The sequence below is a fragment of the Falco peregrinus genome, chromosome 2 (assembly GCF_023634155.1).
Source record: "Falco peregrinus isolate bFalPer1 chromosome 2, bFalPer1.pri, whole genome shotgun sequence".
Taxonomy (NCBI): domain Eukaryota; kingdom Metazoa; phylum Chordata; class Aves; order Falconiformes; family Falconidae; genus Falco; species Falco peregrinus.
Window position 1 is genome coordinate 33,140,556 of NC_073722.1, and position 1,153,433 is coordinate 34,293,988.

Below are 1,153,433 nucleotides of genomic sequence, written 5' to 3' on the forward strand. Positions count from 1 at the left end.
CACAATTCCTATCTTTCGCCAGTATCTTTCATTAGGTTATATTTAAAACTGGGTCACAACTTGAGTGCCCAACTTTATTCAAGAGCATCTTAGGCTGAAGAGTTTGGAAGACTCATTTTGGCAGCTATTATTGCCAACACCTAAAACTGCATTTCTGTGTAATAACAGGTATTTTGTAGGGTGTCATTTGCCAGTGCTCTTCTGTAAGGATGGGGCATTGTGAGTTCTTGGATAGCAACCAGAACCTCCTATAGGTTGTCAAGTCTCTCTTAAAATTTTTAAAGTAGGTGCTGTCAGTTCTTGTAACTTGATTGTGAGTTTGCTAAGTTATTTTATTATCCTCACACCTACCAGAGGCCAAGAAAACACTGAGAATTTCAGGTGTAAATTGGCACGAAGGCATTTGTGCCTGGCTGTCCTAGCTGCAGGGAAATGTGAGAACGTGACCTACCTACACCCAGAGAAGCAGTCCCAAGCGTGCAATGAAAAGACACGTTGTAGGTAGGTGGGTGTTGGTTTTTTTAAATTTTGAGATTGATGATATTGAAATGATTTTTCCCATCCTTTGCCTTTTTGGTTGTCAAGTGGGAATAGCAGGGGTACCTCATTTTAAAGGGATGATTTGAGGATTTACAAGCACAAGCTACTTGATGCGAGGCTACTGAGAGCCATTCGGCACCGAAGCAGGGGATTATTGTTATCCTTCACGAAGTAAGGACAGCAACAGTCCCTCCTGCAAGAGCAAGGCTTCGGAACTGGGGGTACGGAGCACAGCATGGAAGCAGAGCAGAGGGAAACCAAACCTCACCACCCCGTTCTTGCGAGGGGGACAGGGCCCACGAAACGCCAAAGCGACCCTCGGGTGTAAAGAACTGTGGGGGGGGGGGGGGGGGGGGGGGCGCGGGGGCGAAAGGCACCAGACGTCGGGAACGGTGGCGCGGGGGCGAAAGGCACCAGACGTCGGGAACGGTGCACAGGCCCGGCCCGGGCGATGAGCTCCCGCTGGAGGCGGCCGGGGGAGGGAGGCAACGACAGCCCGCAGTGCCGCGCTGCGGGGAGCGGCGGGGCCCAGGGCAAGCCCAGCACTGCCGAGGGCCCTGCCAGAGCCGCAGCGGCGGAGGGACCCGAGCCTCCCTACCGGGAAGGCGCTTCTCCCCCTCAGCCGCACTGGCCCCCCTCCGCCCGGCAGCAGCACCCCCCGGCCACGGCCCCCGGCCCGGCGGCGCGCAGGCGCGGTGCTGGCCGCCGCAACAGCGGCGCTTGCGCAGTGGGGCCGAGGCCCGGCGGGCGCGCTCGCCGCTGCGGGACTCCGGCATCGGCGGAAGGCGGCGCTGCAGCCGCTGCGCGGAGCCCGCCAGGCCCCGACACAAAGACGAGGGCGGCCGTGGCGGCCGCAGCTCCTACCCGCTCGCCCGCCGCCCCCGCGGTACCACATGGCGGCAGCGCTGTGGCCGCGCCTGGCGCCGCCCCCGCGCAACTAGGCCAGGGCGAGCCGCGCCCCCCCGCTCCCGCTCGCTCCTCTCCCGCCCGACCCCGGCCGTCCCCGACGCCTGTGGAAGGAGCGGAGCCGGAGCGGGGCCCTGCACAGCCCCGCCATGCTGCCCCCGGGCCGCCGCGCTCTCTGCCGCCCACCGCGCCGCCGCCGCCGTCGTCGGGCGGCGGAGCTTCTGCCCGCGCTCCTGCTCCTGGCGGCGCTGGGGGGCGGCGGCGGCGCCGCGCTGCCCCCGGGCTGTAAGTACGACGGTCGCCCCAAGAGCGCCGGCAGAGCGGCGGCCGGCGGCCCGGTGGAGGTGAAGGTAGTTTGCAGCAACCTGGAGCTCGTTCAGGTCCTGCCGCCCGAGGCGCTGCCTAACCGGACAGTCACCCTGTGAGTACCGGCCCCGGGTGGGGGGTGGGCGGCCGCGGTGCGACGTGGACGGGGTGGGGAGGGCAGGGCGCCGGCCCGAGGTATAATGGGGTCAGCCGGGGGCGGGAAGCGTAGTTGACCCCCTACGCTGTGGGGGAAAGTCCTAGGAGCGGTGGGGTTGTTTTTTGGCTGTGCTTTTCGCGCTTTTCATACTTTCCCGTAGTTTCCCGGCATGGTGATTTTAGGGCGGGAGGGCGGGGACCATCCCGTTACCGGCGGAGCGGGCGGTGGCGCGGGGGGGCTGCGCAGGGTGGTCCCGCCCCACGGAGCAGCATCCCCACCCCCCTTTTGTGCCTTCTCCCCTCTGGGGGCTGCTCGCCTTCAAAGGGTTCAGGCTGGTCAGAAGGCGTAGGAGTTACTTTATTTAAAGTAATTCCAGAATTGTATTTATTATTTAAAAAAAACTTCCTTAAATGTATTTGTTATATCTCAGGAGAAACTCAGCTTTGGAGTACTGTGTTTCGAGGTAGTTTTAACAAACGAGCGCTGATGGACGGTGTGAGCCGCTCAGTGTGAGGTGGGCTGGGTGGGCCTGACGTTTCACCGTAGCAACTCCTTCGTGGCAGGTCGCGATAAAATCAGCAAAGGCATTTATTTTGGTTTTTTCTTTGCAAGGAAGGTCAGTTTACTTCTGTGTAGCAGTAGGCATGTTGTTCTTACGCGGAGGCAATCCTAGCTCATCCATTTGAATAACAAGTTTCAAACAGGATGTGCAACTTCATCCAAAGTCAAAAATATTTTGCTGTTTACTTAGACATGAGTGTGCACATGTAAAGAAAGGATTTGCAAGTTGTTTTTCTTCATGAGACGTTAACCGGTCACCCTAGCAAAGAAGTTCATAGAACCACAGAATTGTTTGGGTGGGCAGGGAGGTTTCCGTGCTGGATTTTCTTAGTGGATAGTCCTAAAAGTGTAACCCTATCTCTTTAAAGAGCCTTAAAGTGCCTGTGCAACCCTGGGAAGACTCAGGTGCAGCTAAGTAGTATGCAAGAAAATCAATGAAAAAACACTAAGTAGTCTAGCTTAAGATATTTATCTACTTAACTGGAAATCAGAGATTAGAAAGATCTACCAACAGTCCAAGTTTAATAAAAGCGCAGGATGTATATAGCTCTGTTATGAGAACAACAACAATCTGACTGTTCCTTTTGTTAACTTTGACAACACTGAAACACCAAAGAAGGGCTTCCTTCAGGAAGTCTTGGTGAGGTGTGGACCAGGTCAGTAGCAGGTGCATCGGTCTGGACCTGTGAGAAAAGGGAAAGCTGCTAAAAAAAAAAAAGAGGTGGTAAAGGCTGAAGTAGTCGTTCTTGCTTGGCAGTCTGCAAGGGTTCACAGAATATTTCTAGATTACCTGTGAGAAGTGACCAGAATTACTCTCATGTGAAGTTGCTGAAGTAGAAGAAAAAGCAAAAAGTAGATGGTAATGGCTGATCAACAAATCCATTTTAGTCTTTGTTAACATCAAATGCTTTGCAGCTGATTAACTAACTGTTAAACATATAGTATTATCCGTTACAATTTTGATGAAAGTATATGTTAGTATGGTTAATATGCTGAAGTTGACTGTGGGGGTCTTTTGGTTAAAAAAACCTGGGAGTCACAGCTCTGGTTGTTGTGAAAGACAAGCAGATATCAAACAGCAGCCTTGCTGTGAATGGACCTTTGTTCATAATTGCAGTAACAGAAGAATTTGGAAGAATGGTTCATCTTTCATCTTGATTTTCATACTCCTACCTTATCTAGAGTGTATCTAGACCATATCTACATACTAATTAGTTGCTTTCAGTTTTAACAGGCCTTTGAAGTTCATGATAACTTCTGAAACATTTATTTTTTCCTTTTAAACTTTTTAATAGACATAGCAAGAAAAAAATGACTTTTTTCATTATTTGTAGTAAGTGTCAGAACGGTGTTCATACAATTAATATGAACACACACTTTGAAATTTTACTTAAACATAAGGCAAAGATTATTACACCAGTGCTTCTGCTTTTTCTAAGAAAATGAACACAGTAACAGTTGTGGTTCACAATCTTTCAAGTTTGTTGGCTCTTGAGAGTTTTGTGGTGTGTTTTTCTTACTGAATCCATGTTAACCTGGTTAGAAAGTTTTGGTGGTTTATGAAGTATGTTGCCAAGTGCCATTTCACTCAACACACTGTTGATTAGTAGTGGATGGGTTCAATGTTATCTAATCTTTTGCCAAAAATTACTTCCCCCCACCCTCAAGCTGGTACTCTGGAATTACAGCACTTGGTGGATAGTGGAAGGTTGTCTGATTAAAACTCCCCTAAATTATTTTGAATCTTGATTTTTTGTGGGATTCTTCTATTAAAGTACTAGTTCTATTGTATCTTTTTGGATTAGTGGATCACTGCAGAAATAAGTAGCTGAAAACACTGCCTTTTAATTCAGTTAATTTTTTTTGTATTGACTTTTATTTTGCACAAGCTGATTTTAAATACAAGGACTTGTATAGTTTTATATAACTTTGGGGTTTTCGAGTGAGCTAGGAATGACTGAAATGAAGTGATTGTATTCATTTTAGAAATCCTGATTCCATCCTTATCACTCATCAAACTCTTAGACTTTCAGTAGATCAGCTGCTGTGCATTTAGCATTTACAATTTTTTTACTTTGAGGACAAAAGTCTCTAAAAAGTGAGGATGTAAGAGAAATAATGGAAATTAGGATAAATAAGTTGTATCTGAGGATGCTGGCCAAGTTCTTTCATTCTTGCACACCATTGAAGTTAGTGGTTAACGATGATATTGATGAGCTGGGCAGGGTCACGTAAGTTACAAAATGACTTGGCCTTTGTTTGCTACAAAACATTTTATTTTCCTTGTAGTTTAGGCCAGTATTATTTAGAAACTTTTAGTTACAGTTCAGAAAAAAAATGCTAACTTAATTTCAGTTGATGAGAGACAAAGTAAGTTTGTTTCATGATTGAGGAAGGAAAGCAGATACTGGAAGAAGAGCATTAAAGTATAGAGAGATGTCTATGGGAGAGTAAGTAACGTTTAGGATTTCTGATAGTACTGTAGATTGAGATTCCTTTAGAATTGGCGGGTAGAATTGGCTGGTGCGTTTTACTGAGCAGTTCCAAGGTGAATCCAAGTTTAGTTATAGCTAAGGAAGGGACCTTTTCATAGCCTTACATAATAAGAGCTGATTGGGATGCAAATGAAGGGTGTATCTACATCAACACCATAGGTGGCTTTGACCTTTGTAGTTTAACCAGCCAGATGAGATGCTTTTGATGTGAAGATAACAACTGGGTGAATGTAACTCCGTGCTTTGACATTTTCTGTATTTCAGTAGATACTGAATCTTTATCTATGCGCTATATTGTATATGCACTATACTCTTGTAATAGAAGTCTGAGATAAGATATCCACTGCTGTTGTGTTTCTTGATGAAAACTCAAATCACAAGGTTATAACTTGTTGGATATTAGCCATTACTTCATTCTTTGGAAAATGTGTAATCCCACTGAAGGCAAGCCCATGAAGTTGTAATCCTTGTTGGTTGTTGAGGATTTTAGTTACCCATTACACGCAGGTTATTCTATATGAATAGGAACCTCAATAAACAGAGGAAAAGTGTATATATATTTATAAAGAACTGTTCCTGAATTGAGAGCCTTACTAGTCTGCAAACAACATTGCTTACCCACATATCCTGATAGGAGCATACAAGTATTGGTATTTGCACTCACATGTGTTAGAATTTCCAAGTCAGAGCATTAGCCTGAATTTACGTTCGGAACTGTTCAAAGATGTGCTTAACTGTGTTGCTGTTGAGAAACAAAATGTCACGGTTTTTGTCTAGCTCCTGAATATAATCATGTCAAACTACATCCGTTAAGTCGCTCAAAGGCATACTTATTTGGCCTTCTAGATATCAGCATAGGCTTTTCATTTGTTACACAAATTCCTAAATTTCAAAAATTTCAAAGCAAAAGGTCACTCATATTGCAAGGAGTCACTTGTATCACAGTGTGCAATTGCACATAATGTAATTACATTGTGTTCATTAGCCCTTCAGTGAGTATTAAATGTTCAATGTGATAAGCAGTATCTAGTCTCGGGAAGAGAGATTTTCATCTTCAAGACTAATTCTTTTTTTCTTTTCTTGTTGTCTTTTATTGATCAGTAGTATTCCTGGGTTTGTTTCAGTTTGGCAAAACTGCAGAGTATTAAAATATAAAAGTAAATGCCAAGAGTTAAAGAAATAGAACTAGAATTTGTACTGCTGTGATGAAGAATGAATAACTACATCTGTCTCATTCTTTTTTGCTTGACAAGTATGGAGCTGCAAGATTAGAGTTTTCAGAATTTAGCAGTTCTCATAAGTAGCTTGGCATGGGCCAGATAAGTTGCAGGTTCATGGATTTGTCATTACTACCTTTAGTCTGTATCTTCACCATAATTATATATTTTTGAATCTATACAGTTTAAATGCTTTCTTTGTACCAGTAGTTAATCCACGAAGATAAAAACAGTTAAGCGTTTCTTTTCATTAGTAATAATAAATTGTTTTAAATTTAAGAACTTCAGCTGAAATATGTTTTTGAGACTTTGCTTTCTGCAGTGAGGTAGTTAATGAATTTTACATATGAATTTGTAAAATCTTAAGTAATCTATTAAATATCTTTAGTCTTTAACACTGTAAATAGGTGAGAATTTTATTTTTGACCTTGGATTTCACTATTTGGCTGTTCAGTAGTCTGGTTGCCTTTGGAGTGCTACAGTGGGACATACATCCATTAGTTACTGTTTCTATGCATTGCTGTGTTGCGACTCCTCTGTCAGCGATGACAGGGGGCATGCCCAGTGATGCAGTACGGTACCGTCCTACACATCTCCAGGCTGCCTTAGAGCGAACGGGATGCCGGTGCACTGCAGTGTAGTGCTGCTGGGTCTGAAAATAGGGTAGTTGCTTCGGTGGTGTGTGTGATCCAAGCTGTTCAGTTTTGGCAGGGCTGTAGAGTTGTTGCTTTTGGAGTAGGAGCTTGACCTTTGTGGCAAGGCAGATCAACTAAGAGCTACTTTGGGGGGGGGGGAAAAACCAAACACCCAAGCAAAGCAAACGTAATAAATGCGGATTGATTAAAGACACTGAAGAAATAGGCAGCTTAATCCCACAGTTCTGTCTGCACTGGGCAGTGTGTTCTAGGATTCATTCAGGTGACTCGAGCATTACAGCTATAGGTGGCTGTGCGCTCTGCCGTCTTCAGGTGCTTTGTCTAAGAGTGCAAGCTGTGTCCTCTGCTAGATCAGTTCAATGCAGGGAAATAAAGATGCTTTGAGGTAGAGACAGACACACATTAGGGTCTAGATAAGGAGTGAAGAAAGGCAGAGAGATTGGATTAAAAGGCAGAAACTGCTACTGGAGTTGGGGTGGAGTTGAGATGGGAGCATGGGTTTGCTTGAATGGCTGTGTTGGTTATGGAGACAGGAAATCAGAAGGACTTCAGAGGGAGCACAGGCAGAGCAGATAATGTGTGGAAGAATAACTGGCTTAGCATGACATGGGCAAGAATTCCTGGAAATCTTAACAGCTACCGCCAAAATCAGTAAAGGTGGATTAGTGACTGAATGCCAGTAGTAGAAGATGGATCATAAAAGGAAATGGTAGTGGCATGACACAGGCAGGGAAAAGTCTTCTGACATTGTCCACTTGATGTGCTATTTCCATCTGAGGAGGTGAACATACAGGCTTTTTTCTGTCAGATTCAAGAACTTGTTATATTAGTTAGCCCATGTTGTTATAGAATAGGTTTTACCCTGAAACTTGGTAACACCCAGAGTTTGCAATTTATGCTCAGATTTCTGAAAGCATCCTGTAAGACATCAGAAACAGCTGATTCTAATACCTCAAAATCTTGTGTTACGGTAACAGCCTTTGGTGTTAACAGAAATTTAAACCAGTTCTCAAAATTGTTAGTGGGCTCATTAGTTTCTGTGGGTTGCAGTGATGTGACCTTACAATTCTGTGCTGGAGAAGGGAGGTCCCCTTCCACCCTCTCCTCCTGCTTCTGACGGGGATGGTCAGAAGCAAGGGCAGGGGAGACATGATTTCTCTGAGTGCGGGAGGTTACATCCACATCCAGCTGCCTGTGAAGCTGTAGCTTGAACTGGAGGTGGTATACCTTCACCTCCCAGTCTCTTGCTGTATGGGTGGTTTGTGGTTGGTTGGTTTTTTTACCCCCTCCATTGTTGCTGTACTAGAGTTTGTTGGGCTTCATGCCTAGTTCTTCAGGGAGCTAAACTATCCAGAAACTGTTGACTTTTGTAGGATTGAGATATAAATTTTTGTGAAAATACATCTTCGTGTGGCAGCAGCTGACAGGAAGTGCTTGCGAATGTGTCTAGACAAAGCACTTTCTAGAAAGCACATATACCTGATAGGAAATGTAAATACATATGAGACTGGGCGTGACAGCATATGCTATAATTAATACTCCTGTCATATGACACATAGAATGTATAACAGCTTAAGTTAGGAGAGTCTGGATAGGCATCTGTGTGTGTGCAGTATTTCCTGTGAAGCGAGTTACTTTTGTGTGTACGTATGGAGGTTGGAGGGGTAGGGAAACTTGCATTAAATTGCAAATCAGTGAGAATCCTAAAAAGTGTACATCTGGTGGATAAATGGGAAGCTCAGGAAGGAGCACAAGGGAGGGGAGTAAAACAGGAGGGTTACTACAGAAAAAGTAAATCATAAATCTCTTAAATGCAGATGCTACAATAACAAGGGGAGGGGAAGAGGGAGGGGAGAGAGAACTTGGAGGAAGCTTCCCAGAATGTGGTGGGTGCAAGGGTTAGGTTACCAGTGCCTTTGGTTAGCTTTAGAAATAGCAACTCAGAGTCAGCATTGCAAGAAATTGTATGTTGCAGTGTCCTCTTAATTTTCTCTTAGGTAGGCTTTTCAACCTGGGATAAGTACCAGAAAGAGAGGCTTGGTTGGTAAGGTCATGATTTCACAAGAATTTATTTTGATAGTATCACTTTCAGCAACATTGCTATTCATTCTTGCATTCTATTTTGCCACTCAGTTCTGTCCTTTTTCTAAGATTTTTATTTAATACTTTTACATAGAAATTCACTGAGATACTCCAGCGATTGGCACTGTATTTCACTACAAATGAAGAATTTCTGTCCTTAAAGAAAGGCAATAAATAAAGCTTGTGGCCACATACCAGAAAAATATCAAGAAAAAATTATCATGAATGGCAGTGCACAAAGTGAGCATTGTTGCTTGAATGATGCAGGGATAGTATAGGAAAAAGTATCCATCATTACGTCATATAAACAGCACATTCCCAGTTAAAAATGGAGCTATATAAATAGACAGAGTTTTAATTCTGTAATTTCATTACTTCTGAGTGTTTTGGTTTATAATCTTAATATTGTTTAACATGCATAATAATGAAATAGCACAGGAAATCTTTTATCTGTTGCAAGCTTCTATTTTGCAAATGTTTCATTGCTAAGCTTCCTCAATTACAATGCTTTTGTTGAATTGGAAAGTACTGCCCTCTTTCATTAGGGGCTGTTGAAAGATTCATAGTTCTTGCTCTGTTTGTAGCTTATGGAGTGTTTTCATTTCAGGGTTACTTTTAAGCAAGTACTGTTCATGTTCTTCTCAGTCTATTACTTATGTTTCTTTCCCTTTGACACCTGTAACTCACTAGAAAGCAAAATACTAACTGCTGAAAAATATTGGTTTTATATCCTTGTTAAATCACAGCTTCTACCAGATAAACTTTGAAAAATGTATTTCTCTTTGCATGTTCACGGCTTTCAGCAGAGAACATTTTTCTTGGTTGTACAGATGCTTATTTTAGTCCAATTTTTGCTGGTGGCCGCTTTCCCAGTCCTTAGAGTATACAGCCATCATCATGAAATGATCTGATTTATTTTCTGTTTCCTGGCTTTCTATTTGAGTCTCTCAAAACGTGTTCTGGAAGCTGCTTCAGCATTGAACTAAAAGTTCTGCTGCCTCCCCGTCTTGTTCAGGCTTCTTGGGAAGCCACTTTTTGACTATTTTGTAATAGTGTTAATGGATGTCTGTGTATTTTAATAGTGTCCTAAGAAAGGATTCATGTTGTGAAGTTTGGAGATGCATTGTACTAACAAGCAAAGAAGGACTAGCTGGATATGTGAAGGCTGGGGGCAGCCTTGGCTGCAGTGACTGCGAGATAAAGTTCAGGATCCTGGATGGAAGAAGCAGAGCAATAAGAAGGATTGCAACCCTGGACTTCAGGAGATCTGACTTTGTCCTCTTCAAGAACCTACTTGGAGGAATCCTATGGGCTAGGGGCTCTGGAAGATGAGGGAATCCAACAGAGCAGGCTAATATTCAAGCATCACTTCCTCCAAGCTTGAGATTGGTACATCCCTATGAGTAAGAAATCAAGCAAAGGGGGCAGGAGGCCTGCATGGTTGACCAAGGAGCTTCTGGCAAAACTCAAAACAGAAGGAGAAAGTTTATGGAATGTGGAAAAAGATAGGCCACTTGAGAGGAATATAGGGATGTTATCAGAACATGCAGGGAGGTGACAAGGAAGGCTAAGGTCTGTTTAGAATTAAATCTGATGAGAGGTGTCAAGGAAAACAAGAAGGGCTTCTTCAAGTCCATCCGCAGGAAAAGGATGACTAGAGAAAATGTGGGCCTGTTGCTGAATAAGGTTGGTGCCTCAGGGCCAAAGGACACTGAGAAGGTGGAGTTACTGAATGCCTCCTTCGCTTCAGTCTTTACAGCTAAGGCAAGCCCTCAGGAATCCCAGACCCTGGAGGCAAGAGAGAAAGTCTGCAGAAAGGAAAACTTCCCCCTGATCGAGAAGGATCATGTTGGAGATCACTTAAGCAAACGTGACACCCACAAATCCATGGGCCCTGATGGGATGTGCCCCTGAGTGCCGAGGGAGCTGGCAGAAGTTATTGCTAAGCCATTCTCCATCACCACTGAAAGGTCATGGAGAAGAGGAGAGGTGCCTGAAGACTGGAGGAAAGCCAGTGCCACTTTGCAGTACGAAGAACAGACTTTGGGTTTGACTGCATAGTTGTGTTGTGCATGCTAGCAACTGGGCATCTATTAGTAAAGGTCTTGCCAGTAAGTTAAAGCCAGAATTTGGTTTCTTTGCAGTGTGTTGCCAGATTTTGCCACTTTATGGAGTAAAATGGAAACAGGGCTTTCAGATCCAAGCAGTATTCAACAAAGGAACATTTTAACAATGTTCTTGTAATGAGTGAAAAGCTGGGATATGGATTTTTTTTTGGGGGGGGGGGGGGGGAGGGAGGGTGTGGGCTGTAGTGGTGTGTTTTGTTGTTTTTTTTTTTTTCTTAAGGTGCATTGTTTCAGATCACCTCCTTGTCTCTACAGCCCTTCTGCTCAGTCAAAGGAGAGGGAAATGTGTTGCCTAATTGTTTGACTTCAGACATTGTCCATGATGCTTTCTAAACCTACTCATCAGCTGCCTTTTCTTCCAAGCTTTTTGTGTTAATTCACATGCAAACACACTCACAGCGATGGGGTAGTGCCACATTTTATCTTCTGTCATGTAAGGGTTGGACAAGGAAAATGCATTTGTTCCAAGCAGGTGTTGTTGATCATTTAAAAGAAGGGAAAAGAAAAATAAACCTCATCTGGAGTTTTAAGAGGCATGGAGCAACAATGATACTGGGCTATGGAAACTCCTTCATAAAATCAAAAATCATTTATGTTGTAAAGTCACTTGTTAAAGAAGAGTTGAAAAAGATGAGGATGAGTGGGGCTCTGTAGCTTTCTACTATTTTTCCTGTAAACTTCTTAATGATGGAAAAGTTTGCGTATTTTCAGAATTACTTCCCTCTTAAGAAAAATTATGGTCTTAAACTAGTAACTTAGAATTATTGATCACAAATAATTTTCTGTGGCTAAGTGGTACATAATAGTCCATCATTTCACTGTACATTAATGCACAGAACTTGTGAGAGTGACTATAAAATGTCTGCTTTGAAGTGAATGCTTTATCATGTTTTGTCGTCTTATGCTGCATCCCTTAACACTTCCAATAATTTATAGAGTAAATATATTAATAGCAAGTTTTAAACTGCATTTTTTAAAAGATTACACTTACAACATTTTTAAGTGTGATGAAATGTCATAGGTTATATGGAGTGTTGTAAAATCTAACATTTATTCTACTAAAGCTTTATGGTTGAGCAACTAACAGCCTCTGCAGAGAAAATACTAGATCAGGCTGACTATAATTTGTGTATCACACTCCAGAGAGAAATTTACCTGGTGCACAGATATTCAAAGACTTCTACTTTAGGCCTATCATTTTATAGGCAATGTCAGAAGACTTTTTTTTTTTTTTTGTACAGAACTATAGTTTTTATTTAGTTTAAATTTAGTTCAGTCAGTTATAGCTACTTTTGAAGTGGTTTCTGTTCCATTTTGAATAGCTACATTTCCTGGAAAAAGTACACGTAAAAATCAATAAATCTTAAGATCAAGTCAGTTATAACTAAAATACAAATTATTTCTGTGCTACCAAAGATTGTAGTTTGCTTGCTTGCTTGTGTTGACCTGGATGTTATCTGAACCTAATATTTTTTTTCTTCCTATTTAAGTCTGAAATTGGTCTGTTTTTTCTTGCTGCTGCTGTTATGCCTTATGTTCGGTTTGCATTAACTATTTGAGGTTATTTTTATAAGCGCCTTCATTAATTTCTTTGTGTATTATTATTTTCCTTCCTGTGTACATATCTGAAACCAGGAAGGATTCTGAAATAAAGGGGTGCTTTGCTCTGAACAGATTTGGTTTGCAAAATGAGTCTCTACAAATAATACTATTTAGGTTGAAACCTTTTTGAGTAGATGTGAAAACAGTTTCAAAGACTTCAGGATGTGTGATTTTAATGCCTCAAGTTAAATTTTACTAGTTTTGCAGGCATTCCAACTTGTAGATGATGATGATTATTTTTCTTCACTAAACTTGCAGTCTTGCAAATGCGTATTCTGGTTTTCTGTTACATGTTGGGCCTTCCTTAATGCAAAGATTCCTTTAAATGCATGTAGATTTCTGAACTGTACTTGGGCTTCCCTGATTTGTACATGTTTTTTTTAAAATACTGTTTAATTTGTTTGGTCATCTAGTTATTACAGCTGCAGCCAAGGGGCAGTTTTCCTTCTTTCCTTCCTGTAAAGCAGCTTAATGTATTTGATTCTAGAGCTCTTTTCACAAGAGCAAATTTTCTTAGCTGACACTCTAGTAGATGTTACAGGCATTATAGGCACATGCAACAGCAAATTGTCACTATACTTTTAAGTATTCTTATCCTTTCCACCGTTGCTGTGATCAGCCTTCATCTGGGATTAGCTGACTGTGTAGCACACTATGTTGATCAAACTTTTGCAGTTGACATTTAATCTTTTGGAAAATGTCTTGGGTAAATGTGTAGGTTAATGTTTGTTGCACGTGGAGCAGTGGGGACCAGGGATGACATGAGATAAGCTGCAGAAATACGTGGTATGACTGTAAGGAGAGGGGAAGGAATAGGATCTCCTTCTTTTAGCGTCACAACTCCTATCTTGGGTGAATGATTTAATCTTAACTTCAAGAATTTTCAGACCTTCTGTCTGTCAAATTGGAAGTGGAAAGAGTTTCAAATAACTTTTTCAGCTGTCTTGATTCTGTGTATGTGAGAGTGAGAGAGAGACTGACTCTCAAACCCAAAGCTTCAAGACAAAAAGTTGCCTGCCTGGTGTTTGTCTAAACCACAGAGGCTTGAGGCAGTCTTTGAGAAACCTGAAGAAGAAAACTGCTTAGCATAATATGGTTGTGTCAAAATGATGCTGTTTTCATAGATTGATATTCCTGTATTTTAGTTTTATCTTACTCATGATGTGTTTTGAAGTAATAATCCTTGTTATTAGATAATAAACTTTAAGCATTGGAGGAAAGAGGAGGGTGCGCGTGTTTGTGTTTGGTTTATGGCTATTGTAAAGAATATCTGGAAGATGTAGTAGACTGGAAAGAAATCTAGTGGCAGTTATAAGTGCAGAAGTTGTTATCCAGCCTGAAGATGTAATTGGTGTAAGTGAAGAAGTGCATGGACTTGTTGGATCTGCAGGATGCATTTGATAAAGAACCTGTCTGAAATTGAACTGAGTGCAGCAGAAATTGCGGAGCAATCTGGCAGTGGATAAATTTCCAGGACAAGATTATGTGCACGTGAGAGCTTTTTGAAGAACTCCGGAATGAAAAAGTCAAATTATGAGTGTCTGAAGTTTTGCTTAGAGTGAACTGTTTTTTTAAGGACTGGAGGGATAGCAAATGCTGATTGTTATAACTATATCAGGAGTTTAGGGAAGTGGCATGGTTCCAGGTCTGATGCTTGTGTTGAACAGCTCAATAGAATTGGTAATAAATATATTGGATACCTGGAGAGAGAGAGATCGATATGTACTCTGGAAAATTTAATTCCTCTGTAATGGCAAGCTCTTCCTGACAAACTTCTGGAATTCTTCAGTATCAGCAAAATATTTACAAGGATGATCCAGTTGATATAATGAGACATAGGTGTTTTTTCTAAAAGGCATCCCTCAGTCCCTTCCCAAAGGCACTTGTTGAAAATAGTATGTCAGCCTAAAATGGAAGACTGTTGTATCAACAGCTAACTTGCTGGAGGATGTGGAAGTAAGTGGTTAGCCTTTTCAGTGGAGTGGAGTGTTAGAGAGCTGAAATGTACAATATATTTTTTAGTGACGTGTAAAACAGTGTAAGTAGGGGGTTGACAGTTTGGGGAGTTGCTTAGTGTAATAAGGGTGATGGTAAGTTCCAGAATTTTGGAAGAAGTTTATGAATCTAATAATTGGGCAGTAAACTACCAGAGGCAGCACACTGTTGGAAAATGAAAGTTGTACTGGGGATGATGACTATTCCGTCTTCGTTCATAAGATGATGGGAACTGAGCTGACCAGAAATCTTCTCAATTCTTAGTACAGGTGGTAAAGGCAGATCAGATGCTAGTAATTGCTAGGAAAGCAGTAGGAAACAAAACAGAATGTCATTATCCCACTAACTTGTCTGTGTGTTGAATACTGCTTCAGTTCCGGTGGTCTTATCTCAGAATTTTTTGAGTGTAATGAAGCTGAAAAGAGCTCAGAAGTGGTTCAGGTGGCACAAAATGACTTTGGTATGAAGAGTAATTAAGTAAAATATGAATCTTCCATCTGGCAAGAGACCATCTAGGTTTCTACATAATTACGTGTGGTAAAGAGAGGGTAGGTGGGGACTGATCACTGCTTGTTCCCATGTAAGAAGTGGGGAGCATCAAATGAAACTAGCAGGAGCTGTGTTCAGAACAAATGAGATGAGGTGTTCTTTATGGAACAGAAGTTTGTGCTGCGAAACCCTTTGTAAGAAGCGTTGTGGATGCCAAAATTTTACATGATTCAAAAGGAAAAGAGGCTTTTTTTTTGTGACAGAAATATGTAGCTGTGTAGAAAGCAGGTTCTTCTCAGTAAGGATTTGAGAATAATTTGCATCTGCAGACAGCTGTGATTGAAGAATAGGGTGCTTGGCTAGATGGGCCTGATCCAGTTATTCATGTGGAAGAGGGGATTTGTGTATGTGTAGTCCTTTAAGAGAAGAAGGGAGAGACAGAAGTAAAGGAGTGCTTGCTGAGCTTATTTGCAGATGTTTTAAAAAGACTGTATTGAGGAGAAGGTGTGTGAAGGGTGGCTGGGAAAGGTAGCAGTACGTGGGAGAAACGAGTATGTGTGGGTGGCTGCGGGTGGCAGCAGAGGGAATGGGAAGCGGTGATATGCTCTGTGGTTTAGAAAACCAAAGTGGGTATGGAAGAACAGAATGTTGAATGTGTAGATTGGTGGTTTAATACTTTATTTTCTATTATGCCGGTTCTGGTGTTTTATTATGGTAATCCTGTATGCATGTGCTTTCTTTCATATGTTAATTATGTAAGCTTGCATGATAGGTAGGGCACATACCATAGAAAATAGTCTTTCTCCTTCATAATATTAAGTAGTGCTGTTATGTACACCTCAGTCAGAGTTAGGGATTGTAGTTTGATATAAAGGCTATTAAAGAGAAGATTTACATCACGAGTACAAGCTACAGCAAATTTTGTTACCAAACTTATAATACATTGTTCTTGTCTCTTTTTATTTACAGGATTCTGAGTAACAATAAAATAACAGAGTTGAAGAATGGTTCCTTCTCTGGATTACACCTTCTTGAAAGATTGTAAGTGCTTGGTAAAAAAGGTATTTTCACTTTAAAAGTTGATATACTGTTTGCATTTGAATAATAATTCTGAAAAAAAGTCTTAAGAGATGTGGCTTTTAACATATCTTTTGCGATTGAAGAGTTAACATAGTTAAGTGTTCTCTTGATGAATATGAATGTCATGTAAGAGCATAAAGGCAGTTTCAGTGGCATGCCAGATTCAGTTGATTGCTGTGTTGATTTGCGTTGTTGTTGGTCTCATAATATGTATACTTAGGTTTTAAAGAATTCTTTCATTTGTTATGAAGTGTCAAACCCTTTGTCTCAAACAATTGCGAAGTATATTTGTAGGGGAAGCAGATGTATTAGAGCTTCTAAAAGAGGCAACATTAATTGTAAGTTTGTTATTGATACGTATTTTAACAGTCTTGCTGCTTAGTTCACAACTGTGGCTTGTACCGAATGGGGTGGGGGGTGGGGTGGGAAATGGGAGTGAGTCTGGGCGTAACTACTTGGACATCTTTGGCTTCCTGTTTTTGCTTTCCCTTTCAGATGATATATCATGTATGGATAAGAAGCAACATTGTAGCTTCTGTTAGTCAGCTTTTTCCCAGCTGGTAGAAGGTCAGGATTGGCAGGTTGATCTACCTTGGGAGCAAGCAGAAACTCTAGAGATAAGACTTTTTTAGGCCATTTGACTGGGAAAGTAGCCAGTTTCATAATCATCTCACAACATCTAGGAAGAGTTCTAAACGACTTATGGCTTCAGGGGGTTAAGAATATCTCATTCTTCTAAAACTTTAGTCCTGGTCACCTGGCCTAAAACAATTCAAACACTTTGACCATTCTGTCCCCTACATGCCAGAAGAAAGATTAGTCTTCTGCATTGGCAGATGAGCCTTATTGTAGAAATAAGTGATTGTGCCAAAGAAGCAAGGTTATCATCAGTGATGGCATTCTAGATCATTACACATTATTTTGGCATCCTTGTTTAGGTAATAAAGGCATTTACTGACAGTTATTTGTTGTAACTGATTACAATTTTCAGGCAGGAAATACTTGAAACTGTTTAGTTTGAGATGATAATTTACATTTGCTCTATGAATCCAAATCTTAATTTTCTTTAAAATCACAAGAACCCAACTTCTTCCGTTTAACTCCTGTCATTTGTAAGGATTTTTTTAGGTTATTTTAATGTCTCCTTTCATGAAAAGGGAAAAGAAAGTAAGGCAGGCATCATGTTTTCAGCATTTAAAGTGATCTGGGATAGCAGTATTTTATATGGTATGGTGGTCTCTTCTGAATGAGATAACATCCTTTATGTCTGCTGGTGTAGAATTTAATACGTCGGCAAATGATTATTAATGGCCAGGTGTTTTCATCATAAAGGAAGGGTTAACTAGCATGATATACTAGTCATTAATGGCCATCTTTTGTGTGTGTGTGTGTGCAAGATTTATTTAAAGACATCTATTTAACCACAGCAAAAGGAAACTTTTCTGCTTCAGATGCTCTTGTGACCCTGGACAGAAGCTGCTCCTATAATTAATTTTTCAAACTGAAACGAATAGTCGATAGTAAAAGGAAAAAAAATTGAAATCCATGGTAACTGTTTTGAACGCCTAACATTATGTTCAATAGTTTCAAATTATATTCCTTAATGTTGACTGTGGTAACTTACATGCCTTTAAAACTGCAATTTTTTGACAGTTCTTTATTTTTATTTTGTTGTTCTACTCATGCTTCCCCTTGTTTACTTATGTTTTCTTTGTAGATAGGCTCTTTTCCCCACTTCTAATTTAAGAGATTAAATGGAGATAAAAGAAATAAATTCAATCAGCATTTAAATAGTTAATTTGGACAGTAGCCTCACAATGTTACTGCTTGCAGTAATAGGGGAGAGATTCTGTATGTGTTTAATGCTTGTTTGTTCATTTCTTGTAATGTTATACTTCATAGCAAATACTTTTGCTGTTTCTCCTTAATCGTTTTCAGATAGAGTTTAGATATATAGATATATTTAACCAAAGCCTTGAAAAAGAATAATTCAAGTAATATGTAAGGAACAGGTACCTGAGTAATAATTGGTTTTAATTGCATTTCAATTCATATTTTGAATTCTGAAATACAGATTCACAATTTCATAATTCATCTGTTAACACACTAAACTTGTTTTCTTCTGTTTAGTTCTTGGACAACCTAGTGAAAATTTACACAGTTTTAAATGGTTTCTGTTATTTTATTAGTTCTTCAGATAAACTTGGGTATATGGTATCTGCAGCTGCAAATTGTTGCCCTTAAGGTTATTGGTTTGCTCAAATTTGTTATCTCTTGACCTCATCCCCACCTGACAGTTCTTCATGGTTACTATTGAAAGGGAGAGATTGTTTTATGTATTGCTTGTATCCCCCAAAACTGTGGGGAAGTACATTAAAAATGCTGGCCCCAAGTGGGAATTTCAAATCTATTCGTTAATAATTTTGTGCATGTATGTTAATTTATGAAAATGTAGAATTTGGTGATGTGTTATTTTGTAAACAGCGTGATAAGATTACTAAAAGAAGGGTTTTGTTTTACTGGTGGGTGAAACTTTGTTAATTACAGTAGAAAATGACTATGCTATGTCTACACCTACTCTTACAGGAAAAAAATCATGCAAATAACAGCTGAGTAACAGTAAGCAGGTCAAAGATAGTAACAGTAAGCAGGTCAAAGATTTTAACTGCTGTAAGTGGTAATTAAAGTGTGTGCACAAAAAGATGTTAAATATTTAATCTCCACTGACTTCGTTAATGCTATGTTTTGTTGAGTGTTTCATTGCAGTTTAAATGTTGAAGTAACTTGCACAACTGATTTGTGACAGAGAATTTCATCTAGTAGATGCTTGACTTTATATATCATTAGTCAAAGTCCACCAACTTAGAAGCAAACTGCTGTCTTCCATCTGGAAGCCAGCTAATTCTGCCTGTTGTTTTTGGCAAGTATAAGGAAGTTTATGTATTTGTTAAGTAATAGTTTTCGTTGTACATGAGGGAGAAAGGAGGAAGAGACAGACGTGGAATTCAGTAACGTATTTAGATAGCAAACCAAGGATTTTATATTAATTGAGCAGTAAATAATGGCAAGGGTTTATCAATGTGTTTTTAGGATATACTAATATACCTTTTAAAAGGGGAAATGTGCAGTGTGAAGTGAGTGTTATTTGTAGTCATTTTCTTTTTTTTTCCTCCTGTTTGTATAGCACCAATCTACAGATATATGGATGCCTTAAAAATAGGAGCATCTAATACTTTTTAGGACAATAAAAATTTCTCATTTTAATTCTTGTTGTGATAGTGCAGCAGAGCATGTGATAAGATAGGCCTGAGTTCTCCTAGTGATGCACCTGAACTTTTATGAAAGTCTTTAAAAGTGATTGGAAAGTATCAGGATTTTTTGTGGGAATATTACTGAGCAGCGAAACAGTATTATGAATATTCAGGAACTTGTTTTCTGCTCTAACTTTAATTCTGGTTTTGGTTCTGGAACCTCTATCTCTTCGTTAGCTGTGGCTCTTTCAGGAGAAGACAGTGCGTTAGGCTAACAAAATACTTTCTCCATCCTCACGTGCTTCTCAGGTAATTTCTGAAAGATGAGTGATGAGGGGAAGGAAATGTGCTTCTAGTCTGCTGAAAAATCTGTGCTGTGAAATTGAATGCTCTGGAGTATTCTGAACTGTTTGAATTATAGAAATTATTTTAAGGAAACAGGTTTTCTGGTATAGGTTCTAGCTTTTGTTTACTTTGCAGAAATGTCTCAAGCATTTATTTTTTTTTTCATTACATCTTCAAGAAATTTTGAATTGTTCATCAGTGCATGTCACAGGTGATGTTACGGGGTAAGCAAAACAGCAAAGTGATCCAAGTTACTGTTGATTTTTTTTAGATACAAGGGGAAGTCAAAAGCGTATGTAAGAAAAAAAATCATCTCTTTTTGCAGTGACTTTTTAATTTACATTTGAAAAACGTCCAACCCGCAGAACTATCTATTGTCTCCTCTTTTGTGGTTCCTTATGAACCTGGACACTCCAGTTGCTTTCTATTCTTCTGTTACTCTAATATCAAAATCAGTGGTAGACTTGAGTCAGTTTTTCTTTTCTAGAGAGAGTTACTTGAACCTGGTGAAACAGCTCCAGCAGCACTTTATCCTCAATGCAATTTGAATATGGTGACCTGAAAGCATAATTCTACATCTGAGACCCACATGCAATAAAGTGTTGGGCTATCAGTTATCAACGGTTTTGGTGGTACCCTAAATATTTGGTACATTGATGGTGAAAATTCCAAATAAATACAGCCTGCTGTGTTTTAGGGAGAAAGCCTATGTACGTATGGGGTAGAATTTAAATCGTACACAATGGATGATGAGGAAACACAAAAATTGTTTAATCAGTCATAAATATTTGTTGGATCTACCTGCATAAAATCTACAGCCCATAGAACTGTGGGAGGGATCAGCTGACTTTGTGATGTTTTTTCTAATTTCTTACTTTGTCTTCTTCCTGTATTTCCTTTTTGAAAAGGCATTTCATATAGTAAGAGTCCATGGTGTTTAATCTGTTTGTTTTCTGACCTTCATTTTCAAGTTCTGTACAGGAAGAAAGTAAGTTTATCCAATGTTCATTGAGAGAGCTAAATAATGTATACATGTCAGTGTATTTATATGCATTGTTTGTGCCAGCAGGATGCTTTAGTAATATTTAAGACTATCTTCACTGTGCTGAGACAGAAAGCATTAAATTACAAGTAATATGTATTCATATATAAGTAATTTTTAAGTATGTATATGTGCACTTTTAAGTCGTAGACAACTGGCCACTGAAACATTCCATTATAAACTCTAATGAAATGAAAGGATTTCATTTTTTACATGGCAAACTATAATTACATTTGAGTATTCTTTCATTAAGATATTTTTCTTTAACAAGATAACACTAGATGTGGTTGTCAGGCTCTTAAAAATACTTTTGCTTGTTCTAAGTTGCTATTTGCTCACTTAATAATGGATTTGAAAAAGCGCTGTTCCAATTGAATGTAAGATTTCCTCATAATGAGAGTGGTTAAATACTTCAAGAGTTGGGTGATGATATGGTGAAACCTGCATCCTTTGAGGTTTTTAGAACTGGACATAACAGCAGGGCAGTTAATGTGATTCAGTTGTGCTTTGAGCGAGAAGTTGCATGTGACCTCAACAGATGTTTTAAAACCTGCTACCCAAATCTCAAGTTAGTTACCTTACCTGATAAATCAGAGGCATTCTCATCTGCAGTGTTACTTAACATTTAAGAAAAAATTGATGTATTTTTTTTTAATAGGTTCTCAGTCTAAGATTGCTCTACTGTCTGGCTTGTGTTTTGGTTTTTGTGGAGGTTTTTAGTTTTTTGTTGTTCTGGGGGTTTTTTGGTAGCAGTATTTTTACTTGCTAGATGAAAGATATAGTTAGTGTAAGATGTACTAATGAGCTAGAGCTTGGGGAAGTTGTAATATTACCCTAACTGAAACCATCTTCTAATGGATGTTTTGGACAGATTTTCTTTGATTTGGACAAATATGTATAACTATATCCTGTTGGTTGAGCTTTGCCAAAGAAAATTTATTAAAATCAGTGGCTGGGATAATTAATTTCCTGTTTCTAAAACTCAATAGTTGGTATAAATATATTTGTAAGTGTTAAAAACAACAAAAACCTTAAAGCCAAACACAACTTTCTAATGAGATTGTCTCTCCCACCTCCCTTATATGTGAGAATCCTACCAGTCCGTTGGTTTAACCAAGTGTAATTTCTTCTTCGAGAAACTGTCTTAGGTCCTGGCAGTTGCACCAGCCTGTATATCAACATCTTTTACTGTTTCTGAAGAGCTGCCAGACATGTCAGCGCTGTGTTAATTTTGAGATCTTTAAATATCTCTGTTTTCATCTGCTCATACTTTTTGGTAGATGAATTCATAGCTACTGCTTACTAATGACTGCTACTGGGAGCGGGGGAAACCCTAAGTAGAGACACCCCAACTGTTGTAGTTGCAGGTTGAGCAAATGCTAATACTTCGGGCATTCAGGGTGGTTTTTTAGAATTATTTTAGTATGGCGGTTCATTAATGCTTTGCTGTCTTATCTACAAAATACAGAATATACATTGAATGAGTTTTATGAAAACGTGAAAATTGTTAGCATTTCTTTTTAAAAAATAATTTATTAATTCTAGTGTAATTATCCTTCTGGAACCAGCATTAAGACCTACTAAGGGGAGGGGAAAAAAACAAAAAATTACAGGAAGAATAGACTAGTCAGTTTTTATCAACTAATCTGACAATGTATAAACAGGTTGTGGAAGTAATAAAACGCTTGCTTTTAATTTTAAAACTTTTTTTTTTCTTTCTACTGAAGCAGTGGATATAAGAAAGAGGTGTATCAGGGAGTAATGCTTTTAATTTAAGCAATGAAATTAAAAATCACTGATAATCTAGACTAGTGAATTTCCAAGGCATGTTGTCAAGGTTGCTCTCCCCGAGTGTTTTCCATAGGGAGATTCTCGGTGGGAGTTATATGATTTTAAACTGAAATTTAAAATACGAACAGTAAGTATCATTTTTCTTCCCTGTTCCAAAGACTGATGGTAAATAAGTGATGAATAACATTGAGTATTCTCTGGTTTGTCACGGTCTTGGTACTGTGTTTATAGCCTGCTGAAAGAGGCTTACAAACTTTGCAGTTCTTCAGGCTTCTGAATACTGCTTTGGAAGTAGTTGGCAGTCCCTGCCATGCCACCATACAGGGCAAGAAAATGAAACTGATAAGAGAATTGTGTATGTGTCACAGTTCTACTTTAAATTTACCTTTCAGTACAGTAAATTAATTTTCAATATTTCAAGTATTTAAATTGAAGCATGATCCATGTGCCATGACACTATTGCAGCAATACTAGTTCATCTGGCTGTAGGAAATGCTATTGTAAAATCTCGGGATGAATTCGTATTTTTGATCATGTATATCTGTGTGATGGTAGGTGTACTGTTCTTTCAGGCAGTATTATTAAAGTTGTGGTAGACTTAGGGATGTTTTTTCTACTCTTGCTTACTAAAACATTGCTTTTAATTGAAATTACTGAATTTCCTCTCAAATGCAGTATTTTCAGATATTGCCAAGGAGTGAGAAAATTTTTATTGTAGTAGTAAGTGCCTGCCTATGAAGTTTCGGATAGTAGTGTAGTAAAGATTTGGGATGAATAAGGAGGTAGAAATAATTTTAGCATTCATGCAGTCATAAAGTTTGTTCAGAAGTGTGTAGATGCTGCCAGATGCTTTCTGTGGCCTTTCAAATTAAGATATATCTGCAAAACATCTCATGTTAGGAGTTAAGACTTCTTTATCGCTTGTACAATTAATAAAGCAGTTTAATGCCATAGTTACTTTACATTTCTCCTTACAATCTCCTGTTCTGGAAACTTAAGATTTCAAAACCTGTGCTCTGAATTTTTTCACCAGCATTATTTGGGATTCTGGCTTTGCTTCTGTACTAATGTTGGTGGAGACTTTCAGTGTTGAGTCTTTGTTGTATTTTTAGAATCTTGTTTTGTTGCTTTTGGTAGGACAGGAAAACACTGTGCCTAAATAGTATTGTACTGTGTAATGAGCAAATACTACACCTTGAGCAGCTGTAATCTATTTGGATAATGTGGCAAAGTGTCTTTGACTATACCCTTTCATGTGATAGGAACTGATAGAATATTTAAAGGAATACACATGCTGTTTCTATTCTTTCTAGTTAAAATAAGATTTTTCAAATTTTTAAAGATGCTATTTCTACTTTCTCTAACATATGTGGTACAGGGCTTTTGGACAGTTTTCAAACAAGCTGAGGCAAGTCTATCTTCATGCGTGTATATCTGTTTTAAAGGGTAGTTCGTGCTAAATGTCTTAATTTTTCTCCACAGGGACCTTAAGAACAACCTTATTAGTACTATAGATCCAGGAGCTTTTCTGGGACTTTCATCTCTGAAAAGACTGTAAGTAGTATATCTAGCTAGTCATTTTAAATAAACAAAAAAACCCCTGAGAGTAGAGTTAGTCTTAGCTTCTGGAAATTTAGACAGCAAGGCTATTATATTATTAAAAGTTGAATACTTGTTGTCTAAATTTATACACACGCACACACATGTATTTATGTATGACACAAAGTCTGCTTTTAGTCTTATGACTGAAGAACATCCACTGCCTGTGGCTTGGCAGTCTCCCTTGTTCTTACTGACAGTCTGTTGTATTATTCCTCCCTCTTTGTATTGCAGTGGCTTGAAACATCACTGGATGAATGTTCATTCAGGGCTTTGATGCCATGAAGTCATGTTTTGTTAAATGTTAAACTCCTCACAATTTTTTTTTTTCCCCAAAGGTCTTACTGGAACAGAGAGTCCCTTGCTATTAATACTACACTGAAGTTACAGCACTGCTAATGCTGCTTTATTTATTGGAGGTTGTGCCAACATTCCCATTAACATGTTTTTTTGGCATTTATACCTTGGGTGTAAAAATTCTGTCCCAGATGAAATTTGACAAACAAGACCTCAGCATGATGGCCTCTCTTCAGAAAAATCTCTTCAGATTTTCAGAATATCTGGGGGAGCTTGTAGGTTTTAGTGATTTCAGTGCTACACACAGACAGACAGACACACACCCAGCCTGCCCCCCCCCTCCCCCCGCCTTTAGTCAGCATACAGCTTTCTTTACATTTTTGTAGTATGTTCATTTGTCACAGGTCAGATAATCTGGCTCACTTAAAAGGAAATTTTGGTGGTAATTTTTGAATTTTTTTTCCCAAATTTTCAAAGAAAAGCAAAACTTTTGAAAACCTTAAAAATAAAGCTGAAGGACCAAGTCTGGACCTTTACTGCTTGCAAGCTTAATTTTGATTCCTTTAAGATTTTTGGCAATTCAATTTAATACCTATATTGTATAATATTTAAATCTTTATGTAAGTATAAATATAGAAGTGGTCCTACTTATGTACAATAAACACACTAGTATAGGTGTCTCTGGCACATCAAAAAATTGAGCGATGTAACGAATATAATGAATATACTGTACAAATGCAAAATAATGTACTTTGTAGTGATGTAAGCTAATCCTTTTCTAAGGGGATTTAGTGGTAAGGCTGGGTTCATTTAACAGTGTATGGGCAAACTATTATTGCTTTGGAAATGGAATGAGGGTGGTGTGTGTGTGTGTACGCCATTATAGCAGTACTTGTTGGGTTTCTTGAAAAAAACCTAAGCGTATATATGATGCAAACTGTTACTCATTAATTTTAGTTTAAATACTTCTGTTTGCAGGCTGTATATCATTTGGTAATAAACCAATTTACTCCAATTTTTGCTTTTTCTTATTTATAGAGACTTAACTAATAACAGAATAGGCTGCCTGAATGCAGATATATTTAGAGGACTTGTAAATCTTATTAGATTGTAAGTATAATTTGTTGTATATAATTTCACTTAAGTTTTAGTTTTATGTAAGCTAACATTCTTTGTTTCAATGGGAGTGCTTTAAGTATGCACTTGGAAAAACATGCAATGTGGCTGTGATTGTGGTTTGTTACTTGGTAGCAAGCTTAAAAATAAAGGACAGTGGGGGCAGCCAAACGCATGCTACTCAGTGCTCTGTCTGCTTAGTAGTGATTTTCCAGGTTCTTAAAGGTATAGTGAGGGGGATGATGACTAGCGGACTGTACAAATTATCTTTCCTAGAAAAATATTTTACAGTTATGGAATCTTAATATCTATGCCATCTACCGTAGTGTCAGTGTGGTTGCGTTTTGCTAGCTTTCTTGCATGTTTTGTAGTTTGTAATTTACTTTAAGAAAATAACATACAAGATTATGGAATGTTTCTTTGCCCTGGTCATTAGCTGTTTATGCAGTGCTTTCACTGATACAGGGAAAGTGGGATGTATAATATTTTAAAAAAACATTCTGCTAGATCTAACGTGCTTCTTTTTAGGATGTTAGTATCAACACATCAATTCACTGTGAACAGCAAAGTTAATGTTAAACTTAATGAAATTTATGCTCGGCGTGTGCTAGTTGTTGCTTTAAATACAAAAGAAAGTATTTACTTTCAATCCTTATTCCCAGTCTTAAAATTATTCAGAAGTATGGGGCATACTTTATTTTGGAATTCTTGATTCTTGTAAATAGGATCTATCAGACCTGATTATTATTCTTAGTCTGGTGAACTATGACACAGTGTCATAATAGTATCTTGGAGGTTTTAAAATAATGTTATCTTGAAAAGGGATCTTTTTTTTATAATGCAAATGTCAGTTGCTTGAGCATGAGTTCAAAACGTAATGCTTTTATTTCTTAGGAATCTTTCTGGAAATCTGTTTTCTACACTTACACGGGGAACATTTGATCATCTTGGTTCGCTGAAGTCTCTGTAAGTACTTATTGTATCTAATCTTAATTTGTGTAGTTATTTTTGTTCCTAAAAAACATTTTATGTATGCTTGCTTGTACTATGGTTTTGCATTTTTACTTTTAAACGTCATAAGAATGGTTTCTTTGTCTGAATAAGTACGTGGGAAATGTATGTACAGAAATCTAGTGTTCATACAACTTCCTTCAAAAGATGCTTGGTATTTGTTACATAGTTCCGAGAGAACAAATCTATACTGGTATCTGGGCTTCAGAAAGTTCTATTCTGTATGCATAATTTATTACTTTTATTAAACGATTAGTGCTTTACACCTTTTTTAACAAAGGGAACAAAGACTTTTAAGGAAGATCTTAGTCCTTGAAGAGCAGTATTAGTTCTGTTACACACATCAGTGAGTACATCGCAACCTCATGGTATTTTTCTCTCCTTAAATTGCATAAGAGCTGTAATCCTGTGTAAAGAAGAAAGTAAATGAAAGAGTATCGGTGCTGATGAATAGCTTGCATTTTTCCCTGGTAGTCATGACAGTTGGCTTACTGTACTGGGACTTTCTGAAAAGGTCTGACTTCTGGCTTTGATGCTGAGTTAATTTCTTGTTTATAAAGTCAAACGTTTGTTTCCCTTCTGCAGCTTCTTTTAGTTGTTCACGTTATTCCTGATACTTTAATTGTGCACATGAAGTTTGCTATCCAAGAACATCACAGATCTGACAAAAGAACGTGGATATAACCGTTGCTATTAAAAATGTGTGTCTGGAGGAATTCCTGTGAACAAAGACCAAATGGAGTTTCACAGGAGTGTTGATTTAGTGTTTGAAGTGTTCTGCCTGTGATGTTGTGTTACCCTCTAGATATTTGCAAAAAGAAAAAAAATAATGTTTTCACTAAAGGTAAAATACAGTGTAAACACAGCAATATGTTTTGATACATTTTTAACTGTTTCTAAACAGATAAAATATTTATGGTCTGTTTCAGTTTAGCTTACAACAGTCAGCTGTGGGGGGATTTGGTATGTCTTTTAGTAGAAAGTATTAAATTATACAGAGAAGACTTTATGAATCAATGAAAAGCCTTATGTGATTTTCGTATAAAGTAGAATAAAAATGTCATTTAATTTGTGTGAATAGTGGGTCTGAAAAGAGAAAGGGGTGGGAGTCTATTTTTATATTTCTATTGATTTTTCTGTTAAAGCATTTGATTGCTAAAATGAAGCAGTCAGGTGTGTTCTTAAGTTATGGTGATGCATATTCAAGTATTTCCTTGTTATTGCTGACTTAAATTATGCGAATTCCTTCTATGAAAGAAATTACTAGAAATTTTTTCATGCATGGGTATTAGATGTTCCGCGTGTTTATGGAGAGGATTCCTTTTCTTGGGGACCGTCTACTTTTGTTCTTAGAGCACAGTTTGCAGAGGATTAGATTATCTTCCAGTATGTAGGGGTAGGCAGCTCCACTGTATTTCAGGGTTTGACTGCTTGTTGTCTGTGTATCTGTGACAAAGAAGGGCACTGCGTAGCTGTTGATGTCAAGTTTTCATACCTTCAAGTGTTGCATTTTGTCACACTGCATACCTGGTTTGTGTTGCAGAGAATTTCAGACGGATTATCTTCTTTGCGATTGCAACATACTGTGGATGCATCAGTGGTTAAAAGAAAGAAATATAACTGTACGTGAAACTAAATGTGCCTATCCCAAGTCACTTCAGTCGCAGACAGTGACGGGTGTTAAGCAGGAGCTTCTAACCTGTGGTAAGCACTCTTCACAACTGACACTTGTTTTCTAATGCATTCCAGATTCTGTTTAATATTAATGAACAGACTTTTTTGCTTTGTTTTGTTTCCCTGAAATTCAGCACTTGTATGATAGTGGTAATAGTGATTCTTTTTCAAAGGCTGATCTTTAGTTGCAATTCAATGGTGTTTGCTTTTGGAAAGAAATGATAAGTTGATGACTGTGGATGTCAGTCTGTAGAAACTAAGGATCAGTAGCATGCTCTGGACATAAACTCCTTTTTCCTGCTAATCCATGTTTTTCAGGGATTTTTACCTCAACTTCACAAGATGAATCAGAAACTGGTAATTGTTTCCAAAGTCTAGCTATTCATAGTCTTGCAAATGATTCCAAGCCCAAATTTCTGAAGTTGAAAGGTCTTCATTTTGTGACTGAACTCTCCTACATGGTGATTCTGTTGCTGATTAGTCTTCTTGTGACGAAACCATGACCAACTTGCTTAACAACTTTGTTGTATTAGAGTTACTCTGTCAAAATAATAAAACATAATTAGTTGTGATTTTGAAATCTTAATAGTGAGAAATTGTGAAGTGAAATGCATAAATATATTTTTTATTCAAGTTCGTGTTTTTCACTCTTTTGAATGTGGGCTAGCAAAATATTTTTGAAATGTATTACATTAAAGGAATACACATCGTTAAAAAAAAAAAAAAAAGAGAATTTGTATTTTTCGATACCTGATGCATTAAATGTAGTTTTTGTATGAATCCTGCAATATGCAGCTTACAGGGATGTGATACCAGTAACTGATAGTATATTTTTGTACTCTTTTGAAAATCATGTATGTAACAGATCCTTGCTATTAATTGTGCTTTTGTTTGAATTCTAGAACCGCCGCTTGAATTACCATCTTTCTATATGACTCCATCTCAGCGTCAGGTTGTCTTTGAAGGAGATAGTCTACCCTTCCAATGTATGGCTTCATATATTGATCAAGACATGCAAGTCTTGTGGTATCAGGATGGAAAGATAGTGGAAACTGATGAGTCCCAGGGTATTTTTGTTGAAAAAAACATGATCCATAACTGCTCACTGATTGCAAGGTGAATCCATGAAGAGAAAATGTGTTTCCCACTCCTTATTTTCTTCCCTGATTTCACGACTATTTCCATAACCAGTAAGGCCCTCAGTGTCCTTGCTGAGTGGACATACATAGACAGAAACATCCTAAGCAGGGAAGTAATCTGTAACTTGACACATGTCTTAAATCACCTGTGTTTGGTCACTGTCAGTGTCAGGTGTGAGAAGGGAGTTCTAGAGATTTGATTAATGAAACCTACCTGCTTAAAACGGGATTTGTTAGAGCAGGTTGCCCAAGACTGTTGCAGTTGGATTTTAATTATCTCCCAAAGATTACCCGATGCAGTTCATGTAAAATACGTTCGTGGTAGGATACATTTGTTTTCTTGAAACATTAAAATTATGAAAACAAGGCATTTAAGTGAACTACTCATAGATTCTTTCCTCTTCCTTTTGAGCATACCACAGATGGTAATATTGAAGTTCTGCAGCAGAGATCTATAAGTATAATCTGTACTGCCTGCAGCAGATTTTTGACTCATTCAACATCTACTGCTTAAATATCCTGTAATTGTATTGGTAAATTAGGCCTTCTAACTTCATCACAAATTAGCATTTGGGAAACTATTTTAGTTTAGCCTTTCTGGAACAACTATACAGATTTTGTGTTGAAGAGCAATGGTAATGCCTGGGGAGTTTGGACTTCTTGCCTCTGCTTTCTGAAGTCAAGGAACTTTTTTCCAATGGGTGTTCTTTTTCCTTCTTACCTTGTCAAAATCGAGAGCTAGAAGGCTAGTAAATTATTTCTCTCTTAATTACAGTACATTGATTCATAGATAGTTCTAGTTTTGTAAGATCACTCACAGTTGAATGTAGTTGGTTGTTTCTTCCGTTGACTTTCTGTACTTTATTAATCTTTTGGTAAAAGTTAATCTAAATTTTATTGCAAGAAGGACTGTCAGGTTTTGTTTGTTTTATCTTCCCAGTGCACTGACAATCTCAAACATTCAGGCTGGCTCCACAGGAAACTGGGGCTGCCATGTACAAACCAGACGTGGGAATAACACAAGGACAGTAGACATTGTGGTGTTAGAAAGTTCTGCACAGTACTGCCCTCCAGAGAGGGTGGTGAACAATAAAGGTGATTTCAGGTTGGTAACCTCAGTTATTTTTCAGAGAAAAGCCCATTGAATTTTATTTTTAACTAAGGTATTATGCTTTAAAGGCACTTATGTGGATGTTTATTTGTAAATGATGTGTAATATATTTTTAACTGTTCTAAATTAGTATGTGTTGAAAGAAGGGAACACAGCTATACTATGAAATGTTAAACTTCGAGCCTGTTAACTCATGTCTTTAGAAGAGATGAAAGTTAAGCCATGATATTTGAAGTATATAAATGAAATTACTGGAATAGAGTAAAACTTCTAGATGATCTGTGAGTTGAGTTGGGATTTCCCCCCATTTTATCATTCTTTTTTTAGAACCCTCCTGCTTCTATACAACGAAATCACTATATAAGAAATAGTAATATGGGTTTTTTTTTTTTCCCCTGTAACAGAGTAAATAATATGAATGGTGCTTCCTTTTAATGATTGTTGGGACTGTAGTGGCAGCTCTGATGTTCCAATGTGTTGAGTATTGCAGAGTATTTTATCTCTTGTTCTTAACTCTTCACCTGTTTTCCCTCTTCTGATCTTTCTGCTGCTGGTCACTGTAACAACACATTACTCCTGGAGGTGCCAGCTGTAACAGATAGCTTCTGTATAGATGTATGTAAGGTAATTCCCTTTATAACTACTCTGTGTTGTACCTCCCTGCAGTAGCTCCTACTGAGAATTAGTGTATGTCATAGTGTATGTTATCACTATGGTTTGTAGGGTTTCTTAATGTCGTAGTAACTGCTTTTCCCACTCATTTATTTTCACTTGTGCTGCTTGGCTATGTTGATCTGCTTGATCTTTTGCTGACATTTATAAACTTTTCTTCCTTTCCCTATGTACGTTAGAGTTCTTTAAAGTCATCTTTCTATATGGCTAATCTAAGACCATAAATCTTTTATTTTAAGAAATGAAAAGTAAGTTAAAGCATGTTGCTGAGACATAGTTTTTGGAGGGAGAGAAGACAAGCTTTCAAGTGCAGAAGGCCTTCTCCAGTTGTAGCAAAAAATTCAGGTAAAGTCCTGGCTGGGAGCATTTGTTCTGAGTTCATCTTCTTTATGTTCATCAGTTGGACAATTTGAGAGGAAAGGTAGCTGGGTATGAGGAACTATTAGTAAGGGAAATAGTGTTAAGATCACTTGCTGTACAGAGGCAATTTGGAACTACTGAAGAGCTTCGCTTTCACATTGTAAGGAATAATTTATGTAATAAACTTTGTACATACCCTCTTTTTAAACCATGGTGGTTTCAACTACAGGGATGAGCATTACATTAGAGAATGAGAACTTCCTGTTTAAGGTAAAAGGTGAAGAAAGTCAAACAGATGCATGCTGTATTTGTCAAAGAACACACCTATTTAAATCACTTACGCATCTTTTTATGATACAAGTGTGAATCATTCTTTGATATGCCAATAGATGTGAAAACAGATGGTAAAGACTTATTTCTGAGTGTTTTCCATTAAATTAACCTGTGCTGTTCAGTGGCTGTTCAGTGTAATAGGATTTACCCCCTCTGGAATTCGGTAGAAAGAAACAAGATTTCAGGAAATGTTCAGCTTACCAGAAAGTTTACTGTCTGGAAGTTTACTATAACAGACTTCCATTTGTAGTTTAGGTAGAGTAATAATAAAGAGCAATTTTTCAACTTTGAGACCATATGGAAATAAGGCTTTCACTAGTGAGAAAATTGTTCTGAGCAGATGGCTGTAAATGATCATAGGTGAATTTAATTTTATAGTTGGTTTTTTTAGTTGGAACTGGTTAGTCATTTTAGCTTGGAAGCTGTTTCAAAACTGGCATCTAGATTTTTATCCCTTCAGAGATGGGATAGCAAAGTGTAGCGGAAGATGTTTATCTTCAGTGTCTTTGGCTCAGTAATAATAATTTAGCATGAGTTTATAAAGATTAGGCAAAAACTGTTTTCATCATGGAATCTTTTTTTTAAAATTTAGATATTTTAAGTCTTACTCAGACATATTCAGATGTCACTGAATATGTTACAATCCATGATTAAATTGAAAATAACAGTTTGCATGTTAAAATGTAACCTAATGCGTCTGCTGCAGTAAATCATTCAACTGTTATGTTTTGAATAATTTTTTGATGGTAGTTGATAAATTCTTTCTTAAATTAAGAATTATTCTTTTGAAAACTTACTGTCTGTGTGTAATCTTAAAATTTTAATTGTCATGCTGAATTTAGAGAATTACTAAGATGTAATAAGAAAAAAAATTAGACTACCTGTAAGTTAATGAAATTATGATATAAAAACTCATTGAAACTGAAAGTTGTGGTTGGTTTAAAGAAATGAATGCTTTCAAAACAGAATTAATATGTATGAGGGAAAGGATTCTTTTATAATGTCATGGTCTGGCGTTTTTTTTTCCTGAAATGAAATTGCAGTACTTAAATGTAAATGAACCATCTTTTCCCCCACAGCTGTCTGCTCTCATGTATATGTGATAAATTTTGAGCACCTAATTATAAACGGTGATGAAATAGAGTGTTAATACAGTTCAAATTTGCACTTCTGCTAGCAGCTGGCTAAACTGTGAAAGATATTCAAGCTTAGGCTCACAAGAAATTAGAGTGCAGCCAAACTTATGTAGCTTTTGTTTGCATTATGAGAATTTCATGTCATTAGTCACCTTTTGAGCCCTGCTGAGGGCTTGTCCTCTCTGGCTTCATGGAAAGTGGAGAATGTCTCATCAGCTTACCTCGTACAGGTATTGGGAGGAACAGTTCATGACTGAATATGGTCCAGGGCAACATCCACAAAAATGGGGAAGAAGGGAAGTGTAGTTCCAGCTGGAATCAGTTCCCTTATCTCGTCCACCACTGGGCTGCAAAGAAGCACGTACCTGCACAAGGAGAGGAAAGGAAAGAGGATAAGGCACACTGTTCCCCATGACGCACTGCTAAGTGACACTGCACATTTGTGGGTTTTTTGTGTATGTGCGATTATGGTAGAAATTTGGGAGTCTTGAACTGCCCACCCTCTGTATTCAGTTTAATGGAAAGCTTTCTAAAACATTAGACTAATAATTTATTTGTTTTATTAGTAAAATGGTTCTGTAGACATGTAAATTTGTTACAAAGATAGCACAGACTATATGACGGTCTGGCATTGCTAATGTTCTTTTGAGAGGATCGTGGTAAATTATGATAAAATGTTGTGTAGGGAGATGAATGAAAACTAAATGCACTAGGAATAAAAGGACAATAACAAAAGGGAAAGAGATGGATAAAAAATAGGGGAAATAGGGAGAAGAACAGAGAGAGAAGGCAAACAATCTTGTGATAATCTAATAACCTTTGAATTCATATTAAACGCTGAATCTCACATTTTTCCATTTGATGGCTACAGAGGTCCCAGAAGATACATACAACTTAGAAATTATACTTGCTTGAAAGTATAGTAATGAAAGCCCTCCTGAAAAACTTGTTTTTCATTTGAGTCCTAGTGTTTCACTCTGGTTTCTCTTTTTCTAATTCTTTAGGTGTGAATAGTGAGGAAAGCACTATGCTATTTTTCAGTGAAAATATTTGTCTTGGAGGTTGTGTCATACAACATCTGTCAGGGCTGTAAGGTGAAACATTTGGTCAAAACGGAGCCAGCCACACTTTAACTTAAAATGCTATGGGAAAAATACAACTTTAAAGAAAACTGAAAGGGATATCGGTTTCTGTCTTAACAGACAAAGTGGCGTCTTCTACGGAAACAGATATCCCTTTCAAAGTGGCGTCTTCTATGTGGAAACTTAACACAACAATTTCGGTGTTGATGGAACTGTTTTGGAAATGATGTTTTGGCAGTCCAGTGTCAGCGTTTCTGGAAACCTGACTGCTTTCTGGAAGCTGAGGTTTGGGTGTGTTAAGCAAGGTATTTGTGCACCTGTGTGTCTTCTAACAGCTGTGCCAGATCAGTTGTCGTCCTCATCTGCCTGTTTTCTTTTCGGCTTTGTTCTCTGAAGAGAACGTTATGTATCCATAAGGAGTGGGAGCACAGAAGTAGCTCATCTTTGTACTTGTCTTTCCAGTCTGTGTTGATCAGACTTCATTTTAATTTGTCCATACAGAAATTTCAGAGACTTAGATAACTTTGTCCTGGTTTCAGCTGGGATGAAATTAACTTTCTTCTTAGTAGCTAGTACAGTGCTGTGTGTTGACTCTGATGTAAGAACATGTTACTGTATCCCCTTTCCCATCCTTTCTTCCCAGCGGATCTGTAACTTGCTCTGTCCATGATCAGAGTGGCCAGACATGACCCAAAGTGATGCTTTTGTTAGCTTGCTCAGGTGCAGGTGATGCTGCGCCAAGGTTGCAATTCACAAAGACTGTTAACGGTTTTTCTAAGCAAGATTTCCGTCCTTTCTGCTGGCTTTTCTTCTGTATGGGAAAAAAGATGATAAATAACTTACCATTGCAGAACCTATACTTGTTGTTGTAATTAATTTACATTCTCTAAAATACTATATATAATTCCTGGCATTTAAAAACTGCTGATCTTTTTTTTTTTTTAATCTTTCTTTTAACCTCCATCATTGCCACCAATTCTGGTATAGTTTTCCTTTCTGATAAAGGTTGAATGGTGACACTTCTGTTAATTTCTTGAAGTGGCTGCTGAGGCTCTGATATTTGCTAGGCTGAGTGAAGCTCTGCTACAATACCCAAATAATCTTCTGTCTCTTCTAGTATTCAGATACTATGGTGATAGTCATAATAATAAGTCTCCTTTTCGTAACTAAGTGATGTCACTACAATATGGAGAACTGATTTGTAATGCCAAAGCTGTTACAAAAGGCAGTAAAACTTAAGCCTTTGTTTTCTTTTTTGGTTTGTTGTAATTATCGTTTAATCTTTTCTGTAAGATTCCTTAGTGACTTTGAATTCTTTTATGGTTGTTGCTATGACCTGTGCGTTTTAGGAGTGCTAGCAGCAGTTACCTTCAGGTTGCTTGTTGCCCAGATGGCCTGGAGTGAGAGTCTTTCTTAAACCATTACTGAACATGCAGAAATTGTTCTGCGGGAGCTGATTAGGAATAAATAGGAAATTGAGATAGAGAAGACTTATGGTATACCCCAAAAGATTAATCTCTTGCATTATTTAATATAATTGAGAAGTATAGCCTTTTGCCTTGGTGCATCCCTGGAGTTATTCTCTTCTTTGAGAAAGAACTGTGATAAATCCCAGCATCTTCAGTAAGATAAGTTACTTAACTGATGAATAAGGAAGGAATATTAAGCTGACTTGTTCTGTTTCTCTGTTTTAACAAGATTACTTCCATTTTAGTTTCCTGAAATAAAACATACTTCAAGGTATTTACTTCATCCTCCTGAAAACATGGAAATATATTTGGGAAAAAGAATCATATACATATCTATATATGTTCTGAGAATTTCTTCATTTACATGATAGTAGCAAATAAATGACCATTTACTGAACTGCAGTCCAGGTATAAGAGCAACCTTTAAATTACAATGTAACATAATTTTTTGTTTAACCATTTCAATTCTTGGAGATGGCTGCTTTGTGCAAGGCCCTTTGAAAGACTTAAAACTGAAGAAAAGTATGTTAGCCCTTAAGACTGTTCAAGGAGCTTGACTTAATAATGGTGCAGGCAGCCTGGGATGATCAGATGAAGCTCTGTTGCTCTCAGTTCTAGTTAAACCTTCTGTGTTGGGTTGTCGGATTTGAAATACTTAGTATTCTGCAATTTCAGTATGTATGCTTTCTGCTTTTAAACTTGGAAGTAGTAGTGTTCTGAATGATAAAATACTGCTTACAGATACCTTAACGGGGGAGAGGGCCAGAAGCAGGGGCAGGCAGACTAGCTGGCATTCCTTGTCCCTGTCCCTGTCTCTCTTCTCAGCATTGCAGTTTAATTCAGATGTGGTTTCCTTCTATTCTTTTGTTTCCTTTGAATCAATTCTGATGTCATGAGTGATCAGTGCACTAAAGGTGTATTGCAATTTAATTTTTTGTGTTTATCCTTTCTTTCATTTTTATCTGTGTATTTTTATGTAGATAAAATATGCAGTAAAATTACAGAGGAGAAAGTTGAGAGAATCTGAGAAGTCTTTCTTAAGAAGTGCTTAGTTCCATGTACCTTGAGTGAAAGGAATTGTTTTCTACTTTCTTAACATTATGAACACTTTATTTTCCCTCTAATATCTATTTGGTGTTATGTTCAGTTGCAAAATTGGTCCAAATGGTTGTACTACTGCTACATATAAATAGAGTAATCTGTTCATATCTGCAGTTTAGTATTGGTATGAATGCAGTCATTTGAAAGTTACATTGATGCATGTGAACAGGACGAGCAGAAAGCGTGCAGGGCTTTCTACAACTGGTTTTATAGTGTTAATACGGAATTTTTCATTAAGTGGGCAAGTATTATTTTTTTTTTAAAAAAGTATTTTAGTAATTTTATAGTAATTTTTTCCTCCACTTGCATACCATTAGAACTCATTCTGTTAATAGTACAGAAATATGAACAGCTTGAAAATACTGAAGGCGAGCCAAGGTGGCCCTTTAAATAGTTTATAGAGATGCTTAGGTTTGAGTATCTCTTTATTTCATGTTGTAGTGCTTAATCCTTTTATTTACTTGTCATGTAAATTTGTCTGATTTTTTTTTTTTTTTTTTTTTTGCTTTTGACTCCCCAGGTGGCCTAGAACATTGGCAGGCATCACAGCATACCTGCTGTGTACACGTTATTCTGCTGGCAGTGGGATATATCCTGGCAACTCACAAGATGAGCGAAGAGCCTGGCGCAGATGTGACAGGGGAGGGTACTGGGCTGAAGAGGACTACTCCAGGTGCCAGTATGCAAATGATGTGACTCGAGTTCTTTATATGTTCAATCAGGTAATCTGTGCGTTTCTGTAACATCAGATTCTTTAATGAAAATACAAACTCAAAAGTCCGTTTTCCTTTTTTAAGCTGGTAATACTGGTGATCTAGATGGATTATGATGAACACATGCCTCTGAGTACAGCACTAGAACTTGTAGGTTTATGTTGAGTTTGGTTTAATACCTGTTTTGAGTGCCCCTAGACTGAAAGTGTACTTGTGTAAAGCATAAGAGAATGGTACTTGTCATGATTGTTTTGTCAACTGGATGTCCTGTCTGTCAACTGGATGTCCTGTCCTGCCCACATGCCATAAAGAAACAAGGCTGGCTGAAGTTGTCATGGAGAAGAGCTATTTTAATTATAATAATAAAGAGTAGTCAAACTCTGCTCTGTCTCTGTTGCTGTAAACTTCTAATAGGCTCAGTGTGGCCGATGACAGTTAACTACAGTGAAAGCAGTGAGTATTAACTAGGTTTCTCTGGTCTGGTAATACTCACCAGGATACAAGAGAGTATTCTAGATTTTAAATGTAGCTATGAAATGAAATTTTTCAGTTCCAAACTTCGTTTGAGGCTTATCTCTAATGCACAATTTCATGAACACTGTTCTGCAGCAATATACCCATGCACTAATGTACCCGTACTTGTATGTATAGGCACTGTATTGTAAAATAATCCATAAAGCTTTTAACCTCTGGCTTGAGCTTCATGTTTTCCAGTGCATACTGTCAGATCACTAGCATCAATGCAACAGGTGAAACTGTGGAGAGATATGAGAATGTGTTTTGGGTGTTTGTGTTTGTTGGGGTTTTGTTGTTGTTTGGTTTTGGTTTGTTTTTTTTATACAGCTATGCCACTTGAGTTGATGATGTTAGTAGCACCACCCATGTTTAACATAATAGGGAAGGATTGCTGCGTGTTACGTGTGTTCGAAGTGTTTCAGTGTGTGAGCTCACATTCTTTTATAGAAAACTTCACAATGTTTTTCAGGAGCACCACAGGCCCTAACTGGGACAATCATGATCTAAACTGAAATTTGTCCTTTGGATATGACTGATTTATCCATATAGTGAAGCCTTGACATTCAGTGGCTTGGGCTAAATCTAGTTTGAGGCAAAAACGTTGAACTGCATTATTGTATAGACAGGTTGTTGCTGACTTGCTCGCTCTGTGTTCAATTACTTCTTATTGCAGACATAGCTTTTTGTCTTCCTGAAGGGTGAGAGGGAGAGAAAGGGAAAGGACTGCCAGTTCTGGTCCAAGATAAACTTAGGGGTTGAAATAACTATTTGTGCTCTACTGTTCACATTCTTAGGACTAGAGGGGCATGCCGTGGCTTGGTCACAAGGAACATGTTTGAGGGCTGAAATGGAGGGTGGTGGTGCTTAATGACTTGTTGACAAGTGAGAGCTGATGCTGGGGATCCCTTTGTTGTCCCTTTATGGGACCCAGCAAGGTTGAGTGTTCGCTTATTGAAAGTTTTGACGCTGCTAGCTTGCCTTTTCACTTGGGAATTCACGTTTTCCTGCAAGGCCTGTAACAGCTCAGTGCTACTCCTGCCTGTGTACTGTAGCCCAGCTTCAGAACTGCAGCTGCTCAAAAGCATAGATTATTCAGCCTGTTATAATTGCTTTTGGTTTGCCAGCATTTACAGGTTGTGTAAGAATGCAACCAACTTTGTGTTAGGAGGTTTAAAATGGAAGGGTCAGATTGGTATCTTCAGAAAAGCGGAAGTACGATTTCCATGTGTGAAGTAGATAATGCCTAACCTGCTTAAAAATCCATGTGCACAGGTATGCTACACTGAAAAAGAGGTTTCTTTTTTTTATTTTTTCAAGGGAGAAGTGGCATGTTTTGGTTTCAGAAGTTATTTTTACTTATTAGAGCCTTCCTCTTTTTACCGTGTAGTAGGTCTGGAATTCTTAGCAGTATTCTGCACAGAAATTTATCGTCTCAGAGTCTAACATTAAATGTAATATTATAAGCATCCTTAGATCCTTTGAGCATTAGAACACTGCCAAGCAATTTAAATCAAGTAGAGGTCTAAGTTTAAAATAGTGAAGCCTTTGTAACATTTATACAACAGCATTTATATTTCACTGTTCTTGTTTGTGTATCACATAGGTGAAAGTAATGTTTGAAGAACGAGTTCAAAGAAATTATACAGAACAACTGAATTTGAAAGTTGGCTTTGTTCAGTGTGTGTTATGACTTTGAACTTTATTTACACTACAAATGCATGACTTCTAGTGTTTTGAAAAAAATATCTTACATTAATTGAGGTCAAAACGTTGTACAAGTGCTAAGACTAGCAGGGACAAATACATAGTTGTGCTTTGTGGCAGATCGCAATTTCAGTAGGGCAGACTAGATATCTGTACACCCAAAAACAGAGATACAGAACATCTCTAGTTTGGATTATGGATAAAGGGCATCTATACATGAGCTGATAACATTTGCACAGCTTTCCACTGTACTATATGAAATTTTTTGGGTTTGGTCCCTGCTGGCTTAGGCATGTTGATGTGGCGTACTGTTTAGTGAAGGATTTTCCAGCATGGTGCTTGTTTCAGAAATGAAGTAATGAGCTTTGTCATAGAGAGGATCTATCTTGTTGGGGTGGTTGTGGGCTTTTTGTGGGTGTTCCATTCCAAATGCTTCCTGTAATTACAGAATCAAGAGTAAATGCTACAGCAGTGGTGTGTCTGAATTCCTTTTGGCTTCTCTTGCTATAAAATGCTATATTTTAGGAGTTTTGTGTTGTCATGCCTAGGCTCTGGTGAAGAGGAAAATAAGCGTTTGGCAGTACTTTTTTTAATTTTCTTTTTTCCTTCCTTTCTTGGTAGAATGCCTCTTTCCTAGGACAATCTGGCTGCAGGTACAAATGCTGGTTCACTGGCTTGTAGGAAATGGTTTTGCTAACAGATAGGGTTGTGGTCCCTGGCTACTTAAAACACTGTGATCCCTGTGGGAATTGCTATCCTCTTTGGGAAAATACTTATTAATTGCTAAAGTGTTAGCTCTGTCTTGTACTTAATTTTCACTTCTTCAGAATGCTTGTTTGTTCTCTTTGTAGATGCCGCTCAACCTTACTAATGCAGTGGCAACAGCAAGGCAGCTCTTGGCTTACACTGTTGAAGCAGCAAATTTTTCTGATAAGATGGATGTTATTTTTGTGGCCGAAATGATAGAGAAATTTGGAAGATTTGCTGAAAAATATAAAGAGGTAACTGGATAATTAGCCATCACTTTAAAAATAAAGTGTTTGTCCTTAAGAGTTCTGAGCAGTGAAACCTTCTCAACGTTAGATACAGGCACTGAGTTAGTGGATTATCAGATTCTATTCCATGTTTTTGTTTGTTTAGTAGGTCCCTGATGTTGCTGACCCATGGTCACAGACTTTGCATTCGCGCTGAGATGATCCAGCATTCACTGGACCTGTAATGTGAGTAACACCTCTGGTCAGCACTGGAGCAGGGAGATAGGTACAGTAAGTCTGTTTTTATTTAATATGGAGTGGGTCACACAGGTTTTCATTGGTATGTTCTTATCTAAAAATACAAATAATGAAAGCCTCAGAGATCCTCTCAATAATGAATAACACAAGACTTACCTTCTCCCCTCCCACCATGGTAGGCTGTCTTTATTCAGTATTGAGCTGTATCTCTAAGGTTTTCAGTATTCCTGTATCTTGCAGGATGTAAGACAAGACATTAAAATAAAATCTTAGAGAACGCTCATTGTTGGGGAGGAAAATGCAAGTGGCTGAATAGGCCCACCAGTGGGTGGGAACTCTCTGTTTCACTGCTGAACAGAGGTTATATTGATCTCACTGTACAGTGCATGTTTGGAAGTTGGAGACCACAATGCCTCAATTTTAAACTTGTGAAAGTAAAAAAAAAGCCAAATTTTCCCATCCACCTTCAGCAAACCATAAATGCTGGTTCTAAATTCTTTGTGGAGCTCCTTGGAGAATTTTCAGGAAAAATCCCCTTTTCACAGTCATAGTTTGGAATTTTTTTAAAATATATTTTGGAGTTATACAAGCAGTTCATTGAATGGCTGGTTTTGTACACAGTTGAAGATAGAAACGTATTTTGGATTGCTGCGTGATTTGCTACATTATAAGGGTATTTTTTTCGTAGCTGTGACTTATTGTCTGGTGAGTGCCACAGTCTGGCATTACTTTGCCATGTTAGAAGGTAATAGACTATATTAATAAAATCTAAGTAAAATTCATAGGTAATTTCAGTCTTTGACAATGTATTTTTTTATCTTAATTTGTTTTATCTGAAGTCAACCTTTGATTTGCTGGTATATTCAAGGAACGTGAATTATTTCTTATTAGGGTATTACTCAACAGACTTCTCCTTGACACTGTTTTTACTCACTTATACCATCTTATTGTCAGTTCTTTAGTTTGTGTAACAGTGGCTATTCTGAAAGATAAATACTGTAAATTATAAACAGCTTCATTTAATAGCTTTTTGATGTCAGAAGAAACAAACTCAAGACAAATATTCAGAAAATTCTTAGCAGATTGTCTTAAGTTTGAATGCAGTTGGGAGAACTTCCATGTACCTTGATAAATGGGGGGAAAGATAATGTGTAATATTTTCTTAAAAGTATGAAACATGAATCAGCTTGAGTCCTGTGAGTTCAGGATCTTAATCCTGATAATTTACTGTAAACCCACCATTTTTTGATGCATAAAACACGGTACCATTTTTCAAGTAGTAAGAAGTCATAAAAAGCATCTTCAATTAACTTTGATTTGTTATTGAGAATTTAATGACGAGAGCTACACCCTGCAAATGCTGCTTGAGGCTCTGTGTTAGCTGTTAAAAATGTTTACTGATTGTAGCTTCTGTCTCTAAGACAGTTCTTAAAACAGTAAATATTTTTATAATCTTGTTCTTGCCTTTATTTTTAAAGACTTAAAAAAAGAACAACTAACTACTGTGTTCTCTCCTTATTAGTAATGTTCTGAAAAGAAATGGGGAAGCCTGGATGGTAAAGGACGTCTTCCCCACCCCACCCTGTCTGTCTCTATGCAGAAAATTCCACTCCCTAAATTTAGGCACTGTGAATTGCATTTCATTTGATTCAACTAGAAAATACATGCACATTCACTTTTTGTGCAATATTTGTCACAGTTTCTTAAATGTTGTGAAAACCCAGTGTAGGTCAGTGCTGTTAATGTAGATGCTCATTAATTTTGGCAGAGTTGTGACCTAAATAAATGAATTCCCTTTACAGTTTGTATTTGTCTGTCATGCAGAAGGCAGTGTGTGCATAAACTTACAACAATGTAATTGGTGGTTTGAAAGCAGCTCTGGTACCTATGGGTATTTGCTGTCTCTCTTGTTTATAACCTGTGACCTTAAAACAGTTCATGCAAAACTGAAGGCAAAAAAGAAAAGGCAGACATAGTGAAAGGAAGAGAAGTGGAAGGGCTGTGTTAATTTTTGCCTGTGTTACACTTTCATTATTGTCTTCCCCCATACATGCAAATGATATTATTGTTGATTTATAGTTCATTTTAATGTAAACTATTTTAGATTTAAAGTTGATTATAAATAGTCCTTTTAAATAGTACAGTAGAACGTGGAGTATTACTCTTTTGGCTTGTAATGAAATATCTGTATTTCTCATGTTTTTGTTTTCCAAGTATAATGTAAACAGAGAAATTACACTGGCATAACATTTTTCTTGAATGAAGGTAAATGTCAGAGTCAAAGTATGTCAGTATCTCAGCATGACAAGCGGTGATTGAAATGGGAACAGCTAATTTCCTTTTGCCGTTTGTGCTGACAAGTTGCTTTGTATTTTCTGATAATGATTCTATTTGATGAACGCTTTCAAAGATATAAAATAGTCTTATTTCTCTTCCCTGTTAGCTTGGTGATGTGATGGTGGACATAGCAAGTAATATTATGTTAGCAGATGAACGTGTTCTGTGGATGGCACAAAGGGAAGCCAAAGCTTGCACTAGAATTGTACAGTGTCTACAGAAAATTGCTATGTATCGGCTTGCAAACGGAGCTCAAGTTTATTCTACTGTAAGTATAAATTTATTTATTTAGAAGACATTTTGCTGGCTCTTGAGTTTCAGTAGCTTTTTATTCCTCTTAATAGATGTTGGCATTATCTGAAATGCCTACTATTTCTGTAGGGAGAAGAGAAATACTCTGAACAGATTTATCCCTGCCAGATAAACAGAAACAGTTTTCTGGGTGTTTTTTCTGTTAAGGCAGAGAATTCCTTTAAGACTATTTATTATTCTTCCTGTGGTGTGTAAAGTTAATGAATGTTTGATTATTTTTCTTGTTGTCACAGTATTCTCCAAATATTGCTCTTGAGGCTTATGTAATAAAGGCTGCTGGTTTCACTGGGATGACATGCACCGTATTTCAGAAAGTGGCTGCATCAGACCGTACAGGACTCAGTGATTATGGGAGAAGAGATCCAGATGGAAATCTAGATAAACAATTAAGCTTTAAGTGCAATGTTTCAAATACGCTGTCAAGTCTGGCTTTAAAGGTCGGATATTCATTGTTTCCCTACTGACTTTGTAACATCTTAACTATGAATCATTTGGAAAGCAAGTTTATATAATTAATTTCTAATGTTAAAGTAGTGTTTTTACATCATCCAGAAAGACAGTGACAAGATAATTAAAATGACAAAGGATAGTAAAGTTTGATTATAGGTATTTTTTAATGGGTAAAATTTGTAATGAGTGGTGTGGTTTTCTTTATTAAAACTTTTTAAGTTGAAAGATGCTTTCTCAGACCTTTTCCTAAGTGTGGAAGTGGAAATGCTTCCTGGTTCATAATAAGATTTGGCTTTATTTTGCTGTATTTTCACCTTCATTACAAATTAAATGAGATATTACCAGTCTCCTTAAATACCTGAAATATCTGAAAATCTGCTCAGAATGATACTGTAATTAAGCATGAAGTAGAAAAGAGACCTGAAAGGTTGATTTTATTTCTGTATGTGTGCATACACACATATATATGTGGATGTGTATAGAGCGGAAACACTTCTGCATATTCTGTAAAAGTATTTTTTCAGTTACATTCCCCAACATACCAGTTTACTTTTATCACTTAATTTGCTTGAATGTCACTGCAGGGTGTATGTTTGAAATCATATTTATCTAATTCTATGAAATTACATGCATGCTTCCCTACCCAAGTGTAATTGATATGCAAGTTACTAAAACCTGTTTGTATACAGCATTTCATTTTGAATGGTACTAATGTACAACTGCAGCACTTCTGTTTGTCTGCTTGTCTGGGTTTGCTGCTTCTAATGCCAACAGTCTAATCTGGAAAACTCTTCTAATGCTTTACTGATATCAACTTCAGCTTTACTTTCTGTAACAAATAAGGTAACTACACAATCATAACTTTTTTTTTCTTTTTAAAAATGTGTTAAGACTTTAATAACCTGATTCAACTATTTTATCATGGATTACTTGGAAACACTGGGTTTGCCAGAATACATAGTCTGTTAAACACATTCATCTCTTAACACTGTTCACTTGGAGGCGTTGCTAATTTAATCTCTATAAAGAATTTCATTTTCAGTTTAAAAATCTGTTTATTTCTAGAACACAATTGTAGAGGCTTCTATCCAGTTGCCAGCTTCCCTTTTCACCCAAAAGCAAAAAAGAGAAATCAGACCAGCTGATGAGTCTGTCTACAAGCTTCAACTTATTGCATTTCGCAATGGAAAGCTTTTTCCAGCAACAGGAAATTCAACAAATCTGGCTGACGATGGGAAACGTCGTACAGTTGTAACACCAGTTATTCTTACCAAGATAGGTTTGTTTTTTATTACTGCTTTCCTATTATCTTTATAAATTAGAAACATTTTTTACTCCTTTGTTTTGACTAGTGCATATCTCATAAACAATTTTTAGCATCTAATCTCTTACTTGTTGAGAAATTTATGTGCAAATATATTTCTTTTGTAACAGATGGTTTAAACCTAGCCAGTCACCATGTTCCCATAAATGTGACACTGCGGCGCATTGCGCATGGAGCAGATGCTGTTGCAGCTCAGTGGGACTTTGATCTACTTAACGGACAAGGGGGATGGAAATCTGATGGTTGTCGCATTCTTCTGTCCGATGAAAATATTACTACCATTCAGTGCTACTCCCTCAGCAACTATGCCGTTTTAATGGTATGACACTTAAAATTACATGTCTCACTAGACATAAGAAACAAATCCTCAGTTTTTGCTTGTGTTGATACAAATGTTGATGTAAGATGAGATTTGAGTAGAGTTAATCGCTGAATGTACTACATGCAAAAGAATTTTCACATGAAAAGTACTATATTATAGGAAGCCATTTTAATGAACTGCTTAACCAAATGAGCTTTTGTGAACTTCAGTCTAATAATGACAGTTTTAAATAAAGAAAGGTAACAGTCAAAAAAGTCCATCTTCTCTTGTTAGACTATGTTTGTTAGTTCTTTCTGTTGACAGAAGTGTTTGCCCAGGTTGTGGTGTGTTTTTTTTCCTGTGATCCATAACCAGAGATGGCAATTTCACTGCAAATTAGCTATTCATTCACGAGTACATAGATCTGTGACCAGAATACATGGACGGAAAAAGGAAAAAAAACCCAAAAAAACCAAACCCCAAACCCCCACTTAATTACTCTCCAAAACATCCTTAAAATGTTGCTTGAAATATTGCTTAAAAAATGGTATCTGAACTCTAGTGTTAGCATATTGATGTCAATTAAATGGTTAACCACTTCTAAAATGTGACAGTTAAAGGAGGGAGCAAGACACTTTCTTGTAGTGCTCTTCAGTTACGAAGTTAGATTTCTTCTTGGTCTGTTCTCAGAGCTCTTCATTTCAGAATTTGGCTTGGGAAGTTTCCCCTTTTGCAGATGGTGACTGCTACCCTGCTTGTCAGTCATCACCACAGATGCTAAATGATAAAATGTGATGTGTAAAAATGGTAGGCTAGTAGGAAGCTGAAGTAGTAAGAGGCTTAGGAAATACTGTTATGTGTAAATTTGGTATGGGTTTTATTGTAGTAAATGTGATCTGTGTGGAATTAAATTAATATTATGTAATCGTACATGGAAGAAAGAGGATTCTTTTATGACGATCAGTGCTTGAGACTTTGCTGGTTTTGGTTTGTGACTCAAATTTTCAAAAATCTTCCTTTTAAGATAACTAAATAGTTAATACAACTACGTAAGATAACTAAATAGTAGAGTTGCCAAGCTGTTGAAGAGCTCTAAAAGAGGAACTTTTCATCGTGCCTCTGAAGGTATTGGTTTTTAAATGACTCCAAACTTTAACAATCGTGGTTCCCTTCTTTGATATTTTTAAAATATACAATCCTTTCCTAAAACATAACAGCATTCTTTAAAACGGAATTAAACTTCATTTGTATGTGTAGTATGCATGTAAAGAGAGATGATGGTTTAAATTGGTCACATTTCTGCCATCTGGAGGAAGAAAAATGAAAAGCATATTCAATCTCCTGTGGTAAATGACTATTTCTAAATTAATACATGGTCAGATTATATCAGTATCTTATTGTGAGTTATATAGAGAACTGTTAACAATCAGAAATCAAAAAAGCTGGAGGAAGGAGCAGCTTGCTTTCTTTTCTGCCAGTGGCTCTCGTTATATGCCTGCTCAAAATTAGTATTCCTTAAATATTTAGCTACTTCCCAAAATGTTAGACTGGAGAGGAGGGGGTAGGTTGAGAGGGACAGAGTAATGTTCATCTGATAGGTGTTCCTTGCACACAGTTAATACACTACAAAAGCTCTGGATGTCTTAAGTGGCTGCTAAAAAATGTTTTCATAAAGCCTATCCATATATTAACTAAAAAAGCCATAATAGCCTAGTTCATTTATCAGCTTTCATAGCGTTGTGAAAGTCTGCGTTCTGGTCCCAGGCTCTTAGGAAATTCTTTTGGGTTCAGTTTTAGAAGTTTGTCTTTTAATTCAACAGTTGTCACTAACATCAAATATATGAACAGCAGGGGCAGGAAGAACGTGAATGCAATATTCCATCATTTTGGCTGGGTGGAGAATGACTTAACCAGAGTTATGTCACTCTTTCTTAGTCTACTTTACTTTAGTACATATGTGTTTAGAAGAAAGCAGGTTATGTAGTGACCCATCTTCATATGTTTCAGAATATAATGTAAAGTCTTCTCTGATGAGGAAACCCATAACTGAGTGCCTAGTTTCCTAATCTAGTGATTTAGGAAGATACAGATACAAAATTTTGTGTTTATTTGGAAATTATTTTAACCAATTTAATAGTAGAAGAGATAACCAGGAGGCTCAGCTGAAATTGTGGTGTTAGAGGCCTGCATCAGAGGAAAAAAACCCCAGCAATGATAGTTGAGAAGAAACAGCTCAGCTAGTCGCCTGCAAACGCAACAATGTTGTTCTTAATGTCATCCCTACTGTTTTACTGTCATGCCTTTTTACTACATTACTACTTAGTATCGGTTTAGTTCAGAACATTATTAGCTCCCTTTGCTCCTTTTAGGAGGTCTGATTTAAAAATGTCAGTGCAGTCAGCAAGAATGCCATTGACTCAGTGGGGTCAATGTCTTTGCTAGGTACGCTAGGCATATTGAGTTTTCTCAGATGTTTTAGAAGATCTACAATAATCTTACAGAGCCATAGAATGGTTTGGGTTGGAAGGGACCTAAAATATCATCTAGTGCCCACTGCCCTTCCATGGGCAGGGCCACGTTCCCCTAGACCAGGTTGCTCAAAGCACCATCCACCCTGGCCACCGGGCCTTGAACACTTCAGGGATCTTGTGATTCTGTAGGTCTTGTTCTTGAAGTTCACACCAATATGCACGTGACCTCTTGTTACCTGTCACCAATCTGGAAGCAGCAAATGGAATTCTCCTGTAGTTTCTGTTCTCAGATGCTCACCGCCTTTGTGTGACAATACATTTGCTTATGCCTGTAACAGCAGTAAGTTCCTAGGGATCTCCAGCTGGATATCAACCAGGCCACGGGTTGAAATAGAGTGTTGAAATCGGATGACACTGGCTGCCTGAGGCATAATATTTATGATCTTTCCCAAAGTGTTTTTCCAGGTGCCAAAGAAAACCAAATACAAAAACAAACTGACAATCTGATTAAATTAGTTGGAAATGAGGTTGGTGAGTTAGTGAGGAATAACAAATTCATATTCTGATGAAAGAACAATTGAAGGAGTGGTGAAGAGACTTCTGACTGTAATTTAATTGTAAGTCTCAATTCAAGAACTCTTCTCCTGTCCATGAAATCAGCTTATCGGTCTTTAACCTTAAACAGATTGCCTATCACCGATTTTCCTCAAAAGAAACGGAACCTTCCTCCTAATGGTCTGCTGTTCTTTGTGAATTTGTTCTCATCTCACCCAGCACATTTTTGAACTTGGCCAACTCTAGAGGTTTAAGAGTGACTCACTCAAAGTTATAGGTGAGGGAAGTTTGTGTTTCCTGTCTGTTTTGAAAAATTACTTTTAAGTCTTAGTTAAGCAAATTTGTTTTATTTTGTGTTGGAAGGGACTGAAGGTTTGGGGTTTTATTTGGTTTCTTTTTCATTACTGTTAGGGTAATGGACCTCTTGTAAATTGTAACTGCATCCAAATAGAATAATTTCTTCTTGCTATTCTTGTTAGTAAATGAAAATGTCACACTCCTTTGGTGTTATTTGAGATACTGCCATGCTTTAACAGTCCAAGGTTCCATTTGATGCTTATTCCTTCTGCGAGATTTTGGCGGGTGCATTCAGAAAACTTTAATGATGCTAAAGAGCTGTTGAATTGTGTTTGAGTTATCAGCTAGCTGTTCTGGTCAAACACTAATCATAGAAAAGCAGTCTGGTAGGGACAATCAAGTGTCATTTGGTACAATTACCTACTTAAAATTTGGTCACCTTCAAAGTCTGATCATACTGCTACAGGTCATGTTCAGTCAAGCTTTGAGTATCTCCAAGGACAGAGATTACAGTCTCTCTAGGCAGTACGTGACCACTTTTAATCAGAATTCTTTTTTTCCTGTATCTCATTTGGAATTTTCCATGTTGATGATAATGTCCATTGCCTCTCATCATTTCATGGTTCAGCTCCAAGAAGGGTTTGACTCAATCTTTTTTATACCATCCCAGTAGATCGTTCAGTATCATAATGAGATTTCTCCCATCTTCCTTTCCTTAAAGTCACACAAACCCAGCTTTTTCAAGCCTTAGGCATTGTGTGCTTCAGCCTGCTAATCCTCCCCAGTGATGTGTTAGACTTGCTCCGTCCAGTATGTCAGTGCCTTTCTTGTGCTGGGGAACCTCAAATTGAAGGCAGTTCTGCAGGGGTGGTCTCACAGTGCTGAACAGAAGGGAATAATCAATTCACCTGCTTGCTGTGCTTTTGCTAGTAGAGAGGAGCGTGGCCTTGGGTTGTGGGCTACGTTGCTGACTTGTGGTCAGCTTTTGTCTACCAGTACCCTCGAGTGGTTCATTGATTGCTTTCTAATCAGTCCAATGCCCAGCACATATTTTTGCATTTATGGGGTTGTTCCATCCCAGATGCAGACCTCTTAACATTTTCCAATGCTAAATTCTGTGATGTTTTATCAGCCCGTTTCTCTGGGTCACCAACATACCTCTGAATATCTTCCAATCTAATGATCAGTCTCCCAGTCTATAGCATCATCTGCAGTCTTGCTGAGGGCACTTTCTGTAATGTTCTTTGGGTTGTTGCAGAAGATAATAATCATAACTGAAACACATTTTTTTTTCCCTACATGCTATTCATACAAATATTTTAAGAAGAAAATGGTGTGTGTCTATAAGCTGCTAAATTCTTTGTATCTTCAAGCATATATGAAGTTTAAGTGTTCTGTAAGATGGGTGACTGCATTTATAAAGGCCAGCCAGAATAGCAGGTAATTGTGGAAGAAAGCCAGGAAGATCAAATAATAAATAATTGGAGGGTCATGTTTGGGGCATGGGACAACATTTCATCTAGAAGGTTTCTGTTACTGTTTAGTTTGTGTTTCCTCTGCTCTTCCCCTGCCCTCACAAAATGAAGAGATAAGGTGAACTAATCCTGATTTTGTTTTTGTTGTCAGGACTTGACAGGAGCTGAATTATATACACAACCAGCTGATCTTTTGCATCCTGTAATTTATGCCACTGCCATGGTTTTGCTAATGTGCCTGTTGATGATCATCGTCAGTTATGTATACCATCACAGGTATGAATCAATATCACTAGACTAAAAAAATTAGCTTCATAGTGCTTAGGACTACTTTTTCATAGGAACACGATATAATCATCTGGATTTGGGTTTTTTTCCTATAAAAATTTTTGATGCAAATTGACAGTTAAGCAAGTAGCTTTTTTCATGTTTTTGGGTATGACAGTTTAGCTCTCATAACCATGTATGTCTTTAATTCTTCACTTCTGCTTCGTGATGGAAGAGACCCTCAGGAATGGTGGTAGAATTTCACAATTGGTTCAGCCTTTTACATTTCTGTTGATATGAAACCTGGAAACCTAAATTTTTTTAATCAGGCCCCAAGTTGTTGTATAAAGCTAGGTAATAGAAGGGTGTGTTAATTTCTTGTGAGGAAGACCAGAGACTGTATTTGATTTAAAAGTACATTTTAGTCAATCATTAGCAGTAACTATGTATCATTTATAACAAGTGTCTCTTGCTAGTTACAATTATTGCTATTGAAAGGCAATAATGTAGCTGTGTCTTATGTTGTCTGATTTGTTTCTTTTAACAGTATGATCAGGATCAGTGTAAAAAGCTGGCATATGCTAGTTAACCTGAGCTTTCATATTTTCCTGACATGTGTGATGTTTATTGGAGGCATAACTCAGACCAGGAATGCCAGCATTTGCCAAGCAGTAAGTAAACATGCAAAAACACCTGAAAAAATTAGTTACCAGCTTCATACTCTTATATATGTATATGCCACTCCTTGTCTCCTCCAGAACAGCAGTACTGGCACAGGCGTTTTCGTCAGAATGTAAAATTTAGAAAAAAATAAATAAATATCAGCCTTTTGAGTTCTGTGTTTTAATCCAGCTATGAAGATAAAACTAGTTTGTAACTTTAAAAGTGGAAAGGTTTTCTATTGTGCTTCTGAAATATTTTTTCCCAATATATACTGTTGCAAAAAAAAAAAAAAAATTACCTGTTAGTTACGTTTTTGAGAATTATTTGAAATTATTTTATAGGGCTGTATGTGGCCTTTACAGACCATGTGAAAACCTGATTTCCACAGATACTAAAATATTAATTTCCATTTCCTCAGTATAACATTAAGGGAGGTAAAGAGAAGTGTTTCAAGTGAAAGATCCATGCTTTCTCTAAACAAACATCACTAGCTTAATTGAAACTCTTCTTTTATAATTACTTATTTTTCTAAGATTTGGCCATTTATAATTCGGTTGCAGTATTTCAGTATAATAACAGTTGCTGCTTTGGAATGATATCAGTGAAGTTTTCTCGTGTTTTCTTTTTTCCATCCAGTGATTCAGAAAATCTAATCCCTCACCACAATATTCCATGGTTCTTTTTGTTTGAATTTACAGAAGGTATTAGGTTGACAGTTCAAACTGTTGCAATGGAGTATGTCCCTGATTTTTCTCCTACAGATACAAAGAGAATGCTAGTCTGTGTGCATGCGTATGCGTGTACACACACACATATATATGGAGATGAGGAAATAGTTTGACAAACTGTAGGTGGTCTTGCCTTCTTGGACACAGTAATCCTCTAAGAGAAATTGTATGATATGGATAGGTTATTTAAGGGTTGTACTTCTACTGGTAATTGAATCTTGCAAAAAAATCACCTCCATTTATCTTAACAGAAACTAGTGTCACCTCTTCCATGCGTTTGTGCTGTCATTTAAGGGATGTATGAAATCTTCTTGCAATCACTTTGTCTTAGTGTTGTCTTCTAAGGAAGGAAATGCAGGACAACCAGATTGTGTCTTTCCTTGACAAAATCCCAGGGACTTGGGAATTCCTGGAACTTCTTTTAAGAAAGCAATGTTCAGTTTATAAAATAATGCAGATGCAAAAGGGTCTGACAGACAACCATTTTCTTAACAGTAGTGCCCAGTCAGTCGGTGAGGCTGACTTTGGGTTAATGCTCGGGCAGGTTAAATAGCTGAAGTGTAACACTTTTGTGTGTGTGTGTGTGTGTGTATGCGTGCATTATGTTAAAGTTGCTGATGAGCATTAGGTGTCTGTATTTTGCCACCTGCTACATAGTTACCATAATATCTGTAGCTTGCTGTTCCCTTACGTGTCTCAATTTAAATAATAACTGTAACAACAAGACACTTTTAAGTGTTTTGTAATATGCAGTTTCCTGAAGTGTATGATTGATGTGTAATCTTAAAAATGCTGGCCAGCAGAGTTCTTCCCGTGTTAAAGTTTTCCTTCCACTAGAGGCAACTGCAGCTAGGTAGCCTTTCTAGATTCGGACAATATGAAGACGGGTGTGCATTAACCTGTTTTACTTTTTTGAAATCCACAAGACTTGGTATTTAAGGACAGTCATACTAAAATAAGGTTTTCTCTTGTCTTGAACTGAGCTTTTGAAAATTCAGGCTTTATATGAGTTGCATGTTAAATGATAAATCTTTAACTTGGTAGAAAGGAAATGTTTGGGGGTTCTTTTTTTTTTTTGTTTTGTTTTTTAAGGTTGGGATAATTCTCCATTATTCCACTCTTGCGACAGTACTGTGGCTGGGAGTGACATCTCGTAATATTTACAAGCAAGTAACCAAAAAAGCAAAAAGATGCCAGGATCCTGATGAGCCACCTCCTCCACCCAGACCAATGCTGAGGTGAGCGTGTTGTTTGTTTTTGCACAACTCATTATTTCCCAGGCTGCTATGCCTATATTCTGACTAGAAAATATTAACAGGTCACTGCTGGTTTTTTCTTTCCAGGTCTGTAAGGTCCATTCCAGATTTTTCTGTTCCTCAGCATTATGTTCAGGAGGATGAGGTGAAGGATGATTGGTCTTAGCATGTTACTGTTGCAGTGCTCTGTTTCTGATTTGTAAATTAAGAAATTGGTAGTGTTTCAGCATCACCGCTAGAGCTTCGATTAGGACTTTGGATAGCAACACAACACTCCCCATTAAATATCATAGAAGAAAGAATGTGGGTAACTGTGTTACCACACAACTAGCAAACACTGCAATTTAAGCAAATTTTAATAGGTTTTCCAAAGATTGCTTACAAATAATTTGAAAAACAGGTGTCACTCATTATCAAGTGAAAACAGTGTTCTTTGTGAAGCATTCCTCTCATAAATTTTATTTCTGAAATCACTGAAATAGGACAAACTAATTTGCTGTGAAATTCATCTTATGTGAAGTATTTCTAATAGAAAACGTTAACATACTCTGCTCCTGTATCTTACTGAGCCTCTGGATAGGAATTAAAAACTGCTAAGCTGAAATTCTCCACAAGGTGGCAGAAGTCGACTAACTTTGATTAGTTATCGGCAAATACTTAAAAAGCTTGATTTTAAAGTACAGGGAGTGCAGAAAATTAGAAATGCTTTTCTGAGTATCAACTACAATTTGCAGTACTATATAAAAGCATATAGAAATATTTAATTGGTAAGTTAGAAGGTTAATATTTATACCACTTAAGTGCTGTCTTTGCTTTCCTTAGCTTTTATTTTTTTTCTTTTAAGAAAATGTAAATCTCTTGTGCTCACTGTAGCATATTATCTCATGCCCATCACCAACTGTGTGCCTTCCAGCAGGGTACTGAGTAGCCTTTTTTAACATCTCTTGTGATTTATTATTTTTTTTTGCCATCCCGTATTATTCGTCATGGAGTTCTTGCTTTGGAAAATGTTACAGTAAAATTACCAGTCTCACAGGCTCAGCTCTGCATAGACATAAATATGTACATACCACTTCAGATCTGGACACCTCACCTGGGCACTGGCAGTAACTCTGGAGACAAGTTCAGAACAGACCAAACATGCTTCATATTTTTCAGATTTTCTCAATTCCAACTTGCAGATCAGGGATTTCCTCAGTCAGATAGATTTGTGGTGGTTTTGCATGGGAACAGCCATAGAAGGATTTGGTTTTTATAATACAAATACTGAGTGAATGTTCTACTTAAAAACACATTTACTTTTTTTTTCCTGTTATTATTGTAACACCTCTTGTTTACTCACGTCATTACGTTTGTTTCTCTATTTGATCTAACTTAAGGACAATTTTTAGCTCATACAACACTTGCCCCCAAAATCTCAGTATTACTGCATTTCCTCTAGCATGCTTTGTATATGTGTTTTATTTACTATTGTGTTCATACAGCTCCTTGTAGTATGACAGTTTTGGTTTGTAATTTGGACTCTTAGGAATTGCTGAAGACTTACAGCAATACATGTGTGCACTTTTCTCCTTTTTTTTTTTTTTTTTTGGTGTTGATACTTCATATCTTGGTATGATTCAAGGCCAGTTGTAAACGTGTTCCTTCAATACAGCAAACTGAACTATGTCTGCAAACAATCCATATTGTTTCACTCTCCCACAATTTACTGGGTATAGAACCAGCTCCACCTATCTGTTTGCTTTGAGTAGCGGTGCATCTTTGAGGCAGTGATTTGTAGTGAAATTAAGTAGAGTAAAATCTACCACAAAAATCTGTTTCATCTGGCCAGTTCCTGATTGCTTCATCAAGATACGGAATAAACCAATAACAGAATTATCTTTGTGGGATTCAGCAATTAGTGTACCTAGACTTCCAAGAAAGAATTGTTTTGTGTCTCAAGTGAGACGGCAGTAACTGCAGGTGTATAATCTGAAATGCAGTGGACAGATCCAGGATCATCAGAATAGGTGTCTCCTGTTGACAAAACAAACTACCTGTCCATATGTCACAGTAGCAGTTTTCACTGACTGTTCTGATTTGAATTTGGACTGGATTAGCATAAGATGCAGGACAGAGTGCCATTAACTGGAATGATTTTCAGTAATTATTGATCTGCCGTTAAAGAATTCAGTATGAATTCATAGAAACTGGAATGAAAAGCTAGAGACTCCAACAACATATACCCCCATCCTGGTGAAGGCATACAGTTTTCATTACCACCACCACAGGAAATGGGAGGTGTATACTATGAGATTAGAGAGTCCATTAAAAATAATGACATGAAAACACCAGCAACACCACCCCTCAAAATCCCTCAACCCAAAAAAAACCAAGTAAAAAGAGTTCTTATAGCTGATCTTCTGAATGGTCATAATATTAGACAAGTTAACCTCTGGAAAAAGAAACATACCACTTACTATTTTCCTTCTAAATTTCTGTATTCTCTTGCAACAGTTTACAGCTTCTGACTATCAGCTTTTGCTCCTTCCTTTTAACCATGTGAACCTTTGCTCAGTGCCTGCAAGGGAGGTGAGCAGCTGGGAGAGAGATGCTTTGCAACAGGAGGAAAAAAAATCTGTAGTGAGGCAGAATTAGACTTAGAAAAAATATATATTGCCGAAGCCCAAAACCGATTCACCCTATTTATTTTGTTCAAGAACTTACATATTTCCAGAATCCTGAAAAGCTCTAATTTCCTTCATGGTAACTGAATAAAACCATTGCGATTAAGCAGCCACTGATATATCGGCTTTACTTTTTAGGTTCTACCTTATTGGCGGAGGGATCCCTGTCATAGTTTGTGGAATAACAGCAGCAGCAAACATCCGAAATTACGGCAGCAGACCTAATGCTCCTTAGTAAGTACCGTATAGCCGAGAGCTCTGTCGTAAGATTTCACATGTTTGCAATGACCAGTGAGAAGACAATAATTTTCTTTGGTTTGTTTCTTTTCTAGTTGCTGGATGACTTGGGAACCTAGCTTAGGAGCGTTTTATGGACCAGCTAGCTTTATAATTTTTGTAAACTGTATGTATTTTCTCAGCATATTCATACAACTAAAACGTCACCCTGAACGTAAATATGAACTTAAGGAACCCGTTGAGGAACAGCAGCGTCTGGCCACCAATGAACATGGAGAACTGGCTCATCAGGATTCATTATCTGTGTCACTAGTTTCCACATCTGCTCTGGAGAATGAGCACAGTTTCCAGGCACAGCTGCTGGGAGTGGGCCTCACTTTGCTTTTGTATGTTGCTCTGTGGATCTTTGGAGCTTTGTCAGTTTCCCTGTATTACCCCATGGATCTGATCTTCAGCTGTTTTTTTGGGGTAACATGTTTAAGCCTCAGTGCCTTTCTTATGGTGCACCATTGCATTAACAGGGAAGATGTCAGGCATGCTTGGATAACGACTTGCTGCCCTGGAAGGAGCACATATTCAGTGCAAGTAAATGTGCAGCCTTCCAGTTCCAGTGGAACCAATGGAGAGGCCCCTAAGTGCACCAACAGTAGCGCAGAATCTTCGTGCACAAATAAAAGTGCATCAAGTCTAAAAAATTCCTCTCAGGGCTGTAAACTAACTAACTTGCAAGCTGCAGCGGCTCGGTGCCACCCTGCTTCTCTGCCATTGAACACAGGTCCTCAGCTTGATAACAGTCTCACTGAACATTCGGTGGATAATGATATCAAAATGCACGTAGCTCCCTTAGAGGTACAGTTCCGGACAAACGGACACCCAAGTCGGCATCATAAGAACAGAAGCAAGGGACATCGTGCTAGCAGACTTGCGGTATTGAGGGAATATGCCTATGATGTTCCCACAAGTGTGGAAGGGAGCGTGCAGAACGGCTTACCTAAAAGTCGACAAAGCAACAGCGAAGGGCATTCGAGGAGCCGAAGAGCCTATTTGGCATATAGAGAACGGCAGTATAACCAGTCCCAGCAAGATAGCAGCGACGCTTGCAGTACGCTTCCAAAAAGTAGCAGAAATACTGAAAAAACAGTAGGTACCAACAACAAAAAAGATCTTCTAAGGAAACCAATAGCAGTTGAACTTGAAAACCAGCAAAAATCTTATGGCTTAAATTTAGCCATTCAGAATGGACCACTTAAAAGCAGTGGACAGGATGGACCCCTGCTCACCGCAGACAGTACTGGCAATATCAGAACTGGGTTATGGAAACACGAAACTACTGTGTAGCACTATAATTCATTGCCGCACGAATCCGTATGAACTGTGATTACACATTCCTTCAAGCTGTTAACGCGTCTAAAGACTGTTTACAAACACTAGGTACTTTATGCAGGGAGGGAACAAAGATAATCTGCCAAGCAAAAGATTGTATGCATTATTGTGTTTTCTGTTCTTACAAACATGAACTCTTGGTATCTTGTGAATATTTTTTTTGAAGCGTCAGTCTTGAGAGAATGCAAAACACAACTTTGTACATTGCTATTTTTTACCTGTAACCCTGCCGATGTGTCCACAACACATTTCAAATTTGTATTTAAATGTATAATAAATAGTATTTTCCCCAGCAGCCCAATGTTGCACTTACTTGTTGGGTTTTTTAAAGATTACTGCACTGAATGTCATCTTGATCTTACTATTTCAGTATCTGAAACTTAGAGGAGTTTCAGTTACAAAAGAAAATATTTGGTGCCTGAAACAGACAATGCAAATAGCTCAATTAGTTGCATAAAGCCTAGAATTTGCTTGAAATGAAGAAGCTACATTTTAAAGAGATTTTTAGTATGCAGGCAACTTGCTTACTCAAAAATCGTCGTCTTGTACTTGCTGCATAAGTTATGTTTTTAGATGGTTTATTTTAATGCCACTTGCACAGAGTTTTAGTTTACTTGGTAGGTTGTGGATAATACTCTTCATTGCCCTCATGACTGCAATATATTTTTTTTTAAATTTGTTTTAATCATTTGTGATTGAGAAGGTTAAGAATGCTCACAGACAAGAGGTGCTAATTTGCAAAGGTCATCAGTACATACCAGTGAAAACTCATTCAGTTGTAATAGTGTGGAGGAGTAATGGCACAGGTGTTTTGATAGGTGGTAATGGGATAATCTGCTAGGAGTATGATCAGTATGCAAAATTGGGGTCTTCAGGTTGTGTCACTGTACAAGCTGACTCTTGAGAGAGTGTTTTGAATTGCAAGTGCACTTTTACTGATATGTATGTGACAATTTGCAGAATAATTTTCTCTAATACTTTACAGCATCTCAAAAAAAACCCAAGCACTAAAAGCAATAAAACATTTTGGTTGCTGAGCTACTGAATTTAAAAAAAAAAAAACACACATGAACTTATGCAGTAGAAATAGCTAAAAAGTGCAATCTTTTACAATAATGTAAATCTTGAAGATGAAAGTTGCAGTTAAACTCATTTAAATTTAATTGCGGTATAATTGCAAAAATTAGTGTCAAGGTTAAAATATTTTATGTACAATGAAACATAGAGTAGGTTGTTTGTCAGTTATAAGTATAGTTTCCTGTACTTAAATTGCTGACACCTCAATGTGAACAAGATCATATTTTGTGTCATCTTGCTGCTGTGAAAAATTAGAGGTTGTAGTTGCGGTGTAATGCTTGAGTCTTTACCTGCTTCCAGTACTGATGCCTGTTTTGCTAAAACCATGTGTACTAAATAGCAACAAATGCTTCTGTATCATCTAATAACTGATACCACAACTCAACTTTTAAGCAACAAATGGAATTGGATTGTATATACTTGGCTAGCTGGTTACCTGATTCAGACTTGTCAGTGTTGCGTGTTTTAGTTAAGTGTATCTGTTTGAATACAGGTACAGATCTGTACGTTCTAAGTACTCGGAATGTTAAGTAATTTATAATGTGATTATTGCTTGCCAGATTTACTGCGCCCTCAACTAATTGGTTTGATAGTCTGAACTAGTCCTGGATGCATTGTACAAACCTCTCCAGCAGGACAGTGTTGTTAGGATTTGGGGCTCTGTTTTTACTACTTGAGAGTTGTTGCCATTTAAGAATTCTTAAAGCAACATTTTGACAAGCATATGACTCAGTTTTGATTAGTACTGTATTTTACTGGCTTCAATAAAAGTAGCTTTTAGCTTGTAACTGACCTTAGAGCCACCATATGGATAGGCACTCCAAAAAAGGAGCTTTATAGGTATTACCAAAGAAAAGAATTTAAACTAAATGTCGAAATACTTGCATTTTAAGCTATTTGACAAAATATTTAAGCATCTTGGACAACTCACTGCTTTGTAATTGCAAAAAAACCCTGTTTGTGGTTTGTTATATGGAGGTGCTGGTGGTGGGGTTCCTCTTGGTGGCAGAAACATTTTGGGTCTAGAAGTGAAAACCGGTAACTTGATCCTGTGCAGTTCCAAATGCTGCAGGTCTGTCTCTCTGGATTGAGTGATGGATTGAATGAAGACTGAACTGCAGACGGTAAGTGTAAGGGTACATGCTAAGAGAAGCACTCATATCTGAGCTGAATTTGTGTGTTACACAATAGAAGCGATATAATCGTTTGGGTTCCTTCATACATAGTTTGTAGGCCCAAATACAGATATTTTTATATTATATTCAATTAGGAATATCTACTGTGCTGGGTTTGTTTGTGGGGTGTGGGGGGGGTGTTGGTTTTGGGGTTTTTTTTAATAGTAACATATATTGTACTAACACAAATAATTTAAGCCTACTTCGTGTTTTCTTCAAATTATTGATCTAGAAAAATATAATCTGTATGGAGAATGTCAGAACAGTCCAGAGAAAATTTCTTATTACCTGAGTGAAGTATGATAGGGACTCAGGATAAGATCAGCTACCCTTTAGAATTCACATGCCCTTTGCTTTTAGTACTTGACAGCTTTTGCACAGGTTTGGAATTGAGCATCAGTTTAGTCTTGAAGCTTAAAATGGCGTTAAGATTAATTCTGTATGTAATACTTCTGCATAGCTTGATAGCTTACCTTAAGTTTTGATGAGATTGCAAACAGTTTATTTTTTCAAAGTACCTAATAAATTAGAAATGGCTTTGGTACATATAGGGGTTGTTAATGTAAAAATATTAAATCATCACACTAGTAAACACTTACTTCACTTACAGCTATGTACATAGCTACATTTGCTTTTAATCTAGCAAGTGCTTTTGTTTAGATGATGACAAATTTAAGACATTCTCAGATACAGTCTGGACAGATGAAGAATACACTCATCTCCTGTGTTTGCCTTGAATAATCTTAAATGAAAGATTTATACAACTAAAAGGTAGAAGCTAGGTTATTAGGCTCTGAAAAAGTGGAGTTTAGTATAGTATCTTATGAGGAAACTGGAAACAGAATATCTTCACACTTTAATATGTCTTTTTCTAACAGTGTAAAGCAAGCTTATTTTTAGAGTTTTAATTAAAAATTTGCATGCAAAACCACCAAAATCACTCCAGTGGGAAAAAACGTTACACAAACCCCTTATTTTTGCCTGATTGTGGAACAATGAGAAAACAGGTACTACAATCATTGATCAGATACATGAAGGAGAGTAGATAATGGAGTGGAGTGATCTTGTTTTATCTACAAAAAGGGAGAGACTAGAAACAGTAGTAGCTAGTGCTGGTTGTCACTGTGATAAAAGTCAATATATTTATCCAGTTACAATAGTGACAGAAGCAGACTTTGACAAGCAAGCGTCACAGGTTTGGAGGAAGAAGGCTATAAGCACGCCCTGGTTTATGGCTAAAGAATTTTGGTGGTGATAACCAAGGATAGGGGTTGAGGTGGGGATGAAGTTAAGAGTGTTAGTAAGAAAAAGGAGTTGATTGAAACGTGGCATACGTGAGAGATGATAGTTTTGCAGCCAGATGGACAATTATCCAGTTAAGAGCTAAACCAGGCGTTTATAACGGATGAGGGAAGTATCTGCAGCAACTGTGACACCCTCGTGATATGTAAGACAAGTGACACCAGCATATATAGAGTAGCAGAAAGCCATCATGGCAGAGCGCCATTAACTAATCCTGGGGAATGCATTAAAAAATGTAGAAAATAAAAGTCACTTTTGGATTAGACAGACTTCTTTGAACAAAATGTCTTTCATAACCAAAAAGGTAAGTTTTCAAAAGGGACGTTTTCCTTGTTTTAATGAACATCTGCATGCAAAATTCACTCATGCAAACAATCGCTACTTGAATATGTGGTTAAGACATGAAGGTGTATTTTGCCTTTTACTGAATGAAAAGAACTCTACTACTTGCTCATACATAATGTGTTATCAGAATACCTTAAATGCTGATTATTTAAAATTTTTGTACGTTGATAAATACTTAAGGTGTTGGGAGGAAGAAACAACTGATTTTTGTAAAGTTCTTTCATTTTTACTTTATTCCATGTTGACCAGTTCTGTGTTAACAGTGCTGCTTGCTGAACCTGTTTGTCTTATGTATCGTGTATCATGTTGCTGCTTTTTCACATCCCTGAGCAAACTGAAAGATCAGTTTTGTTCAGGTTTTTTTTTATCACAGTTTCTAGATTCTGGAGATAAGTAGCATACATATCTGTGAGAAGTAATGGTGTCCTTATAGTTCAAGATTAGCATATAAAAAGCATGAAGAAGGCTTCTAATTTAAACAAACACACTGAATTTTTAAACCTACTTTTAAAAACAAGGGGACCTGTTGTGTTGTAGGAGTTTGGGTTTAGTTTAAATTAGGTTTACATGCCTTCTCTGGTTGCAGGATTGGGTGAATATAGACATTTGGGGAGATGGAGGAGGAAATGAAGTGGTGGTATCTATGAATAACAGATGTAAATGTTGTTTTATCTGGAAGACGTAACTTTTGAGAACTATTGGGTTAGCAAGATACAAGCATGACAAACTTTTGCCTCTTAACACTAGCCCACGAAGATCTCACTGTGAAACTTGCCTCCGTGCAAGCAGGTAGAAAAGGGCAGTCCTTGGGCAGAGGTGAGGAAAGCAGCCACATGCCTGCTACTCATAACTTGACTGCTTGTAAAGCTCTTGCAGAACTGGTGCTGCTGACCAGGCTTCTCTACTGACTGCAGTTGTGGCTCACCAATGTGTCATAGGCCAAATCTTAAGTGGAGGATGGCTCTACAAAGTCAAAAGAAAGCAGATAAAAGGTCCGTGCGGAGAGAGAGCTTGCTGACTTCTCAAAGTGTGCTTCACAACCAGCTGAGTACATCTAATGTGGCTTTAGTTTAAAAACCCCAAACCTTCAACCACTGCAGCGATCTTCAGTGAGGATGGAAGTCCTTGGAAATTAATCAAAAAAATAAATCCCAAATACAAATACACATGTAAAGTGCTTAGCTGAACATAGCATTTTCTCTGAAGTTAGCATTTACTCAGCATGATAGTGCTTATAAATCTTGCATTCTTTGAGCTCTGTGGTGAAATAGATGTGGCAAGACTTTAGATATTGGTGAGTTGTATAAAAATGAGGAGAAATTTTTTGTATCTGTTAGGTTCTTAAGTGCTGACTATAGGAAATTTCATACAATTCTTCCAGTGGGTCATCACTGAAAAGTCTCAAAGCCAATAGTTAATTTGCACAAATGAAACAGAATACTTCATATTAAAATAACAAATAGATTGATTTTTAAGTGTCTGGGGACTGTTTCAGAGAACATACTTTTCATAAGATGAGTAAAGACCTAGAAAACAAAAATATTTATACAAAAGAAGAAAGAGTCCCAAGTATAAATGTCAGTTTTGGCTTGGAGGAGTTGTTCAGCCCACCTGCAGAGCCTAAAGGGCCTGCTGTGTAGAATCACTACGTATTCTTGATATGATGACCTGTTTCATGTAATACGTACCTGACGCCTTCACTTCACGCACTGAAAGTTCTGTTTGCTGACTATGATTGTTCTGTTTCTCTCCACATCAGATGTTCCTCCTGCACCCTTTTTCCTAATCTCTTATCAGCTACTAATGAATACCGTGTCTGGTTGTGCGCTGGGCTCTCCAACACTGTTCTGCATTGTTAAGCTGTCGATCAGCTTCTGGAGTTGTTTGTGGCAATTTCCCTTTGAATCACAAATGAGTAAGTTCTTATCAGAGCCTAAATCTAGGCAGCAGAATGATGCAGTATGCAGAGACTTAATTTCATCTATTAGTTGGTGATGCGCAACCAGTGAAATGGAAACTTGTAGGAAGGACAGGTTTCCTCCTAGGAGAGGAGGCATTCCTGGTTACAGCCAGAGCTGCTGGGCAAGATGTTTAAAATTAGAATAAATACTTGAATATAGTTTGCATCTAGTCATTTACAGGCTTATCTCTAAAGGTGCTAGATGTGCAACATTTTCAGGCTCTTACAGGAGCTGTAATACATGAACTTGTAGATTCTGTTGACGCAGAACACTTAACCGGATCAGACCACAGTTTAATTTTCAGCTCAGTCGGGCTGAAGATGTACTACTACTACAGCTTTTCAAGTAAAACTGTACTTGAGTTTAATTACTGCTTGATAATAAGGCAGATAGTGTGTGCAGGGGAGAAGAGCTTGGTGTGAAACAGAAAAGGATAGTTGAAAGGCCATCTTTATTAAATGTGGTTGTCAGTGTAAAAAACCCTATTCTCAGGCCATTACAGTCTCAAGATCTGATAAGCAAAAATGGGTGCAATCACCAGTACCTTGTTCCTTCCACCCGTGGATAATGAACAGCCGCGCAGACTGCTCTGATGTTCTGGAGTGATGTACGAGTTGGCCAGTGCCTCTCAACTGAAAGATCATCTGGATGTGGGAGCCATCACCAGTGTTCTCGACGCATCCCTGATGATGACTTACGTTATCCCGTCCTGTGTAGTAAAGCCATCTGTTCATCCCATAGCTGAATTTATCCCTGAACCTTGTGGACAGTGCAGGTGAGCTTTGAAAGTGCTTAATATCAAGTTAGAACAGTTTTATGTTATGAATTTCAGGGAAATGCAACTTTCCATCTAAAATGAAGTCAGCTGCTCGATGATAACTGCGGAGTAACGTCAGCTGTTCTCTCCAGTATGTGGCTCAATAGCTTTCCTGTCACCTTCAGCAGCTGACAGAGAAGTGAACCCAATTGTCACCATCTTTTTGACACAAAAGTTTTATACTTCATGAGATTTTTGTCACCTTTCTTTAAAAATATCAGCTCAACCAGTGTGCTTTTTCCCCTTCCCTGTTACATTTGCCACCTTATATTTTAGTGTTCCTGCATTCAAGAGCAGGAAGGACAGAATCTATAAAGGAAAGCCCGAGGAATCGGAGGAGAATTTCCTAATCTGGTCCAGTGTTTCTGATAAAGGAGGTGGGAAGAGTTTTAATCTGAAATTTGCAAAAGAACCCAAAAACAAAAACACGCAAAAAAAAAAAAAGCACAACAACAACAAAAAAACCCCACTGCAAAACAAAACCTAAACCCAAGCTGGCAAACAGTGAAAAAAAACAAACAGAATTCTTATACAGATTCAAAGGGAACGAGAACAAAATTTTAATACTACTTAATAGGCAAAAATGTGATTCCTGTGGCAAGCTGCTCCTTGCACTGAGGTGCCCTTAGTAGAGTGCCCAGTGTCTAGGCATGGTGATAATGCTGCTGTTTCATTGCTGAGATTTGATAGTGCTAATTCAGCCCCTACAGGCCTATTTTTGAAGCTTTTGCCTGAAAACAGGCAGGCAGACCCAGGACTGTCATGAAAAAATTACTTAGAGTGAGGTTACATGTTAGAAATACCACAGCAATTAATGGCCAAGGCTACCGAAGGGGTGATCTGTGTTCCCAAAACATCTTGTTGTTGAACAGTGTAATTACCACAGTCCTAGGACTAGGGTAGAATTATTCTTGTCCTGCTGTCAAACAGCTTATACTCAAATAGGCACCTGTTTAGGGTTGGTTTTTTCCCCTCCCCCCATGAAGTTAATGGGTAACAGCTGTTAACTCAGCAAGTTGGTAGCTCAGCTTATCCAACACATATGTCAAGTATCTTTCCTTTCCTAGGAGGATCCATCTAATTTTCTCCCAAGATCCTTTTTTTTCCTAAAGCTGTGCGCTGTAATAGCAAAACCTCAAAAATCCTGCTCCGAGGGTCCTGCACACCCTTCCCTTTCTCCCAGGAACACTGGCTTTTGCTGCAGGGTGGCTTTTACTTAGCTGGGAAGCATTTTTTTAAAGCTTTATTCAACATTACTGAAGTTAAAGCAGAGCTGATAAATTTCTGCAAGGCCCACAGGATTTTCTCTCTGACACAACAACTGTTCACCTATGTAAAGGTGATGGGTTCTGTTGTAGCATGATATCATTATTAGGCTGGATCAGAAATGCCAAAGATTGCCTGGAGGTGTTTCTAAGAGCTGCTGTATTATTCCTGTTAATTTCCTTAGGGTTTCTGCTTTTCAACAGGTATCACCTTAGTTTTGTGTTCTGAAGAGAATGCGAAATCATCTGTAATGCACAGGAGAACACTTAAGAAAACAAAACCCCCAACCCTTTTATTTCTGAAAGCACGGGACAGAGATTCTAAATTTATGCCTGCTTGCCAATGTAACTTTAAAAAGGCAGTTTAATATAGTTCTATTAAAAAAAAATACGTACAAACATCCTTGAGGAAATCAGTTTTTCTTTCCAAACTGTGCCTGCTGAAAAGATCCAAGTTACTGTTAGGATGTACTTTTACATTAAGACAAGACCTTTCAAGTTATTATAGAATAGATGTCCAGAACCACAGAGCTATAGTGAATGGCTCTTAATGCTCACACATCTTCCCCTGTGCTCTGCCATTTCCGTTGCAGGTTCTGTATGGATGAAACCAAAGCCGGGGTGCTATTAGGTGGGCATTTTGGAGGGGAGCTGCTGGTACCACGCACCTTGTGATAATGAGGCCTTGACTCCTTGTTTCTGTGGCTGTAGGATCTCAGTGAATCAATGCGTTCACGCTAGCCGTGATCAAATCCAGCCTTGGCAGGCAGAGCTACCTGCTCACTGTAAGTTACTGCTTACCTAGAATACCGTACTGCATAGAAATTCAGCAGGAAGAAAATACACATGCTCCTTTCCAAAACCTAATCTGCACAGCTGCCCCCCCCTCCCTGGTCTCATGTACAACAGCTGTAAGTAATAACCTGGTTTTTACTCCAGAAAAGCTGTCCCTTGGAGATAGCAAGTCACCTGGCAGCTCTCAGCCCACAGGAATTAAAGACAGAATCCATTTGATATTATGTGACCTGTGGGCAATAAACATAAGGGAAAAGAAACAACACATGTTGGATATCAGCCAAATGACTTACAGAAAGCAGGTATCTGATACCAATAACAAAATTGTTGATCCATTTTTTACATTTTTTTTTTATACTATGAGCATAAGATGCAAAGTATTGTACTCCATCTGTTTCAGCTCTCCTATTTTCATCCAGAAGTGTAAGCTTCAGTGGCTGCATGCAAAGAAAGAGAACTGCCTACAGCCCAGTGAGGAAGAAGACAGCAATACTGACATTTTCCACAAGTTTCTCTGGGCTTTGAATTGCAACAGCTAGTCTCTGACCTAGAAGGGCAACTAAAAATACAGGAAGTCAGCTTAGCTGATATTCTACTTATATTACTTTTGAAGAGCAAAGAATTGATCAAGAGTACTGGGAAAATGTTTAGTTGTCTACGTACAGCCTTTGTTTTAAGGAAGCTTGTGATTAAAAAAATATATCTGTCCTTTACTGATGCAAATATTCCCTTCTTTACTTCGAGGACAAAATTAAAGTTCTGGTGTTTCAGCCTACAAGATCTGTGGCATTTCCTTTGTTCAGACTTAAATAATACATATGCTTTTCAGTAGCATTACAACCAAATCTGTTTAACAGTGGGGATACAAAAATTCCCTAGAACTTTGCCCCACTTACTGATGCAAAAGTGAGCAGGAAGGAAAGGGACATGAAAGGACAGAGGAAGTGAGAATGGTAATGGTAATGGAAGAAGATGTGAATGAAAAGGTGGTTTATATAAGGATTTTACATTTATGCTGGAGCTCTGAGGGCTGGTAGGTGCCAATAGGCCTGGAAGCCACTGCCTGCTGCTGCTTCTGCCTCCCGTGCCTCTGAACAGGCTATGACTGCAGAAATAGCTTCAAGGGCCTGAAAGATCCCAGGAAGATTTGAGAAGGAAGAATAGAAGAGAAAAATTGTTAAGACAAAGTTCTGAATATATTGTAATGTTGCTAGTGACATGCCACTTGTACCAGTTGTGGGCAAAATAAAGGAATAGGAACTTATCACAAACATATGGAAGGGACATCATCACCACCAGTAAATGATCTAAAGTAACAATGTGAGTGATAGCAGAATGGTAAGGAGGCAGTGCAAGCCTGTCACAATAGCCATTTTCAGTCACAGAGAGCGCGTTACCATGGATTTCAATAGGGAGCAGACTTTCAAAGTTGCCTGCAGTGACATTAAAATGGAAAAAGTTCCCAAATGAGAGCGCACTCAAGACCATCTCCAGAAATGAAAGCTTACTTCAGTTATAGTGGTGGCAGAGAAAACAAAGAGCACAGTGCCACTATGATAAGGAACAGAAAATGCAGAAAACTGGCGGGTAATACTGCATTCATACATAAATACTTGTATTATTTTTCACTTTTTCTAATGTGCATTAGAAGCTTATAATTGTTTTCTGGTCCTTCTATTGTTTCTAGCTCTTCAAAATCCTGCATTACCAACCCCTGAACACCTATTCCAAACCTGATGCATCAGAAGAAAAACAAGGCTCCAAAAAACACAGTATATCCGTGGCCCAAACCCCCCCAAGTCTTTGCTTTTTGGTTGTTATAGAAATCCTATTAGAACAACAATGTACGTGGATTCCCAAAGCAATAATTGCATTATTATGTGAGTAATGTATTAAATTACTCTGATGCTTTCATTGGTCTCCTATGAAGCGAGTGAACAATAAACTCCAAATACTTAAAAGGTCCAGTTATGAAACCCAGACACAGAAAACAACCTTTCGTGCCCAGCCAATATAATCACTGTATTAAGGAGCTTGATTTATTGTAAGTGACGTCTGGCCCTTGCGTGTACATCTGATGTGTTAAGAACTGAGCCAGAGAATTAAATAAATTAAGGTGATTCACAGTCAATAAAAATCATCAGTCCCTAAACATGTACGAAGTTAAAGCTGCAGGGAACAAACAGCTGCGCTTGGTATTAAAGCTTAAGTTTAGTTCCAGTGTTAATACCAGCAAAATGCAGAATCACCCCTCATATGCTGTCTTTTATTACCAGATAGTAACAAAAATCAAAGCTTTTGCTCAAAGTGACAGTGTGCATAACTTGTATTTTTGGTATAGTGCACCTGCATCGAGGGGCTATTCTAACATTCACTGTATTACGTGAGAAGTTTAATCAAAAACCAGCAGATGCTAATGTCCGCTTAGCAAAGCATTTTGATTGTCATGGCTAAATAGATTTGTAAGGTGCAGTAGAAGTTAATGCACAAAGTGATCCTTCCGAAGAGTTTATGTACCAGTTTATCATAAGCTGTAAATTGCTTTTGGAAATGAAAGACGTTCTTATCTGTTATTAACAATAACATAATGACACTTAATGATTCTGAAATAGTTTCAAAGCTAGGGACAGGAATATGCTCATCTCAGTGCAACCCAGCACTCGTACAGTACTGAAATACTCAACTTGCAATCTCATAAGAGAAAAATGTGGATGCAATAACAAAACCATTGCCATAATATCCGTGCCATAACTAATTTGCTCTTCTGGATTTTTCATGGTCATTTTCACATCCATTAAGACTCCATCTAAAATGGCAGAGAAATGGTCATAAAGGTACCAAGAAACACCAGGGAATCAGAACATCCCATAGAGAATAGCAGGAAACCAGCGAAATTTAACCTACATGCGTACATCTTGCATGATCAAGAAGAGGCAATTTTAAAATCTGTTTAGTAAGCTCCTAGGTCTCGAGTTGTCCTGCCAATTTTCATGGAATTATTTGTTGGTGAAAGTACTATTTAAGCCAAGTAATGTAATCTCCAACGTCAACCTACGCAGTCAGACAATTACTGCAATTTTTACTTCTTCCACTATCCAGACACAAGAAATATATTATCAACTGATATTAAGTTGCCTAAAGCATGAAAACAGGAGTTTCAAGTATTCATTGTATGAATAACATAAAATAGCAATTTTGCAACATTACCTCATGAATGTGAAAGTTACAGATACGTTCACCATAGCCATCACGGGAGTCATGACACACTTGTACATGCGATGGACTCCAGTGGTTCCCCAGGTCCAACAGTAGCGGTGAAAGCTTATTCAGCTATACTTAAAAGCCACTGAAACTTAAGATAGAAAATAAGCAAGGAAACAAAGAGCAAAAAAATAATCCAGCCACCTATGTCGAGGAAACATTTGCCGAGTTTGTTATTTGCCAAACAGAGGCTCTATTTAGGCTAAGAACAAAGAACAGAAATCTGGGTCCAGTCTAACAAAAGCCTATGTTTGTTGATATCAGAACTGAACCCAAATTCCCTAGGTAATTCTACTCATTCTAGATTTTTTGCTAATTTCTTAGGGTTTGTTGCAAATCAAAACAGGAGCTCTGTGTGTGCATGTATGTGTGTGGGTGGGTGTATAAAATGTGTCAGCTCCACTTTCTTCGAAATATCCCCTGGCAGTTAATTAAAGAATGTGAAGTTTCCTGTGGATATTTTCAGAAGATCCCAGGTGATTTAGGAACTAATAAATTACTTTCACAGAGATCACAGAGATCTTTGCTTCTGACTCAAAAAGCACACTGTAAAATCCCATCTCACATTCTTGTGTTTTTAAGAAGTCATTATGATTTTTTTTTCCGCTGCTTCTTTCTTTTTTATAAAATATAATTTACTACATCAGCAAATATCCATTTGTTCCCCAGAAGATGGGTTTACCAGCTATATTGCAAGGTGCATATTTTTCTGTACTGCAGCGTAAAATCATTTCATGTGTGATATATTGCAGGAAGCTGAGCCAGGGAAATTTGCAGCCAATATGCAAATATTTCCTAGAGTACAAGTCTTTATTTTGCCCCAGTAGCCTTACTGCAAAAACTACAGTCAGTATGTCTTTGGATAACTTGTGGGTAACCACTGTAAGAAGGGGAGCTTTGCTCTCCCCAGAATCACTCACTTAGCTTGTCCTCCCACGACTGTAACGTGGTATAAGGAGTTCTGTCTCCCAAGTCAGTGCTAATCTTCAAAAATACTGCAAAGCCTCAGATTAATCTTGATGAGAAAAGGGATAAGTTCCATCCAAAACTAGATTCTTTCTTAAAGTAAAATCCTTTTATACCTCTCATCTGTAAGCAATTCACTTAATGCAAATCCTACTACTTGCCTAAGTAAAAGTGGCAAGAAGGAGAGGAACTTAATTTACCTTGGCAAAACTGGATTTCCTCTCTGATGACCTCCAACCCATGCCCCGGAAGACAAAAATACCATCTCATGCTGTGACCATCTCAAACTGAATTGCTCCAAGAAAAGAGCAAGCTGAACCACAATACTAGGTCAGAAAATACATGAATTAAAGTAAACCAGAAACGGTTAATTCACTAGTTCCAAAACTTTGCCTCAGGTTTGTTGGTTTCTTAATGGGTCTGGAGTTTTCATTTTAATTTCCTGCTCATTTTAATTTTCCTGGGAGCAACAATGACAATTCTAGGATTTATTACCATTATAAAAATTGTTTTGAAAGAAACTGTGTGACGGATTCATTCCTTAAAACTACTGTAGCTTTACTTTGTGTTGTGAAAATCAGGGTGGTAATGGTTTGTGTTACAAATGTATAAAGTAACATGAAATTCCTTGACTAGGAACATGTACGTCATTGCACTGGAATAACAAAAAAAAAAAAAATAACAATAGTACCAACAGTAATAATAAAATAATGTAATGATTATTTTGCATCTAGGCTAATGATTAGATATTCTCCAAGCAAATTAACATCATGCTCCTTCTGTTTGAGGGAAGAGCTCTTAGAACTCATCACAGATAAGTTCACCAACAAGTTACAACTCTAAACGCCTCTTCATTATCTGTAAGTCACAGGGCAATGGGCTTTAGTTGCATGAGAAGGTTCAGCAGACTGACACAGAACCAGATGTACCTTCAGAGATTTTCCCTGTTGTCTGTTGCAACGGGCACATTACAGCGGTGCCCCTCTGCAGGCAGCCAGTGCCCAGTGTGGTGTCCTATCATCCCGCTAGAGAGCAGTGACCAAAGCCACCTCATCAGATTGAGATTGGCACCTACTTGCTGGAACAGGCTGACTACCACCGTCCTCTACAGAAATTCAGCAATACTTTTGTACAGTCAATATCACCACCTCCTACAAATCATGTTTTCTCTCTGCAAGACTCATGTGATTAGCAGCAGGAGGATATTCCAGCTTTTTCTCCGGCATCGCCAATGCTCTCACCTTGCTCCTGGAACTGTTCACAGCAGGAGGCAGACGTGGTTCACTGGTGGTCTGTGCAGGAACAACCTCTCAAAACTGGACACTTTTCACATGAGTTTCTTGTCTGGTTCCACAAGGATCTTTCTCCTGCTGGCTCATGTTGCACAGTACTTGGTACTCTGTGCTAGATACCATCTTGTAATGACCCTGTAGCACCCTGGAAGCAACACCAGAACAGAGAATTTAATATTTTCTAATAATCACTAATCCTTTAATTTTCCTGTCCCTCAGCTTTACTTTTGTAAGCTGGGTTATTAGTACTTCTTTATTTCCAAGGACCATTACAGAAAAGAGTTGCATTACAGGCAAGTTTAATTTTCCCTTGTTTCAAAACTTGTGATAGTCAGATTCACTTCAAATCCAGTCACTGGAATGCTGACTGAAAGTGTCCTTAGAAAGAACTGTGAGTTGCATGCTAATTAATGTATGAAGATAGATTTTGGTATGTGGTTTGTATTTCTAGAAGTCATCTTCATGACTCCTTCAAAACAGTGTAAGGCTGATGATGAACCACGTGACTAAATGCACAGAACTTACTGATCCTTTAAGCAGAGTATTTTGGGGTTGATCTCCTACCTAAACATGATTTTAACAATTTTACCATAAAAATCTTGGCTCCGTCTTGTAAAGCCAGCTGGATATATACTATTTTCATTTAATTAGTGAAACATGAAGAAGTCTGGAAGATAAATGGAAAAATTTGGAATTGCACTGTTCTCATAAAACTGGACAGGGTAATAAAAATAGCAATACTGAACAGTTTTATAGGCTTTTTTTGTTGCAAAATGAAAACATACTTTTATGATAGTTGTGACCTGTAAGTGCTAAGATATGAAAGAGAAAAGTAGATCGTAAGTTCCTAGTAAATATTTAAAATGGGTTCTGCCAACTAGGTTTGAGTCAGGAAACAGCTGCTTCAAGGACTAGCATTTTAAAGAAGCAGACACAAGGAGTTACGCTTATGGGGAATATCCACATCACAAAGTGGGATACAGCGGTCAGACTTCTGAGGTAGTTCCAGCCACGATGGTATCCCCACATAATATGTGCTGGGCAGTACTGTTCAGAGACGCTCTCTGGGGACTACAACAGAGCAGGACTACATCAGCATGATGCTGGGCTTGAGTTAGCGAGTCCTGCCTCCGAGCAAGACCAAGTAGTGCCAACACTCCTTTGCCACAGTTACAAGCGTGCTACCCTGCAGCAATATCACAACTGCCGCCTTATCCTTTTACTTCAATGGCCTGAGTTAGGCAGGCACTTTTCAGGACTAACTCTCATTAAGGAATGAGCTGATGACTTTCAAAACCAACTTAGTTTTCTGGATGATTTTCTGAGCTATCTCAAATTAACAAAGCACTTCAAAATATTCCATTACAAAGGATCAAGCTGTAGTACATTCAGAGAGGTTTCCAGGTCACAGCAGGCACAAAACCTCTATTTCCAACCAGTGGAACCATCGAACTTCAATTGTGGATGTGAAAAAATGTCTCTGTCTTTCTCCCTTTCCTGCTAAAGGTGCCTGACATGCCCAGAGAAGAGCCATAATGCCTTTAACTAAGCATGATGCTTGCAATATGCAGGTAGCATCAGGGAAAGCATTCTCCTTTTCTGGAGGTGGGGAAAGAAAAGGAGAATGCTTTCTTGAGGGTGAAGACCTGCGGATATTCTGTAAGCCTTCATATCAGGGAAACTGCATGCAAGCATCCCAAGCAATTTTTCACTTGACAGAGGTAAAGAAAGCCTGCCTATCCTTTTTGCCCGTTAAACTCCCCTTATAATTTTCTGTATCATAAACTTCCCTTCTTTTTAGAAAAGCAGAAGGGAAAAAAAAGATCCATTTGGGGCACATTACTTTCAGATAAGTATCTACCTTCACTTATTTCAGTTTGTATGGAACATGCTTGACTTAATAAAAAAAAAAAAAAGAGAGATATAAATATCCCAGGATATAATGCTTTTTGCATTGTGTGAGTATAGACAAAATCAGCCAACTTAACACAGACATTGAGGACAGACTGTCACTCTAGCTAAACCTAGAAACATCCCAACAATCTGAAAACCTGTTCAGAACTTCCATTTTATAATTGGACTACTGCATGTCCAATGAGACACGAAGCCTCTGAAGTATGTTTAAGTTTTGCTGCCGAGAGAACCATTTGTTTTTCAGGGTTACAGCAAAACCTCTGTAGTATCATAAACTTCTTTTTTATAAACTGGCAAACATCCATTGAAACCAACAGGTTGGTTGAGGGGGCTGGTATTGTTGAAGGTACTGTAAACCCATCAAGTCACATCAGCTGAGTGAAAAAAATCTGTTCCAAGCAAAGCTAAAAAAAACCCCAAAGCACCACCTCCCCTGTACACCCCCAGTTAATGTTTCTGCACAGTCGAGGGAGACTTGAACCACCCACCTTTCCCTAACCTAAATGTACACAAAATCACAGGGAAAAAGAAAAGATGGCCACACCTAATGTATTGGCAAGAAGTGGAAAAAAAAGGAGAAAGGAGTCACAAATTTGCCACTTTGGGCAAAGCAGCTGGGCTGAAATATATTGAAGCCGATGTTCCACTGGGCTGGTAGACATGAAACTGCGGAGCTGGAGAGAGCGGTTACAGAACTGAACGAGTGCTGTTGCTCCTCCGCTGAGCCTTTAAAACACATCACAAGCATTCTCCTGGTTTGTTTCAGTGTAAGTTGACTTTAAATCATTCTCTGCAGGGATTTCAGTTGTATTTTCAGAGACGCAGTGAACTAAAATATTCTGTTCCCCTATTCAGTGCATTTTTTTCCTGTCTTTTCCAAATCTCAATGTCAGTATGCAGAGTTCTCCAAGTTTAAACTTTCAGGATGCAGTTTTAGACAAAAAAGATGTTTCAGTATTGAAACCTCTTTCTCATAATTTAGGCTGTAGATAGTCAGGTTTCAAAGTCAAATTCTATTGTGCAACTCACTTCAACACCTCTGAAGTCAGTTTTATTGAATTCAGACAGTTGTCATGATGATGAACCACTGAGTAATGGTTAAATCTGCATTCTCCAGCTGCTAATTTCAGAAAAAAATGCAGAGAATATAATGTCAAAAATACAGGAAAAGATCTGGAGTGAGCGCTTGTTCTGTTCATTACTTTCGCAAGACTCCTACACAATGAATTTCTTGGTATGTGTGAAGAAGTCATCTTTAGCATATGTCACTCCGTAGCCTCTAAGAACTGCCTAATAATCAGTAACTGGAGAGACTGAAAACTGATGCCATCTATTTCAGCACAGCAGCTGCCTAACAGCCTGCCTTATGATGGGGCTAACAGAAGCTGCCAAGGACAGAGGGTTCAGAGGACCAGCCCAGCCTCCCTAGCCACAGCCGTAGCTGGACAGTGACAGAGCACTGTTGGTCGCGCCACACACGAATCCTGCAGGAGGTATTAAGATACCCTGCTGCTGCCAATCCCCGCAGCGTAGTCAGTACAGAGAATGGCCCATGGAAACTCATTGAAAAAGGCAAAAAAGCTGCAGCTGACACCAAGGAAGGGCAGAGAGAAGCAGCAGGCACTTTCAGTCTGCGCTGGGAGAAAGTTGGTGACACTCGGTCACCAACAACTGAGGCAACACTCGGGGCACTTGACTTTTAAACATTCTAAATTTTGATATCAATCTGCATGTAATATTTCCAACAAGGATAATTTAGTCTTTGGGAATCTTGTTTATAATTAAGATGAAATTGCAGTCATTATTTAAATAAGTAAAACTGAAGAGGTTTGTGGGAACAGAGGGGAGTGACAAGGGAAAGGGAAATGTCATGAACCATGAACCTATAAACTTTGGTAAATTTGAATTACTGTATTACTAAGTTGTCCTTGATATAAAAATTTCATTTGTTTTCATACTTACAGAGATTTAGAGAGCCAGAATTGAAACACGGGCTGAATAGAATTGGACTGAAGTGCTGTGGAACACAAAAATTAGAATTTAAGTCACTAAATGGATTAGCTAGACAGGAATATTTTTCTGCACAGAAGAAAGATTTAGATTTTATTTTTCCAGCCTGCCAACTGACCTTTGATAATTCCTCTTGATGAACAGCATAAAGGTATTTAAATTAATCTCTGAAAAACAAGCCAGAGTCCCAATGCTCCTTTTGCTAAGTAACTATCTTAAGAGAAGTGAGCTGATGAAGACTGCTGTCCTGGGCCCTGCTCTTATAAACCCTTATGCTGAGTATTCATTAACTCAACCAATTTCCTTTTCTCTGAGACTTTGAGAGAGTGTGAGTCACTACTCATAATTCCTAAAGCGAATTCTGTTCAGAACACCTTTGTTCCTGCAGAGAGTTAACTTGGTAGTCATATAAAAGTGGATGCATCCCAAAGGCCCTATACATCCGATATGGAAAAAAAAAAATAATCCAGGTTAAAATAAAATATTTTCAAATCAGGTTGCTTTGAGTTATGCACAATAAAGGGGATTTTTATTGATAAGCTTTGTACAAAAGGAAATCCTCAAATTATTAAGGAGTCGGGACGTTGCCACGTGGCTGATTTGCTCTCTGAAGTTCAGCAGCACTGCCCACACTGCACACCACACAGCCCATAATCCATATCTACCTTTGTAATGTCCGAGGGCTTTGGTACATACACATGAGGTCTCACTCCTGCTGCTGGTTCTCTGATCCTCTTCTTTTCACCTACCCCTTCAATGACAAATTGCACTACTTGCAAGTTCCTTAGACACCTCGCTGCTGCACCAGTCTGTACCTAACACTAAGATCCAAATAGTAGGTGGTTTTGTGCTAGAACATCAATAGTATGTGTTCTCAGACTATGCATGATATTTACAGAGAAGACAGGTTATACAGAGAAAACAGTACTGGTGGTCATATCTGGGAGGGAAGCAGCTATGCTCTGTGTAACAGCAGGGTGTAAGAAAGCAGGAGTGCTGCGTTCAGCCCCAACTCTCAGGGTGAGGAGTTCAAATTCACACCATTTGGCAGGAGAAAAGTTCTGTGCTTAGAGAGAGGAGCTCTCTCTCTCTCTCTCTCTCTCTCTCTCTGTGGCTGAAGAAAAAGGAACCCAAGACCAACCAAGTGCAATGGAGCAGAAGAGATGATACACAAGGGAGTGCAGTATGATAGCAAGCATTTGTACTTGCAACGCTGGGTAGGAGAGGAGGCATTTGAGGTTCTGCTGTCACGCTGCTTCCAGGAACTGCATACAGGTCTGATGATACATGGTCCTCACTGGTGTCTTCACTCCTGCTCCATGAGCACGCTCTGAGCAGCAAGAGGAGGGTTCCTGTGCTTCAACTTGCAAATTCTGACAACTCTGCCAGTGTGAGAATCCACAGCGATGTGAGAGAGGTGGAGAATGGCTCATGCTCAAAGCCTGGCATTCCCAGCAGTGTTCAAGAGCCTGCTCCTCCTAGGCAGACCTGGAAAATTAACCTGTGCCTCCCAACCAGACAAAACACTTTAGAAGCTTTAAGAAATAATAAAAGAAGAAAACACTGGCTTTTGCTGTCCTTTCCTTGCCTCCATACACTCTCAGAATTTTTTTTTTCTTTTTTAAATATTTTTTTTTTTAGATAAAGAAGCATCTACTTACTTCTAGGAGCAATTATCTTCAAGGGCAGAAATCTCCCCCAGGACACCTGTATCTAGCCTCTCCGTTCTGAGAAAGGCATTTCAGCCATCACTGTGTTCATTTTGGAAGCTCTAGAAGCTGATTCATCTGGATCTTATTTCAAGGTGCCTTTCACTTCCCTGGAGTTCTCACGCGAGCCAGATGCTCGGGTTGGAGCACTACAATGTTGCATTTCTGGGTGTGAACACTGTCAGCTCTGGCTGTAGCAGCTTTGCAGTGCAGAGGAGGAACAGGGCTGGGCGGCGTGTCTGTATTTTCCATCACATGCACCAGCTGTTACTAGTAAAGGAAAGGAGACAGTTGTGGTGCTTTTTTCTTTCTTTTATTTTATTTTTTAACTAAGTAAGTTGGAGGAAGCATGTGCACGGGCAGGGAGTATGAAGAAGGGGAAATAGTTTAAGGAATACGATTGAACTGGGGTAGCTCTGAGACCACATATCCAAACAAGACTAGCACAAGTACCAGCAACAGCAGTCTGATCTCCCTAATTCAGCTGAACATCCCCCACCCCATCCCCTGCTTTTTCCTTTTTCACAGAGCAGAAAAAGTCAGTTTAAGGGAACTCCAGTCAAGAGCAAATTTGGTGTTAAAGAAGCAAAATAAAAATCCTGAATGTATAAGAAGATTAACAATAGAGGCAGATCTTACCTAAAGAATATTGGCATCTTTCCTGGTTAATGCAGGAACATATTAAACTGAGCAAAAGGCATTGAAGCAGCATTAGCCTGGTGCATAGCCCATTCTTATACGATTGTTAATGTTGGATTTTTGTTAGATGAACACAATTCACTCCCAGATAAATGGAGTATTTTATTCACTGGGTTATATCTCTGCTAGTTTAAAAAAGAAAATCTGTCAGAGCTTTATTTTTACCTTGCCAAGAATGCACAACCAAAGTGTTAACAGGCAAGGTATGTCCTAGCATGCAAGTTGGGTGTAAACAAAAAAAGCCATCAGATTTATCTAACTTTCAAAGTACATGCTCTATAATGAATACATTTGAAATGAAATCCCTTATTGCTTCAGAAGCAGAGATGATTACATCCCCCGATTGTTCCAAGCATCACAAAGTACACAAGACAATCACATGTAATTGGTATAAATTGAACATCCTGAACTGCCTGGAGCTTAATTTAAGAAAACTGAGAACAAGACTAAAGACCTATAAAATGTTAATGCTTTCTTGAATAGAATGCTGAATTTATATTGTATTCTTCAGTTTTAATTCCAAAACTTATTAAAGCTTTCTGTCCTCCTGGCTGACACATACTGTTATCCCATCTTCAAACACATACAACATGACCTTATGATTTGCTTTTGAAATTTGGTGGTCTTTTCATATAGACTGAAATATATCAAGTATTTTTGTGTGTCGTGTTTACAGCTAGGTGTTAATACCAATACATTAAGGGTAGAGCATAGACATAAATCATAAATTTAAGATCACCTGTACTGAAAAGAAACATTTTTTTGCTGTCAGACAGCAATGGGACTTCATCTTTATTTCAAAGCATCACTTTCCTGCCACTGTTATATTTTTCTACAAGAGGAATGAGCTATTGAGATTAATAATGTGGTCTAATAAGAGAAATACTAGAAAATGTTTATTCAGTAATTGTTTCTGCTGTTACAGTTTAAAGTTTATTGGTTGCTCCATCTAAAGATTTGAAGTGGTATTTCCCCTGTTATTCTTAGTTACCATTTCTCCAGCTGGATGTATAAAACAACTAGCACGCAGATCTGATGGGATGGTGGCCAGACACAGGATTCTGAGGAGGGGGGAAGGAAACAGGCTATAAGGAGGTAGGTCCTAAAGATGTTTCAGCTGGTGTAATTAAGTGATGACAGCTTTAGGGTCTATTTTTCTCAGTCAGTCCTAACCTGGCTAGGAAAGGTATCTTTCCTGTTTAATGCATTTTCTGGAATATCAGAAGAACTGAAAGCTCTATTGTGTCCAAATTGGGAAATTTTTTTCAAACTGTTGCTTCATAGTGATTTTAGATGTCATTTGCTGTTACTGTACTTTGAGGGGTGCTCTAAATTTATATATAATGAGCTTTGTATGAAAGAAGAAAGTTTCAACATGGCTGAAAGAGTCAACAGGTGAGGTATCTTTTAGAGCTTTTGATACCCATCGAGTCGATTTACTTCCATTCCTTGCATAGGAGTTCCATAACCCTGAATAACAAAGTTGATTTCTTTTAGAAAATTTGAGTTCTAGACAGTAAAAGCATTAAGTCAGTCACACGCTCTCTACCAATATAGTAAGATTAGTGTACGTTGTCACTTCCTGCATTAAATGGACACAGAAATCCATTACTGAGAGGACAGCAATTTCTGTTCTCAGCAACAAGGATCTTGATTAACAGAGCACATGCTGCAATTTAAAAAAAAAGTCTCAAAGGAGAGTCAAGAGATTTCTGTACTGGAACCTGATTAAACGTTATATCATTTTTATGGATTCCAAATACTATTTAGAGATCACGGATGGGAAAATCAGTTTCAGTTGGAAAGCGATGAGATTGTTTTACTCTATTATCTTTTGTTAGCCATTAAAGTTTATTAAAGATACCATAAGCTACATTATTCCTCCTCTATTTGCAATTTATAGTGGATGTGCCAGCAGAATACACTACAGCAGGAAATGCTGCCTAAAGCTAGCTAGTTATAAATGGATAAAGTCCATGCAGAAATGAGTATTAATCCTGCTTGCTGCTTAACATGTCTCTCTCAACACTTCTATACAGGTAGTATTTGATAACATAGTTCCAAAGATGAACTTAGTTCCTTGAAGATAACTTTAGAAACTTTTCCTACTTATACCAATTGTATCTGTAAGCAACGCAGTTTCAGTTTCTTCCATTGCTATAGTATTGCACACAGTACAAACCCAAAGCTCCTAAACCTTTTTCAGTACTGATATTCCTATGCCTTGTTGGGATCCACATAAATGAGGCATTTTCCCACGTTATCTTAGCTAACCCATCCTACAGGATTCTGCAGATATGACTGTACCATACTGGGACAAATCTGACAAGACTTGGTTCTTTCCCTTCAAAAATTGACCTTGGTCACAAAGGAGTCCTTTTTGTGCAGCAAGTGACTGTATAAAACCCTTAAGATGTGGCAAAATTCTTTCGTTCTTACATGTCCATAGCAAGGCAAACAGTCTTGATTTCCTGGTGCATTGGATTAACAAGTGCCTCAACTCCCCTCTGCTGAAACTATTAGACTTTGAAAAACGAAACTAAACTAAAAATAAAAAGACAAAAAAAAGACCCGGGTTCAGAGCAACATGGCTTTCTCATGGCTAAAGGGGCTTTCACATGGAAAGGCATCCTAGGTTTCGTTTTCTGATTCAGCAAACAATAAAAACAGTGGCTACTGGTTTTGTTAATAGTAGTTGGTTTGGCTTTTTTTTTTTTTTTTTTGCTTTACACGCAGATGTAAATCTTGTCCTCAGTTTTGTTCACATTATGCATAGCGTAAAGTCATCTCAGAGCTGTGTGCTTTGACATAGGCTTGTAAGGTATGATGATGCAAGTCTTGATTACAGTAAATTCTTTTTAATAAGGGGGGGGGGGGGGGAGGGGGTTGATTTGGGGCTTAAATACCCCAAGTGTAAATACTCAAATGCCCAAACTGAATGTTTGACATTATGTATGTTAACTCTGTCCAAAGTTATTTCTGCCTTACGATACAGTTTCACTCTATATTGGTATAATGGACCTTGTTCCATCCAGCCCTTAAGAGACAAGGGGTCGATGGGTATTCACTAGGTTATTTCAATCAGCTAGATTAGCCTGTTAGGGATCTGTTGTTTCTTTTGTTCATTACATTTACTTACAAAGCATACACATCACCATTCCCAGATCAGCACTGGTTTCTCCACAGACAGAAAGCTCAGACTTCCCCTGGACTCTGTGCAGACCCCGTGAGGAACACTTCACCTCCTCACACACACACTGCAACCACTGCTTTATCCAGCCCTGCTCTGTCAGTTGCCTCCTGCAGTATCTGTCACTGACAGTTCTGTACCTGAAGACGGCTATTCTTTAAGAGTATCCCCTTTACACTCCTCAGTTTAGTTCTCACTAAGCTCTCCCTACATGGCTTAGGCTGGGATCACAAGTGCTTACTTCAGCTATTATGAAATAGAGAAGAATTTTCCCCTTTTAGAAGGCAATTAGCTCAGCATATACATTGCTCATGAGGACAAACTTCATTAACAGAGGCTGTCATCTGGGAAAGGTAATTGATTTGAGTCAGTAAGGGTAGAGACGCAAGGTTCCAAGCGTAGAGGCACAACTTAAGCTGGTTTTGACACTAGCTGATTCCTGTTAATTTCCCAACTTGCTACTTCCAGAAGGGAGCAGGGTAGATAAATAATTTTAACACCATATATCCTGTTAAGCAAGTTTTGCAATAGGATTTGTCAGTCTTCTCATAAAGGCAGCAATTCTCTTCCACATTAAGTGGCAGAAACAAAAGGGAAAAAAAAAGTACATTTCACTTGCTGTGATACTGACATTTACTTTAACCCCAGAATGTAATACTAATGATTTTCTTTTAAGAAGGTCACAATATGTCATTATAAACTGATGCAAAACTGTTTCTTCTCCAAAATTTTTGTATGAAATATGATTTACAGTGCTGGCACATTAGAGATATATCAAATTATTAATAAAATTATTTGAAAAGAACAATTTTACCTACATAATACATACATTCAATGAAACAAAGACAAAAGATGTAACTTACTAAAAGAAAAATGCATGAGACAAGGAACTGATTGTTATTTGAGTCTAACACCACCAAGAGTTATGCATTAGCAGGTAACAGGTAGAATTTTTTAAACTGTTTACAACATCAGTTTATGTATTTGGGGAACTTACAGGAAGCATCTAATACTGGCTTCCCATGGTGAAGCCAGGAGGAAAGCCCTAGAGGAACCCACTGCTCCAGGACTCCAGCTCAGGAACATGAGATCTTTGAAAGTTTAAGTGAAGTTATATCATGTGTCCTGTGCTGAGGTTGAAAGCCTAAAATGTGAAAGGTGGAGAGAAGGAGAAAGAGACAAGTTTTGGCAAAAGCTGATACCTGCTGGAGTTCCCTGCTTCCAGCCTTGTAGTGGCAAAGCTGAGGATCATGCAAACACATCCTAAAACCTTGCAGGCAAGCTTCTATCAGAAACATTGATGAGCTGAACCAGAGACATGCTTACATTTTAGGTTCCATGCATCAGAAGTTAACGCAAAATTTTTAATTTTTTCCTTGAAGATGTCTCCCTTTTCTGCCCATCTTCTGCACGTGAGTATAGCAGTTGTCTGTTGTTGCTTGTCTGTTGCTTTTTATTGCAAGCTCTCTGGGAGAAAGATTTTGTACAGCAAAACAAATTTCTCTGTGCAGTGACCAATATTATTCCTTTAATATGCTCAATTACCATAAGTCCTATTGACAAAGGTGCTGAGACTAATCTGAGAAGGGAGAGACATTGGGCACAATGACTGTATACTAACACCGATATACTTAAAAGGGCCATAGCTCATCAAAATGAGCAGTTGGTTCCTTTCAGTAATTTTCTAAAGTGTTTCTAGAAAGGTTACAGTAAAGCACAAAAGTTGGATTTCTTTTTTTAATACAATGAAACTCTCATAGGAATGGATGATTGTAATGCAAAGTCCTTGCCAGCAGGCCTTTCTCAAAGCTGTATTTTATTTTTTTTAATTACCAAACTTTAACATGGGGAAAAAAAAAAAAAGCAGTGCTGAAGATCAAAACATACCAAGAAAGCTTAAATGAAGAGACAAGGATTCAGAAGCAACAGGGAGTTTCATACTCCTACACCTGTTTTCCCACTTTTCTCCAAAACCTCTCCCTTTGCCCTTGTGCCCACCCAAGAGAATGCAACTGATTTACAAACAGGTGAAGGCGGCTGACAGATCTGCAAACAAGCAAAACCTGGATGAGGGATCAAGGTGGACTGTAAAATAAACAGCAAACAATAACTGAGTGTTCTTAGCTGTGCATTTTATTTACTTATTTCTTAAGGAAATGTCAACGAGCCTAGCCACAGAATTCCCTTACTGTGTCCAGTGTTAGGAAGGTCAGCAGTGATACTCAAGAACCAGTTATTACACCTTTGAGAAAGGCCCACCAATGACTTTGCACTTCTATTGTCTATACTCATGTGAGTTTCATTACTTCAGAAATCATCCCTGCTGGACCATTAAGTTTGCCTGGAATACACTGTAACTCAGAAACACAATTGCTTAATTTGGATGCCTTTACCGACCATTTTTATATGTGTTAATTTAGGATCTGGATAGTCAGAAGGAGGCTTAAATTAAGTATCTGATAATATATAAGAAGAATACTATGTACCTGATCAAACTTTCTGTGACAAGTCACAATAGGAACAGTTCAGGCAGTTTCTGGTAGTAATGAAGCAGCAGGAAGCTCAGGATTTCCTAAGTTAACCCAGGTATCCACAGCCCCAAAGGGCATTTTCAGACTCAGACAGTAGTATCACGTATCAGTTTTCCATATTTACGTATTTATCACCCTTCAGAAAATTGATGGCATCAAGAGCAAGAATCAGCACTGCATCCTCCAGTTTATGTAACAGATAATTTACTTAACCTTCATTGCCCTTCCTGGATCATTGAAAAAGGTGAATTTCCTTCCTTTAGAAAAAAAAAATAATTGAAAAAGTAAAGAAATGTGTTAAACCCAGAAATAGTGCTGGGTAAGTCTAGAGCTAACTGGGGTACTGAGGTATGTTGAACTAGGCAGATATCCAGTCAAATCAACGAGGCAAGGCTGACAGAAATTCTGGATGGCACCACGTCCTTCTCAGAACACTGTTTTCAACACATTTCAAAACAAAAAATGTGAGCCAAAAAAGTAAGTACCCATCTGGTATTTATCTGCAATTCTGCAGAAGAACCACTCGCCAAAGGAGCAAGTTACATTCTGCTTGATCAAAGGCATGTAACACCCCAGCAAACTTCTACATCCCTCCCTATCCCTCCCCCACTCGATTGGACATCTGTGGTAACAGTACATAAAAATAGTCAAAGAGGTAAAAACGTTTGGAAACACAACCCAGAGCACAGTCCTTGCAAAGAGAGTTGAGGGGATCTCAGTAGGCAACCACATCAGCCAAAGCAGCTCCCCATTCGTGCCTGCAGAAAATCACATCGCTCAGCTTGTGAAGTCAGGTGATTGTACTAAATTGGCTATTCTACTGCCCTTTGAAATCTGGATTTCCATTAAAAGTAAGGACACTGGCCTGCTTGCCTGGTTCCTCCCAGTTCATTCCTGCATCTCTTGTGCTGTGGGACCCTCTTTTTCTCTCCAGAGCTCCATCTGCCCCTTCTTACAGGTCTTTGATTTACTGTCTGTTAGGTTATTACATGAAAGGAGGCTGTACGTGCTGCTCTTCATTGGAAGGACTCCGAGCAGAGACACTGCAGCTAATGCTGGAGATATTTCCAAGGCATGCTGGTGCCTCTTCCAACCTGTGCTTTCTCACCCAAATTCTTTTCTACAGCTCTGGTACCCCAAAGTAGCCCTGACTCTAGTCATCCAGCATTTACCATCCTATTGGTAAAGACCTGCTGTCTTTAGAGTACCACAGTAACCTCTGTGTTTTTCATTCCTTGGTGAATCAATTGAAAGTGAGGGGGTGCAGCTATTCTCTCCTCTTGAACAGTGAACAGATACTCCTTTGAATAATTAAGTGTGAGTACGTGAAGAGAAATCTGCAGCAGTGGGCAGACCCAGAGTGGGTGGTATAGGGAGGCATTTCTCAATGTTCCCAAAGCTAATCAAGCATTTCTGAAATTCTGGGTAATACATCTAATCAGCTTGCTATGTGGAGTGAGTCTCTACAGTTACAGAGAGAAGAGAAACATCTCCCACTGAATCAAGCTAACCAACCCCCCAACCCTGCTGTGGAGGTACACAGTTAAGAGGTGTGAGTCTTCGTCATTCCTGCTGCGTTACAGAGCCTGTGCTTTAACATGCAGACCAATCATTTACCACCCTGAAAGTCTACTTCAAAATTTGCATCGCTGTTGAAAGTTTGTATTGTGATTTACTGGCTTAAAAAAATAAATGCATTGATGCACAAAGCAATGAAAAATAACATATCTGGTATGTGATCCATTATAAGCCTTGAGATATATATTTCAGTTTCAGTTGATATTCCCAAAAGGCAGGCTACCCTCTTGTTTGCACAGATACGAAACCAGAACAGCTACATAAGGTGGATATAAGCACAGAAGGAAAATAAGATGAAACAGAGTAAGAAGCAAAGAGAGATATTAATTAAGTTACTGCACTTTGATATTTATAAACTGGTATGATGTTTCAAAGGCAGCCATTCTTGAACAGACTGTAATTTAGACCTCATGCCAACACATTCAAACATCACAAGAAAGGGAGAACAGTGCCTCATGCCTACTTTGAAATATTTTAAGTACCTGCCATCCACTTCAGCTGATGAGGTCTAAAAATGTATCTCCTGTGATGTCATGGTTTAACCCCAGTGGCAACCAAGTAACACAGCTGCTCGCTCACTCCCCTGCCACCCAGCAGGGTTGGAGGGAGAACCAGAGAATAAAAGCAAAACTTGTGGGTTGGGAGAAGAGCAGTTTAATAATTAAAATAGAAGATAATAATAATAACAACAACAACTGTAATGAAAAGGAGAGGGGAGAGAAGAATAAAATCCAAATGAAAAAACAAAAAAGTGATGCACAATACAACGGCTCACGACCCCCTGACTGACGTCCAGCCAGTCCCTGAGCAGTGATGGGCAGGGTTTGGCCAAGTCCCCCCAGTTTATATACTGAGCATGACGCTCTATGGTACGGAATCCAGCCAGTCCCTGAGCAGTGATGGGCAGTGTTTGGCCAAGTCCCCCCAGTTCATATACTGAGCATGACACTCTATGGTACGGAATCCAGCCAGTCCCTGAGCAGTGATGGGCAGGGTTTGGCCAAGTCCCCCCAGTTCATATACTGAGCGTGACACTCTATGGTACGGAATCCAGCCAGTCCCTGAGCAGTGATGGGCAGGGTTTGGCCAAGTCCCCCCAGTTTATATACTGAGCGTGACACTCTATGGTACGGAATCCAGCCAGTCCCTGAGCAGTGATGGGCAGGGTTTGGCCAAGTCCCCCCAGTTTATATACTGAGCGTGACACTCTATGGTACGGAATCCAGCCAGTCCCTGAGCAGTGATGGGCAGGGTTTGGCCAAGTCCCCCCAGTTTATATACTGAGCGTGACACTCTATGGTACGGAATATCCCTTTGGCTAGCTCGGGTCAGTTGTCCTGGCTGTGCTCCCTCCCAGCTTCTTGTGCACCCACTCACCAAAAGACCACAGGGAACTTTAAAAGTCCTTGACTTAGACTAAGCACTACTTAGCAACAGCCAAGACATCAATGTGTTGTCAACATTATTCTCATACTAAATCCAAAACACAGCATTGTACCAGCTGTTAAGAAGAATATGAATTCTATCCCAACTGAAATCAGGACACGCAATTATGTGCAAACATTTTAATAATGGAGCCAGAGTATATTTTAAGGGCATTTGTCTCCGTCTAATTTGTCTCTCTCCAGGGCCTTTGATATCAAGGGCTTTTCTGTACTCCTCCTATAACAGGTCTACAATTTGTTGTTTTGTCAGAAATATGCAAATAATTAAGTCAAATACTATTTCTGGTGCATATTTCATTCTATAAGCTACACATATTCAATAATACGTTCACTGTTAAAGTCTGCAATAATGATAGAAGGCATATGAAAAGCTTTTGTCCTTTATGATTAAAACACTCCGATGACAGATAGGTTTTGATTAAGTGAGAAATGTCATAAAGCCATCAGTTATACGTTCAAGGGCAGAAAGTTCCCTGCATCAACATAAAATTCTTGCAGTTAAGACTCAGGAGGCCTTTGCTCAATTTACAGTACTAGCACAGTATTTCTGTTTGATCATTGTACAAGGCAGTTGGGATAATTCTCAGAAGTAATTAGCCTTTGCAGTGTCTAGGGTCAGGCATCTGTATCAAGTTTAGAACTGAGATTTCATGCTCACTCTGCAACCTGAGTAAGATGTCTAAGGAAAGGATATTCATGAACAGGGAGGAGTACAATACAGAAAGGACTTGGACACTCGCTAGGTATGCCAATAGGGTGCCTTCTCTGACACCTATAAAAGGCAGCCAAGCTGCAAGAAAGGCAGAAGATCGTCATGAAATGACCTATTCAGCTGTGTGGTTCTGTAGCAGTTTACTTCAGATATGCCCATCCATGACATGTTGGAACGTGCAGCTCAAATGCCTCGTTTGGCTCCTGGTTTGAGAAGTCGGCAAGATGTGAAAGGATAGCATGGATACTCTCAAGGCTGGTTCAAAACATCATAATGTTAATGAAACCTTTCCACATACTTCAGTTAATATTTGCTCAGTAACACAACTGTCAAGAGCATCAAGCCCTTTTCAATACTTCTTATTGAAGTGTTCCCAAAAGCTGTCAAGAAAACTAGTGGTGTCTACATCTCTAAAAATTTATAACTATAAAAATACCACATGGGTCTCACATTTAATTACAGTAACTGACTGACAATCAACCATTGCTTGTACTTGGTTGGATAAACAAGTAGCGCAAATCACCACTAGTGCAACTTCACCGTTGCTTGTTCTGATGATCAGCATCATCTTATCATTACCATTTGTTTATCGGATCCAATGGGGAAATTCAGTTGCAATGATTTAAGGGACAAGACTCCCTTATCTCAAAGTGTTTTTGAGAGACTGCGGTGAATTTCAGTCATTTGGCAGGACCAGAAGCAACACATCCACGCTGTTAAAACAATTCAGGGGTCCTCAAACTTTTTAAACCAGGGGCCGGTGCGCGGATGCAGTGGCAGGCAGCCATCTGCGGCTGCTTGGTTTCCCCCCCCCAACCCCCGGCGGGGGGGGGGGGGGGGGGGGGGGGGGTGGGCAGGGGGGGTCTGTAAATACCAGGGGCCAGACTGAGGACTCTGGGGGGACGTATCCGGCCTGCAGGCCATAGTTTGAGGAACCCTGACCCACATGATAGAACTTTTCCTAACATTAAGAAGCAACAACAAAACATGTTTTTGTTGGGGGTGGGGGGAGAAAAACAAACAAACAAAACCCCCGTGATTTTTCCTCTCACTGTTCAGTGTTTGAGATTTCCTGTTTTTTATCACTTTTTAGGTATTTTAATTCACATATTATACATGGAAGCATTAACCAGCTGAACTCTAGTTAAATGCTATTTCATGTGTTTTAAGTTGAGATAAAAATGTTACCGATTCCCATGCAAGCTGTTATCTCTCAACTGCACAGCTACTTGTTTTCTAATATGCTGCTTATTAATACGCAAGCATTAGTTCTTTTTAAAAATTGCCTGTCAAGTTGCTTTTCTTTAGAAGGTGCCTAGTAAGTATTCAATTTACAGCTTCAAGTTCTTCTTTCCATGTAATCTTCCTTGCATTCTTTTGTATCCAGCTTCATTTTGATGTACGCAACAAGCCTCTTCCCTTTGTGCATTCAGTGTTTTCTCTTTGAGATTTAAAGCAACCATTTTCCCCATTGAAACCATTATAGTTAAAAAAAAAAAAGTTCAAGGGCAAGTTCTCTTGTAACAATCAATTTTGTTGAAACACTTCTCAGATATATTTTCAACTTATCTTCAGACACAGATATTTATAAGATCAGTTTACCTTGCAGACTCTGTGCTAGCTGATAACAAAGAAGAGAGGGGAAAAAACAAAAGTCACTGTGTGACTGCCATATCCCAGGCTGAATCTGCAGATCAGCAGTTTAAGAACAGCTTACCTCTAAATGTGGGCTGGAATTCATAGAGTAACAATGAGCATGGAGATTACACAGGTCATTTGGTCAAAATAAATAAATGCCCTTACCCCAAATGCTGGCTGTTTATTCACTCACATGATTAATGATTTCAAGGTACAGTACAACAAATCAAATGTTAGATATATAGGGGTGTAACAGGGAAGGGGAAGACTTCTAAACAAGGCACAAAGTTGGATAAAAGAAGTATTCAAGTAAAATGGTATTGTGGTTCAATCCCAACCTGCAACTAAGTATCATGCAACGGCTTGCTCGCTCACTCCCCACCTCGGTGGGGTGGGGAGGAGAATCAGAAAAAAGTAAAGCCTGTGGTTTGAGATAAGAACAGTTTCATAATTGAAATAATAATTGCAATGAAGAGGAAAGGGAGAGAGAGGAATAAAACTCAAGGGAAGAAAACCAAAGCGATGCACAATACAATTGCTCCCCACCCACTGACCCATGCTCGGCCAGTCCCCAAGCAGCGATCAGCGGCCCCCCGCCAGCTCCCCCCAGTTTATATACTGAGCATGGCATTCTGTGGTACGGAATATCCCTTTGGCTAGCTGGGGTCAGCTGTCCTGGCTGTGTCCCCTCCCAGTTTCTTGTGCACTTGCTCTCCGGCAGAGCATGGGGAACTTGGAAAGTCCTTGACTTACAGTAAGCACTACTTAGCAGCAACTGAAACATCAGTGTGTTGTCAACATTATTTTCATACTAAATCCAAAACACAGCACTGTACCAGAAGAAGAAAATTAACTGTATCCCAGGCAAAAACAGGACAAATGGGTAACTTCAACTCATTAACAGAGGTTCATTTCACAGCTACTTTATTCAGCAGAACTCAGGATAATTACCACTCCTCAAATGCCAGTGGTCACCCTCTATATTTCAGTGAAATGCTAGCCCTTTCCTTCAATGTCTAGCTGTATTACTATTATATCTCTGCTACAGATTTGGCTCTGAAAAGCCATTAATTATAGATGCAGGTTTTTAATCTCTTTTTTTTCTTTAGCGTAAAAATGAACTTTATTAAGTTCCTCACATGCTCCAAAATCTTTGTATTTCCTCTCCTCTTCTCAACATGAAGCATGTTATTAACAAAATCTCACAAACAATTCAGTTCACCTGTTGCCATCTATTAGGTTCTTCCTACACATACACATTTTTAGAAACACAGTGCTCAAACAAGCATGATTGTTGACTTCCTTTGCATAACTGCACAAGAAGATTAGGACTTGCCTTTAAGGAAAAAGGAACCGGAGTCCTCCTGACCAGACACAGTCTCTTTCCCACCAGGCACAGCTACAACACCATAGTTTACTCTTCCACAAGTGTGCATCCTTTCCCCATTTGTGCTTAGAGAACTTCATCATTGAGCTTGTAATTACTCCCAGCTGGTTTCTTCTCACCCATCCTTATGTAGGTAGCTTCTCTCACCTGTGGTTTTCATTCCCTCTCATTATCTATGTTTGTGATAGCAAAACCCTGGCTTCTCTCCCCTTTCTAGCTTTATCAGCTTTCAGGCAAGCACTTTTACGATTCACAGCCTTCTCATTCAGTGTCCCACTCAGTATTTTTCTCTTCCTAACAGCATCCTATCTGGGGACATAAGAAGCCCTCACTGTAATTTGCCTAACACCAATCCACTGAGACAGGTACATCCATGGTTGGATAGAGAGACATCTCAAGAGCTAACTAAGCTCACATATCTGTGAGGGTAGCAAGTCACATACCTCTCTACATCATATCCCACAGAATTGCCATGGTAATGTCAATTTTAAGCTCAATACAGAAACAAGCTGTGTCCTGCTTGTTCTCTAGGCCTGTTTCTGTTCAGTACATCTCCAAAGGAAAGGATCTATCATGATATTATGCTGCTGCATCACAAAGGTTCTCTCAAATGCTGTGGTCATTCCAGGTAGTTAAGTCAAAAGTCAAGAGATATTTGCCAAAGATTATTTCATCTTTTAAAACTTCTATCCTTTTAAGAAAATATTGAATTACTTTCAGAATTAGAACAACTAAGCAATTGTAAAACAAATTTTGCAATTAATGTAATTGCTTTCAGCCATATTTCTTGGACATTTTGTATTTGACAGAAAGAGGGAAAAATTATGCCAATTTTTTTGATATAAGTGGTGAACTTGATGAACTCAGCCAGTTACATGATAGCCTTAATCTATTTGTACCAGAGATGAAGTGAAACACAAGTTATTGCCTGGAATGAATTATCAGAGGAAAAAGATAGTATGTTGACATTAATCTTCATCATGGTGAATAGTGTAGCCATTACTTACTGCTGTTAGATTGTGCTCCAGGTTATACAAACACATGCTGAGACATTGTTCACTACAAAACGACTTCAAACGGGGGTGTTTTTCAGTTTTTTCATTGTGCAGGGCAGCCATGTCTCCCAGAACACCATATGGCAGTAGTATACCCCAGGCCCTCATGGCATATGATGAGTTCCAGGCACACTATATGCAAAATGTGTCTAGTGACATTCATCATCCTCCTTCAGCCACCCACAAGCCATTTACTGCCTGGTTTCCTCTCTCAAGTTCACCAAAGTAGTAAAGTAGCACAACTGACTAAACCACTAATCTTGAGACCTCACAACCCACAGAGAATCTAGCTCGCTAGCTATTATACACATCCTCTTAAAGTGTTTTTCAAAAACAGGCCAAGTCCTGTAATACAAAATATTCTTCCCTCATTCCTTACCAGATGGCTTTCAACCTCCTCAGCTGCTTCCTTGCTTGGCCTCTGTCTCTCAGAATTCATCTCACATGTAAGCTAACCATGGCAGAGTTTAATAAGTCACCCATCAATGTATCCACCTGACACCATAATACCAATTCCAGCTAGAACCTTATGTTTGGGTCTCCCTTCAGTTCTCACCTGCAGCAGCTAATTCCACCTCATGCCTGTTAATTACAAAGCACACCTCTCAAGTTCTTTCTGTAGTTAAATGAGTTGGCACTGATGAAAGGCATCTTCACAAATTCAGAGCCCATTTTCCTGCCAATTCCTGACTTACAATTTTTTATATTTCCTCCTGTGCTGTCAAACATTTTCTGTCACACTGCACAATACTCTGCTTTCAAAATGAACTTCTTAAATGCAGGAAAGCTTGTTAGTTTTCCCTTCCATCCTTGCCTTTTTTTCTCTACGTGCTGATTTATAAGTGCTCAGACATCTTTCCAGTTCTGCTTCCTACCCTGCTCTGCGTGCTAGAAAAGTTATGTTTGTCCTGCCCTTTGCCCTTCTGCCAGCAGCTTTTAGCACTTTCCCAACATGAAGACACTGACATGGCTTTATGACTTCTGCATTCTACAAAGTTCTTATCTAATTATCTAATCCTACCTAATTATTATTATCAATCTGCTGCAATTTCTTGCATGGTATCTTGGTGACCACATTCCCTTCCACAGCCATTTCCTGCGTAGTACCCCACTGATCTATTGTAAACTGACTGCTGATGGAAGGAGGGTAGCTGCAAGCAGCCAGTGAGCTCAAAAGGTAGATATCACTGCTGGTAGTGAGATGAGATCTGGTCAGGGATAGCTGAAAAGCATTGATCCCTAAATATTGGTTGTAATATGGGTAAAAATTCCAGGTTAGTACGTTAGTGTGGTTCTTGTAGTTGCACTGGGGAAGACAACATACATATATTACAACTATTCGTGGGAACAGACCTTTATTTTCTCACCTGGCTTAATGCCATGTGAAAAAGCATTCATGGACTTTTTCTGTCCTCCAATGCATGTTTGGAAAAAGATCAACAACTTTTTTTGCTTTGGAAAGGTATAATTCTTAGTAATATCCATGCTCGTGTGAACTGAGAGTGTTGACATTGGCTTGTCCACTTGAAGAATAAAAGAAACAAAAACAATTCCAAATTTAGTGTAAGCTGGTTAAAAACGGCTCTAATTTTGAGCTCATCATCTTATAAGGTACTTCACACCAGCAATATTTTGGACAGAGTTAAAACAGGACAACTTGCTTATACATAAAATGGCTTAGTTAGCCTGGATACCCTGTATCCTTTTGGTTATACCTAGAGAAATCCTTGAATCCAACAGTACCAGCAGTTCGACTCAAGAAGCAAACTCATGGATAATTATAAACAAAACTGGCTGTAAGCATCTACTCAGGCATTAATTAGGTAAAATAGAATGTGAATTTAAAATAGAGTTTAGTAACAGACCTCCCTCACAGTTCTGGTTTGAGCTGTTAAGTTCGTGTTTCCCCATGCAACAGTGTCAATATTTAAAAAGTTTTTGCCCTGTGCAGGTAGGCAGAAAACCACCTCATTCCCCTAATTACTTTGATGAGTGCTAGAGGCAACACAGTTTTCTTCATGGTGCTCTGTCGGTATTTCTTTAGCAACTTTTTTTTCCTTCTTTTTGCTAAACAAGAAGAGAAGCAGAGGAAAATCTTGCTAAAGTCTGAAAGCTACGTGTTCTAGGTAAAACCTTTTTTTTTAAAGTAATTCCCTTATTAAGATGAAATGTCACCATCCGGGCACTAAACATGACACAAAGTTTTTAAGGTCTTGCAAGATTTATATTTGACCTTTCAAAGAACTGAAGAGTTCCAAAAAATGATTTCTCTCAGGAGCAACCCTTTGGGTGTTCTGAGCAATAAAATTGTCAGAGTCATTTTTTACTCTGCTTCTGTTGCAGGAGAAAAGTTTTGTCCCGTAGCCTCATTAAATAAGTCTATTTACTACTAAGTGTAGAATACACAATACTAACTGTACGTTCTGATGTGCAGTGCTTATGATCACTCTGTTTGAAGCACCTCATTAGGCAAAGTTTACCTAACTTTAAGAGTTTATCAATAGGCTTTTCATACCTATTATGTCCAAACATCTTCTTTCCACATCCATTTTTTTCCTTTTCAAAAAAGCTTTAAATGCTGTACAGCACATTTTTACATTTCTGATGGTCTGCTGGTGCTCTTGCAATAAAATGCAGGTTATTTATTCATGTTATGAGAACATCTTGCAGATTCTAGTCAGAGACTGATATACCATTTCACAAGCTGATGGATAAAACCAATAGAACATACCAAAGCTTTTCATTCTCTATGGAGAAGACAAAATGCTAAAGCTTTACAAATTGCAGTGAAGTTTCTTTATATCTTTCTGTGACTCCTGATATATGCACTACTGATAGTCACATCCTCAGCTGATCTAAATCAGCGTGCTTCTGTTAGCTCCATGCTTGATTAGTCAAGTGAACACAGTTTGCATCATCTGAAGAACTGGTCCTTTTTAAAAAAAATCTGTACTCACATCCAAGAGTATTTGATTTTATTTTCAATAATAGGAAACAAAGAAGTTACCTTATATACTGTGCTATTCATATGTGGACAGAACACTGAGATTGGCCAGCTATGAGCCTACAGTCTGCCAGCTGCATTTGTTCCAAAATACATTGCGCAGTCACCATCTGTCAATCATAAACTCTGTGTCCAAGGAGCAATGTATTCATTTAGAAATACTGAAAAACACAGTTTCTTGTGGAAATGCTAACAAAGGTTATTAGAAATGCTGACCAGCATTATAAACAAATATTGATTGGGTTTTATTTGTTTCCTTTTTTTTTTTTTTTTTAAATCTGCTCTAGAACACATTTTAATAAGAAGTAAGGAATCCATTGATAATTTGGTGTAGGAACAAACTACTGTTCTTGTCAATGAATTCAGTAGTTTTGATGGTTTATTTCTTGCCTTACCAAAAAGCCCAGCATTTAAATAAATATTCTTTCTTTCCCATTTGATAATTAAAGCAGCTTAAAACAGAGACAGTTTCAGGACTAAAGGTGTACATTTCAGAACTGTAAAACCTGTTGGAGTCCATGTAAAAGGATACGGATGGCTTACTACCTATGGGTAACCAAAAGGAACATTGGGGAATGAAGAGAAGCTCATGCAACTCTTACAATATAGAAGCAATTAAGAGGTAAATCAAAAGGCAGACAGACTTCTTAGTTGAAAACTCTAGATTTCAGAACGTTTCTAATCTCTGGTTAAAAGTAAGAATAACTACCTGTACACAGAGAACCTTCAAAGACAGTGAATGCAAATATGAGGATATCACCAGCCTCCAGCCTGCATAAGCTCTTTGTTAATGAAGGCCAGAAAGCATCACAAGCCTGAGTATATCACCCTTCCTTGCTGAGATGCAGAAGAGGGAAGCTGGAGATGTGATGGGCCTTTCTTAATTTTTAATAACAAGAAGCATGCTAATGGTTCTATGGAGTTACCGACAGAGGCATCTAGCTATCTTGCATTATCATCTTCTCATAGTTGGAATGTTGTTACTTTCCTTCCTGCTTAAAATATGGCAAGGGAATGCAGCTTAATAAAGTATCTTCCCCCTAAAGCTTTTCTTAGCTTGAAAACTGTCATTTCCCTGGTATAAAGAATAACACCCAGCTCTGTGATTTACTGCGTAAGACCCACGTCTATACAAAACATCAATATTTAATCACAGTATAGAGTAGATTACAACATAACACTCTTAAATTTTCCAGATATTAGTTTTATGTGTTTACATCAGACTAACACATTGCTTAGGCTCACAGAACAGGTAGCATTCCAGGACTCATTTCTTTGTCTACGAACATCACTCATGCTTTCTCAACACTAGCTGCCTCTGAGGAAACTTTTATTTTTTCTCACCCTCAGAGAATGTATGCTAAAGGTGTATGGATATAAATAGATTTAAAAATTTATTTACCTACCACTAACTGGATTGTGCTTTTGTATGTCATAATTAAAAAAAAATTGGAGGCAGTTATTATAATCTAATACTTGCATCTTCTTAAGTATAATAAAACAGTTATACTTAGTGGTTTTCCACTCTGTCAGAATGTTAAGGAGAAAAAAAATATTCAAATTTTTGTCCCCGTTTGCCTTTCTGAAATGTTTCTATGCTGCTGGAGAATCAAGATTGCATAGGTGCACTCATAAATACATTCACATGAACAGTAAACAAAAACTTTGCATAGTTGAGTGAGCTCTGATCCATTGCTTACTCTTTACAAGTGTTTTCCCTCATGTTCAGTATTTGCGTAATTCATACGCTTACCTGAAGATGTAAAGAAAAATGCTGTCTTTCAATGGTTTGGAACTTGTATTGTAGTCTTAACTCACTGATTTGGCATTTTAAAGTACCCGCTTTACATACAAGCATGACCTCTTTTTACATTTGACATCTTAGAGTTTCTAAGACATTTCTTTGATTGAAATAACATACAGGTGTAATGAATTAATACCTGGCATAGAACTTGAGTTTTTAGTATACTAAAAATTAAACTTCTGGATCAACTTCATTTAATATCAAGAAGAGGCAGAATAACACACTAACATATCTAGTATTTAAAAAACCTAACAGCTGAAAAAATAGGAAATCAAAGCTAGATAATTGAAAAGGAAATTCATAGCTTAAATAATCCAATACATAAGCCAGTAACACTTTGTGTGTAAATTCTTCATTGTAGCTGAAGTCTATGTCTTGCAAATTCCTATCATAACTGACTGTTATCTTAATACATTTTACAGTTTCTATTAATACAAGGGATTTGGGGTTTTTTGAACAAAGATTTAAAGTGCAAGCTTAAAAACAAAAACCCACCAACTTTCCCGAGGAATATTTCTTTCTACTTTTTCTTTGGAAATTTGCATAATGCAGGTGAGTTTTTCCCCCTCCGGTGTATTTTTAACAAATTCCTATGAATTTATGACTGTACTGCTTTTCTTGCTATTTGAACTGTTAATAATTTTAACCACAGAATCACAGAATGGTTGAAACTGGAAGGGACCTCTGGAGGTCATCTCGTCCAACCCCAAATAATCCTCGATAAACTTTTAGGATCAGTGATATTCTGGCAATAAGTTCCACAGGGTGGTTCTAATTCACACTTTAAAAGAATTTCCATTCATCAGACTTAAAAGCACGATTGCTTTGTTATCTTTTATTTCACAATACAGTTCATCATTCATCAATGAGAAAAGGTAGAAAAACATAATGCCATGGATGACATTCTCAGAAGATATAACTCAGATTCTACCTATGCAACAAAATTGACAAATTTACAGTATTTTCATAGCTTTAATGCTCACAAGATGAAAGGGACAGGTTGGCTTTTTTTCTCCAGATCTTTGGATTTTAAAAAATACAGATGTTCAAATTCAATAAAACAGTGGTCAGTAAAATCCTGTATGATAGTCAGGCTATCGACTCCACAACTTTATTTAGATTACTATATGCATATCACTAAAAGGTGACATAAGTGAATCCGTTTTTTATAATATATTGTATAATACATTTTTATTAGTAATATGAAATAACATATATACTATATAGTATAAGGATATAATAATATACTATATAGTATAAGGATAGTTATATAGTATAAATATAGGATAATTATAGAGTATATTTATTCTATACACTGTATTATACTATACTACACCTACTCAACTACAGCATGCTATACTTATACTACATAATTCTATACAATTTGTTGTATAATATATTAGTTATGCATCACTGTTGCTGCTAGATGTAGCTGATGGTAGGGAAATGGAGTATAAAGTTTGGTATACTGCTTACAAAAATGTGTATCACCACCAGCTGCTGGTGGTAAAGTTCTGCTAGGTTGAAATTTCACCCAAGGCGTTCAGTTTTATTTGTGTTATATTTACTATTTTTCATTCTGCCAACAGTTTTGATGATAATTCAGAGCTGTTGATTCAGCATCATTTGTAAGGCATTTGTGGTTTGGTTTTGGTTTTATTTTTTTTTTTTGCTAGTAACAGCCTTTTTCAGATCAATAAAAGCTGAAGATAAATGGTGATAAATTGACACCTTCTAAATTCCCTTTAAATCTAGCTTTATCACACATCTTTATTGTGCTAGTTCATCAGAGCACAGAGGCTTCATCATTCGTGTCCAGTACCATGGCTATATTCCTTTGCAATGCAAACCACACCAATATCAGATTTCTTATCAATAAACCAGTGGCACTGTGTTACCTGGCAAATGAATGAGAGACCTAATAATTAAAAGTATTATTTCTTTTACTAGAAAAACCATTTAACTCATGTTTTCCTGGTTTTCTGTCAATAAATGAGGCACTCATTTGATCTCACAGAGAGATACAAAGCTGAATCAATAGGTACAGTATTCTGTTGGTGCTAGTCCTTTCTCGAATCAGAAGAACCTCACCAGTTTTTCCAAACACTGGAATTTAGACTTGGTATTTGAGTCCTTATGTTAGATCTTTTATACCCTCAGGAAAAGTAGTCTCAACTTTTATGAAAAGAACTCTTTATAGAATTAGATAATAATGTCTGCCTAAATATGCACTAATATTAACCTCTGCCCTGTCAATAAGGTGGTATGGAGGCACATTAGGTCTTACATTTAATTATCATTTTATTCCACTGAAGTTGTGTCTTGTTTTCTGCTTTTGCACCTCATTAGTCATGATCAAAGTGTATTCCTCTTAATAATGCCTTAATGTGACGCTTTGATCATATTTTCTGACTAATTTGAAAGTCTATTAACCAAATTACAACAGAGCCTGCTGCATCTGAAGTTTTTGGAACCGTTTTCCTGGGGCCATTTTACTCTGACAAATTTTAGGTATTTAACTGAGGTTCCTGGAAGCCTAGTTGCTCTGGACTTCTATAATTGACAGAACGAGACACTTGCAGTGAAAAGTGAATCAAGTACCACCAGAGGTCAATCTGGCCCTTCTGTGGGTCACATCTTTCTCAGGTGGTTTCCATTGACTAAGAAAGGAGACTGTTAGCCAGGACCTGAACAGAAGCCAATTTAAGTTCCTAGAAATAACTAGGATAACTTTGGTCTGTGTTTTATGAATGTGCCTATGATCCTTGTCCCTGTCTTACTCATGAAGGGCAATTTTAACGATTCTCAGATATAGGTATTGATGGACAACCTAATACATGCATCTGTGAGCTCTAAGAACATCTCTCTATGTTACCACCTTAAATGCAGGTAACATTTTATAGACTTTGCACTTCCCTACATAGTGTATCATACCCATTTCAACTATCTATATATGATTGCTTTCTCGGAGGCCACCTTAAAGCCATCTTAAACTTAACTGGCAGAAATCTTTTATCCAAAGGAGTCAATGCACTCCAAAATTCATCCTTAAAAATGTACCCAAAGCAATGTTACTATATGTAAGTAGTTCCACTATCAATTTGTTTCTGCCTCTGAAAATTGTTTGGTGAAGGATCAGTCACATAGTTAATGGAAATAGAGGCAGCAAGGCCACATGATTGAGTATCACACATTCAGAAATCAGAAACTGCTTCAGACAATGGAATAAAAAATATTTGGTAGGTAATTATGAACCCCTGCAAGAAGAACTGTGTCAAAACCCTCATCAGTTAGAGGCTGGCTTATATCCTCCCTTGTTTTTTGTGTACCCAGCCACCAATTTCTTAGATATTCCATGTTTACCTTATCTTAGTGACCTCTGAGGCAGATTATGTCTAGAATTAGGGTTACCAATCTTGCTAAGAAGCTGCAGGAGCACACATGCAGGAGAAATAAATTGATAGCAGCACTGTGTATTTTCTGATTCAACAGGATCACTCAAAACAAAACTGGAGATACAACAGGCTATAAAAGTACTACCCACACAGTGATCACTTTTGCATAACTGTAGATAATGCTTAAGAAAGTAGTAAGTGGTCAAAATAAAAACTAGCTAAAATGTAAGGCTCAAACATAAAGTTTAGCAATGATTTTCTGGGGTTCTGCTGTACTGGTGCTTAAGCAAGCTTCTTCCTTTAACTGTTGGAACATGCTCCCTAACCTGCAGTTTTGGACTGTGCAGTGAGACTTCATTCTCCCACCAGGACAGTCTTTGTATTTCTTTCCTATTCAGTGAACACAAATTTATTGTTAATTTGTGTAGCTGCCCAGACAGTCACAATTAGCATTTTCATTTTCTGCCAGTTGTTTAGTCACATCTAATCATTGTGAAAGGTGCAGAAATTTTTTATTTTTTAAATCGATGAGTTTTTAAAAATGCCTCTTGACAACTTTATTTGGCTTTATAATTTATTGTGTTTATTTTCCTACAGCGGCAATGAATTCTAACTCTTATTACCATACAAACCCCAGCTGCCTCTTATTCAGCTGGTATAAGCTCCGTATAAAGAAACCACCAAATCTTTACACTTTACAAAGGCAAACAGTGGTATTTTCTGGAGTATTAGGACCTGGCCGAACTCTGCTGGCGAAAACAAAAGTCTGCTTGGGTGAAGTCTTTTCTGAACAGTCTGAGTCCTGCTCCTGACTATAGATCAGTTAAGTCTTATTCCAAACTTCAGATCCAGCTTAGCACTTGACAATCCAACTGTATTTTGTTAACTATTTAGAGGTAAAATTAATTAAATTCCAAAGGGCCTTAGATTTTTTTAGTTAATGTAATTTAATAAATATCATGAAGAACTGAGAGGGTGTGCTATGCATTCAAGCACAGGTGGCAAAATAGCCAGTTTAGGGATTATTTCACTAGTTTATTCGATTGTATTGAATGAAGGAAAGGTAGAATCTCCAAAAAGAACTTTTAATAAATCAATTCTCTTTCTGCTGACCTAGCCAGGATGTACAAGCAGATATGTTCCCCTTTCTTGGCACACCACCTTTGGCAGGCTGTGACACTGTACTCTGAGACGGCAGGAATCAGAGCAAGGGCAAACTGTCAGAAAGCAGAAAAGTTGAGGAAGTTTTACAGTCAAGAAACAAGAGGACTGCTGCTACAGCTTATGACACTCTGGGTGCAGCAGGGGCTAGCTGGAATATAGTTCAGAGCAGGATGCAGAGAAGCTGTGAGCTGCAGGAACCCTGCAGAAGAAGGAATTGAGACCTGCTCACAACATGTTGTAGCTGGATGCTGGCATATACCCTTTTTATAGAAGGAAGTTGAGGTACGATAGAGGAAAGCCTCAAAGCTTCTGGGACACAGGGCTTGGAGCCAGCACAGGCTTTTAAAGAAATAATAAGAATAATGCTTTGGGCAATGAGTTAACCCAGATCAAGAAATGAAATTGCTCTTCTACAAGCCTTTATAGTTGATCTGCTCCAGTTTGAACATTGTCTTTTAGGAAGTTCAGCCACCTGAACCTGTGTGTATGTTTAAGTGTGTGCATATCAGTGTTTGGGGGAGAGTATGTGTGCATACTCCAAACAAGACAAGAGAGCAGATGATCCTGAAAAACAGATCTTTAAAAGGAGTGGACAGGCCCTGCTTCCAAACTATTTTTATCCTGTACTAAACTTTCCTCAAAGAACACACAAGACAGGGATTTTACTCCAAATTGTCATGGACCCTCTGTACCAAGGATTTGTGCAACTACCTGCCCTACCTTGTATCCAACTGATCTTCCAACAGCAACTAGCAGCTAAAGCACTTTCCTGCTCTACCGTGTAAATCAAATAGTTTGGGCTATACCAAGGAGAAGCTGTTGTCTAGTTCAAGTCATTCTCACAGGCTTAAAACTTCCTCAGAATGAACAGCTTCATGGTGGAGAGGCTGCTTGGATAAAATTTTCCCTATAACACCAACTATGCTCTTGAAAATGAACTTAGAATATGATCTGAATTATGCTGGTTCCCCAGTAATAACTTTTCTGACTATGCACTATTTTGACTTTGCTTACACATGTATCTAAGGGAAAGAATAACATAAAATTAAGTAATCATTACACAAATTTATGTTTAATTTTGGATAGTTTTGATCTGAATTTGCACTGTGTCTCTATATATTTAAAATATAAGGAAGCATCGACTTGATGTCCCAGTTCAGGTCCATCGCTTGTTAAAATATTCAGCTGTATAGGCAGCAAAAGTGGCTAACACTTTTTGACAATAATACTCTAAAGATTAGAGAGGAGATGTAACAGAACAGGAAATTTATCTTACACACAAACAAGTATGAAATTCAGTAAGATACTAAATCATATCAGCAGGAGAAATGACTTTTTCATTAAGAAACTGAAACTGAGGTGAAGTAATCTGAAAAAATGGATCATGAAATGACATAAATATCTGACAAAATTCAGTGGGCTCAGGTGTGCTTTGTATTGAACTTGCTGCTTTTAATACAGGAAATAGGAGCATTTATAAATATATTCAAAGTTTCAGCAACTTACCGACAGGTAAACAAATAAAAATAGCTCATTGATTTACAGACATGTCAGGGTTTTTGAAACGTGAAATTTGAGTAGCAGGGTGATAGGACAGTTTCTGCGGTAGCTACCACATCAAGCATTTTTTTCCCAGCTAGTTTAATTATCTTGTTAAAGAGACCATTGGAATATTTTACAGGAGCACCAAGTCTAACAAAATCTGACAAGAGTTAAGACCATATACTCTTCTTAGTCCTTGGAAATGATGTGAAAAATATTAGGTTTATCTGGGTTTAGTAGCTAAAGGGGAAGCCAGGATATATCTGGGTAGGAGGCTAAAATGTTCCTCCCAGAGCATACTGGTCCATAACCCACTCACTACTCCCTAGGCCATCATATCTCCTGCACAACTGACCATCAGCAGGCATTTCAATGCATCCAGACAGGGAGCTAGATCGTGCAAGAGGGAGGCTGCCTGGGTTGCTGACATTAGGTGATGAGTGCCCCTGCCAACAGATAATAGCAAGATTTCAATGACTGGAAGTGTGTTTCTCCCAGAGTCCTGTGGGAACACGCAGACCCAAGCGGATGCACCGTGCTGCCTGCAGCTTGGCATCACCCATTGTCCCTGTTCTCAGGCTCCATGCACTGGGTGCAGCTCATACTGGGAGGCAAGCCACTTTGCTTCACTGTGAATGTGCTGTACGGCTGTAGCTGGGGGAAGAGGCAGGGGAAAGAAAATCTTCATGTCTCGACACTGACAGTATGAAAGTTAAGAGGACTGATGAACACTACTAGTTTTACTTGGTTACAATAAGTCATCACTTCAAAGTAAAAAAAGCTCCATTAGTAGAGAAAGGTCAGTAGTTTTGTTTTGTGGGGGATGGGACCACTCAAAGGCCTTTTCTGCCCTGAGCTGTAAGAAGAAGGACCAGAAATCTCTGCTTTTGTCACAAGTATCAGACAGTGAGGAATCTGCCATATAGCAGAATGAGTGAACTGTTTGTTGGACCTTCTGCAAGGATTCCTGCTGACCTAGACAATGTTTTATATTAATGGGAAGTAGGGCTTTCATTTTAGACATACATTTTAGACATACAATGACAGAACTGGCAGGTTCTCTGACAAATAATGGTCAGATCTCTGTTTGAGATATTAACTTTATCAAGCTAAAATTTACAATCAGTTGTCACTGTACCAAAGTCATAATTTTACCTGTTTGTAATAGATAGGCAATGTTCAACAGATACGAACTGACCCATATATCACTGGCACCTTATCAGTGACATGAGACAAAAAGAAAAATTTCTTTGAGAGCTCAAACTAGAAATAGCTCACACACTACAAAGCCCTACAGACCCAAGTAAGATATTTGTTTGTGCTATACTTTGCAACCCTCTTACTGCAAATTAATTTTTGCAAAACTGGGAACCTTGGATATGAAAAAACACTGCCAGGGACTGAGAACCTCAGTAGACACATATCACCACATGGCTGAATTAATTAACTCAGTGGTGTGTGGTTGATTTGTAGCAACTAGACCATCATCTAGCCTCTTGTCAAAAACACTAAGAGGTAAATAAACTATACTGACATAATGTTTTTCTTAAATAAAATTAATGAATGTCATGAAAGGTACTGTAATCTTGTTTTCATATTTTGATTAAACTATTTATTAGCTACTTTTTTTTTTCCATTTTTGAATATGCATCTATTAAATGCTACACATAGTTTTATAACTATCAGTCCTACAAATGCAATACATACATACTGTGAAATGACAGTAAAGTGATATCTAAAGTTTCTTGACTCTTACACTTCCACTACATTAATTCCTATAGCACCTAAATGATTGATAAAGAGATTTTGCTGCAGCATGGATAATTTGGTAAAATCCATATATGTTGCCTCCACCTAACTCTGCCAGGATTGCCTTGCATTCCACACATTTTTGCTTGCAGGGCATCATTTGTCATATATTTTCAAAGTATGCCTAACTCCAGAAAAAATGTATAATCTCCCCAGTCCTTCAACCCTGACTTTTATCCTTCCACCAAAAAGGTAGGGAGAAAATGCATGAGTATAAATGCCCAAATTTCTTTTCTATCTGTGGTAACACGAGTGCAAATTTCAGAATTCTGTAACAAACAAACTAGATACTTATACAGAACTAAATATTGGACAAGAAAGAGGGGAGAAAGTAAATGTCAGCATATCCATCTTGAAATAGGGGATATTGGTTTCACTGAATACTCTAGTGGATGCCCCTGTTTTCAGTTTTTCCTGCTGACTAGCTTAGTTGACTTCTCATGCAGCTGAATGTCCATTGTGAATTGTGTTTGCTGCGTTCAAAACTTCCCCCATGTTTTGGAAAGAGCTTAATAAAATTCAGGGACCTAAGCACATGCAAATACATTATACAATATAGAGGAACTGTAGGCACTTCAGGAGGGATTAGGGAGAGGAGAGGATTAGCCACTGTTCTGAGCAGAAAACCCCCAAAAGACAGCAATTTAAGGTTCTAAATCAAACAAGAGTGCTCAAGGTATGGTGGAACTTTAAATAACACAACTGCTGGAAAAAGGCATATTTGATTTAATATTTTTCTGTCTTTAGATATCTAATTTATAATTTCAACTCTATCAGACACCCCAAAACCAGCTGCTGCTAAAACTGAACTTTTAGCAGTTAGTATTGTCTGTTCTTGAGAAGAGTGTGTGTGTTTTGTTTGGTTTCGTTTGGTTTTGGTTTTTTTTTCTTTCTTTTAAAGCATTAATAAGTGCTTTAAAATAAATGTTTTACAGCATGAATTAATTATTTATTTATAATGGTTAATTAAGAGGTTTGCAGGAGTTGAAATTAATGAAAGACATTTTACTTTCTGAGACTGAAAGACAAAACCAAGAGAAACTTTGGAGAGCTGCAAGAAGTAGAGGTCTGTAAGTTATGTTATTGTAGAATAACTGATCTTGGAGTGAAACCTGGATACTGAAAAGGACACTGGAACTCTCCTAATTTAATTCAGTTAGAAGCCTGTAGCCTCCATCCTTCACCACTTTCAGAATAATACTTCCTAAGCTTTGGTCAATTAAAATTTAAATTGAAAGGAAGTGATGCCAAAAACATGCCTTATTTTAATATAGCAGAAAACAGGCAGTATTTGTAATCTTCTTATGTCTATATTCAAATATTAAGTCTATTGTAATTTAATTAGATACATCCATTAAAGATGCTAGTAAATGTCATCACTGCAGTTTGCATTACAAAAGTATGAAATAAGAACCATTAATTCAGTTTTAAATTAATATATATCTGCTAAGGAACTGGCTCAATAGGTCTTTTCTCATATACTAAAAGATTTTGTAGTGTCAGAAAACATAAGGATTATCTATAATTTGTCAGTCATTTTACTGATTTGTATTATGACAGACCATCAATGATATCTACTGATGGCCATACCTGAGTGTAGACACAAGCAGGAAGATTTTGTACTTTTCCTTAATTCAATCCTGAAGTCCTAAAAAAACCCACTGACCTGCCATCTAATCCTCAAAACGCCCTTTATTTAATAACTTAGTGGTTAGAGCTGCTTGCTTTAAAAATTTACACAAACTGTTTTTCATTCAGAAACCAGAACAGGGGGATCTATTCTTCAAGGTGAAAAATGCTGCAACTTAATGGTATGAGAAGGTTCTCATCCATGCATAATGAATCTTTTCTTTTCCTGCCTTTGGCACAGATTCAGTAAAAAGCACAGAAAAACTCTAAGGTTTGAGAGTCTGGGTGCTCTTCCAGGACACAAGAGACGGGTTTCAATCTTGTCAGGCAGAGGATGGAAACATGAGTTTCTTATTTCCTTAATATGTGCTTGCTGTATTAGTTTACTGTAAAAACCTCATTTAAAACACTAACTCATTCTTTGCTTCTCCAAAGAATGTAGGCTAACACACCTGCAGGTTACAGTATCTGGATCTTGACTGGACAGATATATTTCCCTGCAACTTTGAATGGACCATGCAGAAGATGGGATTTTAGAGCTAAGTAAGTGCCTGTGAAGTAAATTGAGATTGTTGATTTTTTTTAATTCTGCATGCTGAACAGATGTCCCATTTTCTATCGCTTTCTGAGCCTCTGTCTCTCAGCTGTGTGGGTATCCTGTGGGTATCTATGGGTAGCCCTCTGCATTCTCTCTTGCTTTTTTCAGAACTTAAAAGCCTAATTTTAAAATGGAAACATTTATGACATAATAATTGAGTAATATAATATTCATTATATATAATTATAATATAAAATTTATAATAATTATTATATAAAATAACGTATTTAGTTTGTTGCATTGTTTTTAAAAAAAAAGTTGTGAAAGCAGCAGTTGACTAAATACTTGTAAATCATCAAATACCATACATTAAGTGTACTTGGGTCACATAAATATCTCTTGTTTATCTGTCATTAAAACTAGTTTTATTTTTCTCAATCATTTTGATTGGAATTAAGAACAAGCAAACACAGGTTAAATTTAATTTCAGCATGCTTTTAGCCCTAGCTAGTGTTTTTGATACGAAAAGTCAAACCTATTCCTAAAATTGAACATACTGAATATAATCCTGAAATAGTGTTCACATTCAAAGACTTTGATTTGTTGTGACTCTAGTATTGTATAATTTATAACAAAGCCATATTTAGCTTTTTCCCATTGTTTTCTGTCTTCAGTCTTTATTTGGGCAGTCAATATTCAAATCAATGTGGACTCAGACGGTCAGTATACACAAGAGGATTTTGCCACTTGAATCACTGAGCTTTATTTCTGGCTAAATATGTAACAGAACAGCACCAGGAAAACTTACTCTGTTCTATCTAAAATACTAAGAAAGAAGCACTCTGGGTCTGGTACTGTCCACATGGTGAACCATCTTGGTGTCCAGGAGCCTAGGAATTCTGAGGTCTTTCTTTGTCTGCCAGGCTGGTTTCTGAGGTGGTACCAGAGACATCAGCAAAATCTCTGCCAGAAAATTGATAAGGGTTTTTGGTAAATTTAGACTGCTTCCCTAAGATATTTAGTCTTTGCTGAATCAACATATTCTAGTAGAAACATCTTATCAATCTTACTTGTTTGCTGCTGGTTTTAATCATGTAAATCTGCAACTAACTAAACTCTGTGCTCAGCCTCCCCTGTACTAATTTGCAGTTTCTAAGTGTTTGGAAACACATGTAATTTTTATAAAAATGGCAAATATATTTTCATACTTGTGTACCCTAAATATATTTTCTGGACATTTTAGAAACTTATTTCATAATTACTTCTTTCCACATAATTTTAAGCTCAATGGTTCTGCTTTTCAGTAGTCTCAAGCTGCCTTAGTGACAAATACAGGTTCATAACTTACAAATCAGGTCTATCCTGCCATCAGCGAAAGCTTTGAAACCAATGCTATATAAAAAGCTTGAAAAACCCAAGAGCTTCAAATCTTGGCTTTATGTCAAAAACATTTTAAAAGAGCAATGTATAGTATATAGAATTTGGTAAATATATTGTTCCCTAGCCTGGGAAGTCTTGTTTGTAAAATGGGAAAAATCAAAGAATGTGATCTACTTCAATAAGCTCTTTTAAAAAGATAGTGTCTTACAAGGAATGTCATGATCTGTCCCATAAAACCATCTTGGTGAACTCATTTGAACTGCTTTGTCAGGGACATATCAGATGCATTCAGATTATTATCAAAATAATTCCAACTGTGTGCACAGATATGACAAAAGGTACAATCACATACATTTTCTAACTGACTGTCAGACTTTAGAGATGCGGAGATCAAAATAGTTTTGATTATGAGTTCAAACATCCTGAATACAGATACCAATGATGATTTTATTATGTAATTATAAATGCCCAATAGGAGGATCACATTAACTTCCATGACATAAGAAGCAGGAAGTTACTCACATCATAAAAAATAATTGTACAATTTCTTATTTTTAATTCTAGGCTATCCTTATGCTTCAACTTGCATGCCTTCACAGTCAACGTTTTAGAGCCATAAATCCAATTTACTACTCTCTGTATTCTGAACTAGCTATATTACTGAATATTACCCCCCAGGACAGAATTGAACAAGCTGGTTGCTTTTTAACAAAAAGGAAAACCAAGCCACAACCATTTGACAGAAAACTACTTTTGCCCCTTGAGACACCTTTGGATAAAACAGGAAAGTCCTATGGACTGTGTTATAGAGGTCATTAAAAATATCTGTAAAAGTTCCTTCTGATTTTAAACTCTAAGAAGCTATACTAATTTGAAAAGAAAGAAAAACAAAGAAAGAAATCTACATTTAAATTCCTTTATTACATTGAAACACATTTGTATTCAGGATTTACCACTAAACTTCAGAATTAGGGTGATGTTTGGCTTGTAGATCAACTAGGCAAATGAAGGTACAAAAACGTAGTAAGGGACAAAAGGCGTGCATATGCTTTTGTTCCTCAGTGATAGTTCACTAATACGTTAGGTAGACAGGCCATTGGGATTAGATATTCAACAGTTGTAGGCAGCTTCTGCTGGATTTTCAAGTACACTGCATGTCAAATCTGTTACAGCGATTTTGAAAATATCACAGGCAAATGATCTGCACCTTCAAAGGTTTAAAACACTTTGGAAAATTCAGCACTTTATGGCACCTATAAGGATGGATTACCAAGTAAATTTCTTGCTTAATGAAATTGGCACAACCCTCCTAGCCTAAGATAAATTGCCCATTTATTTTAAAATCCTTAATAATTTTACTTAATAGAATTCTGGAATTGCACTGTAAAAGCTTATCTTTTTGTGCACTATTGGCCTCCACTTTGATACACTAGTGCCTTATATTTAAAAGAATAAATTTTTGGAGGGTTAGTATTCATAAAAGCTTCAGTAGAAGGGAATAAAAGCTTCAACATTTATTTTTAAAAGCGTGTAAAAGTAAGTTCTCAAAGGCCTTGTTTACTGACGTAATAAATTCACATATTATTCTGAAATATTAATGTCCATGGCCTTACATAGATAAAACACGGCAAACAACTACAACATCACATATACTTAGGGATCCTTTCCTACTTACTCTATTTTAACTACCACTGGGGTAAAATGCAATGACAGCTTAAGAACACATCACATTATATGAGATGAAAATTAACTTTTTGAAATACATTGAAAACTGCATATCGAAACTCATTCCTAATAAAATTATGTCAAGGTCCCAGCTAACAGAATATTTCAGATCTCAGCTACCCATGATCTAGGTAACAGAGGCTGGTGAAGGTATATTAGCCAACACTTTGATTCTCTTTTCTGGATTGTAAGAAAATAGTAGTTTACACTTACGGTGTTGATATTGGATAATACAGTGAGTCCTGGAGTTGGGCCATGTTACCCAGAAGGGTGATATAACCTTCATGATCACAAAATATGTGCCAACCATGACAGTAAACCACATATATTAAAGAAACAGAGACTGCAACAGAAAAATTTAGAACTTAACTCTCTGAGGACTAAAAGGATCAGGTTTTGAGATGAGCTAAGCCCCTGATGGTCTTAACTTCATGTAAATTCCCAGTGTTATGGGTTTTGAAGGTCAGACTTTAAACAGCATCAGTTTGATCTAACAGCAGTCTAAAAGCTACCCTGGGAGACTGTAAAAACTTCAACCTTGGAAGTTTTCAGAACTTGGCTAGACTAGTGGTCCTATTTCAGGTGGAAAGTTGGGCTAGAAATTTCTTCTAGCCAACATCTCTAAAGTTCTACAAGATTAATATATTTTTATGCATACTCCATGGAGTAAACTGTCACCACTGAATTCTGTGGCAAGTCTTTCAATGATTAAACAAGAGCAAGGTTTCATTCTGAGAAAAAAGTATCTACTACTGTTAAAATGGACTTCTTGAGTATCTGAAATACATGCACTTTTTTTTATAGTTCATTGTCCTGGCTGTGAGTAGAAGTCATACTGCACAAATGGTTTATGCTGATGAAACAAAAATAAATACCTAACAAAATACAAAGGGATAAAAATATGTTGATGATTTAATTTGATAATTTATTTTTTATTCCATTTGACTGAATTGTCTGCTTAAACTTCCGTGAATTTAATGTTGATAGTGGGCAAATTAAATTCTTATACATCAACATAAAACCATTGTAGCCAACTGAAGTACAAAATCTGCTAGTGGAAATAAGTATCAGATCAGCTCTGATTTTCTGTGTTGCAATTATTTTCCTTCATTAGTAAAAGGATATCACTATCTTTGTAGCAGATAAGGTGTTTTAATTGACTTGTAGCATTTTCTCTTAGTATTCAATTCTGGTAGATTCAATCCCTTTTTCATTATACAAATTGATATGAAATTAAACCATGCCCTGAGGAGAAAAAAAGATGAATCAATAATATTGATATTTTATGCAGAACTTGAAGATAAGGATTTTAATGGAATTAAAAATCTGTTTAGTAAGGTTAGTGCAGGAAATGTGGGTAGTTAAAATCAAAAGGTTGTACGGGTCGTTGTGAATAGGATGCATGCCTATATGATTTTTTAATGAATTTTTCCCTAAACAGCTATTTACCTTATTTTGTAAAGTAAACGTATACATGCTTTTGCTGACTTTCTGCCATGTAGCCACAAACTCACAGATTTTAAGGCCAGACAGAAGCCTCCTGTTTCACACAGTCACCACAGTTTTATTTTCATACCTCTGCAATTAATCCAAGAGTTTGCTTGGTAACTGTGACTGTTTACCAGAGGGGTATTCTCCTCAGCCTTATTTCAAAATTTTTGATACTATGGAATGATAATGCATACTCTGGATGTGAACACTTACATAGTTTAATACTTGTATATACATAGCTGGGGATGGGGTAGCACACTGGAAGAAACTGCTAGGGAACACACAGACTTAGATAACCATATCTGTGCTTTCCACTTGCCTCAAGAAGGTGACGTTTGCCAGACATCCTTTGTGCTTAAGCGTCCATGACCACAAAATGGGCTAGTTGTTATTTGTCCTACCTGGTACTCACAAGGCTCTGGAGACTTCTGGTAAGTATGAGGGGAAAATGTTGAGTGCAGGTGTGGGGAACACATAGTCTGATTGAAGCTGAGGCGGCCCACAACTTCAGTTATTATGACCTGTGTCTACTTTCATGTTATCTAGTAAGAAAATGAAGAAAATTATGTTATATATGGCCCACCAAAGATGTCTGAAAGGCCTGTTTGAATAAAGATAGCCAAGAGTGTAGAATATTACTTCATTGTCTCTCCTGCACAGACACAAGCAAGAGTCACACCTTGTACCCCCTTTTGTAATCTCTTGAATGGTACTTTCTGTTTCCTGCAGCAGAACTATAAAGCAGCTTCTAGTAAAAATATCTGAGTATGGAACTGGACCACAGAACGGAAGAGAACAATCACATAATTTGGCGTAATAATATTTTAAACAAATCAGCTTACTGCTGTATAGTAAGGCACTTACAGTGTGATTTAGCAGAGTATTTAAACCTTATAGAGGATTCCCTGACACAGACATTAACTATTTTTGTTCTAGTTTGAACAATTATGTAAGTTGTGTTCCAGTGTGGTGGGCTGACACTGAGCCGCAGTCAAGCACTCACAGAGCTGCTTGCTCACTCCCACTGCTGTGGCATGGGAAGAAAGTAGGAGGAAGGTGAGAAAACTCATGGATTGAGTTATGACAGTTTAACAAGTGAAGCAAAAGCTGCATGCACAAGCAAAGCAAAATAAAGGAATTTATTTACTACTTCCCATGGGCAGGGAAATATCCAGCTACTTCCTGGTAAGCAGGGCCACAACATGCATAACAATCACTCAAGAAGGCAAATGCTGTAACAGCAAACATTCCCTCTTCCTCCTCCTTTCCCTGAGATTTTATGGCAGAGCATGATGTCATATGGTATGGAATATGTCTTTGTTCAATTCAGCGCAGCTGTCACAGCCGAGTTCCCTCCCAGCTTCTTGCCCAACACCAGCTCACTCACTGGAAACAGGGGCAGAATGTGAAAAAGAGAAAACCACCAGGCTGTGCAAGCACCGTGCAGCAACAGCTAAAACACTGGCATGTTACCAGCATCTTGGCTACAAATGCATAGACCACCACCACACCGCTGCTATGAAGAAAATTAACTCCACCCCAGACCCAGTATACCTATCCATATGAAAAGATCAGAGTGATCCCTCTCTGAAAATCTTGGCAATAAACTAGATATGGTGGGGTTTCCAGATACGAAAGACCATGTATCAGGCTAAGAAGGTGTAGTTCTGTCAGCATCATGGCATCTGGCCAATTGCCAGCAGAACCACAGACCTTTGAAAGCATTACAATACTCTTCTGTTTTTCTGTACTTTGGTAGGGATTTTAAAATAGTTGAGAACTATTATAAAAAAATACGCAGTTCTTCTACAGTTGCCATGCTTTGAAGTCTGATCCTTGTCCTCACTTCAGCCTGAATTCAGTGGCGAAGTGCTGTTGAGATTAATGATTTCAGTGTCTCACTATTTATATTTACAACTCGATATGCTCCATCTGTTTTGTTCCTGTCAAGCCAGTCATGTTATATGTCTGATAAATATTTATAAATACAAGTTAATAAACTGAATCTATTTGGAAATAGAGTATGGAACAGTGATATTCAATGCTGCTTTTGTGTATGGATATAATTAAAATTGATTTGCTTATTTTATATATATACAAGATCACAGGAAAGAGATAAATTAATTAGCTCTTCACATCTACTTGCTGTCACATGTGACTTTATTCCATAGTTCTATTCATTTTCACATGGCTTATGGTCTTTGCCTATTAAACGGAAAAATTCTATTTTAGCAAATTTCTGTTTCAGCAGATTTGATAATTTCAGTGCCTTCTTTTTTTCACCATCAATTTGCTAATAGCTAGTTCATACCAATGTGTTCCTGTAACAACGTTATCCCTGACGTCAGCTTTAGCTCCTTCCTTCATATTTTTATCCCCAAAAACGTTTGTAGAAAACAGGTATGATGACAGCCTTCATTCTGTTAGTCCTTCCTGCATGAAGGTGACGAGGGTGATACAATTTCAGATAATAGCTTAATATTATCTTGCATCTTTGTAGTAGTACAAGTCTTTTGGCACAGCCTGTTGTAACGCCAGTTCACTTTCTGTTACAGTTTGGCACCAATATCCATATTATTTACCTCAGTATCTTCAAATGTGCTTGTATTTGAGAGATCTGCGTGAACAAGCATGTACTTCTGAAACTAGGGAGGGGTGTGTGTACTTTCATAGTGACCATCTGCCCTTACCAGCCAAAGAGGATGAGGGGATTTAGCTGTCCATGCTTGTGTTTTATCTGAGTCCTATATGTCGTTGCTGTTGGTCTGTGTGACTGGCTGTGTCAGTGTCCTCTGTGTGTGTCTGTGTGCATGTGTACCTCTGGGATACATATTGAACATACAAACAGGAAAGCAGCCTCATCCCTTGGCCTGGGAGAGAGACCCTTGGGTGTACTGGGTTGAGGCCCAGCAGCCCAGGGAGGAGGAATCCCTGGGCACTGAGCTGCTGGAGATCGCAGCCACTTACAACATCCCTTAGTATTTACTATATGTAAGAACCTTAGAAGCAAATAGTCTCTTCTGTAAACCTCTGTTGGTGTTTTTAATCATTTTATTTTACTATCACCACCTTGACATTATTTTTTCTAGTTTTCTGAATAATGCATCTCTTTTGATGCTTGTATTCCAGGCATAACTTGTGTTGTAAGCGCTGCCCTGTTACACTTACATGGATCGCTTACACTTAATCAGTACCTCTGGTTCCCAAATTCTACTGCCAAAACTCCTTGCTATAGAGAAATACTCAATTTCTTTTTAACCTTACCTAAACCTCTACAAAACTTTTGTACAGTACCTTTTAATGTTCTGTATACTTTCACAAACATTATTTCTTTATTCTTTTATCTCATGAAGAATTATTACTTTTTTAGTACTTAACGCTAAAAAGAAGCAGTATGATAAAGTGAATCTTTCCCAAAGTGTTATCGAGTATTGTAGGAAAACAACACTGAATTAACAGCCTATACAGCAAATAAAATTCTTGCCTTTATGCATTATTGTAGTAAGGAAATTACAAAAAATTAAAATGAGATCTTTCCGATTTTTTTTCATTGTATATCTCTGATTCCTTTTCATTTTTTCCCTGTGAATGAGTCATCTTAAAGCAAGTTATTAACTTCTGCCCTGCACTACAGGAAGTAATTTTAACATGTCAGCCTAATGGAGATCCACTTATGCATGATCAAAATGCAGAAAAAAATAGATGCTATATTTCCACAAGTTGGCTTCTCTCAGGCTATGCCTACTCTAGAGCGAGAGAAGTTCTTCTAAGGTAATTTCTCCAGTATGGTGCAATAAGGGAAAAACAAAGAAAATTTAAGAACGGTGAAATATTATCATTCATTAAGCAAAATAAAATATTAGTGATCTTGTGAGAATGCTGATATGTCTTTCAGCTATTAAATATGAAGTAGATAGAGGAGACATGTAAAGGAGTCTGTCTTTTACGCTTAGCATCAGAGTAAGTCCCTGAGAGACTCTATTACTGTAGCTGCAGTTGCAGGTATTGAGAAGCATACCTAATGACAAATATCTTTCATAGAATATTCTAAGCTCCTCCTGACCTATTAGTAATTAAAAAAAAAAAAGATATCATGACCCTGAATAAAGCTTTTGACTGGGAGGCCAGACCCGTGGGATGTAAAGTTTACATTTTGTATTGCTATGTCTGTTTTCTTTTGCTTATAACCCAGGAAAGTTAACTTAGTCAAAATTCTGCTCTTATTCTAGGAGATGAATGGGATGCAAACAGTACAAACAACAGTATTCCACTGATTCTTTTGTTTTCCTTCATTAGGGTCCTTAATTCCTGCTATTTTGTTGTCACTTGCTACTCACCTTCTCACACACTGCAGAAAAATCAGTAAGTTTGCTTGGGATTTTATACAAATAGTTTGAAAATCTGGTAATCTTTTAATCTCTCTTTGTTTCCTGTTTATTCTAAGTTAAAAATCAAACAAACAGAACTTTTGACACTGTAAATGCTTATGCAATCTTTATGCTAAAACTGGACCTGATCAACGTGAGTAGATCTACTACTTTGAATCATCAGTAATACTCAGGGGCTGGTTGTTACTGAAGTATTTTTTAGGAGTTTTACACAAAGTTTCTTTTTTTCCTACATGTTTGGTAGCTTTGGAAGTTAACATAATGATCATAAAGGCTACTTTGAGAGTTCTGTGTGTTTATGGGTTCTGGAGAAACAGCCACCATGTCAGAGAATGACTAGTAATTATTTTTACTGATGTCCAAAGAAGTAAAGCTTACACATTGGTTCTCTATCTATCCCTTCTTGAATAACTTTTCAGTCTGCTGAGCTATTTCAACCAAACATGTCACAGGACTAAGGTTCTTTGAACACTTGTGCATATTTCATTAAAAAGACTGTTTTGGTCCATAAGAGATGCACAAATGGCTCTGAGTGAGGGAAAAGCTACAGGTGAGGCACCAAGTCATATCAGCCACTAGAGTCTTCATGGGAAAGTGTGATTACACATAATTCACCTATGGAAAAAGCAGGTGGGAGCTGAAATCAAACAGGAGACATGATATATGGGAAAACAGGTTCCATTACCTGTGCTGCCCAGGAAACTACTTCAGTGTGCCTGTTATGAATCATGAACATATGAAGGTTATGCTTGATATAAAATGTTGAGTTTTCTTCTGGCTTATGGGTAATGTACAATGCTGACTTTGCTGGCCCTTTTACTTCCAACTGCTACTTCCAACTGTTCAATTTTAATTGCAAGAAAGGATGAGTCCCTTGTCACTTTCTGAGAAATGTAAGAATATTTGGCTTTTGTGGGTGTCAATGGACATATTCTTGCTATTGTTGCCAAGTATCTCTCCTCAACTCTTCTGTTTATATCGTGTTCCTGTGTATCCTTTCTCACTTCACTACACTGTTTCTGTTAGTTAGGTAACTCAAAACACAGATGTATGTTTCTCATTCTCAGGCATTACTCAGTTCTAGGAGATACCTACTGCTGGTTCTTATAATAAATAACAGACTGAATTCATCTGATGTTTTTATAACCTGGAATGCAGCAAGTTACACAAAGTTTGAATGTTGCAACTATTAAACCCAGTACGGAAAGTGTCCAAAATAGCAGAGCATTTGGATTTTCTGATAGGTCTGAAAGCTGTGCCATCTACACTATACAACAATAGAGGTATGGCTCACTTTAACTTTTCTTCAACAATAATCTCAACAGAACTGATTTTAAAGAAATGAACTTTAGTTGGAAAATCTATCTTTCTCAGGAAAATGGCAAGTTTTTTTTATAAAAAAGTGAACATTTGCACTTTTTTCATAAAAAGTATACAAAGTGTTGATATTTTCTGCAGAAAATGTGTCAACTAGAAGTATTTTTGTTGAATAAAACTTTCGATTTTCTGACAGACTGTTGTCAGTAATATCAAGGTACAAGAAAAGAGAAATTCCAAAAATACGTTTCTTCAATTGAAAAGATGAACAGAGATTTGAGTTTATACCTTTTTGCAAATGTGTGGAGGCAGGAATTAGTAACGGGACCAATTTAATTTCAGTCCTCATATAATTCATTTGACTTAATTGGATCCTACCAAGAAAGGTTACTGCCTGCATCTATGTAAATTTTGAGTATTTCTATCATATCAAAGTTCTTTGAAAGTTTATAATCTGGCATCCACTGATTAAGTCCTTTGTAATTTGTTTTTGTACAAAGGAATATTAATTACAGCTGTTGCATTAGCTCTTTCATAGAGTCCTGGTACCTTGGGGAAAATACACAGATCTACTGAAATATCTCGCCTATGAGTGTGAACAGCTCAGTCCATTTTTTTACACAAAATATTTAAAAATGTGATATGCCTTTATTAATGCCAGAAACAGAACTGGTCTTTGTGAAAAATACATGTATTAAATGATATATTGTAACCAGGTGTGGTAAAAATTGCCAGTAACCTTTTTTTCCCCAATTCTAAATGAGTTAGCATATACCACATCATCACATTTTACTGCACCATTGTGAAAAGTGACCTAGTTCTGTCTTTTTTTCCAATATCTTATTTTTGTAATAAGATTAGAAATTATGAGGCTTGGTACTAATATAAATTACATTTTCCCCACTCTGTGATTGTCAGAATAAAGTTTTCTGTAATATCTGAAAAAAAAAGGTAATTACATTATTAAAAATCCTTGTCCTGTGTGCAAGCTGTTAAAAATTTACATTGAGAAAAGACCATTCACTTCTATACCTGCAAACATTATGACTTCTTTAATTTTTGGTGCTTCTATTATTTCCATTGCTAAGATAGCATCTGCTACACAGGGAGTGAATGGAAGTTTTCCAACAACTGAGCTTGTACAAAATAACATTATGTGCCTAAGACATTTGCCTTTATTTGAACATGTGAAGCATAACATCATACTGTATTACTGGCAGTGCAAACTGGTCTTAAAACATTCAAAGAGGTTGACTGCAGAATTATTCTTGTGCAGACACATGAATTCTTATTACTTAAATGAAAATTTGGATGGAAGCCAAATTGAATGTGAGAGTAGGAAAGGTTTTTCTTGGACAAAAATGTATGGGACAGTAACTCTTCTTTCATCTTAGATCAGTAAGGCCTTCCCGATTACACTATTGGAAGAAATATGGCCTTATCTGTAGTATTAAATTAACAAAAATTGAGTTGGGTGGCTGTGCAACAGGTTCCACGGCTACTTCTTCCATCCCACACACAGCTGAGAGAGGGGAAATTCAGCATTTGTTAGCTGTCATCAAAATTATATAAACTTGCTTTTTCACTCACAGAAAAAAGTCAGATTCTGAGATGCTGCCGCATTTCAACCAAGAGCATCAAGCTCTAGCTGTCATATAAACCACAATTATGTGTTTTATTTTTATAAATGACGAAGAAAATTCTTGTAGAGAATGTCCAGGTTTAGATTAGACCTTGGTGTTTGAGATTAAGGGGGAGGGGGGGAGGGAAGAGTTTTAGATTTAGCAAATGAGAATCCTGTAAGCTTGAAGTATTCTGTTCCAAGAAACTGAAATCTCAGCTCTTTTGCATCAGAGGTTTCAAATCCAAAGACACCTACTGAAAATCAAGAAGGATGAAATGAGTATTACTAATGAGTGGAAATTATTTTAGATCAAGCCCTGGATGAGAGGCCCTATGTGTTTTCCATGTGCCTTAACATAGTTTCCAGGAGGATGTGCTCCATGATCTTGCCAGGCACACAGGGGAAGCTGACTGGCCTGTCATTCCCCAGGTCTTCCTTTTTACTCTTTTTGAAAATGGGAGTTGTTTCCCCTTTCCAGTCACTGGGAACTTCACCAGTCTGCCACGACTTTCAAATATGATGGATAGTGACTTAGACACTTCATCTACCAATTGCTTCAGGACCGTTGGATGCACCTCATCAGTCCCACGGCCTCATTCACATTCTGGTTCCTTAGATGGTCTTGAACTTTACCTTCTTCTGTAGTGGGCAGTACTTCATTTTTCCAGTCCCTGCCTTTGGATTCTGTGAATGAGATGGTGTGGGTAGAGCACTTGCTGATGAAGATCAAGGCAAAAGAGTTGTTGAGTACCTCAACCTTCTCCACATAGGTTGTAACCAGGTCTCCTGTTTTGCGAGGGTAGAGTTTCTTCGTCTTTCTTTATTGTCCTATGTACCTGAAGAAACCCCTCTTGTTATTTTTTACGTCCCTAGCCAGGTTCAGCTCCAGATGTGCTTTTGTTTTCCTGATCATCCAGGCCACATTAATGTAATCTTCCCAAGCTGTGTATCCCTGCCTTTGCATTTTGTTTTTGTGTTTTAGTTTGGCTAAGAGGTCTTGACTTAGCCAAGCCGGCCTCATGTCTCCCCTGCTCAACTTCTTGCACAGGACCAAGAGCTCTAGCACCCTCAGAAAAATGTCTAAATAACTCCCAGCTCTCTTTGCTCCTTTACCTCAGCGGTCAGTTTCCCAAGGTATCCCATACACTAATGCCCTAAACAGCCAAAGGTTTAACTTCCTGAGGCTTAGGATCCTGACTGTATTTTTTATTCGTCCTGTACCCTTCAGGAGTTAGAATTCTACTAGGGCATGATTGCTGCAGCTGAGGTTACCTCTAATCTTGACCTCACTTAGAAGTTCTTTTGCATTAGTGATCAACAGGTCCAGCACTGCTTCTCCTCTGCTCAAACTCCCCATCACCTGTACTAGGAAGTTGTTGTCTTCTTGTTCCAGTAGTTTCCTGGAGTGCTTGCAGTTCATTGTGCTGTTTTTCTAACAGATGTTAGGGTGGTTGAAGACCCCTGTCAGGATCAGGGTCTGCGAGCATGATGCTTCCTGCAGTGGATGAAAGAACTCTTCATCACCTTCTTCTTGATCAGGTGACTTGTAGTAGACACCATCCACAAGTTTCTTTTGTTGGCTTGGTCTCTAATTTTCACCCATAAGCTTTTGACCTGCACATTGCTGTTCTTCAATAATATCTCTGTGCAATCAATCCCATTTTTAGCACAAAAGGCAACTCCACCACCTCTCTTTCCTGGCCTGCCCCTTCTGAATAATTTATAGCCATCAATCACAGCACTCCAATCACGTGACCCAGCCTACCAAGTTTCTGTGATAGCAATCAGGTTGTAGTTTTCCCTCTGAACAGCTGCTGCCAGCTCCTGTTTGTTTCCCCTACTGCATGCATTGGTACAGAGGCAGTTCAGCTGGGCTATGGGCCACATCCCCTTCTCAGAGGACTTTATCCTAATTCCCTTAAGGCAATTCACAGGTGTTTCCCTGTTGCTTCCTAATGCTTCAGCAGCCCCTGGTTCTTCTTGAGTGCTTAGAATTGCATTCCCTTCCCCTTGCTAAATCTAGTTTAGAGCTCTGTTTATAAGTCTAGCCAGCTTGTTGTCCAGGATGCTCTTGCCCCACTTAGTCAGTTAGGCATCATCATCTGTCAACAGGTCTGGTTTCTCAAAGGTATGCCTAAGGTCATAGAAGCTGAGACCTTGAGCATGGCACCAGCTTAGTCTATGCTAAGAGTTAGCACCTTTTTTTCTGAAAATTGGAGAATAAGATATAATTACTTGATTCCAATGAAAGGGGTGGAAGAAAATCTGTTGGATTAGTTATAAGGTATTACAAAAGAAATTGGGTAAATGAGGGTTATGGATGATAAGAAAAAACCAGCAAAGCCTTTCTTGATGTTCATGATTAGTGTCCTCAGGAGACTTGGAGCACAGCCATTTCTTTTTTATTTCTAAACTAGGAAAGTCAAAATGCTGAGAAAATGAGTAGCAACATCTGCATGCTGCTCTTCTCAGAGTAAACAAAATCTCTGTAATTTCCTTTAGATAATAGGAAAATGAATAAGTATTTACTAAAATGAGTAAACTCCTCAGATTACTAAACTCCTCAGTAAATAAAGAGTTAACACAATCTGTTATTCTTGGCTTCAGAGTCAGAAGTGGGTTAAGATGGACTGAGGAAGTTTAGAGCAGTTATTTTTTTTTATTCAGTTTGTTTGCACACTTAGGAAAATCTCATTAGAAAAGACATTCAATTCCCTTTTGAAAGTTTAACTTCACATAGATGGGAATCAGCAGTGTTATTCTGAATTTTTGTAAATTCAGGCTACTGAATCCAGCAAAGGCAAACTGAGATTGTAAACCAGCTTCTTGTCTGATTCCGTGTTTTATTAGCAACGCTGGCAAATGCTGCTTTAGCAATATACAAATTATTTGGTTACCATTAATAGGTTTTAATGATGTTTAAAAAACTAACTGAAATGTAAAGTGCTGCAATAGGTAGATGGAAAGTGGAAAGCTGTTTACTACCGCCTATATGCAAATGATTTTAGCTTAATTTTCCAAAGCGATCTGGAAAATGTACTAAACTAATTTGGAGAGATTTATGCTTTGAAGGATAATGATGTGTACTGTAATTCAGTTTGGAATAGTTGCTAATAATTTTAGGAGAGATGGGAATTAATATTCTGGAATTAAATGGTATCCTCTTATTGTTACTTAGAAATGTTGAATTTATGTTTTCCTTCAGAATCTGATGGTTGCTAAGGAAACCACTTGTATTATATCTGTGGGTATGGCATATACCTTAACTATGAAAGGGAAATAGGTAAATGTGTTTACAACTAACTTTTATTCAGAATCATACATTTTATTCAGCAAGAGATCCTCATCCATCCTTCTTTCTGTGTTCTAACACAACAAAAAATTGCATTGCATGCACCTTTCCAGGAGGATTTATGCACAGGTAGTGTTTTTATGTGTATGAAGATAATGTCACAGTAAGAGTTCAATGTACAGATAAATAAATGGAGACTGGGTAGACTGCATAGAGGACAGGGTCAGCTAAAGCTGTCAGGGCGACCCTCCTGTTGAGGTTCAGAACGGACTCATTGCATTCTAAACTCCTCAGCGGGAACTTCAGGTGCGGCTAGATCCAGACTTAGTCCCAGACTTTGTCAACAGTTTATATCGAAAGGATTGCTCGTGAGCAATCAATCCTTTATATCATTTAGCTAAGATTTCAAAGTTTAGCATGGTATTAATCACTTACTGAGAATCTATTGTAGCCAGGAATCTCTCAACCTTGGAGTAACCTTGGGAGGCATTCCTGCTCAAGGGGAGATCCTGGCATGCAGCCCAGTGCTGTGCAGGAGAGCCCGACAGGCTCTGGGCTATCCACAATTTATGGAGTAAGATAACTGACTTATAGACATATTTGCATACCGACCGCAGAATTTCGTCTCATTGAAACTTGGCTTGAGTCCCACCTTGACCAGCACTGTGGTTAGGTGGGCACGTTGTTCAGATTAGCCCTTGGCTATGGAGTTGTTTTCTGTCTCCCCCAATCCACTTTGAGTGGATGCAGCCATCCCGACCAGAAGCAGCCATTAGGACCACCACTGATGGCTATCACTTGAGCATTGTTATGGAAATAAAGGTCAGGATGGGGGGAAGCACACCTTCACTGTTCCAGTGGCACTTGCAGCAGGAGTCTCCAGCTCCCCACAGCCAGCGCCTGGCTATGGGCCCCAGTGAGCCAGGCCCACCAGTAGGCGCCTGGCCTGGCCTGGCCCCCTCCCCAGGAAGGTGCCCGATGCGGGGGGCTATATCTGATCCCTGTTCTCCACATCGGGCCCGATCCTGACCCCCACCCACAGGCTGGCAGCCCAGCCTGGTCTTGGCCCTGTTGTCACCACGGGACTTGCTGGTGATCTGAGCTCCTGGTTGGACCTGGCCAGAGTCTGCAGGCCTGTTCCACTCACTGTTCGTGCTCCCAGGCATAGTGTGTAAGCCTGAGCTGCCTCGCTAGACCTGCACTCCTCCAGCTGAAAACCTGTAAGCTGAGAGCAGACAGAAGATTCCCTTTGATTGCAGTAAGAGCCCGAACCTAGCCTGCAGCACAGAGGGAGCCAGGACAGCCCCAGGACCGCAGTCAGGGAGGGGAAGGGAGCAGCCAAGCAGAGAATGAGCTGGTCAGTTCATAGCGTGCCCAGCAGAAGTCTTGCCCTGCTTCTCCATAAAGTATTGTAAATTGTTTATCTAATGTTGTATCTACAAAGGCATGCACAAAAAGCACTGAAGAGAAAGCTTGCTCTTGCAAGGCAGCTTTGGCCTCGCAGCCTCAGGAAGCCTTGGGGCTGCTGTAGCTGGTGCTGTGTGGGCCCAAAAGGCCCAGCTTCAGGAGTGGGGCCTGTTAGATTGAGCGCAGCGCTGTGGTACACCGGCTAGTTTTCCTAACCTGCCTTGAACACAGGCACCCGAGCCCCTGGTGCAGAAGAGATCACGCTGTGTGGATGAATTCAGGCCCTGAAACTGAGAATTGTGAGAGGGTCAGTGAGAGAAACTCGTAGCAGCCTGCAGCATCTCTGAGCCCAGCCAATTTGTGCTTAAATAAAGGGCAGGATTTTAATCCTATCCTATTTTAATCCCATCTGATCCCATTTAATTATTAATCTGTCACCCATAGCTGCTGTCAGTCTCTGGGAATTTTCTGAAGTTTTCACCTATTCCTGATTAACATACTTATCTGAAAGGATAGGTTTAGAGAGAGAATCAGTTTTTAAACGACCATAATGCCAGAAGCAAGCAGTAGGTTACATGAGACTGCTTTCCCAATCTCTGTGACATGTTGGGTACCTTGCTGAAGTATAATCAAGAGTTTCAGGAAGGCTCTGCAAAGCCACATGTGGGCACAGAATTTAAAGAAGGGTTACTACCAGTTATTGTGAACAGCTTCTGAAATTTCAAGGAGTTGAAGGCAGCTTTCTCCTTTAGAAGAATAAGTTTATGGCTGGAATATGGTTGTGAAGAACTGCTTCTGCAGAGCTAATGTAGCTGCTAAAGTGAATCTAACGAATTCAGATGGGCTGGAAGATATAATTTTGGAGATGCTACCTGCAGCTGTGACTCACTTCCCACTAATTTTCTAGTAGTCCTGGGTTTCCTACCCATCTGGAAGATGTTATTTAGGATTATAGTTGGGGTTAAAGTCCTGGAGACTAGAGGCTGTGATTTTGATAGTTTAAGTAGGCCAGGAATATGAATAGGGAGTTGTTAGAGGGTAACAAAAAAGCCTTATCATTAGTTTTCAAGGTGTTCAGAGAGCTTTTCCTATGGATGTGTCCAGTGATAGTTTAAGTGTTTTGTTTACAGACAATATGGTCCACATAGAAATTCTATTATAAAACTGTCAAACTCAAAGAGGTAAATGGTGGACCAAAGCTGGTTCATACGAGCCATTTCTCAATACATAGAAGTCTTGAGAACTTTGCCTCTGTAGAAAGCCTCAATACATAGAAGTCTTGAGAACTCTGCCTGTGTAGAAAGCTGGAGTTCAGATTGCGGCTGATGTCAAAGTTTTCTTTCCACGTAAAGCTTCAGAAAGTTAGGCTAACAGAATCTGTTCTGACAAATTCAGTGATGACTATAAAAATATTTCCAGGAGAAGCTTCTTCTCAAATTTCAGTGTGCTTGCTTACCTGAAATAGTAGGTAGGGTTAGGGGTGGGTTCCAGACCGATGTATTGAATTAAGTTCATACTTTAAAAACAAACAAACAAAAAACTGCTGCCAACTGGTATAAAAACATTATCTTCAGTTTTTAGACAACCATTAGTATCTTGCTTATTTGGAAAACTATGAAAGCCTATATGGAACAATCAAGATTTTGTTGTGAACGGCCTTGAGAGTCTGTTTACTAACTACTGAATTTCAGTTCATTCTCTATAAGCACATCAGAAACTGTTATCCCTCAGCATCGGTGCTTTTTCCTCCATTGTTGGTACTGTGTTGCTTGCCCGAGTGGAATGCTTGCATTCCACTAACCCTGAGGTTAGGGTTTGGATTACAGCTGAAGGAAGATGGTCTCACTCACATCTCAGCATGTTCTCTGGGGTGTATGAATGAGCACACACAGGGGCAGTTACCATGGAGTAGCTAACACAAAGCCAGGAAAATATCTATGCCAGGTTAAACCCACAGTCTATCTTGTCTAGTTTCCTGTTAAAGATGCTGGCCAACACAATACTGTAAAAGAATAAGAACAGGGCAAGTTTATAGTGACTTCTCCCAGAATACTCTTTTAGCTCCAGAAATTTGTGATTCAAAAGTTTCCTGTGCCAGAAGCATTGCCTTTGGTTTCAAATGTGCCATGCAATATTCATGTTCTTACCTTACCCTAACTAGGAGCCAAGGTTCAACTGCTACACTGGGGAATACTTAACAGTTTCTTCAGTGATAGTAATGTTGGATACTGGGCCAAGTCAGTGTGAAAGAAAATGGGAAGTTAAAGGTGCTTTCCAAAGCAGAACTATAATGCTTCAAATGAATTGAATGTTATGATCCAGTGCTGTTGATAATCAGCTTATGAAACAAGAATGAAATACCCTGATACAACTATTCCTGGAAAAACACATAGCCTTGCAGCAGAAAGATTGTTTGGCAGGTAGCTCTGTAGTTTATACTGAAGCAATAGAAGTCACCTTGAGAGCAGATGGAATACAATCAAAGATTAATGGCAAATTTATGATCCTTTTAAGAACAGGAGCCAAATAAAGTCAAATTGAATCATAAATTTGGAGCTATATAGGATCAGAACATGTAAAAGTACACATTATTGGTAAAATCAATTTGGCTACATGACTAAGAACAGAAAGCACTCTGAAACACTGCAGGATGAGTTCTGGGCCAGTTTTGCTAATCTCCCTAAGCAATTAAAAGAGAGGAGGAGGGGAACTGAAATAGAGCACAGCAAAAGCTGTAGGCTTTCTAAGTTTGAAAAAGAGACTTTTCTAACTATGGGATTTGGGAATTCCACATAGGATATGGAATAGCAGTTAAACCTTCTGTCATAGCAGAATAATTTTGCATTCCTTGTGTAGCACCAAGTGCATAATTAAAAGCTTATATGAGAAGCACTGTAGAAGTCTGGGACCTTGCAGCACTTCAAATAACTATTTGTTTTTTCAAGTTTTATTGAAAGAAAGCTGTAAAAGAAATGTATCTCTAAAATATTGATGTCTGAGATGTGATGTTTATTAATAAATATTTATTATAGAATGTTTACTACAGATTGTGCTAGCAGTAAACCTATATTACCCTCAGGTATGTTAGCCAAAATTATGCCAGTTTCTTTGTGCTATCTAGTTCCTTTAACTTCTAGCTAAAACTAGAAATTTCAGGCGTGACCAGCTTGTAATGTTACCGTGTTTTAGGCAGTGGTGAGTGTGTAAACAGTAACAACTGGGGGAAAAAAGTGAAACAGGAAATTAAGCATTGGTGTAATCTTTCATCAATTTTACTTATGTGTTGCCTTTCACTACCAGGTATTGCTTGAGAAATAAGAAATGAAATTAATCCAGGAAATAAAGTATTGTAGCTGCAGCAAGTAGGCCTAATTCAACAAATACATTCATTCTTTTTTTGTAAATCAATCTCATAGTAGTAAAATTAAGTAAAGGGTTTTTTAATCAAATACTGCATTAGTAGTAGTGTACCTAAATGGTCTCCAAAAGGGCTTTTGCTGAATTTTATCACCTGTGAGTCAGGAGACAAGTATTTCTGCTTATTTCTAGAAATCCATCTCTTATTGATAGTGATGACATGCACAGCATATAGTGTAAACCAGTATTGAGTGGTGTATCAAAATTTTCTTCAAGTTTGCAGATAAAATTTAATACATTTCTGCATGATGTATCCAAATATAACAAAATTTTAAAGGCCATTAAGGTATAAATTAGAAGTCTTTGAAAACTTCCCTTGAAATTAATGTGGGTACTTAATGTGATATCATAGATTTCTCACATGGACTAAGAAGCAAAAAAGTATATTCTGCATGAAAAATGTATTCAGCATGGCTTTTTTTTTTTTTGTCAAATATGCAGCACAGAAGAGCTGCAAAACAAGGCAGAAGCTAGGATTAATGGTAGAGCTCTCAAATTTCACTGATCTGGAGTGCTGAAGTACTGACTTCCTCACAAATAGGGTTGTACCTCATGGTTTTGCAGCTTGGTATTGGGGCTTGTCTTCTGCTCTGGTGGGCAAAGTTGCCAGGCATTGCTAGGCTGCAGTTCCCAGCAGCCGGGTGGAGCAGGAAGCAGGCAAAGGCAACTCTTGCTGTAGTCCATAGTGCCGTGATTTAACAGGACACAGCATTGTTTCATGTGCTGAAAAGATGTTTCTAACAACTTTAACCTCTATCAGCAAAAGCTAGTGTATCCAGCATTGTCTCCATCCATTTTTTATGTGATTTTGGTTGTAGGATATAGGTATTTCTTTCTTGTGTAATAGTAATACAGTACTTTCAATAAATACTTTAAACATAATAAATAACAACTTTGAATAAATAAACAGAAAAGTAATTTCACTTGCTTACATATATGAGCATCTCCCTGACATATGTCTCTGGGAAGAGTACAGGGAAAAAAGGTAGTTATCTAAAACTGAAGTAATGAAGGAATAATGTCAAAAAAGATCAGAGGAGGAACGAATGCATTTTCATCTAATACTTCAATTGTCATGTCCATTGATCTTTGTTTTGTGTTTTTCTTAAACTGATCTGTAATTAATGGTGGTGTTTGCATTCATTGCAGTACTATCAAGAAACCGCAGCTGAGAACAAGATACTATCCTTTTAATGAATTTAATTACTGCATAATAGGAGAGAAAAAGATTCTACAAACTAGAGTCCTAGTGCTGCAAGGGATTATTTTGCTCTCAATGAGAAATCTGTTGAAACCAACAGACTTCACACAGAAACGCTGTCTTTGCAGAAACAGCATCATGATCAGAGTGATGGCAAGCTGGAAACAAGCTGTAATGAGCTGGAAAGAAGAAATACAAAAGTAAAAGTGACAAGAAAATATGCTACTTTAGGCTAATAATATACATACTGAGGTGCATTTAAGTCATTACTCTCTTTATTTGAAAACTAGGTTCACACAAGAGCACTCCCAACTATTTCAGGAAGACCTATGCACCAACTCACATCTGTGGCTCTTTGTTTTGCCATTGATTCAATGTGCTGACCCCTCTGAAATCATGCATTCTTGAATCTTATAAATACATCAGTATACATGATTGCTCTAGCCATGGAAAACCTCCAGCTAATAAATGGTTTAGGATTCTGCAAGTTAAGCTACAGCAGCTGTGTATAAATGAACCCAAGGTAAAATTCAAGCCTTGGATTTCTGTCTTGTAAAGATAGATTCAGCCAAGCAAGGGCAGTATCTGAAATCTTTTCATGAAGATATGTAACTATACTTGTTCTTATAACACTTAAGCAGTGTTAACTCTTCATTTTGAAACACTGGAGGGAAAAGGTGACCTTTTCAGTAATTGCATACCAGGTAGAGCGTGTACTCAGGAAGCAGGTTTTCTGTTTCCTTCTTGCCTGAGAGGACTTAAAACCATGTGGTTCCTGTGAATGTTATCATCATCAACTCAGCTCACCAACAGCTGAGGGGGATTTGCAAGAAATAATGTATGGTCAAGCTATAAAACAACTAATGCAGTGAGAATGTCTCCACTCCTATCACTAAAGTCAAGGCATGCTATAGCAAGAGACCAAGAGGCATGGCGTTCAAAGCAGTGGCTGTCTATACAGCTGCTATTAAACATTTGCCTATAAAAAGAAAGGCCAGGATTTCACTCTGTGTTTTCAGAATTGCTTATACATTTATATACAGTCATGAGATTAAAAAGTGGACATATTTGTAAGTTATGACTGTCATTATTAAAGTAGTGTAGAGCCAACTACTGTCTCCTGGAAAACAGGGGTAGCATACACTTGCATTTCAGTCCAAGTCAAACAACTACCTACTGTTACCTTACCATTCACCTTAATAATTTTCAGTTGCATTTATGAGTTCAGTTTAAAACAAACAACAGTAGTAAGTAGCACACTGATTTATTGGATAAACAGATAGAGGAAAAATAGATGGTTTTATTTTATTAATGGAATCCTGGCCAAGACTGAAGCTATTGAGTTATTAAAAGAAGTCTGTCCACAGAATTTTTTAACATAGATTTAATTCAATAATCTTCTAATCTCCTTCAAATTTTGTTTTTTAATTGGTGCTCAGATATTTTCTACACACTGGTAAGAACTTCAGCTTTTAGAATGCAAGTCATTATTAAAGCTAGTAGACTATTTTCTATGGTGAAGAATTACATTAAAAGAGTACAGAATCACTATTTTATTAAAAAAAAAAAATCCAAATTGCACAGATTATGTAAGAGGAGAATGAAAAATGGGCACCAAAATTACTGTGATCCTAACTTTAATTAGATTTTGCCAGATACTGTTTCAACACATTAAGTAGAGATATTACTCAAGAAAAGTGTCAAAAATGTCATTTATTACTTTCTACAGTAGGAATTCAAATTCCCTAGAACAAGAAAGTGGGTAATATGGGCAATTTCACTTGAATCCCTATCTTCTTCTCCTTTAATAGAGCTATTAGCTGGCAGAAAGATCTTATGACAGAGTAATGTCCTCTAACAACATTTCCACAGCTGCTCCTATTCTTTTACATTTTTGTTTTAACTATAACGAAAAATATTTTTTATTGGAGTGAATGTAAATAATATCTGACAGTGGAAATGTTTTACTTTGAAAGCAGACAATAATCATCTTGAATTTTTACATGCTAGCAGATCTGTTGCTTTAACACAAGGAAGTTCATTCTGACAGAAATGGTCTGTAACCTAGTCACACTGATTTTTGTAGCAAAGATGTCCAACTGTAATCTGTAGGGTCTGAACTTCAGCAAAACTGGTAGGTGTGATGGGTATTGCCACTCCTAGCTGCAATGCAGAATCATGGCAGTGTCCATGTCATGCAGGATGCCTTCCCAGCCAAGTGGGTTAAAAAGTTTAACATAACTGCATTTTCTTTTCTAAAAAGATACAGTAAATGTCTATCTACATCTTCTATCACTAAAGAAAAGAGGGAGGGATGGGATGGGACACGGGACATAGGATGTTAAACTTGCACTCAGTTAATATTGCTGAAGAAAAGTCGCTAGATGTACACTTTGTTACTCTTTAAGAAGTATTATGGCTTCAATGGTAGAGCTTGTGACCTATTTAGTTGGAAAAGAATAATAAAATTAATTTGCACCTCCATTCTGTGTGCTTTTTTTCTCCAGCATTAAGGTTGGCTGGATTCATTGCGTGCTTGCATAATACTGTTCTTCAGACACAATATTACACAGATCTAACAATTTCTGAAAATAGTACATTTTGAATTTTCTATAGGAAGTTAGTACAGTTTCCTGTCTTGGTGGACAGGGTGTAATTAGCAGAGAAGCTCTACTAAAACATTTTCTTTTTCTCCACAATTTTATTTCCACTTGTGCACAACTGGTAAACTATTATAAAATTATGAATATTCAAGAGTGTTGAGCTCAATATGTGCATTAAATATAGGGAAACCTATAAATATATGTATAATTTTATAAATTTATAAAAAATTATAAATAGTGTGAAGCATTTCAAAAGTTATTTTTTCTCACAGATGCTGTTAGGAATTTGAAGTATTTCAATTCATACAAAATATTACTGGCCCAATTACTAAAGCTACAGTTCTGAAATAGACTTCACGCCGTAATCTCCAAAGAAGTTATTTAAAGCACCTACAAAAATGTGATTAGGAAGGTAGATGGAACTAAATAAGAGTGATGTATTTGCAGTAAAGTTCTGTGGCAATGCTTCTAAGCTATTCATGGCAAAAGTAATAACTTTTGACACTTTGTCAACTATGCATTGTTTTCATTTGTGGTATCCGAATTCAGAAAAGTCATGCATTTTCAGTGATTCAGATTATTATCTTAGTTTCATACCAACTTGAATATATACAAGTTGAAACAAATATTGCTTCTTTTGAGTCAACATGTGTCATAATGGAACTGTGTGAAGACAGGCTAGAAAGTTGGCAGGTAATTACAACTTGCCCCCTTTAGCGTCAGTAGAGTACTGCATCTGCCAAGACTTCAGAATTGCTTTCTGTCTCTTGCATGGATAAAAACTGAGCCCTGCTGGTTTAGGAGGTGCTCATCTTTTCAGGGTGATTGAAATACTTTGGTAGCAGCTGCTGCAGGCTGCACTTCCGTGTTGCTAAACCCAGGGATTTTTTTTTTTTTTTTTTTTTTGTCCTGAAGATTTCTCCTGGTACCTTAGTGTTCTTAAGCTTTTATTCTTTTCTACTTAACATTTGTAAATTAATGAAAATTATTTTTTTCCAGTGTTATTTGATTTCTACTGCATTAATCTACTTGTATCTCCTAATCTCTTTCATTTAGTCAAATGAAACTTTTGTATATCAAATAAACTATCGTGGGTTATTATACTTATATTTCTTGACAGTGGTACTTTGTCAGCTGCTCTGATTCCATTATTGCTGATACAGTTTTCTTGTATAATTTTGCTTTTAGTTAGTTTTAGTTGCTGTAGGTCATCCTCTCATCTCATCCACTAACCTGAATTTAGAAAGGGCCAAAACCTATAACCTTACTGTTTAACACTTAGTTAACTGGTTCTCCACAAATAAAAATTAATCTAAATTAGAATCAATATGAACTAACTTTTCTGTCCTGGTGATTACATCGAACCAAGGCTTTAATTTCTGTCTAACTGGAGGAACAGGTCTTAATTTTCCATAATTTCATCCTGATCAGGATGTAGGCTTGGATCTGTGACTTCAAGGCAATAGGAATCTTTAAAAGCAGTATTAAAAATAAGTAACAATTGTTTATTCTCCTCTGTTCTGATAGAGAAAAGGTCATAAGTGCCTACTCAAACATGTGTTATGTGTTGGCTGATTATTCCATCCATCTATGGACCGAAATTTTTTAAAAAAAAAAGATGGTGGAGTTGAAGGACAGATATCTTTTTGGTTGGTATTAAATTGCTCAGATTGCAAGGAAAGCCCTTGACTAATCAGATACCAGAGTTCAATATATAGAGAGTGCTCCCAGTATGACTTTCAGGTTCTGCTCAGTGTTTTGGAACACTTTATGATCACTTTGAAGCTGGTGTGCCTGGCAGATATTGCTGTAGGCTTTCTTAAAAGCCAAGATGAATGAAAAGGTCTTTTTGCTCTTAGGCAGATATTGCTGTAGGCTTTCTTAAAAGCCAAGATGAATGAAAAGGTCTTTTTGCTCTTAATTTCTATAGCTCTTCATTAACTATTCAATCCAGTCAATTAGTCTGCTGATTATCAGAGAACAGTATCAAAACTGTGCTTCTGCAATCCACTGCTAATTCTTTGTTAGCTCATTAACTAACTTTATTATATGATCAGTTTTCTTCTGTAAGTAGTAAGTCCATTATACAAAATTACCTAATGGCACAGGTTTTATGCATTTAAATTTGGATTTATTAGGATTTATTTTGTTATTTTCTTTTCTCATCATATTAGATTTTTTACCATTATCATTAACTTTATTGCTCCATTTATCAATATCAAGACATTAAGTTCTTTCAACTCAGTTACACTGCTAATATTACTAAGTGGTTTCTAACTATCTAGTAGTATATATCTAGTATATATATACTAATATAGATATATACTAGTAGTATATATATATATACACACTAGTAGTATATACTAGTAGTTTATTATTTTATTCCATTTCAGGAAGTTTTTTGTGTCTTCAAGGGAGTTGGAGAAGTGTAGCCATCTTAAGAATTCTTATTGACAGTGATGTACAGGATCCATGTCAAATGGTTCTCTTTGTCCTAGATGATGTCCTTATCAGTCCAGTCTTTTCAAGGTCTTTTAGATTCTGTATTTCTCTGTAGACTGTTTTATCAAAACTGTTTATATATGATTACATAGTATTAGTATATAGCTGGTTTATACATGCTTGCCATGCATACATATATTACATTCATCAATAATATCTCTTTCCACATTGCACTGTTTGCTGTTTAGTGTAATATACAAAGATTGGCATTAGATTTTCTATTAAACAATGGAACTGCTTAAATAATTTAATTTATTAACTTGATCGTTCCTCTCATCCGTTTGTAACATCCAATTTCTTCCACTTCTGTTTCCTGTAACGGTTTGTCCAAGATCTGTCTCATTTTTTCCCCTATAATCATTAAGACTTCCATTATCATATGTACATATATATGCATAGTCGAAATATATTTACATATATAGGGATTATATATAAAATTACCATAGTCCTCCAGGAATAACAGCCTTGCACATATCGTGTGGTGCACTGTAGTCATGATATACTTTTCTGTGGCAAAGCGATAGAAATGTGTATTTCAAATCAATGAGAATCATTAAATTAAATGTACAAAATTACCTTAGGAGTATCCTAGCTCTTATTGTTCTGCTGTAAGCTCCTTGGATGCCTGCAAAAAGGACTACAAATAAATGGAAGACTAGACTCTTGACCAGTCCCATCTTGCCTTCTTTCTCCATTATGAGAAAAACAGAAACCAAAACAGTGTTACTTTTTCTCTGCACATGGCCGATTCCATTCAGCCACTTTGATGAGCATATAAAGCCCCATCATGAGCTGCTGAATGCCTTTGGTGATTTACTGAGTTGCTTTGCTCCCTTGAGTTTGAGCCGAGTCTTGTGAAAGGCATCTACCTGAGTTTACTAATTCACATTCTAATTAGGAAGACTTTAGACCCTTATATTAAGTCATAACTATACAGCTTCTCAAAACCAAATTAAGGAGCAGTCTTACATGTGCTCCCCCCCACTGCCCCCCCCCCCCAAAAAAAAAAAAAAAGTGAGATTGAGATAAAAGTTTAGGGAAGTTGTAGCTCCAATGGGAAACAAGCCAAAAATACTGTACGTTAAGCACATGCATGAAGAAAAAATATCCAGACTGTAAACTACATGTGAAAAGGGAAAAAGACATAAGTATATGGTATTACTATGTACTTCAAAAAATGAAGGTTTTAATGATAAATCTTAGAGACACTCTTGGTTCCATAATTCTGATAATTAAAATAATTAGGGATGAAGTTATGACTCATAATTCTTCATCTAGGTTTCAGGAAAAACACCAAAGCAACTTGACTTTGACAGCTGGCCTAAAATATTCTAAATTACTATTATATTATATGCTTTCATCTGTTGCATATATGCTTTACAAAATCACATTGCCTCTTAACATGACTTCACGATATGAAAGAAACTTGTTAGCACTGGCCAAAAAGTCTTTCCTCCATATCCAACATACTGAAAACCAATGAATTATAACTCAGCTGTAAATTATTACAGCTATGGCAACTAGAGCAATATAGAACTGAAACAAGGGTTGTAAAAATCTTGATTACTAATTTCTTATTCTCTTAAGTTCATAACTTTTTATGGAAATGAATCCTCATTATGTAATAAAAGGGATACAAAAATAATCTAATCTGATCCTCTATTTTTCTGGTTTGAGCTTCTTAGAGTTGATAGAGATGGAAACTGTCAGCGACACCTTAAAATGAAACTAACTGAAACTTAAAACACTGAGGCTGCAAAAATATTCACTGTCTCCAATTGTGGAACCCTTTGAATGTGTTCTGGTGTCACAATCCTTGTTCTCAAAAAATCCTGTAATACTTTTGACATTTACGGCAGAGGACAATCTGTTTTCACACCAAGACCTTTGTTTGTTAATTAAAATAAAAATAAGTACTTTAAAACTGCTTACAGTAATGTTATAACTTAAGTCCTCTGAGGTGATGATCACCAAACTTACAAGCAGGGTAGAATGGAAGTTTAACCATAAAATATTATCTTAATTTTTTCCTGTGTTAGTGAGGGTTTTTTTGTTTATTACAATACTTCACCTGTTGGTATAGCCACAGAGTTGCAATCCATTCCTGAGTTTTTACACATAAAAGAGAGTTATGACCCCTCTTTCACAATGGTACCCCTTTCACCTTTGGAAAAGGGTCCACTTTTGTTTTAGAAATTGCTCCTCCTCAATTTTCCCCCCCAAAAAAAGAGGTTTTAGATTTTTTTTTTCCTTGTGAAGCGTACTTGGGCGCTCATCTTTCCATCTGCCAGCCTGCCAGCTGAGGCAGTGTATGTATGCTGAGTCTTCCACCTGAGTAGCAGAGCAGCCTAACCCTTTTGTGACTCAGCCAGTGGTGAAGTATGTGCACTTCATCTCGTGTTTGTTCTTTCAAAAATACATAGCACAGAAATGTTTCTATTCTGTGTTCTTGCTTAAAGCCGGGCAAAAAAAATATTGGGTGGTACAAGACTGACAAGATTATAACTTTGAGCTGTCAAATGGTGCCACCATTATGCCCCCATGCATAGCACCAACATAGCTATGTTGGCTACTAGATTTCAACCTGTTATTCCACAGACAACACTGAGACAAGTGAGACAGAATGGGAATAGGGATTGGAGAGGGACTGAAGAGTTGGAACTTTTTTGTTGTTCTTCTTCTTATGAGGTTCTAGACATAAAACCTGTTTTTTCAATTGTGAATGACTGAGGTATATAACCTAAAAATAGTTGGCATAAAAAAAGGAAGCACTTTCATAACAAGTACATCAGTCCACACCCAAAAAAGTTTACAATACAGTGAAGCACTAAGATGTCTTGCTGAAAGAGGCAACACAATCTCTTTACCCATTACATTTTGTCCTTCCAAATAACCATGCTTTCTAAGTAAAACTAAGGCTTCTTGAGTCATGTAAGCATACTGTAGTTGCTGCAGAGCTTCCAAACCCCCACTTTATTTACTATAATAATTCTATTTTCACATTAAGTAGCTGTTTCTCTCAACAGAATATGGTAGCATGGATTGTTTCCCACCAGTTGAGTAAGTGAACTCTTGGTTTTTTATTGGAGCAAAGGGTTAGAAATAGATGAAAGTAGCTTTGTAACAGCAAGTACAAATTTCAGTTGATTATTTTGTTTTCTTAAGTATAGATAGCTCTAAAATTAAGTCTTTAAGTAGATCTTGGGCGTATTTGAGAGATTTTGATGCAGTTATATGCCTGCTTTGGAAAACTCCTTGAAGTCATTGTTATATTTACATTAAAACCTAATTGCCATTTTCAGAAGTGAAAGGAAGCTGATTTAGGAATGTACCTTGAAATAATATTAATAGGATCCTAAGATAAAGATTTTAAAAAGGTATTTAGGTACTTCACAGTATTTTCAGAAGCAGCCAAACATACAACATGTGTGTTTAGGAAACTCTCACTAGCTATTCACTATGTCAAAATAATTTCCTACACCTGGTGCAAGTCTTTATTTTCTGATTCCTGTGAATCTCTGCATCAGTGTACTTCTTTGGAAACCTCAGCCATTGCACAGGTCAGTCCTTGAGACTACAGTTGAGACTAACCTGAATCTAGATATTTCTAGAAGCAAAGCCTAAACACAGATTAGAAAAGGAGAAAAGGAGTTATAGTGTTTCTGTAAAAAGAGGTTTTAAAATAGGTTTTCCATGCAAATGCAAAGCACTGAACAACTGATTTTATTATATCTGCTACAATTGAAATTATTTTCATATTTTTAAGGTTTAGAAATTAAAGGCTGTAATAAGATTGCCTTTGGTATTACCCCATGAGACTTGCTTTCCTATCAGTTAATTTATTTTGCATTTTTTATTTTATAAAATCTAGTGATAAGTGTCTTGGCTGACTCCATGCCTATATATAGGCATTTACACAGGTCTATTTACACGTAAACAACATTTGCCTCTGTGAATTCCACCATTTGTGCACCTAAAAATTAAATTAATTGAAACACTATGTGCCACTGTCTGCCAGTGGTATGAAAACTTGGATTCATATTAGGACAGACTTTGCTTTTATCTCTTAATCATAAACATCAAATATATTAACTCAGTACTTTTCTCCTTTCTATTCCTCAGCCTTACTTTGTGTGAGTGATAAGGAATCTTTACCATTTGCTAATATTTGCAATGAAAGTTATGATATCTCTGCACCTGAAACACTAAACTGGTGTTTTCCAGTGAACTACAGTAGAGGAAACCTCTAAAAGACAGACATACAGTCACTTAGAAAAGAGTGAGACTTAGTGAATGAACATGGTTTCCACCAACCAAGGAGGCTGTCTGCATAGAATTCCCTTCCAAATAACAGTCAAGCTTTGATCATCTTTGATTTACAGATTTAATGACAAAATAGTCGAATTAATATGGCCATTCATTAAATGGCCAAGTTCTATATGCCTATCACATACTTGATAATATTAAAATACTGTCTTGAAATGTTCCCAGGGTTTCATTCTTCAGTATTTCCTGTATGAGGTCATAATCTTGCCCCTTTTCATTGAAACAAAGCAAAAAACCACAAGTCCCCAATAAGACCAGAAAAATTCTGTGTGGAAAAGCTCATTTTTTTCTGTTCTTAGGTAGTTTCTGTTTTTTTAATAAAGGTAAGCAAAATTCCTAGTTTACAGAAAGACAATTCTGGTAACAGCCTTTGCATAAGCTCCTGTACAAGCTACTCATATTTTATTGTGAAATTGAACTCATTGTGGAAGGAACTTCTGTTGAATACTCATTGAATAAAAGCTGGGTTTGGAGCAAGATCAATTCTGTATTTTTGGGGTTTTTTTGATTGATGATAAATGTATAAATGTATGATAAACTTTGGAAATTACACCAAAGAATTCAAAACAGGACCCTTTCTCAAGACACTCTTGTTACGGGAAATGTGTCAGACTAACTCCCATTTGAGGAAGATGCAGAAGCGACAGAGCCATATCTCTCCAGTGATGTTGTTCTAAATGCAGATTTGTAGCAAATTTATTATACAGTTTTGATTAGAGTTTTTCTCCTGAAGCAATACTATTTAGATAAACAGTTTCCACATAATGTTTTCTTTTGAATTACTAGAATGGAAAGAAGAACTTCAAGTGCTGACTGCTATTTATGTCTATTCCATTCAAGCTTAGTTTTTCAATGTCTGTGCTCTGCTGTACTGTCATGTGAAATGAGCCTGGTATTCATTTTACCCCAAGATTCCTTCTAACGTAGAAGAGTGATTTGAATTTTAAGGTCATATAAATGCTGTCAATTACCTACAGAAATCCCACTGGTGTCAGAGAAGAAAGAAAGGAGAATGAAATGCCTCAGAAATTATATTCCATATAGCTATAGATTGTGCTATAGAGGTTACTCTTAAAAGTTCTCCATATGTCTTATGTATTTAAATTCATTACTCCATTTGCAAAGTTTCCCAGGAATTCCCTATTGTATACTAATAGACAAGTTAGGTAAAATTCTTGACAAATTTCTATTCAACTACTGCAGAAGGCCAGAAGTTGAAAATTATCGAATTCTCACATGATATTTGGTGAAAGGTAGTCTATTTACCCATATTGTACTCACACAAAAAAATGCTTTCATTTTGGGTAGGTAGCTGTGATCATAAAAGTCTCAGCCTGTGGAACATATAAATTACCATTAAACATTCTACTGCTGACCAAGGCACTTCTACAAAACCAGAACAGATGAAAAAATAGGTAGTTGTGCAGTCCCTTCTCAAGCAAAACATCTAGGCAAATGTGTAACTTAACCCAGTTTAGGACTATGGGTTTAGCAGATATATCTTATAAATCTGATAAAAATACACTGACTAACGCGTAACGGCCTATACTAATACGCTAACAGAATAGAACATTGTTTGACATCTCAATTTCACTCCATTCTAAATACTATTGTGCAACTTTAAAGAGTATATTTCTTGCATTAAAAAAAATAGCCCAGGTCCTTGAAGCAGTGGCATCATAGTAAATTACCTATTTCATAAGCAGAGCTGCAAATGAAACTGCTGCATTGCACTTGCATTTTAGATTTGCAAACATCTTGGCAGATAGTAACACCTGAAGTTAGGTAGAGAGTTCTAGCTCATTGATGGAGAAGGAACTCCGTTATTGTTGCCTGTTGTTGACTGCTGTGTCTACAGCAGTCTGTTTTTATTCTGATTTTCCTTATTGAACAGTATTCCATGCTGTGACAGAGCCATCAGTCTGTGCTGTTTCTCTTTGATCTCACTCCTGTATATTGGTAGGCAGGAACACAGTCAATCCTACTGCAACAATTCAGAATTTCCACTCCTCCTCACCACTGGTACAAAGTTCCTTGCAGATGGAAATTTTTATGTACACCTTAAGGTCCCTCTGGAAAACTATTTTTCTCCCCTGCATAATTGGTGATATAATAAAAATATAGTATTCTTTCTCAAAAGATGGGAAAAATGAATACAGAGTTATGATGGGTATTACATTATCTTCTCGTTAGCTCAAAAACATTCAGGTTAATAAAAATGCCTTAAAATTTTCTGTGTGATGATAAGCAGCTGGATCATGTTTTCCATCTAAGATGTGTTTTCAATATAAGTTGCTTTCACTAATTTTCTTTTTGTTTGGCCTGAGCCAGAGTGCTAAAAGTAAAAATGATGGCTTCATTTTGGTTTAATTTTTTTCTCAATACTAAGTCAAAAGTTATAGACTTTAGGCAAGCACATTAATCTACTTGAATCAGAAGGAATTCTGCTTCCATATGAAACAAATAATTGGTTCTTATTGCATTATTTGAATAACAGAACAGTGTTAAAAGAAATTTATTTTGAAACAGCATAGCTGGCTTTGTCTTGCTATCATTTTGTTACAGTATCCTCTGTGCTGTGCTTCAGAAGCCTGACAATATTTTTTTTGTCTTCTGTAGCTCTTTCTATGTTCAAAAATATCCAACAGGAACATTTCAGTAAGAATTTAGAAGTCTTTTTCTGCCTACCCTCAAACTAGATTCACTTTACAGATAAGGAAACACAGGAGTTAATATTTGTCACTAAGGAAATTGGTAAATGAGTCCAGATTCAAACTTTAGTACTGTTAGATGATCCTTCAGTAAGTCAGAGGACTTAATTAGTAAGGTATGCAAGTAATAAGTAAGATATCTGTTTACTTCTGATACATTAATAAAATTTTTTTGATAACAAGTAATACAGTTGAAAAGTAATATTCAGAGGGAAAAAAAACCCAGTAATTTTGGTGATTTGGGTATTACTGTTCCTGAGATGTAATTTCTTAATTTTAAACCTAAAAATGACTTGTCATTCCAATACCTACTACTGATACATCTGACATAAATGGAGATTTTACTGCATCCTTTGTTATGTGCTACAGTATATGTGACTCCATGGCTTGTTAAACTTTTACACCTATTCCAGAATTCAATTTCTTCAAAAATACATGATAATGCACAATCATAACGATGTTCTCAGTTTGAATTGGCGTGTTGCAGGCAGTTACAGCAACACATTGCCTGTCACTGAAGCTGAGCTGAGATTAATATCTATGCTTCTTTTTCTTATTACTGTGTAAAATGCCTAAACCAGTATTTGAGCATTGAAACCAAAGGGTGTTTTTAGCTCCCTTTTCAGAGACAGTCCTATATAACTTAAAAGCTGAAGAAAAAATATCTGCATGTATATCTTTTTTAAAAAAAAAAAACCCCAGATACATTCAGTCTTGGGGCCTGTAAGATTGGTATGAAGATAAGTTTCACTGAATGTCTTCCATGGTATAAAAACAATAATGCCTCTATTTTTATTAGATGTATTAACTGTTAAGAGAATTTATTGCCATTGCAAGAAGTTTTTTAAAATTAATTTTCTCCATATTGATCTTATGGCTTATTTTCTGATTATTTTTAACTCTCAGAAGGTAATCAGATATCAAGGTAATGAGGTTTTTTCTTGCTGGATAATGGTTTTATTTCCGTGGGCTTAGCTTATACTGTATGTTTCTGTGGCACAGAGGCATGTCTTAAAGAAACAAACGCTGAATCTTCTCTTAGCATCAAGTAAGTTTTCAAAGAGTTCATATTGCCTTCTCTGAACTGACTAGGAAGTGTTAGCATGGATCTCTGGCTCAGTAATTGATGGACACTATTAGGTCTTCCCTTCAGGAGGCTACATCAAAACTTCCCCCTCAAGCAGTATTCTGACACCTGTGCTTTCATGTTTGATGATTTTGCTAAACAACAAATAACAAATTCTATGCTATTTCTTAAGATCTGTTGTCTGTCTCATACATTTTTGAAATGTTGGCAGTGTTTTGGAGGTGGAATTACTTTGAGCTAGAGTTCCTTCTGATTTTTTTCAACTGTTTCTCAAGGTCATGAATCCTGCTACCTGATGTTGGACAGTTGCTCCAGAAGGTTATTTTTGTTCTGTTCAAGATCACTGTATTTCTTTGTGATTAGTGAAATACAGCCAGCACCTGCCACCTAAGATACAGCTGAATAATGAAATGTTTGTCTAAAGCTGGACATTGGAAGAAGGGTAATAAGTGGATGAGTTTCATCAACTGGTTGGAAGCACCTGAAGGACTAGGAGAAGTTTCCTGAGCAAGAAAACGCATGTATTATTTGCTACTTGGGTAAAAAGGTTGGCATGTATTCAAACTGCTTCTGTTTGAGGTTCAGGGAATGGCATTAGCAAATATATTTCTTTTCAGCCATTGCATTTTTGGCATTGTCCAGTCTAGTCTATTTTCCCTATGATTTTCAGGTTTGGTGACTTCAGTCTAATGAGAGTACTATGGCAGATGATGCTCAACGTTTCCTCTGTTGTACTCATGACATGAAAGTGCACCGAGAACAAGTCTCCCTGAATGTGAGTAAAAAAACCCCAAGCAAACAAAAATCAAACCTCCAGCATATTCTACCATTCTTTACTGTCACTGGCAGAGTTTCATAGCTATCAGTCATCTATCATAAAAAGCCCTGTAATACCAAGGGTGTTACCTCCATTTAAGACTGTGCATAGTTAATCATAAGTTTACAATACTGTAATTCACTAAAAAAGTTATAGAATAAAACATCAGGGACTCTTGGTAACGCCAATTTATAAAATACGGCTTCCAGCATTTCACATGTACAAATCCCATATAGTCTTCCAATTATTTATAGTAGAAAGTGGCTGTTTTGAATTAGAAAGCGCAAGATAGGAATTGACTATTTAAATTGTCTCTCTTGTTAGGTTTCTAAGTTAAGTAGACATTTCCTCATATCCATGAATCCTTAATTTTACTCTGAGCATTTTAATACTTGTTTTCTAATGGTTTAGTAATCAGAATGCAAGAAATTTTAATCTGGGCTCTATATGATACAGTATGGTGCCATGCAGAAAGACTTGCAATAGCTGTATTGCCAGCTGAGATCTCAGTGGCAGGATAGGCACCGCAGTAGACTTTTAAGTTATGCTTTGAAGTAGTCTGTTAATTTTAAAAGGTCTGGTGCTATATAGTCCATATGAGCTTGTGGTCTCTTCTTCTACTGGTTTGCTGATAATCTCTGTCAGTATAGCAGGAACCACACAGCCAGACAGACCTCTTATCTTTGCCAGTCAGTCAGTGCCACAGGAGAATGAAAGCCTGATAAATCCTGGCAGGTGAAGATGACCTTGTGAGCCTGATTGCTGGTTTACCACAAACTTGCCAGATTTTCAAGGTTGTTACACAGGTCGCTTTTGTTTACTAAACTTCTTTCCTAGCTAAATTTATGTCCTACTTGTTCAATTCCATTGCCTGGTGCTTGTTCTCATCTCCCCATCTAATCTTTGCTTTTCTAGATGTTGGCACAGTTCCTGACGATATCTGCTGCATAGACCTTTGACTTTGTGGAATCAATTTCTTCCCTGTTTCCTGACCTTACTTGTCCTGGCCATGGTAGCAGCTTCCCATCTCCATTTCTGATTCCATTTTGTCTGACAGTTTGTGCCCTAATAGTATTAAATGTGTACATATGCCATTTAAAAGTTAATTTATTCTGTAAACTGTCCTGTTTCTTCTGTTAAAGTAGGATTGAGAGATTAAATGATCTAACAGATTTTAAAGCATACAGACCTGAAATTTCATTTCTGATTCAACAGTTCAGTCATAACCTCACTCCATTAAAAAAAAAAAAAAAAAAAAAGGTAATATGCAATAGGTACTTTAGGTCAGTTCATCCCTAATAAGTGAATGGCAGTATTTTCTTTATATAGTTGCCACTCCCACAACAGGCTTTGTCGGGTGGTATTCAGCACAAGTCCCAAAGTATACTTCATACAAACTGCTTTTGTTAGAGGCTGGTTGTTACTTTTGTGACAGAACTGAGGTACCTGATGGGATAAGGCAATGTGGTGACTAATCGTGTGTCTTCAGGCTCATACAAAAAAAGGAATAACACGGAAGTTAACAATGTTAACTTTTATGCTAATAAACCAGTTAATGTTCTCACTATATTCTACAGTAGCCCTAGCTGCGTGTATGAAGTCCTACTAAGGACCACTTGGTATAAGCTGGGAGAAGGTTACGCATACTCCCTTTTGACCCTCACTTTATGGTGGGGTTTTTTTTGTTTGTTTGGGGTTTTTTTTCTTTTTCTTTTTTTCTGGCTTGTATAAACATAAAGAATGTGAAAGCCCTGAAATGGTCTCTAAAGTGTTCTGACCTTAGTGGGAGGGAAGTGCAGCAGAAGTGAACTGTTTTCATGGTCTGCCTCTCTGCTGACATACCTTAAAGCCAGACTGAAGCTGAAAGTAGGGATTCCTTTTCCATGTTATCTTCCTTTTAAAGCTGGAAATAGTACAGTGTGGAAGTGTTGAAAAGTTGTCAGTAGCTAAGGCTGTCTGGTTTTGTGCTACCCATTCAAAGTGACAAAGAATGAATTCTTCTTGAATAATTCTTATTGGTTAATTGTATTGCCCATATAACCTATTGTATCCTTTAAAAGTGCTTTCAGGAATTCAAAAGTTGCTGTAGTCCCTACCTAGCTCTGGTTTTCTGAGTTTCCGTGTGGTGTCCTGGCTTCCTGCCCCTTGCTCCTACCAGGGTCTGTGTCAAGTCTGGGAATTATTGTCATGGATCCTTTGCATTTCTTCAGTTTATAGGTGCCCTTATCTTGCTGGAACTAACCTAGCTTAGTCCAGCTGACTCAATGAATCATTTACTGTACAACTTTGCCTCTATAATAATTAAATAGGAATTGTATTGCAGAAAGGAGAGGAAGATAGAAGAGCAGATTTATTTGCAAATGAGCAAACAAAATCCACAAAAGCAAACCCATTGTTGTGCAATCTCCCCCCCAGTCCTAATGTTCTCATGCAGGGAAATGAGGATGTACTTACTCTGTGTGAATGCTATAAAGATAGACCTTGTAGGAAGTAACATGAATCTTAGACAATCAAGTCCTGGTATTTCCAAGAGCAAGGGAGGCCCAAGAGTTAAAATTAGCTATTTAGGATCAAGTTTGATTCTTATGTCAAAAGAGCAGCGAATCTGGGACTGGGGGAGCTGATCTAAATCATTTAATTGATAGACAATGGTGTCTATGAAGCTTCTTTCTAGTGACCCTCAAAAATGAGAAGCAATGAGGGAAGTCTACTTTTATTGGATCTTCCAAAATAACTCCTGGCAATAAATCCATTTTCTTCAGCACTGCCAATAACTGTACCTTGTACATGCAATTCAATGAGCTCAATGTTGTGTGAAGAATAACTAGGATATCCTTGCATATTAATCTAGCCTGTGACCTGGTAATTCCTTCTCTTTTCCATCTCTTTTGGAAATATAAATATTTATAGATGCTAATGAACCACATCTTTGAAATCTTAAAAGCCACAAGCAGTGCCACATGTAGTATTCTTATAAGCTGTAGCATGCAGTTCATGATACTCATCCTTCTTACACGAACATCTTTGAGATTCAGATTATTTTTTTCTGTAGCATTTAAAATGAAGGTTTCTGTCTGTTACACTTGCTGAGAAGAGCATGAAACTGTGAAAATGTGGTTTCTGTGTACACTACGGATGTGCAAGTGGAAACAAAAATGAGTTTCAGACTTACAGTATTTCAGAAAATGCCATGCATTGTTGATGGGAACAAGGAATCAACGTCATGGTTTTGGATGGTCAGAACGGCAATGCTTAGTACTAAGCTCTTAATGTTTAGTATCAGTTACTTAACATTCAGCATTAGTTTATAAATGAGCACATTGAGACAGGAATGTCATATTTGAAAATTTAGCTTTTTATTATCAGGATCCTAATACTCTTCTGAAAGATGTAAAAATAAAATGCATATATAATCTTTCAAACCCAAAAAGGGTAATTTGCATAAGAATTTGATGCAATAGGGTAACCAAACTGATGGTAACCTGTAATAGAGCTATAATGGAGGAATAAAGTATTTTAAATTGGAAGACTAAGAAGTACAGCTTCATAAGAACAGTAATTTATACTAATTTACTACAGTGTCCTGTCATGATAATAACTTCAGTTTTAGAACACAGACCCACAATCTTAAGTCAAATTTCACTGCTGATATTCTTTTTTTATTATGGAAACAAAAATAGGTATCTACTACCATTGAACTGAGTTGATCTGCAGAAGTTAGAATTGTACAGTGAAGGAACAAAGTAATTAAGAGAAAGAATTCTGGCTTTCAGCCTAGTCTAGTGGATCAAATTGGGTGGATGGGAAAGCTTATGAGAACAGTTAAGAGACCAAAGCCTGCCTTATAGATTTAATAATAAATAAATAGATGATCAGTGACACAACTTTATACTCTATTTCAGTCGTTAATTAATCAAGTTATATGCACATATGGGTGGCTGTTGAAAAAAATAAGCAACCATGTTCTGCTTCAGCGTGCAGATAACACACAGCTTTATATCTGCATTTCCAACTCCTGATGAAAGAAGATTACATTGCTATCTTTCTGCGGGAGCTGTGACACAAATAAATGCAATTTGGCTGAAAATCAAGGTGACATTGGGTCAGCTAAGTGCTGAAACAACTGGACAGTAAGGTAGATATATTCATGCATCTTTCATCAAGTATGTGTATTTGCCCTTAGCTGACAGGTCATTGGCTATAACGTTGACCTTAGCAGCTTCTTGAACATTAAACTGCAGGTGCACCTTTTTTCTGATGCTCAGAGACTAAGATTATTTCTTTTTTACGTAGAATTCTCATTGATGATATGATGAATTCAGTATGAATCAACTTTAAAAACCCTCCAGAAACTAAAGCTTGTTAGTTCAGTGGCCTGCTTCTTCACACAACTTCTTTTTCCTATAGGCATATTAAGCTTATGTTTCTTCTGTGAAAGACACTATTAATTTCCAAGCTTCCAGTAATATCCCATGGAATAATGTCATTACTAACCATGAAAGTCCTAACCTGATCACCCTGAATTGCTTCAATGTTTTAATCTGTGATCACTGAAGACACCTCAACCTACTTTGGCTGCAACTGGTGAAAAGTAAGAGATCAGTAGGTTAGTTTTTATGTGGAAGGAAAGGTGATATGATCAATTTTTGTCCTTAAGTATTTCAGCTTTCAGGACAGACTGCAGGACTCCCTCCAATCAATGTAAAAAGAAAGGCATAGAAAAGACATTTATACTGTGATTATTCAAACAATTGTGTTTTATTTTTTTATAGCTATATTCTCTTTTGTAATTTCTTGCTTGTTTGTTGAGCTGCTAAACGTGTCAACATGGGTGCTACTTCAGTGAAAGTGCTAAAAATCTGGATTAATTTTAGTCAACAAATGTCATTGTGCTAGACTTAGTAGGCTTGTTTGAAGTATAGCTTGTGTATTTATGGATAGATGGGGTAAGGTTTTGGCCCAGGAGATGGTAAGACTGTGTCACATGTGGCAAGACAATGTATGGAAAAGTTGGAGTGAGAATTAAAATTGATGCTGAAAATTTGAAACAGAATTGAAGCAATAGAGCTGGTCTTCAAGGGCTTCAGAGAAGAGATTTCCATGACAACAGAATACTTAGGTATGCAAATTAAGAAACAAAGCATCCTAAAAAATAATCAGGAAATACACCTCTGTTTCACAGAATAAAAGCTGAACAATTTAGGAGCACTGGTTCTGTAGGAGAAATGGGGATGGAGAGCTGAAAAAGTAGGGCCATTGCTGGCCAAATTCCCTTCTCACTTAAATCAGTAGTATTCTTTTAATCATAAAACTGTAAGGATGTATACAGACAGAAGATACTTCAAGTTTTATACTAATGCTGTGCTGTGACGGGATCAAAAGCTGTAGACTTAGACTGTCTTCAGCAGGTCATCTATATAGCAGCTAAAACAAACACTTTAATGGTGGAAATTCCACTAACCTCTTCATAAAACTGTCCTAATATATGACTACCTTAGAAGTCAGAAAATTTCCCCTACATTTCAAATACTTCTTTTCTGTAACCAAAGTCCCTTTCTCCTGTGACACTGCCATTGGCCATGGAGAACAATTGATTACTGTCTTACCTGAAGCAATCATTTAAATGTGAAAGACTGTTATCACATACTGTAAGTTTTCAGGATATTATATAAAGGGATTCATGTTTATTGTAGAGGCTCTTGTTATTATATATACCACGTTATGTGATCTCTGCAGTAAGTAATGTAGCCCCTTTCCTATGACTCATGCTGTATTATGTATTTGGTATTATGTTCAAGAGCTTTACTTGTTAAGGAAAGGAAAACATATATATGATTAATGATCATAGAGCTCTCTGTTATCATAGACATCATATCACATAATTCACAGAGTTATCAAGCTCTGCCTTAAAGCATTTATTTTGCCTCTCCTCCCATTCATTTTGGAAGGACGTTCCAGTACTTGAATTCTTTAACGCTTAGCAACTTTTGCTTGATATGTGACCTAAATTTATAGATTATAGATTATACCATTTGTTCCAGTGCCAGCATTGACCTTTAGCTGAATTTTTTTTTTCTTTCACTGTTTTTTTTATAGATAACATCACTCTCTGACATACCCATATAGCAATCATATCCCCTCCTGGACTTTTTTAGATGAGGATGAACAAGCTCTTTTAGTCTCCCCATGTAGATTGGGCTCATTCAAAATAAGATTATTGTTGCCATTGATAAGAGAATTTAGCTTTATGTCTCTGTGTTTAGATGCACTAATAAAAAAAAAAAAAATTTCTGTCTTTCCATATTTCCACAAATGAATCATTAGTGCCATAAATCTAGTAATCTTATTCCCTGGAAGAAATGTCACAGGAACCAAAATGCTTTAAAACATTTTGAAATTTGTTAACTTTGTATTATTAATGATTGTTTGATATTCTATGAACTGGCTTTTGAGTTAGCTAGGGCTCCCTAGACTTTCATTCTTAAACCCCTATCATCTGGGAACTCTGTGGATGTGGATTTAAAAATGGAAAATATGAAGCACTGCATTCAGTTACATCCTGTCGTTAACTGTACAGAGCACTCCCGCTCTCTGATCTCCACTAGCTGAACATAAAAGCCATTATGCTTTCTGCTGTTATTCAGTTTTTCATGAGAAATGATGTGTGAGGTAAATAGGAAAGGGAAAAGGAAATGGAGGGAAGAGAGATGGAGAAGCAGAGTGGAAGAAGGGTTTACTGGAGCAGAGGACAGAATTACCTGATGAGAACAGAGGATGAAAAGCGATCAGAAGCCAACACAGAGCTGAATGTAAAACTGCCAGAAAAAGTGTTGAGAAATCATGCTGCCATAAACCGGCTCAGTCTGGGCACTGTCCTACACCTAGGTCAGCTAGGAGGTTTTTGTTGCTGCTTTTTGTTTACATTTTTCTTTTTTTCTGTCTCTTCTGAGCATGGTGCAGATGACTATGAGCAGGTATTTCACATAAGATCTTGAATCCTATGACTTATTTTACATTAAAAAGCTACAGATTTTTTTTCCCCAAGAACACAGGTTAGCTACAGTGTAATTAACCAATATTTTTCTTTAGCCTACACCTGTCTAAGGCACTGGTTTTCAGCTGTGTGTCCTCTGAAGCTGGCTACATTTCAGCAGCAGGTAAATTTGCTCCCAGTATGCTTTTATTTTTAAAGTGTATTGTGATCACCGGGCTAAGTATGAGGTGTTTAAAAACTACAGTGCTATTATTTTACATTAAGTTTATGTAAATATGAAACCATATATTGACTCAGGTTTACTAATGAAGTAACTTCAGTGACAGTCTAATAATGACAACAAACTATTCAACAGCAATTTCAATTAAGTGATACAGATTATGCCAAGGAAGTCTCTAAGCAGCACATCAAAGTTGTGTTGAATATTACATGTGTTTTTTTAAACTATAAACTTGCATTACTTTGTAATGACTGTCTTCTAAAATATCTGCAGCGTGGTTATTATAAACCATGAATCACAGTTAAAATGAGATATAAAACCACAAAATTCAAATCAAAACTCAAATGTCTAAATACTGCCACTCAACAATCAAGCCACTCTAGTCACTTGCAGCACACTGAAGTGAAGCCAGCAAACACAGATACAACAACGGGGGGGGGGAGGGGGGGGGGGGGGGGAAAAGCTGAATTCTAGGTCTGAAGGAATTGAGTACTTATTTCCCATTAACACTGAGGGAAGGGTGGACCCCTGCTTCCCTCAGTTTTGTTTTAAAGGCCTCAACAAAGTCATCAATCATACCTTGGCTGATCTACATCTGGAGACAACATTTAAATTGGAAGGTTTTTAAATAATTTTTTTTTTCATCTCTTTTTGGTTACCGCATATAAGTTCTGACTTGCTTACTTATATATGGTAAGTCAATTGCTTCTGATCCCTACAGAACTTATTAAAAATATGAATTTAATAAAACAATTTGAGTTTCAAGGGAAGTAGGCTCTCACTCTTTCCTTTCACCTTTTCATTTACAAAATATAGTAATACCCAACAGCCAACTTTTGCCAAGGTCTAGGGCTGGCCTTTGTAGTTTCTTGCTGTTTGTTTCTGTGCAGGGTAAGGATAAACAGGGCACAATGTTCTTTCAAATAAGTGTCCTGGTTAAGGTTTAATAAGCACAAAATTCAGAACATTCAAGATTAGCCATTCTGAAAGCACTGATACTCTCTAAAACTTTGTGTGCTAACAGAAAATCCTGAATATTGAGGCTCCACTCTTTCAGGGACGTGTAGTTTGTCAGTAGTCTGTGACACCTTTCCTACACCTATGATCTCATTTTGTATTTTGATTTTTCCCATATCCACCCTGTGGTGGGTCAGTCCCAGATGGCATCCAAGCACCTGGATACCTGCTTGCTTAACCCACACCCCCAGTAGGACGGTTGAAAAAATTGGAAGGACAAGAGGATGAAAACTTGGGGGTCAAAATAATAATAGAGAAATCACTTAGCAGTTACTGTCATGGGCAAAACAGACTTGAAGGATTTAACTTAATTTATTGACAATCAACATAAATATTTAATTACTGACTTGGGTATTGGGAAATAGAGAAGAAAAACATTTAAACACTTCAGGAAAGCACACTTCCTCCCCCTTTTCCAGGCTCAAACTCAATCCAGACACTTCTTTCCCCTCCTTGTTCACACTGCAGGTTATACTCAGTGAGATGATGGGCCATGCAGGTGGTTGGAGTCAGTGTGTAGCAGATTCTCACTCTTTTCTAGAGCTGCTCCTTAATTCTTACTTGCTTCCTTTGCTCTGACACGGGCTTGTCCATGGACCACAGTTTTTTCATGGTGTACATCCTCCAGCATGTCTCCTCCATGGGCCTCAGTCCCTGTGGGAGTACACGTGCTCTACCACAAAGATCCTCCCTCTCCTCTGACCTTGGCATTCCCTTTCACTCCCAACCTCTTCATTATTTTGTGTCCCTCCTTAAATATGTTTTCCTCGAGATGCCGTCAAGTTGGTTGATAGGCTCAGCTGTGCCCTGTGGTGGGTCCATTGCAGAGCTGTCTGGAACCAACTGTCTGGCCCAGGAGCAACCCTGGCCTCTCCTCACAGAGGCCACCCTGCAGTCCCCCCACACCAACCACACCTTGTCACCGACACCCAGTGCACACCCTACAATTGGGCCCCAGAGGACTCTCAAAGGTGCAGGAGGCTTCTCATTCAGAGCAAGTAGTTTTATCACAGACATTAAATATTTGAGTACTGCCAAGTTACAGTTAATCTTTTGTGATTTAGAGTACACGTAAAATGTTTTTGTAGGATACATTCTTACACAATATGTCTTAAAAAAATACACTTCTGAGAACAAAAATACTCAGAAATGTATTGTAGCATGAAGAACAGTTTCTTTCTCATGCCTGAATAAAAAATAGCAAAATGGAATTTTATTACTTTTTGGAGGAGAAAGGACATTTGTCCTAGAAGTAGTTTACAGACTGATTTAGCTTTTTTTTTTTTTTTTTTTCTCTTTGTGAAAAACATTGCAAGTGACATGCAGTGTAAGCTTACTGACAAATTCTTCTGGGAATCCAGAAAGATCCCACCTGGAGGGCTATTCTCCACAGAGGAAGCACTGCAAAAAATAAATGGCTTCTCTGGAGGCCAGAAAAAAACACAGACATGCTGAATCTTTTTGGCTTATATTTGTTCTATTCAACCACTTAATTATAAATTATTCAGTTCCTTAGTGCAAATACAACTTGGGTAGCTGAACTACTGTGTCAGCCCTTTGCAGATGTCCCAGTACCAGTGGGGGAGCAGAAGAGAATGAAAGGACTGAATCTTTGGGTATTGCTAGACACTTTCAGAGCCTGGGCCTTTTCTCATCCACGCGATTAGGTAGGGAAAAACCTTTTTTTTCTTCCTGATAGGGAGGTGCTGGCACTACAAATCACGATGAGTGTTTTTTATTCACCAAAGATGATTTGATTTTCTCTACTGGATGAAAATGCCTCCTTGATCATTAGTGTAGCTTCACAATTTAACACTTAACTTTATATAATATGTATTTTAAACAGCTGTGTAAATCTGAGCTTGATTTGGACACACTGAATCATAATTATGTTAAATCTTTCCAAGTAGTTTACATTTGAGGCTAACAGAAATATGCTGATTCAGAGCCTAATTAAAGACATCAGATGGAAACTACATCAACTATTTCAAGAAGAGATAATAATTTTATCACAGGTGACTGAAAGAAATCTTCAGCCTTACATGTACCTTTTAAATATAAGTTCAAGGTATTATTAGCATTTAGCTCCAAAATAAATATTTGAAATAAATGAGGAAGAAAGGAAGTAGTTATGTATTTTGAAAAGTAGAAACTAGAATGAACTAGAATGAAGCTCTATATTCACAGAAATATAATTATATGTTGAAATGTAATTATATAGAAGGGATGAAATCACAGTTGATGTCAATTTTTGCTGAATGTTATATAGAGCAGATACATGGGTTTGACATGTTAATTGGAGGAAACTGAATCAAGTTTGGTAAACAGTAAAGAATTTGCCCTCTAAAGCAAATTTGGAAAAACGCCACATTCTGACATGTCTTTTGTTTTACATAAAGCATCAAAATGACGCATATTTAATATTTATATCTGTCAATTACTGCCAATAACTGTCATAATCTAAAGTTAGATAAAATTAAACCACTTGGTTCAATTGTTGAAAAGCTGCACAGTTCTATTATTGTTATAGTTCTTATGAAGTCGGAGAATTATATACATCAGTATTAACTGAGTATTTTTCCAGTGATTTTTAAATAGGCTTTCATTTTATGTACAGCACCCCTCACCTGTGAGTAAATGGCAAATAATATGCTAACATTTACATCTTACTGGCAATGGTGGTGAAAAAGGAAAATAATTATCTACAATGTATAAGAAAACTAATAGGTCTAAACAGACAGGAAATGGAAAAGTTCAAAAGGAAGTTTGGGAAAGACTATGGCTTTTTCCAAGACAAGTATTTAAATTCTGAGACAACAAAAAGGAAAGTATGCAGAGGAAATTGATCAAATTGTTTCAAGAAAGGCCCATCAATAATAGATGAAGAGCGCTGGATGGAAACAAAGAGAGCAAGCAGAAAAATAAAGATGAGCTTGAGAGAAACATACAGATTTATAGAGACAGTTCAGTTATTTGGGTCACTTTCTTTTTTCTTTGCCTCAGACACAGTTGATCATAATGGTGACACATGCTACCTTATCTGTACAAACTCAGTAGACACTTCTGGAGCTTATGTTCTATGCTGCATACCTGTAATTCTTTCTAAGACACAAGATGAATGTCTAGCTTAACTGGCAACTGCAAAGGTATTTTTGATGTATTGCTACCATTCCTGCCTTAGTTCAGTCTGTTATGACCAGCTGCTCACGTATATTTAGAGTGTTTTCATAACTCATGGAGTTCTGATACAACATTGGGGTAGAGCAAAAAGAGCAAAAGGAAGTGACAGCCATAAATCAGAATTGCCTCACTCTGAAACCTATGTATATGTGACAACAAGGACTCCTGCAAAATTGTGATAAATTACAGTTTTCTGTAAGGTTAGCTTCTTGATGATAAGTAAGCTCAAATCCTGATAATGAAACCAAATCCTGATCTCTCATCTGACTATCCTGAATTTTTTTGATGAGGAAGACCCATATCCTGGCTACCTGAGGATTCACCTTATAGAAGGCAAAACTTTTGTAGCATATAGCAAATATGGTACTCTGAATCCTGTGTCTTCACAGTCTTTCCTAAACGTCCAGCAGTGAATGCATTTTGATCAAAAAAGAACACTTGGCAGAAATTACTCGAGTTGTTCTTGGCCAGTGTAATACTACACTGTAGTATCTCTGCCTGTTCAAGTTTTCGACAATTCCATCATTCTGGAGTCAAAACAGATATAAGTTTGTCCCATGGAATAGAAAAAGAGGGAAGTCTTTTCCTAAAAAATTACTTGGCAGTGTGGAATAAGAATTACTCCTTTATCCTTCTTTATTACTCCTTTATCATTCAGCTTGAAAGAATCTTTACACCTGGTTCAAAAAACAATATGAAACATGACACTAAAAATAACATTTAAGGTTTTAGGTAGCTAAGCCTCTAACCTTTATGTCCCTTGAAAAAAAAATACTATATTTTTGGGGGGAATGTACACAAAGAGAATATCTGGGATTTCTGAAACAAGTAATTATTCATGTAGGAATAAAAGAAATAGTAAAGACGACTAAAAAGTTGTCTGTATAGAACTGAACTGGGAGAGCTGCCATAATGGAAGCAATCACTAATGGTATGTCACGGTAGGCCTTTATAAATCAGAGGAGTAATGAAGGTGTCTTAAAATGCCCTTTCCCTTTCTCGTTAAGCACAACGGCCAAATCAGCCCGGATATCACAGGGTAGAACCTCATTGGTTTCAGTGGAATTATATGAATTTCCTTCAGAGCTGTTCAAAGTGCCTCACAAAGTAACTTCTGTCTGGTATTATCGCCCTGCTCCATACATGGCTTCCTAGAATATCATACCCTACAGTACAATTTACCACCAATTGCTCAAACACAGTGTCCTGTAAGAAAAACAGGAAAGGGCTGATACACCATGGGCTTGCTCCCTCAGATCCATTGGTGCCGGTGGTCGCAGCGCTGGGAAGCAGTCCCGACCGGTACCCCCGGGCTCTGGGACGCTGCCGGCCGCCTCGCCTGGGCTAACCCGGCGGAGCCCCGTGGCGCTGGGGCCCCGTGGCGCTGGGGCCCCGTGGCGCTGGGGCCCCGTGGCGCTGGGGCCCCGTGGCGCTGGGGCCCCGTGGCGCTGGGGCCCCGTGGCGCTGGGGCCCCGTGGCGCTGGGGCCCCGTGGCGCTGGGGCCCCGTGGCGCTGGGGCCCCGTGGCGCTGGGGCCCCGTGGCGCTGGGGCCCCGTGGCGCTGGGGCCCCGTGGCGCTGGGGCCGGGCAGCCCGCCGGCCAACAGGTGGTGCGGGGCCACCTGTGCAGCCGCAGCGCAGCGCGGGCTCTTCGGAGCTCCCTGCGGCTGCCCCGCGCCCGCCGACGCCCTGCCCGCCAGCCGGCGAGGGGCGCGGGTGGCGGCTCGACCCAGCGGCGGCAGGTAGCCCCGGGGGAGCGACCCCCAGACCCCGCTGCGGGGGCAGCCCGGCAGGCAGGGAGCGGGGGCCGGGCGCTCCGCCCCGCCGGGCCGGTAAGGGGCCGCGGCGGCGCCCCCTTGGGCAGGCACCCCGGGGCCCCGCGGGCCCGCCCAGCGCCGCCGCGGGTGGCGGGGGAGGCGCCGTCGCCGCCGAGGCGGGGCCCCGCTCCGCTCCGCCGCGCCGCGCCCGGCCCCGCTCCGCTCCGCTCCGCCGCGGCCCCGCTCCGGCTGCCGCGGCCCCGGCGCGGCGGTGCTGCCGCTCCCCTGCCGCGTCGCGTCCCGTCTCGCCGCGGCTCCGGACGCCCCCCGCCCGCAGCATGACCGTGAGGAGGGTGGAGAGCATCTCGGCGCAGCTGGAGGAGGCCGGCTCCACAGGCGGTAGGGCGCGAGCAGCCCGGGGGTGCCAGGGGCTCCCGAGTTGTTCCGGGGTCTCGCTCCCCCTCTTTGAGCAGCAAGTCTTGCAACTTGGCGTGGGGCGGGGAGGGGGGAGCTGCCCGCTTGCATGGGGTAAACGCGTCGGTGCTGGCTTGGAAAAATGTGTGTCTACGGGGGCAGTAAGCAAACGCTTAATGCCTGGGGTGTCGGGCTGAGAAACGTTCAAGGCGTTGCGAAGCCCGCTGTGAGGTGCCTGCTGTGACCGAACTGGTACTTTTGCCTTCGCTGAACTGGCCTGGGGCTGGGTATGAACCTCCCGGGCGAGCCACGCACACCCTCTCTCCTTTCCAACTCCCAGGAGGTAATTGTCATCAGTCCCGCTTACGCCTCCCAGCTCTGGTCTCCTTTGTGCCTTCCTGATGCCTAAGTAACAACTATTTGATGGAGACCAGCTTCTTCTGGTAAGCTGAAGGCTGTCTGGTGCCTTTCTCTTCTCTGTATTGCAAATTGCAGTGGCATGTTCAGCCGAGAAAGGTTGCAAAATAACTTGCATTTTAGGGAAGAGAAAAGCATGCTTCCCTGTCCTCCACGGTGACGGTGCTGCCTGAAGTGGGAGAAGAGTTTTCTCCCAACATGGGTAGTAAACGTAGTTATTCAGAAACGAAGCTGCTTGGGTGCAATGTGTCTAACATGATGTTGCTGAGGGAGGTGCACAGTTCAAGGTAGCCAGTTAAGCAGAGGATGGTTGGACAGTTAATGAAAAACTTTGCAAAATAGCCAGTCGGAACCGGGGGGAAATTCTTTTCTAAGAAAAGATGGAAAACTCTTTCATGTTTCCTGCTGTGTTGCTAGATTTATGTAAACTGTATGATGCCAGAACAGGAGCCTTACCATCAAATCGCTTGATAGACACAGTGGAGTATCACCCTTTGCTGGATTTCTGATCCTTCAGAAGAGTCTTTTTCTTGCTGGAAGAGGTTCATGACCACATGTCCTCTGTTGGATTGTATACGGTTTTTCTCTTTCCTGCTGTCCCAACTTTTCTCACGTGTAGGAATTGTAGCCCTTCAGATAGGATACTAGATCATTTGCTTTGGGGGTAGGGAACTTTTTGTAATTGACTATGCAATTAGTTTTAGGCTATCAGCTCGCTTGTTATCCATCTTTGCGTTTCTTTAAAGCTTCAGAAAAAAGTGCATAATTATGGTTATTCAACAGGGGATTCAGCCATCAAAGTGATGTTGTGATGCTTCTCACTGCTTTTCAGATCCAACCTCCCCAAATAATAATTAAGACTTTTTCCTCCCCATACCACTGTCAGCCGTAGAGCTCTAGTCTATTAGAGATCTAAAGTAGGACTGCTTTTCTGTAACACATACATCATCAGTGTTAAACACTGGGCAGGCTCTTAGCTACACCCGTGCAACCACCATGCAGGACTGTTCGGGCTAAGTAAAACTGAGGTCATAATTTAGACAGTGGATTTGCACAGCTGCTGTTGAGGAATAATTTGGTTTATGGATCATTACTATAGGTGTTGAAGCTTGAACAGAGTTTGCACCTTGATGTTTTATCTTATAGGTATAGTTAGTAGTAACAGGAAAGTATCTCTAGAAAACCTGGGGAAATATGATCTGAATCCATGTCATACAAATAATATGAAATATCAAGATGATGTTTTTACAGAAAACGTTTTCAGCTGAACTGTGTAGCAGATCTGTTTTGCATTCTGGTTCTCTTGATATGAGTGCCTTGTAGCTTTTAGAAATTAGTGACAGCTTTAATTCATTTTAAGCTTGGAATAGTAAGAGGTAGCAAGATACACTTCTGCATTGTTTTAGAATAAAAAGCAAAATTAACTGAAACATGAAGGAAACATGTAGGAAAAACATTTCTCAAAAATAAGTTCTTATGCTAGAAACAGAGCATGGAAAGATGAAAATGACAGAGCTAAAAGAAAATACCTCCTTTCTTTCGGAGAATGACATATGTTAGACCACCACTCAACTTATATCGCCTCACTAGCTTGATGTGATGGGAAGATAACAAGCATCTAGTTTCACTGCCGTGGGCTGCTTCTCTGTGTGAGAGAGCACATGTATGCTCATCTTCCCAAAATTTTGGCCCTTTTTCATCTAAACTTCCCTTTCCAGCCTTCTCTTCTCTAGCTGTCTCCCTCCAGGCTGCTAAACTTTCAACTCCTTTTCAGTGCCATCAGCATTTCTGAATGTACCAGTCTGTTGTTTACTTAATGAGGATGCATGTGGTGGATTTTTTCTCATTATTTCTCTCCAAATAGAAGCAATGCTTAAAACATTAGTTATTTTTGAATAGTAATGCCTGTGGTAGCGTTGTTACAGGGATTTGATGGTAGCGCATGAGATTCAGAAAACAAAACCAACAGAAGTGCAACTGTTGCTCCATTTCATTTTTTCCGAGTGAAATCAAGCCCAAGTTACACACAAGCAGTTTAAATGAAGAAAATGACAAAGGAAACATTTTCTACCTTTTACCAAGTAATCACTCCCTTCAGCTGCTCTTCCCCTTACATTTACTCTATTGCAACTTGCAGGGCATCTTTTACATTCAAGTTAATGTCAGTTAAAGCATTGCTGAGAGTGTTGAACTAACAGAATGCTTCTTCCTCTCTTAAGTATTGAGCCATTGTAAGGATGAACTCTTTCATTTTGTGCTCCATGAAAGTCTTTATCAGTGTCTTATCTGTGAGGAAGTTGTATTTATGCTAGTGATAGCCAAAATTCATCTGCTACTGGGTAAAGGCTTGAAGTGTCTTGGCAAAATGAGAAGAGCAGAGGGAGACTATCAGAAAAAGTTTGTGTGGGTAAGAATAAGTTTAACCACAAGGTGTCCTGTGGGTTCAATATCTAGGACAAACTTAAGCTGTTGGGAATACTAATATGAATAAGACAGCAACTGGTTGCTTTGCTTTAGGGTATCATGAATTCAGAATGGGCATTGTGCTGACCAGGATACCCTTCCTTATTCAAACAACAGAAATATTTACAAAAGCTGTGGAGTCCTTTACGACAAGTTGTGAAGTTTTTCTCTGATGAGACAGGGCAGTCACAAATTCTGCATGTCAGGAAAGAGACTGTTATTTCTACATCATGTACAGAAGATGGACAAAATAGTACTATTAAGAAGTGTTTATCGAACTGAAAGCTTACTTAGAGTTTGGTATTCTCTGCCATACCTCTAGAAGATCCTTGTTCAATAGTGTTCACTTTTGCTTTTAATGAATGGTTTGCTCTTGTTGCTTGAGGCGTTCTTAGAAGACTGAGGAAGCAGTGCTAGGACAAGCAACTTCATATGGGAAAAGCTGAAAATAGAAATTTAGGAAAATGGAAGCTAAGACAAATGATGAAAGTTAGGAAAAAATGCACTGGAAAACAATTGCAGGAAAAAAGAAGAGGTGGGAAGGGGGAAATGAGGAAGCAGCTTTTTACACACCATGAGACACAACTGATATTAAACAAAAGTGTGTCCTATTGAGGGATACTGAAATCCTGTCATGTATTGGTGGTATGTATTGGACCAATTCCTTTATATCCCATTTGGGATTCATCTGACATGACGAAAAGCAGGCAGTGACTCTCCAAGTGGTTTCCACCAATACTCCTATCAGCATGAAAGCTTTGGTTTGTCTGGGAGCTCCATCCACAGGGTATGCTGTCAGTCAAGAGTCAGTGTCACTTTTTCTACTAATGATCTGTTGTCCTTAAACACTCTTCATGTCACCTTAGATATGAGAGACCTTCTGGCCATTTTATCTTGCACACTTGTATCCCAGTGAATCCTCGGTCTCTGCCCTGAGCCTTCTGTAACACAGACACTGTCTCATTGAGGAGCCACAGTCAGCTAGAAATGCTGCTTCCAGATGCCACAGGTTTCTGTGAAAGTTGCAAATACAAAAGGGAAGAAATAAATTAAATGGACTCATGATAGGAGGGATCTTTATAATGCACATGCAATTAGATGCAAATATTTTACTGTAAAATACACATCCTGCTCCTGCAGGATGTTTATCGGCATTTTGACAGAGCTGACTGCGGCATAAGTAAGCCTCTGTGTAAAATTCGATCTCTGTTTCCATCTCCAATTCCTGTATTCAGTGAGCACATGAAGTAGTAATTATATGTAAAATTCTGGTATAGAGAGTCATATTTGATATGAATGCTGAAAATACTTTGACTTTCCATCAATGTCAATTTTACATCCATATAAATATCCATTTGCATTGATATCATACAGCTTGGTTTCTTATTGTTCTGTGTTTCAAGGTTGCTACCCGTGCTCAGAGAGTTGATACATAAAAACTGAACATCTGGACAAGCTTCAGCTATATTTGGTGTAGAGAATGGACTCTTTCCAGGTGTTTTTTAGATGTTAAAAAGTGTATAGAGGCAGATAGGGTATCTAGCAGTTAGTGTAGCCATAAGAGAAGTAGTTAGTGTGTGTCATGGAAAGCTTTTACAGTGTATCAGAAAGCACTTTAGGACTCATGTTTTGGGTTGGAGCTGAATATTTGATCCTTGCAGCATTTGGCTGTAATGTGTCTCATCTCAGCCATGCAGTTTGCTGTTGTGATTTATTCGGAATCTTTGGCACTTGACAAAGAAGGTATCTAAAAATACAGCAACGCCTGATTGCCTCACTATTTCATGGATGTGTGTATTGTTGCCACGTTGTCCTGCCATCCTTCCCCCCATAATTCTGCTTGTCCTTTCTTTCTAATACCAAAATAGACTGTATTTGAAATCTTGCTTGCCAAATGAATGCTAGCCATTTCTTGTCTCCTGTTAGCAGAGGCCCTTACTCCTGTTTGAGATGAGAGAGAAAACATTGGCACAAGGTTGTGGACTGGGCCAGGAGCCAAACTGGTTTTTCAGTAGTTGTAGTCAATACGATCTGAACAAAGTAGGATTCTCTTATTTATTAGCACACGCTTTAATTAATAGGCTTGGGCCTATTCTGGGGTGTAAGGAGTGCAGATATAAAAACCCTCTTTCTTTGGAGCACAGTGTGGCAGCACAGCTGGAGGTAGTTAACAGCGAGGTTAGTGGGCTAGTTTGTCTCCGTTATGTTTGGCCTGAACTGCAAAGTGTGGTTGTGTCAAAAGTAAATGGACAAAAGGTTGACATAGGCATTAGGTTTTTTTGATGGTAGTTGTCCTTTCAAAATTCTGTTTTCTCTGGCAAGATCTTTGCTTGCTGTTGCTTTAATGGCTAGGCACTATTTGGCCTAGATTTCCCACCGAGTACACCAGGTGGAATGTGGAAAAGAAGTGAGAATATATCAAATGTATATTTTTGGGAGTCTATAGAACTGCAGAAAGCATGGAATTAAATTATTTTGTGATGTTCTTAATTGTCATTTTTTAATTGTATTACTGGAGACTTGGGATCGTATTGATCATGGTTTGGTTTTTTCTCATTTTCTGTTCTCACACTCCACAGGAGAGATAATTTCTGTGTTATCGCTTCCATGCATGCAGCAGCAGAGGAGCTCCAGACTTGCAGCTATGAATTTGGGAGGTCTGTAGGCAACTATAAACTGGCAGTAGTTTAAAATATGTGGTTAGGGTGACAATATATTGGATCCATTAACCTCTAAGAATAAACCCAAACACAGAATAAAAGCTGTAGATCTGAACACATACTGTGTTTTATTTCTGGCAGCCTAGCAGAGACTTAATATGGTACTAAAAGGAGCTTTCTGTCAGGGGTCTGAAAATAAATATAGTGTTGCTCTTTTATATTCTTTTTTACCTATAAAACACATTTCTTTAGAGATACAGTTTATAGTTGTGATCCCCTGTTGTATGTTTATAATTCATGTTGCGGCAACAGAAACAGTGGTATGAAAGTCATAGATGTTTATTTGTCCACTGGTAAAACGAACTACAGGTGGAAGGCATGATAATAGGGAATTTTAAACTATAAACATTTTGCCCTGTTAAGAACAGTGATTCATGTTTAAATGCTTATATTTTATTATAGGAGAAATTATTTATATTTGTGTGCCGATATTTTCACCAAATAAAGCATAAATGCAGAAGCATCCCTGAGCACAGTGAAGTGTTTAGCACTATACAGCACATTATATCAGCATGCCACAAAATGACTTTGTCATTTTTAGTGATAGGAAAAAAGACCAATTTTACTGATACATTGTCTTGTTCTTAAAATTTTCAGTTGCCTTTCCAGAAGTGATGATTTTTTCATGGATATCACTGTAGTCATTAGGCTTTAGTATAACAAGTCTTATTTTTGAACCAAAGTCTGCATTTTTTAGTAAACCAGAAGAAACATTTAGGATTTATTGGAAAGGTAAGCAGTAACCATAAAACATGATGATGAGTCTGATTCTTCACAGTGTGGACTTTTTTTAATCTTTGCCCAAAGTGGGAACAAACAGAACAGCATTTCATGACAGTAAGTCATTTGACTGTCATGACTATTCCTATAAAACCTTGGATATCTGTGGGAATAATTGCAATGAATAAGGGTATTGGCCCTAGTGTTTGTGAAAATCAGGAGAATGCTAAACCTGGAAATGAAACACAGATCAAGTTTACGTGATTCCATGTAAAGGAAGGAAATAGCTGTGCTGGAAATACTTAGCAGTTATTAAAAGTTTTATAGCTCTGATATACCTTGAAATAAAGTCAAATGACCATAACCTTTTATTGAATCACTCACCTACATGCTTTACAGTGAAATAAGCAGCACAGCTAGGCACCCCTTCTCCAGTCTCTTAATATCTGCATTATACAAGAAATGGGAGGCTTCCCCGATTTGTGCCAATTGGCTAGTGTTGCCAAAGGTATGCTTGCTGCCCAGGCACTGCAGCAACGTACTGTCTTCTGGCTATTTTCCCCTGCCATGTGAGGACTGCAGTGGCAACTGCTGACACTAGTCATTCTGGTACTTTGCTAGTTGAGAACATCTTGGGTCAAATTCCTAATGTGGTTTTCTTGGTAGGAAATTCTGCTTTCTGTACACTCTCACATGAATATTTCTAGTAATCTGTACCAATTGATTTCCAAATCCTTGAACAGTTCTATCAAATAGAAGAGAAACAATATGATTCAGATTAAATCATTGAGACACTGCAGACACAGTCTACAATATTGACGAGTATCCCTGTGTATAGCAAGCAATAATATTGATTTTTCTAAAAAACTATTTATTTTGGTGGTTGTGCTCTGAAACAGTCTTTAATTATTTAAGAGCTACTGTATATGTTCTGTTCTTTGCTTGTATTACCGCTATCATTTTTTGCTTTGTAGTGGTATCAAAACAAAGAAATTGCGTTGTATTCTACATCACAAGCATTTATCAATAGAGTGTGGTTTAATTGGTGTTGAAGAACCCATGGAAAAATGTATGTAGTTCTCACTCTTATAGTTATTTGACTTAGAATTTTTAATGATATTACAGTGTATGTTATAATAAAGCCATACTGACAGACAACATCGTGCCAAACAAAAGATAAACATAATATGATGAAAAGAACTATTATAAATGTAGAATATCCCAAATGCATGCAGTACCTTGGAAAGGACTAAAAATACAGGTTGGTGTTTTTTTTTTAAATTATTATTAATTTTAACATACTTGCCTGATGCAATTTGAAATTATGATCTTCTGAAAGTCACAGTCTATATAACATCCGTCAGATATGAACATTATTGCAACTGAACGTGAGATTTGGAATTTTATAGTATGTAGAGATGTCTGTGTACATGGTAAGAGCCATAAATTAACAATCTGTAATCACATTTTCAAAATACCTGAATGAGTACTACGAACCTGTACCTGAATGAGTACGAATAGTGCTTTTTTGCATGAATGTTACGGCTTATAGTTTCAAAGGGCGCCCTAGAAAGGACTGACCATTTTTTGAGACAGTTTGTTTTAGCATGTGCCAAACGTATTGTACCAACCACTCCTGGCTGTTACACCACCAGCACTGGGAGGGACATGTTGTGTATGTGCATGTGGTTTTCCAGTGCGGATGAGTGTTGGGAGGATGAAAAGCAGGCTGTGGGATTGCAGTCCCTGCCTGAGCAGTTATAAGAAAGGAGAGGAAAAAGGTCAAGAAATGCCTTTTTGTGTGTATGACTTCAGTGGTATCTGAGCAAGTGGGCTCTGGGGTCTGCGGTTCTATTATCTTTAGCTGGAGATAAATGAATCCTGTTTATCTTAAAAAAAGTAGGAGAAAAATCCTTAAAGAATACTTTTTTTGAAGCAGTATGAAAGATGTCTATCAAGCAGATCCAGCTACAGAATCGTGTTTTGCTGCATTGTGCGCTGGTGACAGTACTATAGCTGTTTCCTCAGATCACCATGGGTCTTGAGTTTTGACAATGTAGCTGGTTTTAATCAGATGATACCCAGGTGTCTTTAATCATTCCGACTATTGACTTACATTCCACTGCTCAGTAAGTGAATGGTGCCCTGCATATCTAATGATTCGCTCTTTCTATTCTATGTATCCTTTTCCATGTTGATTTATGGACATTTGAGGTTATTTTGCTGTGTTCTGAGATGCAACATTATAAAAAGTATTGCGTGTTGTAATGCTGTCTGTAAAGAAAAATAAATCTAGACTATTTCTCCAGAGCATTGTGTGCTAGTAGCATCCACCTGCTGTAATTGAAGCGAGTACACAATGAAGTTCATTGTTACTTTTTAAAAAAGATGCTGTAATTGTATATATACGCACAGTGACTCTTAGGTGCTGTCCTGATGTCTGCAGTCTACCAAATCTAAGATGCCTAAGAAAAAAATATAATAAAACAAATTAGATACACCTGCAAGTATGAGTAAGATACAGATAATGTCATGCTGCTTTTTTTTCAGTAAGTAGGTGTCATTCTTCGGTCTTTGCATTGATGATGAGGTGGGGGTTTCCTGTTTTGCTTTTTGGGATATGTCACATTGTGCAATCATCTTCCCAGCCTACTGCCCAGAATTTGGAAAATGAAATTATGACCTCTGGGGCTAGAACCTATCAACACACTTCATTGTTTGCTTCAAAGCCATTGCTTTCAGTCTCTCTCTATAAGATTATGTATTTGTTTCGCTCCCTGGGAAACAGAGCAAAGTGGAGGTCAAATACCAAGATGATTTTTGTAAATAGGTGGTAGGTTTTGCTCTTCCTGTATTCCATTACATGGTGATGAACATACTCTTTGCAGAAGGAGATTGAAACCTCTTGACTCTTTCAAGCAATGGCTCCCTGCTTCCTCCTCTACTTGCCAACTGGAAGCAGACCCCCAGCTAAATGATCACTTTCTCACTTTTGTTGCATAATCTTTAATCTCAGTGTGATATTTTGAGGTAACAGACTTCTTTCTAGCTTGGTTGATTGTCAATGAGAGTATGTGATGCCTCTAGTGGAACTGGTGGGTCCCTAATGAATGTTTTATAAAATTGAATTTCGGTAGCCTGGAGGAAAAATAGTACATTGAGGTTAAGGTGAGGAGGGAACAGATGTGACTGAGGGTATGCAGTGACATAGCTCTTCACATGGCACACCTGCTGTCAAGTTTCTTGATTGATCTTTATTAAACATATGAGCTAGCAGGACTTTAAATTATACAGATTCATACTTGAATACCTTGCTTAATTACTTAGCTTGCAGGGTTGTACAGCATTTAGATGTTACTTAGACTCATAAAAATCTTTGCTTCAGTTGCACCTTTTGTTTGCATTCAGCTAATTTTCTGATACTAAAATAGAATAAAGCAATTCCATATTTCAATATAGACTTATTAAGATCACTTCTTATTTCTAAAGTCTTTGAGTCATCCCAGACTTGAGAATCTGTAACTTTTTTCATTCCTGAAGATACAGGGCATGTTCAGCTAAAACCCAACGTGATATTAAAAAACCCAACTCTACTCATAATTTAACTGTATGTTGTACATTATCTGGGTTCAAAAATGACTGTGTATGCTTAGAAATGCAAAAGCAAGAATGCTTTGACCTGTTCAGAATGGAATGTAAAGGTATCTGAAAGGTGTCAATACATTTCTAACATCTTAATAAGCAGTGTTTTATCAACAGCCACTTTAATCAGCAGCACTATAAGTTACTACTGGTCTGACAGTCTGTTTGGACATTTTCAATTAAAGAATTCAGAAGAAAGTAGGCTTTTTTGCATGTGTGCTTTTGAAGAACGCAAACCACTAATAGTGTGTTTTCATATATGCTGCATCACAAGTAATACGTACAGAAACGCTGTCAGTTAAACGACTAATTCCTCGCTGAAAACAAACAAGAAAAAACTGATGGCATTATCAAACTGTTAATTGGTAAGCCACAGCTTACAATGCTGATTGTGTAGATGGTCTGTTGTCTATTTTGCAGGTATAGTGTTAAGAAGGAATGTATATTCAATAGTAAACATAGTTAGTTAGATAACCTGATATGTTTCTTGTTGCAGTAACACTAAAATGGTGTTTGTGTTCCAAGAAGACATCAATGTGTATTGATTAAATGCACCTTGCACTGAAGCAATTAATACAGATTTTCTTGATCCATCATTGCCTGTTTTCATTATGATTAGAAAACCTGATCTTACAACAGCTGCAATATGGTGTAGTGTTTACAACTCAGAATCATCCTGTTACATGTAAGAAATAAAGCTGGTTATAAGTGTTTGGTCAGTTGATTTAGTACTTCAGTTTCTGAAGCTTCTTACTGAGAAGGGAAGAAATGAAGCTTTTCTCTCTTCCTGCGTAGACTGTAATTTCATACACCAAAAATACAGGCTGTGGCTTTAGAGGTTACCCAACGACATTGACATGACAGCTTGCGATGCTAATGTACTCTTGTAATGTTAATATAATGGGAAAGAATACGAGAAACAAAAAGAGATCTCAAGAGAGTCTTCTTCCTAGCTCAGAATACTGGAGAGTATTCCATAGAATCATCTACTTTAAGATCATCAAGTCCAACCATTAACCAAGGACTGCCAAGTCCGTCATAAAACCATGTCCCTAAGCACTGCAGCTATGTGTTCTTTAAACACCTCCAGTGATGGTGATTCTATCACCTCCCTGGGCAGCCTGTTCCAATGTGTGACCACCAAATATTTGGAAATTTTTCCTAATATCCAGTCTAAACCTACCCCAGCACAACTTGAGGCCATTTCCTCTCATCCTGTTGCTTGTTTCTTAGGAGAAGGGACTGATCCCCACCTGCCTACAGCCTCCTTTCAGGTAGCTGCAGAGAGCAATAAGGTCTCCCCTGAGCCTCCTCCTTTCCAGGCTAAACAGCCCCAGTTCCCTCAGCTGCTCCTCATAAGACTTGTGCCCCAGACCTTTCACCAGCCTCATTGCCCTTCTCTGGACACGCTACAGCACCTCCATATCCCTCCTGTAGTGACAGGCCCAAAACTGAACACAGTGTTTGAAGTGTGGCCTCACCAGTGCCAAGTACAGGAGGACAATCACTGCCCTTGTCCTGCTGGCCATGCTGTTTTGGATACAAGCCAGGGTGCTGTTGGCCACCTGGGCACACTGCTGGCTCATGTTCATCCGGCTGTCAGCCAGTTTCCAATTCAAACCACCAAAACTGCAAATTTTTAAGCATCAGTTAATTATTTGTTTTCTGAGAAACAAAATTTCTTCAAGGAAAGGTGAGATTTTTGAGTATCAAGAGCTGAGAAACTTGTATTTTAAGGTGATACCCCAAAACCACCAACAAAGTTGTGTTTTTTCTGGCTGAGGATAAAATAAATAGGCATGTACTCAGTAAAGTTTCTAGGTTTCTATTTGTCTCTGAATGCTAGGCAGACAGTGGCTAGCCAGGCTGATTACACACAGCTGTATGTAATCCATACAGCCTACTCAGGGCTAGAAGACTGATGCAAAATTGAGCTCAAAATCTCTATTACATTGAATTTCATTTGTACTTTTCAGATGAAAGCAATAAAAACCATGGAATCACAGAGAAATAGTTTGGAAGAGAAGTCAAGAAGTCTTATTATTTATCCTGATGGCCCAAGGCAGGATGAAATATTTGTATGGTAGTTCAGACAGCTTTTTGTCTAATGTACTTAAAATCCACCAGTATTGGGTGCTTCAAAACATCACTAGGTAATCTAATCCAGAATTTGTCTTTCCTGGTACAAACTTTTTCCTAGTTCTAAAGTAAATCATCTACATTTAAAGCCTGGTACACAGAATGGATGAAATACATAGCCAAGATTTTAGAGTACTGAGTAGGACAAAAACGTTATTTGATATATCTTACAGACTTTTGTCTTGTTTATACGTTCAAGCATGAACTGCTGCCCCTTTTGCAGCAGCCTTTCGTCTGTCTTCAGCCTGTGATTTAATATGTTCAGCAGTGTCAGACTTCCCAGGTACACAGGTGTTAACCTGAATAATTTTCCTCCATTCTGTTCTACAAGATTATTTCTCTGGAATGCTACTGGATGTCTTTGACTTCACAAATGATAACTAGTTTTTGAGAGTTGCTTCTAACTTTCAAACTTTTCAGAAGCTTACTGACTAAAGTGCTGGAAATTGGAAAAATAAAAGTAGGGTACCAGATCTCAACTTAGCTCCAGGAGTTTCTGCCTCACACAAAGGAGAGATTCCAGCTCACCCCTGTTGATTGTACTTCTTCCCATCCTACAAGAGCTCTGTAGGAGTTATTGCTTCCATGGAGGTGAGATCAGCAGCCGCTGGTTCCTGTTGGATCTGAAGGAACAATCACTGTAGAGTAAGTTGCATCTTTGCAGTGGCAGCAAATCTTTTACCTTTGTATGAAGCAGCTCTCAAGAATTAGGGATGAGGTTGGAGTCATTGTCTTACGAGAAATAACCACCACCAACTTTACCTCACTTCTGTGGGAAGCTTGGTGAAGGACTGCATGGATCCCCAAGGGCTTCCAGAACTTCTCTTTTATGATCTGAACAGGTATTCCAAATAAATAAAGTAGACAAGTACACCTTCAACTTGCACAGCTTTCCAGCCATTGGATTTAGATCCTCAGAAAGGAAACTTTGTCAGTGACCTTTTTATGAACTGTATCTTTTCTACGGATATTTTAGCTCTTGAACATTTGATACGTAGCATGAACGTATTAGTTCTCTCTTCCATAAATAAAAACTGAAGACAGTTACTTTAAACATTTTTTTTAACATGAAAAGTCAATGTCACAGGCAATAGCAAAGCTTTTGAAGTTTCAAACACTTCTTATTCAGATTATTTTTATCAGTGCTGTACCATCTCACACTTGAAAAGACGTGCCTCTGCTTTTATGAGTGTCTGTACCAAATGTTATTATAATGATAAAATAGGGTGTACTCATTCCTCTCTTTTTCAAGACTGATGTGTCTAGGAGGCTTTAATCAAAATGTCATATATTTTAACTTTTGTACCAACTTAAGCCTTTCTAGTTGTAATTTTTGGTGTACGTATTCCAGAAGTATTTAACTTTTGTCCAGTGTCTGATTAAAACCACCATTAGAATGGCACTTGCATGCAAATGACCATAGAGGATTTATTACCTATCTTTTCCAAATTCATTTTTATAGTTTGGTAGTTTAGGGATATGGTTCTTTAAGCTTGTAGTTCCAGGAGAGTTCTGTGATAGCTTGTCTGTGGATGTTAAAAAAATTAAACTGTGTGTTTGAGTTCAATTGTGAGATGTAATAAAACTATTTTAACAAGCCCAGGCAGAGGCTTTTATCAGGCAATCCTCTAGAGGCGCAGAGCTGGCACTCTGACTTTATACCATTCAACATTCCTTGTGTTGGCCTTGCTGGGAAAATGTTACACTTGATTTTTACATGTATATATGTAACATCGTCTTCTTTTCTTTATACTTTGGCAAGTTCACAGTGTTTTGACTGACAATTACTTTGTTAACATTCATCACAACTAATGTATTCTATACACTGTGTGTCTTTGCCTTTACAGATTTATTCCCCCTTTAGAGTTTTATTTTAAATATTCTACAAGTATACCACCTTAGCATTGCCTTTTTCCTTAAGATCAACTTTGTCAGATGCTTGACCTTAGCTGGAAATAATGTGTGCAATGAATTCTATTGGTGCCTGTTCCTGTATAACTTTTTATTACTCTAGTCATTAGTCTTTTATTAAGCCAGTAATCAAGAATCTTTGATAGTGTAGTGAGGAAGAAGACTAAATGTTCTTGGCTGATATGTTCACAATGCTTTTTCATCAGAATTGTCACCATCTTAAAATAAATTTATTGGACACTTTCTGAAGTCTTGGAGAGTAATTTGTCAGTGATAGAGAAATCAAGAAGTCTTAATAGGAAAATGATAACTTTCTCAGTTTAGGCATTTGAGCTGTGCCTAAATTTGGAAAACTGTAGCTCAGACTTGCAGTGTGAAATGGGGTTATTGAGTAATAAGAAATAAGAATTTTAATAGGGTTTTGCTTCAGACTAGCTCTAGTCTAGTTCAACTGACTAAATGCTTGCTAGTAGTTAGAGTGCATTAAGTGCATAAAATCCCACTTAATCTAAAAGAATCCAATGTGTGTATTCCAAGTGCATTCCATGATGTCAACCAAAGCATGGTAACTGGCAACGATTAGGTCACTTCTGAAAGCACATTCCTGATGTGAATGGAAATGCTAGTATGTCCACATGTTAGACAGCCCTGTGGGAGCTTTTCCATCTCCAGGGGCCCAGAAATTGTGTAAGTTTGTTGAATTACAGTTTCATCTCTTTTTCAGATTTCATATCTGATGCTTCCTGGCTCAGGGAATTTATGGAGGCATGCTTAGGGACTGTTCTATTTGTTACAGAGTAAGCCTATGCATTTTAGAAATTACTATATTAATACCACGAAAATTGTGTCTTGTTAGAGCCAAAATCTCTGTCAGAGATTTTCCTAACATCTAATCACTATCACCAAGCATCAGCATCGTTGAGCAGAAGCTGTTCCTTACTATTTGATAGCCGCTATCTCTTGCCTGATTGAAAATTTGTGATTAATTCTCATTGTGTGTATTCAGGCTGCTTGTTTAGTTGTGACTGTGGAGCAGCACATGTGCAGAACATAGTATAGAACTCCCATCAGCTAAACGCCTTCTTGAATAGGAAAATGTATAGCTGTGTCAAAAAAAAAGGTCACAGGTTTTAAAAGTAGAATACATGTGTGCTAGAATTTCAGTACTGGACTTAGTCCACCACCTTAGACTGGCTGTATTGCAGACTGCGTTCTGCAGCATGATGCAGACACACCCTGGTAACTTTTTCTAATATCTGTGTTTCAGCGTGCAATCACTTGTCCAGAGAGAATATACAGTGTCAGTAAAAACTCAGAGAGAATAAGTCAATAGCACTACAAAGAGTATAAATCTGTGTGAAGACTGGCTAATTTTATAAATTACATTGGTATGTTATGGCACTAGGGTTGGGACATTTAAAATACTGTGCCAAAGCATTGTCTGCTGAGTATTTCAAGAATGTTTGTAAGTACACTTAGAGTTTGATCATAGTGATTGAGTAGGGTTTTCCTTGCACACCATGACTATGAAGTCTAGTATTACCCTTGCTTGCTATAGAAGTGGCCACAAAGCCAAATTAAGTTAATTTCATCTTTGTCTTGTTTTCAGGCTCAAAAACTACACCTTGCAATGTCTTTCTATGTTAAGAAATCAATTTTATGTTCAGAGAGATTATACTTCTTTAAAATATGCTGAATTGCTTCTAAATACAATTATTTCAGAGATGACGCAGCTACCAGATTTACTCTTAGCTCCTGTAAATGCTACCTCAGCCTACTATGAAAAATGTTTTAAAATCTTGAATACACAAAGACTTCACTCCTTATCTCCCATATTCAGTTGAGAAAAACCACACAGGTTTGGTTTTCCCAGAATTGTATAAGCAGAAAGCTCTTCCATGATGGAAGCTAAAAATGGAAATTATTAATGGTAATTTCTTGAAGCTTGAAAGTGACCAAAAGTTTCTACTCGGCACTGGTGGGGCCATACTTGCAGGGAGTGCAGCAGCCAGTTCTGGGCTCCCTAGCACAAAGGATGGACTGGAGAGAGTCCAGCAAAGGCTCATGAAGATGATGAATGGACTAGAGCATGTCCTATGAGGAAAGGCTGAGATAGCTGGGACAATTTGGCCTGGAAATGAGAAGGCTCAGAGGCGATCTCATCAATGTAGATCAGTATCTGAAGGGAGAGTGCTTAGAGGACAGAGTCAGGCTCTGTTCAGTTGTGCCCAGTGACAGGACCAGAGGCAACAGGCACAATGAGCATAAGGAAACACATTTTTAGTGTGAAGGTGACTGAGCACTGGCAGAGGTTGCCATCAGAGGCTGTGTGATCTCTCTCCTTGTAGATATTCATAAGCCACCTTGACATGGTTCTGGGAAACCTGCTGTAGGTGGCCCTGCTTGAACAGGGGGCTTGGACCAGATGACCTCTGGGGGTCCCTCCCACCTCAACTGTTCTGTGATGCTGTGACAGAAATGGACAACTTTTTTTTTAAAAAATGCTATTATAGTAGATTAATTTCAGTTAAACTTCTAGGGATCCTTGTGGGTTTGTGGCCCACAAAGGATTACATTTTTCACCTTTCTTTACATTTCTATGCATAGTTTAAAAGTTATTGCGGGGATGGTCCTCACCGAGGAGAAGAGAAAACTGGTTATTTTTAAGCAAATGGCAGGGAAGGTTGTAGTTATGTATCAAATTGGAAGAGTGGTTCTGCAGTGTAAGATGCAGTATGTAATTAATAGTTTATGGATTGGAAGTGAATGGTTTTAGGTGGTCAGAATTAAGTAATTCAGTTCTCAATTAGAGCAATGCATAGACACACCAGAAAGAACAGTTTTCTTTCATAGGTTCTCAAAGATGTAGGCACTGAAGCATCACATATTATCGCCATGATCTAGCTGAAACTAATTCTGAGAATAAACTCTTGCAACAATGTGATTTCCTTATCTGTTAGGAGTCTTGTTAGTTTTGTATGTAGAACCCTTGTAGAAAGGGATCTGTCATTTTTACTGTTTCTCTAGAGCTCTTGATCTCGCTGTTCAGCCTTGTTTGCATCCTGCTTTTGTGAAGAGCCTTCAGTGGCCTAGGTGAGCGTCAGTAGCTGGAGATATGAGCCACAGTGTGGAAATGTTGGTTCTCTATGCATATGCATGTGTAGCATGCAAGAAAATTATATTATTTTTGTTTCCTGTTTAAGAAGCACACTGCATCTGTGTGTATGGTACTTATGGGGTACGTCCGTAGTATCTCTGCATGAACCGAATAGGTCAGCTGGGGTAAAATAAACATATCTGTTCATACTGGGTTTTACAGAAAAAAAAGACTAAGCAGTCATTTTTCCCAAGCAAAACATAAACCAGATTAGGTGTTCTGGAACTCTTCCACATTTTTCACTTTCAGTAAGTGATTTTGAAAGTTTCTTAATGTGTTGTAGCCCATGGCATCATCATCTAGATATTACATAACGACCTGCTTAAGAAATGCAGTCAGAACAGATGCTAGAAGCTTGTGTATTAACTTGCATAGAGGAGATGTCTCCAGTCAAGTTGAAGAATTTTGCAGTTAACAGTTGAACACAGGGAGCTACATAACTGAGCTCAGGTCAATATCAGCCTATTTAAAAAAAAAACCAAACAAATATTTGGTGATTGGGTCATAATATAAGCCAGAGCTAGTACTTTAGATTGATAGTACTACATTTTTCTCTTCATCTTTATTTGAAAATACAGGAAATTTTCACCTAACCTGAAGTCCTGTGTCTTTTAGGGCTTTATTTAATGCTAGGTGGGCTACTGATAGCAAGATTATGGTTTTGTTTCTTTTTCTTTTTTTATGCTGATGAAAAAGGGAACCTTTAGTTCTTACATTTTCTTACTAAAAGCTATTGTGTTAATAAAAAACACATTAAAAACGTTTGGGGCAAGAGCATGAGCTGAAATGTGTGTACTTTTCAGAACTCTTTTCTTGTAAGTAAGAACAGTATTGCGTACAGACTTGTTAATTCTTAAAACATAGTATCAACTTAACCTTGTTTGCAAGCATTTGTTACGTGGCTGAAAATTAGGGAAAAAAGCCCCAACCTGCAAAAAAACCCCAACATGTTAAACCTTTCCAAAGAGTTTAAATTTCATATTTTGATTATTAGATTATATTTTGTGTTGAAAGCACACATACGAAAGTTATCCATTGGATTTTACAAACTCATGGGAGTTTTAAAAAGAGTTTAGTACTTTGAGTTGGTCCTGATGGGCAAATTAGATCTGTATCGATTTGAAGGCAAGACAGACTTTGATAAATGTCTTCAGACCTGCATGCCTTATTCTAAAGAGTTCAGTGGGAAATTTGGTCAAAGTATCTTTCCATGCTGAAAAAATGTTCTGTTAGAACTTGTAAATACCGTACCAGTTATTTAAGTAGAGATGAGTTACACATTCAGTCACTTCAATTAGCAGTTTGCTTATGAAAAAAATAATATTTTTCGAAGTGCAAATAAGAACAAGATCATTAATTTTCAAAAATGAATCTTAGAATTTCCATATAATAAAACATGGCTGCAGCTGTGCCTCAAATAAACCACCAGATATTATAAGAATTAAACCCACAAAAAGGATTTTCCAGAAGTATGGCGACTTCTGTGCTAAGCTTTTTAGTACGTACCACCTGCCTATACTAGATCTGCTAATTGAATAGTACTATTTTGGCTAAAAAAGGTAAATGAAATTGACCCCCATATGTATCCATTCTTTTTTTTTTTTTTTTTTAGATATGAACTATATTCAGAATGCTTCAACCTTTCCACTGATTTCTTATTTTTATCATGAGAACTGTATAATTATATTCTGAAAGTTCATACCCTTGCACATGACTAAAGGAAATTGGCATTTGCTGGCCAAATCTCCCATGGACAACAGACTATCAGAAAAATAGCTTCTCCCCAAGCTGACAAAACCCAACGCATTGGCACATGTTGTTATTTGCAACAGAGACCTCTGTGGTGCTGCTTGGTGAGGTTCCAAGGAGCGTATGTCCAGGGATGGAGGAACTGCTGCTAGGATTTTGCAAGGTGTAATAGACTGTGCGGGACAGGTGTCATATTCAAATTCTTGAAGTCAGAGCTGCACATAACAGTGTATATGGAATTACAGAAACCCAAGTTGAGTATAATTATTCGTTTCTGTAAAACCCTACTGACTGACACATCTCAAAGGGGAGATGTGGACCTCTGGAACTCCTTTGCTATTAACACCTTTATTTGAAGATGTAGTGTCATCCACAGAAGAGGTAAGTCTGACTGAATTAATGCTTGAAAATAATAAAAATAAAAAATTAATAAGGAATTAAATGTATTTTTGATCAGGAGAGAGCCTGCAACCTTGCTTGACTCCTTCAGGCTCCAAGGCATGATCATCACTACTGAAGATGGAAATCCTTTCTCTAGACTGCAAGAAAAAGAACATTCTGAAAAGTCTGGTTGTATTAGTTTGCTGCCTTTTACCAAATTAATGTAGAGCCATTCAAGACTATGGTTTCTGCATTCATTAAATAAGATGACTGCTAATACTAGCTTGGGGCAATCTGGGGATACATGAAACCTTAATTAAAGCTAGTGCTAAGTGTTGTATATTGGCATCAGCTTTAGGAAATAAAACCAATTAAATGCAGTTATAAAGCTCTTGAAATAGTGAACTGACAGTGGTTTTAAGCAGAAAACTATTGAAGTAATGTATTCTTTTTATATTGTTTCTTCAGTCTTGCAACCAAGTTTAGCTTTGCAGGTTGGGACATAGTTTGTACTGAAAATCGGTAGTATGCTTTTTTTTTCCTTTTTTAAAGTGTCTTATTTATTAAAATTGAAGGGTTTTGAATTGAAGCCAGTAATTACTTTAATGTGGATGATAACAGGCTTGGATACTATCTTGTGATTAATTTTCAGTCCAGCTAGAAAAGGATTATGATAACTAGTAATAGGGGAAGCACTTATACTTTAAATTGTTTTTACTGAAGAGCCACTTCTTGTCGGTTTATGTGATTATTTTGTAATAGCTCTTCTATCTTTTGAGTGCTATAAACACTTGCTTAAAGCACATTTGATATTTTGAACTTTTAAAACAAGGGATAATTTTCATGTTTTTTCTTAGCCTTTCTGTACACTTCAGTATGTCTGATAAGAAGGCCTTACTAGATCTGTATTTAAAAGGGAAAATAGGAAAAATAAATTGAACGCTGGAGAAGGAAAAGGGGCAGAGAACCTGTCTAGCTTCTGTCTTCACTACTGCTTTTTGATCTTAAGTGCTTTCTTACATGGTTACAATGATCAAATATCTATGTGACTTTTTCTTTAAAGTGTTGATTCAGCAGTTTATTTATGCTGTACATGTAACTCCCTGTAACAGGAAAGGAGAAACCAAGCAGGAAGAGGGTTAAGTCTAATGCTGCACAGTCTGTTTGTAATGAGGTATTTAAACCAGGCTGCTAGCTAACTGTTTCATCGTTCTGCTCAACAAGCACAAGATATATCTTTCTATAGGCAGGAAAGTTTAGGTAATGTCCTGGTTTTGGCTGTGATAGAGTTAATTTCCTTCTTAGTAGCTGGTACAGTGCTGTTCTGGATTTAATATGAAAATAATGTTGACAACACACTGATGTTTCAGTTGTTGCTAAGTAGTGCTTACTCCAAATCAAGGACTTTCCAAGTTCCCCATGCTCTGCCAGTGAGCAGGTGCACAAGAAACTGGGAGGGGACACAGCCAGGACAGCTGACCCCAACTAGCCAAAGGGATATTTCCATACCATAGAGCGTCATGCTCAGTATATAAACTGGGGAAGTTGGTTGGGAGCCGCCGATCACTGCTCGGGGACTGGCTGGACATCAGTCAGGGGGTCGTGAGCGGTTGTATTGTGCATCACTTGCTTTTTCTCCCCCTTGGGTTTTATTCCTCTCTTTCACTCTCCTCTTCATTGCAATTATTATTGTTATTGTTGTTATTATTATTATTAAATTACTTCAATTATGAAACTGTATATTTTTTCAAACCATGGGTTTTACCTTTTTCCAGTTCTCCCTCCCTGTCCCACTGAGGTGGGAAGTGAGTGAGTGGCTGAGTGGTATTTGGATGCTGGCTGGGGTTAAACCACAACAGGGGACCATATAAGTAATAAACACTGCTGTGCAGCATGTTTCATGGAATAACCTAGATGCATTGCTGTTCTATTCAAATTATAATTCAACCTTCAGCAATACCAATCAAATATTGATGTTAGGTCCTCCCCTTACAAATTCTCTATTCATAGAGCTCTTATGGATTGCTGTAAGAGTTCAGCACCCTCGAGGACTTGCAAACTTAGACTTACTAAAGCCAGACATAGTTCACCAACCTCTAAGGGATAAACTTAGGTAAGGTTGACTCACCTTCAATGCATTATGCTGCTTAACTTCCCTTGATGATTAATTCCATTTTTAGAGATGCTTTTCTTCCTATTCTTAATGTCAGTACTTATACAGCAAAAAGAAAAGAAAAAAAAATAATTGTAGGCATTGGTAGGGAGAGTAGTTTTCTGAATCCTGTGCTTCTCTCTGTGGAAATCTTCAAGTATAATGACTCTTTTTCGCTGACACTGAATTTCAAGGGTTCTACAGAGAGTAGCAGTTGTTCTAAAAATTGTACTGTTCAAAGTGCACTACAAGGTCCTAAATTCTCCTGTGAGTTTTCCCTCTATAAAAAGATTGAGACTAAATTCTGAGATTAACTATTTTTTATGATGAATTTCAAATAAAAGAACATCCTGGGAAGAGCAACAGAAGAGTTTGTATGTTTTGTTTTATGGTTGAGACGTTGAGGAGTACTTCATACAAGTATATAGGGTTTTGGCAGATGTGGTAAACAGAAATGTCTGTTCTTTGCCATGAATATTACAGGTTGTCAGGCTGGGTAAAAACTTAATATAAGGAAGAAGTCAACTACCATTCTTTTATTGGTCAAATCACAGCTTTATGTCAAGTTTACTTAACTCTACTCCCATTTGGTTAATTTTAATGAAATGAAATAATCTTTCACTTACTTTCTCATTTTGCCTCTTAGGAAACTCTTGTGGCCATTTGAAAGCCATTCATTCACAACACATTGTTTTATCTGTATTGGACCCAGTATTATTGTTATAGTCATGACAAGTTCAGCTTTCTATATAAAGGAACTGGGGATTGCTCTGCGGTTTTTTTTGAGATAGAAATTATCAGTAATGTCAGCCTCTATTTCTACAACTACTGTCATTGCTTGGCCTGATTCTTTTGAAGACTCAGGAGAAGAATATTAAAGACATACTTTACAGTAAGAAGGGGCTGTGTTGAAATCTCACAGAAGTAAGAAGAGACTATAATTGACATAATTTTGTCATTAAATTGCAATACACTGGTTTGGCTCAAATACTAATCTGATGCTTTTTGGACACAACAAACAAAATGCTGTGACCCGTTCATACCATTCACTGGGAAACACCACAGCTTAAGAGAACTGTAAATGTGTGTTAACCAAGCCCTGACAACGTAGAGTTTTTCTAAGTGATGCTAAATATACTAATAAGAAATTCACTGTTCACAGCAGAATTCATCTGAACCTTTTTTTCAGCCAAGCAGACACTTTAAAGTTTACACAAAATCTAGGGCTGAGAGCATGTGGGGAGAGGCTGAAGGTGTAGCCCAGGGGACCAGAAGCTTTAGGGGGCACTCAGCCCTACCTTCAGCCATTTAATTGCAGCTGCGGTGGGCTTCTCCAGGGCCCTGGTGATTTGCACAGCCATGACCTATCCTGTGATGGTACAGCTAGGTGAAGTCACCTACTGCTTGTGCTCCTCTCCCGTTCCCAAGCCTCCTACCAGGGTTGGGGAGGGGACTGTTGCAAAGCATCTGTACCACAGCTTGCAGCCTCCTCAGGTGACTGAGAACATTTTACAGTGCTCAGTTTCATATCACTGACAGCACAGGTAACAATCCTAATCTTCCAATTTTTTTTTAAAAGGTTATTACGTTGTTATCATTAGTGCCTGCTCATTCTGGCTTTCATCAGACGGATGCCTTAAGGAAGCAAAAATGCTAAATTCAAGAGAAGTTTCTTCTATATTTTTATGGTAAAGTGATAATGGGGTAGTACTGGACGTCTTGCAAAAAGACAGAAATAACTCCTTTGTTGGATTTTTAAGCAATCTCTTTGTGTTAAGCAGCTTGGGCAAGGATCTGGGCATTTCTGGGACATGTCTGTTGTTTAGAAAGGTGTGATAACCCTGGCACTACCCTTTAGTAATGATTTTTGAAAAGCATCAGCATTTACTGACTTCTGTTCCTTTCAATAGATGAAAATGCCTTCTTGAATACCTTATCGGAAATCTGTTAATGGAGATTTTAGTGGATTTTGGGGCCTTAGAAATTTATTCAATACTTTTGCATATTTTTATCCTGTTTATAAGTGAAAATATCACATGAGTTTATGAATGAGTTTCAGGATTAGTTAAAAATGGTAATACAAAGTTTTCATGTATAAAAATCTGATGTTGCATTTTTTGTGGCTGTTAAATTTAGCAGAACTGCTGACATCAGAAGACACAATGGTGCATTTGTGCATTTCTTTCAAAATATATATATATTTTTTCAGTTAACCCTGAAATTAAAATGGTTTTAAAGGCACAAATTTAAAATGGAATTAAAAATGAAATTAAAATGTACAGAAACTTTGTGGTGATTTTAGTATCAAAATATTAAACGACTTCAAAGTCTTTCCAATAATCCAGGGAATCAACAAGCTAATAAACAAGTACATAGTTACTGCATAAATGTGGCTGTTTTTTCATTCTAAGAAGTGTTGATCAGAAATGGTCAGCAAATTAGAATTGAAGCCCTAGACATAATCTTTTTAAATGGAGCAAGTACTCGTATTCAGAATTGTATCCAATTTATTTTTATAGATAGTTAACATACTTTAATAATATACTATATAATTGAATCAATACCTGGGATGAATAAATGTGGTTTTGTTTCCTGTGCAAGTACAATCTGGAATTTACTGCCACAGAAATGGTTGTTTCATTCTGCAATGTATGTAGAATAGAATGTCTCATTTCTTTTATATTGAAATGTGGAAAATAGGTAAAAGTATGGTCTAGATGAAGAAGAACAAAAGCTACTCATTTTCTTAGAAAAGATGGACGAGATGTCTAGTGTTATACCATGCAAAAAAAGAAAAAAATTTAAAAAATCTTTTAAACTCTGAAAGGAAAGACATTTGGTTTCCAGAGCTCCCTTAGAACCAAAGAGCTGATTCTCAAAACTGTTTAAAGACTGTGGGAGAACTGCTGCAGGCAGCTTCTGAGAAATGAGAAAAGTCACTTCAGATCAAAAATGTAGAGACTACTGTGTTTAAGTTTGCTGCTTGGTTCTTGGATTTCCTATTACCATCTGGCCATATCAATGTAATGGATTGTTTTAAAGCAATAGATTGCTATATGCCTTCTACGTTCTTCTTTTGAGACTCACTGCTGTGGTAATTTGAGTGCAAATTAAGCAAGAGAATTCAGTAGCTGTCCAGTGCACCGTACATGAATAGCTTTTAATAATGTGCACTGCTGGAGCTTATACACATAATTTTTCTTTGAACTTTACTTTCTTCTTTTTGTAAGTATTCTAATGCTCTGCAGTGTTAAACCCACCTCTCTCCCTTTACCAGTTACTTAAAAGGAGAGATTTTTATGTGCCAACATCAGGCGGCTGGTACAAAGTTAGCTGAGTGCTAATTACGATTCAGAAATTTTCTATGCTCAGAACTGATTATACACAAAGTCAAAAATTGTCCTCCTGCTTGGTTTCCATCTTTGCAGTTTTTTGTAGGTACCTCTTAAGACTTCAGTTCTTCAAGCATTCAAGTACATAAAATCAATTTCCAAATTAAGCCATTTTATTAATACATGTGTAAGAGTCATGAAGAGACTTTTCACTCTCCATTTCATTTTACCTGGGGTCACAGTTAGAAAAGTGCTTCTGTTAGACTATCTTCTGTGGGGATTAAGTATTTGCTAAATCCAGGAATCAAGGGGGCTTTCTAGATACAGATATTTTATTGAATCAAAGGCATTATAAGCTCTGAACAGTGAAGGTGTGGAAAGATTTCGCGTGAAGCCTCAGAGGAACCAAGCAGCTCTACGATCCAGAAGATGGAGAGGATTCATTTGGTTCTGGTTCTGAGGTTGTCTTACACTTAGCAGAAAAGGATTAAATGTTCTTCACATACTCTTGTAAAATGTGCAAAATATACATCTCAAAAGTTGTTGACATCATCAAGATTTAACCAGTTGCATAAAATTGTTTATTCCTCCCCACCCCCAAAATGGGGATTGAGTTAAATAAATATTAAGAATCAGAAGCCTTAGAAGTATAACGCTTGAATTTAATACCCTCCAAAAGCATTTGTAGTATAAGTTATTTCTATCTAATATAATCATTACTAAACTTGCACATTGTAAGAATTGATAACATGAGAAAAGACTGATACCTTTTTCCATTAATTGAAGTAATAATTCTTTTCTATTTTGTTGTTAGTCCAAAATGTGATTAGTTTCCTAAATGTATTTTGATTTGTTCAATACTTTTTACTTAAAATGTCTTCGTGACCTTATGAGTGAAGTAGAATAAACTTTTTTTTTTCTGATGTGTTATCTTTATGTTTGACCAGATTACAAAACAGACTCTGTATTCATAGAGATACTTTCAGAATATTAGTTTAATACACTTTTCATATTTTATCTGGGGAAGACTTAAACATCAGTACTAGTCAGCATATATTTTCAAATTACTCAGTTGTTAAAACTACCTTGCAATATAATGAACTTAGTATACTCCAGTGTAATTAATCTGAAAGTTTACCGTTACATTTTCTGTTTTCAAATTCCAGTAATCAACTATGTGTGCTGCTGCAACTGATGAACTATAGTGCTCATCTGCAGATGTTTTATTTCTACTTATAACTTTCTTAAATCTTGATTGCCTTAGGATGAAACTTTACAGGTCTTTTTGAAGGGGGAAATGTTAAACCTGCCTCATGAAGCGTGGAGAGGGGGAGACTTACTTATTGGTAAAAAGAAGACATGCAATGCAATTAAGACAAAATTGAGACTTGTCTAGATAAAATGTCCCTATCGTTAAGAATACTTGAGTTTCACAGTGAAAACAGGTCTAGGTTGTGTTGAACTACACTTTTTAGATGTGAAGAAAAGGTTTGATTCTGCACAGTCTTGTTGACAGCAGTGTAGGCTCTCAGCTGCTTTAAGCCCATATGAGGCCCCAGCTATAAAGCCCACAACTCTGAGGAAAGAACCTTGAGTTCTTATGGGTAATAGGCTGGAAAGATCAATTATTTTCTCCCTAACTACTCTTGTAGACTCCTCTCCAATCATATAGACAGCCTAGAACTGAAACTGGTTTGTTTGCCTTTGAGTACACAAGTACACCAGGAAACAAATCATCTTTTCAAGCAAGAAAAAATTATCACAGTAAATAAGAGTTATTTAGGAGACGGGAATATATATATGTTGATTTCCTCCCACTACAGCAGCTGGTAGTTCCTTACCTTTTCCCTGGAAGGTTGCATGGTTCTAAATTCGTCATTGTTAGAAGAAAAAAGCCCAAAGAAACCACGGAATAATGTTCTGATGGCAATTATTTTCCTATTTTTGAGCTACATAGGCAGGAGGTACTGTTATTCATGGATAATTATTCTCTGCAAATTGTCCAAAAGTTTTCATAAATATTACTTGCAACCAATTACTGTACCAGCATTTCCCTTCATTCAGTCTCTCACCCAAGTGCTGTAGTCTGTTGCATGAACTGGCCTCAAAATTATTTTTTATAAGAGGTGTCAGAGTGACAAAGGTATGGCGTTACAATTGACAGTTTTTGCCACAAGGCTTCTTTTGGCTGTGATAAAATTAGAAGGTAGAAGATTATTATTTTTTCCTCATGTTGTGGGGTTTTATTATCGGGTTGCTTTCTCTCACATCTTTTATTTCCAGTATAAATTTGCTCATCATTTGTAGTATATGCACTGAACCTGCATTTATTATATTCTTTTCAAAGGGTCTTGATTCCTTTTGCAATGGTAATGATTTGTCTTTCCATATACTGAGTGGTGTGTATAATTAACTTGCAGGAAATAGGATCAAATTTTGAGGACTTGCTTATGAAAATCAATCGGCACCTAGGTGATTGTGTAACCTCTCTATTTTTGCAGCCTCATTTGCCCCGCTTCTTCCATCAATCCTTTTTTCAAATGAGGATATAATTTTGCAGTTATCCCAGAAGTAGGACTTCAGAGTGTCCTCTGCATTTCCCAAGACTCAGAGGAACAATATTATTCTTAGAAAAAAAACCCAAATAACCAACCAAAACCAACAAGCTAAATTTCATTTTTAGTACATCTCATAATGTTAATTTCTTGTGCATTTTTACATAATGTTAAGTCGTGAATTAGTCTAGTGTTTATTTAGGGAGTTTTGTTTCCTCACTCCCCCAATTCTACTGATTACTATCCACTGAACATTTGGCACATTGATTTTTTTAATCTATTTTTTTAAACTCTCTGTTTCTGTCAAACAAGGCTCAGAGATATGTAATTCATTACATTGTATAGGCTTAGAACTTAGGAAAGTGGTGATTTTCTGAACTATTTGAAATTTGGCCATTACTGTTTATATATGTGATTTTTAACTTGTACCAAATGGTAGATAAATCCCTTGCACAAATACTGTTTGCAGCTATCTTACCAAAGACAGTACTTTTGTTTTATCCCTATTTACAGTTGTTTTCATTTCTTACACTTCAGAAGATGGATATATGAGGCACGAAACCTAATCACTCAGTATTGCGACACAAAAGTAAATCTATTGTCTATTTGCAGAACTGCACAGACATGCATCTTTTGAACTGCTGTCAGAAGCATTTTTCATAGTTCAAGTTTATTTTCTCTTTGAGTATTTAAAATTTGATTGATGAAAAATCACATTAGTGGTTTAACTGAAATACTGTCTCATGTGCTCTCAAAGGACTTCCTTCCAAAGCTTCAATCAAATTACTGGAGATGGTTTAAAGGACATAGGAGCTGAGGGAAGAAGCTAAAATCAATACAGCCTAAAATTCATCATCTGATTTTTGAAGTTACTGATTCTTGTATATCATTTTAGGACTGTGTTCCTATTAAACCTGGGACAAAGCAGCACTCCTTTACTTGCTAGATTATGGCAAAAAAAAAAAATGCGTAAAGAAGCAGATATTAATGAGAGAAGGTACTGGTCTGGAACTCCAGGTGTCTAGGTCAAATTCCTGACTCTGCTGCATGCCACCTCAGGCAAATAGCTCGGTCTCGCTGGGCTTCCATTCCCCATCTGTCAAACAGAGAGAGTGGATGCATCCTTCTGCCTGGCCTTTGTCTTGCTAATTTGTATCGTGGTTCAGAGGAAAAACAAATGTTTCTTAAAGTGTGTTTGTATAGTACCTAATACACTGAAGCCATTAGGTACTTCCATAATACAGTAAGGGGTGATAGCCTCCAGGCAGGGGCATTTTTAATATGTGTTCTGTGAAATGGATTTGCAGCCCACTTCAGACCAGTCCTAAAATGTGTTGAGCTTTCTCCTGGTCTTTTGGCAGATTATAAATTTTATTGTTTGGTTATCATATTGTGGTTGCCATAAAGAATTAGCACTGTCAGCACTTACCGCCCTGAGGTGTTTTGTTTGAGTTCCCCCATCCTGCTTACCCTCTCTACTCACAAACACTCTTATAATAGAGCATTATAAGTAACTAGCATATACCAACTATTGATAGATAATGGCTTTTTAATGGCTTCCATTGCATGGCTAGTAATACAACTTTTGCTTTTATGGCTCTTTTGCATTTCATGAACTCACAGTGCCTATGAGTGCTAGGACTTGATGGAAATTGAATGGACATAACAAAACGTGTTCACACTGTCTAACTTAATCAGGTCAAAAATGTAGCCAGAAGAGGGCAGTTCAGGGCAGAACATGCAGGAATTCTGCATCTTCACCTTCTGATGGGGCATCTCTGCAGCACTATAGGTTGAACTGAGGTAATTTATACATTCAATTTAAAGAGGGAAGTTGGCTGCTAAAACTCATGTGGCTTCTTTACCCTTTCCTCCACTATAACACCTTTTTTATTAAGATTTTTTTGTATTATTCAGGTGGGTATTTCTTTCCAACACAAAATCTTCACTATGAAAAACTGTGCAATTTATAAATGCCTGCAGATGAGTTGAGGTATGTAATAATGTTTTTAGCATCATATTTTTTACATGGAAATGCCCTCTGAAAATCTTCTGACACGATCCTTTAACATTGAATTGTTATTACAATAAGTAATTCTTTTGTCCAAAATTAGTATCTGGAAAGAAGTAATTTGTCATGTGTAAAAATCTGTGCATAGTCGTATTTTAATATAGCACTTAAAATGGAAATGAGAACATGAAGTATTTTGACAGGCATTTGGCAAAGTTGGAGATTATTCAGTAATGTGTTTCCTCTCTTTAGATTAATTTGGCCATTTTGAATTAGTGGAAAGTAGTATGTATTAGTGTGGTAAGGTGAAAATTAATGTGGTGTCTCATGAAGATGGGCTGAGTTACCATGTTTTTCATCCTTTTACTAAAAGTTCATGCATCATAAAATCTTGCTTTCTGTGTTCATTATACAGGTATTAAATAACAAACTGTCCCCTTGGATGTGTGATGGTTATATGAAAAGAACCTCTGGCACTGCAATGAATTGTCAAAGAAATGAAGGAAAGCAAAATACAGTTGCCTAAATTAGAATTTATTTGTGATCACGACCCAGTCCTATAGGAAATACCACAGTACTTAACTACCCTAAGTTATCAGAACCCCAGAGGATCCTTAGCTACATTAACATGGTACAAAATTAGGTCTGGGAGGAGTATCTGGATGCCAAATCACTGTCTCATCCTTCTGCAAAGTATTACTTTTCCAAAATATGGCCTGAACTCTTAGTATTTCTCTTCTTAGATGAACAGCAATAGCAGAAGAAGAGTTGGGGAGCTGTGGGACAGCTGTTGTATTAATTACATGGGCTGGTAGTGTTTCCTCTTATGAGTATTTGAATGTAGAGAAATTAAAAAAGGAATCTGGTAATGCCACATGTCCTGAATCTTTAGCTCTCATTCTCAGTATTTACTTTGCATCACAAACTGAATTTTCAATTCAAAAAGAAATGATGGGGAGAATCTTAACTGCAGCAACATCTCTTTTCCCCTTCCTTCTCAGTCTCCTTCCTCCCGCCCCTGTTTCAGTCTCCCTCCCTCATTATAGAATCACAGTTAGGAGTTCTTTTAAGTCAATTGAAATTATTTCTTTTTTTGTTATTATTTAATATACTTCATTGTGTTGCAGGATGTAACAGTATAAACATAGTCTGTTGGTATTGGCGTGTGGCATCATTCTGCTGGTGACACCTGTCATGAACATACACAGAAGCTACTGCTCCATACCAGCAGCATAGGTCCTAACTTGGAGTACCTGCATATTTTCCTGAATGTTTGGGTCTTTTCTATTATTACCAGTGCACATACTTAGTATTTTTCTTTGCTTGCTGATATCCCTCCAGTCTGTCAATATTTCTAAGCTAGTCACTTAATTTAGACTCTTTGTTTTTCCATCTGTAATATGGGATAATAATGGTGCTTAACCAACTCTGTTCAGCTCCCCAAAATCTGTGGTTAAAACTTTCTCAGTTATGATTGCAAAAGATGAACCAGAATTGTTTGGCTGACCATTACACAGTGTATGACAGAAAGTGACTATACCAAAGTGTGAGAATCACAGTATTTCAGCTGGTGAACTCCAGTTACTCAGAGCTAGGAACTGCCATAAATGAAGGAAAAATGAACAGAAATCAGAATGAAAAAGCAAATCAGCATATCAGAAGCAAAGCATGGAACCCCCGCCATCAAATAAGTGGTAAGAATGCTTATTTCTCATTAACTGGACTTAGCTTTTACAATCTGAAATGCTAGGTCCTGGAGAATAAATTTTATTATAGATCTAATGCTAATAATTATCTATTATATATCTATTATAGATCTAATACTAATAATTAGATACAGTAATTGTCGGCATGTCATATACAGTCTGATGTGATAGAAAATATTTAACTGAAAAAATCACAGTAATTTTTCTTTTACAAGAACTAGAAATATGTGTATTTTTAAAAAGGAATATTCATTTCTTCCTGAGTTCCTTGTGTTTTCTCTTCTATTTTAGTGTTCTTTAGAGTTAACACATCCAATTACAAGATGGGGACAATGACAAAGCTGAAAGGTTTTGAGTTTAGCAGCAAAGTCTGCCTATGTCAGACACACATCAATTTACATGACACAGGAAGGTCAAAAATCTCATTATTATTTGCAGTGTTTATGACTGCCTTCCTAACCAACAGCTTCAAGTGCTGAACTGTAGGTGTTGGAAAGCCATCTGATCTGTGAGACAGTTTATTAATTTGAACTACTTGATATTGCCTAAAGCTATGAAAATAGGGGTATGCTAAAGAACATTATTGTAATTATTCCATTAGGAATCCCTTCAATTATTCAGGTGTTTTAATCACTTGGACATTTAACACAGTGCTAAATGATAATCATCCGATTAAATACAGATTTGTATGGAGCTTTGATGCTGTTCTTTGCTGAAGGACAACATAGGGAAATGCAGACAAATTACTTAATCCTGAAGAATTGATTAATCTTGAACTAATTTGCTAGAATTTAAGAGTTGTTAGAAGCATTGTTAGAACCTCTGAAATTTGCCAGAAAATCTGAGAGAGTTGCTACAGAGCTGTGTTCTATATTCATGGCTTTATAGTTATATTTCCAGCTTTCAATGACAATGAAGATAACCTTGCAAACAAGCTGTAAAATGAGGGAATAACTACATAGTGCTCTTTCCTTCCATGGGCAAAAAATAGTGGGTTTTTATATCCAGAAATAATCACAGTAATCTTCTAAGCTGACCTTCTTCAGGCAGAGGTCTTTTTTTCACCAATAAAGAGATCACCACTAATATTTAACTACTCTAAAATTCCATCTTATTTTCCAGATTTGTCTACCTTCAGTTTCTGCCTTTTGTGTCAGGCTTGGTACATGTCCATCAGTCTCAAAATTTTTTTCATAATCGGATCACTTTTCCATTTATGAATATCTTCACAGAGATATGTAGTCGTTCCTTAACTTCCTTTGTAGTCATCCTTTGGAGTTACTTCTCTGTTTTTGTGGACTCCAAACCAGAATGTTGTTCTGGTATAGTCTTAGGGGGTTTTGTCTGAACAAAGATAAAGTCTGTATTCTTTGTTCCTAGAAGTGTTGTTTTGCCTTCTGCTGAACTGAAAAAAAAACCCCACCAACCAGACCCGAGTTTATCTGGTAACAGTAAAATGTCCTCCTGATTACTTTTCCATCAATCTTTCCATTTTTCTGTATAAGGAATTAACAGTGTGCTTTAAATTGCTGATAAAATCATTGATGAGTTGGACCAAAAGGCAGTCTCTTCTTCATTCACAGGTGTATTCTCATTAATGACTGACCCCTACCATTTATGTTTAATAGGTTCTTAACTATGAAACAGTAAAACTTAATGAAAAGAGACATAGTTGAAAGACAAACATGAAAGCTGATGGAGATGATCACACTAGTGACAACAGAGCATGTAGCCAAGGTGCTATATATCAGACCTCTTTATACTACTTGATAGAGAAGGGACATAAAAATACCCATGTCTAAGACAGGTAACAGTTATAATTTGCTGGTATCTTTTCGGTTTCCTTGGGTTCATAGCAAACTAATTGTTCAGCTCTCAAAAGATGCAGTTACTTAATCTAAAGTTTATTGTCATTCATCAAAGATGAACAGTTTCCAGCTACCCTGCCTTCATAAACACTATAGAAATACGTAAAATTTTACCTTATTTTCCATCCTTTATTAGCACAGTCTAGCTCCAGTCTCACTCTTTGAAAGAAAATTATTCTTTATGTGTGTATGTGCCCAAAGAGGAAAATGAGAAATTATTCTTATTAACAATGTGAAATAACTGAGTTTTCTCTAATTTAATAAATATAAAGATGAGCCTTTTTTTTCTCTCTCAAGTACATCATCCAAATGATGTAAAATCTGCTGAACTGCAGAAGTGTGACACTACTCAATTACAGCTTTTCTGTCTCTTTCCTGCACAGCTTTTGTGCAGTAAGAGCACAATATGGAGATTTCTGAGAGCTTACTATTTCACCAGAAAGTGACAACTTTGATTTTCTGGAAGGTAGCAGTGGAATAGTTATAAGCTTGCGAAGTGTCTTCTGTCATTGTGAAGTGTTAGAAGAAGGTACACTGTTGATGGAATCTGTTTTTGTAGTTTCTGAGTACCCTGTATCACTATTCCCTTTGAGGATTTCACACTAACGCTTTAAATACCCTGTCACTGCTCTACCTGGACAGGCATTTAACATATGTTGACAGTACATAATCAAACATAAACCCACACCTTGAATATTCAGAAATTGCAAACTTTCATTTTTAAATAGTGCTAGCCTGGTAAACCACGTTAAAAAGCTGTTTTTTCCCCACAAGTAATACTATAATCAGCTTTTCCCTGACATGATCTCATGTAAATATATCACTAGATTAAGGCCCATGCTGATAAAGTTCTTTCTATAATGAAAAGTTCTGTTTTAATATTTCAAGATTATTTTGAAGAAGAAAAGGCTTCAAGTTGTTCTGGTTATCTGGGAAGTATTGGGAACAGCATATAGTCTATGCTGTACACTTTGGTTACACTATGCTCCAGAGGGAATTTTGGGTGGACAGAAGCATGAAAACAGAGTCCTATGCAAGTGTGTAAGTGTACTTATACAAGTGCATCAGTGTACACTTATGTGTGTAAGATTGTTTGTAATTCAGCTTCAAAATAATTATTCTTATATGTGTTTGAATTTGAGATAGGGATTAATAAATTGATGAGACGCTACTAACTCCTGTGGCACTCTTTCATCCATGCTTTTAGTACTGCATAAGAATCATTAGGCTATTATAGAAAATCAATAGCTAGAACATGGCTATTAAAGGGTTTTTCTTTAGTTGCTGATATTCTGTGTGCTAATTACTGAGGAAAGCTGTCGCTTTTAATGGTAAACCTACAGTTGTTAATTGTTTGGTAACCCGTTTTGTGTGTTTTCTGTTCAGTTTCTCTTAGAAATTGCAGCCATGAAAGACACCACAACTATCAGTTTTCCTAACTGCCCTATTAGTCTCTCCAATTAGGCCAAGAATTTAGAAGAAGGAAAAAAACGTTGTTATATGTAGCTGTTCCAATGGAAGACTGAAGATATTGCTCTCGTACAGTGCTTCTGCTTTCCCTGTTCTGTGACAAAACAGGAAATTTCTGTTGCTATTTGCTGGTAGGCACATTCACAACAAACACTAAATCTTTGTAAAGTAAGCATTTTAATTTGTATCAGTGGCCCAAGTGATTGGGGGGGGGGGGGGGGCGGGGGGCAGGCATTCAGCCTATAGATGCTGATTCAGCTTGAACCTACATTGCAAGTATTGATCAGCTTGGCCTCTGGGTATTTATAAACAACTTGAACCTTTTAATATCAATGGCAGATGCAACCATTTTTGACTGCTGTGCATGTTGTATTTTGTAAAGACTAAACGCTACTGGACAGCCCTAGAAATAGAGGAAACTACTACGTAAGAATGGTACATGTCTCTGAAGAGCCAGTTTTAACTTGCTATCTGTTAACAGATCCAATAGTTCTCGAAAAATTAATCTGCACGAGGCAGCAAAATCCATGCCACTTATTATTTGAACTTACTAAATAGTAATGTCATTAAATACCGTATGTAAAATGCAGTCACTACAAAGCTGCACAAAAAGGCTCCTCCTATTACCTTTTTAAATAATAAATTACTTTTTTTGCTTGGCAGCATTGTTTCTGTCTCCTGAGTTCGTCTCAGCTTACCATGATGTAAATTTCCACTTGGTAGAGGTTTTAGTCTCATGTCAAAACCATTAAGGAAGAAATACATGCACAAAAGATAGAATAGATTCAAATGATAATTTATCAGTGCTTGATAATCACCTGAGCCTGATCTTGCAAAATGTTGAAGGCTACATCCTTCTGTTATCTACAGTAAGAGCTGGAAGTGCTCAGCATATCACAGAATCAAGCCTCGATGCTTATGTGGCTGCAATGTAGTGCAGTTGATTATATTCTGAATTTATATTCTCTCAATGTCTGTTCAATCTTTGAGTTCATTTATATCTAGGAAAACACAAGTTATATGAGAACACTTTCATAAGAGTAAGATTTTATGACAAAATATGAAAGCCTATATTGAAATTCAGAAATATCTACTATTATTTCATCTGCTTAATAACTTTTTTCACTTTGCATATGTATCCAGATAAAACACACAGCTTTAGAGTCTGTCTGAAAATACTTCTATTGTTTATATCTCCTATTCTATTGCCCTTGAGATGTTTATCATTATTTTGCTGAGCATAAAGCAATAAGCATAAAGTTTAATGAGACAATAATTTTCAAAATTATTTTATTTAGTGCAACATTATATGGCAGCCTAAAAATGAAAGTTTGTATCCAATCTGTATTGTTTTCTCCAAAATTTGGAAGATCATTAAAGAGTTTAGCTGATACTTCATCAGGGATCCAAGTGACAAATGTGTTCATACTGATTCATATGTGCAGTGTACAAGCAATGTGTACATCCCTGGTAAATGAGACTTCTATGTCTTTTGGAGGAACTGTATGAGTTATGTTCTACTGAAATATGAAATCATAACAACTTCCTGTCTACTAGTTGATAATCAATCTTATTTGAAACCAAAATGAAATATGAGGCCTTTTTGCTTCCTTTCCCATGTGTATTGTGCAGTAGCATTCCTGTTTTTCCTCAAGTTCCTTCTTCCGTGACCATATTATGGCTAAAACACTTCTCATGGCCAAATCAATTTTTCGAAGCTTCTGATTTCATCTATTCAATTAATTGCTCAGGTGCACTGCCTTTTCCTTGCTTTTTTTTTGTATTTTTCCATTTTAACCATTTAAAGGACTTTATTTACCAACATTACTTTGTAGAATCTGAAATAATTGAGATTTTGTTCCTGTTCATGAGGGAGTAAAAGACAGCAATGATGATTGCTTTGTAGCAGGTAGGAACTTATTTTGTAGATGATTTATTATAGCATTTTCTTATTCTAAGCTGTTTATATCTAAAAATACCTTGAATGAAGGAGACCATCCCTTAGAAATAATCATTTCAGATACTAGTAATAAATTGTTTGTAAAAACAAGCAGGCAGAAAAGGGGGTCATTGAAATGTTTTGTCATTGTTCAGTTGGCTTCGTTTGTTAGTGCTGCCTCATCTGCAGCACCTTCTCTGATAAGCTGGGGGGGGGGGGGGGGTTTGATAGGAGCTGGAGGTTTGTACCTTTCTTGTTACCAGTGCTATGCTACCACTAAGTGTTACTCACTGCTGCCAAAAAGTGGCTGAAAGATGTAACATCCAGTAGATAGGAAAGGAACCTTCAATTGCGCTGATAATGTACTTTGTTTCTCTTGTATTTAATTTGTCTGTGAAAGCTTTGCAACCTAATTCAATATGCATTTGATTACTTAGATGTTCATAAATAAGTCACTGTCCCCATGAGGGTTTACTGGATATGTTCTTAATTCTGTGGCATTATAAAAAATAAATTAAAAGGATATTTAAGAGCTGAACCCCTTTTCTCTGTCCTGTGCTGAGTGATCTATAAGTATGGAGGAAAAAAATATGTTTACATGTTCTGACCAAATTAATTCTTGTTGCGTTTTGGAGGCTCCACGCCACAAAATAAGGATGGGTGATCTGTTTCATGGTTCTTTATTTATAAATTACTTGTATATGATAAAGGTCCACTAAAATAGGAAAGTCCAGATAGTTTCTAGGGATATTTTGACAAATAATGAGCTAATTAGGAGCCTGAGCAAAAGCAAAATGTAACACTATCGAAAGTAGTGATTATCATCTGAAATGGAGCTCCGATAGTTGAGAGTTAACTGGGAGTCTTCTGCTGTTTATGTTAACAGTTTTGAGCACAACAGATGTTGGACCCGTAAGAGAAGTCAAAGTCTGGCAGGGAGCTATTATATCCAATCCATGTAATAAACAGAAGACTACTTTAAAAATTAATACCTCTCACTGTGTTGCAGCAAACACAAGCACTTTTATTATACAGAATGTTGCCTACAACTTTCTGATGACTATAAATTGCAGAATGTAATTAATACTGCTATTGATAAGTAAGATGACTTGTAAAAACCTGTAAAAGTAATGACTTAAACCAAGAACAGATAATTTCCATCAGCAAATTCTAGCTGCACTTTCTCTTCAGAATTTGTTGGCATGTCCATATGTTTACAGAACTTAATCAAATAATCTACTTATATTTGTTTCCTCTACTTTTTATTCAACCTCCCCAATGTCATACGCTCATGATATTACTTTTGATACAGATAACATGATTTCACACACTATTCAGGGCCAGTCTCACATTCTGTTAATTCTAAAGTAGCAACCTGATCGATCAAGATTTCTAACAAATTATACACAAACCCATACCATAATTTGTATACAATGCTGCCATAATTAATCTCATGTTTGAGTTTTCAGACTTCTAAAATAGGTCTTTTACTTGTAAAAACATGATGATATACAAATGTAAGAAATAGTACCTATTTTTATGGAGAGATATCTCTGCCCATGGCAGGGGCTTGGAACTAGATGATCTTGAAGATCCCTTTCAACCCAAACCATTGTATGCTTCTGTGTAAGACTTCAATATATTCTTCCTGTGACAAAAAATAAAAATTATTTTATGTCATATATTAGGAAGTTAAAAAGTCCAATACAGTCATTAATTCTTCAAGAGCTATTGCATTGATGACACTTCCAGGTATGTTGCTACCCTTTCTTAGTATCTGAACATACCTTTCTCACAAATAAAATGGATCGACTTAGTATATAGTCTTTGCATGTTCGCCTTACTCAAGCCATCCCTCTGACCTCCCTCTGCCAGTGTCCATCTCAATGGCAGAGGAAGGACCTCTTCAGTTTAGAAGTACCCAACCAAGGCAGTCTTCTCAGCTGGCTGGTACTACTGAATAGTTTTTGAAAAAAAAATTTTCTAAGGATCACTGATGTGGTGCCTTTCACAGCAGTAGACTGTTCAAATTCGCTAATGTAAAGTTACCTATGGAAAAAAACCCTGTTGGGAATAACTAAAAAGTTAATAGGGCTTGCATATCCTTCCCCCCCTTAGTTTCTCCATTTGTGCTGTGATTTTGGAAAATGAAAGGTTACTCTGTACCTGTAATAAATTATGTAACAATTAAGCCTTTGACATACTGGCAAGAAAGCTTTTTGAGAGCCATAAAATTTTTATTTTTATACCACTAAATAGACTGTATTTCTCTTTGCTGAGAAGTATTTATTACCACCGAACATCTAAAAACCCCTGCCTCTTTAACAATTGGGGTAGAAAATATATGCACCCCAGAAAAATGCTAAGACTAAGCAAGAATTTTTGATTACCATTAACAATGGATTAACTTCAAAATCCTTTCTGCTCGTATCAGAGTCACTGCCATCTCTCTTATCACTGTAATCTGACAGGAAGGTAAACCCTTCCTCTCAGTTTAGTTCAGCTACTGAATCATCCAGTGAGAGCTCATCCCAGTATATCTATAACCCCAAGAGGGCTCATTACAACGTGAAATTTCTCTGGCACAGTGGAGGAGCTCTCTGAAATTCCCACCCACAAATACTTGCTCTCACTTATGTTGCTCATTGTTCTTGCTGCAGTCAGATAAATGTTGAAGATGTCAAAACGTGTTCCTGTCACCTGCACTGCCCACAAGCACTGTGACATGGCATGCGTGAACACAGATGTTCTCCTTCTAATCCAGGCAACCTGATTACAACCTGAAATCAATTATTAACCTGCACTGTCCCACCAAAGGGTACAGAAGAATTCCAGGGCAGTTCTGCCCCACTATTCCTATATCTTTTATTTTATCCTAATTTACAACATAGAGATTCACCATGCATGAACAGGCAAGATCTATAGACATTTTATACATCAAGGAGGATGGCCTTTTTGAGGTGAGAAAAACCAAAGACAGCAGTTCACCCTGTATTAGTGGGATATTTTCGAATGCTTCCCACAAACATTTCAGAGAGAATGGCACCGCTCAACTCTTCACTAAGTTCAAGTTACATTACCATTTACTTCTTTGTTTTCTTTTGGCAAAAGCAGAACCCAAAAATTTAATTGATATTGAAGTGTACAGGAAGCTTTTGATTCCTGGTATTTATCCAATAGCCTTTTTTTTTTTGCCTATAAATAGACTAGCAAATGTTGAAAAGGATAAAAAAGTGTTAACCGAGCTCAAGTTAATGCACCAGCAAAATCTTAGAGAGCACTGTACAATGAGAGTAAATAAATAGCTGATATATTTTTGCTTCCAATCATTTTCTGTTCCATCTTTTACTTTACAGAAAGAGAATAAAATTTTCCTTTCCACTCACAAATCCTTTCTTTCCTCTTCCAAAACTAGATATCATAAAATGCTATTAAAAATTACTGCTGAGAAAAACAAACAAAAAAACCCAACAACCAAACAACCCAAACTCTGCTTTTTCTTTGAAGCATCTCATTGTAATATTACTTAATATGTCAGCAGTCACCCACACATTCATCCAGGACTGGATTCCGTAAGCTTGCCCTATTTTTCAGTAGTCATTTCTTAATTTACAGCTTCAATCTCTAGCAGCCTAAAGTTTACAGCAGACATCACTGGTTTAGCCTAGCTTCATCTCTGACATTAAAGAGTTTCTTTCTTCAAAACCCGTACGAGGCCACATAGTCATCAGTGAATGTTCTTGAAATAGTTGTGCTAGAGTAATTGATTAATGCAACTGATCAGTTCTGTAAAGATTCCCCCAAAAAACCTGCGTAGATGCCATGCCAGTTTTGACTGTTTCATTTGGAATATCCCTGAGACATTTCTCACTCTGTAATGAGGTCCCTGGTCTTTCCAACTGCTATTTCATTATCAAGTGAAGAATTATATGGTTTTCAATAAGCCCACCCAAAATTCAGTTCCATATTTCCAAAGTTCCAATCTGATTAATCAATATTGAGACAGTTTGCATATACGCTGTTATTGAAGCCATGTTCAACCCAGTTGAAAGACATTCCCTTGTAGCTCCAGTAAATATTGCTCACATTTTCTGTGTGGCATCATGTAGCCCTTATATGATTCATCAGCTTGTGACTCTCTGGAGTTTTTAACTGACATGATTTAGATCACTCATAAAAAAAGTTATTTAACCATCAGGAAATGATTATCAACTTTTTATACAAAACCCCAGCTTTATTTTTGGGTGTAACTGATTAGAGGTGAAATCTGATAACATGAAGTAGTGAAAACCTGCTTTCTTTAGGCGGTCCCCACCTCCTGCATGGTTACTGCTGCAGTAAAAAGCTTGTCTTCCCTGACCTGAGGCATTTGGTCAAGATGTCTGCAGATTCCCAGTTACTTCCACAGTAACACGTTAGGGCTCAGACCAGAGGCATTCCAGGGATTTTTACAGATCATTTCTCTATATCTGTCTTGTTGATACTCCCACTAGTACACAGCTCTGCTTATTTTCTTTCTGACCTGTTTCACTACTCACTCCCAGTTGGTGGATCTCCATACCCCCAGATCCTGAGGTTGCAGTAACTGAGTTGCAGGCTGAGTAACTTCTAGGTACCAGTCCTACACAGGTGCTCCCTGAACGACTGTACGGATTTCATTTGAACACGCTGAAGGGTTCAGCCTCCCACTGATCACGCGCAGTTAATGTACTCACAGAGTGCTCTTTGGCTCCCTTTTTAATTTTGTCTAAATTTTTCAATATTTCAGTGTATTAAGGGAAAGGAAGGAACCTGTGCAGCATGGATTGAAATCCTTTCCACACGTGATAATTTTCTCATGTTACTTACAATGTGACCAGATTTTCTCTAGTATGTCGTGTAATGAATTTTTACAGTCCTTGCACCTATAAATGTGGAATGCGCTACCAATCCATTTACTTTTCTCAAAGTTAGAGCACATGATTTGCAGCGAAGGAGGTAAATCAAATGTATTGCTTCAGAATAGTGATGTCAGTTCCTTTTATAAATTAAGTACTATGGATATAATGAGGTCCAGTATCGTTTGTTTGGAAAAAATCAGTGGTGCCTTGAATTTTACTATTCTGCAGCATGAGTTTATTTTAAACTCACTGCAGAATTCTAGCATAATGATTAGTGCTGCAAAGAACATCTGATTCATGTATACTTTTATTATAGAAGAAAATTGCTATGGAGTTGATTAAGGTTTGAAGTAGGGAAACAGATATGGTGTAATCGGAACCCCTTGACATCTTCTGAACCATTTTTAGAAAAAAAATATTTCCTTCTAGAGTTAAATCTCAAGAGAAGCTTTTCATATCATGGCAAATAAGACAGTTTTCAGCTGTACGTAAGAAAATCCTAAAGATTTCAGCAAGGGTTCTACCTCTCCATATCCTCTGGAGTAGCGTAATTGAATTTGTGCTTTCATACATCTCATCTCTGGCAAAGCTCCTCTTTATTCTTGTCCCTCCTGAAGTCCTTATTTGAATGTTAATGTGAGGGCATATCCAGCACACCCCCCCCCCCCCCCCCCCCCCCCGCACATGAGCAGTTGCTCCAGGTCTAGACAGTATGCACTCCTTTTTGCTATCCCATCATGACATAATTTTCCCAGTTGCTTGCTTCAGCTCCTAGGCCTGCTTCCCCATTCATGCTACCTTTGGATTAATGAATCTCTGCGATGAGGCAGCTCTGAATGGGCACTCTGAGGAGCATGACGGAGTATGTGGTGAGCACTAGCATTTGAGCTGGAGGATCAAGGATTTTGTAGTTGACCTTTTCATGGGCAGGCAGCTTCTCTGAAGGCTTATATCAAGAGGACTTGAACTTAAATTATTTCAACAACACACTCAAATTTTGGCTGTTTGGAGCTATGCTACATGGTGCTACATTCTCGTGCTGCTGGGCATAGTGTTGGCTTTCTCTTTGCACTGGCCAGGGATGATACAGATGTGTTCCACCAGAGATGGGTGACTTTCTGTGGATGCTCTGCACAGACCCCGATCAGAAGTGAACCTCCAGTTTTCAGAGGGATGAACTCTAGGTTCTAGAGTACATTAGTTTCACTTGAAGACAGAATGTAGAAATATCTGTGAGCATTAGCATTGTCTTTTAAAAATAGCTGTTACTGCTATGCAATAACTAACATTTGTGCTTTGCTGTTGCAACCCAAAATTCTGTTCCAGGAGTCATTTGGAAATCCAGACTGAATTTTTTTGTGGTGAAAATGTGTTTCTTAGCACAGTAAAGCACCAATATAAAATTAATATTTATTCTGAGAATGGCATCTTTGAAGGATATGAAAGCTGTGAAATATGCTTAAACTGGAGAAAGTTTCTTTGCTGAAGTTTCAGAATTTTCAGAAACTCTGTTACTAGATTGAAATTCAGCTCACTATGGTAGTGGCTTGTGATGGGAATACAGCCATGGCTGGAATGCTCTGTCATGCCGCGGGACTCAAAGGACCTGATACCAGCAAGTACTGTTCCAACAGTGTAAATTCAAGCCTGTTCAGTTCTAAATAGCAATGGGCTTGAAATATATCCCTAGATATGAAGCTGAATGAAAGTGGTCCCCTTTACTTTGGCTGCCTAAAAATTGGTTATTATGACCTATGCTTCACTGCCATTACGAACAGAATTCACTGCTGATTGATAGGCTGTTTGCAGAGGTGGAATTAGTATGCTTAAAAAACTCCATCCTAGCCTGTGCTGATAGACCTGAGATGTCTCCATTTGTTACAGTTAGGTATGCGGTTTGGTATGTGACATTTTGTGCAAAGCAAAAGAGTTAAACCACAGTTCAAATGTACACAGGACATTTCACATACATGAAACATGCAATTTTATGTAATGGGCATTAATTCAGTTAGGTGGAAAGCTGACTGATTAAAAACCCTTGGAGTTCTAGTGTCTTTTAAAAAATAAATTTCAGGAAATGAAAACTTGTTCCTTGATTGTTTTGCAAAATCAATAGAAACTGCTGATGCAAATACACACAGTAAGGCTATGTGTTACATCATGCTTGCTTTCTTAAGGAAGCAGTGAGTTTACAATTAAGAAGTCAGCCTTGTTTCTCAAAGTCTGCTCTGTACTGTGACCAATACCAATTATTTTTTTTAATTTGACTCTTTCCTGACTTTTGTCTTTAGAACTTAAATTGTGTTTAATGTTAGATTCAGATTGAGGATGGCAGCACAGTGTGAGGGAAAAGGAGGGGAGTAAAATCGGGGCCACTTTGTTGTCCTGCTGCTGGCTGGGCGCAGTTACTGTCTGTAATTAGAGTAGCTCCCCTGGTGCAGCCTGTGGCCGGCTGTCAGAGGGCTGCTGCGGCTTGCCATTTGGTTCTGTCCTCGGCAGCAGTCATCTCCTCGGCATCTCAGGCTGGAGCCTGCTGAAAAGCAAACGGGAATGATGTTTAGGACTCCTGTGTGACCTTGGAGTAGCATAAAATTCCTGGAGTACTGGGTAGGTGCCTTTTCTTGGGTTTGTGGCACTGGAGTAGGGCTTTGGTTAGGTCCTAGTCAGCGCTGGTTGTTGCTGCTGGCCCCTGGCTCCTTCGAAGTGGCAGTCTATCAAGAAAAATAATGTCATACAGAAATTTATTGGTCTGCCTGTGTGATTCAGAAGGTAGTGTAGAGAAATGGTCCCCAAGTGTACAACTGGCTTTAAGTGGTTCAGCTGCTTTTCTGCATTTGAGTGACAGTGGTATTAAGGCAGCACAGAATCCCAACTATTCATCTTTTCTGGGTAAAGCAGCTGTCTTTCAATAACAGCTAGAGGAATGCAGCTCTCCTCTATGACAGTGATGTAAGGCAAGCTAAGATAGGAAGGATAATAGGTTCATGCATAGAGGATTACATTATTTCCTATACCTAAACAACTGACTAAGGTAAGAGGTAAATAGTTATTACCATGTAAAAATATCCTATAATTTATATCATTTAAGTAAAATATTTTTTTTTAAATAGTAGATAAAATGTGATTTTTCCCCATCTGTATTTTTTACAAATACATTAATGTTCCAGATAAATAATTCAAAACAAAAGAATATGAATACAATAATTCGATCTGAGTTAATTAATACTAAGAATTTATGAGCTAAGAATAATGGTTAATGAGATCCTAAAGCTTTTCCCTTTATCCCCAGTCTGTCTCTTCCCTTTTCCCCCCATCTCCCTTACCCCAGCCTATGGATTTAAGTTGTGTATATATGCTTCAGGAAAACTAAAGGTTAAGTTTCTGTTTAGGATGGAAATGTTAGCCTCTGAGAAGAAAACACATGAAGGGAATGAAGATTTGCAACAGTATCATCAGAAGCCTGCAAGCTGCAAGAAATTGCTTAGAAATTGCTGCTTGATCAAGCGAATTTTTGCCTGGAAAAGTTTGAGCTCTAAAGGTACCTTTCCTACTGAAATTTTTAGTGTAGGAGAAATTGTTGTCTTTCCATGAATTCTGAATTTTTGATACACTGGTATTACTGAATTTAGCATCAGTCAAGTTACAGGTACAAAAAGTCTCTGCTGTCTTCGATCTATTGTGTAAAGAGATTAAAAATGGTACAGCTTTGATTGAATGTGCTTTATCATAATGTGATATAAATAATGGTACTGAATGAGCCTTCATTTTGTAGCACATCAGAATACATCATCTGCAGAAAAGGTCTGCAGAAAAAAATAAACCTTCAATCAGAATATAAATGAATAAATGTAAAATCCCAGCAATTAAATGCATCAACTTATTGGGGCCCAACCCAAAAATCTGTTTTGATAAGTAAAACCTCCTTTGATCACTGTCAGAGTATATTTACATGAAAATTACGTGGTCAATCCCTTTGCCTTTGAGGAAATGGAGAAAGGTAACATCCTGTCACTTTCATACATCATGATGATATGTACTGTATTTATTAATAAATACTGAAAGAAATGCTTCATTTTAAATTGGAAGTTGGCTGTGAAATAGCTCACCAATTGGAAGTTTAACTCTTTTATGAATAATAAACTGAAATGCAACCATCCTGAAGTGATGGTTAATCTGCTTCATGTTATTTTCCTCAAGAACATATACGTAGTTAAGGATTTGATTCAGCAGTGATCCCTTTTTTTACCATTATATTTGTACTTTGCAGTATTATGTAAAAACAAAACAAAAAACTGCCCCAGACAACCCTTTTGTGTTTTGGCAGTATTTTTCATCACACACACACACGCACCCTTCTCCAGGTCCTCAGTATACTAAATCTGTGTCAAACAGAATGAAAAAAATGCATGAGGTTGTTTTGTCATGAAGGCCTAAGTCACCATATCCTGAGTGATTTATTATTTACACATTTACTTCAAAGGATATGCTCTAGTAGCTTAGTTTCAGCATTTAGAACCAGTGAGCTCGTTAGATGCAACCTACCTCTGCCTCTGGTTTTAAACTGCCCTTAGCCCTGTATTATCCAAGTAAACAAGTGTTCGATATGACTTTTCATCTAAGCATGATCATTTAGCTATTCTTGGCCATTCATTTTTAAAGCTTTAGGGTAATATTTCAAACAAATGGCTGTTTTAATCACCGTACGTGTTTGATTTCTGATTACTGTATCAGTTTGTACATGTAATTCCCTGCGCTTTCATTTACTTTTTGTATTGTTACCAGAGCTAATGAAGCCAAAATTAATTTCCTGTAACCCTTTCAAAACATTCATCCTTTTGTTCATGGGAATTTTAGATTTTTTTTTTCACTGGATGATTTATTAGCAATCTCAGTGGGCTAAGGAATCAGCTTTCTGGAAATGGTGTGGGAATCCAAAGCGACTTGAAGTTGCTTTAACCTGAAGTTAATAGGTCTGATTCTTCAGTACCTTTAAACCGGCTAATTATTTGCCCCTCTGGAAAGGGTCTTAAAACAGTCAATAAGTAATGAAAGAATTGAAGATTTATTTTGTCTTGGTAAAGTGAATCAGCAGATCTATGAATCACTGCAAAACGAGGCTCAGTTAAGTTACTCTGGGTTACTCCAACAGAGACAAAATCAGAATTTGACACAGTTTTAACTCAAAATGAAGCTATTGATTTTGCTTTATCTAGTACCAAATGATAGAAAGCATATTTCCATAAGGATACCTTTACAAGAACCTTTGAATATTTATCAGGATCAAGAAGACTAACACCCTGAGGTACTTTCTTCAGCACTGTTCTCTTGTCCAAAGTGATCCACTGGCCAAGTAGGTTTTCTTGGCTTCAGTGCTGGAGCCTACTGACGTCTGTAACACAAGTTGTATACGGCGTATCCTACTGAGTTCCTGAGCCACAGCTAGGTAAGCTTTCATGCATGTAAACGAGCGGGGGGCATTTCTAAAACCCTCTAGGCATGGCCATGGAGATGCTCATCCATTCTCTGGAATAAGTTAAGTCAGCAAGAGGTCTGCTGTAATTTAACCTTCCTCCTATTAGCCATGACACTGCTGTGGTAGCTCCAGAGCACCTGGCTACCAAGATACTTGGTCAATACCTACTGTTTTCTGTCAGCAGGATGAAGGTGGTTTACAAATGGTATTGTGGTCGCTCCTTCCCACTTAGGTATTTTTTTTTGTGCAAATCATATTCCCCATTGGTTGTCTTAAGCTACCTTACTGGTAAAATGGTATAAAAATAGTCATTAGGCAGTTAAAGCTTGGAGTTTAGTACTTAAAAAACAATAGAAATGTTCCTGTTGGTATTTTTAAAAATTAATGAGAACTATAAATACTGAATTGTTTGGTAATTCACTGCCATTACAATATTTTTTACCTGGAAATACTGTAAAGTAATGCATAATTAATCTTTCTTTTAAAACAGATTATTTCTGCTATACAATTTGATTTTCATATTTTAGTTTATTTGTATGATTTTGAAACTGACTTTGTCAACATGTTGTTTTTACTTTATAGAATTAATTATACTTTCAGAGACAATTTCCATTTATGAATTTGGAGCAGGCAAATAAATACTTGATTTACTGCAATGTTCAGATGATTTAACTCTATTTTCAGAATAAATAGTCTTCACTCTTATGAAAAAATCTTAGAATGCCCTAGCACTGGTGATGTCTTCTTGCTCTTCCTGCTACAACATCCCCCATAGGAATAAGAAGAATATTATAACATAGATACAGGAAACACTCAGCCTTTTTCTATGCAGTATTTAAACAGCATGAATTTAATGCAGTAGTGATTGCTGCAAAGGGAGAACAAGAGAATAAATAAAAAAAGAGCCTTACTGTACTAAAGAAAAGTAAATGGAATAACATAGTTGTCAACGGGAAGCAATTCCACACTGAAGACACTATTTTAGTCAATGCTCGAGGCTCAGTAGTGTGACCAATTCCCTCACACCGTAGTTTCAGAGAGCAGATCTGTTGTACCAGGCTAGAGGAACATACTATGACTATTGCCAGGTATACATCAGTGAGAGCTTGACACTGCAATAAGCTCTAGGCACGAATTTAAAGCATGTGTTGAAAAACTGGACGGGTGCAAAGATTTTACTTCCAAAAATGAGCAGCCCTGAAGTTATCTCCTCACTAAACTGGCAACCTACTCTGTTAATGCAGGGCAGTTATGAGTCTTTTGTGATGGTTCCATGCCACGAATATAATTCTGCTGCAGATTTTATGAAATGCAAATGAAAGACTCTAAGAGGACAACTTGTCTGTCAGAAAGATAAATTTGAAGGAATTTTACTGCTGACTCTGCATTGCATACTGCTAAAAATATTACAGATTATCAACCATTTATTTATAAACTTTTTAAAACTGTTTGCATTTCCTCAAACCACGTATTTATGAGTTGAGATATGAATAATTTAGGAATAATTCCAAGCTGTCAATCAACACATGTATTTTTCCCTGTCAAATAGTATATTTGACAAAATATTTAAGGGAAAAATAACCCAAGTTATTTGAGAACTAGTTAAAATGTTCTGCTTTCCCCAGGGTACTTCATATACTCTCAGGCCTTGGATAATTCAAAATATTCCTGCTGGAGATTGTCAATGCTGTTTTTTTTAAATATGGACTTCTTGTGAATAGGAGAATAGTTTGTCCCTTGTGGTCCATTTGCCTTTTCTTCTCCAATGCAAATATGTTGAGCGTTACTTTGAATCCAGTCACATCTCAGACCATAAAAAGATTTTTTTTTCCCGGTTGTCCAAAATTAACAAGAAACTTTATTAATATTGAACAGGGATCCTTTGGACTGAAATTCTTCCAGTGTCTCTCTGTGTGTCTCTGTGTTTTTGTGTGCCTGTTTGTACCCCTTTTCCGTTGAGACATGAAGCAATGGGGCAAAGGCAACCCGGAAGGTAGGCAGTGATGACAGCAGGATTTGTAATCCAGTATCAAAGCCCTCAATTGCCTTCATTAGAAACTATCATGACAACTAATTAGGAAAAGAGTTGTTTTGTAATTTTATTACTGAAGCAAAAGCATCTTCTTTTTGGTTGCTTGTGCATGGGACGATAGTTGCTGAAATTTGTCTGGTCCTAGTCACCTTTTCCTACGAGGAGAATATGGAATAAATGGCATAGATAAAATGACAGAAAACAACAATAAATAAGAGATATCCACTTCATTCCCTTGGCCCAGTAGCTGGTCGTCACTAACAGTCCTCTCTCAAAGGTTTGCTGATACACAGTTCAGATTTTAACTTCTCCAGTAATTGAACTGTTATGGCCTGTCAGATGTGTTGTTTCTTACTTCATGTCATGTCATGTCAAACTACTTCATGTAGTTTTCCTAGGATTTTCTTTTCCCACGGTTTTCTCACAGATGCTTTGAGCAATGTTAGGTTTCTGTTGAAATTACAAAATTACATCATGAGAGGCTTCATATGTGCTTTAGGAAAAAATTGTCCTATGTGCCTGTAGAACTGCATTTCCCATGACTTCGCTATTTTGAGGCTGAAAGCCTCTAAGAGAAGAAAAAGAGAGGAGAGAGAGAGAGATGGAGGAAGGCAAGGAGAGGTGGGAGAAAGAGAGAGACCAAGGACCATGTCCCTTGCTAGACCCCCTTCTCCTTTCCATTCTAGGTGGTCAATATGTAAATAGATCATACCCTATGAAATCTTCCCTGAGTGCTCAGTAAACAGGCTTGGTAGCCTATTACTGCATGTATTAACCACTGAAGAGATTAACATATCTGAGATGTTGTGTTCTGAAGACAAAGAATTTAAAATCTAAAAATGGAACCTTTCATGGTTTTAGGCAATACAGAAACCTTTATTTTGTAAAAAGTACAAGAACAGAATTTTACTTGGGATTTCAAAAATGAGAAATGTTTAGCCAGTTTCATCTATTTGAAATATTTATGAAAATGTTTTACAATTTGATGATGAAGCTCATGGTGTAAATGTTAATATTAAGTAAGCTAGCTATTAAAATCAGGAAAAGTTACAAGATTAAAAACTTGTTCGCTTGCTGGTTTTTAATAACTTTTTTTCAGAGGAAATTACATTGTTCAGTATTGCTTTAGGTATTTAATTACAATGAACTGTGAATTAGCACTGTTTTCTTACTCAGCTCTAATAAGGTAGAGGTTTTGTGGTGCCTTATACTGCCTGGCTCACTGTGCAAATGTTCCATTTTATGTTACAAAAACTCCACCTTCTGAACGAATACTGCATACATTGTATATGCATAACTTTGCAAGTCACTGAACTGGATGAAAATGTGGATTTATTCCACTTATTTGTAAAGGTATTGCAAGTAATGAGCTATATTTCAGATCTCTTCCATAAAACCAATATAGGACTCTATGCTTAGCTAAATAATTCTCCATATTAGAATAGAGATGTAGTTGTGCATATTTACTAGGTATGAAGAGATTGTTTAGAAAACGTTAATAAAACATGGTGGAAAGAAAAAGAAAAAAGCTAAGGGATAATAGTCTATTTTTAGTATTTTTTGTTTTGCTTTTCACCAAAGCCTATTCATCCATTGTAATCTCGGACAAAGGAGTTTGTATTAAGAGATGCGGCAAAAAAGGGAACCTTATAGTTTGTTCCCTTCTTGCCAAATGCTAACTCTGAAAGACAAATCATGGCAATAAAATTAGAGGCTCTCCCTGGCAAATATAATTTTCTTTTAAACTTGTAGCACTGAGTCATCTAATCTCAATAAGGCTTCTAATACTCTCTTCAGGGTAGCAGTAATAGTTAATGGTACAAATTAACAGGAAAGTGTATTATGCAGGAATGTTTGTTGTCTTTCAGGTCATTAAAAGGGGAATTGGAAAAACATTAATTCTCACAACTTAGAGTCATTCCAGAGTGATTAATGTTTTCAAAAGGGCTTTTACTGTGAATTTGTGTACAGACTTGCTAAATTGAACAATGGATATAGCTAATGAAAATGCAACGCTCTGACACACTTTTGTAAGTATGTATAAAATTATGTAGCACCATTTTTGGCTCAGGAAAGTTTAATAACCACTCTCCTATATTTCTCTTAGGAAAAAAACTATGAACATATATCTTCTGAAGCTTTTAATACTTCTTAAAATTTTAAAATTAATACTTAGAGGCCACTGTCATGACAAAAGACTGGGCTGCTTTACTCTGTACATACAAGGTTTTTAAATATTTCCAAATTTAAAAATAAAATTGCACAAATCTTGCAAGAACCACTAATTTACAATTTGGGGAGAATTCATACATGCCTCTTCAGAGCCCCTGAAACAGTTACTAGTGCCTATAAAAGCAAGTATTATTCATAACTAAGTTTTTAAAGATGCTTAATACAAAGATAGCAAGTGGCAAAGTGCAGATTATGGAGTCAGTTCTCCTTAGAGTGAACGTGCTTGTAAGGAAAAGGATATTTCATGGGAATTAGATTTCCTCAGGGTTTGACATTCGAAGGATTAAATATCCTCCAGAGTTCACCCCTGAGAAACATGGCTGAGAAAAATGTGAGTGTAACACTTTATGGAGGTACTGCTTTATGCTTTCCTGGCTATATGAACATTACACAACAATGTATGTTTCTCTTTTTCTCTTGGAAGTTTGTTTCCTTCATGTCAGAATGGATTTTTATGATCTCCTGCAATTGCCACCTTTGTAATCCTGGCATTGTAGTTACTAGGAGGGACATGATATTGGAAGATGAAGCGTTAACTCATGGCAGATTGCTGACTAAAAGCTCTACATTTGCAGAAGAACATACTGAACTCCAAAGCTTTTTCTTTGCATTTTGATTCTCTTCTCTTTCTTTTCCTACTGACCAGTTTAGGACAAAGCAATTTGCATAACCTTCCAAAGAGACAGTACATAGTTTTAAACTAGCTCTAATTAACAGCTTTGAAGAGTCCCTTTTTATTAACCATTTAGTTCTTGATTAATCATAGTGAATGTGTGTTTTCTTTTAATATAAAAAGCATGAGGAACCATCGAGCTGATGAACCTTTCCAGGGATGCCACTCTGGACTCTGCATAATGAAATATTATTTTTCCATTGAAATCATTGATCCTGCTTATCAATGCTCACCCTATTCTTCAATCAGTTTAAACTGTTAGCAAAACCAATCCTAGCATCTTCTTGAATTTGGCTGAAGAATAAAAGGAATAGCTGATTAACTGCTCTTTAATCAGCTAGTTATACAAGAAATAGGACTCTTTCTCTAATTCTCCTTGTTCCTGTAGTGTTATTTGGGTTAATGCTTCAATATCATGCAGATAATTAAAAATGATCCATTTCAATACAACATAGAAACTATACACCCTGAACATAAAAGCAAACTATGACGTTCTGACCTTTCCATTTGAAAATCTGATGCCTAACTTTGTTTCCCCAGATTTTCCTTCATTGTTATACAGAGGTCAGTGTCCCACTGGAAAAAAAAAAAAAAGATTGGTAATTTATTGAAAATCTATTACTTAAAAATCAAGTTCTAACAATCAAAAGTTTGGAATATAATAAATGTAGAGTATCACCACTTTTAGGAAATTAAAATATATCCTTTATGAAATCATTATATATTTCTATTTAGTCTCTGTACTCCCAGTGTCTTTGATTTCTACTGTGTCTGCCAACTGCTACTTTTTTATTTTAAAACATTCTATCAATCAAAAACTAATAGGCTGAAAAAGTGTATTAGATTAAGTGGAAGAACTTTTATATTCATGGCATACTTAGAAAATGGAATCAATCTTTAAATATCTTGCCACTTTCCATCTGGGCATTATTCCAGCAATTTAAATGGCTAAATATATTGAGAGTATTCCAGATTAAATGGTAGCTCTGAATGTCTTTTTATAAATGGTATGGCCCTTAAAGAACTGAATTTGTTGTTGTGGTTAACAATATCTGCATTTTGTTTACCAAAGTGTACTGAATAATAGTGTAGTATAACACAACTTTGTTTGTGAGTATCTGTCCCTGGAAAAAACCGTGCGACTAGAAGGAGCACTTCTACTGCAGATCAAGCAAGCTGTCAGAATCATCAGCTTCTTCAAAGTATGCAAAGCCAGCTCTTTTCCCTTTGGTTTTTTTTTGGTGGTGTTTTTTGGTTTTTGGGGGTTTTTTTTGACATGGTGAAGCATTATGTCGGGATAACCTTTCACAAAAGATCAAATTAAAGGAAAACCAACATATCTTAGAAGTAGAAAGTTAGGGGAGAAGGTAGAGAGAAACAGTAAGGACCAAATAAACCAGAATGACTAAAACAATAAAATTACATATTGCTTGCTTTGCTGCTTTTCCCCATTTAATTTATTGTTGCTGTCAGCTTTCTTGAATGCTTGTTTCTGTTGGAGTCTGCAGTGTTATTGTGACAGTTCTTCTGGCAGGCAACAGTTATGACAGGATAGATTTGCCCTCCTTTCAGCCCAAAAAGGGTAAGTGGGAGGGCCTGGTGCTCTTCATTCCTGCAGTAACGCCATCCTGCTGGAACCTCCCAGCTGTTCCTTTGAGTAGCGTTATCTTCTTGGCAAAGAGATGTGTTCTCAGTTGCTTAATTTTCTTACTCGTCTTTCTGCGTGCAAGAGCTCAGAAGAAGTCTGTAAGGAGCTGGAGTTCATCACCAAGCAATCTAAATGTTTAGTGGGCGCAATGACTGTATTAGTCATACGTGGCAACGCTGCAGCTGAATTTTGCAGATTACCTCAACCAAAAGCCAACAAACCTGTACTGTGTAGCAAAGCAGAAGGCATACTTGAATTCACATATGTCAAAGAACATGGTGCTGGAAATATTGAGCTACCTAAGCACTTTTGGTACTGTTCTCCGTAACCCTCCACCCTTCAGGCCAACCTGATTTGTTTGACAGGCTGGGAAAAGGAGAATTATAATGGGCCAACAAATTTAAGGTTTAGTACCTATAATACCAAAATTCCTTCTCTAATACATCGTTCAATTTGTGCTATCTTTGGCCCTGTGAGTGCAAAAGCAAGCTACTTGGATGAGTTGGGGGTCATCATTCCCAACAGTAGAGAAAACCTGTTTCTGACAATAGAAGAACTCAAGGTCTAGGGCAACAGGAATATGAAGCTGGTTCATTACGTGCTTCAGGGCTAAGCATATGCATAGGTTAAGGTTGTCTTGAATGTAACAGCAAGAGGGACTAACAGCAAGAATATGTAGTATTTAAACTTCTGTCAATTCAGATTACCAAGTTCCTTCGAATATGACTAGCATCGATTCATATGACTTCTTACACGTCATGCATATATATATTTAAAGCCATTAAAGTGCTACAGCTTTTGAGTGTAGCGTCTATCAGCTGAGCTGTTACAAATCTCTCTATGTTTGTCTTTGCACGGGCTGGTTGAGAGGTAAAATGTTTTAACTTAAGACCCTTCAGTTGACAAGAGCTACCTTCCCAAGCTGTGATAATTTGACTGCTTTAACTAAGTCCTTTAGTTCATGCCGCTTCTGATGCAACTGAGATGAAAAATGACCATGAGAAACTTCAAACCTGGACGAAGCAAAACAGTATGTCCCTACAAAACCTTAAAACTGATCCTTGTGTTTCTGAATCTCAATATTCTCTGCTGTAAGAAAATGTCTGTAAACCCAGAAAATCTTCCATCTCCTTTTAGTTTTGAATTATATGGGGGCACAATAATCTACTGCAGCTATCGGTTTCTTAGCTGTTGATTTTGCTGAAACCAAAAACCTCTACTTTTTAATAAAAAAAAGTGGAAACTCCCAGGTGATGTAAAGATTTATAGAAATGCTTTTAAGGAAGGTAACAGATTAATTCCTGAGTTGTTGACTGAACAAAACAGGATACAGAAGAGAAAAGATGTCCATATGGTTAATTTATATTGTAGAGCTGGATTTCTTTGTCACAGCGTTCCTACGTGATGTTAGAGGAGTCAGTTAAGAAAAACTTTAGGGATTGACACTGTGTGTTTCTTGTTTTCTGAGTGAATCCTTGGGGTTTGGTTTGCAGGATGTTGAGCACTTGCAGCATTACTAACTTGGCTTTGAACATATATGAAAGAGTGTGTATTAAGCACTGTGAAAATGAACTTCCATGAGTTTCATACCAGTTGCCCAAATTAGTCATTACCTTTGATCTTAATTTCACTGTGTCTCTGACCTGCATAAAGAATACCCTCTCATCTCATAGGGATGTTGTGAATATACATGTAGTAATGTTTGTGAAGCACTCAGACACTGTAATGATGAACATCATAGAAACTAAAATTTCAGCTCAGATGTTCAATGATGTTTGATAAGTAAATTATGGTAGCACAAAATATGGAGAGAGTGAAGTTTTGCATTTGGTATCCATGAATTAAATTAACTTACCGAAAGAAACTCCTGTTCAAACTATAGCACATGATCTTTTCATTAAAAGGTAGCACCATAATGCAAATGTAGAAAGGGGCTGAACTAATGCTGTTAGTATTTATGATCACAGTACAGTTCTTTTCACGTAGAGTTCCTTTGTAATTGATATATATAGCAAAGTTTCCGAGTGTGAGGAATATATAGCTTAAAATTCAAATCTTGGTTTGTGGGTCTGCTTAAAATTAGCGATAATGTGATTAATTAAAGGATCAGACCCTAAGGTGCGTGATTGATTAAAGGATCAGACCCTAAGGTGCGAAGTGTGAAAGGTGTGAGGGATGCAGAATGATGAACACCTTTCCTTTAATTGTGTAATGTTAATTTTTGCCTTGCTGAAATAGAAGAAAATCTTGCTGTAAGAGAATCATAGTAGGATTTTCATTCCATTTGCTTTATGAAAATAACTCTATACTGAATAAGATAGATCTTTATGTGGGAAAGCAAAATATCAGCCATCTGTTGGCTTTGTAAAGTTACATTTTAACATATGCCATATTTGTTTAGAAGAATTTTGGGGGAAGAAAACCCCTTATTTGATTTTTGCTAGAAATGGTTAATGTATCATTTTGAACAAGGTCCTAGTACCTAACTTATTTAACCAATAACCACGTTAACTCTTTATTTACTTAATTTTATGTGGAGCAAATTAAGCAATCTCCAAATCTTAGGAAAAGAACAGGACTTTTTTGAAATTTCATTATCAAAATCAAATCAGAGAAGTTAGAAAAAAACACAACCTCAATGTATTTTTATAATTCAGTTAAGCTACAATTGATTCTATAGTAAAAAATAATCAGTATACTATAATTGAAGAGATATTTTTGGACCAATGTACCAGCTGGTATCACAGATGGTACAGATGGCATAAGGCTTTTAATGGGATAAAGATAATGTGTTGGCACAAAGAGAGTTGAGTATATGAACATGTGATTTTTCTTTCCCATTATAAACTGTCTAATCAGTGTAATTTTAATTGATGCCCAATTGATACATTTGTATTCCACAAATCCGGGTAAATACTAAGATCAATACTTTGCAGTCAGTGACATTAGTATTACCTTACTTTGGTCTGGAAAATCTCATAGTAGACAACATACACATATGCCATAGTAGACAACAACACATTAAACATTGCAGTTTAAAAAAAGAATTGTAAGGCAAATTTGATATTATTTGAATGGTCTACCTGACATTTTTAAAGGTGATTGATAGAGAAATTTATGGAAACAACTGAATCCCTCCCAAAGGTTTTATTCTCATGATCTTTGATATTGGTGTAGATGCAGCAAAAAGTATGGTAGTAGTATTGGTAATGAACAATCTTGATGATACATGATCAGGAAATCATTCTAATTATTTTCTCTGAAGACTGATAGTGTGGCTGGATATTTCTTGACAGTAGTAAAGGGGCCTTACCACATAGTGTGGGTATTTATTTTCTTACATATGATATCCTGTAATGTAGTGTTGAGTTCAAAAGATTTCTATTTGTATCCCATTCAGAACTTTTATTTTGTTACTTCCCTACTTTGTGTACATTGCACAAGACATAAGAACTACCTACAGTGTATCCTATAGTGGTACTTTCAGTCATGAAGCTGGCAAGACATTGCTAGATTAGGTTTTTCCCTGGTGCCTGAAATAAACCTATCTGCCGCTGACAAAAGTTGCCAGTGGGCATTTTGCTGTCTATCCAGACAATTGCATCCAGATTCTATATTCTTTGATATTCAGAAGTGCTTTCTTCATTGAAATGGATTGTTTTATCTTTTCAGGTTAGACAAAACCTCCAGAAATATCTAAACTTTTGCTTGACACACCTAGATTGCTAAGCATATTTAATAGAATATTATACCCAAAGACTCATTACTGCAGTATTACAGCCATTTCCAGATCATACAGAAGCGTGGCTAAAGGTGCTAGGATTTGTATAGTGATGGAAGCCTTGATTTGGAATTAATTTCACACAGATCCTAAGCCTGGTGATTGTTAGGGCATATTGAAACAAAGCTAGAAAAAACTTGTCTGGTTGGGATAACAAGTTGCTGCATTCGGTCATGAATCTAGAAGAAAACTCGCATAGTTTAATGCCCCAAGGAAAAACTTCTGAAGGAAGGGAACGCCTCAGGACAGGGCAAACCCTGCTGGTTTCCTGATCAGGAACTGCAACACTCCTCTGAATGGCTGTGGCTGGAGAAATGCTCAAAACTTCAAAATGTGCCCTTATCACAAGTGCTTTTTGCCCCTGAAGTGTTTTTTTTATTTTCTTTGTGTGGGACTATCCCACTTGTAATTAGGTCCCACTTGTAAATATAAATTCTGTGTTCCTTTAAGGGTGCCGTAGTCATTCAGTCCTTGTATAAGCATCAGGAAGGTAGGACTGATTGTTGCCCTTGTTAATGCCATTGTGCTTTTATCATTGTATTTAAATGTATATAAAGACAGTATCTAAACTCTGGTCTGGATCCTGGTTTAGATATCTTTGAGTTTATGCGCTAAGGAACCCCTTGAACATTAGACAGAGGAGATTATGCTATTTGGGAATGCCAAAACATCAGTTCATTATGTTGACAGAATACAACAAATGAGCTGATAAATCACAAAAAAGCAAATGGCTTAGGAGAAATAAGTGAGTATGCCCTACAGAAGGTAGTGAAGCGTGTGCATCGTACAACAAGCATCCACATTTCTCATACACTTAGGAAATGTAAATGATGTTTTCAAAAATTTTAGGAACTAAAATTTTTAGTGAAAATACTGTTCCAGTCACATGTAGCTAGCATCCATTCTGTTTCCCCTCATTTTATGAGAAATAGCCTTTTCCACATTGAAACATATTATGAAATGAAATACGATTAAGTACTAAGTTGCAAGAACTACTATTATTGTTCTTTGTGTAGGATGAGGGATAAAACCCTACTTTCATTTGTATTTCAAAGGTGTGTTTATACCTCTTGGAAATAGCCTGTTAGCAAGTTATCTTTAAACACGTATTGTGAAACAAACCCTTATTTTGCTATGATGTCTTCTTCCACAGTTAGGTCCTTGGCAATGACAGGGTTTAAAGGGAGTTAACCATTAAGCCACCACTCTTTAGGGGGTTCCAGTGGGTCCACCCACACAGGACAGGTTTCTGTAATAGCATGTTTCTGGGGTTTTTTTTAGGAGCAAGACCTTGCTGACTACTGAAATGCTTTGACATAGGCTAAAACTTTACCGGCAATATTTCAGTAAGAAACCTTTGTTGTTTGAAGTTTTTGCCTTTTTGTGAATTAAAATTTGATTCCCATGGGTTTTGTATTATTAAAAATAGGGTAATGTTTAATATACTAAGAAATAAGTTGACACTCTCATTTGCATAACTAGGGAAGGAGGAATTTGACACAAGAGTAAACATAACATGCAATTATTTTGCCAATTGCCTTTTCACTTTCATTGGGGTGCTATAGATTCAAAGTTGGTAAAATTTCTCCATTTCATTCACAGAAAATGATAGATTAACCTGAATCTTTTACTACTCTTCTTGTCTGTTTTCTACTTTTATTAGTCTATTTTCTTTCTTTGCTCAGAAACTATAGGGTATGATCTCCTCTTTGAAAAGAGTTCAGAAGAACCTTCCTTCAGTATCATAAAGCCCATTGATCCACTTTTGATCAGACCTTTGAAATTGCCAGCTGTTTTATAATTGTCTTGTAATTTTTACTGCTACTATTTCTTAAATGTCTCAGCATAAATTATCATAGACTTTCTGTTTTTGTAAAGCATATAAATGATTTCAACTTGTATTGAACCTCCTTCATAATTATGAGAGGTACTACAGTTCAGTGAGAGGCTGATTTTTAAACAGCAATTAAATTCTTGGTTTCCAGGTCACTTTTTCAGATAAACGTATGTCTTGCTTCTTCTCCACACAATATCTATACTGACTGTTAAAAGCATCCTACAGTTGTACTTTCTCTAGCTTTCAGATTCTGATTGCATAATATACAGTTTCCACCAGGATTCGAGATTCTGAAGATTTGCAAACTGCAGATAAAATTGATGCAAGGCTTGTCTTCTGAGCCACTGCTCCACAGAACAGACTTGCATGCAGTTGCTGAAAGAGACATCTTCTGCATGAGATCTTAAACTGAATTGTTGACTGGTTGTTTACAATAACCAGCAGGGTACCATAGTCCTGTTTCTAAGTGCAAGATGTATGTGGGATTTTTTTGAGCGATTGCAAACTTAGTTTTTGCATCCTACTTACAGTTTTTTGGCTTGATCTTCTTCAACTTAAACTGGACTAGAAATGAAATTGAAAACTTACTGAATTTCAACATTAGAGGGACATATATTCGTATGTTTCAGTAGCTCATAAAATAATTTGAAGTTAACTTTAGAATGTAGCATCTTTTGTCAGAGCAGAAGGTCTGATTGTTACCTGCCTTTCACTGCATTAGGCTCTTGGAGAGGTGAACGGGAAATGATTTATTCTTTTTGCTCAGTGTCAGTTGTGGAAATATTCTTAACCTTTCCTGGAGGAATCCAGTTACCTTTGTTCTTGCCTCTCATTGCTGTGCAGATGAGCTTGAGCTCAGTGTTTTGTTGCCTTCTACTTTTTATAGTAAGATACACTTCTGCAAATTGAGTAAAAAATCTGCCAAATGAGAAATAACACTTAAAACCCTATTTATGCCAGAAATTAATTACTTCAGGAAGGATAAGGCTGTGGTGAAATGGACCTCCTGCATTTCATAAACATTGACTCTGTCAGCTTTTCTAAGCACCTAGTAATGCTCTGTAGGATCCTCTGGGTGAATATTTTTATAATTTTTTTGTTATCTTAATTTCATCCTCACTGTTTTCAAGTTCCAGGCAAAAAGATGGCTATCTTTATTTTTCAATAATTTAATAAATGTTGTAATTCTAAGCAATTTCTAGTCTTTCTTTCAAGTAAAAATTTGTCATCAAAATACTATATGAGTTCATAAGTTCCTTTATTTATAATTATTCCATATAAGTAGTCATTACTAGAGGAGAAAAATGTCTACTTACATGGGTAAGATAATGAGAAATTTCCCCAGGTAATATTTTAGGATAATTATCATCTACTATTTTAGTAAATGGCATGTTAAAAGCATGTTATAAAGCCATCATATTTGAATTAATTACCTAAGTTAAAGGTATCAGATAATTATATCTTGGAAAGGTTCAGTGATTCCACTTCAGGTTTTTTCTACCATGTAATAGAAATATTCTTTCAAATATGCTACACCTTCTGCTGTGAAGACTGATTCAAAATGAAGTATTTGGTTTTAAACTATGAAAATATGTTGAAAAGCAACAATTTAAGATTCTGATGGTGTAATAACTAATTATTTATTTATTTATGTACACGTATATGTTCTAATGTATGTAAGGTAAAATATTCACCAAATATTACTTACCCTGAGACATGTAATCTAAGGGCAGAATTTCTTCTTTCACCTGATCAGTTTAGGAGCAACATTTTTTTTCAGGAAATGTCGGTCAAACCACAGAGATGTATGTATATATTAGTTAAATAACTGCTTGATCATCATCATACACACATATCGGGAATCCAGCTGTTCTTCTGGACAGTGATGTACTATGCAGAGGTACAACAGCTGAGCTTTCTGCAGAGGGAAATAATATGCAAGTGCTAGTGCAGGACCTTCACTAGGCTAATTAGCCGACTAAGCAATGCTAACTATAGCAGGCATTATGCCACATAAGCAGAGCTGTGCTCCTTCTGAGATGCAGCTATTGCCTATACACAACGCTATTTTTGGAAATTCTGAACTCCTCACCATTTAGTCAGAGCTAGCTGCATGCATCTAGCTCCCCCTCGGAGTGTGGAGGAAAGAAGGCTGCTTCAAACAGCAGAAAAACTTAAAAGAGAGATAAATGGCATTGAGTTTCTTTCACCTGTGGGCTGGGTCTCCTGGAGGGATACAGAGTCTTAGGCTCAGCACTGCTGAGATCTGCCTCATTGGCAGGTCTGCCGGGCTGCCACTTGCTCAGTGAGTGCCAGCAAGCCATTTTCTTTCACCTCTAAAACTTGGTAGCTCCTTACAGCTTCGAAAGGAAGACACCACAACAATTGTCCAAGGAAATCTCTTTTTGCTGGTGCCTGTGAGTGGAGAACTGCAACCAGCCAGCTGTTGTTTTTGATGGTTGTTCCAAAACTACTGGAAAAACACGGTTTGAGATGGAGAGAACTGCTTAATGCACCGCAAAGATAAATGTGTTTATTTCAGGTTTGAACTGGTAGGAAATTGATGTTTGGTACAAAATGTGAGTTAAAAAGAAAAGAGCTTTAAATAGAGTAACCTAGGTTTGTTTCTATACAGTGAGAAAACTTGACTGATATCAACATAAAGCCACAGAATCTTTCAGTTGAACCAAATCATATTTTTTCAGTGAAAAATGTTCTGGATATTTATTTTTTTTAAGCTATGTCAGTCAGTTTCTTTAATAGAGAAAAATGTTCTTAGCAGTTATTTTGGAGAAATTGTAATGAGTAGGTGATGGGAGTACCAAAACTGCAGCTATTCAGGGTAAGTCATGCTCAGAAGATATCATTAAAAATATTTCTCCTTTGTACTGAAGTCTATCATGATGTTAATGCTTCCCTTAATGAATTAGATACATATTTCTTTTCCATACCTCTTTTTAACGATCTGTTAATTTATCATCTTTAGAAAAGCCCTGGCATGATTTCTAGCTGGTCAAAGACTTTGGGAAGAAATTAATGGATGCAAATTATGATTAATAACTTATTTACTCTGCTTTTCTTTTTACAGCACCAACACCACAGCACATGTGTTCAAAGCACCATGAAATCAGCAAGTAGTAGTATATACAATATATAGAGAAGGTTATTCACTTGGGAAAAAAATATTTTGCAAACTAATAATGCAGCAAGAAACGTTCAGATAGTGCCTTTTGGCCTACAGAAACTCTCAAGTTGTGATGGGAGGTCCCACCATCTCAAAGGCTCTCCATGTCATTTGGGTCAGGCTCCCTGTCTGTCTTGGGTGATGTCAGTAAGTAGTGTCCCTAGTGGTTCCAAGGTCATCATCTCCTACAGAAGACAATCTATCTCTTACCAACAGCTCTAGGATGATAAATGGAGGTTTTTATAGAAATCTTGCACATGCTAGTTCTGAACAAGGATGGACTGGTTGCCTGTTTGGTAAAGGAGAGTCTTTTCAACTCTGAAAATGTGATAAGAATTGACCCACTGTATTCTTTAAGAAAAAAGGAGACACCATTCCTGGTATCAAATGGAATGGTAGTCTAAATATCCCTTGTAATTCTAGTTTTATCACATGAAATAGAAGAAAAAGAGGAACTTTTTCTCTGCTTCTGGAAGCATCGACAAGTATTCAGAATAAGATACACTGGGTGGGGGAGTGCTTAGACTATGATTAATGAATACAGTTACTTTTTTTGTCAAATGAGAGAAAAGAAAATAAGCCTATATAATGGACAGGGATGACTGCTCTTTGTTGGTTTCCTCATTTGCCATTTTGCAATCTCATTGGCATGAAAAGGATTGAGCTACTATGGTTGATGTTGGTCATAATAAAGTAAAAATAATTTTATTTCCTTTGAGTCTTTTTTAGCTGGGACTATCTTAAGACTTGAGTGGTTTGGACTTGGCTTGTTTAGCAACTGAAGTTCAAGGTATTTAATTGACTATTAAAATATTCAAGTATATCTTTTATTTCATAGCTTTGGCTTTTTTACATGAATTACTGTGGAAAAAAAATACCCAAGAAAATATGTCTATTAGAGAACTTTTCTACTTTGGAACTGAAATTATGTAATACCTACAGAAATGCTATCTTTAGGTTGATACAATGGGACAGGTCAAGCAGTGTTCAAAGGCTTAGTATTTTCTGTTTATCAGCAATAGATACCAAACATTCTGTTCCTCAGAATCAGAAGCTTTAATTCCTTTTATCTAGCTGCAGAAAGGTTAAAGGAAAAGATTAAGGTATTAAGATTTGTCAGAATTATGAGATTCTCTAAAGCAATTCCAAAGAAGCTTTATTTTGACTCAGCTGCATGATAGCAAAAATACAACTTTTTTTTTTCTGCTTTCGGCTGAGCTATTTATACTTTGCAGTTCACTGAGGAGAGTGCCTGAGGTTATTATTATTTTCCCTCTTTTTTTTTTTAAAAAAAACCACCAGCATTTGAGACTATTATTCAAACGTTTATTTTATTTTGGGCTTGGAATGTTTTAAAATGCCCTTTTTGCCTCCTCATTCACGCTAAGTGACAGTACTGTGAATTTAAATCAGTGGAATAAAATCCATATCATACCAGCCCAGAAAAGCAGGTGATATTTCTTGCAGCCTGAAGGAATGAGACTTGGCCCTTATTTCTCTTCTGGAAATGAAGTGAGGGAGCATGGCAGGTGATAACAAAAAAGATAGCAACGTAAACTTCCTCCCTGAAACAGGATCCTATAAAAATGCAGCAGAAACATGTCCAGTGAAAAGGGTTAGCTGTGTGGAACACTTGTCTGGGAATCCCAACACAATCAAGTAGCTCTTCTACAACTGAGGATTACTAACAGATACTAGAGACTGGACCAGGTGTTGAATGGTGTAGACCTCTGTTGAATGTTTCTAATTACTCCTTCTTTAGAGTTTAACTTTGCCACCAGTGAGAATTGTTCCACTAACATCAGTGGGTTTTAGGTCAATACAAGGCCAAGAAGAAAAGCTATGAATTGAAAGGAAACAGATTAAGCACTGGGAAAAGACAGATTTGACTTTGTTCACTATATTATTATTTTTTTTTTAATAGAAACCTGACTTGTGTGCTGGACCTTCTTATTGTTGTTGCTTTTTGGTTTCGTTTTTATACAAGCCAGAATTAATCCATGCAATTCCTTGCTGCAGGACAGAATTGGGGCCAAGGTCTTGGCCTGCTGCTAGCTTACGAGTCCATGTCTATTCCATTTTTGAAGCCAGGTGGAAAGGCTGAGAAGCTGAGAAGCTGTGGCACAGCAGAACTGTGTGCCCTGTAGCTCGGATCATGGAATGGGCACCAGTCTGTAGACTGGGGCAAAGTGGAACAGACAACAAAGTGTTAAGAACCGTCAGATGATTTTACAGGTTACTTGAGAAAGAGCAAGCTTTTAGGAGATTGATTTATTTAATCAAGGATTTGGGTTTGTTGCCTCTTTTTTTTTCATGAGTTTATCATTCTCTTATATGTTCTTTAGGGTGATGCTGTGATGCAGATGGGAACAGCATGGGCTCTTTCACAGTCTTATGAGAAAGTCTATCCATTTTGGGGTACGGTTGATGTATTTTACTTGGATTTCCTGTCGATTTTTTTATATTAGATTGCTTGTGGTTAAAGTAAAGTATCTCTTCTTGAGTTTGAAACCTATTTAAGCCACATTGTTAGCTAATATACCTGTTACATCCTTCTTCCCTATTTCCTTGATGTAAATTATACTCAGCCAGTCAATTCCAAACTTGTTATGTGCATTGGGCTACCAAATAAAGGGCAGAAGTTAGGTGTGAGCTAAAGAGAAACAAGTTTTCTAGAAAAAATGTTAACAGTTTACATGCAGACATTCAAGCAAAGCTTGATATAATACAAAGGAAATACGAACTCATTCAGCCCTTTTTCTTTGTTTTCCCTATCATGTCTCTTCTGTAATTTGTTGTGTTTTTACCCTTGCCACGCAACTCCGGCCCCCTACTAAATTTCTGTAGGAAATTCTACCAGTCTTAGCACTGCTCTTTCACTGTCATAAGGCTTTGAGTGTCCACTGGTGCAGTAAAGTATGATGATGCTGGAGGGAGAAATATTGATTTATATTTTTTATGGTTTCGTTGTATTACTCATTTTCCTTTAATATTCATGGTATTATATTTGGCAATGTAATTAAAACCACCTGGTTTCAGCCATTCAACTATAAGCCTGGTAGAGAAACAAACTATTTTAACTTTTTTCTACTCATACAAAAAGCATAATCATATTTCAGAGGCGTCATCTATTATGGATACAGTTGTGAGCAATATGAAAATAGAGAAGCCAAGCTATGCTTCCCTCCCCCAGTATTTTCAGCTTTTTATGGTTTCAGTAGCTGGACTACATTTAGGTGAAGGTTCTAATGCAGTTTATAAAATACCTAGAACTGAGCAAGTATGAGCAATACAGGTGCAGGTACTGAATGAAATGATGCATTTTAGGGGCTTCAGGGAGCACACTGGGAGATAGGGCTGCAGCTGCGTCATGTAGGGAGTGTTGCAGGAACCAGGTACAAATATCACTGGCAAAGTATGAAGCCAGAACGTTAACAGCAAAAGCAGCTACCCACAAATGCAAAATGTTTATTATAATCAACATGTAAGAGATAATTTTTAGGACTGGATAGAAAAGTTCTGCAGGTAGGTCTTTTTGCAGTAAGAGTTTGGTAGTACATCCCATCAGCACACAAACCAAGCAGTGTCCTACAGCTGCATCCAGGGAGGATAACAGGGGCCAGGTGTGCCCCATGTGCCTGCTGGGGGCCAGCCTTTCCGTAGAAGTGACTTCACCTGAGCTTTCCTTAGTGGCTTGTGGGTAGGGGGATTCATGATTAGGTTTTGTGGCTGAATGATCTCAGGGGAAATTTGTGACTTGAAGGTTTATTCTGATAGAAAGCGCAGTGATGTGGGTATTATTTAAAAGCAATGTATTTCAACTTCCCTAGGAATCTAAAGGAGAGTTTGAGGCAAATTAAAAGCAGCCATCTATGAGGGCTTCCATAGACTTGTGGAAGCTAGTTGTACAAATAGTGTTGTGAAAGAGGATTTAAAGATATAGCTGTCACGATAGAAACATCTGCTCCAAGGCTACAGAGTATGCAAGAGGCGTGTGACTTAGTCAGAAATAAGGTGAATGGCTGTTTTGAGTGAATTATCGGGGAAGAGGACTTCGTGAGTGTTTTAACGGAAGAGAGAGTGAAAGGATACAGCTGAAGCAGGTAAGTCTTTGCTACAGCAATTTATACAGTTAAAAGGATTATTATTTATCTTTGTAGTATGCAGAAAGCACGTTTAAATTTTGCGTAAATCTGTACTAGAAGCTGATCTGTGTTGAGCTATCACCACCTAGTGGTAAAATAGAAATTATAAAAATAACAAAAACGTGGAGGTTCTTTCAAGTAGTTTTCCTTGGCTGTTGTGCTGTCATAAAGTGCTGTGGAATACATAGGAGCAAGAGAACTGATGAACTTTGTTAGAAAATAAACTTAGTAAATGTGGTAGCAATCCATTGCTAGCTTCATCTTTTAATGGCTCTTCTTTCTGTATAGCATGATAACTTGAGGAGTAGTTAGTAATTAAGTAATTTCTTTCTTAAAAATAGTGGTTGTAGATGTAATTATTTAGGGCATCTGTTTTCTGTTCTTGCTTGTGCGTTCATTGACTGTAAATGGAGCTTTGATGTTTAAAGGAAGGTGAATCTCTTGCTATGTAAGGGAAAATTCGAAAAGTAGCTAACTACATTTTATACCTGCTCTGTACTGACTTGTTTAAATGTATATATATATTTTGCTTGATATATATGTACTTCATATACTATGTTTTTAATCAAAACAATTCCACTTTTTTAATAAAAGTCACTTTTAGTAGTATGGACAGTAAGCAATGTACTAGCTCATCAGTGAAGGGTAGCCTGGTGGTGGAGTCCTGGAATTCTGAAACCTGCTTGAATATGTGTGTTTTGCCTGCATCCATTTCTATACCTTCTTGAGCAATCGGTGTAGATCAGGGGTCCTCAGACTATGTCCCACGGGCCAGATACAGCCCCCCAGGGTCCTCAATCCGGCCCCCGGTATTTACAGACCCCGCTGCCTCCCCCCGCCGGGGGTTTGGGGGGGAACCCAAGCAGCCGCAGATGACTGCCTGCCACTGCATCCGTGCGCCGGCCCCCTGGTTAAAAAGTTTGAGGACCCCTGGTGTAGATTCTTCCCCCCCACCCCAATGCAGCTGGGATGGAGACTGTGGCTCACACTTGTCTTAAGCCAATCATTGGGCTTGGCTTTTCTCGGTCCTCTAATGTGGATACTTATCCTCATTAATGCTATCTAAAACTGTAATTTTCATTATTTCTTGCTTGAGATAACTGTAGGAAGAAAATTAAAGAAAAGATCTGTCTAAAAGGACTCAGCTTGTCTAGCCTAGAGAAGCTGAGCTGTGGGGAGAGATAATGTGATGCTGCCTCTGAATGCTTTGTAAGGGTAACGTGGGAGAAGCTATTGAGCTGAAGAGCAACGTTACCCGTGAATAATCTAGCTGTCAATAAATCCATGTTTCTGACCATTAAAGAGACGAGTGTCTGAAGTGGGCATCTAACTAGTGACAAGGCAAGAAGGATGATTACTTCATAGGTGAAGTTTGATATGTTCATGGAAGGAACAGGGCATAGTAGTAAATAGGTGCTACAGTCGGTGATCTTGGGAACTCTTCCCTGAACATTTGTCCTGAAACATGGACATAGGGTGGTTTATTTTGGAAATTTTTAAACATTAATTATTTTCGCTACCTCTTCGGCACAGAGAAATGTATGTCACTGATAACTTTTGTGTGCTTGTTTTAATCTCTGTCTACACAGTTAAGTGTAAATTAACGAGCTTTGAAGCTCGTTGTGTCATTGAGCCACCAGCCATTCTATCTACATAGCTTTATACTGTGCCATATTGAGATATATGAGCTCTCGGGTAAGTTTCGAGGTAATGCACTAAGCAAAGCCAATACGCCTAAAAAATAAGCAAGATAAAACCCCATCTGCTTCACAGCCAAGAAGTGGCTTTCTCCAGCACTGTCCTAGTGAACTGGTTGAGCCAGAAATGTAGCACCAATTGACTATTTTTCAACGCTTATGACCCCCCTGTTTGTCTTCACTGTCCCTTAAATTACATGCATGGTGTCTTCTTGGAAGGGCTTCTGCTTCTTTGTGGTGCTTTGCAAAATACAAGCAACTTATCTTCCCCTTCTGTATGTGTAACTTTTTGAAAAAAGAATTGTGCTTTCTTTTATGATCTCAATTACTTGGATGGCTGCTATGAACCAGAAAGGAATGTGATCTCTCGCCTCTTTGTAAATTCGTTTAAAAAAATGGTAACTGTGCTAAAAGTCATTAGTTGCTTTAAACTTACGTTTTTAGAATTTAACTGCTTTACAAAAATTAATATCTGTTGTCTTTTTCACTTTTGTTAGGTAAATATGAAATTGCCTAATAAGAAATGTGAGGAAGAACAGATTTTTGTCCATGTGCATGGACTGAGCACACAAAATTATGTGCTGTACCTCAGATTAAATGGCAACTTTATTTCTTGAAGTAGAAATAGCTAGTTATCTTTTTGACAAATCTGAACATAAAATAAAAATCTGTTCCACTCATGGAAGTTGTTTTCTTTGACCACAAATGGTTCTCTGTGTTAGAAAGTTGTTTCGCTGCCTTGTTAGACTGAACACTTTTTGGCGATGTTTCCAGGGAAGGTTTTCTGTGGTAAATCTCCTCCTCTGACTCTTTTTCTCTGAATTTTAGACTTATCACTAGTGTGAGTAAATTGGTGGCTGCTTGGTTGGACATCTCTTAGAGTTTTCAATGTAAACCACCAGAGATTCCTTTTCCAAATAAAATTCTTGTTTGTTTTAATGAGGAAGAAAAATATCAAAATATTATTTTCTTGTAACTTTAAAATTACCAATATTCTTTAGATGATGGTTTCATCAAATCTAGTAGTGTTTTGGAAAAAATAAAAGCTTTACTGTGTTTGAGATTATTTCTGCTGGACATCTAATGAGGTTTTTTTCAACCAAAATAAGGTTGTATGCTGCTATCTTAGGCAAAATTATATAATAGGTGTAGCTTTATCTTTGCCCCTTGTCACTTTTTTCTTTTTTTTTTTTTTTTAGTACTAGTTGCTAATATCTTATTTGAAGAGATTGTATTGTTTTAAATGATACATTGTTCTTTAATGTCTTAGTATATTGAATTAATGATGATACTCTATCTTACGAGTTTTAGCTTCTGTCATCTTACAAAGTGGGAGTTTGAAGTATTAGCAAAATGTTTTTCGGCACTTTACTATGCATGTGGGCTTATGTGTCTCACCCAGGTAGGTGCTTCCTATGGTAGCAATTACATACATTACATGGCATTTCCCCTCTGACTGAACTGCATTGTTGCTTTGATACCCAAAGTCAGCAGGTAGCAGAGAAAGGCAAGACAAGTTGGTGTCTGCTGGAGGCAACGCTAATGGCCTGGCATTGTACGAAAGGCAGGAAGAAAGGACTTAGATTTTCTTATTTCTGGAAGGGTTTTGACTATAATTTGTGACCAGACAGTGGTAATGTTTCGTTACAGTTTGGGTTTCTTGATACTACATGTTGGTCTCACTTGTAGTTTTCCTCCCTCAACGTTGTCATGTGCTGACCACACACTTGATTTCCTTTGTTCTCCTCTGTTCATCCTTTTTCTATTTTTCCATGTTTCTTAACTGAAGTAATAGAAGAAAAGTGTAACTAACAGCTGTATTCCACCATGTTTGCCACAACTTTGTAGTCTCCTAATCCCTCCCTCTCTCCCTCTCTCCCCCCTTCTGTGATGCCTCTCAAGGCTTTGGGGAAGATACTGTTGTGTGTTTGTAAGTCTGCCCCAGTAACTTCCAACGGAGAGCAAAGCAGGGCAGCTTTACCAGTATCTCCTGGGCTCAGTTTGCTTGATGGCACTAATGACAGGGAAAAGGCACCTAATGGAAGATAGAGAAGGATCTATGAAGTAGAAAGACCCCTCTCCACTGCATTGGAGTGAATTAATTTGTCCTTCAAAAACGGAAAACTAAGAATTTAAGCAGGCCACATATGACAATTATGAATACAACTGTAAGTTGTACTGGCAGTACCCCAAGTTCCAGGTCAAAGCTGCACCCACTGGGGTGCCATCAAACAGGTAACGGCCAGGGAGGTCTGGCTGCTGAATATTATCGGCTCTAAGGGAAAGGGAGCTTAACAGGCCTACTTCTACTAGACTACAAGTACTGAGTGAAAGGACTATGGTTTAAAGAATGAGAATGAATGAGTAAAACAGCATCTCATGACTTTAAAAAAAACATTTCGGAGAATTACCGTTTAATTAATAGGTTTGTTTACAGGAACATTCTTTCTCAAAAGATTTGTGACCAAGTAAATGTTCTTTGCTCTGGAAACAGAGCACAGATTTAGGTCAGCGTACAATAAATGAAAGCCCTTTAGGTGGCATCCCCCTAGCACTGTGTACCCTCTGGTAAGCTCGCCTTCTGTTTGAAGTTGCTATAATTTAATCTGATGTCTTGAGTGAAAATTTGTCTGTAAGGGTAATTGTCTGGCCTACTGCTCTCATTATTTGAAACTCTTAGTGATTATGCAAGTTTTCACAATAAATGTTGGCTACGTGGTCTGTCTACCCAAGGTTGTGTGAGAGGGAAGATCCAAACTGCAGGAATCCCAGAGACTTCTAGAACAAATCTAGCCTTTGCCTAGGAAATGTCATGTTCTCTCCAACGTTTTTTATATCTAGTGTTGCTGATCTGTTATGAGGGAGAGGGAAAGCCAGTCTACTCTATTGGCTTGCTTGGTAAACAGGGAGAAGGTGTGTTTCTTCTTTAAACTGAATCAAAATTGTGAGTTGAAAAGCAGTTGAAACTTTTCTTTATTATTTTTAAATAGCCTTCTATAGCATTAAAGTACTTCAGGCTTATTGACAGAACAGAGTTTGCTGGTATCAACTTGAAATGTTTTGTGTTGACATCTGTCAAGCCCAGACCTCATCTGATTTTTGTCCAGGCAGTGCCTTATTATTAAAAGATGCTTGGTGCTTTCAAACCCCATCCATGAGAAATTATGTCTGCAGTTTTATTTGACTTTACTGGCTATTCCCCCTCTTCACCTCTGAGGCTAGCAGGGTCTGAGAGTGGTACTTATGTGACTGGTAGAAGGATAGAATATTACTTGAAAAGGTTAAGCATTAGGAGTGAGAAAGAGGCATTTTCAGAGTCTTTCAGGACAAAGAAACCAAGTGGTATTCTACCCAGTCCAAAATGTTCTGTATTGGTGACCATGAACAAGGTGTATCTTGGAGCTCTTGATGTTTTCAACTCTGGAGTTTTGCTCCTCAAGGAGCTAATTATTTTAACAAATCTTTCAGGTGTCACATTTCCCTGAAAAGCTGAGTTTTCTTACAGCTTGGACAGTACTTTTCATGAAGAGATTGCTAGGATGTCTTGGGTCGGTGAATGTTTAAAGTGATACCTTTCTTTGAAAGACAAAGTGTTGTTGCGATAGGGTCTGAACCAGGAATGTACTATGTAATCTCTGTTTAGGCTCTGTTGGCTAGATTCCATCCAGAGTTGGGATAACTAACTAACTTGAACACTTAGGCCCTAACAGCATGTGACCTTATAGGTACGTAGTTCTGATACATAACCCTCATATTTAAAACACACAAAACTCCAGTAAACACCACAAAATATGGCACTCTGCAGGAATGGGTTACATATATGTGTGTGCGGAAGTATTTATTAAATTGTGTTGATTAAAAGCCTGCTGTTCATTTTCTGATAAGCAAAATGCAATAATATAATGGGGCTTTTGGCAATGTATGATAATAAAGCACCTGCCTGCTGAGGATTATGGAGAATAATTTATACTAAAACACAAAACACCAGCATAATCTGTCAACCCATATGGAATGTTTGACAGTTTTGCAATTTTCACCTTGGATAGCAATGGAAAAAGATAGTGTTAGTCAAAGGTTAAATACACTAGTGTAAACGTTCTATTTAAAATAAAGTTTAATTTGTAGTAAGGCTTGCCTTTTTTATTAGATTTTTCGTATTGTTTGATTAAGGGAGGCTGATAGCTGATAGTTACTGTTCCAGAAAGTTTCAGTATAGAATGGAAGACTGAGGTTATCTGCTGTTTCAGGACTATAGATCTCAATCTTTTTAGGAAACCTAAATGTAAATAAGGCATCGATAACAGTTGATCTAACTCAACAAACTTACTTCCATAATTTTATTCTGTGAATTTTTTTAATTAAAAATACTTGAAGAACTAAGTATTATTTTGCTTAGGTAAGAACACGTCAATGTTTCTGAAAGAGTTCTATTAAAGGAATCTATGTGGATTTCCTTGGCCATCTAAGGAAACTATAATGGTTACATGTCCTAGAGTATCTTAAAAAAATCAAAACTATATCTGACTAGCAGATAACTATAGAAGAGGATTTAATGTAGAAAATTGCATCTGGATATTCACTTGAAAGAGTTTTACATCAATCATATTCTAGTTTAACTGAAAATGTGCCTGAACTTTAAAGTGAAAAAATGCTTGAGGTTTCTTGCCCAGAAGAAAGCTGTGGGTAAAACCACACTGTTGGGTCTGGTGCTTGGAACTGAAGAAGGATTATATCTCTACAGTTTTGAAGTTGTCTGTAGTTCTTGAATAATATTATTTGGCAGTAAAATTAAAATTGCTAACTTAGGGATGCAATTTACATACATCTCATGTGCTTCTAGATAGCCATGTATTTCCTTAATCATTGTCACATCAAGAAAAATGAAAATGCTTTGCATATCCACTCGGATATATTTCCTAGGGAGCTTATGTTGCATTTACTTAAGCAACAATACATCTTTAGTAATTTTGAGGTAACTGCAGGAAATGAAAGCTGCTGCATAGTATTTTAGCTATTTTAATTTTCTTGCATTCCAGTGGTCTCTAACCTCTACGTTCTTTTATTCCCTAAATTTGTGTGAAGACCTTAATGTTACTCTTCATACAGCATGATGCAAATGCTGCATTTTTAGATTACCCATACTGCCTTTGAGTTGATAAAAACAAAACATAAAAAAAAATAAATCTTTAATTAGAACAGAGATAAGTCTTGTAAGGATCATGATGAATTAATTTATGAAGTGCTCCGGTAATATTAACTCCTAAGCAGTGACAAAGGATTGCATGAGATTGCAGTAGTTCCTTGAACCCCAAATCACACTGAGTTATTTTTACATTAATTATTTTTTCTGACTTTTTCCAATAAAGTTGACTTAAGTATCCACTACTGAATTTATTGTTATTTATCTTATTTTTCTGGGTTAGCTTTTTGGGGGTTTTGAGGGGGAGTTGTACCCCCACCAAGCTTTCAGGTGTGGTTTTCATTGCTAGCCCCTTGCAATATAGCTGCATAAAGAACGGATCAGAGTCAGATACAGATCCTTTATGTAAAGGTTATTATTTTCATGGGGTTTTCCACTGTCTTGCTGGAGACAGTGAGGTACTAGCCTGCATTTTGCTTAAACCAATGTACGTTAAACTATGCACAACAGCAGATGTTTCTGAATAATAGCCTCAAGACCGGAGATTATATGCCTCATCAGCTGTTCGGCTTTAAGTTATTTTTTATTCAACAGTTGTGGGATGGTTTTGCAGTTAGTTGTGTTCTGTTTTGTGAGTTTATTTTTTTGTTGTTTTGCTTGTTTTTCTACTGCAAAACTCCAACTACAGCCAACATTCCTAACCCTCTGGTAACCCTTCTGTTGTTCTCTTCCCATTCCAAAAGAAAGGCTTGTTCATAGTGCCTTTAAAGAAGCCAAAATCAGTTGTTTGGCGTAGAGCTGTTTGATGGTACAGCTCACTCCAAACAGCAAGAGATGGCTTCCAGGGAGGCATCCAAATATGAGCCTAGGTTCCTGTGCTCCAGTGAGGACCTTGTGCTAAGTGGTTGTCATGTGTTTGATTAAGCAGCCATTGTTTTTTTCCAGAATGGAGAAAAGCATTATTTGGAAGTGCAGGGGGAAAAACTTCTTTCTGCATATTTTTATTATAATTTTGCCTGGTATGTACTCAAGTGAAGGATTCAGCCTCACACTTCTCACAGACTGAGTATATTCACTGATTAGAGATTTAGAACGTGCAGTGCAGACAAATGAAACTATCCTATTAATTTATTGCATGTACACTTTGATAAATGGTTCTGTAGCCTTGTCTTTCGCAGTCAATCCAAGTAGAGCTCAAAAGGCCTTGGAAGTAGGGCACAGCCCATTTCACTTGAAAGTATCTGTCTTTTCCCCTCTTCTCCATTCATCCTGAAGTCTTTTATCCTCCCAGCTGTGTTCTGCTCCAGAACCTCATTCACATGAACCAAGGCAAGTCCCCCAAACTTCCTTCTCATTCTCCTTGGCTCCCCTCCTGCCATCCTGACTGACCTTGGGGGCTCACTTTCTCTAAAACTGGCTTCTTGTCCAGCTTCTGGGGGGAATTTTGAAAGGTCTGGGATAAGATGCATATTTCATAGGCTGACAGGATGTTATCTGGGAGTTAGGTGACTGAGATGAGATGGGGGCAAGGGAGGAGTAGGTATATGGCAAGACTAGCTCCAGGCAGTCGTAACTTCTGTCCTTGATACTTGCTCAGCCTGTGAGACCAGTAACATTGAGCCCTAACCCCTTTGATCTCTGTATCGTTTTCTTTCATTTAAGGGGATTTTGAGCATTAATATGTCCTGTGAGCATTTGCAGATTGAGGTTTTACCTACTGCTACATTTTACCTTCCAGCAGAGTCATAGTTTACCACATAACTATTACTTTGGGAGTTTTTTAAAAAAAATATATACTCATGTAGTCAAGAGTCTGAGTAATGATACCTCTATAGATATAATGATTTTGGTAATCTTGTTAATATGCATGATGGCCTTCTTCAGTAGAAATTGACAAGTCGGTTAGGAATAGTTCCAAAGGAATCATTAATGCCTTAATGTGCTAATGATCCTTGTATAATAGAGTCCCTCCATAGTCACTGACAGGCATCATAATGGTATTCATACAGAAAAATTCATTTTATCCTGAAGTCATATCTCTTCCTTATCTAAAATTGCACAGTACGACTGATAAATTAGGTGAAACCTGAAGACATAGGTAAGATGTAACAAATGCACAAAAAGTTCTTGGGTATGCTGGAACAAAGCAAAAGCTTCCAAAAGACTGCAGGCTAATACTAACTGAAATGTGGAAAGCTTGTGGAGTTGTGCTCAGTTAATTTTATTCCTGTTTTTGTTATAGGGATTGTAATGCAACAGTGCACACAAGTAAGAACAGTGTCATTTTAGTTCTTTGTTTTCTAAGAAAAATGGAAAAAATTAATTGATAGCACAGAGTTCTTATCTTGCATTTAAAATATTAAAACGTATAAAATACTAAAAATTTAGGGTGTCCTTAATCAGTATTTCTAAAGGAAGTACCAGCGGGTTTCCCTTTTTTTATACATAGGATATCGGTGATTATTATATTGAAGACCAATAATCCATGAACGCTGAGATCAGCAGTCATCTCCCTTGTGCTCAGCCCCAATCTAGTATTTAACATGAGAGAGAATGAACGAATCTCCCAGCCAGCCTGGTAACTTTATGGCAAGAGCTTTTGCTTGCGTGGAAGAAATGTGGAATAGAAATTACTTGTCAAAAGGAGGCAGAATAGTGTCTTTTTAAGTTTTAAGTCTACTTTCCATATAGCCATTGGTATGCTTACCTCTTATAGAAGAGCTCCTGTATGTTCCCACAAATTTTTAATTTTTCCAATGCTCACCTATACCAAAATGAAAAAGATGCAGGACAAACTGGTAAAATGAATAGCAACAAATTGCCAGTGTCATGTGGTCAGTGGTCACTTTTTAATTTCAACCATGAAGATGCCAAACTGCTCAATATGGTGCATAATTTCTTGCTTAAACTGACTCCAGTATTAGAAAAATGAGAGACAGTAAAAATGGTCTTTAACAACAGAAATTACAGACTAATAAACCTGATGTATAGAACAAAAAAAGGTGGAAATTATTAGAAATGTGTTGCAACGGGGAAGAATAAATGTTACTTTTATCGAGAGAAATTGCGCACTAGGGCATCAATTAGCATAGAATTTAAGGTAGGCTTTTGGGTAAAATTGATATAATTGATTAAAGTATGATAAGGATTTGAAAAACTTATCTAAAAGTTTTCTCACCCAATACTTTTAATGGGTTAACAGGGAAGGTGCCCCTCTAGATTTGTGAGAGACTAAATATAAGAACCAAAGGGGTAAGAATTAATGGAAAGGGATTTATGCTTTTTGCGCATTAATAACTTATCTGGAGAGAAGGTAGATGGTAAAATGACAAATTCATGGAAGTTCCCCAAGTTAATCAGCATATTTAAGTCTAAAACTCAGTAGAGGTACTGGCAGAAGATTGCAAATCTTAATGACTAGCCAGTTAAAATAAAAATTAAAAGTGTAGATTACGCAAACGGAGAATATATGTATTCAGAATTAGACACTCTTAGTTCTGGAAGCATGCATACCCTTGGGAACCTTGATGGAAAGGAAGCATGTAACAAAATATCACTATTCCTCTTCATAAATTCTATGTCTGCTTGTTTCAGAAAGGATGTGGTAAATCAGAAGGGTAAGAGAAAGAGCACATTGATTTTTTTTTTTTTCTTTTTCTTTCTTTCTTTTTTTTTTAATAGCGATGATTCTGTGTGAGGAGAAATTAAAACGTCTATAACACTGTCTATAACTGCTTGGAAAACAAATGTCGAGATAATAGACACTAGCATATAAATGGTTGAGGAAAGCAAATAGGGAAGATTGTCTTGTCCAGTCTTTCCAATGATAGGCAAGTCATGAAATAACTAATGAAAGTATTAAGTGCCAGACATAAATAGCTTTCCATGCAATGCATAATTAAATAGGGGAGTTCATTTTGCTAACCACTTTATTAATAGCTTCAAAAGCTCCTAGACAAGTTTGAGTAAGAAAAATGCATTAAGTGCTCTTGACGACAGTGTTTTGATAAAACCTCTGTTTACCCTTAAGCCGCAGATTACTTGTTGTGTAGCCTTCCATCATCACTTAATGTTGTTCAGTTGCCCCAAGTTCTCTTTTGGAAATCTTACATGAAAATCTTTGATTGAGTACATAATTTGTATCAGTATTTTAATCACAGATGTTCTTGCTCTCTTTCTCTCTTGCATGTGGGAGCGTTTGTGCTCTCTGTTTACTTATTGATTCCTCGAGGATCAGGAAGGAAGTCCCAGTTGAAGATCTCCAGGCATGCACTTGAATAACTTGCAGTTTCTAGGTCCCCTCCATGTTGCATATCCACGCGTGTTTGGAGATCTGCTCTCAGCTGGAGATCCCAATCCCAAAACATCATTACAGCATCTAGCCTTCCGTGGCTGTAGCTGCAGAGTTAAGTGTTGTGATTTTACCAGCATCTCCCCATCAAACCCTCAAAAGCCCATCATGAAGAGTAGCTGGCAACTGTGGGGACTCAAATTGTGTATTTTACATTTCTGTTGACGTTGGCCTAAATTAGCGCTTTGTGCTGTACTGGCAGCAGTGCACAGGAATTACACACACCCTGTAAGCTCTTGATGCTCTCTGCTGTGAGGGTGCTTCTTGGCTTGGAGTTCTGCTTCCTCCAGCTATAATCTGCCCAAAATCACTAGAGGGGGAAAAAAATAGATCAAATGACTGACTTTGGCTACTGTATGAAAGTTCTAATTTTGATCATTTTACGGAGCAATAAAATAAATACAGGGGTGACTATAGCTTGCTAGAAGGACATGAGTTCAAATATTTAGCTGTAAACTCCTTTCAATACAGCCAAGCAACATGCCAGCAGGCGGCAGGGCCTGTGGGCCCACTTGACCTGGTAGCACAGCCCTGGCCTCTTCCAGTCCCAGCTTTCTCTCAATCTCCCTCTCTCTCTCTCTCTCTCTTTTTTATTTTTTTAACTACTTCTCTTTATTTTTCCATGAAAAGAATCTCATTGTTTTCAAATATCAACTTCTGTTTATCGTAAGACATCAGTGGCTTAAGATATAAGATCTGCAGAAGGCCCTGATGTTTTCAAATTAGAATCGGAAGATGACATGTTGTGATTTTTATTTGTTTTTAATGTGATGCCTGAGTCTTCAGGCTCTACTGCAACCAAACAATGAAAATGAAATGCAATGTGAAAAGTGAAGCCTTTATTGCCGCTCTCAAAATAACTAGGCCAGCTTAAAAATGTTATTCATAATGACATTTTATTGCATGAACCCTGGAAATAATTTTAATTCCTTGATTATACTGTTAAGAGAACATGCATTTTATTATAGATGCATATATACTAGCTAGCTTTACACTGACCTTGAGCAAACCCTTAGCTGACACATTATTTTAGTTCCCTTGAAATCCATTAGAAAAGTTAGATTACTCCCCATCCCCGACTTTAGCCTGTCCATAAAATGAGCAATGAATACTGGCTCATTTTGAGTCCAGTGCATCTCACTGATTTTTTTTTTTTTTTTTTTTCTCCTCCCCATACTACTTAAAATTTTAATGGGAATATATGAAGGAAAGAGACATTAGCTCTCTGAACATTAAAAAAACCAAAAAAAAGGAAAAAAGAAAAAAGCTACTATAAAGTGTAAATGCAGGGCTAGTATTTTCTCGTAGTATAGTCCTTTGTTTGTTATGTTTTTCTGTGACTGCAGGATGACATGCCTAACTGCATGCTATTTCCGGAGAGGAGCACTAATACTGACATACCACGATGCCTAGGTGATTTAATTATGGACAGCCCCTTCTGCAGCAATGCTAGGAGCAAATAAAAGTAAATGGTTCTCATGTTACTTACCTAACAGAAAGAGGTAGCTATCCTAAATGCATACATGTTTACTTCAGAAGTGTTCAGCAGGTACCTAATGTAAAAACCTCAAGGCTTCTGTGATACAGGCTCATCTAAATATAGAATTTTAATCCTTGTAAATATATAATGTGAAATTATTCAAATTCTAGCAAAATAGACTAGTAGACATGATCTTCATTAATGCTATTTAAAAAGTGTAATTAACATTAAAATATGCATTTGAAAGCTTTAAGATTTTAATCTTTTTGGAAATGTTAGATCTGATGACATCCAGCTTAATTTTGGCTGCTCAGAATTGTGAAACGTTTGAAATCCCATTAGGTGGCCCTGGGAAAGCCGGGGTTAAAGACAGCTTTTATGTTTTCCATACCTAGCTGGGCATAATAAAGTAGGGTTTTGATCACTCAAAAAGGGCTTTAAAAACTTTATTTTTTGCCTTTACTTGATTTGACTGCTTCATTTTCAAGTGGGAAGGTTATGTTTAATTTTTGCATGCAGCTGCCTAAACTTGCACGTGATCATTTAACTTCATATTGTACAAATATTGGTAGACTTGGGCAGGCTCTATCTGGATTACTGCTTTTGAAAAAGCTAGTAGAGCTCTGTGTTAACAGTTTTTACATAGTGGACTTGCTTCATTTAGCCTTTAATCAAGTTTGTAGAGGTTTTGCAAAAAGTTTTCTGCTTGTTCAGGTTGCACAGATTTCACGTATCTTAGTGGAACGTTCTTTGTTTACTACTTTGGGTATTTTGATTACTTTTATTCATTGTTTGATCAAGGTGTTGTTAAAAGCTGTTGGGTTGGTTTGGATGATTATTTTATTCAAGAAGCCTTTGGGAAACTGGATTCTTCAAGAACAGATACTAGAAAAAGGAATTTTAAATGAACAGTCAGCTATTTGTGAAGTAACTGTATTGAACCTAAGAAATTGTATGTTTCGAGTAACTGTGCATTAAAGTGCCATGCTTATTTAAAGAACACAAAGGAGATTGAGACAGCTGTGCTAGTTTTCCACTAGCTGTGGTTTCCAAATGTTATCATTTAAGTGCAGCTTGGAAAGTTAGCTTATGCCTTTTTGGTGACTTTATGACCAATATATCATCCTGTGGAGGCCATAAGATCCTCCTTCCTAGCCCTGCTAGGGTACTTGCATCCAGCTTTGAAGGTGGCAGCTCTTGTCTTGACACCTCCACAGCCCACCCCCCCCTGCCCCCATCTCTCTTTCGGAAGTGCAGTCAGGTTAACCCCCAGATCCTTCCTGGCAGTAACAAGCAGAACCAGGGAGATTCTGACAGTGGCCACTTGTGTTGTCCTAGCAGCTGCTAACTTACTCCTTCCTTCCCTCAGCTGTCCTCCATTTCATAATCTTCCTCTGGGTATATCCAGGAGGGATAAAATTATTTTTGCTTTTTACAACAACGCATGTGAAAGTCTTTTATATCTTTGCTTGTCACAATTCAATGTAGGATAGGTAAATCACCTGTTTCCTATTAGGATGGAGAAACTGAGGCAGGAATCAAATCTATGGAATAATATTCATTGTTTATGAAGTGTTTTTCTGTGTATAAAAGGCACGGAAGGGTTCACTTCCATTTCAGTTACTTATGTATCTTTAACATAATTGGAGTATGGGAAATGGCATTAAATGTACTGAATGCATTCACACAAAAACATGTCTATGAAAAAACATGCAGCTTTACGAATCAGAAAAATATAACTAAATGCTACTTGAAGGTGACATGATAAAATTAGACTACCCAGGTTGCTCATTTTATGGTAATTTGAATGATGTTGGGAAAGATATTCCAAAATAAAATTGGTATAAATACCTCTCTATCCCTTCCTTGAGAAATGCAGCACAGGAGAAAAGCTGTCAGATTTTATTGATTTCTGTGAACTTTCATATAGTTTAGTATTCAAACCACTCAGAACTCTCATTATCTGTTAAATGTTCTCTAACTGCTGCCTGTCATAATACTGAAAATAGGAAGCAAGTGCTTGAAGGAGAATAGGATGGGCAGGAAAAAAAAAACCAACCCAAAACTGCTCAGCATCACCTAAACTTGCTTTCAGCTCCTTTTGGCCTTTCTGTAGAATTTTAATTTAGATCTCTATAACCTAGAAGCTTGCTTGGTACCCTGAGCTTAATCTCAACTTCTGCTAGCTGACTTGAATTAGGTAAAGCAAAATAAGATCCTATCAACATAAGAGTATAGTTTTAAAATGAACCACTGAATTCTGGCAGACTGTCTATTTTTTATTTTGTTGTTTTAAGTTTCTGAAAGTTCTCTAAACTATAAACAATTTAAACAAATGATAAACAAATTAAAAAAATCCTCTTAAGGATTGAAGTATACAGAGGCATATATAAACTTCTTTTAATCTTTTATAATGCTTTAGTAAGTGGTATGAGCAATTCTGGAATTTAGCTAGTAAGACAGAACTGTTATATAGGGAGGTTGCTCTGCTCGCCCTCTACTGTTCCGTCTTAAACTTCGTTATTGAATCGTTCCTTTTTATCTTTCTTGCTTTTCCTTCACTGTTTTGGAAAGGATGATAGAAGCAGAAAGATGGGCAAACAGGTGCAGAGGACAGAATCCCACCTGGGAACAAAAGAATGGAGAGGAAGAGTCACAGTAGAGCTTTGTGCTTGGTTTTGCAAGTCATTGTAAAAAATTTTTGATCATTTATAACCTACATAATTTAACCAAAATATCAGATTCTTATTTTGGCTAATAGATTGACGTATATTGAAGTTACAAACAGGCTGTGCTTCCATACCCTGTATTTTTTTATCTGGACTCTGTGCTAGCACAGCTGTTGACAGAGCTGTGCTGGAATGAATATAGTGGAAACTATTTCGCAATATACTGCACGCTATTACTCCCTGCTTTTGCATTCCGAGACTAACTTCAGTTTTTTAGATGTCACACTGCAGTGCCAATGTGTTCGACTGAGCATAAATGATGCATTTTAAGTTCTTGCATTAGAAAATTACCATAGAATATATATAGGTCATGCAGTGCAGCTTCATGTGTTATAACGGCATCATGACTTCACTACTGTGCATGGTGCCTCAATGTCAAATGCTAGAGTTCAGAAAAAGTACAAATATTATTTAGGTGCCAGAATAACACTGTCCTTCCCCACCTGCCAGCTTCTGCAGCATAAACGACAGCTGTTGCTCAGTGCTGTGGCTAACTGAGTACAAACATTTGTTTTCATACCCATGTTTATGTCAGGGCAGCAGAGATGCTGAGGAAGGCACCACTGATGGAAGTTTTCTGCAGTCTAGTCACTGAGGTGGGGCGTAAGAGAAGTGCTGACACACACATATCTGCATCTCTTCTCCAGAGACCGGGCGCATTACTGGTGTGGCTGCCCTCGTGAATAACCTGCCTAGGCTGTGGGACCTCTCAAATGCCTCTAAACAGTTTTCCCCAAAGGGAGAAGAGCCCAAGCAGAGAGCTGAATTTCTGAAGCACTTCTGGCTGCATCACACGCTATCCTCTAAGAAAAAGTAGTATTGACCATTGAACATTTTCAGCTAAATAAATACCGTTCAATTTTGTTTGCTCTTTGAAATACATTGCCAACTTTTGCTGACTGGATCTAGAAGTTGAGCTCTTCTTCTAAAGACCTTGGCTGCTCTCCCAGAGATCATTCAGAAATGCTAATACAGTTTAGTGAATTTTTAAATGGCCACGATGGCATAGTACACTTGAAATGGCTTCATTCATGCCAGTAAATAGGATTCTCTGAAACTTTGGCCTAATAAATACAAAAATTTGTCATTATGTCATTCCATACCAGTAATTTAATGCTTTATATCAGCCAACATTAAATGCTTCTTTAAAATGGTCATCCACGTATCAGCAAGCTATTTTTGAAACTTGCCTATCATCTTTGTTAAAACCTCTCCTTTATATTTCCAAGGAGAAATGTAATGTCTCGAAACATAGTCCAGGGTGATAAATTATGCTTCACTTATTTTGGAAATAATTAATACTTATTAATATGTTGCCCAAGGCTTATAATAATAAATCTCATAAATAATCATAATACATGACTGTTACCTGAGATTTGGTTCCATTGTCTCAACAAACTGCACGGTTCTCAGATAATATCTTATTTGATTTTGTGTTTGAAGCCATTAAGCATTTCCTTGCAGCTTTAAGTAAAAGTCTTAAAATCTGGCAAAACCCTAATCTAGTTAATAATCCAACCATGAAATAATAAAGTCATTACTGCTATCTAATAATAAAGGGGATCTAATACTATTTTCTGAAATACTGGTTGTAGTTTCAAGTCCTACTTCAACTTAAAAGAAACCACCTTGTCTGTGTTTAGAGTATCACAGAAATGCTTTTATGTTTCAGTGATGCCTGCATTTTTTGTACCTGGGTGTTGTGTGCCCCCTCCTTCACACCCCAACCAAAAAAAATGTTGCGTTACGTTAGCAATAGGAAAATGTAATTGAATCCATATGATATATATTTTACAGAGTACACATACCAATGCGACGGCAAGTTACAGCAGTTTATCCAGCTTTGTCCTGTAGGGGACATTGTATATAGTATTATAAATATGTTTAATGTTCTTCTGTTGTTTGTGAATTTAAGTGTCTGTTCCTAATGGCATGGCTTATAAATCTACAGTACCACGATTCCTAAATCTTACCAAACAACATTAAATTCATTTATGGTGGTGCAGTTAGTTACGTGACCTGTTTTATGGCTCCATGCACAGAGGAAGGGTTGCCCTTTCTTTAAACTCTGCAGAAGCCTTTTTAACTGCATCTCTGACCAGCGGGATGTAGCAGAGAGAAGCTCAGTTCATTTGGATACTCTAGCTCACTTGGATTCTTGCCCGTTGCCAAACATGTAGTGGCAAAGTACAGGTCTCTTCAGTACATAAAGTGCCCTTTTCTGCGTACAAAACCTGTAATGAGCCGACTTTTTTAGGATGCCGTAATGTCCTTGGGATTAAGTTGCCCTGAAAGTCATGTCTGGAAGCAGATCTAAACAAGCTATCGTAGTTGCAGTACAGATGGCAACGATGGAGGCATGCAGAATGGTTATGCATAACTGGGGTGCATGTGTGCAGAGGGGAGCAAATGGATAAAATCTTCAGCTTCCTTGAGAGGAGAGGAAAGCATGTATCTGCTATAGGGAAATTAATCAGGAAAGTCCTTGGGTTTTGTCTTCTCTGAGCTGACTCCTGGGGTGTGATAGTGTCCTACCCTCATGCTTGGTGGTTGTCAGTGAAATATAATAGGCTGTTGACTCATTTCCCAAAGGAAGTGGTAAAAGCCAGGTTATTTGCAAGGCTTAAAATGAGACTCGACAAAACCCTTGGCAAGGTACTGAGAAATTATGTTGTGTATGCAGGGAGATGAAAGTATGCCAGCTTGTGCTTCACAGTGTTTCTCCCTCTGCAGAAGCATCCTGCAAACCCAGTTTTACAGGTGTCCAAAGCAGTCATGTGGCAACAGTGAATCTTGACCTGTTGTAGCTGTTGCGTGCTGAGCCGTGGGCCCTGTGAAGGAATTCACACTAACCGTGCAACGGGTCTGCTCTGCTCGACTGAGCAGAGTGCCAGTGGAAGCCAGAATCCTGCACCCTGGCAGCTTCAGGTGGCTGGAGGATGGTGGGTTGAATGGGAACTGTAGTGAATCCTGGCATCCCACAAGTCCTGGGAGGTGCTGAGCTGTTCATGGGAAACCTTCAAACTGCTTAGAAACACAGCCCTGGAAAGCCACAGAAATCTGCAGGGTGAGCTTCTAGACAGCTGGTGAAACAAGCAGGTAGTCATGCAGATTTACCTCTAAAGGAGTATATTTTCCAACAAGATGGCTAAGTTCGAATAAACTGGCATTTTCTGACTGGGAAAAAGTTTAACAGTTACAAAACCCCCTGTTTTTACTAATCTACTAGAACCGTACTTTAATTGAATCCTTTGGGACCTGAACAAGCATGGAAGATAAATCTAAGATGCATGCAAAAAAGTTTCAGTTTAATGAATATCCTAGATAATCAAAGGATTTCACATTGAATTCTATCTAAAAAGTCTTCCGCAGAAAGTTGCTGCATATTTTTTTTTTTATTAGAGGATAAGAAAAAATTATTTTATGAGCATCAGCTGGGATATTAAACCTATTCAGAATTAATAAGTGTTGCCAAAGAAGTAATACACCAAATACTGGACAGGCAAGTGAGATAGGTTTTCAGAATCTGCTTTGCAAGTGTGCTAGGATCTGTAGACCTAGACAAACTGGGGAGGATTTGGGGGTTGTTTTTTGCTTGTTGCTCTTTTTCATTTTAAAGACAGATTATAAATAGAATAATGGCTAGGTAAATGGAAGTTGTGATATCTGTCACCCTTGATCATCAGGCAGCTTTTCACCTTTCTGTAATGTACTTGTCTATTTGCATATGAATTAAGTGTCAAATAGTTGTATACAGATAACTTCAGAGGTTTTCTTGATCGGTGACAACTTTCTCTAAAGTTCTGCAGGAAATAATCCCATCAGTGACCTTAAGAAAATATATTTTTACTTTTTGCCTTTTTTGGTATATTATATCTTTTTTGGTTGGGTTTTTTAAGTTAATCAGTCTTCTTTGTTATCTTACATATTTGTATGTAAATCAATCTTCTATGTTATTACAATAACATTAGATGAAACCAACACAACCTCACTGCAAAAGTAGTGAATCTTCACTACTTTTAAAGTAAAAATTAGATCTCGTGCATTGCCTAAAGAAGGGTGGTGTTTGTTTTCTTTCCTATTACTTTAATAGCTAAAACCATCAGCTGAGTTCCAAGAATATATTTAGCTGGCTGAATTAATCTAATTTTCTCATTGAGCATGCACTGGAATAAAAAAAGCAAATCAATAGCACTCTTGGATATCTTCAAGATTGTTTCAGTTCCTGCTCCCCTAGGTCAGCCTCCTTCTCTTATGAGACAATGAGCAAAGACAGCGAACGTGGGTATGTAAAGGTCAGTATTCCATGCCTTTTAAATGTATGAGGAAATTGTTGTTCTTAGGATGTTATTACCTCTGTGGTCTGGTTTGTTTGTGGAATATACGGCTAATGCATCCTTGGTTTAATAGGAAAATGCATCCACTGTTACAGAACTGATGTCTTGGCAAACTGTTCTCTTAGGTGTATCTAAGACGTGTGTTGCTGTCTATACTGGTTTGTTGTCCTGTTGGGTTGTAGCGTCAGGTGCTCGTAAACAGACTGCATGGTCCTCGTTTGCTTGTCTTTTGATATACAGCTTAGCCCTTCTCAGATCAGTCAGTGGGTTTTGTTTACTTCTGACAGCTCCATGAGAAGCTGCTGTTCAAAGTTGACAGACAACATGCATTCATCTTTTCCTGATTTGATTATTTCTGTTTGTATTGCACTATGCTCTATGGATTTATCGATGAAACTCATCTGGACCTCACCTTCTAGAAAATTATCCTAGTTTCTTCAGATTTTTCTAAAGTGCATTTCTAGAGTGTAAAAGCATCGCTATCTTCCAGCATTGCTTTCTTGTGATGTTTCTAAAATAAATGTGGTCCCCATTTTCCATATGCAGGCAGAGACATGTCTTACTGTCTCCAGAGGCACAACCCTGATTGATACCTGTTTGTCATTGACCATCACTTTGCAAGATATTCCCAGAGTGGTCTGTGTGCTGGTGTCATGTGAAACAAAAGTGATACTATTGAACGATTAAAGTGATGAATAAAGCTGTATTTTCTAGTAGAAGCTGAAGTCTGCAGAATGCTGACACTGTCACCACTGGCCATACCCTGGACCAACATATTTCACATGTACTCAGACAGCTGTCATAGATTCCGTGGTCTGGAACAGATGTTTATGTTGCTATCACATGTAGCACAGGAGATTTGATGCTGGTATATGCTGAATTTATCTGGAACCACAGTAAAATCCGTAAGGATCTTATGTGTAATCATCTGTGGGATTTGGGTTTAATTTAAAGCACATGGTAACTTAGAAGATGAAAACCAGGAGAAGGAAGATCAATGAGTTTAAAGTATTGAATAGAATGAATTGACATGTAAACGAATGTTATGTTGTCTTCAGAAAACAGGAATAAATGTCTAAGCATGTGGTCTAGTTAGAATCTAAGTTCACATTCTTCTGATGTCTTTATCCCTAGAATACTACACAGTAAGTTTAACTACTAAAGGTATAAGGTATTTGCTACCAGAACAAATTTGGTATGTGTGCGTTACGTCATCAAAAGCAGAGATTGCTGAGTGCAGATGTACCAATTTACAAAAAAGTGATGTCCAGTGATCTTTGTTTCCAATTTGAAATTGGAAAAGAAGTTATTAAGTTCATAGTTTGTTATAACAAAAGGATAAATTTTTGTCACATTTTGAAATGGAGGATCTTATTTTCTTCTGAAAAGACTAATTTCCATATTATAAATTGAAGTGGTTTAAATAGGTTTTGACTGTCCATTGCCCTTCTTCATGTTACTGATGTATAAGATTAGTAATTGCCTGTAAAATTTAAAACTAGTGTTCCTTCTAGAAGGACCTAAGACATGTTACAGGATGAGTAATACTCCCAACATCCCTCTGAGACAAGATTAAATTTATACCTATGTTACAGACAGATAAATCTTAGTAGGATATATGCTTTGGCTCATGTTGTTAAGGATGTGGCCATGGTGATGCTAAGCTTTTTTTCCATCAGCATGTTTGCTGTGTCTACCCTGGGTAAAGTGGCATAGCTACCTTGTCAGTGAACTGACAAAACATGAAAAACTAGCACCAGAGACTTGTTTGGCTAACATTTTGCAAATGTCTTAGCAACACACAACTCTTCAGTCTCTCATCCCCTATGTTTTCTCTGGCTGAACAAATTCAGCCTTTTAACACAAACATGCCGACAGCTCCTGTCAAACTGAAACCTCTGTGTCCTTCAGCCTATCAAACACATTGCAGGCACGGTGCTGTAAATATGCAATTCTTTGCACATATATGCATTTTTTTATAAAATTGGAAATAACTTTTGAACAAGAAGTCTCTCCCAGGTTTTCTCCTAATCTTGGCAGAAACATTTATCTTCTCATAGGAATATGACTAAAATATGCAATCATTTAGCACTGCATATTTTAGCATTAAATGCCTATTTCTGAAGGCAGCAGTTTCATTGTCCAATGTTTTGCCAATACCTTTTTGGCATTACGATATATCTCCTTACAAAATCTGTTTTTTCCTAATTTACAATGCTAGTAGTGACATGTAAGCAAATACAGTTTCTTTATAACTCACTAAATCTGCTCTTCAGAATTTACTATTAAGTGCAGGTCTTTTTAAGACTGATTGTCACTTCACTACAGTTTCTCCTGACCTCTGAGGACCACTGATAATTACTCATATGTGTTCTAATACTGAGAAATGCCAGTTTACATAGTTGAGTTCAGCTTTTATGCTTCAACGTTCCTTATTTTTAATGCTTTTATAATATAAGCTTTTGCAAAAAAGAAACCTCTGTACTTGCAAAAGTGGTTTCAAGTCTTCTTGAAAACTAAACTTGGCTTTTTTTTAGGGATTCAGCTTACTGTCACCAATAAACTGTCAGAGTAAATTATGTCCTCCTTGCAAATATGGTCAGTTCCTCAGATTTAGGATTACTTCCCCGCCGCCCCCAGCCCTTCCCCCCATTCACTGAAGATATGCCTGAATGTGAACACATGAGGACTCTCAATGGAAATAAAGGTCACAGGAAACTGATCTTTTAATTATTGTTTGCATTAATAACAAAAGAGAAATTAGTAGGAATTGAGACAAGAGATGACAGGCTGTGCAGCACTTAGCTTTCTATGTGCCGTCTGGGCAATTAACTGATCTTGTTCCTTGTTATCACTTCATCAGCATCCAAAAGCCAGCACATAATTTAGGCTGGAAAGGATGTTTGGTGGTCATCTGTCCTAATGGCCTGCTCAAAGCTTTTGCTAGCCCTTCTCTAAGCTTTTGCTAGCCCTTCTCTGTTGCCTTCGTGGTAAGGGGTTACTGCTGAGCTCAACCTGTCCAGGGATGATCCCTTGTGGTGGCATAAAATTGTTTAGGGGATTTTGTACTCTTATAGCTTCTCTTTTGAAAAGAGCTGGTAGCAACGAGGATGGGGGTGGAGGAAAAAGGAAGTCCTGTGATGCATTCAATTTATTGTCATCTTTTAGTCCTGAGCTTTTAAGTCCTATAGAGGCATCTACATATAGAACATGTTGCACACTTGTAGCTTTTTTTAATCTGTCAGTAGGAAGTCAGGTGAAAGATGGGATCCTGAACTCGAAGATTAATTTAAACTCTTCTGTGCATGTGCAGTGCATATATTTGCATGGGCAGATATGCAATGCTTCAATAACCTGGCAGTTATTAAGGAAAGATTTGTTATGAGTATTTTTATGTGTGTCTGTGCATGTATATATATAGGGAGAACTATGTATACAAATATATATATCTACAGTGGAAAGATTGTTTGTCAAAGTATGGGGGAACACCCAATATCTAGTATTAGTGAAAGGTACGGTATTCACCTTTCGAAATTTTTTTTTTTTTTTTTACAGTATTTACACAGGGAAACATTCTGGCAGATACTACAAGATGTATAAGAACATCTGTTTTTCATCAGCTACTGTAGTTGTTAGTGTACATTTAATGGAATTATTTTTCTAAGGGCAATGAAGTCTTCCCTTTAAAAGTAGAATCCTAGTGACAAATTGCAGACCATTCCAGGTACTAGATCATTAGGGTTCCTTATCTAAATTGTTTGCAGGTCAGATTTCCTTTGTAGCACTGAATAATTTGGATAAATGACCCTTCAATTGCTAATTGAATTTTCTTAACAACAGTTGGGTGATGGTACATAAGAAGTAATAAAAACCTTTAGCAGTGCCTTTTCCTGGAGTTTGTCACAGTCTCTACCTCTGATAGCGGATGACACTGATTACTAAAGTCATATTTCCTTAAAAGCCGTGGCTTTGCTGAGGTTGTATCTAAAATTATACTTTCTCCTCGAAGTGAATTGCACAGTGGTAAAAGAAAGATTTTTTTTTTTATTTTTTTTTTTGGTTTTGGTTGTTTTGGTTTTTTTGTTAATAGTAGAAAATTTGACAGGCAACTCATTCTCAAAAACTAACGGTGCTGTTAGAAATTTAGTACCCTAATATTTATATACTGAGAGATCAGTTAATTTAATTGTCAGTAATTTAACTTCGCTGACATAAGAGAAGTTAATTTTGGATTATTTGCGTGACACCTACACAACTTCTATAGCTATGTGTATGTTGTCTGAAGCTCAAATGGGACCAAAATCACCCCTGGCAATAGTGGGAATTTTGCTGACCTACAAATTTGAGATTTGGCCTTTAAAATGCAACTGCTGTATAATATAGAATTATATAATCTACAAAGCAAGAGTAAATAGCAACTAAGAGTAAATAGTTAACTAATTTCTTTAATGAAATTACTTTCCCTGATTGTCTCTGACTGGTAGAGCTAAAAGAATTCAAAATCTAACCTTTAAAATAGTCTGGCTGGACCTGTGTCTTGAAGAAAATGCAAAATATTTAAAGTGGGAGATGTGACTTTTTTGGATGATACTTGTAATGTCATCTATATTGTTTGAACTCCTGATTTTTTGGCTTCCCAAAAGTTTACTACTATTTGATTAAAATCTTTTAAACTCTCATGCTTCTAAAAATGTGTGTGTATGAAAACTTGATGTGTGGAAACATTTTAAAATATATTTTTCATGTTGTCTCAACTTACAAAGAGAAATGAGTTAATAGCAAAACCTTGAGATCTAATTTTTTGGGATTTGTCCTCATTACTTTTTCACGTATCTCTTTTTTTTTTTTTTTTTTTTTTGGATTGGATTCTGTCTGTATTTCCATCTTTCCTAGTATACAGGACTGATTCTGTGGCTTTACTAGGTGTTTTCTACTTTGGCTTTATCTGGCTTTCAATAAATGTCTTGTGATGCTGCAGAGAGCATAATGCTTGTTAAAAATAATTCATAGGTGAAAAACCTGTAATTATTGGTACAGGGAATGGCATGATAGCAATTTGGGAGTAGTTGGTTGTCTGGGATAGGAAAGTTCTTACACTTTTACAGTACCATATACATGACCTCATTTTATCAAACAAAAAATCTAAATTTGCTCAGACTTACGTGCTTATTTGCTTTCTCTTAATAAATCCAATTTGTCTGTTTTGACTCTCCAAGAATTTATAACCTTCAGACTGGGTAATCCTCCCCCTGTTTTTACATATGAAAAATACATAGTGTACTAGAATATCTCCAGAACCTGTAATTAATTTGTCAGTGATAGATGTTTGCTCAAAGCTGCCAGAAGTTGCTCAGCTCCTTACCTGAAATGTACTGTTTAATCTCGCCTGGTAATAAATAGGGTTATAGCCTCAGTGTAGTTGGCACTAGCGAGGCTTTCCACAATGTTTTGACTGTATTGGAAAATTGATTCAGATATGAATAAGCCACTCCATCTTGAACAAAAATAAAATAAAATAAACATAACTAGTTTCCTCATGCATCTTTTGTCTTCAGTGCCTCAGTTCTGTATGCTTTTTTCATTTCTGTGAGATTGATTAGGAGCCATTATACATGCAAAGTACTTAGTGGAGTTGTTGTACTTGTAGTACTTGTTTCCAATTGCTACAAAGAAAATAATTGAGTTAGATAAGAGAAATCAGTCTTCCTATTGCATGAAAGTACCTAGAACACTTAAAGATTTGATTGCAAAACTCAAAAAATGCTGTTGATAAACATAAAAGCACAAAAGTTTTGTAAAAACTAAGGACACTTCAGCAATCTCTTAAATTCAAATCTTAAAACCCCAAATATTACCTAAATAAAATAGTGAGAACTGATCTTGCTTTGGGGTAAGTGTAATTTTGGTTTTTTTGATAAATAAAGGATACCATTATTTAGAAGACTTGTAATATTTAATGCTGTTTTAATTATGTCAAAGCCTATGTAGCTTGAAAATAGCAGTGCTTTCTGAACTGTAGTAAAGACTGCTATGAATAGTCACTCACTAAGGTTTTTTTGCAAAGGCTTTTAAAATATATATAATTTTTATCAATTTTAATGTATTTTAAACTAACTCTTTACTTGGGGAACAACTGATTGTACCTGCCTCTGAATGTGTGAAGTTGTAAAGATTTCCTTAAAATTTTAATTGCTGGAAACAGTGTTCTTAGGGTTGGCATTAAAATGTCAGTGCACCAACTGTTCAGAAAGCTGCTGAATTTCATAACACAAATATTGCCAAGTTCCAAGTCAATTAGGTAAGCCAAATATGCTCTTTTCACCCCCATTGGCTTCTAAGCTTCACCAGGAATAGTTAGATAAATGTGACTCCCATTTTAGTAATTCATGTATTTATCTTGATACTGTCTAAGATACTCTTCATGAAAGCTTTCAAATGAGTACTTTGTATTCAACCCTTACATTCTTATATAAATATGTACAAGTGCAAAGAAGCATTTGCTTGATTTCCCCTCCTTTTCCAAAATAAGCTGAACACTTGAAATTTCCAATTGTTTTTAAAGGAGGTATGTGCATATACACACAGATGGTGTTTTTCGAAGCCTAATTTTTCTCCCCAAATTTCTAATGACTGCAGTCTTGCATGGAAAATAGGTCTGGGGTTTGTGCAGGTTTGGTTTTTTTGGAAAAAAGTGTGTGCAGTATGGTACTGCTAATAATGTCAAGACTGGGCTCTGGGTTTTGAATAATTTCCCTATTCTTTCTTGAAAACATAACCTGTCCCTTTAGTACTTAATGTTCAGTTGCCTGGGACCAAAAAGTGCAGTAAAGACCTCTGAGCTCCAAAGCCAGTCTGTCAATGGTATGGGGATATCAATAAACTTTTGCAATGAGAATTGGAATGAATGGAGTTGATTTTTTGGACACTGCCATCAGATGGTCCATGTGGTTTGGGAATATGCATGCAACTGTGCAGTCCCCTCTAGATCAAACCTTCAGATGCTGCCCCGGCTTCCAGGCTATGAAACCTTTCTGAATTTAGCATTTTGTAGGGAAGTTTGACTCTGGAGTTGTGTGCTAGTGATCCATGTGAATGGCAACATTTATAAACCCTCTCAATCAATTCTGAGGCTTTTATAAAATCACATGCTATCTTTGCTTCACAAAAATGTTAGTCATAAGTTTACATAGAACAGCACTGAATTTTGGCAGAGCAGAACCAAGCTTTTTAACTTTTGACTTTTTTAAACTCTTTCTCGTTGCCTTCAATTTAGTTGATTGTGATTTAATTTCCTCCAACTTAAATTGTAGCAATATCTTGACTTTTTATGTGTTCTCTAGGTGTACTTTGGTCTCAAACTTTGAAACACTAACAGATTAAAGAATGTAATATGTGCACTGGTATCTTTAATTCAAGTTTTTAAATACATTTTAGGCATTCCTTTTTGTCTTGCTAAGAGTTAACATATAAAGAGTTGCAAATGTGAATCTTCACTCTGCTTGGCTTCTCTTTCCAGTGGTTTTCTTTGAAGCAGTACTCATAAATATTCTTTAATAGATTAAAATATCCTTGAAGAGCAAATGCATTGCTAAAGCATTGCAAATGTCAAAAGAAGGATAGAGGTAAAAATTATCTCTGAATTTAATATTTCTACCAGAAAATTCCCCAGAGGGAAAGAAGCTTGCTGCAAAGAGCACTGATAATGCATAGATACCCGTGCTGATTCAAGAATTGATCTTTAAGATCGGATGCATGTTGAGGCTTGTGGAAGGTTGTATCTGTTTTAAGTCATCTAGTTTTCCTTGTACTAATAAATTTCTTTATGGCTATAAAGGAACTGAAACTCCACTTCCCTGTGAGCTTCCCTTTCTGCCCTTGGATTGAGTCTCTAATCACAAACTCAGTTTTGCATGATTATGTTTTTTGATCATTCTCTGTCCCAACGAAGCCTACAGACATACCCTTCTGCTTCCTCCATCCACATGCTTAAGGGATCCGCTCAGATGATGTAGATATAGGAATATACAAGGAGAGTAATCTGTTAATTGTGCCCATGTTAAGTATAGGACACTGTTCTAGCTACTCCACGAGTCGTATGTATTTAGTGTTTTATACAAACTGATCAAAGCAGATTATCAAATTACCAATATATTTTTGGCCACTACCAAAAAAAAAAAAAACAACCCTATGCATACATCAAAGAGTAATAGACTGCATCAGGATACCTGTTATCTGAGTAAAATGTTCTGGAAAGGCTTTGAATATTGCTTAGGGGGAGGCAGTGAAATGGTTAAACGGGGAGAACTGAAAATCAGTGAGGTTCAAGGTGCTGGAGAGAGGTCAGAGAAGCTAAGGAAAGTCTGCAATGCTGAAGAAAGTCTGGAGTACTGGGTTAAATTGCTGGTAAGTACAAATCTGGGTGAGTAGGCAGGATGAATCAGACAGCTGGATGTCTCTTACAGTAAGCTGCTTTTGTGTTGTATTACAGAGGTAGAAAGGAATATCAAACTCGGGTGGAATGATGAGTAACAATTCAATGTGTAGCTAATAATGTATGGATTTTGTAGAGGGGATTTGTAGAATATGGTATTCTGTCAAATGTTTCTCAAGAAATACTGATTTTTACTTATGGTGACAAAATAAAGAATACTTTGATTGATAGGTTATCAGCATAAAGTTGGGTTTTTTTCACATCCCATAGCAGCTCTGGGGAACAGTAAAATGTAAGACAGGTAGCATGTCCCTGAGGCTTTACCAAATGGGAATCTTCCCTTCAGCTGCTAAATGTTTCACTCTAATTTCAAATTAACTGCATAGTTTAATACTCAGAATGTCTCTTGAGACATAATTTCATTTACTGGCTTTATATACTTCCCTAAAACATGGGAATATTTGCACTATGCGTGACACAAACATAAAAGAACAATGCTGAATATTGAAGGCATCTGTTGTTCTCAGTAGGAGTAGGATCCTGAGGGAATAGGATGATCTAATTGAGCTAATATAAATTTTGAACTATGACAGATTCATTTAAAAGAAATCTGAAATGGGTTTCTAACTTAAAATGCTCATGGGAAAAAAGTCTTGGACTTGTAATGTTAAACTAATTGTTGCATGAATATTTATTTTGTCTTCTCTTTACATCAGCTGTTTATCGTAACATTGTGTTCAGAGACTTGGCTTACAAGTCTATGTCCAATGTCTTCACTTGTCATCTTCTGCCTACTCCTTGATGTCCTTCCTCTCTTGTGTTCATCACAGGCTGGAATGCAAATTCATGAAGTTTACACATCAGCATTCTTGCTTAGTTTTCAGGTTCTTCTTAATTTTGGAAATACATACAAGATTTGCTAGACTACTATATGTATAAATAAATTGTATTTATTGCAGTTTAGAAATATGAAACTAAAGTAGGAAAGCTTTGAAAAGCATTTGTCTTTCCTTCTCCACAGGCTAGACTAGGATAAAGGACCATAGGATATGAGATGAAGCCATTCCTTTCAAAGCAATCTTCTCTGTCTTGTCTTGTTTGATGGACATGGATTTACTCTCCTTTGCACCCAATTTTTAAACGCTACAACTACTATAGGTGATGTGAGCACTTCTGTGTCTCCATGGCTGTCTCCCAAGACTTGGAACTTAAGACTGTAACCAGTACAGAAATTGTAATCACTGCTGAGTGGTTTTTTTTGTTGTTGTTGTTGATTGGTCATCCCTTTCCAGTTTCCTGTGTGTCGTGTCCCATCCTGCACACACCCCCACACACCCCCACCCCCCTACACACCCAGCTTTGGCATCTGGAAAGGTGAAATAAAAAATTGCAGTAATTTTTACATATATATTTTATGCAATTTTTATAAATTATATTTGGCTTGTCTCAATTCTGTTCTTTTGAAGTTGGCATAATCTCTTGTATAACATTCTTGGCAAGTAATTCTGGCATCACCCATGATAGGTTGTCAGTTATGATACTCTGGCCCAGTAGCTTGTGACCATACTGTCACGTAATGGGAAACACTACCTCCCCTCTCAGAGAGTCCTCCATGCAATTGTTAGTCATAAAACTCTCTTAAAAAGAAAAGGGTGGGAGGAAGGAGAAAGGCTGATATGATTGTCTCATATAGCAAAATAAAATAACAATAAATGAAATAACTACAGGTCCATATAATGGATAAAGTACTTGTTTGTTTGCTTAAGATCTGGATGCTTTAAATTCTGGCCACAGGCTTTAAGTCAAAACCTGAATGGGGAGGAGAAGTGCAGAAGACAACGGTCTTCTGTCTCCCTTTCCATATGGGTCTGGGGGCTGAGCTCAGAGGTAGTGATGAGAAGGGCTGGAAGAAGGGTCAGGAATGCGAGTGCTCCAATTAAATTCAGCAGCAAGGAGCAAGATTCAACTGTACAGCAGTAATAGCAAATGGGTCTGAAACAAGTTACATGAAATAGCTTGGCTGAAGAGATCCAAATAATCTTCAGCACACTTGAGAGTGGATATCCCAGAAAGTCCTTTCCAGTCCTGTGTTTCTAATTTATCTTTTCTGGACTCAAATGACAGGATTTCTACTTCAGTCTCTGCTTGTATTCTCAAATATTATTTTTAAATTTGCAAGTTTGTTGAGGAGCCGATGGTCTAATCGTGTTGGGATTTTGAAGGAAATAATCTCAATAATAACCATGTTCTTGGTGTAGTACTCTTAGAGATGATGCCCTTCTCTCTAGTTACAGCATGTGCAGAAGGTGATTTTTTTTCGTGGGGTTTTTTTTGGTTTTGTTTTCTTTTGTTTCCCCACAAGCTTCTCCATGACCTGTTGACAAGCATTTCCATTCTGTGCCTTTGGAGCCAGTGGCCATGCAAATGGTGGTTTGTGGTTGTAAGTCAAGATCAACAGCAAACAAACAGGGCTTCAGGCCTCCAGAAGCTCAGATTGAGTTGATGCTGGTTTTAATGGCAAATACTACAATAATGACTACTAACCTGCAACTAGTAGTGGAATTGTAAATACTACAATAATGACTACTAATCTGCACCTCGTAGTGGAATTGTAAATACTACAATAATGACTACTAATCTGCACCTCGTAGTGGAATTGTAAATACTACAATAATGACTACTAATCTGCACCTCGTAGTGGAATTGTAAATACTACAATAATGACTACTAATCTGCACCTCGTAGTGGAATTGTAAATACTACAATAATGACTACTAATCTGCACCTCGCAGTGGAATTGTAAATACTACAATAATGACTACTAATCTGCACCTCGCAGTGGAGTTGTATTGTGATGGCAATGAGAACCTTTACCAGAGAAAACGGGCATTTCTGAAGCTCTGTTAAGTGGTTATTCCAGCCATGCTTTTCTGGCTGGCACTTTTGTTCTCAGTGTAATCCTGAAGCTCTGCCACTTTGCCCTCAGATTTAGAAACAGTTTAGAAACTGTGGTGTTTCCTGGTTAATAGGATGTCACTTCCAGTCTAGTATTATGGCAAGTATTCCTATACACAAAGGGGAAAAAACAAAACCCAAACTGCAGACCCCCCCATATTCCATAACTCATTTCTATATGCAGCTCTACAGGTAAAGTAAAATTATTTTTTTTATTATTACCTTTTTAATATCATTCTACCATTAAACCTGCCCCCTGAGTTATTAAAAAGGGGGGGGGGGGGGGGGAAGGCAGAAGGTAATTTATGGTCTCTTTGTGTCATGAATGAGTGGTTTAGGTTAAGTTGCTTAAAGAATCACCACCAAAAGTATGAGCAAAAAAGTTTTAATAGGAATATGTGGGAGTATGACTTCACAAAGTTTGATGGCAAGGTTCACTCTATTACTTACTGCATAGATAAATCACACAAAGAAGAATAAAAATTAAGCTGGAATGACTTACAAGGAGACTAAAACTGTAAAAGGGTAATGGAGACATTCCCATTGAGTCACCAGGTTTGGAATGGACCCCCTTGTTTTCTAAACTCTTAATAGAGCTTTAGGTGTGGTTAGTGCCAATCCTAGTCACAGACTTGGTCAAAGGTTTATGTCTAAAGGATATAAGGGATATTTACAGTTTAAGGTTGATCATAGGATTTTAGCAGCACTTAAATCATCAAATAATTTATCATTTACAAAGTGAATCCAATAGGATTTAATTAAAGTATAAAAGTGGCTTAACTATAGATTCAGAATGGTAATACTTACTATGAAGTTACTAATCAGTTCACACATGCATGCATGCAGACGCAAAGGAATAGAAGTATAGAGATATACGTATGAAGATATACCTGTTAAGTTTCCCTGGAGTTCAGTGAAATACATCGAATGCCTTTGCATTTCTCAATGGGTGAAGGGTTGAGTCTTTAGAAGCAGGAAAATCAGCCTGGGTCCCGTCATCAGCTTTTGGCAGTGGTCCCCCCAGCATCACAACTTAGGAGTTGGCAAGCTCTGAGAGGCATCACACTTGGAGATGCTGTTCATAGCCCACTCTGGTCCAGGAGATCTCAAAGGGCCTCACCTAGGACCTTTGTTTGTAGGTTCAGAGATAATTGACTTTAGTCATCAGTAATTTTCCATCCTGGCCACAATCCAAGTTGGTAATTAATGGAAACTTTCTCAAAATTCCAGTGATGGTGGTACCCTACCACTCGAAGTCATAATAGTGTTCCTGGGCTTGTAACGGATGTTATGGTCCAGACAAGGAATGCTCCAAGGCTAGCAGGTGTTGCTGCTGTTGAGATAAGGGACGTTTCGGGTACAGCCAGTGCAGTTTCCCACCTCAGCTGTGCGAGAGTTGCTCGGATGGTCAAGGGACACTTACCTGCCCAGCTCAGCACATGGAGGCTCAGGCCTAACAGGGATTCCTGTGGTCATAAAGCATCCCAGAGGAGGGAGTGAGATGCAGCACCACACTTCAAAGTGATAGAGGAAGCCAATTTTCAAAGAATCACTAAGCAGTACTCATATTGCATCTTTTTATGGTGGTTATAATTTTAAAAGATGGGAAGCTATTGAAACCCCAGAAAGAAAGGAAAGTCTGGCTATTTCATGCATAAAAGAAAGAAATACTTTTTACAGATTTGAGGGGGCATTTCAAATTGCAACAGTAACAATAAAAAAAAGTCTTGCTAAGGAGTCTGAGGAAAGGAATTTTTGGAAAGCAGAAGTTGCCCTATTAATTTTTTGTTTTGTCGCTGAGATTCAGCAAAAGGTTGTATCTCTCTCTCTTTTTTTTTTTTTTTTAAATGCAAAGGACATCAGCTGTAGTTTTATTGAATTTTTAAAGCATTATATTGACGTGCATTTTGTGATAGCGGGGACAGCATACATATGTTTCTAGGCAAATTATTTCAAGGTGTGTGGTGTTTGGGTTTTTTTATCAGCCTCAGACCTGTAGTCCCAGCCATTTTAAAAATTGCATTTTATGCAATGTGGATTATTCATGAAATCCTGGGTTTCACAAAAGTGATTGCTGTTAGAATTAGAGTTCCCAGGTTCTGCACATGTTTACAAGAACTGATAATCGTGGCTAGCCTTTGACCTTCCTCCCCACCCTTAAATGCAGATTACAGCAAGTTTTTCATGTATAGAACAAACCCCATGAAAACACTGAGGGTTCAGTGTTGCTTTCCAAAGGGTCCTTAACTTTTTAATTGGAAAAATATCTTGGCCTTAATTATTTGATTGCTTATACTTTTGTCTTCTGTAGCATCTTTGTGACAACTTTTATCATCTCTTTTAAAACTAAAATATCTGAATTTTTGCCACCGAAAATTTTGTACCATTTAAAATGGATACCATTGCTAATACGCTTCAAACCCAAGGGAAGTGACAGGAGGAATTTTTGCATTTGGTTTAAGCTAACAAAAGAGGATCATTAAAATTTTATCATCTTTTTTAAATAAAGCACTGCTGGAAAAGGAAAAGCAATTGCTCTTGGCAAACCAGATTTTTTTAGTTGTAAATATCAGATGGTAATAAACATGCGATAGATTATCTAGTAAAGGACCAGATAAATGTGCTTGCTTTTTTGACTCCTCTTTGAGGAAGTAAATAAAGCCTGGGCATGTCAACAGAAGTAAACTAAATCTGTGTTGCAAGGAGTGGGAATCTTTCTGAAAGTCCATGTTCTGGAAGAGAAACCAAGACAGGAGACTTTGGGATAAGGCAGAGGAAGAGCCCAGCCCAAAAATTTCCTTGAAAGAATTAAAGAGTCGATGTGGAAACTGTTTTTTTCCTCATTTGGGTACCTTAATTACTTCAGACCTAGGAATGCCTTGCATGATTTCAAGTAAAAGCTGATTTACTTGTTGCAGTGTTTGTTGTCTGTGGACAAGCACGTGTACTCTGGTGACCAGTGTGAATTGTAAGTTCAGGTTGGGTAAGTGAGTGCAGTTCTGGGAAATTGTTTTTATATTGCTGAGCAAGTTCTGAAACTGGTGCTGCCCCTAAATGGTGAAAGTGGTTAAACCATGAGGACACCTTTCTGTAAAAAGCCACTGGAAGGAAAGTGAAATGCAGATTCTCATAGTAAGAGAAGGTGTTATGCACGAAATCTTAGTATAGACAAGATGGAGAACATGCCGTATCTACACCTGACCCATATGTTTGCAGAGTCATGAGTTTATTTTTAGCTTATTTAAAATATTAATAGTATAAACAGAATACAAAAATTTGTTATTCCAATTGCAATAATATTAACAGTTCATGTTGATATGAGATCTCGTAGTGGAACAGATTCATGACTAGAGACCTTCAGTACTAATTTCTGTATTTTTAAGGCAGACAGCCACACAAACCACTCTTGTGGGTTTTGGTGGGCTTTTTCCCCTCTTGGTTTGTGTCTCAAAAGATGGAATGTTCCTGGGGAAGGTAAAGCAATATAATATTTAGAAACATTAATATTAAAACGGCGAGGAAATCCTATGGGTGCTTTCAGATAAATGTTTTACCTTCAGAGAAAATCAACTGGTTAAAACATTTTACCTATTTAGCTCCATCTTCTATTTTTTCTCTTTCATTGGGTGGAAAACAAAAGAGGGTAAGCTATTGAAATGCAACCAGCCTGAATTCTCTCTGAAGAAATCATATGGGGGAATCTGACTAATGATAATATAAAATAATGTAGGATAAAATGTGATTACTGAATCAAAAGCAACGTGAAGTTAAGGAGTGTGGAGTTACCTAGTTTAATCAAGGGACAAGAATGAAAACTGTATGACATGCTGTAAATTCTTTATTGGCCAAAACTGGTAAGGGCATTTTTGTAATTAAGATGCTTATACCTGACAAGTTACCTGTGTACTGGAAACTCTAGAAGGCTGCTTCCCCACTCCCCTCCCCTCACCACAATCTAGTTCTTTGGACACATGATAACAGTAATAGAATTTTTTTTTTTGACTGAATAGCTTATCTCTTCCATTTTTAATATGGTTTCTGCCGTAGAGGTAGCTGCCCTATTCTGATGGGGAAAAGTTTGAAATCATAATTTATGTAATATAAAACATGATTTCTACTTGGTGAGTAAAGTTCTGTATCAAGGTGTACAGAGCAGCTGGTATGAACTAAGACATTTCTGTGGGACTTAAATAGGAGTAATATTCCTATTCACCCCGTACCATATAAGACCTTAAAAGTTTGCCATCATTCTTCTGGGGTTTAGGAGCTGTTTTCTTCTAGTAATATTTTATCTCCCCACAATGGCAGAAATGAGTAGTGGTATTCCCCTGTATATTTATGTCCCCAAGCATCAGTGCTGATTATATAGTACATGTGTGTGTATATTATATAAAACCTATTGTTCTTTGTACTGATCTCTAGAGATGGCAGAAATGCTCATTAGCAGCCTTGTAGTTAACTTCTTGTTCTAGGCTTCAGAGTTGGAAATTTATTTACAGCCAACTAATAAAATATTCCCTTGCTTCCCTAGACCATACACAGGTTATTATCATTATCACTGACTTGTAACTTTATAATAGCTGAGTTCACAATAAAAAATACTTTGCTTCCTCAGGCTATAGAGTTGGAAAATTATTTGAATTTATGCTTAAGGCCTTTAAGTGATCAGCTCTTAGACTGTTGTCGCCAAAAGACTAAAGCAATTTCATATTCAACTTCTACTGTTTCCTGAGGTCTCAAGCACATGGTCCCAAGTACTTACCCTGCCATGGAATGTTCCCAGCTGGGAAGGAAAAATTCTGCCTTTCTCTAATGCCCGCAGATTGCATGTGAGATTGAATTCCCTGGTTGCTCTGTTCCCCTGCTTTTAACCTCCAAGATTTACTTTGATTTTGCCTCCTTCCACATCTGGTCCTTAGAGACTGATTTAAAGTAGTATAAGAAGGACAAATGTGGGAGGCTTTCCTGAAGCTGTAAGCAGTTGTGGCTGTACTTCTTGGAGACTTGGTGGTATATATGGTCGCACAAGAGTGTGTGGTAGGAGGTAGAAAGACAAATGATGATGATACTGCATAGATATTGAATAAGGTCATCAAAATCTATGTAGTATTTGACTTCAAGACCATAATGCAGGACACATGGTTTCCTTTACAGGGCCAGCAATGCTAAATAGGTGTGCTGCTCTCTGATTTAGATCCTTGATCACTCTTTCCTACCTGAAGCGCACAGTGGGTAGCTTCTTCGGGCTTTATTTGTAGCATGAAACCTAGATGAATTTCCAGTTGACTGGAGATGATCATAAAATGATTATTGGAATGCATTTTTAATTTGCCTGTAATGAAAATAGGTGTGAAGGGTAGAAAAACTGTTACTTAGTTTTGAGAATGTATAAACCTTTTTTACTACCCATGAGCAAAGTTCATCTCAGGTTTATCAGACCATAGATAGGATCAAATAAATTTTAAGTGTATTTAAAATTATTTTCCTATTTGTCAGAGTTAAATTATGCATATTCTGGGAGAGCTGATCACCTGCATTATGTAGGAGGATCTGTGGGACAGTATTACAGTCACAACAGTTCTGAAAAATCTGGAGTAGACAACTGCTTGTGTTCCCCAAAAGGCTTTACTGAAGGGTCGTGCAGGAATGCTGACAGACTGTTTTTCTTCCCAATATCTGCAAGACCCTGCTAGGAGGGAAAAGACAGACACCACAGGCCTAGTAGTGTGGTGTAATTTAACTTGCTTTCAACACTAGTACTTTATATGAAATAATTAACAGAATCAAATTTTGGATGAAGGATGCCTGTTTCAAAATTCCTTCAACCAACATGTAGGATTTGAAGAACTGTTCGGGCTGTAGCGTGTCTTCCATCTTTCTCCTCCCTGATGTAGTAGCCGCAGCATATTCACCCAAATGCATTGCAATTTACGCCAGATTAAGAATGCGAAGACTGAGGGATTTGCACCTTTAAATCTTAATTTTTAGTTTAATCAGGGCACCAAGCCACATCTCCAGCTTCTACAGCATACACAATTCTTTTGGGCCAGCAAAAAATGCCAGGGGAAAGGAGATGTCTGAAAATGATAGGGAAGCCCTTGATTGAGGACATGAAATGTAAGTTTTGACCATTTGTGGGAAATCCTAGGGGCAAAAAGGTTCTCACAGATGGCTGAATAAATTATTGAAGCTATGAAATCAAACAGTTATATAAATATGTAAATATACATATGTGTGGCTACATATATATGTAGTGAAAGCATACTTCTCAAATATTTTTACTTACTGGCCTAAGCTGTACATATGTATTTATTATGCATACAGAAGTCTCATAGCTGATTTGGTGCAATGACTCGTCCATTGTCTTAAGAACACTGCATACCTAGTATGCATAATAAATGATATTTGCACCCAATTTCCGGTACATTTTTCTTCTTTAACAGGTTATTGTAGCTGTTGGGTTCAAAATGCAAGCTCTTCAATGTTCTTATTGTGTATAGACATGAAATAGAGATGCTTTAGTTATATCAAATGTTGAAAGATCTATGGAACCTATAGATGATTAAGGCTATAGTTTCTGTGGCAGGGAAGTCGATTCCTTCTGATTTTTTTCAATTTAGCTTTTTTTTCTTCCGTTAAATAAGATGTATGCATAATCTAGTACCACTAAAATGAGTTATAATAAGTCTGGATATGTTTTCCACAGAGGAAAGATTTGGAATTAATAAAATTCTTCTCTTGCAGGCAAAACAATAGTTTCTTACAATAGGGTATGTGAAACTAAGGAGTCCAAAGCCACAAAAAAATAATCCCACATACTTGTTGATAGTAGTATGCCTCAATCTTTTTTGATTTATTTGAGAATACTCAGCATAGTTTGTATGTATGGTTATAACTTCCAACTTAAAAAACAGGACCTGTATAATAAGGAAGAAGAGGTTTTAGTGTTCTGCAGAAAGATTATTGATGACACGGCCCATGCAGATTTTATAGCTAGCTTTGCATACAGATACTCAATTTATATTGAACATTAAAATATAGTACTCTAGCTTCTGCAGTGAGAATTTTACAGTGCGTGCACAGAACTTAATGTGCAACATGAAAACTGCATTATGCCATTTTATGTTTCAGCAGGTAACTCTCAGTCTTGTTTATTCTCCAGCACAAACGGCAGGCCGGCTGTGGAAGGTCAGGCTGGGAAGTTGCTCGGGTTTGACACTGCAACATTCTGGAGTGATGAATATTTAATTAGACAAGTGAGGACTGTGTGGGAGGTTTAGGCAGCTGTAACTCCTAGTTGACTGTCTGCGGTATCATCTTAAGAGTATTGTGTGAAAACGAACCCTTGGGATAAGCTTCAAGGACGCTATATAGGTAAAAAAGGCATTCTAACAGCAGCTAGTTACAGGGAGGTTAGAAATAATGGACACAACTGTTTTAAGTGTTTTTGTCACGCTAGTGAAAGTTCTGGTGGGTAAGCCACCATGTTTTATTGAACGCCGTGAGTGCAACAGAAAATGAAGTTTGAACCTATAGGGTCTGGAACTATTATAGCAAAGAAAGTAATTTATTTTATGCAGGTATTAGCTATTAGAATGGAGCACATGTATAATTTGTTGATGTTATGCAAACAGCATGAGGTAGCAGTCATTTCTCTGTAGTCCTATTTTAAGCAAAGCAATAGAGCTGTTTGATTTTGAGGATATTATTCATAGCAAGCTTTTAGGAGAAGTTAAAAACTAAAGACAAAAGCTGGAAGACTGTATTAATTTTCAGTGGCATAGTCCTGAATAAAAATTTCTTAGTATTTTTTTGTTCCACAGTAAGAAACATTACATGCAGTTTGGGTAAGTAGTGGTTGGGCTACTAGAAAGCTCTTTAATGTGCTATGAAGGGTTTAAAAAAATAAAAGAAAAGCCTGTCTTCATAACCAGGGACCTTGGCAGTTCCCTCACTATCTGTCCTGGGCTCCATAGAAGTTACTGTTCCCACACAAGACAGAACAAGATCATGTCCACATCCCATGTAGACATCTATTTTAATATGGAGTGGATGAAGCAGACATGTTTTTTTAATTCCTTGTTGTGGCTATAACATTCAGGACAGAGAGTAATGAGCAATAACCATTTTAAAATAAGTAAATTTAGCTAGCATGTTACTACTAATCAGTTAGGAAGGGAACATATATCTGTATCTCTGCTTCCCCAGCTTACATTCTAGTATAAACCACCTCTGGTTTGTGTTAATGCCCAAGACTAAATTTGGGTCAATGAGGTGCAGGAAAATTTTTGTTACTATTCACTGGCTGTGGCTAAAAGCGGTAGCTGATATTTTCATAGATATAATGAATAATTTGGAATCAGTGCTCTGGTTCCTAGTGACTTCTGTAATGAAGGACTGTAATCCTGCTGCATCCAATTTATGATAATGGTGGCCAACTTTGGACACCTTGGTAGGGAATACTGGCACATCGGGAAGTGAAAGTGCAGAGAAGGCTATTAGAATATATACATTGGGGATTGTGATTTAAGAGGACCCTTACTTTTATGACAGACGAGGAGCAACTGAAAAAGAGATCTGTGATGGTCATCTACTTGTGGCAGCTGTTTATTATGCTGATCGTAAACATCTCACTGTTACCTTGTGTTCACCCATCTGTTTGTTTCTATCCATCTGTTATTTCTTGCCACGTGCTTAGGTTGTAATTATTATCTCTGTTCTTTGAAATAAGGAGGTTAGAAATCCTCTGATAAAAATGTTCATTTGTGGAATCCAGCATTTGCATTAAGAACAAAAGCTCTGACAAGCCTCTGGAGTCAACAGTGAGGAAGCTGTGTACAGGTTGCCAGTGCTCCTGGTTGACTTCCTGCAGTCACCCTTTCCGATGAGGCTGAAGCATTTAACCGAGTTGATTTTGTTATTTCAGTTTGCTTTTAGTCAATAGCACAGGCTAGCTCGGGAGGAAATTTTGCTCTTTGAAGTCAGAAGAATGTTTAAATAAGGTGTGCAAATGAAGGAGATATACAAGGCAAATTGTCTCCAAGCAGCCAGTCAACTTGTGCTCTGTATATGTGACGGCTTTTTTTTCTACTCTTAAACCATTATACTGTGCTTTTTGCTAGTGGAGTCTTTGTATTGTTACTGAATATATGTTGACAGCCAAATTTAATTTCTTCAGTATTTTCAGGTGCTTTTGCTTTTGTTATTAAATATAATCTGTGTTTAGTAACTCTTTCTTTCTCCAAAAGAAACTATAATGCTAGCTAATTCAGCATTATTTGTTATCTTATGCCAGGCCATCACAATATTCTGTTCTGAGACTCTGCATTTTGAGGTTAAGATTTTTTTTGGAAGACAGATTAGACCAGGTTATCTCAGCAACAAATGCAATCTAAAAAACCAGGGGTTTTTTCTTATTTCAAAATATGTTTTCATATTGCTGCTAATTGATTTCTGCTTTGGTTTTGATTTGTTTTGATTTATAGTGAAACACTATTCCTACAGAGGAACAAGAAAAGAAATACTGATTACATACCTGCTAATACTGACCAGCTCTGAGCGACAAGATTAGTGTAGTTTTGTCTTTTGTAGTGTTGAGACTAAAGCTACATCAGTGCATACGCCCCTCTGAATATGGTTGGGGTGCACTTCAGTTGGCAACACATGAGCCTGGGGCGTAGATTAGCGATGCTGAGACCCTCACTGAAGTTCTAAAAATGCATGTGGAATTGCATCTATGGATCAGATAGAACTGAATTGCATAAATTGATGTTTTTGAGCTTTTTCTTCTTGCCATGGCGACAAAGATTTTTCTAAGAATTTTCTTGTCGCTTTGTTTAGAAATCCTCAAATGAACAAAATACTTTGTTATTATCAATTAATATGTCTTATCAATTATATGCCTATAGTGCACTTGGTATGCTCAGGGAAACTTTTCCATTTTGTTTTTAAACTGGATGGCTGTTGTGGACAGTCTTTTTTTTTTTTTTTAAAAAAAAAAAAAAAAAAAAAGCATATGTTTCCTTCCCAGACATTTCATGCCTTCTAAGTACTTAAAATAATTTTGTGTTTTATATTATTCTGGGGGCCTGTCAGCTGGACTGGGTAAAACAATTTCAAAACTCAGGAGTCTACAAACAACATTTACTTTTTCCTTCCACTTATTTTTCCTGTCTGAAAAACCCTTTTGCTTTGTGTTGTATGTGTTTTACTCTTCCATTGTACTTAAATAGTGGCTTTTAAACCCTGAATTCTAAGTATCTGATTTCAAAGTCAAGACTTACAGGAATTCATCCAGATCCCTCTGATGTTAATAGGATATTTTTTTTTTTTCAGGCGGTGCCATCAATTAAAAAAACCCAAACATATATTACCAATATATAGAAATTGATACTCTCCAGCTGTCCTTTATGTTGTTTCACTGTAATACATTTGCTAACAAAACTCCAGTGGTTTCAATACAGTTTTCAGTTCTGATTTTCCTGTTCACATTTCCCTGATCTGGTCTTTTGATTTGGTAAAGAAACTTTGGTCCAAAGTTTAATCAGCCTTTTCTGCTGAGCAGAGAAATACTGGAAGCTAGATTTGGAACCATTTTTATCCAAATACCGCACTGTTTGTTAAAAGCTTTTTAGCGAAACTTGTCAGAAACCTTTCATTAATTCTTTCTTAGGTAGCAATTACAGCTATTACTGTGTTGAAATGTAAAAGGTTTAGGAAACAGTGTCAGTACTGATGCAGCTTTGTTTGGGTGGGGGGGAGCCAACAACCCAATAGAGTGGTGGTGATACATGCTTATGTAAGGCTTTAGAAAACCAATCGTTCAGTTCTTTATTTTGAAGTAACACTGCTAGTGAAATTTATGTAAAGCAATTAAAAATGTCAAAGGATTAAGAAGTTCAAGGACTCTAGATGAGAAGCATTTGCACTGGCCTCTTCAGTCCTCTTCTTTAGAAGAGATGCACACTTCTGTGTTCAGTATCTCTTCACCTCCACCAGCTATTTAAGGCATTTCCTTTTCAGACCAGAGTAGTTTAGAAATTTGTAGGGCACTGTGCGAGCTCTAATGCCTCAGAATTTGATGGGGTTTTGTGTCAAACTCTCCTTGGCAAAGTTGTTCTGAAAAGACACAGAAGATACTGCTTGAGATGAGTGGCTCTGGGAAGTGGTGTGAGCATGGAATTTGCTCAGTCCCTTCTCAGCTAAACACTTCCCTGGGCAAACCCGGGGGATCTGGGCGATTGTTTTGGTTCTTTCCATTAACCCTGTAGCCTCACTGTAAGTGTAAGACAGCATTGTTTGTGTTTTGGATAGCAGACACAGAATCTGTGTCATCTAACTGCAACTTTGATAATGCTTTGATGTATTGCGTCTGTAATGTATATATCTCTGCTCAGTGCGTAATATAAAGAAGAGCTTGAAGTTGTGCTTTTGTATTTATCATAATTTTGTAAAGGCATTCACCAAAATGTTTTATGGTCACTGCTGGGATTAAAATTAGATCAGACGGTGATTTTTCTTCCCTTAAGCTTTTCCTTAATTGGTACTTTGTCATCTTTTAACTGCATTAGGCATCACGTATTGCATCACCATCTAACACAATAGAGTTTTCTCCGTTTATAAAGTACAGGGAAGTACTCCAAGGGAAATGAAAACATATTCTTTGGGTTATTTGGTCATGGACAGACTCCAGCAGACCGTTTTTATTAAGGAAGAAACACTTCTCAGGCAAGATGGGGGAAAAAAACTATGACTTTGTAAGGGAATTGTAAGGGATGCTTGAAGCTTCCCAAAGAGAGTTTCTTGGAGACATCCTAGCCACGGCCGTTAGCTGTGCCAGAGCCAGCTCCCCGCCTGTCCCGGGTCAGGGAGCCGGGAGCGCAGGGGGGTCTCGCAGCGCAGCGGCACCGCTCGGGGTCCTGCCGCTTTATTCTGTCCGCGCAGCTGTGCAGCGGCCCGGGGCACCCACGGCCTCCAGCAGGCTGGGGTCCTGCGGCCGGCACGCCCGGTGCGGCCGGGGGGAAGCCCCCCCCAGCTCACCGGGTGGCTCCGCTGCCGCAGGCGCGGCAGGGCTGGGCAGCCTGCGCGCTGACCTTGAGCGGCGCGGTGCTGCCGGCCGGGCCGGGGTCTGGCCGCTGGGTGGGCTGGCTGCGGCCCCTGCCTCCGCAACGGGGAAAGCGAGGGGCGCTGCCCCGCCCGCCGCTGCTGCCGCCGCCCGGCGCGGGTGGGTGCCTGCGCGGGGCGGGCAGGCGGCGCGGCCCCGCCCCTCCGGCCCCTCCCGCCGGGCTGCGCGCCCGCGGAGCCGTGCGCGGGCAGCGCCTGCCGCCGGGGCCGGCCGGGCCGGGGCCGGGGCTGCGCGGCGGGGAGCTGCGCGGCTGCGGGGAGCTGCGCGGCTGCGAAGTGCCCCAGAAGTTTGCTGGCAGCATCTGCGCTCTGCACCGGCGAAGTCTGCGGGCTCTGCTGGGAGGAGAACCGAGCCGCCTAAGATGAGTGGCTGTAGGACGCGGTGTAAGCGTGAGATACTGAAATTTGCCCAGTACCTTCTCAGGCTAATCACTGGTTCTCTTCACACAGGTAAATGCCTCTTTCTCTGTGTAAGTCGAGCTGTGCAGCGCGATAAGGAGGAAATTGCCGGAGGTTAATATAGCAATGGCATTGTTTTACGTTGCAGTTCTGTGCATCTTGTAAATAATAATAAAGAAATCTGTAAACTCAGTTGTGGCTGAGCATCATCAAACCAGAGCATCTAGTCTTGTGTTGCAGCGTTCAGAGCGTGTAATGTTCTGTGTTTAGACACCGAAATCCAAATGGGAATGTGAGTGTATGTGCCTCTACCTGTCCACCCGTGTACATTGAAGGTAACGGGGAGCATTCACATGATGGTCATAATGGGTCAACCTGATGCTTTTTATTTTCACAATTTCTTGAACTGATGTATGCGGACAAGTGGACCACATTCTTTTTCCTAGAGGTTTTTTTTTACTTATCTTAAAATGTAAATCTACAGCAAACTGTCAATATGATGTTACAGTATCTGACTGAAAACTTCAGATAACACTTGTGCTTTTTGCCCTTAAAGAATTTGAAACACAAATGTCTGTCAGCTTTATTTTCTGTAACCTTGAACAAATTGTACAGTACTAAATAAGATTTCTAAGCTAGACTGAGCAAACAGTGTAATTTTCTTCGTAGCACTTTGGAGAATATACTCTTCTCACAATTCAGCATTTTTTGTGGCTGTTTCCAGCGGCTGACAAATATGATAGCCTATATGATGTCATTCTGTATTTATAAAACGTAATTGTGCTTCTTTCCAGACTTCAAATATATATATATATATATATATATTCCCCCCCCCCTTGGAAAAATCATCAAGCAGAGGTGCAAGTCCAGCATCAGCAGAAAATAATCAATTATACTAACATGATTATTGAGAATTAAAAGCCATTCATTTTACTAGAAGTATCAGGAAAGTTTCTGCTTATGGTTTAGGGGGTTTTGTTGTTGTTTTGTTTTGGTTTTTTTTTTTTTTTTTCAGTTTAGGCATTGATCAAAAGATTTGAGAGCAAAATCGACTCTTAAGTTGCATGCATCAATAATTATTACTAATCAGATTTGAGGTTGTAATTCTATAAAGATCATGGCATAAATATTGGCAACAAGTACTTTATAGGATGCTGGTAACTTGTGGAAATCTGATATAGCTTTTCAGTAAGTTTTGGTGCCTGGTAACACAGAATTTCCCTGCCCCACCCCCCGCCCAGCCCGAGCCTATTCCTAGTCTGTTGTGGTTTCTGTTTTGTGAATTGTATCAAGATTTCTCTGAAAATGCTAGCTGCTTCTTTCTGTGGATTGCTATGGAAATTAAATAATATATGATGCAAGGGGAAACCTAAGTTAGAAATGAACACCAACGCTCCTCTTTCATAGTCATCCAAACTTATTTTCCTATCTACCAAATGATGCACACTACGTAATTTTTCACTGACGTTTGTACTGCAAGCTTTCCAAGCTCACAATTCAAACAGTTTTCAAGAATTGTTGTGGATACTGGTTCTTACGTTAACTACTAAAAGAAGTTCTTAAATTTATAATTTAAAAGCACATTTTCAATGCTAAGTTACTGGAAAGCTAAGCAGAGTGCTTGTTCCTTAAAGGCCGTCCCCCGTCCCCCCCCCCCCCCCCCCCCCTTGAAGAACTCTTTAAATCTGAGACACTTCCTGGCAAAAATTTCCTACAGGCAACAGTATCTTACTACTGTTATTGGGTTAATAGACCTTGTTGTGTTCAACTGATGTAGTAAATAAGGTAAGTATAATGTGATAATAATTGAACCACTGAGAAGTAGAGCTCTGCTGTTCGGTTCTTGCATAGCCCAGTCAGTCTATGCATTAACCTCAACTGTTGAATACCAGTTGCTGTTCCGCTGCAATATCTAATGCATAATTCATTACATTGATAATTAGTTGATAATTAATGAAGATGAATGAGGGAGCCTAGTTGAAAGTGTTAGAAAGTTATACTTTCATTTTTGTATTGAAGATACTGCTATTTCTATCTTGAGCAATGAAAAAATGTAGGACAGCTATCAGAAACAAAAAGAAGGTGCTTATTTAGCTTTTTCAAGCAGGCAGTCTGCTCACTGAAGTGGGCCAATTACTTTCAAAATGTAGATGTTTACTAAGGAGCACAAATAGTGAAAATTTAACTTCCTCATTGATATGATTTGGCCCCTGGTTTATTTTTCAGGTGTTCTTTAATGTTTAAATCATACATAAGTTGGAACTACACATTGCTGTACTGAATCTAATACATTCCTCTTTTCTTTAAGGGTGGGCATGTTGAATACATAGTTCATTTGCGTCGGTATAGATTGGTACAAAGTCTGCTGCAGTTGATGTGATCACACTGATTAGAAAACAAGAAGGTGGTGAGCTAGGAGGGAGACTGGGTTTACTGGCTGTAGTCCCAGCTGAGAAGTCACTGTTGATTACTGGTTTTACTGCTTGTGTTTCGTAACAGTTTACACCACTGCAGACCTGTTCTGTGGGGAATCATGGTATTTAAAATAAAAATGATCACATATAACTGTCTGTGATAGTACATAAACATGGACTTGTGCTTAACATTCAACCCAGCTGTAACCAATATTAATGAAACTACCCCCTTCCTTGCAGGTAAATGCTGCATAAATCTTTACAGTGGTTTTTAAGTAGCAAGCTCTGCCTGAATACATCCAGATCTCTACCAGGTTTTTTTACAGTAAGTTACTGCGATTGACAGCAAAATGTAGTGAAATGTTTTAAAGACTGTTTCTTTTCACTACAAAATTTTTTATTCCCCACAATATCTGCTATATATTAAGTTGATGTGTTTCCACAAGTGAAACAGACTCCCTCTAATACTTGAAGACAGTGTTTTTCAAATGTCAAACCAATTCCTGCTTTATTGTCTGCTGCCTCTTGAGGTGTGTTGGAAGTGCCTGGTCTTTGAAACATTGTTTTAAAAAACTTAGTGCTGCCATTGAGAATGTTTCAGTTTTCAGATGCAATGTGAATGTTATAAATAAAAAGATGAAACACTGCGAGATCAAGAAATAGACCACAAAGTATTTTGAAATTGAGAAAACATAGTTTCAGAACAATGGCCTGGAAATTTTTCGTAACTGTCACAACGGATGAGGTATTGGGGGTTAAAGAGATGATAGAAACAAAACTGTCATTGACTTCGGTGGTAAATTTTCAGAAGTATACCCTTTTCAGGCATGTTCATATTAAATGTTGATATGACATATTAAATGTCATACAGAGCCTAGGTTTTCCAGGACAGATTCAAATTCCCAGTTAGTGTATGCATTTGCAAAGAAGGAAGAGGAGAACAATTCTGGCTGTGGAATTGTACTTTCTCTCCAGCAAACAAGTAATCTCACTCTTCTAGGTTTATTTAGGTTAAGCTATGGATTGATTTTTAGATTATTTTACTTAAATGTAGAGATTGATGCCATTGGTGTAAAACAGGGGTCCTCAAACTACGGCCCGCAGGCTGGATACGGCCCCCCAGGGTCCTCAATCCAGCCCCCGGTATTTACAGACCCTGCCGCCTCCCCCCGCCGCGGGTTGGGGGGGGAAACCAAGCAGCCGCAGATGACTGCCTGCCACTGTATCCGCCCGCCGGCCTCCTGGTTAAAAAGTTTGAGGACCCCTGGTGTAAAATAACAATGATTAAAGGCTTGAGATTTGTCTTAGTTAAAAAAAAATAAATACATTATCAAACCTATTGTGAATGTGGGATGTAATTTTTGATGGCACTTTGAGAAACCAGATTACTGGGAGGTAATCATCAGTCCTAAATCTTGTCTGTTTGTGCACAGAAATATTTTCTATCTTAGTGCCGAGAGGAAGACATCACCTGAGCATACACCTGAAGGTATGGGAGAAACTAGCACAGAGGCATCCAGGGGCTCACAGCAGCACTGCTGTGACTGTTGTAGTTCATCTGCCTACTTGTGCCTAAACTTCAAGTCTGAGACAACAGAGTGCTTTCTGAGTCTGCCTCTTGGTAATTCCAAGATGAATTACCATTTCTGATTGCAGGTTAATAATGTTCCATTAACTTCTATTGAAAATACATGTAAAATAAAATGCCAAGTAGAATAAATTAAAAGAGAAGACGAATCCAAAATATCAATCCTAAACAACATGAGACAAAAGAGAGATGAAAAGGATATTTCCCTTTTTATGCAAACAGGATCTAAAATAATTTTATTTTAAAAGGTGCTTGTAGCTTAAAGATGTCATGAAAAAGCTAAACTCTTAACGTAGGAAAGCATAGGTTTCATATGTTTTCAAATGCTATTTTTGTTTTGTTTGTGTGCTGAAATATTTCTTCTGATACCAAATCAGTATTTTTCATTAACCTGATTCGTGTGTGTATTTAGTTTTCCTTTTAATGGAAAAGAATTTCACATTTAAAGTCTGCATACTTGTCTGTTGGCCTATGAGGTAGTTTGAACCCTAGGGTTTCAGGTATTTTTCATATACAGAGGTACAGTGTTCTCTTTCTATAGATATAATCGCATAAGCTATGTGCAAGGGTGAAGCCTTTGTCATGACCTGTTTAGGGAAAGGAGCCTCATTAATTTCAAAGAAACCAATCAAGATTTCCCTTGAAGTTCTGCATTGTACTTTATGCTTTTTCAATTTCATGTTTAGCATTGACAGCTTCTGCTGGTGCAGTCTTGATATTAGTGTGCTTCAGAAAGAAATCTCTTTTGTGGAAGGGTGTGGTGGATGCAGAAATGTTAGAGATAGATTCTGAGTAGGTTTCATACTGCTAGTTGACAGAGATGCCCAAGTGTAAAAATCAGTCGTAGCTATATACCTCTCACATGCTGTAGACTTACTGTGAACTTCCAGCAATTTTGTAGAAGATCACTCAGACTTTAAGTAATTAAGTCGGAAAGGTATGGTAATAAATCACTGCTGAGCCCTCAGAAATTGTAAATTTTCCCTTCTTTAGAAAAGGGCCTAGGTAGACTGCCTTTGCTTCCCCCGGTTTGCATACCTCTCTGTTTCTTTAAGCAATGTCTGCAAGATTTGTTGTGCAAAATGTTTCAAATCCAAATGTTATAATCCTGCATATGGCAGATTGATTGAATATCACAGAAGATCAAAGCAGTAGTGAAAAATTTGTATGGGTAGAAGGATATCTTGAAGAAGGGGATCTAAAGGCAATACTGTAATCTTTAAACATATTCCCCTGAATATTTAAGTGTTTTGCTCAAACATCCCATATATTTAACACGCTAACTCCATCATATAACCTGTTTCAAAAATATGTGTTCCCACCCCCCATCCTTCCAAAAGAGTAGTCTTTGAAGTCTTAAGGTTCTCTGTGGTATTTTAATGGGGAAAGGACAGCGAAAGTTACCATGCTGCATACCCTTTCTTTTGAGAAGATTGTTTGCGTTTTTTTGTCTCACTCCAAATCTGCATCTTAATTATAAAGATACAGTTCAGCTTCTCATACAAATGATGCATTGAAAACAATCTCATAGCCGTCCTTACTAATGTCTCTTTAGAAGTCCTGTGTTCTGTAACGTTCTTGTAAGAGTCCAAGCTACTGACATAAAATTTATAAAGGTAATACCCAGTAAAACTTCAGCTGTATGTAGGACACAGCGCTTCACATTATGTTTAAAAGTACTATTAAAGGAACTCTCCTACCTCCTAAAGGAACTACCAAGTTATGCACACAAAATGTTAGGAAATAGCGGCATTAAGACTAAGACTATGTCAGCCTTAGGCGATATAATGCAGTTCTTAGCTGTGTGTGTACTTTTCCTTGAGCCATTGTACACAGTAACTTGGAGTAGAGTATACTTAGAGTAGAAATTTGGATACAAACTGTAATAAATACTATTTTAGAGTACACAGACTCTTTGGTTGTCCAGGTTTTGTTCATTTTATAGGGAGGTTCTATTGTAGACAGATTTTGTGCAGTGATTCTCAAAGACAGTAAAATGGCAGATAAAATTCGATGTAGATTAATGTGAAGGGGTACATTCCGGGAAAAATGAGCGTTATGGCTAAATGGATAGGTGGTAAGCTTACCATTACCCATCATGAATGAAACCTTGGGACTGATAAACCTGTGAAACACTAAAGGGTAAGTGTAAAAAGCCCTGCATGAGTTCAGGGGGACGAGCTGGGCAAGCACTTGGAAAAAAAAATCTGTTGGGAGTCACTAACTAGAAAAACTAGTATATGTGAGAAATCCCCTGAGATGAAAATAGTCTGTGGCTAGGAAAGTGTTCATATTCAATACGCATGTCCTGCTTCCCTGGGCGTACACTAACAGCTGCTGCTGAAGACAGGATATTGTGCTAGATGGGTCTGTAGTCTGAACCAATGCAATCATTCTTATGTTTTTGCATCAAAATAAACTTCTCTGCCGTTAGGATAATATCACTGCTTCCAAGGATTGCATAGTATTGCAGTTTGAGTTGTAAGCCCTGCCTGTTCTTACAAAGTGTTCCTGACTGAATCATCTTTTCTGAGCTCTTCTCTCCAGTCACCAGAAGCGTAAAGCAGGTAGCTTGCGTGGACTTACAAACCAAATATTAAGTCAACTGAAACATAATTCAGCTGTAAATCACTCTAGGAAAAAAAATAAGAATCATTGCATGTGCTTTTTTTAGTATCTTGGGTTTGGTAGGTTTCATATATGGAATAGCCTTTGAATAAGATCTAGTACCTTTATAACTATATGCCCCTGCCTCTGCACACACGCACCCTGCACAGACACACACACACACACACCCCGCCCCCCTCCCCCCACCCCCTCCAAGTGAAAATAATGCTCTTAATCTGTTGTCGCATAGTATTGGCTATGAATGAGAATATGAATGATTATGTTTGAAGACCTAATGCAATTCCACAAGACTAGCCTTAAAGTCTATTTTCCACCCCCCTCAGGCAATTTTACTGTTTATGTCCTGAAAAGGGATTAGAAACTTGCTGATGGAAGAAAAGATGAGTATGTAATAGCGAAAGCAGGAATAACTAGGGAAGGTGGATTCATTCTATCTGTAGTAGTGTGAACAGATGATCGTTCAAATGAAGGTATTGAAACATATAATGAAACCCCCTGTATTTTGAGATCTGCTTCATAGTTTTATTTGTGGCTGTTAGGTGAAAGGTGGAAGTTAAGAATAAAAATGAGAAACCCTGACAATCTAATTCACTCAAGTATGACAATAGAGGCATATGCTTTTAAATTACTGCAGTAATAGTACATAATTTAACTTCTAGTTTAATGAATGGCAGTCTCTTCAAAACTGGGATGGCCACATGCTCATATTTACAGTCTGCAAGGGCGATCTTGGATGTGATCTTGTATTAACAAAAAATACTTTTCTCATTTAATAGTTCAGTTTTTGAATTTGGTAAGAACACTGAAGATAGATGTCAGCCAATTCAGTACCATGTTTGGATAGTGAAGTGGGCAATCTGGAAAATGGCAGTAATACATTGCCATAGAAATATGTGGGCACTGAACTACGTGCTAACAGCACTTCAGCCTTTACCTGGTTATTCTGTGTGACTGGCGCTGATACAGCTGAGCAGAAACAACAGAACTAGTAAAACAACGCTGCTTTGTGGCTATGGCGAAAGCCAGCCTTATGCCCTGTTAGGCTGAAGTCACCTGTTTATGTGTGAAAATATAGTGACATCAGCCATCACACACTGCTGTTCTCTTTCCCAGTGTGGTATGGTGGCCTTTACTTGCTTTAAGGAGTTTTCAGACTATATGTATTTTAAAAAATTATCATTTACATGTATAATCTAATTCATTTACATTCTACTTGCAGATTTTTTTGTCTCTGAATTTGTTTATACGTTTACTAAATAGTGACATGCTTTGTGTGATACTGAACTCTTCATTTGCCTCTTGCTTCTTCATAATGACAGCCTATCAGGGAAGACAATGTAATTCACTTCAGTATCTCTTTCAATTCCAATATTGAAATACTTATTTTGCAGTAATTAAAAGAACAAACAAACAAACCAACCAACAACTACCTGTAATGGAGCTCCTGAACCTTCCACTGCAACAAGCTGTGCAAGTTAGACCAGTTGGTTCTCTAAACATTAACTAAACTACTAGCTATAGATTCTGTTGAGTGCTAATTTACCTTTTTGTATTTTTAGCTGAAGTCAGTAGTATGGTGCAAGCATGCTTATGCTTTGACATTTATACAGGGATCACTCCACCAAAGTACTGCAAAAAATTTGAAGATGATGTTTTCCAAATATCTTTTCAAAGCTACAGCAGGTACTTTGGGACACCCTGTGTTCCCGTTACTACCCTTCAGTATTAAACTGTAATACGTCATTGCTGCTGCATGTGAAGTTCTACTTTAAATAATATTGATACCATAATTTTACACATGAAATTTTGTCATTAATGTGTCTTCAGAATGCATCATCTTAAAATAAGCAGGTACAGTAGTATTGGGTGTGTGTGTGTCAAGTAGGCTCTTTAGTTTCCAAACTGGTTGTAACTTGATTTACCCTCTTGAACTTTTCATAGAGTGCCCATCTAGGCAGTGTAATTAAATTTAAATATAAATTAAAATGTCTGGGGTAGGGAAAAAATTCTGTTTTCATCAGCAAACATACTTCATTAATTTAGGAAATTGATTAAATCTGGAATGAGGTATTAAATTTTGTGTCTCCTTTAGTCTGCTTTTTATTGGCAGATTTCTTCGGTGGTTTTTTTAATCCTTTCTATGAGGCATGTGATTAAAATCAAACAGCATTTAGTATTTGTGATGTGCAGGCCTTTCTGTATACAGCCATAGTAAACTTCAGTTAATTTCAGGAAAAATAAGTGGAAGTGGGTCATTTTTATTTGATTTATGGTAGTATTTTTAAAGGTCAGCAGAAGATCGATTCCTTAGTCAATTCTGAAAATAGGAATTAGGCTTGATGTCATTTACTCCTTAAACGTTTGTCTGTATAGTCTTCAGTCTAGCAGCTATGTTTCATTATGGTAGTTGGGAAAGAATTCCTTAAAAATCCCCAGTCAGATTTTCTTCTCAGATGAGTCCCTTGGGACAGGGACATGACGTGAGGTGAGGTCTCTGGTTTCTGCAGCACTTGAGAGAGCAGAGTTGTTGGTCAAATGTGGTATTGACATGCACTCGGATGAATCGGTGAAAAAAAATTCAAGTTTGTTTTTAATCAATTAAGAGTGTGTATAGTAACTGCTAATGTTGATGATTTAGATTATGCTGGATTATGGAAAAATTATGAATTTTACATTTATAAATTATATTCAAACTGTGTAAGTGCACCCATTAAAAAACAAACAAACAAACAAACCAAAACAACAAAACTCTTAAATAATTGTTCTTTGTTTTCACTTGCAAGTTTTAAATGCCCTCATAATCGGGTATCTCTCAGGTACAGCCAGTGCTCTTAACTGACTCACTCACTAGCAGTGATGCATCTGGAATCTGTGACAGTAAAATCTGTAGAATTTTCTGCAGAAAATAAATCTGAAATTAAATTCCGTAGATGTGAGTCTAATGATTATATATACTTAGTTACCCCAAAGTATCATGTGTTTCCAGACAAACAAATATCACCAATGATAATCTGCACTTGAATTGCTGTACTGTGGCCAAGCACAACTTTTGTAAACCTCTTCCATTATCACTTCAGGGAAGGAATTAAAATGTAAGAGAAATCTGAGGAATTGTCTCCATGTGCAGATTTAATTCAAATTAAGTAAAACTGCAACATTTCAGAAAAATCAGTGCTGAAGTGACCTTATTTTAATTTAGCATAATTTATTTCTCAAGGAAATTAAACCAAAGTCTATTTTAATTCTGAATGAACAGGCTCAACAGAGACTGAATTAATTTTAACCATTCCACCTTCCTGATTAATTAAAAATAAACTTTCCTAAGTAGCCTGTGTGCACAGCTCCTCAGGATACCTGAAAAGGCAACAGGGCTTTTTATTGAGGACAAGAAGATTTTTAATTTCGTCAGTCAGCTAATAACTTTTAAAAATGCAACCAAACAAAGAAAATTAGATGCAAATTAATGCTAAAGAGAAGGGAAAATATAAAACAAGACATGAAGAAGAACCTACCTGAAGTAAAACAGTTGCACATAACCAGGAGTGTGAGGGTGAGGAGAGAAGGTGGAGGGGAAAGAAGAATGTGGGTGACACCAGTATATAAAAATGTGCATATATACACAGCAACATATATCTCTGTTACTGTGTTCCAGGATCATCCTTGGTATAAAGCCACTGGCAAGCCTGCAGTCTTAAGAGAGTCTGGACTGAGAGAAATCGGGGACAGCATGGTGTCATGTCTTAAATTTCAGCAATTTGAAGCTGTAAGATTGAAGGCAAGATTATCAAACTTATGATTTTCTAAAATACAGTGTAGAAATATTGATTCCTTCAAAAACAGACTGTTTTTTGAGCTCACAGCGTTACGACAGTAACTGAAATGCAAGTCAGGGAAGGCTGAAGTGCTGGCGGTGCCCGAGAGCCACCGCTCCCCTTGGGTTTGACATGTCTGCTGCCTTGCCCCTCGTTTGGGTGTTCCATGGCAGTGCAGCCTTCTCCCTCTTGCTGCAAGTCGGTGGATCTGAGTGCTGCCGCATGCCCCGTGCCCATGTTCGCAGCACTCTGAAACTCTAATGCTGAGTGACAGATGTGAATGGGAACAGCAGGGCATTCCTGCCCCTGTGAAGACTTACCAGATGAAGTGCTTGAAGCTCCTCAAATAACTGCTGTAGTCTATTGTGAGAAACTAATTGAATTGTATATATTGCTTACAGGAAGTTCTGGACTGATCTATTGAATGACTTACCTGTTGTCTGTCCAGTATCACACTGTGTCAGTAATTGAGATGTCACCGATGTCACCCTGTTGAGACAGTGTAGGAATAAGGCCAGTTATTTCATGATTACTCTGCTGAAATGTTTTTATTGATGAAGTTATACCATATAGCAAAAGATGTTCATTTTCGTTAGGGAGGAAAGTGCCCTCCAAAAAGGGACAGAGTTTGCCTAAATACTCATCTTGACACTGTAAACAGGCAATTTGCAATGTGACCCCCGACGTTTTTTTTTTTTAAGAGTATGAATAATAATTTACCTCCTGTCTTAACAGGTGGAGTTTATCAGTGAAGAAAGTAAGTACCCTGTAATAACAGAAAATAGTGTCTAGAATTTTCAGGGCTTTTCTATTGACTGTTTAATTCAATATCAGAAGGGCATTTATTTAAATACATATATTTAAGCACGTGATTTTACCTGTATTGCTACTGATCAAAGTAAGCAAATTTAGGTTTGAGGAGATATGGATTGTTTTTCTATTACAGCTTACCTGTAAGATAAATAGGCACTGTCTCGTGTATGAGTATGCGAACAAAAAATATGAATCTGTTATAGACTACTTTTTTACACTATTCTTTTCAAGCACTGCAATATTTTAGCTTATATTCTGTATTATTAGTTTTTTACATTTAGCTAATCTGCATCAAATATCAGGTCTGGAGTCCCAAAGTAGTATTGCAAAGTATTGTGACACAACTACTTAAAAATATCACCAAAGTATACACCTGCAGATGAGGCGTTCCACACTTAAATAGATTGAGTAAGGCACTTGGACACTGTGACCACCTGTATACCTACCTGGAGGTGCGTGGGCAACTGAAAAGTGTGACAGGGCAAAGGATAAGAGGCAGAAATGTTTGCACCAGTGATTCAACATCATGAAGTACAGATCTTGGAGAGCCTGTGGATCTGGGAGCTGTAAAAGGGGATGTACAGTGCTGGACCTTTAGCAGTTTCAGACACAGAGGAGATGAATTTGAAGGAAGAAGCCTTAAGACAGATGTAATTGAATCTAGAGGGCATGGGAGAGGCGATGACTGGTGGAATATATCATAATATATCCTGCTTCGTGTTTCTGCCCACTTACATGCTAAAGCAGTATGAAAGACCCTCACCGCACTTACAGATCCCTGCAGATTGAATATGTTATTAGAAGCACTGCTGGGAGTCAGTAGTTAGGAGGCTAAGTAGTGCTTAGTTTAGATTTTCTGAATTATCTCTTCACATTTAAGCATCACTTACGTTGGCTCTTCCCAGTGGGATGGATTTGAGCTGGCAAAACTGATCCTATATACTAAGGTTTCAAATGATTTTTCTTGAAGTTCACAGTGGTTTATTCAGTTAGTGCAGACACCTGTTTACATACAGTTAAGTGCTTTGTCTTTTGCTATTTTCTACTAAGTCCTTTTTAGCCTAGACGATCCAGGATGTCTTGTAGTACTTAAATGTACGAACCCCGTTTTAAGTTCCGTATGTTTGCTTTTTAATTCTTCAATAATTTTGTAATAATTCTAAATGTTTTGCTTGCCTTTTTTTTTCAAGTGCTGCTAAGCTTATGTTTTCTTAGAAGTACAAATTACAAGACTATGATTCCATTTTTCAGTCTGTAGTGAGTTCAGCCTCCTATGGTGAGATAAAGTTGGTTTTCCTACCTGCCTCATGCAAAGTTGGCTGTGTTGTTTCGCCTGCCTGCTGTCTTGCATCACTTCATACCCCGGTCACTCTGTTTGCTGTGGTACTTCTGCTGTTCTTGCACTAACCCTCCACTGAGTACCATAAACGGATGTTGCTAGCTTCATTATTCATCCTCTTTTTCTGAACACTTATGAATGTGCTGAACATTTGGAGCTTCACCATAGGAACTCCTCCTTTGTAACCTTCCTCTGCTGTGATATGTGACCAGGTACTTCTCCATTTCCTGCCTTTGTCCTTTTTTTATTTATTTTTTTTTTACCCTGTCAATATTACCCAAGTCATCTTTATGTTTTGCTGTTACTTTGTCAAGAGTTGCAGATAAGAGAGAACAGAGTGACACGAACATGTTAAAGATCGGCTGTCTCCATAAACTACCAAATCAAAATCAAGAGGTCATACGTATCCTGAAGGGAACTGATGCCACAAGACCTGCTTTGAGAGATCAGTGTTCTCCTTGTAACCAGTCCACTCTGTGCCACTCATTTGTTTAAATACATTAAAGCTCTTCATAATTTTTTAACCTTTTATCTTTCCTTTCTACTGGAATAACAAGGTATTAAAACACATTGTGAAGGCACAACATATCTGTGTAAGCCACTGTGAATGTCTCCTAAACACACAATATGAAGAAAAATTAATCTCTCGGTCCAGTGCTTTGGGAGACACAATGATGTCTTGCAAAGATTCATCTACAGATGCTACTGGTAGTCAAAGATCTGTTATTCTAAACCAAAGCACAGTTGACTAGCTAGAATGCAAAACTGTGATTTGAGATTTTTGTTCCACCATGAATTCCCTGACAAGGACAAGTTGTTTATTCAACCCATGGGTAAGTACATTGGGACTCTGGTGCCTACATTCTGCTGAAGTCCAAGAAAACATTGACAGAACTGCTGCCTGTACTTTGATCCTTTGCAGTCCTGGCACAGGAGTCATTCTGGTAGAATTAAGTAGCTTTGTATCTGTCCTATGGTGTAGGATTAAAGACTTAGCATCCCAGCACTGGATTCTTGAGAAGCCCAATCAAGAACATATGTCAAAAACATGCAAATGTGTAAGTGCAGTAGCACTGGACTCAATACAAATCAAAGTTGCCAGGACAACTCTTTTTCAGAAGAGAAAGATAAGCTACTTTTAATATGTTTCTATAGCAATCACAGCCTTTCCTCATCCCAGCCAGGGGCTGGAATACTTCTTCTCAGAAGGGCACCTTCCACATAGACTCTTTGTTTTAGTACCCCATTTATTAACCTTTTCTTCTCTCGGGCAGTCTGTTGCACGGTGTCCTGTCTCCTAGTGACACAAAACCCCATGTTGAGGCTACTAAAAATTCATTGTGTAATTTGTTGAAGATTTTTTTTTTTTCTCATCACTGCCTTCCCAGGCTGAGAGCAGTAGCTGTTAGAAATTGAGTGCTTAAATTACATAGCAAACTACGATAAATTTCCAGGCATAGAACTGTACCAACTGCTAAAGTAAACTACTCTTTTTCATTTAAGTCTGTTGTAAAAATGCAATCCAACGTCCTGAATCCCAGATGGATGTTTATAAAATTTAATCTGTTTAACTCTGTACAGTGGAGGGTGGGGGGTAGGAATTACATGTCCTGAAAGTGAGTTGTCAAACTTACATTTAGGTCATTGCTTTTAGAAGAAAATTTTTACTAGGGTGTGTATTTTTTGTTAAATCTTGGTTTGAACAAGTCCATTATGCTACATCATAATTTCAAAAATAAATTGCAAGAAAAACGAGAAAATGTGAATAATTCTGCCCCTCCCTCGCGATTTTAACTAGTCAACTCTAGAACTGATGGTAAATTGGCGGGTGTTGTTTGGTTGGGTTTTTTTTTTTTTTAATTTTACAGTGCTGCTGACAAAAGGGCATCAACCTCACACTAATGCCTGTGAATGCTCCTTTGATTTCATGCAGTCACAGATGTCCTTCAGGTGTCAGTAACTGTTATGCTGCAGACTGGGATTCCAGAAATCAAAGGTGCTTTGACGCTACAAGTAAAAGGGAAAAGATGAAGTGTGTGAGCCCTAACTCAAGATCTGCATTTTGACATTTCCCTCTATAGATATGCAGTACTCCACTGTAGTGGGAAAAAAACCTAAAAAATCCAGGGGTCTATTTTTCCTACAAAGGCCACATATATTCCCTTTTTTTTTGTGTGTATTTCTCAGCACTCTTAGGAACATATGATTACGGTGTTGGTTTCTGTTGTCTTTTTTTTTTTTCCCCTATGTCAAGCTGTAGAGTGATGATAAGACGACAGGTTGCTCTTACTGTCAAACATCTAATTAGCAAGCACCAAGTAAGAGAAATGTTTCCAAAAAACAAAGAGTAGGCCCCAAATGTATGTCAATTACTGACACACAAGGCATGTAAGCTGTCAAAACTGGTGATCATTTTTCTGTGTCATCTCCCACGATGTACAACAGGGGTTTGCTCCTAGAAACTCAGCTTCTGTATGTTATAGAAAAAAGTGGTTCAGTGATAGAAAATGGTGTAACTTGGTTTTCATTTTTTCCCCCTCAACTTTCTGAATTAAAAGTTTATTTTCTTTTGTGCTAATTTATTTCTGCCTTCATTAGGTAAATCTGTATTGGGAAAAAAATACAGGAAGTTTAATAAAGTGCAGAAAAAATGCAAAGAATGTATCTTAAAGGTGTGCTTCGAATGTACTTTAAGGTGTGCTTAGAATGTCAAACTGGAATGTCTCCAACTTTTTATAGGCTGTGGAATCGGTTGTGTATGTACTGATGGGAATCCTCAGGCCTGGGGTTTCTTTAATCATCTTACCAATTTCTCAAACTCTCTATTAAAGATTTTATTCCAAGATATATTGGATTTTCTTGTGTAATACTGTTCTGAGTCAATGGGAGGAGAAAAATTAAATGCAAAGTACTCTCTCTTCAGATTTCCCTGCACCCAAATTCCGAAGATTCTGTAGCTGGCACTCTATTTTCTCGAGATATCTAATAAATACATAATAAATGTCAAGTATCTGTTTAATTTCTGCAGGTCCTGTGTAGTGCTACCTATATCTTCAAAAGCTTATTTCGCTGCACTAGACCTCCACCTCCTGGTTACTGCTCAGTTAAGAAATAGAACTGAACTAAGAATGTAAAAAAAAAAACCAAACATACCACAAGAAAAGGTTCAGAGTATATCCAAGCAGCCTGTTTTCTGAATGGCCTTTAAGGATTCTGCTGAGGTATTGAGTATTGTAGAAATATATTAATATGCTTTCACCTCAAAAATATCTTTTCTTGAAGAGACTGTTCAGTTTCCACATTGTTTGTTTGTTTGGTTTTTTTCTGATGTTTAAATAGAAATGAAGGACTCAATCCTTCACCATTCTGCCCTTTGCTTCTGGGTGGTTTAACTTCAGCATCTCTCTGTTACCTGAAAAGCTCTTCACATTTCTTACCCTTTTGTTCTCTTGCCCCTGCAATGCAAGCAGTTACCGTCTGACTGAGAAAAGCTTTGCTTTGCTCTCTAACACAGCAATGGCTGTTCGTGTCTCTCTTGCATTTGTTATTAGTCATACGTTAAGTTCACATATTCCTTTGCTAGCACCTGCAAACCAGGAGTTTAATCTCCTGACTCTTCACCACTTTCCTCTTGCTCCTATGGGCTTGTACAGCTCTGACCACTTAGAATAAACATCTTGCTTGCTTCCAGGTTGCTGTCCCAAGCAGTACTGTTCAGTGGTCTGGGCTGGAATGGCAATCATGCAGTGACCCTCTTGTTAGAGTCTTTCAGAATGATCCTTCTCAATGAAGTAGTTTGGACATAAGTGATGAAAGATGGTATGTACGAAGCATTAGCTAGGTCAAATTATGGTGTTTTATTGTGTAGAGGGTTAATAAAATCAGCAATGTTAGCACTTTTTTTTGTCTGTTACTGTTGAGTTTTGGCTTACAGTCTTTTTGACATAATGGGAAGGATGTGTTTCTGCTTCGTGACCCGTTTTCTGTATTTTCCTGTTTAGTACAAAGAGCATTTTCATTCTGACAGCTTGATTGTGAACTAAGGGATGCTTTTTTTCTTGACAAAAATCTTATTTGGGGTCTTCTACTGGCCTTTGCTTTGTCTTAAATCACAGTCTGATCTGTCGTCAGAACGGAACTCAAATGTGTGAAACTAATTCTGTGGACTTCAAGAGCACAGATGGACAAGTTGTTTACTTATTTCTGCTCTTTAGTTCTTATACTATATGCTTTTCTTTGATAAAATCTTATAGCTCATGCTGAGCTAACTTGAAACTGTTGGAGCCACCTATTTCAGGATCAGCTGGTGTCACTATGCTACTTTGTCCCCATCATGTCTTTGTAGAAAAAAAAAAAAAAAGCTTCTGCACACTCTGCAGTTCTTTCCCATCTCTACAGAAGTTGCATTTCATTCTTTCATTTATGAGAATTATTCTTGTTTGCCTCATTAATTTCATTCTTGGTACTAAATGCTATTTGGAAATCACTCCAAGCCAAGCAGCCTTACAGTGGCTGCCTCCATTCTGCTTTTTGAGTAATCCTCACTGGGTAACTGGAAGCACTGTAGATGCTTCTCAGGTGTTTATGTCAACTCTCTCAAAGATTGGTTGTCTTTTTTTTCTATCCCTTAATTTACAAGCCATCCTCATTTACCTTTCTGAAAAGCCTGGTATAAACAACTGGTCTTTTTGTGAATCCTTTGAAAGTCAACAGGCTTGGGCTTTTTGCCAGTTTTTAATTGAGGCCAATTACTCCTCTGAGTTTTGAGTAAAGGAACTTGCTTCTCTGTTGATAAAAAGCAAGATAGAGAATGCATTAGGGCTTCTAGCAGCTTTCAAAGCAGAAAGGTCGATAAAAGTGCTTTGGCAGTGGCCGTCTTGTCGTGCAGAGTGGAGGGAAATCTACTTGGAAGATGTGAAGGCAGAAGAGAATAAAAATGTAATCTGGATGGGAAGCAGCTTTGAAGGTTTTAAGTAAATTTAAGTAAAAAAGAATACAGTCTCATTCCTACTGCCACCTGAAACAGGAGTTTCTTTTTGCATCATATTTGTTTGAACCTTTCAGAGAACAAATGCTGCCTACCCTTTTTTCTAGAAAACAGAGTGCACTGCTAGCTTCACAGGCTGGGTGTTTCTACAGACGCCTAGGAAGAAAGTAACCCTATTACATTTAACAGCATCTCAGGGAAGGTGTCAAGTTGTCTTCTGAATGTGATAAAATATAAGAGTTACTCCTGCCTGTGTCAAGAAATTGTTATCTGTAGCTCAGTTCGGCAACAAGAAAACTCTGGTTCTGCTGTCTTGAGGAATCAGTGTCCTTGCTGTTGTGAGATCCCCAGTGTTAATACAGTAATTTCATCAGGAAAAGATACTTTTATTCCCAAACAAGCTAACTCTATGCAGAATCACATTATATCAAGACAATGATTGTCATATAAAATTGGATATGGAACTTAGCAATAGTAGTCTGACAATAATGTAAGAATGTGGTGTTTACGGGGAAAAAAATAAAACTGGGAACAAAAGATTTCCAAGGAGTCTTCTGTAGCAAGGCAAAGTAGTCTAAATCCATAGAAAAAGTGCTGAAGTTTCTGTGACCTGCTCATGGTTATTGCTGTGTAATGGTGTTATTGCTTAACTAACATGTTATTACTAAGATATTAATTTTTGCATAGAATTTTCTTTAATGGATCTGAAATCCAAAAGAACAAACAATCCAAATGTGAAGTCTACAATAAACTACAAAATTTGCTATTTTCCTGGTGATTAAACAATGCTTCCTGGGCGAGGGAAATCCCGGGGGAAAATTCAGAATAATTCTCAATTTTTTTCATGAGGTTTCACAATCTCTGCTAAATTAGAACTTTTAAGTAGTTCTAATACAACTTACTTTAAACCAAATTTACATTTTTTAGAAAACAGGCACCCTAATTTGTCAAGGTGTCTTCCACACTCCATGAAGCCCACAGAGGACATTACGGTTAATGAGGGCACCATTTGAAGCATTTAATTAATTGAGTAGACGTTATGGTCATATCTATATGGTGAACTGTACATCTGTTCCCAGAATGCTAGCAGTGTGATTATAAGAATAACCTGAATTACTATATCCTTGCACTTTGAGGTGACTGTTGCTTTTTCAAAGTTTTAGTCCGCTTATATACTTTCTCCCCTCTAAATCTCTGCTTCCCCTATGCCATTTGGACCTATGCCATTTGCCTGCCTCGCCTTCCGAGCTAATATACACATTAATCAACTGTGCTGCAAGGGAACTTAATTGCATCTAGCCGTGATGACGTTCGTTCTGGGTGTACAGTATGGATTAAGAATAACTCAGACTTTGACCATCACTGCTGTAAAGCCTATGCTTGATACTACCATGTAGCGATTATGTGAACAGGTTGGCGCAGGATCCAGTTGTTCTGTCAGCTATCAAACCACAGTCGTTTAGAAACAGGCACGGAATAAAGATTGGAGACAGCAGGTGTTACTCAGTTCAAGCGTAAGTTCGTGTTTAGTTAGTAAAGAAAAACATACAATTCTCCTGTATTATTTTATTTCTTAGGACTGTGACTATCATTCTCTCTATTTCCTCAGACATGCTGAACTACTTTATGGTGCCTCTAAGAAGGGGCTCAAAATAGTTATGATGATTTACCTGTTTATTCCCAAGTGTTTTTTTCCCCACAAAATCTTTCCAGTGATGTTTCTTTACTTCTCACTTGAGATCTAGAGAAGGAGAAAGCAAGGGCTGCAGGAAAATGTCTGGAAGTATTTAGCTAGTAGCCACAAAATAAAATTTCTTATATACTTTAAGAAAAGAGAAAAAGTATTTTTTGAGAAATACTTTTGAGTATTCTAGACAATGATTTTCAGTTTGGGCATATGTTACAAAAGGCATCACAAATTATTTCAACCACAACCTGCAAATACAAAACTAATACAAGTAAGTTATAATACATTGTAAGGTAAAACTTGTAGGTCTGGCAAGAATAACTAATGGGACATCATAAAAAACTTTCAAGGAAAAATATGAAGAGGGTCCTGAAGCTCAAGTCTTGTAAGCAAATAAGTTATTTTTAAAGTGAAAGAATAGGAATTATATGCCAAGGGGAACAGATGGCTCTTCATGTTGACCTGAAAAATGTCAGGGAACTGTGATAGAAGAATTTATTGCTTGTTTTGGAGACACAGAAAATAACAACAGATTTTCAGAAGCACGGGAAACGAAGTGGCTATTAAGTCTGATAGCAAAAAGCACAAGAAAGTGAATGATCTGGTGTACTTCCTGGGCAGAATCTCTAAATATAAGGGGGTTGTTGTACTAATTTTTTTTATTTTTTTTTTTTAGCAGAAAGATAATTCCAAAGTAGAAATTGTTCTAGTTATGAATGAAATCCTATGAATTTTCATGAGAGTGCACTGAAGGAACATCCAGGAGAACAATGATTTATTAAGATAAAGGAAAACAGAAAAATTTGTATCTGCCCTGAAGTTATAAAGTGGATCTGCTCTGAAGAGAAGAGCCATTCAAGAATGAAGTCGGAAAGTCCATGGGAAGGCTTGCTCTGTTGAAGCAAGACCTATGCACTAATAAACTTGTGAAGCAAATTGCACCCCTGTGGTTGAACGGTTACTTTGCAGGCTGGAATAGAATAGTAGGTAGGGCTTTGGACTGGAGGACGGCCAAACTTGAGTGGGATCTTTTTTTTTTTCTTTTTTTTTTTTTTTTAAGGAGTGCCTTGGTCAGCTGCAGCAGATGATTAACAGTGAGCCCCATCACTTTGTGAACTGATCTTTGAGAATGTAAAAACCACATAGGAACAGATACTCAGGCATTTTGTTTTGTTACTGCTGATTTCACTGCCATGTTTTTAGGTTTCTGTCCAGGTTCTGACTGCTCAGTGGGTGCTGTATATACTACTGATTAACAATTAAAATAAAATTCATTGCTCCTGAGTGAAATATTAACTTGCATTTTCACCGGCAAAAAATTTCTCTGTATCCTTCCCATATTAAATATTGTGTATTAAGATTAGATATACCATTTAAACTGTCCTAATAAATTTAGCATCCTAATACATCCTGGTTGAGGTAAGTAAATAGTTAACGCCATGACTCTGTGAACAGGAGAACTTCAGTAAATACTAGAAGAAATTACGAGCAATAGCCAGATTTCCTGGGGCAGATCTCAGATTTTTAAGGGGTAAAAGGTTATTTTACCCCCATGCCCCAATTCCAGGTTGGTTTAGATGTAAAATTTGGTTTTAATGTCAAGATTTGCTAAACATCTACTTATTTTCTAACATTCATAATCTTTGAATAGCCTAGGGCACTCTCCGTATACTGCTGTTTCTTTTTGCCCCTTCATCAGTGGGTACAGCTATGATGGACATAAACCTGTGCAGTATCTTTCTGGAAGGGATTTTGGGGCACAGATGCTTGGATTTGGTTGCCAGCCAAGACTCTGGGTGAGTTGGGATGGAGGCTGTAGATAAGAGTAGGTTCAGAGAGACTCAGCCTCCATGGAGATACTTCCCCTGCTGTTAGCTGATCTCCTCAATCCTGAATTCAGTTGGATTGAAAGCCTGTGCTCCTCAGGTACTGGAGAAAGAAGCTTCTTGGAAGACTACTGTTGCTTTACTTGCAGAGTTTTTCTTCCTCTAATCACTACCCGTGGTTGCTTTGATGAGGGACACAGAGAAGACTGTTTGCTCCTTCTAACTGCAGTTATATAAATATAGATATAATTTTCAGCCGCCTCTCCTCTTTCTCTTAATTAATCTTTAATGGAAAATTAAGTTTACTTCTCGCATGCCTGCATTTCTCTCTGCGGAGCCTTTATTTTAAAATATATACCAGTGAATGATGGCTCAGTAATACAGGCTGATACTGTTTTTGCTCATTTAAATTTTCCCCTATTTTCTCATATTACTATGCAAAATAGGGCAGAGGGACCATATATCATGAAGATAAACCTGTCAGAGCAACTCAAAGATAGCCTTTTATGGGAAAAAAACCCACCTGTTATTAAAGTAATAGATACGCAAAGCCCTATTAAGTGGTTTTACAGAAATGGCTGTAATACAGTCAGGCCTAGTTTGTCTGTATATTGGACTATTTCTATACGGCTGTAGCTTGCATGTAGGATATTTTTGCAATGAAGCTTGAAATTTTTTTCCTTCTGCTTTTAAGCATTCTGGTTTTATTCTTTCAGCTGGTGAAATGGAGTAATGTCAGAGGGTAGCTGCTCAGCTTCCCGTTTCCTTGGACCTGGTATTGCCTTCTGTTAGTACATGGCACAGTACAGCCAAGGAACTGTCTTCACTTGTTTATCCTTAAAGAAGTTAAATAATAGTGTGTAAATATCAGGAAGTATGTGTGTTTATATTGTCCAACAATTTGGTTTGGAGTGAATTATTTCAAGTCTTGTTCTGTTGAACTCAGCGGTTTCAAACTTACGTGCATTGGGTATCACAGTGCAGCAGGGGCTGTATGTTCTGTCCTTTTCGGTTTTTCTCTTCCTTGTGTATATGGCTGCCTTTAGGCATAAGATGGCTAGAAACAGCTTTGCATTTTTATATACAATTGTTCTGTTGGCAACTTTACTTTTCTGTGCTTGAGTAGGGAGAGTGATCAATGTGTGGCGCGTTCAGCATGGCAGACTCGTGGTTTGTGGCCAGCTTGTGCTTCCGTAGCTGGCGTTGGAGTTGTGTGGTTCGTGACTCTTCTAGTCGGTTTGCCATGGCAGGCCTTTTGCTTTCATAGCATGTAAGACCAAAATACATACACACATTGGTATGTGCACATACTCTAATACAAATCTCAGAACAATATACATCAGCATTTTGAGTCTATAAAAGACAAACTACCATTTTTTTCCTTATTCTTATAGAAAAGGCCAAAACAATTTTGGAAGGTTTTTCTTGATCTCAGAAAATTATTGAGAAAAATGCTGTCCTGTGTGTTTTGTTTTCTGTTTTTCTTGAATCAATTATAGTTTGGACTGCTAACTGCCAACAGTGTAATCTTTATAAATGTACTCCCTTCCACCTTTGGTCTGCTGAGATTGGAAGAAGAGTTCCAGAAGGGCATACCTCATACGTCACAAAAAAACCCAACCAAAACCCCCAAACAACAACAAAAAAAACCCCCTCCCATTAACCTAAGAAACTTTTGGCTAGGGTTTGTCTGTGTGTGGGTTTTTACTTTTTTAAATTTAAATTTTATTTTTTTATTAAGCACTGCAGCACTTTGTCCTTTATAGGCATTCCCTAATAAAATATGAGGAACTATTTTTCCCGTTTTCTCCTTTAGGAACTTTGTTTTAATTGATAAAAATGAAAACTGAGGGTTCACTGAGGCTATATTTTGGCTTTCCTGATGTTTTAGTTTGTTAGCAGATAAAGACCCAGAGAATTCATCTCCTTCTTGGAGCTTTGAGGTAAGATTACTGTCTGTGCTTGTTGGAGCAGAAAACACAACTTAAAAATTTATGAGCCTTTTTTTTTTATTTTTATTTTTGCATCAGTGACTTTTAACATGACTTTTTCCGAGTCCTGTTTTGACAGCCACTTTGTCCATGGTGAATCATAAACTGTAAGATCAGGTCTGTTAATTACTTAGCAGTCAGTTTTGAAAAAGCATGTTATTCCTGTCAAACTCCAAAAAAAATGATGTCTTATTATCCTTTAGTAGTCTTATTTCTGAATCTCAGTCATGCTGCTGCAATAGTCTGTGTGTGTGTGTGTGTCTGTAGCCATACAGACAGGTACAATACTTTATACATTGCACATGTTACATCTGTAAAATTTGCTGGTAAGATAAGCAAGCACAGATGCTGTAATAGAAAATATCCTGTGAAATGACTTCTTGAATTCTTTTCTCACGTTTAGCAGCTGGTTCGGCAGCAATAGTGATTTCTCCTCCTAGAACTCCCAGAAAGCTCTGTTAAGAGGCAGAAACAATGTGCAATACCCAAGTAGGATAAGAATCACTTCACAGGACTTAAAATGACAGCATCTGCTAGATCAGTGCTTGCAAAAGCAGCAAACTGCAGAACCCTCTTGAGCCAGTTTTGACTGGGAAATGTAGATTAGCTTTGCATGAATGGACTTATTTTTCAAACTAGGATTTTATTTTTTTTTAATGGAAGTTGCAAGTGTTACTGAGGATTATCCAAGTTTATCAAGTCTAAGATAATAGTATTAATAATTACATTTTAAAATCCTCTGATAATTTCAGTGACTTCTCAGAGCATTTATCATTTCAGACTTCGTGATGCATGCTTCTGAGTAATGTTAAAGGCTTCATCTACAGGAATGAGGCAATTGCACTGTTTTCACTGTGGCTGAGTTTTCATCTCTGAAGAGAAAGTTGATTTCAACAAATGGGTCAATTTGCATCTGTCTTTTCATTATGGGTATAGTATTTTGCTCAATATTTCAGAACTCTGTCATCCTTAATTGCTCCACTGATCTTGTGTGACTTACACAAGGGACAAAATGTGCACCTGCTATCTAGGAGGCTGGCTATATCTAAGAGGAGTTTTTATAATATATGCAGATGTCCTGTTAACACTGGAAAATATTCAGCAAAGTAGGCTGCTTGGTTGCTTTGGGGTATTTAGTCCCGAAGTTTGAGTAGTCTTTGTACAGAAAGTTTTGATGTTATCTCAGATGCAAACTAGTATTCGAGACCGACAGACCTCTGCTGAGCTGGTCAAAAGAACAATTTGGCCTTCTAGGAAGGAATCAAACCCAATGCCTTTCTGCAATGAGAAGGATCAAGTGACCTCCCTCTGCCTCTCTGGGGTGGAAGGTGTGCTGTCATGGCTCTGTCCTGGTGTTACAGGCACAGAGGATACTCTCCTACCCCCTTGACTTTCAGCTTTGCTCTTAGTTTTTCTTTTTTCAATACTTAGCTGAAACACCATTTATTTACTGTCTTGACTTGAAGACATTTTTCTTCCTTGTCCATCTAGTGATCAGCATGGTCTAAGACAGAAAATGTCCTTTTTACTACAGTTAGTCATTTCAGCGTGGCACCTACTGCATTTGCTGTGCCCTTGTAAGATCTGGTAGGACTCAGGACAACCCCTTAGATGGTACTGAGAAAAGGAGACTCAAGTTCCCCTGGTTTCTCCTGTTCTTGGCATCTCCTAAGGATCTTTAGAATGCTCTTCCATCTTCACATATAGCTAATCCACACACATTTCCCAGTATCAGAATTACACATTATGGGTGATTTAACTAAGCTGATTTTCCAGCAATGGAAGAAGAGGTTGAGAGGGTTAAAAGCTTTCAAAGGGCCGAGAAGGTAGTGGTGGAAAAAGCGTGAATGTGACATCAGCAAAACAGCACCAGATGCTGAAACTAAGGTAAGGATGAAAATATACGAAAGGAAAAAAAAAAAAAGTAGAAAGAAATACAAGCGGAGAAAGCAAGCAATACAGAAAACGGGTCCAAGTCTGATTTTTCAGTTGAATAAAAAAAGCAAACTTGCACTTTTTTTGCTGTTGTATGACTGTGCCCAGAAATCCATACTTGTAGAGACATGGCCCTCCATACTGAAGAATGCTCTCTTCCATTTGAACTACTGTGTCTGTTTTAGTAAGTAGTGCAGGTGAACAGGTTCGTTGTTATTTGGTCATTCACCTGGACTCATGAGTTGAAATCTTCACTGGCTTTCACTTTTATGCAAAGGCTTATTGTAGCAAGAGTTCCTACAGAGTTTCAGCAGCCTCTTCTGTCTAGTACTGCAGGGTGTGCTTTCTGCACCCCCATTAATAACTTTCTGCACATGCTGGAGTTAAAAGTCAGAAGAATTTTTGAAGTAAAAAGCAATGTTGAAATCAGAAAAACTTGGAATAACTTTCATCTTCAAACCCCTGTTGCAAAAATGGCCCTTTACTTTTAAGAGGATAATAATACGTCTCCTTGGGTTTTCAAGCTAATCATCAGGCCTATGTGGGTTACATAAGCTTTCTTGAGAGACCTAATAATCCATGGGAGACAACTGCCTGTTGAGATTAATCCATTTTTTTTTTTTAAAGCATAAAAATATGAGGCTTTTCTTCTTAAGCCTTACAGTTAGATGTAGGATACATTGAAAAAAGCTCTTGTGGGTTTTGTTTGGGTTTTTTTTTTTTTTTTTCAAAGTTAGAAAAGACACTTGCAATTATGGTAATGTGCTCTGGATGGGTTTTTTTCAGGGGGTGAGAGTTGAAATACTAGATTATATACACTTATACCTGCTTGATTAGAGATAAAAATAGTTTCTCCTACTGATAAACGGTTTCATCACACAGCAGTGTCTGCTGGTGCATGTTTTCAAGCTATTAGAGATTCAGAAGTCCATGAATATCACTTCAGGATCAGTTTCCTCACTGGCATCACCTTGTGCATGTCGGTAGATAGAAAATAGTCTTCCTAGGTCCATCACAAACAAATGCCTCTTGTTCATTTTTCCATTCAAGGGAAATTGGTGATCACATTCAGAATTATGGTAGCAAAGTCATCTGCAGCAAGATGAATTAGAAATAATTCATCCGTCAGTTTGTTTTCCTATTACATTTTTGTATACTTAATGCATCTGGTTCAATCCTTTCACTATGGTAAACTAAGCTTTTCTTATTGGTATAGGAGATGCCAGTGTATATATTGCCATACTTTCAAAGAAATTATTCTTTCTGCCACTAGGAATCATGCAGGAGGTCTCTCGTGCAGTGAAAAAAATATTTTTTTTTTCAGTGTTTGAGATGCCTGAGAAAGGACAGTGAATGCCCTTGAAGGATATGCTTTCAAAACACAGTGTTAACTGCTTAGAAGTTGATACCTTTGGTGTGTTGCAGTCTTAGGAGTGCTCCCACTGTAAATCTACACATTGTCAAAGTAATTTTGGTTTAGATGTTGGTATATTTGGTCAGATGACACTTTTTAATAAATCAATCAATCACTTGATGGTTTGCTGGTACCAAAGCACAAAGTATGGATCTGGGTTTAGGATAATTCACTATTATCTTCAGGAACAGTAATGGGACCAGTTCATTTTGTTGGATAATTCTGATTGGATTTTATTCTTTCATTTTGTTGGGATTGGTACCAGTAGAGGAATTTACGTGGCTAGGCTAGTGAATGTTTCAGTTCTTCAAATTCTTTCTTTGTGGAAAAAATTGGGCTATTTTTCCTTGTGGGATTTAGCCCTTGGACAGCACAATTACAATCATATATCTTTGCTATGAAGGGAGAATTTAGGATTTTATCTGTAACTTTCCAAGCATATTTGAATTTATTGTAATTCTACACTGTTGGTCCACCTGAAACTGTGTGTGGAATCCTGTTTTGACTGTATGAGGGATTTCATGGAAACAGTCATATATTCCATTCTCTGCACTTAATCTGATGGCTGTATTTTAGTATCAGCTTATCACTGTTTGTCTGATGTTACAAATAACTATCTCAATGAAAGCAGAACCGCTTAAATGAACTGATTGCAGAAAATATTGAAACTAGTGAGCAATTACTTCAGCATGGCTCTTAACCTAGAGGACAGTTTTGAGGACATATTTAAATTTTGCCACTTTAAAATGAGACCAGTAATTAGTTTACAAGGCCAATGCTGCTAAATAGAAACTACAGTATAACCTTGCTACTTGAAATTGTTTATGAAGCTGTCTAGATGGGGAAGTGAATCTTATCAGTGTTCTGGAATTAATTCATTGCTGTTATAGCAAGTGAAGGGTGCAGGTTAGGGGGCTGTAATCAGTGGAATTGGCTGAATTTCCTGAAGGAGAAGGCAGGGTTGAAATGCAGAGAGACTCTAAATGCTTATGAAGAGCATGCAGTCACTGGTCACGTACAGGGCTAAGGACACTAGGAGGGCTCCAGTAATTCCCCTAGAAGAAGGGGAAAGTGGTTTAGTTGCTCAAACTCCCCATTCACAGTGATGCCATGCTAATATTATATACTACTTCTCCAACTTCATAACTTTGGTTCCCTCGTGGCGCATTTCACAGGACCCAGGAGTTTTATTTGTACTACTTGTGGTATCTCAGAATCCTGGCATCATGCTGTGGATGGGGAGTTAGGACCTTCTGTACTTCATAGGTATTGGATTTTAGCTGCCACTAGAGTAATTTTATTTTGTTTTTTTTCCCCCAAAGACTCCTTTCTGTGCAACCTCCTTGCAGCATACCTTATCCCTCCTCAATTTTTGTTTCTAAATCCAGATTATATCTTAATGGTTTGAATGTATCATGAAGAGAAATGGGACGGTTGTAATTTTCTTTTAAGGTAAAGGAAAAAGGAGCTAAACATATTGAAGTTGTCTAACTTTTGCAAACTAATCATGTGTTGTAAGAAATTGTGAATTAAAAAAATTACGATGCAGTCTTGCAATCAGACCTTGGTCTGGCGGCTTTTTGGCAATGTTATATGCTCCAGGATGTATTTTCTCATGCTACAGCAGTCTTTATTGGCTTTTCTAAGCCAGCTATTATCATAACAGCAAACCACCCCAAATGTAGATGCAAGTGAGTGGCTTCCCCAGAGGCACGTTTGTTCTAACAAAACAGACAGCAGAAAACCAGAGGGGAATGTCCTTCAGGGATATCAAACATCTTGCATTTGGAGCAGTACAATCCTCTGAGGAGCAAAAGCCTGTGTTCATGAATACAACCCTGCTTTGGTTTGTATTTACCCACCAGGCAACTCTTCAGTTTTCAAATGTTTTAAGTTTTCATTATATTTATTTTTGCAATGCACTGAAAGTTCTGTGATTCATACTGGCATTTTCAACTTAAAAAATCAATTCAGACTAACTGGATTAGATAATAGTGGTTACTGAAGAGAAGGAATAAAATTTAATTAAGATTTGAAATTTAAATCAATGGTAAAGACAAGAACCCACTGACAAAACCAGCCATGGATTTGGATCTGACCTTGCACGTACCTTTCTACAGAGAGAAAAATGTGTGTGTGTGAGAGAATGCTGGGCAGTAGTTGTCTAGACACAATTAATCCTCACTCATGTTGTTTTTTCTTTTTTTTTCTTCTCTAGGAACTCCAACGCTTTTATTTAAGTATATGTATAGAAAGGAAATAAAACCTCTGTAATTAATTTTCATTTATATAAAGCTGTATACACTATACCTCTTTCCTCACTCCGTTTTCTTGCAGATCTTTCAGATTTGCGCAGCAATGTGTACAACGTAACACTAGTGCCAGCTTTGCTTTGTAAATTTAATTTTAAAGTTTTGCTTTGTAAAAATAAAATTCTTCCGCTTGGTTCTGCTTATTTCTGAAACAGACTCCATTTCTCAAATATCCTTTAGAAAGTTTTAAAGGACACATGCAAAGGAGCAGATGGAAATCACTAAACTGAAGGAAATTTGATGTTAAAACCAGGCTCCAAGTAGCCTTTGAAATGACTTGTGCTCTTCTACTGTGTGTTCCCTTCTCTACACAGTGACCTTGAGCACTTTCCTAATTTTAGAAAGAACCTAAGCATGGTTTTAAGGTAACACTGTTTTATTTGTGCTTTGGAGCATACTAAAGCGAACCAAGATTTGCAAGACACAGGCTAATGTTGGATCTCATCTACAATGCAAAAAAGAAAGAGGCGTTAGCAACTGCAATATGACCACACTCTTAGACCATGTGTTTGACAAGCCAGTATTTATACTTCCAACATGCCCTTAGTGTTTGCGTGCAAGAGAACATCGATACCCTGTTATTACCCAAACAACACTGCAGGCTATAAAAGTGAAGGAGGCAGAATGATTTCATTTCTGTGAATGCAATAAAATGGATTAAGATCTCTTGATTACATCAGGACTTTAGAGATGCTCTAAAATGGTTGGCACTGGAAATCTTTTAAGTGACTTTATCAGCTGCTACTGAAGTTTGGTACCAGAAAGAAACATGAAATTTCCTGGGAAAAAATAGTATACGCAAGGCAGGTACAAATCCATACCGATCAGTGATCTGCTACAGCTTTGAGGCCATGGATTTGAACACAGAGATGAATAATGGCATTATTTCACAGAATGGCAGAATGTTTATGGTTGGAAGTGACCTCTGGAGATCATCAAGTCCAGCCCCCCAGTAAAGCAGGCTCACCTAGAGCAGGTGGCACAGAATCGCATCCAGGCAGGTTTTGAATGTCTCCAGAGAAGGAGACTCCACAACCTCTCTGGGCAGCCTGTGCCAGTGCTCTGTCACCTTCAGAGTAGTTTTTCCTCATGTTCAGATGGAACTGCCTGTGTTGCGGTTTGTGCCTGTTGTCCCCTGTCCAGTTGCTGGGCACCACTGAAAAGAGCCTGGCCCCATCCTGCCCTTAAGATATTTGTAGACATAAGATCCCCTCTCACTCTTCTCCAGGCTAAGCAGGCCCAGCTCTCTCAGCCTTTCCTCACAAGGGAGGTGCTCCAAAACCCTCGTCATCTTTACAGCCCTCTGCTGGGCCCTCTCCATTAGTTCCCTGTCTCTCTTGAACTGGGGAGCCCAGAACTACTGGGCACAGCACTCAAGATGCTGCCTCACCAGAGCAGAGCAGAGGGGCAGGATCACCTCCCTCGACCCGCTGGACACTGTTCTCCTAATGTGCCTCAGGATCCCACTGGCTGCCCTGGCCACAAGGGCACACTGCTGGCTCGTGGGCAATTACATAAAGAAGCTGGATTAATCATGTCACAACTTTTTAAATCTTGGTTGCCTGATAGGCACAGTGTCACAGAGGGAGGGATGGCGTTGGTTTTTCTGCTCTTCTCTAGCAATTGGACTGATACCCTCAAACAACATTAAGATGGTTCATAAACTATCAAAAATCACAATAATTTTATGTTACTGTTAAATCGAGTTGTTTGGACTAGTAATGATGATTGGAAATTGGTGGTTATTTAAGTCATATGGAAACAAAAGGATTGTTCAAGAAAAACGTATGAATTCAATGAAGGGGAGTCATGTCTAACAGCTTCTGTAATACTTTGAAGGTATCACTGATAGGACAAAGAGAAACTCAGTGGTTGGCAATTCCTTTGATTTTCAAAAAACTAATAATCTTTTACTTTTGGATTACAAGCTCAGATAAAGAACTTGGAATACCAAAAATGATGTTGTGAAGAATAATATAGAAAAAGCATCTTTTCATCCTGAAGTATTATGCAACTTGCCAGGCTTCTGACTGAGCTACTACAAAGATTATTTGCGTGACCTGTTGCTTAAACTAAATTACTCATTTTTAAAATGGCATTAGTGGGATACCAATAAAAATGTCACATTGGTGCTTTTATTGGATCTATACTCAATGACTTTCAGCTGTTAAGAGCCATCCCCTGCTGGGCCTATTGCTTTTAGTAGTGAGTCTCTTGCATCTGTTTGACATAATGTCATCCATCTTTCACATGCCCTTGCTCACATTGTCCTAGCTAAAGGTTGTTTGCTCCCCTAGAGTTATAAATATTAATATAGACAGAAGTGTTCACTGTTGTTCCACCATTGTATGCAGTAAGGAGTGGTATGCACAACCTCAGGCACTCTGCTGCTGGTGGATTTTAACCATTAGTGGCAACAATCACTAATGTTCTTGCAGCTTTTTTGTTCTGAGATGGTTATATTTTAGAAAGTGTTCGTAGTGACTTTCACAGCTTGGTAGTGCTATAACTGAAATGATTCCCAGGTGGCTCCCAGCATTTAGACTTCTCCGCTGGGGGAGGGATGCTCACCTCCCAGCAGTGGTGGTTCAGTGTATGGACATAGCCTAACAGAATGTGTAGGCACTGTGACACAGTGAAATAAAAAGACTGCTTCAAAATACAGGGCTTTTCCTTTATTACTTCCTTGCTACTGTATTAATATATTAAACGTTAACCAGGAATGTTCTAGATGCTGGGACTTGGTCATCTGTACTGGTATCATGCCCCCTGGGAAGCTTCTTGTTAACTTGTTCTCTCCCCAGCAATTCCTGGACATCATTCAGGGGTTAAAACTTTTCAGAGATCTTTCCCTAATGGCAGTTTATGCACAGTTATGTTATCTTGGAGGATAAGGGAGTTTGCCAACAGAGCCATGAGTTGTCCTGCCATGTCAGCGTGTCAGTACTCAGGGATGTTCCCAGGCATCCTGCAGTTATTAGCATAATTGTACTTTTTCTGACTCTTATGGTGTGGTAGAGAGGGAGTAGAAACTAACGGGACAGCTAACACATTTCATCAGTGAGCTTGTCATCATCATATATAATTATAAGTGACCTAACTTCATGTTTAGAAGTGAATTAACGCAGTGTTTTAAATACAGAGGATGTCGTATTGTGCTCATGTCTGTGCTGTCTGTTATCTGCCTGCTTGCCTGCTGCTGGTGCATTGGGTGATGTGACTAATATCTGTCAACTGTTGTTTCTTCTTCCGTGCTCTCTCCAGTGAGTGTGCAGTGAAGTATAATACATATTGAGCAAAACCTACTGAAAAAAAACCAACTGTGTATGCACATCAGAAAAGGGCTAGTTTTTGGGTGTTTTTTTTTTGTTTAGGCCAGCGGGGTCTGAATTACTGTAAGGTTCATAGTACAAAACTAAACCTTATGCAGTTAAAAATTCGCCATCACATCTCTTCTAGTTCTGCACTTGGCTTTTTGTTTAGCGTATCTATATTTGCAAATGTGGAAATGTAATTGAAAGTCCAGAAAGAAAAGACCTTTTTCTCCCTCTTTAGGTCTTTCATGAAGGGAATCAGACATAAGTGTTTACATTGTGTTTCAAAATGTGTAACACTATATCAATAGCTATTATTAAGGCATAGGGAGGATCCCTTTTGAACCGAGCCAGTAATAAATGAGGCAGTATGAGTCAGTGAATGCATGTAACATTTTAAGTCCTGTTCACTAACCACTAAATATATTTATTTAAAATTTTAGTGGGAAATTTCACTTTATATTATGACCAAAGAGACTTCTATCACCTCACTGTGCAAGGAAGTTATCATTGCTAATTAGGTGTTGGTTAAATGGGGCAGTTTATACTTAGCCTGATTCTTATTTTCCAATTCAGTATGTCAAGGAAATCCACCCTAACCGCTGAGAATAATGCAAAGGTAGCTAACCTGCAGGGTTTTATCTATATTGCACATTCTGGTCATGTAAACATTTGCCTGTTATTGCATCTCAGTTGTTAAGTAAGTTCTTTATCGGTATTCATAGCATAATGGTCTAAGAAATTTTTTCACAGCAACTAAGTATCTTTTATTCTTAACAAGCACTCCTGGTATTTTCTTTGTGGTATTGGTGTTTGTATGCATACCTGCAGATCTTACCACATGAAACCCTTCTTACCACATCTTACCCTCTAAAAGTGACATGGTGCTCCTACCTCCTGTGTGGCTTTCTGCCTGGCCGCCTGTTCACATGAAACCCCCTGCTGATACCATTTCAGTCACTGCACAGCATGTACTGGGAGTGAAGTATTTGTAAAGGTGCCACAGAATCCTACTTACAGACACACATAGGGTTTGTTAAACCCACAGTGAGCTATTTCAGCTGACAGTAAAGTACAGGTAGACAACAACAGTTACAAATGAGTAGAAAACCAACTATGCTTAAGTTGCATTACAGTTGCAGTAAACAAGGTGTCTGTTGCCCTTGTTCGTATGGTTTGCTGCTTCTCTCAGGACAAGGTGTAATCAAGACAAGGTGCAATTCTATTTCAGACCTTGCATGGATTTTCATTTCTCCGTTAGGGGGGTGCTTCAGCTTTGTAGCTGCTCTCCACTTTGAGCTGTTGTAGGCTCGGTTTATTTTCACCCTGAAACCCCTCTATCTGCTCTATAGTGGGACAGTCTGGCCTTTTTTAATTAGAAGTCTCACTTTCGGAAGAACATAAAAGTCATCTTATTTCACTAGGAGTTGTTTCCTGCACCTCCCTCCCCAGGCTTTAACCAGGAAAATGCAAGAGCCATAAGTATTATTTAATAGAAGAATCAGAGAATTAGCTAATGCTGTGGATGCTTTCTACTCTAAGCATGCTATGTTTATTGCTTTTTAATGCCAGCATGATCATTTCTAGATATCTAAGATCACTTCCGAATAGGAAATACAATTCAGGCTAAATAAATACCTGCACAGGAGCAATGGGTTTTCCTGTTGTTGGTTAACATCTAGGCAGAATTTTGAACAGGCGTATGAAGGTGTAAGGGCAGTTCCTTGTGTGACTACAGTGTTCTGGAGCCAGCTGATGGGAAGAGGAGATGAATACCACATTAGGATGCCCCGTGAATACCCTGCCAGGTGCTGTACATATACTTCTGGAGAACACTCTCCGCGTGGTAGCTGTCGAGGTCTCTCCACCTAAGTATGGCAAACCTTCTCCTTCATCAGTCACAGGATACTGGTGGACTCAGTTCAGGAAACCTTTACGTGCCCTACTGTTTGGTAGGCGATAGCTCTGTTCCCAGGTGTGCAGAGTTTTTAGTGGGAAGATCTGACTGCTGCTGTACCTCAAGGCACTAGACTATTGCGCAAGTAGTTTGACGGGAAGGAATTAGATGCTGTGGACAGATGGCTGCAAATTCCTGAAGGAGAGAGGTCTGGATCCTGTCAGCAGGTCATCACTGTCCCTGTAATAGTTCTGTGTTGCTAAAATCACATCTGTTAATCTGTTTTTTGACATTCTGATATTTACTTTGCCTTTAGTTTAAGGTGTGCTTCACTGCTTACTGAGGTTGCTGAGGAAAATAAATAGTGCCAGTAGGAAGATAATTAAGGTATTTATCAGTCTTTAGGTTCAGCCATGACACTGTGAGGACACCAGCGATAGTTGCATTCATCTCTTGTGAATGTTGAGAGGCCACAAAGCCCAGCAGAGCAGTTATTATGTCATTGCAGTGAAATGTCCCCCAAATGTGTGTCATCACCCATTTTGAAAATCTGAGGGAACTATGTTGGTTTAGGAAATAGATCCTGATGTGAAGTTTCCACAAAAATCATCATCTCCACTTTAAATAAAGGCTTCAGTTTTCACCTAGAAATCCTGGCTTGGCAAAAGGTATTTATAAAACTTGATTAATTCCATAGGTTTATATTATATGTCTGCAAGTATGGTGACAGAGTGTAGTGTGCTAGATAAAAAATAAAATAAAAATCTATTATAGACACAGCGCATAAATTCAGCTTGAGAGAGTGTCAGCATTAGTTGTTAAACTAATAACCTTCTTCACTGATTGGAGTCATTTGTTAAGATGTCCAGCACCCTTTTAACAGGTGGTTTATCAGTTTCACTTTTTATAAAATACAAAAATTGAGACACTGATGTGTTCACTTTTCTGTTCATTCTATGTTGATCTCAATGGCAAAAAGAGCGAGTCTGGTGTGGAATGAATAGTAAGGCAATGTTCACTGACACTTCTGTGCTGAAGTAATAAGGATCTGCTGCCCGTATACATCAAACTGCTGCATCAGGATTTAAGGATAAGCACAGGCTCTCCAAAAGTAGACTTTATTCCATAGCTGTTTGTCTACCTGGTCATTGGTCTATATGGATGATCATATGCTCTTTTCGTTCCCTGTCAAGCAAGTCAGTCATGGTTCATTAAATATTGAGGGAAGACATAAGGATCTTTGTTCAAAAGTGCTGTTCCATTTTACATGTCTAAATACCCCCCTTTCAGTTGTTGGACTGCAGGCATAAACTTGGCATCAAAAGAGTTCAAGAAACTTAATACTAAAATGTTTAAATTTTGTGGTATTAAGAAACACCAGTGAGTTGCCAACCTGACATCGAAAGATCAGTTGTTTGTGGTGAAAAAACGAGGTTCTTCTACCCACAGGTGAGAACTTGTGCCATAGGGACAGTGCTCTGGTACAAACCCCTTCTTTTGTCACCTAATCACCAAAGCTGTTTTGTTTCCAGTATGTTACAGTGCTTATAGTCCAAGGAGAACAAATTTTCTCTTCAGTCTGTTTCTTACCTGTGGTTAGCTAAATGAATCTGCAGATTTACCTGGTGAAACTTAGGCTGTTAAAATACAGGTTAAAAAGTTTTTAAAAGTGTCTGCTGTAACCTTCATTAGAGGGTTATTTTGCGATTTTACTCTTTGGATTCTCTTAATTATGAAAAAGCTTTCAGACTAAAAAAGAATGAGCTTTGTCACTCTACCTGTTTTCTGAAAGGTATTGACTAAGCCATTTCAGAAAATGTGATTTGAATATGCAGAGATGTTCTTGCAATTACCTCATTGTACAGAAACCGAGTACCTCAGACTCTAAATAACTGTTTAAACTATACAAATTTTAAATCTCTCAACATCTTGTGACATAGCTCTAGGATACCTTATTCTTTGGCTCTCATGATAGGGGCACTTGCAAAGAGAAACATAAAGGAGGGCAATGAGGTGGTGCTTCAGAAAGCCAGGTAGTTTGTATTCCTCAATGGCTTACTTTACACCCTATTACTTCAACAGATTCATGTTTAAATAATATTTTTATTGATTAGGTTTGTGTCTTTGGAAAATTGCTTTTCATTATCTACTTTCCTTTTCTAATACACATATTTATCTTTTATCCCTTATTTGCTTTATCGAACTAGATTTGCATGAACAAAGTGCATCTGTCTAACGCTGTTGTATGTTGTATGTGCGTTTTAGACCTAATTGGTCTGTAATTATGTTTCATTGCTTTTAAACAAATGTTCCTTTATATTTTTTTTTAACAAGTTGTGCTATTTTAAGGACCTGTCTGTTTAATCAGGAAACTTGACAATAACTTTTTCTGGTTCATATTCTATCTTCTACTGCTTTCCAAAAAGTTTATCTAAAAAGTCATGAATATGGTAATTTCTCTTTCTGAGCAGACTCTTTTTTAAGCTATTTTTGTTCCACAAAAGTTAGATGTATAGTTCTAAGCCAGCAGGCACAGTGTGAGCATAAAATGGAGAAATGGCTTTCTTATAAAAAAGTTAGCTGTAAAATGAAAATCATTAAATGATAATAGTACAATAATCACATTTCTAAATTTTGCAATGTTAATCCAAGTATCTCATTCTAGTGTGACATGGTACTTTTAATAAGGAATAATTTTTAAACAGAGTTAATCTTCTAATGGAGGATAGCTGTCACTTAAATTTTGTGGATCAATGATTTTCAAGGAGTTGTCAGAGAAAAGTTCTAAGTAGGAAAGGAGGACATGCGATGAGTGTGGTGAAGGTCAGAACAGGATTTCAGAAATAATGATTTATACTCCTGTATTTTTCAGAGATTCATATTTTTCAAATCGGGAAAAAGAAAATCTGTTTAGCCAAGAGGAGAATATATTAAGAATATCAGCAAAACTTTCAGAATAAATGTCATGATGTGGCAATGAAAATAAGGATAAAAATATTTTAAAAGATAATAATGATAAAATAATGAAAGCATAGTAACAGTTATATTGTGTCAGACTAAGTATTCAACAAAATTCATACACTGACCAGTCATGGAAAGTGTAGGAGAAATTGAGCGTACATTTAATGGGATTCTTCCTTGGCATGGCTTTTTAGGCTCCAGCAAGCAGACATTTAAGAACTTCCCAAGGTGCATATTTTCTCCAATTAACAATAGCAATTTTGTGAATATTCCATTCTTTTGTGGTTTTTTTTTTATTGTTTTGTTTTTGTTTTGTTTTGTTTTTTGTCAATGTAGACTTTTGACCTCACAACATCCCGTGGCTATGAATGCCATAGTTGGTTATATGGTAGGATTTTCATAGAGCGTGCTATCTTTGGGTTCATTTCTCCATAGGTAACTCTTTTCTGGGGTGGACTGCTGTTACACAGAAATCACTCTGCATGTCTGAACATCTTTCTTGTCCTTTCCTCCGAAAGCTTCTTGTTGCTTTACATTCAAGGACTGGAAAATCAGCACTGTGCACAATATTCAGGAGTTGAGTGCAGTGCAGTATATAAAGGCACGATGATGCCCCTCTGTTCTCTTGTCCTTTCCTAACAATTCCTAATGTTGTATTTGCTTTTTCCACCACTGTCAATCACTGTGGTGATACTTTCTGACAACTGGCTCCTGAATCTCTTCTGAATGGATGTAAATCACTGTGAATAACCACTCCTTTTTGTGCAAAGTATGTTAATAATGGATTTAAGTGCTTTAATTTTATTGGTTTATTATTTTAAGCTGCATATTCCTTTGCTGAACAAAACAGAACTGAGACAGGAATTACAGGATTCCCAGCTGCAAATTCTGATTCCATGAGCATTTTCTCACAATATTATTTGATCATTTTGTTGTTCAGACTTAATTTTGAGAGTGTCATTGGTGGTAATTCTTCAAAACTCATAGTAGGTTTATACGCAATTTAAGTTAGTCTATGTTTTTTAAGATTAAAACCCATGAAAGGCTTGATCTGCTTCTCATTGGAGAGGAAAAGTCACAAAAAAAGGATTCAGCTTTGATCAGGTAGAGGGTGCATGTGGTGAGTGCGGTTGAAAACCTAAACACAAGAAACATCAGGTAACGGTACACAGTGTTTGCCTTTGGTAAAGTTTAAATTAAGGTTCATATTCAGTAAATTATTTCAGTGGGATTTTGTAAGCAATAGGCAATTATAGAATTGGAATATTGTGACAGGGGTTGTTCCACTGTGCTTAATGAGCTTCTCGTTACAAATCCAGCAAACATAGGGAAATGCTTTTTGAGAATTAGCTCTCTGAGGCAGTGATGAAGGGACTGTCTCTTGCTATAGTGGCATAGCCAGAGTGCAACATGAGCAAGTAGTGTTAAACAAAGACATTCTTTACTAGCAGTAGATAAAGAAATAAGGTTGAGGATCGCACCAAGATTTATTATTCAATACTATGCAATGCATAAACTCTTTCTACAAACAAGCAAGAAAAATCCAGTTATAAACTATACAAGATATTTTCAAATTCTGATGAAGAGAGATGAAGTTATCCACAGTCTTTCAGCTTCTGATCTTACCCAGACTGCAAGGATATCTGTCTGTACTTTAGGTGGTTTCTCTTTTTATTTATATTACTTCCTTGAAAACGGGGTTACCTACTTTTCTGGGAGGCTGTGTTAAATGTATTTGTTTGTTGGGCTTCACAGTCTGCACTCTGACATACTAGTTGAATAAACGTTTCATTTCAGCAGTTCTAAGGTGAGAGGATTCTTTATTTCTGCTGCCTGCTTGGTTGCTGATAGAAAATGCCTCCAGACATAGTAAGGCACTCTCCAAATTTTTTTGCCAGTTTCATGTCAATGTTGTGCATAGTAGTGTGAATTATTTAAAATATGTAATACATTATAAGTTATATAGATACTTTGTAGCACGTGTGTGTGTAGTCTTGCATGTTATTAACATAGTGCAGGTTGTAAAATATGACAGACATACATAACTTCACCCTAAAGTAGATTATAGTTGGTTCCAACCTTTTCCTGTCAAATATTATTAATTTTGTTAGGCAATATAGCTTTGTATAGCTGTTTTATCTGCAGTGAGAATTATTGTACTCTTTGAAGAGTTCATGAGGGTTTACAGGCATATAAATAAAACTCCAGTTTGGCATATAAATGACAATACAGAACATAACAATCTCTTGTAGGTCAGACTGTTCATTTAGCTCTATATCTCAGCTTTGCCAAAGGTCAAGATGTTTAGAGAAATTGTTTAATAAAAATAAGAAAGGCATATATTGAGATGTCCTAGGAATGCTCTTGGATTCTCAGCATTTTACAATTCAAGGACTTGTCGAACAGGAGATAATGACATTGTATTTAATGGTTCCTGACATATTTTTCATCCATGAATTTTTAAAGCTGATTTGTTTTGGGTTTTTTTTGTGAATCTTTATTTAGAATGTGCAGCATTCTGTGAAAAAGAGCTTTGTATCTTAACTGTGCAGTGTGTGAAGATATTTCTTTCTCCATCTGCTAGTTTCATGGGTGTCCTGCAGTTTTTCAGCTGGAAGAGCTACTGAGCTACTGTTCTTTAATTTATATTTTGTCACATTTTGTACAGAAGTCCATTCCTTATCTTTGATCATGCTCCTTGCCCATCTCTGTTTCTCTTATATTTCTGCTATGAATTGAAACCAAACAAATGATTTGCCTTAGGTTTTTAAAAAGTATATCTGAAACTTATGACCATCCTTCTATAGAAATGGTTTTCTAGCTATTTTTACATTTCTCAAGCTCATTTCCCTTGTAGAAGAGCAATGGCTGTTTGAATTTGAAATCATTCTACTATACTTCTAAAATGAACATTCTTATTTTTGTGTAGTACAGGTATCTTTTGCAAGAAAAATGTGTGCTGAAGAGCAGCTATCCTCATAGTTTTCCTCTTTTTTTCCAGTCATTATTAAGGGTAAAGGATAAGTCCTGTTTGTAACTTGATCTGTTTTACAGTGATTAGTTGACTCTTTAATGATGTTATCGAATGGTTTATCCCGCAAGAGCATTTAAGCTGTATGATCTATTTATTTATTTTGAATGAGCTTGGACTATTTTATCTTTTCAATAACTGTTCAGAGACATATTGAGAGATGGCAGAGAAGTATACTTTTTCATTACACATAAGGCTTCTCTGCCACAAACAAATTGAGATCTATTATACTTTATGGGCTAAACTGTAATGTTTTATGTCGGTTTTGGCTGCCAAAGAGATTATTTAATTTTTTTTTTCTGAGGGTATGCACATAAGATTACAGACACACCTTTAAAATCTTTTTATTAAACTAAACATTTTACCATTTTTATTAAACTTAAAATGGTATTTGTTTATTTTCATCCTCTTCTTTCCTGTGGGGTCATATAGTCATATATAGTCTATGGCTTTTTTGAGTTTAATGAACCACTGTGTTTTGTTCTTTTGAGGCATCAGTCATGGATATACCAGGTGAGCACTGACAGAATAGGCCTCTAAGGTTATATAAATCCATCACATCATTTACAGCCGCATCTCCAGTCTTCATTGCTGTGATAAAAGGGTTTTGGGATATAAATAACATTTTTTTTTTATAGAATATTTTTCGTTTGGTCAGAACTAAACCAAATCAAGCAAAAGTAAAAAACGTTTTAGACTTTTTAAGGAATGAACATGTGTGTTCAAATAGCAAGGCTTCTCTTTTATACACTCGGTAAAAACCCTGGCTTAAATTCACAAGCCTTTTAGAGAATGAGGAGCTGCTGGTGGGGTCAGTTTTCTCAGAAGTGACTGAACCATGTCCCAGAATGAGGGATGTGCATTCAATATTTCTATCTGCAAAAGAGGCTGAACTGTAAATCCCTGGTATGAATTTCTTAACCCTTGCCTAACGGGAGGTGGAAACAACTTGCCTCAGAATGGCATGGGCTGAAATCTTGGCAGAATGGAGGTCTGAACCTCTACTTCTCGTGTCCCTGGGTATATTACTCAGTCCCACTGATGGCTAAAATTAACCCTTCATTCACCACCTTATTTAAAACTGTTGAAACAAAAATTTAAAAGAGAATATGAGAACATTACAGCTAGGAGTAAATATTTTTACCTTTATGTAACAATTTTGGTGATTTTATGTTCTTGAAGCATGCAAATCATACTTTAAGCAAAATTGTATTCTGATTTGCTACATTTTAACAATGTTCATATAACTTTCAGTACCCTCTACCTTTCCTTGTTTGCAAAGCAATTTATGTCATGGGGCTTTTCATGAAAAATGTCGTAATTAATAGCATTAAATTCTTTCATATGTGTAAAATAATTTTTCCTGATTAATGTAGTTGGTAAATCAAAACTTCCCTTTCTGTGTGCATTAAGAAGGACAAATAGGAATCAGGCTCAGAGGTGATTTTGTACAGACATTTTTCTGATGCCAGGGTTCTCAGTGTATAGGATAGTGGCCTCCTTGGATAAAACTATGACTCTTGCCCTAATGAAGGATGAAGAAGTAAGCATGAGAAAACAGGTCACCCACGTTCCTTTAAAAAGTTTAGGTTTCTCCTCTAGGAGTCTTTTTTTATAGGAAAATGGCAGTCTCTCAAAGAACACTGTTAAACAGACCACTACAGTGTAGCAAAGAATGTGTCTTTCAAATTAAGTCTTTTATAGAATTTCTTTTGTAAATCTTTACGTCTGCCACTAGTGGTACTAGCTGCTCATGGGTATAGGCTGCTTAGTGCTTTGGTCTTCCTATGAATTGTCTTTCTTTACTCCTGATTTAATCAATGGGAATATGAATATTGAACTTCAAGAGTGATTAGAGAATTTCAGAGTAGAGTGGCAGCTGAAAAAGGCAGAAACAGAATGGGATAAAGGAAGAAAAGGTGGAGTAAAGACATACAACTGTACTGTCAAAGTTGTAAAAGACATTTTTTGAACTTCACGGAAAACATTGCTACTATTTATAATGCCTTTTTCCCTATCCATCCACTGTTGCGGATATTCTTCCATAATGAAGAACAATTTAAAGTAGTGAATTAGTATTCAGCAATAGAAGTAAGAATTTAGTATCTGAATCTAAGAAATGTATTAAGTGAAGTATGCCATAAAGCATACCACTCAAAAAAAATACAAATATAACAGAAAAATTCCATTATACCCTTTGAAGATAGGTTAAAGGTGTTTCCAAATGTAAATTTTTAAAACCCACAGATGACTGTCCCATGTAACAGCTACTCAGGGAACCACAAGAAAATGAGAAATTTGTGAGTTGATCTGAAAGACTATGCAGGATCCAGTTCAAAATGTTACTGCAAAGAGCTACTTTCCAGCTCTTTAGGTCACTATAATGTAATTAGATTCAATATTCAGGCAAGAACAGAATTCATTATGTTGCTGCCTAACTTAAAAAGAAGATCTATGTTAAAATGAGGAGTCCATCGAAAGGAAATTGAAAGGACCATTCACAAGGGTATAGTACATTCAGATGTAATGGGGATAATTTTAAGTTTAAAATGTCAAATTAGAGGCTCAGTTAAAAGTCACAATACCATATCAAAACAGATTTTAGTGGGGTAGTAAAAGGTGTCATTAAATAGAAGGGTTAGAGAAATTACTAACTAGGAAATAGATGTTCAGAAGGTTTAAGAAAGGAAACTAGAAAAATCTACACGCTATGCTTAACTATAAAAATGTTATGACATTCCAATAAAATCTTGAAAAATAACTTGTTAATAGCATTTAAAATAAAATCAAGATTGTTCAGCATGTATAAGCAACAGAAAGCCTTGCAGAGAGTCTACAGGACCAATAGGTAACCACAGAGTGCTTCTACAAGAGTAAGTGGGAAGACTAAATGACTCCATGTGTCCACATGCATGTGGAGCACAAAGGAAGGGCTTAGGATATCTCCCCATTCAAGGGCACGCCTATGGCAGGCTGTGTGTTAGAAGGAGTGTTTGAAACTACAGGGCAAAGGGAACAACAAATCAATCATGAGTCTTAACAATCTGTGAAGCGGGTAGGCTGTTAGGTCGATAGTGTGCAGCTGGATGGAGTTTACAGAGCTTTTCTAAGGGGAAATCATGCCTCAGATTTTTCTTAAGTCAAAAAGAAAATAAATGGAGATTGTTAGTGACAGGCCTGAAACACTTTTGTATTGTGTATGTAGCCTCACACATGGGTTTGGGTTTTTTTTTTAGTTTTTTTGTTTGTTTGTTTTTACTAAATATCATCAGGAAATTTTGTACTTGCAATACAATACAAAAAAATTGTATCAAGCTGTCTTCGGTCTCCTTAAACCTAGGCAGTATCATCTGTCATGGGAATGCAAAGGCTGAAAAGAAGACCTGCAGGGTAGTCTGCTCCAGAGGAACAGTAAAACCATCTTAATGCCTCCTGTGGAATGAGAAACTGTTTAATTCTTTACATTACACACAATATTCAAAGAACAGAAATGGCAACACTTGGCAGAGGTGCTGGAATTAACTAAATGGAAGAGATTATCAAAACAAATCTCAGCTCAAAGCATCATGAGCAGAAGAAATTATTAGAGGAGGGAGAGGTGCAAGGCAGGAGTGGCTGGCAGAGGTGTGTAGCTCATACAAAGTTAAACTGATGGATCAAATGATCATTCAAGAACTTTGCTATCCAGTATGATGTAAACATCGATTAAAGTATTCTACAAGTGTAGAAAACAGTTCACATAGAACTCACTTTCCAAAGGAAAAGCCTGTGAAATATTTTTGCTCTAGTTATACTTAAGGATGTCCGTTACCCTGTTTATCTATCTTTTCAGAGATTTCTTTTTGCCTTTAATAAAAAAATATTTTTTCTAACCCTTTGATTCATAATTGCAGATGGTGGAAAAAAGCTCGTATTACCAGAAAAACTAAACTAGTTTCCAAGATCTATATGTAAGGATTATAACCACTGAGATTTTTTTGCAGTGACCTCCTTAAATCTAAATCTTATCCTCTCTGCTGCTATCACAATCCTGGCGAAAGGTGACAGCAGGGGAGGGAGAAGTTGCTCTTAGGGATGGGCAAAAGGCAATTGCAGAAAAATGTTGAATGAATGAGTGATAAAATATCAGTACTCATAAATGTAAAATAATGTACATGTTAAAAGCACTTCTCCCGTTACATCCGCAATGGTGTGCTGTGTTCTTGGTTTTATCGCTCAAGAATAAGATCTCTGAATTATAATGGGCTGTGCTCTGAAAATGTCACCTCAGTACTGAGCAGCTATCAAAAAAGCAAATATGACATTAAGAATTATTAGGAAAGGAAAAGAGAACAAAAGCAAATATCATTATATCATTGTATGAATCTGCTGCCTTTATCTTGAATCCTGTATGCTGTTCTGGTGTCTCAAAAAGGACAAAACAAATCTAGAAGAAGGATACAGAGAAAGGCAGCATGGATGATCAAAGGTACGGAAGGGGTGTAGTCCAAGGACTAAGGTCCTTGTAGTCCAAGGTCTAAGTAGAGCAGGGCTCTTCAGCCTAGAAAAAAATAACTACTGAGGGGGAAGGCGGGAGATAGAATGTTATAAAAGTGAGTGGCATGAAGGGATGTAAAGAGGTTCATTGTTCCTCATAAGTATGAGGAGTGAAATTATAATGTGGCAGATTCAGAACATACCAGCGAGTCACCTAACAACAGTGCATGTGGTCAACTTGTCAATGATACTGATTTTGACTAAAGCTTAGAAGGCTTCAAAAAACCAATTTTATAAATTCATGGAAGAGAAATCCAACAAAGCAACTATGCAGGTAATTTACCTCTGGCTCAGAAAGCCCTGGCTGAAAATGTCAAGGATATCTTGAAGGAAATACCACTTTTCTAGTTTTCTCCACACATCTACTTCTGGGTGCCAGTTAAGACAGGATACTAAGCTGGAGGTGTATTTGCCCTGCCGCAGTACAAAAAGTGCTGAAGTCACGGAGTTGCCCGGTGCTGGCTCTGAGGTCGTGTGAGGAATACCCTTCTTAGAAACTCTGGATGTAAACCCAAATACAAGTCCTACAGTCTGTGCTAGGAGGTGAACACAACAAATTTAATTAATTTTCTGTTCCACTATAAAATACCATTGCACTGAATGCTCCAGCTTGAAACTATTTTAGAGAACAGGCAGAGCTGACTGCTTTCATTGATCATGACTGTGGATTTTTCAGGACACGCAGGTTCCAAATCCCTATGACTTTTCTAGGTTTTTTTTTTCTTGGCTTTTACAAAGGCACTGTAAATAGCTTGTGTCTGCGGTTTGTACAGTATTAAGAGTGCTTACATCATGACTGATGAAGACGCATGATCAGCTAATGTTTAGAAATGTTTTCACCTTGGCTTGTTTCTCTGCCAAAAATCATGCATTTTTAGAGCCAGAAGAGTTTAAAATGTAGATGGAAGAATACAGACAGAACGTCTGAGACAGAGTCTAAAAATAGGGACTAGTTGGTTTTCCTTTAGTCATGCACTGTGAGCTTTAATACTTCAACCATATATGTACTGAGGTTACTGTGAATTCAGTCCTTTGGCAACGGAAGGCTCATTGCCTTTCAACAGACCTACTGTGGGAGAAACTTCACAAGTGGAACTGGTCTTGCTTGACTTCTTTGCAGTGACCTGGGAATTTGATAGATGTTTTCTGCACTGTTTTGTCTGAGGGTTGTTTTAGGCAGTACAAGAGAGAGGCTTTATTTTTTTTTTACTTTTATGCTATTCTTATTTTTCTGAACATGAAAAAGAGAAAAAAAAATAGAATCTGCAGTTTACCTGAGATACTAGTCTAGAGAAACATAAGAGTCAATACGGTGATGAAAACTCGCATTGATTTCTTTCACCAGTGTAAAATACATTTGTTGAATTGATACACATTTGTGATAATTGGTTGTTTAGCTATATTTCCCCTCAGGGGAAGTTACAGTAAGATGGGAATGATTTCCCACCTTGTATCAGTGCATATGGGGTAGGAAACAAGTTCATCTCTAGAGCACTTGCCGCCAGGATTAGTAAGGTGAGAGAAGGACTTGGCTTTCCCTCTGTGTCAGGTTCTGTCTGGCAGCAGTTTATTCCCCCTGCAGTGGGAGGGTAGAGGATGAATGCTGCAGGCAGCTGTGCCCATGGGTTGTGCAGTACAACAGAGAGGGTGGCAAGCTGGAACAAGTCCTGCTGAGACCACCCAGACGTTTAAGCAGCTAGACTATGATACTGAGAGGCAGCTGAGAGAGGCTGGCCTTTTCCAGCCTGAACGAAAGAAAGATAAAGGGGAACTTGCGCTGCCAAAGGGCTGGTTATAAAGAAGAAGGAGCAGGACTGGTGCACGCACCCAGGCTACAGCAGGGGAAATTCTGTGTGATCATGAGAAAAACTTCTCAGCTCTGAGGGTTATCAAACACTGCAGCAGGTTGCCCAGAGAGACTGAAATCTTCATCCTGGGAGATTTTCAGAACTTGGTTGGACAAGCCCTGAGCAGCCTGACCTAAGTTTGAAGAGGGATTTATCTTTAAAGTTGGCCCTGTTTCCAGCAGGAGGCTGGACCAGATAATTTTCAAAGGTTTCTGTCCAACCTTTACAATTATGTGAGTCACAAGCCTGTCTAATCTAGCTCTATATGGCCTGCAGAGAATATACAACTGGCTGGTCTTGAAATCAGTTTACAAAGCTTCATTTATTATTGGGGAAAAACATGTTATTCTGTAAGTTCTGCCTCTCCCTGGCAATTACAGTAATTCTCCTGGGTCAGTTTTGAAAGTGGCTGTCCATAATTTATCACTATATCCTTGTGGATTGATTCTCTGTTGAAGACTATTGACTCTCTTTATGTCTCTTGGCACAGAAATGCCAGAAATAAATTTTGTTGTGTATTTTGTGAACTGCCGCATATTCTGTACGCCACCAGGCCACCTACCCCGTGAAAACTTTTTTTATATATAAACTAGTTTGACAAACAAACATGTTTTGTGGATTTTTGGTTTGTGTGGATTTTTTTTCTTTGTAGGATTACAGTTTGCAATAAGAGGGGTCTATTCTGGAAATTATGTGCACGCTGGCAAATTATCTGTCTAGTAGCTTATTGCATAATCTTCCCAGGAATCAAAATTAGGCTGATTGGTCTGTCATTCCATCAGTTCTTCCTTTTCTCTTCCTTAAGAGACACATGCTGTATTTGCCTTTCTCCACTCCTCTGGACCAGCCCTGTCCTCCAGAAGCTCATAAACATAATTGTTAATGATTCAGAAATTGCTGTCTAGTTTCTGTAAGCTGAATTTAATAAGTCCCAGCCAATATGAACGCATCTATCTCATCTAAATATTCATTAATGTATTCTTTGCATATTTTGTCATGCAATCCAGTTTTTTTCTTTAAGTGGTCTTGAATGTCTTGTCAAGATTTACCGTATTACAAAGGCTGTTTTACTTTTCCCTGCACTAATTCTCTCTCTCCTTTTCTGTTACCACTGATCAGATTGTTTTCTGGGTTTATTTATCATGTATTTTAAAATTATTTTTATTCTTTTTGTCTCTTGCAATTTGAAGCTTGTTTTATACTGCAACTTTTTCTGATGTAAGTACTTTTTGTTTATATTTTTCCTTTGTTATGTGACCTTGCTTTTTTTTTTTTTTTGTATGATTACTTTTTGACAGCCAGTCATTGAAGATTTCCAAGTGCAATGGCCTATTCGTTCTTGCCTTTGGGACAATTTTTGCATTTATTGTAACCTTCCTGCATAAACTGCTATCATAATTGCACCTATTTATTTATCCTCAAGTCATCTTTCAAAAAGACCTTTAACCAATTTCCAGAGTTTGCTGAAATCTGTTGGTTTGGGTGTGGTACAATTGAAGGGTATTTGTTTTATTTCTGTAGCTGTCATATCTAATTTTTCCTAACAAATCTATTTTGTGGCTGCTTTCCCCAGAAGACCTCTCTTCGTACTGATAATCCTATTAGATAGCACCAAACCCAAAATAACCACTCTAATGGTGTCTTCTTCACTCTGAAATGACAGTTTGCCTCCAGTATAATGTCCTGGCAAGTTAAGTCTTTGTTTATAAGTGTGATACCTAGGTAGTTAAAGTCTGGCAGGTCTCCTTTACATTCTTTTAAAGTTTCTCATTCAGAAAACCCAGCACCCTCCTCCCCCAAAGAAAAAGATGTAGTCTTCACTTTCTGGCTCAGTTTAGCATGTCTGCTCTTTTCGTTTTTTTCTTTGCATCCACTCTCCAAGATTTTCAACAAATTCATTTTTTTAACCTGTTTTTCTGGTTTATAGCATTTATGTTTTCTTGAAGCTAAGGACAACATTTGAACCTTTTTTCCACTGAGAGAGCTTGCTAAACATGTGACTGATCCACATACATATTTCAGTCCTGTGATTTGCCTCACGAAGCTCAGCCATAGAATCAGAAACAGTTAGGTTGGAAAAGACCTTTAAGATCATGGAGTCCAACCATTAAGCTAGCACTGCCAAATCCACCAGTAAACCATGGTCCTAAGTGCCACATCTACATGTATCTAAAATACCTCTGGGGATGCCATGCTGGTTATGTCTTCACTGAGAATTAATGTCTCATTCTTTTTGCTTTCTTCCCTCTCATGTTCACCAGGCTGTCATGCCATTCTTTCTGCGTGCCAATTCAGTTAAAAACTTTCAGAGTCTTCAGTAACCTTTGCAGCCATTAAGGCATCCCTGTACTGCTCAGGTACCTGATGTTTAGCTAAATTTGGATCTTTGTTTGGCTATACCTATTGGTGACAGTGTCATCTTAGCTGTTACTTGGCCATACCGCGTGATGTTAACTTCTTGCAAAGTAGCTTTTTCTTTTAAATATGATGTAGTATTTGTGTGCATTTAGCTGTGGCCAAAGAGCCCTGGCCGCCTTCTGATCACAGCCTTTAGTTGTGCCTTTCAGCTTTCCTTTCCTGATCAAAAAGTATTTTTTGTAGATCTTTGCACCCTTTCATCCATCAAAAATTTTAGTTTCCTGCAAATTTTCGAAGTCTGAAAACTGAATAGAACATAAATGGTAATCTGAAGAAACACTCTTCCAAAGGGAATGTCAAATATACATAAACATGTTCATCTAACTTCCAGAACTCTCTTAATGCATCAGGCACAGTTCTTCAGCTGTCCTCCCAACAAGATTTCCCCTTGTAGAGGAATAAATTTCTCAGTTCTTCTCTGGGTCTCTACATGACCAAATGGTCAGTTGACTGGTTGGTTTGTTCTTTTTTCTGTTCATTCCTCCTTCTTCTCTTCTGTCTTTTCATGTAGACACATGACCTTCTCAGTTATTTTGGTATTCTCTTAAGGTGGCAGCAATGTTTCTAGGAGTGTCCACTGTGAAATAGCTGGGTGCCTTCACCTCAGCTGTCTACAGTATTTATAGACTCCTTCCAAAGCTATAAGGCATCTACAAATGTTTCCTCAGGTGTTTTGTCCTTTCCTAATGTGTACATGCTTTGAGTAAGACCAAAAATTCAGTATGGTTCTAATACCATGAACTGTTATCACATACTGATAAAAATGTGGTGACTACTCAATGAAAATAAAAATTAAACAGTAATCTCTGCATTTCAAACAATTTTCTTGATTTTATTTTTCTTTTCTTTTTTTTCTTTACTTTTTTTTAATGATAGCATCATAGACTCTTATACTACCCTGACTTGTGTCCTCACATTCAATTTAAAATTGGCAAGCGTGCATATATTTCTGGGCTGCTGATCCATTCATCACCCAGTATAATGTTGTCTTTCTCCCTTGAAGCACCCCTAGGTTTTATAAATAAGTTTTTTTGCTCCGTTAGGATTAGCTAAAAGAACAAAGATAGAACATTCCGGGTAAATAATATCTCTACCAGGCAAGTGAAAAATGAAGTGAGAAGGAGCAGCTGCAACCCTGCATGGAGCGGCAGAGGAATCAGAAGCTCTTCTCCATCTCATAGCAGAAAAGAAACGCTGAAGGGACTGGAGAAATGAGGCCAGAGCCCTCTGTCAGAGAACCCCTTCTGCCATAGGGGGCAAGATTAAATAGTGAGTGGGGGCTTGCGTAATGCTGCAAAATCATAGAAAGACCTACATGCTGACTCAGGGACAGACACACATATCACAGAAATTTCTTCAGCCCAATAAACAGAGTTTTATTGCAAAACAGAGAAAGTGCACATTTAAGGAAAATTCCAAATTCCACATCAGAATGTTCTGCGCAGAATGTGGCCATAGTGGCAAGTCTATCTGCTGTGTGGGAACTACATTTACAAGACTTCCACTAAAAGAAGTTATCGTTATTTTGGGAAGAACAGTCATTCTCTAAGTAAAAATTGTCAGAAAATTCCTCTCTAGTATTAACTGTCAAAACATTTTTTTAAGTTGTTTGGATTATGAAATTAGGGCTTTTTTATCATACGCTTTTCTGTTCTATGAGTTTAGAGATCATTTACAGTCATTAATGTAGATTAGTCTCTATTTCATAATACACAGAGAAAACCAGTTTTTAGCTTAGATCTTAGAGGTTGCTAATTGTTGTAGAACAGTAAAAATCCATGTGAAAAAATGGGAACATTAACAAATACTCATTTATCTAATTTTTTGCCAGATTTTATTCTTCTGCTTGGTCGAGAGAGCAATTCATTTTTTATCAAGCTGCCAAGGATCTTTAGTCTTCTGGTAATGCAACACAGTCATGAGATTCATCAGGCTGTCAGGTCTGTGAACCCTAGCTGCATTCAAGAGTGGTTAATAATTCAAAAAGGAAGTTTCCTGCAACTTTGCAGCAAAAGATGAAGTGACTGGTTAGTCCCTGCTATTAAGAAAGTATTCAGTATGTGGAAGACTGAGTTTGAAAAATTCATTATTTACACACTCATTGGAACAAAACAGCAAATAGTTTACTTTAATTTCCTTTTCCATTTATAAGATGGAATTATATTTCTAACTATATAATTTTTATAAGTATTTTACATTTGAAAAGTCTTATATATTTCCTCTTGATACCCAGAGAATTAGAATGCAATTCTGAAACTTTGGGGGAAAGTCCAATATGTATCAAAGATGGAGTTTATTCTATATTAAAAGAAATATAAAATTGGTTCCAATTGATAGGGTTTTAGACAATTTTATATATGTATCGGATAATCTTGCCAGTGCATTAGGCAGCACATTTCAGCCTCAGTTGCTTTTTGACAACATAAATTGATAGTTGTTAGCACCTTCCTGTATTCTGCTATCAATTATGCAGGCGTGTTTTCCCATAACAGAACCAGTCGCGGGGCGTAGTTTGTGAGATACGAATAATTTCAGACAGACTCAGCAGCCTGCTATAAATAAAGCACTTTTTTAACAGTGCTGTGATCAGCACCAGACAAAACTTCAGTAAAGCAGTGGAGTGCTCTTGCACTCCTTACCTCAAAGGCAGCACGACTGGGTCTGCGCTTTCAGGAGCCTGTGTCAAATGCTTTTCTGCTATTAGTGTCAGCAGGACTTGGAAAGAAGAAAGTAATTGTGGGTTAGCTATGGATTTGTGGAGGAAAATGCATGGTTTTCCAAGAAGGAAATTGTAAAGACAATAGTTGCATAGTTATTTTCACAAATACGCAGTAGTATTCGTAACGGAATACAGGTGCCTGGGAGCTAAACCCTCTTAAACTAGAAAAAGAATGGAACAGGTGAATATGGCCACTCTTGGTGAAACACTTCTGTTAGTGGAGCTGCAAATACTTTATAAATATATGTCCCCTTTGGTATTATTTCTTAACACAGAGTAAAAGTAGCTTGCCTATTACACTTGAGACCGATGGGTTGTCCATGTCAGGCTTGCTCAGCACTGCAGAAGACAGTGATGAGGGACAGGGCTGCACAAGTCCCTCCAAAGACCAGCAGATCCCTCCCAATTGCCCTTTTTCCTAGGGGGGCTTTTCTTCACATGGCTGGAAACACATCCCCCTTTCCTTCTTCTTCACCCAGCTTTACATACTGAGCATGATGTGCAATGGTACGGAATATCCCTTTGGTCAGTGGGGGTCACCTGTCCTGGGCTGTGCCCTCTCCCAGTTTCTTGTGACCCCCCAGCCCTCTCGCTGGCAGGGCCTGAGAAACTAAAAAGGCCTTGAGTTAGTATAAAAATTACCAAGCAACAACCAAAACCATCAGTGTGCCGTCAACATTGTTCTCACACACTAAATCCAAAAAACAGCGCTGCACCAGCTACTAAGAATAAAATGAACTCTGTGCCAGCCAAAACGAGGACACTCAGTGAGGATGAGTATGTGTTTTATAGTAAAACCCTGGAAGTCTGTAACTGTCCTGTGACATGACATGCAGAAATCTGTATGTTTGCCCCATGTAGTTCATCCTGTCTATGTGGTGCTTCCCTGCCGAGGGATAAGCATCACTTTACCTCAGCTGGAGACCATGCTGCAGCCCTCCATTCTCTTCTGCCAAAACTGGATGTTCTTCCAAACATCAGAGTTGCTGTGAATCCTCCAAAAGCCTTGGCACAGCTGTAGCACACTACTCCAATTTCTTCTATACTTTATTTCCTCTTTGAGCATGAATGTACTAATGTGTGGCATACTCATTATTTTGTTTTGCACTGTACGAGTAGTACCTTTTTTCCCCTCCAAATTCACAAAAACCATGCATATTTCTGGCTTCCATGAACTTAATTGTTCTATTAATTAAAGATTAACATATACCTTTATTGAAATGTTCCCTGTTTATTTGCTGTTACAGAAACAAAGACAGGGCTTTTTAGATTTTACTAAGAGGTAAAACACCATAAACCGTAGTAATTTCCCATTTATGTGCTGTTATCCCCTTGATAAATGTTAAGTATTTTAAACATCCATAAGCAAGTGGAAAGATTTTAACCAGGAAGAAGTAGGAAGAAGATGCTGCCATGAATAAACTGATGCATTTGAAGATCATGTTCTAGTTTTCTACATGGTAGCATCTCTGTAATTACAGGTGCACATAAATATTTTGTTGTACAGGAGTAATGGCATTAATCTTGCTAGATAAGTCTAAGCACATTTTTGGCCCTACATTTCTGAAAATACCTCCTACTTTTGAATGATTTTATTCTGGATGGTTACTTAGCCAGAACTTACTAACTTTTCAATAAAGAAAATGTGATAAACATAGATGCAAGTAGTCTATTTTCATGTCAAGTAATGCTCAATTTGCCTTGTCAGACCTATTTTTCTAAGGTGGCACGTAGAACAAGCACTCAGAGGAGGGAGCTGGAGCTAAAAATGTTGAATCTTACAAATGCCTCTGCCAGCTCAGTCTTGACTACTTTATTTTATTCAGGACCCTGTAATATTTTTTGATCTAAAAGATGCTTCTTCAGAACAACTCTCTTGCTATGTCGATGGCTGGGAAAGGGGAAGGTTAAGTTTGCAAAATACTTTTCTTTCTGCATATCTGCTTAGATGCTGGTTGTTTTTTGTATTTTTGCTGCAGTTTATTTGAAGTAAATGAATACGAATTTTACTAAACCAGGATTAATTAAAGAGGATGACTTAATAAGCAAACTGAAGGTATCAGGCGTGAAGTCCAAGTAATATTTTGCAAAATCTAGTGAGCTACCCTTACCTTACTTCAGTTATGGAGAAGCAGAAATAAAATCTTGTATCTTTTTTAAAAGTTTCACTACTTCCTTCTCCTTCAGTTGTCGTTAAGTATGGCTGAATGTTTGACTCATGCACATTTATTCTTATAACATAGAGATTCTGATACCTAATCTGTTTTTTAACCCAGATATACTGTATTGACAGGGCAAGTCACCATTTTCTCCAAGAGCTAAATGTATAAAGACATGTTCAGCAGTGTCTGTGAAATGCTTGAACATGGTGGTGATGACAACCTTTGGAAAGGCCACATGAAGTGGTGGTTTTGGATCCATTGTATACCTTGAAGGTATATAGAAAATAAGGCAGGGGCAACTAAGTATATGTGGTTAATATAACATGGCCTCATTCCCTTTGTGAAGATGTTCTAGCATAGGGATAAATAGGTAGAGACACTATCTATGAGACCAAAATTATGGCTTCACAGTATCTTCTAAACCCACATAACATAAAAATACTATTTCAATCTTAAACTATGTAGAGTGCATTCATGTATGTATAATAATGTAAATTCATAGACTAATAGGGCAATATTACCTAATGAACTCTAGCTTTGTCTTTAAAAATGTCCACAATACTCTCTCTCAAAACACTTGGTCTTACTTTTTATCTTTATGCCACTCCTTAGTAGATTTTGCATGTTGTGAAAGTGTTTAGACAATTATAATAATTCTATAAACCGAAGCTGTGTAGTTTTATTGAATGCTTGCTTCTAGAGGCAGCGTCAGCCAATAAAAGAAAATTGTATTCTTGTGTTTATGTGCAAACACATACTCAGGTTATAGATATGTGTATATATAAAAAATAATTTCTCACATCATTAAGCCATCACATCCCCTTTGTAGAACATTTATTCCTCTCTAGAGGAATTATAGTCTTTCCCAGGATCCGGGAATTCTGTTAATTGCTTTTCTTAGAGGTAGACTTTAATTCTTTCTCATGCAAGCTAAACCCATTTTTCATGAAGTGACCTTAGTTTACAAATTTCAAACTGCAATAATTTTGGTTTTTCTTCAGTAACGTCCCCTATCCTGAAGTTAAGTAATCACCAAACTTTTAGAGGACAAGAAGGAACGTAGAAATTTAGGCCTCCCCTGAACCCTGAAACCCAATTCTAACATTTGTGTATTTTTTGATGGATTGTTGGTGATCTTGAAGTGAAGGTAATCTGTTAAGAGAATGCTGTTGTGACATTTTCCAGTGTGACAAGCAAGGGCTCACCAGGCCATGTGGTTGGTTGTGATGGACAGGTTCAGTGGTACTCATCTGAAGCATAGTAGGGACAACTTGGTTAAAGACAATGCAGGGATATGAATGTTTATCCTGATGACTGCATTACATCATAAAAATAGCTCGCTAAACTTTAGACTAACCAATTGCAGCAGCATGGAGCTCCATGATGTAAATTGGCTGACTTCCCTCATGTGCTTGTGCTGCTGTGGGTACCTGCCTGGGTTTGTTTGAATGCTAGCTTTACCTTGCTGGAGGGTGGATACTGAAAGCAGTGGCAAGAAGAGATGGTTACACGGTTTTAAGCCAAACAGAAGTCCAGTTCTGACCTATTCCATCTTCTCGTTAAGTTCAAGCAGTTTCCATTTCAGTGGCCATACATGGTGACTACTTGATAATCAGCCAAGTGACCGAGCTAGTTAATCCTACTGAACCACTGATTTCAGATGTTGTGGGTATCTTTGGCGATGGAATAGGCTGCTGCACAGAGAACTTTGGCATTGCCATAATTTTTCTTTTTTTTAAATTTCCTTTTGAATCCTTGTAGGAGCAGTCCTAGTACCTCCAGGAGTTCATAAAAGATTACAGTCTCCTTTAGTTTAGAGAAATGAGGCGGTGTTTAGTAGATTTAGGAAATAATCAGACAATCCAGATTCTGTCTGTAAAATGTATGTAGCTATCTAGCAGGTATATTTGTGTGTTTGTATGCGTCATCATAACTTTTCAGTAAGCAGTAGGAGCTATCAGTGGTATCCTTGTAAAACATTGGCTGTATATTCTTTGTCATTCTTTGTCATTCCTGTTTAAATCAGAGATTTAATAAGTAGAGCACTTAGCCTACATCAACCTAAAAAGTGTTAGCTGAAAATGTCTATTTTAAACCGAGTGACTATGGACTTCTGACATTTAGTAACGAGCCTTTGAACATAGGTAATACCTTGCTATAAAATCAATAGGTCATGTCATAGCTGCAGGCAGCACACAGGCAGCTACCGTGCTCTGTTCCTTTAACCGCTTTCATTAAGTATTTCTCAAATTACTTAGAAATGTTTTATAATATATTGAAGTTAAGAGCTGATCATGGATGACCTTGTAGTAGTGGTTTCATAGTAAATGGACTTAAAGTCATCCACAGCAAAGCATGGATAAATCTGATTTATACTGATAAAACAACCTTGTTCCATTACCAAAGATAAAGGAGGATGAGAGGACAGGAAGTTCGGTATTGATTTACCAGAATATGACAATAACAATACAATAATTTCTAAATGATTTATGTTGTGGGTCATTCACTGTGTACTTGCATTACTGAGATTAAAAATTGAAGGAAATTGCTATTTTTTAATTAAAAAAAAATCCTCCCCATTTTTTCAAGACTCTCTTGAGTGTAGTCAAGTATTTATTTCCTCCCAGAGTTTCAAATATTAGAATTTAATAGCTTCTTCTGTTTGATACACACCATTAGACTCTTCCCCAGAAGTAATTTATCACTGTATATTTAAACCATGAGTCAGCAAGTCCCAGATGAGAAATTAACCTCTCTAGTATCACACATCATGTCCATTTTGGCTTGTCTGAATTTCCATAAATCCAAATTTAGCATAATAAGATTTAGATTCACACTGAGGGAGACCAACTGATGCATGTGAAAGTACATACATGTGTGTTCATATTAGGCACATATATTTTAAAAGACATCCTCCAGTAATTTCATTATTCAATTACACTGTAGACATAGGTTTCGCCAGATGCCTAAATAATCCATATCCTAGATGTCTCATAGGATAATCCACATCTAAAATAGTACCTTTAATTAACTGATTATAATGCAGCCACTATGTTTTAAGTCATTCTTGTGTTATAAATTATTTCCTAAAATGTAATCGTTATTCTATTGTCTATTGCAGAAAATAAATCAAGCATTCTGCTTAGCTTTGCTTAGTTGGTATGGCCATAATTAAATCCTTAATTATTTTCATGATTATGCAAAGTCTTTTCCTTGATGGATTGCTTTGAAACATACTGATATGAATAACTAATTTTCCTGGAAAAAGTAGTTCTTAACTTTTCCAAAATAGTAATTATTTTTTCTTAAGCCTTTAAGAAACGAAGATCACTATGTCTAAGAATGAATTTCACCTTTTGACTTTAAGCGTGAAAGTAGTGTTGTAAGAAAGTAAAAACTCAAGTGATGATCAAAATAGACATGGCTTCAAAATTAGATACCCATAACCTGATGAGAAGAAAAGTATGTAGTAAGTAGGGGTGAGGAATGGAAGGAATGAAGAGTGCTCAGTTCCTTAATTTGGTTCAAATGAGATGGAGAACTGAGCTGGAACATTGCTGCAATCAGGAGGGATTTAGCCATCCATCACAAAAATGTGGTCATGATTTTTTCTTTTTTTAAGTAGTGATTCTGAATCTGGAAGGTTACTGAGTGGGGCTGTAAATGTTTATGTCTCATAATTCTGCAGGAATTAGATTTCATTATGTTCATTATGTTTGCCTTCTCTCTTACTCGTGTGCACACACACATGCAAGGCACTGGGAAGTAAAAAACCAGCATAAATTGCCTTTGAATGCTCTGTGCCATTTCTGTATGTGATTCATTTGCTGAACTGCAGGACACTTACTGCCTGCCTGCATGTTCCTAAGTTCTTCCTATCAGGCATTACAGAAGATTTCTTTCACATTTTTGCCTATGGGTCTGCAGCATGGCTGTTTAACAGCAAAACATCATTCAAGATACTTGCGAGATGTTTTGTATTTCATGACTTTTTATTAGGGGGGGGGGGGCGGGAAAAGGACTGTTAAAAATAAATAACTGGTAAAGTAAGAAAAAGGACTCTGTAGTGATTTGGAATTCTAGAGCAGAGAATTACTCTTCCAAACAGAATCCAATTCACTGGGGACAAGGAGTCTATGGACTCTGACTTTAGCTATTCATAATTTTCAGCTGATTTAGCAAAAAGTTCTTGAGACAGGCAGTTCTGCCTCTTAAAAGGCTTTGCTGCCACACTGTGGAAAAAAATATGTATTCCATTTGAACTACTGTTAAAAAAAGCACACAAGCTCCACTCCTGTCTCTTCCCCAGCATCCATCCCACCCCTCAAAAAGACAGCTGAAGAACCGTGAACTAAAAATACAATGCTGGGAAAGCTTCACTCTAGTTTCAGATTCAGCTTTGATCTCAGTTGTATACCCTAAGGAAGGAAAACAATTACAATAATAGGAAGGTTATGATTTTAATAGAGGACTGTCAGAAATCAATTGAACGATTCTTCCTATTTCTAAATGACAGGTCCAGAAAAACAATTATATAGAAGAAGAGAATGGCACTGTCATTGCAGATATTAAGAAGAAACTGGAAATATGTATTTTTTTAAAAAAGTAGAACCAAAAGAAATTTTGAGATATGACTGTTTTGAATTCCTATTTCCATTTTTTCAGTCTAGATTAGTTTCTGCTTTCAGTGAGCCAAGACATTGATTTCTGTATGATCAATGTAAGGTGTGTCTGAAAGGCAGGAATTCACCATGTACCATGCTTTTTTTTCCTTTTTCTTATTTTTGGTTTTGTTGGGTGGGGGTTTTTTTGGTTTTGTTTTGTTTTCTTTTTTTTTTTTTTAAGATTTGTTTTGTTTCTTGATCTATTTTCTTAATTATAATTTTCAAAACACTGGTTCAATGACTAGAATGCTAGCCTGGTGTAATGCACCAATGCAAGTGCTTGTTATGGATCTCAGTACAAAAGGCACTCAGACTCTGTAAAGTTTTGAATAAAAATACCATTTACTGGTGCTAAGGGAAAACTAGAAAGGAAAAGAGCATAGTGTAGATACTTTTAGAATCCTTTAGGTGGACCGATGGGCAAAACACAGTGCGCAGATCCCGCTGTTAGCGCGTATGGGATTTTCCGAGCAGTGAGCAATTCTGTGCACCATTTCTACTGCCAAGCAAATGTTCACCTGAGAACATGCTGCTTCACATCAGGATAAGGATAAGCACACCCAGGTGGTGTAATTGCTGCTACCAGGTGGGAGCTGCCTGCAGGATCCCTGGGTATGAATGGCTGGTGGCGTTTGCGCTGTGGCCAGTGCCACTTGCGGAATGGCACAGCCCTGCGCTGCCCTGGTCACCTGGTGGGGCCATCACTGTCTTCTCCCGTGCGCAGTGTCCTCCCATTAGCACGCCTGTACCTGGGACCTGGGTGTGTAAGCACTAAAGCTTCTTACTGGACTAGCTTAAGATGTTTTCTGTGGTCCTAATTTAAAAATACTATTTGCGTCTTAAATGGGATGTTGATGAAGCAAAGTTCTGTGACAGGACTTAGGCAGCGCAGAAACTCCTGCCATGAATAACTGCTAGACTTCAAATCTCGGGAAAAATATTGTTCTCAATACATTTTTCTTGTTATGCCTATCACATCTTTCAATTCACACATTATTTCTTTACTTTCTACATATGTTATTTTATTTTCTGGCCTTCTAGTTTGTTTTCTAGTTATTTTTTAAATTGCACTTTCTGGCTAAGCTACAGAGAAGAGGAATGCACTCCAGGCTGTATGATGTTCTTCAGTGCATGGCATGAAAGTGGAAATTAATAAAGAGTAGTTTTCAGGCTTCAAGCAAGGATTGGCACAACTGTTCAGAGGCTGAGCCACAGTAAACAGGTGAGAGTGAAGCGGAAGATGACACAGCTGAGTTGTATTAATTCCTAACACTTCAAGGCATTGGTATCTACACTGTCCTAAGAGTTCTTAATAAAGGCATTAAAAACATAAAAGCACAGGAAAATAACACAAAACCATAATGTTGTTCTGGATTATAAAAAATGAAATAAATTTCTAGATTCTCAAACCTGGTAAGTCAAGGCACATTGTAAACAACTCAGTATAGAAACAGGTGATCATACAATTAAAATAACTGGGATTTCATACAGATAAATAATAACATAATCTATTTTTAATATTAGAAATACAAGAATGAGATTTAACCACAAAAATAACAAAATCTCACAGCTAATGCTTCTAAAAATATTCATCTTACCTCATTTTTTTCTTTTCTTTTTCTTTAACTAGGATTTTTACAAAGCTTCTTGGTGTCCATGTCTAAAACCAGAATATGCTTAACTATATCTTTACAGAAATAAGAAAAAATTCTTATACTGAAAAATTATTCACTGTATCAATACACATAAAATCTACTTTACTATCTAGTAGAATGTGAAGTGATAAAGATAGAGTAAAAGTTCATGAGAAGATTTTTTAAAGAGAAACGCAAAAGCTAAGGGAAACATTTGGAGTGGTAATGTGTGTATCTGAGTATGCATGCTCATTAACAATCAAAAAGCAAAAGAATTAAAGTGATGCTAATTTAGCTGCCAAAGGGATTCAACTCACTTCTCTGTAATTAAAAAAGTTAAAAATAACATTACATTTCCTTTATTGTGAGCATGTGTGAGACGGTAGAATACAGTAAGTGCACTTTTCACGTATTTCCCTCAAGGTCAGATTTTTTTGGAAAGAGGTTTGCAACAGAAGGTATTTGTCAGTTAATCAGCTGGTGTTTTGATGAAATTTTCTGGTTCTCTATCTCATGACTAGTTCCTATGATAATCATAGTTTTAAGGTATAAAAAACCAGATTGTCCTACCTGCAAAGACATGGGTAATGTTAGTTTTTGGAAACGACACATTTTACATGGAAAAGAACAACTAGAAATCTGGTGGGATTTTCTGGGAAAACAGTCTTCCAAGAATTCAAATCTTCTTTCTAATACCATGGAAGAAAAGAATTATCAATTGCTCTATTACTACCTAGCATTACTGCATTAAATTATAAAAATAAAAGTATATGGTTTGAGTAATTGTAAAATTGTAGTTAAAAAGTACTGCATTTCTTTGTTATTTTGTCTCAGTAACTCATGCCAGAAATAGCCATGTAGGGTACTGTAATGTGGGGGTACAAGGTGATTTTCATACCCTTAAGAAGCATTTTAGTCAATCAGTCTGGGATGGAGACAATGTTCTTCTTCACCAGTCTTCTCCAGTGTACACTTTCAGCTGTGAAAAATGCTGAGGTTTCTCAGAACCATGCAAAGGAAAGATAGCTGTCCTGAATCTACATGTTTTCCTCTTTACCAAACAAATAAATAACAGCTTTATTAAGACTGAACTTCTGAGCACTTTCAAGTCTTAGAACCCGAATCATCAAACGTTTAAAGTTGGAGGGGACCTCTGCGGGTCATCTGAATCAGCTGAAATCAGCTAACTAAGAAATACGATCAAATTGCAGGTGACCTTGTCCAGTCAAGTTGTGAAAATTCTCAAGGACAGACTTTCACAGTTTCTCTGGGCATGCTGCTCCAGTGCTTAACCTCTTTCATGGTGAACTTCAATTTTAGAATATATGTGTAAGGAATTTCCCATGCCTACTCAGGATTTTCCTTGCCATAGCTTGTTCTTTATGTCTTGTCCTTCCACTGTATGCATCCAAGAGAGACTTGGCTCCATCTTCTCTACAATCACCCTTAGGTACTGGAAGGCAGCTCTTAGATCATTAACAAGGGAGATCCTTAATAATACTCTTTCCTCCAGTCTAAAAAATCACAGTGATCTCATCAGCTCTTCAATGTCATGTAATCCAGTCCCTTGAAGATCTCACTGGCCTTGGCTGTGAGTCTTTGTACTGCAAAGCCCCAAACTGGACAGAATCTTCCATGTGAGGTTTCACAGGTACCAAAAAGAGGGGAATAAGCACTTCTCTGCTGCTCACTCTGTCCCTGGTGCAGATGAGGATGTGGAGAGCTTTCATGGCTGTAAGAGCACAGTGATGACTCATGGTCAGCAAGGTGTCCAGCAGGCCCTAGGTCTTTCCTGCAAAGCTGCTTTCTGCACCCAGGTGGCTCCTGGATTGGTGCCACAACCTGGGGTTTCCCCTCCCTTTGTAGCTTTTTCGGTTTGGCTCGTAGAATGCTGTCGACAGCTGTCCGAAAACCCTTGCTAAGGTCATGGCAAAGGACGTCAGCTGAGCCAGGCATATTTAAATCATAGAAACATAGTTGGTCAGGAATGGTTGGTAAGTCGTGGTAAATCTCTGCTAAATGTTGCTAATGAACCTGTTTGATACTTGACCAGGACCACAGGAGATTCTCCACTGCGGTGACAGAGAAGAAAGATAAAATGCTCTTAAGTTTTCACATGTACCTCCACAAACTTTCTCATGATGTCTTGTTATACAGTAAACAAATGTGCTCCCTAGCTAGTGAAAAAGAGGATAGTGTTCTGTAAATAAACTGTTGTCTGTTGCTGTAAGGGTGAACATCACGGGATCGAGATAGTCACGGTTTCTGCGCTTGTATGAGATCATGTTCTGCTGCTCTCTTCTAGCAAGGGCGATTCCCTCAGTCCCTTACCCTTTGTTTCATTGCTCATGCACTTGTTAAATCTGCTGCACATAATTTATCTTATTCCAGTGCGGTTTGATCTTAGCTTCAGGGCCTCATCAGGTGCTTTGGGATCTGGGATTGCATGCTTTCACTGAAAAGAACACCAAGAGAATGTGTAAAGTGCCTTCTCTTGCTGTCCTTTAAACACTCCAGTAATCTAATTCACTTTCCAGGCTTGTTTTTTGTGTTGCCTCTTTGAAATTTTTGAAAATACATATCCAACATGTTGAGGTTTTTTTCCTGGTTTAACTTTTGATAATTTTCAATTTCAGATGACTGTACATAATAATAAAGAGGTTCTCCTAAATGACAGATATCTTGTCTGACCATTAATTTCTTATAGAAGTCCATTGTGTATGTGTATAATACATGTATACTGTCTGTTCTAGCATCTAGAATCAGCTGTTTCAATGTTTGTCTAATTGTGGAAGAAGTGGAGAGAGAATTCCTTCGCCTCTTAGCAGCAATCCCACTTAAAGGGCCCATTAACAGTTGATGCAATATACAATTGCAGAGTCTCCCCGAGACCCTCTAATTAACATTGGACAAATAAATAAGCACAACAGAATCTTTGTCCTTCAGTCCAAACACCTTGTCTAAAAATTATTTTAAAAAACAGTAGTAGTTTTTGTTTCCTAAAACTGTTGGTGCTTAGAGCAGCCTACGTAATCACAGTATTCGGTGCAGGTTACCTGGGACTGTATGTATGGTTGCATATTTTAGCTGTACATTTTGCATAGTTCAGCCTTTTTTTTTTGAGTTCCTTGATTGTTTCCCCTCCCACACCCCTGCCGCACCAAATGAATTGCCAAAGCTGTCAATTGTGGTTTGCTCAGGTTTTGCTGAAATACTTGCAAACGCACTTTCCAGACATTGAGCAGATGAGGTGGTTAATGTTGGAGGGATTTGGTGTTTATCTTTCCTGGAGAGGCTTCCATTTATCTCTGATATGGAGAAATCCTGTTGTCCTGCTGGTGCATTCATTCTCACCTGCCATTGCTGTGTTGCTTTTCTTGGCCTGAAAACTATGTCACAACCTGGTACTTTTTGGAACAAGAGTCAAAGCGTGGGAGAAGATGACTATGCAGAATTTAACACAAATATGTGGGCAGAAGAGCCTGGCAGAATATTTGCATCTGAAGTACATCTGGGCTGACTTTGAGAGAGTGGCAAGAAAGATATTAATCACCACCTCTATTAATCAGCATAATCAATACTGTACTCAGTTTCTCATTCCACTTTCTTGAAAGTAAGCTGTGCTGAGTACATTAAACAAATTGCCATTAAAAACTGCTTAAAAGAAGTGATACTTAACACAAATGATTGAATGCATGCAATATTAAAAATGCCATGCACTCTTTAATTCTCTATTCAAAAACAATGTTGGTGCATTTCTGGACAGTAGTAAGGGATGGGAGAGTGGATGAAAATTCACCAGTGAATAAAAAATTTTCCAAAGAATTTGAAATAAACAGAACTTCATTTTAAAATTGTATCTGAAAAAAAACCCCACCACATTATTTATTTTTTATAAAACATATGCATTCTCTCATATTGCTTTTCCCTTCACTATTACAACTTTGTCTTTCCTTGAGTTCGTATGCATTTGTACTAGGTAGTGTGCTAAGAAAATCTGTGGATCCTGAGGGAAAGAGCAGCATTATCACCTGTGTTAGCATTCCTGTGATCCTGGAGCATGTAGCGGAGTTGTTACAGCTTTAAAAAGCGTAGCTGATGTTTGCATGAGTGGTATTCATGCTTTTGACAGCAGCGCCTAGGAACTAAGATCAGGATTCAGTTTTTGAAGGTCCTCTCTAAGCATTGAGAAACTAGCAAAAGAGCAACCAATATAAACAGGCAAAGCAGATAAGAAAAACACTCAGTTGGCTGACAGAAAATGACACTTTTTTTTTCCCTTCTTGTCAGGGCTCTGGAGGTAATATCTTTGTCCCATCTCTGGCTCGTGGAAATTAAAATTCCACACTGACAGTGTTGTCCATGTAAAAGAGATGCAAGTAATCTCAAACATGTAAAATTCTGAGGGCAGCCTAAAATGAAAATTATGCATAATTTTTTCCTTGAGGAAGGAGAATATTCCCTGATTGAAACAAAAAACATTTATGAAGAATTAGCATTTATTTCACTGGTAAAATTGGTATTATCATCACCATTTGCTCTGATCACATTTGAAGAACATGGAATGCATGTTATAGCTATGAACATGATTGTTTCTTCGTTTTCTGTTCTTTTCGTCTTTGTGTGACTTATTTCTGCACTTCACAAATTATTAGTAGTCATGGCTCCTTTTATCTGGATCATAAACGTTAGCTGTACCTGCTTCCTAAAATATCTCAAATATAACTTTAGGATTTTATAACTACTTTAAAAGTGGAAAACAATACATGCAGGGAATAGAATCCTAGAAGGCCCAGAGTAGATGTAGGGTTAGTTCAAGTCACAGTCTGATTCTGTAAAGTTCACAATGACATAAAATATTAAAAAGTATTGATGATTTAGAACTAGCCCTTCAAAAGTACTTAATTCCCCTTTATGGACTATTTTAAAAAATATATATAAAAAAAAAACCATATTGGTAGAAATAGCTTAGAAAAAGTAAGAAAAACTATTTCAGGGTGGGTTGGGGGGCTAACGACAGTTGGAAATGACGAAGAAACATAGCTGCCACAAGAGAAGCTCATATCCAGAATAATCCATTTTGTGTCCCTTGGCTCCATATTCTTTGGGAAAGACAAACCAGAAACCTATCAGAGAAGTGAACCGGACATTCTGTCCCCTAACCAGTCTACAACTGCAAAGTTTAATTGTTCTTTGGAGAAGAACATTGCAAGATTTCCAGCCAGCTGGTTTATTCAACCCTTCCAACACTGACTTTAACATATTGCTTTAAGTTCCTCTGTGAACTTTCACAGTTATCTAGGCAGATAAGATGACGTGGTAGTATATCTTGATTTGTTGTTTTGCATAATAGTTTCATGCCCTGTCTTAGGATGAATCTGGAATGCTCATTTGTTTTAAATGAAGTGTAAGGTGAATTTGACTTGCTGTGGGCTTGCTCATGAGTGGATGCTGGGCAGTGAATAACTCTGCTGCATATCACAGCAGGCTTTCTCAGGTCCTGCATAATTTTTTGTCTTGACGGAGTAGGGAAGCTTCCGTTACTGAATAAAGCATGAATTATTTCAGTCAAAAAAAGCACAAGCTGTCAAGCAGCAAAGACCTGCGTCAGAATTAAATTCTTCCATAATATGCTAGTGATCTCTTCAGGAAAAAGAGGATGTTTTTCTTCCACTCCCTGAGATAGTTGTTGTTGGTTTGGTTTTTTTTTTCCCCATTTTTCTTTTCATTAGCTGTAGTGTTGGTTTTACTCCTTCTTGCATGCAGATGTTCTTTTGCTTTGCAGTAATTATCAGAGTGTGTCAGTGGTTGCTGATGCATTTATTGCTTCCTTCTGCACAAATTGCCCAAAATAATTTGCTATATTGGGAAAACAGCTGTTTCTCTGTGCCTCTGTTTGAATTTCATACAATTGCAATGCATGGCCAGCCTCACACTAAAGCTTCTTTAACAGAACAAAGAGTTATAAAAAGTCTAGTTGTACATCAGTTCTGTGGAGCAATCATGTGGAACATACGCTGTCTCTAAATCAAGAGTTTTAAAATCACTGGGAGCAAGGTAAAAGTGCAGCTTCAAAGCTGCGGAGTGTAATTAATTTTGTTTTAAAAATAGCTTCTTTTGTATGATGCTCTAAGTCAGTTAGAAGTTGTCAAGCATTTCCCTCTTGTGGTCTATGATTTGAGGGTGAAAATATTTTTCTGCAGAGTAATTGTAGCCATTACGTGCATTACATAGCAATACTATTAAAGACAGAAATGTTTAGACCTTGCATTGTTCTGCTGTATTTGAAAATAGGGTCCTGAGGAGGAAATCTTCTGACATATTTTTTGTAATCCTTCTGTTGTCATTCTCACACTAACCTGAAAAAACCGCTATGTTGGTGGTAGCTACAGCAAACTCAGCTAGTTGAAGTACTTGTTTCTGCTACAGTGATGAGACCTGAGGATTTTACATATGCTGACTCCTTTTATTAAATATTTGTTGAAGTTTTATTATTGCTAATGGGTTTACTTCTTAGAAATGATAGAGCTGTGTTAGTTTTCTTGGGAGTTATGAGTGCTCAGTCCCACTGAGGTTACAGGCACAGGAATCTCACAGTTGCTGGACTTTCTTTTTAAGCATCAAAGGACAAGGATTTGATGATAGTATCTGGATCAAATATCAGTATTTGTGAGCCTGTATAAGAGTCAGAAAATTTTCTGAATAAAGATTAGAAAATACTACTTTTAAAACTTTTTTTTTAACCCCTAGAAACTTTTAACAATGGACTGATTCTACATTTATCTATCCGGTACTACATCACAATCTAGTCCTATTTATTTAATTTTACCACGTGCTGTACTCTACGCAGGCTATTATAATATAAATAAAGTTCTCTATTTGTATCTTAAGAACATTTGAACTCGTATTTAAAGAGGTGTGCAAGTAAGTATATACTGCAATGGTGCACAAGCAGTGGGAAGGTCAGTTAGTACAGATGCTGAGGGTACTGTATCGTGTCATATTCAAGCTCTCCCACTAAAATGTGTCTTTGCTTTCTGACTATGCATATCAAGATAGGAAATCTAGAGAGCCAAGCATCTTAATACTTAGATTGTAAGGAGATTTATGGTCATGAGAAGGCAGGTGATAACAAGTGTTATCTTCTTTGTTCTTGTTTTCACAATCCTAGCTCATTTTCCACACGCTGTCTCATAGAGGATCCCTAATGCAGCAAATCAATATCGAGAAACAGAGGTGTGGGGCAGAAGGTGAAGGCAGGTATTACGATGATGACTTTTTCTGGTGTATAAAATAAGGGAGATGTAGCAAAGGTGTTGACTTGTTTCCATTTCTTACACGGAAGCATATAAGCATTGTCTGCAAGTTTGCAGATTATTTTAGTATGAATACATATGTATACATATGTTATTTCTATTATCAAGTTAGACTTTGAAATTGTCTGTGACACAGAATGAGCCATATAAGCATTATTTTTGACAAAATTACTGTTTTGGTTTTATTGTGGTTTGGGTTTTTTTTGTTTTTGTTTAGTTTTATCTTTTTTTTTCTTTTGAGGGTGGGATGAAGCCTAAATATCTACAGAGGAAACTGAAATGCCAGCTACTTAGAGTGAAATACTCCATTGTCTTAAGTAAATTATTCACAATGACTTTCCTGCTGTCAGTCAAACTTCAGCATAGTGAAAGTTGACTTCATGATGCTGTTTAGATTTTACTTGTACTTTTAAGAAGCTATGATTATAGGTTTAGAATTTCTAACTGAAAAAAGGTTTCTTCACTTTTGACTTTGCCATTTATAAAGTCATGACTAATAGGAAATAACAGCAAAACTGACTTTAGCAAGGACACTCTAGCAGGGTATTACAGACACAGTCACAGCTGCCAGGGTTGTGGTTGCAGTCAATCAGATATCCTTGTCACATTCTGTGCTTGATGACGGCAGTTCAGGTTGGACTATTTGTCACACCACCAGCAGCAAATGTTACTGTAATATCACAGAAAGAGGGCAGTACCTTCATTAAAAGAACACAAGGTAAAGCAAAGAAGAAAGGAAAACCTTAAAATTAAGTCATTCAAGAGAGAGTTTTCCAGAACAGGCACTGAAATATTTCCAAGAATATCTCACAGATATATATGCAAATGTGTATGTACATGTGCATATATGTATGTAGCCAAAGAGGGGATGATTAAGGAAGAATAATTCTGGAGTACGTAGGACATTTGTTATCTTTCTGATTTATAGTAGCTCAGCAGCTATCACAGAATAAGAAAATAATTACTGTAACAGGGAAGATTCTTTTGTGCTTTAGGATTTCCACCCCCAAAGACACAGCTTTCCCAAAGACATTTATTTTTTAAAGAGTAAATAATCTATAAAACTTTGGTTTTCAAAAGATATGCAACTGCAGCTGCAGTAAGGTCATGTTCAATAGTGTCCTGTCTATTGAAGAGGTTGCTCAGATGCCTGTAGTGCCTTCTAGTGATATCTGGGAGCAGATGTTGTCTTCCCCCTGCCCTCAGAGTCTTCATCAAAATAGAAAGACCTTAAAGATTTCTGGGTTTTTTAGTACTATTATCCCAGTATTGTTTCTTCTGACAGTTTGTTTTTTTTTTTTACGTTTTAAATCTTTGCTACTGTGCAGCTAAGTGGATCAAAAACTACTAAAGCATTTTGGGACTTTCTTATTTAAGACATGAAAAGGTTGTGATGTGATAAATTAGGTTTCAGTGTCATGCACTTGTGGAAAATTTAGGTTAAATGAAACACTAACTGTCAGAATGTTGGGGTTTTTTTGGTTGTTTTTTGGTTTTGGTTGGGTTTTTTTGTGTGTGTGTTTGGGTTGTTGGGTTGTTGGGGTTTTTTTGTGTATAAGTAACATTGCTGCCATTCAGACCCTGGTGTTTCAGAAATAATCACTAATGACTTGTTGGCAGAAAGCTGTCACAGTGACATAAATCACATCAAAATTAGTAGGAATCAAAGTCAGGTTTCTTAATAATAGTTAAGCACAGGCAGCTTTGCCTTGAGTAGTTGAAGTACGGGAGAACATGTTCACTCAGTAGTGCTATGGGCACTGAAGGAATGAATCCTAAAATAGCTGACATAAAATTCTCAGTGAATACCACAACTTGTAAATGCATGGCTGAAAGCAAAAGGAAGGAGGGAAAGGGTAAGAAAGGAGCAATTCTCTGGCTGACAATATATAACAATACAAACTTTATATTAATAATGAAACTTTGCATGTGAGTACAACTTAGAATATAACTTCCAAAGGATTTTTAATGTTATACTTTTAAATCTTTAATGACATCTAGCTCAGCTGCTGATATGCATGGTTCTGTAATAGCAGTATCAGCCCTTCTGCATTACTCAGCAGTACCAGGTTGATCTTGATCGGACTTGGGTTCATGATCATATTATGTCAGTTTAGCCAGAGGAACAATCTGTATTTAGACTGGGATATTTTCTCGGTCACCTTTATGCTACATAGGAGGACAAACAGTATCAGTTGTGATGAAACCCTGGAGTGATGGTGGCATATGATCCAACATTACAGCTGCTAGTATAAACTCAATATTCCAGCTTTTATTTTTTTTGTTTGTTTTTTTATTTTCCAAAAAATATGGATTTTCAAGAAAGACAGTCTTGACAATTTTCAACATTATACTGTGTTTTGCAATAGTCTTACTGTCTTAAAATACCTTCTTACTCAAGTCAATGAAAACCCATTGAAACATCTACGAGGAAAGAAAGTGGATCACTGAGAAGATAAGTGTAAGGATCTTTTTTTCCCTGGGGGGGGGGGGGGGGGGGGGGGGCGGAAAAGATGGCAAAGATTAAAGGGCAATGCTGCTTCTACTCAACACTCATTATCTTTGAAGTAACTCATGATACTTAGAGCTATTCAAAATTCTTCCCAAACTCATCCAATTTAAACCAATTTAAAGGTTCTCATATGATGTTCCCAGCCTTATAATCAAAGCTTTCCTCTTTGTTACAAACAAGCACTTTGTGCCAGGTCTTCAGTCTATTTCTGGAACATGTATCAGTTCTTACTCCTCTCACATGCAGTTCAAACCTTGCAATCCAGTGAGGATGTTCTACTAAAAATAAATGCTGCAAATCTGGCCTTCAGCAAGGACATTGCTGCGCTGCTCATTTGTTATTATGATTATTATTATTATTTCTGTTAACCAGAGAGCTGAGTCAAATTTTATGCACCTGAACAGACCTACAAAAATGAATGGGGCCACATGTGCGGGAAGGCAGTGTTTTATGTGCTCTGTGGCTACATAAAAGTCAGTAGAAGTTTTGCTATTTGCCTTTATAAGTCTCTATTATATCCTTTACCAGCCAGAATGTCCTAAGCAGTCATTAGTCCTGCAGACTAGTGTTCCCAACCTTTTAAACTTGGTGCCTGACCAAAGACTGAAGAGATGAAGAGAAGTATTTTCTCTCTCTCTTTTTTTTTTTTTTTTTAAACTGGAAGCAGGAAATTTGCCATCATATCTTGTTCTGAGAATTAATCAAGCCTAACATTTTATAGTGGTGCCCAATTCACAATAGATTGAAACACACTTCTTAAATACCTTTATTATCAATAATAGGAAGAATAACAAACCGTTGTTTAATTTTATCCTGACTTCAAGTATTCATCAAGAACAGTCTCTAAATAAAATGATGATATTTTGAAATGATGACATGGTGACATGACTTTCATCAGAATCTCTGTATCTTGTCAGATGTCTGTCAGCATACAATGCACACCCAAAATAGTCACACTGTTATTTTTAATGTCATCATAATCTAAAATCACCCTTCATTTTTTCACAGTCATTAAAAATCTGTGGCATTCGGTAAGGTGATAACCATTATCTGAGTTTCTAACGTATCAATAGGTTAAATAGATTTTTATCTCCATAACTCTGCCGTGCTTTTCAGGTTGGTGAATATCTCAGACTAGCCAAAGTATCCTTGACCCATTTTAAGCCTCCATTTTTCACTGCAATTTTATCCTCATTTAAATTGTTTCCATCAGTGTCCACAACTGCTGGATTTTTGAAAAAAAAAAAAAAAAAAAAAAAGATGGCATCATTAAGCAAAGATGTAGTAAATTGCCCTACATAAGTGCAGAAGTGGAGAAAGGTAAAACCTGAAAAATAAGAAGTACCACTAATATCTAAGTCTGAGCTTTTAAAATAGAAAGCAATGGTTGTGTTTGGACTATTAGAAAGGTGATTATAACAACAACAACAAAAAAAAATCTTTAATTTGGATTTTGTAATCTTGAAACTGTAACCAGTCCAGTATTAAAATTTTTCACTAAAATGATAGATTCATTTAAGTAGGAAAAGGGTTCCTTAAACCATTCAGAGCTTCATCAGGATGAAAGGTAACCAAGCTGTCTGTGGAAGGCTCTGTGCTCAGTAAAGTTAGGGAACAGTGACGTTCGGTGGTTTAAAATGTCCGGTAGGATCAGCTTTGAACTGATGAACTGGAGTAAGGGAACACGGGCTAATGGGTACAGCACCTTTAATGAGAAGAAAATCTGTGAGTGGGTGTCCAGGAGCAAATGAGATGTACCTCATTCCTCAAGTTTGATAAAAAGAAATGAGCCACAGCAGGACAGTGCAGATAGCTGGCTGGGACGCCTAACCTGCTGCTGTGGTCCCGGCAAAGTCCCCGGGAAAATCCACACAAATGGGTGTCCAAAACACAGTGACTGAAAATTGGAATTTATAGAAGAGTAGGTGGGAAAGGCAGAAATTAACCGAAGCTTTAAAAGGTTGTATTCTGGAAGTATTCAGGCCATCACTGAAAATATCTACCTGGTGTTGGCAGGCATCTTGAAAATGGTATGAAGCATTCAAGTTGCAGCTTAAACCTTAGGATGAGCCCTAGATGAGTCATGATCTTTGTGTTTTACCTGTAGTAGTCCCTGAAGCTTTCCGAAGACTGTCAGCACAGAAAGAGGAAAAGCACAGCCTGACGTGAATAAACATTAAACAGTGGGAAAGAAGGATCAACTTTCTTCTTCAGTCATCCAGAACGTGATATGCCTAAGCTGAGTTAATGAGAAAGCAAATTCTTCAGTGTAACGGACAAATTAAAAGAATGAGAGCCACGTTTTGTCTTTTCATAGCTGTTAAAATAACCTCACACAGGCTTTCTGACAGCAGCTCAGACATCGTACCCACACCAGTGAGTCAGATGAGATTAAAATTAAATAACAAATGAGAATGAGAAATAGCATAGCACAGCCGTTCAACGTGACAGAAGTGCAGCATCTGAAGGAATAACACGCTCAAGTGGTCTGGCGGATAACACTGACTGCTGGCAGTCAGCTGTACCGTGCCGTGTAGTTCGTGCCTTTGGTAATGAGTTTCCTTGGTGATTCATTGGCAGGTGATCCTTGGAGAGAAATGTGGAAGAATAGCACGCTGGATCCTGGAACCAGGTGGTATCCTCCAGTGATAAACACTGCTGCAGGACTGTAATAATGGTATAGAAAACTGGCAGGCGTAAAAGCCTTTCACAGCTCAAAAAGCATTGAAGTATGCCAATTTTAGGAACAAGATTTCTTATGAGCTTTCAAGCCATATGGAACATCAATATGTTGTCCATCATCTGCTTGTCAGATAAAAGAGAAATAGTAAATTTATGAGGCACCATAATTCAGCAGAGTTGGCAGGGACTGTGTACAAATGAAAAGAGAGATGTCCCAGAATACTTGGTGCCCACAAAGGGAAATTTTAACAGGCTTCATGCCTTAAATTGAAAAAAAATAATAAAATGAGTAGATGACTTAGAAATTTGCAGTCGTCACCTTCTGATCATACCTTGTGTGATGGTGCTCACCAGCTCTGCTCAAGCTTTTAAGTGAAACCCAGTTAACTTTGTTTCCTATGGAAATGAAGTGTCTGGTGTTATTAACACTGACTGTGCATGTTTAATTGGATGCCTGCATGCATTCTGTGGGGCCTGTCTTTGACTTGATAATGTTTGGGAAAATCTAATTTCATTCAGATTTGTTGGAGGGTGGATTCCCCAAAGGTATTACTTTTCCACCTGCTTCATGAAAATTCATGTCGGGGGGTGGGGTGGGGGGTGTAAGCTTCTTAGTGGCTGTACAGAGGGAAAAGCCACAAGAAAGAGGATCGATAAAATACCACCTAGGAGCATCCAGATTGCTGCAAATTGCAACTCAAGCAAGAGTCTCATATTTGTTAATATTTTGCGAAGTATCTGGGGCTGTGTTTGTCTTGATTGGTACACATTTATTTACATGCCAGCTGAACATAGCTGAGCACCTTTAACTGAGAATTTTTGCATAGCCGAGTCAATGGCTGGTATCGATTCCTCAACTTTATTCCAATATACAATTGCTTTATAACAGACATACAGGTATTAACAGTGTATAAGTCACCCAAATAGTCAGTAACAAAACTGTGTGCTTAGTCTCTGTTAGAAGATTCTAAACATTTTACTAAAGATTTTAGATGACTTAAGGCTTTTAAGATTTTCTTCCCTTTTTACTTTTTTGTTTAACATTGTTGGTACAAAAGAGCAAGGTGATGTTTTTCAGCATCCTTTCAAAGTTAATCCAATCTTATCTGTGCAAATGGGGGATAATTGCAGGGCAAATAAAGTAGCTGTCCATTCTTTTTCATTGGTAATTTTATTCTTTTATATTCCTTTTATATACTTAACATTTCATATTTGGTTCTTCACAGAGAGTATTTTTTTAGAAAATGATAGGCTTAGCAGTAGTGATCTTGTTACCCACAATTATGGCAAAGAAAACGCCTTCCTGCAATTTTAATGTATTTAGTAGTTTCTTGAGTTGTCATTTTACCCAGCTGTGGTTGGCTTTACCGCATCCATAAAAGATATCAAAGTTCCTTACAGCTCTTTTGCACAGCCATTATTTTTTTCAGCTGAATCAGTCCTGTGCTTCGTAATGCAGCCACAGCAGCCACTGTACTGCAGAGCAGATGGGAGGGAATATGTACCCAGCAGCCCAGGCTGCTGCAGAGCTGATCGGGTTAAATCCAGACAACTAAGGGAAAGTTTGACTAGACTTTTCAATTTCTCCAACAGCAGCAAGCCCCGAGCTTTTCTTCACTCGTACTCCATCGCACTACCACATGCAAAGTGATAATCGTGCAGCGCACATGGTGGTCTAGATAAATAATGCTGCTGACAAATAAGGAAGGGGAAAAAAAGTTATTTTTCAGCTTGACCATCCCTGAGTCATCCAGCTGCTTGAATGGTTGTGCCGGCAGAGTGGAGGAAAGGCTGGGAAGAGATCCAGGATCGAAAGATAGGGAATAAAAGGGTGCTTATAACAGTGCAGATCCAGGACTAAAAAGGCTATGGTTGGTTGCTTTATGATAGGTCAAATTTGTGGCAGGGTGGCAGATGTGGTTAAATCATAGTGGGAACAACAACCTAGGGTGATGAATTAGGGAATTAATTTTACTCTACAGTAGGTTATAAGTATAAAGTCTCCTTCCATCCAGCTGATGTCAGTAGTGTATCAAATATTTTATTAGGCAATAGCTGTATAAAACACGCCTAAAGGCAACCCTTTGAAATCTTACTGCAGAACACAGCTAGTATTGTCACAAATGATGCCACAGTCTGCCCTTCTCAGCAAAGATGGTGGGCCATGAAAACTAGGACCACTCACTTAAGATGTGTTTTCATCTACCACAAGTCTGGAAAAGTGATACAAGGCAATTTGTACTGCAGTTATCTGTATGGAAAGTAAGTGGCTTACATCCTATGCTTTCCTCAGAAATTAAGTTCTTAACTTTTTAAATTAACACTGTGGGATTAATTGAGATTGGCATCCTCATTCATGAGAATAAGCCCAGAGGATCTTGGTATGTACACTTAAATTGCACATCCCATATGTGGGATGTAACACATGGTTGTTTGCCTACACCAGGTCATGCGTTACGTTGCACTTCTAAGCTCTATAGGATGCTGCAAATTACTGAGCACTCAAGAGTTCAATAATAGGAACTAGATACAGTCACCACCTAGTTTGACCCCAGCACTAAAAAGGCATGCCTGTGCTTCTGGGCATGTATTTAGCAAAGTTATTACAGGTTTTGATATCACATTAGTATAAACTTCCAAAGCGAAGTGCTTAAGCTTTGCAGATATTCTGGAATGTCTGGATGTACTTGTTACTGCGTGGAGCTTCACAGGCACATGAGCAGCCAGGGGTATTCCACAGAGGGCAGGGAGGGCGAGACTTGTGCCCCTCCATGCGCAGGACTTTTAGGCAGGCTCAGGTGCCTTGGGAAACGCACTTTGACTTCCAGCCTGGGCTGTCCCCTCACTTTTCCCGGAATGGCAGTTTGTATTTTAAGCAGTTCACAGCTTGGCTGACTGTAGCTCCCCAGCAGTTGTGCTTGCATAAACGAGAGAGGTGTAGTGGTGGGCAGATACGGGTGGGTGGGCAGGAGATGGTAGGTGTCACATAGGTGAAATCTGTGCAAGCAGAGCCACGTCACCTGGTTAAGTTATCTTCATGGATATGGAAAAAAAAGCACAGGAATATTCATATCTAACTGACATTTATAGTGCCTGTTTAGAGAACAAAACAAAGTAACATGGCAAGGTGCCAACCACTGTAAGCACCTCAGCACCCTGTCAGCTGGGGAGTGAGGTCTGAGCAGCATGGACGCAGCTGTGGGTGCTTCGGCAGCTGTGGATAGCAATGGTGCTGATCTCTCTGCACATATGTACAGAAGTATCATGCATGTGTTTGGTTTGTAGACCTCTTATTCATGGCTACAAACTAGTTAATGAAATCTGTTGCAAGCTAGTTCATCCGTGAGTCCATCACTTTGTCCTCTTGCTGAGCTCTCACATTCCCAGGAAGTACTGTTTTACTTTTCTGTCATTAATTTATTTAAATAAGCATATATGTATCTATGGCACATCAACTGCATTACACTACACTGCTTGCCAGATGACAGAACATGACATAAGGAAGACGCTTGGTGAAAAATTGTACAAAGAGGAGTCAGTGTTTTAAGCTAAGGATTTAATAGTCCTTTGATGATGATGAAAGTTATTATTCAGAGAAGAAAGTGTTTCAGAGTGAAGTTTGCGGAAATTAAAACACTAGGTGGTACAGCCATCTGATTTAATTTATAATCTTTTCATCATGGTGAACACTATATTTCCAATTCAGTAGCAGTAATCTAATGTGCTATGATGCTAGCTAATGATTTCTCAGATTTCCATATTCACCAAAGCTTTTGTCTTTACATCTGCTCTATAGATGAATTTGCATTTTAATTAAAGTGTTTAAGTAAGTGATATTAAGCCCTGGAAAAGGGAAGATAATTTTCACATCCTCTCTAATGTGATCTTAAACCACTGGATTTAATCTATTGTATAACGTTAAAGATATAATCAATTTGTTTATTATTTTCCAGTTTATTTAATAGTTGCTTTATTTTAATTGAGAACTTTATTTACTTTAAATGAATACAATATAAACTACGTTGTTATAGCGTAGCTACTATAGTCTGTGAAATGCATGACTTCGTGAATCTTTATGATTTTGTTCTTACAGTGTCACCAAAAATATAACTAAAGCTTTAAGTTTAAGCATCATATTTTACATATTTATATATAATACATAATTACACCAAGTTTCATACAAATTTGTAAGTGATAAATTAAATACATTGCATCTATCACTTCAAGAGTTTTCGTTCCATCTTTCTTAAATTTTTGACTGAACAGCAAAAGCATAAAATCGTAATGAACATTGATTAGATGGTGGAATAGCAGAGAAAGACAGTCGACTACCATTTAGACTTATATATGTAACTACCATACATTTTCAGGGTTTCTGGATGGCCCTAAAGGAGTGCTCTTAAGACTGCCACTTTCAGTTTCTCTTGTTCAGGAAAGCTTTAACTAGGACCTCCAGAAATTTTGCTAGAGGTCCAGCAAGATGGACACATCATGCTCATTCTCTTACTGCTTTCATCTTAAAAACTTTAATTCCACACAGCTTTTCCTTGAAGGACTTTTCTTTTTTTCCTGTCAGTGTGAACAGAGATCCCTTATATTCCAGTGAAGAGTTCTGTTTACAAAATTAGGGGATAAAAATCACTCTCCTATTATTCATTCAAATAACAAAGGTAACCAGTAGCATGTAAGGCAACTCACCTGTGCAATTCTTCAGAAATAAGCTTTCCTCCACAGCTGATGTTCCTCCCACATGGACTTTGGCTTCTCCTCCCAGAGCAGATAGGGTTTCTTACCTTGATCCAGATTGAAGTCTTTTTACCATATGGTAGTAGACTTACTGACATGTGTCAATAAGGCCCATCTTTTCCCATCTCTTTGACTGTATGATTACACACACTGTATCAGCCTTTTGGATGCACAGTTTAGAATTGAATAATTTCCTTCAAAAATACCTAGTATTCTGAAAGATCTGATGTTTTGGGCAATATTTGTTCTTAATTCAGAGTCTTCCATAGCTTTATTAAGCATTCTTGTATTGCTTTTTGTATCTTAGTATTTTTAAACTGCATAGCATGTGTTTTCATAATAAAAACAAATTTCAGGTGCAGAAATACACTTGTAAGTGATGAAACTTTTTTTTGTTTTGTTTTTTTTGTATTGGGAATTCCTTACACCATGATAAAATACCTGTGAGAAGGGAGATGAGAAAGGTAAACTCACTTTGTATTGGGATACGTTTTTTTTAATGTTTGGGGGAAACATGTGTCAGACTTGCCATTGTGTTGTGTGTCCCATGAGTCAAACAGGAGCAATTCAGGAGACTGAGGGTTTCATGCTGGTGTATCAACTGTTGCTTGCTCAGTCTAAACCTCAAAAGGAGGTGTCGGTAGCCTGGGTTGCTCCGTGATCTTGACTGTGTTACTCTGCTATTCAGTGCCTGTTTTTTCTGGTTTTCTGCCTGCAGGGAGATAGATAGGTTGAAAGCATAACTTAAGAATAAAGAATTATATCTCCACTGTTTCCCTCCCTGGTAATTTCCTCAAGCAGCCAGGGTGCCAGAGATAAGGCCTTTGGACAACTGAATTGCAATGACTTGCTGTCCCTGTTTAAGGCAGTATTTGGATTTGTACAAATCTGCCTTGATACCTCCCTCTGCCTACATGCACAGTGAAGTACACTGTGCAGTTTAAGGCGTCTCAGCAGCGGCAAGTTTAACTGTAAATAAAGACTGCTGTAGTGGAGGTTAGAGTTACAAACGATTTTGACAGAGAGTATACAGTTGTTTGTAAGACCAGTTAGTATTCAACTGGTAGATGTATGAGGAAGAAGAAAATATGAATTTGGCTTTCTGTTCCCTCTTCCATTGATCTTTGGATTGTCATCCAAAGTGAGTATTTGAAACCAAACAAAGAAAGTTGCGTGTTAAAATAAGTAGGTTTAGCTTTTGTTCTATAAAAAATTAGTTTAAGGATTTAGGTTAAAGCACATTAATAAAAATATCTAGTTAATATAGAAAACAATGGATATGAATCAGTTGGCATTTTTTTCAATTTTAGGATAAAAACAGCTTTTACACTTTTTACCAGTATTTACAAAGTTATTTTCCTCTGTGCTATTAGCAAGTATAAGTTTTCATGGCATTAAAAAAATTGCAGATCATTGGATCCATAATTTTTGTCTTTTCTGAGAAAGATTGTAAAAGTTACCTGAATCTATATTACTGGAGGAATACACATTAAGAAAGAAATATGTGGAAGAAATAATAAAAAAAAGGACAAAATTTAAACTGACACACAATATTAATATATATATGAAGAGGGTATTAGAAAATTAACAAAATAGTCCCACAAAAAATGTCTTTTTGTCCATATTTATAGCTCTATTGTACTTTATAATGGTTCATGATAGAAAAATTATAATACTTATATAATATATATACATGATATAACACTGATGTATAATGTAATACTGATTTACAACATGATTTGAAAAGCTAAGAAACATCTGTTGTGTATTTTTTTATATAATCAGAAAATACTTACGTTATTGGAAGTAGTTAAGAGTCAGAGCAGAAACTATGTCAAACTCTATGGTGCTGAACGTGGTAAACTTTTTTTTCATTCAGCTCTGCTGTTCTAGCAAAGTGCTTAAGAGGGCAGCAAAGAAGCTCCTAGAAGTAAAAATGCTTTTATTAGGGAAGAAATATAAACTAATAATGATTTTCAGTGGAAAGACTGAAATTATAAAGTAACTGAGAAATAATGATTGTGAAGCTAATAGATAGAACATTCCTGAAAATGTGTTTTTCTACAGCCAGAGTCATCTCCCTGCTGCATATTTATATTACCACTAATAGGATTATTGGATACAGTCAAATAATACTGATTGCCTTATAGACATCGTGAATGAAAAACAGGGCGGCTTGCAGCATCACTGAAGAATTGTTAAATAAATTGTGTAAGTAATAATGTGAAGAGAGACCCAACCCCACCAAGTCCCCAGTCCCAGGAAGCCTGCTGGGCTCTTATGGACACCATACTCTCTGCTCTGTGACAGGGTGGCTCTTGCTGTCCTAAATTGGGTTCCAGTTCAACAGGGAGGTGAGCGGTGCTCTGCTAGAGTCCCACCCTTAGCCTGGCAATTAAGGTCCCATGGGAAAGGAGCTATGAGCAGCCAGATGGAAATGGTTTCCGCACCATCTCTTCCTGGATCACTGCTTGATCTACTTAGTTATTGTGCAAAACAAACCTGCCTCCTTTTCTTTCTCCTTCCATCCTGATTTTGGAAAGTCAAGTGGAAGTGGAATACTTTGCTAGATGCTGTCCCCAGCTATGAGTGGATGAGGCTTTCCCTGACACCTCCAAACCACAGCTCAGCCCACTGGGTCCCCCCGCAGTCCCAAAGGAGGGGTCTAGCAGGTTTTAAGTGCCTCCTAGCTCAGGCAATCAAATTGCTTTTTGGAAACACGAGCATCTCCTTTCTACACTGGGATTTTGATACTTCGAGTTCAGCCTAAGCAACATGCCTTGAGAGATGGAAATTTTTGTGGCTAAGCAAGGTTTGAACAGAAATCTCTTTTTGTTGGAGAAAGGGGCTTAATCATTAGCCCATGTTTTTTCTCTGTGAAAGTTATATATAAGAGAGTGAGTTTGTCTGGTATCTATGCCATGCCCAGAATGTAAGTGAATGAAACTTTATGATTACCAGGATTGATATGTTAGTATATTTTAAAACAAGAGAAGGTACTCTAAGATGTTGTTTTACTATTAGGAAAGAGCCTTTAGAGACCCTAAACCCATAAAATGCTGCACAACAGGAGAGCAGCCTGTCAGACTTGACTCAGTGAAGTGCTCCCTCTGCTTTAGATATCCTTCTGTGCCAATCTTAACAGACACTGGCTTCAGCACCTTATTGGACTAGCTCAAACTTCCCTCCTGTATCTTTCTTTGAAGGCACTGTCTTTGAAACCATTGAATGTACTCTTAAATTCACCAGGTAGACTCAACTTACTAGAAATGATCAGACTGAGACACACCTGTGGCGAATTAGCACTTTAAAGATTTTTTTGAAAAAAACTTTTTTTTTTTTAATTTTTAAACTACTCATAACTTTAGGCAACACTTTAATGTTTGGTAATAATTCATCTCTGCTTTCCCTTCTGATGCTGCTCATATACCATGAACTGCCTGATGCTGTATCTTTAGAACAGCTGTGCAATAAACCAGACCTTGCTTTTAACTGTAGCTTCTGGAAACATTTGTTCATATTAAGTAACAGTAAAGAAGAAAAAAAAAGGAAAATACTCTAGAGGAAGAGACACTGACCCCCAAAATTAGAATAGAATAAAACAGAATAGAATTTCTGTTCTTCCACCGTAATTTCAGGTTCTCCCTTTACAAAATAAAAGAGCTTGGGAATTCTAAAATTTGAACTCATAGGTGTAGAACAAAAGATTTAATTTAACATCAGGAAGTAAGGGATCAACTTCCCTGCAATATGTTTTACATCTCCTCAAAAAATGCATACATCATAAATGAGATGTTGAATATGAGCAGTGTCACACATCTATTATACACATGCACCTCATGGTAAATAATTGTTTCTGGTCACATTGACTGAAAAAATCTTCTTTGTTCACTGTTGGTTTAAGGTTGGTGTTTGGTTTTTTTTTTAATTGCTTATATTTTAAATAATATAAAACTCCCAAAGTTATTTATAACTCTGGGTTATGAGGAAAATGATAAATGAGCTTATATAGGTTGCACTAAAATTTGGAAATGAAATGGCTGTAGTTTTTCAGTTAAATTACCAGACAAAAGAAATTGTCTGACAATAATTTGAATCCATTTTTTTATGTTCCTGCTGTAATAGTACTGTTTGTCATTTGAAAATGTGTAGCAATATTTCTAAATAATTCATTTGAAAATGTGCTATAATATTCCTAAGTAAGTAATATGTTGAGGGAACAGTGTTTGAGCATTCAGTAAATGTAATTAAATGGCATTCCTCTCCCTAGATTACTCCAGCTAGGGCATGTCTGCTGGCTGAGGAAGGTAAGGCAGTTTCTTTGGGCCAGATTATGGCAAGACGCTGTATGAAGACGTCGGCATCATTGATAAGGTTGAATCAGCTGGAGCTAGGCTGCTCGAGCTGGAACATAATCTCTATGTGAGAATAGCATTCATATTTATGATACCTTAAAACTTGTTGAAGGAGATGTTTACAGACCCCCCAGCCACTCCACATACCTGCTGGTGGGCAGCCTGGCAGCTTTATGCACTTCTCCCAGCTGGGGGGACCTTGTGCTGTGGAATCAGTGCCTCAGGAGATCCTGAGTCTCTAAAAAAAGCTTACCCCATTACACAAAAGCAGATGAGAAGCAGAGAGAAAAGCAGGAAACACTACAGTGTGTTCTTGTAGGTGTGAGCCTGGGTCCGTATTGGAGACAGAAGGGAGGTACTTAGGGCATCTTTGATTAATGTAAGCATAGCATCTGCTCTTAAAAGTTGGTCATAAATACCAGCATGTGACAAAAGCCCTCTACTGTTGTGAAGCCTCAGAGCACATCACAGGACTGGCTTCATATGGCTGATGAACCTGTGGGTGGCTGAAAGTACGAGGACCAACTTTGCATTCATTGGGGCTCACACTGGTGGGGTCCTGGGTCACAGCTGCTGCTCGGAGGTCTCCCATCTGACCTCGCTGTGATTTCTATGTGGGGTGCAGGTTACTGAAAGTATTGAAGACGTGTTATTTTTAGTTGCAGTTTGGATCTAGTAACAAAATAATTTGGATAAACAGAATAGATTATATCACTGTGCTGGTTTTGGCTGGGCTAGAGTTAATTTTCTTCCCAGTGGCCTGTACGGGGCCATGTTCTGGATCTGTGCTGGAGCCAGCGCTGGTGGCTCAGGGAGGTGCCGGTGGCTGCTGAGCAGCGCTGACCCAGAGCCGAGGCCGTGTCTGCCCCTCACCCCCCAGCAGCGAGCAGGCTGGGGGGCACCAGCAGCTGGGAGGGGGCACGGCCGGGACAGCTGACCCCGGCTGGCCAAAGGGACATTCCGTACCGTATGGCGCCATGCTCAGCGGGTAGAGCTGGGGAAGGAGGAGGAAGGGGGCACGTCGGGCGTGATGGCGTTTGCCTTCCCCAGTCACAGTTACCCGTGCTGGAGCCCTGCTCTCCTGGGGGTGGCTGTGCCTGCCCGCCGGTGCGGAGGTGGAATGAATCCCCCTGGTTTGGTTTTGCTTACGTGTGCGACTTTTGCTTTACATATTAAACTGTCTTTGTCTCAACCCACAAGTTTTCTTATTTTTACTCTCTGACCCTCGCCCCCATCCCACCGGGGGGCAGTGGGTGAGCGGCTGGTGGGGCTCAGTTGCCAGCTGGGGTTAAACCACGTCAATCACATAATATTTAGTGATCAAGGTGAACTTTAGGTAGATAATACCTGTTGTTTAATACTCCGATATCTGGATAGTAAATACCTTTCATAATATTGTTTACCTTTCAAAGTCACCAGTGTATAATATGTATGCTATAAAAACTGCTTTTCTAGTACTAATACTATTATTTTTGTTCTTCTAAATGTTGCTTAGAAGTTCAGTTTGTTGGATTAGGTTTTCCTCTGAAACTGCATGTAATCAAAATTGTTTTATTGTGAGTAGGGTTAAGCTTCCCCCCCTCCCCTCCAAAAATGGAGAAAGTAGTTTTGCCCACGTAGCTACATAGCCATATCCTACAGATACAAACGGAAGAAAGTATTAGTCAAATAAATAAAAAGTAGGCTATTGTTCAGATACCAGGTGTGTTAATAAAAGATAATTATGTTGACTGAAAATAAGTAAAAGCTCCATCCAGCAGATGTACATTTTTCCCATCACTCTCAGTAAAAAATGCCTTTTAATACAGTGGAAAATTACCAGGCAGGCCTGAAATAACTAAGCAATTACTGAAGGCTTTGTTTAAAATTCCTCAAAAGAATGTCACAAAGAAAATGATTACCGTTATTTCAACAATGAATATAGTACAAGGGTTTCACATGAAAAATAAGCTCACATTTAACTATCAATTAACAGCTTTTGGTACTCTGAAATTGGTTCAGCACTGATGTATTGATTCATGCATGTGTCTAAATATACCTGAAGAGGAATGGGAAGAAGCTCAGCTTCCATACTACTGCATTTTTAATGAGGCCACTGCAGGGGAACCTCACTCCTGTTTGTCGACCTATTGGACTCCTTATTTATATCACCTGAAAATCTGGCTTATTGGCCCCTGGTTTTTCCCCCTGCATGTGAGCTGCCGGAAATGCTGCTGTTAAAGGCCATCATTTAGGAATCAAAAAAAGAGAAGTGGTACACTGTGCATCTCATTATTTTTTGGTTAAAATTCAGATTTGGGGTTCAAAAGGAGCTTTAAAAAAGGGGCAGGGAGGCTTGGTTTGGCCTGTTGTACTAAACGCATTTTGTACCGAATGCTGTTAGGCACAACTGAAGGTCTGTGCTCAGTGCTGAAGGGGTCTTACAATATGTGTGCCTGGCGTGCAGAAAATGTAGCGTTCGTGTTCGGGGAGGTAAGCCTCATGTCCTTTCTCCTGCTTCTGTAGCATCAGTGGGGGATTCAGTGCTGGGACATAACAGGGTTAAAAGCTCCTGCAGAGGATGCACACTCCCAGCTTGTTACCAAATGGTTTCAACCACCAAAAAAAAAAAAAAAAAGTAAACCAATTTTCTTTTAAAGAATCAGCTATAAAATAGAGGTAACTGAGGACAGGTGTGGTTTCTGGGCCACTTAATACACCTTCTAACACGTGAAGCTAACAGCCACAGGGGTGGTAGACACTGTCACTGATGTCAGTGGCATAGCACTGTGCAGGGTAAGGTAAGATGTTTCTCCTTTCTTTTTGGTGAAATTGCCTGGTGGATAGCCTCAGCCTGGGATTTTAGCTGGCAGGACGAAGACTGCTAAAAGTCCCAGCTAAATAAAAAAACACCCATTTTTTCTTTGATTAAATCATCTCCTATGCTCGGTAAGGTAGGACTTGCACATTGTTATGATAGTTCCTCTGAAAATAATGCATATTACACCTAAACTTTTAAAGAGATAATTCCCACTTTCAGCAAACACTGGTATTTCCAGTTTGCTTGAACACCCTGCTGTGACTCAGCGCACACCCCTGTAGGCTCCCATCTATTCAGTAGCTGCCTTAGTTGTTAAAAGCAGTGACTATGAAAGCCAGAGAGCTAGTGGGAAAATAACAAACTTAAAAATTACAGAGTAGAGATGTGTTTGTGACACACTGTCAACGGCAGCCCACGACATGCTCCCTATCAGAATTTGACTTGCCCTGTGATTTTATCTCAAGTGAACAATGTCTTCAGGATTGAAAATAAAAGCAATTCTGACTTGTGAACAGCAAATACCTAAAATCATCACAGCTTTATTGTGAGAGTGGAATGTCCTCTTGATGCCCGTGTCAAAAAGTTAACTAACAGTAAGACCTAGATCCATTAAAGCACTGCCATGCAAGCAAATGTGCATCTGACATTGTACATGGGGCAATTATCAGGAAAGCATTTTAAATGGTTTTTGAAATTTCTCTGTGTGTATGTGATTCGGTAGAAACGAGTCAGAGTTAGACCCATATGGTCTACCATCAGTGCCAGCAACCACACTAATGAAACCTTCTAATTTAAAATTCCTGACAAAGAGGGAAGATCCTCTCCACAAGAGGGAAGATCCCAAAGAAGAGCAGTGGGAAGGAATGAGATTACAGGTCTTTTGTACTTTTTAAATGTTTCCCATCATTACCTCAGATAACCATTCCCATTCATATATATATACTCATCCTTCTGCTGTCTGAGAAAAGAGGTTTCCCATTTATCTGATCAGTTTTATAAAACAAATACCATGAAGTAGCATGTATATATACAGCCATATTTTCAAAGCCTGCATACCTCTTATTGGTTTAATTGTATAAGGACCATGGCTCTGTCAGGATGAACATGAACAAGTGGTTTCTGCCCAGAGGTTTAAGTTTTACAGTCATAGGGCAAGTGCGTTGATTAAAACCTTGGTACAAGCTCATGAAAACATCTACTGCATGGGAAGTGGCTGTCTCCCCCAAAGACTCCTGCCTGAAGGTCCCGTGGTCTTCTCATATATGTCCCACTGAGTACTTGCCATCAAGGGATATGGTTACTAACAAGGAGAAAAGAGATTTCTGTACTTTGCAGGAGTATGTCAATGGAAATGTTATTTAAGCCATTATTATGTTTATTCACTATTCTGTTACCCTATGAAGGAACTTTGAACTCATATCAGTATTAAAGCAATGTGCTTTAAATAAAAAACATTCTGCAAGTCATGTACCACAAGCTGGTTTCATCCTCTTCATTACTCTTTTGATACTGATATGTTTTATCATGTTTTACCTTGTCAGGGTCTTGTTTAGTTCTTCTTTCTTTGGCTTATCGTTGAAAAACAATCCTGGGGTTTAGGAAAAAAAAATAAATCTTTTCTGAGAAGTTTATTTGCAGAGTGTTACAGATTAAAAAGGGTTATCTTGCCTCATCCTATTCTCTCAATTTGCTTTTTTTCAAACTATTTTTCAGTATTCAAATGACAGTTAACCATGTAGGAGACAAAAAATAGTCAAAGTAATTGCCACTTGATCCTTTGTCTCATTGTTTCATGCTATGCTATAAATGTATTTTATCTGGACAGAACCAAAGGGGTAAAATCCAATTTAATAGCTATCAGTCAAAGGTAGGAAGCTTGCAAGAATGACTGCATTTCAGGCTCAAGTCTGCTGAAGGAGGGGTGGGGGGGCAGGGCGGGAAGGGGGGCAAAGGGAAAAAGTATCATGTCTAAGACTGTGAGTCTTCAGGAAGTTTAAGAAAAACATCTGAGTTCCTGTGAAAACTTATTGATGGGTAGTTTAATCATTGATTCTTCTTTCAATTTAAATACCTTGTCTCTCTTCCTTGTATTTACCTTTTTATATTCAGCTATTGCTACAGTTAGGATCTTTGCCCACCATTTTGCTGTAACAAGCAAGCGAGCCTTTCCTGACCTCTCACAAAGGGGAAGTCTGCAATGTCTACCTCTTCGTTGAAGAAACCTAGAAGAGAACAGGATTTTTATGAAGAGTGAAGTCCTCTTCTTTTCACCTATTCTGACCCAGTTCCAGTCAATTTTTCTTGAACATGGATGGCCAGAGATGTTTTCTTGTTTTGATATCCAATAACCTGGCAGCTCCTCATTCCATGGTATTTATACTTTCTTCTTGCCTGGGAGTTACTCTCCTTGCATATTCTGTAATCACATACTTCTAATATTTCTTCTTTCACTTTTTGTTGCAGAAGCATTACTTTAACAATTTTTTTCTAGTGGGAAGTATACTGTCACAGCTCCTGAACCCTTCATCTTCAGGAATATCACTGGAAACAAATTTAGAATGTTCTGAGAATCCTTGTACAGTATTAATTAACTGATCATCACTAAAAATTCAAAGAGGCTTCATATCTCCATCAACTTTACTGTCCTCAGCTAAGAATCCTGTGCAAGTAAAATGAAAAAAGAGGTTTGTCCCAAAGGAAACACGCAGTCCATATACTTTTCTTACTGTAGTACTCATGGTGCTTACCACCATTTTACTCTGTATATTTTGATTTTAGTAATTCACTTATGCTGACTTCTGTATTATTTCTTTGTGCACACTTAATCTTGCATGTGCTATAGACCACATAGGTTGGGAATGGCTCTGAAGAGATTTATTCTTGCATTACTCTCATCCTTAGGATTCAGCTTGCAAGCAAAAATTATCTGAATGCATCTCACCTGCATTGCTATTTCATTAATAAGTGTTATAGGCTTCAGGCAAAACTTAAATGCTAAGTACTTATGAGATAATCAGGAATAATTCATCCGCAAAAAGCTAATAAAACATAGAGTAGCTTCTGACAATTAATTTGAAGAAGTCAGAAAAAAGTTACCGGATCTGCGAAAGTACAGTAGTGTCTTAACTATCTCTGGTGTTCCTTGAACATTTTCTACCCTCTAGTGGAAAGTTTCTCCTACAGAACAGGATTTAAGGAACTGCTCTTAAAATCTATGAGATACAGCAAACAGGGTGAAAAGTTTATTTCTACTATTACATGTAAATTGGGACGATTGCTCTGTCATTATTTTTCCCATTCCAGTTTTTCATTGGTCCCTGACAGATAGTTACAAGGTTGCTCTAAATGTTCTCAGTCTGGATATCCTGGTTGAAAACAGTCTCTGTCATTGTAGAAGGAAAGTGAAACAGCTTTTGACGGAGAAGGGTACTTCAGAGAAAAGAAAATCATGGCTGAAATTCTGAGAGAACCTGACAGAAAAAGAACTACTTATCTCTGGTTTATGGACAAAGTTAGCTGAAATACAAATGGCACAGAGAAGAGGTTGGAAGTAGTGTTATAACTCTTCAGTTATCAATAGCCTCTTTGCTCTTTGTTCTGCACGGTATTGCTCAGTTTAACATAGTAAAAATAAAATTATCTCTCTATAACTAAGAGGAGTCCAAACCAAAGCACCAGATCAGTATTGAAGGAGAGAGAAAAAAAAAAAAAAAAAAAGCATGGATCTATCTTCTCGTAACACAATTGCCCACACTAGAGTTTGTCGATTCATGTTTATTAAACAAATAAACCTTTAGCTTCCCAGAATTTCCTAGTCTTTTGATGTGGTTCTGGGAGTGAGGAAAGCAAAGCAGGCCAACAACTGAAGAAAAGGAAAGACGAAACAGAGGCAGAAATGATTGAGGGTTGAAGAAAATACCTGGTTTGAAGCAGAGATGGATTCACGATAATGACTTTTCTCGAAAGAGTTGTTTTTCTTACTCCTGAAACAGCAGGAACAGACTTCTTTTCTTGTATAAAATAATTTCAGTGTTGTGGAGGAGAATTAAGGCTTTGGAGCCTTTTGAACTTCACTCACTATATGTGAAGAGAATTTAAGAATTACATTTTTGAGGAGGAAGACCATATTTACAAGCCGGACACTTTACTGCGTTTTTTTTCTATAGGAATTGTTAAATAAGTAGTGGAAGAGAACCGACTATCAGCCTTTCTTTACTCAGCATAGCACAAGCCACATAGATTTGAAGAAGCAGGATGCCGAGCTGAAGGGCTCTCTCCTTCCCTCAATTTAGGCAGTAATAGAGAGCAGCAGGACATGCAGCCCTGCATTTTATTATTTTTTCTGTCTGAGACAGTGGTAATTACGTCTGTGGAGAAAGCGGAGAGGAAGCAGGGCACTTGATTCCTCATTTCCTTCAATTCTTTGATCTAAGAGTGAGGAAAGGACCAGGTTTTTGCTCAGGTCCCTGCATTTCCAAATACTGGTGCTAACAAGCATGCGGAGAGCCCCAGCAGTGCGCGCAGCACGGGTAATTGCATGCTCTTGTGCTGAAGTGCAGAGGGTGAACAGAACTGCTTGAGAGGGAGGTTATTTTGTCTTGGTTGTGATCATCCTCTGTATGAATTCTGGTATTTCAGCTGATCCAGAGATAACTCTGTTTTGTGAGTCTATCAACTAGCCAAAGGTGCCTTTGATTTAAATTCAGATTGGTTGTTGCTTTCTATAAATGTGCTCAGTGAGAGCTGGTATTACTCAGCACCACTGCAAATGTGTGAGATGCTACTGATATTTACTGTTGTCAAATGTATGGTGGAGCTGTCATACACATTTTGGTTTTTCCTAGCCAGAGTCAGTGCAAGGAAACAGTAGTGATGTATTGACTTAAACTCCTGTCTCCAGTTCTTTGCTGAAAAGTTTAACAGCTGTGTCATGTCTGGTTTTCAGAAGCAAAAGAACATTTCTGGGGTTTCCAGACAGTAGTTTCTTATGCTCCCTCTGTATTAACTACTTGGTTTTCTTTTTTCTCTCTTTCTTTCTTTTCTTCTCTCCCCACTCCAAACACCCACCCCCCACCCCCACCCCCCCCACCCCCCCCGGCTATTGACCAGTAAATTAAGAAATTAAATGGTAATGTTTTTTACTTCTGTACTTTCCAGGCAGAACCTGCAGTATATATAAATCGCTACTCACATCAAGGTTATAAGCCTGTAGCATCATTCTGGGAGCGTTTGTAACTGAGTGCCCACAACATGCAGCTCTTTTTCTCTGGTCTCCAAAAACCACAAATTACACTGTGTTGCCTTCCAATGGCTTCTAATTGAATTTGGGCCTAGGAGGCTTATACAATACAACTACTGAATTTGAAACTTGAATCTGTCGCAGTTTGACTTGAAATCAAACTTTTTATTATTATTATTTTTTCCATAGTAAAACAGTATGAAATTAAGTCATTATCACTTATGGGAATAAATAATTTCTGATTCCATATTTGATTATTAGTACACCTCCGTGTTTAGCATACTCTGAAAACAGGTTTCTGCTGTTACTACTTAGATATGCACACAGGTCAAATTTGTTTGATAGAGAATGTTCTGAAGAGGTAGGAAGAAACCAGAGGTAGCCTTAAATTTCAGTATTGAGATTGCCCAAGATACAATAAACAGTGGCCTTGAAGGCTTCCTGTCTTAATGTCACATTGCTGGCACATTTTTTCCCCAGGCTTTAAGTACATTTTACCTTAAGAGCCTTACTTGTCTTTTTCAATTCCATGTAACTATAAGAGAAGTTGTTGTGATTATCACACGACCACTTTGCTGCAAAAAACCTACCATTATGTTCTCTCCTCCAGGAGGAAAAGAGTGCTGTCAGTAGACAGGTCAAGGAGTCTGGTCAAAGCACAGTCTACAAAGCCAGAGAAATGGATGCCCCCAAATTCTGTCCTGAATAGGAAACAACAGTTAATGTACACACTTTTGTTTGTTTCTACTGGCTACAAGACCAGAACCAAAGCTGCAGTGATTTCCAGTGCCTAGCCAAATTCCCAGGACAAGGGTATGAATGTGCAGAGAAAACGCCAAGGTACTTACAAAGGTATCCTGAATGGGCACTGAAAAACTGAGACATCTGGAAAGAAAAGACACTTTTGAACGCTGATCTCATTTTTTCCCTCTTATTTCCCCATTTATGTATAGCTTATATTTTATATATAACATTAAAGCTTATATTTTACTGGGAGACAAAATGGATTAATCCTTCAAGTACTAAAAGAACCATGCTCAGAAGGGACTAGATTATTGTAGATTGTTATTAAGAACAGCCGCTGACGTTACTTGTTGATGGACTGCCCTTCCTTTTGCGCATGGGAAATGTGGCGACAGTGCTGTTCACTAAGTTCAGGGTTAAGTTATGAGTAAGAGTATGCCCATCCCCTCACAGGTCTCGTCCCCTGTAGAAAATCTGGTAATAATTTCTCAGTCCCCAGTAACCTTGTCAACTGGCTTGCAGAGGCAATGTTCTGAGCATTGCAGAGCCTTAGTTTGGAGAAGTCCTTGAAAAGGAGGACCACTGCTTTTCAGAGGCCTACGAAAGAAAAATTATCAGAATATTTAAATATCACCTGTGTCTCTGTGCTGATTTCCAGGACTTAGCACATGTCCAAAAGCATGTAATTTTTAAATTTTTAAATGTAATTGGAACATATCCAACCAACACATAGTACCAAGCAGTGCCAGCTGAGGTTAAATGACTTTTTATTACTCTTTGTGAGTATTTTTTCACCCTTTGGCTAAATAAAAAAAAAAACCTCACAAATATTCAGTTGGAACATATTTTGTTGTCATGTAAAAAGGAGCTTTTCTGGCAAGAAATCTGAAAAATAGACTTTTCTAATGATCTGCCATTCTCCTCCAACGATATGACTTAGGTTGAAGTCTGCATAATGATAAGCTGCTTTTAGGAAACAGCGACTAATAATTCAGTTGCAGGGATATCCTTCAGCTGGCATATTATTGCAACAACTTTTATTCATTTTCATATATTTATACACTTCAGCAGCATACCTAATTTAAAAATCAGAGTTATATACATTTCAGCAGCATACTTAATTTAAAAATCAGAGTTTATGTAAGAAATGAACAGCAGGCAAAAGTCCTTTGCTGTGACTGATTGCTTTAGTTATAGTATTGCTTCAGGTGTAATCACCATTATTTGTCTTTCTGACATTACCACAGTGATATGAGATACAGTAAGCTAATATGCCTGTCTTGGTTTTTAAGGTGTTATTAGTCCTTTGTTTCTTTCAGTCTCTTAATTAGTGAGCATTTTTTTAAAGTAATCTGTCTTTGCTTACATTTATGCAAATATTCCAAATTATTAACGATAGTGTCAATAGGGTCATGTTTATCCATTTTTTCCAAGAAAATATTTTTCTAAAAGCCTCATTTTACCACTTTTGTTCACATAAAGCAAAAACTTACTTTGTTAATAAATCTAGCTTTTTTGAGGAACAAAGAATTTTTGCCTGTGAATGTAAATTATACATATGTGCTGTATCAATAATGCATAAATGAATGCTTCCATCAATCGTACATCAGTGTTTTCACAGGATACTGTGGAGTGGCACACAAAATAAGCAGTGCTGACAGAACGGCCAGCATGCAGCTAAGTGGTTATAGTTTTTTCTAAAATTCACAAATGCTTTTATTTGCATTGAATGAAAAAGGAATATCAGAGGAAAGAGTAGAAAAAAAAAATTCTAAATCTTTAAAGTATCTGTTTTCTAAAGACTAACTGCTGATTTCCCTTTGGTTGTGTCTGTGCTCACTGGTGATCCATGAGGGACTGGAAAGTGGTCAGAGGTCCCTTCCCTTCTCCTCCTGGGGAAGGAGGTACCTGAGTGGAGGGGCAGGTGTGAGCAGGCAGAGCCGAGCAGATCTGATGATTATTCCCTGAGCCCTGAACAGCAGGACAGCTCTCTCTTTTCTTCCTTCCTCCTTTCTTTCACTTGTTTCCTTTTATAATGTTGGCAGTGATAGTGAGAGCAGATAAGATTTTGTGAAGGAAGATGCCGTGTGATGAAAGCATACACTCAGTGTAATTCAACATACTCTAACTAGGAGTTAGAGGGGTACATTTTTTTTCTGCCTCATGCCATGCCATTTCCCAGGAGATGGTCCTTTTATGCCTGTCTGCATTCTGCGGTTTCCCCAATGGAGGTGACTCTTTGATGTATAAACCTTGTGTTTATCAGTACAGTGAAAGCCCCTCTGTCCTTGTTGATCTTGCTAATGAGCAGGATGCTTATTTTGCAATGCCGTTATGTCAGCTTAATACCAAGGACCTGAGGGGCTTTGCAGGACTGAAAAAAATCCAAACTTTTTAATGAGCTTTGAAAATTCATTCTTACTGATGCCAAAACAGTATGTGGAGTGACTGAGAGAAAAGTAATTTGACACAATTCTACTCATTTATGAGCTAACAGAATATTGCATTTGAATACACTTGTTGTTAGCTTTGTAATAAAGCTGATTTTATAAATGTTTTTTTTTTGAAAGGTATTCTCTGATTTTTATTTTTGTGGAACTGGTTGGGGTTTTTAATTTAATTTTAAAATTTAAAAGGTTTAAGGTTTAAAATTTAAGGTTTAAAAATGCTGAAATGAGCCCTGTTCATAGCTAGAGGAAGACTTCTTTTGTAGAGCAGGAGAGTAACATTGGTGAGGCAACACTTCTAAAGTTTTCTTTGGCACTTCAGACAAAATCAGTGCTGCAGACTTTAATCTATCCTTTTAAAAAAAAATCTGTAATTTAAAAATTATAGAATACCTCAATTAACAGTATTTTTACTGCTTTCAATCAAGGAATATACAGAAAAGGAAATATTAAAACCAAGCTTTTTTCTGCTTCTGAAGCAAACATAATGGATTAAAATAGGAATTTCCCTGTTTGCATGAAAAAGCTCTCTGCTGTAACATAAACAAGCAGAATAGCAAATGAAATAGAGGAACTGAAATAATTTTCTGTTCTGATTTTTCAGAATATATTCTGTCTGTCAAGAAAACCATCTGAAAACTGCAGTTTGCCATCTTGAGTTTAATAAGAAGTGCATTGATATACATGTACAAAAATGTTTGAATGCTAAAAGCAAATTGAATTTATTTAGAAAAAGCTTTAAATTAAGAGTGAAGTTTTGGTAGTTTGGGGACAGGTTTAAGAACCTGTAATGTCTTCTCCAAAGACCTTTCAGTCCATATTTTAAATTATATAAAGTTTATGGGAATAAGCAGTAGTTCAAAATTACTTGTATCTGTAACCTGTAAAATACTGAGTTAATTCTCTGTGCTTAGAAATGATGGAGCTGTGTGTCTTCAGGATATATTCTGAAATACTGCAGAAAGCTGAGTTTGTATATAAAAGTTAGCTTGGAAATCTAGATGTTTTATACATACAGCAAGTGATGCTGGAGCAAGGCAAACTAAGTGCAGAACATTCAGAATGAGAAAAGTGGTAAAGGTCAAACAAAAAGAGAGAAGCAGAGTTACAAAGAGTGCTGACACTGAGGTTTTGCCTTACTTCTTTAAGGCATTGTCATTTGTAGGCACTGAGGCCAGTTTAGGTGGAACGTTTTGTATTGAGTTTCTGTGCCACTGGTACATTGGTACATGACTTCTGCTAGTGTAGATCTGACTGCACAAAGACTTTACTTTCATGTTTCTTCTTCCACAAAATCTCTCTCCCCAATTTGTCTGTATATATTCTGCCTTTTTTTGGTTGTAGTGCAGACAGTACAATGATTTGCTGGTACAACATAAGCAATTTCTGTTCATTGTTTGACTGTATCCATTGGGCACCCTGTATAAATAAAGCTGTCTCCCAGAAAAATGCATTATTAAAGATTCTCTGTTTGAAGTGGTCATAGATCATTATTTAAACATGTTTAGCATGCCTTCCTGTTTAAAGTACAAAAGAGGAGCTACTGCAAGTTTAGGTGAGGTGATACCTAAATGTCTGTCACTTGAGAGTGACTCTGCAGATATGCTGGCCCTTTGCAACAACTCCCTTAACAGCTATAAGCATACTTGATCATATTTGGCATTGACTTTGTTTTGCCTTTAGTTAGAAACAGGCTGCTGCTAAAAAAGGAAAGGGCAGTTTGACCAAAATCTCTAATCTGCTTTTACTGAAAGTCAGTACCTTTATCACATTGTTTTGCTCCAAAGATCCAGCTTGCATTTCAGATGGAAACAGCCTTTCCATGACCAGCACTAGCCCTCTGTGATCATGTATCATTTATCATTTTATTGGAAGCAGCTGAGGATGCTCTAAAAATAGATCTGTGAAATGATGGACAGTTCATGATTTGTTGGCATGGAATCAAGATGAGACAGAGGGGACCTGGCAAGCCAATTGCATCCTCACTGCTGAGGTTACCATGGAATCTTTAACTCTTTACAGTCTCTTCATCTCTCTTGCTCATGTAACTTGTGCAGTATACATTAATTGTTACGGGTGAAGTGTATTTCATAGTGTAAAATCTACCTGCCCGTGTTAACTGAAGCTGTCAGGCATGATTTAGGGTGCTATGTATATTCTGTAAGTTCTCATAGGAGAATGGAGGTACCTTTGCCAAGGTCTTTGAGACAAAAAAAGCAGTAGACATGCAAAGCTGAAATATAAATGTAAATACATTACACTTTTATATATTTTTATCATATAGCTCATTTGTGTAAATGTAAATATATTTACATAGTAAGAATTTAAGGAAAATATCTCCATTGAGAAAAGAAAAAGGAAGGAAAAAGTAAAGACAAAGATTACAGAAAAGTTAAATTTCTTACTCGTCTCTTCAGCCAGTTTCTTTGCAGTCTACAAGCATCCCATTTCTCACCCACCCTTCAGTTCAACCTGTCCCCATAGTATCCTTATAACTCCGAACATTTTTTCCTTTTCTCTCATTTCAATATATTTTTCTCCTTCAGCTACATACAATATTTAATTTAAATGCCTCCTTGTTTAATGCAAGCATCCCACAGCTTCTTCCATGAACCACTCCTCAGTTTTTTCCACACACGAAAATTGTATTCTATCTTTTCATCTTCACAGAAAGTGTGTGGAGGAAATAATGGCTTTTAAGACTTAAAATATTGCGCTTTCCCACTTGTTGATACCCAGATGTAGTGATAGGAAAGTTTTTCCTTTTTAACTTCCTATTTTCTTAACCAAGTAACAGAGAATTCTGACAAGGGCTGTAGTGACCCTGCTCTCTTTCCAGTTCTTTTATTCCATTAGCCTCAGATTAAAGATTAAAATAATTTTGCTTATAAGCAGGTAGGTATATGGTAGTATTGAGCGTCTCATTTCTGGGACAAATAATTTTCCTCCTTTTCTCAGTGCTTAAGCCCCAAAGGAATGTTCCTTTTCTCTTTACTTCTGTTGACTGCAACCCAAATAGGAGAGGTGAAACTTTCCATCAGTTTCCCTTTGACCTCTCTGATAACACAGAGATAAGTCCATCACAGTCTCTCTGTCTTCCTTGGAATTTTCTTCTGCCATATTTCAACATCTTGCTCTCACACAATCACTAGAAGTTTCCAAATAAATGCCTGGGGTGGGAAAAGCAAATCTACTTAATTTTTCAGTAGCTTCAGTCTCAGAAGTATCTGCTCCACTTTGATTTGGACCTACAAAATAAATATGCATTCTGTTTGAATGGTTTACATTTGTAGTGGTTATAACTGCTCCTCACAACAAGCAGTGCCATAATTTAGACTGGAATATGGCAGCCAGATCCAGCTAGGTCTTGTCTTTCTCTGAGTTTAATGCATTGTTACAACATCTATGTATTCCATGACTTTAGGGGTATGTTTTTGCCTGAATACAATTTCACAAATCTGGGGTTTGTTTGAAGCTCCCAAACTTTACAAAGTGCTCTGGATAATATGAAAGTTTTAGCATGGATGGAAAAAAAGAGGGATACAGCATTTTGTTGGAACCTCCTAAACTTCAGGCAGCTCAGTCAAAGATGTAGTTCCAGTCAAGCTGACATCTGCATATATGGCCACCAGCCATGCTCAGGTCAGCTTTTTGGAAGCTAGTCCTCACTAGGTCCCATGTAATGGTGCTGTAGGCAGTTCTGTGCAAAAGTCCAAGGGGTTCTCTTTGCCAGGTAAATTACTGCATCTCTGCAGATCAAAAACAGTGCAGGCCTGGCAGGTAGGAGATGTCCCAGCTCACTGGTCTCACTGTGTATGTAGTAATTAGTCAGTTTTAGTGAATGGCAAAATTCAGAGGGTTTTTTTATTAGTTTTATGGATTTTATGGGTTTATATTATGCATTTGCGAGAATGTGTTCCAGTAGCATGTGCGATTCAATAGCAACTCATCATAGCTATAGACTGTGCACATGAATTCAAAAGTCTATCAGCATGTTATTTCTAAGTGCTTCCAGGCTTCCCTTTCTCACATCCAACATCAGTAGAGAGCTATGAACTAAGAGGTTTGGAAACGGCTGTTACTATGAAGTCAGAAATTTTGTTATTAAAATGTCCATTTTTCATTCCCAGAATATAAAAATCTGAAGTTTGTCAACTCCAGCATTTTACCTAGCCCAACTAATGCAGTACAAAATGGGGACAGATGGTTAATAGCAATCAGACAGTGTATTTGGCACCTTCATTCTGGGATGTCTTCCACTTGCTCCTTGCAATGCTTAGATCAAGTTTTGATACTCCTTTGGGAAGAGGTTGGAACTGAGGCAGTACTAAGCTGAGTTGTTGCATTTCTGATTATTTTCAGCGGTAGGATTACCTGAGGCCTCTATGTCATGTAGCATCCTATGCCATTTCAGCCAGCACATTTTTCACACGTTTGATTTTAAAGTTTCTGAGCCTCAGCAGCTGAAAAAGCCATTACAGTTGAGGCTCCTTATGAAGAAACTCTTTATCTTTAAGATGACAAATTTCAAAGAATTTTGGAGACCCTTTAATCTTAACCACATAGCTGCTATTCTGTGTAGCAGAAGTCTGCTTCTGCCTTTTCTGAATTGCATTTTTCACAGCAAAAGCTGTACTCTGCTTTCTTTTTTTTCAATCTTCACAGTAGACTAACAAACTTAAAGCAATTACAAAAATTGCAACCAAAAAATTAGAGTGTAGTTGTAGATACTTTAAGCTTTACTATAGCAGACAGACTGAATAACAGGATGGACAACAGGATATGCAGGTTATGCTTTTGGCTGTATGTGTTATGAAAAGCAGCTCATTACCTTTTAGTTTGTTTCCCTTTCTGAAGGTAAGCAGCAAATATTCCTCCAAAACACTTTCGAGAAATACTTCGAGATTTTGTGAAGTTGTCAAGTCCTATGTACTATTGGTTACAACATGGGAAAAGCACATATATACACATATAGCGGTTTCCAGGATACACTAGGAATATGTTGGTGAAGTTGAATTCAGAGTAAAAATTGACTTTTCCATTGCATAGAATCCAACTCATAGACAAGAATATTTACTGACTAAAGTGCTACTTGACAATATTCCTCTCAAGGTAAAATACCAGATCTCAATTATTTGCTTCAATAAAACACATTAACAATGAGGTCTGTTGCTTTTCACAGTGTTATTATTGCTGTTATCCTATTCACATGAAGTGAGATTAACTACGTTCACAGGATTTTGATAAGGATGCAATAAGGTACAAATAAGGTCTTTTCGTAAATTTAAAATAAAGGAAAAAGAAACATAATTGAAGACCTGTGACTCGTTTCTCTTAAAAACTGATGTGCATGTCTATTCATGTACCTTCTATTTTTAAAAATGTACAATGCTCTAAGGCACTCCATCAGCCTCTTTTAAAGCCAGCAGAAATATAGAGATAAATTTTGTTTGTGAGTATCCTTTATTTGTATTATCTGCAGCATTAAAAAAGCCCAGTCTAAATAAGGCACTGGGTTTCAATCAAAGTTTTTTTTTGCATTTTTGGGGGAGTGGTTGGGAGTGTGTGTGTGATTTTTTTTTAAAGAACTCAGTCATACTTCAATAAGATAAACTTTTTATTTGATAACAGTTACCCAAAACACATGGTGCCTGTTTTCAGAGCGACTGAAGACCTATGTTCTTTACTTACCTGTTTCCGCATAAAAAGGAGTTATGGCAGGCAGGCTTCCCACTGGGGTTTGTGCTGCCCTGTGCAGATGCCAGCAGCTGGGAATGGTCCTCTTCCTCTGGTCATCACACAAGCTGGGCCCAGGTCTCCAAATTAAAGATGACAATACATGTCGGTATCAGCAGAGAATTCTGAAAAGCAGCATTTTACTTGCATTTGATGCAAGTGTGAATGATTACGTTGGTTACAAGGGAATGCAATTTTGGTAATTCTGCATAAAGAACTCTTGTGTACCCCCATGAGCCACAGCTGGGGTAATCAGTGGTGCTGCCCATGGGAGGAGCGGGATCCCCTCCCGGCAGGATACAGTCCTGCCAGTTTTGTGGTGACAGGTGTGGTGGTCTGTTCTTGGTGTGTGTAGTGACAGTGCCCTGTCTGGGAGAGAAGGCTTGAAATCATAGTTGTCCCCTGTGGAAAATAAGACATAAATTAATAACTAGTTAGTAGGCAGACATAACTTAATAATCAGCTGTCCTTTGCATCAATTAATAACTAGTTGCACCAGGAATATGTGGTAGTTGTAACAAAACTAATCAGTCCCCCACCTTCAGGCTCCAGCAGTACAGGAATGCTCTACAGAGAAAAGTTCCTTGTCCAAAAGCGCAGCCAACGTGCGGCAAGGCTAGAACACAGCTGGAGAGAAAAAGTACAGAATACCTCGTTCTGTCTTTTCCCTTTCATTTTCAGTTAATAAAGCCAAACGTAAATCATGAGGTTAAAATTCTATGCATCAAAACCAAAAAGAGAGAAATCTTGCTCTGTAGTTTTCAGCTGACCCTGGTCACCACCTTTCTCATGCTGGCACGCTCTTATTAAATATTATGAGCATGCCAGCATTCCATTTAGTACTCCAGTACTAAATAACTGTCATGTATAATTTTAAACTGGTAAAATTTTGCACCCATTTTGTATTTTGGAAGGGACTGTCTATTACAAACCAATAGCCAATTAAGTCCACTACCTTCGGGACCACTGGTTTATGTAGGTCTTGTTGCTCACAGATTGTGTTACAGATTTTATAGGGAATTAGCTTCTTTGTGTGTGTTTGGTTTTAGCTGAGCTCCTTCAATTAGGAGAAGAGGGAGAGACCATCTCATGTATTATTCCCCTTATTTTTGTGCAACCTCATGTTATTCTTTCTCTGTTCTCAAAATGGGATTGGGTCTATACTAAAACACAGGCGAAAGTGTGGCCACATGACTCTTTGCCTTATTTCTTTGCGTATCTTTCTTCTTCTCTAACAAGACATAGTCCAACTTCAGCCAAGCCATTTTATTTTCTGAAAACAGATGCACTGGAAATCCATCTATCTATTTGGATGCTGTGACAGATGCTATTACACTTCCCAGCATCTCTTTGAATTCTGCTCATGGATGACCCATACTTCATTTATACTTGATTTTCATGCAGTTTATCCTGAACTATGTGATGAAGATCTCTGGCGTTCATCAAATTACACGGAATTGAAATCCAGACACACAAACTGCTATCATGCAGTGAAACAGTTATTTAGTGCTCATCTCTGCCAAGAGATCAACACATTCAAGAGCATAATAATTTATATGTTGAATATTTGGGAGCAGCTCCCTCAGTACAAAGCAGTTTTTCTGCTGGGATACTGAATTCCTCCAGAAGAGTTTGTGAGGTCAGAAATCTGTATTTCTGCTCAAAATTCCCTGAAGTGGATCCTGTCTTAAGCGTATATTACTAAGCGGTATCTCCAGTCAAAACTACTGTATCAATGCTAAATTTATTTGATAAAGCAAACACTGGCTTTTCTTGAGTAATGTATACAAGATATATAATTGTTTAGCAAGTCAGGAACTCTGTGACTACATTACCACTGATTTCATTTGTCTTTCAGTTAATGCAGTGCTCAAAATGTAAAATCACTGTGCATAGACATTCTCTTTATCTGCATGATTTCTGTCAGGACTTTCTATTCCAGTGCAATGGTCAAACAGACTGTGAATCTCCATGTGCTGGGGTTTTTTCAGTGAACATGTTCATAGTACGTGTTCACATGAGTCAGGGATATGTGATGACCTCCATTAAGCACTGTGTACCTCTGACAACTTTGCTGGCTGTGCCAGATCTGAATTTGAGGACCCAAGTGAGCTTATAGAAACAGCGGTATTCAATGGTTTCCAAATGAAATAGAAAGCATGTCCCCACCAGACCCTTTAGTTCAGTCATGTTCCACTTACATAGAAAGTGTAGATGCTTTGCTTCACTTTACTAACATTTATCCACCTGGCATGATTTTCGAAATGTAACAGTCAATGCTTAGGGAAGCTTTTTAACTGAAACAAGGAAAAATAGAGGAAAGAGTACAATGTAAAAGCAAAATAGTCAGTAGTCAGTTTTAATGAGAGAGATGTTTCCCACAGCTGTGGAATAATTTAAAATTTATTCTGGTTGATTTGAAAACTTCTACATTTTTATCTTAGGAAAAATGCATTTCCCAAACTTTTTTTTTTTTCATTTTTTTCAAAAACAGTTTTAAAAATAGCTGGAACATTTTAGATATTCAGTTTTCTGATTAAAAAAAATGCAGCAGAGCAAAATAAGTAGGATGTATATGAAAGGACATACGAAAACTAAGTGACTGCTTCAGAGAATTCTAGTTGATTCAGTTTAATTTTTTTAGACCAGACCTGCTTCTGTGAGTGACAGATTTACAGAGATCTATGAATAAGACAAGAATAAATGGGCTCAAATAGCAGCAAAAGAAATTGGGGGGAACATTGTGTTGGAGAGGGTCAGTAGAGAGTGATCAAACACTAGAGTTCTTGAGGGGATGTTTGGCTCTAATTCTTTTTTATATATTTTAAAATTTCTGTCAGTAAAGTACAATGCAAGAGACTGGACTAGGTGGGTTCCTGAGAATGCTTAAAATTCTACAACTTTATAATTCTGAGTCTGCAGAATTATTTGAAAAATATTTTTAGTTGATGCTTCTCTCGGAACTATTTTTTGCCAGCTATATTGTAAGTCTTCCTTCCCAAAGGAATATTTTTGTTTTGTTATTGTTGTCTTGCATAGGCCATATTTTCTAAGGGTTTGTTCAACTTCAGTGATCCCATGTTTGAAACTTGAAGTGCAAGTTCTGTATGTATTTAACACTCAATGGAGCTAGGTGCATCTCTGATGGTGATCGCTGATCTTACGTGTTGCTCTGTTCTAGATAATTATAATACTAAATTTTCAACTTGACACTTCTACTACTTTTGCCACAATATGAAGTAGTGATTTGGGAATAGGACAGATTTCAAAGCTGCATGCATAGAACAAGTTTCATCGATGTAAGTCATCAGAACGAGGAATGACTCTGCAAATTAGGGGTTTTTTTGAAAATTGCAAACAGTTTTTCAAAATGTCTCTGAATTTATTCTGGATCATTCAAAATTGTTCCCATATGAAAGGAAAAAAATTCCAGACAATCTGCTAACCTTCCCTGCCTGCAGAACTTCTTTGATTACAGGAATATCTCAAAAGCTTCCATACCTAGTTAAGTATCAGATTGTAATATACCAAATGTTTGGCTCTTTTACTGTCCACTTGATTTTAGTTGTTTGGGTTTTTTTTTAAATGAGAAGCTGTGAAATGCGAAATACTAATGACTTTTCAAAGCCATTATTTCTAAGCAACTACTAAGCATGTGAATTAACATCTGATGATGAAGAAGAATCAGCATTATTCTGACACCACAAAATTAATTTTGTTATAGCTTATATATAGTATATTTATCTTAGGAGCATATCATCATACTCCTAGACTTCACAGACTTTTGCACCCATGATTCACAGCTTACCAGCTATAGGGACAATACTGTAGTTTTAAAAGTCATTCTGGGTATTCCCTGAATATTGCATCAAATATTTCTTTGGTATTTCCCCTATATTTATCAGAACAAGGTACTCCATTATTTTTACATAGGCTAGCAGTTGAGTTAAATCTATTATTAAGCAAAAAAAGCTTCATTCTAGGCTTTCTTTTTTAGCATTTTATCCGCTGCTTGCTAGAGTCTTTATGTAACTAACATGTTGTAAGACCACCTAGCAAGGATACAATATAAATGGATCTGTGCAAAAACATGTGACGGAAGTTCAGTTCTTCTTGTAGTCAAAACCAGCATACTGTATCTGCATGCACATTTTTTTGAAAATGTGGAGAAATTCCCTATCTAGAAATGACAGAACTATCAAAAAGATCATGGTGAAAAGCCACAGCAAAGATGTTTTTTAGGGTGTCCTTGGTGATGTATTGAAGATGGTACATGCAACCGTGGTTGAGCATAGACAGTAGAATAGAATCCTAATATTGAATGGGTAGAACATCACATACAGTTCATATCAATATGTTATTCACTAGAGAAGTGAATGTATGTTTTTGTATTTTGATAGATTCAAAGAGGATGCTTTTATCTTACTGTACCAGTACTTCTGAACCATCCATTGCTTGGCAGTGTAGAAAAGCTTACACTGATATTTCACTTTGACAGTGAGATATCAGATAGGAAGAGATGATTAATGTGTGATGTGGATGATTAACTGGTCTGTCATTTGGCACACAGCTAAATTGTCAAAGTACAGTAATCTGTGGCTCAACTGCAAGGTAGTCTCTACTGAAATAACAATTCAGAAAAGAACCTTGAAAACGCAGAGGCAAACTTTCTTCTTCTAATTTGATGTGCATATTTCAAGTGATTAGTGCCAGGGACAAAGGAGAACAATGAGAACTTTGTCCAAAAGAGGAAGCTACAGAACGACACATGCTGTTACTGATTGGCAATGTCAGTGGGAAGTAGTGCAAAGATAGAAAACAGCCAGAGATGAAGAAAAATTATACCAAAAAGTGATGCAGGGAATGAGGTTAAAATCCTGCTTCAAAAATAAAGTCAAACAAAAGTCTCTGAGCATGGAAAGAGTCAAGCCCACAGGCCATGGCAGGCAGATTGCAAAACCGGCGTCAAAAAGTGACAGCTTCAGGTTTGTAGGGTTTTTAGAGGTATCACCATGGGAAAAATCCTGAGCCTGGTTCTATTGCTGGGATGTGGCAGACATGCAATGGGGTACTGTGGGGACCCTGCGTAGGGTTTGGATGGATGTGTACCACAGCTCAGCTCTGCAGCATCCTTTCACTGAGGAAGTGATGTAGCCTACGTTGTGGACAAGGTGGATATTGGGAAACAGAAGCAAACTCATCTTGCCATCTTCCCACTGGCTGTCTTCCTCATCTGCAGCAAGGCTGAAAAGGAGTGGAGGACTCCCCTCTAGCTACCAGTACTACTGCAATACATTTCTGTGGAAGAGCTCTCTGCTGGCAACAACCTCTTCTCCCATGGGCTCCCTCTCCCAGACCCTGCTGTTTGCTTTGAATATGGTTTTCTCTTCTGATGCAAAACACTGCAAATGCATCAGAGGGATATTCCTCAGGGGGAAGGAAACCCAAAGAATGGCTGAAGTTACATAGGGGGAATTTTGCGTTTGAAGCGTATTGATAGCGCCAAACAAGAATGTAAGATGTGAATCACTGTTACTTCCAGCTGCTCCCATGTTGTGTATATAGGTATGCATATATTTAATTTCATGGTTCTCCTGCACTCTGATAAGGCTATATTCATGAATGAATCTAAATTGCATTCTAAAATTAATTTCTGGGTAGCAGTCTTAGGATGCCTTTTGAACCCTATCTGGTTCTCAGCTTGGGGAAAATAAAGTGTTTCAGTATTTCTTTTCCTTCTTCCACACTGTTCTTTCTTTAGCTCTGTTCAATTTTAGACTTTACTGTTTTCACAGGCAATCTCATAATATTGGTCTGGAGCTCTTTAAATTACTTTCTAACCTATCTGGCAGTGTTAGTACTTTTCCAGACAGAAAGCATAGTCACAGCCTACTTGCTTCAAATATTTTTTTAAGTCCTGCCATGTGAAGGGAAACATTCAATATTTTTTTTGTTTGTTTTACTCTGCGGAATATTTTAATCACCTGACAGCCTGTGGAAATTAATTCTTTGTCATGTAAACTGGCAGACAGCTGGCTGGGAGAGTTTTACTCGGCGTGTATTGTACACTGCATGCATCCTCTGATGCGTGTTCTTACAGTGCCTACCCATGCTACTCAAGTAGGCCCTTTTGTGTTTTCAACAGATGAGGAGAAAACATGTGCTCTTTTGCTCAATCGCATCTGTAATTATTAGCGGTGCTAATAATGGTAGCAAAAAGTCTCATGGAAAAAGCTCGATCTTTCTTTGTTTCAGGACCACATGTCCTTTCAACCTGGCAGACCTGGGCCACTCAGAGCCCTGAAGTGACCATACGGTATCTGTGGGGCCTGCCCTCTTTTATTTCTGTCTCCCTTTTCATTACCGTAAGTCTGGTGTAGTGTTTTCATTCTTTGTTTGTTTTGATTCCCGAGGAACAGATACATTCTCACAGTCATCTCTGCCTTACATCTGTTTTCTCATGTAAATTGCACAAAACAGGTTATGGTCGCCCACTGAAGTAGTTTATCCACAACGAAGCAAAGGATTTGCACAAATCCTAGTGTCATTTTCATGGTGGAAGAGGATATGGGGGTTGACCACCAATCAAAAAATTCATGACATAATGAGAGAAAGCAATAGGAAATACAAAATAAGTAAATATCTAACTGTAGTGAGGCTTTTCAGGCATCCCACTTGTTTTTTGTTTGTTTTGACAAGCGAGGTGCATTAAATGTCAGATTGCATATTGTTTTACATTTCTGAGCTCCCTGGAACATTTGGAGCACTCTTTGTCATATATTGCCAGTGAATATAAAGGCAAAGCAAATAATATCTGGCCTCGTGTATAAATTCTTATAAGATACTAAAATGAAAGAGCAGCACTCTTTTGACACATTTGAAGATTAATATGTAAACAAATTTCAGTGCCTTGTTTGTTCTTTGTGTCTCCACTGGGTCTGCCTTTGCTCCTTAAATTTCCACACCACTTTGGAAGGTTACCAGCTCACACAGAAACATGTTCACCTTACAGACCCAAGTGGAGAAAGTATAAATCAAGACCTAATCTTTCCAGTGCAGCAAATCTGAATTTAAATATAATCAGATTTTAAAAAGCATAGAGTGAAGAGTACTAAAGAACCAGTAGATTTACTAATCTCTTTAAAAAGAAGTCATATTTTTTATATGTAAACGACCACTTTATCAAGAAAAATATTTCCTGGGCACCAAAGAATGTAATAATGGAGGAAGGAAGTGGTAATACAGGCATTTATATTGCATGAAGACAGAAGAGGGAGAGAGAATTTAGATAACAAGAAGAATTTCCTGCCTACTAATTTAAGTTGCTGAGTTTAGCGATGTTGAAAGTCGCCAGGTCTTGGTGCTCAGTGCATGGAAATAGTCTGCTTATTAAATAGCGAATGTCAGTGCTTTATGTCTCTCTGGATGGTTGCACTAATGCTCTTCAAACCTGTGCTGTAAAGACCACACGTGCAACTGAACTAGGTAGGACTGTCTGCTGAGACTGCTAACCCAAGTGTTTGTTTCTGTACAGTTGTTCACATAAAAGGGCCATCTGCCCTTGTCAGCTGGTTTAAAACAGCCATTAACAATCATTGTCTATCAATGAGGTAAACATTACTATTGAATAGGTAAAAGTTATTTGTAAGATGCTTTTTTCACCATCAGAAAAATGATACAATCGCTCTTGATTCTTCAGGCACCGTAACGCACCCTTCAGTGAGTTTCTGTAATAAGATGGCTTAGCATTACCCACCAACCAAAACAGAACTCACAAAACTAAGACTCTGACATTTGAACCTACAACAAGCTTTGCTTAGTCACATGTATTTGTTTGGTTCAGGGTCATACATGGTGGAGGCCTGCAGGAAAGAAATTAAGAGGCGTCAGATCGTTAGGAAGAAGTTGGTTGGGCTCCTTCATAGTGCTCCAAGTAGGTTAATTGAGCAGAGCTAGAAACTGAATATACCTGTCGGCTTTCTTTATTTCCTTTATGTATGTTTGTTAGCTTTGTATGACCAGTCTGAAAAAAAAAAACTGAACTTCTCACTCTTTTGTTCTGTCATTTGTCTTAGTAAAAACTGGGAAAAGTAGAAGCTCACCCTTTGAACTAGAAACACCCCCTAACAGCACACCGGGGCTGAAGTCAGACTGTAAGGCTCATTGGCTTCAGATTTCCCTGGCTTTTTGGTTCTGTTTTATTTTGTGGTTGTTTGGGGTCTTTTTTTAAGCAGAACTATGAAAGATGCTGTCTTGCTCCAGTCTCTCAAGCTGTTTTCCATAGGCATTGGAGCTAGGCTTCCCTGTGACTTTTTACTGTTGATTGACATAACAGTCTCTTGTTGTCTGTAGTGAGCTACTAATGATGCATCAAGGGATTAGGAGGGAAAATCTGGTGAACATCCACATGCTGCATCAGCTGAACTGGAGGAACTCTTCTGTCAGTCTTTTATTTTGAGGCTGTAAATAAGTTTCCTAATCATATTTGTGGTGAAGTTGACTTAATACAATGTTCACATCTAAAATCTGCAGGGAGCTTGACCATTTTCCAATAATACGCAGCAAAAAAGGTATCAAAAATATGAATATATTTCTAATTATTAATCACATTTCTAAATATTAATGATGTGTCTTCTCCATTTGCTATCTGGATGAAAATTTTACTACATTCTGTCATAAAATTCTCACCCTCTGTCCATAGCTATAGGTTCAAAAATGTCATCATCCACATACTGTATATCACAGAAACTTTGTAGCACAGGAAGAACTGATGTAGTAATATTTCAGAATATTAAGGGGCTGCATTAATGCTGGCAACATTTCTTATGAATAAAGTCTGATTTCTGAACGAATAAAGCTAGTGTTACTGCTTGAGTGGGTTAACAGCTCAATATTCTCTAAGTGTCGACAGTGACTGAGTATGGTAGTAGTGCGTTAGGACTTGCACTGAAGGTGATGGCAAATATTTTGTATATGATGAAGTGGTTCCATTAGAAATGTAAAGGGAAGACTGAGACAGCTGGAGAGGTAAGCCAGAATGATGACCTTTGCAGCAGTATCCTGAGTGGATAAAAAGGAGAAAGACAGCACTTGGCAAAGACAGAAAAGAGAAGGTCACAATAGTTGAGGAGCAAAACTGTGAAGGTCTGAATTAAAAGTTTAGTTGTCTGACAGGGAAAAAACACTGAATCTTAAAGCTGTTCAGCTGAGGGCATTAGATACACTATAGATTTGAAAGTACGGTGAAGTAAGCTGCTGGAAGCCTGCTACCACCTGTGGCATCCTACAGTTGTGTGAGGCATTGGACATGAACTATGTGAGGTCATGTGTCATTCACAGAAAATTAAATCAAATATAAAACACCATCCCTTGACACGCTGTGGCTATTTCAAAATGTGAAACAAAGCTTGCTGCATTAGTTCTTCGTTAGTGAAGACGCATAGGGGTTTTACAAATGAAAGTTAGTAACTCTTGTAATTCTGTGTGGCAGGACTTTCTCTGTAGTTTGTAAGATGATCAATATGTTTCCTCAACTGAAACACTTGAAAAATCATTACGTTTCTTAGAAGAAAAATCCTTGCTAATAAATAGGTAGCACAAACAAATAATGAGAATGGTTGAGCTTCATCTATGGAATTAGAACAGCCAAGTATTTTTCAGCTTCACTTTCCACAGAGAGTTTTCAAATAGAGTTGTCTGACATTTTTAAGGCATTGAACTTTTTTGAAGATTTTTTTTCTTTTAATGCGGTTTAAGGACCTCCAGTAAAGACAGAGTTATCGGATGGTGTTTTCCCATGTCATGAGAAAATTTCTGTCTTCTAATGACATACACTTCATGGTCACAGTTAGTATATCTGCATCATTTTCCAGAAATATACTACCAGATTCAGGGAGCTATATTTTCACTGTATGGAAAGGGATAAACTTGAAATATAAATCTATTTTAAGGGCTCCAGGATACCCACATACTATTCAGAAGAGCATTTAGAATAACTGACATATTGACAAAATTTGTGCTGCTTCTGACATTATAGCAACCCAAAACTTCAGAAGAGTGATGTTATGATATTATCCAGAGCTTCAGGTATATTTTTCAACTGAGATTACGTCTCAGTTGGCTGGTGAGGATGTTTTATGTCAGTGACTTTGAAAAGCCTGCTTATGAATATTGCAGTACATAACTTTTTTTTTTTTTGTATTTTAATCAGTGCTGTAAAAGCACAGGATTTATGCATTGCCTTCCAAGTATACGCCAAGCATGAAGAGCCAGAACTTCTGCTTCATGACTACATCTTGCCCCTCTTCCACGACTGGAGACAATTTGGGTGAGATACAACCGCCAGCCAGCCCATAAAATTATTGCTGCCTGCTGACATGGGGCTGAAATGCCTGTTTAAGGAGTCATCATGCATATCAGTAGCATGACTTCTTGGGTGGGACTGGGAAGCAGTCATCTTCTAACATGATGTAAGCATCATTGTGTCTGAACTGTGGCAGCTCCTTGAGTTAAAAGGAGTCCAAGTTAAAAACACTGGGGACAGTGTGAGATGTAAATTTAGATAAAAGTTGTGAAAAGGTAGAAAGAAGGCACTGTGATGTCAGATTGCTGGACTTTTTTCTCACCAGTGCTTAATCTGGGAAAAAATTCTATGGAAGTCAGCCCTGTTGGCTCATGCCTAGAGGTAAGTTGTAAGGTGTGGGCCATTATGGAATTTCACATTTATAATGGCTGAATGCATCAATGCATCATAGCACTTTCTATCATTTCTTTGGATTCATTAAATATTTACTAAGAAACAGTTTTAAATTAAAACTAAAAGAGAAAACTTTTTATCTTTTTGCTGGTTTTGCTCAGTGATTTGATGAGCTAGAAGATTTACTAGGGTTTATATTTTTTTTGAGAAATGCACATTAATGTTTTATTTTATTCTTTTAATTTCTTATGCTAGTAGTAAGCTTAAGAGACAGAAAAAGGAAGAATAAACTGTAATTACAGCTACTGAGATAAAGTATTTGCACTTACATTATATAAAGATTTTCTGAACCATTTTCTCCTTTAGAACAAGAGAGGTTTTTACCCCCTTTTAAGATTAAAAAATATAAATCTTTTAAATAGCTACACAAATAAATATTTAAATTATTTTATTGGATGTTGGAAGATTTATTCAAAGTTGTTCTTATTATAGATAGGATAAAAATAATTATTAATCTTTGTAATAAGTTGCAGAGACATCACTTCTAAAGCAATCGTTAGATTGCTCTAGCTATACATGATGATTTTTACCCTTATCATTTGCATGCTAAAAAATTATTTACATTGTTCTCAGTCAAAATCATGACATTGTAGCTTCTGCTAGATGTTCTGTTCTCAGACTTCATGTATGACATGGGACTCCCACTGATGCTATTCCATTTCAGCTTTCCCTTGTTGTGCAGAGTCCTGTTTGCACTCAACTCTGCCAGTTAGCTCTACCACTAACTAACCCTCTGCCAAGGATAGCCTTCCCCTAAATGTTAGTGCAGCAGCGCATGTGTGCATCCCCGTTTGCTTTATGCGAAGTCATCAGGGTTTGCTCAGATCACTAATCTGAACTTTATTTAAACAAATCCAACTGATTTTGATTTTTGCAGGCCAGGCTCCCATAAACTATTTCCATAGATGGAAAGGAATATCACAGGTTAGTAATCAGCCTCATGGAAATCATAGTTAAAACCTGAGAGGGTCTTAACGACATCCAGATTATTTTGAGCGCATAAGAAAAGGAAGTATAAGGAAGAAATATAATGGTTGCTAGAACTCCATCTGTAGACCTACTCATCACTTTTCAGTCTAAATTGGTTGGGTCTTTTTTTAACATTAACATTTCATGATATATAGCATTAAGAAATAGCAGTAAGATTGATGGTATCAAGTATCTTAGTCATAGTAATGTAAACAGAGTATTGTGGTTTATAACTCCATCACAGGATAAGTGACCATTTAGGTATGTCCCTAGCTCAAAATATAACCAGTGACTTCAGTTTAATATATTTAACCTCGTGAAAAAAACTAAGAACCTGCAAAATGCTTTGATGAAAAGGAGACAATTTCTGTAACACTTTCTAGGCGGAAACCTTTTATCTGCAGTTACACATAAAAAATCCACAGATGTGTGCTGTTTTGTAGAAAATACATATATAACATGGTAATTTACACATTAATATCCTTCCTCCCATTCCTATTTTCTGCATCCCTACTTGTAGAAGTTTTTCAAGTTTACTTCCACACTATATTAAGGCTTGGGTAGTTAGACAAGAGAGAAAATAAGGTTTCGATATTTGAACTATGTTAGCTACATTATTCCTGTCATGTTTTGATAAAACTATGGGTAAGATCACTTTCTTTTTTTCTAATGGAAGGCAAAGAAGAAACTGGCAGGCTACTTCACTGGTTTTGGCAAGGCCCTTGGAGAGAGAAATAATTCTGTTGTGCAGTTTGTAACCCTACCTGTCAGTAGAGTCAACTTCATTTTTAAGCAGGTAGGAACACAAGGACCAGAGATAGCTTTGTGCTATTTTGCATTCCTACAGGAGAAATATCTGTTGTAAAGTTTTGCTAAAAAGCAATGGCCTAATGAGGGAACGTGTATTTAATGCATATTAGATTACCTGTACGTATATCATAAGCAGAAAAAAATAAGGCAGTTCTTAGGGCTGATTCACAGCACTTGAGAAATGGGAGTTTAGTCACAGCTTTCTTGCAAAGATTTAGCTTTCCTTGGAGATTATTACTCTTCCTGTGCTTTGGCATCCATCTGTAAAACTGGTGTAATACTAATTCCCTCCTTTCTTCTGTATTCCTCTGCTCTGCCTTGGAGGAGGGGCCAGAATTAGCCATAGTTGCAGCAGACCTACACCTCTGGCAAAAACTATGAACTTTGCTGGTACTTGAAGAGGCAGATCCTAGACAGCAGATGTCTATGTGCATACTTGCCTAGTCGCTGCCAGCTGTGGGGTCCAGATTTGTGGGACAATGGCAGCTGCACCTTTGCAGACCCACCACCGCAAGCTCTGCTTTCCAGTTCTCTGCTGTCTGCTCTAAGTGCGACTGTCACAGAAGTAGTAAATATTGGGTCCTTTAAAGAACATTTAAAGAAAATGTTACATTTTAACATTTTCAGCATACCAATATTAATGAAAGCTATGAATGACAATTAATATGTCAGTTCAGGTGGCAATGTTGCATGTATCGAAGCACAACCTGTATCAACCTGTTGGGTAAAAGGCATACAGGTTGCAGATGTTATGTAGCTGCTGCTGATAAATTAGCCCATTTTAGTCCCACATGGAGGGAGAGCTGGGCCTGCTGTCCTTAAAGCCATGGATAAGATGGCTTAGAGGGGAAAGATACTTAGCCTTGCTTGGAAGAAAGATTAAATGAAAAAAGAGAATGTAAGGAGAAAGTTTGCAGCAAATACAGGCAAAGAAACCCAAGGAAGATCGGCGTGCAGAAAGGATATGAATACAATATTTAGGATGGAGTGTTAAACCTTAGGTATTCTGGGAGAAGAAGCCTAAGCAGCTTCAGGGAGTCCAATCCCAAGCAAAAAAGCACAAAATAGTGACACGTGAACATTCTGCTGCATGCATTTATCTCTCCGCTGTAGAAGAAGCAGGTGCCTATATTTCATGTTAGGCCCCTTACTCCCACTTCATTCCACTGTTTTCAGTAATAACACCCATCATAATGCAAGTATACCTGGGGGACTTAGAAGTTGCTGCTGGTCTCACACAACACAATGATATTTTTTTAGTCTTACCTAAGAAGAGAAAGAAAATTCAGCCCTTGGCAGTAATTGATTTCAACTGTGTGGGGGACAGTAGTCTACCAGACAGGATTAAATTTTTTGCAGTTGTTTCCCAGCTCATTTTTGCTGCAATAGAGGCGCTGTTTTTCTAATGTAAATTCTTTCTGAGATGCTACATTATTAACGGATTTAAAGAGCAAATCCTTGACCATGAGTAGCGTTGTGCACTGCATGTGACAATGCCAGCACTGCAAACTGTTGCAGGCAAGGCGGAGGCTACTCCAGTTGTAAGACAGCAGTTTGGTCCTGTGGTTAGCATTCGAGTGTTTCACCGCTAGTATTTTCCATGGAAAATAGTTTGTTTAGGAAATGTTACTGAAGTGAGACACCCTAAAAATAATGAGCTTGCTTTTCCTCCTCCTCCTCGATCAGCTCTTTGCTGTTTTCCCAATGAGCCCACACAATAAGCCTTCAAGAATTCGAGACGACACACTTTGGCTCCTGTTTTAATCACACGGAGGGATGCTGACCGCGCTGCCGGGTACACCGCGCTGTGGCTTTACCTGCGGCATGCAGCGGCCCCATCGCACAGGGCTGAGGCAGCTTCCTCACCGCAGAAAGTAGCGGAGAAGTTGCCAGGTCACACCCTGCCCCAGCGCCGCCGCGGCGGTGGCCGGCTGCGGATGCGCCTTCCCGGCGGCACCCCGAGCCCGGCTCCAGCCGCCCCCGGGCACCCCCCGGTGCCCGGTGCTCGTCCCGGCCCCGCGTTTCCCAGGCAACGGGCCCCGGCCCCGCCGCTGGCCGCCCGCGCTGCCGCACGGCGCTTCCCCGGGGCCGGGGGGGGCGGCGGGCGGCCCCTCGCTTCCCGCACGGCCGCGGCCGGTAACGCGGGCGGGCCGGATCCGCTCCGCCGGCCCCCCCTGGCCCCGCTCGGGCGGGCAGGGTGCGCCCCCGCCGTCCCCTCCCGCTCGCCCCCTTCGCTGGCGGGAGCCCTCGGCGCCCGGCTCCATGGCTGGGCGAGGGCAGCCAGGCAGAAGAGCGCTCTTTCCGCTGGCGGCCGTCAGAGCATGACCTAACTCGCCATGAACTTGGAAGGGCTCGAAATGATAGCAGTTCTGATCGTGATCGTGCTTTTTGTTAAAGTGTTGGAACAGTTTGGGCTGATTGAAGCAGGTTTCGAAGGTAAGGGAGCGCTTTTCAGTGCCTTGTCGTTGTTGCGTCCTGGTGGCTCCTTGCAAGGGGCAGCCACCTGGAGAGCCACCTGCGCCGCCCCAGCTCTGGGGCAGTGACCCTCCAGTCGCGGGGATGTGCTTTCGCAGGAGAAATGAACCGCTGTCCTGAATGCTGCAAGTGTCAACTTAGAAATGCCTTAAAATCGGAATCTCCTCTTCCTGTTTTAAATCTGCGAATGTGAAGTAGTAGGGGTCAGAGCAGGTGTGAGGAGGCTGACATGCAAGTACAGCTACACTGCCTTAAAACTGCCTCGTAATCTATTCAGAATGATTGCCTCATCTGTTCCTGTTAACATAATCTGTACTGGGATTGTTGTAATACCAAGATATACATTTTACAGTATTAAAAAACCTGTTGAATATTTAAGTTACTTTTAGCATTTTAAAATGGGTTTTAGGAATAAGAACTATGATACTTAGATTCAAAATAAGCAACTTCAAGATTCACTTAGGGCAATCGAGTGCAAGTTTTATTGCTTGATGCTTTATCTTAGGCAGATCACCTCCTTTCTTAGCAATACTGTTTCTGTCTAAAGCAGTAAGAATGGAAAATTAGAAGATTATTTTAAATGTGCTTTTTATGTGTGAAAGCTAGTGGGATATTCATTGTTTTTACCTTATTTATGAAAGTGCTGTTATTTTTACCGTAAGAGGATTTAGTCTAAAAACCCACAGATTGCAGCGTAGTTGATAGGATATTCATTGCATCCCAGTGTTTCATTAGGTTCCAGACTGAAATGATCTGTTTCTCAAATATTGAAGACATACTGAATTCTCAAATCTTCCTCTAAGCTAGCATTTGAGTACAGTGTATATACTTATGCCTATGAAAAGGGGAACTTTGTTGATGAGAGATTGTGGTTTCATGTGTTAATGAGTAAGGATATAAGCAAAATCTGCTCCTGTGAAAAAGTCTAAAGTAATCCTGTTTATGTAACCCTTTCAAGAAATGCAGTCTTCTCTTCAAGTGATTTTAGATAAGGAAGTTCACTTAACTGTTTCTCTGTCTGTGTTGCTATCTTGTGTGGACTTCCAGGTATTGATTAAAGAATCTGAAAACCCTGCTGGGACTCACAAAAATATGTTATCAAGTGCATTTATATAAAGCATGTATGTATCCCGTAGAGTGCATTATATTGAGTTTCAATGTCAACACAGAGATTCCCTTCATCCCTTCAAATGTGTGAACTTCTGCTTTTTTTTTTTTTTTTTTTGTGTCTGTGTGTTGAGTTGTAAATAGAAATGTCCATCAGCTTGAGAAGTATTATGATCAAAGTTATCTCCAGCATTAGAGGCTGCAGCGATTTGGAAAAAAAAAAGCCATATTTACTTTTTAGGTTGGTCAGCAGGTTTGTGGGTGTTCTGTCGAGTCTGATTGCCACATCTGGTCAGGTCTCCTGGCAGAATTTAGCACTCTGTTGTTGTCTGTAGCGGGTTTTATGGCTGGGGAAGCTGATAATGGAAAGACAATTAGAAACAGTGAAGCTGCCTGTAAGTCGTTGTAACATTTCTGTAACAAAAAAGTTTCCTGTGCAGTTACCTGTTTTGTCTGCCTCACTGGCCAAAAAACTGCCCGTCTGCATGTGCATGGAGCCTGAAGTTTCTTCTTACTTAATGCAGGATAGGTTTCCAGTGTGCCAGCTAGATGAAACCACAGGAAGACATATATGCCCCATTCCTCTGTGGTGTTCATCTGCTGTGATTGAGGTAAAAGGCATGTTACATGGGAATCAAATAATAGATACGAACAGTGATGTATGAAAATGGGACTTAGCTAAACTGCACAGACTTAGGAATTTATCCTCTGGTAGTTCAGAAACAGTGCAGGTTCATTCCCCATTTTTTTCTTAGATTTGAGAATGAAAGATCAGAATTGATTCTGATTACAGTTGAAAAAAAGCAGATTTATACACTTTTACTAGAGACTTGAAAAAAATGTTATGATTTTAGTAAGTATCAAGGCTATTCATTTCCACCCATGAGTTAAAAGTACATGCCTCATAAAATTATGCAAATGTTAGAGATGTTTTTAAGTAGAATATTAAGAAAAAAGGGATTTTAGAAGTGCACTCACACTTTTCTAGGGATCAGTGAGGAAGTTGGTCACAGTTTTCTGGAAATGTTTTTTGTTATAAGGGCATTTGCAGTTGTCTGGTTTTGAATAGGTTATATCCCTTCTGGGTTTTTTTCTCAAAAGTTAATAGGTCCCCGTGAAATCTTTTTTGCGTGTTTCATACAAATGCATAGTTTATGGCATATAAAACACATCCTGCATTTATGTGGAAATCATTCACAGAGGCAATAATAATCTGTAATACAGTGCACCCAACATGGGATGCTAAATCTGAACTCTAAATCATACTGAAGCTTTGACAGAGATCTAGGTTTCAAAATTAGTCCCTATCATGGTAACAAAAGCTTGAAGCTAACTTGTCTTCCTTCCTACACTGGGTTTTCATGCTTCTGAACTTTGTGAACCATATGCATGTTAATTTGGAAGAATCGGGTGCGATTTATGTAAATCAAAAGCAGAATGTAATTTTCCTCTTTTCAGTGTCATAATAACTATCGTAAGTGTAAATAATGCTCTGCTTTCTTCAGACTTCAATAGAAATTATGTGTATAGTAGTAATAGCATGCATTTATTTTAATTATTTATGCAAATAATAAAAAGTTTGGAATAAATATTGTATATACTTGTTTATACTTATTTTCTGATGTATTGCACTCAGAGAAGTATGCTTTCTGTGGTTTTGCCCAGTTGCCTTCAACTGCTGAGTGATTCTGTTGTTGTTGTAGGAGAAGTATTTTCAAACAGATGTTTTTAATATTGTATGACAGCTCTTGAAGTGATAAGTACCAGAATAGACTATACGCTTTTGTAGGTTGTGGGCTGCAGAGACTTTATCTCTAGGTTAAATGTTACTTTATGATATATTGCCGTCCCTTAGAACAGGGTATGCTTTCTGTGGTTTTGCCTAGTTGCCTTTAACTGCTGAGTGGTTTTACTGTTGTTATAAAAGTATTTTCAAATAGATGTTTTTAATATTGTATGACAGCTCATAAAGTGATAAGTACCAAAATAGGTTTAGTCAATCTCATGGCTTGTGGATTGCACAAAAACTCTTCATAAATCAGGTTATATCATCCTTAATAAACTTTACTGATTTTTTTAAACCATTGAAGTATTAGGTGTAAGGAGTAATGATTTTTGATACCTAATTTGAAAGTTTGTTCCTAGATATACCTAGATATAAATCTTACTTCTTCTTGTATGGCAAGTTTTTTCCAGAAGTCATTCACAATTAAAGTGAGATACAGGAACTGAGCAAGTTGTATATACAGTATGTTAGCATCGTAAGACTGTGAAATATTCAGGTTATCAGTTTAGATGATTTCAGTGTACTTTAGTACTTTTCTGAAAAGGTGGTGATCATCATATGTAAGGATAATATTAACTCAATCAAGATATGGAAGAGGTTTTGTGTGTGAATGTCTTCCTTGTATGTCAGTTATTCTGGGTAAGTTGTTGTAGACTGAGTGGTTGAAGCATGATGAGGTCAGCCCTTTTCTAACTTAAAATGGTTTTGTCCTAATGTTTCTTGGGAAATCTGGATTGATTTTCAAAAGAAGAATCACTTATTACTTAAACAATCAGTAAAATAAACTTGTTTTCATCAATGGAAGCATTGAAACCTATACCATTAGGGATAAGGTTAAGAGAAGAAACATGAAGGATATGAATGATCAAAAATACTTACATGAGAATAGCCTGCTTGTTAGGAAATCTCTTGTAGCAGTTAGTACCTCTAACAGGAAAAAAAATGGAGCAGAAGTAATCATGGATGTTACTGTGAAATGTGGATTCCATGTTTCTGTATTATTGCTATCTAATCTCCTTGTTTAGAAGCCCTGAGAGTGGCAGTAGTAGAACTGTACAGCTAAAATTGTAATAATTGAGTTAAAATAGTGTAACACTTGATTCCTGTGAAGTGTCAAAGCAGCTTCTAGTCCCATTTTAGTAGTGTTGGCTATTGACAAATTTCCATTCATCAGCTGCAAAACAGAGCAAAACCATGGACACATAGGGAGTTGTTTGTGATATTTATAACTCTTTGACAAGGGCTGGCTATGACTTCAAACGTGGTGGAAGTTACTTGTGGTTGCTCTGAAATTCAAAAAAACGAAGCTGTTTTGTCATCTGAGCTATGGTCTTCTGGGAATTTCAGCATTTCCACAGGGATGTTCCTCTTCACAGTGTTGTTCTTGGATGGAAACGGAGGAATATTCATTTCAAAGGATTGATCATGACTAGCACTTCATACCAGAAACAGCTTGTAATAAACACAGTGGCTTTTCTGCCATTTTTCTTTTCTTAAGATCAGTCTTGATGTCAAAGAGATTTACGCACAGATTTATGAAGTACGAAAGCAATCATGGACCGAGATGTGAAATTATTAGCCTGATCTGACAGTGTGCAAAAGAAAAAGAGATGATAGAAATTTTAATATGAGCAATTTCAGGCATTCCTTAGAAGTAATTTGTTCAATTAAATCTTCATATATAACAAGATAAATTGAATTAAAACAGCTGTTGAAACAACTACTCACATGTGAGTGAGTAAGCAGTAGGTAGAAAACTTTTACACAGAACTCCTGTGGAGTTTTCCTTGATTAACTGTGCCTGCTCAAACAGCACTAGCAGGTCATTTATAGCCAGTGGCATGTTTGTAGTTGATTTGGAGCTAACACATGCGAGCACCAGACCAAGTTGTGCATCCTGCGTGGCTGGTCAGCAGGCCACTACTGGGCAGAATGAGTAAGAGGAAGGCTCTTCCCCTTCTAGGTTTGTGGTTTGTTTTTGGTTTTTGGTTGTTTTTTTTTTTTTGTATACTACAAGCCTCAACTTCTGGGTACAGTTGTGAAAAACAGAAATAGGCAGGGAAGAAAAGAAACTTGCTAGCCAAGGGAATTTGTAACAGGTGCCTTCAGCCCTTGGTTGCCCGCTTTAAGCAGTCTGACGTCTCTGAATCATCATCTGAAGGCTGGTCCATTGTTGCTGAAAAACCTTCTAGTGTTCCCAGGTCAGTGTCTGCTGAAGAGCTGCTTTTCTCAAGAATAATTGTCACTTCTGGTGATAGTGTGTTTGTCTAGTGCTTCACATCCACAGAGACTGAAGTAGGTAAATACTGTAACTGCAAATGAAGAGATGTGGAAGAAAGAAATGGATAAAGAGCCCTATGCTCTGAGTTATCAATACAATACCTCTTGCAAATGTACTGGTTTATAATTAAGCTTTTTTTTTAAAAAAAGAACAAAAATACCCGAATAAGCAGAGATCAGAGAACTCTCAACTTTCCCCTGTGGTGAATACTTGTGATACAGTTCATGAACACAAGGGTCTCACTCCTGTTGAAGTTTGGTTATTAGGGATCTCATATAAAATGGGACTTTGAATAAATGGAAATTGGTTTATCTACTATGAAATAGAAGTATGCCAGAATCTTATTGCTCAGCTTTGCTCCTTTGAGAAAAACCTGGATATGAGAGAGAGATGGGGTTCTGGTCTATTTTGTCTCCTTGGAGGAGACAACTTCTGATATCTACTTCCCCTACTTCGTACTGACTACTCAATTTAAAATTTGTATTGTCAAAGTATCTGTTTTATTTATTTACTTTGAATAAGTAACTGCTACATTCCTACTGTCAAAGAACCACCATAAGCAAAGGAAAATTATATATTGCACAGTGTTTGCCTATCACTGTGATACCTTTACTTTTACATATTTTCCACAAGGGCTGAATTCCCTCTTAATGAAAATCTATAAACATCCTCTGCTTTTATTATTTATTGACTCTTTCTGCCCCCACTTTTTCACGACCTTAACTATCAGTAAATGTGAGTGATATAAATCATAATACGCACAATTTCTTCCAAGTTTTGAGAATATTTACTAGTTTTCAGCATTTAAGGCTGAAATAGCAAAAAATAACTCTGTCTTTTTTAATTATCAAAACCCAATAAAACTTCAATGATGTTACGGATTTTTAAAGCAAGTTCTTTAGAGCTAATTAGTTTCATGGTCTACTGAGTAAAAAAGTAAACATTTTCTAAGAACACAGTTTTGTCAATGATGGGGGGAAAATGGCATACCAAAGTTAATAGGCAGAAGAAAATAACCCGAGTAGTGAAATCAGGGGTACCCATTTTGTTAAGAAAGGTATTTGTGCTAATAATACTTTCTGCGCTTCTTTTTTCTGTAGAATTCAAAATTCTTTGCAACAGTAAATAGACATATCGCCTGATGTATGCAAATATATCAGGTAAATGAAGCTAGAAATCAGTACATTTCACAGGTTGATATATGAAGTAAAAAGGAGTTGTCAGATCATATGCTTTAAAGTCCTGTATGCCACAGGGCAATAACTTCCATATCTGTTGGCTTTTTTTGATGAACACCATAGCATGTTTTGACTAAACCATGAGATGCATTTGATGAAAAGAGGAACACAAGTGATCGTTTTATTTGGGATCTATCCGTTAAGGTTAGCAATACTCTCAAATTGTGAGAATTATAGGCTTTCTAAAACTAGGTGGGATGAATCCAAAACCTTGACATGTTCTAAAGATGACAAGGGAAGAAGGAGTAATCATTTCATTTCAGAATGTCTTCCTTTTTGCTATTGTTAAAAAACAGTGCCCGATTCTAGGTCTTTCCCCTTATCATCATCTAGTGAGTCATGTTTTTTTCTCGGCATCACTCCCAGATTTACCCTCCCTTTTAAGTAGGCAGTATACGTTTCCTGGCCATCAGGTCTGTGTCAGTCATTTGGTATATGTCTCAGGAATCAGGGAGGTCAGCTGCACTAGTATTATCTCTGTGATTCTGTCCTTGTTAATATGCTTCCTCTTGTTCCTAATGCATTCTAGAAGTAATCAACCCAAATATAAACTCTACAAGTGTATTCACCAATGGATTTTCTCTTTTTCCTTTAGTTTCCTCTGTAAGTTTGCCATACATCATAGTTTGTTCAGATTGTTATTTCCCTTTTTTGCATTAATTCACTACTACTTTCACATTTGTAACTGATGTAGCTACTATACCACAGAAGGAAAATGAGTTTTTTAACCAGATCTGCTCTCTTTATTGCAGGATTGCAATATTTTGGCTATTTAATGCATCTTCCTATGGAATTCCTAATTTTTATTATATTTTTCTGTCTTACTTTCCCATCAGTCACCCTCACTCAAAATATTCCTCAGCTCCAGAAAGTCAGGCTTTTTGACAAACCAAGGATATATGGATTTAGATATATTAGATACACACACTTGGAATTTGAGCTGTGTTCATTTTGATCACATGCAGTGTAAAGAGATGCTCAGCTTTGGCCCTTATGTTAACTTCCAGTTCACTTTAGATCTCATGGCTTTCTAATTTAAGGATATTTAACTTATATTTAGCTCAATGTCTCTTTTAATAGAAAATGGTAACTCCAAATTTTAGGAACTTTATTTCATGTGGTTTCAAGCTGGTCTTCCTAATATCTCAGATTACATATATAATTGTATTCTGTAGTTTGATGGGATCCCTGTGAAAACCCTTACTAGGCTTTGGTACGTCTTTGCATTATGATTATGATCTTTGCATTATGATTAACTCAGCCTGCTAGTTACTTTGGCTAATCTCTGACCAATGTACTGTCTTCTGCACTTCACTGTAAGATTCCATGATTCGATTCAGATAGACCCATGCGGATCAACATCACAATAACCAAATTTAAAATTGCTTATTTCCAGTTATTTTACTTTCTCATGCTCTCACTCATGGAGTAAGAAGATTAATTAACTTTCCTGTGTTTTTTCAGTTGCCTGATTAGGTCAGTTAAATTTACTAAACTGTTTTGGTCCTATGTCTTCTTATATCAAAGGTGAAAGATTAAGCAGCATCACTGAAAGTGTGTTATACAGCATTATTATTTAGTATTATAGTTTGTATTTTCACATTGCCCTATGGCCCCTTCATGAAGTCTTTACCCAAATTTCTTCATATGAAATTACAAATGATTGTATATCTTCTCAAGGTTAAAAGGAAGATCTTGTGTTTTAGCTATTGTGGGTTTTTTTCTAGGTGAGTTCTTCCTTTATTTATCATCTGGCCTATTTCTCTGGTACCTATTGATGAATTGTTCAGCACCTGGTAGAAAATACAGTCCAGCCAGACTGAATGCTGCTGAAATCTAATGAAGCAGATGATTTAAACTGATACGACATCTCTACTTTTGCTTTCTGCAGTCATTTTCCCCAGTGGTGTCTCTAGAAGTGATTTCTGATTGTAGTTGTGCAATCTATTTCTGATAGCCCTTACTGTCACTTTCTGATAACACTACAGAAGCATTAATATCTATGCTTCTCCAGGCACATTTACTTTCTTTGGATCAATAGTCCAAAAATGATTCTCCTTCAGACAGATAAAACTTGGATCATCCAAAGCAGGCTGCAACAGATGTCTTATCTTTGTTGATAATGTGGATGATTTTGAAAGAGAAAAATATTAAATCAGGTGAATACTCATTTATTAATCAGATATTTACTTTCCAGTAGTTAAATCAAAGTTATTGTGTATTTTATGTAATATATTGTATATCGTTAATTACATATTGCATACTTTTACAGAGAAGAAGTATGATTGTAAGTTTAACACTCTACTAACAGCAAATTCTAATACAGAAAAGTCCAACAAAATAAACTTGTACGCCTGAAGCAGAACAGAGAAATGTTTTTTTAGAGCAGTGAACTGTTTAGGACATGAAGGAAGGTATCTTCACTGGACATCTGTGTTAGGGTAATGCATACCACTCAACAATACATCAGAACGGACTCTTGTACTGCAGGGTCTACCCCTGCATCAGGAAGGTTTGATAGGGAGGTGTCAGCACAGACCTGATGTGTCTTTTCTTTGTCTATACTTTGAGTAAATCTTACTTGGTTTTGCCTTTTCTGACAAACTTAATTTTCAAATTATGTTTTGTATAAATAGCTTTATTTAAATATCCCTGTTGGATGGGAGCAGGATTGAGTTACATGAAAGCCATGTGACACTGGTGTTTTTTGGTCTCCCTTCTGCCCCTTTCCATCAGACTGACAACTTTTGTGTTCAGTGATGGGTTGCTGTTGCAAAGGCAATCATGCCATTACATAGACAGCTATGAAATTACATAATCTTGTGTTGACATCATTGATGGGATTGACCAAATATAAAGATGTGTTTTTCTGCATGCATGTGATGAGAGGGGAGAGAAAAAAAGTGCTGAAGAAAGTCCTAATGACTCACAGTCCAAACTGTAAGATACATTTCTTTCAAGGTGAAGAAAAAGTTATATGTGTTATATAAGTTGTGTCGCACCTCACAGTTACATGAATATTCGCTGGGACATTTATAAAAAGAGATGCCTTTTGGACCCCCTCACATTATCCATACTTGCTGTCTTTCTGCCTGAGCACAGATGAGTAACTGGTAAGAGACCTCTATCAGAGTCCTCAAGAATGTCGTTTTTCTACCTGAACTATCCGATTTACATAAGTAGTTGTAAGCAGTACCTATACTTGTGTATACTTCAACTCATAGGTTAATGTTGTGCCTACATTACAGTATTGTCAAAACCCTGCTGTGACCAAGATTAGCATTTTCTTGAAAAACAGTTTGAGTCCACTAATGCATTATGAGGACGCATATTAAAACACTTATATAGTTTACAAATATTTCAAAGCCGGTGTAATACATTTCAAGGTTAATTGCTACTGTTACCTCCATGTAGAACACCTGATGCCCTCTCTTATAGTTCAGATAAATTATTATACAAGTATGTGTGTATATCTGCCATATGCATTAGGAGTATTGGAGTAATTTTATCCAAAACTTTCTGTAGGACTCTGGTAAGGTTAGATAACATTTCATGTCAGTGAGGCCCAGAAATGAACTGTTCTCCCCTCTCACCCTGCCTTTCAAAAAGTCTTTTCAGATCTGTCATCTTGCAGCTCACGTTACTTGTTGCTTATCATTTTCTTGGGAAATACCCAGTCAAGGATTTCAAATACAGCAAACAAGCCGTCTAAAGGTGGTCTGTTCATTTGGTAGCAGAAGCTCACACTCAATCAACATTTTTTCTAGCTGCGTCTGGCAAGTGATGGGGTTGTCAGCTGGAAATGCAATTGCTGCTGGTCAAAAACCTCATCTATATACAGCCACATCTTGCCTGTGTCTGAGGAGCTTTCGTGAACAACAGAAACAAGACACAGCCTGTGTAACCTTCTCTAATGGTGGCAGCCCATGCTTATCTGTTGCACCTAAAAATCAGACAGAGATTTATCTTGTAGTATGTGTGTCTAGTGAACCTGGTATTTCTGGAAAACCCGAATTTGTACAGATAATCCATAATGGTCATGTGCAATATCGCTGTTCCCTAGGAAGATGAGACCATGTTCTGTCACTATAGGAGCATGTAGTATGTCCATTTATAAAAAAAATCTGAGTGAAGTCCTTAACTATTTTCTTTTTTCATTAGAAAGAACTTTTTTTGACACTGAGTCAAGTTTAATTTATCCTTAGGATATACAATTTAAATATTGAAATTATATTAACATGCCATCTGAGTTACCTCCTTTGAAGTCTGAGATTTAAATTTATGTTTGCAAGAGAGAGAAGTACCTGTAACCTCAAAAACTGCTTGCCACTGCAAGATCCCAAAGACAGGAGGTGCACTGGAGGTCTGCCTTGCTTCACTTGTAGCTTGCAGCTGGTGGTAAAAGCAATTTTACACAGTTGGAGTTTTCTAAATTTTTAAGATAATTGAACAAAAAATACTTTAATATGTTCATTATGTATATTTTATACAACATCAATCTAGATTGTCTTAATTAACTTTGAATTTAAGACTTCTAAGACTTATTTTACAAAGGAAAGTCCTGCTCTTACACAAGTGTCACAATGTAAATGCCATGCTTGAAAACCATTTGGGATTTGAAGACAAGTTAGAGCTATTTCCCTCTTACTTATTGTCACAAAGCTCAGAGTTCACATTCTGGCCAATTTTAAGGCTGGATAAGTAATCTGAGATTAATCAGGTTACCAGAACATGAGTAATTGTTTTCAGAAGTAAAGAGGTGTATATATTCTGCTGAAGGCAGAATATGGTGCTGAAACAGTTTAGCAAGTTGGCAACTGAAATATAATGAAATGTAGTTCATTTGTCCAGAATCGAAATTGCTGTAATAGTTCAGCAATAGTAAAAATGTCATTAACACAGGAAGAAATTCTCAATCGGCTCAGATGCTGAGCCGTTCAGTGAGAAGACATCACCTTGGAATTCTCATTGCAAAAATCATAATAGTCTGCTAAAGGTCATACTTTAAATGTTACTACCTTTTTTTTTTTTTCTTTTTGCTTCCTTAATATTCTCTTACAGGACTATTTTAAGAAGCAATTGATTTCTGAATGTTAGATTTTTTTTACCTAGCCAATAATTAATAGACCTAAACCATTCCCATTCAAAAAGTAATTTCACTGTCAAAACCCAAGTTAAAGATTAATCGCGACATCCTTTGACAAGCTGGCCCAGCATTTAACTACTGTCAATACTAGAAATGTTCTTCTGCTTTTGGCTTTTGTTGGTGTTTAGGTCAAGAACTACCTATGTAACACCTTTACCTATTCTAGATTTAAAATGCTGTGTACCATCAGATACAGTTAATCTTTGTAGATTAATTTGTAATCTGTGTGTAGGTTCTTCATCTTTTTCTCGTAGAAACAAAGTTAGTAAAACTACTTTAGCACTTGTACCATTTCCAGATTCAAAGTGAGTTTTGTGGTTCTTTTCTGAACCTTTTTCAGTTTTTAATAATCTTCTTAGAGGACTGATATTCAAACTGGACACAGGATTCAAAATTGGTCTCAGACATATCAGAGATAAGAGGAAATATCCCTGCCTTGCCCCTGCTTCACAATTTACCACTAATGTTGAGCAATAATTAACTCAGCTTATACTTTCATGTAAAATAGAGATATTGACATTAGTGATTCTACACAGAACTGAAGAAAAAGTTGAATTTCCATTTTTTTCACTAGAAGAGCTCATTAAAAATCTGTAGTAACTTTATTTTTTTCCTTCGAAATAACCATGTTAAAGATGTGACTTTTGGCTGTGAGGTCTGATATGGATTAGTACAAGTGTACCACCTTCTGTGGTTTTTTTCCATCTTAAATCAGCCTAGCATAAAAAGTGAAATAACATGTTGAATTAGGAGTGCTGCTTCAGAAGATTTCCATTTGTTACTAGGTAATCAAACTAACTTTTGGAAAAAAAAAAAATATCTGTAGTTATTTGTCTTTATGAATATAGATGAGTGTAAAGATGTAATTTTTCCTCTTCGGAAGATCCCCATGTTTATCTTTTTTTTTTCCTTCTTAAAGATTTATTACTCTGGGAATTTTCCTTCTGATTTAAACCTGTGTGTCGCTACGCTTAATTTATAGAGAGATATTTTTGCAGTCAGGAAAAATGATAAAATGTAACTTTTCATGCACACATTTTTATTTTTCTGAAGTTCTGCAGTGAATATTTATTGCAGTGGTAAAGTAACAAATTCAATATTGGTATATTTTCTATAGTCACTAACATTTTTAGACATCACTGTGTTTTATGGATGTATAGAAGCAGGAAGTATAGAAGTATAGTTCCAAGCCCTGTGTTCAACACCTTGTCCTATAGGTAACAGTACGTGAATTAAAACAGTTTTCTTTTTTTCTTGGAGGGGGAGCATTTTCTATTATAACTGGAGAACAGTAATGAATCTATAACTTTTTGTTGTCATAGTATTGAATGTTTTCCATTGTCTCAGTATGATGGTCTCAGTAACCAAGTACATGGTTGTTTGGATCTAGTTGAAGCTGATTAGACTTGACCTCAGTCTATTTCTTGGAAGTGAGCTGTAATGGGAAGGTAATTCAAGAGCTCAAGCACTGCCCTTGCCAGGCAGATACAAGGGGAAAAACATTCCCGCTCATTCATCAGATAGCTTGTCAGTGTAAGGTCTTTTCTGAAGTAATCAGTGAAGAAAATAATTACCTCCCTCTGAGTCAACCACAGGTTCAGCCTGACCTGGTTTGGACTTTGGTATTTTTCAACAGCAGACATAGCTGTGAGTGGTTATCCTGGTGAACGGCTAAATTCAACAGGTGGTGAAGCAATCTGGTCTGCAACCGTGTTTTGTAGTGCTATAACCTTAACGACAGATCGCTGTTGTTGAGTCCTTGTGCTCATGTGCCCTGGTTTCAGCTTGAGATCATGGAAAAAAGACATTTCTTTTCTAGCCCTGTGACATCTTGCTTTAAGGGTTAGGAAAGTGTGTGTAATAGTGTCACAGAAATAAAAGCGTATCCTTTGGTATTCCTTCATGCTGTCACCTCTTAGGAGTTAAATCCTCGTTATACCCACAAACTTTTTCAGCATCTATGGAAATACTTGGATTTTCCTGACTCAAGAGAAGCTATGAGAGTGTTCCCCTCTAATCGAGAAAAGGCATTCATAAAGATTGCGCCTTCAGACATCACTTAACATTGACAATCCAAAGGTCCATTCGGTCCTAGCTTCCACTATTGTCCTACCTTCCATTATTGTCCACTTTACTCAACACTCAGGAGTCAAACGTCTTTCTCTTTTGGTTTGGTTTTTCTCCCAAATTGATGGCATCCTGAGAACCCCTGAAGAGTCCAGAGCCACTCTGCATCCACCTGTAATTTTCATTTGAATTTCAGGATGGAAACGCATTTGCAATTGCATTCAGGAGTGAAGTTCTTTGCATTTCCCTTTTGCTACCTCTGTACGGATACTGACTGTTGTCAAGAGCAGCAGAAAAGGGATGTGTTGATACTGTCCAGTAAACAAACCCAACGCCAGATTTTTGGTGGGTTTTTTTTGTGTTTGTTTGTTGTTTTTTTTTTCTTTTCAATTGTTATTTGTCTTTTTCTATTAAAGATAATTTCTTTGGGAAATTGAAGGCATCCATGAAATAGAAAGATTTGATGATCTCAGCCTTTGGCAACTGGCTTTCATATCTCTGTACCAAAGTGGGGTAATAATGTCAGACTGTAGGTAAATGAACATCTGTGCCCTTGGGTGTATGTGACTATTATTTCTTTTTCTCCATCACTTACCCTATCTCTCTCCAGGGATGCTTCCACAGGCAGGAAGTATTTAATATTCCAGTCCCAGGAACCAAATCTCCTCTCACTTCAGGGGGAAGGACATTTGCAGCAAACACTTTCGGGTGCCAAACAGGGTCAACCTTGGGCCTAAATAGGATCAATATCTTTGTTTTGAAATTCAAGTCTGAGATGAAGGTACTGACAGTTACAAGTCCATTGCTTGAGGAAATAACTGGTTTTAATTTATGAAATTATTTTCTCACATACTATACATTGTAATACAATAAAATTTAGGAAATATCTTCAGTTTAGGAAGTGCCATATCATTTGAGTCTTCCATGTCTCCAAGCACCTTTGCCAGTGTCGTGATAGTATGACTCGGAAACAATTAACAGTTTCCTGGTGAAGGGCACAAATAAGGTAACAGGAGCTCTGTATTCTGTTATTTGTACATTACTAGTAAGATCGTTTCATTACTATTACTAGTAAAATTGCTTCATGAACTTGCCTACAGCTGGATCCCATCTGTCTTGGGACAATTTTCAAATTCTGAAAGATCCTAAAACATCTACAGGTGTCAAGGTCGTAATGGCTTAACTAGCTTTGTGGGGATGGACCGCAGTGTATTCTAAGGTTATGCTCTGTGGTATATTTTAGGTGCACCATGTAATTGTGACTCCAGCTTTATTGCGTCACAAAAATTTTGGGAGTCTGTGTATAACTGCTCCTCTTGTCTATTATTTAATTTATACACTGGGAGAATGTCAGCACTTGGAATGATCTGCTGGGATTTTTTTTTTTCCAAATTCAGTCATTTACTTCCAATCCTACGCTTTTTTCTTTGGAGTAAGAAACTTAATCTGGCATTCCCTTCAGAAATCCTGCCTACATTTTGGAGGACTTCAGTACGTGTAAACTTCATGCTCTGTCAGGTAGCACCAACAACATGGAAGCATGAGGTCCCTTCCTTAGGTCTGGGAATCGACCAGTCTTGAGAATATTGGATATATTACATTATATATTAAATTCATGTGTAAACCTTCCAGGAGCCTTAAGTGTGTTCTTAGGCAGTCAAACTCATATCAAATCAGGAGGTCATGAGTGGGAAGTTCATGCGTAATGATGAGCTATTTCTCTTTTTTATCAGACTGTGACCAGATTCTTTGCTTGTGAGCAGGCCAGAAGTGTCAGTCCTTTAGCCTGAGAACTGACTTGTCCTAAGGATCCCAGTTGAGTGCCTTTCTGATTAAGATTCCAGCTATGCCTTCCTTGAAGCCTTGCTTTTACCGAAGGCCTCATCAAAATAAATATAACCACTAAGTGCTACCCTGGCTTTTGCTTCCAGTAATCTGCTCTGCCTTCCAGTGAAGATGCTTGAGTGTTTGTCTCTGTTCCAAGTCTGCTTTCACACAGCTCAGCACAGGGGTTCTCACGTCTCACCACACATTCTGGGTAAACTGTCAGTATTTAAACATCTGCGCAATGGGGATGTTAAGCAAAACGGCATATCCAAGTAAACCAAATTATTTTCTTATCTTCTGGTCAGTAGTCTTGCTTGTAGTCTTCACCATAAAGAGACGGGCTATTTTAAATGGTTTATGTTAAAAGATGTTCACACAGAGCAGGAGATTGTGTTGGAATCTTCTATGACATTAATAGGGAAGAGCCGCACAATGTGGTCCTAGTGCACTCCAGACAGCCTCAGAGATTCCGGGCATCCTTTAGAAACCATCTGGAGTCCTAGCCGTGCCTTCATCAATGGTGTGGAATTGCAGATGTTTCTGCTTGCAGAGCAGCTTTTGGCAAGGCAGTTCCACAATGTTTTCCTAAGGAATTCATGGCCTACACCCTCTTAGCTGGCTCCTGTCTAGTGTATGTGGTGGGACAATGACAGCAGTAACCCTGCAGTGAATTTGTGTCCTGACAGTCACTTCAGAGAAGAAGGAAGGTTATTTAGCAGTAAATGGAAGGTACAAGTAAACAAGTTAGACGTTTTTGTTCCTCAGATAGCTGAAGGTTTAATTGAGGTTCAGCTAGAGATCTTCCAAAGTGTAACAAGCAGACGGATTTAGGGAACACAGCGTGCTAAATCACTGTCCGGTATTAATCCATTAGCCTATGGCTGTCTGCTTGATGTGTCAAACGTTAACAATATAGATAATCACATCCATAGTGCATTTGGGAATGCTTTTCTCTGCATCAGAGTAGTTACATTTAGTATAGTGGCTTTGTCTATTTACTGCTTGGAGTAACTAAGTAACTTAGAGTTGAGATACGCCTTTGCAAAATCCAGTCTCCTCTGAGCCTCTTTTGTGGTTTTTCTACTGCAATTTACAGCTGTTTTGTTTAGATCTATGGGTATTGATGTTTTCCCTGTGCTTTCCTTTGAGATCCTAGCTCTGTGTCTGCTGTAGTATAAATTCTGATGGGTTTTGTACCTTACAGCATGTCTGTACTGGCTGCCCAGTTTAAACAACACTTCTGTAACCAGACTCACCAGTTTTCGTATCCTCTTGCCAGCCCAGTCCAACTCACAATGGCTACAGCCCTTTGCAACACCAGATATAGTTCAAGCACAAATTGCTCTCTAACACAGGATTTAATCAGTTTTATTTGGAGATGACTCGTGTGGTTTTATCTGCTGTACTTTGGCAGCATAGTCACATGAATATGATCACTGGACATCTTAGAAGGGTAATGGCCTTTATGGTTGATTCACTTTGTGTTTGCCTATAGCACTGGACAATAACTGCCAACAATTTGGCAATAATTGCTTAATGACAGGAATATAGCCCACAGATCATCATCTGGAAACAAGTGTGTGTAGAACACAAACCAGCAATGGAGCGCATAGGCAGAACAGGTTTCCTTTCCACAGACTATTTATAATACTGAAAGTCAATAGATATTTGGGTCACTCCAAAGGACCATCTCAGCTGGGACTGTCTCTCTGACAATGGTGTACAGAGCTCAGAGAAGCAGTCTATGCTAGCCTTATTAATTTTCCAGGCTCATCTTAAGTGTTGGTGTTACATTTGCTGCTTTTTATTTGTCTGACATAAGAAACATGCTACAGACAGTATAGGTTTTATAATTTCATACTAGAGTTCCTACTATATCCTGAGGGTTATAGGGTTATAATCCTGCTTGCTACAGCTTGCTACTACTCATTCACTTTATTGTTACAGTACCTGTTTTACTGATGCTTCATCTGAATTCAGACTGTGCCTTCCTTAAATATGCAATCTCTCAGACTCATCCTTTTTAAGCAGAAGCTTCACCGTAGGATATTTCTTAACCTCTTTTGTTCTGAATTGTTTTAACTACTTGTAACAGTGTTCTCTTAAAAATGTCTTGTGTGGAATGTTTTCTCCATTTTTACAAAGCAACCGTCGGGGTGATACCAGGAAAGGAGGCTGCTGATGTGGCAGACCAGAAGTGCAGACCAGACATTCTGATGAGTCAATCCATGCCACGAGGTCTCTGCCTTTCCATTTCTCATAAATGCCCTCCACCGTCCAGCAACAGCACTGCGATACCACCACATTCAGTTCATCTACATTTGCCTAGCAAGGATTTTTTACTCCCATCTCTGGTCTAGATCTTCTTTGGTTATGCTTTTGGACAGTATTTTACAACAGCAACAGTAGTGTTATTTGTTCTCAGTATTAATAACTGGGATTAATTAATTTTCATTGGAGCAGCTCAGAACTATTGTCCAAAGCAGAACCTGAGAGGAATTTATAACTGCCTACACTTTTCTAGTCTAGAAATGCATGCAGTTCTGACACTGGCTTTTTGGAGTCTGGGACAACGGGATGAAACCAGCTGCAATAGTCAAATATTTCTGATAGGAAGCATTTTCTTTATGACAGGAGTAAATAATGGTTGGTTTGTCCCCTAAGGAATTTGTGTTGGCAAATTGTGTTGTGTTTTCCTAACAAATTGTTACACACTGTAACAGGGTCTGGTTAAAACTTGTAATAGACGTAAACATACTCTTTGGAAAACTACTTTCTTTTTTATGTTTCTGTCTGATTACAGTCCTTTAGCTAGTTAGCCATTTTCCTTAAAGGTGCTCAAAGGCAGGACTTTTCATTAAGCAAATTGACAGAGCATGACTGGAGATCCTAGGGAGAGTGTCGGTGGAATAGGGTGGTCTTAGGGGCAGCAAATATCCAGAAGCAATGATGGGCTACCATCAATAAAAAAATGAAAACACGGCTTCCCCTAGAATTTCATATCCTCTAAGCAGCCTTTCTGAAAAACAAAAAGATCTCCACTGATACTCTGTTGCTGGCAGTTCTATTTCAGGAAGAAGGAATGTATACCAAAAATATGAAAAGGCTGCCAAAAATTAAGGACAACCTAGTTATAACTTGGAGTTACTAGTTTCACTCCAAACGACAGCATTCTAATTAAAATCTCAACACGTGATTGTTATATAAAACTTGTGAAGGTTTCATAGTTTTCATAGTAATTTTTCATTTTTTGCAATAAAACCTCATAAGGGCTCCACTGTGTGCAGCAGTACTTTATTTCTGATACATCTGTATAGAAGCAATTGCTCAGGGTTTGCAAGAAAAAGGAGACTTTTTTCCTGGTATGTCTTGCAAGTGATGTATAATGCATGGTAAAGGGATTGCTTTTTATAAAGGAATTTCCTCCACATTAGAGTCTAACATGTAATTACCCATTACAGAAATTGCAATGCAATTGCTGGACTGCATATTTCAGTCCTCCTCTGTTACCCAACAATCACATTTGATTTTTAATTGCTAATTTTCTTCTGTCTTCTCTTGGTACAACCGTTTTATTTCTTGTTCTTATTATCCCATTTTGGGCTGTTTTCTACTTCAAAGCGCACACAATTTTTTCAGCTGTGTAACTGATAATTAGTATTTTTCTCTTTTATACAGCTTTATGAGGATACAGCAAGCTTGTACAGCAAAACAGGTTGTAATCTGTCTCTTATTTTCATGGTCATCATAACTGTGAAAAGACATCTCTGGATTTCTATCAAGTTTCTTCAGTTGCATATATCATGCAGATCAGATACTTCCAAAAGAGAATTCTAAATTGCAGCACAATTTTGGCTCTAAATAATACATTATTTAGTTTCTTCACATAAAATGTGTATTTTGGCCTTACCGTATGCAATTAAAACAGGCGCATAATTTTTTCTTCTTCCTTAAGTGTTTCCATTCTAGGCTGCAAGAAAAGTTGCTGTGTTCCCAGTAGCAGTAATAGCACCATTCTGAAATTCCGAATTCCTTCAGTATTTGTTCATTTCAACCTGGAATTACTTTGTGTATTTAGAGAGGATCAGATGGAGAGAGGAAAGTGAGAAACTGGGAGGCAGAAAAGCAGACATTTCACTGCCTTGAATTTTCTGTGACTAAATGGATATTTTCTAAAGTAAAAGCCAAAGTTAGGCAAATCCTTTGGTAAATTTAGTCTTATATTTAGTATATCCTGTGATTATTTCCCCACTGTGCTTTAATAGCAGTTTGAGATTTAATCTGAAAGGAGAAAAACATGTGATTTAAAATGACAGCATGGTATACTGGAGTGGCAAAATGTGTACGAAGGCAAGTCATACTTTAGTAAGCGCAAGTGTTTGTGACTCTGTTGTGAGAACAGATAAAAACTAGAGAGAAGAGACCTGATCAAATAAAAGAAATTACATTTAACAGTCCCATAGTTTGAATGCACAAAGGTTAATTCTTTACATAGCAAAGTTACTTTTTTCTGCACAGCAAAATTTCTGGATATTTCTGGATGTTACAGATAGCATTTTCCTTTGTTTCTTAATCTTATACATTCAGTAGTGACTTACAGAATGACATGTATTTCAGTGCAAATTAAAAAAAAAATAATCTACTTATGACCCTAGAGATTCCTTCAGAGAAAGCTTTTTTTTTATTAAAGCTTTTCAATATTCACATGAGGAAAAAAATGATGTTCCAAATATTATAGACATTCAACAGTTATTTGATAGTAGAAACATATTACTGGCTGTTAAACAAACTACTTGCCAAATTGAGCGCTTCATGCATCATTGACTCCTAATATGTTCAAGATGTGTATTTACTCCTGTAGTGTCTGTATTTCCTAAATGAAATATATTTCATTAAACGACAGTGTTAATATAGTTCATATGAGTTTGATCTTTTGTGATTTATTACAGAAATAATGCAGGTTACTATTTTGGAGCTATAGGCTGAAGCAGAAACTATTCTGAGTCTAGAAAAATAAGTCCCAGAGGCTGCTGAGTCATATCAAGGAAAGTATCATTGATTGCTGTTATGAAGTTCTCCATGGGTCTTTTATGTGAGAGATTGAATATGACATGTATTCCAGAAATAATTCAAGAAAGTGCAGCTTAAGGCTTAACTCAGTGTATCTTTCATATGGGATTGGACAAAGCTGAAGGAAATTGTTACTGAAAACTGAAAACATGCAAGGAAATTGAAAGTGTTTGTTTCATTTGAAGGAAGTTACTGGTTTGGGAAGGATGTCAACACTTTCCCATGGAGGGAAAAGGAGGAAAGGAAAAGATGTCTTCAGGAACACAGTGTCTGTTGTGCCCTTTTCAATTCAAAAGTTATAAAATTTAGAAAGAAGTGAGCAAGGTAGCCTGCTGACAGGCTATGTGCTTTGGTGTTTTAAGGTAGTTTAGCAGGAAGCTCTTGATGAATATGTACGTTGATGGTCCCAACAAACGCAACCCTTATTGAACGGTTTTCAAGAATGTTTCAAGAACTCTAAATATGGCCTCAGAAAGTGAAGCTTTATTACCTTTAAGATGTTTTCCTGAATTCTTTCTGATTTAGATTAGGTTTTGGAGAAAAGAGAAATGAGAGCCCCTTGGCCAAAGGCCAAACTTGATAATTTTATGATTAATAAAAACTAGGTCCAGTCATCCAAATATGAGATCTGCAATAAAGTGTGGTAATAGAATGCGTAACTATTTGTTGTTAGCTTGTGGGCTTTTTGGTTTGTTTGTTTGCTTTAAGACTGAAGTATGGCGTTGAAGAGTTGAACTTGGTGATGAAATCAACTTTATGTAATATTGTATAATGGGGGTAACATGAAACAAAGAAAATGCAGTGAGATATTGAAGGAAAAAAATATGCTGTTCAATTTCCTGCATAGGTTAATAATTAAGACTTTAAAATGACATCCTAACAATAAATGGTTTAGAATTCAGTTTATTAAAACACATGTCTTGCTTTATCTTTTTTTCCCTACTTAATGAAAAATGTGTGAAATCATGCATGCATGGCAGAAACAAAGATAATTTCTTCAATGATTTAGAAAAGACCGGTTAGTATTTGTCTCTCTTTAAGGTTAGCAATAGATAAGGTATGTTACACGTGAGTTATTCAGATTTATCTTGGTGGGTTTTTTTTCCTATAGTTTCCCGATTTCTGATGCACAGTTTTCTATTAACTGTTTTTACACTAACCTCTCTTATTTGAATGTTGAACTCACTTTACAGATACAACATCAAATGCATGTATCTGCGCTATTTATAAACCACAGCATTTGGTGTGTTGCATCTAGAATCTAATGACAGGAGTGAATGTTCAGGTCTGCACATCCAGTTTTGGATGTGAGTTTTAATCAAGCATTTGTGCCAAACGTTGATTATCTGTTAATCAACTCAAATAAATCTGAGACCTGAGTCTCACATGGCACATGAAAAGGGCTATTTTTAGATTCAGAGACAGTCAACATTAAGATAGAATTAAAATTCCAGAGATGAGCTGCTAGAAAGCTGGACTGGAAAAATACTTTTTCTTGCACAGGGTTAAGATTTTGCTGTTTATAGGGAGCATTGTTCGGAATCAGTAACAAACAGCTAAGTTTTAATTTTTCTGTTCTTTTACCTTTACTCATAACAGAATTCATGAAGTGTCTAGTATGAGACTGGGGAAAATGCAGCTAAGTATACAATACTGTGGTGGACAAACTGATTACTTTGTAAATCTGTCACAAATTGGATGGATGAATAGAATGTCCTTTTGCTCCGTTTTAAACTGAATCTGGATCTCACCCAATCTCCCTTAAAAGTGACAGGCTGGTATACTTTTATATTGATAATTGTGAAAATGGTAATTATCACTGTATTATTATATGGTGGTTTTCACTAACAAAATTCAAACAGTGTATAACTGGAAAAGCCATGTTTTGTGCCAATGTGTCTGAAATGCAATCTAAACTTTTCTAGGTTGAACAACAAATTGAGAACTGTCCAAGAAAAAAATAATTTCTAGGAGATTAGGCTGAAATAATGTTTCCTGCTGCTCTTTAACATCAATAACTAAATTAAAAATAATAATCAGACAAAAAGAGGAGCAAACTGTTGGTTTTCAGAAATCAGTATCTTAGCTCACTGCTGGCTCTTGTCTTGTCCACCCCTTAAAGTCAGACCTGTATCTTTGACCATGAACCTTTTACTCATGGTATATTTTCTTTAAAAGAACTTTGAGTTTACTAAATTTCTTGTAAATGGTAGAGTACTGTTGACAAAGATATACTGTATATCTATTTTACTTGTGCTTGTGCTTGGTCTACATCAAGAATTTCAATTAGCTTCCAGGTAAAGAGAAAGCAGAAAGCAAAAGAGAACAAATAAAAAATCCTGAGCCATGAACAGTTTCAGCACCAGTCCAGGTAATATTGCCAAATTGTCAGGACATATACAATCTGTCATCTGTTGAGCTCTTGCATTTGGTGACCAGCAATTCATTGTTAACCATCTGTTCAAATCTTTTTCACATCCTGTGGTAATACTAATTTCATAGATAATTTTTAAGAATGTTAACAAAATGTTACTGATCTAATGTTCATTAGAATAAATGAACAGATGATTCTATATGGTTATAGCCTAGGAATTTTTTTCAACTGTGTAATTGACCCATAGCATATTTGACATTGGATAATTAGGCAGATCTGTTAACCAGAGAGCCTTTACAGGAAATCCATGGAACTGAAATGATCAGTCTCTGCAGTTGTGTACCTAAGAACTTTTTAGTGTATCTGGGTCAAATTTTAAAGGAATATGTAGGCTGTATCTGCATCACTGTGAACAATTTATTTCTATGCACAATATCTTACAAGGCATCATGTCATTCAAATTTTATCTGAGCTAAACTTTCTCAAAGCTCAACAAAATTTGCCTCTGTTGGGACTTTCTCTGCCTAATCAGTGTAATGAGAATGCTCACAGATTTGATCTGCTTTTTGAAATGTGGTTATAACTCTGAGCATCAATTTTAGCCTACTGTAGTTATATTTTAAAACCATTTTAACCTTTAAACAAATATTTGCAGTGTGCTTATTGACTCAGGAAGAAGAGGAAAAATGCACATGTTCAGGACTTGCACTTCACCTTTTACTTTGGCTTTCAAATAAAAGGGTTTTGGCTCTGGGTTTCAATATAGTATTGTAATAGTCTCTTTTTTTTTTTTTAAAAAAAAAAAAAAAAAAAAAAGTACTCACAGCAGTTAACAGTGTGTCCCTTACAGTGTACAGGAAATAAAGCTGAAGAGTGAAATAACAAAATGTATGACAAGTCCATGTGACATTTAAAACCTAAATTTCATTCCAGATAATCTGGAGATCCTATAACTAAGGTAGATTAATGGTTTATGGAATTGAAACAAAAACATACACACTTACAGGTAATTTTGAGGTCACTGTAGTTTTTCAATTTGTCAGATTGGCATATTGAATAAACAAGAAATCAATTTGAAGATTATAAACCGACAATTGTATCAGTTTTGGGGGGAAGATGTTACAAAGAGTTAGGACATATAAGTTTTAGTTAGTTTTTAATGCTTTACTGCTTCTTTGTAGGCACATATTAGCCATTAATTTATATTTTTTTTCTGTGTCTGATCATGCCAGCCACAAGCCATTTAGGAGTAAATCATGACAATCTCAGTGTTCCATTCTGAAGACAGAAGCTGTGGCACAGAAAGCCTTGAACAATTGGGCCCAACTCTCCCTCCTGTGATCTCATGGTTTTAATTGTCAGTTGTGCACTTCCTCCAATAATACAGTTTGCAAGAGGGAGATAATACTATTATAAGTCCATGTGCTTTCTTGACTATTCTTTTTAAAAACAGCAGTGGTGTTTTTTTATATATTATCCTTTAGTTACAATATTAGCATGATACTGAATTGAAGATGAGGATTAAGCATAAATAGTAAAAATTCCAAAAGAGTTTGAGTTAATATACTCTCCTTCCTTGATCCATCCCTGTTCCTTGTATATTTTGGAATTATGGAATTATGCAGTATTATGGAATACCCTGGATTTTGCGGATGTGAGTTAAGGGATGAAAGGCTGAGTAGTTTTCTCACCAATGGTTTTCCTTTTATAAGTATCTAGACACACTGATCATTAAATTGGAGAAGCAGATATACCAGTGCTCACAGGAGGCTTGTCTGCCTCTTCTAGAGCTGGTGAAAAGCCACAGACTTGACAAGTGTGTGACTTGCTTCCGATGAGTAGTCAGAAGAAAGAAAATCACATGGGGGAGTATCAGTTGATGTTTAAATAAGGAGGATGTAGACTTGATGGGACAGATTGACTGAATGCAGCCAGGTTTTCTCCTGTTGTTTAAATGCCATGTCAAGTGTCATCCTGTCACGTGTGTATTCTGAAGTAAGAAATCATACATTGAAACGCTTGAGTTTCTACTGCTTCATGTGAACTATTTCCACAGCTTGCTTTCCCTCAAGGCATTAGTATGGGAGTCTGTCCCTGAATGTGTCTGTGTGCTGGGACACAACTGAAAACAGAACAATGTGATTTGTTTCTACATTTCTCACTTCATGCTTTAAATTTTAGCTTTATCTCTATGGATAACTGTCTTTCCTCAGTTTACTCTAAAGGAAGTTATTATTTCTACTCTTTTTAAAAGAAGTTTACTTGACTTACTCTTTTCAAATATTAATAACTTTTTCTGCTTTGCTCTTCTCTGTTCTCTAACATCTACTTATATTGCAGCTACCTGCTTTACTTCTCTCATCTCTTCCTATATTCATTCCATTCTATATTGCTCTTATTCCTCACTACTGCTTTTTCTTTATTCTCCAAACTTTAAAATTGCCTGTGTGTTTGCAGCATCAAGTGTTTTCACACCAAGCATTTTCATTAGTTCAAAGTGGTAACTGTTCAAACTTTTAAACCCCTCCTGTTATCTATAACTGGATATCACACTGATATTATTTATTGTAGTCACATTATTTACATCTGTCTCTAGTCTTTAGAATGACTAGTCTTCATGCAGGAAGTTTTTCATTCCATACAGTCCCACAGTAATTTTACCTGTATCACTTGGGCTTTCAATTGTCCAGATTGCCTTACAGTTGGTATACATAGACTTTTGCTTAAAGGATGTTAGATGTTGGAAACACGTTATCTTAGTGGCAAAAATAGATAAATAAAATTAGCTAACTAGGTGGCTGACCTGCATTAGATAAAATATTATTAATCTATCAAAATTGTTTGTGACTGGGGGTCTTTTCAATAAAGAGTCTAAATAAAGGATATTGCTCCATTTATTCTGACACTGACCTGTGCCTTGTCTCATTTTTTGTTTCCTGGACTTCAGTTGCAGGTTAACATTCATTTGTCTGTCTTCATACTGTTGAAGAATTCATTTGATTCCTGTGGAGTTAGATAAAATACTCCATTCATCTACTGACAAGTAAAAACCCCCACACACTCTTATGATCGATTGAGCTGAAGTCTATGTATAAACATCAGTGACTATCTGAGTGCATTGAGACCCCGCCACGTTGCACTCACCTCACAATATTCAAACGTGGCACTATAATGTCCAACCTAAAGAGCATGTGCTAATTGCAAAGTCCTTTTGGGATTTCATGGTATCGCACACCTTTATTTTGTAGTTCAAACTCCAAGAAGATATTTCTTAGCATTGATTAATTCCCTTTTCACACACCTGTGTGATTGCCAGTGCTCTAAATCCAAAAAGGTAAATGCAATTTTAATACTGTTGCTGTTGCTATTAATGATTGATTTGTGACATGTGTGTGCAACATCATGATCAAATTAGATTTTAATATTCTTACTAAAATTACTCATAGTTACTGGTGGAATTTCTCATGGAAGAGGAAGCCAGAGATTTTTAAATTATATCAGATACTGTTAGTCTGTCTCATTGTCCTTTCCTGGAGTTTCTGTTGTATGTAAGCTCTGGTGCAACTATTTGACCTAAGAGATCTGGACCTAGTTTTGTGAACAGCGTTCCTGGATTGATTCAGTTTTCTCTTCAGACCCTTCCTGATAATTTTACTGCTACTAACTGGTTCTTCATGTTCTATTGTATTTTTCAATGCTTTTCATTATTACATTGATTGATCACTTCAAAGCATGTTTCCACCCTCTTGGTAGTCATATGACCTAATGTAGTACCTCATAAGAGTAGAAAACTGTTAGCTAAGTGAAGCTGCAATGTCTGTATTTCTTTCTGAACTCCAGAAAGAACTTCATATGCATGCTCTGTATCACCCACATTTATAAAGCACTGAACCTACTGTGAGCGCTCTACCAAGCTGATACAGGTCCATGCAGCCAGTGTGTGCAGGACTATAAGGTATCCAACAGTCCTGGATGGTCAGAGCCACTTTTCCTGCTCCAGCTGGCTTACCACGCTTTCTAGAACATACAAGTAGTATCCTAAATGTGTACATAGATAAAAATTCTGCCCAGCGCAAAAAATACAGTATCCTGAGAACCCCAAATATACAGCTCTAGTGAAAGGGAACCATGCAAATAGAAAATAAAACAAATTCAAGATGTTTCATGTTTTGGGGAAATGTAAAAAAAACAACCAGAAATGTCTTCCACAAAGAAGCTGTAAAGGTAAATTTATGGTCCTAAAATGGTTTTATTACCAGTCACTAAAAGCTTTTTCTTTTGTCATTAGCCAAAGCAAAAGGTCTTTGGCTTGGCAGTTTGGTTTTTACATTGAAGTGCAGTCCAGGCCCTTGTGCATTTTTTAATGCCACTAATCAGAATACAACCATACAGCTATTTATTTTGATTGACTACAGGTTTCAGATGAAATAACTTTAGGACTGTCCCTACTGAAGCACAGAGATGCCAAATTGGCATGTCTGTTCAATAGAATGTAAAAATGAGTGACTTTGAGATCTTCTTTGAAGTAATGGAATTGCAGAGTAATTTTACCCCTCTGAGATAATTACAAGCATGATCCATTTACCCTGTTGCACCTTCTCTTAGTCCTTAAGATGTCAGGGCCCACGTCAGCTGCCAACTGAACTATCCAAAGACTTTAATTAGATATGCTCTAGAGTTACCAGATGTTATTTTCCTCTTCCCATTATGAATGAAGTGCATTGCAACAGCTTGCTTTTTCAGATTTTTTAAATTTATTAACTGTTTCTTGTTTTCATAAGATCTTTTGCTTGCCCCTACCAGACCTTGGCTTATTCTGTTTATTTATGTATGTATGCTCCAGGTAAAGGCAGTGTGAATAATAAAAACCTGCTGAAAGTGATCACATTTCTTTGAATATTGCAACAGCCGACCACATGTGCAGGAGCAGAACTTCCTGACCTGCAGCTTTAGAATAGAAGCTCTCTCCCAGATGAATTAAAAGCTTCACAAACTAAAATTTGCATATGAATTTTTACACAGAAGGCACAACAGTTATTCAACTGAAACCAATATATTATAGGAATAACTATTGAATTCTTATATAATCTTTTGTCCTAGAAAAGATGGGGCTGTAGCTAGGCTTGCATTTTATAAAATCAGAGAATAATAGGACAATTTCAGTTGTAAGGAGCCTCTGGAGGTCACCTTGTCCAACCTGCTGCTCAGAACTGGGCCAACGTCTTAAGCAGGGTTGGTCACAGTTTTGTTCAGTTAAGGTCTGAGTATCTCCAAATCCCTCTAGGCAGCCTGTCTCAGTATCTGACCAGCCTCATGGTGGAAATGTCTTTGCTTACATGTGATCAGAATTTTCCTTGTTGAACCTTGTTTGTTGTCAGTTGTCCCTTTTCCTGTGTGCTTCCAAGAAGAGTCTTCCTTCATCTTTGCATCAGCCACCCACTAGGCAATGGATGGCATCAGTTACAGTCTCCTTTATCTTTTCTGCTTCAAGCTGAAAATAAACAGTGCTGTCAGCCTCTCCTGAGCTCAGCTTTGGAAACATCCCACACAGTTCCATGACCAGTTTGCATTCAGTGGTCCCCAGCTTCCCTTAGGATTGCCCATCTTCTGCCATGAACTGTACTTTGGCACTGGCACCAGGGACCAGAGAGGCCACTGAGCAGATGTGATCAGGAAAGACCAAGATGAAGAATGTGTTCAGTATGTCAGCCTTTCCAAGTTCTTTGTCACTACGTTCCTCACACCATTTCATGCCCAAGTTTTCTTTTCTTCTATACATAGCAGGTTTTTAATTTAAGAACTGCTTTTTTAATGGCAATATATAAGAAAAGCGAGAGGCTGAGGTAGGGAATGAGGAGCAATGGGTACTGCTGATGGTCTCACATGGAGTTGGCTTAGAAAAAGTGAGTGCATTTTTAAACCAGAAAATTTTATGGGAGAAGACCTAGATGTTTATGTAAACCCCTAAACAGCAAAGAAACATGGGGAAAGCTTTTGTTGCTGTTAACTTAAAATTAAAATCAGCTGCAGAAAACTGAGAAGCTGAAAAAGGAGAAGTCAGATTTGGAAAATTAGAGGGACAAAACCTGTCGTACAGGGCACTGTTCCTAGAAAGTGAAAACATTTTTAAAGTAGGGAGTGAAAAAAGACTTCATGGTAATTTGTTCCACTATTTTTTTTCTACTTTATGAGCACAACAAAAAAGCCTTGAAGGACTTCACGCTATGATTCAACTTTATAAAAGTTATGGCATATTTTATTAAGTCAAGTAAAGATTAAAAAAATAATAATAATTTCTACTGGGCTTAGTCTATTTTGGACACTGATTTTTCCAGATATGGAGGGACAGGATGACTTCTTATCCTTAGATATACTGTGAGTAGCTTCTGAACAAAATTGGTGAACTCCTATAATTAATAGAAGTGGTGGAACAGTAGCAAAGTTCAGCCATAATTCACAATACTGACCCTGTATTTCTTTCGCCTCCATGTTTATCAACTGAAAACTCAGTGCTTGGAATTTGGACTGCAATTGGAAATTGGAATTTGGCCTTTGACAGGGGTTTCTTTAACAATTCTTTATGCAGATCTTGCTTAGCTTACTTTCAAAGTTGTGTTTCTGATGTCACCAGTGAAGCTTTCATGCTCATCTTACAGTTTATATTTCATTTTCTGTGTATGTAGAGTTGTTTTCACTTCCCCTTTACGAAAATTGTTTCTATAGTGTCCTTTCATGATTGTGAAATTGTCGCTTTTCCAGCACTCTCTGTATTGTTGGTTCCCAGCATCATTTGCACTTTTTAATTCAGTTCTCCTCCTAGCTGTTCAGGAGCATTATTGCTTCAGCTTTGTGAGGTTGGGACATTTCAGTGCAGGAAAGGTAAACGTTACTAGCTTTGCTTTTGTTCTGTTTCCATGTGACGTGTGAGACGTCATCATAGCTTATACTGGACTAGGACTTCCTCTGTGCTTGTATGTCTTACAGAAGACTAATTCAGAGCATCCAAAGTCTTTGCCTTCCAAGCTGCCAGTAACTTGAGTTAGGTGATGCTTTTCTAGCTTTTCTTGCTGACGTCTAAGTTCATAGATAGGAAGGAAAGATCAGCAAGTTTTCAGTTATATAGATCATTTCACAAGGTTTCAGGATTACCACAAAATCAATGTTATGGTTAGAAATTGATAAAGATGTTGTCAATTTACTTTATGTACGTTAATTATTCTTTACAACACACTTGTGAAGTGGAAGCAGAATTATTGACTTTGATCTGAACACAGAAAGCACAGAGAAATAAAATAGTTTGAAACAAGTTCCCCAAATGAATATAATGTTTAGAAAGCCAGCCACCTTATTTTATGGTCTTGTTCATCCATAAATTCCCGTTTAGTTTAATGGAGGAAGAATCAACACTTAAATCTGTTTCCAAGTTGAAGATTTATGAATAGTGACATAAGTAAAAATCCTAGCATACTTGTGTGTATTCACTCCAAAGCACTGTTAACTTACTCTACACTGCAGGAAGAGGGGAGTTCCCATAAATACCAGAATTTTGCAAATGGGTTTGTTAAAAGTCAGTACCAAAAGGGTAAACCCACACTGCGTAATTAGTTCCCCTTTCAACACTGGCCTTAAATGTCATGTTTTCAGCATACCTGAATTTTGCAAATGGGTTTGTTAAAAGTCAGTACTGAAAGGGTAAATCCACTGCATAATTAGTTCCCCTTTCAACACTGGCCTTAAATGTCACGTTTTCAACATACCTGCTTTTGTGGGAACTCTTCTATGTCAGGAAGTCTTCAGTTGTTCCACCACAGCTTTGCTAAAGTATAGCTGCACTATTTGTGCCACCTGAGCATCTGACCTCGCAAAACTTAGGAGGATTTTTATTTTAAAAGAAATTGTTTTAGCAACTGGTGCTTTTTTGGCAAAATTATGCAAATCTTACTTGCCCTCCATTCTTTCCAGAGATACAATTCACGTAAAAATTGAAGCTGCAACAGGTATTGTCACAGAGGATGCTTGAATAGTTTTCTGATAGATCTTGAATCCTGTAGCATTTGGTCCACTGTGCCATTATCTGGCATCTACTGTGTTTGTGGTTTTGGAATGTTTTTAATGTGTGTCAGCTCCTGGCCTCAGGGATGCCGTTGCCCAGAACCGACATCTTCAGCATCAATTCCTTGCATAAAGGCTCAGCAGGACAAAATCAGATTAGTCACAAGTTGTTTGGTTTCCACAAAGTTTGATCTGCACTATTAAGGGTCTCTCTTAAATGTTCCAGGCTCCTGTTGTTCAAGAAAAATAATTGGAGATATTAAGAAAGCTGTCCTGAATAGAGGTAATTTTGACAGTTAAGAAATGCTTACATCTTTGTTTATGTTTAAATATGCTTCCCAGATCGCATTTTCCAGCCATTTAAAAAACTACTGTAACCCCTGTGTTAAAAATACTTTTTAATGTGTCTGTATCCTGTAGGAAAAAGTTACCTGACAGATTTTCAAGAGTGACTTTACTATGTGTTTACAAAGCTGCATCTGCTGTGTGAAATCACACCACTGTCTGTTTGCTAAGCTGCACATTGAACATTTATATGCACAGGTATGAATATCTTGAACTACACTGGCATGACATTTCTGCTTTGAGGGTAAATGCTGACACCGATGGCACAGGAGATTGATGGCATTTTAAAAATCTGGTCATTGTCTGTAATAACATTGTACCTTGGTACAAATTACTCCATATGCACTAGTTAGAAACTATGATACAAATGTTTTTACTAAACCCTAGGACTGTTAATGTTGTCCTGTTTCTTGGCTATTTTCTTAGCTTGGAGGTTACCTATTTCTCTTATATTACTGCTGTCAGACCAAAAGACAGTTTCTGAACTAACCACCACTTACAAGTTTCTTTGACAAATGCTACTCCAGTCCTGCTCACTATGCCAAAATCCTCTTACAATAAATTTTCCATGTCACAGTTAATCTGTGAATTTGAGAGCATCCTTTTGACCTGCCTTTCTCAGTTCTGCCTGGCTTCCTCATAGCCTTTCTTACTCCTGCCTATGATACTACATGGGAGCACCACTTCTTACACATTGCTCTTTAAACAGTTTTCTATCAATTACTCCAACTAGATGTAACACAGCTATTCAATAGCACATGCTAAACTACCGTAATGTGCTTTGGACCTATAAAAGCTTGGCTAATATTAGTAAAAACGTCCAGTAAATCCAAAGCTCAGGTTGTATTGCTACTTACCCAGTTGCTTACTAAAATTTTCATGATTCTTTACACTGATTGAATCTCTTATCTATACAATAACACAGGCAAAATATGCAAAAACAAAAGGCATTTTAGAGTGCTGTCTTGTGTTACCAGTCAAATCATTAACGGTTATTATACATAGAGCTTTTCTTCTCTTTTTGACATGTCCACTATCAACACCAACCTGAATCCATAGTGGGAAAAAGGACATGGAGAAAAAAGCATGAAGCTAATTAAACATTTTTCTTCCCTGGGTTTCATGAAGTGCTAGTTAGTATCATAAGGCTTTTCACAGTATTAAACATGTCTAGTGTACTTCTGAAAGAGGTATTGTACCTGCAATGCAGAGGATATTGCTGTACATTTGTATATTTGCATGCATTCTGGTAGCAGGAAAACTGTGCAGCAGTAATTAGCTTAGAGAGAGCAACCAATGTTGAATGATTATACCTGTCAAAGTGTAATCATTCACAACAATTGAGATGGCTTCTGTAATTTCTTTAGTAGCCTCTATCCAGCTGCATATAAGTAGTGCTTAGAGAAAATACTATTTGAATCATGCCACTGATATAATGTCATTAGGTATTTCATATTATTCTTGGTTTATGACTCCAGCTGTACTACACCAAAAAAAACCCAAAACAAAACAAAAAATCCCCCAAAAAAAGAAGAAGAAGGAGAAATAAAAGGAAGACCTTTAAAACTATCTAATAGAAAGCAGTTAGCAAATGGACTCATAAAAGAATTGAATTGCACTAGTGTATCATTCTACAAATAAACATCTAAAAGATCCATGACAGTGGCAGCCATAGCAATTTTTTTTTAAGGTGAGTATGGGCATACAAGTTTTTCACTAGCACCCTTCTTTTGAAGACTTCCATTGACAATTTTTGAAAATTTGACTACATGTTCATCTCCATCTGCAAAATACCAGAATTTCCTTAATAACTAGGTCGATACAGCTGTGGCCCTAGTTCCAATTGTACTACTAAATATTACATCACAGGGTAAGTTACACAAGAGAGTAAAGGGAAGGATGAGAATAAATGGAATGGCAGGGAAGTAGACATTTTTTTTCAGGTTTAGATGTCATTAGGAAAAGTAGAAGGATCAATTCATGTATCTTGCATGTAGACAATCCACCCCACTGCTTAAAGGGGATTCTGAAGGAAAAAAAATAAACAAATATTTGTCAGGAATTACAAAAGTGTAAGTTTATTTATTTTCTTCATTGAAGAAAAGGGTTTCTGACCCATCAAATTATCTTTCAGCTATATTTTCTATGATTCTGTTAACATATTTTGGACTTTCATTAACCGTGATTCCACAAAGGGTATCATAGTAACTGCAGCATTTGTTGTCTACAGTCTGTAATTAGGAAGTTTATTAAAAATTCTTTTTCATGTTAATAGTATTTGTAGAGACATTAAAGAAAAGATCAATGGAGCCAAAACAAAGGAAGGATTAAGCTGCTATCCTTCTCCAAGAACCGTGTTAGAAAGGAGAATGAAGTAGTAGCTATGAGTACTTTCCATACCCTTCCACATTCCTGAAATGCCAGACCCAGATTGCCATTCTTGTGTTTGAATCAGATGTTTCTTGTGAAGCACAAGTCATCTGTGACAATTAAGTGCAATCTTTCGAACGTCAAGGACTGTTTTTCTGATGTTATCCCGCTTCTCTGCTTGAAATCAAGTACCAAGTTCATTATCAGTGACCTGCCATTATTTGAACGACACCTGACAAGAAAAATTACATCTTTAACAGGGAAACAGGTCCACTCGGACCATGAGTCTGACTGTGCTGTGTTTTACACAGATGCAAAATACTTCAGTCATCCTCAGCACCTAATCCTAAAAACCTTTTTAACAGGGTCCACTTTTCCTGTCATATATTTCTCCGTGATCAAAGCTGAAGCTGGAGAATAGAGAGGGTTGAATGAGAACTGAATAAAACGTTTGTCAGTTGAGAATGTTTCAAATAAATACCATTTTTAAAAAAAAAAAAAGGTGGTGGTTCCTTTGCCTTACAAAGCCAAGTAGAATTGAAGTCACAGTTACACGAGCCCCTAAAATTAAGCTGAATAACAAGTAACTTGTCAATGTACTACTCCTGTATCATCACACTGTATCATAAATTTCTCTTTATGTTAAGCTTTTCCACTTGTTCTGTAATGTTTCCTGTAGAGCAGTTTTGTGTCTGAGTGTACTGAGTGACAAAGAAAGGAATGCATTCAGGGGTGACTTACACTGGCGGTCTTTGAAGATTGAATGACTTTATTTTGTTACATTCATAAACCGTAATTCTTTTATATACCAATGTTTAACTTTTTCCCAAGGAAGGCTTTTTGCTGAGAATACCCCAGCACTATCTTTCCAAATATGTATTTTTTCATCCACAGATCTTATATAATTTCAAATGAAGCTGAATTCAGTGGAAAAACCAGCCCTATAATTACATTTTTATTTTGCACAGAATTAGTGTCAGTGGAAAAGAATATAAATATGGGTCTCCCTTGCTAAAAGCCATTGAGCTTCTGATTTTAAAAGGGTTATCTACACTTCATAAAAAAAAAAGCCTACTTTCTATGTTTTATTATTAAATTCCAGTATGTGGACTTGTGTAATGTTGCCAAACAAAATAATGAGAAAGTATCTTTGAATTATAAAAATTGTTCATGTAGTTAAATAGCAAATTGATCCTTAATAAAACTAGAGAAAATTGTTTGGTTTAACCCTCCTGGAGGCAACATATCTTCTATTGTAGTGGAATGATATGTGCATTTCCAAATAGTGCCCATTTTCTCTGGGGTACATCTTTCCGATATTCATTCCTATTGCAGAACAGCAGAATAATAAATAAGTATTCATACAGGTATTCTGAATGAGGTATCACCTCTGTCACAGTTCTAAGAAATAGTTCATGCAAGAATGCAGTGCACAGTTCATCACTGATTGGAAGACAGGGATACAATTGAGTTAAAGCTGACCTTGAATTCAGTGGCCTCGGGTAAGTGTACATTTTCCTTAGCAATTAAAAAGCTTGAAGAGTAATTTCTCTAGAACATTACTCTTTATATCATTTTAAGCTCTCCAGTGATTTTGTAGTCTTAACGTTTCTGTAGTGTATTTCCTTCCCGAAGTTGACTTGAATTTGAAAACACTGAATGATAATAAATTATTACCTCTCCTCATACATTTTGATGGAGAGCAAAATGTTACTGAAATTTCTGGGTTTGTGCTTAAAGTTGATTTTACGAGACCATAACTTACAGGAACCTTAAGGTACATTTTAAAATGAATGTTACTAGTTGCTGTGCAATTAGAGCAGTAAAATATTTATTCTTTAGGCTATATATTAATTCATATAACTTTTCAGTAGGGTAAGGACTTTGTAACCATGACAATTTTTCCACATATTTTTAATTCTTTTTATTGAGGGGGTGGGGAGGTGGGGGAAGTATTGGACCTGTTTTCTGTGTGCAGCCTGTGTTCAGAGTTGGCGGTTTTAGGATTTTCTTAGATTTGTCTTCCTTCTAATTAAAAGGAAACTTTCAAGATCTGGCAGAATGTGATTTTAATATAGAATCATGAATTTATGGCACTGCAAATGCTGCAATATAGACAACATTTACAGATAACACAGAAACAAACATGCAAACTATAAATACGCTTTTTATTGGTCTTGGCAGAGCTGTCCCTTGGAGCTTTAACAAAATAAATGAATTACTGTTTGCTGTTTCACAGAGAGGAAGCTGAAACACAAGTAAATGTTCATGTTGCCCTAAGCTAAATGTATGGAGCCAAGGAATATTATGGGAAGTGACATACCTTACAATATGTAGTTTGGTAGGTGGTCATTTTGAAAATAATTTATATTTAGTTACAATAGTACGCATTTTCTGTTGACCTTGACAGTTAGTTTAATAACAATTAAAGCACCACAACTGAGATTTGAATGAAAATGAGCCTCCACTGAGCTCGAGGGAGAGAACCTCTATCTATTAGTTGTTTTACAGCAGAATAGATCCAGCTCTTGCTTTGCTCAGGTGAATGCAATACAAAGGATTTGCATAAATTTGCATAAACCCCACACCCTTTCCACTTCCAGTTCCTAGCTGTAAGGAGAGAAGGTTGGCTGAGCTGTGATGGTGTGTGTGGGTCCCAGGTGCAAGGGAGGCTGGTGGCCAGTACGGTGCGGGCACGAAAGGTCAGGGATGCTGCCTTGGAGGCTTAGGCAGCTATAGACAGCAAGGGCAAGCTCTTCATCTCCAGTGTTTGACTGCTAAATGCCTCTCAAAATACATAAGATCATGATGCTAACAGCAATGAAAGACAAAGGTTTGCTGATGGAGCTCATCAGTTGTTGTAATCCTTCGTTTTGGAAGCATGGAATTAAAAAATACATTAAATACTTGCGATGGCCCATGTGAAAGTAGTTGGCATTGTAAACCCAACTTTAAATGGGCACCATTTCCTAACTAGAAATCTTGTCACCTTCAGCATAGAAGCCAAGAACTGGATGGAAATGAAAGCCTAACACTTTCCCTGTTACTCTGTGTAACCACTGTCTGAGGAAATAGCTTAATTTGTATCTATTCTGTGAAATAAACTCAGGACTCTGTTCCTGAGGCAATAGTTTCAGTATCTCTCATGAATTGTGTTTTTTCATATGTCCATTTTTACAGCAACAGGCTCAGGAAAGCTACTAAAGTTATTGCTTGAAAAATTAAAGAAAAAGAGATAAAAAGTAATTGGTGCCGAAAGCGTGTGCTCAAGCCAAAATAGTAAGTATTTACACGTAACTATATAAAAGCAGGTCTATTTATAAATGTATGGGGCATCAAGTTTTCTTTTGATTTTGAATCACCTGGAGCACTGGAGAATGATGTGGAAGTGATTATCCATGTTTTAATACACTGTTATTTTTTAAGCAGATTTTTGAGAACCTGACATACTGCAGAAGTCAGTACTTTTTAAAACACACCTTGCCCAGTTTAAAAGTGTATTTACTAACAGGAATGCTAAGAAATTAAAGGACCGGATTGAATATGTTTTAGGTGCTGTATTGCTATACAATCAAGTAAAAAGGGTTAAAACAAATGCTCTTCGGGGAGTTTCTCATTGTTTATGCTTTTTAGACCTGAACACTTGGCAAACCTGCTGTGTAACTTACCTGCTGCCTGGAAAATAGCTTTTTCCTTTTTATTAGTCTAAGGCACTGATTTATCAAGCCAGAGAAGGATAAGGCTCTAGCTCTAGCTCTTCCATTAACACCAGCTGGGGCCCACATCACATGATGTGTGAATGCGCAGCCTCATCCCATAACCTCCGAGCTACAGCAACCCCCAAACTCTGCCAGTAGTGCCATAACTTTCTAGAAGTTATTTGTGCCAGATACTGCCTCAATTCTTTGGTTTTCTGTTGGTTTCTTTTCTCTGTGATGGTTTCGCTTTAATGTAACACAATCAAAGAGGCTAAAATAAAGGAAACAAACTGAAGTGTGCATAATACTAGCAAGGAACAATACAAGTAACCTTCTTTTCTGTGATGTGCTAAGAAGTCTCAGAGAACAGATAAGGGAAAAATGCTTCACTGAAACTTAAAAAGCCCACTGAGAAAAATGTCAGTAATAAATAAATTAATTAGTAATCAGTTCAATGGCAAGTTTGTTTAAGCATCTGTTTGTCTGTTGGAATAAATGCATATAATTCAAGACCTCTGTAGTTACTAACCTTAGTATAATCCACCTCTATGTGACTTTTAAAATAATATATTTTCTTAGCTTTTTCAGGTTATTATACTTATAGTGGTTGCAAAATATTCTCATTAACTTCAGCTTCTGAGCACTGGCTGCAATACTGCTTTTGTTCATGAAACTCAGCCGACCTCCAGTGAACTTTTAGTACATCAAGGTAACGCACTGCCTGCCGTGTACTTACCCAACAGCTCTTAAATTTCTCAGTCAGCTTTTCCTTTCTTGGGCTTCTTCTGTCCAAGGCAAAACAGTTTTGTGTTTCCTTCTAGGAAGTAGATACTCACTTTCCTTCCCTTCAGTCTTCAGGGCTTCTCTGGTGCTTTGTTCATCACCAGCAGCATGAAGAACTGCTGTTATTTGCCATTGTCAAGGGTTTTTTTCTTAATGGAAGGGATGATGTGTAATTTGCTTTCTTGGCTTAAATAATGCAGTGGGAGATGGCTGCAGCAGTGAGGTCAAGTGGTACAGAATGGCTCATGTTTATATTTTCACAGGTTTTAGGAGACAATTTACATCTGTAATATCTATCATAGTCACGGGATTGCCATGTATACAAGCTGTTCGATTACTTTTTGAACCTTACCTGCTTTCCTCCAAGGGAACTGCCTTCCTGCCCCAGGGTCACAAGCACTGGTGAGATCAGTGTTCTTATAATCCCTTGAAGCTTATGTTTGTGCTTGAGGTGAGTTACACAGAGCTCTTGGCTGCTGGCAGTGTATTCCTTCATGGGTGATGATGAGGATACATTTAAAAAGCTGACCGTAAGTGCACAGGCTCTTGCTGTGATCTGCTGAGCCCTTCAAAACCTACGTAAAGCCTCAATGAGCCACATCACTGGTGGGTGCTGGGGTATCAGAAATGCCAGGGTGCCCCCTTTACACAGTGTTACAGTGGGTGCATTACCTTGGGCAAGTGCTTGGCTTCTAGAAAGGCCTGAGGAAAGTCCATCCTAGGCCAGTGTGACTTTGTTTTCCCCTTGAGCAGTGTCCTGAGTGTGAAGAGGCAGGCAGGACCTTAAGGGTGTCTAGGATCCCTGCTGGAGCCTCAGCTCCTCGCTGTTTCCCCGAGAGCCCTGGGAAATTTTAGGGTTTTGTAACATTGGTAGGAACTGAATTTCCACTGTGAAGTTTGTGCATTTATCCCAAAGACACCCTGAGCGCTTGTGATAAATAACACTTAACAGCATGACAGCAAGCTTTCCCTCTTCTTCTTCCAGTTTTCTTTAGTTATGTTTCTCTGGTCTCAGCGTACTTTCATTTTCTCCACACACAACTCTGAAATAGTTACCATATCTCAAAATAAGATGGAGCTAATCAGTCATGACAAAAATCATTAAAGAAGATGATAATGGGAAAAGCATTCATTTGAGTTCTTTCATTATGTCTCCTGGCATACTCATTTAAAACCACGGGGTCTAACCCAGAGCACAGTGCAATTTGTGCCGCCTCCTGTTTCATGCTGAGCTCAGGCTCCAGTGGCAGAAAATGGTTTATCAGCTTGAGGTGAAAGGTAGAATGGTAAATGTCATGAGTAAAGATTGGTAGGGCAACGTTATCATGTTTATTAGTTGGATGTTAACTTTAAATAGATGATGAGAGAGGCAGCTGAATTAACCTATCTCTGGTTGCTTTCAGCTGTTATAGAGAGGGATACAATCCCTTTGGATGTGGGTCCCAGATTGTATCTTTAGGAAGACTTGATTTCTTCACTGTCTGCTGATGAACAAGTAAAAAGTACATTGCAAGATGTGTACTGTCTCTGTTGCTGTTGCTCTGGATAAGGATGTGGTGATAAAGAAATCAACAGTCAAAAGTAGCTGCAGGGAGGAGATGCAAACTTTTTGACCACGGTGCTGTAGCGGTGGTAAAGCCGAGTTGAGGCAGATTTGCTGCTGATGTGTTTGGGAATCCAGTAAAGAGATGCATTCAGAAAGAATGCGGTAGAAGACAGAAATTCTCTGAATTTCCTGTAACAGCCTAAATTAGTTGCTCAGAATTTCCCCTAGGCTGAACATGAGTTCTCCATCTAAATTCGTACTTTACTCAGACAGTGGGAGGGAGGTGAAGCAAGTGATTGTGATCCCAGTCACAATACCTCATCACCTACCACAAAACCACCCAAAAAAGTGGCTTTTTATGTCTGAGAAGGGAGGTAAAGACTTGAATGACAAGTAAACTTTACAGGTTGACTTCTCTTACAGTTATCTTCTTTTTTCTTACCTGATGTGAAAAAGTTTTTTGGCTATGTTACATAGGCCAAGAGAAAATGATCTGAAATTTTATGGGAACCAGTTGAAAAAGCGGTCTTGCTTACTAAAGTGGATAGAACAAATCTTTATAGTTTCAGTAAAGGCAATGAATGATCTAATGCTTTTTCATAATTGGGTTTGAAGTCTTAGCTCTTTGCGCTAGAAATTGGCCAGAAAGTTTAGACAATTATAAAGTTTAGATTTTGAAATCTTGCAGTTGTCATTAAAGAATATTGGTATATGGGTATTTGATTAAATTTTAATGTTAACAACTAAAAAATAAACAATCTGACATCAGTGTCTTGATAACTTGAAATGACAACAGAAAAATGAAAATTAAGGAAAAAAGGAAGTAAAATGTAATGTTGCATTTGTTCTAATCATGTACATATTTTAGCCATTAATGATGTTTTTTGAATAAATGAGTTTATATATTATACATATATATTTGTACAAAAAAAGCCCAGAGATTTCTTTCTGTAGCAATAAACTGGATAGGTGCTTCAGTGTATTTTGTAATCTATTTAATCCAAAGCAGAGTTTTAGAAAACAGTCACAGAAATCATGAAATATTTTTTTGCCTGTTATTTATGTTGTCATAGAGTGAAGTGCATTGACCTCAAGTAAAGCTCTCTAAGCCATTTGGGAATACATTCTTTAGCTAGCAATTTCTTTTAATGTTCTATGCTCAAAGCCAATTCAATTTTTGTAATCCCAGACTATGGCTAAACGTGTCCATGTACAAGTGCTGAGATATTTCATTGAGAAAAACATGAGTTTGTAATCAAAACAAATAAATTATTCATGTTTCTCTACTTTGCTAAATAAGTTGTTTGATTAACTGAACAAACTGAGTTGTGTTTCTTGCAAGGTACAGATATTGCATTATTTGATGTGATTTGTGGAAAGAGTCTTATATACTGATTGGATAAAATTTCCATCTCATAGTTGAGCAAATTTTTAAATTAGCTTAGTCTACCATAAAATACTTCTTATGAAAAGAGAAAATTATTTTCACACTATGGTAATTTGATGTTGTTTATTTTGGAGCCGCTTTTGAAACCTCAATTCATACTGAGCAATAGTTACCCAGTGGGACCACTTAATTAAGGACTAGCCGGCTCAGAGCTCCAAAAATGAGACTTCTATTTATATTGGAATTCAAATAGAAATTAAGCAGTCTGGTAAGATCTTAAAGATGCTTGTAACTAGAAAAGGTAGGAAGCATATTTGTTTGTTCTTTATTTTTATTTTTATTTTGCCACTTTACCTGAAGCAAAGAATTAAAGCAGGTCTTGACAGCATAATGCTGATGGGAGATTTGCTTGCACCTTAGGAACGTGCTGGGTAATATATTCTGTTAAATGAACATGAACTTCCAAGAGTAAAAAGTATACACAGGTTGGGGAAACGGATGTTCACATATAAGCCATTCTTCTGGCTCAGAGGGTACTTTTGCCTGGTAATTCACGAATTTCTGAATGCTAACATTAGGAATATTATAAATGTGATCTATTAAAGTTTGTACTGGTCGTCGTAATACAGATTCAGTTTAGATCCTTTAAGGTGAAGTTAGAAAACCTGAATGGAACCGAAATTTGCTCTTCCTCCTTAATGGCTGTACCTAAAACTACTCTTGCAGACAGTGGGGGGTTTTGTTCAGGCTCTGACTGATAATTGTTGTAGCTTCCCTTTTCTGTCTGTCCTCCTTAACAGCTAGCTAGTTGGTTTGGTCTGGACACAATCCCTTTCTATTTCAGAAAATGTTGACATTTCAATCTTGTGCAAGTCTTTGTTCCTTGAAGTGAGATCATGGCACAACAGAAACCATGTTGCTTTACATTTTGACTACTTGAATGTTTTCTTTACTCTCTTTACATTTGACTGTGGAGCCACAAACCTCTGTGTTCATCAGCCCTCTTGCTTTGCCTTCCATTAAGTGCAAATTTCTTATTTCTCAGTCAGTCTTTTATAGAACTGCACTATGCACCTCATTTTCCTCCTCTTATTCTAGCTTTTCCTGTGGCAAACCGTTTATTCATCAAGAATAAATCTGCCAGTTGTCCTCTGTTTTTTCCCACACCTGCAGAACTGTGACTTACATTTTTAAATTCTGTATTTCTGAACTTTTACAGTTCTGAGTTTAGAACTGGGCCACGTTACGTTACAGAATGAAAAGTCAATTTTACAGTGCTATTTCGTGACCTGGAAAAGGAAAGCAACATTCGGAAATACAAGTCAGGTATACTATAAATACAACATAGGATCCAAAAGTATAATTAGTAGCGGTTGTTTTAGCAATATAAAAATAAAGTAAAATCTCTTTGATGCCAGTGTAATTTAATCCATCAGGCTCTGCTAACAAATTACGGTTAAAAGAATAGGATCTATATTGTTCTAATACACACCAATGTTGTTACACTACTCACTGTGATTCATATCGTGAACTGGTGATGGCAATTGTTGTCTTTATCTGTGAAATGGTCTTCAGTTCTGACACCACACTGTCCCATCATGTCTGGTGAACCTCATAACATTAGATTTTCATCGCTGATTTCTGAGGAGTTTTTAGGCTCTGCTTTGTTTTTGATTTCCAAATTTGAGTATTATGAGTAAAAGTGACTTTAGATGTGTACATCTATTATTAATTGGAATGTCATGGGCTGTGAAGGTGGAGATTTGTGTGTGTACTTCCAGTATTTGTTACTGATTTTTATGGTCTCAAGAATACAGACATACCAATGAAAACACATCCTTGTGATGACTGAGTTGGTGATTTAAATGCCATAAAAGAACTTGCTATTCATGTGATATTTACTGTGCTTCCTACAAAATTTTCATAATTTCGTTTTAGGTAGAGGAATAATTCCTTTGGCCAGCAGAGAGCAGCAATGATATACTTTATAAGGACCAAACTGAGTCTGCCCTGCAAAATCCTATAGCACTTCTAAACTGGCATGAGGGTTGGACAGTATGGTGTACAATTATCATGAACAAGTATCTATGGGAAAAAAATGTGTTAAAATGAAATCAATAATGGGAAAAATATGCCCACTTTTAACTGCATTTGTTTATAGACTGTTTTAATTTAAAAAACTTTTTATGTGTCTATGTGAAAGTTACAAAGATTTATTACTTAGCCTGAACTATTTTTATTCTTAGTAGATGGTTGTGTTCACGTGAATCTGAAAATTTGCTGTGGAGTTTCTGTGCTTTTGTTGGACAGTACCTGTATTTTAATTCTTACAGTAAAATTTTAGCCCCATAAAGGTCAATGGGATTTTTTTCCACTGACTTATATGAAGACAGGATGTCACCATTCTTGTGACATATACATTCATAATTCATTATAAAGAGATTAATAATATAGGGTTAAAAAAATCTAACAATGCTTATTTTGGTTTTTTTCTGCTCTCTGATCACAAGGATAATTGTGCAGTTTTACGGGCCCTGCATAGGAAGGGTGAGAACCTCAATTTTTCTTGTTCTGGAGTATCCTAACAATGCCATTGGAGATTTGTATTCCCTGTTCTGGCTCTGTGGCTCTTGCACACTTGGTTGTGTAGTGGTGCGCTAGAATAGATGACAACAGTTCTTTGTTCTCAAGCTTTTTGGCTAACCCTGAAAATTAAAAAAAAAAAAAAACAAACCCATTTTACATCCCACTTCCTAATGGGAAAGTAGAAAAGAAGAAGCATTAAAAATGCCACTGTGCTGTCACTTTTGGAAAGAAAGTGGGATTATTGTTGGTTGACCCAGTATTCTCTGTATGTTGTACATATATTACCATTTTCGTTCAAATCAGGACTGTGGTTCAGGAGTGAATCTTCTGTTCCTGGTACCACATGGAGCAGTCTTAGTTTCAAAGGATATATAACTAGAATATATGTTCCAACCATTAATGAATATTCAGTTCTGGGACACGCTGCATATGTGAAATACATGAATAAATGTGTATGGAGGAACAACATCGCCTTGGCACCAAACTCTGCCATTCAGATCCACCCATACTGCACCATGCCAAGGGCCCTCTGGGTAGGGGAGTTCAGGCTGCTTCGTGCTTAGAAATTTTGAAGAAACTTGGGTGGCAGCTAGCATTTATCTGCTTACATGAATCATCTCTCTGTTACTGCTTGAATACTGGTGTGCAGGAAACACTGAGGTTGAATCTAGAAATGCTATTTGAATTTAGTTTACACGAGGCTTGGACAGTGCTGGAGAGTAAGCATTATGGCTTTCACATATTCTAAATCCAGCATGAATTGCACTAGCTCTCCCCTTGTTTGAGTGTTAACATAACTTGTGTTTAATTCCCTTTGCTTCAGCATTTCTATTGCAAACTAGGACCAGTTGTGTCACAGAGATTTTATAAAAGTAAGTTCAGTCATGTTTACGAAGCATTGAGGTCCTGTCATGATGAGCTTTGTAAAAAAGCTAATGAGGAAAATATTACTCTCTTCCTTCAGAGCAGATCTTGAGCGTGCAACAAATTAGTTGTGAGACTGCAGATGGGTAAACAGGGGGAAAGAAAATATTAAATAGTTCTTCATTAAATGAGTGCCATCCTTTCTGTAAATGTAATGAAAAAAGGTCTTGAAGGAAAATAATGAAATCATGTAATTAAAGATTGTATCAGCACTCATATGCCCAAAGCACCTGGCGTCGTGTTCTATGGGAAATTTAGTTCTGGAATTTTATCACATGAATTTATCATACTGCAACCTGAGTAGTATTCTTTTAACAAATTGTTTTATTGCAGTGCACTCCAATTAGGAAGGAACAGGTTTAATGTTGATTCAATTATAATTCTTACCCTTTAATTATTTAACTTGATTTAATTATTTTGAAGATTATTAAAAAAATTACAAGAACCATTTAGTGAATCAGTTGTTCATTGATCTTGACTTACTGTTTTTTAAGATATAAAGATATTACTAGCTGTCATTCCCATAATTATTGTCACAGCAGTATTTGTATTGAACCAATACACTGATAGAATGAGATACAGTCCCAGACAGGGAAAGATTACTGCTGGTACAAGTAGCAAGGGCAAATTGTAGAAAAGGAAACATCTAAAATGGAGGCTAAATGAAAAAACGGGATGTGGTATGCAAATGTCATGTTGATTCTGACAGTGGATTTCCTTTTAAATAATTGTATTTCTAGGTGGAGATTTGTGCAGAAACACTTAGCTATATAGAATTTAAGGAAGACAAAAAAATTGAACAAGGATGTGAAAAATAAATGTTGGATAAGGGTAGAAGAGTATGGTGGGCCACCAGACAGAGGATGAATGAGGGAATGGGAGCAGATAGCCCTAACCACAAAGAGAATTATCTTAGTAAGGAAGAGGTTTTTCTTCAGCATCTTTTGTAAACTTAACTTTCTGTATGGTTTTGGCATTAGTTTCTTGATCCTTCAAGCTCTGAATAGCATTTGGTTTCCAGTTCATTAATACAGAGTGTAAAAACAGAATTCCCTTAAAAGGAGAGATGAAATTAAAATGCCCACGTTTGCTACAGTCAGCTGATAGTGCAAGGTTCTGCATGTAAATATTTTTATGCACACAACTAGTGTGATATAAATAACAATACAGAGGAGGGTATGATTAAACATGAAATCGCATATTTTGACCTTATTTCTCAATTTTCTTGTTTCTCAGGCATTGTTTAAACAAATAGGGCTGTTGCCTGTTTCATTTCAATTTCTGCTTTGCCAGGATGTCCAAGCACTGGGGTTCACTGCTCCTGCCTCTGCCTCGGACAGGTTCCGTGTGCAGACCTTGCTACCCTCTACATCTCCCACCTGATAACTATCTTCTGGGGACCTCACTGGTGTCTGCTTCACACTGCTTTGAAAATCACCCCACCTTTCAGACAGAGCCATTTTGTTGATTATTTTGCTTATTATTTTGACCAGATGAGCCTGTTGAGGAGATGAATAGGCAGAGAGAAATAAGTGGGCGTAGCAGAGATGGCCACATCACTTGCTGCGGTGGGTTACTCAGTATGGATGAAACAATAAATTGTATAGGGCTTTAAATGAACCTTCTCCACACCCAGTGCCCAGGCCCTGACTGTCCCAGACACCAGTGTGTTACTTGTTTGCTTTTTCACCCAGCTGGACACTTGAGAGTTCAGCCAGGTGTGGAAAGTGGAAATGTCAGCCTACGATAAGAAGGTGTGTTCTTGCTTTCTACCTGCAGATACTCTGAAGCAACTGAAACATCTCACAGAGTTCTTTAACGAGATTTTCATATCTTTTGTTTGTCTCGCTCTCATTTAAAGTAACATACCATCATTATCTCCATTGTCCACGCAGGGACAGTGCGTTACAAACAGTGTCTCTAGCATTAATTAACAACTTTTTCAAATATATTAATAGAAAGAGAACTGTGAGGATAACCATGATAATATTATGTATCTGCATGCTGAAACAAGTTGCTTGTTATAATTTGTATCTATATTACATTTCACCGTAAGCAAGTATGTTAGCTATAATTAATAGTGGAGTATATGTTTCTTAATCATTATATAATTTTTAGTAAATACAGCTATAATATTATAAATAAAATGTATGGAAGTTTTGTACTCTCCATGGAATTGCCCACAAATAAATACTGTTCTTTTAGATTATGTTTCACATATGTCTAATAAGTAATATATAAAAGAATACTAAATTATTTTCTCTATGAATAACCTATAATTTACTCCTTCTAATGCTTATACTTTTTCTTAATCTATCTTCACAAAATAACTTTGACTTCTATTTTTATTTCATGTTTTATTTCCTCCTTGACGTTCTTTACAATGCAAAAGAATGAGCAAACCACTGTGATTTACTTTAGTCTTTAGCCTATTACATCTTGCACTTGAAGGTCAAATGTAAGCGGAGGCAAATCTATGCTTCTTCAATAAACTTTAATTTTACAAATAAAATGTGATTGAAACTAAATTGTAGTGGGATTTCATTTTAGAATTTCTTTCTTCTTCATCTGGTAAATATTGGTTGAAGGGAGGATAATGAGAATCTGAAGTTACTTGTTCCCCAGAGTACAGGCATCGTTTTCATATGGCTTTGTTAGAATGTTACAAGAAGATACCTGGTAAAAATAGTAAACCTATGAGCTTATAGCAGAAAAATAAAAAGCCAGTGAAGTGTAACAGAAATTATTAGCAATATGGGGAAGCTTTCAGTGTAAAACAAGATGACAAGACACCTATTGTTTGCTCTAATTTCAGAAAGGGAAACATTGCTAGATTTAACATTTTAAATCAAGAACTTACTCTTTTCTAGAAAAACTGAATGGGAATTTTAAGTTTAATGAGAAAAGGATTGGACACAATTAGGTGGCCTGTACTATGTGTTAAAACAAACCACAGAATTGTAAGTGATGGCTCTGATGATGAAACTCAAGGGGGGTAAAAAACCCCAAGCAATAATGCTTTTTAAAGCAATTTCTATCATGCAGATAGGATATGGGAAGAAAGAATCCATAAAAGTTCAGAGAAGGCTTTGAAAAGCTTTTAAACATTTCTAGTGTGATTATCTAAGAATATGTTTTCCAAGGGGGAGTAAGCCAAAATTGTTTGCTAAGCTGTACCACATTTAAATTAAGAAAAAAACGTTCTTGGCCCGACTGTTTATTTCTTCAAGTCAGAGACATTGGTGGGAGTCCATTAGGCCGATGTTGAATGCTTCTGGGAAAAAAGTGGTGAAAGCAATTTTAAAGAAACTTAAGAATAACAACGTTAGAAGAAACTTCCATGCAGTGAAAGAAAGAAAATATTTTTTTGTCCCCTGTTACTCTTACAATCTTATGTCTCTTATTTTATGGGTGATAATTTACAGGAAAAAAATGCTAGCATTGCTCTGGAAAAGTAATTTTCCTTTGTATTGTGTGAAGCAGACGACACAGAGAGCGAGCAGGTGTGTTAGTGGACAGATCAGGGGCATCTCTTCCTGATGAAGGTTTCTCCTGAGCTGCACCTGGGCTGTGGGCTGTAGCTCGGAGAGTGTTGGTCTGGTGTCCTCAGTCACCCTGGCCCTTTCTGCAGGGGAAGGGCTGGCTTCAGTAAGGCAGAGTGTTACCCAGAAGCAGAAAATTTGCTCAAACAGCAGAGGGACCTTCAGTATCGGAGGTGAGTGAAACTGGTGGATTTGTCAGTCTGTAGCTGATGAGGTGGCCGGCCCAGAGGCCAGCTGGGTGGCATGGCTGGTAGGCAGTTATTGGGAAAACAAGTGAAATAGGCTGGAATTTTCACTGGCAGAGGAAAAGGTGAGATTCTGCATCTCTCATATCTACTTGCTTAGCTAATATGTATTAGGGGGATGGACTAAATCTCCCAGAGAAAAGAAAAGAAGTAATCTCTGGAAACTTCTCTCTCAGAAGGTAACAACTGCATCTGGTTCAGCTATTTTAGGCTGCAGCTGTAGGTCAGTATGGGATCCCTCTAGTGCATTGAGCCCCGAGGAAAGGCAGAATTGGAAGTATTTTTGTCTTCAGTGCTTTGTGTTGGACTGTTCAGGTAAACATAACTCAGCTTAGTGGACCTATCTAAATGTTTAATGTGTTTCTCTGGTTTTGTAGGAGTTGTCTTGGTGGATACAAAGGCAACTGAATTTACCTCAGAAAGGTTCAAAAAAACCCTTGCCCTGGTCTCAAAGTGCAGCAGATGCTGAATACAAGAGAAACATAGTGTTTCAGGGCTCAGGCTTTTAAAGAAATGTTATCAGAAGTTTAATCTGGGAAAATAAGGTGTGCTGTTGTGGAAGAGAAACTGGTGAAAAGGAAGCAAAGCTAGTAACTGAGCTGTGTGTAGTGTATTGATGATGGAACTGCAGGAGGGAGGAGGAGTAATTTATGGTGCTGCAGTGTATGTGTGAAGTAGAAATACTCCAAGAATTTCTATTTTTTACCTGACGTTTTCAGGGAAGTTACTCTATTGTTTACTAGTTCTGGTGGTGAAAGCTTAAGTCTCTGTAATGGCCTGTACAAACTTAGGTGTGCTGTTTCAATGTATTAGTGTCAGAAAATTTGTTTACATGCTCAGGCTGACTTTAATTAAATTGAAATCTGCTTTAAAAGGATTTAATTAAAGCAAGCCCTCTGCAGACATTTTAATATCTGTTTAAGTTGGCTATATTGCTTTGCTTAGTACATAAATTTATACTTAAGCTATAAACAGATTATGTCTTTTTAAGTTGCAATTTTCAGATGAGATGTTATCTGGAAGTGTGTATCCTCTTGTTATATTGTAATTGCCATCTAAAGTGTAGATTAAGTAAAGATGTTTCAGAAGTGATTTCAATACATTTTGTCATATTACCAGTTCCATAAGCGTTACGTGTGATGTGACTGGTCAGCTGGGAGAAGTCATTATATACTGGATTTTAGGAATTTCTCATGTGCTGGCACTGACATAATTTCTGTTAAAATGGTTTCAGTCCTGTATACAAAACTGGATTTACACAATGGACAGATTCTTAGAGATCTTATACTTTCTGTCTACTAAAGAATTAAAACTTGTTTTGCTAGAAGTGATACCAGATGAAAGGGCTAAAAGGAAGTAAGTCTTTTTTTTCGCCCTGTTCTTCTCAGTAAGATACACAAGGTTGACTGTCAAGAGTGTACCAAAGAGTGGTTCTGAGATGGAGACCTGATAGAAATCAGCAGCCTCAGAATTCCTGATTTTGACTGTTTAATTATACATGAAAAAGTTTTTGCTAGTGAAAAAGTGTGGTTTGTGAAGAACAAAGACAAGATCTCAGAGCCAGATTTTTATTTTTTTTTCTTAGACTATTTGTGATGAGAATGTCAGGGATGTTGCTAACACATCATATGCAGTGGTATTTATTTCATGCAGAGTTTTAGAATCCCATAAAAGGTTTTGCCTAGTGGCAAGGCACATCTACCTGTCTGAAAGCCTCTGGAGTTATGGCACATTCATAGCAAAAAGAAACAAGAATGGTAGTGTATTATGGAATGTGCTAAATCATATAGGACCTGACAACTCAGGCTCAGGTATCAATTTGTACTATAGTTCATTGTCTATTTTGAGCAATTTGAACTCTTCTTTCCTGTAATAAAAGCCTAAAAAGTGTTTATTTTCCTTTTTGGCTAGAAAAAATTATTTAAGATTAGACCTGCTTCTTTTTTGAAGAAATCTGACATTCCAGATACACAAGGAATAATATGTTGCAGCCCAAACAATTAGTCTTATCCCTGAAAGGATCATCAATAGTCTCACATGCAACCTCAAATGGAATCAAATTGATTATAGTTTATTTGCCATTGTTCTTAGTAATTTAACTGTGCTATTTCATATTCTTGTGGGTATTTTTGTTGTGGTTGTTTTCCCAGAACTATTTACTAAGATATTGGACCACCTTAGAAAAATATAAAACTATTTAAAAACTAATAAAATATCAGAAGTTCAAAATTTTCATTGTGTACATCAGTGAAGGGTGTTGTGGTTCTGTAATCCTGGGCTCAGGTGTGCAATCTCTTCTCTCACTGTGCTTCACAATTAATCACTCGGAAAGCAAATAAAAATTCCTTATTGCTCAGGGAAGTAAATATTGTGCAACATCAACACTTAGTGTTAGTTTTGGAGCTATGTAGTGCCCTTGAGAAAAATCAGACAGCAGATCTGCTACCCAAGACTTAGAAAAAATATGGATGTTATGTCAGAAGCTGGAATGGCACATTCCTGCTGCTACATTCTTATATGAGGGCAACGGTGCACTTTCTTTTGGGCTCCCTGTCTTCCTCTGGCTCAGGTGGTATTGGAGCTACAGCTGTGCCTTTCTTCTGAATAAATCCACTTAATCTTCTTGGATGGCCACAGAAAGCTAAGAATAATCTTGCTCTTTAGATGTGACTTTTTTTTGAGCAAGTACACACCTATCCATCATTCATTAAAAATTGATGTCTACGGATGCAATATAGTGTTCTAAACTTTTAAAGAGTTTGGAAACAAAAGAGGAAAAAAAAGAGTAGAAACAGGTGGTTGTTACAGTTGCAGAGGGCTTAAGACTCCTTATTTTACCTTTTAATAAAGAATTAAAGACTGGCTTGGGCTGTAACTAATGGACTCCTACAAGGTTTTTATTGAGTTCTATAGAAATAAAGCAAAACTTATAACAAGATGCAAACTTTCATTAGATGTGAGAGTCTGTTATCTCCACTGTTTCTTTTTTGTTCAATATTTAGCCTAATGACTTCTGTTGCATACATCCATCATTCTCAAGTGCAAAGCCTGTGGCTATGATGGAAGAACTGACTTATTTTGTGAGTCACTATTCTCTCCCAGGGTGAGAAGTATGTATATCTCTGGAGAAAACTGGCTGCCGTTTATCATCTCTCATTAAAAATGTTACTCCATTTTAGGTTAAAGTTCATAGCTGAAACTTGCTCACAGCACAACCATAGAAAAAATATATACACACAGAGTTACACAGAGTTATTGTTGTTGTTATTATTATTTATTAAGAAGAAGAAATATATGCAAAGTTTCAGTTTTGTGGTTTGGTTTATTTTTCATTAATTAAATCTTACTTGACATCTACTTTTCCAATGAAATTGTAAAGAGGAGAACAGCAGTTCCTGTGAAGAGCAGCATGATAAAGAATAAATAAAAATGGCTATGGCTCATCGATTCTCTGTTGAAGATAGCAAAGATATATTATATATTGGAAAATGTAATATATCACAATGTATCTCTCTACAATATATTACAGATGAAGCTTAGATTCCTATGTGAGACTAGAAGAAGCTAGACTTTCCTTTTTACTATAAGCTAGGAATGCAATTTCTTTAAATGTAGAGAACAATATATCCTTTATATTCTTCTGTTGCAATGTACATTCTTCTGTATGAAACAGCTGGGATTCTGGGATTCACCTTCCCCATTTCTTCAAACTGTTTTGCCCTAACTCTCAGGTATAACCATATATTGACCTCAGAACATCAAAAGTGTGTCACTGGAGTCAGTGTCAAGAAAGGCCTGTAGGACTCTTGTTTAGTTGCAAGGCTGGCAGGCAGTACTTACACAGATGAGTATCAAGAATAATATCTTTTTCAGAATCTTCTGTGCTCGCAGTTCACCATTTTTCATGCTTCATGTGTTTTCCTTATGCTAGATTAATAGTTTACACTGTGGGTGGGTTCCAGTACCTAACTCAAGTCTCTTTTATTAAAAGGTAAACTGTGTACTTCACATACTGCTTTCGACATGGGAACCTTTGTAGAGGATTGAAGCTGGGTTAATTAACATTGATAACATACAGCTGTGGGTTGGCTTCAGGGGTGGTGGGTTGGCCGATGTAGATAAGGTGCAGCTGTGGCTGGTTCTGTTAAGTGGTTGAGCTAATGAAGAGGGAGCAGCCGAGGAAGAGAGAGAAGGAAGAAGCACATGCATCCTGGGTGAGGAGAGATGAGGAGAAGGCAGCAGAGGGACTGGCATGAAGAATATGTTGGTATGAGATGGTAAAAAGACCTTGTTGTACCTGGCTAGTTTGGAGAGTGCTGTGACAAACCTTGTAGTAGTTCATTCTTTTTGTGATATCATTTCAAGCACTTGAGTACTGTTCCCATGTATCTTCACCTTTTTCTCTCCCTAAGCTCAACCCTTCCTCACATATCACAGTTTCTAAGCTTATTAATTTCCTTGTCAGCTTGGTCTAATTTTATGTGTGTCTTTATTTGACTAGAACTTGTCAGAGTAATCCAATGGAGGATCCTCGTGCAGCTTGTCACAGTCAACAGAGCAGGGGCAGTTTGTACGATGCACAGTTCAATCTAGTTATTAGGACCTTCTCTGCAGTACTGCTGCTCAGCCACTTATTTCCCAGTCTTTTTTCCTTAAACATGTGATCTGTTTGTGCAGGATTTTTATTGACAATATGCATGTAAAGTGTTAAGTATAAAACTGTCCTATAGAAGATCTTCAGGTGAAACACTAAAGATTGGGAAGTCATAATTTCTTAAAGAATTTTTCTATTCTTTAATATAAATATGGGCAGAAAAAATATGTTTCCAAAACTGTGGAACTTTCTGAGACACTATTAAACATTCAATTTTGTGTATACATGCGTAAGAGTGAAAATAAAAGCAGGTTAAAAAACTAAAGATTCAATATTACATTGCCAATACCAAAAATATTCTGAGGAAAAAATAATCCCAAATAATAGCAATAAATCCACCAGGTTAATAAGGTAATGGTTAGGTTTTATTCTCATTTATTTTGGTAGTCATTCTTACACTCATTTACAAGCAATTCACGTAAGTCTGTGTTTCAACGTATCATAGCATACTCTGCTTTTTAGGTTTTATTGTACTTGTTTTCAGGGGATTCTTTAGGTATTCTCAGTGACTGTACTGACTCGTTTCACTGTAGATGTCCAAACTCCCCTCTGTGTCAGTCATGTGCTGATATAACTCCCTGGTCTGAACTCAAGCAACTCTGCAGAACTTGCCCTCTGTACTAGTACTGCTCCAACATCTCCAGGATATGTCCTCTAGACTCTTTCAGTGGAGTCTTCTTAAACATATAGTCAAAAATGTAAGATTTTTTTTTTAATCAACTTATTTTAGCAGAGATGAGAATCTGTTACCTATGTTTTGCCACATTATATAAAACACATAGAGTGACTTAAACATCACAGTAATTGCTGTGTGTTTGTTCTGCAAGGAGCTGAGATATCCAGGCCCTATGGATAAGGGTCCAATCTGCCAGCTCACCATTCACCAGTCCTTCCTTTCCCCTCTGTTCCTGGTTTTATAATCCCATGACTTGTTCTGTGGTAGTTTTATTCCGTATCTGCTCATGTACTAAACCAATTCAGTTCAGTAACCTGCATAAAACTACCTCAGCGTAGGAAGTGATGTGTTCCCCTTCCCTACCCCCGCTTCATGTTGATGGTTAAATAAGTTTACTGTGCAATCAGGCAAGTGCTAGAGCTAATAACAGAGAGCAGGCAGGGTCACACAGTGAGAAGAGGGGGAAGATTGGCATTACCCTTTTTGTAGCAGTGAACCACTTAATCAGCTCTTTTGCAATGTAGAGACTAATTGGTGTCTTGAATTTAGATGTAAAATTTGTCATGACAACTAAGCTAAACAGGTTTAATACTGTCCTGTAGCTTGCTAGTGTATTTTCATTCTATCTTACTTTTGACTTGGCACATCTATTCCTGAGTAAAAGGAAAGAAGCTTTTGTATTTTGAGTGTTGCTTAACCCTTCAGAATACTTTTTCAAAAGACGGTACTAACAGAGAAAATCAGATTGGAAAGATGAAGTCATAAACCAAGTGGAAGCTGGCTGTTTTTCCACTGTTGTACTCTGTAAGAAATGTGGAGCTAGAAAATAAATAATCTAAAAATTTGCATAAAAATGATGGAAAGCACAAAGAACTTCCTTGTGTTTCTGACCAAATTCAGGGAATGTTAGACTGAGATTGTACGTATTACCTAACTGCAAGTGGAAAAGACAGATAATACAAATGGACACTAGTTTTCTTAGTTAACTGAAATGTATCCTGCTTCTTGAAATTAGACTTGCAAGTATCTCTGAAATTACTTTTAAAATTATTTTGTACTAGTAACATGAACAAAAAAAAAGCTATTTATTATTGGGATATCAAAAGAAACATATTTCTTACTGCTTTCTTATTTTTTATTTAAGGGTAGTATAGGTAAAATCGTTGTCAGCTCCTATTATGTGATATGTAATGTGGTGTTATAAAAGTACATCTATTGGCAAGAGTTCCCACAGCAATAAATGAGATGCTACCTCATTTCCGTAGATTTAGCACAGGTAATAAATTTGTAGAGAGAGAAAATTTCAAAGAAAATAACTTCTAGCAAATAACCTAAAAAATACAACCTCTCTAAATTGTCTGTTAGCAGTTCAGTATTTACCTAGATTATGCAGGTTATTTCTTCCCGGGCTGCCTCTTAACAAGTTTGAAAGAATTCTTTTGATGTGCATTATTACTGTATTCAGCAGAAGGATGAATAGATCAAATTTTTGGCAATAATTCTGAAATTTCCAATGTTTTCCAATCTCTTAATGTTATGCTCACTTCTTGACGCAATACATTACAATGTTACTAAAAGAAATTTCACTAGTTTTCCCTCAGAGTTTTTAACATTTACCACCCTATTTTGACCATGTAGTTAGTAGAAATGACTGGTTAAATATGTTTTTCATTCCTGATTTTATCTTGGCTTTGATTTAGGAATATGGGGGGTATTATAGGGGTTAATGTCAAAGACTCCTCTCACTTTGAATCCAGTCTTTGTGAGTGGCCTTGACAATGTTTAAGGAAGGTGTAGAAGAACATAAAAATCATGTTACCAGCACTTTCCCAGTATTCCAGGCCCAAAGGATGTGTGTCTTCGGGACTTCTAAAGTTAGAAGATACCGCCTCACTGCATTTATGTGTGGAGGTCTGCTTTTTCTTCTGTTTTTTTTCTTGTAAATTTTTAATCTCTACAGCTGTCTCTTGGCAGGGAGTTCCACAACATAATTAACTAATGTTTGAAGAATAACATATTTCTGTTTGTTTTGAACTTTTTACCAGTTTAGCCCACAAAGCTTCATAACAAATTTCACAAGCTTCACCACTCATATGCGTACTTGAAAATATGGGTGGTTTTTACCTGGAATGTACATAGAAACATTTTAAAATAAATTGGTCATGTTTTACTTGGAAAAAGCTCTATATGAAACTTGTTGGCACTGTGGTTTTCCATGTTTTTTCATTTTTTACTGTGTTTTTATATTTTTAAAAATATAAAAACTAAATATTGCTGCCAGTGAATCCTAAGTTTCCAGTACAACCTGTTTTCCAGTGGGAAGAATGTTCATTTGGAAAATATCTAGAAGCACTACTATTCAAACTTGTGTTAATATATACTTTTTAACAAAATCTTCCCAAAGTTTTCTTTTTTTTTTTAACAAAACCTTCTACAACCACCAGGAATGTAAGTCCACTGTCAATTTCTGTTGAAACCACTACTGTAAATGGTTCTTGTCTCTGACAAGTACTGTTATCACCATAATGAAATCTAAGCTTTAAGCATGTATTACTCCTTTGAAGGATGCATGAACAACCTGTTAACACCAAAAACTAAGCTTGCTCTCTAGGGGGTTGCACACTGCCAAAGACATTACTCCTTTAAAACTGTGCTTAGAAGTCTTTGTCCTGACAGTTTTTTATTTATAAAAAAAAAAAAAAAGGTTTTAAGGAAAAGCTAACAGTTTCAAATGTGCCTTATGTGCCTCCAAATGTTTTCCATAACTTAGATATTTTTTTAATTAGAAAGAATTAAATCCATTTCATGTTCTGAGAAAATGTCTAGAACAGTTTTTGTTTTCTTATGAAGTCAGAAGCTTTACAGACTGCAAGTACACAATAGCTAAAAAACCCCTATATATACTGCAACTTTTCTTGGAAAATGAAGTAAGAGTCTAGGAGTTGATTTCCTACGTATTACTTATGTTACTTAATATTCTAACTCCTGCTTTGAAGATACTCTGCAAAACACCTTCAGAGCTACCCTTTAGGAAGGAAGGCTAATCTTTTATGTCATGACTACGTAAGGTGTGAGTGACTGGCTAGCAAGACTGATGTGACCTCTAGTGTATTGTTCTGCTTTTATAATCCTTTCACTTTTTCCTTTTGTTTTCTACAAATTTTTACATTTCTCACTATGACTGAATTTTACAGGGTTATGTGAGGCAAAGTTATAGAGGTAGGTGGGTTTAACCTGCACAGCTGTGCTGCCAAAAGTTATAACCATGGGATCTGTTATACTGACAAAAATGTTTTTGTGCTGTTTCACTTGGGAAGTGAACTGTGGCTATGGCTGCCTGCTCTAGCAGAACAGCGGGGCAGCTGTGGCTGGATTAGCAGGGCTTTGTCTGTGCTGTACATCATACAGCTACATGAGTGCAACTGTTTGGGTAGGTGAAGTATAACGTCTAAATTCTAAGCTCTCTGGACCAGAAATCATGCCCACCTCCCTCCTTCCCCTTCTTACCTCAGCCCCCCTCAATAGTCCCTGTAAACCTTTGAGATGCCTACTACTGCCACTAATGTTCATGAGACCAAGGAATCCTTACTGCAAAAGCTGAGAATATGAACCAAAGGAAGTAGCATTTTACAACACAGCGTGCGTATTGAAATACTATTACCAGCAATGGATGGTAGAAGTTAAGACCAGAGTGAAAATAGGATCCTTACCCAGGATAACTCATGTTGCGACAAATTTAAATGCAGATGATGTCCTGTAGCTATTTCCCTAGATTTTTATTTTTTTTAATTCTTTGCAAAACCAAGGCAGCTCTCAATTGCCACTGCATGCATTTATTGTAATGTTCAGGAAGCTGCTGAGAAGAAATAGATAGTGTCGCTACCTGGTTGACCCTTGAGGTTACTTGATACTCGTGTAACTTGTGTGTGTCAGGGAAGGGGTCCCTCAAGGGTATCACCTAGTTAGTTTAGGGTTTCGGTGTTTTGTTTTGTTTGTGGTTTTTTTTTTCTTAATGGGAGCCTGTCTTCCATGCGACGTGCAGAATTAAACTATAACTCAGGATAGGTTATAAAGCAGGTATTTCACTCACTGGCGGGCATCAGGGTGGATAATTCCAAAAGCACCTGCTGCCCCGACTTCTTTGTGCATGTGTGGCTTAAAGTATACATTCATACATATTCAACAGATGCCCGAGAATAGGTTGGTTAGGATAATTATTCTACCAAGAAGTCATTATCGTAAGTTTCTTCCCATTTGCACTTGCGCACTATCTCCTGGCAGTAGTCACGGGGGCCATTAAGGATGAAGGTTTAGTAGTCTCCCTCGCTCTGAACTTTTCACCTTCACTCTTTGTGAAGGCTCAGTCGTGTCTTGAGTTTCTTCCAAACCACAAAACAGGACAGATCCAGTTTTCCTATCTCAAGGCACAGATGTTCGCATACCAGTGTCGTCTTATTGGCACACAGGGCATCCCAGGTCCACCTTATCAGTACGAAGGGCCTCAGGACTGGGCCTAATTTGCAAAGTCATACTGTGAGCTCCTCACCTCATTTGCAAAGTCACACTGTAAAACTCCTTTTTGTGCACACAATGAGAATTTTAATTATTCTAAGTTTTCTATATCCTATTAATCTAGTTACTTCTAAGCTTTCTATCGCATGTTACGACCATCAATGGAAACATAGGCACACAATTTTTGTTGCACCTTGAATACCTCTCGGAAACCTCAGAACTGACATCTGAAAGTCATTAATTGCCATCAAGGTTACAGAAAAGTTACTGGAATCTGACATACTAGACTGCAAGATTAGTTTTTTTTCACCCCAGGTGAGGTTCTTGCACGTGCTTAGTGTTGCAGTGTACAAGGGGAAGCAAGAAGAGAACACTCTTGACCAGAAATCTGAAGAGGAAGTGCTGACATACTGAGGTGGAACAGCTATTTTTGGTGCTTTAAGACCAGCTAAATTGATTTCACTGTGTGCTCTGGGAAAGCGGTCTTGAGCAAAAGAACCAGAAAGGCTATTTGGGACCTTTACCACTTAGGTTAGGATTACTGTTCTGGCTAGAATACCACCTTGGGTTGTAGATTAAAGGAAAAGAATACTTCCATTTTCTGTTTCTGGATTAGTGTTACATAATTCATTCTTCTGTCGACCACTATTAATTTATAATGTTGTGTTAATTTGGGATGTAAAAATAATACATGAATTTATCAACTAATTCTGCCATTGTGACCTTTATTATTCAATTTTGATTAATTTATAATAACTTTCATAGTATTTTTTTTGAATGTTGATATTTGCTCACTCATTAGTTTTCAGGAAATCTATTAAGACAAACCTGATTTATTGTTACTGATGGCAAAATAGGTCAGTAGCTTCAAAAATCTAAAACAATAAATTCAAGAAAATTCTAACCTACCACAAAGGCTTCATGCCTGGAGATTTTAACAAGGAAAAAAGAAATCCAAAATCTCACTTCATCCTCTTTCCGCTTCTAAATAGGACATTTTAACTTAACTGATGTTAAGGATATAGTAACATTAGGTATACTCACAGTCATAAATTCTGTAGTGTTCCCTGTAACAGTCTTGGAATCGATAGCTAATTCTCAATTAGTTAAATAGTTGATCCTTATATTAAAGACTCCCTAAGGCTGTGATTTTAGTTCAATTGCCTCTTTTCTGTCTCTGTGCCACTGTTTTATTGACTTACTTGAAGTATTCAAGAGATTAGATGGGCATAATTTTTTACGTCACAGAAATATCCTGGTCTGACCTTATTCAGAGATTATGTCTTCCTACCTCTACACAGCACAGTCCATAAAATTTCCCTTGCGAGTCTTGCATGCTTTATCTTCAGGCTTATTGACTCTACTACAGTAAGGGCGCCTCAAGGTAAAAGATTCCTCCTTGTCTTAATTTTGTTGAACTTACAGAATCTTTTTTTTTTTTTTTTGTAGGTGAAAACCTATTTTTTCTGAAAATGTTTGAATATGTAACCATAATACTTTCTACTCTGCCTTAACTTTCCCATACTGTAGTTTCTATCAAATTTTAATATTTTCTCCCTGGTGATAAGCTTGATTAACTAATGAAAAAATATTTTTAAGCGTCTTACAAATCACTGTCAAGCTCATGCTATATTGATGATCTTCTAAGCTTTTTGGAATGATGCAATCAGAATAAGCCCTTAAAGTATTTTATTTTACAAGTATTTATTCAAAAGCTGTCTGAATTATGGTTTATATTGATGACACAAGGAAAAAATTCAACTTGTTTATCACAATCCATTGTTCTTAATGTTGCAGTTACAGATTGATGTGTTTACTTATTGGAACTTGCTCCTGAGGGGGAAGCATCACCCTGCAATGCATTTGGCTTTCTCCATTGTCATCCATTCTTTGTCATCTGTTCTCATGCACTATGCTAAGATGAACATCTGTATTATGGGATGTTATAGACTGTATGTATGGTGACAAAGCTTGTGCAGCATGACAGTATGGTGCCTCCAAATACAGTTTAATCTGGAAGCTGAAAAATGCAGTGAAAAAAAAGAAAGGGGGTGTATGGGACACTATACTTCAACTTTTAATAATTAAATATTTTTTCTGATACTACTTTTCTCCATGTAAAATGATAGTCTCTATTGAAAATAGATCTGATTCTGCTAGTTCATGCTTTCCAGTTTTGACAAACCATATGAAAACCTGTAAAGAAAATACATATTATTTTTTCTTGATCCACAAAATTAAAAGTGTGTAGCCACATCATATTTTGTTTGTGCACAAAACAAGGGGAAAGGGAATGAATAGAAAATGAATAGAAAAGGAAAAGAATAAAAACACACCCAAGGTGCTTATGATTAACCAGACTAGGTGAAAATACAAACATAAAATCAATACAATTTCTGTTAATTAAAGTACTCTTTCTCTGTCCAGTGTGTGTGTTTTTAGCTGTGATCATACATGAAGTATTTTATTCCCCTATGCTTTCCTGTAAATTTCCAAGTGGTCATTTCCTTTGTCTCTTCTTTCAGTGATCTGGCTGAAGTTCACAGTTCTGTTTTCTTTCTCAGGGAAATGTTTCAACTTGTACCTTCTGTGAGTCATCATATACTGAAAAGCTAACTAGTTGCTTTGCCGTCAGTCTGAAGAGTACTTATAGCACCCAGATCAGCTGGAGGAGCAGTAGATATTGCAAAGTGATGTTTGTTGGTTAATTACAATTACTGTTCATCACTTCTATATCACTATCTTGAATTTTTAACCTCTTATCATATTAAGAATGACAAAAATAACACCTTTATTTCCTAGGATTTCTTTGTGGTATAATCCAATAAATACTACAGTAGACATGGGTCTTGAGAATGGACCTTTATCAGAAAAGGGGTCGATGAACTTGTTCAAGTAGGAAATATATAGATGGAGAAAGTACAGCAAGGAGAAAAATACCACAGGGAAAAAAGTAGCTTATATGACAAGATGGGTTACAAAATTGAGTGTAGATAGCAGTAGAGATGATAGCCTGGTAGATAATAGCATTAACTATGCAATAGACAGCACTGTTTCAAGTAAGTGCAGAATTCATGGATAATGAGTGAACAACAGAAGGTAACTTAAGTTATAGGTAGATACCAAAGTGTATACAAATTAGGTAATGTTTAAGGATTCTTCTTGTAGCTCTAGATAAAAGCTTGATCTCTTTTGGAGTCTTGCCAACAGCTGCTCTTCGACCATGAACAAAAGTACCCTGGTCATCGGTACAAAGAACCGGAGACAAAGCCACTTTGACTTTGGACAGATCTTGGATCCCAGGCTTGATGCAAATCAGACAAATAATACCTTACTTACACTTATATGAAAAGTGTATGTAAGCTTTTTCTTCCTTTTGAAAAGAGAGAAGTGGCTTTTTTGCTCACTAATTTTACTTCTCTACGTTTGGTTTTTTGTTTTTGTTTCCCCACGTGACCGTATCGGTATTTTCCCTTTGTGTTGTCCTAACACGTTGGGAGAATGTCCATAAATACCTACAATATTCTTGTCTTTCTGATTTATGATTCCTTTATTCTAAACTTCCTCTGAAACTGCTTCCCTGCCCTGTGTTGACAATTAGCAATATGCTATGGCATTTTCTATCATTCCTTTCAAAACTGTCCCACAGTTCCTGTGCCTACTTGCATGCAACCCACTGACTCCTCTGAGTAACCCAGAGACCTCATCTTCTCTAGCCACTGTCCTAGGCAAGGACTAAGCTTGCCTGTTATAGAAGTCCTGTGTACTGGGGAAGCAGATCTAAGTCATTAAAGGATATTTGTTTAAAATGCTTCATGCTGTTGGCTCCTTTGAATAGCAACTGAGAATAAGGATGATGGTCATGTTCTTCTGCGTCACATTGTGTTCTCAGTCTCCTTCAGCCATGTTTGTGCCCCATCAGAGGGGCAGCGGGACAGCAGAGATTGGCAGCAGTCTCAGACCCTTCATGTGGGGTCCTGCTGTCCTGTGCTTGCCACACCAATGGCCAACATCTAGTCCTTGCAGCTGGAAAACGGGAATGCTTAAACTCAGTTTCTGAAGTAGTAGCCATTTAAGAAAAGAAGAAGTCTTTTGAAAGAGATAGTAAATAAAGAAAAATTATGCTAAGGATATACATGATGAAACCAGACTGAATGAAATATTTTCCAAAAATGACTGCAATTGAATGTGGTTATTGAATGTGGTATCAGTAGCTGTAGTATCTATAGCAGCATCAATCCAAGAGAAGGAAGATTACACAGGAATGTGTGAACCTTGCACTGAAGCCTTCCTGCTTTTTTCCTTAGCTTAGCAGACATTAAAGGTATTTTGGGGGACAGCAGACTTTTCTCATACCTGCTCAGAACTTAGAGGAAAATGCCAAGGATCCCTGTGAACTTCACCATGCCTTGAGGAGTTATTGTATACTATAAGACTTATTTAAAAAAAAAAAAAAAAAGGGAGAAAAGAAAAAAAAGCCATAGTCAACATGGAGGGAAAAAATAAGGAATTACTAATTCTAGCTAATAACCTAAAGGTTGCCTTCCAAATCTATATAAAGATCAGAAGAAATATGAGACTAAATCTGTACAGACATGGACTGATTAATAGCACAACAAAAATCAGGTTTCCTTTTTCTTGAAATGCTACTCTCTTATTTTTTAAAGACACCCTAATTATTAATCAGAGTTGAGTTGTTCTTTTTTTCTTTCCCTTTATCATAAGGGAACACTGATATATTCATCCTGCCCCTCTGTTTATTATTCCATTTTTGGAATCTGAAACAAAACATTCATATCTTCCTCCAGTGCTAGTTCTCAAATTAGTGCTGTTTAGTAATGTGAAAAAGGTTCCATTTGCCCTTCAAAACTCGGTGAGCTGTAAACACTGAAGTAATTGAGCCACCCACGTCCTGGTCTGCAGGTGATATGAGTGATGGATTTTATTACCATTTAATTAAATTGCAAATGTTATGCTAAACTGAAATTTCTGGCAAAAGTTGAATAACTGGATTAAATTACACCCTTGTTTAAAAGCAATAAATAAATAGTTTGAGTAATCTGGAGAAAATATATTATTCAGCTCTCTTGAAGCAATTAACCTATGTGCCACTGGTTTGTTTTTTTGGTTTTTTGGGTTTTTTTAAATATCCCTCAGCAAACATACTGAAATTTGAGGCTGTTGCAACATTAATTTCACACCTTCCTAGTTTAGGTTAATGACTTCTGATTATAACAATGAAGATTCATTCATTCTGTAGCAGTAAAGAGATAATTTAGTTTTGTAACAATTGCAAATGACTAAAATTAAATTTTATATTCATGCATTAAGATTCAGGGAGGGCTGTCATAACTTCTGTTAATGAAAAAGTTTCTGTTTCAGTTTGGGGAACACTGAATGATTCGGCTTACTCCCATTTGCTTATATGGATGTGTGCCTAACAAGTCTACTTATGCGAAAGCCATTTGATAAGACTTTGTTTGGAGCTAAATATTTCCAGTTAAAATTTATAGCTGTCAATAGAAGAGTCTGGATACTGCAATGAATGCTACAGCCAGCTGGAAAGAGGATGATTATTCTGATGGGAAATGGAAAGTAGGAGGGCTCCAAAATGACGTTTTTCATTTGAGGGATGTTACAAAAAAAGAGTGGAAAAATACAATTTTCCTGGTTGCAAAATAAAGATGACTTAAAGACTGGGAGGGGGAGTGTATTTCCATCCAGGATTCTTATTCTTTTCTACGATTAGAAACAAAAGCAACAAAAAATAAAAAGCATGCACTTGTGGGTGGAATAGGGGGGAATCAAACACCTTCTGCAGCTGCTGCCTTCATTCAGCTCTTCCAAGCTGAAAGCCTGTACTGTCATTTCTGTAGGTATTGTTTTCCAAATGTTAACCATTTGAGGATTATTATTTATTTTTAAATCAGGGTGATGACCCACAGAACATAATTTTAAGTTAAAATATTTTCTTTGGGGCTTCATCTTTTTGCTAAAGCTCTTTTAAGCGTAAGAAAAAAAAAAAAAGGTTGCAAGTGCATGCTTATTGGACAAAGCCAATATTCTATTTCTAAATGGCACTGAAAGTGAGGGAATTGTGATTTCATTTTTGTAATTGTGTATTTTAAGTTGTTTTAAGACATTCAGTCTTTAATTTCATACTGAGCTCTCTGAATAACTGGAGTTATTTTGTTGTTATTTAAGTCCTCTGAATATTCCCTGGGCTCACATGACTTGTAACTGATACTATATTAATGAGGAATAGAAGGTATTGTGCACACGTGTAAATGAAGGCCAGCAACAAAAAAAAAAAAGTAAGTGCTTTGTCTTCTCTTGTTCTAAACTTCAATCCATTTTAAAGAAGTCTGATTGTTCAGATATCTGAATGCTGAGCACTTCTGAGCACCAACTCTTTAATGCTGGCTGTACCTGGAGAAGCAAAAATATGTGGGACTCCAAATAGTTTATAGAAATGAAGTTCCAAATCACAATAGTTTGCAAATCTCTGCTATATGGTAGAATTTGGGGGAGCTGGGAAGTCTATCTTTTTCTAAGTGAAATAACTGTAATTATTGTGTGCTTTTGTATGCTAACCACAAAATTTCTGTATACGCTTAGAAATAGCTCTAAAAATGCTAGATTGCACTGTTGATATACCCAACAGTCACAGTTTTTAAACAAATAACAATATGTTAAAGAAGCACAATGGGTGTTGGCAGAAACAAGTTAAATTTCTTATTGCAGCTTAGTCACTTGAAGTATTTAATCTTCTTATCTCTAATTTCATACTTTTTTACAAAAGATTTCAATGAGCTTGCTAATGATAACTTTCCTTTTAGGTATTTCTTTTTGTGAAATTGTAGCTACATGATGTGGTATTTAGGCAATTTTCTAACTGAACTGAAACTGCAGGGGAAAGGAATAACAAGATCAGTAGTTACTGTAATCCAACAAGAGACCTGGGCACATACAGGTTAGTCTGTGCAAAACTACACCTCTAAACATGTTTTCTGTGTGGGCTCTACATGCCTTCTTAGACAAGGAGACCAGATACAGGGTCAAATAATTGTGACACATAAAATTGCACACACACGTATTTATTTATTTTTAATTGACATGTGGAATGTTTATGGACCTCATTTTTATATCCATAATGCCTGTTAGATGCTTTGGAGTGTCAGCTGGAAAACAGGAGACAGTTCAAATTAAGATCTGGCATTATTGTTTCAGACTGTAGAGACATCCATACAAATAATATACTGCCTAGTTGTACTGTGTATGCCATGAAGTCTCCTGCACCCCATAGGTGTAGGCAGCTCTGCAGTTCTCCCCCTGATTTGGGAGAATTAAAAATTGTATGATCTAGCTCAGACGAAAATTTTAAACTCAATGCTGCTAGTAAAGCGGTAGGTGTTGTGCAGCCTTATTACCAGACTCACTAGACAAGAAAATGAAAGATAACAAAGACATGGTTCTAGTCTAGTGAACATGCCATAAAATGGAAGGAAAGGTCCTGGGTGTTTACATATTCCAGGTTACCCATTTCTAAGGAGCTCTCATTAATAAGATTGAACTGAGGCCTGCTTTTGCTTTTCTAGAAAGTTAAAAAGCAGAAGCAAAGAGCCTAAGCTTTTCTCAGACCTTGCTAGAGCAGGACAGCTATGATACAGAGGAGCAATGATAGATACTCTGATTCCAAATATGCGAAGGACAAAGAAGGGTACTCATCACTCTGAGATACCAGACTGGTTTTAGAATGCAGTGGCAATTAAGTCTCCAAACCCATTAATTCTGATTTGATTAGTGTGTTTTTTCTTTTTAACTGGATGGTTATTTTTTAATTAATAACTAGACTTAGATTGGCTAGCTTCGCAAAGATTGTTGAAAAACCATTGGAGAGTAATAATTGTTAAACTATGTTGTCCTATAATAATGTAGTGGCAAACCAACATATACTTTTTGCTTTCTGAATAAATTTCTATACATGCTTCTATGAACAGTTGTTACAGCTACTGTTGCTAACTGTAGTTAGATGCTACATAGATTAGTCTAGTAGTCTGAAAGTCTGTGTAAATTCTTGCAAGTATTGTTTACTTCAAATGCTAAGTTCTTAGCTTACATTTTAACTGCTACTGTAGCTAAAAAAGCTCATCTCACTGTACATACTAGAAATGGTCAGAATTCTGAATATTGCATGCATACCTGATTTGGTGGTGGTGTGTTTGTTCAAATCCACTAAGATTAATCAAACTAGAACATATCATGAATTAACCAGTAAGCATTTTGAAACAAAAATTTAATCTAAACTTCAGAGCCTAATATTTTCTTAAATTAGCTAACACCTTTCTTTCTGTAAGCTTCTTCCCATTTTTGAAGTTGCTTTAAGACTCAAAATCAAAAGTCTGATAGTACTCAAGCTTTTCAAGGAATTATCATGTTTAGGAATTAATAAAAAGTTCAGTGAAACCCAAGGCTAGTGCTAAAAAGGCTTCTATGCATTCAAACAGGCAAGGAACTCCGAAAATTACAAAATCTTTTTTAACTACCGTGTGATACAATGGGAAGTATTAACCGAGTTTCAACCAACAGATCCTATGTTTATAACAGTTTCTTGCTCTTAAACTTATTTTCGCCAAACCCATTAACTCAACGTGAGTAAAACAGAGGAGTGGAGGAAGACTTGGGAAGTGCTTTGGGTAGAGGTTCATGGTACCTATGCAGTCAGTGATTGCTTGTGAACAGAAGGGACAGGTTTTCTTGAAGTGCATGCGATGCGATGCATAGCAAATACTGCCCAACTTTAGAGAAAAGATTCTAAGTTGTCTAGGATAGATTGATAGGGTAAGACATGTTGCACGCTTTAGATCTTTAGGTTATGGAGTGGGAATAAAGCAAAGGACTGGGGGAGAACCTTGGGCAAAGAGATGATGTTCTGTCAGTATATGCTCTGCCGATGCTTTAAGAGTAAAAAGAGATCGACAGCTCTTACAGTCACTCTGGCTTTACATTTTGAAAATTTTTCAGCTCTAAGGAATAGAGTCTAGGACTGCACTGCTGTGTTCATGTGAAGTGATGTCAAAGTTTACACTGTAGATGTAAAACCTAATTGTGAACTCCTCCAACTGCAGAATCTTGAAATATGTGTTCTGTTCTTTAAAGAAAAGGTTTCTTCTGCATATTTGTCTGTCTAGCGATACCTCCTTTTGAGACTCTGCTTCTTAGCTTTTACTTTTTTAAGGCTCTTGTTACTTCAGTAAGCTGTTTTCTGTAGGCAAGCTATATCTGCTACTTGATCTGCTGCAACAGGAATAGTTACAGAACAACGGCCAGAAATGGCAACTGTTCTTCTAATTATGCTTTTTAAAATACGTGCTCTTTGTCCTGTGTAGGTTCATAAAATAGGAAACTCGAAAAGAAGCAGAGTTTAAATACTTCATCTACCACAAGTTCATACCTCCGGATTTGTGACTAGGAAAGTGATATCCTAGATTATTTTTAAAGATTAACATAAATGCTAGTTTGAAATCTGTGACCATAATTTGTAATTTTTTCTCTGTGGAAACATATTCTTCTCCAAACGCTGTCATCATTCTTCACATGCCTTTTATTGGCTGTGTCAAGGCTCTTAGGATCAGGTAATCAGACATGATCAATAAGCTGTGCTTGAAGGTTTGCTGTTAGGCATCGGCAGAATGCTGATCTCCTTGGCTAGGATCTGTGTCTGGATGCCACACGTGGGCTGTATGTTTCTCTTGCCTGGAAAACACAGAACTTGCATTGGGCCAGATGGTAAGTTGGCAACCTGTTGCACCCATATAGAGGCCTTACTAAACTGCTGGTTTATGCAGGAGGTGAAACTCCTGGGAATAGGTGATTTCTGGGAGAAAAAAAAAAATAAAAAAAGGGGAGGATGTGTCCAGTCACATGCAAACTTCTTGTGCTAAGAACAAGGAGGGAGACAGAAGAGTTCAGACAGACTGGATTGCATTTCATTCCTATAACTGCTCTTTGAATGGGACAAATGTGTTGTACCTTACATCTGAGCTGCTTAAAAAAAAATATTTCCTGATGTCACTAGTAAGTGACAGAAACTGAAATGTGTAACCCTACAAATACCAAAGGTGATTACTCTCTGTTTTGGTTAACCAGCAGTTTTTGAAAAAAGTAATACGCTCTAAATGTTGATTGCCCTGCCGTTTTACTGCTGTAACGTGAAACATTAAAAAAAATCCCACTTCAAATATCTGTGTTCATTAAAATAATAATAAAAAAAGATTTTTCAATAAAACTTCAGAACTCAGTGGGATAAATTGCTACAGAAAAATAAGTTCTTTTAACGCTAGCTTCTTTTGTGGCTTTTTTTTTTTTTTTTGGTAGCTGAGGTTTTTTTTCCATCAATAAAATATTGTGTATTCCAGTTTTGATGTTATTCCAAAACATAGTTCAATAAGATCTGTTGAGGATTACTGAGGCTCCATCTGTTCTTTCCATGAACAGGAAACGCTACAGATGATGGTGAGCAGATGTATCCCGCCTATTACAGTCATGCTCAAAAACATTGAAATATTGGATTGAAAAGGCAAAAACATTTTAGTTCTGTGCAGCTTTCTCCTGTATTTGCTAGACTGTATCTATGTGTCTGACAGTCAGGCATCTTGAAATAATTTTACTTTTCTTTAAGAGTCTCCAAAATGTTTTGTGGTTTTGATTCTGATTTGTTGGGCTTTTTTTTTTTTCCTTCTTGAAATTAACGTTGTTCACAGCCCAGAAAGGAATTCAGTTTCACATCCAATCCAGAGCAACATACGGTATTTTAGAGCAACTTGGTGCCAATGTATGTATGCTCACACTTCCCTCAAAATTTATTAGGCCAGAGAAAAAGGGACTTAGGTATACCTTGGATTTTTGATCATTTTTTTAAAGTGGAGAAAGGAAGACAAACACCAACCAGACATCCTACTAAGTTGTATGTCAGTGTGGCGGTTGCTCTAAAAAAGATCCTTGCTTTGCCTTCAGCAGAGGAGGGCTTTGAATGTAGGTCTGTCCCTCTGAGGTAAATACCTTCAGCTGCAGCAAGAAAGGTAGAAGAGAGAGAAGATCCCCCCTAGTTTCAAAAATGTAGCACCGCAATCTCTGTGAGAATGGATTATTTTGCAGAAGTTGAAAAGCACCGTTAGGCACTTTTAATTAAATGTATTATATTTACTCCTTTTGGTTGGTTTCACACTTAGGACTCAGACTGAGGTGAAGTTGGGGGAGGTGCCTGGTGGTGCAGGCAGCGTGACGGTGGTGTGGATGGCAGCGCTTGCCATCTCCCTGCTATCCCAAGACAGGGGGGCCCTGGCGCCCGATGTGCGCCCTGGCACGCCGGCTTGTACGTGGCAGTGCAGCTCCTCTTCCACTTCAGGGCCATACAAGCCTTGTGCCCGCTCCCCACAGAGGCTGAGGTGTTGCAATGGTGACTCTTAAAGCGGGTGGCTAAGGTGAGGGATGAGGAAGGCTCTGAAGGATCGGTGTCCCTGCTGGATTTATGACTGATGGACATAACTCCTGTCCTGTTGTATCTGGGGCTGTGACTGTCAGGTAATGGGCCTGTTTCATACAGGGATCAGAGCCTGTGACAGCTCGTTTTGATTTATGATGCTGTGCTCATCAGGTTAGGGTTTGAGAGATGAATTCAGATTGGCAGAGTGGTAATGTACACGGACAGCAAGGGAGGTGGAGAAGCTTTCTTACGGGAGGAAGCTGAAAGAAGCTGACTCATTTAGCACAGCAAAAGAGAAAGCAGAGTGAGATATGTTCAAGAGGCAGAAAAAATTGTATCCAAGGTAAATTATTAAGTTGCCACAAGTAATAGGTTAAACTGTCTGTGAGTCACCTTATGCTGGAAATTGATGAAGCTCCAAGACAATTTTCCAATAGGAGCAGGAAGAGGAAAAATGTTTTAAGGTTTTTCATCAATTCATTAAAAGGATTGTTGAATGTGCAGTGATAATGAACAATGCATACTTTTAGTGCTGTATTTCTGTGAAAGTTAAAATCAATCTTTTTGTAACTAGCTTTGAATCTTTTGATGCTGAGGGATTTAATGGTACAATGGAAGTATTTAGCTCCCTAAGCAATCCTCCCTGATGGAGAAACCAGGACTCCCATTCCGATGATCTCTTCATTTTCTTTTGAACATCACTTTTTTCTTAGAAGAAATGCTTTGCCAAATACTTTGAAATTTTCCATTTAATTTTGTAACTCCCCTATGTTAGTCATTCCCTTCTCTTTTCTCTGGCTTTCCAAAGTGAAGAGGATATACAATAATACTGAATTATTTTAGATAAATTTTAGATTTTGATCTTTAGTGTTTGTCTGCCTGTGTACAAATGTGATCATTAATAGAATAACCCACCCATCCCACCCCACCCCTGGCTCAAACAGCTCAATTATTTCTTTGTGCATGTCATATTGTTAATTTGGAAAAAAGTTAATCTAAATATGATGAAAAGAAAGAGTTGCACCACAGGAAAAATTGGCAGCCATCACTTTAATGGTGCCACATGCTACTTCCTTGAGGCTACGGGAGGGAGTTTAAACAGTGTGATGATTCAATTTGTAGATTGAATAAAATCTGTAGCTAGATTGTATTCAATACCTTCACTGCTGCTCCAGCAGCCCACATGCTGTAGTGTGATGCCACCCAGCTGCTATTACGGCTCTAAACTTGGTTTCTCTGAGCAGTGATATAATAAAGCGGTGATGCTTGAAGAGTAGGATTCAATCTGATTTTTAATATTTATAAACTTCACTCTCAGTATGATGATTTAATTATTTTTGACTGCTTCTTAAAAAAATGTGTTCAGGACATTTGTTTGAAAAAAACCCTAGTAGTCTGATAACATGAAAACCTGAAGTTCAATTTTATATAAGACTAGCTAGTAACAGATTTCAGTCTGTAGTCATGTCCTCTGGGACCATTGCCTGTAGACCTGAACATAAGTTCTCCATTTTTGCCTCCATTTTCTCCTGTATAAAGTAGAAATGGGAAGCACGATTAGCTGTCTTTTAGTGTTATTTTAGCTCTAGAAATGAAGGAAATCTGAGAAGAGTGAAGTGTATGCAGTTAGCTCATTTGTAAAATAATGTTTCTTCACCTTGATCATTACGAATCTATCCTTAGAGGAAACTCTATGGCCACTGTGGTGGCCAAGAAAGTCAAAACTTTGGCAGTACAGTGGGACTGAGATGACTTTTTGATCTGGCCCTTGTTTCATGGAATCTGGACCTTAAAGGAGACAGTAGTGATTTGTTGTGCCCCATTACAGGATCCAGTCATACAAGTCAATAATTTTTCCGCTTATTTCCTGCAGTGTTATTTGGATAGAGAAATCTGTCAGGAGTTTGTCACTTGACGCTCTAACCAGTTTTCAGTTCACTGAGACTTTTGACAAAACAGCATAAACAAACCCTTTCCGTTCCAAACTCAATACATGAAGTGCTTTTTGGTTGTGGTTGCACCCACCTCCCCACTTCCCCCCCCCCCCCCCCCCCCCCCCCCCCCGTGGGTTCTCTTTATGCACAAGATCTAACACACACACAAAAAAAAAACACCAAACACCAAAACAAAGCACACCCAAAAGCCCCCATTGTATTTTACAATGTTTGACTGTAAACTCCTTTCAAATCTACATATGAATAAAGAATACACAATTTCAGACATATGAATGGGCTTGTAAATACCAAGTAGCTTGGAGTGTAATTCTGTGTAATTCTGGAGACTTCTAAAAAATCTGTTCCTGATCCAACAAAACACTTAAGTGGAACCTTAGCTTTAGCAAAAATAAGTTGATAAAGAAATTAAAGACTCTGTACGTTGAAAAGCTAGGTTTGTACTTGAATTCATTTTTCACTGTACTGTGGGGTTTGCGTCAGACCAACTTTTCCTGAATGATGTATTTCTTACTATTTACTGTACAGTTAATTCAGCACTTGAGATAAATGATAATGCTGCAGCATTACCTACATTCTTTTTCTAAGTTTATAAATGGTAAAAGTTTCATGGCATTAAGGGAAAGATCACTTTCTTGTAGTACAGCTGGGAATGGGATTTTATAAATAATAAACAGATGCTATAGGTAATATTCTGTGGATCTGAATGAAACTGAATCACTGTTCTGAAGCGGTGATTGCAAAAGTATTACTATTCTTACATCCTTTGGATGATCTTTTCAATAAGAAAATTCTATTTTTAGTGGTGATATAAGAAGACAAGCAAACAGGGAATGTAGTTATTTGATACTACCAATTAAAACCTCTTCAGCCATTGCAAGATAATTATTATATATATATATATATATATAAAAGTGTGTCTTAACTTTTGGAATTTTATTCTTAGCTCAAAATTTGGATCGATTATTGTTGTTGTAATGTTTAAATATAAAATGTTTTTCATTTTATTTCTTTGTTTTTAGTCTTAATCGTAGTGTTGCATCTTATATCTTGAAGACGTAAGGGAAAAAAACCCACTGAAATAGAATGCAAATATCCCATTGTATGAGTAATTCTTACATGTAAATGGCCTATCGGGATCTATAGATTTGATCCTTTTATGGTGTTACTTATAGCTTCTAAAACTGTGACCAGCTGAGCCACTTACAAAAGCAAATCATACTCTTGAATTTGAGTCTGTAGTCTGTGTTTCTGTTTTGCTAGATCATCAAAAAATACAAGAATGAGTAAAAGTCTGAGCCCCACAATCTTCTGTTGGATAGCACAGTGAAAAATGAATGAATCTACCTATATCAATAAAAGTCTTGATTTCATTTTTTCTTCAGTCTTACAGAATCTGCATCCATTTTTCTTGATGATGTGGCATTGGGAATGCACTAAGAACTATAAGAGCAGAACACAACAGTGAGGGACGGCTGAGGGAACTGGAGTGGTTTAGCCTGGAGAGAAGGAGGCTGGGGGGGGCACCTTATTGCTCTTTACAACCACCAGAAAGTAGATTGTAGACAGGTGGGGGTAGGTCTCTTCTCCCAAGTGACAGGGACAAGACAGGACAAGAAGAAACAGCCTGAAGTTGCTCCAGGGGAGGTTTAGAATGAATATTAGGAAAAATTTATTCACCAAAAAGGTGGTCAAGCATTGGAACAGGCTGCCCAGGGAGGTGGTGGAATCAGCATCCCTGGAAGTGTTTAAAAAAATGCATAGATGTGGTGCTTAGGGACATGGTTTAGTGGTAGACTTGGCAGTCCTTGTTTAATAGTTGGACTTGATCTTAATCGTTTAGTTGGAAAAGACATTTCTGTGATTCTGTTTGGAGTATTTTCTTTTCTCAGTGGACAATCTTGGCAGAAAACCCTTGTGCAGTCTAAAAGTAGAATGGTTATTTCTTTGAAGGCACATATTTCTGGAGGAACATAATAGTAAATTATCATGTATCATGTACTGTACTTTTTTGCTTAGCAGTAGTGAAACCAAGGGCTTCTGTATCACTGGTTAGAAATGTGTACAACCTGCAATTACTACATAAACAATATAGTGTTAAGCAGGCCATATACAAATAATGTGGAAATTTGTAGAAAACAATATGGAACAGCAAGCTACCAGTCCATGACCGTAGGTCTTCACCATATTGTTCTTGAGATTCTGAGAACAGCCGATAAACTAAAAGCAAGAGCAGAGTCGAAAAAATACTATGTGAGAAAAGCAGATTCTAGCATTAAAAATTGGGAGGCATAGAGTTAGTACTTCTAAGTACAGAGTAGGGACTAAGATTGAAAAAATAATTGTGGAAGAAATAGATTAATTTTTTATTTAAAAAATAATTTTTAAACTAGATAGGTGCCAAGCAAGGGTCTATGTGGTACCAACAGAACCTCTGAAGGTAGTGAATAGGAGAGCTTCTATCTCTCCTTTTGTTTTTTCCCCACTGGAGGGCAAACACTGTTCAAAAAAAGTTAAACTATGTGCCTTTAACAAGTTAAAATATATACTTTGCTATAGCTTTCATTGTCTGACATTGATTTAATTAAATTTTATCAGCTATTGTTGATTGGGAGGAGTTGCAATTTTTTTGCTTTTCCAATAAACATATTTAGCTAGCATATCTTGTAGCATTTTCAAACATAAATGTCTTCTCATGAATATGTGCTTATGATTCAAGTTTGTTTTGAATTGGACTTTTTAATATTTGGGGGGTTTAGTTGCATACTTAATTAACTGAGCAACAAATTACTACTTTCTGCTTTCTGGAATGAAAATTATTCTGCATGTTCATCTTGAATCTCTACAAGTACTTTAGGTATAATCAAACATTTGGTCCTGCTAATCTGTTATAATCCTGTAATCTGGGTGATCTCTAAACATCACTGTAGGATATGTCAGTAAGACAGCTGTAATGAAAACAAAAGTGTTCGTGATTTTCGTTGAAAATTAGAAGCTCCTTTTAATAAAAAGTGCATCTTGGACTATGATCTAGACTCTTACGTAGACTGCAAAAATGCAGATTAGGAATGGGTATTAGAAATTTTAGAAGGCCGCACTTTGTACTGAAGTATTCTCTCAAATGATTTGTATAGATGCTTGATCCTGCAGCTTTTTAGTCGGGGCAGCAATACATCTCTGTTGTACTCTCCAAGCTGCGCTTAAAAGATCTAGTAATGCAGCCAGGCATAGGACTCAGCCTGCAGCTCTGTACTTGTATTATTTTCTGTCTGTGGGTAAAGCCTGCATGCACTTGAAGTATTGTATCAAGGAAATTACAGTTTGGATCGGTGGACAATGAGGTGGATAAAAAAAAACCTGTTTGGATGACTAGGCTTAGTGGATAGTGCGTCATACTCTACCTGGAGGCTGAGAACAAGAACCTATCCTGAGACCTGTCCCGTGTGTCTCAAAGCTTTATCAATAACCCACAAAGTGCAAAGAAAGTGAGCTGTCAACAGGTTTGCAGGTGATGCCAAAACTGGATGAGGCACCAGTCAGAAAGACCTAGACAGACTGGAGGAATGGGCCAACAGGAATGTCATGAAATGCAATAAGAACAAATGCCAAATCCTGCACTTGGGAAGGAATACACACTGGGGAGCAGCTCTGCTGGAAAGCCTCTGGTGGACCTGGTAGATAGCAAGCTGAATATACTGCCTGGATTGTTGCTGCCTCAAGCTGAAGCTAGGAGCATCCATGGCTGTATTAACAGGAAGGATCACAGCCAGTAGGTTGAGGGAAGTTGGTTACTGCTCTCATACTGCATCTAGAGTGCTGCATCCATTCTGGGTCCTCTAATACGAAGTACTGATAAACAGAAGGGAGTTCAGTGGAGGCCCTTTAAGCTGGTGGGGGGTCTGGAGCATGTGCCTCGCGAGGAGAGGCTTGAGGGAGCTGAGGCTGCTGCTTCAGACTGGAGAAGAGATAGATTCGGGGCACCCCAGCACCTAAAAGGAGGTAATGGAGAAGACAGATAGCTTCTTCATAGGGCTTCATGGCAGAAAGACAAGATAATGGTCACAAAATGAAATAAGAGACATTCTGGCTTTTTACAAAGATGGTCCAGCAGTGGGACTGGCTGCCTAGAGAGGTACAGTCTGGTTTTCAACACGCAAGCAAGTCAATCCCCAAGCAGTCTGGCCTGGTCTCATAGCTGGCCCAGCTTTGAGCAGGAGGTTGGGCTAGACACTTCCTGAGGTTCCTTCCAACCTTAATTATCCTGTGATTTTTATTAGAAGGATCAAATGACGGTTCTGAGAATGTTACTAGCCACTGTTGTCTTTGTGGAGTCTTAGTTTTTGCAGTGTAGATCAGGTAGAATTTAGAATTGACAAGTAAATTGGCTGAGGTTTTTTGCTACTTCATACTCTTGGTAGGTTTCTGCTTGGTCACAAGTGGAATCACAAAATGGTCAGGATGGGAAGGGACCTCTGGAGATCATCTAGTTCAACCCCCTCTGCTAAAGCAAGTTCACCAAAAGCAGGTGGCAAAGAATCGTATTCAGGTACGCTGTCCCCTCATCCAGGTCACTGGTGGATGAGTTGAACAGACTGGACCCAGTACTGACCCTGGGGAACACTGCTAGGTTGTGTCTGTTTTTTTCACTGGGCAATGAACCTTCTCCTTCCTTGTGTGCTGGTTTTAAGAAAAATCTGTTTTTTGCAAGGTGAAACTCTTCACTTTGTAAGTGGATTGTCGAGAGCCTTTCTTTTTCTCAACATCTTTGCTGTTTGGTTTTAGGGTTTTTTTGTTTGTTTTTTCCTGAGGCATAATTGGCAGTATGATTTCAGCTCCATATTAGCATATTAGATGTGATTTGGTGATAGGTAAACCCTCATTAAATGAACTAGTAGACATAGAAATACCTGCAGAAAGGACGGAAGCAAAAGAAATCTGAGTAACCTCAGAGAGATTCAAAAGTGTATTTTTAAAGTCACGTTAGCAGGTGAAAAGCTTCTTACAAAGTTTTTATCTTTTTTTGAAACATCAGAGCAGACCTGCTTTAAGCTGTGAGCACTTTTGTCATATGCTGAAACAAACATGCTGTGCTCCACTTCAACTTAATCACAGGGAATTAGTATTAATTCTTCCATATACTATTAAAAGTATAAATGGCTGTCATCTGCTTCACAGAGGTACATGGGGCTACCTTTTAGGCTTGGGAATGTGGACCCTTGAATTCCAAATGAACAAGTTCAAAAGAGCTTCTAAAATGAAAAAATATTTTATCAGAGCTAGAGAAATTCCTGCTTCTCAACAAGCAAAATTATTCAGGACTATACTGAAGATACTAACCTGGGTGAAGGTAGAGGGTTTTTTTTTTTTTTTTCCTACTACATTAAAACTGTGTAAAACCAGGAATCTTGCAGTACGTTTGATGTGGTATGTGTGTGAAGAATGCATCAAATTATAGTCTATATGTGAGTTGAAGGAGCTTATTCAAAAGATAATAAATTTACAGCTAATATTGCAAATGAGCATCTGCAGTCTGAAATTTAAAACAACACAATTTCTATGCAAAATGTTACTATTATGAGGTTTTAGTCCAGTAATTACTCATCTATATTAGTGAGATTATCATGTTATTAATTTCTATTATAACCTTTTTAAAATGGTGGGTGTTCAAGGACTCTCTTGAAATTCTATTTTTGTGGGGACACCAGTGAAGCAGTGTCAAAGGATTTTTTTTAATGCCAAATCAGCAATGTGTTTTAGTAAGTTAGACGGTCCTTTGAAAAGTACTTATAGAATGCAATTTGTTTGTTTTCCTAAGCTTCTCAAGAGATTTTTTTTTGCTCAGTGTTATATAATCTAGGGAATATGGCTTTTCTTATAAGAAGAGGAACAGTTTATCACCACTAATTCTCTTTAAGTTGGGGTGGTTTTGGGCTGTAATAAACTTGTTTAGCTGCAGTTTTGACATACAAAATCTATGTCAATGTACATTCACTAGTTTTCCTGCTTGTAGGTGGGGTTTTTGTGTGTTTTTAAGGCACTGTCCTTGTCATGTTAGCTGTAGAGTACTTCTAAGTATGTTTCTCTGTTATGTTTTATAGGTAGTGTACAGTTTTCTGTAAATGAACCTTATCAAAGTTCTGGAAGTCTGTAACAAGTTTTTCAGGATGTTTCAAAAACACCTTTTTATCTACAAAGGTTTACAAAAATGAGTAAATCTTTGATAAACATTGTGGTACAACATAGCAGAGCAGTGATTATTTGTGGTAGCTTGTAGTAATAAGAAATCATGTATTAGTCTCCTTGAAAATCTTTTGTCAAATTTATCCTCAAAACTGCACTGAACACCTTCCTCTTTGTGAAGGTTAGTCAAAAACCATTTTCTTATTTCAATGAATGTTCTTGTCTGCAGTGTGAAATGGAAATATGTGCATTTCTTGAGTTCATTTTAAATGGTTTTGGTAAATATTACCTCACAGTTTGTTGCTTTGAGGAAAAAGGCAACAGTAATAGTTTTATTAAGATGTGTTAAGAATGAGTCTAAATCCAGGTTAGGTATAACAGATAAATTCAAAATAAACTGTTTTGAAAGATTAACTAAAAAAATTCTCATTGGTTCCTAGCTGCCTACTTCCTCAGCAGTATAAATACTGCATCCACCCTGGTTTGCATGAAATGTATTGGTACAAGTTGTGTTACATTGGGTGAAGGAGTAGAGATGAGGAATTGGGATGTTCTGCTCAATTTGTGACTTGTGACCTTGTCTTGAGTAAGTCACTTGACAATGGTCTTATCTGGTCCTTTGTAAGCAGCATATACTGCGTGTGCTACACTTATAAATGAACACAGTCAAACTAGGGAGAAGATTTATGGCCCATTAAATACCCTGCACTGAATGGTGGCATGTAGGTATATAATCCGTGATAAATACGAAGTGGCTAATTTCGGAGCAGTTACATATCTGCACGTCAGATCATCCACTAACTTGAGTCATCCTCCTCTTAGCTCAATGCATGAAAGGTTTAAAAAGTCTTTAAATATATGATGTTATGCAGTGCTATATAAATGTATTTATTAATGTAATGAATAAATGAAATTTTAGCAAATTTTGGTCCAGGTTTGGACCAAATGTTTCTTCAAGTTCTAAAAACTGGTTTAGAATACGTCATAGAGGCTTGAACAAGAGGAGTAATGAAGAAAACCTGAGATCTGGGTTGATTCTCAGATTATTTTCCTTCCTACGTAGTCTGTGTTGTCAAATGAATATTGCAACCTATGCCTTGCCCAGCTTTAGTTGGACAAAATCCTTTATAGAAAGGTACATTCTTTTTTGGTCAATTATTTCTTGATGATGTTGGAAAATGTAAGTAGAGAAGTACATGCTTCTCTTTACTTTGAAAGTTTGACTTAAATAAATAAAAATTAATTTCCTGGTGTGTTGTGATGTGTGAATACTTAAGAAGACCAAAAGGTATTAATCATTGAAATGGTTCCCATTTTGAAAGTGACTCCAGCTGAGAGATTTCACTGAAACCAAAAGAGCAATATGAGTATTTTCTTAAGGAAGTCGAGTAGTCAGCCAAATACTGCTTGCCACTTTCCCATTAAGTGAATCCTGCAAATTCTTCATTATTCTGGAAATCCAATAAACCACTAGGAGTGGAAAATTAATTAATTAGATGTTATTAAAGTCCAAGAATGGAAAGCAGATCTGGCCTCTACCCCTGGCTTTTGTTGTTTCATTTTGTGATCTGAACATTACTGAGCCTCTGAATACACCTTTGGTCTCTGCCTTACGATGACTCTCAGACTTCAGGGTAACTTCTCTCATTTCTGATTACTGCTGATGGAACTTGGTCTTTGACTTGCACTGTGTTTTCAGATTACAGATTAAACAGACCATGTACACTCAAAAACTTGCTATGAAATTGTATTGGGTCTGGCTGATCCCCATAGAAGCCGTTCAGTGCTGTGCTTGTAGTGGTACAGCTAGGAAGGTGGTGATCACACACTGGGATGCTGGCTGGTGCTGAGCAGCACAGCACCACAGCTGTCTCTCCAGCCTTCTTCCCCCTTGTAGGCAAGATCTCGGCAGGGGATGTAGCCAGGACAGCTGACCCAAAGTGACCAATGGGATGATATAAATGCTGAGAGAAAGGAGGAGGAAGAGGGGGCATTTGTTGTTTAAGACATCTGTCTTCTGGAGCACCTGCTACGCATACTGAAGCCCTGCTTCCCAGCAGGTGACTATGCATCGCCCGCTGATGGGAAGTAGAGAATAACATCTTTTGTTTTGCTTTGTTTCTGCACATGCAACGTTTTGCTGTAGCCTCGTTAAACTGCCTTTGTCTTGAAAGACAAGGGTTTTCTTTTAATCTTATTTTCTTATTTTTTCATCTTATTTCCCCCCCCCCCCCCCCCCCGTTCTGAGTGGAGTGATACAGTGGCTTGATGGGCACCTGGCATCCAGCCAAGGTCAACTGACCACAGAAATGTCCTGTCAATGCCTCCTAAGATCTGATCAGTAAAATCTTTGGAGATGATTTTCACAGAGAAGCCAATATTTATTTAATGTGCCATAAAACATGATGTGCAATTCATAATTTCTTATGCACAGAACACTACCAATGGAATGTATTCCTGTGCTTCAGAGGTCCCACAATTATTGTGGGCACAGTTAGACCCCATTTTTCATGTTTTTTCAATATATGAAGTTATGGCAGTACAATGTATATGTATAATCAAAGTATGAGCGTGCTTTCTCTTTCCCAATGGAAACACGATAAAAGCAGCAAATTCACCTAATCCTTGAGATTAAGACAAAATAAGTCTAAAACTACACCAGCATCTTTTTTTGTTCATTAATTAGTTAATAGATGCTTGTAAAACTCTAAGCATCATATTTAGTGTGTTTTCATCATTTTCAGCTAGAATGCTTGACTACTGTGATACCCAGTAAAAGGAAAATTCTCATTATTTACTTTTTCTAAAGACCTGTGTCTACAGAATACTGTCTCGCTATGACCTCTGCATCTTTACTGTTCAAGACATTTGTAAAAAAGATGACATGAAACAGTTCATGCAGAACATTTTCAATATTTTTACTCATGGCTGTTATAGCTATAACCCATAGTTTTTGAAAAATAGTACACAAACTTGGTAGAACAAAACCTGCAGTAATTTACTAGAACTAGATATTTAGTGCTAAAGACATTGTTACTACATAATTGCCAGCATTTCTGCTAATTTCACTGTAAAATTTTGGATGTGGGCATTTAAGTGTGGGAAGACAAGATGCAATATTTTTCTGATGGTCTAGTAATAATTAAAAAGTTAAAAAATTGATATTTTATTGGGGGAGGGGTTACCTGTTAACACACAAGGGTGCTAATAAGAAACCTTTATTACAGTAGGCTGCGCAAACATTTCTAAAAGTACTTCTGAGATCTGCTCAATATCCACCATTTATTTTAACTGTGTCTTTCTCAGGCCTTACAATGATAAATGTGAAAGGCTGAAGAGGGTAAAGGGACTTCTATGAGAACATAAGTTAGATCAGTGGGATAATCGCAGTAATTCAAACTTCTTTCATATTGCGATCAAACTAGATCTGAGAAAGTTCCCTTTTTCTGTAAAGCAGCATAGCTTCAATACACAGATAGCAAACTAAGGCCAAAGGTGGAATACCTTGCTCAAAGATAACCAAAATCCTGGAGCACAAATGTGGAAAAGAGCCCGAGACTCTTTATGTGCTCCCCCCATTAAGAAAGCAAAGCCTGCTTTTTCTTCATTATTCTTCTTTGCTAAGGGCGTGCATCTCTGATGTCTAAAAATTCAGTAGTGAATTGTAGTGAACAGAGCTACATCTGGCTGCTGATCAGTCACCAGCGGTGTTCCTCAGGGTTCAATTCAAGGGCCAGTTCCGTTTCATACATCTACCAGTGTTCTGGGTGCAGGAGTTGAATGCACCATTAGCAAGTTTGCCGGCAATACCAAACTGCGAGGTGCTGTTGACTCTCTCAAGGGACAGGAGGCCTTGCAGAGAGGGATCTAGATAGATTGGAGCATTGGGCAACAAGTAATGGGATGAAGTGGAACAAGTCCAAATACCAGATTTGCACCTGGGCTGGAGCAACTCTGTGTACAAGTATGAATGGGGAGAGGAGTGGCTTGAGAGCAGCCCTGCAGAAAGGGGGCTGGAGGGCAATGGGCAGCAGGCTCGGCACGAGTCAGCAGTGTGCCCAGGCAGCCAAAGGGGGCAAGCCGTGTCCTGGGGTGCAGCAAACACAGTGTAACAAGCCGGTCACGGACGTGACGTCCTGCTGTGTTCAGCACTGGGGCGGCCTCCCCTCCAGTTCTGTGTGCTGTGCTGGGCCCCCCACTTTAAGAAGGATGTTCAGGTACCGGAGTGTGTCCAGAGGAGGGCAACAAAGCTGGTAGGAATATCCTGTGAGGAGCAGCTGAGGGCTTTGGGCCTGTCTAGTTTGGAGAAAAGGAGGCTGAGGGCCAACCTCATTGCTCTCTGCAGCTTCCTGAGGAGGGGAGGTGGAGAGGCAGGTGCTAAGCTCTTCTGCCTGGTATCCAGGGATAGGATACATGGGATGCTATGGGAAAAGTTTAGTCAGGATTTTAGGAAGCATTTCTTTGCTAAGAGGGTGGTCAAATGCTGGAACAGGGTTCCGAAAGAGGCGGTTGATGCCCGAAGCCTGTCAGTGTTTAACAAGCATTTGGACAATGCCCTTAAGAACATGCTTTAGCTTTTGGTCAGCCCTTTATTAGTTGAGCAGTTGGAGTAGACAACTGTTGTAGGTCTCTTCCAACTGAAAAAAATCTGATTTATTCTATGTATTTATTGTAAGAGAAAAACTGCAAGAAAATTACTGAATCCTGTACTTATTATGTTTTGGAATCTGTAATGTCAGCATAAAATATGATTAAGTTCACATTGCTCTTGAAATCAGCCCCCCCATCACCGGATATACTCCAGTATTTTTTTATTTCCATGTTTTTGTGAAATTAATATTGAAGAGGAAAGTGAATTCTGTATAACGGAGCATTGTTTCTTTGTTTGAAGTTTTACAGCTATATACTTATCAATAGCCATATCCTTTATGAAGACAAAATACTCCTGAGACCTTATGGATTATTAGAATTACTCAAAGCAGCTACCTGCATGTTAAGTCATGGAAGCAAACCTTTAACTTTTGCCAGTGTCTGGATAGCACTTACACAATGCATGGTTTCTTTCTGCCAGAAAGTTCTCAGAATTGACTCTTTGCAATTATTTTGCTAATAGATTAGAGCTAATTGGATCCTGACTGTTTTTTGTTTTTTTTTTAATCACAGAAAATATCGGAAGTGTAGTTGAGGATTACTTAATTTTTTTAGTACATAGTTTGTCATTGAGGTTCACTGCCAAGACAGTCTAGGGTTTTGACATGGATTTGTCAGTCTCCTGGTAAATCACAAAGATTGAGAGAGATTTGTTGTGACCGTTAACGCCTTGTCATGCTAAGGGTTAGATGTTTCTTTCACATCAGTTATAAGAACCTATTGCCAGGAGGCAACCATTAAAACTGTCTCTTTCACACAATGTGAATTCAGTCGTGACAGCAACTAGCACATCATTTGCAATTTCTTAAAATAATTTGTACTCGTTTTAGTGTTATATGCTGTGCTCTTCCTTTAAGTCAAATTAGTTTATAAGTGTAATAAAAATCAAATGTACTAATCCATTCAGGTTTACGTGCAACTTTGGGTATTGACCACAACTTTTTCATTATTTTTTTTTAACTTACCAAAGTTGGAGTAAACCATGCAATCTTTTTGGAAACTCCACACACACACACACACACACACACACACACACACACACACACCCGCCCCCCAGTGGAACTTTTGGACAGTTCCCACCACAGCAACCTGTGTGACAAAGCAGTATTTGCAAGCTACAGTGCTCTGCCTGGAGCCCTCTCCAGTGGCAAGTTCTCTTTTTCAACTGTCTGTCAGCAAAATGCTGGCATGACATTAAATGCATCTCATCTAAGATAACATTGAGAGAGTGCTACTACATTGTAAGAGAATCTTGACAGCATTTTAGAAATATCTTCATTGGAAGAAAAAATCTTTTTGTTTAAATAAGAATTACTGTTTCAATTTACTACATAGTGATCATAACTCCTATGTAATATTAACCAGTGATGCACTACCAGAAAATGCTGTAATTGAATCGATTACTGAACCAAATCATAGCTTAGAATAGAGATACGTGCACACATTTTTCTCTTGTTCCATTGGGGAAAAGATAGTTTCCACTTTGTTAAAAGGCTGACAGTCCTCTCTGCCAATTCTGTCTCGCTACTGAGATATCATCACATCTGTTATAGATGTTCTCTGGTCAATCAGATTATTTCTGTTTATAAAAAAACTGTTTTTAGTAAGTATATAAATTATGCAGTACACCAGGAGGAAACTGCTATTATCTATCATGGAAATCTGAATGTAAGATGCATACCACAGCATGCACAGCAAAACTACAGGGTGAAAATAAAGTTTATTTAGAAATAGGACTAATCATTAATTTAGTTGATTAACAATAGTACAATTCTTATTCTTTAAATAGAATATTAAAAAGTGATCCAAGCTGTATCAGCCAAAAGATTGTTCAAGAGACAGCTGCTGCACTTCTGTGTTGTTTAAATAATTAATACCATGTTGGAAAGTGTTAATTTAGATGGTACTACAGTTACCACCCATTTCAGGTTTGTCCATACCTGAACATATAAATTGGATTACAAATTCGTAGTCTTTAAATGAATTAGACACCAAACTTCCATGAATAACCAAAAGCTATTTCATACAGCCCATGTAAACATGGAATAAATTTATTTTGTTTGTTTGTTTGTTTTTAAGGTCTGCATTGCTGGGCACAATCTTTAACCATAACAGGGGAAAACATGAATTTAGTTGAAACTATAGCAGAGTGATCATTTATGTCTCTGTGTCCAGGAATTAATCCACTTTGAAGAGTTTCTTTGAGATATTCAGAAAAATGAAATAAGGAAACAAATGCTCTCAGAGCTGGATCGCTCACACTTTTTACACTTTAAGTTAAAATAACTTTTTTGTGTTTTCTATCTTGCTCGTTTAATGAAATTTTTATCATCCTAAACACCCTTAGTGCCCTCTTTGGTTTTGAGGATATTGAGCAGATGAGTCATGAGTCTCTAAATGAGGTGTTCATAATGAGAACACTGGAACCGCTTTTGAGCAAAAAGCTGTACTTGAAAACTTAGATTTTTATAAAGAACAGCATGTCAAACATGCCATACCTGCTTTTAAAACAGCTCTGCTAATAGTGATCCTGCTTCTATGCCTCTGTTGCCCAGCACGAAACTTAACAAAGATGATCTACAAAGGCAGGATGTGTCTGAGGTGGGAACAGAAAAGATTTATGAATGACTATGTCAGCTTAATGTGAGATACCAATCAAGTCTCTTGTAAAAAAGAAATTTAATGATAATACGCAGCTAAAGATCTGCAGAAGGTTTTCAAATAATTTATTAATCCCTGTGATTTTTATCTTGATAAAATTTATTAGCTGTTCTCAGGGATGTTTCAGTCATTGGTAACTGTTTTTGATATACAAGATGCAATGTGAATGTATAGAAGTAATACATTATTAATAATATATTTATTCATTTTTCTTAAACTGCTTTTTCTACTGCATAAGGCAATGAAAGCTATTTAAAAGGATATTATTATTTATGAAAATCATCAATACAATGCAACAGCAGGAAAGTCTGCAATTGTGCATGTAAGGAGATGCTGCCACTGAAACAGCTGGGGTTACTGCACTCATTACAATACTAGCAGGAATCCAGAGAAATGGAAAAGAATATTTGGAACTTTGCACAGTTCCAAGTCAGTTCAATATTTGTACAGTAGGTGGTCAGGAAAGTGTTTTTCTCTACAACACTGTGATCAAGTTTCTATTCTGCATTTGTTCAATTAAATGCCTCATGAAATTTAAGGCAGTTTGGCAATATGCTTGCTGGAATGCATGGAAGGGGTGGAAAAAAAGCCCCAAAACCATTACAGCACGTAATCTTTCCCACTATATTGATAATGCTGGATTCTGTTCTTAAATAACTGTACTAGAGAATAGAAATAATAGCCTGATAATAAAACGTGCCAGGATGCACACTAAATGTGCTTAGAGATTGAATCTTAATGCCTCACAATTCCAGCTGATTAGACAATTGTCTCTTGAATTAGCAGCTGTGCCCAGACCTCTGCAAGAACACCGCTGGTTGGAAGTCAGGGGCCTTTCTTTAGTATAAAGTTGAATTCAACTTTTCTTGAATCAAAGGCAGACACTATATGACTGTTAGCAAGTAATGCAATCAAAAATAGCTTAGTAGATTTAAGCATTTTTTTCCTTCTGGGAGGACCACTAAGAAATCAGTGTCCCACCAAAAAGACAACTGAATGGAGGGTGAAAGTGACCATGGCCAGTCCCTCATCATTTCCCACTGCTCCTGTTGAGGGAGAAAAGCAATTCCCATTCCCAGTGGAATGGTGAATGACCTGGGAAAAGTGAAAAATCTCAAGGAGCAGAAATGCAGTATCATCTCCAAAGTGGCTGTCATCTGGTGTGGTAGCAGGTGAGGGGTGTCTGCAGGTAAAGGGGAGAAGGGGAAACAGCAGTCTATGAGGATAGGTGTCAAGGAAACTGTGAAACCTCTGTCTGCGATTCCACTTTGGGCAAGAGAGCATACAGAGAAAACTGTTTCACTCTGCCTGCATTCTCCACCCGTCCCTCTGTTTATTTCTGAAATACAGTAGACCTATCAATATGCAAGTAGAAGGGACTTTTCTCAGCTCTTTTATAGGCACATGCCTGAGTAAATGTCAGATTTAGGACTTCTGAGAAGTAGACCATCTATGTGGGATTCAAAACACTAATCTTTATAAGAGTGATCTGTAACAGAAGATGTAATGGCATGTTCTTTTTGCACAGCAGCCTAGCAGTAAAAGCTTGTGGGATCAAAAAGAATAAGAAAGTGCGGCCTGTTTCTGTAGTCTAGAAAAAAGGCTGCTTGCCAGTAGCATGAAGTCCTACATTTCTGCCATTCTTTAGTGCTTGCTAAACATTTTCCATTTAAGATTACTCAAATGGACTGGATAAGGATAATATGAAATACAAGCAAGAGTACTCAGTTTAGTCAAGTGTGGGAAGCCTGCATTCAGCTCATCGTAACTATGGAAAATACAATGAAGTGACAGATTACAGTCTCACGTTATTAAGTTGTAGAATAACTATTGTATTATTCAGTATTTTGAACAACTAGGATTTTAAGAAATCTTAAATAGATTCATACTATTTTTCATTAATTGTACAGAACACATTTCATTTGATCCTCAAAAGATTTATAACGAGTAAAACAAATTTATTTTCTATTGTGAATGACTACTATAAAAAAAGAAAAATCTCTTTATTGTACAGATTTTTCTCCACTTGCTTTAGTTGTTAATTTGACCATCTACTTAATATGATTAAACATGGAATGAAATCTTTTCAATTAAAATCGGCATACCTTTCACCCTTTTGTTTAACTTCCGCATACCGCAATGGGTTGAGCTCATAAGATGACAAAAATATGAGTGGAGATGGAAAAAAAGCTCAAAAAGCAAAATTCAGACTAAAAATTTTGTTGAATGTTAGTGATGGAACTGTAGGCATTAGCAAGAGGTGAAGGGGTTAACAGAATAGCAATCACTCACATATCAATGGTTATCATAATTGGACCTGAAATAATTTTTCAACAAAGTAAGCCTTACAATTGAGTGTTTTCCTTGAGAGAAAGAAGATAACTGAAAAGATAATGCTGAAACGGTTAACCACCACCATGATGATATTGTGGCAAAGGTGGGGTTTAGTTCTCTGAAGGTAGCACAAAAGCTCCTGCTCTCACTCCTGGACTATGCAGTGTTTGAACAAGAATTTACTGGAGGTTTCTATTGTATATGAAATCTCTGTCAGTAGAAAATATTACTTCAAGTGCAGAGATATTTGAATACTTATGTCATCCTCAGTGTACTGCTGATTGAGTATGGCCAAGTCAAAAAGGACAACAGAAAGACATAGCATTTGAAACTAGTTTTGCAACATTTATCTTTACATACTTCATATCTTTTGTCTTGGAATGCTCATAGGAGTGTAACATTCATAAAGGAATTATCCTGTGTACAAGGAGGCTGTCTCATTTTTAATTTGTACCACATTCACAGCCATTACAACCTGTCAATGTGAAGTATTCTACCTGGCCTTGTGCAGAGCATTTGACGCTGTCCTGCACAACATCCTTGTCTCTAAATTGATGGATCTGATGGGTGGACCACCAGTGGATAAAGAATTGGTCACAATCAAAGTTGTGGTCAACAGCTCAATGTCCAAGTGGAGACCAGTGAGGAATGGCATTCCTCAGGGGTCAGTATGGAGATCGATGCTGTTTAACATCTTTGTCAGTGATGTGGACAGTGGGACCTGCACCCCCAGCAGGTTTGCTAATGACACCAAGCTCTGTGGCACGGTTGACACGCTGGAGGGAAGGGATGCCATCCAGAGGGACTTTGAGAGGTGGACCCATGCACACCTCATGAAGTTCAACAAGGCCAACTGTAAGGTCCTGCACTTGGGTTGGAGCAATCCCAAGCACAAATACAGGCAGGGTGGACAATGGATTGGCAGCAGTCCTGAAGAGAAAGACTCGAGAGTGATGGTGGATGAGAAGGTTAATATGACTCAGCAATGTGCACTTGCAACCTAGAAGCCAACTGTATCCCGGGTGGCATCAAAAGAAGTGTGACCAGCAGGTCAAGGGAGGGGATTCTCCCCCTCTACTGTGTTCTTGTGAGACCCCACCTGCAGTGCTGCATTCAGCTCTGGGGACCCCAACATAAGAAGGACCTGGACCTGTGGAGCAAGTCCAGAGGAGGGCCACAAAGATGACTGGAGGGCTGGAGCACCTCTGCTATGAAGACAGGCTGATAGAGTTGGGGTTGTTCCACCTGGAGAAGGGAAGGCTCCGGGGAGACACTACAGCAGCCTTCTAGTACCTAAAGGGGGCCTACCAGAAATCTGGAGAGGGACTTTTTACAAGGGCATGTAGTGATAGGACAAGGGGCAGTGGCTTTAGACTGAAAGAGGTAGATGTAGACTAGATATTAGGAAGACTTTTTAACTGTGAGGGTGGTGAGATACTGGAAGAGGTTGCCAAGAGAAGCTGTGGATGCCCCATCCCTGGCAGTGCTCAAGGCCAGGCTGGATGGGGCTTTGAGCAACCTGGTCTAGCAGAAGGTGTCTGTGCCCATGGCAGGGGGGTTGGAACTAGATGACTTTCAAGGTCCCTTCCAACTGAAACCATTCTGTGATGATTCTATGATTCTACAACTATTATTTTTTTTCCCCAATATTGATGTGAAATTATTATTGTTAATATATCTAAATACGATAGCGTTTGTATATAGCAGAATTCCTATCAAAGTATGCTGCTTCTTTCTTTTCATTAGCGGTATCTCCTAATGGATGTAGGTCAGCTCGGCTTCTGCTTCTGTCTGCCATGTCACTTATGCCAATGGACGTGGCTTTTCTTCCACTTGTTTTTGTTTCTTTTTTTTTTTTTTTTCTCTTTAAAACTTCCAATACAAACATGCAGAAAATATCTATCAAGTTAATGTCACATCTATTGAGGTTTATTGTTGGTTTTCTTTTTGAGTGAAGTAAACCTGTTCATGAGCTTTGGAGGAATGAAACTCTTCCAAAACATTTAGCAGTACTCTTTAAAACTCTAATTCCTTCTGTAACATCAGTCAGTGCCACACGCCACGTATGTAAGCAGTAAATACAGAAATGTAATTCTTTCTGGTAACATTATGTATATGCTCAAGTTTTACCGACTTCAGTACATCCTGAAGACGTGCTTCTTCCAGTGTTATCCTGGCTAATGGTGATGTTCTGTAGTGGAGTTAGTCTCATTATTTCAGTAGAGTGATAAATATTAAATATTCTAATACCAATATGTGAATCTTCGGGTTCCTGTAGTATTAAAAGGCTCAGTAATTGCATTTATTGAGTATAATAGTAGATCAGTGGTGACGAGAATTACGTAGAGTACATATTAATCGGCATTGGTGTAACTTGCCTTTGTAGTTCTACTATTAAGACACAGCAATATCACACAGTGGATTGTCAGAAGTACTGGAGTCCATGGTCAGTTGATCACATAATGGCTAAAAGAATCTAAATCCTAGACCAACTAAACACCCAAAGAAATATTTCCTAGCATAAGAAGTAGAGGAATTTCTGTCAAACAGCTTTTTTTTTTTTTTTTTAACTTTTTGAAGTAAATGTTAATTTCCTTGTTTTAGCTGATACAATTTAGCACCCTGACTTGAGGAAATTGCTGGAAGGGGTTAGGAATCAGTATGCTCTACCTACCTGATTTACTGTCAGTGCATTTTAGTAAGTTATATTTCAGCATTTACTTCAAGGCAGAGATAGCGTAATCGAGTTTCAGTGCATGAGACTGAGTCATAGTATCTGTCAGCGTTCTTGATCTAAAAAAACAGTCTAATTTGTGCTACTTCTTAAAATCTTAACAAAGACATTAAAATCTTCTGGATAGATGCCCTTTTTAATGTTAATAGAAATCTTACTTTTGTATTTTAAATCTACAAAGATTCAATAATTATAAGTAGAAAGTGCAATGTATCACCAAAAGAAATTTTAAAATATATGTATTCATATATTTTCTTCATATATTTTGGGTTCTGCTTCATATTCACTTGGAAAACAGAAAAAAACAACCTTTGAGAGAATAGGTTGAATTAATAGAAAGTACCTATTTCAAAATACTCAACAGGGCTTACAGCACTGTAGGACTTGCTCATTTTTATGAATGGTAACTGGAATGTGAGTCTGGATTTCAGTTATTCCAATACAAATTACTTTGACTCCAGACATCACTTGGTGCCATTCTTTAGGTTCAGCAGTACTATAAACATTTTCTTTCTGTGAATGTTCTGTCTGTTGATGCTATCTTCCTCAGCTGTGCATTGCTCTTGTCTCATTTATATAACATTGTTTATTGCCTTTGTTGAGTGGATTCAATTGTTATACTGAATGAGAAATAATTAACTTTTGTATACTATCTATGCTATTTAAAGAAAAGTTTGCAATGTCCAAATCCTGCCAGAAGCCAGGTAATCACTCCTGCTGCTGCTGTATTTTTCCTTTTTCCTTCCCATGAGCTCATTTTTTCTTTTCTCCTCTTTTTTTTTTTTTGATTTTCTAACTATCTGACTTCAGTCAGCTATTACTGACTGCCTGCTTCACTCCCTCTGTATATACAATGCATACAATTGTAAAGCTGAAGCTAGTATTTCCTAATTTGTATCTAATGCTTGAAACAGCATAGCCTCGAAAGATCCGTTGGATATAACTCATTATGATATTTCATATGCAAGAATTAAAAAAAATAGTTTTTCCTTAACAGTCTTGGTGATTATTAGCAGAAATACCATTCTCAGCACTAGTATTCAGCACAACAGCTTGCTACATACAAAAGTAGCTTTCCTTTTTAGCAGGTGACAATACCAATCAAAACTAATTTGCAGTTGCAGTACTTACCTAGCAGAATATATGAATTGGAAATGGCATAGTACTGTGACACAGCTGCACTGCAGCTAGTTTAGTAGAGATTAACATGTATGGAATAAGATTTAAAACAACAGTTTGGTTTTGATTACTTTGCTTTATTAATTTGCAATAAACTAGACTAGGATAAAGCTTCTTAGAACTTTGTAACATAATTAAAGATGCTCCAGTTTCCAAGCAAAAAGAAAACCTTACTTTCCTCTATTTCATATAGAAATGTTTCTGTGTGAAGTAAGGTTTTCAGGCTCTTTACTGCTGTGCCCTCTGTACAGAGCTATGGACACCAACCAAAGCAGTGACAGATAAAATATGGCTGAGAAAGTAACACTTTCTTGTCTCTTTTTAGGCAGATGATTCTTCCTTGTTTCAAAGACACCTTAAGAAAAAAAAAAACAGACTTAATGTTACAGAAGGGTCAATCCGTGTCCTCACTGGCAAATGGTACATTCTGCAGTCAAAATTTATTCAGGAGAAAAATGGTAGCACATTACCAGGGGAGGGATGTGGGGGATAGAGGTAACTCTTCTTATAAAGGTGGATCTTGAATTTCACCATGGGAGGCTTCTGCACTGCTAGTAAGCGTTGTTGATTCATTGTGGACTGTATGTATGGTCACATGTACACACCTGGAGATTAATTAGACTAAGTGTTAGATTTGGGGGCTTGGTGGGCTACTTGTCTGGACTAGAAACTTCATAACTCTGTTAACTTAGAAGCAAGGACTTTCTATTTAGATTTTGGGGGTTTTAAGATTTTAATTGACTGTCCATCACTGCAGCTACTGACAAAGGAGCAGCAACTATTAGAAAGGGAGGGGTATACTTCAGTGATACCTTCAGTGATTCAGAATGCTGCAGAGATTTTTACTGCTAAACTGCTTGAATCTGGTTTTCTGCCTCACTTCTCTTGTTTTTCTTTCGCTTTCCTTCAGTTCAGTTTTGTAAAGTATAACCCGTTTGTTTTTGCTAAACAGCAGAAGTGAACTATAGAATTAAACAAAGCAGAAGCAGAACTGCTGATGTACCAGCAGTGGTATCTGGTGTGTCTGATGGGTCCACAAATGTACAAAATTGGAAGCCAAAGGTTTTTTATGTGTTAGTAGAAAAAAAATTTACTTGGAGGGATCATATTCTGCAAACAGATAAAGATACAGTGGTGGTTATGGAAGGGAGAAGCAGCTGATCAGCAAGCACAATGAAGATATCTCTTAAATTTAGAAGCAGATTGGTACTTGCTATTCATAATAAATTGGTTTGCAACTTGGGGGTAAAAATAAAGATATTTAACAAATGTTGATAGTCACTCTTTTATAGAGTGCTGGAGGCAGAGCATGAACGATTACAGCTGTATGAGAAAGGCTGCTCTTATTTCTCAAGGAAAATGAAAACAGCAGATAAAAGATGGCAGATGGATGAAAGTGACATAATATTTTATGGACCTAAGTTCCTGAGATATTTCTGTGCAATAACAATATAAATCTTCTCTAGTATTTACTAGCATTCAAAAAATGAAAAATGCATTACCTTCTGTCAGTTACAGGGTGTACAAACAGATTGTCAGTGATGAACAAGTATTATCTGTCCATTTTATAAGCGTAATTGTTGGTTAATAAGGTTTAGATCTCTCTTCCCAAGCATTCATGGCATATTTACTTGTATATCAAAGCTTATTGTGAAATAGAAAATCTTTTCCTTGACTGTCCTATTAAATTTATCAGTAGTCCATGTGTAAACTTTGCTGATGTAGACAATGTATTTTATTTCCTCATGGGTATGACTGCAGTGTAGCCTTGGAAGCAAGCAAGAACAGCAGCATCCATGTAAATGGAGCTCCCAAAAATATGTGATTTCTTACAGCTTTTTCTCGAACAGCTTCATGGCCAGTTGCAGCTCCTCAGGTAGCTCTTGCTCCACAGGGAGCTCGCCTTGAGCACAGGCAGCTAAACTCCTGGGCTGGGGGAGGCCTGCTGATGTATGCATCCCTGAATGAGAAGTACCACATTAAGAACCTGAGGTTTTCTTTCACAAATTTTTAAGTGTCCACCTTAAGACATGTTTTTTTCTAGATTTACTAACTGGTTTGCCTCTTAACTGTTTGTCTGTTTGCTATGATATTGTGATCCAATCGGTTTATTTTATGAGTTTTAATAAAGTACGTTAGCATAGGTTCATGCTTTTTTTTTTTTTTTAATACATGTTCTTCCTGAGCCTCTAAAAGTAGACTTTAGATGCTGCCAGATGTATATTTACCTACTGTCAGTCTACATCTTTAATATGTACTTCCCTTGGTGAAATAAAGTATTGCTTATAAATATCCTAGAGGGGTCTGGTTGAAGTACAGGAGTAGAGAAAGAAATGTAAAGGGTCTGCACAGGTAATCTAGCTCATCCCTGTCTAAAGGGAGTAAAATTAATGATTTATTAATAGTTTGGGTTCTTTCTATGTCTTGAGTCTAACAGACTTAGCAGCCTGTTAACGTATTTTTCTTCTTGTTTCTCTTAAGCAAAACCAAAATCTACACAATCTTTCCCTTATTCATCATCCTAAGAATATTTTTTTTCAGACTTTAAACTTCTAAATTCTAATACTAGATTACAGGGATATGATTTGAGGGTATTGGTAATTTTGTTCAAGGGCAAAAGCCTGGTTTTAACAAAGTAGGTTTAAAAAATATGAAAATCCTCTATCTTCTAACAGAAATTACCAACTTTACTATTGACTTATACAGGATAGATATTGATATATGTTGGTATATGTTGGTATATGCAGCATCTGAGTTTTCTGAAGTACATTTCACGCTATATTTAGTTATGGAAGCAGTGTCTGTCTAAAGATCGACTTTTCTACATGTTAAAAATCAAACAGTTGTACAGAAATGTTATTTGAACTGTACAGGATGAGAAAAGGATGAACAACAAAAAACCTCCAAATTTGAACCAATAAATTCCCCGAAGTCTCCTTTGTAAAAAAAAAAAACCACAAAAACTGGAAAAGTTTTTCTTGGTATTAATCATTTGCTTATTGCTGGTTTTGTGGCTTTTGTACATCAGGTCATGATTCTGGCTGAAAAATTATTTTCGTCATTTATTTTACTGCTGGGCAGTTGATAGCTCAGGGCACAAAATTAAAGTAATGATAAGGTAAAAGCTAAACTCATTCAAAGCCTGAGTCACTTTTGAACTAAGAAGAGTGTACTGTATCAAATCACTAGGGTCACCGGCCAACAATTGCTTCATAGAGCAATGTACAGCTATGTCTGGGATCATGTGTCTGGTTTCAATCTCTTTATTCTTTGCAAAACAGCTCTTGATGTATTCCAAAATGCTGCAGATACCCCTGAAACACCAGCCAGTTATCTCCTGTGTTGGTACCTGCTTTTTCTTCAGGAAAGATGTATTGCACAGATCGTTAAACCAATCATTAAGATTATGAACAGGGCTGCAGCTGGGGTCTGGCATCTGGATCTGGCACCCTGGGGGTGTCCACAACACTTTTTCTCTTCCCACAAGTGGGCTAAAAGTGCCCACCCCCCCCACCCCCCCACCCCCCCGTCAAATACAGTCTGAGAACTTCTATTCACCTTTACTGCTTGCCAGCACAGAACATACTCTGCAAAATACTTACATTTCCAAGCTTTCTGGTGGTTTAAAAGTGAACTGAACACCATTCGTCCATACTAGAGCATATTCATTTTGTTTTGATCGGAGATTGACAGTTGCAGAAAGGCTGAAGATGTTAGGACTGTTCCTTCAGATTTGTGTCTTGCCTTTTTGGAAACCTGCATTTTGCTAATAATGTGTTCCTGAAGAGTATAAAACCAGCTTAGTTTTGTGTCAGTCCGTCTTTTTATTCCTAACCTCCTTCAGATACATCCTGTGTAAAGTAGTACCTTGGAAAAAAAGACAGTATCTTGAATTACTTGTTTTTTAAGAATTTTTTAAGAATAATCTTGATAGATGCATATTTTTTAAACTTAATGATCCATAGAGATTGTCTTTTCAAATAATCTAGTATGTGGTGGAGGTTGGGGTGGGGAGAAATTATTGTATTTGTTCAAATCCTTTAACTGTTTTTGGATTTTTTCCCCATCTACACTAAAAAGCTTTATGGTTCTTAACTCGTTAATATAACTGAGAAAATTCTCTGGGGAAAAGAAATTCCCTCATTCTGCTAAATGGGATCCTCAGTTCAACCAATAAGGCAGCAAGAATTGCTTAACCTTTACTGCAGTTGCATTCCCTTTCCCCCAAAACAATTAAAAATGAAAGAAAACAACCTTCTGGCAGTGAAGGAGCGAGACAGCCACTGTGTTCTGTTAGCTTGCGACTCACAGCAGATACCATACATATCTTCCTTGGTATGCTAGACAGTGTAATTCACTAGGAAGATAAAATGTACTAGATTTTAATTCACCGAGAGAATTTACCCGTTGGCTGAACACCATATAATATAAACTTAACTTCTTCCTACAGCCAGGATCCAAATCAGAAAATTTAAGGAATACCTTTCAGAGGTACTAGTTCTATAAAGGGATCCTGTATACTTATGTAAATCAGGATTAATCATAAACACGTTAAAAATACAAAGTTGGACAACTGTGGTTTTCTGCTACTGCATATGAACACTTGGGCTGTGTATCTCATTGAATCCTACACAGCAAGAAACGCTGTTGCTGCTTGGCTACTACTTTTATTTGTATAACTGGCACGACAGCAAATTTTGACGTTCTCTTGTAATATCCTTGTGCTGGCTGTGTCAGTTAAAACCCACCCAGGATTTGTTTCCTTGCTTGCCTGCTGTTTCACCATTAGAGTCTGTCTTTTGTCCTTCTACTGAGCCTGCACAGGATTGTGTCTTGGACTATAACCATGAGACCAGTACTCAAAAGTGAAATGAGCACTGTTTGCAAAGTATCTAGAGGACAAAAGTGCTACTTTAATTTTGGGTTTTTTTCCTCTTCTTCATCTTGTTTTTGTCAAATTATGTTTTGTCTGATTTAACAACCTGTGAAAGCTCACATGGTATCAGACAAGCACCAAAGCAACTGCAGAAGGGATGACATGCTAGGGACAGAGCAACAAACTGTCAGACCTGTTCAGCCTAATTATTCTCTGGTGTACCACAGAGTGGCTTCAGTGAAAGACAGCATATATTACTGTCACTATTAGCAAAGGAAGATCTCTAAGAATAAGTTTTAAAATAAACATTACAAAAACAAGCATCAGTTGCAGTGAGGGACCGAGCTGAAGTCTTGGAGCATTCTTGGGGTACCTCAACTGAAATACACGTTTCTGAAAAGTAAGAGTGTACATGGGCATCTAAGGCTGGGGGGGGAAGGGGTGCTGAAATATATTTGCTTTGAGCAATAATCAAGACACAATATTAATAAATATTTAATATTGTTTTTATGTGAGGAAGATGTTAATGAAATGCTAAGGCTATGACTGGCTGTCTTATCATACAATCTTGCTCTTGACTAATTGAACTCTACCGAAAAACTAGTTACTAAACTTTTTCCATATAACTATTTTGCCTAATTAGCATGAGTTCAGAAAAGAACACATTGATTGGAAAGCTAGGGAATCTTCTGAGAAAATCTGAGAAATTAAAATTCATAGCCTGGTGCACAGATGATTACTGGGGGGAAATGATTGCTGGAGTATTAATGGCAGCAAAAATATTCTTCGTCTTCAAAATGGCTGAAAATGGCTTAAATATCCAGCCAGCTCCAAATCATGTTGGTTTAACAGGAGGAAGCCATGCAAGTGTCTCGTTTATGGAGTTAGGGTCATATGCATGTCAAGAAGCACGTGAAAACAAACTTCTCGGGACCCACAAACCCACTGTGCGTAACAGAATATCTGCTTATCTGAGCTGTAAGCACAAATATTATAGAGAGGCTGTGGGAAACCCTGCAAAGTAACCTACTAAAGATTTGACCGCTGCACTAGCATAACACAATCAAAAGTGGTGTCTCAATTTTTGTTGAAGATTCAAGATGTACTTCTGTATTCTGTTACTTTCCTTATTTCAGCATATACAAGGACCTCGTGATGCTGCAGTTAGTTGGACATTATAATGCTTTCTCAGGGAAAAGCTGTAACCATCCTTTTACTTACTTAAGTGATAAGGCATTGTAAGCTCATTGCTCCCCTCAGGGTTTGGTTGTATATTGCTGCTGCTGCGTTCCAGAGTGCTAGAACAGCAAAATTGCTGGAGCAGAAAATTTTTCATTGTGTTGCATGGATCCTCAAATATCACTGTAGGTTCCTACACTGGCATAGGGCTGTAAGCTAAGAAAAAACTTTATTAGGAGCTGAGAAACATCAAGTTATACTATTTCTTCCAACCCTTCCCCATAACTTTTTTTTCTCTCTTTCTTTTGTGAAAGAATGGGAGTGTGGCTCAGAAAACATTTAAATTTCCTGAAGTATTAGTACTCTGCCGAACTTATACTTTTGACGGGGGAATTAGAAGGCTTTAGAACCCTCAGATTCCCAAAAGAGTGAAATCTCTGAAGGCGTGGGCAGAAAAGGTCCTTTTCCTTCCAGTGTGGAGATTATATGTTTTTATATCCTTGTCTCCTAACGTTTCGCAGCAGTAAACCCATTCACTCTGGGTGAATTTCAGGCCTTACATTGAAAAAAAAAAAAGAAGTCTTCAGTGTCCAGAAGCAAGAAAAGGTCTGGCCTTAAAAGGTTTATTTTCATGTGTACTTGGAATTAGATTTAACCCTAAAATTATTGCCTAAAAAAAACAATCAAATTGTATAATATAAAAAACTAGATCACATGGAAAAGGTTCTGCTCAGAAAAGGAAGTTCTAAAATGCTATTGGAAGGAATGTAAATCACAGAATCACAGTGCAGCTGAGGTTGTAAGGGACCTCTGGAAGTCATCTGTTCCCACACAGTTGCTCAGGCAGGGCCACCTAAGGCCAGTTGCCCAGCACTGTGACAAATAGCTTTCGAACATCTATTCAGCGTTCAACTTCACAGCCTCTCTGAGCAACCAGAGACAGTGTTCAGTCACCCTCACAGTAAAAAAGTGTTTCTTGATCTTCAGAGGTATCAGTTTCTGCCTGTTGCCTCGGTCCTGTCACTGGGCACCACTGAGAAGAGCCTGGTTTTATCTTCATTACAACCCCCCTTCAGATACGGATACACATTCATGAGATCCCCCTGAGCCCTCTCTTCTCCAGGCTGATCAGTCCCAGCTCTCTCAGCCTTTCCTCATAGGAGAGGTGCTTCTGTCCCTTTGGCATCTTTGTGGCCCTTCAGTGGACTCTGTCCAGTCTGTCCATGTCTCCCTTGTACTGGGAACAGGGCACAGTACTCCAGGTGTGGCCTCATCTGATAAACCGTGGGGGGGTTTGTCAGTGATAAATAAAAACAAACAAACAACAATGACATGCTTTAGAAGCTGTTAATAAATTAAACAATAATATGCAAGCAGATGCTATTTCTGAATGTTGCATAATTCTGAATGGAAGGCAGACCTATAGTAAAATCTGTGCATATGTTATATATAGTCTGAGCCTTATTACATACACCTGAGGGACAAAATTATGGTTACAGGGTTTTTTTAGTTATGTTTCATGAATGTGCTGCAGACATTTAATATTTGTAAATTTATTATAGCTCATCTTTATAGGGCAGATACACTCATGTTTTAACAAGTACATCAAACGTAGAAATATGTCAGCCACTTCAGACGTCATTTATAATACGCTCCGTTGCTATGGAAACCCACAGTGCTTCACCTTTCTAAAAGCCAAGGAGAGAAATAGAACATTTATTGTACATGGGGTATTTCACATCAGAGGAAGACAGGTGCATCACAAGAAAAGAGCTGCACATAGTGATGTTCTTGTGATCATGTTCGATAGTCTTTTTTTCTTCAGCTTAGTTGCTAACCATTTGTTGAACCATAGGGAGCCAGGCAATTTTGAAATAGAGGTGTTGTACGGGATAGTTTCAGGATTTTAAATTAATAGATGGTTGGTTTGGAGGTTGGGATGGTGAATATTCCTGTTGGTTACTAGAACGTTAAGCTTTTATTACTAGCATGCAGAGTTCATTTGTTTTCTCATTCATCGCAGCAGAAAACATGTCCCTTTCTATAGGAACTCATCCGAGGTCATCTAACTGCACAGTCCATAAAAATGTAGCTTCCTAGGTGTATGGGCAAGCATAAGTAGCTATATTCAAAATTTGGCTAATGGAAAATGGCTGAGTATGGAGCTGTGAATGCTGCTGCTCTGTCCCATCATTTCTACCAGCTTGATCTGGCTTCCCTCTAGTTACTTGTTTGCATAAATAAAATGGTTGCTAATGGTGTCCTCTTTCTTCCATGGATAATTACAAAAATAGTGGTGAAAGATGAAAATCAGCATGTCAGGCACTGCTATTACCGTGTTCTTTCCAAATGTGGAAAGTCTGAAGATGCTTAGGGTCATGCAGGAAAAAAAAATATGTTTTGTTAAAAGCAGGAAAAGCATGTCTTACATGCAGTGTTAGTCAGAGGAAGGTAGGTCAAAGATTTACTCAGATAATACTTAAAAAGAAGGGCTGGGAATTAAAGATGTACAGTTGAGGCATGCCTTGGGCTTCAACTTTCTTAAAAATACACTTTGCACTCCCGTTCAAGTAGTTCAATGGATAGAGAAACAACAATCGTTTAATGTTAGAGCCAATCTACAGCAAGCTTTTGGGGGGCAAGTTTACTTGTACTGATGATTCTCTGCTGATTAGGTTAACCCAGTCTGAGCTGTAGGATGACACAGCTGTATTATAGCTAATAAAGTAGTTGGGTTTGACTGAGCCCTAGTAGTTCCATTATACTGCACTTCTCCTGCATAGGCATACTTTTATGCTTACAAACATGGTAGTGGCAATTCCTGCTGCTGCAAGATCAAGCATGATTCAATAGAAAAGGAAAAACAGGTCTGTAGGCTGAAGCCATAGTCACGTAATTTAGGAATAATTTTGTTTGTCAAACAAGCCAGTGGGCCTTGCAGTAAAGGAAACCAGAATTTCATTACTTACTATTACTAAATGTAATTTAATCTTGTTTAGGAAAGAGATAGCCTCTCTGTAATGTTTTTTGAAAGCTTAATAAATTAAAATGTTACTGTTACTCCCATGGCCGTGCCGTTTAATTTACAATCCACTTGCATACTAGCTATTTTAAGCATAATTGTAGAACATACTAGATCAATTAATTTTATAGAAAAATGAAATGACCTGTAGCTGCTATGTCACGGGGGGAGTTGGTAATGGTTGTCTTGTGGGATTCTTTTCAGCTCTTGTTTTCAGATCGGTAATAGCAGCAGTCCTTTGATTTAGATCAAAGCAAGAACAAAAGCTTCTTAGGAGCAAGTGAGACTCAGAAGGTGACAATTAAGAGGAATAAAGTAATTAAATCCCATACCATAGCCTAGAACCAGACTACTAAAATGAGGAAATCAACTTTATACAGCTATAGCTGTGATATTATTTCAGTGTAATTTACATCTAAGCATGAGACCAAACCTTCAGAAGCTTGGCTACCGTATTTTATCCCTTGATTACAAACAAGTGAATCTTATCTTGCTTGTACAGGTGTTGAATTTTTTCTTTCTCAGCCTATATTCACTTACAGTCATTAAAGATCTAGGACACTTAGTGTAAATATTAAAGATTATGTATGAAGCCTGACAAATTTAATCTTGGGCAATTACACTCTACCTAGCACTTCTGACCAGCGCAAGCTCCCCTGCAGTTTCAGTTGGGTAAGTAATCTGCAAGTGCAACATTGGGCTCTTCAGTAGCTGTAGCACTGACTACACAAGCAACATGATTCTGTACATTAGTCTCATTTTTCTAAGCATTTTATGAGAACTTGTGTAGGCAGTGTTCTGTGATTAGCTGTAGCAGCCTACGCAGGAGGTGTTGCATTCAAAAAATACGAGTTCTTTTAACCTGAGAATAATTCTTGGAAGGATATGCATAAATTTATTGCTTCTCCTGGTTCTCAAAATGCTTTTTATTGGCCATAGTTTTCTTCTGCAGATCTAAAATAGAAACTTTTCTGTGTAGAAAACTGTAGATTATTTCATGTGAACAGATTTCTTACTCGCTGACTAATCAGATGATTAAGTTCATTATCCACCAAATAACTTCCCTAATAAGCTCAGATCTGGCATGAAGAAGCAGCTGAAGATTAGCAGTTCATCTGACCTGTACATAGGTGCCCTTTCTGTATTTGACAATTTCTTTCTCATCTGGCTGACTGACATTTCCCTCTGGAAAAAAGAGTACAGAAAGAAGGGCAACTAATTAATACTTCCAAATTTTGTTTCTATTTCTAACTCATCAGCAATTTCCTTTTTCAGCTACGTTGGGGGAAACTATCAAATAGAGTCTAATGAACTATTACTGCTAGCCAATTAAAACTTGCCTCACAAAACACCCCCCACCACCACACCACCCCAAATTAGTTACAATACTTGGCAGATTTCATCACTTAGGAAAGCAGTTTCATATATATATATATGTGTGTAATTCAAGTCAGTTAATGAATAATAACACATCTTTGCCTTGAAAACTGTTCAACTTTGATCCGCCCCATTCTACATTAGACAACAGCAAATCCACAATGTCTGCGCAGAAGAGAAATGAAAATAATTTTCAGTAGGAAGTGATTTCTCTCTGACAAAAGCCTGAGAAGACTGATACTGTTTACAAGCAGATGTTAAAACCAAAATATAGTGGAAAGGGATAAAACACTTCAATGTATTTGGAATCAGGTAGGCATTCGTATTTCTTTGCTCTCATGCACAAAAGTCAGAAGACATTGAAAAGAGGAAGAGTTTATAAATTACAGTGAAAACTTCTTATAAGCATTAAAATAAAAATAACTAAAAAATTCTTTATACAAACTAAAGCAATCAAAAGAAAAATACACGCTTCATTTTACTGTGCTAGTTACAGTGACAGGTTGTAATTAAAACCTAAGAGTTTACTGAAATTAAACAAGATTACCAATGTATATAAAAGAAGTATGATAATACCAGATAATTTTGAAAGAACTGTGTAATCATATAAAATTATAGGGAAGTTTTGTATCCTAATACACTAATCATAGAATTATTATTTGGCTATTTTTAGGTCTTAAAAATGGTTTATTCCTTAATTTTTAATTCACAGCATCCTACGCGTTACTCTCAAGCATTTGCTACTTGTGATGTGTTCAATTAGGTGGAATATTGTTTGTTTTGATATGGCAGATCTTCTCTGGTTTTAGGGAACTTTGAAATTATTAAAACTCAATTTCCCATATCTAAGCTTTATGAATAATATTTCTGAGTATTTTTTAATTCAGAAGGGGAAAATTGTAGGTATTCTACAAGTACATAGCAATCAGATCTAAAATCTACTTAGTACAAAATACACTGTCATATTTAAGGTGTCTTTTATATGATTGCTTTCCATACGTAGATCATTCTACTCAGGATGGTTAGAGTTGCCAGTAATTACTTGGGATTTTTGGGGGGAAAATGTAAGGACTCCAGAACGGGATTATTCTTGTAGACCTCACTAATTTTGGCAGATCTACTCTGTCAAGTTCAGAAATTACTTGAGATCTGTGGTTCCAGAGAGAAGAAGTATCTCCTACAGCACTTTGACACAGATTTCTCATGTCTGTTTACTTGGGAGAGAAAAGCTTGTGCTTCTCATTACCAGGGGGAAGGAATTGGCAGGAACAGGTCCATGGCTGTGAACATCTTCACTCTGTCCTTTGAGGAGCACCATGCCTTGCTATGCATCTGCATCCACACAGCCTTATGCTGCAGCATTACAGACCCTTACTTTGTGAAGGGGAAAATCAGCCTAATACTATATTTTTCTGTGCATGTTTATTGCTCGTTCAGGAGTGCTGTGTATTGGAGTTTCTTTTCTTTGGTTTCTATGGGAAATATACTTTCCCATACTTAGTAGTTCGGTAAACCCACAAGGTTTTAGCACTTGAGTTTCCAGCAAGCAATAAAGGTTCTGCTTCAAATCTTCATGGAGAGGAATTTACAGTCAGTGAAAGATGCGCTGTTCAGATGGGATAGCTTCCTAACAATGCTGGGATAGCTTTTTAATATTTTTTTTTTCCCATGCCTATTGAAGAATCACAAGAAAGTTATGCAAACTTAAATATATCATTAAATCATCAGTGGAATGCATTGCAGTGTCAAAAATGAAAGCAGGAATTAGGGAAAGACAGGAATTAGGGATTAGGCTCATGTTACAGTCCATCAGCCCCTGGTTTCAGAGCTTTGTGTAAAGGATGGTGTTTTCTTTTGTATCCTGGGCATCATATTGATGAGAAATTCCTTTTCTTTGAATGGCTTTAAAATTTGTTTGTAGTGGCAATATAGATACCCTATAAGGACGTGTCAAAGAAATATTTATTTTGAAATAATTGAACAAAATACAGAGTATGAGAAAGAAATTGCACTTAACTATGAATTTAGGAAGGGATCAGAATACAAAGAGATGCCCTATATATAATTGGATTTTATTATCTCCTTGTTCAAGATTGGTTTCATTTTCCAATACTTTGAGGCATGGAATTTTTTTGATTGAACTACTTCCAGAAGAATTCACCTCTGTAAGGCACGCTGTTGTTTGAATCTGTTGCATGATGCATTAAAGAAAACATTTCATACATCCCTTCCTTTCCCTTTCCACATAGTTTCTTATCCTTACTGCTTTACTTTTGAAACTAAAAACTTGGAGATTCACAAAGATTGTGTTTAGTTCCCCTAACTTAGAGAACTATCATGAGAAACAACAGGAAAAGTCTACTTCTTTTTTTAAGGAGGTAATCTTTGAAGTCAATGTAATGTAATCAGTTACATTAATTTGACTGAATGTTCTTAGGAGGTTTTGGGTTGTTTTTTTCTTTAAAAATTCTTCTTTAACTCATAAGCTGTGCAGGTAGAATTGGCCCCTAAAACTCATCAAATTCATAATCTCCGGCCCTTTCATTTTTTCGAAGGGATCCAGGTCTACTTGTGTGAAAGCAGAAAACAAGACACTGGTTATGGCTGGGACCACTTCTTGCTGGGTGGCTTTCCACACGTGGGTTGGCACATTCAGTGGTAGAGTTGAAGGGCCTCTATTCCCAAGAGTGGACAACTGGAGAACATAAGGCAGTCTGGACCTACTGCATGAAAGGACAATGTAGACTGACAGATTTCTCCATTTTAATAGTTTCCCTGATACTGTTTATTAACAGTAAATAAATCTCTTTCATTGTTTGGTAAAATTATCTGCATTATATTAGGATTGTTGTTTCTGTAATTCCTGTAAAATAACATGGATCAAAGTTCCCATCCTGGGATCACCTGAAATATTTAAACGCTGAAATATTGTGAATGTTTGAGAGAAAGAAGAAAAATTTGAGGAAAAGATGAAAAAAAATAGGAATAAACTCAAGGAGAAAATAGAAGTCAAGAGATGAGAATGAGTTAAGATGAACATGTCAGAGCCTTAAAAGGAGATTACATGGAACAACTAGAAATTTTAAAGAGGAAACAAAACATTAATTTTCTTTAAAAGGAATAGAATTAATATGCAAATATATTGAATAATTATTTGACAATATGATGCAAAGGTAATGACATGTTTGGAAGGTGCAAATGGGGGTTAGTGTACTTGGTTTGATTAATTTTTATTGTGCTGTCCTCTCAGACAGTTTTAGCTCTACAGGATAATAAGGAAAGGAACTGATGTTCCAGATTGAGAACATATATAAATAATACAGAACCCATTATATTCTAGTATTAAACAGAGAGAAGAGCAAAATCAGAGAATATTGTTGCTTATCTATTGTATAGATATAACCTAAAATTAACAGAAGTATACATGCGATTTTTTGAATTAACAAAAATATTTGGATTCTAGATGCCTGCCTGTGTAGAAGAATGTGTGACACCAATTAGTTATTATAATTCAATAGACATCCTTCAAAGAAAAAAAAAAAAGCTGATAGTAAATTGGAGATTACATTTTTCTTTCTCTACCTGATAGTCCATAAACAATAGATTTTTAACATTACAATTTGTTATTATGCTGATTCAAAATTGTAATGGTTTTCTGAACAAAAATAAAAGTTTCTCAGCTTCTGGAAAGGCAATAGATTTTTTTTCTAATGGAAAGAGTTAAGCAACCCAAGATGAGTGGCTGATATTTGGCATCATTTGTGAGATTTTTTTTTAGTGTTAGATCATATATATTTCTTCAGTAACAAGGAAGTCTAGAATTATTTTTTCTGAGACTTCACTTTATTTTAGTGTCTTTATGCCAGCAGACAGGATTTAGTTAAATTATTAGAATGGGCACACGAATAAGCATTTAGGCCTAACCTTATAATATTTATGCATCACATACATAAATATTCTTCAGAGCCTATTTATCGCACTGGGTATCCTCTTGGTAATCACATTAATAAACACAGGACAATTAGTTTTATACAGACTATCCAATAAATCAGCTGGGATCATAAGCCCCCCCCTTTTTGTTTTCCCTGATGCATAACCTGGGCAAGATCTTCCCAGGAGCTGTGGAAAACATCTCATTCCCCATTCATATATATATATGCGCTTGGGATTCAGCACTTCTAGGTTCATGCCCTTAGGGAGAAAAGCACTGTGGTTTTTTTTCTCAATCAATAAATAATACATTCTTCCTGGCTATGGAACAGGGGTTTGGGCAGTGCATGTCTCCTTGACAGCACTATATTTTGCTATCTGGAATCACTGATTGTGCTGATGTGTATTTAATTTCCATTCTCATTTCCACTGAAAATTCTAATTAGATTCTGGTGATGCTTAAGAAGAGGAAGGGACAGTGTTTCTCTAAACATTATTCCTTCTAATGCAGAGGGCAGTAGTTTTCTGACACGCAGCATTTAGCACACATGAAAACAGATGTATGTCTTTAGCAAACTGTCATTTGTCAAACTTAACAAAAATTGTGCTAGGAGAAGCTGGGGAAGGGCTGTGAAGCTGGGGGAGAGTCACAAAGCCCGTGTCTGGAAGCGCTGGAGTGCAGAGTGCTGATAGCAGCGTGCTCCCTAGTGCAAGTTTCCAGGGAGCATTTCTTCTTGGCACTGACACAGCCAAGTCTCCAGCTCCGACACAGATGTTCCTCCAGCAGCCCTGAAGTAACGCTGCTCACTGGATACAATGTCATACCCAGGGGTTCATGGTCCACCTCAGCCTTCTAAGAGGACTCGGTACTGATGAAATCAAACGCTTAGAGAAGCGTAAGATGCGGGGCTTTATCTAGTATTTTGTCTCAGCTAGAGTAGCTGGTGAATCGCCACGGCTCAGTACAGCACTGCTTTACACCACTGCAACTTTCTTCAAAGCAAACTCTTGGTAAAATCCTCTAATTTCCCTCTGATTGTGAACCGGTGTAAGGACTGGAATGATTTGCCTGTTGGAAGAATGTTGACCCTTGAATGGGAGTCGGAGGGACTGCAAACAGTGGGTATTGTTGTGATTATATTTGCATCTCTGAAGCTGCTTCATTTGCTGGGACTGATTGATTTTTCAGAAGGTAAAGTGGTCACTCACTCGCAGTTTGTGCTGTTTGTAGGTGTGGTGTCTGATCTGCTAAAACAGACTTAGCATCAGATATAAAAGCTGTGAAATGTAAAGCGTTGAAAAAAAAAATAACATCCAGACTAAAAATCCTAGTTTACTTCTGCTGGTTTTACTTTGTTATCAAAAATGGGAATAGATACTAGCATAAGTTTTATATTTTACAGTGCATTACTGGGTGTCTGTGAGGGGATGTTTATTAGAAAGATGGAAAATAGTGAACGTAACACCTGTCAGTTGCCTTTGAAAGCTGTTCACTCTTACAAAACCTGATACATTAAGAGGATCTTGGTTCAGTTCATGTTTGTTACATGTTTTGCTCTTCTGATTTGTGGTGCAATTAGAGTTTCGCTCTGTGTCAGTATCTGTGTTTTAAAAATCCATTTCATGGGTAAATGCAGAACACTGTTACTACAGGATAAGCTTTAGGATCAAGTCTGAACACCTTTCAAAAAAGACATAGATGCCAACATTAAATGTGGATATTTAAAATACATATATAATGAATATATGTTTTAAAATTCCTCTTTGCTTGCTGAGATTTCTGCCTGCTCTATACTATATGGGTCATCTCATTTGCTTCACGTTAATGTATTAGGATTTTTATTTCTCTGCAAAGTGAGGGGGGGTTCCCACATCTTATAGAAAGAGGCTATTTTAGCTTAGTTATTAATGAGATCTTTTGTTGTCAACTTTTCAACTTCTTAACAAAATGTCTGGTGTGGGCTGCTGTAGTAAACAAAAGCTATTCACACGCTGAAGTCCTTACTCAAAAAGTACTTGCTTTTGTCAGTGTGTTTGGTCATATGAACCCAAACCAACCCTTTTTGCTGTGTAACTGCTTTCAGTCAGAATCACACAGACAAGAAGAGCACTCCAGTTTTCTGAAACATTAACTTTTCATCATGGAATACGGTCTTTGATGGATGTAGATTCACATCATCACCTCATAAAATTGTTCAGTGTGCTGATAAAATGTGAAATATTTAACGCGGCACTTTTACAGTTACTGAACTATTGAAATAAATCATTGTTAAAACTGTATGTGGTGGGAATGTGTAACATTTGCTGTGTTACTATGTAATGCATTGGTTATGGAATAATAAAATTACTTTTTTAATTCTAAACTAATTAGTAATTCCATAAACAGATCTGTTACCAGAGTTAGGCTTTCTGATACCTTAACGTGCTTGTCTAATATCCCAGATATATTGACTTATTTTGAAAATACCGCTGGAAGACAGGGCAGCATGCTTGTCCCGATGTTTGGCAATTACAAGACAGAGAAGACTGCTAAATGAAAAATCCTTAATCGCTAAACTTGTTGCAGCTCCACAGATTTTAGTCAGCTTGTGATGATGCATTATGGCAGTTTCTACCAGCAGAGCAACTTGTCTAAGCCCACACCAAGACTCAGCACCAGAAAGGTGAGAAGAACTAAAGTGATCCTGAAAAAACATCATGGGCTGAGTAACTGGAATGTTTGCATCTTTCCAGTCCACAGAAGTGTAGAGGTAGCTTCAGCTACAGTCCTTAATCTGTACTGTGAAAATACGACAGCTTGTTTATTGTTTATTTTTACAGTCATTTATAATGAGATATAAAATACCCTACATCTTGTATTCCAGGCACTTTCAGTATTATTTTTAAAATTAACAAAGATAAAGCAATAGTACACTCACAGAAGAATTTCTTCTTTAACACAGCTACTGGAAGTGTTTCACTCAGTACAGCTTCTTCACCGTGTGCAGTCATTCCTCCTGCAAAAGTGGACTTTCAACTGAACAAGCAAAAATATGGGCCACTTATTGCACTATGAGGGACAGCCACCCTCCTTTACATAGCTAAGGAGTTAGAGAAGAGCTTGACTTGCCATCACTCCTCCACAGGAAAGTAGGAGAATCCAGGCAATCTGCTTAGTTTTATTCTGGTGTTCAGCGTTTGGCAGGACAGGGAACATGATTTGATCTTGTGTCCCAGTCTAGGGACTGTTTCTTCTACTTCATCCATTGTCCACTTTCTGACAAGCAGGAAAGAGAGACCAGAATGAAGAGAAAGCTGGCTTCACTGGAGCCAGTGAGATATTTCAGTTATAAGGACAGGATTCAATCAATACCACTTTTGCTAGAACAGAATGAAAACTCTCCTTTCCCTCTCTGTCCATTACTTTGAAAGTGGTTTGACACTGATCAATACATTCCCTCCAGCTTCCTTGTCTGAAACCTTTGCTGCTGGGCAGCTTCCCTCCAAAGCTTTTGTTTTGTTCCTCAGCTGGAAGGGAAGGAGAGGAGGCGATCAGAAGTGAAGCAAAGGAGCAGAGCAGTAAAGTAGCAGCATCAGGCTTAGATGCAGTTCATCCACCAGCAGCATGGAGGGGAGAGATGGCAAAATGCAGGTTATTTGTGTGTCCAGAATATCTGTTAAGTGGGAGCTTTACAGAGAGTTTATGTAAATAGGTGTGAGCAAATTTGTAAGCATCAGGGGAATACATAAATCAAACTCTTCAAAAGGACAAACTCTGTGCCTCTTCATCATGCATTGATTATGTTTTGAAGTATAACACCTCATACAGAAATGTTTTTCTTTTGCTTGTAATATAATCAATCGAAGTCACAATCTGTTTTAGACTCTGCTGTTCCTCCCCTTTTCCTTCCACTAATCTCTAACAGTTTCCAGAGCTTGTTATTATCTTTCAAATGCTCATTCAGATATAAATTTCCTGTCTGATATATGAATGTCCTACTAAGTTAGTATCTTTTACCTAGTAGGACCCACTGGTCTCTGCATGTCTTTTAGCTCATTAGACCATCAGTGCTAGGTAGGAATATTTGACCCTTAGTTTCTCTTATTGTGATGTAAAACAGAGAGCAGTTCACTTACAGTTATCAATAAACATATTTGGCTGCAAAGTCTGCTTTGAGAAGGGATAGAGCAATTTGTTCCTTTGGCTAGAGTTTGGAAATTGTGGAGGGTGGGTATTTTCTTTAAATAAGAGATAGTTTTCTGTCTTAGGATATCTCTGCTCTGTGCAGGTACAGAAAGACCTTCTTTTTTTTCTTTCTAAACTAATTTGGATGGACAGAAGCCACCTCCAGTCCACAAGTCGTATTAGTGCATTTATCTGTTCCATCAAACTAGCATGCTAAAATGTGGCCTCTTCTGTAGCTTGGATACTTAAAAGCGCAGAGAGGATAAGGTTAGGTCTATCTGCAACCATCTGTATTAACATATTGTTAGTTACACTTACGGTTTAGCAAAACCAGTAAGGTTTAAACTATTCTCTGAAGCGCAGTATGAGACTCTCCCTTAGAAAATGAATGATATAGGGACAGGCATATTGCAGTACAATTTATTCTTGCTTCACAGTATTCTAAGAAAAAGAACCCCAACAAGCAAGGGAGTTTTCTCCTTGGCTACATGTGACTGATAAGAATTATCCTGATTTGAATGTCCTATCCATGCACTGGTGGCTGTGCTACAAGTTCAGCTTCCAGCAGGCTCTCCTGCATCAGCTCTTTCAGGCAAATGGGATGTGGTGTAGCATAACTCCACAATAAACAGAAAGGTAAGGAATATACCACACAGCAGTACGTGTCCCCTTGCCTTTTTTTCAGCAGCTGCTCGTAACACCTGATTAGGGTCTGCTATCAGCAAGCTGTTTGGTTTTCACACGATGAAATGTCCATTTCTACTAGTCTTTTTTCTTCTCCAGAGACACTTGTAGGATTGAGGGAACTACTTTATTCTGAGTAAGTATCTATCACCTGCCTCAAAAAATTCTGTTCATGTATGCTGATATCCCAGTGCCAATTCATGGCATCAAGGTACATAGTAGTGTTGGGTTTCCTGTGATCATTAGTGCATCTTTCACACCAGAAAGGAGAACTAATAATTCCTTCAGCATCAAATATATTTGCAGTTGTGCACATAGACTGTAAAGCTAGATGAAAGGTGTTAAGGTTCCAATATTACCTTTCCAGAAGCGTAATTCTTCCCCTCAGAGGAGAAAAAACTGGATTACCTTTATTCTTCGGGTGTTTCCCCAACCCTCTTTGTAAATCTTGACAGAGATTATGGATTCAAGGTCACTGTAGGAAAGTCAGTCCATATAGATTGCACAGCAGAGTACAGTTACTTCAGAGCAAATGCAAAACTGCATGAAGTTGCTGCTTTAAATCCAATCTTGATCCAAATTGATGTAAAAATTGTTACAAATTTCAATATGCTCATTTGTAAGAACATGTCTTCTTGGACATATGTGTTTCTGTATGCTTATGTTGGGTGCAAAACTGGCTGAAGCTTACTGAAACTTGTAACCATCTCTTACATCTAGCTCAGGGTTGTTCAAGATGTTCTATTTACTCTTTACCTTCCCACAAAAACTAGGCTCTTCCAGGCTTGGGAGCATGGCTTTGTTTGGGAAGCACCATCTTGACTAACCTTATGTAATAAGACTATACTCTTGACATAATGATATTGAAACTGAAAATTTTGTTTTGTTTTGCTCTTACTTTAGTGGCTTTCCTACCTGGACATAGTGATAAGATGCACAAATCACATACAAGTGTAATGTGCTTGGTAAACAAAAGCAAAAATCGTTCTTTCACGTCAAAATCAGGGAAATCGTGCATCAGGCTAAACTTATGCTTTTACCAAACTAGGAATTAAATAGGACAAGTTATTTAAGAGTTTGAAGGAAGGCCTTATTGCTTTATGGTGATCTATTCAGCCACTGCTGCTCACGGACTTCTCCAGGGTATTTTAACATCCAGATCATCTGAATCACTGAGGAAGACATCCATACCAGTCTGAATTAAAAGTTTAGATACTGCCTGTGTGAAAAGTAGAGAGAAATACTTAAGGGATATTAAAAATACTGGTAGAAACCAGGAAGACTTGCTGTCTGTAAGGACAGCTTACATGCTATCTCTTCACTTGGGAGTTCACAGAAGGATCAGGCATTATGAATTTTCTGGACTGCTTAGATAAAACTTTTCTTTTTAGTATGCATTCACCCACTGTACTAAAACTTTACTCTCTGGCTCAGCATCACACAGTATATTTGCATCCTAACATGGGGAGGGCTCTTTTTTGCCACACTGTGCCACTCAGTCATTGGATCCTCCACTTGTACTTCTACCTTCCTAATCTTAATTTTTTTTTTTCCAAGAAAATATTCTTAGTGATAGTCGTTTTCTCCTGAGGGATTTAGTATTTTCAAGCAGGTAGGGAAGCTTCTTGTATTCATCTTTGCAAAGATGTGGTTACTTTTGAGCATCATTTGAAGCTTCTTCAAGAGATGCTGAGTATTCATGTTAAGCAGATCATTCACCCAAAGATGTCTGGGTTTTCACCACTTTTGCTTCCGTACTAGATCAGATGCATCTTTCGCAGGACCACTTTACAGTCATGGTTCAAGAACATTATGAATACCTTTGTTGAGTACAACCATGTTTCAGAAACAACTGCAGTAAAATGTATTTGAATTAGAACTCAAAGAAAAAGATTACTAGGTTTTATCAGGATGAACTAGATGTGTTAAGTGTGACCAACCCTCCATCTGACTATTACAGAGTACTAAAATAAATGGATTCTTTATCAGCAAAGGAAATCAGAAGATGAAGGAAAGATCATTCAGAAAACAGTATTCAATCGTTAACAGCCATTGCTGGCAAAATTACATATCCTTTGAAAGGGAAGGAGGTATTTTCTCACAGAATATAAACACTCAAAATAAAGGCAGGCAACACATATTTGATACCTGTAGCAAAGTCTACATCTAACTAGTGTGGATTCCAGAGGATGGATACTGGGAGCTTTCTACAGAATGCTCTGCTTATGCATTTTCCCTTTACACCCTGTCACTTTTTCAGGATCAGCCTGCTTTTAAAATGTAGCTCCACATAAAATAATTCATTTTAAGATGACAGAGATTCGGTAAGACAAAGCACGCTTCTGAAAAATAACTACACTGGGTCAGCTGGACATAGGTGAAGAGAGAAAAGCATTGCCTCATCACTAATGTACTTTAGGGCTGAGAATCTAGAAGGCTTTACTGTTAGAATATTATATTTTCAAAGACATAAATAATCGTTGCCTGAAGTAACGTTATAGAACGAGATAAAATATGCTCAGTGACGGAATGACTGAATGAAAAAATGCATCCATAGTAGTGCACTGATGTAGAAATGATGTAGTCACCTTTGGTCTCTTGACTTCTGAAGTTTTGTTCCATGTTTGATGCAGTTTTTTACCAGAATTCTTTGACATTTTATATTAATGAGACAAGGGAGATAGTGAATTTTGTAGAGATTTATGTATCAGATTACATGCAGACCTAGATGAAACATCAAGATTTACAAAGCAGTTGAATCTGTTCCATGTAATGTGCAAATAATAACATAATTTAAAGTCATTATGCTATAATTTAATTGTCTAGTATGCATTTTAGCTCATAATAAAACTTATTATGGAATTACATTTGGGGAAAACTGCAAAATCAGCCATGAAGCTGGTTTTGCAGTCTCATCTGGACATTTAATGCTGTATAACTGCTTAATGTTACTTTAGCAGTATAAAGAAGCACAAAGCAGGCTGATCCGTTTGTAGAAATGTAAAATGCCCTTCCAAAGTCTGTAGTCTATGAACTTTTAGAAATAGCCTAACAGTAGATTATGTGCATGTGTGTACATTTGCTGGAGAGAGAAACAATCTAAAATTGAGACAGTGCCTACCAGACTTTAACACTAAGTAACTTTTAATGGCTGTGGTATCCCACAGGGACAACTGTATAATGGAAGGTCTGACATAGGTGCAAGTAGGTCATTTTAATATTAAAAAAAAAAAAAAAATCAATGAAATTGTTCTTACTGATCAATTTGTTATTTGTTTGTAAAATATGTAACTGATGAATACTCTAGATTTACATATTAAAATGGCAGGATATTGGGCAGATTGATAATTTTATATTTGCTTCTAAGTAGGTGGATGGATTCCAGATCTGTATTTGTCTCCTTTTGGGGTATGTATACAGATGAACAGATCTCGAATATTTCTGATAGACACCTGCCCATATTTTGGGTACATTTTCAGCCTTCCACTAATCACTTAAGAAAGAATGAGTTATGTCACATAAAAAAATCATTGTTCAGACAGACGGGGCTTTCAAAAGGTAGAAGGATGAATATTGATCAAAGTTCACTGAAATGAGTGAAACCAAAATGAAGTGCAACAGGCCAGTCACTGTTTCATGATGCTCCCAAAGGAGGTTTGTTCCTTGCAGGTAAAACTGCTGAGTTTGGAGTGGGAGAGTGAAATTAAATGAGTTAGAGGACAGATGGTTCAGAAGTAAGGGGGGAAAAGAGTTTGTTTGCTTAGTGACTTATCACCAAACAAATAAGTAGCAAGGTAAGGAGGACCTCAAATTTTGTTTAAAACATGAAATAAAATAATTAGGGAAGTAAATAGAAAGGCCCATGAGTTTCAGTGAATTAGATTTTTATTTCATGTGCCAATCATATTACATTTGAGCGTTCCTGTGTAAGGAGAGGAAATGTAGCATTCCATGCTAAAAATAAATAAATACATAAATAAATAAATAAAAAATGTACTGGTACTGTATTCTCCTGTGATCTAATGGGGAACACACCACTAAGCTGTGATTTTCCAGATATCCACAGTGACAGAAGCACTGGTTTCAGCCTAGCAATACATGCAGCCATAATGTTTAACCTATGTACTAGCAGTTTGATCCATATCTTTCTTGTACTGTAAATGCTTTAGATTCCTTTGTTTCTTAATAAAATATGGAGTTCTAGGTTCTGCATGTCATCATGAAATTTGAGCTAAGACAAACTGGGTAGGCCAGCGTTTGTCTTGCAAAGCTATAATTATGAATTCCTCTCTCTGAGATGGCAGCAGAAAAATATTCCCCTTGATGTGGAATATCACTCCTGGTGGAAGATACCACTTTCAACAAGTGGTAGAACAGTGGTATCATTTACATTGAAATACATAACTGCTAGTTATTTTTCCATGAGTAAGTGTGGTTATCATCCTTAGACTATTGGCTAATCTGCATTCAGCCTCTCCCTATATTTTTACTGTACTTTGGGTTATTTATGAGGTGCTTCATTATTTCTCTGTCAGGTGGGTACCAATTATCAGCAGCTTCAATTGCATAATTAAAATACTCACAGTTAAATAGTAAGAAAACTGGGTTGGTATTCAGGAACTGTCATGATTCCTTCCTTTGTGACCTTAGGCAATCTTCTAGAAAATGGTGAAAATTATACTGGTTATCTCACCAGCTGTTGGGAGAGTAAATAGATTAAAAGTTGCATCAGATACTAAAGTAGTGAGGGCATATGAGTGCTGAGAGACACACATTGATATATCTCTTTTAATCTCACTGTCAAAACTAGGACCCAGGTTTGGAACCTGGTCATGGTGAGTGACAGATTTATAAATAGCTTCAACCTGTTGAGACTTTTTAAACGAAAAAGGCACTCTAAACCCAACCAGAAATGTGTTGACATCAGTCAATACCCAAATCTTTATTTTTTACTATGACTAGGATATACTTTCTTGTTGAGAAAGCAGGTAGTCTCATCTTAGATTCCAGTAAAAAGCTGTTGTAACATAAATTACATTAAGATTTTTACTGTAGCATAGTAAGTATCTTATGTTGTATTCCTATATACTTTCTGCAGTTATAAATGCTTCATATTATCTATTCTTTTTAAGACAAAACCTTGCTGTGTCTTTGTTTATTATGAGCAATATAATTCATTTGAATTTATGAATATATATTTATAGAGAGGAATACACTCCTTTATGAGATATATAGCAGACAGAATACATATATACACATATGCAATTAAATATAGATGGAAAATAAGTTTAGACTTCAATTTATGGTGTACTAAGTGCAAGCAGATGGATGTTTGCAGTATTTCACAGGCTGCAAATTAAAAAAAAGTTCTTTGCTGATTAGTATTTCCTTTGAAATAGTTCAAAATATAGGTCCTATATCTCAACCTCTTACTCATGTGAATCGTCTTTTAATACAACATATTTGTCATATGAATGCACTTTTCATTTCAGTATAAGACGCTATTTTGTTATTAAAGAGTGGAGATTTTCTATGAGATTCTGTTTTCCCAAACATAAAAAATAAAATTAATTTTCATTTTAATGTGTAAAATAAATTATAAATAATAACTTGAAGGAAATTTTTAATAGGTTAACATTGCAGATAGACGCTTCCTTCTTACATTTCAATAACGATGCAATGCAAATAAAGGTTTCTTTGTTGCCTTTCAATAATAAGTAATATGATTTACATTGCCGGGGGTGCGGGGCGGGGGGAAGCGTTTTCCATTTTTTCTCCCTCTGGGCAATTTTTCATCCTCATTACTGAAGTCACTAAATGGAGCCACATCAATTAACTCACAATAATCCTTTTGGGATTGGATTTAGCCCCTGATTCTCAGGTACATCAGAAAACTGTGACTCTTCTACTTGGTTTTCTCGGGTGAACAAGTCTAATGAATTGCACTATATACAGAGGTCATACTATATACAGAGGCTATATGTGCCCATCACTCTCAGCAGAATATTGTGCACAAAATAGCGCATCCTGAGTATAGCAATCAACACAAAAGTATAGGCTGTTTTTATAAAAGTAGAGAAGCTCAAAGTAATACCAATAAATGGATGCTTCACAGTGTACCCATATATTACCATGAATTTTTGTTTCTAACTTTTTTCAAATGGAAATGAAATTGCTCAAGGTAGTGTTATTAAAAGCTTTTTATTCAGATTCTTTTCTCTCTGCCAGGTTAAACATCTCATGGGTGAATGCTTGAATAGAAGTGTCTGAAAAGACATAATTAAGTAAAATCCTTAGAAGCAAATTCTTGCTTTTATGAATTTTAGTAAATTGTGCAATTTTGTATTATTTGTATAACCAGAGACAGTAGTCACACCCATTCTATTGACATTTATTTTAAAAAATCAGAGAGTTTCTGCCTAAAGGCTTTGCAGTTCAAGGGCTGTTTCTCTTTGACCGCTTCAGAAGCAGGCAGAGAGGAGGCTGGCGACTCGGGGAAGCAGCAATCTTGTTACTAGTTCTCTGCTGCTGAGAAGGAGCAAGTAGTAGCAGGTCAGTACTTACGGCAGCTCACCTTTTCTTCACTCTGCCTGGCATCCTCGTCAGGGACATCTGATGGGAGGGAGTGAAAGGACATTTAATGCAATGCTTACATGAGTAGAAAACAGGACAGGGCAGGTCCTCAACTCTTCTCCAGAGCTGAGGAGGTGGCAAATGACCTAACATCTGCATGCAACAACATGCAAAGGCAAGGAAGTGTGTGCTGTACAGATAAATCACAGTTGGGCCCAGAGGCGTTATTGCAATGGAAGCACATTTTGCATGCGGTTTTTAAGGAGGGCTTAGAACCGTCATGGGTTAATTCATTAAGAGGGTTAAACACCCAAGGAACTGCAAGGAAGGAATCACAGGGGTTTGTTAAGGAGCTGATGATAGCAGTCGTTTAAGAGTAGGTAAGATTGAAAGACAAGTACAGCAGGCTTCACAGGCTCAGGGCAAGCAAGCTATAACTATTCTTCATTTTTGCTCTTCTACTACATATATGTATGTATTTGTGCACATATATATATGGCCATGCAGAAAAAAAACAGAAAGAACTGGGGGAAATTTGGGGCAGGGTGATGGGGATACAATACCAAAAATATTAAACTGTTTAGAATTTTGTGTTGTTGCTGTTTCCCCAGAGAAGTATAGTTATTGTTATTTACTGTATACATTTGAAAAAAAACTGCTTTCAAATAAAGGACCCTATAATCGCCAGTGCAAAAGAATAAATAAAGTTGCTCTGGGGTTTTTTTAGAAGTAGAGAACTATGAGAATTGTGACAGATTTCAGGAGAAACTTTTCTGAAGATCAGGCCATCTTAGTTCAAATCCAGAAATATTGATCTTTGTGACCCATTTCAGGCAACTACATTTGCAAATGTGGTTTAAGCACTGGTGGTTCGTCGCATGCTATTTATCCTCGGCAAAAAATCATTTTCTTTTTTGATAGTTTTGAGGACTTTTAAGTTGTATGATCAATGTTGTTTGTGAGATGAATCCAGGCAGATCTAAAGCGTGCCCTGGTACTTAATTGATCCAGGTATTGCTGGTTTGGTGTGGAGTGTAGCAGAATCTAGATGGCCAGGAAGCTGCCTGGAAACTATGTTATACTACTTCACACTGAGAACACAGTTTTTATAGACTTGTTTTTTGAATGATCTCCCTCATTCTTATTTCAATAAAGACTAGTCTTACGCTGCAGGCAGTAAGAAGCATTATTTAACATCAAGTGATTCACAGTGTATTACTACTGTACTACACAGTTGCATATTTCTGAGAAAAAATGTACTTAATAATTTTATTACTTTAATCCTTTTATAATTGAATCCATAAATTAGAGCATTGCTTCTGCTTTGGAATGTATTGGAGAATGGTTGAGAGGGTCTAATTCTAAAAATGAATGGAACACACACCCACACACACCCCCCGTGTTGTCTTTACTTAGATATTTTAAAAGATAAGTAATAGCATTCATATTTTCTGTTGCTTTCTTTGCAGTTGTGGTCTCCTTGCAAAATATTTCTCCGAGCTGAAATCTTAGTTACTAAAAAAATGCATAGAGGATTTTTGCTATAAGTATTTCTGTCTCATTATGAAAAGGGGGAAGGATGAAAAAGTTAATAATTTAGAATTGAGGTTTTGTTTATTTTCCTTTAGTGGTTATGGAGAGAAACTAAAAATGTAAACTTTTCATAGAACTAAAACTCAGGAATTCATGTGGGTGGTAGGAATGTGAATTGATGGAATAAGGTACATTTTCACCTGATTTGATGTTTTCTGCTTTATCTTATTTAATATCTGTTTTAATATTTGATAATTTACATTTAAATCATGTTTTTAATTCCCCAAACTTGCAAGAATAGCAGAAGAAAAAAAGGAGGAAAAAAAGGAATTGATTTCAAATCTCTAGATTACTACCCAAATGTATTCCTTTAATATAAATTTACCCTCTAGTCATTCTAAGTAGGTAGCACTTTTCTTGATGAGACTATTCAAGGTTTAAAAGCAAACAGAAGTACCAAACTCTTTAAGTTACGTTGCAGGACAACTCAATAGTGGGCAGTTCCTAACAGAGAGCATTTATGTGAGAACTCACCTCTTCTGAAACTTTTGCCTAAATATAATAGGCAAAATATATAATGAAGTAGTTTTATAGTAGAAGGCTATTTGAAAATAATTATACTGACCTTATACAGAATTTAAGCTGCAGAGAACTGTTTAAGACTGTAGAGTAAGTCCTGAGTCTATAGTGCCTGAACTTCATGTTTTATAAAGACCTGGATTGCACTCTGATTTTTCATACAGCTGTATATGTGTATGACTCCTCTCACACATTTTTTTTTCCAATTAATAAACTTCCCGTTTCTGAAACATTACTTTATGATGACAACAGAGAGCAACCTGCGTAACTGGTATGCGTAGTAATTTCATGACAATTAAAATGAGTTCCTGACTGGAAATGATTAATCTTCCTTGAATTATATACCTTTAAATGTGTAAATGTTCATCAAGTACATGAAATGAATCACGTAACGTGATATTTTTAACAAATTAGGGAGGGCATATTCTATGACTAATGAAGAATGCAAATGTTCTACACATTTACTTTCCATAGTACTACAACTGTGTTCTTGCAATAGGTGTTGGAATTTTCTAAGAAATTATTTCTGCAGATAATTTTTCATTTTAGTTGCAGATGTCTCCTACACCCCAAAATGCTAGTATGTGATCGTAATTTCAGCTAGCAATCAGCTGCTTCAGCTTGTTTTGTGGAAGATCAGCTGACACTAAATGATCAATAACTACTTTCCCTTTAATGTCTGTCAGTTCCTCCTAAGTTTGACACCAGTCAGGTGTTTTTCATTCAGCAGTAGGATAGAAGAGAGAAAGCATCTCTCAAAGTGCTATTTTTAAATTTATTAGAATTGAAAGCTTAGATAATTTTCTTCAGTCACTACAGCTGTCATCCTGTGGTTGTCAGAAATGCCATGTTTTTCAATTGCAAATGAGAGGAGGATGGGAACAACCTCCAAGTAGCTTATATTTCTCATACTCTATGTAAAGCATTACATTAAAGGCAAAATTGTTGTGAAAAAGGGAGAGTTCAAATGAATTTCAAAAGAATGCATTTCTTGCTGTCATGGTGGCAAATAGTTTTGAAAGTTAATCAATAAATAGAAGTAGCATTTTTTTGATGCTACGTGTTTTAATTTGCTTTCTTACCCTTTTAAAAGTAGTGGGACATTAAAAAAATAAGTAGCAAAAATGAATTCAAAGGCTTGTGATTTACAGCTGCTCCTGGAAGTGATAAAATCATGAGAGAGGCTGGACTACAATTAACTGGAGTGATTCTCCTTCAGAATTATTATGTATATGATAAATTACTGGATTGTGAAGGTGTGGTATGCAGTGGAAGTGTAATAGGCTTAAAGGAGGAAAGCAGGACTCCCTAAGTGCGTGTATATCAAAGACATCACACAACAGTCCCATAGTTTATGAGCATACTTCAACGATCTATTTGAGATGTAGAAGGCAGGTCAAAATGATCTGAAGATTGCTTACAGAACTCATTAATGGTGATTTAGTTTGTTGTTGTACGTGGTAATAAAGAATAACACAGTCTTCCTGGAGCATGAATGATGTCAGTGCTGTAACTGTTAGCCACCACCACAGTATGGGTCTACAAATTCCTGAAACACCACTGGGGGCTCTAAAAAGTATCACTTAAAAAGGAGAAAAAACCCTGTGACTAATTATTAATCTCCAGAACTAAGCTGATTTAATTAATTGAAGAATAAAGGCCACTGTCAAAGCTGACTGAAAAGGTACAATGTCTGTCAATATTTATTGGATTAGACTTTTATGTTTTCTCTAAGCATTGGGTACTGCAGGGTGCTGCTGCCTTATCTTCCTATAGCTATTCGCTGGCTGGATCTATAAGGCTTCTTTACACCCATTTAAAGCAATACCTTACCGCACTTCAGCCTTGAGTCTAATACTGGCTCCATACAACAAATAGCCAAGAGAGCCACCGGCCAGTGAGCTGGGGTCTGACAGTACGCGCTGTGTCTGTGGAACATGTTGCTTGGGAGACAGATAACCCCTTTACTCCCCTATGTGCCATGCCAAGTAACGCTTCAGCACCAGAGCAGATTTCGCACAGCACAGACTATTAGGAATAATATTTTCAATGCAATTGAAAAGAACTTTAGGTTAAAAACCGTATCTTTTCTTATTCCTTCTGCAACATTATTTTAAATCAGATTAATACACGCTGAGGCATTTTACCTGTCACATTCAAATGAAGGCAGTGAACCATAGGCTGGTTATTTTTCTGAATAGCTATTTCATGTAAAAGCTATTTTAAACAAGAAAACACAGTTGTGATGGCTCACAGTATACATTCATAATGTCTAGCTACTTGGGGCCTGTCCTGCATATTCTGCCAAATCCCTTTTCCCCGTGAAGAGCCCTCAATGAGACTTTTCATTGTTAAAGTCACCCAGAGTGTGGAATATATAAGAAATACGTAATGAGTCCTTCTTATTGTTATCAGCAAAACAATAATCTTCATATAATATGAGTAAATTACTGTTTCTCAAACAGTTTAAAGGTCAGCTTCTACCTGTCTGTTTTTTACAGAGAGAAATTGTCTGCTTGCTACTGTTAGTTTAATAAGACCTATTAATAATGAAGAACTTTTTTGTAAGGAGAAAAAAAAAATTAAATGTCAAAGGATTTTCAGTCTCCTTTTCAGATGATGCACAGACTTATACATTCACAAAATTGCATTCTGAAGATGAGACGTTTATTGCCATAAAATATTAATTGGCTAGTGGTTTTGATTTTGTTTCTCATTTTGTTTTGTTTATTACTAGTACATACATAGTAATTGAAAGACATCTTTGGTTTAAGCAGATCCCTTAGGGAAACAGCTGTGTCGCGGTGGATGACTGTTATAATAGCTGTGAAGAAATCTGCCTTTCTGGGAAATTCATTTGTAGTAAAATCACATCTTGGCTTCTTCTGCAACCTTTAATCTTTCCTTGGTCACAGACTAACAGAGAGAAACAGCTCAACAGAGGTAATTGGTTTTGCTAGGGTCTCCCAGCTGGAACACGGAGGCTGCCACCCACACTTCCAGCCATGCTGGGTACGGGTCACCAAGCACCACAGTCCAAGAGTAAAATAGGTGAAGCCACCTCTGTCAGCTGGCAGTTCCCCTGGACAGGGACAGGTTGGTCAACACCCTGACACGAAACTGCCATTATGGAAGTTTTCAGAGAGCAGCATGAGCAAATAGGCTCTAGTCCTTTGCCAGGATTCAGCAGCAGGCTGTCAGAGCTGGGCCACCTGGGCACAGCAGAGCTCTGCCTAATCTTCTGCAGGACCCTCTATTCCACAGTAAAGAAGCGGTGTCTCTGTTCCCACGGGAGGGGTGGCCTGAAAAGCCACCATATGTGTGTCCTGGGAAGGAGACAGCCAGTCTGGCAAATAATTGAATCTTACTGCCTGCCTCTCCATGGAAGACATTATTCATTTTTCCGTCAGACTTTGTTACAGATTTAACTGTTTCAACTGACTTGGCTCGCATTGCCCATTAACTTTTTAAATCATTTTCCAGTCCCCTGTCAGTTGTCTCCAATATAGCAAATAGATTTATACTTTTACAATTCCTTCTCCATCATCCTCCTAAAACGCAGCTTAACTGACATTAATATTTTCACACTTGCCTTCATTTTTTTCAAAAATCAGCCCTAAAGGTGGAAAGCAATCATTAAGTGCCACTGAATGCAGCATTGCAAGACAGTATAAACCAGTTACCATTTCAGACTACTGGGGAGCTAAACCTTAATATCATCTGAAATACATGTAGAGGCAAAAAGATTGCTAGGGACATCTGGGTTTTTTGTTCTCATGCTTTTACTGATTTCAGAAGAGTAAACTCCTGCTGTGCTGACTTTTCTACAGTGGTGCCCCCAAAATGTTTTGTATAAATTAATCAGTTTTTGCATGTAGTAAAATTATATTCCATGAAGATTAATATATAGGGAAAATAAAAGTGAAGCCCTTTTCCTCCTCTTCAGCAGCATCAGACATTTTGGAAGAAATCTGCTTATTGCTTCTGCATGACACAGTGCATTTTATATCAGCCTATTGGGAGAAGGCTCCAGAAACTTCTGCCACGTTGTAACTCTAACTATCGATTAGTGTTCCCTGTGTTTGCTCACTGTAACTCTTCATCTGTGCATTCAGTCTGTGATAGTCAAAATGCTAAGCAAAAATTAATCTGCTCTTATATTTACTGCCCTGCTGCTAAATGTCCAACCATCTTTATATTTTGTTCTACCAAAGCAAGGGATGCAATTAACTGATTTTAGGACAGCAAAACCTCCACAGAAACTGCTTTTCCCTGGAACAGTGGAATTCTTCCAGCCAAACAAATGTTCATTTGGGATGATGCTAAGCTTTCTCCTGATATTCTCAGTTTTATGGGTCAAAACCCTGGAAAGTCCATGAAACTCAAGCTGTTCAAGGAAAAATGCACATTATTGTCTTTATACATGTTGTGGGGATCTTTACACAATATCTACAATATCAACTAAAGAGCAAGCCAGACATGGGATCATTTTTCCTTATTGGGGAGGAAAATAAAACTGCCCTTCTTTAAAAATTAGTCTCAAAACACCTTTTTTCTTTTAAAAAAATATACTTTTTCAATGGACATAACTACTTATTTATAAAAGAACTTGCAATGGGTGATCATGGGCAGATTTTGGAGGGTGAACTAGTTTCAGTTTTACTTTTCATGCACTTGTTAATTTTTTTTTCTTCATGCTTCTGCACAGATTTTGGTTTGACAGGTATACTCTAAGCATGTTAATTCTTTACATTCTTAAATTTAGATCCACATTTTAAATGTTTTATATATGTTTCTTTTACTTTGGCTGAAAAATGAAGAGAAAAAAAGCAAAATGTGAAATGTTTGTTGGTTGTTTTTTTTTTTTTTTTTCCTGTGTAGGAAAGTGTTCTATATGGAGTATAGCAATCGTAGGTGAGCAATGTTCTGTATCTGTTCTGTCATTCAGAGTTGTTTCTGTTGGGGATTTCTAACAGCCTGAAAATACAGATAAGAATGGTGAAAAATGAGATTTAGCTCTGATAAATTTAATCCACATGAAATTTTCACTGTTTGAATAAAGTATGAAACATTATATTGCTCTTACATCCTGTGTAATATTTCCTCATACAAAGAATAAGAAACCTAACTCAGAAAAAAAGTAAAATTAATTTAGAACTGAATCTCTATTTATTACTTATGTACTTTTGAAGGTTTGCTTATGCTGGACTGGGGACTGCAGAAGTCTGTACATCTTAGATCCCTTTTTGTTCAGTCCACCTGGAATTGCGATGTCAGTACAACTTCGCACTGTAGCCTGTTTGTGTTAAAGGACTTGAAAAAAGTGTTTTTTTCCCTAGCCAAATTTTTGCCTCTGTCAGCAGAGATAGAGAGAAGCATACACGCATAAAACCTGGCTTAATATAGAATAAGTCAAATACTGGAATGATTAGTATAATCATGATGTAAAGACAATTTTTACAGGATTTATTTTCAGTTCACAGCCCAAAACCATTCTGGAGCTGGAATCTAATTTAGATACTATTTCAAAAATCTATCTCTAAGCTTTCCTGCATGGTTTCTATTTAACGTTTTCTAATCTACATTCTTTTCACTGTTGATTAGTTTTTTCAGTGTTCTCCCATTGTCTATTAACTTCAGATTTTCAAACTACTACTTCATCCCATCCAGCTTTTGTCTCTGTAGCATTTAATTTGGGAAGACCTTTCCTTCACGCTGCCTAGATTTTATTCCCTGCTGTCTGTTCAGGTTACCTCTCTACAGCCTACTGCTGAGAAAATACTGTGCATCCTTGGCTTCCTTGCATTCCAAACCTTTGAACAAAAGGAATTTAACAATACAATTGTCACAATTTCTACTGTGGTTTTGTGAACGACAATTTCAAAGTTTTACAATAGTGGCCAAATTTTAATAGATTTTAAAGGGGAGTCCAGAGGTCCATTCCAGTAATGGACAACTACCTTCTAAATTTCAAGTCACAATTTGAAAGCTGACACAACTTAAGAAAAGTCTTCAGGAACATTTTAAGTCAGGAAAACAGAATAAATTTTCCTAGCAATGGGAATAATAGCATTGCTTCTCCACAGAACAGGCGAAATGATGTGAAATCTTGGTTCAAATGTCTTTGGATTTGTAAAATTAAGGTTATCAGAATGAGAATAATAACAACTGGTAGCTTTGTCATACATGAACGTGCAAGTTAACTGGTCATCTTTCATGTCTAATACAACTAACCTGTGTACGTAGGGGTATTATCAGAAATAACAACTGGTAGCTTTGTCATACATGAATGTGCAAGTTAACTGGTCATCTTTTATGTCTAATACAACTAACCTGTGTACGTAGGGGTATTATTCAGAAAAATGACTTCCCACCCATCTCCTACCCTTCCTATGGAAGACACCTTATGTAGTACTTGGACTGCTGTATACTGTTTGTCAGAACACCATTCCCAAACCACCTAATGTAGTACAGCCCAAATGAAACTAATATATCAAAAAAATGATTAAGCATGCTGCATTGAAAGCATATAACACATTGAAACACATATAAATGTGTTTTTCAACGTTATCTAAGAGTTTGTTGAGCTGTAACCCTTTTCATTTATTCAGTACTTTATTTTTTGTTAAGAAACTGCACAGTCTTCTTACTGTAAGGTCAAGATGGACTTTTTAATTATTTGAAAAATCAGTAATTAAAGTTGCTGTCCAAAGCACAAATATCCAGCTTCATTTACGTATGATGGAGATACTGGTAATTGGATATAGGTAACTAAATTTTCTAATTTATATTGCTCACTGAAAAAATTATTCAAGAAAATTTACAATAATGTGATGATTACACGTGGTGCAACATTGACCATCTCCATAAATAACAGAGATAAATGAATATATTATGCAATCTATTATATACAAACACTTAAAACTAAGCAACAAATTGGAAAGTAATATGTTTTACAAGTTTCTCTTTGAGAAAGGCTAGACAAAATGGATTGATTCAGCACAAGGCAAACTTTTCCCTTGGAATCAATTCCTGTTCTTTTAAGATAAATGGTGAAAATGCTGTAGAAAGCACTGAGAGGAAAAGCAATATTAACTGTTCTCTTGAAGGAGTCTGCAACTAAATTTTTCAAGCTTGGAGGTTACTCTAGCTACAGCTGCCAAGGTAGAAGTTATCTTGACTGTCAGGCTTTCAGTTCTTTTCCAAAAAGATTTTATTAGTAATATTTGTCAGTGAGCCAGAGAAAACTCATCTGTTTGGGAGAGAAATCAGTTACCCTCACTCAGGGTCAACTAAACTTTGGAATTTGCCTGCAGAAAAAGGTCCAAACCTAATTTACTGAAAGTTTTTAATCAAGCTTTAGAGTATGAAACCATAATAGCTTTCTGTATTTAGATCCCTTATGGTAAACAAGTAGATGTTCAGTTTTCAGCTTTTCAGTGACAGTAAATTGCAAATTTTCTGCTTATGAGGTTCCTGCTTACAGTGAAAAATTAGTACCTTATTTATTTCTAAATATATTTCCGTCTGTATGTTACAAGAATCAGTCTAAATAAGTCATCACTATGACTAGGGTTTATGCTAGCCTCTATGCTTTGTGAACTTGATCTGTTCTCTGAATGTCTGTTGTGGTTGCAGTGACTGGTGTTAAAGATCGAGAAAGTCTTAGAAAGATGGTGATAAAGAGAGATGTATTCTCTTATTTTCCAGTCTCATTCTTCCTGTCTATATCAAAGTGATCAAAGAGAAAGGCTGGATGTCAGACTGACATTTTCAGTCAAACCCACAATAAACCAAATAAGAAAATACATTGGATTTTCTGATCAGTGCTTATAAAAAAATTGTGCTTAAACTTTTACTTCCAAATAAGACCATAACACTGTCCGTCCTCAAAACTGGTAAAGCAGGCTTTCCCGTGGCACAAGTGTTGGTAATAACATGCCTCAAATGTGACTTAGACCCTTTGTAAGGGCTTGAAACTCTTCAGCTGACCTTTGTTTTTCTAAAGAGATTGCTGACAAAGAATTTGGTACTGCAGGGTGCTAACCACATTTCTTCTCTCCAGGAAAACAATTACAGAAATGTGTGAATTAAAAAGCATTTTTTTCTATTAAATTCTGTGCACTTAAAAATCAGTTGAATGAACTGTGCTTAAATTTAGACAGAAAAGTTAGAATAACTTCACATACTTAGAGCTCAGCAGGGAACAAATACATGGTTAGCCATTAGATGTAATTTATGATGTTGTCCTGGGTTTATCTTGAAAGCTATCAGTGATGAAGATGACAGGTATAAAGTGAACATCAGTGAAAATCAACAACCCAGAGACTACTTGTCATTGGCCTGTGATGTCACTGTATTATGGCACAAAAAATTAGGGAAGATTGCAAGACACATTGATTATAAAAACCTCGTCTTTAAACGAGGTCTGGTGTTGCACCCTGTGTAGCCAGTAATGTGCGTTAGTCATCATTATAAAATCAACCTTTCCCAACAGTTACCACAGAGTGATACATGGATACTGCAGTTGTTACAGGACACACAAAACCTTTTGCTCTGCAAGCCACGTGTTCTGTTGCTGAGTCGAAAAACATAAATAAATCTTGCAGACCTGTGAGTACTTGGCTGTGCTGGAGATGAGGTAGTGGCGGGATTGCTGTGGAAATTTATGGGTCTGTAACAAACCATGTTAAAGATGTACTGTAGCAATATGCAGAGACAGAGTCTCTCTGCCACAGTAAAAAACAGATTAGGCAATGGTATTTTTGTGGGTTAGTGTTGTGCTGTTGCTGATACAGAAATGGTGTTTAACTCATAGGTGATTCCTCCTATTAGAGAGTATAATAAAATATTCAAGCCCTATACAGCTGTGTTCCGCGGGGCTAGGGAGAAGAGGAAGAAATGCTGCCAGAATAGCTCCTGGGTGTTTTGTGAGCCACTGTGGTAGTCTAATAAGTGCTTAGAAAGAAGAATTATCACCTGTGGAAAAGGCATGAGAGATTACAAGGTGTTTCTGAACTGCTATTGTGTCATAAGCTCTGAAGATATTTTTCTACTGTACTTTTTTCTGCTTCTAAATTTTCCTTTTCAGTGCAACCAGTTGTTACTTGCGGAAGGTTCATAGAAATCCCTCACCACAAAATACTTGCAGCATTTTGTTGCACTAAAAGGCTTAACAACAATCAGGGTTTCATAAATACAGGGATAAATAATGTGTACAAACGTATATACATTCCAGTTTAATGGAAGTTCACTGAAAAGAATAGATATTTTTCCTTCTACTCTATCAAAAATATCACTGGTATTTATGGTATTGTCACTAACACTTTTCACAACCTCAGAACTTCATGCCAATGTCATGTCTGTCTGTGCCAAAGTGACCCTCCACCTAGATAAGGCTTTACTACATTCCATATTCTTGGCAGATTAAAAATCCCTTTTTCTTAAAACTTGATTAAACACATTTCCGTCTGGTGGGACTGGGGAAAGGTCATGTGCACACCGTTTCTTAGTTCTCAGCAACTGAGGACGATTGTTGGAATCTGATACTGATAATCTCATATTTGGCAGAACCTTAAGCAGCTCTGGCATCTTTAACAATAGAGTCTTCAATAAGATTAATGTGCCTCACCACTTTTTAAATCTTTTTTTCCATTTAATTGCATATGAATTGCTACAGGCAGCTTGAAGCCTTAGCTTTCCAACAGTTTTTCCTGTGATCATGTAATTTGTAAATCACCCACTTTTTTGCTTCTCTGTTATTTTACTCACTTTATTAACTACTTCTTATAACCTCAGTTTTACAAAACACAGATAAAAACCTTTTCATTTCATTATTAAAATGTAATAATCCAAATTAAGTTGGAATTTTGTCAGGCAGGAATGTATGAGTGAAACATTATTTTAAAGCTGAATTGTAGATAAAAGGCAAAAAAACTACCAAAGGAAATGTAAACTTGCAATAATTAGTAATCCCTGTGGCTTTGTATTTTTATGTCACTATATTGGCATTTGCTTCTGTTAAAGAAGGTGTCTAAGAAGAAAATACGGATATGGGAATGACAAGATCCTTTCTCAGATTTAGAAAATCTGAAGATTACATTCACATCCCTGAAAGGGATTCTCTTTCCAGCAACGGGGCTTGTGCTCTGGATAGGCAAAAAGGCATTCTGCAACGGAAGCAGAACCCCACAAAGCTCTGCTCTAAGTGCCAGGCTGACTGGCGTTTTGCATACACTTGACATTTTTATGGGAAACTCCTCTGAAGGACTGTAATTTCCTCAGATTCTATTCCAAATTTATCACAGAAAATCTAGTGTATCTAGTGTTTATTCCTAAGCTCCCCCCTACCTACCCCCCTCCTTTTTTTTTTAACCATTTTTCAGCATACCATGCTACAATTGTGTCCTGTTACTTTGGCAAATTGATTACGTATTCCAAAATGCATTAATAAAACTGTAACAGGTATTATATATTTATTATCCTTTACACAGGCAATACACATGGCCATATGCACTTTTAAGAATGTAAAAATGTGCCTTGATATCATCATTTAGTTAGTAGCCTTGGCTTTCTGCAGTACTCTATGTTCAGTTGCCTATCAGAGATATCATAGTAATATGTTCTTACAAAATTTCGGATTGTTCACCATAAGGATTTGCAGGTTACACCTACTTTTCAGATTTGTTAAATCCATCTTTCATTGAGCATCAATTGTAGCTCTTGTTGTATTTCAAGGTAAAATAACTGACAATGTAAAGTATTTTCAATATTTTATTTAGTTCTCTGGAAAACAGTTTCTTTAGCACTGTTACAGAATATTTTATTGATCATAATATCTATTAGGTTCAGGACTTCTTGATACTAGCATACATAAAGATGCAATAATATGGAATTTATCATCTCTACTTGCATAGCTTGTGTCTTTTTCCCTGTTGGACTGATTTTATTGTTTATTCGTATATTTATCTATAAATCCTTTTGTACTAAAACATTGAAATACAGCTTCCCGCCTCCTCCTGTTCTGTAACATGAGATGTAACATAAATGTTCCTCCATTTCTGGCAAAGAAATTCCTTCCCTCTTCTACCACAAACTTAAATTTTCTGTTTCCATCTAAAACTATTTTCCCAAGGTTTTTCCTTCAGGTCATCTCTTGTAAACTTGAAGGCATCTGATGTCTTCTTGACATCCCTCAATCCACTGGAAACTGTGGTCCATGTTACTTATCCTTTCTTTTATCTCTGGTAGTTATGGAGGAGAGTTTTATAGATTCACAGCCTTCTCAGATATTGCCGTATTAATAAGGATTTATCTGTGGCCACTGGGAATCCTTCAGTAGCTGCATTTTAATTTCTTCACAAATTTCTGAACTCTTTCTTTAAATTATCTCAGTCACTTCATTTTGTGTTTGTGAGCAACTTAAGTTTTGTTCTATCTTGGTCTAATAGGAATTGGCATTTCCAATTTCCTGCTAAATCTCATGCCAACATTGTTGTCTACTGTCAGATCAGCAACATTCTAGGTTTTTTGCCAGCTTTAGATGATGGGGGAATTTCTTTTTTTGGGGGAATTTTTTTCTACTAGTATAGGAGTAAAGATACATAGGGTTCACATAAATTCTAATACTCTCCAAAATTGCTGAGGATGTGCACCTGGTTCCAGGGCATGGCAGGAACAAAACAAGAGACAGATTTCTACTGCCAGTTCTACACTCTTCTCCTAAGAAGAAAATTGCTAATATTGTCTCTTGACTTCTTTACTAAGCTGTGTGTGCAGTTGTGTGTGACATTTGGGACTTTATAATACACCTATCAAGTTAGCTGCATTCCTCACTAAAATGTAGTTATAGGGTTTTTCTTTGGTTGTATTTTTTCTTCTCCTCCTGTCTTTCATTCTGAGATCCTCATTGGCTTTATTAGTATTTCTACTGACTGGCAGGTGCCTACTGACTTGATTTTCCAACGTGTTCATCTCTGCAATCCTTTAAAAAGATACGCATAGCAGACAAATGGAGTGTGGTTTATCATCCTTATGTTTATATATTATAAGATACAAGAAGTTAAGATTCACCAAGATAACTTTTGAAGTCCATGACAATGTGAGGAATTTAACCATTATTTCCCAGTGCTTGCGATACCAGTTCCTACTGGTCAAAGAAGCAATCAGGAATAGTCTGTATTGGTGTAATTTCTGGTACATCTGTTGTGCTTATAGCCACACAAGCAGGAAGGAGATTTTTCTTTACGTCTATTTTATGTGTTTCCATGGCTTATGCCCTAATGCCAGAGCAGAGCAGATTCCCTGTAGTTTGTATCATGCTCCATTTACATCTGACTGGTAAAGAGCAGAGTTACTCCGAGTGTATGGTTTACTGGGAGAGAAGCTTTTCAGTCAGTGCCTGAAGCACACTAACTGGACAATAAACCCCACGGGACCGAAAGTGAGGTAAGACTTCAGTCCCGACACATTCCCACAGAGGCCTCCTTCCCAGAACTCTTCTGCATTGCACCAGATGTGGCACAGGTTTGCTCCAGTTTTTCTCCCAAGCCTCTGCAATTTACCAATGTTCATAATTAAAATTACATTAAAATAAAGGTACTTGTTCTAGGTCACAATAATTACCGTGGTGATTTAGGGAATATGCCTATGTATAATTTCTAAAATTCACTTTGAGAATACAAACTCTGTAGTTGTATCTGTGTCAGGCTGAAAAGTTCATTTTCACCCCATTTTTTACCTTCAGTTTGGAAAAAGGGCTAACAAAGGACAGTCGGGCTTCGATTATCCTTATTTACATGAAAGTATTTTTGAACAGTTCTGAGTGTCACCACACTCAGATTTTTCTGAGTGTCACCACACTCAGATTTTTCTGAGTGTCACCACACTCAGATTTTTCTGAGTGTGGTGATTTTTGATTACCTGAGAAAGGTATTGGACATTATCTGCTGAACATGCATGGAAGTTGTAAAAGATGTTTTCTGATCTAGTGTTTTATAGAGAGGGATAGTAGATGACAGAGATTATGTTGGGGTAAAAATTCATGTCCAAGAGGCAAGGAAGGACCCTGCACTACTTACACAGCTATGATCCAAGGAGAAAGGATAAATTAATTGTTAAAGAAATAGGATAAATTTTCACCTGATTTTTTTTTTTTAATACTTGATGCAATACCTAAAGTCAAGACAAAGTATATTGCACATATTATTATAATATGTGACAGATTTGCATGTATTATATGCTATAACTGTTGCTTTATCCAGAGGAGGTGAATTGTAAACCAAAGTGTTGGGCCAAACTGGTGCTCTGGAAAAGGATGTTTTTTTAGTAATTGAAGCTTTTGGGAGAATTTGCATTTCTCAAAGCGCCTAGGAAGTTATACTGTGGGAGATCTTACTTCTCACAACAAGGTGCCGTCTGGGGAAGGTGATATCCTGAGACGGCATCTGGGGACTGAAAAGCAGGTTTACAATTTAGCATACTTAAACTTTGAAACCCCCAAAAATGTCATCTTGGTAAGCAGGCCCAAAACAACAGCCTAAGGAGTGTTCAGCAAAGGGAGATTTACCAAAGTTGTGATGATTGCCAGCTATAAAAATCAACCAAATGAAATAAGAACTTGAAATACTATTTTAAATCAGCTGGTATTTCGGGACATATGTTTACAACGTGAACAGTTTCTAAAGGAACTTATTGTTCACAATGTGATCTCGTGGGATGCTAGGTGAAAACAAGTGCCTTGAAACTACCCTAACAAATTCTCAGGCAGTTACTATAAGAACTGGTGCTAGCTAGAGGCTTTTATCCTCCAGTAAGCATAATCCTGATAGAATTTTCATTAAAAACCAATGGAGGAATTTAGGAGAATTGCAGGAGGAATAATTGTTGCTTCCTTCCCAGAGGGAAATCTTTAGGATGGAGTTACAAAATCTTGACTGAAAAATGATGATACTTATCTTCGCATATTTTCATATAGAATCAGTGATTATCTTCTATAACTGTCAGACTGAATGTCCTGGATTCGCTTAGCAATGTTTTGTTATACTTTCTGTAAGAATTAAAAAGAGATTTTTAGAAGCTCTGGTTTGCTGTGGTGCTACAGCGTGGCTTTATGTTGAAGGTATTGCTCAGCTCCAAGCATGCTGTAGCTTGCAGACCAAATGTAGTTTGTATGCTGATTTCCTGGGCTATGCCTTGGCTGTTCTGGCTCAGCATTTCAAATCTCATGGTTCCTCCCAAATCAGCAAGATCAGATAAATGTGTGCTTTTCTCTTTCTTACTAGTAAAATGGAATATAGCAAGGGCAGATGCCTTCAAGTAACATCGCTCTCATGTTATTTCAGGCTGATTTTTAGTCGGTTTCGCCTTCCATTATTTCTGTAACCTTCTAAAAACCTCTGGACAGCACTGAGTTCTCTAATCTAAACTGTCAATTTGCTGTAGCTGTGTAATTGCTAACATTTTAGATTTCAACAGCAGTCTGTCAGTGCAGCAAGTAGCCAAAGAAAAGCAGTTGGTGAACACCAGTTACTTTGTTACAGTAAGTTAATGATGTGTAGTTGGAAATGATTAGCAATATACAGTGATTAGCAATTAGCAATATCTCTTTCGAGGATGGGAGAGAAAATGTGATGGAAAAACTCACTGGCGAGCAAAGAGGGAGATTACTCACCAATTACCATTATGGGCAATACAGAGAAAAGTAATGTAATTTCTTGCCAATTAAAAATACAGTAGGGTATTAGGAAACAAAAATCCTGACTCCTCTACCTCCTCTTGGGTGCCAGGCAGCACAGGGAGATGGGGAATGGGGGGCTGCAGTCAGTCCAAAACAATTCCTCTCTGTCGTTCCTTCCTCCTCACACTTCTCCACTGTTCCAGTGTGGGTCCTTCCCATGATCTGCAGCTCCACCTTGGTGTCTTCTCAGGCTGCAACTTCATTCAGGAAATATCTTGCAAATACAAGTAGAAATAAAAATCTGGATCTATTCTTTGTCACTGAATCCGATAGACTCAAAGGTAAAAGACATCTTTGCTGCTGTTTAATCAAGCACTTCCCTTGAAGATAGATATGTTCCTAACCTTCCTAGAGTTATTGAAGGACTCCAGGTTCATGGTAGCTGAAAATCTTAACATTTCCAGATAAACAGTATTTGCAGTCATTTCATACCCACTTGTGCCAGTATCTCTTTGGATTAAACAGCATTATTTCCAGTTCTCAGTTTGCATTTTTTGTATCTTTGCAGGCAAGAGCCATATTCTTTCTTGGCCCTGTATTCACAAAGCTGAACAAACTCCAGGTCATCCTGGGAATTTTTGTTTTCCAAACAAAAGAGTCAGTGTTTCCTGGCAGTAATGGAAAAACTTTCTTTGAAGCAGTTCAGGCATCTTCTGTCATGCCATTTGGGATTGGTGCTTGATGGCCATTGTATGATCAAATAATCCATGCAGGTCTTTCTCTGTTACTTCAAAATGAGGAAATCCTTTGTCCAGTTCATCTTTCCTGCTTATTTAGGTTATTAGGTTATAAAAATTAGGTTATTTAGCCCACTCCTGCTTACTGTGCCAAAATCTTTCGTGAAAGCCTCATTATTTTGGTGTTTGACACAAGGGTATTGTACCTTGTACCAGTACCAATATTTGGTTCTGATGTGAATATCTATGAAGGAAATACATTTGACCATTAAAAGAGGTGAAACAATTACTGTAGAATAAATTTGTGATGGAGATAAAAGAAGAGAAATAAATATAAGTAAACATCCTTGATAGACAGGGCTATCTGTTAAACTGTGATAATTTCTGTGTAAGAAAGAAGCTGCAGAAACTCACACAGTTGAGTAATCTAGGTGTTGAGTGACTGCAATATGTGGAAATATACCGTAAAGAAGTATTTTTTTACAGGTTAAATGTCTTAATACTACTAATAAAAAATAATAAAGTAGTGCCACGTACCCCCTTCTTCACATACTAAGTTGTTCTTTTCTTAAATGACCTGTGTTAGCTCCAGCAAAACTAATCTCTTCATCTTTCCTGCCTGACAAGGGAAACTTAAGAACAGAGAGGGTTGCTTCCATCTGCAGATCTCAGAAACATCCTGGCATGCTGTTATTTTTGTAAACTTGGCTGTAAACTACCAAAATGATAACGACAGAGTGGTGGTCACATATGCTGCTTTCATCTTTTTTTATCCTTCAGATTTGTTCCATTTTCTTTTTTGTGTCTCCATGACAACAGCCATTAATGGAGCTGCTACAGCTGGTTTTGTGCCAGAACTTCTTAGGTCTGTTAGTTAACCAAATCCATGCACCTGTAGCTTTTTCAGTAACACTTAAGTTATTCCTATTTTCTAGCTTACTGGAAAAACAACATGCAATTAATTGATTCAATATTTGAAGCAAATACATGGGCTGCCACCCAAATCTCAGTGTACCTAACTATGCCTGAACAATGTTCTTCGCTAGGTTCCTCACTGTGAGGGTGGTGAGACACTGGCACAAGTTGCCTGGAGAAGCTGTGGATGCCCCATCCCTGGCAGTGTTCCAGGCCAGGATGGACGGGGCTTTGAGCAACCTGGTCTAGTGGAAGGTATCCCTGCCTGTGGCAGGGGGGCTGGAACTAGATGATCTTTAAGGTCCCTTCCAATCCAAACGATGATATGATTCTGTGATTAATGTGTCTGTTAGCTGTTTAAAGTTGTGAGAATTCATGGACTAGATATAGTATGAAACTCATGAAATACACTTTTCTAGTTTTTTCCATCCTTTAAAAATGAGATTTATAATTCCTGCTGTTTAGTTCTCAAAATTGTAAAATAATGATGACAATCATTTATGTAACCGGTGCCTGAGAATAGCTCAAGCCCTATGCATTTTCAGCTTTGGTTGTTAGGTCTAGCATTTTGCTTTGCAGGCAGGAAAGCAGAGGCTTACAGTGAATGCTTTTAGTGCTTTTCAATTCTGAATTCCTCATCTTTTTTGGGTGTCTGTTTTGTGTAACACACCAGGAGTGATTTTTGATGGTAAAGTTTGAATGTACATCATACATCTCCCACAGAGGCTGTTTTGCAATATTTTGGGAGGTTTTTTGCAGTGTTTGTTTTGCTTTGTTTCCGCACATTTGCTGCTCAGATGATTTACGATTTCTTAGATCACAAGGGCCACATTGTGGGTGAAATTGTGTTTTTCTCAAGAAATACTACTCCTTCTAAAGGAACAGAGAGTTGTTGTAATTATCTCAGAGGTCTGAAAAGCTTGAAGTTGCAGAAACATGTTGATTCAATAAATATATCACTTTGGGGCTCTGTCTGACACATATACTGACTAGGAAGAGCTTATTACCAGAAATAGTGATTATCTCACCATGAAAATATTCATCTTGGTATGTTACTTCTGATAGTGTTAGCTTAGATACCTTTCTTTATTCCATTATTTCTTAGCTAAATATTGTAGGGAACAGTGTTTGCTGCAGAATAAGGTGAAGGATCAGACTCAGTGTACCATAGGTACCACTAGACTATGAATAAATGCATACCATTCACACCTAATATAGCCCATAACTTTGTCTTTAGTACTAAATGGTCATTATTGCCTTTAAAAGGATCATTGGGGTGCCATTTCACAATGTGCTACATCTGATCTAACTGCAAACTAGGTACACCAAGGCAAGGATTTCATCAGGACATTCAACCACAAATACCTATTTTGCCATACATTTTCCTATCCTCCACGTGTTGAGAGTAGGGATTGTGTGAGCTCACAGTGAGCTCAGTTTACTGATCAAGCTAAATGTTAACTCGGCAAAATAATCAGTCTCGGTGACAATAGTCAAATGAGTAAAAAAGTCAGTATAAAAGAAGCAGCACAGAGACCAGAAGCGCTCCTTTAGAGAGTATGTAATCAGAAACATTCTGAATTTGCTTGGTCGTGAGAAAATGCCTTTAACAAGCACATCTTCTGGTTCTCAGGAAAAGCACAAGCATCCCTGATGGTATATTTCTAACTCTAAGTGATGAGAGAAAGGAGCAAACTTGGTGTGCAAGTGTTTTAGATTGTGGTTCTCCTTTTTTATTATTTTACTATACTAGTTTGTCTCTCAGCTCTGCCAGGAGAATGAAGTACAGACTGTCTTACAAGGTAGGGAACCCTCAGCCTCAGCCCAGATATAAAGGGAGCAGAAATAAACAAATATTCACAACACTACAACCACTTTCAGTAATTTTAAGGGGTTCCCATGATCAACACATGGTGCTTGGAAGGGTCTGCAGAGCCTTGAGGTTCAGCAGTGCGTGGAGGGAAGAGGTGTGACAGGCTGCCATGCTGTGCTGTGCATGGTTTGGCTGGGGGTCCCTCCAGCACAGCTCCTGTGCCTTGACATGTCCAACACACCATTAGTGCAGGACTTACCCTGGCAGCAAGGACAGAGCCTTACAACCCCTCTCCCCAGTGTCTCATGCTAAGTTTTGTGATTTAGCAAGGAGGAATCGCACCCTTTTCCTCCTTACCCCACTAAATCAGAATTTCTTTGTATTTCTCATCTCTTCTTCCTTTTTTACTCCCACAGACATATGCCATCACCCCATTTCATGGAATTGCTCTTCTCTCCTTAGTCACCCCAAATCTGAGACAGATTGCATTAGAGTACAAGTCCTACTGGCTTTAATGCAATGTGCTGCTTAGGCTTATGGTTTCTGGGGGCTTCTGGTTTCTTCACATATTCCTTTCCTGTGAAGCTGCATTTTGTTGCTTAAATCAAGCAAAAGTAAGAAAAAAAAAAAGTGAAATACTAAAATCTGCACAAAGAAGTGAACACCACATTGAAAGTAGCCACCTAAAAATGCTACAGTTAAATTTTAAAGAAATTTTTAATTCTCACTATGTTTACTTATGTTGGTCAATTTGTAATTTACCAGATAAGCTACTTTCCTTAGAAAAGGAAATACACACAACAAACATGTTAACAAAATTTCAAAGAAATAGCTTAATTTTCTTTGTTAGAAATTTCCTTAGAATTTTTGGCAGTTTAACAAAACTTTCTAAAAATAAGTAATTGTTCCCATTTTTTCCTACTCATCTGCATTATTTTTAAAAGCTGCCTGCAACTCCGCCAATGGTATATTAGCTGGTTCATGGACACCATGAATCAAAAATTTTCAAGGTCTCCAAACCTTTTGTATTATCAGGGAGTGCAAGCTACTTATTTTTACAAATAAGAAATTTCTGTTCTGAACTCTGTCCCTGCTAATCAACATTGGTTGATGCTATACCTCATTTCAACAGCTAACAGCTTCCACATGATTCCAATTAGGACCCTGGAAAGTCATTTTCAGGAAGAAATTATATGAACATTTTTGAGTTTCAGTCCATCAGGCTCTTTTGTGGGTACAAGAATCCATCAGAGATATGAAATTCTGGAGTAGAGTCTAGAAAACAACAATAAAATATCAAGAATCTTCTCTGAAGTTAGCCCTCTGTTAAACCTTGGTTTATAACTCTCATTGCTTTTTACAGTGCCACGGAAGACTTGAGCAAATGCCATTTTCTGTTAGTAGTCACCAGTGTAAGCCTGTACATCACATAAGATATACAAGTCTGGCTCTTCCCAAAGTTAAAAAGAAAAGGTTTGAATACTTCTGTATTGACTGAAAGCACACCTAATGGGAATCCCCCATTGTATTACATTTGTGCTATACAGTTAAATAGACTGAGAAGAAAATAATTTTCTGTTTCCATGTCAACTTGAGATGGAAGAGTGCAATTGATATTTGCTTTTCACTATGATAGGACAATTTTATGACGTTATGTTTTAAGTGAAAGGAGAATTCTGGTGTAGGAAATAGTGTGGCTTATCTGGCTATTTTGATTTCAGTAATATATAATAAGTATAATAATACAATAAAGACATGAAATGGATTTAGGTGTCATCTTTGCTACAAAAATGCATAAGGGAACAGATATGAAAATACCATTTTTCTATGATGGGATAAGCTTTGCTAAGATTGTCCTCCCTGACATCATTCCCATGCTCAAATTCTTAAATTTGACACCATAGAACAATTTCCATGGAGTGTGACCTCTGTACCGCTCCACTCTGCCTCCCCATCTGAAGCCACTAGTGCTTCGGACATTTGAGGAGGAACCCGTGCCACTCACAAGGCTGACACGAATATTTGCAAAGCTGAGCTGCATGGAAGGAGACTAAGAGGAGACTTCAAAAGTTTTAAGGACCCAGCAATCAGGTCTAGAGTTTTGCTGAAATCATTACAGATTCTATATGAAGCCCCATCTATAAGCTACTGGTAGTGGCCTGACTGAAACGCACAGAAGGCTGAATGCAGTGAGAAGTATTGTATTCTGCCCTCGCAGAATGTGGTTTCCTCTTTGTCCTGTGCTTGAGAATCCTGATAAACTTATTATTCCTTTTGAACATCTCAAACGTATTTTCATGTGTCAGTTACTAATGATAAAATCGTTTTCCCAGAACAAAGACTATTAAGCATATTATGCCAATAATTTAATGGGAAGTAAAGTGCTTATATTCCAGAGAAGTCGGAAATACCTGCACAAATACCCTGCTGGGAACTTTGTTATTAGCCAGTTCCAAGTACCTCTTTGCTCAGAACTTAAACCTCTAAGATCACCAGTTTGAGAAACTTAAGTCTTTTAACTGTATTGAAAATTATCCCAGGGTTCGGAAAAAGCTTCTCTGGCTAATAACATGGTAGTTGTTCAGCTGAAATCTTCAAACAATATTTTTTTACTATTACAATTTGCATTTTGTACCTTATTGGTCTTAAAAAGTGTTTTGTAACTTTCACTGTAATAGTTTTCAAAGAGTTTTAAAACCCTGAATACAAAATGAAAGCAGAATTCCATATTACGTTCTGCTCTCTGAAAGCAGCATATTGCTCTGCCAACTTGTAAACAAGTAACAGTAGTACCGAAAATTTGTTTGAGCACCTTTTTGATGCAATTAACTTATAGTGTAACTTGGCTCATCTTTCAGAAGTAAGCAGAATTTGCATTCATTTTGTACTTAAACTTTTCATATTTCTGTAGGGCACAGATCTCAGTATCAAAATACCTGGGTTTGAGTTGCAAGAGATGCATAGAAAGACACATGAAAAAATAGTATCTCTGCCTATAATACACATAAAATTGCTGGTGCATGCTTCCCACTGTATGGCACCAAAAAATAAGTGGGTAATTGTAGAATCTGGTTGACAACTTTGTAGATGTAGATTGTAGAATTGTAGAATTTGTAGAATTTGATTGACATCTGCTTTCATTCAGCTTTTGGTGCTGTTAAATTACTTATAATACAGTCTGGTGACAGCAGTAGGGTTATACTCCAGGAACACTACAAATTATGCAAAGAAGATCTTTCATTAAAGTCAGAGAAGAACTGAGCTTGCTGTGTGCTGCTGGTACTGCCCTAACACACACTGTTGTGCCTGTTAGCTGTTTTGGTTTGGGTCCAAGCATCTGTACTTGGAAAAGACGACTGTCATCTTATCAGTCCAAGCTGTTATGAGCAATATTAGTGAGAAGCCAGCACAAAAGGGTTGTGATGGATAATAACACAAGCCCCGTTTGCAGGAAATTAGATTTTCTAAGTGCTGAAGAGAAACGTTACAAAACTCAAACACCAGTACATAACTGATTTCCTTATCCTTTACCCTGGAGGAGGCAGCACTAATCTTCCTACAAGCCAGAAGGAATGTTGTTTTAATAATTGAAACTGTGCACTGGTTCTTGCATACAGATCTTTCATTTCATTTGACTTAGAGGAAATTCTGATTCCTACGTGGTTGTTCTTCACAAAGGCAAAAAAATACATATTGAAGAAAATAGAATATAGACTTTTAAAATGTGTCTACCAAAGTGCATCTTTTTTTTCTTTATTTGGGTCATTAGTAATTAATTTTTTTTTCTGATGCTGATAAGGAATACACCCCAAATGAAAAAGAAAACTTTGATTTTAGAGGCAGTTGTTAGTGATGCAATCTTTAAGCAATCATTAGTCAGATTAGGTTCAGGTTATAGAGTAGCTGATGTAGGTGAAAGTTGGCATGATGCATTAGTTCTGTGTGTTTGTAAAATGAGAAATCTCAGTATCTTCTTTAAATCTATGCTATATCGCACTATATTCCTTTCTGCACTTGATAAAACATTCTTCATAAATGTTTACTGATGGCTAACTTACTGGAATACTAAATAGTCAGAGCCACCTATTATCCAAGGATCTGCAGGGGAAGAAGATGGAAGGAGCCCATCATCAGGAACTTGTGTACATGTTTTGCTGGCAGCTCGCTCACAGCACTGTATCAGCCTCTCCAGAACCAGGGTTCCTGGCATGATTTGTTAGTTTTTAGCAATGGCTGTGCTGATGTACCACAGACTCAAGTAGATGCACAACACCTGCCTCAAAGATTTAACAGTCCAAATTCACATTTGACCCAACTGAAGATCCGTGATAGGCTGTACTTAAAAACATTTCTAATTTATGAGGGGTCATTTGCTTCTCTTAGGGCACTCATTTTTCATAGACACAAACCCAAAGCTGGTAAGGTTGTCGGGTGGTCATTTAGTCTGTTGGCCAGCTCTAAGGCTTCAGCCATTTCAGACAAATGTTTTGAAACAACTAAAGCAAAGGCAAGCCCACAGTGTGCCTAGGAAATGTGACTGGTTGTATTAGGATGAATAAAAAAGAAATTGCTATAAATCTTTCCTGAAAATTGAGTTTATTACTTGGTCTGTTACCCAACAAACATTAGAAGATTCTTTTCCTTTTTGTGACAGCCTTGCACAGTGAAGGTTGTCATACTGTTTCCCTTCAGTTTTATCCTCCTTAGACCAAAGAAACATGATTTTTCAAGTTGTTTTTGTTAGTCTTTATTCCTGACATTCATCTATGAACTCACTTCTACATGTCTGTGTCCTTGAAAAACAGTTCCCTGACACTGACATATCTGAAGCTTTACTAATTTTGCCAAGCCATTCTTTCTTCAGAGAGCACTTTGCACTTGTCTTGACTGACTTGTATTCTTGATGATTTGAAATTATTTCTTCTGATTTGTCCAAATCTCTTTGGATTCTAATCCTGTCTTCAGTGTGCTTCCAGTTCTTCCCAAACAATTGTTAGAACAGTTATTTTAATATTATTATCTGTGTGGTTATTTCATGTAACTTACTAGTGTTGAGATGTGATCATCTGGAACAGATGTAAGCTTTGGGCAGAAAAGCGTTCTAATCATAGCAAAATCAGTCATTTATGCCTTATAGGCATTTACGTGTTTGTTCTCTGCTTTTGCTATTATCAGTAAGATCACCTCAAAGTATTTACAATATTAATGATTGATGTGAGTATTTGGCTTTTTTATCAGTTTCACCCTGTCAACATTTTTCAGCTAAAGTACTGAAACAAAATGCCTGCATTATTATTTACACAAAAGTTCAAATGTTTTACATTAAAGTGATACTAAATGACTTGCAAAAAAATCTTGCTGGTTGGCATATTTTAACAGCTAAGGTAGAAATTCTACTATGAAGATGTTAGTTTATGCCTCCTGGAATGTGTTTTTCCTTTTTTACCCCCTGCTCAAGAGTGCTATAATACAGACCCAGTTCTGTATTATAACTGCATTTTAGCAACTAAATGCAAACCAGCAGAGCTGTAGTGACTTCATTGTAACCACAATGGTTTATGTCTGCTCCGTGTCTGCCTCTCACGTTTTTTTTTGCAATGTCTAATTGTTATGAGTAATTCCACTCATCTGTGTTACACAGACAATGATATGCAATGGTGATACCCACGTGATGTTAATCTGTTAAATCAGTGAGAACACCTCAGTCCCTTTGAGCATGTATGCGCAGCAGGATGAGATAGTCAGACTAAAGGTCACTTCCATGTGCTCTTCCATATAGTTTCTGTCTCCATAATCCAATTTTAGGCACGACTTCAAAACCACCTGTTCTTGGAAAGTGTATTGCTTGCTAGAAAATGATACAATTTCATCTGCTATCAATATTATAAATATATGATTACCGATGAATATTATACATTTTAATCAAATGTTCCCTGGGGCACATTTTCATTTCAGATCATTAGTGTCATTCCTATTGGACTACAGAAAGAAATGTAATGGAAAACAACCAATAGTGATCTGAAAGGCAAACATTTTTATAGAGGGTTCAAAGTCTATTAAAGTTCCATTTTGACGTTTTTAATGAAATACTTTAGGCTAATTTGGTATTCTGTCTGTGAAAAGAAGCTGTGTTTCATGTAGTCACAGTGATCTTCCAAAAGTACATGAGCATTTCAAATTTAAGCAGTGCAGTGCTTCAAATGTATAGAGCATATAGTTTTTATCTTTTGCTTTTGGCTTAACATTTAGTAAAGTGAAAAAAAGTAAAACCTTTTCTTGCTGTGTTTCTTTTAGCACAGTAGGTATTAATGAACAAAACACAGCTGCAGGCCATTTTGAATACTGGACTGCAGCTTTCATAAAAAAGAGGTTAGACTGGAAATTTCTCTGCTGTCACAACACAGTGTGTATTCCAAGTAGCCAACAATAAAGGAGGAGCAGGATAGCCTTCCAGATACCCCAACGAATCTGCCCCTGGGTATGGGATCTGGAAAGAAATAACAGCTCTAGTAGTTACTTTACCCTGCTACTTGTATTTCTCTCTTACTTGTGGTTTTTTTTTAACATTTAAATAATGAACATTTGAATAAGACCAGGCTATCAGTGGGTATCAGTCTTTCTGTAGAAACAGGGACATAAAAAGAACAAAGCTCAGTTGATCAGGAACCGCTCAGAGAATAAAATGGCCAACTGGCCTAAGTTTGCAGAGTATTTTTCCTGATGACTTTTCGTTCTTAAGGTCAAAAGGAAGGTGAGACCTCATCATCAGGCCATAACTTAGTCTTGAAAGGTTATGTGCATTCTTCCTCCAATTCAGCAAAACCTATATGCTTCAAGGCTTTGCTGTCATAATGCCCAGAGCACTCACCACCCCGCTAAGTCTTACTTTGCTCTGACTTTATAGTATCATTTTATCATTATAAATATATCATCCTTTTGTCATTCAGCATATTAGCTGTGAGAATGTTGTTGTGCTTGCAATTAAACACACTGTAAACTTCTGAAATTGTCACGCTTTCTACTGGTGATTATGGCAGGGGGTCACGCTAGATAATATTTCTGTGTTGTATAAGACTGAATTTATAAAATCCAAGGATTTGTTTACATCTTCAAGGAGAAAGTATGATCACATTCTCCACATCCTTGACATAATTTTCCCCAAGTCTTTCCCCATGAAAGATCTGGCTAATAATTCAGCATAGCTTAGCCTATAAAGCCACATCTTTGACTTTTTAAATATCATTAGACTGCTAGTTCCATTTAGTCTTCAGAAACATGCCTTGGTTAAATATGTACAAGATGATGAACGTCTTCAGAAGGTTTAATTCAGAACTGATTTTTTTTCATTCAAGTAACTTCTGTGAAGGCACAAGGCTGCTGCTCCTTTACTTTCTGTCTTGCTTGGGCCCATTTCTGTCCAACTGAAATTTTCAACCAGATTTACCCTCAGGTGTCCTAGGACAGTCCAGCTGTTTTGATTAAGTAGAATCACAAAACCTGGAGAAGAACATTGGGCTATGTTTGTGAAGAATGTGAATGTGTTCTACAGGACCCTAATGCTAAAATGAAACTGAACTCTTTGATTTATCTTTTTTTATATTGGAAGTCACTGCCAAATTATTTTACTCCTTCTCCTCCCGTTGCTGCTGTTGGCTTTGCGTTCCTGGAATTACCGTGTTTGTATGAGACAACATTGTAGGGATAGAAGCTGTGAGTGCTACTTTCAGGCTTTGATTTACTCTTTTGTAGTTCTTCAGTAAGGTCAAAGCATTGCTGAACCGGTCTTACCAACTTCAAACTTAAAAACATTAAATGAGATTTCAACAAATTCTAACAATATCTCAGAAGGTTGTATTAAGAAGTTTGGCCTTCTGCTGTAACAAGTCTCAAATGTGTCACCCAAAAGGCATAATCCCGATCTCTAGGCTAAGCTTGGACAGAATTTTTTTCTCTCACAGTACTGTTTTGAAACAATTATTGACATTGCTTTGAAATACAATATTGTCAGCTAGAACCATATCTTAAAGAAGCCCTTTAAGAATGGCGATCAGCCCTTTGAAACACACCTTTTCCAGTAAAGGCAATTTTAACTAAGGAGTTGTTAGAATTTCATTTATTCAGCTGTGATGAGCCCTGGTCTGTATAAGACAGAAGGACAAAGTTTCTGCAAATGTGAAAAACCTCACTGTCTAGAAGGCATTAACTTGTAAATTGAGGGGACAAAGTAACATTTCCTTTGCTATTGTTATGAATTCACTTAGTGGATATTATATGCTAAAGGCAGTTTGGGAGGGGTTCTGATAGAAGTGGTGTAGCGTCTTCTTAGTAGCATCAGATGAGGTGAAAATATCAAATGCCAAATGGGAGATGTTAGTCCCACAAATTTGTGTAAAGAATGTTTAACAAAAAAAAAAATATAAAATTTGGACAAAATCAGTGATAATTTATTCCCCAGGTGAATACTCTTAATAATATTTTGAAGAGTGTAATACAAATCAAGTGGAAAAATAAAATACCAACTTAGAAATACCACAGGAACAAAGGTTCACTGGAAAATATGCTCTCTTCTTTGATACGTCTTCCCTGCAACTGTGATTAAAAGATAAAATTCTTTTGAACAGGGTGGTTTCACACAGTTCTTGAATCAGAACTGAAGAGCAATTAGGAATGGATTTTCCGTATATAAATGTAAATACTTTTTTATTTTGGTGCATGTATTTTCTATCTGCTAATGATATATATTTTAGTTTTATCACGTAGTTACCCTGCCTGAGAAAAGAAACTGTAACAGCTCTGACATCAGTAGGACCCTAAAGGCTTAATCACTTCCAGCTAAAGCTTTGCCAGCAGGAGAGATTATTATCCACAGCTTTCTCATAGCCATTTGTCACTCTGGAGAGGTTATTGTCCTCTCAAATCTATTAGCTCAGTCTCAAAAATAAACCACATTAGTGTAAACAGTTTCAATAGTATTTTGCGAACATGTCTAAGGGTATATATGTGTTGAGCAATGAGATTTTATTTCTGAATTAAGTGCCATAACGGCTGTGTCACTGGTTCCTCAAGGAAAGAAAGAAAAATGGTAAATATTAATCTGGGATGTATTGCACTTCGAAAAATAACTGGGTTTGATCTCATGAACCTGTTAAGCTATACTGTAATAATGTGCTGTAGTAAAATGGCTATTGATTCTGAAAAACTGACCGATGGGTGATCAGGGTGCTTTCCCAATGTTCTTTATTCTGTTCCCTCATTTTTTTTATTTTTTTTTAATTTAGCTAGCAAATATGTGAATTTATATACTAGAGCACTATATTAGTGCTATAGATGGCAAAAGCATTGGTTTTTAGTTACAAAGATGAAAGAGTTAAAGAGCTTCTAAAAATCAGTACTTATGAATAGGAGTGACACTTTGAAAAAAATTAAGTCACTCAAGCAAAAATAACACCAAATGCCTACAGATATATTTTTTTAAAAAAGCTTAATTACCTAGCAATAATATAGCTATCATTGATTATTTATTGCAAACAGTTGCCAAAAGATTGCCAGAAGTTGTTTTATTAGGTAACTTTGTCTCAGTTAGTCCAATCTCCTTTATTAGGAGAAGGTATCTCAAAGGAACTTCTTACATATGGCCCACTTCCTGAACCTCAGTAATTTCCTGAAGTTTCAGGACTCGGATTTCTTTTCCAGGTAATTGCCAACAGAATGACACAAGCCTGGCTGTACCATTGTCTAGCGGAGTGCAGCCACTCAAATGGCTCTGACTGCCCAGAGTGCTAATTTCTCCAAATGTGTTTCCCCTAACCCTTAGTGACCTGGAGGGAAAATGAAAGACAGACAGTGCTGCTATACTTTCCTGAGCTGGCTAATAAGCCTCCTTGTAACAAAGGTCAGCAAAACAGGCGTTTTCTGGGAGGTTTATGTCCTACTTACAGGTTCAGGCTTTCACGCAAACAAACATTCCTGGTATAACACCCTACGTTTAGAGTAGCAGCATCAGCTAAAAATCACACATATATAAATGTACTGCTTGTTTTGTTGAAAATAGTATTTTAACTATTTCAGGATGTTTACTCTGTGTTTTCTATTACTATTTTTATTGGTTTTTTCTTATTACTGAGGACACCAGGACCAGTAGAGAGATTTTATTTTTTAATAAGCGAATGCACATGTGTCACAAAAACTGTCATTAGAAACTCATACCAGAAATAATATCTGAAAAAATTACTGCTCCTTTTTAAACAAATTTAATTTCTGTCAGTATTCTAGTTCTATAGGTCACCAACAACACTTTGTTCACTATCTCCTAGTAGACCTTTGTAAACTGTTGAATTATGCATTGTTTAGAAAATACCAGCTGGTGGTTTTATGCCCCTTTTTATACTTTTTTTTTTTTTTTTTCTGTTACAAAAGAAATACTTGGGAAGGTCCTTTTCTTTAAACATAAATAAAGCTGGTAAGACAGAAAAGCTGTTCTGTTGTAGCCTGTTACAAAAAGATATGGAAACTTTTGCAAAAATGCCATAGTTGGGAAGTTACTGTCTGAATGAGGAGCATTCTTCCATGTTAGTGGCAAGGAATTCTGATGAATTCTGAATTTCTCTTTTAAATTTGTACTGTTGGTGAAAAAAAATAGATTAATTATATGTACATGGGCTTTCTAGAAGAAATTAAATTGGACCCTTCCCTTGCTACTGCCTCTTTCATTATAAACTACGTCACTGAGTTGCCATTATTAGTCTTTTAGTTCCCATTAGATAAAGAATTATTGGGCCTCCTGTAAGTATCAGTAGTGCCCTGTATTAAAAATTCTGGTACCTGTAATTTTGTCAATACATATTCAAGAAATGAAAGATACTTTCTATGCAAATAATTTTCCATTCTGTTATCTGATTGCTTTAATTCTGCTTCCCAGTCTTTAACAATTGACACTAGCTCTAGTGGTTCTCTGTACATTTTTACAAGGTACCTACTCTATCCCTAGTACAGTACCTGTGCTCTGGTTTGCCAAACCATTGCTTCATTTTAATTCATTTCTCAAAACCGTATCTCATCCATTTTACTTCATTTACATAGATCGATAGCATCTATTATTTTACCATTTTCTGTATTAGGTCACAACATGGAAAAGTTTGAGAACCTCTGTATTACTGGTTTAGATTTGGATTGTTAAAATTCATCTGCTTATATGCTTTTTTAGTTACAGAACTTTTACACAGTAACTGGCATTCACATACTGTGCACTCTACAGCAATAGTAATTAACCATAGTTTAATAACTGTCTATCAGTACAGAACACAAAAGCAAATGGCTTATGCTCATGTATTAATCTTCTTGAATGTGGATTTTATTCAACAGAATGAAGGTTTTGTTCCACTGAGTTAAAAACACACTATATTCTATGTAAAAGAAGACCTACAATGAAGTATTTATTACATTCAGATATTTCTTGGAGTTAAATCCCACAAGTGTAACAGACTGCAAATTGAGCAGCTTACTGTTACTTGTATCTTACTTCTATAGGTTTAAACAACAATCAAGAGGTTTTCTCCACCTAATTATTAGGCATATAGTAACCTTCTTAGAAATAAATTACTTTTATTTTGTGCATGAACACGTAAGGGACATAATAAGAAACCGAGTACTACTTATCCTGCTTAGATTTACTTTAGACCAGAAAAATCAAGTGCTTTAATCCAACATAATGTGAGAATTATATGCTAGGGGTATACAGTTTTTTAATTTTATTTGGTTCATTTTAAGAAATGACCACAGATTTACATATCTACTTATAATTTTTATTTCTTTGTTTCTTCAAATTAGGGAGTGTATTACTTAAAAGTGTAAAAATAAAAAGATACATGTAGTCATTCTCAGTTTTTAGTATGCTATAAATATTTTTATGAGAATTTATGTAACTACGTGTATTTATCCATGGTTATATCTCTGTCTGCTCACCTGATTTCAGATGGAGCAACAAACCCCATTTAATTTGGCAGATAGCATTTTAGACCATAAGGGTCTTGTCTCTAGCAGCTGACATTAGACAGCTGTGCTTTTTGGCGTTTCTGCGTGTATGTGTAAGAATCCATAATGAGTTTTGTTATTTCTCTATTTTGTCTGCCTTATTTACATTGGCTGGCAGTTATTGCCAAGTCTCAGTATTTCCCAACATAAAGAGTTAACTGTAGCTTCTAGTCTGAAGTGGCATGTTGTGAGCACTCTGAAAAAACAATGTGAAATTACTACTTTAAAATGTGGCTTCTTTGTGTTCCACTGGGAAACAAAGAATTTATAGAAGTCTTGGGGAACTCAAAAGGAATTTGAGTTTATCCTTGGCAACAGTTTCCAGCTGTGCCCAAGATGGCTGAGATCCATGTGTGAATGGGCTATGGAAGAGAAGAGAGCAGCATGAAGGCTATTGTCAAACCCTCATTGTAACAAAGTCCAAGGTATTAAATTTAATTGCAGTCAACAGTGGAAGTGGTCTGGAAAAGAAAACAAACAAAACAAAATAACCCTATCAGAGCCTTCTGTAAACAAAATATCAAGTGGATTTCCTTGCTCTTAAGCCTGCTAAAACCCACTAGGACAGTTTATTGTAGTGTGGCAAGAGTGTGGCTTGTCAAGATCCCTAGGGAATCTCTCTGATCTGGACAGGTTTTCCCTGGCAAGAACTCCAAATCAATACCCCTTGCTCTAACGGGACTTTGCAAATATATATTTTTATTAGTGATAGGACTTTTGTGACAGAGGGTTTCTCTACAGGAACTTGCTCCTTGTTGCTTCCTGTGTGCTAGAATTACAATGGCCAGTGATCTATCTACCTACTCTCTCTCCCTGACATTTATTCATATATAATATACATTGATATTTCATTGGTTGCTCCAAAATTTTGAACACTATATGAAAGAACTTTTAATAATAGGGAATAAGAAAGACATAGGGATTTTATGTATAGCAAGTAAGTTACAACTGATTTATACCAGGATCTCTCAAGTTAAAAAGTCGGATGTATTTCTTCTGATTTATACCAAGTACGCGTGTGAAAAATGAGAAACGGCGTTCTTTTCAACAAATCATGACCTGTTTGGATACAACTGACTAGAAGCACAAGGATTAGGAGTATGAAAGCTGTGGTCCCAGCACATGTTCCTCCTTCACAGTTGAAAGCTCTGTCAAGCTCAATGTAAGAGTTTGCTCCATGTAGCTCATGACAGAGTGCTGCAAAGGTTCTTTCGCTGAAGTTAAAATCAAGCACTTCATCCTGTTCAGCAGCTGCCACTAGTCTTTCTTTCATTCTTTGAAGTAATTGTTTTGAGTTTTTCAAAAAAATGTTTTGCTATTTATAAACATTCTGTATGAGATTATTGCCTGAGGATCAGAGTCAGCTTGGATTTATTGCGAACATAAATTAGTGTCTTTTTCCTCCTACACGTAGTGGGACCTAAGCAGCCAGTAGATAGATGAGGAGCCACTGATAAAAGCAGAAATAAAAGACAAATAAAATACAAAAACCAAACCAATGGATGCTTTAAATGCCTTTATTCATGCCATTCACAGCTCTGCACATTTCCATATAAAAATTCAATCTAGTTGTTGCTCAGTGCACAATTAGAAGTGTTTAATGGGATGACAAAAGAAGAACATGGTCCAGTTCCATTTCCTTGTGCATGAAGTGATATGGTAAGAAAGAGTGAAAGTCTTAGCTAGAAATTCAGAGAACTGGGTGATGAAAAGCTGAGATCACCACGGGAACAAAGACATCAACTTTGTATTAAGGTAAATGGTCTAAATGAATTATATATAGTAAAATTGTGGAGAATTTCCACAAGGCAAGAAAAGGATATTGCTGCTGGAGGAGGGAGGTGGGCAAGGAAGTTTAAGAGATGTTTATCCAGGCTACAGAGCAGCAAACAATAAGTTTATGTCAGGGTGATACATTTACATCAAGGCAAGAAAACTGCCTTAGTAGCAGCCTTTGAACAGACTGCAGAAAATACTAAAACTGGCAATATAATAAATGCACAAGTGAGAACTGTAATATAAAGGGTATAAGGAGAAATGGAAGCTGCAGGCAAAAGGGAAGAAATTGAGCACTAGCAACTGAAAAGCCCTGCAACTACAGAAAACTACATGTTTTAATAGTTACAAAATCAGTAGGATGTAATCACACACAGCCACCTGTTGCAGCAGTTTATTTCTTTTATCTTGCACCCTGACTTGCCACAGGGAAGACTTGTAATCAGCATCAGCATGCTGCAGTCAGTGTTTGTGTGTGTGCCTGTGTGTGCAAGTGTTGGTTCATAGAGAAGAGTACCTTTAAAAAGCTGTCAAAAAAATAAAAGTTTAAACTTCTATTCAGTAAATTACCTTTCTTTTAGGTTTCAGTGTTATTCGTTCCGTAGGTCCTTTGCAATGGTTAGCAAAGCATCAGGGTGGAAAGCCAGTGATCAGTTGAAACTTTTTTCTTAATCTTTATGTGCAAAGGTTTCAAAGTTCATCTATAAGCCAAATTTCATATCTCCTTGTTCAAGTAACTGATTTTATTGGGATTTTTGACTGGTGAAATAAAAAAGGATTTTGCTCCAATTGTCTTCATAATGCTCTGTGAATTAACCAGCTTTTTAAATGTTGTAATTCATAGAAAAAATAACAGAGATTTGGGGATTTTTTTCACATACCTATTGCATGTGTTAGATAAAACTTATTGTCATGACAGTGTATAATCATCTAAAATTTTTCAGGCTGTTGTTAGTTAATAATTTCATGGTTTTGCTATACTTGATATCCTTCAGATGAAATAGAATAGATGCTTTTCAAACCACTCATGAACAAAGTTGACAATTAATCTCAGAAAGTAGTTTGGAATACCTCAACTTCTTTCTTTTGCAAGGATTAGCAGGAAAACATTTTTGATCGTCCTTCAATGCTGAATAACACTCTGCACCTTCCCCCAGCTCTGTGATGTGGAAAATGTGATCATGGTCTAGCATTACGCAAACTTTGACAGCAACACAGGCCTAACAAGTTCCCAGGTTAACTGTTCATTCTCATCCCACCTGAATACTCGCTGTCTCAGGCATGCCCAGGCATGCGACAAAATTATTTGCAGAGGTGTGCCGTCAGCTACATCAGGAAATAGAACCAGATTCACAAAGTAAAGGGGTGTTCTTAAACAGTGTAATGCTGTGATGGGAATCCGTGTCAGGGAGGAGAGGACTACTCAGGGACCATCAGCTCAGGGAGCTGGGGTCTGCCATTGAATCACAGACTTGATTTTACTAAGAGGAAGTAAATTTACATTTTTTGTACTTTGTAAATTATTTAAACCTTATTTCAAAATGGTGTAAACTCATCCTAGTATTTTCCATCTTTGCAAATATATGATTCCTGAATTTTAATAAGCCTTTAAACTGTACATTAAATTTTTATCAGTTAAGTTCTTACATTCACCACTGTTAAGGAGAACTTGTTGCTTCAAGGTGGCTTATCCAGTTATGACTGTTAGAACACTAGTGAAAAATGACAGTATTTGAACAGCGCTATCCAGATCATTAATTCCTAAAACTACCTGAGATTAATTATAGTTTCAGAATGCAACCGTAGTCAAGATGGACTAGAAGATTGAGTAGAAGTTCTCCATTTTGGCATAGGGTCATGTTTGTGTAAGAAATTATACACTGGTTCTTACAGAGGATGGGTTTTACAAGAATGTATTTGTTACTTCTAGCCAGCCTAATCACAAATCCATCACATCTACCCAGTCTCTAAAATTTGTCGTGCGCACATACTAGGTATTTTTAATCAACTTATTGCCTGTGAATACTCTCATCTGTTGTATGCTTACAAGTGGTTTTCAAGCTGGAACTGGACACATGGTTGTAAAAGCTACAGGAGTAGCTGCATTATTCTTAGGGAAACCCGAACCATTTTTAAATAAAACACTGCTCTTATTACTATGTTAGTAAGAATACCTCACTGCGTCTAACTACATTAAGTAATTTTTAATAGCTCATCTCTGTACCAAGAAAATGTAAATGTAAACATCATGTTACACTTGGTTTTCAGGCTAGTTGACCAACAGGAAGGACTGACACTTCTATTTCTTTATAATACATATTTTTAATGAAGACTCCAGCTGCTGGTCCTTTGGCAAACATAAGCATATCTGAGTCCAGCATAGTACACGTTCACATACACCATGCATGCAGTTTAGATAACAAGCTAAATATGGAGGTAATAAACATTTGAAAGGTCTCTCACTGTTTTTAATATCCACTTATTTACTTTTTCCTTCTAATTCTTAACTGACATTTTTCATTCTCTCTTTCCTTTCACAGCTGAACTGTTCTTTTTCATTCTAGCTCATCTTGTATTACCCATTTGATTTCTTTCCATCATCTGTCACTCAGTTTTGATAGACTAATCTTTTGGTCCTCTGTTGCTCCCTCTAGTCTTTTTGCAACAGTATTTTTCCCTCTTTGCTTTCGTGTTCCACAGCATGGGTACTGCATGTCACTGTTTTTTAGTCCCCTGGTTAGAACTGATCCTTCATTTTGATTGAAGCATCAGTTACTGTTCTTCCATTGCAAAACTCAGTGAATCTACACTAAACCAGATAAGGTCAGGTTATCGCTCTTTAGTCACAATTAGTTCAACCACTTTAACAGGTTTTCTTGACTGGTTCGCACTGCTGTGTGTGCCATGCTGAGCATACCAGCCCCATAAGCGAGGGAGTGCTCCGTCAGTCTCTCACCACCCATCTCTGGTGCCAGCCCTTCAGGCTCTTCCCAGACCAGGGACACTACCATTGAAATGCTCAGACAAGTCTGCCCAGTGTTAGGGCCCATTTCACTGCTGCTGAAGTACCCATGTTGCTTAAGCGGCAGCAAAGCACACTTGCTCTTCAGTCCCTCTATCCATAAGCCATTTGCAAGATCTCAGGTGCCTCAGCATCACCTGCTTCATCTGCCAATCTATTTCTGCTGCACCAAATTACTTGCAAATAGACATAGCCAATGTGACTTTTCCTAAGTTGAGTGTCATTCCTGAATGTGAAATAAAGCACTCCTGAGCCACATAAAGATTTTCTTTTGCCCTGAGTTTATATTTGCTGCTTGCTTCTTTGAGAGAAGCTGTCATTCCAATAAAGCTACAGAAACATGTTTGAATCAAAACCCAATGAAAAATACTAAAAAAAAATAATTCTTTTATCTCTTTTGATTCCTACATACACACTGGATTTTAGGTCTGTTTGAAAATATTACATAGAAAAGCTATTAGCTGTTAAGTTCTGTAGTTCAGCTTTTTTATTTCAATTCTAAAATCCCTTTGAGTAATACTAAATTAGGAATTTCACTAAGAGTAATATACAACTATTTTATTGCTCAGGACAGTAAAAAAGCCTGATTTAAAAGTATTATACTGGCTAGATTTTTGAATCCTTTTTAAAAATTTTATTTTACTTCTCTGCACGATCTACTGTGTATTCAGGTATTGTTTTCCTTTCAACTGCTCTCTCCTCTAACTTAAAATCCTCTTCTTCCTAATCTGTCTCCTTCCTAGATCCCCACAAGATAACTGTCTGTTGATGTAATTTATTGTGGGATCATTTGTATGTATTACAATTAGTTAAAAACTTCTGTACTCTTCTCATAAACAACAGAAAGGGAAAAATGAAGGAAACTGCATAGTTCAGAGCAGCGATCACACAAATCTGGTTCATTGTGCCTGCTCTTGTTAGCTGACATGTTCACTTCAAGTGAGATTTTTCTAAAACAAGCAAGTGAGCTGGTATAAATATGTTTCCTGTCATAGAGGACCAGCTTAGTTTTACACGTGCTCTGGGAATGTGTGGGCAAGTGTGTTAAGTGGTATTAAATAAACAAAGTGGTATTGAAAATCTAGCATATTTTCAAGCTTTGCACTGAAGAAACTGCAATTTTCAGTGTATCTGCTCCCGAAGATGTTTATAACAGTTTTAGATAATGTTTGTGTTAAGCATTTGCATAGAAACTGTTCATAGCATAAGCAGTTTTTCAGGTTGGAAATCTGCATGTAAGTCATGGGAAGGCATGGTCTGAATAATAAAGCTGTATTTGGGAACTTCAATGAAGACTGTAAGGATAAAACTGGCCATTTCTCTTTTTATATTTTTTTATACTTTGACACTTCTCTATTTCTTCTGTCCTGTGATATTAGCTTTTTCCTCTCTTCTTTCTTTCTTTTCCATTTGCCCATCCCACAAATGCCCGACTGTAGTTACTGTTTTTGACAAGATCACTTGCTCTTTGTCCTTCATTTTTAATCCACGCTCAAGTACTACTGGCCTCCAGACTTCCCAATTGACTCTGACCTCTGATTTATGGGTAGAGAAAAGTGGCTACCAGCTCCTAATCTGTGTTTGCCATTAGGATGCTGATATAAAAGTATGTACAAAGGAATGTAAAGTGATGGAGAGCAATCTGACTCTTGAATGAGTATTTCCAGGTAGTCTCTAAAATGCTGCCATCCATTCTTTCAGCTCGGTATCTTCATGGCTTCTCCTTGTAGCAGGTCTGATACAGTGTGTAGGGCTTTAGTAGTCCGTGAAGCTGATAGGTATATTTTGCAGTGAAAAACAGAAAGTTAGGGCAGTAGAGGAAGAGTCTCTTAAAATAAATATGTACAGACAAATGAGATGATTGCAAGAATGTTTTCCTGTCTTGGCAAAAAATGCTGATGATGTGTTGAGTAGCCTACTGGCGACTCACACAGTTCCTCAGCAGGTGTTTCCAAAGACTTGAGGTTGAAACTTATAAATATTTATGTTGTACATAATTTTATTTCATTCCCAGACTCACTATACAGAAGGAGCATGTACTCTGATTTGGCTCTCTTCCACAAGTCCTGAACTGTGAATATGAAATCTGCACTTCATTTTGCCTCCCTTGCCTCTCCATCTGTGCTGAACCATTAACAGTTTAGTGGGGCTGCCAGCCATTAAGGCCCTGGGAGAAATTCCATCATACAGCTGAAACTGAGCATAAACCATTACGCCAAGAAAACACTTCATGCATTTATTTTTTTTCTAGTTTCCAGAATCTTTGTCACTTTCTACCAGAAGTTTAGATTTGCATCTTGGCTTTCAGATCTTCTACTAGCCCTTTTCCAAAGAGATCACATTCAGAACTAATACAACATAGGCATTTTTCCTATTTTCATGGGAATACTTAAAATCCTGTAAATGAACAAAATCCAGATTCCAGCACAACTGGTAGCTTAGCTGTACTGTCAAGGCATTGGATGTGTCTCGTGGTTTGTAAATACTGCTAAGTAAAACATGGAGCGAGGGTGGGACAGTGCAACCTCATCTCCTGTCTTTGCCAAATAAAGGAGAGAGAAAGAAAAAAATAAACAAAATAAAAAAGCATAGAGGGAAAAAAAGAGGTAGTTTTACAGGTGACTTTTCTCTTTTGCTGACAGTGAAAGAAGAATTTGTTGGGAGAATTGCTTCTAGTTTTTGAACTTCCTATTAAATGGGATTATTACCTTCACCAAAAGCTCTTTTAAGTACTCGGGTGACTCTGCCTTCTACGTTGACATTTATCACCCAAATCCCATTACAAAAAGGCAACAGTGAGGTGAGAGGCAAGGTGGGAGAGTGCTTCTTTGGACAGAGGGGATTTGACGCAGGCAGGAAAGGTGGGCAAGACTTTGGGGGCAAGGGCAGCCACATCACAGTCCATCTTGTACACTTAGTAGGGATGCAAGACAGACTGTCTGATGGACCTGCTACATCAGCAAAAAGTGGCCTACCTGCCCTCACTTTCATGCTGACTATAAAGAATTTGCAAAGAAACCAATCACACTTAGAAAAAGAAATATTTTGCCTCTGAAAACTCCTGAAAAAAACCCTGGCTTGGTAGCCTTTCCTGGAGTAGTCTCACCTGTCTCTGTAACAACAGGGCAATGTGTAACATGTAGTGTCTTTCTAAGGCAGGGATCATACGTCTGAAAATTTCAAAGTAAAAATGTAAAGACTTAAGATAGTCTTTAGGAATAGATGTATATGATTGGGAATATATGGTCATTTATAAATCACTTATAATGTATAAATAATATTTTTAATATCCTGATGCATCATTTTTCCTTATATTTTAAAATCTTTTATGACTATATTTGTTATTTAATGAGGAAAACCTTTAGTGCTTCTTTCTGTATTTTTTTGAAACCAGCAGCATCAGATCTAGATCAGCCTGTCAACAATGTGATATTGGAGTGACCAGGTCACACACATAACCATGATCTGGATGCTTTTGGCCAAATATGATTTCTAAAAGTAGCAACTCAGAAAACAATTTTACTAACTATGTGTGTGCATGGTACTCTCCATATTAAACTTTCATTAATGAAATTGTGGAATTACAGTTCTCTAGCTTAAACACCTGTAAATCAGAGGTTCAAGCCATTGGTGCATTTATCAGTTGCAACTACAGATATAAACAATAAATAGCAGTCACTCCTAAAGGCTGTGTAGCATGACCAATGTGTATATGCAGCACATATACCAGCACAGCAGTACACAGATAAGAGAATATTTAAGCCATGCCCCAGTTACAGAGTGTTTTGTGAAGCGTGAGCACCTTTTGGGACAATCACCCTCAATTCCAGGTGGTGCATACGGAGGTGAGTTCTAGGACACTCCCACAGTGAATTCTGGGGAAAAGTGTGTCTCATTTTAATTTTCATTGCAGAGGAATAAACCCAAGAGCAAGAAGCGCCTGTTAACTTACCTGAATTTGAAGAACCTTCACACTTAACCCAGAGGAGTTTGTGGCTGATTGAGTTACATGATAACAGCTATGAAATCTCTACCCAACCAGTTATTAAAAAAAAAAAAAAGAGTTTGGAAAAATCAGCTGCTTCTGAATATCTATATGTGGGCTAAGAATTACTATTATTCTAGTCTAGAAGTTTGAAGGAAGCAGTATCAGTCCATCATTACCAGTGTATTTGTGTTTCATGGCTCTTCATCTAGTCATGAACCACCATTTTGAAGACTGGTAGTAAGATAATCTCTTACTACATAATAAATAAATTTTAACTTATCTTAGATTAAATATCTTCTTAATGGCCACAGCTTTTTCATCAACCTGTTTCAAACTGGGCAAATAGCTACAGAATTCACAGATATGATTACAATACTTCATCTTAATTAACACTTTTAAGTGTTTCTACCTGTATTAAACACGGACTCATCAGAGGCCTACTGTGCAACATGTTTTCTCTTTATTAAATAGTCCTTTACTCATGAAAAATCACATTGAAAGCTGTAGTGCTGATCAGCAGGTTATGACCGGGGACTGCAATAGCTGCAGAATAAGCTGGCTTCAGCCACTGGTAGCAAAAAGTGTCTGTGCTGCTTCCTCATACTGTGAGGGGATAAACCAATTCCTTCACCTCTGCACTGATCTTAGTGTCAACTTTTTAAATTAGCTGTCAGAAGTGAGTACAGAAATTAAACTGTCCTCCTAAGTTTCTCCTCTGATATTATCTTCTCCAGTATATTTCATTTTGGTTTTGACCTTGATCATACCACTGCAAAGCCCAAATGGTTTACAAATTCCATGAGCTTTTGTGTGAGCATAAAAGTAGCAAAAGTGTTTGCTTACTCAAGGCTTTGAGCTTCAAACCCTCTAGAAAAAATGTATTCCTTTAGGTTTTGTAAAGCACTGTGTACATCTTCAGTAAAGACATAGGTTGAGGACCTATGTAATTATGTACATATACGGTAAAGCTTTGCAAAGCTTAATTCGAATTAACAAGCTAGAAGTAGACATTTCTAGATCATGTCTATGCTAGAAAAATCTAATAATTAAAGAAAGAAATCTTGAAGACAAACAAATTTTCTTTGTGCTCAGGTATGTATAGTACAGGCATAGTGCGATACTGCAGACACTGCCAGCTGAGACCACAAGGTGTCTATTTAAAGTCTCAGGGTTTGTACTTAAATGAAAAATATGGAGTTCAATATACCCATCAGATCACAGACTGTCTTTTAATTTTTTATGCAATTATCTGCACAGTGCTTCTGACTTGAGCTGATCATGAAGTGCTACAGATAATATGTGTATTCATTGTTATTATCTGTATTTAAAGGTTTTGACATTTCCAGAGATGGTCATTTAGGTCCATCTGACCTTGTGCTGAAACTGGGTTCTTTCATCTGTTCACCAGAGCTGCTGTTCTCGCAGAGACAGAATTTCCCTGGTAATAGTGGGTTGATATTTTAAGACTGTGGTTGAGTCTTTCCTGTTTTTTTCCTGTATCTTTAATTTCATTTCTTTCAATGTTTTACTTCTATACAAATGGAGAAATATTTTTTTCTTTCACCTACAAAGTTTAATATCCTTAAAGCCTTCTCACTTTCTCCTGTTCCCAAATACAAGAACATAATTTCTCAAGATGGTTTGGTGACAGGGAGGAAACTGTTCTACATCATGTCACGAACACCAGTATTCAGCACAAGTACAGTAGCGGGGATAACACAGGATTATCCTGGTGACTGTGCCTCTAGCACAGGAACTGTCAGTTGTGTCTTTATTTTCTTGCCCTGTCTATTTTGTATTCCTGCTGCTGTAGCAAGAGCTGTCGCAGAGCAGCATTTGTGTCTTGAGTGCATGCAGTCGAGATGGAAAGTGCAGGATTTGCATAATATCCATACTGAGGTCTACCTTTCTCAGAAACATAAATCATTAACTCAGCTGTTTTACAGATGTTAAATCCATCATGTGCAGAAAATATCCATCCAGGAGATGCTTGCTTGTATCACCAATTTTGTATAAAATGGTTAGTTAGACCTCACAGGCAGTTACTCTGCCAATTTGCTTCACAGTAAATAAGGGTAATGCTCTTCACCTCCTTTATGGCACATGAACATTAACTATTCAGCTACGCTGGTATTTAAAAATGGAAATATAAATAATACCTTTTTAAAAATATAGATGTATAATGTCAAGTATTAAAGAAAAGGGAGTCTGGCTACATGTCACGGTTGATACTTTAATATTCAGAAAAGGCAAAAGTACCAGGTTGGTTATCACAGTTGCTGAATGAATTATATGGGAAAACTCAGCTGTGGAACTAGAAGACTGCCAGAAAGGACAACAAAAGTTATCTTCAAGATTTTGTTTGGTTTTGGTTTTGTTTTCCATGTTAAAGTTTAACATCAAATAGACATAAAAGTCTTTGAAGTATTTTAGCATTAATTTTTTAACACACACTCTTACCTTGTGTTGTTTCAAATACATCATCTGATACTTCTCTGTTAGATGTTTTGAAGTGGCTTATAAGAACTTAAATGGGTTGTAAGAACTTTACAAGAGATGCACACATACCAAAAAAATCCCCTTTATTGGACAGATACAAAGACAAAGCAATTACGTTGTCCTGTTCAAAAATTCTGGTTGACCTTTGCAGTCAGGCTGGCTGCCATCTGTTTGGCCTTTTCCCATCAGGATTCCGCTATAATGATAAACTCTGCAGCATGTACAGAAATTGTTCTCAAGCCTGTGTTAACAGTCCTGATAATATATTTTTTAGGTTTCCTCTACGCTCAGAACAGTACCAAACGCAGCATTAAAGAGCGACTTATGAAGCTCTTGCCCTGCTCGGCTGCCAAAACGACATCTCCTGTTACTCAAAGCAAGTTTTATTTTTTATTTGATTTTTTTTTTTTTTTAGGTTTGCATGCATCAAAAGTTATACTTCCATTAACTGCTCATTTGAGAGACAAGCTATCTGCTGAAGTAATCATATGCTCTGTCGAGGTTTAAAATCAAGTGATGAACAGATTTGTGAGTTGGTAACAGTTCTTCTGTGCAGAGCAGGATGGCAAGGTACCAGTGACAGGGTCTGCCACGTAGGAGCTGCTGGGTTGGCACGCTCTGCAAGCCAGCTGAGAAGTGATTCACTGATGACATTAAATATCTGCTCTCAATGTATTTGAAAAGCGTTATCTTTTTTACGTGCATGTGTGCACGTGTCTGTGCTTGCTATCCAATACACAGGATTTTATCAGCAGTTGTAGTCTGGGAGGAAGGGGTTGGGCCCTGCAGGTTTTGACTATACAATATCTATTTAGGGAACAGGACTCAAAGTATAAGTCTGAGAGAAAGATAATAATGAGATTGAAAGAAAAGTATGTGAACGTGGAGGTAAAACAAAAGCACACTGACACTACCTTAAATGTTTTGATATGCTGTGAGGAAATAAAATCGCTCTAGGGTAGCTAACAGACAAAGTTAGGGGGAAGGAAGGAGGGAGGGAGAGAGAGATACATACATAGATACATACATAGAACCATAGAATAATTTGCATTGGAAGGGACCTTGAAAGGTCATCTAATCCAACTCCCCTGCAATGAGCAAGGGTATCTTCAGCAACATACATACATAAAAACATATATACCTAGATAGAGATTAATTATAGTAATAACACTAATATATTTGCATATAAATTGGCTACTATAACTGATTTTAAACTATCCCTGTGCACCCAATTCAGTGTAGATTAATTTGGCTCAATTCTAGGCACTAATCTGAGCACCTTAAATTAGAAGCCCAGTGGTCGCTGTGCTTCCTGTATACTCTTCTGATAAAGCATAATGATCAATCTAAGGTAAAAAAAACCACAAGCCTCCAAGAGCAGTTCCCCTTGTCCAGGGAATACGGAACAATCTAAGGCAACTTGGCTACAAACACAGGCCCTTGTTAAGTGCCTAGACCTCAGTAGTGTGGATCTAGTTTTTCTTTTTACTATCCCAATTCACTGTTTTTCATAGGCTTTTCTGCAGAGAGGACTGTGGTACTTGCTTCCCTTTCTATGTATTTGAGAACTCAAAGATGAAAAGGACTAAAGATTTGGATGCATAGTGATTTTTTCATGGTGGCTTCAGCTGATGTGTTTTACTTGGAAACAGGATAGCTTAAAAAGGTCAATCACTGTCATGACACCTCGTAGTAATTCATTATGTAGAAGTTGCTTTTGGTTACGTGACCTAAGTAAGAAAGTCCTAGAGCCTAAAAAGCATCACAGAATCACAGAATGGGTTGGGCTGGAAGACATCTATAAAATCATGTAGTCCAAACTTCCTTCCATTGGCAGAGACATCTTTCACTAGATCAGGTTGCTCAAAGCCCCATCCAGCCTGGCCTTGAATACTTGCAATCATGGGGCATAGAGCAGGAAAAGGAAATAGAATAGAAGGTTGTATCTGTTGTTTGAAGTTGGTTGAAGAGCAACACATCCTTATTCCTTGCACATTTCTATGTGAGCTTTTTGTCTGCACAGGTGACACAAAAATATTTAGAGTCGATCTCAAAAACCTTGACCATGCAAAACCCGTATTTTCTTGCTGAAAGTGTTTTATAAACCAGAAAACAAGTCAAGATAAAATTTGCATTAAATATTTCATATTTGAAACCAAGAAGTAAAAAAAAATTGCATTCAGCATTTTTCTCTGTAGTCTCATCAATAAGGAAGTGTTATATTAAGTAAGAATGTTATATTAAATGGAAGTATTACATTAAATAAGAATATCATTGTAGACACAATTTGTCATTATCCCATTTTGACATGTGCTATTTGACTTCTGCTAACATGAAAGAAGGAACATTGTACTAGGAATGAAGCCAGCACTACCTACAATAACAACCATGTAATGTGAATTCCTTAGAAATTGTAAAGAGAATATTTTTGAAACAAGTATTTTTTTGAAGTATACATAGCCTAAATTTGCACTTCTGTACTTAACTTCTATCAATATGTGCAGACAAAGGTTATCCGAAAAAGTAAAATCTTATTTCAGCATGCCCATTGAACATAACATGTCAAGGAATGCTTTTTCTTATTTGTGTGCATTAGACTAGTAAGCCTAAAATTAAATCCATCCTTCCTTAGCTAAATGCGTGTGCTAGAGATAGGACTAGACTCAGGAATGGTTTTGGAAAAGACAAGCGTGTGTGCCTGTAGTTATTAGATAGGGGAGCTATAATCTGAGGTTTGTGCAGGCATACACGTGTGTACAATTTTTACAGATGTGCACTGAGCCCTAACTTTGGATATGCTTCTCCAGTTGCCATTATTTGAAGAGTATGTCTACCTTTTGCATTGCTTTTATCATTTTGCTCTTTAATGAACAACAAAATGTTCAAAGCATAGCTCCTGTGATGAATACATTAAAAACTGTCTTTACTGTTTAGCTAGAAGGAAGCTACTCATTTATGAAATCAGTAAGAATATTTTTAATATGTTACGTGAATATGAACTTGTTTCTGTTTTTCAGTTGAAATGTTAGCCTTTTATGAAACAAACAAAACCCCCCTTAACTTTCTTAGGCTGAAGAAACTAGAGATCTGAAATAACTAATTTTTCATTAATTCCATAAAAAATGTTAATGTTTAGAAACAGATATATTTCCACACATTTTCACCAAGTTTTAAAGTATATATTTTTTCCTGTCTGGATAATGGTAGCCATAAGTGTGAACAAAAATAAACTAAAAACCTGCTACAGTAGTTTAATCAGCATAGTTGGCACATTGTAAGGAAGTTTACATTGATCCCTTTCTTATTATTATTTATATCTGTAAGAAACTACAGAAACAGAGTGTGAAAAAAGTGCTATACTGAACCTTTTCATTAACAGAAAACATCATCACCACACTGCAGTCTTCTACATTCTCACTGAATCATTAAAACACAATACAAATGTTTATTACTAAGGGTATATCAAACATTGTGCTCAGCATCACATTGTCTGGCCTTTATCTCTAGCCTCACATTTATTATGTGTATTCATTTCGCTTCTAGAAAAGCTTGTAGATGTCTGTCTAGGTAGCCAGATGTTTCACCGATGGATGCTTAGAGAGCTCACTTCCAATTAAGTCCCTTTTAGTCTAAACAGTAGCCTATTTAAATCCCATATAACTCTTGGAATATAAATCACATGATTTTTCAACAATATTTATTCTCAGGTTGATTCTTTTGCCAGTTTAGCCTAAGCAACTAGTGTTGATTTGCAGCTGACAAAAAAAAAAAATTGACTGCATATCTACAGCATGATATTGTTATAGACACTTTAGTGACAATATGAAGAATATAAAAGATTAATCTCATAAAACATGATGGAAAGGCTTTAGAAACTCTGCAAAACAAATCCTGGATGTTTTAATGCAGAATTAAAATGGAACTTAAGAACTTTGATATACCTTCCATAGGTTAGGAAGACAGCTTTTTAACTCTGGGACTACTTTATTCCAATTTTATCTATAAAGGCAGGATTTTCAAGACTTCCTCTTTGCACCTGTTTTTTTAGAGGAGAGCTGAATTTGTTTATAATCTTGTGAGTTCAGATAGTGGCCCTTTAAAAGTGTTTTCAAACATCGTAAGGTCAATGTAAAGTTGTATCACTTGAGGGTTTTGTCAATAGCATTTAGATTGGAAGTTTCCACAAAGATGGTAGTGGTGAACGAGTCATATGAGATAATACAGGGGTCCTCAAACTTTTTAACCAGGGGGCCGGCGCGCGGATGCAGTGGCAGGCAGTCATCTGCGGCTGCTTGGTTTCCCCCCCAACCCCCGGCGGGGGGAGGCAGCGGGGTCTGTAAATACCGGGGGCCGGATTGAGGACCCTGGGGGGCCGTATCCGGCCCGTGGGCCATAGTTTGAGGACCCCTGAGATAATATATAAGGAAAAATGAAAGAGAAACATAGTTTGTCCATAAGCCAGTACACAATGGACATTCTTAGATAAGACTGTGGGTGTCACTGAGATCATCTGGGTGATAGTGAAATCGTCTTCCTGAGATGAGTGCTAACAGCAACATCTCTTTGACAGGAGAAAAGATAAGGCCCTACAGTTTTGTGAAGATTTATCCAAATAGTTTATCTATCATGACTATATCTATTTAAAGGTTGTTCACTCTTTGTTTAGCTGAACTATATCCTCTGATGCCAGATTTCTCCAAAGCAGCTGAAAGTTATTATTACTGCATTGTAGCAGAACAAAAATATGTGAAGATGTAGGCATAATACAGTTTTAATGGAATATCCTAATATTGTGCTCTTATGAAAATGAATGGAATAAAACTTTAAGAATGCAAAGTCCCCCACTGATGAATGAAAATATTTATCTTCAGCATTGTAGAAGTGACAATTAGGTGTATTCTCTCACATTACATTTCTGTAGTTGGTATAACTGTTAAATCAGAATAAGGTAGTGATTTGATTAAATTATTCTGGTGTATTACAAAAGCTATGTTTAATGCTGGGAGCACTTAAAAATGGATAAACACATTCATATTTTGATCAGCTATATGGCTGGCACCCTGTATAAAAAAATACACATAGTAAGTTTCTTTAGCTATTTTATGGAACTTTCACATTTAAAATTCTACCTGAAAAAAATAAAATAAAAAGGGCATTGATTCTCATTGTTTTAGGGCTGCATTCAGCTCTGTTCTAAGCCTTGAATGTGTATATCCACATTCTTATTCACCTAATGGTGATGTCACTGAAATCATGTTCCCCACTTAGGCTGCTCACCATGAATAATCATGTTTGCCCTGAAGGGTTTATTATACCACACTCAAAGTAAGGTCTGCTGTTGAACATGCAACATCCATCTCACACGCTTTCCAGAGCACAACTTCACAATAAGAGAACACTGAAAATCCCAGTCTGATACAGTGAATTCACATCCATTAACTAACCAAGGGAAAATTTCCAGTATACTGGAGTCACTAAAGTTTTGTAAAATTGTTTTATTTAGTCAGAGGGTCATAGAAACAGAAAAGTCATATTGTGTCATGCATGCTCTTGCAGAATGTTGGCTTTCCAGTTTATTGCTATTTGTACTTACATGATAATATCCAGACCGCTGGATCGTCATTGCTGTTCACTGTTCTGTGCAGCCACAGAAGCAGATAGATACCCGTTCCCTAAAAGTTCAAAATGAACATGTAATTTGTCTTTAAAGCTGCAAATGAAGTTCTTTAAGAGAATGTCATTTAACTTTCTTTTTTTCTGTAAGGGTTAGGTATTTCTACATCCTGTATTTTGTGTTGAGCTTTCCTTCTCTGTCTCTTGTATTCTGCAGACACTGTAGAAGATGAAATGGAAATGGCCACAGTACGACACAGACCTGAAGCTCTTGAACTGCTGGAAGCACAGAGTAAATTCACAAAGAAGGAACTTCAGATCTTATATAGAGGTTTCAAGAATGTAAGCACTTCCTTTTTTATTTTACCATCCATTCACAGGAAAGGACTCTGCAATCTCAGCTGTGTAAGAATGACTGGCAGTGGAGTCCATGGGACTCAGTAGCTAAATACTGCATGTCTGGTCAGATGAGGAAACAATCACCTTCAACAACTGGACTATTTAATGACCAAAAGATGCTGACAAATTAGAAAGTATACAGAAGAGAACATTTGTAACTTAGTATACTAGGACTTTGTTCAAGGACAGGCTGAAAATTGTGTTGAAGTTGTTTGTCTAAAGATGCAATAATGGCAGAGAATGTAAGTTGTGAAGAATTTGGTCAGTAAGAGGAAAGGTTTTGATTTTTGTGTTCACAGTAGCTGTCACAAGGAGTAATCGGCTTAAATTGCACTAGAGGAATTTTTTGTTAGGTGAGCTGCAGGAGATTACTTTTTCAGTACTTTCTATACAAATCTATAAACTTGTTAGATGCTTTACTAGAAGCAATTTTTTTTTACTTTTTTGTTGTCAAAAAAAGTTGTGATTTTTTGCTGGTATATGTGCTCTATTGGCACTGAGGACCCCAGTACATAGGTGCATTCTGCTTCCTTTTCCAGTGTGTACTTGCTGTCCTGTGGTGCTGGGCTTGGTGCTAAATGTGAGGCATCCTTGGTTAGCTCAGCATAGAAATAAGACACAAAAATATTTAGTAAGTAGTAATAAATTCTGTCTCTACACCAAAAGTAAGAGATGCCCTTGATTTTATTTATAGTATATTTTTAAAAAGCTGTTTTCTTTAAAAATAAGCCATTTCCTCTTTTTTATTCTACTATATTTCACATGATTACCAGTTCTGTAGGATATTACATGCAATTAACATTGGATAGAAAATACATTATATTAAAAAAAATGAATAATAGCAATTGCTTGCAAATTGTTGGTGTGTAATGTTAATCTCTGTACTCAGTTGTGAGTACTGCAACTATGCAGGTGCTAAGTCACCTGCTGAGCTGAGGGTAAAGGTCAATTTAATTGTATTTATCACCTTTTGATTTATTTGTTCTCTCACGCTTACAAAAGGGCCACCTTCTTGCCATTGGCATTTAGTGCTCAAGTGAAATTGTATAACAATTTATAATAATGCTAAAAGCACAATGAAGCTCAACTATGGAATCAGGGACAATATTGTCAACGATTTGTACAAGAAACGTAAATCTTGCAGAATTCTTAGATAACATGTATTTTGTAATGAAAGCAAGCTATGCAAAAGGATGTCTTAAAACTGCATTTTTATCAAAAGCTTACAATACAGGAAAAGTATAGAGTCACTTAATGTGTCCTGTCTATATTTCATCCTCAGTTCCAGAAGGTATATAACGTTGGCATGGTAGTGATTAACAATGATTGCTCTTAAAAGCTTTTCATTTCCTCGTGGTACCAGAGAACATTCCCCTGCTAATGATAGTATTTCCTAGGCATTGTAAATCATGAACTAATGTCCCTAATTGTCTAAGGCAAAAAGGTACAAAGTATAGTGGATAAAATAAGCCCTCTGTCTGTTTCTCTAAGAATAATTATTTTTAGAGTCTCAGAAATAAAGGACACTCATAATTCTCTGCATAAAATGAGGTATGGAGAAAAAGAACAGGTTATAAGGAAGTATTTTAAGTGATTACCATTTTACTATCTTTTGAAAGGAGTAATTCCAGCTCTTCGTATGCTTTTGTGTTCTAGAGATGGAAGTTCTACTTACACCAAAAGAATGTTGATGGTAATACATGATAATACCTCTTTATTCAGGTGTTTCATTTCCTTATCACTACATGATAATTCAAGACACGCATATATATAAATAACTTTGACTTTTTAGAGTTAATGAGCATGAACTTCAGGGGTTTTCAGTTTAATATAATTGCAAAATTATCAATTACTTTCAAAAATGCTGTAAAGCATGCCCAGGGCTAGTGATTGTTATAAATCAGTTTAAAGCAGTAGTCTTTAGCCCAAGCATTAGGCTTCAGAAATGAAGGATTTCAAAACTTTCAGCTGAGATGGGGTTTGTTTTGTTTCTCACATTTATCACTTTCTACCGCAAAATTGGGTGCTAGCTCCCTAATCACTTCAGAGAACTGGTAGGACAGGTCTGCCTCAGCTCAGAGTATGAGCAGCTTGGCTTTGCTGATCAGTTCATCTTTCCTGCCACATACCGAGCTTTTATCAAATACAGTCTGAGTGGCTTTGGTGGTTTCTGAAACAGGATGCTATTACAGTGCCTCCCAAGGTCTGCACTTAGATGGTCTCCAACTGACAATGCTTGATCACCCCCTTCCGCCTGCCATGGGCCGCCTTCTTCTTGCCCCACTTTTTCTGATCCAGCTTAATGCTATCCTGCCAGTATCTCTGTCCCTGTGTGCTTCATGCAACGATATATGCTGGGGGCCACCCAGCTGGAAAGCAGCTTCCCTTTGTTGAGCACAAGCCAGCAATGTGCCCTTGCAGCAAAAGCAGCAAACAGCACCCTGAGCTGCATTAGGCAAGGTGTCGCCAGCAGGTGAAGGAGGTGATTCTTCTGTACTCAGCACTGGTGAAGCCACACCTGGAGTGCTGTGTCCAGTTCTGGGCTCCTCAGTAGAAGAGAGACATGGACATACTGGAGAGGGCCCAGAAAAGGGTCACAAAGGTGACTAAGGGACTGTAGCATCTCTCCTGTGAGGAAAGGCTGAGAGCTGGAAGTGATCAGCCTGGGGAAAAGAAGGCTCAGGGAGATCTTACCAACATATATAAATATCTAAATGAAGCATGTAAAGAAGACAGATCCAGGCTCTTTTCAGTGGTGCCCAGTGACAGGACCAGAGGCAATGGGTGCAAACTGAGACACAGGCGGTTCGTTCTGAACATCAGGAAATACTGTTTCACTGTGAGGGTTGGCCGAGCGCTGGCACAGGTTGCCCATTGAGCTTGTGGGGTCTCCCTCCTTGGAGACATCCAAAAGCTGTCTCGACATGGTCCTGAGCAACCCGGCCCTGCTTGAGCAGGGGTGTGGAACCAGATGACCTCCAGAGGTCCCTTCCAACCTCAGCCATTCTGTGAGTCTGCAATATTCTATTTAATCATTCTACTAGGAAGGGAACTCTACTGAAAATATTTAATGAAACACACAGGTACACATCTTTTATATAACACCATCAAAACTTGTGCAGATCCTATGTTTGTGCTTTATGCTTTTCACCAAATGTTTGCCTGTCTTACTATCTCTTCAACAATTTAATTGTATAAAGCAAGATAAATTAAGGCATAAATTTAAGTTACTGTAATTTGGCTGACTTTGTGGTCCTGCTAGACTAAATTTACAGCATCCTACAGCACAGCAGCATCAGCATTGCAGTGTGCACTGTCAGGGGTTCAAAAGAACTGTAGTGCAGACCGAAGTCCTAAAGGCAATGCAGCTAGAGCCAGCCGGCATAGTTTTTACATGTACTCTGGTTAATTCAGCAGAATAATGCCCTATATATACGATTTTTTGCTGCTCTGTATTTGTGTCACCTATGAACTATAGAATAAATATTTCTATTTGATCCCTTGATATTTGGAATCAACATGCAGTAGTTAAGCTAGTTCAACCAATATCAGTTAAAGTAGTTACTGCTTGCTAGTCTAGGAGTGAATGCTGGTTTCAGGCAGCATTTTCCCATCTATAAATCCAAGGATTGCGTATCCCTTTACAGAAGGAATAGGCAACAACTCTATCCTTATACAGACCCCAAAAAAATTAGATTTTCAATAGTTAAACTGTAATAATACCAGAAGACGAAGTATCTGTGATAGTGCAAATATTGATAACCCTAATGAACACAAAACTTGAGGCTTTAGAATCAACAAGACTCCATACCTACTACGGTGATAGTAGGTATAAGTTCAAAGCTGACATTTCTTGCTGAAGAATTTGAGTACATCTGTATTATAATACTTAATGGTTTAGGTCTGTCAGAAAGTAATGAATAAAATTTTTTTTCTGTGTATTATCAACAGCCTTTCTAGTATGGACGTTTTTCCTCTCTCTCTGCAAATATGACAGAAAGAAATAGGTCCCAGATATGATAAAGAAAAACAAATTAATGAACCAGAAGAAAAGCAGTACTCAGTCTCTTTACCTCAGTACCCTGTTCTCAAGGGTGGCCACATAAGGGAAAGGGTATAAGAATAAAGAAAATTTAGAATGATAATTCCCCTAACATATACTGTGCTGTCACCTGGTACTCTGCTATTGAAATACTTCCTCTGCTGAAAGTTTTAACTGCATGTTTTTATTTTACATACTTTATCGAAATTTTCTTCCATAAACTATGATAATTATTTTTTGAACCTATCAGGATATTTTGACATCTACAGCACCCTGTGGGAAATTAGCTCCATACCTTTAGTTATGCCTTCTGTGAAAAATAATTTCTATGTCAAACCTGCTGCCTTTCATTTTAATAAGGTATCTGTAGTATTTCTGCTATGAGAAAATGAATGAACATTACCATTACTTCTCCAGGATATTCACTGTTTTACACACCTTTAACACATATTCTACTTAGTCCCTTCTTTTCTGAACTAAAAATTTTACAATCTCACTCCAGCCTGATGATTTCCCTGAACACTGTCTAGTTATAGGCTGTCTGTTCCAAGATAGGGGTGACCGGAACTTCTCACAGCTTACATCCAGTTATTTATTATTTATGATTTCAGATTACTTACGTATACTTCTCATGGACTTCAGATGAGAAAGCAACAAATATTACTATATTTCTGTACTGTTGATGATTACAAGGTTCGATTGATTTTGTGGGTTTTACATATACAAAAATGGAAATGTAAACTTTTAAAGATATTTTAATCTGTTTTTCTAGTGTAGGCAAATTACACACCAAATCCAGCAAAAAGTAGTGAAGGCAGAAGGAGCACAGGGTCTCATATAGCATCTCTGTGTATACATGCACAGCTGAAAGCTTTAGAAAGTCTTGTATCAGACTGTGGTATAGCTGATGCTCTAGGAAACCAGAAGTGGAGTATTAACTGCAGGAAAGACCCAAAGACCATTGGAATACCTATCATGACAATGACTGTTTTGGGAGTAGTCTAGATCAACATTTAAAATAGAAGATGAGGTACAGTAAAGAAAACATAAGGAGGTGGGATAATAACCTTCAGATGACCTAACAGCTATTGTAAGGAAAAGCACCAAGGAAGAACTTATACCTATATGTGGTGATTTAGCCATTTTAAAGCCTCTATACCATCCTTGAAAAATGAGCGTAACAGAAGTCCTGAGCCCTTCCCAGGCTGAAAAGGCTGTCCCTAGCACTCGGGTTTTACAATGTTCCTGCACTCTTGATGAATTGTGTCTCAGCTGCCATCACAGTGGGACCTCTCCATTTTGTATTTGGCTTCCTGTCATCCCATTCCTTGCAAAATGAAATTATGATTGCTGCAGTCATTAACCTTTCAAACCAATGGCTCTGTGGCAGGCCTATTACAAGTGGTACTTCACAACAAATTGCACAGACTATCAAGCATGCACTCAACATGTGGTCTTTCTTTCTCTTTTGTCCATTGATAGCTCTCTCACAGTTTTAAAAATGTCCCTGAGCTATGGCACATTTTCGTTTAAAAAATACTCAGATAATGCTTTTGCTGCACGAAAGATGCTCCTGTGCTAAACGTAAATGTTAATGATCTTTTAATTTTGGTTGATTAGGCTCATCAAAAAATTTGTAGAACTCTGTGTTGGGAAACTACTAGACTTTCCTAGGAAAGTGAAAGGATTTTTGATGAACATTTATCTTACCCAGCTGTATATCAAAGACAGTGTAAACTGAAGTCATACACACATGCTGGGTACATACTGTAGCTTTAAATAGGCAGCTCCATACTTGTGACATTTATCGGGAAAACAACATTTCTAAGATACCTTTCTTCCCTATTGCTATTAGCAAATAAGGCAAACAATGACAGTAAGAAAGTAACTCTGGTAATGTTACAGGTCAAAGATAGGTTCCCCCATCATACTACCCATCTATGTAAGAATACTTTTGTGCATAACTCAAAATACGCCAGTCTATTCAAAGATTTTTCCATTTAAATTTTGGTCCGATGGAAGCATTGTTTTACTATATGTTGCATTTGTGAGTCTCACAGAAAGTTTAATGAAAGCTCGTTTTAGAAGTTATAAAGCTTATTGATTGATTCTCTAGAGCATTCAAGTTTTGTGTGATAAAATACAACTATTCTCATTTTTCTTTTCTGAAAAAATCCTTCCCTTTTGTTTTATTTTTCTGGTAGTCTCTTACAGAAAAAAATAGGTGTGGACAAAGTGCTTGTTTTATCTAATGAACTATATTTTCAATCTAACGAGTATGGAATAGGAACATACTCTTCGTGTCAAGTGAGTTTATCCATCTAAGGTATATCTACTTACTTGAGTTATGTGAAATTCTTGGATTTTGGTTTCTGGCTAATAACTAACATTAGAGAAGTAAAATTTCGTGCAATGCAGCACTGATGATGTTCTCACTTTAAAAGAAACCTCTTATTCTCCTTTCTCCCACCTGTTCCCTTTTCTTCATGAGGTGAGATGGATACTAACTGCAAGTGCTATAAACGCTGCACATTATAACACACAGCTTAGCATGAAATGGTTTAGTGAGCCAATTCATCGGTTGAGAAAACAGTGTTCAAAAAATCCCTCTGCTTGGATTTCTTGCTACCAGTTTTCTTTTCAAGAGTTTTTATGTAAAACATTATAATTTCATGTTATATCCTGTACCGAATTGTCTCCCTGTTACACTGCAATGCAGGGACAGAAAGTGGACACGCGTATTTTCAGGTGAGTATCCTAAGCCTGCAAAATGAGAAGAGAGGAAATAAATACATGTTCTGGTGATATTTCCAGATAATACAGTTCGACCATTTGGGTCCTGATTACTTCAACACTTTATAGACAAAATCTTATTTGTGCTGGAGTCAGGGATTTGTTCTGGATCCCAGGAATTTCCAAGTAATATTGGATCTTTATAATATTTTCCTGTTTAGATTCCTGATCAATTTAAACAAAATCAGCAATATGTAGGTTTTGTCAGAAAGCAGTGAAACCATCAAAAGTCCCGTCTTGGTTTCAACAGAATTAATTTCTGATTAGAATATCTGTAGATCTACATCTGTGCTAGAAAGAAACACTGGTAAGTCTTTCAAATAAAACAGCAATCACAAGTGACATGGCATCAAGGTCAAGTCTTCCAGTGTCATGGAAGTTTATTACAAGTCTTGGGCCAACTTGCATTTACCTTGGAGTGAAAGTCTAAAATCTAACAAAGCCCATATTTTTTAGGTCTTCTGGACATTTGTGCAGTTGCTTCTCACTCTAATTATATGAATCATTCTTCTTAACTTTCAAGTGAGGGAACTTATTCAACCCAATCAATTCCATTGTGACATACACTTAAAAGACCTTAGATACGGTGAGTATAAGAGAAGAAATGGGAGCCAGTAACTCAGAAGACAGCATGATTCAATAAACACAGCATGAGACTAGGAGTCTAAAGACTGTAGCCTTTTGGCTCTCTGGCTGGCTTATTTACTGCCACACACCTTTAAGAGCCTTAACTACCACACTAAAAAGCCTTCTGGGTTGCAAGATAGCATTATACCACTGCTTTGCCGCCTGCATGGGCTGGACATTGACAACTGCTTAATTTAATGTCTCTGGTTTGACAGCCAAAACTTTTTAGAGTGTCCCTGGGTATCTGAGAGATTTCTTCTCAGCCCTTGATCAAAGCCTCCTCAACACACCCTGGGAACAAAGTGGGGAGCAGCAGTAGGGGGGCTGGTGGCTGTGGGAAACTGAATTTTCCCAGGAGCTGGAGATAGCAAAGTTCATCCTTACAGGAAAGAAAAATGAAGACTGAATTCCTTGGCGTTAAGAGGGAAATGTGTGTTCTGTGGGCAGTATATGGGGGTAAGGCTGCTTACCCCTCCATGACCATGCTCCGTATCTGTCAAGTGGAAATAACAGTAACCTCATGCCTGAAAAAGCACTGATCTAGGAAGCACTCTGCATGGTATTTCTAGTAATTATTTACTTGCTTTATTTATGCATCTCTGACAGCTTCACTGAGGCTTCGCAAAAAGAAGCGTCAAGAATAATTTTTACAAGTACATCCCCAGTAGCTGGATAGATAGCAGTATTTATCTCTGGAACGGTATCTACCAGCGATTATAGGTATCAGGGCCACGGACACATGACTGTGCTTGTGATTTGGAATGCCAGCACTGGATCTGGGTGCACAGGCTACCAAATTTGGATCAATAGGCAGGAAATCCAGGTTCAATAACTAATTGCCATATTGTCTTGCTGAACAACCCAGTTTATCTCACATCCTCTTTTCACTTCTTTCCTAAGTTTTTAGGGCATAAGCTTTTTGTTAGTGTTTCTCCATGTCCTAAATAATGTGTCCCCAGTAAAAAGCACAGTACAACAGGCGATTTGTTACTATTAACAAGGTTTTAAAGCAGGCAATGTTTGTTACCTTTCTCCAGAGCAAGATGAGAGTGGCACACAATGTAAAACAACAGAGAACTTCAATATGAAAGCAGATGCAAAATTAGATTGAACTTGAAACCAGAGAGTAAGGAAGGCTTACCAATTCTGGATACTTGTAACATTTAGCTCCTGAATTCATATCGTTACTCTTCTAGGCTAAAACCCCCGCCTTTGTTAAAGTCAGTTGCAAAACTTCATTGATTTTAATGGAACATGTACAAACATGAAGATTTTTTGACCCTCTTCATGTGTTTTTCACTATAAGAATGGCTTCTCAAGGACTCCAGAGCTCTTGATAGAAATGGGGCAACTGCAGTTTTGTTCAGCTGATTTGTCTCCCATCACATGAACTGTCTTTGATGAAAAGAACTGCACATTCCTTCAGTCTGTCAGGCAAGTGTCATTTAGTGGTAGTTAGCTCTAAAATCTTCCAGTATAGTCGCAGAGGAAGACATTCCTGTAAGGCAATACCAAAATTTATTTTAAGTATTGTTTTTTTACCTGTAGCTAAGCAAGTGCCTGTCCCTGTTGCCCTGTGTTGGGAAAATCTGATCCTTTTTCTGTTTTCTTTAGAATATTTATTTCTTTCCTCCTACATTAGTAAGCCATGAAAGAGCATGCATCCCAATCAAGGTATTCCTGCCATTCAATTGGGCGCATGCCAGGCCTCTTCAGAGCTCTCGGTTGTTCAACGGAGGACCTGAAACTGGAGGTTTCAGGTTTTGCTCTGCAAACAAGGTGCCTTTCTCCATTTGGCCATTGCCTTCTGCATTTAGAGCTCCTGGGAGCATCATCTTTAGGGAAATCTCAGGGCACTCTATAAAGTTTTCTGCTTCATTTCCCAATGAAGACCTAATTAGGATCGTAAGATTGAAGTCCATCCCTTTTTTATTAATGTAACTGTCTCAACGCTGAACAGTCCGTGAACAGGCTAGAAGCTTATGCACATGGACAAAAGGGATCAATTATTTTTTGTTTCTTATCTCTAAGTAGTATAATTCTCCAGATTTGAGTCTCATATCATCCCTTAGACTTGATCAAATAACCACACTGAATCTGATTTCCAAAAAATCCACTGCACTTACAGTAGTGATGAAAATAAATAAATCAAGTCATACAGCATCTGCTTCACGGAGTAAGAGATGTAGTACCATCCCCTGTAAAGAAGTCCAGGTTATAACAGCCTTATTTTCTTATTCTGTTCTCAGACACTGCACTTACAAAACAAAGACAAATTTTGTGTGCCATAAATTTAACAGGTTTTGCAAGAAGTCTTTATGCCCAGCAATTTCAGCCTCAGTGAATCTCCATAAGGACTGAAACAGCCATGAGAAATGAAATCTTCCTTAGGCCTATCCTGTATGATAGATAACTCTTTTTCAATATATCTGATTCTCTAGGTATCTTTTCCCCTTCTTGTTATTTGTTTTAACTAGGGAAATGTGTTCAGCTTCTTTATTGTTTCTCTATGCAGTTCATGTTTTCACAGAAATATGCCAGCAAATATCAGTCACTATGTGTGTAGGTTTATCTCAGTATTCAGTTCTAATGATCTGACTTACACTACAAATTTTAGGTATGCTGCCAAACACAATGCATTGAGTATCCACGTATGAAGCAAGAAAAGCTTCAGAACAGTCTAAAGGAGATTTATGTGGTTTGTTTAGATTTTTTGCTGTGCTAAAAAAAAAGTTATCACTTCATATTCCTGACTAAACTTCACATTCCGTTCTGATGGTTTTCTCATGTCTTTTACTGAATTATAGAAACAATATCTCATTTTTAAGCAGCACAGGCACATCCTCCCCTGTCTTATGGAACTGTGCACTCCTCCTTTTCAAAGGCTTTTATAATTATGGCCCACAGTATTACCATGAAGCCCACTCTGGCCCTTCCACGATCACCGTAAACAGTAAAGCACTAGTGGGCAAGTGTCTCCTCCATGCTCTGGGGAGCCCTTTGGGCAGCGGAATAAAGGAGATGTCAGTGTGGTGTGCTGGCAGGGCAGACGAGCGCAGATGTGACAGTGAGGTTTTGGTACACAGGGAGGGGACCCTGGGACAGACACTGAATGCCAGGGAGCCTCCAGGATGAGGCACGTTGCCCTCACTGTGTGACCAGGGAAGAAGCATTCCTTCCCACGGACTGCATCTCTGTCTCACTTACAGCAGCATCATACACATCATTGACTCAGTTGCTTCTGATTTTCACAGCTGTACTTGGTGAATCAGGTCCTATTTATGCTAACATCAGGCTCAGTTTTTAAATATTTATGCCAGTAAGCACTTTTGTTCTTATGTTTGTAGTGCTGGGGCCCCTCTCCTGAGTGAAAGTGTTGTCAGTAGTGGAGAAAGCAAAAACTTTCATTAAAGGATAAATGCATTACTCTATAAAATATAAAAAACGAGTACAGAGTTTGATTTCCAGTTTCTAACCTGCTTCTCATTGACTTTTTATGCTCTTTGCCATTTCTGTAAGCTGACAGGATTCTGTAGGAGCTGAAAGTCCTCAGTGCTTTTCATTGTAGTTAGCACTAACCAAATATTGATCAGTCTACCTTTACCGCTGCAGGTCTTTGAAAGAAACAAAGAACCACCACTCTGAAAAATACTGAAATAACGTAATTCAGGACACGCTTTGAGGCTGAGTGTCTTTCATGCAGACATGTGTCCCAGGAATGCAAAACTCACAGTGTTCTTACTTCCTAATTAAAATGAAAATTTGATGTGGTGTCGGTACTTAGTATCAACGTCCAGTTGACTGACAAACACAAAATAACCCATCAGCATTTCAGACAGAATATAGTTCTTTTTTTTCCCCCGTGACACACTGAGGTTGCTTCATAAATACCTTATGCTAAATTCAGGCTTTCTTATTTTCATATATGGCTATAAAATATTAGTGATCATGCTGGTGCAAGTCTGCTGATCTTTAGCAGATGGTTGTTAGTACAGTTTCCTCCTCAGCAAATCTTCCACTCTTTAAGGGTACAAGGAGCTTCTAGGGAAAACAAAAGCACCAAATGAGCTTTGAATTTCTAACTCCCTTGTGTGAGAAAACCAAAATAAAGGCCTCCATAGTTTCAAAGTAGGGCATTGACCTATACTGGGATATTGCTGTTACAGACTGGTGGTGTCCTTCGTTCTGCTCAAGTGAATCACTTGTGTTGGTCTAAGGGAGTGCACCTGAGTGACGAGCACTTGCCAGCAAGGAGCTATTCTTCCTCCTCTCACCTAGGATTTCAGTCATTTCGAAGGGACTTGATTAAAAGCACTCACATGGGAACTTGTGAAAGGGAAGTCACAGAAGCAGTGCTCATCTAAATACGGTTTCTCCCAAGAGACTGAGTACTTTGTCTCTGCCAAAGTGTTTACAGCAAGCTGCACCACTCAGCTTGTGAAGCATGGGTTCTGCTACATTTAATTTAATTATAGCGCCTACCTATTAGTGAAGTCAGGATTGTAAAATGCTCTCCTGTAGTGACAAGTAAGGGCAGAAACAGTAAGCACCTTTCAGATGCCAGGGACTCACCCATAAAGTTCGGTGTGCCAGGCTTTGGGGTGAGCTTTTAAATTCAAATCTTTAGTCATGTTTACTGGGGTTTTTTACTGCCAGCGCTAATAATAGGAAACTAAAAATTACACTAGTTAGCGGGGACTGCTAAACAAAGAACAGAGCTTGCTGATTAAAAGCGTTGCTGGCACCTTGCCTGATGTATCGTGGAGGCAGCTGAAGTGTTGATTGTTATTTACTGTGTGAAGCCACACATGCTGGATTTGAGCAAGTGTCTTTATTTCTGCTTGTTTTCCTCTGAACTGTCATAGCAAGCAGGGGGTGGGAAGAGGCTTTTGTTCATTAGAGTGTCTTCCAGTGGGAGCTCAAAATCTTGTACAACTTTGCTGTGCTATTGGGAAGCATTATCATAACTCCATTACAGGTGGCTAAACAGAAGCAGTAAAGTTTGTGTTTTACCTGATGAGACAAGGCTTGAAAGGAGTTTTCACATGTATTTCAACAAGGGATGTCAATGGAGACTGATGCTACCAAATCCACCGTGTTCCATGATGTTCCTAAAACTGTAGACAGTTGCCACTAAGCTATGAAATGGGTCTACACCTATGTGACAGAAATTGTAATGCAACAACCCGAGGTGTTGCCCCTGTGAGCTTTTAGCTGAAGTAATTCTACTGTGCTTTAGATCAGGGAGGAAATACCAACAGTAAGGGTGTCTCTTTAGACCCTGTAATTAGTACACTCCAATTGGGGATGCCTTCGCATTCTAGGTCCTTCTTCAAAAACTGTTTATTTTTTACATCTGTAACTATAAATAGGCAAATTCATAGGAAGGCTTTAGAGCAGAGACAAAAGACTATCTAAGATAACCACCCTTAACGATTTCAGAAAAAATGCCTTACTTTTATATTATCTGTATGTCTTTCATCCCATACAGCTTCTACAAAGAATAGAGAAAATATTTCTTTACCTCCATTACTAGCTGTCTAAGGCTCACAAGTATATTCAAGTATACAAGACTACAGTATGTTGTTTTATGTTCTGATCTATAAGGCCTAATTTTGCAATAATCTTTTAAAAAAGCAAGCTGTTTTAGGAAAAAATGTTGACCTTCTTGAGTCATCATATAAGTCTGATCTGAGATATACCTTTGGTCAACATACTTCATCATTCATCACTCTTTGTTTACAGCATCTTTGTATATTATTGCACAGAAGTTATTTTTTAAAAAGTAGACCAAGGTGCTGTAAAAGCTTTTTCTTATAGCCCACTCCTGAGAAAACTACGATGAGAAACCAAATTTAAAAAGAAAAACCCAAGAACTAATTCATTCCAATAGACAGGAGGTTAAATTAACAGCTGCCCCTTTCCTGATAACATGAAAAGTAGAAGTGATAACTGAAATTAAAAACACCAGCTTTTTTCAATGTAATTGAATTCAACACAGGTTATTCATTAGAGAAAATGAGTGAAAATCCATCAAGCTGGAAATAGGTCATTATAAACATATCCATTCATATATATAACTCTTACACTGTTGTACATAGTAGGGACAATATCCCACAGATGAAAAGCATATTAATACTGGGCTTAAAATTAAATTTTTCGTAAGAGAAATTTCAAGCAATGTAATAAATAAAAATTAAAAAAAAAAGAAAACCAACCCACACCACCTTTTATTTTGAGCTTTTAAAATTCCTAGTCTCAGAGTATCTTCATGTGTCTTACACATATTAATGTACTGGGACTCTCAGCTCTCCTACAAACTAGGAAAGTCTTCATTAATGAACTAATTAATCTTCATTTTACATGAGGAATCTTTTTTAGAACAAAAATCATTATTAAATTCTTTCAACTATAACTGTGTTTTAAGTACACTTTGTCCTATACTTCGTATGTGTTCTACATTAAATAGACATAGCGTAATTATGAAGCATGAATTATGCTCAAAGAGGGAAAAAATATCCCTGAATTACTCCATTTCTGATTTCTCTGGTATACCCAGATCCACATTAGCTTTAAAGTTCTTTGTTTATCAGTACAGTACTAATAATTCATTAATTAAAATATAGAATATAACTTCAAAATTTTAGGAAAGTTAGCAAAAGATTTCAATTACTTAAGGGAATAGGAAAATTGATGTAAGTACAAAATTCTTGTTTGGGAGTTTTTTGAGGAGTTATCTTCTCTCAGAAAATTAACTGATATTCTGTTAATGGGTAAGTGGCATGAAAAAGGTGGCCAGTCTTTTTCTTTTTGGCTAGAGTAGCTGATAACCTGGCTGCTAAACCAATACAAAAGGTTATAACACTGGAGGGGCCTCCTGTGTCTAGCAGAAGGAAAGAAATGACACTTTCTTATATATACCAAGTGTGGTTTATGTCTTTAATCTGTGATGTTATGATGTTATGAAGCCTCACATCTATGGTTTCATCTGCACAGATCACATACACAACAAGCAATTTTCCTTTGAGCCTGTTTGGTTATCATTACTGATGACCAGGCATCCAACGCACATATGTTCAAAGCTTTTACCCATCTCTTCCACTGCAGCCAGCCTCTGCTCATCTTCCCATGTCTGCTCATTTCTCAGTAATTAACAACAGTTCCTTCAACAGCTTTTCAGAAGAAAGGCAGGTAAGGTCTGGACTTGTTCCATTATATCATAGGCCTGACCAGACCCCAAAATGGTAGGTGTAAAGATAGAATAAACCCAATTTGTCATTCTTTGTGAGTAGTGTGAGACACTGTCCTGCCAATCATCCTCCCAGTCCTTTGATAAACTGGTTTTTATAGTAGGCCAACAGCAAAGCTCAAGAGGAACACAGCAGTGGGGCAATAATACCATTGCCTGATGAAAAGAGCCAAAGTAGGTATCTCTTCTGTAGTCTTTGCGATTATCTCATACATGCACTGATTTCCTATAAACTTCCTCAAAGCTCCCATTTGATGTGTTGAGGTGTTGAATGATAAATCTATACAAAGGAAGTTAAATGTTTCTGTCTTTCATCTCGCTTCAAGAAGAGGTGTTAAAAAGCAGAAACCCAAATACTGACAATACAGCGATCCATAAGCTGCCAGTTCAAAGAAGCTGCTCAGAGAAATGACTTTCTGTAACAGATTACAAAGACATGATTTTTTCAAAAAATTTTAATTAAAAGGAGAAACAATCCCTTGAAATTTTACCAACACCTAATGGACAATGCTTCGCTTATTGTTCAGTCTCTGAATTCATTTCCCTCTTGGGGGAACCTAACTATGGCAGGAAAAGAGCTGCTGTCCTCTCCCCACATCTTCTGTTATTTCTTCTTCTAGAAGTATTTAGGGCAAAGGAAAAGAAAAAAGAAAAGGAGCATTAATATGTTTGTATTTGATTTTTTTAATCTGTACTAATGAGGAAAAAGATTTTTTGAACTATCTCACTATTCCCAAGTTAGTTTTCCCAGTCTTGATTTCTAGTGCTTTGTTCAGCCACGTTTCAAATATTTCAAAAGAGAAGGTTTCTCTGGATTAGTTTTTGAGGCTACTTCACAGGCTAGTGAATGCTATCTCTTTTAAGCATGTCTTTTGAGATGTTTTTCAGACTGAACTTGCTTTTCCTTTAACGACATCAAAACCTTCTTTCCCCTAGAAACCTCATTTTGTTTGTATCATCTACTTTGAAGTCCCACTAAAATAATTTCACTTGTATTAGCTACTGCACGTTTTTGTCCCTGCTCTTGGTGTTTCCTCTACATTGCCCAATAATGTGATCTGAACTTTAGCAATGCCACCCAGCCCCATTTCATGGAGATCAGTTCTGATACGTGTTCTGCTGTTTTACTGAAAAAAAAACAGTATCAAAAGTGAACCCTGTATTCTAAGAGTACTTTCTGGACATAAAGTTAATCACACCAGCACTCACTTCAGAATAAATAGGCAACGAAATCTATTCCTGATGAATGTATCAAAGACAAGTATATTTATATTTATTACAGAGAAATTAGTTACAAAATTACCGATGTATTTGTTTGCTTAACTTACAACAAATTACAAATTTATTCTCAGTGTGCAGCTCTAAGGCAGGTCAAAAGTTGAGCTTAGCCCCATTCTATTTGATAAATACATCTTTAATGCTAAAAGTATTCTCAAGTAAAATCAATACAATAATAATAAATATAAACAACAATAAATTAATGTATTAATTTACATTAATGTATTAAAATAAATTAAATAGGATTTCATAATAAATGAAATGATTATATTTCTTAGGGCAAAACGCCAGGCCAGATTCAACAGCATGAGAGAGAAAAGTCTGTTGGAAGTCCTCCATCCAGCAGAGAGGCTAAAGATGTATTCTCAGTAGGCACACACACTTAGAGCACATGTATACATCACATAGTTATCTCTCTACATGGCTAGCCGCACAGTTCACAGACAGATGCATGGAGCAGTCATATGAATACAGGCAGCACCAACACCTTCTTTTTCATGGTATGAGAAGTTTATTATACACTAATCAGTGTATAAAGTTCTCCTAACTAACATTTTGCATGTGCAAGTTCACATCAGGGCATACCCACTACCAAGAAAGGGTTCTCTCTCTGCTTCCTTTCTCTGCCTTATGCTACAGAAACAGTGCAAGGCAAGATTCGACACAAAGTGAGAATGCAGAAGAGTATTAGGAAAGCTATCCTTTCATGCTTTTCAGAGAATGTGCCAGTTCTTAAAAGTGAGCTGCCATTTTGGATCTGTCTGACTGGGAATTTGCATCTATCGGATGCTTTCTTGGTTTGATCTTGGACTGCTATGTCTGACGAACAGGGTAATATTTAGTGATAGACACAGACTAAACATTATCTGTGAAGGAGCTTCTGAAAAGGAAGAAAAGATTAGGATCTGGAAAAGATTTTGGGATGTGGGGATTCAGAGAGGGGTTGATAGACCTGTTCTTCCAAGAACTAAGAAACAGAGACTATGTGAAGTGGGGCTTGGCACCCTGTGCAAGGGTAAAGAGAAAAGAGACAGGCAGGAGTAAGGCAGCAGCCAGAGGAACTGGGGAGAGGCTCTGGGGAGAGCTGTCCTGGTGTAGCGGAGGGAAATGAGCGCAGAAATGATTGGGAACAAGATCTGTCCTTTGGCAGAACTGAACAGCTCCAGAGGAGCCCAATGGATTGGCAAATTGGGAAAAAAAGCTTGGGCTGCCCCTGTGTCGGAGGCAAACGGGGATCTTAAGTTAAACAGCAGGCACTCAAAGGAGGCATTTGAAACAAACTTTCAGATTTGCAGCTGTGGGAAAGAAAATTAAATGCCTCAGAAACCTTGACCATTGCCATGCAATTACTGCTCTTTGGCTTTTATGTTACTTCCAGGTTTTGTTTTTATTTTGCAATTTTAACTTCATGCAGTATAACATTGCCACCCCTGCTCAGCCAATTATCCCATCTAAACATGAGAGATGCATTTTTAATGACCCAGCAGCTTAGTTGTAACAGCACTTAGAATCGTATTTGTCACTTCAACAAACTCAAACCTTTTTTTAACATGGCACTGCTTGTTTGAGAGAGTTTTTTCTGTTTGTTTCTGATCGTCCCACCCTTTCCATTCTGCTTTGGTAACTGCTTACCCTCCTAGCTGCAGTCAGCCTAGGGCTACAGAGCCATTACCTGAGCAGCGACACTGGGAAGTGAAACACTGTTAGCTGAATTGGCAAAACATACAGAGACTATTGAGGGTCAGGGATCGAGAGTTAGGTTTTGAAAGCGGCAGTTGGTAAGATTTATAAGTCTGGCTGGTTGGTTTTGGATCTAGTGTCGTATCTGTACGACAAATACCTGCTTGGCTTAGCTACTGCACCACAATGCCAGAGCAGCGCTGTTCTGGCGAGAGCCTTCAGGGTGGATATCATGCTGATGGCGGTGTGTCAGCTTCTGTGTTGGTTCCAAAGAGGCCCTTTCAGTGTGAGATTTATCCGGTGTTTCTCCTTCCAAAGCAGCGGGATCGTGTTAGACATGTTTCACCAAAGTCCTTACCTTTTCCATTCTCAGAGGGACAGTTGGTACCTTAGTTTCTTACGTGTGCTACTTTTGACACTTACTTTATTTTAGAGGGGGATCAAGCTAGAAGTAATTTGTGAACTGACTATTGCTGGGCTTGTTCCAGATAATTTATATAGTGCATAAATACTTTAGCAAATGAATTTCCAGATCATTTGAGTTCCCTTGCAGTTAAATTTTCTATAAGCCTAGAAAAAATGCTGCACGTTTCAAGTATAAACGTTGCTGATATAATACTTTTCTGTAGCCACACTAAAAAGATGCTTATATCTGATAGAACATTGACTAATGGTTTGCTGATAATTTTGCTGAGTAATTTTACTACATAGCCACTGATGTCTTATCATAGGAGGCCAATATAGGTTAAATACGCAACATGCACTGATTAAACACCAAGTACATGTATTTTTTTCTGGTTAAAACTAGATGTTTAGCCCCAAAACACTAATTGTATTTATAAAATTTAAATTTTCAGTCAGAATAGAAGTATATGCATGAAGAGAAAACATTATCAGTAATGATAATGAAGTCAGTGGATGAACACATATCTAAAATGAAGCAGAATGAAAACTGACAGCAGATAAAGCATGGGATGGAGAACCTGTCATGCAAAAGCCTGTATTTATACATATGGGGGAATTTGCATCTAAGTAATATGTAATAATGTAAATATATTTTACATTAAATATGTAAAATAATATGTATATATTTAAAATTGCCAAAGCTCCTATCACAGCTTTTTCCATCATACAAAATTGTTTGTTAAGCAGACAAAACTCTGAGCTTTGTTTCTCCTTCATCTTCTTTTCAACATTTTGATATTTCTCCTTTTTTTGTGTTTTTTTTGGGGGGTTGCCTCATCTAAAAAGAGTGTTGGTTAGATAGTAACAAAGAATCCACCTATTGCAGTATTCTTAGAAATACTGAAGAAAAAGACAGCTTAGAGAGCATGAAGCTTGTAAATAATTTACAGTTTTTGGAGTGGTTCATAAGACCATGTGCTGGAGGTGTAATTTCCCAGCGGTAAAATTGCAAGCCAGAGAGATCATCAAAAGGCAGAATCGTATTTATTTTTCTCTGTCTCTTCTTTCTGCTGGTTTATATTTTCTTTTTAAAGGAGAGAGTACTGGACTCAGGAAAAACAGTTCAAGATGAATTATTTCTCTTTATTCTCCGGAAGGAAAACACAGTACATCATTAATGCAATTTTAAAAGACTGTCAAACAGAAATTTTCTGTAACAAAATAAATTATATACACCTGGAGGAAAGAAGAGTATAGAAACGATTTAAATAAGCCTCACATTCTTCTTTCAAACTATTTTATTATTTTCCTCTATTTTATAAGAGTTTAATGAAAGGTTAGAAAGATTTTTCAAATTATAGTTGGTACAATGGAGGAAGTTAGCAATAACTTGACATAAAGCCACAGGGCTTGCTTAACAATTACAATATTAAATCTCTTTCATGAACTAGAGAAATCTCCTGATAAACAAAAAGTCAGATCTGTGAGTCAAGAAAAAGCAGTCCTGGAGGTAAATTATATTGGCTACGTGTATAGTTAGACTAAAATTATTTAAGAACAAAAATGTTCACTGTGTTGTAGAGTCTCAGAGGAAAGATGCAAGCTAAAGAAAGAAAAGTTTGAACTGATATTTCTGATAAGAGTAATTGGTTGGCATAATGGATTTTTAATGAATGTCCTTAAGATACCATTTACTACAAACCTCCAAGGATGGAAGAGTTAAGGTGTTACTAGTAATGCTGTGGTAAAGAGCAGAGGAAAATACAGAGGGTCAACCTGGAAACACAAGAGGTCATTTCTGCCTCTACTAATATGTAATCTTATGAAAGTGGGTTGCTTTTTCAAGCAATGTTTCTTTCAAACAGTATGGTGAAACTGGAGTTCATTGTGTGACAGAAAAAAAGTACTTAAATGAGGTATGTAGGTCATGTATTTCTCTAAAAACAGGCTGCTAACTTATTTTGAACTAACAAAGAATAAATCAGACAATTTTTTCCAGAATGCCTTTAATTCTCCTCTAACATCACAATCCTTAAATGCAGTCAGGAAATAGAAGTCCTGCTCTTCACAACTTCAGACTAAGGACTGACACAGTTGGAGCTGCTGGTGTTTCCTGTAAGAAAGGGGAGAGCAGTCTTTGCAAAATTAACATACTTTGAATGTCTTTCTCATCCAAGGAAAAAGTAAAAAAATGCTTTGCATGTTAGTAAGCCATAGAAGTTAGATGGATGTAAACACACATTTTCTCATCCATTATTTATGACAGTAATTTTTTTTTAAAAAGGAAAACTTTGAGTTGCACAAATCAAAAATTATAGGTTTTCTTTTTAGTTCACTCAAAACATGCCTAACTTTTTGTCTGAAAAGAAATTACATGCAGAACAGGAAGAACCCATGGCTTCTTTTTTCATATTCTGAAATACTGCATTGCCCTTTGACGGTCCCACCCCATTTTGGGGAGAAGCCTGCGTTATTCTTCCTTTAGCAGGTCTGGGAATGATGTAATAGACTATACATACCAATGTATGCTTGCAAGAGGAACTTATGAAATGCCTTTGTTAAGTTTTCTACATTGAATAACTTTAGTGTTAGATCAGTAAGTACCTGAACAGTTCACTGATGTATTCTTTATTGCGCTTCAAATACACGTAAAAGTACTGCTCTTTTGCATGCACTTATACAAGTCCAGAAGGCTGCACAAGCAGCACAGTAAACCTGCCAGGGGGGGCACAGAGACACTAGACCATCCGGTTGCAGTCCGTTTAGGAAGCTGGTAAAGCAGGGAGAGATGTTTTAGAATGCTCTTATGCATAAATACATGACAGGCAGGGAGATGCCCTCTCAATTAACGGATTGCTTCTTACCTGACAAGGGGTAGAGACGGTAGATTCATTTCATTGTTCCTTCCATTCCCCAAAGGCTTTGGCTTGGAAGGCAGTGTGGCCCAGCTGTCAGTACATACCTGGTCTCTAAGAGACCTGTGCTTTAATTCTGCCTCCATCAGTGGCAGCCTCTGTGACCAGGAACAAATAAGTTCATACTTCTTACTCCATGGCCGCTGTATGTCTGCTGCTCTGATGACACAGAATTGTTTCTGACTACGTGTTTGCACATGCTTAGTTATGGTGAAGAGCTGATTTAGGCTGAGGATAAGTGACATATATCTAAATAATCATAGATCTACAGATCTGACATGCATTTTTCAGGTGGCGCATTCATCTCTTAATCACCAAGATTACACTATTTGTTTCTTAGCAGAAGCTGTCAGAACTATGAATACCTCAGTGTTACTTGTTTGATCTAATAGAAATATTATTTGTTCTCACAGGAAAAGCTGTTATTACACTGGCAAAAGATGTTACACTGTTCTTTATCTTCATTTAAAGCTATTTACTTTCTCTAGTTTAGGGCTAGAAGCATAAAAGTTTGAGCCGTCAGTCCAAATATCACAGCAATATGAACCTCAACACTTAATCCGTTTTTTCTTTCTTAACTTTCTTCTAGAAATACTTTCCTTTTAAAGAGCTTGCCAGGCTTTTTTCACTGTCTGTGTTAAAGAGGAATTAATGCAAAAAGGGATTAAGTGCGTTGCCCAAAGTCATCTGCTAAGACTGGCAAATTCAGGGCTAGAAGTTGGCTGTCTGGTCTTTGATGTTTGTGTGACTTGGTAAACAATACGGTATTGCTTCTGCTTTACATAAGTCATTTTTGTCAAGTCACCACTCTAATGCTCTTTTTTCTTCTCCTTTACTTCCTTTAATTTTCTTTGTAATTGCTTATTCTTTCTTACATGTTTCAGTTTATAAAAGAGATGTAAAGAGACAGAAGGATCTGCAAGGTTTGAATAAGATCTGTGGCAGGGTCTTTTGAATTCATTAAATGTAACTCCTCTGGTGGAACATGATTGCATGTTCTGTCAGTAATACCTGACTGCAAATGCAGTGTACATTCCTGCTTGGTTTCCATGCCACGCAAATGCTGCTTGCAGCGGTGGGAGCTCTGCTCGCAGTGACACTGGGAGCTCCACACACTGCAGCAGCATGGGTGCTGCTCATGTCTGTCACTCAGATCTTAAGACTGAAGTGGAGACATATAGCATAGAAGAAATTTTTGTCCCCTGGGAACTCTTTGGGAACATCCTTCTAAGTGATAAACATTTAATGCATGAATATTTGGTTGAAAGTTCAAAATCAGACATGTTAAACTCTCAGTCACACACATGTTCTGTAGGGTCTCATGAATACATGATTTGACTGAACCAGACTGGATGGTATTAATTCTTGTCTTTCACTTTTTTTCAGGAGTGCCCCAGTGGCGTTGTCAATGAAGAAACCTTTAAAGAGATTTACTCTCAGTTCTTTCCCCAGGGAGGTGAGTACTTGGCAGATGTAATTAGTACTACAGTGAACACAGAGTTATGTGTTAGTTCCTAAGTCTGCCAAAAAAAGCCTGTTGTTCAGACTAAAACTATTGCTGTCTCAAGTTCTGTCTGAACTCATGGGGTACTTCCTTGATGGCTGGGTACATTTTAAAGTATATATTTCTGAACGAAGTGAAATGATAACTACAAGAAGTCAGTCTTCTGTTACAAAGTTACAACCTGTGTTTGGGTACCTTTGAAAACCAGGTTTCTCTGTGTTATATCTTTTTAAACTTTCTACACAGTCTTCCCCATTCTCTTTTATTCCACAAAACCTTCCACAGTAGGAATGAAAACTGTAGGAGGCTCTATACAGGTACCCTCTAATATTGATGGCAGAACCCCCTTGACTTCTATGGGGTTTCTCTACTTAAACGAGGGCTTTTTTTTGCTAAACCTAATTTATATTAATTATTTTCCAGGGATTTAATTTATCTTCATTATCTTTTAGTGCAATGAAGGTAGCACAAAAATATACAACAGTTTTTTGTCTTGAATGTTAGATTTTCTTTTATTTTGAACAATTTTCCTCTCTTTTCTTTCTCTTGCTTTTACCATTCAGTCCTTCCTCTTCATATTCTCCTACACCTCTTCAGTCCTGCCTCTTCATCTTCTCCCCATCTCTTGAGATTTGCATGTTTCCCTGGGACTGCTCATTGCTTTCTTTTCACTTGTATTTAAACTCCCCCACACACTTAATTGGTAGGAACAAAATGTCTCCCAATTAGTTTTATTTTGAATAAAGACCTAGAAGGTAAAGAGCAGCATTCAGCGTGGATTACAATCACTGAAATCCTTAACAAGTAGGCACACTCAATAGGGAAGAACAAAAGCCTAAAAGAGTTGACCTGCCTACTGATTATTTCTATATCTAAACTTTTAAGCCGGGCTAACATCTGCAGTTCAGATATTATATTTTGTAGTTACCCTGGCTAGCAAAAAATAATTCTTTGCCTGTGATTTACTACACCTTTACTACACTTAAAATACTGATAAAAAAAATAATTACATTTCCTATTGTGACACTCAAAATTGTTTATGGGCAATGAGAATGCACACCTTTGATGAAAGTAAAACTAAAATGTACTGTGAGAATAAATGTAATCTTAAAAGCCTCATCTTTATTAGTCCAGACCTAATTGTCACAGAAAGGAAAGAATATTAACATAATTAAGATTGAGACATACTGGTTTTAGTCTCTACGCTTTTTGCTGGTGCTAGCACTTACCCTTATGCTGTTCCTCTGGACCTTTAAGGCAGTGGCATCATTTGGAGGAGGGATGGGGGCTGCGGTGGACTGCTGGCAACTGGAGTCCTTCCCTGGGGGAATAGGGTGTTCATGTTGGTGCTTTCTTCTTCCTCACTCTAGGATTCACCTGGGGTCATTTCTCCATGTTTGCTAACACTTTTTTACACCTTTCTTTTTCTCCATTGGTTTGCAGCTCCACATTACATCCAAATCTATTATAGGTGGTGACTTTTACACGTCTTTGTTCTCTTTGCTACCCCTAAACCCAGTTTTGTGCACCATCCACACCTGCATTTCACTGACCATGGGTGAGTTGTTTATAGCTGTGGGGACTGCAGTGCCAGCCTGCGCCCTGTCCCCTCTCATCCCATGCCTGTTCCCCTCTGCGCTGCATCCCAGCTCTCTGCTGCTCAAGGCCTCTGCTGCTGTAGAAAGCAAAAAGTTCTCTCCACTACATCGTTCTGTTAGACCCATAAATACCTACTCCTATATAGAATAACTACCTGTTTCTGCCACCTATATAAAGCTATAGTTGCATCACAAAAATAAAATCAATGAAACTTAGAAACCTGATCAGCTTGAGAGACTGCTGTCACAGCTAAACCACAGGAAACAAAGCTGCAAGCTGATAATATTCTGTCCTGGTGCAAGCTCCCTATAAAACTTGTGGCTTCTTAGTAGCAATATGGGGACACACGGTTACTATGTTCATTGCAATTTCAATAATGCAGTTACTCTATTTGCAACAAGGGAGCTATGCTTCCCTGAAAAAAAAAAAAAAAAAAAAAAGAAAGAAAAAAAAAGTAATTTTTCTTCTTGCTTCATTTAACCTTAGTAGAATACAGTAAAAAAGTTAGATTTTTAGCGGGGTAGAAAAGTATCACCTCCAGATAATTCACTCATCAGTAACAGATGTTCTGTACTAGCAACAGCATTTTTAGCTTTCTTAATAAAGCTTTTTCAGAGATCTCTGTGAAGAGCATCGAGAAGTGACCATCAGGAACTATCCCCTTCCCTCTCACCATCCTCCATGGCCTCCATGCAGCCACATGCGTCCTTAGCTGTACATAAAGAGCACACATAAATGTGAAAGCCTTATGTAGTTTTTCCTCAAAATTTCAGGAAAAACATTCTGTGGGAACAGCAGAAGAGCTGAATCCACACACTGAATAACCATTACACTCCTCAGTTATGGACCGGACGAGTTATGTTCCCTGTTTGATAAGGCATACTCTCGGATGTATAATGATTGCCATTTTTTGTCTCTGATGTTTAAAATGCTTTAACAGTGTATTTCAAAGGAATTCTGATTTAGTATGTGTTTCTGTCTCAACCTGTCAGACTATCAGTTTAGCCTATAACTTATGATATCAGATCCCTGAAAAGAAAAAAAAATATTTAAAAAGTTAAGCTTTTTTTCCTAACATGACTAATGTTCAATATTTATGGGGGTGGGGGCAAGGGGGAATCATATTAAGTAGCTGTAATTAAAAGATTAGTGTACCTCATCCTGACGTCTTTTTGAAGGCAAAATTTTAGACAAGAGTTGCCTGAACAAACAGCCCTGAATAAGACCTCTGAATTATTATTTTTTTTCAGAAGGGGTTACTAGAAATAAAAGATTATTCAACTGGAGGTGTTTTTTTCATATACCATCATACAAAAAGAGTAGTATGTTGTATCATGTATGGACAAAGAGCAATATTTTTTGTGTGTGTGTTAACCTTTGTGTTTCCTGTAAATCTACAGGAATTAATGAGGAAATATTTAATATGTTTTTTAAGAAATGAATGCCTAGAGAATAGGAAGCTATTTAAAATTCAGTAATTATACTTCTATAATATGTTTCTTTCCCCTGAAGATGGTTTGCATAGTATATTCTGTTGCACAACAGAATTCTCAGTAGATTATAGAAATTATGACTATTAAAATCCTAAATGTAAACCAAAGTCAACAAATTTACATTCTTCAGTTAAAGTGGGAATTGATCTGCTTGGTCATGCTTAAGCAACTGCACTAATGACTGGATACATGGATGAATTAATAAATATCTCGATAGTGGGTTTTTTTTAATCTCTGAAAATGCTTTAACAGACACAGGGTTTAAAGGTTGCAAAGGTTTTTCTTGCTACAATTATTTCACATCATATGAAATTAACATATTGAAGTAAGATCAGAGACTTTACTTACTAATATCAGGTCTGAATCCGTGAAGTACAAAGTTTTGAGTTTTGGTATATTTGGTTCTTTGGGGAGAAGGTGGCATTTCAGGTGAGTGACCCAAGACTATCACTCAGTTTCATTCAAAACAATATTCTGGGCTGTGACAAGTACAGGTTTTTAGGATTAATATGAAAGGTCAAATGGTTTAGTGCCAAGAAATCAGAAAAAGGCATGTCAGCAGTGATGAGAATTTTCCATGATGGGAGGGGTTTGTCCTGCAAGGGAGACACAGATTTCATAGCTCTTCTCACTTTACTAAAAGTTTGTGAGGTTAATGTTACTTAACCTAACATTAATGTAAATCCATGAAGCAGAAAGAGCAAAGCAATGAGTATGAAAAGTAAACAGTACTTCAGACTACATTAATTTGCATTATTTTTATGGAGGGAGAAGGCACTTGAGGAAAGCTGACCTCACATCAACAGGGCAGTCTCTGGAGACGCTCCCTCTTTTCAGTGTATTACTCCTGGAGCAGGCTGTGCCTCTCAGAAGGCATTTGGTGGAAATGGAAAGATGAATCTTTACAAAAAGTTAGAGGCATGACAGATTCCTATTCGTGCTGTTGTGTGTTTCTGAAATGAGTCAATATGCACTGTTCAGTAGGCTGAGAAGGTGTACAAATAATTAGTGAAGGGGTCACTTGTTTAAGGTCATCTTTCAGAGACTTATTGACCACTTCAGCTACCCACAGCCAGTTTTTTTCAAGGTTTTTAAGCACCTAGCCCTCATAGGATGTATATGGGAATGGAATTAAGCAGCAAACCAGCTTTACAAATCTCCTTCTCTGGACAGATTTCTCTCCCACCTGTGGGTGAGCATATGACCCGAACACAGCAGCAGATTTCCAACAAGCTCAGCTTGTTGGGTAACAGGCTTGTCTTCAGAGTAAAAACAACACACCAGATGCACAGATGGTAGCATCTGCTTCCCTCATTTAAAGTGAACAAATTAACTCATTTTTTCTTTTTTAACATATGAGATAGATTCCTTATCACGGTCATTTAACTGATAAAGTAGCGTTCCCATTAACACAGGTTGTTTCATAGTACAATAACATGACTTCTTTGCTATTCATTCAGATATCAGTGATTAGAAGAAATAGGATTGGAAATCAATAAAGTTATTCTAGACCATAATTTTAGATTTTCTGTTCCTAACAATGTAGCTACCTACATGCTTGCACTTATAATTTATCCCTATTCCCCTGCCAAAAAAAAAAAAAAAAGTTTAAATTGAATTGAAAATTTAGTTTTGCTATCAAATTTTGGTATCAAAATATATCTTCGTATCAGTTTTTTTCATGGAATGAAAATAAATGAAATGAGAGGTGCTTACTATGGATTTTTTACTGTTTTAAATTATAGATTCCACAACTTATGCACATTTTCTGTTTAATGCATTTGACACTGATCATAATGGATCTGTAAGTTTTGAGGTAAGTGATGCTGTTACTTCTTTCTCTGTCATTCCTTGTAATTAAGTCCAGTTTGGTGGCTTTTATTATATGGCTCACATTATGAAAAATTTAGCTTATGTGACTCAAGTTTCAAGTTTTTCCAAGGTATTAACAGAAGTCATTATTATTATTTTGTAATTGTATATCCCAAAATGGTAACTCAGATTGTGCTGCTATGTAATATTTTTATAAATCTGCTCATTTAAAAGTTACCCCAATTCATACATAAGTTATATAAAATAATCCTTGTCTTCCTCCTCCTGCAAGGTGAGAAGGACTGTGAACTACAACTAATGTTACGGGGATGACTCAGCCAAAACAGGATTGCTCACACTATTAGTTTCAGGGGAAGGCTTTACAAAAAGAGGCTTTACAGTGAATGTATTTAAAAGCACAAGGGCTTGAAATTCATTCTTCCTCCATTTAACTGCCCAGTCTGTTTTCAAAACAGTTTTCTGCCTCTCTGCTACGGCTGATGTCACCACCTGCAAAGGCTGATGTCATCAGTGCATGACATGGTAAAAAGGGCAACTCACTGCAATAGTTTAGATGAAAACAGGGTGTACAATATGAAATCGTGTGTCCTGCAGGACAAGGGCAGTGATTGTCAGCCTGTACTTGGCACTGGTGAGGCTGCACCTCGAACACTGTGTTCAGGTTTGGGCCTCTCACTACAAGAGGGACGTAGAGGTGCTGGAGCATGTCCAGAGAAGGATGACAAATCTGTTGAAGGATCTGGGGCGCAAGACTGATGAGGAGCAGCTGAGGTCTGGAGAGGGGGAGACTCAGGGGACCTTATCGCTTTCTAGAGCTACCTGAAAGCAGGTTGCAGGCAGGTGGGGGTCAGTCTGTTCTCCCAGATAACAAGTGACAGGACAAGAGAAAACAGCCTCAAGCTACACCGGGAGGTTTAGATTGGGTATGAGTAAAAAAAAATCTTTACTGAAAGGATGGTCAAGCATTGGAACAGGCTGCCCAGGGAGGTGGTAGAATCACCATCCCTGGAGGTGTTTAAAGAACATGTAGATGTGGTGCTTAGGGACATGGTTTAGTGATGGACTTTGCAGTCCTGGGTTAACAGTTGGACTTGGTGATCTAAAAGGGCTTTTCCAACCTAAATGGTTCTATGATTCTACTAAATAAAATATATTTCCTCTTAACAGCAGCTCCTCCTTAGTGATCTTTGTTTTACAGGCACCAGGGCTCCACCACTTCTGTGACAAACATTCATCACTTGATTCCTTTCCAAAATTCTGTGATCTAAGTCCAGAAATGGATTTAGGTGTCTGCCTACCCACTTCTGGCTTTGAACAAGACATAAAGGAACACATGATCAGATGGAATAATTTTAAGCTTTCCTATGGATTTGAGACAGCACACTATTAAGCTTGTTAATTAATTTATTAATGAACTAGTTCTCCCCAAAGATTTACTGAGGGATAAAGCAATCAGAAAGTCATCAACAACCTTGCTAGGAGATAATTAATCACTGCGGGGAAAAAACAAATACAAGTTAATCCCAGATCACAACCAGAAGCTCTATACAGCCGTAGTGCAGAACTGACATGTGGGCAGGCTGTGTGACTGAGCACACAGAAGCTCCAGTACAGCTGCAATGATGCTCCATTTTGCAACCTTTCAGCGAGACATCTCCCTTTCTTGCAGAATCAAAGTTAGGCACAGGAGACTTTGGCAGCTAATGGACAAATGGTCTTCACAGGTATCAGCATGCTCAGCAGGAAGCTAGCAGGTTAGAAATAGGAAGCTGTGGAAAGGAGTAAAGGCAAGTACCAAAGCACAGACTTCTGTGCTTCTAACTTCACCGTCACAGACTCAAGAGAGACCTGACCTAGACTTCTGCCTCAGCCCAGACCCCCTCCAGAGATTTAGGCTCCTTTGTGACCCTAGGTCAGAGGCACCTCTCCTTATCAGGTGCTCAGCTGAGCAGGACTGTCCCTCAGTGGACAGCGTTGGCATCCTTAGGGGATGTAAATGTCCAAGCGGTACTGTGAATCTTACTTCAAAAACAAATAGGCTCTAAAAGTAGAATTCCTCTCTCTCTCCAGAAATCAGATGTTTAAACCAGGAAGGAAAACACATCTCTGTACTCTAATACTGTAATGGGGCCTTGGGTTCATGCTTCATGCTAAATGGTGTGCTTGATTCATAAGTCACTGTATTGTTGGTAACAAGCATAAAGTCAGAAGCTCTCTGAGCTTAGCTGTTACCCTTAGCACTGTTGCTTTACTGTGGCATTCTGCACTGGATTACCAGTTTAACAGCTACCATAGCTATACTGCCTCTGACACGCACATTGCCTTCCACCATGCAGAACCTTTTTCTTTTTGAGGATCCAGCCCAAAATACCCTGTGTACTACTCTAAGAAAATAAAATTATTGGAGACCTTGGCAAAGGAGTTCAGGCAAAGCTACATCAAGAATGTAAAACAGTGCAGAAAAGATTTGAAGACAGGGTACTAAATTAAAAAGGTTAATTGATAATGTAATCTGTCTAAGTCTGTTCTGAATTTTGTGAACATTTTCATACTTAATAGTACACTGTTAAAGAGTTGCTTGCAGATTTAACCCTGTGACTCCCAATTAGTCATTGAGATGTAGACAAGTTGAGCAAAACTCTTTTAAGATTCATGCATCCAGGTATTTACGACAGACTAAGGAAACCCAGAGCATACCACTTGAATCATCAAAAAGACTGAAGCTGTCAAGAGAGCTGTCTGTGCCTACAAGACCATCTGAAGCCATGATATCTGCGTATGCTTCACTGTGTGTGTCATACATCAGACCTTTATAATTTACGTTTAACTTCATTGCAGTCTTTTCTATTGTTCCTGTTCTAAGGAAATGCATAAACTTTGCTGGTGCTGAAAAGAAATTTTTCAGCTTTTATTTTCACTGCTTTAATGTTACTCTAAAACTTTCTATATGTATTTGCCAGTGATGTAGAAATGCACATTTAAATATAAGCTGTTGCCATATTCTCCTCAACCTATTATGGAGACAGTCTCACAGATTTTTGGGTTTACAGGCTTGTCAAATAGAAGAAGGTGGAGGAGATAGTTAGGAAAAAACCCACCATTGTTTAAAAGAAGTTAGCACACTAAGAAATAGAGAAGACAGGTGATGTCAAATCCCAGCTGATATTTTCTCCAATCTGGAAGATGCTCACTAAAAGCAAATGAGGTTTGTGCTGCCAGAAGAGTATTAATTATAAAACAAAAATATATAATAAATACTACATATAAATAATCTTGAATGTCTTCTGATTTATTTCTGTGGAATAGTTTTACAGCAATAGAGCATTGGTGGGTCACAAAAGCAGTCAGGTGGTACATGGACACACAGTAAATATTATTCACTATCATATTTCCAGTAAAAGTTTTAAGTAGCGAGGTGTACTGCAGCATACGTGGAGTTTCAGATGTGGACCGCAGCAGATTGATCTAAGAGGTCTGGGAACCACATATGCCACTTCCAACAAGGTATAGATTTAACAAGAATTTAATGGTCCTTAGTAGATGGTTTTCCCAACATTGGTCCCCTGTGCTCAGATTAATCTAGCTCGCACTTAAGCTTTTTTTTTTTGGACCATTAAACCCGGGCAATTGCTTTTCCCTGTTACGAAGTTCAACAGGAAGTGCTTAGGCAAGGCGTTTGAGAGGATAAATCCACCAACAGAAAATTATGGCTTATTTTATAGCAAATTACTCAATTTACTTATTAATTATGACTGTAGCAAACAGTGCCTAGATTGTTAACTATTTAAAAAAAAAACAGCAACCCTTAATACTTACTGTGAAGAAAAAAAAAAAAATAGAAACAAAACATCTCTCCAGATTTCCATGCTTCTGACAAATGCATTATTCTGGATTTCTGAGTGTTTGTGAAAATCTGCTCAATTCCTAACTGACCAAGACTTTTTGTCTACTTAGGATTTTGTAATGGGTCTTTCAATTTTACTCCGAGGGACAGTACAGGAGAAACTGAACTGGGCTTTTAATTTGTATGATATAAATAAGGATGGATATATAACTAAAGAGGTAGGTAAGGTCTACTTTTACACTAATCACTGAAAGGTCATATATCTAAGTCCTGCTTTCAAAGAAGAATGGCTTCATGTAAAATTAGACATATTAACAAATAAACATATCATATTAAACTAGACATGCTAACAATAAAGTAATTTTCTCATTTTAAAGGCAGATATAAAAATTGAAAACTTAAAATCTTCACAGAAATTGTAAAAGATCAGAATTCTTTAGGTTTGGCCTCAACTTATGTATGTGCACATACAGTCACTAGAATAAAGTAGTTTGGTAGGATAATTTGGACAAAAAGAATGAAGTATGTGAGCCGTATTTGTTGCTCATTTTATGAACTTAACTTCCAAAATTTTTTGCTTGAAAGAGGATTTATATAAAATGATTCCTACATCTTTTAATCTGCAAGGATTCAAACACACACTTAAATTACAGTGGCACCAAATGAGTGCTTTCATAAAAAACATGGTTTTTCAAAACTGGGTCTTTATGTAAATATATATATATATTACCCTTATAATTTTACACTTTTAGAGAAACACTTCATGTTACTATAAAAGGATGTTCTATAGAATAATTTCTCAGCATACTGGTAGATGACTTGTTTTTATAATTATTCTTATAGTTTTCACGCTCTTAAAATTTGATATAAAAGGAGGACTCTTTGCATATGTGCAGATGTATGCGCGGGTGTTTCTGTTTTTGCTATGGAAAAAGCTGCAAGAATCTGATATGCTTTGGCAATCCACTTGCTATTTTGGAACTTCTTTTCCAGTTTAGAGTTATTCACAAGACCTCAGAAGATTCTTCCCACAATCCATCAACTTGCACATATTCTAAATCATTTAAAATCAGAATCATACACCTGCATCTATTCAACAAATGTATCTATGAAAGTGGAACATGCTAGAATTTCTAGAAGCATGGTAGTTCCTTCTTGAAGCTGTTCAGTCATAGAATAACAGGCACAATCTCGTTCAGTCGTAAAGTAACAGGCACAATCTCAAAATTGTATTCTAAAATGTGAATCCTAAAAAATCATTTATGTGTTCTGAGTTAAAGCAGTGTCTACAATGCACCTACATTACACAGACTTTTTTCTTTTCAGGAAATGCTTGATATCATGAAAGCAATATATGATATGATGGGGAAATGCACCTATCCTGTTCTCAAGGAGGATGCACCTAGACAACATGTGGAAACATTCTTCCAGGTGAGTCAGGTAACACAGGCCCCCAAAAGACTTCTCTGTTAACAGGTATGGCAAGATTTTCATTGTGGTCACAATTTTACATATCCTCCCAATTTTGTAATCCTTTTTCTTCTCTGTGGTTCAATCCCAAGTTTCTCAGTTCTACTCATTACACCTTGCTTTTTCAACAATAAGCTCCTTAAGCTTATTCTAATACACTACTTGCAACATCTTTACAGCACTTTGGCCTCGTTCCTAGGCTGACGTATAACTGAAGTTAATAATAAAATGCACTTGTTTTACACAAGATTTCAGGAGAATAAACATACATTTTTATTCTTTCTGAACAGAAAATGGACAAAAACAAAGATGGAGTAGTTACCATAGATGAATTCATTGAGAGCTGCCAGAAAGTAAGTACCCAGTGATAAGTACTGAACTTGTATCTGTCGGCTGATGCTATCAGCCCTGCACAGGTGTCTCTGGAATGACGATGATGGTAATACTAATACCAGAGACAGTATTTTCCTGAGGTAGAGTATGCATGTACACCATTGCACAAAACCACTAAACATTTAAATAAATTAGTGACCTGAATCTGTAGAAAGATGTTCTATACAAGCTGTCATTGCTTATTAGAGAACTGTGTCCACATCCCTTCTCTCTTTGACAGTGTTTTGTTTGCATTTGATGGGAAAGTTTCTTCACATTCAGATAAACATTTATTTATATCTTCTCCTCATGCTGGGGAACACATTGCTGTTGCAACGGGCATACAGTCACAGCAATAACAATCGTATTTCTTGAAAATGTATCATGTATAGGAGTGTTTCTGAAACAGGAGCCATGACCTGCTGCAGGCCTTACAAAGGGAGTGCAAGGAGCTTGCAAAGTGTTGAATGGCAGGAGTTAACAGCAGGCAAGTTTTCTCAAGGCAAGGGAGTATGAGCTGATTACAATTATCAGTTGCAAGTGTTTACACTGCCCAGGTGGCTGTTAATTTCCTTCAACTGCTCAAAGCAGCTCCTTGCCTGTAGAGCCAGGTAAGAGAATCAACTTCTGCAGCAGGAATTGCGGCCTGTTTTCACTCCTCTGCCCTTCAGAAATCGGCTTGGTCTTGGACCACGAGACGATGTGAGGAAAGATAAGTTGCATTTTCATAAATTTAAGGAACTACTGTTAATTTGTCAGTTAAAAAACACAAGGAAAAGAAACACGATTAGTACAAAGTAAGGATGACAAGTCTTTGGTGTGGTAAGAGGTTGTTATGCACTGTGAAGTGTCACATTAGACCTAGTGATAAGATAGACTTAATTACATCACACAAATTGATGTGGCAAATAAACCCAGGCTACAGTGTTACTATAACACCACTAGTGTTACTGTGGGACTAGTGTTACTGTGGGAAGCATAAGGAATTGTAGTAGTGTTATACTTTTTCCAGGCTGACTGATTAATACAAAGCTGACACATATCAGCAATATAATCTGTGTGTATTGCTGTTTATCTCATATACCAAAAAGGGAGCAGTAGACTTTCAAGTAGAGTACAAGACTAGAAACTCTCGAGTACAAGACTAGAAACTCTCAAGTAGAGTACAAGACTAGAAAGATGAATGCAGTTAGTGAATGACAGATTTTTAACCATTTGGAACAGGGAAAGCTGAACAGGAAATAGCAAAGATGCTCTAGAATTGGGGTTTTTTTCTATGCATCTGTAGTTATTCCTTGGGGTTGTTCTTGTGCACACAGCTACCTAGTAAATGATTCTCTGATTTTAATCCACTGATTTTGGTGGGGTGAAAGACAACAGCTTTTCTAACTGTGGCTGTATTGTATATCCTTAGCAATAGGTTTTGGGTAGTCTCTTATCTGTTGGCAGTGCTCCACGGTTCTAGCTTGTCAGTCACGTTCAATACAAATGAAAGGCATTTGCTCTGCTAAAACTGAATGATCATCATAAACAGATGAGATTCATTTCCCAGCTGAGGTCTGCAGAGTTCTAGAAGTTACGTGACAGATTAATCTGGATATGACAGCAATTATAGTGATGGGCTGAGTGATTCATTTATGAAGAAAATTAGTACCTTCAGTAGGGAATTGCCTGCTTTCCTTTTCCAATGTGATTCACAGTTTTTCATGTCTGTTAGATTTCTTATTTTCCTCTTCTGAGTATTCAGAGCACATGTTCTTATCATGCCAATTACCTCACCTTTGCTTGCTTTTAGCTTCAAAGGTGGCAATGTTTTTTGCAAAAAGTATCTCGCTGCATCAATTTTTGTCTCTATCTACTAAGACCTGATCTTCTATTAAGACCTCTGAGCTGCAAAGTGTGTAATTCACATTCTTTAGTTTCAGAAATTAGATTTGAGGTTAGGATTCAATCCAAGTCTTTCAAGAAACTTGATTCAGGAATTAACATGGCTTCAGCCTTTTCAGATTACATTTTTCACAAAGGACAGTAGTGGCTGCTCCCTTTTAAATCACAGCTGTAGGAAAACCTTATTTTAATATCCCAGTAGGTAGGAGACTGATCTAAAAAGGTAACGATGAGGTTCCTTTCTTTCCTCAGCATGCAGTGAGTCACCTTACTCCAGGAGTAAGGTGTCCTGTCTTCCATGAGCATTTAACAATGCCAAAAGCAAAATTAAATGATCCTGCTATCCTTCCTGCAGGAAATCTGCCTGTGTTTTAGACCTGCCATGCAATATTTTTGTTTTCCACATGTTTTGGTGTTATGGAAAAACAGTGGCTATTGTTACTGCCCTTCATTCAGTACCCTTTTCCTAAGCTGTAAATTATTTGTTTATTTTTTCCTCCTAGGGAAACCAGTTCACACCTTTAATCATCCTTAGCCCTCTCTCTGGACTACTGCTAGTTCTACTATTACCTTTTGCTTATCAGAATCAGGACATTCAGGACAGGGGCACAGCACACCTGCTGCTCCCGGGGCTTTGACAACTATAGTGTCTTCTTCATCTAGAACACTCCTTTGGCACTAAGGCTGGCGTTGGAGCATGTCTGCTCAAAACCTTCCCTAGCAGTGTGCCTAACAAATGACTGCACCTCAGACCCTGGAACGGGAAAGCCCACTGATGTATACGGTAGCCAGAGATGCACCTGGTGCGTGTGAAAATACACTGCAGGCATAGAGAGGATATGCTTGCCAGTTCTAGCTCAAGCTGTGAGACTGGAGTCAGAACAGTGCCAGGAGACAAGCACAAGAAACCCTCAATCAAACTCTAAAGCTCAGGTCCCACCCAGTCTGAATCTTAAAACAGACTAGAAGTGTGATCTGCCAGGGGAAGGCTGCAGGAACCTTTTCTTTGAATCATATCTCGGGCAAGCGTTGCCAGCCTCAGAGAACTGTCATTCCTCTATTTTGACTTGGAAGCCAAATTAATGGGTCTTGGAAGTATGTCCCTATTACTGGTGTTCTGTGATAACTAAGGAAATTGTGGCATGCTTACAGTAAGAGTGAGAAGGAACACAGCAGAGCATATTTGAATATAGAGGCTCCACCTCAGTTTCCTGGGATGGGTTTCTGAGATTTTTTTTTTTTTTTGTAGCATTAAGAGCCTCTGGTGTGTGCTTAAACAGTCATATATATATGCACGTGCCTTTTTTAAATCGCCTCCTTGTGCTGAGTACTGGTTTGGCACAACTATCAATGCAGTAGCACTGTACAGCCTAAGGTTAAAGGTTTAATTCACAGTCCCAGTGCAAAGAATGGCCTGTTCATTCACAAGGTGTTAAGAAGTTACATAGGGAATGACAGAGCATTCAGGCTTTGAGCGTGGTCTTCTCTGGTGCCTGGGTATACAGACCTATCTTTGCCCATGATTAAGTGAGAACAGCAAAGGTGCTTCCCCCTCATCCTCCCTCTGTCTTGGACAGGGAACGTGTATGTCCTGATTTTCCTGCCTTTCCTACTCCACGTACCCACACGCTTGAATGCCAGTCTGCTATCCAGGCTCTAGGAGTCTCCTTGCTCTTAAAAGAGAAATGGACTCTGCCCTAGATATGCTGGACTGAGTCCCAGAAAATGCCTGCTGTCTGTCCTGCTTTGTGTAAGCTACCAAACGGCAGAGAGTGGTCTTGTGAAGCAGCAGTGTGGTGAATGCGAGAGCCAGGCGCTACCCAGTTCCTCGCCTGCCTCCTTTCACTGCTTGGTGCTGGTGGAAGATGGTCTGACTCGGGCACTGCTTCCCAACTGCAGCAGCACCATGAGGAACAGAGACAAAGGACTAAGGCACGCATGGCGCACAGGTGAACGTCAGGGTGAATGACTTTTAAGTTCCTCTGATAATGGTAAAAAGGCTTCTGGGATAGACATTTTCTGCAGGAGTAACCCATTCCATACACAATGCAATGGTCCAGGATAGCCTGAAATAACAAGGGAGCCATCTCAAACTTCAGGAAGAAAGACTTCAAGGTCAGCTTGAAGTTAAATCAGATTTGACAAAGCTCATTCATCCATGTTTTGTGCTTCATATGGACTGCTTCCTATGTGCTGACACTTCCTACTGTCTTGAGTTAGGAATCATTAAACAAATCTATTACGAAGAATTTTTTAGAAAAATGTACTGAAAAAAAGAGGCAAATTAGAAGGATACACTCACCAAAGAATTCTAATACAAGCATCTGCCTTTTATTTTTTCTTTTTTTAAAGGTGGGGGAAAAAAAGCTACTAAAAGTCACCATGTTCCAAATATTACAATCCTGTATTTTCTTGTGTAGTCTCTTCCCATTTGACTGAGTAATGGAGGGGACACAGGAAGTCTTCTGTATAGAAATAGCAGAAATACGGAGCTGATTTTAGAAAACTGTTAACTTCATTAGTGATGATACATATATTATAAAACTGGTAGGAAGTGTCAAAACACTTTCTAAATCAATAGCATGTTGATTTAATTTGCGCATTTGCTGAGCTTAGTTGCCAGTGCATATACAATAACATTTGTAAATAATTAAATGACAAATTATTCCAGTTAAACCGAACTTTAACCTTACATTAACCAGTGATCTTCAGTAGTATACTGATGTTTGAAAACAACACAGGAGGAAAAATTTTACTTTCATTTCCAGTAATTTAATATAGTAAGCTTCCTATACAAACTTTTTAAGTATTACATACCATTTTTTTTAAATTACGTATCATTGCTTTCGTAAGTTAGTTTATCAGCACAAAATAGTGTGTGACTTCTTACAGCAACATCACTTGAGATGACATACAGAATCACAGATGAAAAAAACCCCACTGTGCATGTTCTGTAACATAAATTAAGCAAATTACTCACTCATCATTTTCCACAAAGCTAATCACCCACTAGACTGAATAGTGAAAAATTAACTAGAAATTGATGCTAAATATGTTATTGAAAGGCCTATACCAATCATTAGTGGAGAATACTACAAGATGACTTTTCTAAGTGGGGTTTTTAGGTACCTCTTTCATGACACTCCCCAAAATATTCTGTCAAATTCAGTCTTTTTATTCACTAGAATTAGATGGCTAGATTATCTCTCAAGAAAGTACTAAAGGGTGTGCATTCCAATTAAAAGAGAGGCTCATTAGTGGACACTAGCAAAAGCTAAAAAAGCTGTAATGTAATACACTCTTGTATTGTATTGTGCAAGTAACTGTTTATTCAAAGCACCACAGAATATGGGCTACTAGAAGTAAACTCTTTCTTCTTTACGCTGACAGATATTTCCTACAAAAAAATTATTTTCTCCTGACTGCTGTGCTGAGTTACGTACTGATAAAAACTGGAGTACAGAGTGATGCATCAGTAAGCACATGCAGAACTTGGAAGCTGAAGGAAGGTCTTGTTACCTACCTGATGCAAAGCAATTAAAAAGCACAAGTAGCATTGGAAAGCAGTCAACATCTTTCAGTGTGAACACACAGAAGATCTGAGCTGAGGAGCTGAAAAGTGTTGCGGTGGTATTTACAGAACTGACTGACTTGGGTTCATGCAAAGATGAACACTTAAATCTATTTTATTTTAAAGTCATCCCTAGCTATGCAATAGGATGCCCTAGAATTGCAGAAAGGCTTGTGTATGATACATAGGACTAGCAATTTCATGTATGGATTCACACTTCAGATATAACAACTATTCCGTGAATATTTATTGTCTATATATATTTTTTTTTATACTGGATATAAACTTATAACCTCTGAAATACTGCCGTTTTCTTAACATCCTATTGTATTCTTGACAGAATAGTTTTGGCTTAATTTATACAAAAACCCACTTAAGCGTAGATGCAGTATCAGTCTTTTTCTGCTTACAATTTCTCCAAGCAAGCTGAAAAATAATGTTGTCTAACTAAAATACACTACAGATATTGGGCAGCTACATTTGTAATGGTGTATGATTTTTTATTTTTTTTGGTTTTTTTTTACAGGATGAGAATATAATGCGATCCATGCAGCTCTTCGAAAACGTGATTTAATGAAGACATAAGGTCTACATATAATGGACAAAAATGAGCTATTCTGCAACATTATCTAAAAGATGGATTTCCCACTTTATCATTAATAAAATTACTCAGCTTTATACTGAGGCATGCATTATGCAAATAGATTTTTTTATTATAAAATTTTCCCAACAAAAAAAAATTCTAAATTAGAAAATTTAGCACTTCGACAGTAGCTACTTAGTTAACAGGATTGTTCTGAAAAGTCAGGTTTTTACTGAAAACCCAAAAAGAATCAGACCCAACATTATGCAGCTTTATTATCATTCCAACCCCTAGATAAAATAGATACTATCACAGAGATTAAATAAATACTCTTAGTTCTGCTACTTATTTGTACTGGATTAAGCTCCAGGTGTTTGAGTGCATTTCTTAAATCTTAGCTTCTAATTTATACAGAGGCTTTACCATGTGTTTTCTTTTCACACTTCTGTGGCCTAGTCCTCATTTTTTTAATAATACTTTGTGTTAAAGTGCTATAATGAATGTGCAATGCACATCTTGCTGCAATTGCCTTCCACCTTTGACTTGCTTTTCTCTTAAAAAAATCAAAACAAAATAGATAACTTGAGAGGAAAAACTGTTATAGAAACAAAAAAAAAAAAATTGCTTATAGGTAGATTTACTCCCTAACAAATATGAGTAAGCTTCTATGAATCACACTTACCTAGTAAATTTGCATTTAATTTATCATTACACGAATATCAGGAGTCCTACATACTGTATTTCGAATTCTTCTTGGTTGTATCCACAAATGTCTTTAAGTTGAAGGATCTTCTGACTTAATTTTTTTGTGAAGAAACCCTAACTGAATCCTAACAGTGTTTTCATGAGTACATGTCTTTCTGCCTTTAATGAAGAAAAAGGCATGAACTTCTTTTGAAACTTCCATTCCACTTTAGTGCTCAGAATGAATATTGCTATTTAGTAAGACCTACTAATAATGACTGCTAGACAGGCTAACATCTGTTTCAGCTTTTTGTAATACCTTTTATTATGAGAAAGAGTCGGGAAATAATTGGAAAGTTCAGCTACATGCTATCATCTATATGCAATAAATGCATTACATGTTTTTAGGTTCATTTCTTCGCTAAAATTGAAGCTACCTTAATTCTGAACCTAGGAAGATTTTTCTAAAAAAGTATGTACCTAAAATATAATACTGCCTTCCCCTCCGTGTAATTTATAAGATCTATTTTCCACAGAGTTTATGCCAATACTTCACAATAGGTGAAATGCTATCAGAGATAGGCCAATCTTAATTGTGACATTGCTGCAGAAAATGTGAAAGGGGATCCAAGAAGTAGCAAGAATGTTGCAAACGTTCATTTGCAAAAATAAATCAGGTATCTATTCTGGTGTAGAGGTGGGATGTTAGATGCATGTTGACGGCTGCTCTGCTATCACCAGTGTAGGATAAGAGTAGTACAATACATGTACACCTGAAATCTGCTGTAGCGTGTTTGTGTAAACTAAATGTGCACATTTTGTAAAAAAAATAAAAAATAAACATGAAGAAAAACATGCATCATCATTAATTTTGAGTTGTTAAACAAATACTTGTATTTCTTCAAATTAAATATTTTTGCCAACAAGATTATTTTTTTAAAAAAGCTTAAATACCTAGATCTTGACCTAGCACAATTCTGATCTCAGCAGAGATCTTAGCACAGTCCTGAAGTAAATTTAATTTAGCCAGGTAGTGGTAATTTTCAAAAAATTCTGAAATTGCTTTCACATGACAGACTTTTTTTAATACCTTATGCAACAGCATCTTCTGATGTCAAAAAAGCCCCCTTTCAACAACGTTAAATTCCAAAACTGAATCCTCGGGGGAAAGAAGTTCTATGGGAAATTTTATTGCTTCAGTCTGTTCTCCCTCACAGAGTAACTTGAATACCCATAACACAAACCCTGAACAGTATTCATTCAAGACCTGTTAGGAATTATTTTGCAATCAAGTTCAAATATGCTCATGGGCAAACACTGCACCCTACAAGGCTTGACAGCCAGGTGAGCTGGCTTCTGCAGTCGTTCTATTTAACTTGGTTTTTCCATAGCTTCCATGTTCAGAAGTTTATTAGCTTGTCTACAGCTGAATTCACAAGCTAGTCCCAAGCACATCTGTAGCATTACAGAACTGGGTGCAAAAGGAGCACGATGTAAATACTCCAGTTGCCTCCCACATCTAGCTCATGTTCAGTAGGCCCAAAGCTAACTGAGACTGATTATCTGAACAAAACCTAGGCTGTGGTTCTACAGAACGACCTGATGCCTCTGCACTGTATCCTCCAGAGCCTTTCCAGCTTCTCAAAACAACACACTGAGAATGCACTGAGCAGTTCCGCACCGTATACTACCCGTTTAGCACATTCAGCTGAACACCATTAAAAGCTGACTCTCAAGAAGTCTAGATGAGTTCTCATAGTTCTACGTCTAACTCAGTAAGTCCTGATGAACCCAAACTGCACCGATCTGTGCCTGTGGCACAAAGTTACATGTTTCAAAAGCAGGTATACATATGCAATTTAACACCGAGTTACTATTTAAGTAATTACAGCAAAATTATTTTGCTTCACACAAGCATACAAAACATATTAAGCACTGCAGATATATTAATGGAAAACGTAACTAAAAACAAAGTAAGAATCAATGTTTACTCTGCTTTTGAAATAATAGCCAGTTAGTCAATGTCATTGTAAGCAAAATGCATATGCAAATAGCAGCCAATAGAAAGAATTATTTTAAATAGTCTTTCATAATTACGTATTCACAAACTGACAGGACTTTTCCCACTCTCCATCATACTGAAGAACTATGCTTATTTTAAGACAATATGTCATACCCCAAATAAGTGTCAGTGATGTTCACAGGCAGTTTCTTTCCAAACTTCACCTTACAGTACAAATCACTACAGTTTTCTTGTTCAAGACGAGATAGAACAATAGGTTGGGATTTTAGATTTGATGATAGCCACAGTTGCCTGTTGATGAAAATAAACCACATTTAAACAAAATAAGGAGCACTAGCACTACATGTAAGAGTATTCATATAGTCTCTATAAAACTGCATAATTCACAACTTTTACTTAGTTATCTTTATTATTCTCAAACAGTAGAAAACTAAAAAGTTAGTATTTGCTGAGAAATTTACTGTGAAAAGGGCTGAAAATAATCAACTGAAAAAAATGGACCATTATGATAACTAATGCTGGACAGTAAACATCCAAGAGAAAGGAAATGTGAACTCACACCTAAACCTGGGCATAAATATAGACATGAAGTAAGGGATTTTTTATAGAGGAGTGATATTCAGGAAGGGACTTCCAAAAATAAGTAAGACTCATATAGATAATAACTCATTTAGAATATTAATTTGATAAATTCAGAGGTTGGATTATATAATACTGCTTGTAATCACAATTCAGGAGTTTGTTTCCAGTTTTCTGCTTTATATTATTACAGTATTTTTAAAAGACAGAAAGGCCTACTCATAAAACTGGTAAAACTGCAAGAAATCAGGGGCCAGACGGAAGAATTAGAGGTTAATGATTCACTGGATTAGTTACATTATCTAGACCTAAATTTTCAGAACATCAAGGTGGTGATAAGAAAAAGAAAATTATCTCACTACATATAAATAAAAAACTCTTACGCTTCTTTACTTGTCGTGATGTTTTTCAAGTTGGTAATACAAACACTGCTACTGCCCTTAAATGAATATAAGGCCACACACCCCCACCCCCCCACCCCCCCCACACACACTCCCACCCCCACCCCCACACCCCCACACCCCCACCCACATAAAAAGTGGTATCTACTGATTATTTGGACACCTGCTGATTAAGGCACACAAACTCAGAATTGGTAGACTGTATTTATGATCCCTACTCTTTAGGTTATTCCTATTCTTTATCAATGACCATTTAATGTAATATATGCAAGTGTTCATATGGTCAAGAAAGCATCTTCTAGATGAATATCCAAGCCAATTCCTCTCTCTTTTTCTTCTTTCCTCCTTTCTGCATAATGTACAGCACGATAGAAAATAGCAACAGAACGTTCAGCAGAATACTCTGTCATTTATCATTTAAAGCATTTTTTTTTTTATTTATAGCAATTTCAGATTTAACCTCCAAGTTAACCAGAATGGGCTGGAAAATATCTGATTTCCTCAGTAAGTGATCTAAACAATAAGCTATTAGTGGGAATGGGCAGGTATCATTAATAACAGCAAAAAGTATGTTTCAGCAACAGTAAATCTTGTTGAGAAAAATATTTAGGCTCAGAAAAAGCAACACAAAAGCCTGCATCCCAGGCATACTGAACAAATATTCAGCCGGAGTCAGATGTCAGTACTCAAGAAGGGACGAGAAACTATTTACTAGTTGACATTTGGTTAATTTATGGATCACTCTTCCTAGGCATCTAGCCTACCCTGTGGTCTGTACAAGAAGCTCACATGCTTTCCTCAGCATAAGCATCTAGAGTGCTGCAACGCCTAACTTGGAGTAAGGACGTATATTAGGCATGCTGGATCTTTCCCCACACAACTAACCCATTTGTCACACCATTTTAATCCCTGGTAAAAAAAAGTTAGACGTTCTAGAGAAACAGAGAATCTTCAAGAAAGAACAGCAAGTATCTCATTTAATCATTAAGTATGCATAAGCTTCCCAGCAAAGACAATAAAATGTTCTAGGCAAACAGCACAGGTAGTGTGTGTACTTGGATGCACACTTGCTCCTAAAGAGAGTTCTCCTGAATGGGGCTTGGTGTGCTGTGCTGTAAAAGTCCAGCCATGCAGCTCTTTATATAGGTATGGATTCCTTGGAATATTTTACTGACATACTCCTGTATTTCTGGCTCAGAGATTAAAACAATGGGGAATATAAATGGATAGTGGAAGATAAAAAAAAATGGGAGACACAAAAATCTAAATGGCAGAATATGGATTACCCAGAGTAGATTTAATGTCATTTCTATTAACACTCAATACATCAGACTAAACCAACTATTTTAGTATGGACTGGAACACAACTCTACTGATTGCCACAGTGCAAAATCCTGTGCTTTATGCAATATGAATAGTGGTGATGTAAAAATAAACAATTTTCAGAACAGGGTTCTTAATCTGAAAGCCAGAGATGGAAGCTGCTTTGGCAAACATGCATTCAAACGTGCAGATTACAGAATAATCATCCGATCAACTCACCTTTCCACCATATTGCTCCAACTTTTGTAAAGCAACAGTAACTTTTTCTCTAAATTTCTTGTCCATTAATCTCCTTGAAAGCTGTTGGAAAAGTAAAATAAAAAGGTTTGTTGCACAATATAGTATAATATGCACAAAGAGGCCAATATAATTCTATTTTATCACTTTCTTTTTGGCTTTGGTTTTCCAAAGCTAAGATGAAACAAACACCACTTTCTTTACAGCTTGTAACTGATGTCAAAGTATGGAAATCAGTCAAGGAAAAAGAATAAACTGTTAACTGATAAGAAATCTAAATTCAAAGAAAACTCAACTGTTAGCAAAAAAATATTTATTTTCTTTTAGCAAACAACTTTTAAACATGTATCAACCATTAAAAAAAAAAGCCATTCTTAAAAGTGCTGTCCATATGAAAAGCTAGCAGATTGTTCCCATGCATTGAGAGATTCATTGTAGTGGAAATACTTTAAAAAAAAAACCTACTGCAATTTAACTGTTCTACACTGGATATTTAAAAGGTCCTTTTATTACACTGTAAAAGTGCACTTTGGAAGCAGGCTAAACAAAACCATGAAAAGCCCATCTAACAGAGGAAGGATATCTAAAGAAGCAGTCATTATAAAAATACTTTCCATAATCCAATTCTAAGTATATTTAATCGAAAACTTCCTTGTGCAGAATTCCCATCTGAAAGAAGTGAGAATATTTGCTTATATTAATTTATTGAAACTTTCACAGATTTGTTAAAATATTCACACTTAAACTGCAAAACTCATTTTGCAATAAACGTAAACTTCCCTTTCAAAACAAAGCATTTATTTCATCTCAGGCTTGACGCTGGATCACTTTTAAGTAGTACAGACAACACTTCCTTTATTTTCTGATTTATGTTAACAACAGGGTTTGGACTTTATAAGACTTCAGTAAAGTTGCTTATTAAAGCTTCTTATTAAAGAATGACGAGTTACACAGAGGAATATATGAATGAATGCTTTTCATGGAACTGCTGAGTACTGTATCTGTGCAGATATTATAGTAAACATCTCAACAAAAGTACTATAAAAATACAGATGATTTTTTACTATAGCTTTAAAAACTTGCATTTGTGAGTAGATGCTTAAGATGATCATTAAGAGATGGGCCAATGACAGCACTCAGTTGAACTAAAGCATCCAATCCCCTTCCGAATACTTCATCATCCGAATGGGCCTTCAGAGCAAGAAAAAAAGATAATCCTGTCAGAATCCTCAGACAAATGCACAAGTTCTCCAAAATTGCAATCTCTACATTATGTAGTATTTTTAGAAATTAAAACTAGTGTGCAACTGCTATTTTTTATAATGTTACAAGTTGACAAATACAAGTACGATATGACTGAATATTAGTATCTAGAGATAACATTTAAAACCAGAAGTATATTCTTAAAGTAGAAAATGGAAGTATCCACAAAATGGCAGTGAAACACTTGCATTTCTTCTGAGACAAGGAAACTAGTAACTTGTTATTGATGAAATAAAAAATTCATAAGGCAAAACAGTTTACTACACCAACAATGCACATTAGAAAGAACCCTTCAAATGTGGGTATGTTGAAATGTAATGAATTTAGGGTAATTTCTATGTAATTCATAAAAATAGTTGTCTTTGTTGGAGAAACACAGGAGCCAATGACTTCCTGGCTCAATTAATTTAGTCCCCTGCCAACTACAGCTTTGTCACCTGCCAGGAATTATCAGGCTCTTACCTACTTCTAGGGTGCTTTATCATCTTTATTAGTCCCATGGGAAAGTTCTTCTATACCTGAGTTCTCTAATGCTTTAGTTATCTCACTCCGTATTTAGCAAAGAAATTGATTCATAACAATTTATTTTGTTCTTGTACTAATAATGACCTTTATTTAAAGTTATTTTTCCACTCTGTCATTTGGCCCTGAACGTTTTAAATAGAAGTCATCGACTGCTTATGCAGTAGAAGGTTTATCAAGACTTTATACCAAAACAGTGCAACAATGAAAACTATCAGATGAATAACAGTAATTGGAAGAAGAGACAAGAATAATTTTTTTAAATTTTGTCTTCCAAACTAAACCAAAGATACTGATAACACACAGTTCTGATCTTCTATTACACCTCTGCTCTGAGTTAACAAAGAATTGTCTAACTTTCAGCCATGTCTATAAAACCAGACTTTAAACACAGCTAGGTTAAAGGACAGCAAGTAGCTGAACCAGAAAAGGGCTCTGAAAGATACGAAAAAGATCCAAGACAGATCATCTTCAAGGCCAATACTTTTACCTCTCTTTATATTCAGGAGTATAAAATTTGAAAGTATTTTAAAAATTAAAAATATGAGGTCAAACATTTTAACTGTATTCCTCCCTTTTCCTCATTGGCATATTCTGTTGCATCTCCGTAGCATATTTTGAATTTTCAGATGTACCAGATGAGTATTTCTTCCCAAATCTCCATTTTACTTCAACTATTTTTTTTGCATGATTATGTGGATATATAAATCCATCACATATTTATTTATTTATTTCTGCTTATATTCAGATTTTACTAGAACATTTCCACAGAATTTGTCCATAGCTACTGTCATACAGCTATACAAGAAGTTGCCCATCTGAATTTACAGTAACATATTTAACTAATAAAACGAAGGCAGGGTTAAAATGAGAAAAAGAAACTATTCCTACCCCTCCAAGCCCCAAACCAAAAGCCCATGCAATAGATTTATCACATTAGTATTTCCCATGTAGACCTCACCAGCTCAAGAAAAAAGAAAAAAAAAAAAAGAAAATCAAACCCATTAAAATCTCTTTATGAAGAGTAAGACATACCAATGCAGCCTTTAAAACTGGAACTAGACGAGGCAACAAGGGAATTGCTTTTTCAGTAGCACCTTCAACCATAAGCAGTTCTTTAAAACCCTCCTTTGAAACAAACGTATAGGGATGTTTTGTCTCTCTTAGACCCTGTTGCAAATGTAAAACATTTGCTTAATAGTAAACCTTCTTTTAAACAAAAACACATTGAAAAAGTTTCACACAGCATCAAGATAGTATTTAGATTTTGTTACATCAGTTCAAAACATAAAGTACACTAACACCACCATGTGGAGTCATTGAGTACAACTCTGCTCACAGAATTTTCTTTTGGAATTATATTTTAATTCCAAATAAATTCTAAATAAAATTTTTAAAAAGCATCCATTTAGATGCCTAAAACATATTTGATGATAGATGTTAGATGATGTTGAGAAAACAGAAGCCTGAACATAAAGTATAGTATTTCTCTTTCATTTATATACCGGATCCTATTTCCCCTGTATTTCTTCAATCTATTGAAGAGAACTGTCTTATTTCAATAGGTAGGCTTTATTTACAAAAAGAATCAAACCAGCTTTGTTTAAAAAAGAACCTGCAAAGCCACAAATGGATTGAAGTATTTCATTCAACAATTGGGAACCTGTGATGCAGTTTCTTATTTGGCCAGTACCTCGAAGATTAAATAGCTCTACCTAGCTCTCCCAGAATGTTCTAACTGAAGAACTACAAATGGTAGTGGTTTTGACCACCTTTATTCATAAAAGATCCTCGCAAATGTTTTTTTCATCTTTCCCTAGTAGGTGAATCTAAATTAGCTAGCTTAGCTTGTTACAAAATGCAATTTGCAGTTATGAAGTCCTGTATCCTTAATTTTGCTAGAAAATTGAGTTTACCTCTGCCAATATTAGAAGAAGAGGATCAAAGGGAACAGTTTCAGGAAGACATTCCCATTGCAGTCTGTGCTTTACTGAACCATGCACTAACCTGTATAAAGAATGAAGCATTAAAAAATTAACATATAATAATACATAATTTATTGCGAACACTATTCACTTTAAATATATAATCAGTTGGTTTGCAATATTACTATAATGTTATATGCACAGTTTCAATACATACTTCTCTCCTTAGTGAAATGTTTAATGGTATTTAACAGTGCAATTATTATAATTCCCAAATAGGGCAGTTTTCAAAATTCTACTCCCTATCACATAGAAATCAGAAAATAAAAGGTATAAAAATTATAGATGCCTCTCACACCGACACAGACGATGCTCCCTTTGCAAAGGTACTTATTTTGATAAATACCAAGAAACATGTTCCTCAAAAAACAATTGGTAAGGAAAATCAGTTGAAACTGAAAGAAAATCATATTGGAATTCATTAGTTACTCCTAAGATACAGCTAAAGGCCATGTATTAATGATTATTTTTATACATGTATATACATGTATTAATGATTACTTATTTTTTTGTTATCTAATTCTGTATCCATTTGACAAAACACTAAAGTAGTTATTGTCTAAGCAAATATATAATAGACAAAAGTAACTTAAAATACCACAAAGTATTACTTGCAAGTAGTTTTGCTAAGATGTGATATTGCTGACAACTACAGAATTAGAATATTCAAGAAAATGTTGCCATACTACTTACTTCAGACAAAAAAGGCTGCAAGATGTCTACTTACTAAAATGGCATTGATTTATCTTTGTTAGTATAAAGAAGTAAACACCATTACCTGACAAAATCAATTTCTTTCATGAAAGAGGTTTAGCAAAACAAATCTGCAGATAGCTTGCTATTATTTAAAAATGCAGCTTCAGTATTAACACAGCATAAAAAAGGAGCCCAAAGACTACAATTTCAAGGGAATTGAATGGAAATCTGGTTTCTGCTTTGAAGAGAGTTAAGCATCAGAAATAATTTCAGAAATGAATGGAATCAAAAAGCCTAACTAAAAGATCAAATATGAACAGATATATTTCAATCTGTGTAATTCCACCTAACCATAATATATTTAATTAAAAAAAATAAAAATCCAACATACCTGCATGGAATGCCACCATTAGCATAAAGAGCAGCAAATGCAGAAGGTGGTCGAGAATAAGCACGAAACTGTGAGGACAGGAAAAAAAACCATTATTTATTCATAACAGTAACATTTGACAACTATTACAAATATGTTAAAACTGCCGTTTACCAAAAAAGGAACTTAGTCGTATGGTTCTAAATTTAATCAAAAAAAGAACTGCAGCTACAGGGTGGAAAACGTACATTTATCAAAAGCTGTTTTTCAGAACTGTCTGGCTAGGAAGTTGTGAAAATGAATAAATAATGTAGAATCAATGCTCTCCTGATGGAATATACTTGTTTTTCTATTTTCTCTTGTGTATCTTAACACTGAAGTCTTCCGGGTTCTCTCCTTAACAGATTAAGGACCTCTCAGTTTTCTGATGCTCTTATTGTTGTTATATTGGTAACTTGCAGAAGGCATATTTACTCCAATTCCATCTTGATCCAAGCATAGACAAAGTACAAGGTGGCAAGATGTGGGAGAAACACCAAATCTTGGGCAAGATGGTATGAGGGCACTGGAAATCAGCAGGGAAGTACATACTGGGTGAGAATCTAGGAAGGACTCACTGGAGAAGGAAACGAGGAGCTTCACGGGAGGAAAAGCCTACACACATTTGTTTTTTATCATATACATGCTTCTTATGCATATGAATTATGATATTACTACCATGACCACTCAATGCTTCTTCCCAGATTAAACACGTTATTACAAAGCATATAGCAGGAAGTACCATGAAATCTTAGTTATCTTTCGAGTGTTTGAACCTACATTAACATTGTTAAAATTTTGTGCATGATTTGATGACTCCTTGGCTTAATTAAGTCATTGTACTACTTGCAAAAAGGTTTCAACAAAAAAAAAAATGCCCACATGAAAGTATTCAGTTTCTGTTTATGGCAAACCAGTACCTCACCAAAGCACTCCTGTATTTAGTTCATTTTCCAAGAGGTCTGTGACATAATTGTTTGGCTGATACGGCCCAGTGGTGAGCTATAATTCAGCCACTCAAAAGCAAGTTATTCAGGCACAAGACTTCCATGAAATAAACAACTCTCTTCATGAGTCTTCTCCTGAGAGCCCAAATTCTTCCCAAATTATTACATATTCACAGTACTTGGGAGTTTCAAGTAATGCTTACTAGCGATTAGTTTGATAGATTTTAGGAGGTCTTGATGATCTTCAAGATGCTACCTGATTCTTTGTTTCACTGCATAACTGAAATCAGTTCTTCTAAAGTAGCAGGTGCCAAAATTTATAACTATACAAAGAAAACAAACAACCCTTTAAAACTCTTACTTCTAAATCTTTTTTAGAGATAAAGTACACAGAAAATAAAAAAGTACCACCCAAGCCACAATTTCACCAAAACCTCTTTTTTAGGAAACTAATAAATACGTTATGCCTCAGGCATTTGAGCACAGAAATTATGGAATGTATGATTAATAACAAAAGTTTAGTTTAAATTTATCAAACCAAACCAGAAGAAGCATGACATGCATGTATTAAAAAAAAATAATATTTCTTCCAGCAAGAGATCTATTTTAAACAAACAGAAAACCCACCACCTATACATACTGGATCAATGGTTTTAGGATTCAGCTTGTCACTAGGCTTTGGCAGTGGTTTAAATGCAGGTTCTGGAGAACATGGCAAAGAAGTAGTCTTGGTTTTCTGTACTGCAGTCTTTGGTTTTATCTGGATGCCTGATGACATTCCTAGAACACTGCTTCCTAGAATAGAAAGATTAAAAATGTAAAATATTTTTCATTGCTATATAACAGAATATCAAGGGTTAGAATCCCCAGGTCTAAAGACTGACAAGAACAATCAATCATGAAAATCCAAGTGTACTAGAAAATAAATACTTATTCTTATATATGCTATGCAGTGCATTGGATACTTTTGACAGTCTTATCGCTCCATCTTTTGAATGCACGCATTTCCTAATCATATGCTGCTCTCCGTTACTTCTGTACTTTGAGACCTGCAGGAAAAGTGAAGTTAGCTATAGTCTGCCTTTAGGGTAGCCTACAGAAGTCTGAGCAGCTTTATGGTGCTCAGCAGAACAGCCCAGACTGAAATAGGCTGGTTGGGTACAGTTAGAGCAGAAGAAAGTAACGATTTGAGGAACAGCTAAGATGAAGGAATGAACAGAAGAACAAGCAGATTCAGGACAGAAAAACCAAACCAAAATGAGTAAAAGAAGAGAATAGAAACGCAAAGTAGCAAAGCAAAATACAGAAAATTAATTCTAATTCCAGTAAGAAGAATGAAAGGAATTTGTTAAAAACAACGCAAAAATAACATTCTGTTTACATCCTTAAATACTGATTTAGGTACCTATATCTTCTAGATGTTAATGCACCAGCTACACGTTACTATATATGTATGTAATCGGGTTAAAATGTCCCTAATAAAAATAAGTCTACTGCCTATTTAACATACCAAGCCTGACACTATGATGAATAACACCAATTATTTCTGGGAAAAGACAGGTTTTCAAATGTTAATAGAATTATAAAGTGTGAAAATGCTAGTTTTGAATATTATTAATATTTAGTAAATTATGCTGTTGTGTACTCTGGAAGGAGAAAACAACTTATTAGATAAGAAATTACGTTAATTTAGTAAACAAGAAATGGCCCTATGTAGAAATGAAAACAATAGGAAGCCACTTAAACCATACACATAAACAAACATTGCCACAAGGATATGCAGGGTGCTTGCCATCACCTTTTGCAAGTTGATGACACCCGTTTTTGTCAACGTGATTAAATTCCAAATACTGAGATCAGGATGAACTACAGAGGCAGATATTTTTGCCACACTACTTCCACGTCCTCAGCTCTATAAATCACATACCCAGATCTGGCCAGAATCTTGTACAGGTGTGTTTAGCTTGGTTAATCTTCAGACTGTCTGCTCCCAACAGAACTTCCAGTCAGGTACTTTTGTCATTACCTAAAGTACTAAGTATTTAGGATTATTTCTGCTTCTGGTAAGAAATTCTAAGGTCCCAACACTTGTGTAGGTATGCTATGTCCTTATGACTTGTAGAAAGAATTGTATGTAGCACCTAATTTTTACTGAATGTTGAGAAACAACATGTAACAATGACTATCAAATTAGCTAAACCACACAGCAAAACTAAAATTGAAAGCTTAAATCAATACTTCTTAACTGACGATTTAATGAGAACTAGTGATTCAAATCAGCTGACCCACTGTATATCTTGTTTTCTCTTTCCTATCATTTTCAGAACACAACCTGTCTCCAATGACAGTATTTTTAAAAGAAGAACTAACATACTGCAATTGGACAACTAAGTCTTTTCAGATCACACAAAAACTTACATGACACTTTTGGGAACTATTCTGTTTGTAAAATGCAAATCATTAAACCCTTAAGTATTTTGAAACCCTCAAAGACAAACAATAACATAGAAAGGAAATTTTCCAATTTTGTAAGAACCAGCTTATTATCACAAAACTCTAGTCACATTAGATTTAGAAAACACTTTTTTAACTATCATAAACTTAAGAATCAAAATGGGTTTATACTATAAAAAAGAGATAAGTTCTTGACATTAGCATTATATACCACAAAACAGTGCTATCAGTGTAAGCCTCTGAAATGTACAATTGCCCATAATGTGAACAGTCACATAACAACGTAAACATTCTTCTCAGAAAAGTATTCAGAAGTTATTCAGGTGTATTCAAATGCTTTTCTTTTCCAAGAAGTAATCAAGATATGGGCCAAGGATTTTACTAACAAACACTTTAATCGATGACAAAATCTAGATGCATTTGAAAAGTCACTGGTTGTATCATCAGAAAGTAAACAATAAAAGGTGCGACAACAGACAGGAACAACATTAGCCCTCTGGGACAAAAGTAAAGACAGGAATAAAGGACAGTGGTAACAGTTTTGTAAAAATGCAACTGATATAACATGCCTGTGTATTGGCAGAGGAGGTGGTGGCAGAGCAGAAAAGAAGACTTTTCATAAGGAGGTCTCAGTCTTCAGAGCAAGATGAGAGTTCTTGTGTAGTCAAGAGTTGGGAGAGTCACAGGCACCTGTGGAGAGATCAGATAGCAGAGGTACAGCTGCAAATCAAACAAGTGGCAGACAAGTTTTGATGCAGAAGTGAAGCATCCTACTGGCAGATGACAGACTTCAAGCAAAAAGAAAAAGCACTTTTAAAAGACATCTTTCAAAGGGGGGAAGTGGCAGGCTGGAGTTTGGGTTCTAGGAGCCACTCAGGAAAGGCAAAATGAAGTGGGATTCTGAAGGCGCAGGTGCTCCCCTACGCTGGTGTCAGCTCTCCCGGAGCGCAGCTAGGGCAGAGACAGCGTAAGGGGCATCGAGCACCGTACCCGCCCGGAGGCGCAACCCCCAAAGCTCTGGCCAGTTACCACGGGGCCGCCGGACCGACCCTCACGAACACTGTGGGACATCAAAAGCCCCAGCGAGAGGCCGAGGGGACACGCACGCTCCTCCCCGGCCCTTCTCCCCTCCCCTCCCCTCCCCACAGCTCCCGCTCACTCGCGGGGAGGCCCAGCTCAAAGGGGACAGAGGGGAGGCGGGGGCCGGGCCGGTGGGTAGCGGTACACCCCTTCTCACGGACCCCTTGGGAAGGGCGGCCGGGCAGTGCCCTGAGGGCTCCCTGCGAGGCCACGGACAGGGCCCGGCGGCGGCCCACGGAGCCCGGCCCGGCCCGTCCCAGCGCTACCGGGCCGGGGGCCGCACCGCCACCCCCTGACCTGGCGGGCGGCAGCTGCGCGCCTGGCGACGCTTCCTGCCGGTTGCCGCGGCAACTACGGGCCGCCGAGAGGCCAACCTTCCTCGGCGGGGCGGCGCGGCGGGAGCATGCGCAGCGGGGGGCGGCGGGGCCTGCCGTGAGCGCCGCCCGCCGTGCTGCGGCCCCGCCGGGGGAAGGGGGCTGCCGGGGACGGGGCGGCCGTGGCGGCAGCTCCTCAGTTCGGCGCTTGCTGAAAAGAGCGCGAAAATTAGATTAAAAGGCCGCGTTCTTTCAGCGTACCTTGTGTGTGATTAGAATGGGGAAGGCAAAATTCCAGGAGGAATTGCCGCTCATTTGTAACCGCGTTCCTAATAGCTTCTCAGGGAAACACTTAATTTTGCTTTTGTTTTTATGTGACAAAACCTTGGCTTTCAGGGACAGGGCCACGTTCCCGTTTGTGATCCCTTTTGTTACAAACACAACGATGGATTTTTAGTTTCTTTTTTCCTGATAACCCACTTACGCTGCACTGAACGCTCCATCACAAATGCAGTATTTATTCCTACACCATCACATCTGAGCGCAGTAAATGACCCCTTGGGTAAAAGGGTACAGTTTTTTCTTCTGTGGACCCTGTTAATCACAAGAGCGTTTTCTTGCTTGCCTCAGATGCGTTTATTCCTTCACTCCTCAACAATAAATCTCCGATCAAGATGTCTTGATTTGCTCAAGATGTGTGGGACACGGCCTTCCCACCGTTGCATTCTTTCTCACTTCTGTAATTTTTAATGAGGAACTGAATGGGACTTCAAAAGTGGATAAAAGAGGCCATTCTGTTGGTTTTCCACAAAAAACAAAAAGGCCCAGAAAAGTGCACTGACCGTGTTGAAAAGTAGTTGCTGACTATTTGAAAACTACCGTCAGCATTAGATTTTAGGCAATGCTGGCATTTCATAATTAGTTTTATCCAACATAAACTGGATATATGTTATAAACCTAAACATAACCGCATCTGCTGATACTGGGGAGTTGTAAGTGAGGACATTTGCAGAGTTAAAATAGGGCTGCATAACCGAATGCCTTTGAAATGCATTAGTGCAAGAGACCTTTTGGAAATACAGAAGGAAAAAATGATAAAAATAATGCCGGAGAAGCGAAGATTTCTGTTTTATTTCTAAGTGTTTTTAACTAAACCCAACAGACATGAGAGTACTTTAACAAAATTGTTTTACTGTTCCACAATACTGAAGGAGACAGAGGAATGGATGGCTTTTTATCTATAAATTTCACAGTAAATGATCTCAGAAAAATCCAACATTTGTAAAGCAGACCATGCAAGTCTTTGAAAATCACACACTACAAAATGCAAACTAACATGATCATCTCCACAATAAGGAAAAAAGAACTGCTTTTCTGAGCAAGGTTTATTTTTAGTTCAGTGTTTAATACCATTTTATACACATATCTGCTATAGTTGCTTTGTGAGCACAGAACTGACTACAGCTACATTCATGCACGGAAGAAAGTATTAGTGCAATTCCTAAGTCAGTAGGAGGTACGAACTGCTGTGTTGCGTGAAGCAAAGTACAACTGATCAGCTCTGTGGAGTCAGCAGCTCCCACTGAGCTCTTGGAGGCACAGAAAAAAACGGAGTAAGGCTCCCAGTTTCCTGAAAAATGCAAAATAAAAGTGCTGTGATACAGTGTTATATATGGTACAACAGGGAGTCCTGCTGTACTTTGAACGTTGAATATACGGACTGCGCTGCTCACCTTGCAGTGAGATGTGATGTGTGAAATTGGGGTCTGAGAGACAGCCGCTGAATTGTGGATGCCCGGTCAATGTGTCACTCCGTTTCAGGTCTTGGGGCATTTCATCTCTTGAATTGACAGAAATCACTACATCTGGCTCTCAGGGAACTCCATGCAAGGCTTTTTCAGCCATGAGGCCCTACCCGGGGGTGCTGGCCTGGCTTTGGTGCAGCACCAGCACGTCCCTCCCCATACTAGGGCACTCAGCACAAGGCCTCGCTGTCTGTATGCGGACGGACACTCTGGCCCTGCACCCACGTCTGCAAGGCTCGAGCACCTGAGTGCTGGGAACCTGCCGGTCTTGGGTGGGCTTGACCCTCTTGTCAGGAGCCTATGTCTGCCACCCCTATGGGAGGAATACAGGCTAAAATGATCCTAAAATCCTGAAAAAAAACCACCCCAACCTTTTCTGCATGGTATCTTAAGAGTTAGGAAAAGAGAAGTCCTAAGGTTAAACACATGTTCAGTCCCGTCTGTTTCCTACAGTACAGTCCTAAAATGGTTCTTATTACAGTTTTCCTAATTTGCAGATCCCTGGCTCCTTGAATAGCTTCTTCATTATTACACCTGGCCTTGGATTTTCTAAGGTCTTGCTGAATATTGACATGGGGAATATGGATCAAAATACTTACGATAATATGTGTTTGTTTGAAGTAAAATACTTTTCATACTGTGTCCCTGCGACGAGCGAGGGGAAGCAAGCAGCCGACTCAATATGAGTGATAGAGCAAGCTTCGATTTATTACGGCGCGATTATGTCTTATATACAGTTCCAGCTAATTATGCCTACAAATCATCTGCTGATTGGCTAAGCTCTAAAGGATTACACTTTCATACGTCCTCCTATTTGCGGTTTCTGCGGATAGCTAACTACATATATTTTTTTTTCTCTCTTACCTACGCGAATTCCTCAAAGTTATTTACAACATTAGGCACAAGGTCAGCATAACCTTATCTCTCTTCCCTTATTAGCAAGCCTGGTAATTTTCCATTTTTAGCAAGCCTGGTAATTTCTCGCTGCGGCCTAGCTTGGTTCACTCCAGACTTATGTCAAAAGCTGTATCACGCAGTCCTTCTATGGAACCGTGGCCGTTCTCTTTCATCCATTCTGCAACATGTCCCACTATTTTTTATAGTTGTAATAGGAACTAGTCTGTGACATTTTAAACATATTTGGTGGATGGACAATTTAGAAAGAAAAATACTGCAAGAACTATAATGAGTATAGATTACTAAAACATGACAAATTTTAGCATTTTTCTCTATCATAATGCGATCATACCACTTCATAGTCTTAAATATGGTGTCATGAGCTAATATTACTGCATACATGTATAGCATTAGCTCTAGTTATGAGTTTCTCCATTATGTATGTTTTAGTTTGTTTAATTTAATTGCCATAAACCTTTTAAAATGCTTGAAAATAAGTAAAAGACACAAATACGAGTAATTTTCAAGGAGTTTTCACCATGAAAAGAAATGCAGTCACTTAAATGTATATGAGTGTGTTCAGGTAACCGTATAGAAATCTGAAAATGAAAGCTAATTCTGTCTGGACTGATTACTTCTTCGTAATAACTCAACCAATTTAAATAGAACCAATGATTAATTAATTATCTATTACTGCTGGTAAAACCAATATGCAATTTGACTTCTTTTTTCATTAGTCACAGTTAAATAGTTAATTACCGAGGGGGAGGAGAATTCACTAAAGTGAAATGGATTCTGAGGATCATGAAATTAAAACTGAGGCTTATTGGAATATGGCTAATTAAAAGTACATCACATAAACCAGTCATGTGTTAGATCTTTTTGTCTGAGCATATTTATACCTTTGTTAAGCTAATTCGTTTGGTATGGTTTAGGTTTGGCATTTGGCCAGTTGCGAATGGTGGGGAAAATATTTCTTCACAAGTACAGACTTTTAATGTGGAAAGAAGGGTGCTGGTACTTGAATTTTGTCACCATTTCATTAAATTACGGTTTCAACATTTCCCTCTCTATTTGTAGCAGCCTTTTTGTTAGACAATATGTGTTTTGTACTGATTTGTTTGCTATATTTTCCTAAATACAAGAAAAGGATTACCAACAAATTGATTCCTCCTACATCTTACTATATTCTTTAATATTCATCTAATGGTATAGAAACATATATTTTCATTTGATATTATTTTAGAAGTTTCTAAACCAAGTGCAATTTTAACCCCAGTTGAGGGCTAAAAACTCTTACAACATAATATGAACAATAAAAAAACAAAACATGTTTCCTCAAAATATTTGTTAATTCTTTTCATTTCTTCAGTAACTGAAAAGTTAGAAATTCTCACTGGTCTCTCAAAAAGCGCACATTTAAAACTGAAGTCTGTAGGAGTGTTTTCCTTAGATAGTCTTCAAGTATCATTCCCCAGAGCTTTTACCCTGACTTAACCACTCTACATGCTTTATAAATAGTACTCTATAAAAGAAGAGTTATTTTACAGGGTTTGGCAATAAATGTGAGCTACAGAACAGACTGTAGACACCTCATTGTAGTTTTCAGGTACCTCTGCAGAGATTTAGACGCTCCAGGCACTTTCCTTGACAAGTGCAGTATCAGGTGGTCAGTTCCGTGCCTGACAAAAGTTGATGGACCTTTGAATATTCTCTTATATCCTCAGTGAAAACTGGTACACAGCAGTGCCATTTCAGTTGAACAATTACGAATAACAGTCCACAGTTACTATTATATTGTTTAATTTTTTCTGACATACACCAGAAATTACTTGACTGCTAGTAATAAGTACTAAATTGCTCTAAGGACTTTGCAGATCAAAGTCCTGTATAAAACTTGGAGGCAAACTGAAGAAGCAGACTGACCCACAGGAATATTTTCAGGTTTTGGTGTTGTAGAGTCACAAAAATGCATACTGGCATGACACCCAAATTTAGGAACTGAATGAGACCCTTACTGGGTATCATGAAGTTACACGGGTCTCTACCGTTAGGGTGCAGAGATGGTGCTTTGGGTATGATTCGTGAACTAAGGTGCAAGGCTGAGCAAAATCAAGCAGTTGCACGGACAAATGCAGCTAAATTCCACACTAGGCTTTTTGATTGCTGTGGTGGATTGACCCTGACTGGGTGCCAGGTGCCCACCAAGGCTGCTCTGTCATTCCCCTCCTCCACTGGACAGGGGGCAAAAAATACAAGAAAAGGCTTCTGGGCTAAGATAAGGACAGGGAGATCAGTCAGCGATTATCATCACAGGTGAAATGGACTTGACTTGGAGAAATGGGTTTTCTTTATTACCAGTCGATTCAGAGTAGAATAACGAGAAATAAAACCAAAACCTAAAAACACCTCCCCCCGTGCCTCACATTTTCCTGGGCTCAACTTCATTCCCACATTCTGTACCTCTTTCGCCCCCACCCCGCCCGGGCCCCGAGCGGCACAGGGGGATGGGGAATGGGGCTGTGGTCAGTTCACCACACGTTGTCCCTGTCTCTCCTTCCTTCTCAGGGGAGGACTCTTCGCACACTGTCCTGCTCCAGTGTGGGTCCCTCCCATGGGGTGCAGCCCCTCAGGCACAGCCTGCTCCAGCCTGGGTCCCCCACAAGGTCACAGGCCCGGCCAGCAAACCTGCCCCAGCGCAGGCTCCCCTCTGCATGGGGCCACAGGTCCTGCCAGGAGCTGCTCCAGCATGGGCTGCCTGCGGGGCACAGCCTCCTTTGGGCATCCACCTGCTCTGGTGTGGGCACCTCGCTGGGCTGCAGGTGGGGATCTGCTCCACCATAGATCTCCATGGGCTGAGGGGCACAGCCTGCCTCACCGTGGGCTTCACCGTGCTGGGGAGTCTGTCCTGCAGTGCCTGGAGCCCCTCCTGCCCCTCCATGTATGCTCTCACACAGTCTCACTCCTCAGCTACCGTTGTGCAGCAGGTTTTTTCCCCTTCTTAAATCCGTTATCCCAGAGGCAACAGCACCATGCCGGCTGCCATGGGCTCTGTCGGACACAAGGGAAGCTTCTAGCAGCTTCTCACAGAAGCCACCTCTGTAGCCCTTTGCTGCCAAAACCTTGCCATGCAAACCCAGTACAGTTGCTCTCAAGGATATCCTGCTGATCGGGAATAATCAGGAAATTCAGGGGTTTTGTGAACAGCTGAGTTAGTCACAGAAAGTTATGCCCAATTAGATACAGAGATACTAATTCACCATTGCTTCACTTTTCATTCATTACTTATTGAAGTGTTTAGAGCAGCTCTGCAATGGTTTGGTTATACCTATATTCACTTTATGCGCATGGCCATACAAAACTAATGTTCCTGTCTCCTGTAGTTAGCTAGTACTATCAGGAGCCAAAACAGACCACTTATATCCACTCATCAATGAATGTATACTACCTGAAAAATGAAATTAGGATTAAAATGAGATCTGTCAAGACTTTTTTTTTTTTTTAATGACTCTTCCAAATTTTCACATTGCCATCAATAATGGCAGTTTGAATTTGTTCTTTATTCTGGTGATGCCAATTGCTCAGGAAGGACAATTCATTCCACTGCCATCTCTTAGATGGTGGCACCATGACAGATACTTTTGTAAAAGTACTTTGCTTATTTATGGAGAGAGATCCATTCCCACTGGTACAGTCAAAATTGTAAGAGTTAGTAACCTATATTTCTTTGAGACACTGGACCTAAATCTGGGTTTTATGATACTTGATTTCCTGTCTCCCTGCTGTTCACTGGAATCTTCAATCCTGATTTGTTTCAGGAGTCCTTACCACAGTGAGTTGGTAGTTAAAACCTAAGAACAAGATTCAGAAAAAGTACCAAAGTTGAGCGGTAGTGGCCAGCACTAGCTCACGTCAAATGTTATGGTGAAAGCTGAGAAAATCATGTGCCAAACACCTGGGGAAAGAAAAGAGGGAGTTGGATATATATCTGTGAATTCTGCTTTGGAATTCACAGTGCTCAAAGTGTTCAAAGCTAAGAAAAGCTTTTGGAAGCAGTGCTAGCAGGCTCTCTGGGTTATGGAAAACTCAGGTTCAAAAGTCTGCCTTTGCCTGATTTGGAGGATAGACTTGAACCCAGGTTCTCCTGCCTCTCTAACCTGGCAAAAACACGGTGATACATCCCCAGAGATATTCTCAGCTGCTTTTGGATATCCCACTGATATTCAGAACCATCACAGAGTATCAGCTTTTATTAATTGTGCTTTTCACCGAGCAGGTGCAGGTACCTGTAAGGAGAAACATAGTGAGAGAATATATCTGTGAGCATGGCAATTCTGAAAGATGAAGTGGTACCCAATGTCACAGAAAATAGTGACCAAACTAGAAAGAACACATTATAAAGAACACATATAAACCAGAATCTACCTTTAAAAAATGGAAAGGATATTTAAAGACGACTACTTCATCACAGCTTTGGGTGCATTGAGAAATGTCCACTGCTATTTTATATTGCAGGTTGTTTTACATGGTATCATGAGTGCCACACCATGCAAATAAAAAAAAAAAGAGAAGTAGGGTGGCCTTTCTCTTCCTCCTGCAGAGAACGCCATTGTTCTCTTCCTGCTGATTTTTATGAAGTTGGAATTTCCTTTTAGGCATACAAAAAAGTTTTCATGGAATGATGTTCTTTCAATGCAAGGCAGACATGCACGGGCTTTCACTGTACTCACCAAATGATTTCTCTGTAATTATTTGAAAAAAAAACCTCCTTTCTGAATTTGTAAGGCAGAACAAATGTAATTTAATATACATATTAATATATTTTAATATTAATATATTGATATAATTGATCATTAGCAGAAGTTGGAAAAACCTGCAGCGGATTGTTAGGGTGCTGCTGCGAGAGCTGGCTGGCGTGTTTTCCCCATCAGGGTTGCAAAGGGAGAAGCTGAGCACAGGCTGCAGTTGTGTGCTTTCCCACTCGGTGGCAATCCTTCACTGTTCTGCCTTCGCCCACAGCTGCTTCTGCAGCCTCTCTGTTCGGGGAAAGAAACAAGGGGGAAATCAAAGTCTTCCGTTCCTTCAAATATCAAAGGTGGCAAAATAGAAGAGTTTTTTAAGTGGAAATGGAAGTATTTCATAGTTCAGTTGTCAGAGAAATTTTGTTCTTCGTTAGGAAACCTTTTACCGGTTTTATCCTGCTGTAGGCCACAGATTGGCAGGGTATATAAAGCATTGATTAAGAGCAAGTTGACTTGACTTTATAGCCCTGCACAGAATGAGGTAAACAATAGTAAATACGAAGAAGTCCTCCACGAATTCACAAGGCATCATGAGAGTATTTCTACCTTTTTTTCCCCTGTCTTTTGCCAACAACAGGAATAAATCCAGGCCGTGAGGACTTGGTCTGCAGAGAACGTGCTGCAGCAGAAGTGGTGCTGCTCTGGGTAAGCAAATGTATCTCTGCAGAAGCTGTAGCCGAGTACAACATTGTCTTTCATAACATTAACAGACTTTTCAGCTTTTTACTGAGTCCATGAGGTTCCCTTTGCTAGGTCAGACATAGGGGAGAACTTCAGCAGGAGCGTCAGGCTGTGCTCTGGGGCACACACAGCTTGGACGTACTGCTTCACAAAAGCATTTAATGTTTCCCACACACCAAGCACAGCTGGGACTTGAGATAACAGGTCCAGGCAGGGAAGGAAAAAAATTTGTTTATGAAATAGGTAAGGTTTGAAAGACAGAGGTCCATAGGACTTAGTTCAAGTTGGTGGCTGAGAACTAATAACAGCCTAGATGTATTTTCTGTAGTGATGGAGATGAGGATAGGAGCTGTGGTAACGGTCACGATTAAGTAATACAGATAGAAACAAAGGTGGGGGTGGTAATAGTTTTCACCTTTTCTCTTTTCAGAAAGTGGTGTAGCAACAGCCCACAGCCTGTCTAACCACACAGGGGTAGCAAGTGGGGGAGTAAGGCGGCTGCCCTGCTGTCACCTGCTGTACTGGATTTTGGAGGAGGATGAATCAAAGCCTCTTCATAAAACAAGCAAATAAACAGATAAAGAAGAAAAATAAGATATTTCCAGGATAGGTGGTAAGAGGTGGGGAAGGAGAGAGGGCAGTGCACTGGGGTTACAAGTGAAGGCAGTGAGAAAGGATGCATGATTGGGTGTAGAAGACGGGTAAAAAAAAATTAAAATGAGAATTTTGGAGGGGAATCGCCAAGTACAGCACAGCAAAGTCTTCAGGGTCATGACTTTTAGACTTCCTTATTCATGGATTGTAGCTCCTGTAATTCAGGCAACATTTTGGTTTTCCACAGTTCCGCTTTCTGATATGAGAAGAGCCCTGGAAAAAAACCCTGGAGGATGGGAAAGATCTGAAGGAGGAAATATATAATGAATCAGAGAAGGTGGAGGGGAGAGAAGCTTTTGCTGTATTCCTCATCATAGTACACATCTGAAATAGTAGAATATGAGCATGTGTATTTTTGAGGAAGGAAAAGGAAAGGATGGGAAGGATAAGGGTAGGTATTCCCACATGTTCGGATTGGCTGGCGAATCTCATGGACTGATGTCCCCACGGAAGTGCTGCAGTTTGTGGGACTAATCTCAAGAGAAGGCTGAAAAGAGTAGTGTTGTCAGAAAGGCTGGGAATGCAGGAGCCTGGAAACTTGGTAGTCTCTGTAGGATAAACACTAATAGTTATACAGTATGGGATGCAAAAGAGGAAACCTACAGAGAGCCTGTCAGGTGCAGGTATTTACCACAAGGTAAGATACAGACAAGTGGCCAGTATAAGATTTGTTACAAGCTTCAAGTTTTGAAAGGTAATTCGGTCCACAAGAGAACTTTATATTTAAAAAAAATACTATGAACTTGCCATCTCACCAAAAAAACCAACCAGTATTGCATGTTCTGTCTAACTGAAAGGACTCTATTGAAATGAACGCTGGGTCAGATCAAAGATTAATACATCACAGTGTCCTGTCATTGATTGCTCTTTTTGAGACAGCCAGAGAGGGTGCCTAGGGAAGAATATGTGAACCAGGGCAAGTGTACATAACATTTCCCATGAGCATTCTCCCAGCGTACAGCCATAGGCCATTCAGGAACATCCTGAGCCAGGGACGACTGCTACATATTCAGTAATTTTCAGTGGGTTTCTCTCATGTGGATTTCTCCTGTTGAACCTCAGGAGACTATTAGTATTCAAAGTAGCCAGTGACAAGGAGTCTCATGGCTCACCCTCACCTTTTTACGTTGGTTGTGAATTTGCTACCTGCTAGCTTTATTTCATATTAAATAGTTCTTCTGCTCAGGCTCTTTCAAGGTCGCAGCAAGAGTAGGACAAGTTTATGTCATCCCACAGCTGGGGTTTTTTTGGCTGGATAATGAAACATACGGTGTCACTTCTCTGAATCTCAATACCATCTCTTTGTTCCTAAAGTCCCAAATTTTTTAGGTTTTAACTTTTCTAGGCATTCTGTAAAATTGCAATTTGATTAAATTACGATTTTTTAAAAAATCTGTAATGTAAAGCAGTTCAGTCTGTAGTGTGCTTTGTAACTTGTCAGATGGCTCACACTATGTATAGAAATTTCACTGCACACAAAAGACCCCAAGGTGTTTTCTCTTGTTATCCTCCTTGCTTTTTCTTTTGCTTATTTACTTCTATTGCTACTCTGAAAATACATACAATTTTTGGACAGGCCACTCCAGACTGTTCCCTGTTCCAGCCCCACCTCTTACATGCTTATATCAGCCACTCTGTATAAATTTCCATCCACAAAACTGAAAATGGCATCATTTTCATTACAAGCCCAGTCTAGTAAGCACAGTGTCCCACTGAAAATATTGGTAAAACATATTGCTGAGAGCAATGAAGACTCAGTCCTACAGTATTATTCCATTCTGGGAATCCATTCATTTTATTTAGCATATATACCATGAATGCAGTTCTAAAATGATCCCGTAAGTTCTGGAATTCAGTCTTGCAAACCAGTACAGTGTTCTAAAGACAATTTCAGCAAATAATTAATAGTGGTATTATTCATGTGGAAAGTGAAGGAAACAGTGTGGGATTAATAGTAGTAAATACACTGGTGTCCTTGCACAGTCACAAAAGGACTGTACCTGTTAGGACAGATATTGCATGCATTCCTTAAGTAGTGAGGAAAAGAAGTGAGTTGTAGGGGGAGGTTAAGTCACCAGTTGGAGGGTTTTTGCTTGTTTTGTTAGTTGATTTTGTTTATTCGGACTAGCTCCATTCTTGTTTGAATGAGTAATGCTTTTTGATTTTTGCTAAATACTAATTATCAATTGAGGGCAAAGAGTGCTGCATGAGTGGTTTTTCATCATTTACATTATTTCTTTTACTCAAAAATTAATACTTACAACATCCTTCTCCATCAAGTACAAATTTCTGCTCAACTGGTTTTATGATATGGTTTTGAATAGTGACAGTAGTAGTTAGGATTTTATTTAATAGTTTGTTCTGAAACTGAAGAGGAAATGACCATGTAGACCTACTCTTTGATTTGTGTTGTTTAACTGGTCTTTTACTTACAACAACATTTCACATCTCAACCATGAATATTCTGTCTCAGTACTCTTGGACACTGGACCTTGTCAAAAGGAAAACCAAAAAGATTAGTCCACTGCTTTGACAAGCTTCAGCTATTTAATTTGTAAGACAAATCTCTTCAGCTGAATCTGATAGTTTGACCCAAACATATCTAGGTAATCTAGTTTTGATGCGTATGCTTGTAAAAATCTGCTTATATTTTTATTTCCTTCAGGTTTACAAATACAATTTTCTGGAGTGCTGTTTCCTGACCACTAAGCAGAGCACATCCTGGGAGCTGGGTCTTGAGCATCAGCTGTGCCAGAGAGCCTGTGAAACTAGGTAGAGAGCAAGTACAAATGTAGTGCTGCTTCCAGAGCCAAGAGGGGTCCAGAAGCCCTGTGTGCCTATGCTGCACAGAGCAGGGGCTGAGGTGTTAATAAGGCCTATGGGTTCATGGCAGCAGCTACCCAGCACTGCACCCCTGGACCTGAAATGATGAGGAGAAGGATGGCAAGAAAACTGCACGGCACCACACAGCCAGCAAGAAGCTGTAAGAGTTCATTAGCTCTCATCAGGGTCTGACTGGGCTTATTTGCTGCTCAGCACCACATTTCTCCAGTTCCTGGTGTGGTAGCTGTAGGTATGAGAAATCCTGTCTGCCATCTGAAAGCTCAATAGTTATTTTAATAAGAGAAAATTCTTATTTTTGCAAGACCCTGAGATATTTCAGACTTAAAATCACACTATGTAGTGATGAGGCATCCCCAAATCAGTTCCAGCTGAGCTGATATGTCTACACAGCATAACCTAACTCCTTTCTGAGAGCATTGTGATAATCCCTACAGCAATATAACAGCATTTATGTGACCCTGACCCAGCACAGTTTACCCCATCTCTCAGTTGTGCTTGATTTGTGAGACCCTGCAGGATGCCCTGTATTTCCCCAGGTGCTTGGTTGATGCATAAACAAACAAAAAGAAAAAGTGTTATATGAAGATACTATAATCACTAACTAAATTGTGAGAGTTTCACCAAGAAGCAGCAGCCTAAGGTCCAGCTGCAAAGGCACGTGCATTTTAACTACATATGTGGCCACAGATTCATTATGAAAATTAGAAGCATCAAAAAGCAGAGGCGACAATCAAAGCCTCAGTAACAATCTATTGATAACAACACATTGGAAACACATCAGGTCCGTGAAAGATTTAGAAAAACAAAATAGGAAGTACCAGTTCCAGTAGGTCTCTTTGAAGTACGATTAAGCACTGAACCAGAAACATTTAAGAATGGAACTGAGATTTAGAAAAGAATTGTGAAAAGTGCTCAGACTGGAAGTATGACCATAAAATTTTACATAGGAACAAAAGTGTTCATGGCTAGAGCAAAAGAAAAAGAGAAGAACTTTGGATTATAAAAGAAAAGGTTCAAGACAGTATTAACCACAGATGTTTGGATATACCTCTCAACTACAAATTTACAATCATAAGACTGAACTTGATCAGCCTGAAAAATGGCATATGACAATTTGTACTTAAGTAATTGTTTCTGCACAGTAGAATACAATAAAACTGATTCTGCCAGGCCCAGTTCAGTGCTGTTATGTGCCCTCAAGGCACCATTTATATTCCAATAAAAGGAATTTGTGCATTGAAAATTATGATGTCCTTAAATCACAACAATTCCCTGGCTTTTGTACTTGCAAAACTATAAAATGACTAATTCAAGACTCCTCCTCAGAAAGTCTAACAGTATTTTCCCTCCTCCTCCCAAAGATGTGCTGCTGGGTTGGGATTGTTTTTTTAGGACCTTTGTGAAGGAAAGGGCTTTGAGGCAATGAAAGATCTTTTATCAAAACAAAAGAGGAGTCTTCAATGAGTTATTCTTTAGCTCTATTGTCAACATAGTCGTCCATTTCAGATCAGTCAACTTCTCCATCAGTTTACAAAGAAATTTCCAATAGGGCAAATCCCAGGTTCTGCCAAAACTCCATTTGTTTATTTATTTTTTTTCCTTAATTTGGCTTGCCAAGGGTTTGTGTTTGACTTGTTGCCATGAATAAAACTATTCCTCTTTCCACAATGGGCTCTCCGGGAATGGTGTGGGAAAGCTAATCCCATTACACAGCTCAGAAGTTCCCACTAAGTGGTGACCCAGGAAAGGCAGCTTATCAGGCACTTAGCAGAGCTGTCAGCTGGTCAGCTCAAGTGGGGTATTCTTCTTTGTGAAGTGAAGCAGGCCAGCAGGAGCAGTACTAGGGTTTTGTTTGTTTGTTTTAAGTAAATAGAGCAACAGGGAACTTTTACATCCTTGACCTGAAAGTCATGTTCGTGTAAATAGAAGACATTAATGGTAGAGCATAGTATGGTGTCATTAACACACTGGTCAGATGTGTTAATTAAATTATAATCCACAGATGAGTCTTCCCAAGCTTCTCTGTCTCGTGACATTTTCTGTGACTGTCTATCTCTGTTTGCAGTCGTTGATGCTATTCAAGTCATTTGCTAAGCACCTCTAACAGACCAACTTTCCTTCAAGGGGCGTTGTTGTCAGGCTGAATGATGCCTTCAAATTTTTACTCTAAGTGATGGGCATCTTGTGGTATCTCTTGTCACATGGTCAAGGTCTCCTGATGATGTTGGGGGGTGGGGTGGGGGAGATAGATATCTAGAGAATGAGTATCTCTTCTTTGCTAAGGTAGAAACAGGGGCAGGACTGCCTGAGGCAGGGACCTTTACTTCACAGTAATGAGGTGAAAATTTGCTGGTAAGGAGCAGGAGTATCCATGTAAGCATTAGAAAATACATGGAAAAACACGTAACATGAGAATGCGATTAATGCAGAATAAGGAAAATGTGCTTTTTTTTTCCATTTAATGTAACTCTATGTTTGACTTGTGAAGCCATTGCTGTGCAAAGCGAAGGCTGCATCTGACTTGAAAGCACCTGGAATATTGTCTTCCACAAACCCAAACACTGGAGACTGAGTTACTGGTAGAAGTGAGTGCCAGACTGAGTCTAACTCCAGTCTTATTACTGGAGTAATATTTTAATGCAGTTGGTGCATTAACGGATTGTCCTAATTGTTCAAGTAAAGCAAAACATTATCCAGTCATGGGTACAAAATACCACACTGGACCAGGATTGAGAAAAATTTGGATTCAGCTCCTGGTGCAGCTTGTGGAAATCTTACTGCGTGCAGTTCTTGCCTTCCTTTGCCCAGTGTTCCTAGTATTTCTCTTTTACCTGTGTGTAAGTATAAAGTCATATTCAGAAGACATAAACCACACTGTGCTCAGGAGAGTCTTGAACAGCCTAGTGATGACAGCCTAAGCAGAAAGTATTTGGGGTTTTAAAGTGTCATTTAGACAATGGCCTTATCAAATTATTCTTTAAGAGTCAATGCATTATTATTTGTTTCTTTCCTTCATTGGAAGCAGTTATATTATTTGAGAGCAGCTCCAAATTCCTAATATACTTCTCAAGATGAGCCAGTCTTGCAAGCTACGAGATGTCACCAGCTCCCAATGCCAGTGAAGATGGCCGAGGGAGCTCAGTGATTCCACAGACCAAAAACTCTACAAGGAACTATGTTTGCTTTCACAGCCAGCATGGCCTCCTGTGATTCTGAGTTTCTGGGATTTTTTTTGGTTTTGGTTTGGTTTGGTTTTTTTCTCTTCAGGGCAAGTATAGGCAACAGTCAATTCTGTGTACTCAGTATTTAGACTGTATGGCGTAGAAGTCTAACAAAATGCAACTTGTCTTAGGGCACTGGGGTGTGCCACCTATTACTTGCTAAAGGAAATAAGAAGGGTGAACTAGATAAATATGATCTGTGTTTTAGTTTTGAAGGGGCTTTTTTTTTTAATTGCCTGTTACTTCATTGCCCAAGGTCAGTCTTGTCAGACAAGTGGACCAACAGTTCTCTAGAGTAACATAAAACCATTAAGTTGCTCTTTGATCTTGCACCTTCTTTAGAACCTTTTAATCAATTAACCATGAAGCTACTCAGCTTGTCTTATTTCCTGCACATAAAACTAGTTTGGTCAAGCTGACACATTACTACATTATAGATCAAAGATTGAAGGAAATTCACATCCAACCAGGATAATTATGTGGAATTTTTCTGAATCTGTTGTATACATTTTCATGCCTCAGATGGAGGAAAACAGCATTTGGGTGTAGATTGAATTAAAGGATTGAAGTGAATTTTAAAGGGTGGCTAAATGGGTTTGTGCATGATTGACCTTACACACGTTGTGGATGGATTTCATGGCTAGGTTGCTGAGCCTCAGCTGTCCATCTGTCCTTAGAGAGGACCCACTGTTGATAGTAAAAGGAAACATGATGTGTTAGAACATAAACACTGATCTCTTGCTTAGGATGCCTTTAAATAAGAAAGAAAATTTAAATGTTGAATGTATTGTAAAGTGATAAGAGATTGAAATCCTTTTAGCCCAGGAATTAAATTTTGATAATAGAAAGAGATGTGGTTTAAGGCTTGTAGGGTCACACTTCTGTAATCTTATTTGTGTGCACAAAATCCCAACAGTCAGAGATACCTTCAGTATTATGTTTTTAAAGATCTGGGATTGTTGAAGCTATTATTTTATGGTTATATGGGAATTAGGGTGTCTCAAAATATATATTCTATTCCTCTGGCCAAATACTGGAGTACACAAACAGCTCCAATCAGCTTTTTGTTTGAGCTTCTCCCTTAAGCGGGAGGGAGTGTTACCCACACCAGTCCAACAGAGCAAAGCATCCACTCACTCAGATTTTGCTTAAGACATATTTTGCACAGCTGTTTCTTGTGGGATTGGTTTGTTCTCTTCCTGCTTGCTGATGCTGAAAGCAAAGGTGGCCTGGCCCAGATAAGGGTGTCACCTGGTGTATGTGCATTTGTTTGCAGGTAAAAATACCAAGAACCACCATTATTTCTGAAGAAAATCCCGGCCCTACGGATTTCTTTAAACAAGTAAAGAAGCATTTTTGAAAGAATCCACTTTGTGAAATGATGGTGTAGGATATTCTTCACAGACCGCCCCTTATTCTCTGAAGACGCATCTTGTATCTAGACTTAGTATACTTAAAAGTAGGGAGGAAATAGGAATCCTTAGAGCTGCTATAACTCACATTATTTTCATGCTAAGTTTAAGCCGTGTTCTCTTTGCAAATCTGTATTGATTTTTCTGAATGTTACACTTCCCTTAGCTAAACAGCTCCCTGGTGGTATTTGTCATCTTCCTTTTAAGCTGAATTAAAAGAGAATGAACAAGTTTGTGGATGGCATGAATAAAATACTCTTTGGTAGATATACTGCTTGTCTTCTGAACAAAGAGGAGTACATCCAGCTCTTTGTACTAAGGAAGAAATATTTTCCCTAATCTGCCTCTGTACAAATTCCTCATTTAAGCCTAAATGGAAATCTCTCAGAAAAGGAAAGGATATTTGTGAAACTTACTTCTACATTTACCACTGCAGTATCTTTTTCATGTTGGATTTAGGATTCAGTGGGGTGCTTTCTTTTTGGGATTTGAAAAGACACAAAAATCCCAAAGGAGTCAGTAGGAGGTTACGCTTGATTTTGAGCCTAAAACAGGCCAAACATTAGATTCTGTTGTTTGTTTTCTTTCTACTTAAAGCTATAAATCATCCCAGATTCATCAAACTGTTTGCAAATCTAATCCAAGCTGGAGCAAGTTACAGACTGGACCAAGATGTACGTTTATAGTAATGCCTGAAAACAGGAAAGACTTTAGATCAGAAAGGAAAAACTATCTGGTTTCATTACATGTGGCTTCAAGTTTCATTACAAAAGGTTTTACATGGCTTTGATCCCCTAATTTGGCTAAAATCAAAAAAACCCCAACAACAAAACACCCCCAAAAAAGAGAAGTGATCTCCATGTGCACACAGCTATTTTAGTGCATGCATGTGACTAAAACAGATATGCTGTGCCCCAGTAAATTACAGTGTGTACCACGCAGACATGCTGTGTTTGAAAGTATAGAGAACGAAGTCAAGATATATTAGGTCAAACTTCCTCGCTGCCAGCTACCTTGAATTCTTAATCATACCTGCTGTTGTTCGGAGCTGCTCAGGGGAACCGAAAAGCATAGATAAGTTCACATCCTGAAAAACAAAAAAACAGAAGGTATGTACTTTCTGCCCTTATATATGTGTGTATATATATACATGCGCACTAAAGATTGTGCAAGAGTCTGTTTTCCATAATGCTTTCTTATGGAGCCACAATTAAGTGGGTCTTTAAAAGTGAATATTAAAGAAATAATGACTTCACTAGAAGCGGTTTTACTACAATAGTACTCCTTTTTTCTTTTTCTTTTTCTTTTTCTTTTTTTTTTTTTTTTTTGGTTAAAGACCTCTTGTCGTCCATTTTTGATTGCTATTGCGGAAAATGATTTGCCAATTCTCTTCAATCCTCTGTAGTCTGGAGAGCAGCACTGGTAAGCAAGCAAGCTCCTTTCCCACAAATCCTCGGCACTGCTTACATGAGAAAAAGGGGCAGAGCCGAGCGAGAGGGGCACAAAAGGCTTTTCCAAAGTAACACAAATGATGGCTCCTGTAGTCAACACGCTGGAGCGTGGACTGCAGTTGCAAACCCAGGTTTGGTGCACTGAAATCATTAACTCCTTTTTCCAGCAGATAGATGTAGTGGCTCCAGGCCAGCTGTGCTGGGTTTACAGCTGCTTTGCATCACTGAAACAGCATGAAGCAGCATAAGCCTACAGTGAATCTGGCCCTAGATGTCTTAAAACTGTAATATTTTCTTCTCTGTGCTCTAATACCGTTGTTTTTCTGCATTTTACAAGCCTGTTCATTACCATGTGAAATTCAGATGGACTGTGATCACTTCTGCTCAAAGAAGTTATTCCCAAACGGTTCTTTCATGTCAGCATGAATTAACAGTAGGATGGCTTGTGGCTGGCCCCTACTTTCTGGGCTATAAGTTCCCTTTCTACAGAATTTTGGAAATACATGGCTGTACTTGTTACCCATGAGGAACTGCAGGTGTTAATTCCCTTGTGTGTTCACTGCCCAGCATTTTGATGTAGCCAGAGATGGTTCATTTTCAGCATTCTTATTTCCCAGGCACTTGTACCTTACCTATTTGATTGTTTGTTCTTTGTTCTCTTAGTTAAAACAAAACAAAACAAAACAAAACACCCCCCCCACAAAACAAACTGGGGCATAATTTTTGTTTGTTTATAGCTTTTGACTGTGGTTGCTGAGCACATTTTCAGTTAGTGCTCAGTCTCTTTCTCCTTCCTTCCAATTAACCCGAAGTTACACATGCTTTTCAGAATGAAAACGAAGAGGCTGCGTTCTCCGCGTCACACACAGAATGGGAGTTCTATTACTTACACCAGCCACCATTCCTGCTGACTTGTACGAACACATTGCTGTTACAGTTTAATAAATAACACTGGATTTTTATATGCTCAAACATTAATTAGACGGAGACCGTTCTTTCCATCACCAGTGTGGTGTTTTGCCCCCGCCAGATGCCTCCAGTTACCTCAGTGAACGCACATGCAGGAAGGGGATTGCTGTGACTTACTGGGAAGGGAAGGAAGAAGTGTCTCGTCAGGGATGGCTGTGGGAATGGCAGGCACAGCCGGGTCTGGAGCCTGGTGGGTGAGAAGCAAGGAGTGTCTGGAGTGCCTGGAGCTTTGGGGAAGGGGTGAATGCCAAAGGCTGGTCCGTGCTTTGTGATAATGGATGATGAGCACTGCTTTAATCAAGCCAGACTTAATAAACCTTCTGCTTCTTGTTTTTAAGCTGCTTTGTAAAGTTTCTCATTAGTTTATTTTTTTATTTATTTAGGGTAATTGTAAACATTTTTCTGCAGTGGAGTCTATGCAGTGCCACATGGGCTCACCGTGGATATTCAGACACAGAAATATGCCCAAACCTCCCTCTCCACAAAAGGTGTACCAGAATTAGATAACTCTTAGGCCCCTTTTTCTTCCTTCTCCAGCCCTGGACACACTGCATTGATTATTTCTAGGAGTGTACTTGGAGGTTGCTTAATGTCTTTGTTCACTAATCATATAACAGTTTGTTCAGCAAAAACAAAGGTAACAATTAATGAATAGTAACTTGTGATCTCAGTTTAGAAACTATTTTTTTTTGGTAGATCAATGTATCTTCTGTGGTCGGTTTTATTACTGTTGACAATTCATGTTCTTACCTTTCCTTTACAGAATAATCATAAAACTGCACAAAAATGGGTGAACTGATATGGAAGGCAATCCAATTGCAAAAAAAAAAAAAAAAAGAAAAAAAAGAAAAAAAAGAAAAAGGAGAGAGAACAGGCAAATATAAACCTCTTTAAACTTGCTATTTCAAAACAGCAACCAACTTCTAAAGCAGAGGTCAGCTGGTACTGCTCTTATTGCTGTTACCATAGCAGAAACACAGAAATGTGATTAAATAAATAAAGCTAATCAGAAGCAAAAAACCCAAATTTTCAGTCAAAACAGCTCAAGTTAACTTATTCTCAGAGGACTTTGAAAGAAACATACTTCTGAAGATGTGCTGTGAGAGATTTTAGGCACAGCTGCAGGAAAAAAAAGGTATCCTTTCTCTCTCTTTAGAAGGATTAAATCTGTCCTGGAAATTAAACAAAGTGGACAAAGTTTCATACAGAAACAACACACTGAAGCCCAGAATATGAAAAACTATGAGAAAGAATAAAAATGTCCTGGAAAAAGGGCTACTGGATCTTTTTAAAGAACTTCAATGACAGAGTAAAGCAACCCAGGCACATTAATTCTATCTTTACTTCTCTCTTATGATACGGAAAAGTATCCTAAAAAGAATGAAGACAAAAAAAAAAAGTTATAGCTGACAAAAACAGATAACAATTCCCCTTGTCTGAGTCTATAAATCCACAAAATATTAAGTTTATATCAATCTGTGGATGTCAGACTGCTCCGGGGGCGGGGGGTGGGGGTGGGGAGGGCGGTGTATGTAACATTTTCCAAATTATAAAGGACATGAAAATATCTGATCTCTGTAACTGGATGTATAACCTCTCTCTTCTTCTTTAAGGCAGGTCTTCTGATCCCTCTACCAAAGTTAACGAATACCTAAAAAAGGAACAGAAAAGAAGTCTTAACCTCCTGTATGTAGTATAGGGCAGCGACTGAGAGTACTGAGGCTTGACGTTCAGAATTAAAGGAATTTACCTCTGAACTGGAATGAAATAAAAGGATGGAGTTGTAAAGATCAGAAAGCATTACCAAGATCAACATTTTGAAATTAAGCTGTGGATCTGGGAGGCGGTTTTAAAGTCTGTTCCCATGGCTGAGCAAAATTCCTGCAGCATGGGTGTCATGCTGTAGAGCTGGAGCGTATTTGCTGGGACCGTGGATAGCCAGAAGTCTTGCTGTTCAGTGAGACTGTTTTTTCTCAGCTTGACAAATGACATGCAGCACTGACAGAATACTTCTTTGCTGGCCATCACCCCTACGGACACTGGCCAGAACAGCAGCAGCAGGAACATACCCTCCAACTCTGATTTAATCACATGGAGCCCAGGAGACTAGTGAATAGAGCTGTTAACTCTGTGTTTGGTTTGCTTTTCCCATCTGTGTTTTATTAAACTGAGAGCAAAACTTACTCACTTTTTTAACGTCATGAACTGTTGGTGTCCAGGATGATGGCTGATATTAAGGTATACATACACAGTTTAACCTGGCTGAGGGCCAAAGAGGCCTATGATTTCCAGCCTAGACAATTTATTTGCAAAAGGACACAAAATCCCTCTACTCTCAGACATTTCTGAAAGGATGAGCACAATGACTTCCCGCTCTCCCAGGAACACAATACATAAAGAACACAGTAAAACAGTAGGCTCTCCAGGCTGAGCCAGGCTCTCCAGGCGTGCAGGCAAACACTTCAGTTTTACTTTACTCCTGACAGCCCCTACATAGTCACAACTACCAACAATTTTCTGATTTCCACTCTAGGAATCTTAAATAGATTGGAGATACCAGCTCAGTGCATAGGTATTTCTTCTAAAAGCCAAGAATCCTGAATGGCTCAAATGGGGATTTGCACTTTATGGGAACTGAAATTATGTGCCAGGCTCTCCACTGTAAGGTGGCATAGCTGAAGCACAGACACTTGCATGTCTAATGAGCTACTGCAAGAATTAACACTCGCTTCTAAAGGCAAACAAAAAGGAACCAAAAGATGGGATTCTGAATTGCTTTCAAAAGATAAAACTTTTCCTCAGACAATAGGGTTAACTCCAGATAGAAAGATCAAGTGCACATTTTTCAGAACTGTAAAGAGGTTTCTTTTAAAGACATAAGTTTCAAGCAGTAACAGATAAGGCTCCCAAAATAGAGCTTCAATGCAAACAGCCACCAACACTCTGACACTTTTCCAAAACTTCTGGGCATTTTCTTCTTAACAGCAAGCTCCTTTCCAAAACATACCACTCTCCCCCGCATCTCTTAATCATCACTCATCTCATAAAAATTAAATGGTGACATCCACTTTCTCCATTGCCTTGCTACTACCCTGCAAGTACATTCATTCCACAGATCACCAGGTCTGCCAGATTTTTGTCATCTATAAAGCCTCTGCATTCCGGTCTTTCCAGGCAAATACCTTTGTAACACTATATGAATATCATATTGACTGTGGCATCTACAGAAAGCATCATCATATTACAATGATTCTTGTAATACAGAAGCTCATAATATCCCCATATGGCAATGCAAAGTATTCTGGATACAAGACAAAACTGTTACTACAATAGAGCTTAGAAAATAAACTGTATTTCTCAAAGCTTGTTCAAAGCCCATCATTTGTTTGCTTAAACCAGTATTTCTACAACTCACATATCCATCTCCCCCCGAAGCTTTAATGCAGACTGCAGAATCTGGTTCCATGTGTGATAGTGCCTATTCTGAATTGACTTTCAATGTTAACAAAAAAGCAGTGACTTGTTACTATTTAATTTGAGTGGTCTTTTTTTCATGCTTTTTCACATTTTTGTCATCTGTGAGATGACAGTATGAATTGTGCATGAACCAGTACAAATTAAGCACTATTCATGTGCTTTCTCTTTTACAGCTTTTAAGAATATTGGCAGAAAATGACGGCATTGTCAAGTGTCAGTTTTCTTGGTTCCTAATTAAAAAAGAATTTGAATTGTACGTAGTGCTAACTCAAAGGGAGCAACTTGGTCACCGTACTGATTTGTATCCTTCAGACCCAATGGTTTTTATGCATTCGATTCAATACATTCAAAGCAGACTGCATGAGTGATTCCTCTCATACATTCTCTCCTCTGACCCTAGGAGAGAAACCTAATCCCGGAGCGCTGTGTTAAAAGGTGTATAACATGTTTTTGAATGAAGACCTACGTGTCTGGAGTGTTCTGCACTGAACTAAATTCTCCACTGGTTAGCTATGTTTAAAGCTACAGTTCCCTCAGATCCCCATTTCTCTTTTGGCGAATGTAAGCAGAAGGCAGCCTATTACAGCAATATAACGAGAAACTTGATTTAGGCAAAAAGGTTTCAGGGTGACTCATCTCACTGAGAAAAGTTCTCTCGTCATGCAGAGTAACACACCTTGTTGGTGCTGAAGGACTTCCAGTGGTGAGAATACAGGGCTGCTCGGGTTTTTAAGGTGTGAGCTGAGTCACTGTTTTATATAGGTGCCTTATATTCCTCCAGAGGGGTAGGTGCCAAAGTTGTTTTTTGTTGGGGTTTGGGGTTTTTTTTGGTTTGGTTTGGTTTGTTTGTTGGGGTTTTTCTGTTGTTTTGTTTTCTTTTTTGTTTGCTGGGGTTTTCTTTTTTTGTTTGTTTGTTTTTTGTTTTAAGTTTTTGTTTGGTTCTGCTTAAAGACCACAAAAAGGCCCTGTCTTGCTGGCCTCAGGATCCCCAGTAGCTGCTAGCATTGCCTGAATACAGCGCAAAATTCCTTTTTCTCTGTCAGTATGAGGACAGAGCAGTCCAACTCCAGATACTTGGTACAGGGATTTTGATCATACACAGAAAAATAATACTGTTTCACCAAGAATGCTATGTAAGTACTGTTATGCAAAAATGCCTTTTTTTTCCTCAAAGCTACCCGTATTTACAGAAGAATATTTAGAAGTCATACAAACTGCAAAGGTGGCCTCACGCCAAAGGCTGTTTCATTGCACATTCAGACAAATTCTAAAGCAGACTAAGTAAAATAAATACAGAATTTTCTGTAAAAATTATATTGCAGAAGAGAAACCTGCTTAAGTATCATCCCATCCAATTGCTTAAATTTCAAATACTTAGTCCAAGATTAGTGACAATTAATCCCTCTGAAGAATCAAATTACTTGCTAAAAGAGCTGTCAAATTGTCGTTTGGATAACCATTACAATATTAGGAGAGATTCAGTTTGCCTTTTCATGCAGTGTACTTATAAGAAGCCTTTCGTTAATTTTGGTATGAGTTCAGCTGTGTTTGTAATGAGCCAACATTTTCAGATGTCACCGCCTGTAGGTGTAATAATCCCAAGTTAATTCCTTCTTCAGATTTTCAGCAATGAATACACTAGATCTAGGGTTGGGTTTTATTCTGGTTTTTACCAAATATTCTATGCAACTACAAATGTTTAATTAAAGGCTGATAGACAATTTAAACTTCTCAGAAGAATACAAATAAAAGATGTTAATGAAGTAAATATCTGTTTAATTTACAAACATCAGTAGCATTACTGATATCAGTCCAAATAAGACAAAGCACACTGCATTACACATGTACATCTAACTTTTTTGTAAAAAAAATAATAAAATAAAATTGAAAAACATCTGCATTTTTACAGGGTACCCTGGGTTTTACTGAAAGAAGAACACAACCCACTATTGATTACCAATTCTACATTATAATTTAGCAGCAACATGTTAACGTGGGGAACATTAGGGCAGTGAAGTAGTTTTATTATTTGGGGAAAGTCACAGTTCTTGATAGCACAGCCTTTCTTTTTTTTTCTTTTTTATAAAAAAGGTAAAGAGCTCCATGGGAATATTAATTTATAAAGATCTACCTTCTAATGTCATTTTCTACATGCCACCTTATTTTCTGTAAGTACTGTATATAGGGAAAATCAACTTCTCTACAATTGCCACCTAGTGTAAAAACATTTTCTGTCATACATTATGGGTTCTTGGAAGGTGTCCTGAATATCTGCTGTACGTGAAAACTGCAGATTGTCATCACTTTCAGATTCAGTGACACCAAGTGGTCAGATTCTAAGGAAAAGAAAAAAGGAAGGGGAAGGAGAGGAAAAAGACCGAAAACATTTACCCCAAGACGACATGCTACGTTAGTTCTATTGCAAAAAATCCTGATTTTTAAGTCCTTTAAAAAAAAATACAAAAATACTGGGACAAATATAAATTAATATATATTAAAGCATTGAAAAACAGTAAAAGGGATCGCCTAAAGGGGTTAAGTACAATGTACTTTGATACAATAAATATTTCTCAATGAAACTGAATACTGTATAGAGTTGTTTAGAACTCATAGAAACAGAAATCCATATTATTACTAATTTATCCATCAATAATCTATTTTTATCATCCCCAAACATTTATATTACAAAAAATTAATACTGGAAAAGGGTAGATAAACACTTTTTTATGCTTCTTTTCCTAACATGCTGACATAAAAGTATACATCATCAGGAGATTTCAGGATTATAGTATATTCTCATATCTCCCATTTCCCATCCGTTAAATGGGACCCCATCTTCTCAAGATGCTTAATAATTCCAAAAGATAAAATGTATTTCATACAATTGTTATTTCTGCATAATCTGATTCTTTTCACTTGTAATGCTTCCTCATCCATAGGTAAGTGATTGGTATGGTCTGCCAAGCCAATAAAATATACCGATACGAAAGTGAAAAAACAAGCCTTATGTTCTGGTCAATATTTCACCTCTGAGCTGTTAAGCTGAAAGTCACATGTGTATAGTGTCAGTGTATCTTCAGCATGTTATAAAGAAGAATCCATGTTAAAAGCAGTTAAAAGTTTCCCATCTCTGTTGCAATGTTACCAGGTCTTTTTTTTTTTTTTTTTTTTTTTTTCTTCAAAGCTCCTCTTGGTTATGAGAAGTCTCAGTTCAAGCACTTGAATCTTTTCAAATGAAGAAAAAGTCTTTATTCTCATAATAAAAATAAGTCTGTTCTGTATTTTACAATATATTTCAAATATTTCCACTATGAAGCATTAATTAGTCCGACACGGTCAATAAGTATACAACATTTTCAAAAGACAAGTGTGACAGGGACACTTAGGAGAGACAATTTGTACAGCCACACTTCACCACTTTTTCAACCTCGTCCACAAATGATGACCCATCAGTGCATTCAAAAGAGTATTTCCGTCTCTTGCTTCTTAGTGGTCCACAGCACTGCCCGGTTGAACATCCTCCTTTACATTCTAGTCTCGATACCTTCTTGGTCGTCTGGCACGCAGCATACCCTTGCTGCTTTTGGTAGTAATCTCGGATTCGTTCCCCTCGACAAGAGATTTCTGCAGAAAACAGTATTTAAAATAAGAGATGCACTTTTGAGACACAGGTCAAAGAATCGTTGATGTCGCTAAGGAAGATGCTGTGTTTCTAATTGCAGTTGGGATTGGTGTTTTAAAGTTTGACTCGGCCTCTCTATTAGAAACTAGTGGTTCTACGAAACATAATTTGATTAATGCTGAGCTTTATTTCCTATACCTCCTATTCTCAGTAAAGGTTGTATTATGTGTAGTAAACCATAAATACAAGGCTATTACAATGACAAGAAAATTGGAAGCTTAAATCTTTTCCTGTTTTATAAAAATACACATCTTCTATTCCTACATTGCTTGCAGCTGGTTCTATTTACCATAGTGAAATGTTTCAGAGAGCATGCAATTTAATTTATTAGACCTGGAGTTTAATATTATTCAAACTCTTATTTAAAACAAGTTACAGTCCACTAACTTCATAAATTACTAAGGTATAAAACCAGCTAAAAATAAGACATCTGTTAGAAGTTCCACAACCATATTCTTCTATTCTATTCACATCTATGTACAATACAAAATAAATGCCATCTGGGGTAAGGGAAAGAGAGGGAGGGGGAGAGCTTTGATAGGCAAAGGACAAAGAAAAAGGTAGGGGGAAAAGTCATCCTGTTTTCATCCATCTCACCTGCATAATTCGCTGTGATAAATCAGTTGAAGCTGAGAGGTCAAAAGTAGAGTTTGTGATAAAACTAGGAGCAGAATCATTGGATTTGGCTTCTCAGTTGCAGAAGGCAGAGAAACAATAAATACAGAAAGATACAGCAGGTAAAAGGTAACAGTTAAATATAGTAAAAATGTGTTTTTGAATAAAGGTAAAAAAGAGAAATGTTTTCACAGCAAAACATTTGATGAAAAAATCCTCAAAATGTAAACAAATTCATGGGAAAAGTTTGATTTTTCTCTCACTGAGATAAATTCTTATGGTAAAAAAAAAAGCAACAAATGTGTGTGTTGTGGGAAAAAAAATTGGTAATGTTTTTGGCTGTTCATGTTTTAATAAAAAAAACCTCTTTTCTAAGACCAAAACAACAACATTAACATATTTTTTTTACCTTTATCACAGCTGTCCCCCGTGTATCCACTGCTGCATTCGCAATATGGTTTCCCAAGTCCTGAAAGCCTGCATTTGCCATGTTTACACCTGATGGATTGGCAGGGGTTAAACAGCATTTCCTCTTCATCACAGAGGACTCCCCCATGTCCCTGCAGGCATTTACAACTGTATGAAAATGCATTGATCGGCAAGCAGGTACCATGCACACATCTACAGGGGAAACAAGCCCAAGAGAATAAAAATAAATTATTCATCAAAGTTCAGGCTAAGCAACATTAACTACAAATACTTTGGACTGTACTCAGAAGAAATTGCTTTTGTTTCTAATGGACTTTTTCAGTGAGATGCAGTGAAGTGGTTTATAATTGGTATGCAGGTTTACACAGAACAAGCTGCAGTACAGAGCTCTATCTCACCAGAAAACAGCCACTGTAGATGTGTTATGGAAGACTTTTATAGGCCAGTTATTAAACCCAACATTTCCTGGCTACCGAAATTTTCAGCATGCTTTTGAGAAGAATACAGCAAAATCAAGCCCAAATGTAACCCAGTGGAATTAAGTAGAGAAAAAAGATACTCCACCTGAAATTCTGGTTCTTGTATCATTTGAAAAAAAACATATTGTTACTCATGAAGTATGAGGCTCCCAGCACAAAGACAGGTCAGGCAGTTCCTAACTGACACTTTATGACCAAAGCAATAGCAGTTTCAAAACTGAAGACATGCTCCCCCTTCAAACATATTAGTCTGCATTACCAACTGCTAGTAGTGTGGTCATAGAATCTGTGAGGCAGGTCTACACGTCACTGAAAGCCATCTGCATTCATCTGGTACCCATGCAGAAACTCACACTAAATAAGGTTACATATTATCAGGTCTCACCCAAGTGATTAAACTAGCTACTCTCAGTTGATCTTTGGTAAACATTTATGGTAGGCTCAAATCTTGCTGTTACGACAAAAAAGGCTGTGAGTTAAGCTGCATCTGCTAAGTTCTGATGTACAGTAGTATGGGAACACCTAGCTGGTCTTCCCTTGAGAGAGAGGTGGTGTTTCCCAAAAGGAGGATATTTAATTATTCCTAGGTGGAAGCTGAAGATTAGGGCAATTCATCTTCTGAAAACATCACCAATGACTTGGAATAAAATCACTTCCTTTTGTTCATTTATTTGGTGGCTCAGGGTCAGTAACTTTCTTCCTAGAAATAATGTTATTAACTGTTGTCTTGATAGACAAGTATCCTATCTATGTAGTGTTTCCTAGGGAGACCACAGTGAAGATTACCCTGTAGGGAGGAATGCAATCCTGATGTTCAAGGTCTCCCTTCCTAATGTTTCTCCTGTCTGTGTTGTAAGACCTCTGAGCCCACAACCTCCTTAGTAGGTTACAGCAGCCACCTAAATAAATATATAAGTAAATGAATAGCTTTAGATTAAAAAAAATATATATAATCCCCATTCTATCTAAAATAAAATCCTTTGTTTCGATGCCGTCAGTTTCAATTTCAATTCCATCCCTGGAAGTGTTCAAGGCCAGGCTGGACGGGGCTTTGAGCAACCTGGTCTAGTGGAAGGTGTCCCTGCCCATGGCAGGGGGGTTGGAACTAGGTGATGTTTAAGTTCCCTTTTCACCCAAACTATGATCCTATGAATTTGAAGATAGCAAAAATTCATATAAAACTGCATTTCATAGTAAAAGAAGAGTTCTGTTAAGAACAACATCTCATTTTGAAATTTTTTTAGAGAACAAAGTCTGTATTTCTGGAAACTTTGCTTTTTACTCTACTCCTTCAGTGGAGTAAGATATTTGATAAAACTGAAAAGAATGCATAACAGTTTTTAACTTTGGCAAACTTGCATCAACTATTTAAAACTGTTTCATTTCATATATATCACCAAATTCCACTCATCAATGAAATCTACATTACGCTTCTCCATCTGTACCATTAATTCTGTGCAAATGCCTTAGGCATGATGTAACTTGGAAGAAAAACAGTGCAGGAAGTCAGTCTCATCACAGGATATTTAAATGGAAGGCACAACACATAGCCTCCATTTGAGATTAAAAACTACAAATATAAAACTTAAATAATAGTTTAAGCACCTCCAAGTTCCCTGTTATGCAAGAGTCTTTATTTCTGAAGCAACTATGTTCCCTAAAAAATTTCATCTTGTTCCTGTGGTTGAAGTCTGATATTCCAAGACTGTTAGATTAAGCAACTCAAAATTGAAGGCTTAGACAGCATCACAGGGCAGATGGCTTTTGTTTCTTTTATGTTCAGCATTTGATCTATTCTCCATTTACAAAAACCTAGTTTTAGGACATCTGATCTATGAAGTTACTCAGGTGACGCTGACATCACGTCATACCCTATACAGGCTGTTTTAGATATCAAAGCAGTCTGTGTCAGGGTCTTTGGTAAAGTTCTGCTTGACTTAGAAGATAATTAAATCTTAGATTATGCCAACTCTTATACTTTTGCTCCCACTCATTCTTTGAAGCCCTAAATTTCATCTTCAGACTGTACTGAAAGGAACATCAGGCTAAGTGCAAACTTGGGCACAGTTTCATCTTATCTAATTTTAGGTACCTATGTCAGGCACTCAAGTTAGATGTGTAACTGCCATAAGCTCCCCACAAAGTCATGGAGAGAAATGAGCTCTTCCAGAGGGTAATTAGACCACTTGAGGTCTAATTTACTCTTTAGAAATTTTTAGAAATTTACTGACTATACAGCAGACTTTGGTCACTAAGTTCCTAAGTCAAGCACCTGGATTTAGGTAAAATAAATGTAAGCCTTATGCCTTTTCACAGTGTGCAGGGATTGCTGAAAGATCCCCTGCATTTTCAAAACAGAGATCATGACTACTCTGCTTCTCAGATAAAAGTGGAATGTTATACTGTATTAGATGGGCAAAATGCATCTATTCAATAGACTGATTTTAGACATTAATCAAGAAATACAGAATCAAAATACCCAGGAACTAAAGAACAAAAACCCCCACCTTCACTCCAGATAAACAATTTTGATTTGGTTTTCTTTCCTAAAAGCTCACAGCACTGTCTACAGCTGAAACAAACCCAATACTTTCAAGAGCTTACAAAATACTAATGTTGTGCTCACTTAATTCTCCCTCCGATATGCCTGTATCTGATACTTGCCAAGTTTTCTAATCTACTGCAAAAAGCACTCTGTTTGGGTGCCGATGTGTGTAGTTATGAGAACCTATACAGAATCTAATTTTTCAAGGACACTTCAAAGAAATTCTTTGGCTTTTCTTATTATAGAACTTGGTGGTTCAGTTCCATGTTATTTTTGACTCCTCAAGTATAGACCTCACATTTGTATTTTTTAATCTGCTGTGACCTCCTTTATGTCTTAACTTACTGTGAAAAGAGGACAGGATAAGAAAAAGACCCACAAACAATGAAATGCTATAATGATATTCCTCAAAAATTCACTGCTGTAGCTTTGGGAAGAGTTCAAAACTTAATAGTACTGAGAGTCCATAGCCAATGTAAAGAATGCTAACTGCACTGTAAGACATGGTAACTGGTGTATAAAGCTGTAAAGGGTCAGACTCTACACCCACACTATGTGAAAAGATCACTTAAACATCATTTTATATGTGAATTGAAAATCATCTTATTAGAATCTCTTAAGCAAACTCAGGCCACTGATCCTCAAAAGTCACACCAGAGCCCTGAAAAAGCAGCAGCCAAAAGATCCAAGCAGGCTTTCTTTACGCTTAAAAAAAAAAAATAAATACATATATACACACACACACATTTGCCGAACTGTAGAACTGTAGTAAGGACAGTGGTAAGGGCAAACAGAATGACATTTTGTTGCCCATGACCAATAAATTCTGGAAAACTTTGAACTTCTGAAGTTTCTGACCTTCTTGTGCTGGGAGAACATGAGACAAAAAATTGAATCTGTCTCTATAGTAGATTTTAAAGATGAATACATATAGATATTGATACTCTCATATATACATATCTTTTGCTGTCCCTCTACACTTATACAAATGACCCTCTCTAAAACCATACATAAAATGTCCAACCTAAAATGTTCTAGTCAAATCAGCAAAAAGAATTAATACACAGAGACTTAAACAGAAGTTTACCATAAAGGTAGAAATCTGTTTTCCTGCTAAAACCTGGGGTACTGTAAAAATATAAAAATATTACATATATGTATTGTATCAAGTTTTTAAAACACAATAGAGAATAAGAATTGTATTTTGTCATTTTATACAATTATAAATAAGCAAACAGATTTTTTTCCATTTGCAACTTCTTTTAAATGATTTTTGTACCAAGTGTCATACCAACACTTGCATCAATATAACTCATTACAGACCCATACAGAGTGTGTAAGAGCACTTCCCAGGCTTGAGGCAGAACTTCAGTGAGATGTGTGTATCTGCTCCCCTGAACTGGGGCTTTTTAGTCATTAAGAATATACTTTAACCTGGACACTGTTTTCACTTTTACATGCCCAGGATATTTTGTTTCTTGCTGAAAAAAGTGTGAACTTCTATGAAAAAATACACAACAGGGGATGTATATGCATATTATACTACTGTTCTGTTTTGAGGAAGGACATACTTATTTCCAAGACATGGGTCATTAGTTTGTTGATCACAGAGGGGTCCAGTCCATCCTCCTTCGCACTCACAGGAAAAGCCTGACTGGCTGGTAGCATGGCATGTTCCATGCACGCAAACTTTCTTATGACAAGGCTCGCAGCCTGGCAGAATTCCCACTTGTAGTGGCACATTTCTGAAGTCCTGGAGTTCGCTGTTGATATATAGATTACGGATGCAACCATGGAAGCTGGTGCCGTTCTGTCCTGGAGACTGGCGTAAAGCTGCTATGTTATTTTTCACAGGCATACCTAGGAAATTAATAATAGCAAATAATCAGTGTAATCTTTGGTAAAACTTTCTGCACCATTTTATCTATTTTTAAAACATTTTTAAAGAAATATTTCTTCTTCATCAATTTTTCTTAGCTATTCAGCCTACAACCATGAGCAATGATCTAGTATTTGAAAATTATTCTGGTTGCCAAGCATGCATGTAAAACAGCTCCAAACCCTTAAGTCTCTAGGTTCAGCTAAAGAGATGTATATAGGACTTCACATAGGAAGGTCACAATGTGAAGAGGTTCAGACACATGCCTGGTTTTGACCTAATGCAAAGTCCAGTACTTTCTGAATCTTGGTAACACAAAAGCTGTTGAAATTTTGCAGCTGACAGATGATTTTTTGTAAGCTGCTAAGGTACGCAAATGCAGAACATTTAGCAGGACCAGCTCATCAATTTGGAGTTGGAATACATATTTCAAATATGAAAATTTGCTAGTGAAAATACTTGGAAAGATAAGCTCAACAGAATGAAGATCCATTAAAAAAAAAAAACCACATTAATAAAAAAGCCACTCAGAGTTTGCCATTATAATGTAAAACAAAGGTAGTAAATAATAATTCAACATTAACGTACTTATGTGTAGATATTTCTAGATAGTGCAAATGCCCCTGATGTTGACCATTTTCAAAATAATTCCTCTGTTGTAGTCTATAATTGTTACAAGTGTAATTAGGTATAAGTGATGCAGTTATCCTGCTGTGATCAGTTAATCATTTAAGACTAATTCAGACAAACATTACTATTAAATATTGTTTTCATGTAAAAATAAGTTTCTTCTACTCCTACCTCATGCTTTTCTTTTTCTTAACTTATTGCCAACATATTGGTTTATATTAGTTAGTTCTTAAGATATTACATTCAAATAATGAATACAAAAATGCCTAAATACCTCCTGAGACTACTAAATAAAGGAAATCAAAGCATACTGAGCATTAGAAAAGGATCTGTTTACTTGAAAATATATATGCTTATTAGGGGTACAGGTTTATTCCCAGGCAAAATTAACAATTTTCATTCTGGTACTTAGATAACAACAGAAAGGAGTAATGTTCTGCATAGTTGCTCCTTAACCATGTAAGTTGATACTTGTAATGGTTTTATATAGTTACTCTGACCAGTTAAGTGTAATGCAGAAGTGCTATGCATCCTAATGAAGTAGACCTGTCTTTCATGTAGAGGTTATTGTAATTTCATTTGTGCTAAGCTTCAGTGATTATAGAAACGAACAATACTGCACCCACACTGCTGAAGAGCATAATCGTCGTTGATCCTATCAGCTAAGTATAGGACTATTATATTAAAGGATTCAGACAGCAAACAATCATTATTTTCAATTTCCTCAAAAATATTTGCCATATTCTCAAAATCCAGAGACAAGGAACAGTCATCAGAACCTCTTCACCATGACTTCTCCCTTGAAAGCAACACTCAGCAAAAAACGTTTAGGCAATGTGGCTTAAGATCTCTAATAGCAGAATAGATCCACTGCAAAAATAAAAGCTGAATAAAACTAAGTACACCAATGCAACACTAAACTAGATGTTATACTTGTAAAGGTCAGCAAATTTATAGATATGATTTCTGGGAACCGTATAAGCATGTATGAAATCAGATAATATAATATATCTCCCATATGATTTGGGGAATTTTTGTCTATAATCTCTAATATGGAAGACATTTGGAAACACAATGCAAGCATATAAATAAGCTTTTACCCTATCCACTTTTTGCTGCTTCTAGCAAGTTACCAAATGTTACAAGACTTAGTCTGTGCAAAACCTGCTTATATTCTTTAGCAATATTTCTTAGATAATTATTAGATAAAGGTTCTTTATCAGTTAAGAAAGAACTGCTATAGAAACGATGCAGACAAATATTTCAGCTCTGTTTTCAGGAAGGTAAGAAAGTTCCCACTCTGCTTTAAGCTTTTGGTCACTGAACTTGACTGCAGGTAAATTAACAAATTACTACTCAAGGAGGTAAATGGTAGGACACCTATTAAATAACGGTCATACAATAAAACTGGCAAAATTAATATCTCATTCTAGAAGCTGCTACAACAGAGCAGGCACAAATGAAAAGCAGCTGATGTCCTACCTGTCTCAGAAATAGTGACTTCCATGAAACAAGGTGCCACTCAGCTAGTAAAATATGCTCTATAATTTCTGAGAGAAGAGTGTGAGGTATCAGTGTATGACCCCTTTGAAGAGTTGTTGAGAAGAAACAGACTGTGCCTTAAGACTTATAGAAAGCCATGGTCTTTCAATAAGTCTCACTGAAATCTGTTATAGAAAGACTGAATATCTAGAGTGTGTTTTCTGACCACACAAGAGAGCCATACAGTTGGGAAAAGGTCAAAAACAACAACAAAAGGAGTATTAATCAATTAGGGCAATTTCTATAAAAATAAAGTTAAATTTCCTGTTTCAGACCAACGCAAATATTGTGAGCCAAGAATAACTTTGTTTTAAATAAAAAGGTGGGGGTGGGGCGGGGTGGGGGAGTTGGGGGGAAGCAGAGAGAGAGGGAGAACACCATACAAGGGCTTACTGTCAAGTCTGAATTTCATTCTGCCAGCTGAGGTGATGCTTACCAGAAATGCCATTTTAGCAGGAAGGTGATAAGAGTAAGTGTAAGCTACATGATGATATAGGTGTCAAAGTAAGACTCTGGCAAAGATAAAAATACTACATAAAATCCTAGTGAGAATTTGAGTTCTTAACTGATGAAAATGTGTGATCAAATTCTAGATACAGCTGGATAAGAAAAAATTGAATGAATCTCAAAAAGATGGGTAATATAAAGCTACAAGAGTGGAAGTGTCTCAAGGGTTTTAAAGATCATAAATAGATAAACATAGACAAAGAACAGAAAAGTTTAAGACCTGAATATCAACCTACTGGTTTCTTTACTTTGTTTTGTAATAACGTGTTTCTAATAATGGTTTTCATTCTGTTTTAGACAACATTTTCTATGACAGCAGAAACAATTGTCTGCTTGGAGCCTGAATGTGAAGAGTTGACATAGACGGAACACAGGATCTATCTAAAAAGACTCCTGTTCTTCGGAATCAAATCACTAAAGGAAAGGATTATTTCCAAAAAATATTTCTTCTGATACTTCAAAATGAGGATGCAGGTTAGGATGATTCTCCTAATGGAGACACAGATCTGCAAGGTGAAGCAGCAAGGATATGTCACAAATCAACAGGTATTAGTACTGCATAGAATAAATGATTATAGTTAGCAGTCTAGCCTCATTTTATCAAAAGATGCCCATTACAGACAGAGGGATCATTCTGCACTAAGCTTAGGTTTCAAGTAGTAAAATTGGCCTTAGCAGCCATTAAATAACAAACTGATGTTGGCAAGATAAGTAAGCTAGTAGACAGTGTCTTATTAGAATCTATAATCTAAAAAAGCCCATCATTCCTTCCAGAAAATGTGGCATAGGACACTATGGAAACGACAGAAGTGACACACATGAAAAAATGTAGATAGGCTTCCAAAAGGCAATCCTCCTTTGAAGATTCATGATATGAAGCAATTTTAAAGGCAGCTCATACATTTCATAATTTTAATTCTTTTCTCTGCTGGTATGGGGCTGATGACTAATGTTGAATACTATCTTGTACTTCCTCCCATCTTAGATGGGAGATGGCAACGACAAAATCTGAAATGATCTGACAAAAAAACTTTGGTGTTTCAAGGGAATACATTGGGGATTTTCAGAGACAAAAGTCAACTTACCCCACACCACTTGTAACTGAGGCACTTGTTATACTAGTTTTGTAGGAGAAATAGACTATTCTTGATCAGTATCAGAGAGGCTTCCTGATTTTTTTCCCATTAGAGACATATCTAAGCAACTACCCTGAGCTTTTCTGTATATTTAGAAAGAGGATAAATAGCAACCTAACTAGAGAAAATGGGCATCTCATGAACGTGCTACTGGTAGCATAGTTTTTTGCAAGGTAGCAAGATGCTCAAGTCTGAAAAACTTAGACAAAAAAACAGTTCTTAAGAATTTGTTGAAAAAGAAAGTAGATATTTTTACAGAAAGAACAGATCAGAAGGGGACTCTTTACATGCCTCCTATAAGACTATAAGGTTAAACTAAGTAGAAGATGAAGACGCGTAGAAGATCAGTAGTATTTAAAAACCATGATGAATCTCTGACCACTAAGAACTTAGACTTGCTACCAAGGACAGTAAGAAGGCACAAAATGGTGGCTGGTTTCTTACTTTTACCTACATTATGTGGGCCCATCAGATATTCAACAGAAACTGCTGATTGAAACAATGGGCTTGAATCCGTAGTTCTACAGAATAAACTGCAGCAAATAATCAAAAATGTTTCACATAGTTTATCTCCACAGTTACCTACTACTGGTTTTACTGAAACATTTTTTTCTTCTTAAAACAAACAAGAAACCCCAACAACAACACTGCCACATACTGTGAGGCAACTGTCCAGCTGGTTGCCTTCTTACCTAATGTCATAAATTCTATTAGCCTTAAGTAATAAGATCTCCAGACATAAATTATACTTCATGGTTTTATACCTTGCTATCATTTCCTGCAGATACCTGTACAGTGAAATAGAGAGATAAAACAGGATCGAAACAGAATGCTGTAATTCTACACTTTCCAAATAGGCATTACTGAATCTTCAAATAGCTAAACAATTGTAAACACACTTTTCAGTATAATAAAAAGCTTCATAACAGTAGAAAATTACAGAATTTTACAGTAGCCATCAAATATCCATTCTGATAAAAAAGCAACAGGTATAGTTTAAGGATATAGTATTTGTTAGAATTTAATCTACTGAGATTAACTGCTGGAGTTTCATCTAAAGGTATTGTCTCAATAAATGAGTCTTTTACCATGTGCTTATTAGCACGTTACCAGAGTAAATTAGCTATGAAACCATTAGTAAGTAAGAAGCAGTAAGATCCTCTTACCTCCTACATAGAGCGGAGAATCAAAATTCAGAGTGGACTGCTTGGACAAATTGGTAATTATCTTGGGGCTTCCTCCATCAATGGATAAGGACAGAATTTGATCCATAGCTAGGAGCTCCACAATGTGGAAATTGCCATCATTAATAGTTTCCACACTGCAAAATAAATATTAATATTAATTTTAGAAGGTTGATGGTCTGGTTAGAACAGTTTTTGAACTTCTTCCCATTTAAGAGTTCACGCAGCTTCAGAACAGAACTTCTCCAGGAGTGCAGTCTCCTGAAAAGTAGATTTTAAGCAAGGACATGCATGTACGCTTAATGGCTAACACAATATAATACCCCTTCAGTAACACTTGATTAATAATATCTATTGTAAATTAATAGCCCTTTTTCAATCAATGTTATTCCTCATCAAATAATGAACTGTATAAATATAGATGATATTCTAAACATCAATTGATGTTTACTAGATGATTGTTGACTAGGCAGGAAGCCGAACACAAAAATGTTTGTAGTTCTGCAACAATGATTACAGGGCTGGAGCACCTCTCCTATGAAGACAGGCTGAGAGAGTTGGGGTTGTTCAGCCTGGAGAAGAGAGGGCTCCAGGGAGATCCTATAGAGGCCTTCCAGTACCTGAAGGGGGCCTACAAGAAAGATGGAGAGGGACTTTTTACCAGGGCCTGTAGTGATAGGACAAGAGGTAACTTTTAAACCAAAAGAGGGTAGATTTAGATTAGATTGAATCTATAAAGAATAAAAATTAGATAAATCTATGAAGACTAAAATTAGAATCTATAAAGTAAAAGAAGATGACATAAAGAAAATCTTTAATATGAGGGTGGTGAAACACTGGGACAGGTTGCAAGAGAAGTTGTAGTTGCCCCATCATTGGAAATATTCAAGGTCAGGCTGGATGGGGCTTTGCGCAACCTAATCTAGTGGAAGATGTCCCTGCCCACAGCAAAGTGAGTGGAACTAGATTATCATTAAAGGTCCCTTCCAACGTAAACTATTCTATGATTCTAATGTTATTTCAAGATCTTACTTGCATATGTGTGTGTGTGGGGGTGTCTCCTACATGTTGCATAGTATTGGGTTTACATATTTTGCAAATGTGAAGGCCTGAGTTGACTCCAGTGATATAGAAACCTACTATTTAATTGAATATGGAACTGCACCTAACCTTAGTTCTAGCAGACAAAATCACATCATTGGTCCAGATAGCTCTACTTATACTAGCAATAAAGTAATTTGTTATGTTTATTAGGCATGGTTATTTCTGTGTGTTCAGCTTCTGGATAGTACAATAAATACTGTATGCTTCCCCACCCCTCCCCCTACCTATATATACTATTTCCTTCTAACTTTCCTTACTAACAAGATATGAACCTACTAGAAGGAGAATGCCTAAAGGGTGTCATGCAGAAAAGGCTTGTTTCAAGCATGGTGCTTTTGCTGTGTAAGGACAAGCCTACACATGTTACTAAGTACAACAAATGGTTGCCTGTGCTTACCACCAGCCTTAGTGGCTACAGAGCAAATGTTTAAGTGCAGAGTAAATAGCCTGCACTTGAACACAGTTTAAGTACGTAAGAGAAAGAAGAATATTATTATTCAGTTCTGGGACTGAATATATCATTGTACTTAAATTACTTCTACCCTGTTTTCCACTGGAGAATTAAGAGCTGAATGTATGGCTGCGCGGATGTTATGACAATGAGATGTAGTCCAGAGACCAGACATTATAACCATACCCATGAGAGCCTTTATTTGCTTCAGGGCACCATCAAATAAGTGAGCTTAAGCCTTTGCAAAAAGTTATTTAAATGAAGTGATTGTATGATAGCCTGAGATGGACTGAACAGTCATACAGTCAGTTATGTCTTCTCATTAGGAAAGCAGTATAGCTGAAAGGGATTAGTTTCCTAAATCTCAAGGCAAAAATCAAGCAAATTACCTTATAACATCCTTAGCAATGCTTTAATTAACCTAACTGCTTTTCTCCTGAAACAGACCAGAAGCATTCACATGGTCAGTTATAGCTGTGACACGTTAAATAGCTTCTCAGCTATTTATTACTAACTCTAACTATGTGGACAGGCTCAGCTCAATATGGATAAAAGATCTGAATAGCAGCACGCATGCTTAACATACTCAGCTATGTGAAAGCGCAGACACTGGCAGAATAAACACTTTGTGGGAGTGGGCAGGAGAGGGATCGCAAGGTTGTATGGGGAGGAAGGAAAAGGTCATCATTCCCAACGAGTAAGGTCTAATCAAGGTATTAAGAGGTTTGTTTGCTGTGATCAAGCAATCAGACTAGTGCCAGGATTCACTTGACACATTTCAACAAATCCTGTATCAAAATGCATATGACTTCTTGACTTGAGTAAGCAAGAAAACGTAATATTATGTTCTTGTTCCAAGGAAACTTGCATTATTTTACAATTTTTCAGCCTTTCACAGAATAGTATTTAAATTTATGACAGCAACACAGAACATGCATTTTCATAGCAAGAGGTCATTCCAGGGATGAATGAAACATAATGCGTAAAGGGAATGCGTCTTTTTTAAGGGTGATTATTAAAAGCTTCTAGTTTAAACTGGTTTACTGGTAAAAATTTACTGCAGAGAGAGGAGCCTTCCTAGGTAAGGGTGATTTAAATTAAAGGGGAAACAAACAGAAGGCATATATGTGCAGTATTTCCTGCCAATGCACTTACATTACTTCTAGCCCATTTCCCATTGGGAGAAATGAGAGCGGAATGCATAGATCCTAATGAAAAGCTGTAAGGAAAACTAATTCAAGGCTTTTCAAACTCTGTAGAAGAAAAATGATTTGGGAAGGAATATTCCCGTATTTCCAATAAATATATGATGAAAACTAGTTTAAAGAATGAAAAGGTTTGGGGTATTTTTGTGTAAACATCATTTAACTTTTAAAAATGGATGTCCCGACAGAACAAACTCAAGTGGATCAACTTTTCCCAAATAACTTTCTCCAATGAATTAATTTTCTTTTTTGGTATTGGCACTGCCAACATCACATCTTGTTACTCAGATTGACTGATGAGTGGTTTTGGGATGATGGTTCTTTTGGAAGCCAGTTCCTGTTGGTAAATCAGTTCTCATTCACTCTACACAGCTAGAATGCCGTTGCTTTTGAGTCTCCATATTTATCATGATTAAATCATATGTTTGTAACTTTGTTTTGTTGCTACTGCAAGCACCTCTGTAGGCTTTACAGCTCCCATTTGACTCCTTTTCAACATACCATTTCTTGACTGCCATTTTTATTATAAAACTTCTTTTTGAATCTCTCTATTGGAGTTTTGTTTTAAGTATTGGCCTCTTTTTCAGGCACCTCATCACTGTTTTGTGGAGTACAACTTGTCTTGCTTTTCTTCCTACACTATCCATGAATCTTCACTTCCTTAATGAAATCTGTAAATGTCTTGATAAACTTCTCCGTTTTTTTAATTTCCTTTCTGTCCTTCTCACTGTAAGCAACTTCCCACCTTAGTTTTCAAACTATCTACCCTGCTACCAAATCGTTATTAACCTCATTGTTAAAAATTATGAGTTAAAAACGCTCTTTTGTCTTCCTGATATCTCCCTGATAAAACAAAACACATTAACTTGTTTGATTATATAATTCATTACGGTTTTTTCCTGGATCTGGCTCGGATGGAGTTAATATTCTTCATAATAGCTGATATGGTGCTGTGTTTTAGATTTGTGACCAAACCAATGCTGATAATACACCAATGTTTTAGCTGTTGCTGAATAACATTTGCATGCTGTCAAGGCCTCTGTTTCTCACTCTGCCCCTGCAGTGAATAGATTAGTGGTGTGCATGAGGTTAGGAGAGGACACAACCGGGCAGATGACCCACAACAACCAAAGAGATGTTCCATATCATATAATATTATGCTCAGTAGCAAAATGGAGAGGAGGGGGGAGTTTAGGTAGGTTAGCCATCTTTTCCTTGGGAACTGGCTAAGCATTGGTCTACCTATGTGAGATAGGGAGTGACTGCAATTGCAGCATTTGTTTTGTTTTCTTTCTTCCTCCACTTTTCCTTTGGTTATTAAACTAGTTTTATCTCATCCCATGATTTTTTGACTTTTACTCTTCCCTTTCTCTTTCCTTGTCCCACTGCGGGTGGAAGGGGAGGTGAATGAGTGTCAGTGTGGTGCTTAGCTGCCTACTGGGGTTAACCCACAACACTATTTCACAATATTATTTTAGCTGTTTAGAATTCTAGTAAGCTTCAACTGTTCCTTTTAAAATTTTCCACACCAAATGGGTCCTGAAATGGATTTTTATTTTTCTAAACAGACCAGATAGTTTCGCAAGTGAACACACACACTCCTATCTCTTATGCTTCTATTAACTCTGCTTTGCAGGTCATGAGATTTGGCAGTGAGCTGGCACCATGTCTACCCATTTCTCATCCTGAAAATCGACTAAGGCAAGGTGTTAAAATCTTGAAAACATGGAAGTCTGCAGAAACTGGAGGGCTAGATCCCTAAATTCTTTATCCATGCTGACTATATTTCAACATGCAGATGATCAGCACCTTTCCTCCAGCTGTGCTTTTGGGCTGCAGTAGTATCTGCTCGATCTGGGCCTGCCCACCCATTCAAAGGGAAGGTATTGCCTTAGCTAGCTCAAGGTTACATGGACAGGGAAAGCAACTGTGTGGTTCTCATTCAGAAGAAGCAAAAGTTAGGCCTACAGAAAAAAAAGAGAAAGAGGTAGGACTGAGTAAGGTATATTTAGAATACAGCAAGACTCAGAGTAATGGATGGCAGTGGATTGTCAGGACAACAGGACTGGAAATTGAGTCAAGGAGGAGACTGAGAAGGACAAAATAGGACAGAGGAAAAGTGAATCAGTAGGTTAATTTAGATTATGTCTGTGAGCAGTTTTTGAGCAAAGATGACCAGATCTAGCTGGCTTAAGAAAAAATGAAGGGAGGGAAGGGAGGAAAGAAACAAAATGGAAGGACTGAAAGAAGGACAGGAAACATGACAGGAAACAGCTTTAATAGGTAACAAAGGTACAGAAAGACAGCATGCAATAAATAGGTGAAAAGGTAAAAAGACCTTAAAAAGCACAGAAAATGTCACAAAGATCCTAGGAAGGTAAAACAGTAAGAACTGGAAACAGGGATGGCTGGAAACATGTTAGAAAAATTAGAATAGGTTGGAAAGGATGAAGGAATTAGAGTATAATGTGTAAAAGATCTTGTCCTACAACATACTTCTTTCTAGAACTTGAAAGAAAAATGAAATAATATCTAACTTGTACAGTGATCACTAGATGCACAAACATAGATACAAATGCGGAAATGTACACATGGCTTCCAACGTACGCACTTCTCTCAAGGGCAAAAGACTTGATTACATTGATGTCATACCATTACATGACAATTTTCAAATATCTCCTATAAAATTACCATCATGTTTATTTGAAATGAAAGGAATGATGATGATGATGATAATAATAATAACAATAATACAAGTGTGTATCTGCTTGACTAAACAACTGTGTCACCCTGTAACACTTCACTACATGACCCATCCCTTTCTTCATTGCGCCTGCATTCTCCACTTGTCACATAATTCAAAAGAACAGATCAACCATGTAGGGAAGATGCTTCTATTGTTCTGTAACACTAACCTAATTGGGACTGTTTGTTAATTGCTTATTTTGTTATTAATTCCATCTACATTTCTGGTTTTTAATTTTACCTATACGAGTATTGTTTTCCAATCAAATAAAATGGACAAGAGTGAATTACCAGTATCTGTTATATTCTAATAATATTGGAGAAAGCATTAAATTTATGAGAATGCATAAATGAATGGGAAGAAGTATTCCTGATAGTTTAAACAAATGGGAGTGAAAATAACTTGAAATTACATATGATCCTAATTCCTATTGCTTCCTATTCTGACAGCTGTACCTATCAAAATAAATATCAACAAAAATAAATGCCTGACAAAATAATCTAACTTCTTCTTTAGCACTATTCCAGATAGAAAATTAAAATAATCTTATTTTGAATTGTAGTTATCAACAAAAGTGAATATTTCATGCAATTTAAAATTTGTGGTAAATACTTTAATCTGTAAAGTAAAATCCTATTTTTAATATATGAAAATTTATAACATTAAAACCCATATACAATTTCCACATGTTAAACCATTTCATGCAATATTAAAAACCCCCTTATGAAATACATAATGGATCAGAAAATAAAAGCAACCTTAAAATGCTTATTGCAAAAGGCTATGTTTTTACTAAACAAATTTATATTGTACTTTATAGGCATGTGGTTTTTCTGTGGAATGCTTTTAGTAATCTACTAAAACCACATTTCCCTTAGTGTTATTACCTAACAAAGTTTAGTATTGTTTCACTGCTATATAAACTCAAGCTTTTGATTTTATATTGCTATTTGTGTGCAATCATTTCTAAAAATCATTTTCAATGAAATGTCCCTAATAGAATGCAGGTCAGCTGCTACAAACTCCAGCAAGTAGATAAAATTTTACAACACAAAAAGTGTAAATACAGCAAAAAGGAGATTCAAGAAAAACTCATTATCACTTCCCCTTTACTTCTGAATGTATTTATAGCAACAGTAGGGCAAATCAAGGCCAAAAAGTGATGCCTGTTGTCTTTTTGATCACTCTTGCAATGTCTGTCTGCAAATTCTTGAAATGTAACATAAAACCTCCCCAGAAATTCAGGTGGCATTTTTTCAGAGAACCAGAGAAATTTGACTGAAAAAACCTTGAAAAATTAAGCTCCAGAAGCATATGTGGATTCTGTCTCTTAATGACTTTGGAAGCAAAAAACATTTATTTTTCAAGGGTAGTGCCTTTTTTTCAGAATCAAGTTTTTAGCTTTCTCTTCACTTGCCAGGGAAAAGTCCCACATTATATGACTGCCTAACACAGAAGAGAAGAGAAACATCCATTTGATTTCTGCTTATGCAGTATATTTCTGTACTTTACCCTGAACACTAGGAAATTATTTGGCAGTAATGACATGGAAAAAACACTACTTCCACACGTGAGCTTTACACAAATGTATAAATATTCTGCTGAAAGCTAACTTACTCAGTTTTAGTGGATCAAACAAAATATTGTCTTTCAGACATATCTGCATTAGAGTTATTTTCCAAGCCAAATCATGTATTTTGGTAATAGGTTTTAGATGTCTGACAATATGTTCATTTGCATCTATTTCTTTTAAACATATATTTAAAAAATATGACTTTGATATAAGGAATTAATACATGTTTTGTTTCAGTTAAAAATTTGTTTCATCTGGGTTCACCTGTAAATAGCAGAGGCTGGATAAGATCCTGTGTCATAACTGACCCTCACTCTACCCCGGTAGAGCTCTACTGCTATACGATCCTTATCGCCTTTGTAGAGCAGGATCCCACTGTCTTCATCTGTAGCAATCTAGGTAAAAGAAAGAAACACTTAGAAAGAACTAAAAATAAATATTAAATGAAAATGCTGTATGAAATGAATCTCTGAATTTACTGCCATAGTATACGACTTCACTGTGAAATTCGTCCTTGATGGACAACCTGGAAAATATCTTTCTCTTCCTCTCAGTAAGCCCATCTACTTCAATATGAATACAGAGTTGTTCCAGAGACTCTTCTAGATTTTTAGCTCAAACTGTGAAAAGCTCTTTAAGTGAGCCAATGACAACTTTGATTTTTCTTACAACTTAATTTTTCACACCATGAAAAGTAATTTACACTCTTTTCCAGATCTGAATCTGCAACACAAACAATCTTACCTGTAGAGTGATATTGGTTTGGGGGTGTATCTTAGCTGAAGGGATTTGTAGATAGGATTCTTTGTTGACGAAGTTTATACTGATCAGCTTTTCACATTTCTCACCCTGGTAGCCTGATAAACACTGACAGATTGGTTCACTTTCTTTTATGATACACTGGGCTCCATTTTGACATTCATAATTATCGCAAGGGCTGGTGCGAGGTAGAACCATTGGTGGTGAAAACTCACAAAACAAGCCACTAAATACAAACAGGAAAAATTAGTTTTCTTTTTAAAAAAGCAACTTTGACAGAAGGCATACATGTCTGTACTGTTCTTCAGATCTTTCTCACCTGTATCCTTCTGGGCAAACACATGTATATCCATTAACTGCATCAGTGCACTGTGCTCCATTTTTACATTTGTTGTCCTGGCAGTCATCAAAGTCAGTATCACAATGCTCACCTACATATCCAGGTGTGCAATCACATCTATCAAACAGGAAAGCAAGTGAGATAGCACAGTGCCTTTTAACAATACAGTGTGCCTATGACAAAGCTAAGGAACTACTGATGTATAAAACTCAAGAAAAAAAATGAGTTGCTGTGACTTTGTGTGTAAACACCACAGAGTTTATTCTTGTTATTATATGGGGTACCTATATATGCAATGAAAACAGATTTGCTAGTTACACATGCTTACTCATCTTCCATTACATTGAAGAATTGTTTAAAATAGAGAGCCCTCATTAATAATTTTGACAGTCTAACAATTTATGAGTAATGCAGAGTGTTACTGGATGTTGTAAGTGGTTGCAAACACTAAAAATAATCAATATGCTTAATTGCTGAAACCGAGACAAATAATCCAAGGTTTGTATTATACTGATGGATATTTTCCTTGTCAACTGAACAGCTATAAGTGGACCAATGGTCCATTTATACAGTTTAGAGGTTGTGCATAAAGTTTTCCCTCTTGACTTTTCACTAGCCTGATGTACTATAAATACTCCATGGTTAGTGAACGGAAGTCTCCAAACACATCCTCTGCCCTCCCTGAGCCCCCACTGAACTAGAAACCACATATCCTCAAGACAGTGTGTAATGGGTTTTTTGGGTTTTTTTCCTCCCCCCCCCCTCCACCCCCCACCCCACAAATGTCATCGTTAATGCCAGTGGCATTTCTTAAGGGAATTCTCATAAATTAGACTGACTGAACATCCAGAACTCTGTGAAAAATGAATGGAAAATATTACAAGTTCATGCATCCACATGATTTTATTCTTTTTAAAATTAAGGTTTATGTAATCAGTTGCATCGATCCTGTGATTCCCTCCCTGGTGTTGTTTCTTTTAGTATTCAAAATTTGCTCTAAAGTGGCAAGAGTGATTTTAAATAGCTGTGTAACTTTAAGTACTTCAATCAAGTATGTCTCAATTTTTATTCAACAACATATACAAGTAAGTGAAGTGAAAAAAGAATATAAAGCATGCTATTAAAAAGCTAAGTGAAATACATTCTTGAAGTTGCCGCATGTGCTATTTTATGATTTTAAATCTCATAAATTAACATGGAAGATTAATGAACTAGGCAGTAAAGTATAAGATGCCAAACTAGCTTTACTGAAGTGGCACGAAGAAAATAAACACAGCACACAATAACTGAAATCCAACAAGTTTTCTATTTTCCAGTTGAAAACTATCAACTTAATGTTCATTTGAATATTTAATATATTTGAATATTTTTCATGTTTTAAATAAAATGGTATTTCATAAGTAGTAGGAATGGTAATAAATAATCTGATTTTAGTACAGGAGCCTACTGTGCATAAAACAGGTGCTTATTACAACAGTTGAAAGCTGCAGGCTTCCTGTATTGACCTAAAGCCTATTAAAAACACTTTAAATTGTGCATACTAATTAATTATGATAAGGATATGATGCAATTAAAGATTAGTTTTCCTGGGGATGGACTTCTTTAGTTTATACCTTTCAGTGTATGTTCCTAATAATTTCTTTCACAATCACTTCTCAGAAAGCAGTATAATTATTCCACTTCAATTAAATGCAATTATCTTCCTACTGTCCAAGCTACTAAAAGGGTTTTGTATAGACTGTCACAAAGACTAACTGCTCTACTCTGCATTCCTATTTAAAATCTGACTGGAATTAGAACTGTTAAGGATCAGTAAAATCCAGTAAAACATATTTAAGATAATAATGTAGACCTACATGAAAATAATGGCCTATTCTGCTGTAATGCTTAGTAATAACTGAAATTATTATTTTGAAAATAGAACTTGCTTCCACTAAAACAAAAGGAAAAGCAGTTAGGCAGGAGAAAAAAAAATAGAAAATTAGATCCAGTTGGACTGGATATTTTAGACTTACTTGTATCCTTTGGGTGTCAAGATACACTTTGAGTCATGCTGGCAAGGGTTCAGGTTTTGAGCACAGAAATCTAGTTTCTCCTCACAGAGCTCACCTGAAATACAATGTATGCTATCAATTCAATGAAAATCTCACATTGATCTGAAAGTAGCCATTTCTAGTGTAAAAGTAACTCAGTTTTTTTGTTAACACGGAAATATACATACTTCATGATATAATAATAAATACTATCTTTATAATAAACACAAATAAATAAATACGATTACATAAATAATAGTGATAAATACTAATCTTTCTGATAACTCCTTTTTAAAAAAATAGTTCAATCTCAATCACCTGTCCATGGATATAAATGATAATTTTGTGAAAAAAATACTTTTTTGTTTACAATATTTATCTAGCTCTGCTGTATAGCAAAACACTAGTGATTGAATCTCTTTTCACCAGGATACACAAGGCATAAATATGCTTTTCTTTTACTTATTTCTAAGCACATTACACACAGAAATGCAAAGATTTGCACTGTAAGTAATTTATTACCTGAAAAAAGCCTGTTAATATCACTGCATGTCAATACAATTCCAGTAACTCTAAAATTTGCTTTCTACTTTTTTTTTAATTATGACTCTCCAATTTTTGCATTTGTTAATGTACCAAAATTATCTGTAATCTGTTCTGTGAAAAGAAAAAAACCCCATCTGTCAAATGTCCACTCTTCCCTGCTGCTAGAAGCAGTGACTCTAAAAGTATCTGTCAAATGTCTACCCCTCCCTCCTGCTAGAAGCAGCGGCTCTAATTTCCAGCATGGGTTGTATAATCTATAAAATATTTTAATATGGTTAAAATACAATTTTATTTACAATTTTATGACAGGGAAACACTTACAGGTGTGTAAAACTGATCAGCAATGTCTTGTTCCCTGTTTAACTGATGAGAAGATGCCATAAATGGTGCACTTGCAAAATTTATCCCTGGTTTGTAAGATAGCTATACTTATTCCAGCATCCATATGAAGAATACATGTCTAATCAACAGGTATAAACCCTGTGCCTGCTGAATTCAGGGACTCACAGGTCTGTCAGACCCTAAAATTATGGAAGGAGTAGGGTTACCCCTTTCATTTGCCAAGTAATAAAACATAAGCTAGTGAGCCAAGAGAACTGTACACCAAAATAATGAAGAAAGGAGATGATACTTTCACTGCTTAAGCTGAACTTTCCTTCAAAGAGGCACAATATTTGGTGTCCCTCAGTTTTACTTATCTGAGTGTGGTAGTGTCCTGCATTGTAGTTAGCTGAAGAATCAGTATCTGCTGGAGGACAGCCTGAGGTTAAAATAACATATAATGGCTTCACCTCTTTCTTGCGACTGTTAACACAGTACTGAGGATGACAGAACCACCAGTAATATGGTATGGAGAAAGAAGGACAGACCATTTAGTGACACAATTTGGGTAGGATCAGGAACAGGTAGACTGGAAAAAGGGAGAAAGGTATAGGATAACAACATTGGGATGAAGATTTTGGGGAGAGTATATGAATGAAGATATCTTCCAGAATACACACACGTGTGTGTATGTATTAGTTCATCAGCTACTACCGTCATTAAGTAATAAGGTTTCTGCATTTTACACTGCTTCTTGCCAAGTATGTAGCACAACACAGAAGCTGTCTTGTGGCCTGCATGGGCTTCTCTGAAATTACAGAATTACACATCATAATAAATGGAAAGCAACAGTAGATGGTTAAAAGTCTATTTATCTGGTGTTTTGCTTTACAGGTTCAACAGATCCCCCAGATAAATTTGTCCTTTCCACAGCAAGTGTACTTACATACAAGTGTTTAAAACTGCATGTCCTGAACATGAAAACTGACTACCCAGGATCTGAGACATTATTTCCAGGACTTATATCTTAAGGCATGTAGAACTTATTTCAAATGATGGACAAATAAACTGAAAGAGTTTGAGAACAGTCTACATTAAAGCAAGGATAGAGAGAAAGGCAAAACTGAACTAGAGCCAGAGATGGTTATTCTGGATAAAAACACATCTGAAACATGTAAGCTAAGTCTGATAAGACATGCAACTTCTACATCTTCAAAAAGGAGAGAAGCCAAAACCAGCTAGACAAGTACTTTGCAGCCATCCAAAAGATCCAGACTACTTCTACACAACTAATAAAAAAAGAAAATTGATAGCACATTACCAATTTGCCAGTAGTGCATTTTCCCTACAAAACCAAATAAAGGTTTGAGTTAACACAAGAAAATGGCCTTCAAGCACAGGCTACTTAACAGTCCTCAGGAAAACTGTCAGTACCAATGTGACTGAATGAAGATCAAATGCAGGCCACTGAAGATGACTAATACAAAGGATTTTAATTCTATCCTCAAAGCCTCTTCAAACTCTCAATGGACTTATTAGTCTGGAAATGTGCAACTGTTATGACTAGGTCAGTGCACAAAGAATCCTGAAATACCAGGGATTCTTTGCATCCCACAAGATATCAAACAAAAACCAGATCCCTTTCTCTTTTCAAAGGGTTTTGCTCAAACAAATACATCTATAAGAGGTAGTAATTCTTCACATAGCATTTAGTCACTTTGCAGAACTTGCTGTAATAGCTGAAATCTGTTTAAAGACCAGCGATGTTCAAGAGTGAGATATAAATATGGGAACAGAGAATCCAAATTTTCAGGAACATGGAGTGGAATAAGCAAAAATCACTGTTGTTTTTTTTTTTTTTTAAACCTAGTTTGTACAGATTCGTATGGCTTAGAAATCTATAGATGTGCCTACACATATGTATATATATACACACACGTAGAAGTATCTTATTATGGCACATATTCTATATTAAATTAAATGCAGAACTTCAAAATATATGACACAACAATCACAAATAATGCTAATATGGCTGTTCAGTATTTAAAAGACTTGGACAAAACCACCTCTAAACATTCCCAAGACCGTTAATTCTAACAGTATATTAGAGTCTATCTGAAAGTGACATATCGAGCCTGTTTTTCAAGCAGGGCTGGAGGTTTGCTCTCTCTAGATAGAGTCTCACTAAAAGTTCCATTGAAAACCCCCAAAATACCTAGAAAAAGGCAAATTAGGACTAGCGTAATAGGAGCAATTTCACTATTGCTGTCAACTTTACTCAACTGGCATTGATTTTGCTACAGGGTAGTAATTGGGACATGGCTTAGATTATTACCAGCACAAAACTCTGAAATTTGTTGTGTGGCAAACAGCTTTACTGAGTAGTGTCTAATCCTGCCCATCTTACATTTATTTTTTCCCCACCATCCAGGTACTTATAAAATACAGGATTTCTTAGTTAGAGTACCATGCATTTTTGTAGTCATAGGTTGATAGCCCTGATATCTTCTGAACTACACTGAAAGCTGTATCACCTCATGAAAGGCACATAAAAAGTCTTAATTTCCAAGTCATAGCTATGAATTGTGAACAGAGACTGAGGGTCAACTGGAAGTTTAAGTTTGAAACAGGCTTACAGTTTTGAAAAATGTCCACTTCAAATCATAAGATCAATGTTACAATGTTACAATGTTACCAGGCCTACTGCAGCTAAAAGACTTGCAAACATCATGAGGTATTTTTGAGATTATGGCCAGACTTTGATCTAAGTACTCTGTAGAAAAGTGCACAGACTGAAAAAGAAGAGAAACAATGATTCAAAATCCCACCTGTCTTTAAAAGACAGTACTTTCTGTGCTGTGACAGCATAAAAGGAAGGAAACTTTCCCCTTGCATTTGCGAATTATATGCACTGTCAAATAAGTTAGAATCATATCACTGGAGGGAGCTTTCCGGTAAACAGTCTGTTAGCAACTAGTCTAGGGAAGGAAACAGGAATCAAGGAAAGGACCTGGTAAACATGGCAGTCCATGTAGTGTAATTATAATGCAAAAAAACCTATGAACAAATAAGTCAGTTTTATATAAAATATAAAATTTTGTTATAAGGAGTAGCAATTCATGACAGACTTGCACACAGAATCAGTAAAAAGAAAAACAAGAAAAAATCAAGTTGGAATACAAAATATGTACATCAGACACTGAATTTCTGAATGAAATTGTAAATCCTAGAAGAAGAAGAAACCAAAATAACCCAAGTACAAGGTCTTAATTGGTACTGTTAACAGATTTATATTCTGAATGGAGTGTTCCCATCACCAAAATCTAACTGTTTGTGAAAAAAAGTTACTAGAAAAGTAAATAGAAGTATGTCACATGGAATCTGAACCAATGAAGAATAGTTTTCCTGGTAAAGCAACATCTCTTTTAGAGTACTGAATAACCAACGTGTTATTCAGAATTTATCTGAGACAAGGTGAAGGGGAGAAACTAATTTTGTCAAAATGAAAAGATAGTGATGAAAGTGCAACACGCATTGAAGGAAATATCAGATTTACCAAGTTAGGCTCCTTGGCTTTACTGGAAGGAAATCTTAGAGAGTTCCCTGATTTGGGATATATAATACAATGTTTCACAAAGCATACTTCAAAATAATGAAAAAAGATTGTGAAACAAAATGTCTCAATTCAAGGAAGCTTGACACCGATGTGTGTGTACATTCTTTTATTCATCTAATAATATTGTAACTGAGTCTTCTGCAAGAGCTTTGCTAAGTAATTATGGTTTTGAAAGATGGGAACATTTTTGTATGTAGGAAAATAAGCAACAGACCAGTTTGTTTAAAAATAAGCAGTTGATAAAGTGTCAAAAATCCTAAGAAAATCTTCCGAAGTTTAATTAGAACCAGCAATAACTTTTCATAAGACGTCTTGCTTAAGTAATCTAGGGAATCCAGATTTTGGTATGGAGTAGCACTGCAGCCAGTGGAACTCTGCATGGTCAGCACAGTCCAAATGAGCACAACCCTCCAAGGTCAAGACTGGACTATATACTGACACTTTGCAGGTAGATATGGAGGATGATGCAGACAAACAGCACAACACTATTAAATACTGATGATGAATTGTGTGTAATCCTTGATTAACCAACCAAAGGTGTAAATTTGCTAGATTGACAGGTCAGTTTGTGTTTCCTCTGTGTATGTTAACTCACTCTTATGACTTGATGAGATTATAAATCACAGGATAACTTAATTGCATAATCATAGAATACCAGGTTGGAAGGGACCTCAAGGATCATCAGGTCCAACCTTTCTTGGCAAAAGGATGGTCTCGACAAGATGGTGCAGCACTGTCCAGCTGAATCTTAAAAGTGTCCAATATTGGGGAATCTACCACTTCCCTGGGGAGATTATTCCAGCGTCTGATTGTTCTCATTGTGAAAATTTTTCCTCTTCTGTCCAATTGGAATCTCCCCAGCAGTAACTTGTACCCATTACCACTCATCTTTTCCATGTGACTCCTTGTAAAAATGGAATCTCTATTTTCTTTGTAGCCACCCTTATAAAATACTGGAACATGGTGATAAGGTGTCCCCTATGCCTTCTTTTCTCAAGGCTGAACAGACCCTTAACTCTGGATTTTCCAATAGATAAATACACGTACTACAACAAATAATGAGAAACAATGCAATGAAGTGAAAAAGGATTTACATCATTGTTATTTTGAATATTTGGGCAATAAATTCAAAATACAGTCAAATAAAACTATGTCAGCCACTATATTTCTGAATGAAGAGGAGAGCTTCAACACAACTGGACATGGGCTTTTGAATATAATGTCACATTGCTAATTACAGGCAACCTTACTGAAGAAACAAGCTTAAAATCACTAGCGTATTAGCAAAACTGAGTATGATACTGGAATAAAAATTAGAGACAGAATGCAAAGGAAAGAATGGTCAGTTTTAATTATAAAAATCATGTGTTTACTTGTTTGACGTATTAACTGTTCCAAACTTAAAATAACAGATACATATTATAGGCTTACTGGTAATTGCTAGAATAGCAGGATTTTATATGTGTACATATATGTCCTTTCCAGCTTCTGAGCTTGATTGCGCTATATTGTGAGTCAACTTCTGCAGTATTTATGTTTTATCAAGTAGGTGTTATTATCTGATTCTTTGACTAGAGGTCTCTGTTTAATTACTTCTGACTCAAAGAGCCAGTAGAGTGTAGGAGGGGTTGGAAAATGTCTGCCATTTAACAAACATATACAGAAAAAGGCTGCATTTTTATGATGTCTTGATTTTGATGAACAGTAGACAACATCAATTATTTAAAGTCTTGAGGTTATTATTCAGAAAAGAGAAATAAAAATATCTACTACATAAGGGACAAAGTTTCCAACAATCAAAAAAAGTTCATAGTCATAGTAGGATGCAGCTTATAACCACAAACCTCAACATTTTTTTGGAATTTGATATTAAAGTCAAACTCCAGATCTGATTCATGGATGGACTGCTTCTATCTTTCACCATTCCTTAACTCTGTTCATCTATCCCACGCACTGTGGATTTCAGTGTAAGATGGGGCTTATTTAGTTTAACATTTCTTGTGGTTTTACACCTGCTATTTGACAACAACAAAGAAATAGTAACTTTAAGGCAGGTAAGTTTTAAGACAATTAAGGAAAACAAAAGATAAGAAATAGACCAGAATCAGTAATGGCAGTGATCAAACTAGTAGCAGGTAGCTCAGCTTGCCAAGGGTGCCACGTATATTCTCCCTTTATGAAAATGCATTAAAATTACTTTTAAAGTTGAACTTCTAATATAGATTAGTCATTTGAAGTATATTAAGCTAGATGAAACAAAGTTTTACAATGAGTGATGAAAAGCAAGAGTGGCAAAAGTATCTCTTTGTTCTAAGAAGCTGTAACACTTACGTGTAGGTCTTACAAGAATGAGGATTATGATCCTGATTTAATGAAATAATTAAACTTTTAATCAAGTTTGATATGACATGATTTGCATTTGATTAGTTGCATGCTTAAATTTTAGGCAAACTTACTTGATTACTAAGAATTGAAAGTAACTCAACTCCTTTCTTGGAGTATCAGGGCAGCCATGTAGTAATGTTTTGAAACACATAAAAAAAATTAAAATCTATATCTGTCTGTGTCTATGGCTTGCCTAAACTGAGATAATTACTTAAACTATGCCCCCCTCCCCCCCTCCTTTCCCCCCCCCTACTACTACTATCACAGTTCAAAAGATATCTGGCATGATGAAATTGACTGATCCTTCAAGTGACATAGAGACCATTATTAACTTTACTGTTCAGCTGGCAAGCTAATACAAGTATGTATCACATACACATCTGCTTAATTTTGGTGCTGAACTTATTTCACATCCCCTGGGTAATTTGTTTGTGAGGAATTTGTTCTTGATATAATCAGTAATTTTAATATATTATAGTTCACACTTGTATAATACATTTACAGTCACTATAGCTCTGTTTAGGATTCATTGCCTTTCTTCCTTTAATCACATTTAGAGACATTTAAACTATCAGCAAGACTAATTATACACAGGTAACAGCTGCTTCAACTTGAAATGCAGACTTGAGTTTCTTCATAGTAGCATCTACCCTTTATATTCCATTTGAAAAACTGTTTTTCATGAACAGAGAAATTAAGTTTTTCTTTTAATTTTTGGAAGTAAAACCTAAAATACTTTCATTTACGCTACTAGAAACCAGTGACAAAGCAGCATTTTATCCATGAATCACAGATTTCAAACTAGTTACTGTAATCTGCTTGGTTTGGGGGTTGGTTTGGTTGTGGGGGTTTTTGGTTTGGTTTTTTTTGTTTGTTTTTTTTTGTTTTTTTTTTTTTTTTTAGATTAAAACCAAGAATAACAAAGAACTCAACTTTTATCTATCTTTATTTATACTAGGCTTGTACTTTTCCTAGTTTTTCTATAGACAAGTACTCTTTATAAAATCAACCAGTTTCATACTGGGATAGTAACACAACAATGTAGAAAAAATAACTTAGGAAGTGAAAAGGGCAAAGAAAATCAGGAGGCTATCTTTGCTGTCCAGATAAGTAATAGTAAAATGTAAATATGGCAACATGTCCAAACAGAATACCACATAAGCACGAAACACCTTTGGATGGAATAATTTTCTGGAAATGTCTTGTTCTCTCCATCAGTTACAGAGGGAATTTAGGCTCTGAGTTTAAGCTATAAGAATTATTCATCAGATACCTAAATTAATCAACATAGATAGCACAACTGAAGCCTTACTCAACATGTTATTTCATGGATAATGAACATATTTTTATAGAATCATAAAATGTTTGGTTTGGAAGGGACCTTAAAGATCATCTAGTTCCAACCCCCCTCCCATGGGCAGGGACACCTTCCACTAGACCAGGTTGCTCAAAGCCCCATCCAGCCTGGCCTTGAACACTTCCAGGGATGGGGCATCCACAGCTTCTCTGGGCAACCCGTGCCAGTGCCTCACCACCCTCACAGTAAATTATTACTAGTGAAATATCATATTGCTTTATAGATGGCACAATATAATTATCAAATTAAATTAATGGCAAATACACTACAAGATGATTCATTTGCTTTTAAAACCAAATATTTAACTTCATAAATACGTTGTCACTGCCTATGTTAGCTATCAGATTGCCTAGGCGATCAGACTGTATAGAAGATAGTTTATCTCCATTAGTGAGATAGTTTTTAGGCAGAAACTTAAAAAAAATGTAAAAATCAGGAACACCCAAAGTTAGTGTCATAAATCTCTCCACTATTACCTTTCTTGTACCACAGCCTCAGTTTAATGTAGTTATTTCAGTTTCTTTAGATATTTACAGCAAGAAAAGGCCAGAGAAATGATGAGTAAGATTGCCATTTTATACTCCAGCATATTTTCTAGTACCATAATCTAACGAAGAAATGAAGGCAAAACAGTGCTATAAAACATAGAATACATTAGAATGGAACCAAGGTATGTCTTTAAGGTGATGAGAATAAAGATTTGAGAAGATCACCACGTAAACTTTTTTGTTAGTCCTATCAGTGGCTGCACAACTTTTTAATACATCTCAAAAAAAAAAAAAAAAAAAAAAAAAGACAATGAAACTAGTATTAAAGTACTCCTGCACAGTGATCTGCATCTTCAACAACATTCTTCTGACATGTAATCACAGCAAGAGCCAAGTGCCTAATTTGAAGATTTGCTGTGAGCTTTCTAAATCATATCTATATACGATTTATTTGATCATTTGTAAGAACTGAAATCCATGCACCTTTAAGGAAAGGAAAGTGAGAAACCAAAGTAAGTGAAAATAGGCTTAAAAGACAACTGACCTTTTTCCACTTCATTCAGATTAGCAGCTTGCAGTGACAAAGACAGAAGAGACAAGAGACTTTTTACATTGTAATACAACAGCATAGCACATTAAGCTAATGCACAACTATAGCAGCAGGGGGGTTGGTATAGCAAAATGAAGCAAGCTTCAGTGTCTCACCTACAGCAGAGCAAAACAAACAGAAAAGGTAAGAAGTACATGCCACCGGTGGCATAAGAAAGGTTTTACTTCTGGATCAGTTAGATTTGTGATCTAATGACTGATGATAACGAGTAAGAGAAATGATTTGTAATCTATAGAATGTACATAAAATGACCTGAAGTTTACTAGACTGAGCTTAAAATAAAGGAGATGGTAATGTTAAAAGAATAGTGAGGTTAAAGAGTGCAGGACATAGTGAGGTATTTAAAATGCTTTTATTTCTCAGGGTTTCATCAGACACCCTGAGTGTTCACTGATTTCATTTGCTTACTGTGTTTTAGTTACAGTCTATGATCTTAAGAAAGCTCATAGTATAGTACGAATACCATTCTATGCCTTTCCACCTGTAACTGTGGATGTATTTCTAAAACTTAACTGAGCTACAGAGAAATGGATTCCTGATTCTTAAGTAACAACATCATAAGCTTTTTTAATTCTTTGTTTTTTAAAATCAAGACTACATACATGAGAAGTATCAGTTCTCAAGGGATTGTATAGAAAAGTCAGAATGTGACTGTTTTTACACTGCACCATTCTTTACAACATTTTATTTAGGTTTTGTATGTATTTTCAGAGTTAATTTGAGTTCTAACGAGCCCTCCACCTGAAGATAAAGCTTTACAGAAGAATGATTTGCGTTTTATACCAGCAGGTTTCAGCTGACTTCTTCATTATACTGTGCTGCCGAAACGTAAAGCATATTTGTAGATAACCATTCACCCAGAAAAGTATCCTGGGCCGGTGCACTTCCACATTCAGTGCATATATGCTGTGACATCTTGAACACAGACAATTCGAAGTATTGCCAACAGAATTAAAAGAGAACAGGACAAGCCTACAGTGGTATTTTCCTGGTATGTATACTGCCTCAATCTCCAGCAACTTACAGTTCAGGGACTTTCTGAACTAGAAATAAGTATCTCTGAATTTAAAAATACTTTCATCTACGAATATATAGCCTGTTTTCCTCACTATTAACCTACTTTTGCCCAGCTAGTACATGAACTCATATAGCGAAAAATACCTGTCATAAAAAAACCACATTAGCAACATGCATATCCGATTTTAACCTGTTAAAACAGATACCAAAATCCATATGTTACAAAGTTCCTCATGAAAAATCACTGTATCCGTACTGGACGGGGATTCTGTTATTTATCTTCCAAATCAGGCTATAGGCCAGAGCGGGAAAAAATAAATAAATCCTATAAATAATTTGGTACCTCATACACACTTGAGGCAACTGTAAGATTATATTCTGAACACTACCATTTCTAGATCCTGATGTGTCCAGACTACTGTCAGTCTAATTCTTAGCACTGAAGGTTATTTAATTATTACGCAATATCAAGGATGACAGATGTGAAGACCCCTTGCCTAGCTCAACGTTTTATATCTTCTCCTTTCAATTAATCTCAAAAATGACTTAGGGTCTCACAAATTGTGTCCTATCCTCAGATGCTTTGTCAGATAGATAGTATATTATAGAATTCTGTACTGTATCCTGTGGAATGAAAAACCTGAACTTTCGCTTCAATTTTTGCCAGACCTATCTATAAAATGAGTTGAGGCTCTAACGTTGTATGTTAAAAAAAATACATGTGTCTTTGTTTTTGTTAAGGTGTTGACAAAAATCAGATGAGATAGTGTAAATTCTCAATATTTTTTGAAAAACAAAACAGCTGAACTTATTGATTACAAGTAGATTGTTTTGATTTATTTTAGAGCTGGTGAGAAGATTCTCACCTACTCACATGACCTACTGACTTCAGTAGTGATTATGAGTAGGCATTGTGTCTGTAAAAGCAAAGCTCTTTTCCTGAAAGAATTACAGTTAGCAAACAAAAACACTTGCCATGTAAACTGATTGTATTTTCCTTTCAGAATTATGCACAACTATGAATTAAATATAAAAAACACACTTTCTTGTATAAACTAAAGCACACCTACAATAGAAACATCAACAACATTAGCATTGTTTGTTCTCTCCTTTTTGCTCTAACCATATTGATGCATACAGAAATGCTGTAATTGCTGTTTCAATTGTAAATTAAAATGTACATTTCAATTACAATACTACAGAAATGCAACAGGCACACTTAATCAAAGTTTTAGGCAGGCTAGCACTTATAAACAAGCCTTTGTATCCACTCCACAGATATTTAATACAGAACAGTACTTCCTATGGCGTACTGTGAATACAGAAAGCTATTGACTCTTAGCAATTAAATGCACCTAGAGCAATGTTTAAAATGAAGACATGAATGACACAGGTAAAAAACACCTGCAAAGCTGCAGAGGAGGAATGTATTTGCAGCTGAAGGGTCTACTACCCAATAGATAAATGAAACCTCTTAGCATGAAGCCACTGAACAGGAATACTGGACTGATGTAATTTCAGTTTTATTTCTTTTAGCCTACACACTAGAATATCTGATCCCATTTTTAAAGCAGATAGTAATTGATCCCAGGGGAGCTGAAGCTTGATTCACATATACCTGAAATATTAATTATAGGGGAAATAGCAAACACTGTCTCTACTTATTGACGCTGTTAGCTGTTATTTGTTTCTAAGGCTTGAACTTTCATTTGCTCTTGGGTATTAAGGTATCAGTACCTGGCAAAACAGTATTTTTCCTAAGCAGAAAGTATGTCTGTTCTTCCAGATGTGGACTATCAACTGATTATTAAATACCTTATTCTGGTCACTTGTACTTTCAACTTGTATTGCTATAGGTATTGTAGCTTATTCTGTATGGAGAAATTTCTGCCACACATTTACCCAGCGTAAGTACTGGATGAATACACGTATTATATTATGAAGTTATATTTCTTATACTTGCATTCAGTCATCTTCACTCACTGTGGGTTTCCAAGATTTAAATATTGACTTTAAATTTGAATACCCTAAAACATGTGAGCAATCCAATAGCCTGTAGAACTACCGATGGAAATATCTTGGATTAAAAAGGAGTTGGCTGTGTTTTCAATAAATGAAATTGATTAATGAGTTCACTTCTCCTCCCAGTTTTCCAGAATTCAAATTTGATTGATTAATGTAAAGATATAGGATGACTGAGTAGAGTTAATTCCCAACTTATGGTGGATTTTGCATTTATAAGCATTTCAAATCATAGTTTTGTGAAATTAAGCTCTGTGTTCTCCTAGTGGTAGACTAACTGACAGAAAATAGATGTCTCATTAGAAAAACTATAAAACAGATCAATGTAAAAAATAGATCCTACTTATGCTCCAGTGTTGCTGTTCTAACTACATTACATTCCCACAGAGATGATGACAGCAAGCAAGAGACCCTCTGTCTCAAAAAGAGGGGAATGCTTTGACCTGGATCTCAACTGATAGAAAGAAATAATTAGACACTAATGAGTTGTGGGTTTTTTTTACCCCTTTTCTTTCTTTTTCCTGTGCTAGAACAGAAAGCGTCACACTCTGCATTAATGTTTCTAACGGCAGGTGGGAAAGCATCCAGGGGTGCCAAATTCAGTTCCCTACTGTCACAGATCCTTTTCTGCCCTGTTAGTAACATAACGTACACAGGATAAAAGCAGAATCTTTTTTAGCTACAGAGGTTCTTCATTGAGTGTCTGGGTGAAGACTAGGGAGGGACATATTTTGAATGATCTTTTAAACATCAAATTACTGTAATTTCAAAACTAACAGAGGAATTAATGAGCGAGTATTGTCTGTTTTTGACTAAAAACCACATAGGAGAAAAATATGGAGGGAAACCTGGCTTTAAGACAGTTGTAGAGTTGTAGAGACTAATTCACCTACAAACTCAAAAATATTACTATTCTGCTAGGAATTCTTGAATTACCTGTACTTTCTCTTATACTCCTACCTGTATATTCAGGTGGACAAAGGCAAGTATAGTTATTAATTCCATCCACACAGGTAGAATTATTTTCACAGTCATTGTCCTCACAGTCATCAACATTTATTTCACAGTTTTCACCTTCAAATCCATCTGCACAAGTGCACCTGTAATACAGAAGACAAAACTAACCACATGGACATTTTAGCTGGGGAGTCCAGACAGGAAGATCTGCAATTAATAGGTACAATAATTAATAATCATTATCCATAAAGAACATGTCCGATATAAAGTAAAAAAAAAAATAATAAAAGTTACCAAATTTTTTTTAAATGTATTTTAAATTACAGAAAAAAAGACTTCTAAATTCGTGCCTTAATCTTTAGCTTAAGGAACTTAAATTAAATCACTGAGGAATCCTTCTGAAAAGTGTGCTACCTTTATATTACAAGATTAGATTATATTTTTTTATGGAAAGTGACTCCTTTGTTTTTTTAAAGCTAAACACATGGAAAAGACTATGGAATCAGGGAGTAGTAGTAAGTAGTATTCCACTATCATTCAATTAAATGTACCAATATTTAACATTCAATGCACAACACATGTATATTTTTTACAAAGCCTCTTATTAATTATTATTAATATGTATAAAACAAAAATATATATAAACAAAAACTCTTCAAAGCAGTAATTTGTTTTGCTTTTAAGTATGTTTACACAAAACAAATACACCAAAATATTAAATGTAAAAGATCACTCAAACATGACTACACATACATTTTCATGTAATATGCACTATCTATAATTTCTGCATCTTTCATGATAATTGCTTTGATTTTCAAAGTCTGTAGTGTTTAAAAGAAATAAATGAAAAAGGTCAAGTTCTGAGACATGACTGTCACTTTAAATTCTAGAGGCATTGTATTAAGATGTATACACTTAATTTTTAATAGAAAACTATTCAATCTTTGGGCAGAATTTGGATTAAAAAATAAGAATAATGTCATAATGAATTGCAAGATAATGAATAGTATCTTTTTGAAGTGTCACTTCTAACAAGCTTGAGGTGTAGATTATTAAATGACTAATAATTTCACGTAAGAATGCTAAAGAACTTTATTTCATAATTCATGAAGTACATCTGGAGTAATTGTACTGTGTGATTAAATAACCCAAGATTAAAAATGCTCACAGCATGTTTATCTGCTGCATAGTGAGTTTCAAATGAATCATTAATTTTCTGTTTCATTGGGATTTACATTTTATCATTTACATGCTGTCTGTTGAAGTAATACACACAACAACAGATGAATTGTGAGATTTTTTCAGCAGGGATCTAGCTAGCTATTAATTAGCATAATGGAGTCAATACTATGTTGTCTTGACCTGATATGCCTCAACTAATCACAATCATTTGTTATTGTCTTTAACAGTTTCAAAGCTTTAGAAGCTTTCCAAGGATGGCAACATGTTCTGAAAACTTCAGAAGCACTGAAAATCTGCCTTTGCAGTGCTCTTACCAGCAAACACAGAGAATGCAAAATTTAACACCAAAATCTATTCGCATATAAAACTCAGTAGTTTTCCATCCCACTGTTACAATTAAAAACAACCTACCAGAAACCATCTTTTTCTCCTTCTTTCAGATGACAAGTTCCGCCATGGTGGCATGGGTTACTAATGCAAGCATGGATGGGAATATCACAGTCTTGACCCTACACAGGGAACAACAATTATAATTTAATAATAAAATAAAAAAGTAGTGGAAAGGAGCCAAATAAAACTTAACGGTTGTTTAGGAGAAGCTTGCCTTTCAATAAGCTTTTGCTCTTCGTTCAGTACCTACCTTGAAACCATATGGGCAAGTGCATCTATAGAAGTCGACTGGATCATTGTTGCAGGTTCCATCATTTTTACATGGATTTGATAAACAAGGGTTACACTTAGCAAGAATATTAACATCCACAGGCCCTTAAAAATACAAATTGGATAGTCAGAAACAAACAACTATTACTTTATATTTGACAGGATACATCTTCCATGTTGCTTTAAATTTTAAAATGAAATTTATATTCTAGACTTTGTGGTGTTTCTGTATGAATGGAATGCTTGACTCTCCTTGATTCTTTTGACAAGACCATTTGGATTTTTGGTTTAATCATCACTTTTTTTTTTTTTTTTTTTAAATCCACAACAAAAAAACTAACCCCAAAGTGATTTCCATATCCTCATTCTCTGAAATCTGTCCAGTTCTGATCAATGATAACGACTTTCCCTTTGTATTAACAAAATGAAGAATACAGTTTCATCTTTTGTCTCCATAGGGGGTAAAAATTGCCTATGAGAAGAAGTGCTAAGTTTGCAATCCTGCCCTTGATGGTGTTAACTGAGAATGCTATTTTTAATGTGTTTTTGTTTAATTTATTTTTTATCTGCAGGATCACAGAGATGGTAAAATGAACCAGTAAAATGGACCTGTAAATTGGTTGAACATCTGTGAATGGTAATGAAATTGCATTGTCCAAGTTATCTCACTGTAAATATCTCTGTATTGTGCTTTGCTCCCTTACGGAGTCAGCCACAGCTCTGTGCGTTACTGCATTAGTTGAGCCCAGAGATAATGCAGACTGTACCATGAATCTATATGTAAATGAGGGCTGCAATCCATGCTTGCAGTCCAGTTTCTTATATTAATGATTATAATGACAGAATTCAGAAATGAATATTGACAAAATCTGACGTTGCAGAAGCCAGACTTAGAGCTTTGGCCTACGTATATCTTATCCCTATTATATAAATATTTTATATGCTTATTTTCCTGTTGTTTTACAATTTTAATAAAGGCTTTTCATGGTGAATTTTCAAGTTAAGAACCATCAATTTCTAATTTTTTTTTTCAAGCAACCCAAGAAATCACTTGTTATTTGTTAAAAATTAGAAATCACCTATGTATAAATGTGATTAATTTTCATATACTTTGTGACAGAAAAATGTTTGATTACTGTAACAGAAAATGGGTGACTTGGCCAAATGATTATTAGGAGAATGAATATGCATTCTCTACTATCTCCAGATCTAGTGTCTGATGACATATTGCCTCCAGCTTGATTTTGGATTTCACCTATGGAAAAAACTCCTTCAGTTATCCACAGGTGATTTATATTTTTTAAGGTATAATCTGTGATTTCTTCTAATTAAATGCAAACCCCAAACTCCTGAGCCTGGTGGAACTGTCTGATTGCTCCATAACAAGCTTTGTTCAAAATGAGCCAGACTGCAAAGTCTTCCAAGCTAACAGGACATTTTTACTGAGATAGGGAGTTTTGGGTTTTTTTAAACTTAGATTCCGTAACTTACTTACTTTCTTTTTCTTTGCAAAACTAATCTCAGATAAGTCATTGTAAAGGAGCTGGCATGGAAAGAAGACTTGATTATAAGGATTCAGTAGGGGCTGTTAGATATGGAGAGCTTGACTTTTTAAAAATTGTTTCTTTTAAATCTGCAGTTGTTGGTATCCTTCTGTGTCAAAGCTTGCAGACAAATCCAAAGGGAGGAACACAGTGATCTGTGATAAGATGCTTATTGGCATAGCCACAATCTATACGGATCATTGACTATTCTTGCTTTCATTCCATTATTTTGAAAGAGAAATCTATACCTGATTAAAGTTTCTGTTAGACCAGCAAACAGCAGAGGTAGAAGAACTGAAACAAACACAGCAGAAGCAACATCTAGAAAGTCCTGCCTGTGTACTCCAAACTATTGCTGATTATTGCTAGAGTACATTAAGAGGCTCTGTGAAAATAGGCACATATTTAAAAAAAAGAAAAAAAAAATTAACACTTTGCTGAAGCCTGGAAGTCTTTGCTTTCTTGCCTCAACTGATATTCTGAACATCGTATCCTCTTTTCTACTTCTCATGCAATAACATGCTATTTATCTGGCATGAATTAAAAAACATTCAGTAACTAAGGTTATTTTCCCTACCAGATTAGCAATCTAAATTTCATTTCCAAACCAGAGCCAGAAAATGGGAACCTAAGTCTCAACAAGATAGTAAACAACACTGTATCTGCTTTTATGCTGTAACTATTATATTTGTAGTAGCCAACAAAAACTAATATTTTGATTTATCATTCTTCAGTTGTAAGATCAAAGAATGGAAACGTTTCAGACACTTTTACTGAAGTCTAATGGAAAGGCAGTTCTGGAACCTATTTTCATTTGCACTGTACCATTCCTTTCCTTTTTCTGCTTGCATGTGTTAAAAGACTTGCATACAAGAAAGAATTGAGTTCGTAACCTATTGTTTAGTTTTGCATATTGTAGATATGTATATTCTTGAATAAGCCATAACTGGAAAGAAATCCGTAACATAAAAGATAAAAAAAGCAGTATTCTTTTGTAAACAGAGAAAAACTAATGACATTTTATTGACAAACATACAAACACACGTAGATATCTAACATTTTGGAAGAAAAACACGACACAAACTCTCTCAAAACCAGCTTCTAGAGAAACCTGTTATGAGGAAAACTTTTGAGCTCTGACATTTCATGACTCATATTCTGTCTTGCATATGGCCTCACAATCAGTACCTACACTGATTCACCTATACTAAAGCTGCTAATGAGATCAATGATTTTAGTTTGATGTAGTGAAAACAATCATTTCCTCAAGCCCAGGCTTTTAAAATAACAAAATTGTTCATACAATATATTAAATGATATATCGTGAAGAGTCAGCTGTGAATACATCAAAGGGGAAAACAGACAGTAAACATGCATGTCTTAGGAAAGAAGTCTGCTTGAGGTACACAAAAGGAAGGGCAGAAGGTCCGTTCTTAATCAGATCAGCCATTCCAGATTACTTATAACCTTACCTGGTATCAGAAAACCACACGGCCCTGGAATCTCTAGAAGCAGGGCATGGATGATAAAGGGGTAAAAGTAAAAGATCGAGAATCTGTTAGAGGCCACATCAAAAAAAAGGAAAAACCACCCATAAAAGTAGAAAAAACCCTGAAAGACGAAAATACTAAGGGATGAATCCTGGAGCAAAGGAATTCATAAAATTAGAGTAAGGTACAGTGATTTTATGGAGTTTTACAACTGAGATTTTATTTCAAAATGCTCATTTTCACTGGGAGCTATTCATTACGTAAGCAAAATTCAAGCACCCATTTCGCTTGCAATTGAATCCAGAGACTGTTAAGAGGGAATTACACACTACTCTTCCTGTAAATATACACACAACGGCAAGGCCATAAACAGACATTCCAAAACCAGTCCTGTCACTCATAGTGTAAAATTTTAGTTTTATTAGTAAAATAGCATCTTCCTAATTTCTATTCAGCAGTTCATTTTTAAGCAAAGATAAAATTACTTATCTTTGAGTAACAGACACATACTGTCTTACAGGGCCATCATGTCATTGAAAAAGCTGCTGATTTGCAATCTGTAATTATGAGCATCTTCATAAGACAGTGGCAGGAAAATTATTTTCTCTCAAAGGTATCCATAATACCAGATTTCCACTCTTGGAAGTGAAACAAATACAGTTCTTACCCTGCATAATAATATAAAGGATATTTTCTGATGGGCAAGATGGAGTAGGATACTTTTTGGATTGTCTGACAGAAACATAATGATCACAGGCAGGGGTGATACAGTTTCTAAAACTGACAGATTTGGAAAACAACCAAACAGGCCCGTCATGTCCATGCAAATATTCTTTCGGTTATATCCCTAGAACAGTGTGTAATACGAGCATATCTGCAATAATGTTCAGTGGATGCTTGTAGAGAAAAAGATCAGACTGGCCAGCAAACATCCTACCTAAAATCAGACTAAGGTATCTTGCAACAGATGAGTGTCCTATGCAATGAACACTGGCATGACCTCAGAGATGCTGTTAAAAAATTACAAGAAGGATTTGGAGGGAGAGGCAATTCATTGACATCACAAGTAACAAAATGGGTTCCAGTGTTTTTTTCTTTACAAAAGTTTTTTGACAGAAAGCCCAAGGAGAGAAAACTAAATAGGATGAATACACATTTACACAAGTAAAGAACAACCTTGGTGATGCGAACTCCGACAAAGTCCCATTGCTTTTTTAAGAAAGAAATTACAAAGGGATTAAGCTCACCTTTGAAGATACATTAACAGATGAATAAATCAAAATAGCTTGAAGATTACCTAACTGTGAGAATAAGTTACTTTGACAAGACTTAAGATCATATGGCCTCGAGCTGCAGTAGAGCAGGTTTAGATTGGATATTAGGAAAACTTTCTTCACTGAAAGGGTGGCCAAGTAATGGAACAGGCTGGCCAGGGAGGTGGTGGAATCACCATCCCTGGAAGTGTTTAAAAAACGTCTAGATGTGGTGCTTGAGGGCATGGTTTAGTCGTGGACTCGGCAGTCCTGGGTTAATGCTTGGGCTTGATGATCTCAAAGGTCTTTTCCAACCTAAACAATTCTACAATCCTATGATTCTATATTTATCTGATGCCTCAGAAAAAAACTATAAGCTTAGTAATGTCTTACAAGTATAAGCACACATAAATTCTGGGGGCTTTGTTGTTTTAGTTTTGTTTTTTTTTCAGTTGGGGATTTCAATGTTTCTAGATCAGGACCATTAAAAATTAAGCTACAGCAAAAGTCTTATGTGGTTTCAAAATATTTAAGAAGGGAGACGTGGATGGAATTGAGGATGACTGAACAGTAAAACAAACCAAGTTCTCTCTCCATGTGAGTAAAAAATATTTTTCCAAACCAGAAAAATAGTAAGTTTCAGAAAAAGAACTTAGGAATTTATAAGTTGCGATGTAAATGCCATCAATGTTGGTACCAACATGGACATAAATATTATTGGCCCAAACCCTGAGAAATGTCCTGATATAATGTTTTAGAATGAGACCTCTATAGAGGTAATCTACGGATTTTCTTGGGTTTGGGTTTGCTTCTTTTTTATGCCGTCTTCTGAAGTATCAGAGGAAGTGTTTGGGACATATTGATGCAACTAATTGCAGACTGCAAGGATTATGGATGTACTTTTTACTGTAAATAGTCTGAAAGAAAAAGATGTTCTTTGGCTAAGGGAAGTGTAGATATTTAAACTGTAGTTCATGACTGAGAGAGTACCAAGTACCTATGTACATCTGTGTACTAAGGAATACTGTACTGCAAGTCGGAAGACATTTTCCCCCCATAGATTTCAAAAGAAATAGGCATTGAAGTCTTTTTAAAGATAAAATAAATACAGTTCCTGAATGGAACCAATGGCTTCATTCCTAAGCATGAGGAAGAATGATGAAAAGGTTGAGTGAAGGTGCTATAATAAATGTATTTAGAGCACACGGGACTCTTATTTTACAGCTCAACTGTTTGTGAGAGTGCAAAACTGACACTTCAAAGAGAAAAAAACAACAGTACCTTGGCAAGTAAATTTTTTAGAAGGAGTCGTGAGAAGAAGTTTATCTGCCATTTCTCCAGGACCAGCACAACGTGCAATACCAGGTTCTTTGTATTCTGATTTTACCCAGTCAGATAGCCACTGCATGTTACAATCACAATAAAGAGGATTTGCTCCAATAGCCCTATGGAAAACAGACAAACAAAAAGGGAATAAATGATTTAAATGATTGCTTTTAAAAAGAGAAGCCAGAAAACCTTCAAACCACAAACCTGCTCTCCCTCCATAAAACTGACTGTAAGAGCATGAAATGTTTGGATTTGGGTTCTAAAACAAGAAGTGATAGTTTTAGCAGTAAACTTGGTCCAGAAACCTAGCTATTCTTATCTGCATGATGTGTGAACTTTGGAGAGCCAATACTAACTAGCTCTATTTTGCCATTGGTACGTAATGGCCAAGATCAGCTGCATCAGCAGAATGAAACTGATACTGGGAAGCTAAGTTAGCAAGAATAAAGTACTTCTTCTGAAGCAGCCAAGGCAACCCCACAGAGTTCCACCCTGGTATTTTTACTTTTCAGTTTATGGCTCCCAGGCTAGTATAAACCATCTGCTTCTAAGCTTCCAAATTTGATTTAATTATTTCCTCTTTGGAGCTCTCCCACTGAACTCACAGCTATGTGCAGAATTCTGCAAGAGGTCTGTTGCACAAGTAAATAAAACTACACTATCCTAGCTTTGTGATAGGTACATAAGAATTGCCTCGTTATGAAAGCAAAACCATTTCTTCAAATAAATTTGATTTTTTTAAAATTAAAGATTAATTTAGCTAGAATTAATTTCTATATAGGCCTTTTAAGTGTCTATTTTCTCTGCTAGAAACTATAAATACTCCTAAAACTCTTAGGACAATTATATGTTTTGTAGGTAATTTGGAGGACAGAAGCATCTATATAGATGTACTCATATTCCTTTTAAGAAATACAATAAGCATAGAATGTTCAACAGATAATCTTGACATGTGCACACACTGTTAAATAGCAGTATTAGAACATTCTCCTCCTCCAGATGTTTCAATACTTTTTTTCAAATTGTTCCACAACTTTGGATCAGTGGGTGTTCTAGAGATGCAAGGAAATCTTTGGCAGACAAGGATGGTAGAAACTACCACTGCTGGAACACTCTTTTCTGCTACGCTGAAGCAGGAAGCCCTCTCTTAATTATTGCTATATACTTCTAGCCAAACACAAGAAAATATATATACTTTTTCAGTCAGGCTTAAGTCAGAGCAGTAACAAAAATGACACCTAGTGACAGGGAACTTCTCATGCAAGGAGAAACACCCAGAAAGTGTCCACTCCGTATCTGCAAGGGTGAATGCCAAACTGAACTGAGATAACACAGTTGCTCTGCTAAAATCAGAATGCTAGTGACAATAACTGGTAGCCATTAAGAAAAAAATGACAGCAACAACAATCAAATCTGTGTAAGTTTTACTGATATTTCATGCATGTAAGCTAGTTTAATAGTAGCATTTGAATGAATTATCAATGACTTAAAGCTTAATCAGTATCAGTAAATTTCTGAGAAACGGCAAATTAAATGTAAATGTTCAATACTGAACTAGAAACAGATAATTAAGTTTTTTAACTACTGCAGCTGTTCAGAAACATAAAACCCAGATACATCTAAAGGCACTAGTCAACTTACTCCTCAATTGCAAGCAAAGATTTAATAACTATCCATAAACCCAACAGGGTGTACAGATAGGTAACTTGCTCTATCTAGGTTCTCACTGAAAATTAAAAACAGGAAAAGAATGGCCTCAAATTAAGTTCTGAAATCAGATGGCATGTATTTAATGTCAACTTAACAGACACTGACACAGAATCATAGGATAATTTAGGGCACTCTGCAGGTCATCTAGTCTCACCTCCTACACAAAGCAGGGCTCGCTTCAGTCAGAGCAGGCTTGCTCAAGGCTGTGTCCAGCTGAGCTCTGAAAATCTCCAGGGATAGAGATTCTTCTGCTTCTTTGGGCAACCTGTTCCAAACCTGAACGACCCTCACAGTAAAGAATTTTTCTTTGTGTTCAATCAAACTTTCCTTGCAGCTTGTGACAGTTGACTTACTCTTCACTGTGCACGTCTGAGAAAATTCTGTCTCTACCATTGCTATAACCTCCTCAGAGGCTTAAAGACTATTGGGTCCCTCCTTAGCATCTCCCCCAAACTAAACAAGCCCAGTTCCTTTAGCCTCTCCCTACAGCTCATATGATCCAGCCATCTCCCCACCTTGCTTGCCCCTATCCTGAATTTGCTCTGTTTCATACACATCTGCTTTGTACCTGAGAAACTGAACACATATTCCAGATGTGGCTTTAGGAGGGCCAAGCAGAAGGGAGTGCCCACTATCCTCAGTCACCTGGCTGCTCACTTTCTAATTCAGCCCAGAGCATCTTTAGGCTTCATTGCCATAAGGGCACATGGCAGACATGTTCAGTCTGCTGCCCACCAGGAGGCCCAGGAATTTTTACTGAGCTGCTAGCTCTCTGGCCAGTCCCCAGCCTGTACTGATGCATGAGCTTGCTCCAGAGCAGTCCTTTGCAATTTGTCTTTGTTCAACTACATGAAATTTGCTGAATGTAAAATAAAAAATATAGTTATCATCTGAATACTCACAGGTGTGATAATGCTGAAAGATCATTAAAAGCTCCTTCAGGAACAACAGATATATCATTGCCATGTAAAGACCTTAAAAAGAAAATAGACAGAATAATACATATGAATAAAAATCTGGTAAATGTTGCAAATGTCATCTGATCTAAACAGTTTTCAGCTTTTAACTTTGGTTTTTTTTTTGTTCCAGTTCCTCAATGTTTCCACCATTTCCATTTTTTTTTAAGATCTAACTGGCAGCCTACTCATAATTTGACTTTTTTTTATTCCTGAATTTTCTGAAGAAATGTTAATAATATGATTCTTTTTAAAATGAAAGAATAATTGTCAGTAAAAGTAGGCACACTTCTGCAAAGTACTGGGTTGGATTTAGGAATAGCAGAAGAGTTAGTATTTCTGACATTTTCAGCAATTCCCTAAAATTCCCATTAATTATGTTCATACTTTTTTCTAATCTTTCATGGATTTGTGGAAAATACAAGCATCAACTGTTTGTTAAGATAAGTATCAGAGTTACTGCCCTAATTTGATAGCAAAGTTAAAGAATGAAGATCTTATTAAACATCAATACAGGGAATAGGGTTCTCTCTCCTATAGCAAACCTGCATCTCTCCTTTTCTATAAATTCATTCAGTTATATGTATATCTAACACATATAGAATTACAGTTCTTGAAACCATCCATAGTTATTTAAAATAACTGAAGTTATATGAGCACACTTAAATAATGCCATACGTGAGACATTTAATCCAACTAAGCTATTAAATCGTTATAAACTACCCAAATGGAGGCAAAAATTACATGTTCTGTTGTGGACTTCTGAGAAAGAATTTTTGCACGTTTTTTTCTTAATGACAAACTGAAGCTGTAAACTAGATTGACTGTTCTTTATTTTCCTTCCGCCCTTTTTGTGCCCATTCAACCATGTTTTTCCTAGTGGTAAAATGGAAAGGTTTCTTGGAACAAAGAAGTAGTTTTATTGATTTTTCAATAGTTAGCCATGATGTAATGTTTTTGGAATTACTCCCATATAAATGAAACAAGAAAGAAATAAATTTATTATTGGAATTAAAATATTCAAAATTCAACTGCAAACCCCCCTCATATATACTGAAGAATTCATGCATATGGCATTTTTGTTAGACTTTAACGCTTATAACAAGGAAGAACATAATACAAAAATGAAATACAGCTAAGATTAAAAAGCAGAAAAGTAAAAAGTGTATGTCTGCATATACGATGTTGTCCAGGGTCACATAACCTCTTGTGCAGCATTTTGAGGGTATACTTCCCCAGAATGAAGCCACTTAAATTTTTAAGGCTATGTAATTATCACTTCTTAAATACCTGATAGGGTTTACAATCAAGTAACTTCCTACAAATTTGCTATCTGCTGTACAAAAATAAAAATTCTGGAAAATAGCAATAGTTAAAAAATAATACTTACAACAACCTAAGTGATTTCAACCCATCAAAAGTCCTTGCAGGAATACACCTCAGGCGGTTATAACTAAGGATTCTGAAAATATATAAAATATTGTCAGCAAGTGTATCAGCCATTCAGTAAACAATGCAGAGCATGACTAAAACCAGCTTTTGCACACATAGTAGTTAGGAAACAAGTTATTTTACAGCGTCCACAACAAGCAAGCTTTAATATCAACTAAATGCCCTTTCCTTCCAAGACAAAAAACCCCACACTGTAATGCTTCCAAACAGTTACTGTTACATGTTTAAACTTACAAGGTGAGCAGCTGAGTCATGTTGCTGAAGCTCTGATTAGAAAGAGTGCTGATTCTGTTGTTACTTAAATCTCTATAAAAAATAAATTCAGAAATTCAGACCTTAAAATGACTGCCCCATTCCTGAAACAATGTAAGTCAAACTGACAGACACATTATTTTTATTAGTAGGAGTAGTATCATCATTGGTATCAAAATTTAAAGCAGCACATATTTTTATTTCCACATGCCATATAGAAGCCCAGCAAGTGTTTAGCTTGATCAATGAAAAGCATTTTCATTTCAACACAGATAAAAAAGCAGCACAATGCAGTCTTATACAACAGCAATGCCCATCATGCTACTGAGTTAATAATGCAATCCTACATGAACCCAAGTACAGAAATGAAAGTGATGTTTTAAAGTGGAAATCATTCTAGTCATTTCCCTAATAACACCTAAATAAATATCATCTAATACTCTACTTAACACTCATGCTGAAAACATCAAAGCCCAGAGCTATTATTATAAAGAATACTATCTAAGATTTACAGAGAAAGCCTTAACATCTTTCTTGGTGTTCAATATTCTAATGAATAAAATCTTAAATGCAAGTATGATGGAAGCTGGAGTGGTATGCTGGTAGCTTCAAAGAAGCTTTGAAGAAGCTATATTAAATGTGAACAGTGCTTGCTCTTTAGTCTCACATTTTGCTGTAGTTTTCATTTTATGTTGACTGTTTCACTATTTCTCACCATATTTTATGGTGAAATAGAGTATTTCTGAGGGGACCTTGATATTTTAACTAAAAGTACTGTTGAACAGCTGTACAATATACATATTTCTCCACTTGAAATTTCATGAAAGCATGTAAGAAAACTAACTCATAATAATAAACATATTAGGCAAGTATAACAGAGCAATATATTAAAAAAAGAAATAAAAAGTTATAAATAAACGTTTTCCCTTGTTAATCTGGAACTTGGGAGACTTGTATGTAATTCCTTGTTTGGCCACAGAAGAACTATGTTTAGTGTTTTGGTTTTCCGAACACATCTGAGGAACATTTTCAATTCATAACAGCAGTATAAGGATACATTCAGAGGAGATTACAATAATGTGCTCCACAGGTCTGATAAATTGAGACTGTTAAAATTAATCTTATTTGCATTGTATTTACTATTTATCTATAATTTATTTTATTACATTTGTCTGCTAAATTGTTTGTGTGTGTTTTCTGAGTAGGAGGTAAAGTTACACGATTTCTGGCTGTGTTTGTCAAAAATAGACCATGAGTACCTCATCTCTGTGATGGAAGCCTTGTCACTATGCCTCTAATTAACCCCAGCTCTAGACATATATCCAGTGTCCACTGATACCGTTACTGCACACAATGCATTCTATACACTTGCTTCTTGTACTGTCATTCCAAAGTTTAGATGTATACATTTGAGAATATTGCAAGGGTTTTTCCCCTGTTATTTGCAAGATACAAAAACTTCTGGAAACATGGTTTTTCTAAATTTGTGACCATGACCACTTTTGTCTAGCATGAGGTAGAGGAAATCAAGTTCTTGTTTTTGAATGCAAACCGTTTTCAATTTTTGCAGCAAAGCTCTAAACCCAGTCAAAAAGAAATTTAAGGGATTTTGTTACTCCCCTCCACTTTTTATTCTGATTATAATGAAACCACAAACTGCTTTCAGAATGTTAGGCAGTTCAACTTCAGCTGGTATGAATTTTTATAGTCCTAACAAAGGCCAAGGAATTACAGCCACTTACATCAACGGTTTTCCTGTTTCTCTCCCTGTACTCTTACAAGGTACAGAAATCTTATTTAAATAATTCATGAAGTAGGGGCAATAAATTTTAGAGCAGCTAGTGATTTGCCTCAAATAACAGAGTGAGTCAGCAACAGAGTTGGGAATAAGGTGTTCTAGACAAGCTCTCTTTTTGAGTCATTAAACCATATATTGTGGGAGAAGGAGAAGGGTGTTCAAGTGTCACAACAGCTGTATGTGCTATTCTTATGTGAGGCACACCATGGAGTGAAGTGTATCACAGAATGTTTCCTTTGTCAGTGAAATAATTCTTTTTGGCATAAAAGCCTTTATGGAACTGCATAACAAAATGCTGTATTACTCTTAATACCTTACCCTAATTTCTCTAACTTTTTAAGATCTTACAGATTTCTTCAAGTTAACTGTATTTTCTGCATATTTACTTTGTGAGGTAATCACTGGAATGAAATACCCCTGTTTATAAAACATGACCAAGTATATTATACATAGGATGTGGTAAGTAGAATAAAATATCCGACATTATAAAATGTGGTTGGGTATTATATTTGCTAAAAGATACGATACATTTTATGTTTGGTTTTTTTTTTCTTATAACGAAAACAAGGTATAACAGAGTATTTTTGTTTTTTGGTTTTATTTATTTATTTAATTATTATTATTATTCATTCCAGTAAAGAATGTTTCTCTAAAACTACTTACATGAGTGTTAAATGCTTGTAGTTGGAAAGCTCTTTAGGAACAAGAGTAAATTGATTTCCATCCAAATAACTAAAACAAAAAAAATAAAACATAGAGCATTATTTTTTTCATTAAAATAGTAGCATCTTCATCCACTAATTTTAGAATCCAACATAAAGTTAACAACAAATTAATACATACTACTTCCTTTTTATAAGAAATCTTGCTTACAAATCTTGGTTTTTAGAGACACAACCGACGACCTGTACCCTGAAATCCACATGCTATTGTATCCAATATTATGAATATTATAAAGTAACAGTAATAACAACCAACACTTTTTAAAAATAATAAAAAGTACTATGTAAGACTCTGCAAAATGAGGTCTCTTTTATCTCCATTTCACACACATCTACAGGTGAAAAGTAAATCTGACTTCTTCACATTAAGCATGGGCTTTGAGCTGTTGTAAATAGAAACAGATCCTGGCATTGCAGAGGCAGCCCTTTACAGTAGAAACAGCAAGGGCTGGTCCCAGCTCTAACAGCAAATTCATTTGTCATGCCTGCAGTTCAGGTCACCTTCCCTAATTTCTCCCTGTATATTTCATGATATATCAGGCATGACATACTGCAAGACTGTTCCTTTGGAGTATGTTAGGGCCTAAAGACAGTAATCAATTACCCTTCGCTAGAAAAGTTACATCATTTTTTTCCTCTTTGTAGGTTTACAGCTCCTGTATTATATTGCTTGCTCTTTTTCCATGCTCATAATTCTCAATAACAGACTTGTTCATCCTTGGAGTTAACAGGTACAGAGCCATCAAACTGTATCAGCACCTGAGTTACGGGCAAAGGAAGGTAACAAGCCTTGCCTAAAAAGCTTCCAGTGTGCAGCCAGTCATTACAAAGTGCAAGTGGAGGTGCTCTTCATGTAACCAGGGCAAGTAGTTTAGAGATTATAAAAAGTGCTGAATTTACCCAATTCTCCAAAATGGAGTAGACAGTAGTAGACAGTAGCAGGAAGATTAAAGGTTTTTAGTTTCTCAAGTGGGGCAAGTGACTCGCTGATGGTAGTATGGTGGTCTTGTGTGTCCTGGAACCCAAGTAAAAACTACAGCCTCATTATCCCTATACAAAGATATTTTAGCCATCCAAATAGCTGGAACACACTTGAGTTAAAAAGTAGACTCTGGCAGACACATTCTCAGACCAGTTTTGAGCTTAATGTCTTTAACTATGCTGCAGCATCTTTGGAAACTTTTGTCTTGGCTAAACGGATGGGATGAAACACAGTTAAACTTAGTGAAATAACTATCTAATGAAAAAGCTTTTTCATTCTCTCTCTCCCCGGCCCAACCGCCCCCCCCCTCCCCGCCGCCCCCCCCCCGCCCCTTGGACTATGCCATCCTTAGGGCTGCTTGCCAAACGCAAAATATATGTCTCAATAAGTTTTATGCTTACACTATGTTAATGGCATTACATAAATGGTGGTGAATGGAGCATGGGCTCATATGCTTAATTATTAAAAAAAAAACCAACAACATTTAAACTTTTTGAAGAACTAAGTAACCTTATTCTGAGAAAAATTTTTTTTGACAGATAAATTAGGATATATTGCTTTAGCTTCATTAGAACTGAAGTACAAGTATCCACGTGGCTGATAAAAATTCCTCCTTGTTCAAATGAAGCAACTATTAAGATATTTTATAAAACACGTGAAGAGTACATCTTGGAAGGCTTATGCATGCTAATGAACAAGAAGAATCAATCAGCATGCAACTGCTAACAGGAACCACCTCTATTATGCTTTTGAAAAATATGCTAAATTGCATGCTAGACACTAATTAAAGCATACAGAATTGTACACAAATGAGTTTCCAGTCACAGTCAGGGTTCCACTTACAATTCCAAAAGTCTCTTTCTTTAGCTGCTTAATTTTACATTGCATCGATGCCCTTACACTGTCAAATTGTATTTATTAGGCCAGACTATATTTAATTAAGTTATCTTTTATTTGAGAAAAAAAACCAACACCAAAACCTAATGAAGTAAGTTATAGGTTTATATAGCTGTGTGCTAATTTGAGATCTTAGTAATTTCTCTTCATTAATGACTAAAGCCTTTTGGATGCTACTAAGCACCAAACTAGTGGTGGGCATTTCAGAATCTTCTATATAATACCAAATGTTAAAACAATAAAACTGTTTTAGTGACTTAAGAACACAGTTATGATGTCTTCTGAAAAAGCATTACATTAATCACTCATTATGAGGCATTTTATATATAGTATTAAATATTTGTCATATAGAACAGAAACTCCTTTTCTTGTCAATAATTTCTATTTATTTCTTTCAATCTTGTGACCTATCTGATCAAATGTTTACGTTTATTTTTTCCCCTTCATAATGCACAAAAATTGCCTCATCTAGTCCCGAGTAGCTTATTCAGTTGTTATCTTCAAACAATGCGTGAATTAGCAAGCTCTTTTTTATATCAATGTTACTGTCCATCTGCATATTAAAATATATATCTTTTCATAAAATGCAATCTTATCACTTTTTCTCATATAAAAATGTGTCAAGAGATTAATAAACTATTCCACATTGCATAAGACTGTCTATATGAAAAGACTTTCTATTAAAAGCAGTCTTTTTGAAATATCACAAATCCATGTTCACTATGAAAATATGTAAACACATTAATAGATTGTTTTATTTTTGCTTTTTCACGAAACTGAACTTCTTCATTCCTTCCTAAACAGTGATCATAGATTAATCATATTCACCGTTGCCTGTAATTTAACCCATTGTTACATGATATCCACGTTCAGTTACATGACAGTTTAGTGTTGGGGTTATAAATTCTGAGTGTGATTACAGTTTTATATACATCTAGTTTTAAAGCTTTTCAGTAACAGATAGTTCTCTTAGAGTGTTTTGGGGCTTACAGAGCATTGCTAGCTCAAACTTAACCTCAAATTTATCAAGGTACTGTGCAAGTCTTTATAAAGTAGTATATCAATAAATTTCAACTGATCTACTGAATCCAATTCTTCATTTTCTTCTCCTCTCATTCTTGAACCTGACAATATAAGTCTGACGCTTATTTTCATAGAATGGAAAAAATGTGCCACTTACAGTTCAGTTACATCTTTTGGGATGCCTTTAGGCAAAGCTTTTAGGCCTTTGTTGCTGCAGCGAACTACTGTGTCTAGACAAGTACATTCTGCAGGACAGCGGGACAGTGGAGAGCAGCTATTGTCATCATTTCCTGATTAATAAAAATAAACAGATGTTAAGGTTACTATACAAATGTCACTTCAGTATTTGCAATAATATCCCACCTAGAATTCCTATAAGCACACATGATATTTCTACATTATGATATCTCTAGGTAGGGAAAACACTAAGTCATCTCTGTAAACCATCACTCTTACATCGAACTTACATTTCAAGTTCATTTAGTACAATGCTGTTTTACTAGATAAAATTACTATTATACGGGGGGGTAGGGCTGGGGGGAGATCATTAAAGAAAGAGCAAAACTTAAAATGAAAGATGAAGCAAAATATATGTGGATTCTCCAAATTAATAAATTATTTTAAAAAAACAGTCTCTTTGTGGAAAAGTTACAGCCTTGAAAATTGACAAACTAATAATGCAATAAATGGAAGCATGTGTAAGAGAGATTCAAGATAGCAGCTTTTTTAAAATATATATCAAGCATCAAATAAGTCACAAACTAAGAAAAATGGCATGTTATTTGCTCAAGTAACCTGAAAGAGTGCTTGATTCAAGCACCAGCATTTGCAAATATTCTCATCTGAATTACATTTGATCAATTTATTTTATTTATATATTATCTCTAAATTCTGATTTACAGTCCTGAACATAGGCAAGAAAAACTTTTGAAAGCATATATACAATAGTCATGTGCTTGCTGATCACCCAGAAATGGGTGGAAGATTTTTAAAGTGATGGCAAAACTGAGTATGAATCACAGATGAAGTTATTTAAGGCATAAAACTTTGGGATCTGTGGGAATCATGCAGCCATACATATAAAAGCTGAAAATGTAAAAAGGTCAAATATTAATTTTCTTACCATCATCACATGTAAAATCCTGAATTGCCACATCCTGGATGGGAATCTCTTTGAGGAAGTAGGGTTTTTGGCAGCGAGGGTTCCCTGTCACAATGCGTTTCTTCCTTAGCCAGTCTCCAAGCCATGCAAGATGGCAGTTGCAGTTGAAGGGATTGGCCAAGAGGTTTCTGAAAAGCACGGGAAAGTTGACTTCGGATGACACCATTTTTTCATCCTATGTATTCAATTTCTATTTTCCAAAGCTAAGCTTAAATACGTTTCTTCAAACAATACTATGTACAAACCATAGGTGAAAGCTATAATTTAAGCTCTATGTGGTGAATCTTGATAAAACTCGTTTAGAAATAATTTAAAACTGTCAAAGACCTAACTTGTTGTCAAGCCACTCTGTACTGATAACACAATAATTTCATATAGAGATGATGGCAGATTACTTTACATTATTAGCTTTAACCTGACAACAGCTATTCCATTAATTTTTCATCTCAAGATTTCCATCTTTTATTTGCTCCAGAGAATAAGTTTCCTACCTGAAGTGACAGCTAAGTTGATTACATGCCAGTTATAAAAATGAATTTACTTCCAGAAGTCTCAGTACTTTTGGCATCTCCTTACTTCAGCACAAACCTATCGACAATTCCATTATTTATAAACATGTCATCCTTAATATGCACAAATTAGTCACTTGGTGCTAAGTGTCACTTTTGATATAAAAAGTGGATTAAGTACTTTCTTGAATGATGCTACCCACAAAAAACATTTCTTCATTAAACTGAGTGGCTGCTTTGCTCACCGTTTTCCCTTCCCTTAAATTACATATTTAAATATGTAATTCCATCATTTATCAACAGTCCTTAAGGACACGGTTTAGTGGTGGAATTGGCAGTCCTGGGTTAACAGTTGGACTTGATGATATCAAAGGTCTTTTCCAACGTAAATGATTCTATGGTTCTACTGTTCTAAATAAAAAAAAAGGATGCTTTTGATAGGAAATGAGACTAAAGCTTCATTATAAAACATGTGTGAATTAAGATCCTAAGTAGGCCGAGGAAATTTAAGATAATAATTGGCCAGCACAGGGCAGAAAGACAGAAAACACGGTGATTCAGCCAGTTGTGATCAGTGGGCTTCTGGGCTGGGGCAGGGCTGGGGGCGACACGGACATGAGCAGGACTTTTTTCCTGCCTTCTCAGGCACTTCTGGAAGGCAGTCCAATGCTGAATCAAAGGGCACCATGAAAACATAGTCTTCATGTGTCCAAGAGTCCAAAAATAAACTTTCTCAAAAATCTGCCTACAAACTCTTTTTTCCCTTATCTTTACCTCATGTTGTGAAACTATATATTAAACCATCAACAGAAATGTCATCAGGTCTAAATTTGGAGATTAGATGTTTAAATTTAGTTATGGTAAAACATGAACGTGACTTACAATGTAGAGAGGGAATGCAGTGTATCGAAGGAGCCAGGTGCCACGGTGGTGATCTGGTTGTCATACAGTGAGAGCAGGCGGACTGAGCTCAGGCCTGTGAAGCTGTCGTTTCCCACACAGCTCACACGGTTGCTCCTCAGCATCCTGAGAAAGGAAGGATCAGAATTTCTTAGCTTAGCCCAAGCAGGGGTTGGAGCTGAAGTGGCAACCCAAGCAAGGGCCCAGAGGTATGACTCCAAAGGGACTGCATCTGGTGGAGGGACCACGTGCAGTGATCCTGTGCCGCCTGTCCCCTCACTGAGGGGACTGAGCGCGATGTGTGTGGAGGAGACTGGAAAACAGAAGGATGGGTAGGGTAGGGTTCACAGAGGCAAGGGGTGTTTACTTTAAGTATTTGTGCATTGTTTTTTTTTTCTTTCAATACTAGAATCAGTGATTATGAGTCTTTTAATTGACAAATAAATTGATTGAAATTCCTCAAATCGGAGACACAGTGCAGCCCCTCCTCATGTTTCCAAGCCTAATGACCTCAGAACTGCTATTTACATGGAGCAGAAGGTTGTACCAGCTGACCTCCTCCTCCTCCTGAGGTCCCTCTGACCTGAATTTTCTTAAGATAAATTCTAGAAACCACTTCTACTACATTCTCAAGCATTTCAGTTAAATGAAATCGGGCTATCCTGACTCCTCATCAGCATGCCTCTTAGGTTTAGTAAAAATTTCAGAATACTAAGCATGAAGCACCTATTCTAAAATCTCATATTTCTGTAAAGCTTACAAGCTTTGAAGTTTGCTGTTCTCCTATCTGTCAATCAATAAATTAATATTTTTCCCCTAGCTCTTGTCTAAGAATAGCTGCTTCTAAAAATTTTAGCAGCTTTAAATACAAAGTTAGAAATTATAGGCCTGGTTCATTAAAAATACTTAATATCTATGGACAGCTGAGACCCCAAAGACCATTTAATCTTTGCTGGGCTTTGCTGATCAGAAAGACAGGTTCCCTGAAGAAGGCTAAAAAGCTGCAGATTGTATAAACATCTTTTTTTGAGTGGAAAGAGCTAAAATGCCTTCATGGAAAGAATTAAATGAGTTCAAGCTATAGTGCTTTTACTCCTCCCTTTACTGTTGAAATAACATTAAAATACTTAGGAGAGAATAATTTCCTACATCTCAATATCCACCAGAATCCCTTTTCCTCTAGCAAAATTCCCAGCAATGGTTGACCTGAACTGAATCAGACTCCATTATGTAAAAAGTGTAATTTCTGTGCACAATTCAGTTACTTTGAAACAGACTATTATTCCCATTTCTGTTTCTGTACTTGGATGTTTACCTATTCTCAACCGCTTCATCATTTTAGAGGATTCGTAATTTCTGTAGTCAAGTAACCACAACGAAAAAAATTCAGCTACATTATATCCGTAATTAATAATTAATGAATTCATAAAATGTGTTATCACTTTTTGTAAAATAGGAACAAAACCTAAGATATACTTGAATAATCCATACCTAATCTTCCCCAAAAAAAAATATTTTAGGACAGACACAATGTTACGTTTAAAAATACCTGCCAGAAATAAAGAATAAAAATACCAAAACAATTATACTTACAGTGTTTTAAGACTCTCTAGTCCTTTGAACATTTTGTGTCGAACACTTTCCAAGCGGTTGCTAGTGAGCAATAGTTCATTCACACCAGAGGCTCCATCAAATGCTCCTTCTTCAATATCTGTAATCTTGTTATTGCTCAGGTTTCTATTACACAGTAACAGAAACAGAGAAAACCATGTTTACATTTTTAAATACCCAAATTATCTGTTAAATGCTGTAGACTGCATAGATTTCAAGATACTGAGTTATTGTGTAAAAGCAACAAGTATGTTATTCAACTTCAAACCAATAAAAGCAAAATTTAATGCCTTGCAAAGAACTAAGGATTTTTAAAGCAATCTTTGGAGATATTTTAAAATAACGGCAATTTCCCAGTCCATGCTGGCTGCCACAAAAGAACAACTTTTCATAATTTTGAATATTGTCAGTGACTACATTTTTTTTCATGTCTCCAGTCCTTGTAGTATTATTAGATGAATTAATAAAAAATGATACTGTATGAGTACCAGCACAACTAACCACTCCAATGTCTTTATTTCATCTTGGTAGACACAAATATAAGAAAAAAGTATAAACAGCAGCATATGTAAATGAAACGTGTGAATGTAAACAGTACATGAAATGTTAATCATTTATGACACTACTTAAAAAGAAAGGTTTACAAGTAACATAGTGTATTTATCTGCAATTTGCATGCAAAGCAGATCAAAATGTGGGGAAATGACCTAAAATACTGCCAAAATATGTAGTGTTTATGGATTTTAGTTGGAACGCAGAAATTACATCCCAAATGTGTAGTATCTGTACGACGTATACAAAAGCATATATACACAACACACATTTTCTTAAAAGATTTTTCATGGTATTCTTGCCTTGTTTTGTTTGTTTCATAAAAATATATATATTACAGAAATACAAACCTACACACTAACCAGTGTAATAATACACTAGTGATTTTTCAAAAGCTCTTAAAAATGCACTGAGACAAAATGAAGTGAAGCTAAAACCATTTTATTTGATGGAATTAATTGTGTTGAGAAGAAAATCAAACATTATTTAATGTAACTTCTAGAAAAGCATTTTAATGGTTCAAATCAAGAAAGATACTCTTTGTTAGAATAAAAATTCATACACTTGCCAGAATGAACAGTTGCCTTTATCTAAGATACAGAAACCAAGGAGTTGTGGCTTAATCTTGAGTGCTGATCACTCATCTCTAGACTAGCTGTAATTTAATGTACACCTCGCCTGTGATGAAGGATACAATCACAGAATCATAGAATCATTTAGGTTGGAAAGGACCTTTAAGATCATCCAGTCCAACCATTAACCTAGTAGTGCCAAGTCCACCACTAAACCATGTCCCTAAGCACCACAACTAGCCATCTTATAAATATCTCCAGCGATGGCGACTTCACTACTTCCCTGGACAGTCTGTTTCAGTGCTTGATAACCCTTCGGGTGAAGAATTTTTTTCTAATATCCAATCTAAACCTCCCCTGGCCGTTTCCTCTTGTCCTATTGCTTGTTACTTCAGAGAAGAGATCTACCCCCACCTGCCTGCAACAACTTTCAGGTAGTTGCAGAAAGCAGTAAGATCTCAGGGGAGCCTCCTTTTCTCCAGGCTAACCAACCCCAGTTCCCTCAGCTGCTCCTCATAAGACTTGTGCTTCAGACCCTTTGCCAGCCCCATTGCCCTTCTCTGCACATGCTCCAGCACCTCTACATCCCTCTTGAAGTGAGGGGCCCGAAACTGAACAAAGTACTCGAGGAGCGGTCTCACCGGTGCCGAGTACAGGGGGACGATCACTTCCCATGTCCTGCTGGCCACACTGTTTTGGATACAAGCCAGGATGCTGTTGGTCTTCTTGGCCACCCAAGCACACTGCTGGCTCACGTCCAGCAACACTCTCAGGTTCTTTCCCACCAGGCAGCTTTCCAGTCACTCTGCCCCCAGTCTGTAGCGCTGCGTGGGGCTCTTGTGACCCAAGTGCAGAACCTGGCACTTCTTGTCGAACCTCATACAATTGGCCTTGGCACATCAATCCACCCTGTCCAGATCCCTCTGCAGAGCCAGCCTACCCTCAAGCAGATCAACACTCTCCCTGTACTTAGTGTCATCTGCAAACTTACTGAGGGTGTACTCAATCCCAGATTGCTGATAAAGATATTAAACAGAACTGGTCCCAGTACTGAGCCCTGGGGAACACCACTTGTGACCGGCCCACCAACTGGTTGTAACTCCATTAACCACCACTCTTTGGGCTTGGCCATCCAGCCAGTTCTTTATCCAGTAAAGCATACACCTATCTAGGCCATGGGTAGCCAGTTTCTGTAGGAAATACCGTGGGAAACGGTGTTAAAGGCTTTACTAAAATCTAGGTAGACAACATCCACAATCATAACTGTCACTTAGTTTCACAGTGGAGCTGCTCAGTCTGCTGTAAGGTGCTGCAGAAGACTAGAAGCAAGAAACTCATTATCTCTCATCTCAGCTGGCTTATCCATGTGAAGCCCTTAGTTTCCTAAAATCTTATCTGTTCCTGGCGTAACATGCATACTGCTTCACCTGCTTCTCAGGGATATTTTGAAAATTAATGTTGCATAGCTAATCAATGATGTAGTGCATACACATGCTTTATTACTGATGAACCATCAAATCAATTAAATATTTAGGCCTCAATTTTTCAGTGTTGTCTTTGCAGAAAGTCCTTTGCACCTATTTGAACCTCCAGAAAGAAACATGAGCTCCACAGAAATACAGAATTAATTCGCATTGGTTTCTCTGTAACATCACTACCTCACTGCTTTCCAGTCACGCTTAACCAGTCACTGTATTATTCTCTGAACTGAAGAATGTTGTAACAATTGATAACTATATTAGGAAGTTATAGAGCTGTATTATTAAAAGCATTAACTTCTCATTAACATTTTCTCAATTTTGTCCCTCCTCAATTATCCAGATTTCAAAGCTCTTGGGAATTCTAGCAGACAGCTACACTGAGACTGATTAATATACTTCCTTTTCTTTCTTTCATCCTGAACACTCCCTCAACTAAAAAGTGGCAAACTAAACTTAGATGACATGGAATGTTTATTAAGTTACCTTTATAGCCTGAAAATATATAATTACTGACATTATATTCCCTTTTACCCATTTTTCCCTAAATATGAAGAGCTGCTGTATGTGTGTGCACACGTGTAAGTATGGAACATCAAGTATCCTATTTATTTCAGAGGTGCTTTGTAGCTGTAAAACGTGCTAATGTGGGATACTTGAGGAATGCAGAAAACTGGGTATCTACCATAGAGCAGCACAGCACTGCTGTGCCAGACACTTCTACATTCTTTCATTAAGTATCTCAGCCCAATTTGAAGTGTCAAGGTGTAGTCAAGTGGATAGGTCAAAAGCAGTTAATTTTTGGTGGTTTTTTGTGTGTTATGTTTTGGTTTTTTAAAAAAAATCTTTATCTATTAACTAAAAAAAAATAATGGCAATGACTATTTAAGTAATTGTGATCTTGACAGCTGCCATTAAAGATCCAGATAAGGCTAACAATAGTTTAAGTAATACTAATACTCCCCTTGAGATTTTGGTCACTAGTAACATAGACTGATATTTTACAAATGATACTAACTTGGTGACTACAAAGCAGTGTGTCATTTTCACTAATCTTACCTATTTTTACTTGTATTTTTCTTCACTTACTATTTATGTTTGGATGTATCCTGAAAAGACTGAGTCACTAAGTCTAAATGATCTACCCTTAAAAATGCCTTTTATATAGGCAAAAGAAAAGCTTTTCACAGATTTATTTTTAGTAACAACTGCAACTGGTAAGAATTATAAACTCCTGTTAGAACACGAACGGTGAACATGGACTTACATGGATGAGCTATCAAACCATTTTTTTCTCAGTCATTTAATCTTGGTATTTCCCTCATCTAATGACAATTTAATGAAGCACAGAATCAAAGCCATGTCTTGAATGTGCTGAAAAAGGTAAAATTGCTTCGTTAGGGAGTAGTACAGGAAGTTAAAAAAGATTACTGGAACCTTTTTTTGAGCAGCTTACACTGTGAGCTCCCTGCTGTGGCTGAATAACAGGCCAGCTGGCTGGACACTGCAGTGAAGGTGCCTGAGCTATAATACCATGAGAAGTTGTTGCTGACATGCCTAGTCCCACAGAGAAGAGCTGCCAACTCTGACCTACCTCAGTGATTAATTTAAACCCATTCTTGATTTTCATTAGAATATACTGAATCTTTTATAGGTAAGAACTAAAAAAGGTGGAGAAACACAGCAAGGACCTAACACGCTATCTGAATAGACAAGGTCACGGAAGTTGCACTTACATTTTACGCAGCTGAGGAAGTTTCTTAAAGATTCCAGTAGCTTCCAGGACTGAAAATTCATTGTTATTTAATCGCCTACAAGAAATGACATCAATTTCAGAAAACCATACTCAGGCACTGGTACAGAATGTTGCACACTAAGTCAACTTTTCACACTGATTTAACTGAATTGCTGGTGCTTAACTGGTAATTGAAGAACAATTCCATATATCTACTGACATTTCTAATTCTGATAATATCTGGGAGTGAACATTCTCATTAGTTAAACTTAGGCATACATAGAACATACAAAATCAAAACCAGATCAAAAAATATCATCTAACTCAAGTTGCAGAGGAATATAAGAAGATGTTTTTAATTTTTCTTTTAAGAGAAGAAAAACAAAAATGTAACTAAAGAAGGATTCCATGGCAACTTATAAATAAAAATCTTTAAGTAGTATGTATAAACCACTGAAGATTAGTTCACTGTTCTTTAAAGGATATCAGGTGGGGTCTGCCAGACATCTGGAGATGCTCACAGAACACTATTTACAGGAATGAAATAATTACTTTATGCTCAATGCTTCTTTTTAATAGAGACTAAAAAACACTGCATAGGTCTTCCCAAGAATTTAAAAACACTTCTCTGATCATAGTTTATCTTCAGACCACAACAACACAAATATATTAGGTAAGGAAGCATTAAATGCTGATTTTTAACACTATAAGAAGATACACAATAAGCAACAAATACTAGCTGGATAGTGATCTTTCCTGCCCAGGTATCAAGGCTGTTACAGGACAGTATATCTCTAGCAACTGCTAGGTTAGGGGACCATCTGTATTTCAAAAAATGTCTGCACTGACCCAGTATTCCCTATTTCCTTTCTTGAAAAGAAAACATAAATTACAATTCTTAGATTCTTTGTATGTTTTTATGGAGTCATCTTACTAGGGAAGGGAGTCTGTCCTGCTTTTATTTAGAGATTTTCAATAGGAAGGAAAAGAGATGACTGACAAGATCACTGTGAAATGAAATTCACCGTAATTCTAACTCAGAATGCTTTTCAGGATTGCCTTATTGCAAGACAAGTAGCCAGAAGGGAAATTAAGGTTGTAAATTTGAAGGTATGGCTGTATGACAGATTCAGCACAGAACCAAACTAAGAGAAAAGAGGAGGATTTCTTTGGATATACAAGGAACATTTGTATATCACACTGAAATAAAAGCAACATGAATTTCAAAAGATGTTACTACTTTGGAAAAACAGCTCAATGACTTAGTATGATTTTTAGCGGGACCATATAAAATGAATTTTTGCACAGTGTCAATTAACAAAGGTACTTTTAATTGCAAACAGCCTTTTTTCCCTGTCCATCAACAACAGAAGCACCAAGTGTTCTATAAATGCTGACATTTTGAAATACTTTTCAAGTGCTGTATCATCTAGTAGAATGACTTGTTTATGAAAACATTTATTGATTCCAATAATACTTCCTTGCTGTGCTTTACTGCAAACATTTCTAACCCCATAGAAAAAGGCAAACAATTTGATCCTTTCCTCTTTGCCAGAACCTTGTACATATTAAAAATAATTTACTTTGTCTCTCTTTCAAGTTTCTGTCACACAAATGCATTCAATCTTTTCAGTTTTTCCTTTGAATCTTCTTTTCTAGATGATTCTTTTGTTTCTTAATTTTTTTCAAGTGATCCGTATCCATCTTGAAAAGTAAAGTCCTTGACACAGTATTCCAGCTGATATTTTACTAGTTACATACAGTAAAACAGTTATTTCATATAGCTTATATACTACACTCCTGTACATACAGCCTAGAGTTAACTTTGTAGCAGTGCCCACTGGAACTCCTACATATTTAAAATGTATGATAACACCACTGTAGCCTTTTATCTTGAACTACTTGCTGGTTATTCCTCAATTTTGTATTTCTGATGCTTATTAGTCCTACCTAATGTCATATGTAGCATATGAATTTTTATTTTATTTAAAATAGTCCTAGTCTACTATTAATATTACAGAACAATTGTAAGAATTTTCCATGTGTTTCCATTTTCAATGTTTGAGAAGTTTCTCCATACTTCTTTCTGATGGAAAAGAAGCATGGGTTAATCACTGTACTGTATTTTGTTAAAACTGTAGCACCAATCACATCTTCTATCTAATTTTGTGTATATGGTGGTATCACAAATCATGCATCATCATAAGGGCACATCCACAAATAAAGGGACATCAAGAGTTACAAATTATGGGTTTGTGGTCAGAGGAATGACCACATGGATCACATGGCATTTCTATGGCTGGAGATTGCTGGCTTTAGACCTAGAATTGTTAATTGTGCAAGAAGTTTTCATTCTATTATCATAAGTAAGTGATGCCACACACAATGGAATGAAAATTATTACAGATGACTGGAAAATTTACAGATGTGGTGGCATCTTCCTTCTGGATCTTAACAATAATGGTTTTTTAGCCCAGTGCTTTTTACTGATAAAGACAATAATGACAGTTATTAACTGTCAATCACTAGATCAATCTCTCACTACAACTACCTGGAAGCAGGTTGCAGGCAGGTGGTGGTCAGTCTCTTCTCCCAGATAACAAGCGACAGAACAAGAAACAGCCTCAAGCTACACCAGGGGAGGTTTAGACTGGCTATCAGGAAGGGTGGTGGTCAAGCATTCAACCGGCTGCCCAGGGAGGTGGAGGAATCACCTTCCCTGGAGATGTTTAAAGAATGTGTAGATGTGGTGCTTAGGGACATGGTTTTGTCATGGACTTGGCAGCCCTGGGTTAATGGTTGGACTGGATGACCTCAAAGGTCTTTTCCAACCTAAATGATGATTCTACGATTAAAAATACTTGTGCCTGGTTTATTCAAAGAAAAGTACTGAAATCATAGAATCATAAAATGTCATTCCTAAAACAAAAAGATAAGGCAACATTCTATGTTGATGTGTAAATATTGCTTCTGTTTTATTTGATGATTTTTCATGCTTTATTAACACAATGGGTAAGATATTTGCATGTTTTGGTACAATAGCTGAACCCTCCTGGAAGGCTACGTACTGCAGTGATATTCATGCTTTTGAAAACTATCTTGTTAGGATCTGGTATTATAACAGCTATTGTGTAATCATTACAAAAACTGAACATATAAGACTGAAATTGGTTTTATTTAGCGTTCTTCCTGGACACTCTGGCTTTAAGTGATTTATCAAATAGTTCCTGATTTTTCCTATATATTAGAATGCTGCCCAAAAAATATTTTATTTCTGGGGTGCATCTACAGGGTCATACTTTATCTCAAGTACTTCAGTGGCAAATTAGGACTTTCACTGGTTTTCTGGAAGACTGTAAGCAAGTGACAAAACAGAAACAGAACAGCACTTGGCTTATTTATAAATTTGTTCACCTTTTACAATTAAGTGTCTATCTCTAATTGTATTATTATTATTTTCAGGGTTTTTTTAAAAAAAACAAAACCACTCTGAAGAATTTTTTCTAATGTGATATTACTGTTGCAATCTACACAATCAATAACCTTTTTCCTCACTTTTGATCATTTCCAAGCTGTGTCTCAGCTCCAGACACCACCCTGCAGAAAATAATCTAGCCTTCCTCATCACTGCAATAGAAGCATCAATGTAATTTGATGCTAACAAGTACCTTTATCTGAAACGTGGTGGGTAAAAGAAAAAGGCTAACTAGCTGCTCTCGGATATGCCAGTAAACGTTGTGAACTGGAAATCACAAGAGTGGCACTAGAGCTAGACTGGGAAGCCCCAAGAGGAGTAACAAAGGCAGTGCATCAAAGACCAGGAATAACAGGAGGAAACAAGAGAAAGGGCTGTAACCTTTGCATCAGTGAGGCAAATACCAGAAAAAGTGTATTTAGCTAGAGCAATTGGATTTTTCGAGAAAGTTAAAAAAAAATATGTAGAAGTAATTCCTCTATCCCCTTTAGAATACTTGCAAGGCTATTACATTTTTTTATTACATCCAAAGACTTGAAGAACAATCTGTACAGCTCATCAAGAAGGTTGAATAGTGACTTTGTCACAGTTTAAGACCATCTTACTTGGACAAATGCTGGACAGAAAAGGACTCTAACAGCAAAATTATAAAAGAAGCAATGATAGAAACCAAAGAGGCAGATTCCATCTGAAAGTAAAAAATCCCATTGTACAAGATTTTAACAGAAGTGAAGAGAGATGATTAACTTTTGTAACACTTTCAGGGAAATGGTGGAATTTTAATCCACTGATATGTGCAAGGAATACTGGATGTTTTCTGCAAGAAGCACTGTAACCAAACACGAATCACATAGTCAAACACAATTTTTTTGTTGATCCAATTAGGATACACAGCAGATGAGACTTTGTCACAGCACTCTCCAAACTAGCTGGCTGCAACAAGGTCTTTTACCATCACATGCCAACATACTCTTCATGCTAGTCCCTCTGCTCTTTCTCCTAGTCTCTCCTCATGCAGGGCATGCTCTCACTCTTTTCTTTCTGCTTCTTCCTCCTCTCTCTTCCTCGGCTGCTGCCTCTTCGTTGGCTCTCAACCACTTAACAGAACCAGCCACAGCTGCACCTTATCTACATCAGCCAACCCACCACTCCTAAGCCAGCCCACAGTTGTATATTATCAATGCTAATTAACCCAGCTTCATTCCTCGACAAGACTTAATGATTTAGTTTCTTCTGAATTTAATATGTATGAATCATAATTATAGAAAGAAAACATTTGATAGTTTAACTTCCACATGTAAATAAATGAATATGAAACCGAACAATTAAAATACTAAATTAAGATTATTACTTCTTCAGAGCAGAGAGAATCCTGCTAAAAATCAAAACAATTCATGCTTGTCACTTCAACAACTCCATTTCTCACCTCTTGGTTCAGTTACTATGATTCTTACAACTATTACTTTATGATCTCTTCCTCCACTTTAACCTGTTACCAATTCCATCAGTTTTTATTCTTCAAGTAATTTCACCTCAAAATATAGCATAACAAAAAATTTATTTCTCCACTGAAATATCTCTTTTTACCCAAGACTGTGTATCAATTTTTACTTCTCTGACACTACTTTATGAATCAACAACATGAGGATGGCCAAAAGCTGAGCTTAGCTTTTGCCACATATGCCACTTTTTCAACTGAATTTGCCATCATTCTTGGCACAACTAGAATTACCACTTCTAATTAGAACTTCACTAAGATCAGCTCCTTCTCTCAGCTCATAAACAGGCAAAAATCTACATCTCTATTTACACAATGTTTCAGTTTCAAATCCCTATTCCTGTCCAGCTATTTGAAATCCTTAACCATGGTCTCATTATTTCATACCTTCACTGCTGTACTGTGGCTTTGATGCAGACTGACTGTCTTTTAAGAGATGTGCCATACTGTTGCTCATCTCACCCCTCTGGGTCACAACTTGATCACAGTACACCTGTCTCCACATCTCTGTCTCTGCTTTACTACATAAAATCAAAGTCCCTCTCTTTTGTCCCACAACATTCTGCCTTCTTTAAAATGAATCTCCTAGGAAAAACAGCTATTTCCTCCTGCTTTTGCTCTGCCAGTGGTGGCCACTTTCATCTGCCTTTCTGCTGATCCTTCAAGCATCTCTGCATTCCCTTTCATACTATGCTTTGCACATGGGAAAATCTTGTAAAGCTGTCTTAATTTTATCTTTCAATCCCTCCTTGAAGACCACTTCAGTTGTAATGCCTACAAATCATTCCCTTATGGCACTTATTAAGCAAGTAATAACCTGTGACTTCTCTGCTCATCTCTGTTCATTACATTATTATCTCCTTAACTCAGCTCTGTCTTGTTTGTCTGCTTTATCTTCCTTTGGTCTCTTCCCTGACACACATAATGTGTGTTTTGCATAAGAAGAATCAGCTCTGTTTCATTAAACACCTAGATAGCACTTTTTAAGACAGACCTCTGGCTACTGGATGTCCTATTTGCTCTTATAGTTAAAAAACAAAATAAACCCCATTACTTTTCAAAAAAATCCAAGTGGACAGCTCAAACTGGAGAACTAGAAACATAGAATTGTTACCTTATTTACTTAACCTACGTTTTTAAGGCTACACAGTACTGAAGTAACACATATATGATTTTTATTAATATCCTGTCCTTTGAAGTGCACCATGGAGGTTACATTTAATTTTTGTTGTTCAAAAAAGTAAAGTTGTGATTTTATATTTGAAAATTTTAGTTAGTTTTTCCATAAGCAAATAATGCTTTATTATCAATTCAACTTACAACTCTGCTGTGTACTGGGGGATGTGATCAGGAATTTTGTTGAGTTTCTGATTGGAGCAGTCCACTGTGGTCCCTTCACAGCGACATTTCTCAGGGCAAGCCAAATCTGCAAAGCAGTCTCCACTTAATTTGGATCTGTAATCTTCAGTGCCTGTGGAAGAGCCAAGTCAAAATACAGATACTGAGTCAATAAAGTATAAGATTTGATTCTTGTGAGAAGGTTGAAAAGATGTCTGCAATGCAGATAACGGGTGGGCAACTTGGGAAATGTATGATAAATTTTGTGATACTGAACAGACACAAGGGCTTCAAGAGAGGGTTAAATATAGGGGCTTAAGATATGCTGGAAAAAGAAACTGTGACCAACTTCACATAACAGGATAACATTAACTTGAGCTTTTCACAGCTGTACTTTCTGCTGAATATGTTGTCAGCCAATCTCGTCTTGTTTACAGCTAATCACACAAATGCCACCGATTCTTTTAGAATTTGTTTTCTTTCTCTGTATCAAGAATAAATAGATCCTGAATGCCACCTTTTCTCTTTCTCTTGTTACAAATTTGTGTTGTTGACTGGACTTCATTAACCTCTGTGATTTTTATTTTTTTTTATAGTCCTGATACTCCACATCATCTCAAACACATAAGATTGAAAGCCCTGTTTTCAGCTTTAATTTAAAAAATGTGTGATCCTGACTTAAGCCTCAGCAGCTTGCCATGCTGTAGAAAGCTGCGTGACGTTCCATGGTGCTTGACAGAACCATGTTTTACTCATACCTCACAACCACATGGTTAGATCAAGCACAACAGAAAATCTCGCTACATTACCAAAACTGCATCCATTAGGCCAAGGATAAGAGCAAGGGAAAAGAGGAAGGAGTAGGTATAAGTTACAGAAGCATTTGAAATTTAATACTTGCTTACATGACATGGCATTCTTATTACTGAATGTCCAGTGCCACAGTAACAGTATTACTGTCACAGATTAAATAAGTATAAAAAAGATGAACCACATTGAAAGTTTCCTCCACCATTTCCCAGAGTCAGTCAAAGAAAACATCCTAAACATATCAGGAGAAAACATCCAGTAAGGAACTGAGGGTGGGTGATAAAAAAACAAAGAGAAGCTGAAAGGACCTGTGGGTTCTTCTTGGACAAAGGTGAAAAGACTGAGACTAGCAGAAGGTGCATCAGGGCTGGGAGGTACATTGTGATTTAGCTCAGACACTGAACTTTACTTACAGCCAAAATGGTGAACTCCTGCAAAAGTAAAGATAGCCAAGAAGGAAAGAAAGACAGAGTAATCCCAATTAAGACAAAAAAAGAACTAAGCTCTCATTTTCTCAACTTTAGTTTGATTAGATGTTGTTAAAGGTGACCCATCTTCAGCAGAGAGAAAGAATATATCATTTTAAGTGGCATTAAAAAATGAAGAAAAGACTGGGGTTAATTACAGATTTTGTATAGGATGATAATGCCTCCCATGCATTATTCTTGTGATTCGAATGTACTCTTTAAAAGCTACTCCCTTGAACATATATACATGCTATGCCACTTAAAACCTTAATAAACCAAAGCAGCACAGGAGAAGCAGATTCCTCAAGGGAGGTGAAAAAAGCCCCAACAGTCATCACATATTATGTTATCTAGTGTTTGTAAATGTCTAAGTAACACATATGATATAACTACATGGTCTATTTCTGTGAGCTAGCAGACAAAAGATGTTTTTCCAAATTATTGATTTAACATAATGAAATTCTGAAACTTCCTGGTGTCTGCAGAGCAAGATCTCCCAATGACATATTTTAAATAAATATTAAAAAAATTTACGTTTTTAAAGAAAAGCTACCATTATTACAGTATTTAATGAAGCGTAAAGAAGTGTCTTTAGCACCTTAAAATACCCAATAAGTGAGGCTACAAATACATTTGTTTTCCTGCTGTGTCCAGAATAAATCACTGCTGGCAGTGTAAAGTAAACAACTAAAATATTCAGGGCCAAGTTCTTCAACAACTAAAATAATTTTATGCAGCATCTCCCTGACAACCTGATAGGAAGAGAAAGCACAGAAGCTGTATTTCAAGAAGCAAGTCTGTAGCACTGTTTAATTTTTTAATACTCTAATTTCAATTTTTTTTTCCCTCCCTTCCCTCCCCCCCCCCCCCCCCGCCCCCCGCCCCCAGGAACAGCATTTTTCAAAGGGTACATAAACAAACCTAAACTGCATGTGTGGCCGTATTATAAACAGGCTGTGGAGACATTTGCTGGCAAGGAAACACTTCTAACTCAGAGACAAAAGTTGTGCTGGCAAGGTTGAGTAGAAGTCACTCTGTGGCAGGAATACAGCTGTTCTACTCATTAAGGAATTGTGTAGTACTACAGGTTTGAGAAATTGAATCCCCCTCTGTTTTATGCCACTTAAAAACACATTTTTGCGGCTGCCAACGCTGACAAGTTGCTGCCTTATTTTGAATTTCGTTTTGTCTTTTCTTCATATTCAAACTAACATATACTAATAAGTATAAGGGCATCAAGAACTTCGCATGATGGCTGCAAATTTAAGTGATACATCACACAGCATTAGTAGGACTGTTAAACATACCAGCTTAAAAGACAAAGATTAAGATCACTGCAGAATGACAATATACCTGTAGTACTTGAAAGAACAAGTGCACTGGTGTCATAATCAATTATTGTAGATATTTTTCAGATATTAAAGTATGGTAGAAAACCCTACTTGCAAATCACACACTGTAATTCATCAACAGATTAATTATTCCCCTGTTTATTTTGCCAATCAATAATTCATAATCTGTTATGAACATAATGGAAGTGCATTTTTTCTTTTCATGATTATTAAGAAATCAGTGCACACACCTGACAAGCAAGGTAAAATAAATAAAGAAACATATTTCAAAGAGCTAGGGCCAACATCAGTAAATCTTTTTGAAAATATTATAGACTTATTACAGCTTAAAGCAGTGTGTAAATTGCTGTTTGAATCCAACTCTAAAGTTGTATTTTCTTTAATGGAAAGCATTTCTGATTCATTGTATGCGTGTGAGCACAGAATGCCTTTAATGAAGAATATCAGCTTTCTTTTCCAAGCATTCCACTGTGATTTCGTAAACACAAGGAGGGTGAGCAAGCAGTAACTGCAGCCAGTGTAGAGCAAGAAAGCAAGGCAAGAAAACATTCATTTGTAAAATGTTTATTTTTTAAAGTTGTACTAGCTCTTTGATGGTAGTATGGTTTCCTGTGTTTAAAAGCAGCTCAGGAGCTACATTTTAAAAACAGTAGCAGCAGAAAGGCAAGGTACGAGGTAAGTAAAGGTGTCAATTGAAATATGAACTAGCAGGTGCAACCTTCTAAATAATTTAAGTAAAGATAAAATTTTGGTAGATTGTGTTGAAATTTGTGAGACAAAAAAAAGTAAATGGAGCTGCATGCTAAGCTCTTATATTCAGAAAAAAACTACTAGTAATCTACAAAGGAAAACTATGTCTTGCTACAGGTATTGACTAATGTTAAAACACATGCATCAGTTTCCTAAAAGGTATAACTTTGCTTTTTTGGGGAAAGAGAGAGAGTATCTGCAGTTAGTCAATCTTACTGCAGAGCCAAACCTACCTGGAATGAAATACTGTTCTTTAGCTAAATAAAGAGAAAAAAATAGAAGATGCACCTGAATGTCAGCAAGCAAAGAATGAGTTTTATTAGATTAAGTATGGACTACAGTTAACTACAGATAATTAAGTGAAAAAGTGTGTATTCACAATGAGAGCTGATAAACAACAAAGTGTGAATAGTCATAAATGTATCCGGAACACGGATAACAGTTCTCATTTGGCATTTGCACTTGAGACTGAATAAATTGTAGAATGTAAAATGCACCTGGAACAGCTGGATACCATATGACAAAAGTTAGGATTTAGAAAAATGTAAGAAGGAAATGGATTAAGATTAGAAAAAGAAAAAGTAAATTTCAGTATGAGGTAAGCTCCCTGTATAAAATGAATATGTCATGTTTCCATATTTAGCTAGAAATTTGCAGATCTTTTACATACTCCAGAGCCTTGTGGAAATTTTACAAAATTATTTATGTTGGTGATACTTATAGTGAATAACTTTAGCATTTCATTCTGAAGTATTATATATTGCATTTCTTTTGTTAGATTTTATTCTACTCAGAAATAGTGCCAAATGTGTTAACTATAGTAATGCTCTGTGATCCATTAGCCCATGACCTCCATGATTTCCCCCCCTTCAGTCAAAGAACTAAAAAAGATTCTGCAATGTTTAATAATTCCGTAGAGAGCCAGGTGCCTTCATTAGAACTTCTATAACCACTAGTTTTGCCAATAAAAGAAAAATAGCAGCCAAATTAAGAAAATTACCTGAGCAGCGGAATTTCTTGCTTTTGATCTGGCCGATCCTTTTGTTTGCCAGACGGCGGGGGCTGGTGCAACGGGCACCACTGGTCTCAATGGGGTTTGTATGAAGATAATCCGCCAGCCACTTCAGATGGCAGTCACAGATAAATGGGTTCTGAGCCAAATGTCTTTCATAAAGAAAAAAATGATAATTTCACACATTATTTCCCTTTGGTCTCAGCAGTTCCTGTTATTTTTAGTACATTGCAGAATATGAAGTCATACTGAAGACAACCATAAACAAGAGCATACATACAAGGTCTGAATTGCACGCAGGGGTGAGAAGGTGCCTTTTGCAATGGTCTGAAGCTTGTTGTCATACAAAGAAAGAAGATTCAAGTTATGCAGATCTTGAAAAGCATCAACTCGCAGGCAATTGATCTTGTTGGCATTCAATAATCTGTTTAATGGAAGACAATTACAAAATTGAAAAAATTCTCCTACTGTCCCTGCAGCTTCAGCATTTTTCACAGATAACTCTCTGTGTGCATTTGTAACCAGAACTAGAGATGTAGTAACAAATATTAATTGACAGTGACATTACACATTTCAGTGAAATATCTTATTTAGGTGATCTGAAATTATTCCTAAATATTTGCACCTTGGAGTTAAATATGTGGGTTTATTCAGCTAAAATCACATTTCTTGTATGCGCTGGTAGAACGTGTGTGTGTGTGGTATTTGCCTGTGCAAAGAAACAAGCTTAAAAAATCAAATATCTTCAAGGAAAACTAGTTCTTTGCCAAATAAATAAACAAACAAAAAGGGAACTGAACACTGTGTTCATTAGCTGGAAGAGATGTGCAGTGGCACTTTTAATTATATGTTACTAATCAGCATGCTGCCGCATTAACAGAGTTGTAGTAAAAACTGGTGGCATGGAATATATCCAAATTTGTCTTGGATCTTTTTTGGTCTCCATCTTCAAAGGGAACCTTTTCTTCCCTGTACCTCCCAGACTTTTACAGTTAAAACAAACAAGCCAATCTAAACCAATTCCTTCATGCTTTTCAAGAGAAAAAAAAAAATAAAATAAAAATGTCATTCAACTAGATACATTTTTATAATAAAGTGTGGGTTTTTTCCATTTCCAGCCAGAAAAGGAATGGAATGGTGGATTTGAAAACCAGTGTTCTGATAAAAAGTTTCACTACGCAAGTAGAAATTTACTTAGACTGAAATGTATTGGCTACGCAAAGTATATCGAACTATGGACTTTTTAAAATACAGAATAAACAGAAGTTCAGAAATGTCTCTTTTTTTTAACTGAAAATCTGAAATATGTTTTTATAATTAAAATCTCTTTAAAGGAAAACAGGAATGCATACCTCCCACTACTATATTAGTTACTAAAATCAAAATGTAAACCTCTAGGTGGTGCTAGAACTTACATTTTCTTTGTATTTACTTACTGTTTTGCCACCTTCGTTGAATTAATAAGAGATTTTGCCAATCACTGCACTGTGAAATCTGGACATTAAATACTTCTAATAAGTGGGAAGATGGTTTAAATTCTTTCAGAAAAAGTTTTAAATCAACAAGTCAGTTATTGTGGGACAATTTCTTCCAAAAACATCACTGTTGCTTTATGGCCTATTTCACAAATTTCTTTTCACAGTACAACAAGTGCCCAGCCTTTTCTGCTAAATATCGACAATATTTGATAAACATATTACCATGAAATCCTTCTTTATACCCAGTATTAAATCTAAATATAAATGTTTTATAAGACAACATATGGAAATTTCCAAAGTGTTAAATGAAATAGCAGCTGGAGTTCACAGAGTCAAAGAATTGTACAGTCAGAAATTGTATGTCAGAAAATATTAAAAGTCATCCATGAAACTATACTGCAACTTTGTTCTTCCATGGGTACAACTAGAAAGAGAATTACATAGTATTTCTACTACATATTTTCTCTGTATAAAACTCACAAGTTTTCCTTCTATTGTTCCCACACAACTTTATATGTAGTATTTGTTGTACACAGGGCAAGGCAGTATCATATCTTGTGTTTTACACTTATAAATTCCACACAAAAGAACAGTTTCATTTTAATCATTTTAGGCTGAGACATTGACCAAGATATGATCAAATTTGTGGATGAATGGCAAGCTGGCCTACAACAGCCTTAACTCCTTTGGCTTTAACATAATTTGTTTTTATTATGCTCTGATCTTACACATGGGATTTCCTGCCAGTTCTCCAAGCATAAATCTCTCATAATGTTTACCCTTCTGAGTTATCCCAAAATAGAATAAATATTAAAAAAATACTCACAGCAATTGCAGAGAAAAGAGTCCTTCAAATAGACCCTTTGGAAGTTCTGTAATTTTATTGCCATAGAGGACACTGCACCAGGAAACAACAAAGCAAACAAAGCCGTCGTTATCAAAGGCATATACTGTGTGATTTTGGCTTTAAAAATAAAGAATTTTCCATTTTTCTGAGGGAATTTAACAGCAACAACATACCTGCAAGATCCTTGTGGTCCTGTGAGGTACCAGGATCACAGGTTTTCCCCAAAGGCTTGTTGCCCAAAGAGCTGCCAAAGAGCTCTCAGCAAAATCAGTACCTCGCTGTTTACAGCCTTAACAAGGACCTTGGTAAGTGTATTTGCTGTTTGTACGAACAGCTAACTGGGAAATAAATTATTTTGTTCAACTTTTTGCCATGAACATATTTATGACCATGTGTCCAGCTGTGATACAATATTGAATTATCACTCTAATGTTCTGAAATTCTTTTTACAGCTTTCATAATTGATCAAATTTATGTGAAAATTCTGCAGGGAGCCAAAAATTCAAAAGAATTTCACCATAAGAATATGAGAAATTTGCTTCTGTTTTTACAGGTCAAACAGATACCTACAGTGAATTGAGTGAACGTAAGCCCTGGAAAGCATCTGGAGCTGCTTCAGAGATCTGGTTATTGCTGAGGTCACTGAAATAAATACAATTTGATTCAAGTAATCCAAACTATTTTCAAAATAGCAAACATTTAAATAATACATAATTAGAATTAGGCATGGAAAGGAGAGAGAAATTACAATATTAATATGGATGTTGCCAAAGAATTTTAATATAAAACTACTAAAATTGCCAGTCCACTGAAACAAAATGCATGGTTAAGAATAGACCTTTCAAATGCTTGAAAAATTATGAAAAAAACATTTACTTTTCCTAAGTGGTTAAGTACATTTTATAAAGAATTCTCTGTTTGCTATGGCCACAGAACTCTACAACCTCAAAGATGGCTTATCCCCATTAATTAATTGTTTTTATAGGGTGTTCACTGCACTAACATATTGCTTCTGTGCAGAACCATATGAAATAATGTCAATACTTGGTAAAAAACAATTATTATTAGTGTGACAAAGATACTATACGGTCTTAATAATCAGGCTGACATATCAGTTAATATTCCAGCAGTCAAACTTTCTTAGATAATCAGTCATTGACTGCAGTTCCTCTGTATGACCTTGACTTGTTTTTTTATTTTTATATATAAATATATATATATATGCATATATATATATGAAAAAAATAATCTATATTATTGGGTACGTACATTCTTCGAAGCTTTTTATATGGTGAGAATGCTCCAGGAGGTATGACCTTGATTGAATTTTGTTCTAACCGTCTGCAAAAGAACAGCATCATCATAAAAATACAAAACCCAAACCACAACAACAACCTAAAGCCATAACAATCTAGAAGGGACAGACTTTAACAAAGGCTGCTTTTGCTTTCTTTTTCAGTATAATTTTGATCTTGAAAGACAAGGTCATTTTCCTCTCAGTTTTCATTTAAAAAACCCTCATTTTTGTCTGTAAACTCAAACCTTTTAACCTATAGAGCGTAATGTTGTAAATTAAAACCCAATCTTGATTTTATATCATTTAATTAACATTTAAGCTAGAATTGTCATTAAAAAATTCAAAAGGATTGTTGTTAATTGACTCCCAACGTATTATTCACGTACAGCAATTATTATAGTAAGTTTTATTTAGAAATGTCTAAAGAATTCTGTGAGTTAAACACTGAAATATGCAAACCATAAGAAAGGGCAAAGGAATGTTCCTACAGAACAAACAACGTATGTTGCTACCTGCAATAAGGCAAATGCCGTATTTTTAAATATGCACACATGATTTATTTAGATACAGTACATAATACATTTTCTTTAAGATATAATAATAGGATTGCACAGCCACACTTCTAACTTCTTTAAACAAGTATTTTATTCTAAAAATTGTAGTTTATGTTACTGGCTATCTTTGCTTTGTATATATAATGACTGTGACTGAAACTTGCCATTCTGCAAAATGTGAATTTGCTAATGGACAGAGTTTTCCAACAATTTTTTTAACTTTCAGAGCTTTGCATATGGGAAATCTATGCTGATACAGACCTGTGGCCCACTTGCCAACAAGTCAAAACAGGTTCAGCAATAAATACATTTAAAAGATACGTCTTTACACGCCACTGTATTTCATGGCTATGGCAGTGCAAAATTTGTTATGTAGACATAAGGATTGAAACTATTTGTACTAAAAAGTACAACCGGAAAAGGCAGTATTATTCAAACTACACATCATACCTACCTAATAAGCTTTCTATTTCCCTCCTTCATGCACTTAGTATAATCTACATAGATAAAGACAATGCCAAAAACCTATTTCATATAAGGAATCAAAATTCTGTAGAATTTACTGCACTGTTTTAAATTACACATAAATTACATTGACTCAGAATCTAAGGTCAAAAAGCCTTTTTAAATCCAGATGTAGGGATATTACCCTGTTTTCTTCCTTTTACCCGTGTCCTATTAACTCTCTTCTGGTTTACTTTTGCTCTGATAAAGAGACATGAGTCCCTGTGTGTGCAGTGTAACTAATAAGCTCATATATTCACTTTGAGTAAGCCTTTCCAAGAAACAGTTCTTACAATTGTTTCTTTTTGTTAAGTTTCTCCAGAGATCACAGTATAACTGAATTGAAAAAAGATTTTTTCCTGCCTTTGTGACGTTTTGTTCAGATGGAGATACTTATACATTTAATACTCAAAATCTCTTAAGTGTGACCATACTTTACCTTAGCAGAATTTGTTCTTGAATGACTTATAAAGAAGCCGGGGGAAAAAAAAAAAAAAAAAAAAAGTGCCTCAAAAAGTCTTCCTGACACAAAAAATCTCACTTCATCAGAACTGTTTTAGACAGGGTTCATGCTTTAAAAAGTCCTTAGTAAGCAAAATGTTGCTACCTTGCTACAGTTTTCAGGTATATTTTAAACACTGCAGGGGATCCTATGGCACAAGACTGTTAATTTTCTCCTTAAACAGGGTATTCTTTCATATGCTTTCTTTGCCTTCGCTGAGCCTTCTGGACCCATGAAACACATTTTGCATCAGACCAGGAGTACTGATTAGGCTATAAAGGAACAAGGTCTCTCTTCTCCAGTACACTTGAGTAGATGCAGAAGGCAAATATCTGAATAAGTAAAAACTTGCTTAAGTTAAAAGGCAACACCTAAATAGACCAAACTGAGGTATTTACATTTTTAGCTTTTTCCTCAGAAAATAAAATTATGCATGCTTATCATCTAGATAGGTTTCTATTCAGCTGGCTAGGTCAAAGAGAGATAAAACCTTAAGATAATAAATTTCTAAAAATTGTCATACTTTAGCAATGGGAAGGAGCTGAGAAATCAAATCAACCCAGCCATGAAGTGAATGGCTGCCATCCATCCATTCCTGTTACACACTCTATTTGGCAGCAACCAACTGCCTAACCACCAGGGATAGCCTGACCAGACATTTATCAGATGTGTAGCTTTAAGAACCACCCAAAGAATATCTTGCACAGGGAAACACATAGGACATACACAGAGGTGTCGAAAGGGGAGGGAGGGTGAAGATGAGAGGGCCGTAAGGCCATATTACAGAAGAGGACTTGAACTTCTGAAGAGACACACAACTGGGGAAAAATGTGTATATGGGAAAGACAGAAATTGCAGTGGCAATGCTCCCACGTGAGGCTGTTACAAGCCTCATTATAAATGCTGCTTATTAGCCTGTGATGTAGAGATTTGTAACCTAGTGCTGGAGGGGCTCCAGTCTATGTTCACCTATCTTTAAACATATAATGCTCTTCACTAGACTTGATATAGCATGTAACTCAAGAAAGACAAGGTCTAGTGTTAAATTAAGACACAAAGTATTTTCCAGTTTATTCTTTTAATTTAAAAATATGTTAGTTCTGTAAACTGAAGTACCTTACAGGATACATGCATGCCATTTTTTATGAAACAATGGAATAGCAGATTTAATTTACTGCTGTCCAATTTGTCTACAAATTATATGTGTCCAAAACCTGAAGAAGTCTTACTGCAGTATATCTCTGAAACCTAATTTTCTAGCAGTTCTAATAGAGTGAACAACCAATTCACTTGTGGATAAGAAAATGAACTCCATGTCAACTTTACCTAACATTTCCTTTTAGTGAGAAATATATAGTCTAATAGACAGACTGTAGTGCTGGGTTAAATTTACAAGCTCTTCTGGATAAATGATTTGTTATAGTAGCATCATCTAAATATGTCTTTTCTTAACTCATGCCAAAGTGTAGGCACTAAAACACGTCACATTTCAAAGAATGATTAGCATAAGAAAGGAAAAATAAGATTATATAAATACAGAAGAAAAATCTTTATATCCCACTTTGTCTGTAAAGAAAGTAAATCAAATTCACATTTTCAAGCTTTGTTATCCTCTAATCTTCTCTTTATCTTCCTAGAATCAGCTGAATTTTACAGAATGCAAATTTGCATCCACTATTCCAGAGAAAATCTAATTAGATATATTCCAGGGTCACAAAGCACAGATAGACTAATATCTAAAGGAAATTTGCATTCTACTGATAAAACCCATAGTAATTAAAAACTCTTTTATATTAATTCCTCATATTAAATGAAACATTTTTAATTCTGGAATAGGATGGGTTGTAGTTATCTATTACTGAAAAAATCAACTATTAAATGCTCACAAATGACATGGCCAGAAGCACTATTATATTACAGAAGAACAAAAAGCTAGTATCAGTATTTTTCCATGGAACTTGTATTAAATTTTGTGCACAACATCTCCTTTCAAAGTCATCCCAGAAGTCAGTCTTTATTATAAACGATGATCTATGTATCATAAACAGTGTCTTGGTGGTTTCTTTTTCAAAAGCCATAGTCAATTTCAGTAGCATATTTAATAAGATAAGATAATGGAGGAAGACAGTTAAGTACATGCTTCATCAAAGCCTGCACTGCCTCATATATAAGTAGTACTCTGCCCATCACCACACAAACGCTAATTAATGCTCTTAGTATTAAGTCTCCTGCTCCATTTAGTGTTTCACTTCAAAGAAGTCCTGCATTAATACATAAGTGTTTTACTGTCTTTTACACAGCCAAAGCAGCTGAAACCTTTCTTGAAGACTATTCCCTAATCTTTCCTATCTAGGAAATATACTGTGGACATTTCTTTTCTAAATCTTTTCCCCCTGCTTATCACTGAAGACACCATAATGTACAAACACCTACTATTCTAAGAAACAAAGGTGCTTTCTGCAGTTGTTTCCAACTTCCAACCTAATCAAATCAAATCAAAGGTCCCCAGACAGTAGATAGAGTCTTCCCACCCCGGCCCCAAAGAGCCCTGTGACATGTAAATCACTTGACACTTTCCAGGAGGATGCTGTTCTCTACTATAAGCCTGCAGCACACCATTACTGATTACTACTTCCGCACTTACAGAGACAGACAACATGCTTATTTATACTGACACTTTTAAACTAGCTGATTTTCCCACTACAAAAAGTCATTTCTGTGAAAGATTTCTGCACCAGGAAAGAGGGCAGACTAGGAATGAAGAACACCCTGTTCTCTACAGAATTATTTTTATTTTAAATCATGCAGATGGGTATAATATACTAAGCCTGCTTTGTAGAGAAAGGTAAAAAATACTGCACAGAGATGTGCTGCACCTAAATGCATGTTAATGGATCAGAGATATATCTAAAAAAGATATTAAGTATTTTGTAACAATAAAATAAAACATCTTCCTTAAGAACACACAGATTTGAATATGGAGCAGCAAATTACCCATATACTTAAACAATCAGAACATAACATCTCAATTAAGTAAATTTGGTCAATACAATAATGGCTTTAGCAGTTAATTAATCTATACTTTTACTTTCAGCATCTCCTAATTTACAAAAAGACTGCAAGAAGCTTATCAAGAAATCCCAGAAGAATTTTTACTACAGAGAAGAAAGTGTAAGCTGTGCAATGAGTCTGATGTACTGCACAGATGCTGATTATACATGGTAATAAAATTGACAGTTCTTCTTTGCATTTTCCCCATCTGCTTTTAAAGTAAATGGCAAAAACAGCTGTCAGAAAACAAAAAATAGATTTCAGTGATGGGATTCAGCACAGCTCCTGAATCCGAAGAACTGCAATACACAGCCAATACATCTCTCATCATATGTAACATCTGCCAGGTTTGAGAAGGGGGGTGTGTGTGTGTTATGGGTTTTTTTTGGTGTTTGTTTTTTTTGTTGTTTTTTTTTTTGTTTTTCAAATAAGGAAAATGTAATGGTCTCGCTTTGCTACAGAAATCCTTGAGGCTATTAAACAAAGTACCTTTTTTTCTTTCTCAACAACTGCACCTCCAGAGTGCTTATATCCACTAAATGTCACTTCTAACTTTAGCAGCAAGAGAATTCTGTTGAAATCTGTGATAACATCCATGTCTAACAAAACAAAGGATGTATTTTGAATGACTATATTACTTGCACTTTAGAATTTCAGGCTTTAATTCTGTGTATTAATAAATCTGGTTGACAGTTTCCTAAATAGTTGCATATAAAGAATCACTGTCAATGTTGCCCTAAAGCTTGCCAAATTGTTAACAACCAGTCTAATTGTTGTATCACATATTTCCTCATGGGATTGATTGTAAATGACAGATGACTCCTTAGTCTGCATTACATCAAAAAAGTAACAAGAATTGTAATTCTAAAGCTATTAAACAATTCATCACATTTACTCAAAAGCAAGTCCCAAACCTGCATTTGTTTAATTTTTCATCACAGAAAGGGCCATCTCATGCTCTGAAGCTTACAGCACCATTAATGATGATAGGCTTTACATTCCTTAATTGTTACAGATTCGGGTTGTAGGGAAAATTCACCACTTCTTTAAAGAATTATTTGCTCAGTGCTTTGGCATCTGTCAGAGAACAGCTCCAGTGCAATTAGCCTGAGTCACCTAGAGTCAAGTTAAAGCCCCTCTAATTAGCCTATTTTTGATGAGAGCTGTTATACTACAAAAACTACTTGAGCTGTTCAGAGTAACTGTGTTAAGTTCACAACAAAATAGATGTAATCCTGCTACTCTTGGCTCACCACAAGCAGTGACTTGTCACCTGCTCTCATTGAGCAGACACACTTGCTTGAGAATCGCACTATTATGAGTCCAACAGTGTGGCAGGAGTACTTAGTACCTGTTAAACAATACATTGATTTACACCCATAAATTTGCCACTAAAATCTAAGTGAAGGTTTTTAACTAAGAATACTTTTCACAGGTGGTTACTGCTTACTAGACATGTATTTAGCAACAGTAGTAGTAAATAATGAATTGACATTCAATTGACAAAGAATCACCAAATAGTGAAAAGTCAGTAGCCATAGTTTCGTTTACAGTAACTTCACTCACATCATTGCTGAGGGAAAATTATCAGCAGTGAAAAGCCATATGTGAAAATAAAATGTAAGAGTAACACCACCTTTGGAGTGTGGCACAGCTGTCAGAGATCTATGAGGGTTTTTCTGGAAGAGCTACATGGGCTTTCTCCAGCTTCCCTTCATGCTGTATGAAATATTCATTTATTCCATGCCTGAGTTATTTTCTTTCCCTTGGCAGAGTCACAGAGGTCCCTCAAGGTGCCTCTTCTACTTCAATACCCACCAGAAACTTGTACAAAACCCCAGAGGTGGAATGGTGTTCATTTGGGCCAGTATCTACTTCCAGTGTCTCTGGAAACCAGCACTGGTTTCACACATTTTTTGTCCAGTTGTTTTCTGTATCTCTACATCCTCTTGACTGTTGAAATTGTCCTCTGTCCTCTGAATTTAATTAGTTTTTAAAGACAGGACACAAGGGCATGAAGAAAGCCAAAGATGTCAACAATGGCAGCACAGAACACATACTAATAAAGAACAGATTAAATATTCTACCTACTGTCTGACAACTAAAATAAGAAAGAACAAAAAAAAAAAAAAAAAAAAGGCATAAAGCCACATGATTTACCAGTCATTTTCAGATTAGGAAGATACTTGAGTAGGAGCATGACAAATCATTTCGCTTGCGTATTAAGCAGACGGGATTAGCTATCAAATTAGCAAAACCATCTATTTTTGAGGCAGTCAAAAGGAATATCAAGTTTTGCCTGAGAAATATTAAGGTAGGAATCCCCAATATAAGTTAACTGTAATTCAGTGAAATCTGCATTGGCAAATTAAATATATTAAGGTAAAGAAGTTAATACCTCAATAGAATACCCTTTACCCATTTTTAATTTGTTTCACATTTATTCAATACATTGCCTCACAGATAATGCATTTTTCATTATTCACATGTAATTATCATGTGTTTATATGTATATATCATATGAAATAAGATTTTAGCAAATTTCTATATTTTTGATAAAGCAAACCATTCGGTTTTATATTGCAATGGACATACAGTTTTTGCTAAGAAATAATGACCTTCCCAAAGAAAAATATATGGAGAGAATTGTATTCACATCATTGTTGCCACAGCTGAACAGTCTAAACTCACTGTCACTTACAACATGGAGCAGCAAGTCATAAAACCTTTCTAGTAAAATTATGAAATAGTATTAGGATTATTTTCATGCAAAGATTTTCAAAGTTAACAGCTATATTTGCATTAACAGACTCAGCAGGGCCGGGGATGGCATTTAAAATTAGGTGCTGCAGAATGTGGGAAAGTTCAGTCACAGTGTATATTGATACAACAATTTTAGTTTCACGTCAGCTATTTTGCACCGGATATTTCCATTTCATTAGGAACCTTTTTTGGTCCTCCTCCCTATGTAAAGCCATACTCTTATGAATTCTTTTGAACAAACTTCTAGGGAAAAGATAAGCATATAACTAATACATTATAACTAATAATAATGTATATAAAAGTCAGGTAGTCTTATTTGAGGTATATATTTCTGGACATAAAAGTGCAGTAACTTTTAAGCAAAACAGAAGCAAGAGCTCTATATTTCACTGAAAAATCAGAATGCCTCTCCAGTCTACTGGTAAATAAATAAATAAATTTGAATATCAAGTCCAGTGCGTTAGTCAGGAATGGCCTTATAAACCTTTGGAAAGGGAAGAACATATGAGAAGATTTGAAGAAAAGTGTTCATGAAGTACAGTCGAAGAGAAGCATATAAGAGAAGAGTTAATTTTAAAAACATGGCAGCTATATGAAGTTGCTCAGAAGCTTGGAATGTTAGATTAAGAGCTGAGAAAATATTAGCCAGATCATGGAAATTTATCAAAGAGGCATTTAGGAAATAGCAATATCTCTACAAGGTACTTACTTATGTACCTTTACTGCACTATATTTCAATCCACCAGTTTCTGAAAATTCAAAAACTGGCACATTTTTCTGGATTAATACTGACCAAAATATGTATCAGTATTCATAAGCAACTGAATACTAAAATAATTATTTTAATTTTTTATCCATAAGTAGACATCATCTTTTCACTTGACACCTCCATACACTGGCAGTATTGCATGTTGGGAATTAAAAAAAGATTTTGATCAATCAGAAAGGTTTCCAAAAGAGCCATAAGAATAATTAAATGGCTGTGAAACATTTTATAGTGAGACTAAAGAGATCTATTTAGGGTAGCATCAGAAGTTTAACATGTATTTTCTGGAAAAAAAAAAGATAGATACAGTTATAGAGGATTCTTGCAGCCTACTAAAAATCTTAACAATACATACTGAAACAAGACCAGTGACTACATATGTATACGTATAAATAGAAATCAACTTGACAAAACCTTTCCAGAACTTCACTGGATGTGCAAGACTTCTGGCTAACACCCTAACTGCTTAAGAGGTAAACTATATTTATGAGCTGACATTCTGTCTAAGTCCTAAAAAGACCAACATTTTGATTTAAACTAGAGAGCAGGAACAAGCACAGACCCTGGAAAACAATTACCAGTTTAGTCTTGTAACTTATTGTATCCTCCCCTCAGCATTCGGACCCATTCCTTACAAGCTGTGAAGACGCAGCGTTTGCTGTCATTTCCGTCAGGCTACCTTAGATAGCCAAATCACACTTCGAGCTGCTAAAAATAGAGAAAGCTGCCTTATCTCTGACATTTCAGAGATTTGCTGCTATATGAGTCTTTGAAGCGTCTTCAATAAATGTGTCTAAATCCTTCTCAGGTTACTTTTCTCTGTAAAGGGTCATTCTTAGAAGCATCTTTGCATCTCAGTGTAAGAATCTCTCTGTTCAAAAGCTATTTGAGGCTGTACTTTCAAATTTTAGCTAAGGATGAATCCTAAAAAACAACAGAAATAGTGAAACTGTACACATGCCAAGCTTAGCTTGGAAAGATACATACATGAGCTCCCAGTTCTCAATTAAAATTCTGCATTTATGCAAATCACTTCCCCAGTTTCTGCAGTGTGATCAGGTCACTTGTCACTCTATCTTGGTTAAGTCCATCTATTAAGTTCAGTTCTCTCAGATCTAATTTTGTTTCCACTCTTTGCCTTCTTTTCCCCTTTGCTTTGCTTTCCCTTTTGTTTGTTCCCCTTTCTCCTTTACTATAATTTGAGTGTTACTGTGAGAGGCGGTCTCAGGAATTTTTAATCCTGCTCGGTATCACATGGCTCACAAAGTTGTAGTCGAGAGCTTGGCATAATACACAATCACTAATCAACAGACTTATGAAAACAAAGTATGAGGGAGAATGAGATGGAGGAAGATGAAAACATGAAGAAAAATAGTAGAAACTAGGAAGGTAAGATCAGACGGGTCTGAGGGGACAAATTAGAAAACTCAGGGGAAATGTAAATAAAGTCAACATGAAACAACCATACAGGTTCTAATTTTGGCATTCCAACATTAGAAATCTCCATTTGCAAGAAAGAACAATTTTATCTTGAAGGCCACAGTAATTAAGAAGTCAGTGACTTTTCACTACACTGGATTATGAAGGTTTACTGTTAAAATTCCTTACTCCTGTATGGCTTTTTCATGTCATGTATTACATGAGGGTCTTTTCTGCCCCTTACAAAGACTAAAATGATTTATACAACTGTTGCTTAGTTAACAGTGGCAACCCTCCAGTTACCCTCCCCTCCAACAAACCTTTCCCCTCCCCAAAATGGCATCATAGTGACTGTTATCCTTCAAAAAAAGAAGGAAATGTAATTAAGTCCTTCCTTTGATTACTTAAATGTTTTTAATATAAACAAAAACAGAGGAAAAACAATCACTTTAATTCCATGCATTTTTGCTTAAATAGTCATTTATACAAAGCTGTGGTCATCACAGCAAGTAATTCTATCCCTGCCCCCCTCCCCTTTAGAAGCATTTTTGCAATCATTTACTGCAATTGTATTTTGCAGTTGTATTTATTTTCTTTTATTCATAATACTATAGTAAGGAAAGAGGTTTTAGAACCACTTTGACCGGTAGTTCAAGCCACAGAAGAGAAGAGAAAAATCAGAAGAATGTAAGAGCAGCATTTTCACGAGGTAGTCTAGCTCATTAATGGCTTTTTGGCCTCTTCTTTTGAAATAAAAGCCTGTCACTTACTCACACCATTCTGAGAGAAGGTACCAGTACAATTAACAGAATTGCTGCTCGGTCGCTATTTGTAAGGTTCCTGATAGTCTGTTTGAACACGTGCCAAAAAAGTCTCTATTCAAAGGGACCCAGAGTTATTTCTGCCAATCATTCAAAGAATTTTCACACAGAAGGTGAATTCTAAAATGCAACCAAGTGAAAAGAGATTAATGGTGCTGAAAAACTAAAATGTGGAAGGAATGCCTGCATAGAGGCTGATAAATGCTATCGCCATTAGAAAGGCTATACTTTCTAAAACCAATTAAAGTAATAGTTTTGAACCTTAAGAATGACCTTTAATGCTTTTAATATATGAGCTGTATGACAAAGGAGGAAAGCACTAGGTGCATTAGACCACTGCAGTTGGTTAAGCTCAATAGACTGAACATGCCAATGAAAGAGCATCCCATAAAAATTTCTGGAAAGGGGAGAGGTTTAAACAACAAATCTAAATCAATTTAAATTATGATGTTTCTAATGAATGAATAATGTGTCATGCTTTGCTTAAGTCAATGGAAAAAGGCTAAAGGAAGGCACACTAAATAACAAAAGTTGGAAGACAGTTAATACATAACATTTATTGGCAAAGTATTTTACCTCCTGTTTACAATAGAGACATTACAATAATAGAGCTATAGGAATTTTTTTTTAAGTTGCCGAAATGTTTCCTACAGGTCACTAATGGTATGAAAACTTTCCATTTGGCCCAGAGGCAAAGGTGCAGCTACGCACCTTATTAATTCTGTGCTTCCTGCATAATTAGTAGGTACACTAAAACTGGGGAAGTCTTCGTGCTCAACCAGTTATTTTGTTTTTTAAAGTATTTATGTATATGAGGTATTTTTTTCTCAAATAATATCAAATTGATTGGACAGATCTTAAAAAAAAAAAAGCGTAGGTATTCTTATTTAGCTGTGTGTGAATTTATAAGAGGAGAATTAATTTTGCAGGAAGGGTGTAACTGCTACAGATACAATTGTACTAAGTCGATAAAGATTAAGCACTACATTTACTGAGATGCCGAATACTTAATTTTGCTCTGAGTTTATCACACCAGAAAGGAAAAAGAGAGGACACCACAGGCTTTATTCTCCTTCCATTTTCACTGGCAGTTACTTGGAGATAAGCAGTCCTGCTACTGAAGGCATCTTCCCAAGAGGCTCTTGGCAGACAGTGCGTTGCCTGCTAATTGACTTCACACAACAGGAACTGCTAGTTTTAGCCAACTGACTTCTGTACCAATTGAGAAGTCAGACAGAGCAGTATGACAAGACCCTCTCAGCAACACCCTGATGGTTACCAGTAAATCCAAATGCACTGGAATGAAGTAGCATTTTGGCAACAAGCTCTGCTTCCTCCTGCTCCCACCATCACAGAACATTCCTTAACCACTTCAGCTTCCAGTGCAGACTCATTTTTCTCAGTGGTTTAGGCTATCAAACCAAACTCAAGAGACAGGAAGGCCGCAGTACAGTGCAAGCACATACCTCTCCTTGCCAGCTCTGCTACAGAAGCAGTATCCATCAGCAGAGAAGACAGCTCCTATTGTCTTAAAATTTCATCCCAAAACAATTGTCCAGCAGAGCTATCAAGGTGATGCAAAGTCGCAATATCAGTATTAGGCTCTAAACAGAAAGCCTTTTCTTTTACTTTTCCCTAAAAAGCTAACCAGGATCTTTAACGTGCAAAATTTTACTTAATTGAAACTGCCAATAATTAATATTTAAGAAATCCAATATTCCATTTAAAGGGGTTTTTAGCACATTATTTAGATACAGGGTAATTTATCAACCCCCTTGGGGGGGGAGGGGCTGTGTGAAGCATAGAATTGTCAACATGGAATATGCACTTTAAACCTGCAGTTTAATTATATACACCAGAAGGACAGACATTAATGCCACTTAGATTTTATGCAGCATTGTCCCACATGGACTGACAATGTAATGGATACAAAGTATTTTCATGCGGAAACAGGTCAGCCTGCGTTTTATTTAAAGGAAGTTTCTGTTGAGCAAAGAGAACGAAATCAGCACTTCATAAGGTACTGAGGAGCTGAATGAGGTCAGGCTTTCCACTGAGAGAAAGCATGGAAGAAATGAATGGAGAACATGGCAAAACATCACAAAACCATAAGCATGTGTTGAAGGCAAATGGAAGAATCTCAAGAAAAAAATAATGGATTATGTACCTTCAAAAACTAAATATGGATTATATTCTTATTAAAAGTAACTTTCTATCCATATGAACAAATAGGAGGCAGAAATGGATTGAAAAATGAAATTTCACAAAAATAAGTTGTCAAATTTCAAGCAACTCTGTAAAGGACGGCTGACAAAGTTTGATGTCAGCTTCATGGAAAAAAGTTATTCACATGAGATACAATAAAACAAAGACAAATGGCAGGAGAGATGTAAGCACCAGAGGTGTTTGTGAAACATGAAGTCGGCTGAAGTACATGACAGGCTGGTAGTATTCAGAACTGGATTCTGCAAATACAGCCTATAAACAGGTGACAACATTGTAGGGCAGATAAGTCCAAAGTAAGGGAATTGGAAAATATGGATCTTTCAAATGTTCCTGTCAATGAAGTATGTTTAGAAAATCAGACAACATTCAGTTGAGAACGCAGAAAAAGATTGGCAAATATGGAAAATTACTGAAAAGATTGGACATCATCTGGCACATGTAAAACAGAAATATAATGCCAATTTTCTGTTGGTGTGCACAAGACTCTGGTGATGGTAGTATTATAAAGATGAGTGAATAATTAATAATATGGATATTAAAGCCGGTACATCCTTCAGAAAACAACAGGGAACCAGCACATTTCTTTTTCCCTCTCTCCCTGAGAACTGGCGAGCTCCTGCCAAAGCATGTGCTTAAAATGCTGATTACGATAATAAACTCATGTGTGTGTGAACTGTGTAATGGTGGTGGAAATGCAGTGCTCACTGTGACATTCTGCCTTGCATTCAGCAGCTCCTTGGCATTCTTAATGCTGCTGTGACAGCATGGTCTCATCTCTTCAAATATTTAGTCAGCTACCATTTTGGCATACTGACAACATTATCACATAAGGAGTAACTGAAAAACCAGATTATTTTATGGGATACAATCATTCTTTCTAATCTAATCTCAAGGGGCTGCTATAAGCAACTGTTGTAAAGTACTTTAAAAATGAAGCTTTAAAACACTGTTTATTATATGATAACAATATAGGAATGTCAAAATCTTTCTGCATGTTGAAGTTAGTTGAAAGCAGAGAAGACTAAGAATTTCACAGAGCAGCTTTAAAAAATAACATAGATTCAATGTTCAGAAATGTCTGTGGATGGAATAATAAGATTATGTCTATGAACTTCTGGTTCCTGACAAAACTGTAAGAGCTAAGAAAAAAGGCCCAGGACTCTTCATGGATAATTCAATGGAAAACACGGTGCAACATGTACTGGCAGTTAAAGAAAGCAAGTAAGGATTAGGTTGCAAAACACAAAGGAAAGAAAACTAAAATTCCATTAATATAAAGTGATGGTTCACTACCATCTGGAATATTACATCCAAGTCTGGTCATTGCAGGCCAAAAAAAATTTTAAAAAAAAACAGTTCAGAGAAAAAGGAGGAGATTAATTAAAACATGGAAGGTTTGGAATCCAAAAAGATCAAATGCACTTGGAACAGTTAGTTTAGAGAAGAGATGAATCACAGTGGCATGCAAAACAGAAGATGGCAGGACGAATTATGAACCTGAATGCATTTTCCCTCCCTCCACAAAAACAAAGGAAAATTAATGAAATTTTAAAAGACTATATTTTAAACTGAAAGGTTTTGAGCACAACCCCCTCAATCAAAAAAATTCTTAGCTTAAAATAACATGAAGATTAAGAACACAGTAGCATTTAAAGCAGACGATGTTTCAAAGAAAACCTTTTTTTCCTGAAAGCTATGCAGATTTTCAGGTTTCAGAAAATGAACCAACACACACGTTGGGAGCAAGGAAAATATTTGTCCTATTGGTGTTTTACTTCTGAAGTTGTATACTGCTGTTCCCAAAACATTCTTCAGGGACAACTGATGTGGCCAGGGTGGACTTCTGGTTTGATCCAGTCTCGTAGGCTTCCCTCATTTCAATAATGGTAAAATCTTTTTTATTCCATAAACCACTCATTCTCTTATCTATCTATCATTCTTTTTGATGCTAAGACGGTGAATATACCTGCCACCCATAACAATAATAAAAGAACTATCACTCATTATTTTCCTCACATCAAAGCAACCAGTACAGTGTAAAGCTTTCCCCATACAACCATTAAAATATATTTGTCAAACTGCAACTCCTCTTCAAACTATTGACAAGGAAGCAGCAAAGATCACGCGATTCTCATAAAATACTCACAGAATCCTGTACTCTAATTCTTCGACTCAGTTTTTCCATGATTTTCAGAGCCTTTCATGTGTCTTACTTTATTTCTTTATTTTCCTGTACCTTTCTCTCCTTACCTTCCACTCAGCTGGAAATTTTTGTTCTCACTGTACAGTAAGTGCAGCCTACCACTGGCTCAAATCATATCTCAGCCCTTCTGTCTGCTTTACTCAAAATGTCAGTCAATCACTAAAGTTCCGTTTTCTGGTCACACTGGCATTCACTGGTATGTGTCTGTTTAATATAAACTAATTAGTAAAGTTTGGCTTTCTAATGTTTTATCTCTTCTTGCACCCACTTTTGAATAAATGTACGTTCACATGTCTTATGGCATCAGTGTTGTTATTTAAGTGTGCAAAAGTCTGCGATCTGCATTATATTTAGCCAACATTACAAACTAGATAAAATACAGAGAGATAACAGGTAGTTTGCGCTGTATCACTATCAACTATATACACTGTAGCATAGTATAGATACTGTACATATTTATATGAGCACACACATACATATTTATCTATATTAATGGATCAGAGATCTCAGAATGTGAAAAGGCCTCACTCTGGAATTTGAACACTGCCTAGCCTAGCAGGAATCACTGAGCTTCAGTTTGCAATCTGTCAAATGCTTAAAACTCAACAGCATTTCTTACATAGAAAGTACAGTGGACCAATTAGCGGAAAGCATCTTTCCTTTCTGTAAATTCCCATTTGCCTTTGCCTTATGCTCACTTCCTTTAACAATGGATTAAGTCAGCTAGTAACTACCACATCCTATCATTTCTTTGGGAGTGATGACCTTTAATAAAAATTTAGAAACACCCTTGCTATCACTGAATTTCTCAAGGAAGTATAGATGTTAACAGCATGTATCCCTACTAAACTACATAGGTCTAGAAGATGATGATGTAAGAATTGGTCTTCCAGTATCTGTAATCACTATTCAGTGCTTAACTCCAGTGGTTAGCAGCAGAAATATTCTGGGGAATGTTTGAGATGCACTCCCTCTTCTTTCCTGCAGTATTTTTCCTCCTCTATGCACACAGAAGTACATATGCAACTAAAAAAGACAGTATACAAGCAATTAAATACTGAAAACAGACTGTGCAGCCTTCCTAGGCACTATGCATGGATTTTCTGAAGTAGTCACTTTATTTGCAAGCAGAGGGATTTTTCTGAGAGGGGTGAAATGTAGAAGAGGTGTTTGTATTATATAGCAGAATGACTGAATTGGATCAGGTAGGGTCAGCCAGGTCAGTATTAACAACAGTAATAATGAACTGACAGATTATTACTCACATCCTAAGAAGCAACCACAGTAGTTCCAATTCTGTGAAGTTCAAAAACACAGGTCAGGTATCAACAAGCCATGAGATTGCCTTAAAATTGATAAGTTCTACTTCCTCTTGTAAAATCTCATTGTGGAGGCCTGTTTTCAAACTTTCAAGAAAATGTACATCCTTATGTACAACAGGATGTATGTTCAGGACACCTCTTCCCTTTCACTTCAGGCATCTGTTCCCCTCACCATCCTTATTGCAAATCCTTAACATAATCTTTTATCACCAACGTGCTCACAACCTTTTTATTCTGAATACTCTCTCCAAGTAATTTACTTCTAGCCAGACCCTTCTCACCAGGTTGTTGGCACAGCTACTCTCCCACTGTTTCCCTAAAGGGAACTCCCAGCCTCCCTTCCTGAACACTGTCTCCACCGTCCCCAGCACAGAGAGATCCTCATGTTGCCAAGTCCTGCTCGTCTTGTCAGAAAGTTGACCTTTTGTTTTAGTTCCTCCCCTGCCCTGCAGACCAGGCAGCAGTAACTTTCCTTCTGTGCTCACACAACCTCTCAGCCACATTGCCCTTGAGGCCTGCAGGTCCTATTGCACCACTGATACAACCCTGCTCTACAGTTATGACATGGTTGTACTTTTTGTAAATGTTTCTGCTGTTTATGTCATGTCACACAACCTTATCAGCATGCATGCTCTTCTGTCCACAGATATATGGTATCAACACAGTGACAATACCACAGATCCCATTCAACCACCTTACTTTTGCCTTCTCAGATTGCCCTCTGAGGGTAACATTTTAGCAGGACACTTATTATGGGTGGTATAGGTTGCTGATCTTTCATGCAAAGATATGCTTCTCTAATAGGGAGTCTGATGAATAGTGACCAAAGGTGGGTGTCATGGTTTAATCCCAGCCAGCAGCTCAGCCCCCCACCAGCCGCTCAGTCACCATCCCCACAGTGGGATGGAGCAAAGAATCAGAAGAGTAAAAGTAAGAAAACTCGTGGGCTAAGACAGTTTAATAGGTAAAGCAAAAGCCACCCATGCAACCAAAGCAATGAGGGGGATTCATTCCCCCCTTCCCACTGGAAGCAGGTCCATCCACCCCCAGGAGAGCAGGGCTCCAGCACGGGTAACCGTGACTGGGGAAGGCAAACGCCATCACGGCCGATGTGCCCCCTTCCTCCTCCTTCCCCAGCTCTACCCGCTGAGCATGGCGCCATACGGTACGGAATGTCCCTTTGGCCAGCCGGGGTCAGCTGTCCCGGCCGTGCCCCCTCCCAGCTGCTGGTGCCCCCCAGCCTGCTCGCTGCTGGGGGGTGAGGGGCAGACACGGCCTCGGCTCTGGGTCAGCGCTGCTCAGCAGCCACCGGCACCTCCCTGAGCCACCAGCGCTGGCTCCAGCACAGATCCAGAACATGGCCCCGAACTGGCCACTCACTGGGAAGAAAATTAACTCTAACCCAGCCAAAACCAGCACAGTGAGCAACCCTGAAGCAATGGAGTTTATAGCCTGCAGTGAAACTCCACTCACTTGCAGAAAAGCAAGAATTTCCAAACTCTTGTAAAACCAACTCAGAATGCAATTTTAACTATGGATTTTGAGTAGCGCATACAAAACTAACCGATAAGAGAACATAAATGTCTTAAATATTTTCATATACCTTCAAATTCCTTTATTACTGTATTGGAATGTATATTCCAAAATTCATACCCTACATAATGCATGAACGTATGATATAAATGAATGTTATATTTATGATATAAATAAAAATGAATACATAGAAAAAAACTGTTTTCTGCAAGTTCATAAAAAAAAAAAAAGTCAGATTACGCACATTTCAGTAATAGTTTCTGGAAGGTTCGTTGGGATCTCAGTGAGGCCTTTCCCACGACAGTCCACAATGTTGTTACTACAGGTGCACGCCGCAGGGCAATGCAAGACACTGCAGGATGGAGCCATGAAGGACTGGTGACCTGCAAAAGAAAAGTTTCTCCTAAAATTGCACAACACAGTCAAACAGTAGTTCAGTCTACCTCAACAGTAAAACATTACATTTTACACTTCCTTAAAAAATTTAGGGCAGAACTGTTAAAATAAACATTGTATCCTACCAGTACTTTTGTATTGCATTAGTTTAAATACCCATATAATAGCAACATGTCGATACAATACTGAGAGATGAAAGACAAATGCTCAGTTACTGTGCTAGAATTACATCATTCTTCAACTTCTTCAGCAACTTGCAAAGTCTTATTAAAGAAGACAGTGTCTTCGCCATTTTTCAGGTATATTTTATTTATTCTGTGGTTTTAAAAGTCAATTATTTATTTAATTTTCATAATCTTGTGTACTATTAAAAATGCATGTCAACAGAAATGAATGAACTTTGTTACAAAAACTGAAGGTGTCCTGCTAGTTATGATCTGTTCTCAATTACTTATTTGAGTACAGTCCTTCAGTTACATATTGGTTACAGATACTTTTGGAATTATGACATTTTTATTTAAAAATAAATCCAACGTTGACTTCACAGCTCATACTCTCACTATCTGTGTTAGCTCAGCAGACTTCTTGCTCCCACACTCTAGCATTCTTATTAACTCAGGTGTCTAATTTACACGACTTCCCTGCTCCCCTCCCCCCAAGCTCTTGTGCTATATGTCAAACTTGGCATTTATAATTGTATTTAAAAATAATCTTATCATATTTAGGTATGTTTTAGAAAGTAAACAACTTATTATATTTTCCTGCAAATAGAAAGATTGCACATTTTATAATATATGAATGCACTCTTTCTTGTATCAATTTAATGATACAGAATTGCTGTTTTGTAATGATACAGAAAGGCACAAAGAGATGAGAAAGGCATGAAGCCTTTTTTCTTCTTTTTTTTTTGTTAAGGTAAAAAAAGCTGCTGACTGTTTTGAAATTCTCAGGGGAATACAACCTTCTTGACTGTGAAACCACAACTTAATCTCTCTCTCATTACATTTAATGTCATATATTAACATAGGAAGGTTGCATTGACAATGTAAGTTGCAGCCAGTGCTGTTCGTTCTTACAACTTCAAATAACTGCTCATGTTTTAAATTACTGAAAAGGTTAGTCTTTTGAGATAGTAGTTTACAATATAATAACTTGATTTCACATTTATGTATTTGTTACAAAATACAAACAGCTGACAAAAAGTAATAACACATACTACTTTTTCTGTATTAATGGGCAGGAAATATTTCACCTACTTTTCTTTAATAAAAGTACAGTGATCCAGGGAGAAAACATGATTATTCCCCTTCCTCAAAATCAGGGTTATAATGACCAAGTTATAAAACTGTTCTTGATCCTTGGGCTCTGCAGCCATGCCATTTACAAATAAGGTACATGAGGTGATCTTGTTAGGAGCCCTTTTAAGTGTTCATAAAGGCAGAATTAATGGTAAGAATACTGTTAGCATTTGCTATGCAAAGATGCAAGTGCCTTACACTTTGATGTCAGAGGCTGTTTAACAAGGACAAAACATTGTGCTCCCCATAAAACTCTTTTAAAAGCACAGATCTGTGAAAATTTTGGAATACTTGGCAATAGGCTTCTGGGGTTCTGCAGAATATCAGTCAGTAGAAACGACCCTGCTGAATCACTGAAAAGATAGAGAGCTGTATTCCAGCTGTTTTTTAATGGTTTTGAGGAAACTTGAAACAGTAGACAAAGTTTACAGAAAATTTTCAATCTGAGTCTAAAAATATTTAAATAAGAAAGATAAACTTGCCTTCTTCCTCATCTAGAAGATACAAATAAAGGAAAAAAAAATTGAATAGAGAAAATGTGATTAGTAACGAACTGTTAGTCATTTCATTATTTCATATCAGAAAATAACCTGATGCACTAATAAAGCATGCCAATAACATTCAGAAAGTTACTTAGCGATTCAGATTATTTAAACTGCAGAAAATAACAAGAAAAAGCAACAACCTGTAAAGTTAAAAAATAATAATCCCTTATTACTAAAGGCCCTATGTTCTCAGACAGTACACCTTTTATTTCATTTTCTGTATGTCCCCCCCATAATTATACTTTTAGAAGGTTATATAATCTATGTGAATGCATCATTTACACAAATTTTGTAAGGACAGAAGCACACACACACACTCCCCCCAAGATACAAATCACAATAAAAATGATTAGTTTATTTTTTTAATAAACATTAATGCTTGGGTTATGCAAAAGCTAGCAGAACTCAATATGCGGCACTAGCTATCACTGATGAGCTGTTGGTAGGTGTGTTGTAAAACAGGACTTGGTGCATGAATCTGTTTCCCTTACCGCTGCAGACAAACTCCCGTTTTTGGACCTCGGCTACGTTGTGTCCCCGTAGGTGGGACGGCCCCATGCACTGGGTGTAGAGGCCGACCCGTGGCCGCTGCCGCAGCCAGTCGGACAGCCAGGCCAGGTGGCAATCACAGTAGAGGTTGTTGGAGTGAAGACGACTGCATGGAAAGAAACACATCAGTACCTTTAAGCTAGGAAGAACGAACAGAAAAGCAACTAGTTTCCCCAGCCGCCACTTCAGCAAGCAGCTATACCAATTTATTAATAAAAATTGTTAAGTGGGGAATTCATTTTTCACATCTTTCATTGCAAGTCTGGGAGTTAAATGCTAATACTTAAAACTATACAAGCAACAAAATTACTTTTTATTTGTGGTCTAATTAATCAGAAGGAAAAAGAGGACTTCCTAGTAAAGCAAGCTATCTGTAGTTTCTTTTCTCTTGTCTAAAAGCAAGAAGTAAATATACAAGAGCTTGAAAGCTGCCGTGGGAGCCTTTAGTCCAGATCTGTACAAATAGTGAATAAGACAAAAATGCCTCAAGTAAATTGCCCTATAGTGATAATATACTGTCAGAAAAAAAGACTTAATAAAAGATTTTGTTTCCAATTAGATATATCTGTAAGTCTGGCCATTATTAGTCTCTATAGAAACAGCCTGCAAAATCCCTTTAACAAGTCATATTCATTTTCTGCTAATCAAGACAGAGTAATAACTCAATATAAAACACCTTCTTCCACATCCTTTTTCTGATTTCCTCTCTTTTTGTTTAATCACAGAAAGGGGGATTAGCTGCTTTTGGCTCCTAGGGACCTACATTCTAAGCAATGCCTGAAATTAAAAGACCAAATGGCAGCAAGCAATGGAATTAAGTAAGTTGCCTCTCTGTTGGCAGGCTCCGAGACAAGAGCCTTGCCAAATGGCAAAAAGCACTTTGCCATTGACAAAATATCAGACAAATGCATTCACTAAATTAGGTAAATTACTTTCCTCTGACTCTTACTTTTCTCTGGCTCTTACATTTTCTCAAACTACAGAAAAGGATGCCCACAGCTATAAATCAAATCCTTACTCAGAATCATGCATAACATAGTAATGTAATTTTGGTCCTTTTTAGCTGATGCGCTCTACCCTAACCAAATAACTGGAACGGAAGTGCAAGAAAATCAGCGTTTAGACAAGGAGTCGAATTAATCCATTAAAAAAATATCTGTAAAGCAACATGAAATGTGTAACCAACATAAAGAAATGATTTTATTTAACTCACTTCCCCCACCCCCCACCCCCCCATAAACAACTAGAAATTAAAGGCAATGTATTTTCTGTACCAGTTCTTGGGTAGGTGCTTTGCAAATATAGCTCACAATACAGCACACTCATTCAGTACAATCTGTGGCCAGCTGTAGGCAAGAACACCATTGCAAATCAGAACTAATGCCACTGAAATCAATATGGTTATACAAGCATATTCTGACTGCAAATGGGATGTTACAGCTATAATCTAGGACTCTATGTGTCCATTTTCTTTTGTTGCTAATTTGATTCACTGTAATTCGTGGTTCAGAATATAAACTGTATTTGAAAGAGTTACGGACATTCATGTTTTCAAGTCTCAGACCTGAAAAACTGGAATGAAATTCTATTATCAAAATATAACCAAGGACACCAAAAGCCCATGGCCAGCACTGTTTAAGTACCCTTGCATTTGTCCAAATAAGAATAGTTACAATTCTGTTATGAAATCAGCAGGACTACTCACCTGCATGAAGTTTCTTCAGTTATGAAAGGTATGCTATATTGAATAACCCTACTGATATCAAAACAGTTGTGTAACCCAACATGCTTAAAAGAAAATGGGCAGGCTCTTTGTAAAAGTAATTTCTGAACAGTAAGAGCTACTCTTGAACTCTGATAGAAACACCCTGTTCATTTTTGATTCCCACTTCACTGGAAAATCTGTTTGAACGAGAGTCTCCAGACTAAACCTTGATATATTCTGGTTTTGCCAGTCAACACAATATACATTTATTCTTAGTTCAGTATAAACATACAAAAGAAATAACAGCACACTCTATCACTAGCATACACACTCTTTTGACTGTGTTTTGTTTCAGAATGGTGAAGTGTTCTTCTGTGAAAGTCATAACCTCTAAAAATGGGGACCTTATTGTAAATGCTGACACAACTTTAATTATAATAGCACTACCGGATGATGCTATAATTTTATGTTACAAAGAATGTTGGAGAGCCAGTTTAGTTTAATTAGGTCTGCTAGCAATACAGTAATAAAAGCATAAAGATTTCCCATTTATCACATCTGACATCCAATCAAAGATTCTTCCATGTTCCTAAATGAAATGTGACCCATTCAATTGCTCAAAGTAAAACAAATTTTTGACTTTCAAAACCCATGTATTTCCTTCTCTATAGAGCTGTAATATATAACAGAGAATCCCCCCTGCCTTCATCTTCTTTGCTAGAAGGTGATGCTTTTCTGTGACTGAATACAGCACTGTGGAAAATCCAGCTGGGAAAAGGCCATGGAACCATTTTCATAGGCTTATTCATCCCAAATCCTAAAAAAGCTAATGGAAAAGGATGCAACTGCTTTTTTATCACCCGAGCCCGAAGTATCAGCCTTGGGGTCACTTGTTAGCTTTACCTTTCAGAATTAGCCGCCATACATGCACACACAGATTTCATGCTCATCAGCCTCATGATACCTCAATATTTTTTTTTAATTGAGCTTATGCTTTTTTTTTTTTGCCTATATACGTATCTGTAGACCACTGAAAAAAATTGGTAGAGATAAAAATTATATACTGGACCGACAAAATGGCAGCCAGTTTCAGTGGGACTACTTACAATGTTCTGAGTTTGGGCATATGGTTGAAACTTGCCACCGACAGTCGAGTGATGTTGTTATTGTTGAGAGTGCTGCAAATACAGGAAGAAGCATATCAACATGTTACAGTTATATCATACCTACTACACTTTTAAAAAGGTATAGGCAGTGAAGACCTTGGTGTACTGTGTTTAGGGATAGGTATCAGGAAAAAGAACAAGCTTTTAGATATGCTTTTCCTCCCTGTTCAATGCCTGGTAAAACACTATGGTTTGACTGTTTTAATAAACCTAAGTAATATGAGGTCCCAGTAACCTATGATTCACTCAAATGGAGCTTCCACCAATGTTGAGAACATCTAGCAGGGGTCCTCAAACTTTTTAAACAGGGGGCCGGCGCGCGGATGAAGTGGCAGGCAGTCATCTGCGGCTGCTTGGTTGGCGGGGGGTCTGTAAATACCAGGGGCCGGATTGAGGACCCTGGGGGGCCGTATCTGGCCCACGGGCCGTAGTTTGAGGACTCCTGATCTAGGGCATTCAAGCTAAGCTTGTCATCCCGATGTAAAAGCGAGAGTTCTTGGAGAAAATTACTTGATTCTAGGACTCAGTTTTCCCTTTCTAGCTTTTGAGAGTCCATATTTGTTGACAGAGGATACAAATAACAAGATCTGCCTGTTTTTTCAAGATTTTTAGGAAAACAACTATGGGCTGCAATTAGGTTTTATATGGAACAGGATTCCTATAGATGATCCAGAGCTGCATGAACAATAGGGAGAGTTTCTGCTCTACAATGGAAGGAGTCACGAATTTTAATATTTCAGCAAACTAATAATTTAAATTTTAGACAAGATCCCTGGAACTTGATAGCAACTGGGAATAAATCTTAGCCAATTTTTGGTTAGCACAGACCAGTCATACTCCTTAAGTGTAATTTGTAAAGATAATAAGATTTATGAACAATCCTACAGCTAAATATTGCCTTTAGGCGGCAAATAAAACACAAACAAGCTTGACTCCAGAACAAGTGATACAATTTACAGTTTTGACTTAGAACTTACTCATTTGAGTAAAAAAGAGTATGTGCTCTGAGATTTTAAGAATATAACTATGACACTAATAAATAAGTCCTACTGCCCAAACCTTTTTTCCCTTTTGAAACAGTGTTTTACATTTTCCTTTTTTTTTTTTCTTTTTTTTTTCTTTAAAGTGTGATTTATGCTTATTTGGAAGAAACTTTTTAGTACTTTCTGATCCTGAAACACAGAAAGGTAAATTCACAGCACCCCGAGCAGGATTGGTCTATACACCTCCACATTAACCAAGCAGTTAATTACTGCTGTAATGTACTGCATTTCACCTTTGTGTGCTTACTCATTCCATGTCCTAAATGTTTTCTTCACTGTGCATAAGGGATCTCCCCTGTGTGCTCTTAGGGCTACATAAAGAAAGAAGAGAAAAATAAAAAGAAGAAGAAAAAGGGAGAATCATGCCCTTTTTCAAAACAGAACAAAAATGAAGCAAAAAAAATGGCCAAGTGGGTATATCTGCAAAAGGTGTCTTAATGAATAAATGACAATCGGTAAATCTTGGCGGGATTTTCTTACAGTGTCCACATAGTATATGACAGCTCCCACAGTTCTTCTTGCACAACTTCTTACAAGGTTTTAAATCATGTCTTTTCAGTGAAGGGAATGGAAATTAGTACATATTTCCATAGCTGTTAGCTGTTTAAAGAAGGTGTATCTACAAATGTTTTAATTCTCTATTTCAGATGTTTGATGTTTGCCTTGCTATTTTTTATATGTGAGCTATTACTTTACTTTTTGCAAGGGTACAGAAAACTATCAGGAGTAGATGTAAGGGATACATAAGGAATTAAATAATTTTCTTAACTATTTCTGTCTAATGATGAAAATGCTTGACATCAATGGAGAGATATAATTAAAAAAAATTAGCTCGTTTTCTCTATGAGTTACATATGATTGCAAAGAATGTGATGACCGAAAGACTTTTTTTTCATTTGTTAGATACTTTATTTGTTCTAATGTCCCACGGTTTGTTTCCCCACTACAGCAGATTTTCTGTTTAAAAAAAAAAAAAAAAAAAAGAGAGAAAAAGGGTAAATAAAATTTCACAGAAATTCATAGGGAGGATCATAGCTATAATTGCTTTCATCTTTCAGAACTGTCCAGAACTCAGGTTGATTTTGTAATCTTTAACACTAACAGCCTCTAAGATTCTGCAATTATTTAACCAATATATAAGACCTATTACTTTGGTAAACATTTCAAACTGTCACTAAACAGTATACTTGTAGTTTGAAGTAATATACACATTCTGTGCTTAGATGGAATCATTAAGTCCAAATGAAAACAAAATAAGTAGTTTTATTTACTACTCAGTGAATATAGTATGGTCTAAAATTCATATCTTTTATTCTTTAAGCCAAATTGGAAAGGAAGCTGAATTAGATACAAAATCTTCAGTACTGTTTGAAATATATGTCTCCATTTTTAAAAAACTTAAATCTTTACATCATTGCTTATCACATAACATAACTGAAGATAGCAAACATTTATATATTTGAACACGCTAATAGTCTATGTATATTCATTCAGAAAATTCTAATTACCTGCTTTTTCAGTAGACTATTATTTTAACAGTTTTTTTTCCCTTTTTTTCATTCATTGAAATAGATGTGAAAATTTTACCACTGACTTCAAATACCAAGGATTACCTTTTTAGAACACTAAAAATTACAACCATTAACAATGCAGAAAATACTTATTTTTTAAATAGACATTTAACACTTTCACTTGTAAAGAAGATCTTATATTAAAACCCATAATAACTAGATTAAACCATCACTGGGAAAGTTATTTTGTCGTATTTATGAGTTCCGAAGATAAAAATCTCACAGAACATCAGGTTTACTGACAGACCACCAACAATTGATCAACTTCGCAATTAGATGCAATATTGAACCTACAGTACATTTAACATGGATTTATACCAGAAAGTTAACAATAGGCTTGTTATTCTATGATTATGGAGTAAAAAAATAAAAAAATCAAATTTAGCTGTCAGATTCATTCACTCATAAGTAAAACCAATTATTGCTTAATAACAAAAAACTCTACCAGCAGTAGCTCACATATTCTTTAGTTTCTTGGACATACAGACACTATCTATTGCCAAAGAAGCTTCTTCAGAGTCTTAAAAAAACCCACAAAACCAAAAGCAACAAAAACCTGTCCCTCACCCCTCCCAAGTGATTTACCAACTGTGATTCAAAGTAACATGAGGTAACTCACTGATACACAGTCTTTCACTTCTCTTAATGTAGAAAGCCCAGCAAAAATATGACATTTGACTGACAGAGCAGATACTTTAGGAATGTGTCCTGTGCCTCAGATTCTTTGGGAACTGAGACACTTTGCTCATTACAGTAACTATTTTCAGGTCAGGGGTCACTAATGATAATTTTGTTACCTTTAACCTCATTGATGGCTACTCTAAGACGGTGAGAAAAAGTATGCAAAGGAGTATTGCAGTACTAACCTTCAGTGACATAAAGACATTTTTCTAGACATATATATATGTATCTTTTTATTCACATAAAATTTAAAATGTTTTAAAAAAAGCAATTTATGTGGACATGTTAAATATCTTAACACATAACGGTAATATTTGCTAGAAAAATGCCTCTTTGAAACCATCCAGATTGTCAAATATATATATATATATATATAATATTGTTCTTTAAACGGCATCTGAAAGATTAAATTGATGTCAGAGTATACAACAAAGGCAATCCTGAAAATGTCCAGCATTTCTACAGTGATGGATAATTTACAAAATTCATTGGATTCATTAATACTGCCCCCCCCATTTTGAAAGGAAATATATTTTTTTCTTACAGTATCTGCCACCTGCTTTTTTTTTTTGTTTTGTTTTGGTTTGGTTTTTTTAAATTTTGTTTAATGGCTGTCTTGCAGAGTAAAGGAATATCTCTGCCTCTCCACATCTTTTTGCCATTGTATAGCATATCACAGTGGATTATTTTAAGACATCTTTTCACTAGACCAACCTGACACCAGGCTGCAGCTCCTAGATAAGCTTTTACATTAGCACTCCCCAGATACCGAGCTCCCGCTACAAGTAAGAGATACAAGGAATACTTACAGCACTTCCAGGTCACGCAGAGCCCTAAACGCCCCGTCTTCAATACAGCTGATCTGGTTGTAATCCAGTTGTCTGTTAAAGAGATTAGGAAGGTATTCTTAAGGGAGATGAGCGCTGGCAGCGCTGGGTGCAAAGCCAGCCTGCTGAAGGGCCAGCAGAGCTAGGCCAGGCAAGCTGAAACACCCTCGCAAAGACGCTGGTAAGCTTGAGACTGTCACACGGCATGCTGGCCTGGGTGCTGCCACAGAAATCCCTTTTTGTTCTGAACTGTCTGCGCAAAACAGCAGCGCTGGGAAAGCTCCAGTAAATAATAACTGCACCTTATATTAAATGCCAAAGGAATGCAATTTCATTACATCAAGAAAAGCTATCCATTAAAAGCTCTCAGCGTCATCTTGCTGAAACAATTTCATTAAGGTAAAGGACGGTAAATCACTTAATGTCACACACATCCCCTCAGTGACCTAACAGAATCCATTTATCAGAGCAGCCCAGCTGCATGTTAATTCCACCTGCCGTGGCAGTGGCCGGCAGGAGACACAACTTTTCGGGGTCTCTCTGCATGCCTGCATGCCTGGACCAGGTGGAGGTGCAGGGGCACTGCGGGGGTGGGGTGTGTGTGTGGATTTAGAAGAATTGCTTTCTAGAATATTTCTGTATGTAGACAAAATAGTGCCCAAGGTATTTACATACTTGGTTATGTATCTCCTTTAATTCTGCTCCAAATTAAACTAGTATTTCTGTTGTAACCTTCAGTACATGGTTTTCTACGTACTCTGTGCTCTCCACAATTATATGCAGATAGGATGTTGGAATGGAGCACTTGAATTCTGGACATAAAACTCAGCAATCCATCCCATACATTATAAATCTTTAAGTATTAAGTTATGAAAAATTTACATGCTTTTCTGTAAAGAATGTTGTTACCTTTTCAATTCAAAAATTGATACAGTACACACTGCCCAATTAAAAAAGTCTGCTGAAACTAAGAACCATGCAAATAGAAAATCCCAGTTTCTCTGCTGACAAAAGCTTTTCCTATAAATACTGCCACACATCATCTGCATTTCAGTGCATGACTTGCAAAGCAAAAATGATACAACCTCACTTCAAACAACCAGATCTTCTCCAAGCCGATAACTTGTCAGTGTCAGACAATATATATGAGTAAATGTGTATGAACAACACTAAGAAAATGAACAAAATACAAATGAACTCTGCCCTTCTGTCTTCAATTATATATTAGCTAGCAGGGCTAATGAGGCTTTTACTAAAACATTTTCTGCGATTCTTCTGAATCTATGATAACGTTTTACTTTATTAATAAATCATCACACCCACTGTTGAATGTAATGTACCAACTTCTATAAAGTTCTTTAGTTTCACCCATATTTTTCATCTGAATTAATACTATGCAAGAATAAAATATTGTCATAACTGTAACAGTGCCCGTGCTTCTGTGTACTGAAATCTAAATGCAAACTATCATTTCCTGAATATGATATTTAATCATTTTGATGCAATGTTACAGCACCAGTGCTGCAGTGTTACTTTCTCAGGCTCCTTCAATTTTTATTAATGAATTTCATTTAACAATTAAGTTAATAGCCTTTTTTATTTTAAAGAGGTAAAATACATACACAGTAACACTCTCTAACCTCTTGAACAATTTATCAAAGCTATTTAAATTAGTACAATGGCATGAAATGTTACCCTTGACACAATACAAAAGAGAAATTGTTTCCAGACAAATTGGAAAAATCTTTTAATGCCATCAAATTTGCCTAATGCAGTCTGCAGGTTAATCTGTAAAAGGGTGAGCTGTATGTTTGCCCATATCTTATTATCCTTAGCTGTCAATGTATAAATCAGTGCTGACACAGCTTCTTCTAAATCATCCATATTATACACAAAGGAAAATCTTTTAACAGTAGAGAAAGCACTTGAGCAAATCTTGTCCTACACAAACTGAAAGGCAGATTTCTTCCACTAGACTGGCAGCAGTCATGGTGTACCTGAAAACTTTTGGACTTCTTCCCTTAATGAGTCACCATGACCACTACCTTAGTGAAGGGTGAGTTGTTTTAATTTAATCTTCTTACCAGAAAGGTTACTTCGTTTGCACTGAATTAATTAGTTGGGTTTAGTTTGGGGGAAGGGAATTTTGCTGGTGGGAAAAGAGAAATATGTCCTAGTTTTATAAATTATTGTCTTTGAAAGATACTACCATCTTTATGTTTTAGATGATCTTCCATCCGTTATGACCATGATATAAACCGATCAGACACACACCGTGAAGAACAATTGGCATGATATATGGTTTTTATGCTATGAATGGTACACGACTTTGAAGATTGTGTGTCTGGCTTGAATAGCAATTTATGATATTTGTGTTAGGGTAAAGATATCCAATGCATATATAATCCAAACAGAAAGTTAGACAGTATTTCACATTAACTTATGATGTCCCTCTAATAGATATACTGAAGCAGTATGAATATTTTTGGATAAGGCTGGTTCCTGATAGCAAATTGTGTGAGTGCTATGATTTAAGACATAAGTAAGAATACTAGAGAAAAAAAGCACATACTGCTCTAAATTTAAGTTATGTTTTATAATTTGGTTTTAGCATATCGGCTTTCAAACCACACATAAAAACCTACAATCCTATAATGAAACTTTTCTCATCACTAAGTTATTGAGCATACCAGTAATTCTAAATCCACTTTAGAAAGCTTTCTTTTTTTTCCCTCCCTAAGAGTTTCTTTTATTCTTTTCAAACTATTAAAGCACCCCGAGAACTGAAAGTGATCAGACATGGACCAGCAACTCTGGCCCATCCTCATCCTTCCCCTATCCCCAATTTCTTTATCATCTATCCCCCCGCCCCATCTCCATTTTGGGTGTTTTCTATGTGGGATCTCTCCATCCTTTTGGAAAGTCACTATTTGCTCCTGCCTCCCCTTCCACAAAGCAGTTGATTACCTTCAGCAGTGCCATTCCTGTGGAGCTTATAAAATGCCAAACAGCAGCGGTCACAATCAAAATCTTTCCATTGTCACAGAGAATTAATTGGGTTTTGCACCTATATCTGCTGCATTCTCTGGGTATTTCATATACTTATTAATCTACTGCTATTTAAAATGTTAATGTTTATGTGAGTTCAGCTATAAGAACTAGTAAAACCTAAATAAAAAGCATTCAACTAACAAGAAAATGCCTGCTTTAAAGTATTTTTTATTTATTGTTTTTGCTGATACATCTTACACTGTAGAAACATGTTGCTAACTTGTATTTTCTTCCCTTTTAGCATATGTTGTCTACCAGGCAATGATAAATAAATATCTAAAAATAAACCTTGTCATCCCACAAGAAGAGCATTTAATGACTAACAAGATGTTGCATACATTTGAAAACTACTGCCCTCATACAGGAAAAACCCTGTTAAACTGACTCTGACAGAGAAAACTTTCTTCACTCATTCCTAGAGGCTATGTTAAAAGTTGGGGCAGTTTCAGTCAATCTGCCTGCTTCACTCTCCTGTTCTTCATGGCTTGACAACACTTTGTGACCCCATGCAAGAGAGGTACTGTGCAGCTTTACCACCTTCTCCTGTGTTGAGAAACAATTACATTCTCCACTTGTATCACCTTAATAGTAAACATTTTTTAAGAAGTCATCAGGAAAAGTCAGAAGCCTTTCTAGATCCCTACAGGAGCTTCCTCCCCAGTAAAACATCTAGAAAATGTTTCTAGTTTTAGCACTGTATGCTGGGTTTCATATCATTAAAATTTCACCCTGGGAAAAGAACAGAGTGCATGATATTTATCACTGCAACACAACTTTTGGGAACAGTCACTGTTTTTAGTGTCACTTTGTATTTTTTACAACAGAACTGAGTTTCCTATTTCTCAATTCACTTTTCAATTTTAAGAGGAATCAATAATTTCAGAGGCATTAGTTGAGAAAGATGTAACAAAATAATGTAAGAATTTATTCAAAGGTTTTTATCAAACTTCAAAGAACTGTTTGTTTCCCATGACTTACTATTTATTCTGATTATTCTTTCCTCTGGAAGTCAAGTGCTTTTTTTATACTTGTTCTTATTTAAAAAATGAAGTTCATTTTGTTCTTTATTAAATTTTCCCTGTAAAACATTTTCAATGAATAATATTTTTCCTAATATACATAATATAGCAAATGATTAACCACCTTCTTTTATCCCAAAATTAAAAAGCAGGACTTGCAATAACTCCAGCTACGGCATACTTGCTGAATAAACTAGAAAAAAAGGGAGAACAGATCTACAGTTCACTCGCTCCATTCCCTCAAAATTGTTTAGCACTCTACTTGGCTCAACTCATTAGTATCTTCCATGAGCAAAGTAATAATAATAAAAAAATCAAAATTCAACAGAAGAATGCTGTGAAAAGGGGGATGAACACAGAATGAAAAATCTGTAAGTTACTGATGTAAGTCACATCAGTATGACTTCACAGCAACAACACAATTTAGCAATTAGAAGACGAACAGTATCAAGACCATAATAACATGAAAAATACACCAAGTCTAAATTATTAAAGCATGGGTTTGACAAGCAATGCATTTGGATAGCACTTTTACAGATGAGCAGAAAAATATACTTCCAGCTGTAGTGGAATTTTGTGCATGATCCGAGAAGAAATCAGCAACTAGAACATCTTCAGCAGGACTCTGTGTTTTTTGACTGCTAACAAAATTGAACTTCAGAAAAAGTCCAATCATTGCCAACAAAGATTAACACAAAATTCAGTCACGCCTTCAGTGACAACACCAGTTCTAATTCCTTCACAATCAGCACAAAAGAGGCATCAAGGCAACATCAAGTAATACTAATGAAGGTTTTGGACATAGTTTAGCGTAATGGGATGGTCTTTGATTGGATGTTGGTGTCTGCCTCTCTCTTCACTAATTTTCCATTTTCCCAGCCAATTTGATCTGTGAAGCTACTACACTGCCCTGCAGCCTTCATCCTTTGGGTGACAGCTAGAGTGTCCACCACTTGTTGGGAAAAAGCGAAACCAAATGAACACAAAGGCACCGAGGAAGACACGATTTGAAAGTAAGGCTACACTGTGGCAAGACAAACGGCATAAGATACTTGCAAGAGATACAATTAAAAAGTTTCTTGGTATTTTTGGTATCACTTGATGTTGCATATATTTAGCATCTTAATTCTGCCATGATGTTGGTGTATTCCTTTCCATCCTCTGCCAAATACTGATTACGTAGTGGAAGAGAGTTGGAATCTTAGAAAATTTTACATACTTCAAATGGAAATGTCATATTATAATTCGATAAAAATCATCAAACTGAAGCCAAAACCTACTTCTCAAAAATTGAGCATAGCACTATTGTTCTTTCAGTGGTGTTTCACATTTGTTTGCTTGTTATTTACAGTTATTTTTCTTCCTAGTAACCAGATTCAAACAACAATCCATCCAAATTTATAATTTTGGCCGCTAAACATTTTCTTACTATCTTAAATACAAATAAAATTCCTGAGGTTGGTGAGATTTTAAATAAATTTCATATCCAGTGTGAGTACTTGCATCACCAGGAAGGGTTATGAAGCCATCATTAACATGTATATTAAAAACCCTGTGTTTAATTTCCAACTTATATGATAATTTCTATTTATTTTTTTAAAAAGTGGGTGCCACTGTGTCCTCGGAAGAAACTAACTTCTTATTTTTCTCCTTGAAAAAGTAGCAAGCTAGGAGTAACTATCAGAATTATATTTCCAGAATTTCCACCTTAATTTTTGTCAAGTTCCAGATCAGCAGCTATACTAAGTGTGAATTATTCTTCAAGTCATTGCCCTTAAACAGGAAAATCAAGATTTCAAGGCAGAGCAGCCAGGTTTTTTTCCTACATGTGAACTGCTAAAATACTGGACACCGGGCTTCCAGACTGGGGAACCTGCACAAAATAAGCTTCCCTGTTTTTTTGTTGCTTTTTCTGAACCAGTTTATCAACAATTGGGCTGTATTGGTGAGAGTGAATCCAGAATGCTCTGTCTGGGATTTGTGAGATGACATCCATGCACTGCATCCAGTTTCAGCCTCCCCAGTAGAAGACAAGACACTGACTGTGCTGAGTCCAACCAGGGCCACCAAGATGGGAGGCCTGGAGTAGGTGACCGCTGGGGAGAGTCTGCAAGAACTGTCTTTGTTCAGCCTTAAGAAGAGAGGGAAAAGGGGCTATCTTATTATTGCTGCCTACAATGGCCTGAAGGGAGGGTGTAGGCAGAGCCAGACTCTTCTCTGTTGTAGTATGAGAGGCAAGAAACAAGTTGGAAAATGGGAAATTCCAATTAGATATAAAGTAGGTTTGTGGGGCCTAATGGTTTTTCAGGGTTTTTTTATTCTTCTGATTATGAGAGTGTGGCAGATAGCCTGGGTTATTAATTCTTGTAATGCCTTCCCTATTTTGCTTTTGTCTTCTACAGAATCTATCCTGTGAACATTACTAAGAAGATGTCCAGGAAGGAAATACCATGGCCATGTTTTATGGAAACTAGACCAGTTCTGAGAAACACCAAGAGGACTCTAGAGCTAACATATGAGCAGGAAATCAAAAGATCATAGGGGTATCATCAACCTTAAAGGAAGCAATTTCCTTTAGATAATCTGAGTTAATACCTAATTCCTTTTTGCTCTGCAAAGACTACCAGAATATACAATAAGATGTTCTGCAAAATATTCCAACTCTTGATTCAGAAGGGGAGTGAAAGAATGGTGAGTCTCCATTCAGGAACGTAAAATATGTAATGAGGTCAAGTTCTGTAGGACTTGTTAAATGTCTTTGAAACGGTTTACTAAAGCTACTGTATGGCATGGGTATAAATCATTGCATTTTTTTTTAAAGTCTAATTTATATTGAAATTGATGTAATTAATGTTGTTACACAAAGCAAATCTTGACTTTATAGTGTGTTTTAATACAAGTTTCTTTACTCTTTGTGCCTTCACCTATCTCTTCCATAAGTTTGGTTAACATTTTTAACATTATGCATTAACTGGGCAATTACAGAAGAAATGCGGAAATTAGAACAAATATTGAATTCTGTTCATGACAGTTCTCCTTAACTATATACAAATATTTGGTTCCTGAATGTTAGGTTAATCCCCTAATAGATGGCAAATTCTTTCATAGAATCATAGAATCATTTAGGTTGGAAAAGATGTTTAAGATCATCGAGTCCAATGGTTAGCCTAACACTGCCAAGTCCACCACTAAACCATCTCCCTAAGTGCCACATCTACACATCTTTTAAATACCTCCAGGGATAGTGACTCAACAGCTTCCCTAGGCAGCCTGTTCCAATGCTTGATAACCCTTTCAGTGAAGAAATTTTTGTTAATATCCAATCTAAACCTCTCCTGGCACAATTTGAGGCCATTCCCTCTCATCCTATCACTTGCTACTTGGTAGAAGAGACCAACACCCACCTTGCTACAACCTCCTTACAGGTAGTTCACTTGATAGTTTCCTTTGTTTGTAAAGTGATGTTTTCTATACCTATCACTTATAAACTGTCTCCTTAACTTTCTTTAACAAAAAATAAAAATAGCAAAATTCTTGCCATCACCCTTCTCTAAGTGTAATGTCCAAGGTGAGATGGAAGGCTAGGGTTCACATCTCATTCTTGTCTAAGCTTCTGGGAAGGCAAACCAGCCTGATCTAGTTACATAAATGTGTGCTAGAATCCACTCAACTCACCCCACAAACTCACTCATCATTCTGATCCTCACGCCTATACCTCACAAAATATAAGGTGCTCTTCCTTGTAGGAATTTAAGTAACATTTACAAGACCGAGAAATATATTTCTTAGTATTTTCAACTGCAGTTGGATCATAAAGATTTCAGTTTAGGGGTCTGGTGGGTTTTTTTCCTCTTTTTTCATTCTCTGGGATCACCAATAAAGGATATCTGTAGCATATATGCTATCACGATAAAATATATACCACAGATATGATTTGGACTTCATGACAATGCTATGGCTTTTATGATTTTTTTTAAAATTATGTCCCAAAAGAGAGAGGTTTTAAAGAGTAGATTTAAAATACTGCTCTGCCACTAGAATACTCTCAATGATGCTGTTATTTTTACTATCAAATTTCCTTTCTGAAGCTGTATCCATTTTCCAATATAAAAGATCATGCAGAAAAATGCAGGCTTCTCCTTGTAGCCAAGTCTCTGTTAGACCATGAGAAATGATGGGAGCAGTTCTGAGTAGAAACTCATAAAACATCCATTAAACAAAGTAACAAAGCTACTTTGAGTAGTGCTTGCATGTTTTAAAACACAATAGATTTGAACATAATAGTTTTTCCACTGAGATGTGGTAGGATTTCACTGTGGGGAAGAACTGTATCACAAACATGTTTAAATAAGAAAAAACAACCCATTCTTTTTAAGTATCATATCAAGTAGAACAAACTCTTGGGCATTCTGTTATATCTTTGAAAAAGAGTCCCCCTAACCAATTTGTTTGCAGTGCTGCGGGCAGTAGAATGGAGTCCACCATAGGAATACAGAAATGCAAAGGGTTTCCCCTCCAGTTGCCTCCTCCTGGGGAAACAACAGCGTGTCATCCCCTTTGTAATCACTGAGCACTCCATTTTCAAAGTAGTACAACTAAAAAGTTCATCTTTCTCGTGACACTGGCAGCTTCAAGTAATAAAAAGCATTTCAATAGAAATTACATTAAAACCTCATATAATGCCCTAATACTTCCCTATTTTTGTTGATGCCACATAGAATAGCAATTATATTTTTTCACAGCTGCATCACACTGGCAGCTCCATAGTCTTTCTGGAACCCACAAGTGTATGTCCTCTCTTTGTTGGTTGTTTATAAAAGATGAGCCCTCAGCCTACAGCAGGGGTTACAGCTTCTTAGTGTATGACCTAAACATTTTGTACTATACAACTTTATCACAGTTTTCAAGTCATTCCAGCTCTTTCAGTCCACTAAACTGATCTATCACTCTAAATAGAGAGTCGAAAAGTCACTGCTTTCCTTTGTCTTGGAACTCACATATTTTCACATTTAGAAGCCATAAGAATTCAAAACCTGCCCATGAACTTCAGGGTTACTATCTCCAGGAAAGTAAGTAACTGTCTTTTCATAAAATACTTATTTTACCATAGAAGAAAACTGTGTAAGAAAAGTAGTCACACAAGTACAAATATAAACACTAGCAAAACTAGTTAACAGCATGATTTTTTTCTTTCTTTTATACAAAGGGCAAACTTAGAACCAAGGCAAAATGATTTTTCCACATGAAAACAAAATGTTTAAAATAGCCTGACATTCAAATATTAAACTCTGGTTACCATAAACAAATAGTTATAATGCCTCGTTGCACTTAACTTCATTTCAAAGTTTTAGATTTCATATAAGGCAATTTTAGGATGCTTAAGATTCTTTAAAGTATTTTGACAAAACAAATGGTAAGCATTGGTTTTATGCAGATTCCTTGAGCAGCTATAAAAGTGCTCAGGAAAAACATATCTGATACAACAAAAAGACACTGTACTGACAAAGCCTTATCATCAGAATATATAGAAGATGAAGGAAAATACTTACAGATTTTTTATGTCTACTGCTCCTCGGAATGCCTTCCTTGGTATCGCTTGAATCTGATTTTCACTAAGATCACTAAAAAAAAAACCAAACCAAAAAACCAAAACTTAAAATCTGCCATATGTATTTAGTACTGTGTATAACAGAAGAACATACAAGAAAATAATTTAAACCATTACAGTTCAGTCAGTTTCCAATGAAGCTTATTTTATTAGCTTAACTGATTTGTAATTGAAGAAAAAGACGCAGCAATAATAGTCAAATAAGTTTATCTATGTTGCACTAAGTAGGTCTTTTACAAAACAATATATGCCAAAGAAAACCCAGAAGCCTTACATAGTTTAACAATGAAGGCCAAACAGATTTAGTTTTTACCTAAGTGATTTCATTTTCCAACCCATTCCAAACCCATAACATCAAATGTTTGACAGTATGTCCAGCTTTGTGCAAGGAAGACTGAAACTGGCAAAAAGAGCAAGTAGTGAGCTCTTGAGAAACAACTATCAGGCTGTATAACATCTGAGATCAATATATTTGTGAATTTTGTTTCAGATTGGCAAGCAACATATATTTTTAAAAGCAGTAAAAAACATCCTGTAGCAGATATCTAATGCTCCTTCCCCAAATCCCCACATAACCAGCTGTACTGCTCTATCTCAAACTAGCATCTTTTCCAAAAGAGAAATTCAATTAAGATTCTTTCAAAATTCTTAATCAGCAGTATTTTTTGCTATCAGTATAAACAAAAAATTTTTTTTTCTGAAATTTAGAAATATTTTTGGCCTTCACAGTTCCATACTGGAAATAAAATCAGGAGAACTGAAGTAAAGGCAGTAGCAGAAGAGACAGGAAAAAAACCAAAACAACCCCCAAACCAAAACCCAAAAACTAACCAAAACCCCAAACTAGAATCCAGGGCTTTTCATTCATGCTATACTCCATTAATAAGTAATGCAGCGCAATAGGAGATGATCAATATTGTAAGTTGGTTTTGCTTTATCCACACCATGTAGTTTGGAAACTTCCCTTCAGACAATAGTTTTATACCCTGGACCAAACACACCTACAACACACATGGTTCATAATTGTCTGAAAGCCTTCAAAGGGACATATCTACTTTGGTGTCTTAAAATTACAAAATCAGACCTTCTTTTAGAAGCCTTCAGAGATGCATGTATCTATAGACAACGTGGGGTACACAAGAAGTTACATGAAGAGGCTTGCTTGAGCACCTGAATAAAAGTTAGAAAAAAATCAGATGCATAGAGGCTGTTCTCTACACCGGGATTTTCAGCCCACTTGCAGAGCAGTTTTGTTGTGGCTAACCAGATTTCATTTTGCTAAAACCAAATCAGGAGCTTCAATCCAAAAGCACATTGAATGTAATCCAACCCCTAACAGGAAAAGTAAAGTTTTGCCATGTCTTACTTTTTAGAGACAACTTTAGATGGCCTTTTCAGAGACAGCTTTTGGAAGAAACATTGCAAAAGGGTGCGTAGAAATAAGAGATCTAGCTCCAATGATGTGAATAACCAAGAATCATTTAGTTGATTAGACATAAACAGTCCTTTCCCTAAAATGTAATCTAGCATAAGCTCATATTTCCAATTAGTAATCTCTCCTGAAGATCTCTTTCAGATTTATGAATTTTAAATAATTTGAGGACTTTACAACATCCCACACTGCCTGACTTTAAAAAAAAATAAATATCAAATCTCTTTTTTTAAGATAATTCTTCATACATTGACAGAAACTTTGTTTTATCCAACTCATTGTTAATTTATGGAAAATCACGTTCTGTTTACTAAATCGTTCATAGTTTGTGCATCTAACTGCATTGCAGTATCTTGCAAAGTATATTTAAAACTGGACCCAATTTTACTATTATTAACCGTGTGTGAAAAAAGAGAATCTATGAGCTGTGATTTAATTTTCAAGCCTCCTAAGTAATCTTGAAATGGGATATGACTGCACTGCTCTGACAATAAATTCAATGGCAATGAATGAAAAAGCCGTCTTCAGCATTTGTTACAGAAACATGATTTAACAGCCTAGTTCCTTTAAAAAAATTTCCATTATAAGTATAAACAGCAAACATCTATATTTACACTTCTGTTTGACCAATACATTTTACCTATATAACAACTGTGTATAAATTAGTTAAGTTAGCATTAGTAATTTATATCATGATCAATGATTAGTTTATAATACAGATATAGGTATATATCTATGTAAACCACTGCCATGCTCATAAATATATAGTGCAGGAGGTAATGGGTAATGGTGCATGATGTTTTTTATGACAGTTAATAAATTATCGTCATTCACCTTTTTACATAATTAAAAAAAAGTGGAAGATGAACTAGACTGAGACAGAATGTAGATTATTTTCTAAAATCTAGTAAAAAAATATCAGTGGTCAAAATCTTTCTTTCCTTCACTAAATGCAAATCTTGGCACAAATGCAGGGACTTACATGTAACAGCTATTAAGCCAGGTTCCTCAATAAACAATGCAGCGGTTGTATGTGTGCGTATGTACGTCTGTGTGTATGCGTGTGCAAAAGGCAGCAGACTAACTAACTGCATGTTGGATTTACCGCTGGGTCCACACAGTCAACACCATTTCCAGGTTGCACAGGCTCATGTAGACTAAAGTGTTCCCTGCTAATTTTAGCACATTTCAAATGTAAATTACTTGACTGCAAAGGTTCCCCACCTTGCTGTGCAAGGCACTGTTTAAAGCATCCCTCTAAACATGAAGAGCTAAGTAAGGCTGGCACATGTAATTTTCCAAAAGAAATTTTTTTGCAATGCATCTGTTGGTTTGCAAAACTTTCTTGTAACTGTTTATATAACAAAAGTGTAAGTTACTCATTCATGTCTTCACTGCAAAATTCTACGTCTCATAAAAAAAAAATAAGATTTTCAACACACAATTTATACCTACTTCACCACTACAGGTTTTTAGTAATTATTTATTGATTGCATCAAGTTTTCATCTGCTCATGTTAAAAATGTTTCCTTATAAAAACCTTGAGGGGCTTAAACAAACAGGCAACTTTTTCTGTTTGCATAAATTACACCTACATTTCACACTGCAGACTTAGGACTCAGAAGTTGCTGTGTGGTCTTTTTTTATGATGTTTTAACTCATTCACTACAATTCTTAGACTGCTTGCTAAAGAAGGCCCCAAGCAGCACAGGGTGCCTTGTGACTTTTGGGGGAAAAGATCTATTTTATAGATAAACCCAGACAATTTTGCAGACCATTATGTTACATTGATTTGACTTTGCAGCTTACATTCTGCAATTAATTAAGGTGTAAACCTCCTTTTAAGCCTGATTGTCATTGTTTTCCTGCACTAATAACTGTGTGAACTTTACCTCCCATTTCAAAACCAGGCAGCATTTGAATACCAAGTATAATTTATGATGTCACTATTTATAATGAAGGAGGCTCAAAGCATTTCAATACAATTTAAGCCACTAAACAACAGAACATCCTACTCTTACAAGAACAAATCTGTATTTTTGAAATAAAAGGCATAAGCCTATCTTCACATTTGAAACAAGCAATGCTTTCACTGGAACAAATTATTCTCTATTATTATTACAGCCCAAGATCTTACATCAAAATCCAGCATACCTCTGGAACAGCAGAACTGACTAAAAAATGTTTTGTACACAGTTAGAGTGAAAAAGCCAAGGCTCTCCTAGAGATATTTTACTTTTTTTTAATAAATCACAGCAGTCTTGTAAGATGTTTTGAATTCATCTTTATGTAGATTCTAGTCATCCTACAGGTCTCTTTCAACTAAATTATTCTTGACTCTATTATAACATTCCTAGAGAGATATATTCTAAATGATTAAGTCTCTAGTAGAGTACCTTAGACATTGACCCTTCAAGAAAATTCCTTAGTGCAACTTTGTGGGCTTCATTCATTTCATTCACTGGCCGGCAGGTCACCTTCAGCCACCCAGCCTCCCTGCACCCCTCCGCTCATACATCATCAAACCAGTTCTTGGGGCCAGAACCGCCATACAGAGCTTCAGTCTCTTCTAGGATGAGATGTCCTCAAGGAGAGCTCTCAGGCTTTTCTCCTCAAGCCAAAGGGTGTGACATTAATATTGGGGTTAAATAGCAGTTTTTCACACAAAAAGCCATGTGGACAAGTTAGGCTGGCAGCAGATGAAAGAGGCTCTTCTCAGAGAACAGAGAGATGAGCGCCTGTGCTGCTCTAGATGCAGCTACACCATCCTGCCTATAGTGGTTTGATTCAGATATGTTTAAGCTGTGTATATGTCAAGCACTCTTCTGAGTTGTAATATTCTGGCAGTAACCCCATTTTCTCAAAAGTGAAACAAGAAAACCAAATCCACGTACCAAAGCTGAATCCCACTCTGAATGAAGATACACACAGAAGAATGCACAAAAATTTCTAAATTTTTGCCCAATTATAGTGATTCTTTGAAAGATGTGCATACTTTTTTTTCCCCACACAGAAGGTCAGGTGTGTGTTTCTAAATCAGAGACTAATTACGATGCAGCTAAATATTTTTTTTTTTTTAACATAGTCTATCCAAATACTCAAACTCAGCACTAAAACCAGAGAAATACTATAGCCTCTCTAAGCATCTATGATCAAGTAAGTCCTGGAAATATTATGCTTACATAAAATACACTTTCTTTTTAAGCAAATCAGGCCAAGGCAAAATACATGCAATGTACACAGATAATGACATATGCCTCAGTTTTTACACTGATTTTTAAAGATTAAGGATTTAATTCTGATATTTTAAATAACACTACAGTAGAACTTGTCTAATTTGAAATTATGCCTGAAAGAATGTAGATATCTGTATTTCACAAACCAATGACATAGAATAAAAAATAATAGCAAAAAATTCCAATCAAATCTCTCACACCACCCTCCTCTAAAAATCAGCTTCATTTTATGTATTCAGTTCTTTTTTTTTTTTCCCCCTGGTTTTTTTCATCCCCCTCCAGTATGTATTAGTAATCATAATGCATTGTGCTTTGTGGAAATAGCAGAAAGACCTTGCCAAAATTTTGCTACTACCGAATCCTTCCTCAGAACAGAATGGAAATGCTACATTTCTATTTAGTGTATTTACTGGTTAGTAGATAGGCATATATCAGGAAAAAAACCCCCACCAACCTAGAATCCTACTAAATCTGAAATTCATACCAATACATAAACCTATTCCCACAGAAAACCTCAAAACCTTATAAATTCTGTTGCTTTTTTATTTGAGGATAAAGCCCTCAGATAACCTGATATTAATAAGCCTGATAGAGTGCTTCAGCTCTTAAAAAATGCAGACAGTACTGCATTGCAGCTATTTTATTACTCACCATGTATGGTTCCCAGTTGAATATCCCATTTACCCTCAAAAGGAGTGCTAAATTTTTAATTATATAAATTGAAACACCACATATAATATCTATATCATACACTGTTAAGGCTGTATCACAGGTTTCTTCTGTGGCTAAAACCATTGTTTGTTCTGAAATAATAAATCTTTTGAAGATGGCAAACCTGCTTGTAAATTTAATTACTTGTAATTTTATTTTCCTCTATGGTTTAACCTCCCTCTGTGTCTGACCAGCGATATCATAAATCTACACTGCCATTCCCTACTTTGTAAATACTGAGTACTGAGAATGAGTAATGTGTCCTGATTTTTAAAGGAAAAGGCAGAAATACTGAGTCAAACTAAGTATTGAATACTTATCAGTTTATTTATGCCAGCTCATAAAAACAGCTCAGAAGGTGGCTATTCCATGATCACATCCTTAATAATTATTTAAATATATCTGACATGAATACAGTAAGCCTTGCTTAGTCTTTCTCTCTTACTGGAAAAGAGTTTTAACACTAGCTAACTATATTCTGCATTAAATCGCCCATGCCGATACAAGGTGCAAATTATCATCATAGTTGATGAGACTACAGGGCATTCAAAGAAATAAACAGGAGAATTTCTTTACTTTGTTTGACTTTGAATCAAATATATGAATTTGGACATGGGGATTTTCACTTGGAATACAAAACTGGTGAAAAAAAATATATACATATTTTAGAACAGGATAGGATAGTTCAGTTGCAAGGGACCTACAATGACCATCTAGTCCAACGATGATTTTGGTGGAACAAGTCACAGCTTCTTTTAATGAGCATAAGCATCAATTAGACATGTATCCCAAAAGGAGAAAACTAACTAAACAATTCATTCATTAATATCAAATGGTCCTCTCCTTTTCAGCTGTTTTCACTACGATTTGCTTTTCTCTCAGTCCTATCCAGTGTTCCTACAACACATTGGTATCTGAGTACACCTTAGAAAGTAGACATTTTGGTGGCAGGGAAAAAACAGATGCTACTTGTTCATTAAGGACCTCCTTGCAGATAGAGCTTGTGAAGGCTGTTTGCGGGATGCTGGACATTAAGATGTCTATGAGGTCCTGCTTTGCCCCAGACACTTCTCCAGCCACAGTCACCTTAACGGGGCATGCCATCTAAAACCTTGAACCTATTGCAGAGCAAGATCCAGGTTTGCAAAAGCTATTATTTATTCCCCTGGCTTTGATGTTAGGGAAAACAAAGTACTCTGCCTCAATGGGAGGTACTGAAGACATCAGCAGTAAAATCTGGGCTTCTGGAAGGTGAGAACATGCTGCGACATGAAAGCGTAAGAGAAGTGAGCCACGGCCCCAGGTTTCAACTGTGTCTTGATAGGTCTCGAGAGAAGGATGGAAAGAGATTATTTCATGTTACCATTAATGCTGGCAGCTGTCTCCATTTGCAAAAGCTGCTATACATAAATTATATATATATGTATATATATAATTTATATAGAGAGAAGTAGTGGGCTTTCCAATGCAAAGATGACAGAATGAAATAGCAAAGTAGGGGGTTTTTTTTGTGTTTCACTGGATCTCTGATTTGGATCTCACTCCTAAAATGCCAGTTTTCTACTTCCTAAATTTGAGTAATAAATATGAATTTTTACTCTCTATTAGGTGCCTCACATTATAATGGAAAACTTTTGATCAGATTGTTTTTACTGCTCATGAACCTTCATTTGTCATCACACAACCATACTCTTAAATTACAAAGTTGCAGTATGACTAGGAATTTAATCTAAGACCTTTTATGAACGCTACAGAGGCATGCTTTGGCAATCACTAGATTTACTGTATTAGGATAAGGTATGTAAGCATGAAAATTATTTTCAGAACTATGTAATGAGAATCAAACCAAAGTACAAAGCCTTCAAGAATATAGATGCTGCAAAACTACTACACTATGGTGTAAATGCAGGGAGAGTATCCTGGAGACATAGTTCCTCTAAAATTAATAGCTAAGGTGAACTAAATCTATTGAAGCATATTTGGAATGCCATCATGGTAGAAACATACCATATTGTAGTATGAGCTTACTAAAAAAACATGAATGTTTTAGTCTATAACACAACAGGTTTTTATCCTATTGATATATATATATAAATATATACAAACAAGTACGTACCTTTCCCATTAGTCAAATGAGACTTACCCAGTTAATTGTTACAATACTGACATATGTTTGGCTTTATAGAGCTACCGTATAACAAGTTACAGTAATGCATCATTTATATATGAAGATAATCTTACACCCAAGCAGTTAAGCAGTTTCTCATGCCCTTTTAGCAAGGCATAGCTTTTTGGACGGTCTATGGATCAATTAAGACAGGCAGAATAAGGAAATGTTTAAAAAAAAAATATTTTTATGTATATATAAACAAATCAGTCCAACCTCTTGTTCTGGAAAAGAAACCCCCAAACCAAACAACAACCAAAACACCAAAAAACCCAAAAGAACTCTGCTGCCTCATCATTATCTAGATATGAAATAAACAATTCAGCCTTCTATGAGTTCAATGATTTTTTTCTGTTCTTCAGTTAAATATCCAATGCAGCTATTCCTCTTCATAATCAAGATACAAAAGGAGTCCAATACTAGCAACAGTAACCAATACGTCTCTAGGCACATATTTATCTCCTTGTGAAGATCAAAAATACGAATTACAAATTCTATCATTAGTTCTGTAAATCATTATCACTGTTCATGTCATCATTCCAACCCACTTCCCATAAGAGGAATAAAACTGCATGTCTGAGAGAGGTACTATTATCCTCCTTTTACAGATGGCAAAACCAAGGTAGTATATATCAGTGGTGGTATATATCAGTACCATGCTGAGACGCATAAAGCAGATGAGAAGAATTCAGATCACTGAATTGCAGGTTCTCTCTGCATCACTAATTTCCATTTGCTCTGTTGACTCTCCAGAGATTCAGATGCTGTACATAGTAGACACATAATCTATTCTCACAATAAACCAGGATCACGCCCTATGCCATGGTATGCTACATTGCCCAAGTGAATATTTCATATTTCACAATATAGGGCAATCATCACTGCAATATGGACAGAATTATGTGAGTCACAGCAATTCCTATGGTAAGGAATGAATCTCTTTTCTAAGAATATTCAGACCAAATTTCCCCCGTCACTTTCATCTCTCACTTTTAACGGTACCACTTTTAATGATATCACTGAAGTTGGTTTTTTTTTTATTCTTAATTCTACAGTTTTTTTTAAATGCCATCCAATTATAAATCTGTAATTGAATCAGAACATACTTCTTATTATAGCTTTTGATATATTATTATTTGTATTATTAAGCAGCAGGTATTTTTATCAATTTTATCTACTTATTTGTTAAAGCAGAGGTGGAGGTTTTGTATGCATACAGTACAGAACATATGCAGCAGAAGAGAAAAAACAATGCACTACACAATAGGAGTACTGGTAGCCCGGTTACCTCCAGAGATTATCAGCACCATCAACCTTAACATTTAGAATAAGTCATCAAAGAATTAAATCATGGCAATTAATGCTAACCATTTTTTTTTGTTTCAGAAACAGCCTGACTCCTCATGCCTATCCAATATAACGTGGTATCAACTTGTTTATAATGTTGCGTATTAGTAACTGGTAATTTCTGCAGAATAAAAATAGCACAACGCACAAGTACTGGGCCTTCTTACATTTTAATAGAATCATATTTTGGGTTTGGAACAAGCCAAAACCTCCAGTCTCACTCTTGGCATAAGAGCTAATCTACGGGCCGCAAAATCAATTCTGCTCTACAATGTTTCCAAAAGTGCACTTAAATCAATTTGTATACTCTGGTACCATTTGAAAATAATTGCTTAAGGAGAATCACCATTTATTCTTTATTGTGCTAGAATGTCCTAGTGTGGCAAACACTAATTCTGAAATAAAATAGGAGTATTAGGACCACACATGTAATTTACTAGATTCTTAGAAATGAAAGCAGTCTTTATTAGTCTGTTCCACTAAAATAATATGTAATTCTCTTTTGTTTAGGAATAATAAAACAAAAAATAATTACACGTTGTAGCTCCTAAAGAGGAAAGGACCACCCACAATTTCAAAGAGAGAGAATTGCAATACTACTTCAAATTTGGCTTCAATGTAATCCTATTGATGGAAAAAACTTTGAAAGAAAAACTTGAAGCTCTTAAGAACACCCCCACTCCCCCAATGAAAAACTCGCCAATTCTTTATCCCCCATAGAGTCTCAGTTTGGTCAAGCTGAAGGAAGGTACTGAACAACATTTACTGACTGCTGCTCCTCATGCATTTCTAATAGCAATACCATTCCCCTAACAGTGCCCGAGACAGCAGCACAGCTGTGAAGTGTGAAGGCATCGCTGACCTACAACCCTGCTTGGAGTTCGCAGAGTGGGAGATGACTTTTAGCCATATGGATATATAGCTTGCCTTTAATATTAGTTTCAAAAATGGTAATTTAGTCCAGCCAATAACTTGCAAAGCATATACGGGTTTTGTTCATGCATTTTTCCCTCCTTTGTATTTAACCAGGTTGCAATGGAAGGCAAAAATAGAAAATAACTGTAACCTTTATATGTTATTATTTCATACAAGGTCACAAATGACCATTTCTTTGTAAGGAAACAGTGAAGATTCTGCTATTTTAATTCCACTAAAAAGTTCTGACAGGTGATTTGGTGATGAATTTTTAATCAACTATTACACTTGATAGACCTGAAAATGCACTACAAGTTAAGGACTTAAAAAGGATAAAGCAAGATGCTGCCAGGTAACTTTCACTTCTTCTGGTATGTTACACACTCAGCATATGCATGGCTGAAACATCCATTTGGCTTGGTTTGGGGATCCGCTCACATAAAGAATAGATGAGATAGCGTACTTAACTTTCCAAAAGACCTCTTCAACAGTATCTGAAAAATCTATCACTACTTTTCCCTGTAACAAAGCTTCTTTTTTAGCAGGAGTTTTCAGCTGTCAACATGTCTTTAATATTTAATATTGTTTCACCTGCTTTGGAATTGAAACCGTAAGCACTTTTAGGAAGTGATTGAAAGGTTGTCTGGTATGTTGTCTAGTTTCACTACACAGTCTATAAGCCTGTATATTCTCTTCTGAAATATCACTCAGCGAACCATGACAATTTCTCTCTTTGCTCAAAACTGAGCAGAACGGATTCCTGATCCAGCCCCACTACGCATAGCTGCTATTCCAATACAGGCAAGTAATAATTACATGCCCGGACACAGCCATTTTTCATCAAGTATAGCTCCAAACTGTTAGCTTAATAATAAGCTGAATACTCCAAGTGCTTCCTAACAGTAAAACTAACCTTGAACAATTTGTCAAGGGACAGCCAAAATTTGGAAAGTAAACTAGAAATGATCTTGCAGATCATTAATGTTAAATGGCCCTGTGCTCGCTCTTCCTTCACTTGAGTTGAATGATGCAATTTGGGGATTGTCTCTTGAGACAGGCTGATTGCTTAACAAGACAGATTTATTGTACAGTCTTAGCTTTATACAATATGTGTGTAGTCACATAATATATGTTAGGCACTGACGCTTCAGGCTTTGAGGCTGTTTCCTGTCAGTGCCAAAAAGTACGTCAAGAACAGTGAAAGGAACCAAAGCAAATTAGAAAGGCATTACCATGGATGAATAAAAAAACCTGACAACAGCTAAGCTACCATAATAATTACTGCTTATCAAGATGACCAATATTATACCATTGTTTTCCTGGGCTTCACCCATCTGGTTATAGCCATCTGTCATTTCTGATACTGTAATATTTTTCACAGAAACACTGTTTTTGTTTTACGGGGTGCTGGATTTTTTGGTGGTTTTACTCTGTGTTTGTACAGTGCTCAACACCACTGAGTTTCCAACCCAAAGCACTAAGACTTTAAGCAGTTGTATGAGTAAACTAATAAAGGAAAGGATGACAAACATGTGTGTTCATATGATCCTTCACTTTACTGATAACAAAATACAAAACAGTAAGAACAACCTGAATTATGTAACTGGATCGTTTGGGGGGACTGGATTTTTTTGTTTATTCGAATTCTAGTGTGTCATGTATGTTCTGGTTAGTAAAGTTCAATTAAATTCTCTTCGGAGAAAAGGGAAAAGAAATTGTTGGGAAACTTCAGGGCAATTACTGATATGAATATTCAAGTATTCTGGATCTAAAACTTCCCACTGACCAGGATTAAATGACATTTTAGCTGAGCACCTCAGAAGTCTCAAGTTCCTGTTCAAGGGCTCCAGGCTTCTCTTTCTTCTTGAGCCTGCCTTCTCTTTCTGTGCCTGTTCCAGCCACTTCCTCCAAACTCTTTTCACCAGTTTTTTTCCTCTTAATGCCATGCAAAGAATCAGAATTTCAGGAGATGGTTTCCTGTTGTAAAAGGAGCTGAGAATACAGCAAAGGCAGTACAAATGGTCTGTAAAACAAGAGCAGTGTACCCTAGCTGAACACTGGAGCCATTCAGAATTGAACACCCTTGTAAAAATGGTAAAAAAGCGCATAAGCAATGAAAAGAAAACTGGTAATTCCAGAATGAACTGATCACAACCAATTTCTTCACAATCTGCAAACTAAAAAGAACAATCCAGGAAAAAACCTGGAACAGTGCTCCCAAGTGTAAGAATGTGCAAAATCCCATTTTATGTTATTGCCCTAGGTGTACACTATTGCCACAATACCAGTATGTAAACTACATTTAGCGTGGAAACTACATTTAAATGTTCTAGGAAAACTCATCTATAAAATAATCTATGCAAAGCTGGATTTAATATTATTTAAAGAGAAGATTGTATTGCTATTTCTGCCATATTCATCCTTCCCCCCTACCCCCATCAAAGTCACAAAAAAGCGCAGCTGCTTGCACTAGTATTAATTTTCATTCAGATATTTTTTTTTAAAGCTTGAAGTCCACAAAGCTCAGATTTTCTGTTCCAGGACTGCACTTTTTCACTGACAGTATCAAAGAGTGTCCACTCTTAATGGCACTTGAAAATCTCATCTCCCCTCCCTTCAGACCTTTTTCCCTAGCTGTAGGTTTTCAAGTTGTTTTTTTTTCCAAATTGCTTCCACGCCAAATTCTTTCTATTCAAGCATTTTCTAGACTCTTCTAAGTAGCTGATGGAGCTTCTGCTCAAGTAAATATCCAGAAAATTCTACTGACAAGTCCTAATAATTAGGATAAATAGCAACTGTGCATGTGGCATGAGTTTTTTTTAATTAAGGAGGGGGGTTTTGCTTTGTTATTTGGAGGCACAAAGGTAGTTGGATGGGATGGATATCAGCTAAGTAATTGCAATGAAATGAGAGCACAGCATACCTAGGATAAATGAGGGAGGCACTGATGTCTCCATTCAAAAGCTATCATACACTCCTTGTGGTGTGTAAACAGATGACTTCAGGACAGAGAGGTCTAGGTAACCATACAGAGACTAACGCCAGTTACAGTAATGGAAGCAAGAAGTATTAAATGCACTTAAGAAAACACCAACAAACAATGCATAAGCTTCCCTATTGCTTGCAGACTAATACTGAAATATACCACAAAACATTTAAAGACTTAAAATGATTGCATTTTTTTAAAGCACAAATTAAAAAAAAAAAAAAGATTTAAGAAATAAGCCTAAATGTCAAAACATGTTATTGCACTGATATCAATAATAGCCATTAAAGGGAACTATCATCTTGGCACTACACAGCCAGGCCTGCTGCTAAAGCTGTCTGTGTAAATCCATTTGTACTTCTAAGGAATTCAGTAAGAGTTTCATTGGCTCAAAAATCCCAGGACATGTATCTGTACTTACTCTTTTAGCTGAGTAAGAACAGATCTCCTCTGAGAATGGGACCAGCTCAGAGATCTGAGATGATCAAATTTAAATGATATTTACACAGATTGCTGAGAAGGTGTGAGTATTTGCTTCTACACAGGCTCCACTGCACTTGCTATCTACTGCAGTGTGGCTAATTCCCACTCATGCTTATCCTTCTGTTGCAGTTCGTATTACAGCACACAATTTTACAGACCTGCAGCTTGCAACATCTGTAGCAAAGGTCCCAGAAATTGATTTAGAGGCTGAAACACAACCATATCCAACCCTGCCTCTACGCACGGCTATATATCTTTGTTGGAAGACTGACACATGGTCCCCATATGCACTGGTGATAACGCAAACCTGCCAGGCACAGGTGTACTTACAGCTCCAGATGCAATCTAATGATGGATAGGAATAACCCAATCATACGAACATTTGTATTTGTAAACCCTACCTAGTGCTACAGACAATATGTCTACATTTCAGTGCCACATTTCTTCAAGGATATCAAGATGTTCCTAAGGTATGACAAGCACATGATGAAACTTAATGGTATATGAGATACAAAGACTGCTTTCTGAAGCACAACTTAATAGTTGGAAGTTTTAAAAATTAATTGCTCTTCTGGCAAACCCAAAGAAAATTAAATTAAATTCGATACTGGAACTTTTTCATTACAAGGCTCTGGCAAAATACAGTTAATAGATGGAAAGCTTTCTGCAATTAAAAGTGACAGGTGCATTGGTTTCTCTAAGCTTTTAAATCACATCTGTCAAAAGGCCTACTGAAATGCATTTTTTAAGCCAATCTATTCAACATTTATGAATCAAAACACTGTAGAATTATTGAAGATACATCACTTAAGAAAGTTACAGCTTTATGGCGGTAAAGAGCTAAAATTTCTATAGAGTTATACATCTAAGGTATTTAGGACAATGTAGTAAATCACAGAGTAACTCTATATCCTGTTCCCATTCATTTCATTTGTCAGCATGATTTTCGGCTTTAATTCTTAACCAGTGCATGACAAATACACAACTTGATTTCCCTAATTTAAAACCAAGATGTTTGTAGTAAATTCAGGTCAGTCAAAACTTTGTTTTAACTATCTACTCTGCACATTTAAGGTGATTTGGAAGTGAGATGGATCTCACAGAAATTACCTGTCTTGAAAACAGGCAGAAAAGTTTGATTTCAGCTGCCGCTGTGCGACAGAAATCTGTTTTCCATAAACACATATTCCAACAATGTGAGCAAAACCACTTATTGCACAACTCTCCCCCTATCCCCAGACATGCCCAAGCGCATCCTTGACTTCTCAATCCTCACCCACAAAAACAGGGAGTAATTAAATCACTGTTATTTTTTGACCTTAAAAGAAACCAACAAAACCAAAACTCAAAAAAAAACCAAATCCTGCGCCCCCTCCTCCCCCCCCCCCCCCCCCCCCCCCCCAACTTCCTAATGATCATTTCAGGGTTTTTTGGTTTGGCTTTCGCTTTAATTTTATTTTGCAGGTTTTTTGGCTTTTTTCTTTTTTTTTTTCTTAAAAAAAAAACCAACAACAACCAAACCAACAAACAAAAACAAACAAAAACAAACAAAAAACAACAAACTAATCAATTACCCTGATTTTGATAGGTTAGGGATGATGTATTTTTCAGGGAAAGATCCTCATCCCCACCAATTCTGAAAACATACAAAAGCATTACTCTTCAAAGCTCTTAATTATTAGATAAATTAAAATCTACTACACTCTCCTAACATGGACTGTCACAAGATGAAGTGCCTAGGTTGTGGTACAGCACCTTCAGAGATGTAGGATCGAAAAGTACACTATCTGTGCTGAACATAGCTCTTACAAACTGCAAACATACAAATAATCATCCCAGTTCAGGAAAGCACTGAAATACAATTTAAAGTATTCATTTAAATCCCATTGAATTCATTGCAACTACTCACATGCTTAGGGTTAAATATGTGATCAAACGTATCTTTGAATCACAAACTACTTACTGAAAAGCAGCAGTGAACACATTTTAATTACAGGTTTCCCTAATTTAAGTGCATATGAACAAAGACAAAATACACCTTAGAGGGAGAGGCAGAACAAGAAAGTAAGAAAATAGTTTTCTTCTCCATAATCATTCTATAAATTATCCTCTTTTCCCATGACAAGCTACATATAATATTTCATATTTATATTAATATATAATTAATGTATTTAATTTATAGATTTATACTTATATAAATACTTAAGGTAAATACTTCAGGCAACTGGACCACGTATGTGTCCTTAACAAAATAATCTTTTATATTTAAAAAAATTCAGGGGTTTGTTGCCGCTTTTTGTTTTTCCTTTGGGGGGTGGGTTTGGATCTTGCCAAGTTCTCAGTTACCCCCCGCTACAAAAATAACTTTGAAATTGCATAGTCCTCACACGCTTCTCCCTAGCACTCCTTATGACAATATTTAAAGGATTTTTCCCAGAGACAGAAATCTCCTCCAGCTCTTGGCCAGATAGAAGAAACCTTTGGGGCAGAAGGTCAGTATTTCAGGAGGACTGACCATTCAAGACAATACTATATTTTAAAATTTTGTGTCAGGTCTATGTCCTGGCAGAGTAACACAGGAATTGTGCTACCCAGGACAGCATGGTAGGTGGTAGGTCTTCTGGAAAGAATCAAAAATACTTAAAATATACACTGGAAGAGCTACAGTAAACACAGATAAGGATTCATCCCTGACTTACAACTGAGTAAGCCTGAGAGCTGGATTACAGTGGTACTGTATGCTTCAGATATGCAAACTAAAAATACACTAAACACCAAAGGAACCAAGAAGTCATGAGGATATGTCTACAAATGTTTGCTCCAAACAGGGATAAAAATATTCAAATATTTTCCCTTAGTATCAATTTTAACTAGATTATGGGTGAGAATGAAAGGTCTGCAATATGTGAAAATGAAAAGATCAAATTCAGCATTCAGTAGTGATACAGAATATCTAATTCAGTTCCTGATTTGCAAAAGAGATGCTATATAACCCCATCCTAAACACAACTTAAAATCCTGGTACTCCAAGGAAAAGGACTTACCAAATTCAAAGCCAGCATTCAAAACAGCATGGCCATACAAAATAAACCATAAGTTTTTGTCAGTCACATTCATTTTATTCAGGTGTTAAGTCTACGCTTAAAAATAAATGGTCTGATGAACTTTAAGATATATATTTTTTTATCTTGAATTTCTGTTTTAAATTTCCTTTCTCTTTAATCTAGCTGAAATTTCATTATGGATACATATTATTTGTAATACTGACTAACAACTCTTTTTATATAGAACAGAAAGAAGAATCTTACATAGACTTCTGTATACCTCCAGCAATTTCTAGTTGCGGGGGTTTCTTGCTTTGTTTTGTTTTGTTTTTTCATTAGGGACACACTTCTCTTCCAGTGGAAATTTACCCTCCATGTATGTAAACACATGTGTGGTAAAACGCCTGACCTGAAGAACCAGTAAGTATCTCACAGGGCCTGTTTTCCACAGTATTTTCAATATTCATTATTCCCTTTTTACATACATACAGTAATAAGCAACACAAAATAGAGAATCCCAGCTGAGGCAGAGGTGACATCTTAGCTTGCAGTTGAACAGAGAATTGCAGAAAAAGCATTTAAATAACAAAGGGAAACTGCCAGATTCTTTAAAAAATAAAACCAGGATAAAACTCTGGGGTAAATGCATTAATGAAGAAAATCACAACAGCTAGGATTACAGTATAAGGATTTCATATTACTACCAGGTATGTACATGTCTAGTAGTGAACGCTTTTGTCTTTTATACATTTATGAGCAGATGAAGATTATAGTAATAAATCCCTACGCTGAAATAAAAGTGAGCTTAATCCTAAGATTAGGAATCTAATCTCCATCAGAAATAAGATATAGGAGGTCAATTTGCTATAGGCAATGAGACATTCTGTACTGTACTTAATGCATACTCCTGCACTGCAGCTGAAGTATTTAAAATTTCCAAGCTGACACAAAAAGCAACAGATTGAAAGGAAAGTTTCATTAAAAGAAACAGAAGATGTCAGCAACCATCTTTGACTTCAGGTTGAATTTTGGTCATACAACTCCCTGGTATTCTTCACTTCACTTTCCTAACTAGTTCCCCTATGGATTAACCTCTTCTCACCTCTGGTTGTATACACACTGCAAGATGGAGCTGCTGGCCAGTTCATTAGAGCAGCTCCTGCTGTTTCTTCCACAGAAGAGGAGGCACCTCTCAGTTACCATACACAGGCAAGCCCAGGTCGACATGTCTCCTAATAACTTCTGGCAGCTTTGATCAGGCTGGTGGGTCATACAAGTTTCACAGGCAAAAAAAAAAAAAAGGGCAGGAACTTTGAAGTATTTCCTGCTGCTCCTTTGGAAACTGAGTACCATCACTTAGTAATTCACGCACCATAGTGGTATTAGCAAGGGGAGAGAGTGGGGGGCTGGATTTGGGGGCTTTTTCTGTGTGGCACGTCTTAAAGCAAGAAAAGATATTTTTAAATGGAATGCTTCAGCCCACTGCTAGAAAATTTATGTTTTAAATAACTCTGCTAGATAGAGGTTCAAACATAATAATAAAGTAAGTTTCCTGATTCAATACTTCAGTTGCCTGTCTCTTTCTGAGTGCACAATCAAGCCCAAGGTTGACGAGAAGCTTTGCTTTTACAGCTTCAGCTTTGTAAAGCACTTGAGGCTGTGTGCTTCAATTTTCCAGTGTTGCTCTGTGTGGTGTGGTGGCAAAGAACATGAAACTGCATTTAAGCATTTGAAACGGATTCCTTGGTGTCCAGCAACACTTCCCACTGCTCGGCTCAGTCTCTTTCCTTGACATCTCTGGTGGCCAAGCCAAAAAAGTCAACACTCTGCAGTAATGAATGAATACTCCAAGACCCTTTCATACTGGTATAGCTGATTGTGAGAGGCCTTACCTCATTTCCCACACATTTTCTGACCCATTTTGTCTGCCTTTTCTCAGAGGGGTTTTGCCTGTTATATTGTAGGCTAAGCAATAAACTAATTATCTTGTTCAAATCCCTTTGCAATGCCTCTAATCCTATTAGTTATAAGAATGTGTGAATACTGATTGCACAACTTTAAAAAGGAAGCAACAAAAAAGAGACAGGGGGGAAAAGCCAAAAAGCAGGATCCAGGAGGATCTGCCAGCCACTTCACCCTTTTGAGAGCTGTCAGGATGCTCAAGACTCCTGTCCGTCGCAAGACTGGACACTAAACAGGACAATTTGTAAGCTTCATATTTCCATTTTCCATCTGTCTGTCGCATCTGCCCCAGAGCTGCCGCTATTATCTAAGGCAGCTCCAAGCCCTTTGCTCACAGCAGAACTTGCTGACCCTTGACTCCAGTTAACAGTTACATTTTCTCTCTTTCCCCTTTCATAATGAACATTTTAATGAAGGGGATGACAATATTACAATGTGTCAAAGAAGCCATATGAAGTACAGGAAATGAATGGATCTTAGTGTAGGAACCTATAGGCCCTACGAGTCCTATTTCTTTTCTTCAAAGAAGCCTCACAAGTCTTATTAAAGAGCCCTCTCGCCCTCTTCCTCAGCTGAAGATACTGGAGCGGTTGCCTCCTGCTGTCCAGTACTGAGTGAACTTTAATCACTTTTCCTATTTTGTTCACACTGGGGAAGGAGCCAGGCTTCAGTGAAAAGCCTGCAGTCACAGTCGATGTTAAAGAGCATGAAATTTATCTGACTTCCATAAAAGATGAGCTCTGCCCTTCCATTCCTGCTTTTGCTAAGCTGGCTGCTCCGGGGACAGCCATTCTCTCCTCCAAAAACAAATATTTGCTTTTAGTGTGGATGGATGATGCTGCCTAGGAGCGCCTTTTCCCTTGCTTTTTAAACTGTAAACTTAGTTGTTTCCACCTACAAAGAAGACTTGTGGTCTTGGGAAAGAAATTTAACTTTATCATTTAGACATGCTGTTTTGCAAGTGAAGGTTTTGAAAATGCAAACAGTTCCTGTTTTACATGAGTAATAAGCTCTGGCTAATTGGTTACCATAGAAGCAAAATCACCAGAATTCTCAGAGAGCAAGAGAAAGATTTACCTTTTTTTTTTCCACTCCCTCCCTGCAGAAGCCTGCATGTCAGTGAATATCTAGCCCTTAGGATAAAATGCAAACTTTGTTTTCTCACATACTGTACTTGGAGATTTGAGACACTGTTTATCTAATGAAGATTAAAATAAATTGTATTATTACGTAGTATTCCATTATTCAATTTAAAAGCCTTAACGTTTGGAATTGGCTCTACCATCTTTGGAACTCACATTTCCATTATTTGTGCAACGCTTGCTTCCCTTACAACAGCAAATTAACAACACATTTGTGAAGATGTTGGAAGGCTAATTCTTACAATACATATCTTTTCTAAGGATCAACACATTATAAATGAGTATTTTCAAAAGAACTGTCTGTGTGACTTTAGAAATGCATATTTTAGAAATGGCACCACTTTTGTGTCATTTCATTGCTTATATATTTCAAATACAGTAGAGAAAAGGAATGTAAAGAACCCCAAGACAATTCCGGAAGTGATTTACACCCAAAACATTCTATGTATATAAAAACCTGAAAAGCAGTAACAAAATTGTATCCATGGGCTTGATAATAAAAAGGTTGTGTTAAAAAGAAATGAAAAGTGGTACTGACCCACTGACCATCCGCTCTGCATCCCATAACCCCATCTAATCCCCAATTGATACTGACAACTGCAATGACAAGGGCTAAATTGGAGCCATAAGTGGGAGTAATGATAGACTGCCACTTTAGTATGTCAGCAATTTCCAGATTAAAATTAATACCACACAAACACTCCTCAGTGAAGCAGAGACTTAGTAAAGCAAGAGCAGTGCTTCTTTAATAGTAATGCCTCCCAAAAATGTGCCACAGAAGCCAAGACCAGCACCCAGGGCCAGCAAGAGGTTTGCTGTCTGACAGCAGGAACAAGATGCGCAGGGGAAAACCGTTCCTGCTGTACTTTTAGTTGCGACCACCTAGGGGCACTCAGCGTCCTAGAAATGTATCGCAAATACCAGATTTTGATCCAGCACCGTTCTGGTGTAGAGCACAAAACATATTCCCTGTTAAGCATCCTGCCCATATTCTACTTAACAACAACGATGAGTATTGTTTATTGGTACTTTATTACTGGCAGATAACCAGCCAGACAGCCTTGTCCCCTCTAAATGCTTCTAAAGAACTTTTTTTGATAAAGGCTTTAACATACCATGAAGTTTTTCAACTAATAGGCAAAAATACACAGACCATATCTTTTGAGAAAGTGATTTCACATTTTGAGTCTGGACTTCTTCCAAACTGCAAAGTAACTACAAACTCCATGGAAAGCTGTCTGAAGGGAATTCTCTTAATTGTAATTCACTACAGCTTTGAAAAGAACATGGCAAAAATGGAAATGAACATAAAACTGAGAAAGCAGCACAAGGTCAAGAGAATTGCAATTCTTTCTTCTTCACATACATTCTTCCCTTTCTACTTCATATTGTATATATCCAAAATGTAAACACAAACAGAACTGTATTCCTATGTTTCGGGATCCTCTGAATTCTTTCCAAAAATATTATTTGGTATAATAAGTCTTCCAAATTTTCCTCAGAAAAACCTTATATATGTTCATTCATGCAATCATCAAAATAAAGTTTTAGATTGAAGCGAATGGTTCATTTAGGCTAAACTGCAGCAGCCTACTAGGCAATCCTATCTGATATTTTATGGTCAAGTTTTATAGCATGAAAATTCTGACTTTCTGCCACATTTTTTTTCTGTTCAAACAGGGTTCACTTAACAAGCAGAATGCAGACCTGCTGCTTTCCCTTGTGGCCAACTTCACTTGTTCAAAGTCTTTGAGAATCTTGGAACATAGCAATAGCTCTTAAAGGAACTTTGGCCTGCAGCTGTTATTAACTAGCTTTGGACGTATGGACCTCCGTTGACAAGCACCTCATGTGGAGAGGTTAAAAAATTGCTACCATATGCTTTCAGCTTTTCTAACCTACCATGTAAACGCCGAAGAAGAAGAAAAAAAAAAAAAAGAAAAAAGTGGCAAACCCCCCTTTCATTACTTTAAAAATACAAATCAATTTACACATAAACCAACACTTCTTTCTATCTTATACTGCCTTACAGTTATGAAATATATATTTCATTTTTACAGTGGTACTGTAGTGTTTCAAAGGCAGGAGCTGATTCCAATGAAAGGAACAACCGGTTATAGGTATAAAGATCTCAACAGGCTTTATTACTGGACACAAATTAAAAGCCACCACACTCTTAAAACCAGCATTATAGAACAATAAAAATCTGTGTCATGAGAACTTTTCTACTGCACAGAAAAGCATTGTCTCCTTAATGAAAGCTAATGCTAGCACTACTTATTACTTTAGCCTTACATGCGTGTATGTTACGTTAGCTTTCAATTATGCAATCCAGCTCAGATTTGAAGGAGGATCTGTATACCCAACGCTTTGTCCCTTTTTTACAGACAGATCCACTGATCCACTGCTTTACCAAAAGGTATTATCTCCCTGGAGAAACACAGCCTTATCACGTGAGTAATACTTTCCAGAGAACCCTGCTCACTCCCTGAAGTACTTGTACCACTCCTTGTACCATTCACAGCCTGAAGTGGATATTCAATATTTTTAACCTTCTTGAAATGAAAAAAAAAAAAAAAAAAAAAAAAAAAAAAGAAGAAAGAAAAAAGTTTAATGAACTCTTACATCTCTGTTGTACAGATTGCCACGTAATTCTCTAAATACCTTAACAGTGTTTAGTGAAGAGCTCAGTGGGTCTCAGTTCAGCATACATAAGAGCTGAGTCCACAGATTTCAGATTCTACAGCTGCTGTACAGATTTTCTTAGTTACTGGAGAACGCCACTCAATATCAACAGAAATTTAGGTTTTAAGTTGAAGTTATCGGTGGATTAAAATGGCTATCTAGACAGGTAAAAATACTAGCATGTAATCAATCACCTTATGCTGGACGGTTTTCCCATTCACGCTGTAGCCAAATATTCTAAGCAGTAATCAACAGTAAACCAGAAACGAGTTTATGAATCCAAGCTACTGTTCTAGTGGATGACAAGAAAAGCCCAAGAGACTTAACTTCTCTTCTACCAAAATGAGCCTTACCTTCACGTATTTAAATCCAGGCCACATTTCCCAAAATCCAGGGATATTCCATGTGTCAGGCATGCTATTTCTCAGATAACAGTATTTGCATTAGGAATATTATTAGAGCTACCAAGAATCATATTTATAGGTGCAGAAATACAGCATTTCTGTCCAACTCAAGAGCAAACTGTAGATCTATATGAAATGTAGCCACTAAAGGATAATTTGCTGTCTGTCTTGAGTACCTGATGAATCCCATTATCAGGTTGCCCAAATACATATTTAATACTTTTATAGTAAAATAATAATAAAATAAACATTCATCCCGCAAAGTACATAAATACAGTAATTTCATTTTAAGAGAGGAAGAAATGAGTCAGTGCCAAGGGACTAGCAGTGGGGATCATCTCACCTCTCTTTAGCCAGCTGAAAATCAGAAATCTAGTCTTAAACCAATGTCTACAGAAAGGTGAAGTCACCTTTAGAAGGCTAGCTTTGTCTTTATCTCTGCATTTCAGAATACAAGAAGTTTTGAAAGTGAGCTTGAACTCAGCACTTCAATTTCAGGAAGGTCAAGCCAGAAATCCCCACAGAGTGACCCTGGCACGCTGCCTGGCCCAGGTCACGAAAACACCCCATGTCAGTCATGTACTGAACTGATGTCTCCCAAATACCAGGATAGTTCCCTAAGTGTTTGGACGTTATGATATGGCATTCTCTAATGATGCTGGTTTATCCAGAATTTTTCTGAGTAGTGGAAACAAACCAGCACTTCGCCCTCCTCTAACCAAACTACAGGTGTCTCCTGAACTCCACAGACTGCTCCAAAATACGACAGAAGGACAGCCTGTATTAGAAAACCCATGACCGCTCAAAGCTAGAGACCTTGTCAGCTACCAAAAAGTCTTACTCCCTCCAAGACATTTATTTGATAACTTTTAAATAATAACAACCAGCTCTATATATCTTAGTTAAATACAAGCAACACGACCTACCCATTCCCCAAGAGGTGGCCAGGATTAGCATCCTGTAGCATTTGATACTGTTTACAATTTAGGCTTATGCTTTGGTCACCAATACAGCCGATTTTTTCATTTGAATTAATAGCTGGATCAACAATTAGTGCTTGAACTTGCAAATCTGCTTATCACTTCAGGCTCAAAAACATTCCTTTCCCACAAATTAATTCTACCCATATAATACAATGAGAAATTGCTAAGACTTACAAACTATAGTGCTATCGAATGTCCACGTAAACTTTCTTGTGAAGCTGGCCAAAAGGACTTCTTTTGAAAGAGAATCTGTTACCTGTTATTTATTAATTTATGGAAGCATTTCTGAAGAAATTGCAGTAAAATGGGGGTGGGGGGACGTCAGTCAGTTGTGCATTTGGTTGCTTTTGTGTGCTTGTTTAGTTGTGGGTCTTTTTTAATCTGGCATTTGGACAAATCTTAGACAGCCCATGTCTTCCAGGATTACACAGCTTTACCACAGAGGTACCCCAGAAGGGAGCAATCCCCATTCTCCACTACCTGCAGGAAGACATAACGCAGGAGGTTCATGGAAATACTCCGTCTCTGCCAACGCAACATTCCCTGGCACATGGCCAGCAGCCTGACTGCCCTGGCCCAGGGGAGCTCTGGGGTTGCTCTGCTGGAGCCCTCCCTGCCTCCAGCTACCCCAGCCACAGCCCAGGAAACCTGCTGGGAGTGGGGCAGCCGTGGGAGCCTCCACTCTCCTGCAGAAGAGTCAAACACAAAAGTTTGAATATTTTCAGTTTGGAAAAATGTTCAGAGTGGACCTTCCAGGAACGACTTCAAAACCTCTAGCCTATGGTTTTCTCTTTGAGAAAAAAAATATATATAATTAAAGTCTTTCAAAATAGAAGATTCAAGAAGTTCCATTAACATAAAAGTCTTGAAGTGAAATTTCACTTACTGGAATTTTCCCAGTATCTACTGGATAATACTCTAACACACTTTTCCCTTTATTTTGGATCTCTGTACCATCAGACCATTTAAAAATTAAACCCCACATACTCAGAAAAGAAAAAGATACATTTTCATTTAAAATACTAACAGTATTTCAAAAATGTATAGGCAACTCTAACAGAAAAAACAGAGATACTTTTCAAACCTTTCAATAAATCTCCTGTCATTTTCCAAAAGAAGTATCGGCCAGCTAAAGTAACCAATTAAAATTTATCTGCCCTCCCATGCTGATGTATGGAGGCTACATCATCAGTAAAAATACCATTCATATTCTGATTGGCATTCCTCCCCATATAGTATAAGGATTTAGCTGATAGTACATGGTGTAAGTTATCTCCCTTTATTTTTCATAAACACTTCATTGGTATTTGAATTTTGGAAGAGGGGCCTTTGTTTTAACAAAAGTTAAAAAAAAAATCCTTTCTATACTGCTATCTTCATATGTTTCTCTATGTAACACTATTGAGTGACTCACAAATATTTCAGTCTAAAAAGTTGACAGTATTCACAGTAGTCCTTTACAATTTCTTCAGTATAAGTAACCCAAGAATTTTAATTAAGCTTGGTAAAAATAGGCCACAATTCTTTACTTAAAATTCAAAGTATTTTGCCACTGGTAATGAGAGTGGGAGAGCCACAGAAGGGCAAAACAACATCTTGACTAGTTTCATAATATTTTTATATTTTAACTTAATGTAGGTTTTAACTCCATAATGGAAGTCTCCATGACCAAAATATTCTAGGTCTTCAACCTACTTGCAGACATAAAACAGAGCACTCAATAACTACCTTGTACATCAGATGTAAGACGTAGTAAGCAAATAGTCAGCTTCTTTAGAGAACAATGCCTTTTTTATTACAATGAGAAATATAACACATTTCCTACATATCATAGCAAAATGTATATTTGGACAGCATCAGAGCTAAATATAGGAGAAACTTCGGATTTAGGGGGAACATTTGTTTTATCTGAAGTTAATAAAGACACCATGGCCAAGATACAGCTCTGTTTTCATCAGTGAAAGCCACAATAAGTTGAAGTTCAGTTACTGTAAATTTAACAAATTTAATGAACCCATTCCATTACCTGAAATACCTGGATTTTTTGACAAAACAGGATTGTCAGTTTACAGCAATTTTTTTAAACTTCTACCTTTCTGTTCATGTTCTGAAGTAGTAGTACCATTTCTAATGAACTTATGAAAAATTCTTTAATTCATGCATGATTTAACATCAGCACAAATTTGCCAATATGAACAGTTCTTGAATGAGATGAGAAGACATAGCTCTTTAAAGAACCGGCATTCTTTAATGGATTATTCCTTTGTGTTGTGTCCTAGGTTCAGATTTAAGTCAGGGTGACTATTACAGCAGGCACCTCCATTACTGGCGGATGTTAACTCTGTCTCATGCAGCTAACCACCATGCAGGCTTAGCCTATTTATGTGAATGTCAATAGCATCGTACAGTGTCACACAACTGACTAAGCAAAGATTGAAAATCCACTATTCAGCAATCATGACTCCATGGTCACTTGCACAACTATTATGTTTCATGTCACAGATATTATAAGAATTGTGAGAATATACTTTATGGATAACCAACAGCTTTTTAAAGTAAATGCATCCCAATTTCCTGTTCCAACAAGCAATCGGAACTTATTTCACAGAGAGGTGATGAGTAAATATCATTACGAAAATTTATGAGGGTTTTTTTCAATAATTATTGTTTTCCTATGTATAATTCTTTTGTTACTTATTACATGTTAGCAATCAACTTTTCAAGGATCCTGGCATGAAAGCTCTTTGGAGATTCCAGCAGTACTTCAAGGCATAATTATCCCTTGTATCTGCACAATGTTAAACTAATTGCCCTCAAATTTCAAATGCAGTATCAGAAGCCATGTGATGGTTTAAATTGAGCTCTGCCTTGTGACCGTAGCTCTTTCCAAAGATATTGGCAACAGTGTGCATGTGTCTTATTCCTTGAAACTTGCTTTCATAGCTCCATGAAGTATGTTGATTTGACTGTTTATGAGAGAGAAGGAAAAAGAAAACAACAACTAGAGTCATACTAACATGTTAAACAACTGTCAGGGATATTCTGCTTCATAGTAACAAAAGTCTAATTTCAACACATATGTCCACAGAGTTAATTCTTGAGAAAAACAACATTTTTAGAGGAGTCATCACTCTGAAGTTGTCAGAGAAATATGAATGACAAATAGGCACAAATGAAAATAACAAAACTCCAAATTCTGACTTTATCCTTTAATGTGCTCCTTTAACAGTCATAGACTTCGATGGGATACCAACAGGAACACATTAAGAACAATTTCTGCTGGATTCTGATAAGTGTGATCTGTCCTGCATTTGAAAAGCAAAGCAATCATGAGTTTTGAAATGACAGCAAAGATGTGTCATACATGCCATGAGGGCACACGCAAGTTCTACAAAAACAGCAGAAGAAAAAGGAAACTATGCCAAGGGGAATTTCAGATGGCTTCATGTCAACTTTTGTCAGCAGTAGATTTGATATACTGCATTACTGAATCACAAGATGCTTATCACCTTAAATCAGGTTTTCTCTTTCCTGTGCACAATAGAAATAAATAATCTATTTATCATTTTTATTTCTGAAATCTTTGGAAAAAAATACACAACTTGAAACAAATGGAAAGCTAAATGATAAACTGTAAAGGAATATTTCTTATTTCAGTACTTAACATCTCCCTTTCCAAGAATGAGAATAGAGTGTCACAGACATTCCTTTACATTAACTTAATTATAACCTTTTCACATGCAGGGGCCTAGAGACAGACTGCAATCAGTACCAAGGTTTCTGATCTCATCTTTATGTCTACCCAGTCAACCCTGTTTCCCACATACTTCAACCCAAGAGTATTTCTGCTAAAACATTTTCAACTTAAAATTTAGTGCAGAGTAGAGCAGCAGTAGCCAGCCTAGCAAGCGCTGACCTGAAGGATTCAGTTTCTAGTAAGATAAATGGTTTAAACTGCTAAACATTAAGAAAAAAACAGAACTGTATGGTTTGAGGCTTGATAGTGATTCCAAGGACAGCATGTAAGCATATGTAGAGAAAAAAAAAAAACCCTAAATAAAAGTAGTTTAAAAAAATTAATACCAAACTCTTTAAACACTTGCAATCTAGCAAACTATAGAATGCTTCAGCAACAGATCTCTCAGCTTTATTCTCGTTTACTTAAAGATAGTTTAAAAACTATTAAGAGATTACATAGTACTGAAAAATTCCATGCAAATATATTCTAGATGACTGTGATATGCTTCTCTATTTCACAAATTCAGGAAATATTAAAATGCATTATGTAACTCCAATCTATTTTAAAGAGCACTGTAACACCAAGAAACAGCAGGTTTTGAAATTGTAGTTGAGGGTGGAGGAGAGGAAGGAATAGCATGTATCTGCTTCTCTAAAAAAGGAACTTCCATGCAACAATTTAATTCTTGAGTGTCTGAAGTGTAACATGGTGAGAATGTAAGTCACATGAGAATTTTTCATCATACAATTTTGTGCATGATTTCTAGACATGACGTATTATTTTACTGAACAATAACTTAAAAAAAAAAACAACAACCCAAACCTCTACTGCATGTGAAGCCATTGATAATTAGCCTGATTACTTATGTCGGACCCTTATTTGGTTGAGTTATAATCATGACTTATGGCAGTATATAGATCTGCTGAATACTGACTGAACTGTTTCCCTCAATCTCATAAAAACTGAGACAGAAAATAGAAAGTTAGACTATAAAATGCATATTTCAAATCCATATGAGATAGTCCACCAGCTCTAACAATTAAGAAGATGCGGAAGACAACAGATTTGAACAGTGTTTTCAAAAGTTTTTAGTGTTTTAGTAAGTTGCATGAAGTCTCAAATAAGGAGATCCCCTCCCTCTCACAGGCTATAAAAAGGGCTGAGTAAAAAACATGGATGGAAACCCAGAAGACTCTGGAGAACTATCTTTCTGGCTTGTATTGTTAATGAAAGCCTGCTCCTATGATGCAAAATTTAGAAGCAGATCTCTCCTCCAGCCTTCGAGTCTACTAGTTCTAGTGGTTAAAGTCTCTTCTACCTGGGAAATGATCTTGAATGGAAAACATCTGAACTGCCAGACACCACATAACTCTTGAAAGCACTGAGTTACTAAATCAGAATCATATGGGCTATTGGTGTTGAACTGAAACCAAGCCATGCCCGAATCTGGCACCCAAAATGGCAAAGAGATCAGACAATTATTGACCAGCTCAGAGAGTCTGAGAAAAACATTCAACAAAGTATGATTATGCGTCAACACATGACCATAGTTAAACTGCCTACACACGTAATCAGCAGGGACCTCATACATCTTATTTGCATCAACTATAAAACAGAGACCTGACCAAACCTGAGCTCTTAAAAGATGCTGAAGTACTACTAGTAATTTGTAGGAGAATCAAGACATTACATGACTGCTATTGTCCCAATAAAACTTCGGAAAACAATCTAAATCAGTATTTTTATGAGGATGTAATCAAGGTAACTCATCAAAATGCCATTTCAACAGAGCATTAGGGCTCCGTTGACATTTCCTTCAGGAGCCCCAAGATTGCTAGGGAAGAGGCAAGTGTACCACATTTCAGTATTTTCTCCTTGAAGCCTAGATTACATCTCCTGGAAGCGCCTGACAAAGTAATTGACTGAAAGTAAATTCAAGTTTCCTGTATTTGTTTAAAGACACCTAAACAGGAAACATGGGAAACAAATTCACAAACAAAATGTGTCCGAGGGAGAGAGGCATAGATTTACCCTGGAAGAGCTGCTGAGGACCACAAAACACAGAGAAAAGGGGGTCTTTGAGCAGGGCTGTGGTTTGTAAGCTCTCAGGAAACTTCTCAGGCCAGAGATGGAAAATGTCAGGACCATGGATACCAGGGTCCTCAGAAGTAACAACTCTTTGGAGGATGCTTATAAGCCCCTGAGCACTCTTCAAAAAGCTGATTATCTTATAAGGGAAGAAAGTCTTGCAAAATACACACCGTTCCCTAAAACAAGCCTCAACTTCAGATTTCATCATGCTGTTGAGATTTCCCTTCTCCCTTTCCTGAGGGTGAAATGAGGAGGAAGGGAAAATGGGGAAAAGCACATGCATCCTTTTGCAAAACTTTCCATGGAAATCACTTAAGGGTAGCTGTCAGAGTGGCTATCTGAGTTGTCAGAATGCCTCCTCGTATATCAAAGTAGGAATGAAAGCAGGTAGCAAGGAAAACTGTAACAAATTCCTACTGGGTCAAGCTATAAATTTCCATACTAAATCACACAATATTTTTAGTATTATTTTCCCTATTACAAAGAGCTGTCCCTTAAAATAACTAAAATATAAAATAAAGTCCTTTCTTGGCCATTATTAACAGTCTTCACAGTTATGCTCAAAAAAAATAATATATTCCACATGGATTTATTTTACTATTTAAAAGCAAAGATTTTAGTTCAGTAAGAGAATACTCATCAGATCCTACCTTAACTTAAATAAAATTTTAAAATGTCATGCCAGTGCAGAATGGAAATGAGGATTAATTTCCCCATGGAAAATACTTAACATACATAAGATAGCTAATGGAAACAGACCTGCACTAATGTATTGTACGTTCTGAATACACATACATATGTTATTACTTCACACTTCCATCGTGCCTCTTATCTGATAATCCTCAAATGTGTTTAAAACATTAATGACTTTATCCTCACAGAAGCTCTACTATGCTGGAAATATTTTCCTGTTGATTTTATGTCCCTCATGTGAGCTTTCTGGGCACACACTACTTCATTGTATCTGTCCAAACAGTGCCTATCAATACCATGGAGAGACCATCATTAGCAAATTCACAATAATTAATAAGTCACTCTGGAACACTGAAATTATGCACTGTGTAAACACCCCAAAATTACTTATATGCCACAGCTATTATAAAACCATACCATATTCCTTCCTGTTTCTACCTACTTCTATCCCTCCATAACTCTACACCAGAGCTCGTTTTACTGTGTTACACACCACAGAAAAACTACCATGGGAAAGAATATGGCCACTACTTCAAAGAATTTACAGCTGAATTTAAAGCAAAAAAAAAAAAAAAAAAAAAAAAAAAAGGCAAGAGAAGGAAGACAAAACATGATGTGAGTATAAACCCGCACATTAGTGGTATTTATAATTAAAGCTATTAAGACACTGGCAAGTTCTCTTCTGTCCCTCTTACAAAGATCAGTTATGTGTGAAAGCCACTTAACTTGGCCTAAATGGCTGACTAATACAAGGGACCTTGAACAAGACAATAAAACCCACTTTTTGACAGAAAAAAAATGCTTTGGGATCATGTAAATTGTTTAATTATATATGGTCTCGTTATATGGGCATTATATAGACTAGAAAAGGAGTTTAAATATTAAAAGCATGACAGTTTCTCAGCATATAAGTAAGGCTTTTCTAGAATTTATTAGTATATTTAAAATTTACATTACTCCTCACAGGATATCTACATAGGTAGAAGACACTGGAAAAGTTGGAATTGATGAACACAAAATTTCAGTCTCTAGGAGGTTATCTCACATCTGGCTTTCAGTGCACTTCTTGGAAACTGGACATGGTTTCAAGCAGCACTTGGAAGGCTTTGTTGAGCAGCAGCTCTGGTCAGGCTTTGTAACATAAGCCTTCATTCTCCGCTCATGGAGTCAGAGAATTCATCATCTGAATCTGGATCCCAAAAAACTAAAAAGCTGAGAATCATCCAATTACATTAGGTTTGCACTACCACAGTTACCATGAGTATTGCCATGCCTTCAAAGAACAGGAAATAGTATTACGCCAAGTATTCAAAGCAAGCATTTCATTGCCAATCCCTGCAAGCTACAGCAGAGTTATTTCTCTGGCTCAGCAAACTTCTATCGCTTATAAATATATGTGAATTAACTGGAGTAGTGCTCATTATGTTATTTAGATTGCAAGTGCGTACATGAGCACTTATTGGAAATAAGAAATAACACATCTGTTTTATTAAAGATTAGGTAAACAACGTCTAAAGAGAAAGAACTTAACACTTTCTAATGTCTGTGCTGTATTGTCTTTGTGCTTCCGTATCAGTTACTGCATTTTCAGCTTCAAAATTTCTTCTCGTTTCCTACACTACAGCCTCACTATATCAATTCCAGCAGTACACATTGTGACAGATTTTAACCATGTTATATTCCTTTTGCTGTAAGTTTATAAGACACATCAGTTTCTAAGACACAAACTGAGGCACACTGCACTTATCAAACCCTGGTCATTCAACGAAATTCCAAAGACCCTTCTTTGCTGAGGCACTGAATAGGTAATCAGTATGAGCTACTGTCAGGAACAGCATTGCTGTGTGCTAGGAGGAGGCAACACTTGTATTATAAATGGACCAAGTGATAGCAGGAGGCAAGGAAGGGACTTTGCGGAAAAAAACCAACCACAGAACAGCCACATTCCCATGTCCTCAAAAAAAACCCAAACAACAAAAAAACACCCAAAAAACCCACCACCAACAAACTCAAAAACCCCACACGAACAAATAATCCAGAATCTCATTATTTAAGAATGATTCTGCACTGTAAAACACAGTCTTAAAGTTCAATACACTTTTATATAAGATACCCAATAGCCTATACTGACAACCGTTCACAGACTGTGAATCATTATGGTATGCTTTTCCACAAAGCAGCACACAGGCTTTGAAGTGCTGCAACTGTTCACCACAGCAGTAGATCCATGACCAACTAAATCATTTAATCATATACAATATTTTCCTATACATGCAGGTGCATTAGCACATTTGTATTCAGCATGTCATAGGACATGGATATGCCTCCAATGGCTTTAAGATATCTTGCTCCAAAAACTCATGAGAACACACTTGAAAATTTAGAATTCTTATTCTTCTGCTTTCTATTTCTAATCTGCCCAGACAGAACTGTACTTAAATTATTTAATCAAATGAATATTCTACAGCCCTTGCTAAGTCAGTCTTCAGCCATGAGTCATTTGCTCCAGTTTTCTTCAAGCTTGTTCTTGGCTTCAGCTGTTACATAATAAATATTTTACATAATCCATAAAACTGCTTACCTATAAACACAGTTGCATGAAGGGGTTTTAGTAAAGCCTCTGCAACTGCCCACAAACTGAGTTTGGTACAAATACAGGAAAACTGTCTATAAAATTAATTCCTGTGGAAGAAGAGTCGAAGAATCCTCTCAGAGTTAAAGCAGAAGCGAAGCTCTGAAGCCAGAATCTGTTTCTATACAGAAACTACTTTGACAGCATTTGTAATCTTTAGAAAGTTATTTAACACATACAACTTTGCACCATAAGCGACTAAGATGCTTAAGTATTTGAGGTTTCAATAGTGTGGGGGGAAATGGACATGCAATACGTACATAATGCTTTCTTCATTATATAGCTTGTCAATGTTATCCTGGAGAAGATTTACAAACTGATGTCCTAAGAAATGCAGAATCTGCATATTCTGAAGACACCAAAAAGTATTTCTTTAAAAAGGAACAACATAGGCAAGGATGTGACCATATGGTCTTTGGCAATCATCTACAGAAAGAGAGGAGTTTTAGAAATATTAATGACCTAGGTGTCTTTTGAGATGTACACAGAAAATAGTTCTGACATAACATAAATATATTTCACCTAGAAATTATTACTTAAAATAGTTTCAGCAAAGAGAAGCCCTCACCTGGCAGTGAAATGAGTTAGATGACTTAATACATTCTCCACTGCTGTTTTCTATTATTTTAATTTATAAAAATATAGATTAATTTGGACAGGAAGGGATGTTCAGAAATCACTAGTCCGACTCCCTGCTCAAAGCAGGTCTAATTATATCAGGTTGCTCAGAACCGCACTCAATTGGGTCTTGAAGACCTTCAAGGAAAGAGATCCCACAACCAGTCCGGGCACCTGCTTGAGTGTTCAGCCATCCTTTGAAGTGATTTTTTGCCACCTAATATATAAGCAGAATTGCATATCTTCAGCTTCTCTATTGCCTCTTGTTTTATTGCTTTGCATCTCTGAGAAAAGCATGGCTGCATCTTCTCTGCGTTCTCCCATCAGGTTGCTGCAGAAAGCAGTAAGGTCTACCTTCACCTGCTCTTTCCTAAGCTAAACAGCCCCAGTTCCCTCTACCTCCTGTGCTCCAGCTCCCAACCACTGCGGTGTGATCTTTTTCTAAGGAGAAGCCCAAAACTGAACACAGGTTTTGGATTATTTAAGAATAGATATTGAAAAGACTGCTGACTGAAGTACAGCTTTAAAACATATCCTAAAAGGAAGACAGCATTAGTATCCCACATTTTTTTTGAAAATCTGTATCATCTTCCAGATTTTCAAATACAGAAAATCTGTATTTTCATAATTAAGCATTTTAAAGATTCAAAACTTATCTAAAGAAAAATCAAATTCTGATCAGAATTTTTGAATAAATTATAACATACAGTCACAAAGTATACCGTTCCAAACAACGCTATGGATGGCAACTTGTCAGTAGAACTTAAATAAATCCCAATTCTACATCTTTTGGGCACTAGGAAGTTAGACATTAAGATGACCATTCCACAAGATACTATGGATGACACATAGAATCTCTATGGAGACCACTTCAAAGGCCAATTTCCCACATCCATAAAATCAAGTTTAAATTACGTTCTGTGTGGGTCTTTGTATGTGATACTGTTACCATGAACAATCAAATTCCATTACAGATCTTTGAGCAATTGTTTTCCATTTTTTGAGTGAAAAAATATGCTCTCTAAATAGTTCTTTATTTTTCTTTTGATTTTACGATATTAACACTGATAGACATTAAAGATTAGCTGAAAAGGACTGATAGAGCATTTCTATGCACTTTTATTTCACCTCAGACTTCGGACATGACCTTTAATCCTTGTACCTACAAAACTTCCCTTTGCAACTTGTTATTTTGTCCATGATCAAAAATTGCAGAATCAGATCTATTTTGAATTTACCTGCATTTTTTTCCTTGCTATATCCAGTTTCACAACTGTGATGAATTCTCTTTAAAGCAACTAGTGAAAGCAATGCATCTGAGCTGTCACTTCCTTGGAAGTCAGCTTACATATTAACAGAAATTAAATTAAATTTATTGAATTACAAATTACTTGTTACCAATTACAACTTACTATCATCTCATAGATGAAAGTAATGCTCAAGCCTCATTGTTTGTACATTTTGGGATTTGTTTTTAAACTGTTTCCTCTATTGCTCATGATAAGTCAACTTAAATGGAAGTAACTTCTCAGAACTGCATACAGTCATGAAACAAGATGGAAAACCTGAAAGCACGTGGGACTTGCAAGACCTTTCAGCACAGTTCAGTTTTCTTCAGGGCTCTGCTGAAGAAAATCAAGACTGATCTTTGACATTACTTTATATGAATTACACCAAGAACTTTCTGCAAGAATTGTCAAATTTTGCAGATTTTCAGATGTCTTTCACCCCAAATGATGCATTTCTTCATGCACCTGGAACGTAACTAGGATTTAACTTTAAAAGGTCACTGAAGTTTTATACTTCAGTTAGGCCAGACAAGGATAAATTAAAAAAATTTAGCTCCTTCCACCTTCAGTGGCACTGGCACTGTTTGCAGCAGCATAAAGTACACAATTTTTCTAAAAGCAGTATAGAAAAACTAGGCATTTCGAGTGAGTCTGGTAAAGAGACTGGTGAAGAGGCCAGATCTGCTTGCCTACTGACAAGCTTGTATGAAAAGTGACATATTTTCCATGTGATACTTCAATGTGTTTGCATTTAAGTTTTGTAAACAAGAAAATCTTTGCTTCTCCTGCTCTTAATGGAATAGTTTTAACACTAATGTCCAGGCAACATTTAAGGTTTCAGTGAAGTACTGCAGAAGTTCTATTGAAAATGACAAAGTTTGATCATGGAAGTGGAGTGTTTCTTTTAACTCCCATTTAACTTCAGTTGTTTAAAATGATTTTGTCTTTTTTTAGGGGGGAAAAAAGTGTTGAAAAAGAAACTGTATTTAGATTTTGTTAACTGGATTACTTCTTTACAAATGCTTACTCTAAAGAATGTTGGACACCTTGTTATGGCAGTCAGTCACTCACTGAGAACCTGAGAGCTGCAGCTTTCTCTGAGGTCAACAGGAACAGTGAGTGATCAGTTCTTTGAAACTCAGGTCAGGTTTTTCCCTTTATTGTTGGATAGCTTTGAAAATGTTTGCTAGATGACAGATACATATGACTTGATTTATAGCACCTTCTTCCCAAACAACCCCCACTTTTTTTTCCCTGCAGTACGATTTCTTTGCTCTCCCTCACCTCCATCATTCTATACCCTTCCTCAGTAAACCAGCAATTTCAATATGCAGTTCTCAGAGCTACAGAAAATTGTTAACTTGCATGTGGTACTATGGCGACTATAGGCTACAGCAGATTAAGTAGATCTTCGTACAGTAAAACATTCAAATACATGCTAACGTTGACATTCTACAAGTGTGTCATCAAATGAAACCTTACAGAAAGATGTTCACCTTTCCTAAATATTTTTGGAGTGTACTAATCCGGTAACCATTTAATTGTATGCACCCAACAGGACTTCTATTATTAATTTCAATAGAATCAAGATTTTATCCTCTAAATTCACAGCAGTTACACTGGATTAATCATAGCAGCTATTTTAGGCACCTACACATAACTTTGCAACAACAATATACTCATTAGTATTTAATAATGCAAATTTTTCTGCATTTTTTTTTTTTTAAACAGGAACAGAATAAGGAAAAAGTGCATTCACTCTTGCTTCCTCATTCTCTTGCTGGTTTAGTTTCAGTCACAGAAATAAATCGCTTTCAGCAATACTTGTGTGACTGGATTTGTGCAGGTGTAACAGGTCATGACTTGCAGAAACTCTATTATAGGAAAGGATGAGAGAAGAAATGTACAACATCTCTTTTGCAACCTAATTTCAATCTTCTAATCCTTATGTTTTTGGAAACTGTTCTAAAAAATGAACAGATAAGCGCATACTACTTTTCCTGCCCCCCACCCCCCCCCTTTTCCTCTCAAAATAATGGAGTAGATTGCCTTTCCAGTCAACTGAAGTTTTTTCACCAATTCATGTTGACTACCTCTTCCTTTTTTTCCCCAGAATAAAGTTACTATCTTGTGGATCTATATTTGCTAATGTGCTCAGCTTAGAAACTTCAAATGCATGTATTTCTTGCACAAAAATGATTTTCAGTTTTTCCAGTGACTGTGTTCAATGCATATTTTAAGATTTGCAAAAATTTTATTTCCTGAAATCTAATAAGCTTGTGATGTTAGTATTCTCCTAGCCAATTCCTTGGAATGCCAGTTTTCAGCTGCTAGATCCACATTTTCCTATTCTCACATTCTCAAGTTTTAATAGTATGCAGAACTAAAAACTAAACTTTAAGCTCCTGTAGATCATCTCACCAACTTTATGCTTAAATCAACCTGTCACTGGGGAACACTACTGATCTTTTTGACTTGCAAAATACAGAGTCTAAGTATTATTTCAATTGTTAACTTATTAATTTTCACACAGGTGGGCCATTCTTGGGCCAACATTTGTGGCACACTCATCTGGTGTCATCTTGAGGGTTTCCCACTCAAGATGTAACTTTGCTTGCTCAACATATTCTTTCATGTTTCCTCAAGTGTTTGCAGCTCTCATTCTATCCAATACCATTTCCAGGGCCAAATTTTTCACTCTACTCATACAACCACCTGCGATATCTTACTGATACTTTCCTTTACCCTCTATGTATGTATGTAGGCCTCAAACTGCTACTCTACTCACATATGCCAAAACCCACATGAACTTTCCAGAATCTTCCTCCTGATCCGGTTTCTGTCTCCAGCTGCAGGTTAAATTAACCTCTTCTCTACTCATTTATGTTTCAAGAAAGAAGTAAGCAGTAAGCAATCCCTGAAAATCTGCATGAATAAAAGGAACATTATTTTCACCCATTTTCAGATGAGTAAATGAAAAGAAATTTATAAAATGCATCAGTAGTGTTCTTCTTTCCTGCATACTCGATGATCGCTGTGGTTGTACTCATCTGAAATCACAATACTATCATTTACAGGAGTAGATGGTTATAACTATTGAAATGTCAAAAATTTGCAGTATTTTTTAATACAATATGAATATGTTCATTTCTTCCCTGGAGCTAATTAGCTTTCTTATTTACAAGGAAACACCATGTTCTATTACCATGAAAAGATTGTTACTTGGGTAAAATATCAAACAGAATAGATTTGTAAAGGTGTTGTAAATATTTTCTCTAAAAATAACACTGGATAAGTTTATCTTGGATACAGCTAAAAGCTTAAATGGACATTAAATTAACATTCTCTGAAGAGTTACACAAATGTTAAAATTTCTTTCAATTCCTGTGGGAAGCAAGAAAATAAGCACTGTTATTTCTATTTTATGGCTAAAGAAACACAGACAGAAGTTAGTGACTTGCCCATAGCAATACTGCGAATCAAGGTCAGTGCCAGGACTAAAATTTATGAGTTCCTTTTTCCTACCAAGAATGCTAAGACACACATCGCTCTTTAAAATATATACTATTTAATATTTATTACTATAAAAATATGCAGTATGCACCTGGAATTGGATTAGTACAAATATAAGTTAATGGTTTATAGTCCTTTGCTGTTAGGTGAGTTGGTAGATGGATAGAAATACTAGTTTGGCCACTGAATTACAGTTTTACAACTACGCATTTTAGGCCAAATTAGTATTCTGGTAATTATTTGCCTTGCCTTAAAGATTCTCCCCTCTTAGCTGAATGAGGTTCAGTGACAATCACTGGCATTTGAAAATTGCTGCACTGGGTGGTCTTGATTCCTAATGCAGCTATACGTATACTGGATATTTCAAATGTAACCCTAAGGTATCTCACTTCTGCTTAGATCAATATTCCTATTTATTAATAAGGTTGTTATATTTTTTTCACCTGGATCCAGTTGTATTTGGAGGCCACAACTGAAAGGAAGGCAGAACTTCCTTGAAGCCCTTAACAAATGCACAGCAAGAAAGGGATTGAGGTAGAAAAAAGCGTAAAGTAGCAAGAGCAAAGAAAATGGAACTTGTTCATGCCAGGAGTCTCAATGATGATTAGGAATTCAACCCTACTTTTTATTGATGCTACCACTGCTTAACAGACAGCTTTGCCCCTAAAGTGTTATGCATACTTCTCCCCTGAAGGTCCATGTTTCAAAATTTCTGTTCGACCTAGGATGGCCCTCTCCACAGGGTAAAATACAGAAGTTCAAAATGAAGTTGCCTTTGGCAAAGTTGTGCTTGGGTAACTCTCTAGTGCTGGCCCAAAGCATATGTGCAGTTCAACACATGTATAATGAATATTAAGCAGCAAGAAGAAATTCATCAACAACGCAAAAAATGCAAATCCTGGTAAAAATGTAAAGGAGCTAACAAAATTCTACCAGTACAGGAAAAGGTAACACGAATTGCTATGTCCAAATTAAATCTACTTCACTGCATTATCCTTGTAATACTTCCCTCAAACGCACTCTTAACACAAATTAATCTCCAACACTGAATTATTTCACATAGCAACTGGCACTTAATGGTGTATGAAAATGTAATTTGGAGTTTAAATAAAACCTTATTAAAATGCTTATCTGAGTAACTTACCCAATCAGCTTGAAACATCAGTTAATCAATGAATTTGTGATAGCACTGTTCTGTAAGTACAGAACAACCAACCAAAAGTACAGAAAGCATAAGATGGAACAATCTATGGGAACTACCTATTTCAGCAAGAACGAGGAATATTTCTGCAGGAATTTGATCTTGCTACAGGCGACACTGCACATGACATGTAATATATTCCTGCAGATCAACTAAGGAGGATCTTGTCAGGACAAAACAGAAGGAAAACAGGAGTTGTTTAAGGAGGCTGAAGGAAGAAATGGCAAAGAAACATGTTCAGTTCAAACCAAAACATGCAAGAAAATCACAACAAAAAGTCTCAAACAAGAACACACACACCGAGTCACAAATTTCTTTCCTACAGTATAAATGCATTTGAGCAGTTTTGCCTGTCCATGCTGCTTTGCGTGAACTCAGGAATATTTCCTGCTTGAGCACCACACCTTCTTACACAACGCAAACTCTAAGTAATGACAGCAGTAATATCTATTTGTACTTAGAACAAAGCAATTTAAAACAGTTGCTAACTTAGTAAAACATGGATTTAAGCTCCTTTTGCCTTTATATCTCTCTCCTCCATTTCTAAACCCATTCTCTTTCAATCATGCCAAAAATCAATAGACACCAACTTAATATAAATATATAGACACATAAGAATAAGTACTCTAAGAAGCAGTACTCTCATCATCATTACATCAGTAATGACATTTGGTTTTATTTGTTTATGAAAGGTTAGCCAAAATGTCTATACATCAAACATCTAAGAACTAAGACAAAACAATAAAGTATCATTTGGGTTTGGTATATGAGATTTGACTTAATACTTACAAAGTTCATAGAAGTGAATAAAAATTAGCAGATCATTATATTCAAATGATTTGAAGATGACCACTCAATTTGGCAATGAAGTAACATTAAAGAAGCACCTACACAAAACATAGATTAGGAAGATTGCCCACTCTGATGTGGGGCTGCTTCTGTGGGTCTAAAGACTCCCAAGCAAAGCCAGTGGTAACACCTCAAGGGAAAAGATTTGTCACACTACAGGGGTGTACCTGAATGAAGACAGCATGACTGTGGTGGAGTTATTCTGACCAGTCTCCAAAGACTTCAAAATTCTCATGAGTGTGGTAAATTCACAATACAGCTGTTTTATTATATATAAACTATTCACGATGTTGCTAACCTTTGGCCAGTGAGGTAGGAGGGAAAGTTCAAGGCAAAAAAATTAAACAAGGTTGAGGTGGAAGAGGGGAAGGAAATTCTGAACTAAGAATTAACTTGAAATTAATAAGAGAAAGGCAATTATTTGGGAATTCCCCTGGATTGAAAGATTCTCTTATCTCCTGTATCAACAACAGGAAGAATCAATTACAGGAACTCTGCTAGCTCTGCACACAGATGATTCACTTCAGAACCACACAACTACATTAGGATGTGAGTTACGATTAATGCTCTCTATGAAAATATTTTAAAATTTCTTGAGGCAGAAAGCTATAAAAAACAGAGCCCAGTAATGACAGGCTACGTTGTACAGATGGTTGTGTAGCATCTTGAAAGTCCTCTCAGACACACTAGCACTCAAACAATTTTATTATTTTTTTTTTAAATTACATCATAGGGTTTTTTTAGCAGGAATGCAATCCTGTTTTACAGATGAGCTGGTCAGGAATGTAAAAATATTTTTAAAAGACTTTATATGAAAGGACATTGCAATTTTAATACATTTTTATACATATTATAAATTATGCTGTCCCTTTTGACTTCTCTCTTTCAAACCAGCAGCATACTAATCCTCAACAATACTGTTACAAAAAAAGAGAAAGAAAATATTAAACATCTGAAACAAAAAAGTGTTGGCAACTTTTACTGTTACTGACACTGACCTTACCGGAACACAAATGCATGCCACAGAAGGCAATGCAAGTGTCCCATGAACATGAATAATTTATTCTTTTCACAGCACCTCTTGAATACAGTTCTTCAGCTCATTATGAGGTGCTTCAAATTTAATTACTTCATATTTTACATTATTTCTTCAGTTATAAGATAAAAAGGTATTTGGCAAGCCACCTGCTTGGATCAAAGTATCTGATTTAAGAGAAAAAGAAAATTGAATGTGAAATTCTTTGGCAACAAAACTTCTTGTGTGCATAAATGTACTAGATTTCTTAATAGCATCATTTACATTAAAGTCTGTTCTTATACAATAGCAAGTATTTGCCTTTATTTTTCCTTTGTAATTTTTTAAGCACCGCTTATGCTGGCACCTGAAAATTACTGGCATAAATTAAAACACAATTACATTGGAATTTCAACTACAGATTTCTTCCGTGCCAGGGAAAACAAAAAGCAACAACAGCAACAAAAAGAGACAGTTTAGAAAATTCCATCACATGTGCAAACAATATTAATACCTCTCAAAGCTCTCTACACAGAGGTTCCTTGTAGTTTAGTGTATGTTTATTTTGCACCTCTATAAACCAGCCACGCTGAATGCAGCACATAGACTGAACTAATTACCAATGTCCCTGTGGCTCAATCAGGGTATCATAGAAGTGACATACAAGATTTTAATTTGAAACAGTGCAGTACTGCTAGCCAGATTCTCAGTCTCATTTAAGATTTTCCAGCACACAGAGACAGATGTATTAGGAATACTACTGCCTGGGACAGAAGCACGGCCAACACATCAGTAAGGAACAAAACGGCTTCCCAAACTTTCACCAAGACCAGTCATGCCTTGGAGTATCCACCAGGATAATTAACTACATTATAAAGACATCACTCCACATTCAAATGTCTAACAGTTCACCCACAGACTAAGCCTGAGGATCTGCTGGTCTCAAAGGGGTATTTTGGAATTTATTTGCCTGGGAACTTAGATCATTTATTCTATTTGGCAACACAAAACCTAGAGATAATGAAGTTTTTTATGAAACATAAATAACTTGATATAGGCAAAAAGTTTTAGCTCCACATGTGTGGTGATGCACTTGTCCTCCTTCTCCAGGCTGTTCTACCACCCCAGGAGATGCTGACTAGGACTTGGTGCATTGAAGAATGGGTAGGGCAGTTAAGCACCCCTTGGCTGTATTATTATTATTATTATTATTGTAAGTAATTCTTACTTGGCTAAGGCAGAGAATGGTCCTGTCTGTACTGGAACTCCTGTTGACTGGTCAAAGCAGGGAACAACAATGGAGACAACCAGTTACTCCCCAAGAACCCTGGAAGGCTCCTGCCTGCATCATAGTCTGAGTGGAACAATACCATTGGTCTTGGAATTTTTGAAAAATTACTGACTTAGGTTGCAGCCAGGATGGAAATTTACTGATGACTATAAAGACAATCATCTTGCAGCCTTCTAAACGGCGGTCCTAAAGTGACACCTTCTTGAGCTCTCCTAGACCTCAGCGGGCTGTGACCAGCATCTCCCTCTGAGCGGGATGCTGCTCACAGCTCACAAACCACCAAGTCTCCGATGCTAGGGGGTCTGTCACAAAACTGACAACGGGGTCTCGGCTGATACCCCTGCTCCTCGAGGCTCAACTCTTCGCCCGTTGAGGAGTGCAAGACATTAGATGTATTTCACTGAACTCGAGGGCAAGTTTTAACAGGTATACCTTTGCTACAATATGCATTGCAAGCTTAAAGTAGTTAGGCTATTTTTGTGATTTAAAAGAAATTTTATTGATTTGCCTTGCTGCTAAAATCCTATAGATAATCTTGAATTGTGAACAAGCTCTCTCCCCCCTCTAGATACAAACCATTTTCCGAGTCTGAGGCTAAGATTGGACCTAGCTGCACCTAAACTCTGTGAGACTTTAGAAAGCAAGGGGGTCTACTCCAAACCTCGTGACTCGGCACAAGGGTCTCCCTTATTCTTTACCTCACTCACTCTCTCTCCCATTAGTCATAAACCACTCTCCAAGTCTGAGGCTAAGATTGAACATAGCCACACCTAAACTCTGTGAGAGTTTAGAAAACAAGGGAGTCCAGTCTAAACCTCATGACTCAGCAGAAAGATCTACTTTTCCTTCTCGCACCTTTGACTCTTGTGCAGTCGCATTTCCACAAGTTCATATTAAATCTATTTTGCTCAAACCCTTTTGGTGGTGATTCTTTAAAAGACCTGACCTAAGCTACTCCTTTCACAACAACCTATTTAAAATGGTGTGCATATATATATATATATATATATTTAGATGTAGGTGTATACACACATACACAGACATCCACATACATCTGCCTTCTCCACAAAAAGTCTCGATTGCCAACCTTCCTAAAATGAAAAAAAGAGATCTGATATAAATGCATTCTCAGTCTAGGACAGATATGTTTACTAAGCTTCTAGACATGCTTGCTCAACTTTCCTGAAATGAAAATCTTGGAAGACATTCAATGAATTGATCTAACAGGGGACTTGCTCAGTTTTGAAGCTTCTCAAGAAGGGGATGAGAAAAACGAAGTTGTAAGAATGAAAACCCCTTCTAGTATTTACAAAACTGAAGTGAATTTCCTCCTACAACAGATCCACTGGTTTCAATAAGATTGCACTTATCAGTATAATTTTCTACATGCATAATTTCTGCAACCTATTCCTCACACGGAAGACAAAGAAATGTCGTATTTTATGAAACTTCCATTCAAACCTGAAGAAAATGATAGGAAATGTTTTTTTAAGAACATGATTAGTGGTCCACATATAATTCTGTGTAACTCAGGCAGGGAAGAACTCTTTCACTGTGGTCAAAGATTACCTTCTTGAGATGTTTGTCTCCTTTGAAAAGAATGTTTGCCTGTGTGATGTATTCATAAATCTTTGTATATACCACATTATGGAATAAAAATCTGTTTAGCCAAAAATCCCAAATATAGGAGGAAGTGGCATAACCCTAACCAAAAGCTGTCCACTATATTGTTGGAGGGTCTTTTGGTAAGTGTTGAAACCCAGCAGCATAGACACAACCAAATGGAATAACAAACAAGAAAAAGAAAAAAAACAAAAACCATACACCTCAGCACCGCTAAATTACACTCAACAAAATTCTAATCCCGTCTTCTGCACTACAGGCACTTTTCCAGCCTTTTCAACCAAAGAATTTTTTCTGATATACTCCTGCTTTGAAGTTTCTGTATATTTTATGGATGAAAACCAGGAATCCAAGGGAAAGAGAATGAACATGAAACTCATAGAATGGCTATCTACAAATTTCTGGAAATAGTACTCCTTAAGCTATAACATCCAAATAAGCGCATTTCATTTAGAGCCATGACCAATAGACATGACAAAATAATGCTGTGGTCCAGAAGCTAACCCGTATCGTTATTCATTGCCTTTGAAGAAAGTCGTTTTCTGCCTTCTCCAGCAATATTAAAAAAATGTAAGACCCTTTCAGACGCAAAGATGAGGCGGCCTTGCTCACCATCTTACCCCTTCCTTCCCTTTTGCTTTCCTGCACCCACAGTGCTGCATTGCCCCACTTCCTACCTCTCATCCCCACTGCCTGGCTCTTGCCCCCAGCACAGTGGCTAGCACTCTGCATATCATCTTTATGGTGATGGACAAGTCAGTTAAGTGCCCACTGGAGACATTTCAGTATTTTCTGTTTATGTTCACACCTAACATTCGGAAATAATGTGGAAAGATTATAGAAAAGCATAGCAAAAATAAACGAAAAGAAAGGGGAGTTTAGAGACGTCTGTGTTTTATAGTTTTCTGAGAAAAATGAAAGCATTATTTCACTTCAGAACTCAACATCATGTTGGCAAAGACCAAATTCAGGGCCAGAAGCAAACAAAATTAAGATGGCTGCTACTGTCTTTCTACTGATGGAGGTAGGATCTGCTCTCTTCCATGACAGCAAAGCCTTCCCTCAATAAGCTGTAGGGAATATCTTGCTGTTCATACCATTATCAGTCCCAGACCCTCTAAAAATCAGCACATTCAAAATCACACAACACTGTAGATTATTTTTACTTCATAAACTTAGTAATATGTACTTGTGTCAAACAAATGTAAAATCTGATTCCTCCCTGTGAATTTCATTTTATTATGAAGACAGATTTGTATATCATGGATATGGTCTCTCTATTGACATCTTTCCTTGGCCTGCAGCTTCCTACAGTAGATCTAAAGCTATTACTATTTCAAAGTTTTTATTACTTCAAAACACTAAATTTCACAAGAACACAGAGAACATTCACACTGAAGACACTGCCTCCACATCAAGATATCTTTCTGTAGTATAATTTTTCCTGTGCTTTTTGCTTTGGAATGTGATATCCTGAAAATCCTTGTCAACTTTAAACTTTGAAACAGCAGAATTTATTCACTGTTTCCTTAAGGAAAAGCTAGGAATTCTTCCTTTCAGTGAACAGCTACAAAATCGCTCTCTTCCACCTGTACACAAAAGTGAACTTGAAAAGTCTGGGGAAAAATAAGTCTAACAGTGCAAAGATAAAAAAATTATACAGATTTATTTTCAGCGTATTTAAACAGAATATAGTTTGGGGCCAGGAGAAATAAGAGATGTGCAAATATGTGTTCTCCGTTAAAAAAACAAACAAAAAACCACACCAACAACCAAAAAAACCCAAACCACGACCAACAACAACCCAAAAAAGCCAAAAAAACCACCAAAACCAGACAGCCTTTTTAATAATAAGATCACATCACTCTTTTACGATGTCAGCACACAGAAAACTCCAAGGGCCGTATCTTTTCACAGATAAGTATAAACCGCTCCAAGCAATTAGTGTTAATTGATGTTACTAATTAAAAGTCTAGACAAGCCAGCCCTCTCACCCTGGAATGTTTTTGCCAAACAGTGAATACCTGCAGACTTCAGCCTTGGTGATGGTCTAGTAACACTTGACAAGTCCCCCTGAATACAGCACTTCCAGCTTGTTGAAGCTTTGTGTTAACTTTGCACCTGCGCGGGCCCCCAGCCGCCAGGAGGCCGTGGGGATCAAGTGCTCCTATAACTGGGGTTAGTCATCTGTATCAGAATCACAGCAGACTCCCTCCTAACAAAGTCTCTTTTTTGTTGTTAATTAAGACAGTACCAAAAAAATAAAGTTACTTATTCAGTCATGAGGGCTGAATGCTCCCAGTAGGTAGTCTTTTCACAATTCAGTTTCCCTGATGGGACTCGAAGAGGAAATGAAACAACAAATTGTACTCCTGATGATCTAAGCAGAAGCTGCAATTCCACGGGGAGTCCTGCTAGGTCAATTAGTTCATCATGCTAACAGAACAGCAATCCAGAAACCAGTGTCCCACCAAGAAAGGTTTGAAAAAGTGAAGTTCAATGCCCAGTTTTAAGGCAGTCTCCAGTAGATATTATTGTTAGGTTCAGCAAAAGCACATTTACTGAGTATAAAAATAGGGCAGCAGTACTGAAAAGCCAGGGGGATATTCTCATACCGTTAGATTCATTCATGTGAACGCAGCAGAAGCAGTCCACCTTTGTAAGATCTCTAATGAACGCTCCTTGTACAAAAGAAGTTCATCTCATCAAAATGTTTCCCTCCTAAACTAGTTATTGAAGAGGTAAGTACCTTTAATAAAGCTTTTTTACTGAAAAGTCAAAGTGTAGTGCTGCACCTGTTGTTTTTTTTTTTTTCCTTTTAAAGCATTTTGGTATTCTTCAACCTTAGTATTATTTTATGTTCTGTGCTTACTGCATAGTACTCTTTTGCAAATACGTAGCAAAAATTATTAGCAGGACCTTTTTCTTACAGTGACATCCAGTAATCCTGTAACGTAATAGACAGCATTTACATTTCATTTTTAAAGCAGCACTTGGAGCAAATATATCCATCTGTGCTTAGTTTTTGTACTTTATAATTTGAATAGGAACTTGATACACCAATGATAATTTTATAAATGGCAAACACTGTTTTTGATGCCATAAGAACATGTTTCAAAAGAAAAGATGGACTAATAAACTGCTTAAACTCCAAACTTTCACCTGTAGTCCTGTGAATGTCCCCAAAATATTCAAGGACCCATTTTGTTTTCTTAACCTACAGAATCTGAATTATGGAACGAATTTTTACTAACCCTGCAGTGGGACTCTGGGATTAACAATTCTTCTGAGTTAGGGAACAGAAAAGACTATAAATTCCAGGCAGCTGTACTCTTTCCATCTGCATATATTTATGCAAAATAGCTGATTTACTCAAACAGGTCAAACATGAGGTAGTTAAAGTAGCAGATTGTTGTCAATCCTGTTATGTTTATAATCAAATACTGCATTTCCTCCTGCAAAGCCACTTTAGATATCCCAAGGCTTTTTTTTAAAAAAAAAAAACAAAACAAAACAAAAACACAGAAAACTTACATTTTTTTCGCCATACACTGGTCACAGTTGTGAACGAGCAAGTTGTGTAAAGAAGAGCAAATTATTCAGTTCTAGCTTACTTTATTGCTATCAGCTACTGCAATATTAGACCTTGATGCTTTATTTACAGAACTCCCCACTGACAAAAGATAGCACTGCATAATGAGTACACAAACGCATTTCAAGAGCACATCTTGAAAGCTGTTTTTGTAAAACACCTTCTGGCTGCAATACTTGAATGTACTGTATGCTGACAGTCAGTAGGGACAACAACACAGATGTGCTTTGTTTGGCTCCTAATGGATTCAATCCCGAAGAGCATTAAAAAGAGAGAGAGGGAAGAAAATTTAAGCTTTACCTTTTTATGAAACTCTGATCAAGCACTCTCTTTCTCTTTGGCCACGTGGATTGAAATATGATGGAACAATAAAACAGTCTATTTAGGAAAAAATGAATCCTTGTTTCTTTTGAAAGAATGATTAAAGCCACAATTTCTATTCACAGAAAATTATCATTAAATTATTATATGTAATTTTATGATCTTAAGAATAGATTTAATTTAATTTTTGTTTAAAAGCATGCACTGAAATGTTTAAGTGAAGACTCTGTGTTGTTTGTCTAGAAATAACACTTCTAATTGTTTATCAGTCCTGTAGAGGTTTTAGCATTTGTTTTACTTAATTAGCTTATTATAATTTTAAAAGCAATTATTTACTTGCGTAATAATAACTTGAAATAATTTAAGCTTTCCTACAGGGCAAATATATGTAACTGTTTAAAAGAAGTTGGAGAAGATGATGCATCTTAAACTTGGCACTAGCAGTTACAGTATTAATGGTAATGCTGTTGCTGGTAAGATCATCATATAGAAGATATCAAAGCAGCACCTTTGGACATGATTATTTTACTGCAGAAATCTGCATTTTGATCTAAACACAACCAGAGTATCACCACAGAGATTTGATCAATTATATAGCTGTTATGATACAAAACTGAAACTAGAAAATAAGATAACCTAGTGGGAACAACTGCTAACGATCACGTTCCTTGAAAAACTGGTCTCTCTGAAGTCATTTGTTGTTTAGAACAGCTCTTACCTTTCAAAAAGGAAATGCTGCTGACTTCAGTCTCTTTGTAGGATGCTCTGGCAAGAGAACTGGTGTGACAATGCATGCAAGATAATGAGTGGAAGGTAGGCCTGAGCTAGACTACAAGGTTAGCTCCTAAACTTACATGCTGTAACAATTTCTTTTACATGCCTAGGCACCATGCTCTGCTGTCAACTTCAAGAGACTGAATTAGGTGGGTCTGTGAATAAAAGCCTGCAGTGTCTCACATGTATCAACAGAGAGTATGTAAATATAATACAAACATCATAATCACAGTCCTAAAGCTTTCCAGATGCCAGCAAAGAAGCAGAAATAATGCCACAGAAACTTGTTTGAAACATCTTGCTAATAGCAGGTTATACCAATAATTCATCAGATGATGGCTTACACGTGTAAATATGGATATCTGATCTTTTTTCATACAGTGCAGTAGAAAGGATATCTGATCCTTTTTCATATAATTCAGTAGAAAGGATGGAAAGTGGATTAGTAACCTTAGGTTAGTTACATTCATCCTGATAGAAACAGTTCTCTTCAACTAAAAAAAAATCCAGTACACAAAACCTCAAGTTCTCTTCTCTACTAATTTTCTCGAATCTTCTTATAAGGAAGAGAGATTCAAGAAACTACAAAAAGGCAGCCCTCCTTACTGTAAGAACATGCAAGTGTCCTTTACAACTGATGATACTTTCCTATGACAGCTGCCAGGGCACTAATTATTGCCCTATAGCCTTCACATTTGTGTGCCTATTAACAATTATTAGCTCACCAGACTTCACACGATTGCTTTATTTCTATCTACAATAGATTCCACACTCAAAAGCTTGGTCTGAGAACCACTCAAACAATGGTTTGAAAGCATCTCTCATAAATTTCAGACCAACATTCAATTGCATTTGGCATAATTTTAAATGACAGTTAAACCATGCAAGTGGATAGTTGCTCTAAATAATGAGATAATCATAGGATGTTGGCTACTTAATTAGAAAACACTTTCGGTCCTAGATTCTCTGCTGTTTAACGATGACCACAACTCCACCTGATTGGACTTCAAATCCAGTCTAACACACAGAGAAATTGTATATGAAGAATGCAAAATGATGAATGCCCCCAGCAGCAGACTTCCCTGGAAAAAAGTTCTTGTCAAAACATCCTGCCTGATGGATTCATCAGATCAGTTGACAAAGATAATAGCATTAATACAGGAGAATTCTCTGAACTCTGTGTAATGCAGGCAGTGATATTACTTTGACCTGGAGCATAAAAGAAACCCTTCTGCAAATACACTATTTCTGCTTCCAACATTTCTAAATAGCATTGAAAAAATGGAAAAGAGAAAACTAAATGAAGTGAGATCTAGAAAGCAGGCTCTGTAACAACAATACTTCAGATGTTCAAATTGCATACTCAGCGGAAGTTTTGAAGGTTAATTAAACATTGCCACTATGAAAAATTTTAAAAAAGATCCTATACTTAGAATGTGAAGATAGACAATGCATAGAACGCAAGGAACATTTTTAACAGTAAACAGTAGAAATTGGAAAGTCTACCAGGGGAAAAGCAGTTTTTCATGAAGTCCATACATGCACAAAGCTTCTTTTTTTATAACATTTCTTTTTAACATCCCTTTTGAAAACATGCTGAGAACCACATAGGTACTTCAGAACACTCTGCTAGCTGATTCTGATATTTTATGCTCCTTGCCTAAAAATGTCCAGTGGAATTGCCTTCTATAAACAACCAATAGTGGACATATAATGAAAAATGCAATTAAATTCTTCAAGAAAATGTAAGCATTAGGCCGAAATGTATCATTTGTCATGTTTTTTGATTTTTGGAGCAACGAGGCTAGTGGGATTTCACTTGGTGGTCTCAGCTTTTCTCTATTTTCCTGTCTGCTACATGTCCATATCACACAGTGTTCCTATAGTTCTAGCAAGACATTTCATGCATCAAGAACATTGTGATGGTTCTTGGATGAGTCAGTACCTTATACTGGTTTACTTTAAGAGAGGACTGAAACATTGACATAAATGACAACTTGGAATACAGATATGATTTAATAATATAATTATAGAAAATATCTGCCTTTGTTATATGATTATCATGCTACTCGTGTGTGCAAAATACATTTCCACAAAGGGTCCAGAATCAGAAATTTTTTAAATAGTCTTGTATTTTAAATTTTGAGCCAAAAATACTTCCACAAAATTAGGTGTGTCAGAGTAGAAGCAGAAAAGAACCAAAACCCACTGTAAAACCTGAATAACATCTACACTTTCTGCAGCTAACAATGAAGGAAAGTGACAATTGATGTGCTTTTTATGATTTCAATGCAAATAATATGGACCACTGGATATGCCACAGGCAAATTTCACATCTTACTCATGCCCATCTCAAACTGGATTTATGCAGTCTTCCTGCAGTGAATGATAGAAACACAGAGCCATGTAATTCAGGCCCTTGTCATCTTCAGATAGCTTTACTGTATGGAATTGGTAAAACCTCCCTCCTCCTTGGTTTTCATATACATACTTGTATTTTCCTTTCCCCTACAATATAATCAGAATTCTTTTAAATGAATGCAGAAGATTACTACTTTTAAGAGGCACCCACACTGCCTCTCAGAAAAGGAACTAGTGCATCGATCCAAAACTTTTCACAAGATATTTTTAAAGATGCAGAAGGAAAAGAAAAGAAGTCTAATACTAAGTGTTTGACTTTGATTTTACTTTAAAAGAGTTAGAGCAAAATGCTCACCACTAATACTAAGTAGTGTTTTAACACAGAAGTGTCAAAATACTTTTAGAATTCAGAAATGTTTGTGGGTGAAGAATTGCTGAACAGAACACTACACTAGTTCCTTTATTCTATGCATAAGTAGCCCCTGCAGTGCCGTAGCAACTTTTTGATGTATTTTTCAAAAGGTTTTCAACTCAACCTACCAGGTGGTTTTAGGAACTCAAATTCATGTGCTGAAGCTGTGTGCCAGTAGTTATCAAAGAATGCGTGGCATGCATCCTAATATTCTTACTGTGCGATCAGTCTGTTTCTATATTTGTGTGCATATGTATGCATATTTCCATATTCATGGTCCAAATTTTGTGACACTGCAAATGAAATGGTGTAGCATTTTACTACATTTATGTATATACCAGTGTCTCACCGACTTTTTTGAAGATTTTCAAGGAAAAACATTAACTGAATTAATCAGAATGGTTCAAAAAGTAGGCTTTTCAGTGTCGACTGGTATAACAATAACGCTTTTTCCAAAAGAGAAGTGAAGTTTGGTTTAACTCCAAAACAATCGGTGCATGTAGTTAAACAGAGCAATTGTCGCAGGTTTCTACTGGTACACCATGGGAGGTTTAAGTTAAAAATTTATTTACTTCAGGTATGTAACATATTGAGGAAAGTGCCAGCAGACATGAGTATTTGTATACAGACTTTAGACTTTACAGGAGATTCTCTAATTCTGCCTGGCTTTTCTTTCTATCAAGAAATGGAAAAGGGAGAGAGAAAAAAACCCTAAACTGCTTTTCCTCCACTAAGGGAAGTGGGTGGAAGACTATCTCTGCTCTCTAATTTTAGTCTGTTGTTGACAGAAAAGAAAAAAAGTTTGATCTTTTCTTTCTCTGTACCTGAAGTAGTCTTAGCAGCAAATGGCAACTCAGTGCCCTTCCCTTAAAAGAAGAAATCCTATTATTCATGTGAATCAGGTGGTCATTACATACCATCACAGAAAGGCAGCACAAAAGCCAAAAAAGAGCTTCCTGTGAGATGAAGCCCTGAGAATTAAGGAAGAAAAGGGCTAACCTGTCCTTAGTGGGAATCCCCAAATAGAAATTTCAGCCAAAGCCAAAACTGAATATACTTACCAGCAAAATTTGTATTTGCTCTAAAACAGGTTATAACATAAATATCATGTTACCATTAACTAAGGCTTGTGTATCCTTATTTAAATTATTAAAAAAAAAAATCAAGTAGTCTAGTATTTAATTCTTGAGTTCATGTAGTTACCTGAGTTTCCAATATTTACAGACATTAAAACATTAATGACACTAAACATGAAAGGAAACCTTCGTCTATCACTGGATACTGATCAACTTACAGAAAGTAATTATTATAACCTACTTGTAATGGGTTGTATTATCCAGTTACAGCCAACAATCAAACCTCATACAACAAATACCTAACTCTCCTCAACTTCTATCTGAACAGGAATGGGGATGGGGGAGAGCTCCATGATGTCACGTGAAGGGCATTAAAGGTTGTAAAGCTTCTTGTTGCTCACTCTCTACAGATTCAAGAAACTGAAAAACTGGGTATATTCCACAACAGTGCAACTTGTGGTAGTGAATACAGCACCTCTACAAGCAGCAGCAAGTACACCAGGCAGCTTTCTCCAGCAAAGGTAAACTCAGCTCCTTGAATTTCTTGGAGAACAGCTCACAGTGAAGCTACACCGTAATACCTGTGCATTTGCACTTGAAGCTGTAACTGCATGACTAAGCACCCGGGATCAAAATTTACTGCAGCACCCATGTATCACTGTATGCCAGTTGTGTCTTTGCGGTTTCATCAGTTGATATGAAAATCCTTCACTTTAGTTTATGCAAGTAGTTTAGTTCAATGACCAGCTCTGGACAACTAGAAAATGCTTCTTTACCTCCAAAGCTGCATAAATTTGAGATGCTGGAGGATAGCACTTGCTAGCTCTAAAAGCTGACAGGACAGAGTATTCAGTACCCAAACCACTATGACTAAAACACCTTTCTTTGCCAATATTTACTTTTCTTTGTAGAGCCAGTATAAGGTTTCTACTAATATTTTTTTAAAGCTAGTTCTCTGCATTTTAATACAAATAACATTTTATCAAATGTATTACAATCAGGTATATCTATTACTTAATGTGTGCAGAGTTAATGCATCGTTTTTGGCAAAACATGTACAACTGTAAAGATTGAGTACTACATTCCATATAGCGTGAAATTCAACGGGTTTGAACTATTACTATCAAGTAGTTTCAAGGAAGACAGACAAAACCCATACACTGGAGAATAAAGTCTCCACCTATAACTGCAAGTAATGCCGCTCAATCCCATCCACCTGCCAGCCATGCCTTCTGTTGTTTCGGGCGATTGCCCATAAGATTTTTACTTCTTGCCAAAGTTCACTAATTATCTCCAAGTATTTTCTCTCACCACTGTAAGATACATAGTCATTTCAGGCTAATGACAAAGACTTCATGAAAACTGTCTGAAGGTTGGTGAAGGTACACATAGCTGACCTAGGGGAATCTCCACTTCTAGCACATAAATCTGCTTTTCGCTATAAACATTTTGCTTGCCTGCAGTCAGCTCTTAAGAGTTGTGAAGCCAGAAGGTAGTTTGGAGGCCATACTTAGGAGTAATGATTTCTCAATAGGTAATAATTTGAGGTCTGTGAGGGTGTGCTCCAGAGCCAGGTTGAGTAATTAGATCCAAAAAAACAACCACTGTTAAGCCTCTTCCCAGTGTTCTTATCTGTGTGCAGTCATTCTGGCTTACAAAGCAGCATGGAACAGGAAAATGGAAAAATCTAATGCAAACCATGACTAATGCAGTTCTTAAGAAAGAAAAATCTAACTATGGTTAGCAGAAAGAACAGGCTTATAGGGACGTGTAGGCAGAAATACAAAAATTGAAAGTTGTGTGCAAGACTGCTTAAACAATTAAGTATCTTAAAGTATAAAAGTACATTAGTCTAAAAAAAAAAAGCTCAAATAGGATTAAGTCAAATATTTTAGTGGTTAATTCCAATTTATAATAGGACAGAAGCAGGATGATTTTTTCCTTGTTTTTTAGCAGCCTGTCCACCGTACAGGTCCCCCTAACTTAACACCAATCCTGATAAGCACTTCCACAAGGAATCATTTAGTTCAAATATTACCACATACGCTGTAACATATGCTCTGAAACCAAACCACACAATTTTTAAAAAAATAACACAAAAGGCAGCACACACGTACATACTTCAAAAACATGTTGAAAAAGTAGAGGTGGAAAATTATGTATCCCACTTTCCCTTTTTTGCTAATACATCAACTGAATACCTATCAATATGCAACATTAATTAACATAAAATTCAGGGCCATTTAGAAGTGGCTCAGGATCATCTCCTTTCAAATGTCTAATATCCTTTACCTTGCTTTTTAAGCAGCCTGAAGAATGAAACAGGCACATTGAAAATTCTTAAAATAAAAAGCAAGTTTTTGAAAAGCAATTGTTCAATATTTATACACTGACCTCTGTTGAGAGAGTGCAAAAGACCTTGAGATCCATTTCAGTCTTATTTATACAGTAGAATTAAAAAAAAAAAAAAAAGTCATGCTTATTTGAGAGCTCTCTGCACTGGATGACTTTCACAGCTATGCAATTTTTTTGAGTATCAGTCTTGAAACCCTATTCTCACCTAAATCATTGCAAGTATATATAGATGTATACAGTCTGTATGTACAGCTGTGCATATAGATATCCACAATCACCATCCATTCAGATTTCACATCAGTAGTGCAAAACTGCAGGAAGAGACACATGGATGCACAAAAATGGCTTATCTGCATGTTTACAGAATGCTAATAAAGATCGTAATTGTTACACCGGGATGTAATTATTTGCAGCTTTTGTTTAATAACAAACAGAGAGCAAAGTTTCATGGTACGCTTAATCCAGTCTCACGGTGGACTGCTCCCTGAAGTGTCCACCCATACACATACAGCCATCTCCCCTACATCACACCTAGCAAGTATGTGGTCAGTCCCATCAGATTGATGATCCTGACCCAAACGAAAAATAATCATGTTTTCTTTAGGGTTGTCTGCAGATCCAGCTCAGTGTGTGCCAGCTTTTGTGTGCCAGAAGCACAGCCACAGGCTCCAGAAGCAAGAGGAACAGCACTTTTTAGAAGCAAAATGCCTTTTTTTTGGATCCACCACCACAGGAAATTATATCCCCAGCAAAACTGAACCGAACAGCAGACCAAATCTGTCCACAGGAATATGTGGTAGTAAATCACATGAACGCAGGATCAACTACAACGATGTGCTAATGCACACTGTGCTCATAACGTTATCCACTGAAATGCTATCCGTGTAAGCATCCATTAGAACAACACTATCCAATGTGCTTCAAGACCACACATACTTCCATCCTTTCCTTTCTGAAATCAACTGTAAACCACATTATTCAGGTAATACTAGCAGACCCGATTCTCCCGTGAGTGCCTAACTTGATCCAGCTTTTACCTTGCTTATGCCTTACTGTCAGAACCTCTAACAGAATTTAGCTTTTTTGCACGAGTACCTACAACGGATGTTGTGAACTGGTAATATCAATAAGCTAGAACAAAATACCACATTAACTTCGACCCCAGATTGTCTGGATTTAAGCCAGTATACTCATGAGAAAGACGTTATGGAATAATCAATAAAAAGGAGTAAAAGACAGCACAGCATCTCCTCCAGGGGTGAAAAAAGAGGGCACACAGTAATTTAAAAACCATGCCAATAACAAGAAAGGAAAAACTGAAGTGGAAAAGGAAACCCAAAACACAACCTCTCAACTGAGCTCCCAGCAGAGTAGAAGACGAATCCACAGTTTAATTTTTGGTATCCAACTGAGATGCTCTAACAAGTTCTCTCTAAGCACTCGGCACTCCCCATCAGCTAGCTACAGAAGAAACATAGCTGTTCACAGTCATCCAGACAGACCAAGTGAATAGTAACCAAGTATCCAGCGATCTGCAACACGATCAGCTACCAGCCTATTCTGCTGAAGGAACAACCAGCATGTCCTACTCCCCACCTAGGCAGGTTAGCCTCTAATCGCAGAACATTTCCCCCTCTTAACAAACCGCACAGGAATTCTGAAGCTTTCCGTCATGCACATCATGTTATTCTTAACGGAGCTGCCCCCAGCTGTAACCCCTGCCCACACCCCAGGCATTTACCAAGGGCACGCAAGAACACAATTCCATTACCACTACTGCCCTACCTCTCAGAAACAGAAAGGTCATGAAACTACTCATGTAACGTGCACACAAAACAAATATGTGAAATGACAGAAAAGCTTATGAAATCATTCTGATTACAGAAATACACCAGGATGGTAATAGTCATTCAAGGCTGCTAAATATAAAGAGGATCACACTGCAGTGAAATAACTAACTTCAAAAATGTTACGCTTGTTAATACGTACCGTAGCAAGCTTAGTCTGTTTTGCACTTGCAGAGTTGAAAAAAGGAAAGCCATGACGGACTGTCAGAGCCTAACGGCACACAGGCACAGCAGTGCTGCAGCAGAGGCCTCATCCTGCCTCCAGTTACGTTGTGACACAGCAACACTGATTTTAATGGGCTCAGGGTGGGACCCCAGAAAGAGTTCCTGTCACCGTTGACCCAAAGTAGAACTCAGTTGCTTTGCTGGAAGCGAAAAGCTGGTGTCCACTAATTCCAGAAGCCTTACTTCCTACACTAATGAGATTTTCAGGGACATTTTCTATGGAAATATGTCTACTCTTCAAGCTGCACTGCTCTTCAGATGTCTTAAAAAAGATCAGCAAACTTTCTCTATACATAAAATGATAATCTTCCTACGAATGTTGTAAATATTCAAGTCTTATATTTTGAAAATATTCTGCAGGATTTAAACATACACCATAAATTATTTGAGAACCCAATTCTAAAAATAAACACTATAACAAGACATTTCAATCCATGTATACTTTAATATAATTTCTCCAGAGATAAGCTTTCAATGCACGCAACACCTACACAAGACCGGTGAATGAGAAAAAAAACCAACAATACTTACTTCTCTGATTTTGGCCATGTGTTTAAACAATCATTACCAGTTTTCATCATTTAAAGATCTAAACTCTTGAAGAGTTACAATGGAAATACCCAGTACTCAAATGTAATCATCAGTCAAGTAAGGATTTAACAAACTGTATTTCAATGATTTGACGTCCCAGTACAATGAACAAACAAAATGAAATTATTAACGGAGTTTTTCACAGTTATTTGTTAATTAATCATTGTATTCAGAGACGAAAACCAGTGCCACAGGACATTACCAGAATACTATATCTGATGCATATGCATCTTTTTTTCATAGATTCCTTGTGGCAGTGCTACCTTTTCAAATCCTGCTCATGTTTCATATCACTGCACACCAATGCACAACCACAATTGTGCTATTCTTTGTACACACTAAAGGACATAGATAAAGCCTATACAGTAATCTTCTGGTATTTTTTAATATTACAAATTGTAGAAGGAAAAACCCTACTGTGATCATTGAACCATATCACAATCCTTCCTAGGAAATGTCTGCAGAGATAAAGATAACACAAACTAACCTTTAGAAATCAGATGAGGGACACAGCTCTCGTAACAATGGTAGCCGAGTTCAAATGCTTAGTCTACAGGGAATAGGAATATAGCATACTCTACAAATAATTTTTATTTCTGTATTTATTTAATCCAAGTGGAAATGGCCTTTTCAAGCCTCCAGTTGAAAACTGAGCAAAAAAAAAAAAAAAAGCAGATATGCCCAATAGCTTTAGTAGCCTTTGCATTTCCTGATTTTTTGGAAATGTAAATCAAAAGATATTTCTAAGATCTCCATTCAAATTAAGAGATCATTGCTGTACTAACACACAACAGTTTTTCTCACTGTGAACAGCAATTTAGGAGCAATTTGTACTTAAACATTATTATGCTGGAGACTAGAGGCTTGCAGCAGAAGCATAGACTTTGCCTTCTACATACTTTCAGAGACCAGATGACACATCAGCAAGTATAGCAGCTCTGCCTGACCTTTTTAAAGCAAAAAATGGCATGGAAAAAACAGCTAGTTGATTCTGATTTCCAAACAGGAACTGTTCTCCCCACAAGCTGGTCCCCTGAAAATGCAAGATCCCCAGAAAGAACACATAAAGTAGGCAATCTGAGATGTTTTTGTACGAAACGCCCAGGGGTGGGGTATTAGGCAACCATATGAATGTGTTTGTGTTACACTTACAGACAGCCAGAATGAGCATATCAGCAAACATAAATTGCTGCAGCTACATTACTTGACTCTCAGTTGTGTTGTGTATGTGCGTGCAATGAATGCAGTCATAAAAGATGTGACATGAGAAGACACAAGCAGTTAAATAACTTACTTGGCATAAAATGGCAAAAAAATTATCTTCCTGTAAATATGCAAAGTGTCTAATAATTACATTCTCGAGATTTTTTTATATGTGTTACCATAAATTAGAAATGCTTTGCCTTGTCTTAGCCATGATTATATTGACTGTCTCCGATTCAAATCCAAAAGCTACATAAAAACCTGCTTTAATATCTTAACCTTTTACCTTTATTAATATGTTAATTTAGCTTAGAGCAGTGAAAGATTTTTTTATGCATGTCCATCAGCATATTTATAGCTGCCTAAATATAAGCAGCTTCAGGGGCTTTTTTTCCATAGCACCAACAAAGTCCTTTGTCAGCAGCAAGAACTCAGTGTTTAAAAGATAAATAACTAAAAGATACCTAAATTTGGTTTCGGAAATAGCTTTCATATCGAAAAAGTCACATTATTCTATCTAGAAGCATTCATTTGAATAAAGTTTTCAATTTACTGTACAGAAATGCTTTCCCCCTGCAATCTTCTGCTAGTAAAGGATATAGATAGACCATGAGTAAAACATGAGCTGCCTGTTACGTGCCTGGGACTCTTACTGACTGACTCGTGAATGACTACACCTAAAGGAACCCTCTTTAGTGAGCAAAAGGAGATTGCTTTCTTGAAGAAAAAAATATCATTATCATAGAGCAGAGCAGTTAGTACAAGTTTTAAGAACCTTCGGCAAGGATAGGTATACCTGTTTATACAGCACATGTGAATGCCTTCAGAAGAAAAGATTAAAAAAATCTGAAATTATACACGTGCAAGGTCTTCTGGTTAGGCATTTCTACTGTCCTTCTGTCCTTTTTCCTGAAATTATGATGTCATGGGTTTTAAAATTTTCATAGAAGTCAAAATGACTTAAGAAATTGAGCATTACTGCCGAAAAAATTATGACAGTTTTTATTCATTTCTTTGCAAGATCTCACTTGCACACTTATGAAGGAGCTTATGGGTGTCTCCACTGCATTCATGAATACATAAACGATGTATTTAAGATCTCAGTAGACAATCTGAGAGGAGCTAAAACAAAGCATGAAGCAGGAAAAAAACAAACTGCATCTCATGTTACCGTGATGCTGAAGAGGCCTCTTGGCTATCTGAGCATTCTGAATTTTATTAAATTTGAGGATGTTTTGTCAATACAGTTTGCTGATAACATAAAGGCTGTAGACACTTGGTGAAAGGAATCGTACTATCTTTTAAACAGTTTAACTGATGCTGCTCTACAAGTATTGCAAATAATGAAATTTTCACTGGTGAAAATGCATTGGATTTTTTTCCTCAGGTCAGGCAAGAAGCTCAGGTCCTATAGGAAGACTTATCTTAATCTCATAGACTTTTCTGGAGCTATGTCAATTCATACACTCTAATGATCGGGGGTGGGGTGTTCACTGCCTTTTTTTTTTTTTTTTCCCCCGCTGTGGTAAAAGAGTTTTCAGATACAAAATTGCTTTTAACCCCAAATTATATTTTTGGGGTAGAGTTTATCTCTTCTGCCATACTTTTCATCACATTGTTATAACGTTTTGTAAGGCTGCCAGATCCACACAGAGATGAAGATCAGACAACCATTAGACAATTAAGCATTCTTTGAAACACCATTAAATAAATTAACTTAAATTGACTTTGAGATAACTATAGGACAAAGATCCACAAATCATTAGCAGGATAGTTTCAGGTATCAGATCCTTTCTAATTCTCTTGTTCACTCTTCATCAGAATGAAAGGAGTTAATAATTAGTTTAAGTGCTTTTATTTAAAAAATCAAGTCTTCCACATTCTGGCTATGATCCTGAAGCACAGCCTCTCAGAGTATAAAGTGAAAAGGACCACTGTTGTCATCTCTCACTCTGTTCCATCACCATCACAGGATTTACTTGCAAACTGCATAATCCTAAGGAGAAATGCCACATAATTTTAAGTGCAAATCCATTTATCCTTTTAAAAATCAGCTTGCTTACTGCTACTTCCTAGTATTTCATGAGGTATCCAAAAGCAATAAAGCTCCTCAGCAAAATAATAAAAAAAACCACCTTAGATGCAAGTAATCTGTACTTGAAGATTTAAAATGCCTATTTTTAGCAGCTGTAGCTTACTACCATCCTCAGGTATCAATGAAATGAAAACCAGGTTGTGATCATCACTGATTTTTTGGTGCTTAATGAACAAGGTAAGACATTCTCAGTTAGGATTTGGTAGGTAGTAGCAACCATTGACCGCTGTCTAATATGACCTGTAGCCATTTAAAGCACAGATTTATACACTTTTAAGATTATTTGCTTCTGAACTGTCTGTGACTTGTAAACGTGCAATGTCATTTTAGATTTAGAAGCCACTTGCTCTCTCTTTTGCTGACTCTATTCTGGGTCTCTATGGATCATGGGTGTTAAGTTTTACCAGGACAGAAAGATCACTTACAAAGGAGCTGGGATGTGAGGAAAGTAGTAATCTCCTTTTGTTTCTCCCCAAACCAGTCTTCAAAAGCAGCAGCAGCCAAAAACTCTCGCAGTGGAAGCTCCTGTGAAATAAGCTCCTCGCCCGGCCCCATTGCAGTGTTAAGAAGCGCAAAAAGATGAAATTAATGTGTCTAGCCTCTGTAAGCTCTTTATCAACAGCATCAACCTACTCACTGTTGAGCAGGTCGATGATGACTAGGCGAGGATGTAGTAAAAAGTCAGTCATCACTTACAAACCTTCCTCCCTCCCCCAAAACTGCTGGCAAAGGGGTTGGCTAGTTAACAGCTATGAATCCCATAACAGAAAAATGTTTTTGAAATATCAATAATAAAAATCAACATACAATAGCCATGAAATGGAACAGAAACCACATTAGGGTTAAAGGAAACTGGATTTTGCTGGCACAATATATAGAGTGTGGAACTAAGAGCTGATTAAGTAAATTAATCACTTATGCAACCAAGTGGAACTTTAACTATGGAGCAATAAAAACACCTCATATAAAGGCAAAGGCATTCGGGATATCCACTAATTCAAAGACTGTTAATCTTCAAACTTGATAGTTAGAATGAACCTCCCCTCTTTAAACCCTAGGGGTTAGACATAGCTCATATGAACTGCTGAAATGAGAAAATGCAAGGCATGTATTAAATATCCCACAGGCAGCAGTACTTAGTCCTCTAAGAGGCATTCAGACTAGCTCTGTATACCTGAATGCTCCAGTGAGTTCTTTGTGTGTGCTATACTAGACAGTATTCTTAACGTGACATCAACAACTATATATCATCCCTCTTTTTCTCTTCCTAGGTGGACTCCAATTTTCTGCACTCAATACAGATTAATCTGTAAACCCTTTTCTAAAACGGTTTTCATTCTCTTCAAGAAGCAAAACAAGGAAGTATTGACTGTGCACTTTTTATACATTAAAAAGGGAGTAGTTTAAAACAAACTTAAAAAAAAAAGTCAATTTTATACAGAAACTAAAAACTGAAGAGTTGTATGTCAGATCAGAACCCCCCCACACACACATTTATAGAGGGAAATATGACATCTAAGTTCAATAGGACGTTTGGTTATGAAAGGAAGGGAGCAACAAAGGTACCTCGCTAAGCTAAGGTACACGCATAAGTGTATGTAATGTGGAACTTCTACAGGGTAACTAAACTATGCTTCTTTTATAGTCAGGAAGCAACAGAATATATAGGTTGACCAAACCATTTTCAGATTTTTTCAGTATCAGAAAAATTATACCCATTATTCATGTGTACCTTTGTATTCACGTGTACCTTTGATTCCTTTTTCTACCAATTTACTTAAAGGGAGCTTAGACGAATAGCTTTAATTCAGACGTCTTCACCACAAAGAACAACTCTGTTCCTTAGGTTTCATGGGAGCTTGCCTTTCCAAACCAGCATTTAAATTCAGTTGCAAAGGACAAAACATTTAGTTATGGAACTTTTATTTGATTTCAATAGGACTTTGACATCTATGTGTCTCAATGCAACCACACTTCCAGACCACTAACTTTATCAGCTCCCAGATCTGTTCAGTGCCTTGCACATACAGAAACAAAGACAGTACTATTCAGCTAGAGAAAAGTGCTAAGAAGGAAAAAACTGCCAACAAAACAAACATCTTTATATCACGTTTTACCTACCACTCATCTGGACTAAACAGAAGTTTTACATCCACTTTGAAGGGTAGATAAGAGGATATATGTAGAGTACATTAATGACCAGAGGTTCTCCTTTATAACCTGCAGATACAGAAATTCCTTAAAATATTTGAGTTCTGATGCACTAATCCTAGCAAAATCTCAAATAAGTTAAATACATTTAAGCTCACGGATATTTATGCTATATTTTTTTTAAATCAGTAAAGAAAGGTAGGTCTTAATGCAACAAATTCTCACAGCTGTTTTAGCAGCAGCCAAATCTGAAGAGACAGAGAATTTAAAAAATGCCCTAAAACTCTCTCAAGAGGCATTTGCTATTATCTCCTATATGAAAACACAAACCACAAATATTTAAATATAAAAATGTAAAACCTTGGAAGATTTCAAGAGTAAGGAGAGACAATAATACATAATTTCTTGCTTAAAGGCAACTTCAGCTCATAAAAATAATTATCAGTATAACTGATACTTCCCTCATTACCTTCTCAGGAGGTGCAATGTCCTGTCATGCACAACTTTGAGTACAATTAATTACTTATCGCCTAATAACAGATAAAGATGTCTACATAAAGTATGGCACAGGCAATCAGACCTCATCCTGTAACAGTTACCCTCAGCTACCTCCATAAAACCCCTCTGTAAACTCACTAGAAAAGATGGGAGGGAAATTGTGGGAAATAACGGTATTTCACTGAGAAACTCAAGAATTTCCAGTCACCAGCCCTACATAGATACACATCTGTAAGGATTAGTGAAAGTAAAAATCACTCTCCACCAATGCTGTTCATGTTTCTTGTAACCCACAGATTAATCCAGCAAATAAAATTATTAGTTGACCAATAATTCTCCGCATAAAACCACAACAAACAAACAAAAAAAAAGCAACACCCAAACCTTGTATGTTTACTTAAAATTTAGGTGAGCAAAACTGGAATAAAAAATTTCAGCAAAATGGTGTGTGATCATAAGTATCAATGAAAATAGAGTTTAAATTTTAGCATTAATCAAAGATGCCATGTTTTAAATGACATTTATCACCCAAATAAGAATTAGTATGAACTTTAAAGATGACTGTTGGCTTTTCTGAAATTTTTCACTATGATTTGCAAATGCAAAAATATATCTGAAAGAAAAGCAAATTGAATAGCAATGTACAAAACAGAACAAAATGGAAGTTTTCAATGTTACAGAAAATTTTGACATTTCAACATGTTTTACATCTTCATATTCATGTTTAGGTAAGCTTCAGAATTAAAAAAAAATATGAAAACCATTCACAAGTATTCTAATGTTCCCAGTTATCGAATGTTTGCCAAGTACTTCAACATGAAGAAATTAATTTCTTCCGAATTCATGATTTTTTCCACACATGGCTAATCACAACATCCAGTCCTGAGGACAAGATCCTTTCCTTCAATAATCTGCTCACCATTACTCATCGACAGAAAATGGTGTCATGAAAAGAGTGAAATGCACCAACTGGCTGAAGCTGGTACCTGAGCAATTTCTATTAGCTACGCTGCAGCTGTCTCAACATCTTCTATCTCATCTGATGCAACAATTAATCAAAAGGAACCTTGTAAGAAAGATGGAGGGACACTTTTTAACAAGGCCTGCAGTAACAGCACAAGGGGTAACAGTTTGAAACTGAAAGAGGGTAGATTTAGACTGGATGTAAGGAAGACTTTTTATGATGAGGGTGCTGAGAGAAGTTGTGGATGACTCGTCGCTGGAAGTCTTTGAAATCAGGCCAGATGGGGCTTTGAGCAACCTGATCTAGTGGAGGGTGTCCCTGCCCATGGCAGGGGAAGTTGGACTAGATCATCTTTAAAGGTCCCTTCCAACCCAAACCATTCTGTGATTCTGCAGAACTACAGCAACTGTGATCCTCCAAGGAATGACAATTGTAGGACAGAATGGGAACAAAAACTGCAAAAAAAACCCTATAAGCTAAAGTTTGAATTTAAAAGTAGTTTTCAACAGTATTATTTTAAACTAAAACCAGCTTTATTTAAAATAACATTTGAGTGGTTTTGATGGGTAACTCAGATTTTCAATGAAATTTCAGGAAAGTTTCATACCATACCACTGGTGCATTTTTGCATAGCAAAGTTCTGTTTTGCCATGTGATGGGATGATCAATCCCCATCTTTTTAAGCACAGTAATTTTGAAAATTATGTTATTTATAATATTAGGAAAAAATAATCTCTCTTTCAACTCACAACAATTTATCTTTTTTCTACCTTTAACTCTTCCTGCTCTCTTCCCTCCCTCCATGTTCATGACAGTAGCACTACCTGACTCCTTGAGCTTCTTTCTTTCCTTTGAAAATGATGCCCAGTGTACAGACCTACCCTGCAAAAAAGAGGAGCAAAAGACATGCATGCGGTTGACTTGGAGTTCCTCACATAAACATAATACACATATGACTCCTCCTCCTTTTTATTTCCTCAAGGGAATGGTTTGTGTTTCAGACTACCAAAAGCTCTCTTCAACCATTGTCATTTACATAGCTTTAATTTTTAAATAAATATATGGTTCTATATGAATTCTTACATAGGCCGTGTAAACCTCCTGGAACCAGATCAAGTTCTTCGTTTTCATGAGTGATTTTGTAGTAGACTGCCTTTTTTACGGAGACTTCAGGAGATGAGAAAGTTGTTTCTTCGCTGTGTTGGCCAGGAGAAGCCTACCATCCATACCGCAGAGTGCCAAGGAAAGCCTTTTCTTGTACCCACTTGCAGCTCAGATAGCCAGGAAACACAAACTACCACATGATATACCAGGAATCCTCTGAATGTTATCTGCCCAGCCCAACAGCATTCCCAAACAGCCAACTTTCTACCCAACATCACCCCAAAATATACCCCATTGTGTTCAGCAACTCAAATACCCAATGTGAGGTTTTGTATGGGGGACTCCAAACCTCCCTCCCCAAGTCTTGCCATTTTGGCAAGTTGTGAAGGCTGAGCGCTTCACATTATACTCCTGGCAACATAACAGCATAAGAGTCCAGGCCAGTAAAACAGCAGACTTTGACAAAATTTTGTCAAACACCCTGAATCTTTTGTATGCCACTGAACAGGTTTTCTTCCTGAGACATCACTGGTTTCCACCATAACCTAGCCATTTTTGTAGGGTTTTCCTTGCCACCTAGAAAAAAATAGCAGTTTGTTATTTCATTTATTTATTTTTTATTAACTCACAACAGCTTGCCCAAATAACTCTAACAGGAATACTTGCATGTTGTATTACAAACTTACAGAAACTAAAATGGGCCCAGTGGAGAACAGGTGGCCCCAAATTTACTCATCACCCTGGGACACAACTAAAACTCAAGAGAAAAACAAAACAAAATTAAGAAAAGCAGATACGAATTTTTCCCAGTTTATTTTCTTTGCTAGCACAAAATCTAAAGCAATGATGATACATATATGACCCCAACTCTTTCCTAATTTTCTTTGTACAGACTGGAATATTACATATTTTTTCCATTTTTTAAAAACCTACAGAGTATGCTATACATTATGCAAGTGTTTTACAATAAAAAAAAATTACCACACATATTGGATTCTGTTTTATAGTATCATGGTTGTTTAGTCTGTACAGCTAATAGTTCTCTAATATTTCTCTCTCACTTAATAAAAAACCTAATCCTAAAGATTTCCTTTTATTTTTAAGCGGAACATTTCATACTCATATAAGACATCTGAGCAACAGCTATCCACAAAGTTTCACTTTATTTCAGTGTTCATAATATCCATTTTCTAGTTGTTTTATATTCACATGCATTTAAAGAATTTTTTCCAACGAATCTGCACTGCTTGTATTAATCACCATCAGAAAGGTTCCTTACTGTACCAAAGCTGACAATAAAAAACAGAAGTATGAGATTAAAAAATTCAAATAGGCTCCAGCTAATGGAGACTAAATCCAACAGCAAAATCCGTGGCTCAATTTTTCTTCACTACTATTTGGAATCTATATTAATGTATGTTATTGCCCCCCCACCCCCTTACATCTTTTGATGGCTGAGAATCTTGCTTCCCACTGTTTCAGACAATGGAGGCTTAGAGAGCAGAAACAGTTTCAAGGGGTGGTGCACATTTAACTACTACTTCCCAGCCCTAAAAGCACACACTGGCTTTTCTCTTCGTTTGGACAAAAAGACAAGGAGGCTAATTGAAAACTCTTATCTTGGCCCATTTCTACTGCTTTATCTCAGTTTCTTTATATGCTTTATATGCGGTTAACTACAAAATATAGTTTAATGCAGGAATCACTTCATAAAATTCTGGTCTCTGAATACAGTTATACTTAATGACAATTCTTTGGTCTGGCCTTCGACATCTATTGCTCTATTTAAAAATGAACATTTTAATTTGGCACTCAATGAATCTGTAACTGCAGTTGTATTTTAGAAACAGAGCTTTAACGTAACTTCATTCGTAACTATATACAGAGTTGTTATTGCCTGCCATTAAACTCTTCTCCCATAAACTCTATGTTTTTGGGTGCAGAATGACTCATTTTTCTTGCAGAAAGATTTCAAATTTTTAATAAATAACCTAGGGTTTAGAAGATTTTATTTCTGAAATGAAATTCGTATGTGATTCTATTTTATTTTTTACGCTTTTTGGTGATAGTCTGATACTTTCATATGACATTTTATCCCCCATGGTGTTCATACTAATCTGATTTTATCTTGGAAAGGTATATGACATATCCATTTAGAATTCAAACTAGTAGTGCAGGTTCAAGCTCACTAGTAAATTCAACAACAAGGAAAACCAGGGGTAGATTCTGCTTCCAAGGATTTGTGTGTATGGGAAGAAAATAAATGCACTAACTGCAATTCCCTATTTTCCATGTTGCAATATTCCAGCTTTTCTTTGTTAATTGACAAAAAACCGAGCATTTTTTTTTAATGGGCTATCAGTGATTTCACTCCCGTTTACAAAACCATAATGGATTTCTTTTCAGCAGATTTTTTCATATACATAAGAAAATTATTAACTGTTTTGTTCAAAGTATTGCTGTATTTATCCTTGCCAGATTTTTTGTTTGTTTGGATTTTTTTTACCTCGGCATGCTTAGGTAATCCTACTGGAATCAATGGAATAAGACCTTGTGCAACATCAGTGCAACAGGACATTTACTGAAACGCAAGACTAACTGACAGACCTCTCTGTGCTCAGGGCAGCGGCCCTGATGCTTGTTCCAATCTTTGCTGAAGTTAAGGACTGAAATCTGCTTGTGTCTACTTGTACTTCAACTAAAAAGCATCACATATCTATTCCTGCTGAACTCTGAGCTTGTCTGTGGATGCCATGAAGCACATACCACGTGAGAATTTCACAAGTGTTCATAAAGTGCTATTGAAGCCTCCTTGCATATTGTTAAAACTTTCCTATGTCTTGATAAATGACGAGAAACAAAGTTGGCTTGTACAAATATATACTCTGTACAAATATAGAGTACTGCTCTAAAGGTTGTATTTGACAATAAAAGTAAATTCATCGAGGGACTATATGTCATTTAATACCTAATGCCAGAGAACTAAAGAACCTTTATGGCAGGAAATTCTTAAGGAAACTCAGGAACACACATATATATATATATATGATCATATAATACATTGCACATTACCGTGAGAATTATAGAAGCAAGTTTTTAAAATAAAAGACCTAAGGTGTATGAGATCATGGCTGAAAACAATCACCCAATGCCAAGATATTTTTAGGGTAATGGCTAAGTTATGACTGAAAAAGACCACCTTAAAATACTGGTTTATCTTGCAAACAGGACTTCATTCCTATGCCATACAGCTGGGCAAAAAGAGAGATTTTCCTGCCTTCTTACACAGATGTGCTGCTTTTATTCTTAAGTGTTTATACTGCATACAAAGCAATAAAAGGAAATAATGGTCAATGTTCAAAGTGTGAGTCTGGGCACTGGAAACTATAGTTTCCTTTCTGGGAAGTCATGACTGACTCAACTCCCAACATAAAACGGTACTCCTCCCCCCAGCACTCACAGGGTTGGCTATATTACCTCCTTTTTCTAATTTGTAGTTTATTAATATCCTTCCTGTATACATATACTATCATTCTTTCTGAGTCTCAGACTTCTTTCATTGTGTTCTCCTATACTCTCCTATATAAATGTCCTTGTCATTTTTCCTCCTGTACCATTCCTGTCTCAGTTGTACCTCGGTCTCATGCACCATCCTGCCTCTCTTGTAGATACACAAGGAACCTTCTCTTCTCACCCAGGGCGTGACTAAACTCTGGGGTGAAGCCTTTGATACCGAACGCATTGGTCTGATCTGTTTATACAATCAAGTCATCCCAGATATTCTTTTAGTAATTAAAAATAATAAAGATAGATCCTGAACCTTGACAATTAGTTCAAGAATGACAACATATACAATGTGTCAGGTTGATCAGAGGTCTGGGGATATCTCCCCCTCTTTCAGTTCTTGCTTCTCTCTAAAAGTGAATTCTCTTGAACAAAGATACTTTATATAAGCATCTAATCTGTAATGTTTGGAGCAACTCTGGAGGACAGAGATGCCATTTTGGTATGGAATCTCACAATTGCCAGTTTTTTACAAAGGTCCAAATATAGCCATTTACCTGTACTGTATTTAATCTGAAAGGTTTGGGGATTTTTGTGAAAAATCAGGCATACAGCTCCACTCTTCTCACAGACTACTTTTTGTGGAAAAAAAAACCAAAAAGAAAACCTAAAAAGACAAACAAATACTCAAGACAGGAAATGTTGCTGCAAAAACCTGAAATTATATTCTTATATTTAGCTTTCCAAAGACTTTTAAACAAAAAGGTAATGAGGCAAAAGATATTTGTGAACACAAATTTAATTTTGACAGCAGTGGACTTAATACAAGAATACTGTTTTGAGAAAAAAAACCCACTGTTTTGCAATGCAACAATCTGTATCACCTTAAGTATTTAGTGCAAGAAAATTATATTTCTGATTTTCCATGTCTCTCTCACTTCCTCAATTTTAGATGCATGCTTTGACATCAAGAATTTGTTTCCTTGTTGAATGACAAAATCCTCTGCATCAATTATTTCCTTGTTTTATGTCTTCTGTTTTATGTTACAGTATTATCTCCTTTGACTAGTGTAAACGCTACACATACGTTATGCTCACTGCTCCTTGACAATCTTTCCAAATTCTTTGCCTGTTCTCTGACAAATTTTCTATTTTCAAAACAACTAATGGTTCAATCCCTGTAACTCTGTGGAATCTGAACTAATCTTAATGGATGACAGGATTATACTACAGTCTTTGTACTGTACTCCTGTCACTACAGTTCTTTGCACAGCCTCCAAAGCAGCAATGGAAGTACAGCAAATGGAGCTTCCATGAGATGCCTGCAGCTCATATTTCCCACTCCCAGTAAGACCTGTCAGTCTACATTTCACGTGTAGTTTTCTTTTTCCCCTCAAGAGTAAGCCCGTTTCACAATAATGGAGTAGATTTCCCCCCTTTTAGCCCAGCTTCTCCACGACGGTTTCTGGGTCTTAGAATTACTGTTTCACATTTTATGTACTAAACTGCATTTAGCACCTGTGGGTTCATGCAGCTGGAGTGAACAAATACTTCCGAGTTTTCTCACACTGTTACTGTTTTCCTACGATCAAAGAATTATCCAACTAATTCAGAAGAAAACAGAAATATAGAAAGGCTAATCTAGATGCTGAAGTAAACATGGTTACATCCTATAAATACACAAAACAAGCAGAGAGAAATAGGTGACTATTTAGGTCTTAACAAGCACCATTTAAGAACAAAGAGGTCCCAAATTTTATAATGTCATAGTTGCTCTTTCAGCTACTCTATTCACAAAGTTGTCTACAATGCTACACTGATATATCATTTTCACAGTGCCTAAAAGAACACGAAAAGGACTTAAGTAAAAATTTTGTGTGCTTTTATCTATAGCAAAACAAACTATGAAGATGCTACTACAGTTATACACTAACGACACTAAAATCAACAGTCAAAGTTAGCAGAATTAAACAAAAAAAAAAAAAAAAAAAGAAGAAGAAGAAAAAACAACGAATGGCATTTTATCCATACACATTTACAGAAATTGCTGGTTATCCTGGTAACCTGGAGCTATGCTCCAGGCAATCTCCCAGGCAGTAGATAACAAAATCACTTTGGGATTCTTACTGACACAAAAGATGTTCTTATAAGACAGCCTTTTGATTTGAGAAGTTAGAAGTATTTGATACAACAGTGTAGTGGTTTAACCCCAGCTGGCAACTAAGTACCATGCAGCCGCTCACTCACCTCCTCCCCCCATGGTGGGATAGGGAGGAGAATCAGAAAAAAAGGTAAAACCTGTGGGTTGATATAACAACAGTTTAATAATTGAAATATAATAATAATGTAATTATAATTATAATGGTAGTAATGAAAAGGGAGGGAAAAAAGAAAAAAAAAAAAAAGGAGACAGACATAAAACCCAAGACAGAGAAGTGACGCACAATACAATTCTTCACAACCCGCTGAATGATGCCTGTCCAGTCGCCAGGCAGCAACTGGCTCCTTCTGGCCAACTCCTCCCGGTTTATATACTGAGGATGACGCTCTATGGTACGGAATATCCCTTTGGCTAGTTTGAGTCAGCTGTCCTGGCTGTGCTCCCTCCCAGTTTCTTGTGCACCTGCTCACTGGCAGAGCATGGGGAACTGGAGAAGTTCTTGACGTAGAGTAAAAGCACAACTTTGCAACATCTAAAATATCAGCATGTTATAAACGTTATTCTCATACTAAATCCAAAACCACAGAACTGTACCAGATACTAGGAAGAGAATTCACTCTATCCCACCTGAAACCAGGACAAACAACTGTGAATCTTATTCTGTAGCAAGAGTGAACCTGTTCTGCTTATGGACCCCCATGTATATTAAATTGCATCATAGGACAAAGTTTCCAGCACACTAGCAGTGGGACAGATAGCAGTGCTGTATTTTTTTTTATTATTATTATTCTAATATTTTAAAAAAATCTTTTGTTTCTCTTTTATATGGTTATTGGCTTACATATGACTAGACTTTACATGTGACTATGTAAACATAGTTTACTTGGGTTAGTCAGTTTTCTCACACTGTTACTCTTTTCCTGCAATCAAAGTATTCTCTGACTAATTCAGAAGAAAACAAATATTAAAAGGCTAATCTAGATGCTGAAGGAAACATGGTTACATCCATAGAAAACATACTTAACTTGGGTTAGTAACCCCAAGTCACAACCATTATTATATTAGGTATGATGGAAAGAAACAAGCACATCCTAGAGTATAGTTACCTCTTTCATGTCATGCAGTGCTTATAACCAGGCCAGGAGCTCTGCTCTTTCTTTCTGTCCTGGAGAAGTCTTACTGTTTCAGGCCAACTTGCTATCTTAGATTTACCACTGGACTTAATTTCTTTTGGGAAAAGACTCAATCCCCTTGCTTCTGTGAACTAATTGAAAAGTCTGTGTGCAATAACTAATTTAACCTGTAGTTCCAATCCTTCAAGTGCTACTCATTTTTTTATAAGTTCAGACCTCAATGCACAGTATCATGCAGTGTTCCTAAAATATTAAATTAGGGAAGCATAACAAACACACATTTGCCAGTTAGATCAGTAAAGGTTTAGCCTTAAGAGGAAAGGAGAAGGTTGGGTGTCAGGAAGGAGAAAAAGGCACAGGGCAAATATATTCCAAAGAAACCAAAACTTCCTGAGGTCTGTGCCAACATGAAATTATTTCTGAAACCTCATGGAGCCAAATCTGCAATGACATCCTGACACACAGGTCAATGTATATTTATAATGTAACACCTAAATCACTAAATCAAACTAGTGGGAGAGAAAGAACTGAAAACCATCAGAATAGAAAACAGATTAAATTATCAGGTAGGAATAGCAATCTTTTTTTCCCCCACAGATGTTTATCTCGTGCTACTTGGAGACCAGCAATACCCTGGCAAGAAAATACAGTATCAGCCAATGCTTTACCTAATAACACTACAACACAGACTCTATATTCTTTGTATTAAGAGGGTATCTACCACGAAGAAGCCATCATCTATGCTCAGATGGTGTACCTCAGCATTTATCTCATATATATATATAGAACATTTTTATAAACCAATTGAAAACATTTAGCATACTGGCTGCTAGAAACAGCCATTGGTTTAACACAACAGACAACAAATGATTGAGGTTACTCAGATGACTTAGAAATGTGGGTCAAATTAAATGTTACAAATAAGCATGGGGTTTGATTTGTCCTGTTGACCAGCTTGCTCGAGATAATAATGACTGATTCACTCTGAAATGCTGTATCAAATACAATTGATTTCTGCCATCTGAGAAAAGGAAACAGCATTATAAAAGGAAATGCATGTTAGGGAAAACCTAGGTATATTGAGCATTGGGACCAGACTACTATGGTGGTTTAATATTAATTACATGCCACGTAAGACAAACCACCATAGCAGAACTTAAAGGTAATGCTTTTCTCAATGGTACGATCTAAAGCAGAACCTACTAGTTAGGCTTTTCCCTTATTCCAGGATTTTTTAAATCATTAGCTAACTGCCTTTGTGGGCATCTGATGACATTACCTCCTGGCTGGTGTGGTGTTTGTTTTTTAGTTAGATAGTCCTGCACGCTACAATATGCAGCTACATTGCTGCATTTAAGAGGTCATTGGTTTAGCATCAAAAAGGTCACAAAAAGCAACCACATGGAGTGTGATCCTCCTCTGAATCCCTAAGCACTCGACTGGTATGACTTGGGAGGTAAAGGAAGGTGACTGGAAGGTTTTACTCAGTAGAAGGTTTCCAAGCAACCTTGCACAGTTGAGCAGCCTCAGGCAATGGGAACAATTACTATCTCTGGCAAGGATCCATTAAAGGGAAGCCTGCAGCAACACCGTTGTATTCCCACCACCAGCGGCTATAAATACAGGCTACATTAAATAGGATAAGAAATAAAAGACAAACAAACCCAGGAATGGCGTGAGCAGAGGGCTGTGCAGACTGACTAATTTTTGGCATTGTTTTAACTCCAATTCTTGCAGAACATAGTAAAAGGATGAAATAGCATTGCTTAAAGCACAAAACTTTGTACTGTAATATTTCTAATACATTTGAAGTTTTGGTCTAAGCACTATCCTGACATACAGCAAAGATAACTAGCTGTTGTGAAATTGCCAGTCTCACAATGCATTACCAGTTCAACCCCCTTAAAGCTATAATTTAGATCCTTGCTGGGACATTTTAAGATAGGTCAGGTTTGGATTTTTTCACATTCTTATCTCATGCATACAGACGATTTCACAAAATCTAAGAAATCCAGCCCAGACAGATGAGTGAATTGGTGGTGGGTCTGAAGAGATGCAACTTGGATGCCAGGCAGCTACTCAGTGGTTTTAGACTGCAAATTGCAAGACAGGTGGAAGAATTAAGAATATGGTGAAATATTTTTTTTATTATTTCTTACAGCCACGTTTTTAATGAAACTGCTAAAAAGCAATTCCTTTTAAACACTGCATTCAAATTATTTATGTTATGTGGGGCAACCTGATATGAAATCCTATCATCTTCTACCATTAGCATTTATGATCAATTTACAAGCCTTAAAGCTTGTCTCTTTCTTGTTAAAAAGCAACCTGATGTTTTAATTGAAATGTTTGTAAAGGAAATTCAGTATGTAGAGAAATAATTTAGAAGATTTCATTAAATAAATTAATCTTGCCATACTTCCTTTGAACCATGCAGCTTCTATGCAACTGATTTTCTTTTCAGCAAATACCCGGCCATAATTAAGGATTTTTTAAGCTCTGCAGAAACACAGACTCTTATAATACCAAACAAATTACTCAAAATTTGCAATATGTTTGGTACTACTGTTAGTTTCATATTTGGCATTAAACAGTGTAATTTATTTCCTACAATGTCAATGAAATTACATTTGCAAGAATAAACCATCATATGTCCTGTTTTCAGCAGATATTTTTGTGGTACATCTTACCAGAGCACTAAAAAAAAAAAAAAAAAAAAAAAAGAGTTGGGAAAAGTAGAGATTGTAAAACTAAAAATATCACTGATTCTCCTTTGAAAATAAAATAGTGGACCGTCTGTCATGCTCTGACAGACTTAGAAAAAGCATAAAGGAACAAATTACTCAGTTGCTGTGCGGCAAAAATAATCTATAGATAAGTGAGGCCAATTTACAAGCCATGGTTGAAGCATTGTACTTCTACCAAGAGAGGTGTTGAGCAGTACAATTCAACATTAAGTCATCCAAAACAAATAAACCAAGACATGTGCAATGCTGAATAAACATACCTGTTGCCATACAATTTTTTGAAAGTTCAATAAACTTTAAAAATTTCCAGAAGGGAAAAAATCAAGTAATTTTAACACCTATTTTCTTATTTTAATCAAATCAAGATAGTAGTTTATCAAATATTTGTCTTAGCTTTTTAGAAAGATACTGGGCAATAAAAAGCATAATTTCTGATGAGTTTTCCATTATGCAAACAAGTTTTCTTGCATAATAAATGTAAAATAATGATTTTTTGCAGTATTCCAAATAAAGGTAGAATGTATCTTTCTCTACCTTTCTATTATCCTGCTACAGCAGATGGTGATGACGCATAATCAGATTTAAGAGTCTCATTCAGATCAATTTCTGGTTTTTCTACCATCATTTAACCATTTAGATTGTTTGCAAACTGACTTTAATATACAGAAAAGACATTTGCATCAAGCTGTGCTCATTCAGGCACACACAGAAAAGCTTTACACAACCTGAAGTTATTGTACAGCCAGTTGTTAAATTATTATACTCGAAAACTTGTATAAGTTTGTACCTAAGTTTAAATCTTTGTCTAAACTTAGGACACGGGGCTTTTTTTTTTTTTGTGTCTTTCATCAGCATAAATGATTATTGCACAGTTGGATTTCCCCCCCCCCTCCCCTTTTGAGCTCTTACCGTCTAATCAGCCCAGAACACAGATTAAGACTGTCATGTTGCATCAGGAGTTCACAGTGAGTGCTCACTAGAGTGCCTTTAATCCTCCAAGGTTTACTCAAATGTCACAACCATCTGGAGGAAAAGGAGACTCCTTGCTGGGTTCTACTGACCACAAATTATTTGTAAGGAGGAAAAAAAAAGACAATAGAAAGCAAAATGCTAAATATTTTCTCCCCTCCCCCTCAAACACACCAAAACACACCCACAGAACTACTTTTGATATCATGAATAAAACCAGGAACAACCTCACAACTTCACTCTAACTACTAAAACTTAGTAGATGTATAAAGTCATTTTTGTTATCACAGACCCAGAAGAGCAGATAATGCAATATAATTAGAATACTTCAATGAAAACTCATCTTACATGCTTGTTATTATTTTAACAATATATAAACATCTTATTTGGACTACAGACCGATTATATCACGTTCTTTGTCAAACACTCTGAAGTTACACTCCATGTTTGGAAAAATTATAGATTTTTTTACTCCATACTTTTTATTCCTTTGTAGCTCAGAGATACTCATAAAATCACTGTGAGAAACTTAAAATTATATAAATATATGTTAAATAACAGGGAGCTCATAGTCTCTTAATCAAATTACAAAAATATAATGGCAGCTTTACCACAGCTTTTATCAGAAAGTAGAAATCTGGCAAAGAATAAAAATACATGGCATTACAGCTTTGCTCATAGCTTTTACTTCAGGGCAGGGCAGTGGTGGTGGGAGGGTACACCCAATGCAAGCTCTTGCTGTCTATAAGGAAGAAATCTGGATCTAGTTTTCCCTTCTCTTTTAGAAGATACATTTCTAATTGTCTTCTCCAAGGAAAGCCACTTCCTTATCTGGCATGGACAACACTGGTAAGCCAGCTGCATCTCATTCTTTAAATAACTGCATCTGCAGCTGTACTTACCTTCTATGCACCACTTAGAAGCACTTGCCTGTGTTCAAGGTTAATCTTCCCTTTTAAAAGTTAGGGAAAAATAAGGAAAGAAATAGGTATTGTAGGCACTTTTGCTCCACTTCTGCTATACTTGTCAAAATGTCTGGCATTCCTGTCACTACTTGCTTCCTCTGCACATTTCATGGTTTAAAAGTTAAACTGGAGTGTGAAAGCATAGTAATAGAAGTGGGGAGCTTCCCATGGTCATCATCAGAACTGGAAGGGCTTTTTTCCAGTTAACAAGTCATTGTCCAAATTTTGCCTTTTCACCCTAATAAGTTACTTTAAACAAAACCACCACAAAGCAAGCAAACAAAACTACAAAGAAAACAGCAAACCTTTTCAGAAGTACATGCCTTATTGCTTACAAAGTGTATGTCAACAGCATCTTTAACCATTGATTTTCTGTAAACTCACTTTCATGTTTGCTCATTTAGATGCCATGGTATTGTTTCAACTCCAGAACTGACTAGCTAAATATTAGCGTTGATTACTCAAGGTGTCACTGGATTACTTGTAATGGCAATGAAGTGCCCTTGTTTCATATTAATATACCTATTTAGCAAAATTTCAGCCAAACCATATACCTATTTGCAATAAGTCCATTTAGTCATCTAAGCTTTTATTCTTTTAAGTGGAATCCTTGATCTCCAATATTTACATTCATGTGCTTGTAAATACTGCAGCGAAAGAGAAAAAATAACTCATTTCAGAAATAATGACAACTAAGTCTCACCAATTCTGTATCTGATTTTGCTATACAAGCTGTAGGCACTACTTGAAATTAACTTCTGATACTTCACAATGAACAGTCCTTATGCACTGTGTAGGGCAGAAAGCACAATTTCTTTTCTCACAGACAGATGACATGTTCAGTTTTCATTATAAAAGAAGACAAGCCATTTTCATTCTGGCCCATACTATATTACTTACTTTACTCATAAGGAAGTACTATCTTCAGAACTGAATTTAAATTAATCATTAAAGCCAAGAAGTGTTTTGTTGTAAGAAATATGAAAATGTCAGCTGAATTCAAAACAAGAAAAACCAGGGTAATTACTGCAATGCGCTTTTTTTTTTGCCCTTTTTTTTTTTTGTACTGAATATGGGAAGATGACAATTCTGTCCTCAGAGCCTTCAAAATAAATAAAACAGAGGTTTACTTTGAGTTTTAAATCCTATCTTGCAAAAGTCAGTTTTATTTATATTCCATATTCTTTCCCCAGGAAGGAAGTGCTATTCTTCACTCCCTTGCCTTATACCCACCTACCAAACATCAGGCAGCCAACTCAACCTGAAGAGTAAGACATGCTAGGCCATCAAAATTGTTCCAAAATCTAAATCTCTACAAATGCACAAAATGTATTTTCTGCTCTTTATAAAAAACATTTTTTGTTGTGATGACACTCCTGCTTCCCTGCATCTTGCATGTGACGTGGGTTGGCAAAGGGTGCTTGAGCCCAGTCAGAAGTCGGCGGAGTTAAGTAATGAGAACTGATTGATACTTGGTCATTTCTGTTCTCAAACAAGTTTACTTTCTAAAATTGAGTAAGCACTATGACAAGATACCATAGTTCTCAGAATTCAATAAAGTTATTAGATGTTATCAGCAAGGTTTTAAACTGTGTTAAAACACTGAAATATTCTATTATGCATGTGGATCACTCATTTTAAGAATAATAAATTTTCTTTTTCTAATTTGACAAATTTGTATAATAGCCATTATCTTTAGGCACAATAGCCACAACTCATTGCACGTACTAACAAAATCACACAGCCTCTTTAAACTTTTATCTAGCAAACTTGTGGCTATCTATAGAAAAGGTAAAAAAAATATTTTCATCAGAGAAAAAATATGCATTAAATAACCCTTAATCTGCTGCAAAAGTAAAAGCAATAGAAAAAACCCTTTCCACTACATTCTGAGCAGGAACTGGCCAGGTTCAGCAGAGGAAGAGGAAAGTGAGCTATAGCTATGTTATTTTTCAGGTCTGTGAGCTGACACTAAATACTGATCACTCTGAAACACTGGTTCAGTCAAGCACCAAAAGCTGAAAGGAAATCAACAGAGAACAAGCAAACAAAAATCTCACACAGGTATCATTTCTATGTGACTATGTTGTGCCAGCAGCAACTGGGAGATCATTCAACAGATAAGAGCAGATAAGTCCTTTGAATTTTGTACTAAAATTAAGTTACAAGCAATACAAAAGTGATAGCCCAACATAATGATAGATATTGTTGTCATGTTCTCAAAGGGGCAGTAATGAAGAAGGTTCAGAATCTTCTTCCGTGGATATGTCAACATAAAAAGTTCATCATCTTTTCTCTAAAGCCTGGTGACAGCAATATCACTATTAAGATGTGCTGTAACCCAAACAGTGTAAACAGAAATTACATCAAAAGTTATTTTTGTAGTAGGGCCCTTTGCACATATAATATAAACATTGATTACAGGGATCTCAATTTAAGCAAAGTCAGTATCTGCTTCATTTACACTTTACTAGAACAATGTAAGGCTTTGGACTACTTCATGACAGAGTACAGGAGATTGTGAAGCCTCATCCCCCAGACTTTTAGTTGTTTGGTCATGCACTGGGCCCACAAATGAGTAATTAGGAAACAAAGATCCCATTTTACAACATGTCCAAGTAAGTACTGACATTTCAATACCAACTTAGATGCTTGTCAGAAGGGTTGCATTGAAGGACAAGGTTGTGTTTGCACTCACTAAAAAGCAAACTACAAGCAACAAATATTATGGTTATTTTTCACAGGATAGATGACAATGTGTTCTGCCTTAAAGTAAGTTTAAAATTTCCAGAGAGAGAGATGGGGCAGCTATCTCTAGAAGTCAGAAAGCAACGCTGCCAGGGAGCTGCTAATACAACCCAAGGAGATTAAAAAGAGTATGCTTTTCAACAGGTCTCCATATTAAAACAACCAGTAATAATTAATGAAGTGATAGGATGCTTTAGAGGATGAAGCAGCACATTTCATGTCGAGGGCCTACACTAATGAAGGTTCTTTCTACATGCTACATTCATAAAGAATGTGCATTCCCCAAACATGTACCAACAGCAGTAGAAAGCATCACTGCTCACAGCCTCCATGACCTGAATATAGAAAGACAGAGCAGTCAAGAAATTTAGAGAAAAAGCTGTCTACTGAATCCACAAGAAACACTTGCTGGGTGCTGGGAGAGGGGACTCAAGCTGAATAACTTGATACAATTTAGGAAGCTTTATAATATTTCTTTGAACAGGTGAGTGGGAGGTATGCATGTTCCTACTATACTTCATACTAATATGATTTCTCTTTTGAAATCTATATCAGGGACTGCATTTACCTGCATATCCCAGATAAACCAACTTGTTTCTACTGTAAAATTCTTCAGTTTCTCCACTTGAACCATTGTTTCGGAATGACTTGCTCAATTGCTTGAGAATCAGCTGTAACTATGATATGATTAAGCTTCATACACTGAAAGCAGATGATAAAAACACAAAACAGTGCACACGCATCTTAATATTTACCATAATTAATGCATAATATTGAACTACATTTTAAAAAATACTTAGTGTCAGAAATGTTCAAACATTTTGCTAATACGTCCTATCGGCTTTGACATGGAAGTAATCCCAGATGTTTAGCTTTTGATAATGCGCATCTGATATAAATGAAGATCAGTCTTAAATGTAGTATTTTCATACAAATGGTTTAATTAGATTTTTTTATAAATCTTTTGAAAAGGCAGAGATCAACAATCAGGTTCATATCATCAGTCATGTTCAGATGATTACAGCATTAATACTTTTAAGTCTGTTTAGTCACCACGTTCACCATACAACCTATCTGCTACTTCAGGTGTACAATAAAACACTCAATCATGTCAGCCCCAGTCATACGCAGTGCTCCCTTCCAGCTGTCTCACCTTATATAAATAGAAGGCATTTTAAATAAGAAACCAAACAATGTATCAGTGTGAAGATATTTCTACAGATGTCTATTAGAAGACAGCAAAGATATACAACATTAAACAATTAAGGCAAATAAGGATAAGCACACTTGGGATCTATATGAATGCAGAAATAAAACAAATATGGTTGGCAACTATACTGACACACCAAGTTACTATGTACTATAACCAACTCCTCATAAAAAGCAATTCAGGATTCAAAAATTCTTAGATCTTTTCCACACTGCAGTGAAAAAAAAAAAAAAAAAGTTGCTAGCACAGACTTACTGTCTCTGTGATAAAATGAAAAGATACTGAGAGGCACCTCACAATACGTTCTGTAGCTATCTCCTATTTCCATTGCATTTTAACGTATAATAACTATGTATAACGTGTAAAACCTATACAGCAATTTTATTTTTTTAAAAAAAGAAATAAAATGCTTACAAAAAGAGGTTGGTTTGTTTACAAAAAACAGGGCAAGAACACCAAGCAAAGAGATTCAAGGCTCCTTGCTCAGCTGCTGGAGAGATGTCACTTGGGGGCACTCTGGAGAAAAAAACATATTCCCTCCTGAAGTTCTCCCAGAAAAAGCCATCTGCTCTTCACTAACTGTTAGCCTGCACTGTCACTCAGCTCTACCTATTTAAAAGGGATGATAGGTGAAGAGTAAAGGAAGTGCTTACATACATTTTCTTTATTTACACAACTTTTTAGTGTCATCTAATTCACATTACTTACATACACATTTTTCATTTATCACAGCTTTCAAATGTGGGAAGAAAAAAACTTTATGGTTTAGGAAAGACTGTGGTGGACTGACCATAGCTGCATACCAGGTGCCCAGCAAAGCTGCTCTATCCCTCCCCTCCTCAACTGGACAAGGGAGAGAAAATAGATCAGAAGAGATCACTCACCAGTTACCATCACGGGCAAAATCAATTCAACTTGGGGAAATGAGTTTACTTTATTACCAATAAAATCAGGGAAAGATAACGAGAAATAAAACTAAATTTTAAAACACCTTCCCCCCACCCCTCTATTCTTCCTGGGCTAAACTTCATCATAACTTTCTGCCGCTCCTTCCTCTTCAAGGGAGGACTCCTCACACTCCCTGCTTCAGCATGGGGTCTCTCCCATGGGAGACAGTTCTCCACAAACTATTCCAACATGAGTCCTTCTCACAGGTTACAGTTCACACACTGCTCCAGTGTGGGTCCCTCCCATGGGGTGCAGCCCCTCAGGCACAGCCTGCTCCAGCCTGGGTCCCCCACAAGGTCACAGGCCCGGCCAGCAAACCTGCCCCAGCGCAGGCTCCCCTCTGCATGGGGCCACAGGTCCTGCCAGGAGCTGCTCCAGCATGGGCTGCCCGCGGGGCACAGCCTCCTTTGGGCATCCACCTGCTCTGGTGTGGGCACCTCGCTGGGCTGCAGGTGGGGATCTGCTCCACCATAGATCTCCATGGGCTGAGGGGCACAGCCTGCCTCACCGTGGGCTTCACCACAGGCTGCTGGGGAATCTCTGCAACAGCACCTGGAGCCCCTCCTGCCCCTCCCTCTGCACTGACCTGGGTGTCTGCAGGGCTGCTGCTCTCACACAGTCTCACTCCTCGGCTACTGTTCTGCAGCAGGTTTGGTTTTTTTCTCTTAAATGTATTATCACAGAGGCACTTAGTTGAGCTTGGCTTTGGCCGGTGGTGAGTCATCTTGGAGCCAGCTGGCATGGGCTCTGTTGGACACAGGGGAAGCTTCTAGCAGAAGCAACACTTGTAGCCCTGCACTGCCAAAACCTTGCCATGCAGACCCAATACTGACAGGCAAAACTGCAATCTGATAAACAATTCCAGATGATATTTATCCATCACCATTTAATCAGGTCATCAGCTATTACTTCTGAAGCACAATGGCACTCAAACACAAAAAGGGGTGCTTCACCTTACGACTTTTAAGTGTAACTTCTTGAATTAAGGAATATATATATATATAAAGCTCTTAAATGCAATTTGGCTCACTGACTTCACATCTCAGAGTGAAAAGCTTCTTTTGTAATCTTGAGCGCATTTCATCTTTGTACAAATTTCCTCTGTTTTCTAGTAAAATAGAACTTTCACAGAACAGAAAAACACCCTTCAATGTAAAGATCATTCCTCAGACTACAAAAAGGAAAATACAAAAACTGTACAGAGAAAATGGTTTTAACTTCATAAGAAGAAAGGAACTTTGTTTCTTTAGGTATGTTAAACAAGAAGTGAATCCCAATTCTTTCACATTACTCCTACTGACTTAAATTGTTTGATTTGGGCTTTTTTCTTGATCTTATGCATTACTTTACTGCAACAACAAGAGTAGGTAATGGATTTACTGATGTTACCGTCTCCTGGAATCACTTCACAGGTGCTAAATTCCTTGTACATTTTGATTTCAAGAAACAGACCAACAGCACAGAGTGAACTGGCCAAGAGGCACAATATGCTGGGCTATAATTAAGACAGCTCAGATGGATAAACACTAACAACACAAAAGACTACAACAGGTACTCACAAATCACGCAACAGAAATGAAATATTGTTTGGAAAAGGGAAGGGAAACAGAATAATGACACAGTTGGTTTTGATTAAAATGGAAAAAAGCCTTAAAATTTTGGGTGCTCAACACACAGGCATAATTTCAGAAATCTATGCGACATCAGTTGCTATAAACCATAATGGTATGGTTGCCTAGAGAGTATCAGATTCCACTAGGAACTTCGATTTTATTTTTAGAATATTACAATACAAAAAGGGCCAAATTTTTGCAACAATCAACAAACCTTTATTTTATGGCAGCATGGCAGAAAGAAACAATATACCTTTCCTAAATATAATTAATAACCATGTCAAGTTAACGCTATCAGTAGTTCCACTAGATTAAAGTTTTGGCTGGATGACAACAGGTCATTTTATCAACTTGCTATTCTACTGAAGTTAATGCCTGTCTAAATGAAGAATGACAAACACTGAGACCACTCCCTATTTTCCAAACTCATGCAAAGAAATATATTAAAATACAGAGAAATCCAAACAAGGAAAGGGAACAATCAGTTGGGCAAAAGTTCACAATATTAAATCTGAAGGTGAATATTGAATTTTTAACTGCGAATATATTGATGGGGACAGGGGTGAGTTAAAGACTTGGAAGTAGGAAAAAAGATGCAGGATCATGAAACAAAAGAGATATTTATTAGCCAGATTTTGAATGTGTTTCTTTATGAGTCTAAAATATAAATATAGCATTAGATTTAATTTAAAATTAATTTAACGTTATTTGTAGGGAGACAGTAAGAAGAGCTGAGATGAATGTGTACTTACCCTTTATTTAGAGCTATATAAATATATATGTAAAAAATTATATATATAATATTTATATTATTTTTATGTGGCAAACTAGACTGATAGTATGTACCTTCTTCATTTCCTACTTCTCTACAGGAATTAGTAGGTAAGCACAACAGTTCTGAGACCAGTAATGCTAGGACCTGCTATGTGAGTACAAATAGCTGACAGAGACAATCTTCACTGAATGCATTTTTTCAAATGTTCTATGACATACAGCATTGAAGTCCATTTACATAAAAGAAATCAAAACACATGAATAGTCAACAGTTTCCAAGGGAGGCAGAGAGAATAAGGTGGACATGGATACCTCCTGAAAGGCTACTAAGTTGTTTAAACCAATCTCTAGAAAATGCATTTTTTTTAAAGCAATCAATCAAGAACATTCAGAATTAGTAGGGTAGGTGTAGATGCTAAAATCAGCTATTCTCATGCCAGGTACACCGCCTAATCACTATGTGCAATTGTTTAACATTTATTTATATTGTTTATTTACTACAGTTTTATACCTTTATGATTTGATTGTATTTTAAAGGCACAGATCTGCTTTATAAGATGAAAATGTGTTGGAACCAAGAACCCCAGAAATAATTACCCCATGCAATTTCCAAGGAGCTCAACTTGTAGAAATAGCTCTGTTGTCCTTGAAATTGGGCTACCAGGCAGCCATGCCAGAAGCTGACAAATACTTGAAATCATGAGTGTGTGATCAATACAAGAAAAGATACTGTTGGCTCAGCTGAATGAGCTAATAATTTTGCCCATATTCCATGCCATCTTTTCCAAGCAATGGGCTATGATGATGAGAACGTGAGACTAGCCACCAGCATTCAGACAGATTGAAAGCCCCATTTAATTCCTTGCCCCATGGCCAGCACCAAGGATACCTGCGCACCACCTCTGTGATCTGTTATACGAAGACTCTAAGCCAATTTACCAGAAGACACTTAGGTTGCTAAAAAAGGAAAGAAAACACATTGATTTATTGATAAAAGGCTATGCTTGAATGTTTTTTGTCAGAAGTTGTTCTTCCTATGAAGCAATAAGGAACATTTGATCAAAGAGAAAAAACTAATGTAGGTCAGACTGAATCAAGAGAAATATTAACCTCACCCAAAGAACTTCACCCTTCTTTCAATTTAGGTGATTTTTATAAAGCAAGAGTGCAAATGAATGTTGTTAAAAAAAACAAGTAAAAACAGCTGGTTACAAAATTGACACAGTTTGGCTAAGAGTAAGAAGGCCATGGGGAAAGTTATAAACTTAACACCTTCTACTGGCAGTCTCCAAATCCCTTAAGTTCTGTAGGAAGACAGCATTAGTGGGGTCATTCTGACCAATTACTGTCAATTGACAAGACAAAATATTTATAGTTTGATTTGTTGCTCCCTAAATAAGAGTAAGCCGAGAGCATTAATGCCACTATTAGCACTTATTTAATTTAAACAGCAGTTTTTTGTCTGTCTCTGGACATCAACTTCAAAAGGGTACCTTAAAAACTGTTACTTCCACCTCCTAACCATTTTTCATCCTTCAGGAAATAAAAGATTTAGATCCATCAGGAATGGCAAACCTATCTGTTAAGCACAGCATTGCTAATTTCAGAGATGAATACAAAACCACTCAAAAGGCAATTATAATTTTTCTTTAATGTGATATTTTAAAGGGGGTAAATTCTGCCACATAATGCTTTTCTATCAAAGCCTGCTTATTTAACACTCCATTTACTAGAAAAAAAACAAGATATCCTCCCCAGCATTTAGTTTTTCCTTCTTGTAATAAAGACTGATTACAACCATTTTTTCATGAAACTTCACAGCAAACATATCAAATATAAAAAGCCTTGTTGAAGAGGTACATGGCTGAAGTATATTTTCTCAAGAAAAAGGGTATGCTAGAAAAAAAAATTACCGAAATATGCCAAAATCAGATACCAACCCTCAACTGTAACCATCAAGCTTTATCTGAGTAAAACACTGAAAAATTCATTGTCTTTCAAAAAGGAAAGAAACATATTCAAGAAATATTATCACTTTCCAAATTAATAAATTACTATTTGTTTAAAACAGTTCTCATTTGTACCAGATGAAATGCTCACTGCTCTAAGAAACAAAGCATAGTTTTATATAGGCTAGCCTTCTTTGTGCCCTGGTTACTTCATTGATTTTAAATTGAGGGAATTTTGACATACCTCTCACAATCAAGACCTATAAAAATAAATCTAAGGCAATAACATAGTCCACCCGTAGCAGTGAAAGCATATTTCACCTAAGCAAATCAAAAGTTTATTGGATTGTTGTAATAGCAAATGTGAACATCAGCCTTAATTGGTTATTAAAGGCTAATATGCTTAAAGTGATAGACAGGAAAATATGCCTGTTTCAGTGACACATTAAATTACAGTAATTCTAATAATCACTAATGTTTTATATTAGCCTTTTCCATCCTGCACTGATGAAACCACTAGTATAACCAGGCCTGTTCCTGAGGTCCTCAGAAGATCCTGCAAATTATTTTGTCCTGAAACTAAGCACAGTGGGAGATTAGGTTAGGTTAAATTATTTCCTGAATAAATTTGCTAGGATTTAGATCAAAGAGGATAATCTAGAAGAAGACAGAAAATCAGAGTTTCCTTCGTCCATGCAAGAAAAGGAGCACTAACACAGAGAGAGAGGAAAGAGTACATGGGCAATATGTTCCAAAAAGAAAAGATAATGAAAAAAAAGTTTGGTGAATCAGAATAAAAAGATTAAAAATAATAATGAGTTGAGGATTCAGAGCCATGTCCCTAAACTGCACAGCTATGATAAAAAAACACCCCACCCCCCAAAAAAACCCACCAAAAAACAAACCACAAAACCGTGATCATAAAGAAAAGGAAAATAAAAAAAAAAAAGAAAAAGAAAAGGAAATTCATTAAGGGTAACTTAGTGTTAACAATATCTGCATTCCACAGACTCAGTCATTGAGATTTTATCAGTTGCGGGAATCCAAAATCAGGCCCCTGTAAAATTATGCAATTAGAACTCGATCTCAAACATGTCAAACATCTGGACAAACCCACTGAGCTGGGTGGTTTTGGTTGGTTGCTTTTACTTACTTATTTATCCTTAAACTACATACTTGCTACATCCAGATTTTTATTAGTTAGCTCAAGACATTGTCATAAATATATTTTTGACAAATATCAGACCAACTTGGCCAACCTGCTGGAAGTCAATGACTTTCCTTCAAGGTGCAATTAAAGACCATCTCCAACAGACGCTGCAGTCACCACTGGTTCACAAACCATATCAAAACATGAAGCATGCAGAAGGACAGAGATTAAAATCTCAGAATACAGTCATATTCCAAGCTGCATGTCCAAAGAAAGATTAAAATGATGACTATAGCACACAAAAAAAACCAAACACCAAAGAAAAAAAAAGAAGTCTTAGAAAGCATCTCAGACTCTACGGACGGTAAGAAACAAAAACTGAGAAGAAATACCTTTTTAACTAGTGAATCGCTACCATCCAGGTGTCTTGAAAACCTATGAATTCCCACCTCCAAAGTACCTTCTCCCTGAAGAGAAAATAGTCCTTCAACTTTCAAAAGTGTACACACTAAAGCTCTACTGTTTCTATTCGCACATATTTTTTCAGACCCTTAAGTTTCATCACATCAGCACAGCTGCATTATTTAAGTTCAAATAAATTGTTTTCAGCCCCAAAATCTGACAACATAGCAGACTGTCAAGGTAGTAAACTGTGAAGAACATGAGTACTTCTGACCAGCACAAGTAAGCGGCATGACACTGAACAAATCAACGTATCTCCTTGGGCTCTTACTTCCCATATTATCTATGCGTGCTCTTGAGATCATGGACTGTCTCACTGTATGGTTGTCAAGTGCTCAGAAAAGTGGATTGCTCTGAAAACCCACTGGCATCTCTAGCATAATACAAATAATACAGTAATGACTTGTGCTTTAAAAAGGGGAGAAAAACTGGGTTGCATTCTTGGAATGCAAGGGAGAGTAATTCTCAGTAGCTTCAGATAAATTAGATCTGACAAAGCAGTACTCATGCAAATAAAAGTCACCAACACATAGTCTCTTCTGGTATGCCACTAAGACAGAAACATTTTTGGGTTGTGTCCAAATTAACCAGTTATTACAGTTATGGTGGTGTCATAGTTTAATTTCTTACTTTAGGAAATGTGCTGGCTAGCATGAAAAGTCACCAGCTTTACAGTTTCACTCTTATTTTTTGAGACAGTAGAGTCTCAAAGTGAAGATTATACACACTGTCTAGCAATTCATTGCTGAAACTTCCGCATGTCATAGAAATATGCAATAACTTCTTAGCAAACTGACCTATATTATCAAGAGAACATCCCAACATTGTTCTGAAAATGCATTACAAAAACAAATTTAGCACTTGTTTCACCTCATATGTATGTTTACTAACAAATGCAGACCAAAGAACTAGATCAGAAGAATAAAGCACACCAAATATGTTATTGTCTTACGGCCTATACTTTCTAATCAATTCTCAATGTAGCTTCATTTATGACCAAAACATCCTAGATAAATAATGGTTCTTTTTCAGACCCACATATACAATTACCTCTGTAAATGAACCCTAATCCCTGGCAGATAACAAGAACTCAGGCACATTTAAGAGCTTCGTTCTGTCTTCCATTTTCCTGACACATCTTTGGTAAACAGAGTTAAATTTCTCTTTAAAAACATTAACATAGAAGTCAGCTTTAGCAAGCCTTTGATGCTTATGCCTATCTCTTCACTGTCTTTAAGGTACATCTGCCACCCACCTGATAAGGCTTTTCCTCCTCTGTGTGCCCAGAAATTCTGCTTGACGCTTCTGACACGAAAATTAATTAATAAGGAATGCTAGGAGAGACTGTAGTAACTTTGCTATCCTGTAGTTTACTGGCACTTATTTCTTAAAAGCATAATGTACATAATCTGAATTTATCATAGTATTGTATTTCTTAGTGAAGACTTAACTCTCTTCTCTGTGTTCATTCACTGAGTAACAAGTGCTGATACAGTCATTCATTGTGCTGCATGTTTCTGCTATATTAGATCACTGCATCAGATGCACTAATTCTTTGTCTAAAATTAGCTGGTTTGGTTTGGACAGATTAGAGAAGTGATCAAAACCTGTTCCTGTTGGATGAAAAAATTAATACAAAGCAATCTGGGAGTCGTCCAAAATTGTTCAAAGTCCAATAAATAAGAAGTGTTGAGTAGGCACATGACATTATTGGAAACAATCACACTGATCCAGACAGAAGAAAGGCTAGTAATTAATTTAATTTAAAGTATAAATCAGTGAGATGCCATATTCCTCTGCTGAGTTTATGCCACCTGAAGGAACTACTCTATCACACTATTACAAAACAGACCTTTTCAACTTTACTACAAGTTTACTGTGATACTTTTTGTTCAGAAAATATGAATTGAATTGATGATCATCCTTCCTAATGGTGTACAGGTATGAGAAGCCATTTTATCAATGTAATTACATTTATCATGTTTCAGTGTATTAATATTGGTAACACAATACTTCAACAAGGAAATACACAAAAAGGTGTATTTGTTTTAAATAAAGCTGTACAGCGTATAAAAAAAAACCAAACAAGCGCATAAAAAAAGACAAGACTTTTCAATGCATTGACACTTTACCCAACCTAGCCTAAGAACAACCATAAGCAGGAGTTCTCACTATAATGCCTTATGCAAAATCCACAACTTTCCTCATGTCCATTCCATGCCACTCATACCTACCCCAAGATAAAGAATGGCAAGTGAAACAACAGCAACTTGCCAGCTTTTGACACAGAACATACAGTACTAAGCTATACAGGTTATTTATATTTATTTATATATTTAACTAATGCAACCTTATCTGGCCCATTTGTTACTTAACTCTGTATGAAGTTGGTGGATACCTATACAATAGCGGTGACACATCAATACTTCCAACCAAGTTAAATTCCTATCAATGGCACACTGTGATGGGCACAGATTTTGAACGGCTACAGTCCTCTATCCCTTCTACTGGAATATTGATCTCTATGGCATGCGAAGAAAAAAACCTATACTCAGTTAATGAACAGAGTAACACCACATGATACACAGGATTTAACTAAATTTACAATATCTGTACTCTCAAGTGAAACTTGAACAGAAGCAGTGATAGCAAACAGGATCTCATGGTAGCCAAACAGACTGAAGCAACAACAGGAAAAGAAGATAGATTAAAAAACTGAAGACAACAAAAGTAGTTTGAGAGGAAAATGAATGACAAAGTTTAAAATCTAAGGCTGAAACATCCAGCCTATTACTTGCCCTGATGATTCCAATTCCCTCAAATAGATTTAATACCATCACATGGGTTCACAATCTTTTAAACTCCATCTATTCTTCAACATGACACTATTTTTCATTCTTCAAGAAGGAAATCTTAAAGCCACAGGAACAAGCTGTGCCCATGTGCCGAAAGACAAGCCGGCAGGGTAAGAAAACCAGCATGGATAAACAGAGAACTTTGGCTGGAACTCAGGGGAAAAAAGGAGCATTTATAACCTTTGGAAGAAGGGACAGGCAACTCGAGAGGACTACAAGGATGTCATGAGGTTATGCAGGGAGAAAACTAGAAGGGCCAAAGCCCAACTAGAACTTAATCAGGCTACTGCCATAGAAGACAATAAAAAATGTTTCTGTAAATACATTAGCAACAAAAGGATGGTTAAGAAGAATCTCCATCTTTTATTGCGTGTGGGGGGAATCATAGTGACAAAGGATGAGGAAAAGGCTGAGCTACTTCATACCTTCTTGCCTCAGTCTTTAACAGTAAGACCAGTTGTTCTCCTGGTATCCATCCCTCTGAGCTGGAAGACATGACTGCCCCAGTAATCCATGGGGAAATGGTCAGTGACCTGCTGTGCCACTTAGACACACACAAGTCTATGGGGCCAGATGGCATCCACCCAAGGGGACTGAGGGGGATGGTGGAAGCACTCTCTGAGTCACTTTCAATCCTTTATCAGCAGTCCTGGCTAACCAGGGAAGTACCAGCTGACTGAAAGTTAGCAAATGTGATGCCCATCTACAAGAAGGGCTGGAAGGAGGATCTGGGGAACTACAGGCCTGTCAGGTTGATCTCAGAGGCAGGGAAAATTATAGCACATTAAGTTAGAATACAATACAAAAAATTATGAACATGAAGGAGTTGGAAGAAACTCAAGAGCATCCCAGTATATCTTACCCATTCTAGAGAATTCCTGTTTTCCTAGCATCCCTAAGATCAGCTCTACTGAGAGGAGTTTACTTTCAGTAATCTTGAGTAGGTAGTCCTCACAAGCAGCTTATCTCAGCAATAAACTGAGCATTTGCTCTTATATTTAACTAAAATGTCCTTCCTACTTCCTCTTCTGATCAAAGTACTAGCCTTCCCACAAGATTTCATGTCTGAAAGCTGCTATATTACCATTGAACCTTCTCTTTTCAAAACTGAACTAGTTTTTTCAAATTTATGTCATTCACTGCTTTTAATAAACTTTTCTGACTTGTTTTGTTCTCCACTGGACCCTTCTTAATTTGTCCACATTTTTCTGCAAAAGATGGACTGAAACTGGCTATAGCACTCTGGCCAACATCCCCCCAGTATCAACTTGACTCCTTCTGTGTCTACTCTGTGTCTGAAATGCACATACTGTACACTATAGTCTTAAAACACAATTTACAGAAAACACATTGGACTTCTGAATAATATCCTGGCTGAATACTGAGCAAATACCCAGCAACGCACTAATATCCTGGATACTGTTGCTGCATAAATTACTATCTCTTGTTTTAAGTGTATTTGATGTTTCCCTCTTAAACATAGCATTTTTTATTGAATGCATTTCAGAATAGTATTTTCCCCCATTTGTGAACATTATTAATAGTTTCAGTTGATCTAGATCTGTTTGTACTGAAGTATTGTCTCCTGAAGAATTTTAGGCAGCAGAAGAAAGAGGCCTCTATCAAGCAGCATACCAGTTTTATGGTTCTCTGACTCCTATAAAATTTCACTCTTTTATTAATGCCTTGAGACAAATTTCCCAAAGACCAACATTTTGCTTCTTATTTTATACCACCTATACTTAGCTTCAACTAAAAACTTAATCTCCTGCACCTAGATTCCTTCTCTGGACTCTTGTCCTAAAACAGCCAGTGATTATTACTTTCTTTTAAAAACTCCAATAATTTTTGCAATATTATTTAACCTTTGCAATATTATTTAACCGCAGATCATCACTTTCCGGTAACGAGATTTTCTCAGTGGGTAATCCTTTGTTTGTGTGGGATGACAACTAAACAGAGCAATCTGCCTAGGCAATAACTAGCAAATCATACAAGGCTGAATACATGTAACCAAGCCCATAAAATTTTAAGTCTTTCTATTATCATCTCTGGGTAACTGCTCTTAGAAATTACAATACAGAATGGATGTTAAAAAAAAGCAGAAAAGTGCCATATTCCTTTGTAGTGTCCCTTACACACAGAGGTTCTGACAAACATACACACAAAATCAGAAACAACTCACAACTCATCACCCCTTGGCTATAATTTTCAGAAACATCCCTATGTCTTGGTTTTGGTTGGAATAGAGCTGATTTTCTTCCTAATAGCCAGTACAGTTCTGTGGTTTGGATTTAGTATGAGAACAATGTTTATAATATGCTGATCTTTTAGTTGTTGTTATGTTGTGCTTACTCTAAATCAAGGACTTTTCCAGTTCCCCATGCTCTGCCAGTGAGTGGGGCACAAGAAGCTGGGAGGGAGCACAGCCAGGACAGCTGACCCGAGCTAGCCAAAGGGATATTCCGTACCATAGAGCGTCATGCTCAGTATATAAACTGGGGGGACTTGGCCAGGGCCTGCTGGGCAATATTCAGCAGGTCATAAGAAATTTTATTGTGCATCACCTCTTTTTATCTTTTGGGTTTTATCCCTCTCACTCTCTTCCCGCCACCTTCCCCCTTCCCCCTTCCCCCCCCCCCCCCCCGTTTTCATTACAATTGTTGTTTTTATTATCTTTTATTTTAATTATTAAACTGTTCTTATCTCAACCCTTGAGTTTTATCTTTTCCCCTAATTCTCCTCCCCATCCCACTGGGGGCATGGGGCGTGGTAATTGGTTGCCAGCTGGGGTTAAATCACAACATCATATCATCTCCATCCTTCACCACGGGTAGTAACAGTTTATGAGACTTTCCAGGACAAAAATCCATTTGGAGAGGTACTCCATAAATCTTTATTCAGAATTCATAAGATCTCAGAAACAGGATGGAGCTTCAAGAGACAACATGCAAAATATCCACATTTAGTGGGACAGTAAGATCAGAAGTGTCCTATCATACATATTCACACAGATCCACAAACTCCAAGTTTCAATCTTTCTCATACTGAAGCTGTTCTGTACCTGTGCCAACCCAGACCTGAAGTTCTTCAGTACTTCCAACTACTGACAAGGTTTCCATAATCTATGTCCTTTCAAGTTGCGTTGTAAAACAGGCTTGGCACCTTTATCTTAACTAGTCTTCAAATTACACCTTTCAAAAATAAGCCTATTCTGAAAAAGCATCAAATATAAGCACTAACAAAATGCTTAAAATACGCTCTTGTTTTCTGACATTAAATCATGAGATTCAAACAACTCAGAGCTGCCCATCAACATTAATTACTGCATTTGACGAACAGCATAAAATTAATACAATTGATCCAGTAATGCTTGCTTTGACTGTCTGTCCTCTTAGAACTAATTACTTTTAAAGAATAAACAGAAACAAAATTTACTGACACTTACACTGTAAGGATTCTTCCTTTTCCATAATCATCAGAAGGCTTAAGTTTCACCCACTGTGAAAGTATAGAGTTGTTGTTTTGTTGTTGTCTGGGTTTTTGTTTTAATTAAAGGCTAAACTGTAAGGGAACTTGAGTTTTATATGACCAAGTAGTAAACACTCAGCTCACTTCACGTAGACATAGCTATGGGAGAACAAAAAATTTCTCTGTAACCCAGGCAGTAATCTCCAACTGGTTGTATTACAGAGCAGAGTGTTACACATCTCCCTCTTTCTGCCTTCAGCTGTTCCAGTCACATAGGCTGTAAAATAAAGCCTATTAGTTAACTCTATTGCAGACTCCTTCATTGTTTGATTATCGTATGACGACTCCTTTTCTGTGCAGTCTGGAGGGAAAAAAAGTAAGAAACTGCATTTTTAGTATGTCTTCTCAATTGTCTAGTTGTTTTCAGGTACTGTAAGACTGGAGCTGCTTGGGCTGGCATGGTCCTCGCTAAGGATCTATGCTCATTCCCAAAAATGTTATGACAATGTTTTTTCTTAAAGTTTTTGAAGATGCATGCTATTTTGAGCTACTCTTTACACTGTAAGACCATAATAATAAACTGCACTACATGGGTTCGTTTCTCAATGAATCACTCTTCCCTCTTGCACTGGTCCTAACCTCTTACTCTTACCTCCCAAAACACACAAAACATACTAAACTGAGATGTTCAACAAAGCCAGATGACTTTTTTTGATTGTGAGATAGTTCAGCTTACAAAACTGAACTAATTTTGCAGTGAGGACGTTTGCTAAGTTATTGACACTGTTAATAGTCCTTCAGTGATTCCTCATAAAACCTGGGTCTCAATAAATGTGGAGTAGTTTTCCCACAGTGCACTGAAACAGAAGAACACTCTTCATTTTAGTGCCTCACAAGAGATACCCAAAATACTCCAAAGGGAGACAGTAAGCACAGATTGACTTTGACAGGTCTTTGCAGTGGGACTACTGATACCCAGGGCAGTAATTCTGATTGCTGAGACACAAAATCCAATCACCCATGTTCTTTTCATAATAAAGGTCATACACACTGTAATCAAGTCAGTTGTTATTTGGCTGATCAGCTTTCCCGAACAAGAACAGAGGTAAGGAGAACAGTCAATAGGTAAGAGAAAAAAATATAGAAATAAATGGCATTTAAAAAATTGCATTATTAGGCATCAAGAAAAATTTCTGATCTGCTACTAAGATGTAACAGGACTAATTAAAAGGAAAAAGAATACCTTAAGTATTTTTCCTAATTTTATACAGAAATTGTTTTCAAATAGCTTGACAAATACTTCTTGCATATCCTTTTTCAACAGGATATTTGTATCTAGTTTAAAGAAAAAGCAAGTGTTCTAAGAAAAGTACACTACTGATTTAGTTAAATAGCAAACAAAAGCAAGAGACAGAAGAGTCTTCAAGTTGCATTTAATTTCAAAGGACCTTTCACGGATTTTTTCATATTTTCTCAAAGAAATCCCCTGCAAAGTTGTATTTCAGCATCAACTTCACAATCAGCTATTTCATATTGAGTACAGTACCAATCAAGTTCAACATCAGTTCTGCAATTCATTGTGACTAGACCAAGGAATGTAAATGTCACTAAGTGTCCTTCAAGGCTTATGTTAAGCTTGAGCACCAAATTCCTTTGTAGTTCTTCTAGGGTATTACCATTAGTATAGAAGGGTTAATAGCAAAGGCTGATGATTGTTTAAAAATTCACATTACCAAAGTGGATTACATTGCATCTACTGAGGGGATCAACAATGTAAGCCTACACTAAGCCATTATTGCAGAAACAAAGCTTGCATTTTAAGCCTTTGGAAACAAGCATAAAATGGACAAAAGAAAAAATTCTTCTGATGTAAGAACAAGGCAAACACTACATGCTTTTCATACAGACTCACATTTTCAGAGCCATACAGAACACATGAAAATGGACAAATAGCCTCCCCAAAAAGCTCATCATGAACTCCTGACAAGATCAGCAAACTTGGAGAAAAGGACAGAACAGATAACTGTAAGTGATCAAGTGGTATAAAGAAGGTCTTGTCTTCTCTTTTATTCTAGACAACCAATTTAATTATCTTGAATTTTGGATTGAAGACTGGAAAAATCAAGCATGCTTGTAAAACGCCAGGTTTTTACATCCTCAGCAAAGTGCATGAAGTTCAAAGATGCTAGAAGATGCAAATTTCTATTAATGTCAGTGGAATCTGAGGTTTCTCCACATACCCATTTATCTGGCCAGTTAGAACTCTAACCTCACTAACTCAAGTCTGAAAACATTAACAGAATCCTTTGGGATTGCTGCAGTACTTCCTCTTATGCTCCTCAAATCCATCAAGAAAACTTATCGTGTTGTACAAAATTAAACACACACAAATGAAAAAAATTAACAAATCCCATGCTTTGTGCATGCTTTGTGATTTGGAATGCTGTTGTAGATTGTTTGCAAGTATGACTTCCCAAACACTCCTATGGATGAAGATGCCTATTATTATTTCCAGTTGCAAATATGAGTTCAAGTTTTCTGACAAATTACTTGGCACAGTGGAAAATTCTGGTGTTAAAAAAGTAAATTGCATATAATGTATTCAATCTAGTGCAAGCTCATGAGTAAATCATTGCACATGCTAAATTACAGAAAACATTCTAAACTTCTTCAGAGATCCTATTCTTCAGCAGTGAAGATTATTTTATATTAATAGCACAAGCTAGCTTATTTTAAGTATCATGCTAAGCTTGTCCAAGACACAACTAGAATGGAAAGGATCATTCAAAAATTCTACAATTTAGATTTCTAAATATAACTTGCTTTTGTTTTTATTCTGTCTTGATTAATTGAAATTGGATCATCTATTAAAAGTTGCACAAGTCTAAGAGTTAATCACAGCAGAAAAGACTACTGCAGACAGGTTCTGTTTTTCTGAAGTGTTTTCAAACAGTTAACAGGAACAGGCTTTAGTACAGTTGTCTTCTGTGTTCACCTCAAAAAACATCATTATTTAAATTATGCTTTTTTATGATTGGACAAATAGTGAAGTTCATACATGGAACACTAATTTTCCTAGCACAGGAAAAATTCATTCAGTGAATTTTGTTAGTTTTTATAGGTTAGTTTTGCAAGGCTCAGACTGAGTTCTGAGAACTCACAATAGTTATGCAAATTGTGCAGTTAATTTAAATAGGGGTAGTTATTTATATCAACTTTGATTCCAAAACTTTTAAAAGTCAGACAGTCTTAGTATCTCCCATAAAATTTTGCATCTCAGACTTTGGATACTCTGAAGGAGGGACAGGAGAAGGCAGAATAGGTTAACTCCTTCCACACCGTCCCCCTACTCATTCAGCAAGTCAGAACAGATACAAGTTTCTAAAAGTTTTTCCTCCTCCTATCTCCAGTGAAGTGGCATGGCCTCATCTTCTCCCACCCTCCATCCAAAAGCTGGTCTTTATTTTCATATTTTCAAGATATATAACAAGGTTTCCCTTTCTTCTGCCTGAGGTTTTTTCTTCCTTAATGGAGGGGAAAGAATACAATCACATTTATAAGTCTATCTTTTTTTTTTTAAGGATGTTCCAGTATTTTCTTAAAATGTTAGCTCTTCCAAAATTTCTAAAATGTATTTATCAGAGCAGCCAAAAAAACCAAAAGCTCTGCAGAAAGGTCGTATACAATTAAATTATATGTTTGACTACCCTATCATCTGCTGATGAGATAAATATTAACTGTGATAATAATCCACTGAAGAAAACTGGAAAGTCAGAATATTACATCTTTAATTTGGCTTAATTTCATTGGCTTAAATTTCATGGCTTAGAACATAGCCTTTTTGCTAGCACTTCAAGTATGGGTTAAGCAACATGGAAGACAAATTAAAAAAACTTTTTATTTAAAAAACAGAAAAAATGCCATTTCTTAAAAGCTAGTAAGTTTCTGACAAACAGTATGAAAAACTTTGTCTACACTGTATTCTTTTTCCCTTCACACTTGCTACATTTTCTAAAAAGCCAATCAGAATAGAGCAAACGGGTTAAAGTAGCCAAAAGCATTTTTTCTGACGTGTAATCAATTATTTGCCCTGTGGACCACTTTGACATTTCATATGCAGTACACCCAAATAGGCCAAGATATGTCACTGGCACTGACCTAATACCCTCATTTTTTCAATCACAGACCCACTTTCTGTTGTAGTGCTATGCCACATTTTTTGCAGGCAAGCAACTCAGAAAAGTAACAAGGAACAGAAATTATAAGGTGTCTATGTTCCAGTAAGTAGGAGATGAAAAGCAGAAATGCAATATTTTTCTAAAAGAATAACACCTAAACTTGGTTTTCAAGGACTTTTTAAAGTACAATCATGCATCACAGATAAGAGGTAATGCAATTATTTTGTATTTTTCAAAGTTAATATGTTAGTAAACAATTACCAGAACAGAAGTTGTTCACAGGTAAGTTAGGAGACTTACAAGCTGACATCCAGAGATCTTCAGCTAGCTCTGGGCTTTTGCTGCAGCTTCCCTATGAACAGAACAAGCTAGGACTGATGGTAAGAGACATTGTGAAGAGGCACTCCCAGCCTCATTGATATTCCCTGTTATGCTATTCATCTTCAATATACCTAAGCAGTCCTGTTCTTTTGTCTTTAAACCACATAGTAACTTTCTCAAAGTAACAAGGAAAAGAGCTAAAATACATGAAATCATAAAGGTCCTTCTAGGAAACTTCTGTAATTATTTTAGTTTTACAAACTCTTCACCTCCTTGCCTCAATTTTAGTGTATTGACTAATCTTTTAGTTATTTGTTAACATCAAAAAAATCCAATTGTGTAAAAATAAACGTAAATATTGAAACATGAATTCTATACTAGAAAAATTTTCACTCATCTGACTTTAAAACAGATTTATAAGATGATTTTTTTCTTTGAAGTGTCCCTATCATCCTTTTAAAATATTTTCTTCAATACTTGTACAAACAAATCTACTTCTCTTGTCCAATTTCTTTCAATCAGGAAAAAAAACCCAGGAAGCAGCAGTAGTACAAGATCCATCTATTGCACCTCAACAGAATCATTAATTGCTTACAAGGACCAGAAGAAAGGCCAAAACTAAAAAATTTTCAACAATAGTAAAAGGAAGCAAAATTAAACATTTTTAATAATTCATATTATTATTTAGGAGAAATGTGACTCCATTTTAGTATGCTGATCTCTGAAGGAGGTAAGGGAGAGTACACTGAACTTACATACTAGAAAAAGAACAGGAACTAACACGAAAGATTTCTTCTTTTGGAAAATGAATATTAGATAATTGCCTGTTATTTTAGATATCTATCAAATACTTGATATTAATTCTTTGATCTAGAGAAAGTTCTGTCCCTTGAACTGGCAATAGTGTGAAAAGGAACCTACTAGGCTTTGTGAAATATTCAGCACAATAACTTATTCCTGACAAAAGAAGAAAAACCAACAAGCTTTTCCATAGGCCTTGGCATAAATACAAGAAGTTCTACATGCAAAATGTCTTTGAAATCAAAAAATGACTTGTGAAGGGAATAAACAATACAGGCACAAATCCATCAAGAAAAAACATTGCAGGGCAGAAGAGCAAAAAATCCTTGTAACACTGATATGTACCTTGGCACAAGACACCAAATTAGCTCAATAACTAGACTGAACAGAAACAACTACTGCATGACTCTTCCCGGCACCCACAGAGCCAAGTGACAAGTCAGTATTAGAAAGAATAGGATGGAAATAACCACGTATCCTGAAGTCTAAGGAGTTGGACCTCTTGATGCACCTGACCATGAATACAAGTTGGAACACGCACCATGCTCTTGGATGAAGGGGAATCGGGAAGCTATCAAGTCAAACTGTATCTTCTCTACTCTAAGCTCAGGATTTTGTTAAATGAAGACCCCAGCCCCACCCTGGCTAGTGTGTACTGGCCAAAAATCTGAAGCATTCATAAAGTAGAGGCTTTCCTTACTGCCTCATCTCAAATTCAGCATACACATGCATGAGTTTAGGATTTTGGTTCGTAGTGCACTCACATACTGAAGTAACAATTTACATGCACCATAGCAAATGATGCAATAAATGCAATTGGTAAACAAGTTACGAAGAAAACAGAAGCAATGTTAGCACATTTAATCACTGATAAGGAACCCAATCATGTCTGTGGTAAATCTGAATGATTTTATTTCAATATGCAGTTTAAAGCAAATAAAAATCTAAAAGTAAAGGTACAAAGTCTTCTCAGTTCATAACTTCGAACTCTGTATCAGAAATCAAGTAGCAGTCCAAAGTGTTAAATGAACAAAAGACTCAAGTCATGCAGTCCCATAGCAAGGAATAGAAAAATAGCAGGAGAAAAATTTCTGAATGGATTTCATCCTCCACCATTCAGGTTTATTAACCTCTACAGTATTTCAAACTGAATGATATATTGATCAATACATTTCATGAATAGAGACATACTGCTGCTGCAGGGGAGGAAGTAGGTCCCCTGCTCATAGTGTAGCAATTCATTTTACTGAATTATTATAAAGTGAAATGAAACACTGACATTAATAGTCAGGCAGATGAAATTAGGGCAAACCTTAAACAGGGTATGTCACTCATGCACTATGACTCGCAGCGAATAAGAAGTTTCTTTAAACTCTGTGTAGGCAAAGCCTCTGGGGATGAGGCTGGTGAAGCACTGGCCCAGGCTGCCCCAGGAGGCTGCCGGATGGCCAGCCATGAAAGCTCTCATCACCTGCCTGGATAAAAACCTGAGCAACCTGCTCCAAATGCAGTTTGTTCTGCTTCGGGATAAAGGCCTGCCCGATCTATACTATAAATTCTGTGAGTGCTTTATCACTTGTGGGCAGGATTTGCACAACAGTTAATAAACCTTTACTCATTTGTTTTGCTTTGATTTTATATTCAGCTATTAGCCTTTAAATATTACTTGGATTGTTTTTCAATAGCAGCAGAATGTATAATACAGAGATTACGCACAGATTAAAAAGACAAAATGTATTTGAGTACAACAGAAATTGGTGAATTGCAGTTTACTTCACTAATGCTATCTTTATTCTAATTATACTGTTCACTTCCTTCCTAAATTGGTATAATACCAAAATAAGATTGGATTTCCTTTCAGTCAACAATAAAATACTTATGGAAAACATTTTCCACTAAAGTAACACAAAGTATTATTCCTGAAATACAGTTCTTGTCTGAATAACTAATGGTCCTCAGAGCATTCCATTGCTATGGTGAAGAAATAGTTACTCTAATTGTTACTCCGCCTTCACAAAGCAAGTCTTTATTACAAACATACTTTATAATGGCATTGTATAAGCCACAAATGAAATGTGGTTTAGCTTGATAAAAATGTAAATGTTTAATTAAAATAGATGAGTTAAACACAAAACAAGATTGCCTATCATGGAAGTAAATCATTACTTTATAAATAAATGTGCATAAATTCACACATGTTTTATTCTCAGTGATTTCCATTTTAATGTTCATGCAGCACTAGGACTGACTGAAGAAAAAACTGAAGTTGTTCTATCGTCAACATTTACTGCTTTAAGACATTACACAAAATAAAATTAATAGCTTAACATTTTAAAATTTCCTTTTCGCTTACACTGAAACTCCTTCAAGTCTAAACGATTCTAATTAGGCATCTACTATTTAATATAAAGGAATCTCTGAATGGAGGCATCTGCCAAAAAAATCTGATAGTGTTTAAAAGACCAAACCACCTAGAAGCATTAGTGTTTCTAGAGCACTGCTTAGACTGTTGTAATCAAAATGCTCACATCAGACTGAAAATGTGATTTCTTTCATATGCATATAGTAGAAATAACCTTTTTTTTTCTCTGTTCTTCTCATCCTTTACCCTTTTCCCCATAACTGTTTTTGAGCTGCTTAGCCTCTGAACTTGAAATGTGTTGTCATAACCTCCCCGCTTCCTACCAGTGCATGCTCTCCAGTTTTGTGCTATATTGACTGAATATAAACTGACTTATGGCAATGTATCCAAGTCAGCAGTACTCCTGAAAATTTTAGTCACATATTTACTGACTAATTTGAAAAAGGCACATTAAAACACACTTGCTGTTAAGAGACGCTGTGTTTTCCAGAATACAATGAACACCGTGTGTGGATACACACATATACATGCATACAATTTTGAAGGCATTATTTTTATTATAGTAGTGATTTTAATCAGGCAACGAACACTACAATTATCTTTCAAGTTTTCAACCTAGTAAGGAAAATTATCTGACTCTTCCAAATAATTATGCACAACTGAGTCAACGTATCACCTGGCTGCTGGCCACACTGGCCAAGAGAAAGATTCTTATCTCAAAGTTACAGCAATTACTACACATCTCGATCTTCCAGTGCATCTGCATACACATAGTGTACAAGTCTGCACACAGTGCAAGGTCCTGCATCTCAGCTGGGGCAACCCCTGGTATCAGTACTGGCTGGGGGATGAAGGGGTTGAGAGCAGCCCTGCAGAGAAAGACTTGGTGGTACTGGTGGATGAAAAGCTGGACACGAGCCAGCAATGTGTGCTCACAGCCCTGAAAGCCAACCATATCCTGGGCTGCATCACAAGCAGCATGGCCAGCAGGACAAGGGAGGTGATTCTCCCCCTATACTCCATTCTGGTGAGATCCCACCTGCAGTACTGTGTTCAGTTCTGGAGTCCTCAGCACAAGACAGACACGGACCCGGAGCTGGAACAGGTCCACAAGAGGGCCACAAAAATGATCAGAGGGCTAGAGCAGGTCCACAGGCTGGAGCAGGTCCACAAGAGGGCCACAAAAATGATCAGAGGGCTGAAGCACCTCTCCTGTGAGGAAAGGCTGAGAGAGTTGGGGTTATTCAGCCTGGAGAAGAGAAGGCTCCAGGAGGAGCTTACTGTGGCCTTCCAGTACTTAAAGAGGGCTTATGAAACAGATTGGGGCAGGCTTTTCAGTAGGGCCTGTTGTGATAGGACAAGGGCTAATGGATTTAAAGTAAAAGAAGGTAAATTCAACTAGATTATAAGGGAGACATTTTTTACAACAATGGTGGTAAAACACTGGAACAGGTTGCCCAGAGAGGTGATAGGTACTCTATCCCTGGAAACGTTCAAGGTCAGGCTGGATGGGGCTCTGAGCAACCTGATCTAGCTGAAGATGTCCCTGCTCATTGCAGGGGGGCTGAAACTAGATGATCTTTAGGGTCCCTTCCAATCCAAACTAGTCCAGAGCTGAAAGGAAAGATTCAAGCCGCATACCACCAGCAAGAACCTAGCCCTGAATACGCCAATGACAAATTGCATTCATGTTCTGTGCGTGCAAATTAGTGCAGCCTGCATGTGGTCAAAAGGAAATTTCTGCTTTACAAGTCCACCACAATTCCACCTGAATTTGTCAGTTACAAATACAGAGAAAGACATCCTTCTTGTCAGGGGTATCCAGCATCCAGACAGATCTTCATTATTTATATAAATACAATCTAAACCACTATAAGTCACTCTAATCACAGGAATAATCTGTTGAAGAAAAAGACTGGATAAAAGACAACACAAATCACAATGTTTATCTAGACAGCATTTACATTTCTCCCCTGCTTCCTCCCCCCCCCCCAAAAAAAATAAATTAAACAGTCCCATTGATCTGACACACAACATTACAGGGCACAAAGATACACATCCATTTGCAAGTTTCAACACTACAATGATAAAATATCCACAGCTGTGCTCAGACACACAGAAATAATGCATTCCCGTGTAAAATATAGGAAAAGTAAAACTTAAGAATAACAATTTTTTCCATTCCCTTAAAGCCTTCATAGAATTCATATTACTCTTCAAGTATATTCTTATTTGTACTGTGCTCTTGACAACAGTGCAGAAGTGAGGATTTAAAATCAAAATAATTTGAAGGCAACACTTAAATTTTGAATTAAAAATGCAAAAATTAGACAAAGACAGCCACTGAATCTCTGGCATATAGCAGAGCAGAGGGCTGGAAAACAGACCAGACATATAACCGGCTCTCAGAAGCTTCAAGACTTTGGTATTACTCATCTTACTCATCCTGAAATAGATCGAAATTAACGATTCACCTGGCAAAGAAACAGCAAGTATTTACTGAGACCTACAAATATTCATCTACTTGTACAACTTCCTACTAACTGAACAATCTAAATAATCTCACAAGGAGACATATATTCAGCTACGAGAAAGCAGTTATATTAAGACTACTAAGTATTATGCAAGTTAGTATTTCTATTTCTCAGACTGCCATATATTTTTTTCTTAATGTAAACGAAGACTTTATAGCAGACTCCAGTACATACATGTTTTCATTGTCAAATAGAAGTGAAGGTGATATCTGAAAAGTAAATGTATCTCTTACAATATTTCCTTTAAACAAGGCTCCATGGTGTCATGCTGAAAAGTTACAAATACCTGAAAATAATTTTGATAGCATTTTCAAATAAATAGTATCAATTAAACATTCTGAGTTAATTTAGGAAGAGAATGGTGAGCTCTCAGACCAAACCCACTCATCTTTAACTAGAAGCAGGCATATCTCTTATAGCTGTCTCTCTCTGGACACAATACTGGATTTGAAGCACATCATTTCCACCTGCTGTACTTCTACGCTTAAACCCCTCACTTTACCCTAGAATGCTCTAGGTATTCTGGTGGGTTCTTTTGAGGGGGAGTCTTACAGAGGACAGTTTTACAAAAATTCTTTAATCTTATGCTCCAGAGAACAAAACAGAATCAGACAAAATAACACTACCCTATCAACATACAATTTTAGTTTGTCCTACAGAAAAAAGCGCTCTTTTTTTCTGTGTGCAAAGGTTGAATTTGCAATGATATTCCAATGAGGAAAAGCACATTATTGAAGCCAGATTACCACAACTTCACAAGAAAACATAATCAGATACCTTCAAATAGCTATGCAGAACCAGCAAAACGCTGAAAACGCACTAACCTAAACCTTCCCATCAACTCAAATCTCTTAAAATGGGCAGAAATCTATATTCTAATGGCACTGAGAGGGGGATGTCAGTAACACTGTCATTTACATCACATCTCTGCTGGCTTAGGGTTATCCAAATAGTACCGGAATGTACACCTACATTATTTATATAACACCTAAAATATTCCTATTAAGACACCAAAATACATTCCATTCAAGTCAAAGCAACATATCCAGAAATATCTATTGCAAAACACTACAATTTAACCTAGACAGCTGAATAAATCACTGAACTAAATTAATTCTGAATTTTCAGGTGTGCCACTAACCACCATCTATCTATTCAGAGGAAACCTCTTTCAGTGGGACCAATCCAGAGAATCAATATTATGACAAGCCACCACTTATCAAGCCCTACTAAGAGATGTACCCATTTTCCAGGCATGAACCCACTGGGACTGCTTGTTAACCATGGTTGCCTGCTTAGACTGGCAGTCACATGTCAACTGGTTTACTTCTTAAGTTGGTAGCTGTTTTTTTAACAAGCGCTTTCACTAACATAAAAACAGACAAAAATCAATGCATCTGTGTGTAGTCTAATATGGTTTTCCCAATCCTGGAAGCTGAAGTGCTGGAAGCTGCACTTTCAATACTTGAGAAGCAGGAACACTCCAAAGTTCGTTTGAGAACACAAAAGGAGTGATTTATTACCGTTACCTACATCAATGACATGAATGCTGTGAGGCTAACGTTGCTTCTACACTCGAAAATCCTGGGATGAAAGGCGCAACATAAGTACAAAGTAGTAGTAACATAATTAACTGTTGAGTGTAAAAGCTATCTTGGGCTTTGAAAAAGCTATCTTTTCCTTTGAAACGTGTGAATATCAACCCATTTGTGGATTAACTGGCTCTGCACACTGCCATAAAAATTCCAGATGTGATACAATACTTATATTCAGAAATGTTACCCGTTGTCAAGAGTATTTCCAATTTTGGGAGGAAAAATTACATTGATACAACTTTGCATAAGACAGCTTTCATTAATAAAGAGAGTTATTATGTATGAAGGTGGACACATGGACAAACTTGCTCACATAACAGAACGAACTGCAATTTAAAGACAAAACTTAATGGACAGCTACACCAAGAGAACAGTTGGTGCTGAGTGAAGATGGAAGCTGCTGCCTACTTTTGAAGTCCCTCCAGATTAGTGTACCTGTGAAATGCACAAATCAAGCATCAGGACTGGTCCCTGTTTTTGTGATGTCTTTTCTAGTGATGCTATTTAAAAAGTTGTGAGGGGTGAAGGAAGGAGGGAAACTATGCCTTTTCTGTAAGTCCTCAGACATTATAAAAAAAAAAAAATCAGACACTGAATTTCATGCAAAATCTCAGATACTTAAAATTATTTATAATATATGTTAAAAAAACCCCCACCTTTCAATTCCTGAAAAATACACTAAGACATTTTTGCTAGTGGTTTTATTCTAACACTGCATCACAGATATTACATCTTGGCTTGACTGTAACAAATTTCTCCTCATAAAATTCAAATGGCCTTCTTCCAAAACTAGCCTTCAAAAAAAAAAAAGAAAAAAAAGAAAAAACCTCCTAATAAATCTAGCACCTGAAAGCTCTCTGTCAAATACCAGTGTTTTATTAGTAGTATAAAAACAGAGTGAACTGTTATTACAAATAAGTTCTGTATGTTTTCTTTGAGAAACGTTCATATTAAATATGGTTAAAACCCCTTACTCCTGTACAACATCTCTAGTCTAAATTATTAGATCATGAGATTTTTCTTTTAAAATATATTCTTCCAAAAGCTGCTGAACATATGATATGATTTTAGTAAGTCATGAACTCCATAGATACCAATGCCATTCCATCTCAATAAATGAAAATGAGTATGACAACAATCTGGGTGTCCTAAAGCTATGATATATTCAGATGTCATCATCTTTCAGGTTAGCCATTTAAAGTTTCTAACATGACAAACTGCAAAAGCTCTTTTAATGTTAACAACAACATAATGAAGATTCCTACATACAAACAAACTCCAGCTGCTGGGATTTAATGAATAATGTCAGCTAGTAAGAAACATGAAGAGCTAAAACTGTCTGAAAACTACCTGAAATTCTTCAGTGGCACACACTGCATTATTTGTGAGTGAGATTTTAAAAATCAGAGGCCAATAGGTATGAAAACAACTGGATACTTTTTTTTAATGGTTCTAATGCCAATTTAAATATTCCATTTTTTCTGGTCCTAATAAAATCTTAAAGCCATAGCAGAAAAATATACACTTTAGTAGCAATTTTTAAATAAGGAATAGTAAGAAATTTCAGGAAAAATTCTAAGCCTTTTTGTGGTTTTGGTTTTTTTTTTGTATTCATAAAGTCTTTCTTTCTGCTTTTACCCTCATTTTCATTATTTAAGGTATTTCAGAAGGTCTGCATTTCTGCACTACCCTGAATAAAACATTTTTCTTTATTAATGATGTTTTCCCTGTCAAAACCAGGAGCTTGATGAATGGATTGAAAAGCTACCTAACTTCACTGTTGCTACTGGAACACTATGTTTAGCTTTGTCAAAAGCCATTCTATAGCTTTTCATAGTTATAGTCAACAAAAGAAATGTTCCACCTACTAAACCAATTACTACTTCAGGAGGGTAGTAGTTCAATGTATTCAACAACAGAATTAAAATATGACAGATCAAAGTACTTAATATAGTGATGCTGTAACCTATATATAGATCAAAAAAGGAATAGTTTATTGAGGGGAAAAACACATTGGTTGAGACCTTTAACAGCTCAAGAAAATTTGTGTTCTTCTGTTACATTATTAACAAGAGAAATAGGAATGAAGTCACAATAGTATAAATAATTTAGGGTTTTTTAGAACCTAGTTTGTGGCTTAGCAAGATGAAACTAAAAAAAAGAAAAAAATGGCTTATCTAAATGATTTCATCTGAATTAACCAAGCTGGTATAAGAAAATATTTCATATTAAATATAATTTCATATTAAATACAGTAACATCAATAATTATTAAAATTACTATATTTTTTTACAATTAAAGAAAAAAATGTTGAAAAGATCTCTTCTGATGCTTATCTTGGGAAAGCATCTCACTGCCTCAGAATATTTATAGCTAAACCATCCACTACTAGATGCTTATCAACTCATTCTTTAAATTATCAACTGAAGTCTATTTTTCAAGATCCCTAGCAGCCTTTCACTAATTCAGACATTAGAAAGAGTTTCCTAGTTTTCAACCTAAATTCATCACTCCAAATGAAGTTGCTGGTGAGAAATTAAAAAAATAATTTGCTGCTCATAACTTTGTAACATCCTATTGTTACTGCATTTCATTTCTCCTCCTCAACAGTAGTTCTCACTGTTTTACGAGTTGATTGCAGATCATCTATCCAACATACCACAGACTTCATAAACTCCAATTTTAATCAAGGTGTTTGCAGCAGCCACTCACTGCCCGCATGGCCTCATAACCTTGTACGTTACTACAGTAGGCTAACTCCATTACCCAGGCAGTTAAAACATAAGTGGACCTAGAACTGCACATGAGATACCTTCTCAGCCCAACATGAATGGTCAGTAAAGTGTTCCCAAGAGAGCAGTTTCAGCTCTGAGAACAGATGATAATGATTTATCTAATCCTATTTCCTTATATCAGTGATGAGAATGCTATAGGAAACAGAAGAAAAACATGGTACATAGGTCACACTCATTGCTCTGCCTTTCTCCAGAAGGTCAGTCTTCCTGTCCCATTCTCCCAAAACACACACTTAAAAATAGGGCATAAACTACTGATGCCAACGACTGTACATTGGTTTACTGAGTGCAACATAGCCTTACACTGTTAAGCACATATGTGAAAAACATTAAGCTGCATCTCACTGGAAAGAAAAACTTAGCAGCAACATAGGTTCTCAGCAGCCCTACCCATATCCTGACTGCACTGCTGAGCTTCAAGTAGAAATGCACACTTACATCTAAACACTAGCAGACTAGAGCTACCAAACTCACTTGAAGTATTTGAGTTCCACAATTTCTTTTAAAAATATGTCATCATCTTTTAGATAGATGGTGGCAAAGACAGCTTGATCAAAGTAACGTAATGTAGGGGGTAGCCCATTAGTCTCTGCTTCCATCTCCTTAAATCCATTAAGGGAATCGGAAAGAAACTTTTATGACATGACCCTTCCAGCCTTGCCCTTTTCATTTGGATCTCTGAAAACAGATTCCTCCCAGATAGGGCAAGATTTCACAAATACCTATCTAAATAGTTTAATTAGCTAACTCAAAGCACAAACTGGAAGTGAGATACCACTGTGGATAAGGAGAGAGGGGTAAGGAAAGCTAAATTTAGAGCAATGTCTACAGAGATATTTTTCTTCTGGCAGTAAACCTCTAGACTTCTAAAGAGGTGGCCTCTGCAATAGACAACAGGAAATAGGGAACCCTGAAGGCAGAAGGAAGTGCAATGATTTTTTTTTTACCCTTCCCCCCGCCCCCCCCCCCCCCCCCTTCAGAACCTTTTTCTATAGTGGCCATTACAATAATCTGCTTTATTATCCACCTCTTTAGAATTCAGAACATTTTTCCCCAAAAACTGTGACCTACATACAGATCTTAGAGTACTCCACTGGAAAAAAAGTGCAGTTTTAAAGTTATGTTTTATTAAAGATATTTTTACAGCACAGACAAACTAACAACTGATTAACACAAGTTATCAAAAGACTAAATACTATTACAATTGCTGCTACCTTCCAACAAAACACCTAAAATCACTACAACACAACAAAAATACTTTAATTAGAAATCAGACAGGTACTTACCTGAACATTACAAGATAAAATAATTTTACATTAATGTATGCAATTAATGGGACTTGTGACACAGTCAGACAATTTTCTAATTTTAGAGAAGAACACCACATACTACCTACTAGACCTTTTCCACAGGTAAAAATACAGACTACAAAAACAGCACAGAATGAGGAACACAGTTCTGAAGAGCACATTTTCGCTTACAAATTCTAGATCTAAAATACTCTAATCTAAATGAAATAAAGCACATTATTTCACTCAGAAAGCAGCTTGTGGTGACAACGTATCAGGCAACCTGATTCCACTAACTCAAAATGTTTCTGAAATTCTTTTTTTAATTTTGTCCAGTTTTTAATTCTGAATTCATTTATCAATTAGATGTCCAGCTTAACCAATGCAATGAATCTAATAGCATCAAGGATCCACAGTATTACTCACTACCATCTGCATTCACATACATTTTTTCAAATGTTAATAGTTCCTAAGGTTTTTTTATTACAGGTTACAGATAACTGAGTACTTGGCCTAAAACTTTAAAAATTTGGTTATTTTCATATTAACTTATACCTTTGGATGGTAGAGGCATTAATGCAGATTAAACTTGAAAAATTTATACAAAAATGCTTTTGGAGTTTTCTCTTTGGAATTTTCTAAATGAGGAATTTTAAAATTTTGGAAAAGGAACATATACCTTTGCAAGTCAGATTATTGAAGCAAGCATAGCAATATTTTCATTAAAATACTTAGGTTCTGTTATAAAAGATTCAAATAAACAATGCTTGAATAAAAATTCTCTATCTACTGCCAAAGTAAAAAGTACTCAAGTTGCTGAGACTCTTGCCAAAGCATAAAAAATAGACCCAGAATTTAACTGCCACATGGAAGTCAGTAAATTCTTAATTTAATAATTTCTAGGTGTGATTTTATTGGTCCCATCTATTTTATATCTCTTGTGAAAAGTCCCTTACCCTATTACCAATTCATTTATTCAATCACTCTTCTTTCTTGGTGTTTACAACTATTACAGCCTTGTATCTGAGTAAGTAGGAAGAGGATCAAAAACGTCTGAAGACAACACAACATATCCAAATGGCAATATAAATGAAAAAAACCTAGTCTTTCACAACAGTGACTTTTAGGAAGAAAGCGCTAGTATTTCTCCTCAGCTCCCTCTAGAAAGGTCTTCTCTCAAAACTCCTTAAGAACTAGTAAACTAGCAGAGAAGTAATTGAATAGAGTTTGCCATCCTCTTCCCAGTTGCCAGAGCATCCCTGCTCCTTCAGGAGTGGAAAGGGCCTGAATTCTAGTGTGCTCCTCTTCCACCTTCAACTTGGCTCCCTCATCCTCCTGAGAGCTCCAGACACGTCCGCTGTTCCTCAGCAATTTCCTAAGAGGCAGCAGAATGAGCCTGACCCAATTACAGGTGACGCTGCTACTTGACAAAGCACTTGGGGAAAGTAACAAACAGGTCTAATGGAAGACAGTAGCATATACTGCGTAAAGTTTTTATTCCATTCCACAAATCCATTTTCCCTTTAACTTAGCTGTAATGTGTTTTGCAGCTGTAAATTCCGCACAGAGCTCCCCAGCCTACGCTGGCTCATTTAACACAATCACAAAAGCTGTACTTTCAGGCTGAAGTCCACTATGGAGGTGGAGATGTCTTAAGTTGTATGTCAAGGTTACAGCAGGACACTGACATTTCATGAAGCAACAAAGTGAAAACATTAACTATATTTAACAGAGATGCTTAAGGGTAAAAAGCTAAAGATACTGCTTTAAAAAAAAACAACCAACAACAATTAAACAACAGTAGCATTGTGAGAAGGTTCTATTAATTTGGCATTTTGGACATCTGTGCACTAAAAAAAAAATGTGAAGAGCAGTTTTCACCCTGACTGCAATACCTCCTATCATAGCCTTAACCCAGTTTAACACACTTGGCCATTGCCTATTCAGTTCAAATTCAGGAGAAAAACAGAAGTAATTTTCAAACTGGATGAAATCTCCAGGCAACATGGACATGGGGGCTACTTGTTTGAAATGAGAGCCTAGTCTGAGAACAGATGAGTCTCGTTCACAGCAAAAGATCCAGTCAGCAAGACAGTATCACCAGCCCCCATCACCTCAGATGCGCATGATGTAATAGATGCATGTCTATGTGATCCACATAAAACACCTCAAGATTAAACTGCAGAATTTCCCCAAAAGTTCTACTAGCTATCTTCTGACACCCTAGAAGACACAGGTATTAAGTTAAAGCTGCAAACCCTTCAAAATCCGTGTGTTATCTTTGCCCATGTGTCAATAATCATCTTCAACCACAAAACAAAGTATTTGTCCTGATGATACTTGGATCCTGGAATTTACCAGTCTTATCTTTATGTTACAAAGCAAAGATCTTCAAGGGTGAACCAGTGAAGTTATTTCTTTTTCCGGAGGGTTTTATTTTTGTTTGTGTTTTTTGTTTGTTGGTTTTTTTATTATTATTTCTCCTGTGTACAGCAGAGAGGGGCAAGCGGGGAGAAGAGAGAGAGAGTAGTTAAACTGTGCCTGGCTCTATTAGGGAATGTTAAGAGCTACATAAACTTGATAGCTATTTTCTAGGTGGGTCTTCTTTTGGAGGTAGAATAGGACAATAGGTGTTACTCTAGAGTTACTACACTACACAAGGCTTTTGTCATTTAACTTAATTCTCCTATTCTTGTAATTAGGAAAATCGTTATCAGAAACAAATATGGTAAAATGCAATGTCAGAACTTCCTCTTGCTAACACTGCTTTTATTAATACAAAAAATATATCTACCACTACTAGGTTATATCATGCTAAGGCTTTATAGGAATGCAACATCACAGTGAAACTTTCTGAAGAAAGGAAAGACATTAATTAGTACAAAGACAACATTAGTACATTTAGTTTCTTAATTAACAATAATGTCACAACACATTGGCAGTAAAAGTTTAATAAAAATTGGATTGCAGCTACTTCCTGAGGCTTATGTGGTACCTGTAGCATTGTAACCACAGCATAAAATATCAGAACACAGTAGGACTGTTTATCCTATCAATCAGTTGTCAATCTATTCAGCTTTCTACAAACAGCCCTTGTCTTTGGGAGCAGTTCCACAAAACCCCATAATTAAAATTTTTAATATGGTGATAGACACATTTAGCAAGTCTACTGAATTAAAGCCACTAACATGTATAAGGAACACAAAGTAATGTCATGGTTACCTTTCTGCAATTAGGAAGGTTACATGTAAAAATCTCCTACAGTTACTTTTATTTAAAATACATGTTTATTTTTCAGATATTATTTCCACTTTTAAAAAAAATGTATTAATAAGCATGTCTGTGTGTCTTCAAAGTCAGCAGGTAATTTTCATTTTTCTCTTCCACTGTATGTTTCCCACAGGAAAAGAAAATACTTTTTTATATATATATACAAAGAATCTTGGAATCATTTATGGTAAAGAAAACTAGACTAACCAGATTTTCCATGAAGAATTGCCCTAGTTTTGGCTGGAATAGAGGTAATTTTCTTCTTAGTAGCTGGTACTGTACTGAGTTTTAGATTTAGTATGAGAACAATGTTGATAACACACTGATGTTTTCAGTTGATGCTAAGCAGTACTTACCCTAAATCAAGGACTTTACAAGTTTTGCACACTCTGCCAGTGAGCAGGTACACAAGCAGCCAGGAGGGAGCAGAGCCAGGACAACTGACTTGAACTAGCCAAAGGGATATTCCATACCACAGATAATCATCCTCGGCAGATAGAGCTGGGGAATGAGGAGGAAGGGAGGACGTTGGGCGTGATGGCGTTTGTCTTCCCCAGTCATGGTTACCCATGCTGGAGCCCTGCCCTCCTGGGGGTGGCTGTGCCTGCCCGCCGGTGGGGAGGGGGAATGAATCCCTTGTTTTGCTTTGCTTGTGTGCATGGCTTTTGCTTTACCTGTTAAACTGTCTTCATCTCAGCTCACGAGTTCTCTCACTTTTACTCTTCTGATTCTCTCCCCCATCCCGCTGTGGCAGGGGCGGGGGGGGGAGAAGCATCTCTGTGGTGCTTAGTCACTGCCCAGGATTAAACCACAAAAAGAATGCAGAAAATTGTTCAGGAGAAAAAGTAATCTTCTCCAAAAGGCAGAAATGTAGACATCACAATGTCTTATCAACTGAGCTCACAGTGAAAGTCACAGACAAGTAAGGTCACACCGATGTTCAGGACAGCGATGACATATGCTGAAGAAACCAAGACAACAAAAAGCTTTCGCTTCTCCCAAGAATTTGATCAAGTTGGTAACTGAAGAATGGAAGAAGCACAACTGATCATGATATTCCCTGGGCTCTGACAACTTATACAAGAAGAACAAGTGTCATCAAAAATGCTGATACCTTATCCATTAAACGATCCTCTATTTCTCTGCACACAATTTTTTCTGTCATTGATCCATGACATTTAAAAAGTGGTATGACTAAAGTTCCTCCTGCCTGGAACACTGTCAAATTACAAGTTTGACTGCAATATGCAGACAGAGTTTCTATTAGTGAGGAAATACAAATTTCTGTACTGAAATATTCCCTGTCCTGTGACTCTGGGTTCATGTTTGGCAATCTTGCATTTACAGAAAAAAAACAAAAACCCCTGCAACTAACAGCTGGCCAAAGTGTTTGTGAAAACAGGAGAAACCATAGCATCCTTCTCAGAATATAAATCCAGTAATAACTTTGTACGTAAGACTCATCATAATTCAGACATGTAAGGTGAATTCTTAATCTCTGGAATGTTTTACACATTTTATATCTAAACAATATTCCTGGGAATTATAATCTGCATTTTCTAGTGACCATCCACAAAGCAAGTTATACAATTTGCCAATTTCTTGGTCCTGGTTCACAATGCAGGCTACACTGTTTGGTGGTACAGACTCTTACAGAGTCTTCTCACCCATTTCACACTGCAAAATGCATGAAAAGAACAAACAACTTCAGTAATGAGAACAATCGGAGGACAAAGAACAACTAGCTCCCTCAGCCAGGATGCCACATATGTACATTATAAGAGTACTGGTTAGCACTGTGATAGGAAAAAAGGAATCTGGAAGGATCAGAAGAATTCTGAATTTCAAAAGATATGCGTATTACCACCAGACTGTCATTCACTTCAGAGACAACATCCAAACACTAGGACATTGCATTGATCAATTCAGACCAATTAATTGTAGGCCATAAAGAAAACTTCAAGGGCTAGAGCTGGCACTGATGGAAGTGGAAAAGTGGGGAAAATTGATTTCCTTGTCATTATGAAAAATGCACAACATCTTTTATCTACAGACAAATCACTATTTTTCAAGATTCACATGCAATTTACAGTATTGTTTCCTACATTTTTCATATGCTTCCCTTGGCACCAGATTTCATTAAGACACTGGCAGTGCCATCTGCAGCTCCAAGAGCATCTCCTCTGTCAACAGCTTGATCTCAGATGAGTCATACAGCTTGGACTATCGAGCAAGAAAAACCTTTTAAAGCCCATGTAAAAAAAGTCAACTCAGTGAGCTGCATTAAACACCTTGCAAAAAACACTGAGCCAAATGAAGAGAGCAGAAAAATTGTCTTTACCATAGTTTGAAATTCTAACCTTGGAATTCTGAGTTTTAAGTTCTGAAATTCTAAAACCTGCCACAGCCCAGATTCCATTGCAAAATTCTGCATCATCATCATTAAAAACAAAAGATGTTTCATTCCACCCAAGCAATATAGCACTCCCTAATCTTTGGCAGAGGAACCTGGAGAACCTGATGGAAAATAATCTGCCAACCACCAGTGCTGATACTCACCACAGGTATCGGTACCATATGGTAGACATCCACTACAGGACATGAACCTATTTAACTGAGAAGCTAAGCAGTACATTTAGAAAAAGCTAATATATCAAGTTTATATGGGAATTGCGTATATCCAAAAGCAGCAGACGGGGTTGCATCAAAACCAAGAACAGTGAAAAAAGTTAGACCTTTGTGATCTGGCAATGTCTTTCCCACTCTATAAATCTTTCTAACTTAAGAGTTTTCAGGCCAATCTGGCTTGAAAGCTACTTGAAGACACAAAAAAATTTTGGAATTATAAACAAATACTAAGTAAAAAAAAATAATAAAATGAGGTGGAATTACAGCTTAAGTTAGCTCAGGGCTAGGAAACTCATGGAAGGCTGGGAAGTAACCAGCTCAGTACCCACAAGGGGGAGCCTTCCCTCGAGAATAAACCTGAACTCTTGCACTTCATTAGTTAGTGGTTAGTTCATGGTTAGCGAACAGCCCACCAGTCCACAATTCAGTACAGACAATTCTCAACAAGCTTTAGGCTTTAATCAGCACTAATGTTTGCATAAGAGGAGAGTCACAGGAGAGGAAGAGCAGGAAGGAAGTTGAAAGAAATCAAGAAATTGGAATGTGACCTTTACAAAGGGAATACACGTAATCTGTCTAAATACACTGAGTTTTAAAAAGGAAGAACCAGCCCAGGGAAACAGGAATGGAATACACATACTCAGAAGATATATTTTCTATTTATCTCATTCCTATAGCATGCCTGTTTTCACTTCTAATCTGCTTGGAAATAACTAAATATTTGTTAGTATTTCCGCTTTAGAACTATTTATCTTCACAGCCATGGTAATGCATTCACATAAAGGCATCAAAGCTGCCAAATTCCTTCGTTACAATTTGGATCATGGTGTAGAGGCTGGGGTGTTGGCACTTGCATCTCACTGGACCCGTAACAGCAGACACTCATCATCATCAAGTCATTATCACATTTTCCCTTCATGGCTGTGTTTATTTTAAGAAATTCCCATGTGTTCAAACACTACCTAGGCTTATTTCAGAGTACCAGTTCCTTACAGAACTTCAGCACAAATAACTGCTCCAGAAGGTATGAACTGTAAAGCGAAAGTAAGGAAATACTTTCTACTGATTCACATCTCCAAGCCAATATCCAAGAACAGAAGAAAACCAGCATAAAACAGACAGAAGAACATATTTATCATACATTCTTTAAGCCCCCCCAAAAAAATAATCTCACCCTGTTCCTTTTCAAATCTACAGTTAATTCACACCACATTTCCTTTAAAAAAAAAGGGAAAAGTCTCATATTTGGAAAGTTTTACGTAGTGTAATTCTCTCTAAACATTACACAATCTCAAAAGCACTGCTGATAAAACTACACCCAGCAGGATATTCTAATTAAGGATATAAAGCAAAACAAAGCATCAATTAAAATTTGATTTCTGGTTATATAATATTTTCTTCTGGTCAGGAACTGAAACCAAATACAGAACATCCTTCTAATCCTCTTCTGGACCACCCAACTTCAACTAAAAATTTTTCCAATTTTATTTGATTTTTTCTTTTCTTTTTAATTACTGGTCAGATCTTTGTACACTGTTTCTTCCCCTGTCTATACTCAAAAAAATAGACCAAAAGTTTTCCTTATCTTGATTTAGAAGGGAAGATATTCCTAGCAGATTCAGGCAAATTCATTAACCATGGCATACCAAAACAATGATGAGCAAACAATTGAGCAGTTGAGATACATTGATTATCTATGTCTGTATCTTCCTTTCAGCATACCAAAATACTTTCTGTTTAAGTACTTGCCAAATTCACATGGGACCTGCACTATTCTTGTGCACAATGAAATGTTACACCATTAAGAAGAGTTTTATGCAACATTCACATTTAGCAAACTAACTGGAAAGTCATCCTGAGTTCAGAAGCCAAAATAAAACACAATGGACAAATACAATCATACAACTATAATCTTTTTTGTTCACTTGCATGTTTTAATTAACAGCAGCAGACTTTCTTACAAAACAATCCTACCCACAGCTACATCATGCAAAAACAAAAAAAAAGGCAATGAATACTGTTACAGGAATACAGTTTACGTTCAATTTTCAATAAAGTATGTAGTCAAATAGCTTTACATTTCCAAGGAACTATAAACCAGAACTATACAGAACATACTCTTTATATGAGGATATTAAGTTCCAAATGCATACCTCTAATTCATCAGACAATAATGCCTCATTTAATGGATCCAGATAATATTTTCCTTAACTACTTTATTTTGGACCAGCTCAAATCTTTTGAAGACAGGCATCTATCTCCAGCTCTATTTCATTTTCATTTTGACTACTTCTCAAAGGCTTGGGTTTCTTTTTGGTTTTCTGAGGTTTGGGGTTTTGTTCCTTTTGTTTGTTTTAATATGTTAACATCTTAAACACCAATAATGAAGGCCTGAAGAATTATCAGTCCTAATGCATTTGCATACCCACACATCCCACTCTAAGGCCTTGCTGTATGCATGAAAGGCAGAGTTATGAACACTCAAATTCCTATTCCAGTGAAAACACAAAACTAAGCAGTTATGCTCATAGAGCTTTACTTCAGGAAACACACTTTTAAAGTCTTACAGCAACAGTAACATAACTGTATAATTTTTTGTTCAATATAAATACACTTTTGTTTATTAAAATGCGCAACAACTTTTGTGTATCTTAATCTAGATTTCTTTCAAGTAAGCATGTGAATTAATACACTTAACACTGCAACACTTCTGCTTTTATGAAAGGCTGTCTAGGCTGCATCCTACATTACAAACTACCACAGTGATCTACAGGTCTTGTAAGACAAATAGTCTTCCCTGGACAAAAGACAAATCAGCAGATCCCTAATACAGCATTTGCCACTTTCAGGTAAATGTTAGCTTTTTCATGTTTCAGAATTTTCTCTGTATTACCAACTCACTGTCTAAGGCCTATCAAGGTATGAGAACTACCACTTGTCGGCAATACTTGCTCCATCTGACTCCATTTCACCATCCTAGTCAAATACGTTACATGAAACACAATAGCGCAAGCTGTCATACTGCAGAACAGAATTAGGCTGTTCTCCCCACTTGGCGCCTTTGTGGATAAAATCCCTATGAAGACAGCTTGTAACACAGTCGTTAGGAGACCAGCAGTGAGGCAAATTAATGACCAAAAAAGCTTTGATTTTCTGCTATTACAGTGAAAATCCAGCATCCACTGCTACTCTTAAATGTTAAATCTTGTGAATTTATAATTCCAGACTGTCTGTCAAGTCCCATTCTTTTAATAAGTATTCATATATCTGGAAGCATTACCAGTATTTTAACCAGAGTACTGAATATATGCCAAATGCTCATTCTTAGGTGACCCATCTCACCTAACTCAGCAAGTTACAACTTGCTGCAGAAATCTTTTCTTGACCAATCAACCTCCTAATTCAATTACATTTCTCCCAGTTTTGCTCTTTCTTCCCCCCATATATGCGCACACACAATACTGCCATTCTTCCACTATTCCACTCTTACATAACCAAGCTAACAGCACATACACAGTTTAAAGCCTTCCCTTCTAACTCAAATCCAGTTCAGTTTTCTTTCATTTGACCGAAGGAAAGAAAAGTCACACAGTAGGTTTTGCAACCTGATTACAAGAACAGATAAAAATTCAGTTTAGCCAAAATTCTAGTGAAATACTTTTAATGTTGCAACAAAATGGAAAAATTGCATTTGAAGTGAGCATCCCACAACACTAGCTAGAAAAGCAACCCACTCTGCCATTGGTTTTGCAAAGCTACATAGTGTAGATAAAAATATTTTCTTTTTTATTTCCTTCAATGTCTTTGATACATATGCACAAAATTGCATGATCTTACTGTTCGATGCTGCACTGTATATTTACAGCTATTATTATCATTAGGTCTCTTACAGTAGTTTTTTCCCCAGCGATCACAATCTTGAATTTGCTGTAAGTACTTTGCATTTCCCATGTTCTCCAGTCCATATCCACAGGACAAACAACTCTGGCATATATTATTTATTTTTATTTACATACTTTAGCATTATTTCCCCTAACAAAACTTACTGGTATGCTGTTTACACAGTTTAGATCAGTAATCAACAGGCTACAAAACAATGGACCCAATAATAAATGCTTTACCCCAGTGCCTTATCTAAAATTTAAACTGTGTGGCACAACTGGCCATACCCCAGCAGCTTTCAATCCAATTCTGTATGTGAGATTTCAAAGGTGACAGTACACTGCACATTGTAAAATTCTTTCATCTTAAAATGGTATGCTACCCAAACAAGTTTTACTAATGGTAATCTGTTTTAGATCCTAAAACAGTTGTACAATTTTCTGATTATTTCCAACCCCAAGAAGCCTTATAACATAGTGAAAGATTCTCTTCTTTTGCACAGATAAAGCCAGTTATCAACCAGAACACTGAAGATGACCTGCTTTAGCCGTTAGACCCTAAAATGTGCACGTGTCTGGCTACTCTCATTGGTGAGTCAAAGGAAGTGCAACACTATGGTTATGATTCTTTTTTCTAGATAAAATTAAGTTTGTCATCTGCCAAACCTACATACATAATTAAAACTTAACCATAGAACAAAATCTCTGCAGTCTGTGTCAAATGAGGTATTTTGGCTTCTGCACCTCTGACATGAACACTACTGGAGATCAAGAAGCAAAACACTCCTATGGATTGGGTAGGCTCTCCACTTTGTAAGAGTTTTTGGGTTTTTTTTTTTTCTTTTTCAAACAAAAATCACACTGACCTAAAAAAAAAAAAAAGGTTTTTTTTAGTGGTATTTTTATTTTGTTTTTGTGTGATACAGGCATAAGTGATGAGGGGAGTACCATCGCTATAACAAGTTATAGCATAGGAGAGTTACACAGAAGTATTTGCTCCACTGAATTTACAGACAGATTACTAAAAATCAAAAATTCAGTTCTCTTGCCTTTTACAAAGAATGCACAATTCATAAAATACCAGAATATAACAGAACCAATTAATCATGGACTAGATTTAACATCAATGCAGAAGTAGCAAGGACCAGACAGGAATTTTCTCCAGTCTCAGAAGTGATCACTGCTTTCCTGCAGCATATATGTGTGTTTGAGCATGTAATTTTAGTTCATGTAAGTAACTGTCTTTAGTTCTGTTAGGCTTTTCAGATTTTTTTTTCTTCCACTAAGACATACATTTATACTCTTTTCTCTCCATTTAGCCTTCCATATCTTTACAGTCTGAGAAGCAGCTACTACAAACATCCCTTCATTACATTAGCTGTTATTCTATCTTTGCAACCCTTCCCTGTGGGCCTTATCAAACTTGAGATGCAACCTTTTCAGTTTCGAGGTGAATCAACTATCTAAATCCCTTCCAGCTATCCACCACCACTACAAAAACCCACAGAAGGGGTGGGAGCCCGTGGGAAGAGCTGATGTTTCTTCTATCTTTCCTGTATTAAAGCACCAAAAGCACTGAACAGCCACCAAACCTCTCCTCATACATACGCCTTAAAAAGTACGTGCAGCCCTTCCTTACAACTGTGTGGATTACACATTCACAGTAAAAATAAAAATGTCATTGAACAGTCTGGACCGAAGGGGAAATGAAAAGAAAGAGGCCAGGATTTTGTCTCTTGTACATATTACCCTGCAAATCCTCAAGCAGTACTTAACCAAAAGATTCCCCCCCACCCCCCCACTTCAGCCCGTTTTTTTCTTCCCCCTAGAGATTAAGGGCCATGGAAAGAAGCCTTCAGAACATGGTCCTTTAAACACCCTTGAGCCAGGGAGGGCCTGCACCTGGGCTTGGCTGTAAAGATGAAAAGAGTTCAGTAAGTCCCAGCTTTATTCCCCATGAGGTGGGTCTGAACAGCCATTAGCAGAGCAGGCCCCTCAAGTGTCTGAGGGAGAGAATAAACTCTGCTCGGTATTCATAAGCAGCCTTTCCCAAATAAAACCGCCAGCCCTGGCTCCAGTATCTTTACAACAGCTACAAGGATCAGGACAACAGTCTGGGCTGTTCATCGCTGCAGCCCTTGCCTCAGCTCTCCTCCAAGGACCAAATATTGCACTTTGTATATTGGCACTTTTCCTTACCATAATGAGAGTCGCTTTAATTGGTACGTAGGTAATTGATGTGACTTGCTCACCGGGACTCTTGAATTCCACACAGTTCAACATAGTTTCGGATGAAACCTCTTGGTCTGCGTATGGAAAATTTAGCCTACGTCTTCCTGAACGCACCACTCATCTTAATCACTCACCAGCTCAGCAAATCTAAAATCTCTGCAAAGGACTGCAAAGTGAAGAGAGTAATCCAAGTGTGGTACAGGGTAAGCTTCTCTTATCTATCCTAAGCATACCCTAAGTACTCCATCTGACACGTCAATTCAAGAAATGGATATTGCAGAAATTTTTTTTCAGTTAAAAATACTGAAAAATGTACTCAAATGGTGATACACTGCATTAACTGTAAACAGTCAAATATTTCAGAGAAAAACAAATGCAAGTACCTCTGACAAGTCTCTATCTGAATATTAAATTTCAAGTTAATAAATATATTCACAGAAGTTTGAAAAACATTGAGATCCCACTGGCAAATAGACCCCTCACTGCAGCTGTAATATTTCATCAAGTGTTGGATGGCTTATGTCATTTGTGTGGAGAAAAGGAACATTCACTGTATCAGCAGATTCCTAAGTTTTCCAGCTCAGATATTGACATGTGTAAATGATATGATCATCAGTAAAACCAAAAAAAAAAAAGTACACCAAAAAATTTGTGTGTCATCAATAACTGAGTTAAGCTGTGCTGGGTTTTTTATTATTAACCTATTAACATGCTCTAAAGAAGTTGAGGGGTTTATCCCCTAAACAGAGACTGATTAAAAACACAGCCCTAGAAAAAAAACTACTAAAACACACAATCTCTAAACCTAGCTGTAATTTCAGTTTTCACTACAGGGTGTTTATAAAAACACATCAGTTGCACAGTTGCTCTTTAACAAAGAGCATTCCATCTAGCTTTAGGCTCTAGGATGCAAAAAACTATTCAAGCATGCTTTGTAGGGAAACATTATTGCAAAAAGCATTTGTAGATCAACATTACAACAAAGAGCATTATGAAGGACCAAAAGCAAATTAAAGCTTTTAGATAGCCTTGACTTTCTTTCATACAATGGAACATATGAAAGTAGATTTGTGCCGGCTAAAGGGGATATGCATTTTTTTAGTAATGTTTCCCTTGCCAATTTCCTATTCCTTTTGAAGAATGCAGGCAGTAGCTACTACAAGCAGTGCACAATGTTTCAAACTTTTTTCTTATAAAAGCTTGTATATGTTTATCAAGAACATATAGACAAATCTGGCAAAACAAGCTTCTTTTTTTACTACCATGATTCTTTTGTTGATACATTCTATGTATATTAGTAATTTCTTAGGAAAAAAAAACCAAACTATGCTCTTTTTAAGAATGTACACTTTGGGAAATATTTTTGAAAGAAAAAATACACGTGTTGTTTGAACGCTGTGTGAGTAACTTTAGAGAAGCTTTAGCACAAACTCAATGCATTTAAAATGCTATATAAATCAACATTGAGGATGAAGGGTCAACAGGGGTTAAACTGTCTGTCCTTCTTGACTACATTCATAAATGTCTTTTCTAGCTGTACTTATAGAAGCAACTGCAGCGTAACTTGGATATTAAAACCTCCAAGGAAACCAACAATAAAAGCTGCTAAGAATTTCACAAGGTTTTTTTTTTCTTAGGTGTTAATTAAATGATCATTTAACACTGAAATGTAAACACAACATTTTCATCTACTGACAGCACAGCCTATTATAAATCCAGGGTAATAAACGTCCTGGTGTTAATACTCTGAACCAAGTTCCCACAACACACTAAGATGCCTTGTCGTGTCTAAGGTTAAGCATCTAGACACAAAACAAAGATTGTGCCTACTCGACTTCCAGTTCAATTTTCCCATCGCCTAGTGACCTAGGTAACACTTTGAGCAATAAAGAATAAATTTAATTTCTCCAGCATTTTGTGAGGATTAGGAACAATTGTTGGCCTGCAATGACTTTTTATCCTTGGATTCTTTCTCTTCCAGAGCATTCCCCAAGTTCTAAAAGAAAATTCTGATGGTTTAAGACACAGAACAAACAGAACTTTAAATTAGGCTTTTTTCAATCAATTGGAACAGTTGGAGGGGAAGCAATCAACCTTTCTTTGGACTTTTCTCAGCTATTCAGTTACTTCAGGCTTTAATCTTCCACTTGCAGAAGAAACCTACCATCATAGGGACAAGCCTCTATACTTTCACATTTTCCCTTGGCTTGATTTATTCCTCTTTTTCTGTTCTTTTTTCAATCAAGATGACACGGCTGCACTTAAATGTCCACTCTGTGCAAGCCGAGACTTACAGATGTCCTCTTTATAATGTTTCACACGATGTTTCTGCACCACATAATAATGGCATTTCCTCCGACATACCTTTTTACTTTTCATTACTTCCTTCGCTGAGATTCAGTTTCCTACTTAACTCCTGCCTAAAAGGCTTCCTATATAACAATTTATCAAAGCTTTCAAGGTTAACCCTCCAGGAACAACCCAAGGACTGATTCAGATGGGACATGAATATGGTTACAGGTGACCCAAATCCAGCTTCTTTAATTTTCAGATTAAAAGGCAATTATCTTAGTTCTCTGCATTGACAACTATCATGTCATCAAAAATACAGAAGGTAATTATTTATGCTTGGGGCCAAACAGGTCAAGGTAACAAAGCCGTAATAGTGAAAGTAGATCTCTCAATTACTCTGAATACCACCACATTAACAAAGCTATGGCTTGAGTAATTATTCATATGATTCATGTTTTCACATTAGACTTATTTGAATACCAACAGCTAATAGCACAAAAATTTTTGAATACCACAAATATTTATGTTGGTGCAGAAGAATCGCCTTGAGACAGTTTTATTTGCTTTGTGTTTAACAATTTTCTAATTAAGGTTAAAAGTGACTATAAACTGTTTTGGAGTGTTTGTTCTAATGAAAAATCAATAGTTATAAGTACCCATACAGAGCTGTTTTGCTCAAATTAGTCAACTATATCACTTGGTAGTGCAGATTACATAAAGATTTAGTGATCTGCCCAGCAGCAGAATTGGCTTACAGCCCCAGAAGTCCATCCAATTTGCCATTTTTTCCCATAGCAAAGGAAATATTGCTCGTAAAAAATACACAAAATTATGGTTTTATTTAAAGAAATAAACACAAATTTAACTGCAATTTAAAGACAACTCCCAATTATCTCAAAATTAAAAATGCAAACATCCATCTTGACAGCCATTTAATAAAAATTTTAAAATTGGAAATTATTACTTCAAGTAACAACTTTTAACCTATTTCTGTACATTTGATACACCTTTTTTTTCCTTGCACAGCATCATGGCAGATACTGTGAAAATACAAAAGCAAGCATAGCTCAGGAAAAGAGTACAGCTTAAGAGATGCTTAAACAAAAGGGCAGGAAAAGTAATGTAATGAAGTTTGAAGTCCAATAATTGCCCAGAGTGATAATACTTTTTTTTTCCTGATTACATTTCAAAAGTTCCTTCTGGTTCCACCAACACTTCCACTCAGCTAGATCTAAGCCTGAATGTTTGCTGTTGCTAGGATATAACCACTGCAAGATGTACACCACATGCGTGTATATATATATATAATTCTTGGTTTTGTGCTCCAAAAAATGTATTACCTGATGAATTGTACAGGCTTTTGCAGCACTTCCAAAATACCTAACATAAGTCATCTTGCCATCTCTAACCCTACATAAGTAGGGCTTACCTCTGAAATAAAGTTACGTTGGTATTTTTGTTTTGCTCACTACCATGTAAAGGGTGACTGAGTTTTCAATTCTGAAACATTACAGCAGAGAACAAGAACTGAAGGTAGAAGCAGGTAGTGGCAGGAACAAGAGAAAAGATCCACACACAACTTAAGTTGCATACAGTATGCATGCTCCTAATTAACTTCTCTTTCTAGATTAAATATCTAGATGAAAGAAGCAACAGTCTTTATAATTGTCTTACAAGTTTATATCCTAGATTTTCCATATCAGAAATGAATGCCAGAGAACAGGCAAACCTAGCACGGAGTCAACATGGGTTTAGTCACTTTAGTTTCTTACTAAATGCAATTAATTCACCCTGAAAACATTCTAGACTGGGGCAGTAAGACTTGTATCAGTAACTGCACCAACACAGCAAAGCAATGATAATGATGTTTCCACATTGCAAGAAAGAGTAGTAATTACTTGTATTAAATTAGAGATTTATTTTTAATTACTGGCTTACAATACCACAAAGCCAAAACTCTACACTCATTTTATACATACACAATATGCAGTATCTCTTCATTAAATAGTAATTTTGAAAGACAGTTATTTTCCAAGAACTAGTCACTGTTCAAAAATAATGTTAATAAAATAATGCTAGGAATTAAAAACTAACTGGTATTAAAATTGATAAGTTTTTACCAGCTTTACTGTTCATGTGCCAATTAATTGTTTAAATAAAACAATTTAAACACTTTTTGTATTTTAACTAAACCACTGTGATAGAAAGAGCCACAAGCAGTCAAACCAGAACAGACACAACATATGGAAGATTTATTTGTTTCTATTTACCTCTAAAAGGGTAAGATTCAAATCTATCACCCCCCCAAAAAAAAATCAAGTTGCCTTGTATGCAGGCTGCTAGAATGACCCATACAAATCACAAAAACAGAAAGAAATTACTAAAAATAACTCAATACACTTTCCTGGGAAGGATATAGCAACAAGGTGGCTTCACAATTCACATTCCAATAAATCTTTGATTGTTGCACATCCAGCACACTTCTGCAACAAGGTGGAGCGCAGTGTAATGTTATTGCAGCAAATACAGCAGTGGAAACCTACCCACTACCCTTATCTGGCAGCGGTTCCTTTAACAGTCTGCTTGCAGAAGGAGAGAGATTCACTGATACTGCCTTTTGAAAAGGGGAAACTCATTCTTGCTCCTCATTGGATTTAACATCCAGAGCTACCTGTTTGCAGCTGGAATGAGATTTCAGAGGCTTTGGAATAACCAGCATTTTTCTAATGAGCTAATTTCTCTATTAGAGTTGTTAAAACTGATTCAGACTGAAGAAAAAAATCTTTTCTATGAAATTGTGACTACAGTCTCACTTGCCACCATTAGTGTTAAAAGGGGTAGGACAAAACCATAAATTAACCTCAAATGCAGCTATACCTTAACAAGACCAGCAGTAAAAATATTTTTCAAGTTGCTTTTTTAGCATCTCGCATACAGCACCTTTTAATCTTTTTTCTCATTCCCCTGACGCACTTCCCCCCACCCCCCTTGGCAAAGGCAAAACCAAAACAACGCTCAGCAAACTGTGCAAGTCACGGGTCCTCCTGCTGCAGTCGAGAGGCAGAGCCGCGAGCCGCCGGGAGAACTTTCCGCCCGCCGGCGCCCGCAGCCTTCCCCGCGCCGGGAGCGGGCGGCAGCGCTCGGGCAGCGGCCGGGTGAGTAACGATGCCGGGCCGGCCGGACAACGGTAACCCTGGCAACTGTAACCTGCAATTCCTGCCTAACCATTGTCGGATTTATTGTGGCAGAGGCCAAAGAGGCCAAGAGTAAAATGAAGCAGAGAACTATGGTGTCTGACACATCTAGTACCACACACTTTAATCATAGCTGGCAGAAATTAATTCAGGAGGAATTTTTGCAAGGGCCTCCCATGCAGCGTGTTTTGTTGTTGTTGTTGCTGCTGCTGGTTCTGGCCTAAGATGAATTTTTTCTGAAGGGTTTTTTTTTATGTTTTCATTATTAGCTGTTAGGAATTTTTTTTAAGTGACTAACAAACATGTCAGAGTGTTTATTAATCAGACAATATTAAGATTTTTTTCCTTTAGAGAAGAAACATTCACGGTGTCTGTCTTCTCAAGTACATACACTAGAAGGAAAACACATCTAATATCAGACCACATCCACTAGAAAAATTGTTTTTTCAAAGCTAATATTACTTTACTTATGCAACAAATATTGGTTAGTAAAGAAACAACCTTATTCCAAGCGCAAGACATGTATATTAAAAGGGACAAGCTTTCTGCATGGAATTCAATAGCCTTTTCATGCCACTGATTAATACAGGTATCTTAAAACTGAATTTTCAAACAGCTTTGGGTCCAGTACTTGGTATCCTGCAGCAAACAGCAATCAATGGACTGTGATCTAACCAGCCAAAGCAAGCAGTCAAAATCTATTTGCCTCAGACAAGCACTCACTGGGCTGTAGGAGTTCCCCATACTTAGGTAGCATCACCAATGCTAGATGAGTTAGTGTAACTGGGCATACAGGTTACCAAAAACAATGCATCCCCTTACTGCAGGAAAAGTACTTGTTGAACACTGACTTATATTACCCCAGGGGATTTACAACAGCACTTTAGCAGTATCAGATCAAAACAGAGCTTCATGTACATTGTGCTTTGAGAGATGCCTTGCAAAGTAAGATTAGTATACCCTACAGCGCTATTCATACTATTTTTAGCATTAACTACTTCCTACTGAAATATTTATGTCAAAACACCTTTGCAGATAACTCTTAATGGGAAAAATCAGTTTCTGCTTTGACTAAAATTACCCGTTTTAACTAGTGCCAGGAAGGCTGCTAAACTGGAAAGAAAGTAACCTGAAAAATAATTTGTTTAATTACCTTTGAAAATCAAGTGTCTTTAGACACAGAAAATAATGCACTGTCTCTTTTAAACTCTCAACCTATCACTTTCTTTTACTTACACTTCGCATCTGTCAACAAGTGCTTGTAATTTTATTACACTGTCCTGTAGTTTATGCAGAGTTGGTATTATTTTACAGAGTTCTGTTAATGGACTGGATAAATGGTAATGCTATTTAAACTAGTCTCCTGCTCCAGCAAACACAGCTGCAACTGTACTACTATTTCTAGGCAAACATCTTGACCTGAACACACAGTGCTCTCTCAACCCGTCCAAAGAGAAATTGGAGCAGACAGCAAAGGAAAAGCATAGCTGGCCGCTGGCGGCAACCAACTGTGTCTAATCATAATTCATATACAGTGTACCCTCTTTCTTTTATATTGCATTTAGGCTACACAACAAGCATGTGTGCTTCTTCACCTGGCATCTCATTTACAGCCAAGGGTCAAATGGTAATTACTATTCACAGAAGCTCAATAGTATGTTGAAAACTCACAGTACACACACTGTTTGATTAGCTGTTAAATGCCGAAAATAAATACTAAAACCAAAGCATATTATATATTATATTGATCATGTTTAGAGAACTAATACTCCTGATAAATACATTTATTTGGATGTAAATAGCTGTTAGCATATACAATGATAAATGTAGAAAACCAAATCATTTTATACTTTTCATAGTGATCAAGCTGCATATAATCTGAAAACTGACCACAAACATTTAACTAGCATCAATCCCTTTGTTGGCCTGACATTTTTTAATTATGAATTTACTGTTAAGCAACTGTAGATTTTCAGTATAGTACATATTTTCTTTTGAACATGAATACATTATAACCAGACATTCACTTTCATGGTCTGATCAACAATAACCCTTAGGCAGAGGAAATTTAATACTGTGAAGCCAGTGATCTCTTACTTTCCACCATATATGCTAGGAGCACTTGTGTGCTTTATGTCAAAGGACATTGTAGATTTAAGACTAGCATCTATCAACTGCACAATTCTGAATTAAATATGTTCAAGTATGATTTTGCCTGAAGTGTGCATCCATTTTTTGCCTCCAAATTATGGCTCATTTCTATTTTATATGAATTTAGATGACAACCATTACACTATAGGTAGAATAATAAAATGATCATAAATCCCTTTCATTTTCCTTCCTGACGGAAGTAATATCTTTATCATGGCTGATGGAAATTATAAAAATGACTCAATTATTAATACATAAAACTATGTTTGAATATATTATAGCAAGTAAAATATTTTTGTTCGTCTGAACAAAAGCCTTCAAGAGCTTCCTGGGCTAGTAATTTAACAACTCATTGCATCTACAGGGAATTTCTGGAAACAAAGCACACATCCAAAGGAAAGAAAAACACACAGAACTAAATGTTTACAGTAATAATAATTTTCCATTTTTCATTTTAATATTACTATAAGGAAAAAAACTATTATCTTACAATATTAGAACAGAAATCAACTCCCAAAAATAAAAGCTTCATTACACCATTTGTTCTCAAGAATATATCCATATACTAAAATGGAAACAAATTAGAGGAACCCCACCTTGACTCTCTTTTTCCCAAGTACACAAGAGGTGAAACTCAATAAAATCAGCAATATCAACAGCAGAAATCTCACCTGAAGCCTAAAGAAATGTGTCAAATGTGTATCTAATTAAGACAGGGCTGAATTTGTACAAACTTTTCTAAGCCTACTTAAGCATGTCATGTTGTATCCTTTCCATAATGTAACTTAAAGGTATCTTAAATTTTATTTTGTTACAATAACTGATCATATACATAAACACATAAATAGTTTCTAAATTTCATTCCGCGTTTTTACTGCAAGAGAAATAAGTGGATTCTTAAAAAGGCCCAGCGGGTCAAAACATTAATTTAAAAATAGTGCCAAGAACAAAACTTTATCAAACCAAAGAATACAATCAAAACAAAAACTCATTAAGCAATTCGATACAGTTTTTATTTAAGGTAAAACATCGCATTTTTTTATTCCCAGAGCTTAAGTTACTACCTTTGTCGTCTTTGTGAGGGGACATAGAACAGCCATCTCCACAGACCTACCATTCACCAATGCTATATTTTTTTTCTGGTCAAGTGTGTGCAGCCACAAAAAACAGAGTATCACAAAACCAAAGTGCTTATACAGTGCATTATCTCTGGTCAGAATCTGCACAGGCATTTTTTATTTCTTTTAACACAAAAGCCAAAAAAACAAGCAGAAAAAAAGGAAAACCGAAGTATTCTTTCAATAAAACTTCATTACAGAAGTGGCAATGAATGAAACAATATTTTGTTCCATACAACTATCAGTACCTAACCTAGATAAAAAAAATCTTGCAAAACAATCAAAGCACTCATCTTAAAACATCAATGTTCCCAGACACATTTTAGCCCTGTTTGAGGCAAAAGACAAAAAAAACTAAGGTAAGAAAGAACCACAGACCAAATCCAAATTTTCCAGAATAATAGTGAGTCATGCCTACTTACAGCCTGTATAACTTCGGCGTCCCCAGAAAGAGCAGTTCAGAAAGCAACTGGAGGTTATTTCTGTTTAGGCGCCTTCAGAAACAAAAAGAAAAAGTTGTGTTAAATTACAAGTGCTGCACCAATGCAATACAACCACTTTGAGCAGGCATCCCAGTGCTGTAACAAGCTGATTTTAAAGACCAGAAAGGTTATGCAAAGCTGGTCCATTAGCGGAGACATGGTCCAACAGTAAATTTACCATGGACTAATTACATTTTCTGGTTTCCCCCACAGACCACATTACCTATTTTATGAAAGATTTTGAATCTCTGTAATGTGAATCAATCACTAAGTCAGGACTCTCTCCTTCATAAACAACCAGAGAACTAAAAATACGAGGTCAGTGTAACTTCAATTCCCCACCAGCTCTGTGTTCCTCTTAGCATAACAAAGCAGATGAACCTTTTCATGGTCACAAAATGTCTAAGGGAACATGTATCAAATGCATACACTTAGTTAAGTAATGAGGTAATGTATCTAAAGATCCTTTATAACCTATTTAAGTAAAAAAACAAAAGGAACCTGTTACAGAAACCCTCATCAAATAAAAGTCAGAAAAATCAAAAAGTCCCAATTTATTTTTGGCATTACAGAGGTTTTCTTGCCTATGTTTTTTTTTTTTTCTCTTATAGTTGCAAAGGTACATCAGAAGGAAATAAAATAAAAAAACCCACCACACAAACAGCTGTAAATAAGACAGTACAAAAGAAAAATTGTGACTGAAATCTGGAAGGAGCCTATTTGTCTATGGAAGTTTCTCACTGAACATGCTGACCAGAGTCAAAACTGCTTAGTTTAAGGTGACAAGTTCAAAGTCCACCCTATTATAGCCATAGGCAACTGAGCAAGATAAATATATTGCATCTTCATGATCTTTTTTTAAACATACAATGCAGATCATTCTTTCTAATGTGTAGAAGTAACTGCCGTGGAGCGTACAGTCAAGAGTTCAAGCTCAAAACAAGTTTTTAGTTGTTTTTAAGCAACGCACCACACATGCCATCTGCCATTCAAGCAAAGCAACGTACTGAAAATACTGTTTTGTCCCATCATCCTTATCCCAAGTCCCAGTTTCTAATGCAGTGCTTCTCAATATAACAATTCAAGACATTCCTGTAGACCAGACTGCACAGTATTTTGTGAAATTTTATCCTTTACAGTGGTTACATTATGTATATCAGTAGACTGCTTGACTAAGACATGCCAGAAGGTGAAAAAAAGCTATTGGACAGCAGTTTTGCAAGGTTAAATTTTAAAATTTTATAAAGCTTCAGAATTTCTTGCTTGTTAGTCTTAGGGGTGAATTCAAACAAATAAGACTGTTTAGCCTTTCAGGGCTCATTTTTCATAAACAGTGTTCCCTCTAAAGGTCTTTCCAATTTAAAGGTTTTTCCATAAATCCCACTTAGATACACAGACACTCAAGATCCAGTTTTAGTTTTACATAGCTCCATGGTTTAGTACACTTAGTTATTGCTTCCTTAAAGCTCAATGTGACTACTGATGAAAGCAAAATAATCCAAGAAATATTCTTATGTATGCACAGCTTTGCTCCCACATCTCAAACCATAAGCAAACAGTCAGCTTTTTGAAATCTAGATATCCATAATTCTCCAGTTTTAATGTCAGGTTCCTTTGTTAGTCAAGCACCAAGAATCCTAATTTTAAGCAAAAGACATTTAAATCACACGTTTAGAAGATTACACAGACACTTGTCTGTGTATCTAAGTGGGATTTATGGAAAAACCTTTAAATTGGAAAGACCTTTAGAGGGAACACTGTTTATGAAAAATGAGCCCTGAAAGGCTAAACAGTCTTATTTGTTTGAATTCACCCCTAAGACTAACAAGCAAGAAATTCTGAAGCTTTATAAAATTTTAAAATTTAACCTTGCAAAACTGCTGTCCAATAGCTTTTTTTCACCTTCTGGCATGTCTTAGTCAAGCACCAAGAATCCTAATTTTAAGCAAAAGACATTTAAATCACACGTTTAGAAGATCAAAAGAATTTACAGTAAAAGAAAGAGATCCTAAAAAGAATGGACTACAGTACTGGGATAAATGATATGAGTGAAGATGCAGTTTAATAAGAAATAGGAAAAAAAAATGCTTAATCCAGCAACAAGAAATCTGAATTGTGATCTTAAAAGACATTTCAAAACCAGTAGAAAGAAAGTTTTAAATATAAAAGAAAGAGCTATAAAGAAGTTATGACTAGTGCAAAACACCTGGTTTGAACTTTGCTTAAAAAGAAAACCTTACCTACATAAAAACAAGAAAGTGATAGATTTCAGTGTTTGTGGACCTACTGCATTTTCAAAAGAAGGTCATTTAAAAACAGACATTTTCTTACCTTTAATAAACTTATGTATAGAAGTATATACTAAGAGCACAAATCTGAAGCAGTAGGAAGAAAATTGTTTCAAAGTTACATTTGTGATCAGAAGAGAATAATTTAAACATGGAATCCTTAGACATCAAATTTTAATAAATGGTTAAATAAAAAGCGAAAGGAAATTGATACATCCCTTTCCTTTGCTAAATAAATTTTTCATACTTAAAGAGTAAAGTGTGCAGGGTAAAGACTTTGGGAAGTTAGTCTCTAGTCAGAAGCTACTCAAGACCAAAATTTCTGTTGGTATTTAAGGACTCTGTTAGGTTCAGATGCTAGACAATAACGGTGAGCTGTATCTGAAGGGGGAATGAAATAACTTAGTATCTGTATTTTTGTAGAAGTCCTGTATAATACAAGCAAAAGACACTATAGTACAATGACAACCGACAAAGTTCTTCAGGCAGACTGCCTTTCACTAAATGCAACAGGCTTACACGGGCACACTTACCATCCCTTTACAATATTTCACAGGCAAAATACTTGTGCTAGTACCTAAACTTTGCATACAAGCAGTTAATTCCTTAGATCAGGAGTTTCTGTAACACCTGTAGCTCACATGGCCCACACAATTGAGTATACTGTTAACATACTGATGCATGTGCTGCTGTACAGACTTTAAAATCAAAGTTATAGACAATAAATGAAGTTCATGAATTGACTTAATAAATAGCACTACCCTCATGACTCAACAGTTTCTACCAAGCCATCTCAGCACTTAGAATTAGTGTTTCAACCTACATTGTTACTTGCCTTTCACAAAATTAAAACATTTGTTCTTTGAGCACTAAGGGAATTGAGGGAATGCACAAGTTAAATTGCTGATCTTTCATGAATCCTGTATTTTGTAGCATCTACTTTGAATAATTTCATCCCACTCATTGGAGTTTCTTTTAGAACTAAGATTTCTCTACCAAATATCTGGCCATTCCTTATCACCCGTGCCTAAGAATATCAACCCTTACTAATTTTTCACAGAGGCAATAATAGGAAATATGTTCTTTATCATACTTCAGAAAGAGGCTTCATCTACACTTTACATCTAACAAATCATAACAGATGCTTTCAAAGGGGTCAATTTGTTATTCCTCAGTTTCCTACACTATTTTATGAAATGGACTTCACTGAAATTATATTTTTCAAGATTATAATAGTTCTGGTTTTTAAAAAAATGCTATGAAATCACACAAGAGTGTGAAAAAGGATGCAGGACAAATCTGGAATACACAGACTAATAACACAGCACACAGTTTTCAGTTCAACAGTCACTATGAAGAGTTTTCAGTCTTTGAGACAGCCACACAAGGAGTCCAGAAAAGACAATCTTTTTAAAAATGCCACTAGTATGCAAGGTTCTCCAATGTTTCTACTTTTCCAGGTGATGTCATGCTTAATTTTGTCTGAAACAGTATTACTTATCCAGAACATACAGACATAAAAGGAACAAGACAGGCATGATCTCCTTTCTCCCCAGAGCTGAAACTTGAGGTAAGCAGAGATGGATCACAGAATCCGTAACTATAGATTTCAAAGAAGGAAAGCTACTGTAGAGTAAAAACCACCAGAAAAATTCCTCCACATTTTCTTTCAATGTGTGTTGACACAGCTACCTAGCAGGCAGTGTTTTCCCTGGGACATCAGAAATTTCAGTTGCGTCAACTGAGCTGCTCTCCCAGAGCTGGCATGAAGTTCAAATTGAAGCAATGAGGAAACAGTGATGAGATGTTCCTACTGCTACTGTTCAGTTTCCCCACTGAGATAGAAATATTTGTTTCTCTCAAACAAAGGTACAGATTAGTGGTACAACAGAAAAAGTATTGGAGAATCTCTTCTAACATTGCAATACCTTGGACTGTTAAGTTCCTTGGTAGTGGCCAGAAATAAATGGATGGGGGTCCAACATCACATAATTCTTTCATTTTAACAAACCTGAGGCACAGTTGCAAATAAAATAGATGTAGCTTTTTTCTGTTACTGAATGTGTCTTTAGGAAGGGATTGGGCAAACTGACAGACTGGTACAGGTAAATTCTTGAGCTCTTCACGATTAATTTAATCAAAGTCCATATACTACCTGAAGTACACAAAGTATTTAAAATACTTCAGCTTAAAGCTCCCAGAGCTCTGTCTTCTAAACACAGTAAAGACTAGAAAAGCATCTTTGAAGGGACACGATGGAAGGAATATACAGAAGGATCAATTTAAGGACAAAGAAGGAAAATCTTTGGCAGACAGGCAGGTGAAAATACTTTTTAAAGAAAGATCAATACCAATAGGCAGATAAAAAGTAGGTACAGACAAGCAATAGGTTACACTGTGAAGCAGACAACAGTAAGCTAAGCAAAAAAAATTGGCTTTGAGTTTCTGGTTCTAGAGAACAAGCTAGCTCTGCCAAAATGGGCGCATGTCTGGGTTTTACTAGTCTTCTGCATGCAGCCAGAGGATATGTAGAGGATGACATGAGTTAGAGGTAAACGGTGGAGAGAGCACATTACACTCCCAGGGACAGTTATCCTTAACCCACTGAAGCCTGGCCATGCCACCCATTCATTCTGATGTCTGTCCCAAGTTTTCATGCCACAGTAACTGTGATTCAGTATCAATCATGCATGGCAGAGGAAGGGAGAAGGAAAAACCCACCTTAATTACACTGTCTATAATGTAATGATCTGCAATTGCTATAATTCACAAGCTGATCTATATGTCCCAGGCTTGTTACAGCCTTCACTGTAACTTGCTTCTGATCCCATTGTAATCAACTACATACAGAGAAGCTGCATGAGACTCACAGCCTCTCTTGGCAGCTGAGTTGTTCCAGTGCTTGACTGTCCTCACTGTGAAGAAGTTTTGCCCTTATATCCAGTATCCAGTCATAACCTCTCATTTCAATTTATGGTTGTCTCATCACAGCAATGAGCCTGGCTTGAACTTTCTTATAACCACCTCACAGGTACTGGAAGGCTGCAATTTTGTCCCCCAAAGTAATCTCTTTCAGTGGGTTTTAGTTCAAGTTGATGCAATTCTAGCCATAGCCCCCCTAAAATAACAGAAGTCCTCAAAAATAACTTGAGAACTGACTGAAGTTAAGAGCTGTGCCAAGTAAATTATAAATCAGCTGTAGTCTTTAATTAGAAACAGCCTATCCCATTGGGTGCATAGAGACTGAGTGCCTTCCAAAGCTCTCTTTACAAAGCACAGATGCATCTTATTCTACCACTTTAGGAAGGACAGAACACTTCCAACTCACACAAAGTTAACAATAGCAGAAGTTATTATTTTTCATTCTTCCTTCAAAGTTAGCTGAAAGAAGTAAATACACTATCTGCACACAGTAACACACAGTACTGTATAGCTTAGAAATCATACTCTTCAAAGGAGCACATCTACACTTACTGTTTGTCAGCAAAGACATTACTATCAAACCCATCTAAAAATACCATGTAATATCTTTTCACTGAAGTTCGTTTGAAAAATATTCATAAACATTAAAGATACACATGTTTTCATTAAATTTAATTCTAAATGAAAGGACATGTCACTAAAACCATTGTGTGTTCATGTAACAGCACTTTCTACTCATGACGAATAAGCCCACCATGCTCCTCAAGTAGTTCCAATAGGTTACAGCGATATGCATCTGCTGGGAAGGTCTAGTATCAATTCAGGCTTTATGAGCCCTGGAAGTACAGAATAAACCTACAAAATTATCCAAGTATCTTAAAACAAAAAAACAGTACACAGAACCCAAATCATCTCCATGGACTGGTTTAACCATTAAGTCCTAAAAACCTGACCCTAGATATACAGGGTCAGAATAATAGACATCAGAATAAATGATGCCTATGTCCTCACCAGAGAATTTTTACATAAAAGCTCAACATAGGCTTACATCTGCAAAGGCGGCAAGCCTTATAGCAACACGTTTTTTGTAGGGAAGTAACATCTGCCAGAGGCAGAGAACATTTGCATCCATGCCATCCATGTGTCCAAGCCACAATCTACTGAACTTCAACACATCTGGCAACTGCTGACTGTGAATGTGAATTGCATGAACATGTCATCAAGTGAGAAGGCAGCCCAAGAACTAAGAGCTAAGCAAAAGACCGTGCCAGTTTTTCCATTAGGAATTCTCTGCAAAGACCTTCTCATCTCTAGTCAAAATATTCATAATTTCATTAAACCTAGCAATATCAAGTTTACTGACCACATGAATAGAAATTGGAATCTGAAAAGTTCAGGGCTCATCTGACAGCATTTGGGTGCCTAAGTCAAAATTTTCCTGAAGTCAAGAATCATTTAATGAAGGCTTCATTTTCTAGGCTAAATAGTGACTAGCTAAGAAAGATACCTAAGTTATTTTCAATTTAATCTCAAATACTGATTAGGTATTTGGTTTAGTACAACAATTTTCTGAAAGGAAGCAGAACAGACACTACTGCAAACTCAGTTTCTTGTGTAGGTAGTGGCAAAAGTTACTTTGCAAACTATAGTACTACATTGTACTAGATACTACTTGAACCCTAAAATATTTTCCGTTCTCCATTTTCTTTTCACACAGGGTTGATGGCAAGTCCACAAGTACCACATTCCTCCCCTACCCCAAACAATTCTCCATACATTATGCAGAACGCTATTTTGCACAGAGAATTGGGCATCTATACTCACTTTGCCTCTTTTAAGAATTTTTCCAATATAAGCAGAGCTAGGACAGGCTCTTTGTTTAGTTGAGTTGTGGCTTTTTTTCTTAGCACAAAAACAACAACAAAAAAAAAAAGAGAGAGAAACTAAGGCTGTTGTTTCCTGGAAAATTCTGTATTCCTTACTGTTTCAACAGCAAAGATAATTTTATAAATAGCTGGTCATTACTCTCACTAATTCTGCCTACGGCACTAAAAAAAAAGTGTAAGAGCAGCAAAAGCCAGGTGACTACAGGTTGGACAGACTCACCTCAATGCCTGGGAAGGTAACAGAGCAAAACAGAAGCTATTTCTAGACACAGTAAGGACAAGATGATGACTGGGAGTAGTCAGCATGGATTTACAAGTGAGAAAATCATGCCTGACCGGGCTTATAGCCTCCTACAGTGAATAAGGAATTGGCAGATGAGAAGGCGGCAGTGGATGGTGTTTGTGTTGACTTCAATAAAGCTCCTTACACTGTCACTCATAGCAGTTGTCCTCATAGACAAACTGATAAAGTACAGGCTATATAAGCAGACAGTGGAGTGGACTGAACATTTTCTGAAGTTCAAAGGGCTGTGATCAATGGCACAAAGTCCAGCTGGAGAACAGTCACTAGTGGTGTACCCCAGGGGTCAGTACTGGAGCCACTGCTGTTCAACATCTTTGTCCACACCCTGAAAGATGGGAGAGAGTGCACTCTCAGCATGTTTGAAGATGGTACAAAACTGGAAGGAATGACTGATGCACCAGGTGTGCGCACTGCCAGTTGGAGGAACCTGGGCAGGCTTGCAGAACTGGTCAAAAAGGAACTTCATGAATCTCAACAAAAGGGGAGTGCAAAGTCTTGCACCTGGGGAGGAATAACTCCCCAGCACACACCGGAGAACAACCAGCTGCAAACCAGCTTTACAGGGAAAAGCCTGGGGTCCTGGTAAACAAGAAATTAAACTGTAGCCAGCAATGTACCCTTGCAGCAAAGGCCAACAGCATCCTAAGCTGTATTAGGAAAAGTGTTGCCAGGTGGTCAAGGCAGGTGATTCTTCCCCTCTACTCCGTACTAGTGAGACATCTGGACAGCAGTGCCCATTGCTGGACTCCCCACTACAAGAGAGACACAGACATACTGAAGCAAGTCCAGAGAAGGGCCATGAAGATGATTAAGCAGACAGATTGAAGCACCTGTCACAGCAAGAGATTCTGAAAGAGCTGGACTGTTTTGCCTGGGGAGGAGAAGGCTCAGAGGGACCTCAATGTGTATAAATACATCATGTGTATAAATAAGTAATGCACTTCCTTCCCAAGTAAGGAAGACTGAACCAGACTCTTCTCAGGCATGCACAGTGAAAGGGCAAAAAGCAATGGACACAATTCAAAATATAGGAAATTACATTTAAGCATTAAAAAGTCTAAGACAACATAAAAGTAAAAGACAAAAAATTCTTTGACTATGAGGGTGGTCAAACAGTGGAACAGGTTGCTCAGAGATTCTCCATTGTTGCAGGCATTCAAAACCCGACTGGGAACAGCCCTCAGCCACCTGCTCTGATCAACATTGCATTAGTCAGTGGCACGGGTCTAGAGAATCCACAGAGGCTTCTTGAAACCTCCACAATCCTGTGAAGCTAATTCACTGGATTTTATTCTATAAAGTATACCACAAAGAAGGAAACAGAAGTAATAAAAGCTCCATAAAGTAATATAGAATCAAATGTCAGATGAAGCAAGGATGATCTGTGACACTACCTGGGACAACTTCCAAGGGAAAATAAAAGGCAAAGAATGAGGGGAGGGGAAGTTGATCTGTTAGATGGAATTTAGCTAGAGTTTGATCAGATTGTTTAGAAAGGCAAGAAAGGCCTGCAGATAGTCTAGATAGGCTTGTAAGTGTCTTTCTAGCACTGATCTACCACAGTAAGTCAGCCTCTCTTAAGCATTTTTCTGTAGCACCTGTACAGGCATCCTGCCAAATTAAAGTCTGAAAGGCTGGTGTGTCTCAAAAAAATACTGGAGACTTTGCCACATTTTTTTGATTATTAGTCTAGACTAATATTGAAAACAAACCAGCATGATGCACTACATACTACAAAGGAAAATAAAACATTTCTTCTGATGAAGTTTCAATCAGACTCTTCAGAGTAAATGAGATAATATAACAGTATGAGTCACTGAAGTGACAGCCATGCAGCCAGATCTCTCATACATTTTGGAGTTTAACTGTAAAATTCCAGATAGAAGCATGGCTTCTGCAGTTAAAATAAGGAGCATCTTAGATGTTCTTTTAAAATATGCTATCTTAAAATGTAATGACAACTTAATTTTCACCTGTGGCTATCTAACATTAAATCTGTGGTTTAAAAAAAAAAATATTAAACTGGCTTTGCAACAGATATATATGATTTTTACAAGGTAAAACTGAAATGTATAGCTTTAAGTTTAATATCAGTGCTCTACAGCACCAATTTAAAATAGCTTCCAAACACAAAATGCTATTTGAAACAAAAACATTGACACAACAGTTCTATAGAATCAGACTTGGTTTCAACATTTTGCAACAGTGCAAATTACCCATTTCAGGAGGAAGCAAGAAAGAACAGCATCCAGCAAACAATGTCACAAAGGATGAGCACAAAACAGATGTGGGAAAAATAAACAGCCTTCCTGCCCTGGAATTTGTAAAAAGGTCTGCAAAGAGCAAACAGGACTTCTCACTGCAATTTGACTTCTAGACCTATAAAAGGAGTCCCATGAGAAAAGACACTCAGATGAATAAAATACACTAAAAATAATAGCAACATTCACAAGGCTTTTAAAAGAACATTGCTCTTGGACTTAAAAGTTTTACCAAACATTCTGTAGTATTCTGCAATCAAAATATAGCCATAATCTGCTTTTTAAAATTCCCTTAGAACACTACATCTTTCTAAATACTGTCTTCAAAGACATCCTTTGTCTACTTCTGATTTAACAGGCATTTATAGAGAAGATATTTGAAGTTGCTTTGACAAAAGTCTGTTAATACAAAATAATTGCTGCAGTTTTGGGTTTTTTTTAAACTATAAATACCAGTACAGTGCCACAGTACAATTCATATAAGATGGTCTCACATTCCTTTGTTAAGTGATTAGCACCGCAGGCTTCATGGTCTCCTCCTTGTTCTAAAACAAGGAATGTGCTATGCATTGCCCTTAAACTATGTAGGATTAGCTAAGAGAAGGATTTTTCACATGTGATTAACAAGGAGTAACTGTTCAGCCCCTTTAGGGCTGTTCAAAAACATGTTCTCTACCTGAACTCTTCCACTACCTATCACACATGTGTGAAAGTATTAACCCTTCAAATGCTCATCTATTCAGACCGAAGCCAGACAGGTGATTAAATATCAATGCTTGAAGGGGCAGAAAATCAAAACATCAAGTAGCCTTAAAAAACAAGCACATGCACTAGTACCTAAGGTTGTAGGCAGTCCAACCTACACCTTCATGGCTGCAGTAGCCAGAAACTGTTCTGAATGCGCCCCAACTGAAAAATTAATTCTCAGGCTTCAGTAATGAACTTGCACATCAAATGAACACCAAGATCCAGCAAGAAAAGAAACTGGAGACTAACTTCTAGTTAAAAAGCTAAGAAACCATGCTAAGACCTCAGTACAACTTCCACAATACATAATACAAGGTCTTGCCACTAAAAAAAGCTCCTTTCATCAAGACTACCTATAGTCAAGCACAACAAGATGTTTATTTGCTGCTTTTTTAGCTATGATAGTGAAACAAATGATTCCTAGAACTCTTGACTCCACTGCTAATGTTGCATTTTTCACCAGGGGTTCTAAACTTCTGCATTAGCCTTTAAACTTCACATCTAAGTCTCTGTAAATTGGGGGTGGGAACAACAGATTTTGTTTCAGTTAAAGCTGCAAAACTACATCATAAAAATAGGCAACATTTAGCATTTCTTCCAGATTTTTCCATTTTTCCCCTGCTCTTGAACTTTGATCGCATAGCTCTTCAGAAGTGAAACCTAGGGCTTTTAACACCTTTTCTGCAATTGAAAGGGCTACATTCTGTCAGAGATTCAAAACCCAGAAGGAAGTTCAGACAAACTAATTATTCTGGAATTAATTTATTGACACAGCTCACATTTAAAGAATCATCAAAAATCCTGCTATTCCTCTTTTTAAAGAGTTACTTTTTTCCTACTTGGAATTTACATTTTATGGATAGAGCTAGTCAAATAATTGAAATAAAACTGCAATCTCATGCCACACCAATACATAACAAAAAGTTAGCACATAGGTTTACTTAAATTTCTGGAAAGCATGTTTAATCCCATCAGCGATACAGTAAGTCTGCACCCTAAGAAAGAACATACACATAGTACTGTGTGGCCCTTTCCTAGACTAGACAAAAAGAGCAATACTATTTCATGTAGTCTATTTTGAAACAACTGCTAATTCCCTCTGAAAAATGCCCAGGCCTGGTGAGCAATATTGTCCCAGACAAGCTGTATTTGTTTTCAGAGATGGAACATTTTATTTCTTAGTCCATGCTGCTATGCATATCTTTCTAAGATGAGATGCTCTGTAAAACACCATATATTCCTAGATCATGGTAACTCATAAGTGAGGTTTGGTTTTATAATTTCAGAACTCGCTAATATAGCGTAATAGTTTACCACATGTATCAGACTAAGTTAGAGCCCAGACAGATAAAGCTAACCATGTATTATGTACAAAACAACTAAACCACACTTCATTCTACTAAATCCCATTTAATATCTTTGACAAAGATCGACTCCTATATAGAGGTTATAATTAAGCCCTTGCTGCAGAAGCTGCAGTTTCACATGTAGATTTATATCCAGAAAGGAAAGCCGTATAGTACTTGTTTACTAAGTTGAAAAAACTTTTCCTTGAAACTATGGAGTTGAAACATACTTTTCCTTCTGTGCTGCGACACATGTAAATTTCAAGTTGTTCACACACAGCATGCACAACATTTTAGTATCTTTCAGTACTACTCAGTCAAACACTTGTAAGTATGCTAAGTAAAAGCTCTATTCATCTTAAGTTTTAGGAACTTGTTTTAATGTACTTGTGGAGATGGAGCCCCAATAAATACCAAGTACAGGCAATCCTTCAGTTTGTTATTTTAGAAGTGCATTGTAAAAATGTAAAAAATGCATGAACTGTAATAAAACATTTAATTCTTGAAATATTTTCTTCTCCATCATTCAGTAATACATTGTAAGAAACATGAAAATACAACATAGATAGCTTTCAGTTTCAAGTACCAACTTGATGTTCAACCCTTACAGCATTCTTTTCTTGAACTCAAGATTTCAGCCTATGTACACCATGTAGCTCAGGGGGGCTGTTTTTTTGGGATGTATTGAGGGAGGACATTCAATATTTAGCTCAGATACTAACTTAGAAGTTGCAGTTGTTCTAGAGTCTGTGAAAGTAACATTTTACCTCCATGCTAGTTTCCAGCCAAAATAGGTTTCATAGGGTTTGGGTTTTGGTGGGTTTTGTTTTGGGGATTTTTTGTTATTTTTTTTTAAGTCTGCATAGATATCTCTTTGGAACTATTAAGATAATAAATAAACATTTTAGATATAAATTCCATTAATTCAAGTATCAGAAGTGTAGGGGTTTGGCCTGGAAACTTATTAGGCCACACAAGTAACTTTTTTCACAAGAGTAATCAGTGGGACTACTCATGCAAACCACGTTATTCACATGGTAAATGTCTGCAGAATCAGACTCCAAATTAGCATTTTAGGGGCATACTACTGCCTCAATGGATTATTCACAAATACAGGAAGAAAAATGTGGGTAGTTTTCGAATGATTGCTGTAAACTCTTCCTATCCTGACATCTTTTGGATGTTTAGTGTAGCCTTAGAATGAGGATACCTGGCATCTCAACCACTAGACATAGAATATTAGGAAAAATTACGATTAAAAACAATGTTTCTGGCAGCAAAAAAAAATATTTCCTAAATGAAAAGGTAACTGCTCTGCTACATAAACAAGTGAAGAGTATATTTAGCCTTCAAAACCTGACTCCATTGTATTTCTGGAATACAAAGAACTGTAAGGAAGTTTTAGGCTTAAGTAGCTTATAATAGAACTGTTTCAACAGTCTATAGCAGCTGTCTTCAACCAAATTTTATGCTTCCCTCCAGATGACAATAGCTCGCAAAACCAATGAGAGACAGAACAGTAGGCACAACACCACAGAAGAAGGTGGTCTCAGGGATAACAGCCGACTACTCTGTTTAAAAGTAATTTTTTAAATGTGTGTCTAGTAATAGTGTTAGTTTTCAGAAAGAGATTTTCAGTTATCTTCATCTTGTTTTCTTAAGACACTATTTCAAACTATTGTCAACATCACACCCAAGATACCAGCTTCATAAAGAAAGAAGAAGCAAATGTTTAATATCACATTCTCATTAGGAATCATTTTAAAAGGTTTTGTCTCCCATAGAAAACAGTGGCCTCTGGAAATTCTTAAATGTGGAAATTCCCCTTTTGACCCTTTCTCCCTTCCTGCCACGAAGTATACTGAAACCCACCACTGATACATGACTGATCTATGTAAGAGGTTCAGACAACAGGTCACATCCCAATCTTTCACGGTACCTACCATGTACTGAACGGGCATATACACTTCAGTGGCCCTACACATAGGAACATGGGCTCATCATACAGGTTACTAGTTAATATAGAAAGTCTTGCAGATGTTAAATACAGGACAGATAAGACCATAACTAATCCAAGAATTTTTGACAGTGCTTCAAGATGTACACAAGGGTACAAGTTGTTCCATTGACTGAAAAATGGGCTGTACATATTGAAGTTTAAGGAGGGTTGTTTCAGCAGACAGTATCTACACAACACAGCAGACCATGTGATTCAGCCATTGAAGAAACAGGCTGAAAAGAAAGCCATGTTCATGGCAGACTTACTAGCTCAGGCAGTATTGTACCAAATTGCTTTGGTCCAGAGCTAGTATCCCCTTAAGAGCTGAGCCTTCAAACGAGACTGCTGGAGACTAACTACACGAACACTGCAGCACATACCCACATTTAACTGGAAGTATCCAGCTAAAAGGCTTATAGCAAAATCACCTTCAGATTCACCAGGGACTCTCCAGCAACTAAAGTTTCCACAAACCTAAAACGTATCTTAAAGTTGCTAGTTTCCAACTTGTTTTCCCTCCAAGTTCTTATGTAGTAGGTGCTACTATACGATCATTTATTCCTAACTGAACACTTCTACTTTAAAATTACAGCAGGACTGCTGTAGCAACAGTCACTTGTTACAGGAGTATTTATTGTGGCTTTGGTTTCCACTGCACTTCTACAGTTACACTGGTGTGATACAAATTCCCATTATAGGGCATATTAGGTCTAAATAGCTCCATGTACATGCTACTACATGTATCTAGTGTACTAAGATTTGTTGTTGCTTTACTAAAGCATAGGAAAAACATTTCTGTCCAGAGGTACACATAGCTTCAATCAAATCTTATCTTAAGCAGCTCCCTTCTGAAGAAAAGGTTGAGAGTTTCTTCTCTCAGAGATCAATTTTGCAAGGTGCTTCAGGTCTTCACTTCCGTTAGAGGGAGCTGAGGATATTCAGCATTTTGCATGAACAGATGTACAAATAAGTATTCACAAGTAACTCACTGATCAACCAAACTGTTTCTTGGAAAACAGTAACTGGTCTAAAAAATTTTTGTAACTGAAATTCTAGTTCAAAACCAAAAATACCAAAAGCACTACTTATCCTAGAGAGAAGTTTTGGGTTGTTGTTCCTCCCCGCCTCCTCACACCCCCACCCCACCCCACCCCCCACCCCCCAAAAAAAAAGAAAAAGAAAACTACTGTGAAAGTATGTTCTTCACTTTCTTTAAAGAGAGTACTGAACTACAGGGAACCCTTTTTAAAATTCAGCCTGTAGCTGAATTTTAGCTGAACTAGTTGAACTAGCACAAGATATTTCAACATAAGATATATCACATGTAAACAATCTTACAAACCAAATAGACTTAATTTAAGTTACACTAAGGTTCATTTACACCTTCCATTGGCACACTAAAGAACTGCATCAGGTATTCTTTGAAAGTAGCTTGGCACATTACACTTACAGTAGAAATGTGACATCCTACACTTACACACTGAAAAAAAGCTTAAAAAGCTTTAAAGTGCTTGCTGTTTAATGTATAAAAGAAAATATTTGAAGGAAGTATTCACAAGTTTCCTGAGAAATCATTTTGAATTTCAGAATCCCAAGGAGATGAATTGGCTGTCAGATAACAATGCGCCTTCATCAGATGGACTTGGCAGTTGTAAACAAGAGGAATTTTCTCAGCTTTTCCTCACAAATATGAAATATTTGCTCTTAGCCAACAGCTGGGGCGGTTTAAAGACATCCTGCATATCTATTCAAATTACAAGTCACCCACACACCTAACACTACTGAATTCCAGCAAATTAAAGAAACCCTAACAAGTACCAGAGCAGAGGCAAAATAATTCTGAAGGCAAAACAGAATCTAACTTTATAGGTCTAAATAACTAAACTTTCAAATGTCATAGTTTGCCTGCTGAAGGGTGAACAAAAATAGCCCGCAAAAGTAGCCACAATTATCAGAGTTTCTCTTCATAACTAGTACCTTATGTACCTGGAAAACATCTATTGTTTTCCAAAGATTTTAGATTTATCAAAAGACAAATAAATAAATAAAAAAAAACCACAGAAAAGGCAATGGCAAAATGTGAACACACCAGACAAGTAATGTTTATTAATGTTTCATGTATGTGTACTTAATTTTGCAGTATGAAGTACACTGCTGTTTAATTTTTTAGCTATACCCTATAAATCAAATTTAGGAATGTGTATATATTATTCCAATATATCCCTCAGCAGGAGAAGCTGTACTAAATCCCTATACTTTGTACAAAGTTTAAAACACGTTGTAAAAAAACATTGCATTAAGGATTTTCACACAACTCTCAAAAAATCTAGCTATGCATTTCTGGGAGTAATCAATCTCATTAAAAATTACTCAAAAAAGGTTGCACTATACAGTAATATATTTTTTTTTTAGGTCAAAAAGTTACTTTGGTTTATTTGAAAAAAATGAGGTAACTATCTCAAGTACATGATATTTCAACTATTATGGAAATAATCATAATCACACTGGTGGTTACTAAGTCTCTTGAATAGCTTTGTATGACCAAATCAACCATAATGGTTTGTGGGGTTTTTTTCATTTTAAACACACAGCAGCTGTGGATACAGAGCTCCACTATAACAACACAAACAGAATGCTTAGGCCAATGCTGCTTTTCAATGGAATAAAGTAGAAATACTTTTAGGAAGCTAAAGAAGCAGCAAATGAAAAACTATACAAGACCTCAGATGCATGCTTAAAGAAAAGATGATCTAATGAAACTGCAGCAACTAAGATGCCTAATAATGAAGACACTGCTCAAAACCTCTGCATGAACACACATCAATACGGTGGCATTCTTAGACCTTCCTAGCTCCAAACTATATCCTTCCATGAGCATCTTGCATTTAAGAAGTCAGATGTCCCAAGTTGTACAATACATTTTCAAAAAAATGCGGCAAAATAAGAAGGCACATACTGAAAATTAAGCAACTATTACAAAGAGCTAAACCACTTTGGGAAATACAAATTTTCTATGCCCTACTGCAACCAAGCAGGTGTTTGCACTTCACCAGACAAGATCCCCTCACCCCCACTCCACCCTCTCTCCCCACAGTACTCAATCCTTTTTTTAAAGTCAAAATCCAATTATTTTTTGAAAGGTAACAGTTCATATTTTTTCTAAGCCTTTGTAAAAGCTTTAATCGTATAAAAACTGGAGCAGAATTCAATCATTGCTTTCATACTACGTAACAAGACAACACTGTACCTAGTAGTTACCTCCATTAAGATACTATATAAAACATCCAACATCTCCAAGATTAACTTTTAACACTATACCTCAGAGAACAGGCTTTTCTAGGCATATTCGTGTTTGAAAAAAGTCCTTGTATTTTCAAAGGAGAAATATTTGATAGCATTCAAGCTATTTCCTACATGATAACAGCAGTTTACACTTCAAATCTATACTGCTCAGGAAAGCTTCCCCCCGCCCCCCCCCCCACTCCCCATACATACTCCTTGAGAATTTCTTGTTTCTCTTGTGTCTCAATAAGGGCAGATGTCCCAAGTTTAAAAAAAAATAATAAAAAATCAGAGGCTCGAGTACCTTAACAGAAACTGATTTGAAAAAAAAAATAATTCATAGAATTAATAGAATGTAATTAAGAGTTAAAAATACTTACAGCCTCTCCAGTTCTTTTAAATCCTGGAATGCTCCTCTCTCGATAGTGCTAATCTTGTTCTCCATGAGCTGACTGCAATAGAGAAGTTTTTTATAGAAAAATTTTAATAGCTCTAAGATAACTTGTTGCATTCACAGTAGTCATCTAAAGGCAACCACACCCTCATCAAGACAGTACAACATTTATCCTAGAGTGACATACACTTTAATCTTCTGGACCCCCGTCATCAACACTTTACATGGGCTCATGTACTCAAAAAGGGGAAAAATAATCCTTGGTAAAAGAAAGAGGAATAGATACTACATTCGCTCATTTACTTTAAGAGTCTCAAGTTAGAAAGTTACACATATGCAAATGTGCTGTGCACACACACACACATCATTGCTCTTTAGCAAGTTATAATACTCTAGCTGAACAGTATGAAGGTGCTACTAAGCTCACATGAGAACAACAAAACAAATATTTAACTGTGGCATTGGGAAAAAACATCAGTGAAAGATTGCACAGAGATTATAACTGTAACAGTAATTTTGTAAAAAACCTAAGAATTACTATAACACAATATTCTGTTTCAGACAGAAACAGAAAATAATTTTATACAACTACTTGCTCAAATTAAATAGCCTTAACAAATACGCTAAGTAAATACTGCAGTATTTTAAACCTGGTATTAGATTCCCCACACACAAAAAAGCCACCAAAACCCCACAGAATTTTAAAAGCTTCATAATACTAGAAACAAAAGTATTTACAAAAATATACCCAAACCAAATCATTCCTTTCTCAAATTCACTGCTGAAGTGTTTCCTTTATGCCCAGAAACTGTAGAAAAAGAATAACCATCACCTGAGACTTGCTTCTAAATTCACTAAAGGTGTAACTTTTTCTTAATGAATTCTCTTATACTTCAGGCTGAGAGTACCCATTTTCAGTGTGAACTATAAATTTCCTAACCTTATATTGAAGTCATTCCAACAGTTACTCAACAAATTTTAGCAACTTTTAGTTGTAAGATACATGCAAAATTAAATTCTCAAGTTCTCATAACCTTAAGGAAAGATTAAAAAAAATTAAACAAATTATATTTAACACAATTGCCAACTTATTTATATCAGCATATAACACATGGGGGAAGGACGGTAAGTTCAGATGCAGTAGCACAATAGTTAAAAAGTGATAACCCATCCAGCTGATAAACCAAAAGATAACTAGTTCAATGCTTTTTATAACAAGCTGTAGCATCAGTCCTAAAAGCTATCAGTGATAGAAAGAGAAAAAAACTTACAGAACTCGAAGGTGCCTTAGACCAGCAAAGTCAGTCTTGGTGATTCTTGTGATGTTATTTCCATTAAGATCCCTAAGAAGAATAATTTATAAGCAGCAAAATTAAAACATTCAAAAGTTACTTTTAAATTGCTCTGTTTTCATGGGCACAGCACTTTCAGAAATTAGGAGATGTAAATGAACCCAACAAACAACTCCTACAACTAACACTGAGTTCCTGAACTCCAAGAGACTGAACGAAGGTTTATCTTGAAAGTAGTAGTTTCAAACTTTGTAATAAGAGACCCTTACAAAGTCAGTTCTGCCTGCCATTATAAAGCTCACATTTATCTTTAATATAGAACAGTCAAAACCTGTCTGAACATGGTTATAACTGCATCTAGAAAACCAGTAAAGCTACTATATCTATATATATGCGCTGCGTTATTTGTTCGACTGTTAGAAAAACAAAGTGACTGCAATTGAGACAACTTTCACCATTTTTAAGCAACTTTCAACTTCCATAGTATTGCCACAAAGGCAGAATAGGTCTTAACTTCCTATAGCAAACATGAGCTTTCCGAGAAGTGTAAGACTGTTGGAGTGTAAGTGATGGGAAGAACGGTTTTATGAAAACTAAACCCTTCACTTGCTGCCCAGGAAGCTTCACTGACTGCAGAACGCAAAGCACATTCACAAGTGACGGAAAACTGTATTTAGGCCCTGGCATTTCTATTCATGCTTCAGCACTACTTTCTCTTCTTAAGTTATATGGTCCTTTTTCATCACATTTTGGGGTCAAGACAAACTTCTCTCAATTCCAATCACTACAAATAAAACCAGACTTTACCATTCCTGAGGTAAGCCATTAGGAAGCGGTATTACACAGAAACTATACAGAAACTATCCTAACAATTACAGCTCGTTCGCAACCTACTTCGGGGGGGGGGGGGGGGGGGGGGGGGGATAAGTTGTTGGTTTTTTTTTTTTTCTGCGAGTGTTTATACCACATGTGGCCAAAACACCACTGTATGGAAACCGCACAAGCCTCAAGAAACACATCCCTGATACTCTTCCTGAGTGGCATTCATCACTCGAGACGTGTGTTCACACACCAATATTTAAATGACTTAGAGTAAGAAATAAAGTGTTCACCTCTGCCACTCCCGAGACCCCACCGAAGGGCAGCCCGACACGATAAATCACCGACCACATGCTTGCTCTCTCTTAAGGCTAGAAAATGCCCGAGCCGGAGGGCGCAGAACGGTCCCAAAAAGCGGATGGCAGGGGGGAGGGGGGCAAAGATCACAGTTCAGGCACAATTTAGCGCCGTGCGAGCGGGGAAGAGGCTGAAGCACCCCCGCGCCCTCGCCCACAGGCGGATGCGTGCCCGCGCCGCGGCAGAGCCCCGCCGGGCTCCGGCTCCACGCCCGGGCGCAGCGCAGCGCGCCCCGCCGCCCCCCGCTCCCGCCCCGGGGCCTGCCTGCGCCCGCGGAGCGCCGCGGCCCGCCGCCTCCCCAGCGCCTCGGGAAAGAGCTGCGGTAGCGAAGTTTGCCGGGAAATGGGCGCCGGCGGGGGATGGCGGGGAGGGGAGGAGGGGGGGAAGGCCGCTCCGCTGTCGCCTCGGGGCGCCCCCCGGGCCGCGGCGGTGCCCGCCCCGCCGCCCCCGCTTCCCCGAGGCGGCGGGAACCGCGCTCCTCACCGCGCCTTCCCGGGATGAAAGGCAGCGGCTTGGAAACGGCGTTCACCTCTGCCGTGTCTCCGCGCATCGCCGCGAAACGGGAACCGCCGGCAGCAGGGGAAGGGAACGGACCCCCGCCCCCCAAAGGGCGTCGGGACCCCAAACCGGGCCGGCTCCGGGGGCCGCCTGTGCCCCGCCCGCCGGCGGGAGCCCTGACAGGAGACGGGGGCCGGGGGTGCTCGCCGCCGCCCCGGTCGGGTTACTTACAGTCTCTCGGTGTTGCGGGGGATGTTCCTCGGGACGCCGCGCAGCGCCAGCCCGTGACAGTCCACGGTGCTCCCCGAGCAGGAGCACTGCGCCGGGCACGGCTGCGGCACCACCGCGCCCGCCATGGCCAGCAGCAGCCCCAGGAACAGGGTGAGCTTTCCCCAGCCGCACATCATCACCGCCCGCTGCCGCCCGGCCGGGCCCGCCGGCCTCGGCCCCGGGGAGGCGCGGGGCGCGCCGCCCTCCTCCTCGCCGCGGGGAGCGCTCGGGCAACTTTCAGGGTGCGGAGAAAGAGAAGTCCTGTCTATCCAAAGCCAAGCCAAGCAAACAACCCCGGCAAAGTGAGGTGGGTGGCACCGCTCCGCGACTGAAGACAACTTCGGCTGGGAAGGGGGCTGGGCCCAGGCCCTCCCTCGCTAGCCCGTCGGGTGGCGGGGAGAGGCAGCACTCGGGTCTCGTCTTCACACGCGCCCGGCGAAGGAGAAGCAAACCCACGGGCTCCGGCTGCGGCGGAGTTGGTCTAGCTACTGATCTTCCTCCTCGCCCCTTCCGAAGCCGTGACTGCCCTCGGCGCCCTCGGTCAGGGGCCGCGAAGCCCCGTCCGCCCACGGAGCGCCACAGCCGCTCCCACGCGCGTCCCCCGCCGCGGGCCGCTCACAGCCCCACGGGGGGCGGCGGCGGGGCTGACACCGCGCACACACCGCCCTGCCGGAGGCGCCTCAGCAAATCATACCCCTCTCGCAGGCATTCATCAAACTGTCTCACGGAAGGAGGAGGGAGGGGAAGAAAAAAAAAAAAAAAAAAAAGTCAAACACACAAGATGATGTTGGGCTTGGCTTTCCACCCCCCGCGCCCCCTCCTGCTGTAAGCTCCCAAGCCAAGTTTAGCAGGAAAGGGCTGGTCTTAGAGCACGATAATAATAAGCAGCCGAGAAGTGATTCGTTGCCCTGCTGCAAGGGAGTTCATCCACGACCTCCTTCTCCTCGGTGACAGATCACAGCTATAGATCCTCCTGTGATCCCGGGAGCACGGCGAGACGGACCAGATAACGAGCGGTGTGCGGCGAGGGAGGGGCGGGGGGTGTGTGTGTGGTATTCTGCTCCCCGTGGTCTCCCGGATACCGTGGCTTTGCTGCGGCAAAGGCACCTGATGGGAAAGGTAGGAACTGTTCAGTCCTTCCAGGTGAGGCCAGTTCAGCAGCTCCTGGGGTTGCTGCAGGAAAGGGAGCAACTTTCCTCCTCTCCTGGCACCCGCCGAGGCACAGCGACTCGGCAAGGGTTTGCGCCCCTTCCCCCGGTCCGGCCGGTGCACCTGAGCTCTCGGTGCTGGTGCCAACAGCCCCGGCCCTCGGTTCGCTGGCGGCGGCGCTCCCCCGGCGCAGAGGGCGCGGGAGGGAGGACGGAGGGGGACGGGGCGGGGGACGGGCAGGGGGGAACGGAGGCCACGCGCCGTCTCCTTCCCTCGCACCCCGAGTCTCTCCGCTTGAACAATAGGATGGCACCGCCGCACGCAGGCCGGGCTCCGCTCCCCTCCCCGCCGCAAGGTGCCTGCCGCCGCCCGCGGACAGTGCTTCCCGAGAGCTGCCGCCGGCACCTCGCCCGGAGCCCCCCACGCGGCCGCACGGCGCCCGCCGCCGCTCGCCTGGCCCGGCGCGGCGCCCCCTCGCCCCGCTCCCACGGAGCCGGGAGCGCCCCACGCGCCGCCCTATATAGGGCCACGGGGCCGCGCCTCCCCGGCCCCGCCCGCAGCGCCCCGCGCCGCGCTCACTGGCTGCGGCGCCGCCCGGCCCGGCCCCGGCCCGGCCACCGCGGGGGCGGGGGGGCTGCGCGGCCACGCCGACAATGAATGAAAGTTGGGGGAGCGCGGAGGCGGCGGCGGCGCCGCGGGAGGCAGCTCTCCCCGCCACCCCCCCCTGCCGGGGGGCGCGGCGGAGCTCCCCTCTCCACCCCCGGCCGCACGGAGCGCGGAGTTGCGGCGCGGACTTTCTCCCGCAGCCGTGGCCTGCGGGTGTCCGGCGCCCCGCGAGGGAGCGCAGGGAGCGGGGCCGGGGGCCGCCGCCGCGCTGCTGCGGGTCCTGCCGGCGCGGGGGGGGCGCGAAGGGTCGCCCGCTGCGCTTGTAAATATCATCTGTGCAGCGGTCGCTACGGCGGGAGAACGGGGGGTCTCTCGGCGTTCGTTTTAGTGTGAAACACACCAGAATCGCTCATAAATTATTTTCCCACATACAATAAAATGGGCAAGTGTTATTCCCTGCGTTAAAATATGTCGAGTAGCGGCATTAACGCTGCTGTGCTCGTTCAGGAAACACCTTCCATCTAAAAACATTGCATTCTAAATACACACAATGTTCCTGATAAATTTTCCTGAAGTGCTGTTTACTGTCAGTGCATCCTCAGCATCCTTAGGAAAAAACCTAAGTGCATCGGGCTCTTTCCAAAGCCTTAGCTGGTTTTAGTTTTCCTTTGCCTGCAAATCCAGTTCCCTGCGGTTTATAACAGCTCTTGAGACCCCAGCGATAGGTGAAAGTGATTTGTCTTTCATAGATGGCAACCCCCAGTAGGGATGACTAAGCCTTCAGCAAGGTGTAGTTTGGAAATGCTCAAGGGAGTCCATAGTTTCTTCCATATGGCTGGGTCCAGCTGAGTCTCTTCATCCCTGGGGTCCCTGCTGCACAATCCCCGCAAGAGGTTTACTGCCTCTTTTTGCCCGTTACCAAGAGGACAGATTCTGTTCTCAGAAATGCTATTCTAGATCCGAGTTAATCTGCTAAAGTGGAAGCCAGCAAAGTTACTCCTGACTTCTCTTACTGTAGAATGTGAGCCAAAATAAAAACTGCTAAAAATACCTACAAAAGCCTTCCATTTTTTGATCCTTTTGTTTAGACAACACCCAGCAAATATGATTATTGCACTATTTTCAAATGCTGATAATGGCATCTCAGGTCTTACAGAGATGCAGAGATACTCTGGGTTTTTAGATTGATGCAGGAAGGAGAATACAGTGACTGTAAGGGGAATACATCAACTTACATGTATAAATGCTTTTCACTCTTTCCTCCCATTTGATTGTTTCAGGTCTTTACAAAGGATTTAGAAAGGATTTTGCAAGTTTCTAACAAGCAACAGAAAAGGAAAAAAAAAATAATCTAACATATTGCTTTCATGCCTCTACTAAAATCCTTTATCTTATAATTCCAGACAGACAAAAAGCAGAAAATACAAATTTTAACCATTCAGTATTTTTCTTTATTTGTTTCAAGTATGAGCAATGTGCCCAGTGCTGCAGAAGACATAAAGAGAAGAAATAGTAAATCTTTTTAATACAGTAATTCTCAGAAAATCTGCATCAATTCTTAATGTGTTAAGCATTGCTAAACTACTCTATGCAGAGCTGATTCAAAATCTAAACTGGCCTTAATTTAATATACTTTGTTTTCAAAGAGAAGTATACTAAGTACAAGCAAGATCAATTTTTACTCCTGTTTGGGGGGTTCATTGATTTTTAAGATGCCCACCTTTGAAGCATACCTTTCATTCATTCAGATTGATTTTCCTGAGTGTCTTGCCTGCCAGCACATTGAAACTTTCTCTTTGTGATCTAAACTCTTCAATGGGAGTGCTCCCGACTTCTGAAATTGTCTAAGGACAAGGCCTTCTGTCAGACATGGTACGGTATCATTGCTGCAGCATGAACCTTGCCCCACAGAGTGCCTGGTGGCTGCCTCAGTTGCCTGCAGAATTAATTTAAGCCGCTTCCAAAGTTATGAAGGAAAATACTCCCATAGAGGAAGAAGCTGGGGAAAAATTCTAACAAGAAGATACGTTAAAAGAAAAGCAAATGGAAGCACTCATCAGTGGAAGAGCAAAAACTTTGTTACAGCCGTTTCAGAAAATACTGACAGCAGCTAAAGCAGCTTTCTGTTCTCCAGATTTCATTGTACAACATTCCACCTCTGGAGGGTAATCTAAAAGGATACTCAAAAAGCTAAAGATCAGAACTGTTAGCATAAGGAGATCAAAGTTGATAATAATAGGTAACACCTTCAGAACAGGATCTGGAACATGGAAATAGAAAAAGCAGCTACTCACAGCTGAGGTTGGTAACAGTGATGACAGCTGAGCACAAAGCTATGTGCTGTGTAGATACATCTGTGAGAGCTCAGTGAACATCAGCAGCTCTATGACGACAAGCATCACTATAGCTTTATAAGGACAGTACGCCTGAAAGATACTGAACCAAATGACTCATCAATTTGTAAATAACTGAAGGTCAGTAAGGTGACAGAAAAATGGCCAATAGAAGTATATCAAGAAAAAACAGTACAATCTAGTCTCCTTCTTCGACAAGGTAACTAGCTTCTGGGTAAGGGGAATGTATGATAGATGATGATAATAGCAGGTCATTTGCCACCATGCACATTAACATTCTTTTAAGCAATCTTCTTAAATGTAGTGAAAATCTAATTGCTGAAACATGGACATTTAACTGAGTAAAACACTCCAAAACCTATATTCAGAGTATGGTTGATGGTCAGTCTGGACATGTATAGAAAGTAGACTCTTTTAAAAACCTGTTAAGACTATTATAACACTGAATTATTCCATTACCGATTGAATATTAAATATAACTATTAATAGATTATACCAAAATGGAAAGGGATATAAGGAGTTTTCAGGGCAGAATGGAAATTCAAAATTATTTTGATAAACTGGAGAAAACACATGGAATTAGTAAATCTTAAGGAAGACATAAGCATAACATTGCACTAAAAAGAAATTCAAATGCATATATGCAAAATGACTAGCTGGGCTACAGCAGTCTGGAGAAGGATATGTGGTTGAAAATGTATCATCTTAAATTTATGATAAAGGAGATTCCATTACAAAAAGGGAAACATCATTCTGATGAGGTATAGATTACATAAGGGAGGTAAGCATTCTTAAATGCTTACCAATTCCTAAAGCTTCACAAAAGCTTTTGTCAGCTTTCATGGGTAGGGTGAAGTATTCCATTTTGGACACCATTCCTAAAACATGCTGTAAATAAAACAGAGAGACTCCAGGGGACAAAACTAAGAATATAAGTTTTAACAAACATGAATAATGAAAGAATTTTGAAAGTGTGCATTTACCTGGTTTAAAAGCAAACAAACAAACCAACCCACTCTTCCACTCCTCCACCCTTCCACCCCCACCCCCCAAAAAAACCCAAACCCCGAAAAAGCAAAGACATAATAATACTTCCCAAAATTAAAATGTGTAAGCAGCACAGTGGACAGTTAATATTCACAGCCAGTAAAGGGCTTCATTTTCAGGAAGAAAGTTTATGAATCAGAAAAGCTGGTAGTAAAGAAGGCTGTGAAACCCAAAAGACGATACTTGTCTTTGCTTTATGCCTCCTAAGTCGAATTTTTATGGAAATTTTAAAACAGATTAAACACATACTGCATAGGAACTATCCAGATGTACTACGTACAGCATCTCAGTAGGAACTTTAGTTAATTGGCCTTTCAGGTTCTTTTTAGGTATGATTTTCCATGGGAATAAAATAAGTAACCTTCTAGCAGTAATATTTATTGCCAAAGAGGACATCTGACTGTGTGTATTAGTTGCTTATTATTTATTATCATATATTTATGATTCAGGATCATCTAGCATTTCCACTCAGAATTGTGCTCAGAAGTGAAGTAGTGCAACAAAAATATGATCACAACCCCCTGGCTTTTCCTTTTTACATAAACATGACGTGTGAAAAGCAGAGGGAAAGCAATACCATTTTTAAAAACTGTCAACAAAGTCCTTTGGTCTATCAAGCTAATGTGAAGTTTGTTGGCTCTTTACCTGTAAGCAAGTGTAGATTTTGTGGATCTAGCAATGCAGAGATGATGCTAGCATTCAGATCAGAACAGAGGAAGGTTGTGCTATAATCAGTGCAAAAGAAGTCACGAGGAGAACCAGAGCAACAAGATAGCATCACATACATGATAGAAGTGTCATGGGGAAATAATAATAACAATAATGTCAGAAAGAAAAAGGATGCTGGAGGAAAATAGAGACGTACAGTGAGAACAAAAAGTGTAAACTTGCAACAGAAGAATGGAGAAATCACGTATTATGTAGCTGAATAAGCGTAAAAAAAAAAAAAAAAAGAGACTTTTCTGTAATAATCTATTACAACCCAGACACAAAGGACAAAGGACACAAAGGAATAGGTGCAACCCACTGGAAACTGTGCTTAAACAATATTTAAATAGTATTCTGCTGTAATGTAATCCTTCCAAACATTTACTGCTTATGACAGTCTCATTGGACGCATCCGAGCCTGTATTTTCTGAGCTTTAACTGTTTTTGTATTTCACAGTAGACTACAGCCTAAAGAGCAACTTGGAAATCAGAAGTGTATCCACATAACATTTTGGCTCAAAGAAAGTTTTATTTAGTTGCCAGCTATCTTCTCTAGCTAGCCAAGTTTAGAACAGGTCTGAAATGCCTCCAAATTAAATACAAGATTAAAGCAAACTGTAGCTGGCAGGAAAGGGGTATAGGACCATGTCTGTGTTTGTACAACTTCTCCAAGGGAGCTAGGGATCAAACTTCTTGACTTCTCTGAAACAACACCCATAATAAATATTACAACTGGTAATAAATATTTCAGAAATGTATCCTCAATCTAAAGCTGAGTGACCTGAGGTTTATCCAATATCAAAGGGACACTATCAAATTTTTAAGGTCATGAATTTTACACATGTAAAACCTTTGGGCTCCTGTGGAGCTATCTAGAGTCTCACAATGCTTTACCATGAAGTAAGGTTGGAAATCTATTTGAAAAATTTCCTGGGTTTTAGAGGCTAAAAATGAAATCCTTGAATAATTTCTGCAGGAAATTTCTGAAGGAGCTGAAAATTAATCCATTATCATTCTAACGGAATTGAGTGGATTTATGCCAGTTTCTCAGAAAAGCAGAACTTGAGATACTTAGTGCAGATCTGTTGTATAGCAAGACTCATTAGTATTTGCTTCTTTATGAAAAAATATTTAGAATGCCTTGTGGCTAGGTCTGGATAAATCTGGGGAGGGAGGAAATGGAAGTGTCGGTGTTGGGTGAACACAGTCATATCACATGACCCAGACTACGCACACTACCTTATTTGGGTTCTATTTGCTTTACTTATGCTTAGATTGCACATGGCAACATGGGATTATGTCAAGATAACTAGGCTAAATTTTATTTATGCTTTCTAGTAAATTATGGAGCTATATGGAAGGTTGTCCAAACAGCAATAGTCATGAGACATTACATACATTGATAAATATACCTAATCTGAACTAAGGTGATTAATTTCCAAAGAATAGACAATTGGGATACTGAAACTTGAAGAGAGAATGCAAGAAGCACTTCAGCAGAGAAAATCAACAGAAGATAAACTAGTCTAACATTGCCAGTCTTTTCCCGAAGTTCTTACGCAAAATATAAATCACTTCATTTCAATATTTACCTGAAACCCGGATTTAAGTGTTTTATGGTCAGTATTTATTATGGTGTATCTTCACCTACCAGTAAAAGTCCCATAATTTGTGCTAGCAGTCTTTAAACCTTACCAGTGACCTCTGAGGTGCTATCAAATGTAAAAATTCTGATTGCTGTTGTATGTTCAATACTCCTATGACATAGATTAATGAACACACTATATTACTAATCTTGCATGGGATGGCACAAGGGACCTCATCCACCTCATGCAGTTTAAGAACATTATCATTTAAACTAAAAAGACACCTTTTTACTTTGTAAGGAATCTGTAATTTGAGAATCCTAATGCCCAATTTAGTGTATGTGAATTCTTAGGAATTCATTACACTTTGGTGTAAAAAGAAATATTCAAGTATCGAGTCTTGACATTTTGCATGAGACAGACCACTGAAGCTGATGTTTCTGCCTGAAGGCTGATAATTTGTGTTAAGATAATAATTTCCTTGCAGGGTGGAGGATCTAGTCTCTTACCATTGAAAGTAACCAGGAAAATTCAATCTTTAATCAATTTGGTTTTGGCTTAATTTTGGCTATTTGCAAACAGAGACCTCATTTTCACAGCAAGCGTGGTCATGCTACTTTACACTCGTTTGTTTTGGTGTTAATGTCTAGTCTATGAGTTAAATAGTTATTTTCCTTCCCTGGGGATTGGCACCTTGATGTAGTTACAAACTGAGAATGTATCCTTTCTCGCAACTTTCATTTTGTCAGACTTCCTCCGTTGTAACTGAATGTGAGGACAGAACGGCATTCCTTCTGGAGATTAACTGCGACCTGTTCAATCAATGCGACTTGCAACTTGCTTTCACTGTCATCTAACAGCAGAGGTAGAACACTTAGTCCTGGCACAAGGGAATAAGCTACAACTGATTTTTAAAATATTTTCATTAATGACTTTTCCAAGTCTTTCTTAGCTTCCCTTCAGACTTTTATAGAAATGTATCTGTCTCAATGTAATGGGAAAGGATTGCTGCATGTTCACCTCGTGGCTGTTAATATCACTGGACTTAGAAAACAATAGATTTTAGATTTTATGTAGTTTTTCCTTCAATTTCAGGGTGCATATGAAATGGATGGATTTGATAATAGTGCAAAGAGTACTTTTTTGCAATTTCAAGTTAAGATGGCCGGTTCTCTTAAAAATAAGGAAAAAAAAAAAAAAAAGAAAAGAAAAAGAAAAAAGAAAAACAGGAAAATATTGTGAAGAAGCATGGGCAGTCTGTGTCATTCCCCTTTGCCTCTCTGTGAGGGAAAATGGAGTCAGTTCACTGTTAACTCTTCTCTGGGACATACCAAGGAAACCAGAGCTGTGGTGCTTTCTGTCCTCTCTTTGAAGACTATTCTAAATAAAACCCCAAAAGAAAACAAACAAAAAACCCCAACAGTTTGAACTCTTTCAGTACATATTTCAGTGGAAATAACTCTACCGACTGGTGTTGCCATAGCCTAACATGCACTGGACATTTCTGTATTTGGGGTTTTGTATATCCTGTGAGAGAAGAGAAGAAAGCTGGGTTTGGGGAATTGTTGTGGTGTTTGTTTTGTTTGTTTGTTTGTTTGTTTTTTAAAAAAGGGAGGAGAGGCTGCTCATAAAATGTCTGAGTTGGTAAGGATACTTTGAGTGCTGAGATCTCTCAAACTTTTCTGGCAGTTTTCCTGGAAGAAAAATAATGTTTTAACCTGCTTTTGTCTAAGCATACAAAAACTTCCTAGCACATATTATTTTATTATATATGCATTCTTTATTTCTGTTTCATTATCACCACATAGGATGGTATAATGTATTTCAATTGTATCTGATTAGAACTGAAACTATATCAGTCCTAGAGAGAACATTGCTGAATCTTTGTTTCCCACTTACTGCTTAAAAATGAGTATGTGACAGCATATTTTTCCTGAAAGGAAGTGGTTTCTCTCTGTAGATAATGTAAAATACATTTTCTAGAGAAATGAGATTTAGCTATAAAAGCTGGTAGGCATTTTCATCTGGGTATATTCTATTCATAAACAAACTTTTACTCGTTAGCCACAACTTTTGAAGAACAATGGTTTAATATGAGCATGACATACATTCCTCCTAGCTATCTTGGTGACTCAGTGTTTTCACCAAACCATTTTTGCCTCTCGCCTTCCCATTGTTTTTGTGTATGTGGCACTTTGCTCTGTTGTCTGAAAACACAACGCACAAGCAACAGGGAAGAGTGTTGCAGAAGCAGTTCCATTAGGAAAGGGTTCTGGAAAGGAGAAGATGTTTGAAACAGAGCAAGAGGGTGACCTGCAAATATTTGTTTTAAACCAAGTAACATTAAGGATGCATGCCCTTTAACACTTGCATCTTGGATTACTGAACAGCTTGTATTTGAGAGGAATGAAGTAGACTCAGATGTCCTGCAAAGGACAATAAGATGCACAAGAAGAGGAACTGCCAGTCTGGCATTCAGCTCTTCTGAAAAAAATTGTGTAAGAGAAAGGATCACAGCCATTTTTTTTTCTTCCTCTTCCCCCTCCATTATACCTGCTGGATAGAAGTGAAGACACTAGGAAAAAAAAAACCCCAAGACTACATGGGAGAAGAAAGGCAGGAATATATATTCATTTCCTAATGGAAAGGGTAGAAATTTCTGCCTTGTAAAATTTTTTACTACCCCAATCTCTATTTCTAACAGCATATGTTAAGGGTATAGAGTACAAGTTTCACTGCAGACCTTTAGAGTAATAGATAATGAAAGATATTTAGTTTGTCCATATTGCATATCAATGTTTTTCCATAGCTCTAGCAAGAATCATGAAGTTAATTCTAAGAAAACAGAGTAGTGTGAAGATTAAAAGAGACAAGGAAATTTTTTCAGATGAACTGTTCTCTCACTGAAAAATGCAGTTTCTTATCAACAAATGGTGTTTGGGAATTCAAGATGATTTTATAAGCAGTGTTGGCTGAAATAACAAGTGATACTTTATTTTAGTTGAAAATTTTATTTTGACATCGTCAAACATAAATATTTTGATTTTTTCATTTGAAATTATGATTGGCTGCCTGATTTTTTAAATTTTTTCTTTTTTCTTTTTTTTTCTTTTTCTTTTTTTTTTTTTTTACAAGAATCAGAGACCAAAATCCTCACACTAACTCAAATTTTCATGTGAAATATTTTCTCCAATTTTGGTATAGTCACAGAACTTAAAAATAATCAGTCCAGTCCAGTCTGCAGTTTCCTGCAGCATCTATAAATAGAACTTGTGGATAATACCTGGGATAAGAACATAAAGAAGGAAGTTTGTACTACATTAATGGTGGGAATTTGTTACAATCACCTACAGTGGTAGTCAGAAATGGATAAACGTCTTCAGCACCATGATGAAGATTACTACTGAGAACTATATGATTCTCGTTTATTTTTCCATGAGTATTGGGAAGAACCAGATATTCCTGAATGCAATAGGTGGCAGATTTCATCGTCAAACAATTCCTGAACCACTAAGTGGTGATTCACCCTCAGCAAGTTTGCTGATGACACCAAGCTTTGTGTGCAGTTGATATGCTGGAGGGAAGGGATGCCATCCAGAGGGACCTTGACAGGCCTGAGAAGTGGGCCCATGTGAACCTCAAGAAGTTAAAAAAGGCCAAGTGCAAGGTTCTGCACCTGGGTCAGGGCAATCCCAAGCACAAATACAGAGAATGGATTGACAGCAGCCCTGAAAAGAAAGACATGGGGCTGTTGGTAGATGAGAAGCTCAACACATCCCAGAAATGTGCACTTTCAGCCCAGAAAGCCAACCATATCCCAGGCTGCATCAAAAGAAGTGTGACAGGCAGGTCAAGGGACGTGATTCTCCCCCTCTACTATGTTCTTACAAGACTTCACCTGGGAGTACTGCTTTCAGCTCTGGGGCCCCCAACGTAAGGACATGGACCTCTTGGAGTGAGTCCAGAGGAGGGCCACAAAGATGATCAGAGGGCTCCAGCACTGCTCCTGTGAAGACAGACTGAGAGAGTTGGGGTTGTTCAGCCTGGAGAAGAGAGGGCTCCAGGGAGACACTACAGCAGCCTTCCAGTACCTAACGGGGGCCTACCAGAAATCTGGAGAGGGACTTTTTGCAAGGGCATGTAGTGATAGGACAAGGGGCAGTGGCTTTAGACTGAAAGAGGGTAGATTAGATATAAGGAAGAAATTCTTTACCGTGAGGGTGGTGAGACACTGGCACAGGTTGCCCAGAGAAGCTGAAGATGCCCCATTCCTGTCAGTGCTCAAGGCCAGGCTGGATGGGGCTTTGAGCAGCCTGGTCTAGCGGAAGGTGTCCCTGCCCATGGCAGAAGGTTGGAACTAGGTGATATTTAAGGTCCTTTCAACCCATACTATTCTATGATTCTATGATTCTATTATTCTTTTAGCTTTGTTTGCTATTTTATGAAATATTTCGAGAAAAAATGGTCATATAACACCAGATTGAATGGTCAATTCTTTTAAACTTAAATGAAGACAACAAAACCCAACTGCATAAGATATATATTGCATAGATATATGCAATCTGATGTATTCAGGAAACTAGTTTATGAACCTGGTTGGTCTGAGAACCCTGATCCCTTAAAGAGAAGGCTTGAAATTGCTTTAAGCGAACAGCTTTATTTTGATCTGTATTCCAGGGATGTAAGAATGAGCAGGAACAACTTCAGATCGAACTTTAGGTTTCAGATCGAACTTTAGGAATAAGCACCTGAAAAAACATGAGGTGAAAGCAGAGACGTCAGAGTTCAATATGTTTCATAATTCTCAACTAAGAGCAAAATGTTTATATCAATAAAAATAAAGAACATAGGAAGGAAGTTCCACTGAGAGTGAGGTGAAACTGAATATATTCTAGACCTACTTGAAAAAGGTCCTCATTTGCTGTGCTTGTACAAGCTTGATCATAGAGAAAAGGTTAACACAGGTGTGAAGCTAGACATTTAGGTACACTTACGATAGATACACTTATGATAAGAACTTACAATGTAAGGAAAAGAACCAGAATGATTGTGGAACCACAATTCACTGTGAAGTAAAAAATCAGGTAAAATTCAAAGATACATTGGAAAAGGTAATTTGAAAAAAATCTTATGTTTTTTGGTTGAACAAGATTATTTATTTCTGTATGTTAACTTCTAAGGATAATTTGCAGACATACCTAAAAAATACTTAATTTTCGCCAAAGTGGATTACAAGTAATTTTAGCAATTTGGGTTAAGAAAATGAAGATTATTGCATCCACTTGAAATTCAAACTTTTTATTTATGTTTTATAGGTGAGAACAGTGGGTTTGAACATACCTTCAGTGTTTCAAAGACTTAAGATACTTGTATAGCTCTAAATGTAGGAATACTTTTGTTGAAATTATAGAGATTCTATATTTTTTTTGCTGAAAATATAGACAAATCTGATTCCTCTCACGTAGGATTAGAGATCATGGAATAATCTCACTCATCATTTGAAATACTCCAGTGTCCTGGTAACACGGATACTACTCACCAGAATTCAGTTATTGAAAACAATGTGTCTCATCTGAAATAGATCACTTCCACCAGCCCAGTGGGCCTGATACTAAGTCAGAATATTAATTCAGTTCTTAGTAAGAGGCTTTTCTGGTTCTTCTGCTAACAGCCACAGAATCATAAATGGTCTGAAATTGTCTTTGTGAAAAATATGAACATAACTTTATGTAAGGTTTGAAAGAGGAGTTTAACAACTTGGAAAGAAATACTTCAGGTTTCTTTTGATAAGTCCATAAAGATTGTACAATTGAAAGCAAGTACTACTTAACCATACAGTTTATTTGCAAAGAAATTCACATTGTCCATGGCATCAGTGCAGCATACTTCTTTGCCTCATAAGAGAAATATTTAGCGCTCTATTAACACAGTGTTGAGGAATGAAAAGAACTTCACATCTACATCTGAAACAGGAAGAAAGTTTTATGAAATACAAGACATTCTTTACTGTGTAGAAACAGCAAATTAAACACTGCGAAGTATCTGCTCCCCTAATACCATTTCTAACCATTTCTGCGAATGCTGACTTCCCCAGAACCAGTCTTTCTTTCAACATCTACAAAACAAACAATTCCTTTGATCAGGACTTAGCTTATTAGAACAAGAGTGAGACAGACTTGAGAAATTATTTTCAAACTGTTAAGAGTCCTGGATTATTTCAGCCTGGAAATTCCATTTTACCACCTCTCTAACTCTCATTTTGCAATCTTAGCCGTACTAAATAATTTCCTCAAGCTAATAAATGCTGAATTTATATGGCAGTCTTCACCTTGATCCTCCTCTCAGTACGGTAACTGCTGCTCTTGCAGCGGCCTGCTGGGTCGTTGTGGTTTCTCTATCCTACTGTGGATTTTATGTATTTAAACATGCTGGTTTCTTGCATTATTAAAGTCTCTCGTTGGGGCAATATTGTACAGGAGTGTTGATTTAAAGAGAAGCCTTTCTGAACATAGAAATTCACTGTCAGTAGCCAGCAGAAGGCAGAACAAAATATTCGACACTTTGTAGTCAATTTGAATGCAATACTCTGATATTCTATCTAGCCCAGAAAACCACAGTGGGACCCATGAATTATAGATCACCAGTACAGAGGTTAACAGCTGGAAAAAAATACATACTTGCAATCAGTAGTATCTGAATCATCACATACATTTTTTGTTCGAAGCATAGGCAAAATCTCCAGTGCCTCTGTTACTTCAGTCCTTGGGGTATATGTATTGTGATAATAAAAGCAGAGACATTCTCCACAGGGCTCCACTTTCAGTACACAAAATAAGTGGTATTTAGTTGGTAAACAGTATTTCGCTTTTTCAATATTGTTCGTTGTACGGTTGGTGGTATTTCTTAGCCCCATGTTGGTTTTGGATGTACAGAAATCATATCCTATGCTGAATGGTGAAGTTTGTCCTGAATTTTTGCATGTTGCTTGTCACTCTAGCATCTGATGCACTTCATAAATATTTACAACAACAATTTGAGAAGCTGTTATTTAATCACCCTTTTATATGCACAAAGAAATTAAGATCTAAAATTTTTACTAAATCTTAGGTGCCCAACTTGAGATGCCTATAACCTGATGATTTAGTCATTGGTACTATACAAGTTCTGCTCTACATTGTCTGCACATGGTTGCAGTCCCACACAAGACATGAGCCCCTCTTTCCATTTAGAGGTTCAGAATCTAAGTGGACAAGGTTTGCAGAAAGTCAGTGTTGTCTGAGGAATAAAAAAGCATTTTTCTATGATTTATCATGTCTGGTTCCTATCCAGTTTCAGAGACAAGAGGATATATATATTCTTGGCATGACTGACAAGGACTACTCCCACCAAGACTGAAATTCCAGACAACTCTTCAAATCATGGATGACAACATTTTTCAGGAAAGATCAGGCCTTATTGTCCTGCATCCCATCAAAATAAATAAATGGGGAGGAGAGGGGCAAGGGAAAGAAAAAGCCACAACCCAAAATCCTGAACCACTTTGAAACTGCTCCTAAAAATGAAGTGTGAAATAGTCCCATAGAGCTCCTGTTTGGTGTCTGGAGCCTGGTAAAGTTTGTAAGGCAGTGTAAGGAAGATCTTGCAATGATGGATGGTACCATTAGTCCTGCCTGTAATTCATAGTTAGCGTTCGCTGCTTATAAAGACAGCTCTTTTCCAGAAACTTCAACGTGCTGTTCCTCAGCTAATCATGGTACCCCACCCAAATCTCGTTCCTATGGAGAAGTGACCTACCTCATTCTCTCATCATCCATTCCTGTTTTCCTTTTACAGGCTGTCCTGGCAGAGGACTGTGGACACAGCTAAGAGGGCAAAAGGGCATCAAACTGCTGAACAGAAGTATTTAGAATTCAGGTAAAAGAGGATATCTAGTATAAAACAGATCATTGCTTTTGCTTATAAATATAAATTTTCCATTTTCCCTGTAGCTTCAAAAACAATTACATTGATCCTCAGCCATCACGACTGATAAGAAAGGAGTGATGTTAGAAGGACAGAAGAACAAAAATAAGAACTAAATACTGGAAGAGGAGGAAGAGATACTGAAGAGGTAGCTGTAAAAGGAGATGGGCAAGGCTTTTTTTTTTTTTTAATCAGGCTTTCCAGCAGAAAAAAAGCATAAGAACTGATTGATCAGCTGAGGAACTGACTAGCCCAAGGGAAGAAAAGAGTTGAGCCAAGTGTTATGTGGCTGTAGGAGGCGCACTGGATAGACCATTGGCTCTCATTTGCCCTGTTCCAGTTAGACATCGCACTGCCTGTTTCAAACAAACCAAAGTCAGCAAACCCTGTAAGCAAGCTCCTAAGTTCATTTTTATTCTTCATTTAATAAAGATTACACCACATTGAACAGATACTGTGCAACTTACTTCTATTTCTCATACTTAAATGTAAATGTAATTCTTACCTGCTTGACTTTACAGGAGTGTTTCAAGGTTATAACATAGAAGGATGTAAATTCGTGATAGAGTCAATTCTTGGCATCACTGAAGCCAGTGGTAAAACTCTTGTTGTCTTTCATGTAAATGGATATCATCAGAGTACTTAGCTTAATTTCTAGCTCTTTTTTATATTCATGTGCATTTGAGATGTTTCACTAGTATAGAAATGTCCTATAAAACAATTCTGTAGTAAATTATTCACACTCAATCTTTATTTTAAATGGAAACCTTATAAGGAACTACATTAATGCCACAAAGTAAAATAAAATTAAATGAAAAATTATGTGCAAAAAGACATACTAAAACATGGGAAAATGTTAAAACATTTTAATAATTTCAAAACCTCATGAAGGCCACAGCATAATTTTTAGCTAGAATATTTCTAAAACTGGCAGCCCACAAAAACCCTGGAACACCCATGTGGAAACGTGTTTTTAATTTTGGAGTAAATATTTTTTCCTTATACACAGAAGCCTTTTCTTTAAATAGTGCAAGACAGCCTAAAATAGGGAGGAAGTTAAGCATTTTTGTTGTGCAATTAAAAATGAATTATACATAGCTAAAATCAAAGCTATTTCTATGCTACATCTGAAAAGTTTAGAAAAATAAACATTTCAGAAAGTGAAGTGTAGAAAGTAAGGCCTTGGAAATCTCTTCATGTCGAAGGTTTACTTTTCTAAGTGCCATTCATCTTATCACACCTGGAGGTGTGAACCTACTGACTGTGGACCTTCAAATTCCATTATTACAGACTTGCAGACAGTCAAATGTGGAGACTTACCGGTGTCCTGTGTCATCAGGGATGTCACTGGGAGCATGACAGAGGAGGTCTCTCTCAAAGTATCTTTAGAACATTTAGTTATTTTAATTTGAAGTTACAAGCTGTTCTGAGTCTATGTTGTCTCACCGTGGCTGTAGCAAATGTCAGGATCAGCTTTCAGCACTTCGTGTATACTCTGTTGCTGAGAACAGATTAGAAGTCCTGAAAACAGAAGTTAGTTTCTAGAAATTAAATTCAGCATCAGGACAAGAAAAGCTAGTGAGTAATATTCCATTCTCATCTTTTTCACTTCAAACACATAAAAGAACAACACCTATTTCACACATCCTTCCTGTCATTAACCTTTTATACTCTACACATCTTGGATATGAAAGGCATATCTCTGTCTCTCACAGCCCTTAAAACCGTCATTTTCTACCCATGCAACAAGTAGAGCAAATCAATTAATAATATAATCTTTCACCAAGCAGCAATATCAGTTGTTGAATCTTATTTGTCATCTTTCAATCTGATTTCTATACTATGCTTTTCCTAGAGGTAAAATGATGCATATCTTATTGTATATGTTTTCTCTTCTCATTTTCATGTGGGGTGCTATGTTGGTTTATATGATAAGAATGTTTGGTCACAAGTTTTCCAACTATATGCCAGAAAATGTTCAGAGAAAGCTAACAGTAGTGATTAAGAGTACGAAAAAATGGACATGAAGAATGGTTTAAAAGATTGCCTACTTAGAGAGTAGTACATAAAAAGGCTTATAATAAAGTAGAAAAAAATAATGAGTAGTATGAAGAAAGGCATACTGGGAGTTTCTTTTCTAGTATAAGAAAATAGCATATTCAACGGAAGTTAAAGTTGTCAGATTAAAAATCAGTGAGAAGTATTTTTGTAGAGTACATAATTATTCACCAGCACTGTTAGTCACAGAAATTTCCAAGGACATGCAAGACTGAAAACTCTTCACATATTTGCATATATATTTCAAGATAGTCCAGAATAAAATTTAACATCATAATTTTGGAAGGCATTTCAAATTACTGGCTTGATGTCTCTACAGATCACATCTACTTCATAAGGAAGGTTTGCTTACATTTTCCTTCAGCAGAATTTTGCTGAATGTTTTTGTCAGTAAATAAAACAGGGCAGTGATGAAGACAAAATAGTGGTCTAAGCTCTCTGTTGGTCTAATCCAGCACAGCTTTTTCTTTTTGTGCCACCAGTTGTTGATAGATATGGTGCCAGCATGTTATATTATGTGACAGAAAGCTGGAGGCACGCAGAGACACCACAGCAGGGTTGTGGGGAACCCTAATAACGTAACCAGAGAAACAAACCCCGGCCCCACCAGAGCAGCTGCCAGGTGGGGGAGACACCCATTGGGATGAGTTAGTGGAGGGTCTCCGGAGCACTTTTGGACTGAGGGAGTTACTGCATATGGGACTCGTTACAGGGTGCAGGGCAGGGCATTTGGGGATTGTACCAGCCAATGGGATGTTTAGGGGAAAGATCAAAGGTGGGAAAAGATCAAAGGTGGGAAAAGGGAGGAGTCATGGTGGTTTCAGGGGGGGAAAGCATAGAAAAAGAGAGAAAGAGGATAAAAAGTATGTACGGACAGGCTGCTGGTCACTGTGCTTGTGTGGCCATGCCCTGTGCCTGATCATCGCAGTCCGTCCTGTCTTCTCATTAAAACTCTTTGTCTGGAGCTGCTTATCCTGTGTACATGAGTGTGTGTGTAGGTCTAAGTGCCAGGACCTGGACTGGGGACCACAGGTCACAGTTTCCCTCCACAACTGGAGAGGCTAGAGTGCAATGTGCCTTGCACGGGTGTGCACCTCAGTGTGCGATTGCTAGTGAAAACAGGCTGGACTCAGCAGTGGGTAGGGTAAGAGGTCCGGGAGCCTGGTATTGGAGCAGCCACAAGTCTGAGCTGGGTAGCGGACAGGCAAGAAGGTTTGAGAGATGGCTGCTGGGGGAAGTAAGAGGTCCAAGCCAGATACTGGAGGGGCTGGCTCGGGGTCAGCTACCAGGGGGGTCTTGCGTCTAGATAAGTTACAGGAATACCCATTTGCATCTGTGTGCTTGTGAAGCAACTGTGACGCAGCCCACTACTGACTGGAGCTGGGCACGTGGAGTGGTGACAGCCTTGTCTGTGCTGAGCTGTGGAATTTAGTGACAGCCAGCAGGTTCAACAGTAGATTTTCACAAAGGCAGTAGAAAATCCAAAGTAAAGACAGTTTTCTCCCATGGTGTTCTGTGTAAACACTGACCAACAACTAAAACATGCTGTTGATCATAATGATTACATTCTGCTTTTACCATATTTTTTATATCAAATCTCCATATTCCTATGCTGAATTATTCTTTGGGTGTTATTACTTTTAATAACAACTTTAGTTTCATAATGCTCTGCTAACATGAAAAAATACTATAATTGTTTCTGAGAAGAAACCTGTATTTACATCTTAACGTTGCTTTTATTTGTAATTGCTGTACCTGCCTCTGACATTCTGAATCTTTTCATGGCATAAATTAGCAATATAATTTTAAAAACTGAAAGCTGCTCTGGAGCTTTTCAGAGGAGATCACATTTACTTTACAGTTGCTTGTTAATTGCTTTAGTGCCTAAGGATGTACAACATATGTCCTGCAAAGAGACACCCATATGGTTGTACAGTGTATGTCCTGGCACTCTGCTGCCACAGACTAGAAAACAGACTTCTGTTTAAAATGCATGGCCCATTGCATGATTGAAGGTGTGACATATAAAGGATTATAACTGACAACATTGAAGCCCTACACCTGTCACAGTGCTGTGTTAGGAGGATACGTACGCTGTTTTGCTGAGAAGGGGAAAGAAGATTGCCTTCAGTGAAGAAACAATTAAAAGATATATTTTTATTTTGTACAGGGGAGATTTTCTTTCTCAACTGTCTGATTTATTTGTGTCAGTATAACAGCTATAGCTGAGTTTTGATTCAAAGGTTACAAAGTTAAAGAAGTTATTGGAGGAAAATGTATAAGGGCATTAACTGGCCACATGTAACCAGATTCTAAAAGGTAATGTAGCTTTTAAGGCAACAGGGAGGTGACTAAGGATATCTACTAAAAGTATCTACATTTTTAGAGGCCTAAACACTTCAAATAATCTAGCTTTTAGCCTTTCAGTTTTCTGGTGAGTATTATGACCATATTTGAATATTTGGAAAAATGCAAGAATATGCATGACCCTCAGAAACTCAACAGTCATTATGGATGACCATCTTTGACAAAGTCAAACCTATTCCAACAAAATAATTGCACTCTGGCATTTGTATTGCATTCGAGGTTCGTCCTCCTCAGCTTTAACTTTCTCAATGAAATACTTAAGGAACTAGTCAAAGTCAAAGATTACTTTCACCTAACATTAGCTATTTAAAGTACAGGATTACTAGAGCCTGAGGTAGTCATCTAGACTTTTGGTGCATGACTGCAGAGAGAAAAGCATCTCTAGAATGTGTTTTAGAGATCTCTCTTAGGGTAGAAGGAATCACTCTGTGGAGATACTCAGCAATATTCACTGACTGACTAGACACTTAAGTAAGGGATTTCTCTCATCTAAATTTAGACAGCCAATTTACATGCCTGCTGTTTCTAAATAGTTAATAAAAAGTGAAAGATGTCTCTTTAGAGTGAATCATCCTAGCTGAAACCTGAGTCATGCTTCAGTGGTGCCTTTGTCTTTTCATTGACTGCAAAGAAAGTGTAGGAGCCCTCCTACGCTGGAATCATCTCTTACCTCAGGTAATTTAAATGCTTAGGTTATGTGAGAATAATTAAGGTTTATCAGACATTTGACAGAACCTCAGTACTTTGGTGGAGTACCTCTGTGTCCTCCATGTTGCAATATCTTCCACATTGCAATCCTGTCTGAGTTTTTACTCACAAAGAGAACAAGAGTATATGACAGAATTAATTTCTTCTGCTTAATTTTCCCTATTGGTGTAAATTTTCCAAGGTAGCTTATAACTGTAACAAATTAACCCTACTACTTTCCATTTGAATTGGGGCTGAGTAGCTAAAAATCACAAACAATGTAACAATATCTCAGGGTGCAATAGTGAAGCGAGCCATTTCCAAATTCTCCTGTTAATCCAGAAAATTAGATTACTTTTTTTTTTTTTTTTCCTGTTGTCCTCAGGGTTATAGTAATTTGCTAATTGAAGAGGTGGAGCATAGCTGAATTAGAAAGATTTCTTCTGAAAGGTTATTTTAAAATTCCATGCAGAAAATTTATTTATGGAAAAATATTTTCACCTTCAGTTTCCAGAATTTTAAAGATAACAGGTCTGATAAAAATCAGAGAACTGTATAAGAACAGACAGGTCAAGTAGGAGGCACTTAAGAGAGCTATGACTTAAACCATCAACTAATTGTCTTCTTCAGGTCCTTTGCAGTCTTCCTACATGAATGTTTATTAGAACAAACTAAGTCTTCAGTTTTATTCAGATGCTCTGACTTAAAAATAATTTCTTTATTTAAAAATATGCTTATATTAATTATAGGTTATATAAATATTTCAGTCACACATAGAATAATGACATGGTCACTATACCGTGTTTGTCTAGGAATTTTTCCTCTTTCAGACCTACAACAGGCAAAAGAATACTTTCTTACTTAATTGTTTATTACTTTTACACAACATCTCTCTTTTAATTTTCTCTGTTACATATAAAAGCATCATTTGTCCTTTCAGGAAGCCTTATTTGTTTCTAGGTACAGTAATTCACTGGTGTAATACCTTTCTGTAAAGGGTTTTTGTTCTTATATTTTTTCCATTTCATGTAATTTGTGAAGCCTTTCTCAGATGATGTCACTAAAATTATTTAATAGAATTCATAGGAACTGGTAACAAGAACATCCTATGCTAAATGTTCAGAGGAGGCTTCTCATATGAGCAGATTATTCTATCACCTCACTCTTAGTCATATGGTAATACCTGCTGCTAGACATAAGATTTCTAGGAATCTCATCTAGCTCAGTAAGGATGCTAGAAGCACATGGGGTTCAATGTTTGTTGATTCAACACAGCTCATGCAAAGCAAACTGTGCTTATACCTTTCCTGTTGGGCAACCTATTGTGACCCAAGAATCTTTGTTGAACAGTGGGCCTAAGTGGTTGGGAACTCCATTTCCTTCTTTTTATGCTAATGGCCTCTTGCACAAGAAGCTGGAAGGAAAGAGACAGGTGATTTAAAATGAGTGTTCCACCCATATTCCCATATTTTTATTCTTGAAAAATATGTTATTTACAAATATTTCCTGTGAAATGCAACTTAATCATGTTTACAAAACCAGTGCTGCTTTGATACTTGTAATGATCTCATGATAACAGTTTTAAAACCTCTGAATTCAGCATTTATGATTATTTCTGTTTTAATAGAAAAACAGATTTTCAGTTCATCTGCTTTGAAAACCCATTCTCCTGGTGCTATCGCAGACTAACATTTTTGGCAAGGTTCACCGTAAAGAGCAAAGCAGGGTTTCACAACTGCTGGCTCCAAGGAAAGCCATCAGTAAACAAAACTTTACTCACTTAATTTGAACCAAAGAACAGTGAAACAGAGATATGACAAAGTTCATACATGGCAATGGTATGAGATCTATGTCTACTTTTTATCTAAGTATATGCATTCAGAATGGCTAAATTTTACCTTGAAGGCCACTAACAGGTGGCCAGTTTACTTGAGAAGAAATGTAGTGTTATTTAGTTCAGGTCAGAGATTTAGTTTCAAAGTTGGTCTCGGGTAGTTTTCAGCAGAGAAATTCTGCATAAATGTGACACCAGTGCTAGAGAAACATAGAAAGGGGAACTTTTCTCCCATCCTTTCTTCAAAGTTGTTTTGACCGATTTAAAGCAAATACATACATGTATAAACATATACATATCTATCTATCTATCTATATATCACAGTTTAGTGACAAAAGTAAATACAGAAATTTGTTACCCATCATAATTTCCATTCATTTTAATGCCTCTTTGGTTTTTATTTATCCAACCCAAGATGGCTTAGACTATATTTTATTCCTATTTTCCCATGCTTTATCTGTTTTAGTTACACTATTTAGGGTTTTATTAAGAGATTACAATCTACTAAAGTTAAAATTAGCTGCTAGGCTTACTTAGCTGCTAGACCTGTCTGCAAAAGGTTCTAAAACTATACACGTTGCTTGTAGAAACTTAAATTAACTTATAAGGCAAAGATATATTGTTTTCATGGTGCATATTAAAATTGTGTAAGTTTCTACCATTAGTCTGGGATTTGCTTTTACACAGAAAGAACGATGGTCCTTACTGTAATTTTGAGCTGTACTATTCTATAGAGCTGGAAGTTCTACACAGTATTTTATTTTACAGCACCTTACGTATGAAGAACAGGGAGGCAAGGGAAATAATCAGCTGCAACAACAAAATCTTAAATATAGACACAGGATTTTTATTAAAAGCCTACCTTTTTGAAATCAGATTTATTATATTTGAAAGTGGCATGTATATTTGCAGAAAAGCTGTTTGAAATGATTTATTAAAAGATCTAGAATTGAATTCTTGAATTATTAGCAATAAGGTATTGCTTTGATAGGACAAAAAGGAATAGTAATTGTATACAGCAAGATATACGGTTGAATATGATATATTTGTGATTTTGAACAAGTTTCAGTTTATAAACATACTTAGAAGTGACTTTAATTAGGTTGACCAACATGAGCCAATGGAACTACTTCTCCTCCTTTAAATTATGCAGGTGCTTAATCTCAGCACACAGTCTCCTAGGAATAAGAAATGTTTTGGTTGTGAAACAAAGCTAGATCCTTGCTTTATTTATGTCTTGAGACAAAGCCTCAAGTCATTTATCGTAACCCATATAATGCTCCGGTAAAAATACACTAATGCCTGCTAATATTTACTATATAGCTGCAATTGACACATTGTATTTTAGTTTATGGTTTCACAACTTTTTCAATACAGATTTTATATTCCATTTAATTATTTTCATTTCAAGTATGGGTGTTTTGGGTTTTTTTTTCTGGGAAACTAAACATAATTTTTAGCAAATTTATCTCAGATCATGGGCTTGCAAAATAAACTGACTGTCAAGATATATTTTCCTATTTTCTGCAAAGGATAAGTTTCACAGTCACTAAATGGCAGGTGGTGAAATATACGTCTGAAGACATTGTCTAGTCCTTCTGCTTAGGCAGGGTCATCTAAGCAGTTAGCCCGGGAAAGTGCCCAGTTCGGTTTTGAGTATCTCAAGGATGGAAACTCCACAACCTCTATGGGCAACCTGCTCCAGTGTTTTGTCATCCGTACAGTGAAAAAAAGCTTTTTCGTCCATCTAAATGGAATTTCTTGTGCTTCAGTTTGTGCCAATTGCCTCTTGTCCATTCACTGGCCATCGCTAAGAAACAGATGGCTTCACATTCTCTTTTCACCCCATGAGGTATTTATCCACATTGATACGATTCCCATGAGCTTATTCTTCTCCAGGCTGTACACCCAGCCCTCTCAGCCTTGCCTCATATGACAGAGGCTTCAAGCTCCAAGCTCCTTAATCATATCCATGGCTTTTTTCTGGACTCCAGTATGTTTATGTCTCTCCCATCATGGGGAGCCCAGCACTGGACACAGCACTCCAGATGTGAGTAGAGGGGAAGGATCATCTCCCTTACCCTGCTGGCAACTCTTTGTGTTGTGGAGTGCAGGATGCTATTAGCTTTCTTTTGCATGACACATTGCTGGCTCATGACCAACTACTTGTTCTCCAGAACCCCCATGTCCTCTTCTGCTAAGCTGCTTTCGGCCAGTTGGTTTGCAGCATGTACTTCTGCAGAACTCCTGGATTGCATGTGCTCTGTTATGTTGCTGCTCCAGCAGATCTCAAGGTGGTTAAAGGCTCCCATGAGGACCAGGGCCTGTGAATGTGAAGCTTCTTCCAGTTGTCTGAAGAAGGCCTCAACTACTTATTCCTGATCCAGCAGTCGGTAGCAGACACCCTCCGCTCACACTGTTCTGCTTGCTAATCCTGATCACCCTTCCACAAGCAGAGCTCCATGCATCGCTGCTGCTTGCTCTTGTGAAGGGTGAGTCCTCATTCATGCCATCCTGGCCTGCCCTTCCTAAAGAGCCTATGTCCAGCTATGGCAGCACATGTGAACTGTCCCACCACATCACTGTGATCCCAATGAGATCATTGCTCAGCAACTGCACACAGACCTCTGATTCCTCCTATTCATTGCCCATGCTGTGTGCATGACTATACAGGCATTTCAGATGAGCTCCACTCATTCTGATTTCCTGGGAAAAGGGCAACTGAAAATGCTCTCCTGTCTGTATTTCCTTATTTGTGTGCAACACTCAGGATGCCCCGTTCTCAGTGTTGCTTTCTTGATTACAAGGTCTCTCTTGTCCACTCTCGCAACCTTTGCTTGCCAACCCTGTCCACCACTTCCTTACTGAACTGAGCATCTTCATCTGTCTCTCCCCCCATTCCCAATTCAAACCTGTCTTCACCAGGTAGGATAACCTATTGGCAAAGATGCTTTCACTGTCACTTGGCCAGATAGATCCCTTCTCTTCCTAGGAGTCCTTGGTCATCAGAGATGTGAAAACTAAATCCCCGCTGTTGACATAAATTGCACAACTCTGAGAAGTTATTGACCCATAAGATCCATCCACTCCTCCTCAAGCCATTCCCCTTCCCTGGCTGGAACGAGGTGAAGACCACCTGGACTCTCTTATCCTTGGCCCTCACTCCCAGAGCTGTGCAGTCCCACTTGAAATACTGCAGGTCCCTCCTAGCAGTATTGATGGTGCCCAAGTGGAAGAACTGAAGGGGGCAATAAGGGGTGAGACCATGCTTGACAGTCTGTTCACCACATACCAGATATGAACCACCAGCAAGCAGCAAACCTCCCTAAACTATGGGGTCAGGTTGGCAGGCAGGGATCTCTACCCCCCGCAGCAGTGAGCCTTCCACCGCATCCCCCTCCACTTCCTCCTGGCATGGCTGTGTGGCTCCGACGCAGCTGTCTTAGAGGCTTTGTGGGACGCAGCTCCCAGCTCCTTGACTGCCACCACGACAATGACCTTTTCTGTAGTTACAGATCTGCAGGTGGAGCAGGCAGGTGGAGCAGGAGTCTTAGAGAAGATCCACTCAATTAAACAGCCAAGCTAATTAACATTAACCAGCCACCAACATCCTCCCACTTAAACTTGTAGGCTAGAACTAACACTGGAAGAAACAGGCACAACTTCTGTTATCCATGCAATTAATTCTCAGCTCTATTAAAGCGGTGTGCTGCTCTAACACTACTGCTGTAAGACTATTATTCATTTAATGATGTGAAAACTGAAGCAAACAAGTGGGAGATTGTATATGTGGAACCAAAAATGTAATTTAGGTTCTTAGTAACAATTAGCTTCTCTTCCCAAAACACGTTATAATTTTAAACAGCTATGCAAATTCTATCACCATTGCATTTTTTCCCCCTCCTAAGCCATAAAAATGTGAATCATAAGGGAAAAAACTAGATAATATCCAAACTATTTTAAATCCCTTTTTTAAATATGTAATCAGAAGCCATGTATATCCAAGTACAATGCATGAACATTGTATTGAGTAGAGTTTTATTTCGACAGTGTTTACCAATCTTCTGACATCCTCGTAAAGGTGGACTAACATTCCTAGGAGGACCTTGAAATTACAATGCATTGCAATGTATTGATAGGGAGTTATTGTTTGATCCACAGTCCTCATTTTCTTTGTATTCTAAAAGCATAAAGCATATAATCTCACTCAGGTATAGCATGTAAGGTGTTTTGTTTTGTTTTTTCTTCTTTTAGTTTCTCATAGGCAGAGGAGTTAAAGGATCTAAAAATGCTAAGAGTATCTTCACAAGAATTACTTTTCAATTAAACATAAAATCACATATCTACATTTTAATTAAACAATCCTGTTGTACACTCAAGAAAGAAGTCATCCTCCCCAGATGTAAACATTCCTTCAAAAGTCAATGCCATATTCTATCAGATTTATTGAAATTACATTGGCTTTCTCTGTAGTGCAAATGGAAGGCAGCCGTATTAATTTTGTAGGAATTCTTATTTTCAAAGTTTAACTCAAGTAGGGGAACCTGAAGTCTCTTTCTGTCTGTTAATCTGACACCACACTGCATATCAAAATAAAACTTTCGTCTATGGTGACACATAAAAGAAGAATCACTATTAATTCATTGTCATTCCTTATGGTTTAAATTTTTTCTTGGTGATGAGTATTATTAATGGCAAAAGGCAGAAGTCAAAGATCTTTATGAAAGAACAAGAGATTTTCTTGTGTTCATCAGACAGAGAAACAAACACAAAAGTAGAACATTTCATTGTGTTTCTTCCATACAAATGCATGTCCATGACATTCTTAAAAAAAGTATAGTTTGGACTATGTACAATCTCATGTGCTTTTATACAGTTTTGGCTCTGGGGGACTTTATTGCAAATTGGGACTTATTACCAAAGAAAAATATTGCCACACAGTAAACAGGTGCCAGGTAAAAAAAAAGGGAATTCAGGTTAGGCAAGCAGGTGGTGTACCATTCACAGAACATAATAATTTTGTCACAAAGGGAAAATTTCCCAAGTAAGATAGTATAAGAATGTTTTGTCCTGCAAACCTCTGAAGACTTGAAATAAAAAATGAGCTCAGAATTGAAAATATAAAGTAGTAGGAAATCAAATTAAAATATTTAAAAAAAGTTTTTGAGGTCAAAGGATTAACCCACTAGTCCCACAAAAAATATTTTCTGTTTCACTGTATCTAAAAGCCATACTGTAGATTAAGTACCCCCATTTGTTATCTTACACAAAATTTATGGATAAATCACTGCTCAAAATGGGGAAAATTGCTTATGGTCTAAGTAACGATAGCTTACCTAAACCAAATGTGAACCCTGCTTCGTGGAAAGAACCAGCATAAAATATGTCAGTCTGAGGGAACTGCACTGCTTTCATAGTATATATAAATGTGATATAGTTGAGGCCACTGAAACCTATTCAAGATACAGGAAAAATGTTAGTCCAAGTTAAGTCTTAAAAATCAGGCAAACGTACCAGAATATATTATATTGTGAACTTGCAGGAAAGCCCAATAATGAATAACATGACCAATTATCCAAAAGTAGAGCTAGCAAACAGTAATTCCCATCTAAAAAATCCCAAAGTACTTTATAATCACTTACATAACATAACAATCAAATACAAACCCTCTGATCAAAAGCTGATACAGCACACCATTTGAAGGAGAGAAGCTTGATATTAATCCAAAGTTTTATTTTTAGGAATAGGTCACAGGACAAGATCAGACATACATTGAAACGCTATTGTACTTTGAAAAGAGATTTTAAAAAAAACATTTATAATTCCTGTTATGTGCACATGCTGTTCAAACTTTAGTTTAAGCACTTTTTAGGGGAGCAGAGACAATACGAGTAGGAAACGGATAGATACCTTAATGGTGTAATTGTTAAGTGCATAGAGTTACAAATGAGCATCCATGCTGAAGAAGGTCTTGTCTAAGTGTCAAAGCCTTCACAGGTAAGATGGATGAAAAGCAAAGAATCCAGTCTGACTTTTTCAGCCTGCCTTGATTTGCCCTCAGGTACCAATTAAAGCAATTTCTTGTTTTTCATGGAAATGTAAGTTATGTTACAAGGGAGCAGCAAACTAAAAAAAAATTCTAAACTGCACAATACCTATTTTATGTCCATGATACACCTTTAAGACCGTATGTGAGAGGCACCCTCAGATCAAGTGGTCAACCATTCTTCTCAAAGGCAAAGTTTAAGTTTAGACAGAACAGCGTAACAGTGGGTAACACAGAAGCTGAAGCTGTTCTTCCCAAGACTGTCTGAGCCCTAAAGACCACAGAGACAATTAAAGACATTGCTCAAGTCAGGGAGTGAGGAAAGCTTGTACAAAGGAGAGGTTATGATGGTAGAGGAAATGACTTTCCAGCTGAAAAGGAAGACAAGAAAATATCTTTGGTAATGATAAGTCTTTGACTAGGTTAGAAATAAGTTAATTTAAAAAACAAAAAAACAAAAAAACAAACCAAAACAAAAATCCAAACACACAAAATCCACAAAGTAATAATCACATGAGTACAAAAATATGATTGAAATTTTTAAAGACAAACCACTAATGTTATCAAATGTAATGCCTGGGTCAAGTAAAACGAACACAAATGGACTACCAGCAAGGTGCTTGTACTTTAGTGTGGATACTGGGCCCCATATTTTTCCAACATTTTCATCAATTACCTGAACGATCACTATGAATTTTAATTTAAGGCAGGAGCTAATGTGACAATTCTGAGAGCCTTAGTCCAGAGTTACCCTGAGAAATCTGAGGTCTGCACCTGTGGAAACCTGAAGTTTAACAAGATTTTCAAGGGCCTGCATTGAGCACAAAACAAATCCCATGCATCTGTGCATGTTTGAGAAGTGACTGGCTGAAAAGAAGATTGCTGATAAGGGCCTGGAGGATAAGGCAGCCTCCAGGCTGAGTATCGTAACACAAGGATGTGCTCTTATTGCAAGTGAAGCAAATCACATACTAGGCTCTGTTAAGGAGGTATGTGGCCAGTAGACTGAGGAAAGTTATGGTCACGTTGATTTGGCACTGGTGAAGCTCCATCTGGAAAAATGTGCCTAGTTTCCCTCCAGTCCCCTGCTCCATAGGACTCCTGGAAACTGGAGAGGGTCTAGCACACGGGTCCTCAAACTACGGCCCGCGGGCCAGATACGGCCCCCCAGGGTCCTCAATCTGGCCCCCAGTATTTACAGACCCCCCTGCCGGGGGTTGGGGGGGGAACCAAGCAGCCGCAGATGACTGCCTGCCACTGCATCTGCGTGCCGGCCCCCTGGTTAAAAAGTTTGAGGACCCCTGGTCTAGCAGATGCCTACAAAGACAGTTACAGTCTTAGACCATATGGGCCAAAAGGAGAGGTTGTGGAAGCTAGGCTTGCTTACAGGAGGAGTAAGGGTGACCTAGTAGCTGCCTGGAATTAGTTAAAGGGCTGTTACTACTACAAAGGAGTCAAGCTGTTAGTATTAATGTGTAACATGGTTTTGATAGAACAATGGGAAAAACTCACTTACCGAACCCTGGAAATTCAGATCAAATATTAGGAAAACCTTTTCTTTAGAGGGTAGTACAGCACCAGAAAAGCAATGAGGCTAGATTATTGATTTGAAAATTGGAAAAGATTACAAAATAAAACTAAACTTGAAACTGTTCTTTTCTTCAATCTATCATTTAGTGTTTTGAGACAGCACTTAAATATGTTTAACCCTTGTGGCAAAAGGTTTCTCCCAGAGACATCTCCCAGAGGTTACTTTGAAACTGATAACTTGGTGCTTCCCATCCTGTAGCTACTTAACTGAAAGACATAGATCTATTCTATTCATTCAAGAAGTTTTAAGTTATCTTCTGATTATTCTTTTTTTGTTGTCTCACCCCTAGTCTTCAGAGTAGTGGAAATTTACTTGTCTGTAGTGAACCTAGGTTCTGATTTCAGGCTTAGGGCTGCTTACAAGTACACATTCCCCCTGTCTGACACAGCTGTGCAGGGATTCAAATCAAGCAGTGCATTCAGAAGAGAATTCCGAAACCTTTATCTTTCAAAAATTATACAAAATACTCTAAAGCTAGGCTTAATACGAGCATAGCTTGCACAGTTAGAGAGAATTTGGAGTAAGAGAAAATAGGAACAAAAGGATTAATACCCAAGTCTCTCTTTTGCTTACTGTTACTGTTCCAGAAGATAACTATCATTCCATAAACCTTTTTGTTTGTTTCTAAGTTATAAAAAACTCCAGATTCCTCTCCAGGCTCCTAGAAAAAAATTTATATTCAGGTTGTGAATATATAATCCCCAATCTTTTATTTTGCCAGCTTGCATGACACCAAATTTTGAAAATTTATTTCCCCAAATAATTTTCTATGCTCATTTGCTCTCAGGAGGGGACTAATCCCTCTCTTCCTTTCAGGGCGTTCTATCCTCCCTATAGAGCACAACATAAAAAAAAAAAATTCAAAAGACAACTTTCCTCTCTGTTTCTCCCATCTTTAAACATAACAGACTTTACAAGCAGAATGAGTATCATCCATCACAATACCTGAAAAATTAAGTCAGATCTGGTAAAAATTCAGAAAACCTAAATATAAATAATGTTAGGAATCTTGCCTATTGTACATTGTCCTTGTGCAAATGGGCATATCTAGATCCTCGCAGGTATGTATATGCACAAGTTAGTATCAATAGTTTACCTGGATTGCAGATTAATTGCTCCATAGGTACAGAAATTGCTACAAAAGGACTGACTCCATGCAAAACCATGCCATCTCCACTGAGGCTTATTAGCTCAAGCACAGCACTGTGCAAACAATGAGAACCATTTCAGATACTCTTCACTGGATGTTGAATTTGGGATTGAGGTCAAGCATACTGAAGCATTGCCATTAATTCCAGAAACTGGTGTCCCAGCTGAGTTCAGTACCTGATTACAAAAAGAGGAACTCTCTCTCTCTCCCATCTGTTTCTGGTATCAGCTATGCAGCAGTGATTAACAGCTGAAAGGCAGTTAGGAACAGATGCAATTTTCTCACTGTAAAAATTCATGATAAAAGCAAGCCAACCCAATGTATCAAGGTCTGGCTCTATGTCCAATGAGTGCTTCAACATTGTTGTTTGTGTTCAAATAGGTAAACACATAGTATGCCCTGAATCAGGCTTAGTGTACAGTATAATGTATATTATGTATGGGTTTAAGGAGCCAGCTGTAGCCTGACAGGTCTAGTACTGAGCCAGAGCTAATATGTTCAATATATAAAACCAGGAACTGGGTGGGAGGTAACTAAATTGGGAATATAATGAACATGTATGTTACATCACCTTCTTTTCTTTTCTCACTAGTGTTATCAAAGCTATAATCAGATTATAAGTAGTTTCAGTAACTGAATTTATTTTATGTCTTAACAAAATGACTGGATTTCCTGTGTTATAAGCTGTATCTAACATCTTTATCATTTGCATGAGAAAAATAAGAATTCTTCCACATGTTGTGATAGTATCTGTTATTCTCCTGGGTATATCTGTCTCAGTGTTGAAGATCACAGCCTCAAGCCACCTCTGTTGTCTGGATAAATATAACCAGTTGGAGTGGTACTGCAAAATATCAATTCTGTTATCATTTGATGATACTATAATGCAAACACTTCTGGAGAATATCTTACTCCATAATTTTCCTTCCTAAATATTAGCTTTTCCTCCAAGAGAAATCATGAAAACTGAATGTCTACTGAATCACTTAGCAGTTTACCTAGAAGAAAAAAAATAAATATATTAGCAACATGAGTTTGATACAGACCATCATATTTTGCAAAATTACAGCAGAAAAATAGAGCCTTTAGGTCTGTGTAATTTGATTATGGTGGACTAATTTTGTTGATAACTGATAAAGGTGGAGTTTTTTATCTACTTTTTGACAGGTTTGGACCAGCTGCATTTTAACAATGTTTCTATGAGTGCTTCTCCCATTGCTTCTTTTCATTGAAGTGCTTTGTGCTATTAGCAATCCAGTCTATGTGTATGGAGGAAACTTTTAACTATGAAATTGGGTCCTGCTTGCATAGTTTTACTGTTTTAATCACATTTTTATTTGAATTTAGAAAGGTTAATGACATCTTAAAATCAATCCTTAAGAAAAAATAAATGTGAAGTAATTATTCTCCCTCAGAAGAAATAAGCTCAGAGTCCTTCAAATCCTTTTTCCTTAATCATGCTGTTAGTTGGAGTTTGCCATACAATAGATTAAATAAGGATGAAAGGCTTCTGCCAATGGTTAAAATGTTAAGGTTAGCTACTGTAAGATGCTCAAAGTTAGTGTGTGCTAGAAAGCTGTGTGCAGAGTACGTTTCTTCATTATTACTAATTTTGAATAATAATGCTTCACATAAAGCTGTAACAAGAATGCTATGGTTCTGTGGGTTTAATATGTGAATTGAGTACTCAATAAATAAGAAAGATTAACTGCTTTTGTGCATACTATGCTGTAATTTTTTACTATGTAGAGGTGCATTTATTCAAATGTTTGAAAAACACCCTTATTTCCTTGAAGGAATTACAGAGTATATCGATCGCACAGGTAGTGAAAAGTTATAGACCATTCTTACCTTTGGCAGTAAGGACTCTAGGCAACTGAGAAGAAATAAGTGCCAGCCTTTTCCCCTGGTGTTTGAGATTCTTTGATCTGAGTAAGTGGTGTAAAACTATAAATCAGAGAAGAAAAAGATAGCTGCTACCCACACTTGGAAATGGCGCTTTTTGACTACACCAATTTTTCCTGGGCTCCCCGTAGAGTTTTTATTTGCAGCAAATGTCTAGAACACAACACCACACTCTCTTGCTACTGTCTCTGCCATATTAGGCCATTCGTATGAACAGATCCGTATCCCTCAGTGGCATATCTGGCCATACATATGATAAAATACTTGTTTATTATGGACCTAGTCCAGCTTTGACTGAAATAAGTGGAAAGACTCATGTGGACTTCAGTAAGAGTTGGTTCAGACTCCTTGTGAACGCTGAGATTTATGACATCCTTAACATTTCATTTCCTCAATTTTAAGCACTTGGGTTTTGTAAATGACGTGCTGGATAAATACACTGTTGTCACTTAGCAGACTTAACTGGTGTGTGAAAAGAAGTCTTTTACTTTCAGATAAACTGAGGACTGGGGGATTAGAGTCAGTTGCTCAGCTGGCATAAACTTGCATAGTTCCATGTATTTCAATTGGCTTCCCAATATCCAATCTGTCAGCAAATGGAATTCAAGAAGAAAGTTTATATTAATTTGAAGAGATATGTATGGAGGTGCAGGTCACTTACCTGAGGATATAGCCTGAGCAAGAGAATATTAGAATACAGGTTTTCTAGGCAAAGTACTTAGTTATTTGACCCAAGATTTTCCTCTGTAAAGCACAGAATTCACAGCTATAAACATTATAGAGCAATTTCAAGAACCTCATGAAAAACTAATATTTATTGCATGAAAAAATGGTGTTTAACTTTTGGCTAATATCTGAATTGAATTATTATTATGAATTGTAACACCTAAATGTCAGGGCATTATTGAAGTAGTTTCTGTGCTGTTGTTGTTTTCTTCATCCCAGAGAGACATCTTATTACATTGACCAGAAAAATAGAGTTAAGTAATTACTTCCATTCAAAACTGATGCTTTTAAGGTACTGAAAAAATTCAGATCTAAAATGCAGTTTTTAAAATCTGGAAGGAAATCTTCCTGAAAAAAAGTTTTCAGCATAATAGTTTGACCAGATTTTTGAGTTATAGGTCATTAAACAGACACAAGGAACAATTGGTTTATTGCATTTTAAACAATTATTTTTACTTTATAAAAGCTGATTCAGAAAGAAAAGTGGATGTTGCATGATGCTGCTTCACAGTCAGGACTAGGACCCTTTGTTACAAGAAAGTATCAGAAAAAAAGATCTGGAATTAAGCAATCTAACAGTTATTTCCTTCTTCCATTATTTTTCAAAGGAATTTTTTTCATCACCTGCCTCTATTGCTAGTTGCATAATAGAAAAAAATCAAAGAAGCCAATATGACCCATCAGACAGGCTAACAAAGTTACTGGCTTGGCTCAGTAGTAAGAGGTTTCCTTGAAAGACTCAGGCAACCAGTGCAGCAACATTGTTACAAAAGGAGACATTGTTAAACCATTTTCTTTAATTAACAACAATTTTAATAATGTTAATATAGCAACAGTGGTCAGATAGCTATTTTTGATAGTGTGCCTGCCAGGTTTTGATGTAATTAAATTAACTATATGTTCTTAAAAATATATATTTAGGCTGTAATTTTTACTTCATTTCAACTAATTAGCATAAGTATTGACAGGATTTGGTCAACAGTGCGTGCACATTTCAGAATCTAGGATCAGAAACTTTATATTTAAAACAATTATTTCTGTGTTTTATCTTCGCCTTTCCTTTATTTAGAGACAGGTTAATCAACACAGAACCATGAGTAACGATGACTATAATGGATAATATTAAGGACTTAAGACTGCTTCCCCAGAACTTGGCAGAAGTTTCTTCACTGAATTCAGCAGAAGCAGGGACAGATGCTAGGATAGCTACATACATTGATTTAATCTTTCATAAGGACACATGCAATGCTCATTGATTTGACTTGAAGAAACCGCCTAATACTTCTCAAGTTGTAGGGCAGAATGTTATCAAAACATTTGCATATGGCTTTTCACCCTCAGTTTCATTACCTGTACAGTCTGATAGAGCAAAGTGAGGTGAAGCTTAGCTCAGTATTATTTCACAGTTTGTCCTGAAGTAGTGTTACATTTTGTAAACCAACCAATTTTAAAGCAGCAGGGTATGTTTTAGACCGTGGGGGGAATATCTAGTCAATTTTGGTGAAAATGGAAAAGAGGAATGTATGCAGCTTTTGCACATGATTATCATAGCCATCTGTTTCACTTACCTGCATAATTGTCAGCTAATCAATTGTTAATTGTAAATGTCCAGTTTCTTAACAGCATTGTATCTGCTACTGCAATTCATTATCCCAAACACTTTACAGACCTTCAGTCCCTGAATTATTTATTTCCAGGAAAAACAGTGAGGGGAAGATGTCAAAGAAGAGCAAGGAATGGAGATAGGGGTAAAAAGGGAGGACTGTAGGGAGTCCAGATGTGGATAACTATAAATTGTGGATATGTATAAGATATATGTGGATAAGTAAAGCACAATGGCATAGGCATTTGTATAATGCATTGATGAAATAGGGATATGAGGGAGAAAATGACATATGGAAACTGGCAGAGGGAAAAAAGCTCCCATCAAGAGTAGACAAAAGAGCTGAGGGTTTAGTAAAAGGGAAATTGGGAACTTGGGCACACAGGGAGAAGGCTGCAGAGCATGCAGTGAATGTGATCAGTGCTGGCCAGATTGCTAATGCAATTATCACAATCACTTCTAGTAGTAATTCCTTCAGAATCCTAAATTATAGATTTGGTTTCTTAAGTCTTTTTGGTGTATAGATGGTATAGCATACATGGTGTAACACTATATTTCACTGGTATTATAAGACCAATGACCTTTGTACCCCTGAAATATATTCTTCATAGGTGCCATTATCTCAGCAATCTCTTGTAATGAGATTCTGATATATTAAAAGAAGAATTTTGACATTTTTACTCTTGAAGACAGAAGAAAGTAAAAAGTTGAAAGAATAAAAAAGGAATTTAATCTGTGCTTCACTATTTAAACACATATTTGAAAATAAAGCTTAGGAAATAATGCATCTGTGATTATTCTGGTGTAAAACATTTGTGTATTTCAAGAGATGTCATTTTCTTTATACTAACTTCTTTCTCTCAGGCATTTCTTTATAAATTTAACAGCATGGATAAAGCAAAGAAAACAGCAAGTCCATGTTAAGTTCATCAGAAAGATACTGGATGAATATTTAAAGAAAATCCAGAAATAAAGAGTTATATACAGGTTGTTAGAAAACCAACTGATTCAACTGTGTTTGAGTACAAAGAAAAACTTAGAGAAATATTAGTAAGAGAACAATAAAAAAATAATCTCACACTTATAATAGTTTTATCAGATATTCTCATTATATTTTCCTCACTTTGGAGATAATCCATGAACTACTCTTCTGATTCACAATTTATTGGTACTTACTTGTATAGAAGGGATGCTACACATACAGTTCCGTGGTACAAGGAATGAAATAACTGTATTATTTAGACAGTCACTTCACTGACCAGCTTAAGTGTAAAACAAGAGACAGCAGAGTCAATGGACTGTGTCAGAAAGTTATATGGAAACATCCATATGATAGGAAGTAGCCCTACCCTGAAAGAGGTCTAGCATTTGTTGAAAAAGAAAGAATTATTTCCATTATCTATACCATTGCATATAAGATACATGTATGGGAGGTATGAATTTCAGAATCTTTATTTAATTTCTTACCCTTATTAATTTTTTTGTCTTAATAACCCTTCTGAATTAGAATAATCTCAACATGTCTTACATTTTTATGGCTAGCTTCTAGAAACAGCTTCCTCAGAGATAAAGTATTTCTCCAAAAATGCATTCTTTATTCCTGAGATTAAGTATATTCTGGTTTCAAATATATGTAGGATGTCTAGTTTTGAATTTACTGTGTGGAACTAAGTAGTGTCCTCTGGAAAACACTGGACATGGCAACTATTGCCTAGCTCTATCTTAGTTTTCACATTTCTGGTATGTTGCACTTCATTTTGTAAAATGACATGCAATTCCTTGCAATTTATTTTGGTTTAGGAACAAAGAATTAGTATTTAAAACCTTTGCTTTGGGGTAAATAGGAATGCCTAAGCAAATTTTGTCCCCTGTACTCATTCTAATTTTCTGGCATTTTTTGAACAGCTATTGTGAAACCATGGTTTGAATAATTTAGTAGAAATTCATTTCATTAATGACTTTATTTGCTTAAGCTTTAAAGAGTCAGTTCAAAGACAACAAGGATCCTTTCCTGTGATTCAATTGGGCTAATCAAGTTTGGGAAGACAAGAAAATATGGGCGTGTATTTCTCACCAGCTCTCTTATTTCTAGAACCTTTCACCAAATATGTAAATGTCAGTTTTTAATGATGTACAATATGCAGAAGAAAGAAATTGTTGCCACACTTTAACTGCAACAATAACCAGAAGTTGCTTATGCTGTTCATTACTAAAGTGACTTTATGTTGGCACTACCATGTGTCAGAGAAACTTCCTATTTACCTACATACTATTCTTCCAAGTATTTGATAAAAGAACATTAACAGTAGATCTGAGCCAGTGGCCTTAACAACAAAGTCTTCACGAGGTGTGAATAAGCGAGTGAAGACAACTTGCATTCCAGGATGTTTTTCTTTCTCCGTTTATGTTGAAGACATTTTTAAAAAGGATTTTATAAGTGAGACCATTAAAAGATAGGAAGATATCTATGAATATCAGTGTGAGAGCAGAGCTCACACAAGGAAGAAAAGATATAAAGATATTTCCGAACTGGTGGTTTTCCTACACAGCATTCAGTGTCTGGGATCTCTAGTTGTATGCAGATATGAATAGCCATCCCATGAGCTTGGAGCCTTCAGGGCAATGTTACCATGTCTGAATCAAATCAGTCTCTCCTGGATGCAGAACCTGAGGATCAGGGGTAGAAATGGCTGTAAATTACTTTTACCTTCCCGATTCCAGAGGTCCTGGAACTATTTAATCTTCCCGGTCTAAACCAGAGCAGCCTGGAAACTACTTTAAGTTATGTTGACTTTTAGTAGTCTCTGAGGTGCTATTTTGTCATCTTGGTCAATGTAACAGAGCACACAGTATCTTATATCCAGCCATTCCTCATTTGGATATGTATATGTAGAGAGAAATTATATTTGGGCCATTTGCTCTGCATACATTAATAACCTGATCAATAAGAAGTACTCCATAAAAACAATTGTAATGATGTATAAGAGAACATTAACATTAATTCCTCTATAATCTAATAGTGAGCTGTTGCAATTGTGCTCTAATTAGTTCTTGATTTTGTTGCTATGTCTGTATCTCATTTTTTTCTTTCTCTCTCACTCTAATTATACTAACAATTTCTCTAATATTTAGTTTTAAAGCTACACAGATAATAGATAATATCTACCATTATAGATCTGAACAGAAAGAATTAAAAGTTATCCTATTTATCACAAAGTTTAGGAGCTGTCCAGGTTAACTGAGAACTATGAAATTTTTGTTGGGTTTTTTGTTTGTTTTTCAAGATTAACCTGATGATGTAAGGACTGATTTCTAAATACAAAATGACACCAAAAGAAAATAAACTTGTCCTAATCCTATACATTTAGTACTTGAGAGTTATATATTTATCTTTGGTCAATGCAGTAACAGGATCAACAAAGCAGACCCAGAGGACACTGCTAGGGTTAGAACCGGAAAGTTGCATTTTGTGTGAGTTAGATGTGAAATGGCAACCTTGGGGGAAAAAGTATTTAATATCCATTTCCCTTCTACTTTGTTGGAGTAATTTAGGACCTGTTATTTCTTCTTTAGAAATACTGAAAGTAATGCAATAAGACGAGTGAAACAGAAGAGATAAAAGTCTCTGTGTATTAAATATTAACTTTATAATGAGATTAGATCAATTGGCAAGAGTTTGCATTCTTTTTTAAAAAATCTTAATTACCCCCATGCAAATCAGGTGAAATCACAAGAGAACATGGCTCTTTGCAGGTGTAATACATAGCTAGAACTTCTTTCTCCAAAATGGGTGAACCAGGATAAATTCATAAGCCCTAATTTATTGACAATGCCTGGCCTGATCTGGAAAGCAACCAGGTCTTCATACCTTCTATTGACATCTGAAAGATATTGAAAAATCTAGTAATTTATTTAAAAGCTTAAATACTGATATGGGTGGCTAAGTGCTAAGGGAAAAATGAGGAGGTTTGCTAGGAAAAAAATTAAGAGGAAAGGAGACTGAAGAATACTTTCTTTACAAAATAATAGTGAAGGAGCTGAAGTTTATCTAAGAGAATTTTCCAAGGTGGGCTCATAGCAATAGAAAAATATTTAGTGGGGAAAAGAATTTGATTACAGTGTTCTTTATCATATGAATGCATAAAAAATTTCTATGCCTAATAGTTTAAAATAGACAAGTTTAGACTAGAATAAGAACTGTATTTTTTTATAGCACTGAGAGCAATTAAGAATTGGAATAGTTTATGTATGTACATCTCTGCCATGCATTTTTAAAAACAGATTGAAGTTTTTCCCTCTAAAAAGCATAGTGTTAAAATATCAATTAATTAAAAAAAAAATCTTCCAGCTTTTGTCAAGCAATTAAAGACTGGATGACAACAAAGTCTTTTTCAAGCCTTGGAATCTGTGACAAAATTTGAACCCCAGTTTTCCTTTGTACAAACAGTCTTCTATCTTTGTGAGTTACAAAATTTTAAAATATTAAATTTACTATCAATTCTTTGATCTAAATAGTCTGGAAGTTACATTTTCACATCATATTCACTCTTGTTCAAGTGTTATTTTCAGGCAGAACATTATACAAATTTCTAAAAAAAGCAATAAAGGATTATACTGGGAAAATAGAAAATGTGCAAAGGAAGAGACCAGAACAAAGGGTTAAAGCAACAAAACAAATGGGTAAGAGCAACAAAATGGCTGGGATTATGGCAAGCCAATGGCTTCAATAGTGTGAAAGTCTTTCTATAAATTGAATGTTTTGATTATAGTTTTCAGGGAGGCAAAAGAAGAGGAATGTTAAAGAAATGATCAGAAATTAAGTAATAGGGAGAGGGATTAAGAGAATGAGGAGGGGGTTGGGAAAGGCCTAAGAAACTGGGAAGAGGGAAGAGGCAGCCTCTGATGATAAGAGAGGGCTAGTCACCAGTGGAAACAGAGATTAGCAAAAAAAATCAAGTGGTTGGGAAAAAAATCCAAGAGATGGATTCTACCAGTGAGATTAAGGGATTACAGGTGCTTCCTGGCTCCTGCTTTTCTCTGTACAGAGGCAGGACATTAAGCTAGTGGCCACAGTTATTAAACAAGAGCCAGTAGTTTCCATGCCTGAAAGTTTCACTGTTGCACTTTTGCAGTTTCACCCTTGGTCCATTTTCAGAATTTGAAACTGCCTCAGTTATCTTTCAGCAAAAATTTCTTCCACCTGGTTGCTTGTTATACATCCCATTTTAAAGATGTATGGGAGTACTTCAGTTCAGACATTAATCAGCATTGGAGTAAACTTTGTTAACTTCACAGCCTGATTGAACACAACATCTATCTGTAAAATCCAAGGTCCATTCCTTGCTATTTCCTCTGGCATTTTACCACCAAGACTCTCCTCGTCTCTTCTCACTGCAGGTAATTCCATCAAAGTACCATGCACCTGCTAGTAAACATCTCCTCCAGTCATCTCCAATATTAGGCCTCATACAACCTTGTTTTCTGATTAATTTTAGTTGCTGCTTAGTGCCTGTAGGCTGATTCCTTCAATCTAAAACATTCAGTTTGGCCTAAATATTTCAGTGTAACTGTATTAACTGTAATGAAGATAATCTCCTTTTCAGTGTCATCAGAGCCTTTGATGTAGTTTCTTAGTTATAGAACAAGCCAATTCCTAATTAATTTATTGCTGTAGGAATTTGGGCACTATAAGACATCATAATAGCAAATAGTAGCTATAACCATATAACTCCACCATGAGACGGTGGAGTTCAGGATCCTGCATGGAGGAAGCAAAGCAATAAGCAGGATTGCAACCCTGGACTTCAGGAGAGCTAACTTTGGCCTCTTCAAGGACCTGCTTGGAGGAATCCCACGGGTTAGGGCTCTAGAAGGTAGGGGGGTCCAGGAGAGCTGGCTAATATTCAGGCATCACTTCCTCCAAGCTCAAAATAGATGCATCCCTATGAGCAAGAAGTCAAGCAAAGGGGGCAGATGACCTCATGGATGAGCAAGGATCTTCTGGCAAAACTGAAACAGAAGGAAGTTTAGGAAACATGGAAAAAGGGACAGGCTGCTTGGGAGGAATATACCAGTTGTCAGAGCATGCAGGGAGGTGACAAGGAAGGTTAAAGGTCTGTTTGGAACTAAATCTGGCAAGGGATGTCAAGGATGACGAGAAGGGTTTCTTCAAGTACGTCCGTAGCAAAAAGATGACAAAGGAAAATGTGGGCCCACTGCTGCTGAAAGAGGTGGGTGCCCAGAGAAGGTGGAGTAGTGGAATGCTTCCTTTGCTTCAGTCTGTACTGCTAAGGCCACCCCTCAGGAATCCCAGACCCTGGAGGCAAGAGGCTGCCTGGAGAGGCTGTGGAGTCTCCCTCTCTGGAGACATTCAAAACCTGCCTGGACACAATTCTGTGCCACCTGCTCTAGGTGAGCCTGCTTTAGCAGGGATTTGGACTGCATGATCTCCAGAGGTCCCTTCCAGCTCTCAGCATTCTGTGATTCTGTGTTTATTTTATTACTTTTTCAAGAATGCATTAATACATTTTTGTGATGCAAGTATAACACCTCTACCGGTTTTATTATGCTTTTAAGGCAGGTAAAATTATTTTATTCCCATTTTGCTATAGAACCCTTCCTGCACTTTCCCATTATTATTGCTACTAGACAGCTGAAAAATCTGCATATTTTTGAGAAATGGATCAGTTATTAAGATCAAAGCATTCTTGTATTGATTATAAGACAGTCTTATCTATTAGTGTAATTAAACTAAATAATGTCATAATGTTTAAAAATCAGTGCTTACCAAAGGAAAGTGAGCATGCCCATGGTATTGACTTTGATATCTAAATATATCCTAAGGGCACACTGTTGTCAGCCAATATAGAATATTTTTCATATGTAAATAGTTAGACTGATGCTATAGCACCTGACAAGTAATGAAAATACACCAAAATATAAATTATATAGCAAAAAAAAAGTTACAAGTGCATTCACTATCATTCTGAGGGTCTTGGGGACTGATATGAGTTCAGTATGAATTCAAGGGCTGAATATTCTAGGCAACATCAACACAAATTCATCAGAAAATTCTGTCTGGTTTTCAAAAAGGAAATATAATTGATTTAAAATATTTTAAGAAATTAATGTAATAAATGCATGGGAAAATTGTCTGCAGGGCTGGACTAGGGTAGATGGGATTCCAAGGTGCTAGGAGAGTAAACAGAAAAAGGAAGTCATAAAGTCCTTCTTTCCACTTCATGTTCATGAAGTATGTAATTTGGCAGTGGTCTGTAGTTAGACAAATATCAGGTCTACGGCTGAGCTAATGAACACTCCCACTCTTGAAGACATTTAAATTCAACCACTGGGGCTATTGTTCCTTTCAAGAAACAAGATCCCCAGATCTCTGTCAGCAACATCTAAACTGTCCAGACAGCATAATGTATATTCGAACTATTCTGATTTAATACTTCCTTTTAATACTTCATTCCTCAGTCTGAGCTGTTTAGAAATCTTCTGAGAAGCTAGCCAAGCTTGAGTTTGATAATCTTAGTATACTGTCTTTACATTAGGAATAGCTTTTTCTACTCATACTCACTGTTGTAGGCCATTTGGTATCTCTGTCAGAAGTGTGTCTAATGAGGTTAATGAAACACACCTTGGTTTACCACTGGATTGGTTTATTAATAATATCCTTAAGCATCAGGTAAGCCTACCCGGAAGTTTAAATCTGTCACAGGTTCTCTATGTCATACCTTCAGAGATTAGCCAGACAGGAGGGAACGCATCTCTAGTAGAAGCTTCACAAATGTACTTGTCACTGTGTCACTCTTACAGTGAGCTAGGTCATGTTTCAGCTTAGACAGCTTTCAAATTATCACATTGTCTTTGTAATACATCTCCAAGCCAAATGGGTCAAAAAATCCCTCAGAAATAGCATTACATAAAATATTGGCTTATTCCTCAGGAGTTTACTGTGGTTAGTTCCAAGTTTAATCTGTCCACCACTGAGCTCTTCTTGCTTTTCTTTCTTTCTCTCATCCTCTTGTCCTGAACAATTTGAGCTATTGGCAAAAATGCATATTGAATATTGCTGACTACAAGTCAGCAGTTACCTCTCCTGAAAGTCCTTTACCTTACTGCATTTGCCCAGTCATCATGGTCAGATAGTCCTTAATATAGGAGAGCCAAAAAAATAGTGAGCTTGTTCTTGGCACCTGAAATGGAATGAGGAAAACATTGCTTCAGCCAGCTTTCAGAGAACTTCAGAGAGTACTGTGGAAGCTACTTTGCTTTTGGTCTTTACAATCCCTAGACTTCTTGGAGTTAGCATCTCTCCATTCCTGCTTTGATCCATCTCCAAGGCCAGCTCTGGCAGTCTGTCTATGCTGGTGCTTACAGAATACACCTAGAAGCATCCTGGATATTTAGCAAACTCCCACACTCACCTGCTCTCACTAGCATTGCTCCTGTAGACATCCTGGGTGTGGGTTGAATGAAGATTGTCAGCCAACCTCATCTGCTGGCATAATTAGGATCCTTCTCAGAAAGTCATCAAAAGTCTAATCAGAAAGCAAAGTGAAACAAACAAAAAATTCAAACTACTCCCCGTCTCCTCCCCCATCTCCCCCTGCAGCCAAATGCAGGTTGCCCCAATTCCAGGTCTGAAGTAGTCTGGGCAGCTAGTTTAAATTGGGACTGTGTGGTGGGTTAACCTTGGCAAATGGCCAGATTCCCACCCAGGCACCCACTCACTCACTCTTCCTTTTAAGAAGGAAGGGGCAGAAAATAGGGTGAGAAAGCTCATGGGTTGAGATAAAGACAGGGAGATAGCTTACTGCTATTGTGGGCAGAAGAGGCTCGGCTTCTGAAGACTTAATTCAGTTCATTGGCACTTAAAATAGATGCCACTGGGATGGTAGGTCAGGAAGTCTGGATGGAAGTCTAGGTAACCTGATCCCGCTGAAGGTGTCCCTGCTTATTGCAGGGTGGGTATTGGACAAGGTGACCTTTAAAGGTCCCTTCCAACCCAAACCATACTATGATTTGGGTAGTGAGAAATGAAGACAACCATTAAAACAAGAACTCCTTCTCTCTTTCCCAGACTCAGCTTCACTCTAAGTTTCTTTGCCTGGTCCTGAGTGGTGCAGGTAGAGCAGGGGTTATGGCCACGATGTATCAGTTCCTTTCTGCAGCTCCTTCTTTCTCACACTTTAATCTGCTCCAGTGTGGGCTGTCCCCAGGCTGCAGTTCCTTCAGGAAACATCCACCTGCTGTGGTGTGGGGTCTTCCATAGGCCACAGTGTGGATATGTGTTCTGGGGTAGTCCCCTCCATGGGCCGCAGGGAAATATCTGCTCCAGTGCCTGGAGGGCCTGCTTCCTTCCTTTCACCTTGAGGGTTTGTGCTGTTGTTTTTCACTTTTTATTCCCTCCTTCTCTCTCTGTGTAGTGTATTTTGCCTGTAGTGTGTCCATTGCAGAGCTGTCTGGCACTGGCTGTGCCTGGCACCGGGCAACCCTCAGTCTCTCCTCACAGAGGCCACCCATGGCCATCACCTCACCGCAGGTGGGCTGCCATGGAGGGCACCATGTGGCAGAGAACCTGCTGGGTGTGCGCTGCTGTGGTGACAGGAGTAAAGGGTCAGGTAAAATAATTTTGAGGATTATAATTTCTCTTTATTGAAATTTTTTTAAAATAGCAATTTAAATGAGTGTCCACACATATTTACTCAGTGTAGTAACATTAATAATTGCTGCTGCTGTAGCAGTGCTGCGCAGGCCTGCAGGGGAGCCCAGCTGCACCTCATGAAACACCCTCTCTACTGGTCCTTATGTGGGCCACAGGTAGTGTGTGGTGCAGGCAGGCCCCACGTGGTGCTGGTGTTAAAGACCATATCAGGTTGAAAATTTATGTGAAATTTATGGGCTAGCTGTCTTTACAAAGAAACTGTATTTCTGCTGAATGACAAACGCAACTGAAGGGCTCCAGTGGTGCTCCAGGGTTTTGAAGTGGGGATGCAGCTGAGGTAGTTCAGCCTGGGACCCTTCACAGGGACAACTTCTGAAGTAGCAGGTAGGTACAGCTCCAGTGTTGACTGTTGTCATGTGGAAATCAAAGGCATTTTCTGGTGATTTCAATGGGAAAAGGAGAAAATCCTTAATTAGCGCTCAGGTCTTGGGGGGGGGCGGGCGGGGAAAGAAGTGTTCAGAATGAATCAGTACAGAGAAGATTAAAAAAAAATTCTTCAATTCTGAATAATGTTTTTTTAATACTACAATAAGATAAGACTTTGGAGAGAAAAAAGGAAACATTTAGATAAAAGCTTTTAAAATGTTAAAGAATGGTAAGTATAACTGCAACATGAAAAACAAAAGGCAGAAAGAACAGATTTAACAGTGGTATCCTTATTTAAAACTGCATTTGTATAACTTAAGATTTTTACCCAATTCCTCTGTCAGAAAACAACATTAGACATACCTGTATAAAACACATTTTCCGGTTTAACCAGTTTAGAATGTCCACATTCATTTTCTAGTTCACTGCAAGGTTAAGTAAAAGAATAAGAGCTCTCTAAATATAATAATTCAGCAGAGTTATATTTGTGAACTAGCTGTTACCAGCTACATTCCATTGGCTTTTTGATTCTTGATATTGAATATGCCAACTGGAATAATATTTTGTAGTTTCAGATCAGAACATGATTATTTTTTTTCTTAGTTTAGAATAACTTTTTTCCAAATACCTAAAATGGATACAAACTAGAGGTAATACAAATTTGCACAATGCAGTGTCTGGGGAAGAATAAAAAAAAAAAAAAAGAAAAAAAACCCTGATTATTTTTTTAGTATAACCGAAGGTAAGCAAATAAAGTTAAAATAGTAGTCTATTTAAAATTAATTATCCTAGCTGACATGTTTAATCATTGGTGGAATGTTTTAAGAAAATTATAATTTCTTCCCTCATCAATTTTCCACTGAGATGATGTGAATTCTTAATCAGAGAAGAGTGAGGAATGCATCTAGAATCAAACTTCTAATGATGTATACATACAGAAAGGGAAAGAGAGAAAGTGTGTATGACATGAAATAGTCTAACATATATAATTAGTCTGCCACAGATATTGAGTTGCTTTTAAATTGTATTATTCTAATATCAGAAATCATATTCCATAGAGATGTGATCTGTCATTTCCTTTGGAGGTGTTTTTGGGTGCAGCTGAAGGACTCAGTGTTTTAAAAAGAAACAAACTTGAAAATAAACTTTGTTAAAAAGATGTGTAAGTTTCTTTTCCACAGGTTTCCTGTTTCATCTTTGATGTTTGTTTGAGTTTCAGGAGAGACAGAAATATAGAAAAGTACCAAGTATGTTAACAGTGTTAAGTAGAGAACAAAGTGAAGTGTTTTCAGTATTTTCAGTCTCAGGGCTTATCTGAATCAACTAAAATTACCAGAGATATTAAAATAAGAAGAACATTTTCACTTACTCTTAAAAGGTACGTCAGTAAACTCCTCAGTCTCTGTAAATGTTTAGTCCTATGCAGACATCCTAAAGCTGTTGTTTTATTTTCCATTGTATTGAAGCCAGATGAAATCTTTTTTTTTTTTTTTTTTAGGAGCTATTCTCCTTGCCATTCTAATTGACTAATTCTGTAAAGCTTCAGATTACTCTGCAAATTATTTCCCCAGAAGTAAAATGTACACACAAAGTGTACATGTTTGTGCAGATGTTGACCTTTTTTAGGTATTTGACTTTGGGAGAAGAATTGCTGAGAGCACAAGGAATCGTTACTGTTACTGAACACTGTTTATCATATCCAAGGTCTGTCTTCAAATAATGCACGGGAAAGTAAAAGCTTTCAGTAGCTGTCAACATTCTATTAAATTCAATAGTTCCATCACAATCAATGAAACAAGAGTGGTTTAGAGATGCAGAGAATTACTGGATTTGGGATAAAAAATAAAAATAAAATACTCATAGAAGTTCAGGGAAAAGCAACCAAGCATAATTTTGTTCTCTATATTGAGTTAGTGTATCTGAGTCTGTATTGTGAGTACTATTGTCTCCATCAATCCCGCTGTAGCTCTACATTTAATTACAAATACGGTTCTGAAGGCTTCATTTCAGTTTTGAAGTTTTCCATAAAAAAAGAGTATTTTTTTTAAGATGTCCACAATAAATTAATATATGAAATTCTTTAACTGTGATTTTTCAGGAATCTTTCCCCATAAATATCCTACCTTTGTCAGTCTCAGAGTTCCCTGAAGTTCTACTGAAGTCAACAAAGCAAAGCTCATCTTACTCTACATTAAGGCATTAAGCAGTGGTTGCCTCAAGAGGCAAGATGCCTTGTGACAGATCACTACCATTTTTTGCAGTATTTATTAGATTTTGTGTAGTCACCTTCTTTGCTATTATCCTCCATCCCTGTTTAACACACAAGATAGCTTTAACTTACTCTATTTGTATTGGGATTTTAGGATATATAAATGTAACCAAGCAACATCTAAGCTAACAAAAGTTATTTATTTTTGCAGTCTTTGCGGTTTTATATAGTAACAAAGATATTACATTCAAACTGTCACAGCTGATTTTCTGTGGGTTTTCAAATGCTGGGGATCACCTAGAAAAGATGAGTCTTGGGGCATTTAGAGTTTAAAACCCTTTTCATAATGAGAAATCATGAAAGAAAGAGTTCTAGCCTAGCTTCCTGGAACATCTCAGGCCCAGCTTTGGCTGGTTTTTGTGATGTTACATTTTGTAGTTTTGCAGTCTGGTAGCTAATACTTGTAAGACCTTTGGTCCTGGTTCTGTTCTCATTTGAACTTATGTAAACCAAGAGCGACCTCAAGTTATCCCTGCTTTACAGCATTTTCAAAGAGAGAAGAGATAAGCTGGTATGTATCACTTACCAGGGATCTGAAAAACAAAGAGATTGTTTGGTGCTATGAAGATGCTATGCTATTATGCATACCAATCTCAGGCTATTTAAGTTGACTAATTAGGGAAAAGTTGAATACTAAAGAAATTCTCTAGGCCCTCCTAATCTGAAATAATATCAGGCTGTGCTTTATCAACTCACTGGGGCCTGTTTGAACATTATATGCATGCTCCTAACTGCTTTGGAGGCGGAACTGAGCCAGAGCTGGGAGGATAACAGAGCTGCACTCTTTTTGTGAGCTTTTTTGTGTGCTTTTTGGGTGATCTGATTCAGATTCCTTTAATGTGAAAATATCTATTTTTATATAAATACAAGGAGAAACAATCTGTCAAAATATCTGTTCCATCCCCATAGTATTTATTTCTTGTTACAGTTCTAGTTCTGTGGAGGTATCTGGGAATTTCAGAGCTTACATTTAATTTGTTAATTGTCTGAATAAGTTTAAAACCTAAAAAAGGGTATTAGTGCATTTTCTGTCTTGCTTCCTTTCACATCTGAAATGACAGTCTTGTTTTTAAGAGCCTATAGACTTGACAAATCTGATATTGGACTTATTCTAAAACACTCTTTGAAATGTAATATTTTAGGCATGGAACACGTTCATATTACTTTGCTAACCTGCCAAAGGCATGAGTTGGTCTGGGTTTTGTTTGGATTCTGCAAAGTCTCACAGGAAGCAATTGGAGAAGACTCTGCTGGAGGACACCCACATTCAAAAAAAGTATGCTGCTGTGAGATAAGTTCTCTGTTTCCTTATTCTTCCCCTTTAAAGCTTGTACGTAAATGAGAAATACATTGTCATTCAGGGCTGCCTCAATGCAACCACAAGCTCTATGAGTGACACTTATGCAAAATGTTGATAGACAAATTCCTTAGTTATTTATCAATACTAAGCAGTCCCCACAGACATCACTCAGCAACCATATCCCATCATGCAAGCATTCCTATTTCCTTTCAAATCATTCATCTGTATATGGGAGCTATTTAAACAAATAAACTTAGATGTGAAAACACTTGCCACATTTATAAAATAAAAAGGAATACTTCATTTAATAAAAGACTTCCATCTGGATATACGAGAAACACCCTGCAGTATGTGAAGAACCAGAGAGATAGGAATACCTCCCTCCCATATATATCCCTTGACTTATACAGACCATTAAAAGTTAAAAGTGTTAGCATTTATTAACCTGTGCACATACAACTTCATCTGTTTGTGAGACTTAGGCATAAGAAAAGTGCCTAATGACTTGTGTTGCCTATTTGCTTTTAAGAAAAATCTTTTTGTATTACCACAAATATGGTTTTAAAACCAAAGTTATGTCTACCCTGTATGGATTTGCTAGAAAAAAAATCCAGATATTCTTCTTGTGAAGCAGTTACACACCAAGTTTTACAGGAGCAGGAGGCTGTGTGGTTTGTTTTTTTTTCTCTCAGGATTAAATAAGATTTCAGATTTTAGACTAATTTTTAATGCTTGGAGTATTTAGGACTGAGCAACACTGCATTGTGTGTTCCATCTATTTGTTAAAATACAAATAATGTATTTTTTACAATGTTTTTTAGTACTATGGATTGGCACTTACATTTGGAATATATTCATCTAGTAGTTATATGCTGATACCAAATGAAAAAAAAGGAAGTAAAAAAATGACAAAAAAACGACAAAAAACCCACAAAGCTTTCCTGATCAATTACTTGCTGCCAAGCTCGACTTCTGCTGTCCTAGTACTCCTCAAGAGCAGATTTTAATGTTCCTGGATGATGATTTTGTTCATTTATTTTTTATGAGATGATTCATTTCAGGGTACATAAGACGTTCGTTCACTATCTACTTTTAAGACTCAAAAAATGCTGACCTCAGTCTGAATCAGATACACATATCCAGGGGCTGAATCTATCCCAGAAGTCTTCATTGAGGGACCCTTTTTAGGTTTTCAATGTTAGAACAGCTGTGGGAAGTAGCTTCACAGGAAGGGTTCTGTGTTATTCTCTATAAAAGCAAGTGTGAAGGAATGTTGGGTACTGTAGTCATTTACAGGGGGCATGTTATAAGACCTGCCTTATGTCAGCTGAGCTCTAGCAGGCAGTAGGTTCTTGTCTGCTCCTCTAATACAGTTAGAATGGCAGCTCTGGGGCAACAGCTGCAATTTATCATTTCAGATGTCCTTAAGTCCCTGAATGTGGCTACCTGCAGCTACACAGCTATCTGGCCTTTAATCAGCCTTGCTATCAACTTTTTCATGGAGAGCATTTTTGATCATTACAGTCAGATGCCTGAAGTACAGAAATGAAGCCCTGACAGAATTTTGGAGAATTGTGAGAAGGAAATCCAATTCTGTTGACAATAGGGTAAATAAGGAAAGTTTAAAGAATCTGCCCAAAGAAACCAATCTATTCAAAATCAATTAGCTTAAAAGAAATTTGCTACAATCTTGAACATAGAGCAATAAAATACAAATAATTTTTGAAGAATACATGCAGTACGATAATAATTAACTCGAAATGGAGAAACAAACCTCAAAATCTAAAATATCTAAGTCCTAATGTCCCATAAAATTCAGTTGGTCAGCCTACTAAGACAAGCTTCAGGGTCCTAAGAAATTAAGCATTTCATGTTACCTGCAGATGAGAACATCTGCAAGCAAAGGCTATCGGTGCCAAAGGAACACAGTTTCAAGACAGAAATAGTATTTTATGTTTTTGTCATTACAATGAAACCACACTACTACAAATATATTGGGTAGTTGTACCAGTTTCATTCATGGTTAAAACTGGGTGAAGTTACTTTCATTTAGTTCCTTTTGATTAAATAATATCTGACATGGACAAAGTGTTTACTGCTTGTATGCTGTTTTTCATAGCAGTATTTATCTTTCTTCTGTTTCCCTGATAACTTCTGGTTTGCTTTGTGATAAAAATCTGAAGTTATACTTGGAATATCTATACTTAGAAAACCTATTAGAGATCTACATAATTTTCACTGTCTTATGAATTAGAAGAAGTGCTGTAAATCATCTACATAGACATCAGTTTTTATCGCTTTAGTCTCATCACTGTTCATAAATCATGATGCATATAGCTTGGATGAACTTATCTGAGTTTTAAAACAGAGAAGTCCACTAATACAGCAGAACAATATTTCAATTGCTTTGCCACGTGCAACATGTTTTACTTAGGAAGTATACCAGATTATGTCATTACCCAACCATTCTATGGGATGTTTATCCTCAGCCGGGTAAAGGAAACACACTCAAATTAGCCTGCATCTTTATAGCGGCCAGCCAGTTAACATATATATTGTTCCAGACCAGTACTGCTGCTCCTTGATCTGCGAAAGTTTCATCGGTGATAGGGTGGAAAGATGTACTTACTGTAATAGACAAAGAGATGGATTTTAGGGGAAAAAGGGCAGAGATATATCAGAAATTGGGCTTCACTAGTCCTGCTTTTGGGGGTACAGCATACATATATATAACCATATATAGTCTGTCTGTATAGATAGATAGTAGGGCAACAAACTTAGACTAGAACCCTGGTGCTTTACAATTTCTTACTGCTCTAAAAGATGTTGTAATGTGTCTGTAAATTTATTAACAGAAAAACCCCCTAGTGAGCCAGCTATTTTAGTTTGACCATCAAAGAAAGAAACCCTGAGGCAGAGAGACATAACATACTCCGTACTAATGTATATATATATATAATGTATATATATATAAAACAGATATATATGAGTAAGAACTGGCATGATTCACATATATATGTTGTATTAGAAAATATGAAAAGGAAGTCCCCAGAGAAATTAGAAAACAGACCAATTCATAATAATCTTGATAATTAAAATCTGTGATCTTTGGAGACAATGATTTTTGAAGCCTGTCTCACAGTTTTCAATTTTGTGCTGTCAATACACAAATATTTACTACATGGGCTAGCAAGCCAATACTGTGATAGGCTTCCATCATAACAAGCTTGCTTTCATTCACTTCTCACTTTGATTAGCAAAACTGCTGTCTCCCAGGTTGAGGATGAAACTCCCTGCTTTGGCTCACCTGATGTTTTAATTCCATCACAGACAGGTGCAATACAGACCTACAACCTCTTCCTTGTTATAGGATCTCATCTGTGAAATGAAACTGTTAGCAAATCTGCAAATATAGTGACTGTGCCTGATGAGTTGGGTCCTTCTCCAAGGAGAAGCATTGCTGCTGGGCTGCATTTGGGAAAATGTGGGTTAGAAGGTAAATTTCTCAAGAGCAAGCTAATTCTTGTGAGCTCAACCTTTAGCACATGATTTAGGGCACGCAAGGCAGTGCCAGTCTTATGACAGCATGTTCAAATACAAATTTTCCAGGAAAACCTTTTTGATCATGTACTTGGATTCGTAAAGCTCACTCTTCAGGTTGCTAGAACTTAATAAATCTGATTTTCTTATGCAATTATACATTTTAAAATGCAATGGTACATGAAGTTATTTTCTTTCTCTACCTAAACTCTTCCCACACTTCAGATAAAATCAAGTATATTAATTATAACTGTATATACTTATGCTGCTGGAAAATATCTGAACATGTAAGAAATATATGATTCATTCAAATCTCATCAGTTCATTAGAGAGCATGTGAATTTCACCCAGAGGGCAACAAATGATATGTTGATAAATCCAATTATCATAGTTTTGTTAGATTGACTGTCACAATGGGAAAGTACCTTACTAAAAATACAAGACTTTAAAAGAGAAATATAAAGCCATTCTGTTATAATGAGGCTATAAAATATGTATGTGCAGTTTAGGAACCATCCATTGCCCCTGTGCAGACATGCAGTGTACTTGTTATTTTAGGAAGTTAGTGATGCATACATATGTCAGAGAAACATGTCGTGCCATCTTCTCATTTCAGTCCACAGGAGACAAAATCAATTCAGCACTAAGTGAAGAAAATGACATATTCAGAGAGTGGATTTTTTAATATGGATGGTACCACAGAGTACAAGTGGGTCCCTTTGCAGCTCACAGCTCAGCTATCTCACAGATAGCAGCAATTCCCACAGCAAGTTTACTCACAGATTACCACTCTGATTAATGTAGTGCATTCTTCAGGATGATATTGAATAACTATTGCAAGTGGAAGCTGGCTATTTGTTAGCACAGCTGTCTAAGCCCCAGTCATTCACTTTGGGGGATGGGGCAAGTGGAGCCTTAAGGCAACTAGAGTTTCCAATGTCTGCCTCTGTCACATCCTCTGCCTGTATAGCATACATTTTCCTGGTGCATGAAATTCTGTCTTGGGGCAGATTGAGTGATGGAGGGAAGAAAGTTGACTCTAAATTAGTGTTTTCCTCATCCTCAGTCAAGCTGGGACTGAATATCCATGAAGTAACCTAAGAGTTTCATTGTACATTCATTGTACAACTTCCTGTTCGGTTAGTCACTGATTTATAGCTCCTTTATGGAGCAAAGATTTGATAGCAAACTTCAGTGGGAAGGTGTGCACAAAAGCAATGGTCAGAAGTAGCACAAATATAATTTTGGTAAACTTCATTATTTCTACATTTCCTTTTCGTTTGTATTTGGATTAAAAATCAGGACATTCTCATGTCATTCAGAAAAAGGTATGAATACACATCAGTATGTCTCATGCATCTGTGTAGAGTATGACATACTATGGTTTATATCCTTGTTGCAAATCATTAAGAGCTTAAACTGGTGTGTCCATTACTGAGTGCAAATTTCTGACTTATCAGGGTTTTGGTTATTCTAAAGTCTTCTTACCCTGCACCTGAAAACCCTTCCTAAGAAAAGAAATAGGCCTCTAAGAAAGGTTCTGGCTTTGGCAAACTGCCATTTTCAATTAAAAAAAGAAGTATTTCACTGGAAAATTTCCAGCTAGATTGAGACAGAAATTGAAGAAAGACTAACTGTGGCTAAGTTCTTTAGGTGTTTTATTTTCCTTTTTTCTTTTTACTTTTTTTTTTTTTTTAACTTATTAACAATTAGAGATGTTACATTTTAGACTAAATTTAGATAAGGAGATTGGATTTTCTAACACCTCAAGTCTTCTGTCCATGTCAGGAGGTTGTTTTGAAAGCATGTTATATATCAAAATAGAAGATAAGGTCTGTAATATTTTTCTGATCAAGAATCAGATACTTGTACTGAACAAGAATTTGTACTGTAATAAAAATAGTTCCTCTGGGTTTAATATATATGAAAAATGTTGCAAATTTATTTTGCTAAGTCTTTGAAATCTCTTATTTAAAAAAAAAAGGTAGCAGAGAAACTACTGATTTTACAAAAACTTGAGGCCAGTATGTCATGTATTTAATTTTTACAAAAATAGTTGAATTTCACAGTCCTGAGCTAGACCATATAACCTGATAAGTAGTATTTGTCCATTCCACACATTGCCATTCACCTGACAGCAAATTAAAGCCACGGTTGAATGTTATGATCTTCATTAATATTGATTGCCACGAAAACAATCACTTTATTCTCTGCTTCTTGTACTGGCTGTTGCAGTATGTTTATAATTTTGAAGCTTGCTTTATGGTCTGGCTCCAGAAATTGTAAACCTGTCTAAAATAACACAGGAAAAGACAAAAAGAAGCAACAGATGAATGGTGGATGCCAATTCAAGTCCCTTGTCACAATGAGATTGCCCACCATGTACCCAAAGATAATTTGTTGAGATCCCACAAAGGATTATGGAAACAATTTCTGCAAGATCTCAAACTGCAGTATGTTTCATTCATTGTCACTCAAATAGAGTCTTGCTTTGGCCTTCCACCCCCCACCCCCCCACATATCTTGGGACAATATATTTTCACATCTGGTTTCTTCTCTGTAGAGATAGACATGTCTGATGATAAACATCATGTTTTAATTTGTGCTGCTGGAAAATGTTCTTATACCATGTTCATAAGCATAATAACGTGAGTAGCGCAGAAATATAAGTCAACAAAAGGTTAAAGAAAAAGCAAAGGCACAAATCTGACCGTGATAATTGTCATGCTGGAAAGCAGATTCCAAAGGGAATCATTTAACTCCTGCAGTTTCCAAGCCTTTCCCGTGAATGACCACAATGGTTGATTTCACTGATAAAGGAGCCAAATGAAACCATGCTCCTTACTGAGTCAAAGAGGGAAGATTATAAACGTTTGTTCATGGTCTGTGGCATTTAAATATTAATAAGCTTGTCATGTTCATGCTGTCTGCAAATATTGTGCATATTTATCAAATCCATAAATGCCTTATAATTCACAGGTGGAGAGGGTGTCTATACAGTTCAACTCAGTGCATTACTGTACTTCTCACCTATCTGGACTTTTTCTGCTTCATCTGCTCCATGAATACCAATTTCCTTACCAGAACATGTTTTCTAACTGTCTAAATCCCCAACACCTTCAAGCAGTTTTCTTTTAAAAAATAATCAGTTTGCCACAGAGCCTCACATCTCCTTGGTGCCCCATTAGGTACAGATATGGGCCAGTGGGAGCTTTTTTGACATTATGACTGTATCATTTTAAAGTCCCATACCAGCTGCACATGCTAGAGTTGAAAATGAAACTTAGTTCAGTGAGGCAGAGAAGATTCCAGAAACTAGCTTCCAGTTTGATGAAGTTTTTAAATTTTGAATTTAAACTGAAGAAGAAAATAGCTACTTCAGATCATGTAAAGTTTTATGTGGCCTTTGTGTCTTGTACAATTTGGATTGATGTTAGCAATTATAATATTGGGATTTACAGGCAGGATTGTTATTCTTATCTTTCTTTTAGCATTTTAGAAACCTTATAAGACATCATAAGATGTCATCTTTCTAGAGCGTACATGACACATATGGAATACAAAATGGGCTGTTCCTATGTAATATGCTTTCTGATATTATTTTGGCATTCTTGTTTAGTTTAATTTTGGTTCTTAAATAACCTTTTTTTGACAAAAACCAACCACCTATCAGTTATTAATGCATACAGTGACATGGTTTTAAGTTTTCAATTATACTTCCACACACACTCACATAACATATATCCCATTGTATATAAATGTTAGCATTCCAGTACATCAGTGCACCCAGTTTTGCTTACTCCTGTCAGTTATAGTCATGCTCCAAGCAGAGATGTCCAAAACTGAGGAAAGTGAGAAAAGACCCCATAAAGTCCATTAGGACTGAATTATAAATCAACTAGATGCGTTTATGAATGTAATGAGCATGGATGGGAAGAAAATAATTCTTGTGGTAGATATTTACTTACATATGCATTAGCTATGCCTTTTGTTTTGAAAGATTTTCTTCAATTAGATTGCATTGCTTGTTATTATGCTAAAAAAAGCTACTGGAATCAATAATATGAATTGTAACGAAAAAGGTTACTGGCCTATTAATATTTCTTTCCCTCTTCCCCCGGCATTGTACTGAGGTTGACCAGAGAAATCTTTTTCTATGCAGCTCGATCTTGGTCTCACCAGCAGTATAGTTTTCAGGATCTTAAATAGCATGCGTATTTGACAGAATTTCTTTATAAAATGGAACTGAGTACCAGTATTCCCTTACCTATGCTACACTAGAGAAAATAGTATTAAGGGCATAATACAATATTATATTTAAAATCACACATAGATAAAAACAGGAACTTCCTATTACTAGAAAGGGTAAGAAACTCTAGTTGTCTAACAGGAAATTCTTGAGGCATCAGACAGGAGGTGTCACAATTTTCTAGAAAAATTATAGAAGACTGCAGGGAAGGAAGACATTTAAAACACTGTCCAGTGCCATTCCCTTTAGGCAGTATTGTAGTTTAGACACAATATTACAAGTCCCAAGGAGTATGCTGTTAATTTGTCCTACTGAAAAATGTTCATAGTTTATTAGCAATTGCTGTGGACTTCAGAATTGAGCACACTCTAAACCAGATCGCTAAGGTTCACTTAGGAGAGTAAATAAATATTGAAGATAATGCTGACTGATGCAGAACTCAAAAAAAAAAATCTCAAAATGTCAAGAATATAATTTCCTTATGTACTTACTAGCATTATTAATATGTGGCTAGTATATCTAGAGGATCTGTTCCCAGTAGAATGGAACACTGGTCTGTGAAATAAGGAAGGATTAGATCTTTTATGGACAGACACAGCTGATAGACTCACTTCCTAGCATGCTATTGAGACAATGGATAAACGTATGAACAAGATTAATATTCCCTTTTCCCCTCACTTGAAGCAAAAGTCTCAATAAGATCAGGAAATACCACTTCCTTCTCTCAAATTCAGCCCTGACTCCACTGATTTCATTATAGTCATAGAATACCTAAGAGTATCCTCTAGAGGGCATGTAGTCTGACATCCTACCCAGAGGAGGATCTGTGTAGATCAGGTTACTTAGGGCCTGAACAAGGCCAAGCCCAGTCAAAGTTTGAATGGGTTTCCAAAACCTCTATGGACAACCTTTCTCAAAGTCTGATAACCCTCACAGTGAAAAAATGTCCTTGTATTTAACCAGAATTCCCATCTTATGACTTGTGGCTGCTGCCTCATGTTCTGTCAATGCACATCTCTGAGGACGTCACCGGCTCTGCCTTCCCTACACACTCTGTTAGGAGATTGAAGTTCTCTCAGCCTCTCCTTGTGCATGGTGTGCCATGGCCTTCACCCTCTTGGAGGCCCTCATCTGCTCTGACTGCTGTATGGCATGGTCCAGCTGGTACTGGGGAGCCCAGAGCTGGACACAGAACTCTGGGTCCTCTCTCACAAGTGCCAAATGAGGGGGAAAGATCACTCCCCTTTGCATGCTGGCTGCATTCTTGCCAGTACAGTCCAGTACGCTGCTGGCCACCTTCACTGCAAAGGCAAACTGCTGACTCAACTGTTAAGCCCCAGGATACCATGTCAACATATACCAATATACTCTATACTCAATATACTTAGTCAATATATAATTAGGTGTACAAAAAACCTCTTTTCCAGTAACTGGGTGGTGTAACACAACACTTTTTCTCCGTAAGAGTGTAGGGTATCTGAATGGCCCAGTTTATTTCCCACCTCCTGCTCTTGATGCATAAAGCTGCTATTTGGACTTGGGCTGTTTCTGTACTCTGTGCCTTTGAGTAAGATATGGATTTAAGGACACCCTGAAAGAAAAATTTCCCTGATCCCTAATTTTAAGGAAAACAGAACCAGTCTTAATTGCTTTCAGGTCTGCAGGAGTCTTTCCATTGGCTTGGGATCAAGATCTACAGATTTAATAGGCATTTACCACAGATCCCCAGGCACAATCTGATATTAGGTTGTTACTAAATCAAACTGTTGTTCTTTGTTTATACAAAACTTTGGAAGAAACATTGATGAAAAAAAAGTATGCTTCATTTTCTCCAAAAAAACACAACAGAGTTATAGACTTCTTTGCGACTTGCCTTAGTCTTTCAAAATAGTCTATATTATGTCCCTTCTATAGTCTCAAGAAAGCAAAACAGAGGAATGATTAAAAATATCTCTAGGCATAAGCATTAATGAAATACTGATATCTAGAAATAATTTACCAAAGGTATGATAGGAGGCAAACTATGTCTACTGATTTTCAGAAGCTATTAACACTAGCCAAAAGTTGTTTGTTTTGATTTTTTTTTCTTTTTCAGTGTGTTTTAAATACTGTTAAATTAGGAAAATACTAAGGAGCTTTTAAAATTCTACTTTAAGATACAAATCAAGAAAATATTCACTTTCACATTTGAATAATTTAATCAAAATTTTACCAACAGTGACAAAAATCAATAGGTATGCAGCCAAGTAATTACACAGTACAGAAATATTTCAATTGTATTTTTATGAATGGTGAACAACAAAGTCAATATCAGGCACCTAATCAAATAGATCAATTTCAATTTACTTATATCTTTGATACAGCATTCTGTTCTTCTACGTTTAATTTTCAAAAGTGCAACTGACCTTAATGCCATGTTTAACAGCAACACGATGGGACAAGAATAGGAATTTGTCACGAAGTTGCCACATCTCAAAATGTCTCACTGGTTACTGGAAAGTTCCAGAAAGAAGAAATTTTTTTTAGATTAATTATCCTACCTACCAGCCTGAAATGACAGTGAGCGAGGCAAAGTTGCCATTAATAAAGATCCGTTGGATTATTTAATGTTAAACAGAATTTTAAGAGTCTTTTAGGCTCAGCTTAACCCTGTTGAAAATGTTGGCCATAATACAGTAAAAGCCTGTATAGAAATTAATAGAAGTAAATGCATTAATTTGTTGATAACATAGTTTGACTTACACATGGAAGAACCAGAGCTACACACTCCGAGGATGCTGACTCAGGCAGATCAGCTGAGATTAGTCACATATCTGGAAAGGCAGTCACCGATCACTGTACCATCATACACTGAGGACCACAGTCATAGAGTATGAGGCAATTCATATAGACTGCTGTCCTTTAACTTTGATTGTGAGACTACTCCTTGCAACACTACCTGTGCCTGAAGGAGTAGAATTTGGTGTACCTGACACATTAGAGAAATAGGAAAGGGAAATAACAGAATATAATAGGACTGAAGCTTTTGAGAAACTTTCTAAGAGATATGTGCTTCAAAAGATACCCAGAACAGTCAGCTCATTGAAAGGAAATGGGTCACAAAGCTATGCAGGCTTCTTAGGTCTGACCTAACACATTTAAAATCTTTAGACTAGAGTGCAGTGAATATTTTCTTGTCTATTTATGCCTGAAATTCTGGTTCCTCTCTAGATAGTCTCTTACACGAGCCAGTCTCTTTTTCAAGAAATGCAAGTACATATTTTTAATCAATGAGTACAATTAAATAAAAGTTTTCTAGCTTTAAAATTTGTAATTTATTTTATTTCTGGGCAGCTGAACTCTAGAACAACTGAAATGCCAGTGCACTTGTGACATGTTCACTTATTGCATGGAGAATTTATCTGTATGAGCAATATTTTCTGGAAACTAACCATCCTAAGACATTAGGCATCAGGAAAAAAAGCCTTGTAGCTTTGAAAGCACAGGCAAAAGCATGTGCTCAATTCTTTTCATGATAGACACAGGCTTTGATATCTGGCAATCCTGTTTCAACTCAAGGGTTTTATATATATCCTACAATTTTGGGAAATGCCTTATCACTAGATTAGAGTTTAGTTTGCCTGTAGAAGAATATCCAGCTGTATTTCTTAGTTCTGTTAAAAACAACAACAACAAAAAAGGCATTGATCCTATAGTGAAAGATTAGCTGAATGATGGATGGATGAGCAGTTTTTTATATATAAAAAGAGAAAACAGTGGGATTCAGATACTGTTCAAGGTCTGTGTATGAATTACATGTAAAATAGTCACTGGAAAAATTGTAGAAGCAATTCTTTCAGAATGAATAAAACCCAAAATTGTTCTTTCCTCTTCCTGTGTTGCTCAAAGTACCCTCACCACTAGGCTAGACTAATGCTTCCTCTGACCAGGAATCCTCAGCTTCTTCTTTGTAACATGGCAGTTTTAACAGATGGCATGAAGTTCCTCAAAATAGTCTATAGCCAAGTACATACATATTGTCATGCTAGATCCATCCCTGAGAAATACCTGGTGTTTCAAATACTCAGTTTCTGACTGAAACTTTCCCAATGCAAAGGTAGAATTGCAGGCATCCAGGTAGCTCAAAGTGAAAGAAAAAAAGGACAATAAACACAAGTTAGTAAGCAAATAAACAACAAGAAAATAAGCAAAAAGGAAATTTCTGGACTTCTAGAGAGAAACGGCAGCTTCTGATTTACTGAGAGCCAGTAAATGTTCACCTATGAAAACCTGGTATTAAATAGATTGCTCAAGTTCAACCATTATTTGAACATAGAAAGAAATTCAGGCCTCCAAAATCCTGTATGTTCTCCTAACACTTAATCCAACTTCCTCTGATCATCAAATATTTATGGATTAATATGCACTAAGGCAGGCATCCATACACACTAATTGACATATGCTTTTAAGTTTGTCAGAATGTATATTATGTGAATAAACCATATCATCTCTTATTCAGATTACACATACAAGTTATTAAAAAACCTTAAAAAGGTCAAGTATTTGCTTTAAATGTTGTTTTATTCATTCATCTTCTTAGCTTATGCAATTTCTCTTTAAAATATATTAAATTTATTATCATTGTGATAAGTTGTGGTACTATTGTGACCTTAGTCTCACTTTGTTTTTAAATTTACATAGTATTTTAAAAATAAAAAATCCAAATTGTATCTAGAGCAAAATTACAGAATAACAAAAAATCAGGATCAAGGAATCAAGGAAAGTACTATTTCTCACTATCCTACTCTGATTTGACTGCTAATAAATTAAATTAATTTCCCCAAGTAAAGTCTGTTTTGCCTGAGACAGTAACTGGTGAGTGATCTCCCTGTCCTTATCTTGACACATAAACCTTTTGTCATATTTTTCTCCCTCTGTCCAGTCGGGAAGGGGAGTGATAGAGGGGCTTGGTGGGCACCTGGCATCCAGCCAAGGTCAACCCACCAGTGTGCATGGGATTGTTGCTAGTCTGAAAGTAAGTCAGCAATGCTCACATACACACCGCATTCACAAACTTAGAATTTTAGAGACCTATATTGGTAGAAAATTGTCCTGCTTCAGAGTATGTATGATTCCCTGTACCACCACCAAAAGAAGAAGAGAGATGAACAGTATCAAATGACAGGAAATAACATTTCTCATGTTCCGGAGGGAAAAAAAGGAAGCAATGGTTTACAGAGGACAAGGTAAAGCACGCATTTGCTTGGTTTTTTTTGTTTATCTATCAAGGGAACAATAGTAGGAAAAAGCTCAGGTTGTAATCACAGATCTATCATTTGATCATCAGTTTTCCAGTAACTTCTGCAGGGTTCATATGTGCAAAAAAATTCCTTTCAAATGCAAATGAAAAAAATCTCTTATCTGCAATTAGGGTCTTGCACAACATCATGTTCTGTGAATGATTATCAAAAAAGTACCAGGAACGGTCAAAAGATCTGATTCTCAAATTACCTTATTCAGTGCTTAGTGACACGGAAAACTAACCCATCAGATCTTTCCAGGTTTGCAGCTCTGCTGTTTTAGTCCTCAACAACACAAACTGGCATCCCATCATCACTTACACTGAAGATGGGAGCTCAATACTCAAAACTCTTCATGGATTTGGACAATAGCAGTATGTTCTCATGCAGTCAACCAATTTTAGAATCACTTCAATAAGCAGAGACTGCGCAGCTGGAAACAGAATAGTAAAGCCCTTCACAGAAAAGAAATATGGAATCTGTAATGTGTTTACTTACATGAATAATAAGATGTTTTCATTTGGATGAAATTATTCAGAGGAAAGTTTATACAACCTCTTTCCAAGGACAAGATAAAAAGTGCCAACAAAATTATAGGCAGTACCTGGATAATCAGTGATACTATAGATGGTTTTGGAGATATGCAGACTCTTTCATGGGTCTAAGAGTTTCAAAGTCCAGGAAAGAACAAAAATAAGTCTTTTTGCGATTTTCCATTGAGATTTTTAGAAAAAAAAAAAAAGGTTTCTCCTTTTTTTTAGGCAGGTTTTTTGTTTTTTTCTTCACTGCCTTTATCTTCCTCTCCCCCCTCCCAACACACACAACCTCCACCCTCAAAGCAGAAGAGAAATAGTTGTTTCCTCCTCAAACTCCACCAATTTTCCTGACGTTGTAATTAAAGAGCTGACAGGGAAAGTGCAGTACTTGCTGTGAAATGAAATTGTTACACTAAAGAGAGTCCTAGACAGCTCAGTGATAAGATAATTTAGATGGCAAGGGAAGGCAGCTAATGTATATGTGGGTATAAATGACAAAGAGTGGAGATTTGAGCTTTTGAAGACGTGGTTCAGACATCTCCTCCTGAGACTGTGGGGAAGAAGGTGCAGAGCTGTACTTAAAGCTTTCCTGCCAGTCATATAGGAACTGAGAGCTATTGAACAGGAGCTGCATCTGAATGAGAAAGTAAGAGACAGAAGGAAATTGATGGCAGGTAAGTGTTGCTAAAGCAGAACTGTATGAGGGAAAGGTAACAAGCAGAAAGAAAAAAACATGGTGGTTTCCTAAAGAAAAGGAGCCAAAGCATTTTGAGATTATTTCTTTTCAGATACAAGAAGGGATAATGAGAATACAGTAGCTGAACTGTAGGTATAAAGTGAACATATTTTCTTCTCTTTTTTAAACAAAACATGATGAATTACATAGAAATTACTTTTGACTTAGTTTGAAAAAAGACCTAAAATAAAAGACATAAAGCCCACTAAAAAAGGTGATTCAGGAGTACTGGAGAATGTGGTACAATATACATCTAAAAGGAGAATATCAGAAGAAAGGAATGACTTCTGCAAATTTCCTGCCAACATAAGCCATTTGGACTGAAGTGAAAGATAGAAGTGCCAAGAAAATAATTGCAGGAAACTTTTGAAGACTTTGTAGGTCTGAATTACAATCTAATTCAGGAATTATAAGGTACTATAACGCCCATGATAAAGGATCTCCATTAATCTCACATTTCAAAATATGAAAAACATGCAGTGTTCATGAAAGGGGTTAATTTAAGAGTCACTGTAATGTGTACTACTTGAATAGCCAGAGAGACCCACAGCTTTGTTTACTTCAAAGAAAGGAGCCATGTAGATAAGTTATTGGTATGTGAATGGTCAGTGGTGATGAAAAATTGGACATAAGATACCCTAAAAGTTTACTTCAGAAAACTCAATATTTGAAGTATTGAGAGTTTGTAAAATGCTTAAAGATTATAATTTGAAAATGTACAGAGGTGAATGATGTGGTTAAAAAAGAAAGCTGACAAGAAGTATCAGCAACAATTTAAACTAAGCATAAAAAAATAATAGAGAACTTTTGGGGGTTTTTTTGGGGTTTTTTTTTTTTTTTTGTCAATATTTTAGTTTCACTTCTTTGCATGACCAGAATACTTAAGGAGTATCTTTTCTTATTACAGCCCAAGTAAGGACACACACATCTTTTAAGAAAGCTCACTTATGAGAGATTTCTCATCTATAATTTTGTAATACTGGGCTTGAATAAGGTTCAAAACGAATTCTGAGAATCTTTTAGGTCATGTCCAAACAGATTTTTACAAATTGACTTTAATGAAAGATGATTATAAATACCACAGTTGAATCATGGCCTCCTCACCACATGTAGCTAAACCTCAGTTCTGTATACAAATGATAGATCAGTAAGTATGAATGAATGCAAGCTGTAAAAATCATGGCAATGTCTGCTGGACATTCATAAAGACCTGCTGGAGAACTGAAAGGCTATTAATGAACTTGCATGCAGAGAATATTAGTGTAATATCCACAGGCTAATGAACAATTAAATGTTGTTGAAGAAATCTGTGAGTAAAGGGTAAGTGAATTTCCACCAAATCATTTTTTCTTGTTAATGGAAAATGCTTGAAGACAGAATCATGGTTTGTTTCTTATGTTTGTTATCTATCATTTGATAATGGTTTCAAAGTCAAATTTACTGAAATAAATTCCAAAGTGCAATCAGTGCCTAACATCTTTGCTTTTTCACCCATCTTTCTTTGCTTTTATTCTTTTTTTTGTAATTTTAACTCACCATTGTATTTCTTTTCATTTGACTGTTGAAATTCATGGTACTTATTTGTTTAGAGTCTCTGCATTATTCTTTTGTTAATGTAGTGCAATAATCCTGAAATATTCACTCATTATAGTTGATGGCATCAAATCAGATTACCTTACATAGCAACCGTTACCAAGAAAGTCAACATCTCAAACTATATAATCTGTGTTAACATTGCTAAATGCTTTTTTAAATTTTATTTTAAAGCCTCATCTAACCTTCCTTCTTCAGTGGGAAGTATTTTCCCATATAGTTATTTATGATCTCTTAGCAGTAAAAAGAAACACAATTTAGAGAAGTGAAAGACTGAACAGTTCTCATGCTCTCAAACAATTCTGAACAGCAGTCAAAAGAGAGAAAAAGCATGTTTCATTGCCAGGGTGGCTTGTTTATTATCTCAGAAAATTATAGGAAAAACTAATCTGTAAAATGTTTACTGCATTTATAAGCAAATTTAGATAGATGTCTGGCATGGACAGTTCTGCACCTATAAAATAGCACCCATAGAGAAGACAGAAGAGAAAGAAGAACAATTAATGAAAATCTTCTCCTTTATACCTGTCACTTTCCTTTATACCTATCAGTACTCCTGAAAGATGTTGGACCAACAGCAATGGAAGCAGGCAAAAGAGAGGCAGTAACAAAGCTTTCTGACACTAGCCTATAGGAGCACCTAACTGGCATCTCAAAATGGTAGTTATCGTTCTTTGTTTAGGCTTTGTCCTGTCTGCTGCAAGTTCCTCCCATAGGTCTAGCCAGTTGTGATAGCAGTTTTGAGACATTGTTCAATCTGTCAATCTGGAAATTCTTAACTTTTTCTTCAATTTGGTGTCCAGAGCTCTTCTAATTCCTGCACGTGTCCAGGTTAGGCCTTTCTAGTCTTTTAAAGAGGCTTTTTTCCCCTCATGCTGCTCACACAGAAAAGTAAACTTCATTATGGCTCCCGTTACCTAAAGCATATTTTTGTCTGCAGACAGCAGTGTATGGACTTAGCACGTGGTTAATTCATTCAAAATAAAATGTAGGCTAACTGAATTTCTCCAAACCTTGGCTTGATTATCGTTAGAAAGTCACCTTATTTAACACTGTATCATACTTACTAACCTTGTGATGGTGATCTTGAGCTACAATCTTATTCAGGAATAGCCACTTCTTACACACATACCACTCATCTGCCAATCCATGTAATTTCTTAAAAGTATGGGTACTTATTCGTGGTTCTATTTAATTCATTTAGCCTGCAATAAGCAAAAGCAATATGTTTAAAATTGTTTTATGGTGATCTCCAATTTTTCTACCTAGTGAATAGAGATCTTAGCAGAATGAAATGGAATATAGTGCATCATAAGCAATTTTATATCAAGAAATACAGAAAAAGACAGCTGGATTCACCAGCAGATTTCAACATCACTCAGAAAAAACATTGCAGGAGACAGTGGCTACTTTCACACACAGCCTGTAAAGCTCCTGGAGCACTTATCTGCTGTGCTGAAGTGCTGGGACCAAAACTTTCTTTACACTTGATTTAGAGCAAAGACTTGAACTTGTCTCTTCCACATCTCAAGAGAATATGATAAATCTGGGCTTGTAGGATACTCTGGAATGAGCAAATATCAATTTCCTTTTGAAGAGGCCCTACTTCATGTAACTAAATTCAGTTAATTCAGGAAAAGAATGAGAATAACATTACATAGGTAATTGTTAAGAGTACTCAACTGGATGGAAAGAGAGTTGGATTCCAACTTCTTTCATGAATGACATCTGCACCCCATTGTTTTGTTTTTACTTGATTTTGTATTTAAAAACTATGAAATCTCTATATGCCTGAATCCCCTTGCCTCTTCAGAAACATTTATTTAAAATTCTGAAAAGAACTTCTTTGACATTACTGCAGTTTTTCTCCATATTTTGCTTTGCTGAAAATGTGAAAATAATATTTGAAATACTTTTAACTGTTTCAGAGATGTAAATTTCAGCAATAAATGGATGCCCCAAAAGGTTGGTTCTTTGCATATTTTTTTCTTTTCAAAGTTTATTGAAGAGTTGAAATACAAATTAGACTACAGATGTTTGCAATTAACTTAGCAAGAGGTTTTGGTTTTGTTATTGTTTTTGTTTTTCATTCTTAAACACCTTAGCCATTAACTGTTTGTTTGGTACAGGAAGTCCACATGGATTCCTTTGACAGGAGAGAAAAATTAAAACCATAGTTGTTTAGGCTTTCAAAATCTTTAAAGATATTTGTTCTAGTTTAATTAAATGCAGATTAGATTTAGGCCACAAGATTCAAACTTGCCTATTTTAATTTGTTAGAATACTGAAAAATGTCCTAAACCTGGACTAGCAAGAAAAATTCCTTCCTCTTTCTTCCAGATTATTAGTAATTTACTAAAATGTCTTTATGGAATTTGAAGATTTTCTAGGCCAGATTAATAAAACCAGTCCTTCTGGTACGGGAACTCCCTCACAGTTTACTCTAATTTCTTTGCTCTATGAATTTGCACTTGACTGGTCTGAATACCACTTCCACTTAGTTTGGAATATAAGGAGATTATTTAAATTTACGTGGCTCTCAAGCATGCCAATCTCTCCTAAGGCTTTATACATCTTTTGGCACATATTTTGGCAGCTACAGTATTAAATACGGTAAGCAGATACAAAGATGATTAAGGACTGATTTGGCATTTGTACAACATATTTTAAATGTGTATTCACTTAACAGGGCTCAAAATCTCTCCTTTTACTGTATATGAGAATGCATTTCCAATTGAGTTAAGTGTAAAGATAAATCACTGTGATGAAGAGTTTGTCTTTGCTTCAATTCTTTTGCTGAAGAGTGAGAAAAAGCACAGGAGAAACTAAAGAGATTAAGAAACTTCTGTGGCTGCAGTAGAATTTGAATAAAGCAGCAGTTAATTATAAAAAATTTTGTTCCCTCTCAGTGTTCTCTTTGACAGTGGTAATTTCCTAATGCTAGCACATGAGAGAAGATGGGGTGGTCTTCCTTTATCATTACATGATATTTCATTTTGAGTGTTTTTTTCACATTTTATCAACTATAACTTCTCATTCCACCACTTTATTTAAGAATAGTGGCTATCTGAATCACATATGTTTTTATCAACTTTTAAAAATGTTAGCTATTAATAATATGATCATTGTGTAGTCACAGAAGCTTTTAGTCCTCTCCTTGTTCCATGTAAATTCCCAGCAAGATTTGCAGAAACTGCTTGCACAATTGAAGGATGCAGAATGACAAAACAAAGACAAACATTTTGTGACTTTTAAATTCTATAAACACAGAGCTTTTGCAGACTTCAAAAACCACGCCTAATTACAAGTGCACTGAATTTAGAGATTCCAGCTGATTTTAGAAATCTTTGTTTCCTTTTATATTTCCTAAATAATTTTGGCAATCTTTACTGGTGTTAAAAAGAGGGTTCTCATCTCTTAACCAGGAATAATTGTTAATTGCCATGTTGTAGCCTCACTTTTCACTACATCTGGTATAAAGAAACAGAAAAAAAAAAAAAAAAAAAAAAAAGAAGTGTTCAGTAACTTTTCTCTGACTAAAAATAGGGCACTCTTCAAAGCTGGATTTATGGTTCTGGTTTTGAGAGTCATTTGAATATGTCTTTCTCTAAAAGGGCTCAACCTTGCTCTTCCACTATCACTAATTATTTTCTGCCCATACTGCTGGACCTTCCAGAGTTTTCATTGTGTTGTAGCTGAGGAGTAACTTCAGCATTTCCAAACCCGTGAAATAGCAGTTTGTGCTAAAGCACCCAAGTTTTAGCCTTACCCTTTGGGCTCTTTTCCTACCAGGGTCTATTTCTGCAAAACCCTTTACCAGTTTCAAGGTATCCACGATAGCTTGCCTATCTCAGCAACAGTACACCATGTGCTGTGGCAGAGAGTAGGATTCAAGGTATATTTATCTTAGTACAACTTTTCTAGTATAGCTAAATATTTTACTATTGATATTCCTCAAGGTAGATGCTTTGGGTTAATTTCAAAAGCATTTGAAGCATTACCTGGCTCAGAAAAGTATTTCCTGGGAAATTATTTCATTTAGAAAGTAGAACAAATGTTTCTCTTCTGCATCTTTCCCATTCAGCTTTGTCACCTTTTGCATGCTAATTCCCCAAAGCTTCCCCACATCAATCGATATTTTAGATAACTCTCCTCACAAGAATGAAAGGACATAACTGAGCAGTAACAATGAAAACTAGGATTTTATCATAGTGTGGTCAGATCCCTTAAAATCTTGTTTCTCATTTCCAGAACATAAGAATTTTTAAGAACTAATTTTATTACCATTAAAGTCAATGGTATCTTTACTGTCACCCCAAGGGGAACAAGATTTGCAGTGAAAACTAAAAAGAAGTATCTTAGCTTACCTGATCAACATAAACCAAAAAATCCAAGACAATCCTAAGGCTTATTGGAAATATTTGGGCAAGGACACGTGAATATTTTTCTTCCTCTATTATGTTATGTGAATCTCATCCTTTTTTTCATAATACGGAGGTCTTAAAGTGAAGTAAAAAGTTTTAAAAAGAAAGATTTTAATTTTAAATAGTCATCGTTTTTATACTAACGAATGAGGTCATAATAATCTAATAAAATAGCTTAATTGGCTAGTTCAGTGATATATGCTGAAAAATTACTACTGAAAGCTGATCTCCACTGAAACAAGAACAGCACAGAGAGGGTCCTTGGAAAAATGACAAAAGATTTGCTAATTTTCATGATACTTTGCAAATGTTATGGCTGCAGCTGGACCCATTTGTTCAGATCTATATGTGGAAGGGAACAAGCCTCACCCCCAACACTGCCTTTCTGACAAGACACTTTAGGAAAAATATCTTCCTCAAATGTGCTGAGACTTTTTATACCAGCTGGTATGTGTGCAAGAATACACAACCACTGACTGGATAATGCAGCAAGAGTATGAAGTGGAGAAAACGTGAAAAAGCAAAGGAGTAGGTAAACCGAAGGGGAAGCAACATAACTACAGATCTTAATTCTCTGTGTTTTTTTTTTTTTTTTTTTTTTCCACAGAAGACAATGCTGTTATTAAACTACGGATTAATTTTGTTGCAAGTATGCTAGCCTTCAAATCATCTTAGACTTCTGTTACATCATGTTATTTGGCAGAATTAGTATGATTAACAGGATGACAGAATTACAGACTTTGTAAAAAATACTTGTAAAGTATTGAGCATTATGCTGAGCAGTGACAAATGGGTGCTTCACTTTGGAAACTAGATAATCTTTAAAAATAGTTGTTAATAAAAATAATCTAGAAAAAATGCCATCTTAAATTTTCTTAATACTTTCAGAATTGTAATTTTTTGGTTTGTTGTTTTTTCTTTCCAAGATGAAGACATTTAGACATTTGACTTTTAATATACTCAAGTTACTTTTAAGGTAAGAAGGTTACGAATATTTAAAAAATTTTGAAAATCAAGGTGACTAAAGATGTCTTAAGTTGAGCATCAAAGATCATTATTTATGGAAAAGGGAGAGGCGAAACTAGTATATACTGAACAGTATAATATTTACAACTATTGAAACTCACAGTTATTGTTTATATTTCCAATATCTTAGCAATAGTTTGACTAAGACAAATCGGACTTTGTTCAACCTGAATAAAATTCAGGTAACTTAGAGGTATTGTTTAGAAAAAAAATCAACTTATTTTATGATAAAAGTATGAATGGTCTATAAAAAATTGTCATGTCCCTATGCCTTTAATATAGGTGGAAAGGAAAGGAGACAAAGAAAGGGAAAAATCTGCCATCACTGAACATCTAAAAGCCAATGCATGGTTTGGTGTTCCAGTAAGTCAGTGCCTGAGTACCTGCAGGACAAGTGAAGAAATGGTAGGTCCAGGTCCTAGGATACTTAATCAGCTGCAAACCTCCCAAGAATGCATAAACACTATAGGAACTGGTTAGTAGACAATAACAATCAAAAACAGGGGTAAGGGAAAGGAAGCATTCTTTAAAATTACATATTTTTTTATGCCTGTAAGGGAAAGTTGCTTATATAAACTGCACTGAGACAGATCCAACGGTGGTTCCAAAGAAATCTGCATAGCTTTTTAAAAATGGTTACAAATTAAATTGAAAAGATTGATGTTACCTTCATGTTGCTAGAGAACTATCAAGTAAAAACAAACTTTAAGCATTTAAAAGCTCTAGTGATAGAATCAAAGAAAAGATAATATATAAGATATTATTTGCTTTGGTGAATCTCAGCTGCATTTTATATGCCAGTTTTTATGCCTTTTCCAGCTTATTAGCACACACTCAATATTTCTTGATATTCATGACAAACCTAGAAAACTCAGTGAAACTTTTGTTCCATTAATTCATAAACTCCTCTTAAAATGCTTATTTCAGTTCTGTGAATAGAACTGTAGCAAGTACCATTACATCTTTAATATTCATTTTAGTACAATACAAACTGTGAATTTATTCCAAAGATCCAAAGTCATATAATCTACCTACTTTTCAGTTACTTTGAATTTAAATGGTATAGAGGTCCAGATAGCTCTACATATTTTTTTGTTTGAAATACCTTCTGAAAAGAAGTGGTAGAAATTCCATTAGTAATAATACCCAAAATTACAAGATCAAATACTATATAACTGGCCTTTAATGGGTTGAGTGACTAACATAAGCGTATAGTTTCTACGTGGAAAAAGTCAAGATATTTTGGAATACACTGCCCTTCTTTGAATCCTTTTTCTAAAATCCCTGAGACATTATTAGTAAGCTTTCTTTGAAATTTTAATGTGAAAATAGTCATGCAATAGGGTAACTCTTTCTGAAATTGTAGGTCAGACCATGAACTATTCCTCTCAGCAGCTTTTCTTTCCCATGCCTCTTTTTTTGATGAGTTTCTCCTCCCAATAAAATTAACTGCTTTGTACATGAGAAAGCATTTACAACCATTGTTTTGCTAAGTTTCTCCACTTTTTTTATGGAGAAATGATCTGCTTCTCCCAGTTTAAAATATTTTTGATATTTTTCTTAATTCAACTTCATGTTTGGTTTGGAGTAGAACGAACTAATTACAGCTTGGCAAAATTATACACTGTGAATTTGCTTTTCAACTTGTTGATGAAGGGAAATTCAAACTGAAATGTTGTTCTGCCCTGGTTTTTCACAGCATTCTTCAATATTTTTTATTTTGGAGGCATGATATTTTAAGTAGGAAAATACCAAAGGTATTAATTTATTTACAATATATCTTTTTACCTGTGAAACAAATAGCATTTCGCCACCCTGACCCTACAGCAGCATCTAAAATACCACACATCTTTCTCAGTGGTAGAATAGGAAATGGCAATTTTGTCTCAAATACCTTTGTTTATTACCTATCACCAATATGGACACAGAAAGATAAACTCCTCCACTGCCACATTTTGATTATTCTTTTAAGCTTCAAAGAGATCTATCTAATATAAGTTTTAGTATCAGAATAGAATGAAATAATGCTTCTGTCCTTCCTCCCCATCTTTTGTGTTTCTTCTTTCAACTTTGCCAGAGGAATATATCCAGGATATCACTACCTTAACAGTTAATCAATTTTTTAGAGTAATGGTTTTCATGTCCTTTTGTTAGTGGTTCCCCCTCCTTTCCCTTGAGCAGCTGCTGTTTTCTCTGAACCATAGCAACCAGTCAAGCAAGCAGAATAAGTAGCTGCCTCAGAAAGCAACACCAACTCTGCTCCATACACGATCTAGTGAAGAGTGCTTCATAGCAACCATTCCCATCCTCCCTTACTAGGCTTATAAATATTATTTCTCATTAATAAGGAGTATTATCAAGAAAGGCAGTTCTCTGTGATCTACGGGCAGACGCAGCAGAGAAATTTTCTCAGTTGTGTTCTCTGTAGCTTCTATCCTAATGCCGTAAGAGTGTTTCCCTTTATCCTAGGAAGAGGCCAGCTTGTAGTAGCAAAGAGTTTTTAAAAAGACCATACAGCTGGAAAAGAGTAGTCTAGCAGGGCTCCTCTTCTTTGGTAGCTTCCAGCTGGTATTGCAGCAGCCTAGCAGAAATAGGAGCACTAGGAAGTAATTATTAATAGTTACTTCACATGGCCTGGCACCAGCAGACATTTCCATACCTTTTCCACAGTATGTTGAAGCTTACCTGTCCCGCCTGGAGAAGATATTGCTTTAGTTTCACACTTTCCATCAGAGGCAGGTTAAGAAATATTGGTGAGTTTCTGATTTTCCTGCCTTGTGAGGACATGTTTGTGTGTAAAAGTAATAGAAAATTCCTAAGAATGTTTTTGAAGAGAAGGAGGTAAGGATAAGTGTGTTACTATTCCAGTCCATCTCTTCCTTAAGCAAGTGTTTTGAGACCACAAGTCTTTAAAAAGCGCAAAAAGAGTAATGTACCTTATAAAATCGGGATCAAAAGTTAAGTAAAACAAGAATGATGATTCACATATGCTTCTAGAATGGCTAAAATACAATTCTAATTTTTTGTTTACTAGCTATCATCACTTCTTTTTCTAATTCCTAAAATGATTAATGATACTGAAAAAGACAGGTAGATATTTCAAGGATTTGGAATGAAATCAACTACCTACCTCAAAAGAACAAGCATTTCTCTGTTTTGTATTTTTATCCAAACTGTGACTTAAAATTTATAAGAATAGATTTGTACTTCATTTATACTGTTGAGTAAATGTTATATTACTCCTCAGGGACAAGGCTTGTATGCCTTATTGTCTAACTTGAATTTCCAGATTGGAAGAATAAGAAAAATGTCTTTCTATTTTAAAAAAAATTCAAGGAATTCTATCAATGAAAATTCAAGTACCATCTGATTTAGGGTAGGAGAAACCTCATTTTCAAAGCATACAATAAAATCACCCTCACCTGAAACCCCATTATTATAGGCAATGAACATCAGGTGAATATATTGAATTAGCAAAAATACTGCAGATTCCCTCTGATCAAATAAATTGATGGTTTTATACTGGGAACTTCTGACAACACTTCATTGAGGGAGCATTAATAGTTCATCAAACCCAAGATTAAGAACTAGAACAGTTCACAAGATGTTTGAATTTTTACATTTACGCTTTCCAACCTTTGTTTTCTCAGGCTGAAATCTTTTGGACAGTGAATAAAATGTATTCTTCAAATACTGCATTTTGGATGTATTGATGTATTCTGACATTTTCAATGCAAGAAGCTAATGAACCTCTAGAGTAGAATCTTGTTTCATTATGAAATTTTAAAAAAAGAAAGAAAAAGGAAAGAAAAATAGAGACCTAAAAGCCAGCACCATGCTAATAGAAATAAAGTTTGGGCTCCTTAGAATGACTTTTTTGCTGCTAATTCTCACTAGAGAGACCTACCTGTTCTGGATAACTTTGCACAGTTTAAGGTTTTCAAAGCATTGAGCAAAGAATAATTAATTATGGAAACTTTCAGTGAGGTGTAGCTTTGTTCTTCAGTCAGCTGTTTGTGAAAATGTTCCACTATATGAAGACAAGCAAGAAAGTAGTCTCCCTTGGTTACTGCAGCTGAGAAAGATAACTGTCATTCACTGAGTAGTATTGTTACAAGAAGTTTCAACAGACTACAGCCATATTTTCAAAGCTGCAGGAAAACTACATGACATTTTAATTAATATATAAAAAGATATCTGGAATGTGAGATAGTAGGAATAAACAGTGCAACAAAGTATTTTATTCACATATGAAACATTATTTTGCCTTTACCTTAATTTTCAGACTAAAAAGCAGTTGTGGCTCTGCAGTTTTCCTCCAAGATTTTTTTTTCCCACTGACATTTGTGTTTCAAGTTTAATTAAGCTTTATGAATTCCTGTAAAGCTGGAAGACTTAGCAAAGGCTTAGATATGCCTGCCTGGCAAGAACACTGTTATTTTCAGACTAGAGCTGGATTTAATTGGATGGTGGAAAAAACACTATTGCAATAAGTGAGTCAAATTAATGGTAGAAGCTACTAAAATATTTACAGCATAAAGAAGAAATAAATGATCTGGCAAGATGCACTTGATGTGGATGCAAGTCTCAATAAGAGGGACAATGGTTAAAATAAAAAAGGAAGTGAGAAAATAATTTAATAACTCCTAGAATAGATCTTAGACCATCTATATTGTGTTGCCTTTTACTCAGTAAATTACACATATCACCATGATGACATCACTTCAAGGACCTCAGTTAATCTACCCCTTTTTATGATCTTTCACACCTTTCATTGTGGTCAAGAACCTTGTGAAGGCTGGAGTGGATGCTAATATTTATACAACATTTAATGTAATTAGGTCCTGACCTAGCCAGGCACAACAGTTATATAAACACATATTAAAAAAAAATAAAAGGACAAGTGCTGCAGGGCTCAGCATGCATTGGTTCCTAAACCTGAGGTTTTGTTGGTCCTCTGGGCACAGGAAATATCAGATATATTATGACACAATGAGTGTGGTCTGTCAATAAACTAATATTTAACAATCAAGAGAGATTAAGAACTGAATGTTAGCTTTAGAAAAACACTTCAAAATTCCAAACTAAGCTGCTTCCTCAAAACCAATAGGCAAAGTCTAACAGAAACCAATTAACTTGAAGGGTTAGATAGACATTTGCAGAAGTACTATACTTAAGGTTTCAGAAATACAGGTTTAGGAAGAGGAGTGACCTAATATAGAAATGTTAAACACACGGGTTGAAAAAAAAACCTCAGCAGCTGAATGGTGAAGGTGTAGGAAGGGGTACTTTTTTCTCTCTAGATATAGAATCTAACTATAATTCTGACAGAGAGCCAAGTCTTGATCTCTCTTGGGAAAAAAAGGAAAAATGTAGGATAACAAACAAGTATAGGTTAAAGAGGTATGTAGGTATCTCTTAAGAAAGTTGTTTTCCTAAAACAGGCTGTTTTAAGGAACTGTGCAGCCGTTTGGGGGTTTCAAAAAAGTTTTTCTATAACTCTGCAGCACCACCGTAGAAATATGTGGGTGATGAACTTACAGAAAAAGTGTCCTCTGTCTCATTCAGAAAACTTTAAGTTAAATATGTCAGTGAGGCATATTTAAAAAAAAGGCTGCAGCTGGCAAGTGCAAGGAGAGGGTGAGAGGTACAGGTTAAAGTGTACATGCAGAAACATCTCAAATACAATGCCTGAGGTGATCAAGTGTTTTTTTTGTAATCATCCAAACATCTTTTCATCTCATCACTGCAAGTGATATATTCATCAGTGTATAAGTGACTGCCTCTCCTTTTTTTTGTTCCAGAAATTTATACTTGCTGTTGTTTTGCCCTTTTGTTTATGTATGTTTATAAAAATAAGATTGAGTGAATGCAGAATCGAAGATGGATTATTGAGAGTGGTATAAGACTGCTGAATATCTTACCTAATGATTTTCAAAACTTTTAGTATTTGTAGTTGTAAAGCTTTATTAGATCAATGATAGTTTGTGTATTGTATTACCTGAACCTTTGTGGAATGCCAAACTTACCTCATTTTTATCAGTGTTCAATATAGGAATATAGCAGTCTATATTAGAAAATGTAGATCATTACAATAATCTTTGAAGGTGAAATCTTGCTAATTCTTCCTGATTCTAAAGATGGGTTTCTCTCGCTTGAGACTGCCCTACACTGCTGCCAGAAAACTGGTTTAGGTTTGTCAAAAGTTGATGGCACTGGCTTCTCCTTTAATAAATACAATGGATTTTACCAGAGAAGTGATTCTCCTCATTTATGTGACTTTATGGACTACTTATTCTATATCCGTTTTGATCTTAAAGATTGAAGTATACTGCCATTCTTTTCTCCTGTCCCAATTCTGTCTTCCTTCTTAGATCCCTAACAGATCACAAGGCTTTCTGGAGTATGTCTCAGGTTTAACTGCACGCTGATCAGTTGGCCCAGTCAAAACCAGCTTTTGTGCTGCACTGTGCCCACTCTTTGCCCCTTCCCTGGAAGATATAGGAACATTATTGTCTACCAGGCTTGTGCAAAAGCCCATCATGTTCAGCCTGCATTGTATCAGCTAGCATCATAGACTAGGTTTCTGATCATGACTGTCTTAACAGCATCCAGCTGATGTAGAGCTCCCCTAATAGCTGAGGAAAAAATCCAAGGACACCTGAGGGCATGCAGCATGGGAAAATTAGCATGAGGATCTAGAACTCCACAGTAACAGAACTGTACATTGTTGAATTTCGTGGAGGGGCACCTCATATGATTGGAGTGCTACAATGTATGGGAAGCTCAAAGATGTGTTTCAGGTATAATTTTTACCTTCTGTATCAGTGAATTGTTTTTCATAGATATTAATGTCCTTAAAGAGTGAGAGGTTAAGAGCCAGAGAGCACGCGTACCACCTCACCTTAGCTTCACCCTTAAGCTGCATTAATCAGCTAAGTGGTCTGATCCAGACTGAAAAGCTGTTACAAGGACCAGATGGTGTCAGGTGTATCAGAAGGCTCAGCTGCCAACATCCTGAATCCAGTGCTTTACATTCCTACCTAAATGGCACATTCTAACAAACAAAAATTTGCTGAAAGAACACTTTGGAAAAAGCGTAAAAGAATTTGTGAGAAAATTTCCCCAAGTTCCTCTTGCAACAGCTATTGCACTGCTGGGGTATTTGTTCTGGTACACTGTATGGAAAAGTTTAAGGGAAGGTGGAACACTGAAGAAGAGAAGCTTTGTGTAGTTAAATTCCTCATCTTCATGTAGGATTATTCCCCATCTTACAGTGGAAGGAGTTTGGAGAGACTGTAAATTCTGCAGTGTAGGTTTATCTACAACTCCTTTGTGCTAAGGTGCCAGCCATTCTATTAGTCTGATTTTTCACTTGTGTTCAGTCATGTTATACCGGCTAGATATCTTCCTCTTGTGAGGACAAATTAAGAGGAGATTCAGAACAAAGAGGGAGAGCTGTGCTACCTGACAGCTGAATTTTCTGTGCTGAAATCTATGAGTGAAGGCATCCAACCCTATCCAGTCTTTGTCTCTGCTCCTCAGGAGGAAGGTAACCATCTGGAAAAAGGAGGGGGAAATTGTGCTTGCAGTAGAATCATATTTTTCTAAAAGAATATTAGATCTGCAGAGGGCTATTTTGAGACACACAGAGGAGTCTAAGCTTTAGTAAACAATCATATTTATATAAAATCTGCCTGTGAAAGTATTGCAGGGTATAAAAATTCCTAGAACAATAAATCTTCTTGTTCTTCCTGATGGAGATAGATTCTAAGGTCATCAGCTATAAGGATCAGATGAGTCTCACATGAATGCTTTGGCCCAGAGCTGCAATGGTAATAAACAGGATTTTTATTACATTTCTAAGTGCTCCATGACATGTGTTAAATTACTGTAGGCTTCACAAACTGCAGCTCAGAAGTATTGTACGATTGGATAGTTCAAATTTGTTCCCTTTGCTCCGTTTCAACACAGTGTCTCACCTTCTCTTACAGAAGAAAATATGCTTTTTGTTTCTTTTATTCACTGTCTGATCAGGCCTGTTCAATTTTGAAATGATTATGGTAAAGGAACTTAAGAATTTTTCATGTTGTCACAGAGTGAAATACTTCATTCATCACTTAAACTTTGTAACTGTGATGGTCTATCATTAACCTAAGTTTACATCTAAAGTGCAGGATGTAGAAGCCCTTCCTAGCTTGTGATAACTAGCTACATCTCAGTTTTCTATCAGTTAGGATGATGACATGCATTCACCTCCTCCTGGCCATTCTGTCTAGGCAAGATCAGGGCTTAGTGTACCAAGCAATACATACGCATCTACAATATACCCCTATCCTAAATGAGGTCTTTGTTCAATAGAAACAGTGATAAATTAAGAGATACTAAGCCCAAGATGCTTATTCTTTTAGTTTTTAATTTTTATTAAAATTGTATTAAAATCCGTGAGTCTAGCTTTCACAGGGTGTCATTATCTGACACATGCTTCAAGGACCAGTGAATTGGTGCATGTATTTGAATCAATATTGGGTCAGAATCTTAACTCCATTTTTGTGTTTGGAAATTTTCACTCTATCACAAAAATCAGGATTGAAAAAATTATTATAATTATACATGAATCAGAGCTTCTACCTCTCAACCAAAACTTTCAGGAAAAAAACACCCAACAATAAAGTATTGTGTATAAATTCAGTGAAAAACTAAAGTAAAGGGGTTGTATCCTTTTTATTTTATCACTACAGGCATAGCTAAGGACAGATCCAAGTCTTTTAATGAACCATGTCTGAGTTTTCTCAGCAGAGCTGATTGCCTACTCCTCAGCTTATGCTTCCATTTTATTCAGTATTTGGAATGAATAACAATAAAAACAAAAATTAAAAGACTCCTGCATTTTCTCATTTGAAGTCTAGATCTCTAAAGGTTAAAGCAGCAATATTACAGGGTGAATGTTTTGCAGGTGGGTATCTACCAGCAAAGAGAGAAGAAACTTAAGATGCAGAACCATAGCCAGTCAGTGCCACTCCCTGTAACCGAAATACTGAGAAATCTTCAAAAACATTTATTTTTCTTCACTTATTCATGGTAGACATGTACCTCCACACCCTTGTAGAAAGAATTGCAAAACATAATCTGACCTTGAGGTAGGTGGTGCCTTATTCTGGCTAAGCTGTTCTTGTGTGACAGAGCTGAGTATGTAATTTACTAGTTTCATCTTCTAAGAATTTTGAAAACAATTGCAGAGGAAACAACCTCTATAATTTTTATTCAGAATAGCAACTCAATAATTAAAGGTTAAGGGTTTAGGTAAATTAGAATTAAAAAGCCTTAGGAAATTGTTAGTGAAGTAACTGTACTAAAGTGAATCTTTTTATACTTGGTGCTTGTTTAAAAGGAGAAATCCTGGAAAGTTACTGAAAAATAACTAAGGTGAGAATTTAAAGTAAAATAGCTGTCTTTAATAGCTGTTCCATACACACACGCCCACCCCCGGGAAGCAAGCAAGCTTTTAAGCTTAGCTGGCACCATAGTAGATCAGTTAATTTGGCATTATTTGTAAATGAAAATTTGTAATGTTATTAATGGTTTTGGGGTTTATTTTCAATTATCATTAGAAATTTTTTTTTTACATTAAAAGTTCAAAATACTATCATGTCATTTATCTTCTATATCTATTATCTGCTTAATTTTTCAAATTTCATCCCTGTTTAGTCATTTCTTCTATTTGAACTAAACAGAATTAGATCAATCTCATTACCATGTTTGTGTATACTTTTTTTCAGGAACAAAAAAGTAGGAAAGTTTTATGTGCTCATCATTCTGTGGTCTTTTTCTTGGCTTTTAAACTTTTTCTTTAAATTTAGGATTTAACTTACAAAGATGCCATAGTTTTTTCATGAGAGTCACAATAGCTTCAAGGATGCTTCTGTGATAGCGTCCTTGGGCAAATCTATATTTCTCTCCACCAAACCATCTCTCCCATATATAGGCTGTTTGACAGATGCTTTAGCTTCCATGGCAGCCTTCCCTCATAGCCATATTTTGGTCATGGCTCATATTGTTTCAGCTATTTGTTTCCATTAAAGAGTTCAATATCTCTTTACATTTATTCTGAGAAGCAACCATTATACCTACCAGCTTCAAAGAGATTTAACTCAACTATTAGCACAAGGGGGCTTCATAACTACAGAATTATGTTTCATTAGTCCTATCCATCAAAACATGATTGTTGGCATCATGGGGAAGTTAAGATACTCAACATATCAAGTTCTAAGGTCATACAAATAGATTCTACTCCCAGAGCTTGTCAAGTGCATCCAGCTGGAACATCCAAGGGTCAGGGACAGTACTACATCTATTATAGGTTGGAAAGAAATATCTGCTGTTGTGTGTAGAAGGAGCATATATTTGGGAAAACAGAACATGTATTTTTGAAAAGAAGGAGAAGCAAATTACAAAGAATTCCAAACACACTGGATTTTTACCCAAGGTAAAAGTGTTCCTCTGCTATAGGCCAAGCAGCCGGTAGGAGGCAGTGTGATATTTGCAATAAAATTCAGTCCCATATTCTGAGTAAAAAATCATATCCTGTTTTTCCTTGTGATAATCAAAATCTTTTGCATTATATGTGCTCTATAACAGTTTTGTAGGCCTGAGGCAGATTAATCTAGTCACTTGTATGGGACCACTTATTCTAATAAGAAAATTGTACTTCAAGTTATACAATAATTCTTACAGCTTTTTATTGTTAATATTTTAAAAAAATCAGAGTCCACCTGTAACTAAATGCAAAGAATAGTAGTAAGATATTTCAAGCAGCAACTGTACACCGCCTGATTAAATTTTCAAAGGCAGGCCATTAAATTGGTCTCTTGCATCCTTTTATATGTAATTTTAACTCATAAACAACCTCCACAGGTACGTAAAAGGATTAAGTGTGAATTGAACCAAACCAAAATTGCACTCCATCTACTGAAAAGGCCCAAGAAGAGGTGTTGCTATGTAATTTTTGGCCAACTTCACACGCACTCGTGCCTTCCTATCAAGTAAGAGCATTTCTAGCTGTCTGCCATGGGCAAACAGGTTATGATTAGAAGATGCACCATATTACTCATTAGACCTTAAAAACAGATGGAGCCTGTATTTGCAGGATATTTTTGGTCAATTTATTTGGACTTTGATATTTGATATAAACACTGTTCAATTGGAAACAACACAGAAATGACTGATAGGTGCTTGTGATTTTTAATCTGTGATACAGAGTCAATTCTTCATAAAAGGAGAGTCTTTTATAACATCATATATACGATAGTAAGAATGACTAGAAATTGCTCCAAAAGGCCCATGCCCAGGTATTGCAAATCCTAGGTATTGCAAATACTGAAAATTCTACCAATACACACAAAATCATAAATAAATAAATAAATAAATAAATAAATAAATAAATAAATAAATAAATAAATAAATATGTAATGCCCCAAAGCTGTTACTCTAAAGTGTATTGTTCAGTCTGGTACTGTGTCTGAGTTTACTGATACCATGACCAATTTCTGGTTTTCTTCATCCTAATTGTTAGAAGTATTTTATTTTTTAAAGGAAACCTAGTGGACAATCTTCTTAGGTGTCAATTTGAAGACTTACACCATTATGATGTGATGACTAGAGTTTTTCCCTCTTTTTCTACCAGTAAGTGCTCAAAGTTATATTTGAAATTAGAGATATCTTTTAAATTGTTTTCATACGTTAATGAATATTCCACCATCCCATCAAGAAGACTTTGTCAGGAGCATGTAGCTTTCATTCTACTAAGCAACATATTTTTAAGGATACTGAATATCACTGCAGATCTTATCAGTGCCACCTTTCTTACATAGTTTTGAGTTCTTAAGGCCCACAAAGACACTGTAGTCTTCAAATATTAATGGCATCTATACAACTAAACAAGAATTGTAACGGATGGAAACAAACCTCGATTTGTGTAGCAGTTGCTGACTATTCTAAATATAGCCAATTCAGAGACAAACCCCAGGATTTCCATTTTCTTCACTACAGATCAAAGACTGATATATGAAGTGTCAGTGCAAACAAATATCTGTGCAGAATTTTCAGGGGTATTTTGCAGAAAGACTGTCTTATTGCATAATAAAAAATCTCCATTGAAATCTGGGCACTTTGGCATACTACCTCAAATACGAAATAAATTCAGGCACTGTTATATGAAAATCTGGGATTATAAATTTTAATGATCCCCTGTTAAAGATCTAAGGAATAATTAAATATATTTACAAAATATTAGTGATAGAGCAGTCTTTGATGGTTTGATATCTTGATCTCTTTGAATTTGAATATTGTAAGGTTTTATGTTAAGTCTTGTTTCTGAAATGGAACAAAATTATCCTAAGATGCGTGCCAGACTCTCTTCCCATAGGATGGCTGTGAGTAGGTTTTCTGAAGAAAGATGGTAATTATGCTATATTTACTATTTTAACTGTTTATGATGTTACTGGTGGGTGGGTGTGAGGGGAATAGCTCCATGTGATAATGCCTGTATTTTTTTATATAGACAGCTTGTTGCACTAGCAAGACATCTCCCTGTTATAAAAGGATATTGAATTTATAATCTTTCAGTCAACATTGAATATCTGCTCCTCTCAGTAGCTGAATTTGTTAAGGAAGTTGGTAACCCTCTAGGTCCCTGATGAGGGCATATGGTGCACCACAATACACTGCTTATGTACAGGCATCGCTGTGCAGACAGAGGTTTTGAGAAGGATTTGCTTCTCTGACTGGGAGAAGACTGAATGCAACAGTCATTTAGTGTAACATATTTTAGAACCTATTGCTGCTGTACACAGAGCAAAAGCTGAAAACAAGATGATGTCTGAGTTCCTGCAGTGGTCCACAGTCCTGTTAGAATGATGGGATAATTAGCCTGGCTAGATTATTTTAATTTGCTAGCCAAAGCAAACTTCCCTCTTCCAAAATCAACAAAGAAATAAGTAACTTTAAAAAATGTGAAAGTCCTGTCTTTGAGGGCTTCTCTTCATCTCCTGCTCACAGTGTGAGGGCCTTTTTGCCAGTTTCACCTGCTGCAGCCAAAACCCCAGGGAGTCCAGACACTCTGCTCCAGGCTGGAAGCAGAAAAACAACCGTTCATTAGGACCTCAGGCTTCTGCTCTGACCCTCTACTCTCCTGAGGCCCTACTGCACTATGTGCCTCTCTTTTTCACTGAAAATTGAGTTTTCTCATTTCATTGAACTTCAATGAGCCTTTATGGTGGTTTAACCTTGGCTGAATGCCAGGTGCCCACCAAAACTGCTCTATCACTCCCCTCCTCAACCAGACAGAGGAGAGAAAATATAACGAAAGGCTTGTGGGTTGAGATAAGGACAGGGAGATCACTCAGCAATTACTGTCACAGGCAAACCAGATTCAACTTGGGGAAATTAGTTTAATTTATTACCATTCAAATCAGAAAAACACCTTCCCCCCACCCCTCCCTTCTTCCCAGGCTTAACTTAATTCTGGATTTCTCTACCCCCTCACCTCGAGCAGTGCAGGGGGATAGGGAATAGGGATTATGGTCAGTTCATCACATGTTGTTTCTGCCACTTCTTCCTCTTCACACTCTTCCCCTGCTCGTGTGAGTTCCTTCCCATGGGAGACAGTTCTCCATGAACTTCTCCAGTGTGAGTCATTCCCCCGGGCTGCATTTTTTCTACGAACTGCTGCAGGGTGGGTCCATTCCATGGGGTGTGGTTCTTCAGGAACACTGCTCCAGTGTGGGTCCCCACCAGTCCACAAGTCCTGCCAGCAAACCTGCTTCAGTGCAGGCTTCCCACAGGTCATGGCCTCCTTCAGGCATCCACCTGCTCTGGCTTGTGGTCTTCCATGGGCTGCAGGTGGATATTGGCTCAACCGTGGACGTCCGTGGGCTGAGGGGCACAGCCCGCCTCACTGTGGGCTCCACCACGGGTTGCAGGGGAATCTCTGCTCTGGTGCCTGGAGCACCGCCTCCCCCTCCTTCTGCACTGGCCTGGGTGTCTGCAGGGCTGTTGCTCTTGCAGTCTCACTCTTCTCTTTTGCTGGTGCAGATAATTCCTGCCACCCCCCCACCCCCACCCCCCAATATGCTATTGCAGCTGTGTTACCACTGTTGCTGATGGGCTTGACCTTGGCCAGTGGTGGGTCCATCTTGGAGCTGGCTGGCATGGGCTCCACTGGACACGGGGGAAGCTTCTGGCATTGTGTCATAGAAGCCGCCCCTATAGGCCCCCCACTACCAAAACTTTGCCATGCAAACCCACTAAAGCCTTTCATATTCCTTCTACTCAATGGTCCCCAATTACATTATGCCTTTCTGTTAGGTCCCAGGATAAGTAAAAAAGACCAAAATAAACACATGTTCTTCTTAAAGACTACACAGATATTATTGGTGAATTAAGTATACTATTTTATGTATTTATGCTACTTCCATTAATTAAAATGGTAACACATCTTTCTCTAGGAAGTCTACAATCTGTGCATTTTTCCCCCTAAATTTGAAGTTAAATTAAATTGAAAGCAGAAAACAGATGAACAGCTGTCTGTAATAATAGGGTTTTAAGTGTTTTACTAGACACATCAACAGTTTTTGGTATACAGATAGGGAAATGGGACATATGGCAATGGTGAAGAGCAATTACGACATTTCTTGAACATGCTAATAGCACGTACATGTAATCACAGTCACTTTAAGGCTTCCTTTATTTGAAGCTCTTCATCTTCAACTTGTTTTTCTACAATTACATCCTAGCAATGATGCAATATATTACCATGCAAAGTGTGACTAGTATTGTACCTCTTAGATGTCTATCAGAGGCAATGCTTTAATAATATAAATTACCTCAGGGTTGAAAGCATATTTTGCAATGACTCTGTCTAGCTGTCAAAATCTTTATTGCTACACATAAAAAATAATGGAATTATATTTGCAAGACCATGGCACTTATGAAGCCTTTGTAGTATGTTCATTAAATTTTCTGCATCAAATATTCATTTTATTGTCAGTTCTTACCTCATTTTCTGCCAGTGCTATTCCCTTAAAGCTAACCATGTTAGTTCTTCAGTCTCCCCTTATATTTTAGATTTCTGTACATCTTGACTAAAAATATGGTAAGAAAGTATTATGTGCATTTCAGATTCATGTGTACTTGCCAGTGTTCTCACAAAGACTGATTGTGCATTTTTTCTTGTGATTATCCCTGTAATGATTCCTCTTTGTTGCTGCCAGATAAAAGCTTGATCACAGTTCAGAAAAGACGGGTGAAAGAGTGATGAGCTGAGTTGCCTGCACATGAATTGTGACCATTCTTGACTCTGGGAAAACAAGATTGATTATAAGCAGTAAACAATCCTGTCCTTGACAGTGTGACACATTGAGTGAAGGCATTATCATATTAGCCAAGCTGATTAATTTAAAATATACTATGCAATGTTATATGTTTTCTGGCTGGTATCCTCTTCTTAAAAAGCCTTTCTCTTTGTTGTGATCACAAGAAGAATGAAAAATAAATTATTCTTTGTAAATTTATATCTGTCTCTTTCAAAGAGAAAACCCAGTATGAAATAAATTGATGTTGTTTCAGTGATAATCTGTAATAACAATCAATTACAGCAGTGATAATTATCAATTACAATTGGTTGCATTCGTCTTAGGCAGAAGACCCTGGAACAGATGAACTTGCTGGTTTGTACACTGATTTAAAGAGCTGACAATTTAAATACACAAGGCAGACAAGCGATATCCTTTTTACTTAGAAAGATTTTTTTAATATCCTGAAGCTTCATGTAGATTAATGAATTGGTGCCTGTGTGTCAAGGAAGCTTCTTCATTTATTTTATATCAACCTCTGATCTGGGTTCATGTAGAAGCAATATTATTTGATGGAGTTTCAAGACGACCAGTTGGTTTGGTAAATATTACCAAATGCTGTAAGAAATTCTTTTGCCAGCAAACTATAAAATCTGTTATATTTTTTACTGTGAATCTGTGAGGGAGAAAAGTCTAGTTTTCCAGGGTACCAGTTCTCTTGATACTATACAAATACAGTGCTCTGCTTCAACAGAACGCTCCACTTCAGAACAGAAAACTGCATGTGAAGCTAGGGAGGAGAAATGGCACTTTCTTTTCATTCAAGGATATTTTGGGGAAAAGTAAAGGGGGGAAAAAAAAAAACATTTTTTCCCTGTCAATTTATATGGTTTCTCTGTGATATTAAAACTATCTAAGAGTAAAAAAACAATGAAAAATACATTGGAAGGAAAATTTTGTCTGAAGGAAAATGTAGCACGTAAAAAATACAGTGTTACCAAAAATACAAATGAAAGAGCATTACTGCTGCTTTGACAACTTTACATAGATGTAGTGCCTTTAAAATTTTTGAAGTCTTTTCAAAATTAGCTTTCTGTAAAATGTTTGCAGATAGGCAAACATAAAGGTAGCTAGATCACAGAGTTGTCTTAAAAAAAAAAAAAAAGTTCTCAAAACCTGCAGGGAAATGTGTTAGTGGTTTTCAGGAGTTCTTTTATAAATTATGTGCACTACTTATTGTCCAGAATAATAGGAGACAAGCAGTTATGTTCCCTGGCAGGAAAGAAGGTAAAAAACTCACTCTCTTTTTTAGTAACAAGAAAGACGTCATTGGAGAAAAATACTCCCCCCAAAAAAGAAGTGTAAAATATTAAATTCTTTTATTTAACTGAATCCTGAGCTATTTGGGTTATGGTATAGTTGTGTTTATTGTAACAAAGTAGAGTAACCAAGACTATGTTTATCTATGAAAGTCTATATATAGAATTCATTCATGAAAAATCATGGTAATCTTGATTTTTTACACCCTTATTTAAGGAAGATAAGAAGAAAGTCCGCAAATAGGTGCATGTCAGAAATTAAAGTGTTTCTAACACCAATTGAAACAAAATATCTAGTGAGTATTAAAAAGGAAATTGATTCGTTTCTTAATGGAATATTGGCCATCTTCAGTTACAGTAGGAGAGGCCTGGATTCAATACCTCAAAAAGTTGTCCTTTCCTAATAGAAATTCTTAGCTAATGAAACCATTGCTGATTTTGTTATTTTAATTCTGGCAGTACAAATACAGAAGCTATTCTTAGCATTTCATCAGGAAACATATATAAATCAAAAGCTCTATACTTTTCTCGTGTATCTGGTATTTGTAACCCTAAGTCAATGCTTCTGCTGTTTGGAGAAAGTAATAAGTAAACAAATCACACACTGCAAAGAGTCTTATCCAGTTATGAAGATGTCATTAACTGTGCAATTTCAGGAATAGAAGATGAAGCTTCTTTTTCCAAAAATTATTCCGTATATATTGCTGAAAATATTTTTTCTGAATTTCTAGGCCATCTGGGTGGATTATTTCTTTGCACCCTCTAAATTTTCTACTCTAAATGACTATATTTGTAATCTTAAATAATTCATCTATTATTTATGTCATATAGATCTATATCTTTTTTTATAATTAATAGGCATAGTAATTTGAAATTCAAATGTGTTCATGTGACTTCCTTATATTACAAGTGTAGTATACATCACAGACAGAGAAGGTGAGAATCTATTCTAGGAAGGTAGCAAAGAAAAACAAACACAGAAGTGTGGGGCTAGAATTTATACAACTACGACATGTAACACTTGAATACTCAGTGAAAAGCTTTAAATGTCTTTGCTGGGGGAACACTGGATTATTGACATCTGAGTGAAATACTTGTCCATGTATAATGAGAGGTTTGAACAAGAATAGCTAATGAAATTACTGATGGTATAAAAAGCAGGCAGATTCTGTTATAGGTTAAAACCTATAATCAGCTGCACATCTTAATGACTCAGTTAACCAAGAAAGCAAAATGCTTTCAGAGATTGTAGGAATCCTGCAACACAACTTGTCCTAAGGTACTCATGCTAGCAGAAATTTGTAATTTTTACAGATAGTCTGGAGAAAAATGAAGCTGTTACTTTACAGGATTCAATTGCAGAAAGTAATGAAGTCCATGACTGTCTAAAGCATTGCACAGGCAAAAATGGAAAAATCTGGTTTAAATATATCAATTAAAAAAAACAGGTGTTAGTGATTGAGACTGATGTGACCCTAAAACAAGCATGAGATAATTACTTTTGACTAAATAAAAGAGCTGCAACAGTGTTATGAAGCCTCTGCAGGAGAAATATTATGCTTTTACCAGAAAGTTTAAGGTATAAAACCTTTACTGACTGTATAGTTGAATGTTAGGCATGGTTTCAGAATACATGCGGTTCAAGAGCAAAAATGTCAAAAAATGGGGGACAGAGTAAATGTACAACTCTCTGTAAAAGGTATTTACTGCCCCCCTGAGAAAAACACTGGAGATCTGGAGATCCAGCAGTTTGCAAATGACAATGTAAGGGCCCCTGAGAATACTATAGTCATCTCAATAGTGGTGGGGCTACTAGCTACATGAAGAGTTAACCCTTATATATCTCCATCTTGTTAATAAACCAGTATTTGCAATCCAGTTATTTCAGCTTAGTTTCCTCACAGTCTTACTAACATGTGCAAAACAAATATGCATTGTTATGCACCATTTTTCATTCACTGGGAATGTGTGTGATTGGTGATAGATCAAAATTCTACACTCCACCTACTAAAAGCCATAAGAAGTCCTCACTGCAGAGAATATGTGCCATAATTATATGCCATAAATCTTACTTGTCTAATAATGGCCTCCATCTTTCCTAGGAAACGTTTTTGGATTCGTGGATCAAAGATCATTGAAAATCACTGCCCAGTGATATAAGACATACCTAAATTCACAGCTGATGTTTCAAAAATGGGAAATTCAAAATTAGGAAAGTGTAATGATTAGATAATGTTAAGTACACTGTAATAGGCTCTTTTGCCAAAAAAAAAAAAAAAAAAAAAAAGAGATTATCATATTAATGTCATGACTCTATGGCCAGCCACAGATAGCTTCTTTACTTTCTAACCAATCTCTAACTCCTAGACACACAAACATGTCCCACCACCACTCCAATCTCAGTGCTTTTTTTTTTACAGAAACCTCTCCCAAAACACCAAACCTGAGAAGAGCAACCAACTCTCAATCTTCGGCATTGCCTTTCCTCATAGTTTCTTATAGCCTCCAAGCCAAAGCATCATTTCGAAGCAGCTATTCACTGACTGATTGGAAGGAAGAGTTTAGCTATCTCTGTTGTCTTTGGGTGGCTGGAATCAAGGTACACTCGGACTTGTTGCCTTTATGGACATATCTAGACTGTGAGCTACTACCTGTGTGTTGGGGTTTCTTTCCCTTGAGAAACAGATGACTTGATCCATTGTATAGGCAGAGTTTGAGCTGACCAGTAAGCAGCTTGAACAGCTATGGACATTTCCTTATGTCCCAGCATGTTGGTACAGACGCAGGCATAATGTACAGACAGATTTAATTCCATCATCAGTATCCCACCTTGTATCTTTCTGTAACCTTTAGCTTCACTTATGAAAACTCTCAAATACAAAGGTCCTGGTCTGAATGACCTCCCTTCCTTTCTGCCTATGGAAAAAAAAAATATGACATTGCTGGAGGAAAGCAACTTGCCTTACCACATGCAGTTCAATCTCTTCATGGACAATCCAGACAAAGGGCTTTAGAAGTCTGTGGTAGGACCTATGCTCAGACAAATATTCTGCACTAATGTTTGAGGAGTGATTTAAGATTACAGTGTGTATACAGCAGGGAATCGCTATTTTATCTGGAATGTAGGTAATCATATGCTTGTGTCTTCATTTTCTTGAGAACATGCTATCAGTATAATCCAGGAACATCTGGTTTTCTGCAATCTGTCTATAGTCAGCCATCTAGGTTATTGATTTCAACGAGAAGTGACAACAGTGCTCACTCTAGGACACTCACTGTACTGAAGCAGGATTTCTTCAAGACTCTGGATAGAAATTACCAGGCTGTCACCATTTTATCTATTGTTTTCAATAACATTATCACACATGCTAGCAGATAGACATTGTTTAGAATGGATGAAATTATTGCATAATTTATTTATTCATCAATTCGTTACTTACTCTTTGCCAGAATCTTTGCTGTTTCCTAAGATTTGATCAGAAGATTGTCTGACTACACTTTTATGCATCAGAACTGAGGTATTACACAGGCATATTAATAGACATATAAGGAAAAAAAATCTGAATGAAATTTAATTTTAGTCTTTATATGACAATGAACTTGCATGTGACATTCTGTCAGTATTCTGACTCTGTTGGGAGTATTTGTTTTCCATTTTTACTGTAAAATTTTGAACTTTCCCACTTTTTTTGCATTCTGCACACAGAATTGTCTTTTCAGATTTTTTGGCTGTTTAGAGTCACTGGGGCTGTCCTTCAGAAAAAAACCCAGAGAACTGTAGTTGCTGAGAGCTGCCCAGGAATACAACTGCTGATCTTGTAAGCACATGGACCAAAAAGCACAACGTAGTGCCTGCTTCTGTATCTCTAGCACAAAAGTCCTGGTAATTAGTTCTGAAGCTGAACATAATCCTAGGATCCCAGTTTCCCAGAAAATGTTGACACACTAAGAATGTCAGGATTAAAAGGAATTCTTTAACTAAGTTCCTGTTGTGGAACAGGAATAAAAATAGAAATGTATTCTAAATATTTGGCACATGCAAACTAGGACCTTCATATTTATTTCCCTTCCAAACCAGATTTTTTCAAACTAGCCTATAACTATCTTCATATGGCATAAGTTGCTGTTTGTTTGGAAAATTTATTTTCCCCACTTATTTTTAGAGAAATATCTGCAATCAAATTCTTATTTTGTATCAAAATTCTTAAAAATAATGGATGAAAAATAACTATATTTTAGTTAGATTTTATCCAATGCCTCTGGTTTCAGTAGACTTCATTCCCTAGACTTCTTTTTAGGCTATCCTTTTATAACCAATGTCTCTAAACACAATGACAAAGGAGCCACAGTGTAATTTCCAATTCTACATCTAATATAACTATTTTCATTGTCATCCTATATCTTTGAATTGATTATGAAATATTTTGTGGATTTTAGGGAACAGTTCAGGTTCTCACTACTCATTAAGAGAGCAAAAGATTGAAATATAGATGGATGCCATAATAACTAATAGTTATGATAAATTATTTTTTCATACTAGAAAAATATGATAAATGTTAATATGTGAGAAAATTATTTTTTAAACCCCAAATTAATTCATAGCAGACATTCTTATAATGTTTTCATATGCTTCATTTTCATAGGTTACATGAGTAAAACAAATATAACTGAAAAAATTTCATCCAAAGTTTCTAATTTGACAGTGTCTTCCAATTCCATTATATAAGTAGAATATCTTTCGAAACACTTCCAATCTGTTCTGGTTTTTGTATCTCAGTTCATTTAAGTTCAGTGTCTTGAATTATATAAAAATATATGTCATCTAGTCCTTCATACTAGGTATTCTGAACAGCATAAATGTATTTATGGGCCATAAACTTCTTTAGTGGAGAGTATTATCCAAGCAGTAATGCAGAAGAAAATAAAATATTTTATTCCTCATCTTTATTCACTTTTCAGCTTTTGAGTGTTTATTGATTAAGGTGCTGTACTTACAGTCCTAAGGGAAAATCCCTCTTTTCATCCTCACAGCTTTATAATTTTTTCCATACTGTTTTGGGTAGGACCTAAATCTAGGAAATCACTTTAAGCTTGCGAGTAGTCTCTTCTGAAACAGATTATTCACATGCCTAAAATTCAGCAGTATAAAAGGTTTCCGGTTTTAATTGTAACAATCTCAGGATATCAGGCATGGAAATCGAGAGAGAGTTTAATTTCAAATTCCCTTCAACAGGAATTAGAGTTTGATCAAGGTAGTTGCTCTCTCCTCTGTGAGACTACCCACACTAGCATTGCTTCCACTGACAGCTCTGCCAGTCTGCTACCAACATCACCTTCACAGGTATATTAAACAATTAGGAAAACAGTAAAGGAAGGTGTGAAAGAACTAAGTACACCTTATAAAACTAATACTGGGAATTTCTTTCCATTAGTCTGTATCATTATTTATCACAGATCTTGCAGTGATTTGGTAAGAAATTAGATAAGGAACTCAAACATCTTTTACTTCAAAGCAAAATATTGATCAAGTTTGTGATGCAGCTACATTGTGACTGATCTAATATAATTAATATCCAGTGTATATTAATGATTTGCATCTGTGATTGAATTGGCCATTAAAGTTTATATAATGTAAGTAGGGAAGGCGCTGCAGCCTTTTATACCCCCTCTGAGGTGTCCTGTCCTCCGTTTCCTCTCATATTTTTTTCAAAACAGTTATCAGAGGGTCTGACACTGATATCCACATAATCTGTGTGTGTATGTGTGTCTGTCTTTCTGTCTGTCTGTCTATCATCTTTATACACAATTAAATAGACAAAAATCTACACATATTTGTGTGTGAAAAACCCCCACATATTTCTATAGAGACATATACTGGGGGGTGCAAGGATCCACTTTCAGTTAACTAAAGGGCATCAGAACTGGCCTACTGTTTAGATACTTTCTAATTCACACCATTTCCTAGAAATCACAAACCATAATGAGCACAGCGGAAGCACATTAAATTTGCAAAGCTTTTCCTTTTCTTTTCTTTTCCCACCTCTTTTGTGAAGAGATCTTTATTTTTTTTTACTTTAATTGACTATTTTTTTTTCTAATCTGAAGAAAGAGAATTGCCTTTAGAGAAGACAAAATCACCTGAAACACATTTCCATCATCAAAACCAAAGAGTGTATTTGCTGCTTATAACTGAGCTACAGAATCCAACATGTGAGCTTTGTTATGGGTCTTGCTAGAAAGTCTTGCTTCATTCTAGGCTGATATTCTGACTAGGAAAAGTTTTGAGGAGACTAAATTTACTAATGGAGAAGTGACAGATTAAAAAAACATTGTGGAATTTTTTCCTTTCAGAAAAGATAGATTTACAATAAAAGAGTAGTATTTACATGTTACATGTATTTTTAAAAAATGACCAACACTTTTAAAAACTGAGATGTAAAGAAATATGATGATTCCATTTCTCTTTCTTATTCCCATTTTGCACTCACAGACTCAATATTATATATCTTTGCAGCAACAAGAAAGTGCTCACTTACCATATATTTTTGATTCAGGATCCATATATCCAGCTGTCATATAAATAAATATAGAACTATGACACATTTGTTTTTGATTGTCACTTCAGTATCCTTTTCACTAGAAAGCTAATCCAGGTTTACCAAGAAACTCAAATTTTGGTTAGGCTGGGCTAACATTAGCATACCAGTAAATATCATGTGAACTGTACTTGCACGTTTTTTCTTAGCTTTCAGACTTTACTACTATGGTTTCTATTATTTCCAGATGAGAGGACATGGTGCTGAAAAGTATGGGAAAATATGGTTAAATTAATGGGTTTCCTGCAAACTAAATCATTCTGAATCATTGAACGTGGCTTCTGCATTATTGCATTGTTGCTTAAAAGCAAAAAGCCAAACTATAGTGCTGGCATTTCCTTAAACAGATTATCTGATGAACTGATTCCTGCAGAGGTAAAGAAATGTCGTATATTCTTATGCTTGATGTACATGCCTCCTCAAGAAGATATTTATATCTGTGACAAAGTCATAGGCAGTTAATTTATATTCCCACTGGTTATGTTACCATTATCATAACACTTGCTTTGAGGTTCTATCTAGACTGAATGTTGTTCAGCTTTCCTCATCTAAAAGAGCTCATATGTTCTTCAATAGATTAAAGCTCAGAATCAGAACACCTTTGGAAAGAGACGTTTATTTTCTTCACACAGGAAATTAAAACTGGCTGTTATTAATTTTCAGATATCAGAGGGATGCAAGAAAAAGACATACTGGGTCTTGTTAATTACTAGGCCTTGGAAGTGTATTCACACTAAGTGGCAGCCTGTAACAGATCTATCAAAAAGTCTTTTAAATACATTTTTAATTATTTGAACATTTCTTGAGGAATATATCTCTCCTAATTGTGATAGATAAATGGGTCCTTTCTGTTAGATTTGGCATACAAATCTGCATTTAGAAGAAATGCAAACATATTCCTATAATTTTTTGTCTTCTCATATTGCTGCAGATGCTAAAACTGATGTTCTAATATCTTTAAAAGGTGTTTTGAAGATTATAAGGATGCCAAGGAAAATGCATGTTGTGCCTGTGAGAACATTCTATCTGTACCTGGATTGACTGGGAAAGCTCTGCACTTGCTGCAGTTTTTCTCCTCTTTCATTAGTATATTCTTCTGCCTTCAACTTTTGTATGGACCCTTGTATCTATGTGAACTTACCTAACCAGTTTGCTGTATTTGGTGCTTGCACATACATTACAAAATCCCAAATGTAAAGCCAAATTACAAGCAAGTACTGAAGGCATCATCTGCTGAAACCTATTGGACTAGCCGTAGGGTGTCTCCTTATCAGCACTCTGCCTGTGCATATGGTTTATACAGAAGGAATGAAGTATACATTAGAGCTGGCAGGAAGGAGCTGTTGTCAATACTACTGTGAGAGAGCAGAGCATATGGTGATCCTGTCATGCATTCCTGCATCTCAGCTGGATTCTCACGTAGGAAAGCAGTATGCATTTGCCTTTTAGCTGCTGAAGGTGGCTGCAGTAGCTTCTGGGTAGATATAGAATTACAAAATTGTAGGAAAGTAACCCCAAGACATCATTCAGCCTATTGATTTGTCCAAGGCAGAATTATATAGGTCAGTGATGACAGACATTTGCTGAGATTGAAGACACTGTTGGTGAAATTGTGAAGATACAAGCTTCTCGGACAAATTAGATTTCAACGCTCTACTATTTGTACCTCTCTAAATCTGCTTTACATTAACTCCTTTTCTACTTACAACGAACACAGAATACTGTCAACTCTGCTACTCCCTACAGCAAAATTCCATATACTTGAAAATGATTCAGGAAAACGGCTATTTACTGTTACTGCCTAACTGATGTTTCCCACTTGCATTAATACCTTGCACTTGCCATTAAATACCTTGGTTTTCTTTCAGATGGTGCCTCCAATGTGTCTAGATTGTTTTGAGTTCTAGGTGTATCCTCAGCTATACTAGCAATCTTCCCACACATGTACTATCTACACATTTAACAAACCTATATGACATAACTGATGAGAACACCAACTCGGGACAGACCCCAGCAGATTTTCACTAATTACATGGTTTTGTTTTGACACAGGGCTCACTACAACTGCTTTAAGGATGTGAAAACATAACTAGCTTTGTATCTTTCTTCTGATATTTTCACTGAGGCCATGCTTTGCTCTTGAAGATTATACTTGCAGTGCTGAAAACTTGCTAAAGTCAAGCTATGTATCAGCTGTTTCTCCTCTACCCATGTAGTTTGCTATCCTGTGGGAGAGAGAAATTAAACTGATTTGGCATTGTTTCCTGTTGATAGCATGCCAGCTGTTATTCATTTTTCGGTTTGTTTCTAGGTTTTTAAAAACAATTTGAATGGCTCTTCCACTATTTTTCTAGAAGCTTGCATTTAAGCTGGTTAGCCTGTTATTTTCTGGCTTCTCCTTTTCCTATTCCCATTTCTTCAAAATATGTGCTTGCCTGTCTTCCCATTCTTGCTAGTTTCTCAGAGATAACAACTAATGATACTGTGATACCATCAGCCAGCTTTTTAATTACACTGCAGTGAAGACCAGCTGTTTCAGCTGTTTTCAGAACATCCAGCATTTAGATGTTGTTTGACCTGTTCTTTCCTTATTAGAGAAAGAGATCTTACCCTCTGTGACATGCTAATTATGACAGCCCTATGATATTTGGAGTAATAACCTGAAAAAAAGTATCGAACTCCTCACTTTTCCTGGATCAGTCTGTAATAGCTCCCCACTACAATAAGTAGTCAAGCAACTCTTTCCTCTTATGAAAAGATTTCTTCTTATAATTTAGCTTCCTAGTTAAAGACTTTTGGTTTTGTGTTGTATCTTTTTCTTCCTCTCTCCCTATGTACTCATTTTACTTTTATGCCTGACCTTAGTAACCAGACCTAGTTTCCACTTTTTTTTTTAATGTGTGAAATTCACGCAAAGACCATGATTTCGTCAAGCTCATCTCTTATTGCACCTTTACTCTTTCCTCTGTAATAGTATATTTTGCACTCATGACCTTAATATTGTTTCTTTATGGAACTGACAGTTCATTTCAATTTCTTTTTTCTCTCCTAGGACTCCTTGTTTACCAGTTCTATGAATTTACAGAGTCTACTTTCTATAAATGCCTTGGTTTGGTTTTGTTATAGTTCTTCATTTTTTTCCTAAGGATCATGAACTCCATCATTTCAATCTCTCCCAAGGTATTTTCTATTTAGGTTCTTTTAAGTATTTCCTGCTGTTTGAGGCACTTTCTCTCCCCAGATGTCTCCAATTCTTATATTTAAAAGTTGGTACCTATGTGTATGAGTTAACTTGAGAGTCATCACCTTTGTTACTTTCCTTTTCACAGAATTATGGGTTATTAAAATTCACATTTATTTGTATGCCCAGTGTTGTTGCTCACAAACCCCCTCATTCATTTCTTCTGGCTTCGGTGAGTGGAATAGGTGGATAGGTTCCATTACAGCAATAGCATACAGTGGATGGGTTCCATTATAACAATACAGTACTTTCACCTTTGCCATCACCCATGATTTTCTCTGCACTGAAGAGACAACATGCTTTTAAGAGATAATGTATATTGCCATATCTCCACCACTTGCTTTTCCCCCTCTTTGACACTGCAGGATGTTCCTCCCTTTTATAGTATTATTCCAGTTGTCTTATTGTACCAACTCTCTGTTACACCTAAACTCTCAGGCTCCATTTCCTTCTGCTTTACCTGCCTGCTCATGGCAGACTTGAACAGCCAGGTTACGGCTGTCGCTGGTTTAAAGCACAGGAGCAGCAGTACAAAACGAAGGTTTCTGTAGTCCCTTCATATCTCATTTCTTCCACCCTGCTGACAACTGGCCCAGGCACTAGGCACAAAAGCTTAGCTGCTGTAATGTCATTTCCCTTTCAACAGGAGTCTCATGTTTTACATGAGTGGTCTATTTTGGTAGCTTTCTGTCATGTATTCCCAAGTCCCCATCTGCTCACAGTGAGTTAACCTGCTCCTTAGCAATCCTTGTATTGCCTAGTCTTTGACTCACGTAATTCACTGACGTGACTCAAGCTGCTGACTTTGCCACTGACCTTGCATAGTTGAACATGTACTTTATTTATTGCTAATGTTGTGGTCCTTCTGAAGAAGGACTATTGTTCATAACCTTAAACAAATAGTCATATGTAAATTAGCTCACTATCTTTGAATTTGGTCCTTATATCATATACATCTGTCCAATGGCTCCAGCCTAGCTATTTGCACCTTATGACGTGAATCCCAGGCTTATTCTTGAAGAGTACTACATACTTTCCTTGTAAATATCTTTTGCTCTTTTTCTCCTTTTCCCGGACCTTATCCTGGCTAGTGGTGCTGGTGCTGTGTTCTTCCAGTCAGCTACCTTCTTATTGACCCCTAGTTTTGTAGGGAATTACACAAACAAACAAAAACCCCAAATAAGCCTAATGCTTGGTGGATTCATCATGTTGTATTACATTCCTTGTCAGAACAATTCACTTCTCTGTATCTCTTGGCCATCATGAAATAGAAGTGCTTTATTAAATAAAATGAATATGTATGTGAATCAGGGACAGTACTGTTTTTGGCAAATGTATTAAAAAGAAATATATATGTGAAAGTGACATCATCCTAATGTGATGTGATCTTACCAGTTTGCACTGGAATCAAGAAGTCCTTAAAAAACAAAATTGACAACTTTATTACACCTTTATATCCTTACTTAAAACTCAACCAAGGAATTTAAATGGACTGTATTGCAAGCGAGTGGTGTTTAGTAGGTTTTTATTAGGATAGCTGTAAAATGTTCCATCCTCTATAGATTTTGTTTTCTGCCATCAATTATAGATTTCCTAAACACATGCTGCTTAGTGATATCCCTTTCCCCTTTTTTCCAGTGGTTTAGAATGGACATACTTTCCTCAGCCCACACAGACACTGCAGCAGAAATGATACAGAACTCCTCTCCATCCCAGAGGCTGATTTATTAGAGGATTTAGTCTGGGCAGAAAAAACTTTAGCTACTTCTCCACTGGGGAAAATCAAAGTGAGAGAGCTAAGAAGTCCTATGTCCTTTTTTTCTCTTCAAACTCTCCATTGGTAGATTGTACTGAAACTTGAGGCACTGCACATATATACATACTGGTAGAGAAATAGTAACATCAAAGACTCAGCTCTTTGGAAGAACAGACTAAGTGCGTGCAAATCTGAGTTTTCACTCTGAAATTTTATATGGCAGGACTGCAGGTGTGGCTGAGGGATGAAGAAAAGATGCAAGAGGTTTGTGTCACACGGAGAATATCTTTGAGTACCTTGAAGGCGTTATCATTAATGACACTTCACTTGTGTCTGTGTGGCTGAGAGTTTTTAACAGATTTGTTGGAGTTGTGCCAGTCTGAATTCTTACCCTTTCAAAATCTACAATGGAGTTTTATACTGGAGGGCAGCATGATTGTACAGCAGAGGAAACAGAGGAGAATTGCATTATAACTGCTCTGGTTTTAGCTATTCTGAAATACTGTTTCAGTATCTCCTTTTGCATCTGTTTGATTTTCCATGAAGGTAAGATCATGGGATGTTTTAGAAGAAAGAGACAATGGCACTAAGGGGCACCCGTATTCCACACAAAAACTGGGAGCAACTGACCACTGGCTTGCTTGCACCTGGCTTTGATGAGAGGCTGCATCATGGATCCCATGAACCTTTTATGATAAGAGTTTTGAAGAAAATAGTTCTAGATTTGTAAAAATTGATTGATCTCTTTATGGGAAATGTATTTAATAAAAAAGATTCTGCTGAGCTTAAAGGAGAACCGTTACTATTCCAATCTCTCATGAAATCAAATTGCCACAGACTTTGAATGCTAAGAAAACAATTGCAGATCTAGTGGAACTGCACATCTGATGGTAGCAGCATTTATTTTTTTTTAACAAAATTTTGAATACTTTCAGACACATCAGCCTCTAGTTTATGTGTTAAAAGGTTCTGTCTCTATAAATTCCCCCAGGGATCAATCATAATGCTAATTAATGATATAATGTAATGATATGTGCAAATGAAACTGAGGTGAAATTGTCATACAATTTTGCTTGTTAACAGAACTGTGCCCCTCCTTCCCTCTTTAAGTCTGAACTTCTGCCATAATATTTAGCTTAATTCCATTATGAAACTGCTATTGAATTGCTATTTTGAAATAAATTTTATGGCTTTTGGGAACAAATTGTGTATGAAAGAGACTATATATAGAGATAGATAGATAGATGAGACTATATTGTTTTGAATTCTTTTTCTTCATCAGGATAAACTCAGATTCAGTGCTGCTGGAGCAAACATAGGCATACGTCTGCTGCTGCAAGCCATGGAAGTCTTTTACTGCTGATTTACATTGAGATCTTATGCAAGTGACAAACCATAATGATTTAGATGAGGTCTTTACTTCTACAGTTTAAACAAATAAAATATTTTTGGGAATTTGTTTAGTTCTTCCCTTCATAATGACATCTGGTAGCATCTAATGTCACCTGGACCTTAGCAAAGACTAAGAAATAACTGTACTCCTTCTGTATTGTAAAATACTGTTTCAGAAGTGATTGTGGATGATGTTCAAACACCTGAATACTGGTTAACCGATACTAACCCTTCAAAAGGAGAACAGACCATTTTATTGTAGAATGCGGAAACTGGGACAAATGGCAGTAATGTCAAGTTGCTGTTTCCCAAACCTGATTTTGCAAGCAAGAATTTTAAAAGAAGAAAAACTTGATTTCAGATTCTCATTGCAAGCCTGGTATAGTGGGTATAGTAAATCTCATGCAGCTCAGCAGGGATTCAAAGTTATTTCTGCCTCATGTCCGTTTGTTAGCTCTACTGAACATTCCAGGTTTAATGCCATAAACTCTCTCTGATTTTGCATGTATTTGCATATTCTGTAGAACAGCTTTGGCAGCTCAAAACCATTGGCAATTCCAAGAGGGAGACTCCCACAAACCAGAATGAAGGTAAAGTAGCACAAGAGTATGTCTGGGAACCTTGTCTACTGTCCCTCTACTTCAAAAAAATCTCAAGACTACATTAATTAGAAACGTCCTCTAGAGGAAGATTCCTGAGCTTGTAATGACGTACAAGCTTGCTCTGCAGAGCAGCATGAAAGGACCATCATTCAAGATTCTACGCAGGAATTTGTAAGATCAGCAAGAAGGACCATTAGAAGATATGTTGATACCAAGAAATAAGCTGTATAATACAACGGTTTGAACACAAAATTATAAATACTACCTATACAATCTTGACAGGACATTCAAGAAGTGCTTTTCTCTCTCTCTCTCTCTTTTTTTTTTTTTTTTTTTTTTTAACTTATACCAGTAGCTATGATTTTCCGCCTTCCCCCTGAGTTTTGAGATCTGCTCTGTCTCTTGTCAAGGGCTGTGTTACAATCTGCAGCAACAAAACTAGGTTAATCAACATATGGAAATAGTTTAGCTAACATGTTTTCAACAACAAAAAAGCACCATCTGTGTTACTAAGACCTACTTACACGCTAAAACAATTCATCCACTTGCTAGCTTTCCCTCAGTTGCAATACATCAGTCTTATGGACTGGGTTCAGATCTTGTTTGTATAGACAACGTGATACAGTTTATGAAGACGACAGCACCCCTGTCTGTGGTACTGCTACATGCTCACTTCAGGCCCATACCAAATATGCTATACACCTTTTCTTATAGATGAGACTGCTGTTTAAAAACCCACACCTGTGAGTGCTTAACTTTAATGAAATTAATTTCCATTTTATCTTTAAGGTTAAGACAGCCTACTAATAGGCAAGGTATCATTGTAAAATTTATAGTAAGAAAATTACACCTCAAATGGATGAAGAGTAATATGATCTGGCCTTCCAATCATATATTCTCCGTATATGTGTGTTCATATATCATTATAAAAGTGAAGAAAAAAGACAAGGTTATAATCTGGAATCACTGTGCTTAATTATTTTGATCTATATTTTGAAACAAAGTGACAAACATTTAATGCATTACTGGCTTCTTTAAATTTTTTTTTAAATAAATTAATAATTAATTTTAGTAACTTTTTAATATTTTGCAAAAGTTTTATTTTTTTTTAGAATGAAGGTTAAAATCTTGATTCTTATTTCTATGGAAATGATCATTAAACTGTCTCACAGTTCTAAAGCAAAATATTCAAAAGTTAAACTGGGTATGCAAAAGTCATAAAATTTTATTAACATATATATCAAGGGTTGTTTTTACTTTCCTGTTGATTTTGGATAATTTAGATCTGATTAGCTGATTGCAACTGAATCACAGTTAAAGTTGTAATGTGAAATTTTTTTTTTTTGAGTTGGGAGCTGTGATTCTTATGATATCATTCCAAAAACTGAACTTTAAAATTCAAGTCTTTTAATATTAATTTAAATAAATACATGGTTAATATTAAATAAATATTAAAAATGATAAAAACTTCAGAGTTGAGCATATTGCTCATTAAAAAGAAGCTTAGACCTTTGTCAAAAGTGTCTGCAAAATATTCCCTTCTTATGAACACTATGATAGCTTCAGATTGTTTTAATTTGCATCTGTTTAGAACAGAAACCACCAGCCCAGTTTCTGACTTGAAATCGGGACAGAAGCCCCACAGTCTCACATCTGCACTTAGAAAACATTCTTTTTCCTTATCTTTATGCTCTTTGTGTACCCCAAAACTGTAGCCGTGGCAAACCTTAGTAAGCTTTCTACTGTATATTCACCCTAGAAGGCTTTTTTATCTAATCTAAACCAAATTTCTTTGGCTTGCCATTTTTCACCAGTAAGAGAATGATAATACACTGGAACAATGAATAGCAAGGGCCAATGGAAAAAATCTTTCCCTTGATAATACTTCATGCTGAAGGCTTTTGAGCAAAGCAAACTGAGACAAAAACCAATAAAGTTGCACCGAATACTCTAAGTAGCCCAAGAGACTACATCAAGCCCAGTGAGTGAAAAATTTCCATTACGTGATTCAAGTTACATGTTGCATGAGAATTTACATTGCAAATAATAAAAGTCTTTTGTTCTTTAAGATGAGGGTGATTTGGGAATCTATAGTGTTAACTGAACCTGGTGAACCACAGCATTCACAGTTCTGGTAAGGGGCAGAGACCGCTTCCATCTGACCTCGCATAGATTGGTGTATACTGGCAGAAGCGAGCTCCAGGGAAGATGCTCCTATAAAATGGACAGAAGATTTTTTTCGAATAGCATGATCGTAAATGGTCTGACAGAAAGTGTCAAAAGCCGGGTTCCCCTGTGTCTTTCATAAAAGAAACTGTTAATTTGATTTTGTACCAGCTCTCATTCCGAGCACTTTGACAGCACCGTCACTACAGATAGACCCACTACAGACAGTCTGGGTACGCAGCCTCTGGCATTAGCCTACCAGTTCCAGAAGAAGTTTCTTGTTTACTGGTGTCATCTTGATGTCCATTTAAGGTGGCAGCTACAGTTAGTGTTGCTAACTGTTTTTTATTTTAGCTTTCATATCAAATGCATGGCCTGTTATATGCTAATGAAGCATGCTGACTGAGGTATAAGCAATGTGAAACCAGTGAAGTAATTCAAGAAAAGAAAAAAAAAATTAGGCACCTAGAGAAACACATCAGCTACATCTACACAAGACTACCTTGATCTGTGGCCTTGACACCAGGTCTGCCAACCTGTCATTCCTTATCATCATGGTTTAACCCCAGCTGGCAACTAAGCACCACACAGCCGCTTGCTTAACTCACCTCTACCCAGCAGGATGAGGGAGAGAATCAGAAGGGTAAAAGTGAGAAAACTCATGGGTTGAGATAAAGACAGTTTAATGGGACAGAAAATGAAGAAAATAATAATAATGATAAAAGAATTAGGATATACAAGTGACGCACAATGCAATTGCTCACCACTCACGGACCAATGCCCAGCCAGCTCACAGGCAGCAGCCCCTGGCCAGCCTTTCACCCAGTTAATATATTGAGCATGATGTAAAATGGTATGGAACATCCCTTTGGCCAGTTGGGCTCAGCTGTCATGACTGTATCCCCTCCCAGCTTCTTGTGCCCACCCAGCCCTTCTTGCTGGCAGGACCAGAGAAGCTGAAAAGCCCCTGACTTAGTATAAACACTACTTAGCAACAACTAAAAGCATCAGTATCTTATCAACGTGGTTCTCATACTAAATCCAAAACACAACACTTTGCCAGCTATTAGGAAGAAAATTAAGTCTCCCAGCTGAAACCAGGACACTTACCTGCAGGATTGCCTGCAGGTTGCCACTAAAATGATTAGATTAGTAGGTATTGGGGGGGGGGGGAGAATGCTGAAGGTACTCTGGTCATTGCAGCATAGAGCTGTGAAAGGAGGTGTGGATGTGAAATACCAAAAGTCAGAATCTGCCTCTCCCAGAAGAGCTGCAAGCAGACTTTAAGTCTTAACACTGTTTTGTCAATATGTCTTCATGCATCTTTAAAAAAGTAGCATTGTGGTACCTTTCTCCCATTGGCAAGGAAGGATGAACAGAATTAAGAGGCTTTCAATTCTTAAATTTAGGTTTTATTAGCTAAAATACTAAAAACCACTAAAGCAGAATGAAGAAAAACTCCTAAACAGAAAGAAACTCAAACTTTTTGGTTCAAATATATAAAGTAAGAACCACTGTAAACAGACCTGTGTCTTGTCCACTGTACCCTTAGAACAGAATCCCTTTTCTTCTAGTCTGGCTTTCCAGCAGACACATGTGGCTTTCTGAGGTTATAAAGCTTAAATAGTCTACTAAGTGTGTCGAAGAATGTGTCCTTCTCTCTTACTGCACTGAGGCTTAGCTGTGACTCTATTGCAAGGTTACTACCAGTGAGCTCTAAAACGTGTCCTTTTTTTCATCCTGCTTAGCAAATCCATCAGGCCCATTCTCAAATTCAGGATCTCCCAGGTTCTCAGGTAGAAGCCCTCTTCCTTCCTCCCAGAATGGCTGACCTGAGCCAAAGTGCAGCAGCCCAGGTCACATAACTAGTCCGCTTTTCTTATTGCTGCTCAGCACATCCTTTTATAAAACATAATAAGCTGTTGCTATATATAGCAAACTGTGTATTAAAAGAATTCTACTCTCTGGAATGGCCACTCATCTTGGCTTACTCTCATCCTGGTTTGGAGTTGTACTATGCAAATGTAAGGTGAAGTGGTGGTCTCTTGTTGCTTTCAGAAAGCTACTTTACTCTGGATACAAGAGTTGAGTATCTTGGATACACAGAGAAAACATAATACTTATTGTATTGCTCTTGCTACCTTTCTGTGAACTACTGCTTCTAAACTGCAGAGGGACTGTTCCCGTGATCTTTGGCTCTACTTCAATGTTCCTCTTTCCATGGAAACACCACATCCAAACAGCCAGTCTAAATTACCTGAGAGGTATTTTCTGGGGATCTGCTCATGACAGAGGAGATGGGAAGCCCTGGATTTGTCACATACTGCACCTGTCTGGCACTCAGACTGTAACTGTCACCGTGTAACAGAGTCTGTGTGAAGCTGGCCTTTGCAGCAGGTTCCTCAAAGGTCTTTGGAGAAGTACGCCTTGGCTGGAATAGGCAGTCTTCAGCAGTTCAAATATATTGTCTATTGATGTCAATAAAGCATTCACACAGCAGAATTACTAAACAGACTTTTAGAGTGTGTTAATATCCAGATCAGCTTTATGTAACACGCTCAGCCGCTCTGGGATTGGATTTGAAGGGGTAAAATTATTTGGTGCAACAGGTTCAGTGTCAAAATGGTGGCTACTGAGGTGGTAAGGCAGATCTTTGCTTTCATCTAACAGTTGTTCATTCCCAAGTGGGTGGCCTGGAAATATTGAGTAATGTCATGGCCATCTGCAGCTTGACTCCAAAAAGAGATAGTGCTGGTGTGCTTGTCTCTGCTCCAGTCAGCTCACCTTTCTCCAGAATGCAGGGAGGCACGTCTGCCTGTGTGCTCAGGTCACTGAGTCTGACCCTCATCAATTCAGTGTGTGTAGGAATACACACATCCTTCTCACTTGTTTTTGCTTCTATAACCAGGCTGTCAACAGAGGCATCGGCTACATAATTCTTGGTGTGAATCTTGCAAGTTAGTGCCTCTGGAAGAAGAAAACTGATAAAAGCCCCAAAGTGTGGTCTATTAACTACACAAAAGTCATTGCCTTAGGATGACCATCTTTTGACCTCAGTTTCACAACTCAGTTATTGTAAAGTCAATTCAGAATTTAAACACATAATGTTTTCAGTTTAAAGGTCTAATAGGTTTTTGTTTCTAACAATAAACATGTAGTGGAAAGATCCATTAAAATATTTTCAGATAGAAGGGAAATAACTTTAATTAGACCTTTAGCCTCAACAGAATATTTAGTAGGTTTCTGCAATCTCATCAATTCTATTTTTAAAAGGAACATAATTATGTATGTGTTTTTATTATATATATTCCACTGCTAGATTTGTGACAGCAGTGAATATAATACCACAAGTTTTAAGGTATTGAGAGAACATTTCTATCATTAAGCTGCTGAAGCATACACATATACGTCCTTAAATCTTTCATGAAACAATATTCTTCAAACATTCCATATTCAACTTTCTGACAAGTTTCAACCCTTTTATAATATTTATGATTTCTTGAAAAAAATCATGCTTTTCTTGCAGAGGAATTGGCTGAATCAGATACAAATAATTTTGTTTCTTAAAACTGAAACATGAAGTTAGATGTTTGGATAAGGATATGTAATAATGATTGGAAATTCCTTATATATTTCTCCTTTGATGTTACATATCCTTAATTTAGTTAGTTATGACAAATCATAAGAATACACCATCAATACTTTTTTGTAATGTTTTCCTTTTGTGAAAAAAATAACAACATACATTTCAGTGCATTCAGTATTATATTGGGGTTTTTAAATTTCTAATAAGCAAGCTTGTTAATGAAATACTAAACCCTGAAAATGTGTCTTTAGCATCCCGCTTTTTGTCATACATAAGGAATCCGAAGCTGCAGCTGGGAAATTCTTACCTTAGATCCAAAAAATAGTTCTAATAGCTGGAAAAGATTTTAGGATCCTTTCATCTGTAGGTTACAGAGACATTCCTCAACATTTCCATACAAGCCTGACAAAATGCAATATAATTCTGAAACTTTTTTGGCATCTGAAGCAAAGAGAAGAAAACCATTTTCCTCAGTCTTCAGATCAAATGATGATATAGCTATGACATATTCTCCTATATTATGCATTCTAAGGAGCTTTTTATACTGCAATATATTCCTAATACCATTTCATTGCTCTCATGAAGATAATCAAGCTGACAATAGATTATTCTCTATTCAATAGTCCTGCAACGAATAGCTAGCAAAAATATGTTTATATTTCCATTATTTGACGTCTCAGTGGCCACAGAAAAGAATTTGTCATATCTATCTAGGTGATATCCTGTCTTTGATAATGGTCGGTGGGTTATATTTGGAGAAACAGTTTAAGAACAGAACAAATACAGTGATGCAATGGAAGTGTACAGTGTTTCTTCCAGCATAGGTTCTCGTATTCTGTAGCTAATAAAGTTAGTACACTAAAAACTTTGTGTTTCCTAGACAGGCTCTCAATAGGTCATTCCTCCATGGATTTCTGTAATTTCTTTTGTATCCTTTTCTTTCTTCTGGTATCCATAAAATCCCGTGGCAGTGAGATTCATATTAATTATGCTTTGTGTGAATAGCCCTTCCTTTCATTATAAAAATTCTGGCATCATGTTTTTCAAGTGTTTCCTCTTTCTTTTTCTTTCCTTTTTCTTTCTTTTTCTTTCCTTCCTAGTGATAGGGCATATCTAGGCTGATGATGCTGAAAAGTTCAGGGAATGCACAAGGAAGCTGGGCATACTGATACAAATTAGCATATGTACTGCTGGCAAATAAGGGCTACCCTAAAAGACAGAATGGCTGGGAAGCAAGGAGTTGTAGTATCCCTGTGCTCCTAAAGGTCATGATTTTATGAAGTGGAGGCATAAAGAATAACAAAGAAATTTGTACTCTTAGTTGGAAAGTGGAAACTTTGGGATAGATTGCCTTGATTCTGCAATAAATTAGAGCATGTACAGTTAAAGCTGAATGCCTTCTGAAAGGCCTTGCTTACTGAATGACTCCAGAAGACCCTCCACATGGGTATCAAAAGGGAACAATGCGATCGTTGGCTAATATCATGCTAGGGAAGGTGCAGTATGCTTATATCATTGAACAGTTTTGAACTGGGTGAGCTCTCTGCCTAAAAGGTGGCTAATGAGGCTAAATATCCTAACAAGGAATGATAGAAAGCTGGATCCCAATTTGTTCCAGTCTCTAATCATCTATGGAGAAGGTGAAGTCATTCAAATAATAGTGTGACTGGAGAGAAAAATCTCCCAAAACCTAAAGAGCAGTTAAGTATGGAGAGACTTATTTGGCATGGAAAATAATTCTTTTTTCCAGCCTACTCTGCACTATAGCAACAATAAAAAGCTAAATCTAGCTTTTTCAGTCCCATTCTCTAAGCTTTATCACAACTATGACATTATAGTGGGGGTTTACTACAGGTCACCTTAACACTAAGACTGAGCAGATGAGGCCCTCTATAGACAAACAGGCGCAGCGTCACATTCACAAGCCCTTGGTCCTCATGGGGGACTTTAGCCACCCCGATATCTGTTGGAAGGAAAACATGGCAGGACACAGCCATGCTGTACTGGGACCAGTGCTCTTCAGCTTCTTTGTCAGTGATGGGGAAGCGGGATTATATGCACCCTCAGCAGCTTTGCTGATGACACCAAACTGTGTTTGCATTTGACATGCTGAAGTCTGGATGCCACCAGAGGGACCTTGACAGGCCTGAGAGGTGGGCCTGTGCAAACCTCACAAAGTTCAATAAAGCCTAGTGCAAGGTTCTGCACCTGGGTCGGGACAATCCCAAGCACAAATACAGAGAATGGATTGAGAGCAGCCCTGAGGAGAAGGACTTGGGGCTGTTGGAAGATGAGAAGCTCAACACATCCCAGAAATGTGCACTTTCAGCCCAGAAAGCCAACCATATCCCAGGCTGCATCAAAAAATGTGTGACAGGCAGGTCAAGGGACGTGATTCTCCCCCTCTACTTGACTCTCATGAGACCCCTACCTGGAGTGCTGCATTCAGCTCTGGGGCCCCCAACGTAAGGACACGGACCTGTTGGAGCGAGTCCAGAGGAGGGCCACAAAGATGATCAGAGGGCTCCAGCACCGCTCCTGTGAAGACAGACTGAGAGAGTTGGGGTTGTTCAGCCTGGAGAAGAGAGGGCTCCAGGGAGACACTACAGCAGCCTTCCAGTACCTAAAGGGGGCCTACCAGAAATCTGGAGAGGGACTTTTTGCAAGGGCATGTAGTGATAGGACAAGGGGCAGTGGCTTTAGACTGAAAGAGGTAGATTTAGATTAGACATAAGGAAGAAATTCTTTGCTGTGAGGATGGTGAGACACTGGCACAGGTTGCCCAGAGAAGCTGAAGATGCCCCATTCCTGTCAGTGCTCAAGGCCAGGCTGGATGGGGCTTTGAGCAGCCTGGTCTAGCGGAAGGTGTCCCTGCCCATGGCAGGGGGGTTGGAACTAGATGACCCTTAAAGTACCTTCCAACCTAAACCATTTGATGATTCTGATTCTGTAACTACATTCAATAAATGTTATTGTCCTTGTTTATTTTTTAAATAATTTCTACTGATTAATGACTTTCTCAAAGTAACATATAATTTTAGGAAAAAGAAAACAAAGGAGCCCTGCCCTGTCCCTCTGTGGAATATTATATTCCAGAAGTACTTAATGAAAATAAATATAAGATTTGGCAGTGTTCTGATTAAGGACAATGTTTTTCATGTGTTTAGATATATGATTAGATTATTATCAGGAACGATGACATTGCTATGTGAGGCTTTTAAAACAACAAATTCTACAAAATACTTCATAACTAGTGAAAAGATCATCAGCTGAATTAAATAACAGTGATTTGGAAGCAGCAGTTTTCATATTGCTTTTGGAGCCAACGTATTTTTTTTCAACTGAAGAAAGGGGAAAAATACCATTTACCAAACAGTAATTCTTCTGGAAAAGGCAACGTTCGAGTTTTCAAAACCTAGATCTATATATGAAACAACACAAACAAAATCACACCTTGAATGCAGAAGTCCTGACATTTTTAATGGAAATGGAGATCAAAAAAAGGAGAGTGGAAATACCCTTCTTTATGGCTGAATGTTTCAGAAGCATCAGCTGGGAAATTATACAACTGCCCTATACTTAAATAATGGAGAAATTCTTACGTTCTTGCTGCTGTTTGCAAGAGAAAAAATCTACTATCATGATGGTAGCTAGAATAAGGGTACAAATCCTCAGCTGCCAAGAGCTTCTTGCAGTACTATGACTGACTGTATAACATTTTGAATACATACTCCTCATGAAAATGTCCCTGGAGTTAATATTTTTCTGACCATCTTGTTATTTATTTTTTCCTCTGCTCTAGTTGGTGACTTATGGCTAATGCTTATGATATGGCAGTGAAATATCATTAACATCCAGTTAAATAATTTTTTTCTCTAGCCAAAAATTTCGTGTAATCTCACGGCAGACCATTATGCTAAAATGGATGCTGTAGTCCTGAGACATTCCTCGCAGGGAATGGAATATGAATAAAGAAAACATTCATTGAATCAGCTCTAACATGTAGATTTGTTTCTCTTTTTAAATTATCAAGCATTCTGGGACTGGTTTGGAATGCACAATCAGTTTACATCCATTTTTACTCCAAGCACTTAGGATATGTTTCTTTGTCTTTATTGCAAGTCAAACCATAAATGTATTTCCAAATATTTTCCTTAAGGTCATTGCTTATTAGATTTTTTTTTCCCACATCTATCTTGGATACTCCCTGAAGTGGCACTAAATTAATATCTAAATCTCTGTCTCTGAATTAATTGACAGCAAGTTTGGAAAACTGAACTATTGTACAGATCAATTTAGTAACATATTTTAATAAATTTTTAGTTTTCTCATATCAAACATAAAAGCTTAGTGACCTGCTAGAGATCAAATTCAGTTCATTGTCTTAGAAGTACGATTATGGGAATGGATAGTATCAAAAGACAGCACACTGTCTTTGGACTGACAGAGAACTTGGCTTTGATTTAGTCTTTAAACAGTATTATTTTCCAGAAAATACATATCAGTCCACTTCTCTGACAAGCTTTATTAGAATATTTAGTTGTTGTTTTATTTTAGCTCCTGGGAGAGAGGGGAAGAGGACTGCATGAATTTGAAATAAAACAGAATATGTGCTTGTGAAACTTACACTTTCAAAAGCAATGAGATATATAAATATTTGTTATGTTAATCTACAAAATTACTTTTATTATTTGACCCATATGGCTATGTGAATACCAGTGCACATAATTCAATCACATATCCCAGTATTACAAAAAATGCAGCCTTAGAACTAAACACATTTTTCTCTTGTGTCAAAGGTGAATCATTTCCTTATGTCTGAGATATCAGGATATGAAGGAAGATTACTTTCACAGACAAACAAGAGACAGCTGCCCTCGATAATGTAAGATTTATTCTTAACATTCTTTTCAAAGGATCCATTTCTGTCCAAATTTTCAAAATGAAATGGGACTTTTCAAAACTGTGTGTGAATAAGAAAGGCAAGGCAAGGCAAGAATACAATCTTTTTGTTCTCACTTTTGGTGAACTGAAACTCACTCATCACAAAGTTAATTCAGCTACAGCCAAAAGTGATACAGAGTTTAGAAAGGTAAAATCCACTTTCTCAGTTTAGGGCCAGAGCATCTGCCTGCTGGTTACGAGCTAAAGGTACATGTACACACAAGCTTGATTTTACGAGAGCTTGGTTGGAGTGGGTTGGCTGATAGTCTGCAGGAGTTTTGGTCAAATGCACACAAGAAATCTGTGCAGATTAATTTATACAGATATATTTTCCCTGCTAATATGCAGCATATAAGAGAAATCCATTTTTTCCAAGTCACAGAAAACAAAATTGAACATTTACATCTTTTGTCTTGTTTAATGATATTAGAACAAGTCCTAGATACAAGGAAGTCAGTCCTTAAGTCTCAATACCACACTGTGATGACAATGATCTGGAATCAGAGCTGAATGGTTTATGTCTCCTATAAACTTTTCTATGAGAATAATGAAAGATTAAGAAGTTGCAATATTCCTCTAATAGGAACAGAGTGATAGACAGTCATAACATGCCTGTGTACTAATTTTTTTGCTAGTTACATGATTATGTATCGTATGTTTGTGGTCTGTGGTCAGTTTATGGATAACCATGTAAGAACATATAACTAAACAATATGTAACAATGTGTAATTAAATCTGCATTGGTTTTGTGACTATTAATATTAAATAAACTTTTGAAATTGTCTTCTGACTGTTATTGCTGTCCGAGAACCATACACTGCCTCCAGCTGTGGGACATCTTTACATTGTCCCCAGGAGCTTGCAACTGTGTCCTGTGGAGCTCACAAATGGAAACGTGACTCTAGTGATATTCATCTCAGTGATGTTCTAAACTTAATTGTTTCATTTATTCTAAGCACCTTTCATTTCGTGATCATAATATAGCCACTAGTGACTTTTTAAATGCCTGAAATAAGTCACTTTGGTTAAGTATCTTAACACTCCCCTCTGGTTAAGGTTGCTAAAGGCATTTGTGTGTTCTAACATCTTTATTGCTATTGATGGTTTCTTTCACTCCTTGATACTACAATGGAACAACTGACTGCCTTATTAATATTCTTTTTATCTAATTGTTTACATCATCATCCTTATAATATTAAAAATATGTTTCAGATATACCTTTGGTTGATAAATATACTTTAATTTAAAAAAAAACAACCACAAACCCACCTTTGACCATGTCCCTTACCTTTTGGTAAGGATATTTAAGAGCTTTTGCTCTTAAAGTGATCTGCCATGGCATGAGAGTGTCATGTGGGATAGTCCCAAGTAAAAATAGCTGTTTAAGAGGTAGGAAATAAATGGTGAGAATAAAAGGGCAATTTTAGTAGAGGGAAGACTGAAGTCCCACAGGAATCTGTGCTGGTTATGTGCTCTTCAACATCTGGAAAAGTGAATGAATAATGAGGTAAAAAAATTTGTCAGCAATACCAAGTTATCAGGGTAATAAATTGAGGTATCATAAAAAGGTTGCAGAAGAATCACACAATTCTGAATAAGTCATAAAATGGAATAAAAAATGATAAATAAATGTGAAGTGACAGAAACAATCTTAATTTTATGTACACAGTAATAGAATCAGAACTGATTGTTATCATTCAGGAATGAAACCTTGGATTTATAATAGTCCTATAAAAATTAGCACAATGAAAAATTTTGATAATAATGCAAAACCGGTAATAAGTAAAGAAATGAAAAGAAAAAACAACAAACCAGAATAGGAAACATCGTCATTTCACTGAGTACATGGATCAGTATGTGCACATCTTCCATACTATGCACAGTTTTCATTCCACATTTGAAATATGTAGGTATGAAAACTGAAAAAAGGAAAATAGGAACAATTAGAAGGAACAGGTGAGTGGACTTGGGCTCTATTTAGCTTGCTTGGATGTCCTATTTTAGAATAACAAAGAAATGACCAATGGAGAATTTAACAGATGTACAAAAACAAAGTGGCATGGAGAAAATATGTAGGGAAGGATCATTGCTGGGCAGCCTAGACAACAAGAGCTAAGGAAGCACCAAACAAAATCATTAAAGAGCTGTTTAAGGCAAATCAAAATAAATTAAAAAAAAACCAAACAAAAAAAACCCCAAAAGAGAGGTACCTTTTTGCACTAAATTCACTGCAGGATATAACATATATTAATAGGTTTGTATGGTTTAAAAAAGTGGCCTAAAATTTTGTTAAAGAAACATTCTATGGCATCCACCTTGGGTCTGCAATTCACTGGGAGAAAGCTCTGGGAACTTGCCCTGTTCTTTTGCTCTTCCCTATGTGTCCTTTACCAGTCACCTGCTACAGATGTGCTTCAAGTTTACTGTGACATAAAAATGTTGTAATAATTTTCTCAAACATTTATGAGATATATAGGTAAGCAATCATCCCATTTTAAAAGCAGAGTGCAGAAGTGACCATATTCGGCCAAGGTCTCCAGGGTAGGGCTGAAGGCCTGGAGAAAAGGATCACTGGTTGTCCACCTGCACATTGACTGTTAGACATCATCAGCATGTTTACCCATAATACCACCCTCTATATGTTCTCAGGTGCACTTCTGCCTCTAACCTTCAAGGTTATTGAGGTATACTGAGTCATATCTGTTTTGCCTGTGGGCTTGTCTGTTCTGCAGACTGTACTGTAGCTTAAAGATACAAGAAACAGTTTAGCCAAAGCAGCAAAGAATGCAGTGTGGGTTAATTTATTCTGCTTCTCATGTGGGCTGGGCATCTGGTTTTGAAGTTCATGTTGCCTCAGCAAACCTGCTTCTGGTATCTCAGCTAATTTGAAGATGGCTTTGCAGTCTCTCTGCATCACAGCCAGCAGCACAGATTTAACGTGTGTCTGCTTTTATTCAAAGCTTCTATCCAAATCCCAGAAGGTCCAGTTTTCACTTCACTGGTTTGCACATCTTGAACATCTATTTGCTCTAAGAAGGAATCCAGCTGTTTTACTGGGACTGTAGTTTTTAGTTACAATCACAGCTGTACCTACTGTTTGGTCCTGGTGAGCCATAAACCAGCAAACCAATGGACCTTTAGCCTGTGTTTTCACAAAACACTCAGAGCTGATGAAGTTAGATTAATTTGAATTCAAAGCTTTTCATGTGTTTGTGTTGGCTTTTTTTTTTTTTTTTTTTTTTTTTTTTTTAATATCTCCTAGATTTTCCCGTGAAAGCAGGAGAAGTATTAGAAGAGAGAAGTGACCACCTGCAGCTTTTCTTCATCTTATGAAGTACATGAAAGGAACAGCTCCACTGCAGGGAAGTTGAAGTGGTCCTGCTAGCAGCACGAGGGAGCTTGAAGGCAAAAGATCCAGCAGATATTTTGACTACCAATTTCCCTGCATCCTCTGTATTACCCAACTCTGTTGTTGGCCATATAATTTAAGAGAATAATTTTTTTATACAGTAAATATTGTTGGTTTGGGGTTCTACCACACTGAATTTTCAGGCTAGGCCTGGAAAGCCAGAAAGCTACGCTGTGCCTCTATCTATTTTTAAACAGATATTTCCTATATGGGTTCTCTGATCTCACAACACATAACATTATGCTGAGTAAGAGATCATACTGCAGTACACCCTGTATCACCTACAAAGTAAAGATATGATCCATATTCATAACTCAAGTAGATTTTCAATTGTTTTCCACTGTAGTGACCAGTAAAATGTAATTAAATGTAATTTATTCTACTTTCATGTTTTATTCTCCCATCTTGTCTTATTTGTAAGTCTTTCTCACACTGTTAGTTATATCGACAAAAATCACATGAAAGACATAGCTAAAGAATTCAGCCTGTTTTAGCAGCAAAGGAAGTTTCTAAGTTGTGGTTTGAGGTTTTATTTTTTTCATAAATAAATTTAGATGACAGCTTACTTGGTAAGTGACATGACGAAAAGATAATTCAATACGGTAATTCTTTTGATACCTCATTCCTTCCTCAGTGTCCTCTAATGAAAAGATGGTAGAAAATATCTGATATATTAAGTTATTTTATATATTAAGTAAGTACTCAGTTTGGGGAATTTCCTATAAAATAATACAATTGTCAGCAGTTTCTTTGTGTTATGTTCTAATTTATTGTTATTATTTCTAATTATATATTTTCAACTATAGGACACACACACACCATTTTATCAATGTTTATAATTTCTTTCACTCTGCAGTGATTACAAATGTAAAATATTTGCAGTTTCTTACCATGCTCTGCATTAATATATTGCTTGGCTTTCCTACGCTTATTACTTCTGTGCCGTAGGTTGTCTCACTGCTTCCAGAAAAATCTGTATTCATTTTGAGTGAGGATGTCAGAACTCAGCCTTTTTAATCTTCCTTACATTATATTTTAATGCCAAATAAACAGTTTAGGAAATTGAATTGGTACAATATATAATATAAATAACATTCTTGTTGGTGCTGAATGGTGACTGCAGAACCTTGTCACACTTTTGAATATTTTGTTCTTGGACAGATTTAATGAATCAAATTACCTGTAACTGGAAATGGCTTACAGTTCTCTTCTCTTATGCATCTGCCTGATCAATAGGTCCACAGTGAAGGGGGCATGATGAATGATGGTAAAAGGCTGCTGTTCATACAAAGATCAGAAGAACGACTTTCAGCTTCAGTGTACATCTTTGATAATTTTTCAATGTAAAACTTACATGACATTTCAATGTTTGCTTCTCAGTGGCAAAGAAACTACATGGGTACAGTAAATGGCATTCTAGAGACATGGGAATGACAGGGAATGACATTGCCACCATCGATCTGTTCCAGTAAACATGAACAGAAGACATTCATTCTTTGTGATCACAATTTCAGCTTCGTACTCACAAATTACTTCTTTAATAAATACTAGAAAACCATCTTCATGTTGGAGTAGTAATATATCTAATTTTTTTGTTTCTGCAGATGCTGTGCGCTAAAATTTAGTTCATTTGAAGAATTATTCTTTTTATTCTTAAAACAATTTCAATTGAATGAAAGGTGGAAATGCATGCCACTTTTATATGAAATGGAAAAAGGATTTTGAAATGTGTTCTATGATAATGGTTTACTACAATATTTACTACATACCTCTTGCACATCTCAATTTTATGGTTTCTAGTAACTGCAGACAAGAAGCAGAAAAAAAAAACGTTTTGCCCAATGATATTCTGCTGTCCAACAAAACTGTTAATAAAATGGCTTTAATTAAAAAAGAATTCAAAATCTATTTTTATTAATATTAAAAAACCTTTGATTTTTTTTCCCAGACAGAGATGAAATGATAGAGAATGATTATGTTTCTCTTTGCCGATGTCTGAATTTCTGAGCTCAGTGAGCAATCTAACATCTCATAACTATGGTCATTAGCAACACGCTTTTTCCTCCTTAGTATTTAAAACTTCCATTTATTTTTTAAGTCTTCAATAATTGTTCCATATGCAGATACAAATGTTGGATTTAAATTTAACTAGCCTTTCATAATAGCAGGGGTATGAGGTAAGAGTTTTATCAAGTGCCCTGTCAAATGGCACTGTAAATACTCATTCAAATACCCATGCATGGGGGGAAAATGTCAGGGTACAATGGATGATGCTTAAAGAAATCAGCTTATTTTTGTTCAGTATTCTGAATAATAACCATCTGATTAAAGACACTACAGGTCAGAAGTGATGTCAAATGTCTTAGTTAAACAATGATTATTGAATTTTTATTTAATTATAACGTCTACTAATTTTTTCTCCTAAATAAGAAAAAATTTCTCCTATCCTTAAAAGAAAAAATGCCCTGGTAAGGCCTGGACAAAACAGCTGCACTTAGAAAGAAATTTTACTTTACATGTTTTCCAGTGATAGATAGAACTGATGACATGTCTGTTAAAATGAGCTTTCTGCCATAATCATGGGACTCAAGAAAGCTGCTGTCTTTCTAAGGAAGGAAATATTTCAATCTCTTTCTTTCTCAGTATGCAAAATTATCATAGTACAGCAAACTTCTTATGTACATATATGGAGACAAGTTACAATACAGATGGTCCACAATGGGAAGGTTCATTGCTTTTTATAGGTGTGCTGTCACTTTATAGGATGTCACTCCCTTTTGTGAGTCAATGTTGTAGCCTGTTATTCTGTTCTTCATGCAAAACCTGGAATATAGAAATATTTTTGGTTTATAAAACCTAAAGCTCTAAGAGATTGCTTGATCAGAGACTGCAACCTAAATCCAAGCTTATGTCGATATTTTGACTTTCTATTTGTTCACATCTTTTGCCTTCAGGACATTTCTTAAATAGGAAGGTACTAGGACATCAGTAGTTAAATTTTGGAGGTATCCTTTCACGTATTGGAGGGGAGGCAACTATCAGCCTTGTCAAGGCAAAGATGAAAGACAACACTGTCTCTTACCTGGAGGAGAGATTACTCTCATGTCAGACTATAAAGAAGCTCTTGCTGCTGCCAATGTCCATAGAAAAAATGTTGTGGTGAAAAGTATCACAATTATCCTTCTGTGCTGGACAATTATCGTGGAAGACTTAATTGCTAGCTTATGCCTATTAGCTAGGACAAAAGACCGGCACTGTGCTTGCTCCTCGCAGAGGTGATATTCTCACAGGGTGGACATCCACTGTTTTCTCATGGGACAGATTTTCAGAGGTGCTTGTAACTGTGCCTGAAAGAGCTACAGAACATTTTGGTTTCAAAGAGAAGGCATTACACTCAGACTGTGTTGTTAGCCAGGCATGATAGTTTTTGTTCCTTTATTTAAAACTCTCCTTGGTTGCATCTTCTTTGGCATAAAGATCTGTTTAAACACCATCAACAAACACTACCAAGTTGAGTAAAAACAATTTTAACTGAAGTTAATAGGAACTGCAATGACTTTAGCAATGAGGTCAGTGTCAGAAGTGATATATAACTGAAGACATTCAGGAGAAAAATCAGTATACACTTGTAATTTTTAATAGATATTTTTCCTACATTTAAAAAAATGGATTTAAAACCCACAATTCCTACATCATTTAGGCTCCCAAAGTCGTGCTATGTCGCTGGTGATATTTAATCTGATGATCGTACATCTGCTTGTTCTTTCTTCATGGCCTTATTGCTTGCAATGCTTTGTACACTTATTTCCCACCACTCCCCCACCCCTTGTTAGAATACATCACTGTTTCTATATTTCTTTGCAGCATCTTTACATTGGTATGCCACCTTTTACTTTAAAAGACTTGCTCCCAATACGAAAGAATGAGAAACCTCATATTACTTGTTTACTCATGTGCGTATTTGGGTATAATAAAAAATTATACAAACTAGAGACCTCAGGAGGTCATAAAAAAGCAGGGAAGTTGCTTCCTCTTTCTCCATGATTAACATGAGTTTTCAGAGCTATTTGTGGAAAGGACATAGTTACCTTCAGTGTGAATGAGGAGCAAAACTTCTAGGAAATGAACTTTGTTTTCTTTATTCATGTCTGATGTATTGTACTTTATTTCTTCATTTTCATAGGTGTTTTGGGTGAAAATGTGGACACCAACTCCAGGGGCAGAATTCCCATTTATTTCAATACAACAGGTCCAGAAACCTATCAATGACCATTTGTTTCCTGATTTTCTCTCTCATTTCAGCTCATTTACAGTTTGTTCATGAGGGGCTGTAGGGAACATCCTGGTTCTCTCACCAGACAATGCTGACCCTTGGGCCCATGGGACTTTACCAGCTGTTTTAAGTGAGGTTAGTCAGAAAGTGGGGTGTGTGCTTAAATGGCCATGCAGACAAAAGCCATTTCTTTTTTGAGGATCCCAACCTATCCCTAACCCAGTAACGGGAAAAGAAGCTTCTTACACTGTATGTCTCTCTCGTTAAATCTTCCAGTCTGAGGAACTTCATGTGGGAAAATGTGATGCTCACCTGCCTCTTTATTTTAATCCAATAGTGTCAAGAGAACAAATACTAGCAAAGGAATCCAGTGATTTTGCTTTTTCCTCTACAGGCTATGACTGGAACTGAATGTGGTTTGTATTTAATATGAAAATCTAACAGCTCAGCCGTACAGCAATACAATGCTTCTGAAGGAGGAGATTTCACCCCTTCACTTCTACTTATTTTTCCTAAAATAAAGCAATTAATATCTAGGTTGCAGGAATAAATGAATCACAGCCATAATATGATATCCTAGCAAATATTGTTTGGGACATATGGATCTCGATTCAGACTTTATGTTTAGATCTGCCCTTAGGATTTGAGTGGCCTTTAGGCTACTAGTCTGACTTCAGTCATTGTAAGGGAATTATTCCTTTCTTAAACTGGCAATCATCAGGCTTAGGAACTGGCCTGAATGCAGGACAGGACACAGCCTTGCCGTATGATACCATGCAAACATTTATTTTTTCTGTCTATGCCATTTTGTTTGACGGCAATGTATCTGGTTTTTTCTTGTTTCATTTACTGTCTCACTGTTTTTCCAGTTATTGCAGTGTTGGGATGCTTTAACAGTGAAGAGGAATGCAGAAAAGAAAGTCCATAAGGTCTGTGCTGTAATGTTCTTTGAACCTAAGTTCAGATATTTTCTTTTAAGAAAGACAAACCAGAAAGGACGTTTTGGATGGGGGACTTGGTATCCAGAAGATGCTAGTTTTGAATTAACCATGGGCAGTTTGATTCACTGAATAATTCACTACCCATGCTGTACAATGGCATTAAAAAGTCTGCAAGAACTTGTACTATTATTCTGGCAAGTTTCTTAGAGATAACTTCCAGTGCTTGAGAAGAACGTGTGATTACTTCTTTCTCCAAACCCAAAGGTATATTTAAATGTTTTCCCAAGTGCATTTGTTAGAACTGTATTTTAATTTGCACTGTAGCACATACCTAAAAATTACTTTTTCAGCATAGAAGTTTCTTCAAGTCTATTATTTTTATGTGAAACTGGCATGAACATTGCTATCTGCTCAACATTAATATTTATTTACACAATGTGTTTAAAATTATTTTTAATTAGTATATTTGTTTACAAGTAGTAGTATACATATCTGTATATTTGATGAAAAGCTGGTACCTCTTCACATAATCTTCAAAATCCTCATAAAATTAATTTTAAAAAGTAGTGGGTGATGTAAATATATTTTCATTTACATTGTCTGAACGTACATCTAGAAACTTTGCTTTTATTATTGGGACCTTATCCAGGGAAACTAACTCAAGCTTAGCAACTTCTCTTACTAGGATCTTTTTATTCCTGGGAATCTGCAGAACAAAAGTAGGATTCAAGCCCAATTATTTTTTTTTCCTTTTCCTCCTTTATCAGACTCTAAAAATGCAGTCTTTAGAACTGTGCATGCCTCAGTAAGATGAAAAATGTAAAAGCAAAGAAATACCCAATTGAAAAGAGTGTTTTGATGTGGTTGTTTTTTTGGTTTGGGGGTTTCAGGGAGGTGTCCTTTTTTTTTTTTTAACAAAACATACATAAACAACTTTGACGAACTGAAAACTGTTAACTAACAGAAAAAAAATACACTTTCTGCTGTGCTTTTGTTCAAAATAGATGATACATGACTAAGGCTACTACAATAAGACAGGCTTAGTATGACTTAAGGCAAACAAAGAAAAAACTTGTTATCTATTAGACAGCAAGATCAGTGGCTACTTGGTCAGAAATGTCTACCTCAGCAGATACTGAAAGAACCTTTGGGAAATTTAGCTTTAGATAATGTAGTAGGATCTGTTGGAAGCTGCAGCTGCATTACTTCAGAATTCTTACCTAGCTATTGTCCTGGTTTCAGCTGGGATAGTGTTAGTTTTCTTCTTAGCAGCTGGTGCAGCGCTGTGCTTTGGCTCTGATGTGAGAACAATATTGATAGGACACTGATATTATTAGCTGTTGCTGGGTGATGTTTATACTAGGTCAAGGACTTGTTTATATACAAGACTTGTATATATATACAAGGACTTGTATATATACAAGACCTATACTAGGTCCTCAGGCCCCGCCAGCGAGAGGGCTGGAGAGGCACGGGAAACTGGGCGGGCACACAGCCAGGACAGCTGACCTGAACTAGCCAAAGAGGTATTCCATACCATATAATGTCATGCTGAGTATATAAACTGGGGGAAGAAGAAGGAAGGGGGGGACATTCAGCATTATGGCATTTGTCTTGCTGAGTAACTGTTATGCATGATGGAGCCCTGCTTTCCTTGGGGTGGCCAAACCTGTCTGCCAGTGGGAAGGGGGGATAAGTCCCTTGTTTTTCTTTGCTTGCGTGCACAGATTTTGCTTTACCTATTAAATTGTTCTTATCTCAACGCTTGAGTCCTACATTCCTTTCCAATTCTCCTCCCCATCCTGCTGGGTGAGGGGGAGTGAGCAAGCAGCTGTGTGGTACTTGGTTCCCAGCCAGGGTTAAACCCTGACAGCTATGAACACTGCATGGCTGTAACTCTTGCCCTTAATGACTTAGACTTTTACTTGATATTGCTCTCAAGAATAAAGGTGGACAACCAAGAAGTCCCTGTTACTGAAATGTTTACTTAAAAATTCCATGTTCCTTGACATTTAACTGGAATGTCCATCATATTGTTGTCCTTTTGCTCCTTTTGGAAATGTTCCAAACATTAACTTTTATATTAAGGATGAGTGTCTTTGTGTCTAGGCTGGTGAATCAGAGAAAGCATGGAATGCTTTCCACCGCTGCTTGTTTGCAATCTGTAGAAATCTGTAGGGTAGGTTCAATGACACTTTACTCAGTTATAAACTACAAGCTGTAGTGCAAGCTCACTGCACATGGAAATCTGTCCCTCTTTTGCAGAAAGACCTGGAGGCAGAAAGGCTTGGGAAAGCTCTTGTAGGATCTTTGCAGTTAATCGACTACATACAAGATGGAAGAGTCACGGGGTAGGCCTTGGGTGATCCATGGCTTTAGAGTATAAAAGATTTTTCATGAAAGAACAAATGACATTGGTGTTTTCAACAAATAATAAAGAAATGTAAGAAAAGCTGTGGGTCCTGCTATGAAAGCTATACCTCTGCTGCTGACTGAATGAACGCTGGCAGTTTGGCCTTTTTGTGATTCTAAATATATTGAATTCCTACTTTCCTTGCCTGTTCCTTCAGGCAAGAAGTGAAGATCAAGTCCTCACAGGGAACCTTGCAGCAATCATCTGAGGACTTCTGAAGGTTTTGTCATTACCCAATTTGCTTATTTGGTGCACTGCTCTCTGCAGGTCTAACACAAACTCATTGGACAGTATCACTCAGTGGAGTGTATTGGGTTATGAACTATAATGTCACATTGAGTTATGTCAGATGTGACACAAGATGACTCCAAAAAATATGATGGATAGTGATGAGCAGAAAAGGACATTTCAAAAACTTCTGTCAAAGTAAAGTTTTTGTATTATTATTTTTCAAACTAGCCTTGAAAAGAGTCATTTTTAGAAATTAACATTTAAAAAGGACAAGGATTTCCCCCACAGTGACTTTTAACATCTGATCAGATGTAAGTTATTAGTGGAAACACAAGCATTTCCCATTGTGGAATATGTTCCATCCACAAACAGCAGAACTATGACTATACATATCCAGCTGCGCTGTCTTCTAGAGAAAACCAACTTCCCTTCAGTCTGATGTGTGGGGTTTTTTTTTACAAATCTGGGGAGATTATGTTCGATATATATCATATGCTCCCTCTAGCTGAGATTTTTTTACACATATATATGTATGCTTTTTCTTAAGTTCCCTTCTTTAAATTGATGACTCCCTAGTGGGCCTTTTAACACTTATGTGGTGTTTATCATCTTTACAAGATCTTTTAAATATGTGTGATTGTACTTAGCTTCATGAGGTGAGAGTGAACTGAATGGACAACAGATCTGTCAATGGTGTTTAAGGTTAGTTTTAGAGGTCTCTATTTTTTGATTATGCAGTGAAACTTCCTACATGTTAACATCTGATATAAATCCCATGACATGTGTTTCAGGGTCAGGCTGTTGGATGATATAAATGCTGTATATGGAATCAATGGCTCTGAGAGAGGTAATCCTATTTGCTGTACAGTCGTTACTTGTAACGTCAAAGATTGATATGTGATTCATGGTGCTATAAACATGTTAAACTGTATTTATTATTATGAAGATTACCTTTCTAGAGTTCCTATAAATGATTACATTCTTGAAATAGAAGTTAGAGTTATAAACTTTCAGCTGTAGAGTTTTCTCTGTAAAGGTTTATAACACTATAGTAGTAGATGGGTGCATCCAATGTGAGCCTTCTGCTTTATCGCAAGATGTGGAAAACCTGAAGTGGAGGAAAAAAAGAAAAGGGAAGGCACTCTGCAGAAGCTATGTGAGGAAAACAAATGTCTGTCACGGGGAATATGTGGCTTGTGGAAGAATGAAAGGTATTGTGTTACCAGAATATAACCCCCTACTCTTGCTTCTTCAAGGATTTTTTAAACATCATTATAATATGAACCCACAGACTTTATAACTTTGTTTTTGTGCATTGGAAAGTAGGTTCTATTTCCTATCCAGTTTGTTTCTGTTTCAGATACATTTCTTTAGATTATCACTGGAAGTTTTAAATGCCTTGGTGAAACAACAGGCCACCCAGGGAAGTCATCGTCCTTGGAGCTATTTAAAAAGCACGTAGATGTGGTTTAGTGATGGACTTGTAAGCTCTAGGTTAACAGTTGGACTTGATGATCTCAAAGGTCTTTTCCAACCTAAATGATTCTATGATTCTATGATCTAAGTCTTAAGATGTTTAACATTTTTTTTTGAATCAGTTTTTTTGCTGAATTTACTTAAACATTTATGTTGGTCTTTGCTAGCAATACGTGGTGAAGGATAAGTCAGAGATCAATGCAGTGTGGAAAACTATTGCTGCTTCCTTCATAATCAAGCATAGCAAGTTAACAATGAGTAACAGAAAAAAGCTGCTTTCCTGTTATCAGATTATTCAGAAATAGAAATGCTATGCTTGATTTCATTGAATTTTGGATCACATTAAAAATAATAAAATTCTTAAGTGCATATAGCTTTTACAGAAAGGTAGGCACTGTGGTTTTAAATGCCATACATTTAGTATGAAGGGACAACATTTCTCCAAAGTTTTGGGTTGTCAGTATGTTAAAACCAGTAATGTCCTCTGATGTTTTAGCACATAGTATATATACTGTAGGTATATTTTGCTCCTGGAAGGGAGGTCAAGAATTCCCACATAACTTGACTGACATCTGTAGTGAAATTGACATTATTCATTCTAGTTCTAGGGTTAAAAAACAGTTTTGGGAAGCAAATGTGTATTTTATGCCTTGGATTTAAATATCCTCAAAGGAATTCTCACTATTTGAATCTGAAATGATTTGTCAAATTAGCACATGACTGACATTGCATGAAACACATTCTGACATTCTGCAATGTGGAGTACAACAGAGTCATTGAATTGAATTACTACTGCTAGGTGAGGCATGAAAAGGCTTGAACAACATTGCATGAGTGTGAAGTTACTAACCCAACGGTAGAACATGAAGGAATTGTTTCAACATTATTCTTTTTTTATGAGAGAAAGGGGATTTAATTGGCATATTCCTCTTGCTATAACAGAGTTTATAAAGTATTGCTTTCACATGTACATTTAAAAGAGCCACAAACATGAAAACTATGAAGACTGTTTTTGCTTTACTGTTTAGTTTTCAAGAGTAAAAACACAGTACTGGTTTAGTTTACACAGAAAAATAAATCAGGTGTCTTTTATGTTAGTGTTTGTACTAACAGATCTGGTGCTTGCACTAACAGATCCAGTACTCAGCTGCATGGCTTGGTCTGACTGTCATGGACAATATAGAGAATACTTTTTTTTTTTTTTTTTTTTTTTTTTTTTTTGTGAAGAATACATATAACCAGTGTCAGTCTATGCCTTTTTTATCTGGTCGTGTACTGAGATTAAAATGGTTTATTTATTTCTGAAGAGAGAGAGTGATACTAATAACAGTGACTGCTCTAACGAGAATCATCACTTAGTAATCAAGTAATTTTCCATATACACTATAAGATGATATGATGAAACATGAAATAAATTGAAGTATCCATGCTCAACATGAAAAAAAAGAACAAAAGAGTTGGCAATGAGCATTAATGCTTCCTATAGTGGAGACCATGAAATTCTGGTTCTTTTGGCCTTGGGGACATAGGTTGTTCCACTTCCAGGAGATGCACAGAAGTTTTGTTACTTCTCTCTGGTTTAATGTTAGATGATATTTTTTGAATGACCAAGAAATGCTACCATGTTTTGTAAGGTATTTCTCAAACACCTGGTAGAGTTGTTAAGTTGTTAAATTTCTAGCAAATTCAAAACAACAACAAAAACAAAACAAAACAAAAAAACAGAATTAAAGCTGTGATACTGAATCCAGTAGTGACTCTGACAGTCTCCTGGAAATAATGAAACCGAGTCTCTCTTTGCATAAAAGGATTACCTCCAGACTAATGCACTCTGTAAATACTGAAATAGGTAGTCAGGTTTACATCTTCCACTTTAGTTTATGGTCCATCTGTCAGATGACAACCACCATCGCTGTAGCTTTAAGTGTTTTAAGATCATTTGGATTTGTAGTACTGAACATTGAAAGCTGCTGCTCTTGACTAAACATGGTTTTCTGCCAAAGTGAATGATGTCTGTAAGTATGTGATGCAACAGGACCAGGTCTGTAAGGGTGGGTTCCAGTCAAAGGAAAATGCCAGTTTAACTAGCTTTTGCTGGCTTAAATTAAAGAAGCCTGATAAATTAGTAGCAAGACCAACTTCCCTCTGGGTACACAACCCCCTAAGGTGGAAGACAGGGATGAGAAGGGGCAGAATGAAGTCCCTAGAGTCCAGGAGGAAACAGTGACCTGCTGCTCCACTTAGACATACACAAGTTTATGGGCCAGATGGGATCAACCTGAGGGTACTGAGGGAGCTGGCAGAGGAGTCCTGGCAAACTGAAGAGATCCCAGCTGACTGGAGGTTAGCAAATGTGACACCCATCTACAAGAAGGGCCAGAAGGAGGATCTGTGGAACTATAGGCCTGTCAGTCTGACCTTGGTGCCGGGGAAGGTTGTGGAGCAGATCATCCTGAGTGCCAACATGCAGTATGTGTAGGACAACTGGGGGATCAGGCCCAGCCAGCATGGGTTTATGAAAGGTAGATCCCACCTGACAAACCTGATCTTGTATGACAAGGTGATCCGTTTAGTGAATGAGGGAAAGGCTGTGGGTGTTGTCTGCCTGGACCTTAGTAAAGCATTTGGCATCACCTCCCACAGCATTCTCCTGGAGAAACTGGCATCTCATGGCTTAGACGAGTGTGCTCTACTTTGGGGAAAAAGCTGGCTGGCTGGCCAAGCTCAACACATGGTAGTTAATGTAGTTACATCTGGCTGGTAACCATTCACAAGTGGTGTTCCCCAGAGCTCAATACTGGGGCCAGTTCTGTTTAATATATTTCTTGACAATCTGGATGAGGGGATTGAGTGCACCCTCAGTAAGTTTGCAGACAACCCCAAGCACGGGAGGGAGTGCTGAGGGTAGGCTGGCTCTGCAGAGGTATCTGGACAGGCTGGATCAATGGCCTAAGGCCAATTGTATGAGGTTGAACAAGAAGAAATGCTGGGTCCTGTGCTTGGATCACAACAGCCCCATGCAACGGTACAGGCTTGGGGAAGAGTGGCTGGAAAGCTGCCTGGTGGAAGAGAACCTAGGGTTGCTGGTTGACGGCTGGCTGAACATGAGCCAGCCGTGTTCCCAGGTGGCCAAGAAGGCCACCAACATCCTAGCTTGTATCAGAAACCGTGTGGCCAGCAGGACAAGGGAAGTGGTTGTCCTCATGTACTTAGTACTGGTGAGGCCGCACCTTAAATACTGTATTCAGTTTTGGGGCCCTCATTTCAAGAGGGATGTATAGGTGCTGGAGTGTGTCCAGAGAAGGGCAATGAAGCTACCTGGAAGGAGGTTGTAGGCAGGTGGGGGTTGGTCTCTTCTCCCAGATAACTAGTGACAGGACAAGAAGAAACAGCCTGAAGTTACACCAAGGAAGGTTTAGATTGGATATTAAGAAAAATTTTGCATTGAAAGGATGGTCAAGCATTGAAACAGGCTGCCCAGAGAAGGTGGTGGAATCACCATCCCTGGAGGCATTTAAAAACTGTTTAGATGCATTGCTTAGTGACATGGTTTCGATGCATTGCTTAGTGACATAGTGGTGGACTTGGCAGTGCAGGTTAAAGGTTGGACTTGATGATCTTAAAGGTCTTTTCCTTTATTATTTCCTTTTCTTAAATGACTCTATGATTAAATGCACAAATCAAAAGTCAAATCCATAATGAATTAAAAACTAGAACTAGATTAAACTCAGGCAGAGGAACCTGCAGCAATCACCATTCCATATATCCTAGTGTGGGGGTTTACAAAATCAGCCACACTTTTTGGGTTCATCTCCTGATTTTCAAAACTTCTTAGCAAGCCCTTTCAAAGCAAAACTTCAGATGACCTAGTGGTCATTTCAAGCTCAAACAAAGCAGTCTGACTGTCAGAAAAGTTCATGACTTCAGGTATTAGTCTTCCTAAAAATCTGGCCTCAAGTATGTGTATTGTACGTGTTTAAATCTGTCCTTCAGTGATGCTGAACAGTGACTTGTCTTGAAACTGCATGCTGTTGATATTGAAAGTGATTGTTTATCTTGCAGGTAACCAGCATATATATCCTTTGGAGGCAAGCATCTGGTAATGTTTGCAAAATCACTAATTTGTTATAAATTTTATACAAAATGCTCCCTTTGAGTGGATGCGTTAACTCTTAGAGTGTAATGAGCAAAATTTGAAAAGACAGGTTGAAAACATTTTATTCACACTGATGAATAGTTACCATCATAAGCAGCTGCATTAGAAATCAAAATAGATGTCTAAATGCATAAAATATCTTGTGATGCCTCTGCATACATTATTAGCTAATAACTGTCCTGAAATTGTTCTACAACACGCATTTTCAAAGAAAGTCTGTGAGACTGGATGTCATCTTTTCCATTTTTAAATCAACTTTTTGTTTGTGTGTGTTTGACAAGCACTAGATTACATCATTGCTGAATAAATGTTTAATTTAGGTGTCCTCCTTTGTGTTGTAATCTTTTTGGTCCATTTGGTCCTGAATGTTTCATGTATGTACTCCAGATCCTCACAAGGTCCCTAGTGGATGTAAAAACAGAAACACATTGAAACTGGATGTTCTTTAAAGAACTAAAAATGCAGCTAACAGAAAAAAATCCATATTTGACTGAATTGTGAAAGGCACTGTGCTGAAACTTTAATGTGTTTATCATGAATCTTCCAAAACAAATTGTCCTACTTTAATGCTGGTTTCTTAAAATATACATTAGGAGTTTTAGTGATTAAATGGACATTGTCAGCTAGGTAGCTATGTAGTTTGCTACTCTTTTTTTTTTTTTTTTTTTTTTTTTTTTTTTAATTCAGTTGCATTTTGCTATCTATTGCAGAGTTTTTTCATTACAGTTACTACATGAAAGCCCCAGCTATGTTAATGGCCCCAATAGTAATGCAGGCTGCTTTGAGGAAAATGGTTGCATACATTGGGCAAGAATATAAACTGAGTTGCATTACTACCCTGAAGAGTTTGCAAGTACTAGTCATAGAGCCCATCCAAGCATGTGGATGGCACTACTCTTCTCTGAAATAGGTAGCTGGTGAGTGGTCAGTCAAATAGCTGGGCAAAACTTTAACTTTCTTTACTAGCCAGTTGGGTGAACCAACATAAGGAGTGATCATTCAGTACTGTGAAGAGCCATCAGAAATGACTGATTCCTTTCACAGGCAACAGGAAGAGTGTTTCTCACCAGCTTAGAAATCTTCATGGGACTACACCTGTGTGTGTGCTGCTTATTCAGACTATGAACTAATGGCCAAATTAGATCCATAAGGATGCCAAATCCATAACATACTAAATCCTGCAGGTTTTACCCAAGACACATAGACTTGCAGCTGTTCTTTTCTGCAGGCCTGCTGCAGACACAGAAGGCTTGGGCCAGCGAAGAGTTATGGCCCAGTAGATTGAACCTTACTCCTCAGTAGTTTCTTGACATCAGTGACAACTGGACAGCAGAAATTGCTGCTGTGATAACCAAATAATGAAACAGCAATAATTTTGCTACCAGATCTTTCAGGCATGGTGATTTGAGGTACTTGTCCCACACTCTAATTTCAGGGCTTTAATTGTGATTCCCCAGCCATATGGTACGGTTCTTCACAAAATTAAAGATTCAGATAGATAAACTTTCATCTTGTTGTACTTGGGAGCAATGGTACGAATCTGTGATGCTAGTGGGATTTTTATTGGTTATATGTCCTTTAAGGGATGAAACCAAATTTTCTAGACATTGGGAAAGAATGTGAGTTTTGTTGGCTTTCTCATCCTTACATTTTTTTCCCCATAGACAGTTTAGTTAACGTAAAACTCTCTTACCAGTTTGCATACAGGCTATACTGAATACGTACAGTACTTCAGGGTAAGGAGGAGAGAGCTGAGATCTAATAGGATTGGGGGAAAATAAGAGAGTTCGGATCAGTTTGACCTGTGGAGCAGTTCATGCAAAGAAATACTGGCAAAATTACACAGAACAGCTTTATAACTGGTTACTTAAATTTCCTGTGTAATCACCCTATTGATCAATATAGGATAACATCAATATTGAAAAATTGCTCTCTATTTTTTTGCATCTAATTATATAGTTCAGAGAACAAAAAATCCTCAGAATGTAAATCAAAACATTGATCCTCTTGTGACACAGTTACAGTTTATAGTGTGTTAAGGCAGCAAAAGCTGCCTGTACTGCAGTATATCTTGAGGTTTGAAGAACCATCATTCCTTTTCATCATTTTCTCACCACAACATAGAATATATTATTCAATAGCGCCTAGAGGATTACATACCTAAGTCCCACCAACTCCACTGTACTATTTTAAACTCTAACTCAATTATGAAAAACAATTTTGGGATTATTTCAATGCAAATATAGACATTATAAGATTGATGTTATAAGAAAACCATGTTAATTTATTAAGAATGGTGCATCAAAAAATGTATAAAAACTAGCATGGACATACTCTAGTCCATAGATAGACCTCTTCTTCAAATATTTCAGTGACCCATGCAACTTTGTCTCCACTATATTTTATAGTATGAAGGAAAGCAGATTGACAGGAAAAGCTGGACTGTTCACATTAGAGACCATAATGGGATGGCATATCACTTCTTTCAAACACTTCATCTCATGTGCTGTGTCTTTGCCTTCCCAGGAAATACTGAAAGTGTTTCTGCAGACTAGCTTTGTCTAGGGCTCTGGTTGCTGTGGTTTGATGCATTGCAGCAAGAACACTTGCTCCTCTTTTCTTTCCTCTTCCCCAGCCCGTGGCCTGGCTGCTTATTCCTATCTTTGCACCACCATTCCCTTGCACCAGTGCTGCTGTCTCTGCAGCTGTGCAGGGAGCCAGCCTGGGCAGCTGACTGCAAAGAAAAATGCCCTAGCAGGAGGACACTAGGGGAGTAGTAACAGGGAGGAAACAAGCCTCATGATACAGACCGGGAGAGGGGGAGGGCTTGCTCAGCTGCTGCTGCTGCTGACATCCATTTCATGCTTTCTGGTTATCATGGGCAGTGTTCCCCCAAAAAAAGGCTTTGAGAAGGAAAGACCGGACAAAACCATCTGCTGGAAAGACAAAGATATCTCTGCAGCATAGGACAAAGTAAATGCTCCCTTTTGGTAATTCACAGGTTAGGGCTAGTCAAATCACAATTTTAAATCTATCTGTGATAAATGTCCTTTTTGTCTGCCAATCTTTTTATTTCTGTTTTTTTCCCCTGCTGAATTTAGATTTAATTTGGACTATTATAGGTGTACAAAGTTACTGCCTGCTCTTTCAAGGGAGTTAAGCTGTCTAATTCAGCTTTCCAGAATGGCATAAATAGGGAAACATAGTTACTGTATGCATGGAAAGGATATGAAGACCATAAGGTTATGAGCCAGGTTTATGAATATTGGTCTAAATCTAACAGAATTATCCCTTAAAAGAATTAATAGGAAAATATTTTGATTTTCAGGCAAGGAATGCTTTATTATACTCCTTATGTAATGTTGAACACATAGGCAAAGGAGTCCATTACTTCTGAGATTTCACTGCAGTAAAATCTAGTCAAGAAATTGGAAAAAAAATGGACAAAATTATTGCTGTTACACTCTGAGTTATTTTCAGAAAGGAAAACAACAGGACACAGGGGACCACAGACCTGTAAATTGCATTGTCGTACTGAGCAAGCTGAGTGATTAATACACTGGTAGCTGTCAGTCTGTAAGCAATTAGAAGAGGATATGTTGATCAGTTCTAGGCACTGTGGATTTATGAAAAATAAATACAATACATAAATATCCCTCTCCAAACTAGATCTGTCTTTAAGAATGGAATAAGCATATCTTCTTAAAAAAGTGGACATTTGGGAAAAAAATAGGTTGTAAGTTCAAACTTGTGTCCATTTTAACAAGTAGGATCTATGCTTGAAGGTGATAAAATGGTTATATTTTATCTTAAATGACTACTGGATGTGGGAAACCTATCAACATGTTGAATTACTTGAAAAGTTCATGTATGTCACATTCCCGGAAGGCAGTGATGTGTTGACAGGAAACCAAAAGGGGTCAAATCATTTTACCTTGATTTAAATTTCAATCAGGTTAAATTTTCACTTCTTATTGGGGCAAATTCCCATAATTTACTATGGTGTGTTTTTTTTTTCCTAGGGTCACATTGTGAATTATGTTAACATCTGCTGATATATTATAAAACACTTAAGACATAAACCCACAGTTTTGAGGCCCTTCTCCATGTAACAAAATATCTTTTCTCTGACGTTTTAGCCCTTTTTATGCTCTGAGAGAGAACATGGACTATTTTTTCCTTTCCATGTTCCTCATTTATGAGAATAGTTTTCTCTTTTCCCCACTCCTGCCTGTGGGATAGCTACAGGAATTCTGCTCTAATCTGCTTCTCATTGTACAGTCTGTAAAATCTGCTGGTTTATTATATCACGGAACATGGGAAACTTTTGCCACAAACAGCTCTTTACTCAGTCTGCTTTCAGTGCCAGCCATTCTCAGATTGATTTACTATTCCCAGTTCTTGTGAGTTGCTTATGACATTTATGTCTTTCCATAGGTAGTTTAAAAATATGTTGCATCTGCATTTCACAACTGAACTGAGTAGCCTAGTGGCATTGTCCTTACTATGGTTTATTACTATTACCTATTATTGGTATTGTTAGCATAATATAGAGAAAGAAGCATTTTTAAACAAAAGAAATATAACTACATGTCTGGACACATTAAAAAATCAGTGTTGGGGATGATTTAGAATTTTATTTTCCTGTTTAATTACCGTAATAAAATCAACGAGTGCAGGGTGGATTTATTACATATCATTGTTAATTTATTTTTGGAGTATTGGATCACTGAAGCTTAAAATTTATTTTTGCCAGCAAATTCAGTCACTAACGTTTTAATGCAAAGTGGAGAGGAAAGGTCTGAGAACATGAACAAATTCAATGGCTTTGAAATTTGAATATGTGTGCATAGAAAATGTTTATTTCTACTTTTCCAGGAGTACCTATTGCACAGTTCTGCCGAACTATGTGGTGGAATGAAGAGGCATGGTTTGTTACAGAGTAACTGACAGTGCAGATACTGAAAACAGCACTGGAAACAAAATTATGAGCAATGATTTTCTGAGCCAGAGCCACACTTTATGATAAACTTTATCAGTGTATGCCTATGCACTTCAGAGGACTTCGGCACGGATTCATAATGCAGTGAGTGAGCCTGTAGGTATCTCTTCCAGTCTAAAAGGTTCTGCGAATCTTGAGAAAGAGTGCAGTCTTCAGTGAAGTCCCACTCCAATGGCAAACATCCTGTTAGAGCAAAACCAGTTTAATATTAAGTGTTTGACATCATTTAAAAGGAAAGCTGAGGTTTGTTTAGACAGTTTAGCACAAGTGGTAGAAGTTGCCAAGCTCACATAAACATTTACCTTTATGTAGTGATAAGCCCATAGCTGAGAGGCTTATGGGTATTTATACTTGGCTGTGGCAGTCTTGTAATTATTTAATAAGGCACACTGAAGATAAGGTTATCATGATATAAGTGCCTGTAATCCCTCTGGGGTGTAATTGCTTCATGATAACCTCATCCCTTGAAGTTGTCTCTATTGCTAATATGAAAAATGTTTGTTTTCAATGGGAACATATATTTTGTGATGGAGCAGCATTAAACTGTCAGATCAAAATGTTAAACAGCAGTTGGAATGAGCAGAAGGGTTCAGATGGATTAACTCAGCCCTCATAGATGGTTCAGCTGATGAACTGAAATGATCCAAAGCCATTTCATAATGAGTCAGGATTTAGGTCTGGAAGTATCTGAAAAGAAATAGCTGTTTTCCCAGAAACATGCTTTAGGTTTCTTAAGACTGTATTCGTGAAGTCTGAGATTCATGAGAATGAGGAAATATGTTTCAAGAGACATAGATTTTGCCATGGTAACATCTGTGTCTTTTCTTTGAAATTCAATGTTTTGACTAGTAGATCGTCCATCCGGTAATACAGCATTTTGTATTGCATTGTAAATCATGAGATAACCATTAATGAAATGCACGTGCTTCACAAATAGGTCTTGGAGGGCATCTGTTAAACTTATTACTACAAGGTACTTTCAAAGCACCAAAGTACATGAACTCACTTGAAATGTACCACCTGAAAGCTACGTGAGTCTGTCATGAAGCCTCAAAAATATATAAGTAGTGCTTTCCTCAAAATTAGAGAAGTGTATGGGCAAGAACACTCCTAAGAGAGGCAGAGACAACTTTCCCGAAAGACACAAGTCCAGGTCAAGGAATCCACCTTCCTCTTGCTTCAGGTATCAGCTGGCATAGATTTGTACCTCTGAGCAGTTGCTCACAAAAAAGCGTATGACAGGCGTGCACGTTTTGTGTCCCAGTTTGCTTTCATAGGAAGTCCTGTGGCCTGCTTCTACAAGCTGTGATGTACAACCTCGTAACCAAGCCAATGTGAGGTCCAGCAGACAGCCCCTGCAGCTCCAGAGGCTGGAGGGACTGCATGGGGAAACCTTTCCCATCACATGAAGGGTGTTACAAATGGGAGGTCAGCGTGGCAGGCTTAATGTTTAGGTTTCCACACTTTTTATAGGCTCTGGCTAGCTATGTGCCTGAAGATGGAAAATATTTGGAAGTAAACCAAAAATTTCAAAACTAACCTTATATTTCCTTAGGATTTTTGGCATCAGTGGCTCTTTTGGCTGTGGCTGAGTGGAATAAGCTGTGACTTTGAGTTTAGTACATTATACAGTAACATATTACACCTCTCTTTTTTTTGTGCCTGGGAATTTCACCTCATCCATCTTTCACAATGTTCATCAGAGACTTTTAAAAATCCCTGAGCCAGCTTTATGCAATTAATTGGAGACAGGGCCAAACCCTAGATCTTGGTTTCAAACCTAAATCCTTCCTTGTCCAGCTCGAATCTGAGGCTATGCTGGGCCTAAATGAAACAGAATCAAAATACTCAACATTTAAGAAATCTTCATTTTAGATCTTATTTGTTTGGCAGAGAATGTATATCCTAAGTGTAAATTCAGGTAATTCACTACCTACCCCTGAAACAAATCTTCAACTCCATAATAGTAGAATTAGTGGGAAAAGACGGCATACTTTAAAAGATTCAAAACAATTGTCTCAACTGTTATTTTGGTTTGGTCATTAGTTAAAAACTATTCAAATATCGTATATGTTTATATGAAGCCCTCTATGTTCCCTCTTTCCAGTTGTTGATGAGCATAGACTATAGTCTAGTTATGTTCTTCTCACTTAGAAGAACTAGACATCTTCTGTTTGTACAGAAATGGCTTAGAAAAATACCTGGGTGGTAATACTTTTCTTATTCTATAGTATATAATTAGATTTTTAGAATATTTGTACTTTTACATTGTTGATATATGTATATTATACTATTAAAAAATCTAATGGGGGTTTATTATTATTTTCTCTTTTTTTTTCATATTTCCATTTTTAATATGGTTCCAAGTCAAAACATTAACACCCTATGTTAGCTCATAGCTTTCATTTTTCCATCTTAGTGTAGGACACACTCAAATTTTGAGACAGGTCATAAGCCCTTTAATTAACCAGTAATTAACTGTTTCTCAGAGCAGGACAATGACAATCGGGCAGTTTCCCTGGAGTACTAGTGTCGCTTTGGAGCCCTCTCCTGGAAACTGTACTTGTGAATTACATCTTGGGAAGCAATTCATGAGTTGTTTTGCATTTGGAACTTGCTTTAAGAGAATGAATTGGAAAGCTTACAGCTGTGTGAATAGGGGAATAAAGGATTTTTTTCCCTCAGGTTTGCTTGTTTTCTTATATCTTTCTGATTAAAACTGGGAAGCCAGTAATAATGTCATGATAATGATGTTGACTGGATAGTTCTTTTTTTGATGCTTGCCCTATTACTTTTGTGTTTCCTGATCTGCCCAGAGACACTCCAGGAATGCAAATTCTGGTGGATTCTTTAGCTTGATCCATTTCTTCTCTAACTCTGATATCCTGGGTTCCAATACACTCAAGAAAACAGCTTTTTATAACTTTTTCTTGTAGTATTTCTAGGAGTTTCTTTCCAGTGTTTCATCCTACTTGATTGCTTCTGTAACTGATCAGGTAATGTATTATTATTTTACCCCAGGCTTAAGACTCATTCTGTGTACACAAATTGTATTACTGGTATCAGTTTACTCGGTGTTTAACTGTCTATTCCCTGATTGCATATTTTCCAACACATAAAAAAAGCAGTGATTTTGAAAGACAGATATAGTGGATTTTTTAACATAAAAAACCACAAAAGATTGTGTGTTACATTTCAGTGATAGTTAAAGAATTTGTGACTTATCTTTCTTTCTAAACTAAACCAGGAAAACTAGCAAAATTCACCAAATATTTAGATATCAAATTAACAATTTTTGAGGTTCACAGAATGAGAAGATCCATGACTTCATGTGAAGAGAACAGAATTAATCCTGTCATCGTGCTGTGTCCTTGCCATGCACAGAGTGGTCATTGCGCTGTCTGCACCTCTCAGGTCTTAACGCCTGCTCATAATGCTATTGCATCTCTTTCCAGCCTCATGGAAAGCAAGGGAGAGTTAATTATTTTGTCAATTTTCCTACTTCCTTTGAGTCAAAACTGAGCAGAAATGTAGCTCTCATCAGGAAAATATGAACTGATTAGCGTTCCATCTGTGGCACGCCTTGACTGCCAAAGGATTTTTTAATTATATTAAAATTATGTACTTTGTACTTTGATATGAGAAGTGATATAGGAAGCTAATTTCTAATGATTGCTTTAAAATATGCTTTGGAGGAAATACAGAGATATTAGCATTACCAGTAATACAATCTGAGTGAGCTAAATGGGAGGTGTAATGAGAAGTTCAGGGCAGGAGGAAGCAGGCAGAAAGGTTGAAAATGTCATCTTGTGCTTGCTGAGGTATCGTTTCCCAAATGATAGTTTGGCTGTCCCTGCTGTATCTGAATACCAAACAAATGCCTCAGCAGTGGGTCTGTGGTATTACCCATGGATTTACCCATCGCCGTTGCCCCTACTGGTATATAGCCATATCCTTGTTATGGGTTTACAGACAATATCCACAGTATAATTACTTTGATATCTAAAGTAATATTCATGTTTCCTAATTTGTGCTATCTTCAGGAATGTTCTTTGCTCCTAGCTTTACTATTTGAATTCTGCTGCAACGTACAGTGCATAGCCCATGTTATTTTGTTCTAAATAGCCACAGTCACTACAAATATACAGCTTAATTAGCATTTTTTACAAAATACGCTACAGCAAGAAAAAGGAAGATCTGTTTGTTGATCTGTGGAATTAAGTCCTCCAGTCTCAGGACAAATGCTGTACATCTGATTGCCACAGGAGGTTGTCTTGGTGGTTCCTTCAGTGGGGTTCTTTCCAGCATTTTAACTTCTACAGATTTTACTTTTTACTTGAATATAGCTTTGTGAAAAAAATAGAAGATGTGTGTATTTGTTTTCATTCCTGTTCCCTTGCTATGATCTTAACTCTAAACACAGTACTGTAATTAGTCAGGATCATTTTAGCTGTTTAAAGAACACTAATAAACATACAGTTGTATGGGTGATTTTGTATACTTATAAAAACCCCCAAGGAATTAAAATTAGGGTCAGGCATTTGGAGAATAAATGTGTCTGATTATATGTAACAAAAATAAGTTGCTAAGGAATTGCCTGTTTGTTACAAGACCTGTGCTGTTTTCATGTTTGTGTGACTGTGTCTATATGTGTGTGTAGGACTAAATTCATGAAAGTATCCTGTGTTACATGAACTCAAATAGTTTATCAGACACAAGAGAATCTGTGTGGGAGAAAACTACTCTGAACATTCAAACCTTGTGAGACAAAGGATAGGCCATCCGTAAGATGTAAAGCTGCAGGAAACTTGGCTTTGCTAGTTTTGCTGCCCACAGAAATACTTGTAATTGTTATAAACTCTTAAAGTTCATAATCCTCCTTATTGTTTCTAGCTGTGTTTTTGACAACTAATTCTTAATTTTCAGCTTTCTGAAAATTATATTTCATTGACTCCACTGAAAACCAGATTCAAGACAAAAGAAAGGCTTCAAAATGGTTTAAGAAATAGCTGCATGTAAAAAAATCTCACAGTTAAAACATTTTTGGTATTTAATACTTTAATACCACTTCAATTCTTACTATTTTAGATAAACAAAATGCATCTCCAAGAAACTACTTTATTTGGATTTATATATCATCTTCATTAAAATCCCAAACCCAAATTTTCTGGCAGTCTATACCAACTTTCAGAGTTATGGACATATTTAATCCAGGCTTGTTTTTGTCAGTTTAACACTTAAAATCCCTGAATTGTTCACAGGAGGTTTTGAAAATTTGATGGACTCTACAATTTCTGGCATGAAGAATAAAGACGTTGGAACTGAAATAATTAATTGCACAAAACCAAGACATGAATAGCATCCATCTTCAAATGCCGAGAGGAAACTTCAACAGACCACATCTGTCCCAAATTTTCTGATCATTTTCTAAAACTGGATACTGAGCACTGCAGAACATAGATGGGTTTGTAGTGTTATTCACCTTTTAATGCCTATAGTTCTGACTGGCCCATAGCCAACCTGAAGCCCCAATTAGCTAAGCACAGCATTCTATTCGTGCTTCAAATTTATAAAACTTACAGTACATATGTTGAAACTACAAAAATGGTGTGTCTTACTTTTATTACGCCCTGACCTCTTGTTTTCTACCTTCTATTGCTGTCACTTAGTGCCTTTATGGGTAAGTGACTTACTGATACTTTATCTGCAAACAGTTCTCTTGTGTCTTATTTTACTTTTACTAACATAAACCTTTCTGTAACTGTGGCTTTCTGTTTTAGTCAACAGAATCCTACAGGACTGTCTGATTATATGACCTCCTAATGCTGGAAAATTTTTGGAAGATTGACTGTAAAGAGACCATGAAGGTTCCGTTTTATTAATCAAACATGGTGAACCCCATGTTAGTGCAATTCCCTGTTTTATTACTTGCACTAGTATCTATGTCATCACTGACATCACCGTTAAATTTGATCTGGGAATTCCATAGGGACCATATTTCCTTAAATAAGGCTAAAATCTGAAGAAACAGCAAAGATCCTTAAAAATATAATTACATGTTGCAAAACAGACAAAATTATGGCACTGTGTATTTTCAGCAGGGGAGTCAAAAATACGTGTTGCAACAAAACAATCTGGGATGTTGTTTCTTCCTTAATTTAGGATTTTCCTCTAAGGATGTGTTGACTCAGACCTCCATCAGACACTCCAGAAAGGCATGGGTATCCAGAGGGGCCCATGCTCTATCTGCCAGCTCCTTGCAGATATTCTGGAAACCCTAGAGGGTAAAAATGACACGAGATGCCTGCATTTAGGCATCTGAACCTGACCTTTGATGAAGCCCATTAACATGATTTGATCTTGGGTCAACATTCCCCAAACAGAATTATCTGAGCAAATGCCAGAAAAGTGGCAACATGAAGCAGGAAGCCAAACATTCAGAAAAGAAACTCACTCTCACACTGTCAACTCACAGTAGTTAATGAATGGAAAGGCAGAATTACATGTAAAGAATTGGCAAAAGGTTACAATTAAAATATGGTTTTGAAGTGCTGGTCTCAACATTTGAGTATGTTGAGATTTTCAATCTATGCAGACATTCTCTATGGAGTTAACAAATTGATACCTTCTGAAAGAAAGCATTAGTAAAAGGAAATCTTTCTCGTCTATTGCATGTTACTGACGGAGCAGTTTAAGAAAAGTCTAGAAAGCAGACATAAAAGATTCTCAGAAAATAGCCTAAGCTGCAAAACCATGGAAACAATACAAGATTTATGTGGCACTTTACAGAATGAAAAAAAAAACCAACAACAACAAAGCAACTTAAATTATATCAAGTCCACAAAAAAATTCTTTGGTGAAACAAATGAAAACATTTCAGGCATAACAAACTGAAATGTAATTGAGTTTTTAACTCTTGAAAATTAGCTGTAGGCAACCTTACCGATGAATATATACTTTGAAATGAAATGACAAAATGATGTTTTACTGACAGATGTTCTTTTTTAGCCAAAGTTATTTAATAATTTTTACATGAATCTAACTAATTTCAGCTGACTCAAAGCTGCAGTTTTCAGGAAATAAATTATCTGTTTAAAAATTGCATTAACTCAGATGCAATTGAGTTAACATTTCTGTTTGAAATCATAAAAAGGGAGCACTATTTTAGAAGGCAGAAGCCAGTAGCCATTTTTCAGCCAATCATACAATGTAAACATATTTACTAACTCATTAAAATGTCTTGGGAAACCAGATGAATATTTGTAAATAATTATTTCAACAGAAATTAATGAGTTCACTGTTGCATATCTTTGTATACATTGCCTTACCAAATTAATTACATTTATTAATAATGTTTTTCTCTGGGGAGACTTATATCAACCACTGAAGTGATTTAGGCTATGTTTAGGCAGTAAATGTTTCACAATTTTACAAATATAATTCCATATTTTAAGATCTTTGCTAATAAAGGTAACTACAGCTGTGACAGTTTTTTAGGAAGGTGATGAGAAAGTTTTAAAATCTCATAACTTGCATCATGTTCTATATTCTTTATTTATAATCTTACTGTTGGCACCTGAAAATACAGGTGAAAAAGGAATATCGGGCGGAAAGGTTTCTACGTACTGAAGAGGTACTCATCTTTTTTTCATTGGTTACTGTGTAAGAAGTGTGCTACTAGGGCAAAGAAAATGGATTTCTAGGTGATTAAATAATTCTGTATCTATAGTAAAATTGGTAAGAAAGCCAGATGAGGTACCCTAGAGGTCTCCCACTTTTCATTACTAGATGAAATTAGATCTTTTAATATATATGTTTATCTAAAAATGCACCTACACTGTGTTTCTGTGTGATAGAGAGCGTGAGTATGCATGTGTTAACGTGGGATGCTAGCTGTGAAGTGTATATATGATTTGAACACTGAAAAAAAATGTAATATCAAAGAATTCTGTAAGAAATATTCACCTAAGAAGGGGCTGTTTTAGAGAATGCAGACATGAAAGATGTTCACAGGAAGGTGATTGTAACCCTAATGCACCATGAACCACCATTTCTTAATTCCCATTCTGAGGATCTGGGAGAGGTGCTTGATTCCTGAAGTACAAGGTTGCTGAAAGGGTATAAACCCACTGCTGTGCCTAATGACTGAAAAAAAGTCAAAAAAGAAGGGAATCAACAGTATATTTTGTATTAGTCGTGTCATTAATAAATAGTGAAAATAAACTGTGAATAATTTATTAACTAATGTCATATGTCCACCTTTCTTATTCTACTCCTGTGCCCCATTATTATGTCATCTATTACTGTGTCATCTATTAGAAAGAGATAAAATAATGGACACTGCTTCCCCTCACCCCCAAACTGACCATCTCTAAACATAATTTCATAAACAGGAAAACTAAATTATTGAGAGGGCAAGGGATTGCTTTTCAGAAATGGCAAGTGATCACATCCCAAATGAAGTCACTGGGATCCCTGGACACTCACCTTTCAGAGGCTGCAAGTCACCCATGGCTGCTGAAGAAGTCAGTGCCCAGACCAAAAATAGAAAATGCTTTTCCTGTGTTCTAGGTCTATGTTTCAACCACAAGTCCATTCCTTGTGCTTATCTGCCAGACAACTACTGTAGTCATTTCTGGTTATAATGTCTTAAATTACAGAGCAAGCCAGAACTGGATCATTTCGGTTTTGCTAAATGGGTTTTATATAGATTGTCAGACTGGCCAGACAAATCATGTCTTCTTTAGAAGGAACCTGCTTTTTACAGAGTTCCTGTGGATGCTACATTTAAAGCTGATAATTGACCCAAAGGACACTTACTTTCAACAAAAATACATGTAAGATCAATCATGCTTTATTGTGGCTATTTCACTTGTTTATATAGTAAGGGGGTTATTTCAGGTTAAAAATTAGGCTAAAACACATTTGCTTTGAACAAACTCAGAGATTCTGGCTAAGAAAGCGATGCTGCCATGGCTAAAACAATACCTTGTGATAAACACAGTTAAGATTCAAATAGAGACAAATGAGCTTAAAATATGAAAAGTGGTGGCAGATTTATTACAGTTTTAGTAACATTATTCAAAAAATATTGCCGGTTTTGTATGCAATCCACTGTACATCTCCGAGTGAATGTGCCACCCACCTACTCTTGAGAATATTCATGACACTGCTGCTAGACTGTATAGTCACTGTCACTAAACTACACCGGGGAACAAAGAAGGTTGACATTCTCACGTGCAGCTCTGCAAATCACATTGTATTTGACAGAGACTTCAGTTGATGCAATCATTTATACTTTGAGTCCAACAGAGGATTTTAACTCTTTTCTTCCCTGAGAGGATGTTTTACAGTTATCGTGCCTGCAGTAGATTATTGAAAATGTTTACCCAGCTTTAAATGATATCAAATGAGCAATTTGAGATCTTATACACAGAATATCCAAAGCTGCCCAAGAAGGAGTCGAGAAGGACAGTAAGGAATAACCTTTTCTTTTGAAATTTGATGATACAGCTAACTGTTATGACATTATAAATCTCTGACATCATGATGCATTTTAATATGCATTCTAATAATTCAGGGTCTAATAACACCTTTTTCTTAGGATCATTTTAACTAGTTCCTTCTAAGCAGACCTCAGTCCTTGTGCCGAGCAGGTCCTTGCTGGGGTGGGCAGAGATGCCCAGAAAGACGCTCAAGTGCAAGAAGTAAAAGCTCATACAGCAGAGTGCGGAGGGGAAGGGGAGGTGCTGTGACTGAAGCCCCTCTGCTAGTGGGCACCCTGCAAATCCTCACTGATGTGAAAAAAATCCTTTTAGAGGACATTAATATTTCACTAATCTGCTGCCCTCAATCAAAAACTAATCATTTTTTTGTTTGTTTCTTTCTTTTCTTCAGTTTTAATTAAGGTTCAACAACAGTGTCAAATACAGGCTTGGTATTTAGTTGTATCTTGAAAAAATGTTTTGAATAGGTTTTAGGTAGCATTTAGGTCAGCCCAACACATTGTAGCTCTGTTTAAATGGGAACGCTGCTGAGGAAACCTATGCCTCGCTTCAAATTCAGCTCTGAGTTTTTCAGTTTGCCTACAGTTCAAGACACTGCTGACAATGAAAACAACACTCTGCACCCCGCACCCCCCCAAAAAAACCAACCCCACCCCACCCCCCAACCAAAACCAAACAAACAACAAACAAAACAATCCCTGGTCTGGAATGCAGCTACCTGACATGCAGTGGATCATCTTTCACAATGTCACAGCTTTGGGGAACAAAAGTCTTGCACGATCTTGTCGTCTGCACCTGACATTTAACTCTAGACTTACCAGCAGGGCAACTGAAGGATATCTCTCATCTTTAAACTCACAAAGGGCTTATCAAAATATAACATATGTGTATTAAGATTAGCCTACAGTAAACTCACAGCTCCTAGTCATCCTTGCGAAAATGGAACAAGTGCTCTGACTGAAGCAAGTACTAATGTCTTGCAGTATGTCCTTAAAAGTAATTGTGTATCACTAAACTTTCCTGCACAGGCAATCAAAGTAATGAAAGTTAATACAAAACAAAACAGAGTTACTGGAAAGAATGTGAATCTCCAGGCTGGATCTGTGAGAGAAAGAGACCCTTTTGAAGGGCCGGGGAGAAAGAGAAGTAGGAAAAAAAGGTGATTCATGCAGTCTTGTCTAGAATGCAGAATAAGCCTGTAGTTCAGTTGATGTGTATAAGAAATCGCTCCAGAAAGCATATTCTTACATATAACTGACCAAATTATCAGAGTCAGTTGCAAAAAATTTGGATTGCTAGAGACAGAAGATTATAAATCAGCGTTCTATTATTCTTCAGAACATCAACTGAGACATAGCCCAATATGGCTTTAATTTGTAAAGAATTTCAGAGACAATTACCTTATTGTTTTAAAAAATGGTTTTTCTTTTGCACATCCAAAAATGGGATAAACTATTATCTGACATAAATTATTATCTACTGGCTAATACAATTTATTCTTGAGAAATAACAACCCAGGAAGCATCTAATGGCAAAAGAGCCAGTCTTCAGCTATGTAACTTGTTCACTGAAGTCTTGGAACCTTGTCATGCTCTATTAATCAGATACCTTTAACCTGTTTTCCAACCTGGTAATGGATGGTTGTTTTTTTTTTTTTTTTTTTTCAATAAATAGCAAGGAATAAAAGCTTTAGTATAGAGCTACGTTTAAAGATCATTTGAAAAACATCATATTTCAGCAGGAAACGTAAAATAGGGACAGGACTCATCACACTTAACTCTCAAGCACTCAACAGAGGCAGATAAAGGTGCTTCCAGTTCTTAGGTTCATTTAAAGAGATAGACATCTCCATAGGGCAATTCAATTGACTTAGGTTCTCCCTCTATACTTCCACAGTTATTATAGTGTTTTTAAACATTACATGATATTTATGTCTGTTTACATGCATTATACAAATTTCTTTCTATAGATTTGGGTACCAAGTTCTTCTCCTTATAAACTGGTCTGAAGACACAATCCGGGAAAACCAGAATGAGCATTGATGACTTTTCAGAGTTTTCAGAGGAAATGAACTATGATTTTTTGTTTTGAACAAGTATCAGTAAGACTGGAAGTTTTAAAATAAAATCTAGGAACTTTCAGACTGGAAGGAGTATGAAGTGGATTTGTTAACAGTAAAACATAAGAAAAATGGAAGAACAATCATCCACTGTATAGAAAACAGAAGTTACTCTCACTGAAACAAGCAAGTAGAGAAATCTGTGGCTTTCTGGTCTTTTTTAATTTTTTTCTTGTTATAGTGGGGAAAAACCCTAGATTATGAAATCTAACTCTCTCATATATGACAATAAGGTTGCAATATTTTTCTTTCCCTTTCCTAATTCTTTATCATCCACATCTAAATGCTAGATCAAAAACCTCAAAAAGTCTTACAAAAATGAGTTGTATTTACATTTTGTAAGCTAGTGATAAAAAGTCACTTACAGTCAGTAACTAGTTTGTTTGGGCATTCTGTCCTTCCTGTTCAATTTGTTTTCCCATATTTTTTTGACAATATTCTGGAATAATTAGGAGGCTTTGGAACCCTTTGGATGCCAGGTTAAAATCCCTGGGATGCCCATCTTCCCAGTAAGTATTGTAAGTAAATTACAGGGCTCAGTAGGTGGTTTATGGTTAAAGATTCCCATAATACAGCCTTCAGCTTCTTGCTTCAGAAACAGTCAGGTTTTTTGTCTGTCATTTAATTTCAATTTTTAAACCATAATAAGAGAACTGGAATCATTACAAAATGACTGCTTGGCTGTTGTTTTTTTTTTTTTTAATTACAGCAGATCTTGCTATTCAAGTAATTGGCAGTATGCAGACAGAATTTCCTTTTTCTGTATTAATGCTCTGATATTAATGCTCTGATAGTGTCAACACATACAAAACCCAGTCACACTGTTTAAGTCGGGGTGACAAGTCAGTCACTCGTCAAAGTAGGTTAATAGTAGCTCCGTTAAAAAAAAAAAAAGTCTTCAAAATAAAATAACAGATAACATAGCTGAGTTAACAAAACTACAGAGGTTTGCTAGGGATATGTGGAGAGTGGGCAACTTGTCATTTGTTATTTATGTTACCAAGTGTAAGTGAACAGGAGGTATGAAAGCCTTGTGAGAATAAAGAGTCATTGCTGATGATACGAAGATCATTATTTGCAGGGTCTACTGTTGGCCTGGGCACCTAAGACAAGCGAAGATCTGTTTTCCACGCATAAACAACATATCAAAATATACGTGACACAAACTTTTCAGTGTAAATTTCATTTTTTTTACACTAATAGCTCAGGCATCCCTGTCTGAGTAATGAGAGATGTGAGGATAGGTACTGAACATGAGCAGCTCACTTCCGTGTAAAGAGAAGTGAAAGGAAAACCAAGCAATGCCCCATTGGTTTCCAACCAGTTCTTGGGCTGTTACTGTAGTTCTCTATGAGCGCCTGCAGTTTGCTGAGGCTAATCAGATGTTAGAGGGGCATCTGCAGTTCACAGAGAACCCCTAGAAACTGAATAGAGCTTATTTCCTCACGCTTGTTCTTAACATTTGTGGATTAGAGTGTTTGCATGTTATTTCAACGTGGCATTTGAGTGATTTCATAACAAAATGAATCATTGGACACCATCATGTCTATGTGTTTGACAGATTTAAACAAAATTTGACAGACAAAAGTTTCAGATGTATTAGGTTTCTCCAAGTTTCATAAAACCTAGGTTGGATGGAGGAAGGAGACTCTTTGGGCATGATCTACTTGCCTGAGCATGGGCTGTACTACTATTTGCACCAGCCTAGAATTATCTGCCTAGCCTTCAGCTACCATATAGAAGGGTCCTCTCTGTATCAGATAAAAGGGTATCTCAGGAAGCATTAGATGATTGTTTTTAGGCATACTCTCTAAATCCTCACCACAACTTTCCGAACTGATGCAAAAAAAATTCATAACTCAGATATTATTAAACACTAGAGAATCTACACAGAACAGACTCCTTAGAAGTGTCCCAACTACACAGAAAAAATCTAGTTAGAATTTTCAGCTAGCTAGAATAAAATTCTATAGGTAATCCTGCTTCATGCTTCATGCAGAACTTTGCAAAGGAGGTTAATAAATTTAAAGATATTCTCTGGTTTACAAGAGAGTATTATCAAATTCCATGACATTTCTAAGTTCACAAACATGTGTTGCTTTCTGGAATGGGTCATTTCCATAAAAAAAGTTTAAATTAATTTGTTTTCATAGAATTAGAGAATCATTTCTGTTGGAAGAGGCCTTTGAGATCAATCAAGTCCAACACTTAATCCAGGACTACCAAGTCCATCACTAAACCATGTCCCTAAGCACTGTATCTATGTGTTTTTTAAACACCTCCAGGGATGGTGATTACACCACCTCCCTGGGCAGCCTGTTCCAGTGCTTGATCACCCTTTCAGTGAAGGAATTTTTCCTAATACCCAATCTAAACCTACCCTGTGGTAACTTGGGGCCCATTTATCGAATACAACTGCTCACAAAACTACTTTTTCCTTCTCAGTTTCACTACTTGACAATAGTATTTAACTAAATTTCTTATGCGCAAGCTCTTTTTGTTTTTGTTTTAATTTGTAATTTACAGGCAGCACGTTACTTTTATATTTTTGTCTGAGTTGAGACTGCTTTATTTAATGACATCTCCAGTTTCCCTGATTCTATTATGTGCAATTCTCAGCAAGGACTGTCTGAATGTATAAAACTTAACTGCCTTTTTTCACATTGTTCTGAACAAATACACACACATACACATATGCATATATATATATGTACGATACATATAAATCTCACATACACATACACACACACACACACACATATATATATATGAAAAGTGAAGATTTCTGGGGAGACTGACAAAGTGGAATCATTCCATAAATCCGGCTTTCTCCATAACACCCATAGTGAAGACGTTTTGTAGACAATTCCCTCTATTCTAAATCAAATTAAGAACAGCTAAGGTGAAAATTCCCAATGTAAGATTTCTTAATAAATATAGAACTTTCCCAATTTTTGCAATGTTCTGTAAGATGTGGTGACTGTTAAAGAAATTGAGAAAAATACTCTAGATTAAGATGTAGTGAAAAGGTTTGTGAGTTTTTTCTAAGTTAGTATTATTTGTAAAATCTTTTTAAAATGTTTATTAAATTATGTTGCTGTTAATGCAACAGTTCTGTAAAGACACTCCAACATCAATTTGTGTCACAACACAGGGATTTGATACTGGTTTTACTCTGATGTCAGAGAACATGCTTGGCATTGTTACCACCTTCAAGAAAATGCAACAAAATTTTGCTGAAATGCAAGCTCCTAAGGAATCTCGGGTCACACATAGTAAAAGGACTTTTCTTCAACCCTGATGATTAAATTTTCTTCGGTGGAGTATTTACACTTCTTATTCTCTATTGTGACTGATCCTATACGCCAATAAGACTTTAAACATCTTTTTTTTCCTTCTGGGAAATTTAGTGTGCTCTGTACCAGAAAGGAAGGGTTTGATTGGGACTTTCATTGTAATGATTTTCCTTGCTTTCTGTAGGCTGCTTTGGTTCTGGGTACAAGAAAGGAGACATTTTACTTGCATGTTTCAATGTTCATACTGCTACTTTTAGGGAAAAGGGGAAAGGATAGGATGTGTCCTACCTGGAATACAACAAAATAACAGACAAAGATAGGAAGCTAAAGCAGACTAATGAAAATGTGACAGATTTAAGGCTAAAAGACACTCTACTCAGTCTTTATTCCTTTGAAGTTCCTCAGAGATGCAGATCACATTGGCACCTATGCTGACACAGCACTGGGTTTCAAGACAGGGGTGCTTGCATTTCACATTGATTTTTTCTGCTCACAGCAACAAAATAGACAGCCAGAGCAGAAAGGCAGTGTATTATCCTTTCAAACCAGATGAAGGTGGTAGATTTAATTTTAGGTTTACCAGTCTTAATAGTGTGCCTTCAATATTTATAAGGCTGGTACAAGTTAGGACAAGTCAAAGAAAAAGATATAGAGTGGAAATTTGTCCATTAAGCTTTTTCTGTAATCCATAACTTTAGGGAGAGGAACAAGCTCTCAGAGCAGTTATATCCTGGAATTCTTGCACAGTGGTAATGTTGTGACATGAAGAAAGAATTATTAACAGGACCTGTGAAAGAAGTTATCTTTCTAGTTCTCTATACTTTAATCTTCTATTAACTGCTGCAAATGCTACCTTGGCATATATTTCAGCCACATATTAATTTCTTATTTTGTCTCTTGCAGCACCCCCACTGGGATATACTGCAATATTGCTATTTTACATGACTATGGCATATGACAAGGTAGATCATACCCTTCAGTTGCCTAAAAATCCTAAAATGATGAGCAAAACCCCATCAATAATTCATTGCCAAAGTACCCATGAAGAGGAAGCAGATTGGCGTGTTACACTGGATTGCTTCTAGTTCAGTACAGAAGAGAAAAAAAAATACCTCAAGGATTCAGATTTGGTCTTTCAGTTTCTTCTGCTTTGTGCACAATGTCTCCTTTGTTGCTGGCAAATGATATACCATTACTGGAAAAAAATCACATGGTCTACAACTTGATCTTAATGAAGGACAGATTCGTGGTGAAGCGGTGAATTTTACAGTTAAAATGCAAAACAATATGACTTTCTTGAATCATCTAATGAACCAGATTCTTTCCTCAATTATATATTTGCAGATAAAGATAAAGCTCAAACTGAATTTTCTGTACCTTAGTAATTTTTAAAATAAAGCCATTGGATTGATTTTTTCTCTAAGTCCTTGAATTGAATGAAACTTTCAGGTAATATTTGTAACAAATCAGCATTTCACACAGCTGATTTTTACATGATCTTTTCCTTGTAACATGTTAAAATTAGACAGGCATTTCTTGGATTCTTTCTAAGTGCTTCTGAAAAGAAAGTTAGGAGACAGTTGTATACTCACTGAAGTAAAAGGTGTTAGGTGTGTGCTAAGAACATTCACCTGCTTATTTTGAAGGTCCACCGATATCCATAACTAAAATGTCTAAAATGTCAGGGTTCAGATAATACTGTCTATTTATGTAACATAATTAAATGTTTTGAGTAAGGTTTTGTCTCATACTGGTGTTCAATGATGATTTTAGGTGAAGATTATTCAAACTTGACAGTGAAGAAGGATCCAAAATTGGTATCTAGAGACTAGAGATGATGATCATGATTTTTCTGAGGAGCTGTGAAATGTGCTTTTATGAGTACATATTGTTGTATGTGCTTGTGTGCATACACATATGTGCAAATACATTGCCTTGCTAGCCATACAGTATAGCAATTATGTGGACATGATAATGAAAACTATCTTATCTTTCAATATAGCAAGATATTATTTATATGGCATTTTTATGATCTGTGATGTGGCTGATAGAGATATTTATTATTAAATTTCTGAATTCTGTGGGCCTTCTGAGTGACATAAGTAACAGTTTAAATATCTTATTATGAATAGTCAAAGCTAAACTATGAATGAATTTGAACTAATTGGAATATTCCATATCCTGCATTGCATAGCTGTGACAGAGTATTCTAATTCTACTGAGGACTTTCGGTTGAAAAGCTACATTTGTTGCCTGCATTTTTTATTGGGCCTAATTCAGGATGGTATTTCAAATGAACAGATGAGGGCATAGCAGGGAAAAATGAAGAGTTGAAAGAAATTAGTAGAACTATATGACTCAAGGAAGATAATGAGGGGTATAAGATTTATAAACTTAAATAGCATTGATTCAATATCAGTACTGCTATCTTTTTCCCTTGGAATGTCAGCATTAGTAGGGACATATATCTTTCCTTTTACAAGTTCAGGTTTTAGCCACGCTTTCAGTCAGAAATTCACAGAAGTTGTACCTTAGGAAAGCCTTCCACTTGGGTTCACCAACTTTAAATTGAGCAGCTATTTCAGTGTGAGGAACATTCTAAGCAGTTCTCCCCCAAATTAACTTGTTTGCTGTAACATGACTTGTCCTTTTTTGTTTTCATTCAACACAACTTCAGGAGACAAAGTCCTTATATTTTTGCTATAGATGTTCGTTGCCTCAAACAGACAGGGGTAGAGTCATTAGAATCTATACAAATGATAGATATAATGATCGACACAATAACAATAGAATTACAAAAGTATGTTTCAGGATCTTGGTGGAGAGAAAAAAGGTGCAAAAATACAAACAGAAAAACTCTTGCTCAGGTCTATTCGTACTGTTTGGAAAGACATTAAACATCTATTAGCCTAAAATTAATAATTAATACATTAATAAATAAGAGTTCAGTCAGGAGAGAACAAAGTAATTAATTCCACCAAGGTAAATTATTACGGTTTGCTTTTGGTAGCCTGGAGGAAGCCTTTTAACCACAAGCTATCTCTTCTTTTTTCTATTATATTTGAACATTTTATAATGAGCATTTATGTCTCCACAGCCAGCATACTAATATGGTCACTGTTGTTTTTCCAAAGTTACTAATTAAAGACACAGATGCATTTTACAGACCAGTGACATCTCACTCAACTGATATGGCTTATAGTGGGTTTGGGCTGAGCAGGCAAAGCCTGCTGATGTGCTCGAGCAGCCCTTTTCCCCCTGCTCCCATTAGTTATCGTTCAGAGAATGGCAGCATGCCTTGAGGAAGGCAGCAGGCATGCCAATCCTACTTGCCATGGTTAGCACAACAGCTGTTTATCTCATAATTCATTGCACTGGCTCTGGCAGGCTTTTCAGGACAGAAAATGAAAATCTGCTTTTGCACACTGTGTGTGTGTAGGAATAGTGGGAGGATCCGGGGTGGAACTCAGGACGTGAGGGCCACTGAAGCCACCATTTGGAATAAAGATGGGCTTGAGGTTTAAACTTAAAGGCTGAGTTTGAATTTGACTTTTCCTCAGTACTGAGTGCTCAGGACAGTCACTTTTGTGGATTAGAACATCCAATAAAAGGAAAGAGAAAAGCTATGTTTTGTCTGTTCTTAAAATTATATTTTCGCATTTTGTTCCTGTCTTCCTTTCTTCTGTTAATGGTTTGCTTTTCTATGCTACTCCTCCTTCTGCCCTGCAGTGTAGCTTTAGGGAGCATTACACAAGTAAGACTTTTCAATGAGATACAGGTGAATATAATGTATTGTAAACTTTACCAGAAGTTTTGAATTTAGTCCAGGATATGGAATTTTTTTTGGTGGCTAAAAAGATTAAGAGGAGAAAGGCAGCAACAAAATTAACAGAAGTGCAGGATAATGGAGAGTTTCCAGGATTCCAGTTAATATTTTTCTAAGACGAGAAGCACACAAGAAAGCGTTCAACAGAAAGATTAGAACTTTCTGCAGATTTTCACTTTTCTGATCAGGAAAATATTGGTGTTATATACTGCAATATCTTACTTTTGCTACCAAGCCATACTTGAACTAGAAAAAAATCTCACAGATCATCTTGTTATTTCAGTGTTGTGCTTTTAATATACTAATTACTTCATTAAACCAAGGACATACCTCCTGGCTCCCTTCCAAGTTATTAGTATTGTGCTAGGAAAGAACAAAATTGAGACATGGAAACAACAGCTCGAATGAAGAGAGGAAATCCACCACTTGGGAATCATTGAGAGTGATTTCAAAGAAAACTGTATTCAACCAGAACATGTTTCCTGAGTGTTTAGGTAAAGAATCTCCAAACCAATAAATTTTTAAAATTTATACTTTTTTTCCTTTGGACTTACCATGATAACACAAATAAGAAATTATATATTTTGGAAAAGTATATTTTGTTACACTGAAAGATGTGGAAAAAAATCTATTTCTCTAGAGAAATAAAAGTATTACAGTAACACTAGAATTTCTTAAGTTTTTCTTAGAATATCAAATGGTTTGCTAATTGAACATTTTTGCTTTTTACATCCCCCCACCTTTTTCACTTAGTCTCTTGCCACACCTACCGTGACATTATGGCTAAGAAGGGTCGTTATCATCCTTTTTAGCTAATAAGCTGTGGGTCAGTAGAGACATCTTCTCTAATCAAGTTGTCTAAGTGTTAACTGAATATGTATATTTTTAACTTTATGCCTCATGGACAAGCACAATGTTTTCAGAGTCTACTAGGTATTGAATTAAATATATTGAATTTACTCTCATATACTGTTGCAGGTTTGGGCCTAAGTGGTGATTCATCTAAGTAAATAACAGTTCTCCCATTTACTCCAATAACCGAAGGATCTGCCTGCTGTCAAAAATTATCTTTGATTGCCATGGTTTTTCCCCCAAGAGCACTTAAAATTTCTATTTTTCTATTTAAATACAGATTTATATTGCTTTTGGTTAAATCAGAGGTTTCTATAGCATGCATTTGCAGGTTCTTTTTACTATACTGCGAGTGTCAATTTCTTATTTTAGGAAAAGCATAATTAGATAATTAGGACAATCAATATCAGAATGTTTACTGTTCCACATTACAATCACCAGGCTATTGAATACTGTTGACAAACACTGGCACATGAACCCTTCACAAGGTTTGCTAGACCTATAGTGTTAAGTATCAGAGCTTTACAGCCTCTGATCTGTCCAGCTTTTGGAAAAAAAAAAAAAAAAAAAAAAAGCCAACACTTTCAGAAGTCATTTGTATCTGAGTTTAAGTTTCTGGTAGGTTGATCTTGGCTGGCTGCCACATGTTCACCTAGCTACTCTCTCAATCCCCCTCTTCAATAGGACAGGGGGAGAAAATAAGATGGAAAAGCTTGTGGGTCAGGATAATGACAGGGAGATCACTTACCAGCTATTTTCATGGGCAAGACAGACTTGCCTTGGGGAATATCCATTTAATTTATTGCCAGTTGAAGGTGGATGGCAAGAAAAAAAGGCAAACTTAAAACACTTTCCCCCATCCCTTGCCTTTCTCCCAGGCTCAACTTCACACCTTTATTCCCATCTCCACTGCTTCCCCCTGCCCTGAGTAGTAGAGGGGGACATGGAATGGGAGTTGTAGTCAGCCCATAACAGTTCCTCTCTACTGCTGCTTCCTTCTCACACCTTTCTGCTGCTCTAGTATGGGTCCTCCACTGTATGCAGTCCTTCAGGAAAAAATCTGCTCTAACATGGGTCCTCCATACCATCACAGCTCCTGTCAGAAGAATCTGCTCCTGCATGGGTTTTCTACCAGATGCATCTTTCTGCAGGGAATATCCATCTGCTCTGGTGCAGGGTCCTCCATGGACTGCAGAGTGGGTACTCAGAGTTGGTACATGCTGCATCGTGGTCATCTCTACAGGCTGCAGAGGAATATCTGCTCTGGCACCTGGAGCACCTCCTCCCCTTTCATCCTCACTGACCTTGGTGCTCCCTCTGCAATTCTCACACTTTTTTTCCTCACTCCTTACATTGCTGTGCAGTGTTTTGCACTTTCTTAAATATGTTTTCGTAGAGGCACCACCCACTTCGCTGATGGGCTCAGCTGTGTTTGTGGTGGATGCATTGGAGTCAGCTGGAACCAGCTGTGACCAGCACAGGGCAGCCCCTGGTCTCTTCTCTCAGAGGCCATCCCCCCGCCCCTGCTGACAACACCTTGCTGTGAAAATCCAATGCAAAGTTCTCCAATTAACATGAGAAACCTGAAAAGACTTAGCCAGTGTAAATCCAATGTCCCAGAAAGTGTTTTCAGATTAGCCAAGCTGTGAAATCAGAGACAACTTTTGTGGTCACTGATGAACCCATATTATGTTAAGAGTATTGCAGTTAAATTATTATATTAGCTATTACACAGTGCTAACAATTTGCTTACAGCTCTCAATAGGGTACTAGTTCTGCCATGCGTTGACTTTGAGCTCTGCTAGCTTTCACTACAGAAATGGCTCTTACTCGTGCCAGCCACCAGGCAAGGTGGGAATTTCATGTCATAAGGTAGACCAGAAGACAGATAATCTGTCTTCTAAAGCACAGATCTCTAGCTCTGGTCTCGGAGAATTTCAAACTATCGACAAGTCTAAGACTTACACTTGAAAAGTCTTGAAAGCAGTGATGCATATGCTTACAAATTTAGTAATTACTGTATAGCTGATCAAGTATTCCCACTGGATAGTAGACGTCTGAGGCAGCTTTTCTGTAAGCCTCAAATATTTTCTGTCTTATCTTTGTGCTTATAAACAACAAATCATTGTGATTATTTTTTAAAAATGTGTTTAATTTATAAAAATATTTTGTCAGGGTTTGGTGGTTTTTTTTGTGGGGTGTGTGGGGTTTTTTTCAGGGGTGTGTGGGGTGAGGCTGGTAACATTTAAAGGAATATACATTTCATTCACCCTTTGCACTTGTGCAAAATGAAATACTGTAGGAATAACGAAGAAATTCAGAATGGGTAAGTAAAGCTCTTTTCCCATTTCTGCATAACATTATTGGAGATATATACTTCTGTAAATGCCTCTCTAGCCATAAGGATGCACATTTGCCTTTTGTTCTCTCTCTTCAGCAGAGATTCTGACTTCATTGTTAAGTTCAAGTAAAATGAACATATTTACTTATCTGCAAGTAAATGCTGACAAGCAGTGCTGAAGTGCTGAATAAAGTTAATAGCTTCTATATGTCAGAGATGATTTACCTTTTGTGTATTTAAATATGTAACAATTCTGAGTGATTACAGCATTTTCAAAATTGTTTAGGCTATGAGTAAAATCATCTGTTATTCTTAGACTCCAAAATCTACTTGTTCCTCAGGTAACACCTGAGTAAGGATTTCCAAAAGTACATCTACTTTGTGAAAAATAAAATAAAACAAAATTGAACTAGACAATATCTCACAGTACCACTTCTTCTTGTGTTCATATTTTGTATTTTTGTTAGAAATTTTTTTGAAGAGGTACTGGTTTGGGGACAGGGTCCTAGGCCATGCGTAGTAACAGAGAACTCCTGATCTGTGGTCTTATCTCTTTTAGTGCCACAGTACAAATAATAAATAATGTCAATAAAGTATTATGTTGATGAGTATTTAACAAAATATCATCTTGGATAAAGAGATGATATTTTTGTTTTCATGTGTTACTTCCTTGTAGCTGGGAAACAACTCCATTACATGACACTATATTTGACAGATGATGAGCTTGATAGCGTTTGATACTGTTTATGAACTTTGGAGATAAAAGTATGCAAGAAAGAGAGAACCTGCATCGATGAGTTTATCAGGCATAAACCAGCAACCATACAATATATCTAGTTTAGAGATAACCACAAAACATCTACTTTATTTAGCATCTTACGAGAGTGGTCAGGAAGCATATCCCAGTATCCTACAAGATATTTAAACCTGCAGTAAAAAACCAAAGTCGCAACTCCTACATGTCATAGAAAGACAGAATAGATAATAGTTATCATTAATTTCCTAGGTCCCCAGAAAGGTGAAGAATGTGCTAATAAATCTCCCAGACTAACTGAGGAAGCAGATCATGCTCTACAGTCAAATGAGATTAATACCATCTTCCAGTAATTCCTGTTACACCAGTGTCCCAGAGTCTAAATCAAACCTCTTGACTAAGATTTGCTATCTGAAGCCAATACCATACACTTAATTTCTTACTTCTTTTCACCCTTTTCATAAGCATATCAAACTCCATCTTGAAATCATTCAGATTTCTTGAACACTTTAGCATATCACTCTTCACATGGTTAGAAACTGTTTTCTAATTTGCTGTCTAAATATATTCATGGCTAATTTATTTTGATCTTGTACTGGTGTTATGTTGTAACCTAAGTAGTTCATCTGTACCTTGATGTTTATCCTCTGAAAGTGTTTGAAATGCCATCATACTGTCTTCTTAAGGCCTTTGCTTTAAGAAGAGAAGCCATGGAAGCCTGTAAATCTCTCTCCACATAAAAGACAAAATGCATGACTTTTCACTTTGTACTATTAAATTTCTATTTTGTACCACATTTTGTCTACAATTTTTACTATTAAATTAATAAAAATATTCTATTTTGCACTAGTAAGCAATGTCATTTATTTCCTCCTACACAATGATCCTGTCATCTTCTGTATTAGTGGAAACACCCAACTAGTGTAGTTCACAAATTACAAAAGCTCTCACCTATTCCCCTTTCTGCGTTCCTTCTCTGTTTCATAGCACTTATATTAGTTCTGACACTTTTACTTGAAATAAGAACCTCCTACAGGGCACTACCTAATTTTTGTACCTAAATGTAAATAGATTAATTCCACAGCATTAAGCCATCTAACAAATCCTACCAGATAAAAATAATACTATTTGATCAAGTGTAAACTTCATAAAATAATTCTGCAAATGTGTAATACTTTATTTACCATAAGATTCTAAATTATTCTTTCCTTAAAAATTCATTGTATGACTTAAAATAGTACTGAAGGCAAGCTAACAGACTAATAGTTGCTTGGAACACTTACCAATTTCTTTATTTATTTATGGTTAGAGGTACTGCTGTTCTGCAGTCATAGGATATTTATTGATTAGTTAAAAATCATATAACTCTGGCAGTTCAGTCCTGACCAACACCCATCCAGCCTCACTGTGTACATCTTTTTCAGGACTAGAAGAAAAGAGAAGGTAGTGGAAAAGACTTGTGGAGTGAGATAAAAACAGTTTAATAAGGAAAACAAATTCCAGAATATTTGTGTTGTAAGCCACAAGTAGAAAGCACAGCACCACACAGGCTATTCTAAGGAAGTTAACCCAATCCCAGCCACAGAAGCTGCACAGAGTAAATTCTCCAGCAAGCACAGATCTAAGAAGAGGGGTATTTGTGTGAACAGCCTTAGAAACTGAGGGCTTGAACCAATTAATTTCATATTCTGCAGTTTACTATAGACTGATGGTGGATTGCACTAAGAGAGGTTTAGATCGGATATTAGGAAAAATTTCTTCACTGAAAGGGGCGGTCAAGCATTGGAAAAGGCTGCCCAGGAAGGCGGTAGAATCAGTATCCCTGGAGGTACTTAAAAATGTGTATATGTGTTGCTTAGGGACATGGCTTAGTGGTGGGCTTGGCAGTCCTGGGTTAATAACTGGACTTGATCTTAAAGGTCTTTTCCAACTTAGATGACTGATTCTGTGATCCTATGATTATATAAATGTATTTGTTCATTATTCTTAAGAAAAATGTTCTTTGCCTAATAAGTAACTCACCTTTGAGTAGCTGGAACTCAATTTCAAAGCTTATGTTCAGCAGCAAAAATTGTAAGATTGGTCATATATTCACTGAGAAAGGGATTTAATCATTATAAAGAGAAATGCAAGTGCAAGTTCATTAGAAAATGCAACATAGCAAGTGATAAGCAGCACTTGGACCTATCAGAATATTTAAAATATGTTCACATCTTGCTTTGCTCAAACAGAAATATATTGCAATAGTAGTTTTTTCATCACATTTAAACATATTTGTATGCATTCTTGATTAAAGCAAATAAAAAGTAATCATTTGTATTCAATTTGATTATTTTGCATTTTCAATTTTATAGAAAATATACAGGTAAGTACATTCTGCTATGAATACTCTCACAGAAATGTACCTATTCATATATAAATACCACTTATGAATAACTGCAGCCTCATTTGTAGATGATTTTGAAAAAAGCAAATCATTTGCACAAATGTAACTTGTAATAAAGGATGAGAATTTGTTTATGGCAAATACCTCATGAGCTAAAATAAATCAAAAGAACTGCTACTTTCACCTTTGTCATTCAGCAGAATATTTATTATCTTTTTTACTCTGCATTTGACTGACTCCTATTAAATCAAAACATATTTCACAGTTAGGATTTTACACTACTTATTACTAACGCTTGGCTTCTATGTTTCAGCTGTGTTCGTGGAAAAAAGTGTTAATGCTTACCATCAATTCCCTTAGTTTAAGGTGTAGATAGCTCTAAAATTGCCTACAAATAGGAAAAAGAAAACTGAATTCATGTGTTGATTATCTATTATTCAGAAAGGGACATTCTCAGGTAAGCAGCCCTAACTTGCAGGAAGAGCCCTTTACACTTTGTCTTTTTTTGTTTGTAAAATTTCCTAACCTGACAGACTACAGATACAGGATTCTGGATTTAATAGGCTTTACTTTCCTTCAGCTAAAAACTTAATCTTCTTCAACTGTATAGCATCAATAAAGTAATGAAATGTATTGCACGTTTGTGTTGCATTAAAACAGATTAATTTTGTTTATTTTCTTCGTAACATTTATCACAAAGCTTTGGAATAGTGACCACCTAATACATTATCTGTTTAGTGAAAATTCTGTCTCTGGGTCACTGAATTTCTAGATTTCTTAATGCAAGTATCCTGTTCTGTCTCCTTTTATGACTATTCTTTCTGAACCAAGAGTTTCTGAGGTTTGTATTAGAAATATTAGATTAGAAGTGAATATGACTGTGGCATATCAACACAGTGTCTATTTGACAATAATTTTTCTGCAGTAGATTATCATGAATAATGTATATTTAACATATTTAGCATAGCCTGAAAAGCTATGCAAATCACATTAATAAATTACCTACAATTTTAGTTGTTTTGACAGAGAAGGTAAACTGTCTCAGCTGATACCACACAAAGGTGATATGCCGGTTACCCACATTAAATCTTTATGATTATTTATAATTAAAAGATCTGGATTTTCCATATTAAAAGCTATTTTTATATAAAATGTATATACAGTTGGAAACTCCATGCTCTTAGCAATATGTTAACTATGAGGAGATTAGTGAGAGAAACTATGTAAACCGTCTGTTATCTGGAAATCAGGATGGTAGTGGGGATGGGAAATGTGGACTTACAGTATGGACATGTGTGGTGTGTTGACTGAGGCCAGAAGCTAAGCATCACACAGCTGCTTGGATACTCCCCTCAGCTCCAGTGAGACAGGGAGAGAACAGGAAGAGCAAAAGCGTGAGTCAAAATATAGTTTCATAAGTGAAGGGAAGAGGAAGGGGGAAAAAAAAGTGATGCAAAGGTAATCACTCATCACCTCCCACAAGCAGACTTATGCCCAGACAGTCTCCAAGGAGTGGCTACCTCCCCCAAAACGCCCTCCCCTCATTTTTTGTTACAAACCATGACATTATATGGCATGGAATAATTTTGCCAGTTTAGGTCAGCTCTCAAGGTTGTGTCCCACCACAACTTCTTCTCCAACCTAGGCCTACTTGCCAGGGGGTTAGCGTGGGAAAAAGGAAAGCCTTATTGCTGTAGAAGTACCGCTCAGTAATAACCAAAACACTGATGTTTCATTAACACTTAGTCCCATATCCAAAACACAGCACCCTACGGACTTCACCGAAAAAAAATTAACTCCATCCCAGCCACACCCAGCACAACATCCTTAAAATCTGACTTATCTGTCTAGTCACTTCCTACAGTAAGAGAAATAAAACCATGTTAAACATGATGCATCTATACCACTTTAGATCTCTGTCTCAGTTAGAGATAAAAAACCTTTCCCAAGGAAAACTAGGTCACCCATAGATATCTACCTTTCACAGACCAGGTGGACAACAAGATAATCATGAGCCATCGATGCACCCTCATGGCAAAAAAGTCTAACAGTCCCCTGGGCTGCGTGAGGAAGAAGGTTGTCAGCAGCTTGAGGGAGGTGATCCTGTTCCTCTGCTCAGCATTGCTAAGAAACATCTGGAGTGCTGTGCCCATTTCTGGGTTCCCCAGTACAAGAAAGATTTGAACTCACTGGAGTCCAGTGCAGGGCCTCAAAGATATTAAGGAACTGGAGCACCTGTCACATGAGAAGAGGTCGAGAGACCTGGGACTGTTCAACTTCCACTCATAAGTGTTAACTGATGATTAAAATGTATGAAATTCCATCTGAACACAAGGAAGTTTGGTTGTTTTTTTTTTAATGTGAGAGTTGTCAAACACTGGCACAAGTTGCCCAGAGAAGTTGTGGAGTCTTCACCTATGAAGATATTCATACAGCCTGTTTTAGCTGGTCTTGCTTGAGCAGGGAATTGGACTAGATGATCTCAAGAGGTACCTACCAATCTAAATGATTCTCTGATTCTCTAAATTCAGGTATTGCCAGGAATTCCAACAGACAAATAATTGTTGCTCAGAGCATCAATACAGAACATAAAATTATATTTTTTCATAAATTAAAATTAAAATTTAATGTTTGTGTTGCTGTTATTCCTGCTGTTCTCTAGAATCAAGTACTCTAAAATAATGTCTGAAGTATATTAGTTTAAGGTATTAGGAAATTTGCTTTAGATGTGAGATATATTCTATATGTACATGATTTTTCTGTTACAGAAATCTGAAGTCTATTCCAGACATGAAAATAAAAATTGAAATCTAAAAAAAAAAAGAAAAAAGAAAGAAAGGAAGGCAAAAAATTCCCAAACCCACAGAGGTTTACTTTTGTTATCAAGGAGAAAAAGTGACCATAATAAATTGCAAAACATAGTCAGAAATAACTCCTGCTGTAACTCATTTAATGCTATTACATGTGGAAAAAAGAACCATAGGCTGAAATCACCTTTATTCTTGCTTACATAAAAACTAGCTATTTTAAGTGGTGTTGAAATAAGCATAACCAATTGTAGTGCCAAGTATTACAGCACTAAATTTGGCATATAGAGTTATTGCCTGTGATACATAATCCAACAAATTTCCAAACAAACATTCTGGAAACAATTACAAGTAAGCAAGCAACCCTGAGCAAATACCATTGAAGTTTTAAATTGCATTTTGGTCACCCATGACCATTTAAAAAATGTTCTGCAGAATTTTTATGCCTAGAGCAAAAAAAGGGAGTTTTGGCTGTCTTGCCCAGTGAGAGTTTAATGTTGTGAATCATTAGGAAGCATACACATTAGTCTCAAAAATAATTGTTTGGTTTATAGTCACTTGAGGCTATAGTCTCAATCAGACCTCAGCTGTGGTGGGCTAGGAGAACATACAATGCAGTATAAATACAGTTTGTTGATATATCATTGACAGAAGCATATGTTACACCATTAACTTCCAAAACACATGAAATTGTTACCAAAAAAGGACAAAAGCTATAACAGTTAAAAAATGTATTTGAAGTTGCTTAAAAAAAATCTAGGTTCATAAATTCAGATTTAAAAAATTTACATCCATGTGACTTAAACAAATACTGATTAAGAACTATGTTAACAATAGATAATAATTTTCACAGAACTTAACCTAATAATTTTTACCAGGGTTGGGCATGTTCCTGGGAGGTCTAGAATGATGTGTATTCCTATTTATTCAACATGTAGTCCTTCAAATATATAAAAGGCTATTAGTAAAGAAAAACATAAAATTAATGATTTCTTTGTTGTTTTGAGTAGGCGTATTTTCTTTGTTCTGTAGAAAGAGCTTGCCTCTTTTTTTAAGCCATTAGGCTCAGAAGACTTTCATCATAGGAAATGTGAAATCATCACATGAAGTGGCCCAAGAACCTCACAGCTGAATTCCAGCATATAGAATCTTGGGTCCCTGCATAAGCTGAGCAATAACCAAAGCTTTCTTAAGGTTTAGTATCTTCATCAGTACAGTTCTGAAAGAAGACACTTTACCAAACTAGGGAGAGTCAAAATTATTATTTTAAAATACATATGAGAGTTCAACAAAAATCCCCAACCTCATACAGTACTTGTACAAATCAAAAGATAATAGTGTCAAAGCCACAACCAGTAGAATGATTTTCAAATATAAATTCAATCCCGCTCTTGTAACCATTGAGTTCAGTGGGAGTAGGACAAGGCAGTCGTTTATGCTATTGCATTTTCTAGTGACGAAAATCCCTCTATGAATTAAGAATAGACTATCAGTATGTCTCCTAGTGAATTTAGTAGAAGGAATGAAGAAGATCTTTCCTCTGAGTGGATATTTTGGCTCTGGTAAACCACACGATTGATTTTGGTCTTAACAATAAATACATGGTTCATTTCCGTCAGAGAAACTTTTAAAACCCCTCCATCAGTTCCCAATATGGAAGCAGAAGGACTAATATCCACCAAAATAAACAATCATACTCCCCCAAAAATTTTTAGTTATCTTATGAATGGAATTAACTTTTAATCCACCTTGGCTTGAACAGGAAATGTAGTGTTTTCCTTCTCAGATGCATCAATAATTGAATGATTTTCTTCTCTTGCCACTACACTTCAGTAAAACTGTCTGTCATCTATATTAGTGTACCAAAATAGTGAACAGCAGAACATGAGAATGGAAGGGAATATAGGAATATCAAACCTGGTTCCTTCACAGCTGCAGGCAATCTCATAGTAGCCACATTTAGTCTATTGTAATATATTAATAGTCCACAAAGATTCAGACGATAATCATTTCATGTTCCATGCCTTACAGGTGACAGAATATTTCCTAATAATCTATAACAAAGTCAAGTATATTAAAAGGTATAACCACTAATAGGCACAGCTGTTAATTCCATAGTTCTACCAGCATTTAATATTCCGTTGCAAGTATAAACAAACTGCTAGCAATACAAAGTACAATACACTATAAACAGATGGCATTAATTTGCTCATTGTAAACTTCACCTTTGTATAGGAAAGACTAGGCATAATATATTTTCCCTTAAGTTTAAGAAAGTGTCTTGTGGAGTGAACTAGAAGTCAAAGCTAGTATCCATTGTTAATGCAACACATGTGTTTATATCTAAACTACTTCTTTAAAACTGTAATTTATTAGTAACAAACATGACTGGGTCACAAAACTGTAATATCATTCACTGTAATGCCAACAAGGTTTTTCACTGTTGTCCATTTTTGTTTTCTCCTTTTATCTTGTTTACTCCCCTTTTATCTTGTTTACTTGTTTTCATTGCTGTATACTAAAGCCAAGGTTTTGGTTCCTGAATCTTAGCCCTAAGAAAGGAAGGGAAATATGTACAGCGACATTTAGAGGATTCCCCCCTCCACCATTATCACCCTGCCAGGCTCATAATTATTTAATTTTTTTTTTAACCATTTGATGTTAAATTTGCAGCTAAACTGATTTTTTCAAGAACGAAAGCGTTTGGATTAAAAGGGGTCAGCTAGACAAACACAAAACAAAAATGGGATTGCTGAAGAAGAATGTTTTTGTTGAAATACGTGACTTTTTATCTGCATGTCCTATATTCTACCTATTAAGAAAAGAAGATATAGGGAGAGAGAGAGGGAAGCTTTATGGCCATTGTAGAAAGATCCACCAGCCCTTGGAACACAGAATCCTCACTGGCAGTGCTTGGACACTTCACTTCTCAATAAGCCCTACTGCTAACCCAAAGGTGACACAACAGCGGAGAAATGTTCCCTCCTCAAAGTACAAATTACTTCTGTTCATCTCAGTGAGCATAATGGCATAGAGGGCAGGTGAGAAGATTATCTGGCATTTTTTTTTATGAGCTCTCATCCTAGCCCTTCAAAGTGAGGGGAAGTTACTTCTTTCTTCTATTCATTCAGCACAGTGGAAAGCAGTCTCTTGGTGCTTACGTATCCAGAATCCAGTAATGTGTCTGTTCTCTGTTATCCTTGGCTGAAAGGAAGTCTCATTCAATCTTTTTTTTTTATTTTTTTCCAAACCTCTCCTCTTTATAAAACTACAAGATATGCAGTCTGAGGGTTTGCTGAAGAACAGGGCTTCAGGGTGCTCGGTGTTCAGCAGCTGCTGGAAACTGTTTGAGGTAATGTCATTCCTTTTTCTCTCATCATTTCTCTGGCATACCTTTGGACCTTTTATCATGCAACACTTTTCACATATAAGACTATTTATGAAGTAACAGTTCATCTTAGTCATGTAGTTTAACCTCATTTAAGAAAAGTATACCTCAAGGTTTCTCACAACTATAGCAGAAACACTTGCAACAAATATTTCCTCTTAGTCCAGCAATCACATACCAATGTCAATAAGATACCTTATCAGATGAGTGTTTTTGCAGTTTATAATGCTTTTATTGTGAATTGTAATGCAGAGAACATGCATCTTGGTTGGAGGAGGAAGCACATTGTAAGTAAAATGGTTTACTAAAGCATAATCATTGATGAATCATAAGAAAAACATTCAAAAGTACCAAATCTTCCCACTTCCCTTTCTAACAAAAAAAAAAAGAAAAAAAAAAAAAAAAAGGAGTTAAAATGACCCCAGAAGATCGACGATCAAAATGAAATTAATAATCCTACAGGATACTGAAGAGCTGTATGAAATTTGATGGATGTATCACCCAGTCCTGAACTCAGATTTTTTCTAACTTCTCACAAAAGCAACTTGAATCCTAGTGGTTGGATATCTATGCTTCTGGTACCTGGACTAGTGTGCCATGGAGCAACAAGTCCTGGGATTCTATGTGAGGGAGGATGAGCCAGGAGCCAAGGGTGACCCAGCACAGGTGGTGCCCTCTCCAAAAAGCACCTGACCATGATGAGTAGAGAAGGGTGCCAGCAACAAGGTCCTACAGCAGACACAGCAAAGGGAGAAACTAAAGCCAGGATCCATCCAAGAGGAGCAGAAGACAAGAATCAGACACTAGCACTCCTCCAGCATCACTGCAGCAGGGACTGATGGCCCCAGCTGGGCTGAAATGGGGCCATGGGTCATAGGCAGGGTGAGGGGAGGCCCAGGTGAGACTGGCCATGGACAGTTGGCCCATAAGTACCTTCATTGTTGATACTATGGACCCGAGGGTTTAAATGGGATTTGAGGGCTACAATAAGGTGGTGTTGATTCTGTTGAATACCATGTGTGAGCAGCTGGAGTGGTAATTATGTGCTCTGTACAACTATTTTTAAATTAATTGCTTTTCTTCTTAATGTAATGATACTTTAATGTAAACCATCTTTTAAGCTTGGAGTTACATATAAATATATAGAATAATTAATCTGAAACAGACTATGCACACTTCAGTTGAAGATTTGCCACAAACCTCTAAAGAGAGATCTTATATTCCTTACTAAATTACGTTGCTACAGAGCCACGCTACACTCACTTATACATAGATAGGAGGTGTATGTGTAACCTTGCTAAGACCTTGTATTCTTTCTGTTATTTCCACTACACTCTCTGTGTTAAATGCTACCATGGCTATCACGCATAAGAAATTTGTCTTTGTAATATTACACCTTGTAAGTGCACACCAGATGAAAGACCTGGGAGAGCAGGAGCTTTTTGTTTACTGTTGCTCAAAGCTTTACTGGCTTACCTTGGCATATCCTCATATCAGGCATTATTGAGACAAAGATCAATATATTCTCTCATCAATGGTTCAAGAGGTGGGAGAAAAATTAGTTCAGCTTGACCTTTATAGAACTGATGTGATCAGGATGGTTTGGGGAAGCACATGGAGGATGACAGGCAGAACATCAATCATTTTACCGAACACGTCTTCCGCATCAGTTTAAAGTTTGAACTCAGGAAGCCTTTTGCCTTTAATACTTTTGCTGAAGTTATATTGCCATACACCTAGCTAGCTTTTGGAGCTTCTAACTAGAAATTATTGTCTGTCAGTAACTTTGCCATATTATTTATGACTTTCTTATTGCAAGATTAGAAAAAAAATCAACATGGAGAGACAGTTTTAAAGCATTCTCATTTTTATGCTGATCCACAATGCAGTGTCTTGACCTTCAGTTAAGCACTCCTATGTCAGCATGTAACACGGTGCTTTGGTATCCAAGCTAGATATCCTTTTGTCAACAGCTGGTTTTATTATGACCCATAAAGCATATAACCTGATTATGGAGTAGTCGTTCTCCTGTTGCCCAATTAATATAGCCATATAGAGCCCAAACAATCAAGCTATGTCACCTCTCTCTGAAGTTCAACATATTTGAGCCCTTTCCCCCTCCTCCATACACTACTAAAGGGCTCTTCTGGAGATAGTGTGAAACGTGTTGTCTGGGAGTTTGGAGATGGATGGAAGTTTTCCGTTAAGTCTGAGGGTGGCAGTGAGCTATATTCTTTTGTTTGCAGGTAGCTGGTGAATAGTTTCTCTTTGAATCATTGTTTAAGTGCTACTGAGTGTTTTTTATATCACTGGCTGTATGCTAAAGAGCCTCAGGTCTTGTGTAGATGTATTTTCAGCGTTATTTATATGAAGATAAGTGTTTTATCATAAAAATTACTAGGCTGGCCTAGCTATCTGAGAAGAAGCTGCATATATGAAAGATACCTGTGAATTTAGTAGTTATGGGTTTCTCAGAATGGGGTCAGTCACAATTGACTGAAACTAAATTTGGAAACTATGCTCTAAGATAATATTTTCTCAGGCCTGGATCCTCTTTTTGGCTTTACTTGCACAAAGTAAAATCAGCCCCATGACAGCAAAAAGGAGGATAAAAAAGGAAATAAAGTTTCTGAGTTGCACAGTAAAATCAGATAAAATCAAGGACAATTTTGGCTTGTAATTTTACTGCCTATATAGTTGAATTATATATTTTGGGACTACTGAGCTCACAAGGTCATGAGTCATTTGAGCACTTCCTACAAATTATAATATAAATTCTGGGTATTTTTGTATTTTCAGAATATCTCCTTTGCTTTAATTTTAGATATTAAGCCTTGTCATGAGAATTAAGAAACACAAGTTCAATTAGTCAGCTCAATTACTCTATACAAATGTAAAGTGGTGCCAGATGTTAATTGTGTTAGTCATTATTATTACGGATTTTCTAATACTATTTTACTTTTCCTATTTAATTACGTTCTTACATGATTTCATTCTCTTTACTGGCAATTATTGCCATGACATCTTGATCCTGGGCCAACAGGAAAAACAGATGAGTGTGGGTCTTCTGGTCCCTCGTTTCTTTTTTTGAAGCATTACAAGATTGCTTGTGGATTCCCTTGCAGAAATAATGCAGTGCAATATAAGTAACAAGGACCTATCAGGCTTCTTCTCTCTTTCCCCTCTCCTTTCCTTCATCTTGGGGCAGAAAAGCCATGGCCCTTCCATTCAATCTACATAAATATTTTCAGGTCTAACTGATTTCAATGCTGATCTGTCAGGATAAAGCTAGTCAGTTTAAATCAAGTAAAATGCAAGATTAGAGGCTACATTTCTAATCTGTTCTTTAAGAAAACTATCACCAAACTGAAGCAAAATTCTGTGGACCTTAATATAGCTGCAAATTTCCTACTCACTTGAAAAATTAGTGTATCTACTCCCTCACATAACCTGTCTAATATGAATGCATGCTTTACTTGAAAAATAGTAAGTCCGCTGCACTTTCCACTCCTCCATGTAATACCTTTGATTTTGGACTTGTCCTTGAATGTCAGCGGACCCACTCTGGCACATTCTGGACATTTCCACAGACATATATATTTTTGTCATTTTATTATTTCTGTTCTTGGTGTGTCATAACAAAGCACTAAAGGATAAAATATGATCTGTCCTCCAACATGTCTTCCACCTTTTTCAGTGGTGTCTCTGGATTTACAGGTTTTTATTTTTTACCAACAGCAAAACCTAGTATTTCTTCTATTCTGTCATGAGGGCATCCCTCTAAGAATCTGTTTTTCTTTTACTTACAACCAGGTGTTCATGTTAATTACTACTAGCTGCAAAATTTTCATAACTGAGTCATTAGATTCCTCTAGATTTTTAATGTAATGGGCTGTCATCAAACGAATGATACGAGATAAAACAGTCACAAGGTTTATAATTGAGTACTCTAAAAATGTTCAAAATGATTTAATGCCTTATATCAAACGTCTGACATAGTGATAAGTGAGGTATGAGATCTATCAACAGAAAGAAAAGAGATTAATTCATGACCAGTCAAATTACTGAGTGTTATTTAATATCCTATTAATCAAAGCTATATCCTGGCACCTCAGTAAAATCTTACAACCTTCTCCTCACAGTCAATTAGTTTCCACAAGTTTTTATTGAATGTGGTTTAAACAAAACTTAACATTGATGTTTCTGTGGAGCAGATTACAGAGAAATTCACATCATTCACTTCTATCAGTTTTATACACTACCTTGGAAATCTTAAAAATAAAATAAAATAAAAAAAGGTGTAATGACTAAAGTGTGCTTGGTCTGCGCTCTACAGCCTAGGTGACTACTGAAAGAATTGTTTCTTCCTTCATTTCCCCTCTCATGCAGACAGTTGCACAAGACATTTTTCTGTTCCTATACTCCCTCAGTTTCTTTGGATTTAATATCTCTCTCTCTCTCTCTCTCTTATTTTATACTGGAAAGCTTTTCTGATTTTGTGTTATGCACATTTTAAAATGCTTTTTAAAACATATCCCAAACTCATTAAAATTCATCAAACCCCCACTAGTTGTTTCACCCAGGTGTGGTTCAATCTTATTTCTTTGATCATAAACAGCTCAAGCCAGACAAATTTAGTTCTCATCTCCAGTAGCGCTATCTTTTGGTTTCATTCCATATGCCTTCCAAAAAAAAATCTCCTGTCCTTCAGCAAGCCTTATTAAACGACATATTTTAGCATATATATTACCAACACTACAATTTTGTTAGTTTTAACAATTTCTGTGCTATTACAGACAAAATCATTCAAATCTTTACGTATTTGTCTATCCTACTTCATTCTATGCTCTTCACCTTTTTTCTACTTGACTTTGCTAAGCTACATCTTCCTGTATAGGTCTATTAGGTACATAATCCTATACTTTCTGCACAGGTCTATAGGTGCGTTATTACTCTTCACTTTTCTTTCTTCCTTACTCCTCCTTACTTGTATTCACCTATGCTTGCTCAAAACTTCTCTGTTTATTCTTATTTTCAATTAATTTTTTAAATCTTTGCTCAATTGGACTGTGTTCCACAAGTAATAAAATGTGTCATACTTGTGTATTTCCCAGGTATTGAGAATAAATTTTTCGTTTCTGTATTTGCCTTCTTTTGCCTTCTTGGAAAAATAGGTTCTGGACACCCTCCACTACCATCAGGAAGACATTTCTTACATGTCTTATATGGTACAGCTCATGAATTCCCTTGACTGCCAACAGTGACCTGTTTTCAAAAACTAGATGCAGAAATAGCTGGATAATGTTTAGTAGAGAAATTCCTGTCTACTTTGGCTTTTAATTCAAAGCTGCTTTGGTTTCTTTCTTTGAACAGCCTCAGTAGATACCTCTCTTGACTTTTCAGTCAGAATAATTTTAAATACTCTTTTTTTGGTTTGGGTGAATTCCATTAAATCCTTACTGTTTCATTATTCTGTTCACAAATATTTTTATTTGTTTTCTAAGAACTTTGTATTTTCCGTGATCTTTTTCCATTCCAATCCCATTTACTTTCACCTATAATCTTTGTCTCAGCGTTTCCTGTCTTGTTTTAGGTAATGCCTGTCAATTGAAGCACACTGAAGAAACTTTGGCATATGTAAAATATTTTAGTAATGTAAAATTAAGTTTAATGTAATAACTTTTTAAAATAGAATGCATTTTTTTTAATTTTAATTGGTGCTGATTTGATAATGTGATACTAAGTATCATATGAGGTTGACAGATAAAAAAACCAAATAACGACAGGTTATTCCACCTTCTCTTTACAACTTTATCTCACCACTCTCTATCCTCCACAAACACATGAGTTTAAGATCAAGGTGTAACAATAATTCATTTAATGATCAGTATCACCATGTACTTTCGCACTGCAATGGAAGTGCCTACCCTGAAGAAGCAAGTCCTTGGCGTGCCCTCACCCCCTGCTTCTGCTCATGTTGAGCCTTGTGAGCTGCCTGGTGAATGTGATAGGCAATGCACCCAAGTACCCACATCTCAGCCTGCTCTGAGGGGCAGCCTAGGAGCAGTGACACCGAGTGCTTCACAGATACAGAGGTAATCTGGCAATCCCCACACCCTTGCAACTGTGCTTTCTTGACAATATAGAGGCAAAGAATGCTTAACTTTCTTCACAGCTTAAAGCACCAACAATGGTAATTAAACTTGGTATTATTTGAACTTTTGTAATTATTTTTTTTTAATGAACATGGAGAATCCAGAATTCATCTTTAAAGGTATTTGTGTGCTCTACCAGGGGGTACTTAGGTTTCCCTTTATATTTAATCGTGAGCTGTGAGCAGCTTTACCCAGATTCCTCTGATTTAATGTTATTTCCAAAATGTTACTTTATCAGTTAGTAGCTCTCACAGACTATAAGGCTTTAGGGAAAAAGATATACCAGACAAGTATCAATGAAGCTTAACATTTATATACTCTTTCTGAGTGTTGCTATTGCTGTATTAGACACCCTTTCAACCATGTATCCCTGTAGAAGTAGCAACTACATTTACTTATTTTTCATACACATGAATTGCATAAACCTGCTTCCTACTGATTTGATTATCATAATCTAAACTCTAGGAGATATACTAGAAATACATAAGCTGAAAAATCTGTATGCACTTTACCCACTCTGTCTGAAATAAAGCAAGTTGTAAATGAGTTACAGAAATCTGACAACCTAACAAAACATGCACTGAAGCAAGCATTACTGAAATGCTTGAGAGACTCTTTGACCAGCAAAACAGAAAAAAAGTGCAGTCATGCAAATAAGCAGAAGATAAGAAAGACAGATGTTACATTGACCTCCCACTCACTGGAAATAGGTTGCCAGGTTTTTACTTCTCTGCAGCTGTTGGTGATGGTCAGGTGGGAAGTCAGTGCCTAGGAGGCATCACTGTAGGTACTGCCATAAATCAGACAACATCTTTATGGAAGAAGTCCAGATATGATTTGAAAATGTAGGGAACATCACCCTCGTCATATAGGGAGATGATTTAAATTTCAGTCATTCCACAAAAGGCAAAATATGTTGGATATTTGGCAGAGAAAAATATGTTCTGGCGGCATTTTATGTTTTGTGATAGAAAAGAAAAATCAAAGGCATGTTTTTACCAGATTCTGACAGTGGCTACCGAAAGACAAATTCTCTGGTAAGCAGTTTATGACCAAACATCCTGTCCCCCTTTTCACTTCCACCTTTTCATCTTCCCCATACCTTCAGCCTTCTGTAAGCAACAGGCAAAAACACACAAAGTATGTAACAGGGTAAGAAATCTACTAAATCAGAATGCAAGTAATGCTTTACGCAGAAATACACTAGACCATACAACAATCTGGTAGGGTTCCTCAGGCACTGAACCCCACTCAGAAGCATTTGCTCTTCATTAAAGTGCTGGAGGTGGAAAATGCTATATGTTCGTTCTGATGTCTAAGATTGGTCTTCAGGGTACTAGTTTCCCCCCTTCACATCAGGAGAACGTTAAAAGTTCTTCCTTTTTCTGTCTGAGGCAAGTTCTTTATTTTTGTCTTGAGCTGTCAAATGACTTTACTCATTTGAGATGCTCTGCAAAACTCCAAACTTAAGTGAAACAGCCTAATTTTCCTGCCTAGCAGAGTCTAGCTGGTAGTCTTCATATCCTGAAGGTGGGCATTGCAACCAAAGCATAAAGAAAGAATATTTTCAGGACATCCTTTTATCTCACTTCCTTTGCTGTGGTTACTGTGATATTCAAGGAGCATTATGCTATAAACTGCCTTTAATGTCCACAAAGACTTAACTACACACTATGAAATTATGAGGAAGGCAAGCAATGCTGAAAGTCAGACTTGGAACATCATGAACAATGAAGAACATTTAAAAAATGGTGGTTTTCAGCTTTCAGATACCAGGAATCTGAGTAACAAGTGAGACAAACTGGAAATTCTTGTTGTCAAGAAGAATGTTATGTGGATGGAATCATTAAAGCCAGTTGGGGTGACTCATACGATTATCTTAAAATCATGAGCTGTTTTATAGAAGAAACAGAGCAGACAGAAAGCAAAACAGGTGCCATTCTTTTTGACAGGTGTTACCTATTGTAAAACTATAAATAGTTTGGATGGTTGGATCCTGGAATAGTTGCAGATAAACATGCTTGTGATCATTGTACAGAAAGGCAGATCTGCAGGGGTGTGTGACAGACCACAGACACACCAAAACCATGATGTGCTCATTGTCTGTCCATGTTGTGCAGAAAGAAAAAAAACCAAACCAACTGTAAAATGGAGGAGACTCATTCAGAGGAATGTTGAAGGTTTCAGGCAGGCAGTCATAAACCAACATTAAAGTATTTAAGGAATTGTAATTTTCTAACACAAAAGGTATAGTAACACATGACACTATTTTGAATTTCATCACAAGACATAACGAGAATATAATAATCAGTGGGCTAGAAATTGATGGTTGACTAGTGATCATAACTTCTATTCAATGTAAGAAAATAAAAGAAAATCAGTTGAAGTAACTGAAACAGGCCATGATTCAAAGGAGGCAGTTTGTCACATCTGAAGAAAATTAGGAATATAACTGATACAGAGGAACACCTAAATAGAAAAGCGTGAATAAGAAGTAATTTTTTTTTAAAGATGAGTTTATTAGATAAATGAAAAGTTATAAATCCATAATAAAGAAAAAGGACAACTTTGGTTATACAAACAAAATTAGCTAAGAATAAGAAATGCAGTCCTACCTGCAGACATAGGGAATATTAATTCTGAAAACACTTGTGGAACAGCAGGCTGGGAGGTCTTGGGATGCTTGTGACAATAAGGATCAATAGAAGCCTTGGAAGAGTGAATTAGGAAAAATAAACAGTAACCAACCTAGTGTGCACGAGCCTTATATTAGAAAATAAAACTAGCACCCAATTTTTTGAGGAAAATCTAGAAAAACTTGCTTGGAATTGTTAGTACCTTTGAAAAACAAATTATCAAAATAAAACAGTGGATTCTGCACTGGACTTCTTTATTGTCTTCAGATCAAGGCAGGATGTGTTTCTGGATGAAATACTTTATGAAAACACTCTTAAATTTCAGTTAAAGAGAAGTGGCAGGGTTCAAATTAGAGTAATTATATGAAAGCAGTTCATACAAGATCACCTTTTGATTCCTACTAGCGTTAATATCTAGGAATCTATGAAAAAAATAAGGGAAATACAATAACAATCTACTTTATTACAACATTTTTTTGATATCTGCAAGCACAAATTTCCAAAGGGGTGGTAAGTCTGCACTGATGTCAATGCTGCTGCAAACCTTGATTGACAAAGCTGACAGGAAAATAAGAATTCTAATTGCTGAAGTGCTTCCACGAAGTCTGCTCTTTTCTCTCTCTCTCTCTCATGAGAGCAAAATTTAAAAGAAAATTGTATCTACAGGGAAACAACATGAAATACTTAAGTACACTGGCCACTTGTTTCATTTTCCTCCCTGCTATATTTCCTTGACATGAGGGTAATTTTTCTTTTGCTTAATAAATAAGATGGAAAGTGAAATTCTGCAGTGACTTGGAGCAGGCACAATGAAAACACTTCATGTCTTTCATCCCTTTTCTTTGTAATCCCCTTTAACCCATGTATATTAATAATAAAGTTTTATTGACTTTATATCCCTTCGTTATGGAATTCATGGACCTAAGACAGTAAGAGAGAAAGAAAATATTTATTTTAATCACTTATTTAAGGTGCTGATTACTTGTTATTAATTGATTAATTTAGTGATTATTAACTTTTTACTTAGGGCACTGGTATTGATCAGAGACTAAAATTACTGTTTAGTTATTAAAGAAATATTAGCACTAAATGCTTATATTGTGATAGTAAGTGAGGACTGCAGTAAAAGACACACAACGTAACTAAGAGCTAGATGACAAAATGTCCTTTGCCTTGAGCAGTAAGAAGTTCAGAAGATACCAATGCAATAAAGGCTAGAGAAAGAGGAGTTTATATAAGAAAACAATGAGAAAACAGGAAAAAGAGGAACAATGAAGTGTATATTTAGTGTTTTGTTTATACATTTTAGTTATTGTTTATGTATTATTTTTTTTTAATTTGAAGAAGAATCAAGAGAATTAATTGTAAGAGGAGAGTAAGGGAGACAAACAACAAAGGAAGATTGATAGTTGATACTTACCAGTTGCTGAGTAGCAATCAATAATTAGGCTAGTCTCAAGGAAAAGTCTGGAGGAAATATTTGAAGAAGCATATAAGAAAGTGGGACACCTTTCTATATCTTCTCTCTGTGTGAGAGAAAATATGAAGTTGCATAATATTAAAAGCTGGATTAATTACTTAAATAATGGAAACAAAGATGAAAGACAGACATCATTGTTCTTCGAAGTTAATTATATGTGTAAAGTTGATAAGCATGTAAGTATTAAATTCATAGTTAAAATTAATGCAATTAAGCTTTGAGGGGCTTTAAAGAAAAAAGTCAAATTTGGGCAGGGGGTTGTCATGAATGAAGAATCAAGGAAGTAAATCAGAGAAGAGGCAATTACAGTCTGAATGGCGAGCAGAGTGGAGAACTTGAGATTTTTTATCTTACAATTTTGGATCCTAAGATTTTAAGTTAGAAGAAGCACTATAATTTAGAGGAATGCTATTGAAATAAAGTTCATCAATAAGAAAAAATATTTATTCTAAACCAAAAATTCCCAGAACACTGACTAATTTTTTTTCTTCCAAAATGTGTCAAGTAATAGATACATATATGTGTATATGTGTATATATATATGAGCATATGTTTGTCTGTATATACATGAAAACCACAGCTGTCTCTATTTGCCCTGTGGAAGTGAAATCATCCTTAAACAAAGTGTTTTGTTTAGCTTTGATATAGTCTTTCCTAAAATCTACCCCCTACCTTTATATATTAATTTTCTATCTCCTGTTACTGATAATCTTTTCAAACACAAACCAGTTTTAGCCTATCTATAACACTTCTCTTTTCACAAAAATCATTTCTTGAGTTTTCTAACTACACACATTCTCATCTGTACATTTTAGTTTTGTTCCCAGTCCTCCACATTTTAAGGTCTACCTTTAATGCTTTCTGTAAATAGTTAGATATTAATAGATATAACCCCATACATTTTTCAGTTGCCTATTCCAAACTATTGACTAAGAATTCATTACCACCAACAGACAGGGCCATATTACTATGACTTTATCAAGTCACAGGTAGATGTAGGTATCGTTCTATGGTAGATATACATTTCAGAAGAAAGCTGCTGCCCCGTAGAGCTGTAACATACCGGAAGGCAAAAGACAACATTGGGTACAACACACAGGAAAACATAAAATATATAACTCTTTTACTGTAGTTTACTTTCCAGTTCCATTCCATTTATGTTTATATTACCATGGTACTACAAATGCAACAATCTGGACAAGCTCATAACTTTGTGGCATCAGCAGTTTTTCACTAGAAAACAGACTCAAAATAGACTATTATGAAAGGAGTAGTCGTCCATTAAGAGTGAAAACCTTCTTCCTTCTTTTTGGCATTTAGAATAAGCTGAGAGTAGTTTTACCAACAAATTGCTGTTCCTCTTCAATAAACATAAAGAGGTTTAGAATTGCATGTTTAGATGAAATACTTGTGCTATGGATATCTGTGTTTTGGTAAGGTAAATATGTCCGCCAATAATCCAAAAGATACAAAAAAATTACAGGATGATCATTTGGCCACATTTCTATGTTATTTTCCCCATAGATTTCCATAGAGATGTTTAGCTTAAAATTCAGCATTTCTTAGTAAGTAACTGAGTGTTTCAATCCTAAGACAACCCTTTTTTTCCAACTTTTTTACACAACAGGTTGGCATAGATAGAATAGAGATATTGCAATAGTTGGTGTAACAGTTGGAATAAACATTTCAGCTGTTCAATAGCTGGAAGAGATTGCAGAAGTTATAAATAAAAGAACAGATCACTGGCCTCTTCTAAAATACCTTGCCTTTCTCCTTCATGATCCACTTACAATAGTTACAACATTTTATATTAATATCTCAACTGCTATTTTGACATGGAAATATTCCCATATGTCTCCCGCAAGCACTAGGAAACAACTTCCTTTTCTACCAGCAGCTCAATGAAATAACTTTCATAGTACAGTTTTAGCTGACTGAAAAACACTTGTATTGACTAAGAAGTAGACAGGCCTTTCAATTAAAAGAATAAAGGAAAATTTCTTTGTTTCCAATTATTTCAAATGACATGGAGATTCCAAGATTCAATGATCCTCTCCTGTAAATCTTTTTCAAGTGTTATTAACCAATCAGCTACGGAGAAGACCAAAGTAGGGAAAAGTTGTCGAGAATCAAAGAATTCAAACTGAAGAGGGAAAGTATTTTCTACATTGCTAAATTATTCCAGGAAGAAGCCAGAATTTGAATGAAAACCAATCTGACTAAAAAGAATGATTCTGTTCCTACTGTGTAATTCTGATACTCTTCCAACACAGTCAGAGGCATCAGTTTCAGGGACCCATTGGTCTGCATCTTTTCTTCCTGTTTTCTTAGCTTAGTCCTCAAGACTGAAGGTCTTTGGAAAGGGTGATTTTCCTTTAAAAAAATTTCTAACCTTCCTCATCACTGTCTTTCATCATCATCTCCTTGGGAGGGCTACTGGGGGCCCATCAAAGGCAGAATCAAAGAAAACTCCTGGAGCTCTTTTTAGCTGGAAAGAAATTCTTGAACCTGGAGCCAGACATCTCTGTAACAATGCTTTGGGTAGTGATGAAGAGAAATCTGGCATCTCTTTCTAAAGTCCCCTTGTTAATATCTTCAGGCTGTGTGGACAAGTGCCAAATGGAACTTTCACCTACTGTCATTATCTTCAATGTGTGCGTTTGTGTTCCTTCTGCTGGAGCAATCCTGGATGTTTGTATGTAGCCCTTTTTGGGTAGCAACTATAAAGAACCATGTGTATAAATAAACATTTTTGTTCTCTCTTTACATAGATGAAGACAAGGCTCCGACTGAAAAGCAACTTAAGGAACAGCCTTTCCTTTGTTACATTACAGTAATTTGTTTGATACACAAGGAGAAGACAGACAGGAATGGGAGTTGCCCTTGTGAAATGTTTATATCTGTGGTCTGTGCATATATGTTTTTGTTCTATTTGTAATGTATTTTGTTAGGCAAGTATGCAGGACCTCCTTGAGAAAAGACTTTAATCCACATGTCGACTTTTCTTAGTGGATGCAATGAACTGCAACGAACATGCTGTTCTAAACTGATGGAAATCCACAAAACACATTAATCCTTTTGTATAAAAATGCACCTTTGAAGAATTCTAAGTAAATTCCCTTAAAGAAAGAAAATAAGAAAAAAAATGTGCAATTGAGATATGAATTTTTCTTCTCAGTTCTTTCTCAGTTTTCACTTTATAGTCAATGTACTCAGTGCTCAAGGATAGGATATTGAATATATTTATTGATCTGTATATAATTGTTTCCAGAAAGGAATTAAAAAAAAATTAAATGCGCTCATTTCACCTTGTGTTTTTGTGTCATACAAGTTTTGAAGGAGGCATAATCAACACTTATGAGATGTAACTTTACAGAGCAATTTTGAAAGGTTTTATAGTTTTAGAAGTCATATAACCATCAAGCAAAAGAATTCCATGTGAAATGAGTGACCAAAACACCTGTGATGAAATTGGAAAACCAAGTTTTTATGTAACTGTTATAAATGGAAAGTAATTTAGGTGCTTGGAGTTGCACATATGAGTATTAGGCACTTGCAGAACAGTGTATATAGAGATCAGTCTGTTTGGATTCATAGTCTTAGACATATCTGACTAAAAATAAGAAAATGTGATGTCTGTTTAGGGACAATTAACAGATAGAAAAAGAAAATAAGCTAGTGTCAAGTCAGGAACAGAAAATGTGCATATAAGAAATCACAATGGACAGTCAATATTCCGAGATCATCTTTCCTATAATGAATGAAAAAGAAAATTTCAAGAGGAAGGAGTACATTTCTAGAGTGGGATGCTTTGACAGGGCCCAGCTCTTGAGTCATGACTTCATGTTTCTTAATCTTGGCAGTAGAATAAAGTCCTTAGCAGAAGAACATTTTGAAGTCCAGTTACATGACACTTTAGAGTTCTTATCATAACTTCTCTTTTTATGTCTACACGATTTACAGTGTTTTCAGATGGAAGTAATTTAACACCATGGTGATCTTCCATCTATCCTGTTTCCTTCCAGTGACCTTATGTTTACTATAAGAAAACACCAACATCGTGTCTGATTTCTTCGTGGAAAAAATGGTAACTATATAAAACAAAAAGATTTTATCCAACAGAATCATAATTCTTCCACTATCCCCATGCTTTAACAAAAGTGCTCATTTGTTCTGGAGGAGTGTTTTAGTAGGAGACAGAGCCAGCTTGGCTTTGCTGCAAAGGATGCATTTAAAATAAAAGAAAAAAAATAAAGGAATAGTAAGAACCACAGGTTTTATGTTTTAAATGGATAGAGTTCTAGTTGGAAAGGAGTTGATTACATATTTCATATCACGACCTCACATTCAACCAGCCGTTCCTCACATGCACCCTAAAAACATCCTGCTGTGGTTCCTGGCATCTATGAAAGGTTGGTTGAAAGTTGCAAGCTAAGCATATTTCCCAAGAGTTTGGACAGAGAAAAGTGGAAATAGGATCTCAGAATCCTTTTACCCATCCTGGAGCTGCAGTCCAGAGCCTGAAATGAACCAATCCCAATATTGCAGTGTGCAATTTTAGTAACATAGTATGTTTTTGTGGGACATCTCTAGAGCACTTTACTGTTGATAAGAGAGCAAAATCCTTTAGAAAAATATTTGTCAGACTTTTTCTTAAACTAAAGCAAGCCCCAGTTTCACATTTAACATAAATGTAAATGTTTTGTAAATGAGACACAATGAATGTCCACCTATTCATTCAAGCACTGTAATTTTGCTGAGAAATTAATACCGTAACTTGTAAAGGAAGAAAATTGGCAGAGGGAATTATATAATTGTGCACAGAGCCAACTTCACAGCAGCAAGGCTGTAGGTATCTCACATACCGCATAAGTTCTCTGGAATTCAGTTGGTACTTAGAATTTTTATTAGAATAGATTATTATAGAATATTCTATTAGAATTATAATAATATAATATTCTAATTCTATAAAAATCTAGAATAGAATATTATAGAATTTTAAATAGAACTTAGAATTACTCAGAACTTTAGTAGGTACAAGTTATATCAGTGGCAATGTATCATACTATATCAGCTGTGATTATCCCCCATATTTTAGTTGCTATTTAATTATAAGAATACATTGGTATTTTTGAAAGGAAAGTAGATCTATATGTAGCAATTATAAAAATAAAGTGCCTATAAAATAAATATTACTCCTCTAAAGCTTTCCTTTTTTAGGAAGGTTTAAACCTTTTTCCTTAATCTTTCTTTATTGGTCTTGGCTAAAAGTGTTCTTGTTCTTAGGTACACACAGTCTAGGAGGTTTCTGCAGACCATTGATGACAACTTTTTGATGCATATGGTGGAGGAGCCAACAAGGTGAGTTGTGCTCCTGGACCTCGTACTAACAATCAAAGATCTGGCTGGGGATGTGAATGTTGGGGGTCAGCCTTGGCTGCAGTGACCATGAGATGGTGGAGTTCAGGATCCTGCATGGAGGAAGCAGAGCAATAAGTAGGATTGCAACCCTGGACTTCAGGAGAGCTAACTTTGGCCTCTTCAAGGACCTGCTTGGAGGAATCCCACGGGTTAGGGCTCTAGAAGGTAGGGGGGTCCAGGAGAGCTGGCTAATATTCAGGCATCACTTCCTCCAAGCTCAAAATAGATGCATCCCTATGAGCAAGAAGTCAAGCAAAGGGGGCAGATGACCTCATGGATGAGCAAGGATCTTCTGGCAAAACTCAAACTGAAGAAGGAAGTTTATGGAATACGGAAAAAGGGATGGGCCACTTGGGAGGAATTTAGCAACATTGTCAGAGCATGCAGGGAGGTGACAAGGAAGACTAAAGGTCTGTTTGGAACTAAATCTGGCAAGGGATGTCAAGGATGACGAGAAGGGTTTCTTCAAGTACGTCCGTAGCAAAAGGATGATGAAGGAAAATGTGGGCCTGCTGCTGAATGAGGTGAGTGCCCTGGTGACAAAGGATGCAGAGAAGGTGGAGTAACTGAATGCTTCCTTTGCTTCAGTCTGTGCTGCCAAGGCCACTCCTCAGGAACCCCAGACCCTGGAGGCAAGAGAGAAAGTCTGGAGGAAGGAAGACTTTCCCTTGGTCGAGGAGGATTGGGTTAGAGACCACTTAAGCGAACTTGACACCCACAAATCCATGGGCCCCAATGGGATGTGTCCTTGAGTACTGAGGGAGCTGGCAGGTGTTCCTGATAAGCCACTCTCTGTCATCTTTGAAAGGTCATGGAGAACAGGAGAGGTGCCTGAGGACTTGAGGAAAGCCGATTTCACTCCAGTCTTCAACAAGGGCAAGAAGGAAGACCCAGGAAAGTACAGACTGGTCAGCCTCACCTCCATCCCTGAAAAGGTGATGGAATAGCTCATCTTGGAGGTCATCTCTAAGCATGTGGAGGAAAAGAACTTTATCAGGCGTAATCAACATGGATTCACCAAGGGGAAATCATACCTGACAAACCTAATAAACCTAATTAGGTATACCTATACCATACTAATTCCAACCTTCTATGATGAAATGACTAGTTGGGTAGAGGAGGGGGTAGCAGTGGATGTTGTCTACCTTGACTTCAGCAAGGCTTTTGACACTGTCTCCCACAACACCCTCACAGGTAAGCTCAGGTAGCGTGGGTTAGATGGGTGGACAGCAAGGTGGATTGAGAACTGGCTGAATGGCAGAGCTCAGAGGGTTGTGGTCAACGGTGTAGAGCCCACCTGGAGGCCTGTAACTCGAGCAGTGTTCCTCAGGGTCAGTACTGGGTCCCGTCCTGTTCAACTTATCCATCGGTGACCTGGATGAAGGGACAGAGTGTGCCCTCAGCAAGCTTACTGATGACACCGAACTGGGAGGAGTGGCTGACACACCAGGAGGCTGCGCTGCTGTTCAGCGAGACCTGGAAAGGCTGGAGAGTTGAGTGGAGAGGATCCTAATGGAGTTCCACAAAGGCCAGTGTAAGGCCCTGCCCCTAGGGAGGAGTAATCCACACACCAGTACAGGCTGGGGCTGACCTGCTGGAAGGCAGCTCTGTGGAGAAGGACCTGGGAGTTCTGGTGGGCAGCAAGTTGCCCATGAGCCAGCGGTGTGCCCTGGTGTCCAGGGCAGCCAGTGGGATCCTGGGCTGCATTAGGAGAAGCATGGCCAGCAGGTGGAAGGAGGTGATCCTGCCCCTCTGTTCTGCCCTGGTGAGGCCACATCTGGAGTGCTGTGCCCAGTTCTGGGCTCCCCACTTCAAGAGAGAGAGGGAACTACTGGGGAGGGTCTAGCAGAGGGCTATGAAGATGATGAGGGGCCTTCAGCATCTCCCTTGTGAGAAAAGGTTGAGAGAGCTGGGCCTGTTTAGCCAGGACAAGAGCAGACTAAGAAGGAATCTTGCCAGTGCATGCAAGTATCTTAAGGGTGAGGGCCAAGAGGATGGGGCCAGGCTCTGTTCAGTGGTGCCCAGTGACAGGACAAGGGGCAACGGGCACAAACTGCAACACAGGCAGTTCCATCTGAACATGAGGAAAAACTTTACTTTGAGGGTGACAGAGAACTGGAACAGGCTGCCCGGAGAGGTTGTGGAGTTTCCTCTGGAGACATTCAAAACCTGCCTGGACATGATTCTGTGCCATCTGCTCTAGGTGAGCCTGCTTTAGCAGGGGTTTCAACTCTATGATCTCCAGAGGTCCTTTCCAACCCTGACCATTCTGTGATTCTGTGATTCTGTTTCTATGGCTTCAGCATCATGAAGCTGAAGTATATGTTTAATGACTCTAGTTAGTGGAGAATAAATTATTGAATTGAGGAAGCACCTGCTTTGAAGCAGCTGAAATTCTCATGGCCTTCATTCCAATGCTTTATAAAAGAGAAACCAGGTAATTCCAGAATGATTTCTGTATTTTCCCCACAAAGCAGAGCAATTATGTGTGGCTTGTTTTAAAACTGTTATTCAGATGCTTCCCTGGAAAGACATGCTTTCTCTGGACATTCAAGATTTTAGCTATGCTGAGAGAGGCAGCCTGAAGCTTTCTTTTATGAACACACTCAGATATTCAGTAGATAAATTTTGGGCTTATTAAAAAAAACGCCTTACCCCAAGTTCAGCCATTGTCCAAGGGAAGTAATATCTCATTTCAGAACACTTAAACTGCCTGGCTAGACTGGGAAGATGTGTGAATCAAAGTGTTTTATAATCCAGTCACTTGTGGACAACTAGAGTTTGCCTGAGCTACAGCAGATCGATGACAGTGACAAGGACAGGGAGTTCAGAAAGCTCCCAGCATAAATAGGATAGTGTATCTTGATGGTTACATAGCTAAAGGTTGCCAAAACCTAAAAACATTGCTTGCTGTAACACAGTCATTATTTGCACAGATGATAAAATTGTAGTTTTGTAATTTTTCCTGAAAGGTGAAAAGAAAACTGTAAGCTTACCCTTTTTTTGTAGAAGATAAAACCCCTCCCCTTTCCCTATTTTCTATTTCTCTTTCTCTCCACACATTTAAATCAACACCATCATTCTTACAAGAAGAAAAATACTTTGTATAAATAAGACAGTAAGGCCCTCATACTTCACTTGTAGCCTTTTTTCTGATATTTATTGGGTTAACCATCACAACTTGAGATAAGAACCACATTCCACTTCTTGCTCTTTGCATGACACACTACAAGATCTCTGCCGATAAGAGCAGGGATCTTGTAGTTTGACAAAAGACCTAGAAAGTATTAAACAATGTTTTCATATGACTTTTATAAACTGTCTGAGCATCTTCTTCTGCCAAACTATTTTTCAATCTTTTGCTTTTCATGGTCACTTCAGTGCTATTTATGTTTTCATATTTAGAAGTTTTCATAATCTTGGTATAATTGATTTTTCTGGAATTCACCTACCCCCATAATCTACTTCTTGAGAAAAAGTCCTCACCTACCTGCCCTTTTGGAAACATATTGTGTGGGATCTGGAGAGTAACTGATTTTCATAGTCTCTAGTTTCACTTCATTTGTTTATAGTGATTTTGATTCCATGGACTTCGGCAGGCTTGAAAGAAAAAAAGAAGGTCATAGGAAATCCAATGCATTTTAGCATTAGAAAGAGACGAGTTTGACCCAGATTACCGGGCCCAAATGCTCTAAACAAATTCAGATCTGATTTTTAACTCTGTCGTAAGAAGAGTTACCCCCCAGATTCAAATCTGGAAATGCATACATTCAGAAGTATGGTGTAGGAACTACCCTTTATCTTGTTTGTTTATCTTCCTTAGCATGAGTTATACTGTTCTTTTTGAAAAATCAGACCAGGCCTGAAGTCCTCAAACAGCCAAAATTCCCATTATTCATCTGTAAATTTTGCCTGAAAACTGGATATAGATAACAGCATTCCAGTTATTTGCCAAGGAACTGAACACAAAACTGGGGCCTTTCCCATCTTACAACTTTTATTGCTTACGTTTGAGAGATAATAATGTGCTTTTATTAAGGACCTCCAAAACCTACACTTTGTAAGCTGTTGTATAGTGCCGAACAAATGAGGGATTGTTTCAGTCAAGCTCTAGAATTTTAAATCCACCTTGGACTCAATCACCTTGGTCATCAGATACTCAAGTTAAAGATGCTTTGGACAGTTGCTTGCTGAGAAGCACCATAAGAAGCATAGCTGAGGATGCGTGTTATTTCTTTAATATGCTTTATCGAATGCATGTGAGTAGGTCCCTGCACAATCACTTTGTGTGTGCAGGAAGAGTCATATTTAGAGGTGGTACTCCCTGGATTTCATCTTATTCACAGTACAGGATTCACATGTATTTTACAACTACACAGAGAGGTTTTTGCATATACAAACAAATACAGAGTATTGCTGAATAATAAGAGAGAATCTTTCCTACACTTTCTGTCTAAATCAGAAACAAACAGCCTATGTTTGGATTCACATATTGCAGTGTTTTGCTACTGATATTATCAGTGCTTATCTCCCTGAAGAATGGGACAAAACCAGGCATTTTTATCCATTTCTTCCCACTAGTTGGAACCACCCGCCAGTTAAGGCTAATGCATTTCCGATGACCTCTGTTGTACTTCATGATGCTTTTGTGACCTGTGTTCTTATATAAAAGAATATATGAAGGGCCGATGGAAAAATCAGTGTAAGAAAAGGGTAATTATAATTTATTACATATAGGATCTAAATCAAAAGAAGGAACCTTTATTACAATAAAATCTGAGCAAGAATGAAAAACTTACAGTTCATCATGGTCCAAAAGAGGTCTGTAATTATATTGTATCTTGATGTTTTGAGCAAACTGTATTTTAATGTTTCATGTTACCTATACAACTGACTCATATTATATATGATGAATACAAATCAGAGTTGAATATGTCTACTAATTTTGCTCTTTGATTGCATCTTTATTGAACAAGTTCAAACACAAACTAATCATGACTATTGTTCAGATGCTAGATTTCTCCACAGTAGTTCCAGGCTATGTGATCATGTGATCTCGCTGGCTTTACACTCCCTCAGTAGTTTAGAAATAGATTACATGACACAGGAAAGACATAAGATCCTCAGTGTAAATTATATTTGATTAATTCAGTGTGAATACTACACTCTCATCCGTACATGTATGCAGAAATGCACAGAAAAAGGGAATGCTTCCTTATTTCTTAGTTGCGTTTTCAGATGAGCACACTAATGAAATGGTTTCATTATTTTCAGTGGTATAATGGACTAAATTTGGCCACTTCGATACAGTAGACTGAAGACAGATTTTAGAAAATCTGACTCTGCTTATGGTGCTGGTATGGGAACTTCATATGACAAACCCTGTTGGAATGTACTTCTATACCTGGTAATTTTTAGACTTTGAAATAATTGACATTGCCCAACTAATATAAAATAAACCTTTCTTCCATTGTTATACACAATATAAAATCTAGTGACAGATTTGACATTTATCTGACAATTGATTTAAATCAAAAAACTTAAACTGATTTATTTCACTATTATGTTTCCTTTTTGTCTGTAGAGATACAAACAAAACAAAAAAACCCCTGTCCAATTGCAAATAAAAAAAACCTATTCCACAATCAGCTGCCAGCAGAGACCTTGGAAGGACTGGTGTTTCTTTGATGTAGGAAGCCTCTGCTAGAGCCTTCTATTTTTCTGTAATTGTTGCATCTTGTCAGCTTCAAACAAGGAGTCCTTCTAGGACTGGGTAAGTGCAGATTCCTCACCCTTGTCATCTGGAAGAATTCCACTGACTGCATGAGAGTTAGATCAAGAGCCATTCAGCTTTCATAAAGACTGAACAAGTCTACAGCATCTTCACCCTGGTGATGGCATGAGCCTTTCACAGATTACATCACCACTCCTGTTACCATTCACAACTAAAGTTGAAAAAACACTGGAAAGAAGTGTGTAAAAATGAAATAATGCAGCAAAGCATCCTTGTAAAATGTCTTGTGGACATAATTTTCTTTTCTTTTCATGTCAGCACCATTATTCTCAAAGATTCCTCAACATAAGTACCAACAGCAAATATTTTTTTTAATATAATTTTAGCAAGTTCCATAATGGTTGTGCTTTCTGCTCAGAATCAAACTGAGAAGCAAATCCATATCTGAGAGACAATTTTCTTTCCAAGATATGCTGGTAGAAACTTAGAGGGTTTTCCACACAAATGAGATTGACATATTAATATGCAATGTCCTACAACCACACAGGTTCCAGTTGATGGACTTTAGCAAGTTCTTTTACATTCTGTGGTTTTGGTTAAAACAAAGATGTACTGGTTTTTCTCAATATAATCCAGTGAAAAAAACTCAAAATGGAAGCTGCAATGATCAATACTAAGGAAATAAACTTCACAAGGCAGAACAATGTGAAACCAAAAACATCTGAAATGAGAAACAAATGTTTCTAGTAAAATAAATGTGTTGGTTTTGTTTTTTGTTGGTTTTTTTTTTTAATAGGCATTTTTAGTTATTTTTTTTAGGATGAGAATTTACATGAACATTTGATCCAATAACTCCTAATCTTAATAAAAACTGCATGTTGCAAGGAATTCCCACCAGCAAGCAATGAACCTATGGTATCTGGAACACACACACACAGGTCAGATTTGGCTCAGAACAGAAAGCATTTGACTCCCAGAGGCAATATTTTTTACTTTGAACATGATTAAGCTGTTCAAATTTTGTTAATAAAACTGAAGTAAAAATGTGTGTCTTAAGTAAGAAATGTCTGTATCAGTTAAAAGTTGAAAATGTCTCATGATGTCTAGCAGAGTTTTAGGAAGCTGAGACACTTATATTTTTCCTTGTATCAGACACATGAGGTCGTGCAATACTTTCCTGTGACCAGTTAGGCAAAACTCCAGCTTGTCAAGTAGACAAAGTTCTTCTCAACACACCATCCTTCAGAACCATCAAAAAGACAAAATACACCTAATTTTTTAAGTGCTATCTCACTAAGAATTGTCCTGTCACCGTTACCTTAAAAGGATAATTTCTTTGAATTTGGAGAGGAAAGGATGAGGAAAAAAAAAATTACATGCTGCTACAACTTCACTTAAACTACATAAAAGTTTTGATTTAGATCTAGAAAAAAAAACAAAAAAACCAACACCACACCACACCAGAAACAAAGTAGTGATATACATCTGTGTCCAGTGAGCATTAACTTGGAAATTCTGGGCAGCTTTTTCTGAAAGCTACCTTATTCCCACTGGACTGAAAACCTGAAGTCTTTACAGCCCAGGGTGGGTACTTTCCACCATCCTCAGAAGGAAGATAAGCCTGGAGCCAGCACCCAGCTGTGACCTTTCCAAGGTGCGAGATCTAGATCTCCAGCTGTGTTTGAAATCCAAAGAGGGCAATGCAGCTGCTTGAACAGGGGTACCTTGTGCCATCCAAGCTGGCAGATACAACACAGGGCCTACCCAAGACCCAGCGGCAGCTGGACCCTTGGTGGGATATACTGGAATATCTCAGATGCCACAAACAGACAAAACTGTTTTGAAAGTTATTCTTCCCTGCGCACCCCTGCCCTTCTGCCTTGCTACAGTATAAATATATGATGATCTCATACTTCCAGGAGGCCAGTTCTTCTCTCATCAGCATACATGTGTTAAACTGAACTGCATCACTACTCTGAACTGCCCAGGAAAATTACAAGCCTGTTCATGTCAATGTTTATGTAGGTTTATGTGCTTTTATATATTTCTGTAGATATCAGCTAAACACGTTTTCTCACAGATATGTATATATCACACCACTTTAAAAAAAAGATACTGGCTTTCTTCTTATTCATATTAACACATCAAAATGAAAATATTACTAGATTTTTAGTGCACCCTTATTTCTGGGATGAAATAAATGCTTCCTTACTGCTATTTAATATGTGAAAATATATTCCATTAAAATATATTGCATTTTGAAATATACACAGTAGAGCATTGTATTAAACTGTCCTCCCCCACACCTTCCACTTGAAGACTAAGCAGAAGGAAAAGAGACCGTAGTGCAAGAAATTCTTCCTCTGGAAATTAGCAAGCCAGACAGAGCTTCTCTCAGACAAAACTCATCTGTGCCAGGTTTTCTTCTGAGGGAGGGAGTACCACCCATTCACTAGCTCTTCTTTTCAACCTTTTCTCTGTAAGTTTGTACCTCACGCTACTCACAAAATCACCTTTTGTTACCAATAAGGCTTGCTGACATTTCTACAGTAAAAGAACACACCCTGCTATCAGCACCGAATTTTGGTCATGCTTTTGTGTGCTTAAGTGGTTTGGGACGGCTTTTTTTTTTTTTTTCTTTTTCCGCTCCCCCCCCCCCCCCCCCCCCCCCGCCCCGAGCATATTACTTTGCTCTGATGATAAATTTATGAAGATTCAATTCTGACAAACTTCTAGGTAAGTAGGTAAGGCACACAGTTAAACCCACTGTCTTTTATTTTCCATGCGACTAAAGAATATGCTTTATGATGGTGAATTCATGGTTGAAGAGCTTTTTTCTTTCTCAGGGCCTGAGTCAGATGCAGAAACTCACTGATAATTTTATTGGCTCTTGACAAATTCAAGAGTGTAAGGTCAGCTACAACCTGTCTGTGTCTGTGTAACTCACTGGTGAACATGTATTACAGGTCTCCATCTGTGCTTACTCTCCACAGGATGTGATTGTACTAATCCATACCAAAAGCTTGATTACAAGCTTCAGCAGGTTTTGCTCTGAGTGCTAAAGCTCCTGTTCCAGTCCCCCATATGACAACTGGGATAGCAGCTGTCACAATCGGCATGTAGTACCAGCAGATCTCTGCAGACCAGTTAGCACTTCTGACGAAATACCAGAGGCTGGTTTCTGAGGTGTCCTGTGTCCCCCTGCATGAATCTGCACAGGATAACCTGCAGAAAATCCAATGGCATATTCTACATCCACTCTTTTCGGGGGCCACTTGAAGGTCCACCATTCTCTCTTAATGGGCCACCCTTTGACCTTTATACTGACAGGGCATGCCTTCTTCCAGGCTTGTGCTTTTAATTTGTTCTCCCAGACCTTAAATCTCTTCAAAGCATTCCCACTGACTTCAGCGGGCTATAGATTAGGCACTGAAAGCATTCTCAGCTATTTTCTCTTGCTGGACAATTCTTAGTGAACAAATTTTCTGCTCTCCATCCACACTCTTCTCCATGACTCCCTCTTTGGCTACAGGTTTGGCCACATTTTTATACCTTTTAGTTAATTCACTATGTTCAAATCAATTAATTTTATATGCATCTGGGGCCTTATCATCACCACTTCTCCAGACAAGTAGACAGCAGCTATCTAGCCAGGCTTGGGTGATATTAATCTTTTTTGTCAAGGCTTGCAGTTTTTCCCTGCACATTCCCACATTTCTTCAAAGCTCTCTGCTTTTGCTTTTAATATTCTTTCCCTGAACTCAAGGCAACTAACGCATCAGAGAGTTGATACTACTGCTCTGCACCTGGAATAGGTTATACCAAACTGTCAGCTGTGGAATTTTTCATGATGGTGACAAGCTCCTGCTTCCAAACACATGAACAAAATGCAGAACCTCGCTACTGAGCAGTAATTGCAGACAATTCACATTTTGTATGGCAAGTACTATGCAGGGAATTGCCAAAGATAGCCCATCCTTGTGAGATTTCTTGTTCAACTATGTAGATCCATTAAGTCTGGCTGCATTCTGAATAATTATCCTGTGCTAGTTTACAGATAGTTTACATCTCAAAGCTTTTGAAATTCTTTTCATATGCAAGGTAGAAATGACAATTCCATATCATATTGCATTTTCCTTCTGAAAAACATTTTTTTCTTTTTGTAAAAGGATCAGAATAGTCATTCTCACATTTATTGTGTCTAATTGTGCTGGAGTGAGCATATTATTCTGAAGTTCTAAGCTAAAGGTTACCAAGGAAGAATATTTTTTTTTCTTTTATTCTTGACAGTGCCTGGATAATTACTATGGTACGAGCACATGGATATGCTATAAATTAGAAATGAAAAATTGTAGGCGTTTTTTGTTTTGTTTTCCTGTTGAAGATAAGAAAAATTGGCATTAAATTACTAATTTGATGCCATGGTTACTTCTAGTTATTCAGATTGTTTTAATGAACAAACATGTTGATTTTGCTTTAATCTGTTCCTACTCTGCTACCACTGTAACTATGGATTTTGGGGGGATTGTGGGAGCTGGGGTTTTGGTGTGTTTTGGTTCTTATATTTAGATAATTTTCATGGTTCTAGAGCATGTCAGCATTACAGAGGTTACAGCAAGAATTTTTTACTAACCATGTAAATGGTTGAAAATATGATGGCTATTGGTAGTAAAGTAGTTTTAAAACCAGTGGTCAGAGGCTATAAACTGAGGTCAACATATTTTATTTTGATTTTCAGAAAGCCTTTGGTAAAATCCTTTGGAATAAAAAGCTATTCAGTATAATTCCATTGGCATAAGACTACATAATGAAGAAGAGAATCAAGTTCACAGACTAAGAATGTATTATTAATTTCCAGCATGGAAAATGGTCAACAGTGGGAAATCTCATGCTCCTGTTTTAGAGTACAACGTTTTTTGTTATATTGAGCAATCATCAGGGGAAGATGGTGAATAGTATAATAGAAAATATCTCAAAATTATTTAAGCCTTAAGAGAAACTGCATGGTTTCTCAGCATTTGGCTATGGTCCAGTAAAGCTCTTAGCACTTGCTTAATTTTAAGCCCCTGAGTGGTCTCATTGCAAAAATCCTGGATATGCACCATTCTGTTGTGTTCTTGTTAGTTGTTATTAAAACTGAAGATCTTTTCTTGATAAAACCTTGCTGGCAATTTTTTTTTTTCTTTTGTTAAAATGTGATTAGTTGTACTATTTATTCCGATGATGTTTTTTACTTCTTTGAAGTTCCCTCCTCAAAAACAGAAGTAACCTAAACACTTCCTAAAATGTTCACACTATCAAAAGTTATAGGAATGATTTAATTCTTCCAAACTCCCTTTTTTGGGATGGAAAGAATGCTGATAACATTATCAGCAAAAGCCACAGTTTGAAACTGTCTTCCACATTAAATGATTGTAGGAAAAGGATATGTAGTGCAAACAATATCATCATTCATTTGGAAGGCTCTGTAGCACTATTGGTCTATCACAGACCTAATTCTGGCCTCATTTACAGCAGCATAACTCCACTGATGTCAGTGCAAACAGCACCGCTGGCATTACCAAGGAGACTGTAACTCAAAAGAGTAAAAAGACAAAGAACACAAATAAGAAGTTAAAAGTAAATGAGATAACAACTATTAGCTCATGAATAATATCACTTCCAAAGGTTAACCTTTTTCTTTTACAGTCCATGATTACATGCTATGATGCAGACCCAGAGAAAAGGTCTCATCTTCTCAAGTCCTACTCAGTCCAGATGGTAATACATGCATATTCTCAAAGACATCATAGGATTTGGTCTACTATATATCCTGCCACAAATACTGGTTTTGGCCCCATGCATTGACATGAGTTTGATTTGGAAATGTCAACAGTCAGTTGTTTTTATTGTTTCCTACTTTTAGTCTGTTTATCTAGAGTGCAAACACCTGAAGGGAAGCAAGGGCAAACACATATTGCTTAATCTCCTTACACAACCTAACAAAAAAGTCTTTTGCTATCACAGCTATGTGATAGCATAGCTTTTGCTATGAGACAGCCATAGCAGGGTCAGATAAGTTCTTGGGAGCTTCTGCCCTTAGTATTGCTGAGCATGCTGTGTAGGCACAACAAAGGACGCTGTCTGCCCTTTGCAACATCCTCTAAAGTTGCTGAAATTTGCCCACTCATTACCATGGAGTTCTTTGCGCAGATCAAACAAGACTCCATACTTGCATAGCCAAATTTGGACTGTAGTAAACATAGTGATGGTGTTACACTCTTGGCTTCCTACCAAGGAGAAGTATGTGAGTGTGTGTGTTTGCAAGTACGAATGTTTTAACAGAATACATCTCAGTATATTTCATAGCTATATCAGTATGCAAAATAAATGGGTGCTGAACTCAGAAGACTCAGAGGCCAGGTTTTTTGCATGACTGTAAAAAAACGTCTTACTCTCCAGGAGATCCAGATAGGCTCCTTTGAAGTTTCATTTATTGTTAGCCTCAGGGTCCAGTTTTTTATTTATTCCATTTTGAAAGGAGTTGACTTGGAATTATCATTCTATATTAAAAGATCTTGCAAAAAAGCTGGGGAACTTTATGTATACTCATTTTCCTGTAAAATTGTTTTCAGAGCTCACATACCTCAGTGCTAAATGCCATAAATTTTCACACATTTCTGTACTGTGAAATAGGTTCTGAGATAGCTATAATTTTCTGCTGCCACAGATTCATTTCTTGCATGAGATCCTTTGAATGCTACAGCTTTTTCATAACACTAAGAACTTTACATTTCAGTTGAGGCCCATTATTTTCATCAAGTAGTCAGGTACATTGCCATATAGCACACATTGTGTGTCTGCTGATAAGGACTTATGAATTACAGTTCTTTAGGTCTCTCTATGTCCTGGCCTTCTCTGCCTCATCATTTATAGCGTAGTGTTACACTGTAGGTTATGATCATTCCACTACCTGCAGCAATTTAATTTTGCATTGGCATGTAACTGTATTGTGTATGTTAACTAGTAGTTTTTCAGCCAATTATAAAGATCAACTATAAGGATATATAGGTGATTTCAAAGGTGTTAAATGGAATCTTATTTAGCACCAATTAAATGAGTGTAAGGAAAAATGACAGCTAGAAATACGAAACAGAACTTCAGTGTGATTCTTTCTTACTAGCACTTTTTTACTAGCACTCAGTTGCCTGAACTATGACTATGGCCCAGTTATAATAGTAGTTCTAGGGTAGAAGTTCCTTAAAATGCAGGCTGGAGACATTCCTTTTATTTACATACTTAGTGATGCCTATGCTTTCAGAAGAGCAAATACTATTGAACAGTCCTTTCAAAGATCTTCATATGTTCATGTATATAAATCTGTTACAGTATTTCATCTGCCTTTTTAGTATACAAAACAGATACATAATTCCTCACAGGAGGGGGGAAAAAAAAATCAGTGCATGGAATCTAGTGAAGGTCATTACTTCTAATTGCAATTTTAACATTTCAAGAAATACGGCCTACTATTGAGCTAAAAGAGTAGATTCACAGTTTCACAGCTGACCTAAACTTACCAGTAATTTTTGTCACTCTACACAAATAATGTTGGAAGTTTTTTAGCATTTTCAAGATTCGGGCAGATAGTATGGCAAATACCGAAGTTTTACTGGAGGAAGTTTATATATACATTAAATAAATATTAACTTTTTTTTTTTTCCTTAGCTGGTATTTGGCAACTCAGAATTTACATTTTCTTTAGTTCTTGTTCAAATGTTTTTAAACACAACTGGAAGAACACATTAATTCAGCCTTCCTTTTCTGCTGAAAGAGCTTTATGTAGCCAGCAAGTACTTTAGTGCTATTTTGCTGGGCAATGGACGTCAAACATCAAGATCTTCCTCCCTTTCTTATGACTGAAGGTGAAAAGTCTTAAATACACAAAAAAGTTCTAAATTTAACAAGTGTAAAGCTCAGGAATCTCTTCTTCAGCAGATGGCTGAAAACTAGGAGTTCATAAAAAAATGTTCCATTATTACCATTGTATCCGATGTAACATACAGTCTCATAGATATTTTCTAACTTTTTCTTGATGTAATGCATTTAAATAGTTGGTTAATGTTGATGCTGTAAAAGGAATTTTATCAGAGATCCCATCAAAAATTCATCTTCTTTTTTTTTTTGTAACTCTATGACACCTGAGAAAGACCATATAATCAGAACAGCATCAAAATCATCATGAGAATGTATTTGATGTTTACCATTTATTCTTCTCTTTTCAGCCCCTTTTCCAAGAATGAAATTAATGTTGTGTGATTTCTTGGCCTCAGACTGTCATGAGAATCTTGAATCAAAACTGCAAGGCTTAGAAGCTAGTGTTAACAAGTAATCTGACAAAAAGAAATACATGAAATTTATTCACTAATTTTGGTTGCTGCTTTAGGGGAAACAGCATATATATGAGCAAAAATCCCTGTTAACTGGTTGGTTGCATTCTCTTTCTCTCTTAAATTTGTTTTGATGATGATTCTTAGTAATTATATTCATGGTTGTATAGAATTATAGCTGCTTAACAGTGTGAAAGTTCTCATACTAGTAATAACTAACCAAAACTGTATTTTGCTTCAACTTCATGAAGTAATTTCTGTGCTATTTTCTATCAACACCACAGAGACAACCCATGAAATAGTAGGAGGCTCCAACATATTCTAATGTTTCTTCCTGGTCACCTGAAACTTCCTTTAATATTGTCAGAATAACCTCAGCAACATTTTGTATGCAGAATGATGGCTCTTTTAACCAAGGATGATTCATATGTGTTCACCCGGTCAAAATGTATAGCTTTACTCAAAGCAGAAAAACTATCTTGATTTATACCAACTGAAGGTATTGCTCAAAACAAAAACAAAGACACAAATAAACACACAAACACACACCCCCCTACTAAGAAAGAAAACTCCAAAATAAACTAACTATTTACCTATTTCATATATAAGGTTTGCCCCTTTTTGTTTTTTAATTTCTCTGAAGTGGTAAGGTTCATTTTGTCTAAAAAGACCATTTCAGCACTGAGCAAGTTTGATGGAAAGCCAGTAAGATACTAGCTGATGAGAATACTATTTGTCTTCAGCAGGATGATTACAATTAATAACCAGCTGATTAGGCCACAGGGTATTCAAATGTTTGGCTTGAGGTTTTTTATGTGTTTTTAAGAGTTACCTCATATGTTTGATACAAAGGACTGCTTCATATTTTTACTGATGTAAGTACTGATGCCATTAAAAAAAACAAAAAGTAAACACCCAGTCTATGTCATGGAAAATATAATACCTTAGAGATTATTTTCCCTGCTTACATTATGAAGATAAAGCATTCTCACAGCCTGCCTCTGCTTTCCTGACTCAGGGCCAGGTTTTCAAAGGTATCTCACTGCCTAAGGTTTCAGACTGGCACTAAAATTCATTGTTTTCTCTTCTAGCTATATTCTTGTGGAAGATAAAGCATTCAAGGAGTCACTCTTCATGAAATTATTTCCTTAAGAGGCTAAGAATTTCCCAAATCAAAGAGGTTCTATAGTAGTTACGTGATACCCATACAAACCATGGGTATTCAGATACATCAGTCTAGCTGAGCTGATTACTCTACAAGCCCAGGACACACTAATATCAACTGTCTTTGTGTCTCCTATGACAATATAATCAATGTATAAGGAGGAATTTCTAAGCCTGGGACAATGACGTTTTCGTTTGAACTCAAAGGCTAAATGTGTGTTCTTTGTCCACTTGCAGCACAAATACATTAAGAGTGCCCAATGGGATGGGGTATCTAATGGTCTCCCATAGGATACCTGGTGATAATAGATGTAGCAGACATAGCAGTCAATATGCTGTACTGGTAAATGAGTTTTAGATCTGTTTGCTTCCACTCAGTTCCTAGCCAGTGTTCACAACCCACATAAGTGAAGTTTGGTTAATGTAAGTAGATATAGCATGATATTTTACGCTTGCAGTTAAGAGTTATTTAATAAAGAAAATTATTTTGCTTTCAAATAGAAAAAAAAATTGTTGTTGGTTTTGCTTTCAGTTAAATCCAGAACGTGTTTGTAAACTTAAGGGTCCTACATGATAGGCTTACATACTTAGTGTGGACAGAAGATGTTTTAAATCTGTTGTGATAGAAAATAATGGAGAGACTTAGGTAAATGCATACATTTGAGAGTGTGTTTTGATGTTTTCTCAATTAAAGAACAGAGATGAAAAATAAGAATGATTGTGCATCAACTACCTACATTTAAAAAAAATAATTTAAATCATTATCTGACAACTAGCCAGTGTCAACATTACAGGGGTCCTCAAACTTTTTAAACAGGGGCCGGCGCGTGGATGCAGTGGCAGGCAGTCATCTGTGGCTGCTTGGTTTCCTCCCCACCCCCCGGCGGGGAGGTCTGTAAATAATGGGGGCCAGATTGAGGACCCTGGGGGGCCATATCCTGCCTGCGGGCTGTAGTTTGAGGACCCCTGGTCAACAATATATCTCCAATATGTTTATACAATTGATTTGATAAACAGTCTTAATTAATACATATGAAAATCACTATGTAGAAAAAAAATAATATTTTCACCAAGTGCTATAAATCTATTAATCAACACTGATCGATAAAGTACATCATTTTTGAAACTATCCCTTTCTTTGTCAGGAAAAGCCTTTAGCTTATTAAAGACATAAATCAGTACACAGATTTGTCTCTGCACCACTACAATGTACACCTTTAATAGAAAATGTTAAAATAAAATATTTACTGTTGGTGAAAGTGCATGCTTGGCATAGTGTATATGATTAGTTTCTTTTCCTACATGTTTTGCTAATACCTGAAAGAAATCAATAATTTCCAATATATTTTGAGACAAGTTTATCCATCACATGTTTTTGTATATGCTGTCTGGTGCAATGTTATCACAAAACATTCCTTTGCAAATAAATATCTTCCTTGTAATGACCTATTCTTAGCAGCTAAGTGCTTTGATTTTTCATAGAATCATAGAATGGTTTGGGTCAAAGGGACCTTAAAGATCATCTAGTTCCAACCCCCCTGCCATGGGCACATACACCTTCTGCTAGACCAGGTTGCTCAAAGCCCCATCCAGCCTGGCCTTGAACACTGACAGGAATGGGGCATCTGCAGCTTCTCTGGGCAACCTGTGCCAGTGTCTCACCACCCTCACGGTAAAGAATTTCTTCCTTATGTCTAATCTAAATCTACCTCTTTCAGTCTAAAGCCACTGCCCCTTGTCCTATCACTACATGCCCTTGCAAAAAGTCCCTCTCCAGATTTCTGGTAGGCCCCCTTTAGGTACTGGAAGGCTGCTATAGTGTGTCCCCGGAGCCCTCTCTTCTCCAGGCTGAACAACCCCAACTCTCTCAGTCTGTCTTCATGGGAGCGGTGCTGGAGCCCTCTGATCATCTTTGTGGCCCTCCTCTGGACTCGCTCCAAAAGGTCTATGTTGGGAGCCCCAGAGCTGAACGCAGCACTCCAGGTGGAGTCTCAAAAGAACATAATATAGGGGAAGAATCACGTTCCTTGACCTGCTGGTCACACTTTTGATCCAGCCTGGGATATGGTTGGCTTTCAGGGCTGCAGGCATACATTGCCAGGCCGTGTTGAGTTTCCTATCCACTAACACCCCCGAATTTTTGTCCTCCAAGTAGTTCTCAAGCCATTCTCTGCCCAGCCTGTGTTTGTGCTTGGGATTGTCCCAACCCAGGTGCAGAACCTTGCACTTGGCCTTGTTGAACTTTGTGAGGTTTGCATAAGCCCGCTTCTCAGGCCTGTCATGGTCCCTCTGGATGGCATCCCTTCCCTCCAGCATGCTGACTGCACAACACGGCTTGGTGTCATTGGCAAACTTGCTGAAGGTGCACTCAATCCCACTGTCAATGTTGCAGACAAAGATGTTAAACAGCACTGGTCCCAGTACCAACCCCTGAGGAACACCACCTGTCACTGATCTCCCTTGGACATCAAGTCAACAACAACTCTTTGACTGCAACCATCCAGCCAATTCCTTATCCACTGAGTAGTCCACCTGTCAAATCCATGCCTTTTCAATTCAGAGACAAGATCTGTTCCATGAATTTGCTGGGCACAGAGGTGAGACTGATGGGCTTGTAGTTTCTCAGGTCTTTCTTTCTGCCCTTTTTAAAAACAGGTGTTACATTTGCTCTTTTCCAGTCAGTGGGAGCTTCATCAGATTCTTTTGACTTCTCAAATATGATAGATAGTGGCTTAGCCACTTCATCTGCCATTTCCCTCAGAACCCATAGATGCATCTCCCAGGTCCCATGGACTTGTGCACCTTCAGGCCTTAGATGTTCTTGAACCTGATCTCCTACAGTGGGCAGTTCATTCTCCCAGTCCCTGATTTTCCTTTCTGTGACTTGGGCAGTGTGACTGGAGCACTTGCTGGTGAAGACGGGCAAAAATTTTTTCAAATACCTCAGCCTTCTCCATATCCCAGGTAACCACATCTCCCGTTTCCTTCCAGTGAGGGCCCACATTTTCTCTAGTCTTCCTTTTGTTACTGTTGTACCTATAGAAGCTTTTTTTTTTGTTGCCCTTGATGTTCTTAGCCAGATTTAATTCTATCAGGGATTTAACTTTCTTAACCTGATCCCTGGCTGCTTGGACAATTTCTCTGTATTCTGCCCAGGCTACCTGTCCTTGCATCCACCCTCTGTAGGCTTCCTTTTTGTGCGTGAGTTTGTCCAGGAGCTCCTTGTTCGCCTATGTAAGCCTCCTGGCATTTTTGCCTGACTTCCTCTCTGTTGGGATGCATTGCTCCTGAGCTTGGAGGAGGTGATCCTTGAATATCAACCAGCTTTCTTGGGCCCCTCTGCCCTCCTGGGCTTTATCCCATGGTGCTCTAGCAATCAGATCCCTGAAGAGACCAAAGTCTCCCCTCCTGAAGTCCAGGGTAATGTGCTTGCTATGCACCCTTCTCGCTGCCCTAAAGATATTGAACTCCACCATTTCATGGACACTGCATCCAAGGCTGCCCTTGAATTTTGTGTTTCCCACAGTCCCTCCTTGTTGGTGAGAACAAGTTCCAGCATAATACCTCTACTTTTTGGCTTCTCTAGCACTTGGAAAAGGAAGTTATGGCATTCCAGGAACCTTCTGGATTGCTTATGACCTGCTGTGTTGTCTCTCCAACAGATATAAGGGTGGTTGAAGGCCCTCATGAGGACCAGGGCTTGTGAATGTGAGGTTGCTCCTATCTATCTGTCTACAGAGGGTATTTTTTGGTAAATGGATTTCACTACCACCCTACAGTTCAAGTGAATTCAATACTAACTCTAACAGATACAGAATCTTAAGAAAAAGAAACAAAATTAGTCTTACCACTTTAATGCAAACCTTTCAGTCACTCAGCCAGATTTACCAAGTACTGTTGAGATGTATCCACTGGCACTCTTAGATAATGGCAAGAGCTCAGAAAACAACAAATTAAAAACCAACAAGACCTTATTATTTCCTTCAACTTGTAATTGGACAAACTTCTGGTGCAAAAAAGAGGTAATCCAAGAAAGGCATGAGGATGATGACCTGACAGATAGCCTATTCCTTTTCCTTCCCACAGACAATGCAATGAGGAACAGGAAGACAGTGAAAATCTGCTGGATTCTGTGAGTACACTATCACCTGGATTAAAAAAATCAAACCACAAGAATTTCACTAAGTACATATCTACCCTGATGATCACTCAAGTCAGGGTAGTCTGTAGCCCATACAGACATGTCTGAATTGTTGATTTCAAGGGTCATATCAAATGCTCAAACTTGCTGAAACACTCAGCTGATGGTGTTGTCTGTACTGTTATTCATACTCAAGTATTGTTAAAATTAACTCAGGTTTGTCTTCCTGCTATGATCAGAGATCTCAGAAGCAGAAAGACAGCTAAAGAATTGAACATCTGTGAAAATTAAGTGCGGAGGCAGACGTTTCTAATCAATCTCAGGGCTTGTCTACACTGGCGGACTGTGTCATGGTAGAGAGATATTGAAAATAACAAAGGTTCTGGAGTAAGAATTGTAACAGCATGTGAGAGTTTCTGCACGAATGTTAAGTGCCTAGTAATGCAGCATTTAATTCATGATTTTAATTTCATCCTAACTGTATTTTTCTGTGGATGATAAATCAGGAAGTAATGCTCTGGTGAGGAGAGTTTTAAAAGCTACAACAAGTTAACGTCTAGAAGAAAAAAGGTCTTGGGAAAAGTAGAATCTGAATGTTGGAGAATTTGGTCCAAAAGTGAGCTGGGCCCTGGCTCCATTAAAAAAAGGCTCTGGGCTCTCTACAGTGGAAGAAGGCTAAAAATTTTTGCAAAACAGGTTTTCTGGGAAAGCTTGATGAAAAATAAATAGGTGGGAAAGAGAAAGGGGAATATCATACGTCTTTTCACCAACTAGTATAGTCTTTGTTTCTTCCTCCCCTTCATTGTTCCTGTGGTGATTGGGTCACTGGTCCACAAAACAGTAACTTGATGACACTAGTAATGTAGTTATAGCTTCCTCTGGAGGCTTTATCTGGCTTCCTCCAGCAAAACTTTCCATTGGAGGGATGCCCTTTTGGCATTTCAAATACTTCTTGCTACTTTCAGTTTTACAGTTCAAAATGGTTTAAATTTCTCAAAGGAAGTTCACAAATTTGAATGATTTACTTGCATACTGTAGGCTGAGCAGGTATTGTTTCTGAAGTATTCTTCGCTGAAACTCTGGATGTTCAGTCATATTATTAGTGAAGTTGGAACTTTTATGAAGTCCTAATAATCAGTGTGGGCAGCTGGGTACATGCTTGCAATACTTTCAGAACTGCTGATAAATCTTACAGGTACTCCAGGATCAGTGCATATTCTGTGCAGAGAGAAAAAAATAAAGGTTTCCAGGCAATTTTCATCACACATGCAGCAAATAATTTCATTTTGAATAATCAAAAAACAGCTCAAAGGCTGGCATATTGAAGATTTTATTTTTGCAACTTTGAAGAGGTAAATGATTAAATGGTATTTTTAAAAAAATACGGCATCTCACCTATTTTGTCCTCCAAGTCTTCATTAACTTCCAGAGGAGTTACTAACCCCTTGCTGATCACATTTATGAGAAAATAGCCAAAATTCCTCTAGCCAGATAGTCCTATGAGATGTCAAAGGCCTAAAAGAGGAGGTTCTAAACAGTCACAAGTAAGAAGATTATTTACAAAGACTTTCATGCTTCCTGTCCAACCATACTTGCCAAGATTAGTTGGAGAAGAGAAAATTCTGTCTTCTAAGTCACAAAGTCTTACTCAAATCAGTGCCATGGGACAACACACATATGTGAGACCATTCTTTCATATGTGCTTATAGGCTTAAAGACAGCAACTATCAAGCTCTAGGGATATTGCTTAGCATTACCCACCCCAATGCATTTGCTCTGTATGAACCGGCACAGAACTATGTCATGAAAATTAGGTTAAGAACTAAAAAGCTTTAAATTTAATGCATTACTTTGGTTAACATACTCTTCTCTAAATGTACCACTTCGTTGATGTTTCCAAGTAACTTCACAGATGGGCAAACCATTTGCACTGTCAGGGATTTAAGTGCCTGCAACAGTGAATCCAGAAGGAGAAATCATACTTCAGGGATGTCACTGAAGTAATCTTGAGGTAATATTTTCAAAGAAGAAAGACACCAGAAAGGAATCACAAGTGATGTTTCAGACTTCTGTTTCTTCTGTCGTAAACTTTTTCTTAGGTTCCTTAGCTAGCTCTGCACTGTTAATTAATTTATCTTTGCCTGTAAGGCTTTATTCTCTTTCTGGGTCTACTGCAGCCCACAAGTGCTGCTTAAAAACTTGCCTATTGTCTCTCCTGCTACAGATGTAAAAAAAATGATCAATTATTTTACTAGGTTAGCCACCTTTTAAGAGATTCTGTAGAATGACATTCTTTATCTTGGTTAAGAAAAATATACAAAGAAAATATTTTCCAAAAACTTGGCTAGATTTGTTTTTGTTGCTGTTTTTTTGCACTGTGTGTAGGTAGAGGTTGGCTACAATATGGCTGAAGTGGCAATCTGAGCATTTCCCCGATTTGCTTTTGCTTGCCTAAACATGTTCTCTAAAACAGTGGAAGCATGCTGGGCCTGTTAGCAAATGCGGGTTTTTTTTAATGAATGGATGAATTCTGCCATGGTCTAGCAATCCTTAAATGTTACATCTTCAGGGAATAAATCCACCTCTGCTATTTTTTATAACCTTCAGTCAAGCTGTACGTAATGACCTGGCTAGTTATTTCTATGCCTCAGAGGGGAAAGAAGTAACAACCTAGAGAACTTTCATAGAAAAGGTTTTAATGCATCAAGACACTGTACATTTTACTCTACCTTGTTCTCATGCAAACACTACTGTAATCCATACTTTTCATTCCCTGATAAACCGGAATATGGTGCATGGCTCCCAAAACCTTGTATGAAGCTCTGTGAAATCAGTCACACAGCAAGGCACCAGGCTCAGAAGAGCTGAATACACTGCCTTACAGCAACAGGGGGTTTGTCCATCCTTCACAGAGCCCTACACAAAACCGTCTATGAAACTTCCAGATATTCAGCCATGACCAGAGTCAGAGCCTGCCTCACCTTCACAAGGATTGCCAGAGGACTGCTCAAGTGACAAACAGCACAGCTACAGCTCTCAAAACATGCTAGCCCTTAAGCTTTTCAGTCATAGGTGCTTCTTTCATTTGGAGTCTTCCCTCTGACACTACTGGCACAGCCCAGCTATGAGCCTGGAATGGCCCTGCCAGGCCTAGTGCTCCAGCTGGCTGCTCCACACACATGAATGCTCCTGTTGTCATCTGTCTGCATGGAAAACCACCCAGTGTGGCTGTGCTTGCTTATCCAACCAATTCCTGCCCTTCCTTTCTTGCCACAGTTAAAACAGGCTACTTCAGACAGCAGCAATGGTTCTGAGCTACTAGTGCCAGAAGAATATGTTACCAGAAGGGGGGGGGGGGGGGGGGGGGGGGGGGGGGGGGGCACAATACCCCCCCCCCCCCCAACCAAAACCAAATCCAAACCCCATGAGCTTCCCATTTTGTATCTCCGTGTCTCCTGAATACAAAACATTCCTCAGGCTCTTCTTCTCTAATGCTGAGCACCTCCCCCCACCCCACCCCTGGACCTTAGTTACATCTTTAGCAGCCTACAAGAAAATTAAGACAACTCCTGCAAGCTGGACCAGCCACTGTTCCGCCTTTGTTCTTGCACAGAAGAAACACAATTCACTGCAGCCTAGGTTGTCAGTAAGGCATAGTTTTAGGATGGACATGGACAACCCCCCAATACCTTCTTTCTTGTAAGAATGCTTTGTTACCTTTGTCTTGCCATTACATCTTTGGTCTCTGCTGTGAACACATCCACTCATAGGCTAGTCCAGCTTTTACATATATCTTAGCCCACTGAAAGTAAGTTTTTAAGGAAGAGGTGGGGCAGTGATGTTGATCCAGTGTGAAACAGGAAGATCAGGCAAGCATCTTGTGCTGACTACATCTTGCTTTCTATGCTTCGATAGCAGGAGTGACTGAACCTTTACTTGCAGTGTTTTCAGAAATATGCCCAACAGCTTGATAGGGGCACTGGCTCTACTGCCTACCCAGTGTCTCTCCCCATGGAAAGATACCTGCAAAGAGAGAAGCAATAGCAAACTAGCAGCTAGAAAGTGAGTGAGATCTAGAGGAGAACAGAATGCAAGAAACATCTGCTCTTTCTAAAGGAAGGGTGGACACGCCGAAGGATTTCTCTCACAGGTTATCACAGCTACTCACATAGTTCTTATTTTCTCAGCAATCTCAAATTTAACATTTTTGAGGCCAATGACCTCTGGAGCACCCTTTCTTGATGACTGTGAGTGCTCTTGCCAGAAATAAGGCAGTAGGAGGCTGATGTTTGCCTTGTGATTTGATCCCCTGGGGAAGAAACATTTTGTGTCCATCATACTCAGATGCTAGAAGGATCATTCTTTAGCATCCTTGGGTTTGGGTGATTTTGGGACAAGGAAAAAGCCTCTGAGACCTGGGGTGAATGGTAAGGAGAGGTCAATAATAGCGGTCAGGGTGTTACGTGTGTGTACTGCGGCTGTGGACTTTCCTGGGAAAATGAAGAGTCTTATTTCCTACCTGTTGTCTATCCTCAGAGCCACCTGAGGAGTAGAGGGAGAGGCTGACGACTAAAAGGTTTGACTTTGGTCTAACTCAGGCTAATTTTCAGCATGTGTCACAGGCCTTCCCTGTGTCACAGCCTGGGTTCTCTGTCTGGCCAGGGTCGATGATGTTGAATTGGAAAAGCCCAACAAATCCCCCAAGGAGTGGGAGCACTGTGTGCTGCCAAAAGGGGCTGAAGGTCTGTAGCGAGGACAGGGAAGTAAGCTGGGATTCCTGTGCTGGAATTTGTCTCAGAAACAAAGTCACAGATTAGTATACGTGTAAACCTACTTTTTCCTATACCCTGGATTGCACAATGGATGGTCTAACCTGCAATACCTGACACATTTTGAAAGACTAAAAGGTGTAACAGCTTTAGGAAAGTTTCTCAAGTGATGAGGTTTTTGGTCTTCCAAATGCGAGCAAATCCCAAACTCTGGCGATTTGGGCATTGCTAATTATGAAAGATTGTAAGGCAGTACAAACACTTAAGGTAATGCTAGTCAGTGACGGACAATACTATCAATAGGGATAATGTTTAGCAGCTAAATGAAATTTGATTCTGACAGGTAGTCAGTTATAATGTCAATTATAACTGTTTCAAAATGTCAAACATAAGTAAAGAAAAGCCAAGCAGAACAGCTATCATTCTTGAAAACTGCATGACATTTTTAATGAGAGCTATTGCCTTCTTTAAATTTCAGCAGCATTAAAGTACAGAGCAGCTGCTCAGTCTCAAAGTGTACTGGTTTGTTAATATTCTTGATAGTTTTGAACTGTGGAGGTGTTTATCTGTCTAGCTGGAGCATATGATAAAAAGTATTCTTCCAGTTAGTTGCTAAATGCAGGAAGCCCAATCTGAAAGTGAACTCACTAGGAGTAATCACCATCTGTATCTTCCCTTTTCTTAAACAGAAAAAAACCAACCCATTCCATGTTGCAATTAAATCATTAATTTGTTTTACATGATAGTAATGGATCCCTCTTGCACTTGCTTTTAAGTTTCCTCCTCTGCAAGCTATTACATTACTCAGAACAGAATCTACTTCACTTTATATGAAACTGCTGTTTATGAAAGTGATGCAAAGGTAACCTGCTTCCTATTTCCAAGCACTCTGACACAAAGCAGACGAACACAATACACAGCTGATAATTTATCCAACGGTAGAGACTGAGCTGGTAATAGCTGTTGCCAGCACTGTGTTGTGTTTTACAGAATACTGCCACTTCCTCTAGGCAGTTCACAAAAATGGGTGAGAGAAGAATGAGATTATTATCTGTAGGGATTTTTTTTTAGCAATGAAATTGGTCCTCAGCTTGTTGTAACATGTCATCTGAAAGCTGCAAAGAAGGTGTGATGAAATGGACAATTTTCTTCCTATTAACATAAATGCTCTGCTTCTAAGGAGCTTGTAATGATCAAAGCACAACAGAAGGAAGATTTTTGGATGAGATCTAAGGATCTTAAAGGTTTGAAAAGAAGGCAGGTGGCTAAACTGGGACTTGCACTGAAGTTCAATATATTAGCCAAGAAACACAGTCTAAAAATTGTATCTTTATGTGTCTTTTTTTTTAAAGTTTCCAAACACCCCAGTTGTCAGAAGCAAGCAGCCCAGTGTTTATCCCCAATTGCTCTGGTTCTGCTCCCGATCCCTTGTCCAGCCGCTTCTTCTGAGGTTCATTGCGGCAGGCGAGCTGTTTACTGTTTCCTCATTTTAGTCCAAGCCTATAGCTTTCACATGCTGTTAGATTCAGCAGTTATACAGGTGAGAAAGTTCCAGCTCATGTCTCCTTTTGTTGTCTTAAAGGTTCAAAACTCTGTTCAGTGTTTCCCTGAAGAAAAGGGTATTCATGTTCTCATGAATGGCATGCAATTCTCATGTGTTTGGGGTTTTTTTTTAAGTTTGGGTTCAGTGCAGAAGGGAATTCAAAATCTGTGAGTTGAGAGGGAAGGATAAGAATCCTCCTTTATGTAGCCTTCAGCTTAGAGTATGTGGCTAGAATGGAATTAAGGAATTTTACTGAAGGACTAGTTACAGGCTTCCTTCAGTTCCAGGGTCTTTGTCAATCTAGTAGGATACCTGCAAGGAGTCTCCTAGTTGTGTTGTTTCTGATGCAATTAATTTGATAAGTTGTATCAGAATGGAAGAGCTCCAGTAGGAAAGTATTTTGTATTCACATTTACCCACAGATGTGATTAAAGCAATACTTGTAAGGATGTAACAGACATTAGTCTTAGTCCTTCAAGAAGAAAGGGGAATAAATAGCAACAAGAGCCAGCCAGAGCAAGCAGCTCTGGAAAGTAAGTAAAAACAATTGTTCCATTCCAAGGATGATAACTTATTTTAGTCTCATTACTTTGCAGCAACATCCACTATTGTGCCAGCAGCAGAATGCTAATGAATTTATACATAATTTTTAATCTGTGGTGTGATGAAAGCTGGGTGAAATTGGGAGGAACTGGGGAAATTTCCACAACCAGTAGAGGTAGGAAAGCTAGATCAGGGATATTTTAGGGGGGCAGTGAATCTTTTATTCAGCTACATTGCTCTTCTGTAGTCAGTTTGAGCCCATTTGGTGGACACCTTCATTGGTGCTATTATACCTGTGTAGTGGAGCAGGCAATATTATGAATGTGGGGTTAGAGCACAAAAGTATTTCCCTACAACCCTGAGCATGTCATCTAAATCCCATAGAAAAGTGGATTTAAGACACACCTGACCCCTCAGCACTTCTCTATTGCTTAACAGCAGGTTGCCCTCCTGCTTTCTTGCTATTTTAGTTCCTTCTTCTGAACTGCTTAGCTTTCTACATGCACTGTGAAGAGAACCTTACACTAGATTCTATTACTGCTCTAAGGCCCAAATATCCTTTCAGTATGTCTTTTACTTTATATGCTATAGTATTCAAAAGTAATATATAAATAATAAAGTAATATATAAATAATAAAGTAATATAATCCAGGTTCCTATGAAGTAGCTAAGAAGACGTTGAAGAGTGTGAAGTCCTTCACTCTCAGTGATCTACAAATATATTGAGAGCAGAACTTTCCATTGCAAAAGAACCCTACTCCTAAAATATCTGTGAAGCCAGGAAAAGAAAATCAGCAGATTAACATCTATTAGGATGAAGTAAGTAGGAAGTATATAAGTAAAGAGACAAAGCATTTCTCTGAAAAAATTCTTAAAAAGGGAAGAGCATTCCCTTACAAGGAATGGAAAACTTGTTAAGAGTTTTCACTGATTCCCTTTTTGGCCTCTTCTGGAAAGAAGTCAATAGCATAAAATCTAGACTTTGAGGGTCCCTATAGATCTTTTTACAATTGCTCTTTAACAAATCTAAACTCAACACTGTAATAAATTGATGTCTTCCTGTCATCTAGCCAAAGGAAATCAACATAAATTCCCATTTTTTATCTCAGAATGGTAGATCTGACTAAGCTTTCCAGGGCAAATTAATACTGGTTATCACAGTATAGTATTTTTCTTCTGCACAGCTGTTATTGTTTTCATTGAACTACTACAATACCTCTGGATATCCACCCAGGAGAGCACAAATTCATCCATCCATACAAAAAATTACAGATTTTTTAAAATACAACAATTCTGAAGATGCATATTTGGCATTTAATGGACAACTTGATCTCAAGTGCTATGGTATGAATCTTATATGGGGAACAACCTATGCAGACATGATTTACTGACAGATGAAATTAAAATGTAATAGTTTTGTTTGTTTTTTTCTTAATTGCAGCTGGTAAGAAGCTGAAGAAGTTAGCACATTTCATCATTCTAATGGTCTCCTCTGACCCAACAATCTACCCAGTCTAACATTTGCATAACATGACTGCAGGTTTTATCTAGCACTTCTTGCATTAAGCTTAGCTACTTTTGGATAAATTCAATCCAGAAGCTTTTTCTTTCTGCATATGAGTCTTTGTATCTGGGTTTAGTCCTCTTGTGTAAATAAGCTCATTGATATTATCTTGGCTTCTAGTGGACACTTACCCGCACTGCAGAACTTGGCATTGTAACATATGATTGGCAGCCTGATGAAGAGAAACCCAGAGCAGGAACAGCAGGAGCATTGGAAGGTCAGGATTTGTGGTGGCTGAGCTGTGCTGGAGAGTTTGTACAGCACATTTGCATAATTTGCTGTGGAAATTACTCAGTTCTCACAAATATTTTGAAAAGAAACATGATCTCTGGATATTAATGGATTTACAAGAAATATTCACTAATCTCATGCTTTGAGATTTAGGTTGTCCACAAAATGCTGGTTGAATAAAGAGATTTTACCCATTAAACCCAAGAAACAGACCCTGAATAAAAATATAAAGGGCTGTGTAAAATCAGGGGGAATGGGACATCTTTCCAACCTGGAATTATGATGTGCGGATATTATTATAAAATCAGGACTTTTTATTTTTTAATAATTATTTTATTAAAAGATGAATAACAAGGGAAAACTAGAAGGAATGAAAATTAGTAAGAACAAGACAGTGGGAAGCTAGCTTATAGCTTTTTGCTGCCACATAAACTGCTTCTGGAAACTAAGGTAGGCTTTTTAAAGCTAGCACAGTGCCTTATTTGGTACACTCTTCAGGAACTAATCTGGGTACAACTGATGTAGGGCACATGAAGGAATGGGAATAAACAGTCATTAAAATTGAAGAATCTGTTGCTATGAGATGCTATGAAGGGCAAAATACAAATTAACTCAAGAAAATGGTAGAGAAAAAAAGGTAGAAAAGTGTAGTGGGGATATTAAAATACCATGGTCTAGATGCAAACTCCAACTCAGAAAGTTCTTAAATGCATGATTACCTGGAGGTCCAGCAACAGTCTTGGGGAATGGTTTTATTTCCTGTTTCTAATAAATTTTTGCTAATCATTTGCTCCTGGCCACTATTAGAGAAAGGATACTAGGCTGTATGCGTCTTCGTTGTGACCTAATATGATAGTTCTTGTGCTTTCTATAGGTTTTTACCCGCAAATCAGGGAGTTTCCTAGTTAAGCTAGTGTTGATTTCTTGTTTGTTTGTGACTGTCTCTGCAGATACCTTTCAAGTCACACATACCACAATATATTTACAGACTCAAGACAATATGCTCTGTTTATTTTGGGGTAGTGAGAAAATCATACTTCCCCAAGAGCAGAATGAGTAGCAGGGATAAAGGCTATTAACCTGAGGAGGACTTTCAAATTATTTGATATATTTTGTCATTATCTATCCACAGCTCTGGACTCTAAACAACAAGAAGAGAAGGTGCTAAAGGTTTCTAAGTGTATAAAACAATACCATCAAGCAAGCCCTAACAGGATTCATTGGTTGTGAATCAATCTGTCCAGAAAAGGGGAAGCACTTTGCAAAACAAAGCATGATCCCAGAGTTTGTTCTGCAGCAGAACCTGGAAATGATGGAATAACCGATGTTAGTGGTGTGATAGAAGGTTCAATATGGGCAAGATTCTGGGCGTTGTTTCAGTCTTTGTGAAAACTTGTAATTTAAACTTTCCTTATACAGTTACATATTCTCTCCTGTATGCTACAGCAGGCTCAGCCTGGTTTTTTTTCCCCTCCATGGTTACAGTTTCTCCCTGTTTAGAGAAGTCACTTGGAATTTCAACCTCTTTAGTTTTTTCTGTTTTGTGTGGGTTTTTTGTTTTTTTTAAGGAAGTTCTCCTGTTTAGGAGCTGTAATTCTAACTAGCTTCTGTACAGATACTTACTTAGAAAAGCCTTTCAGACCATTCACTTTGCAAACCTAGTCTTTATTTATCACAAAGCAACCACAGAAAATGATTATGAGGTATTATAAAATAACATGTAGGACATCAGAAAAAAGAGAAATTTGAGCTACACCAAAGACACTATATGAGCAGCAGTGCCTTAAACACAGGTCTTTTCTTATAGTCAGCAGCAGTGAGCATTCTACATTTGCCCTCTTACTGAGTATTGTAAGATTGTTTCTGTGCAGTTGACATTCACAAAAAGCTTTTTTCCAAGGCTGGAATTTTTTACCTTCTTCTACAGCCTTGAAAGTAGCTTTCCCAGATGATCCTAGAAGGCATCTCTCACCTAATCAATCCTCTAGCACTAGAGTAGCCATGGCAATTAATGACACATTGATTTATCCTGGTTTTGCCTGAGAAATATACTTTTCTAATCTTCCAAAGGCTAAAAATGGCTTTTGTCTCCCTAAAATCTGATTCTGAATAGAGGCAAGTAAGGGATAACAGTCTGTGAAACATAGGAAGACAGATTTGTGGCCCTCGACACTCTTGCAACTATGCTTTGGGGAAGAGTCAGTGCAACATTTTTGTTTGTTTATTCTCAGGCACAGATAGTTTACACAAGAAAAAGAAAAAGTTGTTATTTTGGGATAGGTAAAAGAGAAATAGAGCTGTGGGGCACCTGAAGTGTCAGCAGATAAAATCCTTATGTTTATTGTGCAGATGGAGGAGTATAGTTTTGACTACTTGACCTTTTGGATTCTGGATCTGAGAGTTTGATAAACAGTCATCATAAGCAGAAAGTGCCTCTGAGAACACATGGTGAAAACCACTGATGAGACACAATATATTTATTTAATCATCACGGCTTATATTGGATATCTAGGCTGGAAACCGTAGCTTGAAGAAATGCCAAAAGGAGAGAAGTATATTTATTTAAAGTATTTATATATGCCAGGGGTTCACTGCAGACATGACATTCTTCTGTGGGAGTGGAAAGGCAAATTGTAAATTATATATTCTAACCCTGTCACTGAAAAATTGTAACCCTCTTTCAACTATCTGGCTTTAGAATAGGGAAACAATGCAGACAAGGCCTCCTTTGAAGATGAGAGTGTGTCGTGTTATGCAATGTCAGGGGAAGGTTGCTTATCAGACAAATTTATATAAGCTTTGACTACTGGGAATACACAAAATACAGAAATTAAGTACAAAATTGTTTAATTTGAGGATTTTTTGTCCTTTTGTGTGATTTAGAAGTGCATCTATTTTTTTATCCTGATGTTTTCCTTAAGTGTTATAACAGTTTAAAGCTAAAATAGCCCTCTTATTTCCAGAGAATTCAGATTAATTTTCAAATAAAAATGCATCTAATTTTGAGCCAAAATAATCACTGTTTGGGGGCAAAAATATCTTGACAACTGAAATTTGCCAATTCCCCTAGTCCAATACTAAGAAAATTGTAATGAAATTCAAAAACTCTGCAAACCATAGAACATCACATGATACATTTTGCAAGACAAATGTCATAAAGAAAATATTGTACAGCTTTATTCATTACTTTATGTGTAAAAGAATTGAAAACCAGCCATGAAGTAGATCATGTCTGGTTACTGGATAAAATGTAGACTATGCCTGGTGGGTTTTTTTATGCATTCAGAAATCCAACAAGGTAGGTGATCATCTGTTCATTCTTTACAAAGACCCTAATTCAAAATACTGTACATCTGAGGCTTGTGTGCATATTTATGAACAGAATGAGATTTATATTTGCAACTGCTATTATTCCATCCCCAGTTACCTGAAAAATATTCTATTCCACATTAAAATGAGTATTTCATGTCTCATATTAGTACAAGGTTTTGTGTCCCACTGTTTTGTTCTTCAATGTTATTTCTGTATGTACCATGTAAACGACCATGTGACTCGCACAGTATAGTTATCATTTCAAAATGCTGTATTGTGAGTGCTCATGTTTGGTTCTCATGGGTTTAATTATATGCATAGTAGAAATGCTTTTTTAACTTTCTTTGTGGAGACTACCGTGATGAAGCAAGAGATTTTATGTTACTTGTGGAATGCTTTTTGCATCTTTTAAACAATGGTGATATGCATTACTGGAAGAGTTGTCATTTCCAGTTGTAATTGATTTGCATGGCTGCCATGGTGTAACATGTAAAATCACGACAGCAGGGAAATATGGGAACAGGCAAGTCACCACTGTGCTTAATCTGCGACTGTTCATTCATCATATTTTAAAGTTTAAGTTGCACTTGTAATTTGGGATCATGGACTGTCTGATCCATTAACTATCCCTGACTCTTTCGCTTTCTAGAGGCTGATGGCATTGGTGCAGTGTAGTGAATTTACTGGAGGACATTCATGCCCTTCAGGGTTATGAAGACTGCAGGAAACTGTCCCTTAGTTATTCTTGTTGAGTGTTAAAGAAAGGGGAAGTTAGAGTATATTTTAAATACCTTAAAAGAGCCATGGGTGTGGCACTGGCAATGTTGTTCCTGCTGACATGTCAGTCATTCCATGAAGTTTCCTGCCTTGTTCCAAAAATCACCCTATTTCCCACACATTCTTAAATACCCAAACTGATCCTGCACTTTTCAGTACTGAGTCAGCCTGAGCCAGTTTTTCCTAAATATGCAATCCTAATCTGTTTGACTCCCTGCTACATTAAATATCATTCTGGCACATTAGCAAAAGACAGTAATGTCAATCTTCTTAGGGTCAAAGTGTCACTAGCTGGTTCCATTTATGGGGACACATGACTAACAATAGCATTGGTAACATCAAGCTGTCCGTGCAAGGCAGATTAAAGATGTAAACTATTTATACACATCTTATGTAGCTGTATGGTTTCTTACCCAGGAGATCAGAGTACTTTCTAGCCAGAAGTCAGGCACTCCCAGTAATTTGGCAGAAAAATGTGGAGGAAAATGAGACAGATGAGTACTGTGAAATATTCTGTTTCACTAATTCTATACAAATATAAAAATTCTCTGAGAGAAAAACAGGAGGAACAATTAAAATAGGGTGATCCAAGCAGTACTACAATATTTGAGTTATTTATGCCTTTAACTAATGTTTTAGACAACTTCCATGTCTTGTGGTGATGGACTTATTGGAAATAAATGCATAGATAACACAGCTTAGACCTACAGCCTAGCACGTTTTCATTGCCCAGGTAGCGGTGACTTTCATTCCTTTCCAAGCTCCATGTTCGCCTGTTTGTTCAAGTTTCTGTACCACAGCTGAAATCTGTTGATGTGAGTTCATATCTGGCTGTTTAGTGACAATTCAGCCACATCCCCACTGACCTGAGAATCCATCAAGAAAGCCTCCAGCCGCCAGCAGCCCTATGCATGGGGAGAAGTGGGCTGGGGACAGCAGGGGCTGCTGTGGGCCCTGGGTGCCCACCTGGGCATCTGGGCTGCTGCCCATTCTGCTGCAGCCTGGGTTTGGTGCTGGACTGCACCTGGCAGGTGTCCCTGGTCCTCTGGCAGCCATGTGGCTGCTCTGGTAGCACACAAAGGACATGTGTCATGGGTCAGCCAGACACTTTGGGGGTGGCTGGGGCAGAAGCAGCAGGAGGGTGAGTTTATGGAGGCTTAGGATAACCTGTTGTTCCCCCCTTTGGAACTTTTATGGGTCATGCAATACAACCCAATAACCTCTGTTTTCCACCTGTGGGACACACAAGTTTTGATGTCTCCTAGAGTCACAGCTCTGCCCCAAGGAGCAAAATGAGGCAGGGCAAATGGGAGCAGCTGGAGATTTGCAGGCACTTGGAGATGCCTGGTTTACCCACTGTCAGCCTCCTTGCATCACAGCTGAAACCCGAGTTCACCTCTGGGAGGAGCGCAGAGAGGAGACCAGAAGGGAATCAGAGCTGGCTGAGAGCTGAGCGAGACAGGAGGAAACGGCAATGGATGGTGGCTGAGTTCTCAGCAATGGGAGGCTGTCCTTCCAAAGCATTGCACACAATAAATGGAAATTAAAACAACACCCAGGAGCTGTGCATTCCCGCTTTTCTAATTCACACTTATTTTGCTTTTGTCTTGCTCTGTGTCTGCTTATAAACAGAAAGAAATGCAGGGCATAAACCACTTTTTTTTTTTTTTTTTTTTTTTTTTAATGTAGTAGTCTAACACAACTTTTTCTCATGTAAGTTTAATAGTTTTAATGAATATAAATGACAAATGAGTTGATTATGACATCCATACTAGAAAAACAGTAAAAATCCAGAAGCACAGAGATTAAATACAAAATATCCTTCAACGCAGGAGCCAAGGAAGAGAGGAAGGACAAATACTATAAGAACTTTCTGTTTCTTATGAAAGGAAGAAACAAACATATTTGAAAATATTTTATTCTGTTTATTTCAATTTATATCAAAAATTCAACAATTACATTGCTTTAAAATAATTGGGTACAAAATATTAACAATAAAACCAAATTTTATATTACTGTTGAGTCATTAAACAAAATGTTGCGCTGTGCTCAGGGACAGTCATTACTACAATACTAAAATCCCTGCATTTTACAGACTCATCCTTACACAAGTCCACCCAAAAAGTTAAGTCAACTGTGCTGCATTTTTGCCAGGTTCAACAAATCAAAAGATCTGGACCAGAAGCAAGTTCCAGAGCTGAGGACACTAAATGGAATTTCTTCTTTTGGCCTTCTCCGACACGGAGTGCAGAATCACGCAAAAAGATACACTGTCTCCCACATAAACAAATTTCAGAATTACTGTGTCTGTGAAATTCAAAATCTGCACTCTGAACTGCATCTAGAAAAATGAGTGGCATCCAGTGCAGAACAGGTAAATTTGTTAAATGGACATGGTGGGAAATATGGCCTGCAGCTTCCAGATGACAGCAAGAGGTAACTGCATGTAAAACACATTACAACAAGTTAGTTAAATGGTAACCAAGACATGGGTAGTTTATAACATAAAGAATGAGGTGCAGATGTGTCACTCAACACAAATGAGCAAGCTTCTGGCTGAAAGAGCTGTGGTAGCTGAACTTCCAGGAACAATCAGTGTCTTAACAGGAACTAAAGTTACTTGGGACTTGATAGTACAAATCTGTATCTGTGGAATCCAAGAGATACTATAAAAAATGTCACAGCTCTCTCTAACCCATCTTCAGGTTTGGGGTTTGTATTTTTGTTTTTGTTTGATATTTTTGTTTTTTTAATGAGACATCAGGCAGAAAATCAGAAGATTACTTTCTAAAGACCTAGTGGAAATTACTGGTTTCCCTTTCCTTTCCTGTCTCTTCCCTCTTCCAAACAAATGGCCAACCTTTTTAATAGTCTCCCTTCCCGTGTTAGCTGTGTTTCTTTTCTGACTCATCTCTTTTGTCTTTACCTCATGCATATCCTTTGCTGGTTTTCCCAATATGAATTTTGATCCCACCCTGCAGACTGTGAAGTTGTACTCAGTCCTAAGTGTCCTGGTTTTAGAGCTGGGATGGACTTAATTCTCTCCTTAAGATCTAGCACAATGCTGTGTTTTGGCTTTGGTGTAAGACTTTGCAGTTCCTCAGGCCTTGCTAGCAAAAAGGCTGGAGGGGCACAAGGAATTAGGAGGGGACACAGCCAGGACAGCTGACCTGAACTAGCCAAAGAAATATTCCATAGGAGATAGCATGCCTCCGATACAAACCTGGGGGATTGGCTGGGGCAGACATGTCGTTGCTTGGGGACTAGCTGGGCATCAGTCAGTGGGTGGTGAGCAGTTGCGTTGTGCACCACGAGTCCCTTTCTTCTCTTCTCTCTGGATGTTATTTCCCTTCCCCTTTTCATTATAACCATTTTCATCATTGTTATTATTATTATTATTTCATTGTTATTCTGTTTCAATTATTAAATTGTTCTTATCTCAATCCTTGAGTTTTATATTCCTTTCCAACTCTCTTCCCCATCCCTCTGGGTGAAGGGGGAGTGAGTGAGTGATTCTGTAGTATTTAATTACCAGCCAGGGTTAAACCACGACACTAAGGGAGTTATGAAGGATGTGGATGATCAGAGTTACAGTGGACATTGTAAAAAAATCCAGAAATTATTTACAATAAAAGAAATGAAAGAGATCTGAGGGAAAAAAAAAAAAAAAAAAAGGATAAACAGGTTAAACATGAGTTGAGTAACTGAAAAAAAATTCTGTAGCCTTTCTGACTAGTTTCATAATGAACCAATGTGAATTTCTCTTTTCTTCTTCCCTCATTGCAGCTTGTGCACATCATTAACACACACAGAGGAAAAAAAAAACCAAACCCAACACCCAGTTCTAGTTATATTTTCTTCAATTCCTTCTTTTGTAATCTGTGTCTGCCTCCTTGCTGATTGGTCTTTGGCAGATGCAGAGGTGACAATCACGCAGACAGCAGAACAGACTTTTTAATTAGGCTTTGGTACTGTTTTCCTTTGAATTTGTCTGGAATCAGTGTTTTGTAAAAGATGCCTTTCTTTAAGAATAAATTAGCTCAGGAGATTAATGTTCCTTATTTCTTTCTAATACGTGCTTTTTCTGTATAAAGTCATGTTGTCATCTGAGAAGTCACAATACAAGGTATGATGTGAGAGGGCAATGAGACAGTCAAATGATACCACATTTGCTCTCAAACAAATTGTTTCCAATATTAAGTTCACGTGTTTATCTTCATTGGCAATGAAGGAGTAATAAGTATTTCAAGTCACATGCACAGCCTTTCACTAAGAGTTTTGAGATGATTAAGCAATTCAGATTGCTCTATGCAAGAAAAGCACAATCAATAATGGATCAAATGGATTCTGGTTAATGGTTATTCAGTTTGACTACATTGTGTTATGAATTCATCTCTTTTCTACAAATATTGGTGAAGGGATCACGGTTGTTTTTCAAAGTATTTGATTGTCAATGTTATTCAATGAACTATTGAGCTTTTTAATTAAACTTCTTTGAAACTTTCTTTTCCAACTGTATTGCCTAACTGAGACTGGTTCCAAAAATTTTGAGCTGTTTCCTGAATAACTACAACGAATATATATTTTCTCAATGTGGATTTGAAAATGAATAGTCAAAGTAAGTGGTGTTGGAAAGTGACCACATGAAAATCAACATATTTCTGCCTAGAATTTTTAGAGTAGAATCGTCCCCTTAGGGGAAGATATTATAAGGAGAATAGGCAGACTAAGAATTTGGGGATCATATGGACTGTCTCTAAAGGCTGATGGTTTACTCTTCAGCAGGTTACAAAAGGCACTTGGCATTTTGGGAAATCAGAAGTCTGGCTAGAGGAATCCCTATTCTGCCAACCAGTCTTCTGACTTGGAAGAACCAGTCAAACAGTGAATAAACCTTTACATTTTCTGGGATATACAGATACTCAAAAGTAGGTAGACTCAAAAAACTACTATAGAAATTGGCAAAAAAACCCCAACAAACCTTTGCTACATGAAACTATGTTTTAACAAGAATCGAAATTCTATCATTGGTGATTCTTGGACTTTGACCATAGCATTTGGTGGTCTAAAAATATTACAAAGTGCAGAGTGTAGGTAGACAAAACCTTTTATGGGACCAGCAGGCGTATAGATAAACTCTTAGGCTTATGCTCTTTTAATTAGGTACTCTAAATCCAAAAGCCTGTCTATTTTTTAAACTATAACAACTGATCAAATAATAGGCATCAAAATTACAGTTTTAAATTGAGAAAATCAAGTAAAAGCATACAGTGTGCAAATAATTTTTAAATGGATTACTTTCCAATTTTCTGATAAGGTATGATAATGTGATGAGATTTCTTGAACTATTAGTTCTTACTGTTAAGAGATTCAAGCTAAAGGACTATAAATTGTAAATTAAAAATGAATTTTATAAATGCCTGAGAAAAGCACATCTATTATGAAAACGACAGATTTTTAGCCCACTCAAAAAAGAGCTGTTTCTGTTGAAAAAAGCGTCCATTTGAAATCACATTACTGATTAAATTAGCTCTTTAAGTATCATTCTTACTTTTTATTCAATTTTCTTGAAAAAATATTTTCATAACAATATAATTTCAATATTTTTTGATTATTTGATTTAAAAACAAAAGATAATTTATGATTCACTTTTGAAAGTAACAAAAAAATTAAAAGGCAACTTTTCAATGGACCTGAAGTATGTCTTTGATGATTGTTTTTTACTACTTTGTTTTGAAACTGTTTTTTTATTGTGTCTTGAATGGGGAAAGCAACTGAAGTAATTTCTTGTGTGACAGCACCTCTTTTACTTTCTAAAATAATACCAGGTAATGAACTATTTTCTAATGTATTAGGTTGTATTTTAATTTCTACCTGTCTGACAGGTGTTTCTCAAAGAACATTCAGAGAAGTTTAAAAAGAGATATGCAAAATCTAATAAAATAATTAGGAATTATGTCCATTATGAAAATGACTGCTCAGATGGTTCCCTAGTTTTCAGGATGAATTCTCCTGTAAAGTTTTTCTGAGGCAAGGTGCATTAGGATGTCTTAAAAATACTGATTCTCAGAGTGGTGTCTCTTAACAGCTTCAGCTTCATCATTCAAAAGAATCGAACTTCAGGCATTGTTCCTAACTTACACGTAAATCCCTATGGGCAGTGTTTTATAATGACTAGGAGCCTCTTAAGGCCTATGTCATGGGTTAACCCTGGCTGGCAACCAGGCCCCACGCAGCCACTTGCTCCCTTTTCTCAGTGGGATGGGGGAGAAAACTGGAAGAGTAAAAGTGACTGAACTCATGGTTTGAGATAAAGACAGTAACAGGTAAAGCAAAAGCCATGCACACAACCAAAGCAAACCAGGGGATTCATTCCCCTCTTCCCACTGGCAGGCAGGTCCATCCACCCCCAGGAGGGCAGGGCTCCAGCACGGGTAACCGTGACTGGGGAAGGCAAACGCCATCACGCCCAACGTGCCCCCTTCCTCCTCCTTCCCCAGCTCTACCCCCTGAGCATGACGCCATACGGTATGGAATGTCCCTTTGGCCAGCCGGCGTCAGCTGTCCCTCACAGTTTTCTGTGCCTCTCCAGCCCTCTTGCTGGCAGGGCCTGAGAAACTCAAAAGTCCTTAACTTAGTATAGACACGACTTAGCAACAACTAATAACATCAGTGTCCTATCAACTTTGTTCTCACACCAAATCCAAAACACAGCACTGTACTAACTACCAAGAAGAAAACTAACTCTATGCCAGCTGAAACCAGGACAACCTAAAACCTGCCATTTAAATACTAATTGTATGATTTGGGAGACTTTAGGCTGTGGGAATCCAAGCTGTAGGGTCTAGATGATACTGAGGTATGGGTAAAGGCTCAGTGACAAACAGGCTTTAAAAAGAAACAGGTAGAAAAACAATGAAACAAGGTTGTTCTGGTAATAGGGTGGTTGAGGGTTAACCCTGAGTTATTTGGAGTTGATGCTGAATTTTTTAATATATTAATGTGGGAGAAATTGTAGTTTCTTCCAAGGTCAGTGGTATTTGCCAACAGTTTACTGGTACCTGTCACCATTCTAGTATTTGCCTTCATGCCCTCCTTCCCCTTATCCCTCCTCAGTGCTAGTGTTCCCCAGTTGCATGCATGGGTAAACTCACTACCTTGCATTTGCATTTGTTGTGGTGGTTATAATTAGCTCCCTGATACCTGTCATTCCAAAGTTACCCTTGTCTTTGTAACCTCCATATTCTGTTACTGTAATTCATTCAAAGTGGGATTACCTTGAAGGCCATTCATAAGCCACAGCTGGTGTGCTATGCAAAGGCCAGGTTCCTTGGTGATAATAGCTACAGAGAGAATACAAAACTTCATTGGCTCCAGATTTGCTTTCAAGATGTTGATGTGGTCTATAAATGGGTTCTTGTTTTAAGTATGTAGTGTCTGAGAACTTTCATTCTCCTTTTACACTGCTGCCATAATTAAGGACAACTGTCTGTCTTTGGGGACATAGTTTTATGCAGCTGTCCTTTAGCAGGGACCACACATATCTTTGAACACTTGCTTTTTATACAAGTACAAGCATACATGTTCCCGAAATGCTGCCTATTTAGCTGATTTAGGAAAAATTTGTTTCTAGGAATTCCAGACTTTATTAGTGCAAGTTTTAATTTTTGCTTGTGCTCATAGGAACAAAATAGTCTTTCTTTTTTCTATTTTTTTTTCTTTTTTTTTTTTAAATATCTGTGATTGGTAAACTATGCCCTAGTGGTGTTGGCATTATAATGTGCTGAAATATAAACTCATTAAGGCTTATCAATGGAGAAAACCATTTCAGTACTGTTAATCTTCATGATTAACATGTAATCTTAAACATGACGTTCTTAGTCTAACTTACAAGAGTCAAAGAAAGCAGCGCTAACTGATGCAGACAAATTGCTGTATGGATATTATACTTGGTAACATTCTTTTGCATCATTGGATTATACTGATAATTAAAAAAAAAAAATCCTCAGAACCTTAATATGATCAGGCAAGCCATCAGCTTTCAAATCGCATGTGGGTATTGATTTCAAGTTTCAAACCAGTCCATGTTTTGAGACTAATTTAGGAACTATTACACTTGAAAAACAACAAATTGGGTAGAAGTACCCCTAAGTCCCAGTCTGCTTATTTAACTAGGCACTCATGCATTCCTGCCAAATCTGGTTTTCATGAAAGTCAATTTATTTGTTCATTATGTGGCATTTGAAACCATTCAAGCAATTGTAAGATGGGATTAAAACCTCTGCTGAGATGTTTCACTGATTGGAGTGTTTTGGCCATTTTTGGAAGCAACATAAGACATGGTGATAGGGTGTAAAAATGTCCTGAAATATTAAAGCCACCTCATTGATAACACTGTAATTTTCTTGTGTTGATACATTGTAAGGATTTTTTTAGGGGGAATGGCCCTGACTTACTTAGAACCTGTGGATCTGGAAGACTGAAATTTAAGCTATTTTCAAAAGAAAATTATCTGATAACATTAGCTCTGTTCCCCTGCCAAACAAAATTCCATTAACCAGCTGAAATGGGACTTAATAACAATCACGTAAACCAATTAGTTTCAATTTATAACTCCATTAGGAGCGTTATTCATCACCACATGGCTTTATAGAACTGTGCTTCCTTCTGACATTAGACAGATTAAATAACAAATATGGCCTGGGGTGCTAAACAGAAATGTAAATGCAGATTGCCTAAGAAAGATTTACATGTTTGAAAACAGATAATTTTGAAATCTCATACTTTTTACACTTTGAAAAGAGATATTCTAGACTGGACAACCAAAATATATCTCTAAAAGTATAGGCAGCATCTAGATTAATAGTTTCACAATGTTTAAGATCAGAAGGATATCTAAATCATCTGAATGTTGCCTAAATCACAGGCCATTCACTCAGCTACCAATACGATCCTAACAATACTAGTAAAAACCAAACATTCATGTCTTCAGAAAAATGGTTTCTGTTGTGTGCATAGAGACAGTTGCTACCTCTGCCCCTGGGAATTAATTAGTCTTACTCTGGGATAATCCTACTTAGTGGATTGTGATCCCTGTTACACTAGAAGGTAAAAAAATTACTCTTTATGGATTCTTGCCAAACTAAGTTAAGGACCTGGTGATCAGTTTCATTCTGACTGTATGACTTAGATGGCTAGATGTAGATTTATTGGTACTAGCTTGACCAGTTTTCTCATTCAGTTTTCCATCTATAGCCAATCACCAATACTTCACAGAGTAAAATTAAGGAGAGAGGAAGATAAATGGAAAGGAGAATTCTTCCTGGATGGAAAGATGTTGCCCTGAAGCACTACGGTTATTCACAGTTATTTTCTTAATGAAAATACTACGGTTATTTTGAATGCAAAGCAGAAAATTGTATTCCATTCCTCCTTAACTTTTCCTTTCTTTTTTTAAAAAACATGCTTAGTGAAGAAAGGAAACATGAGTCAAGCCATTGCTTTCTTTGAGTGTAAAGTCAAACAATTTAGTATAATCTGCCATTGCTTTAAGGAGAGGTACATGTACAGCTCTCAGTTATCTTCAAGTGAAAAAAGGGCCTGATGACGTTTCAGTTGGCCATTCAGAGATGGATCAGAGGCTCAGAAGGCCAGAGTCCTGAGCTCAGATCTAAGCCAAATGTACACTTGTATGCTCAGACCTTTAAGCTCACATCCTAAAGACTTTTTTTTGAAGCCTAGTGATCATTTCTGCGATGTTCTTCAGAATGCATTTGTAACTTTCTTTGAATTATGGGTACAAGAAATGTGCTTGGCTTTTTGATTGACTTGTTAGTAGTGCTTTGTACAGATTCAAGATTTTTTTTCCCTACTGTGACACAATACTTTCTATAACTCAGTTAGCTCTTGCTGGAGCAGCTTTGCACTGAGTCCTTGGCATGTTTATCTACAATGACCTATAAATCCTTTTCTGACTGTGGATTTTGGAAGCATCTTTCACCCTGTAGACATAAGCTGCATCTTTTGCTTTTAAATAATATGCTGTATTGTATTTGAACATATTAAATTTTGTTCTCTTGCCCTATGACTAGTTATCAGAGCAATGAAGACCATGATATAAGAGGAAACTATTTTCATTATTTATTACCTCATCTAATGTTTGGTTACTTGCAGACTGTACTATTATTATCTAGATCAGGGAAACACTCAATCAGACTGCAGTGGGAGGGGGAACCTCACAGAAATTTTGCTGCCCTGTCAAAGACAACTATATTAAAAATAAAATATTCAGTTCTATAAGTCAGGTTTTTTCCTGTGAGATCCATGACATGAAATATTTCACTGCTCTGGTTCCTTTAGATTTTACTACAAAAGGGTTTGAAATAAATTGTCAAAATAATTTTGTTTGAAAATGTTTTTAAACCAAATGTTGCATATACTACATCCACTTTAGTAGTTTAGAAAAGATATAAAGGACTGTGAAATTAATTACTTTTCTTTTGGAATAGTCATTTGTATTCAGAAACATATCAAAACTGTCAAAAAAATTTCTGATTGATTTTTCAGCATGAGATTATGTTTTTTTCATTTGAAACACGCACACAGAGATCTGTTTGGAAAATGCTTATAAATTTGAGTGTTTTGTTTTAATCTGACATTTATTTCTTCTAAAACAGATTTTCACAAGACAGAAAACACTGTTCATATGATAGTGACATAGTATCAAAGAGTTTTGAATACAGACGTTACTGTAAGCTTAGAGGGTTCCTTCAAAGTGATTCTGTATTTAAAAAATAGTGTTTCCTGAGCTTCAAAGGCATTAATGCCTGTAGTCTATAGTTTAGCCGCGGCAATATATCCACCCAAAGCTTGTTAATGGTACATATGAGGTAAATAAAAAGTTTCTAAATAACTGTGGTTGCAATGGGAAGTCAAATGCATGATGTTCTGAAGTGATCTATTCATGAAGGCTGTGGACATTTTTACTATTTTCCACTGGGAGTGTTAGTATATATTTGATAGATTCTTAGGATATCAAGATTAGTCCTAATTCCACCAATAAGTATTACTTGTGCAATTAAACACTCTCAGATGAACAAAAGGGAAACTAAGAACTAGAACAGTGAATACTGATGGTTTGAAAAAGTGAAAGTTAACTAAAGATCAGCATAACCCAACTGCCTGACTTTAATTGCTATGTATTAGAGCGACATTTGTAATGAACAGCTTAAAGCTTGCGAACTTTCTTTAAACTTCAGACAAGCAGGCTTTAATAGATTTTTACCTTTATTGGTATAAATCAGTAGAAATTTCTTTGACTTATTCTCACCAGATGGCCAAAAACACTTGCTGTAATTGTGTTTCTGCTCTGGTCTTTTCCCAAATGGCACTCCTCAAACAGAGACAAACATGCATGTTTGCTGTAAGATATTGTAATAATTTGAAATAGGATAGATAAGAAAGAAGGACCACCTCATCAGGATTTATAATTTTATTCAATGCTATGTCAAAGCAGTCTCATTTGATTCAGCTCATGGTTGACTGGAATGGAATGAAAATTAAATGACAGTATTTTTCAATAAATGGTGTGTGATATGCAGGGAAGGCCACAGAGAACTTTACAGCCACCATTTATAGACTGCTACACGTATTTATTTGTGTGCTAGTTAATACTCCAGCGATGGACAAAATACCTAAACTAACTTGAATGGAGTATTTTGTAATCTGTATATCTCTCACTGATTGTTCCAGTCCTTGTAACTTAAGCAACTTTGGGCCTACCAGCCTGAGGTAAAATTACAGTGATGTTAATAACTGGTGGATTCAAACCAGGCTGGAATTGTGAATGATATTGTTTTTAACTGAGGTGTTCAAAGATTATTTTTTTTCCTTTGCATTGTATATTTTCCCTTGAATACTGAATTTTATTTTCACATTAGTATTTGGGAACCATTCCAGATAATTTTCCTGAGTAGTGTTTACAGCCATGAAATGGAATAATGTGATATTTGTTAATTTCAGCTTTTGTTTTACTGATGTGAAGATTTGCTGCCTTTGATAACAGATGATTTCTTTATGCTATTTTCTGTTCTTTTTTGTCTTTAATATATCTGTTTGCTGAAAGTCTATTCAAGGATTTTTAAGTATAAGAATAATTTCTGTGTTGGACTAACATCCCTTTTAACTGTAATTACCTTGAAATTGGAAAAATCTGCTAATGAATGAGATGAAACTTGACAAAAAATCATTTTCTTATTGCTGCTTTCATTTCTGCAATATTTTGATACCATGTATTTTTAGTATTTATTTGGTCATCCTGCACAGTCAACACTATAGTATTTCTCTTCCATAACACTGAGCTGTTATTTCCTCCTTGTTTCTAAATAACTTCCTGACAGTGAAATGTGAGACTCTACCCAAAGAGTTACGCTTCACCTTTTGCTACGCTATACAAATATGTATATATGTGCACATACTACACAGTAGCTCCCTGACCATGTCCTCCTTCAAGCCAGAAATTTTGTCATGATTTAACTTGAAGAAAATATCCATTTGGCTGTAATCTCTGGCTATTTGCATGCACAAAAAGGGCAAGGCAAGAATATTCATTTGTCTGGAGTATCAAGATATGTTGGATCTGTCCTATATGCCTAGTATGTTTATATATACATATATCTGCCAGGTAAGTTTCGCATTTGGCATGTATCTGACATACTGTGTGAGAACTGACTGTTCATCTACAGTATCCTAAACAGAAATATGGCACCTTGCCAAACCTTTCACATCAGCTGTACATCCAGGAACAGTATAAAGGCCTGAAAGAGATCTTCAGGGAGAATGTTCATATAGAAGAGTATCCTTTAAGCTCTTGATAATGGAAAATAAATTAAGACATTGCTGATTAATGATTTCATTTTAGTTGAGGTTCAATAACTTTCGACAGGACTGACCATGAACTGCTTACTCTGTGAGAGATGCCCTCAACAGTAAGTGATTTTGCTTATGTTTCTCCAGGTTTCCCTTTCTAGTCTCCAGCCATAAAATTCAGCAGTCTTTTGGACTGAGATGAAGTCAGCTGTACTTTCAGCAAAGGTCCTGCCATCAATGAAATTGGTTAGAAATAGTTGGCTTTGACATTTAGAAGACTGAGGAGGAACTGATAGGAAATGTGAATGAATGCTTTCATAATACCAAAACTTCTTTGCATCCCCACCACTGGTTTTCTTATAGACACTTTAAATACTATTATTGGTAGAAGTCTGACTTTGTCAGGTGTAAATGGAAGATACACGTTTACTGTCCCACTTATCAAAATGCATGAGAACTTATTTCTTTGACTGGAATCACTGTAGACGAGTGAAATGTAGGCTTTTACCATCTTTCAGTCATGATGTTTGAGAGATGAGAATGATCTCACAGCTTTATAAACACAGTTTAATTTAGAATATGTTGTCATTATATCTTATAAAAAGACTGTTAGATATAGCATGTCACAACACTCTCAAAACTAGCCAGCTGTAACAAGGCTTTTACCATCCCATACCAGGTTAACTTCAATAAGTAGTTCCCACACCTTGCCTCAGCACAGTCACCAACCCCCCCCCCAAGGTTTCAAAGGTTCATCTACTGTCCGTGCTGTTTCTTCATCCTCTTCAGGCCAGTCCACCCTGCTTCTTGCCTCTGCTACATCCTTCTCCTTGTTGCGCCTCCATCCAGGGCGCTCTCCTGCCTTCCTCCCTCTACTTCCTCCAGATCTCTCTTCACAGGCTGCTCCCCTACCCCTTAGAGCTATTTAACTACTTAGCAGGAACCAGCCACAGCTGCACCTTATCTACGTCAGCCAACCCACCGCCCCTGAAGCCAGCCCACAGCTGTATATTCAATGTTAATTAACCCAGCTTCATTCCTCTACAGTAGCAATCAATTACTATAAAAATAAAACACATTTAAATGAGACAAATTTATATCCATTTGGGTTGTGTCTTAAAAATGATGGGTAAATACCAAACACTGAAACTATCCAAAATAATTTTATTCTCAAATTGAGCTTACACCAATTCTTAGGACCTACTTGACTGGCTACTGTCAGCTCCATCATCCTCTCTTGTGCTCACCTGTGAACAACCAACCCTTTCTATATATTCTGGATATATTCCTCTATATGTTGCAATGATCCATTCATAAGATCATGGAACTGCTCTATAGAAACTTGTGATAACTTCAATACATCATCTAATCTGAATTTTAAGAACATATAAGTACTAGTAAGACATAATAACAGACTTTCTCAGATTTATGGTACAACTGTGCGCTTGTACAGGAAGGATGCTTTTATCCTCAATTTATTTCTTGCCTTCTGGGGAATAAATATTCCAACCTACCTCCTCTACTCCCCACCTCTTGAGAGCTCCTGTTCAGTTCTTGTTTCAGACTATGATGTATTGATGCCATAGCTGCGATTCTGCATAAACATGTCACTTCTTAATGTGAAAATTAAGAATAATTCAGGAATATGTTTCTCATTATTCAAATCAGAAGTATTCACTTATTTTTGACCACTTTCTGCAGTATTACCATTAATGAATAATTAATATTTTTTTGAAGTAACACTAGCTAGCCACCTTAATTAATATTTTTCCTGGACTGTATCAAGAAAAGCTAAGACAGTTCTGGTAAATCACCAGTTATTGTAATCAATAATAGCTTAAGCAGAATAAACTGCAACCACAATACTTTTTCCTGATGTTATCTAAGAGATAGATACAAATAAGGATACATTTGAGGTGAAAACTACAGTTTGCTCTTTGGACTTGATCCCAAAGTGAATGACATCAGTTAAAAAGCCTCCTTTCCCTTATATTATACTTTGGAACAAGTCTAGTGACACTAATTAAGAGACTCTTTTACCTTATATTATGCTTTGGAGCAAGTCTTAAATTATAAAAATGTAATTACTGCAGTTTTAATTTGACAATATTGAGGTAAAAATCAGATCTAACATATTATCAAACATTCAGTTTTTCTGGATCTCAGAAATGGGTGGGCATATCCCAGCCATTCATTATCTCTGCCAAAAAGGTAAGTAGTTTCATAATAGAACTCATTACCGGACAGATTATGGCAACATTTTTCTTTGTAACACCATTTTAATTCCTACCAAAATGGATAATGCCTTTGTGCTGGGTTGCCTCATTTCCTTTTTGTTTAATGATGGAAATGGGTCATGTAGAGAGGGTATCAGGAAATAGGTGGTAAACCGCTGATGTATCTACATGGGAGACAGGATATATAAGCTCTCTCCTCCCACCTCCATGCTCTTCCATGCACTCTGCTCCCCCGTAGTATAGGGTCTTTTCTGGACTTCACTAATGCCTCTCCATGGCAGAAGGAAGGACCTACTTTCCCACACCACTGGGCAACCTTCTTTGCAGCTGCCTGAACCCAGTGTCACAGTCGAAGAGATCCAGCTTCAAAAGCTGCCAGTTTGGAAGTGGGAGGTGCAACTGGCACTTGCTCCATGTCTTTTTCCTTGACAATCTGAAAGTGGTAGCACAGGCTCAGTTGAAAACATCCCCTAAAGAAAAGTGGGAAAGAGACTGGGGCTTCTGATGTGTAGAATGACAAGAAACCCCTTTTCTCTGTGTCCTCAGCCCATATAGGAATGGTGAAGAAGAAAGAGGGAAGGAAGCCACAAGTTTGGGATCCAGTTGTGGAGTGACAGGGTTTGATGTGAGTCCAGCAGTTTATAGAAGTATTTAAGGAAGGGGTCGTGACCTGTACTCCACAGATTATTACTGCTAGTTCTCATAACAGTTAAATTAATTATGTCTTAAACCCATGCCTTGAATCTTAGCTCTCTTCGTGTTCATCTTGGAAAATGAGGGGTCCTGTGGAGCAAGAAACCCATGTCTGACTTGACCCATTGGCTGAAATTTAAATTTAGAAAAACTGCTTGTCTGCACAACAAGTGTTTGTTGTTACAGCTAGTTATGTTCAAACAAAAAAGCAAGGGAGGAATGACAAACACAGGAACGTTTCTTGATTCTTGAGGTAAACATTCTCTGTTTCCTCTAAACCAGCCTGTGCCCAGACTGAGCCAGCAGCAACTGAAGTGCAAGGATCACCTTCACTGGAAGCTATTTTTCTGGGCTTTTGGAATGTTGCTACCTAATTCCTGTGGGTGTAAATGTAAATGATGCAGTAAAAGCCACTGAGAAATTGAGCAAAGGCTGGATATTAGCTAAAGGTAGCAGCAATTAAGACACATCTAGCTTGCCTAGTTTATTCTGACAAAATCCGGGAAAATATTAGTAAGCACTTTTGAAGACACTAGTTTGAGGCAGTATTATTTCTTGGTACTTACACCGCTAGAAATAGAAAGGAATAGTTTAATCCAAGGAATGACAAATAACCTGTTTGATTGTGGTGAGCTTGAATTTTTAGTAACAAAGTTCAAAACAAACTGCCATCTCCCATGCTAACCACAGTTTGTGAATCTGCTGAACATCTTCTTTGCTAAGTATAACTCAAACATTTATGTCAGACAACATCCACCCACAGTGTTTTTTATGGGCTACTCTACTGTTCAGTTATTCTGACTTGCTATGTCTAGACCCTTTTGGCGAGGAAAGCAATAACAAACAAAACAAAACAAACAAACAAACAAAAAAAAACCCAACCAAAAAACCCCAAACAAGAAACTTCCAAAGACAGTGTTAGATGCACTTTAAAAACCTCATTACTTTTGTTGTGCTCAGTGAATTTCTCACAGTTTTTATCCTTTAATAGATGATTTAAAGCATTTTCCCATGTATTTTATTTTACTTGGAAATGAGCATCTTAAAACCCTGAAGCCCAGATCTCATCAAAATAATACTTACCCACCGTTGTTGGCTGGTGAATGACAATACTGAGCATATTGTTCATAGATGGTCGTCATACTTTGCTCTCCTTATTAGCTTCAGTTTTATCTTTTTAATTTCCTGTATGTGCAATGAAAATCAGGATTTGGCGACTACTGATACAGAGGATTAAATCCTCTGTGGCTGTTGGAGAATTTTGCAGTTAGGAAAACTTTTGCAGAGCAGACACTCATTCTCACTGACAGTGCTAATATTTGATTTTCTTTTTTAGGATACATCTATGTGATCTACAGCATGGGTGTTGCTGAAACTCTGGTACAAACATCTTTATTAACTTTCACATGGTTTGATCAATAATGGTGAAAGTATAGTTATCAAACACTATCTTTATTGGGCATGGCTTTGCAGACTGTGTTTGACTTTGTTCTGCCCTAAGTGTAATGGTCGTGTTATTATCCTCATCCAAAACTCTTAGCTTAAAAACTACACAAGATATGGTTACACTTTGGACTGCCATACACATACTTCTAATTAAAATGATCAATAAAGGAGTTAATAAATATTAAGGTTGATTATGTTTTGGGGTTGCTTAACTTTAAAGTCCTGAATGTGATGTCATTTGTTTACTTAGCTACACCTGGCAAAGTAATTCTGTAGCAATTTCATTCATTTATGACTTGCTGAAAACCAAAACTAAAGATGATAACAAACAAAACCACATCTGTTGGGATTTATTCAAAACAAATAAACTTTGGCAAAGCTAAATAATTCTGCTTATATGAAAAATCAAATCATGGATGACACATGAAAAAAACAGATTTTTGTCACGAAATCCAATAAAGTAGTTTACCTAACTTACAACGTGAAACAAACACGTCTATATTCTTATTTGGTAGATTACAATACATATAATATAACTATAATATGACTATTTACATGCTATCCTTATTGAAAGTGTATGATCTTGTATAATGTTGCAGCAATTTACAGTCCAGTCTTTCTGGACTGAGACTGATTCATAGTGGCATGTTAATAATTTTTGTATTTATAGCAAAGAGCTAAAATAGAATACAGAAAAACTGTAATGGAATATCCTAGCATAATGTTAAAATATGAATTCCTGATTGAAAATGCAGCTGCAGAAAAAGAAAAAGAAAAAAAAAAGAAGAAAGTTGGAAGAAGAGAAAAGAAAAAAGAAAACATGAAAAAGAACACAGAAATAAGAAAAAGGGGGAAAAAGGACAAGAAAGAAAAGAACAAATTAAAGTGAATAAGGAAACAAAAAGCTAAAGAAGCAAAAGGAAAAGAAAAAGGAAGAGAAAACAAAACAAAAAACTGAAAACAAGGAAAAGGAAAAAGCAAATTGAAAAAAAGGATGGAATAAATAAATGTTTTAATTGGAAAGTAAAGATCCATGTAAACTATCCTTTAAAATTATTAGCCTAAAATCTGGTGTATGTTTGTTTGTTTGTTTAAATGCAATGCTTTAAATTTAACATAAGAAATGTATCTGTATTAATATATTTGTGTTAACCAAGTACTGGATCTTGGTCTCTCCCTAGTCACTTAACTTGAACAAACCTTCCCCCTCAGTTACTTAGGCAGAACAAACCTTCATATCATTTCACAAAGGAAACAGGTAAGAGGTAACAAAGTGTCAGGCAGGCAGTAGCTGTAATCGTGATCCAGTTTTGCTGCTTAGTTGCTGGCCAGCCTGGAGATTGCACGTGTTGCCTTTTCATGTGTCTGAGCAGGACTTCACAGGAGCAGTAACAGTCAGATCCTCCTAAGATCTGTTACTGTTGGGGTGTTTCTTCATACCTTCAAACCTGATTAGGCATTATACAATCCTAAAGCTGAATAATGGCAGTTCAAAAATAAATTTTGTGATTAGAAAACCTGAAAAGATTTTTGACTATGTAAACACTTGGAAATGTTTGCAAGAAAACAGATCTATTGGAAACTTGGCATGCAGACAAGGGTAATACGAACACTTGTGAAGATCTAGCAAGCCTGGAAGTTATTTATCATTTCAAAATCAAAACTATATGGCCACATGATTTTGTATTGTTTTGATTCAAAAGTAAGTGCAGCTTTCTAATTGTTACTGAATTTGATAAACCCACCAAACTCAAGGACATAAATTGAGTCTGAATGCTTTTGGAAAGAACAAATTCCATTAATTCTGAAGCTAATCCATGTTTAAAAGGATTTGGCACAGAAAGAGTTTTACCTTCAATTACATTAAATGCAGCAAATGCAAGATCTGCCTAATCTCTTCCTTAAAGACACACCTTTAATTGACTGCATGTTCTTCCACTTCTTCCTTGGAGAAATATAAATTCTATCCTATTCAAACAACCATTCTGATCTCTTGTTCTGTTCCTACAGTGATATTTCAGATATCATAATATAGATTTATACTGTAATTTATTTGATGGTAGTTTTGACAGTCTAAGACAGTTATCACTCTTTATTACCTGAACACCAGAACCGATGCCTAATGTATTTATTTTCACTGTACATAAAAAAAACCCAACCTTATAATGTATACCCCTGCAAAAAAGTTTTGTAAATCTAAGCAATTTGTCTCAATAAAATACTGTTAAATCTACTTTCACAGGTAAAATACAGTAAGAAAATACAGTTAATTTGATCATTTAGACCAAAGTATTTTCAGGTTTTATTCTAATAGACATTTTTCTTTCTGAGGGCCGTGGGAAAATAGAAAGTAAAACAGAACCATACAATAGATTTCCATCCATAGTTGATAATAACCACTCCATTTTATTAATATGCACTATGGTATTATTCCGGATAAAACTTTCTTCACATAGCACTTTTTCAAAAAATCTGTGTTTAAAGAATACATTTCTTGCTCTTTCCTAATTATCTTTTGAGGACAACTTAAATTTGATGTTTTCAGATTTCCCATTAATTTATGATTCCCCCCCTCCTTTTTTTTTGTTGTTGTTGTTATTGTTGTGGTTGTTGGCACTGGTTCAGTTTATATAGACAACATCTCACTGAGCTGTCCACAAAAAACATTTTCTTTATTAATTTCAAATGCAATCAAATTCGATTTAATTTAGGCTTTATCAATATCAGAGCAGCTCAGTGTTTCCTTCCAGTGAACACTGATGACATTAATTTCATCCTCCTTAGTTCTGCTAATTAATTTAGAAAAATTCTCTGATTTTTCAGTCTTTCTTGCCTTAAATATTGCATCTCAACTATGATTTTTGCTACCTCATATTCTCAATTTCTTGCATATACATACCTAATATCACACAATCTTTTCCCTATTACTGCCCAGTTGGTGCCCTTATATCTTTTCACATCGAAATTTAGTGATTTATTGCCACATTCTTCATGTATCTTCATGTTTCTAGCCTATAGCTAGGTTTTATCTCTTCTTTTTGAGAAAATGAACTAGAAACATGGCTGTGAGTGATTTTCAGGGAAGCATTTAAAGCACCTAAACACTTTTTAACTACTTACTGTGATTATCCACTGTATTTTTTATTTCCTTAAAAGTGCTCATTGGAAAGAAATAGTTTTCCTTTGCAGTTTTTATACATCTCTTGATGTTCTGTAAGTTTTCTTCTGAAGAATAATTTTTCTTCAGCAATTACCTCTTTATGAACAGAACTTGTCAGTGTACAAGTTATTCATCTCAGTGCAATTTTTCAGAGCTTGATGCCATGGAGGGGGATTCTCACCTTCCAACAAAGCACTTGATCAGGGTATTTTGAGAGCGTAACAAGGCTTAAGGTTTTCAGATGGGTATCAAGGACTCCTGCTGACATATTGCAATAACTCACTGCATGTTGTTTTAGCAATATAATTCATTATATCATGTTTCTGTTAATGTGTAATAACAAAGTTACTCACTATAAATTTCATATCCTAAAGAAAGTATGTAGCATAAAACTATCCAAGAAAGTATTGAAGCAGTACCAAAAGATGCGTGAGGTCAAGGCTTTCTGTACAGTACAGTGACTTGCAGAGTGAAATTGCAGAGAACTGTTGAGTGAATGGTAATGTAGATATATCTGACAAAGGTAATCCAAATTATGGCAGTCCAAAATGAAGACAAACACCAAAAGACGATCTGGCTTTGTAAAAGACATTGCTAGCAGTTAGTTCTGGAAAAGAGGGTTGGTGGGGATAGCTAATGAGAATCCTGTTAGCCCACAATGAAAACAGCATGTTAGAAAGTAAAAACTTTCATACCTTCAAAATAACAACAAGCAGTAAGGACGTGGAGGGTGAAGTAGTGTCTTCAGATGGCAAGATTAAGGCTGATTTGACAGCTTATAGGGTACTTAACCATCAAACCACTGAAATTATATAAACTAAACTACCATGTTCATGCAAATGTAAAGACTGGAAACGAAAACCCAGCCCAGAACCAATAAATCCTGGAAAAATAAAAGACTTTGAATGGCAGTAATAGGCAATTAATTTACCAGAGTTCAGCCATTCCCTGTTTCTATTTTTATTCCAAGAAGATAAGGGACACTTCAGGAATATTCACTATGAAGGAACTCTCAGGAGTGAACGTGACCAAATAAAAAATGTCACTGAATACTTTTACCTGGAGGGATTCATAGTCAGGGGACAGTCATATAGTTCTGACAGCACATGCATGACAACCTGTGATACACAGAGCCTTGCCGATATTCACGGTGTAAAATAAGGTAAGAAGAATTCAGAGTCAGCTGGCTCTCATCATTCTGAGGCATCAGCCTATTTAATGAAACAATTAAAACTGTAGTGTTCCCATACCATCTCATTTCTGACAAAGCCTCACTCTAAATACTTGCAAATAAATGCTCAAGGATTTGTTAACAACTCAGTACCTTTTTGCTGAAGGCTGACATAAAAAAATAATTTTATTGCTTAACAATGTCCTCATTTTCCTTGAGCATGCCATCCTAAACACTGCCCCATAATCTCTCAGGCCTCCTGTGGAATATTGAAATATTCTAAAAGTATCTTTGGGTATTTTTTCTGAATTTCTACTTCACTCGCTTTTCATAGCTTCATATTCTACCTGCTGTAATTTAGATTCCTTCTGACTTGTTCCTGTGTCTCTTCCCATTCTGTTCATCACCAGTCAACCTCCTGAAAACAGGTTTTTAATTTATTTTTCAATATTACATTATTAATTGCTGTACTGTCCTAGCTTTAAGCGAATAGGAGAGGTTTAGATTTTTGAATTCAGTATTATTGATAAAATACTTCACAAACATAATCTGTTTGCCATTGAGTCTTTCTTTCTCCAAAGATATAAGCTAAGTCACAACCATCTGCAAAATCTTTGTGATGTACTAGCCTCAGGTTATTGGAAAGTCTCAAACTGTTCCCTTTGCTACTTAGATGATATACTGTCTACTGCTTGACTGAAGATAGAATTTTTCACTAAGTAGATTAGCAAAACGGTAAATGAGAAAATTGGTTCATGAATCTATATGATAGTGTATTGTTCAAATAACTGATCTTGTTGAATATTTTCATGCCACTCACCTACAGAATGAAAAATTTGTGAACATGTTGAGGGGGCAAATAAACCAACAAGTTCAGGAAGGCATCACGAGAGGCAAAATGAAAACATTTGGTCACAGCTAAATACAAGACCCTGCTACAGGGAGGAATAGCAGTTAGCTGCAACATCTTCCAAGAAAGTGGCTGCATGGTCCGTATTGACTGCATGGCGAAGGGCAAACAGGACCTCACAGCCCAGTCTGACTTCCAAGAAAAGCCCTGAAAGCTTTCTTAACAGGAACTCAGGGTCCCATTGGAAGATCAAGTGTTACAGTGTTTTTCTATGAAACTTAGCTAATCCTCAATGAGAAACAGAAAATCTGGCTCCCCAAACACAGGGATTTTCATTTATACTCATCTCGCTACTCTGTACTTAGATTGTTCACTGATGGTGACTAGGGAATAGTAATCCCATCTGGATACAATAAAAAATGACTTGAACCTTTCCTCAAGTTAAAGATTTTTGGTTGTTTTTTTGAGTTTTCATGAATGACAAGGTTTTGGCAGGGACTATGTCAGAAATACCACAAAATACATCGGTTCCCACAGTATTGCCAGCCTATTTTTCAAACCAAATAGGCTTCCTAAGCTCAAATAAATTTTGCATGACTGTTCTAATTTGCAGATGGGCCTGATGAATGAAGAAGCACTGCTTAAACTTCTCAGGTTCAGTCATCCTATGTAACTTTTATTGCAGTTTGTTTCTTGATATAGTAAGATACTAGAAAAGATGATAAGACAAGTAGAGCTGATGTGAGAGGTGGGTATTATTTACCAATTTGAACCTGACTTTGTAAAATTATATGGAGATAGATGCCTTGGTTTGCAGAGTCTGGCAGGAATATATAGAGGGAGCAATAACTTTCCCATGCTGTACCTCTTTTGCAGACAACATGGGAATAAATAAATGGTAAAGTGTGATGATGTTGTATGTACACGTGGGCAACGGGGGATAGGATGATAAACTACAATCTCGGCTTTCCCCTAGCATATTAGTATTACGACACCATGCTCAACAACAAAAGCTATGTGGTTTTTCTTCCATATTAAGATGGAATGAGGACTTTATTCGTACAGCTTTCATAAAACGTGCTTGGGATGACAAGGTTTTTGTTGCTTAAAAGCAAATTTCATTTTGTAGATGCAGAGACTAGGAAGTAATCAGTGGGTCCTTGCACGCACTTAGCATTATGCCTACATGAGCAAAGACCTCCAGTGCAACTGTGGGAGAAAGACCCGGCCAGATACTTGTAATCTCAGCTACCATGGTTGATGCTTCCAATTTACCAAAACAATCAATTTTCCAAACCACACCCTGAGTCAGTGCGTATGGAATTTGTGAATTCTGGCTACAGAGAGGTTAATGTAGAAGGGTGTCTAAGGGGAATACTCAAAGAGCTCTGAAAGCTGCCATGTGGGGACAAATAACTGGACCATATGTGGAGCACTGAATCTCAGGAAGGGAGACCTGTTCCCCACTGGGTGGCTACTGAACATCGGTTGGGACAGATGATTCACGCCGTTTGAGTGACTACTATGGAATCTTTAAACTCTAAAACTGACCGGTAAGTCCCTTTTTTCTGGGCCTTGAACCATTCTGCATGTTCCTGTAACAGCAGCCTCAGTTACCACTGTTTCCACCTCCAGGTTAGCCATGCTGGCCATTGTACTAAGTGAATTTGAGGTGATCCAATTCCCATCATATTTTCAGCCCAGGCACTCTCTTCCTTTACTACCACTTGGAGTTTTCCAAATTATAGATAGGAAAGAATCACTGGGTGCATTTGCTGTACTTATAAAAATACTCATTGTGGTTCTGTTATATTTTAGTGTGTTTACTTCAGTGATAAGAAAATTGGAAAAAATAAAGCAAAAATGAATTTATTGTCAAACGATAAACCAATTTAATTATTAACAAAAAAGGAAAATGCCAAAATATAAGCAAACAAAGAAACAAAATAGAACTTTTAATGTGGCTCTGTGGTTCAGACAGGAGACGGGGAGTTGTTCTTGGCACTCTTGTGTTTTTTTTTCTGAGAAGCTGGTTGGGAAACTTATATCTCAACTATGCATTTAAGTCACAGCACATTGCGGAGGGTGCAGAGGCGAGTCATTTCTTCAGCTTCAGTCCTGGATTAAAGCAACCACATACGCTGGGTTTATGAGGTCAATTCCAGTTTTTTCTCATATCTCAGTGTCCCAAGAATGCCTGTAAACATCTTGTTTTTCATTTCATCAGTGAAAACATTTGGAATTTGCTAAAAATCCCCAACATTTTCTTAAGATGCATTGCTACTTTGAGAATTTTCTTTGGCCAAGATTGTCCAAAAATAACTAGAGAATTCAGGCACTAGTTTTTATAGGGTCTTTTTTCTTCTTTTCCAGAGCATGGTCAAGACTCTCTAAAGGATCTCAAGTGGAAAACCAAAGATCATTAGCCAGTTTTTAGGATCTTAGCACTGTTTTCATGAAGTGCAATCATCCCTGAGCGATAAATATGCAAGGCAATCAACACCTCTTGGTCTGGAGGGAAAAAAAAACCTAACAGCTGCCCCCAAAAATGTACATGGATTCTCTTAAACCTGTAGTTTTGGTTTGGTTTTTTTCCCTCACAAAATGAATGCAGGAGCAATGCACTTACTCATTGCATCCTGAAAAACTCATTGCTATTATTTTGATTTCCATTTATTTTTTTATTTCAACAGTGTCTAGAGGCCCTAATCAGGAATCAGCATGGAATATAGCAGGTGGCTACTAACAGATGGGGAAAATACAAAGTAACAGCAAGAAAATTCAGCTTGATGTAGTAAGCCTCAGTCACACACAATGGATCAGCCATTGCTACCTAGAAATATAGTAAGTTGCCATAGTCCTTGGCTCTTCCTAAATTAAAGTGGCCTCTAACTAGGAAACCACCCAGGATAAGTTAAAAATTTGCTCAAGGCTAAAATGGTTTGAAGAATCTAGGAACTGATAAAAAGAAAGATAAGAATGTGCCACTGTGTTTTCCTGATCTGCCTACAGTTAGGATTGGTCCCACTGCCCTCTCTTTGCAAATGGTTGTACCATACACACAAGTTAACCTGCGTGTTTACACATTTGCACAACTTATTGTGGCTTAACCACTAACAGTACTTTGGCTGAGCCATGGGAGCTGCCTGTTCGCACAGTTTTTGTCTTCAGCGAAAGCAGGACAATATGACTTTGTTTTTTGGGTTTTTTTGGTGGGTGGTTGTTTTTGGGTTTTTTTGTTTTGTTTTGTTTTCTGAACTAAACAGATTTTAATGATTTCATGTTTTTTGGCTAACAGAGCAAAGACACAAATTACCAAGGCTACTTAATGGATGGAAATTTGGTAAACAACAGAAACTTAAGAATTAAATTTGAACCCTTAGTTCAAATGAAAAGATTGGCTCAGTATTCCTGTATGCATGCTCATTACTTTAACTCACAAACATCAGCTGTTAACTTGCTTATCTAATCCTACTCATCCTATACTGTTTATCATCCTACTCTGAGCCTCTTCTACCTAAACTACTCCTTGCAATGTATGATCAAGGTCAGCCTCTTTTCTTCTCTGCTTGATGAGTGGTTTTGGTGATAATTCAACCTGTTCCTCCCAGCAGATCACAATGTTGACTCTAACAAGAAAAACCTCATATAAAGTGAAGAAAGCAAGCAGGATGGGTGAAACTGAAGTAGAACAGAGAGTACACCTCATCAAGAAATCTGCTTCTGGAGAAGGGAAAGCAAGTATTTCCAAGGGGACACAGTGAAAACAGAAAGGTTATTTAAATTGCTTGAAAATTATTACCAGTAATAAATATTGTCAGCTAAGACAAAAGTCTATTTTAATGATTGACGTTCACTAAAAGTAAACTTCCAAATCCAGTAAACATATAGCAATAAGCACTGACCATTTTCAAAAGTATTCTGAAATTTGACAAATATACTTTAAGATCCTGGTATGAAACATTTTAGAGGAAACCTGAGAATTAATTCAAGGTCCTTGGGTCAGATCTAGAGTTTCTATGGGAGTTCATCTATGTGAAAACGACCAGAAGCTTAAGTACACAGCAAGGTACTTATTAAGATCATTATTGCTTTATTTTGTTTACAGATTATAATTTTGCTTGTTATTTCCCCACTCCCAAGCTACTTGGAAGTCTTAAATCATGTTATGCGTGTTTTTCTCTATTAAAAAAGGAGTGGCATTAGGGAGGTGATATGTTCCATTATATTTACAACTGTATTTTGGATGTCAGTCACAGCACCAAATGTCAAACCATGGAAGATATTTTTGCAGCAGCATCTGGTTCTTCACAGACCACCAGATGCTGCTATATTGGTGGTTTTGGAGTTGTTTCTGGGTCAGTTATTTTGGGACCTGAATTGTCTGGTTTGTATCCTCAGAAACTGTTTTCTTTTGATTTAAGCTAAAATACTTGAGATTTAGACATACAATTCCATATAGAATTGTTTCATATTATGAGAAGAACTTAGGAAACTACATAAAGCAATGTAGCATAGATAGTCACGCAGAATCTATTTTATGCATTTTATTTATAGATATGGCCCATTGTACTCCTGGAACATTTCTGAAAACAGGGATCTATAGCTATTAAACAGCAGCAGCAAAGTGCTTAAACAGCAATGAGACTTAAACACGAATTAGTGTAAAAGCCACTGTGGTCATGCTGCTGGCAAAAATCATGCTATTCTTAGTAATGGGAAAACAGATGATGCTTTAAAACCCAAACCACAAAAAATGTAAAATTTGGCGTTTGGCCTCATCTGTGTATTTTGTCCTCAGCAAGGGACTGTGGGCAGTTGCATCTCGTAAAGGAGAGGACAGGGGAGGAACCTTCAGAGCAGGACTCATGGACAAGGGCAAGCACAGCTGGCATAAGTCTTTGGCACTTGTGGTGCCATGATATAGCCAAAGCCAACACAACTTTTGGTACACAGGACATCTAACACAATGATGCATTTTTTTTTTTTTTTCAAAATACATTTCAGAAAGACCACATTCTGCTTACAATTTTCATTTTACAGCCCATCAGTAAGGCCATAGAATATGCCAGATATGCTACAAAAAAAAAAAAAAAAAAAAAAAAAAAAGATATCTTAGACTGTTTGAGACGCTCTTTAAAAAGTATAGGGGTTTTTTAATGCATCTTTCTGCCTTCAAAGCCACAACCTCTCATTAAAGTGAGGCAAATAGAAGAAGAATAAACATACTTTGTAACATCAAAGTTATCTCAAATTACCCCAAACTAGATTTCTTGTTCTTACTAATGTTATTTTAAATATCCAATGTCTTGAACCTTTTTAGAAGTTCAGTACAGTCCTGGTTCACATAGGGAAGATTATCATCTGCTGCTTCCTACAAAAAGTCTCTTTTTTCTGTTAGCATGTTTTAGGGTTTTTTACTCTGAAGTAAACATTTAATGTACCCAAATGGATGTACTTGTGTATGACTTTTTAAGCCATCAGCAAGTATCATACTATGGTAAAAATTATGGATTCTGAGTAAAGGAAGAAAAAATTCTTTGGAGTGGTAGTTGTTAGGAACAATAATTTGCTCAGCAATAGTTAGGAATTCAAAACTTTATAATTTTTCTCAGAGTTTAGTGCTCACAGAAAAGTTAATTTAGACAAAGGTATATGATGAATTGACCAAATAATTTTTCTCAGAGTTTAGTGCTCACAGAAAAGTTAATTTAGACAAAGGTATATGATGAATTGACCAAATAATTTTTCTCAGAGTTTAGTGCTCACAGAAAAGTTAATTTAGACAAAGGTATATGATGAATTGACCAAATGTTATCACAAGAGCTTCTAGTTCATCAAATGCTCCTGCAGTTCACAGTGATGACTGGCATAGCTCTATTTTTATGCATGTGACTATTTCAAAATATGTCATTTTGATTCCTAATGCAAACGGGGCTCCAAGCCACGGTGTGTACTTGCATGTATGTGCTCCTGCACACATGCATGTGGATACCATTTCATTATAGTCACTTACAGCTTGGAGGTTACTGTTTACTTCAAGGTCATTTTTTCTGCACTGAAGATTGCAAGTGAAAGGAAATGTTGTGGCTCATGGCAATTAGTGTAAGAATATCCAAATTATGCGGCCACAGAGAAACCTGAATGTCAAAAATAGACCCATTTCTTTGTAGCCTTTAATCTCACAAAAGCATAATTCAAATTGCAATCTCGAATGTGCCAATCACAGGTACTTCCCAAGAAAGAAACAGTTTGGAGGGAGTGTAATAAGAAAGGTATTTTTGGAATACCAGACAGAAATAGTACTGCAAAACACTCTCTACTCGAGGTTTAATTGATAGTCATTGAAGTTACTGGACAGACTTCTACAGGTTTCTAATAGGCAGGCTTTGGAATAGAACATCAATAATAACCTAGTCAATGTAACTTATAAGTTTAAGAGACATGATTAGAATCAAAGCAAAAGACAAAATAACAATTTCTTTTTCGTTCTCCCTTCCACAGCCTATCACCTAACATCATTTGCATAATACTGTCGTCATGCAAAATACAGGCAGGAGTCTTTAAGATAACATTTTATATTAGATTATTTCAATCCAAAGAGTAAAGCAACAGACTAATGGGGCTGATGGCTTAAAATTCATATTTAATGAAAATATTACTTGTGAGGAAAACAAACACAAAAGCACAGAATAGTTCAGAAGAAAAGATAAAGTTCAAATGTACATAAAGAAGCTGCATAGAAAAAGGTACAATGAGTATTAACAGAGACAATAACAAAAGTAGAAACAAAAACATTGCTATTTTAGTTTATATCAGATAGCCATGCTTTTATGATACCACAAATTTAAATTCCTCATGTCTGAAACCAAGAGAATACAGACACAGTAATTCTTTAGAAATAATTTGTAAAGATATTCACAGGCACAGCTTTAGTCAGCAAGGATGCTAAATTGATAGTTTCACTGCTGCAATATGTTTAAAGGAAGAATCTGAAAAAAGAACATAGGGATGAGATTATTATTATTTCCAGGGCAGAAAGCTACTCTACATGTAAACCCCAAACCTGCAGCACTGTTGTATATTTTATAAAATCACGTACACATAAACTTTAAGCTAAGAATATGCTTAAAGCATCTATAGTCATTGAGGCATAGGTTTACCTTTAATGTCTTTGATATCCATTTTGCTGTCTCAAATTCAGCAGTTATGTTACAAATAGAAGAAAGTTACAGAAGTAATGGCAGTTGTATAGAATTTCTAAGAAAAAATGAAAACATACATTAAGGAAAATATTAAAGAACATATGAGAACATATTTGTTCTATTCTGTACTTCAAAATTTTGAAAATTCCTCAAACTAAAGTTTCTTTAGGAATAAGAGATGCTTGTATTGAATTTTATTTTACAAAGTGAGCGATAAAAAGATTGGCACAAGGAAAAACAGAGCTCAGTTTGAGCCCTGTGTATCTGATGCTTAAAGAAAACATTTACAATACATTTGAAAAATAATGTACTATAATTTTCAACAAAAAAGTAGTAATTTTAATACAGTTTGTTAGTAGGGATGACCTAATAAAAGCTGATGGTGAAGTAAGCATACAAGCATTTAAACATCTAAATTGAAAAAACATATATTATTGAAAAAGTTTCCAGGTTTTTTTCTCACGCTGCTTCCAAAAGTAGCCTAACAAGCAAGACACTTCATCTTTCTTTGCCTCAGTTCCCCTATCTGCACAATGAGTCCTGCAGTATTTATAACCCTGGAAAGTCCTTTAAGATCAGCTGACAACAAGATTTTAGATAGCTGCTAGACTTTCTCAGTACGGCTTCCCACTATGTGATACTCACTATGGAGAACATCTGTAGTCTTAATCATAATAATAAATGCAACATTTTTTAGTTGCTGAGAAGAATAAGTGCTACATACAATAGAATCACAGTCATTTGTATTCCAGTGACACCCACAATGTGCTAGCCAGTGTTCTTACACACACACATAGTCAGACAGGCCCTGAAGACTGTGTTTTTAGGAAGTGACAGCAGTGCTTTAATGATATGTTCATAATTTACAGCATCAGAGACAACAGCATGATACTTGCTGTTAGGTATAATACATCCTAAGCATGTTACATCTATTCTGAGACAAGTCTAGAAAAGCCTTTTCATTTATGGGGATGCAAAATCTTAAGGATTGTGCTTAATTGGAAGTTCTTGTAGATATATAATTGTAAAGACCAATTAATGTCAATTAATAACGCTTATTCCTAAAAAGCCTATGTCAACTCACCACTATATGAGATACCATATAAGCGTATGCTAAAAGACAATCAGAGTCATCTGGTAAATGAAACCAATGGTGAAGAGGGAAAAATGGGGATATAGTGACACAGACTTGGTTTTTCACATTTTCTTGGTTTAGATGGTCTGCGTGCCCAGTTTGCAGGTAGCAATCTGTTTTGCTAAGGGATGAGAAAACAAAGATTGGTAGCATTAGTTCAGCTATTGTCAGCTTACAGACAACATTTTGTGGACACTTCAGTTCTAGGGATTTTTACAGGGGGCTGTAAAGGCTTCTTGTTAAAGTTTACTTTCTATTGCTCACAGTTATTCTGTCTTTAAATCAACAGCGTGTTCTGCCCAAGGGGAAAACAGACTTGGTGTATATGCTGGTTAACATCCTCTCCATTACTAATTAGAGATTTGATTGTCTCCAAACAATATTGAGTAGAATGCAGCTTCCAAAACCAGGAAGGTTTTTGTTGCTTTTTAAAAATGAAATATTAATAGAATCTGAAGTAAAAAAGAAAAGAAAAAAGAAAAATACTAACAATTCCTATAGTTTAATGAAGCAATCAAAATGACACAGGAGCTCCAGTTTCTCAACACCAGTTGGAAAATACTTTCTTAAACCTCACGGATGCATGGAACATTGAGGAAGAAATGGGATTCTTAATGCTGGAAACCTTTGAGCAGGAACAAAAGAGTATCTGGGGGGATAAAAGGTTGTCAAAAGGTATGAAACATCCTTCTTTGACAATATATTTTGAAAAGAAAATATTGAGGATAAACAGACATTCAGTAAAGCTCATTTTCTTTGAGAAAAGTGTCCTTATTGAGATTTGTAAAGTCTTTCTTAACCCTGATTTCTATTTAACTCCTCTACCAGTAATTACCATTTTTATTATCTTGCATTTGCAAAATGGCAGGTTGCCTGTTAACTTCATTTTAAATTACAGCAGCAAATATCTTGCTGTTGCTTTTAATGTAACACTTCCTTCTCTCTCTCTTTTCTCTCTCTTTCTCCCTTCTATTACTTCATACTGCACACTGAGAGTTTCCCTTGGGTTTGAGACTTATGTGGACTTCAGATGCAGTATTGGCTGAAAACATTGCCTTTTTTAGGTTTTGGTCTTTTAACCTAGCTGAATTTGGATGCAGAATATAGTGAATGTTTAGTATTTTTTACTTGGAAAAATTAGAAATAAAATTTAGGCTTGTGAGCTTTTTTCATTTTTATTGACACTTTCTGTGGGATCAGAAACTTACTACTCTCCTACTTCCACTAATAGTTTTAACAGTCAGTTATTGCATGGGAAACTTGCAGTAGTCACCAATGACCCTGAAGTAAATGGATTTTACTATTGATTTAATTGAAGTCAGCTTTAACCTTTATACTTAAACTATTACAATCTCTCAATGGGTAATTTATCCTCCTTTGTGCCTATTAAGGTGTGACTCAGTTACATTTCTGTGGAAAGGAATGAGTTTTAACTTCAGAAGTGTCCACTTAAACCTTAATCACAAATAAGCTAGTAGATGTCACATCAACCTCTGTAGTACTCTCCTCTATGTTTGTGAAGGGAGAATGGAAAGATCCTGATCCTGACTTGACATGAGCACTATAAAAACAAATTATTACTGAGACGATCACGTTTTTTCTTATGTCTGTTATATTAAATATTGTGTCGTCCTTGAATATACAGCAAAAGCAACTTCTAGATCACTAAAAATGGCAGTTGTAATATGTTTTTTATTGTCATTATTTTGCCTTAATTTTTATTATATTTCAATTACATTGTTCATATCTCCACCCTCAAGTTTTGCATTGCTTTCCAACTCTCCTCCCCATCCCTCTGCATGAGGGGGAAGTGAGCAAGCAGCTGTGTGGTACTTAATTACCAGCCAGGGTTAAACCACAACATTATCTCTACTAGTTAAACATTTTTTCTGGGGGGAAAAAAATTAATTGTGTCTATTTTCCTGCTAGAGAACTAAGAATATTTAAGAAAAAAGGGTATAGTATAACTTTCATTGACTGAATAGACATACAGAAAGCAAGGGTGGGAGGGGAAAGACTTGTAAGACTCCATTGTTTTCCTTTTGAAGACAAAATCTTATTTCCTTTCAGCTATATTAAAGTTTGGGGGGTTTTTTGTTTTGGTTTTTTTTTTAAGTAGTATTAAAGTACCAATATTTTGCATATTTTGGATGGAAATTATAAATGTGACTCTTCAATCAGGTGTGCTCCAAAGTCTGCTGAATAGGAATACATCCAATGAATTCTGTAGGTGTATTTCTTTATCAGGCCATAGTGATGCACTAGTTTAAGTTTTCTACAGATTTTGGATCACCACATGGGAAACTAGATCCACTATTACCAGGAAAAACAGTAAGGCACTTTTGACATATGCAAGGAATCAAATCAAAATATGAAAAAGAGAAAAAAGATGCCTTGAAACCACCAGTTTCACATTGCCAAATACTAAATTCAAGTTCTGGTTGGTTGGGGTTTTTTGGGGTTGGTTTTGGTTTTGGGTTTTGTTTTTGTTTTTTCTTTTTGTTGTTGTGATCCAAGATATTAAAGCTAAGTTCCTCTCACCATTTCCTAAGCAGGGAACTTTTTCTCATGTTCTGTAATTTCTGCGATTTGGTCTAATATGTTCTGAAATATTTTGTCATCTTTGAATAAAAGTTTCTACACAGAGAGAAGCCCACGAGCGCATCAAATCTGAAAGCAGCAATTTGGATGCTTCCCCTGTAAAGCACAAATTAAATCATCTTTATGTTGTGTTCACACCGAGTCCAGAATGTTAAGGGCATAGTTGACTTTGTCTATATCCATTACTCACCTCAATCTGTATAGAAGCCATGGCTGTCATCTGTATCTTCTGAGAAACCAAAGTGAAGGTTGTTGGACTATGCATGAAATCAGTACAGCTTATTTCTATCATTAATAAGAATTACAGACTTAAGAAAAGTTGGAATAGTTACTTCCTGCTGTGTATGGGTGAAAGCAACACAAGTATTTCAATACCTGACATATTTGGAACACCCATCCAAGGCTTCTTTTGCCAGAATATTGCTTTTACTGGTGAGCAATTACTGTAAATGAATCATTAAGCTGGAATCAATTTGCTGAAACAAAATGAAAACAAAAAAAATAAAATAATTAAAAGTTGTAGAAGAATGCCTGGAGCAAAAGGTGGCTTTACCATCTTTCCTGCTGGGAATGAATCACTGGCCAAAGACGACATGAATTTAGATGTTAAATCAAACTTCTTAGAACTACTAGAGTGATGCCTAGCAAGACATCGTTCTCTCTTACCCTTGGTGGTCTGATTTGGCACTGCTCTGTACAAAGCTGACCAAATGTTGATGGAAGAATACCCAAAGCCCTAGACCTCCATCGGCTGGAGATCAAAACATTTCCCACATCCTGCATGCTACACACAGTCTGGGGCACAAGGAGACTCCTCCTTATTTCTGTACCATACATACATTGAATTAGCATTTTTTTCACCCTAATTTTTTTCTAAAAGCTTCAATTAAATTTTCCTTTTAGTGTAACTCAAGTTTCCTTTTCTCTCTGGTAAGACAAATCTCTATCTGGAACTTCTCTGCATTATATTTAGGTTATGGCCATAGACTCTGTGACTCCTATCCTGTAATATCACCAATGTCTACTTAAATTCCTGTCTTTCCTATCCTGCCTGTAATGTGGAGATTTACAGTGTTTGTCAATACAGGTGCAATTAGTCAGTGTTTACAGGAAAAAAATGAAACCCTCTATGGAAAGTACTACGAAGTCCAAAAGACTATAAATAATAATAGCATCTTGTAACCTGTGTTATCAGTCAAAGTTTCTAAAGGTACAAGATTAAGCATCCCTTGTCTCACCTCAGCTTTATCCAGGCCTCTTCATCTACTCTGGGACTAATTTATACTGTATGCAAGTATAAGTGACTCCTCACAGAATTTTCTCAAGAAGCTTGATAAAAAAGTGGGGTTTTTTTGCTGTCCAATAACTGTATTTCTTCAAATGGCATAGTTTTTCCACCTGCAAATAATGAAAAATATATGGATGTGAAACACAACAAGACAAAAGGATAAAAACAGCAGCCATGCATCAGATGTGTTCTTCTTTTCATTTCCAGAGTGGTTGTTGACAGGAGCAGACCAGGGTGGGCTGTGAATGACAGACCTCATTGATCATTGAGGAATTCAGTAACAAGGCTAGCTGAAGGCGGGTGGCTGTAATTTCAAAGACTAGTGATGATATTTTCAGCCAGTTAAAAAAATCTCAGTAATTCTTTGTGATTCTGGCATGTATGCCAATTTCTGCCTTAAGCATGTGTCACTAGAAACTATATTTTAAAAGCTTTTCCTATGAGATTTTTTTTTTAGTAGAGGTTTAATGTTCCTGCTTCATTACTTAATAATCATGTTAGTAAAAATACTTAAGCCAATACCATGAAAAATACCAGGATTTTGGAGATACAGGACCAGGCAAGGTGATCTTATGTGAATGTATGAAGATCCTACCTTTGACAAAAGCAATACGCACTGAAACAAGCAGAAAGAATTTCTTTGACCTTAATCTTGGACCTGATTTCAAAAGACAATCCTACAGAAATGAGTCAGTGTAGTAAAGTACTCTGCAATCTGTAATTCTCCCACGTTACGTGATCCCCTTAATACCTTATACTTTTTTCTCGTGTGACATCATTAACATGTACAAAACACATTTCCCTCTCTGTTTTTCATAACAACTGTTACAGAACCGATTGTTAAGCAAAATTTACAGTAAAACTATCTGCAGACTCCTCTGCATAATGTAGCAGTAATTTATAGAGTAACAGTTGTGAGGTAGTCCCATACAATGAAAAGAAATCAGAGGAAATAAAGATTTTCAAGAAGAAAAGCGTATGCACTGGTGTGTGACTTGCATTACTATGAAGAGTATCTTGTAAGATGGTCTTGTTAATAATAAACGTAGCCAGATATTTCACACTGTGTTGGAATGTTGCTTCTTTACTTAGCCTCAGTCACGAAAAGAAAAATTATTAACAGACATGAAACTAACTTTTTGGAAAATACCTTAAAAGGACATTGCAGCACAGATTAAACAAACAAACAAACAAAACAACAATAAAATAATATATATATATAAAAAACACCACCACCACAAACAAACAAACAGACAAAAAAAAAAAAAAAAAAACAACCAAAAAACCCCAACAAGCCACAACAGAGATCTCACAAATTTTAAATGCTGGAAAGCCTTACGATTCCAGAGGAAGTTTCTACTTAAGCAAACAAATGTTGGAAATCAAGGAAATACAAAACTAATGGTATGCAGACAACATACATCTGCTGTCATAGTCTTTCCACAGCCAAAGAGAGGTTAAGACAGCTTGCCACATCTTTTCAACATTGAATCTCTGATATTTTTAAATCTTATAGACTACTTAACAGTGGAATTTTGACTTGTTTTCCAGGTTAAATGCTCAATATCAACTGTCTTTCATCTTGGTGGAAGAATACATTAGGAAGAAACTCCAAGAAAGCATAACACAAGTATATTATATTTGTAGCAAGTTTTTGTAAGCAGTATAAAAGTCTAAGGTTTTCTGTGCTCTAGAGGAGATGAGTAACAGGACGATATGCAGAGGACATAGTCAAAGCAGCAGGACAAATGGAAGTTATGCTGATATAATATTATCACAAAGATCTAAGAACTGGAATTCTGAAAAAAGTTTGGAGTAATTCAACATCCACAGACTAAGACAAAAAAGAACTCATTAAGTAATAGTTGTGCTTTTGTCATATTTTTAGAAATAAGATTGTCCAAAATAAGGAAAATGAATAAACAGCACACTCTGTCTTAGTCTGCAAAGTTGTGCAGCTTGCTAGATTTGGTTTATGATGTGAATTATACTTGAAAGCCTTTGTAATGAAGAACACTTGTTTATGTCATGTGTGTTTGATTTACTATTCAGCTATAGTCCCAAGTGGAAACTTGTGATTTGGGATTAGTTCATAACTAATAGTTTTGGATACCAGTCGAATAAATGAAGTTTCTCACTTTTACAGAGCTAATTAAGTACTGAAGAAGAGAGAATACTTTCCCCCAAATTCTCCATTAAAAATAAAAAGTCTACAGTTCTTCTATCTACATGTTGCTATCATCCTAGTGTCGCAAGAATTAAAATGGGTACTAAGGATTGTGAATACTGATAGCTTGTTTTATTGTGTAAAGTGAACATCTGACATTTTTCTTTTCAAAAGAGGTATAAATTTTCTGTGTATCTTATCACTAGTAATATGAGATGCGTATGAACATTTAGAAATCTAAAAGTTCATATTGTCAACTGGACAGGGAAAAAAATTAGAAATATAAGTAGAACAATATGAAAGCCTGGCCTCCCCATACACACACACTTTCTGAACTGAATTTCATCTTAAGATATTATTGTCCCAGTCTGCTTGGAAGAACTCTGAACAACATACAGATCAAGAGGCTGAAGCTGATCTGAGGTTTGACATTTTTCCAAAAGATGCAGGTATTTTATTTACACTCTCTACTTACAGTGGGTTAATTTCAGCCTTTTTCACTACAGACACATTTTTGTATAGCTGATTAATTTGGTACGGCTCTTCAGGAAAACATGTGAACCCTGTGCTGCTGGCTGCATGTCTTTTGAGTGAATTTATTTCTTCTATAGTATCAATTAACTGTGAAGATGGAACAGAATATGCACAGATTTTTAATACTGAAGAAGCAAGAGATGGGGAAGAGAAAGATGAAAGATGGCAACTTGAGAAGATGAAAGGTACAGAACTAGATACTACCATTAAACATTGTGGTACATACAATTCTTCTCCCTGTCTCTTCATTCTTGCCAATAAACATGATATTTAAAATATGTATTTAAGAAAGAAATTGCTTACTATTCCATGAAGACATAATTACTGAAGTTTTTTTTTCTGTATACTTGTTCAGGTTTTCCCCAGCTTGCTTCATGTGCGACAATTATTTTCTCACCATTCCCTTCAAGAAACCTTTATACACATAGCTGGAAATACATGTTGTCAAGTCCATGTACCCATTCACATGCCTACTGAATCCCCTTGAATTCAACATAAAAGGTCTGTTCTCCACTGAACATGCGTATACAACATCCTTTTAATCTCGAGATACTACCTGTGTGAGAACACTTCTCTCCCATAAGAAAGCAGAAGACAGAAACTAACAAGAAAAAATGCCCAGTTATGCAGTAAAAATGGAGAATGGCTCAGCATATTTGAGGTGAGCTATTTATAGAAATCATTCTGGGGCTATAAACATTCAAATAAAAGACTTATTTTTCTGCTTTTATCATGGCAATGACCTAAAGAGGCTAAAGGTCCTGGAGACACTTTGAAGCAAATATATTGCCGTAAAGAAATTCTTCCATACAGTCTGTGGACTGTTACACTAATCTGCTGCAAGAAAGGCCCTTGGATGGCTATGTAAGCAGTCAAAAGACAAGAACTGAAAATTAGGTATAAAATCATCAAGGCAGGAGCTCAGAAGTATCCTCTACAAATATGTGCCTTAAGATCTGCCATTACTGTAAGACAGGAAGCAATGACCTGAATTGTTGCAAGAGAGATTTGCTGGGAAGTAGAAGTAAACGACCTGACTGTAATGGTAGTTAAGTCTTAGAACTGGATGTCTAATGCTTTGCTTTTATATTTCTATGCTTTCAGGTCAGAGAAAGATCATATTAGACAGTGACTGCTTTTCATTAAAACTTCTCGTATTTAAACTTTCACACTGTCTTCTTCTTCAAGGACCACTTCTCGCTGATCAGCACCCACTGGTGTTCATAGATGACTTTTAGGTGACTAATGACAGAGAAACAGTTCATTTACCAAAGCAGTTTTCAATATTATTAGAATTAATAGTGGTATTACTGCTTGTAACACTACTGCTACTACTACTACTATTTTTAGGCTGTCTTTGTGTGACCAATACTAGAAACAGACTGCTAATATTCAGTTTTGGCTAGAAGCTCTTAGAATTTTAATTCAAAATTGAAGCAAGAAAACAAAAGGTAGACAAAGACCCATTAGTCAAACAGTCTGCAAATTGACACAGAATCATAATGAGAATACAAAGTACATAACCTGAACCTCAAAGCACCATCCCACTGAGCTTAATGGATGCTTTAAATTTCTGTTGCAACACAAAGAAACCATAACAGTGATATGGCAATGTTTTGCTTCACAGACATAATTCTAATTACAAAAACTTATTGTTAAATTTACTCGGCGAGGTATCATCAGATTTAGGGAATGACACCTATTTTCAAAGCAGATTACAGTCTCAGTACTAGAAATTTGTAGATTTGAATTTCAGGATATTTATATAGAGAAATATTAGTGCAATATGTAGTCTTCAATCACAGAGAAATCAATCTAAGGTGAACACTCATCCATACTGCTTGAAAACACAAACATTGAAAGTATAGATATTCTCTTTTTTTAGCAGGGCATTATTAACTGCATTAAACACAAATATCTCATTTTATTCTACAAATTACAGCATATGAAAACACTGGGAAGCTCAGCAAACAGGGCCTTTGAAGTCATAAACAGAGGAAAGTTATAAAACTTCCATGGGAAAATGACAAACTATTTACTGTAGCATATTGCTCAAACTTTTTACAGGCCAGAAGGCAACAGTAATTTTTTAAAGCTCCTGTTGCAGTAGCAGGACATGCTCTTGCTTTCATAGCCTTCTTTCTCAGGTGGTTGCCACATGTTTGGCTTCTGTGCAAAGGTATATTATTTCATGACTTACCTCTCTGGCACAGAGTTTGGTTGAGAATGTGGAGATTTCTTTTAGAATTAAAATGTTTAACCATTCTGCAGAATAAATATAAACCAGCACAGCAGAAGCTAAACTGTGGATTACAGTGAAGGTAGGAAACAATTGAGGAATCAGTCCAGATAAAGATTCTGGCCACTGCTTAGAGTTTTATACCAGACTGGAAGAATAGAAGCAGCTATCATTGTGCATTGAGGGACTGTCCCAAAACTACTTTTCTATAAGGGAATTTTTAGTTGTAGAGATGCCTGTTAAAAAACTCAGGAACTTGCACAAGTGATTTACAAGACCCACTACTGGCTAACCCCAACCCTTTGAAACCAGCCTTAGGGCTGCAAAAGTCTATGAGTTTTCTTTTCCACCACTAGTCAGTATTGGAGTCAAAACAGGAACCTACCCTCCACCCACCAAATATCTCTCCTAAGTCAATCTCATGGAAATCTTCCTTAAGGTTGAAACATTTCGGTCAGCTTGTTTATTCATTTTGCTCTTTTGGGACCATTCTGGGACCACAAGCAAGCGAGGCCAGAAAAATACTGTGAAAGGCTGACTTCATGGTATTTACCATCTGACCAGAAAGAATTACAGAAATCTCCTAGAGATGTTTACAATCAAGAGGTTTGCACAGCAAAAGAATTTGTGAGTGCTTTCACTAAAACAATTCATTTGCCAACCTTTTTTAAGTTTCACCCTCACTAGAACTGAAATTAACTCAATTCATACTGCGAATAAAAATAAAGGCACTAGTGTAAAAATAAATGTCTAGCGTTGTATGGAAATGTGGCGAGGTTAAAAAGTCCTTAATTTCAATGAACGAGCCAGTAGTGGCCGGGGTAATATTTTCATCAGCAACATAAGCACATTTGTCCATATTTTTTGTCTAGCCCTGTTATTTTTATCAGTTTTCTAGTTTCATCCACCACTGAGTCACTCACAGACAATATATTAAAACTGTGTAGACTGTGTGGCTCTTTTCTTTGCATTTCCTATCCATGATGCTGTCCAAATTAAAAGATGTTTTATTGCCGTGTTCAGAGGGAAGGAAGCAGAAACCTGAGAGAAGACTGGCAATGTGCACCATGTCCTCTGCTGGGTTTGACTGATGCTGCTACACCTCTGATGGCTCCACCACTGAGGACTGTGAGCCACACACACACAGAGGTCAATTATGCTAACCTCCATGGGACAGATTTTATCTGGTATGACAGTGTAGACTCCAAAGCAGCTGCTAGTTCACGTCATCAGCACATCTGGCTCTACATGTCCAGATTTTTCCTTTTTGCAACATAGCTGGCTGGGTGTATATGCAAGGTTGAGCGTAGGGTCATGTGCTCATGAGGTATTAGCTATATCATTCATAACCTTAATGTGAGTCTCAGAGATATTTTCTGTATTTTTGTATCCCAAAGACAGGACTTAAGTCTGTCTGGGGATGCAATTTTTCATCCAGGGCAAAATCCTGTCTCCACTGCTAGCAATTAGCATTTTGCTAGTGATTTTAATAAAGACTTTTTTTTTTTTTTTCCTGGGTGCACAGTGTAGGAAGCTGAGAGACACTGAGAAAATTAATCTGGCAGCCATTGCAAGCTTAATATTTCTTTTAAGAAATACATAATTTATCCTCAATTTATAATAATCCAAAAGCTTTTTTGACATTGTCAATATAGTCATCCGTAAGAACCAGGAACACGTCATCTTCTTGGAGACTATTTTTCCATTAACATTTTTCTTGCACTGAATGCTCCCAGGAACAGTAAATTTTTATAGAATTAGTTGTAATACTTAAAGAGAGTAACAGTCTCTCTTTGTATAGTCAAATTTTAACTCCCTATGTGGATTTAAATTTTCATACTTCAAATGTGCTTAAACGAGTAATTTATTCTATCCATTTAGATGCATAGCTTTATTGATTTGCAAAAAGTACTCAGGTGAGGATATATTATTAAGTAATTAAGTATTTATGAAAGAAGGGCCACAGGCCATGTTATAAAAAGTCTGAAAATAAAACCTTAGCATCAAAACTGATTATCAGCACATCTTTCATCAAAGATGTAGAAAGTAAACAGATAAAACTTATTCTTTATCACCTTGTTCAATAAAACAGGATTCTGCATTATGATGTTATCACTTTAGCTCACCAAAGAATTTAAAATTAGTTGAATTAATGCTGGAATGCTTTGCTGAGTCAAGGCCTAGAAGAATAATCCATAATTAATAGATATAGTGAAAGGTTAGGTCTTTGAGGTCAGCTTGATCTCTGGACATTGGAATTTCATGTGAAAAGTTTACTTACAAGACATAACAGAGCGTGTTAAGTATTCAAAAGAGTACTTCTTTATACAGTTTATAATAAATTCACTTCTCTATGTACTGTATTCACTAGAGATTCATATTCTCACCATAAACCCTGTAATAAATTTTTTACTTGTGATCTCAAATGCTGTGATACGTTTTGTAATAATAAATGTTGTCCCAAAGGGACTATGAATATGCTGATCACAAAAAGCATCTCATGGGAGCTTCCATAACAATGAAATAAAGACCTTCTGGCTCCTCACAAGTACGGAGAATCACTCTTTAATATCTGTGTCTACTGTCCCTTTTTCACACAACGCAGTGACTTATTTAGCTCCACAAAAGTTGTATTCTATTATATACAGAAAAAAATCCAACTTGCTATTTGTACAGGTTTAGTGGCAGGTAATATATTCATGAATTAGGCAATTCAAGAGCACATTATTTTGAAATACAGTGCAGTGTTTCTTCCAAGTATTCTTCCTCCAACACCTCCCTCAAATGAGGAATCTTAAATAACCTAAATATTGTTCTAGATAAAATTTTAAATTAGTGTCTCACTCCTGTACTTTTTCTGATCTTTTTGACCAGTTTTAGCTTTTTCTATATTTCAGTGCCATATTACCCAACTAGACTCAGCTGCACTGCTAAATTTGGCTTGGAAATAGAGATCTGCAAGTTGGATTTCACTTCAAGCTCTGCTGATGGATCTCTTTCTTTCTCCTGTGGATATAAATTACTCATATTGTCCCTACTATTAGAGTTTCTGTTTGCCTTATAGTCTTCATTTCATTTATCCTCACAGCCCTGCAGAGAGATATTCTTGCACAAAGAAATGCAGCACAAAGAAATCAAAGTAGTAATCTAAGGTCACAACAGTGACCCTCCGCTACAGCGGAGGCAAATGACATCTAACTCTGCCCTTCTGTATTACTGAAGACTACCATTATCATTATACAGGTTTGGCATTCTCCCTTTGCTTTCTGTAACCCATTCTTGATTTAACTCCTGGAATTCTTCAGTCTTCATTTTCCTCTCTTCATCTCAATTACATACTCCATCTGGCAATCTGCCCTGCCCCTGAAACCAGAACTCTTCTTGCCTCAGTGCGCATTTAGCTTAATCTTTACCTATAACTAAAAGCACCTGCCATTCCTTTCCCCTATTCTGGACAGTATTTTTTAACATTTAAGTACAGCCCTGCTTTGTCCCAAAGCGCCGCTTGCTTTTCACAAGATACTATTTCACTGTAAGACAGATTGTAGGAGAACTCTATTTAATAAAATTCACTAGTAAGAAGGCTGGTTTAAAGAACATTCAGGTTATACTTCACGCATACCCTTTTCTGTCACGGCACTCTCCACACTATCAAGCTGCAATAAGGTCTTTTATCATCTCATCCAGTACACTCTTCATACAGTCCATCTACTACCTTCTCCTTGTCTCCCCTCATCCAGGTCACATGTTCTTTCTTCTCTTGCTTCTTCCTCTCTCTCCTCCTTGGCTGCCCAACCTCTTAACTTAACCAACCACAGCTGCACCTTATCTACCTGCCTTATAAACCCGCTGCCCCTGAGGCCAACCCACAGTTGTATATTATCAATGCTAATTAACCCAGCTTCATTCCACTACACTTTTCCTTCTAAAAATCTTAAAAACCCAACCCACATGACACTCAGCAGAGTTAGGGTGGCCATAGACTCAAGGGGATATAGTATGTTTCTTGTCATTTTGCTGGTCAGCATTGTGGTGGTTTCACCATCATGTGTGTTGGTGCAATGCAGGGGAAGGTGTGCTGCCTCTGGGGTGGCCAGATGAAGTGTCAACCCAGAGGAGGAAACAGCATGAACAATAGCAACAACAAATCTGCGGAGGTTCGTGATGAGAGTCAAGTTTTCAACCCACATGTTAAGAGTGGTGTTTGGTGAGTGGATGAATAGTTAAACCTGCAGCACTAAGAAATAACTTCTGGCTTAATCCAGATCTGCTGCAGCCAGAATAATTTCTCTGGCCATGACTTAATTGGATGCACAGGGAATAACACCTATGAGTCTTTAAACATGGAAATAAAATACTGCTCCCAGCATTCTGGAATTTCAGCCTTAATTGTGTTCTTATCAATGTGCAAACTACATTTATCTCAAAGCTGATATTTTTAGGATCACAGTCTTCTTTCCTGTGATATCCCTGCATTATAACCCCTGAAGTTGTGTATGCTCTGTGCTAGGCCTATGGCATGTCATGAAGGAACTCTTATGGTCAGAATTTATCTTTACTTGTGTAAAATTGCAGTTACTGTTCACTGCAATTTAAATAGGGAAAAAGAAAGACTCAGGCAAAAGCTTAAGAAACATTTCAGAAATGTGGTCCCATATATTCAAGTTTACTCAAAAAATAAAATTTCTGTTCTTAATCAGGTAGTCATTCAAATTGTATTATACATATATGATTGCTAATTTATTTTGACAAGGTTTTCCAGAAAAGAGCATAAGCACCTAAAGAGATTCTGGACCTTTAGGTCATTATTTTACATGGAAAATGTTATTTAGTTAAACAACATTATAGGACTATATGCTAATAAATAGAATTGGCAGAAAGAGTGGTTTGTATTTCCTTTAATAACAATTATGGAATAATACTGCAGTGAACTCACATCATAATTGCATGGTTCTAGACTTCAGAAATATCCTAGACTTATCTTCAGCTAATGAGTCCTCTGAGTTTATTGATTAAATTTATTTATATTGCATAGGTCTATTGAGATTCAACCAACCTGTCTGTGTAGTTGGAAAGAAGTTGAAGGAAAGACCAAAAAACTCTGTTATTTTAAACATTTGAAAGTGTGGTATATGAGCAAACCATAAGCTTTTGGACAGAAATAGCAGGTCATTATTAAAACCTAGGCTACAAGTATTAGTAGACATTCTTACAAATCAGAAATACTGGAATGGCAATTTCAAGCACTTAATGAAACTATTTTTTTTCTTACACTATCACATACAACAGCAGTGTTTTACTTGCTCTACTGTGGAAAGATGAACACTGAAAACATTTTTGAATGACTAGGCCCATTACGCTGTTTGGGTCTGTGACTTCTTTCCTTACGCTTATCTCAACATTAAGAAAACAACAGTAAGATCAGTCATCAGAGTCTGATAGGTGTGGAAGGACCACTTATTTTCTTTATTCTTTCTAAGCATTGGTTCTGAGCAATTTAAGTAATAATAAAAAAAGTGACTGTCTGAAGGACTGAAGAAAAGCAATACAGGACAACGCAGGTTTAGAAAGAAAAAGAAAATTGCATGGCTATTTCAGAGTTTCTAGCAATTATAGACTAAAAATCTATCAGTGGAAGATGATACTAGCATGTTCTGTTTGCTCCTATGTATGGATTTTTTTCCTCCTTAATGGCTATTTATGTGCTTCCCATACTTTTCTTCCTTTCATTACTGTCCTAGTTAGTTCTCTTCTTGCAGTGATGCTTCTCTCTGTCACTTTCTATTCTGCTTGGGATTCCTAATTCCTCCACCTGCTTTCAAATCCTGCTCTTTGAGTTTTCTGGAACTTGTTTTTTTAGTGTAGTTTTTGTGTGTTGTTTTTTTTTTTTTTTTAAGAATTAGGAAAATGGTGTCAATTCTTCTCCCTTGTTTTCATGGGGAATTTTAAGACCAGAGGAAGAGCTCTTATGAAAAATTATGAAAACTTGGTGAAAGTGTAAACAGCTTTCCCAGTGAAGTCCAGCCATTGTCAAAGCAAAAATAACTGACAGCTGGAAAAACTACAGAGAACATACACCCTTCCACATTTGGTAAGTCTGACCTAAATCCAGAAGGTTAAATATTATGAATCCTAAGAGGACATACACCTCCTTATTGATTTCTCCTCATTAAATAAGTGTATATGCATTTATTTCAACATAAGCCAGACTTTGCCATTATTTTGCCAATTCTTTATATAGCTGACATCTCTGAGTACCTTCTTACAGACCCCTTTATTGCATTGGAAGTTATCTGAACGGTTTTTAATACAATATATTAATGTACTCATACATGTGTACATATATGTATCAGTCTGATTCTCCAGTCCAGTGCAACAATGAAATATCAGTTTTCACACTGTTGTCCTTACTGGTTCTGCTGAACTAACATTTGCCTACGTTTGTTACTATAGGACTGTGAGGTGGGTGGCTACCTACATATCCACTAAACACAGATGGGAGTTTATATTATGAAAGTACTAAAGAAACAAATCTTATGGAAAGGAACTAGATGGCTACAAAGCAGCAAATGAAGCAAACTGGAAGGACAAAACATTAGTTATAACAAAGGAAAACAAATGGTCAGTGAGGGTTTTTTTTGTTTGTTTTGTTATCATTTCTCATGATCTCCGTTTAGTAAGTTAGTAATATGAGATCCCAAGCCTTAATGGAATATGTCTTGTTTAATATGTTTTGTTTATTTTCCACAGTCAATGTATATGTACAGAATTAAAGAGATCCGACTGGGTAGGGTTAGTTAGCCCGTGGACTGATAAAGGAACTTTAGATGCCTAAGGCATTAGACACAGAGGAATCCTTCCGATGCATTTGCATATATTTTATATTCATTAACTGATTAGATGAAATATTATAAGAGCCCAAGGTACCTGTCTCCAGGCAGAACCATTAAGAGTATTTGCATACAAAGTATCATTTCAAAAGATAGACAAGCTTATTTGTGCTTGCTGCATATTTAGGTAGGAGGAAATCAGGATAAACAGAGGAACTGAGAGGAGCCAGGACTGAAGGATCCTACAACAAGAGTACTCCCTGAAAATGTTGTCACCAGCTCTCGAATCCAACATGTCCTAAACACAAGTCCAGAATTGAAGATAATACTGGGAGGAGGGAATGCTGATACAAGTATTTTGTCCCTAAGCCTCTCGGGATCGGTCCTGGGAACCATCAACAGACCCTGATATCACAACAGCCTGAGCCGTGTAGGTGTCCTCCTGATTCCAGCTGTAGGCTCCTATCCCTTCTGTGGAACAGGGGCTTACTGCAGCCTGATGCGAGCTGGTTCAACATGTCCTGAGCAAGTTTTTCCAGCATACCTTATGCATGAAAAAATCTATGGGCTTTTTTTCTTTCTTTTTTTTCCCCATCTGCGGCCAATACTTTCCAGATTCACCTGATAAGTCCTGCTGAATAAACCTCTCTCATTTTTATGCTCCAGTCACTCTGGTGGAGACCTTTACAATGATTTCAACATGTAATTAATTTTTCTGATATTTTTTCAACAGACATGAATAGAGAACAACACATTCCATAAATCTAATACAGATGCATGGTTAAGAGCAGCCATCCTTGCCATGCCTGTGAAGTTGGCCTTTATTGTACCTGTTAACAGAGCAACACAAATGTGAATGAGACAGATCAGCTGATCATGTTTCTGAGCAAAGACAAGGTTTACAAACCATTTGGGATTTCAGCAACCAACCTCAGTGCAGTCCAGCTTGCTGGAAGACAACAGGACGCTGCTGAGTTGACACTGGTCAGTGAACACTGAAGAAAGTATTTCATACACATTTCCCCAAATCAAGTTTATAACACTGTCTTGATGGTATTTGCAAACTTTTTTTTTTGTTTTGAGAGAAGTTTATGCTTTTTATTTTATTTTTTTTTAATTTGCAATGATTTGCACAGAAAGCAATATGTCCAGAAAAGTTCATGACCACAAATATGCAGGCAGTTTCAGGCTAATACTGTTCAAATTTTCTGTTTAAAGGTATTCTACCTCTACTTAGGAAGCAGAAGTTATAACACATAAAAAAAAAAATCACTCTGTAAAAGATAGTCAAATACGTAATTTAGAACAACAGAATCTAACAACAAACAAAATGTCTGCTGAGCTGGTAAATAAATGGTGGGTGGGTGTATGAATCCAGACATTAAATACCAATGAAACAGGTTGCTGTGGTGGGGAAGGGTCTTAATTTCAATCTAGCTGTCACATCTGACAAGCCAGATTTTTGCTTTTTAAACAAGTTGTTTGAAGTTCAACTCCAAACAGATACTTTGTGGAGAAGTAGTCTTTTGGAGTTCAAGGTGTCCAGCACCTATGGGCCATAAACAAATTGGGCCATATTGTTTAGTGGCTGGACTAAGGACATGAACAGTTCAAATACCATGTTAAGAGTCATCAAGATCCTCAAAATATTTCTCAGGCTGGTGTCTACATAAATTCCTTGGCTAATAAAGTCCAAATGGCATGTCAGTGAACTTGCAATTTTCCATAAGCTAATATATCTTAGGTGCCTAATTCTCCTCCTACACTGCCTACAGAGCAAGAATCCCACCCCACTCCCAGCTGTTCCTGCTAGGGAAAAGAATAGCTGAAGAAAAGGCATTGATAAACCAAGTCCCAATCTTGCTTTATTGTCTACAGAAGGATTTAAGGTTACTGCTTTTCTGTTCCCCTGTATGAAGATCTGGCTAAAGGCTTTTTGAGTCTGCTTAATAATAATCAGGGTATTTATTTTAATAATATGTGAGATTACAGCTTTTATGAATAATTCCAAGCACTGCAAACTTCAGGTCAACATTGATTTATTTGACTGCATTTTCAGAAGTTGTTTAATTCTTCAAATAATATAGAGGCACACTCATGGGTTTACTTTTCTACCCTTTTGAAAGCTCTATTTATATTATTGTTTTGGACACAAACGATCCATTTTTAAGCAGCAAATCTCAGTTTGATAATAGTGCATAAAGTAAATTAACATGAATTGACCTACAGGGCATTAATTAGGCACAGATTATTTCAGTAAACATAAAAAATCCCTTTTGGCTTAGTTTGAACGAAGTGAAACAGTTCAATATACACCCACCTAAACAGGAGCATGTGGGAGATGCATTCAGGATTACAGAGCTCTTCCATTTTCTCTGCCTCTCTGTCACTCAGTTGATAGCACTTGCAAGATATGCTAATGTTGTCATCATTACACAGCCCCTGACTCTGCCTTAAGGGATGAAAAAACACAAACTGGAGTGAAAGATTTCTCTCTAAAAGCCCATTTGGGAGGTCACCTGAGAGTAACAAACAGAACTCCACTGTGTTTTCTGGCTTGGAGTATTTGTGAACTTACGAAAGAACCACGGAGATGTACAGCGGGGTATAGCTGAGCCATAGTATTTCCATTAGAAAACATGGGGGGGGTCTAGGGAGTTAAAATTCAAGGCCTGAATAGAACTCGGTCAAAGCTGTGAGAGAGGGGCCAGGAAAGCAAAAGGCAGCTGGAGCTGGGCTGTCTTCCAAGGGCAAAACAGTAGTGATTGATGATTAACAAGAAGACCGTATAGTATCCTTGTATTTATTTGAGGATTTTGTTATAGGATATTAATTAACTCTTTATTGTGTATGGAGTCTACATGTTAAAAAAAGGCTTAGGAAGCATTAGGTTATTATTCATTACACACTGGGCAGCTTCCCAGGTTGTTATTGGGTGATGACTCTTCAACATTCTCCCAAACACCAGATGTACTCCTAAAAGGCAAGATGTCAGTAACATTGACAAAATGCCCTGCACAGAAGTTGTCAGCATTTCAGTGTTGGGCAGCAGGGATCCCTCCTGCAGTGTAACATATTGATGCCTGGGAGCCAGCTACCTGCCCTCTCGTTAGCACAAGGGCACTCACTAGCACTGTCAACAGTAATGAACATGACAGGAGACTGCCTGGGGGATACATGCCATTGACAAGGTGCCCTTCCCTAACAAACAATTCGCAGCCACTGGGAGATCCAATGAGTGTGGTAGGGGCGATCTGACTTCAGACTGCCTAGATCTATTATTCTTGTTCCTGCCTTGGAACATCACAGGTGTGATATCTCAAGACGTTGCCTTGCACATGCGGTACCTTCTTCTTACAAATGCAGCTCTGGCCCTAAACACATTAATTGAACTATCCCTCTGCAGTGATTAATGAGAAGGCTCTTTCACAGTAACTCAATGTGTTCGATTCATTTTGTAAGCACGTCATCTCCTTATAGCTTCATCTGACATTAACAAAAGTGTATTTGCGACAAGGTTTGTATTGCAAGCAAAAACACCTTTCCAATTAAGTGTAAATTTGGAGACCAGAATGGAGTAGATAGAAAGCATTCATAACATAACACCATTGCAATGGATTTGTAAACACTCCTAGCATTACAATGCTGTCAGCTAAATGGATTTATAGCATGCTGGAATGTGAGACATCAGAACAAACACTTAAAGCATGCAGATAGGTTTCAAGTTATTCACATTTTGTAGTTTTGAGATGCTTTGTCAAATTCTTTTCCATGTTACCTATACTCTGCTATTTTAGATTCAGCTCAAAAAGGCCTTCTATATGTTCTTGATATTCTCTTCTGCTTCAAAACAGACACAGGCTAAAGCATTCGCTGAATTGCATCCAATGTTTTGCAGAAGAGAAATAGTTTTGTCTTGGGGTTAATCATCCTTTCCAAAGTTTTCAGGATTTTTTTATTATTATTCTGGGAGAATGAAAACAAGCATACAAAAATGTCCCATCTTTGCAAGCTTGGCTCTGCCACTAACTCAGTGTGTGGCCTTTTGCTTATCATTTTCCATAGAAGCTACTGGTGGCTTTTCTGGAGTCAAGAAGAAGGGCTGGGCCTGCAGGATTGTTTTGGAGGAAGGCTTTCTGCAAAGCACCTTTCCCAGCAAAACAAACACTTAAGAAAATCACCGTATTTTACAGGATGAACTTTATACCCAAAAGTCAAGTGGATTTGAAATTAGCTTGAAGCAAATATAATTCAAAACTTCAAGGTATACTTAAACGGCTTTGATTGGGATGAATGTGTTCTCATGGCAATTCTACTGTTAATGAATTTTACTAAACCCTGAAGATTTTCACATCAGAGCTGGGTCAGCTGATCTAGTTGGGATCATTTCTTTTCATTTCTTTTCTCATTTGTTTTGTCAGGTGGAAGGAGCTGTACAGAAAACATTATATGCCTATTATTTCAAGGAAATTGTTAACATTCTGAACACTTCCCAAATTTAATAGATCTCTCCACAAATTCGTATTCATTCACAATGTCTTTTGAGGGTACTGCATTCACAACAGCACGAAATTGAAAACAGCTTTTGCTGGTGTGGAATCATATCACATGATGTCATGACATTCAGAAAATACCCATTAGGGAAGGAAATGGCAGAACAGATATACTACACTCTGTCTTGCTTTTCATGGTTATATTCAGTCCTTTACAAAACACTGAATTTCAAGGTGGTAAAAAAAAAAATATAAATGGTTAACAAGCAACCTTCCTCCTGCAATTTCCACCTGAAACTGATCAAACACTAATAGACCACTGACAGGTGTGGTGTAAAAGGGACATGATCAGCTGATGCAACTAGATTGAGGATGTGTAGCAGGTCAACCGTAGAAGTAAAACCAGGATCCAGTACAAAATGGGGTGCTTGGCAGTTTCACTGTTGCCCTCTACTTTCTGAAATTTCACTTTAACATTCTAATATTTAAATTAGATTTGTGTGACTTAATATCCTGCTAGTCTCCAGCAAGAGATAGTCAGAAACCCTGAGATTTCTGCCTTTGAGTTCCAGGTGTCTTTTAGAGGGTAGGTTATAGAGGGTAACCTGAAATAAGAGTTTAATCCATAATCACAGCTCCTGAGTCCTGTTGCATTTATGGAGGATTACACCACCCCTATGAGCAGTGGTGATACTCATGTAGGAAGTCTCCCACTTTCTCTGTATCTCAGGGAAGACGGGTCCTGTTCT

At 37.2% G+C, this 1,153,433-nt stretch overlaps 4 protein-coding genes across 34 annotated transcripts; 2 read left to right on the forward strand and 2 right to left on the reverse strand.

Moving 5' to 3' along the window:
* Positions 1–1,341: 1,341 nt before the first annotated feature.
* ADGRA3 (adhesion G protein-coupled receptor A3) lies at positions 1,342–57,923 on the forward strand. The gene is made up of 19 exons (XM_055796145.1): positions 1,342–1,867; positions 16,102–16,173; positions 24,124–24,195; positions 25,576–25,647; positions 26,548–26,619; positions 28,208–28,368; positions 29,241–29,454; positions 30,418–30,582; positions 37,262–37,463; positions 40,526–40,675; positions 43,350–43,511; positions 43,789–43,992; positions 45,071–45,284; positions 45,440–45,648; positions 50,580–50,704; positions 51,243–51,366; positions 53,179–53,324; positions 56,147–56,242; positions 56,341–57,923. The coding sequence occupies exons 1-19, from the start codon at positions 1,596–1,598 to the stop codon at positions 57,581–57,583; spliced, it is 3,975 nt and encodes a 1,324-aa protein (XP_055652120.1). The 5' UTR covers positions 1,342–1,595; the 3' UTR covers positions 57,584–57,923.
* A 97,418-nt stretch (positions 57,924–155,341) lies between these two features.
* On the forward strand, positions 155,342–585,350 carry KCNIP4 (potassium voltage-gated channel interacting protein 4). Of its 7 annotated transcripts, XM_027789695.2 has the most exons (9): positions 199,186–199,324; positions 200,107–200,255; positions 545,477–545,601; positions 568,034–568,103; positions 572,989–573,059; positions 577,031–577,138; positions 578,247–578,351; positions 578,681–578,743; positions 584,747–585,350. In XM_027789695.2, exons 2-9 carry the CDS (start codon positions 200,108–200,110, stop codon positions 584,792–584,794), a joined length of 738 nt encoding a protein of 245 aa, XP_027645496.1. In that variant the 5' UTR covers positions 199,186–199,324; position 200,107; the 3' UTR covers positions 584,795–585,350. The 7 variants fall into 7 exon arrangements, with proteins under 7 accessions (XP_005239587.2, XP_027645496.1, XP_005239586.1 ...); XM_005239530.4 differs by lacking the exons at positions 199,186–199,324; positions 200,107–200,255 and adding an exon at positions 155,342–155,490; XM_005239529.4 differs by lacking the exons at positions 199,186–199,324; positions 200,107–200,255 and adding an exon at positions 265,150–265,415.
* Positions 579,906–599,772, reverse strand: PACRGL (parkin coregulated like). Of its 9 annotated transcripts, none has more exons than XR_008746024.1 (10): positions 599,704–599,772; positions 598,896–599,016; positions 596,513–596,667; positions 594,908–594,975; positions 593,752–593,842; positions 592,871–593,005; positions 591,134–591,241; positions 590,033–590,113; positions 587,664–587,801; positions 579,910–583,114 (listed from the first exon to the last, which is right to left on the reverse strand). XR_008746024.1 is itself a non-coding variant. In XM_013300886.3 (8 exons), the coding sequence occupies exons 2-8, from the start codon at positions 596,648–596,650 to the stop codon at positions 587,745–587,747; spliced, it is 678 nt and encodes a 225-aa protein (XP_013156340.1). In that variant the 5' UTR covers positions 596,651–596,667; positions 598,896–599,697; the 3' UTR covers positions 586,065–587,744. The 9 variants fall into 9 exon arrangements, 1 of the variants encoding a protein (XP_013156340.1); XR_008746021.1 differs by lacking the exon at positions 599,704–599,772 and adding an exon at positions 599,568–599,697; XR_008746023.1 differs by lacking the exon at positions 599,704–599,772 and adding an exon at positions 599,356–599,697.
* A 23,676-nt stretch (positions 599,773–623,448) lies between these two features.
* SLIT2 (slit guidance ligand 2) lies at positions 623,449–890,092 on the reverse strand. Of its 17 annotated transcripts, none has more exons than XM_055797549.1 (41): positions 889,336–890,092; positions 887,410–887,481; positions 886,125–886,196; positions 868,650–868,721; positions 737,249–737,320; positions 727,612–727,683; positions 723,448–723,519; positions 720,579–720,742; positions 718,093–718,231; positions 700,157–700,228; positions 699,458–699,529; positions 698,867–698,938; positions 696,843–696,986; positions 696,551–696,714; positions 695,784–695,807; positions 693,395–693,412; positions 692,154–692,304; positions 685,862–685,936; positions 681,506–681,649; positions 679,895–680,038; positions 678,465–678,631; positions 677,499–677,631; positions 674,381–674,449; positions 671,902–671,973; positions 671,606–671,677; positions 670,162–670,233; positions 667,502–667,665; positions 664,950–664,982; positions 661,914–662,038; positions 661,685–661,782; positions 660,095–660,234; positions 656,030–656,056; positions 646,755–646,848; positions 644,719–644,856; positions 644,385–644,625; positions 643,905–644,035; positions 636,544–636,698; positions 631,255–631,543; positions 626,640–626,790; positions 626,213–626,301; positions 623,597–625,557 (listed from the first exon to the last, which is right to left on the reverse strand). In XM_055797549.1, the coding sequence occupies exons 1-41, from the start codon at positions 889,509–889,511 to the stop codon at positions 625,458–625,460; spliced, it is 4,551 nt and encodes a 1,516-aa protein (XP_055653524.1). In that variant the 5' UTR covers positions 889,512–890,092; the 3' UTR covers positions 623,597–625,457. The 17 variants fall into 17 exon arrangements, 16 of the variants coding, with proteins under 16 accessions (XP_055653525.1, XP_055653528.1, XP_055653524.1 ...); XM_055797546.1 differs by having other exon boundaries at positions 623,598–625,557; positions 626,640–626,851; XM_055797551.1 differs by lacking the exon at positions 626,213–626,301.
* Positions 890,093–1,153,433: the final 263,341 nt, after the last annotated feature.

What these genes read in the sequence shown, in the direction of transcription:
- PACRGL (XM_013300886.3), bottom strand. Translation starts at nt 596,650, where the DNA reads ATGTCATCAGGCATCCAGATAAAACCAAAGACTGCAGTACAGAAAACC. An exon ending in AATGGTGGCATTCCATGCAG is followed by an intron (nt 593,843 to 594,907) that starts GTATGTTGGATT and finishes TTCTTTATACAG; the next exon opens with GTTAGTGCATGGTTCAGTAA. An exon ending in TGGAGCAATATGGTGGAAAG is followed by an intron (nt 587,802 to 590,032) that starts GTGAGTTGATCG and finishes TTTCATCAACAG; the next exon opens with GCAACTGTGGCTATCATCAA.
- SLIT2 (XM_055797537.1), bottom strand. Translation starts at nt 889,511, where the DNA reads ATGATGTGCGGCTGGGGAAAGCTCACCCTGTTCCTGGGGCTGCTGCTG. An exon ending in CTTGCCCATATGGTTTCAAG is followed by an intron (nt 661,783 to 661,913) that starts GTAGGTACTGAA and finishes TTCCCTGTGTAG; the next exon opens with GGTCAAGACTGTGATATTCC. An exon ending in TCTGAATGAAGTGGAAAAAG is followed by an intron (nt 646,849 to 656,029) that starts GTCAGTTGTCTT and finishes ATTGTATTTCAG; the next exon opens with GTGAGCTCTGTGAGGAGAAA.
- KCNIP4 (XM_027789695.2), top strand. Translation starts at nt 200,108, where the DNA reads ATGGAAATGTTAGCCTCTGAGAAGAAAACACATGAAGGGAATGAAGAT. An exon ending in TATATAGAGGTTTCAAGAAT is followed by an intron (nt 545,602 to 568,033) that starts GTAAGCACTTCC and finishes ACTTTTTTTCAG; the next exon opens with GAGTGCCCCAGTGGCGTTGT. An exon ending in ATGGATCTGTAAGTTTTGAG is followed by an intron (nt 573,060 to 577,030) that starts GTAAGTGATGCT and finishes TTGTCTACTTAG; the next exon opens with GATTTTGTAATGGGTCTTTC.
- ADGRA3 (XM_055796145.1), top strand. Translation starts at nt 1,596, where the DNA reads ATGCTGCCCCCGGGCCGCCGCGCTCTCTGCCGCCCACCGCGCCGCCGC. An exon ending in CTTTCATCTCTGAAAAGACT is followed by an intron (nt 24,196 to 25,575) that starts GTAAGTAGTATA and finishes TCTTATTTATAG; the next exon opens with AGACTTAACTAATAACAGAA. An exon ending in GCAGGAGCTTCTAACCTGTG is followed by an intron (nt 28,369 to 29,240) that starts GTAAGCACTCTT and finishes TTTGAATTCTAG; the next exon opens with AACCGCCGCTTGAATTACCA.